At 33.7% G+C, this 1,071,799-nt stretch overlaps 21 protein-coding genes, 3 long non-coding RNA genes and 1 other non-coding gene across 42 annotated transcripts; 12 read left to right on the top strand and 13 right to left on the bottom strand.

Annotated features, from left to right (window-relative positions):
• Positions 1-99,138: 99,138 nt before the first annotated feature.
• LOC143150666 (uncharacterized) lies at positions 99,139-99,588 on the top strand. The gene has a single exon (XM_076319117.1). The coding sequence runs from the start codon at positions 99,139-99,141 to the stop codon at positions 99,586-99,588; it is 450 nt and encodes a 149-aa protein (XP_076175232.1).
• Positions 99,589-128,822: 29,234 nt separating this feature from the next.
• On the top strand, positions 128,823-653,755 carry Dpr1 (defective proboscis extension response 1). Of its 2 annotated transcripts, XM_076318179.1 has the most exons (7): positions 128,823-129,546; positions 129,636-129,977; positions 265,428-265,591; positions 457,253-457,463; positions 611,961-612,180; positions 626,003-626,100; positions 653,299-653,755. In XM_076318179.1, the coding sequence occupies exons 2-7, from the start codon at positions 129,902-129,904 to the stop codon at positions 653,397-653,399; spliced, it is 870 nt and encodes a 289-aa protein (XP_076174294.1). In that variant the 5' UTR covers positions 128,823-129,546; positions 129,636-129,901; the 3' UTR covers positions 653,400-653,755. The 2 variants fall into 2 exon arrangements, with proteins under 2 accessions (XP_076174294.1, XP_076174293.1); XM_076318178.1 differs by having other exon boundaries at positions 128,823-129,977.
• LOC143150320 (uncharacterized) lies at positions 465,789-467,803 on the top strand. Its single transcript, XR_012993031.1, has 4 exons — positions 465,789-465,793; positions 465,883-465,923; positions 466,058-466,193; positions 467,699-467,803. It is a non-coding gene; the product is annotated as an uncharacterized LOC143150320 (long non-coding RNA).
• On the bottom strand, positions 542,183-545,232 carry LOC143150319 (uncharacterized). Its single transcript, XM_076318505.1, has 6 exons — positions 545,208-545,232; positions 544,781-544,844; positions 544,545-544,575; positions 544,181-544,373; positions 542,668-542,768; positions 542,183-542,440 (listed from the first exon to the last, which is right to left on the bottom strand). Exons 1-6 carry the CDS (start codon positions 545,230-545,232, stop codon positions 542,360-542,362), a joined length of 495 nt encoding a protein of 164 aa, XP_076174620.1. The 3' UTR covers positions 542,183-542,359.
• Positions 595,004-598,298, bottom strand: LOC143150141 (uncharacterized). 4 transcript variants are annotated; one of them, XR_012992965.1, is made up of 3 exons: positions 598,089-598,298; positions 596,607-597,897; positions 595,004-595,485 (listed from the first exon to the last, which is right to left on the bottom strand). It is a non-coding gene; the product is annotated as an uncharacterized LOC143150141 (long non-coding RNA). The 4 variants fall into 4 exon arrangements; XR_012992967.1 differs by having other exon boundaries at positions 598,123-598,298; XR_012992966.1 differs by lacking the exon at positions 595,004-595,485 and having other exon boundaries at positions 596,146-596,774; positions 597,575-597,897.
• Positions 653,756-674,069: 20,314 nt separating the features above from the next.
• On the top strand, positions 674,070-675,266 carry LOC143150665 (uncharacterized). Its single transcript, XM_076319116.1, has 5 exons — positions 674,070-674,081; positions 674,128-674,290; positions 674,364-674,738; positions 674,806-674,960; positions 675,178-675,266. Exons 1-5 carry the CDS (start codon positions 674,070-674,072, stop codon positions 675,181-675,183), a joined length of 711 nt encoding a protein of 236 aa, XP_076175231.1. The 3' UTR covers positions 675,184-675,266.
• A 12,560-nt stretch (positions 675,267-687,826) lies between these two features.
• Positions 687,827-700,368, top strand: Exu (maternal protein exuperantia). Of its 3 annotated transcripts, none has more exons than XM_076318539.1 (6): positions 687,827-688,086; positions 698,000-698,303; positions 698,409-698,690; positions 698,905-699,097; positions 699,198-699,340; positions 699,450-700,368. In XM_076318539.1, exons 2-6 carry the CDS (start codon positions 698,016-698,018, stop codon positions 699,756-699,758), a joined length of 1,215 nt encoding a protein of 404 aa, XP_076174654.1. In that variant the 5' UTR covers positions 687,827-688,086; positions 698,000-698,015; the 3' UTR covers positions 699,759-700,368. The 3 variants fall into 3 exon arrangements, with proteins under 3 accessions (XP_076174654.1, XP_076174653.1, XP_076174655.1); XM_076318538.1 differs by lacking the exon at positions 687,827-688,086 and adding an exon at positions 696,582-696,793; XM_076318540.1 differs by lacking the exon at positions 687,827-688,086 and adding an exon at positions 696,845-696,989.
• Positions 691,026-697,146, bottom strand: LOC143150348 (uncharacterized). Its single transcript, XR_012993038.1, has 3 exons — positions 696,260-697,146; positions 692,853-693,166; positions 691,026-692,769 (listed from the first exon to the last, which is right to left on the bottom strand). It is a non-coding gene; the product is annotated as an uncharacterized LOC143150348 (long non-coding RNA).
• Positions 700,369-709,441: 9,073 nt separating the features above from the next.
• LOC143150095 (uncharacterized) lies at positions 709,442-735,596 on the top strand. 2 transcript variants are annotated; one of them, XR_012992946.1, is made up of 7 exons: positions 709,442-709,543; positions 724,513-724,770; positions 727,405-727,541; positions 727,889-728,339; positions 733,848-734,022; positions 734,621-735,119; positions 735,220-735,596. XR_012992946.1 is itself a non-coding variant. In XM_076318132.1 (6 exons), exons 1-6 carry the CDS (start codon positions 709,511-709,513, stop codon positions 734,860-734,862), a joined length of 1,296 nt encoding a protein of 431 aa, XP_076174247.1. In that variant the 5' UTR covers positions 709,442-709,510; the 3' UTR covers positions 734,863-735,596. The 2 variants fall into 2 exon arrangements, 1 of the variants encoding a protein (XP_076174247.1); XM_076318132.1 differs by having other exon boundaries at positions 734,621-735,596.
• A 2,372-nt stretch (positions 735,597-737,968) lies between these two features.
• On the bottom strand, positions 737,969-742,018 carry Pect (phosphoethanolamine cytidylyltransferase). Of its 6 annotated transcripts, XR_012992904.1 has the most exons (7): positions 741,868-742,018; positions 741,325-741,462; positions 740,931-741,110; positions 740,411-740,837; positions 740,109-740,329; positions 739,504-739,599; positions 737,969-739,226 (listed from the first exon to the last, which is right to left on the bottom strand). XR_012992904.1 is itself a non-coding variant. In XM_076317734.1 (6 exons), the coding sequence occupies exons 2-6, from the start codon at positions 741,336-741,338 to the stop codon at positions 739,130-739,132; spliced, it is 939 nt and encodes a 312-aa protein (XP_076173849.1). In that variant the 5' UTR covers positions 741,339-741,394; positions 741,868-741,972; the 3' UTR covers positions 737,969-739,129. The 6 variants fall into 6 exon arrangements, 5 of the variants coding, with proteins under 5 accessions (XP_076173849.1, XP_076173847.1, XP_076173846.1 ...); XM_076317734.1 differs by lacking the exon at positions 739,504-739,599 and having other exon boundaries at positions 741,325-741,394; positions 741,868-741,972; XM_076317732.1 differs by lacking the exon at positions 739,504-739,599 and having other exon boundaries at positions 737,971-739,226; positions 741,325-741,485; positions 741,868-742,001.
• A 1,531-nt stretch (positions 742,019-743,549) lies between these two features.
• On the bottom strand, positions 743,550-749,512 carry LOC143150175 (putative ATP-dependent RNA helicase DDX5). 3 transcript variants are annotated; one of them, XM_076318242.1, is made up of 6 exons: positions 749,344-749,495; positions 747,654-748,861; positions 746,845-746,904; positions 744,212-744,442; positions 743,957-744,130; positions 743,550-743,855 (listed from the first exon to the last, which is right to left on the bottom strand). In XM_076318242.1, coding segments are annotated over exons 1-6 (1,845 nt in total). In that variant the 5' UTR covers positions 749,346-749,495; the 3' UTR covers positions 743,550-743,685. The 3 variants fall into 3 exon arrangements, 2 of the variants coding, with proteins under 2 accessions (XP_076174357.1, XP_076174358.1); XR_012992972.1 differs by lacking the exons at positions 743,550-743,855; positions 743,957-744,130; positions 744,212-744,442 and adding exons at positions 744,791-745,017; positions 745,167-745,486 and having other exon boundaries at positions 749,344-749,512; XM_076318243.1 differs by lacking the exons at positions 743,550-743,855; positions 743,957-744,130; positions 744,212-744,442 and adding an exon at positions 744,791-745,486 and having other exon boundaries at positions 749,344-749,512.
• A 615-nt stretch (positions 749,513-750,127) lies between these two features.
• Positions 750,128-755,001, bottom strand: LOC143150732 (uncharacterized). Its single transcript, XM_076319191.1, has 7 exons — positions 754,577-755,001; positions 753,765-754,022; positions 753,458-753,695; positions 753,023-753,303; positions 752,465-752,958; positions 750,936-751,178; positions 750,128-750,866 (listed from the first exon to the last, which is right to left on the bottom strand). Coding segments are annotated over exons 1-7 (1,827 nt in total). The 5' UTR covers positions 754,579-755,001; the 3' UTR covers positions 750,128-750,555.
• A 273-nt stretch (positions 755,002-755,274) lies between these two features.
• Positions 755,275-757,604, top strand: LOC143150733 (RNA-binding region-containing protein 3). 3 transcript variants are annotated; one of them, XM_076319193.1, is made up of 6 exons: positions 755,275-755,401; positions 755,602-756,081; positions 756,145-756,289; positions 756,370-756,819; positions 757,125-757,275; positions 757,361-757,604. In XM_076319193.1, exons 1-6 carry the CDS (start codon positions 755,381-755,383, stop codon positions 757,518-757,520), a joined length of 1,407 nt encoding a protein of 468 aa, XP_076175308.1. In that variant the 5' UTR covers positions 755,275-755,380; the 3' UTR covers positions 757,521-757,604. The 3 variants fall into 3 exon arrangements, with proteins under 3 accessions (XP_076175308.1, XP_076175307.1, XP_076175309.1); XM_076319192.1 differs by having other exon boundaries at positions 756,367-756,819; XM_076319194.1 differs by having other exon boundaries at positions 755,363-755,494; positions 756,367-756,819.
• A 391-nt stretch (positions 757,605-757,995) lies between these two features.
• Positions 757,996-765,524, top strand: LOC143150734 (uncharacterized). The gene is made up of 5 exons (XM_076319195.1): positions 757,996-758,405; positions 758,879-759,155; positions 759,229-759,515; positions 759,598-759,841; positions 759,928-765,524. The coding sequence occupies exons 1-5, from the start codon at positions 758,217-758,219 to the stop codon at positions 759,987-759,989; spliced, it is 1,059 nt and encodes a 352-aa protein (XP_076175310.1). The 5' UTR covers positions 757,996-758,216; the 3' UTR covers positions 759,990-765,524.
• Positions 765,518-769,548, bottom strand: LOC143150735 (uncharacterized). 2 transcript variants are annotated; one of them, XM_076319197.1, is made up of 4 exons: positions 769,419-769,548; positions 769,163-769,318; positions 768,266-768,487; positions 765,518-766,555 (listed from the first exon to the last, which is right to left on the bottom strand). In XM_076319197.1, exons 2-4 carry the CDS (start codon positions 769,307-769,309, stop codon positions 766,073-766,075), a joined length of 852 nt encoding a protein of 283 aa, XP_076175312.1. In that variant the 5' UTR covers positions 769,310-769,318; positions 769,419-769,548; the 3' UTR covers positions 765,518-766,072. The 2 variants fall into 2 exon arrangements, with proteins under 2 accessions (XP_076175312.1, XP_076175311.1); XM_076319196.1 differs by having other exon boundaries at positions 769,163-769,454.
• Positions 769,419-782,046, bottom strand: LOC143150737 (uncharacterized). The gene is made up of 11 exons (XM_076319199.1): positions 781,793-782,046; positions 781,139-781,208; positions 777,230-777,488; positions 773,930-774,125; positions 772,884-773,110; positions 772,074-772,360; positions 771,182-771,967; positions 770,619-770,726; positions 770,061-770,162; positions 769,629-769,938; positions 769,419-769,554 (listed from the first exon to the last, which is right to left on the bottom strand). The coding sequence occupies exons 1-11, from the start codon at positions 781,848-781,850 to the stop codon at positions 769,480-769,482; spliced, it is 2,478 nt and encodes an 825-aa protein (XP_076175314.1). The 5' UTR covers positions 781,851-782,046; the 3' UTR covers positions 769,419-769,479.
• Positions 782,047-783,005: 959 nt separating this feature from the next.
• Positions 783,006-784,320, top strand: Cnep1r2 (CTD nuclear envelope phosphatase 1 regulatory subunit 2). Its single transcript, XM_076319198.1, has 4 exons — positions 783,006-783,370; positions 783,511-783,582; positions 783,740-783,874; positions 783,939-784,320. Exons 1-4 carry the CDS (start codon positions 783,343-783,345, stop codon positions 784,094-784,096), a joined length of 393 nt encoding a protein of 130 aa, XP_076175313.1. The 5' UTR covers positions 783,006-783,342; the 3' UTR covers positions 784,097-784,320.
• Positions 784,321-785,735: 1,415 nt separating this feature from the next.
• Positions 785,736-789,992, bottom strand: LOC143149815 (regulation of nuclear pre-mRNA domain-containing protein 1B). Its single transcript, XM_076317491.1, has 6 exons — positions 788,983-789,992; positions 788,325-788,565; positions 787,356-787,660; positions 787,144-787,278; positions 786,395-786,670; positions 785,736-786,299 (listed from the first exon to the last, which is right to left on the bottom strand). The coding sequence occupies exons 1-6, from the start codon at positions 789,043-789,045 to the stop codon at positions 786,150-786,152; spliced, it is 1,170 nt and encodes a 389-aa protein (XP_076173606.1). The 5' UTR covers positions 789,046-789,992; the 3' UTR covers positions 785,736-786,149.
• LOC143149816 (HUWE1-associated protein modifying stress responses) lies at positions 789,053-796,599 on the top strand. Its single transcript, XM_076317492.1, has 5 exons — positions 789,053-789,638; positions 789,898-789,969; positions 790,853-791,024; positions 791,329-791,474; positions 791,643-796,599. Exons 1-5 carry the CDS (start codon positions 789,446-789,448, stop codon positions 791,783-791,785), a joined length of 726 nt encoding a protein of 241 aa, XP_076173607.1. The 5' UTR covers positions 789,053-789,445; the 3' UTR covers positions 791,786-796,599.
• A 1,673-nt stretch (positions 796,600-798,272) lies between these two features.
• Positions 798,273-808,048, bottom strand: Sans (SAM_USH1G_HARP domain-containing protein Sans). Its single transcript, XM_076317490.1, has 7 exons — positions 807,864-808,048; positions 804,873-805,016; positions 801,624-801,896; positions 800,741-801,014; positions 800,217-800,522; positions 799,395-799,596; positions 798,273-799,274 (listed from the first exon to the last, which is right to left on the bottom strand). The coding sequence occupies exons 1-7, from the start codon at positions 807,884-807,886 to the stop codon at positions 799,024-799,026; spliced, it is 1,473 nt and encodes a 490-aa protein (XP_076173605.1). The 5' UTR covers positions 807,887-808,048; the 3' UTR covers positions 798,273-799,023.
• An 882-nt stretch (positions 808,049-808,930) lies between these two features.
• LOC143150344 (uncharacterized) lies at positions 808,931-829,928 on the bottom strand. The gene is made up of 7 exons (XM_076318536.1): positions 829,854-829,928; positions 822,407-822,509; positions 817,801-817,932; positions 816,414-816,853; positions 814,466-814,691; positions 813,820-814,042; positions 808,931-812,726 (listed from the first exon to the last, which is right to left on the bottom strand). The coding sequence occupies exons 1-7, from the start codon at positions 829,926-829,928 to the stop codon at positions 812,114-812,116; spliced, it is 1,812 nt and encodes a 603-aa protein (XP_076174651.1). The 3' UTR covers positions 808,931-812,113.
• Positions 817,178-817,250, top strand: Trnat-ugu (transfer RNA threonine (anticodon UGU)). The gene has a single exon. It is a non-coding gene; the product is annotated as a tRNA-Thr (tRNA).
• A 24,800-nt stretch (positions 829,929-854,728) lies between the features above and the next one.
• LOC143150343 (dipeptidase 1) lies at positions 854,729-1,069,498 on the bottom strand. The gene is made up of 13 exons (XM_076318535.1): positions 1,069,465-1,069,498; positions 1,020,334-1,020,750; positions 998,248-998,556; positions 937,973-938,253; positions 937,358-937,514; positions 914,080-914,212; positions 906,340-906,490; positions 897,446-897,515; positions 884,073-884,249; positions 859,448-859,532; positions 858,567-858,642; positions 858,146-858,284; positions 854,729-855,120 (listed from the first exon to the last, which is right to left on the bottom strand). The coding sequence occupies exons 2-13, from the start codon at positions 1,020,574-1,020,576 to the stop codon at positions 855,031-855,033; spliced, it is 1,911 nt and encodes a 636-aa protein (XP_076174650.1). The 5' UTR covers positions 1,020,577-1,020,750; positions 1,069,465-1,069,498; the 3' UTR covers positions 854,729-855,030.
• LOC143150664 (uncharacterized) lies at positions 1,030,389-1,030,888 on the top strand. The gene is made up of 3 exons (XM_076319115.1): positions 1,030,389-1,030,400; positions 1,030,443-1,030,506; positions 1,030,596-1,030,888. The coding sequence occupies exons 1-3, from the start codon at positions 1,030,389-1,030,391 to the stop codon at positions 1,030,886-1,030,888; spliced, it is 369 nt and encodes a 122-aa protein (XP_076175230.1).
• LOC143150345 (uncharacterized) lies at positions 1,069,421-1,071,451 on the bottom strand. Its single transcript, XM_076318537.1, has 2 exons — positions 1,071,317-1,071,451; positions 1,069,421-1,070,121 (listed from the first exon to the last, which is right to left on the bottom strand). Exons 1-2 carry the CDS (start codon positions 1,071,387-1,071,389, stop codon positions 1,069,853-1,069,855), a joined length of 342 nt encoding a protein of 113 aa, XP_076174652.1. The 5' UTR covers positions 1,071,390-1,071,451; the 3' UTR covers positions 1,069,421-1,069,852.
• Positions 1,071,452-1,071,799: the final 348 nt, after the last annotated feature.

Genomic DNA, 1,071,799 nt, shown 5'->3' with positions numbered 1-1,071,799 from the left:
AATGTCTACACAATGTGGGTACTCAACTTTTAATTCTTTAGCGCCCTAGACATTTTCAGAGTAAACTATTGATTTGAAAGAAAAAAAATTCAACTTGTTAAATTTTGGAAATATATAGAGGGTATGTCTTAATAAACAATACGCCATTTTTGTAGTATATTTTTCGCAATCGACAGGAAATATGAAACAATGTGTAGAGAAACGCTACTTATTTTCAACAGACTTGTCGGAAAGTTTTCTCACCGTGTAATATTACATAATTTTTATATTAGGTGTACGTATACGTTTTTTACATCGAACGAACGTATTACACGACTTGAAACCATTCGAGGGATGCGTTACACGAAAGATCATTCGTTGAACAAACGATAAGATCGTAGTAACTGTATTCAAAGGCGACTCATGTTGGATTGGATAAATATTTTAAATATTTTCGTGTAATGTCTTCTTGACATGTCTTTGAATTTCACGTAGAAACTTCAAACTGCATTTATTTTGCTAAGTCTGCATATATTTAAAAAATTCATCCTTGTCTTTCACTGTCATTGCATCCCCGTGAGAACCGATATTTCCCATTACGCTCAACTTCTGCGAATTGTGAGTAATTACTTTGATCAAAAGGATGTATCTCTTTGGTAAAATGTTGCTTATACTATTCGATACACTTACTCCACGCGCTACACTATCTCCAACGGATCGAAGCCTTTGAAAATTCATCCCGCATACGTGCCACGCGGAATCAACCTCTCATTGCTCGACGCCCGATGAAAATCATACTGCGTAAATCGCGAGAGGAAGGAAGCGGCGAAGAGGAGTCAATTTCCGTGACTTCGATAGACATTAGGTCCGGAGAGAAGACATTAGAGAGCAGTGCTGAGAGACTGCGGATGGGGCTAAGGTGTTAGAATGACAAGAAATAAGAGAGGAGGGTACCTATATAGAAGGACAGGAAAAAAAATTGAAGTCCTGGCGGTATATACATATATGTGCGCGGATTGAGCAGCCAGACGCGTACTTCTCAGTTTCAGCGGCAATAAATCGCGTGATGTACATATACGCTTGTACACGTACCTATGTATCAAACACACGCAGGCTTGCACGTGTACATGTGTGTGCATATTGACACGTCAGGGTAACTAAAATATCTGTATAAGTAGACCTCGTAAGTGGTAAAGCGTAATAGGGTATATCGCGATTTTTAATGACTGTCGGCAGCTTTTTATGTGTGGAGCACAAGACAGCCGGTCAAGCCGGGTGTTTAAACGGATTCCTTCGATCGGACCAAGCGATTTTAACGAACGCAACGATGCACTCGCTCACTAATCATCGGATCAATCCTTGATCGGTGACGTGCGATCCAGATCTGATTCATGTTCTGAACGAATTCTACGAACAAGACTCTCCTTAACACTAGACTTACCAATCGGTCGAAATGATTGGTTTCAATCGCTTTTGTAATAAAATTTACTTTAAATTTCACGGCATGTTTTCCGCAGACGTTATGATTTTTCTATTCTACGCATGTGATCAATTTTACAAATTCTTCTTTTTCCCCATCGATTGATTTTCTTTTAGATATGTATAAGGTATACCTTACTATTACGAAATCTGTCGGTAGTTCTAGTGTTAATCTCTGCCGTGTTTCGATTCTTCCAAATACCTCGGACATTGTATCAGAAACACTGTGTGACTTTCATCGCATTGATCAAACCCTTGCCTTACGATTCAATCTATGACAAACGTTTGAAAACACGCCTAGTCTCATTTTGGTACTGCGAGCAAAAGTATTCAAATATGAATTCCTTGACGAAACAACAAATACTTAGAAATAGTACACCATTTATTCAGTTTTTGTAATAATGGGTATATTTTTCGATACTAGAAATTCTTTTTGGATTTTATATCAGGACAAATAACAACGTAGCGCGCTCATTGTTTCTTCAGCAAATTAACATGTACCGGAAAGAAAAGTTGAGCATTTTTCTTTATTGAATTCTAAGTTTTACACTTCTCGGTAAATTCATGTCTACTCTCAAATTAGGTTTTTTAATTCATAGGTGTAATATAAATTTGTTCGAAGGATCTATTATTTCGTTCCAATCGGAAATACTTAAATAAAGCATGTTATTACACTCGTGTGTGTAAAAGATTTCCCCATACATAAATAAATAATCAAATATAAGAGAAATGCGGGGCTCTAGAAAAATATGAATATACCCTAAGGTTAACAATTGTTCGCCTGCAGTTCAAAATAGTTTTGTTGGTTAAGAACAGACGATATATTGAACATTTTGTATTTTATTTGATACAAAGGAACTCACCTTAAAGCATCATCATTTTTATTATCTAAAAACGTAGAAACACATTTTATATAACTTTTCCAATGCAAAATATTTCGAATATACGAATTCTTTTTGTTAGTGAACGAGAAAAATATTATTAAATATCCGACTTTAACGGTAAAATTATAATAAGTATAAATCATTCAAAAGTATATAAATTACATTATCTCCTTTCTACCTAAAAATGGAAAATTTTGTAGTAGAATCTCGAAATTCATAAGTACATATTTATTAATATTTAATTTATTTAATGTAGAAACTTCTCTGCGAATATTGTGCATTCACCTTAAAAGTTCTGAACGGTTTGTATTTGTCTTTGCACGAGCGTACCCTCCGACAAGAATCAATGTTTGCTATTTTCTGAAACTCGTAATTGCTTGTAGCTGATTAATTCTTTATTCGCAAGCATCGATGGATCAAAGCGATATTTCTTTTTAAAACTATCGTGTTTACTCTTGCACCAACATATTTGCAATAACTCGTCGAAATATATTAACGGCTGATAAATAAAATGTCTGCCACAATTTTCCTATTCAATGTTAAATTATAAATTTCAATATGGAAAGGTGAGTGTAAAAGATAAAGTTTGATGCAATTTAAAATTAAGCATCGATAAAAGCTGCGACTATGTTCCAAAAGTATGACCAATAAAACTTTGTAAATTCCACTTAATAGAATATGAAAATGAAGATATTCTTAATATAATGGAATTTAGAAGGGTGCTACAAAATTTATAGAAAAACTATACATCTTAAAACTAAGAAAATAATTCTAACAAAAATAAATCTACAAATGTGTTAGTTTGAGGTACATACATTTTAAGTTAGAATACGAATTACACAGAGTAATTTTAAATTTTCAAAGCAATTGAAACAAGAGTAAAGGACCATGTGACCAAGCTTACTGTGCACCGTGGAAATAACTCTTGCACAAATCAAATTCTTTAATTTAAATAAAGTAGTATTTTGCAAGCTTTAATAACTTAAAGTTGCATATTAGAGAAATGTTTACATATTACTAATTATTACGATATCCTATCGAGCGAAATAATATTGTCATTCTTATCATTATACGTCATCTATTTAAAACAGTTTCTATTCCGCAGTTTGTACAGCATACAATACGACAGTAATTACAATTTATTTACTGATCGTACAATCCAATTTTTATATTACAGTTTTTGAAAAAATTATACATTTTCAGCCCCTCAACTTTCGAACATTTAATTGTTAAATAATCTTTACATATTTGACAATTCTTTTTTCACTAGAATTTGTTTGCCAATATGCAACATTCAGTTTAGAGTAGTTACACAAATGAGTACAATTTATTCCAAAAAGAAAAGAAAGACAGATAACAAAGTTAGTTGAAGAAACATTTGTAGTCTAATATTTATAGCAATTCGTACAGATTTTTTCCAGCTAAGGGATAAATGACCAAGTTCGTGTTATTCTTTCTACTTTGCAAAGAAATTAGCAAGAATACACGGTGTCGGAAAATTTACAATCACAGGTATCAAAAAACAAAAACTCAATATTGAATATTATATTCAGAATATAGATTTCACGGATGCTAGTACCAGTAGAAAAAGCTTAACGAATCAAAAAAATAAAAGTGTAGACGATGCTGTTTTTTACTAGTTTTGCCAACAAAGACATACCGATATCTGGGCCCATGTTATGTGAAAAAGCTCTAGACTTCAACGATAGATTAAACAGAAAAGATAGATTAAAGGGAAACCCATTACATGTATTTAAAACTAGTAATGGTTCGTTAGAAAAATTCAAAGCACGTCATGATATTCGAGAACTGGATATCTGCGGAGAGAAACTTTCAACGGATAGTACCATTGCAGAAACATTTACAGCAGACTTTAATACATTTTTAAGTGATGAAGTACATGCATTAGCAAATGTATACAATACTGATGAAACAGATTTAATTTGAAAGGCACTATCGCAGAAAATGTTAGTTCTTTGTCGTGAAAGATCAGCTCCTGGTCGCAAAATTAGCGAAGAACACATTTCTGTACTTCTTTATTGCTACAGAATGTCATCAATTTCTAGTTCTGATAATCGGAAAAGGAAAACATCTACGCTATTTTAAACATATCAATATGAGTGCAATGCCAGTTGTTTATAAAATAAGGCAATTGATTGGATGGATAGTAACATTTTTATCGAATGCTTTGAAAATGTTTGTATGCCAAAGATTAAAGAACATCAATTAAAAAATGGTCTACATAGAAAATATTTGCTGGAATAACTATTATTTACGTTTCAATTGAATGAAGAAATAGGCAAACCTAAATCTAATTCATAAAAATGAAGACTAATCACACGATATTAATACAGCGAAGCGCGCAACACATACAAGACACGTAAGTACACACGTGTTCAAAATGGTGCCTTTCGAAACATATGTAAAGGTCAATGTCATCCAATTTCTCCCCTGAACTAAATAATTACCCGAGATACTTTTAATATATGCTAGATTATTATTATTTCATATAGATTCGTGCCATTTTTCGCAAATATGTTAAATATTTCAGAAAGCTAGAGTTGTTCTGCTACAGGGTGAGGGTGCATAATAATTTTACACTTCTACGTGGTGGAGCTGTCAAGCGCTCTGAAAAGCGCGGTCAAAACGCGTCTCGAAAAGGAGAAGAGATAATGTGAACTTGGACATTTATTCCTTAGCTGGTGTATAACTCGGCCAAGCGAGAGTGAGGTCTGAAGTGGTCACGGTTGAGGGAATAGGTGGGGATAGAAGTTTTCACTAAACTTGGCGATGGGCAAACGATATCTTTGCGAGTCAAAGCGCTCATTTCGGCTTACGGGCAATCGGTGAGCCCAGCTATAGGCCACTTGACGTCACGGTCAGAGATGACAGGTGGGGAGCAATCGCAGGAGTAGTATTTACGTTCCAGTGCCTAAGTACCGAGTAGGAAATGGAGGGAGATGGGATTCTGCGCTTATTAGACCAATCGGTTTACGCATGCGCGTTCGGATTTTTATACTCGCTTGGCCGAATAATACTGAAAAAATGACCACGTAACTTACTGCTTGTATTCTTTATGGTAAATACATAAATGGACCATTAATTCCATGGTAATGAAACTTTGCTTGCGTTAAATTTTATCAACTAACAATCATTTTATAATGACCACACATTGCTATATTAGATGCTTCGTTAATATAGAGCAATTAAATTTTAATCACTTTCTCAGTTGCTTGCTCCTTGATTGAGCGATTCAAAAATCATTTTTCACAATAATTCTTTCTTAGTTGCGTTTCATGTAAAAAGAAATTTCAAACATCGAACCTTAGTTTAAAATAGGTAAGAGAAATGTTCAAGAATCGCACTTTTATTTTCAGACACCCTTTAATAATTCTCTGTTCGATATACAAGGATTCGCAAAAAAGAAATACAAATTCGATGCAAATATACAGAAACGGAAATTACTTGTTTTTAAATATACAAATTCTTCATGTACAATGTGTTAAATTCTCAGTAATGTTTGGTCTTTTACTTTTGTCCGGTAGCATAGAAGTCACCTTAGCGTTTTTGTTTACGTTTAACATATAAAGTTTACACAAACAATGTAAGAAGACCTCGTATTTCATTGAACAATCAGTCGTAACATTTCTCTCTTACACTTCCCCAACTATTGTTGATCAGTAACAACGATATTATTATTGACCAATTTTAATAAATTTGATAGCAATGGATATTCTTCTATTCACTTAAAATAACCATAATTACAAATGTACAAAGTCCACAAAAATAACTTTCTAACTCGTTAAGTCAGTAATGGCAATTATTTCATAAACAGGATGTTACATAGGGAAAATAAAATCAAGGGAATCTTATAAATGAAACATGTAGAATACGAACACTTGTTAAACAATCGATTTAACAATGATCAATTGTTACGATCGCACGCTCTACCGGTCAAGGAAAACGCATACGTTTGTTCGTTCCGTAGGGCAAGAGACATCGCAAGCGTGTTCGATAGGCGAGTGAGTCCTGTTTTCTAGATGATTTTAGTTGAATAGAAACAAGCGGTACGGAGAATGAGCGTGAAAGAAAGAGGTACTAATGATATTTTTATATTTCTAACTGTTGATAGCGTACTTCTGTTTTCTTCTTACTCGTTTCTTTGTCGACAAGGAAGGTTCGGTTTAATCCCTCTGTGACGGCAAAAGGAAGATAGACAGATAGAGATAAAGAGATAGAGGAGAGAGAAAGAGAGAGAGAGGGTGAGGGGGCTGGTAGGACAAGAACTTGTACAGCTAGTTGAGAACCGTGCGATTGGGGATTAAACCGCGACAAGTTTAACGTTCGATTACGACGTCGACAGACGCTTACGCCGGTGTCCAGACGTCGGTGTGTATTTAGCGCTAAATAAATGAATGTCCTTTAGGTTCTCGGTTCCTCGAGTCGAAGATAAGTAAACGGTGCTATCATTGGATTCTTCTTTCACCGAGAACCTCTGGAAATATCTCCATATGATTTCCACGTATGGAATGATTTTCTTTTTAAATCAGACTTTTCTTTCGAAATATTCATAAGATAAGAGGAACGAAAACAATTTAAGGAAATTCTAAGTGCTGCAGTTTCAAATCGTTCATGTCTTGCAGTAGAATGCTGCAACATTTCTGAAATATCAGAAAGATGCTGTAATATTTATGTCGCAGTTTTACAATTTTAATCGTTGTTAAGTAAAATGATATATTACTTAATTTTCCATTTACTGAAATGTCAATTAGTGCAACGGGAGATACATATAACAAATATTTGTGAAATTGTTCTCGCGAAAATAAATGATCGTCAATTTATATCGGCAATACACAACAATTCTTAATTGCAAGTTGAAACTCCGTTAATACATAGAATATGGATTTTTTATTAAGCATTTTAAAAATTGGAACATCGTAGAATCGAGAAACGAGTATAACAGATTAATATTTCATTAAGATTATGCGCACATTAAATTACTTTCGTCATTTTTAAGCAAATAAAACGTTCTTTTGAAAGAACCAGATTAAAGCGAGTTAAGAAGAAACGAATAACAGCGTTCTTCGAAGTAGCACCAAAACATTTTCATCTAGATACATCGTGCAGGAAGTTAAAAGGACGTTAAAGGAACTTAAACCCTTTGGAAGTAAAATAAACTCTCTAAGAGATTGATGAATAAGTTCGCTCTCAAGGAGAGCATCAACTTGCATCTATTGCAAGTTATGTTTACACAAAAACTGTCTAACCAGTGGTATATGTATGTACAATTCTGTTTTAGAACACCTCGTTATTGTTTGAGTCATTGGAACTTTATAAAGTAACTTCTATTCTGTTTGATGGGAAACAATGGTATAATTTTTGACGTTCTATATGTTTTTGTATTTTCTACGGACATATTCATTGCCAAATCAAGTTTGTAAACATTATCTTGAACTATATCTTAGATATTTCATAATTCACTCCATTTCGGTCATCAAACGGTATCTTTTATAATGTTTTTATAGTTTGAAATGTAGAATTTCTATAAAAATAAAAAGATAAGTATCATTTCTGTACGAATAATACTGCTATCCATTTAAAATAATATAAAAGTAAATGTAAATGTAAAATGGAAATGTAAAAGATATTCGTACAGTTAATAATTTAAATAAAATTTTATATAATTTTTGTTAAACAAATTTTTCTGTAAATTACAACATTATTCGTATTTGAAAATGATAACTTAAGAACGATAATTAAACAACCGGTGATCAATTTAAAGGAATATTACCTCATTTGTTGTCTCACGTAGTAAAAAATATATCTATACGTTTATGGAACCGAATGTATTAAAATGTATAACCGAAAACTTACGATCTCCATCGAAATACTAGTTCCCTTAAAAATTGTAGACGTTTGAAGAATTTGAGACCTCGCGGTTAATAATGGGCGTATTCTTATTTGAAAATTTGACAGTGTTACCCTGTTTGACGATATCCTTTCAGGACAATGCTCCTAGACGCAGATGCGCTTTCAATTTTCGAAGGAACTTACTTCTAAATCTAGCAACATGTTTGCGAAGCAACATTGCAGTCCTTTGTAATTCACCCTAAGAGACCATTATTAGTTTGCTTGTCAAGGCAGACTGCGTTGAATAAAGAGGAGGAAAGAATTCGGTCATCGTTAGGAAGTATATGAGCGAATCCGGCTTTAAGGACTACGCGAAGAAGATCTTAGTTCCTTCATAAATAAACACAACTGCCCGAGCAGGTGGCACGGACGTAATTCATCGCGAATTAATTTAAGGGCCAAGCCCCTCTTTCTTCCCCGTTTCCCAGCCGCTGTCCCCCGTGTCTTACCTTCTTACCCGCCACTGGTACTTTCATTAAAGGTCTGCCGGCGCCATTTGGTGGCTCGCTTTATGCTGATTTTATTTCCTTTCTTTCGAGAACTTGAGATCCACGGTAATTGTGCGGTATTATTACCCCCGCGGTGGCGTAATGGCCGTGTGAAATATGGCCCATCGAACCTGGCCGTGCTGCACCTCGTGAAGAGGATTTCACGGTTCGCTAGGAGTCGTCCTCGTCAGCCACCGGCCGCAGGCCCCATCGCTAGTGTCACGGGACGCGAATTCTCCTGTTCACTGCTAGGGAAGGATTCGAACCTCGCTCAATTTCGGAGCAGCCGACGTTACGGTAATAATGGTTTGACGAGAGTCGTAACGATCGCTAATCCCATTTAAGAATTCAACTTTACGAAATATTCTGAATCGCGACGCAGTAAAAGAAGATTTGATTAATTTCGACAGTGAAACGGGTAGAGTAATGGTACGCTGAGAGATCGATTTCAAGATGTAGACTGCTTTACTCTATTGTTTGGTAGGCTTATATACAAGTTGTTATCTTATTGGAATGTTCTGGAGGTATCTTCGAAGGCCTGTGTCGAGGAGTTTCGCTCGGTCGAGTTCTGGGTAGTTCATATCAGAAGGGCTTCTCAGAGTTCATATTAGGAAGCGTCGCATCCCCTTTGCTAAATTCGCTTTAGTCCTTCAAAGTGTAAAAAACACCGCCCTATTATTTGTATTAGGTTAATAATGGTGCCTTTTGTTGCCTGTAATCTATGCTGACCTTTTATATTACCTAGTTGGGTGTGCATATGGGTTAACATTATTTTATAATCCCTGAAGTTTGGAGCAATCTTTGAAGCTTCTGGAATCTGACTTTTTAGTAATTGTAAGTCATACTGAATATACATAAAGTTTAGAGTGTAAGGTATTTGTTCTAGTTTTACTTATTGAATTTTTCCTTCAATCTTCATTATGTTATTATGGTATATTAAAGTACGATAAATTTCGCTCGTAATTATTGATTTCTTGCTAATTTCGAAATGGGAACTATATATTGTAGATTGTATTAATAGTAATGAGATTTTTCGGAATTATAATGTAGCAATTGGGTAAGTTTCAAGATGTATAAGTTAATTATTCTGTGTGAAATATAGCACTTAGTTGGATCAACATTTCATTGTTTAAGTAATAAATTCTGACAATTCCTAATATGATAATCATTCTTTATTGGCTGCGTTCTTTCACTGATTTTTCCAATTGATGAATCTTTATAATATTCACTAAGGTAAGCTTTATCTGCTATTATATGCTAGTTATCTGGTTTTAATACGATGTCGTGATCTAATAGTATTTCCAAAGCGCGACAAAAGTATTTCCGGAACGTTTAGATATGAAGTATTTATGGACATTCCATTTCCTTTCTTGTAGAATACGGCTAATTAAATAATTTAATTAGCTTCTTTTGGCGAAGATCATATTAAGTTCACTAAGATTTAATAAAATTTGAGTTTTGTTCCTTCTACGTGGCTAATAATGAAGTAAATCTTAATTATATTGTTATTCTCGTAAGAACTTGTAAAAGGTTATTAATATCTATGAATGTAGAATCCTCGTTTTTCTGAAGTTATAGCTAGATAGATTTGACTAGTTATTTCGTTTAATACTTCTAATATTAACAACTGATTGACCAATGAACTATTGTCTTGTATTCTATTAAGAGTTTTTTCGTTTTTGTTAAGTTGTTTCACATACTTTGATAAGTAGTCGCTACTCATTAGATTCTTAATTATTGTTGCCTAGTTGTGTACAATATTAGCAAACTGATTGTTCGCATAAAAAAATTTATCTATGTTTTGGTTGACAAGAATAAGATTGTTTTCGTCCAAAGTTTCAAATATAGCTTTAGCAGCTGTTCCTACTATGTTTAATAGGACTCTATGTTTTCAGATGTGTAAAATAATTTGAAGTTTGTTAACCTGACTAAATTAGTTTCGTCAAACATTTTGTTTTTAATGCCTTAGTGTCCTTCCATCACAGTATGGAATATAATATGTAGTACTACCATGTAATTAAAAAGATTACTCTGGATGATCTCTGCCGGCCCGTGGCACTCAGAATCTAAATAGTTTGTGACTTTTCTGATGGTTATGCACAAGTACATCGTCTCCATCATTCAGAAGAGATTTTATTTTAATTTTCCTCTCTTATATCTGTTTATATCTTTTTTATTTCTTTCGGCGGTTTCCTTAACTAATCTCAGATAATCTTTATGCTTATTTTGCTATAACCTACACATTTCGTTTTTAATTAATGAAGGAGTTGTCTAGATAGTGGACGGTATGTTCGTTTTATGTACGAAAGTAAGCTCGAAAAGATTGAAGCCGGTTGCTTCATGAACGGCAGTATTATATCCCATGCAAATTAAATTCAAATTTCCATCCCAATCGTTGCTCTTTTCAAGAGTGCAGCTCTGAAATAAATCTTTGACTGTACCATGAGTTCTTTCGAGAGTCCCATTGCTTCGTGGAGGAAAATTAGTAGTTTTAACGTATTCAATTTTCAAAACTCTCTCAAATGAGTCCATGGGCTTGTAAACAAAATTGGTTCTTTGATTTGTAAGAATACATTTGGGGGAAGTAAAAATTTGAATGTTCGAGAAATTTGTTGATGACTCAAGGTATCTGCTGGTCTTCTAGGGGGATAAGTATTAGACACTTGATTAGCACGACTTAGATTCAGAGTATGAATTGATTTCCATTTCGTGTTTTGGTAAAGGGTCCGATGATGCATAAAGAGATTTTGTTACTTAGTTCTAGTGAGGTGTTGAAGGTTATCGGGGATTTGTTCTTCTTGAGATCTGGTACGCGCTAATGTTGATCTTTGACAGTTGAGACAAGTTTTAATGAAACATTATTTTCTGTTCTTTGGTGAATTTCTTTTATGCAGGTTATTGTTTTATTTTCTTCTAACATATATTTCATGTGTGTACCCAATTAAATTCATTGTATTCTCCTAGCATATCTTTAGTAACTTGAATTGAAAAAGCATCTGGATTCTGTTTTCATTTTAAGTATTCAGTCAAGAATTGGGAGTCCGGGTTTCTATTAGTATTGTTACGGTTTATCGATAGTTCTAAAGGTACAGTTTCCTCTATGGAAAGGATTTTCGATAAGTTTGTATATCAGTTTGAGTATATCAGTATTGGATCTTCTCATTTTTGTTTGAGAATGTCAAAGCTAGCATTTTCCTCGTAAGTCCAGTGATACAGTACGCTTCTTTTTTTTTTATTAAGTCGATTAAATCTGTGGCGATTTTAGTAAAGTTCTCAATGAATTTACGGTAGTATCCTGCTAAGCCTAGAAATAATTCGATACTGGTAACGGTTTTAGGTGTCTGGAAGTTTCTAATGGCTTTTAGTTTTTTTTATACTAGGTTTTACACTATTTGCAATGACTACACGTCCTAAATATTCTAATTCAAGGTTTAAAGATTCATATTTATCAGCCCATAATTTTAATCCTGTCTCTCTTAACCTTTGGGAAGTAATCGCAAGGTTTCCACTGGGTTTCTGTTTTATAGATACAAGGATTATTATGTTATGCAAATATACGAAACAATATTTGTCAGTTACTCCGCGAAACGTTGTAACCATCATACGTTGGAACGCAGCTAGGGCATATTTTATTCTGAGTGGCATACACCGGTAGTGAAAATGTCCGTCAGGAGTGAAGAAGGCGATGCATTTCTTATTTTCGTGTTTCATGGGAATTTGAACGAATCAGAAAGATAGATCTAGAGTAGTAAACAATTTGGCATTGCCCGGTTGGATAATCTCGTCTGCGTTTGGGAGAGAGTATGCGTCTTGGTTCATGTGTCTATTAAGTTTTATAAAGTCTATGACAACCCTCCATTTCCTTTTATTTCTATCTTTTTAAGTACAACTTATACGGGTGCGTGGTAAATAGAGATTGATGGTTCTATTATACCTTTATTTAACCTGTTATCTACCTATCTATGAGTTTCTTCCTTATGACACTCAGGGGGTCTGTATAATTTAATGTTGAGGGGTCTGTCAGTTTTCAATGTGATGATGTGTTCTGTTAGTGCCGGTTTCCAGAGAGAATATATTCTTGCAGAAACTAATAATTTTCTTGATAGGTACACGGTATTAAAGATCTATGTATTTGATACGCAATTTTGTTAGCAATTTAAGGACTCTGTTTAAGTTGTTCGTTTCTTCTATAGGCTCATCGGTATTAATGAAACAAAACCTAGTAACTTCATCGTGGATTTTGGAAACTCGAGTCGTGTAATTGGTAGACAAAACCTCTAATCCTGATGGTGTGCTTTGTAATTCATCAATTAAAGTCGTACAATTTCATGGTTTTGTTTCTAAATACTTAATTATATTTCTTTTTTAAGAAAAGTGGGCCGATAGTACCGTTTTCAATTAATAGGAAATCGTTAGGCACAATCAGGAATTCATGTTCTTCGTGTGAGATTCATAAGGTAGTGGATTTGTTAGTTTTGTGTTCATCTTTGCCTAATAATATGTGTTGCCCTTTGCTAAATTTTACGTCACTCACTGGGTTCTCCTTTATCAGGTTCACTCCTGCTCCGGTATCCAATAGTAATCTCTGGGTTTCGCATTCTTGGTAATCTACAGAGAAGGTGTTGCTGATCCCTGGGGTGTAGTTGACTCTGGCTGGATTTCTTCTGTCGGGTCTTTTGATTCTTCGTCAGCTGTTGTTCAGTTTACGTGCGGTGGAAATTTCCCGGTTAGATGCGATGGAAAATTTGTCAGCCGAAGCTGATAACACTGGGTTCGAGTGTGCCCTATTTTATTACTATTATCGCATTTAAGATTTCTTCGGTTGCTAAACTAATTCTCTAATACTTGAAACGTATTATGTTGCAATTGAAGTGAAATTTCGATGAAATACCTGGTGCTGGTGGTGAATGATTAGTTACGATTCTTTGTGCTTCTCTGAGATTCACATCTCGCGATCGTTGGCTTCCTCTTGTGCTTTATCTAGGCTCCTAGGATCTGACAGGATGACCAGTTGACCAATTTCTTTGTGCAAATTGAGTATATATGTTCTAAATGGCCGTTGGAATGCGGTGTTTTGCTTGAATAGAGTAATGCAATTCACTGAGCTGTTAACGGAATCTGGCACAATAGGCATGAACATTTTCATCGAAGTCCTGTTTCATATTTTGTAATCGGTTACAATAACCATTCACAGTAACTGATACGAATACTTGGGTACGGAGGGCTTCGTAAAGATTCTCGTAACTATTTATATCACAGTACCGAATTTTTCTCTTCGCGTGTTCAATTATTTTCTCCGTTAGTATCATGCTGAGTAAGAATTAAAGTTTTTGGTAACTGATTTTAAATATTTTTACAGATCGAACGAGTTCTATTCCGTTCTCATACTTTTCGCGTAACGTTTCAATAATACTAATGGCGTCACTTGCCTTTGCGTTTGCCGGTGTGATCTGCTCGTCGCCGTCGTGCATTCGTGATTATTCACCCTGTAAGTCCTCGTTGTCCAAACCGGCTTCTTCATCTTCTGAAGATATAACTTTTGCATGCAGCTTCTGTCGTTGTTCCTGTCCTTTCGACGATTCATCCCCCGTGATGGCTCGAATATTAATCGCGTCGGCGAGAGTCTTTAAGTCTTCGGTTCTCTTTCGGTCCTCGTTATCAAATTTCTTCATACTAGCAGTTAATTCGTTGACCTTTTGTCTTTGTAAGTCCATTTATTGCAGTATCGTATCAATCTTCGTTGAGATATCGAGAAGAAGGGGTGAGTTGTTTCTGGACGGTCGACTCATTCTTATAAATGCCCTGGTGTCTTCGTCTGAGGAGATAATAGGAAGATGATTTCTATAACTTAGAAAATATCTTTTATTTCTGGTTCTTCGATCGTGATTGTTGATCGATGCCACACGCAGTCTCTTAACTCGTAAAATCCGCAGAATTTACTTAGCTGAGTGTTGTCGATGCAGTTCTTATGAATCCTGACAGGATCGTCAAAAATGTGACCGGATGAATTCTTCTGTTCACTGGTAGGGAAGGATTCGAACCTCGCTCAAGTTTGGAGCCATCAAAGTTAGCGATGGAAGAATCGGAACGATCACCACCTAAATCTCACCTAAGAATTTAACTGTATAAAGTGACGGTGAGAATTGCAACGAACACCATCTAAATCTCACCTAAGAATTTAACTGTATGAAGTATTCTGAATCGCAACATGGTAAAAGAAGATTTGATTAATTCCAACCATGAGACAAACAGAGTAACGGTATGCCGAGAGGTTGATTTTAAGATATGTTATTGAAATGTTCCGGAGGTGTCTTGGGAAGTCCATACAGGGGAGTTTCACACGGTCGAGTTTTGGATAGTTCATATCAGGAGGCGTCACGCTAGAATTGTTGCGCTTCATGAGAGTAGACGACAGCTTTCGAAACGAGTCGCGTTTCACTTTGACGATGGATACTGTCTTTCGTGGTCGGGACAGGATAACGATCAATTTGAATGTAGTTGTCGGAATAAAAAAGTTCCTCCAGAATGTGCTTTATTCATTTCAAGGGTCAGTAGAGATGTTTCGAACACGTGGGAGAATTTTGTACGTCATTTGAAACGAACACTCAGAGCTCCTGTTTCTTGATTTGTTTGCTTGTTGTTGAAAATGACAATTTTGGAAAGTTGTTGACAATCCTTTTATTTGAAACTGATAGAATAAGAAAAAAGTTGGACAAAATTCATAAAATAAATTCATAAAATTTAATATTTTCCTAACATATTTTTGGTACTTAATAACTACATTGTCCAGTGGTAGGCTTGAGTTACAGACGTTACACATGATGTGAAGATTATTACTGAAAATATACACGTAAGTCAGTTTGACAGGCCTTTATCTTATTATAATTATGACTGGTTACTCATGTTTTGCATTTATATGAGTTTTCAAACTACAGAAATTAGAAATGGATTCGTGGTGTAAACTTGTTTTGTATATTTTCAATGTTAAATTCCACTTATCAAATGAAAAATATATTTACTCTTTCGAGCATAATTCATCATGACGATTCATTCACGATTAACATAATAACAATAAAACTGTTAACATTTCTAACTTATTTTCAAGGTCACATTCAGACAACAAAACGTATTTCCTAGAAAAAGAAGAAACATAATGTTATACCAAAGGATCATTATGTTAATTGTTAATGAACAAACTTTTGCTAGACAGGCCAAATATATTTTTTATTTAAATATAAAAGCAAGCATTATGGTCATATATGTTCATTTGTATTTCAATATTCGTTCAATGTATTTATTAACAACTGAAATTGAATTGTATATAGATTAATGGTTTGAAGCTAAGAAGTGTCGGATAAATTGGAATATCAAATTGAAGTCTCTTACACTCATTAAACATTATAATTGACGTCAAAGAGCAGAATTTCAGTCGTAATATCTCAACGCAAAGTTAATTATTTATTTAAACAGCTTCCATAGAAAATAAACTACTATTACAAGCGCTCCTTAATACAAGGAGCATCTCCCTCATTTTCTACGTAATTCTCTGTTCTCGATTCGACTTTGACAAAGTTTTTCAAAGCTTTCACACGACTTTAATGGATATCCTATCCTGATAGAAGGAATTAATTTAAAACTTTATTCTTTTTCCGGGCAATAATTTTGTTCTAATTTTCGCTGTGACATGAACGATTTGAGCATATAATGAAGAATCCAATGCAACAATACACTTCGGAAGTAAACTCAAAGCTCCTTTTAACAAGTCGACTTCATACACGTTTGTGTATCTATTTAAACATATCTCTCTCGGTAACTAGAAATATAGAGGATTATTATTTTTCTCTAGTTAGTTGTTTGTAAAGAAGGATTGGACGTATCATGACCCACGACTGGACTATGGATGTTTATGTACTGCAGATATGCAAAAAGTTATAACATTTATACGCCTAAAATATGTGTACATATGCACAAAAACGATTAATATATGTACGAAATATAGGTAAAATATACGACTAGTGTGTAAAACATTTTTTCACTTATTGTCACACTTTTGAACATTTTTACAAATATTTTATTACATTTAATATAATTTAGTAACGCAACATAAGCCCATTATTATAATTAACCAAATTTAACGAAACAAGTGTGTCACCAAGAATATATTTCATAATATTTGTACAAATAGCAACTTATTTACAGTAAATAACTTAATATTCTAATGGACGATAATTTGCTTTGGAATAAACCAGTAATGTTTATAAAATTGAAAGAATCAACTGTTGACGGTTATTTACTAATTTTAAATTATATAGTCGAAATTAGCATTTATATTACTAAATGTAATAGATGCATATTTAAATTTGCTGCAATAATATTCTGATATGTTTCCCGCCCTTTCATATGGTCACTGTTTAAAATATTCGTCATGTATAAATCTCACGAGATAAATGTGTTATGTACATACAGAACATACAAAATATTTATGTATACTCAAAATATGCAAAACAAAAGGTACATTTTTAAAACCAATTAACTGAAACAAATTTCAACCTAAGTTTGACTTTTACATTTGTTTTCTACAAAAATATGCATTTACATGAACATCCGTAATCTGCTCATGGTTTACAGCATATCAAAGGCACGCGTGTGGCTGATTCTCATGTCTGACTATTCACGCTCTGTCTCTACTTTCAGATTCTCCTGCGAAAACAGAGACAATATCAGCATATGAATTTTACGTAATTAAAACAAATTACTCGTAAGTAATTCTGTAAGACAGATAGTCATTGATAAAGTACACACTTATGTTACATATGCGAATGCATTATTTATGATACATTCAACATAATAGATTGCTGTATATAAATTATACTATAATTTATACTTTCATTGTTTCACAACTTCCATGTAATTAGCAACAAGATGTGTGTTGCATGCAAAAATGAATAATGTAATGCATTGAACATGGAGAACTCCACTATTTACCAAATGGCATACATTAGTCTAAGAAATCGAATTATAGTCTATTTTTGATTTTGGATCAGTTAGGTTTATACTATAGAGAGAAAGAAAGATCAATTCTAGAATTGTAATAATTGGAAATTTTACTAAGTCAAATGTTTTATTTAGCTGTTGCAAGACCTGCGATTAAGGAAAACTACTTGACAGATTCCCCCTAATCCATGACTGACCATTCTTTGTCTCTATAATATATAATCGTTGCCCAATTTAGTATCAAAACTCTTTCTACTATTAACATTACTATTATTATCATGTAAAATTAAACAATTTTACTAATAACATTATTAACACTTTTAATTTTTGTAAATTAATGTACTATTTTGATTCTTATTACTTCACACTTGTAGAATCACTGCTTAATATCATTTTTGTAAACCTGAGAGTAAAGCTGCTACTGTTACAATTATTATTATTATTTTCAATTTCCATTCATTCGTGTAAATACTACCTTTATTCCGATCAATTCATAATTTTGTTATCGTTGTTTACATTTTTCCAATATTACAAACTCTCCTGCAAATAAAATTATTCTCGGTATTATTATATAAAAACAAAATTCTCTACTATTACTACTATTATTGTTTTTAATTGTTGTTCATTCTTGCAAGTATTTTTCTCGATTTTATCATTGATATTTCAATATTTTTATTCCCTATTAGTAGGTATGCTTATTACTATCATTTCGTCATGAAAGTCAGTCGAAGGAAAGAGCATTTATTATTACCGTTATGATTATTTGTAGAACGAGAGATGAAATTTGGATCCCTTGGATTTTGGTATTCTGCCTACTTTTCACATTTCGTGCCAAACTTTTGACTCAAATAGTGCTCGCCTACGATGTTTAGATTTCCAAATTTGCCTGTAGCCCTTATTAGTAGACGAGCCGGAAGTCTTCGAATTGCCTTCTGAATCTCGACGTCTAACCACGCCGGTGAGATTCTACTGAATATTATGTGACAGGTGCACATCACGGTCAACTCAACGATCACCGGCACAATTATGCTTCCAAACGCTTCTCCGATCGTAACAACAGACAATACAGAAGAACTGATTTCTAACTGAGAAAAGAAAGAATCGCACAGTAGGTTCCAATTTGAACCATCGTTGTACATTATCATAGTCGATTTCATTCGTTTTCGAACCGTTCAGTTGGCATAGTAATATCTCGACATGTACGATAGCAATTCGTTCTCGTCTAGACAGAAAGATTGTACAGTTAGTTTCGTTAAACGGGTTCCTGCCATTTGATTTTCCCGCGCGAACTCAGAGTGAGAAAATTATTTTTTAAAGCCTCAAACGAATTCGTGTTACAATTAGAATTGTACAACAGTTCGTACAACAAGTCTCAATAATCAACACGGGCTGCGTCCTTCTTTTTTTTTTTTGAAATTGTTAGTAGAAGAAGAAAGAGAAAATTTGGCGGGGTGCGCGTGATGTAAATGAATCCATGGCTTCCTTGTACGAAAATTTCTGTATTTAATGAATGTAACAATACAATGATCGAACATATCTAAGATGCGAAATTAACGTAAATTTTCGATATGCGAGTGTCTTAAGTGTTTATTCGTAATGTGGAAGAGAGTTTTTTCTAATGAATATACATTGTGCAAATTTTTTTCCCACGAAGAAAGCGCTTAAATGTTGCCTAAACGTTTTGTTCAGATTTTTCTGATGGAAGCACTTTTGTACGAGCACTGGAAATAAAACATCTCTTCTTTGTAAACATTTCTTGATACATTTAGTCCGTTTAAACATTTTATCATAGAATGTTTACGACTCTGATTTCTCGGTCATTCAGAATTTGAAAAAAGTTGAAACTGTTAAATATTTAACAAATGTTTCAAGAAGGTTCTCAGTAACACATTAATTCTTATTGTATCTCTTCTCTGTACCCGGTCGTATTCTACATAGAAAGTTCTATCGAACATACTAAATTTATAATTATTTTACCCAGGTGATGGTCGTTGCAGATACTGCAACGAAAATGATTTATAAATGCAAATGTTTTTGTACTAAATTAATTGAGTTTCAATAATTATTCAAATTTAATGTACAAATTAAATTTCAATTCACAGTTACGATTAATGACTGATTTAAATTGTTTCGCCCCATGTTGAAATGAAATTAACGTTAAATTCAAAGAAATATTTATTTATGTATAATATATCTACTGAGATCATCGTCTAGATTCGTTATGTATGACTGTTGTACTCGTTTTCGATAAACAATTATACGCAAAAAGTATTTGATAATTTTCCTCTTAACAAATGTGATATTTGAAGCTTAATTATTTTACTTCACTTTGTAACTTCCGTTTTGAAAATAAATTAAACGACTCTGCGAGGGTCGATTAGCTCTTCGTTGTCAATGGAGAAGAGAAACAAGACAAATTATTTCATGTATAAATGAAACGATGTATGGTTTCGTGTTTTAGCGCTCGTTCGGACAATGCAATATGTGTATATTAGGTGTACCATAATTTTATACACCTGCTCGTACCATAATGGATAACTTCTGTACACGAAGTCAACGAAAATGATTGACAATGCGAAACTGTATAAAGATGAGGGCGGTGTAAACGGAATTCTGTAAATATTTGTGAACATATTGTAGTCAGTCTCACGATGAAATAAAGATAAAGCTTCGTGTAGTATATGAAGCTGTACGATAAACATTATTTCTCGTCTACTGTTTTCTCACTTTATTCACCCACTTCTATAACATTAATTTATATTTTCCAGGCATTAATTTGAGTATTAATTAGAGAGTATGAATTAAAAACTTGAATTCTTATGATTAAAATTATACATTTTATACCTAGTTTTGAAAAAAGATGTTTATCGAAAACATTTCCAATCTTGTTTTAAATCATTTTCAGTGATAAACAATTTCTACAACATTAGATAAATAATAACATAGGTTGACATAATAATTAAGAAAGTAGATACTTCATTTTATTTTATTTTCAATGGTAGTCGTTATTAGCAACATTCGACTACGTGTCTCTAAGCAACGCTGAGTTATTTATGTGTAATTATTTCCTATCTTTTTTCTTCATTGTTATGTTAACCTAATTTCTTATTTTGTTAATATTATACAAATTGTTTAGAACCAAAATAAACTGAAATAAAATTGAAAACGATTTGGATAAATATTTTTCTTCCAAACAATACTCAATTGAAAAAATGATAATTTTAGAATTGAATATCGTGGGAGATATTATGATTAAATTTTCGTATCCTTCTCGGAGAACATGCAAACAATTATTGCATTAGCGTTCATTAAAATGAAATAACTACTTAAAAGCAGTATCGAGGTATCAATTAATTTACATTACTTGATGATACAGTAACTCAATAAACTTTATAATACTTGCAGTACAGAATGTCTACGATTACTTAAAGTAGAACCAAGTAGTCTATGTTTATGACACATTCCTCAAAGAATCAATTTAACGAGTTAATTTTTTACTTGTTACCATTCTTTCTTACTACTGTAATTAATAAGAAGTTCCAGACTATTTACTCGAACTTTATAAACTCTTTTGCTTCTTTAATACAAATATGAAATTTAATTTAAATAATTTATATTATATTTTCGACAGCTGAGGAAATAAGGGTGAGTATTACATGGAGTATATTATTCGGTTAAGCACGAATGTATTTCTTGATTTAAAATGATACTTATATAGAAATTTTTCTATAGAATATTTTTTTCGATATTGATCACGTAGTTTATCAATTTTTGTAAAATATATACATAATTGTTTATTCGGTATTACATTTGTGGCACGGTAATATTTCCAAGACGTGAAGAATAGATATGAATACAGTGTCTTAGAATGTGAATACATTTCTTTATGCTCGTTACAATATACAAGGTAAATCTATACTTCAACGAGGTTCTATACGTTCTAAATAAATGTAAAAGTAACAATTCGAAATTCAACTTTATTCCAAATGAATTTTTGAAGCATCTTCAATATTTTACCGGTAAATATTGATAAACTCCAAAATCCGTGTCTTGAAGAGCACTCTCACTTTTACAGGGTGTTTGGCGCTCCATGAGAAGATTTTTGTGGTAGATGTGGACCAAGAACGATTACTAGAAGTTTCTATCCAAATGGAAGTTTCGTTGCTCCATTCACAACTGATATTATCATATGCTCAAGCATCATTTTCTTAGAAATGTCAAATAATTACTAAAACTTTGCGTGCATTGCGTAGTAGAGAAAGATCCAGATCATCTGATTTTTATAGACTTTTCACTAGGATGGTATTCAGATAAAAAATTTGTCGTACACTCTCTTATTAGTCAGGTTGCAGATACATAGTGTCTGTTTCACGACAACGTGTTAATAAGCTGAATTATATCATGTTTTTCTTGAGGTTGGTCGACGACCTTTTTACGAGCACCTTTTGCACTCCTAGAATGTTTGTATTTCATTTGAATAATTATTCTTAAATTTGATCTCTTAGAATATCTCACTGAGACAGTAAATGAACAATTATAAGTAATACCTCGATTCTATTTTAATCAGAAACTCCCACACGTTTCCTCTGCTTTGCATTCCGCTTGGGATTCGCGTATTGATAGGCCGATATAGTTCAGCAATTTGATATTGGATACACATGTCAAATACGTGCTCGTAAAGCAAAGTAAGAAAGCAGCTCGGATCTTCGGAAGTGAACGGAATTTCACGGATATTCCTTCACAGCGAGTAAAAACTTTGTGGCTCCTACAAACACTCCCTTAAAAGTGAAACTTTTAAATGAAATGAAATTAATCCCGCGGAAACGTTTCTTTGCAACTTCAACCTACTTAAAACGAAGGAATTTATTGATTGCAAACGGATTTTAGAGCCATGAATCAAAAACATATTAACCGTATCTTAATCCAATTAAACATTTAACAACGATCGTTACATACGTATCAATATTAAAAATTTCATAACGATGATATTGCATATTTCTGTACGATAGTATAATGTATTAATTGTTTTATGCAACACATGAACAGATGAACAAAATTGGAAAAACGAGAAATATTGTATATTTAATATCTGTAATGTTTACAAGTTTACAAAGTATAACGAAACTTCTTGCACTTTTATTTCTTTCATACATATACCATTTACAAGAGAAACATTAGGTATTAGTAACAAATTCCTTGTACTTACATACAGGCGAATTTTTTCAAAATAGTAATAACCTCAGTAATGTAGAAAAATGAGTTTTGCGACTATTCCCTTCTGATGGACAGATTATTTATTTTGTTGATAATGGAATTTAATTCTGTGCCATGAAGTAGTAAGTGAAAATGTCGAATATCTTTTGAAGAAAACAAAATGAAAACTCTCACTCGACAGGTTAGTGACTTATACCCGTAAATTCGTCTATTTCTTAGACACATCGTTTTATAATAAAATTCAAACACAAAGTACAATGTCAATTTGCTATCCATGCAGTACATATCTGCGCGGAACAAGACGCTTAAATCCTGCGTAGAAATACATTAAAAGTAAATAGAGGAAACGAAGAAAGAAAAACATAGTAATTGAAACGAAATTTTTTCCACGGTTCGAGAGGTGGATCCGGAAAAAATGAAAACAAGGGAAAATATCCGGAGTTTAATATTGTATTTGAGGATCCGAAGATTGAATGAATGTCTGCTAACGATGTTCGTCGGGGAATTTGCGAGAAGAACTGCGCGCTTGTGGATTACGCGCGGAATGGAAATCCGTGAGGTGGTGCACGAGACGGAAGGAAAAATTCGTTCAATATTATTTTAAACTTCTGTGAAACACAGACGAAGAATATGCCGGGTCTCTCACGCACGTGCACCGTAGGGTACCAGTCAAACACTTGGCACCAGCCGGCGCCGGGTATGTGACATGAATATTTGTTTCTAATAAGATATGCCGAGCCGACAGCGCCATTTGACGTACCTTTCGGTGTGCTTACGTTACAACTATTAACTAAAAACAAAAGAAACGTAGGAAATAATGGAAAAGAATATGTCGTTTCGTTACTTGCTCTTCTTTTGCGAGCTGTTCCTTTGTTTTTTGCGAAATTTTCTTGCACGATTATTCTTGCAACGAATCGTAGAATATCTTCTCTAACCTTTCATTATTCGCATGATATTACCGAACAGATGTAACATTAGACAAATTATTATACCCTTTCTGTAACCTATTAGACTGTATTTAGTTAGGTTATAATCTATTACAACTTTTTAAAACAAACGAGGAGGCACTGCTATATTATTTGGACACTTTTAAATATTCTTTCAATTTCCTTGATACAAATATCAATAACATTGGAACAATGGGATTCGTGATACTGTCATAACTTCTTTGCGAGTTTTGAGGTTAAGAACTTCTATATATAATTACTACGACATTTACATTCTTTTATACTTAATTTTACTGTCAATTTTGTTGTAAGATATACATTTCTTTTACAACGAAAAACATTACCGTTTTTACCTAATTAGAATTTATTTGCAAAGAAAAAAATAATGAAAATGTTCAAAATGGCCATTTCTTGCAGTATCGTACTTTTACGATATCATTTTCATATATATAAAAAATATGAATACGCCACTACAAACTATTCAAGGTTCCTATTTACTTTATTTTGTAATAATTTTATACTATTCTTGCCTCATCCTACCAATAACTGTTTAATTTTGCTAATTTTGTTGTGACGAAAGTTCTCTATAAGCGCAAAACCGCTTAAAAATTGTAATAAATGCGTGACAGATGACATATAAACACGATGAATTTTTATCTAATTACCAATGCTGTAATTTCGTACTTTTATTTATTCAATTAGCTTTAGCATTTGCATATGTATCTACACAGATTCCTTGCAGGGGATAGAACTAGTTAAATTATAAAAACTTGAGAACTTATTTCCTCATAGTAAAAGAGAACACGGAAATTTCTGATTCATTTTTCCTTTCTCCATTATCTAAAAACATTTATATCGTCAAGATTCTAGTTCCATCCCAACCGACACTGGTAGAGAATAAAAATATTCGAGACTTTCTGTTCAAATACACATTTTTGATGTGTAAAGCTATTCAGAACATTCGAATAAGGTAAGTTTATTAGTTTTCCAGGCAAAAATTTCATACGCTGCGTGCGATTAAGATCTTAATGCAGGAATGATTCTTTAATATTGGCCATACGTTGGGTGTCACAAAATAATGGATCTATCCGAAGCATGTACATTCCTTGTGCGGAGGTGTATCGGAAAGTACTTCGCCATGTTGCAATCTCGTTTTTGAGATGTAAGCCTGTCAAAGTTTAGGACTCGAGACCGGAGCGTACTATTTGAATCCCAGGAGGGTGAGCGGCGATACTGTTACTAACACACCCGAAACACGCGTAACGTACGTTCCCTCGCATTGCACGGTTGTACGGTTCAAAGTACTGCCCTGAATGAACTTCCCCGGATTTTAACATATCTCTGCGTTAGTTTTAATAATCTTGCGCACACAGATTTTCTGCAAACTCCTTGTAATTTTATGATATTAAATGCATGTATTATGCAACCACGGAAAACGTCCGAACTTTCAACGGTAATAGAAAATTCTTTTAAAAATCTCTTCATCTTTGTGGAATTAAATACGTGGTAGAAAATGGCACGATAACAATTTCTCTACTTCGTTCAGATTTTGTTACCGAAATTTCCACGCTTGTATGAAAACAAATTTCAAAAAATTGTATATTGTTTCACTAATTTTACCGAAATAACAAGATACAGGAGATACTCTCCACGCTAAATTTTTGCATTTATTTCAATTTTATTTAATGATTTCATTCATCATGGTAAGAAAGATATATACATATCCAAGTCGATCAGTTTTGTATAAATTGAATATTTGATCAAATAATTATTCAAATTTGAAGTTCAATTTTGGGTCAAATTGATTCGAACAATTGATTTGGTGTATCCAAGTTAATCCTGACAGAAAAAAAGACAGTATCCTATTAGATCAATACGTTGTAGATTAAAACATAAAGGTTTTGTGTTCCCTATTCTCATAACTTTGTAATTGTGAATCTATTATACCTATTCTTATTCGTCTTATTACAGGTACATACTTTATATTATTATTATAGTTATATAGGTAACGAAACTAATACGAATATTAATCTTTTTACATTAATAAGCTATAACTCTATCTATTATTAGAATAAACACAGAGGGTAACAGGTAACTAGATCAATAAATATTAACAGTTAAATGCAGGCATATATTTATTCTGCTTACGTTAGTTTCGTAGAAAAAGTTTCCACGCTATTGCTAAAAAAAGAACGAATAAAATTTTTAAACGTGTTGTATAACACAGTGGAACGATAATTTGCGTAGCAGAAAATGATGCGATATTCTGATTTCAGATCCTTGAAGATTTTCTCTCCCTAGTCGCTCGAATCATGCACCGAGGTTAGATCCTCTCGAGACCCTCATAGAGACATCCAGCATCGCATTAACAGCGGAATGGATCACGTCTTTTCGCGCTCGTAAAGTAATGCGAGCTGGACTTTGTTTATTTGGTCGTGAAAGAGCACGTAAGTCACTTCGGCACCATGGGCCACCTTTCCTTTCCGCTTGGTTTTTTATGCCTTTTCCTTTACGGTGCGTCCGAACGGTCGACGACAAAACGAACCGCCATAGTTGACACGGTAAATTGCATCACGAGCGTCTCGATGTCCATCCAGTTTCCCACGTTACTCATACAAACGTCGTACCCTCTTGAACGACACGTACAGACATCCTTTTCTCGTTCTCCGAGTTTGATTAAGCCGTCAGGTACCACCGTGATCCGAGGGAGTTCGATAATTGTCGGAGGCGTAGGTTTCGTTTCCACGAACTGTGATCTCGTATGAGCTCGTCCAATGCGTTTGGTTATACGAGGAAAGCAATATATTCTTTGCTCCGTATGATATCAGGTTGCGATGTGAGTGAACACGACCGACCACATCACCTATCAACTCGTCTCAAGATTTTATTTATTTATTGATATATTTTATGGTCATTTTACATTTGGATCGATTACATTCGTCAACATGGTCACTGATTCTGCGATATAGGCATACTTATTATAGGATCGATTAATGAAGATTGTAATTATTCTTAGTGATTAACTCTAATATATGGTATATTTTTTATTATTATTATTATTATGAATAATTATTATTCGTATTATTAAAAAGTGTTAATAATTATTATTAAGAAATGATCAACGTAGATTTTTGGTTAATATAATATGTACAAATAAAAGCAGACATATAAACTAAAGTATAGAGGTACATTATTAGTACGAAGAAAATTATAGTAGGTTTCCTATTAAGCGACTATAATTATAATTAGTTACAAAAGAAACTTCACGGCTAGAGTTCTCTCCATTAATTCCGTTTTGATGTAAAATACGTGTATTCATGTGTTACGAGCGCGACATGCACATGACTTATGTTCCAACTTTGATTAACCCGTCAGAATCTTACGTTCCATCTATTTCGAAGAGATCTTGACAATAATTTGAAAGGGAATTGGCTTTATACGTTATTATTAATTTACACACTCGAAGCAATTTCGTTAAAATCGAGAAATACTTGAAATCTTTTTCATCTATTCGTGAAATACTGAAAATACAAAAATGTATAAACCGATCATGTATAGACCGTCTATACATAATTTTTATGAAAATTAAAAAGGATAAAATTTTGTTCTCTCTTTTAAAAATGTGTCAACTTGTGAAACGTGATAACCAGAAAATTGATGTAAATGGAATAAACTTATTAATAGAAGAAATTCAAAATATAATTTAGGAAATATTTTCAATTTACTGGGATTTCTACCGCGATTATTTACATTCCACAAATGGAATTTAAATTTCATAAATAAAATAATTATAATAATTATTGATATAAATTAGATTCGAGCATTCTTTTCTAACTTGTGTTTAAATTGTATGTATTCGCAAAATCCACTTACAGAGTTATCCGGCATTCCTTAAAACTCGTTGCTGAGTCCGAATCGCATGCATAGACAGAAAGGTCGCCTGAAATTTACGTACGTTCATGGGGTATAAATTGGATCGATAAAACCGATCTCTCCTCATCAATAATAGAAGCGAAAGTACCTGTTGAGTGACGGTTTTTCACTTTTCTCTGCAATATACGCGGTGATACGTAGCTAATTAAGTTTAGTTGCTGCGATTCGATCAATCTTCAGATTTACTTCAACTATGCTGCATTTGTTCAGCGACATGACAAATGTCGTTCGATTGGCTGTCACGAACGACAGAGCAAATTGCATCTCCACCCTCTGTTTTTGCATTTCACATACGACCACCAGCGTATATTCTCTGATGCGCGACCAGTATCTCACCTATCACGCTGGTTTGATTGGTCCATTAAGCATGCGGGAAATAAAGGACTTAAACATTAACATCTTTCGAGGAAGAATTGTCAATATTAAAAACACGATTTTGTGAAATATCTAATTGACATTTATACGTTACATAAAGTTTAAAATGGTTACTGAAGTTTTTGAAATAATACTTTTTAAACAGTGAGGAATTATTGAAAAGAGAAGAGTTCATATTTCTTTTGTTTGTACACAGTACACGTTTAAGAATCATACGACTAGCATTTGTTTTAAAACTTGGCTTAGATTTTTTCTATTCCTTTATTTACAAATTTTTACTTTGTCTTCTTAGATATATTGTTTTATTATATATTTTTTTCATATATGATTTTCGTAGATGATTATTTATTAAAGAGGACTCGAACATTACTTGAATTTAACTAATTTATCACTTTCATTCAAAAAAGTACACGCTTGAATAAATAAGAATAAAAATTAAAAAATACAAAGTAAAATAATGTGATGATGTAAAAATACAATATGGTGTGTACAATAATCATCTAGATACATGCATTCTTTGTTTAGCAATTCTTCAACATTTAAATGGCTTGTTTAGCATTCTTCAATATTTTAATTGTTAAAATATTCTAAGTAGGAATCGTGATTGTTTTTTAAATTATTTAAACTTTTCTTTAGTATTATAATTATTAGTTTATTTCGATAGTTTCTAACAGTTTTAATTGCATAATTGCGATTCGTGAAAATCTCAAATACCGTTAAATATAAAATACATCTTTAGGAATATAGAATCTCTAATAGATTTAATATCTAATTGCAAAGTATGTAAATTAAGTACTTAATAGCACTCGTCACAAAATCAAGTCTAAATATTACTACAGTTAATGTTTCTAAAACTACTTTGACCAGTCACGAAGAAATCTGTAAAATTTTCATCTTTAATTTGAAAATTATAGACGCAAATAGTGCACGATTTAGAGGTACGAGAGGCACGTGTTAATGGCAGAGGCGATCGAGTGACTATTTGAGATTGGTGATTGATTTCGAATGAGTTGCGTGATTGAATGGTTTGCACGTGGCATTTTAGATATGAAAGACATGTGGCAGAATTGTGACGAACAAAGAGCTGTATTAAGATTGAAGTGTTAATAAAGGAAAAAAAGTAGAAAAATAAAAATACTGCGGTTACAAAGTTGGGAGTTTAGAGTTAATAAATCTTATAATTACGACTAGTACAATTTTGAATATCATCGCACAATTTAGAGTCATATTAAATATCACGGATTTATTTTCAAATACAGTTAGGTCCAGTATTAATTCTTAAAAACTATTCAGCTGAGTAAAGAATAATTTGTTCATCTGTTTCTATTTGTAATAATTCTAAATATAATTTACATTGAAATTTATATTCAACAAGTAACGGATAAAGGTGTTTTATATTTTACTCGTTTTTCGAAACTTTTATTTAGATAAAAACGTTATTCATCTATACCGTGGTTATTCTTCTGTAAACATGCATCTTCTACAAATATTCTTATCCGTTTGAGACGGTCCTTACTTTCCTCGGATAAAAGAAATCGATATTTTCTTTCACATTATCTACAAACATACAGCTCGTGGAGTATGGCCATTAAATATTTTATCGAAATTTGAAATATGAAATTACAGCGTCTGTGTAGCCTACACGTATAAAGTTTCTACAGCCACTTCTTGAGTTTCAATTCTTTCAGTGTATAAATAGTGTAGCATGCTAGGGAATAGTGTCTGTGTGTGTGTGCGAGTGTGTGAAAGCACGAGGGCGAGAGAAGTTGCGAACGACTCTTTGCGGGGGATTGTAACGACACGAGGTGCGACAATAAGTCTAGATGATGGGTCAAGCGGGTTTTCTGCAAAGCTGACATAGTGCAGGACGACCGAGTGTGGTAATGCGTGGGAACAAAAGGAAATGCGTGTGGTCCGGAGAAAATGTGAAGTGTTTGGAATAGACGAGCCAGTGAAATGTTTCCAAAGCGTGAAAGAAGAGCGTTTTAAGTGAACGGCGGGGTATCCGAACTGAAGTGCGAAATACGAGCAATTGAGATAGCGCCAGACTGAGTAATTTTAGGTGAACGTGATCAGGTACACGGAGTGCGAAAGGTGAAGAATTAGAACGAAAGAGAATGAATGGATGTAAAAATGTAGAGTGCGAGAGAAACGCGTTTGAGATCACTTGTTGCTGATCGTTGAATCAAGCGTGTCGTAGGATGTGTTCGATTGCGGAGGTATAGTCAACTATATACGGTATAGTTGATTACGATTTCAAAGTATCTCGAGAAGTTTTGTCTACTCGGGATACACCAGTATTGTTTCTTGTTATTCACGAATAATACTAACACACCTGTTAGTTGAATTAATATCTCGTGGTAATCCCGACCTTAATAAAATCCTACAATAGCAGTTTATATTCTTATGTTCATACTTGTATGTTTCTGGCCCTATATGAAAACAATTTTATAAATGGTATTGCATAAATTGTAGGGAAAAGGCGTTTTTCTTGAAACTATGTTTAAGAAAGTGGACATCTGAAGAAATAATCGATAGGGACCATATGGATTTGATAATCTGGCTTGTATTAGGAATAAAAATTTATTCGTCTGCTTCTTGTGAAATTAGCTATATGTGTTTATCATCCGTACAAGCAGATGTAGAGATACACCGAATTTCCAGGAACAAGACTTGAAGGATCGGTCCTATATCTGAGAGTTTCCAGAGCTAACCCATTCCTGCAACATGCCCATTCTCACCTACATTCAGGTGAATTTGTGCGTGGCGATGTTACGGGCAAATTCAACCTACAATCAGTTAGTTGGAGAGTCCATTCACAAAACAGTTCAATTCGTACATATCAGTTCTCTGATAACGTTCGTAGTATTTACGTTAAAACTTCGTGCATGCTTGAGTCAATATTAATACTTTCGGTGATGCAAGAGTAATAATCGATACATGCTTGATGTCCACCTTAATTGTATCAGTTATGCAAAGCATTTGGCTTGTAACTGAGAAGAAATATTTTTCTTCTGGTGTGTTACTGCACACACGAAACGTTACTCGTTTCCCTCGCATTAAGGATTTTTGGAGTAAAGGTGAGAACCACGCGATAATTCAAGATTCAATGGGCGGTATTTAAGTTGTGTGACCTGAATTCGATAGTTTAGGTTCTACAAAGAAATATTTTACAGAATTATTTGTATAAAATAAAATATTTAACGTGTTCAATTCTGCGCGTTGCAGCTTCAGTGCCTATAATAAATTACTAATCAAAATGTGCAATCTTTATACTGTATTTTCAAATAATAAATGCCTCTTGCGGTGGGTATTGTGTGATAAAAAATTCGCTCTAGTGACAAAGTGTTATAAATTTGTTCCCGCGCACTTGAATTCAACGTCTTTTCCAGAAGCAACAGTGAACCGACGCTCGGTGATAAGACGATTCCTCGTCCGTTTGCGTGCCGAGAAATGTAATCCTAAGTTACGCGATATTTCTCCGCAACAAAACATGTTTCAGCAGCGGCACATGCTTTATATTTTCAATACATCCTTGCGACGATAGTACTTATCGATGAATAACTTCTCGTATTATTCTAGCCTGTACGTTTCTTTTTTCTTTTTCTAGTTTTTGAGAAGATAAATCGTTGCATTAATATTTCCATGAAAATGTCGTAGTACTCTTCGTATCATGCAGTGTGACTCACGAACTCTATCCATCCGAATATCTTCGTTACTTCGAACAATACGCGAAAATGTTACTTACAAAAGTTGTAAAGTTTAAAGGGATACATTAGCAAGAATTGTTTCAAGTTTGGTTTTTTAAATGGAACCACCAATTTTTTATACTCGATTTTGATAGTATAGCGAATGCTGAATATAAAAATTCTAGGGTACAGTTGTCCTAAAATTGACAGTTCTTAAGATATTTTACTTTGTTCGTTCTATTACTTTAATTATGAAACATGTTAGAGGATATGCTCGGAACTAAATGAATATTGGTAATTTAAACGTAGGAAATGTATGTTATACAATGTTATACAAAAATATTTTATTTTAAATATAATTTTTACATTTTTACATACTCTTTTCAATGATCGTTGCATCGTTGTATGCTAGCTTTTTGCATTTTGCAGATGCGGTTTTAACTTTCTTCTATCTTCTATCCTGGAACGAATATAACATCTTGCTTGTATTGTTAACTTTGCTAGTCTATCTTCAGAAAATGTAGTACACTTGAGCCCGAGAAGTGAAGATACGTCTTCAGAAAGTTGACGAGTCCAATTTCTTTTCTCGAAACGACACTTCGAAAAAATGTGGTTTCAAGCTCTTTAATCGTATGAAATCAATTGAAATCTGACTTTACAGAACCACTTTCTTTTCGATTTTTCAAACACAAGTTTGCAATGTTGGGAAACAGAGCAAAATCTAGCTTCCCTCTTTCCTACGAACCACCCTTGAATTTCCAATAGTTTTAAAGATAACAGAGTGATAAACTTTACGGATAGTTTTACCCTTAAAACTTAGGTTTCTACAACTAAAGAAAATACGTATTCTTTACATTTGACTTTTCTACAAACCAATAAAGCTCCTTGTAAATCGGTGAAGATAATCATAGGCAGCGGAGAAAAAGTCAATAAAATATTCGTACGTGTAGGACGAATCGAATCAGGAAGTATATAAAATTGCTAAAAATTCTAAAGAACAATTGAAAAATCGTCTTACAGAAGAATGATAACGCGTTGATGTTGATTATTGAAACAAAATTATTTATACTAGGTTATGCCAAACAGGTATTCTATAGAGTAGTAATTAAATTCAATGGGATTAAGGTCAGGACTTTGTAATAAATGTGGCAATGTGTGTGGAGTGTTACTATATACAGTAATCATTCTTGAACAATTTTTTTTCACGATCTTTTAAATGTACTTTAAAAGCTTTTAAATATTTTATTTTATCTACAATCACTCAGCCACCATTATTTTTTTACAGTCGACTTTATTCGTTGATTGTAATTCTGTACTTTTTGTGTTCTATACATTTTTACAACTATCATTGTCAAAAATATTGTATTTACTTTCGTCAGGCAATAATACTGTATTCAAAAATGAATTATCCTTATTAATCTTCCTTATTATCCTTATTCACTTCTCTATATTACAGTCATATCTAACCAATGTATCCTTTAAAGTAAAATACTTAGATAATACCATCCAAATATTTCCCATTAACTCCAAAACACCACAAGCCAATGTTTTCAGACCCCTCCTCTACTCTGTATATACAGCCGACCTACCCACTCCATTGAAGGTAATTATCGCAACATACGCCAATAATACAGTTTTATCACAAAGTTCTGCAAATGACATCCATATTTCTTCAACGAAGCCTGGTTATCTTGGAAAAATTGTTCCACTAATGGCGTTTTAAAATAAATGAAAATAAACCCATACACGTTACGTTTACTTTATGAAAGTAAACCTGCTAATCAGTGACTTATAATAACACCATAATTCCATCCAAAGATATGGTTAAATATTTGGGATTGCGCCACGGTAAATATTTAACGTGAAATCAGCATATCAAAGCTAAGTACAACCAACTGAAATGAAAAACAGTTTCACTAACTCTTTGGTAGATTATCAAATCTAAATTTAGAGAATAAATTACTAATATATGTTAATAAAACAACAAGAATTATCAGAAACACACATTGATTGAATGAAAAAGTTACAATTCACTTGTGAGTAATTATCCAAATTCGAAACTTTGGTAATTACAAAAATTGGAACTTTATTTCACAAACTGCTGATAATTTCAATTACTTCGCAAGTCACTGAATCTCACCATCTTACCCAAAATTATCAATGAGAATTGATTTAATGTATTTATTTAACGGAATAAAAAGAAATCAAATTTGTATTATTGTACAATGTAATTCTCCAATGTGTGAAATGTTCACGACAAAGTTTTACGAAGTAAGAATAAAATCTATCAATGCACAAGAGGAATGAGAAAGTGTACAGCTGGACACGAAGTGATTCTGTGTACAGAAATAAAATGAGAAGGTAAAAAATAATATCTTGTTTTAACGTTTTGATTTTGAGAAAATTAATTTCAATCTCTCGTTAAGTACATATGTGGTTGAATTTAACTTCACTCGCAAATGTTTCCTCATTCATTGACTTCATGAGCGTTCTCCTACTCATCGACTCCACGAGCGTTCTCCACTAATCTGCTTCGCGAGTGGTGGTCCCGAATCTGTGTACATACCGGACCACGAGCCATAGGAATTTAAAGAACATGCGAAAGTGCTGCAGTAACTTTAACACAATTCGAACTGCAAATAATGCCAAGGCTGTTTTAAACAGTTCGTTAGTTAACTATTTCCAGATAGCTTTAACCTTAGCTACTCCATCTTCATTGCCATACCTCAAAACTATTATATATATTATATCTACCAGAATAATTTATTATATTGATCGACACATTATTATAACTACTGTATCTGCTATCGTAACTCATTATGAGGAACAAAACATTTACAAACGTCTTCGTAAAGTTACCACAGCACAGTATACTGTTCGTTATATTTGTAAGCTGTTAACATATCGAGCTAAAAATATACGATTTTTACGTGTTCTGGCTGGGTTATTTCAAACTGAAAAAATCCATTTGAAAAGAAGTTTCTTATTTGAAAATTTGAATTTTCTATCACGTAGAACATTCAATTCTCCATACAATGTTTTACAAAAGAAACAGAAGTTTAAATGAGAACAGAAATTGAAATATTGTGCAACAGCTGTTTAAGGAGGTATTCATTCGACTGAAAATCAGAAGAAACAGTAATTTTTTGGTTAAGAAACTATAAAGTAGTTTAATCGAAAATTTTACTTATACATTTATACATCTTTGAAACATCTTTGAACAATCTGTTCTCTCTACTGGGGAGTGTTCTGATCACGAAAAGAACGACGTACAACTGTACTAGGATAATGTAGATGGGGAATCTCGGAGAAGAAATTGGAATCAGTTTATGGAAGACTTTGATAAAGCTGTGTTTCAGTAAAGAAGGAGCTGAGATAAGAGGACGAATAATAATTATTGTGGTCACACACGGAACACGATCGTTGAGGATTGCTTGGTGCGATTCGAGATTCTAGAGCACATGCATTTGATTTCTTTGAAACAAGAGTGTACAAGAGTGACATCCCTGTCAGTACACTCTGATTTACCGAGAGAATAAAAAGAACTTGCAAACCAAATAAATTTTGACTGCAGCTAAGAAGCACAGAAGACAAAAGAAGATGATCTGAATTGGAATAAGACACAAGACAACGTCGCTTTGCTCAGGAGGGCTTTTGCATGATTTTCCTCTGAGATCGAAGATGGATATCGAAGCGGTAACTTTTGGTAAAAGCTCACGCTAGATGTTAAACATCTCCTTGCCAAGTAGTAATATTTAGAGGGTTCAAGCAGAACAACAAGTTTTTGCAGAATTCACTTGGTCAACTTCTAATTATGTTAGATCCTCGCTGTTCCCCTTTACACTTGAGATTTATACACTTACTTAAGTTTTCTCGGATGTTTTCTCTTACTTAACCCTTCAAGTTGATGTAAGCCTAGAACCTATCCTAGGCAGATAGTTGTTTCGGAAATTGATACTTGTGATACTATTGATACTACTGATACACTACTGATACTTGTCTCCAATTTGGTCGTCTTTAGGTGCGTCTAATGATGATATTCTGATAATATTGTACTACGGATTTGGTGGGTAAAGACTCATTATTTCAAATCAATACTATTGAAATTGTTATCTGCTATTACTGACACTCCCAGAGGTGGATTTAGATATAGGATGGATAAGATTAAGGTATAGCCTAAGAGAGCAGTTTTTAATTAAAATTCCGTTATAAGTGCTTCTGTACTCAGTAAAGAGCATGCAATCTTAATTAATTTTACAATTGATCATCATAAATTGAACAAAGCGGTATTCGTTATTTCTTATGTCAGAGTTCAACAAAATAATATGTACAAGTGGTTGCAACGATATTCTTGATGAAAAAATAAGTAAAAGATGTACAATGACAGTTTTACACACGAGTTTTAGTTTTCGAGAGAATCGAGTTTTGATCATTTGAAACGAAAGTCTTAATTGTTTAAATAACAAAAGAATACGAGAGAGATGTAAAATGTCAAAGGAAAAGAAAAAAATAGTTTGACGAATTAACTTCAAAAAATATTTTTGTTATTCTAAAGATCAATTTTGAATCACAGTTGAGTCATGAGTATTTCAGATAATTTATTAATTGAATTGAAAAAGAGGCATGCGTCGTACACACATTTTGCTGAACAATATGGATTTTTAATTAAATTAAGAAATTTGAGTGTAGATAACGTTAAAGATAAAGCCTCCTTTTAGTAGAAAATTATTTCAATGACTTAGAAATATATTTTGCGAAGAAATGCATTCACATTAAAGTTCAATGCATTTCTAAAAAGCATAGGTATGAGATTGATGCATCGATTGATAGTACGACTGAAAATAAAAGAAATACGGAGAGGAGGGGAAGCGAAAAGCGGCGATTAATTTTTTAAAATGGATTAAAAAGAACGATTTCTATAGAACATATTCTAACATTGATATAGCATGTATGTCCGTACTGCTATTTTTAATTGCTCGACAGAACGATCATTTACAACTTTAAAACGTATAAAGAATTATGATCTCCTCCTTTCTATTCTTTCCTTTCATTGCAGGATGACAAAAGTATAATAGCCTATGACGGTAAAAGCTTAAATCCACTCCTGCCGTTCTCTTGTGAGTAGGCGTCGATACTCTTTTTAATAGGTATATTAAATACACCTTTCAAAAACAAGAAATAAAATCTATTCAATGTGGAACAACTGCAGTAACGAGAAAGGCCTTTAGCAACCGATATATAAAACTATGTAGTTCTCGAAACAACGCAGCATTATAACGCAATGTCACATAGCCTAAAACTATTTCTTTGGTGTATATATAAACTCAATACATATTTTCGAGGATGTATCAAACAAGTATCAATATTTCAATAAAGTATTAAATACATATCCATATTTTCGTAGAAGTATTAAACGGTCTCAATACAATGGGTAACTACTTTTGTTATTTTGCAAATGTATCGAAAAGTTCTCGACAAATCTCTTGCTACCAATGAACAAAAATTAACTTTTGTAATTCGTATACAACAGTTTATTAAATGGAAATAAAATATACATTGGATAAAGTGATTTGTGAATACATGTTATTATCCTGCTAACTGCTCCAAAATAGCTTGATCCTGTTTAACGTTCGTGCTCCAAATTGTCCACCAACAAAGAGTTAATAGGGTTCGATATTAGGTTACAATTTACAGGCTCGTATCAATAGCGAATTCAATATCATTCTCATCACTATCGAACAAGTTTAACAAGATCTTTGAAGAACTGACCTGGGCGTAGCAGAGTTAATGATGGGGATGATGAAATCATCTTTTACACCTATAGTTTAGGTATCTGATACAGCTTAAAGAAGTAAGACTATAAGAAGATGAAAAACAATTGACGTCTACCTGAGTTTTGCTATTTCCATTCGGAATAGAGTTGACTTTAATATTGTAAGAATTGAAACAAATCCAAATTTGAATCCTTCGTGCAAGTTTTGCGATTCATTGAACCATTGAATTTTTGCAAGGAGATGAAGACTTCCGTATAGGAAGTACTGTCCGAAAAGAGGATTTTGTATAAACGATATCATTTAAATTACATTCAATATTATCCTGAATCTTTACGCTTCATTTTTCAATGTGAAAGTATTCTGCTTGGCAATATTACTGTTTTCTAAATGCGGTCATTATTTCAGGATAATTATACTAACACCGATTTAGGTTTCATTTTGTTACGTTTATTATACTAACATGGATATTCTTTACCGTTCGTAGAACCCGTCTATTATGCAAATTTTGCATTTAACGGTCAATTGATCGTTCTTCCTTTTTATCACTTCAAAAGAATCTTGAATCCAATAGGTCAACGGATCTGGTCGGTTTTCCGTCTCACTCGCGTTTCTCAGAAGTTATCAACGTTACGGTCTTGGGTCGTATCTGTAAATCGAGAACGGTATGGACCCTCGATTAGGTAAGACGTATTTTTACCAAATAGTCGTAAGTACCGTAAACCGTAGAATACGCGAGTGACAGAAGAATTCTCATATAATTAATTACAATTGCCTGTGCTTCTGTTTCTTGTAATACTTATAGAGGGTCCAAATCAAATTGCTCAAGAAAACAATTTAGAGCAAATATATATCAAATACTAAATAAACCAAAACAAACAGGAAGTCACGAGAGGAATTATTGCAACAGAAAATTTAAATGCGCGAAGTGTACGAAAGCTTACAACTTAAGTGACTACTGAGAAGAAAAAAGGACAAATAATTCAATATGTGCAAATTGTGAAGGAACACATCCTGCTAATTATAAAGGATATGCAATATAAAAGGAAATCCAAAGAAAACTCCTGCAACCAGTTCCTAATACAAAGGATTCATACAATACACAGATCAGTCTAACATCGACAAGGAATCAAACACAAACAGATGTCGTAGCAAGTAAACTGTATCAAGGCCATCTTACCACTACAACTAAGAACACAGAGACAGGAATACATACCACTACTAATAATTACACGGTAGGTACGTTGACATACGCTGCAATAACAAGAGAAAGGAGGAAAGTGTAAATATCTGCTTCACATTGAATCACCAAGAACAAAAGGAAGTATATATAAACCAAACAGTTGTACGAAACAAAAACGAATCGTACTAGATAAAAAATTAACATGGGAGCCACACATAAGACACGCAAGGATGAAAATCAAATCTAAAAATAAGAAACAAGAAGTTAATATACACCACAATGAGTAAACCGTTATGGTCATACGGGACAGCTCTCTGGAACAGAACGACTGAAAGCAATCGAAAGAAAATGAAGACCGGTAGTAAAAGACTGTTTGATTCCACTATCAAAGAGATTAAAAAGATTGCATACACTGGATAATTCTTCAGTCATTTCGATGAAATGCTGGTGAAAACGAGTAACAAGTACGTATGAATGTAGACCGAGCGAGAGGGTTGAATGATTCATCGTGAACCAAAATACAAATCATGTAAAAATTCACGTAAAAGTAGCAAGACACGAATAAAAGAAATTATAAAAAAAAATCTGTAGGTCGAATTTACTTGAAAGCACTGCTTCTGTTTCTTGTAATACTTATAGAGGGTCCAAATCTAATGTACTCTATGCAGAACTCTTCTTTTGTAACTTGGAAGCCTTTCTGCGTACTGTTTTCTTCGCACAATGGAATTCCATTTTTCGGTTCACTTGCATATTGACCTTTATTTCTCTTCGAAGACCTGGAACATTCTTTTCGAACTAAACCACCTCACTTTTCCATTTTATTATCCTTCAAAGCGTAGCAGTAACCACAGACAAAGGCACGAACGGGATACATTTTCAAAAGTCCCGTTTAGCATAAATAATTTCATGGAAGGCAATACCATTTAACTCCCGACAGTAAATTTATTTACACGTCTACGTGCAATGGAGCATTGAGCACCTTACCTTGAGTCATTTGGGCTTTGTTTCCCTACCTTCAACAGGACTTTCTTACATCTGCGCGTTACCTTCTTGTAATAAAACACATTTCATTTAAGCTTTGTCAAAAGATCAACCAACTATTTTGAACGAATCAGAAACAGCTGTATTCACACTATTGTACATATTGTACATTTTTTGTATATTATACATAGAGTGTGTAATAATTACAAAGATTCAATTACAAAACAATAGTTTCTTTAATTTGAAGAATAGCGTGCCGTTCAACGTCATTGTATCGAATTTACAACCTTGTGTCGACATCTCCCATACTCACCATTAGAGGGTAAACCGACCGCTGACTATTTTCCGTAAGTTCCCGTACCAGCCCTAATCTGTATATATGCGATCCTTACTGATCTCCCAATATCCCGGTGTATAAAGCAGGGCCTACTAGGACGTCTTACTGATGAGTCCACTAACAGGCTCAGGATAAAACGTTCTCCCTTCCTTTTCTTATTTTTACGCACTTGATACCTCTAAAAGCTCCCAAAACCCGATTGATTCAAAAGGAGCACGTTATTAGAGCACGTGTACCTCACATGGCTACTCAAATTGCACAAATTTGCAAGTTATCATAATTAGATGAATCAAGGTAGTACGTACTCGCATAAAAAAATATTTTATATTAACAGAAATGTCCGAGCGTGGTTCAATATAGGTGATTGGCTAATTTTGTTGTTGACGAATGTAGCTGAAGAGGAAAATCTTAATTTTTCCATGATCCGATCGTCTACGATGTAATGTTGCTCAGCAGGTGAATACATATTTGAAGAATCGCTAATTCTAAACTTTCGAATTTACAAGCTTACCGGTAATAAAATAAGGTTTAGCCACCTGCGTGACAAAAACATTAATTTTGTAAGATTAAATGGTAACGAATAAATTAATTTATCTTATAAAAAATATGTATATTAATGGAAACGAACGATACGGTTAATTGGACGCGGAAAATCCAGAATCTGTTCTCCTTAGTTTTGTCACGTGTTTGATCGTCCAAAAACAATTGTCCATTGCGGAATCATGTGACAAGAAAGAAGGTAAGGCGTCGCGACGCGAAGCGATGCACAGTCTAACTTTACCTTTTCTCGAACACACGAGGCTCGTACGTTCACATAACCGCGATTTCGCCACGCAACTGATCCAGTCGATTCAGATTTCAAGCTACTTGTTAGATACTTGATTCTCGTTGCTAGCACGAATTGCACGACCAGTCCCCGAAAATGTATAAGCAAGTCGAAGAATAAATAGAACAGCGGAGACAGCGTAACACTTTCGGTAGATGAGGGAGCGAACGACGAGGGAACATGTTAGGAGACGGAAAATGGACGAAGGGATAGCAAAAGGAGGAAGAATCGTGCAAACCGTCATTATTATGAATGAGATTTATACTGGCTGACAGACGATCGAATACTTCAGTAGGTAAACCAATATATCGTCGCTTGTGCACAGGTCCCGGCGCATGCAAACAGGAGAGATTGGCCGGTACGTGGCAAATATTTGTTTTGACTTCTCATCAGGATGCGCACGCCCCGACAGAAGATCCTCTCCGAGGATGCGAGGATACGCATCCTTTTCCGCGGAAATTCGCGCCAGTTTTAATATCGTCCCGTATTTACACGGCATTACTTGCAATATACACGCCGCGGGGATGCGCTTCCGAGCGTTTTGCAACGACGATGTGCATTTTACAATCGTACCCGTAGGTGGGGCCCGGTTTACGCCGCGAGGCCGGTACTTTCCGTTACGGAATGTTGGAAATTTCGCGCGGAATATTATCGCGCCTTTCTCGAAATAATAAACGCAGACTTTTCAGCGAAGTTTCCCCGAGTGGGTTTTTACGGCCCCACTCCGCCGTCCGCGAAGCCTGAGACGGGAAGATTGCTTTGTTGTTTTGTCTACGATGGGGTAATTTTGGTATAGATATCCGATGGGGGGAAAACCTGCTCGTTTCCGCCGAGAACCCGATAAAATTTGTCGCGCGGTTTCCTTGTCCTTGCAGGAAATGAAACAGGAGAGCCGAGAGAGAAAACGATCCTGAGCACTCGAACGAATTCAGTACGTTTATTTTCTGCGCTTTTCTTTCTTGAAACAAGTAAGGATATTCTCGTTGTGCTTCTGAATGGATTATAGGGTACAATTGTTCAAATTGAACCACTCTCAACATTTTCTTATATTGTTATATTTTCGACGAACAATTCGATAATATTGTCGGTAATTGTCATTTCTAGTGTTTGATACAATAGACAGAGAAACTTTACTTTGAACGAATAGTAATAGTAATAGTAATTTCTTTGAAAGGTGAAAATTAAGTATTTGGATCCAAATTGAGAAGCTGGGTGCTCAATTTAGTTTATTGGTATTCTAGTTTGAGTCACGGTAGTTTCTTTGTTTTTTCCGCCTTAGAAATCTCTTCTTTTCATTTCTAACGCATAAAAACAAATAGAAACTTTGATAATAAGATGAAGAATAATTCGAAGTAAAAACAATGCCTAAATTAAGGACGTTTTCGTCAGTACATTATAAAATTTTACACGCGATAAGTGATACTATTATACTAATTTCAATTGTTTATTAATATGGTCTAAATAAGGAAATTTTAGTTTACTTAGTCTTACGAACGAAACGTCACTAGTCTGACGCAATGCATTGGAATATTTGATTATGACATTTTAACTATTTTAACCGTCATCATTTATTGGAAAATGATCACTGTCGTATAGATCATCAACTCGGCTCCTTAGGGTATTACGACTGCTAAGGTCTCTGAGGATGATATACGGTTTTGGTTGTTGGTCGATTAGCTAGGTTAGTTCGAATTCCTTGAACTGTTGATCGTTCGGTACGTATAGTTTGCATATATATAGATCTGTAGAGCATATAATTCTGAACGACAAAAAATGTTAAAAAATGAATCGATTCATTTCATCTGCAAACTGAGCGGACTCTTCGAGTAGATTCACCGCATTTCGAGCGAATTCTTTTAGGGGGTGAGCGTCTCATTTACCGTGACGTTATTTAAGCTACAACTCGCCCACGCAAAAACCACCAGCTCTATCTCTTTCCTTCATCTTTTCGGCTTAATGTCCATCGTCTAGAAAATGAGCTAGCATCTTCTTCCGGTAGAACGCTGTTTTTCCCTTGGAAACTCTAATCTCGCCCTGGCGCACTTTTATCATTAAAACAGACGTCCGCACGACGGGCTGAAACGCGTGTGCATTTATGACAGCTGCTTGTCGCGCGGACCCTTCTGCGCGTCGTATGTGCTGCGAATTCTTCTTGATTCTTGTTGCCTGTCAAACACCTTGCACACGCCTCGACTTTATTGCTCCAGCTCGCGCCACTCCTTTACAGCTTTTAAAATTAACTGCGCGCGCCGAGGGCTGAAATTAAAACAAATATTCCGCGAACATTTGTCACGAACTGCTGGACACTTCAAACACAGGCCAGCGCTGATAACATACAGGATTGAGCAATGAAATGAATTCGCTACGGAGCGGTGACCATTTTAAAATTGACACAGGCCGTAGGTTTACGACCATGGCGTTTTTCTAATATACCGAAAGCTTAAACGGGAAAATGATCGATGATGTTTCGCAGAACGTTACAGAGGCTTTTGGTTCTTCATTGGTTTCGTTGCGCGCCAACTTTACGATGAACATCTCTGGTTACTTCGTGGTAGCGCTCTGCACATACGCTTTGTCTTCTCTTTACCGTGCTCGAGATTCTATCGGTCGGTTAACAAACACGCTCGATGACACAACGTCACTATCGAAAAATAATTTATCGAATTTTTCAAGAATAGCCCTCCAATTTCTCGTATCTCGATTACGTAAGTCAGGTTTAACACGATCATAGTTTGGATTTACCAAAGAGGACCATGTGTCATTTTTTTCATTGTCTATTATGTTTTTATGTTTTAGGTATTTGTTTTGTGTGCTACTATAACCTTTCTTTGTCTATATGCAATTAAAATTTTTAAAAGCTCGACAATAGGAATAATGAGTGATTTCTCTGTTTCTTTATCTTGTGTAACGACTTTACCCACACTTACAAAACGGTATACAAGTTCATAAAGGCATAAATGCGTTGTAAAAAGAGAAATAGCAAAGTTTTGAGAATTTTTGTTTCACAGTTTAATCTTAATACAATACATAAAGAAATATATAGAGTACTTCTAGAAATAAGTGAAACCTTCTAGTAAGGTAGAAAATATGCCAGAATTAGATACGGTTGTTATTTTTTCGTTTGTAACTCGTTTTTCTTATATTTGTAACCAAATAAATAAATTTATTCCCTCTGGTGGCAAGTGTGGGGAGTGCCGCCAAAAACTCAATAAATTGGATAAATGCAACCTCGATGGTTGCACGACAACTAAATCGTTCACAAAGATGAGCAAACTTTAAAGTTCATTTTCTTGAAAATGGAACCGTGAATAGAAGAATGTTATACCAATTAATTTTCTTTCTTTTTCACATAGAAACACCCTTTACTCAGTTGTACTGGGAACTCCAGCCCACCCTGTGTATTTTAAAGAGGCATGCTTTCATGGTAATGTCTTTGTTCTCATTAAAAACTTCCTAAAAACAAGAAGTATTAAAGTCAGGACCAACAATTTTCTAGCCGACTTTATAATATTGCAAAATGGAGTCTCTCGAAGTTCGGCAATAAGCATAACACTATTTCTAATATCCATAAACGCTATTATTTCCGTACCAATCTTACCAGTCAAAGCATACGTTTTCGTAAACGACTTAACCATACTCTATAAAAGGAAACACAAAAAACCCATACAACATTTACTTCAAAACGCGCTACATAATTTACAGGATTGGTCAACAAAAAACTGTTATTGTTTCTCTGAAACTGAAACCAATAACCAAAATTTGGACCAAATTTACGTATTCGACCATTACGTCATATTTATTGTTTATATACATTACTTGAGATGACTGATACTTCTCCATATTCGTGTTCCATTCTTCATTTCAAAATATAATAGAAGTGAATTATTCGATTTAATGAGAAGAGAAATGGACTATTTTACCGTGATTTCTCTAAAAATAAAAATTATTACCATTACACTTACTATAATAATTACTGTTACTTCAGTGAGCGATTAAACAATTTAATCTATTCAATAGTGAAATAAATACAAAATACTGAAATGCATTATTTTTTCGTTTGTAACTCGTTTTTCTTATATTTGTAACCAAATAAATAAATTTATTCCCTCTGGTGGCAAGTGTGGGGATTACCGCCAGAAACTCAATAAATTGGATAAATGCAACCTCGATGGTTGCACGAAAATCTCATGAATGCATTGTATCGATAAATGGAAGGAATAGTCACATAAAACGAACAAAATTGAAAGCAGATTCATGATAAGCTGTCAACAATCACTATCAAAAGCTGAAGAAATTCTATCTTGAAAATTATCATGAAATAAGGGGAATGCTTCGAATCCGCTTGTGGTATGTGTTTTCGTGACAATGAAATACCCATAATTAATAACGCACTGGGATGATCATTACGAAGTAACCACGACGAAAATAATTTATTATCTGGAAGAAGTTTCGAAGAATCGGATCATATAGAATTTAATACTTCATTTTTAACGTTACAGTTCAAATTACAATATCAGTGGTTCAATTTAAGAAACTCGTTGCTTAATTCGCATCAAATGACATGTATTTTCATCATTTTTAGATAACTTACTGTTAAAATGTATCAAAGAAAAGAAAATGTTTTCTGCCATACTGCTCAATAAATACAAAATGACGAGCAGTAAAATATTTTCAGTTTGTTTGTTAGTAACATTGCAACGATTGAAATTGTCGAAACTGTGCTTCAATCTTACCTTGCTTACGGTACCAATCATGGCAACCTTATTCTAACCATCTAACACAGTTTCGAGTACAGATGTTTGCCAGTTGGAAAATTTCACTGATATAGTGAAAAAATAGAGTATATAATATCCTAGGGTGCACACAATACCAGCGAACAAGGCTGACTCCTTCGAGGGTTCCCGTTAATCAGTATAGTATTCTGATCTCTGGTGGACGTTAGGATCCTCCGTGTACATCAGAGCCCGAACCCTCGGCATGTGTTACTTGGGTTATGCCGCGTTATCTCCCGCACTGGCGTACTACAGAGCATTATGGTGGTCGCGCAGCTCGTTGTACATAGGGGCCGTTTACGTGCAGGCATATTCTATGTACACCTAGTCGTAGCGGGAGGTGTCAGATTGCGATAAACGGTCCACTTACAGATGGCGTCGGGTTTATGGGACGATAAAAAATGCGGAGCATGAAAGGAAATAAAACGCGTGACCGGTGAATGAAGCGATACTTTCATAAATGTGCTAAAGAGAAAGTTGAATATGACAGGTGAAAAGGTTACACGGATAACAACACCCATGGTTTTGTATTGTGCGTTGTCGTTGAATGGTAACGTTTCAGTCAAAATACATCAATTTATTCGTATTTATTAATTCTCAATTTCCAGAATGGAATCAAATTGATCCACACGATTTATTCAATATTTTAAACAAACTTGACGTTTTATAAAGTAACTATAAATTTCAAAGTCTCAAAGTCTCGAATACATAGGTATGAAATTTGACAAAAATTTGTATTAGAAGTGACTAATTAATTACAAATGAGAGAACAGTATAAAATTATTCTTACTGAAATAGTGTAAAATCGACACAAGCATCAAAATCTTGAATTGGAATTCTCAATAAATTAAGCAAACACAAGAAAGATATAATTGCTAATATTACATGAATATACAGTATAAAGAAAATATAGAAGATAAATGTCGAGGAGTGCACTAATGATTGACCATATATGCCACATCACACGTTACACTCGACGTCTTTGTCGCCAACCCCTTTGTTCCTTCTCTTTCCTGTTCCTATATTCCGTTTGTCTGTTTGAGACCGCTACTAATCATACCAATTCCTACATACATACATGGGAAGTATCCAAACTCCTTATGAATATATAAGAGCAAGTCGAGAGTGCAGGAACGTGTAAAGAACAATTTATTTAGTAGTCGACGTTTCAACTCTCTTTCTTAGAGCCCATTTCAGGTTCATGAATAGCTAAAAGAAGGGGGAGGGCTGAACGTAAGTACAAAATTGTAATATGTTTGATACGAGGAAAGATGTATACAAAATATGAATAAACGCATGAGGAAAAAAGAACTGCACAACAAATAAAACATTGAAAAGAATAATATCATTGAAGTATCAAATTTTTGTTAAATACGTAAATCAAAAAGACCAGGAAAATTACTCCAATACTCCATCTACTTGTTTAATTGTATCATCATTTTGTACAAACTTTATAACAATAAAATCCAAAACGATGAAATCAAGTTAAACTAAAAATCAAGTCACAAAAAAGTAAGTAATCCAAGTGTATTGAAAATATTAGGTGTAAATAAGTATTAACAAGTAACTAGAGTTATTCGTTGGAATGTTAGAAAAGCTAAGCAGTTACAAAACTTAAAATCTACTATGCAGTAGCAGTTTATTATTAATATATTACACTCAACCACGCTGCTATAATTTATGCTCGTTTCTACAACACTCGTATTAAAAGTACAGTTTCGCGTAATTTTATGGTAACGATTCGTTGATTGAACAAAATTTCCGAAATAATGAGAGCTTTACGTTTCCATAAATACATCTACGGTTTACACGTTATTTTGTTTACTTTGGCACAACTATCGAAAAATCAACAGAAAAATCAAGATTAATTACACGATTCGGTTCGCAAAACTAAGCGCTTGCTCTCTCTCCTTCTGATTCGTTACTTTTGTTTTTCCCAGCTGCAAAATTATAAAAGTTTGGTCATTAATTATTTTCAGGATATACTCGATTTTATATCGGTAGCTCGTCGACCGGTCGATACTTTTGGCAGTAATGCCTCGCGGAGCCACCCTTAATAATTCACATTTGGAGTGACGCGGTGGGAATTATTTAAAAATCACTTTCTCGTTTGTGCGTCGTGGCTACTAAGGATATTTCCAGACATGGCACCAGGTGGATCCCAGTATTCTCCTGTCATGCTACGTCCTATTAATTTTGTCTTACTAATCTCCAATCTGTGTCTCATTGCAACGTAAAGTATTACAAGGAATTCGTGATTCCGCGTTAGACAATACTTCTCGTAATAAACAATTGTACACTTTGAAGGTATGCTTACGTCATTCACTGATTGTTTCCATTACTTTCGTTATTTTTGGTGGCGCCTACAACGAAGGTTAGTAACATCTTTATGTCTAAAATAAAGTGTAACAAAAAATTGTTTTTATAAAATTTGTTTTAAAAGAAATCAGACTGTATTTATGAAAGCTGTTGTATGTTATATTTTTATCGATCAAAGTGTTTTTTTATTAAATCGGTTCTCTTGGAAAGCAATACATCGATGGAAATGTTTCTTTTCCATCCTTTTCAAGATCCTCGATACCTGTTAGGTGAATTTGAATTTTTAGGTAGGAAAAAGAGATAAAGGGACTGGTATCTAAGTGTGTTGATATGTTGATGAATCAGAAACTTGTTTACAATGATAGATAGCATTGTTATGATAGAGCTATCAAATGCCGACAACCCCATTTAGATCGAATATATACTTCGTACTTTCTGTTTATTTGGTCAATCTACTATCGTACATATTGTTAACTGTCAATTGAACTCAATCGCGTACTTTACTCTCTTTCATATTTTCATTCATTTTTACTGCAATAGGCCTTTGGATGGAATACTAGACCAACTTTCTATAAGTTTCAGAAGCATTTTTCTAAGATTAACACAACACTTTATAATATAATGTTACTCAATGTTTTTTTATTCTATTTGCGCGATGTGCTTATCGAATGTGCCATTAGTTATATAACAATTACAGTATTTTTCATTTTCAAGTGACAGAGTCAAGACCATTTCATTTGGAAGAGGAATGAGATGGGATTTTTATGTCGAATTAAGGTCAATGAGGAATCAAAGTCAATTCGCTCGAGTAATGATGTTAATACCAACTTATTCTTTGCGAGAAATAAAGGCAAATATGTAAAGAAGGTCAATGAACAAAATACACGAAGAATATATTCCCTGCTGCTTACAATATTTTACAATGAAAATAATAATATACGTTAAGAGGAATATTCTTTTTACAATCGGAGTAATAACGTATATTTGTTTAGGTCGACGTTTCGATCCTTTGATGAAAATTTTTCATTTCTAACATAGCGATTAAGATAATAGGTGGCTCGGTAAGTTTTGTCGTTCGATAAGAAATGGAGCTATTAGATTCGTCGTTTTATTTTTCTAAAAATGGTACTACTGTATGATGAACATGTGTGAAGTTTTATGTGGATCTGTCGACTCAGTCATATATTTACAGTTGTTTAAAGTTAAAGTGTTATAGTATTTTTTTACAATGGAAAAAACGACAATACTTATTGAACAACCTAGTGTATTGCTGTTAATCTAGATGTAAAAAGTAATTGTACGATTAATTTCACAAACATTTTATGTAAATTCGTTTATGAATAAATTTTCACCGACCGAATAATTTTTACTTATTTCTGGAAAGCTCTGGAACAAAATTTTACGAACAAAACTAAAGTGCGTTATCTATAAAAGTATTAACAAAATTTTAGCGAGTATTCGATATTACGACCCCTTTTATAGGCTAATATTTCAGATCATATTTGTGTTGTGTAGTAAATATTCCTTACAGCCATACATCCTTATGTTCGAGTTTAAAATTATTGTCGTTTTCTCTCAACACATTCTACAAGGAATATTTTCTTTCCGCTTATGAATGAAGATACCTCCTCATTGAACAAAAAAAATTGAAAGAAATATTTTACGTCCCCAACTGTAGAAAAATGATTAATCGAGTTTTTATTTTTCAAGTTCACTTTTCTTGTAATCCAAATTATACTTTATAACCAAATTGTTACTCGCGGGCAAGATAGTTTTTTCATTGTTTTAAATAGAGATAAATAATAGTACAATGTAAGACAAAATTCAAAGTCGATATGTAAAACAAATTTATTCTACACATTAGATTTACTTTCACATCTACTGGAATCACTTTCTTCTTGACTGTACCATTCATTGTGAGGCGTTCTGTACAAAGAAGACTATTATCGAGAACTTATTGATCAAATCGAAGTTATAAGTCCCTTACGTCTCGATGGAGTAAAACAATTGAAATATTTAAAATTTTTCAGATACCCAGCGTAATTAGAATCAGCCCACGCTCAACGATCGGAAAACTGCCATTCTCCAACCGCAGAAGATTCTGAACCACCGACGTATCAGAACTTAATCTCGGGGTACACTTGGCTTCTGAAACGGCATATGCAGATAAAGCTTAAACTGAAGGTCCAGGAACAGGTAGCGGGAAGAAATCGCGAGGACGAAAGGGGATCGAGGAAAGGCCGATAAGATAGACTCGCGTCAAACGGTGGATCTAGAGGCATCTGGGGTGTCCACGGCGACGGAACTTGCCGCATTGTTTTTCATCCTTAAACCGTGAAATTTTCGCTTTACAAACTCCGCGGCAGTTTATTGAATTATTCACTAGATAACAAGCCGCCGTGGCTCGTACCGCTAAGAGGGAAGACAATTACCAGGAAACAGCTCGAGATAACAACAACAACCGACATCCCAGGCCCGATGGTGTCGCAGGACTTCGTCGTCGGATATGGTGCCGCGACTACTCGAACAACAAGCCTGCGTAGCTACCACCCATTTAACCACGAGGGAAGCACCCTCTTGCATTGACATACACTGTTATCTTTATAGTCGGGCGTCTATATCGCGATCGGGAGCGACTGTTAATTAACGCGCTTCTTTCATTAAACGCAGCCCGCGGTACCGTTGCTTCCTTGTGACTCCTTTACCGCGATGCTTGCGATTGTGCGAGTGTGTCGGTACATTTCCTTCTCCCGCGTTTCCCTAACCAGTAGGAAATTCGTTTTGATTCCACGGGCAATTTTCGACCTTTTATTCCCATCTGCCCTTTCGAACTTACCTCTGACATAGTTTAAAGGACGAATAGGGTGCACGGCTCGATACATGGACCGAAATTGTTGGAACAATGTCTATGGAGTACAATTACATTTTGAAATTAATTGTTGCTATGCAGGACACTTTCTTAGATCATGGCGGATGCATCATGGGGAGTAACAATGACCAATCCTAGGTTAAGATGTGTACGGTACACACGAAAATTGGTGTCAATTTGTGACGTGAGTTGAGAGAGAGAGGGGATAGCGTCAAATTGACCATATTTCCTCCATTTTGCAAGAATTACTGTAAGTGGGTAATTTTTTTTTGTAAGTAAAACGTAGGATCCAATATGATTGGCATTTCTCCCCAAAATTGATTTTCCTTTCTCTTTAGATTACCTTGATTTGTACAAGTGTCTGAAGGAGACTTGGTAATATAAGTTTCAAATGTAAAGATCGATTATGGAAAGTTTAAGAGAATACATGATATTCAGTGTATATAATTTTTTGACCAGTATTTAAGAATAGACTTTTAAGAGCTGTCTATTTTTAACTAGACCACGGTTGAACATGCTTAATCTAAATCATCGAATAAAATATTACTCTTGAAGATTTTCGTAAATAGAATGATAGGGAAAGATTATCGAAGGTTCGATGCCTACTTTTACAAAATATGTTCATAAAACTTTTGCAAGTTGTCAACCTGTAGTTTTATTCGATTAAAGTGTTATACGTGTAAATATAAAAATGCAAAGCGATTACTTAAAAAGAATCGGAAATTTATAATTATTAAAACAATACGTATAATTTCTGCGTTTCTACGAAATATGAATAATAGATATACCGTTTTATATGTTCTCATCCTCAAAATAAACATTTAAATAGTATAGTAATTATGACAACAAATCGAATCATACTTTTTTTTTCAAAGCTTCGTATTCGATTGGTCGTAACAGTCACCATCAGAATCATTTTGTATTCTATCCTAAGTATTACGCTGAACCTTGAATGATATGCAATAACTTACCAATTGAAACACTTTGAGTAATTATAAACGCGAAAACGTTCAATGTTCCCACATTTTCTTATCTATTCTTTCATTTCCTTCTCGTAAGCACGATCGCGCACGTCTTGCCAACAGTTACGCGTGCTTTAGTACTCAACCTTGAAAGAATTGTTCATGGCGCAAATAACTAGATTTTACGTGTAAAAGGGAAAATGTAAAGGAAGAAAAGTTTAGGGTCTGTATACGGGTAGAAACGTCGTCTCCGTGGAACAACGTCCAGCCGCGGAATACTTTGAGGTTTGATTAAGCCTTGTGTGGTCGGCCTGGACCCACCTGAGTGATGCTAATTAGTTTCTCTTGGCGAGGAGAGAACGAGAAAGAAAAAGAGATAGAGAAAGCTCGGTGTGTCATGAAATTTGCGAGGAACCGCGTACGTGTTGTTCTTATACGTCTTGTCTGAGAGAATACGTTTAAAAGAAAGATAAACCCATTACACGGATCTCTGACTGAATATTACGGGCTTTTGTTGAAAACTCGTTCATTTTTAAACGAAATGAAACTTTTTTTTATTTACGTCCTCGAATTTCAAGCTCTAAATTCAATTGGAATAATTTTAATCTAATCGCTTGTGTATATGCGACCAATGCACGGACCGAAACATTTATGTTAGTTTATGTTGGTCACCTATATATATGTGTGCCTGGAGACGGTTAAGTCACCTGCCAGGCGCGGGCCGCATACAGGATGCGAATGGACCATTTCCGTGTAGGGAACTAACTCCTCTTCAACCGAGGGGCCAGGCAATCGAAATGCCCCTCAAAACGCCAGTGGCTACCGAGGATCTGTCCCACATATTTCAACTGTGAATTCACCTCGATATACTGATGCGAATTCACCTCGATATACGAAGATACTGGAATCATCTACCTGGATAACAGGGAGAGGAGCGAGCCCCATCGAGGTGAATGTATGGACAATACCTCATCGAGCTCCACCTCTAAACTGACCCCCTAGATGCATTCAATGACGCACCGGGCATCATCCTCTGCTAGTAGTCCCCGCTGGCCTGTACCATCGTTCCTCTTCAAACGATGCATATCATTTATCATGGCTCACTAGAGAAAATTAGACATTGTTTTAAATATATTTTCATCATTGTGGATGCATTCACCAGATATGTTACGTTGTACGTGAAATCGTCTTCCGTATACCAAGTTATTGTTTGTCCAAAGTGAATAATGAAAGTACTTTTATTATTTCGGGCCCTGTATGCGCATTGCGTCAGGTAGAGGTAGTTCGTTTATTTCTAGTGATTTTATAGATTTTCTATCCGAATTAAAAATTTACCTTGTTAAAATAGCGATAACGAGACCTAGAAGTAATGGACTGTATGACGATCTCCGAAAATAAATTTGCATTTGTAATGAAACCGATGAGGATAGAAACAAACTTGGTAAGTGGCTCTGATACAAGGTGGCCTTCCTGCCGAAGTCGATGACAGGTTTTTCTTTAGCTTTTAAACGTATATGTGCGTACGTATGTGTGTATAACATCTCACAATTGAAGCAACTGTATATTATCAACAGGGAACTATTTTGAAGATGATTGTTAGTGTTTAGCTCATATGTGATAAAAGTTTTATTTTAAGCTACAATTTATATTTTCCGATCATTCTTTGCACACCTTCCCATTAGTTTAGAGGCACAACAGAAAGAATTGACTTTATCGACCAATTTATTTCATTTACTTTTATGAACCTTGATATTAAAAATGTGTATACTGAACAACACTCTGAAAAAGATAGTCCATCCTTAGAAATATAGTATAGTTCTTATGAAGGACCTCACGTTCAAAAATGGTGATCAAATTTCATTTGAAAGCAACATTTAACCTCTTATGCTTAGAGGTGTAAGTACATCGCGTAATATATTCGATGCTATTTCGTGTTAAATAACCGTGTTAAGATATCAAGCAAATAGCGTATCGAAAATGATCAGATTTACGTAGTAACTTTCATTATTGGTGAATCATACGTCAATTTCATTGTTTCAACTCTAAGGAACACTGGAATAAGAAAGTAAAATAGTTCATTCAAATTAAAAACGCTGATCGTTGAAGATTCCGTGTGAAATTAATTACACGTGAGACCCGAGAACTTTCACGAAAATAGAATATACGGATCTTAATGGATTTTATTCTGAAACAAACGCCATTGTGGGTCTCACTAAAAGGAAAACGCAACACTTACCCGCGGACAAAGTTCACTAACCAAATTTTCACATTGAGTTTCCGTGATTATTCAAGTATCTTAATTGTTCTACTATTTGAACTTCGTATAACTTTGTGGTCACAATGCCCGTTGTTCTGTCACTTTATCGAAATTGTGTAAATTATCATCGAATGTCAGTGAATTTCGTTAACACATTTGTTGTTTTTTCCTCTCACTTTGCCTGACAGTGCGTGTTAATTTCCGCAAATCGCATTTTCGCAGACGTAAACTTGACATTCGCACGCATATATCATTACGAATTCTGGCCAACGATGCGCTGCGATGTCACACCGATGATGCATCGTTCTTCGCACGTGCGTTCATTCGAAAGTTTCATCAATTTTGGTTAACTAATATTTTCCAATATATACGCATGTTTGTTCCTCCTTCGTGTAGAAAACATGTTCCTTTTCACTTCCTGTACATACTTATACTTGTAAACAAGTACAAAGAATTAATAATTTTCGTTTAGATATTTGTTGGATACTGCTGCTTGTTCGAATATTACGTAGGGATGTAAGAATATCATAAATAAGTATAATGCTTTATACTTGCTTTCAACATAATTCCTTTTTCTGAATCTTATTTATGTCTAATACTACATTCTATTATGTCTAATATCATTTCACAATGTTTCTTAATACTCAATCTGTTATATTTAATTGAATTATATTCTTTGTTATAAAATACTATTTGATTAAGTTTAATTATTTGCAAAAAATAATAATTTCTTATGATAATATATATTTCTGTAATTACAGATATGAAAAGCACACATTTTTACTTACTATCTTTCTCCTTTCAGAAATATACAATCGCGACGACGGAAATTTATTATAGCGTTGAAAAATGCAGGGTCTTACAAACATGTGCCGCTTAAAATAATTACTAAACCGTACACTAGATCCGAGAAAAACGTAACAGATTTTCTTCGTCATTTTTCTTGTGGAATATAACGCAAACCTTTCTCGTGGTCACGTTACGACGAAAAAGACAAATTCAACGTATTGCTTTGAATGCATTCAAAAATTACTGAAACAATGAATTCATTCAAACATACAGAAATCAATATCTGTGCTACTTGACTTATTTTATTTATAAGGTATGTTCGAATCTTTAGCTCCAAAACACTGTTATAATCTATTACTATCGTCTAACATGATAGTGCTCCGCCTCATTCTGCATTAATGGTGAGCAGACAGTTTAACGATATGTTCCCAAATCGATGAATTGGGCGTGGTAAATCAATAAATTAACCTGTGGAGACACTGGATATAATACTATTACAATATTCTTCAAAGAAATATTTTCAACAATTACCGTTTATCAAACAGTATTTATAACTCTGAAAACATGGAAAGGTGAAACACTAATGCATCTGCAAGTGTATTGCATCAATTGACTGCCCTCGTGGTTAACCAATTGTTTTGCAACAATTTAGAATAACGTTTAAGCCTTGAAAGTAAAACATTCGAGCATATCCTGTAAATAAAGTAATTTAAATAGCGGGAAGTGTGTTACCAAAATTGCCCTTTTTATATGACTATTGATTGCATCAAGATCATTTCAAAGTAATGCGTTAAATTTCTCTTTCTCTATTTTTTTTTCATGATACTCACAAAAAATATAGTGTTCTATTTAAAAATCACAAACCTTCGCACAATCTTGAAGAATTGAAGATAAAACGTTTTCTTTTCTGTATCAGGATTTACATAAGAAATAATTAAACTCTTACGTTTTTCTCGTAATTCTTACAAGTTTAAGAATTATTTCGAATTACATATATTTATAGATATCTTATATACTCATTCAGTTTCGAATACTTTTGTATATTACCTTAAATAATAACCTAAGAATAACCTATAAATAAAAATCATTCAACATTACACAAGACCAACTGTAGTATCTTACAAAACAGTATGAGTTTTCTGCTATAGCAGCCAAAATTGTTGCAGTTCCGTCATCAGTTGCTGTCTTGACTCGATTACATTTTTTATTACCTATATTTCCTGTTTCTTGAAATGTTTTTATTAGGTTTGAAAAAACAGAAAGTGAGAGATGAGCACGATCGGGAAATCGTTCCGCATACAAACGCACTGATTCTCTCGTAACTTGGCATCTTTCCATAAATGAAAACCATATCGACTTTTTCCGCTTTCGTATAACGTACATATATCCCAAGATGTGTACTTTAACCAACAGATACATTCAAACTAATAAGTAAGCAAAGAATGTTTATTAACATTTAACGATAGGCTTGAACGATTACAAGAGCAACATCTACGAGACACCAACAAGCAGAAAAAACATAGGGTTTCAACATAAATGTAACTTAAAATTTATTTTCTATTAGTATTGATCTTGTGTTACCTTGAATGACCTTTATTTATAAGTCACTGTATTCGTTTTGAAAAGCTCTGTCAATATATAAATAAAAAATAATTTCATCCCATTTAAGAAAACAAGTTTGACCTTCGTATCTCCTATATAATTTCACCAACAGAAGATTATTGCTATCGTGTTACGTGATCCTCAAAATCATTAGTTAATTATTTTTAGTTATATTAGTTAATTAATCAAGAATTATTTTCTGCAGTTACGATTGTGTCTCAATCTTTCTTCAACTACTGAAGACTTGTAAGTATGCGTTTTATAAGTATTAGTTTACAGTATTGAAATCTTACATTTTTATGTCGAAATATAAGTCTTATACTGACTTGTTTGTATATTTTTGTGTCAAAATGTTATAAATTGTTTTTCTTAGTCTCATTATCCAGTTAGTGACTTATGATTCCGAAACACTCTGTATACCATGACGAAAATATGTATAACGCTTATGGTACATGTATATTACAGAAATATATGAAATATTTACGTAGACCCGAGAAACTTCTGTATCCACCCAACATTTTCCACGTTAAAGAATTGTACTTCTTCGTAGTTCAGAGCAGCACAGTTCCGGAATCGAAACTTTCGTATACGTTCCATTATCGCAGGAACCACGTCAGTAGAAAGTGGTTGACGTTAGATGTCCCGGATAATCGTCGTGTTCCGGTTGCAGAAACTGTTGCTGCTACAGCAGCCTCGTCGTAACAGTAGTGTGCAGATGTCATCGATGCACTTCGTGTTTCGTGCAAATGGAATTAATGTCAGGGTAGCGGGAAGCTCCCATTCGATATAACCATTTGCATTTGCCAATTATAATTCTATATACGGTATCCCGACAGAAGCTATAAGAAGTAAGTGTTCCACTTGGAGCTGCGTAGGAAGCAATTTCGTTCTTAATTGCTTTGAATTTTCATCCCGCAAGCATTTCTTGCGAAAAATTAGCGCATTTCTCTGAAAAGCATCATTAGGGAAATTTCAAGACGTGAATGATGGTATAGTTGCTAATTATATGAATGCACCAGCACGAAATCAAAATATCAATTTTTTGCCAACAGAAATTTGCTTAGTTTTAAAATATACTATATATTAAGAAGCAATACCTTCGGTAAAATTATATATAGGCACTGAGATGACATTTTTGAAGTTAGACACAAAATTGATATAAAAGAAGATAAGGAAGTAATCGTTCAGCGTTTTAACGTTAAATCAAGTGATGTTTACGTCTAGGATATGTCTTCTATATAGACGATAGAAAAGAAAATATGCATTTTTTCTAACACACTGATATTTAATTATTACACCAGTGTGATACTAACAAGGAAAATACAAGTTCTTCGAGTCATTGGTTTAGTTGAAACTTTGCACGTTTGTAGATTTAATCATCCGGTTCTAGAAAATATAGCATTATTAGGGCAACTGCTCAATTGTGTTTGAGATATTTATGATGAAAGCTGTATTATTATCTCAACTACAGATTTATTGCGAAATATCATTGTGGTCCAGCGACAACATCCGAAGATTTCTACACTAGGGAGTGGAGTTCGAATCCCGTCTGAAATTAAAAATTTTTTTTCAATCTATTTTTCATTTTATATTATTTTTTGCCCATGAAAACATATACTTCTAAATAAACCTTCGTCAGCGGAGTCTCAAAACAAACGAAAGCGTAGAAAATAAATTGTTTCATTAAGAAATTTTATTTACAATTTATTTAGAATTATTTGTTTTCACGGGAAAGAAATTAATATAAAATAAAAAATGGATTGAATAAGAAACTGTTAATTTTGCTGAACCACAATGGTAGTTTGTAATAATTTTGTAATAAATCTGTAGTCAAGACAATGATAAGTATCTCGAAAACTATTGAGCAGTTGCCTTGATAATGTTATATTTTCTTGAACCGAATGACTAAATTTACAAACGTGCAAAGTTTCAATTAAATCAATGATCCTAAGAACTTGCCCTCTCTTTGTAAGTATTTTTCCAGAGGATGTAACTGAGTACTTTGCAAAAGTTTCGTTACCCATCTTTTTTCTATAAGATAAATACGCTTACCTTCAAGTAATCAAATATCAAAGTTAAAGTTAAGCAATACGTAATTAAACTAGTGATTAGTGATTAAGATTGCTGATTAATCGATAATTATGACCGATGAATAGTACAAATAATCAAAGCGAGTATAATTATAGAACATGATTAATTTATCAACCATTTATTGCGAAATGATTGCATTTTTGGGTAAAATTAATATATTGATTAAATATTTCAAAGAACACATTAGCACACTACAGTCGTCAAATTGATCCAAATTAACTGATGATGGTAGATACACCAAGACATATCAAATGCACGTCATTTTTAATTTTGGCGTGATCAAAAAATATATGAAAATCGTGATATAAAGTGACGTATGTTTTTTTTAAAGGAACAATAAGCCTCAGTTATTAAAGTATTAAAAAATGGCGAAAAAGTAAAAAGTAATATGTATAAGTCAATATTAAAAGAAAATTTCGTGATTGATAATTTCAGCGTAAAGTGATTTATACGAAAGATAGAAAATTCGTTTGTAATAACCAGGATGAAATAAACACAGTTTCAAACCTCACGTATTCGTATAAATTATACCACATTAATGTAGAATACTGTGCAACTGAAACCTCTGTTGAGGTTTATCTTTGCTTTATGAAATATACATAAAGTATTGCATTGTATCAATATATAGTGTAAGTTACAGTTACAGCTTTGTGTGTACATATTTCTGGCAGCGTTTAATAATGTTATTTGACCAAATATATAAATTGCATTCTCTCAAAAAGTTGAGAAGGTATGAACACGCTTGGATGTTTGATTTCGCGACTAATGTTTCCACATTCAGCGGTAATTGGAATTTAATTTTACGTACATACAGGATTAGTTTTATCTTTTCAGAGTTATAGAGTTTACATTGCCATACTGGATGATTTATGTCTTCCTTCGTTTCTTTACGTATACATTATGAAATATTAATAATATTGACATCACTGAGAGAAGTATTTAAGTGATAGTGATCGACTCTTATTATGCTGTTTATTGTGACAATAAATTCTCCCTCTAATTTTTTTTATCCGAGTATCAAGATCTCGTTATGAAAGCATTGAAAGTACTTTTTCCTTTTACTAATACCTTGCTCCTTGACCATATTATTCGCATTGTGGTTGGTTCTGCGTTTAAATGTACCATACAAATCAGTCAATGGGATTTTAGTTACATAGCCTTTCCTCAAGTAGTATGTTATATTTCTTTTAATTTCTAGAATATACTGATTGGTTTTGATATCTGCATTCGGAGTTTGGAGTTTTTGCAAGATGCTTAGAGAGTCAGAAAAAATAAAAATTTTGTTTTTAGGGCAAGTTTTTTGATTACTTCATCTCTATCAATGCTCTTTGTAATATTTAAGTCTAAATCTGTTCCACACACATATATTGTTAGAAATCCTATTATACTTCCATCTGTAAATATAGCACATGCGCCGTTCGCTTTAATAAATTCGTTTAATATTTGATCCGGATTTATTGATTCTTTAAGTTCTTTACCAAATTCAGTGTTAATTGCGATTGAGGTCACTATCGTTTTAAAGTCACATCAATAGATATTGAAATGTTTAAGAGTACCCATTTTCGCTGCTGGATACAAGATATTTAAAATGTAATTACTAAGAATTGAATTCACCAATATTTAAAGAAGTAATACACTAATGTAAGGAATTTCATTTTCAATGAACTAAATAGAATTACCACAAGTACTGGAATATACTAGTAATAACTGCAATTAGTGATCAAAATCATGGTATATGCGTCTAATGAAATAAGTTCTTAATGGAGCACAATTTTAGCCAGCCACGAAGAAGATTCCTCGAACTGTAATTGCGTGAGTTCTCGAGAAGAACTCCTTTAAAGCTGAATAGATTTAAAGCAAATTAGAAAACGTTATCAACCTACCGCTTTCCAGAATGGAAATTCTTCTCGTTAAGTAATCCTTTTCTCTAAGTTTTCTCTCTTACTAGGTACGTAGACACGTCGAATAGTAATGGGAATGAATCATCAGAAATAATATCGCCAATTTCTGAGTAGTGAATTTTGCTATTCTATTGATTAATTTCACTTCTGGCAATCTTTTTTAAGAGCACACATTCTGTACTTCGTCATGCCTTTGATGTCATCTAAATTTATTATCGTAGTATTACCACTCATCTCTGAACAATAAGGGATGCTATATTAATTACTTTAATACACCGTTAGATTCAGTACATGGATACATTCTATAGTTTATAATTATACAATAGATAAACACAATCTAAGTACAAATTACGATCAGATATACCAACAACTCGTCTGCGCTCTATCTTTATACTACACGGTACACGATTAAAAATGATTAAAAATTTCACAGCGTAACAAAGACGTGAAACAAAATAAAGAAACAGGAGCGGCACGTGATGGCTCGATCCTTGAAATTCCCGTTGTGTTCAACGCTACGCGAGAATCGAATTTCACGTATATATTCCAGTGTAAAGCAGCTTAAATAAAAGAGACGTCTCGCAGTATTGAATTTCCATTTGCTCGTTAAATTTCGTAAACTCGCAACGATTAATTGAACAGAAAGAAACGAAAATGAAGCGTTGCTAAATATTACCGTATTTACGAAATTACATACCAGATTTACCGTTACTTAACGTAACGTGAATTGCGTAACCGTTTCTTTCGGCTCGCAAAAAAATTCCTTCCCCAAACACGCGGCCGCATGAACGTTCATACGAGCGCCCGTTCACACGTATAATTCACGCGTTTACGACATGCCGGGGCATAGACGTCCGTACACATTAGCGCGTTCACATTCACATCTGTCTCGGTGCTCTAATTCAGTTCAGCGGTGCAAAGGCCGGCACCGTTGGTGAAGTTCTTGGCCTTCCCCCGCACCACCGTCCCAACACCCCCTCCCTCTCACTTTTTACCATCGACCCTGCCCGCTGGTTTCCCTCTTTCGTCAGTTACCCTCTGTTTCTCTTCTTCCGGTTGCACTGGCCGCCTCTCCGTGTGCGCTTCATGCCCGTTGCACTTTGTCCTTGGAACCGGAACCCATACCCGTTCCCGTGGGGTTCACGCCCACGGATATTGTAACGTCCAGAGGAGCGTGTTTGGTCGGCACGCTCGCCGAATCCTTTCGACTTGTCACACCGCGCTCCAATGCGGGGTTCTGTGATTAAAGAAAATTACGGAGTACCGGGCTGCGAATAATTACAGGAGAGCGTCGCCTGACGTGCACCCTGAAAGGCCGGCCACGGGGTCACAGGACATCCCCAAACGGAGGACGAACAAGGGAGAAGAGCCGGTTCAACTGGCCATCGCACCGAGGAACCACAAAATTCTACCACCTCGTGGCTGGCCACAGCAGCATCCAGCACGTCCTCGACTGTCACCTGAAGGAGAAAGCCGAGCTCGTTGCCGGAGAGTTGTTTGGAAAACTTCGTACGACGTGATGCATCGGATAACACTGTTGCGGTGGTCTAAGAACACGGCGCGGGCTAGTGGCCCTTGGGTGTGGAACGAATGGGTCGTTTCCAGGGTCAGTACTCGGAGGATGTCGCTTTTCGTGAAACCGGTCATTGTAATGGGTATCTTGTTTTGGTACTTCGCTCAGAGGGCCGTGGTAATTTATTGCGATTGAACTCACATTTCGGGACGAATATCGAGCAGCTCGTCGAACCGTTGCCAGAGATCGTAACAAAAATTTCCCGCGCATTTGATCGTCGGTTAGCTGACCTTTATGTTTGTCATCGTTGCAACGTCTGTGCAGTAATCCTACCTTATTTATACAGGAAGGGCTAAAGTGAATCTTATCCAATTGAACAATTTGCAAGGTAATGTACAGACTGAGTAGCAAGATATGGAACATTTGTATAATTATGTCTGTTAAGATTGATAATAGGAGACAACGTGAAAGAAGAAGAAGTCATCTTCAAAATTGTTTAAAGATCATCGATGTGTTTTTTTAAATGACATCGTGTATTTTTAACTAGATAGTAGCCGATATCTAGGTACTGAACAATAGAAGATGCTACATATGATCTTGAAATATTGGACTCAAACATTTAGACTCGACCAATGGAAACATTAACTATTCGTGTCAATAATGTGTGTACCATTAAAAGAATGTGATCTCTAAATAGACGCAAAATTATTTACATTGACTATAAATCACAGTTCCAGTATTTTTAAATCGGAGATCATTTTAAAATTATAGTGATTTATGTTTGAACTCACCTTGGCATTAACTATTACGTTATGAAACTAAAAATACATAGTGGTATTTAAAAATACTTCAATAAATTTTACATAACCTTAAAGATAACGTTCAACGCAAGATCTGTTTATATCACCAAATTTTGTTCCTTCAACAGTAACATTTTTTTGTGATATTTTATCGTATCTTCGAACCTAATAGAGACATTTAGACGTTCTGTTTTTTCCAGATACATACAGGGTGTCTTGTATATGTATAAAACTGCATATGTGAGATTTCATTGCACAGCGAAATGTAATTCTGTTTGCATATATTTAAACAAATTTTAAGTATTTTTAATACAGACAAATGTGTGATTTTTAAACAATGAAAAGTAAATTGTCTTATGTGGAATGTTTCCAGTATGGTTACTTGATATTATGTCCCTATTAAATACCAAAAAACTAACTGCTTTGTACCGGAAATGTTTAACATCCGGACGGCAATGCTCGAGTCTGTTTCGATCCCATTTTAATCGTAAAACACTCCTTTCTTCGGTACTTAGCATAATTTGTTTACATGAAAGCGATAAGTAATGCTTGAAGGGTGCATTTCTCGATGAAATGCGGTGTGTGTGTGACTTTCAAGGGAGAAAACCTATTCAACGTTATAGACACATTTACCGTGTTCCAGTTTAGAAAATTGTTTCGTAAAAATTTATGAAAGCGATGAAGGTGAAAATAGATGGCTGTCGAGGGTATTTAGAAAAATATAGAAGGGAGTGTAAATGTAAAATGCATATGAAAAGAGTTAAAACCAGGGTAGATGAGTGAGAAGATCAAGAAAAATTACACAAAATATGAACGGAAAATAGACATAATTTCAGCGTAGTCGAACAGCGTCTCCTAATTTATGATCATCGATTGGCATAAGGATTGTCGAACTTGCAACACCTGTATTTTAAAGCGAAACTGATTTTATACTACCTTAATGTACCAAAGGCAAGTACACACTGAGGGTTTACGACATAATATTGTTATTTAAAAATTGTTATTTGGAAGACATTATTTGTAATTATAATTTAGCAAATGAGTGCCACCAATTTTCAAACGTAGACATTTGAAAAACAATTCCTGAATATTTCTACAAGGACTCTAATTGTAATAGACAATGTGCACTATTATCCCTGTGCAAACAAATAAACCACCAAGTAAATATGTCAAAAAAGTATAAATTCGCAGAACTAATATGTTAATACAAAGCATCTGATAAAACATAGAAAACAGATTAAATTTTACAATCTCATGAACATATTGTTTTAAGCTACCGTCATACATGTATGGATTAAACCGAATTGAATTAACTCGGACAATTGGAATAAATGGAATAACGTCAAATGAATGAGGAAACTTTGCAAATATATGGAGAAAATTAAAATCATATGTCGTAAGCAGATTTATGGAATTGTGTGTTAAATATTGAACAGTGTTCCAAAATCTTAACAGATATTATAAGAAAATTATTCCCTGAGTTGTATGATATGGCTTTATTTACTGCTTCATTATTGATATGAAGCGAGTTTAAAGAGTTATTCGAAGCTTCGTTCTTCAGAGTCCAGACATTCTTATATAATTTAGAGTTTTATTACTTAAACAAGTAGTTTTTGAAGTATTATTTATACAAGGAGGAGGTTTTAAAATCTGAGACTAAAGTTTAATGAAACAGCTCTATGAGAATTAATTTAACTTAGCATTAGTGGTTATTGCAATATAAAGGAATTAATGCAACAATAACAATAGCATATATTTTAATATATACTTCAATGGATGAAGTTTCTTTCTTTGTACTTCTTAAAGCAATAAAGATATTAAGCCAAGGTAAATGTAGTACCTTCTACATAAAAAGTGTTCGAAATAAGGTAAAAGTAAACAATGATTTAATATATTATGTTCGCGTCTTTCATGTTAATCCGCAGAATTTTGTTATGTTTCAAACCACGGTAATGGAATTTGTCCCGTCCTCTAATGGATGAAAAAAAAATATCGCATACCAGAGTGTATATGTGCAAAAAGTTGTTGGCTAACTTGAAGCGTAGTAGGTTAACTGTGAACACACTTAATGCAATAACTTTCTTGCATGATACGTCGAACAGCAACCATCCTTTCGAAATTCTCGTGTAACCTACCCGTTTTCACCAACGAATAGTTCCTTCTATCCAAATAAATTTTCATAGCTCCAAAGTTCTTCATATTAGCAGATTAATAAAATAATATTTGTAAACATTGTATCACTGACCCTTTACAATTCCACTCGAACAGTCAACTGTGACAAGCTTATGTCGAATTGCTGTTGAAGTAAACAGTGCAAGTGTCTGTCTGTGACTTCTCTCCACCGATAATATCAATATAGCATACGACATTGAGCCTATAAGAATAATCATCATGCAATAAATATACTGTTAAAAAACCTAAACAAGCTAAACCTAAACTCTTGAAACAGTTAAAAATGATAATCGAACGAAATGCACACCTCAAATAACAGACCACAGCAACTATACTATAACTACTCACAAACGCATTATCAAATATTTATAGTTACCCACATATAAGACACATTAAGAAAGAAAGAAAAATGGCTAATCTATAAATAATATTCCGGAACTCCAATGGACTTTAATAGAAAGTTCTTGAAACAAATATATTACAACTAACTCTCTATGGTTCTACACCTTGATATTCTCACATAATCATACCATGTGTTACCATGCACCCAAAATTCCACATATATTCTTAATGTATGCTTAATGGAAGCTTGAGAGAATCCATTCACTCCGAGAATTCATCACTCTTCTCTCGCAACCGTTTCTCAAACGTGAACTGTCTCTCGATTCTCTATTGCATTGCCCGAAGCTCTTGACATTCGTATCTACAATCGCTTAATCCGTTTACTCGAAAAGTACATCTATCTTCGCATTCATTGGAAATTTTCTAGATATTACGGTATTGAAAATTATTTGCGACCATGTGCCATGGTAATTGTAAAGAAACTTTTGAGGTGGTGAATTAAATTCTATTGAAAAGTATCGTATTCGAATTATACAATATACACGAATTACGTAGAAAATAATCCGTTTTCTCTTTATAGGAACTCGCTACTGTTTCTTAAGACACTGAAACTAAATATGTGCCCGTTTTATGATATTCTGTCAATTGAAATAAAGAGAAAACTGTAAAACGCGTACACAGGAATGAACTTCAGTTTTCAATTAAGCATTAAAAACTGTACGATCGTCCCAAGTTAACCCCTCCCTCGTTCTCACTATAAGCAGCTTTACAATATTTTCCATCGAAGCTACGTTGTTGTTTTTAAATTACAAAAACGCAAAATACATCGGTGTTGGTTAATTGAAACTTCCCATAGAAACGTTGCTAAAAAAATATACTCAAAACGGTCAGTCTATCTTTGTAACTACTGAAGTAAAGTAAGTAATCGATGAAAATTTGCCAAAGCAATGTTTACAACAATTTTATGACATTGTAGATCCGATTAGATCTTAGTAATATTAGCTCGTATAGATTTATGGTTATTCTAATGTGTTTGTTATTCGCAAAAATTAGAGAATTATTTAAAATAAATCTTAAATAGAATTAAATTTTACATAAAAATGTTAAATAATCTTTCTCTCTAGTGGAGAAAAAAATTTAATGAAATTTCAGTTCTTTGTGCATTTTTAGAAATGAATAACTCGGGAACAAAGCTTCAAATTCAATTTCGTTCTATTTTATTCTCTCAATAATTCTTTACAAGAATGATCAATGGTAGGTAAACACTTACTATATTAAAAAATATTTTGTTACTTGTTCTACGAATAGATTGAACGATGCGTATATTTTACGTGCAAAATAGGTTTTTTTATGAATAGAAAGTTTCCTCCGAGCCAATTTCATATACAATAATTAATTTAAAAAGTAGACATCGAACAGTGTGCTTGAATTGTAATGATATCCGCAACTAACTACGGTTAATATGTTCTCCAGAGTAACTGTTTTATCACATTGAATATACTGTACATTACTGGAAAGTTGATAAGCAGAAGAAATGCAGGTACGATTGGACATAGTGGATAAGCCACTCCTGTACGTAAAAGTGTTCTTAATCGTAATGTATTATTGGCCGAAATTGTTTCATGTGTTGCTAATCGCATTGTTCGATAAAGAAATGGGATGGGACGCAAGACAAAGCGAAACAGTGTGAAGCAAACGATGCGAGAGTGAGTACTATAGAAGAGTGAAAGGTAGGGATTAGGTGAAGTCAACGAGGTCTTTCCCTTACCTCTGTGCGGTCCAGCTAATTATCTTTCTAGCAACACATTGTAAAAGTGCTTGGTGACGCTTTCATGCTAACCGATTTTCTGTTTAAAAAAGGGAGCTTACTCGTTGACGACGAAAATTACTAACTGCTTCTAATATGAGCGAAAATGAGCATGTTGCTGGTGTGGAACACATGTATTGTTTGATTTGAAAATATTTTCATCTGGAAACAGTCACTGCATTTATTATAACTGCTAATAGTCTTAAGTAACTCAAATAACGTTAATTCAATTTTCATGAAATTTGATACAGATTTGTTAATGATATTGTCTATCGCATGACGTAATTATTTTTTTTTTCTTTCGTTCGATTGTCAACATATGTACGATAAAAGTAGGGAATACTTGAAAGAATAATTTGAAAGAATAAAAACTTAACAATTCAATAAGATTTACGAAGGAAGATATAGAATTTTATTTTTCAAAAGAGAAGATTTAAAAGTTACTCAATTTTTCAATTAGTAAAAAGAATTTGTTCCTTGTACAGGTATATGATACGTGCATGTAATGTGATTTACATCTTACGTTAAAATCTACAAGAGACTTCTACTAAATATATTTCACCAGTTAACTACATAATAACTTTCAAAGGAAATATCGAAATTTTGTAGCTTTTCCATGAAAAATACGGTTGTATATTAACAGTGAAGTTAATATATGTTAATGCAGTTAATATGAACGCATGTTTGATAAAATTCATTTTCAGACGCGTCTATGCGAGCGGAGATTTTACGTTCGTTGCCGTAATTTTAATTCGATTTCTGTAAAATCGTCAGATCGGGACACGAATTAATTGGCACGACGAGCATCGATTTGCTCGAAGGTATGAAAGAGAAGGCCACGTTCAATGTGAATTTCCCGGAGAAATTTAAGCAGCGCCATTAAACCGGACGAAAATTTGGAAATGTAACCAGATAATTGAGATAGACGTGGCCTGACGGTGACATAATTACTGTCACTGCTCGATTTACCAGGATAATTTCATGATACGTGCACCGGCTGGGATAATTTCATAATGCCCGGCTCTCTGAACAACGCAAACCTGAAAAATGTAGATTAACCAGACAGTGATTAAAGAACGAGACGATAATGAGCCACCACGGAAAATTTTACCTAGACGACGTATTTCAACAGCTATTTTATAAATACGTAACGCATGTGCCATTAATATCTCTGCCTTTAATAACATTTATCAGCTTTGATAGATTATAGACGGCTACGGCGAAAATTTCTGATTGGATTACCGAATAAGCATTCATTTACTGCGAAAGACGAGGCACAGGAAAGATAAGTGTACGAAGAGGTGAAGTCTAAATAAAACCTTAAAAAGGATATATACAAATACAAATAGAAATACTTTATAAATATATATATATACATAATAGTGACAGTAATGTATATATGTAAGCAGTATGGAATATATAATTGAGCTAAGGGACCTAAAAATAATCAAGGATAAAAGATCTAGTATCTTGTGTGAAATAGATGTTGGTTTGGAAGTTAGGTATATTAAATAGATTATACGTAGCTGTATAGGAAAAGGAGGATCGAAATTTGGAAGTTTGATGTATTAAGATGGACAGATGTACAATAAAGCAAGAGTATCACAATTGCATTACAAAAATTTTAAAAAGTTCATACAATGTATACATTATACAGTGTATATTTGAATACTTAGGTAATACTCTCACTGCAAGAAGATAGTGTAAACAGTGGATAGTCGGGGTAGAATGTAAACGTTGTTACATTCAAGATTAAAGCCGATTAATCGTAGTTATTGAAATATTACGGAATAATTGTTACGATAGGACGTAGTATCAAAACGGGTTTTTCCTTATATACTAAAAGTAGGTTTATTTATTAGAAGAGTAATTATATAGACAAAAAATTCCCGTATAAAACTAAATTAATCCTCTTATTGTTAACTTGGACCCTAGGAAAACCTGACAACAAACCGACGCTAAAATATTTATTCTAACGCCGATCTGTTTGAACGTAGAACAATAAAAATGATTTTTAATCTCGAGTCTCACAAAAGTAGCTTTACATTGATAAAACTAATCAAAGGAAACGATTATTGTATAACTTTTATTTCCACAATGAAAGCACCGATATTGTATAACTTAAATGTAACCTCAGAAAAACTTTTAAAGTAAAATAAGTGTAACAGAAAAATAAGTTTAGCATAGATGTTGTGAAGTATTAATGTCGAATATTATAATAATAATAATGTTTCAAATTCTTTTAGTCTTTCTCTATTATAAATTTATATCGAACCATAATCTTGATATTCGATTGTTATTATAAGTGTAACCACACCTTAAACACTTTACCTTAAGGTAAAAAACGTATTGATTAACGTTCTTCATTGCAAGAAATTGAATATTGCCGGGATCTACCGTGTTTAACAGGTTTTTGGTTTAGAATGACTTGCTGAATAGATTGGAAAAGTTTCTCGATTACCTCACGAGACACTGTATTTGTATCGGTAAATTATAATACAGTATTTTCCGAATAACGAAAACAATTGTTCCCCGGATAACTGAAACGACATAATCCCTATCGTTATTTATGTTCATTCAGCACAGGTAACTCGACTCGAGAGACCGATGGTCCTAACATAATTTGTTATACTAGTAGATCACGTATTTCTTACCAATTTCATCAGCCCTTCTCTTGAGCTTTCATACTCTTCTTAAATTGTATTCACAATTTTTGTTACATTTATATAAGTTTTAATTTCGATTATATTATTTTCTACAATTTTTAGAAGTTTTCCATTCATTTCAACATTATTCTCGTTCAAAATTGTTTTGAATATTAATTACATCTTAAGAAGACTACCCACTTTCAGGATGGAAATATGCGTTAATGAATGATTGCCTCAATTTTATTATGTTGCTCGATAAAACCAAACAACACATAACTTCTTTATCAACTATATTTTTACATTCACGACAAATTATTTCTACAATTTTACTATTTTATTTAACAATTATTAATCTGCTTTGTACTCCTACTGAAGAAAACTCAAAAAATGGTTAAAAATGTTAGAATAAAAATGAAGACGTTGAAAAGATTTTGTATTTAGAAAATTATTCTCTCGACTGGAGCACCGATACGAATATATTGAAAAATTTGGTTGAAATAAGAATCGAAGTTTGTATTTGTAAATTACAAACAAACAATTCGAATAATGTATGTCAGATGGATACGTCTCATATTACAGCAGGTTCACTCGTATACAACATCAGTCCTGAGCGGAGTTTCAATTTACCAAAAATGATATTGACTCGGTGTAATCATTGACGACGTATCATTGCTTTCAGCACTGACGATATTGCATGGAACCGTAGTCATCGACGTAGTTCACGCAAGTACGATTCTCAATGGAGATATACCCGACCGAGTCGGAACTTTGCGAGTGCCCCCTTAAACCGGGAAATCGGACTACTTTGTCCATAATTTAGTTAAGAGCGTCATGCGTGTGACGTGTACGGTATAGAATAGATCGGAACAACCGAAGCGCGAATAGAACTGGCGTGCAGCCAACCCCCTGGTCCAGGATTCGTGTAAGTGACTTATTATCTGCCGTTTATATGTGCGCCCTCTATTAGAATACGGTATGTAGGCTGGTCCTGCGGAGGCTCACGCCTAATTCTTCTTCGTAATGGCGCCTATCATTAAAGGTTGCGTGTAATTACGCTCATTCGTGACTGTATACGAGTGACTCTGTTCCGTCTCTCACGCGGACTACTGTCTCTGTCAGCTCGTGCGACCGTGTGTCTCGTTCACCGTTATGTCACTGTCCGTCTCTCGGTGATCGTGGAACTGGACTAATGTCCACCAGCGTTTGCAGTGACAGTTTTTAATACCGAATTTCAGAACAATCATGAGTTGAGAAATATTTGTCCCTCTAGCTGGGTAAATTTAAACGTTGATGGTTTATATTCTCAAAGAGTTTATTGTTTGCCGCTAGACGATCATAGAAATCGACAATCAGTAAGCGTTAGCAGTGATTGAGTTCTTCTTTTATCGAGTGTTTGATCAGTCAATGCAGTGTACTGAGTACTGTTCGTCATAACGTAAACATCACGTGCAGTGAAGAGCTGGGCACTGGTCGTCGTTGTGCAAGCTGTCGCTCTCGAATGCGTTTCTCGAAAATGAGTAGAGTAAATACATTTTATTTATTTTTTTTCCGATTTGTCGAAAGAAAAGTCATATATTCTATTATGCACAGATTGATGTACATTGAGTTCGTGTTTAAAGACTTGAGACAGTGGACAGTGTATTTTAATACGTTCAGAATGTACAATTAACGTCACGTTACTAATTATTCATTTTCGAAATTATTTTTGGGGTTCAGTGCTGACTAATATGGAATATCTCCAGAGAAACAAATATACATGAAATAACCCAAGACTTTTACCAACCAATGTCTTACCAACAACATCGAAAGAAGAGACAGAAAAATGATGACAAGGTTTAGAACAGGACACTGCAAATTCATATATGAATACCTCTTAGAAAGAACAGAGCCACCAATATATTTAATTAATTATTGTAACGAAATTATATCAATCGATCATTTACCCAAAAATACAAAATAACAATACCAGTAACTCTGACATCGCAAAGACATGTTGAAAATACCCTAAACTATCTAAAGGAAACAAATACCTGGTTATATCACAAAATATAACAATCTGGAACTAAGAAACAGCATCAAGTCGTCGAAAGCAATTTTTGTGGAAGTATATTTTTTCGTACTTTCTCCCAAGTATGGTTACGCAGCTTTCCCGTCGTTGTCTCAATAGTTAATTGCAGACGTCATGGAACCGAGGGTTCTGAAAAGCACCGTGCAAGACCCAAAGACCCAAATGACTGCAACCGATTAGCCACGTGCAGCGGGCCTGAAGGAAATCCCGCTATGTCACCAAACTTTCGATTTCCCTACCTTAGCTCGCCGTCCGAGAAAGCAGGCTAAGGGCGCAAGGAATAGGCGAGGGTGAGGGAAACTCTTCGTTGTATATATAGTATAGATCAGAGTATAGACAAGAGTCCTTCGAGAGTTGCATAGAATCGCGCCAATGTTGTTCGCTTGCTAATTGCTAATCGTTGATACATCATCTGCGACTAATAAACCGTGATGCAACTCAAACACTGAGCACGCAGTTATTTCACTTAAACTACCCTTCAACCGGAAGATCGATGCGACGTTAAACACGATTTTAAGAAAAAGAGGATGATTCGAGTATTTTATAAACGTCATCGGGATTGATAATAATTCGTTTTCGGAAGTTCATTATGTGACAGACTTCAAGTTCTTGCATTTCGATTCGAAGAAAGGAGAGTTTGGAAGTTATTCTTGTATTGTGATCACGTTAGAAAATTTTCAATGTAGTCTTGGTAGATGGAAGGGGAGACATTTGGAAGAATCATTCTTTGAGATGATTTATGCAGAAGTCTGACTGTGGTGGTTGTGTCATTGATGGTTATAGTTTTGTGGTTAATTATGAAATTTGTTGCTATACTTTTGGTAACAAAGTAGATGCAGATTCTGTCGTTGGAGATGCGTTATTTGAAGCAAAACGAATTCCGGTAATTTTTGCTACAGTGTGTATGCAGTTCTTCATTATGGTATTGGTGGTAGCATCGATTATGATTCCCTGTTCTTTGCTTGGAAATACTATATTTGATGTTGCTGGTGTGTAAGTGAAGTATTTGGTAGGTTTCGGTTCAGTAAATTGTTTAGATCCATATTTCCCTGTTTGTTAAGTCTTCTTAAAGATACTTGAACTATGATTGATGTTATATTCATGGTAAGAGACGGAGAATGTTGTGGCATGCACGTAAGCACACACGCACGCACCGGCTCAACAGAGTATTAGTGAAATTCTGTACTAAGTGATTCTCGCGAACGAAAATAAACACGTTTTATTCATTCGACTGCTCGCAAACAACTTTACAACAAAATAATACTGTGCCTTTGTGTGATTTTTATGTTCTGTTGCTCCGATATCTGTTACACCCAACCAATGTTTCTGTATATTTATTTTAATTACGGAACTATAATTTTGAACAAAATTAATTAATTGATCATTTCTACAGATTCATCGTGTCTATCAACGTATTTTCCAAGTAAAAATTTTGTTATTTAAATGATTTTAGAACTTGCCGCAAGAAAAACTAACGATAAGTAAAGAAGACACGGATCTGTATGGATTCAATATTTGGAAATAAAATATTTCTTTTTTTAAATTTACAAAAATATACTATCGAAACTGGGATGATAAGGACTCAATATCGATATCTTTATGACCTGTTACAATAGCGTGATCTGTAATCACTGTTGTTTTATTCGCGGGCAGCATCAACTACATTTAAACTCGTTTGAAGTCAATAAAAGTTTATACGCCCAAAGATGGAAATTCCTCTCGCTACTAAAGCAATAAATATTTGCACGACGAACCGCACCATAATTCTCCATTTCCTATTTAAATTTCTATTACGTCGACGCAAACAGAAGTTACCGTATTCGCAATAATTTCAAATACCACATCTCTGATAACGTAACACCATCGAGGCGTACATTCATACATCCTATTTCCGACATACTTCGTTTTACCATCAGTTTTAAACGGCATTGTTTTTCATTTGTTTCGCACATCCAGTTAGACAAGCGTCGCGTTCATTTCAATCTTTCCGCCGCAATATTGGTCTCTTATTTATCGTTTCAGCCACACGTAAAATTCAGTGAACGATTCTATTGCAGGGATGTTTCAATTTTTGTCCAAAGAAATCGCGTACAGCCGTCGCTTCTGATTCACGCGGGATAGGTTTGTGTCGCATTTGCATGGCATTCTAGCGCATGACAACCGGCCGGCGAATCGTGACCATAAAGCAAGGGCCAACCGGGAAACTTGGTTAAAACGGGACCGTGGTCCCAATATTTATCATCACCAATGCGAAAAGTGCAACGACGCGGGAAAAATGTCAGAGGAAATTCGGCGCATCTGGTGGAGCCTTTAATCCTTGTTTATAACGATCACCTAACTAGGGTACAGAGGACCCCCAAAAGAGGAAAGATCTAGTCAGCTAGAAAAAGGAAAAATCTCGTTCGACGAACGAATCGCAAATAGGCGTGTAGAAAGTTTTGTCAATCTACGAACAAATTACAGTGTGTCAAGTTTAGAGGCAATCCCCTGAAACTTTCAATTAATAGTTGAGAAAAATCATTCGTGACATCGCACACGACTCAAAGTCAGCTAGAAGTGTTGTGATTTCTTTTCATTTTATCGAGGGCGAACACTCGTGTACTCTTTCAGTTATTAAATCTGCTGCTACTCACTTGCACTGACTGGTTTTTTGATGGGTCGACACAAAATCAACGATTTTCGTTGTTTGATATACGTGAGATGTATCTAATTCAGATATGGGCTTTCTTTAAGTAAAATAATTCGAAGATTGTTCGTTACTCGACCAGATTTTTAAATATTTCTAAGTAATCTTATTTAAACGAGGAACCATTTTGCTGTGAATTATTTCGTTGCTTACTCTATAACCTAGGACATTTTATCTTATTTCATATTTATATAAGTGGTGTTCGAAATAATCTCGCAAATAATTTAAACTACTTCCGTTCTAACTTTGTGTGATAGGTTTCCTTATGTAGAATGTATCCCAAGTGAATTGTATAAATATATTTTCGAAGTGATTCGTTTAACTGGAAACGGTGAAAGATTTCACGAGGGATTAAAATTATCCAAAGAATGTTCCTGTTAAAGTTGTTTGGTATAGAAAGAGACATTAGATGGCATAAATAATTTGCCTGTAGATGTAGATGTAGTAGAGATATCTATGTCAAGTTGATTTTCTTTTTAATGGTATTATGTATTTTCTTTCGTAATATAGAAATGTTTCTTGAGAAAAGTACAATGGTGTAGTACACGATATCGTCCTATGCAGTAAAATGACATATTGTAGATGAAATTCATAGGATTCGGATAAACGCAAGTCGAATTGATGTCATTCGATACAACCAGCGGATACAGCTATATAAAGTTCAGTTAGCGATTTGCATTCATCTGGCTCTTGTGAATTTTAATTTGTTAATCGATAAAATCTTGAAATCTGTATATATAAAACAAATCAATTTCTTTTAGTCTTCATGAATCTCTCAGTACGATTAAATAAGCAGGTCAAATAAGAAAATACCACAAGAAAATCGAATTATAAAATTTTAATATTGTTAAAATCTCGGTATAAAATTCGCTCTTCTCACCGGTCCAAATAATTGATAAACAAAGGTTCCGTTCGGTGTGAAAACAGATTCGGTTACACGAATCTCTTCGATATTTTCGATTTCTGGAAGAAAAACTGCCAAGGACTCGATTACCTAACAATTAGCATCATTAGGGTATGTACTGTTTACGCTAAAGATTGCGCCAATATGCACGTTTGCAACTGCGAATCCATCTAAGTGATTATCGATATTGGAATTCTTTATCCAACGCAAGTAGCTTTATATGCAATTTCGTTGAACCGAACTGACCTTATTTTCCATCCTACTCGTCCGCAGTGCATCGCACTTTTAAAGCATTAATCTGTCAAAGCGAGCGTATCTCAGGAAATCGGATTCTCAATATAAAATATTCAAGTATATTCGTCAAAATACGTCGGTTACCGGAGAAATACAAATTTGTCGGCTATATACGTCGAAGTGATACGTGTACCAATGTTATTTGCCCAGAAAGTCAAAGCACAGTTATAAGACATTTTATTTATATCATTGCAAGGCAAAATGTATGTCTGCAGAGTGATGAATGAGGATAGACGGACTGTGGGATCACAAGAAACTATTAGACGTACAAATTAATTCTCTTTTAAAGGCCTTTTTAAAATAAATTCAATGTCTATTTACGAATAATTTGATTATACTTCAATCTTCAAAATAATCTTGGTTAGCTTGTATACGTTTCAGCCATTTTTCGGCAGTTGAAGAATGTGCTTTTTAAAAGAATACAGCGGTTCGGAGTCAATCAAATTGACAATGTTTTTATTAATCTCTTTTAGCGTTTGAAAACGCGTAATGCTGAAGCGATCGAACCAAATGGTAATCTAAAGAAGTTAGATCCGACGAATAAGCCGCACGAGAGAGAACTTCCAAACTCAATAAATCAGAGTCTCAGTGGCATTTTACGTGGAGTTGGAATGCGAAAAGCATACAGTATTTAATGTGCTGTTTGTCGAAAATCATCGTGCTTACTATTTACCACTTACTTGTTACTTTTCTAAGGTTATCTTCGTTATAAGATTATATCCGTTAATATCCCAACGTGACGAAGAAAAAGCTTTTTCAAATATGTAAGATAGTTACATTAATTTAGAGACCAAGAATTAAAATATACCTTATACATTCACTCTTATGAGAGTATTCGAGCCTAGCCGTCAATTTTATGAGTCATATTTGGACATTTTTTTCTGCTAATTAGTAAACTGTAGAGTTTTGGCCTTTTATACACATGCTTGCTAAATATTTAAGAATTCTTTATAAAAAAATATTAACTAGTGTAGAAACCACGTCTGCTTAACCTTTATCACTCCGAAAAGTCATAGTCCAATGGCTGAACACATGCTGTTCGTTTAATTTATCTAAAACGAATGAAGCAAAATGCATTTTAATTATTATAGATGTAGTTACGATCTCTACTACTATGAGGTCAAAATATTGATAACAAAAAGGTGGCGATACTTTAAAGTCGAGATATCAAATTTTCTACTTTCTTTTTACGTTCAGCATAAAAAAAGAAATAGTAAACATTAATATATTTTAATTATTCTGGTAGGTATTACTAGATACGTATTTGCTGAAGATTCTCTCTAAATGTAAAGTCAATCGGTCAATTATACTTTGAAATATCATGTCAGCTATTTCAAATAATATGATTTCGAGCGAAATGCATTTGAAGTTTGGCATCAAAATAAAATCTCTCTTTAGTTCACTGTTCCCTGTCGCACCAAGATGACAAATGAATACTCACGATCAATCCGCCACCCAAAGGGCGTATAATGAGCCTTCTTCTTCCAGGAGTAGATCAATTTTTCCTTTTTCTCTGCAATTCTAACTTTTTTTACGAGCTCTGATGAGCGACGTATGGAACGATCTATTCCGATCTCATATTGTTATGTCACATGAAGTTCTGTTTACTCTTCTACTACTAATCCTGGCTCTTTGAATATCAAATATTTGAAAAGATTGCTATTTGTATGCTCGCAGCTCTCAGATATAATAGGTTGTTCGATAAATTTTATCGAACGACAAAACTTATTGGACAACTTAGTAGATGCTTAAATGTGAATGTCCAAATCATAGAATTCAATGATTCGTTGCTATTCTACGTTTCCATCTTCACACACCTTATCAGCAATTTTTCCCAAGATAGTTCTTCATAGATAGGATTTATAACTTCTAAGATGTTATCAAAGAGGAGTGGGTATTCATGTCTATTCTTTGTATTCATGTCAATTCTTCCAATTGACCGCTTTCTGCCACTTGCACCAGCTATCTCTACCCACTGGGCAATACATGTGTTATAGCGTTTCACCAGTAGATGTTTTGTGGTACAATGACGACCGAATTGCTTTATTCATTTCTTAGATCGAATGAGAATTTCTATGAATAGCCAATTCGTAATATTCGGTTAATTCGTTTATTGGTTTACCCGTCGAAAAACACGGAATAGCAATGATTTTTAAACATCGATAACTGTCATTTGTACAAATCCAGGTAAATGACTGTGCCAGTACAGTTTAGAAGTTTCTGATATAAAGTATGTGTATCTAGTGCGACAGAGTTGAGAATTATTTAAACGGTTTTTTGAAATTTACACCAGTAATGATTTGAATAACTGTTGATGTATTGTTAAATATATTTATGTTGAGTAATAAGTTTACTTATAATAGTAATAAATTCTACAATATAATATTTTATCATAGCGATGTAGGATTATTTATTTTAGAGCATTTAATTGTAATCGCCTTGTGTTTTGTGTAACAAGGGTCATGCGTTACAGTAACGCATTAATTTCTAGTTGAATAAACGATTATTTATCCAGGAATGATTTTGCTCAGCACTGTTAAGATATTACGACATAAGTATAATTATCTTATTACACATAAATGTCTCTTCGAGTATCATTCGATAACTTGGCGTTATGTTCGTTATTTAAAGTATAATGTTGTTATTTATATCAATATTGTTTACCATTTCCATTGCAAATAATCATAATCGGAGCAAGGATATTGACAATTTAAATTGGTAAAGTTATAGTTTCGTATTAAAATAGTTAAGCGAACGGGCAGCTGCAAATTTAGCGATCGTGAAATTTCATAGAATCCGCAATCTACCAGGGATAGGAGACCCACTGTCCGACTATTTGTCTCCCGAATACTCGTCCGCGATCTTCGTTGACATTTATCCCGAGGAATATCGCAGCTGAGGTGAAGCATCGGCCGTCACATTTCTCGTATTGAACATCAATCGAACAAAGGAATCGTGCAAGTTCCGGTACGTTCTTCCAAAGTCGAGCTGAACATTCGTCCCCTCTGTCCCCAAAACACAGACTGTAGAAGCTATAATATTTACTAGAAAAGTCATTTGGATCTTATTTTCTAGAATACTTGTCAATTTTCATCTGTGTCTATGACAAGTAAAATTTTTGTCGACAATGAAATATATATATATATATATATATATATATATATACTAAATATATATATATTACTAAACGATTTAAAGGACTAGGACAATTTAATACGAAACATACAACGTATACGTCGATACGTAATACAGTAGAAACTCAGTTATTTGAACTACTTGGAGAGTGTACGTATAAATGAATTTTTGAAGAATAGATTATTTCCTTTTTTTTATACTGCTATACTGAAATAAAGAACGATAGATTGAAACACTATTTGGTTAATGATTTGTGGATCTCCAATCTAGATTAACGTGTTTCAATTCGTGGTTTAATTTAGAGTAATGATATATTATTGACACATGAAAAAGATCTGTTTACTTATTAAATATAATAAAAAATACACAGATGTATCTGTTAAGGGTATAAATTTATTCATAAAGTACATCGTACGCAAGGATCAAGGAGCACTTTAAAAGTGCTTGAAAAAAGTAGCAAATAGTCCTTGATAATAACAATGGACATTATACAATAAATTAATTCCCTTATTTATTCCGATTACAAACGATAAAATTATCCTACAAACTTACTTAATGATCATATTAATCCTCTTATTAACCTTAAACAGTTCTTCTATTCGATTGCAAACTCAAAAAGCTTTCTGTCAAAGATATCCTGAATGTATAGAACTCATGTTTTTAATTTTATAATACAATGAAAGAACTAAGAAAATACAGTAATACTATGTCGCGTCTATTATAGTAGCTTTAATTATAAATATTTGATAAAATATCCGAGGAACGCTTTAAAACGAAAGAATAGAGACCAACGGAAAATCGTGTTATAAAAGCACACATCGCGTAACTAGAGATACGTTCGAACATGTGGTAAATATTACATTCGCGAAATGTGAACAATTAAAGAAACCTTTGAGGGTAAACGAATTTCTTCTGTGATGAATTACGGACACAATTACGGAAACATTTCGAAGTTGATAAAGGTGCAAAATCTTCAGAAAACCAAATTTATGGTGCCGTGGAAATTGATCAAACGCGTGCGCTCAATTTCAGTCCGATATCGGTGTCTACGATAAATCGCAGCCGTTTCGAGAATGTAGCCTGCTCAATAATGTATAAAATGGAATCACAGACGCGGGATTTCTATCGCATAGTGAGCATGGAATTCAGCAACAAGTTCGGCAAAACATTGCAAAAAAGAAACGCGGTAGTAGGTAAATACAAACTTTCGGTACATAAATATTGAGTAAGCATACTGTTCACCACCTGGCTTCGGCTCCGTATGCTTCTTTATGTCCTGAAACTTTCTTCACCTCAGACACGAGTTTTGCATAAAAGCGAAGAAACTTTTTTTATTTAAACATCGTCAATGTTCCCGGATTAACATTTTTACTAAAACGCATTACACTTCGAACCTTTTTTCTTTCTTGTTTCAATATCGGGGGAATTCGATAGTAAATTCGAAAATAGGAGAATACACGATACGACGAATGGTACAGAAGAATTAAACGTGACATCATATTTTCATGCTTCCTTAGAAATTGACATTTTCCACAGAAACGGAAAATGCGATACGGTAAATTCATTTTCGTGTGGCTTTTGTACAAAAGAATGTAATCCAAACATTTTGAGTCATTTAGAAAGACGAAGTGTACACGTGGATTGCAATAAGGATTAAGAAGAATGGGTTAGATGGCAGTTGAGAAACATTGGAAAACAGAAGCGGAGTACAATGAAAATTGTCAAACTTAATACATAATATCAATATTACGTATTAAAGGATAACAAAGCCTACAAAATTTTTATTGAGTGAAATGCTTGTTAGTAAATTATCGTCATCCATTATCTTCTGAATTTGAGTTGTTATTCAATTGTGTTCTCTTTTTTGATTCCATGAATTGTAACACTTGTTACAATTTGTATTACTAATCAGTAATAAGTGATGATAAATAATGAGTAAAAATTGCTCGACGTTGTCCACATTTCTCTCCTCCTCAATAATATTTGCAATATTTGAACCATCGTCAATTAACTTTGGAAAAAAAAAATAAATTGAAGGAAATTATTTAGCAAGATATCTAATCTGAATATGTTAATTTGCTCTTCAAAAATCAATTTACCGAAGAATGCTAAAAGTGTGTAGGAAGAGGAAAGGTATACCATCATGAAAAGGATTAACAGAGTAATATAATATAAATGGCAGTTTTGTTTATATATTGTTAGTTTACACGTTTCTCTCCCTTTTCTCCCTATTGTATGTTTATCACATGTTTACTTTCTAAGTACAGATGTACTATGTTCAAATTTGAATTGAAGATGACAAAATTGTCGAGTCGAATCGTTTATAAATAAATAACTTGACCAAGTATGATAATGATTAAACCATTGTAACTTAACCCTTTCGTCTGCAATATCGTGCGAGATCCGTGGCAAGAATCTTTAGAATTGTCCACATTCGTACGTTTAAATATATTTTGATATTGATTATAACACGCGTTATCGAAAAATTAAATCGTAGGCCAAGGGGGTTAATTACTGGTATAAAGAATAGCGCAAAGAAATTCAGAAAGAAGAAGGAGTGCAAGCAAAATTCAAAGCAAATACATATAAAAAATACATTAAAGGGCGTGTGTGCACGTTCGAACGGAATCACGGTAAATTCAATTTAAAGTCGAAGAATCACGCAGCGTCCTGTATAAATCATGAATTTTCAGGCAACGGAAAACATTGTCGTAAATTTCACAGCTCGAACGAGGTGTGCACGACGTAAATTCGTTTTCTTTTATCAAGTTACGTTATTTTACGCCTCGATTCGCCCCGCCAGCCTCTGATACTAGTTACAATATCAAGCACTTACGGTTGCAGAGTTAACTCGTCTGGTGAACGAATAATTACTAACTGGAGTGAAGAATCCCGTGTAAATTTCAGCTGGTGAAAATTCCATAGGAAATACGTACTCGCCATCCGTATAAGACGTTTTAACGAAGCACAAGATGTCGTCGTTCCTCACGGCTGCCTTAAGATTTACAGTACGTTTCTCCTTTGCTCTATTGACCTTGTCTCTAGGGATGTGGGGATTTCTTTACGCTATATTCAGTAAGTACTTTTATGCGATTTAATGCAATGAATTTGTTTAAATAACTGTAACAGTAAAGAAATTTTTTAACGAGTAACTTCTCGTTAAAAGCTTCTTGATTATTCAAGAATCCTCCTGTTCGAGAATTTACAATTTTTTTAATTAAATCGGGCACATTTTCCTAGCTAATAATCGATTTCAATAATATCATCCAAGTTGTCTAACATAGCAATATATTTATCATGTAACGTTTGCGTCCTGCTGGTATAGCTCAATTTTAGTATGAATACGCAATGTAAATCTTCAAAGAATAACGTAAAAGTTTTGAATTAAAGGAAAGGGGAACGTTTTAGATACGTTGTGTTACTAATGTTAATGTTCTCAAGCTGCAAATTTATGATCGAAAGAGATACCTAATTTAAAAATATATTGCAATTGATTGTTCTCGAGCACTCCTTTCCTTCATCGTGAACAGTAATATCTCATACGCGAAATGATTTTCGTTATATAAATTATGTAAACGTAATACAATATATAAAACATTGAAACGCATCATTGATGACCGGCCCGTTGTGCCGCAAAATTATTGCTCGATGAAGTATTCCATATTACATTCCGTTACACTGCATTTAACTGCACCACTGCATCATTGCACCAATGGTGTACTTTATCAGTGTATGTATTAAAACGTGACGATAAAAAGTATCATGGAAAATCGTCGATTTCATTCATCTTCATTCTGATATTCAAGTACATCTCGTTGTTGCGCATGAAATGCGAATTTTGTCAGACTGTCGGATAATCGAGAATATTCGCATAGTTTTGCACGGGAACTCCGATAGGCGAGTAACGTGGTTAAGGCGAACAGAGCGGAGTACTAGCTATCCGCAACATGTCTCTGCTTTCAAGCAACAAGATCGTTCTCAACTTTTCGCGCGTAACTATTATAATCGTCTACATTCGCAACTATAGCACCTAACGTGTTCCATTGCTAAACCTCTATTCTCCTTTCGTTACATTTCCAGCTATTTTATTTCTCCACTCGCATCCTGTGCTGTTTTCTATATTGCTTATGTCGAAAGTAGGTCAGATCAAGTAACACTTATCGAAGTATTTATCGAACATTTATCGTCGATAGTATTCATCGACGATAATACTATCATCGATGTATAGATCAAAGTATCCCTGTTAATATTACAACGATTAGAGTTATTAAAGAAACGAAATGTTTTTGAGTTTTGTCAGATTGCATGCTATAACCACGAGTCCAAAAAATTATTGTTTCTAGGTACTATTTCTAGGTACTATTTAAACCGTTTAAATGAACAGAAAAATAATTCAATTCTTGAAGATACGAATTTCAGTTTAGATAAAATTTAGAAAAAGTAATCTATGAACAATTTTCACATTTCTAAATCTTAGATCCAATGTTACAGGGAACAAATTAAATACTTTATGAGAAATCTTATCATTGAGGTTTCAATGATACATATATATCAATAATGATGACCAAGCTGTCGTTACGTTGCTTTTATTATTACTGACAGGCTTTACGAATCAATATTATAAATTTTAAAAATTCATTAAAGCTATCAAGCTATCCATCACAAAATCTGTCTTTAAATTTCATAAATTATGCTATGTGAAGGATCACGTGGAAGCTGCGCTAAAAGTTTAGACATGTTCAATCAATGTACAATAGTATTTAAAAATTTACCAGCCCATTTATACTAACTTGCACAAATTCAGAACTCTGATTTAAAACCAGAATGACACGACGGAAATCGATAGAGTACTTATTTATAGTTTTCATAAAGTATTTTGAAATGTTCATTGAGATAAGTTCCTTCTAGACATAATTATACTCATAAGACGTACTATCTATCGGTTTTACGTGTTCAATAAATGAAAAAATTACTTCATTCATTTGAATTCAAATATTCTAACATCGAATTATTATGGTTGTCTCTTCTTGCAATATTAAACAGAAGGAAAGCAGAACTCCATTCCTTATTTTCTAAACTTTTTCATTCTTTTAACATTGGGAATAGACAGTCTTAACGAAAATATTAGAACGAGTTTTATATTTCAGTTCTAGGTTTTGGATCCTCATCGAAAATTTGAGATTAATTTAACTGAACTTTAACGAACCAATTTGAATCTCTGATGAGAATCCAAAATCTGCAGTTGTATGGTAAAACTTGTTCTAATTTAATCTAATTCCACGTTTATTATTTCATTTGTATTTACATACAAATACGAATAATTCATTTTTCATTTTCCTACATTCGTCTGACTTTTAATTCTTCCCTTCGCTGACTCGTCTTTCTGAATCCAATGTAAAAATTGTAAATTGAAAGCGGGAGCTATCGTATTTTACAAATTATTAGTTTACAAACGTATGTTCATCATAACCATTTAATTTTTTCTGAGATTAAAAAATGTTATGAATTGTACTAGATCGTTCAATAAATTTTGTCGTTCGATAAAACTTCTCGAACAGTGTAGTACTAGGTTGCCCAATAAGTTATGTCGTTCGATAAAACTCATCGAACGATTAACCTATTATTTAACAGTTGAATTGTACACTCGTAATTCTAAAACTTCCAGTACATTGCTCTGGAATAACAGTTTTACACAAGAATAAAATATTCACAAGTGACACGAGCTTAGGTTCTCTGGCGTGTATTTTGAAATTCTGGCACGGAGTAGCACGTAGCGAATGGTTTTGTTTATTTTAATCTCAGAGAATCGGACATTCGAGAATATTCGTGTAATTGGAGAGAAGAGGTAGCCGGGGTAGTACGGAAATAAATGTAGGTTAACTGGGAAAAATGAACTACATAGGGTCAACCACAGTACGTGTCAGTCTGCACCATCCGATCGTTGCAAAATACCGTAAATTTCGTCTGATATTGTGAATTTCCTAGAATTGTCATGTTTCAGTAAAGAACATTGATTTCGTTATACAGTGATGCCGCGTTGACACGTATATTTTCGAGTCCCCTTTGAAATGTTCCAAGCAAGGATGGTAGCGCATTTGTTCCTGTAATCGACCTTTTGTATCTCGAGCTGAGATCCAGCCACGTGTGAATAGTCCGGCGAAGAGAGTGAACAAGATACTCCAAGAGTCAGCGCATCAGCGAGCTTGTGTAGTATTACAGACGCTTGGTCGCCGAGCTCCAAAACGATGCAACGCAAATTAGTGTGGAAGCCACTAATGTAACGTAGATTTTTTATATTTCTCATTGTATCTTCGTAAGAGTTCTAAAAATCTTCCCTATCTTTTCGATCAGAAGCAATATCGCGGACTGTTTCCACCCGTGATGACAAGTTTTGACAGCCGAAGACTAATTAAAAATCCGTGTCCATAATCTAAACAGCTTGTGTATCATATATTTTCACAATCGTTCACGTACGTTGTAAAAATTCACGTTGATGCATCCGAGTTGATTTTATTGTACCAATGTTACCTTTTATTGAAAGGATGAAATCAAAATTTAAATATATACGTATTTTCCATATTGATCTATAGTTTATATTGGGAAATTTATAAAGATTCGAAGCAATGAATTGTACAAAAAAAAGTATAAGGAATGGAATTTTTTTAACGTGTTGTTCAAACAAATTGATATTTTGCAAAACGGTTCGGGATCTTAAACTCAATATTCAAAGGTACACAATTTTTGTTTCAACTATTTTTTAAGTCTCATTTTCGAAATATCGAGGAAAATGTTTTTTTTCACGCCCAACTTCGAGGGTTGATTTCACCCTCTAAATATGAATAATAGCAGATAAAAGGAATACGTGTCAAATATTTTTTAAAGAAATATTTCATATGCATTAATGATATTCACTTCTCAAATCACATTAATGAAAAATGCCTCTTGCATTTTTTTGCTTCTTCTGATATATACTTACTACATACAAACGATTTTTTTAATATTTTCAACCAGTCTAAAGGAAAATTAAATTTCATTTCACGTAGGATATACACTGAATATTTAAACAATGTGACAAAAACTAAACACATTATTCAATGAAAATATGAAAATCACTATGTCAGAACTTTGTGTGTATCGTTATTATTAATGTAGACTCTTATTTTCATTACGCATTCGCTACATGTCGAAAATTTTGATCACAAATATTTGTGCGAAAACATCGCGTATTTTGCGATGAAAATTTCGATAACAAATTTTTGTTTATGCATCCGTTTTCCACCTGACAAAGCTTTCCTATCATGTTTAACTTGAAACCTGAGAGAAATTGCAATCGTGCTTATATTTTCAAGAAATACTTAAAGAGACAAAAATTCATATTAATATAAATACACAAATATACCGTCGTTTAACCCTATTTTCTGAACGACATCTTTTCTAATTTCGGGTAGATTTATCGAGTAGTTTTGTTTTTGTAACTGTTTAAACTGGACCAAGTTTGTATTTGTTATGGACCATGAAAAAAGAATAACATCGATCAGTGATTCGATTACTTTTTTGGATAGAAATACGTGTGAAGAAATGAAAGTGAAGTTATGTGCTATTTATTAGGATCATGCACCTTCGATGACCACTATCAGATATTGGTTCAATGACTTCGAGCGAGGTTGAACATCCGTTTTTAATCAAGAGCGCCCAGGCCGTTCGAATGAGGTGACCACAGAGGATATGGTCAACAAAATCCATATCGTGTTAGCAGACCACCAGGTGAAGATCAGAGAGATTGCTGACAAAATTAAACGTATTAATTGAACGTGTGCAAAATATTCTACATGAAAAATTGGGCATGAAAAAGTTATCGACGAAATGGGTACCGTCGTAATTCCTACTGTAATACTGGTCGAATTACGTTACGAATTACTACCTCATCCACCTCATTTTCCAGATTTGTACACCTACGATTTCATTTTGTTTCCAAACCCGAAAAAATGACTCGATGACGAAAGGTTCATGTCAAACGAAGAAGTCATTTTAACGTCGCATTTTATTTCATGGTGTGTCAAGTTGCAAGGTTCACGAATCACACAATTGTGTTAGCGTATTACATTTCCTTGATGTTCATACAATCTTGATTTTAGTTTCCGTTTTAATTGCATTGAGTACGTACACTTTAGCAATTACAGCATTTCATTCTATAAATATGTTAATTTCGAAAATCGACTATCGAGTTTCAACGTGAACTTCAACGTGGGCTTCGATAAAAATATACAAAATAATACTTGTATAACCGATCTGTAATAGAACTTCAGATTATAAATGAAAGTGTGTACTTCTGTTGCAATCGTGAATTTCACTCACAATTCATAGCCTTCGTGCTTTTACTTACTACTCGAGGAAACTGTATAAAATTTTCCAATAGTTAAGGAACAAATGCAGCCCGGTTCAACCATAATACAGCTTTTCTCCCGTATTTCACCTTTATTTGGACAAAGAATAGAGCAGAATACGCGTGGTAAATACTGTTCGGAGTCGTCTGGATAATCCGGAATATTCGTATAGTTTTGTAGAAGGCAGCAGCGATAGGTGAATAAGGAGTGGGTTAGGCGAGGAGAGCAGAGGAGATCTGTCCGCAACACGTCTCTGCTCTCAAGTGGAGCTAGCTCGCCCCGAGGCATCCAAGTTTACTTACAACTTCACTGCCAACTTCTCAATATTCATCCCAATTATATACCGAAGCTTGTGCGCAATTGCGATGGTATACAAGCGCTGGGACGCGATGCACCCCTAACACCACGGATGTACACATAAGCAGATACTCAGTTGACGTTCCGAGAAATGATCTCACCCTCCTTCTTGCCACCTCGTTACACTCGTGGCGATAGTTCCCAAAGTAGTGCGGATAAATCGCATTTACATTCGAGATGTATACTAATTTACCGTTCGGTATTGTTAACTCGTCGTTACGTAAAATACACTTTCTGATTACAACTTTATCTTTTAACACATTTTCTGAACGGTACATAAAATATATTGCGTGTAAGATACACGTCTAAAAACGGTGTACAATATTATAAAAGAAAGTATCATTCTACATTTTCATCCCTCTTTATAAAATTTACATCTTTTATGCGCGGTTCGATGTTGAATAGCTACAGACATAAATTTTAATATTCGATAAACGTGAAGCTCAAATAATATTTCGGAGTACCGGAATTACAATTTTTATTTTTCTTCTCAATGTATTCAAAATCGATTAATTTTTGTAAAATACGGATTTTATACAAAAATATTCATGAAATATTGTTCGAACAAAGTCTGAGTTTTAATGCTCGATACTCTTTGCGTTTAAGCGATTCTTTACAATGCTTAATGAATAAATTTTATTTTTGCTTACGATGCAGTTTAATTTGCGCTTATATTTTTAGAGTATCAATCTACACTTTGCGCAATTAATACCGAAAGTTTGGGGGCAATGTCTAACGTTTATGTGTAAATACTATTTATCGAATATTTTATTCCGTGATTTTGAAAGCCGATTTATAATATTGTATCTTTAATGATATTTCTTAAATAATATTAATCGATATTAGTTGATATTTAGGGAAATTTCTATAATACAAATACAGAAAACGTAACCTAATGGTACGAAACAAATATTTAAGTGCAAGTACATGCATTTATACTTAAATATTTGTTTCGTTTCGTTAAGCATAATATTTAAGTAGATACACTTTCCGTAAAATACGTCAATAGCTTCGAAAAATCGTATTATGCAAAGTGTTCGTTTTGATGCCAAGAATATGTTCGTATAAACTGCCGATGCATCTAGCAGAATTGCGAAAAACTGCTTTCATAAAGTATCGAGGTATGAAATATAAAACTTTACTTTCGATCATGAGGAGTGCTTTCCAGTCAAGTGAAAACTTCTATGTGTACATGTCACGAGACAAACAAACATGAACTGTACACTAATAATCGGCAATTATATTAGTTATTTTCTCGATTGATTAATGTATAATAATTATTCTTTAGATTCAAGTGCATCGTAATACGATGGACTGCATCTTGTTTAGAGTTCTCGGAAATCTCTACTGTACATTAGGCGTTTAAAAATTTTTAAATTTCCTCGAGCAAACGCGCGCAACAAAAGATGCTGATACACGAAGAACACATTGCGGTAATGTCATACACGATAAGAGTTATGCTCTGTCGGACGTTGCATCGACAAGATTAATTGCACTCCTGATAAAACTGTATAGGGAGGATAAAGTTGCTCATGAAATCGTTACCTGTTATTGACACACACGGTATCGCGATAACCCCTAGGGATTCTCCACTGCTCAGATAAATACGATTTACTCTTTATTCACTTTTAATTTACCTACAATGCTTTTTCCGACGTATTCGTTTCCAGCAGCTACCGAAATCCTAATACTTCGATAAGAATTGACAATAATTTCACCATTAGTTACAGTAGATTCCTAGCAAATTGTATTATATACTTAGATTGATTCTACGATTGTCCATTATCCAGGACAAACTCCATTTACGTCTGAAATTATTGTGGTACCTACTTTGAACCTCATACTGGAAAATTATTTATAGTATAACTTTTCCGATAATAATAATTACAGGAGCTAAGCAGTCTTCAGATTTGAAAATGGTATGTAAATATTAAAAAGTGTAAATTTTATTCGAATAAAATATTTTAAAGATGATTATTAGAGTAATAAGTTATCTTCCATGAGTGTACGATAAGTACATATATTTACACGTTAATTTATTTAAAACAGAACATAATTTACTTCCGAGTACATCAACGAAGCTTATAGCAATAAAGTTCTTGAAAAAATAATCTCATTTTATTTTGTAACCGAACAAATACCTTTTCGAATGATCTTTTTATTTTGTGATACTTTTACAAAAAATGGGCACGAGGTATTCAAACATGTAAATGTGTATAATGTAAATATTCGAACGAGTTCACGAGTTAAAAAATGTACAGGTTTGTTCCTTTGAAAAAATTCCAGACTTTTTGTTGCTTCTGCTACATATCTTCCTTGCTCTTAGGCAATATTGATAATGATCTATCAAGCTCATTCCATAACAACTCAATTCAATTGAAATCCAGCGACGTGACGTACTTGTTTTAATGATGGTTGTTGCTGTTCGTCTAAGTCTCCTTGACACAATTTTGAGCGGTGATTTGACTCATTATCTTCTTGGAAAATAAATCCCTGTCCAATCAGTCTACTTCCTGACGGAATGGCGTACTTTTTCAATATCTCGCGACACATCTCTTTAACCATTCTTCTGTCGGCTTTTATCAAACCTCTGGTTCTTTTCTTAACAAAATAACTCCAAATCGTTACACTGCCTCTGCCATGCTTACTGTAAACACGTCTTTAACATCTGTTCTCTATATATAACAAATAAAGGTCTAAATATAACAAATTTGAAGAAAACATTCCTGTAATCAAAATAAACTATCGGTTAAATAATTATCGGTTGTCAAGCGTAGAATTGCCAAAAATCCCTAGTATCCTAAGAATTAACATCCTAAGTTAATTGATTCATTTTGTATGCATTTATAACGTGTAAATAATAGAAATACATTTTATCACCTCAGAAGTAAGGTTATTTGACTGACTTCTGGTCATAAGCATTATTAATGTTTTCAATTTATTTCATATTACTGTCTTTCACAAATTTCGTAATAACTTCTACAGTTGGAGAATATCTGCCGACATGCCTTTTCTTCTCATCTTTACGTTAAGATTTAAATAATTATGGAAGTCAAATCAAGCATTCCACGAATTCTTGACAAACTTCCAACAAAAATTGTGAATCATCATAATATTGAAAACGTCAACTGTGATCAATTAACCATGGTCTAGATAATATCACGTGTTCTCGAAATATTCTTCTATATTGTAATAACGAAATAATTGTCTTAGGAGCAATAAATGGTTAGAAGTATATTTACATAGGAACAGCCGATGTTTTGACCACAAGTATTTTCATCCTTTTCAGTCTAACGTAAATTTTACTTCCGTATTAAAATACCTACAAACGAAAAGGTCTATGTTGACATTTATTCGAAGAGGACCGGAATACTTGTGGCTGAAACATCGTCCGTTTTCATACGACTAAATTTCGAAAGGTTTATTATCTCTAACAGCATTGTTTTAACATAAAAGAAAGTAACCGCCAAGCACAGGAATATCTGGGCAAATAAAAACAAATACAATTATGTAAGTTCTACTCTAAGTAACAATACATATCTACCAGTTAAATCAAATAATTTAGTAATTACACAAAGTGACTCGGTTAAAAATATTGGTATGATACTGGACAGAAGGTTAACTTGGAAAAAACACACAGAAACAAAATGTACTCATCATAAAAATTAAATTGAAGAATATGTCCTTTCTCTTAGGCAGACATTCAAAACTAAAACTATGAAGCAAACTATTGATATGTTAAATTATTTTAAAACCAGTCCAGACATATGATACACAGTTATGGTAATTCGAAAATTCTTCAAAGATTTCGATCAAAAATATTATGTGATACATGTAATGCACCCTAATCCGTTTTCGGATTACGAAACGAATTTATAATAATATTTTAATAAAATAGATATCTAAAATAGATATTTTCGAATTTTTTCATTCGATGTTTCGTTTTCAGGAAAATCGAATTTGAAACTTATTACTTTCATTTTGGTTTTTTACTTTACAAATACTATTGGACAGTACAAATTCTCGTTGCTGTACATACAACTATGCTCGACGAGAAAAAGATAACTCAACGGATTGTAACGTATCATTATTTTTCAGTTTTAGAAACACTTGAAGAATTTTTAGCTTTAGTAATTTTAGAAATGTTATAAATATTTTCTTTGTGCACTTCTTCTTTGACATGTCCCCGTAAGTGAAAGTTCAGGGATGTGAAGTTCGGAGACCTTAGAGGCCAATGTACCTTACCGCCATGACTTACCTAGCACGAATACTTTTCATTCAAGAAATTTAAAACTATTCTCGTGGCGGAGCACCGTCATATTGAAATATTCTTAGATAAACGTATTTCTTCTAACAATGAAAACAACATATCACGTAGAAACTCTAAATATCTGCTTCAATTTGGATTGTCTGGCAGAAAATAAAATTCCTACGATTTAATTCGCAATTATACCTGTTCAAACATTGACACTCCACCTCTCTTAAGAGTGAGTTTCACGATAGTTATAAGGATTTCTGTCCGATCACCGATGCGTATTGTGGTCATTGACGATTCTATTTCGTGCAAATTCGGACTCGTCGGACCATAAAATACACGATAGAAATTATTGATCTACACCGTGACGTTTGAGTAACCACTGACAAAAATTCATTCTTTGCACGTAATCCCGTTCCAGAAGGTTCTGTATCCGCGTAATATGGTACGGGTGCATGCGGTTATTGTGCAGAATACAACGAATTGTTTGCGTACCAACATCATGTGTAGAACTCAGATTACTTGTACCAACGCTAGATGTAACATTTACACTCTGAAGAACACTAAATAGTTCTTCATATGATCATGAATAACAGAAGTATTTGTGTTTCCATTTATGTCCCATCCTGTATACCTTGCATCAATTGATATATTGTAAAATTTCGAAAACTAAAATACTTTTAGTACCCAATGTGTACCAATGTTTTTCAAAATCAAGATACGAAGAGACGTGTCTTAATGAGACATTTTATAATTGAGTAGAGAGCGCGAAAGGAAGTATGTTATGTAGAAAAATGTGGACAATTTAAACTAAAAATCTCTTTTTATCGATGTATTGATTATTAAAGTTCAATGACTACAAGAGTATATTTTTCTTCTCTCATTTTACATCCACTTTTCAAACAGTTTGGAAACGACTGGTCTGATTATGTACAAAAGATCACAGAGTATAATCGGCTATGGATTACGACTCGAGTCAGACAACCATTCAAAATGAAATGGGTATCAACGAGGATCTCAGTATCTAGTTTCATTATCAGTTATAATCGGGTTTATTCCAAGAGTTTCGTAAGTGCACATTTTGGCCAGGTTTCGAGGATTTTGTTCCACTGTATAATATGCAGCTTAACAACCGCTTTATCCCTCGCGCTGTAGATTTTGTGTGATTAAGATCAGAATTTCGTTCCAAAAATTAAACGACAAGCGAATTGTGTATTATCAAAGGATAGTTTCCTGAATTTCGAACGGATAGGCTGATTTACTTTACAGTTTACGTATAAAAGCCGAGTCTAATTACCATGGATCAGAAATCCCATTAAATCCTAATAAAGCCTCGCCGTGTATGGCACACTAAAAAACAACCGGACAGGATACGTTCCTCTTTTTCTTTGCATTCACGTGCTTTCATTTCGAATACAATAACACTTTCATCTGTATTTCGGATTACTTTGCTCTAGTTGCGAGCTTTTCTTCTTTTCGTCAATCGAGGAACCACTCGAGAAACGATTCATGTTGCACCGAGTTTCATTTTTTAGAGAAACAAAATTCTAAGTTACATCACATAAATATCACACTTGTCCACACGAATTGTGAACAATTATTTTCACCTACAAGTACGCAAGGTGAAAGCTAGAATATTTTTGCTTAATTTTTCTACTGTCGCGGAATTTGATGTACACGCTTTTTCATGTAGGAATGTTTAAACGAGCTTTTCACGTTCTTTTCATTTAACGCTTCGTATTGGAATATGGAAGCGACTCGCTGTCAAAATGAAAATCAGAAAACAGATTCTCCACCAGCATCGTGCGACGACACGCGAAAAGGAAGCTAGACTCTAAACGATGATACGGATTTATAGGATTCAATGCAACTTGTATATTCGGGTGACTCTTTTTTGCGAATCTCGTCGCTTTAAATGAATAAGTATTTTGTATGTTTTTTTCGTTTCCTTGTGATGTTTACTGCATCCTTGCCAAAGAAACGTGTATTTCGATATTTATTCTTTTGTTTCGAAGGAAATGAAAGCGCGAAACGACTAAGCCACCGATAAACGTCGGTTAAGTAATTGATCAAGGTGAATAGTCTAGTCTCATCAGTAATTCTGTTTGCAAGGCTTTAAAATCGATTATTACGGCATTATGCTCGAAGCTTGAAATTCTGCATCTGGATAATATGTAGTGTACGTATTAATGCATGCAAATGTACTTCGCATAAGTCGATGGTATTGTTCGAGTATAGAACGCCAACATGTTGCTATCGAGAAAATAGAAATTAAGAAACCCTTTACGGAATGAATATATGAAACGTGATATTCGATTTACGATGAAAATTGATCAATTTTGTTTGTAAATTCTTTCAAGACTTGTGATACGTTGTTTGTAAAAATTCGTGCCCACGAATAAAAGTCCCGCGTGTGCGTGGCGAAAACTTTGCGATGAACGGGTTGCTCAAAATGAACCGGTTTAATTTAACCGTTACTTTTATTATTTGTTATATTCACCGGAATTGTTTTTTATTTCAATTTATTTGTCAACATTTTTCAATCAATTTCAGTTTATTTAAAGTATATGTAGATATCGGTGTAGAGTACTATTGAATACTTACAAACTCGTTTATTCGAGAACTCTAGAAACGTATGTTTCATATTGAAGTCAGAGTGAGAGTGGAGGATTTTAAAGGAGTTTCTCTATTCTTTGATATTGTATGTTTTGGATGACAATATTGTGAGACAATATTCAAACAAATTTCAGACCCGTTTGTTAGGTAAAACGGGTCTCCCAATTGTTCGATAAAATATATTCTGAACAAAAATTAATCAGTTTCTAGTAGACTACAAAGTACAGTATACAAAATTCCAAGAACTATTTTTTTCTAAACAATCGAGATCACATTGATTTTTTAAAATAGCACCGTATACTTTTGACATCGTATACTCTACAGGATTATTGCGTATGAAAAAAGAAATTCAACGACCTACTTTACTATGATCTTCAGATGTCTTTGACTTCAAAAATTTAGGTTTAATACCGAAATATTCTATTTTAGACCATAATCATACACTTTTTAAAAAACAGAATATATTCGGTTGGTGTTCTGCAAGAGTCGATGGTATGAAATTCAGGATTGAGGTGTACGAGACAAAGATGTATCGGAATGTAGGATTTCGTATATTAGAAAACAGAGGTCTAAGGTCTACTTTTATCGATTCAACTGGATTTACCGACTGGAATGATACGATTGTCTTTATGGGCGAAAAGGAAAAACCGAAAACATGAATTCCGAACATGTTGCACACGAGACGAAATAATCTTGGTTGTAGACAATAAGTACGTAGTCAAATGACGGTAAAGCGTTTACTACCGTCTTTCAGCCAGCACTGTCGTAAAGTGGAATGACGAGATTTTAATGATACGGCGTTAGTTAATGCGGAGTTGGAATCGGATTCAGCGATGTGTTCGTTCGATCGAACATCAACTCACATTATATTTAAGGAAATAAAGCCCCATAAGCGATGCACAATCCCATCGCGTATCAGTTTTGAAGTAATTCTTACAATTAATCCGAGTAAAATTTATTTATATTACCGTTGTGTCAATCTTGGGGCCATTCTAAAAGAAAATCAATTTCTTTTTTTCTTCGTTTTCATAAAGTTAGTAGTGTTGAAAGTATACTCCTAAAGGGCAGATACCTATCGACATTTTACGGAAATAATGCACAGTGGAAATTAGGTCTGGTATGATTCTGGAAATAACGTTGTGGATGCGAATATTGTAACTTTATTTCTTTAAAAAAAATTCTAACCGCCAGTGTGATAGATAAACGTCATTTATGACGTTTCGAGTATTTCTTGTAGTTATTTTTATACGTTGTGTTATATCGATATATAATTATATCTATATAAAAATTGAAGTATTTAAAGAAACTCGTAATGAAAAACGACCATGCAACGTGCACGACGTCAAATTGTATATAGGTGTTCAAGTGTCGAGACGCTCCAGAAACTTACGGCGAACGTGTCATTCGTTGATACCGATATCGCTGTGTACCGATGTCGATGGCTGTTCTCAGAAAACGAAACACTTGAAAATTCGTTCTGAGAACAGCTAAACCGTTCGACAAACTAGGAGAGTCGATCACCGAACGTTGCACGAGCAACATAGGTCTGCACCACGAGATATCGAGAATAAAGAACGTTTTTCAACCACGAGTATAACATTGTTTGTTTCTTATTTTACCCACAAAGATGATTTGTTTATTATGAGTTATTTTCATTCCGTTTGAAAATATAAGAAACTCAATATGCTAGATTCAATACACCACGGACGAAAGAGTTAAGAAATGATTGTAAAGCTTTTAAGCATAAGTAGAACCAACGATTGATTTTACCTTCTCCTTAGAAATGGTATTCAGGAAAAGTATGATACAAAAGTGCAACAGGTATCATGTTTTTGTAAAGAAAAACAGGTATTATGGTGTTTGTCTCGAATAATTATTCAACGTATACCATTAAAACACAAAGGTATCAATATACCGGGTTCGCAAACGTAATTAACCTATAATATTTACATCAAGAACCGTGTGTGATATCTGGCCCATATTATTGAATGCAGAATAATCACCAAGTATTGAGCGACCTGTATAAGACCGAATGCTGCACAATCGGCAAATAGTGCAGCGATCTAGGGAAAGTAAGATTATCGATGATAGGGGCCAATTGTCAACTCAATACTGATGTCATACATAGACCCCGGATGTAGGTAGATTATTGGTACAAATGAGTCTAAAATAGGTCATTGCTTGCAGATTATTCCGCATTCGGTGAGAAGGTAACTCGACACATTTTCCTTCTTGACGTAAATTGGTCGAGGTGCATCATTTTTCTTCACAAAAATATTAGGAATACAATGTAAATAACTTGGGGTTGAACGCTGTATGTTTATTGTGGAACATTTACGTGTACTTGTTGTTCGAAATATTTATTGTGAAATGTTCATAGAATGAGCTGTCGGCCCAATACCAATTTCGAGACGTTTACCGATATATTGCGAAAAGAGGGTCGATGGATTCTAAGCCTCGATTAATGTTTTCCAAAATGATAGGAGCGAGGCGCAGATGGTGAAGGGGAATGGCGAATATTTAGTTTAAAGAATTGTGGATTGAATTGGAATTCAATTGATTCAATTGAAATTGAATATCTATCTATATTAATTTATTGATCATTGAAGTATATGATCATGAAAAGAATTACTTTGTGTAGTTACGTATAACTGTAAGTGATACTAATTCATAACATTTATCGATCTTGTAATGATATTTCTTACTATTTCATTGGAAAATTTAATTAATTGTAGCAATTATCACCGCTTCTCAGTACTTTAAATAATTAAAAAGCTATAATACCATTTATTTCATTTAAGAAATTTCCCCATCTTTTAATTTGAGTTCTAGAAAATGCTACAAGTGTGTTACTTAAATATTCTTGATTTTTTGTTTAGAGTGAATTAATTTGAGTAAATTAACGAGCATTTTAGAGTGAATTAATTTTTCCAGAGGTGTTTTCTGAATAATCTTTCGTATCGAACGAATCAACGATTTGATACATTCAGATCGATTTATGCAATTTAATTTTCAATTTCTTAAATTCAGTGTAACAAAAATTCTTTGTTTATACATTTCGAGTACAAAAATTCATCTTTCTCTCAAGAATATGCCTCCCATTGGTTTGGTATCTGCTGTTCTAGATGACTAAATATTTCACGGTCTGCAAGAAGAGTACAGGTTCGGTAAACATGAAAATATGTTATCGAACTTAGTAACCATTCTTTCAATCGAACTAATTCTATTAAAATTCCATTAGAACACTTAGTGGTTGAATTCTGCTTTCATGAGATACTTTATTGTTGGTGAAATTACGGGTATGAACATACGACAGAGATAATGTCGGAACTTGAATAATTTTTAACCCGTAAAGGAACCGATAACGCGTTCGTCTTAGACGACAAGCAGTCAGAATTAATAACAAGAATCTCGAAATTTGTCTGCGAGCGTAAGACATTTTAATTACAGCAATTTAAATTCAATAATTTTGGTATTTTGCTCGGGTTGGAGAAGCTGCGCAGCTGTTCTGCGAATTAGCATACTAAACTTTATCACCAGCAGCTCGACAAAGACGTGCCAAGACGGCTGAACTAATTTCGAAGATAGAATAAAGTTGGTAGCGTGCGCGTTCGTCCCTAGCCACCTTCGGAAATGATAACTTAAGAGAAACTAATATCGTCACTATTTATTTTTGCGAGGCATCACTACTTGGTCAGTGCGTTGTTAACGATACCAGGAATATGTCACTAAGTTGTAAAGGAGAAGTCTTCATTTTTATAATTGATATTAACTTGGCATTAGGGTCATTTGCAACACTTTCAACAAATGTTTCCACTAATTTAAGGAAACTTTAAATGTTTCATATGTTTAATTACTGCCTCTCGAAGTTACAAGTCCACTTGGACCAAGTTTCAAAGACAAACACATTGCATATTACTTTCTAAACAGAGTTATTTTCATTAAAGAAGATAATATAACCAGATAAGAACCATTTGCCTTTTGGATCTCTTTCATCGAAATTATTAATTCATAAACACTTTGAATTAGGTACTTTAAATTAACCCTGGGGGATTTGCAAGATCTCGACTAATCTACTCATCTTCAGACTTGCAACGTATTTTGTTTCGTCTGTGCGTAAGCTGTTATGTTGTATTAAAATCTAGGAAAATAAAATGTGTAAATATTATTATAATGTATTACTTACGAGGCCTAAAAATATTTTTAATTAATTTGATTCCTTTTAACGCGCTTTTCAAAGAAAACTTATTATTTTCTTCGCACAGCATCGGTCCGTTTATCTAGGTACCTATTTATCATAAGCGTAAATATGGAACATAAAAACCCAATAAAATTTAAATTTGCAAGGGCTCTCAAATAACTTCAGAAATCAATTTTACTAGAACTTATCCCAGGATTAAATTAAGATACTTTAACGCATTCATACTGCAAATTGTTAAACGTTCGTATGTTTCTGATGATTGATCCATTATTTATAATTGTGAACTAAAACTGTATTGAATAAAAGATTCCTCCGTTTTATTTGGTAAAAAATTTATTGTTGAAGACAGCAATGAAGTATGGCCCGTGTCGCTCACATTTTGTCTTTGTAAAATTTTGGAAAAAATGATTAAATCTAGATTTGAATGGTGGTTTGAGACCTCTGGACTTCCATCTTCTCAAGCTGGCTTTCGTGCTGGAAAATCCTGCTCTGACAATCTCACAGCACTGGCACTTACCATCGAGGAAACCCTCTCCATGAATAAAGATGTATTGGTCTGCTTTTTAAATGTTAAAAGGACACTTGACTATGTCGATAGAGACACTCTTTTGAACAAATTTTGTATCTTAGTGTGCTCTCACAAAATCACCAATTTTGTAAGCTGTTTGACCCATGAACAAAACGTCGTGTTTGCATTAAACCCCTCTAGCACCGTTACGAGAAAAGCTTTCAAAGGTCTACCTCAAGATGGACTTCTCTGTCACTTCCTTTATCCAATCTACGTTAAAAATATTATCACTAAATACTGTCACTTAATTCTGACATTCGGATCTAGCAGTTTGCAGACAATATAGCCACATACTGTCCAGTCTATGCTTGCCAGTAAGTGAGCCATGGAGAAAGCCATTACTACTGTTGACGGTAATCAACTTAGGTCCTCCCTGGCCTCTGAAAAGCTCGACCTCCTTCACTTTAACGAAAAAAGAAATCCACTCAGATTTCTCCTCCATTAAAATCGAAAATTGTACTATTACATCCAGTGATCACATCTAATTCTTAGAGGCCAATATCTAGACGCCAATAGAACCGATCTAATATACAAACTATGTAGTATGGATTACTTCCAATCTTACATAATAAATTTCTTTTTAAGCAAACCAATAATTACCCTCTTAATCTGTCTTTCTAAATTTCTTAAAAGTCATAGTACCTTCCACTAACTAAACTATACTAAATATTTAACTATATGCTTTGGACTTTGTATAATCTAATAATTTTTCCTTGGTAGTATTTATAATGTATTTTTCTAAAAGACTGAAGATCTATAAACAAGTATAAATATAAATATAAATACAGTGTTTGCGTAATTGAATTTTGAATTTTGTGTCAAAGTTCATTGTAAATTATATGAAATTCGCTATATTATTGCAAACACTTTTAAAGTTACTATACTTGTTCACAGTACTTCCGGAAGCATTCAAATTTAAGCATTCAAACATCAAATAGATATTACTCAAGACTAATATCTATACCCTTTTGTTATCGTTTAATTAATAAATCAAATTTATCTCTGCTCGTGTATATGTAAACATAGATGCATTAGGCATAAAATTTTGAAAAGCTTAAAGGGCTTAATTATTTTGCGTAATTTACTTTATGTTTGTGTTTACGCGAGAATGCTCTCCTTGATCAAATATAGACACAGAAAAAGTGTTGTAGCCTGTTTGGAACGCGTAACAAAATCGGAATATAAGTTCCGCTATATTTTAATAAAATATAGAACGTTCCTTTCTGTCTGGTAGCTTTTTAATTAAAATTCTCGCGCAGTTTAATGAGTTTTTCATAAACCGGAATAATAGGAATCACCGAAATTTGTTACGCTACGTAGTAATTAGTGTTGCTACGGTTAGTAATTTTTAACTCTACAGAAATGAAACTAGAATCGTCACTTTGGGCCACGAAATAATACACGAACACCGCAATATTCGACGGTCCTTTCTTTAAAAAATTGCGAAAAGGAAGTTTCATTTCGATAGCTTGGTAGTTCATTATAAAATAATTTCACCGAACGATTACGGGTTGTGGTAGAGAAGCAACGGTGAACTGGGCTGGCTTAGAAATTATCAAGATTTCAATTTCCAGGTTTCTAATGGACACTTTAAAATACGCCCACGGTATCTTGTTCATTTTTATAGTCATTAGCACAGACATAACTTTTCGTATATCCAGAAAGAGGAAGTAGGTAAGTCGTCTCGTATTTCTAGCACAGGCGACTCGTGTTCCGTGAGGGAGAGAGAAAGAGAGGGAGAGAGTCGGGACGGGAGATCCGAGAGAGATGAAAACGAAAGGGAGGCAGAATGTAGTAGAGGGAGAAAGAGTCGGGGAAATTTGTATTCAATTTCAGTGGAACTGTTTTGTTTTACTCAGTTTCCCTGCATATATTACATCACAAGACGTGCTCAGCTTTTCAAACGATCTTTATATTATCAATGCGGTTTTACAGCACACCTCCCGATGCGCGAGAGGAAAAACACTTTAAAAGAATATCATCCCTGCATACGTGCGCTTACGTACATCTGATGTGTGTGGGTGCAATGCTTTTTTTCTTCAAGGATTAATACAACACTCTCGTGTAATAAACGACGTCACTTTCTGGTGAGTTACTTTTTCATAGTCGCTCGTATATTCTTTTACAAACGATAGTAAAAAGTTTGACGCCTCTCCCCCGCCCCCTTCCCAGCCACCCCCGGCACTACTATATTCCTATCACTCTGCGTATAAGGGAGAAGTTATTGTAAATATTGCGATTCCGATTCACGTCATTTACGGTTCATGATACCGTTCTAGGAAAGTTACTATGGCACGAAACTTTTAACGTAGAAGATCTAGACACTGCAACTCTTCTTTCAGGAATATTTAAGGTTATGTAAAGTGTCCGGAAATAAGTAGTGGAATTCAAGTTGTCGAACGTACCTCTTTATGAAATAAATACCAGTATGTTCCAGAAAATATTGTGCTTCTTGGAACATTAGTTCATTAAGTCACATCTGTGGTAAAAAATAATTTCATGCACGATGATCTACGGTTGCTTGCTATCATTCTGAAATCGTTTCTTTGAAGCGTCATGCTGGTGCTTTGGATACAACAATTTTCGCATATCCATGTTTAATGTCTGTATTCTTACATCATCTGCCGTTCGAAAAATGCACTACTATAGTCATCCAAGATCAGGGCTCTACGTCACGAAGACTATGGTTTTAATTATAGAATTATAATCGCTTAAAGACGTCAGAAGTTTGATTGGCATTTAAATGATGCTCAAAGTTCCTTTCTTCAATATTCCCCAAAAAACAGCTGATCACGTTAAGATATGTACATGATTGCAAATAAGAACATTTAAATTCAAATAACTTTTTGTTTACATTTGGCTGTGCAATTTATCAGTTCGATGTTACAAAGCGAGTTATGTTCCAACATGCCATAGTGATTTGTGGTATTTACATCATGTGGTGTAGTATTTACGTAAACCGTAGTAGTAGTATATGTGCGTGTACATGTATGTTTGTGCAGATTCAAACATCCGTAACCGTAGCTTGCCTACGGTGAAAGTGCAATAATTAATTATTGTGTATTTAAAAGTATAACATCATGGATTCTGACTACTTGCTATGAACAATCAATCACCAAGATACCCTACAAATGATAAAGATGCTGCAGGTCTCTATTACATTGACACTGAGTCAAGAAGTATTACCGCAGAACTGTGGGAAATGCTAAATCGAATAAAAAAAAAACATACCCTAATTATCAGTAATAAAACCCAAATTAGTTAGGAATGAATAAAATGCCTAGGTAGATGACCCGAAACTGTCAGGTAGAGTCAAGGTATTGCAGTATTCAAAGGTGGACAAGGAAAAGGAATCGGATCGTCCAATATTTGAACATTAAAATTAGTAACCGGACCAAAAAAATTCCTTTTAAAGCAACTGAAAGATAATCAAGTTAAGATACAAATCCTAAATCCAGCATCTTACCGGCTGATAATTAGGACGCTTAGAGCAAAACTTACAGGGTACTACACTTATCAATCGACATCCAAAATAAATCATGTAATTAATGTGAAACGCGTAAAGCTGAAGCTGTAGGGACTCTGACCAGAAACAGTCATTTAACAAGAATGTTTCATTGACAATTAAAGCAATTTAAGATATTACTTGGGGCAAATATACAAAATAATAATAATTACAGCTTGAATTCTATTGAGTACGGTAACGTGTCCTGTTGATTGATCAAAATGTTGAATCTGACTCAAAGAACCAAATTGTTCATTAGGCAGATAATTGACAAATTGCTCATGTCTTCTCTCTACATCATATCAATGTAGTAAAGGTTACATAAAGGTTAATATACAATGTATAATATATGCCACGGTGATTGAGTCTAGCAAGCATGGTGCCTCTCATTCGCTCCAGGCCCTCACTTCACATCGAAATAAAATTTAGCCTAATCCCAACCTACGCGAAAATATATATTACACATACATATATAGTTACTCACAAAATTGAGTATACACCTATGCTGATAGTGAAAATGAGTTAAACCATGCATATTTGAGAGTCAGAACATAGTATATATATTTATTAGTATAGTTTAACAGAAAATTAACGAAAGAAAAATAAAATAATATCAAGTATTTCTTTACATTTAACTGAAAATGTAAAATTACTGGAGTTTTACTTTCATAAAATTGAGTATACATATTTACACTTAGACTATAGTACATAAATAAATTAATATTAATAATATTTTGTGGCACGGCGTTTGGCTTCAATGACTGCCTGTAATTGTCGTAGCATAGATTCAATCAACTTATTAATAATAGTTTCAATTCTTCTACATTTATAAAATTATAATTTAATAACCTTTTTTTTTATTCTCCCCAGACATGCTCGATCGGGTTAAGTAAGAACTTTAGTATATTATACAATAACCATTTTTTCACTACGTGAGATGTTTGTTTGGGGTCAGTGTTCTATTGGAAACAGTATCCAAGCAGCATTTTCAATTTTTCGGCCGATGATTTTAAATTTTCTTTTGAAATATTTAAATATTTTATTTTATCTATTGTGTCGTCAATGAATTCTACATACCCGGTGTCATTTTTAGCTATACAACCCCACAACATCACCAAGCCTCCTCCATGTTTTACTGTCTGACAGGTATTGCAAACCCGATGTTCTCTGTTGGGCTTCTTCCATGCAATTTTTTCTTTTTCCATCGCGTTCAAATAAATTTATTTTAGTTTTTTTAGAAAACATAACCTTTTTCTAAAAATCTTCGTTGCATTTAACAAAGATTTTACTGAATTGTAAAGGCTTCTCCCTATTTTTTATTGAAATATAAGCTTTTTTCATAACTATTCTCCTGTTGTATCCTTTTTTACGTAAAGTCTTTCGAACAGCTTTCATCGATATATTTTTTCTGATTGTAATTGAAATTTTCTTTCTTAAATTTGTCATATTTATTTCTGGATTTACATATTTTGACTTGCTGACAGAGCAATCGATTACCAATAACCAATAATAACTTTTCTTTAACACGTCCAAGGGTATTAGAAATTCTACCTTTTTATCGATAATTATATATAATTTTCTGAATTGCCCAATCTATTCTGTCAAGAATTTTTCTCACTAAGTAATAGTTAACAGATAGTCATTTCATTTTATTTTCTTTGCAACCGTATATCGCGGAATATAATATAAAAAATTCATGTGTATGCTTAATTTTGTATCGGTAAAATTCCAGTAATTTTACATATTCAGTTAAATATAAACAAATACTTAATACTATTTTATTTTTCTTTCATTAATTATCCATTAAACTGTACTAGTAAATATATACTATGTTCTCACTCTCAAATATGCATGATTTAATTCATTCCACGTCGATTTTTACTACCAGCGTATGTGTATGCTTAATTTTTTGAGTAACTGTACACATTAAAAAGTAGCCAATTTGTAAAATTTTAAATAAGGAAAACATTTCTGTAATAATTGGAACATATTAACATATTATTATTACAAATAGTATGTAGGACGAAATAAAGACTAGGTTATCTCAAACTTAATTGCGCGATATTAACAGAATTAACAAGGATCGTGCTAATCCAGGGATTAGGTTTGGGTTAGATTAACTCCTATTTCGTTTAATGATGCTTCTTGCACTCAGTTGCCATGGTATGCTTATATAAACAAAAGATAACGGTCGTCGGCGTGGTTTTTTGATTTCTTTAAAATCCACCCTGTAATAAGGATTCCACATTTTCAGTAACACTGTAAAAATAACAGTTCTTTGCGAATATCTCGGAAACTAAAGCCATGTAGCAGCTAATTGTATAGAGAACAACTGTTCTGTTTATTGACTCTGATATCATATTTCGAGATCATTAAAATCGAAACTTTGGACCGTGTTCTCAATAATTACATAACAATGTTTCGAATTTTGTTATAACAATTTTTTATGAACTATAATGTTTCTCTATATGGATATAACCCTATGTATAAAATAATCATCAAATTTTTGTTTCAGATCAATGGAATACATAATATTTTGGAAACCATGGAACAACTCAAATCTAGGCTTGTGTTTTAGCTTTAAGTTTCTTCATATTGAAGTTTTATTCGTATAAAAATTTGTAAACGTACTTTAACACGTTCGTTACCATCGTTTAAAAAAAAAGTCCTTTAACACGACCCAATTTTAAAATTTTCATGATTTTACATAATATAACATGTTTTTATACATATATTGTAAAAATGTGCGAAATAAACAATCCGAATAGCTTTTATTGTATACGTTGATGTTGACACAACTGTAGGTCAAAATTTGTTACAGTTCCTACAAAAGAAGATTAGAAGAATTATTTATTTTTGATTATTTTAGAAGCAAATGCCAGCTTAATAGAAAATTGAACAATATTAACAGTAAAGTCAAAAGATTCCACTTTAATTAATTGAACAACCAATCTAAATTATTCGAAAGCTCCAAAACGAAAGAGTAAGCTATAGACCAGTACATGCACCGGTTACACGATATTGTCTCCGCGAATATAATGCGAGGTTCGATTAAACGGAGTCATCGCTCAATCCGATAGAACTTCGCATTAACTAACGCGAGATCATTAAAATCTCATCGTTCCACTCTGTAACGGAACTGGACTGGAACTCAATAGGACTGTGTATTCAATGTCACTGTTTCCCTCTTGGCCAGAAAAATGATAATGTTCGTTGATCGCGCGTTAATGGTCTATAATGGCCGTCTCAATTAGAGGCTGACCAATTAAGATCAGACGACGTTTAAATTTACTCGAGCGCGCCGCAGAGGTCCGCGTCGCGACGCTACCACGAGGCGTACAGTCCATAAGTTAACGCTCCATCTGTTCAGCGGGAGCGGCCGCTTTTCAGCTTTCATAGAGGAATGAATAGGGCAAGCCTGGCAGGCGGCCAGACAGCAAGTAACTTATTATATCTGGCATTAAATTATTATAGAGCTCGGTCGACAATGGGTACGGCGGAGTGCATAGGAAACGATTAAACTGAATGACAGATCTAGACTGCTCCATTCGTAATCCACCGTTTGCCCGCGTTATATGCGCGTTAACCGCTCCGCGTTTTCGGTTCGCGTGTATGCATATGCGGACGAACATCACGCGGATTCATCAGCACCTCTGCCGGCTCGCTGATGCGCAGACGGTTTTTGGTTTCTGCTGAAACTTTCAATGCACTGTCGATATTTTCCTTGTGATCGCGATTCGGGAAATCCGATATTTTGGGACCGTCAAAGCTCGCGGTTCCGTTCGCCACAGAAATGAATAATAGTTTGTAAATCGCTATCGGTGTGTCGTAGCAACGTTGTTCGTTGAATTTGCTTCGTGCGTGGTACTTTTTTTTTTGATTTTTCACACGTTCAGGAAACTGTTCCATCCTCTTGTACGAGACGCTAAATTTCTTGGTGCGGCACCCTCGTTCATTTTTACAGATATTATCCTGTACTGCCAAATATCAATAAGATGGGAGGTATTGTCCTTGATATTTCATCGAATGTGGTTGCAAAATTTTTTCATGCGTAATTGTTATATCAAGGATACTTTTCGTTGTAGAAGAGGAATCTCTCCATGTTAGTGTTTAGTGGGATATATTTTTACTATTTAAAGAAAGGAACATTCTTTTTCGTATAATTAAAACAGCCTATACGATACTGTTAAGGAGTTGGTGAATAAAAGCAATGAGGATTGCTACGACAATAAGTAAGAGTGTTCGATAAGTTTTATTGAACGATGTCGTACAAGAAAGGCAAGTCTTACTTCTAGATATTCCAATAAGGTCGTACAATGTATGGTAAATTAAAATTTGTCTCATTATTGTAGGATTAAATGATAACAAACAAGCTGATTTAGCTTGGATGCAGACGCGATGCAGATTCTCGTCTCCTTAATTTTGTTACGTGTTCGGTGACCCAAAAACAATTACCGATCACTGAAACACATGGCACAGAAACTAACTTTCTGCCTTTGTCGTTCACAATTGCACGTGATACTAAAATATCATCGCGTACGTAATACTAAAATATTATTATGAAGAAGAATAGTAGCTCGTATTTACCCACTCTGTATGAACACATAAGTATGTACAATCGGTCTCTAAAATCTAAACAAGTGTATATAGAGCTACGTACTATACCTGAAATTAAAGAAACTCTAGGTTAAACCTATTATACTTTAAACTTCCTTTGCTATGTAGTTTGGATCATCTGATAATAACATTCATAGCAGTAAAATAAGTTCAAAGTCGTCTTGCTTAAGATATTTGTAGTAAAATATCTGACAATACGCTTGCAAACTATGGTTGGCTACATTACTTGGTGCAGCTAGATACTTTTTATTAAAGTCATCAAACTTTAAAGTCTCCTTTCCCAAGTCTACATTTTAAGTGAACTTCGTTACAATGCAAATCAATTGCATTTAAAGTCTTGTATATAGATGTACAAGATACCTGCAGGCTTTAATAGTTTTATGAAATTACGTATCTATATGTATTCTTACACAAAATGGATAACTGCATGCCCGGAAATTGTTAATTGAAAATGAACATGTGAATGTTCTCAATATTGAGTGTTCTTACTCTTTGAAAAAATTGATATAAAGTGAGATGTTTCAGTTACATTGTATAAACAAGTTCATATATGTAGTTCACGTCTTAGGTATATTCTTTAAATTGCAACTTAAATTTAAATTCAAACGTGATTTGTTTTCATAAACCGTATTTAATACGTATAAAACAACACAGTTTGAAAAGACAGTTACTCGTTGTCTACGTATATTCAACATTAAGAATGATTTTTAAAATAATGTACAGTCTAATATTGGAATTACTATTATTAGTATTTAATTATCTAATCATTTATTTTCGTTACTTGTCTAACTATACATAGGTATATCTTCTGTATATGTTTTTCTTTGCCACATGAAATGAATATTCAATTTCATTAACATAAAAAATTAATATATTGAAAACATTACAAATATATGTTACAAAGCACGAATAAATATTTGGAGCAACTTCTCCAAATTAAGCTGATACTGCAGATAACAAAAAAGTCGCGTTATACCTTCTGTAATCAAATGCAAACTCTAAATAATGCAATTTCAATTAATCATGGTGTTTACATTATACCATCTGACAATTCGACACTCTCATGGCAATGTACTTTGATTACGTCATTTATTTACTTCAATCTGTGGTCAGTTAATATCGTGAATAATATACAATCGGAATTAGAGTTAATTATTATTGCAGACCATTGTGAATAATATTAAATATGCTTCCTGTGCAATAAATTTATCTAGCAACATTATAAATTTAGGTGCTATTGGCGTCAGCTTGAGGATACATTTAGCGGCAAGTGATAATGTTAGCCACGCGTTCGTACGGAGCTGCCACAGGCGTAAAACCTCAATTGATGAAATTATGATGAAGCATATTAAAATAATGGTGAAATATTTTACCGCAGATCACCTACATGTGACTAATTCATATTTCATAGAATACACTGTGTTCTTTACTTCGAAGATATATCTCCTCAGCATACTTACTTTTTACGAAACTACATAAGATCGTAATACACAGATCCTATGAAAGAAAAATTTATAAACAGTGTATTCGAAGTTTAGTTAAGAAATTTACATTTATAAAATCAATTATTTTTCATTTCTTTGATCGAAATAGTTAGAAAAACAATCTGTAAAATCTAATAATGTTTATCTGTACAACATCTTAAATATCCTAATGAAGTTCATGAATAAAATGGAATTTTCATATATGTAAAACGTTATAGTTTCATATATGTAAAACGTTCATTTGAAATTTGATTATCTGTATTATGATTTTATTATATAACAGAAACCAACGATGTTATCACAGGTTGAGAAAGAAGTGTTTCGTTACCACTCTTTAGTAACATTTTTAAATTTAATTCTTTAAGGTAAATTAGCATCTGTACCTGCGTACGAACTGTAGGGTACTAGCCGACGCACAGTAAGTTTACCAACATAACGTAAAGAAGTAAATATAGGTAATTATTTCTATGGTTAATTTAATTGTTACAATTTTTTAACAATTTCGAGTTTTTATTCATTTTTTTCATTCGTATTATTTTTTATATTGCACGACTGGAAAGCTTCTCTTAGAATACAGAGTTCTATCGTAACCGACCGAGCACTTATCGACATTCAGTAAAAATATACCGCGTATAATGTGGAAATTTATATTATGAACTACCAATAAAATTTTTTTATAAATTTGGAACTCATCGAAGTACTCAAAACCATAAGTTATCGGCCAAAACACGGCTAACGACGGTGCGACCTCATGATGTTGATACGTGAGTGACCAACTATGGATACAGAAACGCCTGCAGGAAAATACATCCAATGTTTTGCTATAAAGTACCAAAAATAACTGTAATACAATAAAGAACTAAGAATAATTCTGATAATTATAAGTCGAAAACTGTTTATCGTATGCACCAATTTTTCAAATAATTTAATTCATACATTTCTCAGTCTGTTGGTACCTCTGCAACATTGCATACTTACATAAAGGAGCAATTACATGTACGTATATTTATTGTTCTGACATTTGAAATTAATTTGAATAGGTTTTATACTACTTTACAGAAAAAGTATTATGAAATATTTTATGAATATTTCGGTATATCGTTTCCATTATTTCATTCCAAAGAATGGTTAACCACTGTATTACAATAAGGAAAGGTTACTTAAACGTTGAGCCTTAATACTATTGCGGAATAATTTATTTAATTATAAATAATTAATACTTTAGCAATAGCTGGATAACAGTAAATTACGTGATCATGATACAACTCTCTACAATGCTTCACGAATTTCAGTTCAACACTCTCGGTTCAACACTCTACAACGCTTCACAACTAGCGGCTCAAACTCTTCGGCTCGACATCTTCGGGTAACACTTTTCAGTTCAACATTATCTTTCCTTTCGAAAAAAGGAACTTTCCCTTTTTCCCTCACTTCCAACACACACTCTCTTGCACCCTCACGTGTTGCACGCCAAATTTCGCTAACCGTGCACATGAGCCGCCCATCTTCAACCATCTTTTTGTTAGGTCTGCTCCGACCTCAGGTGACCCCTACTTTCTTGTTTATTATTCTCTCTCGTGGGAAAACTACATTTTCCCAAACTTACGCTATGCTAAAATTACGATACCACATTATCTTTCGTTTCTACATAAAATACTTTTGTGTTATACAATTGTGAAATAGCTTCATAGTACATGCTCCCAGAAATGTTTTTATTTTTTAATTTTAATAAAACACATGACTACATTCTTTTAGTTACAGTATTTCAAGCTCAAGTAGTGAAATTGTTCTTTATGATTTCATACCTTTCATGTTGTCTTGAAAACTATAGAAGTGAAAATTGATATGTAATTGCTCAATTTCAGTAACTAATTGTCAATATGTATACAATATCAGTGTCAAGTAATGACACTTACGATAATGTCTTCAGAAGAAAAAGGAATTTACTATTTTGTTTTTGTAGAAATATTGATAGCAAAAATGAGTGATAGGATATTTTTGTTCTCTTATTTATATCTTTTTACTAGTGTGCCCACTATCTGAATTTTCATAGAAAAAGGAAATAGAAGGTATTTTCACGATTAACACGTCGGAATTGCAATAGTTCGCAATGTACGGCTCAGATATATATTTCGAGAAAGAGTGCGAATTTCAACGCCAGAACTTTTAAAATTGTATAGTAACAGTTGTAACTAAATGAGACCTACAGAAAAGTGTCATCTATTGATCGATGCACCGTCTCCTCCAACAAACACGCAAGTGCAGAGTATACAGACGTCATCAAAACCGTTGTTGCAATACTAATGAAAACTAACCATTTTTATACTTCTCATTGTATCTTCGTAACTATTTCTCGACAAAAGTAACATCAAACTAAGCCGTATTCGTACCACTGTCACTTGTACGTTACGCGAATAATTTCTGAAGAATTTCCGACTACGTATGAATAAAAATAATCCGGATATGGTCGTCTTTGGTTTCATTTTCATTGTAAGAATTTCTCATTGGCAATTCTTTTGCGAAGATACAATGAAAAATATAAAAGTTTTTCTTTTGCATTCGTAATTAATTTTTTGTAGTCTCTTTGAAGTTCAACCAGTCGGTTTTTAAAGCCATAGCTGTATTTTAAAAAGAGAAAACCTAGATGTTACGGTTTAATATTCTCTTTTGACTACTTTGTACACCTAACATTTAAATTTCAACTGGCTGGTGTTTAGACACAGAAAATACTGTATAACGCTGGTAAATTGGAATCTGAAAGGATTGCGTGTCAGATTGGTCATAACGAAGTAAATTAGCCTACTCGCACGGAAATCTAAAATAGAGTCATACGTGTTTCCACTATTAGCCGAATTGGTCACATCTACTAGTCGAAATCTGCGTAGCTGCATGTCTCGTGAGTGTCAAAAGTGGAGACAACCAGAGCCATCGGTTTGCTCCTCATGCCTCTATGCTGGTCCGGGTTTCAACTAATTAGCGTTATACAGTGTCTACGTGATCACTTGGCAGTGACACGAATGGATTAAAATCGTCACAAGACACTTGATACATTCATTGTGAGAAATAATTATGCATGGTAAATCGTTCATTGTAGCAAAGAAAAAGAGCTTCGATATGAAAATCAATGAAAATCTCACTGTATCATATTTGAAAAGAACCTTATTGAGATTTTGTCGAATACTGAAAAATACTGCAATTGTTCCGTCACTACTGTCGATAAGGCAGTGTAACTGATATTGTTAACATAAGACGTGAATGATCGTTTAAGAAAATTAAGGCGACTATGTATTTATGTCTTTGTCGTTCAATATTTCATGCTTGAGGATATTTGTCACGTGCAATTCTTTCATGTATTCCTACAGAAGGTTAGTGCACAGTTTACCTGTGTAATCTTGACAGCATTGTCGATATTGTCGTCTACTACAAATAATAATATTGATTTAATGTTATTTCTTCTGTATACATCGTACACAAAGTGCAAGAGATCATTTTTATTAACTCTCGAGAATATTTTATATATATTATATCTTTCATCAGCGTATCGTCTTTCGTAGTGTCTCTGTACTGAAATATTATTAATTCAAATTACTTTCATAAAATTTATAGATTTTACGCGTAAGCTATAGGTTCTTTTGTTAAATTGATAAAAAGAGAGGTATAAATTATAACGTGATATGGTGTGTTGTCTGACAATGCTGGTTACGCTATCAGATGTGTGACTGTTAACTTTGAAGGTCTGTATTTTTTAAACAATTTCGAAAACAGCTAATGACGATTTAAATCGTTCTTACTTTTTCACGAATTGTAACATATTTCAATTGGAAAAGACACCTGACATCGAATATAATAGCGATTGCTTTGACGTGGAATCGCCTCGTCATCTATTTAATTTGCTCATTTGAAGAAAAGAGTACGCAATATTGAGTATCAAAAATCTCGAAATCAATTTTCGAACAGCAAGAATCTTCCTCGCATGTGCGAGGAATAACCTTCATCGACGTTGATAAAGAAGTTTCCAGTCACGAGTATCACCGACTCCACCAACATTTGGTATGCCAGCGATATTTGAATAAGGGTGGCTGGGTGATATACAAAGGTGAATTCGTTCTCTATGCGGCAACTTCCACGGGAGAAAGCTTAATTCAATGAAACTTTACTTCTCATAATCGGGTTTCTCCGGATCTCGGTGAGTTATCTCCGTGAATTTAGAAAGGGATTAAATCCACGATTATAAGTATTCAACCAAATGACTATTTCGTTAAATTCGCCAACTCGATAAAAACGTTCAAATTGTACTCAATCGTTTTCTCCATACGGAACGCAAAGTATCATAGACAAGGATTAGGTGTTAGAAAAAGTTTCATTAACTTTAAGAGCGTTTCCATTTTCGAAAATCCTTAATAAATTCAAATGCGATGAATAACCAACAGCTTTCTATCGGATCCGAACGTTTCTTAAATAGTTGCCGAGAAAACTGAATCTACTTATCACAGTGAGGTTTCAGCGACAAGTAAAATTTTTACACGGGAAAATTGTTTTTACACGGAGAGAAGCATTAGATTTATTGCTCACCCATAAGTGTGAGTGATGCACGGATATTGCCTATCTTCTCCATAATTAAAAAAAAAATTATTAAACAGCACAAACGTAAAGAAGCATCTGTCTGGAGTATCTCGCCAATAAAATTTTACGACGTTACATTTCGCAGAGTTATCGATTGTACGGTAACATCAAACTGAAACGTGACATTTTCACGTGGGCTACATTGAAATCACTGACAATGATTCTATTAACAATGTTTCCATAGATGCTGTTCAACCGACACTGATTTTTATTCGAAAACATAAACATTCACCGAAAACGACACTCACCGAGTCACATGGTTCGTTCTAAATGTATTCAAAGTTTTACCGTTCGAAATAATATTAGTGGTACCATTTATTAAATTATGCTGGTATTCTTTTCATCGATTAACTCTTTCTCTAATCATAATAAGATTCACAAGTATTCGAATGGTACACGCAATTAAAGCGCAATTGGACGCGGTGTTGCAGAAGGTCTCTTTGGCGAATGTCTCCCGATATCCGGTGACCGGACGTTTGTTACATCCGGTCACTTACAAGAAAACGCGGACCGATGGTCCTAGTCCAGGTTTCACTTACGAAATTTTCCAAGTCTGAAAATCAGAAACTTTCTACCATCACTACTCGTCTTCTCAATACACCATCTACAAAATTTCGTTCAGTAACAATGCAGACTTAATATTTCGTCCTAGCAATCACACTCATTGGTAAATTGTAATAAACTCTTTGTTCATTACCAATGTTTTCTATCCAATGTTTAAAAAAGTAATGAAGTTTGCCTCGTGTCTCGAGATAAAACTTTAAGTAAGGTATAATATGCGCGCAATAAGATTGTGTCTGGAGTTATGGCAAATTCTATTCGTTCAGGGGCCATTTCTACAAACACGAAAAGAATGTGTGTGATTTATCCCAAACGCGCCTGAATGAGTTGCACTTGCCATAACTCCAGACAATCTTCTCGTGCGCGTACCATATACATATATATACTGATTTTATCGTCTGATTTTGGTCTAAACTTTTATCTTCCTTAAACAAACGTTTCATTTTTATATCTCTTTTAACTCAATGGATGTTCAATGTGAATATATTTCTATAATAAATTTTCTTTTCTTTTTTCGTCATTACGTCACGTAACAAGATGAATTAATTTATTTATCTTTGCAATTTCCTTGTTCAATAATATACTTCGTAGTGTGTCTTTATGGTAAATAATAATTTTAAATAGGTATTTCCATTTTTAATTGGTGTTCAGTGGTGGTTTTTTTAATGAAGACTTAGACTTTCTAAGATGCAGTGCGTGCATCGATATTGATAATAAATATACGCAGAAATGCGAAAATTGACAGATACGTATGTACAATACACATGTAATAAAACAAAGTTGTATTATATGCATTACCTGTAATGATAAAGAGTAATAAATAATTTAAAGTAATATAAGGCAAATTTTCAATCAAATTTTCTATATTCAAATACTAAGTAATGAAATTCAAACTTGGATCAGAATGGATCTTGAGTCGTGGTCGTAAACAGTTCACCGTGCGATGGTTAAGCATTTCTAAGAGTATAGCGTGTAACATTATGAGGAGGGAGATAATGACGCGAACTATTTCCGACCAAGACGAAGAAGATTAACGACGGATTACCAAGTTGGTTTATCGAGATCTTAAGATCGCAAAATGAAAGGCTTATAGCATCCGAAATCATCAGGAAATTAAACACGTAGAAGGATAAGAGTGAATTAACTGCGAAAAAAAATATATTTCCGTAAAGGAAACAGGGAAAAATGACTACATCGAGCGAAAGAACATAAATATTGGACAACAAGAAACTGTGTTTAACAAAAATTCAGTAGAACTCGCGTAAAAGAAATATTTCATTTCAATATCAGGAATATATAGTTGTAAATCGAAAAACGTTATAGTATGTCAATGGAAATACAATGTATAGAAAGTTAAGGGTTATAAATGTTAAAATTATTGCGTATAGAGTATGTATGTACATATATAGAAAAAAGTGTAGTTAATTTTTGCCTATAATGAGGAATAGAAGATGGAATTAGTAACTAACGTGTTCTAATGTAGAAAGAGAAAATAAACAATAAATAAAATATAAGAGATTGTAAAGTAAGTGATTTAGCGTGAAACAGGTTCCACGTTTTTGTAAACATCCTGAATACATATATATTTTCGTCCATCTTTAAATTTTCCAAGCAAGAGATTTATATTTCACTTTTACAAAACTCTCTCAATTTAATTTAAAGCTGTTGAAACACAGCAAAAAGTTAACTAGTAGTGCACGATGTTGTTAGATTTAGCATACCACGGGCTGACAGAAATTCAACATTTTGGTATACGTGTATACCAAATACCTCCATCTTTTGAGAGATCTGAACATTTAGTGCAATATGTTTTCTATTTCTATTAATACTTAAGAATTTTTCAGTTTTTCGAAGATTCATCATAAAATGAATTTTATTTAGATTTTTCGCATGCCCTAGGTTCGCTATTCTCGTACTTTATAAATATTATCGACAGTGTAGTTTCATAATTTCTAAACTTTTGTCTAATGTCGTCTACGTCGTTCTAAGTTGATATCAGCGAATATTCATGTCGATCAAAGTCTATATCAATAAAAATCTTTGCCGATTATTTTACTATAACTCCAGCCATCAAAAACGCTTACTCGTCTGACTTAATACACATTAAATTGCTACAGATTCATTACGCATGGCTTGTTTTGTAGATCAAACGTAATCCAGATTGCTTCTGCCACGATATTTACGATTCTTTATTTGCAGTAAACTTTACCATTCGTTACATGCATTCCGTTTTATTTCATTAGCAGGTTGAAGAAGTAAATACACATGACTGCATAGCTCTAGCAATTATTAAAACAATTACTAATTACTTTTGCGACGCAAAAATGAAATGTATAGAAAATGTGAAATTACATGAATTAGTAAAAAGAGATTAAAAATCAAACTTTTTTCTAACGCAAAAAGAAGTGGAGATTCCATTGGCACATTAAATATTGATACAAGTGCAAAAAAGGTTTTTTATTCAGGGTATTGTTTAAATAAAGTTAACGAGCGATGCAACTAATAAGAGGGTGAATCTACGTGCAAAAATAAATCTGAAACGTAAAACGAAATTTTAATTGATTAATTTTAGATATTACTTTTTCGTTTAAACAGTAGCAGGCAATGGATGACATTGTTCGTATCAGACAATATAAACACAAGAAATATTTGTCTAAAGAGATCCATGAATGCATTAAAAATAGTAATCTAATCGGATCCAAAGCGAATGCAGCAATTAAAAATCAGAACATATGTGGTTTTTAGTAAATACATTTTTGCTTAAGCACTCTGAATTTTTACGTGAAAATTTTTATAAAGCAATTCCACTGGTCCCTCCTCAACAGAAATTGATAACATCAAACGGAACTGATACGTAAGTGAATAACGAGCGGGTCCAATAATTATTGAAGTAGGTTTGGAATAATATCGATAAATGTGTTTAAATCTAATAGTAGATTTGGTATAACATTTTAGTAGATATTATTTAAAAAAGGCGGACTGAATATTTTTGCGCCAAAACAAAATAACATCCACTATTTTTACCAAATTTTCTCTATTTTATAAATTGTTCACGGACTTTACGTTGCTTTAGGTTAGAGCAAAAATAAAAAGGATCGTACAATGTGAAAATATTCACATTAGAGGAAGCGCGAAATTTCGAATAATTTGAAAGAGAAGAAACAATTTAATTGAAATATATTTCATCCTTTTTTGCCTCGAAATGAAACGTGAAATTGTGGAAATGAAACAACCGATAAATTCTATTAGGATATGTGATTTGTATATAGTGTGAGTTTGATTAATCACACTACTAAATGTACTTACTTAAAGTATTACGGAATTATTAATTTTCTATAATGTATCGCTTTTAAGAAACTATCGATCAAACTTCTCAGTACACTCGTGGTAGGAGGAGGTCAATCTTTTTTCTTTTAAGAGTAATATGTCATGCATTGATTCTTCCATATCATTTAACTTTTATTTTTATATTTTGATCACATTTATATATTCAAAATTACGGCTAACTGAATTTTATTTCTGGTTTAAACGAATAAAGGAGATTAATGTCAAATTACATTACGATTGTTTTGTCGACCCACTTCGGAAAAGTTGAAAATATTCAGTCCTCTTCTAAGTTTTAAAACAAGGTACTGCTAAAAATATTCTTATAGAACATAATCGTATGTCATTGATGATATAATTAAAAATCAATTATCGATTAAACAATATACATACTTTAATTGGAGTACAGAGAATCGCTCGACTTACGATCGAGATGATATAGTTAGTAAAGAGTACTGTTCATAATCTAAGCAAAGACTACATACTTAATATCTGAATGAAAATGGTTTAACATTGAATGACATTTGCTAAATATACTGATTGAGTTTTGACAGAATACTGTACTCTGCGGAGAAAGAAAGACCTGTACAAACGCACTGAATCAGAGGTTATATATCAGGTCAGCCTTTGTAAAGCAAAATGACTAGACACTGTCCACATTCTACTTACGTGGAGTTAGTACCACATTTCCCTTAACGCGAGATTCTTTCCTCTTTCTGCCTGTAACACTTTCCACTACATTTTGGCTACCACACAATGGATAGCAATTCCCATGACCGAAGATTTTATTAGATTGGAAGTCTGCACATTGCACGATTCTGTAAGTACTCGACGTGGTAAAAAAAACCTGCAGAAAATACTTGCGTACATGGTTATAAATAGTTTCATAAGGGACATATATTGTTCCTAGTTTTCTATTAGATTACACTTTGAAGATCGAAACATCTGGTGCACAGAATGTCTGGGAAACATAGAACGTAACTTCAGTTGGCCAATTTCGATGATCGTATTCTTCTTCAGTAGTAACCAACTGTTATTATTCGTTTATTCGGCTGTGTTCTTTAGAGAGGAGATAACATTTTATTAGATTGTTCCAGAAAATATTACGTGAGTTTAGTTGTATTACTTCTCATTATTTTAAACCATTCACCGAAATAAAGTATATGTATTAATACATAGCTGGAATAGTGTTTCCACTATTCATTTGTTTATTTTTAGAATGGGTTGCGAAAGAATTGGAATTTTCGTGCTTTTTTACCATTTATTAGTAAAAAAATATAATTCCATAATCCACTTGGTGTAACACTTAGTCTTATTTGCGACACACTTTTTAAGCTAGAGATGATTCAACGATGACGACAACGTTTAATGGATCTGCAAAGTTTTTGGCACCGAAAGAATCAGTATAATATTGCAAAAGAGTATAGTTACCTTCAAAATGGTAGCAGAAGGCTATAGATCACCATGCTCGAAAGAACCTTTTATGTTGTCCCTGTAAACCATGATTCCTTTCACATTGTTCAATGATACTTAATATAGAGTGTCCCAGTTAAGTTGACACAACCAAATACCTCATGGGCAACTAATTTAAAAAAAAAGGGTGGAATGTTTTTCATGATTTCGAGAAGGGATTCAACTGTCACTTCAAGTTCAACTTCTTCTTTTTTATTATTTTGCCTGAAGACACAGATGTGATTCGCTTTTTCATATTTCCTAGAGTAGTAGGTGGATCGTGATATATTTTATGGTAACCCTACAAGAAATAATTTTACGATGTTAGATCGGATGATCCGCCGGTCAGGGTACTGGAGGAAAAAGATCCTCATTGATTTGTATTTGATCTCGGACCCACTCGCAAAATGTTACTCGACTTTGAAAATTATTTCCGTAAAGTTGTTGGTGAAAAGACATTTTCTATGGGTAAAAACTTACAACGTTTTACAATTTACTGAATACTCGTTCGAGATATTTTATAATTACGAGAAATTGAATAATCACTCACTCCTGGGTTGTAAATAACTACAGTTAACACACGAACTTCATTATTTCCGTCTATAATTATTTTTCGTCGTGTACGTCTGTTTGTTTGTATACTACCATCATGAAGAGACTGTTTAATGACACGATAAATTGAACGACGCGATGAACGTATTATTTTAAGATATTATAAAACATATACTGAACAGCCGAACAATCCAAAATAAAAATAGAGGTTTATGGTAAAAAAACAAAAGAAGCTGATCTCGAAATGACTGAAAACGCTCACGTATTAAAAAACTAATAATGTCGTTTGAATCACTTCTCAAAATTTTGCCACGTTACTCCCTTTTTTTTGTTAATCAGTTGTTTACAAGATATTTCGTTGTGTCTATTTAAATAAGACTCTCTGCTTCATAGTACTAACAATATTTTAGTATAGTAACACTACGTGAATTGCATAACCCCGAATATATAAGTTCGTATTTTACAATATACTATATACACGTATGTTTAATTCAGGTAAATAACGTTTGACTAGTGTAACCATTCAATTTTTTATATGAAATTTTCATTACAAAGTCGAAACATCGATGTACGAATTATACTAAATGTTTTGCAAAGTCTAATAGAAATTATTTTTCACTCATGATATTTTATCATGCTTGATAGCTTTTTTTTAATTTCATTTAATTATGACTTGATAAATTTAATTTTTCGATTGTGCAATAGTTTCTAGAATATGTTAGTAATAAAATAACATGATCGAAGTTACGAATTGGCTGAAACTATCTCAAAACACTTCGTCTCTTTAACCACGATCTATAAAATATTTTCAAAAGTAAAATTTCGTCAAGCTTTCGATCAATCATAACTTTTACCAGTAAACATTTGAAAAATAAATTAGTAAATATCACAGATATTCCCTTTTTGCTTTTCAACGACAACTTGAATAATGTCAGCCCTTTCATTAGCATTAAATTGTGATGGTCGATGAAAACCTTAGCGCCGTTGAAATACCTCTGTTTCTATTAAAATGTGCCAATTACAGTGCGGAGTATAGCAATTAATCAGTGATTATAAAAACTCATGCCAAGAGAAACTGTGCCAGTCACCAAGCCATTATTAGATACGCCGAAGGTTAAGGAAGATATACTAATTGTAAGGGTAATGGGCCGTTTACATCGTAGGTACGAGCGCTTCAGAAAATCGATATCGTTCACACCGAGGCTGTGGGAAACTACGAGATGGATCTTAAACCACGATTTCTTCGCCGGTAACATAAACGACTGCATTCGACGGTACGAAGCACGCGAATTCACTGTATATTGGTAAACTATTAGGAGTATGTATTGCAATATCGGTAAGAGATTGGTTCGTATAAAACTCAAGAATTTCACAACCTCCTTTAAAATTTAGTTTAACAAATGTAACAAAACAACAGAATTGCGTATTAGACATTTAGTTCTTAAACAGTAATTCATAACAAATTATTGTTCCATTCTACCAATTCGCTGTTACAAAGTTACAAAGTCGATTTTCTTGGAATCGAAATGAAATTTTTGTATGACCAAGTTTTATTCCACCATTTATCTGTATAATTGGAGAAAAAATTACCTAATAATATTACAAGAATATCTGTTAATTAATTTAATATACTTACGTATTTGCTTGCAGAGTATTTTTTGTGAAATTAGCGATAGTTGAATATTATCATGGACAATGTACTTTTGCATACAAATTGTAAAGCTACGGTCTTCTCAAGATTTTGAAAGATATTCGAATGCACATTCATGAAATCCGTGAATTCTGAAAGAAACTCGAAATAACTTCTCTTCCGTTGAAAATAATACGAAAAGATCAGGTTCGTTGTCCTTATCCCTAAAGAAAGGACTAGGGCGTCATTTTCAACCGTGAAGGAAGATAGAGCTTTCGCTCGATTATCCCTTTAAACTCACTAATTCCAATGCACGTTCCCAACGTCCTCGTTGTTTAAGCTCAATTGCCTTGCTGACAATCGTTTGCAAGTCCTTTCTTGCCAATGGGCCGAGGAAAATCACCGAAGGAGGAAAAGGCGGCAAACCATTTGATAACCCTTCACAGAGGCAACGATTCCCTTCGACTCGTTACCTTCGTCTTCAAAGGAACCAAGATTCTCTGAAATATAGACGACTTTTCGTCAGAATTTTGTGATATTTATCTTCGGTGCCTTTAAAAGATCATCAATCCCTTTTTAAGGACATGGCAAAGACAGCGACCAAGAAGATCAGATAAAATTGAAATATCTCGTTAAACGCAGAGGAATGAATAATTTCTTGATATTAAAAACCTTTCTTCTTTCATTTTTAAGGAATTAAAATGTATACGGTACTTACACCACTTTGTGCACGTACTTTCCTTCAATACGGTACACCATAAAGACATAAAGAAGACAAAATTTAATGCACTCTTATCCTTGGACGTTCATAGCTTCACAGAAACTGATCAATAATCAAAACAGGTGTGAATATTTTGTATATCTTCTAAACTTGTGTTTATTTAAACTATCGAACCATTGGTCGTAGTACGAAAAAGCTTTCTTAATTGCAAAAGCTTCTTCGAAACTAATAAAATGATCGGTTATATTTGTTTTCAATTGTATGTTCTCAAAAGTATAAACATCGCACATAGCGTTAACAAATCAACTTAAATTTTTTTTTGTTCCGATTAAAGATATTATTTAAAAAGCGAATTAGAAGTGAATGAGAGAAAAATGTACAAAATTTACATTTACATCACTGCTACTGAAACGTATTATTATAAAAGTAATAAATAAAAAAAGGTAAAGAACATAAATAAAGAATTGAACAAAGAAACAGTACAGCTCCACAGCAATAAAACACTGATGGTCTCAATTAACGATTATATACGGTAGTACCTGGCTAATATATCAAATTTTATCACAATTAACGATCATATACAGCAGTATCTCGCTAGATGATCAAATTTTGTCCACGATAATTGAATCTAGTTCATCCTCAAATATTACTCTATTCTCTTCCCCGTTGTTGTATCCTGCTACCTTAATATACAATATCTGGCTTCAATTCGAGATAAAAATGTTCGATTCTTTAAAAGAAATCGTTAGCTTATCCCCATAATTAAATAAACCAGGATTCTCAATTAATTAACAACGTCGATCTCTCTACAATGCGTTGATAGTAATTAAATGTTAAAAGTAATACTTTTAAGTATCTTTATGCACCTGTAAATTGAAAAATTCGTTTTCCGAGAATAGTAATTCCGTTCCAGATTGTTAACGTACTGAATAGTATCTCTTAACACGTCAGTTTTCCATACTTAACGATGTCTACGATATTTGTTCAAACCGTAATATAAGAAATAGAAATATTCAATAATTTGTCAATATTCTTGTTACTTTATATTATTACCAACAAGAGTAATGTTATTTAAAAGTTCACAAGTATCAGAGTTCGTGTCTTCTAAGCTCTTCAAAGAATCGTTATAATTTTGGAACACCGGTCGCCAGTGAGCACCGTGGATTTCAACGTGTGAACGCTTCCAGCTAAAGCATTTACCGCAATTACGTTGCATGAATGTTCCAGGTACATGAATTCTAACGTGTTACAATTAAGAATATACTTGAGCCTAAAATACAAAACTTACGCTCCAATTGAAGCTGATATTGGGTACCTCTAATCATCTGACGCTCACACATTCCACGTATTCGAATTCATTTTCTTATCTAGTTGGTCTCATTCGGCATTCCGTTATCTCGAAATCGACATCAGTTTCTCTCGGTAGTTGGAGCGCATGCTGGGGTCGTCTCGACAAACCGTGAGAGTACCAGCAACGCACAGTAACGAAGACCATCATGGACGGTAGCGTACGTATGTTCGACCATACCAGCGTGTAACACGCAGAACATTCTGCTCCAGATCCGTTCGATCAATCCGATGTGAAAGGTGTTTCCAAGCACGGGCTGGTACCTATCCTTTTACGTTGATTCGCAAAAGCCGGGCCAACATGTACACGGAAGCTTCTAAAACCGCCTGGAAAACCGGCGCGATAGACTGATAACGTGGCTGAAAGAAAGTGAGCATTCCGTTTCAAGGGATTCAACGTTATTGGAATACCAGCTAAAAGAAGTTATCAAAAATGAAGAGAGCAACGCTGAATGCTCTTTTCCACCTGAGAAAGACGATACGGACCACAAGGCGACAAACCACTGATTAAACTGTTAAGGATCGCGCGTATTACCGTCCCCCTTTCCATTTTTATCTTTTGATTACTCAACAGTCTGTGAAATGAAGATGCACCCAAATGGTGAAGAGGGGTGGAAGAAAATGGTTTGTTCCGAGGAAATGCTGGTCTACGAATAGGTATTCATTCCGTACACTCTTCGTGAAGTATGTATGCGATAGTGAAAGTTCCGTACACTCGGGTGTTTAATAATCAACAAACAAACTTCCTCCAATGGATTATTAATTCTGGTCTATGGAGCTGTTTGTTGAATCAAGGTTGAACTTAATTAACTCTGCGCAAATTGGATTCTTTAGACTAAAATTTAAGCAATCCTTCGCTATTGCAGAATAATGAATATGTATGTTATATTTTTACACGAGTATTAACAGTAAATAATGGTCGTATTTTTGAAAATGTTGACAGCCAATTAAAGCAATTATGCGCATTCGAACTTACCGGATGATCCCTTTGAACAATTTGACACGTTTATGAGAATAGTCTGTAACTTTCTTACCATTTCGAATTTCGAAACGAAATTTTAGAGACATACTTTTAAAACATTAAACTTTCTAATAATATATGGAAAAAGTTTTTAATTTTTTCGATTCTGTACCTTGTCTTTCGTCCCTTAAGGAGAATAAACGTCCCTTAAGGAGGAGTTACTATTATACAAAACATTTCTTTCATCTAAAACTATTTAGCCAAATGTTAGTCGTAGAGAATTTGACGCTGTTGGAAAGTGAAAGTTTCTTTACCTAGTAATTTCAATTATCTTAATATTCCTTGTTCGTAAATAGAAATATGCGGCGGCGCTGTTAAACTATTTTCTTCTTGTCACGAAAATACAACGCTTACCTATAGTTCTTCAATAATGAAATGCTTAATTGTATTGTCCGATTTTAATCAAATCCAACAGACATGCCACCAGAATGAAGATAAAATACTTTCCTAATTAATCTGAAACTGCTGGCTTTCGCGAATGATTTCATTCAACCGAAACGTTTACGTTTCGTTAATAACAAGAACCGCTTTCAAATACTCAATCACGTAGCTATTGTTATTTGTGGTTGTTTCTTCGAATAATTCTGAATTTCTCCAAGTAATATTTACGATCGTTGTGCGCCGATAATTGATACGAAATTCCATGTATAAATGATATTTCTTGTAGCAAACTCCGTTGCCAGCCATAATTGTTTGTGCCTGGTTCACGAATTATCGAACTCTCACAAGAGTCGGCCAGTGTTGCCAAACTGCAACACATTGATAGCGAAGCATAATCTGTTTCTGTTTACAGAAATTTATCGGCGCGAAATCCGGTGCCAACTACGCAACGACCCTTCGCCATCTATAGACAAGTGGTGTTAATGAGATCAAATCGTAGCAAGAGTTATTAAAAGGCGGACAATTTTGTAAATGCCCACCGACATCGCTAAAAAAAGTTTTTGATAAAATTTTTGAAAATTTCACACTATTGTACGTCACGAAATCATTACGATACGAATTGAATAGATCGGACAACATTCTGATCTATTTAAGGATATACACGGAGCATACGTTTCCAATTTTTGTTGTCACCTGTGATCCAACGTTTCGAAAGAATTTCAGAGGTGTGCTCGCAGGTATTAGTCTGTAAATAAATTCTACAAATATTTTCTGCAATTCGAGCGTTTAAAAGGGATAAAAACATAGTTTCCGAGAGCATTTTTTAAACAGAGCTTTTCTCGTAAGTCAAGGAGAAAACCTGGCTTGCATACTGGACGATAATACGGTGTAGCATTTTCTTTCTTCAAAATCCTATGGTTGAGAAGAAGAACGTGAAGATTAGTGCGCGTCTTGTGCCGTTCTTAAATGCAACGTGCTGGGGATGGCCGGTTGGATTTAACGTGAAAACCACGATAACGAAAGCTTTATGCAGTCTGTACATTTACGGCGAACGTGGAAGATAATTTATGTTGGATTCGTGCGAAATGCACGTGGATTCCATAACTTCTTCCTAGACGCTTTCCATACTTTTCCTCGGAGCTCAGGGAGCATAAATCTCTGACTCGCCGCTTCCATTAATTGCAGTTAATCTTGTAACTCGCTGAAAACGTATTACCGAGTAAAAGTGATTTCAATAATTGATACTTGAATCCTTAACTGCCCGTTACATGCAGCGCTCCCGATCCTAATACTACCATACTTTATGCATTGTTCGATATTACTGAAGCATGTATCCGGGTTAACAATAATTTCTCTTTCTATGGTCCAATTTACTTTCACAAGAAAATTAAGTGTTCATTAGTGAATCATTTATAAATATTCGAGTCGAGAAGTACATAAAAGTGAGAAAACATTGATTTCGTGCAGTAAATTTCAATGTCCAAAGTTCAGAACATTATTTTGACGATACGATTCGTCATTGTCCGTACACAATTAAATTAGGAGTAGATAATTTATTAACAGATCAGTAGTCTTTAGCATGGAAAATAAAAATGGAAAAAGTATAATATACGGTAGACTTAATCTAACATTATGAAATGTATGTATATAAATGTTCAATCAGTAAGTTATTTTTTATATACTTCCGTAACGATTTATTTTAAGAATCGATGGACGGGAAGAGTTTTAATGGCCAATTAATTTGCTTTGTGGCACATTCTACTAATTAAAACTCCCTGCATTTATCGATCTATGTATACAGGATGTCCCACAATATGGTGACTGATAAGTTACATCTTTAAAACATTTGTAAATAGAACTTTGGAGCGGAGCATGTTCTGATATTAATTTCATGCACTTTTGTGCATTAATGCATCTGAAAAATTCAAATGCACCCATCTCTTTACATTGAACTCCATATTTTAAATGGACTCATCGATGCATTTTTTCCTTCTTTACAAGAAAGCATTATGTACCCAAGCACGAAAACTACTAGTTTAGATTCTATATTGCATTCGGAAAACTTTTTTCGTGTATTTTTTTTAAATTATTTAAGATGCGAATTAAGTCACCTTTGGTAATATTTAATGTTGTTGCCAAAATACATTGTTTAATGTAGTAAGCTTGAAATTGCAATAACTTTTAAACTAGTAGTTTTAAGGTATAAGTGTATCAATACTTTCTTATTGACAAGCAAAAAGTGCATTGATCAGTCGATTTAGAAGTATGGGGTACGATATAAAAAGTTTATAAAATTAATGCTAAAACATGCTCCATTCTAAACCATTTAACTTTGCCTCGTGGAATTTTTTCTCTCTACAAGAGCTTTAAACGTGTAATTTGTTTCATGTTAGTTTCAATGGAACAACCTGTATCTAGTTACGTGTGAAAAGCTGGTGAATGTCTCAGAAATGTTCAAGAAACATGAAAATAATTTAATTAAAAAATTCATGGACCATTGATACTTACGCCACCAAATACTTAAAGAGAAAACGATAGACTCGCTAGAATTTTATTAAATTCTGAAAGTTATATGTACATACATACAGTATGTGTACGTATCTGAAGTTCCTGTATTGGTTGATGGTTGCGATTGGACCTTTCCATCGAGAAAATGAAAACATCAAATAGATTATCTTTCACTATTTTAAAGATTACAGGTATCTCCTGTAAAACCTTCGTCTGTAATGGAATGAAATCGTCACATGATTTAACGAGAAATTTGAAATACTTCGCAAAGTGTATAGATTTCAAAGATTACCTCTACTTTATTTGTACATAGAATGACGACAAAGATCAATTTATCTAAATAAAATATATAGTCAACATCACTTTCGTGTCCTTTCTCTTCTTTTTTTTTGTAAAACGACACAATTCCAGTCCACGTTCATATGCTAGTTACTTTTTACTCGTTGTAATTTTAGGATTATATTGTCAGCAGTTCTATTTAAGTAGTCCTCTTTATTCACAATTATACAATGTATACTGGTAAACGCAACGTCAATGGAAATAGGTGACGGTGATTCTCCATGTACATATGCAATATAGCAAATAAGTATGTGCAATTATTTTGTACAAAAATGTTGCTTTTCCAGTAGCAACGTGGCCATACGAAGCTAGAACTGTATGCATAATATCGTACGTGATACTGTAATAAATAAATGATCTCTGTTAAACTGTGTTTTGTGACAGTTGGTGACACTTATTATAAATCATTGTAAGTAGTTTGATATCGACGCAATATAACGATTCATAAGACAGACGTTGCAGTTAAGAGTACTTAAAATATATTTCTTATAGAACGTGTCACGTTTTATATAAAAACTCATTTGCTACTCGCACAAAATTTTAATTTATAATCCGAAATTTATTGGTTTTCATTTAAACGAACTTTTCTAATAAAAATAAGTCGATAAATATAATTGCATTACTTGACTCGACAAATATGAAACTTTAACTAGTACATCTAAGAAAATAAAAACTCTTTATTGGTAGTAGAACAGGAAACCCTGAATATAATTTTTCCTCGTACATATTATGCGTTTGCGGTATTACATTCTACTTATGTTAAGATTTAAACGATTCCCGAACAAAGTCATCCCCATAGACCGAAATACCGAATAAAACAAATAAATCTACGTTCAGAGATATCTCTCACGACCAATAAATAGTATTAACTCTTCCAAGCATACTATTTAAGATCATTGTACGTTATCGATAAATATCATTGAAACCGATAAAATTGTCTATATTTATCTACTACTCCAAATAATTCACTGCACGCGAAGAATACCTTTCTTAGCCGGCAGTGAAATGTTGAAAACCGAGGAAGTTTATAAAACGTATAAACGGGAAATAAAGAAAAACGAAGCTGAACGTGGTATTGCACGGTCGTATTGTTACTCGTCATTTTATTTACAAATGCACGGTAAATTCTCAATCCTGATAAGACTGGCATAAACGTTTCCTGTCCCGTACACTCGAAGCAAGAATTCTCTAGATTCTTGCCGAACACAGGATTCCCTGCGACGATACCCTCAAAGATTCTATCGCGGTGGAGGGCTCTGTAGCAGCTGACCCGACGACAAGCAGCCCCGACGTGCATTCCTGCACCGCTGCACCGAAGCAGTCGCCCCTTGAACGCGTGAAGTAGAAGTGGTCTGCGCGTAACACGTCCGCGCCTGGTTCGCAGTAAAAGCGGGGCGCATGCGCGCACTGGGAACAGTCCCCGCAGAATCACTTCGCGCCGCGACGCCGAGCGGCACCGCATCCGTGTATACGCGGCTGGTCCATGTGCGTTCAACGTCGTCGCGTGGGACGCCGACGACGAGGACGACGAAGACGCCTCTCAGTACTGTGTGCCCCCGCGCGTTATTTTATCCTGGCTACGAACGTGTTCGTCGAACGATCGTTCGCGGAACGAGTCGTCTCACGTTCATCGTGCGTTCACCTTGGTTCACGTTACAGGGAACCGATCGCCGCGATGAATTAGAACAGAGACACGCAGAGAAAGATGCGCGAAACGAGCAACAGTCGTGTGTCGATCGTGACGATGATCGTGGGCAAAGATTCACGCGCGATCGGGCAACGCTCGGAGCGTGGCTTTAAACGCGGTATCCACGGGTTGCGATTCGGTTTCGTCGCGGCACAGCCCCAACGACGTATTTAAGAGTTTTGTGTACCAGTTCGCGGGATTTTGTTGCGTCGCCGTTGTTGCGTCAACATCGGCCGATACATTCCCCGAGTATCCTGCGAGTGTATCGGGAAACATCTACCGCGGGATTCGACGTGCGATTTATTGTGAATCTCTGGTTTTATGGTGCATCGCTGCGTGATTTTTACGGTGGATTACCGGTAGGGTACCCGTGAGGTATTATCCGTTATCATCGGAGAACTTGACGATACATCGACAAAGTATCGACATCGACGGGAAACATCGCGGACAGCGGGTTTCGTCCGGTATCTGATTCGTTTCGCGGTGAAATTCGTACGTAACTACCAATTGGGTATTCCGCACCCGCGAGACCGAAGAAGGATCGATGACTCTTGATAATACGTGCACGTCACGTATTTTAGGAAACATCCGACACAGTGTCTCGAATCGCGGATACGATAACTGGAGCAAGTTGCATAATACAGTACGCAGAGTGTGTTCCAAGGGTAACGTGTGAAACGTTCGAGGAAAACCAGTAGGGCGGAAAACCAACCGAAACATCGATTTTAAAGCTGATTTAACCCGATCTATCGTCAATTTCGATTCGCTGGTGTGCGCGCCGGGACAAGCAGAAACGATTCGACCGGGGAACGATCGACAGGTGAAACGAGTGACCGAAGTGTTAAAAATGCTGTGTCGCTGGCTCGCTGTTCTGATACTCGCTGGTTTTCTGCTGGTTATCGAAGGGATTGCGGTCGGCCAAGGTACGTGGAAGATCATCCTCAAAAATTCGCGAAACGTACTCCGAACTCGTTCAATTACCCTTCGAATTCGCCCCAGGCATCGAAGTAAGAACTCCTATAGGTTCGTCGGGATACATTCGCATGCATCGCCCACTTCCTTGGAAGTTCGCGTAACGTTCACCGTGCGGTTCGAGAAGCCAAGAATTGAATCGAAATGTTCGTTGGTTCGGCACTCGTCTCTGTGTGCGCTGGCCAATCTCGCAACTCGCTGTATTAATACGTGACCATCGCGTTGAAATGCGTGCGGAGAGCTTCAAAATGGAACGTAAAAATTCGAGATCGTTCCACTTTCAACTCTTGAACAAAGTTTCACCCGGTTTGCGTGGCACGTGTGTCATTTTACTTTTTAACGCGTTTCTAGAAAAATATGCAGAGCGAATTCACATTGGGAATTGAAAACTTGCGGAACAGTTTTGCGCTGAACGGCACGAAGATCCGGATAGCGTATACGGTATAAACTGAAATCATCTTCAGAAGTAAATGTTCCGTTAAGTGTCGCCGACGAAGTTTCGAAGCTTTCCCTGTTATTCGCAAAACAATATTTTTGGTAACGTTACGGTTACGATCTCGATGCAACGATCAAACTGTTCGCTCGAAAGTTCAGTTCAATCGTAGCGCCTCTAACGACACTGTCCGTTTTAAACGCGCCGAAATAGTGTTCAACGATTGTTTATGAACACGCACGAAAGTTTGGAAAGTTTAGTTCGACGGGAGGCCACGTGCGTTGTTGAACGTTGAACTGAATTTTCACACGTATGTTGCACTCTCGATCGGTAATACCCGCGACGCAAACTACCGCGACCACGGCGGATAGTTACAATTAATTTCAACGCTTTAACAACTTTATGAGCGCAGATATGGGACTTGCATTAGGACGCATCGTTCACCTCCGCATCTTCGTACGTCTGCATAATGCGGCTGCTTGCGGACCCTAGCGTTTCACTTCGCCAGTTTATGAAGCACTTTAAAAGCGAACGAACCGATCTTAAGTTTCGGAACCAGACGTTCCATATCCGCTCGATAAGTCTGCGCGCTCGTGTTTCCGAATGTCGCGGACACTGCTTTATTAATGAAGGCGCGGAGTCTCGTATTAATAACGAGAAGAACCCGTTGATACGAACGTGGGCTGCAGGCTACGGCAACAACGGAACGCGCGCGAGTGTTTATCCTGTGTGTTTAGAAATTAAACGGGGTTGCAGCGTGCCTGGTAGCGTTTTACAGAGTACGTGTGCTAATTGAATAATTAAAAGTCACTGCGGTCGTACGTCCATTCGACGGAAAATACAATGTCCGAGGCAGCAGTGACACACTGTGGTAAAGCAAATAATCACTGCTCGTAATTGTGCAATCACAGAAACGCGGCTACTCAAGTGGCTACAACGAAATTTCACGCGGAACGCGTGCACTCGAAATATCGTTCACAGTTACTCATAAACGGACCCGGTGGCGTTCCATCGATTTATTTTACGCGCTTTGTTTATTGTATTCTTCCCGCTGTGTAATTATAAAGAGATTACCGATAACTATATTTGAAGAAAGAGTTTATTGTCGAACTATTAGCGGTACAAATACGACTTCGTCGTTTATGGACAATTGCAAAAGACAGTCCAGCAAGTATTGTACTTTTGTTCTTGTTTGCGATCGTAACACTCGAGTGAGTTATTAGCAACTCGGTATTCGTTGTGTACTTTGGTTTTCCAAAAAATTAAATTTGTTTAATTTATATAATTAATACTATACATATACAATATACAAGGGAAAAATCTTGTCCGACTAGTTTTGATTCTTGAAATCGAAACTTGTTCCTGTTGTGGGAGACTGTTCAGAAAAATTGTTTGTCGATAAAATTGTTGTCGAATAATAATAATAGTCATTAAACATGAAAACATCGTTAAAAGAAAATTAATAAATGTATTAAGGCTATATTCAAGTCCATCAAAATTGTTGCTATAGATATTAATATTTTCTTTGTCCGTCGTTGTACATTAATGTTTGCCCATTTTATTAGATTATTTACCTATATTAAACTCACTTATAATAGTGTTTACTCACGTAAACACCTTCAAATTTATTAAAATACGCGTAAAATAGACACAAGAATTTCAATAAGGAAATAGTGCAATGATATAATTCACATGTCTATGGGTTGAAAAATTGGAGATTTTAATTTAAATTTTTCTCATTGATGTTGCATCGGTCACGAATGCTTGACCAGTACCGTTACATACCGCAAAGCAAAATAATTATCGAAATTCAGGGAGCAACAACCGTGTGAAAGCAGGTATATTTCATTTGATTGCGATTCATTGATATTTGAAAATCAGAATTTAGCGAACCAATATTGAAAGGAAGAAAATCCTGAAAGATTAACCAGCTTATTAGAACGATATAGGCACATTCCTGATCCCAATTTACTTTCAATTAAGTTTATATATTAAAATAATTGATGCGTACACAATTACATTGACGAAATACATTTTAAATCCAAAGTTTTATAAAAATTTGAGTTAAAATATTCTAATATTGTCATAAACATTGTGTTTATTTGGACGTTTTGACCCAAATATTCTTTGTAATAATATAACACAAATAATAATGAGTAAATATTGTTTCAAAAACTATTTATCGTTATAACTGTTAATCAAGTTTCAATATGTACGAAGTTATTTGAAAGAGAGCTTGTAACTTGGACCGAGACATTGATACTCTTAGAATAAACATGTTCCATTGATGCATTTAAAATAAACATGTTCCATTGATACGGTTAGAATAAACATGTTCCAATTTCAGGAATTGCTTTCATAAAAATAAAACGAACTCAATGCTAAGGCATGCTGTAGCGTGTAGCGTGTGTTGAGGCACGAAGTATACACTTCGAATATTTTTTTTTTATTCTTTACAATTCGAAAAGTAAGGTACATAGGATATATGTTTGACATTTTACATGTTCATCTGTCATATTTTACCTATTTCGATGTGTATACTTGGCTCTTAAATTATGGACATGCATTCATAAATCACTCTGTATATGAAATTGGCAAAAATTCATAATTCAATTGAGGAATGGGATGATCCTTCGTATCAAAGTATACGGAAAATGTTGACTAACATTTCTTTATTCAAGGTTTCATTTTCGAGGAAATCGATTCTGAATACTTGTCGGATAAGAGTGAACAGAGATTGAATAGAATTTGGGTAACATGTCTGACTATCGCTCATCTCTTCTACTTACATTGGTGTTTGTAATTACTAAAGATGGCGTTATCCGTTTGAACTGATTTGTATCAGTCAAAAGATAGTAGGATCGATGCAAAACAGACCGGGTAGCCATGTTTATCGGTTACCTTGTGATTGGTATTGTAACCAATTGATCAAAATAATTATGATAATTATAGTCGTTAACTTTCACTACCATTAATCAATAACCATAAACTACAAGTGAAATCTGGGATCATAAATGATTAGCTTGTACTCGTGAAATTTATCATTAATTTATCGAATCGGTTAGAATGAAAGGGCTAATCACTTTGCGATAAATGGTTAATGAGTTAATCATGTCTGATAAGTACATTAGCGTTGATTATTTGTATTATTCAATAATCATTATCATCGATTGCTCGGTAATTATAATCATCGAGCGGTAACTTGATTACGTGGTTGTTACGTTATATATCAATCAGATTACATTTTGTCAAATATGCTAACGCACACCCGAACAATCTACAAAATCGATTCGTTCTAAAACGTAACCTTGCACGAAACACTTTTATCGCACATTCACGAATAATATTTGCACGCAATATCATCCCTTCGTGACTGTATCACGATTCTCAGTCCACTCCGAACAGTGGTTTTAATGCATTCGAATATATTTCGCGATTAACTGCGGTATATTTCATTCCGTCGTTAAGTTTCGTGTCGCAAAATCCTTAATATCGATGAAACGTAAGTACGGTGGTACAAATCGCCGTATCTTTACGCGATAACCAACTTTTCAGCGCACGACTAGCCAAAGCTCATTCATCATCGTGTATTTCGGGAGGGTGGAGTGAAACGCATTGTCCGCATCACGTACACGCGCCCCGGGAACATTAAATCGATTCTCGTTCACGCGTGATTTACCATGGCGAATTGAATCGTAAAGTGCTTCGCGTGCTCGCGATTTTTCCTGTGTAATCGACCACTGTATCCCTCTCATTTATCTGGCTAGAATCGGTCCTCTTCGGGTGGAATTCGCACCGCGGGAGGCACCGCGGGGCCACACGCAATCGAAAGTAGCTGACAAGCGCACAAATACAAGAGCTTAAACAGCGCTCGTGCGTAATTTTCTCTGCCGACACGGACAAACAAGATTCCGGTCACGTCGACCGGGATCGTCCGCGCTTTATTCGCGCGGAACGGCCGTCGATATCTCCCGTTGACAGTACCTGTGCCCAAATAAAATTATTGCACGCCGTATGTATCGTTCCGCGCATTAATGTCATATTTGTGCGACAGATTATCAGCGTCAGTTTCATAATGATTATTTGTCGACAAATTACGAAACTTTCCTGGATATCAACGGTTAAACGACGGAGTTCAATCAATCTTGAGGCATTAACGAGTGTGGTTTCGAAATTTCAAATGGATTTTGATCGAGTAGTTTCTTTCCCATTGGGAACGGGAACATTAAATTTGGAAATCACGACGCAATTGTCTAACTTTGTACGTACATGTTGTTTCAGTATCTCATCGATCCTCGGTTACGAAACAAATTTAGTTGCGTTATTCGGGAAAGAAAAATTCATTTCCCAGGTGTACATCTAAATTTTATCCGTTTGTATCCGTTGAGAACTGTTTCCCTTTTTGTTCATTATTAATTGATATTTGTTTCTACCAATCGTACCTCCTCTTTCTCTCCTTGTAGGCAAGAAGATGTTCGAACGAAACACTTGATGTATTCGTATTGAATCATGTATATTGTCAATTTGAAGAAATTGTAATTGTCGTTGACCGCAGCAATTTTTAATCTTTCAACTTTCAATCTTTTGTACATTGTATGTCGTTTTCATTTCTTCGTTGAATATTTAGGATATACTTTCATTTATGTTTATTTATTTGCAGAACAATTACATTTTTTATGAGATCTGTCACTTCGAGCAGTAAAAGTTTATATTTTTAAGTACAGAGTATGGAATAGTATAAAGTTTAATCTCAACAACGAAAAATTATACTCGTTACTTTCGAATACATTTTCTTTTGCAAAAAGTAAAAGAATTTTCAGTGAAAACAATTTTATAATGATCCTTCAATGTAATAAAAACAGCTTAATAAAATACACAAAATCCATCAACAGACAAGAGAAACTAAAAAATATAGCAATGCAATGTTGTAAATATACGAGATAACTTACAAAAATGCAGTATAGTGTGTATATAAATCATACATTGAACAAACTTTACGAATAAGCTCAATGATACAATAACAAGCCCTAGGAATTGAGCAATATGTATAGAAAAATACGCAGATGAAACAATTCGGTTACATAAACTATAATTGCATAAAACGAAAATTATTTAAATCTGTTAAGAGCAAGACTCGAAGTATTGAAATCTGCAAAGCATTGCGTAATTATAACAAACCGTGAATTGTTGTTTAATGTGTTAAGAAACGCGTAATGTCTTGTAACGTATCGCTTCTTACAACTATACCATACTTTTGAAAATTATTTATATTTAATTTGTATCATATTCATTGTTTTCCTCCCTTGAACAGTATCTATTGAAGTATGCAAGAGAAGAAGAAATGGTATCGTTAGTAAGTAGATTTATCCTCACGTGTGAGACGCAAAAACAAGATGCATACAGGAGTATTATAGAATAGAAAAAACGGGAAATATTATATCGCATTGGTAAGTTTCACTTTGTCATTTCACTTGCTGCAAGAAGGATATACAATCGACTTCTTTATTTTCCTTGCGTCGCGCTCTCATTCTGTCTCATCGAATTGCATCACGTGCCAGGAGTCGTTTAGCGGTTGCTTTTTCTTTAGAATCGAGAGAATTTTTGGAGCAGACTTGCTCCTCGATATGGCACGACACTGCTTTAGTTCGCCTCGTCGAGCAGGATTACTTTCTTTCATGTATTTTCGGGCAGCGGAAATCGAGAAAAACTTGTTAAATCTTCCTACGAGGGGAATATCATTTGGGATCTGTTCGTTGCTAGGAGTAAAAGCTTGCTAAGTATGTATGCATTGATATGAAAAACGCGCAGTGGTGTACATGTCGTTTTCAATTCCGCTTAAATATTTTAAGAAAATATCTCAAATACAATACTCTGACTCTCTACAATATTTGAGGTACTTAACTGGGAACTCGATCTTTGATTCCATATACAGTAGAAAAAGATTAAAATTCTTTAAAAGTAGGGTCAATCAATTTTTGTACGAGTCATGAACAAATTTCAATTGTTGGAAGGAAAACGAGAAAAGTAAGTAAACAGTACTCGAGGAAAATGTAAGAAACTATTCTGAATATAAAGGATAGAATAGACAAAAATGTACTCCAATTTTTTAACCAATTGTTAGTATAAATTTCACTAACAAATACATTTCTTTGCTATTCTTCAATCCTTCAATTGTAAATTGAATCTATAAGTGTTCAAATTTTAGAATCGAAAGGGTTAAACTATTTTCTGCGAAGGATTTAATGTTACAATAAACTTTGTACATTAAGTATTTACCACAATGCGGAATGAAATGGTTTACAATTAGATCACTACTGCATGAATTAGTAATTTCGTTCTCTCTTGTATTATTATCTTATAATTTGTTCCTGGTTGTGTTCAATACCTGCAGTAGCCATTGAAAGATAGAAAATTTTCATTCGAAGAATCAGTTAGCTTGAATTTGAAGAAAAACCAATGCACAGCTTTAATCTAGTTTTCCTAATGTTAATAAAATAATTCAAATGAGCTACGTTAATCTCACTAGATCCGATATTTAACTCTCTTTAGATACTAAATACGTGCACTTTATTGTACTTTGACTTTAAGTAACGAGAATGCATTAATTTTAAACTACTGGGGTTTAAACATGGTGCTACTTTTATAGGTACAAAAGGACAGATGTAGGATGAATAAAGAGCTGCTGTATGAAAGCATTACCGAGTTCCTTATTAGTATTGGATAATAAACAACCATAGGACTTACGACGAAGAAACTTTGTCCTCTTTATTCCACAGAAAATTGAAAAGAACCGTTTAACTACATTTAAAGTGCAATTCCAGGAAACTTGTTGTTCGGTCTTTAAGCATCGTTGAATAAAACTTTCACCAATGTACAAACTCGTTCCTTTTAATACCTTTCCGAAAGAAGTAAAGCATGATATTAATTTATTCTTGTTTTCAATGATTTCACAATTTGCAGGAAAAATTGATCTGTATTAAATGTTAACATAACCTGCATACAAGACAGTAGTGAATTACTAACAATTATTGGTCAAAGTGGGACTTCCAGAAGCCAAAATTGTTAACTTCACTTCCCACCAATTTCTCAATTTTAGCTAAATTATAAGGAATGTAATTGTAACGTTGTAATATCTCATGTTTTGTATTTCATATATTATGAGTAATATAGGAATCCTATATTATGACACTTGATTGTCCAAAACAAGTTATTTTTATTTACGTTTCGGTTCTTTTATTCGAGGTCATCTTCAAAATGAATATGACGATATAACCTATAAACATTAAATTAAGATTATTACTACAAACATTTGAGTGATAGTAATTATAATAATATTGCACAAAAAAGAGATTAGAGAATACAATAATAGCAATGCAGCTAGATATGAACAAATGTATACGTAAGAGGTATGTGAAAAATGAATTGATCAAACCCGAAATAAAATTGCAACTAAAACTTCCAGCAAATAACAAAGTTATTTTGTAATATTCGCATTATATTTGTTACCAAGGCTTCTGAAGATATTGATAACTCGGACAACAGTCCTTGATACTACGTACTAGGAGGCGCCATTTCGTGTGTATATTACCTTGGAGACGAAGAATGTGAAAATAATAAATAAAATGAACCAAAAAAAAAAAAAAAACTAAAGGATGAAAATTTCTTGAATCCGGTTAAATTTTCGAGAATCTGATTTTTAATTCTTTCTGTTATGCCAGGCATGTCCACGGCGATGCCTCTATGAATACATTCCAGCGTGCTCAGGTAGTTAAACCACGCTTTCCACGGGCTATGGAACTGTGGTGTGGTACTTTATAAACATAGAGAGTGCATGTGTGTATGCATGTGTGTACAGTTACAATACTTCACTGTGAGATTTTGTCACCAGAAAATAATTTGGTAAAAAGAATAAATAAAAAGTGCTATGGAGACATTTGCAAATCTAAAGGCAAGAAAAAAAAAGATTTAGTTAAGATAATGTATGTTTTTCATTGTTTGTTCTTCTGTTCGTATTTATTAGGTAACAGTTCGTTGCAATTACCATTTTTATAATTATACATTCGACGACGTATGTTCTCTTGTTCAGATTCTCTACCGATTGTCTCGTTTTTCTTTTTACTTTCAATTGTTCTTTAACTTATACTCTTGAAGACGAGAATATAGGTCGTATTTAAGATACAACGTAATGAACAATCAGATGTAATCTAATCAGGCATATGTACACAAAGGGAAAATATTATCGAGTAGCACGCAGACTGTGCTAGCTTGAGGTATGAGCAATACATAAAACAGAGCGTGGTTTCACGATATAAAGCCAGAAGTCTCGCGTCAGGGCGATGGGAAGCGCAGGAACACGGGAGGCACGATGATTTATGATCCCTTATATGAAAGGTTATGGAGATTTTTGTGGTGGTGCCTATGTTTATCTCCAGAAAGTCATCTAAGCTGTGTAGGATATTGATTACATCGAAATTTCAATGCGTTCCTTTATATTTCCGATAGCGCGCTCGTATTGTTCGCAACAGTATAATTACTACAGCATTCTCCGTTATCGCTACTTTAACGATTCAATAGCCGCGTTAAACAATATTATTATTCCACGCATCATTTGAAATATAACGTGGGTGGTTTGCATTCCAGCGAGATTCAATTATTATTAAAGGCAATGTTCGTAATCGAAATTTCGCTAACTATTTATAATATTATTGTTCTTCATTTTTGTGAAACAATACATTTTACAAACGACGATTCAGAACGATTTTGCAAATAAAGAATTACCAATCACTATTTTGCAAAATTTATTCATTGTAAAATGTTAAGTTGTAAATTCATTTAAGCAAACGAATATTTCTAGATTGTGCTCGATATTCTACACAGATTGGTCAATTGCAATTTCAATCAATGAGTGATATTTAGAAAGTATTCTGAAAATGGACGCATAAAGGTTGGCAACATGTATTGTGCGTGCAAATATAGGTTACATCGATTTGACAATCGCTTGGGATACATATCAATGTATAGGTTGACATTAAGTAAACTGTAATATTGACGTAGGTAGTATTCGAATAGTAATAGTTTAATGACGACAATTTCCTGGTAATATTCGTGGCATTAGCTCTGTCTACAGATAGTAGCACATTACACGAAGATTTAGATGCGCCCAAGGCACTGTTAACTTCGAGATGCACACACAAACAGGTATGAAACGTGCCGTGTTACATACAGTCAAATTGGTGTCTCAAGTTCAAGAACGTAAGCTTCGGGATATAGAGTCTTAACATGATTAAGGTTCTTGTATGGTGTTAATGTTGGCAATGTATTACGCGGTTTGAAACGCTTTCACAGAATATTCGTGTAAGAAAACGATATTAAAATAACAAGAAGCGTTAAGTACATGTTTATTACGTTGCAAGAAATATTACGTTGCTTCTCACAGTATATATTAGTAGTTAAATTATTCTTAAATTTTGCAGTTTCGAATGAACATCTATGATATTTGAATTTTGAACGACAAGCTATTGGAATTATTTTCATTATTTTCCAATTCTTTTTTTCGATGAAAAAAATATATCTTTCGAGTATGCCACAAATAAGATTCCATTTAATTGTTCTCTACATTAGAGAAAATGGAGAAGAAGATTATGTAAAATGTAATTTTCATTAACATTTATTGAAAACGTTTTCGGAGTGTTACAAATAATAAATATGTATAATAGAAGAATCAAAAAATTACAAGAGATAATTATCATCATCCATGGATCGAATTTACTGAAAATTGAATCAGGTCTTTATAAATGAAAATATAATTATAGAGAAGTAACTTCAATACTTTTACGACTTTAACAGAAATAAATTTGTTTTCTCTTTTTACTTGCAATATAATTTTCCAATAAATTCGCCGAACGAGTGTGCAACAAAAAAATAAAGAAAAAACCATTTAACATAATAAATCCACCTTTATGTATTAGAGATTTTAAACTTGTAGAGAAGAATATATTTTGCTTCTTTTTAATAATTGATTTCGATACTTTTACGATTTTGGTAGTAATATTTTAGAACGTATATTCGACTTTGGTACGAATACTAAACAAGTGGAAGAAAATTGAACAATTTTAATGTTAAATCGTGTTTCATTTGAAATTTATTTCGAGAGTGTACATTCGTATCTGAAAGATATAATTCGTATAAAACGATCATTCGTCAGCGTGCTTTACGGAACTCGGAAAATGTAAAGATTACTTACGAGCACCTTATGGTATCGATTCCCGTAAAGAGCTCACATCGCCGATAGTATTTATCGAAAAAAGTGTACTATAATAATGGCACTAGCAGCTCTTTATCAATGCCGCGAAAATCGTCTTGTAATAGACCTCGGCATTTATGACGCTTTATACGAACATAAATTACCTTTTTATGTCGTCATTCTGGTGCTTTTTATACACTGGTAGAACAGTGTGATGTTAACGATCGCGCGCAATTTATAACAAATATCATCAATGGATTTAAAGCTTTTAATAAAAACGGACTTTAATATAAAGAACAATCGCGTCCCATTAATTACCGAGTCGCAAAACGAATAGTGTGACGATGCAATTACGCAGTGCTGGTCCGTGTTTTCGTCGAGTTCGCCAGCACTGCTTTTGTAATTACCTGACGCACGCCTCGCATGATCAGTTTCAATTTGCGAAAAAAGCTTAGTCGGCAATATAAAAAAAAAAAAAACGTCAAGCTGCCACGAGAAATTTATCGTCCAGTTTCGTAGATACAGATACCGACAGAATACGAGTTTTGTATCCAAATTTTTAAAAACAGTCTGCGCGAACATAATTCCTGTTCCGCATTTATATCTTCCATTGACAACTTGCAGCTTTCACGAGTCGAACCTTATGTTTGCACGACATCCATAATGCAAAAAGCAAAGTCCTTCTCGCTTCGTTGCAGACTTAGTACATAATACAAATTAATGTATCAGGTCGTGATGTATCAAAACATTGTACAATTGTTTCAGAATGTACAATTTGTTTCATTAAATTATGTCTATGCCTGAATATTTTCTGTTTGATACGTACAAAATGTTTTCTTATGTAAGTGAAACTTCTTAGGAAATTGGGTCTCATAATTGTACGCTTTTTTTATCATTTTCCCAAATTGAACCACAATTTTCTTTTTATATTTGTGAAATATCTTGTTCTCAACGTATCACCATGTAAAGAAAAACAACGAAACAATATCCGTAAGTAAATTATGCGAAGTTTGTACCAATCTATCGAGTAACATTTATACTACAATTCCATAGGATCATGAACTATGATTAATTAGCCAGTGACCGAGGCCCGCAAATGCAAATTAATTTTTTTGTTATATTTGTATTTATAGGGTTTAGAAGAAAAATAACACTTTTCAATTAGAAATATATTGTTTACAATGTGAACATTGTAATACTATTTTTAGAATTCTTTTTAGTTGAAACGCTCGAATATTCCCTGGTGAGTAAAACTCGTCATTGTACATTTCTGCATAGAGAGCTAACGGCGAATTAATGACGTATAATATTTGAATGTTCCTTAATTACTTAATGGTCGTGGCCAAGTCAACTCGGGGAGTGTAATCGTCAGATAATCAAGTGAAACCATGTGTAATGACTAAAATGACAAAGCGTAAAATAGCAAAAGGAATACAAATTTTAGAATAGCAATATTTGAATATATTGATCGCAACTGCCTTTAAATATTGCAAATATGATATAAGAAAATTTTGCTTTTTTTTTTTTAGAAAATCCACGGACAAAATTCGACAGATAAATGGTTAGACACATTTTATAATTCTCTATAAGTTTGCATTTAAAGAAAATAATTTTTTAAATGTAATTAGTTCTTCACCAGACAGTCCAATGGTCACCAATAATTCCGGAATGTTCTGCATAGATACCAATTATACCCATGGTATAGTGAAATAATGATATTAATTTCCCACCGAATTCACCGAACGCAACCCCCGTGTGTGACGGTGAATTACTCGGATAACGTGAAACCTCCCCTAAATGCACCCTGGACAATCCGGATAATCTTGTGCAATGGGAACGACGACTGCCGTATTCTTTCGCCCTTCGGAAAATCACCGTCGTAATAATTGCGGCAAATCCATGATCAAAAACGGAATGGTTCGTTATTACGTTTCAATTAGCAAGACCGGATATTTACTGCAATTGCAATCAGTTAAATTGTCAGAAGGAAATGAGTACACCTATCGAAAACAGAGCGAAACGGAAATAAAGATAAATGGAATTCAGATAACTTTCTACTTGGTGTCAATTATATCGAGATCAATTCGAAATTCCGTAAGATATTTAAGAAAAATCTGTATAAAGAACTTATTATACTATTGTGCTAATAATTAATAATAAGCGATAACGAGTAACGTTCCATCACACTTATAAATATATCACGATATTTCTACATTTCTTGCTCTTAGTTATACTTTCAAAATCGTACCTACTTTTTACAAATCAAAATGTTAATTAGATAAATGATTTTGCACAGGCAAACTGGAGTACATTAGTGCTTATATCTCTCTTTAAACTATCATGCTCTATGAAAAAAATAGTACATAAAACCATTTAATTTTTAGTTGGATTACTCGACATTATCTGGGATAGGAAATATTGCTTGGAAATAATGTTAGTATTGTATTTGCACTTCGTATGCACAACACTTTTCCTTTTATCTTCTCTTTCCTTCTTACTACTTACATCTTCTAAATAAAGATGAAATATTTACATTTCAAATATAAATTAGTCAAGTATCTTATAATTTATTACATTACATGAGTTACTGAACCTAGAAAACAAGTTTGGCCCATTTTTGAGGGATATAATAAAGGCTAGATGAGTGGAAAACGGTATTTCTATTATGATAAATTCTATAAAAAATATGGATGCAATAAAAAACTTTGAAAATTTAATTTTCAACAACTTTAGTTATACAAATTTGTGTTGTATGTAAGATAAGGTATACATTAGGGATGTGCAACTACCCAAAACTACGGATAGCCGAGCCTTGGGTCGAGTCAGGCATTAATCGGGTCAAGTCAGGACGGTTCCTGAAAACTTTCGGGTATCCGAGTCTAAAGTTAAAAGGAAGAAACAGGAAGAGAGAAGAAGGAAACTTTTTTACTTCCACGAAAACGAAAAAACGACAATATATATAAACAATACTAATGGTTAATTACAACATTGCTTTTAAGTAAATCACTATCTATGATTAACAAATTAACATTAACCGATTGCTTTCTTTAATTGAAAATTGTTCAAGGGTACAACTAAAATCCAAATGGATGAGATTCTGTTCACGAGTCTTTGGATAATATGACGGAAGAAAATCAAGCATCTTTTCGTTCTCAGATAAATAATAAAATAAAACTATATACTCAAAGCTACGACTAGACGAGGTGTTAAACAAACGATACTTATTAAATCACGAGAATCACGAACACGCTTCAAGCGTTGGAACTTTCCTCGAAGAATGTTCGGTCGTGGCTCGTAGAACTAACTAGTTTCAGCCTTATAAATTCATGCAATAAAGCTGATAGCATTAAAGGATTGGTAGCAACGGTGAGCCACGGAGCTGCGTATATAATTAGTACTTAACAAGTAAACGCTGGACTCGGCTGGGACACAAAGTGGCTGGCCAAAGAGAATTCTTTCGTAAGAGATTCGACGTGGTTTACAGCACAACTACGTAATGAGATTGTGTCGAGTTAATAATGATTACCTCGTCTAATATAGTACTTATGGAATATTGTGCATGCGAGCAAGCAATGATATTTGAAGTACAATTTACAGCGAACTCGACCAACTCGCTCCGTGTGGCTACTCACTTGGGGGAAATTGGAAGCATCAGTATAATCTCCTTCAGGCGCTATATTGCAAACTAGTGTAGTACTTTGGCGTCATATATGAGTAACATAAATTGCTGTGTACAGTTCGCAAACAAAAGAAAGCTCGCGTTATACATGTAACAGCTTTTTAATTATTGGACGGTGTGCAACATCTACCAAGGGATAGATGTGATAACATGCTACATTAATTTTATGCGACTACCGAGCGGAAATTATGCACTCGCTGAGACTAACAGCGTAAGGGCGGTGGATAACTCGTTAGTCGAAGAGATGATGTTAGGTTTTCTGGAACGGTATAAACCTGGAAACGTAGAACAAATTTTATACACATGAAAGAAATTCTTGCCAATTGGAATAAAATAGTACTATTTTTAGTCTATTAACCACGTATGAATAATCGACTTTGATTGGTAATGTTAAGACATTCTATAGCCTGTTGACTGAAAAGATAATATTATTTAATTATTATTATTATTTAATCTTATAGGGCATTGTAAACCCAAGAATGTGCAATCATTTTTATGCACACGAAGAAATGTCAATCATCACCATTAAAATCGAATGGTATCACGATGTTACGTTTAGTCTGATAAAGTGACAATGTAATTAGAAAATGAGAGGAAGTTTGTAGTTTTGATACTTGTCGAGAACACGTTTACAAAAATGGCAACGCACTTGACTGTTAAGAGTCGAGGTTGGGGACGATTCTGTATAATTTCCAGTCACAAGTACATTAAGGGCCCGGAGCATCAAGGGAGATAAATGTTACGAGTCTGTGTTGCTCTGTAATAAGTGGCATGTAACACGTTTGGCGGCTTGTATCCTCAAGGCTATCTCTTTACCACCTGAGTGTGCCCGAAGCACCTCATAGTATTCCTTTTATCTGGTATAGTAACTTCCCACGGTCCGATTGTTAGTACGCATTGAAATTGGGAAGTTTAAATTTGTAACGATGTTTTCATTTACGTGTCAGACTAGAAGTAATAATATTCAAAATTGGGGAAAACTTCAAAAAGATTCTGTAAAAAATAGTATGAAGCAAAGTATAACTACAAGATATACAATTTGTACATACTTTTCGTTGAGTATAGATACGATAGTAAACTTTTTTTCCTAAAGCAAAATTAACTTACAAATGCAGGAAAAATAGTAACGAAGAATCATTATCAATTTCTCAATTCCTTTTATTTTAAACAAATAAATTGATTCGTATATACGTCATTGAGCATTTTTGTAATATGTAATCGTTTTTTATTTCATAGCTACGAGTATATTGATTAATGGTATTTCTGGGAAGCAATTTTTATAACTTTTCATACTCCTAATTATCGAAGTTATGTTTACCATTTATTTATAGATAAATCATCGTTAGAAAATAATTAATAATTTATCGAATTACTCAGTTTTTAATTATAAGCGAATCGTAGGAATTTCAATGGTGGAAGTTTCAAGCATTGAGCATACGAATAGATAAAGCAAATTGAATGAATAGAATGCTAACTAGCAGAATCAATCAGAGAAGTTCATGAATTGCCACGACTAATTGCCACATTCTTTTTATACATCTCCATTTATTTCGTAAAAAACGTACTCCAACAAATTATAAAATTGCGTACAGATTAAATGTTTTTATAGAAATAAACGTGAGAAATGAAAACACACCTGTGTCTCATTAGTCACACCTTTTGTGCAAGTGAAAATAAAACAGCAAAAATGTCTATACAATTAATGAAGAGATTTATACCTACAAATAAACGATGAATATGTGATACAATTACGACAATAGTCGTCACGCCATACTATATAAACTAAAAGAGGGAAAAGTTTAAATACCATTCATATAAATTGAAACAAATTGATTAAAAACCAAGTAAGTTAGATTCCTCTGTATAGCAACGAATACATTTTCTTCTTTTTCAGTTAACTCATCGATCTAAAAAGAACAAACAAAAATATTTTCTCAGTTACATATTCTGAAGTTGTTTTGCAAACCCGAATTTTCAGAAGACGAGCAGCCTTCTGTAAACTTTAAGGAAAGTAAATTGTTATTACGTGATATAAATTCGAAATGAGATATTTAAGCAAGATTAAACACACTATCTACAAAATAAAGATAAGGAATACTGGTGTTTATCCGTAACAAAAGTTAAAAAAAAAAAACAAATTGGAAGCTAGATAGAAAACTGCATACCTCTTTGTCTGTTTCGACTATAAACACGCTTCCTTAAGCGTTACGTTCATCTTACATATCTTGTGCAACAGTGTTTTTCGTTACAAGCGGTCGCATACTTGTACATCGAATACAGTTTTGATTTTACCACCGCGTTCAAAAAAATGTCAATGACAAACGGTTAAAAATACGTGATCGGATTCCGCGAGTTCGATTCCCTCGTTCGTTACGGCCCTTATCCTCATTTCGTTATTTCTTCTCCGGTTACTATCAGCTCGTTCCAACCGATTCACGCGACCACCGAACGCTTATAACGCACGAACGAAAAGCACGCGCGTTCACACGCAGCGTTCGGCTCCACATGTGTGGGTACGAACGTGCACACACCGAGCACGCTTCTCATGTGCAGCCGTTGTGGTTAATTTGCAACTGCCACGCTTGGGATTATTGTCTCGAGGGGATTTTCGCCGAGGATGTGTCCGTGCACGCATATCCGCCGAATACTTTTCCGATTCAGTTTGCGACCGCCATATACCGGGAATAATCTTTATTTCTTTCCGTTGCGTCGAGTATTACTGCGGATGTTGCCACAGCGTCACGTTGTAAAATCATTATCGTAACTTTCACTTGGCAGTAACGGTCGCCGCGTCAGAAGAAACTGCAGCGAGAATTTGTTTTGCATTTATTTACTTTGTACCCCTTTCGTGCACGGACCCGCGGTATCCTGAAAATCATTACGACCCGCGGAATTAGCAATTTGTGAACAGCGTGTTCCATTTGACGATTCGAACCACTGCTTCGTACATTGTGCGGAGGAGAACAAAATACAAAGATACTTCGCGAACATAGAACCACTGTCTTTAAACTGATTAGATAATACTCAACACTCGCAAAACACGGTGAAAATTTACACGACGATTTTGATCGTAAAACGTTGAAGTAGCGTAAATAGAAAATAATTGCGGCTCAAAACTGGCGCGATTTTTGAACGAAGAGGAAACACGTTTCCGAGTGGTTGTTTTTCACTGTTTGTTTATAACGCGCTCTTGCCTTCTCTGGACGGGAATAAGTGAGAAATGGCGTAGAGAGTACCAAATTCTTAGCGTGTAGACGAAACCGAGATTTTGATAGATGAATTCTTTAATTATTATTACACAATTTTGATCGAGTAGTTCTTAATTACTACTTCGAAATACAGTTACTATGAAAGATATTCTAACAGTGTGATTATGGTAGTTCGACTGCTAATACGTCATTGAAATTATTTTATTAGGATTACTTGAATGATATATAATTGTATAATGTTACGGCGTAGCAATGGAAAAAAGGTTCTTAAAAACAGCGAGAGTTTCAGCGCCGGAAAGTACGATGGCCTTACTAGCGTCAATAATACATTTTTGGTAAATTGCAAAAACTATGAAAACAATGCAGACCGGAACATACCGGCCGAAGTAATTCAGGTAACAGGGGTCACACCTGGCCATCAACGCGGTACACCAACGCTCGCGCGAACTGGAGAACCCATAAAGTGAGCAGTTTTCGTAGCAGAGAAATGCTAATAGCTGAAGTATCTTTCACCGAGTTTGATAACAATTGTTTTCGCACCGCACATCACGACGCGCAGTATTGTATATTGTAACATATATTTTGGATTTTGGAATTAGTCAGTGACAAAGCGTGCAACCTTTAATCGAGGATTTATCGATTATTGTGATCAATATGTGTAAAGCTCTCGGAAAAAGCGAGAGGAGAAAATTTCAGCTTCGATATCCAAATTTTTCAATATTCTCGAACATAAATTAGAATTTTATGTATTTTAAGGAGACAACAGTGACCTTTTTTAACCTTTTCCAGGATGGATTATTTTGTTTGAAATAAATGAAAATTTAAATCCGTAATATATTGAGCAATTTAATTATGAATATTTGTTGACAATTTTACTGGTAAGTTGCATGTTGCAATACGTTGGTATCTGCGAAATTTCTCGAAGAATTGACAAATATGTAATAGTAAAACACAATAATATATATAAAAAATAATAATGTACGAGGAACAATGGCGTAACAAAATAAAGTGTAAAATAACTGATAATACACAGTAAATAATACACAGTCAGTGTGAGAAACGTGAGAAAATCAATAAAGAAAGATTATAACAAACTCATTTAGAATATCTATATTACAACACTTGCCTTCCGGGATAAAAATGATTGCATCCTTCTTTGTCTTCGGCAAGAATTCGATGAAGGAAGAAACAATTGTTAAAATTCCACAAAGCAATGTAAACGTTCATCATCGAAGTTTCGGAATCTATTTCCCTAGTCTGGACGTTTTTCCGATTTCTTGTAAGCATAGCTGTATCGTACTACTGGTAGAATTTAGTTTCTCCGATATTTCTTGCCTAGATAGGTTGGTTTTGCCCCAACTAAACTCTTTACAGCTTCGTTATCGCACTGCCTTGGACGGCCGGACTTTGCTTCGTGAGAAAGATGAAAAGCGCTCTTTCGAAATTTTCAAAACCACCGCTAACACTTTTTCACGTTTAAAACATGTTTGTGGTATACACCGCATAGATGTTTTAGCAGCATACGTGATTGTGTTGCTCTTTTTAAACGTGTACAACACGGAATGCTGCAAATGAGTCTCTAAATATAGGCCACGAACGTTTTTAACGCTTGATTTAGATCTAAGAATATATGCTGTTTTAAGGGTACACGAGGTGGTTGTATGAATATATAACGTAGTTCGGTGACTATTTACACATTAATTATTTTCAGAAGCATAACACTTAAAGGGAAATTTATCGAGCAAGTACTGCATACCAAAAAAGGATCAGTCTTTAATGACAAAACTTTTCCTCGTAGATCGTAGCACTTTTGAAATACGATAGTCGTCTTCGTTTTCCTAAAATGGTACTCTATATTTTCAAACACGATGATCTGTAACGAAAAGGACGTGTAAAATCATGGCGGATAAATTATGAAAAAGTTTACAAGTGCAATACCTAGTAGTAATCTTAATATAATATATTTATGGGGCAAGCAAACTTTATAAGATTAGTATCGATGAATCAATTGATCGTCCAAAATACATTCGTTTAAGATGTTTTACAAGCAGTATTTACTATTCATCAGAATAAGTACATGTAAGGTATTCTAACGATAATACTAAATATTACTGTGTTTTAATAAACGTTTCGGTCGTCAATGACTTAAATTTAGTTTTTATGAAAAATATAGTATTCTGTCTGAAAGAACTTGTGACGTTGATATCTCCAAAGCGACTTTACTTAAGTAAACATTCTTACAATCACACGATGACTCTTTCTCCAATGGACAACAGTTGTTTAATCTCGTATGAATTTGTGACTGTAACACGCACTGTATAAATATAGCATTCTAAGCCTAACCCAGACCTAATTCACTTTTTCTCACCATATCAAAAAGCAACATCACTCATAAAGTCTTTATGTTTTCAAAAGACACATTCTTCGAGAATCATTCGACATCTACACATTTGTAAAGAGTTTGAAGCTCTATTCTCCGGAATATCTTTGAAAGACATGAAAAATAGTATTTCACAAAAATGTTCTAACTACACGAAAGTTTTATAGCCTTTAAGTCTGACAAATCTTCTACATACTAGCTCAACGGTCACCGCCTCTCTATCTCACGTGATCGAGAATCTTTTCTTTCTAAAGGAGATTCTTAGCAATTTTCTAAAAAGGTTTTGTACGTAGAACTTCTCACAAATCCACAAAAAAATACAATCTAATCTCAAGGTTTCAGAGCAGCTAAAACTCTGTCCTATTCGTTAATAACACTACACTCAGCTTCTTCCTGTATCAATTATACATTGGGATTCTACGTTTCACTGATTTATCATTGCATTAGCAATTGATGTGTTCACTTGTTGTTTGCTAAGGACATTTGTAAAATATTTGTCTAGATTAAGCATACAATGTTGTTTTCTTTAAAGAGGAAAATTTTTTGTTACACTGTTGAATACAGTTAGAGAGTCACTCTTGTGAAAGATTTTAAAGAACGAATCAAGTATCAGAAATAAATGGAGCAGTATTATGCTATTGCGATGTTAACATTTATCGTGTGTAAAAGTGTGTACATACTGACAATTATCATTTTGGTACTTTCATAAAGTAAATAAACCTTAGTATTTTCTTAATCAATGACTTTTTCTTTCTGATGAATTCGCATCTTCGGACCATCTGCTCAGTGTATACGAACTTTTAGATTATGTTTAATACAAGGTAATTAATCTCTTTAAATAATAAGTTTCTCATACAAGTATCAATTTCTTTGTAATTGCCAATCAAAACATTAGAATCGCAACATTTTAAATATAAATATCAATTTTCGAGGAAAATTCATCGTTTCAAAGTTAACAAAAATATAAACTTTTATCTATTTTTTTCTCTCTTTTTCTTCTTTTTATGAGTAAATAGTAATATTGACTTCTCCGTAATCAGAAAAATCGTAAAAAATAACGTACGTCGCTACAAGTCATTAGGAATGAAATATCCTGTTTATCCGGAAAGTTTCGTCTGACTCGTTCGCAACCTAATAATTTCACAGATAAGAAATACGAAGCTACAATCTCGTAATTGACCTGAGATCGTATAACGACAATGGTGTGACCCCGTGACAAGTCCAATTATACGATGAGTTGTCCCCCTTGCTCGTTGCACATCATGTTCCAAACTACTTGGGAATAGTCCTTAAGCACGTGTTTGGATTGTTAAGAGCTTGGCGCCATTTCATTTGGTTGTATGCACGTACACCTATCATTTGTTCTGTTTATCGTGACGGATCGATACTATGTATTCACCGCGCGAAAATTCGTTTACGACGAAATTATTTTACGAAACAAGAAATCAAATTTTACGAGACTTTAACGTAGATTGTAGCACACCCTTAATTACACGCAATTAAGAGTGCACTGCACCCGAGCGCAATTTAGATTTGGGTTTCGTTTGGAAAAGTTACGTTTCAACAGGGTAATAGACGCTACGGTTGAAATGTATTTGACGATACGTCTGGTAAAATAAAAATTTACTTGTATTTACTAAAAGAATCTGTTTGCGTTTTTAACCTTACACATATTTTTATTGCATATATCTGCTCACATCAAAACGTTAAAATTATATGTACAATTAATTCATTGAAAATAATAACGAAGCTCTTGTTCTTTTGCCAAATGTATATACAGCAGGTGATAAAATACATTTGACCAGTAATGTACACTCCGGCGTAATGCAGTAATTTAAATTTTCCAATTCGTTTATTTTTACAATACATAATACTACTTCTTGGTGAAAATTTTCGAACAAGTCTTGAATATGACATTTTTAATTGATCTGGAAGTGATCAGTTTTAAGACTGAGGTAAGTTTGAATATCTTGAAAATTTTGAAAGTCTTAACTGGCTTGAAGAACTCTTTAAAGTTAATAACTTTGACAATACTTAATAAACAAGGTTATATTTTCCTTTTTTTTTGTTTATAAATATCTATTGAGTTGTGACACGAATAACTTACGTTTTGTTTCCCTTTTGCTTTTTATTACCTAAAACACCTTAATACTTATATTAGTTCATTATATATTCCTCCTCGTTATTGGCCAGCATCTCTCACTTCTCTAGCAATTTGTCAATTCCCTCTGCGTAAAACGGGTTTCGATCTAAAAAAGTTTTTAACGAACTGTCGCATTTGTTCGTATGCAAATTGTTTTCCATTCAATGCATTCTATAAACCTCGAAACAGACGATAGTAGGTAAATGCTATGTTCGGCGATTATGACAGATGTGGTAAAACTGACCACCCAAATTTTAAAATATGTTGTGTGAGTTTTGCCACACGCGGTTATACTTTATCGTATAGTAGGACAATACTTTTGCGATTGACAAGTAGTGGACCTTTTTCTACAAATTCTTCTTAAACTCGTAATTGCTGAATGTACAGTCTGCCAAAAATATTTTATTGCGGTTTAAGAATTCCGAATTTATGATTCCCCAACAATTGCACCATACTCATAATTTTTATTCAGACGAAAACGAATAAAAATATCCCAGTATATTACGACCTGTTTCCATTTACTTTCCTACACCCCCTATTGCAAACTGTCTATACATACACGTTCTTGATTGGCCAACCGCTTTATTGCACGAAAGCCTAACGGAAATAGCATTCTGGGCGCAAAAATGAAAAATTAAGCTTACATTTAGCAATAAATCGATACGTATTATTTTCACAAGCCGGCGAATAGACCATATATCGAATCTACCAGTGACAATCGGAAATGAAAATATACAAACTACAAAAAGTGAGGGAGGAGGATAGAAAAGTATTTAGAAGCAACACAGACAAATGTTTACGATAGTCGCTTTCTGATTTATAATTAGTAAATGGGATCTGACTGTCGAATTTGTGTCCGAAGTATCTCTCGGTTCTATCTCTCTATCGAGACAATCTTTTTAAGTGGAAAAAAATATGCGTGAACCCAGTCGAGGGTTTACGACGCGACATCACTTTTAACCGCATGAATTTGCAGTTAAATCTTTGAACGCATATACCTTTCCATTTACGCCGAGCGCCGCTATTCTAGAGTCAACCTGAATATTTTATTCGAATTATTATGTAAACGGCAGAAACACTCGATACTTGGATAGTGCACCTATTATTTTTCGGTGCTTCGAATCACTTTTATATTATTCAAAAATTTACAAGTATTGAGATTTCATTGCGATAAAGCATTTTAAAGAAACGTACGTTCGTAGTGTAGGTCATGAGTAACCGACGCGCTTGAATGAAAAGTCTAGTAGCGAATACCGATATCAACAAGAGCACTCAACGTGTTAATTAACTCTCCAACTACTGCAGTTCAAAGTCCTATGCCGGAGTCATTTCTGACCCGCACAAATATTTCACCAATATATATTCACGATTGGTCGAGCTCCTCACGGTTATTATGCGGTAACAGTGGTTCGTGACCACTATGTGGGTTATCATTCTCGAGATGAAAAATTCAACCGGTGGGATCCACGATTTCGGTATAGTATACAAGGGGTTAATATACTGTACACATCTCCATTTCGAAGTATTTTGATGAATTTAAATTTTATCTAAAGAGCGACTACCATATACGAAATTTAATTAAGAATATAATTAAAACTGTTGCGACGCGCAGTCAGTGGAGTGACAACCGTAGTGCTGTGCATCTTCACACACTTAATTAAATTTGTGTAAACGAATTGTTAAGATGGACTGGTATTTGTAGGAAAAGATTGGACTAGATGTACATATAGGTGTTTACTGTTTGGAGGTATGGTTATATTGATAAATTTGTAAAAAATAATTATCTAAATTATTTATTCATTCCTGCTATTGATATTCGTGTTGTTTTATGTTAAATACTTGTGCCTACCGAGTATTGATTTGTACAATCAAGGTTCTATCGTATCGAAAACAAATTTTATATGCTTCCGTTGTTTCTAATATCGATTAACAACATAAAGCATTAGAATATTCTTCGTATTTCTATAAAAAATATTCGTTACAATTTCTACGTACGCCTAGAAAAAATTATAGATTTTTATAGATTTTAATTTACAGACATTGTATACATGCATATTTTAATGTTCCTTTGTGTTTGATTTTACAAAGAATAAAGTATATGTTTAGAAATAGGAATAGTCAAAATATTATAAATATCGAACGTATAAAGATTAAACTTTATCAGATACTATTTTACATTGTTCTATTGCATTATTTGCACAGATACTAATTACATTTCCTTAAAAGGTCTCAATAAATTTATTATTCGATTTAATACATTAATTAACTGAATACCTGCGGATTTCCACCTATCGTAATGAGAGATGATGAATCGTTCTTAAACTTTTACTTTTCCCACACAATGCATTCATTTGTTTATTGGTGTCGATGAATAGAAGAACGTTTCGGATTCAGACAGCTCAAACTGTACCTTATGTATGTATGCAGAGATGTAAGGGACAAAGACAGATGTTCGATCATGGATGTAGGCTACCCTAGAAGTTGATGTAGCGCCTCAGGAGATGATCACTACTGGCCTCCGACATTAAATTATATTTATGGCCTAGGGCTTAATCGAGAACTTGTTATCTGAGGTTATGAAAGTGTAAAAATGATTCATCGTTAAGCTGCCGGTGGCGAGAGTGACGAGTTACAGGGGTTGCCAACCAAGAAAAGGTCAATTGATGTTTTTCGGTACCGTATCAAACAGATGTCTCTCATTTCATGTTTTCATTACTTTGATTGTATTTAAATTGCACACATTGATAAGGTTTCGACGTTTGCGAAATGTACTTACAGATATATTCATCCCTCTTTAAGAAACTTTAATAAATACGATGCGATATGACTTACATAGTTGTAACGTTATAAATATATCGTAACAATAACATTAGGTATTCATAGTTCAATTAAGTATCTGCAATAGATTCGAAACGTTAAAATCGTTATTCTTCTTCTGACTTATTGTTAGTTACAGAAAATTACTAAACTTTTAGCATAAGCATCGCATACTAAAATACTTTTTGTTTCAGAAATTGAAGGGTCGGTAATGGTTAATTATAAACAAAACAAAATCGTGACTTGAATTATGTCAAGTGGGTCCACTTTTAAAATCCATATCGTTTTTAAGAAACGAACGACCCAATAATTTGACCTACATTCTTCCAACATGAAAACTCAATTCAGAGAATAATATATTCTGTGCAAGGTATTGTGTTTGTGTAAGATAATACGAAGAATATATCTGAAAAACATTATATACTTGGTTTAAAAAAAAAAGGAAGTGAAAAGGAAGACAAAAATGACCAAGACGAAAATGGAAGACGAAAATTGTCGAAGAGAATTGGATATATATAAAACAAATTAGCTTTGGAGTATGTGAATGTACTCGAGTGGAAAAAGAAGAATAGGGTGAGAAGGAAAGGTAGTACCTGGGGGCCAATAATTGTACAGTTTACCATACATTATATTACAACCGTGAAACATATTAGTGAAATGGTACAATACTGATGTGAAATAACCACACCGGTCTGTTTTAGATATCTATGCGATATTCTCTACGGTTTGTTGTGCGATCCTCACGGGAATATACATTTATTTCCCTGTAGATCTTTCTGTCAAGAATGGAAGTCTATTACGGCGATACTAGTTGAGGTGAAAAATAACTTCGCGCCGAAAGTCAACCACAAACAGATGCATTTAAACTGCAATCTATTTTCATTAGTTAAATTAAACACAGACCCGACTGATTGCGGAAGAAACCATTAGAACCTGCGTTTCTGTAAATACCAAATAAGAAATACAATATTAAAATGTATCGAGTAAAATACTGAAATTGTAGAATACTAAAAGAAATGATAAAAAATCGATTACTAGAGAATTAGTTGGATGAAAGCAATATTTAAACTGCATATTTTAAATGTTTTAATCCTAAAGCTTCTAGTGCCTTTCAGTAAATGTATTTCTATACAAATTAAATATAAAACACATGAAAATCGTTTTGAGAAATAGCTAATTTCGTTTTGTCATACGTGTTCTGTAAATCTGTATTTACATAGTAACAGAACATATATTATTTCAATCATAAAAATATGTACTATATATTGTTCGTCGTAGGAAAAATTACAAGTTGTTACATAATTCTCATAATTATTTTTCATTGTACAAACAATATTCTCTAACTTAAATTTGGTAATACCGTTCTTAGGAAAGGAGAATAAAGATTTAATAACCAAAGTTTAAATTCTATTCCAGAAATACTTTCTCACTTCTTTCGCATCCCTAAGGGCACGTGCTTAAAGCAATATTAACGATACTTTTCCGGGTTTCAAATTGTTTAAATTTTTATTTGACTCACTGTTGAACATAGTGTGCGAATAAACACAGTACGATAAACCTGAATTTCTTATTAAATTTCTAAAACGCGTGAAAAAGTTTGTAAATCTCTGTATTTATTACTAGACTGCAGATGGTAACTTTATTTTTTATCGATTGTAAAAAAAAATATGACGTTGATCAGTTAAGATTAGTTTACAAGCAAAAAGTACTTTATCATATCGCTCGATATGATACAATGTAATCCGAACATATATAAATTTACTTTAATAGCGATCGTAAACTTCTACTTGTTTCTCAACAATTTTGAATTTTGAATTTTATAGTTTTCGTGATATTTAATATTGATTCATGTCTGGAATTCCTTTTTAAAACTGTGTTCCATTTTTAAATAATTTTCTCTCGAACCGGAGAATTCAGATGTATTTCTTAAATTTCGTTCAATATCGTTTAATAAATAATTTTATCGAATCAGTTAAGGGCATCCCACTCATCTCTATCGTTTTCATATTAATCGGTAATGTTTCGGAACAACAAATTAATCACAACCTATTTCTTTTTAAATACATCTTGTGCTAATTTAATTGCAGTTGCTTCATTCGCATTGAAAAATTGGATTATTTCTTTCATGTTTTTTTCTTTCAAATTACGTTCTTCATCTCGTTAGAATCCGTTCAGGTAGTAGTGGAATATTTGGTAATTTTTTCCGATAACATTCAATTCCTAGGAGTGATTTTAAATATTTTTTTAATAGAAGATGTTGAATTATTTCTTAACAGAAAAAGAAAACGTAAACGATTTCGAACATTTATTAAATAACATCATATTGAAGAAACACATATGATGAACACAAATAAAACACCATATGTACTTTTAAAAATATACTTAAAAACATATAAGCAAAATGTATGATATATTCAAAAGATGCGAAATAAATAATAGATACATATTTGATACTTTCTGAAAGCGAAATAAATCTTTACCTATCCACTGTCTACTTATCGCACATTGCATTACTTCAAAACATTTAGTGACACACTAAAATTTTTTCGAACAAGACAAGTGTTTGTAAAACTATATGTCGGTTCATAACAATTTAATTCGCATTCTCTGAAACGTTGCTGAAAGTATGAAACGACGGAAACGCTCCAAGACCTGCATAGACGACACGTATAAAAGAGGAACAGATCGAATATTCTTCGAAACTGAACCCTTTGTAAAATAACATCCCTATTAGAAGTAACTTCGTTCGATGCAAGGAAACTGGAGAAGTTCTCCTTTATAGTTTGAATCGGAATCGTAAATTCAGTACCAGTGGCCTTTGTGCGCGAGCAATTCATTCACTTCGTTTCTCGAATATGGAGAAACGCCAAAGAATTTTTCCAGAAGAATATCTTTCTGCTATGCTAACCACAGAAATGTATCTTCTCTGTTTATCAGGCGCATTGTAGTCGTAAAGCGTTCTCGACAGCTCTTCCGGAAACTACACGCACACCGGGGTAAGTAACTGTCGTCAAAAACTGCAAAAATACGAGAAGCTCCGTGTAATCCTGTCACGATGCATGTACCTCAATTTTCTGTTGTTATTATTCAAGGATGTTCACATTATTCAGACGATATGATGCCAACAAAAGGAATCAGGAGCTTCGCTAGCATCATAAACAAATCCACTTACGCAAGATTGGAATACAATAATGTAAGGTACGGGGTTGTGCCGTATGAAATTGTCGATGTTTGACCAGTTAAAGATTCACAGGGATGAATAAAGTAGACGTAAAGTATATCCATTGTGCTGCTCGGTATGTACAGTATTGTTCATTAATATTCAGTTCGAGGTGTAGAAACGCAACATTTTACTCAAGAGGAATATCAAGTCTAAAATTTAAATTACCAATTAGAATTATAGCCGTACAGAGACCTCTAGAAACACCCTTTGAGGAATTATATTTTCCGCCTGTTTCCCAAACTGATTACATTCATACTTCATTTTGTCGCAGGAATCCTTTAAATTCTTTCGCATATAGCTCCTTCATCGGTCATGTATATTTAAAATACGTTCAACTTTATGTTTTAAGCCATGCAATTATGAATCTTGATAGCTTCCCGCTAGAATCGCTTCCCTTGGCATTTAAGAATGCTTTAAAATGATCGAGGAACCAACCGCAAGTCTTTGTTCAAATACATCAGAAAACTGTGCAGTATAAGATATCGTACTTAAGGTACTAACGTGCGACAATGTGCAGCATGAAAACTTTACAACCGTAAATTATTTCCGCGGTGAACAGTACCAGACACGCGGTGTTTTCTTTGGGGCTTTATGTTTATTAATCTCGTTTACTGAAAGTTACGTACTTGGAAAGCATCACTATTAAAGAACGAATGTACTTTTAATACCGTTAACTATGAACAAAGAGTCAATGCTATTATCGTTAGAATATACAAACTTTATCTACTAACAAATTACACTTCATTGTGTATCGTTAATAATTACCCAACTATGTTGAAATTAAATGTTGTTTTAAATCGCTACAAGCATATGGAAGTTTCCAACGAATTTCTGAAACCTTGATTAATATTTGTATCTATTTATCGATCATCGTGACGGCAAAGTTCAACGTAATTCTACACAATATCATGTTTGAGAAAATTAACAACTGTGGTGCGTGTATTTTGATTGAACAACGATACTGAACAATTGAATTCCGGTTATGGCAGACTGATAATTAAATACCTACTTCCCTTTCTATGCTTTAATGCTGGCGCACGCTATTCCACGATATGTTTGGGTCTGCAGGTGGCCTAAATAACCTCGTTTCGCACAATTTGCAATTATTTGATAATCTGTTAACATGACGCGTTTAATTGATTACTAATTTATTAGTCCGAAGAATTCATTGAAATTACTGAAATTGAGAGAGATTATTATCGGACAAACCGCGGCAGTATATTGGCAAATGTGGCTCCCATTGTTCGACACAACACAATGCTCAATGTTCCAAAACGTTTTCGGTAAATCAATATTTAAATCTTTTAAATGGAACAAAGAAGACCGTTCAGAGATACTCGTCGAACGTCTTCCTTGAGAACACAGAATTACTTTTCGAGGGTACTTCCATAAATGAAACAAAAATTGGTTATTACATGCAGATATCGATAGATCTTAAAGCACTTCATTTTATATTTAGCTTAAAATATGAAAATATTAATATTTACCTTTATGCATCCAGTGGTTTTCAAACATTTAAAAAATGCCGCTCTACAAAAAAAAAAGATTTCTACGTCTAAGATAAATGGTAAATTTAAAATAATACAAGAAAAATATACTTCTACGTTTGTTTAGATCATTTTGCTTCACTACGAAGGAATTAATCTATGACACGACAAACTTTCGTCTACTATGGTTGAAAGCTACAATGTTTCATAGAAAAAAGGTACAATTATCATTTCCTACGAATATTTTCTCAACCACCTTTTATTTATTTGTAAAATGCATGTACGAAGTAAGTGTCTTAACTTTGAATTTCAACTTATCGCAAACATAGTAATTAGTCGTAATGAAGTTACTAGTAAGTCAGGGAATAGTTTTTCAAAAGGATGATCTTCCTCGAAGTGTGTACTAGGATCTGTCATCCTGTTGAAATTATATATTCTGAAAACCTAAACGCAGCATCTTCGCTACCAAAGAGTTCCTCAGCAGCAGATGGTAGGTATCGTGCGCCATCTACAGTAACGAAGTTGCACGCTTCGTCTACATAAAAAACCAAAGCTTCAACTTTTGAAATAGTTACGTTGCACCAAACAGTAAGAACGTGAAGTGATGCCTAATGAATAATTCTGGAATTTTTTGTTACGAAGACTCTGAAATTACGTTTATTTTCGAATTCAGTTGAAAGAAATTCAACTTTAACGTCTTGTGCTCTTATACGCTGCATCATTTTTATTCCGTACACATGAAGTTGCAATTCACAACACATTATTCGATATGAAGCATCTCTGGTGACCTCCATTTGCATCAAAAGTCTTCTTATCGATATTTCAGAGTTTCTTTGAACACTGTTCCGCGCACACTTGTTCGAGGTCTTCTCGTACGTTTTCGACCACTTATAGTTTTCGAAATCTCAAATCGACAAATTGTTTTCGCAGTTGTAATGCTTTGATTCTTCGATTATCGGTGAAATTTTCATTGTGTGTACAGTATCAAAATCGCAACCCCTTCTCGCGATGTATATCTATTGATTTTTTCATTTTTGCATCACTCTTTCATATTCACCAAAGAAAAGACAAAACAAATGTAAAAGAATTGGAATAAAATATATAGCCATGTCAGACGACGTCGTTAATTTTGTAGTACCTTGCATTTCGATAAGGAAACTTGAGTTTTGAAAATGATAAGAATCATAATTCTTATTTTGACATAAGAAATTAATCCAAACAAGGTTTCTCACGTTATTAATATTCGTTATTTTATAGAGTTATTTTTAGTATTCCCTCATATTGTATATGAACCATACAGTAAGTTAAATTCGTTATTAACGAAACAACACATACAATATAATGTACAACATTGTGTTCAATGTATTCCATTTACATTACTATAATTAACATTCTACTTCTGTCTATATTGAAATCGAATCGAACGATTAGCCAACTGCGTCCACAAAATCAGCGAATTTGAATTGAAATCGATTAGCCCCGTTTGAAGGAGTATCGATAAATATACGAAACAGAATAAAACTTTAATTGACGGAAATTTGATTGAAGAAATTTTTCAACGAAGCAAATGCAACGAGTGATAGACAAACGATCGAAAGTTCCTCCCAAAGCCCATCCTTAAAACCGCGTCGTAAATTTTGAACGCATCTTCCTCTCGCGAAATTATCGCTCGAAGTTGGCTTATCTCATCGGCTGAACGGGAAATTCGATTTCTACATCGGGGAACGCGTACCATCCGATACTTTATTATCGACGGACAGACGGACAGATTTAGGAATTTCGCGTAGTTTAATGCCGTATTTTCAGTCGGCCTCTCTAAAGCGCATCCAATCTTCGTTGAGTTTGTGTAAAAGTGAACCGGGAATACTAACAGTTCAACTCCCCTGTCCGTGTTCTCCTTGACTTGCACCAGCGGTTGCATTCAAACACGACTGAAATGCGGCTTTTTTGCCGCATAAAAAAACCATTCGGATCCTTTCCGATACAAATTCCCTCTATATTGTTTCACATTGCCAGCTGCATTTCTTCATTGTTTTCGTCTATTGTACATTTCCGTTCCGACCTTTCATCCCTGCCTGACCATCTCGACGGATATTTCTATCGGTTAACGCGAAAGAGAACTATTCGTCCTTGGTTCGTGGTGCAGCTACAAATTGAAGTTATTCCATTGAAGGACACCTAGGGTCTACAGTTAATTACCAAGGTTTCGGTTGTGCGAAAATAGTTATTGCTCACTCTCTCAGCGTTCAGGGATATTTACATTGTACGCATACCCTGCACATAGGTTTACGCCAGTGACTGGGTTTGCAATGCATAAATCAATAATGAGGAGTAAATTAGAATTGGGGTATTGTTCTGGAAACAAACGTTTCGGCTAAAATGCGTACAGAACAAGTATATAAGAATTTGAATGTTTCCTCCTTAAAAGGGATTATTTTTGAAAAATGCCGCAACTCAAAGATCTTAGCTCTTAATAAATTAAGATATTCTGAGAGAATTCGTTCCAGAACCGGAACGTCACGTGAAATAGGTTACAGATATGAATTAGCTTTTCAGTCAGGTTGTCCTGATAAAGATAACCAAGTAAACGTTGCTTAGGATGCGATTAGGATTTGATCGACTCTAGCTTGAGAGTGCTTTAAGTCAAACACTAAGAGCGAATTAACGATGTTTAATAAGGACCATCAGGTGGCGATTATATAAAACTGAAACAATTTTACTAATTTTGCGAATCAAGGGACTAGTACATAGATTTTAAGAAGTTTTTATTTTTATGGTTTATTTGCGTATAAGACTTATCGTGGAAAAGATTGCACATAATAGTATACATTTTTAGGAATTCGTATCCGAAATTTATGAATTTGTAGATTCCTGCTAAAGGTGAGATGGATCAAGAAATGATTCGTTTAACGTCTATGCCAAGGAAAGCTATCATTGTTAAAAGGAATACATTTTGAATCTAAAACACACCGGAATTAAAATTAGACGCGATCTGAGTGCAATTCTCTGCTACATTGGAATATGAAACCTTAAATGTCATCGTTAGATCGTATAAAGGGGTAGAACAGTGTAATCCACAAAGGTCGTTCTCGGAATGTATTAAATTTAATGACAAAATCGTTTGCGGCTCGCCACGGTAATTCAGCCATGATGATTCTACATCTTGACCTACACTTATCGAACATATTATCTGGTTAAATTACCAAAACCGTTCGTTTACCGAGCAAAAATCCATTTATGTTTCTCTGTATCGGGGGAGCTCTCTGTTTCCCGTCAACAGAAGTGGTTATGTTTGAGAAGAAATCGGGAATTGGTGGCCTATACTCTCTGTGCTCGATAGCTACCGTTCTCTCATTCCCGGAACTAAATTTTTCCGATCGAGTTGTCGGGGTTGCTCCATTTTCTACCACGTCGAACGCTCTCGACTTCGATATACGTTCTCTTGAAATATTGTTGCTTCCGCTGTTTTGTCTCTGTACAGCTACTAATATAGTCCTTACCGATAAGAAATTCTTAACTCGTCGGGCAGTGCATCGTTAGGCTCGCTTTCAAACACTTCTGGCGTTCGTTATTGTTTAACCTCGTTGGTGTTTTCAATTTATCCCTAGTAGACTCTGAGCAAACTGCTGCTCATCGTGTATGGGAAAATTGCTGAACATTTTTTACATTTTCAATCGGATGAAGAAAATTCAATATTTGTAATATATAGTAACAAGGTGTCTGCAAGTAACGTGATTCGATTCTTTTTTCTCCATTCTTCTTAATTCAAAAGTTATCCTTCCAGCTATATGCTATATACGATCTACGAAAAAGGAGACGATGTGGGTTTGAGACTATTCAAGGAATACCTGACATTTTTTAGTGAGAGCTAAACTCAATACTAAGGCGTGCAGTAGCATGTGTTGAGACGCGGAGCAAACACTTCGAACATTTCCTTCAATTCTTCATAACTCGAGAAATAAGGAAACTAGAACACATGTTCATCGTACGTATTTTACTTATTTCAGTGTGTAGATTTACCCCCTAAAGTATTGGTACGCATTTATGATTCAGCTTGAGGTATATTTTAGAGAAATTTACCAAGGCATAGTTCGATAATAAAATTTATCTTCAAGAAAACAAAAATTACACGACAAAAATAATTCAACAAAACAAATGAATAAGTGCAAATATTTTATCATACAATGTTTATTTCTATTTTGTTTTAACATGTATAAAAATCTGTATTAAAATATTACATAACAGTATATACATATAAAATATTGTAAAACATGATTTTTTATTAATGCACACATTCTTTTAGTTACGTAGTGTTTTCTGGATATTGGTTTGTTTCTATTTTTATTTACGTTGCTTGCAAAGAATCGGTCCAAATGTAGATAACAAGTTGTGGTCCAAACTAGGTTTTAACGAATAATTAATAACGTGTAGTCTAACCTTCATTCTAAACTAGAATTTTAAAACGACGATAGGTACTTCTAGCTGAACACTTGAACTTTCAAAGAAAACAATCTACTAATTTATTATCTGCAGCGCTAACAGGCTACGATTTTTCTGGTTAGCAAACGCTTTGGTACAATCGTGTCCAACCATGTTATACTGAACAACAAACATTTTGAACGGTCCACTAGTAATAGAATATATTAAGCTGATCAAGTTACATGGTTCAAGCTGTATACCTCTTTCGAGAAGGATGGAAACTCCTTCGAGAACGAGCGACTACATGTGCGTGTGGTTCAAGTTTGAAAACACGAGATAATAATGTCTCGTCACGAGGAATATTTCGGAACTGCATTCGTTGATTTATGCGTACCGATTTTCTGCGACTTTGTATACTACATTGAATCCAATAGAATACGTCTACGTTAAAAGGAGACCGGATTAAAATTTGCAAAGCATATTGCTGCTTGACTGTGTATTTTAAATGCTACATTTATAAAAGGAGGACCATCGCCGTTGACCTACATACATCTATTTAATGTTATAAGCCATAGAAAATGTAAATTACGAAGCGTTTTATCACTGCGCGATGAAAGTGTTCAATGCGTGTAATTGCATTTTATATAAAGTTTAAAACAGGAAATGTGAAATTTTACCAGCTAAAATAAACACAACATGATGCGCAGAAATGCGAATTACAGGAATAATGGAATCGAATTGCGGTTAATTTGACACAATGAGACTTTCATTTTAATCGTGGCTCGCTCGCTCGAATTTCTAATCATCGACGCGTTGTTTCGCGTCCCCTCGCTCTCAAACCTCATCAGACCATTCAATGTCCATTTACTGAAATCAAACACGAAGAGGAATAATTTCGACAGAAGACAAATACGACGAATAAAATTCTTATCGCAGCAGGAATGTCCGGCACGAAACCAGCGTAAGAATCACTCGTTCGGTAAGGTAAAGAATAATTAATTTTATGAAATTTTATCAAATAATTTCTACGAAACCATATGGTTCACTTAACAATAAGGTGGAAAAAGTGTCGAAACACTAGTTGATTTTTGGCAATTGTGAGCACTTGGCATTAATTTATGACAGTTGTGAGTATAATTAACGAATATTTAATTACAAACAGGTTGCCGTTACAAAAGTTTCGAAAGTACTAGCAAAGAGTATCGGAACAAACTCGACAGTAGCACGTAAGGTTACTTTTGTTGACGTTTAACAGAAATAGAAAGAAATTAAACAATAACGATAATCATTCAAACAGTCATTAAATCTAATAATACTTTGGACAAACGTAAACAGTACATTGGCTCCAATGGTAAGCTTGATTTTGAATAAAAGAATCAAATTATTTCGTTACCATAATGTGACTACGTACCCAAAATGAATTATAATAATTACAAACGTTAACATTTCGCACGACTGTCTGAGTACTTTCCTTCTAAACGCGTTCCTTTTAAAATTCAGTTGTCGCGCAAACTTGATGTTTATTCTTCCTGTTTTACACAAAACGGGACCATTTTGCGGAGTACATTTGAGGTTGCGGTAGAGAAGTATTTCATGGAAATCGTAGAAGAAATGAGGTAATGTACACCGGGAGGAACATCTGGCAACCGTAATCGCAACCGTCGTCCGGCACGAAGTGATTGTAAGAATCGAGCGAGGGTCCTCGAATCAAGGAATAAGAAAAGGGTACGGGATACCGACACGGTTGCGGCGTATCAAAAAGGTAAGGAAGTTTATTCGACACAGGGACACCGGCAGGAGAGAAAAAGAGGAAAATGGACCATTGCTCTGCTAACGGCGTGCATAAAACCGTCGCAAGCGATACGTACTACCACGGCGAACCGATGTATCGAGCAGCCTTCCAGGATATAATCGTGATATACAGCCAATATTACGGGACATATAGATACTGCAACAGTGCTTTCAGACGCAGCGGGGTATATGACAGAGGGGACTGGACTGAACGCCGCTACGACGGGGTATAGAGAAAAGTAGGATTAAACCCGGCACAATGTATTGGAATCCTGTTGTTCGAGCTCGTCTGTAACGCACCTTCCATTCGCGTGCTGAGCGTCGAAATTAGAAAATTTTTGGGAAAGAATCACCGCTGAATAATGGACGGTCCGGTGTACGGTTCGATGACAGTTTATAAATGTTCCCGTTCTTTTCTGGACGGTTAGTTTATTAGTTCCCCGTGACCCATTATTCTCTTCAATTTCCGCCCTTTCTATCTGCTGACTGTTCGCGCAGTATCGAATAGTTTACGCTTTAGGGGAAGATTGTTTTTGAGTGCATTTGAGCCATCCTATGGACTAGGTCTAGCGAAGCGTTCCACCTTTTAAATTTCTATATGTAGAGTTTTAATGAAACGTGGGCGCTTCAGGTGTTTGCGAAGAAGTAAGTACTCGGAAAAGAGTTAAATATTTTTAATCAGTTCCGAGTCCGGGTTAAATATATATATTGTATTATTTGTGTGCGATACACTTCCTTTCTTCTACACTTATTACCCATAACATCTTTTTTTTTCTTCATTATTCATAAGGTATAGCTTATTTTGGACAGAAGATTCCTTGTAAATAAATTTCTGAAATGTTGCACTTCTAAGTGCAAAATTTGTGTACAGAATAATTAAACATAGTTAAATAAGTTTACATTGATATAATTTCATAGAAAACTGCCAGAAGAAGATTCCACAATGAGTATAGAAATTAAAATAGGACACGTAATCCGGATCAAATGACTTTTTATTTTATTTTGTACGCGAATAAATGCCTTCTGATGTGATCTCATGAATAGTTTCTGGTGTATTAATTTCCTTCACATGCAACGTTCTATTAGAAGGAATAGCAGGGTCAAAGGAAATTAAAACTTTTTAAAATATTCAACTTTTTTCTTTACAATGCACTTTAAAGCAAACGCAAAAGCTTTGGTAACTAAACGAGGGACTAAGTTTATTTAAAAAATGTTTGAGTTTGAGAAAAATCAGCTTTCTTTGATTATGCACAGCAGTTACACGTATTAATATTGTTAATGCAGAACGCGTGTTATTTCGGGCCCGACGTGACATTATAAATTAGTATACTAGGAATAAAACGTGGTATCTCTATAAAATCTCGAGAGGAATTCTCAAACGACACGTTAGTTTCCTTCTTTACAATTAACAACTGCCTGTTTTCATTTATTGTCGTACTCAGTGTTTTGCTTCTTTATTATTTCTTGGATAAGTAGCTTGGATAAGTGATTTAAGAAAATCAAAATTTTGTATTCAAAATACGAAAAAGAAAAGAAAATAATTTTATTTGTCGCTAAATTAGACATATTTTCAAACGTTCAATAATATTTATCTTGTTTCGCAATTTAAAAACCACTCTCTTGCTTTTAGTATTTATGGCCTGAACGACCTGTACCGATTTTTCCATTAGGACAGATTGTTTGACCTTCGTAGTTCTATATTGCTGGTATACAATCATTTGCCACTGCAAAGCTAGGTGTAATAGAAGTAAAATGGTCTGTTCCACAAACTCGTGCAGCTCTACAAGTTTTTTCATCTTCGGATAGAACGAACGACATTGGACAAGAATATTTGAAGGAAGTGGTTTGAACACAAAACTCAGAGCATCGTTCATAATCCGAGTCAACTTATTTCTAAACTTACAATCTATTTAAACGCCGCGTGATTTTTATAAATAATCAAAAATAATATCATAATTCGGTATCCAAATGCGGTAAGCTTGTAGTTTTATCGTACAATTTCATACGCAATCCGTTAAGAAGCGATAGAACACTGTAGTTCATTTTTAATAGTACTTTAAAAATCAGATTTAGAACTTCCTTAAAAAACTTTTGAAAAAGTAATACTATTAAGGTACCAGCATTGCGTCCACGTTTGTCCGTTCTTGTGAGTCCTCGGTAATTGTCGACGACAATGGAGGTTCGACTAAAACTCGGTAACGCGCTCTCCCCAGGGAATCACGATTCACTGACAGTCGTGAAATAATCGAACAATGAGGTCGTGTAATTAATCGATCACGCGAGAAATATCTGACATCGTTCGGTGTACTTCGGGCCGTGTTAACACATTCCGACGCATTGATCAACGAGGATCATTATTCGACATATGAACTACAGTGGCTTGTTCGGTAATTCAATTAAACCGGATCCCACACGTTTGAGCGTGTTTGGCATACTTGTACGATCTGCGTTTGACGCCGGTTGATTCATCCCGGCGTGTTAACAACGAAACGCATTTTCCGCTAGTTAATACTGCCTTGAAAATCACCACCGGAACATTGAAATCGCGGAGTAATGTCCTCGGAACGGTACAATGGCGTGTTGGATTTTCAATCAGAATCCCGTCGTACCCGGTTACGAACCAGATCGGTGTACTCTCGTCGTAAAAATATGCTCGTGAGCCTGTTGATGGTCTTTCAAGTGGCGTGCAGTATATCGGACGGAAACGAATTTGTAAACAAACTCGTACTGACAATAATGGCAGAGTTAATTCATCGAAGCGGTCGCTGAAATCGATGAAAGGTTAGGCAGTGGTTCAATTTACTCGTAAATTTAATCGAACGTATAATACAACGAAAGACTCGTAGCTTAAAGTTATTGTCCAATTTGTGTTTGATTTTTAGAGCAAGAAGGGTCGAATACAAAATTATTATACATACGATTAATATTCATTCTAGTTGTATCCGCGATCGTTGAACTATTTACGACAATTTGATAAGAGAATGTTCTGAACTTAATCGCTAACTGGATCTGGTAACAAAAATTTCGAAAATATAATTTCTGCTTTTTACAAAACGACAGGTAATCAATCTTACAACCTAATCGTTTACAGAGAAGTCTATCAATAAAGCTTTTCGGTTCATTCAGAGGGTCATCAACACTTAACACGGTAAAAGTAAGTAAAAACAGCTGAATTTGATTATTACGACCTATACACACACGAGATGTATATACCACGAGCACGGGACGTCTGTTGTTGTTGTGCAGTAAAATTTTCCCTGTGAGCAGAAACTAACCAGGTGGATTATAGAAAAATAAAACAAAATTTTGAAATTTTGCCAAAAATTCTTTTCCATTGTACTATAGGATGTAAAAAATCATCTAACTTTGAATTAAACTGATTTAGACATTCTTTACGGTTTCGCAGATATTTACGATAATATAAAAACCTCATAATTTCGTTGAGGAGGTATTTTCACCCCCGTTTCTACTTAACCGACGCGAAATAATTATCGATAATATTTGTATTTTATTTCGAGAATTCAAGCAAATTGTTCCCCTGGTTGTGTCACTAGGATTTAGACATTCTTTACGGTTTCGTAGATATTGACGATAATATAAAAAACTCATAATTTCGTTGAGGAGGTATTTTCACCCCCGTTTCTACTTAACCGGCGCGAAATAATTATCGATAATATTTGTATTTTATTTGGAGAATTGAAGCAAATTGTTCCCCTGGTTGCGTCACGGGGTACGTGTCCGTCGCGATAGTGGGACGACTTGACGCATGCCGTGCAATTGGAGTAGATACCGAGGGTCTGTATGTTGTCCGTACAGGTCGCCTAAATCTCCTTTGATACATGTTCAGGACAATCTCCTTACTCTATGGGTGATATTTCAATTACGTGCTTGGTGGCCATGGTATATTCTCCTTATATCTGACGAGTAATTCAATGTATACTAGGAGAACGTGCAAAGAGAGAGAATGTAACAATGGTATGGAATAGCACGCCTGGATAGCGGCAAAGCTGGGCAACCAGACCGGTCATAACGAAAAAAGTTAACAATAATATCTCGACAATTCAGAGTACCAGCAAGTTGTGGTGTTACGACACATAATTATTCGTTCTTTCGTGTTCACAAGAAGAAATCGAGTAGAGTAAGATCAGGTGAACGTGTTGACCATGGTATCGATTCCTTACGCCCAATCTAACGACTTGGATATTTAATTTTACAAAATTTGTTTTGTCATACTTCCGTTAATTGAATATAAATTTCTCAGTTCAGTATATCATCCTGTATATTTAAAATAGATGTTCAGATTGGCTGTTATTCGTTTCAATACATGATTCAAAGTACCTTCTCGAAAATATGAAAATTTTGTACTTCGAACAAGGGAAATAATAATGGGACAATAAATTGGAAAACAGTTACTTCGAGTCAGTTATACTACTCCGTTGAAAATGTGGAAAAAATGAATAAATGTGAAAGTTGTTGATATTCTCAACTGTTGAGCATGCAGCGGTTTTATGGTAAACTCAATTGACAAAATATACTACAAAACAGAGCATTTTGAAACAGAAAAGCTAAAAAAATTGTTCCCTAATACTATTTATCAATATTCGTTACTGGTATCTATTTTAGCAGAAATATTATTATTTAGAAGTTCTCAACCCGAGTAGTCTTGTTTCTCTACTAATATAGATCCTGGATATTTTATGGTATTTCATTTGCAAAGGTGATAGTCTGATTTGACCATTGAAAGGACACCTGCGATATCAGCGTACAATGTTGTAAACATCAAGAATGGGGCTGTAAATCCGATAAGTCTGTTCACATTAGATCGATGTAAATCGACTGTTCCAACGTCAAAGTTCCCGGTACAAGGGATACTTTATTCAGAAGTTTCGGACTTCCTATAATCCCGTATTAAAAGTTTTCCGCCGTTACAGCGGCTAGTAGACCCGATCCATTATAATACATTAGTTGACAGCTTGAATTGCAAATGAGATGGCAGCCAATGTCCCGGCGCTTCTTCGACCAGTGAACTATTATCGTTCGTAGTGCGAGAAACAAGGTGCAAAGTTTAGCGTCGCAGCGCGATGAGGTTTGTTGCGATGAGAAGGTTGGCTTGCAAGTAACGAAGCTCTTCCGAAGAGTGAAAAGAAGAAATGGCTGAAATGAATATTGTACCACGAGGTTGTAATAAGTTGCAATGCGCCGTCAAAAGTGGAAAGAAGTTCCGAGGTTTGTATTCCCGTCTATGCCGGCAATGCTTATTGTGAACTTCACTCTTTTACATTTTCTTTAATGCCGCTCTAAAGGAATATACATTCAACGACTGAGACAGCCTTATTGCTGTTCTTTTAAGTAACTTTCTGAAAAATTGTGGCGCAGTCTTTTGTTTCTGTTCAACCGCAAGTACGAATAGGGCATCATCTGTCTTAAAGAATTACGAAAGAGCGACGGGTTAAAAGATAAGGAGGATTTTGAACATTTTTTTTCAAGACTGGTTTGAAACTTTATTGAACGGTTGCGTTACTTGAAACTGTGTACGTTAAATAATTTATTTGCTTCGTACTATTGAAATATATCACTTTGCGTAAAAGTTGTGGAATCGATAATTCCATAATGCATGGAGTCTAAATCTTGTCGATGCATGATCGAGAAATGTAATATATAAGATACAAATCCAATGTTCAACTTTTTGTCACTTCGAAAAATTGAAAAATAAGTGTTTAAAAAAAATTTGCACGCTTGCATCCTTACTTTTTTATTTTAGATAATTAGATGATTAGATTCCTTCTGTGTCAGGCCTGGCAGAATCGTTTCGAATGATTTACCATAGCTTTTATACATTTTTATCGTTACAATTAAATAGATTTATACTTTCATTGATCATTATATTTATGTTTCCAATATTTAGGTGTAACACTTCACATTTTTCAGTATTATGTGTTTTTATCCAAAATACGGCAAACACAAAGCGCTAAAAGGTTGAATAAAATTAAATACGTATCGAAATTTTCTTGAAATACGTTTTAATAACAAGAGAATTCATATTTGTATTTTTATTGTTAAATTATGATATCTATAAATCTTGGGACGATGTTGCTGTATTATATCATGGGGAAATTTAATTATAAATATGTATTTACAATTCTGGCGGATGATTTTACGTTACAATATTTAAAATATTATACGTATAGTAAATGTCGGTATTCCGGAAAATGTTAAATCCTACATCACGAGATCGATCCTATTGGCTCGCGAATGTGTTGAGATAATCGAACAAGAGGTTAAACATTTATGTTTCTCTTACTTTACTGGAATTTAAGTAGTTTTAAACTATGGCGGTGACTGAGTTACGAGCGTGCCTAAGTCCCATTTGGGAGACCGATAGAACAGAAAGTGGAATTATGAGGTTTCCAGTTGTTTCTTATCATTGTTCTTCAAGACTCGTAAAGTAATCATGGATAATTTGACTGGAATACAAAACTTATGTAATATTATCTTACACACATTCTAAAATAACTTGGGTACCGTATCGATGAAAGCGTTGACCGATATTAATTAGATCAACCGATGTCTGTGATAAATTTCGTTCTTGTGTTCATTGTATGTGGTGGAATAAAGTTCGTTTCTTCGTTCACTTCTACTTGATTGACTGACATTATTGGGACTCCGCCAAAACCTGACTCTTTCTAGGACAAATAGATCCATAAACCTGAATGATTGTTGTTTTGATTCGTGATAAACTAAATATCGAATAGTTTGTGTTTGGTAAACAAATATGTTGGAATAACTTTCTTTCCAATTATTTCTAACTGATTTAACGAAAGAACAGTATTAATTCTTGAGGAGCGAAAAATAAAACGTACACATCGTTAGAAAAAATGAATAAAACAGTTAAAAAGTCACTTTCGCCATTTATATTCCCAACAATTTTCAAAAGACTATATAATGCATTTTCAATTCACATTTAGCCGCAAGTATCTTTATTTGAACTTATATTGTACAAATATTGATAATGAAAAACATCAAATTTTGTAGACAAACTTACACGCGTAATGCGAACGACAGTACTTACTAGTGATTCTTATCATTTTATTAATTCTTTTTATCAATGGGTCGTACCATTTTCTATAAAATAATATACAGAAGAGTAAAACATTGAAGGATGGTTTTACTTCTTAAACTCGGGTTATCGTGAATAAAACAATATATATATGTGTGTGTCTAGATTACTTTTGGTCATTTTAAAAACCAGTTAAGTTTCATCAAAATCAGAGGGGAGGGAGTCGTCGATGTTTTTTATTAGTTCGGATAAACAAACTGTAACGTTTTAAGTTTCTCGAACTTCGTTAAAAGATAATTAGATTTAGACCTGGCTGTCAAAATATTTCACATTGCAGGAGTACAGATTGATGAAACGAAGAAAGGGGCAGAAGTCTCGGGAAACAGTGAAGACTCTTGGGAAGGGATTCCCTAGAACTTTAGAACTCATTTTGTGAATACAGCGTGTTAAGGATGGCACGCTATATCCGACGCAATCCGTTTCGATTCGTGTCACGGGTTATAATCGAGAAAACGCGTTTGTCAGAACCTCGAGCGTTATGGATCCCGCAGTATGGAAAATGCTGTCGAATCGAGAATGATTTACGATTCAAGGAGTCGCAGCGACTTCGTTCAAGCAGCTTGATGTCAGAAGTATTTCTCGGAGCCGGAAACCGACAAGATTTTCTTCGCGAATGCGCCACAAGTCATATTACTTTCAGAAACATTTCAGCGTCGATATTCCGCTCTTCATTACGGAAATTCTTGCCAAACTATAATCAATGTTGTCGGGGGAATGTTGGATAGACGTTTTGTGGTGCGATTCATTATACTCGAATCTTGTCAAAGTATTCCCTCTAGTAATAATATAATGGAACAGTATTTCTTTCGCGTAAAATAACTAGCGGAATAAAATCAATGGTATTCAACTTACACGTATTGTGTACAAAAGTATTCAAATATATTACATTTGCTCGTATTAAAAATGTTTTTATTTCATTAGGCAACATCTATAGTCCAAGCGTTTCCACGAAATTGTTTTATGTAACTTTTTAACAAGTTTCTTTCTTAATTTGATATTTATTCAGAGAATGTACACAACATTCAACAGGAAACAGAAAAATTCATGTTAACATGAATTCTAATTATACATGAGAAAAAGATTGAAATTTAGAGAGTTTTTCATGTGTTCCCTAGCGAAATTTGTAATTACATTATTAAACAGCATCGGGCGTGATTAAGACAGGAGAGAGTAATAGTGTAGCATTTTTGTCATTTATTATTAGCAACAGATTCAGTCAATGTTTAAGCTTATTTTTTCGTACTTTGCGCAATATTTTTATTATTATCTTGAGTTCTGCAAAAAATTCTACAGAACAAAACTGTGAAATCTTACGGAAGTATAAACCTAGCGTTAAAGAAGGTTACTGTGAATTTACCGGAAATTCATGTTCAGAATTTCAAAACTCTTTGGGATTCATTTGATTGGACGAAAGCATCGACATCTAATACACTTACTGGATGAGAACGCAGACATACATGTTGAGAACACATACAGAGTCATGGTGTGTTCGAGTTGTTGGCATCCGCAACCACGTTGTGGCAGATCATAAAATCGAGTAACATTTGTTAGTCTTTCCACGGGCAGTGGTTCAATTTCCACAGTTTGTTACATGTTCTATATAGTGTAAGCAGTTTTTCCATGACTCTATTGTACACATGTTACAGCCAATATCTTGTTACTCCGAAAACTGAAAAGGCTTTGTTTTTATCGTAGATTACTCGCGTTTGCTCGTTTTCGAATATACTGTGAGTGGGTTTTAAAATAAGGTTTAAATTAAGAAAACTTTGGATAATTAAACTGATGTTCTGTAACTATATAGACCTACAAATTTTCTAAGCCTACACGTCGTTGATATTAAAGAACGACATTAGTTTGTTTCTTGTGAAATCTGTTGGTGAGACGACACACAAAAGCCATGTTTTTTTTTTTATTTCGTTTTTTGTAGCTTATTCAAATCTTTTAAGAGGTTTAGACAACTACGTATAATTGTTGTATTGCACATAGGTTTACAACTCAAAAACGGTTTTTTTATAGATTTATAATAACTTATAAATCTTATAAAAAAGAAAAAGAGTGTGAACAATAAGATGCATTAGCGAATACATAAATTTACGAATAAAATGCATTGTACAATGAAGTAAGATGTAATACGCGTATAAAAATTATGTATGCATAATTTGCATCATATCGATTATTTCTGCTCCCTTATAACATATGAAAACACATAAAATGAAATTGGTAACGTTCATGGATGAACTTGAATATAATTTATTTACCTATATTTTCAAAAGAATTAATATTGTTGTGTATGTTATAATGTTTTGTTAGGTTACACAAATGTACCACTTCGTATGTCGATAAATGGAAATGAGCAGTTGTTACTTGTCAACAAGACAACTAACGAGATGTTTAACGATAGTTACCCTCGAGACTTCAAAGAGATACATTGTTCTATCTCTTGTTCGCTAATTTATTTACCCGATAATATCCCACCGAGGCTGAACTAACTGAACTACGTCGCTAATTACAATTCAGATACATACCCTGAGAAGATGTTATGTACGGTTTTCTCCAAAAACATTTCCTTTTCATATTTTATAATATTCTTTCAGTTTCTAATTTCATAAGTGGAAGCATATAAATAATAACTTCGAATTAAGAGAAAATTTTAACAAACAAAGCTAATGCAATTGAAGCTTAGAGGTGGCTAGTCTACTGAACGAGAGAAAACACGTGTATGTGATAAACTCATTAATGTTAGCATGACGTTGATATGTTAACGTATATTCGTTCCAAGTATGTAACTCAGTTGGCTTGTAACGATTCAGTAATTCTTAGTATTTAATTTCCATCGTGCAAATTATATTATTCTTTTTCTCAAAGGAGACTCCAATATCTAGGAGTTGAAATGTCAAATAGAGAATTGTTTAAAGCAGTTTAAGCAGTTATTTATTGGTACACGCATCGAAGGTGTACCATCTCTCTACATATCGCTCACATCATTGAACACATCGTTTCACCACGTATCTACTTTTAAAATAAATTCTCGTGAAAAATTTCATTCTTTCTTTCTATTAACTTCATTTACATATGTGCTTTCCAAGCAATTCATCCATTATAATCGATTGTATCCGATCTTTCCACTTTATTTTTCTGATAATATCTCCCACTGACGAATAGAAGCGTACGTGTGCAATGGACGAAAAATTACCGAACACCTGTGTTCCCGAATGTACAGTCTCGTGGCTAATTTGCCGTTATGGTTGAATTATTCGACGAAGCTTGCGGCGAAAAGGTAGATTGATTAGCTCCGCGAAGAGTACGGCGTAACGTTCGATTTGCGAGTTTTCCAATCCCTTCTCTAAATGAGACGTAATAAGTCCGGACTGTGAGGATCTGCACTGTGAGTAAGCTTCCGTTACCAGCCACTGGAACTAGTTTTCTAATAGCCGTGGTTTTCCGCTTTCACGAAGCATAGAGATTTGAAGCTTTACAATCTCCACTTGCTGTGCTCTGTTCGAGGCAACCGGTAAATCATATATTCGCTGCAAAGATGAAGTTATATTCGACTTTACGCACCGATTACTTCGATTTTTGAAAAAGCATCGCCAACGCAGTCCATTAAATTACTCTACCTATGTAACTCATTGTGGTAGTGTTCCCTATTTTCGTCATAGCACGGTTACCATTGCCTGATGTATGAGGATAGACATTGTTAATAGAAGGTGTATTATTATCGTATTATTTCGATGTCATTGCATCCATGTGTCTTTGTTTCAGGAACCCTAGACCATGTATCGGAACATTAACGCGATAATAGTAGATTATATATTTTCTAGAAGAATATTTACAAGAAAAGATTATCCTTTTAGTAACAGCAAAGGGAGTAAAAATTGATATCTTGCATTCATCCCTCTTTCTCATTCGTGTTTCTAAGAGGCTCTAGTGCATATTTCAACATTGGGACTTGACGAGTATTAATCTTGATGAATGTCGTACAATTGATCCACTCAATACCATTACTTAAGAGTATAAAGATTTCAAATATTCTTCTGAAAGAAGCTTAGTATTTTTTCTTCATTTTCTAAGCATGCACATTTAGTGTACGGAGGAAAGATTCAGTTGAAATTACTACGGCTTATATTCTCAATCTTTTAAAACGAGTTACAGGTTTGTGGAATTGTAGTAAGACAATCCCAAGAATCGATTTCTAACCCCGTCCTACCTGAGGATAACGGTCTATAAACGTATCTGTAAGAGTGCAAGTAAACGAGCTATTACATGCTTTCACGGATCGACATTATGTCACGTTCAGATACTATCACGTTCAGAATACTAGACAGTAGAAATACAAATGGTAGCATATGAAATTTGTACTTCATATTTTGTTACTAAGTGGAAGGGATGGTCTTCTAAGGTCATCGTCCGATCGGTAATCTTTATGTTTGATCAAATTTAGTAGACCAAATTTATTTCTTTATTGGCTGATATTTGTTTAAAGGAGAAAACTCTTCTCAAAGTTGTACATCGTTGAATACTTGTTAAAAAATGTTAGTCATGAAAAATAATTAGATTTTAGATCGATAAATGGCGACGGTGATTATCAGATTAACTTTTTATAAATGTTTTATCGATTGCAGTGACATCATCTATGACTTGGCGAAATATAATATGTATTAACCTTGTGATCGTTGGTCAAAATTCCCAAAGAATATTACCTACTTCCATCAATTCTTGATGTATTCACTATATGAATATTTTCTGCGCAAAATTGAGAATATTTTTCTTCTCTTCTACACAAATATTAATCGATAAGAACGATATACGTATAATATCTTTTATTGCTCTATTTTTTTATGTGCCAAGTTTCATAAACATCAGGGATTGTTAGTTACAGGATGTTGCTTGTTTGTAATGTTACTACTAAGTATAAATAAATAGTCGTGAAAGTAACAAGTACTACCACAGGTAGAAATAAACTGTGTAAGCAGGGTATTTATTGGATTGGTTACCTCGATCATTGTATAATTTTTAATACCAATAGAAATTTTCAGCTTCGTTTCCTTGTAATTATCTAGATTTCAGTATACTGTGTTTTATACCAATAATTACAGACGTCAGCTGTTAAGAAGAATAGTTCACTTACTTCAAAGAGATCCGACCTCTAGGTGATTTAAATACAACCGCAAGCCCTTGTTAGGAATGATTGTATAGTCCAGCAGTGCCGCAGCACTAGCTATGTCGAAAGTCAGATGAAATCTGGCGGAAACAGAAATAGCTGTACTGTTAAATACCACTTGCATAGAAATAGATATATAGAAACTAGTTACAGAAATAGAAATTTAATTAAAAGAACTGGTCAGTCCTACATTTTATTACGGATTTTTATGTATTGCTCTGAAGTTACCAAAACCTTGTATTCTTGGAAAACTGAATACCATTTATACCTTAGGTCCAATCAACAAGAAAGTTTTATCATTCCCAGTAAACTAACGTTTAGAAGTCTCAGAACATTATCAACTAACACGATAATTGGCGAAACACGGATAAGTATTTCTTAGTATTTCTTTAAACAATAAAAGTGTATTTTTTGCATAATTCTAAACCTACCACTTATCATAGAAGTAGAAACTGTCTTTTTTTTACAGAGGAATCTTCAAATTATAAAACTGGTTGAAACGAAAAGGGAAGTATCCGATGTCGCGTATAAAAGTTACAATTTTTACAGAAGTATAATCCTCAAGTAATTGCGTTACACGTTTCAGATTTACTGCAAAAGGAAGCAAACATTGAATAAAGCATACTTTCGTAAGACATGTTGTGTGTTTACCGCATAAAGGGTTGTGACGTAGTACAGAACGAGTTATTACGTTCACTGCCAAGGGCAAATTTGTAGCATTAATGAGCGTCATTTTCATTATGTGAAATATAATTGGCCATTCTTTCTGCGTTGTTACGTCTGTCGTTCGGTGTGCGTTATTGTCCCGCAGACTTGCGACGGACACCGTTTCCTGGGTTTTTCGGTTGAAAGCGGCACGAATTTAACACGAAGAAAACTTAATCTGTCGAGGTATATTGCATTTACGCCGGGACTGTGTGGTTCCTCTCCTCGGAGATGTGACATTGTTGTAGATGGGCGGAACTGTCGAGAGATTTAATTTCACGGATCAAAAATTCAAACAATTCAACCGGAGTCAAAGCCCCAGCAAATTTTATGTGCGCTGCAGCCGCATATTTCGTCGAAACACGTAAATCCTTCGCTGCAACACGTTTCGAGCTTACTTCTGCCTACTCTCCTTGCCCCTACGAGGAACAAGGAGAATCGTATGATTTAGTTTAAGTACTGTACACCGTATCGGCGATAAATTCTCGCTATGAAGATGAACGTTGACTGAGCCATTATTTCCGAAAGGCTTTGAAACGAATTCCAGAACGGTTTGATTCGTTCTTACTGCTTCGCTCGGTGCAAAAATTGTGTAACATTTTCTCTCTACATTATTCATTTATTTGAGCTATAGGCGAATTGGCTCAACTGTTAATGCACTTCCTGCGATTTCTTTCCTCTTGTAAATGTTGATTTTGAAAACAACAAAAGATCTCATGATATGTGCTCTACTTATAGATACTAGGTTGTTCGATAAATTTTGTCGTTTTTCCATTGTAAAAAAATACTGACACTTCAACTTTGAACAACTTTAAATGTATAATACGAATGAGTCGATAGATTTACATGAAATTTTACACGTGTTTAACAAACAGTAGTACCATCTTTGAAAAATGTAACGATGAATCTATATAACTACATTTTTTATCGAACAATAAAACTTATGGAGCAATCTATTACATACTTCGACGTTTACTTCAACGCACAAGTTGGCACTTGATCGAATCTACAGAGTGAGCCATGTGACATATTCAATAATATTTGTATTGTATCATTTTCAATAATAATTGTAACAATAATTCGTATTTATTGTATCGAGATTGTACACATTGAAATGAAAAATAAAATATAACTATCGTAAGTAAAATTTAAATAAATAATACGAAACTGAATCTCTATTAATGCAAAATAAGGTGACATTCTTTCAACTTCGTAATTGTTTCATATACCGAAGAATTAAATAAAATATAATGTATCGACAAATTTAGACGGAAAAGTATTTGTTCACTTACAAACTGGTTAAATTATTCTTACATAAAATTACATTACTAGCTAAATATTTAGTAGAATATACCTTACATGTAAATATAATTTTATATTTAGAAAATAGAATTTTACGTGCATCTTTTCTTTCTTTTTCGAAGAATGACCCGAAGTGACAAATTAAAATGATTTTAAAGTATTCATATCAATAAAAATAGAACGAGATGCTGTAACCTAACATTAATGGCCCAATAATAATGAAATGAAAAATTGTTCCATAAAATAATCGAAATATAAGTAGATAAATGCGTTCATTTCCTCGAGATGTCTTTTCCCAACTTTCCTGATCCCTTTGTTTGGACTCGGACCATCCATTTCCGGGGAACTCATTGTTAGTGACCATGTTTTGTCTTTTACAGCTTGATTTATATTTACACTGCATAAGCACACTAATTCAATTCACCGTATTTTCATATAAATAACGAACAAAGATGTAATATTGATGACAACTGTGTAATTGAATTTAATTTTAATTACATTCCCTGAAATTGATTTTAAATTAATTTATAAGCTAAATAATTGTTAGATCGTAGAAGAGTCAGATCGTATTCAAAGCGACAAGAAGACCGATTTGTTCCTAATAAGTTGACCAATTATTAACTGAAAATCTGATTCTCCCGTAGTGTAGTGATTGTCGGTTAAATTGTGAACGCTAATCGATTATTAAAAACCCTACTTTCGCGATTTTGCGATAATAATCAACTACTTTCGATCTCCAAGTGCTCTTGATAATCGTGATTTGATCGAATGTTTGACTTTTGACTAGAAGCCTAAAGACTCTACTGTTGGCTGATTCATAAAAATTCCATAGCCTGCTAGATGCACTAATTAATTACATTTTGAAAGAATTGAACACTCACGTATACACTTCGTTTATTCCAAACTTTTGAATACTAACTAAATGTTGCATTTTTGCACGTAGCATGTAGCACGTGTTTTTTCCACGAGTACGGTACACGTTCCCGAACAAAAAAATCCACGATAATAAAATGTGGTCAGAATAAAGTTGTCGATACTAAATATTAATCGTTGGTAATAGTTATTGATAGTTCACATTTTTCTACAAACACTTTTTATTCTTCAAAACATGCGAACTAAATGAACTGCATCTACAATTGTGCACGTATTTACAATTGTTTTAAATACATTTTGCATAGCGATGTTTATTAGTTGGCAATTCGTTCGACAAGAGATTCGAAGCTTTTGTTCTATTTATCGTGCAGTTTTCAATGATACATCTCGGGTCAAAGCTTTCCTGTAAATCTTTCAATTCCCCGCAACATTCAACGTATAAAAAGCATTGTAGTAAAATGCTTGCCAGCAGCACGGCCGTGGTGCGTCAAACAGCAAATATTACGTAGACCTGTGATTTACGATTTACAGTGTTATCGAGATGCTGCCGTTTACAGCCCGATTCCGTAAGCCGTGAGCCGACGACGTTATACGGCGACGAAAACTCATAAAATCACAATATAAATTATAGGACAATGGGCCAGCAGATACCGTGAGGAAACCATTGTATTGCCAGCAGCCAGGTAACAATGGTCCACTGGGACAATAATATGGCAGAGAGGGATGTAATTATCTTTGGTACAGGGGATACTCCACATTGTCCCGCGGATGTCTATCCGACCGCCATTCGAGGCGTTGGAGATCCGTCAAACGTTGAAAGATCCGCGAGAGTTTCAAAGTTTCACCATGGAGATTCTGTGTATCCCGATATTAATGTCAATACGCATAATAACCCTTTGTTAGCGTTGAATGCATTAAATGCCGTCATTATAGTGTATCAGGTTCTATTGTTAGCAACCGAACATTAGCAGTATCGAGGTTTTCGTTCTTATTGGACGAAAGAAGAAGCTTTCAATTGTTGAATGAAGTTACAGGGATCTGAGACGAGGAAATTGTTTCGTAAGCGGCAGTGATTACCTATTTGTAGGTGATAGGGAAATTGTCCATGTAAATGAATAACATTCATACATTGAACAATTCAGGTACAACGAATCTTGTACCAGAAATGGTTTCACTCATTTGTAATAATTAATATTGATTTAAGATCGAAGGCAATAATTATGTTTTTCTAAACTTTTCCGTGTAACTGGATGAAATGCAAGGGTGTCTAAAGAATAAGTAATCGGGACAGGTAAAACTTTAGAACATTTGACATTACAGTCGCTGAAACATTTTCAAATTCATATCACTGCCTTTGTATATTCTTTTAAACAGAATTAATATACTTGTAAAGTACAATGGCAGTCATTAGTTTATATTTGTCCTTTCTTAAAATGATGCTTCCAGTTGTACGATTACATCCTTGTCTATCTAGTAGTAAAAAATACACGATATTTTCTATATTTTATTTCATAAGAAAAAAGTAAATAAAAACCAACAAGTGTACATAATACTCAATTATCGAAAACAATAATAAACAGCTCGAACGAAAAGTATCGGGTTAAACTCAGTTAAAAGTTTTTCATCAAATTGATCGTTGCTCGAGCTTTCTGAATGCTTCGAGTACATTGTTTACGGCGAGAACTCTAAGAATTTAGCGTGTAAAAAATATAAGAATGTACTGATGATAGTTTTGCCAAGAAATTCAGCTAGCAACTGGCCTCTTTCATTTCGTACGTCGAACATTGCGTGTTTGCGGCGAACTCATATGCACCTTATTGTGCATTCTCTTGCTTGCGTATCAGTTAGATATGTCTTCGACGTACTTGTATGCTACTATATACACAATTCAATCTATACGCTTCGCGAGAGACACGCGAAATATACAAATGCGCATGGATACTTTTGTGTATGTGATCCTGTGAACATCCAGGTTTCAAGCATCGCTTCTGCAACAAATTTCGTTCGGTATCTCAATAGACTCAGCTTTCAAACATATGTATTGAGTTGTAACGCCGAACACACTGTGCAACATTGTTGGATAGTACGCTGTATCAAATATTTTTTAAATATACAATTAAGTTTCAGGAATGAGTGTACGTAACATAAAAATAGTAATCAATTAATATTCGGTAATTTGATATTAGTTTAAGTCGATAAATTTAATGAAAATAATTTATAAACTATTGTAATGAATAGAAAAAATATGTGACATTATGTGGACTGATTTTAAAAAGTATGATAATATTTTATTATATAAAGTATAACATATTATTCGGTATGTGGATATTTATGTATAAAATATTTTCAATGGATATGTTTCTTCATTTTTATATACTGTTTGCTCATTTTCTGGAAATGATATTTCTTTTCTTGGAATGATATTTTAAATGTTCATTTCTTAGTTTCATTTCGATTAAAATTTTCCTAGCTCTGTGCTCTAGTTACGAATCGTTGGTCATCGATCAATTAAGAAAATGTTGAGGTACTCCAAACGGCATTCAATTTCTATCCTGGATCTCTACTAATGCTGCTACGGTATCTCATTATTTTCGCTGTCACTTTGTATTTTCTGCGACATCTGATAAGCTCGATGTAGCTAATTACAATATTGTCCAAGTATGGGAACGGAATGTCATAATTTATTCATCTAAAAAGGCTTACTTCAACAGTACTTTCTTAATTAAGTATTTTTCGTAATTATTACAAAGAATGTCATATTATCCTGTAATGCCAAAGTAGTTACTTAATTTGAGCAGCTGTGGTTTATAATAATTGCTTTAAGAGATAAGAAATTATAAAATAATTAAACTGTTTATTACTTACTTCTAAATTACGAAGTTTTACAAAAATACAGGAAAGGAAAGTTGAACACTATTAAGTAGACTTTAGAGTGTTTTCAATGAATTGCTTAAAGTTTTAACGATTGAAGTTGATTTTTTATCTCAACGTAGACATGGTGAATTTTTAATTTTACATACTTTCTAAAATTATTTTCACACTAATTAGTAAAGATTAAGAAGTGGTGTTTTCTCGAAACAGTTTCTTGAGCTCAAAAATGCTAGAACCACTGTCTTAATGTCTCAATCATTAAATCGAATAAATAAAATGGAATAAGCTTCGCAAGTTCGTAAATCTCATATCAACACAGATTCTAAAGTGAATGGGAAAATAAAAATTGGTAAGTACAATAAAATGAAGGTCTCGTGTAGCGAGTACAATTTTTAAAAAATTAATTCCGATAATTCAATTTTTCCAATTTCGCAGTTAAATTTCAAGTTTCACGGCAATGAATGTATAACTTTAAAAATGAAAATCATTCCTAACTTACAATTTCAATGTTGCTAGTATGTTACTAATATTTGTATTGTATATTTTTGCGTCCGAAGAGTGCGCACGAAACGGAATCTTTTCACTGTACAATTTAAAGTTTCGTGATTCTCTTTCGATTTTCTCTCGAAACAACCTCTGTATATACGAGACTCGCCGAAATCGCATACATGAATATCGCACACAATGCCCGAGATCATGTGTAAGCACATAGGTTTATCCACAAACTAATACTTTATGTTACAAAAACCGTTCCAACTTGTGCACGCTTTGCATTTTCCTGTATTCATGTACACGTGCGCTTTTGTATACATTTCCGCACCACACAAGTTTATGTACACGTTTGTATATATATTTTGCAACTGTCCTTTATGTACGTATCTTTGTCCACATTTATGGTATTCAATATTGTTTGTATATGTGTGCCTCCCCCCCCTCTGCCGCCCAAAATTGTATGTATTCGTACGCTACTTGTTCTACACCCATCTCAACTACACATGTGTCTGACTAGATACATGCACCCTCTACTGGGCAACTGTTTCAGAAACGCGGGACTCAGAGGACGGGTTTTATTCACTAAGATTTGTATTCGTGTAATAGATTGAATGGCTTTTGAACGACTTGTACGCAGAACGCGTACACTTGTCCAAAAGAAACGTGTAAATCTTTGAATAGATGCTTACACGAATAATATTTTGCATGAATTTCAACACGAAAGAGCTCCGTAACTTCGATCATCATGTATAAATTAGTGAATAAGGAATATATTTAACGAAACATCGTATCTCTTAAAAATTTCGGGAGCAACTGTCTTATCGACAGCAGCTGCCTATCTTCATTTATTGACATATTCAGTAGAACGTTATTACAGCGTAATAAAATATTAACATATATAAAAATATGAAGAAAAAGGTATAAATTAATTTTGTCCCAGATTCTTCCTTTTTATTAATAATTTGGAATAATATAAAATAAATTCCAATCGATACTACGATTGAAATAGGATCTGTATATCTGATACGATGCATTTACCGCATAGTATCATATTATTCGAATGTTTTGTGGATCTGTACGTGCTTTTTGCAAAACAGAATTTCTCTGTGTCCGATAAATTACATTTTATTCTTTCACGCATCTCTTCTGTTACATATTTTATTAATTTCTTTATTTTATTGCTCGTTAATTTTGTTCGTTATAATATAGAGGGAAAAAAAATTAAAAATTATCCTATTGTATTTGTAACATGATGTTTTAACCACAACATTTCTAAGAAGATAATTAGCTACAACATTTCTAAGAAGATAATTAGTTCTTTATCTTCGTTATAAGCAAACTTAAAACTCCTTTTTATTCGATTGTCAGCTCAACAGTTATAATTTATTGAGCAGAACAAACTAAAAAATTCCCTGAATGGCAAACACTTTAATTCTTTGTTCGATATAAAAAATCGACCAAAGAACTTAAGAACTTCTGGATCGATGAAATGTTCAAATTGCACGAAAGATGCAGAAATGTGGAATATCTTCTATTTACCTTCCGTGCTGAAAAACTCATGAAATATAAAAATCGCTCGATAATCTACATATCTGTTGAACAATGAACCAGAGAGGAAACAATTTGTCATTTTCTGTGATATTAAATACGCGTCTAGTTTCGAAACTATTTATATTGGTAAACATACATAACTTTATTGCAGTCAATTCATAACGTTTATTCCAGGAGTTAAAGGATGTGTAATTTCCAAAATTTCAGTGTATAAGTGTCTTGGCGAAGTGACGAAATTGACAATTGCGTGCAGAAAAAAAATTTCTCCTCAATTATTGAAACGCGATACGGGGATTTTAAAACGTGTGCATTCGTAAAAATGAAATTTTTCATTATTGGAGTACTTTTCTTTCTCATAGACTTGAGAGTAAAAGTAAAATCGGTAGACTTTTTCAGGCCCGTATTAAATTGAAACCGTGTAAAGAGAAAGTCGAGTATACACACCATACTGTAATAACGGAACAATGAAACAAAGGTGTTCTATCTAAAAAGTTGGTCGAATTCGAGATCGTTTGTACGTTGCGTGCCAGGTCTGCATACGTGTGCGACACTCCACACACATTAACACCTACGCCCGGCAGTGGCAGTGGGTGGAACGTGTCTAGGTGCAAGTGGGTTCTCACGAGGGATAACTGCAGAGGGTAGAGAAGAGGCTGCGCGCCTCGTCAGCGTCTCCAACCTTTTCGGCCTTTCATTAACTCAAACAGCCTGGCTTCCTCCCTTTCAGCTAAATGTAACCATGGAACCGACGCGATTGCATTCTGGAAGGTTGCCGGCTACGGCACTAGGTGAAACTACCCGTTTCTTTCCGCCTGGATTTCTCCTTTTGTCCGGCTGGAAATTAACGAGTAGACAGGGAATCATGACCCCCACGCCGCCGGTTGCTTTGCGCAGTTGCTCGCTGCGTGAGAGCGTTAGAAAGAGGCAACTGAAGCGAGGAGAGCGCTAGCAACGGGCGAAGTGACGAAGGAAAAAAGCAAAGAAATATATGAAAGGACAGGTAGAGTGTAAGAGCGAGAGAGAAAGGGAGATGGTGGTAGAAAGGAAATTCCACTTCTCCCGCCGTGATCTGCTCGCATCTGAACTCCCTTTTGCAGCTTCCTCGCTGCGATTTCGGAGTCCTCTACCGAGGACAAATTTTACCGCAAGCAGCTACCACTACCTTCCCTTGTTTCACGTGTCATTGGATATACTTTCCCGCAACTTTTAAGCCGATATTGCTCTCGTTTTTACAGAAATTCTCAAAATTATAGTTTCTGCGACTACTTGTGCAACTTTCGTTCCTTTTCCGATCCTGAATGAGATTCGTGAGAATATTTTGAAACTGATTGCACACAGTTCGTCAAATCTCACATGAGATACGAAGCGACGATAATACACAGTCAAGTGGTATCAGTTACACTAGATGAGTTTGGAAATTATTGAAATACAAGAATGCCTGTAACTCAAGAGTAAGATTAAATGGTACAAATCTTTATATGAACGTTTTTTAATTTTTGTGTAGTAAATTTATCCTCAGGTTACACTGGCCCGTTTCAATACACTTCGTAGAGAATGGGATATAATTTTTATTGCAATCGAAAATTATTATAGAAGATTTTTCTCCTAAAAATAAATTGAAAACGTGTAATATAATTTTTCATGGAAGTTTTCATTTCTGAAAAAGTTTAACTTCAATGCTCGTTAGTACGATTTTGTTTAATTCCATTATAGTTGATATATAGTTGTGTTGAATAATAGTTTTAGCTGTGTAGTTAAGCATACTAAAACACATTATAATGAGTGTATTTATGTAATAACGCGACAATATGACACGTTGTTAATATACGAATTGTTGCAACAAATTGTGAATAACTCCAAAGGGCTTGGCATACAACCGTAGGTTCAGTACCTAATTATTTGGCCCAATTTTAAAAATATGTAAAGAGAAAAAATACTTACCAAGATACTTTCGAAATATACCTTTTCGGTAAATTTTTGCAAGCGATAACTAAACGAATTCCTATTTTTTTCATTAGTATTTGTATCACTTTTAGTGCAGATTTTCCGCTAATATACGTCTTATTCGTCTATAGGTTTTATAAAGGTGATACAATATAAAATTTCTTATGTCGCTTTTAAATCTTTCTCAATGCATGAACTAGAGTAATCTAAGCAACTAAGTCTTTGATTAGAGTAGAATTATCATAGATAAACTCATAGATAATTACTTAAAAGAAACCCATTACAGTATGTTTGTAAATTGTACTACAGTAAATTGTCCAGTGCTAAACGATGTTCAATTAATACAACAATAATAGGTCAATCAGGACGATAATAATGAAAAAATGGATTGTCCTGGATAAACTTGATCACGTCATATGATTCATAATGACTTCAATTATGTACAAACAGATTCGAAATTTCAGATCAACTTGATGCGCACAAAGCATCGTTTCTCCTGATCAAATTTTAAACGCATGATTACCGTTTGATGAAAGTTCAAAGTTGTATAAACTAACGATTCCGAACCCGCTGTTTTTAATGATTCTCTTCGCTGAGTTTCAATGAAATTGTTTTCGAAAAAATGAAACAAAATATTATTGACTATAGAACACCTTATCTATTCGTGATCTGAGGTAGGAAATTTTAGATAAGAAACAGTGTATTTCTTTTCAACATAATATACAGTAACTAATAATAAAATATCATTTTTTTCATACTGTTGTTGCGTTGCAAAGTTCAAACTTCAAAAAACGAGAGTTCATGTACACCAAGCTTCACTCAGATATCTATATTGACGTTGAAATTAAAAATTGTTTGCAGAAGATTGTTAGTTAACGAGACACTTATCGTTAAACTGATGACTTTATTGCACACATATAGCCTAATTGAAGTTCTCGTGACCGTGTTGTTGCATGAAAATAAGCTCATAATGTGCTGAGTCACGTAGTCAATACTTGCATCTGGATACAGTGTTTGGTGAATCATGTCAGAAGATCTCACCGACCTTCTTTCTCGGTTCATATCTCGCACCTAAGCAGAATTTTTTGCTGAGTACTTCGTTTGACAGGTGCTTTATGTACATATAATCTTTCTTCTCCCGAAATGCAGCTTTCTAATTTCTTCTAACACGAATTTATAATTTGCGCAACATTAAAACACAGTATACTAATACAAGAACCATTTTAGTGCACTGATTCAAATTAAGTAAAATTGTTTGGAAAATATTTTACACTAAAGGAAGAAACTTATCATTCTTCCTCGATCATTTTAATTATTGAAATTTTAGACTTCCTTGGAAATTACATTCTACAGATTTATTTCCATATAATTAATAATTGCAGAGGACTGATGATCAGAGAACAATTATATTTCTCTGTCTCCTTCTACATCCGGGAAATGGTTCCACTCTGCAAACTTAATTAACAGGTCTAGCTGTTGCACGGTCAGTGATGATCCTTCATTGCTCAATGGGAGAACGGATATAATCGAACGGATAAATCGCTGGTCCAAGATGAAATGCTTAAGAGAAAAAAGAACCGTGCAGTCAATGAAATCCGGAGCAGATTCTTATTTACACGGAACTTCAGTATAACGTTTCAAATACAACCGTGCACGATTTGGATATAAAATACAATATGTATCCAACTTCTTGAAACATATTCCGTAACATTCAGATATAAATATATTTCAAATAACGATTGCATATAAGACTCGTGTATAAAAATTCTACACAAATTTATGATTAAAAATTTCTACAATTTTAATTAATATTGCTGCTATTTTGACTCGAATTAATTCTATTAATTAGGGCATTTAACGAATTCATAGTCTTGTATGTCAAGTTCTAATCTTTGTATTATATAATTTCATTTTTCTGAGTAAAAATAAATAAATGTCGAATAATAATGAAACAAATGTATAGTTTAGAACGCATTACTCCTTCCGATTATTTCATTCCTATTTTAAAAATATTTCACATGTTACCATACGTTTCTAGAATAAACGAATGCCCATATACTGTATAAACAAATATGAGAAGACAAATATTTGTATAATCGGCTTTTTCTCCGTATTGGACAAACTTGGGCAGCTAGAAATAACTTTACTTTAATCTTTAATGTTCCCTCAAATGATAATTTAAAAACTCGCGAAGTTACTTTGCGTTACTTTTTTTAAAACTGAAGTCAAAGTTGATAAACATTTAACATAAAAAATTCCAATAAATCGTGGACACTGTAAAGAAAATTATTCAGCATTTTTCAAACTTTTACAACACTAAAACTAAACACAACTCGTAAGAATCAAATCAATCGGACAAGCATTCGGCAAATGGTATGCGTTTAAAAATATGCATCGAAAACTTCGATTAATTTTTAGCAACAAATTAGTAAATTCAGAATTAGTTGGACGTGGTACTACAATCTACGCATTTTAATGAATATTTTAAAGTACAGTCAGTTATGAATATTTTTCATTTTCTCCATTGAATGGAACACTGTGTGTTGGTCCGATTCCGTTGCAACTTGATTTCGAGCGTTTGCGCAAACCTGTTTCTCGGTGAATTCTCGATACACTCTGCGGTTTTGCGTACGAATTAAGCGGCGTCTTTATGAACTTGTTGCAGCAGTTACGTACGTGTTACGTACGTGCCAGCACGAATGGGAATTTTCACCCTGCGGGGACGATCGCGATACACGCGAGAAGCGATTCAATTAGACGGTGAATATCTACACGCTCTAGCTGCCTAAGTATTCGAGGAGAATTTTGCAAAAGCGGACTGCCTTCGTTACCAGTATGCATGTAATTTTGCCTCCCTGTATACCCGGAAGTAATTGCGCATCGCGGAGAGGGGATTGCAACACAATTTCACGGGGGTCCTAGATTTTCGCTGGAATTTACCTCCGCGTAGATTTTCGACAAAACTTGTGCTGACCCGCCAATCGGTGACCAACTCTCACTTTCAACAAATAATATTAGACATCGTGGATTCACCATCTCTTTGTAGGCGATTCGTGAAGTTGAAATTCTTGTTCCATAGATGTGTTAATGGTTTGTAATGTCAGCGTTATCGCATTTTGCTGATTATAATTATTGCTTTCGCTTACAGTAACGCGTTGTGGGAATTTTAACGAACATATGTATGGGAATTTAAACGCAGGTTCAGAGTTTTACATAACATTCTATTTACTAAATCCCTGGCAAAGATTTGCACTTGAAGCTCTGAGAAACAGAATTAATGTATTTTACAGTAAGAGATTCCTTTATACAACTTCTCGGTGCTCTTTAATTAAACACCGTAAATTGGAAATTTGCAATGGTATTTACATCTCATTTCATCGGATGTTATACTCTACTGATTTTGGCGGATATTGGATGCACATTCGGTTCTCGAATAAAGTTCTTCCAATTTTGATAAACAATGACCAATTTTCACCATTTTTACGTGTATACTTACTATAAATACGCAATACTTAATTTTGAAGATTGTTTTCACTGAAAATAGAAGTTTTCAAATTTATTTGAACGAATTATTAAATAAATAAGATGTAAGATTCCTGGAAGACATTAGAAGGTATCTGTTAAGGTCAGCTAAACCTGGTTCTATAATAGGTTATACCGGTACGTGAACTATTTAAATATTTTCTTTAATCATTCACAATTTGAAAACTAAGGGTATGTAGAACATACGTTCGTTTGATATTGTTTACTGATTTTAGTGTGTAAATTGCTCCCCTGAAGTATGGACATGTATTTTTGAATCATCCATATGCGTAAGAATATCTGGAAACAGCAAAGGATAAAAGGTGTACGATGAATCTACACATTATTCACTTTGGAAAGTGGCTAAAAGATTAAACAGACCAATAATATCGACACCAGGAATAAGAAAACCAGGTGGCACCTAGGCAAGGGCTCCTTTAGAACAGGCTACATTTACCGAGTATTTATAACAGACCTTTCAACTAAATAGTATAACACTGGAAGCATCTCCACCTACTATTTTGCCACCACCAATATTAGCACCAGCAACTGAGGCAACATCAAATGATGGAAATGCTAATGAAAATCAATATAGCGCTAGACGCTTTACTTCGAAAACAGAGATAGAACAACTGATCTCTTCCATCAAAATTAAAAAGTTACCGGGCTTTGATCTGATAAGCGGAAGAATAATCAAGGAACTTCCAAAAAAAGCCACAAAGACGATGACTATAATATCAAACGCCATTCTCAAAATTCGCTACTCTTCTAGTTCATGAAAACTAGTTGAAATCATAATTACTGCTGAAACCAAACAAAAGTATTCACGAATTCTCTGCGTATAGGCTTTATTTCTCTCCTGCCAATATTATAAAAAATCATGGAAAAAATATACTATTAATGAAGGAAATCATTAATAACAAACACCTAATTACAGACCATCAGTTTGGCTTCAAGGAAAAGCATGCTACAACTGAATAGGCTCACAGATTAATTAATGAAATTATTTTTGCCCTTGAATGCAAAAAATACTACACATGTTTATTCCTAGACATAGAGAAAGCGTTCGATAAAGTACGGCAAGAAAGCCTGTTGAAATGTATGAAGCAACAATTCTCAAATGCAGTCTATGAACTTTGAAAATCCTACCTTAATAGCAGACCTTCTTATGTAAAAGTAAAAGACTCGGGTTCAACCATTTATTTTATAAACGCTGGCGTATCGCAAGGGAATATCCTGGGCACAGTATTATGCACGTTATACACATCAGATATTCCAACGATACGAACTAGTATAATATATACATTCACAGATGACACTGGAATAGTAGCAACACAGAAATACCTAGAAGAAGAAGCTGATATCCTACAAAATGTTCAGTTATTAAAAAAGTGGTTGAATGAATGAAGAATAAAAGTCAACTGTAATAAATGCAATCACATTATTTTCACTCTCCACAAATTAAATATTTCAAAAATAACCCTTTATAATAACGAAATTCCACAAAAAAGGTAACCAAATACCTAGGATTTCAAGTTGATTCAAAATTAATATGGGCAAAACACATACGTAAAAAAACAAACCATGAATTTATTATATACATAATAAGAGAGACATAAATAAAATTTCTGTAAAAGTGCTAATCCAGGGAGTTTAACTAATCCAGAATGATTAACACCCTCGTGGCATCCACACAATCAAAACGTCTTGCCAAGTATCCACAGGACACATTGCAAAATTTACAAGAAAATGAATGGAAACAAAAATTTTAACAAATGACACTGAAAGAATTAGAATAATATTTACCAGAACCACAACTGTGTTTATTTAAAATTGAAATCAAAATCTGTAACATATTCATCAGTCCAATATTAAATGCGGTTATATTTTCTTGCGATGAAACAATTCTCGATTTTCCTGTATTTTAGGTATAAAAAACTTCCATGCATTATATAAACAAGGTACACTTAAATAACACTGTTGCCGCAGAATCAACGAGCCTGCGCGAGTAAGATTGGACAAAGAATTATTCTCGGGTCAGAAGACTCTTTTTGTTACGTCATCATTAACGAACAACAACTCGCAATGTTGCCTTGAAGACCACTCCAATTACAGTATTGCAACAGTCGAATTGCTCTCTGTACACCCTTGTACGTATCACATCCCGAATAGTTTGAAAGAAGACAAAAACGAAACTCAAATAACACTCGAAAATCCACGATTCTAATAGAGGTAATTTTGATTCTTTTTCAAGACTTTGATTTCTTTTCACAGTTACTGCATCAACAAATCTTTTAACATTGGCACGATACTCTTATTCTCAAAGAAAAAAAAAATGACCATTTGTTATTTGACTCATTGAGGTCATCATATTTTCCTGAAACGTTATAGAATCTTAGTTCTCTGATTTGAATTAACTTATTTCTAATTTAGATTATGATAGTATTTACTGAAATAGAATTTCAATTGGCTAAATTAGATCATATTCTACTTAAATATAATCTCGTTGGATTAAGTTGGATCATCTTATTCGACTTAAATATAATCTCGTTTGATTAAGTTAAATCATATTCTACTGGAATATGAACTCAGTGGGCTAATTTAAATCATTGTATAAGTAAAAAGTGTTGTAATTCTTTTACTCTTTGTTATTTACTCTACGTTTCAATCACATCTATTGGGTATAATTTAAACAGAATAAATTTAAAACGAAAGAATTACAAAGCATTATAAAAACTAACACTGTGTAACATATATATATAGTAAACAAATACATATACTTTCTAAATCATTGCACTCTACTTAAATAGAATGTCTGTTACCTCGTTCTATTCGTCCTCAGCCAACTGCTGAAGATTACTGTACAGGGTGATTCACAAATTCGTGTCTATACTTAAGGAATTTACGGACTGAAATAGGTAAAAAACGTTATATGAACATACGTCCTACGTATCTTACTATTCAAGTTATGAAGAAGTAAAGAAAATATTCAAAATGTCCGCGTCGTGCCCCAACACATGCTACTGTACACTTGAGCATTCAGTTCCGTATTCGCTTAAATATGAGAGGTATTCCTTCAATGGTCTCAAATCCATATTGCAGTAGCCTATGGTGATGCACGAGGCGTACACTTCGAATATCTTTTTTAATTCTTTATAACTCGAAAAATAAAAAATGTAGGACATATGTTCATAAAACGTGGATCGACCTCTTGAATTATGAACATGCATTTATGTATTACTCTATATTTGAATAATTAAAAACTAATTAATCTTTTCTTTAGATATATATGTGCATGATAATATTCTCGATTCAAAATTGAATTTGTTCAAACAACTTCCATCTAGCTCTGATAGTTTTCAAAAGAGTATTATTTACTTATTTGTTTATTTATTACTTTTTACGTATAGGTTGTTGGTGATCATCTTACGGAAGCATATTCTAATTTGAGCTGAGCAAAAACAACGTAGAGCAACCTAAGAGTACTCACAGAGGGAAAGCTCTTGGACCAACGTACAATGAATGTCACATATTCAATGAAAAGGAAACTATAGAGAAAATATGAATGGAAAATTTGAAGGAAGAGGCAAATATAACATCTAGATTATTGATTTCGTTTATTGTAAGTAAAACTGTGTTATTGAGGTCATAGAGAAAAATATTAGAATTGATAAATCGAGAGTACCTCATGACAGGACACTTGGAAGTGTTCAGGTTCATTTAATTTCTTAAGCACCAATTACTGAGTCTGACAAGCTTTCCTTGTAAACAGAGAGCGCCTTCGGACTTTGAAATAGTGCGAAATCGTTTTAAACTGTCAGCGTAGAGAAGAAATATTCATAAATAGAAAATTTTTACCAAAATAACACACTGCTAATGCAAACTAATAATTTTCATACGTTTCATTGTCTATATTCAGACTATTTTCACTTATAAGTTATTTCAATCATATTAAAAGAACTTTCAACTACGTACCTATGATTATAGATAGTCTGAATCCAGTCGGGTTCAATCTCGTTATCATCGTAAGCATCTCGTCGATCCATTGATAATACTCCATAATAAGGAGAAATATATAAGCTTTTAGCTGGCATTAGCGACTGTCATATAGTATGCAGCACCGTTTTGAACTTTGAGAAATCATGAAATAATAATCAAAGTCCCAGTTTCACCTAGGACATTTTCCAGGTTCGACAGCAATAAATGTATAATATAGTTAACGTTATAGTCTATATAGTTCCGCGATTAAATATAGGACATAAAATTTACAATCATGTCAATAATTATTTACAAAATCTTATCCTAAATTACAGTTCGGAAAATGGCCTCTATCGTAGATATTTATTTATAATAAAGAGAAGCCAGTGGCTGCCGAAGTATAGTTACTTTACCTATATAAGATATAAGGAGAAACATAAACTTCCTTATAAATAAATATGTTATCCTACTGATTTATATGGAAACTATTATTTTCGTTTCAATCCTACGCATGTTTGTGATACGAAAAATATTACGAATAATTGTGAATTGTACGTGTGTAGCCTACAAAATACAAAACACAATTTGTCGAAAATAAGTTTGATACGCTGGCTTTAAAATTTATAAGAGCGGAGAAGCTTTATGCCGCCGCCCTCTATAATGCGGACCGCGTTACACGGTAAACGCCCTTACCGAGGCTACCCTTCGTGTTCGCGAAGTTGTCGCATTGCGAGGGTGAAAGTGACGCGTGCACACACGCCGCCAAAGGAACTTTTCGCCCCGGGGGTCGCTGGTCTTCTCGTTGCATAGACGACTCAATTAGGCAACCTCCTTGCTTTTGACACTTCACGGTTTATTCGTCTGAGATCAGCGTTGCACCCGCCGGGAATCATTTAATAGCGTGTGAAGCTGATGCGGCGAGTAAAAGTCTCGCAATTATTAATTCCTGTAATTCGTGCGCCGTGTGCAACCATTCATTTTTAATTGCACCTCGATGTCTGCTCTCGTTCCCGCTTAACAGTGACAGTTAAATGGTTACTAAAAATTTACCACGTATTAGATGTAGCCATTTAAACAATATATATATATATATATATATATATATATTTTTTTTTTTTAACGTAACGGCTTTTATTGTGAACTATTTTCAGAATTTGAAAATTATATTGAAAATGAACTTGAATCTTTTTCTTTCAATAGAGTTTTTGTATTTTGAAGAGGACTCACAGCAAAGATTCGAAATGTTAAAATATACAGGGTGTCCAATCGGTAAGTGCAATTTAAAATAACTGTTAAACGGTTGATTCTATGAAAAAAGTATGGAACGTACTTTTTATAGTTTTTCTTTTATAGAGAGTGCATTGAGATTACTTTATTTTTAATGGATTGTTGTACTTTCATTTCGCTATAATAAAAGACCGTAAAAAAAAGAATTCGAAACGCAACTTTTTGTGATCTTGCAATGATTTTCATATCGTAGAAAGGGAGTTTTTAATCAAACACACGAGGATTAGCTTTTTTGTTTTCGTTAAACGTTCACGTCTGATTCATCGATTTAGATAAAACCATTAATTTGGAGATAAACGTCAAGTTTAGTTTTTTCGAAAAATGTAATAAGGCATTTTGCAGAAATTCTACATGTCTGTTCCCATTTAAACAACATCAAAGACATATGAACCAACAGTTTTATCTTTCACAGAATATTGCACCAAATAGTATTCAAGCTCTAAATTCTTTGATCGTGTAGATTATTTTCGGCTCAATGATACATATTATGACGATTGACACTGCGGTCTCTTTTAAAAGCCGCTTACTCGCTAAATAAAAAAAGTTAAAAGAGTAGTGCATTCTATGCAATTCTTTCTGACGCCCATGAACCGACTATCCTTTTATTGGAAGTTTCACTGTGCACATCGTTTACTAAATTTATGTACTTTCTCATAGAGTTAATCGTTAATTCAATTGATACTTACTGATGGACACCCTGTATATTCCTTATCCCAATAGTGCATATCGTTTGATAAATCAAACATGGAGAATTTTTCAATTTTTCAGGGATAATTCATTTTTATCGAATATATTGACATTACTGTATTTCGTAGAGGCTGAAAAATAATTCAAAGCATAAACTTGTGGTACCAACAAAACTATGTTGCAACAATAGTTATTAACTCACACGGCTAGTTAAATTTGTGTGAGTGAATTTTTCAAATGGACTGGTACGTAATGTACTTATATTTGTAGGAAGAGACTGAACCATTGAAATGATGTGTATTGCTTAAAGATGTGTTTGAGTCTCTCTGTTTCTATTTTTCTTCTTGCACGTCGACTTTTTGTAGTCTCGTCTGTTGGTGTGGAAGGTGGTGGAAAGGGAAAATTAGTAAAGGATTGGTAGTTACGGGGTGAGCGAGGATTGCTTGATTACAGTAAGGGAAAGGGAAGATTCCTGGCTACGTGTATTACACCCGAACGCTCAGGTAAGGCCCAACGACGACTGGGCAATTTCCCGTGCAGCCAACGTGCCAACCAGATCTGCGGCAGTGTCGCTTCTTTATTGCTGCACCGGTAATAAATCACTTTCCCAAGTCGTCGTTCTTCCAAATTAATTTTGCGCCTTGACACGTTCGTTTCAATTTCAATAATGTGTAATAATACTGGAAATTCTAATGATTCTTGTTCAAACGTTCGCCAATTTAATGATTTGCGTAGCGTATTCTCGATATTTAATACAACAAAATTTGCATTAACTTTTCTGCTTTGAAATTTATCCTTAGTTTCAAAACCACACGAAAACCTCGAACAAAGCAACAGTGCCGCGTGTCTTACGTAATTAATTTCAGTTCAGCTCATCTTTCATCGATAGTACATCGTCCATCTTGTGCATTCATTTTGCCTGTACCATCCTGTTCTTATTTCGACTTTTTCCTGTCCGACACTACACCTTCCTTACAAGATTCCTACCAAAACACATCTGCCTCTGTTCGCTTTTAGAATGTCCCGCCAACTTTATCAAAGTACGGTTAAAATAATTCCAGGCTACCTTAACCAATGACCATCTTGACTCTAACCATTGTAGGTCCCTGATCTTGTCGCAGGATTTCTTTTCGCGCGAACTTCCTCAAAGGTCGTCTTCGAAAATCTTCGATCCCAATTGGAACCAACCTACCCTCACCGCAGAGCTTTTAGCAGTCCAGACGAAAATGTCCTACGCGTCGATTTCATCAACTAATAGGATCGGGTAAATCATTCCTCTTGAAAATCCATTCATGCGCAGAGTCAACTCTCAATGCCAATCGTCAAAGCTTCGTCACTTGTACAAGCTTGTTCTTCAATTTCAATTTTTCATGGAGAACTCTTCTACAACTCTACTACTTCCTCCTTACGATGCCGTTAACATGCTCTCTGTCTCCTATTTGGCTTTCGGATACTCTGTCCTGAAAATGTCTCGTCTTTCTGCAACTTTAGCAATTCCTAGGATCCGGCCTCCTGTTCTTCTCTCGAGGTTTTTCAAAAGAAGGAGACAGATTTAACCTCTGAATAGATTGGTAATGTTACGCGAAGGAAAACGACATTAAAGAGAAGGATAGCACCCGAAATCCTCTATGTTCGCCAACCAAGCATGGCAGCCTCTCTCGCAGATTGTGTGGCCTCCTCTGAAGTCTCCTTCTGACGTAGTGCCATCCATTCCATATTCAATCGAGCTACTAGCTACCGCATTTTAGTTGCTCATAACCTCATCTCCTACAGTCAGATTTTCAAAAATTTCTGGTACATATTCTGTGACACACTCAGTCGAAGCAACCTCACTTCTGACACCAATTGTAACCGTACAAGACGCGTTACTTCGGCCAAGGAATAGAATATATCCCTTTAAAACTTCGAATGCAATAGTTTGTTAGTTGTTTTGATTTACTCAGTGGAACATTAATACAACATAATAAATCATTAAGATCTATAACAAAATTGTAATTAATAACTGATATTCTATTATAAATGTTTAATATTCTAACAAGTGGTATTTTCTTGTTTTAGGTAATAAATGTATTTTCAGGTAATAATTTACCAAGCTGTCTCTTTTATCATTTTTCATTAATTCTTAATTTCTTAATTTCCTTTCCGATATAAAAGAAAGAAAAGTATTGTAAGTAGAAAACATTTTGAAACACTTATATATGCAAATTATATATGCAAAATGAAAGTAAACTTGTTAATTTTTGTAAGTGTAGTCTAAATATGAGCAACTCTTAAAATAATCTAAAATAGAAGAAGAAACAGCATATTTTCAGATTTAAATATTTTAAAACATGTTCAAAATGCTGGTAAAAATAAGCTTAAGTATTGATGGTCTATTTACAAAAGTTGCAGATGTACATGTCTAAACATTGAGAACACTTCATCCACAGTTCTTCCTTTGTGTCTTTGGAGACGAGTTCCTTGCAAAACATATAACTGGCATTCTTATCTTTTGGATATTCCCCCTGATAAATTTTAAAATCGTTATAATTGTTTCATATATGGAAGCAACTTTAGAACCAGTAGTTAAATCACTTGTTTGAGGACGTTTCGGGAAATGTCAGTCATTAGTATGCGATGCTATTCATTATAAATGGTAACAATTATTTATTAAAACTTTTTCCTAAAAGGACATTTGTCTAATATGACTTTTTCTTTATCGCGGATAATTTTCACGATAGTATCACATGGCTAAAACTTTGAAGAGTCATTTTATCCTTTAAACTTTAATTACTGTTGATAAAAGTATGTATTTTCATATTAGTGTAAAAAGTTTCGTTAAAATTGACATCAGAAGTCAGCGTACTTTTTATATTATTCGAACAAATATTGTATGAAACGTTAATCAAGTATTGAAATTTCGCTATTTTATATATGTTTCGAATTTGCAATATGATATTTTTGTTTCTTTTGTTTGGTAATTTTTCTCTTAGGTCCCAGATTACTGGTGATGCACTTGAGATCGTGCTATGAAGATACGTATGCTGGATTTTTTCCTGGCGATATGGCAGCGTCGAACTGTGCTCTTCCAGACTTGAAAAACTGACGCTGATAATAACGGAACCCGGTCCCAGATAAAACGAACGAGTGGTTTTCGGTTCCACACTACACGCGACTGATCCACTCATCATCGATCTCTCTTGTCTTTCTTTTTTCGAGCGTCATTCATCCCGAAAAAATGATCCGTGAATTTTTCCTAATAAAAATATGAGCGTTGGTCCGTTCATATAAAGAAACTTTTCTCAAACGATGCAGATATAAAATATTAGTGAGCAATAAAAATTGACGACCGGTCGTAATATGTAAAATGTATTTATTCACGCGTAAAATGTCGAATTGTAATTATAAACGTATAATAGCAAGTTCTAAACTCTTAATGTTTCACAGCATAACGTGTTAAATACCTATATGAAGTATCTAATAATTAATACTTATTGATTAAAAATATAGAAACAAAATAAAAGTTTGGAGTAGAAAGTGACCTTAGTGAGTGAAGCATATATTAAAATTTGCAGTATTTAAATGTAATGTATCAGTTTAGCAGTTTTTAAAGTAGACCGACAATGTTTATAGTGAGTACGAAACTTTTGACACTTTAGAGTTTAATATCTTATCAGAGTGGAGTATTGAAAAATTTACTTTTATTCAAAAATATGAAATTGAAGATTAAATTTCCATTAACAACACATAAAAATATATTACATTATACTTTATATACATACTAGCTGTATATGTACTTGTTCGTTTTTAAATTATTTTCTCCATTATTTTATAATCATTCATATATGGTTTTATATTTTCTAATAATTTCAGATATTTTTCAAAATAAACTTCATTTATAATACAAAATTCTTTCTTCATCTTTTCATAACATCAATTACAGTTACATATTGTATAATACACCTTAATGGTTTTGTGATCTACGCAATAACTGGTAATCTCATAATGGATCATCCGGTACAGAAAGTGAATATATTAATCAAATCAAAGTGAAAGAGAAAGAGGTTCATGAATCGAGACGAGGAAGAAAACCTTATTAATGAGTCTTCATACGGGTTCCGATAAAGACTGCACCGTGTGCACGTAATTGATACTCTTCTGCGTATCCAAAGGTTACACTTCTAACGATAAGTTAATAGCGTTGGAGAGGTTTTGAAGCAATGAATTGTGAATGAAGATGGACCGGCTTAAAATATAACTTTAACTGTATTTTGTATACTGTACAAGATCTTGTTACCATCGTGTTGTTACAAATTTTTATAAAACTCTAATCTTGCTCGAACGGATACGCCGTGACGAAGACTCGCTCAGAGTGGAGTCATACTTTGGCTTTCGTGAATTGGCCTATCAGTGGTCTCGATTTCACTCCGTCTTTTCCCGAGGGCGTTACTTTTGTCACAGAGGAAAGAAGAAGTGAAGTCGATAGCCCCGGAAAACTCGACGCTATCCAGCGTCGATTCGGGGACTCATAAATTAAGCTACCGTTACAGTTGTCTGGATAGTATCGCACCTAAACGCGTGCTCGAAAACTATTTACAAGGCGCCGCAACTTGACACTCATTTGGTCGTTTCTCGAGACCCGCTTATATGTTTCGTTGAAGACGTAACAAAAAGTTTCACCGATATTCGAGCTCCGGGTCGTGTTAAGGGAAATTTTCAATGGTGGGGATGAAGAACAGACAGACACGCTGTAGATCGTTTTTCGCAGTTACCCAATTTTTACTGTAACAGCTTTAATTATAGAAAAACAATATAATACGTAAAAAAAAAAGGAGCCGAGCACCGCACTAGGGTTAACTTCGTTCGTGACTTGATTATAATTTTGAAATCCGATGCAGTTAGTAAAGCTGCGGTAATAAACTGAAATTATGGATACCGATGGAAGAAAAAAAAATTCAGTTGCACGTTGAATGTTTTCAGCCAGGCTACAGAAGAAGAAGTATCCTCGAACGCACGTAGCAAGTGCCAGATGCAGTTGTAGCAGATAACTTCGCGTATTTCCAGACTGGAACAGATTCTATCCACTTTTCTGGAGTGGGTGAGCCGAAAAAAAGGAGGGCAGAAGTTTCCCGTTCCTTTCGTAACTTTTCAAGCGACTGATTCCTTTCTATTCCTCGTCTATTGACAGTTTTCGTTCCATTGCCGACCCCTTGTATGCGTCCCGTGAACATATTCGATCGTGTACGCGATCCATGAACGCTGACCATACTAACACCAACATGACGTTTATATACTACATTCCGTGTTGTCCATTCAGCATCGCTTTCGGGAGCCATTGAATAAGATCGAGCGCGATATACCGTAATCCCTCGTATTGCAGCCGTTTCATTGCAATATCGGCATTAATTTCAATGCGCGTTAAACGCGGAAATTTCAGCGACATCTGAATGCATGGTTTTCGTTCGGTGGGAGCAGCGGTTGGTTCTGACGAGTCGTTCGCGCGGCCACCTGAATTATTTTTACCCGTGTTTCCGTAACTGCTCTTAATCAAAACCCGATCGCTTTGTGCTCTTCGCTTCAAATCGCACGCACGGTCACCGATAAAGAACGAAATGCGAATTGTACAGAGAGTGGCTGAAATTACGATAACCGTACGAAAGTAAGATCAAATTTAAGATACGTCACTTAAAACGAACACGAACGTTAAATGGTTGGAAAATGTTGGCCAATCGTGCAATATGTTCATTAATACATACACGTATCAATCGTTAAGCATTGTATTGGGATAAAAGAAGAGGTACTGAAATAAGTTGTTATTGGTGTTAGTGGGACGTACTTGTTAACATTTTCTATAATATCCGTACATGTCAACCAGGAAATATGACACCTCGGCCAGACAACGATGTATTTAATACACTATCAGAATTGTAAATTATTCTGATAAAACTGAATAAATTTTTATCTATGTAATCATAGTATATATACTATATTTACGCAATTCTTTATTTTTAAAATCAACCCCCTAGGTTTGTGTGAATCTTTGTGTCAATTACACGAGATATGGTTACAGATAAGAAATAGAATCGACTTGATAAAACAATGGAAGATATTTTTTGGAATAACTACTATACAATTAAAGATGAAAGATGATACAAATTGAAATGTACCATAGTAATTCAATTGGTACTAAAATTAGTATTGCTACGAATCATTATTTAAATACAATTATTATTGCTATCATTTCATTTGTTACATTTGTTTCTTTCCCCTAAATCTGAAAAATTCAGCACTGAACTTAAAATATTAACTGTACTTTCTTTGTGCGTTATGTGCAGAGCGTTGTCGTCACTGGATTCGACTCGAAGGGCTAGAATGTGGGATCTGCTTCGGAGGAACAAACGTTACGAATAAACTTCGAAATGATCCACCTGGCTGAATCCTGCTCGAAATACCAAGGTGTACTTTCGTGACGTTGCTCTGTTGACTGCACTTTCAACTGACTTAACGGAAGTGAATCCGTTGTTGCGTTGAGAATGCAGTCGCGTTGAGAAGTACGTTACAGTGCTTGATGTTAGAATTCGATATATGCAAGGCGGACAGAGAAGAGGTTTTAGTGTTGGTTTTATCATAACTGTTTGGTGTTTTTGTCGTAACTGTTTGACGATTTTTCGTAATAGTTCGATGTTTTGTCTCGCGTCTGTCTCGTCGTTGAAGGATCGGTTGTCTTGAATATTTATCCACGGTTGGTGGGTTCTAGTCAGTCTATCAATGGAGGTGTCAAGGGGGAATATTTTCACCGGATTCGTCAGTTTGAGTATGCGAAATTTCTGTGGTGGCGGTATACTATTTTAAGTAGTAATTAGCTCGTGCATCGCGCATCGTCAGGATACCGCGTGGAGTGTCGGTTTACAATGCTGCCTGCCTCGATTCATAGTCACTTGTTCACCAGATTGTTGAAAACGAAGGTTCGCACATTTTTGAAGAGCAATAGTAACTTCCATACTCGCTGCGTTATGTTATGGTTCTCCACTTGCCGCGTTTTTTAGTATCTATGTCACACGGTTCGCTCAAACTGTTTTATTGTGACAAAAATGTATGTAAGGAAGGGCAAATACGAATTGGAAATTTATTACTGCATAAACACACTTCTTATGTCAAAGATTGGCTTTCATCAGAAATGAGAAGTACATAACTTTCTACAATATAACGCATTGTAATCATATTTAAGTTTCTAGGAATACCGAGTAAGGAACAGTACACTTATTCGAATTGCCAACTTTCGTAATATAAATATACGTTTTAGTATAAATTTACGAAACAGTTCGATAATGTTCAAATATATTAATATCCGTTTTTCGAGATTAAGTTATCAGAGTTGTATGATAATTGCGGACGATCATTCCATCCTTTTACCCTAAACACTTGGTATGGAGATTCGAATCTTTATTTATAAATAAATTGTCTTTCTCTTCGAACCTGCTTTTTGCAAAATTTGTAACCATTACGAAGACTAGGAACTAATAATAATTAAACTCGTACTGCTGTCTGTTTCGGAAGAACAATTTTTACTGAGAACAAATGGTTTGGGATTTCATTCCTTTCTTTAGATTTTACATAAATAGCATATATACGTAAAGAAAATGCGAGAGTATGATAAAACGAGTGTAAAATCCTTAATGGCCCAAATCATTATCGCATACTCGTAACGGAAATATCCCGGCAATATCCCAGAAAAAGAATCTTATCAGAAATACCACGATCTGCGGTCGTGTTAAATTGAAATAATGCTGTGTAAATGGAGATATTTTCACATTTTTTCAACAATGTTAAACCGAAACCGTGTAATGCGAGTAATATCTACATCGAGCCTTATCTACATTATAATCGAGGAAACGAAGTTATTAAGATCATGTGATTGAGTTTACACTTGCATCGATGAGAATCGTGCTATTTTGAGAGCGTCGTTTGAACGTTCCAAATTTTTCTATGTTTCAAAGGACCTGTACGATCAGAAAATATTGATGAATTTTCTCTGCGAAAGAATCCCTACCGCTCTCAATGGCGCTTCACGTATCGTAGATCCACACGTAGCGAAAAGACTTGTGCAATGTCACAGGATGGTTTCTTCGAATTCTTCTTGCGCAACGTTTCTTCACAATCTACTTGCAGATCGAATAGAGCTTCGTACGCGTTTCATACTGAGGAAACTGCTCCAATTTCGATTACTCTTAATATGCTTCAATCTACATACGTATTCATCCATCCACGTTGAGAAGGAGGTTGAATTTGGTCAGGTCGAATCGAGCTCAACGTTGAAAGAGTTTTATAATACTTGTACTTTTACAAGACGGTTTATCGTAGATGCAACTTATCGTACCAAGCACATTGCATCCTTTAAAACCTCTACATTTTCTTGTTATTGTGAAATATATATGGTAATGCGTCGGAACAAAAAGAAATACGTGTGGCTGGAGAAAATGTAAAGTGTTTGGGATAGACGAGCGAATGAAGTGTTTCTGAGGCGTGAAAGAAGAGCGTTTGAACTGAACAGCGGGCTGTCTTTAACTGAGGTGCGAAAGACGAGCAATTGAGATGGTGGCAGATTAGAATTTTGGGTAAACGTGACCAGATACATTGAGTGAGAAAGGTTAAGGATTAGAATGATAGGGAATGAATGCGTGTAAGAATATAGGGTGCGAGAGAAGCGCGTTTGAGGTCACTTGTTGGAAATTAGGCGAAGCCGTATCGTGTCGCCTAAGAAAGAATTGTGTAACCAACGTGGAGCATAGTCAGCGTAGTTATATGGTGTGTGTGTTTTGTTGATGTTTCATTTCTACTATTACTTATACACGTATACCCTACAATTGTATTCACTTCTTATTTCATAATAATCAGTAATAATTTCTACATATATATTGTTTGTTTGGAAACGAAGTTATATTTCTTAAATAATCGGCTTCGCGAACTCAGTGAGAGCCAGCAAAGGAGGTGTAAATGGATTATTATTTTAACTAAAGTTATAAAATATATAATTTTACTGTTTTCATTGAAGCCAATATTTTGAATAAAAATTTACGTAAATTTAAGAACGCGATTAGATTCGTACATTGTATGAAAATAAATATCTGTTTTATCGAGTTCAAACTTTTGAGCGGTAGCGAGATTATTTCAAGCCACGTAATTGTTATCATTTACATTTCGTCGTCTTATCTGCGCAACGTCAACTAATATTCGTACAATTTTTATAACGCAACGGGCAACCTGAATTTCTAATAAAATTCTGTTTTCATACGATTCTGTTTAGGATAAGAGGTTCTGTACACCGACCGTGAAAGTATAACACGAGAAGTTCAAGAATGATGCTTTTCGTTGACGTAGAAATGCACGTATCTCGAAATTTTCAACACCCGTTCAATCACATAAACACAACGTAGCACGAATTCACGCTCGGTAGTATTATAGTTTCGTTAAAAATTGATTTCTTCTTTATCATAAAAGTTGTAAGTATCATCGAAACGAATGCTATATTTTCCTATTCCTATTTTCTTTATATATTTTCTATGTTTTCTATATTACCTTATAAAAATATCCCACAATGTTTATTTTCATTTGTATCACTATTGGTATATCTACTTACCAGCGTACATCAAAGTATATTTATAGTAGAAAACTAGTTTCAAAATCATAGAAACGATACAAAGATGCTTCAATGCAATTGACTTCAAACCGTGGCAAGTGACGCAATTCTCTAGAACCGTAAACGCTATTGCTGCAACTGTTACAATGTTGCATCGCTTAATTCGAATTGGGCCCAAGTATTAACGGAAGTTCCAACAATATCGCGTTACACCAATTGTAAGCGCGTTAATTTACAAACCTTGAAAATATTCAAAGCAAGGTCCCGATTTCATTAATCCCAGATTTAGCGCACAAAGGCCGGTAACCTGCTGTTGCCCTAGCTAACATGATCCAGTTGCCAGCAAATAGAACAAAGGCTGGCGAGATTACTCTCTTTGCCAGGACACTTGGAGCACAAGAAACTGGATTGAATTCGTACGATCGATCAGAAAACAATTTACGTAGACGTGTCTGCCACGCAGCGGGCCGTACACTCTCGGCTCCAGCTGCTACATGTACTTGGAAATGGGTGCTTAAGACGGTACACTTCGATGGGAATATTCCTGTTTTCCCGTCTTTCGTCTGGTCACCTTTGAAGTGGAGCTTGTGTCGTTGGATATGCCATGTTCGCGTCTTTAATGCATTTCGAATTTCTTCCACTTTCTGAGAAACATGCCCTCTCAAAGAGCGCGGATGACATCTTCCCGGAAACTGGTTTCTATCGCAATCCTCAAGGAGCGCTACTGGCATTTAAGAGGACGATACGAGTTCCCTGCTCGCTGATTGAAGAGTGACAATTTACAGCCTCAAATTTGTGCGTTATTACGATACGTTTATCGTTTGAAGCGCAGTTCTTCAGCGGCGTCGTGGAAAGACGTTATTACGGTACATTCTCAGAAATAGAAACGGCACGGCATTCCATACGACGAGTCGGATGCTGGTGTCACAATATGAATTGCAAACTTGAATATTACGCAGAATCGTGCACTTTATTAAAGTTCGAAGGACCAACCTAGAATAATGAGAAACTGAATCCGGTATCGGTATGTGTGTACTGTACTCAAGTAGGTGTGTATGTCTTTTGAAACGATTGTGCCTAAATGGCCCAATGGATTTTAACGAAACTTTACACTTTAGGTTTACGTTCTGGTTTCATTGTTCGAGTAGATTTTGAACGAAATTTATCATGAATAATTATGTAGTTGTTCGACTTTTCTAATATACTATATTCGTTATTCGTAAATTGACAAAAAGTGTTTCAAATGATTCTTGAAGTGAATAAAATTTTACACGAAAATGTTGAATAAACTTTTTCTCTGTTTTTACTAATAGAGAAGAATTTGAACGAAAGCTTATGCGTTTCATAGTTGAATCACAATTTTCTCGTTACTAAATGTCGCGATGTATTCGTCTTTATTTTTTCAATAATCGAAACAGTGATCGGAAGGTTTCAAAACGTATGTTTCCAGGAAAGGAACTTATTTCAATACATTTCCTGGTTACAATACTTGCCTTCTTTGCAAGACAAAATGAAAAGGCAACGGTGAGAATGACTCGGTTTCATTCAGCGAGGGAAAAATTGCAGTTAGTGAGGAAATTCAGTATCGCGCGATTGATGAGTGCCTTGGCTGAAGTTTCACCTTGTCGATTCTAGTTGCACACTCATTTCTTTTCCCCCGTGAAATGTAACCCTTTCGCCGTTGAAATAAAGCATTCGATAAAAACGGTCTCCTTTAACGCTACATTGAAGTTTGCATCATAGAAGTTCCCTGGCATGAACTTCTTCAATGGGAAGTTCTTCTCGATGGGGCTAATTACTGGATCGCGTTCCTCATATTTATCGCAGAACCCATGTATTTAGGAATCTCACATCCTCGAGGCAGATCGTATATCATCGGGCGTTGAATGCGCCAATAGTTCGTGGAGTATCATGGAGATGAGACGACGAGAGCGCTATACATCTACAAATTATTGAGCCGCTCAGTCGGTTTCCCAGTCGCGCGGCTTGATTGAACTCAGCAGTGACGTACGCTATCGTTAGACAGTGGCCACGTACCGATTTCACATAGATATCGACCCTCGTGTTGCACATTATCGTGTAGAGCAGCTTCATATTTTGCGCGGAAACGCAAGCTAGGAGGTTAAACCTAAACCTTCAGTGTGTGAAACACACTTCAATATTCGACGAGAACTTGGTCAAAACGAATGTTGAATCGACGAAATCAATTGTGAACAATAACTAATGAATACCGATTGTCAAACTTTAGAGTAGACTATTCGTCATTCGAAGCTTGCAATGTTAGACGAACGCAATTGAAACTCTCGAAGATTATGTTAATTTTCTATTGCATGAATTGTATTGAATATTTAAAAAAATTGTAAAAATAAATTACTTCGAAAATATTTATGAGTCCACGAATTAATTAATATAGAAACTAAAGGACAAATGGCTGAACCTGTAGAGATACTTGATGTCCTTCTAAGAGAAAATGCACAAATGCAAAAGATTTCTTAAAATTTCTTTAGTAAGTATCACAAGAATTTTTTCTCTTCAATTTCTGATCAGTTACATTACGCAACGATGACATTGGTATTGGTTAATAGATTTAAAATTACCTTATAATAAGGAAATAAGAGTTTTTGGTACGACCACCTGAAGAAATTAGCATTGTATCAAGCAATCTCAGTTGAAACTATTTTTTGTATTCTAAATTGTAAATATTTTGAAATAATTTTCCAGCGAGAGAGTTAGCTAATCGTCTTTTAAATGAACAAACGACTGCTGTATCATGATCTAAACTTTTAACAATGATGAACAAATTATGATGTCCCTACTCGTTAAGTCTCTTGCTATGTACAATATTATTACAGAAATGGACAAATGATAATTTTGTTCTTCATATTGAACTACAAAGTTGCAACTTTTAGCAAAATCAACAATTATTACAAATTTATCATTATCTATCAACCCTTTCATTTTATTCACATACATATGTATTTTGTATTCTGGCAATGTAATCGTCGTATCAGTAAAATAGCAATTTCTTTGCACAAGCAATTTAAAAACTCATCACATGAAATTGTTAACGTAAGCAAGAAAGATCTATATGTATGAATCCAATTTTTAAAGTGATATCTACTATGTAATTACTATCAAAAAGGTTTTTAAATCGCAAGCGAATATTGTCAAACGTAAAAGAAAATTTACATTTTCAAAATTGACAATTTAAAATGAATACCTCATATAATCAACTTCGAGATATCTATATAGTATGTGATACTTTCTGAATCAGTGCAATGTGCAGCTACTGTCGTAATAAATGTTTTGCATTGATTTTTTAACGAAATGTAAAACCAATAAATTGAACTATCAATCTTCACCCCTGATTTTAAAAGGACTAGAACATATTTCAATTCTACATTAATATCTGACATTGAATGCAAAGAACAATCAATATTGTGTAAAATGATCTATCTGTTCCTAAAAAATGGTATTTAAAAAAACATAAACTTAATGAATACATTCTTCCGCTCAATTGTTTCTTCTATTATAGCCATAATTAAAGTATACATGATTTGTAATGTTAATAAGTATATTACTCAATTTTGTTGAATTATTTCATTAACACTTTATATAATTAACACGTAATGAATACCGTACAAAAATGATGTACATAAGTGAAGAAAAGACATTAACACTGTTCTCATTGATTTCGACTGAAGTGTAAAATTATATAAAAGTTAAGCATCACTTATTAACCTGTAAATAATTGTATTTACATGACTATCTGAATACTATATAATGCAGTAATTTCCGACAAATATAATACATCACGAAACAATCGTTTCCTCTTCGATGTATGTAATTCCGAGTAATGTGAAATTTAATATGAAAATCCGATACTGTATGTACATGTGCAAGTAAAATACAATTCAAAATAGATAAACAGCAAGAAAGAGTGAGAAAGAGTGAGTGAACGCATTAAAATTTTTAATATCTAAAAATAAAATTGCCTTAAATCATTTAAATTATACTTTTGAAAATAACATGCTCGAGGCCATTCAGTGATGTAGAATCTGTAGTCGAGTAAAAATCCATGGACTTCTCAAAGCCAACGAGGGATTATCCTCACTACATCGTGTAGCTACCGTTCTTTTTGTCCCCTCATCGTTCATTGCTTCGTGCTTTAACAGATATATGGTATAAAAGTAGCAGACGTTCCTGATCTGATTTACAATAAAAAAAATGATCTTGAACGGCCAGTTTTGAATGTAATCTTATTGCAGTTAATAATTATTGCTGCATTGCAACAGTACATCCGTCAGAAACTCGAATTTTTCATTTTTAACCCACAATTAAGAAGGTTTGCGATTGAACATCCATTTATTTGTTTCGCATGAATGTTTTTTCTTGCAAATCCAATGCTCTATGAGTTTATGATCTGTGAGATCAGCTGTGTTGCCTGTTTTTTTAATTATTAACTTCGACACGATGCTTTGACTGACTGAGTGTTTTTGGTATACCTCAATAATTATAGACATTATTGAGTTATAGAATATGTATATTAATCTGTCATCAAGACTACTATGGTGTAAATGTAAAATTGAGTAAACTTTCGGTGAAATATACCATCAGATCAAATCAAGGGTGCTCTTTTGTTTGCAAGAAGAAAATGGTACTTTACGAATGAAAAGCAGAATTTTCACAATATATACTGCAAGTTTAATTATCCTTCAAAGACACATTAAAATCGGAAAGGAACAGGTTGGAACCTTCCCTTCCTTATTTTTCTGTGGAAATGGAAATGGAGCCATTCTTGGAAAGCACAGTTTAAAAAAATATCAGAAAATTGTAAAAGTGTTTGACAGATATCCACTTGTCCAGAGTGGAAAGTTAGTTCAACATATAATAAAATTACATTAAATTATATTAAATTGAAAATCTCTTTAGAAATTATTCTACTATCTTCGAATTCGTAACTGTACTGTGTCAGAAATTCACTTCGTAATACGTCAGAGTCTAATATTTATATGCAAGTCAAACTATAGCCAGCGGGATTGCTAAATAAATCATCGAAGTGCCACAACATGACATAATCTAGAAAGTGTTTTATGATACGTTTGATGACGATATTGATTGACACATCTGTGTGGGTATCTGCATACGAAACGTATTGTGCTTTCGTCGCGTCCAGTAGGTCGCAACCTGACCGCTTCCTGATATACGATATACAGTTTCATAAAAGGATTTGACAAGATATGAAGAGACATAACCCGCGGTGAATTGTGCTTGTTTATTGTCAGTTTTGGATGATCAATTCACAGTTACTACAAGGTCTAAATAATACCGACAGAAAATATATAATATTACTGACCGAACGCTGAATAATAATACATATTACGTTCCATTTTTACTCATCTGTAACAACAATAATATTAATTAATTGATAGTTCGTTTCATCATTATAAAAAGAAATGAAATTAATTATAATTACTGCATGTACAGTAACTTTCTTACGTGATCTAAAATTAGATAAAGATTTGAAGAAGAAAAAGGTTTCGCATTGAAATTTATTAAGCAGGATAAAAGATAAATTGGTTTTTTCTTTTTCTTGGATTTTCCTTGTTAATTAATTTCGTATGGTGACTAAGCAATAAATTATTTCTTTCAAAAGACAATTTCCATTCAAGTAAGGTAGAAAACTTTGTAATACCGTAAATAAAAAAATGTCATTCATAAGCAACATACCTGTCAGCGCAGAATTTTCTCATAATGCTCTGCTACTTTAATATAAGCTTGAAAGTTTTTATTATTTATGCGACGTATTAAAGAATAATAAATATTCTAAACAAAAATGCTACACTCACTGTTACGTTTCATAGAAACTGTGCTATCCAGTACAAATAAAATTAATGATCCAGCTTTTAAAATTATTACCTGGAGTTATCATACTTGGTCTAAAATATTTCATATCGTTAACCACTCAACGTAAAATCCTACTTAATCGAGAATTCCATCGCATCTCGGATTAAATATTTAATCTATAGCCCAGGGCATGCTTTTGGTAAAACGGGATGAAACGTGGTCTACACGGTTTTCGGCAATGTTCAAAAACCTCGAAACTCTATAATTGTCAGCACTCCATTTCTCTTATTATTCTTCAATAAGGTAAATCGCCACCGCAAGATTACGGGATCCAAACAGGAATCATAGATGCTCGGTTCCTCACAATTAAGTCAGAGAATCACGGAACATCTGCTTGGGGAAACTCCATTTTCCCTTTTTATCCCCTTAGCCGCGGATCAAATAAAAATCGGTACTTCCCCTTCTTATCTTTCCTACACCCCTCCCTACTTCTCCACGCAGAAGCGATCTTAAGAGAGATCATTAAATGTTTCCCGGGGATTTCGCCTCGATATCATTTGCTCACTCGTTTGGAATACTTCATTACACACTTCAGTGGAAGGTAATTAGCTGGCCATGCAGAGTAACGTCGACGCTGAACTTCCTTCGTCTCTCCTCCACCCACTTCTTCATCCGTGGCCTCGTTTCGCGGAAACATTAGAATTAGCCGTGAAATTAGCATATTCAAAAGTTTTGCAGTTTAACGGACGACTTCTACGCGCTCAAGCCGAGTAACCGCTTACTGGCTGCGCCGAATGTCTCAAAGCAGCTCATGCGAACAATAAACTCGCATCATCTCATACGGGAAAAACATCCTTGTATTCGGACAATTGTCAAGCGTAGGGGATATTCCAAGTGTTCGAGGTTGATAAGTAGATGCGAACCGTACATGTTTCTAATACCTTCTGCCGATTGTAGGTAAACTTAACCTTAATACGTGATCGTAATGGAATTCATTGGATCAAGTAGAAGTAAGCGCATCGGCGTTTAGCAATCTGTCTGCCAAGACTGAAATTGGCCATTCGGTCGATAAGCTACATATCTTATTGACTATCAAAGTGACAATTAGCTTTGAAGCTTGTGTCCTTCGGGCTTAGGGTATGCATTTCGCATAGGTATGATGTATCATAAACCTCGGCATTAGAGAGAGTAATAATAGACTGTTGTAGTAATAGATGGTCAATACATATTCGGTCGATACATACCCTTTAACAATTAGTAAAGGAAAACCCTTAAAGTTGTCAAACATTGATCACATTTCCGTGGATCCAATAATACTTGATACCTCAACATTCTCGCTACGAGTACCCTCGATGGTGGGAGTAACGCGAGGGTCAACGAGAAAAACGGACGATCGTTAGTCCTACATTGGCTTCGCGAGAAGAGAGGTCAGCAGTGGGATATTCCGACTTCAATAACATTGCCATGGGGTGGTTAGTCTATGTATATATATATGAGAACCGTAGAAAAACATTAGTAGAAAATATCAAAATTTGAGGAACTACATTTGCTAGATAGGTACTAGTATTCGCATTGATCTTTATTGATCTTAGTTTATAACACAAATCGCTACTTATCCCGTTTTCAAATAAATAGTCACACGCTAATAGGTTGTTCAATAGTCTTTTCTTCCATTGTAAAAAAATACTATGACACTTCAACTTTGAACAACTGTAAATATACGAATGAGTCGACAGATCTACATGAAACTTCACACACGTTCGTCAAACAGTAGAATCGTCTTTAGAAAAATAAAACGACGAACTGAAGTAATTCGAATTTGAAGTAATTTTAACGAACGAAAACTTTCAGCTAAAAAACCGTTGCTTGGGCTATCGCTTCCAGAAATTTCACATTTATCTAGAGTTCGTTCTCTCGAATAAGAACGCCTAGCAACAATTGTAGTATTGGAATTTTCTGTTCTCGCTCGAGCCTGCTTAGAAAGCAGGTCTAGAATAAGATGCCTTTTGTTCTGCGTGCAAATGGACCTGCGTTAGGATAAACATTTTGGCGTCGGTCTGACGCTGGCTTTTCTGTGAACACGAGCGACCCTTTGCGGGGGCCGTGCAAGGGCGGCCAAATATGGTAATGCGTGAGAACGAGAGAAAATGTGTGTGATCCGGAAAAAATGTAGCGTTTGGAAAAGACGAGCAATTCAGATGGGTGAACGTGACCAGATGCATGGAGTGAGAAAGGTTAAAATTGGAACGAAAGGGAATGAATGCGCGTGGAAGAATATAGGGTGCGAAATAAATGTGTTTGAGAGCAGTAGTGCAGTAGGAGTTGTAAAGACGCGTGCAAAGAAAACGGAGCAGTTGTAAAGAAGATGCAGTGGTTGTAAAGACGCGTGCAAAGACACTAAGACGATTAGTTTAGTTTAATATGAAAATTTTTCATTTATATAATTAATCTCCGAATAAATAAGTCTATTTTTAGTACATAAAGAAGAACCCATTTTCATACCTACTGTAACAGAACTATTTTACACGATCAACTTTAGAGCTACGTGTCACTCAATATTTACAGGATATATCATTGTGGAATTAAATTGTTTCATTGTTTAGGTTTTTTTACTATTATTTTTGTTTGTTTTAACGTTGACTAATTGAATAGTTCTAGCAAAGATTTATTTGGTTTTAAGATCTTTCCAAGGAAGTTTTCCAAGTGGTACGATGAAAATTCGATTGACACACTCAAAAATATTTCACGAGTCTCCATTCTTTATTGTTAAACCATTAATTATGTAGAGAGTAGTTTACTAGAAACAAGCGAACCAATTTGTCAGTCGCTCGGTGTACAGTCACCGACAAAACCAACCCACACCGTTTTTCCGAATCAATTTTTCTTTCAGTATAATCAATACAAACAACCAGTACAGATTTCTTTAATATTTTAAAGCATATATAATTTATTTAAATTTTTTGAGAACAAACCAAATATCTAATATACTTAAAGTGACTATAAATGTAAATTCTAGTACAATGTCGCACGCAAAAGTGTATTACCATTCCATTAAAGAAATAATAATAGTCTTTAAAAAAATGTGCTGCGATGCTTGTAATTAGCATTACAACAAATCTTGATGTTACTTTATGACATTTTGAATTTTAATCCATTTCATAAACTATCGAAATAAAATTTTTAACATTTTGGTAATAGAAGAAATACAACCTAAAGAAATTTCATTTAATTGTCCCACTGGTAATTCGTATTACATTTCCTTCACTTTCTATACGTCTCGGTAGGCATTTTGCACGAGCTGGTTTCTTGTCATTAATTAAGTAGCAATTCAAGAGGAGAAAAACTTTTCCTTTCCAAGGAGGAAAAGTTAGAGAATTATTTACTCCCACCGTTTCCAAACAACGCTTTCCGTGCCATGGGTTCGGCTGTCAATCACAAAAACTTGCTAAATTGTCTGTACCCCGTTCAGCCATCAAATTTATTTCATCGGTACCGCAATGGCAAAACTTTTCATGAGTTCGCTATGTGTGATTGAAATATAGAGTAGGAAGTTTCCTAGAAGTAACATAAATGATTCGAAGAATTCGTTATTGTTTGAATGTTGAAGAACATTAATTGATTCGTTTTTACAAAGTTCCATCTGACCCCAAAACACAAAATAATCATTAATTGATTCGAATTTATTTACACTATTGATTATATACTATAAATTCAGACGCTGCTTTTTAGACCCTTGTAAAAACATTCTTTTCAGTAAATAATTTTGCAATCTTTTAAAATAGATAGTAAATTCTTTAAAAAATGCCAGAGAACCGAAAATACTCAATGGTGTACTTCGGACATACTTAATAAGTACAATTATTAAATTTCTTGACATCATGAAAATTATTATGCATACAATATGATATTAAGTACAAGCATAATTTTATTTAAATTAATGAAAAAGGTGCTATTAATGATGGAATAGAAAATATAACAATTAAAAGAAAAAATTAGGAAGTATCGCACTCGACAAAGCAAACGTGAGACTTAATGTACAAAATAATTTTCCTGTAAAAATCTACATCACATTTAAAAATTGAGCGAATGTAGAAGATAAGGAAATCAATAATCGTGATAATTCATGTTCCGTTTTAACATATTAACTGCCAAGTCAATTACTTCAAAGTTTCCTTGGTCATCGTTCCAAGTTCTTTCACAATTTATGTTTTTAACCGAGTACATTTATTTTTATAAATGAAAATGAAAATGTTCGCAGAGATTATACTTTTAAACATTTATTGGATGTTTAGATAACGTCTTTCACATTTGAATGTTATGCTCTAAAAAATACCACCTCAAAAATCATTATTGTTACACATTTAAGGTCAAAACTTGAAAAATAAGTTATGCAGGTGCATATCCTTAGCTGTAACATGATTTTTTAATATAACGCACATATTTAATAATTTCTAATGAGTTACTCAATATCATTCACACGAAATCATAGGAATTATAAAATATCCAAAATGTACTGATATTTATAAATACGTATTTTGGTATATGTTGAGTATTCGTTTCATTGACGGGTTGTAAAGCCGTTAGACACTCCGTAGTGCATCTGCAATATTTTTTACGAATGTGCCAGCTCCACTTACAAATGAATGCAGAGGAGCCGCATTGAAAATGGACTATGTACGTGTGGTGAGTGAATATGAATCTTGAACTAGAATTGATCTACTTATTAACTATGGAAACTGTAGAAACTAGATTGTAGAGACTAGTAATTGTACAGAATGAAAGCGAATGTAGCGGAACTAAATTCCGGAAACCATGTAAGGAGCACCACCTGTGGAGATCCTGAGTTAGAGCAAAGTAACCATCCTAAACCAAAGTCGTAGTCAAGTGGACTCATTGTTCAAGAACACTTGCCATCGATGAGGACTGTCCTATTTTATATATTTTTTTTAAGTGTCATAACGGGTCTTGATAATCTTGCGTGACACGAACGCGTACGTTTAGACGTATGACAAAGGATCATCAAACTTTCGATAGTTTTCTCATTGCCAGTGAAACGCATTTGCCTTTCTCCTTCTCGCGTGTATTTTATCATTTTCGACTATTGATCGCTGAAGGCAGGTAAGTCGAGGTTTGTTCTCTGTTGCTCTGTCTCACTTGCTCTCGGTGAATCGGTCTATTCCCCATTTTCGTTGAAAGGTTTCTGGTGGCTGGATAGTCATACCGTGTTGTCTGATAAATCCAAGTCAGTTATTCCTTCATCTTCAAGATGGAAACGACATGCTAGTCGGTTTGCACTTTCTTTCTTTAAAACAGTGAATCAGGCTGACTGATTCCATCAATCGAAGAACCAAGAGAGACACATAGAGACGTCAGGGACAAAGGTAGTGTTTGAATATGTACAGGGTGATTCACTTAAGTTGAATATCTAAGTTATTTCTGTTATTATGAAAGGTAGGACAAAACGAGAAACTGTTATGAGATGCAAATCTGATGGCGACAAAGAATCATTTTACCAAGGTCATTTTACCAAGGTTAATTTTTTACAATGCGATATTAGTTTTTGCATCGAGATAAATTCAATAGCCAATGAAATACCATAAGAAATACAGTTCAAGCATTCTCTTATCGTGTACAAATACTTATCTGTGTAGGCGATTGACACTTTGAGCACTTGGAATAAAATAAGGTTAGTTTCACCGTTTCTGCAATCTTTAAATCTCAATTCATTTTTCAATTGTTAAGGTTATCTCTAACCTTAGCAAGTCTGATTAGTCTAATTGGTAGCCATCATGACGCCAGGCTACAAACGAAAGGTTCAAGTTTCTGAAGAATAAAAAGCAACCGCCTCTGACTTCGCGAATCTGCCACCACGATGCAACAGAATTCTTACCTTCATTCTCAATTAATTCAACATTCAATCCACACACCAACTGCCACAAATGTACGCAGTTATATAACAGTCGAACTCTCTCGATTCTCGAGAAACACCGTGGAATTGATTTGCGTTAAGAAAGGAACAAAGTTTCAGACCTTTCCGATACACCGTTACCTGCAACTTAAAGCAGCGAGGAAATGATTGCATCGAGGGCGAGTACATCCACAGACGTATTCGGCGAACGGTGAAGAAATTCGTTTTCCTGAATTACAAATCTAGCCTCGTTCGACTTCCCTCGCGCTTGCCGGACGCTGACAACGAAAAGATCGATCGATGGAATTACAATCGACTCTCGCCTTTTATGATCGAACGGAGTAAATCGCTGCTTCCTTTCCAAGTGCAATTACCGGTCGCCACTCGAGCGTTGCCTAAGCCTGCAATTAAACTTTATCTTTAATCGGCCGGTGTAACTCGAGGATAACGATCCTTCATAGATTTCGTCGAGCGACGTAAGCTTCGTAACTCGTAAGTCAAATTCAAGAAACTGGGAATATTAATTGCCTACTAGAATTTTCGATGCTCGGTCGCGCAGGAACTCAATCTCTAGCGATTGAACGAGGAACCATAGTCGGATTATTTCCTCCAGCTTCGCTAGTTCTATGACTTCTTATAGAGATTCCGTCCCTATAATTTTTAAATATGTTGGCGCAATTTTTACTTCAAGTTATTCGAAGAGTTTCTTCCTTTAAATAGATAATATGTCACTCTTTGTGACAATCTGTTCCCTTAATTAAGAAATATATTAAACGCAGACTACAACTTTGTCAGTACCAGTTCAGGATTTTTCTTTCGAGTAAATCTGCTCTCAAAAATTATTCGCTGTCAAGATTTCAATTTTGCGTTTATTCTTTATTTCACATATTTAATATCAAATTGTATTCAATGTAAATGGATTGGTGTAATTCAGCAAGTTCAGCATTCAACGACTGGTTGAGATTTTCTAATTGAGAACGATGATTTAATCAGATATTTAACAATTAAATAATAATTAAAGTAACTGTATATGTGCATATTATTGCCTTATTGATTTTAGTAACTATGCACATATCACGCGTTTACTTAAATTTGTGTAATTGATTTACACGAATGATTCATTTGAAGTGTTCTTCATACGACATTATAACTTTATTTAATTATGTCAAAAGTGAAACTGAATGAAGTAGTGATTTATATCAGAGTGTTCGAATATGTTTCTTTTGGAGTTGAAACTGGTTTTCTGTACAAATTGTTTTATCTTGTCGATAGAAAAATTTTGATCAAATAACTTCTTATGGGTTCTCTCGCTGCTCGGAAATCCTTAATAGGGGTGGAAAAGTGCCAGGTTTTCGTGCATTACAAATTACCGTAGTTTGGCAACTTTGAGCTTTTTTCCATTTTTATACTCGACCCCTGAATTACCGCTAGCCGGAATGGTTTAAACAATTTTTAGAGGTTGTTCGAGCAGGTGGCTCGTTACGCTCACATAGAGGCGGTTGAAGGTGTTGTTTTCGTCGCTCCAACATCATGATCTATCATTGTAATTGCTCGAAGAGGAAATAAGCCCACGAGACAAACAGTAAATTCTTATTTCCAATTATTCGAAGAACTTCTCTACTCTCGATTATAAATTTCATCGATCCTGTTTAGATTAAAATAATATTACATTCTTTGTATTCACGACGCGGTACTAAATTTACACGAAATAGACATTTTCGTAGTAATTACAGTAGGTAATCAACGTGAGTTTCAAGTACCAATTTAATAATACTCACCAACAAAATTGTAATTTAACATTAAATTGATTTAACGTAATAATGTAATGTAGCACAGCGAAGTATTTCTACGGATACCATCGACAAATGTCCCTCGCATATACTTTACTGAATGAACTCGCTCGCCAAGATGTACAATATTTTCACAAGCTTAGCTAAACAGATTTGATGTTTAATTGCATTGCTCATCCGATGCATCGGAACAATATTCTCACGGTATTGATTGTATTTTTTATGAAACAACCGTTTTGTCAATTATGACCTGTAGCGATAATTCTGTGGTAGAAGGAAGCAGACTTCGCTTATTAAGAAATGAAAAGAGACATCCATATGAAACTGAACGATTGATAATTAAATTTCTTTCAGAAAGTTTAAAGGAGAAAGAGCAAAGAAGAAGAGAAAAGAAAGGGAATTACGGGTGCAATATGAAAGACAGACACATTTAATCTTGAACGTGATACTACTACGGTACTTAAAATGGCTCTGTCGTCACTGAGGAAGGAACAAATGTTCATGGTTAATTGCTACGGGCGATCTTTTGTGGCCGAGGAAAGATTAAGATTCTCTGTTCTTCTTCTTCGCATTGTCTCTGTGAACCTTCTGCTGCTTTAAAACTCAAAGCACTCTTAACATCCACCGAGTGAATAAAGACGTTAATTCACGGAGATTATAATTTCTCATTGACAATTTCTTTCCATCCCGTCTTCAACGTCACTCAACACTCTCATGTATTTGATTCTTTATACGAATTTCGCGATACTTAGTTTTCCTATGATGGCGGCTTTGCTCCAGTAATATATTATCGTCATAGTACTCCGTGTCTTTTGTTTCTATATTTTACACGAAGATGTTTTAAATAGTACGATGTAAAAAATATACTACGTAGAGTGTTAGTTTATCATTTTTAATAAAGGAAAAGTGCAATGTGTGCCACCTAGTTCAGTGGCTTGGAAATAATTGGAAAATAGACTAGGAAGATGAAAGAATTTGTTTGTTTTGAACAAGTAAATTTTATTTGTGATTTCAAGGTATATGAAATTCTTTTAAATTGTACTACATAAAAGTGTTATTTATATACTTCAATATGCTCGATAATAATTCGCTTTCCAGTTAAAAAAATTCACTGACATTAAAATTACATAAAGTACATCTCATCCAATTTATTTACATTATACATTATACTATTTCCCATTGAGGTCAAACTAATATTATATCAAATAACAATTATGAATGCACGTAACATAGTATACATAACAAGCTGGAACCGAAATGTTTGGCGTTTTCGCTACAAATATAATTTCATTATGGGAAATATTTCATTAACATTATTTGCTTTTTATCTCTAATTTAGTTTACCGCGGGAATTATTGCTTAGTGTAATTTTCGATACAAAATACAGGAATATTACATTTCCAACTGTTTGATTGTACTTCCAATTAGCAATTAAAATATTGATAGCCTTTACTTATATTTATTGCGTTTCAGATTCGAATCCTTTGGTAGTAACAGTAACACTAATCGTGATTAATATAAATAATAGTATAGTCACTGCTACTTTCTTTAATTGTTAGAATACAAAAAGAATGTTTCGAGAATAATTAGAATGGTTTCGAAGAGCAAATATTGTGCAGAAAGAATTTTCATTTCATTCATTTTTCTTTTAATTTTCACGATTACTGATATCTTGCATTCATTCATGCATAATAATAGAGTCTTAAATTCGTCTCATATCACCATTGTAACATTGTAATGTGTTACGAATACACAAGTGTAAACATAAAATTCTTATATAAGTTGGAACTTAAATTGAAATATTATTAGTCGTGGTTAGCGAAAATCTATGCATAGTCTAATGTTAAAAGAAGCTAATAATCTTCAGAATACGATAAAAAATTATCACGAAGAAAATATCTTGAAACTACTAAAACATTTTCCTCTTGTCACAAGCGATGGAGATAGCTAGGTCTCCAGTTTCCCGAGGGACACATTAATATTTCTTCCCACTGGTTAGCAACAATGCTTACAAATCTCATTGGCAATAATATATGTTAAACAAGTACGTCTCGATCATCAAATATTCCAGAATTATGCCCCGTGCGCAGAATAAGTATAAGCCCTGAATAACAAATGTATTCCTAGAATGAGGAATACTCGTGTTGTTGTCATACTGGCAAACAAGAAAAACTGACAGAAAACGTAAAGAAAGCCGAAAAAGGAACAACGACAGACAGAAGGAGAAGTAGATGGAGAGAGACGGAGAGAAATTTATCACGTACAGGTGTCTACGAGGACACATCAGGATAATGAGATTCGTCCTCCTTTCTCAGCCATAAACTTATAAAAAAAAACTGAAGGACGTGTAACAATGTCCCCTGGTGCACGAGTAATCCGTCCGAATTCCATCTTTTTACGATGGCTTCGAAGAGGCACGACATCGGTGGATAACGAGTGACAGTAGTTCCTTACGACCATGTCCAGACTAGAGAACTTCGTTTGGGGAACATCGTCGCCGTTCTTGCTACACAGAGTGTCCAATAACGTCTCCATATTTTTATGAGCGCCTCTATTGTTACCAAGATTGTCATCGATAGTACGCGCGCGTGTGTACATATAATATGGAAGGCAGCGACCGACAAATTATACTCTGCTCGTTCTTTTTCGTTTACTCTAATGTCTAGACACATTAATCCCGCCGGGGCGATTACCAAGAGATTTAACTCCTTGGAAACTGAAAGTATTCTTACATTGAACTTAATGAAAACGATTGTACGTAGCTTTTGTTTTCATTATTTTCCTCTCTGCGTACAATTATAACGAGGCAAAGGAAGTGTATTTCATTATCGAAATCGTACAGTAATACGTTTATTTCTACATTTCATCGTATAGGTTCTTTTCAATAGATGTATTCAACACGTATTGCTACGATGATAATAATAATTAGGAGTAGACACGAGCAAAATAAAGAAAATAAATTACACAAGTTTTCAAAATTTGAAGAAGAAATGGCCATTTAACAACTTATTAATAGGTGGAAAACTAATTATCGTACATTTTTATCACAACTCTGTAAAATTATTCGATTTCACTTATTTCAATATACTAATCATTGTCATATAAAATGTTAGCACATCCCACAATAAATCAAAAGGTACACATATCCAGTGTAATTTAAAAATCGAGTATATTGAAAACAAAGACTGGCACGAAAAATATTTGTAATATTTATACTATTTGAAGACATTTAATCTCCTAATGATATCCTTCCTTAGAATATTTCTATCAAGACTCTATTAAAGTATTTAGTAGTTGACATTTTTAGAGACTTTCTAATTTTCTATCAACTTCCAAGTCAGTTTAATATTGGCAACATTTTTGGAGTATAAACAGAAAATTTATACTTATACGTGAAATTAATGGCATTATATTTACTTATTTAATGGCAGCATATTTGTAGAAACGAATTGAATGTAAATTAAACGTAACCATATGAATGTTTATGTTTATAAATGTAACCCATTTACAGAACTAAATAAATACATCCAAGTGTACCATTATTTGTCTTGTATGGCTTGTATTTAAATTGAAAGTACAAACACTTTATATTTCTTGTACAGTAGTGTCCGGATATATGACCATCGATCGAGACCGTATTTGGCCAAATATCTGGAGAGGTGTAATCCAAGAATTGGTGCGGTCGCAGAATAGTGTAATACGATACGGGATCGAATATCTGTGAGAGGCAATACTAATAAAATGAAAAAGAATTGTTATTTTTGAACCTTTTTTATTGCAATTTTTTGATAGCGTATTCGTAACTTTTTTTTATTTAAAATGAGACTAACCACAATACATTATTTAATAAATTCATAATTGTTTCTTTACTTGTTTCGGCAGTTTTTATGTGTGACTTATTGTCTTTTCTTTTCATCTCATTGCTTCTTTTCTTGAGAAGAGAATTAGAAAATCGTGATGGCGTTAAAGAATTTTATACAAAACGTGTGTTGTTATTTATTATTATAAAGTCTAGTTTAAGTTGTATATATACATTATATCATTTATGTCCGAACATTTCAATTGTTTACTTAAATATTATTCGTTCAGCTGAGATTAATTATAAGGTATAACTAGAAAAATTAATACAAAAATTAATACAAGTATAGTAAATATAATGTAGAATCTCAGTAATCCGATTCAAGTCATCTTGTAAGTAATATAATAAAAAATAATGAAAAAAAATGTCTTACTTGGCTAATATAATACTAGTTGAGTCATGTATGTAGATTAAGATCACAAATAACGCCTTGAGGTTTGCTTCAGGGCAGCAGTTCCAGGAATTGGTGGGGATCGCGGTCATATAAGCGGACAAATTTGTGGTCACATATCCGGATACTATTATATACACGTATCTTTATGTATATGTATGTATTGAATGCACACATTAAAAATAGTAAAAATAAAAGTATATCATTCATATTAAAAAACATATCTTACCATGTATTAAAATGTTTCTTCATTTTTTATTTGGTGACTAAAACGAGCATCTATGGATTGCATAAATGTCAGTTATGAATATATGTAAAACTTGAATTTCATTTTTAAAGATCATCGCTCTGGTATGGAAAATTTATTGGCAACTCGTGATCAATAGCGATAAAATTGAAATCTCGTAAAGAATATATCGAAATGCGTACTTGAAAGTATAATATAATATATCCATACGCTAGCAAGGAATGAATGAAGACTTTGAGTAAACCAAGAACTTTCTGTACTAATATGGATATTCCAGACGTCGAACTGCGAGCAGAATCTATCGATAAATTGCTTATTTACGTCAAATGCCCTGGAACATTCTATACGGGACTGGTCCAATTGCAATGCAATTCCATCTAGTGCCGATATAATGCCCTGTATCTGTACAACGTGCCAAATGGGGATATTAAATTAACTATCAGATTAGTTTCTGACTTTGAAATTTCGTATGATGATAAATGCCATTGATAGTACAATCACGCCTGTGACAAAAATCCAAACCAATCGATAGGATCTATTCTGAATAGAATTTCTGTTCTAGTGTATTCTAGCTTTTAATTAAAACTGTGTGTTATATTCTCAATTGATTCGCCTGCATTCATCCACAATGTACAAACACATTTATTCAAACATATTCGAAGTTTTATAAAAGTATGTACATTAGCATGTGATTGACGATTTCGATCACCCAGACTAAAGAAGAACAAAGTTACAGATATTCTTAATTTTCTAATACGACTGGCATTATGCAATTCTTCCTCGAAGTCATATAGTCTTTAATTATTCCAAGAGAGAAGATTGCCAAAGGTATGATTGGGATTGATTTTGAACGAGACACAATGTACAAAGCAAAAGTTACATTTGACGAGTATACGTAATAAAAATTACATACTTTCAGAATTCTCCATCTGTGTTACTAATTCTTTCGTATTCGTATATTTTAGAACTTTTGAAAGTTTGTTGTTTATCGTTAACTAATTGCGAAGAAGTATTGATGTCAATGTGTGAACAAACATATCCGTTTGTCTTGATGTAAGTAATTAGACTCGCCGAATTTGTCGTATTCGGAATCGGAGAATCCAAATCAAACTTTATTACACATAATTTTGTTGTAATGGCTTGAAAAACTTTCACGGTTTACTGTTCGTATCTTAAGATTGAGGAAAGTCCCACAGACACGGTCTTGAAATCGTTTCTACCCAGAATTATAGCTGCCGTTTGTTTGCGACAGAGATTTGCTGAAACGTCTGGCAAGTTTTTATGTTCCCACTCGAAAGTCTGTGAAACTAAAACTCGAAAGTCTCTGAAACTACACTGATTGGATTCGCGGTGGGGAATAAATTGTATAGTCTATACCCTCTTCCAATTGAAATTGGAATTTATGGACTTTCTTTATAGGAACGCACTTCTACGCACGTTCATAATTAATTCGAATGTCCATAATGTTCTTAAATGTGAGACAAACATTAATGATTACAATGATTCTTTGGAAATACAAGAAAGAACTATATATATACACACACGTTAAACTTTACAATTTACTGTCACAAATAGTCATTCTGACATTCGAAACAATATGGACTCATTGTCTTCAAACAAATACATCCTCAACACTAAATTATGGACATACAGCGAATTAATACCAAGAATTGTCCAAAATAATTAAGTTGGAGACAGTCGTAACACAACGTTTCCCATTGTTTTTTCCTTTTCCACACAAAATCAAATCCGGAGTTTCAGAGATAGAGAGGAATTTCATGTAATTCGGACTTAAATATGTATGTAACACTTGACAGGATACCTTCTACCGGTTTGCATTCTAAAGAAGGAATTCCATGGGAATAATTGCCAATCGACTAAATGGATTTCGCCACTATTCGTAGAGAGGCTGTAATTACGTCGCTCGAGGAAACTCGAGTGCTCAAGCACACCTGTCGCTAATAAAATAATATTTTACAACTTTCCTAACGTCGAGACCAGTTCGATTACCTTTGGAGTTCAAGTCGAATTAAAAAAACCGTCTGTTAATGTTTCTTTTACCAATTAATACCTGAACTTTCATCACGCTTTTTCCGTTAGCGTTTCTCCTTTTTCTTCCTGTTGTAAAGCATATTGCAAAGTATATAGAGTGTTTCAGAAGTATAAGTGCAAACGTTAACTTACTGATAGAAACAAACAATTCTCGACGAATATAGAACCGAAAACTAATGGTTGTTGAGTTATTTGATTATGTAGTTTGTAAGCTAATAGCACTTTATACGAGGGGTCTTTGAATTCCGAAAATTAAGGAAAATTTATAACTGGACAATCGACAATAACACGCTCAGGAAAATTTTAGTCGGATTCAAAAATATTGATCGGTTGGAGTTATGAAGAGGTAGAGGTGGATTAAATTTTATTCGAATAATAAGTAACAAATAAAACCATTTACATATAGCAGTTTATCCACGATGGTTATTCAATTGGGCAGTTAAATTTTAATTGGTAAATTATGAAATATTTCATTCTATAATTAATCCCAATACTTATTGAAAGAGTCATTTTAGAACCTGACGGAAACAATACTCGAGAAGTCATGCAATTCGTACATTTACCTTTGCGCATGACGCATCATTTGTTTTATTCTCGGGTTAATCAACATCTCAAATTAAAGCTAGTGATCCAAAGAGCAGTGGAATTTCTACAACTATTGTACGTTATATGAAACTTGATTTAAGGACAAAGAAATGCACAAGAAAATGGATAAAAGAAGAGAACAATATTCGGAATTCAAGTATTGAAATTTTAGAAATATAGTAAACTTCGACATTTAATGAAGCTTAAACAATGCTGTTTAATTACGTTGTAAGTACATTTCAATAACCACTGTTGACATGAATAATCGAATAGATAAAAATTGGAAAGTTCATTGAACGCTGAAAAAATGTAATATTTAAAAGTATCTCGAAATATTTCGTGTAACTCTACAAATTTTACTGTATTAATCATTCATTTTTATGCAAGAAAGTTTTGAAATTACTCTATTCGCACTATTAGCAGTTATTAAGCATATTAAAAAATTTGTTTCTTAATGGTTCTGGAGTAAGTGCTGTGTGGTGAAAACAAGGTCCTTAATTTTTAGCAATACGAGGTCCACTTATCATACTTTAAACATACTTGTTTCAAACGTGCAATTAGTCTCACGACACTCAATAACTAAAAGACCCAACATGGTTATTAACCGTCGCCAACTGCCAACACTGTTTGGTCTCACTCTCTCTCTTTCAAGATGAAACATAACTTGGAATTCTATCATAAATTCATCGATGTCAAACCATCGCCTGACCAACCGATCTCGACTCTTCTCAGAAATACGTTGTTGTTATCAAGTACCTAATCAAGCTAATTGCTACCATTTATCAAGTACCTACTCACTCAATTTCTATGTACGTTGAATTTCAAAACAGTCAATAATTTTGCTTCAAAGACTTCGTGTGTGCATTTAGATTCCTAAAAGTCATTATACCTACAACGACAAACAAAAACAGTTTTGATTTTGAGGTATGAAAGCTAGAGAAAGCTTAGATAAAATACAATAGGTAATTACTTCTTATGTACTTCAACATTGAAAGTATACAGTCATCTACATTTTATTATTTCATATTCTCGATCCTTGTTTTATGGTTATCTTGAGAATAACAAAATAAAGTGGTCTAAACAAAAATTATGTCTCAGTAGAAGATCGTATAGATAATATAAATACTAATATACGAAACAAATCAACATAAAAATATTCTACAAGTAGTACCTACAAATAAATATTCGTTTCAATATGTGTAAAAATTAGAAATTATAAAAATACAAATAAGAAACCCATTTAAAAACTATGATAGTAAATAAAATGAACAAAACGTGATTTTTGTTATTAAGTAACCTGAACAAAAGCGTTATTTATATTATAAATTGTGTGACTTCCTCTTTCCTATACGAATATATAGAATATTAGAAAAAAATAACTCAGAATATAATACTCGAAAAACGAAGGAACCAGTGAAACGATAGTTGCAGGAAAATTAAATTTTACTATCAATTATCGTAATGTAAGATAATATATGTATATGCTACGTTTCGAGATTTTCGCGGCACACTTATTAACATGTTTCTTTTAGTTTTCTTTCAGCAATTTAGAACCTTATTCCCAAAATCTTCCCGTGGGTAGCTTTTCTTACTTCTCTAAATCAAAATGAAGCTAAAAGGGGAACGATTCGATGGCGTTAACACAATTAAAGCGAACGGGACAGAGAGACTCAACAGCCTCTTACTAAAGGACTTTCAGCGATGTTCTCAGAAATGGTAGGACGCTTGAAGCAAGTGCATATTATCAAAAGAGAGTACTTCGAAGAAGTAAATTAGTGTTTAGCATATACAAGCTAAAAATTTTCTTCGAAACAAAAATATCTAGTATTTTTCCTATCGCTTTCGTAGATTCGTAATCTACCGCAATTAATTCTATCGCTGAAAGCTCGTACCTTGATTTGTACGATTTCAAGAACCACTCACCACATTGTGTTTGCTACGTCTGACAAAGAACTGACGGCTGTCAATGCACGTTGACAGGCAGTACTCGCAACAATATTATTTCCCTCTTTATCGATTCTTCTGCGTCCTCGAATACTAACAGATGCCTATTCTCGGGTTTTACCCTCGTGCTACCGCCCGAATGTCTCTGGATTCAAGAATTTGGAAGTCCATATATCGCGATGGTAACTGGCAGGTTGCGTTCCCTCGTGGCACGCCTTAGCGGACCCTAAGGGTCTCTTCCCTCTTCCTTTCCCAATTTCCTCGCTCTATCCGGCACACTTGGGAGATTCTCGAAGCAATAAAAGTGCGCCATCTTCTGTCCGTCTTAAAAGTTCGACCAGCCTGTCACGGAAAGACGAGTTTATGGTCGTGGCTTCGCTACAATCCGCACGGGAAATGCCCAGCAATTCGCCAAAAGTCTGCCTTTTTCGTTGTACGTCTTTCGTTGTTGTTTTTAAACTAGTTCCCCGCTACTTTCGAACAACACCGTGAATTATTAGTCGACCCTCAAGCCCTTTTTAATAACAGTGTTCCATGGATGATATGATTTACGGTATCTGAAATTGATTAACTGGAAAAGTATTGAGAAAATGCTCATCTTAACGTTAGACCAAATACGACAAAATATATAATTGCACTTCTGAAAGTAAAGACAAGGTATCGATAAATTTCTAAATTTTCATACGTATGATGTAATTCCATACAAATACGTTTCATGTGGAATGTAAATACGCATTATTTGTTTCTAAGCTTAATTTTGCCAGGAACGCAGCTGCATCCATCTAGAAGGACTCACTTGCTTCATAAGTGTCACGTTTGTTAACGTGAAACTCATTGCTTTCGTAATCCTAGAGTTTAGGAACAACGTCATTAAGTAAAGGTGTTCATTCTTCGTTAGATAAAACTTCATTATTATGATTACATTCGCTGCCTATCGGAATACCGAGCGTTTTACATTTACCCAAAATTCAAAATTTAAGAAGTGTTAAGATTACCAAAGAAATAATGAAGAATGCGATATGATTTACATTTTATTAAAGTTTTAGTATAGAATTTTCATTTCCTTTTTCTGGGAGATTACTCCACTTTTCTATAGTGCAGGATTTTAGTTCCATCATAGCATCGAATTCACTAACACTAGCGTAAAGACCACAAATGGATTTCTCTGTTTCCACCAATCTGAACATTATTGAAAATTGTTCTTCTCAAAAATATTCAATAATGTACAAATCGGAGGAAATAGGGAGACCCATTATTAACTATAGGCGTATTTTTAGAGAAAAAGAACTCTTTCGTTATTGCATCGAAATAAAGAATATGATGTCTCGATATCATTACAATTATTCATTATTTATTTCTCTATTAAGTTTCTATAACTTGTAACTTTCATTTCCACTTGAAACCACTTGGTGTTCCACTTGAAATAAGCTACCTAATTATTGGCTGTAGTAACGACGATACGAAAAATGTTTCATGTGTATTTTGAACAGTTACAAAAAGTAATTACATTGAAGAAAAGATTTTTCTTTTGAATTTTCTAGACTATTCATGCTTTTTTACACGAATGTACACATTTTTTCTCGTATATGTTGCGGCTGACACGAATATCCATCCAGACATGTAAAATAAGATGACCTTTAAATGGCCTTAATAGACATGTAAAGTAAGATGACCTTTAAATGGCTTTGGAGTCCGAAATGAAACTTATTTTCTTCGACGTTTCAACGATAATGAAATACAATCTGTGACTGTAAAAAAACATATTTTCTATTCTATTCTTCTTTGCACAAGATAAGTAAACAATACTTTGAACTGTTGCATTACTTTGTTAATCATTATGATGATGAATATTCAAGATGATGTGTATGGTGATTCATTGTGTAGAGCGAGTAAAGATTGGTTGTAATAGTTTTTCAATGAAAATAACTACTAATTTTGAAATAATTTTTTGACCTGAAATTTTAGAGTCCAAAATCATTATAGGATCATACCAAAAATTTGATTACATCAACTGTACTCGTATTCAGCACATACAGTGGATCCAAAAAATATTTGTACCTTTATATTATGATACCACTTTTATGATAACGTGGCATTAGATACTAAATGCATCCAGAACAACTAATCTAAGCCATTTCATGTCTGTAAATGCAATTAAAAAATATATTTTCCAACTGATAAATGGATGAATATAGTTATTAATGAATTATATTTACTGGCAAGGGAAAAATTTTCACAAGGTATAAAAAACTGATAAATTAAGTAACCGAGTGCGCTACTGATATTAGCAAACCATAATTTTTACTTTAATCGGATAACACAGCAGTTCATATTGCGGCCATTGTGAAACATGTACTTAATTAGTCTGGTACATGAAATAACGAAAACGATGAAGAATAATTCTACATCGCGTCGCTGTTTATTTCGAGTGAAAATCCTTGTATCACATTAATTAAAATCGTGATGGTTATTCTTGTAAATAGAATTTAAACAAGAGATACTTTATTCGTAAAATTTATGATTCTTCGGGCAAATCTCTCCTTCTAACGACAACGTCAACAGGGAATACTTTTATCCAACGATCAATAAAAAAGGAAACTCATAACTTAGGTACTAAAAAGAATTTTTTTATCTTTTCTCCCGTAGCCTACACTCTCGTAAAGCATCCTCCAGCTCAATACGAAAAAATTCGTCAAATCATAAAATATTCTAAACATTAAGCGTTCTCCGTACAGGTACCTCCAAAATCGACGAATATTTTATTGTACCATGAAACACGATGCGTAACAACGCGATGTCGTAATTCCTTTTATATTTCCAATCGATAAAATTGATATATTTACACATGGTTCCGTAAATCAGAATTAAATTCCGCTCTGTTCAAGCGGTTTGTTTTCAAAGTTCAATCCACTTTCACCCGTGGAGAAGTTTATGGTTGCACAACGGGAGAGTCCACTCCACCGGTGACAGTTGTCGGAAGAAACAAAGAAAACAGAAGAGATTACACCAATGTTTGCTTTCTACCACTTTTTTAGATCTATTTATTTTATAGATGTACTGTTAAAATTGTACGGCACACAAAATGCGTTAATGGATTTTCTTGTTTGTTAGCGCAACGTCCACAAACATTTATCAATATCGTGAATAAACTTTAGGAATTAATAGAATTCAGGGAAAAAATACAACAGTTTTAATTATTACTTTCAGACCTATAAGAAAGGAAAATATTGGGATTGATCAAGATTCCGAAAATATTTTCTTTACATTTGAGTACAATTTTATTCGATTAATCTTATTTCATTCGTGTTGCGAAATATATAATCATTACATTTAAGGAATCACGAGTTAAAAATGAATATGCGGTCTAACTGAACGAACAGTTTACACACAGTTCTTCTGCCTGTTAAAATCCAATTTCAATGATACATACCATTCTCAATGGCATCAACATGAAAAGGTGTAGGTCATATTTTTTCGAAAAGGAATGAGAGTAAGATCGGACAATATAAAAATTTACATAAAGTTAGATGAACAAAGAATTTTAAATCAAATTTTCAAATGGTCATTTAACCGTGCATGGTTCGATTAATGTTAAAATTCTGCTGATTAATTGAAGCTTTAAAAGCATGACGAGGGCTTTCTTCATATTCTCAACTTTCCAGCTCTTATGCAGTTAAAAGTAAATCTCGTTACGGGAAAATGGAAAATTGAATCCTATCAGAGCTAAGGTTTCCGAAGTACAAGTCCATGTAAATCATTTTCCTCGACTATAGTCGTAGGGCAATTAGTATGCAAATATATTTTCATGATTAGTCTATGACTCAGCAAAGTACTGAAGCTTATGCCTCGACTTTTAACTCCTTTTCAGAATCGTGGTTATCGCCCCGCTCCGGACACAATTCGCCTCGCTCTTGCTTTCAGAAATTCAAAACAGTAGGGAACAAGTTGGTTAAAGTGAAAACAAACAGTTTTAATCAAAAGTTCGGAAAGTGAATCCAAACTCTTTCTTTGTTCATTTCGATGTACAACGAAAATTCCTTTATTTATTATACCGGAAACAATGAAAGTATTCTATCAAATTATTGTAGATTTGTGAAATTTTGAAAACAATGATGGCAAAAGTATTTCGTTTCTCTTCTGTGATAATTTGCCTAGAAAACCACAGAAGATTTATTGAAAAAGTTTCTTCAGACTTCTAATATTTTCCAACATGGCATCAAGATCTTTGGAGAGTGGTTTGATCCTTCATACTTACGATTCAGTAGATGAAAATAATACTAGTGCCTTAACTTGGCCTGCTATACAAATATGCAGAATGTCAACAGATTTAATACTTTGGCAGAGTATTCATTAATATTGGACACTCTATATAGGGTACACCACGAGGTAATCAACACACGTTTCTACGATAAAATATTGAGCAATCATTTCGAATCCAAATGATCCTATACTATGGTATATTTCCACGCATTATCGAGTTGTATAAAAAATAAGAAAGTGGTTACTCATTAAAACGACAGTTTCTTGCACTATTTGTTTGTCACCTGTTTTGCTTTTAGATACAGTTCAAATGTATTGTTCGAATTGGCGACCTGCCAACTGCAAGTATAATCCTGTTTAGTATTGCAATCAGTGTTGTAAAACATAGAGTAAGAGTAAATTCGGTGATTTGGATATTATCACTGATGTTTAACCACAGCAATTCTACCATTGCCGTTGTAAAATCGTACAGCAAAACAATACCTACTTATTGTTTTCTTTAGTTTAAGGGCCTCTGCAGTTCCTCAGCATTGTTAGCCGTACAATAACTGGTATAATTATTATTCTCTTCACATTGTTCCTGAAACCGTTACAATCACTCCGAATCCAGCAACAATTCTGAATTCACCAAATAGGAGTAGTAGGCCGAACATCTGCTCAGATGTAAGGATGTACGTTCGACTTGCACAGGTGAATGCACAGTGACATCGTATTTAGCAAGGTTCGACTGTGGCTGAGTTCCATGTTTAATCGGCGAATCTGTCTTCTCGGTTCATACTATGTAAAAGTTACGGTTGATGTTCCAAGGTTGGAGAATAGAACAATTCCAATATCGTACACAGCTGATATGTACTGTGTCCGATATTCGTGTATCCACCGTTACACACCTAATCGTGCGATGAATTTTGTTACAGGCATATTAAACTATTCCAAAAACATAAAAGAGCTCATTGATTTTAACTAATCAGATTCTATTTACATAGTAACTGACAAGACAAACAATGGTGATATTCAATGTGACTACCTGTTGTAGTGATATAAACTTGCAAATGATGCAGTCGATCAAGGTTATTTCAGAATCTACTTTTGTCAGGGCGTTTTTTAGGCTACCGAATTTATTACAAGAAATAATCAATTCGAATAAAACACATTACTTTTATTTTCTTATTAATGTTCAAATCAATTTCAATTCCTTAGTAATGATAATGTTTCTCATCTTTCTGCAATAACCCAATGTATACTTGTAACGGAACTAATGGCAGTACTAGGTAGGTTACATGTATCAGAATTGACTATCAAATTTTCATAAGAAACGTATAACAAATAATCGTTTAATTTTTTAATTGGTAATCTATTTTAAACCGTAAACGTCGTAGTAGACTATTGCCATTCCATAGAGATTAATACGACTCGTTATACATATCTCTTGAAAAGCTATCACTATGCAGTTGGGATAACGATTTTGTATCTAGAATTCGCCCTGTCAGATATATCCAACGGACATTAAGATATCTCTTACAGTTTAGAATATCCTACTTCAAACTCATCCATACGAATAAATACTATCTAGTGTTACATAGATATTTGAACATCTACTTATAACCATCGTTATTATTCAGAGACATTAATATCGAATTCAAGATTTACATCAAACTCAATCCAACCTGGGAATACTCTGATAATCTTGTATTTTAGCCCTATGAAATCATATCGAAAAGTAGATTACTGAAACGAGTTCGGAAAAAGTATCGAACACATTTCTTGTTATTTTAGTTGATACATATTATATGGAGCATTCTGTCGACAAGAGTTCCAAAATCTTTGCCAGCTATATGTTATTGTACTCGTGGTTTTCCTACATCACGTGACGTCACGGACGGCTCGTGTTTTAACTACTACAACTCTAACGACCAGGTCAGAGAGACCTGTACCCCACGATGTGGGGTCTTAACCACTATCCCTGCAACGGTCTTACCTAAAGTCCGCGCAGGGAACAAAACAATCCGATCAAGCCTGGGGATTAGGAGAGGATTGGGGATGAATCAATCCTGTCAACCCTCTAGATGCCCGGTTTTCACGATACTATTTAGGTCATGATGAGACCTTTGCAACTTTCGTGCTCTGTTCCAAAAACAATAAAGCTATGTTTCTAAACATTTTTCCAGTGTTGTATTTATAAGAATCGAAGTGATCGCCTTGAAAGTAGTCCCCTCAATGCTGAAAATCTTCGTCCTTAAAAACGTCCACTTGGTCAGTTATAGTTATTATAAATGATTTTAATTGTACGAAAATGACGACCTTTAGGATCATTTTTAAACTTAATAAATAAAACGAAGTTTCAATCTGTGTGAGATCTGGGGAAAAGGGAAGTTAAGACAGCACTATAATTTTTTGTACATCTGAGAATTCATTGACAGATAATGTAATGTGAGCACGTGTATATCGGTTTCTAAAGACCGCGATTATTTTTAATAATATTTGAAAATGTATTATAGAAAAGTTTTTACAAAAATGATCTTGTTACTCTTGGAACCGAACACGTATCACCGTATATATTAAATGAAAGAAGACTGGTCAAACAAATCTGGAATCAAAAAATTATTTTTTTCTCCATTATGTGTATGCGTGTGTGTATAGAATAGCGCATGGATGAATTAATTTCAAGAGACGTATGTGTACGAGACAAAAAAAATAAACCACGTTCCTTTAAAAAAAAATTAAACATCCCCTTCGTCTCTCGAAAAATATTGCATACATAAAAAATGGTGTCTGCCATCGTATTGTGTATAAAACGTACGAAAACTTTTCTCTCTTTCATTCGTTTCGTGAAGTTACTGTTTCAAAAAAAAAAAGAGAAAAATGGTTCAATTTAAGTCAAACACACTGTACACGTGAAATATTTTCTTCAACAAAATTCCAAGTTTTGCATGACTAGTGTAAAAGTACATAAATATTTAACAGTGGTAAAGAACCGTCCCCATGGGTCTAATGTAATCCCTTCCTAGTCACAGGAAGAAAGTTAAGAATTTCGTGCCTCCCTAGATTTTCAACTCCAGGAAGAAACTTCGACTGAAGAAAGGACGAACGTGCGTGAAAACGGCGAGAAAACATTTTTCATTGTTGAAACGACGCATTAGAGTTATACGTATCCGCCAGGTATGTGTCCAAATCTCTTCCTGCGACGTTACTTATAGTTAGGGGACCGAAATCCTGCAAGGACTTGCCAATTCCTTCGATCTTATTTTTCTCCTGTACTGGTAGGGCATAGACACGATTATCTCGACGGCGACCATAAAACCGGTGGCCAAGAACGTCCATTTTCGAATTGGAGCAACGTATGCCGCATCCATTGTTTCCAGTACTCTTTGCGGATACGTTAAGGGAAAGCGGTTTCCCTTCGAGAAACGTTTCATTCGCTGTGACCACGTTTAAGCGGTTGTTAGCTGAATCTGCTACTGCTGATGTTGTGCTTTCGCAGTTTCATCAACTTTATTTCTAAAACTAATGGATAATGAATTTTCGAGGATATCGTTACCTTTTAATAAGTGAATTAATGGCGGGAAAAATAGAGATATTTTATTGTCACAATTTTCAAATTTTATACTTTCATCTCTTGCAATTATTATCAACTATTGATAACCTCTTCGTAGGATCCGACGCTGTAAACCTTCGAATGTACTTCATTTCTGTCCGTAATATCGAGGAAAGGAGTTCTATGGTTGAACGTAAAAGTAACTTCGGCACGTCATCAAAATTTCTCTCTGCTGGGAGTGGAATACGGGCGAAAAAATGGTACTGCGTATCACTAAATCGGCCTTGACGTCTCTGCGCTGCTGGATTACGAAATTTGTATCGTTCGGTGACAAGTTGTATTCCCAGGGTTAGCTTTCTGCCAATCATAAAAGGTAACGACACGTCTAGTCATTTTCGTTTCATGACTCTGTCCTGATTTCAAACCAGGGAATCGGAGAAACACAGGGAATCGGAGAGAGTTATTCAATACGTACCTAAATTATTTATAAAGGAAACGTACGGAACTGCGACGACGAGGTGTATACACAACGAAAAGCATACTTTGATTCGCAGTTTCGCAGCTTCGCACGTTTCGAGCGAGTGAAGTGTTTCCGAGGCGTGAAAGAAGAACGTGTGAACTGAACGGTGGGGTGTACGAACTAAGGTGCGAAAAACGAGCAATTGAGATGGTGCCAGACTAAGGAATTTTCGTTGAACGTGACTAGATGTACGAGGTGGAAAAGGTTAAGAATTAGAATGAAAAAGAATGAATGCGTGTGAGAGTATAGGCTGCGAGGAAAACCTGTTTGAGGTCACTTTTTGTTGGAAATTAGGCGAACCAGCGTCAAACGTGGCGTAGTTATAGTTTGTGTGTTTTGTTGTTGTTTCATTCCTACTATTTCATTCAATATACGTATAATAAAAACTGTACCTTTATTTCATACAATGGTAATTCTTACAGTATATACACACAATACTTGAACTTTTCTAGGGAACAATTTCTTGTAAGTTTTTAAAATCTACGAACTTATAAGTATCGATGAATTTCTTATAAACTGCAGGGATATAAACCACATTATTCCATCAAAGCTTAGAAGATAGAAAATTTCATCAATTTTATTGAAATTCATACAAGTAAAATACAAGTTTTTGAAAACATGTATTATATATATGATATTTCACGACACCTTGTATTTATTTATTACAATTACTAACTGACAAATTATTCGTTTAATAATTACATATACGAGGCGAACAATTTCATTACTTTGAAGTATACTTTATATTTACGTTATATATCTACAAGTAAACAAATGATAATTTTTGTAGCAAAGTCTACTTTCTAATGCAAATTTCGTATATTTAATTATTTTGAAAGAAACTATATTTTTAATTAATAAAGTTAACGTAGCCGTAAGTACGATTGAAATAACGATATTAAAAAGGGAAATTTTAATCTTCTTTACAGCATATTAAAATTAGCAAATTATTATATGGAGATAAAATTATAATAATAGGATAACTCATTTCTATTAGAAATACTGTATCAGACTATAAATCTTATTGTTGTGGGAAGACAGCAATACTAAGCAGAGCGCAGATGTTTGTGTCAGAAAAATATGTAAAAATATGCACGCAACGTAAGTGAAATATACAGTTACAATATATCACATATGCAGAAATATATCAACCTATGCAATATATACTAGAAATATTCTGTAATAATATTATACAGTCTTCCTTCGTTTCTACGAAAATTTCTCTACGTAAAATTTTATCAATTCGTCGTATAATTTTCAAACCATGATTTCTCTTCGTAACTACATTCCACTTGGACAATTTTTTTCCGAAAGTTTCAGGTATGCGTACCAGAATTTTTTCACTTCCGGTCACTAATTACGTAGATTCAGTAAGCGATACCCGGATAATCTCTGGTCTTTTCATACCGACCGACAAAGTTTCAAAGTAAGTCTTAATAAATGCCAAATTGTAAATAAGCAGTTAACGTTGGAGTATGACCTGTATTTATTTAATTGTTGCAGCACCATTAACCGTGCAGCACCGTGAAATGAAATTTTGACACTTCATTTTTGATTCCTATCGAAATCGGTGAAGTCGACGCTTTTCTAAATGATTAGAAGTTTCATTCCTCTCTACATCTTCGAAAGTAAACATTTCCAACATTTACGAGAATTTTTTCTTCTTTTAATACGCAATCGAGAAAAACAATTGGTAAAAACACCAAGCACGAGAAAATATAATGATTCGAATTTGCATCGAACCAATCGAAATACGACCACACCCACATGGAAATCTTAAGCCCTTTTTTGAGTTGCAGCAAAGTGCATACACTGACGTCGAAATTCCGTAGATTCCTGGAGCGAGTTCGTGAACCAAAAAGGATAACAGGACGTTCATTTCCGTTAAAAGGCTTCCTTTCCAAGTCGTGTTCTTAATGGGTCATTCGATCCTTCCTCTGAAACAGGAGTCGCTGGTAAGAACAGCTTTGCAAACCTGCTTGCAATCAAGTGTTACTCTCGCCTACGTTTCACGACGTTTCTTGCCACGTGCATTTACTATCCTTGCCCCCCGTGCAACTCCCGCACCAGCGCGTTCGGTTAGTCGCTTCACCATCGAGCCTCTGGTTTTCTAAATTTAAATACATTCGAGCAAACACCCTCTGTTAATTACCATCTTCTCGGTTTAACAAATATTTGGTGATTCTTCGTAATGTGAAGCAAGGTGAAGGAAGTACTGCGCTTTGAAATTGTAATATAACGCGGTTCGAGGATCCCCATGACTTCGCTAATTTTAAGAAACGCGAAGGACTTTAACACTCCGCATTGTTGGCTCTATTGTTCCCTTTCTTTATTTTCAATTTATGACAAAACACGATGATCATTTGTGCTACGCAACCTAGGAATGCTTATTAAGGTTTAATTTCTGATAGTTCGTTACAGTGGAATCTCTCGTATCCGAATCCCTTATACCGGAACGTTCCATCGTTCCCTGGATGTTATCCAAACAGTGTTTTATAGCAACGTTTACATACGGAATGTTTGTATGTAAGTATTGTATAACGCTCGTAAATTGGAACCTCAAGTCATACGTATTTCCATTATTGATCGAATTAATCACATCTATCAGTTGAGACCTGCGTAGCCGTATGTCTCGGAAACGTCAAAAGTGGAGACAGATGGAGCTATGAATTTAGTCTTCTTATCTCTGTGCCGTCCCGAGTTTCAATCAACCAGCGTTATACGGTACGTACTATAGAGAACTAATATGTTCCCGAATCTAAGAATACGGGTCTGATTAGCTACTGTAGAGCATTCGTATCACCTCTTAAAAGCATTTTCTGTACTGGCTGATTTTGTCATCGCTACAAATGGAATTAAGGAACGAAAATACGGACGTATCCACGATATGTGTATATTAGGGTGGACCTTATTTTTTGACCAGTAAAATTTTTCTGCGCGATTCTTATATTTGTTCCAAATGATGAAAATATAATTTCTGCAACAGGGGGAATCAATAGGACAATGGGAAAGTGTGCTATCGTTGACTTAAATTTTGGAAATTTTAGCAATTTTACTCCAAACCTATATGTAATTCCATTTTAGAATTCTTATCGAAGTTGTTATTATTTAATAACGATATTTATATGTTCGTTTAAATAATTTATTCGAAAGTTTCTGCCTTTTTATTTGCAACTTGTTTTAGTATGAATTTCGTTAATTTCGATATTTTCGTCAATGTATTTTTATATAAGCGTGATAGATATTAATCACTTCTATCTGAATAGTATGATCGTGTTTGTGAACATGAAATGCTTGGTGCGTCTCGAAATGAAAGAAATGTTCCTAATCATCGTTTCCAATTATTATTCTGGGATTCCTGAGAATTAGCAGTACGAAAGAATTATTGAATTTCGCTGAGTTCAAGGCTTCGACACATAGAATACACAGGTGTTCAAGAATACCAGTTTACGATGTTTCGGAGATAAAAAATGAAACCCGAGACGCGAAGGTTTCGTTGTCCTGACCTACTTTATTTACACAGTTTGCACAGTTACTAATACTTTCTCGATCTATACATTCACGGATAAATATCTTGTTTTCACGAGCATTTATTTAATTTCTGTAACGACTCATTTTGTAATAGACCGGGAATGTATATAATTTGTCATAGGGTGTCAATCTCATTACATTATGATACGGTAAATCGATAAAACCAATACCAGAATCTCGATGATCAGTTGATAAATGTTTAATGAAATGGATTTAACTAAAATGTTTATAAAATATCGAGTCACGGACAACGATTCGTTTCGATGTAATCGGACAATTCAAAGTGAAATTTTAATTACGATAAAAGATCGGATAACATTAAAATATTGTGATTTCAATTCATGCGGTTGCCAACTTCGTTTAATAGCTCTTTTTCTACCGAGTTTCAGCTCGGACGAAAAATTACTTGATTTATCTATTTAAACTTTCTACTCTAAATTCCTATAACTACCCCCGGATGAACGAATTAGCGGCTGTTTTGCGTGGCCTGTCTAAAAACTTTTTTCAATGAAGATTGCGAAACTTTTATTACCAGCGGCATACATTTTAACATTACAATAGAGTTGGTAGTCCATTGTTTTTAGTGACATTAATATTATGTTCGCTAGATTATTCTTTGTCGTCGAAAGCACAAAGGGTATCTTTATGCGAGCGGAATAAAAGAAAAATTCTAAATTTACGCGGATGACATTTTAACGATAAATATTGTACTCTTGAATACAAGAAATTTCCAAATACCAAGTATTGTTCGTATTGCTTTTGCAATGAATATATTGTATATAAATTTCTGAATGAAATTCAGAAATCTGATCATTGAAAATATTGAAACCTTATGTTTTTCGAAATTGTGACAAAATTTTTGTGTAGTTCGATTTCGAAATGTTTTCAAAAGTTTATGTCACCTGTCATAACAAATTTGCCACTAGTCTCAAAATAAAAGAAAATGTAAAGCAACAACTAAAACTTTTTACATTAATAACCTTGTACTCCTAAATAAGGTCACAAAAACATAGCACGGTTTATGAAATTTTACCGAAATCTGTTAGCAACTAATTGTTGAGTTTATTTTAATTAAAGATAAGTTGTGTGTTCTATAACACCAAATATATTGGATTTCTAGAAGACTCATGGGAATAAAAACAATTTAAACGGAAACGAATCGATCCGTATTGGCACATTAAATTGACAGATCAATGGTGGCCCTACCAACTTGTTTGCGTTTCAATATCCAAGATAAATGAACTAAACTGACAGGAGGAATTCTTTCTACCCGTTCGCATGCACTTTCCCCTCAATACGACGAGGGTCAAGTGTTTTATGTTTGTTTCTTGACATGTCATTCAAGGTCTCATTAATTGAAGTAGAACAGAATTCTATATTGCAAATTCAACGAAAGAGAAAAGTAAATGAAATTATCGACAAAGTTTATACACATTTTGTGCATTTAATAATGCTTCGTTTCTAGAATACACCGATTGGAAGAGAATAAATTGTATAATATCTCAAATTCAAATACTATGTTTTAAGTATGTTGCAAACTTTTTTATACCGAAAATGACTCAAGAAATTGAGTAAGAAACGTTATATAATAATTATTAATACATTCATTCATTCTTATTATAGATACTATTGCGGTCACACTAGCATAACTGATCAATGGATTAAATCTTATATTCGCCATAAAGTGATGTGGATCACATGATTACATTATAATTCAATTCTTTCCTCACTGTAACCTACAAATGTCTGCATACACAGAATTATTGAATAAAATATTATTGTCGTTTATATTTTCAAATCGGCGAATATGTATTGATTCCTCTTAGTTTTGTATAAACGGTGGTAGCGTACAGAATAATTCAGAAATTCAGATCCATACTTCAGGTGAATCTACATACTCAGATGAGTAAAAATATCCTATGAACGTGTGACTTGTATACTTTAATTATCGAGTTGTGAACGATCTGAGAAAATATTTAAAGGGTGCTTTTTGTCCTTCAGCATCTTTATTTCGAGGGCGTCCGAAAAAAATTCAGAATCGTATTGGGTCAAATGTTTTAGTCGGTCTTCGAAAATCTGCGATTAAAAGTGAATAAAAATTGCTCCACATAGATGTCCACATTCTTCTATAATATAGTACCACACCATGGATGCTGTGTTTACATTCTTTTACATACATAAACTAATTCTATTTTCCTTATTTGTTCAATTGAGAGTCGCATTAAATAAAATAAGCGTTCACAATTGTCTATATTGTGGAATCTTTAATTTTACTTAATACATAAACAGTGTAAAGCCGCAAACTATGTCGCGTGTATTCTGAATCAACATGTATTCTGGATCGACGTTCTTTTGTCGACTGACTTACCGGTCGAAATGTTTCAACTGCCACCGTTTCTTTTCGTTTCTGTTTGGTAGATTGCGACGTGCGTGAGTATATGAGAAATGGTAAGGAGAAGTACATGTGTAATGGTGTGAGTTACTTACTCAAAGAGAACAGATTTGTCTACTTTCAAGAGAGTACCTTAAAAGTGACGAGTACCCTTGACGGTTCAGACACCTTTACGACAGGGGTAGACAATTTCCTACGATTTTATACTTCAGAGTGGAGTGTAACAAAGGAAAAATGAAAATGCCTTAATAGTAGTGCAAAGTGTGCTTTGCATGAAGAAAAAAATACTTGTTAATTGTACGGTGCTCCACTTGTTAGTAGAGAACTATGTTTTAAACGATATTATTGAAACTACTGAAGCATTATCCACGTATTACAAATAAATAGACATTGTTTCCCTTGTTTTACAATTTGTACTATTTTAAAGTTATAAATAGCGTAGATATACGTAAACGTTCAAACAAAGTTTGAAACCTTTAAACTGACATTAAGAATGTTCGTTCCAAGTTTCATAAAAAGGTGCTAAAAGATACAAAAGCTCCAAATGTTTTTAAGAATCTTTACCTTCTTGTAGAAACTGGCAAAATAATCTTAATTGTTTAGACATTGATATATATTTATAACTTATATATATTACAACTTTATGATGCATTTTAAAGGAAGAACCAATACACAATCTCACAATTACAGAATTTACAAAAGCACCTACTCAACTAGGTAATAATACTTTTAAATGCTTGTAGAGGTAAAGTACATTTCTATTCAGATGTTCTTAATTACAGTTGTGTTAAGTCGCGAAATTAATTAGGAAAAACGACGACTTGGAAAAGTGGTTTATTATCTGCACAGTCATAAAGGAGCGACGCTGCCGTACATCTGGCTGGTATGTTGACTGCATCCCGGGAAATTCCCCAATCGCTGTTGGACCTTATTTTAGCGTTCAGGTGCAATGTTGGTAGGTAGGAATTTTCCCTTTTCCCTTCCGTGGTCAACCAACCCCCGCTCACCCCATAATTGTCAATTCCGTGCTATTTTTCCCTTTCCACCACCTTCCAAACAATCGGTCGAGATTACGAAAAAATCGACGTGCAAGAAGACAAAATGGCAAACAGAGAGATTCAAATATATCTTCAAACAGCACACATCTGTTCAATTAGTCATACCTCTTCTTACAAATACCAGTACATTATGTCCAATTTAATTTTAGTTGACTATGATACCATTTTAAAGACTGCGCGTCGCAATAGTATTGTAATAGTAATAATAGCAACAACAGTGAAACTCAAAATTATTCATGAAAAAGAATGCTGCTGCACACGACTTTTTCGAAAATTGAAACATCCAGTTAGCTATGCTAATAAATACAAAAGCCATCGAAATTGAAATGGAAAACTTTGAACATACAATGTATTTTATTTACTATTTAAAATGCAATGTATATGTATATATAACGTTTAAAATAAACAATTCCTCGAAGCGTTCAGTTCCTGAGAACGATGTCGAATTGGTGTGCTCGGAGTTTCTCTCACACTTTCAGCAATAGCAGCAACATTTTCACTTGAACGAGCGGTACGGGGATGCGGTGAGTTTTTCAGATCTCCAACTGAACCAGTTTCAACAAATCTAGCGACCAAACTTTGCACAGTGCTTTTTGCCAGCACATAATTTCGAGGGAAATAATTACAAAGTTCCTGAATCGTTAGCGTTAAAGATCGTGATTTTTCATTCTACGCTTGAAGAATTTGCACGAGTTCTTTCATGGTGTACTTTTCCATAATTATTTTTCCATCTGTATAGACGATATATGTCAAATTTCAGGTTAATTGGTTCGACGTTTTAAAAATAACGCGAAATTCGAATCGACCGGTTATGTTTGGGACACCCTGTATACGTGGTGATTTACTTAATCTGGAATTGAAATTGAACCTGTTTTCTATCTCAAACTAGTTACATATATAAATACATAATCCCCTTTTCTAGTGGTACATGTACTTCAAAAATTTCCGATGCAGTCATTTTTAATGTTAGTCATCTTATACCTTTATAATACTGTACATTTTTACTAACTTTACAGTACTTATTTTACAATGCTTACTTCAAATGCTTCACAATAGTAGTTAATTCGTGTTATGCCTTTCCATCTAAAGCAGTGATATCTGAACATTTTAGAAAGGGCCCTCTAAACGAAAATAGAAAATTTCTGTGCCTTAAATAAATGGAAGTTTAAATTATTCACATTTTTCTACATTAAACATTTTCTTTAACCATCCCCTCCCCTCCCACAAAACGGATATTGTACAAGAATATGCTATGTTCGAATAATAGAGACTTCCAATGGTAGAGCATTTGAGTAAGAGCTTGGAATAACCAAGGCTCTACTGTGTACGTTAAATTGAAATGGAAGGTGTTCCAGTTTAGTCTTATCATGAAGATTGATAGTCTGGAAAGACAAACACGAGTAGTTAACACGAAACGTTGACATGGAAAAGCGTGTTGAATATCGTTGCTCCCCTTAGGGATGTGCAAATGTGAGTCAAGTTAAGAATGGATAGATCGAAACGTAGCGCCTGATCAAATTGTCAGAGCAAATGCGAAATTGGTAATAGTCATTTGTTTTTCAATTTCCCATGGTAGAGCAATCACGTACGCACACACCTCTGGAGGAAAAGTCATTCGTTCAGGTCACCCAGGACAGGAGAATTTTCTCCTCCAAGTAACGACGCAGGATTCTGGAAACTGTCGATCGACTTTCTTCGTGATAGATAGCTCCACCGGTTGTCTAGATTTTCTGCTTAGCTTTCGACCTGCGCTGGTACAATCTATCTTGCAGGTAATCACGTACTGAAAATCTCGATAAGCCTTTTTGTTCTTGATTTTTCGACGCAATTATTTCGAAAGATCTGTCACTTGCTAAAGTACATTTGTGGGCTGCGTCACACTGTAAATCGATTAACATTTCTGCGATAATTTGAATCCTCCTTGGTGTTCAAAATCAATGCACGTAACTATTCGTTTTATCTTTTTATTCGTATTTCAATATAGCATTGCAGATTTTGTACCGTTTACATCGTAATTGTAAACTTTATGAGAAAAGGAGAATAACATTTCTTTGTGCGAGACCTATTTTTCGAGAAAATTGAATTTTGAATATTCCTCAGAGGACGCGTACACTGTGTTATTTCTCTAATTAATTATCCCCTACGAACATTTTCTTTTGCTTACAGTTTCATATTCATTGCCCACTGTAATGTAAACACTTTGTCTTGAGCCGAACAAATTATTTTTTCTACTTTTAATCTGTTTCCATCAGTCAAACTGTGACACTGATCGGTTATAACAGTATGAATTCTTTGATATGGTAATGGGAATGCCAGAACAGCAGCTGAGTATTATAGATAACAGTTTGTAAGATTATGTTAAAGAAATTGGGCCATGCAGATACCAGTTAATCAAAAAAATAATAAACGATTTCGATCAAATAAAGTATTGAAATGATGTAGCATCAGTTCAAGGCTTGACGATGAAAAGATCAAGAATATGTATACGTTAACAATAACGACACTGAACAAATTATTCGGTAATTTAATGTAATTAATAATGATAATATTATCTCCATATATTGACTATTCTTATTTATCTGTACAGAGGTTAATCTGGAAATAGATCAGTGCACAGTTTTCAAAACTCGATTTTCTCGTAAACATGGCCTCAGACGAAAAAAAGCTTATTCCTTGTTTCAACTTTTTATTTTTATACGTATAATCACCTTATTTCCGGTTGTATCACCCGTTGGTATATTATGCATGCCGGAAATACTTTTTAAAATTTTTGTTAACTCATTCTACTATTCGCCAATTATTTTAAGCAGTAAAGCTTCCAATTACTTTTTCTCTTCTTCCGAGATAAATATTTAAAATTAAAAAATTGCAACTTCGTGTTCACGAATATTAGAAAATATTTGACTACTCAGCCACTCGCGCAACTACCACCAAAGTACTGCAGATTAAATTTCAAATAAAATATAGAGGAAATAATTTGAACAGCTACATTTAAATAAAGTAACATTTTTACATTTACTTTAGACGAGAGTGACAACTTTATCTTCTTACAAATATTTATTCGAATTGCATCATTTGATGTGATTATTTGAAATAATATTTTGGAAAAATCATCAGTAATGTATCGTTTAAATAATATTTTAAGTAATTGAATTTTAAACACGAAGCGTCCAAATACAAAATTATCTGATGCGATATTATTAACGCTAACCTCTTACTGGCTGCATAACTTACCCAAACATTGACCCATTACTCATAGAGTATTTAAACATATCGTTGCTAATATAATGAAATAAATAATTGTTTAAATCGGTCATTTGGAAGCTTCTAACGAGAAATACATGTTTGGGATATAAATGTGTTTCAAATTCGCAACATCGAATATAAATTGAATTTTAATTAACATGGAAATAAATGATTTCATATTGACCGTTGTGTTCTAGGAGAAGAAATAGTTTACATAAATATTTTCCTCGATTAATTGAAATATCGTTTTGCACAGCTCTAGATGAAACACGAACTTTTCCGTCCAACTCGAATGGCAGGATTCGTTCTACGAATCATGATGAATCAGGTAGCGTCCAGAATTCACAAGGGCGTTGTGTTGCCAGATTAATCCTCCGGTGTGTCGAGAAAGTATCGTCAGTTTCTTTACTGCGTATATCCATCGATGACACGGACAAAGCCAAGCGCCTCGCAAAGGCAACGACCTGCGATTTGTCAGAGCCTCAGGATCGTTTCGCGACGACAAAAAGAAATGTACCACACGTCTCATGACAAGATCTCCTTTTACGTTATCTCGAATCTTGTTTGTGAACAAAGAGGCGTTGCTCCCAGACAACAGATATTTTCACGTTACTTGTATCGAGAAAGTAACTTTAACCGTGTACGCCTTCATTATTAATTTAATTTACTTTAACAATGGATTTAACATTGTAAACTGACAACGAACGTTACTTAAGTGTAAATCTCGAATTTTAACGAAACTTACATATATGGTACTTAGAAAAATATTTGACCCCTATTTCTTTTTATCATATTTCCCTTGATATCTCGAAAATTACAAGATCTAAAAAAGAAGTGTTTAATCAAAAATTGCGTACTTTCAAATAATGAATTTAATCTTTCCAACAGTTTTGTAAAATGTCAATTTGTTGAACAATATCTTGAGAAATGGTTACTTTTTACATTTTTCTTTACAATTGATTGTTTATCATTGTCCCACATCTTTATAAATTTGCCAATCTGAAAGAAACATTTTTGAAACTATGCTTTCAAAAACGATCTGCAAGATATCTCAAGATCTTCTAACCGAATACTTTCAAATTTTGTAGATATCATTACTACGCTACTTGTTAACACGTTTAATGTTATGGCGGTCCGTGGGGACCGGCGCTTCAAAGCTGCCTAAAGCGTTTACAAGACGCGAACTTTAATACTTGCAAACTTTTAAATAGTATTATTCTCGTTATCAATACTATAAAATAACAAGTACATCGACAAATTATCGAACATTTCAACTTTCTACGCTACGGTTCAAACAAATATCAGGGACGTCCTTAAAGTTAGATGCCTCAACTGACGTGGCGTTCAACGTTTCAAGGAATGACGTAGCAACTTTAAAAAAAATTCTAATTATTTAATAGCTGCCACTTTAACGATTTTCATAAATATTTTCATTTCAAATTATTCGAACATCAGCCCCCAGAGAATATATTATATCTCGCGACGCGCAATCGGTGCGAGTGATATCGTAGTGCTGGGAGTCCTCACACGTCTAGTTAAACTTGTGTGAGTAAATTGTTAAGATGATCTGATATTTGTAGGAAGAGACTGAACTAGATTTATAGATGTTTACTATTCGAATCTCTCAGTTTTCTTCTTCCTTTTCCCGTGTATTGACTCTTCCTTCGTTTCAACTGGTGGTGTGGAAGGAGGTGGAAACGAAAAATAAATATAGAATTCGCAGTTATGGGGTGAGCGGGGGTTGCTTGGTCACGGAGGGGTGAGGGGGGATTCCTACTTATGTGCATCGCACTCGATCGCCCAGATAGGGCCCAACAGCGACATGGGAATTTCCTAAGGTGCAGCCAACGTGCCAGCTAGATGTGCGACAGTGTCGCTTCTTTATTGCTGCACCGGTAATAAACCAATTTTCCAAGTCGTCGTTCTTCTTAATTACTTTTGCGCCTTAACATTATAGTTTCTAGAATTTTTTGAATTTTTGTCGCACCTCGTTCCGTTCGGCTGGAATCGAAAATCATATCGATCAGTCATATCGAAAAATAATCATTCAAGGCGACGATGTCGCAAACGCAAACAAGAATCATTTTTAAACAAATTACCGCTTCTTTTTACAGTAAATATTATAGTAAATTAAACGACGAAAACTTATATCAAACGAATGTTTACTTTCGCTTCGGTGTTGATTTATCTTGGTTTCTCAGAAAATTGGTCCGAAGATTAGGTTCCCTTTGATTATTGCGTGTAGGTTTACGGTGCGTCAGTTGTCATTGAGTACGGTATGACTCTGGATTGTTCTTCCAGAGAAAGCGACTGATATTTTCCAATCTTACCTTTTTTTCAAGAAAGATCACAAATCGAAAAGTTGACAATGATGATCTGAAAATTATCCTGAAAGATAACTTAAACCTAGCTACACGTTTAACGCTAACTTTAATCGTGACAGTGGAGGTATTTAGTGTTCTCTTCCTTGTGAAATAAATGATTCCTATGTCAGCGTCGTTAAGTGTCAGCCAGATTACTGGAATCGTTAAAAATACTTAGACTTCTTTTTACTTGGTAAGTAAAAAGTACTCGGATTTCTGGAGCATTCAGGTTCTCAGTCAGTAACAGTTCTCAAAGTATTTAGGCATTGTACCAGCATTCAGGGTTCCACCCTCAATCAGTCAAACTGTCAATTTAAGGAGTTATTAAACTCCACCTCGCGATTATCATCAGCGTCGTCACTCGTTGGCTATTCGTCATGTGTTAGAACAGATAGGGTGAAATTAAGTCAGTTCTACAGAATATTGAACGATGTGTGGTCTAACTAATTTTAACTTCGCGAAATAATCGAGTGTTTGCGATAAAGAACGCGACGTTAATGCTACTTGTCGTCCAATCACATTTCAGTAAACAGCCGTATACATAGTACACGGAGCGTGACAGCCACAAAGGTCGCAAATTGTCACGAAGCTAGAATTCCGTCTGTAGGTCCACGTCAAAGCCAGAAAGTTTGTCGCGTTGTTCTATTATGGGACAGAAAAACCGAGGACAACAGCTGCGTGCGACGTCGAGAATAGGATTTACTATCTTACGTCGGCGACTTCTTTCGGAAACAACCGCGACGCTCTTTGAAATATCGATGAGACGCAAGCGAGCACGAGATCGTTGCTCATCCAGTTACATTCCTTGCGTGACTCCCGCTACCGCGAGTTCGCTCGAATAGATCGAACATTTTGCAAACATTTCACGGAATGATTTATCGCGAATCGGATGTTTGAAGAGCCACTGAAACACACGGCAAGCTGCATGCAAATCTTTCAAATTTATTAACTATACGCGGAGACTCGAACGAACGTTACATGGAACAGATTATTTTAACGAAAAATCACGTGTACACATATGTAGAGTAAAACTGTACTTATCAGTAGAGGCAATTTCGTTTAAGGTTAAAGTATACGAGTATACGAAACAAGGTTTTCCTTGAAACGATTTTGACGCATAGTTTAATTTCAATTATTTTAGCGTCGTATGAAATATTAATTTCGACAATGGTTAGTCTTGTAGCAATATTGATACGATTCTCACATCACGTTAGGTTACCATAGTTGCTGCTAATTGTACTGTATTTAATATGGTACTTACGTATTTAGTCATTTTTGTACGTACTATTTGTACCGTTAATGAGTAGAAAATACATTTTTAATGTTTGATATTTAATGAACTTTGTTTTCGTATAATAATTCATGGAGTATACGTGTACATATATTGTCTCAGAAAATATTTTAGCTTAGACATTTTATGATGTGAATGGAACGAAAGTCGAGGATTATATTAGTTTGTCTCATAGACTGTAGTTTACACCGAAGCTTTCAATACGTAGCCACTGCAAACATTTAGATACACACGGTCAAGTATTAAAGAATTATTGCATTTCAATATATGTGGAAATATCCGCAGTAAGTCAATATTTTCATGTCAATATATCCAGAAAAAAATGATGGATATTTGCCGATGCACTGGGGTAAGCAAAATGGGGTAACCTCATCTTAGTATACTGTTTTAACTATTTTGAGTAGTATAACTTCGAATAATAATATTATTAAATACAAAAAAAACAAAAAATAATACCTTAAAAGTATCAACGAAATATAATATTAATACAATATTTCATTCAATTTAATTATTAAAATAAAAAATAGTTATAGATCCTTGGTTATTCTATTGATTCTAGTGTAATTACTCGATTAATTTATAATAATGTTATAAAAAGAAACGATGACGAATTGTAAAATTATGTTAATAAACAGTCAATATGCATTATTCGTAATATGCAACTGATCCATATTGATTAAAAGCCGGTACACAATCGATGCAGTACGTGTATAGTGTCTGGATATTATGGTCACGAATTTATTCTCTTCTATCTCACGCGCACTTACTATTTCTTAGTCTTACTTTTCGTGCAGCGGCTGTTCAGGATCGCACGTGACTATAATACTATGCATTGGAAAACCATAAGAATGGGTCCTATATAACCGGTATAGTACAGTTTCAGAACCGAAAAGAACCAATATACTAACAGACTATGGAACCGTAACCGAAATCGATATCGATCAGAACATTCTTCCACTTGTAACAGTTAAAGTATCACTTCGTTTCTTCGTAAGTGTTCCAGTCAGGACCTTTATATAACAATTATTAATAACTGTTCCTGAAACTTTGTCAATCCTTGATTGTACCACATTAAACGGAACACATTAGAATGTAATATTTATACTCAAACTCCAACAGTTGGAACAACTTAATTGCTGAAATGAATTGATCTTTAAAAACTTCAACATGTTTAATAAAGTTTTCGCTGACATTATCTTGTACTTTTATTACACCATAAAAAAGATATATTTAGGTTGCAATTTTTCGTCGTCGTTGAGTCACGTCACCGTTTTATTCTAACGAGAAAAACAAGAAAAGATCGCGCAAAGACCAGCCAATTCGAATTTCAATTGATAATAGTTACAAAGAATTAAAGAAAACAGCGAGGATTAAAGATTAAGGAAATAGAAAGATAGAGAGCCTACGAAGGAGACAAATCTCCGCGGAGAGGCAGGTAGACACAGTCACAGTTAGTTCGCATGATCGTTAGTCGACCTCTGAGGTTAATCGTACCCTGCAAATGAGCTATTTCGTTTTCTACCTTGATTGCGTGTCAGCCACGGTGATAACGTTTGTATAGAGTCCCTTTATGCCGTCCAGCCGACAAGGATTACGAGGGATTTCATGTGCACCGTCACTAAATTCAACCGTGAAATTGTAGCTCAACCTTTGGATTCGTCACCAGCCTGTCACAGACAAATCTCGTAGTTAAAGTCGGTCTTGCATAAATCAGTTTCGTTGCGTGTCTTAAACGATTCCAATCGAAGTTTCTTAGCGTCAATTGAAAGTGTCCCTTTCGCTTAACTATTTTTCCCCTCTCGCGGTTAGTTTGCAATTCGAATTGCATCGTGTATAAATTTAATTCCCTCGAAACCGATTGTTCGCGCGTTACAACGGACACTCGAGTATCCCTGACTGCGACTAGTGGAAAAAAGCAAGTGTCGTTAAGCTTAGTTACATTGAACAAAAATGCTACGTTCTCTTTATTTAATCAAATTTTGCCATGTCTAACTGAATTGGTACTATTTGCAGAATTTAAAATGAATACAAATTTTTATATATTTACTTCTTTTTTGTATTTGCCCAATGAGAATATGTCAAAACATGGCTTCGTTTAGACTGTTTTTAATTGTACGTTGTTCAGGGTAATTTGAATAACTTCGAATAACGTGTAATCGAAACTAACAAATTCTTTTCGACTCGCTAATTTCTTCTTTCAATTGTAATGTTTTTTTATATCATATGAAAGTATACTAAACGTATCCACAGTATCAGGCATGTGTGATTCTACAAACATGAACAACTGCAACAAATGAAAAAATATTGTTCTATACACGACAGAGCTAAAAGAGAGTTACTATTTATTTATTCACGAAAGTAATTTACGTAATTACCTCTGCAATAATAAAGTTTATATTATTTGATGTATTGTCCTGTGAATATTGTTAGTTTTAATATTAAATATAAAGCAAAATGCTTTGTAAAAGTAAATTAAGGGAAGCATGATTCTCATGATTATTTCTATAATCTTAGAAACGACAAATTTGTGAATAAGAATAGGCAAAGAGGTGAAAAATGTGTCAGTGTGGGCGGTAATAAGTTTCACTGGAAAAGCAAAATCAAGTGTATTTCAAAAACAGTGAATAGTAAAATCTATGTTCAAACAATTTAGAATAATTAACCGAAAGTACCTATCAAATGGCTCCACAAAATTATCTTTTACAACACGTGTGCAAAAAGGTATCGCAGGTGTTCTGCAATAAAGACGCTAAGTAAATAAAATAAGAAATAAGTAATTCAAGACTCATTAGCTCTTGCTTTATTTCGCTTATATTCGGTGTCACCTGTTTACTCTTCTCGCCAAACTGTACAATTGAGTACACTTAGTACATGATATATTATATACAGTAAACTTCCGCTTAATCGACCTTTATGGGACGGGACCTCTGGTCGAATAAACGACCTGACCTGTGGGTAATCCAAAAATATGTATAAACGATAATACGGAATCCAGTACGTAAAAATTTAGTATAATAGAAAATAATATTACTGATAGAAGAACTATGTATTTAAATAGTAAACAATATAATGAAAAGTACATTTATTCGAACGAAAGTGAAACATTACGAAATGTGTGAATTTTTGTGCTGATCAGCTTAAATTTAATGTAATTGTACATGAAAATCTTTAACTGATTTAGGAAAATTCATGAAAATGCGAAAATGTTGGTACTCTGACATTCACAAGAAGATATCAATGTAACCTATTAATCAAAATAAAACTGATAACAACACATAAATTCTGTATATTTGTAAATCACAGGCTCTCAGGATATAGCCTCTTTCATTTGCAATTTAAAGTGTCTCTACATAGTATTCTATCTTCATTGTTCAGGTATTAAGAGGAATTATTCAATACTGTTTGAACCTCCATGATTATCACGAGTAATTTTCTTTCACTTAAATCCTAGGACGGTCTTTAAGTTCATTGAATTTCGCGAATGACTGGAAATACGTCTTTATATTTTTTAAGCGAAAGATTCACCTTTTTCAAATTACAGTTTCATTTTAATCGTTCTTATTTTAAAGATTCTAACTAAACAATTTCTTCCGTGTCTCAGAAACTTTACATTAGAAATTTTTACTTAATATAAAAGAAAATAAAATCATAGTCTCAAAACAAAGTTTATTCTAAAAGGAATAAAATTAAAATAAAGTATAAGTGTTTTTCTTCTAAGTTATCTATCTATCTAAATACATATTCAGTTATGTCTTAATCGTTCTGCGTAAAGTCTACAGTATTATATATGTATTAAAATTAACGCTTATAGTTTTCGGGTAATTTAAGGCAAAGAATCTGTAATAAATGTAAATACTATTTGAATCAGTAACAAAAATATTTATTGCATACCGAGTAAATATAAACAACAAATAGAATAAAGTAATTTTGGCATTTCATCGTAACGGAAATTAAGTTGATAATAAACATTTCTATGATATACAACATAAAAGCGATAAATTTTAAATTTATCAAGAAGAGGTTTGATAACCCTTGGCTTTAATAACCTCGAATAACATAAGATAAAAGTTTTGTTGCGTAAACTTAATTTCCGTCTGGCCAATATTTGATAAAAATTCTTTGAATGTACAGTAACTTCGTTCTTTGCAATTCTTTCGCTCCTTCGCTCTTCGCAGGCAACTAAGGTATTACCCATACTTGGTGTAAACAGAGAACAAAAGTTTCTTAAGTCATGTAAGAACGTAGCGGAAAAATACAACATATCCTTGAAATTTCTTGCCGTCAATATAAATACCAACGTCACTGTATCATGATCGAATATTTCGGATATTTATTAATGACAGAATAATTTCATTTTGTAATTGTATTACGCGTTTAATCATTTGTTCTTCATCACTGTTAAGTCGTTGAAGCAAAAATATAGTAATATTTAATTTGTATTGTATGGCAATTATTGTGTACGGATAATAATTGGTTGATTAAAATTGTTCGTTACAAATACAGTTCTGTTTGTACATTACTATTATCTGGTTCTTCGTCGGTCAGCTATTTCTTTACCGAGAAGTGCGCACCGTTCTGAAAATCTAATTAACTGGTTGCAATTACTAACGCCCCCGTATGTAATTAAGGCTGATTCTCATAACCACTCGGGGTCGCTGCGAAATACACTTTTTGATCAATTTCAGAGACCATGTATGACCGCTCCCTTTGCAGAAATTTTCGTGTTTAATTGCGTATGAAACACCACGTAGAACGATCGAGTACTAAGCTTGTGCTTTAATCCGCCACGCTTCTTTTTTTCAATTCTATCCAAACTGCAATTACGACGATATTGTTGCTCGTAAATTGGCTCCTTAACCTCGTTGAATTCTTCTCCAGTCGTGGTGAATTACCATGCAATAGAAATAAAAATAAACGTGTCCATACTAAGGTCAAAAATAATTACATTGTACGAAATGGAACATTTTTTATGACTTAATTTAATAGCTTTTCGAATAATTAATTGCAAGAAATTATGACTATCTATACGTAGATTTTTTATTTAACGAAAAACTATCGAAACAGTGATATCTTAATCGTTTGTCATTTAATGATTGAATGTTAATTTGAAAAAACTTGGAACGTATATTCATATAAAGTATCGTATTATACTCTGCTTCATATTTTTAATTTTAAATTCTTCATTCTTTTTTCGCCACACCATTCTTCGTTCATCCGATCCAAAAATGTTAAATTTACCTTTATCGCTAAAAACAATGTCATTCCATCACGTATCTTCTTTTAAAAAAAAAATTCTATCGCAAAGTTTAATCTTTCGAAATGATGAAGTTACTTGTCCGGATAAGTTAATTTTTTAAATATTTAATGAGCGTTTGGAGACTCAAGAAAACATCTGTTCTCGACGGACGACTCGATGGAATGAAAAATTTCTGCTCCACATCAGAATGTTAATTTCTCATTGCAGATCTAGCGTTTCATAAATCTTATTTCCCTACAATTAATTGTAGCCCTCTTACGTGAAAGTGCCGTAACGTTCGTGACTTTCATTGATAGCTTTGAGTGAATGGTGGCCCATGCAAGAACCTTCTACGCTCCAGTTGAAGGCTGTCGGTTCGTATACTATATCACGACGAAGAGAAATATTTGCACAGAATTAACATACGAATTCCGACGAAACTAATCAAATTTCCATCATCACGAAAAAGGAGAATCTGCATAATTTCATCGTGGCAACGCTCAACAGTTCCACCGGAATGCAATAAAACAAAATTCAAAACTAAATATCCTTTTGCGAGTCGATCCGCGCACACCGTGACACTTCGAACTAAATTCCTTTGATATACGTATGAATGTGCTCAAATGGTACGGTTACAGTAGGCGGTAGTACAAAGATCACCGACGAGATAGTTCTCTTGTCAGACATCGAACGAGTCATTTTACGACTCCTGTAAACTGCTAGAGAAATATCCCTTTTCTCCGTGACATCTAGAAGTCAACATTTTTTCGCCATATTTACTGTAACCCTAACAAAAGCCTCACGATTGCTGAAATCCTTTCCGAAGTACCTACTATTTTCCAGCTTTACTGACTATAAGAATCATAGTTCACCGACCATTATCTACCAATAACACTCATTGACAATTTGTAAACTAAATACAATTTTTAGACTAAAGAATGTTTTCTTATTTTCTGTTGACTTTATATATAACTTTTCCCTTCCTATTTCTCAATATAATCTCCTTTGAAATTAATACATAATGTAAGTTATCTAGATCTGAAAAAATTGCCTTTCGCTACATTTATTTCTTCTTCAATTATTTGAACATTTTCGTCCTGTCAATAATACCTGTAAATTAAGGAATAGCCATTAGTAATTTCTTATTTTAAGTTTATAACAAACATAATTACACTGAATATGACTTGAAAAAATTTACATTAATAATTTCTTTGAATTTACGAAGTCGTTCTATAAATGTGAAAATATGTATATCCAAAGTTATAATTGTCTAGAGTTTACAATTAAAAACCTAAAAATTTTGTAGCTTCAATAATAACTTTGTAACATATTGAGTTTTACGAAATTATAACCATCTTTGTGTTACGAAATACGTTACAAATTTTATTTACATTACAATGCTTCTGCTTTCCTTACTGCATCAATCAAATGTGCATTTGAAAGATCCTAGTGCAACGGAAATCTGATACTTTTAAGTACATCTGCAGTCTCCTGTACCATAATGCTTTGTGTTGTTTTACGATCCAGAAATTTGGAGAGGACTGAAGAGACTTTGAACGACAATATGTATTTACGTGTCACGAAACCTCAAACCGTGTGCAAGCAACAATTCCAACTGACGGGTGACCGGTCGATTTCAAGTTATCATAACTCAGAACACATTTGGATACTAGAATTTTATTTCCTTGAAATTCTATGTAGCATTTCAGAATATCGCATTCAGTAGTAACATTTATATTTTGCATAGTTAACGTATTACAACGAAAACAAGTGTATTACGAAAAATGTTCAAAATATTTAATTTGTAAATAGTACTGCAGTATAAACATAATTTTAAAATATATTAAAAAAAGTAAAAGGGAAGGGATATAAGTTCCTTGTAGATATTTATCCTAGGATAAATAATAGGTTGTTCAATATTAAGTTTATATATTCCTATTAAGTTTAGGAATGAAATCTATAATTAAACGAGTTATATACTAGCTTCACACAGACTTTATTATAATTTAACAAATCTATTGGCGCGTGAAAATTCAATTTTCGATTGATGGAATGCAATTGAATGTACAAGTTAATTGACGATGAGTTCAGCACACTTTTAGTATTGAACGAGTATTGAGATCCAGGTTCGTACATTCATATTTCAAATTCAATCACATAAGACAGATTTATCTACATCAGAGAGCTATCGTACTGAAAAAACATTGAATTATTTCGATATGCTTTCCTCTTACTTAACTCATTCGATTATTACATTTAACAATACTCGACCGTGGTCATTTCTGCCTCACATCAACATTTCACTAATCCAATTACGATTGCTCGGTATATCCGTAAAGATTCAATTATAAAATTGACAAAAGCACTAACAGCAATAAAAACAACATAGATGATAAAAACAAGAAATAATGATCGATGAAAACGAGCAATTTTTTCCATTGCGATCACATATACCTGTCTCCATTGTTTTCAATTGTTTTCAATTGGAAGAATAAGAAAAAACAGTTGTGCAATTGTGTGGGGAAAGTCGCTTGTACGCATCAAGCCAAATAATAAAAGCGTACAAAAATAATAAAAAATTATCTTTTCAATAAATGAATTTCGCTTTATCGCAGATGTTTTCTTTTTTGTCAAGATCTCATAAGAAACTAATTTAAGAGATTATCGTGAAAATTTCAAATGTAATCAAGATCTCTAATGATAACTAAACTCTTCTTAAAAGTTCGAAGAAATACTGGGATAAATAAATGTTTCCTTTAAGATTATCACTTCCCTCCATGTCCAGTGCACCAGTTTCTTCAGAACAGTCTCTGAACGATTATCGAACGATACAATACAGTTTTTAATTACAATTTACCATTTAATTGTTGTTTTCATATATTTAAGTAGCATTACAGTTATTAGTTCTTATAATAATATCATAATTAATTGTAAGTTAAGTAGATTGAACAAATATTGTGAGAAAGATATTTATTAGCAACTTGAATTTAAACATTGAGGATACGAATTATGAAAACAACGAAGATGATAGGAGCTCGCCGGAAAATTTGTAGAGTAGGGAAAAATCAAAATTATATTTCATTGTAGTATTGTTTCTACGTATCTACAAATTGTTTAGCTCAGATATCGACGCAGTTGAACTTGTCGTTCAGTATTGCTGTATCTCGCTCTACCTCGATATGCTCTTCGATACGCGAGAGACGTGCAGATGTAATCGATACAGCCAATAACGATAATGCGTGCGAGTAAAGGTGTTGCCGTTACGCGTTAACCAATCAAGTTACCTAGCCAACCAGTCGTCTTTGCACAGTAAATAAATACATCAGTCCCGTTCGTGAAAGGGACCCTGTACACCATTCAGTCTCCCACCGTTGTCATCAATTCTAAGAGATAGGGATAGTTTAAAGACCGAATAACGATACGTCGCTCAGTGTTCTCCCTGAGAACTAAATGAAAAAGAGTGGGCATTAACCATATTGGATGTCTGTCAGCGACTAACGACTTTATATCACGACAATAGAGATAAAGTGGAAGGGGCTCTCCAAAGTCCGAAGTTTAACTTCTAGAGATCTGATTTATATACTCGTATCAAAGAACGAAATTTATAGAATTTTAGAATTCCTTTTGAGATATCATTTACTTTCTATTGTAGTTCAAAGTTAGAGTTCTGCAATTCTCAAATCGATTGCAAATGTACCATGGGAGTAATCACTAAAATTGTAGAGAAATATCCAGAATTAAAGTTAGCAGCAAGATAAAATAGTAACATAGATGGAAGACGTTTAGCGTTACGTCCTAAATGTACACTCTTAAGTGTTCTACCAGTATTAAAATATTGCGTGTATTCACTCTCTTTATAGTATATATCGACGAGTGACCCGTTATCCTTCAATCTGATATTTTCAGCACTTTTAGTACTCAAGTGTTTCGCAACTATTTCGAAGAAAATCGCCCAGCAATCTCAGGTAGCAAGATTTGTCAAACAGAAACATTCCGTCGATGAAAGAATAAATGTGCAGTAACTAAAGGGAAAAGAAACAACCAGACACATCGTATTTGATGGGCAAATAGATGCGTTACTGGAGTTTCAGCGAATCAACGTACGTGCTACGACCTCGCTCCAAGAATCACTGGCACACCACTTTGAAAACTACCTCTTTAGGATATCGATTACCGATTCGGGAACTCGAACGAAGAACCCGACAAAAGTCAAGTGGCTAGAGTCAGTCAATCATTACGGAGACATTTTCCTGGAGGCTTCGCGACTGCCTTGATATGATCTCTCTATTAATTAGTAAAAATCCTGTTTTATAGAATTTGCAGAATTTTCCCAAAATCCAAATTTCGTATCGAGAACTTGGCCAGCTATTTGTAAGAATAGAATACTAGTATTCGAAGAATAAAGAGCGGAGAGGCAAACGCACTCTGCATATATTGAAATTAATGAACGAAACAAAATCTGAATGGGACTTATTCTATATAATTACAAGTTGTTAATAAAGAAAAATTTGAATCAGTAATGTGACCTTAAGAAATACAATTTATTTAACATATAAAATATTATTCCGGTGTTTTGACCTGAATGATTTAGATCTTCTACGGTACACACCAAGCTTTAAAAAATAGATAAAGGTAAATTAAACAACATTTTTATTATTAATATATATTTATATCAATCGAGAGATGAATAATTGTCGAGAAAGTGGTAGGTTAAGCTGACATGGTCGTCAAGAAATCCAATTTTAATTATTATATATTTCCGATTCTTGCTGTTTCTGAATAATAATTTATCTGGAAGTTCTGTATTGAGATCAATACAGTTGAACAGGGGCGAGACGATGAATCTGTATATACAATCAACATATATATAACATACACTACGGAGAAGTATCGAACGACATATAACTTGGAAATGGACCAATATAGGTAAATGTATTAACACAAAACAATAAGGTTCATTTATTAAACCATCATATAGGTTGTTGTAATTGTTTGCTTCCTTCTATTCAGAGTATAATTCTGATAATATGTCTAGGCTAACAAGAAACCATTCCGAAGTATTAAACGCTGATTTAGTGAAACTTATTTAGTAGATGTGTAGTACATCTGAAAATATTTGGTATATACCTATGATTTTTTTTCGGCCAACAAATCGATTTTTTGAAGAAATGAAGACACCTCTTGAAGTTGAGATGAAAGATATATTCAGTTCTAGATCTTGGAAGCTATTATGTTGAGACAAATGCTTTAAATTGCATAACTGTGTGTCTTTAAATTGTAAATAGAACTGCAATTTCATATACACTATTATTCATATACACTAAGTAATGAAGAAACTCTTCAAGTTTTCATTATCCAACTTCAAACTTCTGTTTTAGAGATTTTTAACTTCAGGATCATCATTGTGTTTTACAGGTTTATGCAAGGTATAAGAGTACGTAATTTCGTTGTAAAACAAAAAATTAAGTTTTTACAATTCAATTCTGATGGTTGAATATTTTATGGTTTCTGATATTTCACAACACGATGGAAAGGAGTTTGCTGCGAAAATTAATTGTTAAAAAATTCTGAATTGAATTTTTTTCGATAATTTCTTTGAAAGAATATTTTCGCTTCAACGGCCGGTTCACTATTAAAACAAAGGTTACGTTATTAACAGTACTTGTTAAGCTTCCAGTTTTAGTCACATGCAATATATTTTTTTGTTTTCTTTTGTAACAATTTACATTCGAAAATGAAGATTCGAAACGTTAATAAATATTATATTTTCTATACATGATTATCAAAACTGAGAAACCGCTATTTTCGTACTTCTTTTTATATTTATACAATCCACAATTATAAGGAAGGAGTTTTTGAGGAAGGAACCGTTGGAAATCTTTTATGTGAAATACCTGCACATAAAAGTGTTCTTACATTACGATCGAAGTAAGAATTCTATTTAATTGAATGATGTCTATTTAATTGAATCAGTAGTTACTCTCTTTGAACTTTTATATGGATTGAAATGTAATGAGTGTTGGTATTAAATTAAAGGCTCTTCACTTGGATTACGAACTGGTAGTTTTTGCGTAAAACTCATATTTTTATAAATGTATTAGTAAATTAGAAAGATCTATCAGATTTATGATTTCGATAGAAAAAGAGACACAACTACCATTAAATCAAAATCCTTCAATTAAAGTTATAAATGACCAAATTGCTATACAAAATTAATATTTTATAGTGAATTGAAAAGTAAAATCAAACGTTTTGTGAAATAAAAGGATTCTTTATTTGATTTATAAAATAATAACAATAAAAGATGTAAGATAATTCGTGCAATAGTAACAAAGTTAAATAATTAAAAGTAAATAAGTTAAAGTCCATTATAGTGCCTTACAAATGTAGCCATGTAATAAAAATTATAAGATAGGATTGGAAATGTCGTTAAATATAATACATATACCAATAATGTATTAAGTGAATTTTGTATAAATCAATGTATCCAAATCAAAAATAAGAAAGCATTTGTCAAAAATAGGAAAACAGTATTCTTTAAAAAGATGCACAGGAACAATCAAAAGGTGAATCGAATTGATAAATAGCATTTACTCCTGTCAGTAATAATGTTCAGTACTCTCTCGTAAATAGGGTTTCCACGTCCTGTAACAGGTCCTTATAATTAATCTAATTTAGTGGTGCACTAAGTCTGTTACACGTTCAACGAGAAATCAAGTTCGATGCTTTGTAGTTGGAATCTCGTAAAACGAAACTTTCATTGGTCACTTCCATTTTCGATCTTTGATGTGGAAATTTCAATTAGAAACTCATAGTTCTGTTGAGAATTTTTAATACAAAAAATTAGCTATTGTTAGAATTCGCTAGGAGAATAAATAATGTTCAGTACTTAAACTTATCTCTATCGTTAGCTAAATGATTTCGCAGTGATTTCTACTATTTATATTGCAACGATATTGCAATCTTATTGAACCAACAACAACATTCTTGGGTACCTGTTTAGTATCGTAACACATTGTCTGTAAGTTGATAAGTATCAGTACTAAGATTACGTCATCGAACTGCCTCCATTATTACGTCACATTGTTTCGAGCTTGTTTCAGCCGCTACTGAAAGCACAGATTAATCTGTCGTTGACGATCTTGGGTCACGGTTAGGTAGAAACTCTGTCAGTTATCTAGTTCAAGCGTCAACAATCAATAATGAAGTAGACATCGACAGCTGCCATTGGAATCCGCTGTTTCTCTTGATAGCGTTAATAACAGCCAATAGAAATCACAATGCCTATGCCTATTCCTTGTCGATACAATCTCATAACGATAGCTGTCATAAAAGACAATCATGACCGCGGAAACAATGGGGTCTCAGGTGTTAATTTTGACGTTGATGTTGGTTAGCCGATTTCGAACGGAGTTATTGGATTTCACTTGGCATGCGATTACAGAGAGTCAGGGATAATATTACATTGAAATGAGAGATTTCTAGGCTAGTGGGAGGAGAGCTGATGTCTAAACCCCGAATTGGCTGATCAAAACACGTTGAGCGTACAAGAAGAACAAAATTATAGCAAAAGAACAAAACTGGTAATTGTATGAGTCTAGAAATTTATGTATTTGATATGTATATTGATATAGTTAGTCAATACCTTTAATTATTTTACGAAAATTCTAATTTCAGTAACTCGAAAACTACAAATATTAACTATAGAAACCTTCGTGAAAATCCATTCACATTGTTCAGCACATTCTCATCGTACAATTGATTAGCAACTAATTAAATTTCTAAACGGTTCAGCAACGCTTAACGTTTACTCAATTTGAATAGTTAGAATTTTACTTCAGTCGAACCGAGTTATGAGTTAAAAAAGGAAAAAAATAATTAACTCCTATTTGTTCATTCAATTTGTTCAATATGTTCATCGATAAATTTTTAAGTATAATTTGAAGTATAAAAAAACAAACAAAGATTACTGATTTCTTAAAATAAAAATTATTGTTTTATATACTAATATGTATATACGATATTTTGATAATATTGTATTATATACAAAATTTATATACAATAAATAATAAATTATTTATGTATTCAACTAATTCAATATATTTTTATTTCATTTTATGATATTATCGGATTATCCGGTTATTTGTTCATCTAGCCTGTAACAGCCGGTTAAGCGGTTATACTGTACTTTTGTAAGTCGTTAATTGTGTGTATATTTTTATATTTGTAAAAAATTTTAAATTAATATTTCTAAAAAATTGAAGAAAACCGTCACAATGATCCTAAGGGGATTAGCCTTTCTTCTGTATCTCTCATTACTCTTTTGGTAGAAAATAAAATGGTAAAAGCAATTTATTAAATGCAGCACAAGGAAAGTAACAATGATTGCTAGTTAATTGTCCTTATTATTTTTCGTCAGGTAATTTTGCTCGGGAGCAGAAGTTGCTGGGAGGAACTACCTTCAGCAATCAAAACGTCACTAATGCACCAACATTTGAGATGATGGTTCCACGAAACGTGACTATTGCAGTCGGTCAAACAGCTTTTCTTCATTGCAGGGTTCACCAGTTGGGTGACAAAGAGGTAAGTGAATTTATTTATCCGGAAACAGAGAATCGAGAGAAAGAATAAACATACTATTTATTTCTACTTAATTATTCAGCTATAAGAACTTAAATCTTCACAACGATAATAATGATTTTACACAATTTCTCTTATTTTCTACAGTAATAAACTCTTTTTTTACAGTGCATACTGTGCACTAGAAATTAATAAAGAAAGAAATCAATAATGTATCACGTACCACATGAAAATTGATTAAAAATTTAGTGTTACATTTAAGTTGTTCAAGTAGTTGAAACGTTTGCTACTACGTCGTGTCCTACTATACATTTAACCATTGGTGTGGGCAACTAGTTATTTGGTTACTCACTCCTATTCTTCTTTTAATAATTCTTTTATTTTTGACAAAATTGTGTAAAACCAGTCCAGATCCCCCAAAAGTTTAAAATAAATAAATAAATAAACTATAAAGTTTTAAATAAATTACTTTCTTTCCACGAATTGTAAACACCTTCTATTTAAACATAGAAAATTCCAGATTGGAGAGGACCTTAATTAATCCCAAGAGTCAAACTCGGAAGACGTGATTCTAGGATTAATAGAATTGTATGAATATTTTGACGAGTGTGCAGGGTAATGTAGTATGCATAAAGGAAACTAGTGCCTCTGTTCTCGTTAGATCAAAGGCAACTATGTAGCTCTGTTGCGGTTACGGTCCCTTTATCGTTTTTCAAAATCTTCGATCCAAGGTATGCATTCACCGTGGCTGTATGAATCTGAGAGGCTTCTAGGATAACATTACCGCAAGGCTGCCGTGTGGTTTTGGAGCCGAGTCGTTGATAAAATATTCATCACACGTGTTCCAGGAGTGAAACACCCTCAAAGCACATAAATATGCGTGCTATCATGAAATTAACCTTATAGTTTTTTCCACATTGGGGAAAAGCAATTTTACACGAGTTTCCAGCAATTTGTTCGCGAAACGCCATTTCGGGGTGAAAACGCTTCATCGATTAACGTCAATCTTTTTCCAGTTTGCCTGAAACAGAGTGGCGAGCTAGTATGTATTTACATATTCTCTACAGTAGTAAAAATAGCCTTGAGCAGTCAGCAATTAGTAGTTTCGGTCAGTAACCGCTGAAACATATCCTGCACTTCGACTTGGACGCAATACGGTGGTCGTTAATCAATATTTGCTATTATGGCTTGAATTTTGTTTTCTGGTTTACCACAAGCCACCAAAATTACTAGTTTTTCCATTGGACCTATTCCATTGGTTCCTATTAATGCGAACTGCGTCCAACATCGAAACAAATTTTCTCCTCACGCGATCGGCAAAGCTTGAACATTCTAATCTGGAGATTACTCATCGTTTCATGAACAAAGACATTATAACGAGGTTGTCACGAAATTACTTGCTAATCGTAAGAAAGAGCTGCTGGTCTTATTACCAGTTAACAACATGATTATTCACCTGCCGCTCCATAAAGTGAATTTTGAACACTTGCAGCCAGCCTGAAAGGTGGCTAACATTTGGTTATCTCGCGTTGATGAATTACCATCGGTGTCATCCTATTTTCATTTCGTTAATTACCGGAACCTTGGCATGCAATTTTAGCGTGATTTCAACAAGTTGGAGGAATATATTATATCGGTCACTTCTGTTGTGGTATATGTTATTAGTTGCATATAGGAGAGATCGGAGCTTGTCACAATTTTCAACTAAGTTCATTTTAGGTAATATTATTTCTAAAATCACTCTTTTAACTATTACAGTTAAATCAGTAGTTATTTGCCTATTTATTCCCACATTAATTTCAATTTTAATTTAGTTCAAAGAATTTAGTTCAAATAGCATAAGCTTCGTATAATTTTACAAATTATTTATTTATTTACCGGAGAACCTATTACATTATGTTTAAGAAATGTTTCTAATTACTTAGAAGCTCCGAAATAGTTAACAGTTAAATATTTCTGACATAGTTTAATCGTCGGAATTATATATCCTACAGATTTGACGTTTCCAAACTACAGGAATGAAGATTGATTAACTTTTATATAAAACTGATCTACCGAAGTCTAGTTGTTTCAGGTGCAGACTAAAGTCTTTCTGATTAAACTATGAACTTCCATAAACTTGATCGTTCAAGAGACGTTCGCAGAGCGAAAACTGTCGGAGAACTGATTCGTCATTTAAACTCTACCTTTTCAAAGGTATCACGATTCTCTTCTATCACATTCTTAATGCTCATTTTCTCTCGGACGAAAACACGGTGGTACCAGCCTAGATTTAAGTAATGAACGAAATTTAGAAACAAAGCAGTGTCCTACTCTGCAGAAAGTTCTACAAGTACTCACTCGACTCAACACCAAAGAGTTAGGCAACTGTTACACCTAATTCCTATCTTGTCCTCCAGATGCGTTGGTTTGCTACTCAGAACGGTAAAAGTAACAAGTTTAAAATCGTGAAAACACATTCTTCTCGTCAGAATATTTTCTGCTTCTGCTTCTATGAAAACAGTTAATGTGAAAATTACTTCTGTTAAAAGATTTTGCTTTAACAGTAAATGACAAATATTTGCTTTAACATTAATATCGATAAATAGACAAATTAAAAACGATTATTTTTGTGACTATCGTGTGAACAGACTATGATTCTCTGCTCGCAGATGACTGCATCTAACACAATACATTATTCATACACAGAGAATATCTGTCGAATGACTCGACAAATGAAGAACGAAAATCAATTCCAATTTTAGCAGGGTTACTGTTTCAATTTATGTTACTTTTACACAAAGTTCAGAATTTCTTCTTTTTAAAGATAATCTGTTTACGGAGCCCTTATTCAGTCCCGTAAACCTTCATTGATTCTTTCAACAGCTGTTACTTGTGTTAGGAAACGCAATTATAACGGTGCAAACAGCTCATAAAAGAAAACTTAACACCATTACTCTTTAACAAATTTAAAGAACAAATATTTTCTAATTTAATTTTCCATATCCGTGAAATGCTGCGTATCTCTCGACGCCCTTAAAAACCGAAAATGTATCAAATTGCATAGAAGAAATAGCGAAGGGCAGAACCACATATGGTGCATGTTGAAATCTGGACCGTCCCTTTACGACGCTTTCCTGATGAAAAATTTCGAATTTCATGCTCAAGCCGCGCTATTAACAGAAATATCGTTTCGTCCCTTCTAATTAGGTCACAGCTTGTCGGTGGATGTTCCTTTCCTTTAAAAGCTATTGATATTTGACGAACGAGGCAATTAGAAGGTTCCTAGAAGAGGCCAGAAATATCGGTAGAATAGTATCAATCGATTTTATCTTTACATTTAGGAATTCGTCGGTCCTCCGTATTTTTACCCAATAAACTGGATTCTGTCGAAGAAGTTAATTTAATTTGGATTTCCGACGTGGGCTCAATGTTAAATAGGTCACGATGTACAAAAGAAATTTTATCAAATAGTCAGTGACTAGTGTTGAATAATTTTGAATTACATATTAGACAGAATAAATTTCAGAAATTCGAAACATAGATCTTACTTGAGATTATGTATTTTCATCCCAGAAAATTAGATCATTTAAGAATAATTAAAATTTATAGTAATAATATAATTATTCGGTATACTATAATGTAATTAAAATTCTGTTATAGTGACAAGATGGTTATTAACGGACGAAATTGTACAATTCATACTATTCATAAAAAAACTACTTTCTAAACACTATTTGTTCTTACGACTACATTCGCCCTCAAAGTTCATATTCACGAAAATACATAAATATGTATATTTGCATAGAGTACATATTTTATTTGTAGAATATTAGTAGATGTATATACATATCCATTCACCCATGTTTACAAGTATTTTTATTGGACTTTTAAGTAACTATATATTTAATTACAAAATGACATTAACTATTCTGCAAAGATACAATTTTCATGAAGATTTCACGTTCCTCTCTAGTAATTCTGGAAGATAAAATGAAAAATACTACTTTAGAAAGTTATTTTTCGTACGATCCTAAGTTTCAGTAATAACTTAATTAGCGTGTTAATTAATTTTTTTCTGTTTCTCATTTTGTGTCTCTTCGCTCTTGGCTAAGAAATAAGCATTCTTTTCTATTGAAATCTCTTTCGTTGAGTTTGTAATTTACGCTTCTTTTCTACGGCTGTATTTAAAACTATATACACTGCCAACAATCGAAACGATTTACGTAAGTTTAATCGAGCTTGGGTAATGAGTTAAGCTTAGAAGAGTATTTTCACGTTTTCTTATCAAGTACTTACGATAGAATGGTCTGCTTCTCTCAAAATGAGTTCTCCAAATGTCGATTTTATGACTGACCGTTTTACTTCAACCGTTAAAGAAGAGATAATTTTCTCCTCAGTTGAAAAGAATTCGTTCTCTTCATAATCGTATTTTCACTTCAACCTTTTTTATAATGAAAATAATAATCTTACGTCTGCCGTTCATACACTGTCCCGACATTTAAAATCAGAATAGTGATCAGTGAAAATTTTAATAAATAAATGGCAGAACTAACTTTTACAGATGTTTCGAATTCTGTATAATATTCATTCAATGTGAATTTTAGATATTTACTATTGTTGAAATTTTAACCAGTTAAAAAACGTTCCAGTGAAATAAATGGTTGTCGCTTGGTGAAAGATCCAGGGAGTATGACGGGTGTGGTACAAGTTCCCAATTAAAAGTTTTAATTTTGTCTACTGTTATCAATGCTGTATATAGCCCAACGTTATTGTGATGGACAAGAATTCCTTTACGATTTACTAATGATAGTCATTCTTCCACCGAAACTGTCTGTAGACTGTCAAGTTGTTAGCCATAGATATTTGCTGCTACATTCTGATTTCATTCTAATTTAATCCGACAATTTTTATAATTGATAATTTTACAATTTTGTCCACGCAACATAGTAAAAAGTATCTACCGTACGTTTCCTTATTTCAATTCAAACGAATACAAGGTGTGCTACTACTTTGTCCGCCATTGTACCTCGAATATTCACGATGCTGCAATTTTGCCCTTCCTTTAGGGATCGCGCTAAATAAGACGAAACGGAGGGACAATTCCTTCGGGAAACCAAAACACCACAGTAGAAATTGCATTTCCGTCTATTCCAACTGATTCAACGTATTGTCAAATAACTTCTGAATTCAATAGCTGCTGGCATTGAACTGATTCGGTTACAGCGTGGGAAAATAGAGACGAGAAGCGGACACGGGAAGTTCCTCGCAATCCCGGCTTCTGATTCTTCTTTCGTAACGAAGTTAATAACGCACGACGGGCCGTCTAATGCTGTTTAGAATGTTCCGGAATTTCGACAGAGTGTTTACTCCGCCATATTATGTCAGTGGTTTAGTCTCGCTCGAAATCGGAACATTAACTACGTTTGCACGTGCGGCAGCAGCGACTTCGGTCTGGCTTACGCGGCTTACACAGGCTGCCCATCCGTAAAATGGGACAAAGCATTTGCATTGCTAATTTTGTGCACGACGTTACATCGCGCGTTTGTTGACCCGGAACAGGATTTCCAAAGGGAGAAATCATTTATTTCGTTCGGAGGCACGTGCCTCGTCCTCGGTGCGCGTTTCCTCTCGCCTTTCGCTTGTAGCACACTTGCTCGATGCAATTAGGTGATCACCGACTCGAATGGCGTTACATTTCAGTGTATTAAGAACGTAAATATGATGTGCAAAGTGTCTTACATTGATCGGTCGACTCGAATGCCATCTCGTTATTTAGAAATTGGGAATAACGATTTCGAGAAGGTAACGACAATCGAAAACAAGCAAACTCGAGTATATAATTTATACATGTTAACATTGTGCAGAGTTCTTATAAGAATTAAGATATGTCAAGTTGAACTTCATAAAAATATAGTGAAATCGAAGAATTACAATACCTTAACGTATGTATATCAAACTTAACTGTAATTATTCTGTAATAAACTGATAGTCAACACAACAGATATTTAAAAATGCATAATATGGAAATTCTTAATGGACGTTAAACAGAATAATAATTGTAACTTCTTTCCATGTGACTTATTGTCAGTCGTGCACAGTTTTTATATTCGAAAGGGAAGAAATTACAATTATTATTCTGCTGTACATACGGAGTGTTTCTTTGCATGTGAGAAGCATCGCAGATATGGATACTACTTCACTAATACGATGTTCCTCTCTATAGAATTTCTTACAATTTTCGACTTCAAGACGGAACACGTGCAACCATTAAGTATACTCTGAAAGTAAACTGACGCTTAATTCACAATGGCTTGTCCGTCCCAGAAACACCGTTAAAGAAAGTTTAATTTGTGCGAGTCCTCCTGAGAATGTCATAAAATGAAGTCGTGCAAGGAAAATGTTAGGGATAGACACTTTTGTAATTTGATTGTTTCGAAAGAAGCCCCTTGGCTCTTATCTCGTTTCGCATAAATATCACTTGGGAAATGTTCCGCTTCGTTTATCAGCCCTCCCAGAAAGCTGTATCAAGTCGTAAATAGAAAGATCAAATTGTTTACTTGGCAGATATTAAACTGCACGATTTGCTCTGGCACATAGTACGTTTACCTAGTCGACTGTAAACGTTAAACGTTGGTATGGATATTTAGATAACCAATACTCGTTTGGTAAAGTTTTCGAAACCTCATTTTTTCAAATCAAGAAAATATTATATTAGAATTAAATTATTACTGTATTTTAAAAGTTACGTTTTAAAAGTATTCATTACATTTAAATGATATTGCATCTTTTAATATCAACCAGTCATAGGATTCGTTTTTTTATGTTGTACAAGAATATCGAATAAAATATAGGATGCAATTTGAAAGAATGTCAATGAAAAAATAATAATACTACCGTTTCTTCGCTTTTTACTTCGTTTTTCATACTTTTTTCAATAGCAGAATCAAATTTTATACAATTAAGATTGAAAAACTCAACGTGACTTTTGCATCTCAATGAAAAAGCAAACCAAGAAAGACTAATCATATCACTGTGTGGCACATTTTATATTCAAGTTTTGTTCGAAACATTTTTCCCCATAAACGGTTTCCAAGTAACTGAACTGCTACATCCTGGTGGACCACTAGGTATAAGTATCCATTAAAACAAGTTGTAGTAAAATACCCACATGCCCCAAGTAGTTTGCAAATCGATATCTTCAAAAACAAAATATTAAGGTCACATGGCTGGGTTTACCCTGTATCGATGAGGACAGTGTGGTTTTTGAGACTGTCGATAGAATAAAATTTGTCTTGATTTTCGAGCACTTGAGTACAGCTAAAAAATATTATCCAATTTTGTCTAAACAAAAGTCCAGCCGTATCATTCTCTACGACACTTGAGGTATCATCGGTCCACATGGAGCAAAATGACTTATGGCAATTTCACAGAACGGTTTCCTTAAGCAAAGAACTTCCTATTGTAGAATGCAATTTCTAGCAGAGAAATTGCATTCGATCTTGTATGCGTTACATAATGAGAAAACCGTTTCAATTTTCATTGACCTTAACATGCTTCCACCTGAATATTATTCAAAGCTAGAAACAAGTGGAGGCTACGTAATGCGGGTTCGATTCGAACCGTACATCTCTACTGATACAAAAGTTCAATTGTAGCATACTATTCGCCAAAGCAGTCACATCTATTAGTAGTCCTTACCATTGGTTGTGTGGTGGGTGCAGGCAAAGCTAGCGAGAGACCCTTACTCACCCTTTGCCCCTGTACCATCCCGTCAATCTCTTTTCCAGCTTTGAATGTTCCTCCACGGATAGTGGGAGAGAACTTAAACTTGATCAGATCGAATCGAGCTTGATGGAAAATGATTAGAATACCTTGAGAGTTAAACTATCGCAGATTTAAATACTCGTAGTTTCAAGTCAACCGAGAAATACTTCGTGAGATTTCACGTACCGTGGATCTCCAAAAACTTCTACTATTTATCGTATATTTATTGTTAAATAAATATTGCTTTTTTTTCGATAAAGTTCTATTTGCTAAATAATCAGCTTCACGAACTCCATGGAAGCCATAAAAATCTTGGTCTATGAAATTTCATTCTACGCTTTTAATTTATATTTTCACATAGAATCGCTTATTTTTCGGTTGTACCGCTCATTGAGAGGCACCTTAATTAATATGCTTCTTTATATACTAAAAACTGGTTTAGGTAGATTTACCAAACTTACAATTAAAATATAGTTACTTATACTATCCCAATAATCATACTGTTCTTTTAAACGTTCTTTACAATTCATATTCGTTGACATTAATGAAATTTTTTTTTTCCTTAATTAGAGAGAGGAAATAAATTTGTACGTACTACATAAACTTTGTGGAGAGGGCTTATTGAAGTAGCTAAAGTATCAAGCACAGTAAAGGATCCTACAAAACATCAGAGTCAGCATTAAGTGAAATTTTCTGTTAGAAACATTGAAGCAATCGATTGCTTTTTCTTTCGATTCTTTGAAAGTATATATACTTGCAAATACGTCCCGTGAATTTTATACAAATATTACCAAAGCTACCGATATTTTAAAGAGAGCTGTGCCGACTTGAAGGTGCTCTAATTTGAAACGCTTTTTCCTCCAAATTGTATTTCTCGATTTAAAATATTCTAGTCATGAAATAGATACCCGTGTATCGATTCTATGAGACTGAAATCTGTATTTTCTATTTTTCGAACTTCCAGAAGTTGAAAAAGAATAGAAATATCGAAATCCTTTTTTAAATTGCTGCTGTTGCGACGCAAAGTAGGTAGGCGAGGGTCACGAAGACTCTCGTTCCGTAAAAGTCTGTTCTTTGTCCACGAGACCATTAACTAGAATTCTTGTATAGCTGTGCACTGTATGCTCCTGGCCCTAACCGTAGGCCATTCGGAAAATTAAGTGCAGCGAGCTGATTTTCAAGAATTCCAGAGAAATGTACACTGAAGGGAGAACCAGAAACTTCCTTCTCTTTCGTTTTACACCACACGAGAAATAACATTAAACGAAATTCCGCACGGCATGCTAATACGCACATAAGCATTGAGCAGAAAACGTCACAGAAATTGTTGTCTAAATACAAACTGTTTGTTTCTGCTGTAACATGTATATATTATTGTATGGCGCCTTCATACTAATCTAGTATGCATTTCATGATCAAAATATTTTGTTTCTTCGGTCCACTCTTGATGATATTATTCTACAGATAGTATAAAACGTGAAATGTACATTGAATCCTTCCAATCACGAATAAATATTACAATCAAATAACACTTGTCATTCGCAATTGTGCATTTTAATGTTTATTCTTTCTTAGCTTTCTTTTCTATTCCCTTTATTCTATGATAGATCAATTCAAATTACACACTGTTTGCAAGTAGAATGTGTTTGCTATTTTCGTGTGTTTCCCACTCAATTAACGCAACCATGCTAAAGGCAAAAACGGAACTGTTTGCAACAGTGGGTTACGGGATACAATGCTTCATTGTGGTTATTGATTTAGGTTCAAAATTTCATTAAAACAACGATACAAATTACATACTCGATGTACGAGGGTGGACCCAAAAGTACTCTACCTGGTATAGAGATGACGATAGTTTCTTAAAAGAATGACTAAGGGAGAACGTTTCGATCTTATAAAGCTTAAGTTTGACGTTTGACGACGCTACGTTGTTTAGTATTTGTTTGACAGCCGTCAATAGTGCACGCACTCAGTGAATTTGTAAACATGGAAAAAATTGGTGATCGTTATGCGATACAATACTTTCATTTGAAAGGCCTCTCTCCAATCGATATCAAAGCGGAGCTGGATTCTATTCTGGGGGAGTGTGCTTCTTCGTTTGCAACAGTAAAATATTGGGTGGCAGAGTTTAAACGAGGCCATACAAGCTGTCAAGACGAACATCGTAGTGGTCGACCAAATGAGGTGACTACGTCTGAAATGGTGACAATAATCCAGAAAATGGTATTGGATGACCGTCGATTGAAAGTGCGCGAGTTAGCAGACATAGCAAGCGTATCAAAAAGTGCTGTACATCGTATACTGATTGAAAATTTGGACATGAGGAAGCAGTGCGCGAGATGGGTGTCACGATTACTCACAATGGAACAAAAACAGTGTCGTAAGGATGTTTGTTTCGATCAATCGAGTGTTTGGCGAGGTTTCACAGCATTAAAACCGAGTTCTTGTATCGATTCATAACCACGAATGAAACATGGGTCCATCGCTCCACACCTGAGTCGATTACTTCCTTACGTATCTTATTCACCAGATTTAGACACCTCGGATTATTTTCTGTTTCGAAATTTGAAAAAAAAACAAATTTAAAATTAATTATTTGCTAATTTTAGTTTCAACCTCAAAAGCTTAACCCGCATCTTATTTTGTACAGAAGTTATGTATGTCACTTTTATTACTTCCAATTTATCACTCTTCATCGTTCCAGTCACAAATTGAAATATACGTGACACACTTTATGTTAGTCATTGAATGAAAAATGATTGAGAGTAAGGCATTGTTTAAGAGTATACGGTCTGTCAATTTTTAGTAGTTGCAGTATTCTTACGAATCGGCCAGCCGACCACACCATGTGTGTTTGTTTCGTCTGGTTGATCGTTGATGATAAATATTCATCGAGCTGGCTACATTATTTGACGGTGCCCTTTGCCATTCAAAAGACAAGAAATTGTAGAAAGTAGAATCCATTTCGGAAACAAGTTAACTACAGTAATTCCAAGGTAACACTTTCGAATCCGTATGATACTGGTTGAAAAGGGATTACAGTGAAATCTCTTCCTGAAATCACGTTTCGTATTTCAGACTGAGATCCAACCGTATGCAAGCATTCCCCGAAAGTAAACAAAATAGCGACTGCGGCTTGTATTATCGGTGACCGAGCTTCAAAGTGATACAGCACGTAGTATTTCGATGTGACACTAATGTAAGCCAACAACTTTTATGTTGTTCTTGTATCTTCGTATGAATATTATCAATGCATTAGCGAAATTCTTTTGAGAAAAATGGAAACAAACTCGGTCGTATTCGAACTATTTTCACTTGTACGTTATACGAATCATTTCGTGGTCTTATTTTCATGGATAGAGTTTCTCCGATAAATAAACAATATTGTTATGGAGGTGTTGAGGATGTTTCAATACGTTTTATAGAGCAAAAATGCAGCTATTTATCGATAGGTTACTGTATTGTTACAGTACGCAAATGAAAATCAATAGTTTCATATTTGTCATTATATTTTCACGATATTGTTATTAATGGAGTAGTGTGGTTTTTCCAGTGAAGATTTTCCACTTTTGGTTGCAAGCTGCCGCACGCAAGTAATTCACTACTGATTTATCTCGTCTATTCTCTTCGTTGGACGATATGTGTGTAGCTCGATCTCGGTCCGAAGTAAAACGATCGATTCCAGAAACAAAAACCCAATCTTTCTCAAACGATCGAAATGCTGGGGAGCAGATTTCGTTTGTACTATACGACGATTGCTTCAAATTGACCGTACATTCTGAACGTTATCTAAAAAGTTGAATTTATTAATAACAATATCTGTACATAGGACTTATCAGCGACAGTATACACGCGTATAAGGCTGTGTGAGGATATTCTTCCAGCATCAACAATCGTTAGAAATTTTAATAAACATTTCAGTGGAGTTAATTCAGCAGATCAATATACTAGTTTATATAATTCAATGTGAAAGTCCTTTGAAAAGATTTTTCTTTTGAGAAGCATAAATACGAGTACGTGCAATTGATAGTTCGATAATATACAGTTACCCTGTACATTATTAAAATATTCTGTTATAATCCTAATTTTGTATAACAATTATTTATATCTTTGTTTTATATAAAAGAAACAATTTTTTGAGATTATAGTTTCTTACAATTTCCCTAATGTTCTTAAGATAATTCCTATTGTATAGAATCTTTTGTTATCCGGATCCACGTAGTCAAATGTAACACATCATAATACATTTTAAATCGTTAGGAGTTATTTAATTAACTTATTTTTATTTAACTTTTGTACATGTCATACGTATCTGTAGAAAGTAATATGAAATATTAGAAATGGTACACCACGTTAAATCCAAATATTAATTAAAAAAACAAAAGGGACAGCTATAGAAAACACATGCAACAACAAATATACCTTGTTAATTTATTACTAAATACCTTATTCTTAGTTTTGAGCGATTACGTAAAAACACATACGATTACTTACTAAAACCGTAGACATATGTGTGCGTATTGAAAAACAAATAAGGAACACTACTTCGAACCTAATGAAACTCTAAAAGTTGATTAAGGTTCCTGCTTCAAAGTTTCGGCATCTCCCCGGTCGTTACAGAGTTTTGATTGCTTAATGAGCTCGTTAGTGCTTTCTGAATTTTGAAGAGTTTTCGGTGACGTGAAAAGGTTGCAGCCATCTGTTTTTGTAAGTGCCACTGATGTGCGTACAATTTTAAATTGACGATGAAGTAAACAGCACAAATAATTTAATACACGATAAAGTATGAATTAAAAATTCAAACATTAATATTAAAATGATACATTATTCTGGAAAATAAACGTTGAAGAAAGGATTGGATTAAGTTCGAGATACGTTTTGTTCATTTTAAATTAAAGAATTTAAATTTAATGAACATTTTTCAGAGGACTCGTCCAAAGACTTCTTTAGATATTTCATTTATCGAATTAATGATCTAAAGATTTCTGAGAGACAAGAAGCTTATAATTAAATTCCTTTTTTAATTAATCTTACGATTCTCGAACTTTCGGATCTCAGCAATTGTAAGATCCACTGATATCTCGTGTGATTTTGAAATAAAAATTTCCACCTCTAATTATGAAGAAATTTATAACAAGAATTTTTATGAAACAACCAATTTTCTTTGTAAATTTTACGATATTCGAAACTCTATTCCAGAATATTAGCTTACCAATTGCAGATGAAAAACTTTGCTCTACTTAAAAGTAATAATCAAATTGTAAAAATGGTAAAAAAAACAGATTCTATTCTTTATCAAAAAATTTCACATTTTAAACAGTATTAAATTATATATCAGCTATATTATCTGTATGTATGTGTTAAGAGTTAAAAATAAAAATTAATTGTTTACTCGGTAATCTGTGCGTAAAAATAGTGTAAAATTATAACTTTACAAAGCTTTTATGATGCCCCTATTCGCGTATTTAACAATATGTTATTTTTAACATTATATATTTTTCGCGAGAAAAGAAATGTAGATTAAATTTGTAAAATTTAGTTTCAAAAATAAAATTCCCATTCATTTTATTAAATTATGCAAGTGTTGGAAACGAGTTTCTGGTACAGTATTGTTTCAGTTTATTGTACCGAAAGAAAAAGAATGAAAACACATGCATCGGAAAAAGTTTGGGTCGCTTTGTGTGCATGGTACTTTACAAATCATATTATTCGGTAAAATTACTGCAAAACACTTGAAAAATGTTCCTTTGACTATAAATATACTTCTTTCCATTCATACTCTTTATTCTATAATAATTCGTCTCGGAACGAGAAACGAATGAACTTTTGGCTTTGTTTCTCAATTTTTCTCGACAAGCTCGTGCATTAAAAAGACCAGTATTCATAGTTTCAGACATAAACTCGAAAAACAATTAACCCTTTGCTAGTTGCTGACGTTTTCTGGATTTTGCAACAGGTTTTAACGCTAAATAAAAATGCTGTGAGTGAACAATGGAGCTTCTCCTTTGCATACCGGATGCAGAAGTATTTCGGCGTTTCACACTCTAAAAATGGCATCCCGTGTTTCTGTTTTGCGACATTCAGCCGGAGCTTTTAATTTGTTCTCAAATTAAACTGAAATAGCGCCGAATACTCCGTGTCATAAATTCGCGCGAAACGCGCCAGGAGATCGTGAAAAAATGAAACGAAATTTTAGACACAAAGTATACTACTACTATATAACTGAAAAAAAAAGGAACTAAAATTGTTGGAAGTAATTATACAAAATTATACTTTCCTTCGAATTATTTTGTTGTGCATTTTTATTATATTGACTTTGATATTTATGTTTCACTGAACAAGTTTATAGAGGATTATTTATTAGGAATAGATATTATTTTCTGTTAGGTTAACTGTACAAAGAAGGAAATATATTAATCAAAAAATTAGTGCCTTCGAGAAACAAACGCGATCTAGTAAAATAGTTTTCTTCCAAGTTGTCTAGTATTTTAATAACCAAAAATAACCAATAGAAATTAAGCTCAATTATTAGTCAATTCAGATAATTATTGCTAGTAGACTCTTGTTCGATCTTTCAATATCCTATTGTGTCTCTTCGAGTGGTTATAGTATTTCTTTCAAATAAAATTCCTCAAATTCCCACTTAATGATTGTTTACAGCGTAATAAGATCATTTCCTACTTTCCAAGCACTATAATGAAAAAGTACGTAATCGAAGGTCCCTTTACGTAGAAATCACTTTTTAAAAGTGATAACCTATAATTTTCCAGCAAGAATATCCATTTGCACACTTATATACAATAGAACCTTGTGCATTTCATTTATAAAATTATATACTGGATGAACTAGAGTCTCCTACGATCTACGAGTGATTCTCCTATTGTAGAAAGAGTGAAAAATCGGTTTTGATGGAAAAAATTACGAGGTCTACCTATTGAATGAGACGTTATAATCAGCCTTCGTAAGGCTTATGATCGTATAAAGTATATTCGACACTATCCACATTTCCATTACGAATGATATCACTTTTCCCTGAACCCAAGATTGATCTTTCTTTTTTCTACAGATAAGCGAAACGTAATATCTGGATTAAAGAAGAGATGAGTAAAATTTGTATCTAAATGTAAATTTTTCATAAAAAATGAAAGATGAACACTTCTCATATGTTTCTAGTTGAGTAAAAATAAAAATTTGAATTATGAAACGAAATTGTATCTCATATTGCGTAAATGAAAGCTCACCCGAATAATTGTTAAATCGAATATACATCATCGTACATGTCTTCCTTTCATTCGACATCTCTTATTCGAATAAAACAATAATAACATCCCTTATAAAAAGGAATCTACACTCTGTGCATTGAAGGTATTGTTTTTACACGTTTACTGTGACGCAACTCACTATCGTTGTCAGACAATATCCTCGGTCGAGTAATTTTTGCTTAGATGAAGGACTTTTAAGGTAACTAAAATGTTTAATTCAATGCGATTCGCAATTCCTTTCAGAGATTAACTTCTCAGCTCAGCACGGTAACTGCTAGTCGCGTCATCGATCGGAGTATGGGGATGTATCTACGCAAAACCGACGAAGATAATAAATTTTCATTTTATTACTTACCCTTAGAGTGGTGGTAAATGGGTTCGCAATTGTTTAATCCTCTACGGATTGTTTGTATTCTGAATGTTATTAGATAAAATGTTTCGAGGAAATTATAGTATTTCTATACAGTTACATAGTATTAAGTTCTACTTCAGCCAGTAATAAATAAAATAATTCTGTTAACGTAACAAGGATTTCCTTCTTCTACGTCCCCATTACGAGGTTGGTTCATGCTTAAATCAGTCAATCACGGAATCCAATCCCGTCACTTCGATCATCTACAAGTTTCAAGTTAGGTAAGAATATGAAATGTCCTGTGCAAAATATAGTTCTGTTAGAATCGAATCAATCTACAGAGAATCAATTTGAAAAACAAGTTTGTATTTACTTCAAACAAGAAACGACTCTCATACTGAAACAGCTTCGTCAGCGCCAGGCGTGCAATTCAATTATATTCGCATCCGAGTATTGTACTGTTGGCTCCCGTGAAGTTCGTAAAATCGTTTATCGAGCAAATTCCAAATGTATTTACGAAACACGAACAATATTTATTATACGATAAAAAATAAATTATGAACGTCACGGTGGTATAGAAAGTCCTTATAATAATTGAAATTAACCGAATAAATTAAAGTCTGTGGTACATTGAAATCGTTCCAGGCCCAAATTTGCATCGTTATGTTTATTAAACTGGTTTGTATTCGTGTGTATTACAAAGTTGTAGCAATGTTTAAGTTTTGACCATTTCTGAGTATTGTTGAACCTATTCTTAAATACATGATTACCAGAGATAGATGCCTGATAAATCGATGGTTGAATTCTTCTATACGAAGCAGTCTCTCCAAAAGGCTAATTGCCACCTACCTTGTAATATACGAAGATTGTTCGACCACGATGTACAAATTGTCAGGATTTAGGTTTGGGTTTGCACATTTGGCGAACCTATTACCTGCAATTGTAGTGTCGTGGATTTACAATACGTCAATCGGTATTTAGGAGAAAGTACAACAGTAAGACGCTCGAAGTGCACACAGTTGCGAGTAGTATAGAAATTTCATGGCAATAAAGCAATTTCTATGGCCTTAATCTTTCGGGCAATTAGACGACAGGAACGTCAATAACTCTGGCAGTTTATCATTAAAAGTAATGCGTACCAAGCAAACGTATTACGAACCCAAGTTTCATTGGCCTTTATTTATTTATGTAAGCTTGCAAATGCTTTTCATCTTTATTTAATCCACTTCTCGCGTGATAAATTGTCGCGTCTTTAACGCCTTCTGTTTACTGTTGTTATCTTGATTCTGTTGATAGCTACAAGAATAATTTGCTCACTCACACTTTCATAGAGTACCCCATTACAATTTTCTTGCTCGCGGGAGACGTGATTAGTTATGTCTGTTGTATATATACACATAAAATAAGAAAATCTATACCTTGCATCAGTTTGCAACCGTTAGCTACCGAAACGGTTAGGACACTGCGGATTCGAATTCCCAATAATTAGGTTCGTGGAACATTCGTGACACGTCCATAAAATTTTGGTTGCATTATAGGGACCGTAGACGTAACAATTTATCGTACGATATGTTATACAGTTATACAACTATTGCGAATAAGACCATTTAAATGATAATTGTAAAGTCTATGGGGTTGTTGTACAACCTATTGTACGATACGTTCGTGTTGAATGGCACTACTGTAATGTAAGTTTGATGAACAACAGATTGGAACGTGCGTGGTCATTCTGCGGTCAGTTGAATAAATTCCGTGTTCGATTTTAGCTTACGATCAATTGTACTATTTTTCAGTAAAATTTTGTTAACGACAGATCGTAACGTATTCAAAAAAACAAATCGTTGCACCTATCGTTGCACTTGTCATATCGATTTATCGTGCAATAAATGGTTACGTTTTCAGCCGCTATTATATAATACATATATCGTATTACAGGTTGCATGGCATTTATCTATACTCGACCTAAAGAGATTGTCGTGACATGCGGGGAGAAAATAATAGTTGCTAATTTTGCGAATTCGGTGAAAGATACATTCAGGTATCGCTCCAATTCACGTTGTGAAACGAATCGCAAGTGTGTATCGAATTAAGTCGGTCGAGTTGAATACGAATCACTTTAATTCGAATATATTGACAATCGAGGTCGAAATCTTATATGAATTGAACAGCGATACTGATCGATACGGTGCTCGATGGTCAAGTCTCCTCGTTTCACGTCTCTATGTTTCTTATACAGCATTTCAGTAACCAACCGGCGCACCAATTAACAATTTTCTGCAATGAAAACTGCTTACTTTATTGGTTTTTCCAGTTCGGATGAGCGTTGACGGACCTCGCCGTCAGGTGTGACCCTTGTTACCTGAATTAGTTCGGCCGGAATGTTTCGGGTCTGCATTATTTTCAAAGTTTCTGTAATCTATCAAAATGTATTATTGACTGTATAAATGTATTAAGGCAATCGCACTTTTCAGCGCTATATATACATTAAAAACGTGTTTGAAATTTGTTTCAATCCTTCTACACGTCAGCTAATCATCCTCGATGCTTCGCGCACTTAAAATACGTTTTCCTTTAGTCACTATTTTGTGGCCTGAGAGACTGGTTTGTCAAAATATACTCGTATTTAATGGGTAGGAATACGTGACGTGCAAAAGGAGATGCATGTAATGTGCACCAGCCATGCATCTGCACTAATGCCGCACGTTGTACAGGTTTTTTTGACCAAATGTACGTATGTATACTTCTATTACCCTAGATATGCAAAAACTTTTGAGCAATTTTGTACCTATCAATAGCCGAGAGTGTTGCCGTGAAATTATAATTCACATCAACTGATGCATCGCTGTAATTCTCAGCAGAACAGAGTTTCAACTACAGCCAGCGTTGGTCGAATCGTGTGACAAAGCAATTTATAGAGTCGACGCAGCGAACCGCACACGAGTTCTACTATTTGATCCCGGTATAAATTATACTTATGAAAAGTTTTCTGGTTCCTCTGATGATCGTGGTCGACAACAACAGGGTGCAGCTTGCTAGTGGTTCCCAGCTAATTTTCAGTAACAAATCGTCCGGTTTGCAACAGCTTGTTAATGCAAACGAAACGCTAATAATGCGGCCCGAATTTATCGATGTCATTAAATTAAAATGCGCTTATTTAAACCGGCCGGTTGTAGGTAACCGCAGACAAATCGTGCTAAATTTCAGATTGGTTGCAACCGGAAACGGTACGTGACGTTGAACGTTTAATGCCTTCTAAGAATAATTATTGTGCATGATAACGTGTAGCCTGTTAGTAGTTTTGTTGGAGAGAAATTGCACCGAGAAAATAGGAGCGCATTCAATTTAGAATGACGTTTATGGAGGCGTTAACAGTTATTAACAGTTCCCCGAGCTGTTGAAGACAAAAACTTTAAAAGACGAAAATACTAATACTTTGAGATAAATATTTATATACTGAAAATATCAATCTACATCCCTATGTTTTTAAGGGAACGAATTAAATATTTTCGAAGATTTATTGAAAGATTTTAAACTAACAATAACTATGGTTTAAAAAAGATTTACCGAACTGACAATGAAAAATGTCTTCCTTACTGTGTACATTTTTTCATGCGTGTAAATTATTTAAAAAATAGAAAAAAAATTGAAATTTGGACAAAGAAAGATATTTGTACTTTTATTGAATACTCACTTCATCAGAAATTTAATCGTATATTCTTTACGATCTATATTAATTTAACTGAAGATTGAACATTCGTTTTCCTAGTGTCTTTTATTAATAGATGAAATATATGTATGTCTTATTCCCTCTCAGCAACTTATTTATTTTTATATGTTGTATCGAGATGAAATTCCAATTCGGTATAATGTCGAGAAACAAATATTCTTTTTAACATTTTTTCGACTCGAATATAAAATTAATCTTCCTCGACGGAATTTAAACTTAAATTTACATCGCGTACGCTAATACAACGAAAAGAGTGATTTTCTTTCATTTGACAACATAATAACGCACAGTATAACCTTATTAACATACATTTAGTCACCGAAGTAATAAAACCCATGCCACGTATGTACCGTACCTGCTCCGAGGTATTCTATCGATACTTATACGAACAAATATGCGTGATATTTATCAGGGAAATAATATAATTTGTAGAAAATAATTGTGTTTCATTGTACGTTTATCGTATGAAAAATTTGAAAAATATTTTAAACGATAATTTCACACACGGAACTTCCTACGGTTTGACACTCTATAATTAATTAAATATTTCGAATTCCTGAGCAGCTGGCCGTAATCGCGATTCGATCACGCGCCCCGTGCGCATTATGCTTCGGGAATAAATTAAATCTGGATATGAAAAAGACCACGGGAAAACTGCTGCGTTTAATCCGAACAATTGCTTCTCCGATGCCACCATTTTACTTCACGCCCGTCCGTTTTCCAATTTCGTGTTCTCTTCTCTCCCTTTTGCCGCACTCTTTTTTTCTGTTTACTCGTCTCACGCCCTTTTTATAGCGTAGCAATTGGCTGGACAAAACGAGCCGATAAAATTGCAAAATAACTTGGACCAGCTACCGGAATTCGATTTCCTTTTTCCTCGTTCCCTACGGAATTATATTCGTTAAGATCGCGGCATTGTTAAAAAAAACCTTCGTTGTTCGTTTTACTCGCTTCTTCCTTTTTCTTTATCGACATTTTATAGTTTGTAGGTACCACTGGCCAGTTTCAAATAAAAGTAACTACGTTTAACATGTCGAATTGGGAATGGGTCGTCGCGACGACCGACAGGACGGTTCCTGTATGATTGTCATCAGGTACATACCTTCAGTTCGCCATACCTGTACTGGAACGAGCACAGGAAGCTGAAACAACTTCACACTTCTTAATTCCACTCGTACATCAATTGTAAATAATCATCACCATTAATCCTCTATTATATTGTTTCAGATAAATGCACCGTGTGTATTGAATGCCTATAATACGTATACAGCATATCTATATTTAACTTTATAACTTCTACACTCGAGTATACTCGGAATAACATTATTCTAGATATTCAAGTTATATAAAATACGAGGTATATATACCATTTAGCTTTTACAAAAAATTGTGGGAGATTTTTTCTTCCATATTTAATACATACATATATGTTTAAGTATAATTATTAAAAAACAAATTGTGAAATTACTTCAACACTGAGGGTTCTCCTACCATTGATTAATTCAGCAGTGAATAGATTAACAACTGTGACATAGGGATTTCCGTATACCATGTGTACTGAGCTTTCGACTCTCAGCTTCGAAAGCTTTAATTAGTCACTAACAGCGTAATAAGCATTACGATTAGTATAATTTGAAAAAATTGTTTCCATATTGTAAGTACTATAATATTAGTATTCGTAACAATGTATCTCTAACGTATTTGTTGCATCAGACCTAATTTATATCTGGGCTCTTCTTCCTTTTTCAAATCTTTTCTGAAATACTTTTTTTTTTCATTTGCGAATTGTTACTTTAAGCGTTTTCTTACGTACATCACACTTTTCTCACAATTGGCTTCTTTGATTCTAATTTAACATATATTTCTGTACTGAAAATTGCTTCTATCCGATTAATTTTATCGCAATTATTGGTATTTCAATCATTAATGAAAAAAATTGTCCTTGGTACAGTAACTCTGTTATAATTTACCGAAACAAAGTTACTGGTTCTGAATTGCAAACAGACTTTTCGAAATGCTGGATAAGCTGACAACCGGGTTTCCACGATACATAAAACGCGAACGAAACGTATTTCGCGAATATTCCGGCATTCTGTTTGAAAAATTCCCAAAAAACGTCCTCGGCTAACCGCACGAAACTCTGCACGCAAACAGTGCGAGTAACGAATGACCAGCCAACCTGTATTAATGAAAATATCACCGTAGGCGACCCTTCGAGCTCTACAACTGAAACTCCCAGTTGCTGCCTATTTAGAGGTATTTCATGGAATTTGTTTGCACAATAGGTGCATTGAAGGCTCGAATAAATATAGAATAGTGTTTTTGCTTAATGTGTGAGAGCTTCAAAACACCTCGTAGAATCTCTAATATGTTGAAAAATTCTAGGAATAGAATCAAGTCCTCGTACAGTGTACAATTTATTGGTATGTTTTTTCTAGACATTGATGTAGCACTTTGAGATTTTATCAGAGAATAGATAACCCACTTTGGATGACTCGATATACAATAAACAAATGGATTCAAGTTATGATCTTACAGATTAGAACTTTAGCTGTTCCTCGTACACGAGTCATTCATTAGTTGCAATTTCTTGAAGTAAATAATGATTCCTAATTTTTGGAAATTAATAAGATTTCGTGACACCTTTTATAAACATTACACATAGTATGAAGAAATGGTTAAACTTACAGACTGGTTAAACAAGGAAAAGAATTGTTATACACAGAAACATTTCTGAACAACAACAACAATTGAAATTTTTGCGGTGTTAAATGTATGGAAGGTGAGGAAAGCGAGGAAAAGAGAACGTTTTATCCAGGGGCTTGCCTGCTAGTAGATTCATCAATAAGACATCCTAGTAGGCCCTGCCTTATATGCCGGGATATTGGGAGATCGGTAAAGGATGGTATATATACCGATCGGAGCAGGTACGGGAACTTGCGGGAAATGGTCGGTGGTCAGTTTCCCTCTGGTGGCAAGTGTGGGTAATGCCGCCACAAAGTAAAATTAAATTGGACTACACTGGGCTACCATTTTAATCACTGAATGTCTCTTAATAAGACCTTTCTTGTTAAATTTGATCCGAAGATAGGATTTGTTAAGTCTTACTGATGAATCCCATTGTTGTATTTAATATTCGGAATGAAATGCCGCAATGTTATGCTTTTATAACAACAAAAGTTATATAATATATTCTTCCTTCGAACTAGACTAAATATAATATATCTGAACTCTTTATTTTGATGACAACTTTTTTCTTTTAATTCCCTATTTAATTCCCCCTAGTATTATCTAACCAAAAAAATGTCTTTATTAAAGAAAAAATTGTTAGACCACAAGTAGGCTATAACTACGAAATAAGAATGTATTTCAACTTATCTTGGCGACTTACTATTAATCATTTTACATAGAGCGATGAACCTATAATCTTAATATTTTTTTAAATGGAATGCTACATCTATTTATCTTTAGTACGATAGTTGGTACTATAATGATTTTCAAGTGGTATAATAATAGGTCATATAGTATAATTTATAAATTAGTTAGATAGATAAGTAATAGTTTGTTTAACATTTTCAATATTCATAAATTGTTCCATCGTTCTCAGGCATATATACGTATAAATTTATTTAGTTAAATTTTATTTATTTTTATTTCTTTCTGAGGACAAAAAATTGTAGATCGAAAACGTTAAGGAATAAACTTCTTCTTACTTAACAAGCAACTCTCATTATTCCTAGACCGCACAGATATTGCTATGATCACAGGTAAATGCTACTTCGTCTTCTTGTTACTATCTCGTTGTTCAACTTGCATTTAAAGTTCAAATTTATTACTTCCACTGCTGCTGAAGTAAAATTGGTAATTATAAACTTTAGCCAATTTAGGTTCCAATGACCTCAACCTCGACGTATGTTGTTAAAGATATTCTCCCGAGTAACCACCAAAAGCTCACTGTTTATTAAAAGAATGTCGATAAAAAATGCTTGAAAAGCATAGTATTTATTTTCAGTAAATTGTAATTTGTTAAAAAGTTTAACACGTTGGTGAAAGAGGGGCTTAGATTAGGTTAGATTAATAGCATGATAACATATACAGGGTATTTCAAAAATATAGCTCCAAATACAAGATGTGTACATATGTAAGTATGCATGGTATGTATATACCACATATTTGCAACGTAAAACATCAGTGCTCAAAAATATAAACATATTGTCTATAACAGAAAATTGCTAATGATTACCTATTACTACTGTGTTAAATGACTTGCTTGATAGCTTCGCTATTTTGATGTAATATCTATAAATCAAATTACAATCACACATTACACTATATGTATTCACTACGTAAAAATCGAAAGATATTCTAAACAATTCTTATCATTGTGAAATACCGTGATTATGATACTTATGTGTTCAGTTTCCCGTAACAAACTGTAACCGTAAACAGTGAGAAACGCATCCGTGGAACAAGGCACCATTTTCAGTTACACGCGCGTCCGCTCGAAACTCACGAACGAAATATCCTTTAGCTACCGAAATGTTGCGATCGCTTTTTGACGAAGTGGATAGCCAAAAGAGCAACGACCGGTTGGGAGATCCTTCATCGCTGAGTTCTTATGGCCTTCGGGTCGCAATATTTTAAAAACGGATGTCTTTAGATAAGCCTGCCACTCGTCTCCGCGCTCTGCACTGTTAACTTGACCCACATACTTCTCGGCACACCTGGATGCACATACAGCGCTGTGCAAGCACGTAGAAATGTACATGGCTGGAGAAACGCATCAACAATGCGGCACTGAGGCCTGCTGCTCCAGCGATGAATTATTCTTACGTCAGTCTCAGCTTCGTCGCGATTATTGCTTGCCAGGGGAGAATTTGTCATACAGAACGATTCGTAGCATATGTACAACACATGCGGTGTATCTTAGAATATGTATAGAATATGTACAGTATTGATATATAGTGGTATAATATTGTAACATACTAACATAGTAACGTAAACTGATCGACAAATATATTCACGTGTATTCGTTCAGAATTAGAAGCTTATGTATTCTGTAAAATAAGCGAAAAAAAGAGAAAAGCTAAAATTGAAAGTATTAAACTAAGTAAAAGATTAAATAACTGAAATGGTGATGTCTATAACGATCTAGTGTCCATCTTATGTCTCGAGTCTGAAGGACTATGTGTAAATAGTTCTTCAAATGTTTCTTCGAGTACATGGTTATAAGATTCTGCGAAGAATGATGCAATGAACCGAGTAAAAAAACACTATAATCAATATTAATTAAAACGTTGATCGTGCCAGAAATAGGCGCGACAATCGCTGCAAAAAGTGCCAAGCTGAACAAAATCTATGCCACTAAGAACGCGATTGCGCTAATTAGCACTCTTTGCATTGGTGGCTCGGCGGTTAAACGGTTAAAGAAAATAATAGAACCGGAAAAAAAGTATAAAACCATACAAACGAGATTCGTGTTATTACTTAATAGGATGTTCCAAAATTACCATGCTGTAAGAAACAATTAAGGAGCATGAAAGTGAATTAATAGAATAACTTTTAGAGAAGTCGAAACAACGAATAAAAAAGCTTCTTTAAGACTGCTGTATTAATGGTACGTTAGTATAGCTAATTTCATTGGACCGTTTACAAACATCTGACATCTCAGATTCAATTTTGTTGACTATTCTATATTATAATAAAATTATATGAGAATTCAATTCAGTTCGTTCTTTAAATGAGAGTGTTACTTAATTAAGCTTCCTCGCATCGTGCGAGCAAGTTATTTTAACAGAGAAAAGGTCCACATTCATCTAATGCCTGACTTTGTCGAACGTAAATCCATTTAATTCTTACCTCTTGGCTCATTTGGAATTCCGTGTCTAGGGAACATCTACTGGCAATATTGAAATATTCCGTTAGAGAATTACGCAATGTTTCAAATCTAAGTAATGCCTGGATGCATCAAAAGAAGAAAATCAAATCATGAAAAGTTTTCAGCTTTAGATCGAAATAAAAGATCGTCATTCCGAGTAACTCCTATAAAGCCAAGCAGACACAAGTTGCTAAAACACAGAGCTTTCTTTAACTCGGAGACATGAACAACTAAAACATGTGTCTACCTAAGTTTATTTTATTTTTAAATATGTTTGGAAGAAACTAATGGAACTTTAGCTTTTAACAGATTAAAAGATTGATAATATTAGAGATGGATTCTCAGAGCATTCAAATAATTCGTTCTGAATACGGAATATCAAATAAAATATAATAGGTTAGAAAAACAAATTGAGGTTTCGTCCAGAATTTGTCAATTGACTCACAATCAGTAGGATTGACTCAACGCACCTTGTCCTAGAGTTTGACGAATTCTGGTTTCAGAATACTTTAAATCCAATTTCAATTTATTATTTTGAAGAATTTACTACTTTTAACATTTGCCACTCAAGTTCCACAAGAATCGATTAAAAACAAGGAAAAGCTATACCATGGATCGACATGTAATATTTCCCTTGGAAGACGCTCTAAAAGATCCTGCATGAATTTTTCATTTCCAGACGATGGCAAAATGTGCATTTCTTAACACCCTCCTTTTGTATGTCTAGAATTGAAAAGCTAGATGATCATTGACAAATAGTAATTTTTAGTAAGAAAAATTATATGATAGATTCTATAAATGTTTTTTCTTTTTTTTAATGTAGATCAATTTTGTATCAAATGAAACGCTAAAATTTTCCGTTCAACCCAATAGTTGCATTTGCTTCAATACTTTATTTTGAAGTTCATTCATAAATAAAAATTCAATAGCGAATTTAAATACTTAACCAATAACGTTTTACCACGAAGTATTATAATCCGTATATGTATTTCAATAGACGTTTACCATGATAGAACAATTATACAAATCAACAGAATAATAGCGAGAGAATCGTACGAAGAGAAGGAATATTAGCAATTGAATGTTCCCCTAACGATAAAATCCTAAGACCCCTACACTGTGTAGGAAGGATTTACTAATTTCAGTTAGAGTTTGGTAAGGCACGCTCAACTCTGTCATTGTACAATCAGTGACTGTATTGAAATTCAGTGGATTTAAAATTTTCAAGCCCCCTGAATGTGAAATTGATGAAAATATAATATTTACGTAAGCCGATTTCTTAGTGAATTTCAAACTACCTTTAATCTCCATCCTTCGGGACACACGTGTATGACGAATCAAAAGAAAAAACAAAAGCTGTGCGTTTTTAATCAAACATGTCGTTTCACATACATAAATAATATCATTTCGAAACGCACATTTGTTCTAGAATCTTGAATAGATTTAAACCTCTGTTTTAAATTGAAACTATTGAAGGAAAACAGTGAATGTTCAAAATGATTAATTTTCAGTAAATTGAGCATTAAAGTTTTAAAAATTAAAATTGATGCTTATGGTATTGAAACAAATGAAAAATAAATTGAATACTAGTACATTTGCACATGGTTGTATAGGTAATTCACGTTTCTTTAATTCTAAAGAAAATAGTACCTAAGGCCCAAATGTATACTCCGTAGACAATATTTGTACGGAACCCTTAGAAGTTATAAAACGTTTATTCATTATATATCACATATACTATAACTTGCACGCATCGCGAAGTAAATTTTCAAAGCTGTTAGGAAACTACAAAATTTTGTATTTAAGAAGACATTAACGAACAAAACGCATACAGCAATGTAATACTTATTATTCGTACTCAACGCAAAAGAAGTTCAATCACATTTTATCCATGCACCACGAAATTTTAATCATTGCTTAAAATTAGAAAACATTTTCCTGAGAGCACTGAATGTATTCTGTGAAAGGTTTACAGAATCTTCAGTTACGAAATGTCTGAATAAGTTCGCAAAATTTCAACGTAGCTTTAAAGTTATCGCTTCTCTCCAGTCCCAGAAACCCGGCTCATCAATCTCCAGCGTGGTTCCACCTTAAAACTGTACACGAGAAGCACTTTCGCGGTCACATCGATTTGTTTATCCTCGAATGGGGGAAAGGAAATAAAAGGGAAATGAAAGAATGATTCGGAATTCAGTAGGATCGTTCTATCTGTGCTGCAGAGGATGTCCCTCCATCCGACAGTTTCTTCGATCGAGTCGAAAGACACTTTACAATTGATGTTTTTTGAACATAAATTCAATCCGTTTCAATTTTGACGGCATTAATCTGCTCTTTGCACTCAACAAACGAAACGGTTAGTTATGCTACTGTGGTCGAATACGGAATAGCTCTACCAATTTGGGAAGCACTGTCGCTAATGGTTTCAGTGCCCTCGAGTGTATATTACAGGAAACAAACAGTGAAAGGTAAACGTGGGTACCATTTTGGCTCACTTCTTTGATGGCTTCACTTTGTCTTTTCAATACCCAAATCCCTCGTTGAAACTTATTTTTGCATTTTGATGGAAACTATTTGTCGTTTTGTCAGTTCAAATTCTTTAAAATAAGGAATTTTGGAAATATCAGACACATGACGAATAAATTAGACAGTAGATTTAAGTAAATCTTTTTGAAAGCAGATGTGCATCTATGTAAATGAAGCACACAATTTACATTCGAAAAGAGTTTAAAGAAATAATTTCGAAAGAAAATCAGAGTCATGGAACCATCGTTTCACTTGATATTCGAAAAGAAATAAATAGTGACGAAAATGTAAAGAAGTGGCAATTTTGTATACAACAAAATATACAATTGCGCAGAATAAGTTTGATATTAATAACAGTGTTGAAATTCAAGAATAATTCATCAAATATATTTTTAATAATGACGATAGAAAGAAAATGTATTAACATTGTATTCTATATTTGCTAATGCTTGATTTTGCTTTTCTCATAATTAAATATGAAACTGAAATGAAATAAAGTTTTATGTTGTTTTGTAACGGTGATACTCGTTAAAATAATTATTGAGGCAAGGAAGAGAGAAAATAATTATTCAGGCATACTCGTTAAAATAATTATTGAGGCATCGAGAGAAAATTGGTAATTATATTTATACGTTTTCCGATATCGACACTAAAAAGGATTCGATCGCGGACTGTACTGTACGATCTCATTAGGCGAAGTTAATTTAAAACTTTTTTTATTATGAACTAAAACGATTAAAGTTCATGGTACATCAGTTTTCATATGTAATAAGAATTCAGTTGAATCTAGTACAGAATTTAATAATTTCATGTATCGAATAAAAATAGTGAAACGTGTGTTTTGTATAGTAGAACAGAAATTTGAACACACTCATACATATATATCAATATTTAACTTTGATTATAAATTATAAAATAACATAAAATTTGTGCTTATATAATAAACTTAAGTGTCATAAGAACAAAGCTTTGCAAAGAACCTTTTAATTTAAATTTTCGATTTGCTTTGCCATGAGAAATAATATACTATCTAAATATTATGTAGTACTGCATCTTGCGAGACACCCTGTATTAATATTGCAAACATTAGTGTGTTCTAGATCATATTTAATTATAAGATCGTAGTATGTATATCTAGTACGATCAATTTTTCATCAGATTATTATTCTTTTATGAATTACATATATTTACAGTCGAACTACTATTAGTTAGAAGTAACTTGTGGTAGATTTATGAGAATTATATTCAAAATTGTAACTGTCGTCATGTTCTTTCATTTTATGCACAAACACTTGTACCAATTAATTTGCTAGAATTTATTTAATCGTTTTTTGTCCCAGAGTATTTTATACCTGATTTCTTTATTGGTTTCTTATATAATTAGAAATTCATTTAGGTTTAGATTTCATTCCAGGAACGAGCTTGGTCTTTTATATTACCAACTAGTAGTTAATTGATCTATGCATGAAAGAAAGACAGACCAATCTTGAAAGAAATTAAGAGTCTTATTGGATCTGGTATACAAATCAGTCTTCGTGAATCTTGCTATTAATAAGAAGCTTCATCCAATTGATAATCTTTGCTTTCGACAAAACTCAGCATGCATACAGAACATTGAAAAATATTAAAGCACAATATTCATCACACAATATCCATGCTCAAGAGATAAATACTGCTCGCAAAGTTGTAAATTGAATATTTCAAAAACTAATGAAGGTAGAAAAAAATGTTGAATGTAAAAACAAATTAATTCCTGAAGAGCAATTACACTGGTCCGAATACCAAATTTCAACAAGTCATGCGAGTTGTCACTCTAGCCAATCTTAATATAACTTACCCTAACATAGACAAAATCCAAATCACTTTTTTATTATTCGTTCATACCTTGGAATTCCTCGTTAAAAACCAAATTTTTTCGCAGTAAACGTTTTTGTATATTTGCTATAATTTTGAGTTTTATTGTATCGTAGATATAGATATCTAATAGGTTACATATAAATTTTGTCGTTCAATAAAACTTATTGTGCATTCCAGTACTATACTGTTCGATAAGTTTTATCGAACGATAAAACTTATTGAACAACCTAGTATTTCATTCAGAAATTTGAGGATAGTTTTCACTACTTGAACATGAATATCAGTCGATGAAAAAGAATACAGGTCTAATATTTTTTAATACTCTGTATGTGTACAAAGTGTCATCGAAATCGGTAATTATCGATTAGACGATGTTCCTTCTAAGCATTTACTTGACATTGTCTCATGTCCCTTATCCATGATATGAATTTTAATACAACCTTATATTTTGATTCCAAGGTCTGATTAGATTTTGAGTAAAATCGGTCCGTAGATAATAATGGTTCGTTTATTTACTTATAAATCTTTGTATCTTTTCTGATATACACGTACACACGAATAATCCTTATTTGTAAAAAGTAAGAAATATTTTCAAACGAATCGTAACAGAAATTAAATTCTACGTAAAGAAAAAATTGAACAAAGTCTCATTTATTGTATACATAACACATTCTTCTCGTCTGAACGTACTGTGACCTATTCATCTCTGTTAATTAAAAGTTGAGATTCCTGAGTATTGCAGGAGGTGTTCAATGTCGCAGGAAAATAGTAACGATGCAACCATCCAAAGCTACTGCATCTCGGAGAAGTCGATTGGCCTTAATTGAGCTGTCAGCAATTGCGTCGTGTTTCGTTCTTCGAAGGGAAGGTGTTACTTGAAGCGGAGACGAACGGGCCACTGTCGCAGTTCCTTCAGCCGCGTTTAAAGTCCCCTGTCGCTATTTAGCTTTCTGTAATTTGATCAGCTCCAAGATAGCGTCGGTTCCGTCTCGAATTTCGGCGTACATCCGATAACTTTCGCGCAAACAGAGATCCACGGTCGAGAAGGGACCTGTCGGAAACAGGTGTCGAAATTTATTCTATCTTTATAAAAGAATAAAGACTAAGCAGTCCTCCCCCGATGTACTTTTACCCCTGTCAGTCGAAACTCGAGGAAGTTTGCCGAACTTTTCATAGTCGTTTTGCATGAACAGTACATCACTCTGCTTTTCCGTTTTAAACATTACTCTCACGTATCTTGCACCCTTATCTTTTCAGAGACTCGTAAAGTTGGATGTTTCGTTATCGCTGATGTTACCAACGTTCCAAATGCTGAGCTTAATTCTCACTGTGTCAAATTGCTCGATACAATTTTTTGCGCCATCCTGTTACTAATACAGAATGTTGCAACTCTGTTCGTTTGAATATATGAAAGTTTTATAAAACAGTTCTATCTATGTATATATTAACACGGTAAGTGTCTTCATCAGATATTATACAATTTTTGCTTCGTGTAATTAAAGAATCATGTATCTGGATAGTTCGGTATATAGTAGAAAGTATAACAGTGGAGATAAACTCATTACACACAAATTAGAAAGAAAATTCATATAAAAAATTGTCATACTATATTTCACTTACAAGTTACAACAGTTTATACGATCACTTATTTCAACATATAAAGTGTTTAGAAGGACTTATTATGTCACAATCATAGGTCAAATTTTGTGCATTTGGTACAAATATTTAAATAAATTTATTGTATTAGTTGTCTTTGGAATACAAAATATTGAAATACTAAGAACAAGAACTGTTGGACAATAAAAATAATCGCTCGAAGGGAGAGAACTTTCTAGCATTTTATGATTGTATCGCATTTTTGCAGGGCCGAGGACGAACTCGTTCAATTTCGGTAATCACAAATTTTATAACGCACGGTTATATGATTATCGGGTTTTCCGACAACGGTAATGAAATGAAAATATTCGAAGGGATCGGGTCAACTTCTGCACGCAAGGCAGGACCTTTGAAATATCCTTTTAAAGCACAGTATGGAAGAATTCACGAATACGCAGTCGTGTAAATATATCCCCATTTACCCATGCAAGAACTCGTTCCATCAGTTGCTGTCTATTAATTCTGCTTTAATTATCAGATACATTTTAATGAAGGCATCCACATAACGCATCGGCTTCCAATTAACGAAAGTGATTAACGTTTTATGAAGATGCATCCCCTAGGAGAATAGGAAACTCTGTAATAAGATATCTTATAATCGAAATTCTCAGAAGCCAAACTATGAAACTTCATGAAAAAATTAAGAAAAGTCACGTCGTAAACTTTGTTTGAATGTTCATTCTTAAATTTGAACTAAAAATAAGATATTTACTAAAAGTAAAGTTGTTCACTTTGACTTCTGACAAGGAGAGTGCAAGGTCTTCGAGTCATCGATTTTGTTCAAATTTTACAGAATGATAGATTTGGTTCCCTTGTTGGTGTATACAGAATTGTTTCGTTGTAGATTGTTTACTTGAAGACAGGCACGATTTACAACGGAATAGTCCTCTACTTTGCAGTTCTTTTATTCTTAAGGGTCACTCGAGTTTCAGCTGCTTCGACTATATAGACACACAAAAATAAATATCGTTTTTTTCTTCAAGGAATTATTCTTTAAATTGTAGTCAATATAATGTACATAATAAGATATTTAATAAACACTAAACGCTAGTAACAAGATCAGTTGATCTATTAACGATGGTAAATAAAAGTTCTTCACTCTGTCACGTTGGCATCCCTTATGTGGTTTAGAAACACTTTAGAAAAAAGGAAACAAATATATAAAAAGAGATGGCATTATCTGTTGGAAAAATCAAATTAAAGTAGATAAATGGACCTACGATCTTCTTAAGGAATCTCGAGAAAACTTCCAAGTTACTACTCGCCGACTGCAAGAGTGGACTCTAGCTGGAGCCAGGCAATTCCAATTAGATAATTTTACATTTAAAGCTTCTTCTCGTTGGGTAGCATACTTCAAAAGTAAGTATCGTATTCGGTAAAGGAAAGTAACAAAATATGTCTCATTCAAAGAAAATGCAATTTTGAATGAAATAAATGTATGCTGAGAAATATCAAAATTTTAATTTTAATTAGTGGACGACTATTCCTTCGTGACTGTTTCATTCTTCTATTCGGCGACACGAGCAAAAGTTGGGTTCAATTCGAGATAAAAAACGATTAATTCGTGAAATAGAAACGCTGCACAAACGCTCCTGTTCTGTAAAATTTAGCGGGACTGATTCAATTTCATGCAACCGCGGACTATCACGTTTCGTATTGCAAAGTGAAATCAGACCTCATAAGTTCGACTCCTAAAAAACAGAGCCACAACCGTGAAAGATTTGATGAAAAATTAAAATAAATAAAATAAATTTAAATACCCATTTATATTGTATTTCAACAAAATTATTTTGGAAAGTTTTCTGATACAACAGTATTGTATACTTTGGTTAAAATGAATATTGATGACAATAGAAAAACTTCTCTACAATAATATTATTAGAAAATTTGTTTCCTTTGTTATTAAAAATTAAACTTGCACGATGCACGTTTTGCATTCAAAATATATTTTTGTTGCATGTTATTTATTAATAATTTTGTAATATTTGTATTTTATTACAACTCGATAAAATTTTTTAAAGTATGAGAATTGAGCTTCCCACAAGGACAGTGCAAACTTTTTGGGTTATCGATTTAGTTCAAATTTTGCAGGATGATAGATTTGGTTCTCTTCTTGATGAAGGTGTATATTTATATGAGCTACTACTTAATCACTTTCAGATATTTACAATTGAAAATTCACTCCCAATATTATCTATACATACATCTATCATTGAGATATGCTTCATTATTCAACCGATGAGACTACTAGAAAAATAATGAGTTTTTTACGTTAAAAACATAACTCAGACTACTGCGCGGTACCTTAATTATACCCTTTAAACAAAATCTAAATAGAATCAATAATAAATATAAAGGACACATGGTTGTTTCTTCGTCGAGGATGAAGAATAGAATGATAAATACGGTGTTGTGTTCCGGGAGGTGCCTTTCTTTGAGCGCAGCTCAGCAAGATTAATATCGGAAAGCCAAAGATAAAATCAGCAGAAGACAATATTGATTCGTTCGTATTTTTCAAATGTAGCAAAAAGGTCCTCGCACGTGGAGTTGCACGTGATCAATGCTCGAAGAAATATATAATTTATGACACACTACACTCTTGAAAGTCATCAATCTTTGTAAACCACGGCTGAGCCCGTTTCCACATGACTGCCGGAAATCTTGATAGGCAATCTCATTGCTAACACATTCGAGGTTCGAGGCGTGGTTTCAACGCCCGTATATCGTTCGGTCGAAACCATCGTTTGATTTCTTTACTCATAACTAATGGTATGTCGACCCCGTCGGGAATATATGGCTTATTCTGATCGAGCATTGGGGCACCCAAAAATACATTTCTTTGAATCGACATCCATTCGAAGCATGTATCAAAATTAGGTACTAGTATTCTGTATTGCTAAATTAGTTTACAGTAGGGCTAGTTTTTCTCTCGACGCACGATGAGGTTGGAGTCTCAAAAATCTGTCAATAACTCGAAATATACAAATTTTTAAATTATAATTAAGAAAATAATAATGCTGAAGGACTATGTTCAGTGGTATTTAAGTTTAAAAATGATCACTGTTTTGGGGTTTTTTTATAGGATGAAGAATTGATGTTCTAATAAGTATATTTTTAATGTACATGACAATATTTACCAACCACATTAATATGGCTTCTTCGTTTAATGGTAAATGAAGGATTACATATTATGTTATTCAGACAATATATTGTAATATTAAGTTGCAATGGACTCTTAACTTGGATCTTAATCTCTCTTAACTTGGAATAGTAGTTCTCAAAATTATCTTCATTTGCAGAATCCACAAAGTTGATTATGTTATCAACTGATTACCGAATTTTAAAAGTTTCTGCTACTCGAAATATGTAACAAAGATATTTGAACAATTTTTCTTGCTTAACTCACAACACAGCTCGCCTGTATTGGTAAGAAGCTGGTTAAACTATTCAGTTCATTCCTGTAGTCATTATACACAGTTTAAGAGTTAACAATAACGTTGGTTATATACGGTATATAGCAAAAATTGTAAAATTGTTTAAACACCAAATAACTGAAATATGATTTTTTTCCTTTCAGAACCTACATACTTGTTATTTTAAATAATTGTTCATAATACTATTCCATTTTTATACATGCATTTTTTCATAATTTTTCGTAAGAAAATTTTATTGTTTTTATCACACTTATTGCTAACATAACAAAGGTATATGACAGTTACTTACGAGTAGGACAAGTATTTGATAAGAATTTAAATAAACTGCATCACTGCAGAACTTCATGAAGTTCTGTAAAATAGACCAAGTAAAAAAGAAAATGTAGCGGAACCTCCTGTGATTGGAAAATTTAAAAAGCAACGTAAAATTCTAAAAATAAATACATAGAATAACGATGCATCAGGAGGTGGAATTAAAAAATTAATAAAAATGTTGCTTGGAATATTGGACACCGTAATGAGAACTAAAAATGGTTATTCGAAAGAGAATAAAAGTACATAAAAATAAAGGAGTACCTTGCCAATTAAAAACTAAAATATTTCAATATAATGAAAAGTTTTAAGCATGACCTACTAAACTTTTAAAATACTTAATTTTTCATTCAGTAACGAACAATCTGAAATTTACGACGATTGCAATATAATTTATATATTCAAATAATATTTTCATTTCGCTCGTTAAGACTGCACGTTCGCCTATTAAGACAAGTATAATAGTGCCAGGTTTACGGTCCGTGAATTGAGATCGTATCTGGACAGTAATCACGAGAGTAGTTTTTCTAAAAATTCTTGTTCTCTTAATAAGTAAAAAGTTAGAGTAACAAACATTCAGTGTGAGCGAGATAATAATACTTTTTTTTTTTATATATTAAGCTATTGAATTCTCTACGAAATTATTAGCAGTGACAATATGCAGAGCATAGTTGCTACATTAATCTATCCTCGCAAAGTATACAAAGCAGAAATATATAAGATAATAGTTATTACTAAGTTAATATCCTTATATATTCTAACGAGTATTTGTATTGTCGAGTATAAGGTAGTTCAATATTAGGAACTAGATAAAGTAAACAGAATACTAGTTCGAAGGTCCAGAGAGTATTTTATAAGAAATTTATGTACAATTGATAGAGGTACAATGTATGATTTATCGAGAAAACTATCCATACTACAAGGAGAATAATTTCTGGCCTTACTGACATTAATTATAGTGTCATTTCTACCAGATTCATACTTTGGGCATTGCCAAATAACATGATTTAAATCCTGCTCCCAGTTTCCATATGGACAGCTCGTGTACGAGACAAGATTTTTCCTAAGAAGGGATGCAACCATGTAATGGTTTGCTCATAGTCTATTTGTCCACCAAATGAATTTTTTAGAAAGTTTTTTATTCAGAAACCATAGCTTTGAATCATCGTTGTGGAAAAGAATAAAAATATTTAGCGCCGTTAAACATCGCCTTTTTCTAGAATGCCAACATGAGCAGAAATTCAATAAAGAAGAAGATTCTCGTCTTCTCAGCTCAACGTATTAATGATTTTCTTAATATAGAAAAGGGCAGGATTGGTCTTGACAGTAACAGATAAGTGGGATACGGAGAGTAAAGCACTTAGGAAGTCCGTATAAATATAGATATTTTCCGTAGAAATACCCGAAGCTGACCCGATAGCAGTTCTAATTACCATGCATTCCGCCGAAAAGATAGATATATACTTAAGCCCAAGGAGAAGGAAATATTTAATTCCAGAGGAACAAAGGCTACTCCAAGGTTTTCTTCATCACCCCCTTTGCTACCATCTGTAAAGTAAGGAATCGAATTTGGAGGTTCATTATTAAAATGCTCCAGAAAGAGAGAATCGAGATCAAGGGAATTCTTTAGGTGAAAGCCAAGCTCAGTGTTGACTTTCACTTCGGTCTAAAGGGTATCGAAATAATATAAATATGAAACGAAGTTTTTGACTACGTTAAGATTATGTATTATACAGATATGCGAACGTATTTTGACGGGCATATCTATACGAAGATATACGGAACACTTAACAAGTTCTTACTTTAAAGGATTATGGAGAAAAAGCTGTTTAAGTAATGTCTACCCCAGAACTCTGAATATGGAACCTACCTACAAAAATCCTAGGTAACAGCATGGAGACTGGAGACTGTCTCATTCCCTGTTCATAATCGGTACAGTCTTTATTTTGTACTCTTGAAGACAGGATTATCCCTTTTCTTAAAATGCGTGGCATGTATGAGGTGCGAAAGCGGTCGGCTTAGTGTCGATTGCCTCCGTCCTCTCGAGGTTTGAGACAAGGGCACGAAGAGACCGGCTGGATTGTTTGTGTTTGTGATGAGTCTGCTAGTTCATGAAACACCATCTAATGATTCTTCGAATGTGGCGATGTTTTTTATTTTTATTTATTCCATTTAATGTCTCTAGACAACAGGCAAGCAAAGAAATATAAAGAAGTGAACTGAACGAGGTTTAGTAGAAGCTATTTTACAATTAAACATGAACTTATAAATTCGATAAGCTTGACTTAAAATATACACTCACTCTGATACGGTATTGTAATTAATTCACGTGTTTCTTACCTTGTTTTGCACAATTTAAAACAAAATTTCATATTGTGAAGTAATTTATTAAATTATAAATAATTAATACTTCGACCAATTATATTACAAGACACCATTGTTTCATGGTATCGTTTCATTGCCATGGTATATTTACAAGAAAAGAAGTGTCCCTCGTTTATTTTAATAAATTGGTATCAGATAGTAGATTGTATTTATGAAAATCATGTGTATAATAATTAGCCATAGATGACTACCATTTTCGAAAAAATAGACATAGAAGTATTTGTTCATAAATATATAGAATCATAATCATACCATGTTTGCAAGAGTAATCGTTGTTTTCAAAAAGCGCTATCGTTGGTAGTTTTCTGACAAAAATGCAATAACAATCTCAATGTCCAGTGTTACCTAATTGCAATGGGTTAGATAATAATTATGTAGTACAACATTTTCTTTCACATGTTTCAATAATAGCAAATGTAGATGACATGTTTGACAAATAATTGTAGAAAATACTTAAATTCTTTATTCGTGCCAATAATTTATTCCGTCGATCTTTTAATTAAATAAAGAGCGATGAAATTAAAAATTCTGGATACTTTTGATAATGATGACACTCTTCATCTCGAGAGTACCTACTTTATTCTATCACGATAATATAACCTGCTAAATTAGTAACCGCAAAGAGCTCGGTGCGATAAATGAAACTTAATTTAATACTCATTACCGTTCGTAAAATGGTTCTTTCAAACTCTTTTCATTTACTTCACGGAAAATCAAGAACAATAAGATCAAATATTTAATTCAGGGGTAAATTTAATCCACTAACCAATATTTAATTACTAAGAATATTGTACAAAGAAGTTTAATTAAAAAAATTTCGTTTGACAATCGTAACTCCAAATATTTATAGAATACTGTTAAATTTCGAAGGAAATAAGTCTTCGACGTGCATTTTACTAACGATTTCATTATTATCTTAACAAATTCATAAAATAATTAATTTTTTGTAGGACGTACAAAAATATTTATTAAAGAAGATTTTTACCACCAGAACAGGTCTTCATGATTTCTAAAATAAAGTGTATGCTCCCTGCTGTACCAATTGCAATGAAGAACTATTGATAAATCATATAGTAGTAGTATCTCTTATAAACAAACACTCAGCTTTTCAACTGACACGGTATGAAATAAATAAATTTAAACAAAACATACATTTATATTTTCAGTTGCCTTTTGCAATGACTGCATATTATGTTGCACGTAATTAAAAACACTTCTAATATGAATACAACAATTTTCTTGAAAGGTTAAAAAATAAGAAGTTAGTGAATAAGAATAATGAAAGTATCAAATTGATCTGCTAAAACTACTATTAGAGTAGAAATATTTTTACTATCAACCGTGAAACAGTCCTTCAGTGAAAATGTTACGTTTTAATCTCCAAACTTTGGTATATTAAAACGTATCGTTAAAAGAACAAAATTAGTTGCCAGTATTATATCAATGTACGTACAACAAATTCTTAGTTTTCTAAATAACTTGACAATTTGTAAAATACGGATAAATACAAATAACACAAGCCATTACATTTCATTTATCAGCTAGTACGCGAATCAAGTTGTCCGTCTGAACAAAGAAGGAAATGAGCATAGAAAGTGCTTCGGGGGACTCTGTGAATGTGAATTTTTGAATGGAACACTCTTTGCTCGAGACGCCGAATGGCTTTTCGGTAACTAAGGGTCTGAGGGGCACAACTAGCGTGAAATGAAAATATTTTTTCGCTTTTCTGGTTCCTGCCGTTGCACTTTTAAATTGCCTCGTTTCTAATAATTTGCATACGAGCGGCTCTCTGTGAGCAATCAAAAATACTAAATGGTCAGACAGTGAAGAATTAAAGTATTGGGGTCCAGCCACTATATACAATAAGGTTCCTCCGTGTAGAAAACTATAACTACGGTCAAACGTGGCCTTTATCTCCGCTGAAATAACACACGTGCACGTCAATTGATTCTTTCAGTCAATTAATCATTATCTTTTACAATACTTTCCTAGAAATTTATTTTGGTCGATATGAAGATATTTTTACAAGAACGGAAAACACATGGTTTATACTTATCAAGAATGTATTACATATTATTGTACTCTTCATGAGACACTTCTTCATGTTTTCGTGTAAAGTTTAATACAAAAGTTATGGAGAAACAGGGGTAAGAAATTATGCAATTGTTTACTAACAGAGTAATTTGTATTAGAAATATCACTAAAATTTTTGTGACATACGTAAATTACAAAACTTTATCTTTAAAGAAATAATTCCCTTTACAACTCTTTTCATGCCAAATAATTTATATGATAAAATATTTTACAATAATAAAAGCATTTTACATCAAGTTAGATACAGGTTATTACACAAAATATCTGCATTAAAGTTCCATCACGGGACAGAACGTTCCAGGAGGTCATCTGATAATTGCCACGGTAGTGTAATTCGCGAAGAAAGCAGTTATGGGACAATCACAGCAGTATGCAGAATAATTACACATTCGAATAGTTTCCAACATGACTTTTTTAATATGTGCTGCTTTCTAACGTGTTGTATGTTAACATGTTACTCAGCGCAGTACATTTTCTAGTGCAAAGGGCCGTTATGCGTAAAGTTCATCTAATTTAATGTAGATATAACCCAAAAACTACAATAGTTATATTCAGTCAGAATACTACAAGCGCTTAGTCCACATTATGCTATTCCTCGATTGTCAGAACTGTTGTTGGGAACCGTATGATATTTAGAAACTACGATTGAAGTATGAATATGTAGGCTCTTGAAATTGCACCGACTTAACTTTACGTTGCAACTATTTATGTACATGTACATACATTGTAAAAAGACGTGAAATGTTCGGCACATATCGAGTAATTCAGTCTGCTTGAAAAACCGAGAAGTTGTACATCCTTAATAAACGTTTTGTTTTTTGTAATGTGTGTTAGAGACGTTAAACGTTCAATTAATTTCTCCTTAATCCGCAACAAATGTAACGTTATAATAAATTCTTTGGATTTCTTGATTATTTGATTATTACATTAATTAATAGAATTAACGTTATTATATTTTTTAATACACTAATTTGTCCCTTGACTTAATGAATTTTTCAGATTTTAATATTATACTAGGATCATTTAACAAATATATTCGCGTTGAATAATTATATACGAATAACTAATAGACGCTAAGTTCCAATATAATTTCTTGTTTTATTGTATCAACTTTTATAGAAAATACTGTTTGTGTTTGTTAAATTCTAAATTTGATTAAAATTGAGGTAAATTGTTCGAGCTTGTCAAAGTTCAATAAAAGATATTAATATATGTAAATTTTATCTATATTATAATTTTTTACTGAAAACAATATTACAATGTTTTTGTTCGAACAAATGGAATGTTCCATTCTCTTGTTCAAATTATTTTTGTTGTACTGTTAAATTATACTAAAGGTACAAAATATTGTTCTAATATGCAGTATGAAATACTTGAAGACAACATAAAAGTGATGAAAGTATTGATCTCGATGGAAAGTACTTATATACGTATATAAATACAACGCAATTTAATGAAACTATCTTGACACTGGAAATTATATTTCACCGCAACTGTTGGAACGAACAATTTCTTCTCCTTACTCGATTAAGTTAGATAATTTGTATTTCGGGAAAACCCCTATTAACTTAAACGCGACCGCATAACGTCACCCCTCCTAGACTCAATCTCAATGTAGGACGCTTAACTTCGACGATAACGATTATCGTCGAATCATCGCATCATAATGGCAGGTTTGTGCGCCGTGGTGACAATAACTTCTGTCTTCCTACCACTTCGTGAACACTGCACGAAGATTCTACGCTAGCTTTCAAATAATTTTCATAATAAAATGATCACGTATTCGAGGTTACGTTATAGTATGCATTGCTAATTATAAAAGGTACAGTTTCTCAACGATGTTGAATCGTGCTGAATCGTTGAAACTGAAATTCACTCAGGAAAGTGTGAAATAATTATGAATAACTGAGCAAAAATTCTTTATTATATGTATTTTATTTAGTACCTATAATTATAGTTAAACTAATCATTTATTAACTAGAGCGATCAAAGTCGATAGTGTTTAAAAATAAAATTCACTAATAAAAACACAACCTTCGCTATTTGTAATCCGACTGCTACAGAATAATTACTAACGTTTCATGGGTCAATTTCGATGAAGGTCGTAATGAAATCTAATTATCATTAAAATCATCTAGAGCCTCTAGATGTGCTTTCACAACCCCTAAAGTTATCATGTGTCTACAAATTATATTTGTAACACATAATTAATTCCTTAATAAGTGGGTTCTCATACTTTTCGGTGCAATAAAGAGAACAATATTTATATTCCTTGTTACCATCTGTTAAGACGTAAAATTAATTACGAAGAAAGGTGACTTGAGAAAGTGATTTAGTACTGGTGCAGCCATAAAGAAACGATGCTGCCGCATATTTGGCTAGCACATTGCCTGCATCATGGGAAATTCTTCAACGTCAAATGTTTAAAAAAAACACATCCTGTTTTTCTCGGAATTAACAACTGGTTTCAGTATTTCATTAGTCTACCGTAAACCTCTTAAAACCCTGAATTGATTAATCCAAGTATGAATTAATTTTGGATCTACGAAATATTACAGTCATCATTGAATAACTTTGAGAATGTTTGAAAGTTTCTCAATATCTGTGGCATTTAACACTCGCACCAACGACTATAGCAGAGATCTTTCAGTAGATTCGTCAGTAACGAGGGCATTTTCATTGACGAATAAAGCAAGATTTAATTTTGCTGACAATTATGACAGTGAGTATCAGCTTGGAAACAACAAAGTTTCTTCTTGACCATCGCAGTTGAATCCTTGTATCAAATTGATTCTCGAAGTTGGACATTCAACAATACGAACCTCACTTCAGAATAAACAATTATTTCATCGAGAATTATTTCAAAATATCTATTCAACCATTTCCGTTATTATTTCTTCACTGTCAAATAAATTTACGAAATGACTTACCTGCTTTATTATGAACTTCATAGTGACTAAAAAGTATATTATCCACGCCAAAGTAACAAATACTTTTTTCCATATACCAAATACTTGAATCTAATCTGCAGATAGGTATCTTGTTACGAAATCTTTATTCTCAAAAAGACTGCATAAATGACACGCCGAGGACAAATTTATGTAAAATTAATTTTTTTTAAAAGAAATAAAATATTAACATTTGAATGAAAATACTAGAACTTCGTTGTTCCTGAATATGTGATAATATTGTTTAGGACAAGGTTAAATTGTTGAAAGAAACACACACAGGAAAAGAATTTTCTTCCATGTCGTACCCATTTAGATATTTTAAGGTCTTTGATGTTTTTTTAAATGGGACTATACATTACCAGTTCACCACGATACGCTGCTCAATATCTATAATTAGAGGAACAATTGACCTTATTACTTCCTAAGATATTCAACGTTTCAACAGCTTCGACATGCTCTGTAAGTTAGATATTGACTAATTGTGATTCGAATATTAATATATACAGTATTTCTCTTTGAGGAAATGCAGTTATATCGGTTCGCAACACTGAGTCGCACCTAATGCAAAATCAATTTTATATTCCGTTGGTTGGAGTCAAAGAGAATGCGTATATGTGCAGAAAAGGCAGTAGGTCATTTTTGCGAGAAAAATCCGGAAAGCATTCAGTATCTGTCCGAGTTGTAAACTAATATACGTATACAATCCTTCGATTGTTCTGAGCAATTTATTTACTTTGTTTAATTATAAAAATAGACATTATATTAGTCACTTGTTAACGCGGTCTTTTGTGCTGATATTAATCCAAAATATAAATACTTCTTGATTTTTCTGCAACACGTTTATTGCCTGCGGCTACAATGCCGATAGTGTTTTATAAAGCTCTTCGATATCGATTTATTCCGTATTCATTGTATAACGTACGTTCAAAGGTATTTCATACACCTAAATTCGATCATTGCATTGCTGGTTAAGGTTCGAAATTTTGAAAATGAAACTGGAGAAGTAACCAGGTCCAGAAACTGTCACCGACTTCTTAAACTGTAGATCCCTGAAATTATCGAAAAACCGAAAACAAGATAAACTGGTATTTATGGTTGTTCAGAATTGACGCGTTTCGAGGATACGATACAGTCGTCAGTCCGAAGGAAAATCCTTGCAGCCAGATGAGTGCAATTTGTCGTGTTACTTCTCACAATTGTTATTATTGTACCATTCGAAGTCGATTGATACACGTGACGCCCTAGTAATTGTTATGTTTCCATCTAACATCGTGACGATCCAACCATCCGAAAAAAAACTCTTGATTTCGCTGGTTCGGACAAAGGTTTACCAAATATCTGGAAAAACTGTTAGCTAAGTTAAATTAAAAGACGGGTTTCAATTAACGCGATAAATCGGATTTTCTGTTCGAAACTTTTGCCACTCTTTACGGTTTGTCCTTCACCGATGACGAGCTACCTACTATGTTTTTCTGTAGCCTCTCGTCTACCGCCTTGAGCAGTGGATATCGAAAAAAGCGATAGTAACTGCGATGATTGATTCTTACCAAGTTGGTGCTGAAACTTCCGCTCCATTGTCAGAGTTCGTTTCATTGGGGCGATTTTGCGCAGATTCGTAACATTGTATCTCATTCCGTCAGCTGTTTATTAGAACTTTTGATATCCTCAATTAGGCATCGATATTTAAGAATCTCGACTGTTGGTCTTTACCGAAAGATTTCAACAATTTGGTTGACGCTTGTAATTGTACGCTTGTGAAATGTATCAAAATCAATGGATATTATAATCAACATAAATGATCAAAATATTTTCACGATTTTCTTAAAATAAAAAATATATTCAGATATTGCAAGCATGCCTTTATTCATTGACGATTAACGTAACGATATTTAAATCGTTAACAGCAGTTTTTAACGACATTCAAAATTAGTTTGCAAATATATGACAATCTGTGTCTAAAAACTTTGCATTAACTTTACGTAGAATAATTTTTCATTCTTTTTCTTCCTATATTATATATTAATGTATTCATTATTATTATACTTGTAAGATATTTGCAGTGTTCACTATATATAATACAATAAATTGTTCATAAATGATCTATCTACATAATTCGTTCAATCTACGTAATTGTATTATTAAATGATCATTATATTATATTTGAATCCTGAACAGGTTTATTAATGTAATTTGAGATGTCAGACTTATTACAAACCTCCATTATACTACTGTCTCTTGAGCTAAGATAAAATTTACATTCTAAATATTGAAGTTGAACAACCTAAGTTATTTTTTATACCAATCGATATGATCTTTTTACTTTTGTTCATAAACACGTGTCTGCTTTTTAACTTCTAACCGTTAAAATTGAAAAGTTTCAGTTCAGCACCAGATTAGAATTTCAGTACTATTAAAGTAATCATTGCAAAAAGAAAAGCTGTTCAGCCTTTCCATAACTCCAATAGAATGTATTAATATAATAGTTCGAAACACAGAATTCATTTAACTAAACGTCAAACGGTATAAATTATGTTCAATTACTGCCTGACAATGAGAATGCAATTTAATAAAAAATCAATACTTGCGTTGTATCGTGAAATTGTGTATATTCCCATTTGCTTTAGAATTGCGTATTTAATTGTTATATTTCTAATAAATATTGAGTTCCAATGAAATTTTAATAATTTCCATCTACCCAGAATTTCTTTTAGGTAAATAAATATTACTACTTAATTGAGGAACACGTCTGGTTTGGTGCTTGTTAAATTTTCATGGACCGATACTCTCGTGAAATGAAAAAGTTGAAAATACGATCAGAGGGGGAAACGCATAAGAACGGAATAAATGATGTTTCTGTATGAAAACTTTATCCATGATAGTAAACACGTCGCATTCCTGCTGGCTGCTTGAAACGATTGTAGAGGCTTCAATCTCAATTCACAAAAATCTCCAGTGGAAATGGAGGTCAGGCGGACAAAGTTTAAAGGAAGTTCCAGCCCGACAAAATGGAAACGAACGAGAACTCCGAAACTTCTGCATTAAGCTCATTAGAGCAGAAGTAGATATCACGCGCTCCCTATCCGTTGTTAAAAGTTGCGACAGTCACAATAATCCGTTCATACACCGACAGCTAACGTCCTTCTATGGTGTCGTCGTTCGAATCCCCTCATTATCAAACAGCAATAATTTGTTCAATTTCTAGTCCCGTCGACGAACTCTGCTATTCGATTTCATCTCTTCATCGCAAACGTACGTGTGGAAATAATAACTCGTTCGAGTTAATCGGAATACTTCGACTCCTCCATTGGAAGTTTCCTAAAAGCTTTTCCAGGATGAAATCCCTTGCGGAGGAATTTCGCGTACCGAATTATGATTAATAACCAGTGAAAATTCCTAACTTTCGAAAAGTTTCCGAGGAATCAGGCTTCATTGTACGCTACATTCTCGAACCATTAACGAGATAATAATAACGAAACGTATCTATCCGACGATTTTATATTTGTGACACGTACGTTTATTTTTGTTAACTTTTTCTACCTTCTGTATAATTCATTTGATACATCAAAGTAAGAGCATCGTGTTTCAATCGTATAGGAATATGTGAAATGCACGGAGTGTTTACTATAAGTACTGCTACAAAATTTATTTATGCTATTTCCAGGATATAGGAAATCTCGCTTCGATTTGCAGCGTGAATGCACTATGCGATTTTGTGAACATCAAGTAATATTTGCACTTTTACAAACTTTTAATAACGTAAAATTCTCGCCAATTTTAAGGAATATAACAGAATTCCAAATTTACTTACGTATATTGTTGAAGGTATAGTCGGTGCAAGTTTTTTTATTCAAATATTTTCGGTCATTAGATTTCAATCTTTCTTTTTGTACAAGTCAATGAAAATAAGACAAGAATGAAATGTAATAGAAAAAGAAATAACGTACATGAAATAGTGCAGTTTACGTCGTAAACATTCTTTCGCTCTTTCAATATTAAAAAAGTTATTTGGGTTTTCGTTTTGGATGGATCCCACTGTATAATATAAATATTCATCGATGACTATGGATTGGAAGCTCTGTTATATTATTATACGATAGAACATTACATGAAAAGATTGAAGAGAGTACGAAAATTTATACACGTAACTGGCAATAATCTTTTCCGTTTTATCGTACTACTTCCGTTACAGAAACAAAAAGTTGCATATCACTTTGCAGGATTCATGAATTAAAAGTTTCTTTTCTCTGTATCTCTGTAAAAGTTTACATATCTCTAACATTGCTGAACACTTTCTTTTAATACTCTGTGTAACACGTCACCTTGCAACGAGAGAAAAATGAAGCAGAGAACGAAGAAAATGAAGACATTAGCATAGCAATTGCACGATAACTGCAACTTTCGAAAGTAGTAGAATCAGCAAAGTGAAACGATTGCGTGATATAAAAATACGTGTCCCTTTTTGGGTGATGAGGTTTGAAAATCTCTGGTTTTGCTGATTCGACCGCACTGCACACGTCGTCGCACGTGCAACTAATAAACTTTTTTATAGCGAATCGCTGCATTGACGTTTCACGAATGATATATGAGCAGGTATGAGTTTACGCAGAAATTTCGGGATATCAATTTCGATACCTCGTATTTGTGTTCAATCGAAATTTAGGTTTCAGTGTATCTGAACGCACACGCTTTAAACTTAACTTTGATGTGGGCACAAACGAAATGTTTATTTTTATCGTAGTTCTTCGTTACAATATTTAAAACATCAATTATTCTGTTCTATTTTTAATTTTGCTTCGTCTCTTGTACCTTTACTCCATACAATCAAACAATTTTACATCGAACTCTAAACACATTTGGTTGGTGTTTACGCAACTTGTAAAATAAATAACTACTTACACACGGCGATATAATTATATAATATAAACGTCTGCTTCACTTAATTTAATTATCATATTATTTAACATACTGTACAGAGTGTAGTGATTTGTGAGCGTTATAAGAAGAATGTTTTGTGGGCTACATAGTATTTGACTGATCTAGCATATTGTTCAAGGATATTAAGAATCACTTCCATCGTCACGGTATAAGGTATACTGTACAGCACGTGCTCGTTGTTAAATCTATTAAATCAATTGCAATTAAAGACAAATACCTCCAGTACGTATTCTTGATTCTGATAACGATCAGCGTGTTCACTCACTAATTAATAGTGTTCAACAATTAATAATTACTCGATGGATTACCGTGGCCGTGATAATGTTACTATCCAATTGCCAAAGTAAATGGAAAGTGCTAGATTACTGCAGGGACTTTAATATTTCAATCGAATCCAGACAATCAATTTCCACTGAAGGTCTTTACATAAGCGTTTCAGGCACACACAGTAGTTAGCACACGAAAATAGCTTCCGGATTGCGCTGGATTCCAGGATTTGCCGTTATCGGCGGTGTCCAAGTCACGTAACGGAACGTAAAGACGACTTTGAACATTGTAATGGTAGCCTTCGCAGCGTGTAACGCAATTGGCTAGCCTCCTGTTGGTACACACGTTTTGGCAGGATGAACCAAGAACGAACGGATAGAGAGAGTGGCCAACGTAGCAATAGCTTTGATCCTATGTTTGGTACAATGCGTGCACGTAAACGTGCCAAATCTAGTTGTTCGATCGTTCATTCGGTAGGTTTGACAAGTCTGTTCGATATGCTGGTCTGTGATCCCGTTGTCTGTGCCAGGTTCATTAGAGACATCTGTGCTTTTATTGCTGTCCTTGCGGTGAGTATTGGAAGCGTTAGATATCACACTCGGATGTTCTTGTTATTGATATTTTCGACATTGAAATATGGGTATTTGCTTAACGTCCAGATATCGTGAAACTTGAGCCAGAAAAGTTTCATTTGAAATCGGTTGAAAAAACAATTCGATATGAAATTTCAGTTTTTATTTACTGCAATATTGCTTAGAGTTACATAAAGTATCGATTAATTGAATCAGTAGGAATTTCAGATAGTAAACCCAGTTCGTTACTTTTCACTTCAAATATTAATAAGGTTAAGATAATTATAATAGTCGTTCAAGTATTAATAGTCGTTAAGATAATTCTATTCGATATTGGAAATTTTACTTATTATTGGTTATAGTAACAATAACAACATGTCTTTATTATACTAGTATAATATTAATTGTTTACAAAATATGTGTATTGAAACGAAATATTCCACGAAATGTCATTATTTGACCTTTAGATTCAACGTGAAACTTATAAGGCTTGCTTTTACAGAAAAGTATGACTGGAACTAATAACGAATAAAAAGATTTCTGTCATTATCTAGCTACCTACAGTCATTTCGTTTCTACTCATAAAATTGAGACCGTCAATTCACTTGAAAGCAGGGTTCATATTGACTTTTATCTCGATATAATATCAATAACGATCGCTCTCGCCCGCGGCTACTAGTTGCGAGAATTGATAGTTCATTCACTTTACATAAGCAAAACCAATAAGAGGGACGATAGTACTGTTACTTGAATCCGATGCAAAAATTGTCATTTAAAGGAAAGCATCACTGTATATTTCATATACAACCATCCACGAATGTAAGAGTGCCGCCTTCGTAGTTCTTGAATGTTCACAAAATGTTTACATAGAACTGGGCATTCTTTTAACGAATAATTCTATTATACATGCTGAAATAAGACAAAAATCGTATACTTAAATAATTGAATTGTTTAAATACTGAGAAACAAAAATTTTATATTTTTTTTGACGATACCATCGAAGAATGATCATTAATTAATCGTCAAAGGCGAATAACGACTATCCGCTGCAATCGTAATCGTTAATCGCTACTTTCATTGTAATTTGTCCAACATTGCAAACATTTAAGGACTTTATCAGTTTAATAAAGTTAATCTGAACTTTTTGTAAAATATAAATGTTTAAATGAACGAAATGTTCGTGAACCATAAGATTCTGCTTCCCATAAAATGATCATTACCTTCACATTATCAAGTGTACAATCGATATTCCTGTGCACTGGGCAAAGTGTTATCGTCTGACAGATACAGTTCCTTCATCCGGAAAAGTACAACACGTCTTTTAACCCTTTCTAACGTCTGGTCGTTTGCTGTTTTCGACTTTCACTTTATTTCGTGCTTTATTCCGTCGTGGCTCATATCTGATTCACTCTATCAATCTCACAAAAGCCTTTCATTGGCCTCGTTCAGACGTTTCCTTTTATTTCCATTACTCTCATGTTCGCTTTTTGCTACTTATGATTAACTCTTTTGCCGCGTTTGCTCTTGCATCAACTGCATATTCTTTCAGTGGCGGTGGTCTTTGACGACTTTGCGTTGATTTCATGGAGAATTCGTTTCAACGTTATTGAACGTCTATCCGATAAATCATTATAGATGTGTCTTGTACATAGCATATATAAAGTTTTTAAATTTTATTTTTCAACCTTCATCATCCAAAAGAAATTTATTTGCGTACTTAAACACATCATTAAATATATGATGCAGTACATGTTACATATTTAAATAAACGCAGATATTTTTGTTTAGCATATACGTGTCTAGCGTCCCATCAACTGCACCTATTACATAGGTTAAAAATAATTAAAATATTAAGTTCAATCCATATTCGCGTCAGATTGTGTGTACGCACATACCTTGCTACAATAGCAAACATATATTAATATATAATGAAGAGAAATAAAATATTTTTGTGTAATTCTTTTATCTATACCGAAAACAGAATATGTGGATACACTTTCTTATTCACTTTAAACGACGATCAAATTTTATCGAAAATTTTTGTAAATTTTATCGATAAATACTCAATACGAATATACAATGAAAATAAAAATATTTCACACGTCTTGTGTTTGTTGGATTAATTAAACATTATATATACATGTATAACTTGATTGAAATGTTCAACGTATAAAACTTCTAGGCGAAACCGGATTAAAAGTTAAGAGAAAGGAGCGAAGGCAGGATTATATTATAACACAATGCAGTACATTGAAAGTAGATAGTCAAATGATAAAAAGATGAAATGAGACAGCAGAAGCCAAGCAACCGTGAACTCCTTGGAAAGTCGAAATCCCATTTACAAGTTTTACATTTACCACATAAGTAATTTCAATTTTTTATTTTCATTTTTTTACGAAGAAATATTATGTTTCTTATACAGGATGAATTATTTAAAGCGTGACCAGCTTTTTTCTTCGAAACTGCTGTAGAAAACGACGAGTTCTTGTTTCAAATTAAATATTATACTAATCATTTCGTGTGGAAAAGACAAAATTTGAAAAAGACAAAAAGATAATTTACTAATCCCATAAATATTATATACATATTATACATATTATATTATATACATATATTAATATACATATGCATATATAATACTAACGATATGTTATTCTTGCATTAACCAATTGAAGGAGTAACTACAAAATTCAAAATATAATTGCAATCCTTATTCGGCATTATGCGTTTGTTTTGTACTAAATTGTTAGATTTTTAATTTGACATACTCTTTATTCGTTTATACATTTATAAACGTTTCATTAAAAGCTCTGCGCTTCGTGTTCCATTTCCGAAGGTTTTATGCATTCCATTCTGTACTTCAAATTGTGTCAAATCCGATTTCGTTTATAAAATTTAAGCTCGGTTGATAAAAAGTAGCATTCATTTTTGTACATTTTAATCTTGTTGTAGCAGAATCCGTTTACTATTTCATCTTTAACTGGTACATAGTAACTCTTGCTCGAACCTTCGCATTTAAATAAATATTTTGACGAATTTTTCATACCCGTTAGTATTTCATTTTTCATTTCGTTATTTGAAACGTTACTATTTCTGTGCACTTTACATCAAAATGAACGTTCAATATTCCAAATAGTTATCGCTATTTCCATTTCGATATTGCAAATTATGTTTAATTTGCAGATATTGTATCGAAGTCAAAATCTATAAAAATAGGATACCCACGTTAACTTATGTAATCTACAATTTATCTTGTTTCGCATCTATATTTTCCACTGACAGTTTCTTCCGAAGCGATTATGATATTCTATGCATATTCGCGATTATATTAAACACGGTGGCAAGATCCTTTGATATGTGAGCGAATGTTATCGCATAAATTTTGATTGTCAGCCATTTTTAATATGCAAATAGCATCATTTTTCTTATTAACTACAACGGATATTATTATTCAGTGTCAAAAATAATTAACACAAATAAACATTCAAACTTCATGAAATCAAATTCTTCAATAAATTCCAGTATTTATTAAAAATAATTTGATATAGGCATGAAATGTTTAATCACTATAAAGCAACGATACTAATCATTTTCTCGTAAAAGTTACTGTAAACACTCCACAAAAGGAGTAAGTATTTGAATACTTCAAAATATAACATTGTATAAACTATAAGTTAATAAATATTGATTTATATGTCATAAGTAACTGTAAGCTTAAACTGTAAGCTGTAAGCTAAACTGTAAGCTTAATAATATAATACTACCACAAATAATATTCAAATAATTCTATCAAATTTTAAGACATGAAAAAACATTCTAGATCTAATTGGGTATAATTGGAACTGTTTTATGACGTGGACGAAGGATTGTTCTCCTGAAATTATTTTTGTTTTACGAATATTCTAGTTCACGTAGTTTTTAAATTAGAACAACGGTTTTTTAATTCTTGCATATGTGATATTAAGGCGAGTTTATTTATATGTGGTGTATTTGTAGTTCAAAAGTTAGCAAAAATATAGTAATGTGTCAAAGGTTCTGCTTATTGACTGTTAATAATGATTTCATTCTACAATGGCACATTGTTAGACACAGCATGCTAGTGTTATAAAAGACTATGTTCCTCTTTCGATAACTTTGGTGTCATTTTTGTACAAGCATTGACTATTTCTTGTATCATGTTTTCTTGTTCGTGATAAATTTCATACTGTCTTCTCCATCAATTACTGTCAATTGTCGAGGAAGGTCTTCAGTAGAACCAATAGTTTTTCTGTGTTTCTCACGAACACATATTTTCTTTAATCGCATTTAGAATCTATGTACAACGACATTTCGACGCCAACACTTCTTTGAAAAATTATTGACTATGTTACAGCTATTCGAACAGTTTATACCTGTTCAGTTCTCGTATTCATTATGTATGTAGTTGTAATAAACAGTAAGAACAGAAATCAAGACTCACAATCAAGAGACTCTGCATGTCAGGTATAATTTACAAGTTTAAAAAATGACAGTTATTTGATAAATATACTTAAGTATACAATTTTTTTAATTTCCAACCAAATTTTAGTTAAAAATGAAGAAAACGTGTTTGACCAAAAATGCTAAAAATAATAAACAAATAACGTACAGGGAATTCAATTCGAAATTTCCAATTATATTGGAAATAATAGTAAATACATTTCCAATACGTCCCTAAAGTTGATTTCCTGTTTGAATCATATTTTTATAAACCAAATTTTTTGTGTAACCTCATGAATAGGAGTCCAGAGGTATACATAAGTAATAAACGAAAAGAATTATTATCTTTACATACGTTTACTATAATGTACAAAATCGTTTATATTATTATTATGTTTACATATTGATGTTTATAGAAAGGTAAGATAAATATAATCTTGTTCATAAATAAATTTTATTACAAGCGTATGTACCAACATATTTGTAGAAACCGATTAGAATTAAATTGTGTAACGGTATAACGTGAAACATTTTTATTACAAAATATCATCGTTTTCACAGTAAAGTCACTTTGCTTTGTGCAGTTGAAGTCCATCAAAGGAAGACTTTACAGTAATTTCTTTCAACTGGTTCGATCAAAAAGGCTTTATGCTAATGTAGCGGTAAGATGGATTAACTTTATTATGTTCATAAAGATAGGAAGGGTTGCGGCCATTGCAATGAGTATTATATCTTCGGTGAAAGGAGTGAATATAAAGTTTCTTCAGTGATTAAGAGTCCTCGTTAATTGCAAACAAGTACCTTTCAGTCCTGCACAAGGAAAAACATTCTCTTTATAATAGGTAAAAGGAAATAATCACGAAACAAAAATAAACTATTAATATTACAACAGCATATTATGAAAAATTGGAAAATGAATTTATTATGTACAAAATATTTAGTTTGCAAATGTATTTGTATTTTTGTATTGTTTTCCATTAATAAACTGCAATGCTTCTCAGGTGTATTTTTAATTTGCAATTAATTTATAACGAAATCGAAATAGAAATGTACAACATAAATTTTCGTATTGATGATTCTAAACTAAAAAATCAAGTTCGTTAACTTTTATTCTTACTCTTCGGCGAATTATTTTGTTATACGTTTAAAAGTATTGAAAACTCCCAAATAAAAATGTAATCTTTTATTTTATAAAACCTTTAAGCATCGCATTTACCAGGCTGCACGTAATATCGATTATCTATAATATTTGTGGAGGCTCGATTATTCGCAAGAGGATATTTCCTTTATTTATGAACTGGACAAACATAAAAATCAGTGATACTGTACAGTGTGACTGAATCAGATAACTGTAGAATTACGGTACTAACGAATGCAATATTTATACAATTCCCGTATAAAGAAACGCGAACGAAACAATTTGTTCCCATTTTGTGAAAACATCAGAATGAATGTCTCCGTCGGAGGATGCAAATTGAAAGTTACATAATTTCCATTTAACACTTTCTACTGCCGGCCTCTTCGAGCTTTTATAAAGTTGTTTTTCCATTCTCGACGATTTCAATGAAAATGTTTTAAAGTCTCTGATTATGCTGTTACTCAAAGAGAAAACTCGCCAAGCATTTTGTATAAACTCAAAGAACAGATCTCTCAATGCATTCCTTATTATCGATTTATTAAATAAAGCGATGAATGCAACATTGCGGAATAATTCTAATATCGCGTTTTACAATACTTTCTATTTAAACCACAGTTAATTAACCTGTTCTCATTCTTTAATTCTCCAATTAATTTCAATACGGTAACAACAATTTATTGTGTTTTTCGCAATATATGTCCCGCATATATGTAGGTCATCCATGGAAGATAACACAGAAAATGAAAGAAAATTCTCACCACTGGTTGAAATTATACTATTACTGAAATAGGAATTTAGAGAGATGCATAACACCTAACATACGATTACTGTATTTAACCCCTTGACTTAACGTGCTTGAAACAATATTCACGGTATACGTTAAGAGATGGTTGATCACTTGGCGTCAGTTTCTATACTCGCCACCAGAGGGAAACCGGTTGGCGACTGTTATCTGCAACTCTAATACCAGCTATGATCACTTGCTACGTTGGCTTAACGATGAGTCCACTAGTAAACTCGAATCAAATCTCTCCCTTCCTTTTTTTACCTTTATCACTATAAGATTCACCAAAATTGTGACCTCGACGTCACAGTACGCAAGAAAAGGAAGCATCAGCAGCACAACACAGAACGAATTTGGACGCACACGAGGGATGTATCGTAAGACCGATTTTGCAATCCCTCTCCTAGGGTGATCTCCCGATCTGTCGTCATCATCGCAACCAGAAAAAGTTTCAGTACCGGATTAACCAAGCCGAGACAGCGCGCATCGCTGACACTCTGTCATAGTCACTCTAGGACAGCAGCAGCATATACGACAAAAACTCAACACAGCAGACGATCACGAAGACAACCCAACAAATCGGAACAACGCATCACGACCCGAGTAACGTTCTCCCACGCGCATCCCGTTGATTGTCGTTGAAAAACTGACGAAATTACGAAAAGCATGCCTGTCTTCCACCTGTATCTTCTTGCTAACTAGAACAAACGGAAAAAAGACGTCTCTCGGGACAAAGAAGAGGAACTTTCACATCAAATATCGTTAATCACTGGCAATGGGGTGGTATGGTGGCACTTCCCACACTCCTCGTCACTAAAGGGAAACCGACCGTCGACTGTTTCCCATAAGTCCTATACTAGCTACAATCGGTGTATGTACGATCATTACTGATCTCTTAATATCTCGGGGTATAAGGCAGATCCTGTTAGGATTCTTTACTGATGAGTCCACCAGCAGAATGAAACACTCTCTTCTTTCTTTTTCTTATTTGCACGCAGACCTTCCTCCAACATCTTTAGCCACCGCCATAATTATTATTCTATGTTGGGTTACTAAACTGTTTCTGTACTTATGATAAGTGGAATTGCGACAAAAAGCGTTTGCGACACAAGTAACGTTATCGACTTTATTTTGGAAACTTGATCACAGTAGTTTTTTACATAAATAAATGTAGTAAATATATGGTGTTTTGATATATCAAGGGACTCGTTACAGTGGCCAGTGAGCATTTTTGTTTTGACCTTCTTAATACAAGTGAATGGTGCCGTAATTAAATAAATTCTTTAAATATTATTCGATCATACTTACATTTCTTTGAAATTTTTAAATTATCAGGCTAAGTAATAACTTCAAATAACTTGTCTATTAATTTAAAATTTTCGATTATATAGTTGATAACTTAAGATTTAGTTTCCATCGCTTTGATATGTCGGTATGTAAATTATAATTCAGCTTAAGTACTAAATGATGGGAACTTAACACGTTAATGTTAAACATTGAAGTATTTAGTCAGTCTTTGATCAAGGCTTACACTTTTGTGACTTAATACATAACAGTATCTTGCAGAAAGTTAAAAGAGCGCAGAATACAATGTTCTCGTGCTCTCTACAATGTAAACTAATTTTTTCCCATTTGTAGTTTTAATCATTATTGAAAAACTGCATCCAAAAGAAACAAATTGGTTTTAGAAATTGAGAGCAACCATAGCGTTTTTCTTCGCAAAAATATAAAGAATTAATAAAGGGAACATTTTTTCGTAACATCTGTTTTAAGGGTGTAAATGAATTATGCTTCTTTTTTTAATAGAAACATTCATTATTTTCACCTAGAGATTTATTAAAGAATTGATTTTCTCACAATTATCTATATAGAAGTGTTATGGCAGAGCCGTTGAGAATACTTCACGAAATATTTGACATTTTACGTTAATAAAATAGTTCACTTTAATAGGTATTCAAACTTTTCACCACACTCCCTTTATTATACGTGCAAGTTATGTACGAACTTCAGTCGGGCAACTAATTTTAATTCTACTATACATGTCGACAATTACAACAAAAAACTGATAATTAATAATGATGAAAAGACACCTTTATCTTGTAGAAAATACATTAATAGTATACAGTGGAAGTACCAGTTCTTAAATTCGAGTTATGACACTATATGTAACGAAAATCGATCAAGGAAAATGATTTTCTGTACGTAGTCCTACATTTTAATTGTCTCATTTGTCAAAATTGAATCCACTCGAATTTTTATAAAACAAAGAGTATTTACAGCCTTCTATTACAATTTTTTGAGTGTAGCTGCTAGACAATTTCAAAACACGGAAAGTAAAATCGTTAGAAAGTTCGAATTGATCCTCGAAAATAGGGGAGTGTCTCAAGTATAGTGATATATAATTTATTAATTGTTTTCGGTCTTAAATAGTTATAAATGAACGTCAAAGTTTAAAACAGTGCAGATGTGTGTACTTTCTCTGCACTATTTTCGTATTCTTACACAAAGTTTTCCACCTAGGATGAAAACTCTATACACGATCGGATTCTGTAGACATTTCCAAAGAAGAAACTGCCCGGCAGAAGTGTCGGTACGACTTACATTTCGAGCAGACCGAGAAAATATTCGTCGGCAACGTGTATACAGCGGTTTACCGTCTTGCAGTCCGCTGCTCGCTTCTCTCGATTCGGCAGGGTCGAGCTATGCGCAACCAACGTCGATGGAGGGATTCAATGGGGCATCCGCTTTGTGTAAATAACGTTTGACTTTGTTTTTAATGCTTCAGTGTTCTGTCGTTTCTTCTCATTCCGTTCTGTGGATACCAATCACCAAACCATGGCGTAATTCTTAATCAATTTCAATTGACAGAAATTTCATTAGAAATTGCTGTTACTAAACTCTTCAACCTGTTGAAAGTAAAAAAGAAAGATATTTAAAATCTATTGCTATCTATAACATCTCAAATAGAAATTAATAATGACAATTAATGACACTTTTTCCTACACTCATCCGAAGTAACACACTATTCACCGAAACCTCTTCAAAATCGAACTAATATTGAAAAACAATTTCCTTTAAGAAGAGACTAAAAGGTTACGGTTCAAAATAGCTTACTGGTTTATAACTAAGCAGCAGTTGATGAGACTTTAAACCGAACAAAAGATTAAATTGTTTGTGTTTTTCTCGACGTTTATATATGTATGTATCTCTATTGTCTCCACAACTTTCGAACGTTTGGCGCTAGGTTAAAGTAATGAAGGAAGGAGAAAGAGAAGGGAGGCGTTTCACCCGGACCTGTTAGTAAACTCATCTCAGTAAGGCATCCTAGCAGGTCCTGCCTTATACGCTGGGATATTGGGAGATCGGTAAAGAATCGTATATATACCGATCGGAGCTGGTACAGGAATTTGCGGAAAACGAGCAGTGGTCGGTTTCCCTCTGGTTTCGAGTATGGGAAGTGCCACCACAAACGTTACGGTCAAAACATAAGAGAGCATTTTTCACAAATCAATTTTACTAGAAATGTAATTAGATCTTGGACTGAGAGTACAAAACTTAAGTAAAAAGTTTCATTAAAATCTATGCAACCATCAACATACAATTGTATTAACAGACATAAATATATGTATGTAGAATGGGTGATCAGGAATTTTCGGGAAAGAACAACACTCGTGTGTTTAAGGCAAAATTTAATGGTAGATAACTAATAAGAGTACGAAATTAGACAAACGTACTCGCATCAACTTTTTGTGGCCAATTGGCTTTTTCACGTGTTCCTCGCTCGCTCTTGTTTGTTTTGTTTCTTTCTTTGCTACACACGACATACATAGGACATGCACACACACGCATGTGCAATGCGCATATATCGCTTCTCCGTTGCGGTCAAATATCGCTGGTTCTTCCCGTTATCGCGTTCGTTCCCATATGTAGGTACAGTTGATCTCAAACCAAAGATTCTGAATGCATGTAAATAAATTTCTATGGAAACACTGGAAAACACTGAAAGATCTTTTAGAGACTGAATAAATTTCTGCATATAGGCTGAGGATCGTATATTTGGACACCAATTTTAGATACGCGAGTATTCTCACTTTAAATATATCATGCATTACAAAAATTAAAATATTTTCTAAACTAATGATTTTTTGTAATAAGTGATTTACAAGGGACATCACTTAATTGTAAATTGTAGAGGTAAGTATTGATAGTAAACAGTGCCTGATATTGTATCTTATACAGAGACAATCATAGCAACCATCTGTAGTAACATCCGTAATGCCAGTCACTAGTTAGTTGCACGTGTACAAGATTAATGTTTAAACGCATTTTTTTTTAAACAAAGCCTCCAGTGTAATTTCATTATTTATTTTTCACTTATTTTGAGCCATAGAATCTCTCTGGCCCCATTTGTAGCTCGAGCGTTAGCCCACGGCGTTTTAGATACTTGGAAAATTTGTTAATAGTGCCTTAAATAAATTCTAAAAATAATTAAATTTCCCATAGAAACATTAAATAAACTTTCGTTCTCTTCGTTCTAGTAAAGGAATAATTAAATGAAATATTTATTATATATAAATGTACATTAACCACAGTTTTTTTGTTGGAAAAGTATTATATTGCAGCATATTCGTATCTGTTAATTTTAAATTTAAGTTATTTTTAAGATACATTCCACGATCGTGGAAATAACATTATTACACGTTCTTGTAACATTTATTTTCTAAAATATTCTTTCTATTCCTTCTATTGAAGTTTTGAAATATTATTTAAACGTTCATATATTTTCACTCGTATGTAGAAAGCTACATATTTTAAAGAAATGATTAGCAGGCAATAGAAATATATACTTTAGAAAACACTTTAGAAATATATACATTGAAAATGCATGATCAGTCCACCTAAAACAAAACGGACCAATCGGCTACCATGGTACGTATGATTTTTAAAAATAGTTTAGAAGTTGCTTTAGACAAAGTATTTTTCAAACTGTCTCAATTTTTATAAGGTACCTTGCAGACCACGTTCTTCAATTTTAACCACATTTTATAATCAAGCAGAATCAAATCTGGAATGCAGGAGGCCCAGTTTTCAACTCAAAAGGAATTCTGTGACGTTGCTCCAGAGTCACTTTCGGAATTATTTTGTTTTTTTCTTTTTAGAGAGAAGAACACTCTAATGAAAGTAGCTTCTGAATTTCGGAAATAACTATAACACTGTATCCTGCAATTAAACGCATTCTTGCAACCGTGCATAATCGCAAGAGGTGATCATTCATGATCAATAATCACTTTTTATTCTGTATTAATCGTGCGAATCAATTGTGATAAGTTAAAAAATAATAATGTTTCTTACCGTTGTTTGCATCAATATACAATAACCCTTCGTAGGTTTCAACTCGGTCTCAGTTTACGAAGAAGATAACCGAGAGTTTTTGCTTCGATTATTCCGATTCGCTAGCTGCTGTTTACATTGAACACGACAATGAGAAACAGCGAAAGCAAATGAGATACAGTGAGAGCGAGTGCCGACAGTTCTAGGAAGTGGTGGGGATTACTTCGTTGTTATCTGCGAGGGCAAATTTGGTGCATTCTAAGAGGGGTTACTGTACTTGGAGCAGAGTTTATGGCACGACTATATATATATATATTATAGGATACATTCTCTAAATGAATACAGTGGTTCTCGTTTCCAAGTGACAAAGTCAGGACCGTCAGTTCCGTTGAAGACGAGGTAGGCAGCGATTTCCACTAGACGTGTGAGTTAATAGATCGTTCGAGATCAAATTAGATAAATACGATGAATTATTAATTATCCACAACGTATTTCTAAAATTTATTACAACAATAAAGATCTTAAAAGAACACCATTTTTCGACATAGTTCTTTCCTTTTCAATACACTTGATTTATCTTTTCACGTCTTCCTTTGTGCCTCCAAAAAAAAAAAAATGTTTTCGATTGAGAGACGAGGCACTATAAATATTCATGCGTCGTTTAGACATCTTTCAATCTAGAGATTTCGGAATTTTCGGAGAATCGAGTAGTTTGATATTTTGGGCAGCGTTTAAAAATATCTGAAATAGTAGTATTGTGTACATTGACATTGTACAATGTGCATACAATGTGCAATGTACTGGGATCATTCAAGACTCGAGCGTTGAGATGTTACATCCGAATTACACTCTTTCTTTCGAACCGTTCGGTTTATTCGAAGTGTTTGATTTTATTCGAGTCGTTCGGTTTTTTTTTCAAACCATTCAATTCTGTTGAGCAGCTCTGTTTCTTCGAGTTTTCGTATCGATTCGATTACTCGAACCGAGCATAACATTCCGGACATCCGTCATCTCTGTGTCAGATTCCTTCTCGATGCGTGTCACTTGTGCAACCATTTCTGAATTTATTAATATATTCGTAAACACTTCGTAACGATAAAACACTGTTTTCACACTATGCTGAAAACCATCAGTGTATCTCGATGGTTCTCCACCTGATCTCCTGACCTCCTGACACATGAAGGTAACCCACGGAAAATTAATCACTGAACGCTGTACTTTGATGCAAACAGAAAAAAGAAAGGTTATGATTAATGTAATAACAACAACAACAACATAATTAACATTTCAGGTTCAAACCTACACCGTATAGTGACTAGGGAGAATTCACTATCATAGGAAAAAGTTACCAGTGCATTGCGGATAATTAATGACTTGTAATCGTACAAAAAGTGGAGAGGATAGTTCTGTTACTGGAAACCGGTGTAAAAATGGTCTCTTAGATTACTGTGGAACGTGATAACGAAGCCTGTGCAGAAAAATTGTACGGAACCACTAGAAAAGTATTTCTAAACGATAAAGTTTCTATTTTACGTCAATTGACAGCCAACTTTATACCGTTCGCAAAGTGACGATTGAAATTTTCGTGTCGTTTAATCGAATGGACGCGAGTGTCCCCACAGTACAGAAATCAGCAGTTCGATTTCGCAACATTTGTTCGTCGAACGTTCGCAGAAGCAATTGTCCGTAGCGGGAAACCGTTCCCGTGTTAAAGACAGAACAGAGAAAGAGAACAGAACTGCGAATGGACACGGTATGGTCACGTTTCACGGCCACGAGCCGTGGTAATTGTTTTTTTATTGAACGTTTAGTCTCGCACCAAGTCGGTTGCTGGCCTACCGCTCGATATAAATGCCAACGGATTCGAGTGACTGACTGACCGACTGACTGGCTGACGACATCATTCCGTGAACAACTGCCGTCTGTTCCGTTGATTTCGATAACGCGGACGCAAATTAGCTGCGAAACCAGTTGCTTTGACATCAAATTAACAATCTCACTGGTACGTTGACAACGCGGTTTGTCTTTTACGAACGTGTAATTTATTTCTCCGTCCGTACAAACAGTCCGTTCTTGCGTGGGTAATTTCTTTCTGGAGGACTACGATATTGCAACACGAATATGAAAAAATTTCTGAATAACGTACAACGTTTCATTTTTATTAAATCACATCTTGGTATTCATCGATTCAGTGGTAGTGGAATATTTTCGAATTTTCGTTTATTTAAGGCGACATGTATTAATGAAAAGTTCCAGTTCATCGTATGTGCTCTTTCTATTCGTATTGATTTTTCTCTTTATGAAGAAAGATTCTCGAATTTTTATATTCGTTGGATGATTAGTATTCTGTAAATGAATTAATACTAAATAATTGCTAAACAATAATATGCATGGAACAGTAAATATGTTCTAATTCAGTATAATACTCATCTGTGTGCCGTAAGACAGACGAGGCTTACAATTAATATTGTTCAATTAATATTGAATCAAATTGTTTTGAAAAGTATTACTGTCGATGAGAGATAGTAAATATGGGTATGAAAGAAAGACATATGAATTCGTTGACAAAAAATTATTATTATTTTACCATAAGAACGAATAATAACTGTAGACATTTTTACTTTTTAATATAAATAAATACGTGCTCAAAGAATGTCCTTATTTTACCGATTAAAGTAATGACGTACATTCAGTGGAACTTTAATGCAATTCAACATTTCAGCTGTGTAGACGTTATTGTCTGTAGAAATACAATAAATATGTTTGAAATAAAATATTATAAAAATAAATTCAGGTTTCAAACGCAATGTATACCGATATTCCAAAAAGCCGTTAAAGAGTAAAAATAAATTTATTTGTAGTACTACCTGAATTACCCAATATTGTCTGGGATATAAAATATTGTTTTGGAAATGATATTGTTGAATAAAAATGCACCTTTTTAAAATGTGTTGATATCTCTCATCACATAATACGTTATCTGTGAAGAAATGCAATAGTGATACTAAAACATATTTGGTTTTTCTTCGAGGTCGTAAGTTTTTTATGGATTATGTATGTATATTATGACCATTGAACAACATTCTATTATTTGTAAATGTACATTCGTTTGTCCATAGAAATTTTTCAGGAAAATTTTGATCACGTTCTACGTGGCGTAAAAAAAAAAAAAAATTGACAGAGTCACATACGTCGAATTTCATCCCTTGAATGTATAGTTTATCTACTAGAAAAATAGTACCCATCAAATTTTTGCGATTTTAAAATTCTTTAGACAAAAATCTCTCTAGAACTACATTTGTTTGGTATTTCTCTCGTCAAAGTTTCTAGATTAAAATCAACATAAGCTGGTATTGGAATTTTGGGTTATGGGTGCGATTAAATAATAGCTCCGTATTTCTATTTTATCAATCAATCAAATTTTATTAATATTCCGGAAGGTATATTTTTTGCGTGCATTTTTTACGAGATCAACTTTCAGACTAACAGTGAATCACAGTTTATCATGGTAATGTCAATTATGAAATTATTTTCCATAGTGACGCAAAATTTACTTCAATTATTCGGTTATTCGAAAAAGAAAAATATATTTTCCGAAAGTAAATACTAAAATATAAATAAAAAACAATATATTTCATGTTATTGTAAATAACCATATTTGATTGGTGTATTTAGTAACTAAAGGTTAAAACGATGAGAAGTTTATTATAAAAAAATTGGAAATGTAGTTAGGAATTAAAATCTTGGAATTTTATTCTCAATTACAAATAGAAGCGTTAATAATTTGTGTCGAAAGTAGCAAACAATTCTAGATAAGAATTGTTATTAGTAGACTATAAATGTTCATTTAAATATTAATACTGATCGATTTGCACATTTTATGTAATGGTAAAGCAACAGAATTTTCTCAAATTTTCGGTCATTTAAAGAACAAGTAGGATGTGAAATTTATTTGTTATAAATGAGATTATTTTTTATCTTTAGAAATTATTTTATGTTTACAGTTAATAGTTGACTATTAAACACTTGAATGCATTTAAAAGAATTAAACATTATTTGAAGAAAGTAATAAAGCTTTCGAACGAATATACCAGTAATGAGTTGAAAATCAGGATTGTTATCAAACTACAAATACAATTACGAGATTGGTCATGGTTTGACTAACATAATGTAGAATATTCCTTACTGTCTCGAGGTATTCGTTATAGTGACCTAATGTACGTTTACTTTCCAAGTCCACAAATTATAAGATTTGGGGGTTCTTAATTACACGTTCATAATTTCAAAAATATATGTAGTGTGCACGAAATTTAAACCTGAGTGTAAGGACAAAAAGTTTTACTAATATCAAAATATATTACATTCGTTACGTGTTAATATAGCCCTGAAGTGTTTGTTCACAGAACGGTAAATAAAAACCGTGGTCCACTTTTTAATTATAAAAGCACTTTCTCTTAGATGACATAAATGAAACAAGATCTGTCGAGGATAAGAGAATATACCAGCGACTATAATTAGAGATTACAGAAGACGAAGTAGCAGTAATTATATCGAACAGGGAAATATCTCACCCACAGTTTTGCCACAACGGTGTGTAAAAATGAGCGGGGAAAAACCTGCCAATGACCTCATTCCACCGGGCATTCGCATCAGCTTTTATCCCTTTACACGTTTATTTGCATAGCTTATTCCGTTAAAGTTTTATCTGCCCAATGTCAATCCATGTCCGATTTTATTACACTAGCAAGTTTCATTGAATGTGACTTCATAAAATTGCAGGACGAAAAAAGTGAACGCATGAAATGACGGCGACGTAATCTTAAAATTATTGACATTAAACTTCGAATTTATAAAACACAGCACCGATCTGCATTTAAGAAATTTTAGGAAACATTGTGCGCACGCGCGTGTGTATATATGTATTACATCCGATAGATTGATTACTTTATTTCGAATATCACGTGGCTCAACTTACCAAGATACTTCATTTTTATACCATGTTTTCTACATCTTCGTGTTATTAAAAGGTTTCATATCATACAAGGTTAAGGAATTACTAAACAGGAACTGTAAACCAGCTTTGAAAGTACCCTAGATGTGTAAGTATTAATTAATAATTTGTAAAAATTTACCAGCGATTCGTAATGTGACATTTCGTTAGTGACTGCCAATCAGAAACAAATTGATCGCGTCAATGATGAATTTCTAAATTCAAGCGCAGCTGGGTAATTAAAAATCACCCTCACGCAACTGGGTCGCGGTGCGAATAACTGAATTCCGATCGATTCATTGATTTTCTATTTTTCCCCACCTCTTCGGTGCGGCGCCGTTGGCGAGTGTTTGGTTTAATCGAGATGAAGCGAATGTATCGTTTGATCAGCTCAGTAAATAAATCGTTGCTCATTGCACGCATCGTCGGAACGGATTGGTTTGGCTCCTCTCCAGTAATAGTTGACGTCGACGACATTGATCTTCGGCGTATTCAGATTAGGGAAAAGGGGGCAAGCAGATATCACGATGGTTAATCCTCGATTGGTTATGATAAACGTGCCAAATTAGAATGTATATTTGATTGAGTTTTGAATTTCATTTGTCAATAAGATCCTTCTTTTGTCAAGACAGTGGAAATCTTCAAAATATATGACACTCAAATCGAAAATTATTAAAATTTTTATTTATTTAATGGTATTCTTACTTCCATGCTTGTAATTTATTTTTCAGCACGTGATCACCTTCTTTCAGGTTATGCCACTTACTGTGGAACTTTAATTTTAAAGGAATCAATTTCATCTTTAATTTTGAAGGAATCAATGTTGTTGCCAGACAGTAAGATATACAAATATCGATAAGAATTGCGGGTCTTAAAATGTTTATTATTTTTATTTTTGGAGATATTGAATTGCTCGGAACACAAATAATTGGTTAGCATGATATAATACGTACTGTTGTAGATCGTAAATTATATACAGCTTGTAATTCAAATTCACTGAAAGTAATCTCGTTATTCAATGGAAATCGTAAATCAAGTATTTTCTGTACCACTTCTCTATACGAAATAAACATAAAAGCCGTTATCTTATACTGGTATAAATAGTTTATTAAACTGAAACATGTAAACAAAGTAAAAGCTTCCACTTATATAAGAGTCTAATCGTATAATTCGTTCGATTAATCCTACCAAATATTTTAGCAGTATATTTAATATTATTCGAAGGAATTCTCTAATACAATCGACTACATATGTAAAAAATTGAATTCATCTATTATTTATGTAATTAGTGTGTTTTTGTTGATATATAATTCATAAAACTAATAGTAATTTTTATGATAGAATTTACCGTGTACATTATTACATAAATAAATTTAAAATCTAATAAAGAGAACGCAAAACCTTTGTTACACCAATGTAGATGAGGCTTTGCACACTTGTGCATTTACTTACCTTGATTTATTATGTGTAGCATTATAACAGCAGATACCCGATAATTTTATAATTATTTATAGTTAAAGTTTCATCATTGTGTATAATTACAGAACAGTTGTAGCATTTTTCAAGTTAAACGGTGGCGTAAGATTAAGTAATAAATCAAGTAATAAATAACGTTTACATTCATTTTGGGTAAAAATATTTCCTACTATATAACTATTAATACACTACCAATTTCGTGTATAATGAAACGGAATTCGTATTTATTTTTCTTACAATTCATGAATAAAATTCAACACATTCAATATTTGTTCTTCGTTTTGTTGTTTTATATAAAAGTTGTTATAAATCTTTCAAAAGACATTCTCGAGTGAAACGTCATTCCTCTCTAGAATTCAATTTGTGTTTAAAAACAGCTTTGTACATTTATATTTTATCATATATTCGTTCACCAAAAATAATTGACAGTAACTAACATCTAAAGAATAATAAAATGTATGCTATCAACTAGCGTCATTCTTATACATATTTCTATATTCAGTGTTTCGAGATATGAATGATTAAAATGATCGTGTTAATCATAATATATCATTGATTGACTGTTTGGGCAGAAATTGTGTTTAACTCGTTTTAAATACTGTCTACTTGACACTTTGTATTACGTAACACTCTACAGATATCCATTTAATGGTTGGACGTAAATCGGGGTAACCGATTTCGCAGGGAAAAAATTCGTTAGACGAGATAGAGGCAACGCCGGTTTATTGACAATTTTAACAGAAATTTCGGCGTAATCAAGAACGAAGTGTGTGTACATCGTATTTGCGAGTAATGAGAAGACCGAGCGAGAGACAAGATTAGAACGATATCTCGGTAACTTAATCCCGGGAACCACAATTTCCCCTTTAAGCTCTTCATTCCTCATCGGATAATGTTCACACAATTAACGGGCAAACATAGTTAAGAGGTCCTTGAGTGTGCGGATGCGCCACTTTTAAATTGTTTATTTCCAAGACGAGACTAGGAAGAAATCATTTTAGAACTGCAGTCGATCGGCTTAAAAAATCAATGTATCTGCCTATTATTCTCTTATAAGTATTGAGATACTCTGAAACAATAAAAACCATTTTTAACTATTCAGAATTAATCAAAGTTAATAACAAGAGAAAATATTATTCCGAATAGTTATCTTTTGTCCGGACATAGTTGATTTCTTGTGTAACTTAAAAATATGAAAAGAAAAAATATATGTTGTTATATAAAAAATATAAAATGATTTTGGTCTTTTATGAACAAGGAATGCGTTTCAATGTTCATCTATACTAATATATTCTACACTCGATAACAATGAAATTTTTTTCATTACGTTAAACATTGTTTCTTATTAAACTATCAGAACCAGATCAAATATCGTAGCGGTCGATTTATGATTCGGCCTGTATGTACAGAATGGTCCACCTAAATCTGCCACCTAAATTGAAAACCATTTGTAAAATATAAAGTGGAGCGCACACTGTCAGGAATACCGATCAAATAATCCGCGCGTATGTGGCAATCGTCTAGATCTGGATCGACGTTCTGATATTTATCGCTTATTGTTCTTAAAAGTGCAAGAAGGTAACGAGAAGGATGTATTTGTGATAATTCTAAAATCGTTAAGTTGAACATAAATACGATTTCAGATATCATTGTACCAAGAAGTCTAGAAAGAATGCTACAAAAACAGCGTATGTGTTGTTCTCAACGTGCAGTTGGAAATGGAGCAAGAAGAAACAGACAATATATATTACTAGCAGGAGTATAATATTTGGCTGTGTATTACATACTTCAAAATTTAGCGTAGAAATGGTACTTATAGAAACAACATAAGGAAATATAAAAACATAAATATAAAACCTGTTTTCCTCAAATTAAATTAATATATAGCTACTACATTGATTGTGTTTCGTCACTTTACCAAACAGATAAAGCGAATACTTTGCAAATTCAAATAGACTGTTTAAAGAAATAATTGAACATCAGACCCTTGAAGAATGTTGGAAAAGAAACAAGTGATATGAATGTTATCCAATAAATTTATAGTCTATACATAAATATTTTTATTGAAATTTTTATAAAAGTATTAAATATCTTAAGATGGATATATTATTTGAATAAGTGATCCTGTGAATATTTTGTCAACACGTATATCAACTATTGCCTCGTCAACATTAAGTAATTATTATTTAATACCCAGCAAATATTATATATTATTAAATTCCATGGACTCAAATGATCAGAAAAGGACGTTGTCAATTATTTTTACTTACGATTAAAATAATTTTCTCCCAACTCATCCAGCTCTTATGGTACTTAATGTGAAATTGACGTTTAGTGGCAAATTTTACTTTCGTACATTTATTAAAGAACATCCAGTAAAAACTTTCATTTGTAATTTTTAAAGCAGTACTTTCAGATCAAAGACAATAGAATAACATTCTCTGAAAATGTAATCGGCTGTTTTCGAATGATCGAGATGGGTCACGAAACGGCCAATGATTTATTTAACTTCAAGTAAAACCGAGCATGCAACGATTCCCGGATGTAGTAGCCCTAAAACCTCGGTGAACTTTCCCGAAAAGAAAACGTAACGACCAGCACCATGTTTTTTGGCACATCACCAGATATTTCTACAGATCTTGTACGATCACACTCAACCAACTTACAACATGCTTCTATGAAGGCGGTCTTTCAGGTGCTTGCTGGACGATATTGAGATTCTAACTTCCTTTGTCTTTTTCAGTCTTTTGCTACCAATTCCATCGACCCCTATCTTTCTGTCTGCGCGCTGGTTTAATCGCCTTCTTACAAGGGACATTACTTAAGTGTAAATCGCCAATTTTAATGAAACTCCACTTATGATATAGTTCTTTGATAAATATTTCGTATGTATTTTCTTTTATCTGCTATTATCCATATTTAAGGGGTGAAATCAGTCCTCAAAGACCTAGAAAAAAGTTGTTCAAAAACAATTGCATAGTTTTGAATAATGAATTTATGCTCCCAAACCGTTTCGTAAAATATCAATTTGTCGATGATTGACAAGTGTGGATAATCTCGTTCCGATGGCGATTGTTTGAAGCACAAATTTCGTATGTATCATACTTTTATACATCTTCAGATATAGCTGCAGGAGGACTGAGGCTTTAAAGTCAAGTTTTTTCAGAGGTAATAAATTACCTATAGTAGAGATCTATAGTTTATATTGGGAAATTTATAAAGATATCAAATAATGAATTGTAATAAAAGTATAAAAAATGAACATATTTTAATATATTGTTTAAACAGTTCAAACGAAAGGCTAAAAACTTGAAAGAGGGTCAAAGAAATGGCCTTTTGTTCTTTGGGGAATTATGAGAACCGAAGAGAAGTCGAGGTAATTAATTTTATTCCGAAACTAGACAGAGATTTTTGAAAGAAGGAAAGGAACTCGTTAGAATATGATAGAGATTTTCAGTTTAGATTCAAAGTAATGCTTATCGAAAATAAATTTTGAAAAAACCGAACCAATAGCTATCTAGTGAATTTAACACAAAGAGAATGCATATAACCTGAACCTCTTTCTTGTCTGTAAGTCTATTACGAAATGGAAATATTAATTTTTATTCGATGATGAATAAAGATTCCTTAGATTAATGTTTTATCTATAACATATTTACATTTCAAAACCATCGATCAAGTAATTTTTAGATATGGTGCATCTAATGTCGAGAAATTATGTTTTGAGGAAAATATTTTCAAAATTTCAAAAAGGAAAAGGAGTCGTACCATTGGATTCTATTTTAACTTACGATTAACCAGCAACGGTTCTTAGAATACTTTCTTTACAATTTTCTAATACGTATTTTCAGCCTGTTTTTATTTGCAAAATTAATTCAAATCTTCACTGGAGATGCAAAACAACAAGAAGCTCGCAATTTCAATTATATTAAAGCTTTTGTACTTTTAGATTCAGAGGAAGATTATATTTAAAATTTCGAAGCGTTCTAGCTGCTCCAAACATTCTAATGTTTGCATATGTATGCGTTTCACTGACTTGAAGATTTTACAGAATTTTTCGATGTTTGTAATAAAAAAAAGTATTATCCATTCTAAGATTATTTTAAAAAAAATCCAAAAGAAGAAATCAATATTTTAATTCAAAATTATCAAGCTGTTAATGATCATGCCCTTAGAAGAACGTGCATACCTTACCCTGAAATATCAATCGATGACGTTCTATGTTTTTCCTTCTGATGTATCGATTTATCGAGTAATGTAGTAGCTACGTTCTCTGTATGGAGGAATAATGGAAACCCCGACGGAGGCTTCGTGGCGATGAAACTTTGCACTACCATTGCTCGAGCCATTTGTTCCTATGGATGTGAAACTGTGTTTCTGCTACGTTAGACTCGAGGTGGTACTGTCAGGTCGTCGTTGGTACTTTCTGAAGATGTTCAGTTTCAAGTGCGTATTAAACGTGCAGAATACAGTTCAAATAACGCGAGGTAAGTGGGTCACCATCTGCGGATTTAATAATAAAGCTCATTGGATTGCTCGACACTGAAACGTCTTAGGATTTTATATTACTCACAAGGGTAGCTTCTGATCAGAATAAGTGCTTCTTGGTCTCAATCTTGCTTCAAATGTAAATGACATTGTGAATACATCAAATCTCATACTATTAGCCATTAATAACCAGCGATTTTCATAGAAGCTATCTTTGAATGTTTATGTCTCTTTAATTATTTTCTATTTCAAATTTTAAGCGCTACAATAACCGAGATCGAAATATCTTGAAATACATTTGAGAAAGTGATTCTTCCACCCGTGACAAATTGAAATGATAAGATTAATATTTTTCAGATTCACTTTTCAGAAAGATGACTTTAAAGATTAATCCATTTTCCCTACAGATCACTGTTATGATTTCCTCTGCAGATAATATAATTTCGTGCCTTTATTACGATGTCAAATGATACTTTCCAAACATTTTTTTGGATATTTAAGTTCACAGACTATAAACTACAAGCAAAACAATTGGCTAACGACAAATTATTTCTTTTTTAAAGATATATTTTAACAGTACTGTGGTAGATTTGACAATGTATATTTAAAAAATGTAAACTGTGTTCGTAACTAAAATAATATGTATCGTGTAATTAAAAAATATCGTAAGTCAATTCTTTCCTTTAATAGCTTTCAAGTACTTTACATACACGAGTGACTTCTAACACGTGAATTACGATTATCGTAATAACGAAGAGATTAATCTCTCAATCTATTTAAACGCCACAGTAGAATGCAGTTGCACACAGGTTCGCCGCGTCTCTCCCTCAACTTTTGGCACGTTCAAACTTGGAACATTTAAAAGCGTATTGGGATTTCAGGGCAGCAGTTATGCCTGTGCTTCTGGCCATTTAAGTTCACAGCTCGCGGAAAGCAGCGCGTTGGGAAATTTCCCTCCCGAGAATGTAACCGACTCTGAATTCTCTTTCTTTGGAAAAGGGGCCCCGCGATTTCATTTTTCCTTCTTCTCTGCTCTCTCGCTCTTAGTTCGTACTCCAGTAACTTTACGACTCTCGCGAGTACAACTCGCGATGAAGAAACGAAAGCAATTTTTGGCTTAGACTTCCAAGAAGATATACGTATATCAAAATCGCGAATGATATACTTCTGATTATAGTAATGAAATACAAAACACTTTTTCAAATCGAAACAAGATTGTGTAATACATTTTCGTTAAACCGTGTTATAAAAATATATTTTAGTTCGATGTACCGTTTTCGCAAATTGGAATGCGATTAATGCTCATGCTATCAATTGGAAGTCGAAATATGCTTAGTACCTGTCGTTGCATTGGTGTTGGTATGGACAATCGTTTAGTAATAAAAATTTAAACCTCGTGTATAGTTATGATTTCGGAATATAATATAAAGAATAGATTCTAGAGTAATTTGTGGTTTAAGTCACGTGGTAATCGCTTAGGATTACTGAAATGTACAGCTTTAAAGAACTGAATATTTTTTGTGCACCATTAACTTCGTGAAAATCTACAAATGCGAATTACTTTCACCGCGCTTATTTGTAGTTGGTGTTTTGTTTCACCTTACGTAAAAGAAATTATAGGAAAGTTGCATCAGTTTTCTCCTCGTATTTTCAAAGCGATTATTATTTGCACGAAAAGAACAAAACTACTTCGATTAGTAAATCGTGTGAATTCTTTTAACACTTTCAAATATACATTTTTTCATTCAATTCGGTCATGTGAATTTCAATAGATGGCATATTTTCAACCCTTGAAACATCTTTTGTTGTTGTATTTATCATAAAAGAGTGAACAGATACGCAGCAACTCCTCAATAAATAGCGGCGTTTTTCCTCTATAAAACAGTGAATTATTCCCACCACTGTTCTTCGGCTCGAACGACCACCAACTGGAGCCGCCGATAACAGTGAATTTGAAAATTTGATGCCACATACAGATTGGTGGTTCAACCACTAATGTTGGGTTTAAATTGGCCAGAACTATTCGCGAGTAGTTGACGAGCTGCTGTTTGTTGTTACCTCTGCTCGTATATAGATCTCGGGGTGTATTAAAATTTCAGAGTATCTGGTCGCATCAGCAGCACATTTTCTAATAAAAAGAATAGTATTGGAAAAAAACAGCATGGATGCGGTGGAATTAGTTTGAAAAATACTTTATTCAAAAAACGAAGGTGGGTTAAAAAATGTTATGAAAATATCGTGTGAAAGCTGTAAGGAATATAAATTTCTTTAGCGACAAGTGATACTTATTTCGGTTTAATGATATTTTAATCTTTCTTTAAAATATCATTTAAAATATCAAAACAAGTAATATCTTTAATTATTCCGGAAGTATACAAAGTTTTATTAACGGAACTTCAAAATTTTATGAAGGTAAGGAAGATTTAATGCATTAATTAACTTGTAAACTTACCATTTTCTTTTCTATAATAACTTCAGATACACATTTTAACTATATCGTAAACTATGATATTCAGTATCAATGTCTTTATATACATATCTGTGGGTGTGCGTGTTAGTGTTATATATAATAATTGTACCTTAGAGCGGTCCTTAGTTAAAACTTTTGTTCATTTTTATAATTTTACACGCACACATATCCAAATATGAAATCTGAAGAAAAAGTGATATGTTTAATGCTATATTTTTAAGTTTTAAGATTAGAATAAAATTTTAATTTCAAGAAACAATCTACGACACAACTGCCTGTTCTCGAGAAGAAGCAGCAAAGTTACGGAAACAAAAGTATTATATGTTGTGATTGCGGAAGTTGAAGGTAGATACTTCTAGAATAAATTTCTCTGTTAACTTATTTATAAAGTAATTCCCTTGCGTTACAGAACCAGCACAACTTCAATCAACTTCATTTAACGATGAACAATAAAATTTTGATTTCAAATTTTCCATCACAGATGAGCTCGATTGTTTTATTGAACCAGGTCCGAGAAATTCAAAAAGAAGAAGGAGCAAAAAGCAAGTTATGAACAAGAAATTGGTGGACACTTTGGGCAAATCTAAAGTAACTAATTGCAATGCACTTCGTATCATCATTGAAACTGCCGAAATGTTGCAACATAATTTGGAAAATTGAATAATTAATGATCTCTGATTCGACAATTTAAATATCATCTTCATGAGAAACACACAATAAAAACAGGTGAGGTTTTCCAAGATGTTCCTTGGAAAAATTTCTAAAAGTTCCAACAATAAAGAAATGTACTGAAGAAGAACAGATATTAATAGTGTGTCAATTATTAAAAAACTGGGATTTACTAAATAAAGTTCAAGCGATACGCTGCGACACATTTTCGAATGTCGGAAAATTTCAAGACATTTGCATTATTTTAGAACAAATGTTTGGACGGGATTTATTATACCTGTCTCCACCATATTCACGAGGTTGTCTCGCGAGCCAAATTCCAAGAAAAACAATCTAATCTACTACATCTGAAAATAGTTTATTGAGGTTGTTTCAAAATGTTAGGTCGAAAATCGATAAATCGCATTTTCGATTATGTTTAAAAAATAATTATATACGTGGAAAGCTCCAGAACGTATATTTGGAATTAAAGTTATGTCTAACTATCTTAATGCAAAAACAACTCAGAAGCGAATACATGGAACTTCTCCGACTTATGGTTATTTTCCTTGGGGAAAGCCTTTCTACAGGAAATAGCTTTCATAAACCTGGAACTTTTCATCATACTAATTGTCAGTAGATGGTGAAAGCTGTCTATGTATTAAAAATATTTTTAGTCAACGGGGAATTTGTATTAACCATAGAACAATTGGTAAGAATTAAAGTTATATATATTTTTATCCAATTTATACAAGAAAAATAATTGATGTTATAACTAGAATTGTTTTATACTCTTTCGTACTGTACGCTTAAAGAAATGCTGCAGAAAAGAAACAAAATAACAAGTAGTGGCATGAGATGGAACTCTCCGTACAAAGTGCATCTTAATAAGTGAGTTTTATTTCGAGGATGGATTCAATATTGAAAAGCAATAGAAGAGGTTTGCATTTTAATGCACCAACTATTGTAACTAAATATTTTCATTGTAAGATAACATTTCCCTGTCATTTAAGTACTACGCCATCTGAACCCTGCATCATCCTAACGCCCCTGCGGCATCGAATCCTAATTCATACTCTGAAACACTATGTCCTAAACTTTGACCTGTCTCATTATCCTCACTCCTACTCCAAAGTGCCTTAAAAGCACAAACAACTCTTAGGATGAAAATATTTCATCTTCGAATTTTTATCAGTTTGTTACTATAGCAATATTGTATTCGATATGAATATTCAAGCTCTATAATACCTGGTTTTCAAGTCTATGTTAAATCAATGTATATCGCCAGCACTATATCGAATTTCTATTCCTATATCGAACACTGAATCATTATTAGATCATTTTAATGAATCACTATCTATGCATTTCCTTAAACGTAGGTATATGTCTACATCTATTATGTCGTAAAAAATAAGGTCCATCAATTTCACTTAATCTCTATTAATATAATCTCTATAAAATTTGAATATTTGGATTTTTGAAAGTTTGAAAATTTGAAAATACTTTGCACTCCGCTATCCCCTCTCAGGGGAATGTAATTCTAGCATATCGAAGCAACAACTCAGATTATTAGATTAAAAATAGTTCAAAGGTATAAACAAAGGCATATTATACCTTTATAAAATTATAATCTCCTAACGGATTGTGATTCCTTCATATGTTGAATAATATATCGCATACGTATACGTATCAAACGCATATATGTATATATGGGTGAAAGGTTGCACACCGTAAATGAAAACGGAGAATCCATGCTCAATGTAGACATTTCCTTCAATTTTTTCTGTCCGTACTTTCTCCGTCGCACGATATTTCACTAGTTTCGTTGCTACAAGAAACCAGAAGTCAGAACCTTGACGAAGAATTTTTGTTTCTCTCGAAGATCGATATACCAATTAAACGTGTTTTCCTTGTGTTACAATATTTCTTCTGTTTCATAAAAACATTTCGAATGGCCGAGGCCCGGACTAAAGGACAATGGAAAGTTCCCCGAATATCTAGCTTTTTTCCACGGATCGATCTCTCGCGAATACTTTTTCCACGCCCAGAAAAATGACACTGGACACGGGGAGTGTATGTGCACTGGAAGCGGCGTATAATTTCCCAGTATCCAGCGGCCAGTGACACAGACGTGGTGGCACCGAGTCTTCCGGTTGGGTTATTGATTTAATATAGACCGAATTCGTGACTCACTCCCCGCCAGAACGGGGACAATAATTTCGCGAGCGGTCGTACGGGATGCTCATGTTAAGTGGAGCATCCCTCAAACTCGAATACGGGCCACCGGTGAAGATAAGAAATTTAAGGAACGTCGTGATAAGTTGTTTTTAAGTCGATATCAACGAATTTCCGGCTCAACTCAGATTTCCGCGCGGAAACGAATCGGAGAGTCGTGCATCTTCCGAAAAAAAAAAAAAAACGATCGATTTTCTTGCCTGGGAAGAGAAAATACATTTTAACCCCTTTAACGCACGGATTTCCTTGCACTGTCCGCTTAAAGGGTTGTCAGTTTTTCCTACAACATGGCACTATATGATCCATAGCGTATTGTAACTAAAATTTTTTAGTATCAGTTGCGAACAAAGTATTCTTACAGGATTAGCGATGAGCAAACACGATGGAGCATAAATTATGAGGGTTACTTTATGAATTCAACGGATGTTAACATTTATTTGAAAAAACAAACAAACGTTTAATTTTTGGTGATATATTCTAAAGCAATAAACAATGAAAGATTTACTCTCAAAAATGTTGAGAGGAAATCGAAGAATTTTATTTAACATATACTATTTTACTATTATTATGGGTTATGGACTACGTATTATCTATCAAAATAATCAGCAGCACAATAATAATAAGAATAATAACCATAACAGTAATAACTCTAAACTACAAACTCTAAATCTTATCGTTGCTAGAATTATTTGACTTTTTTGGATGAAACACTTTAATTAACATGTTCAGATATTCTCCACATACTAGCAAATTTATAATTATAGTTAATATTAACTACTTAGCACTGTATCCAAGAGATACATTACCTCGTACAAATGTTACCGAAATACATTCAAATTTTAGCGGATAAATGACGATAAAAATTCTTCTTAGACAAATTGTAGTAATTAAGGACACGAAAATTTTTGCAATTTAGAACATTTCCTATGTTGTTCGAAATATACATATATGTTCGTTCAAGCCTGTGTATACGTTATATTAACTTGATCTGTTCTATCTGAAGTCTTCTTAAAATACATGTACTTTAAGTAATATTTTTTAAAATATCGATAACAAAGTAACGAGTAAAAAATATATCTTAAACGCGTCATTCTGATGAGGAGATCTCAACAAATTTAGAATACATGAGCAATATTATTGTGCAATATAGAATATTGACAATAGTATTAACTATTTACGGATAACATTGTAGAGTGTACAAAATAGAAAAAATCGAAAAATATTTGATATTATTGAAGCTCTGTCAATATATTGAGACGTGTGTAGGTTTTTAACGCAATATACCAAAACCATACTATGAATAGATCGTACACTATATATAGATATGCAGTGTGTACCGGAAATCGTAGTACATCCGGACAGGGCGTACATCCAGATTCTATGTAAAAAAATGAAAAAAATTTGGTTATCGTGTATTCTACTACCAGTTGTATCCGTTCAAAATAGTGATCGATGATGGTGTGTTTGAAGTAGTACAAAATATTTTTATCGATTATTCGTCGTTTATTCCTTAGTAATTTCCAAGTATTGCTAAAAATATCCTCCTCGTTTGTCACGTAGTATGTTTATTGTAACATGTATGTAAGCCTAATCAAAGTATAAGTATACTTTAGTACACATACTTTTAGAAGGTATAAATACAAGTCATACTCACTGCAAACGAAAAGTACAGTTGTTACATACATAATGATTTCAATACAATGCCTTTTCTATTTGTATTTTTTGCCATTACCATGTACAGCAATGTTCTTGTACTCGATTCATAAGTACTGTAAAGAACCGAAAAAAATGTCACCTAGCAAGAATTTCGTGTCGTATTGCTTCAAACATTTTAATTGGTATTCAAAGACTTACGCCTAAGCGAAAATTATTCAACGTTATCCACGTTCCCCTTACACATGGTATTACATTCATCTTCATCTAGATGGCGCCTTTCCAGCTCCTCATAGAACTTACATAGATATTGATAGGTTTTCATTGAATATTTAGAGAAGAAAGATGCTTAAATTATTTAAAACTTTTTCTTGTACACCGTGATAAAGAATTACTCATTCGATAAGTATAACATCCCACAAATACTTTCACTGGTTAAGATATCATGTATAAATAATTCATTACAATGATAAATTTCACACAAGTTCTACATTTTTGTAATCTAAGTTCCATTTCGAAGTTGCATTATCTATTTCCTTATTGTATATGCAAATTTAGAAATCACCTCTCATGTGTACTTTAAACTGTACAGTCTGGTTAAGCGAACATCTATTAATCATCTATATGCTTTTTCACAACCATCGCAAACTCCGTTTTATAATATTTACTTCACATCTAGCACTATCTTTTCTTTCGTTTGAATAAGTTAAAATTACCTTACACTTTTTATAAATATTGAAACCATCGATGTCTCTTCCAATAATAAATGTTCATTTAATTGAGAGATATTTCATTAAAAGGTCCCTAGTGCCAATATAAGATATTCTTTGTTTATTGCAAATCATAAAAATATTATGTATATTATGTATATTATATAGGTTGAGCATGCAATAGACCATTTTGGTATATAGAAAAATAATATGATGTACTATATTAATACATTGTGCGTGCTTGATGTATAATAAAATGCACGCGTTCCAGGTTAAATAGAATAAGTTTATCGAAGCACAATTCATAAATAAAATGAAACCCGAAGCGAAAGAAAATCTATATTATTTTGTTATCAATAATTAATGAAATTGCAATACATCCGTTACATAATAATTTAAATAAATGAAGCTGGTGAAACAGTAGTGAAATACGGGATCGATGCAGGCATTTTTAATTAATTCTCGAGATATCTACATTAATTCAGAACGGAAAGATGTGTTTGTGAATGCGCATTTGTTTTGCGGAGGAATGATGAAAAGTGTCCAAGAATTGGAAAATTGGTGGGCTAGTTTAATTGATGGCGACCAGGGAACCGATAAAGGCCGTTTCGAAATTCAGTTCACGGTGAATCTAATCGAGATCCATTGGAAATTCGAAGCCCTTTCAACCCTGTCAAAGGCATTTAAAACGCGTAGATCATTTGCAAAGCCATGCACGCTGAATGGCTACTATTTGTTTGCAGTTTTCGCCAATGTGAAAAACGTCTCCCCATTCCCAGCAAAAGTATCAATACTCTTTTTCCTTTTCATGTTACAGTAAACAGCTTTTTGTGAGTTTCTTTCGGCGGAAACCAATTCAAATCCGCGCTTAAGCCGGTTCTTTTCACGCTGCTCTAGTAATTGCGAACGAGACGAGAGAAAACTGTTTGGTGTCAATTCACAGCAACATTTTCTCTCTCCCTTTTAAGTGTTTTATTTTAAAAGGAATTACAAATTCCATGGGAGCTTCTCTGGTTTCTTGATGTTTTGTCTTATTCAATACTTTGTCCAATTTTATACAGGATAATTTAGAGAGGACGTCGAATAGTTTGGGGACGTATTCAGAAAAATAAATAAAAGAATGTCTGGTTAATCTTCAGCAAGGGTATAAAACGATAACGTTTATTTACACCAATAAAAGAGACAGTTTCGTAATATTATCAGATTGGAAACATGCATTGTTACACATAAAAAATTTCTTAGTACCTGACGAGGATATACATTGAGAATATAAAAATTCCGTAACAATATGATCGGCCGAAGCAAATATTAAGTAACGTTATTAACCATTGACATTAACATTATTAACATTATCATCCCGAATAAAACTTGTAAATTTTCATACAAGAAAAGAGTATTTAATTTCAACGCGGTTTAGAATCCGGCACGAACTTTTCTCACTTTTTTTGTCACTATAATGACAAATATAAAAATTTCAATTATTACTAGTGAATGAAATTCGATCCCAGCTAATATGTTTTCGCTTCCATCTAAATTAACAAACTGACGAAACGCAAAGAGCACAAGAGGGTATCGAAACTTTTATCGAGGTCAAAATTCAGACTCCTAACGAGGAGCGTCTGTAAGACCTTTGTATTACAAAGTATTGTACAATAATTCATATATGGTCGCTCATGCGTAGAGATAGCTTTAACCGAGGTTAACGATTTCTCGAATAATTCTTATCCACATTCGATTCGTGTCACAGTGTTCTTTATTAACATTTTGCATCGTTGTATTTTCGACAGTGTGCGTTAAAAAATAAAGTGGAAGTAATTGTAGTACACTGTAGCGTTTTGTAAAGGTACAGCGTTATTACGTCAATCGCTCAGTCATCGATATCTCATAGCGAAGATTTTTCAGAGCTGTAAGTTTCTTTACCTCCTTTTGATTTGCACACGTACAGTGGGATGGGAAGAAGTCGTTATTCCCGTTGTAAAAAGGGCGAAGGAAAGGCCGGGGCGACGAAGTAGAACAAAGCGGGCTTTCGGAAACGTTAGGAATACGTCGATCTTCGTGCAGCTATCCGACAATAAAGTAAAAGTAGAAACTTTTCCAATCTAGATGGATCGCGTGCAGAAAGAAATCAGTCTTAGGTCCTGCGTTTCGATTAATCTTGCCGCTCTCTGATCCTTCTTTTAAAACTAAGGTTAAATGATTCATTCGGGTCAATCGAATGTTGGGTCATAGATAATACCGTTCGTAGACCTTTTGGTGCTGAATTCAAACTTCAACTCTAGTAACTTTTTTTTCTAGCCGATCGTAGCACTATGTTCCTTTAACTTCATCGGGGAACTCATTAACATTTTCCATCGTCAGGGCGTACCAATATCGATGGAACTTTATCGCGTTGCCGGTTATTGTCTTTGTCGCAGCCTAGTACATTAAAACTAACGATGTCGCGTGAACACTTTAATGAGCTATTGCGTGTAACACTGGAGGAATAGAAATTTTCAATTAACAACTATTGGTAGCTAATCTTCGTCGTGCCACAAATATGTATCGTTCTTGTACAATGTAACTGATGTGTTAAAATGTAAAATGTGATCAACCCAGCCTGAGCTGTCGTATCTCTTTCATATTCTGAAACCGTAACCATTATTCGAACATAAAATGCGCGATCAAAGAAGCAGTAACGCTTCGATAAAGTGTCACGTTTGATTCTCGATAAAACGTACCAAATCGTTTCCATTGTTCTTTATATTTTTAGACTCAAACCACTGTTGTTGGATTTAAAAACCGTTTAATTGAACTTGAAATCGATGCTGCACACGGTGTGACAGCTAATGCAAACAAACAATTTTTATATTTTTTCATTACATCTTCGTGAAATTATTATGAATGGATTAGCACAATTATTGGAATGGAAATCCACAGATCGCTACACCTGAACGATGAGACTGAAACAGTCTCGCGTTAATCTGGGAAATTTCCTCTGGCACTTTCTGGGCTAAGATTTTTACCAACGACAGGGCCGTAATGAATAATAGCATTTTAATTTTTATTGTATAATATATTATATTATAAATTATGTATTATATTATAGATTATATGTCATATGTTATACGTTATACATATAATATACGTGTAGTGTATCTGAGAATGACATGTTTTAATTAAGAAAACATTCAATATACATTTAAGACTTATTGTACATAACTCTTGCCAAATGTACTTGAGTTATAATTATCACTAGATCTTTTTATATGACTAGACTTCTCTATCGATAAATACAGTTTGTCAAATTACAAATAGAACCTACGAATGTGCGAATACTGAGAAGTGTAGAATTTAAATTCAAACACAGGAATACGTCTAATTTATTTTTTTGACGTATTTATGATTTTGAGAAAAATTTCGTTCAACATTTTATATTTATTTTAACGTATTGATAATTTAAAAAAAATCGCACCCTTTCCGACCGAATTCCAAATTTACGAACGAAGAGTAGGAGCTACGCACGTATATTATGGCTACGTTTAAGTACTGTACGTCCGAAAGCGGGCGGACAATAAAACGATTAAGGACAAAAATCTTGCCCACGTTATCTATCAAGCGGTCCTAGAAAATTATGAGTGGACTAGTGGTAAAAGGACGGAGATGGGAACAAGAAGGAAGATAGGTAGAGGAGTCGCGGTTACCTCGATAAAGGAAGAAATATCTTCCACCTCCGGCTAGTCGATAAGCATCATTTCGAGCCAGTGGATAGGAAATTGGATTGTCTCCTTTCATACATTTTACTTCTATTACTAGAAAGTACGCCCGATACGGTCCGATTCAACTTGACACTTACGATTAGTGAACTACAGAAACTTGTGTTCGGTTCTTTTATGCAACCTCTGAGATTGTGTCGGTGTTCAAATCCCGTCCGTGCGCAGTCAATCGTTTTTCTATTCTATTTTTCTACGAACTATGCAATAAACAAACGCTTGGAGGTTGAATTGCTTGATTGGGACTTTTTCCTCTGTTTGATACCGCGGGTCAACAAGCCTGCTTGATTGTCGCGACAGCTCATGTTTGCGGATGTGTCTAACTTTTAGCCTTTTATTGGTTTTTTTTTTAACGTTCGGCGTGTTAGAATGTTGGAATCATTATAGCAAACATGCACGGTCGAATAGTTTCGTACATCACGAAGTATGTATAAATATTATAAATACTCGAGTTTCTCGTAGAACGGAAATCTTCTAAGGTTTAGTACACTATGGATAATTTATAAATTGTTCAACATTTATTTACTGTAAATTATTTTCTTACTTTGAAGTAAAAAGTATAGGCTGTTTCCTATACTATGGAGTAAATACGTTATAATTAAAGGTTTCAAAGTGTTAAAGTGTTGTTTCTGCAACGTTTGACGTTAAGAGTTTCTGAATTCATAAATGCTTGCTTCAGTTTGTAGAAATTTCATATTTTGACATATTTGCAATCTTTCCGAACTATAAATAAGAAGTGAATTAGCTCTCTAAGAATGTAAACTTTACTATAAAATGTATTGAACTTTATCGGTAAGCATCACTGTACTATTTCCAACAATAATAATACGTAATAAATTTAATCTGAATCTTGGTTATCAATATATGTTTCCCATTAGCATGTTTAATTTATTAAACGTATTGTCATTTTAGTTTCTTTCTTTATGAGTCAGTTAAGGATATAATGAACAAGTTTTCACATAGCGTTATATCTGCAATTTTTATTATATACTTAATTAATATAGGAACTTGTAATGATCTTTACTGTTACATATTAAGTAAACATTAATTTAAGAAAATTTCAGGTATGTTGATGTATTCCTCGGTAAGATCAACGAACCTAACAAAGGCAAGGTGTTAGATTGCCAAAATTTTTCATGTAACATCTATTAATTTAATAATTACTTAATATGAAACGAGAGTACTGAATCATACATTAGTTAAAATCACTATTAACGAGCCATTGTTATGCTTCGGTATGTTTTAAAATATACACGAGTGTAACTAAAAATGATTTTTCTGCTCTAATACGTAATGTTATTTTTATACTGTAAATAGCCGAACACAATTTCGTGACAGGACTCGCATTTCAATCGGAAATTGTTCACCGATACTCCTGGTTTATTTATAACTCGTTTCGATGTAAAAAAAAAACTTTCATTTTATCCATTTTTAAGGGTTCGACCGCATTGTAATTCTCCGACAGAAGATTAAAAAGGAATCTATTCATTTTAAGGGTAAAAATAAACACAAAAAAACTTAAAGAAGAAAACGCCATTCAAAGTACGAACGTCAAAGTGAACGATCATTGCGCACATTCTTTAGGTATCTTTGCGTTTGTGCTGCTCCAAGAGCCCTTAGCTTAACCGAGCCGAAGAAGACGAGGCAGAGATCATTACGACGTAAAAAAAAAAAAAAAATAGACCGCGTGGAAAGTTAAAGGGTCAAATCGCATCTGATAACTCAGATGCTTTTGAAACGATACGCGCCATGCATTCTTTCGCTTTGCTTTTGCCCTGCTGTTCCTCTGTCTGCGTGTCTATCCCCTCTCTCACGTTTCTCCATCAGACGCTTGAGCTTGTCTGAAGGTTGTCCTGCGGCAGAATTCGAGAACGATAAAAAGCTCGGAACTTTTCGAGCCCACGAACAATCGTTTTTCCGGTTGCTTCGGGGCAACTTTGAGCTGCAAGATTCACACGTGAAGTCACGTATACCGAAGCACGCGTAGGGGCTGCATTCGTGAGGATACATTCAGACTGGATTTTCATGTGTCTGGCTGAAACGAGCCACGAGTTTGGAACTGTTAGGAGTTGTAGGTAAAGAGTCTTGACCGAGAAAGTTCAGCATTCTTGCTTCTTACGCGGCAAATTCCGTTGGACGTTTTAGCCGCAGGTTGAAATTTTTTAATGACGTATCTATTGTTCTGCCCTTTAGAAATTTGACGGATTCGGATCAATGGAATCGTTGACTAAATAGAAACGTCGACAGTAGTGAGAAACTCGGCACATTTAAATATTGCGATACGATACACGGTACTGGACGAAATTTACATTTTCAAAGCATAGCTTGTGAAACACGAATGCTTACAGCTACGGAAATCATTGAATCGTAGAATTTCTTTTTCGATAAACATATAAAAATAGTAATTGTACTTTTTGTTTTTTGACATAAGTGTTATATTTATAATATTAAGATATTCTAGATACTTTCTTTAACTCGCGTTAAAGAAAATACTTCCTATATTATATAACGTGTTAGACTCACGATGCGACAACATGGTTCGAGTGTTAGCGCGGAGATGTTCAAAGTATCGTAACATTGACTATTCGAGTTTGAGAAAGTATGTAGATTTTTGAACGAAAATTGAATGATTTTTGAGTATACATTTAAATTTATTAAACGTACATATTACAACTTGTACGTAGTGTCTTGAAAGTGTTCGAAAAAGTCACGTTCCTCGATATTCGAGTAACATGCATTTTTGGAATGATCGTAATCATAGAAAACATGTGTACCGCAAGTTTCGTTACAGCTATACAATTCGAAGGTATAGGTAAAATTATCAAATAGTATTATCAATTCAGAGATGTTATTCGATATTCGGACACGAAACGATTTATCGTGCTATAACGAGACCATTAATCGCGCACAATTTTGCACCCATTGGGACCTCTTTACGATAGATACGCAAACAGCTATCGTGTCAGATAATCAGTACAATCACGCAAACTTGGTGGGTTCTCTGTCGTGATATGTAAACTTGCCATTCCCTTTCCGTTCCACCTATCGTCCTTACCATTCGTCATTATTCTCTGTCCTCTTTTATAGAGATTCTGTTGGCATCCAATTATCGGCTGTTTGGAGTGTTGAAGCAGGTCAGCAGGTCAGGTATTCACGCTCGCAATTGTTGTTGTAATCTTAGTGGTAACAAGTGGCACAGCTGTATTGGTCACAAGCGGACAAAACATTTCACAACGATGGAATAAAGGGCCGCGCGAAGGACATGGCTATAATTACGTTTTTAAATTGCCAAATTTTTCCGACGGGTCACAGCCATTAATCACTGACCCGGGATAGAAATTGATTGACACGATTGTCTCCAGTATTGTACACGGAGCGAGGAAATAAAATCGTGAAAAGCGTTTTCCAGTCGATAAGACATTTGTTTTCGATTGATACGAGAGAAATAAAATGAGAACGACGAAATAGCCTTGAGTGTTCCTGCATGAACATCCAACGGTTCGGAGGTTCTTCGATTTAGCCTCGAGATACGTATGTCGTTCCTGATCGCAGTCTGATGGATTCCCTATGTTCGTGTGAACTTCAAACTTTGAATTGGAATGCATTTCAAAAATCAGGTTCACCATTTTTTTGTTACACCTTCACCGTATGAAATATAAATCTCGTTAGTGTACAATAGTAGAAGGAAATCACAGGAAAACCTGCCACAGTATACTTTAGTAGTTGTTCATTTTGTTCGCATTTACTTTTGTACTAGTCGGAATGAAAACTTTTATCAGTTACTATAAACCTGACAATTTCAATAAACGTGCTTTTCAACTTTTCTAGACTACCATAATTCACTGTACGATATTCCTGCGATTGACCGTGTGCTATCATTCAAATATTTTTAATTAGTTGTCACATAGTACATTTGCCTAATACTTCGATCTTCAAAAATTAGTCTTCTAATTTTGTATAAATTATTTTTTCTAAATAGAGTTAGGTTCATCATTGATAGAAATGAAAGTCAATTTGGTATTAAATCAGTTGGAAAATAATTAACATATAGGTAAAGGTAAGGGTAATTATTCTTTTCGAAATCTTGTGAATGTAATATAAAGGTAAAGAATTTCTCGAATATAGTGGTATTTAATTTATTAATCGTTTCTGGTCGTAAATAGTTATAAATTAACGTCAAAGTTTGAACAAATGCCGATGTGTGTAGTTTCTTTGCATTGTTTTTGTAGTTTTACAAACATTTCTTTACCCAAGACGAAAACCTTAGATACAATTGGATTTCATAGACATTAACAACCGAAGAAAAAACTTTGCCCGGCTGAAGTGTCGGCATGACTTACATTTCCAGCAGACCGAAAAAATATTCATCGGCAACGCGTATATATCGGTTTAGCGCCATGTAGTGGCAAGGCTGAGTTATACGTAACCAACGCCGATGGAGGGGTTCAAGTAGGGCAACCACTTTGTGTAAATAATGTTTGACTTTTTTTTTAATACTTCAGTGTTCTGTCTTTTTTCTCATATATTTCTGTGGATACCAATCACCAAACTATGATGCACTTCTTAATCAATTTCATTAACAGAAATTTCATTAGAAATGGCTTCTCTATAAATTTCACTAGAAATCGTTGACCCTCTAAATCCCTTAAAGTCCTGTTGAGAGTAAAAAAGAAAAGTATTTCAACTTTATTGCTACCCATAACATCTGAAATAGAAACTAACAATGACAATCGATCATTTTTTTCTACACTGGTCCCAAGTACACGATTCACCGAAACCTCTTCGAAATCAAGAATGTAATACCAATGCTCAAGTACAATTGAGTGATTACGCAAACTAAATATTGGACATATGTTCTATTTTCTCCACACTATTTTTTTTATACTACTGCTGGATCGCATTCGGAACAATTTATTTATTTGTTTGTTTTAGTTGTGACGATATGAAAAATTGTTTCATACGTGAGAAAAAACTTAATAAATGAAAACCCAAGTATATCTACTTGGAGGTGTGGGGTTCACAACAAGTGTGTGGGGTTTCTCTAGTTCTTTCTTAGGCTAATTATTTTTTATACTTCTAATCGTAATATAATAATAAATTATGTTTTCATGCGTTTCCTCCCCAAAAATACAAGTTTAATTACTTTCGGTTCGAAAAAATCATCCAACTCCTTGATAGCTGTAATGTATTGCATGGATCCTTAGTGGAGGATTTGCCAGTTTCGGTATAAACTGCTCTATTTTCCAAATCGTGGGATAAACGCGACTCATCGCAATTGAGAATGTATTCTCTCCACCGGCCAGATAGTTAGTTGACCCAATCCAGTCATAACCATTAGAGTTGGCTTTGCTCCTTTTTCCCCACTTCGGTGGCTCGTTTGGGTTTTGCATCAACTACACCTTTACTACCAATATTAAATCCTCTTTTAATTTACGATAGCAAAGTGCTATTATAACGAAAATATAACCCAAGAATGTAATACCCAATAAGTAATTGTTCAGTATAGCAGTTTTTATATGAATGTATTTCGTGTTTCATCAAAGTTAATAGTAAGTCTAGTTTCTATGCCCGACACAAATAATGTAATGTATTTTTTGGAACGATTTTTATATAGAATACAACAAAAAGGAGAAACGAAACCAATAATTCGAGAAAAATCGTGTTAAATCGAAATATTAGACTTGAGAGACCGAGACAACATTCTTAGGTAATTTTTTCGTATCATTAAAAGTATCGGAAATATTTAAGACCGTCACGATAAATGAGACATACTGTTATGTGTGAACTAACATAAGCTAAATCAGGGAACGTGATTGCATTTGAAATAACTGCGTTCATCTATGTATGTACCTACTTCTATGAATGGTGTGTAGAATTGGAATCTGGTATCCTTAATAGACCATTCGATCGAACATTCCTGTGCCAAAGTTTGCTCTCAACATAACTCTGCAAAGTTCTTTCCTCGATACTTCTGTATGATCGAAGACTCTATCAAATACAGGATAATATCGACACATCTAGTTTTGTCAATTTATAAAGTTCACAAAACATCCCGAAACACGGCGAATCCACCTAAAGAAGACGCTTTATTACGTCTTCGTAACCCTGGGCAGCACATACAGATAAGACCAGGCTGAAGTTTTGTTACGCGTTCAATGAGATTTAAACTACTATAGAACAGTCGTAGTTTTTTGACTGCAGTTTTGAAACACCTATAAAAGTGTACTTACCAATAATTTACTGGTAATTCACTTGATTTCCGCTCTTACGGCCAATAGAAAATTTAAGGTTTCAGTTGTTACTGAAGCGCTAATAATTATTACGAAATCTAGTAACATTTTTAATCTACTTTCGGCTATGTTTGTAACATTCTTAATATTTGTACCTTTAAGTTTCTTAAAATAGTAACTCTACAACTTCGTTGTATTTCGAAATAATTTATCTTCCTCAGAAATGCATTCGTCATGCAACATTCATACCATAATCCGTCTGACAGTAAATCATCTCTGTGCGCTCCTTACTATGAAAATAAATGGGTTTTCTGTTATGAAGATGGGAAAAAGTCAAAGGATTACATTGAACCTTTGAAATAATAGACAAGCTTATTAATTTCATCGTCTTAATTATTGACATTCTGTTTCATTTCACTTTTTCGTAAATAATACTCTCTGCTTTAACATATATTGAGTCGTTTGGAAAGTGCTTTCGTTTTCCAAAATGGAGAATATGTAATTTAATAAAATGTTTATAGATTCTAAAAAAATCATGTTTCATTTTCACCAAAAAAAAAAAAGGAAATGACCTTCCGAACAACCTAATAGAATGTCCCATTTGTTTTTACGCTGGAATAAAAAGAACTTTATTTCCTAATAAAACTATTTTAGCAATTGCAGTATTCAGCGAAAACATAAAAATGCTTTTTTCAACGAAAAGCTTTCAATTTAATTCGCATAGGCTTTCACAGTTCTGATTGTTATCAATTGCAAGAAGGTATTTTATATACATTTTTTTATCGGGAAAAATAGTTTCACATAGATGTAGTGAAGAGAATTTGACTGGAAATAAATCCAAGATATTGTAAAAGTGACAGAATTTCAAACTAGACATATTTCAATTTTTATAATATACATGAGATACATAGACGAAAATTTTCATGTAAATAAAGAGATTCTGTTTTTGTCAATTGATACTAGGTACTTCTGTGTGTAAAAGAAAAGAAAAAGCACAAATTGATTTAACCAGCTACCTTACAATTAATTTAGTTGCTGTATACGTCAAAGTTAACTATTCAACCGCGTACACGCAAGAACAAACAAGCAACGTACACTCAGCCTATCGTTGAACAATCAGTTAGAATTAAATAGAATCGTATCAAAAAGATTATTGAATATGTATTCAGTTGCAAAATTCAATTTATTCCCGTTTTATTTGAACTAAATTGCGATAATTCTCGGTGCAAAGTTTGCGTGGTTATCTATTTTTTTTTTTAAGCGACGAGAACCTTTCAAAGTCTTCCTTGATCCCATGGGGTTAGTCGAGGGTAGTGTGGGATTCCTAGTCGTCGGAGATACCGAACATGAGAAGTGCAAACAGCATAATATGCCCCCTCCCCTGCGTGGTATGGCGTCCATGCGTAGCCAGTGTCTTCATCAGGAGAGAAGCTTTTACCAATCCTCTCCGTATTATGGTGTCGGCATGCTCAACGACGAATCAAAGCCACGGTTCTTGAGCCGCTCCCAGCGACACAGGGTCAGGAAGGTGGTTCGTCCTTTGACCGCTTTCGGTACGGGCTTTATCTTATATTCTTGAGAGAAGGGTCCAACATTCCTCGCGAAATAAGCGATGTCTGTGAAGAGGAATGCGGACGGTTTATTGTCTCTCCCGTTCTGTCAATGGGGAAGCAGGAGAGTAAGGTGACTGACTAGGGGGACCTCTTGCGACTCCTGCCAGCGAATTCGTGTCACCGCCTCGCTGCCTCCTTTTGTGACATTATATGTTCGCAGAAGGAGACCACGGCCATTCAGTTTCTCTCATTGTCCTTGGCCCACGTCACGCCAAGTCAGCGAGATGACCTCTCCCTCCCCAGTTACCCCCATCGCACCAAGGCGCTCATCCGTCAAGGTGGTGTACACCTCTAGAGTATGCTGCGTCGTGTCCTGGTCGCTGGAACAATGCCAGCGCGTCGTCACCTCCATTACTATACGAAGCAGTTACTGTCCGAAGCAACCATGTCCGTACAGTACCTGTACCGATCGGTAGATAAGGCTACCGAAACTTCTAACCAGACACTCCAGCAGGAGCGGTCGGATCGCCTCGACAGTCGGCTGGCCAGCTGTGGATCGGCTCAGCTACCACTGCTGCTACTACAGAATAGACTGTCGAGCTTGGGGGAGGGAATGAAGAAGACCATGCGAATATACCGATGGTTCTATAGGATCTGCGTACCCGCTACCACGTACCAGTCCTACACCATATGCGTGACGATGGGGAAAGCGTCAAGTCCACTATGGATCCACCCCCGTGATCGCCATCGAGACACCCTCATCGTTCATCCAAAGTGGGTAGTGGTAGGTGCGGTAATTAGGTTCTGTGTTCCGTGCAAGTGGTTAATGTTGGCTCAGAGGATAAATCTAGGCGCCATTACTTAATGGCTGCCCCTCAGTTCCTTTCGGTATCCTCTCATAGTCGTGGCGACAGTTTCCGTGACGTTCACATCCATTGGAGCTGACGTCACCATCGCCGTTACCGCGCTCACCCCAGGCCAACGGTACTTGCCTTTTTTACCAGTAAAAGGGGGAGGAGCATACTGTTGCTCCTCATTTTGTGCGCGGAAGTCTCCATAAGTCAGAACAAAGCGAACATTTATGGGCCGTCGTGCACTTGCTCGCATCAGTGCACCGCTGTCGGGCATGTCCTGTCCCCAGGCACCAGTAGCACCCCTACCGTCAGAAGTCTCCCGGCCTTTGCCATTTTTCAGGTGGCAGATAAGAGGCACCGTGTTCAAATCGACCTCAGGATTTCTCTGATCTCGAGGTCCTTCTCCGCGCAGTCTTAAGCCTTGGTTAACACCAAGGTCACTTCCTTCGGGATGATTGTTTCGTTCAGCCCACTCACACAAACCTTTATGTACTTGATGAGTTGAGTGACTCGGACACCCTGGCTGGTGTAGCTTCACTCATCAAAAGTGCGAGATCAACCTTAGACCTGTCTTCGGAACGGAAAATCTCCAGAATAAGACACGGTCAACATAATCGCTGTCATCCTTGAGCAAATGCCTTAGGTGAGTCTTGGCCTTCCTTGACTTGCCATTTCCAGCAGTTGTCTTGGCCTGTGACAGGGGCAGCAAAGTGTGGTGGTTAGGGTCAGGCAACTTTCTGGCTCGCCTTCATTGCCTTCAGGCCCACCACCACGCTTCAAGCTTTCCCCGATAAGAGTAGGGGGTCAAAACCAGTGGCAGCGTATTGGTTTTTTTGACCACTCCATTTTTCGCACTATTAAATCTAGCCACGGACTTGGCCGCGAGTTTACATATAGCAATAATGGGTGGAGGTCTTTACACCTATCATCAAACGGACCTTACGGCCCGTGGCCGCCTCCGCAAGTGTCACTTTTGATGACTCTGCCGGTAAAAGGCACCTACCGCCCTCCTCGAGAGTCACTCTCCCTCTGAGCGGGTTGCATGGTTACCCCTGCTGTGTCTTGAAATTTCTGGCTCAATGGGAACCTCGACACTGCCTGCAATCCAAGGCGTATAGGTTAATAATGAGTTATCAAAATAGTAAAGTAAAGTTTAATGTGTTTTACCTAGTCATAATAAAACTACTTTATTCAGATTCATAAAGTTCTTACGATGAAAGAGTTACGAAACATATTTAAACGGTTTAAAATTAGACGAGAAGTAAACCGTTTGGAAGACGTAATCGTTTTTTCTTCGAATTCTTGTTTTCAGTGTAAACAAATCTGAGTAAACTCGGTTTTGAAGAGAGACAAGGCCAATCAAATTCCACCTACCTTTCCCACTTAAAGCCCGTAGTGCGATTTCGAGTCGACAACCCATCGATAGATATTATAAAAATGTTGAGGAGACTCTTATTATTTAAGTGAGTATAGTAACTCCTGCTTTCAAGTGACAAAAACGGATAACAACGAATCGTCACACTCATTCACACGATTGAGGAGTAGATAGAGATTATTTTAAACGGAAGCTTCGCCTCGTATAAAATACATGTACTCATTGGCCGAAATTTCAAAATGAAGTTAACGATTGAAGCCAAATAAAATTAAATCTGACAATCTAGCAGGCCAATGTCGGGTGTTTCCACTCCCAAACCATCGATATGGAAATCGTTCATTCAAGTTGTCTGGTACAATTTTAGAGTAACAAGGAAACTCCAATACGTTAAAAGGCCGAGGCTCCAGGAATTCTCTAATGAAATCTCCCTTTAAACTTCTCACTGATTTAATTCCACTCATTCCTTGCATTCGCCAAATTACATTTGTCACCTGCTTCTTTGTATTCAATCTAGGACTTTTTGGTACAAAACTAATACATTGTATAGTGGCAATAAATTCTTTGTGACTGAAGATGTGAAGGGGAATTAAAGAATAAATTCGTCTTTTTTAATTGGAAAATCATTTTTTCACGACAGAATTTAAATACGTAATTAGTTAAATAGCCTTAAATACTTAACCCAAGGCTAAACAAACTGTGTTTTTCCATCTCTCTTTCATCAGATCATCAACCGCCAAATGTCATATTTAAAGCTAGAATCAGTACGTGTGAAATAATTTATTTTTCAAATTTAATGGCTTTAGTGCACACGTATCTAAAGATATACATATGAAATAAACAAATATATACTAACAAATATTCTCGTGTTTATTATATCTGGATAATAATCTGCGCCGCAAGTTTAAATTATCATAAAGCAACGGGTTAAACCGATTTTAAAAGAAACATTGCGGAGAAGAAATAGCTTCGTTAATTACGAAGCGTAACACAAAACGATTTTAAAAAGATTAAATATTAACAGTTAATGGTCGGTGGGAGAAATTTAAGGCAGCCCGATGGTTTCAGATTTGTAGGTAATTGATATTTTATCAAAGAGATGTTTGGCATGTTTGAGACGTTTTAAAAATTCCGTTTGTCAGCACGAAATCCTTTTTCGTATCAATTGTGCGTTTTTCGTTCTCCATTTATTTCGTACTCAGCAGTATCGATAATTGGTTTTTCCGTATCTCTGGTTTTCTTTTGAAGGGTCATAAATCGTGTAACTGTAAGCTTCTGTTCACTTGTAAAACGTATACAATCAATTTCACAATAGAGAGTACAAAAGACTTATTTTGATGTGCCTGTGGTACAGTTTGTTCTGAGTTTAAAAAAAAAAAAAACAAATTAGATTTTTAAGAGCGAGTAGAATACAAGTGTCTTAATAAACTATGTATTGACGATATTGCAATAAAAAAATCAAAAAGATGTAATTACGCCACTCGATAAAAATAAAGAATATTTAATAACAGAATAAAACGTTGAAATTTATTTTAATTCAAATTTAATGTACAGGGATTGAAGGAAACATTATTTATCGATTTAATTCTTTGCTGTATGTATGCGTATATGACAAGGCTATTATTTACAAGACTTTTATTAAATCATAAGGCTTAAATTTAATATTAATGAGGTTATTTATTACATACTTATTTACAATGCTTAGTGACTCTTTTATTAAACCATTGAAGAAGAATTTAAATATTTAAAGGGTATATAATGTATAGTATATAAGAGTGATTGAGTGACCTTAATTAACGGTCGTAAAGTACGAGTAAATTATCCGATAACATTTTGACCAATATCTATTAAATTTTAACTCCATATATTTAATACTTTTTTACTCGATGTTCGATACCTCCTTGAATTCTAGAGTAAAATGTTTAATGTACTGTAAAAAAGAAACCAAATACATATTGATAATACAAGCACGAAAGAAGTAATTACTATAATACATGTTGTTTTTCAATTTTATGGATCTTTTATTTGGAATATATTTTTATAAAACGTCTAATTTCAGAAATCCAAGTTCCTCAAAATAGGCGGCACACGCTGTACATTATATCTAAATTATGTATATACCTACGTATATAATTTGTATATGAGAAATGAAACTGTCGATTTAAACTAGAATATCCCAATTAATTAACTTTACTAATTAGAGTAAACTAGCAAATGTAGTAACAAAAATAGCAGGAATAAGAAATATACTATAATGCTCCTCGAGTTCATTAATATATACAGCAGTCTAAATCAATATAACATTCACAAATTTAATAATACAGATTGAGATTACGACAATATGTATTTACCAGAATATACATTTTGTAATAAGAAATAATACAATTATCTTTTCCATATGGAATTTTATGGTAAAGAGAAGGAATCTTTGAATTGATATTTAAGAATGTTTAATTAGACGTTCAGGAATCCAACTCACTCCTGTCCCATTGTATCTTATCACGATGAAAGAATACTCACTACTTTTTCGTGGTTTCCATTAAATAGTGGACTTGAATGTTTCCAACAATACATGACAAAGAATGAGTTCTCACTACTATTTGTTTACCGTATTATACATTATAGCAGTCGTATACCCTGTCTAATAATGGCAAATATAACCCCTGGGTCATTAGTACTGCATTACTGAACTGGTGCGTTCTGGTGCAGCATTAACTTGAATCAGTTTTCATATAGTAAATTTTAGTTTCCATATTTTTGAAAATTTCACTATAAAATGAACAAGTCAGGTTACATTCTCAATTATTTGATTTTTTAAATGGTTGCCAGCTATTAAAAAATAGCGCTTGTTCAAAGAAATTGTAAAAGAAATGGTTAAAAATTGTTTTCTTAAACTGAAATAACTTTGATTTGGTATTCCTGTGTCTTATCTGTACGCAACAGGAATTTCATTTTTGTTTATTGAAAAAATATTAACACCTTAATTTAAACGAACGTTAAATCGATAATTTTCAAATTCTTATACAATCTTTCGAAATACGTTTAAATATCGCTTCAGACTAGAACATATGCGTGTTTTTAAGAAAGTAGAGTTAGTATTCCAAAAAGTATTTGACTTTGCAAGGCTAGCTCATTATAGTTATTTTAATTACATTAAAATTATACATTAATATTATTACATTATAGTTTATTAATATGATAATTGCACGAGCTGCCGTTGTGCTTCTGAATCCCTCCTTTATGTGGTTTACGTGGATATGCATCCGTTAAAATTGGTAACGAGTGCAACTCAGTTCTTCAGGTAACACAGATATCTCGATTTGATAATTAAATTCTGTGCGATTACCAACACCACAAAGACCTCAATTATAGAGGGCACCGGACCCAAACTGACCCCACTGCAAAAAGAAAACAGTCAAATCTCTACAACCTTAATCTCTGCAGCTCTCAGCCCTGGCTAGCCAGAGTCATTTCCTTCCGGGTGGCCGAGTCGTCAAACCCAGTCAAACGGAGTTCCTCTTACTTGATGGGCTGAGCTATTCGGATACCTTGGCTGGCTATTAAATTTTTTAATTTTTGTAAAATGTTTCTCTCTAACTTTAATACTTTCCACTCTGTGTATTCAATTTCCAATCTTTTTCGTAAATACTTTGAAACGAACTTTAATTATGCAAAACCAGAAAACGCGTGGGCTTTAAACGAACCTCGCTGCGAGCGGATGAATACTTTACATCGTAATTCTTTCATTAACATCAATGTTCAGCATTATCAGGCCTCTAGGCAGAATGTGAATATTGAAATTCTCATTATTCCCGCTAACTACAACCACCCGTGGTCGTGTATCGGCAGATATAATTTAAACTTCCTAAACTAGCCGGTTTAATTATGGATGTATTCAGGTTCATCAGACATTTACGATGAATTAGGTAAACGTTTATCTTGACCTGCGTTTCTTTGCACCCAGGACATAGGATTTTTGCCAGTGAAGTGTCAAGTGAATTGAAATGATTGAATTCAACCGAATGCCTTTCAATTTAATTAAAAATGTATACATGTTCCTTTTAATTAAAAAAAAAACTCTTAATAAAAATTTGAATAATTCCAAAATTTAGAAAAATTTCAATGTATCTTTGTGTTATGTGTTATGTTCTCACATTATCTATGTATGGTTATGCAGGAACAACACAAGTGAGAAGTTCAACGAAAAATATTTTGCAGAAAACAAGATGACGGTAATTCCACACCCTTCGTATTCGTCAGACTGAGCGCCTCGTGACTTTTTTTTTCTTCCTAAAAATGAAATTGAAGCTCAAGGGACAACGTTTCGACACCGAGGATGAAACACAAAATAAATTGCAACTGGTGCTGGACTCTTCAGGAAAAAATCAGTTCCAAAATGTATAATGTATAATCTACACCTGAACGTGGGAAGGCTCAACCTTCCTATCGAATTCCGGAACCCATGTGGGGGGAGCCTTTTAATTACATTGAACTTTTTCCCAAACGAGGAGTGAGGTGGGCAAGTCTTGGCAGGTTCTTAAACTGTACCACACGGTATGGTGTATTATTCTAATCATCCGGATACCTTCTCTAACCTCTTGCCTCCTAATACTCGGAGTCTTCGATGTCGATGACCCGTGTACGTCAGATTCGTTAAGTTACGCCTTCCTCTACTAACCACACGAACCGCTGTCTGCAGCTGGATACCCGTCCCGATTAGGACATACCAGAGGCTAACAAACCCCGCACCATCCTATCTCAGCCACAATTAAAATATCAGGATACCAATGCCACTACTAGTCATGTTAAGATCACCCCTATCAGCTGACGAACTATCCGGCTCTGCAACTACAATTAGGAGAACACACCCAAAGTTTTGCTGAGTCTCCTTACGCTGAGGAAAGGTTGTAACACTGGGTACCGATTCTAGGATGAATGGTAAAAGAATAGCACAATGTAGCTGTATTCGTTGCACAACTGTAAATTGGGTTTGTGAAAATGCTCGATTTCTAGGGTGCTAACGACCTATTGTGTAATTAGGTTGCATGAATATGGTTGTATCGACCCTCTGTGTGATAAATTGTCATGTCCTTGCTCTTTTTATTTCGTTCGCTGTCATTGTTCCAATTTTGTTGCTAACTGGGAGCGTACTGTTAGTTAGACATACATATATTCTTCATCCTATAGTACTTCACGTCTGCTGGAAGCTATTTGCACGGAAATGCTAGAATATGTCCGTATGGACTTTAAGTTGAACGTGCCTAGTTGTACCTTGATTTGATTCACCACTTTTGTAGTCGAACAAGTATTTTATTCATTTATTCCAAAAAGAAATTTCAATTCGTTCACTTTTATATTGTGACAATTATTCGATACTTTTCAGTAATTTATTACGTTACGAAAAATAGTTATAAGACTCTTTTTACAGAATTGTAAATTATGGTAACTAACGAGTTATAAAAACAAAAAAGTAAAATTTGTGTATTTTCAACCGATTGTTTCTGGTACTACTTTATACAAAAATTCCATAAAAAACGTTTGCAAGTATAATTATGTACAATACTTACTCCATGAATGCTATATTTAGCCCGAGTACTTCGTACTAGATCCGCTACCAGTCATTCCATCAAACCATAACCACATACTGGGCAAAGGATGTGGTGTTAGACATTCAAAAAACGGAACGAGACAACGTATCAATGTTTCGTCTGCGTTGTACCATTTCTTGTTCATTTTTGGTCTCTTGACTCGTTCTCATTCCATTTCACTCTCGCCTTCGGCATGAAAAAAGTGAGAAATGACTGTTCATAAATTATATCCTCTCTACGCTCTCTATAGTAACGCCGGTCTTGGGATGGCTGTTTTTATAAAGGAAATACTGGATCCTGTTGTCGTCGATCGCGGAACACAGATAAGATAACGCCGGAGCATGCTCTTTACGAGCAATTCTATGAAGCAGTGGGAATAACTGTGTAATAACCAGAGAAGTAAATATTTCCATGGAATATTTATTATACAAATCGTAAAATATGCCACAATACAAGTTTCTAAAGAGGTTTTTAATTGTAAAATTTATTTAAAAAGTTAGTTTCTTAAATTTTGTACAAGTGTTACTGGCTCTCAAACTTAGAAAATTGATAAAGTTGTAGAGACGTTTTTGGTTACACAGTATAATTCCGTTGCATGAAGTAGTTAGGAGACAAAAGTGTTTGTACAAGAGAATTTTTACATAATAGAATAATTCGTCAACGTTCAATTTCATTAACTATGAATCAACTGATTATTGAATCAACTTAATCTTGTTTATAGATAACTTCGTATAGAATATAAAGTCAGAAACAGACTGTCATTCGATTCTCCTTTTTAACGAAATGAAAAAAATTTCTTCAATAATTCTTTTCTCAAGTTTGATCCCAAGTTGTGTAGAGTTTTGATTAGTCTATTATGCAAATAAAATTCTGCCCACCTTTAATTACATGTAAATAATGGATAATGAGTGTTTGAAAGAAACAAAAGATCTAGTCTGCACTAGAAAATCGAATGTTGATTGAACCTATGAAATGATGTCTCGTTGAAATTCTAAATGTCCCAAAATTTGACTATTTTTTACCGCCTTCCTTTTGCTGGACAAAACGACGTCGCATCTACCAATTTTTCGTGCGATTAAATGAATCTACGGTTCACCTATTTCTGTTTACTGAATTCTTGAAAATGTTGTCGTTCGTCAGTGAAGATATTCCGTCATTGGCGCGGCACGCGTCAAAGTGTCGGTAACCGTATCGTAACGGCTCGTCTACGCGGCCATTAATTACACCGCCTAATTCTGTGAATTGGTCATTAAGGATCAGCTGTTCCGCACTTAACGTCAAGCTAACCGCGCAGTTTACTTCGTCCTTGATCCAACGATAGTCAGTGCTCCTTCGTGCGACGCGGGACACTGTAATTGGTTTGTTGGAGCTTAACTAACTACCGGATAAAGTCGAACGAACCGGCTGGCATTTAAGCGCGGATTATCCAGAACGAGGTGAACAATATTTACTGCTAATTGCCGGGCTTTGGGTATCCGATTTATTTCCGCGATAAGAAAATTTGGCGAAAGCGCAGCTGCCTGTGCGATTTCTTTTTATCGGTTTTTGACGCGGTCTCTTTATGGCAGTCCGATTGCAATTTCATCCACAATTTATAATTCGGTCCACGTAAGGGTAGAATTTTTACACGAATGCGAGGCATTTTATCTAAATGTTTTTGTTTACTAGATGCAAGTGTCGCGCAATCGGAGAGTGTTTTATATTCTTTATTGAATATAATCGGTAGGAATGTATTGCCATATTCCCATATTCCTGGTAATACAGAATTAAAAGTGTAATTCTGTATAAAAGGAGAAAGTTGACCACTGATACAATGAAAATATGTATCTAGAGAAAAAAATTCTTTCCGCATCATACTTACCTCTTAAAATTATATAAATTATGTGTCTTAAATATTGTTTCTTATTTTCAGACGAGCCACACAATGTAAATACAATATAATATAATATAATATGATAAAATATAATATAATAAAAACTCGAATAATCGAGGAATCATAAAATAGTTTCCTTTAAATTGATTTTCGTTCGATTTATGCTAATATTGATCGTGATTTGAATATAATGTAAACTTTTCATGTATGTAATACTATAAAAAACTTAAATTTTACTAAAATATTAGAAACATTATAGTACAAGGAAATGTAATACAATAAGTAAATTTAATTTTCAGTTTATTTCGACAAGAACTTTAAAAGTATGTGGAAACGAGAGGACATTCAATTACGTAAAGTTACCTCAGATTTCTTAGTTTCTAGTTTTAGTTCCAAATCCAGGACCAAATTACTTGCTTTCCTAGCCACGCTTTCCACAGTCTGGGATACACGAATTTCTTTTTGTTCTCGATACTTTGTTCCTCGTATTATTTTGTTTCCAAGAAGAATATATCCACACAATTCTTTATCTACTTCTGAAGAAAGAAAACGTCTCAACCCGGTTCCATAAATTACCAACGATGTCAATGTAATAATTTTGAAGTGAATGAAAATAGATTAACTTTTACAAAGAATATGAACATTTAATATACATTTCAATATACAACAAGGTAAATCAGAAGAACAGATAAACGGACAGCGATAAACAATGCCTAGAAGTAATTAATAATGGCCTGATGTAATACTAGAGTAGTTGACCACTACTCATTGTAACACAATTCTGTCCATGTTTATGTTCATATTTTTATTTATGCAATGTAATAAAGACGTTTTATTATTATTTCTTTTTTTCATACTTTTGTGAGTCCTTCAGCTGTATCCCAGGTTTTTTCTCCAAGTTATATGCTTGTCCTTCACTATTATAAGATTTTTCTTACTATTGTTGCTATTTTTAGTGTTCTTGCTTTTTGTGTTTTTATATGTATTTATGGACGTGGACCTATTAATGAATTTTGTAGAAATTTCTTTATCGGTGAGTACTATTATAACTTATTTCTCAAATTATCTTGTATATTTTTTTGTTGTAGGTTGAGCGACGTGTATTATTTGTCTGGTTTTACCAATACCTGGTGAAGCTGTATGAGTTTGTTGTGGAAGTAATTTCTAAGGTTCTATATTTGTTTGGTACGTAGGTTTCGCATGTCTATGAATCTTCTCCTTCCTTTCTTCCGGATAATCGAGATTCTTTCGGTATATGAATTTGGGTATAATTTGTGGTAGATTGTAATTTGTATTGTATTTAGTTGATCTAGTTTTTTGAGGATTATAATGGACGTTGAAAGAGACGTTCTTCCTTATATTAGGAATTGTAGTAGTCATTGGGATTCCAGTATAATTTTATCGATTTCTCTCGTTATGTATTCGTGTAGTACAGTGAATTTTTCTACCAGAAGTTACAAATATGGTCTATTTCTGGTGTTTTAGAGTTGTGTGTCCTTTTCCTGGTTTGTTTAAGTTCTTCTAGTGTCTTTTTTAATACATCTTCTTAATTTTTTTCTTTTTAATATATGGAGGCAAAGAATACATTCACACACACCCTCGCAAAGGTATTGTTCGCAAGAATAGTGCAAAACTCGCCCAAGGGTAACGTCTCTGAAAATACACGCTAAGAACCTTTTGCTTTACCTATATTATTCCTGTTTCTTCTTTTTTTTAAGTAAAGAAACTCTTCCAAAGACTACCCTGACTCCTTGGGACGGGATCGAGGAAAGTGTAGGATCCCCTGCCCCCAATTAACGGGGGTGTGGAGCCTATCAACTAAAACCCTCACGGTAGCCATACTCGCACGATTTCCAGGGGACACTGAAAATTGTGGACAGTGTCCACGTACACGTCATGACTTGGTCGAAAAGCGGACCAACCTCTTTTACCACCTCCCCGTATCCTGTCAGCGAGGCAGGGCCACGGTGTTCAACTGACCTTCCTTCCGGGAGGTCGCACCAAAGAGCCGCCGTGAGCCAAAATCTCACGACTGTGTGCAACTTCCACGGAGTTGGGGCAAGGGCGAAAGAGGACTGGCTAGGGAGGCCTTTCACGGTTTCTACTGGTCAGCTCACATCCCTGCTCCGCGGCCTACAATTGCGACATCACACATTCTCAGCACGAACTCCTGCGGAACTCTGGAGTACACCTCTTTTCGCTCATCTTCGCGATTTTCGAATTACTCTCCTAGTAATAACTAGGACTCCTAACTCTCCTAGTAGACCCTCCCTAATTACTCTCCACCTCTCTCTCATCTCCAAGAATAGGATGTTAAAAATCAATTGTCAATGTCTAAAGACACCATCTACAATTGGCGTCTAAAGACACCAATGCTACCCCATCCTGGAAGATGACCGAGACTGACAGATTCCAGCCTTTTCGGAAGCAAAACTGATACTCGGTCAGGATAGATCCTCCCCGAGACAGGTACCCGACGATGCGGGCTGTCAGCATTTGTTCGAATAGTTTGCCTGCATCGCCAAGAGGACAAATGGCCGGGTAAGGAGAGTCCACAGACCTACTTACCTTCTGGAGGAGAACCACCTTGGCTATCTTCCAAGCGGAGGGGAATCGCCCAGCCTCCAAGCAGCGGTTGAAAAGTTGCTGGACTCAAACTTGGACGGGCACACCTTCTGGACTTGGGGCGGTGTTTTATACCCCGAGCCAGGTGTCGTGATTCGCCGTGGGACGCAACCCTCCCTCCTACACTATGGAGAAGATGTTGATCACGTCCCGCAACAGCTGCGATTCAAAACTCTCGATGATTAGAGACGTTCAGGGTAGGTGTTTATGCAACACCACCTTGTACGGACGGCTCCATGGATCTTGATCGAGTGTTTGGAGGAGCTCATTCCAGCTATGGGCTCATTTGATGGCGACTTGCAGAGTCGATGTTATCTAAGCGATAAGACACATTTAGGGTGTATCGACGGTGCGCGCGGATGTGCTGGTGTCAGATTCGAACACTTTAAGAAAGCAGAACAATTTGAAATGGAAAAAAATCGACTTTTTTCTTTCTTTTAAATAGTGGTTTGATTTAGAAATAAGATACAAGAGATCTCAGCCTTTGAAGTAACTCATTTTGGAGTATAAACGACGCGAGCCCAGTCGTATATCTGCGTATCATAAGACATCGATCCTTGGCTAAGAGTCTTTAATTGCTCAAAGCGTGTAGAGCCAATTATATGGATTCTAATGGTACAAGGTTCAACCACTGTGTGTCCTCCTTTTTCGTAAGTTTGATTTCAATGTTTCAGTAGTAGAAACTCGAAATTCTTGTAGTCAGACTGGTTTTGCCAGTGTAGCAGTGAACATCGTTTCGACAGAGAGATTTACGTTGCGTGAGAAGTATTCATTATGGATAAGGTGAAAGAGATAAATAGAAAAGGATTGGGGATATTAACTGCTCGTGTAAGCAGGCCACGGAAAGAAAAGCGTCCACAGAATCCTCAAAAAGTTAAAGTCAAAGCGGCTTTAACAAGTGCGTCTGCAAAAAAAAACTGAGTGGTGATGTGATGAGAGAATCTATAAAGTGGTATACTAAAGACAGTGTCTCTATTATGTGGAACTGAACAGTGATTTCTTATGAAAACGCTGTGTGGGTTTATTTACCTAAAATCCAAAGAAGATTTTGAACAATTGGTATGGTGTTCAGCTTCAAAAAATTTGTTCAAAGGCATTGCAACTGTAACAATTGCTGCTTATATTGCTGCCAGTGTTATATCGTTGTATTTTCAACACAGGGTTTTCTAGGGTACTATTAATTATGAGATGTATGACCATAACAATAGGGTAAATAGCTACTGCAATAAACGACACGCTCGACGAAGAGAGAATACGAATAGCCAACAAATGAACGTTTAAGAGCTCTAAACAAGGTCGAAACGCCCGTAAATCCCTTTGATTGTCCTTGTAGGAAGCTAAAATTAAAGCAGAGGATCACACGTATGAAGCAGGAATGGTTGATTAGTGATAAGTGAAGAATACATATGAAAAATGACGTTCCGAAACTTTAAACCCGTTTTTCTCGAAACTACAGGAGATATATGGTTGGTTAGATTTCTACGAAATTTAATACGTATATTTAATGTAATATTTATTAAGCATTGCCGATTGAATTTGTTCAAATGGTTAATAGTTTTGAAACAACAAAACACTTAAAAATTTTTGCTATAAATTCGATAGATCAATTACAAATAAATACTATTTCCATTATTTTCAGAAAAATGTAAATGTTCGATCGTCAATGCTTAGAGTATTGTACTCTAAGTATCTGTACTTCTAAACATTCGTTGACTTTTGTTACAGCTAATTCTATTCGGTTGGAATCATGCACACCGATAGGCAATCTAAACAAAATTATGTAAAATCATACCATTGGAAATTTAAGCAGGACCCATCCTTTTCTTTTAATATTGTTTTACGTAGTTTATAATGTGCTCAGATAAACCAGAAAAGTGTATGTAAATCAAATATGTATTCTCTTTGTGTCGTTCCTTCAAAATATCAGTAATTTTTATTATCGCCTGGCGAGATGATTCGCGCCTGACTCAAGACATTACCGTGTCGTAAATATTTGCAATGAGGCCCATGAGCCAGGCCACATCTTCCTTCAAGACGAGCAACCTGGCCTACTGTCACGGCCAGGTTACAGCAAGAACAGGTGCCATCAAAGTGACCTTGTTAAGGCATCAAAGTACCCATCTGCAGGATTCACGTTATGCCCATAGCGGAACTGCTTTCACTTTATTTCACTACGGGCTATATGGTGCTGTCTCCTGCATCAAAGACTATCAGAGTCTAGTTCTCTCTATCTGATATCTTAGAGGAGCGCCCTCTAGACATTCACTATCCCTTTTTTTCCCTACTATCCCCATAGGACAGTCTCCGCGTACGCAACAATCATATCCCAGCATTCCTGACTATTGAGCATCAGGTTTACGATGTTATCAGACTATCAAGCGTGATCTCGTCGACAACAGCGAGTAGCTCCGTGGATTGTTCACAGAAGTGGTCGCAGCCGGAGAATATGTGACACGCGACATTCTCCTCGGCGCGGCTGCATCGGCACTGCGGGAACTTAACCTCTTCATCTTGAGGAGGTACTTTCAAAAGTACCCATGCCATGCCAAGGGCTGGCTCAGATAGAAGTTGGCTTCTCCGTGAGTTTGCCTCATCCAAGGTTTCAGGTCCCTGATCAGTCGAGTTGTCCAACAGCCCGTCGTGCCACTGTTGCAACGCCGCTTCTACTTCACAAGGGTGTGCACGCGGGCTACGCTGGAGGCGAGTAACTGTCCTGCTCATTTCCAAGTTTTACACGAAGATGTTCGCTGCTGGGCGTGAAGGTCGACGGAGATTATCCTGGCCACGATACTGTACGGCAGTACAGGCTACTCTGTGTCCTCCACTGTTGGTGGAGATCATGCGTGCAGGATACTTCTTGATGTCCATGGGCGCCAACCCAGGTCTCTTCTCCACAGAGGAAGAACGAATGGATCGTAGACACCTAGAGTCTCTGTTTTTCAAACTTCGAACTGCTGATGTTGGCTATCAGCCTACTCAGATGCCTTTCAAATATACAGGGTGAGCCAGAATTCGTCGTACAATCGATCAGGAGGATTCTATTTTAAAAAAAAATAAGAAGAAAATTTAGTTTAACATTGTTCTATCTGAGATTCTGTTTTCGAGAAAGTCGACTTTAAAATTTTGTCAACTATGTAAACGATTTAGTTATCGTGTATCAGTCTACCATTGTTGAACCCGTCCGAGATAGTGTTTACAAGCAGTGACAATGGTTTAATACATAGTTTAGTTTGAAATAGAAGTCGTAGTTTATCAGATTGCATAACAAGTCAGTTTTTCTCATTTATCTCGTCTTGTTGAGTCATTGCTAAGAAATGGTAGCAGCAAGATGCAGGCTGGATAATAACAGCGTTTTTCTTCAGCTTGTTGCGTTATCGTCTCCTCCTATTCATTCTTTACTTCTTTTTCTCCTCGTACTCTTTCCTCGGTTCCGATGCTTTCGAAAATTCCACTTTCTCGGTTCTAGCGGGCGTTTTGCCATATGGCGCCGTCGAAACAGGAGTTTGCTTCTCTTCTTCCTTCTTGCAGCTTGTTAATGTGGCCCTCTTTTGATAATTCCCAGTTTGAGTCCTCTTTCTGTTCTTTTCTTTGTCCTTCTCAGGACTGAAGAAGACCACCGCCCATATCTGCTCGCGGTCCAATGGTACCGACCGCATTGGTCGTGATGGTCTGACTTGGCCTCGGTTCGAGATCAAAATCGCTATTCTACCCAATTTAAGCGAACTGCCGGTTACGATTTTATCGCTAGAAAGTGTGAATTACTATACTTGTACAAGTTTAATAATTGACATTCTTCAAATGACAAGACACGTCACGAATATAACCTAAATCGTTAATAACCGCGAATAAAAAGAGAGACAGTGAATGTAGATACCTTAAAACGAAGAGTTCGTATTTTGCATATTGCACGAAGCTTCTATGCATATATTTCTTATTTTTATGCATTAGAAAACATTTTACATGACGGAAAGCAAAAAGAGATTACTTACTTTTAATGTGTTTCGCTTAATTCTTAATGTCTTTTTATTACAGTTCGTAATAAATGTTCCAAAGTTCGTTCTTTAACATCCAAGTACTTTGCAGTTGATGTAGAAAGATTATCGAATTACTCTCGTTGTTCACTTATACAGAGGTAATAAATCTAAAATTTAAGCAATAAATGCGTCAGTAATAAATAAAATGAATTAAACGAAATCATCCTTCTTTTTATCAAGAGTCCAATTGGAATATAAAATATTTTTCTTTTGTTGAATTGTGGATCGTTTATTTTGATCCGTGTTGTGCCTCCGTAAGTTCCATAATAATATTACATCTTCATAATTCGCAATATTAAGGAAAACGTTAAATTTCGCATTACGTTACCTAAATTTTGTTGTACAATTCTATTTATTTATCCTTGTATCGCTTTCAGATTTTCCTCTGTCTCAAAACCTTCATGTATTTCACGTGTCGTACATAAGATTTAATCTCACAAATGAGGTCCAAATACAAGTTCACCTACGGCGACGCATTAAACAGGAATATCTTGCCAGCTTAAGCACACGTTCTGCCAAGAAAAAATTAGCTCAGGCAGACGTGTCTGTGCAGAGAAAACGAAACTACTGCTGATCTAGCAATTAACTCACCTGGAGGTCTGCCAACTATTTATATTGCACTATTATCATACGTTCCGTTCCGAGGCTAGACACAAACAACTATGGTTTTCTCTGCAGTTTAGATGGTAGCTGAATGAAAATGCTTGAACTTACAGTTAGTCCTACTGCAATGTTCTGTATCCGTGATACATATGTTCGGTCTGAGACAAAACTGTAGGAAAAGCTTGCTATCGATTTAAGTTGCGTTACACCGTAAACTATCGTATTTGTCATTTATTTGGCTCGTTATACATTTTTCCGTATTTAGTCATTCAAAAATTGCACTCATTGTACTCTATTTCGATCAAAAGTGAAAAAAAAATGTTATTACAGAGCAGGAGAAGACATTGGTACGTGACAATTTATACGAACTCATTTTAAAATAGGTGCTATTCTTATGATACAGTTATACAATGTAGCAAAGGAATTATTAATATGACGAACTCCAAAGTTTTGTCACTGACGTTGTAGGCTGTCACTGATAGATCTGAAAATTCCATAATAAGCCAGTAATACCAACAATAGCGATTATGTTTTTACAAGTAATTATTGTTCTCGGTTAAGTTTATCGTCGATTTTTGGTTTACCATTTATTTTTTCGATACATCAGTATATCACAATACGAATAAAGCAAAAGAAAGAAGTACAATGAAAAACTTGCCAGAGAAATATGTTTCTTTTTCTTTTTATTCTCCATTTCTGTTAAATATTTTCAATTCTAATTTTATATTCTATAGATAGTGCAATTAATTTTTGTCTAAAAATGATTGAAAACGTGCAATTCAAAATGTTAATCAAAATATAATAGTTTGTTCAAAATTGATAATTAGTCGTTACATATTTATAATATCGACAAGCATATTGTTTGATAAAAGTGATGTATTCTACACTAACAAGGATTTGTCTCGTTCAATTATAGAATACGATTGGCGTTAATATATTTTAATTCACATACGAATATCTTTATATTTACGAACCTGTCGTCATGTAAAATAGCGTTGTCATTTGTTTGATTCTCGTACTCTTGGAAGGACTCATTGGGGGATCTTCTAAATAGTTGAGGGTCCATGATAAGTCTGACGTTCACAGTACTCTTCCACCATCTGTACCAGGGCAACACCTGGTCCTGACGAAACGAAAAATGAGCTCAGTGGAGAAAAAGAATGGAAAAACTGTACAGGTAGCCGCTCTCTCATTGATTTAAATTATCCAGACAGTTTCAGTTGTCACATCCAAAAGACACTTCCTCCGATAAATTAGCCGTGAGTGTCTTCGAAGTGGCCAAGCTTCGAGCTGGCCTGATCGAAAAGGGGAGAAACTGATTCCCAACTGTCACGTATTCGCGATAATTCTTAATTAAATGTGCACGAACTAGATTTCGATTCGACTACCTGACGGGAATTGAATTTATGCCACCAGGAACAAGATTTTGCTTGAAATTCTTGTCTCGTTTCTGTTGAGATATTCGTTCAGTGATATGTCCCTCGTTTCTTAATAATCAATTAGTTCAGCTCGATTCTCGTATTTCATTTTCATCGTGTGCTTAAACTATCACTCTCTGATAACTCTATCGCTTCCAATCTCAAACCAGATTCATTAAAAAGATGGAAATAAATTTTAGTCCGTGAATTTTAAATAAAATACGTATATTCTTATTTGGTTGACTTTCGATTAATTGGCTAACCATCGGTCTCTAATTAATATCATAATATTAAGCGCAATCTCTGTCAATAGTCAGAAAATTCAAAAGAATGAAAGAGCTTCTATCGATTCCTACATTATTTCTACGAGTATCGTCAATTATTCGCCGCATCTTGTATAAAAATACAAGAAAAATAGTACCTTTTAAATCGCAGCAATAAAATAAAACGTGGACAATTACTTTAAATCAAGATACATGTAAACATAATGAAAGCTAGTCGCACGATTACATCTTTTCATGTTTTCTCGTTACTGCAGAGTATATTTTCCGACAACATCGAGACTCTCCGTGCATTTTCATACACCTTTCTATCTTATTTCCACTTTATCGTCGCGAGCAACAACGTTCGTCGTTCGTTGACATTCGTTTCTCGTGAAAAACCAGGAAGAATCTCGGCAGAAAAATAATTTAGATAATAAGCCGAGTGTCGAAACGAAAGATCGTTACGTAAAAAGCGTTATTATGGGGAACATCCAATGGAAAGTAACCCCTTATTTGACCAATCACACATACGGAAACATTGCCGATTGATCAGAAAAAATATTAGATTCTAATGATATTTGAGGAAAAAGAAAGCGTTATTAATTGTCCTTCGAGTTCATTCCATTATGAACGTATGCCGTATATTTTAAGTTTATCGATCCTGGAATGTCTTTCATGTTATTTCCTTGGCCGGGAAGAATGTGTCGTAGCACGTTTGTTCCGGTTCACGTGGTTGGCGCAGCATTCACGCAGCCGAGCGTTAGCTCACCTGTTTCACCTTTGCGCCGTGCATTAATGTATCAGCTTCGAGGCAGGTTGTTATCTGGGTCGGTGAAATCGTGTCGCATAAACATAAACCACGAAAGGCAGTCGCACAGCAGCCGCTATGTAAAGCCGTTGACCCAGACCTGCCTTCGAGCTACTTCCAAATGCACCAACTCCGACGAAATTCCATACGATATTTTTATCCTCGAACAAAACACTCGATACCCCTCTTGCAAAAATTCCACGGTAAAACATCGACCGCGGATAAAATATACGCTGCTCTTCGGGGACGAGCGACGACTCTGTTCCTTGCGGTTGTCTCAGAATTTCAGATGCACTGGATAGTTGAATAAATTCCTTCCGATTTCGAGGAGTAACATTTAACTGGCACCAACGCAAAGCAACATTTTTATTTTGTGATACGGTGTTGTCACGCGTGAACCGTAAGATAATGGCAATAAACGAGATATTATAGACGGTGATCGAACTTCAAAGCGATTCCGTATGCTTGTCGGTGTAGCAGTTACTAGTGGAAACTAACAATTTTTGTGTTATATGGAGTGCAAGCTAGAGTTCGTGCTTGCGCAAGAGAGAAAGCGTGGCTGTGAGTAGAGGTACGAGTGATCCTACGCGGGTACCTGACAAAGAGGAACCTGTCGAGGGGAGTGCGCAGTTTCCGGTGATGGTGACGTAACGCAAGCCCATCGTCTGGTCAGTGTCTGGGCAACCACCGGCAAAAGACTTGAGCATCCCCCACGTCCACTCTGGCCTCGTGACTTAAGTCACATGAGCCCAGAAACCTAGGATCTAAGAAAGGCTATTGCCCTGAGCGGAGTCTTTTGATAGCCAATATAGGAAACAGAACCGTTTAGCCAGCGTTGTTATTATATCGCATTATTGCGATATTATTTTTAACAAATACAAATTAGTTCTTTTCGCTATATATAATTTTCAATATATTAACGATTATTACGTATATTAAATTACGTTCATTTTTTCGTTACGTGCATCGTTTCGAATCAGCGATAGTACCTCAATCCTGAGCAAATTATTCCATTTACGAATACTTCACGCTTTTATTAGGAGTCTAAGCCGATGTATCTTATTTACGAATTCATTCTCACTCGGACTTGGAATCACCGCCATCGATCTTCGTCACCGTCTTCGTCCAATAACGGCTAACGCTCGTGATGGTGAAAGATTCAAGGAACTAGAACTAGAGTGGGTACATCAACACGCTATGCCTTTTTTTCGTGGACGAATGATACGTCAGGAATTGATGAACACAAATGTGGTAAGTTTCAAGTTTTTGTCTGATCGTCTCACGAATGTACCAGACGGATTTGAAGTTAGTAAAAAGAAAGCAAATTGCAGTACCATTAATAGAATTACTCACAGGAGAAGTATACCTTGAATGCATTTGCGCGGATAATCTATCCACGGTTGACACAAAAAGCTTCAAAGTTTGGATTACGTAAGGTCATTTAGGGAACTTGTTAGGATCCGTATTACTTCGTATCGCTGCCTATAAACGTAAATGGCCAGCCAACAGTAAAAACAGAAAATAGTATTATACGTTTCGGTGATAATTTATTCTCTAAGAAATTCCGAATACGAGAATTGAGTAGTAAACCCTCGTAAATCCACATTCGTCAAAACTTGAGGAAATGTTCTCGATAAAGCTAATGGTAATTGAGTAGCATACTGGAGATACGTCAGATTTTACTTCCATGGTCGAAGCAAACACTAATCATAAATCAGAAGATAGCTCGATCACCGTCACACATTTCGCTGTTTTTCCACCAAGTCCCCTTTCATTCATTTTCATGACATGTTCGCTTTCACTTTCTGTATTGCGACCCTTTCACTCGCGTTCACTTCATTCATGCTCCCTTTCTGTATATTTTACAAATTTCCGTATATCCAATTCTGCGGCGATTACATTCAATTTTTTCTTAGAGAAGTCAACTCGGCCAACAATCAGAAAATCTAGAATTTATGTCATGAGCGAGGAAATACAAGATCGACCGGTTTTTACTAACACTCAAGCCATACTCCACTTTTACTTTCGTATAATTCATTTTGGAAATTCTCAAACAATCTCTCAAACAGGACACGTTAATTCTCTTGTGTAGCACATAGCTCAAATACAACTTCGTTTTTATTTAATTCCCCTGCAGTTATTTCTAAACCCTTGAAGAGAAATACAGAATTTTCCATACTATTAAACTGTTATAATCAGTGTATTAATAGAAAGAGATATTCTATATTTTCTCATACAGTGATATTCTCATTTTCCATATTTTCATAGATTAAAAATGTTCTTCTATGCCCACCATTCACCTGGGATTTTATCGATCAAGAACATTTTAAAAAATACCCAAAAATTCCCCTCGTAACAATTTTGAACTAACACTTTCGAGATTAAATTATTGCGACAGTAGTTGTACAACGTGAATAAATTTTGTCTTATCTCAATAATTAGCATTTTCAATTTAGTAATTGTTTTCTTAGTAAGGGATGCATCTGAAAATATATGGTGACGTATTATCAGATTTATGCTTTGCTTGCAAGTTAATTTCTGTATGCCAGCAACAGTCAGGCAGTTAATTTCAAGAACACGATTCGTCTCTTGGAGCACAACGAACAAGAGTTAAATGTGTTTCATTAAAACGACATTTCCTACTTAATACTCTTACACAGTACTGTGTGGTCAGGCTTGGAGAAAATATCCAGCGAAGGCAAAATAAGATTAATAAGGAAAGTAATTTAGAGCGACACTACGTCTAGACGGAAAATCGATGCAATAAATACATAATATGATTCATTCCTTGTGGATATCTTATTTAGTTCGTAATACTGAAACTTATTGATTAGAAGTTATAATCTCAGGAAGTGTAACATTTTAAATCATTGTTTACTCGCAACATTATACATCGATTTCGCAATTTATAATTCCATGACGAACCATTTAATGCAGTGCACTGCGAGAGGGATTTTTGTACACGTTGTATCGTTGATATTTTAAATTCTTATAACTAAATGTTTTACATCATTCAACCTTTAAAAAGTTTTTCTATAAAGTTAACTATTGTTGGAAAAGATTAAATTGAATATTCAAGACTATATCTCTCACTTGCAGCTTTTAGAGAAGAAAGTGGGGATACAGAGACTGGCTCCTTATAAAATTCATGCTTGTTTTTTATATAATGTAGAAAACACAACCAAACAATGTATTCGAGGTAAATGTAAATTATACTTTGAATTACGAATAAAATGTTCATTATTAGTTAACAGAAATGCATAAAATCATATACAGTACACTTTTATAAGAAATCTAATATTATGAACACAAGTATTCCATTTTCTTTTATCAAGATCAAATTGACTCACCTATTAGCAAGTATATCATCGGAATAGCTAAAGATTAATATAATTTTTAATTTTGTACAGCAGTAACATTTATAGATTTGTTACCTTTGAATTAGGCACCATAGAAACATTAAAGTGATAAATGATACTTGCGACAATCTTCGATAAAAAATTGTACATGTCTCATTATTTAATGGTCAACTTAAATGCTTTGGTATTGTAAATAGTAAAAGTTTAGTGCATATTTTGAACCCATGCAAGTTCATTCGTTTTCATTAATTTTTTCTACTCTTCTATTATTTCTAAATAACTGATTTGAATAATCGTCCAGGTAATACATTTATCTACTGGAATACGTACTATGTTCGAACGATAAATTTTTGAAGGCAAAATATTTTCTGTTTATTAACATTTCTACCGGTAAAAGGCAAAAATGATATATTTGTAAACTTGCATTTATACTATACAACAGGTATCATTTATCATTTAAACGAAGGTATCCAATTTCGGTGTAAATAATAAAATTAATTACTTTTCCCAGTAAATAAACTGTTGTAATGTAACCCAGTAAAACGATGGTAAGAAAAAACCATATGGCTCCTCTCGTCCAGAGTTTTGAAATTCCAATTTTTTTTCCCTCGATCACGAAATATTGCATACCTGCATAGTGATACATACGTGTTCCTATATTTCGAAGTAATAATCGTTTGCCAGAAGAGGAAGTGAATTATTTACTTTGCGATATACGAAAATCTTTCTTTTTACCGATTAAAAAGAAAATGTTTCCAAATGGATTTAATGTATTACATAGCAGAACAAAATTTAATCTCAATTCCACTTCAGTGCTTCTTTCTTGTTACGAGTTAACTCACCCAAAAGACAAACTGTTACCAAACCCACCGTAACGACGGAAAGTAGTGTGAAGATAAGCAAATCCGACTGCATGTTTCTACGATTCCTTGGATGACTAATCCACATCCTTAACGATTCTGGCCTGAAGTTTCCCATAAAAGTGATCACTATGCAAGTCGAAAACAAGTTCAATTTTGTACGTTACTTTTAAAATAGAATTCATTAATTTTTTTCGTTTAATAAACGATGCATACAAACCAATTTAAAACTAGATGCAACTAGATACACACTATATTCGAATTGTTGGAATAGTTAAATTTGATTATAGATTTTAACTCGTGTAGAAGATTTTGATCATTAAAATTCATACATATCTACAATACATAGATACGTGCAGCCAAACTGTAAACTTAGAAATTTATCAAATAGAATACTTACAATCGATAACGAGGTGTTTCGACAACATTGAAACGATAACGGCACAATTCACAATACGAACGACACGTTTGATTTAGCCATCTTTCCAAACAAGCCAGGTGTACATAAGCTAATGTTCCTTTGCACCTAAAGAAGTTCATTTCATTATAGGAAAATGAATATATCACAAAGATATTTATTAATTAGTTTTATGTTCTCTTTAAAATATTTATTTCCTATACGTTATGTATTGTACGAGAAAAAGTTTTTAACCGTATTTAATAATCGTTAAAACAAATGAAAAAACGTTACTTTCAAAATGATTTACTTTTAAATTACGTCATATTTTTCTATTCACAATATACAATTTCATATTTCAAATATTCATTATCTATTTAATCCATTTGAATATGTTTCTTCAATGGATGTATTAGAATCAGAAACCTGATCTCTTTATTGTTTCAAGTAATACACTCTCAAATTTCGTTTGATCATAATATAGTACATACTTTTCCTTTGTCAATCGCAATTGGGAACAGAGAAATCATGATGTGTTTCTAAACAACAACTGATGAATTTATTATTAAATTTATTTTCTTTTGATAAGTAGAAAAAAATCTTAACTGTTCTGGAATCCATTCTTATTGATACGATGAGAAGCTTCTGTAAAATGTATAACTACTTTTTTATCCCATTGTTAAGCCCACTATAAAGTATTCTTTGATTAAACTGAATTTCTATCAGCAATTAAAAAATGATTTTTATTGTATGCCTACTTGAATGAAATATCGTAATTAGTAATTAATTAGAACTGGAAGGTTAGCAGTTGAGAAGTATTGTAAAAAAGTCGATTTCCACTTAAAATTAGTAGTTTTTAAAAATCAATGCACTAGTTTTTGAGAATAGAATATCCTCACAACTTCTTTACCGAATCGAGGACTTATTCCATCATATGCAAATCTTATGAACATGTTGAACGTGACATTATAAGAATATTCGCGCATACATCACTAAGCGGAATCGATTCGATCTTATTCTTTCATGCCATTCAGAATCCTTATATTTCACGGTAACATTTGGAAAAGAAGGAAACCTGGTTAAGTTGAAAATTTACGGGGACAAATGCTCAAATGATTTGCAGCACACTTCTTGCACATTCCTTTTCTGATTTTGTATAGCTTTTAGAGGAAAGGTTTTCGACTATTCGAACACGTTTTCCAAATTATTTATTCATTCGTAGGTTCAAGTCATTTCGATTTTCTTCTAGAAATTATTGCACGCAATAATTCTCACCTATTAAAAGTATGTCTCTAAGTGGAACACCTTTGTAGCCACTCTGACCCATTGTATTCAACTTTTCTCGAAAGACTACTTAACGGTGTAAGAATTAGTGTTCAGGAAGAATACGGTGGATAATATCAGCGCAAAGAATTTAAGAAGTTAAATTGAGGAAAGTTAGAAAACTATACGTACTTATTGGGTTACAATGTGTAAAATGTCATATGCAAACACAATTAAAAATCATTGCTTTCAAATTATCATAATTTTATAATGAATACATAAAATGCAAACACTCGCACTATTTTGCAGATAAAAATCATATACGTAAAACTATAAATCAAGTTCACAGATAACGATACACATTTATACTATAACTTACTTGTAAAACGAAATCATAATTTGAACATAAAGATTAATCGCTATATTTCCTTGTATTTTTCTATGGATGGTGATTCTTTCGGTAAAATAATCATTGAAAATATTCGTGAGTAAGTATACGTATGGTAGTTTGTTGTCGAACAAACCTGAAAATGCACAATATTGTTGCAACATGTGTTCAACAACCTACTACTTGGGGATTGTCGTTAATATACCATTGTGTAGCTAATTGAACAAAGGTACAACCGTACTGGAAACACGAAAAATGAATAACAAACTATTTTAATTCTTCAAACTGGTATGTACAAACTGTACAAATTGTACAAATTGTAAATTGCTAACAATTCCCAGGCCTTTTAAACGAGCATTCACGTTACATACTGTGAAATTTTTAGTAAATTTATAAAAGACGTATTTTTTTCACGTGAAGAGCAGGCTCGAATACTGTAATGTATAAAAATATCTTTAACTCGATACATTTTCGATTTGCAATCGAAAATACATGCTTTCGTCGTCGAATATCGTCGTCCCTGTACTGCAATACTGTTCGAGGTAATGTAGGTAATGGTACTATCAACATTTTCATTTATGGCACTTGTCGCGTTCTAAATTTGCAAGTGGTTTTTTGCAATTAACGCAGGTATTTTTCATTTCTTATTTATTCACCGTGCATGCCACAAAACCGAATTGTTTGTTCAATTACATTGATTATAGAGTACATTGCCTGTTTTTACAAATATAATTTTAGTTTCAGTCGTTATATCCCCATCCATTCGTTGCACAAAATTTTATTCTGGTTTGAATTTTATGCCGTATATTCATTACGATACCTACATTTGTAATTTCTTATAATAATATTCCTAGCATATTTAAGTATCTTTCCTTAATTTACAAACGTTTATCGGTTCAACAAGCTATCTCTAAGTTATTTGTTTCAAACCTCTTGAAGCCAAATCTTTGGAAGCAGTATTTAACGCATTGATGCAATTCTGTACGAGCTAATTTTCAATTCATATTACATAAATTTTCAAATATTTCCGAACGAAAGTTTTCGTAGAGGTGTTGATTTATATTTAATAACGATCTTTGCATAAATTCTGCAACCGTTGAATTCAATTTGATCACAATTCATTATGGAAACTATGCAAAGGAATAACAAAATATCTACATTAATCCTGATTAATTAGTGCTACATGCAACCCTCACAAACCTACCAGGTAGCAGTTCCAGTTCCTTTTCTACCTTCAATTTAATTTTAATACGAAAATCGTCTTTCATACGTCTATAGTTAAGCCTAATTACTTTAATTAGTGTACGCAGCGAATGTGCCATCACCAAGCCATCGGATTTCTATTCTCCTTTTCTTCCAAAAAAACAGCGCCTATGAAACACTTCATCTTGAGGACCAAACAATAAACCCCATTTCTTTTCTTCCGCTAACTGAAAATCTACTTCACTCGCTAGCGGTATTGAAAATGTCTACAAAAGTGAACTGAACAGCCTGCTACTTTTGACGACAAAATAAAATTTATCGGACCGACTTTGTTTGGTTTCAAGAGAAACACGATCTGATGTCAATAGTTTCTTTTTATGTTGTAGCTACCCATGGAACGTGCATGGTGCCACATTGTATATAGGTTCTCGACTATCAAGACGCTCCATAAACTCACAGCGGACGTGTCACTTATCGATACCAATACAGCTGCGGGCCGATATCAATGACCGTTCTCGAAAAACGATACAGTTGAAGATTCGTTTCGACGACAACGAAACTTTCCAACGAACTGGGAAGTCGATCGCCGAAAGTTGCGAACAACATCTATCTGCACTACGAGACACCACGGATAAAGGAATGTTTTCTAACCATGACCGCAGCGTTGTGTGTTCCTCGCGTTGCGCACATGATTGGTGACCCCTACTTGGTCTGTCGCGCAACAACAGATATATTTTTTGTTAACGACCATGTGAAAACGTGTAAACTATCAAATCACCAGCGTTGACGAGTTCTTTCTCAGCAGATATTGTGCTCCCCCGAGCAAAAATAACGCGCGTGGTTACCTGTGTCCACTGTTTTGGAAAAGAATCCGACAACATGATTTCGGAAACTGAAATCCCAATTCGTGGCGGCAGGAATCACGCATGATTCGACCAAGTATTGTCACGTGAGCGCGTATTTAGAAAATCAATACACCGACATAGTGAGAGCTATATTACAAACAATCCTCCAGCGCAAGTGATGTAAATACGAGACGTCGAAGACGGAGTTGATCCATCGCTTCTCGAACACCAAGGAGAAGAAAATACGAAATCTCCTGGAACATCAGGAAATTGGCGATCGGAAACCGTCAATTTTTCTGCGTCGATTGCAAGAATCTCGCGGGTGATATGAAAAAGACTATGATTGGGAAGCCTCCCTACAAGTGCGCAGACGGTATTAGTGAAGCGAAAAAAGGGAAGCTTGACCTAACTCGTCTTCCTGGCCAACACCGTGACTAAGGTGTCACCGCGTTCGCAGGTCGCTACTACGACAATCGCACTCGATGGAATCCATGCGAAACTGGACAAGCTTTGCTACGAGATAACTGCTCTTTACGTCAGAAGAGACAAGCATCGTCACCCGCGTTTCATGTCTCAAGGCGAGGTGCACCTCGTAGTCTTTCACGGTCCCAAACTGAACGACCTGGCCCCTTCTAACGATGCTCGGTGCTGGAACAACGTGATTTCGAAAAGTGGTAACACTGAAAGTTTGGGATTGATGCGACAAAGTGCCACAAACCTTGCAATTTTGCGATGGAAGACACGTAGACCGATCACAAATGGAGGCAAGCGATCGTGGACCGATGTCAAACCGTTTGTTTGTTACGAACCAGGCGACGAAGACAATGTTTATGGTGGATACTATTGGGTTGTTCGGAAAGTCATTTCGTTTTATTTTTTGTTTGGTGAAAATGAAACACGATTTTTTCAGAGTGTATAAACAACGTTTGGAAAGTCATTTCGATTTCCAAAAAAGAGAATACATAATTTGATAAAATGTTTATACACTCTGAAAAAATCGTGTTTCATTTTCACCAAAAGAAACGAAATGACTTTCCGAACAACCCAATAGTTCTGCCTCTTGTGTGTTCCCAGGTCCGTGAGAAAGAACAACTTGTAAACTATGAACGGTTCGACGATCTCGGCCTATGGCTATGTCACGTTTCATGTAGTATACGATCTACAACGAGACTTCTAGTAGCGATTCGTCATCGCCGATATTATAATGCCGATCCCACGATCGTTACCGCCGAAAGTCGAAGCAATTGGAACTTTCCTACACCCAAAGACACTAAAAGAACTGCTACAATTTTCAAGAATAATTTTTATCAGCGTTTCCTACTCATAGTCGCCCAAATCCATGCGTCCCTTGAACGTAGTCCTTCAGGGAAACGTCAAGTCCCAAGCCCTTGTCGATTGGACACCAGAGAGGATCGAGACGTTCGCGATAGAAGGACAGCCTGGCAAATGCTGTTTTACTCGCCCACCCGACGTAACCCTACCCTTAGCACTTATCACGAACACGTCAGATTTCACGGTGGGTACCGCGTTACAGCAACGATCACGCGACGAATGGCAACAGTTGTCGTTTCCCACGAAAAAGCTAACAGAAGCGAAATTACAGTTCATACGATTGGGAACTTGTGGCGGTACACAAGGTCCTCGGATACTTCCGGCATATGGTAGAAGGTCGAGCAGATGTTCACCGACGTTAAATCGATCATCTTCGCTGTCACGCAGAGGCTAGAGAAACATTCCCCGCGGCAGTTCCGATACCATGACTTCATTCGGCAATTTACAAACGATATTCGGCACGTGTCTGAAAAGGACAACGTCGTTGCCGATCCCTTGTCGCGACTCGCGCAGATTTTCCAGGCCCTCGAAACTCACCGAATCGCAACGAGACGAGGAATTCCGTGCACCGTTGCAATCAGACGCGTCGTTCGCGCTGAAGAAAGTCACGCTCCTCGATGTCGGTGAGTCGATATTGTATTGCAGTCCCCTTGTTGGGATCGTACGTCACGAAGGAATGTTGGAGGCATGCGTTTGCCTCCAATTTCGCTAACTTTGACGCGAGGATGGCCGCGTGGCTAGTTGCGTAATGTTTTCTACGGTCAGATGTCCAAAAGGATTGTAAACCTGGGCAAACGCGTGCATATCGTTCCAGCGTGCGAAGATCAGTAGGCACGTGTCTAGTCAGGCCGATTCGATGCACCATAGGCGTGCTTCGAACATATTCAAGTGAACATCTCTCGATATCGAGAGAGTACCGCTGCTACGTAACGTGTGTCGATCGTTACACGCGTTAGCCGGAAACGTTATCGGTTGAAAATATTACGGTCGAAAGTGTAGCGTACTCGCTAATTACCGGTTGAAATCACCATCGATCGAAGCAGACTATTTCAATCTGCGTTATTCGAGTAATTGTTACAACTTATCGATACGTAACTCTTACGGACGATTGCTTATCAGTCAGCGGCGTACGGTGGAGCGATTCCACAGACAATTATAGGCGGCAATTGTTTACCGCAGCGATTCGAGTCGGATCCATGCATTACCAGTGGTCCTGTTAGGCATACGAACTGTCTGGTAGGAGGATATGGAAACGCGCCGGCGGAGATGGTTTACGGAGAGCCGATTTGTCTCCCGGGAGAATTTTTAGATGTCTCGCGGGTTACGGGTGTCGACGGCGAGACATTCGTTTTGTAACTCCGTGACCATTTTCGCAGATTGCAACCGTCTCCCGGAGCGCGCCACGGAGATAAACGAACATTTATATTTAAAGACTTGACTGCGACATGCCGTGTGCTTGTGCGTCGTGTTCCAGTGAAGGGCGCTATGCAGCCGGCGTACAGGGTGTTAAGAAATAGTTTCTCGTGGATTGGATCGATGAGGATCTATAAAGAAAGAAACTCCGCAGAAATGTCCTTAATCGAGTTTCTCAAGGTCGGTCTTTGTATTTGCGCAGTGAAAGGATTGGTATACAGGTCTAGCCAACGAATAAGAAGCATCCAATAGTTAAAGTCCGTGTAACTAACGCCTTCCATCATCCACAAAATAAGCCTGAGCTGCATGAAAGAATTCTAAATCGTATAAAATCCAGGTTACGAATGTGTTTACAAAATAATAGTGAACATATTGCAACAGGTACGTAAGGTTAATTATCACGAAATATCAATCAAAAAGGATCAATTCTTTGGATTCTTAAAATTTGAAAGATAAAACTAATTTATAGAATCAACTTAATGAAAGTTTGCATTTCATGTTTCAACAGAACCAACCACTCATAATGGTCCGCAATGCGATTATAATGTCTGTCATCGTCACGTTGGGTTTTACATTCGTCACAACTTGCTTGATATCACAAACAACACGATTCGAAATAAATTTTAAGACTCCTGACACAATTTCGTACTTCAGGTCATATTTACCCGAGGAGTAATTAAACAACAACCCCTCTTCTTTCAATTAGAAACAAAATTTTGTATAGATAATTCGAAGTAGGTAAAGAGTGACATGAAAAGCATAAAGTCACGAAATATAAAAGACGAATATTAACACGTTGAGCGCAAAGTCGATTTTGCTCTACTTTCCATTTAGGCGAAGCGCAACGATGATCCCTCGACGGTGTTCGGTTACAGAGTATAATAGGTTCTTCGATAAGTTTTATCGAACGACAAATATATATTAATAAAAATATAATTCAGAAATAAATAAAAATGAATTTTTTATTCGTTTAAAGAGAAGTTATATATAGTGTACGTGCACAACTGTCACCACGACATTAGTCTAATGAAGAAATATTTCAGACAAAAGTTAATCAACATCAGCTACAAATGTAGATATAAAAAAATTTTCTTGGTAACATTATTATAATAGCTTTCATGTGTCGATGTACGGACAAACTGTATCAATTGCTTTCTTAAAAATATGTATACTTCTCTTTAAGAAAAGACTTGATTTTCTGATTTTCATTATTGTGTTCCCTCTGCATTTCTTGTATGCAGTAATAGGAATATCAAATTTCAATACCTTTGGAACATTGTTCTCTTGACAAACATGACTTGATACTTTTTTGTGAAAAATAACTGGAATTAAGTCGGATTGTGCGATACAAAACATTTGATTCCATTAAGGAAAATAAATTATATTTCAAAATCATCTTCGTTACTCCACCCGTAGAAAAACTGTCGATATTACATGATATTCTTTTTTATATTAAATAACTCTTATGAGATAAAACAAATGTTTCATGTATTGAGTATAAGCGTAAACGAAAGCTCAGTAGTTCATAGTCTCCAAGCTTTATATTCATATACATATTGAAATAGGGACGCAATTAAATTCTGTTTCCACTACTGTGGCAGAGACCGTGGCTAAGGCTCCGAATGTGTGGGGATGGGCGGTCCAAACCCTCTTTACCCCTGTACCGTCCCGTGAGACTTCAAGTCAGCTGTAAGGAATACTTAGAGACTGACGCCGCTTAAACGGAAAGTTTACCATCTGACGGTAAACGTCACGCTTACGGTGTTAAGAAATACAAGAACAACTATGAACGTTTCAACTTCGTTTCGGGTTACATTGACCCAAGGAAAACAGCGGGGTTTGAAAAAAAAGAGAACTTAGTATTCGTATTATTCAGACGTTTCGGTTTTTCCATCGACGAGAATAAAAGAAACGGAAAATGATTAAAAACACGACGACACACCGTGTCTGCGCGTATCATAATTCCTGTTTGATAGATTGTCCCACTACTCGATATCCTTTCTCTTCAAATATCGAAAACTTCACGGAATGAAAATTCCGTTGCGTCGTTTGTTAGAATTTTCGTTTGACTCCATCAACATGTGTTCATCGAAATAGATGACATCCAAGCTCTTCGTAACGTGCACACCTATGTACGCACGCACGTATACACATTTCATTTTCCACAAGTGTACTCTACAAATCTGAATTGAGTATATTTATCAAAGAGCGCAACAGCAGATAACAGAAAACTTATGATATAGTTTAATGTATCTACCACGTGCTACAAATGGAGCTGTGAAAAAGTAATGTTTTCCGGCAAATTGAATACGCAGCAGCCAATTCTTTTTCTCCTCATTTTAGTTTTCTCGTTCGAAAAAAGTAATTTCGACACTGAAACTTTTAGTCAAACTAAGAAAATATGTGCAATAACGTAACGAGGCAAAATTATAATGCCAACAGTAAACGAAAAAATTAACATGAATATTTAATATACTTCTAATTTTATAATAGCAGATGATAGAATACAATTAACACAAAGTGATATTTACTGGTACAATTTTAATTTTATAATAGCTCTGTTCGTGAAATAATTGTCTTATTTTTTCTTAAATAGCTAATTATTTCGTTAACGATTTTCCAGATTTATAGACTATCGGTTTAGGAAGTGATTGCTATAAATCAAAATAGATTCCATAATAACGTACATAAAGGCGATTCAATTTTTCTATCACTTTAACTAATATCATCTTCGTTTCATTTTCAGTGGTTTAGATGCTGGAACTTGTAATATTGTTGGCATGTTATGTACGTATTTCAAAATTTTGCGCTTCGAGATTCGCTTTGTTAACACACAAGCAAAAGTTCAGTTTCGCTTCCTCCAATTGTTTCCTATAAACCAAATGCACACACCACTTTCCAAATTTCCATTGCGCGCTCGTTTGTTCGTGAAACAGTTCGTTCGTCGCCATTTATTTGTATGTCCTCTCAGAGTTGTCAGAGAACAGTAGAAAATGGTCAATACTTTATCACTGTGAAATTTTACACTCTACTGTACACCATCAATGATCGATCATTGTACTCGTAAACTGCTTTCAGTTCCATAGAATTTGTATCACTTTTATTTTTGGCAGAATGCAACGCTACTTTGTTAACACAATTGTTTGACGTTGATCTCTGAGATTGCACAACGTTTTATCATTACGCCCATGCAAGAAAAAATGTTAACAAAGCTAGAAGTTACGTTCACGCGCTAAATGACACATATGTGTGCATGTTTCATTTTGGCAATTTAGACTGGAATGGATTCGCAAAAATATATTTTAAATCATAAAACGTGTGTTTAAAATTGATTAGAAATATCTGTATGAAAACTATTAAAATTTTCATTGAATCATTGTTTATTAATCAATATTAAAAACTATTAATTGGTAGTATTAAATATCAGTCTTACTAACGAGTCCAAATAAAATGTCAAATAATTTGAAGAAACACTTACCAAATAAAACGTTGCTTCGATGTAAAGGAAAAAGATCTATTGATACATTTAAATTTTTTCACGAAGATGAATGAAACGATCACTGTAAAATTATTTTTCAATTTTAGAAGCAATAAAAATGGCGAGATTTAACCGCACACATGCTCAACTTACAACTATACGCTAGTCAATTATAATTGCTCGAAACCGAGGGTTGTTATCTGTGGATTTTACTATACATCGAAGAACTTACACTTGGTACGTTTGTGAAATTTAATAGGTGGTTTTACAAAATTTAAATCTTCTAAAAAAGGATCAAAGGATTCTATTCGCTGCACTAAAATACTTTTTAATGTAATAAATTGTTTCCTTCGTCCAATATAATTTCATACACTATTTCGAAACAGAATCTAAGGAATTAATGTTGAACCATTATTTTTGTTTCATCACTGGTATGTGTAATCGCGTGTCTTTCGTTGTGTGTGTGTTACGCTAATGTTTCAAGTTGATCTGTTACTATTTCGATAATTTTAAGTGTAATTTAGATTCAGTGTAAATAAGAAAAAAAAAACTACACTAGAAACTTCAATTCTACTGTTTAAAATAAAAACAGTGCAGAGATTAATTCACAGGAATTTACTAAATTTAAAGAGGTATAATAATATAGACGTAACCATAGTTTAACGTTGGATATTCTTGAGATTTATAGGTGCTATGTGTCCAACAGGCATCTGATCCAAGTCTAATCTAGATACAGTTCGGATCAAACACAGAACCCAGGGGGAATCTATCGAAATCAAGTTAATCGCACTGACCAATTGTGTAATGAAATGCAGTCAAAGCATATGCGTGTTACGGTTAAGCCCGCAAATAACACGCTCAGCTGTGCTGTTACTTTTATTTGCATTTAAGTCGCGCATAAATAAAACTGTACAGCATGAGGGTAAATATTTATGGCTCCAGTGAGTAGGGTCTAGGGTATTATAAAGTAATTTAATTCTTACAAATTATACATAATAATATTCTTATCAAATAAGGCAATCAAGATAATTTCAATATTGATAAAAAAAATTCACGATTGAAACTTTTATAAAAATTGAAACAGTATTGAAACATTATTAGTTTATTCATTATGTTGCGTTAATTTTAAAAATGTCCAATCTAAGCGATCTTTCCGATGTCGTAAAAGATTCACTACATACCAGTTAATGAAAATGACATGAAAATAGTAAAGCAGATAGACAATTTTAATATAGAACTTGGAGATTACTTTTACACATAGGACTTCAAGATACTTTTTCATTGTTCAATCGAACTTAACGTTTACAAGGATTATTTTTTCCGAATTAGAATCATATTGAAGCTTGAAAAAAAACATATTCACAAAAGTATTACAAACATTTATCACTAAGAAATACCTTAACATAAGTTAACTTCACGAGTATAAAAACAAAAATACATCAATACTTCATTTCAGTTTTTACAAGCATCGGCCCACTAATATTTCTAAAAGAAAAAATTCTTTTTTAATTGTTGCATTACAAAAACTTTTCATTTTAGCAGAAAATTTTGTTCGAAAGGCCAATTTTTCTTGATGAATACAAGAAAAGAAGAACGCTTGATTGAACGCCTTAGAAATAAAAATTCATTTCTGTAGCACGTTTTTACTTTTACGCAAAACTCATCAAACTCAACGTCCTGTGTTCATTAGAATTTGAAACCAGTAAAATGATGACTTGTACTTCAATTTTAACAAAATTCCTGACATTGACCAGAAGAATTGGTCGATTTGGCGTAGAACGACATAATTTAAAAACTGCTTAATTATAAATTTAAAGAACGGAGTAAAACCTTAAAGCTCATGGGGCACGTTTTCTAGTTATTCGGTCGTATTTATCTTTCACAGGAATTATTTTTTTTTTTACGTATTTTAATTATTTTTGGAAATGAGACTATACAAATTTGAAGATCAAAAAATAGAAACCACACTTCACTAATAAAAACACAGAATAAATCGCAAAAGTAGACGATTTTACTCTTGCATATATGCAAATAATTGGGTAAATATGTAAAATTATGGGCAATGTATGGAAGAGAAAAGAGAAGTAACAAAAATTGATTTATCATCTACTTCTGCATCTTCAAAAATTTTTCCAACAAATGAAATTTGAAAATGTCATTTTTCCCTTAAACTTGAGTTACTGCATCTAACACTGTAGTAGACAATTACTATATGCGCCAATGATACGAATCAATAAATTTTTATCTATTCAGATAAATGCTAGAGCATGCATTGAATATTTTCATGTTCATGTTTCAACGAACAATCGTTGTGCACGCAAATAAATTCATTGAGACTAGTAATCTCAAATTTATCGATTGCAATGACATTAGACGTACACGTTTGTAGATAAATGTATACAATTCGCTAATGTGTATTTTCACTGTAACAAACTAATCGCGACAAACAGATCATGTGGAAACATTAATCGTAGATTTTCAATCATCATATAAATTCCTATTATCTACAAGGACGTGCAAACTAAGTTTGGTTAAACATGTTAGTAATGTGATAGCCAAGAACTATAACGAACTACTCTCAACTTATAACAAGCAATAACAAAGGCTGATATACAAATGGAGACATACTATTATCGGTACTAATAAAACAAGATTACTTAAATAATAAAGTAAATAATGCAGCAATTGTCTGAAATTGAACATTAAATATTACAAGTAAAATAGCTAGCAACAAGAATATAAGCAACAAAAATGAGAAAATTATATACATAAATGGCATGAAGATCCCATTTGGAAGTTAGGATAAAAATTATTGACTTCGACAGAGTTCGAAAAGCCTATTGTACAGCAAATAGAACTTTATTCGCGACCAAATAATATTATGAATGCTAAAATAACGATCTCAAAAACGATACGGTTCTTATCGACGCAGCGTATCGCGAATTAAACATGATCGTTTATGCAATAATATTTATTCTCTGTTTGGTCAAAAATAATTTTTCTTTATTTTTATGCGTCATATTTACCATTTAGAACGTATTACGCAAATTGTATGAGCTGTTGAAAAATTGAAAAAATATTGCTTCGTTTATGAGATCTTGGAAGTGTGTTAAGTTTCATTTCAGTAGAATGAATATCAATCTTCAATTCCAATTGCTGTCTTCATTCTGCAGAAAGATACTTCTTTCCAACAAGTTTTCAACTATACAACGAGTATTCCTAATCGAATAAAGAGTTCGTTACGGTGTTTCACAATTTCAATCCCAATTCCATGACCTCCTGAAGGCTGAAGAGACACCTCGCAGTGTTTTCAATATACGAATAAATCTCAGCGGTGTTCCGGGGCTAGAGTCTTTATTTCTCCCTTCCCGTTTTTTTTTCTCCTTTTCGTGCCATTTTCCTTTCCGTTTGTCTGCTTTTCTCTTTCTTGTCATTCACTCGGCTTTTTCTCGCTTCCTCTCATCTATATCTCATGCCTCGTCTATTGCTATCTGTTTTCTCATTCCTCTCTTCCTTGTTTCTCTCTGTATGTCCTCTTTGAGCAGAACTTAATTCACGATGGACCTCGAGAGAATTCTCGAGGAACGATATGCGGATCACGTGACCTACCTATTTCGCTTCACGCTTTCTATGGTTTATAAAGTAACAGAACTGTATATATATATATATATATTATAGAGTACAGAACTATAACGTTACCTGAAAGATGTGTATTTAATAAGAAGTCAAACGTTCGTTTGTTCAAAGAATGCTATGATACATCCGAATTAATTAACTAATCTTTAGAAGTATCGATAAAACGTTTCCATGTGTAGGAACTAATGTTTGTATACCTGCCATAAAATGACTCGTAGAGTCACTGTTCAAATATTCAAATTCATTTTAATATCTTCGTAAGATTACAATTTATTCCGTTCCAAACAATGTTAGATTGTTTTAAATAAACAGTAATTAGAAGGTGCTATGTCTGATGAGTACGGTGTAACACGGTTGTGTTGATATAGTATTTCCAGGTCAACCGACTTCACACATACAGGCTTAACAATCAACTACTAAACAAGAGGCTATTTAAAAAATTCTAACAATTAAGCAAAATTTCTAAATACAGAGGTCTTGCTTCTTCTATCGCTACAGAAAGATACCACAATGTGTCAGATACACCGAATCAGCAACATCCTATGCAAATGTCACAAAGCACGATAACACAGCCACCAAAGATCTGAGCTCTCATCCTCTAATCACTAGTCATTATCAGAATCAAAATGTATGCCTGCACAATAGGTAAAATGGATTGGCTCCATAATTTCAAACATCCAAATTTGTATGGACCTAGATAAGAAGGAAACTGTTACCGCTCTAATGTTTTAACGCAAAACAATCAGAGTAAGTAACAATGAGATAGAAGTAAGACCAATGATGCAATCATCACAACGTATTATATTATCAAACGTCTCTCCTATAATCCCTAACATAGAACTCGAAAAGGAATTAAAAGAATATAACTTTCGTTTATGTTAAAAAGTTATCCTTTTAAAAGTAAGAAATGAGTTTATATATATATATAGAATTTTCCACATAATGGATAAATTAAATTGCTAAAATTTGCAAGAATGAGGGACACATTGTCAAACAATGCCCCTACAATACACAATCAAAGGGAATTTACGAAAACACAATAATTCATAATCAAATGCAAGTACTCTCAACACGAAGTCAACCAGTAAATAAGGAAACTGTAATAGATAGCAACTCAAAAGGAACACCTGAAATACCAACAATAAATATTGCGACAGAAAGGCCACTCTTCCAAAATTCAGAATTCATTACATATCTTTAACTCCAAATAAAGAAACCTTTAAATATCCAACAACAACTACAAAGAAGAAAATTATGTTTGAAGAAAAAAGCATTTTACATAATTTCCTCGCTCCAGTTGGCAATAACTGAAACGACATTCTAAACTTGACCAAAAGCGGAATTGAAAATCCTGATAGAAACCATATTCTCAATTACGTTCAAGTAAAAAGTTTACTCGAAAACGCTTTTGAATCAGCTAACTCCACCAAAATAGTAAAAAACATACAGAAAATATACCAGCACTAATAAGTATGATGCAAAAAATCTACTCACCTTAATCTGGACATTGCATTAAAAACAAACTCTAGTTTAGTCAACTTGTACTTCTGCACAAGTCGTGCGAGAAGCCCCGAATTCTGGTTCATCTAAAAGAACTTACAAACAAGCAGAGGACAAACAATAAACTCGTGCAAAAAATCATTCAATGGAACATCAATGGGTACTACACCCACTACGAGCAACTTCGAATAATTTTAAAAGAATCCAACTCAAAAGTATTGTACATACAAGAAAGAATTTTCAAAAGAAATCACCATACGATATTAAGGGACTACGAAATTTTCGCAAAAAATAAAGAAAACGAAACTTACACCAATGGAAAAATCGTAATATCTCACCACGGAAATACCCCTTCGCATCAACGTAGAAACAATAACAATAGCCATCTCTTTACCAAAGAAACTACATATCTGTAATATATTTATATCTACCCATCAGTGAAACTCGTCACATCGAAGACCTAGAAGAGTTGATAGAACAGGTCACAACTTCATTAATACTAACAGGATATTTCAACAATAATACTGCTGTCGATTAATAGTGCCGCTAGTTAATACTGTTGTTGCTTAACACTCGTGTTAATGAATTCTGATTGGTAAAGTCAGTACAGCCATTTCAATGGAACGTGTACAACGTCCATAACATGCTAGCTCGTATTTTGAACAATTATTTACAATACTTAATCATTTCAAAATGTAATATCGATAATAAAGTATTTTATAAATAGTATACGTCACAGGTTTCAAAACATGTACAATTATTTAACCCATAAATGATCAAACACTGTTATCGCAGCACTTTCACACCCATAATTTATAAATGGGTGCTAAACGGAGTATCCAGAGAAAATGAAAATAATGTAATGTAGTTATTTTGAGGAAACTGTGGTTGTTGAAAATAGTTTCGAACATACTTCAGATAACAATGTAGAAGAAAGAAATAATTCGCCAACGGTTAAATATTGATTGAAGTCATAGTTATTAATCATTTTTTTCATTACATATTGCTCAACTCTTCTATTAGTACAGTCCAGTTTATTCAGATAATCTTAGGTAAAACGGTTGCACGACCTACTGGAACCCAATGGGTCTCTGTCCGAGGGGATATTAATATATCGTCTGTATAGTAGTGATAAAAAAATGGATATAATGGCCAGATGGTGGACAATTTTGCTGTACCATTTGGAGCAGCAGCAGAGCTGCGCGAATACAGTTTAACACATATAAATTCAAGGCCCGTGGGGCACGTTTTCCCGTTATCCGATCTAGCTCATATTTTGTAGAAATTATTTTTCTCTGTATTGGAACCATTTCGAGGGTCGGGCTAAACAAAATTCGTAAAAAATTTTAATTGTCTACAGCTAAAGACCACCTTACTCCGCACAAATATACGTTCCTCTACAATTAATTAAACAATCGTGAGAATTAAAGGAGCCACAAATGCGTATAAGAAAAATTAATTATTTTTAGTTATCTCGGTATCTAGAAATTTCAAACAATGTCGTCTTGTTTATTTGGATGGAACATTCGGGCGTAATTATTAATAGAAAATAACTATTGTTGAATGAACCTCAGAATCAACGAATTAGCATTTACTGTTAGAATTTTACTTGTAAAATTGTATGTCCTCCTGCAGAACATTAAAATAAAGTATTTTTCTACTTTATGTTTCTAGAAGACCTGAAGAAAAAATGTATCTTGTATAAAATTCAAATGATGATTCAACGGCACATCTAAAAACATTTAATTTGATTCTAAACGTTTCAATAATAAACCAAAGGGAGATCGTTTAGTTTTTTGATTAAGAGAAGAACGGTTAGAGTTTACAATTCTAAAACTATCATTGACAAAATGAATTGTTTTATTGAGTTCACCATACGAGAAAAGACGATCAAGTTCCCCACAAAGTTGTTGAAGATGTCCTCTTTGCTTCTGAGTATGATCTGTACTGACGAAAACGTGAACTCTGTACTTCTTCTCATTTTTAAGAATAGTAAAGACTTATTTAAGTGTGAGTTTCAGAGGTCTGGGCCGATCCTCATATTTAATTATAAAATGAGTGATATTTGAGGGATTACAGAAGGATGAATTTTATTTATGATATCCAAAGCCAACTGCGTATCTAAACTACTTTTGTTGGAAGATCATTGTCACGTGACATAGAGGCTTGATAGCCTTCAAGCCCTTTCAGATTAAAAATTAAGATATTTAAAGACCTTTTGTCTCTTTCAGTAATCTTCCTCGGACATGAGTATAGCAGTGGAGAAAGATTGAACTAAAAGTAACTCTTTTGAGGTAGAGACTCTTCCTTTGATGTCATTAATTTCGGTAAAAATCTCATATTTTACCTTGCCAATGATGTTTAACAACTTCTATTGAAAAGAGTCGAAAATTTCTCCGACAGAATATCTTCTAACTCTTGCCTGATTAATTGTCGAAATTTGTTAAAAAGTACTGCATCTGACTCCACGGGGTCAATTGCAAGAGTATGAAATGATGAAAAAAGACACGATGAAGCGACTTTTAAGAACTTTATGACCAGTTTGCTGAATGAATTTAGGGTGAGATGGAATGCTATAAATTGGATAAAAATAGACCTAGACACTGATTTTCTATAATCCTTGCAAGGTTTGTCTTCCATAACTAAAGAAAGAAGAATTACCCGTAAAAATATGGTCTCATTTACAAATCTTTAATAATCAAGTTTAACTGCAGTACAAAGCAAAAGCAAAACAATAATAGGTTTGATTCCTATGGTGGTCCACTGTTAACCAATGTATTTGTCCTAGTCCATTGCTGTTTAATCGTTCTTACTCTAAGGATCAACGAGTTACCAAGACTAAAACAAATTTAAATATTTTAATAAATATTTAATAATACAAAGTGCCAAGGTAAACTATATCTTGCTCTTCTTCAATTTCTTAATACAATTAAACCTCCAAACATAAGTCAAACGTAACGAATTATTTGAATTCGTCTGTATCGATGGTGCTATTTTAACACGAAAATAGCATAAAAATATTTAGAGGCATATTATCTCACTTAATGTTTTCTAGAATAAAAGTAGTATATGGCTGTACATAACTAATGTACATCCGTACTAATTCCGCCACTTCTTCTAATTACAGCCTGTATTTATTTGGGCATTTTTGCGGTTATGTTTCTTTTAATTTCAGTTGTAACATTATTTTCATTGAGATAGGTTGCACTACATAGGGTGTTCACAGTCTTCGTAAATTGAAAGATCATATCCGTGGTTATGATTACGGTATGTACTGTACAAATCTATAACAAGTTGTTAATTAAAATAATTGTTTCTGTAAAAATCATTGTAATCTTTTACATGACGTTTCAAACACCAAGATGAATAAATACTCCGTTAAACCGGTAATATTCTTTTTTGAAAACTAATGTTTTCTAATATATCGATAACTAGTTAAAATAATTAAATTAGACTAATCGTTCACTGGCTAAATACGTAATATAAAGTAACAGAAGCAGATTGAAATTCATCATCTACGCCAGATATAGAGTTTCGTTGAAAACAGCAGGTGTTCTAAAACTATTAAGCAGTAATGCAGGTAGAAATAAATTAGGGATAACGAAATCATCACTTTGGCCAGTTTTTCGGGATTTTCAGCCACTGTAAGACAGGACGAGAGTTTCGAAGGCCTCGAAGCGAAAGGCGATTGTGGCATGTGTTGTGAGAATGATACATTTACCTACAGGGCGAAATGAGGGGCTCCTTCGACGTGTTTGTGTGACATATTCGGCAGACGTTGGAACCGACCGAGACCAGACTGCAGGTAAGCCGCTGTTGTTGCCCGATCCCAAGAGACATTTGCTGCGTGTCGCAGTCATTTAAATTGCAAGCCGCACTCTCGGGAACCGTGACCGGTAACATCGGGATGCTATGCTCGTGATCCAAGTTAACTGGAATCGAAGAGAAGAATAGACATGAGGTGGTGCATATGTATGATCCACCACGCTCCATACGCGTTTGCGTTTACTTACACCCCATTCAACGTAATGACGGACATTCTGTAGAATTCACTCTGTCGGATGGATAGCTGGCGTTTGAAATTTAATAATTTAATATTTGAGAGTGCATTGCTTGGGATGTAACTTTCGCGTTAAAGGATTGCTTGTTTCTAATCAGTGCATAAAAATATTGTGGAAAAATATAGCAATAGGGAATAAAATGCCACAGGAGAGATCCAAGAACTTCGAGGGGGGAAATGCATTGTAGACGGTGTTCCAGACATTTAATGCGAAAGTGTTACTTGGTTAGTCAAATATTTATGGATTTAAAACAATAGGAACAAGGAAGTGGAGGGTGCACAGAATGCAGTGCATACATATGATCCACCACGTTCTGCACGCATCTGCGTGTATTTACAGCCTATTAGGCGTAATGGCAGGCTTTGTGAGAATTTACTCCCTAGAATTAATTAATGCGAAATCTGAGATACGCTCTTGCATTACAAGTAGGATGGCGTTGCTCGAATTCCAGATGCTAAATTCGGTAGTTGTAAAGTTTTATTGATAGTCCACTTGTTAAACGAATATAACGCGATGATAAACATTTATGCACTATTAGTATAGAACGTTATGTATGATAGTGTTGGTCATGTTTCGGAAATATAATCTTTTATTACCAGCTTGTTAAATTAGATAATCTTGTGTAAAAATACGTTTTCGATCTATGATCTCTCGTAAAAAGGAATTTGACTTATCCATAAAAATAAAACATACCTGCTTGCATTCTTTACGTGATAAATCCGATATCCTTATTCGATATTTGCTTGACAGCGAAATCATAACCAAATAGTTCAACAATCCTTAAGATGTACGATCAAGGAAGTCCTTGAAAATAAGTTGATACAGTAATTTCTGCAAGATTTACTTCTTATTCAATGCGATTCTTTTATATACAAATGAAGTGCAGAAAAAAGAGATCATAGCGGAAAAACGTAAACACGCGTCGCGCCCCCTTTCTCAGCCGACAATTCCTTCATTCTCATCTCAATAACAAGCGACGAACGAACAAACAAATATATAGTAGACAGAACGAACGAGCGACAGGGCTGTCATTGAATTCATTGGAAATTTGAAAACATTTATGTTTTATACATGTACATATATTTTCACTAGTTCGATTTTTCCTGCTTTTAATACGGGTATAAAAAGAGTATAAATTCATCGTTTGGATTCGGTATCTCATGTATCAACAAATTATGTACCTTCAGCGATTTAAATTTACAAAAATAAAGTCAAAGTCATTGTACTTACGTCAGTAGTTCTAAAATCATATTAATATTATTTTCAAACAACATTTTATATGCAAGATAACATTTAGTAATTCAGCCAGCTTTAAATAATCATCATAGATTATATGTATTAAAAAGTTTATCGCGGAATTAAAAAATGTTTAATTTTTTTTTATCAATGATCGCTGTTTCTTGATTCTACCATAATTAAATTTAATATCCTTGCAGTTAATAAACTACTATAAGGTTAATGAAAAAGACGCTCCATTTCCAAGAACAAAAAATTTTGAAATTGATCAGCAGTATTAACTTAATACAATTATTAACTTCTACTTCGTCCACACAACATTTTTATCAAAATAAATTCTACGAACTTGTAATTTACACAAACACAAATTATTCTAAAATTAAGATAAGTGTAAATTTTGTTTGTTTATATCATAAATCCTCCGAGGTGTTACTGTCATTTGAATAACGTATTACTACTATATTTTCTGCGTTTAGATTTAGAATTGTCTGTCACTTCCTCGATTAAATTATCTTTCTCCAAACATTTATTGTGTACATGTATTTGGCGAAATTTCATTAATTTTCTGCTTAATTAAAATTTTTAATTCGTTGACTGTGAGCATTGAAACTTCATTTCCTCTTATCTTTCTTTAATTCAGCTCACATGTATAAGTAATGGCCGTGTAACTTTCAAATTTTGTCGCTACGATATTTGGAGAAATATTAGATAAAAATTTATCCAATGTCCATTCGTCGAATGTGATCTGCTGATGCTAATCTTCAGCTGTGCTTCGTGCTTTGAAAATTAGCTCAGCTTCGTTTAAAAAACCATTCTTCCCACCGGTACGAATAATTAATAATCGGTGAGAAGAACATGGATTATGTAATATTCCAAGCGTTTCTTTGCTTTGTCAGCTTCCTCTATCCACGTCTCATCAAAGTATACAATGTTCCAATCTTCTCTTGTATAATGTTGTAAAGCTCTGGGATATTTTCCTAGCCGCGCAACAATACTTGGCTTTCCAATCAAAACTTTATGGACGGTGTTGGTTTTTCTTCATATACATTTTAATAGGGCGTACAAAGTGCACGGTTTCCATGGGAAGTCCATTATTTTCCAAATAGCTACTAATACTTTAACATCCACTTGAAACGGTTTTTTTGTCGATATCAAATTCCTTGATAATGTCTCTTATTATTCCTCCGTCCTCTTCCGAGTAATGCTCGTTTTATGCTTCTTGGCCGCTTCTTTCTTGGTGATCTTGTTTCGTTCGTGTTTTGGCAGAATGAATTTCCGTTGAATTTTGCACCGAGTGACCCGCGACGAGTGACGAGAAACAAAAGTAGAATGTGAATAAAGTTGCACGCAGTTAAGGCCCCTCAACTGGATGGAGTTGTCGATATTTGATTGCACAATTACTTTATCGCGGTGGAACCGATTTATAAAATAAACTGATTTACTGATTGACGCGGAGAGTCAATAACGTGTATTACCAGTGCATGAACGAGCGCCCGAGAGAGAGAGAGAGGGAGCCTGAAAGAACATGAGATAATGACGACGGACGAGTTGCAGAAAATGACTGCTTGCTACTAGTTATGTTCTGCGTGCGACTACAGCTCGAAAATACGTGATTGATCTAGCTTGGAAGAATCTTTGTACGAGGCAAAGAGCGAACTTGAACAGATCTTGACACATTATTATCGAAATCGGAACTTTCTTTGCGAATTCTGGTGATCGTTCCAACACATATGCCAGTATATGCAGCTGTATGATTATTTGACTGATTCGCTAGGTAAAGAAGCTTTTCCATTCGGCAATCTTCGTCACATTTGTTCATAATTTTTCACTGCACTAATATTGAAATCCTCCAACGATTCCAGTCAAAAACCCTTCGAATCGTCACAAAGGCCCCATGGTACGTCTCGAACGAAAGAATCCAATGGGACTTGAAGATCCCAACAATCAAAGAAGAAATCTCCAGATTCAGTGATCGCTACAGATCACGTCTGGCTCACCATCCAAACCCTCTGATATCCCACCTCACAATCTTGAACACACCAGAAGACTGAAAAGACACTCCTGAACCTAAACAATAGGTTTAATGTTCACTAGCGTTTGAAAAGTAATCTATATTACACCTCGTGTCATGTTCTCTTGTTATTCAAATTCCTTGTGATTCCTTATGAATTGATTGTAATTAATCAAAATAAAATAAAAATTATAAAACTTATACAAGATAATCAATAAAGTATTTCTGCGATAAATGTGAATGTCTTAAGACCAAAATTTACATTTATAGGAGACCATCCATGAAACTCTACACATTTGTTAATATTTCATTGGCAGCGGCGACCATAAAAATGGACAGGAAGCAAAACAGAAAGAGGTGACAAATTGTTAGTATCTACTACACATATTTTTATAAAGGTCTGCGACCAATTACGATGAATTATGTCAATATCAACTTCTGTATTACTACTTTTATTATTTGATTTCTTAGAACGTCCACAAAAAGGAAATATTAAGAAATGAATGAACGAATAACTACTCATTTAAAATTTGATGAAAAAATAGGTAGTTCCTGTTGAGCATCTTCTTGAATAATAGATTGTAAAGCTGTCGACGCTCCGTAGCGTATGCATAATATATTTTGTAGTATCTTAGCGAACAAATTAATATAGTACAGTCGAGTTGAAACTATGTTATGCTGTTGAATAAATTGGAGACTCGAAATGTGTTGCTTTTGTTTATTATAATGCTTGACTATGGAAACTATGGGTATGATAGTTTGAATAATTGTAGCGTAACTGTCTAATGTTTCGTATTTTTCAGTTAACAAAATGTAGATTGAAACAGGATTAACATGCCTATTGGAGGATTCGAATTACTCTAAAATTCGTTATTGCGAGTCGCTATTACAAATAAAGGTACGTGATTAGTTTTTAGAGGACTGAGGTATACAGGAATTGAACAAGGTATTGCGTCTCCTTAGAGAGGTACGAAGTCATGGAGTTCAGCCGCAATGGCTTTGAAATTTCCCAAAGTTAAACGCTGTTGTCGACCAAAAGTAAATATAGAGTGGCTGTTTATGACTTTGCCTGCATCGACTTCCAGGACCCTAAACCGAGATGTTTTATGATTAAGGCTAATTACTTACTCACTATCTGTGTTTGCGAAGCAACAATTTCATTTTCAACATATCGGTTATCTTCGTACCACCCGAACACTTAGTTATTCAATCACTTTTCGTTAAACCAAAGAATTTTCCAATGTGATATTCTGCACAATGGACACAAGAAAATAAATAAACTACCAGTTGAGTAACAAGGTTTATTACTTACAATATTAACGTAGCTGCTACTGATAACAATTAGATTAAAATGTTTACTCGGCACGTCAAAATAATATTCTAAGTCTGTTAACAAAACTGGAGTTATGATTTCCTTCTTAATATTTCAAAAAGTTGCTAACAAGCATTTCATTTACACGAACTATCATTATACAGTTAAATGTCACCGTTAAATTATAAATGAAACTGTTATTAATCAAATTGAAAGTGTATCGTTCAATTAAAATTTGCATTAAGTTTAATTAAAATAAGTATGCTACATGGTCGTGTTAACGGATAACGCGTTTCAATAACACATTTCATCTCTGAAGTCCTAATAAATTATCAGTATTAATGAATGGTGCTACCAGCAAATTACTTACCGCTATGATTTAATTACAAACACGGAGCAACTATTTCTATACTTCGGTATGACAATTGCAAAACGCCTTCCATAACGATATTAAGTAGAGTTATAACTATGGATGAGTGCCCAATAAATGGAATGTGAATATTAAAATTGCCATGGGTATATTCAACAGTGACTGATCACTTTGCGTGACATAAGTGAGACATTAGTTATTGATAAAGCAGCAAGAGCGAAATGGATCGAATTATCTAAAATATTAAACTTTATATTAATATGTGTAACGTAATGTAGTTTAGAGTGTACGTTAATATTAAATTGTAATTTTACTCGTAGCAGTTTTTAAATCTTCAAATTACTTTTATTAAGCATTACTTTTATTAAGCAGTCCAAAGTAAAGGACAAAACAAACACAATTCCTATACGACAATAGGATCTTCCTATTATTTTGCCAAATTTTTGTATACAATTTCTAATATTTCTATAGTCTTGTATTTAATTAAATGTGGTTGTTGATACAAACAATAGATTTCACAAAACTGTTTACGATTTGTTAAAAATAGAACACTTCTATCATTTCACATTTCAGTATACTCGTGTCTGCTTTAACCACAAGCGAATAATATTCTTATAGTGTAACGTTTATGTTATCTACAAGATTAAATTATTCAAGATGCTCTATATTTTACTAATATGATTCATTCCTAAATCTGCTGTTAAAAATACAATTTTTACGAAAATTCAATAAAAAGGAACTTCACTTAGGCAGTATATCCCCATCACCTATGGTTACTACTATGTATTCATCATTTCTATCTCCATCATTCGTTACTAAGTAGCTACTCCTTCAACTTGTCAACATAATGCAACAAAGATCCCCTGCAATAATCGAGATTACCTTCATCGAAGTTCTATTGTACCTACGAGTAGTTAATTATGGACATAGGGAAGGCAAAGCGGTACCTCTACCAAAGGTCGACCATCAGTAAGGGATAAAGAATTACATATGGCGTAGGGATTACCCATAAAATTAGGTAACTCGATAACAGTAATTCTTGAAACCTATAACCTTTCTAAGGCTCGCACACCACATGACCATAGGAACCGTGGAAGTGTCTCCAGACGGCTTTATTATGCTACTTCTCGTTTGATCAAAGTGTGCATATTCGTCGGGCCAAACAACCACAGGGGATATTCCTAGCAACCAGAACGATCACCTTGCTCGCGCCACCGGGATCTTCATCGATTGTGCACAACCTCTTTGTGGAACACCTTCATACTCGTATTACTTGTTCTATGTTCGGTTAGCTTTGCCTCCTACTCCGATGATACCCTTTATTACTTTTCTTTACTGGAGATAAAGACAGAATATGAGAGTGGCAACAGTCTGAATGCGTGCTCATGGTCCGTGGAGCGAGTAAAAGGTCACTCCAGGTGTGCAAAGGATTCGTGGACTAAAATATATCCCCAAATAAAACAGTTTCTAATAGACTGCCGAGTTAGGCCTATTGCTGAAGTATCTTATGAAATTCCTTTTCCAGTAGCAGAGAAGTGTACCGAATCTGCAGTTTAATTAAGAACTGTGAAACTTTGTGGTTTGTAGCAATACATTCCATAAAAGTGTTTCTTGACTTGTCTATTTCTTTATGTTTAAATAACCACTCTTTACTAATATTCTGAGTTTTAATTACTTAAAATCTATTTTCCCTACTTAACGAAAAGTATCTCAATTTTGCAGCGGATTGGTTACATGTTTTTGGCCTACTAAACTGTTCTTTAAAATAAATTTTCGTATATTGCGGAGAAAGTCTCACGAAATATTTTATTGATTACAATCCTAATTTAATTTAAGTTAATCGATTAGGAAGATTCAACGAGAAAATTTATGATTTACTAGACGAACATTAAAGTGAGACGAGGCATATTAAAATCCACGTTCTGTAAATTACAAATCTCATTATAAATCCTATTATCAAGATTCTTGCCGACAACAGCATTCTTGAGTTAGGTAGTTGGAGTTAGCTACCGATCTACGAATTCTTGTCTTCTCATTTTCTTCTGTTACGTTCACATTTTATTAACTGTGCAAAGTATACAAACTAATGGAACTTTTAACACAACTAAGTGAAACAGCATTCTATTCAACAATAATATTGAGTAAAAGATTTTGTTATCGCAATCAATGATCGTATATAATGATATTTATAGTTGTTTTTTTACGATCATGTGCTTAACACATTAATTGCCACGTGACCTCGTGGTAAATGCGCGTGCCAGTTTTCCCATGCCACTAATGACACTTCCCTATATGTGATGTATACACAGTTCGATTATTCAACGAAAGGATTGACTGCATTCGATCATAATATCCCAGGTGTACTGCCTGATCCGTAATCTGACCTTAATCTCTGTTAATGTAAACTAGAAATCCAACGTCGAAAAGCATTTATTATGAAGGCAAACGTAACGTATAATAATTACATATTTGTTCTTTATGAAAACGGATTGCAGTGTAAACACTTATGCTGCAAACTAACGAGCTCTCTGTTTTATAGCTTACCATATTTCAAGCGAACATGCGTTTTTCGTTTTGCAATAACACAAATAAAGTAAAATAAAATGTTAGAAACATTACAATTTATTTTCCTGGATATAGTTATATACAAATACATAATATATTGCGAGTACTACTTATTAAGGTTTGTTGCACGTCATATAGGACATTTTTGCAAGTAAAATTTTTAATTTAGTACTATTTATAGTCTCAAGCAATATTTAAACGTATCTTGACAAATATTTTAAAACTCTAAAAATTAAAAAATACACTAAATAAAAGTTATTTCAGTTAAAAAAAATCTTTTATACTTTAACTACTCTTTAAATAGCTATAAAATTAGCAATTTTCAAAGTTATGAATAAATTATTAAATAAATTGTACGAGATAGGTAGAAATATTGTAAAAAATTGCTGCTTACAAAAATTCTAGCCAAATCCTAAATGTTTCTCCCCACAGTTCGAGGAGAATGAACATTAAGTTACACTTTTTTAATGTCCATGTTTTCAATCAGTCCAGCTTCTTTCTATCTTATAACTGCGCAGTATTCTTTTACTATTAAAAATGTTTCTTAACTCCACATCTATACTTTTGATTTGAACCAAAATATGGAAGTTTTATTTATTATCCCTATACAAAATTTATGGTACGGTAAGATATATACGTATAAATACCTTGAGGTATTAATATTCTATTTCCGAGATACGTAACATACGAGCCGCAGACAGCTGTATGATTTAATATAGCCCGGGACTTGATTTGAATAAAACACAGATCCCTGTTAATTCTCATATGTTTAAGATCGAGTCATTGGATACTCCACATTATTAAAACTATACCGTACAATGCTTATGTTACTAATGAAATTATGATTATGTTAGAAATGGATTTCTAGCGAAAAAAGTATCCTGCAACATTTTAAAAAGGAAAGTAAAGTAATAGTGAGTGTTTAATCATTTATGTCTGTGGTCAATATAAAAATTACACGCGTTGGTTATACAAAATTTAATTTGTAGACCATATAAACTGATTCTGGACGCATTGTACAATTTGAGGAAGAATATTTTATTGAATTTAAAATTGAATTTGAGGTTCAGAAAGAATATAATATTAAAAAGCATTTTGACATTAAATATGTAAATTAATTTCAGAGATCAATTTCACGTAAAATGAAAGCAAATTTAACATATTAACAAGAAATTTTAACATATTAAAAGAAAACATGTTTGTTACCAAACGAGTGAGGAGATTTATCAGTAAACGTTAAGAATTTATACAATTCAATTAAACATTCGTATATGAACATATCTATTGGCACATTTTCCTAATTTGATCTTCATATTTTCCTGTGTGGTGGACTCTTCTCTGAAAACTTCATTCTAGTAAACTCCATTCTATTAAAAAGACTGGTAGGTTAGGGCCCTCTGGCAGCTAGTATAAATTTCAACATGTTGACAAACAATAATTTTAATTCCTTTCGAATCAAGGAAACAAGAATCGACGATATATTCTTCTGTAGGACAAGAGAGGGAAGCAAGAAAGTCGAACTACGATATCAGAACGTCGAAAGAATTTTACAGAAAATGTTTCTGTTTTTCTGCCTTGGGGCCAACCTAGAAAGAAGGATGGAAAATTCCGAAGGAGGAAATCCGTGAACGGCGTCCCGCGGACGGGAAACTTTGGCGAAAACAAAATCTCGAATACGAAAGTCGAAAGGTAAACTTCCTCGGGACCGGAGATCTTAAGGGGAAATGTTATGTCCACCAGTGGAAACGAGTAAATTCAATGTGGAACGCCACGTTATTCGTTGTGGTCATAGCCAAGGACAAAAATCGTTGAAAAATCGTATCCTCTCTCTCACTTTCTCTCTGTGTTTAATTTTAGTGGCACAGTACTTGCATGTTTATTTTTCTTATGGTTCGAATACTTATGTGAGTTGGATATCTAAGTTAGGTCTGTGTTTATTCCATGAGAAATATATGAAAAAATCAATATAAATATAAATTCAAATCAAATGTTTCAACGATACACACTATTATGCGAATAAATAATGTTTCTTAAGTATATTATTTAAATTCCATTGTCTCATCGGAAATACTTAAAATCTTCTCTTCTTCAATGAGAAAAAACAATCTTAGTGATATATTCATATATACCACCGAATTTACACATACAGACAATGAAAAATAATACGATAAAATAATCATTGATAAAATCCATTACATTCAAAATTCAAAATTTATAATTTTGTCTATTAAGATCAGTATTTTTCTTCGTTCAAATTGCAGTCGTTTATCAGTGATCATTTTTTTACTTGTTAATACAATAAATTAAACGAGGTTCTTGTGTAATCATAAAGGTTGCAATTATTGAGGCTCCACTATAGTACGAATTCAGATAATAAGAAACTAATTATTTCTTGATTTGAAACTAATGAATATAAAATAATGTTGCATTGCAACGAGAATAACCTTTAGAAATCAGAAAATGGTAGTTTTTGCATCCAAAACTGATTTATAGATTTATTTCTGTTTTTATCATAATGTGTATTAAACAAAAAATATGGATGAACTTAATTACATTAAAACATGAATAAAAACCGACTTGCGTGTGACTTTGTAAAACTTAAAAATTTATTACAATGATGTATAGAATCATATTTGAATTCCAGATTTAAATGAATTCAGAAAAATGTAGACTTTTTCACAGGATCTATAAGTTTCTAAATGTGATTACCAATAAGCTAATTTGGCGTATAAATTTCGTATGATTTAAATCAGACAGTTATGAAAGGGACCCAAAATTAATGTTTTATTAATACTTTACTTAATTTTGTTAATCTCGTGCACTAAAATACATTCCACCTTGTGTGTTCGATAATCAACAGTAAAATCGAAATTCAGTGATACATCGTGTATGAATTAAAATCACAGATCACGTTCCATAGCAATGTTAGTTGCATATTATAAATTGTGAACTTCTGGCTATTGAGGATATCGTTTAATAATTCACAATAACCTGTGATACACGAAAACCGGCGTGTATTTATAAAATTCAAACAAATAAACGCCGCACCGTACGGATATGTCCGAAAATTCAACAAGATATAATTTATCTATAAATTAAAATAAACAAAATACGTATATTAATTCGAAATGTGGCAAATATTTCGTTTATCTTTGTACATATCAGATACGATATAACTATATAATTAAAGAAAAATGCAATTATAGTATTTCATGACTCCTCAAGTGGATTTTATAAATTGATTTTTAAAAATTCCAGATTTGTAGAGAGTTAAAAATACAAGCAATATTTTTTGCACCTAAATTCATGGGTAAAAATCCGATACAAAAAGTATTAAATGTATTTGCGTTGAGAAGACTCTATCTACTATTTCATTTTTCAATGATGTTATTGTATTAAAAAATTACATTGCATTGTTATTAATGTATTGGTCTAATAAAAAAATAAATATCTTAAAAAATAGAGGTTTTATAAGAAAACTGTTTCAGACAAGAATTATATATATTTTTATATGGAATAGAATTTCAAAGTAAAATATCCACAAACTAAAGAATAAATAATACCATTTGTTTCCCTTTCTTGAAACAAACATTTTTTAAATTACTTGCCTATACTTCGTTGTGTTAACTTAAATGGGTCACCCTATGTATTAATATATTACAGTAATGTTCTAAAAATATTTCATATTGCTATTTGGCAATTATCCGTAATTGATGGAAAATTAAATTAATGGGAAGCGTGTCGATTATATTCTCTCAATGTCACGATATCAGTTTTAATTATAGTAATTATATAGTGTAACGTAATTACATATCTGATTAATGTACACTACCAATCGAAATTTTCAAACTACTTGCAATATTCAACAAAACTGATCATAAATTTTGAATTTCATTTATTACTTAATATGATAATAAGCGCATATAATTATATGATATAAACCATATAATTGTAAGCAATGGTACTTATTTGGTATGAAACTGATTTAATCAAAAACTCAATTACTTTAATCATGAATGAATGCAAATGTTCGTCCCATAAATGCAACTAGCTCTTAAGCTTACAATGTTAGTCTTCTTCATACTTTAATACTCGGTTATTATATTAATCATTAACATTTTGAAATTATTTATAGCGAAAAGAACTAACTTATATTTATTAAAAATATTACGAATCCGCTTATACTCATTTCTACCAAGATAAACTTTATATAATTACAATTTACACAAAAACAAGTCATACTAAAATTGAAACAAGCATATTCTTTACATGTTCTTACATTACAAATCATAATAGTTATATTTGTTTTAATACTAACAGTTATACTTGTTTTAATACAACAAAAATTCCATTTTTGAGATCAACTCCCAAAGATTTTGCATTTGTTATTTTTATGGCTGTAACTTTATAGTGATACAAGTTGGAGCAAAGCTATCAATGTACAAGTTATTGCTAATGTTTATAAAAGAACCAGATAAGAGTTTAAGAATCCGAACGATCAACCTGTTCGACACTCGTGTTGATTCAGTCTGCATAGAGGTCTTCTAAAGTCTCCTCATTTCATGTCACTATACTTCTTATATAACATTCTGGTGGGCTCACCGATCGGCTATTAGCATTTTTCTGCTATGAAAACTGCTTACTTTTCATGAGCAGCCACGGGGACCGGTTTTTGGTACTAAATTTCAAGGTTGTACTTTAAGACGCTTAAACCTGTACATATGCATTTGTATACTTGCATGCGTATGCAACATAGTGCATTGGAGTTAGTGATGCCGTAGGTACGAAGCTACTCGAGGGAGCGACACGAGCGACACAAATTTTCCGAGCTAGCAGCTACGAAGATATATTTAAAACGTCGTCGACGTATTTTCATAATCTCTCTAATTTTCATTAGTGCGATAAGCGCGCCAAATCTTGCGAATCCAGTGACTTCTCTTTAATTGCATCAAGTATTAGTTTTAACCATTTTATTGAACTGCGCGAACAATAGTTAATCACGACATTGTTCGTTTTATATGTATACAGTTATTTAATTTAATATTCGGACACCGTGGTATATGCTCTGTATACCTATTTAAAATAGTTGTGTCGACATTTCTGGTATGTAATAATTTAAACTACATATTTTAGTTCACAAATATGTAAAATTGATTACTTTATTCTTTAATATTTTATTTTCCTATGAAACTATTTTTCAGAGCCAATACATTGAAAACAAAAAGCAAAAAATGGGTATTCTACATGTTCTTCATAATTTTCGTTTTGACCAAGAATGTGAATCAGTGACGTTGAAATTTCTATCGTTTCATTCATCGCTACTTTATAATAATTTGTTTACGCCGCAAGAAAAACGTAATGTTTCTATGTCCGTCCAGTAACTATTATTTTTTATTTTCATTTCCGACGCGAGTTCGATGCGGTGGCAATACGATATTCGATGTTGAGCAAGAAACAAATTTATGAGATCCTACTGACATTTATGCATTCGATAATGTCTTCCGGACAGTAATATCGCTTTGCGCGGGCTGCAATTTCACGCTGGTGTCCTCTTCGGAGACGGAAACATCGTTCTAGAATATAGTGTGGGTCATAATGTTTAAACGCTCCTTTAGAAGACCAGAAGCGAAGCTCGTAAGCTTCTTAAAATCAGTTTTGTATACAGTTACTGTGTTATATAAAATATCATAATATAAAAACTCTAGATGTCATTCTATCATTTACGAAAACATTCAAGAGATACTTTAGAAAACACAGATTTTATGGCTGTAGTCGGAGAATATGTACTACACGGCATACTTTATAATTATACTTCTGTATTGTTTATAAGAACTTTGATTACTCCACGTTTCCTAGGGTAAGGCATTTTAATTGAATGCAAAAAATAATTTTAACCTTTCTTGGTACATAACGATCTTCCTTTCAAATTCTAAGACCAAAGTGAACAAAATTCTATAGCTTCCTGCTTTCGTAGAATATCAAACGCTGAATGATTTAAGTTGTATCTCGATTACTATCGATTCTATCACGAGCGTCTATAAAACGAAAATATTTTCAAATTTAATTTATAACATTCGTTATATACGCTTATATAATTACTACATTACTAGTTTCAGAAGCTTTTCTCAGCCTTTTCCGGTAAAGAAATTATGTATATAAGATGCTTATATTTGACTTGGCCTTTTCCACTTCGATTTTTTAATCCGATAGAAAGGCTACTTGCTGAAACAACTCGATCTGAATGGACAGTGGCATTTCTCTACATTTTATGTTTTGTGTATCCTACATTTATCCATGTTTCGTCCAAGTAGTAAATGCAACGATTGGCTTCTTTAAATTCTCTTATTTTACGTAAATAATTCCTCCGTCAGAGAACAATGTGTTCAGGTTTAAATAAACAATTGTTCTGTCCTCGTCGAACAAATCAGGAAGACGTATTCTTGACCTACATGTGAAAAGATCTTTGAAAGTTAGGTGAAGAAAAATCAGTATTAACCATTTCTAAAATTTTACTCATCATGAGCATTTCGTCACGATGGAAAAATTGATGAATAATTCGTTGTATTGATTGCTTGTCAAAGTCGTCTATTTTCTCATAAGTTTTCTGCCAGATCTTGGATCTCTTCGGAGACAATATTTCTCTTGTCATACTAAGCTCTTTTCGCAAACGGAAGATTAAGTTAACAAAATGAATACCATAAAAGTAAATCGTTGTTTTTTTCGTAAAGTATTTACACACACGTGTAATGTCACTTTTACATTTCAGATCCTTCTGTAATACGAGCAGTGGTTTTTACAATCTCTTCAATAGTTGCTTCTGGTTAAATCCTCAACTGTCCTTTAAAAACGTTCAAAATAACATTCTTCTCATTTGCACTGATATATATTTTTTTAGTACATTCTTTTCTGGTGACATTACGAAATTTCTCCACTTACATTTAAAATTCGAAGAAGATGTAACGAACTTGTTTAACAAAAGTAGCCAAAAATAACAAACATAGTAGAATTGTTTAATAAAAATACCAGTAATAGCAAAATAACAAATATAAAGAAAAACAAAGAGAGACAGATATTAGGTTCATTGCAATGTGAATTTTCTTCTACTATTTTCGTGTAGCCACCGCAGGGAAAATCTCTCTACCTTTTCTAATTTCAATGAAAAAGAAGGAAAGAAACTTTTTCAATATCCACGATGTGTACATTTGGAAACCATTTACGTTTGCAACAGCGTTATCCTTGCGAGAGCTCACATGTAAGGCTAAAACAATTTAGGCATACGTTCATTGTCAGGTAATAGGCGAAGATTACAATACTGCTTTAGCCATCGGTAAAGAACCACCGCAGATTCGTCTTTGAACAATGACTACTTGAACTGTTGTTCATTTCCACTAATTCGTCTCTTACAGACTACAATTGTAAGCGATCAAGTGGCCTTCAAACTTCGGCGATTGCCTCAACACTTAGTTCCTCTTTCTCTTCCGTTTCCTGTCCTCTTTTGTCGTTGCGGATGACAACGAAACGCCGACAGAGTTGTAAAGTTTCGTGGATCATCCTTTATAAAGGTGAATTTTGGTCTCAAAGCTTTCACATTTATCGAGAAAGCACTATGCACGGTTTCGCAATGAAGCAAAGAGCAATGCGTACTACACGCAGTTCAAAAATTAAGAACTTAAAAATTGTTTCTTTTATAAAGAAATAACTAGGACAGGAATTGCATAAGGAACAAGGAGCAACGATTACCTAAATCAATAGTAAAATTTATCCAATACGATAACGTGTTCCATATTGTTTTCTAAAATAGTATTACCTTGACTCGTGAGGATCGCAACGTGCACAGCAGAAAAACTCGCGCGGCAATACATGTGCGCTGTTCAATTTGTATCTCGCCTCAGGCTCGCATTCATGGAATTTGAAATGAATGGATCACTAAAGGTTGTTTTGCTGACGTTTATGGGAAATATCAGTGGAAAAATATGATACGAATATATCTCTTGTGGCTATTTTCAAACGTTTCTTTCATCTCCGGGGTGAGCACCGTGACTCAAGTGTTTGTATTATAAAGGCGTCTCTGATACGAATTGATACGAGCGCTAAACTTGCCAAAATTTACTGAAAGAAAAACTTTTTCATTTTGCAAAGTAATGACGTAGCGCGCATAAGTTTCTTCTTTTCGCATTCAGTCAACAAAACGAATTAATAAGATTGCACGAATCTTTTATTTATGTCTCTATCGATCAAAGTATCAATTAATAGAGATTAAAGTTTGTATAAAAAATAGTTTTGGAAATAAAGATTACACCTTCCTCGATTGCATTCAGAACGTTCCATGTTTATTACACATGGTTAAACGAATATCGTTTGAGATGTTCCGTAGCAAAAAACTATCATACTTTTTCGACAAATATTTTTATTAATATATTGATACGATTTTCATTTCGTTGTTACGTAAAATTTGTATTCGAAGATAGTTTACCGTCGTAGTTTGAATACAGTGATTATTGAAACAGAATTTTCAGGTCCCTTGCAAGATGTAAATTGAAAGCAATGTAGGTCGTACGTTTTTTGTGAGTCTAGATTTTGATTAAACTCGGGTTAGCAATTGTAAATGTTCGGTAATATTTTCAACGATATAAATGAAATTTTTAAAGTACCACTGGCATTATTAGAAAGGAATACGTTCCGGAAACAATATTTCCTTCGAAATAATATCTAAAGCAAGGTAAGTAATTGTAAGTTGCTACATTTTGAACCTTAAGTCGCGCGTAAAAGTTGAAAAAATCGCTATATTTGTTTTACGCTGGTTGAAGTTGACAAATGTATTACTCGTATAAATGCGCGTGAAATGGTGTATAAATTAAGCACGACAACGCATGTATGCGTATCAGAGGCGGCTGCTTGAAATTTCTCTCTCAATTTAATATATTAGTTTTATGGGGGTGTTCGGGAGCGGAGTTTACGTGAACGATATATGCGAACAAGTACAATTGCCGTTGGAACACTAGTACCGCCACAAATTATTTTCATGTCGGCTAACGAATCACATGAAGGAGTTATGGACCGGCAAAAATAAAATGTCGGCTGTTAATGTATCGGGCTACATCGGGTAATTAACAGTAATAATTAGGATGCGGTTCATTAAATCATTAAACCGATGAGCCAAAGATATCGTTATTTCGATCTAAATAGTTTATACAGGCCGGTGTGAAAATTAATTTGAGAACAATTAAGGGCACCTATGACGATTAAATTGTAGAAAGTAAATGGTATTGTAATCCTATTATATTTAACAGTTATTAATAATTAACAATTATGGCGTAGCAAATTAAATTGAATAAACTGAGGGACCCAAGCACTTCATTTTGAAACTTTTTCTTGTCTTTTTCCCTCGCAGAATAAATACATTTAACGAGGATACCCGTTTTTCTAGATTATACAAAGTAAACCGCTTAATGCCACCTCGAGTGGCCCTTTTATCATTCATTATATTAAAATTGCTTTAGGAAAAATGTATACGGTTTTAAGAAAAAACGTTTTTGTACAGGGTGAAATTATTGAACCATTCAAATGAAGGCATTGGTTTTCACACTGGATGAAATAATGACAAATATTTATTTGTGATTTTGTATTAAAAAAAAACTACATAATAATATTACTACGAAACGTAGTTCTTAGAAAATTTGTCCCTAGCACATTAAATAATATCTGATATAATCAAGCGATAATATATTATCGAGTAACAATTATTATATTTGAAGAAATTAATAAAGTACACAAAAATTAATATACGAGTATTTGTAATGTGGACATTTGTTAATCAGAGCAGGCTGAGAAACTTGGCAATAATTTGTACAACACATTCTCTCCACACAAGATTAACGATGGTAATTCAGATAACCAAACAAGTGCAACTGAAGGAAATTATAATATGAATACGAATGCACAGAATCGATGTTTTGTAATTATTAAATTATTTTTTTTTTTTAACAAACAAGAGGGTTAGAAAATTTGTTAGAAAGTATTATACCATTGAAAAAAAAGTGATTAACATTAAGAGTAGACAGGACAAATATTGTCATATATCCTGCAAAAGTACTTCCTGGTGGACATAGTACATAAAAAATGTTTTTGGTTCTACTTATTTTTTCTGGCTTTTGTGCCATCAGTAAAATTATTATTCCATTGCTCTCATTCATATTTTTCAAGATTAATACATGGAAAATAATTTCTTTGACATTGGAGAACATACAGTTGCGTTTTCTTAATACGAGTTTTATATTAAATTTTTCCTTTTCTTTTTATGTTATAAATTGTTACTACTAAATGCCCATTGTTAAAATGGTAATCAATTAATTTTGAATACAATCAAAAATACAATAATGTTATTTCAGCATACTACAGAGACAACTTTCGTTAAAAATTACTTATCGTGTATTAAAGATACCATCGCAAGGCTTGATGGTGTATCTACATTTGTATATCCTTGTATTTTTGAAGTGTTTTATAATTTTTTAAGAATGAAGTAAAAAAAGGTGCACGAAACTTGCAATTTACGTATATATAGAAACGCACATTGAAGTCGCGGTTAACTAGGTAATTAGAAGCAGCGGTAAATGTAGTAGTAATGCTTGCCGACCTACGAATGCTATCAGAGGCATGTGAACGCAACGAACCGTGTAATCAGTAGGTACTTTGTCGACCATAATTTCTTTGGAGTGACTTCTACAATGTTTCCGACATCCCACAGCTGTTTTTCCGCGTCTCTAGGACGATGCCTGTTTCATATTAAAATTCGGATGTTGGGCCTCTTACATTGTACCTCTCTTCTCTGATATCTTCTCTAAAATTTTAGATTACTTTAAATTGAGTCTAAACTGCGCAAATTTGTGAGTACTTGTATACTTTCGTGTTAAACAATTGGTAAGAAAATTTATTTCATATTTATTTAATTTATTTCAAGTGATAAATTACTTGAAATTAAAATGTGGATATTTTTTCCCATAATTAATGTTTGTGGAAAGTATTAGATTTTAATTAAAAAATAGATGCATGTGAACATTAGAAATTATTAGAATAGTATAATATTTACAAGAAATTTTGTTCAACTCGTTATCCAGCCTAGCATACCCAAAAAGGACAAATCAAAATATTATTCCTGACTTTATCAAAATTGGAAAGCAACGAAATTTAAAGTCAGTCACGTTCTGTTAATTATTTAGTTAATCCCTGTACGTCATAGGTCAGAATTATATACAAAGTAGTCCACACAATTATTTTAGGTACAATGTCATACAGATATTTAGGACAAACTTAATGTTTATTATTTTCTAGTCGAACGACCCACGTTACTTCGACTATGACACGACATAGAACATCGTATCTCGTTGAAAGGAGAGCAATTATCGTCAAACAGTTCATTAATGTGTTATCGACAACAAACAGTTGCCCATTTCCATTTATTAACGTACCAAATGAAACATTAATGAAACATAATAAATCATTATAATATGTATAGCACTATTTTCTCTCCTTTGGAAAGGGGTCATGTAGACTCGTAAATACCACAGGAACAAGAATATCCATAACCACATGAACTCATTACACCTGCTTCGGATATTATACATCTCGACACCTTGATGTTTATTCAATCGATATTGACCAACTTCTCACTGACGAACTTTCGCTCTTTCTCTTGAATCTTGAGATTTAAGCACTTCTTTCTTAAAGTCTTCTCGGGCAAAATTATGTTCCCTTTTCCGATGAAACGCTCTCTTCTTAAGCGAAGACTGACAAGCGACTTCCGCAAAAACTCGCACAGCTTCTCATAGATTTATTAATTTTTAATCTTTAGATCTTACCACTGACTTAAACGACCAAAGTCCGATTAAATTCTCTCTTTTGAAAAATCGATTTTTGGCCCGACTGTATATTCAATGCTCTGACACTTCTTTTCCTTCTTAAAAAATAAGAAAAACGGTTGTCACAGCTACATCTTCAACGTTTGCTTTGAGCAAACCGACGATGTCTTGTGCCTTATACATGTATATTTTACTTTCATTTAGATCATCTTTGCTTTCATCCTGTTTTTTTTTAATTACATTCAAAATGCATCCAATTGCAAGTTTCTTTTTAGTCACTCGGTGTAGCACTTGACACATTTCAGTACACTTTTGATCTAGAGAAATCAAGTATGTATTTTATAACACCTTGTACCACAGATTCATCGCCTTGCTTGTGAGCAAATAATTATTCTTCCCTTGAAGAAGAATTCTTCCTTCCTTTCTCTGTTTTGAAAATTCTCGTGTACACTGATTCCTCATTCAATTCCACATGCACAATACCTCATTAAAATTACCCGAATACATATATATCTCCTCTATTTGATGATCAGAGTATTTTCCTAAGGCTGTCTTTTTGGAAGCCAGTTTTAAATTTAAAACGATGTGATAGAGCATGATTACAAGCTTACGCATAGAACAGGAAACTAAAAAATCACACTAGGCACTTACGAAACCTCCTAGAGAGCATCCATTTTGCGATACATGATCAGTGGGAGTACACCTAATAAAATAGAATGAAAACTAATTTTAATCTTGTTTCTTCTCGAATATTCTCTTCTAGTTTCAGTGTCGTTTAAACATCCTTTTCAAAACCAGTCTATCTCTATTCGCTCATAAAATGTTCCATCAGAAGTTGGCCAGCTCAGACTGCTTCCAGTCGCCGGCTTTACTAAGAGTCACTCCAGGTCGAGCATACGACCAATGCTATCTCGACCAGTAACGATCCTAACTTCGATAACTGTAGATCTCTAGTCTTGTTGCGGAATCTCGTTCTGGACGACTTTCCTGAAAGATCGCCATTGAACATTCCCGACTCCAACTGGGACCACTCACCACTGTAGTCCTATTAACAATCCTACTAAAAGTGGAGTGTCTCCGTATCTCCATCGATCAACACGATACATAAATAAATCATTCCTCCCGAAGACTTTTTCAACTTTGATTCGTGATAAAGAATTTTTCTGCAACAGGGCTCCCTGGACGATTCTTCTATAATACCTTACGCCAACATCTTTCCTATAAAATTGGCGATTGTTTAAAGACGAATTATCGCCAATATCAATCTTGTGTTGTACCCCATTACATTTTCCAAATCAATACCTCTAACGAAAATATCAAATTCCAATAAAAGATTTTAAAATTAAAATATATATTACTTCGATATATTCTTTCGATGTTGCTTTTCAATAAAATTCTAGTAATTTTTCAATCCCCTGCAGTGTGCCCGAAAATTGTTGGATTTTCAAAATTTTTCGATGTGGCACTCTCGCTCGAAGCAATTCTACTTCTGAGATCAATTCTAAGCGAACAACGCGCGTCACTTCGACTACAATGCGACATTATCGAATGTAGTATGTATAAATTAGCGAACAAGGATAAATCTCGAGAACAGCTATTGTCAAACAACTCGTTAGTTTCCTGTACATGTACTCCTTCTTTTTTTTTTATAAATATCAGTGTATGCAATTTATTCTCCCAAAGAATATATTCGATGACTAGGAAATACCAGTGTTGAAAGAGCACTCGTGGAAACCCCTAAATCAATATTGAGAGAACATTACATAAGATACGATCGAGAAATTAATTCAAAGGATGCCTAGAATTATTCAAGCAGTAAATCCAGAGGAGAGTATTTTGATGGAAAGGCTCTTGTTTAAAGAAACAGGAATCAAATTATTTCCAAGCGCTGACTCGTCTGTGAACTGTACGTTGCCTTTCCAAAGTAAAGTAAGATAACCTAAATAATACAAAAAAATAATATTCCATTAATGCCCCTGAACGGATGGTCGCATAGTTCTGTGTAATATTTTTTTTTTTTGCCTAGTGTCTCAAACTTTTGCTTGACAATGTACCCAATATATATATATAAATCCTTAACACTGTTAAGAATTAAATTATTCATGGGTATGTTTGTATATTCACCCTATTTACAGTGACAGATGATAAGAGCAAGTCTCATAATTTCATCCTAATCTTCCCAACCATTAATTCGTCGGTGAAAGTGTAATGAGTATGCACAGGAGTGCGAGGCATGTATACTTGCTGGAAGGATTATAGTGAGGCACGCTCAAGTAGTGTATGTGTATAATACAATATTACCCTTCGGGATACAAACTGCTAAATGTTGTTCTCGCTACTCATTGTAGAGCTGCACACCGTGTAATCTCTAGTCCCTTGGTATGTCCAGGTTAACACTTAACTAACTAGACATTTCAAATAAAAAATTTCGCCTGTCAAATGCCACTTTTGTAAGGTAGAACGCGTTACGTAATGTATTCGTAATAATTATAAATACTATGTTTAAGCAAACTAAATACATTAAGACTTCGACTTACGCGGTTAATTCATTCTAAAACTTTCTCTATAAGCCGAATTCTATAAATACGGTGTATTGCAAAGAGAAAGGAAAATTAATCTATGGTTAAAAATACCGTGTTGTAGATTATTAGATAATTTATTAAATTCAAACAAATTTATCATATCGAATAATAATAACAGTAATCGTACTAGAAACTGTACTAATAACATATATATGTTATACACACATATTCTGTGTTGTATTGGATCTTATAATAGAAATCACGAAATATGGAAATTCACCGAAAGGTCTTTTTTTCCGCTGATGAAAGACTGCTCGAATTGATCGCTGGAAGCTTCGGTTGTGCTTTTAAACGCTTGCTAATAAAAACGATTCATCTTCTGTAATCGGACGTAAGCCAGGAAGGCCGCGCTGATAAATTCTCATCGAGTAACAGAGACGATGTATCGCGTCGTTCTACCAGATAAAAGCCGAAATTACGTGTAAGTGATTCTGATAACAGAAATATTCTTTAACTTGAGCTGGACAGAAGGATCGAACAGCAGAGGAAAAGAAAGCTGGGCTGGGAGCAAGTGAAATTTTATCTGCTTATACAATATCAAGAAATTCATATCTGTCAGTGGCAAGGTAGAGCATATTGCTGGTCGCACAAAAGCGTTTAATGGGGATCTTTGCAAGGTATTGCTCGGTATAACTATGCGCACTTTTCTCCGATCCGGTTCAACGTTCGAGTATTTACAAGACAGCACCTCGAATAAAATAAAATTTTTGTATTTGAGCAGAAATGTATTTGTAATTATTTAGAAATTCGGTCTGTATATCGATTTCTATTATTCTGGATATATTCCAAAGGACAAGATTTGAAATGATTTTCCGAGATATTCGCAAAATACGTTTGTCGATACTACATCGAATTTGGTTTGTACATAAGCGGTCGTGACAGTGTGTGCGAGAGTGTTTAGTGGGGCTTATTATCTATTATATTTTTCCAATGAACAGGTCGTGTCACAACGGCTAGACCAATCTATGTAAAAGCAATGTTGGAGCGGAGCAAGTACACGGAGTTGCCTTGTTCCGCTCGGCGACAAAAGAAACATTAACCCTACGTTCACCAAATCTGTAACTACCAAAACAGTATTAACTTTACGAATTAGGTTAATGTAAGGCTAGTTTTCCTCTCGACACCGTATAGAGCGAGTGTGGCTTCACATCAGCTTGGAAGGAGTTGATTGCAACCCACTGATGAGTTTATGGAAGCAGTAACAAGCAGTAGGTAAGTGACAGTCATTTTGTTTCGCTTACCGACGCACACTCCGTCATGTACAGTCATAATTCAACATATAGTAATGACAGAATTCTGCAAATATCTCGGAAATTAAACAGACCTCCATATACTAGATTGTTCGATAAATTTGGTCGTTTCTTCCATTGTAAGAAAATATTACGACACTTTAACTTTGAACAATTGTAAATATACAAATGTGTCGAAAAATCTACATGAACTTTCACACATGTTCATCAAACAGTAGTATCATCTTTAGAAGAATAAAACGACGAACCAAATAGCCCAGGTGCAGAAATGTTATTATTTTGCATAATTGATGTAAAAGTTTATTTGAAAGTACTCAGACTATAAAGAGCTGCGTATGGATTACAAAAACATTTTGAAAATAATTCAAGAAGCAAATGTATAATTTCTACTCGTACAAAATATTGGTACGACTTGATTGTCTCATTTGGAAACGATCTTTATATACTTGGACGAACAAGGAACTTTAACAATATTTATTACGCGTTCATATCTCCTGTTTTACGAATTTCTTTCTTTTCAAAAGAGATACCACTGTTACAGAGACACCTAGCAATATACACAAACTGTTTGTTTTATGAAAATAAACGGTATTGTAGAAAATCTGTCGTACTTGGTCCTTGTACGAGTAGATTTTGCAATACTTTGTACGAGTAGATTTTGCAATACTTTGTACGAGTAGATTTTGCATCATTTTCATACCGCGTCTTCATTTTCACCGCTGGTATCGTTTCAAAGCGATAGTTCTTCAAACTATATACCACAATACTCGTAGGATCGCGGTGGGTCTCTGGCATAAACAGCTTGAGCCACGCAATCAAACTGTAAAAATACAGCCGCAGTTTACTAGAAATTCCTAGTCTTTGATATCGCGAATTCCATGCAGAATATCTCGACAAACGAGAACGCCTTACGTATCTAAGGAAATGGAATCAGGTGCGCGTCAAAGGACGTTTGACGGCACCCTCTTTCGATGGGAATCCCATAGAGGTTCATCGGTCTGATGTAAATACGACAACTTTCCCTCGTCTCCCTCTAACCTCTGATCCTGACATAAGACAAGACGATGTCCTTCCGCGAGAACGAAACGTAATTAACGCTCAGAACCAGACGAAGCGCTCATTTTGATACCGCTCCGACAACCAATCGTGATCGAAAGCATCTTAAATGGAAATATTAATTGCAACGCTACTATTTTAAGGAGGTACCCTTTTCTGATGGCGAGTGCGATCGAATACTGACATACACGTATACTGACATATACATAGGGTACAGATGATAGTAGATTTTATTCAATAATTTTAAGTATGTAGCCATATAGCTAAAGTTGAAAAGAAAAGGTTAAATAAAACAATTGGTAGAAGAAAATATTGAAAAATTTTCATCGGAATATAAAAACTTAATACAGATTTATATTTTACGTGCGTGTGTGTTTAATCGAGAATATCAATCAAAGGTAATCTAGTTTACGCGTGCAACACACGTTTTTAATTTCGATTATCTACCACATAAGAAAATGATAGTACTGGCAGGAGAGAGAACACAGAAATCTTCTAACTGTAGAGAGTGTGATATGTATTTAGGCCAGCAGTTAGCATGGAAACTACGAATATCCACTTGGCGGGACTCTAATCTAAACTAATCTCCTGCAATCTCACGCAAAGTCACCCATACACATAACACGTACTCCGGAGTTTATTTACCTAAAACATTTCACCGGAGCTGTATCAATCTACAGCAGAAATGTTGTTCAGAATAATTGAAATATTCCATAGAATAATCTCCACGAAAACATCAGACAGGATGTAATCAGTTCAAAGTTTCGAAACCAATTTAATTAAACAATTTCCAAAATTCCGGACAAAAATTTTTGGAATAATTCAATCCGTAATTGTGTACGGATACACAAAATATTAAGAAAAAGGACACTCCAAGTAATTAAATTGAAGAAATTGGGCAGTGAATTGGGACTAATAGTAACCACTGAAAACGATAAATCAGCTGAAACCTAAAAAAAATCTACTGCAGATCCGAAACTAACTGATGTCGACGAAAGTGATCTTCAAACTCCTAGATGCCAACCACACCGATGCATCTCAGTAACATCAGCTGCAATGAGTATTATCAAAATTACGGATGCACTACGCATGGTGGAAGCACTATACGGGAAGGACATAGGGGTAGAAAAATTTATCAAATCTGTCCGATATACAGATGTAAGGTGAATCTTTCTGAAAATTACGTATGATAATAATCGAAAAAACAGCCAGTCAAAACATTAGATTTTGCCGTATTCAAAGTTTTGAAGAATTATACGATGCATTATGAACCCAAGTATCATTACCAGTCACGGTGAGTAGTAATCGAAATAAAATGCAATAAATCAAACAAGGAATTACAGAAAATATTCAATTATATACCGGTTGATTCAAGCAATCAATGAGTGAATTAGAATACAGAATCCAAGCTAAACATCACAAACCTGCAGCCAGAAGCATTGCATAAAAAGAAGAAACAATAGAAGACACAAGATTTTATTTACTTAACCTACGAAAAGAAATTGCTCAATATCTTATTCCAATTAGACCGAAAAGCCTGATCCAAACTCAGCACGAAGTTACGAACATCAAAACATGGTGTAAAGAGACGCGAATAGTACATAAAAATTCAAGATCTTCCGACCTGATTAAACTCTAACATTGAATAAAATCAACGAGAAATTATCAAGCCTGTTACATTTATTCCGAAACCAATTGCTTTCGAATATTATGGATAACCGGGACACCCGAAACGAAATTGCTTCCGACTCAAGCACAAAAATTTTCAATCAACTCAATTCGACAAACTACCGCCTGCGCGGATTCACAACACGGAAGAAGTGATGAATCAACAGATCTACGAGTACACTATAACCCAGGAGAATTGCAGCACATCCAATGTGGATTCACCGGAATGCAACAAATAGGAAGATTCCTATTGGATACAGGAGCCGGAGTCAATCTACTGAAACGAAGATTCATAAAAGAACCAAAACCGTTGGAACTAAAACTATAAAATTAAGCAACGATTTCCACGAACTAATATTTCGTTACATTCATAGTTCTCGGACAAAACGAGATATATTCCTTGTCATACCAGATAATTTTCCGTTAATTGGATTACCGTTTAATATGGTTGACATTTGAGTGGTTAGAGTTTGTATTATTTAATTTGTTTGAAATGTTTGTAGTGCTAAATTTTCCATAAGATGTTCGAGATCATTGTTATTATTGTTATTATTATCCGTTGTGTTGTGGTTTTCTTAATTATTCTTATTCTTAACTGCATTTGCATATGTTTTTTGTGGGCTTACTTTTATTATTTTTGCATCGGTTGCTTTCTCGTGGTCTGTGGGTTGAGTTGTTATTGCTATTGGTTGTGTTTCTGTTTTTGTCTGTAGGTAAGTAACAAATCGGTTTCTGACTGGTGGATAGGTATTTATAATTATCTCTTTTCTATTGGTACACCCTTTGTAGTTAGCTAGATGCTTTCCTTTACAGTTTGCGCATATAACATTTCCAATTCCACGAGAAACTTCATTAAATAAATTAAACTCAAATTATTATTTTCATGTATTTGATTTTTGAAACTGAATTTATCTACTCGTTAAATTTTTAAACTTTGAAACAGTTTAATTTCTAAACTCTAGGACTTGATAAATTGATGACATTGCCAAAAAGTTGAACCTTTACAGAAGTAGCAAAGAAACTGTTGGAACAGTCAGACATCTGTGGTTTATTTTGATATTTAAAAAAAAATTAGTTTTATTCTTAAGCTATAATTTAAAGTTTGTCTGTAATCTTTCTGTTTTAAACTAGGTTCGTAAGGCTCATTAAAAACTTCTTCAAACAGAGTGGAGCAGTGTGTATTCTTTACTTTTTATTCAATTTTTATGCAAACGATCTAAAAAGCAAAACTCTTCCTTAGTATCATAAAAGAGTGGATAAATATTTCGCTTCGCGTCTAGTTTTTATAGAAAATATTTATCGTTCGAAAGTTATATTGCATACGATAAAAGATGTGTCGATAAATGCAATGCAAACAGAAGTTTATTGTGAATATCAAACACTACCCATACTTAAGCAAATGTATACTGGTTCTTTTTATTTACTTTTCGTCTAATTTTTTATAAAGTATTATTACTCGCTTAACTGTGTCAGTCTTAGCGCTAGCTATAGTCAATATCCATATAAAGATCTGTGAATCCTAATCAGTGTCAATTCTGTTTCTTAATAGCTAACATTTAATTAGAAGGCTACGCCAATGACACAGTATTCTCTTTCACTTGGTCTCGCTAGAATCGCCTTTGATCTTCGTCACCGTCTTTGGCCAATGACGATTCTTACTTGTAATCGTACAAGTGACTACGGGTGGAGCGAGGATGTAAAGACGTTGTTCCTTTTTTTTGTGGACGGATAATACGCGTACAAGGTCCCAACTTATGGTCACCCGCGGTTTCGCTAACTGCGCTCCAGTGAGAGAGGGAATTAGCGACTCTTTGTTTTCCCTATTGAAACAGCCACAGACACACACTTACCACGGTGGCAGGAAGCAGTACTCCTGCCTGTTTTCAGAGACAGGACCCATGTGAGAGAGGCCTAAGGTAATCGTGCATCTCTCATCGTCGTCCCAGAGGGTATGTGAAGCGGGTGTTTAGGTTCACAGCCTCCTGCCACGACACAGCCACGCTCCCTACCCACGAACTCCTTCTGCAACATGATTCGTTCGCAGAAGGATGCCACGACCTCCTCTTGCCAGCGAGCATAGTGCTTACGATATCCGGTAGCGAGAAGTGCCCCCCAATTTTCTTCACCAGGGCACGTCGTGTTCTAATGACACAGTGGTCCTCGTTGGAAAAGTTTGTCAAAAATTTAGCGACACTTCGACAAAAAATCAACTTACTGCTTCTGGTGTCTACCGAACTTTTATTACCTTCCAAATATCCAGTCTCAAAAGTGAAAGAATTTATAAAATATAGTACAGATTTTGAATAATATATGCACTAGGATTTGGACTTTTTAAAGATAGCATTTTTATGTTAAAAAACTGTCTTCTTTCTTTAAGTTGTTTCGAGGACCCCATTTAATATACAGGTATGATTTCATATTTATCAGCAAAAGCGTCTTTTGTGATAAAATGTTAGATCACTTATTAAAGAAAAGTGGAAAAATTAATCCTAAAAAATCATACGTTTAAAACATAAAGATTTATATATCGAAGCTAAATGTCTACAAAAAATAATAGGAATAGTAATGACGTTAGTAATAAATAAATATTAATAGTGTTAAAATAATATTTTCATAATTTTTCCTTTAATCTGTGTGCAATTTAATATCAGTATAACGTTAAATTCAAATTTTGTGTTAATATCTCTCACGGTTCAAGAGTCACATACAAGTGTTACTAACAAAAAACAGTTCAGTCCTTGAATTGACAACCTACTGTAATATGTTAATAGCTGTGATCAGAGCATTGTTCTTGTTTCACGAACACTCGTCATCTCTACGTCACATGTATCAGAATTCATTCTCGAAACACCACGATGCATATTTCATAAAAAATAATACGTTTCCTGAATTAATAATCTATTATTATAAAGTGGGTATCGCACTATCGTTCCACCGCTACGAGTACGCAAAATATATTTGCGAGAAAATTGGTCTTTCAAAAACTTAAAATGCACGATATATTCATTATGAACACAGTTCGTGCATCTGTAGTGAAACAAACCGTATAGTGGGTCGTACAAGTTGAATTCTAACACTTGCTGTTACGTTCTTGTACGGAATAGTTTTCAAACAGCCGCAGAGAAAGTTATCGCACATTTGTTTACCAGGCACGTGTAGCTTTTCGCACACATCGCACCAAACGTCGAAGCAATAACTATTCACATTTACGGGTTTCGTAGGTACTGAAAGGGTACAGGCAAAGTATTTATTCGTTGAGAGCAGGCGCCTCGAGACCGGTACATTTTATACAACGCTATCCAGGCTAGACTTCGTGAGAACTCCGGAGTTCGCCCACTCCCTCTTGAACACGAAAATATACATAAATACGTGCATGTATGTAGCGTCTATGAACTTCTTTACGATAGAAACACTACCTTTTCGTGGCTACCTCTTTAGCGTCGTACAATTTCTTTAACAACATAGGTACACTGCATGGGGGAAGGAACGGTTAAAAGAGGAGGCAGGCATGCGAAAAAAACCCCTCTCCTGAAGAGCACTGACGTAACGCATATGGGACACGATTCTTGAGCCGTCGTTTCCCATTTCTTTCTCACCGAAGGTGAGAGTGAGATAAAATGAGAGCGAAGAACGGTTCGAGTCAGATGAAAAATTATTGCACGAAAAGAACAGGAGATCAGGTATCTGAAAAACATAGCGAGACAAAGTGTCGATGATTCGTCTGTCACGTAATGTTTTTCCCTCGCTTTTTTTAACTTGCTTTCGCTTCTGCAGGACAGGGGTGAATCAGAAATGGTCGTATTGATTAAATTCTACATCGTATCGGTACTGCATCGTAATACTGCATCGAAACAATTTGTTTCGAGTCAAAAGTCTTAAAATATTTTGAGTCAAAAATCCAATCGAGTCAGAAAAAGGAAACTCGTCGCTTCGATTCGCAAAGTATACGAAAACATACAATTTACAAACAACTGAATAAACTGCAGGTTTTCTTCAAAGTCACTTAATGATTTATAATTTCACAAGGAAAATTCGTCAAGTATTCGACATCAATTTTGTTGAAACTTTGCAGGTTTTTGCAGCAGTGTAAAACAAAGACTCCGTGTCGTTTTAGTTGTGGTGGCTCAATTAGAACACGTTCACTGCCGTGTCAGTTAATTCGTATGCGTTGATTTGTTAGCGGAAGTGACCTACTTAAAAAAATCAACATGCATTAGAGAACTGAATATTCATTCATAACAAGATAAAATAAGTAAGAGTTGTCCCGTAGCTGGCACCTGTGCGAAGAATTCCTTCGCAAATTGTATTATACAATAATACTGTGACAGTTAACGTCTGAAAGGATGAATACTATTTATCGTTAAAAATTTCAGTTCTATTATGCTATTTTTAAAACTATTCCAGATGTAAGAAAGTAATTTAGACAAATGTTTTATGGTTCGTGATAGGAGCATTGTCATAGCTAGTTGTCTAAATCCGAAACCAATAGCATGTGCCAATTAACTCTATACTTCATGGTGTATCCTTGGCAATACAACATTTTTTTGAAATAATAATAGTTACTAGTCCTCGTTAAATATTCACTCAGATACACTTTATTAACCTTCTTTATGCAATACAAAATAAGTGCAATGCACATATTATTTAATCTAGTTGGTATTTTTATAAATGAATAAATAAAATATATTAAATGCGCCATCTGAATATTCTGGGCAATGTGTCACATATACTCAATGTTAGGTAACGGTTCATATTTCATATTTTATTTATTTATACGAATGAAATTAATAATCATCGCTGAACGTTGGTTTCTCCCGAGAATTACTACGTCTAACAAGTAAGGTATGGTAGCGAGTGTGTTGAATATAAATAAAATAAAAGCAAATTTAAAATCTACTATATAATAATTTCTGAGAATTTAGAAAAAAAACATGTATCGCGAAGTATATCGAGGATTTGTAAAAGACAAAACAAAATTAACCAAAGTTGAATCATCAACTATGTCTCTGACAGATTACTGTTCATCGCTTCACAATCAATGAGTTGTAGGAACGGAGTGTCTTAATTTCTCATTAATGGCGCGAAACTGCCTGTTTTCTGTGCAATTTGCATTCAGGGAACTTTCAAATCAAGACACAACAAGAAGATGCTTCTGGACTCCTGTGCAATAACATTGGCGATTGGCAAATCGTAAACCGGTTTTGTCTTTGTCCAAGGAAGCAGCCTGCGTTCAGAGAACTTCTGCGGATTACTTGGACGATAGTTCGAATGGCGAGAGGTATTCGGACGCCGGTACTCGCAAATATCTCTCGTGTGAACAATGGAAAGCTACGTCGGACAGATCGTTACGGCTGCAACTAACATTTCCAGTATTCGTATACCAAATTTCGAATTCCATACGCGGCTTATATATTTGGAATGAGAATACTCGTTCCACGTTCACGGTGACTTATGAGTATCAGTTAAAGATAAAAACGATTGACGAAGTTACAAAGTGTTATTTCTTAAACGAAGAAATGTATTAAGGTCTCTTGAGCAATAATTTAATCGATTAAAATACGTAAATGCTTTGGATCTATTTCACAGTAATCTTTACACGATTGGCACAGCATCCGTAATGTATTTTGTATAAAAAAAAAATTATAATACTCGATTATAAAATAACATTTAGAATATAGTAGCATTCTTTCGGAATAAAGAACATTTGAATGGATTTATTCAAGTGACTGAATGAAATAACACAATGAAACGAAAACATTCTAAGCATTACGATCTAACACTCATCGTAGGGTATAACTATTTATTATGATGAAACTATTTATTATGATGTCATAGCAATAATTATTATCATTGAATCGTCATGAATGTGTGTGAAATATAATTATTTATCTTTTTATTGTTCTAATTTCTATAAATATGCGTAAAATATTATATAATATTTAACATTATGAAAAGTGAATGTTAATATGAAAGGAAAGAATCATCGATACAAATAATAATTCTGAAAACTTATTCTTTTCCAACAGGGAGTATTTAACTGTAATTGTCGATAATTTTGTTTGATCATTTGTATACTTTAGAGGAAAATTTACAACTTTTTATAAAATGCTATTACACACTAAAACAAGATGTATCAAATAAATTAACTTAACAAGGTTACCGTTACTCCACACGTATATGCTTTCAAAACGCTATACTGTCGTTCACAATACGAATTGTAGTATAATGTTTAACACACATATTCTAGATTAAAGATCTGTAATTTACAATCAGACTGACTACAGTAGCTAAAGTAACAATCCAATCATTGACGCCAGGCCCATTATGCGTTATAATATAAGCATAGTGAAATGAAAGGAAGTGAAATAAAATTTTTATCCTATTTTTAAAACGTCAAACCGATTAACCTGAAACTTGATACGTGTTATTTAGACAGGTGGGAAATTAATTACGGAAAAGTACATGGTGAAAGAACGCATGCAAATTATTCAGGTGTATTACGAATTATTCATGGCGTTTTTTTCGGCAAAATTATTCTCAGGGACGAGGTGCATTTTCACCTCGCTGGCTACGTGAATAAACAAAATTGTCGCATATAGGGCTCGGAAAATCCATGACAGGTTGAGGAATTGCCAATGCATCCAAAGCGAGTCACTGTTTGGTGCGGTTTTTGGTCAAAAGGCGCGATTGGATCATTTTTCTTCTAACATGATGATGGCAAAGTGGTTACTGTGAATGGGAAACAATAGTGCGACAAGTTAACTGGTTATTTCTGATATCAATTGGAAGATCTTGACTTGGCTGATATTTGATTTCAGCAATATGGTGTTCCTTGCCACACAGCGAATGAAACAATGGCACATTGCAAACAAAATTTCTGCAACACGTAATTTATCAAAGAGGTGATGTTCATTGGCTACCAGGATCATGCGATTTGACACATTTGGACTTTTTTTCGAGGTCACGTCAAAAGTAAAGTTTATTCCGACAATCCAGAGACAATTGCAGAGCTGAAAGGCAACATTGAACGTGTCATTGGTGAAATTGATCCGAATTTGTGCGAAAACGTCATGAAAAATTTTGGGAAAAGATTGGTGGTCTGTAAAAAAAATCCTAGGCGGCCATTCGGAAGATATATTGTTCCATTATTAACCACCCAGTTTTTATTTAAAAAAAAAAATATCAAGATTACTTAAACGGTTTGAGTTTTATTCAAAAAGTAAATCAACCTGTGATGAATTTCCTGGTACTCTCCATCACATAAAATTTACATTAATTATTATTTTATTACGTATTGTTTGAAACTGACAATTCGTTAAAACTATACAAGCATAAAGATATATAATTTTAAAATACAATACTGTATACTTCTTGTCAAATGCCAATAGTGAAATTTGTTGAGAAATAATGGGAAAGAATAGTGGGAATTGATAATCGACTGTAGCTCGTTAACAAAGATTTTTTCAGGCTATTTGGAATTTTCAAGCACTTTCGTGCGTAATCTTTTTCATTTGCAAATGGAATCCATCCGTTACAGAGATGCCGAAAGCTTTCGAGCTTTTAAGATAAATGCTATACTGCAGACGAATGACTAGAAACCAGGCAACAATTGTTCAGCTTAATTTCGTTCTTGATCGATAGAGTTTCACTTTCGAAAAATAAATGTCAGTCGCATTTGGTATGACTCGGAACAAATTTTTCACTGACCGAAAATTTATGTAGATTGCAAAAGTTGTTTATAAAATTTATCAGTTTCAATTTCATAGTCAAGTTTGAAATATCAATCTGTAGAATTATCAGAATATCAAAGGGTAGAGGAAATTCCTCCCGTGATGGACGATTAAAATTTTCTTTAAATAAATAGAAAAATATAAAACATAGATTTATTCTTGAAGCACGAATCACGTATCAATAATGTACATAATCGAAATAGTAAAACAAAGCAGTCAATTTTATTATACTTCTAAACTGAAGACAAATTCATTATTTGCTATATGATTCTATCAGAACAGTAACTGTAAAAAGTAATATAAATGTGGCACAACTTCAAAATAATGCACAATGGTTACAAATACAGTTATTTCTGCATTCTGGGATGTCAGCACAAGATTCATAGATCGTTCCTTAATAGCTCGAACACTGAATCCAGTCTTCATTTGCGTCTTCTAGATAAACTACACAAATAGTTCTAATGCTTCTGCTTTTTTCTGACCGAACTCTAGCTTTTTCCCCTTTCTTGGTTGACTTGCTGTTTTCTGTCTTAAATTCTTCAACTGTCTCTTTAATCTTTCATTTTCCTTCCTTTTAGCGGATGTCATAAAAGGAGACATAATGAGAATTTCACTTTATTCTGTTTTTTCTTCCTTCAAACTGCTTCTTCGCAGCATCAGGTAACGAGGATGTCTTATGAATAATTTCAGAAAATAAAAGCAGTCGTTGAATGGTCAAATTTTCTTTGTTCCTTTCTTCTTTTGGTAGAATATCCGTCACGTTACTGGGCGAGTAATTTGAGGGCGGTCACCACCCTGACGAGTAAAAAAATCGAATTATTTTTATGTTATGAAAGTTTGAAGTGTGTAAAATAATATGTCAAAAAGATATTTCGAAGTTGAAACATTTTGCGAAGTTGCTGTGATAAATAATTGGACGGGTCGTGTCACGTGAATAGCGCTCGTGGACTGTGCGCCACGTACCAACGATCAAATGAAACGGAAATATTGTTTCAAGGCAATTCTTTATTACTCGCAGAAATGGAATTCTGTTAAATATAATTCAAGTTTCTTATATCGTATGTAAAGTGCAATGAACTCTGAACATGGTCGAAGATTTTAGTAGCCGGGTGAGTAATCTTCGAAAAAGTGGGAATGACAAGTGTTTAGAAAATTAGATAAAAATTTTCTTGGAAAGTGAAACCAAGTATGGGATAGTAAACTAATTAAATGAATACTATTGTCTGTTCAGAAATTTGTAATATTCAATTGTTTGCGACTGTTTTGGTCATATAAAATGAGAAGGATAGGAAATCAATCGGATAAACAAATTTTTTAGCGTTATAATTATTGCATGAAAAAAGTTACTGTTTATCCAGCCTTTCAATTGAGCCATTCCTACGCTGCCTGTTAGAGTATTTAGCATCAATCTCTCGTTCATTTTTTGCCTCGGTTAAGCGAAGGATAAAGGTATGAAGTATCCATTAGCACTCCTGCAAAACAAAATTGTTATATTTTTGCCGTTTTTAGCAGACATTAGCTTTCCAACTTGATGTATCGATTTTACAACGAAGGCCTTTTGATGTTTCGGAACACGGTTGATTCCAGTCTCGTCTCAATTGTAAATATAGCTGGCAGAGAAATTGTTTCTTTTCATAAGCTTCTCAAGATTGTCGAAGAAGTGCGCTACTTGAAGTTTGTTAAATCCTACAGTCCTCATTAAGCTCGTAGACTCCGGTATTGTAGAAGAAACATCTGAATGTCTAGTTAAGAAGTCATTAAAAAAATATTTTTCAGCTGCCTTTTCGTGCGATTGAAGCGGTATTAAAGTTTCAATTTGATTGCTAAATCGTAAGCTAGTTTGAAAAATTCTTTTTTCGTCAGAGGCAAGCAACGGTCAGCTAAGTCCTTTATACGATACACCAGTATTCATATTCAGGAGAAAACATTTCAGAAAAGCTACCTAGCTCAGGTTCTAATATAATTTCCTTTTCACATTCTGGCGAAAGGAATTCCATACTTGAGTCTTGATTCCACGTATACTTTTTTCTACTGTTTACGTTCTTCTTTCTGGTATACACCGTAACTTTTAGAAAATTAGAACCAAATAGTAAAATATCAACACAAATTTAAATACCAAGTTGAAATGTTTAGATCTGATACAGACGAGTGATTTCCTTCTACAAGTTATATCTCTGTCTTCGTTATTTGGTAAAATAAGAAAAGATATACGATTGTATAGAATGCAATCGAGGGTTGGTGCTTGCGCGAAAGAGAAAACATGGCAGCGAGAGGATGTGTAAACAATTTTGCACATGGAGTCATATCGAACAACGAGGGACTAGCCAAGGGGGTTGCTGAGTACTTGATGGCGGACATAACAATGGTCGTGACATAAGTCACTAGGCCCCAAAATTTAGAATACAAAAAAAAGCCACTGGCCTGAGTAGGGTATTTTGATATCGAGCACTTTGTCATGAGAAACGAAGTTTACGAAATCTGTTAAATATTATATTATGCGAATATCAAAGGTACTATGTTTAAATGTATTTAAGCAATTCAAAATAGAAGATACATGTATATTCATAACCATAAGAAGGTTCAAGGCTGGTAAAATTTGAAATTATCTGAAATTTAATAAACCATAACATATTATGGAAATATATAAATAAATTAAAATGGTTGTATATATACAACTGTGTATCACAATTTTGTGAAATATCAAATTTTAATGGACATCAAATTGATGTATAGTATAAATGTAAATTTACCGAGTCATAAAATTCGTAAGTGAATTTCATATGCAACATCATACAATTATGCAATAACCGAATCTGCATATTTATTCATAAATATTAAAAAGTATCGTCGCAGTTTCTATTATGATCAACATTATTTTACATTATCACGTTGTATAAAAAATATCATAAATATTTTCTAGAAACAGTAATAACTTATAAATAGAATAAATGACTGATTTTAACATAACAAAATTCTACATAATCTTTATGAGTATTTAAAACAATTTATATGCTTGAAACGTGCAAATTATAATCCAGTACAATAATTTGAATAAGATTATTGTAGTATCTCATTTTTCCATCAATACGATTTTAGGAACGCCGTATGTGCAACAAAGAAACAGTAGAACAAATATTTAATTTTCAAATACGAAGGGAATAAAGAAATTACAATAATTCTTAAAAAGTATTTTAAGGCATATAAACTGTCAATTATTTGAATATATATATAATGTTTCTTACAATTCACTATTATATTTTGTATGTATATACAAATAACAACTGATTGACATCATCGTTAGTATTTCAGAGACAATTTACACAACGTATGTGAATACTGAAATATTATATTATCAGATTTTTCTACAACTTACGATTAATCACACAAATTTATACACACACATGTTCCTCTATTGCTCAAAAATAATATTATTGTTCGAAAATAAAGTTGTATTTATTAAATAATTAATTTCACGAACTTTTGGGAACCGACAGTTAACGAGGGATTACTGTTCGTCCACGCAGAACACTGTTACGAATTGCAAGATTTTTAATTATATCTTTGAGATGGGACATGTGCCACAATGTTATTTAAACGTTCCGCAATATTGAAGCAGTTCGAGGCCATCGGCTATTATACTTCGTATGCGGTATCCGGCGTCTCCGGTGAATGAAAAATAGATCTCGAATTCTCCGTGGCACGGTTAACGATTTAATCCGCTGATTGCGTAGAACGTATAACCTGGCTAGCTCGCAATAACGTTTCGATCTCCCGTATATTTGTGGAAATCGGTCGGTACAGTGGGATACGTTTATGAGTCATAAATCACAGACGGGAAAGAGGCTGCAGATATAAACCCCTGGAAAACGTAAACAAGTATTGCGATATACGATTTTTTAAACGCCTCGTATCACGGGGGACTGCCAAAAATTCTATGAAAGCGAGACAGAGAGAAGATGAAAGCGTAAAACTGTAGTTCCGATTAATCGATTCGGAAACGGGGTTCGTGGGTACTGTTTATACAGGACGAATCAAAATTCATGGCAGAACGAAGAAGAGGATGACTCTTTCTCTAAAAGTAGATTGTAAGTGTGGAACAACATTTCTACATACGAGTTTCCATTTTCGAGATATTACTGAGCAAGGTTCATAACAATTTATTTGTGGGTTTTAACTTAACAAATCATATTAAAAGTCATAAAACTTAATAGCATTAATTCGTTTTATTATTAAATCACTTGAATACTATATTTGTATAAGTCGTGATGGTGGTTTCTCGTAAGTTAATTGTGATGACTTAAACATTTCTACATCTGTGGGTTTCACATATATACGATGAGGAAGATTTGTTTTGAACCAGTGATTGACGTGGATAGACTTTAAATAATATTGTACACATATATGAATAAAACTGTAAAAACAAAACGCAGCTTGTGTTGCAAATGAAAATGTCAGGATAAGGCAAACATATAATACTTGTAACACACTTAGGTAAAAAAGGATTAATGTTAAGTAATTATTGTGATACACGAAATAAATCTAAAAATTTACAGTACAAGTACATTGTCACTACGCCATGACCGGTTTTGTTGAGAAACTACTGTTAGTACTACTGAAATATCAAATAGGTATCGAAACAAATTATCATTAGGATTAGATGTATTTGTCGGCAATGTTTGTAGTATTAATGCAATTCAAATATTACTAAGCATTGAAATCTCAACAAGGTAGCTAATCTATTGTCAGAGTTATATATTATTTGATTAATATCGAATAAGTATTCAGCGATTATAGTTCAATTGCTTCTTCCTTCTATCATTTCAAATATACCATTTATGTATTTCGGACACAGATATTCTCTTTTTTTTTTTAAGGAGGACCTTTTAAAATATTTCGAAATTAGTACTTCAACCTTTAGAGGAGCGAAATTGTTTGTGGAAATAAATGAAAATCCAAACCAGTATTTACACGTAACGTTTATTTCTTTTGTGATGATATTGCTATGTAATACCATTTCGAAATTTGTGAATATTTATTATTACACTAATGCAATAATTTAGAAACTAATTCACACGTCAAAGTTTGGTACAAGTATCAACAATATGCAGTAAAAATGTTTGTAACGATTTCGCAATGGCACTGTTCAATTTGGTGTAATAATTTAAAATTGTGTAGTATTTTATTACTAAAAATACACACTAGGTGTAATTAAAAATGAGTACATATTGTTAATTAGAAAGAAAAATGAACATGAAAAAATATCAGTTTAATTTTCAGCGTTTAAAACATGGACACGAAAATATAGTGAACCAATAAATGTTTGACTTCCTCTATATTTATTTGTTGATTATAAAAATATCGTATGAAGCATGGATTTACGTTACAAATATGACCAGGCAAGCGTTATTAAATTTCATAGAGAGAACCGCGTAAACTGATTACGTTACAATTGTATACAATAATTCGGTAAAATGGTTTGCGATCCTCTGAATATTTAACTTTTGACATTTTTTAACTTCCTTATAATTTCAAATGTAAACGATCTAATTATATGAAAAATATTGTGCGATTCGAAAAGTTATGTCATGTTTTATTTATGAAACCAAAACCTTTGGTTACGTGCATCTTTTTATTATACCATAAATCTTGTAGCAATACTAACAATAAGAAGTAACATGTTTTGTAATTCAAGAAGGAATATCGTTACGTTTCTTTTACTCAGAATATTATGTAACAAAGATATTGTTTCAGACATTATTAATTATTTTATATCAATAGTTTGGCAAGTTTATTTAAATCTTTTAATTGAATTGTTTTAATCACTAAAAAGTTAGTCATCACACACCAGTTAACATCATCAATTCTATAAGTCAGCTAAAAAGTTTTGTCATTTTAGTTGCCACCTAATGCTAGAAATCATTATATGTGATTTCAAATTTTTCGGTCACTCAATTTATTTTTTGTATACCTTGTCAATCTCGAAATAAATATATGCAAAGCATTTTCAAACAAAGAATACTTAACAGCTATGTATGTGCATTTACAGAGAAAAAGCTTATCATATCACCATTCTACTTCTACTTCCTTATCAAAGACGAGTATGATCTGTTTGCATGATTTGTGTGAGCAAAGACCTTTCCGATAGGCTCAATATTTGGTAAAATGTACCGTTAGGTACTATGCAATATTTTAGTATTTTATTTATATATACGTCTTCTACAATTTGTAACTATGGAAGAAATACACAGTGTCGATGTTTTAATTGTAATGCCTCTATTTCAAGTAATAAACCAGAATAAATTATTGTACTCCTAAAGAGAGCAGCGAGCCAATAGCGAAAGTTGTTACGAGCAAGATTGCAGGAACTGTCGAAATACGACTTAGCCAACGCATTTGCAGATTGCATGCAGCAAGCTGCACCCGGGAGAACGCGTCAAAGTAAACTTCTTCAGTATGCACGAAGACACTCTGATCCGTTGGGAACGCACTCTAAACTCGAAAGCAGCGCACAGACAACCATGTGTGCATTGAAATTTTTCTCAGAAAGAACGCATGTCCAAAATCTCGCCAGAAACTTTGTTTTCGAAAGGACCGCTTCTATTTTTACATTAATCACCCATTACGTTACACACGTTGAAAAACACACGTGTTCCGACCTTATCCCGAAGAGAAACTATTCATCTCAGTTTTATTTCTATTTCTTGACAGTGTAAATATTATTAGATCAATTTATAAAATATATTCTGCATACGTTAGTATAGTATTATATAGTATTATATATTTAAAGAAACATTTTTTTATTCATTGGAAATCATCTAAACTAATTTAGTAAAGTTACCGAATTCATATAGAATATATATAAAACGGCTTTATTTCAAATGTTATACACTGTCGAAGTTTTTCGCTTAAAACTAGGATACTCTGCATAAAGTGCAAGACGAGGAAGATTGTCTGTCTAAAGTTTACTCCGAAAAGACAGAAACAAGTCGATCAACAAACTTCCGTATCATTGATTCCCTGGATCGGAATGAAAAACGATTGAAAGACGTCTGGATAGCTCAATGTTCGTGTAAACCGGTCCCTTAAAATCCCCTAGAATCCTGACGAATTCGATGAACCGTAGAATTTGCACATCAGCGAAATTCTTCTGGAATCAAACGATATCCATTTTATTCATCGGGACTAAGGCAAATGTCGTAAATTTCGCGACTATAAAAAAACCTGAGAAAGAAACAAGCTGCGAGGAAAAAAGGATAAGATTACATTTTCTTCGCCAGTTTTTCATCTTTGATTGAAGCGTATCAGTGATTGGAAATGGAGGCATATATTGGTAGCGACGAAATCGTCTGGAATGAATTCATAGTTTAATAGAAAGTCATACAGTGTTGAAGAGGCACTGTACTAAATACTTATGAAAGTACATTTGTAACAGCAATGTAACGTTTCATTTGCACGATTCTCCGGTTTGTTGGTAAACTTCTTATAGGCACTTAAAACCAAGTAACTTATAGTAGAAAAATAAAACATGAACGGTTTTTTATTTAGTTGCTCAATGAATCTTTAAGACGAACGTAAAAGGTGTACTTTATTTTTTGTTACATCAGCAAAAATGAAGTGTTTCATCCGGATCTGCTAATGGGCTCTCTCACTACTGAGTTTGATCCAAAGACTCTTCTAAAGGAGACAGTTTCTAACTTGGAGATGCTTCTAAGGTATAATCTGCTTACCCTTACTGATGGGTCCGTTAGCAGATCTGGGACGAAACGCCTAATTTTTGCTCGTATAACAAAATAAACTATACCTTATAAAATACTTCTTTTATATTTACTAAGAAACTAATAAATTACTAGTATTCTCAAATGTTGAAAATAATTGCACTTGTATATTGTAATTCGTAGAATGCGTAGAGAATTAATTTGAGAATTGAGAATGAAAAATTACGTAAATAGAAACTGACTTGTGAAATATATATATATATATATATATATATATATATATATACATATATATATATATATATATATTGTTTAACTGTATTTAAGTATACTTGTCTGGATTTACACTGCTATCAACAACTGCTATTTTTGAGACTGTTCTTCGCACCTTGGTTTGTACATATTTTCTAAAGACTCGGTGGCGATCAAAGAATGTATTTATAAATATTAGCTATTTCTCAGGGAAAACGGTCAAGCTATGCTACTCTCAATTGCAACTGAGGCGTCGTAAATCCGCACAAGACGAAAGGACAAAATTTATGGACCGATTTCCTAGAACAAAGACTGCACAGAGCAACGTCCTTAAAGATCCAACGTAGCGGGCCTTGGAGGTAACGTAGAGTTTAGGAAACCGTTCTAATTATCCAGTGACATCTGTTTACCTCTACCTACCTACTCCCCCAAGATTATCTTGGCAAGAGAATGTCGCAAGAATTATCAGAGCTTTCGAACATAAAGTTGTTACAGTCTTTAAAGGGAATACGTGAAATCGAATCAACTTGAAACGACAACAACATCAACATTTGTTAACAAACCGAGATTATTACTTTGTCATTTTGAAACAATACAGAGGGTTTGTTCTTTAAATTAACATTAATATCCATACACAAATGTTCAAACGTAAATCGTTAGCTATATACATAAATATAAAGAATTCGTTACGAGTGAAACATGAAAAATTGATACATGCACGAAAATAAATAAGTAAGTTTTATCCTGTTCAAAAAAATAAAAAAATATACCTGAGAAACACTTGCTAATTGTAAAATACTCTGCTTTCAAGTATAAGCTTATTTTAAAAAATAATGAAATATCGTTTAAATTTACATTTTCAATAAAAATAATTCTTATTACGTTTCAAACAATACAAATTACTGTCTTGTCGGTTTATTTCATTTCCGTTAGCAATATTGGGAAATAGAAGAACAAAATTTGTGTTAAATAAAATGTCAATAAATTTATTTTGTACGAGGAGAGAGTCTTACGAAGTTATCGTTTTATACGAACGAACACATCTCTATTGTAATCCCTATTGAGATGAAATTTTAACATTCGTGAGAATGCAATATTTGATGTCCCAATCCACGATAATGTAAAGCATTTTACGAACAGCTCATTCTTCCGACTAAAAGCCTTTGATGATATAATCCCCAGTTATCAAGCTTTCTCCGAGTATTCCGAAAATTTGTCGAAACTTTGTACAAAAGATAGAATGGTGCGTCGAGGCGAACATTTCAGTTGTAGGTACATTTATCAGAAGTCTTAACAGCTTCAAAATCTTTTACCCGTTCCATTTACGCCAAGATCTCCGTAGTGTACTTTGTGATTGTATTCGAAGTTGTTCGTTTCGATTCGAGAAATCGACGAATGTCGAAAACAAAACTTTCAAAATAAACAATCAACGTAGAAGTGACTACACTAACAGAAACATTTTTATAATAAATTCTTTAAACATGAAAACATTCTTTTTAAAATGCTTATAAAATAGTAAACCAAAAAGTGTGTTATATTGCATCTGTAAAAAGGCATGGAAAACAAAAAAAACGTATGTTTCATAATTCTGTATATAATAATAAAAGAACAAAGTTTTGATACTGCTTGAAAAAGAGTTGATTAACAGCACTGAACAAATGTTCTGTTTAAATGTTCCTGATAGCTCGCCTTATATAATAATGGTCTTCCTGTTTAAATAATACAATGTTTACAAAAGAGAAAGATATCTATTTTAATCATTTGTAAAAATGTATTATTCAGTGACAGTGACAATTGCACGAAATGCAATTATCTTGTACTCGTGCTTAGTGAAATATTTACTTCCGCATGAGGACAAGTTTTATAAAAAAACGTTTACTTTCGAAATATTCAATTTTCATCGCTACATTTCCATAGAAAGTCAAAACCTTGTTCACAGAGTTTACAGAACAATGTTGCGTCCTTCCGAGGTAACAAAATTGTTACGCCAATATAATTCGGCGAGGCACTTCCATCGTTACGTCCCTGTAAAACTAAAATTCACCGAATTTCTAGGGAAGCGAATTACTGTCGTAAGATACAATACCAAATTTCTAAAATTGCTGGGGGAAACAGCTGCAAATTCAGACGCCGGAATGAAATTCAAATATCGACGAGACCACTCGACTCGAGAAAAAGAACTATGGAAATGCAGATGCCAGTTCCATTCCGTAGCAGCGTCTCGTGACTACGTCGGGTAACAGTGTCAGTAGGACGCATTGCCAGCAGGAACAGAATCGTTATCAGGGGATGAGATATTCCACTCTTGCCAGGATCGACGAAACTTGCATTCGGCGTGTAGACGATAGGGCGAGCGAGGGACACGCGGAGAGGTATCGTTGAAAATGAGAGAGAGAGAAAGAGAGAGAGGAGTGGGAGGAGGAGGAAAGTGAAAGAACGAGATTTTTGTCGGTCATAGGGAACACGAAGCCTTGGCGTAACGCCACGCAAACGACTATTGCCAATAAACTGCCAATCCGGTTTAGTTACACAGGAAACGCTACCGCTCATTGTAACTAGCAGCTTCGACTTTCCATCAGCTTGTACTCCCTATCTACCTTTCTGCTCTTCTCTGCTCTTCTCTGCTCTGGACAACCTGTTCAAGCCTCTCTGTTTTTACTCACTTGTCTACCCCTTCCTTTGATTTCTATAAAATACAGGTACGGATGTCTACTTTTCGGCTTCTCGTCAGTTTGCCAAGTGTTTTTCATTTTCGCGTTAATGCATCCGTCAATGTCTCCTGTTGTGCATTAAAACAGGAAGTCGTATCTTTGACGCTGAACGTTGCGTTTCGAGGAGTTTCATTTATGTTGAAGATTACTTTAGCACGGAGACTCGTGTAACGCGCGTTCACACTTTTGAACATTTTACATTTCTTGAAATATATGATTTGACAATAGATCGCGAAAGTAAACTAAGCAACGAAGATATGTATATGATGCTGTTGTTAAAGAGAGAAGTATTCGATTTTAAAATTCGATAAAATTTCTGATAAAAGGTAATGTATAATTTACATATAGTAATCACTTCAAATGTATCTCAGTAAATATTATTATTATTATTATTTCATTAGACGGACTATAACAATTTTTTACATATTGAAACTACATTGTCTGTGTATTTTATTACGTTAAACATATTTATAATGCAATTGCACAAAATATTCTAATTTTTAGCCATGATGAAAATTTGAAAATCTATCTATTTGAAAAAATCTATTTAATGCTCCGTTGTCCTTGTATAATAAAATAAAATATACGTAGTAGAATTTGCCAGAACACTTTAAATAAAATTAGTTTTGCTGTATTAATTTTACATAAATTTTCACATTAGTCTTGATAAGATATTTATTGCGTCGCAAACTCTTGACACGTGACCGGATTTAAAACACTTAAAATACAATAGCATAACATAACCTTTTATAAACTTTAAATATTTTTGGAACTATTGATAGAGCATTATAGTTATTTCGTACATAGGAGACGTAGGATGTATCTAATGGAATTCATTTTCCAAACACAATGGTACATACTTCGTATAAAGTAATGAGTTCGTTAGTTCATATTAGTATAACATTATAACAGTATAACATTCGTCATGTTAGAATACATGATGACACACTGCCTTGTGTTTCAAAAGCGTAATAATTAGAAATTAACTTAAAAAGAGTAACTTGTGACAAGTAACAACTGCCAAGTATCTCACGTCTCATACTTTCCTGTAACTGTAGAAATTCAAGTTCAAAAGGTGAAAGATCGACGCCTTTTGAACAAATTCTTTATAGTTTCTAATAGGGATTTAAACGAAAAAGTAATATCTCGAAATATTAAAGATTACACGAAACGATGAAAAGTTTCATCGGGGTTATAAAAGAATTGCCAAAAATTACTTTTAATATAGCGTTTTACTCGGGTCTTCCTCTTAAAAATAAGTTCCCACGGTTAAAAGAGATACTCGTTCCTTATTATTAATTGAGTTTCTAAAGTTAGAAAGCTTCGTCAAATTCGGCGTTGAACATTTCGCTGATGTACCTTGCGAGTTGCAGAAACTAGTTTACTTTTCTGAGGCTGGTAGCCTCAATTTCCTCCGGTCCATTCACGTCACGTTGAATGAGAAAATGCGTTTCGTACCCGTAAGCACGCCCGAGGATTAGGCTCGATGTAGACAAGCGACTTTTCGCGGCACGATAGTGTGTTTTTCTTTATTCCTCCAATTGCAGAGAACGAAGCCAGACACACGATTACAATGGGGAAAAATCACACCCCCGCAACGGCCCCGGGGGATTCTTTCCGTTGCAATCGTACGTTACTCCTTAGTATTCCAATCGAAAACAACGAAGACAGACGTACGATCGCAAATGGAAAGAATCGCACGTGTGGGAAGCAAGACGCGAAATCCTGACGTTTCACAGCTCGTCCTTCATCTTGGTGAACGTTCGAGAGGCCAGAACGTTTGAGCAGCGAATAGGTGCGATCGATACCTGTCAATTTCGAATGAGCGCTGATCGGAGTCTTTCAGCGACCTCATAAATAATGAAGCGCTTGCAGGTACGTCGTAGATACTACCGGCGCTGTAAACAATGTCCGGATTGCGCGTGAAAGACAGGTCATTTGACGTTCAACGAAGGAGATCGGGGGTAATACATTGGCCAATCGCTCCGTTTTAGCGACAATTTAGCCGCCTCCCGTCTAAGAGAATTTATTTTCACAATAAATAACCACCTGTAAAACGGAACTCGTGTTAATCCTTACTCGGTTGTAGAAACAGGACACTGAAAACGATTAAAGATTCTTCGTCACCTATTGTTCGAACGAATTTCCCATCTTTGTAGCCTTCTGCGAATTTTGATTACATTGTGCAGAGTGAACGGCTTAAATAAAATTATTTAAATACCTTGATTGCATATGGGTAAACAATTTGGAATAGAATTTAATTACGGGAAGAAGAAAACGTAAAGATAGGAAAGAATTTCATTGTAATTTTTGTTGAATACAAAGTCATCGATATTCTTTCAATGTAATTTATTTTGCCCTTCGGGATGAAATATTTTGTTAGTTTATATCCACACGCGAGCAAAAATTATTTGTCAATTTTTAAATTTTGCAAATCATTGCATATATGTCGAATTTATGCAATTGATTAGCGATTGGAATATTTTCCCACTTACGCAACAAATAGTTCTGTCGATCCACATGAAACGTGCATCTAATCCTCCCTTTGATAGAAACGCAGTATGGACATTGCTCCACTAATGCCTAACAGGCACTGCCAATAATCATTATAGCAAATGTATTAATCAATATAACGTTTAATAGCGGTAATGTCGTTAATTTAATGGTCTATTGATAGTAATAGAAGTGATACGGAATTGATATTATCTATGTTGACCAACCGAGTGTTATTTTTTATTGGATATCTCAAAATATGTAAGTGTGAAGTAGTAGTAGTATCTATACAACAATCTCCCTGTTACATTCTTTCTGATATCTTTGAATAAGTATCGAAAAGTGAATACAAAAAATATTGTGTTACCTTCATGATTACCTATTGGTATATGGTTAATTTATTAACAATAATTAACACTTGCGTGCGTGATGATGTGTATAAATAATAGTAAAGTAATTACCTTTGATAAACTATAACACATGTTATTGTAGATCATAATTAGATTGCTTTCATATGAATAATTATTTACATTTTAGTTTACTTCAGGGTTGTTAATGAATGTACCAGGCAAAAGTGGGTATAATTGATTTCCATAGTAAATTTAGAAAGGAAATCTATAAAAATGTTATTTTTTGCACTTCACAATACAATTATTAGAAATATCTCTGTTTTATTCAATATGGATTTGTTAACCTTCCATTTATTATTTCAATTATAAACCTTTCATAATGTATTTTATTTTATAATGTATAGAAATTCTATTTAAGTTCTATGTATTCGAGTAAGAAAAATTAATATTATTTGATAAATTCTGGATATTAGATACAATTACGTAAACAATAAATGAGGCAATGCGGCCTATTAACTGTAATTACTATCTGTGATGTAAATTTATTGCCTTCTAATCTCTTCTGTAAACTTAGGTGGTTGTAACAGGCAGGATAACGATTATACATGATCTATATGGTAAATGGTAGTTATACACGCCTACAATACTGGTAATTGTATTAATTTAATTCTACCAGTATATTACCAATAATTCTGTAATTGATGTATTTGGTTCGTTATTATACAATACAATTATTGCCAGAAGTAAAATAAATATAGGATGAAACTATTAAGTTGACCTTCAAGACCAACATGAAGGATTTCCAAACTATGTGTTACACAAAGAGTGTTTCCCGCAACGTACCCTGTATTTACTTTTGAAACAATGGTACATGGTTAACAAGTTAACTGTATCAAAGGTTCGCTGTATTTGCTGTATATAATATTTTAATAATTAGCGAAATAATGATACGTTCAATTGTGTCATATTTAGCGTAGTATGTGGCGCTATAAAATTCTGACACAAAAACTTGACATTTAAAGAATTTAAAGTCACATTAAGAATTAGCTAACAAAGAGCTGTTACAGATACTGTAACGAGGGATTCGTTTTTTAGAAACGTCTCGTAGGGGTATATATTTGTCTCTAGATTGATTACAATATCGGTAGTCTATTTAAAAAGAATCGTTTTCTATTTTTGGTGCTCAATTTGTGGTTAGTTTTTTTGATAGGTCCTAAGTTATGTTTTTGTGCAGACCTGTTCGCTATCTAAATACATATATATATATTCTTCTGTTAGAAATCCTTGGAAAGTATTTTATTGCTTTGTATCTTCCTATTATATTTGCAATTTCTTGAGTGTATTCTTTGGTAGTAATACCATCAATTGGCTACAAAATGATCTTGGGTTGGGGCGTATTCTTGTTTTGTGACATTCGCGTATGAGAATTTAAATTCAGTCGTATTGGTTTTTGAGGTAATTTGGCTATTTTCCATTTCGCTACTTTGATTTTTGCCGGTTTGAGAGAGACTCGTGGATTTGAATGTATTACTGTATTGGTTCTCTATCTGTGACATGGTGATACGTACAATGTACATATACTCGTGTCAGGGGTTTAGGTAACGGTGTTTGTATCACCGCTATTACTCTATTGTCAACATAGCACTTGATCACGTTCACACTCACACTCACTAGCACTACGTATTTGCAGAACATTATCGCTTCAGCTGTCAGAACGATACTGTTTTTCCACTATTTAATTAAAACTTTTAGTTTAGATACGAAACATGGGTTCTTCGATTATTTAGTAATTATGCTACACGAATTAACACATTTTAAATGAAACTTCATGTATAAAATTCGATTTATTTATCCAAGTCGTTGAGAAATGTATTTTACATTAATCTCGTCTTAAATCTTTGTTTCGAATCTGCTCTTTGTAGCACTTTTGAGAAGGTTGGCAAACCATAACCTTTCTTCCCTGTATTTAGCACAGCTGCTTAAAATGGGTTTAATAGAGTTTTGAACACTAGAATGTTTGCAAATAATAAGTTCCATTTCGGCGATAACGAGAGTGTGCCCAGTATGTATGACCGATTCTCAGGTTTGTTACTATCACTTGATGTTTTCTTGACATCAAGATTGTTGGGCTAATTTCGTGTATGTTATTGCAGACTTTATGTAATTCAGTGAGATTTAAGTTTTTCGAATATTCATTTTAATACTCTTTTGTGGCTTTTACGAGAAATTTTTGAAGATCCCTATGAAATACCCTATGAAGATCCCTAAATAGGTATAGTGTTGGAGCCAGCTCGCTTAGCGGCAGCATCTGCTTCCTCATTTTCCTCTATTTCAGAATGTGCTGGAATCCATGAATATACAATATCTTTATTGTCACGTCTGAATACCGTAGTTTCTTCTATTATGCCTTGGATTATTGTGTTATTATTATTTAGTTTTTTTAAAGCTGATACGACACACTTGGTATCTAAGAAAATTACGAATTTATTATGTGTCAGTTTTCTTATGTACGTTAAGGCATATGGAACTACGTAGACTTCATTATTGAAAGTTGTAAATACATCAGGAAATCTTGTTTATATTCCAAAGATACAAATACGATTTTGTTTATTTTTGAGAATTTTTCAACAATGGTAGGTGATCGATTGACCACGGTGGCAATTGGTAATTGTCTTCTTGGGATAATAGAGGACTATATAACTATTGGGACGGTTTTTACTTTTATGCTATTTAAGTATAGGAATAACAATTGTTTCATGCAACCATATGCAATTATATATTTTCAGAACGGACGGTTATATATGTTGTAACGGACAAAGGAAGCTTAGACAATGGGTCTATGGGATTTTCTGGCAATGGTGACACAGTACAAGCCCATCGTCCGGTTACCATCTTAACGACCATCTGAGAGAACTGGTGCATCCGGCCTACGCCACCTGCATCCCCCACGATGACCTTGGCCTCGTAACTTAGGTCACGTAGGACTGAAATACGGCGATATAAAAAGGGCCATTGCCTTGAACGAGCACGGTTGTTACAGTGTGTCTCTGTATGAGGGCAATATGACACAGACCAGAAAATAATAAATAGGAATTGCGTTTGCGATGTATCTTCGAGTAGAGAGTGTATCTCTAGACCAGAAGCGAGAAAGAAGTATTGCTTACTCTAAATATATTATTGTTCTTGATATCCGTTATCATTTGTGATACCAATATTCATACTTTCGACACATCTCACCTGACAAATCCTGCAATATTGAAAGCCTTTTTGTGAAAATTCAATATTATTCGAAAGCAACGGGTTGCAAAAGGGTAAATCGATCGAACTGTACGACTGTATTAAAGTAAGTATGGTTCAGTATGGTTCAGCAAAATTATATCCAAGTTAAATATTATTTTTTTAAATTATTTTTCCACTGGTGTCTGTATTTGTTGAGCTTCAGTAAATGTTGTGACCGTTGAAATCTCCCATTGGCTGAAAAGACTTAGGGAGTTGGAGAAGCTTCTTGGAGAAAATAGTTATTTAGTATATAAATGTTGCAGATGTAAAAATTTGTTTGGTGTGGAGTAATTGTAAGCGCGACTACTTCGAAATTTTTGCCAATTATAGCAAAATTTCACAAAATTTCATCAATGTATTGATTTGAGTTGGATTCTGTTTTTGGCTTCTATAATAATCACCTGTTCATTTTGGAGGAAACTGTCGCTCTTTACGACGTTAGCATAACTTCGGCTATGGTAGGCATTGAGGTTAGTGCTGGTTTCTTGTGGATTAAGACTGCATAATCATTTCTTGATTTAGTGCATTCAAGTTACAATTGCACTATGAGACTTTCAAATTGCACTGACCCAACACGACTATGCACAGTTTCTTTTGTATCATTAAAAGAAAACGAAAATGTTCGAGGATTCTTACTGGCTTAATTTCAAAATGACACCCCTTTATGAATGTTCAACTTTTATACTTATTTTAGGTGAATAACTAGACTCACGTTTAATAAAGTTTTCTTAGCATTTTTGAGCTTTGAGAAAACTTCTCGAATTGCAGAATTTGAACATTAGGAAGAAAATTTGAATATTCAACTATCTTAATTCAATGCTGTCTGGTTAATTAGCCACTCTTGTGCGGTGAATAACCTACACATCTATAGAACTTAAAATTGTGTGTTACACATTTTGGAGAACATTCTTCTTTTGCAGATCGCCGTATATACGTACTAATTATTTTTCTTACAAACAGAAAATATTGATTTGTCGGAGAGGAACACTTTAAAGGATAAGCAAAGCGAAAGAAATGATAATTAACCAATAACATAACTAGGCAAAGAAAAATATCTTATGATATTAAAAAACTCGTAAGTTACGAATTCATAAAAAAAAACGGTACATACAACCATAATTTTCATACAACCATATATTTTTACAAAAAACTAACAAGAATGCGAAAAAATTGTAACGAATCTAATAATTTGCACATTTCCGTGGTTTGCATGACTCGCTTAAACATCGTCACGTATTTTGGAACGCAAGATACAAATTCATATAGTATCCAAGGGTCTGTTGATATACTGAATTAATTGCATCACGCGTAGGACATCTATTTAAAGATAATTATATCGTGCTTTGCAATTATCCGCGTCTTTCGGTTATATATTCCTTCGATGGTACATGTCTTTCTGCTGCATTATGCATATTCCACGTGAACCCTCCTGAACTTTCACGATGCATTGAGCCACTAGCGGACACGTTTGCGTACAAAACTCTTATGCGATGGGTCTGTGTGCATGTGAAAGAGACAATGTCGGTTCACGATACGTACGTCGGTTAGTTGAAATTCACATTGTTAGCAATAATCCGTACTTACCAGCCCGTAAGCTATAAAGTACTCGCTTGACAGAAAAAAGCGCAACCAATAAGAAGCGTGGAAATAATCATAAAGGGGGTTTGGTATGTATAATAGAAGTCTTTAAGATAAGACAGAAATAGTGGGGCGGACTTTATAAATGCAGTGTCCTCGTTTTAATTTGTCTTCGTGAACACGATTCGTTTAGACGCTCAGCAAATTATACACGGTGCTGCATAGAAAGCATAATAGCGAAGAGATGGTATTTGTGGTAGATGCATACGAAGAATTTTAACCCTTAAATATTTACAGTTTCATTAATATGAAAACCACATTGATGGTAACTATTTATAAAACCAGTATAATATTAATTGTTTTTAGAAGTAATAATACTTATATTAAACAACGGATATAATTAACTTATATTAAGTATATTAATATTGTAATTGTTTTTAAATTTAATTAATCTTTCTTTAAAGAAAATATGTGGAAATACGTATACAGAAAACATCAGTAAAACTAGTGTCAATGAACGGATTGAGTGCATTCATTTGTATACTCAAACGCGGATCTAATGAGTAGTTTGTAATTTCATCTTAATCTTTATTAGCACATGCATGTATGTTACGAAGCTAATACCTTCTCGGTTAAAAACACTAACTACAAAGGCGAATGTAGCGCACAACGAATAAGGTAGAGAGCTGGAAACATTAGCCCTGAATTAAGAGGAATGTCGTAGCTCGAGTGAGGGAAATGAGAACAGTGTCAAGTAACATTTGCTTATGAGGGAAATCAAGAACCTCGTAAATTCAAAACATTTTTAAACATGTTTAAGTAGAACGTCATGCATAATACCAAACCATATTTCGTTGGTGTTGGAATACATTTTGTGAGGGTAAAAATACTACTTGAAAACATACACACATATCTTTTTCGGAAAATCTATGCTTTTCAAATTACCCCTGTCACTAATCCTTACGATCGATTGAAAGAAATATATTAAATAAATACATTGATTGTTTATATCTATCAAAAGAGATTATAAAAAAATATTTTATATCAAACTTACAAAATACAAAAACTCAACCGTAAGAAAAGAAGAAATATATGCGTATAGTTTACAAAATGTAAAGAACTTCCAATTTATGTTTCACAAAATTTCTGACGAATATGCATTTACTGCTACAACAAGAAATTGCAATGAAAAAAACCTTAATATGTCTACAGTTCATTATACTAAATGTCCTACAGAACCACAACTTTGTTTAGACTGTTTCGAAGAATATCATTTTAAATAAATTTATGTCACATAATTCTGTTTTTAATCATACTGATCCATTTAGCATCATAAATGAATGACAGAGTCCCTGGAAAAATACACGTCACGCAACTATAGATGACGTGACTTTCAACGTGTAAAAGTTATATACAATTTTCATACTTCGACCCAAGACGAGGATTCCTTTCATAAAAGGTTTTAAATTAAGAAAGTCTCTTCTTGAATTTGTTATTAAGAGGATATTCTCTCCTAGATTGCAAATAAAAAAATAAATATTAAGTATGCAATAAATTTAGGTTTCGTAGAGATATTTATTTATGTCTCAAATAATTTTCTTCAATATTCTACAAGTTTGAATCCTCCATATCAAAATCTTCGACCCAATGACTACATTAATTTAATCCTTTCTAATTATCTAAACTAAACGATTCCTATTTTTGATTAAATTTATACGAATGAGTCTACTACAAAAATTAAAACAAACAACATGAAATAATATTGAAGAAAAAGGCGATCATTGAAATGGTGAAATTCGATATTCAATATTTGTTTTGTAACTTCTGCGAGCATTAATGTAACTAAAGTATCACAGTTGTCAATTAGACCAGTAGGTTTCAAAATAATTGTGCTACCAATTTCAGAGACATTCTTTTGAGGAAAAGGCGTTTAGAGTTTCCCATGCATATAAAAAGAGATCAATGTATATCACTTACCATTAATCTACTATGCTCAAGCCACGTGAATTCACGAGTAATGAGAAAGTAGACAAAATATTCAGAGTATATCCCTATAAACTTAAAGCTACTAAACTTTCAAACTTCTAGAACTTTGACTACGGCCGTCCTGCCACCGGATTTAGACGTTGGTTTCCCCGCCGGCCTGGCTGAAGGCTTGGCTGCAAACCTAGGGTAGCCCTGGTCTCCTCCGATCCATCCCGCGCTCTGCGCGCCATACTATAGGTAATACCTCCTACGCCACTTTCGGCAGGTCAAGGCGCCTGCAGTCCCCAACACTGGCAACCGCTCTCCTTCCGGGAGGAGCGAATTCCGCCCGGAGGCCGCCAACTTATCATCGATCAGACGGCCCAATTGGGCAAGCAGACACCTTTCATTTCGGGTGGATCTCGTACATCTCCACCCGTTTGCACCGACCCATGCTTACCTCTCCACCAGTGCCGGCTGTTATGTGTCCTTCGCAGGCAGAGGAGGAGAGGCATCTACGCGCGGAGTGCCACCGTTTCCTTCCTTAGTCGTGCCATCTCCTCACGGAGGTCCACCACTTAAACCTCGAGTTGAATATTGAATTCGTCCAGTCACCTGCTTTCACGGGTAACTGCAACTCAACGTTCCAGCTCCAGTATCCAAAGATACGGACCCGCAATGGTATTTCTAGGGGCCCTGTTTCCAGAGACCCCAAAGTGCCGCGACGCCTGCGCCACACTTTCGACGGTTCTCAGTCACTTACCCCCACCCTTACCCTGTTAGAATCATTTTTGGATCTATGTTGATTCCACGAATCGACAATCCATTTGTGAAGAGCCGCCGTATCTAGGTAAACCGAAATACTTACTACTCTGAGGGGTCGGTAGATACCTTAGAGGTGGTCACTTGAGACTAACATGAGCCTTCGCCTCCTCCATCTCCTCAACTACGCATCGTCGCGCACTATAGCTTAGAATTGGGAGCAGTTTATAGAGTTGCGATCCTCGTAGCCCGGGCAATTAAATCAAAGCCCCCGGTCCTCCCACTGTCACGTACCATTCCTCAAAGCCAGAGGAATTGCGAATGGATCGTTGCGACGACCAACAGGAGGTTTCCGGTGTAATTGGCATCAGGTACCTCGAATTCGCCAAACCTTTACCGAGAGGATATTTTCAAGACCCTTAAGAAAATGTAATATCGCAATATTCCAAATTTTCATATATCCTAGACCACTGAATCACTTTAAAGCCAAAATTGGTAGCCTGTATCGTCCAAAGTTCCAGTATAGAGGAAGGTAAAACTTGTTTTCGTAATAACAGAGTTTGAAGAAACAATTATGTTCTGAGGAACGTAACCGTTTATAACTTTTTGTTTTTTTGTATCGCTGACAATAGCAACATCGACAAAAGTAACACAACAGGTTTTTACAATTTATAAATATATTTTAATATCTAATTATTTGCAATGTTAATTAATATCACTAATCGCATTGTCGATTCAATGAAATTAAATTTTCGTATCTATCTTTCAACCTTCGATTAATCGTCAACCATTTCTATCAACTGAAGGAGAGAATTAATTTATATCTATCTGGACCTTTGAGAAACACTCTAATTTATACATGAAACAGAGAGCAACTATGAGAGTAACGCCCAGCGTGAACTGCCTTAGATTTACAGTTGGTGTTAAGTCTCAACTCGTGTAATTACTGTGAAAAAACTTCTTGGAGGTGTGCATCTGAAACGTTTTTAATTGCACCCTTGTATATCAGCTGAAAAAGTGTAGTTACAAAATTAATTATGAAAACGATCCTCTAGCCAGGTTTGTGGTCAGAAGAGTTTTCTGTGCAAAAAAATCTGCTATGCGTATCGTGTCATAAATAATAATTTCCTTAATTAATTTCCATAATATTGTCTCTGAAGGACATGTAATTTTAGAGAATTAAAAAAAACATATACTTTACGATTCCGAAGAGATTAGTCAAAGAAAAATGAAATACACGGTATGTCTGTTATTTTGGTTTCTCAAATGTTTAGTCAAATGTTTTGTTCAAATTGTGCTGACAACAAAACAGAAAGCAAAAGTAATAACTTTCCTGTGCAGGAGTCTTATGTGGACCTTTAATCATAAGCAAATAACATTTAAAATTAAGGGAGTATTTTTATCTAGAATTAAAAAGAAATGGATTTTTACATCGAATACAAATTCAATTCCCCAATCTTATTTTTCTAAAACATTGATACTCCATTTGATTTTACCGTCCTATTTTCTCTTACTTTTCCCTAAATAGTTGTCTTATTGAGGAGAACAGTGAATTCTATATCTATAAAAAGCAATGTACATAAAATGTGACAACTGTATATTTTTTGAAATATTGATTTCATTAAAAAACGTTATTAAGATAAGTTAAAGTTCTAAGCAGACCAGTTCTTAGCTTTATTTAATTTTGTCTACAGAAAGTTTGAAAAGGAGATTTCAAGGTTATTAAAATTTTCCACATGTATTTAATAATTACAATTACTCAAAGACGATTAAAGTTACTATTAAAGAAAAGCAATATTTTACCATATATATATATTTCTAATTACATTTATTTGTAACATTTTGATATTATTGATTTATTATCCCTTTCGTACTTAATTCTCGAAACTGTTACTCGATGCTCTACCCAGATGTTAAAACATCTCATCCTTAGATATTCTTATTCTCAAGATTACAGTGTTCCCTTAATTATTGTTGAATGGATCAACGATTGCTAATTAAAAATTCTTAAGGAGGGAAGATTAGTTGTTTCGTAGTCGTGACGCGGTCTTGAAAACCATCCTCCGGAAACTCTCACGAGGCTTTAAATAGACGGCAGACACGTTTGCGCCCAAAACAATGAGACGCTAGAGAACGCTCCAAGACACATACATACGTCGGCCGACTAAGATTTACGATGGTTTGCAGTAGTTGCTTTTCGTGGTCTTTGTTCCGATACAAGATGTTGGCCAACCTTCGGGAATGATGTGACCAGTTTTAACGTTTTTTTTCACAAAAATTTACAGCTTATCACGTTTATCGTACACGATTATTTCATTTTTTTCAGACATCTTAAACATACCTATACGCTTTTGAAATAATAACTGATAGTACATGCTTATACCTATAAAACATGTTTTCAAATTGACCATATGTTAAGCATTTTCAAAACATCATATATTGAAGGTTTTCGGTTTCATTGTGCAGCCCCTCTTTTCCTGATATTTTGTGGAAAAGGCTTATACTGGAAAATTGAGAAAAGTCAATATATGCGTACAATATTTTATATGGTTATCCTGAACATACACTCTTTGAAATATTATTTCAGACATTTTTTATCCGTACCTTCGTCTACAATTGGAACACTCCACTTTCTCAAGTTTCCGTTGTTTAATCATAGTATATCTCTGTAGAATATTTCATTTTCTATTGAATCATTCTTCCATAATGATTAACTCTTATTCTTTTAATCAAGATTTAAATGAAGTCCAAAAAGGCCAGTGATGATACATCGGTCACTTTATGGCATTATACTTTTAATTTCAGAACAGTTTCAAAGACCTACATTCAATGAAGTTTTCGGAGCTAAACACATTTGTAAAAACAAAGTAAATGTAAGAAATATTTAATATTGTCCTTTATACCTCCGATTCTCGGCCTACGTAACTTAGACAACGAGGCTATGGTTATCTCGGGGGATGCAAGATACGTAAGTTGGATGCGTTTATCTGCAAGGGTAATCGCTGAAACCATAACAGTCGGTGGGTCTGCTTCACATTGACGTCGTCAGAAAACTCTACTATCCTAGCGACCAGTCCTTTTTCATTGGTTATGAATGTCTGCGTAGAAGGTGTTTTGTGTGTTCTCTCTCTCACACACACATTTAAACTGTTCATTTGTCTTATAATTTATGATATGGGCCATAAATATTTACAATATTTTTGTAAATACTATATTATTGGGTTATTCAATAAATTTTGTCCTTCGATAAACCTTATTGAATAACCTTTTATGTAACTTTAATAAAAGAGATTTACCCTTAAGTGATGTTCCTTGTTAGTAATATAAACTATCCTCTTCCTAAGATCGTCAGAAATGACTTTGAGAATAAAAAATTAACATGTTTAACACGTTCACAGTTCTTTAACTTACAAGTGGATGAGGGTAATTTTGATTTAACTAATTTAGAAATCTTTTCTAAAACTTCAAGTCGTAAATATATCACAGGGATAATAATGTGTATCGTTTAGAAGAGAAGGTAGAATATTATTATGAAAATGAAATACGATATAAATATAAATATAAAACACAAAACGTTCCGCACATGTTCAAGCTTATAAACGCGGATTGCAAACGTGTTCGTTCTTTTACGAGAGTTAAATTTATTTCAACGTACCAGTTACATAACGCGTAATTTACCGTTTAAGACTTATGTACATATTGACACGACAAACGGATAAAGTATTTAGCGGAAAAAAAAACTTGTCGCTAAAAAATTAAATAAATTTTACATCGATGCGTCTTTGCACAATCCTGCATCGTTTGAAGCAGCATGGTAGCAGCTGGGGCCCCAACATAGATTTAGAAAATCACCGGCTTGAAGTGGCCCGTTTCTATTTATCTTGCAGGTGTCCTGGATGCGTAAAAGGGACATGCATATCCTGAGCGCAGGTATGCTCATGTACACCTCGGATATGAGGTTCCTGGTGAAACATCCGGACAAATCTGAGAACTGGACTCTGCAGATCAAGTCACCCCAAAAACGAGACTCCGGGGTGTACGAGTGCCAGGTCAGCACAGAGCCGAAGATGTCGTTGAACTACAGCCTGAACGTCGTTGGTGAGTGCATTCTGAATTATTCAACTGGCCGCATAAATCGCAAGGCTTGCGTTGATTTTCATTTTTCGAAGAATTTCTTTCAAATCGACAACCCAGCGTGAAACAGAAAACGATTTTCCTCGTGGAAATGTCAGGCTTGGCAAGTAATCGCAGATTACCATCGATCGGATATTAAATGTTTAGTACATGCAAAGTTTTCGTATTTATCTTTACACTTATTGCTTGCTTTAAATTCTAGAAACTTCGTGGGAGAATTCTTGTTAAATGTTCTTTGCGCAATAAATCTGTAGGAGAAATACTTATCTTTGCAATTAAGTAGCCTAAGTAAAATCTTATTGAACAGTATATAGAAAACTGTAAATAATTTGTTATTACCAAATGTTTCTTTATTTTAAATATACACATCAAGACATCTGAGAGTGTTTGCTTGATCGTGCAGGTATTTTCTTATTTTATGTACTTCATTTTTCCTGCCAAAATTCAAAGTAATTAATATTTATTTGCTAATATTTCCGTAATTAGTGTATAAAAATACATGAAAAAATGTATCATTCTTACCTGCAATAAGTGTGTGTACATTGTATGGTACTACCGATGTCGATTACGCGTAGTTAAGATACTGTTGACTCGAGCTAGGGGAACGATAATCACATGGCAGTAAGACGTGCAACGCGTTCCCAACGGATATTTTCTCTATCTAGATGAACTGAAAATCGTTTCGACACTTCTACTGAATGATTTTACTTTTAGAAATGTCTACAGAACTCAACTGTATGGCAAATTCGTGCCAAACAAACAACACTTTGTAGAAATGTGAAAATAATACATAGAAACTACATACATTGGCTTTTTTCAAACTTCAATGGCTATTTACAATCATTCAAAAATAAAAAGTATTACAATTGGGAAAATTGATACATTCAGGAATCTCTTCTCTATCTTTTAAGATCGATTAAAATTTTCCAACATTTTTAGTTTTCGTGTAATACTTCATTCTTGCTAAAAATCGGCTGTTTTTATAATTTCAAATTTTTCGAATACTAGAAACGACAGAAATTCTGCTTACGGATTCGTGTTTAGGTTGAGAAACTCTATTAGGGTTGCTTGGTGAATGTTACCAAAAAGTTCGTCTTGGACAGTATTATTTAAAAAATATTTGCCCACTATGCTTTGAAAATATGACAATTCAATACTATTTACATTACAAGGACGAGTATAACCCAAGATTGGAAAGTTATAGCTAAGAAGATTCGAAAAGAATATCCTAGACCCGGTATACTCAATTGAAATGTCCAATAGTTTCTTCCCACGATTGATGGTACGGTTGCGTGCCACACCACAGAAAAATCACATATTACGATTCATGAATTCAATTATGAATTCAACTGGGACAAGGAAAGAGGATCAGCGCGAGTGAGATGTCATTTATATTGTTTCATGTTTAGAATAAGTATGTATAACAAGTAAAAAAACATTGAACATTTATTAAATGACGACGTTTAAATGTAATCGTGTTACTTGCCTATAGCTCAAGGCTGATGCAGATGTGTAATTTTTTCCATTGCGATCTTACAGCAATGACGACTGAACGACTGCGGACCAGATCGTATATTATTGTCATTTCAATTTTAGACATCAATCGAAATGGACGTGTACGGTAAGAAACGAACAATTTTTGCATACTTAGTTTATAAATATTTTTTGAGAAGAAGCGATAAAAGATACTAGGTTCATCCTGTTGCGAATACTCGTATACTAAAAATTGTATTTATCGCGATGTTTGTAGAGCTAAGGGAAGATAAAAATAAAACTCTCGATACTTTCACGTGTCAGTAAATCGTTTCATGAATTGGCACCGAAGGTAAATGATAAAATACACGAAAAAGATACCTTAACGCGACATGTAATATCTTTCACTTTCGTGGAAGAATTGCAAACAGCCTAACATCGTGACCTTTATCTTATACTTGTGGAAGGAGGGAGGAACCCTCCTCCCGAAATAAGCTGCGAGTGTGAGAGTTAGGGCGCCTGGCCTTTAGTCTGGCCAGCAGGATCAGAGGCACGAGGCAACCTTTACAGGCAAGCTCGTGCCCACGCTCCGCGGCATCTTTTTCTCACATTGCGAGTTCGCTGAAGGAATCCACGGCCATTCGGTTTCTCTCGCTACTGAACACGGCCCTCGTCATGCCCGACAGCAAGAGGTCTTTCCCATTACACCCACCGGCCCAATCGGGGCCACGTTTCCACGATGTGTTACGCCGTGTTCTGGACGTCAGTACAATGCCAGTAGCGCGTCGTCGTTTTCTTTCCTATACTAAGCAAGTACTGCCCGAAGCAACCGTGCCCGGACAGTACCTACATCGTCCGATAGATGAGCCGAGCCAGCCCTTGCTGTCATTGCAACAGCATGGACTGCCTGACCTAGCGCCTGAGGGATTCAACATCACTTCTCGCGGTAGCAATCATGCGAACTCGCTAGTAGATCCAACGAGGGAAGCCCCGACAGGACGATCGCAGACTCATAGGACACGGTTGTACAATCACGAGCGACCCTTAAAGGTAGCCACCTATGGACCCTGCACAGCATAACATTGCGGTCAGGTGCGACATGTAATATCTCTATCGGAAGTACTGGCAGTCACTGTACGGTAAATAAAAACATATGATTATCCAGATTATTTATTTATCCACAGGTTTTATTCATTATATATGTGTTTATTAATATCGTTAGAACATTAACGTAAAAAATATTACTACAGAATGTATGATATGTAATGTTGAAAATTAAACGTATAATAGATTTAATAATTGTAACGAATGAAAGTGTATAATATTAATAATAATACGAAAATCTATTTTACATTCGATATAAATTAAAATTACACTACTTTCGTCTATGTGATCTGGATTTTAATTCATTGAAATGTTACTGTCAGTGTTTAGTATGGTGTTTTTTCAATAGTTGGTGTACTATGGTGAAGGGTAGGTTGTGAAGGAATCTTGTGCACGTGTTTACGTGTAGGTATATGCGTAATTGGTGTTTAGAAATTATTGTTTGTATCAGATGAGGTCTATTATATTCTACTATATTTCTCTAAAACAGCCTACTTTCATCCGTGAGTATTGTAAAAATGTCAAGGTTAACCATAACGCGCGGTCCCCGTTTTGTCTTTCTGTCCATAGTACACGTGAAATAAAACAAGCAGTAAGAAATAAGTTATTTTGCTATCGGAAGCTGAAGTTAAGTCATGTTATAAACAACCTAACTTTGTTTCGTGTAGTCTGGAAGGCTTCCATACTAGCATAACTGCCTTACCAAGAACTTAATCTTTGCAGTTCAATAACTCTCCAACTTGTAACCCGATTCTGATAAACTTTCGACCCTGCGCTCGTTAGTTTTCTGTGATATTAAAAGCAACACTTGCAACAAATTATGCTCATCTTTGCGTCGACAACTTTCCTATAAATTGCAATCAGCGCCTCTGCTTATGGAAACAAGGATGCACAGATTTTGTGTTTGAATGTAGTGATCAAATTGGAGCACTGCGCCCTGCTGGTTCAGAATTTATGATTTAAAGCGATCATTTGAGCGGTTTAGTTACTGACGTCGTGTCAAAATTACTCAAAGATGAGCATTGGATGGAAAATCTTACGTTCATTTATATTATATAGAATTTTCATTGCTGTTTTCGTTCATTGTTGTTGCTTTATATTGCACATTCAGTAACATTTTATTTTATTACAAACTTCTGCATTTTATTTTTCATCAGTATAAAATTGAATGTATTGAAAACTCTTTTGAATGAAAATATAACAAAATGGTAAGAAAAATGTTACATGGTTTAATGAGATCTATTTTTCTCCGAGCATATTCTGTGAACAAATGAAGAGAGTAGATATAAATAAAAAGTGTAACTGCAAAGTGTATACTTGACTTCAAAGTGTATACTTATCGTCAGTGTTGGTATAATAGTACACACCATGTTGATTCACCATTGGTCTAATTGAAACATCAAAATCGTTATCGTTGGTAATATTTTAACAGAGAAAGTATTTAAAACTGTTCGAAAACGTTAATGTATTTTCAATTGCCTCGTCCAGCATTGCATATAAACGGTATCGGCAATTTCAAGAAACCATTTCTGTATACTCGTTCTCATTACGTTGATTTTTCTACCCGTTACATCGTATCGTACAGACAAACATTAACTCGCCGCTGAGGAAAAAAAATAAAAATTGCAAGCGTTATTTGAAGAAAGAACTGGCGCCAAAGAGTTCCAGCGGCACGTTCGATCGCGTTAACTCCACCCACACTTCCACTTCCAGCATACCCACACCCAGAACGGTACGGCGGTGGAGCTGAAAATCTATATACCGTTTGCGACGCTTGTGTGGCTCTCTAAAAACATCTCAAACACGAATCCTGGTTTGTAGCACGAGCAAAAAGGCATGGCAGACGCGACAATCCGTCGAGAATCGTCGGGCAAAAGCAGCTTGATTTTCTGAGCACTCGCAACCCCTTCCCTCAATCGTCCAGTGCATGTAGACTGGGAAGAAAGAGGCTGGAATAGATTTATCTGCCTCCGCTTCGCGACGGCGCAAATGCAGAGTCCCGGAGACAAACGTTGATGTTAAAGCCTTGGCAAGATATGAAAAGAAAGGAAGATTAAGAAGTTGCAGCGGAACAAGGCAGCAAAGAAACAGCTATGGAAGAGAGAGGACGAGGATGAGCAATTCAAGGAGTTGTATTCTAATAGAAGACAACCGATGGGGATGAGAAAAGAAGCTCGATAAGCGTCTGAAAGAAAAATACACCGCGAAACCCAAGTCCATTTCGTCGTATACAATTGAAATAGAATCGTGTGTGGATTCGAATTTCAGGAACATCTAATGCACGTGCACGGTCGTTGTTTATGGGGACTGGCAAGAGAAAAAGCACACACGAAATAAATCGTCTTTCTTTTGTCGGTATGTCAACCGTAGTCGCTCCAAGTCGTAAATCATGAACTCCGTGGCGAAATCAATTTTACAAATCCATCGCGTAAAAAGTATACTTCGAAGCTTTACGCCCGGACGGTGTCGCGCGTAGTGCGGAGACATTTTTCGCCACAGTGTCAAACCGTTTCGGAGTGGAACGTGTTTAACTTTATTTAATAGGTGGCGTTCGTTCTGGTGGTGCGTTAAACAGGTTTCGCGAATTCATTCAGCTCTTTGCCTCACACTTTTCCCATTTTACGATCCAAAACTTTTAGTTCAGATGGTGCTCAAATTGTATTATGTTATTGCTGACAATCCAATCATCAGATGTATAAATTAACGATGGAGTACACCTTTTCTATGGTGTACTTTCATCTTTACAAACGACTTTAAGAATTCATACCTGAGTGAGATATTATTTCGTCAACTTCGTACAAAGATTTTTGTGATATTCGTACACGCATGGATTAATGTAACTCGGGAAAACAAACAGAGATTATAATATATATATAAATAATAATACAAAGTAGTATAGTCAAATAATGTTTTCATGAACGAATAAAGGTACTATTGAATCTTCCGCTTATGAGAAACATTTTTACCCTGAATAAATAAAACACAGTCATCTGCATCTCGTATTTCATTCATTCATTAATAAAAGTACTTATATTTGATACTTTTTCCATTATATCTTCATAAGAGTATTAATAGATTAACGAGATTTTCTCGATGAAAATACATTCAAATACAACCTCGTCCACACTATCGCTCGAAATAGAAAAGTTAGGCTGAACGAAGTCTCACGTGGATTCATTTCCAACGGGAAATTAGACCTTAATAATTTGGTAATATTCTTGTGAAGGTATAACGAAAAGTATTAAAGTTTTAATTTTCATTCTTCGTAAAACTCTCGATTAGTATCAGCCCAAGATGTGAGAGATCAATTCTTAGATTAGAAGTACTACTTTTACGTAGAAGTACTACGTTATTTGTTAGATGTAAAGCCAACATTCTTTTATTTTGTAATTCTATTTCTTTTTCTAAAAATAGTTATGTTATAATTATCTTGTCATGTGTCCCCACCATAGAACCTCAATTTTGTGGACGCATGTTCTTGATTAGCCATCGATTCTACAACACATGTAGATCCATCGTGCTATTGTCAAATGCCCTACACTCACAGTAGAATTATGTAGCTTAACTAACAAGACTGTCATAGCCGAATCAAAGTCAAATGATCGTAAATGGTTTCTTTCTGACAGGATCACTTGACGTTATTTTTCTTTTTATACCATGCCAGCTTTCCTCTAAATTCCAGAGACAAAGAGCGTATCCTCAAGAAGATAAAGAATAGAGTGACAGGGCAGCCAGACGGTGTAGTGGAGATAACCCCTGGGTTGCCATGAACAGTCAATTGATTTTCATTTCATTTTCTTTGGTTCCAGCATTTTCCTTTTATCACCTTGCAGCTGCAACACTTCTGTGATTTCACGTAATTCCTTTACACAATGGTTCCAATCTTTACCAATTGAAGAGACGAGAACTTAAGAATTAGATTTACATTTCCTCATTTTGTTGTATATGCTTGTGATACCTGTTCACTCATAGTAGATTCTTTGAGTACAAGGCCTGAATATATATAAAATAATTCAAATAAGTGAATAGATTAAAAGGTTTTATAAAATACGTTTAGTAGATTCATCGATTCGATTACTCAAAACGTTGATAGGTTGCTCAATAAGTTTTGTCTTTCGATAATCTAAAACTATGCAGATCTGTCGACTCATTCGTATATTTATAGTTGTTCAAAGTTGAAGTGTCATAGTATTTTTTACAATGGAAAAAACGACAAAACTTATCGAACAACCTAATATATTTATCGATTCGAAACAAACTAACTCTGGTTTCAGAAAATAGCGTAAACACAGATATAGATAATGATAAGGATAACCCGAACATGAAATATTTTTTGAATGCGATTGATTAGGATCAGAACAATTTTAATTGTAAATTAGAAGGAATGATAGGCGAGTATAAAGAATAACGAACATATATTATATTTATCTTATAAATTACGATCATTTAGAATTTCTAAGAAAGTAGCAACAATTAGAGATTCGATCGATAGATAGAATGAGCATGCAGTGACTGATATACAGTGTTTAAATAAAGTGTATAGCAAATTATAAAGAATGTGGATATACCTACAGTTTTAAGATCTCTGATGTTGAAATTCACCAAAATTTCAATAACGAAAAATCAATTATTTATATGTCTATGAAAAGCTAATATTAATAAGCGAACTATAAACAGTAAATTTGTAATGTTAATTATTTGATCATTGAATACTTCAACTAATTCGGTTAAATGTCTTAGAATTGAACAGAACGTTTTCCCGAGCGACTTTCTAAAATAAGAAAATGATTGATAATCTATCATATTTTTGCAATAATATTGCTCTCGACGGTACTATTGCCAATTATGTAGTACGTTCAAACACATTCGCAGCGATTGCGTTCTTTGAAATCAGTATCTTTCGCAAGTAATTTGTGTTCCCGTAATCTTCCAGGAAAGACTTTAAAAACGAGTAGAGGCGGCGGCCGTGCGATCTTCGGGGTAATATTCTTCTCTGAGATATTTCCGCTGCTCAGCAAAGGGTCTGAATGAATACAAGCGAATTAACTGCTAATGCGTTTTTTGCCCGTCTGTCGTAATATAGCTGACCGAAGAAAAATGTGGAAATTTCGGTAATATTAATATAATGCCAACCACGCTTTGTGCATCCATTTTCCTAGTTGCATCAATAAAATCTTAAAGGGAAACTGCTGGCCTAGAAATATCACGTATACCAAGTTAAAGATAATCAATATGAACAGTTGCGGATATTGATCAGCTGAGCACGCTAGCACAATTCAGGAGACGTTTCTGTAATTAATCTTTCCCGGACAATTTGTACAGCAACCTTTTATTGTTGAAAATTCCGAAATGGTATTATTAGTTTATGTTACAGTAATTTTATGCAATGATATTTTTGTCGAATCGTTGTACGTGGCTTTGATTCTCGTTTATTAGTCTTGTCACGTACTTTATTAATTTATTCGCTGTATTTGCATGCAAATCATGTTAATCATACACAGTTGAAGAGATATTAGATTTGTATAAATTAACAGTCAGTGAAAATTCTAACAATCCGTCATATATTAATGAAACCACATTACATTTTTGTAACAAAATGCGCCAAACTCATGTGGGATTGAAGTTTATATAGGCAGTTATATAAAAACGAGTCTCGGAATTAATATTAACATTTAATCCTATTTATTGTTAGTTTCATGTTACGAGTTAAATATGTGGTAAAGAATTTAGAAAATTTCATCCTATTATTGTGACATAATTTGTAAATAAATATGTCAATAACAAGGATTTTCCACTTCTTTTTCAGCATACAAATATGTTCTGCGATTAACGTTTCAAACCTACACGGTATCAATATGTTTGATTTGAAAAATAATTTTAATGTAACATCTATTACCTCTGTATGTGAGTTCTTCATACTTTTATGATAGAAGCCAATAAAAATAAAACTGAGTATGATTAGTACAGGATTGGATAATTAGAAAATATAGAAATATTGAGAAGAAGTCGATTGAGAGAATTGTGTTTACATATAATAAAAGGTCAAGGAGAGGAAAATACGATTGAAAAAAATAAAGCTGAAGAACAAAAAATATTATTTAAAAAACGGACAAAAGGGTAGGTTTCAGGGTAATCGAAACACGCTTAATTTATGACCAACAACTACCTTTTTCACACGGTGATTCGTGAATCACAATTTGCATATGATGAATATTGGAGTGTTTAGCCGGAGATACAGAATTGGGATATGTATTTTGTGTATCGTCGATTGATTCATTGTGGGCGACTTCCTTGGAACATGGAAATTATTAAATGAAATTAGATTATATTAAATTATATTATATTATATTATTTTATATTATATAATATAATATTATATTATATTGGATTAGATTAGATCACATCAAATTAGATTAGATAACTTTTCGGTATTTTATTGCTTCTTTTATATATAAACCAAATGGATAATACTTCGATCTCGTTCATTTTCTCTAAGAAGCATCTGACCAAAACGCGTGCATCACACACGAAACAGTAATATTAAATGAATGACCACTACCTAGTGAAGAAGACATTACATTGGACGTGAATCGTGATTTACGAATCGTCGTGTAAAAGATGTCTAAGGATTATCGAATCTGCAGCACCTGTATCCTGGCATGGAATTGCTTTTACTAAGTATTTTAAATGGTTCCAAATACGTTTAACTGCCGACAATTTACGACACAAAATACAGATAGATTATTTTTACTTATTGTTGTATATCAATTCGTTCAATTATTATTTCTGATACCTTGTAACATTTTCACCGGAGAGATAAAGTTAAATTCCAGCTGTATCAGTAACAAATTAATTTTTCCTTCAATATTCAGAGTTATTTATACTACTTATATTCTGCTTAAAGCACCTTGTTATAAATTGTATATTCTCAAATCATTTATCAAACGGTACACTATTAGTTACTCTAGTGACTGAGTAACTGTGTACGATTTCTTTATAAGAATGTATTATAGATCTCATAAAAGAAATCCCTTTTCTATTAAAAGTAACAAAATCTTTAGTACTCAAGTATCAAGTTACTAATGAATTGCTGGAAATTTTAATGCAGACCAGGATATAATATACTTTGTACAAATATTCAATGTACATGCTTGTGTATCTAAATATGTAATTACCGATATTTCTTCTCTTGACTCTTCTATTTGATTAACGTACATTGGATTTTTTATCGTTATATCTAGTACATCTAACGCAACGTTAATAAAACTTTTGAATGAAATGGAAAAACATCTATACCAAATTGATTTCATAAAAAATTGTAAACGATGATCTGTTTAGTTCGTAAGAGATGAGAAAAGCAAATATAAAAATTTGGTGACACTGTTTTTGTACTGGATCTGTGTATCATTAAGAAAGAAGTTTAACTAGTAACATGTGCTAATTTAATATTACTCGTGTATATAGTGGCAACTTATCGTCTTGCAGTGTCCTAAACAAAAGTGAGGAACACAGACAGAAGCTTAACCATGTGCACCATTTCTAATTTCTAGCAAATTTACATTGTATAAGACTTTGATTATAATGTGATCATGCAGGATGATAATACAGTATCGTAATTTTAGGATAACGCAGATTTTTAAATGGAGCTATAAGATAACAGTTTTAAGGACCATGACCGGAAGAGAGCAGTAAGGGAGAAAACGGGAGTCGATAAGGGTTGAAGCCAGGTCCAAGGAAAAGACGCTTGACGACGGTCGGCTCGTCGATGCGTTGGCGAAGTTTGACGACTAACGAGTGAAGGTGCAGAAGAGTGTGCAGTGAAAGTGTGTGAAAGTAGGTAAGGGCCGTTTCTTTTTTCGGGAGAAAGGGCAGTGTTGAAACGAGAATCGTGAAACGTTATATAGAGTTATATCATAGTTACGTGATTTACTGTTATCCAACTATTGTATAAGTATTAATTATTTCAATTAATAAATTTATCCACAATAACGTTTAGGTTCCCTAATAAAACGTATAAAATGACTGATTTTATTTAATATGTGGTGTTCTTATTTAAACAATAAAGTATTCGAAAGAAATTAAAGGAATTCTAAAATTACACGTTCCCTTTAATTGTCGATACACGTACATACAATATTGGTAGGAACTAAAAACACTTACAGTTACTTTTAAATTAAAAATAAAAGTATTTCACCCTGTCGCTTTATTATATTTTCCAAAAAAAAAAAAAAAATCATAGAGAATAAATTGAGAAAGCTTCCTTCGGCCTGTAATAGTATTCAAGATAGCATGAGGTGTGGAACTTTGGAAAGTAGTTTCATCTCTTGAACTTAAGGTACCGTAGCTGCAAAAGACACGTATCTTTTATTTTTACCCACCCTGCAAACTTTCAAGGTTGCTTGAAAATCGGTAAGAAAGAACACTTCGCAGTTGTTCCTTGCAAGCGATTCTCAAAACGAATAATCTCACGACATACTTGGCCTCTTAATCAAAATAACGTACTAGGAATTTCCGTATCTCGAACAGCAGCGTATCGTGCCTCAACCGCGGAGTATCTGAGAACCCGTTGAAAATGCTAATTAATTGGCAACGATTTGGAAAACAAAAACGATGTTAGCGACGTCGGACAAAAGCAAAACAAGATACTCTTGAGAGTATCCTTCGGACATTATGCACGCACGAGTACAACGTGCGACGTCGGTCGGCCAGGCACAATACTGACGCAGAAGGGTTTGGTGAGCGGTTTGGGGCAATGCAGGAAGCGTATACATTAGCCGTTAAGCCGTTAACGCCGGTACTACGGCCAGCAGAATTAGCGGGCTAATATCAGCGACAACGAGGGTAATTGCGGCCGCAAACGCAAAACGAAAAGTAATGCGCGGATCGAGATATCGATCGATCTCCGTGGGTTCCCGGGCTTTTCTTGATTTCTTGTTCGATTATACGCGTCACGTATGCGCACGCGTGTGCCTGTGTGCCCGTGTACGACCCAAATATGCCTGGAGTTACGTAACGGGTCAACGAGCGAGTTTTTGCGCAAGGTTTCTTCGATCATTGTTCTTTATTCATTCGGTCGGATGGCTGACGGTGTTTAGGATTTGTAGCTCAAGCTGCAGATATTTGAGTGAAAAATAACTGGAGTGTCTAATTTTGCTGTAGCTTTAACCTCTCGACCTTCATATCTCATACGAACACTGCGTGTTATTCATGTATCGTCGAAGTTCGTGAAACACGGGACTACGAATTTTACACGCGTACATTTAAAAATGTTGAGCAATTACAATTGCTGGAAAAAGATCGATGTCCCGCGAACTTTATTTGGTTCCACTGTATTAACTTTTATTAGCTATACATTTAAAAAGTATCGTAATACGCTTCTTTATGTAAATACAATCATTTTAAACAATCTACATAAAATTACACGGTACATGGATCTTCAGGATATATTTTCTGTACTGTATTATACATTTCATTTGTATTTAAGAAGAATCATCACTTCTTATTTTCGATGTCTAATTATGATTAGTTTCTTTTATAGGTCCCAAAGTTACACTCTTTTGTGTAACTTGTCTACCTTATTTTTCATACATTCGTTCTTTAAGTAAGGGATGGGATTTTTTTTCGCATTTTGGCCAGAGCTAGGGGGTAGGGTGGGTAGGTATATCGATCGTGTATGTGTTTTTGTGATTTCTACCGAGTTGTGCGATGCAATTGTGTTTTCTAGGAAGCTTTTAAATTGTATATATATAGTTCAGTACGGGGTGGTTGGTTTTTGGTCACCGTGTGGTTTTTATGATGGGGTTCCGAGCATGTCAGTTTTATCTAGTGTAAACACAGAGAGGACGAATCGTTTTTTATTAATTTCTTAGAAGATGTTTTTCACAGTTTCCTTCTGTGATTTTCTGGTGTACATTTTAGGTTTGGAATCTAAATTGTTTAGTTTTATTAAGTGTGTGATTTTTTCCGATGTTATAAATAATAGTCTTTTATTTTGTGCTTTATTTGCATTCATTCAAATCTTCCATTAGGAGGTATATTTATAATCGCAGCAAAATTTAAATATTCATTTCTATGCCATATTTGCGTCTCTTTTGTTTCAAATATTACCTAAGTATGATTCTTCCGCGGATTAGGGACTCGTTGATGCATAGTACTCTAGATGGAGCATTATATTGAAAAAATGTTTATTCAGTTCCTCTATGATAATTTGGACTTTGGACAGACGGTCAGATGCATCAACCCCTGTATTATCTGCGAAATGTAACATTCTCAACAGAATTTCAAATTGATCTCTGCTCATTATTTCCCGCGGGAATGTTTGAGCAAACAATGGATCCTGGAACCAATACAGATACACGAATGGAGTTTCACCGATCCCGTTTATGAAATCAGTTCAAACAGACGCTTTATTTCATTTTTGTTCGTTGGTAGTCATTTATGTAAACGTTTGGAAGCCATTCTTGTTTGTAAAGCATAAAGATTTGTTTGTTCATCGATGTGTGTTCAAAACTGTCATCAGTGACGAAGAATGTTCCACGAGCAGATACACGTAAACAGTACAATATTCGGCTGGTTGTCACATGGATTAGAGCATTCGCTTTGATGACTAGTTCCAATATTATTTATTGAACTGTCGGAACAGTCAGAACTATTTTCATCAGATTTCGATACTGTGTCCCACGAATTATCATTTTCAGATGATGGCAATCGTATTGCTCAGCGACGTTTAGATGGTAGAAATGAATTGCTATCTCCTTCTTCGCTCAATATTTTCAGTATTATGGGTGTAGTCGATATAGCGTAATAAGATATTTAATAAACACTAAACGCTACTAACAGGATCAGTTGATCTATTAATGATACGATACGATAACAACGTTGCTGGCTACGCTGTTCTATCGTTGGTGTTCGATACCAGAAAGCCCCCATTCGGTCCAGTGGGCTTTCTTATATCCTAAGTTTCGGGGCCTACGTGACCTACGTCACGAGACTTGAGTTGTAGCGCGGGGAATGCGCATGAGGTACCGACCGGATGTCCTGAAACCCTCACAGGTGGTCGCCAAGACACTAACCAAGCGATGGTCCTGCGTAATGTACGTCGTCGGCTACTCAGCAGCCCTCTCGGCTAGTCTATCGTTGTCCGATACGATCCCACGTACAGGTTGGGCTGCACATCCGCTCGCTCCCACGCTTTCTCTTTCGCGCAAGCACGAACTCTCGTTTGCACTGCATATGGGCAACAAATCTCTTTTCGAGAAAAATCCCGGTGAAAATTATTATACTTTATAAAACACATCTTTAGATATCACACAGAAGCAATGAACTATAATTTTCTCGATTCAAATGGTCTTTAGTTTTTCGTATTTTTATTCTAACTGATTGTCTCTTTGTGTATAATTAAATTGTCTATTCTTCTACCGTGGTTGTCTCCGTCTGAACTGATGTTGACGAATCAAGTTGTATCAAATTTTTTTCTTATTTTTTCACTTAGAATCACCCCCCTGCTCGGTTGTACTATGGATTCCAGCCTACCCCTTTGAATAGCGAGATTAATGTTCGAACTCTTTTTTAAAATAAAAAATGTTCACGTTTGAAAATAAATATAATATTCGTGAGTGTAAATTAACACCACTTTTATTTATAATAGAATTTGTTTCTTTTTCACTTTAAATGCATTTTATCCCGAAAATGTTGAAACCCGACTAAAATGTATTTTGTCGTACGAGCGAGAAATTTAAAAATGTTCGCGTTCCATTCTATTTCATGATGGAAAGCGAGGAATGCAATTGCATATGAATTTTTATTTTTGAAGCTGCAGGAGCTGAAATATATTTCATAGAATTTGTCAATCTTTTTGTTTTAAATATCGCGCCGGAAGTTGTTGTTACACGCTAGATCGCTATGATTTTTCTCTATACCGTGAAAATTTGTCACGTGCCAATTAACTCGCGTTTTAAATATATCGCATTTCCTGTTACTAATTAATTCTAAATATAGTTGAAAAATATTTAAGGAGGTCAGTAATTAGTGGCGCGGAGACACTTGTACTATCATAATTAATTGCTTCTTCTGCTGCTTTCTTAGAAAGATGGGATTCGAAAGAAGATTGTTATTTTATTATCTTTAACAATCCTATGATAAATTTACTGGATCTTAAGAATTATAAGAAATAGCACTTCTGAAACTACAGGAAATAGTAGATGTGTTACTTATATCTCTCTTATTTAAAACATGTTTGGTAATTATTTATACAAATTTACAACTCATGGATTATTATGAATTTGAAAAGTGTCGTAACGAATGAAGTTTTGAGTAACATGTGTTTTGAATCATGTAAACCTTGCTTGTGATTGCTAAAATATTCAGCTTTGTAAGTATTGCAATTTTTATTCTTTATTATATTGATTTCTTCATCATTAGCACACGGTTGTCTGTTACGAATGGTTAATTATAATTTATTTTGAATTTTGAATCATTTAATCATCTTGGAAACAGAACAAAACAAACCCACATAAAAGGATTATAATAATTAAAGTAGCATATTTTGGCAACCATGAAATTTAAAGTAAATAAATAAATAAATAAATAAATATATATATATATATATATATATTTCAAACGCAAAGTCATGGGTGAGTTGTAAGATACTTATTTTCTAAATAAGTATCGTGGTTTTTCGACGCAGTTCGATCAAGTACATTATCAATGTCTCCTGGTAGAAATATTTAAAACGATGATTCGTCGCGAAATTTCTTACTATTCTATGTTAATTTTCATTACCAATATGCCGGCGATAAATGAGCTACTAGTTTGCGGAGTATACAATTTCATGCATATAAATATCGCTAAATTATTTACGAGGTCGCGCGTCGAATAGACAGGCATTACAGCATGATTCCGTTACAAATGAATAGCAATTACTCGAGCGTAACATCGCGACCAATTACGCAATCTGACGAGCTAACGCAAAAAAATCACGGTGAACATCGCACGTGAATGAACAATATTTCACTGACGAACTTTCGACAGAGACATGTATTCCATTTTCAAAATGGAGGTCTAATCTTCGCGGCAACGGAGAATTCCACGAATTCGTTTAAATTTTTTCAATTTAGAACAAAATAATATTCGATTTCTGGACACGACTCCACCTGAATAAATCGATATCTCTCCACTATTGGCTCGTTTCCAAGTTGAATCTTGAAGGACCAGTGACGCTCGAACGAACAGAAAAAAAAAGGATATGAGAATCCGTGGAAGGTAGCGCTCTCTCCACCTTGGATAATTCGTTGTCTCTTCAAACGTACTCTGCAATCATTTAAGTGAAAATTGTGACTGTCACTAATAACGCGGGATACTCACTCGTGGATATTCGTGTCTCATTTTCGATTGTTTTCGAGATAACATTTTGAAAAATTATATTTTTATATAATACCGATACTGTATTTAACGGAGTAAAAATAAATTTTAAACAGTCATTTTTCCAGTAAATTTGAAAAAGAATTGTTCAATGTATTCGTTGCAGTTGTGTTTGCTATATTTGAAAATAGTTAATCGCACAGGCTTGTGGTTAACTATAATGCACACTAGTGCAGCTGCCGTTAATTGTCACTGTTTTACAATTTGTACACATTACGAAATGCAACCCTAAAATAAAATAATTCGTGTGAATAATATAAGCTCAAGATTTCGAATAATTCGAAGCAACGTCAAATCGTTATTAGGCTTGCGTGTGGCATTGTTCATGCAATTAAGTCTAATTGTCTCGATTGGTCACACTTGGTCACAATATGGAACTGAATGACACGCGTTAATGCACTGACGGCTTAATTGGTTTTGCCCTCCTCTGATTCACTACTACCCCCCTCCGACCGTTACGTTAGCATTGTCGCAATGCAACATAGGAGGCTACAAATCAATTGCGAAATTCGCGGTAATCACACAAGAATAATGGTGTTCGTTTTTCGAGGTCGCTGCGGCAATGCGTGATTTAACCGGAAAGCCACGCATTATATAGTGGGATGTAAATTCTTGCGCGAACTGTCCTAAATTAATAGTGCCTAATAATTCAATTCCTCTTGGGGTTGCGAGGTCCAAGATTAACACTAGATGGACTGAACCATGATCAGTTTTATTAAAATTAGAAGAGGAGAGGGACATTCTCGAACACGCTTACATTATCCGTAATAACATAAGTAGGCTGTTAAATTTCCAACTTATTTAATTTTTTAACATTCTATTGAAAGATAAACACTCTTTATCAATATTATATATATTTCAATTAGAGTATACGAGACTTCTAGACTTGGTCGAGTCTATTTAAACGTTAATAACAAGTGTTTTATGAATATTGATAAGTTCGCATGTTGAATGAATTTGTAATGATATATCAATTCTGTAAAACGACATTGTATAAAATTTATATAATTTCGATGCGATTACTTATTTTAATGTAATCAGAATTTGATGTAACTAATGCTACGCATTTGTCGTATAATATTGCGCATTTAGTTAAAAGTATAAAATGGACAATGATCTCGAAAATATCTTCAACAATCGTGCATTGTCCCTTACGGTATTAAGATTTGGAAACTCAACGTTCATCGTGTACAGAAAATGTTACATAGTAAAGTTTGTTAAGCTTATTTATTGAACGCCTGTATGCTTTTACCGCGCGCAGTACACTTATCACGAACGCTTGTTATGATTCAAAAGGTATTTGAATTTGTTTTATATACTTCATCTATTAACGCGTAAAATAAATTTTGTTTGTCACGATATACTATCCGGATAGACTATAATTATACATGCAAAAGCATTACAGGTCGCGTATTATCACCTAGCGGAAAAGCAATCCATACAGGAATTATCGATTCACTGTTGTTAGTTTGAAGGACCTCCATTACAAATAAACTGACCACTCAAATCAACTAGTAATCTCACATGTTCTCTAGAAGAAAACACAAAAGTGCCTTGTTCCATTTGATGAAGTGCTCTACTTCCTTTCAGTTTTCCAATAATTGGAAAAATTTCTCAGACGGTCCATTAATAATCCCGACCACCGTGCATTGCTGTCACATTTTATCATTATTAACGAAAATAATATTTCTAGAGATGAATCAATGCACTATTCTAATACTAACTTTATCCCCTGCGGATTATTTAATTATCATTTAAGGTGATTACAATATATATATATATATCGAAAACAAAATTAGTTATTAGAGACATTGTTTATTTTGAGTATTTTCATATAACAATGCAATCGATACTACACGTAGCTTGCCAGTTTTGTTCATTCATACAATAACTGCCAAATTCGAGTAATTTAATAGTTAAGAATTTGTCTGATCTCAATATCTCAATATCTATGAATAAATAATGTATGTTCAATGTTTCAAAGAAGAAGGAAGGTTAGTATGCACCAGATAACTGAATGTATATTAATAATATTAGAATAAGTAACAAATTATGTCGTAGTTAGATCCGGTGTCTAGAATAGCGTCAAGCTATGTATATCCAGACCAAAATAAACAGCGCGAACGAACATGAATGAATGAGGTGAACGTACACATCATTTTGTATGGACGTCACCACGAGCAGGAACAAACGAACGTGTCCATCGTATACAATTCCTTGTTGGTAAATCCAAAGAGTCCGCGATCGAGAAAATTCTGTTCGTTTCTGTGCGAAGAGAATTTAATATAAAATGATCTTTCAGCGAGTAAAAATGGAGTTGTCGAATAAAGAAATTTTGCAACTAATTGAGAAAATAAAAAATCGTTCAGTTTTACTGGGTGCCTCCAACGACTGTTATAAGATTAACAAAATTGTGTTTGGAAAGAAGTTAGTAAAAAATTTGAAATTCCAGTCTCCGAAGTAAAGGAAACGTAGTTTTCATTACAGGTAAATACTATTCTGTTTCTTAATTTGTTGTCGTTAAAAAATATACATTGATATATATTATAATTTTCCGAAAAAATAAACCATATTAAAATCAGTACATGCATGGCAGTATGGCATTTCTGGGAAATAGGTATAAGCCAAGAGAAACGAGAGACACTAATATTGATATTAGTTGGGTCTACGCACAATTTTAATAAAGAGAGTTTATTAGCATAAGATCGCTACTCAAAACACTTCATTCACGTTCATTCGCATTTTCTCTTGTTGTTAAAACGACTCGTTCAACACATTCTTTTGTCCGTTCACTCGACTTTCTTTTTTTGTGTTTCACACTTTTCTCTCTCACTCAATTCTCCAAAGTCACGTAGACCACATGCTTTTTTTGTTTCCATTCGCGTTTACAACAAAGATTCGTACCACTAATATAGCTTTCATCCTATCGTTCACGCACTCCTGCGTACCTATTACACGCACACACACACAAAGAATAATTACTCCAAGAGTCTTCTAGTAATTTTCCTGTTCTTCGTCAAATTTTCCTTTGATGCTCATATAGGCATATTGTGACTACACGATTTGACAGATTTTTAAAGTCGTCTTTCTCGAAAATGAAGTCTCGCATGCCAGAATTTTTTTTCGATCTATTTTTCAACAGAGAATTAAACAAACGATAAAACATCGCATCACTTTTAATTCTCGAAAACAACTTCAAACAACACTTTGGAAAGTGCTCGTTTCGATGCTTGGATATCATAGGATCCAAGACAAGCCGAAGAAAACATGCTATTATTTAAAACAAAACTCTTCACAAACATATCCCTTCATTACATTCGCTCCAAGTATTGTATACCTTGATGTTCGTGCAATTAGAATTGATCAATTTGTAAAAGACAAACGCTTTTCTCCTTGTGTCTTAAGATTTGCACACTCCTTTTTTAAAGTTTTCTCGTGAGGAACCATGTCCTCTCCTTTTGCAACAACATATCCTCATGTCCAGCAAAAACTAACAAATGATTTCCACAAAAACTGAACGTTATCTTCTTCGAACTCTCTAAGCACTCCTATCTGGGAAAAAGATATTTGATATAACAAAACCTGCGTGAATTTTTCCAAAAAACTTCTACTTTGATATTTATCTTCAGTCTCAAGGGGAACCATGTGAAAATCTTGAGCAAAATAATTGTATGACGTCTACGTTGTGCACTTGTTAAGAAACATTCTGTATCATCCTGTTTTCACCTCGGCACCTTCTTGCTTGACTCTGGACCATCCTTTGAACAATCCTTTTAAAACTCAGCTCTTTCTGCTCGCTTGTGAACAGTTCCGTCAGAAACTGGCCAACCCGGAATGCTCCCAGTCGCCGACTTTGCCAAGAGTCACTTCAGATCCAGCGTGAAATCGACGCCACCTCGAACAATGACCATTCTAACTCTGATTGTTGTAGATCTCTAATTTCGTTAATGGATCTCTTTCCGTACAATCTTCCTCAAAAGTCACCTTCGAGCATTTCTGACCTCAACTGGGACCTCTCGCCACTGCAATTCTATTAGCAGTCTAGACAAAAGTGACTTACTTCTCTGTTTCACAATCAACCAATAGAATCTAGCAAATCATTCTTCTCGAAAATCCATTCGTGTGCTGAGTCGACTCTTAATGCGAATTATAAAAACTTTGCCAATCAGGCAGACTCGATCTTTCATTCCAATTATTCGTTGAGAAATTTTCTACAATGGGTCTTCCTTTTTATCCATTGGCATCTTTTCTGTCACCCCTTTTAGATTTTGGACACTCGTTTGAAAATGTCTAGTCTTCCTACAACCGCAGCCATTCCTATAATCCAGCCTTCTTTCTTCTCTTGAGGACCTTTAAAAGAAGGGGTTGGATTTAAACTCCGTATAGATCGATAATATTACGGAAATTTGAAAACAAAAGAGAAACTGTTTTAAAGAGATGGATAATATCTGAACGCAGATCGTATGTTGTATCAGCTGCTGCATTTTAGTTGTTCGTAACCTCGTCTTCAATTGTCAGATTTTATAAATCTCCTGATGCACATTCTGTGGCACTCTCACACGGAGCAATCCTACTTCTATCATCAATTGTAATCGCATGACACGTGTTTCTTCAGCCACAGCGCGACATTGTCGGATATATAAATTGATGAACAAGGAATAAAATATTGTATCTTTTTGAAATGTCGAGAGCAACTCCAAATAGTTTGTCGTGCTGACAACTAAAGTCTATTCGTCTCCATTTATTGACAAATTCAATGGAACGTTAGTAGAGCATAATAAATTATTAACATATATAAGAATATAGTTTGATAACTTTTTCGATTTCTTAACAAATTATGTAAATGTACCCATGTTAAAACGATAAAAGTTGCTTTAGACGACTCCAGTACTATAATATTTCTTAATATTGGGAAACTGGATGACATTGTGCCAAATGCATTTTTTACTATGAGTCGTGCTATGTATAATCCATAATCGAATGCTCTTTCTTTCTGTTGTACTTGCTATACATTTTCACACATAATGATTTGTAGTTTTGATAATATAATATATAATTTTTTATAATAATTTTTGTTTATTATTTTAGACTTAAGAAACTGTACAAATTAAAGACACTGACGAAATTACAGAATTACATAGAATCCAATAATACATCTAATGATACAAATGACATAGAAAAATGTCAATCGCAAATAAAAGAAGAAGAATTTCTTTTTTCAAAATATTCTGCACTCAAAAAGAAAAAAGTAAATGATGATAGAATCGTAGAAGTATGAAAAATTTTAAAAACTGTGGAAACAGAACTGGAACGTAGAAATAGTTAACGAAATACTCTGTTCTGATATTTTAAATAAATAACTCAAACTCATACAGGAATTTTTACTTATCAGAAATGGTAACGTTAGACAGATTCATTTAAATATTTATTATATATAAAAATCTCGAACTCATTTTTTAAATGATCTGTACTTATCCAAGGAGCAATTATGGGAACTTGACAAGCAGCGGAAATATGTTCAAATTCGGGGTAAAAGTACCACTGCTCCATTTCCAAAATCCAACTGTCAAAACCAAGCACACATAAAATAGTGGCTGTTATATATATATATAGTATATATAGTTTATACAAAGGTGGGAAAATCGATATTTTCATGAGGCGGATTGAAAGATTAAAATTAACTACACGTCGCGGAATTTCGAGTGCGGCGATTCCATTAGTCGTGTAAAATTACACAACGTATATCCCTTTTTCGGTTTAACTGGAATTCTAAGCATGCTAGTCGCGTTACAATTTCAATTCCGATGAAACGGGTGTGTTCAAATTGCATTTATGTCAACTAATACTCATCATATTCGAAGACACTCGTACAACTTACATTCGTTATATTTTATGTTAAATTTTTACTGCAACGTCAACTCGTGTAATGTTTCCACAGACATTCGAATCATTTTATACTTCATTAAAGTGGAACTCTACTTTTGGAACGTCCTATTATATGTATACAATTATGAGAATCAAGGCAATTTCTGATTATAACAGTAAGAAGATTTGTAATATTCAAAATGGAACTTTATAATTATATATTTTCCTTTACAAATTATACAGGTTGGGCCAAAACTTTGTCCAGCTTGAATATTTCCATTATTTATGATCCTATGAAAAAGCTTGTTTCAACAGAGTGATGCTGTTTAGAGGGACACGTGTAATGGTGAAACAGACTTTTTTCTAAATATATTTTTTATGAGATTTTAAAGGCATCGATGTTTTCTTACATGAAATTATATATTTTCTGTCTCGCTATGTGATAGTCACAGTTGAGACGATTTCAAAATTGTATTATACAAGGTCATTCAAGAGTGAACACTACATGATCGGAGAAACATTTTATTGTCGCTGTATTTATTCTAGCAAATTCTTCAACTAATTGACTATTACTTCTACGTTTGCAAATAACGTTTTCGCAAATTGGACGCGAAGACGAACGTAAATATTATACGAATTTACAATATTGTATGGAGTATCGAAAGTCATTACGTTATCAAGATAAATGTAAATCGCGAGTCTGATATCAGCAGGAGAAGTGTGTTACGAATTCTTAAGTGAAATAAATTTCCATATCAAATTACTCTCCACCAAGATTTACACGGTATCGATTTTATAAACCATGTCGCATTTTATCAATGAGCTAAACGTAAAATACAAATAAATGGAATGCTTTTTCTTCAATACCGTGATCTGATGAAGTTCAATTTACTAACCTTGGAAATCTTATTTTTAATGCTGCGCTCTTTTCGAAGGAACGTACTCTTCTAGATCAATTATTTCTACTTTTAAAAGTTTTATTTTGGGGCAGAGTCCAACGTTACTTTTCAATCTGTTTTGTATCGCGAGATTTGGGATTATTGGAGCAACAGTCGATAGTATTTATTAGCTTCATTCTTTATTATTATTACACTGAATTTATATATTAGATTGGCGACTATTTTCTTACTTTCTAAATATGTATATACAAATTCACTGTTTCATTTTCAAGAGAAACATCTTCTGGCTTTAGTTTCTGTTATTCAGGATAGTTCTTTCGTCAGTAGACTCCAAAGGAGTGCGGCCGCCTAAACATCGCGGTTTAGTTAACTGATTAATTCCATTTTGATTGTGTTTTACAAATATATCTGTCTCCGCTGCAGTGTTCGTTGTCATTTACTAATTGTTGACACACAACGACTCCGAACTCTACACCATCAGAATGCATAGAAACATGGGACTATCACTACAATGTTTAGGCGGCGGCATCATTATCACTATCATTTACATACTATCATTTCATGACTGACATATGCAGATAGCACGAATTGTCACTAAACTGGTGTAAATGATTCGACAATTAAACCACGACTAATAGTAACATTGTTCTGCAAACTGAATGCTTTTGAACTTGACGAATTAGAATCTTTCAAAGTTTAAAATTTGAGTAATTCATTCTTAGTTTTTAGGGAAACAATTCCATCCATCGTCGATTTTATTTATTACTGTTCCGCGTCTATTAATGTATCCTTTCACGAATTACGTTTACTATCGAGAGGACTGAAATTTTTACGACGTACTATAAAATAATATTTTCATCGAGGTACTAAAGTAATCCAAGCAAGGAGTACTGTAGCTCATTTTACGAGAGGAAATGCAGAGTAAACTCCCAGTAAGTAAATGTCAATAAAAGTTTTTTCCATCGAAGAAGTTGTTGAAGCATGTTTTAAGACCTGAATTTTAATTAAGGTAACACAACGTGAAGTTATGATAATAAAGTTACAAAATCGTTTGAAAGAAATTTCTGCGACACAAGATCACGTGCGGTATATAATTTATGTAAAATTAGACCATATTATTCTGAAAAAGATAAAACAATGAAAAATATACTGGTAATTCTTAATTATCGTTCGAAAGACTATATTAGTCTATCATAAGACTATTGTTTATGAAACGGATTATAAAGTTTGACGAAATTTATCGCAAAAACTGTTGCATCGACTGTCCTAAATCCGAAATCATTCCAATATCGTGATAATAATGAACAGATTAACTTCCTTTGTTCATTATAATTCGTACCCCAGTTTAGTATTCATAAGACTTTACAACCGAGGAAAGGAGGATTACACAATTCAAACGAGTCGTAAAAAAATGATTACCAATGCAATAAAAGAAGAAACAATAGCTGGTGCTCATAAAAGAGATCACTTTAAGAGGAGACACTACTCTGAGATGTCAAAAAATGGATAAATTTTGCGAATTTTTTTGTTAAGTGGTTACTAAATAAAGAATATAGTCCTTTCAGAGAATATAAATATAATTTTTAGCTTCATGTTACAATTTTGAGAAAAAAAATATCGTACAAAATAGCAAAGTTATTCGCTGATCATCGTTAGTAGTAAAGAAAACTGTATTTGACTCAATTTTGATGAAACAAGTTGCAAAGTTTGAATTTGTCAATAGATCTCTTTTTTTCTAAGTAATTTAATAAAAACCAGTTTCATGGAACCGTTGTATTCTGATAGGTCTGCAAAATCGTGTAGAAAAAGGTGTGAAATTTTGCCATAAAATTTTGTTACTATTATTCTCTTCTAATCGAAGGGAACTAAAAGATATATAAAAATATTTCTATTTTGAGATCCAATTGTTTTTATTTGTAAAATGAAAAACCAGAGATGCCATCGAAACAAAGCTTACAAAATAATATTAAACTCTTTTCATCTATATTTTTGTCAACAAATAAAATTATAGTCGCAATACTCTCACACGTTTCATTTAAAAAAATGTTCAATGACACTTTATATTTTTCTTCACTTATTGTGATTTCTTCTAGATGAAATTGTTTTTTTATGTTCTAAACTTTAAAATACTACGGATACAATCGGTGTCCATAAATAAAGTTTAAACAAAATCCTTCTTCGATTGATAATTGAGACTGACAAATTTCAGCACTTTTACTTACTATACGATATTGGAAGATGTACTTAAAGAAGTGCATTCTATTAATAATGTCACTTTCTTCTCGTAATTTCATTTTAAGCTTAAGTTTCATCGAACAAACACTCTCCAGATGTCTTTGATGGGTGTCCTTTTTTACTAGTGTTGCTCAATGTTGTTCTTAATGTTGCTGAAGTTGTATTTGGAAGATACCGAGTAATAATTTCAAGAAACGAAATTTCCTTCAAAAGCCACTTACGTTTCCTCTATAGGAGAAATGGGGGGAATTTTGAAAAGATACCTGGGAATGGTCCCCACTTCCTAGAAGTGTGGAATTTATACTTACTAAAACCTCGATCTCCATTACGACTTTTACACAATACTTTGGGGATGGAGTCGCACAATTGCCACGGTGACAATTTTTCTCCTTAATAGTCCCGCGTCAGACTAGCGAGCTCCTCTTAGGGGTTTCTGGGAATTTCCAAATTTCCGGCGTTTAAGTGAAAACCTTGTATTTATTTGAAATTGAGAAAAAAATTTTAATAAATGGATAAAAACGAAATGACCAATAGTATCATTTATATAATACTTCATGTCTTTGGGATGGATATTTAATTTCTTTAAATTTTGTTCCTATTCGTTTTCAAATGTTCGAATCCTTCCTTTCTTCATTTCTGTAGAGATACCCGGGCAAAAGAACGATTCCATATTCTCTGGTGACGAATACCATAAGTAGTTGCACAATTTTTGCAATGTTGCATTACTTATTGTTTCGTCTATATGTCATTACCGATATAGATCAATTAAAAATCCAATATCTAATCGTGGTGCGATTACTAGTATAGTAGGGCGAATTCAAGTTAAAATTTACTAAACAATTGCAAATACTTTGAATTCCTAGTTTCTCCTCGTTACTTAAGAGAAACCACAGGCATTTGAAATTTGGTATCCGTAGGTAGAGTTCCACCTAGAATAATAATTATTAATTCAACAAGTTCTTTATAATCGTTTCTCGGTTGAATGTCTCTGAAATGTACCAATTCATCATCTGCACCAGGTTCAAAATGATGTTTATTTACGGAGGACCAAGAACTTTAACATTTTTTAAATACAGAGCTGTCTCGCTTGATTTTTTTATTTTGGTTACAACCGCAATAGCAATCGTTCAAGAGCTAATTTTGCGAAACAGAACATCAGTTACCATTTCTTCGTTCTGTATTTTTGTGTATTCTTAACGCGAAGTCAATAGGTTTGCCTAGTTTGTTTCAATCAATAACCTCTTTTATCGTGTTTGTTGGGAGTGTAACTCCCCGTAACCATATCTGATATGTTTTCTCTCTCTTGTATGTGAAAATAACAAGCTAAAGAAATGGACGTTGAACGATGATCCACTCTATGGATACAAAGGAGAAGAAAGTCAAAGGAAAGTAATATGCAATAACGGAAGTAGTCGCAGAATACGAGAACACTGTCTGCGATTTATGACACCGTTTCAGGGCATCGTAACTGTTCAACATTGTATATGCAGCCGCGAATTGAGGAAGCCTGGTACCACTGATAAGAAGAAATATATTGTGACATCTTGACGTCGCCAGCATGTCCCTTGTTCGTTGTTTCCGGAGTTATCACGAATATTTATAATATATCAAAGTAAATTTTAGTTCCTTCACTTTCTCCTGTACTTTCACTTTTCTGGCATTCTGCTATTTTATGTTTCCTATTTTTTATTTCCTTGTTTCGCTCTAGAGCGGTTTTCAACGCAAACATGTGGGGACCAGACTTTCGTGAGAGCGAACAAGTGGCAGTCTCCAAAGTTTCCAAACCTGTCGCTTTCCCTACTGTACTGTGATTTTCTCCACATTCCTTTCGGGTTTTGTTTTCTATCTTTTGCTATCCTATATCTGTGTTCGTCTTTCTCTACGAATTTTAAGGACGCGTTGTTCAACGCCGCGAAGCAGATCAGGAGAGATCAGAGTTCGACACAGTAGAGTCTCGTTCGCGTTAGAGTTCCATTTATCAATGCCACGGTCACATGTATAGCAGTCTAGGTGTGTTAAATAAATCAGATTATTTTTAAGAAAGATGTATTGGCTTTTGGCGTTCCCGCTTTTCACACTTCAGTAGTATGGGATTAATATCCGCGTCATGTACACACCGAAAGCGATCACTTTAAATCTTAAGCTACTTTTGACTGCAAGTTGAAAGTCAAGTGTAACCTGTAATATATGTATAATGTATGCAGTAAGATGTTGATGTCAAACATCAACAGACAGTGGATCGTTGCTCGGTAGCATTGAAAATGATGTATGATGCACTATGTAGGGAAAACTCTTTCTTTTTGTGGAAAAACTTAAATATAAAAATTCTATTAGTTTAGATATTTATTGATACATAATTTGGTTTTAAGTTGAACCTTATTATTTGGAAAGTTAGCATTATATTGATTTTGAAGACTTTAATGAAGATTATGTACATAGTAGGATACACAGTGCTTCTCATTAAATACGATTTACCTAATTATCTTTTAGGTAAAATTGCTATCCCAATAGCAATTTTAGTAATAACAGATTACCGTACTATGATATTTTAGTGTATAATAGATAACTTTGATTTGCAGTAAAATATTTTTAACTTAGAATTAAACATTTAAAGATCTTTTACGCCGGAAAAGTAAACCTTAAGAGATGAAAACCTATTGTAACTCTAATCTGTGTTATTAATACAAAAACTAACGTTTCTATTATCTTAAAAGTTCCCTTTTATATATAGGGTATATCATATTTTTCCCGATAAACCGAGAACTTAAGCTACAAATTAAAGTAAGAAAAAAATGTTACACGAAGTTTGATAATAAACGTTATAAAGAAATATTGTACGTATGAAATATTTCGATTTTTAATAATGTAATAAATTCCATTGTTTGTTGATATCGATCTTGCACCTGCATTTTGATACTAGAATGTAAATAATATACAGGATGTACTGAAAATAATAGTACAATCGAGCATGAGGTGATTTTACCCTTAAAAGTAAGTCAAAAAGGAAAGAGAAAATTGTTTCATTTTCTCGAGACTCGGTTTTCGAGAAAATCGATCATGAAGTTTCATTAAGTATACGTACCCTTAAGCGGTAACGCAAGTTGGTTAAACGAATTTCTTTACAATTAACTACTCTATTCAACTTACAGCAACGTCATTGTTTGCCTCTTGTTATTTTTATCATATCTAAGTAGCTTTCGAATATATTATCTGTGAAAATACCAAGATAGTACATTGTAATTATATCTCAAGTGTACTCAAAACCTCAAGAGAATCACTTCCTGTTCGATCGTACCACGATTTTTGATACAACCTGTATACATGTAACTAGAATTTCGATCATAAGATTGGATATACATAAATCAATTGCAGCAACTATACCTACTTTGATTGAAAAAGATTGTAAGTCGTAATAGTACTTCACTGGAATCTCACGAATCGTTCTATCTGTTTGCAACATATACAATTCACTGGTCTAGAAAATACTGGCAATGCATTGACACATGCGCAGTGAATTATATAAAAGGTGTAATAAAAGCGTGGGCATCAGGTGCTATGCATTTATTAGATAGTTATAAAGCAACCTTTGTCGACTGGGATGGGACAGAGTCCATTGAAGCTCTCTCGAGTTAACAGTAGCTTTCAATGTATTGAATTTTATTCGAATTTCACCTATGGGGAAAAAATCCAAAACTGTAGTTCATTTTTTCGTTCGAAAGGTTTTCAGTTTTATCGAGTATCGATTAGAAGAGTTATCATTAGAAACTGAAACCAAGAAACTAAGAAAATACTGAAAATACAATACGTTGAAGCAAATAAAATAAAACATGTACCACTGTATTAGTGTAATTGAAGATTAACTATGAATATTTTGAGCAGCGTTTAACAGAATAATGATTAAATAATTGCATACGAATTTACACAATAGCTGAGAGAGCTAAATACTGTGTAACAAAAGATGCAATCTCATGCTCGCGGTCATTAGCTTTTGCATATGAAAAGAGGTAACAGTGCACAATAATCTGCATTTAAAAAGATGTTCTTCCCTGGCAGCCATGTCGGTCTAGAAACTGTTAAATTGCACAACGCGTTTATATAAATTTAAATACATGTAATTGTATGCACAAGCATATCAATTAACGTAACCAATAATCGGCTCTTACAATTAGTCGTGGTTCACATTATTTATTTAGAATCCAATTAAATGAAGTATTGGTTCTCAGATTTACAGTCTCATGATAAATGATTCTTACCAAACCGGTAAATTAACTTTCCTAAACTCGTGTATTTGATATTATAACAGTTTTACGTAGTATTGTTGTACGGATCTCTACAGGCTGAACAAAGGATAATGGTTTCACTTTACGAGGTCTGCTTCAAAAGTGATAATATAGTATTTATCGAAGATTTTCTACATTATATTTTTATTAAGCAAGATGATCTTCCTCGATCAATTAATCGAAAGTAATCGAAATCGGTGAGTAGACCAGAGGAAGGTTTAGCGCAAGGGAGGTGATGAGATATAGATTGAGTCCAAATGAATCGGTTTATTAAAAGGTTGATAATGGTACAGCAAGATCTTCGTACAGACTCGATTACGTTGATTCGCAAACGCGGAACTACCGCAACTTCGCTTAGCTCGAATGAAACTGAGATTTGATTGGTGCTTGGAATATCGCGATTACACGCATTTGGACGGTGCCCAGAACTCGTCACGGGCGACTTAACATATCGCCTTCTGCTGAGTTGAAGTCTCACGGGACGGCACAAAAGCAAAGAAGCGTCAGACCTAACCTATCCCCATACGAGTCTCACGTTCTGAACCTTACAAAAAAACAAGTCATACTAAAATTAAAGCAAGCATAATTTTTACATTGAACCACTATGCAACGTAGCGAAAATTATTTGATCATATTAATAGATCGACCGATCTTGCTAGCAACGTTTGACATTTATTAAATGTCTTATTTCATTTTATAATCGACTGCAAAATGAGTGTAAACGGATTTATATTATTTTTAATAAATACAATTTAGTTCTTTTTGCTATAAATATTTTCAGAATATTAATGATTGTTACGCATATTAAATTGTATTCATTTTTTCATTACGAGCAACGTATTGAATCAACGGTAATACTCAAACTGTAAGCAAATTATTCTGTTTATGAATACTCGACGCTTTATTGAGAGTCTACGCCGATGCACCTTGCTACGAAATCGTTTTCCCTCGAACTTGGGATCAGCGGTATCGGTCTTTGTCACCGTCTTCGACCAACTGTGCTTCTTGCTTGTGATCAGAGCAGCGGCAACGGACTACGGGCGAAACATCGATGTAAACAACTTGTGCCTTCTTTTCGCAACATGATAATAGAGTTTAGCGAACTGAAAATGCCAATTTTATAACCTACTATTTTTTTTTTTTCTTTAACGTGGGGTAAATGTTCGAAAGAGTTAGAGGTAGACTCCCTGCACCCGGAAACACCAGACGCGGAGTCTATCTACTGAAATCCCCACGATGGCCGTCTTCACACATTTTCCGGAGTGAGGGGGGACGGAAATTAACAACATTAAAGCTTCCGGTAACCTCACCCAGTGCAGCGCTGTCGCCACGCCCTCTCACGTCGGTAAAACGCCCTCATTCTACTAACTTCTGCGTCTGGACGCCCGGCGGCGGGGCAGGGCCACACTGTCACGTCGTCACTTACCGTAGAGGGCAGCACGCAAGATGACCGTAAGCTACAATCTCACGACCGCCCGCAGCCTTCTTCCGAGAAATTACGTTTTCGCATAAGGAGACCATGGACTTTCACTTTCTCTCATTATCGAGCGTAATTCCAACCACGCCTGACAGTGAGAGATCCGCCCCGATTATCACGCTCAGGATACGGTATTCACCCGCCCAGGTGGGTTAGCCTTCCAGAGTATACTGCTCCGTGTCCTGGTCCCACCTGTAGCAACTATGTCCGGAAAATATCTGCACTATACAATAGGTGAGTTTGCCGAAGCCTCTGCTCAGCCACTAGAACAAGAGCAGTTGGACAACCACGAAAGTCTGCTGCCTCTGCAGTAGCATAAATTGTCGGGTCTGGCGTCTGAGGGCTTCCATCTTCCGTTCTGTCGAGATTAACTTCTGTACACCGGACTTGCACCGTTATTCATAGAAAGTCGTGTGCAAGCCCGCGAGCAGATCTAGAGGGAGTAGTTCCAATAGGACGATCGCCTCGAAGGACATGCTCTTATACCCGCAGGTGATCCACAGAGCAAGTCAGAGGAATAGAGAAGAATACGGACTGTTTGACTATACCGGGAAGCGGCTAGGTTACTCGTCCATGCAGGGGCTTCGTACAGGGTGACTGAATGGACCATGCCCACGTAGAAGCATTGAACCCAGTCATTCAAAGAGCGCAACTTGGGGAGAAGCCGACCCAGAGAGATATTTCATGTGGAACTTCATCTCGACCATGGCCTTACACACGTGGATCGTGGGGGATGTAGCTGTTCTCGAGGTGCATGGACCCCCAACACCTCGATTTTGTGGAAAGGCACTTCCAAACCTATCCCCCTGATCCGTTCGATGACACGCTGAGTTCCTCCGCCCACTGAATGGTCCTCTCCCAGTTGTCCCCAACAGCCAACCGAAACGTGTTGTCCGCGTGACACGTTAGCCTGACGCTTCGACAACTGCCCTTAGTTAGATTCGATATTCTTCGAGCTACCGCCTAATTGCCCCACACAGTAACGTATTAAAACCATTAGTAATGTCAAAAGACACCACAAATGCCACCTAACCTAGGGAGTTGGTGGCACCTTCTTCCTAAATCTGAACTGGTACTCGCCCAGATCAGCCTACTCCACGACAGGTGCTCGATGATACGAACTGCCAGCACTCTTTCCAACAGTTTACCCGTATCATCGAGCAGACAAACGGCCTGAAATTCGGATGAAGAGTCCACGGGTCTGCCTTCCTTGGGGAAAAGGACTACCCTCTTTCTACATTTGGGCTACCTTCCGAGGGAAATCGCCCAATCTCCAGGCAGCAGTCAAACAGTTACCTGAAGTCGTTTCCAAGGATACAACGTCACGATCCAAGGCGATGTTTTTCGCTTTTGAACTTTCGGATGGTCACAGTGAGTTCTCTCACGATGACCCCAAGCTCGGTGGAACAGGTGGAGTTTGCCGAGAGATATGGCTCGCCTTCCGCCACTATGGAGAAGAGGGCATTTACCATGACCCTCAATAGCTGTGGGATAACCTTTCATTGAACGAAACGACTTTGTTAATAGCGTTTGGATTCGTTTTAGGATACACTAGTGTAGTAGTGACATAGCAGCCCCATTTGTTAAAGCTCCAGTAAGAAAAGAACGATAGCAGCGACATCTTTACCTTACCAGAAGGAGTAAAGAAGAGAAAGATAGAGAGATTGACGTGTGAGCGGCTACGTGCAATATAACCTGACGTGAAACTAAGTATTTGTCGCGCCAGTCATTTTATAGCGTGTTGTGTATAAAAAAAAATATTTACACACACATATATATGAGCCCGATTGTCTTCAAAGGAACTGACTGAACCCTGTATTATTAATGCATTAGAAATTGAACGTTGTCCTGCAAGTTTAAAAAGATATAGGGAAAAGGGAAGTCGTTGCGACACCTCGACGCAATACACTATTATTATTGGCTAAATTGAGCAAGTATAGCAGTCCACCGCTTAACGAACAACGCGAACGAAACGAAACACGATAAAATGGTATGCAAAAAGGATCTGATTTGAACCGTGAGCTACTTTCGCGAATTCTATCATTGTATCTTACTTTGTTGTATTATGTTTCGTTCGTATTCCTCGTGTGCAGTGAACTCATACATATGCCCAACATAGCAAATAGTGACCATGTATCTGGGTAAAGGCACAGCAGTTACGTCACAACTGATTGTGACGATTCCCCTTTTCCTTGTCACTTTTTAGCTTGCAAAACAACAGCCAACTCTCAACGCGTTAATAATACCACTTTTTCCTTGAAAAATCAGATGACAGTTTTTTTTTATTCGTTTCACGATACATTAGACATCCTAGATAAGTAAAACTTTGTGGAAGATAAATGTGGCGACATAGTTGTCTACACGACTGCGCCGGTAGGATGATAAGCGACACCTAGAAAACTTCTTTCGTGTCGACATTAGCCGGTATGCGTTATTCGTTGCAAAGCTCCGAGAAAAAACTACGTTGTTACCTTTACTGAATAAAGTTCATTACATTATAAATTGTGTTGGAACCCAGATAAACAATACTAGTAACGGCATCTAACGCAAGTTTTCTAAGAACATCTCGTATCTCTGGAATAAATGCATAGGTTTTAAAAACAAATAGGTTTAAGTGAAAACTGATAGTAAGTTTTAGAAGTCTTAATAGTAATAATACTGATAAACACTGATTTGGATTCACTTTAGCATTCAGCTGACCCTAATATATATTTCCGGAGCATTTACATAGTCGACCCCTTAACACAATTTTCCATTTTACTGTTTTATAATGTTAATGTGCACAACGATGTATATATTGCTGATAACCTCATTTGGGGTTCAACAACGTAAATAAAAAAGAAAGCAAACCAGTCGTCATGGAGATTTTGCCACGTGCATGTGACCTCTTTACTAAGATTCACGATTATTTCGTCATTATGTTATAAAATTCCCATATTACGTAATAAATGTAAAATACAAAAATATTGCCTTCCGAGTTTAAAATCAGCTATCTAAGTAACGTTAATATTACATTACATTCGTCATGTAACATTGACGATCATTTGCACTTTCGAACACGAAAATCAACCACAGAAACCTTAATATCACAGAAACATTGAAATCATGTGCGATAAAAAACGTTGTTTCATCAATGTCAAGGCTTGAACAACGCAGTCCATACAAGGCAATCTTATCCTATATATATATTTACATAATCGTTTGGAGTTGTATTTGTCGCCATCGACTGACTATACTTCAAAGGATGTTCACAAAGGGGTTACGTAGCAGAATGAAACAAAGAAGTAGTTGAGTACGCCGTATATTTGCAATACATGAAAAATCACACAGCGAACGAGCACTTTTCCCGGAAGCAGAAATCCGAAAGTGTCTCCGGGCGATCGTACGATATCAACGATATTCTGGCAATAGAAACCGCATGAGCATTGCTCCAGTCTACTAGCTTCCCTTGAACCCGAGTCTGAAATAGCGGGATCAATATTATTTTTATACAGCCGACGTTTGGCGACCGAAGATTGTCGCCGGTAGAAAACCGAGTATCTACATACTTTCATATCGAAATTCTTCTATGGCGATAAAAACTGTGGATGTTTGGATTTTTTTAAATCGATACTGAAGGTCATACTTGCGGTAGTTTCGCATTCAATACGAGTTAAGGTTTTACTGAAATTTTAATCAAACGAATGTAATAGAAATTCGGATGAAAAGTGCACCTTGATCGTTTATGCGACGTAAACAAGGTATAAATTTAATTTTATTCTACATTTGTTATTTACACTTGAAAGTGTTAAACGAAATCTTTTTGTATCTAATGATTAATCGTTGTACAGATAATTTTTAATATAATTAATTTGTATCTAATGCAATCTTTTAATGTAATTAATTTGTATCATGCTTAATGGAAATAGTGTCATACGATACCTTAAAGCAGTGATTGTTAACGGATTGTTAAAATTTTAAATATTTTACCGGTATATTCATAAATGTATGTCCATGCTTCAGGGGTGGGGTTAATCTACATAATAAAATCTATATACTGAGTAAAACACATCTTACAAACACATGCCCTGTATTCTTTACTTCTCGAGATATGAAAAATTGAAGAAAATGTTCAAAGCGTCCGTCTCGGGTCGCAATACATGTTACTGCACGCCTTAGTATTAAATTCTGCACTGAAAAATACCAGCTGTTCCACAGTTACTTCCAAATCCATTTTGTATCCTCTCTTGTAGATCTTATATAACTAAGCACCGAAAATATGACTCGTGGATTAAGGAAAATGTAGTACCATGTTCTAAGGAAATGTGGACAGTATCGATCAATTTTTACTCAATTGCAAGCCTTTGAAAGTCGACTAAAACGTTTGACCCAATATGATTCCCAATTTCTTTCACAAGTCAACTTCTCAGTTCCTCATAGTACACTGTCAGCTTCCGTTGAATGCATAATAGATTTTAAACGATACCAAAATAAAAATGTTGAAGTACGACATTTTGTTAATTCTTCATAACTTGAAAAATAAAGTACGCAGGACATACGTTTATATGACCATTTTTACTTATTTTAGGGTATAAATTCATCTCCTGAAGTATGGACATGCATTTATGAATCACTCTGTTTAATTGAAACTGGATTTAATAAATGCAATCACATACATCTGTTACATTTGCCTGTAGCATGTAAGAGCAATAATTTGTAACCGAAAAATTATTGCGAAACCAGAAATCGATACTTACTAAAAATGTTTTATGATTAAAAGAAAGAATTAAACCATTCTAGAGTTTGAACTTTCTACTTCTCAACGTATTAAACAATTATTATAACCATTATCAAAATCTGCGTTTCGCACTTGAAATCCGGTGTTAAAAGTAAATTAAACTGTAAATGTTTTGAATTTCTACAAATTGCAAACAATATTTATTATAAAAATGTCCTAGTAATGATCATGTGGCAGGAGCAACGGAGAATGAAACTCAATTCCACCGTGAGTCTTTTGTTTTAGATTAATCTTTATCAAGAAAGCCTCAAATGAGAGTAACGTGTGCAAACGAACGAAATAATTTTGCCTAGTTTAACGAAATATATATGTTGGATAGTGTTTGATTATATTAAGACATGGTATTAAAATAGATTTCTCTTTATATACTAAAAGTAGATTAATTATCACAAAACTAAACTAATCGTCGTTACCATTTTCGTTGCCTGCGTTTTTATCAGGTTGTTCGTTTTTTTTTTTTTTGGTGAAAATGAAACACGATTTTTTTAGAGTGTATAAACATTTTATTAAATTATATATTCTCCATTTTGAAAAACGAAATGATTTTCCACTTCTCCTACTACCCCAAACGCGCTTCTTTCGCACCCTATATTCTTACGCGCGTTCATTCCCTTTCATTCTAATCCTCGACCTCTCTCACTTCAGACGTCTGGTCACGTTCACCCATCTCAATCGCTCGTCTTTTTCAAACACTCTACATTTCATCCGGATCACACGCATTTCCTTTCGCTCTCATGCATTCCCACGCTTGGTCGTCTTGCATAACCCCCGTAAAGGATCGCTCGTACCCTCGAAAAACCTAGCGACAGATCGACGTCAAAGGGTTTATCCTAACGCAGGTCCGTTCGCACGCAATGCATCTTATTCTAGGCCTGCACTCGAAGTGCAGGCTCAAGTGGGAACGGAAAATTCTAATACCACATATATTGTAGTCGATACAATCAAATAAGATATTCAATAAACGCTAATTTCTGCTAACAAGATCAGTTGATTTATTAATAATACGATATAATAATAGTGACGTCGTTCTACCTTTGGTGTTCGATACAAAAAGCCTGTTCAGGTCGCTAACTCTTCTTATATCCTAGGTTTTTAGGGTACATGATCTAAGTCAGACGGCCTGGATCGTCGTGGAGATCCCACGTTTTCTTTCTTCATGCAAGCACGAATCCTAGCTTGTACTCCGTCTTGAATATCACACCTGTCCCCAGGTGTTGTTTCCTTGGCCAACAGCATAGTTGTCTCTACCACCTTCGTCCTCGTTGTGATCGATGACCTAAGGTTTCGTATGATTCTCTACAAGCTAAGTATTGCTAACCCCTTCTACCATATAGGCTCAGCTTGCTCGTGGTGTTCAGGAGAGCCCTTCCCTGTTTTCTCAGCTCCTCCTGTGTTTGCTTCAGCTAAATATATACAATAACATCTTTCTTAGAATATCAGGATTCATGATCACACTCTCAAGCTACAAGGCTAGGGAAGTTGACGTGTTTATAAATCAATGCTTACTACTAAGGTTTTAGACTTACCAAAAATACCTACCAACCGAGTGAGCAACCAGCCATCTCAGTCTAACAGTACTCTCGACTCCGATTACTTATGATAGGTCTTCGCCTACAGCCTCCATCAATGCAGTTCTGACCAGGAACTGCACCCGAGCGCCGCAGACTCGACCTGTGGCCCTGATCTCCGTCTGCAGCCTCTGTCCATGCAGTGTTGACCAGGAACTGTACTGGAATGCCACAATCATAGAACATACTGTCGTTTAGTCACCATATGCACTGGATGGTATAGAACATCATCCACCTTCGCATCCTATACCCAACAGCCACAACGTTGCGGCTATTCGATGACTTCCGCTTCCAGTGTTGCATTTAAAAGTGCCAACACAGGTCTATTTACCAGATCTTGCTTTGTTTACCTGCTTCGCTCTCTTTGTCTCCCTATTTTTACGACACGTCCTTGCGTAATAAACTCGTTATAGGAAGCACTTTATAGACTAAAATCTTTTGTAAACTTTCAAAAGTATCCTACCAGAACCAAAAATTACCTAACCTGTTGAATATTCTCCGAATCCGGAATCTTCAGAATGATCTCGACCTTAAATGATTCTGGTCGCACGCCTTCCTCCGAAAACTGTCGTTCAATTGTCGCTGACAATTCGCTCCAAGCTAAGAGAGAACCCTCACCCATTACACCATTTTCTAGCTATCCCTTGTAACTCCGTAGAGGCAAAAAACACTGTCTGTATCATCCCATCCGAAAACCTGAGCAAATTCATTTATTTTTCGTAACCATTCCGTTACGGATAAATCCTTTGTTTCCAGTTTAAGCCCGGTATAACCTTTTCGGTAAGATAACGCTTGGATCTATTCATACTGGATTTAATGACGTCCGTAAACGCTGATGCCAACTTAGCAATATCAGACTCACCCGAAATGGAGGTACCGTTACCAGAATTTCCAGCCACACTACCACTTACTTGTCGTTCCCTCGATTGGCTTCTACAGGGCGTTATCGAACCTCGGTGTACGTTGCAGCCCTGTGGACTTCTAGAGCGACGAATCCGGTGATGTCTCGATTTCCTGCATCGTTTTCGATACCGATCCTCCAACGTCTCTGAACGACTCCTTCCTCGAGGAATGACTACGTCCGCTGACAACCTCCACGATTTTTCCTCGACTGTCTGCTACAATTACGTCCACTTCTTTCACGTGACATTTCAAATTATTCGTCATTGCACAATTCGTTTCTTATAGTTATCGTTAATACCACTTTCACAGAAAACTGGATATATAAATTCCATTTCTGGATCATAATCGCTATAATGAAATAAGACACTTAAAACAGCAAGATCAGTTGATCTATTAAAAAAGCTAAAAAAGCCTCTGTTCGAACATAACCTTTTCTTACTAATGCTTTACAGAACCAAGTATGATGATTTCTACAAGTACAATAGAAATTGTACTTCGCTCGAGGTTACATCAAGATTAGAATACATAAAGATTCGGATAATTGACCGGTACAAGCAATCGTGTACGATGTTTTAAAAGAAAACTGAGAAACATCTTGATCCTTCTGTTAGTTAAGGTATAATCGTCCTTAATTTTCTTTCAAGGTGATTTACAACATTAACGGCTAGAAAATGTACAATAATATGTGAACTGGTTTAAAATACCAAGATAAAATATTAGAAAAATCAATGAAGTAATCATTAGGCAATCATCTTCCGTTCTATATACCTCCATGAGCTTCCAATAATAACTTCATAACTCCTGCTACTTTGGCTCCCAAAATTAATTAAACGCGCCATCCCGTTGAAATTACACGGGGAACACCACATTAACACGGATCGAAAAAGCCTCGCTTATTAAAGCGGACAACGAAAATAGTTAAGCAGATTCCATGAACGTGTCACGGGTGCGCTGAGTTATCCTCGAAACTTCAAGGTATGACAAAGTTCCTTTTGAATCCTTAATGAATCTACCGCCTTGGAAATAATCACAAGAAATGCCGTTTGCATCTACGTCAGGTTGCAAAGATAACGAGAGTAATTACTGCGACAAGGAAGACACGAGTACTGGAGATACTCATCGTTTATATTCTGCATGGAAAAACGGCTACACCTTAGAAACTAATAGCAAATACTATCGTGACGTCCTGCACGAGTTTACATAGACATGATTAATTTTAACTGCGCAGAATGCACTTACATCTTTGACGACGATCAACTCTGTATAATTACAATTTACACAAAAACAAGTCATAGTAGTATCAAAGCAAATACTTTCGTTGACTAATAATTTTTGTTTCCTTGCATTGCAAATTTTATGAGGAACTGTTTCATTCTAATTGCGGAGATGCAACTTCGAGTCGTTCCTTGTCGGCAGCTCAAACCAAACTTGCTTTATAAATTTGACATTAAATCAAGGAAACGATATTGAAACTGCACAGTCAGCTGCATCAGATTCCTATAATTTAACCAATTCGAACGGCAGTAACTTCTCGGAGAATTTGTAATGTAAGAAAATGTAAAGTGTAGGTTACGCTTGTTTTAATTTTAGTATGACCTGTTTTTCTAGAAATTTCTGAGAGAAGTATAAGCGGAATTATATTATTTTTAATAAAATATTATATGCATTACACTCACGCTTAGTAATAATCCGTATCGTGAACATATTCTCGATGGTTCTTTCAAAATGAAAAATCAAAAAAAGGAGTTATGTTTTGTTTCTTGTTTCTTCATCATTGTTTTTAAGTTCATTTCTTTTTCGTGTTTTAATTTCTGCCAGAAATTGATCGAAACAAAGCGAATAGCACAATTCTTTACAGTACGTGGACACAAATCTCGGACCATTCAAAAATGTAACTGTTTCGTTCGCCGATAAGTTTTGATAGTACAAACTATACCAACCGGATCCGCGTTGACTTGACGCGCGGTAGAATGGAAGGAACAGAAGTGCCTTGATTGAAAGGGCAGTCAGACTTTCTCACTGCCGAGCTTTCGAGTGGTCTGTATTTGAGTGGACTGCATTGATATTACGTCGCACACAGCAGAACAAAAATCGTGGATTCGTTATAAAATGTGCACACGAACACCGAACAGCTTCGAAACTCTTTAAAATGGTGGACGCAATAGCGATAGCAATAACGAGCGTTTGGCTGGTGCCCCAAACTCGTCGCGTGCAACCTCGCTTATTCTGTATTCCGCGTGGTGAATCGATTTACTTGATCTATTGCTGATTTGTCTACTGGCTCATTTACGACTACTTAATGCATACCGACAAGCGGCTGCCGAATTCTGTTTTTTCTCGCGGTAAATTACGAACTTTTGAAATGTTCGGCGGCTCGTGGAATTCCCTGCTATCGAATCTTCTAGAAGCTTGGTGACACAAAACCGTGCATATTATTACAAAAAGAACTATTCTTTGCAGGGTTATTAGAATAAGAATTCAACGAACCGTCGAACATTACAGAATGCAAGCAAAAACTTCTCGAAAGTCGTTGCTTTTGTTTCTTAGAATTTCGACAACGAAATTAACGACTTATCGCTAATTTCAACTGCGCGTTATATTATTTCTACTGAAGTGTGGGCGGTGGGATCGCCAAAGGCAACACCTTCGTTTCTTGAAAATAGTCTAATTTATTCAACAGTATACTTAGGCTATCTTGCCGCTACACGCGTGGTCAGGACACCGATAGACGGAACTTTGGCGCGAACTGAACTCTACTGTCTCGAATTTTGATCTCTTCTCAACTACTCGCAATGCCGGTCAACGCGTCCTTAAAACTTGTAGGAAAAGACAACGATGGATGGAGGATAACGAAAGTTAGAGAACAGTACCGGAAAAGAAAGTGGTGGAAATTTGAAGAAAACAGGGAAAGCGACCGGGTAGGAAACACATGTCTGCGTTCAAGGCTGTTCGAGAGCGAAACGAGGAATCGTCGAAACTAGGAAACGAAACACAGGAAACATAAAGTAGCAAAATGCCAGAGAAATGAAAGTATAGGAGAAACTGAAGGAATTAAAGTCCACCCTGATATATTCCAGATATTCGTGATAACTACAAGAACGACCTAGGAAACTACAAAGGACATGCTGGCAATGTCAAGATGTCACATTACTCTTCTAATCCTGAACACTAACAAATTTCAATATTTAATGAAACAAGCGAATTCAACCAGAAATACAACCTATCGAAGCAATACGAAGAAAATGAACCATTAAAGAAATAGATAAAGTTATCTAGTAGGTAGCTAGGTCTCTAAACTCATCTAGTGGAAGTTGTAACGGGCATCAAAGGCAGAGAAAAGGGAGAGGACCTATTTGGTACATTATAAACAAGAACGTTCAGAAAATTTACAAGGAAACATATTATATATAGATGAGGCAAGCTACTCCTAGAGCTAAATGATTCAAGAAAACTTATTACTGTTGCTACTGCTCTCGTTAACCGATTCTCAGAAGTCACACTATTTTTTATAAATAATGAAGCTATTTTAGGTGAAAGCTGTCACGGCGTGAAACATTACCCTATTTAGCTGTTGAAGTATTTTAAGTTGACCAAAAAAGGATAATATGAATTATGTCTAGTATATAATATGAAATAATAATGAATTTCTGAAATGTATAAAATTATGTCATTCGTGGTCAAGTCATGTATGTACAATACAATGCACAGGATTAAAGTTCAAGTACCCTACTGTAATTTTTAATGGCTGAAAATGAAATGGATGAGGAATGAAAACGATTACCAATTAAATTTAACCAAAATAACACTATTGATGAAAACTTAAATTTTATTTATTATATATCTTCATGGTACATAGAATTATACTACGTGTATGGTGCATAGAATTCTATGTACCATGACATCAATAACTGAAACCATTCTTAATAATATTGTATGAGTAAATTGTATTTAACAAACAAAGCCTCCAATGAAAGGGACAAAATTAAATGGATATATTATAAAGAACATAAATGATTAATATTGCAGTTAATGTATAATAATATTTTATAGTATGATATATATAAATGCTTATTCTAATATAATTTTACTTATTCTAATAAATTCTTTGCTGAATAATGAACTTTTATTTAAAATACTAATGCATATAGCGACAATAAAGTTTTCCCATTGTGATGATTAAAAAGCACACGCATTTTAAATAACAAATTATTATACTTCATTCTTTAAAATAATCCCCCAATCGATACAATTAATACATCTTTGCTATGAAGCTTGAAAACTGTTTCCAAATTATTTATACGGTATGCTATTTAAAGCGCACATCAGATTTTTTTAAATGTTCGTAAGGTTTTGAAAAACTTGACCTTTTATACTTTAGTCTTGGAGAACTCTTTGAGCACCAAGTATGCGCTGATGCTTGGTTTCAGGGTCGTACTGGAAACACTAACAAGGAGATTTTACGTGCATGGAAATCGCTTTCAGGATAAGACGGAGTAAAATTTTTATTATACGCGTAGTATAATAAGACCATCATACCGTTCAGCAAAATAGGTTTTGTTCTTGAGCAATTTCACTTTAACGTCTTACTATAAATATAGGTAACGTTAAACGTTGACACTTCATAGTTGTATGTGGGTATATTATTGATTATGGTTATATTTTGGGACACGTAGAACAAATTTTCGAGGTTGACATCTGCTGAAAGAATTTTCCATTTCTTGATCAATATACAAGTATCCACGTTGTACGATTAATGTTCCAAACCAATACAGTATCAACATGTTTGATTCGGAAAATAATGATCTACCTTTTCCATAAACTTTTCCTGATAAACACTAAGAAAAGCGCAACATACAAACGTCAAGTAAAAAGTAAACATTTTTAAGTTTGTGGTTACACGAATGTTGCTATAAATAATTTTTTATTTTACGAGAGCTATGTAGTAAGTACCCGTTTTAAACGACTGAGACAACCACCAACTGAAAATTCGTAGATCATTGTTTAACACTATCTTCCGAATGACGCCTGTCAAAATTTCAGACAGACCTGTCGAGCAGTTTTGTTTCAGTAACTGTTTAATCTGGACAAGTTTGTGTTTATATACAACCGTGGGAAAAAAGCAATATTGGTCAGCGATTCGATTCTTTTTTTGGATGAGAAGATGTGTGAAGAATTCAAAGTGAAGTTACATACTGTTTGTAAGGACCATGCACTTTCGATAACCACTGTCAGGTATTGATTCAATACATCAATAGGTATTGATTGAATAAATTCAAGTGTGGCCGAGCATCCGTTTTCGATGAAGAGTACCCAGACCGTCCGATTGAAGTGACTACGAAGGATATGGTCAACAAAATCCATAATGTCGTGTGACCAGACCATCGGGTGAAGATCAGAGAGATTGATGACATTGTAAACATATCAATTGAACGCGTACAATGTATCCTACACAAAAAATTGGGCATGGAAAAGCTATCGGCGAGATGGTTGCCACGTTTGCTCACAGTGGAACAAAACGAAACCGCACTCGTTCACTCTGATTTGACTTTCTTTTTATTTCCAACCTGAAAAAATAACTTGGCGAAAAGAGGTTCGTGTTAAACGAAGAGATCATCGTCGAAACAAAAGTGTATTTTGCAGAGTTCGACAGAACCTACTTCTTGAATGGCGTAAAAAAATTGGAACTTCGTTGGACTAACAATAAGAGCATCGAGTTAAAAGGAGGCTGTGTTGAAAAATAATTTAAAAAAAGAACAAAGATGCGTTTCTTTCCTCTAATAACTGTATCTATCATACCGCCCTCGTATACTTTATTTTTTCTGTAAAAATCAAGAGTAATTAATACATTTGTTAATAATTTCGCAATTGGTATGCAAGAATATATAGGAAAATCTGTAAGTGCATATTAAATGGCACCAGTCACGTCGATTACGTTGAATTACGTGCTTATGGCAATGCTGAGTCTAGGAAAGCGGGCAATATTTTTCTTATGGATATTTTCTCGATCTGTGTGACCTCAAAACCGTTTCGACAGTTCTCCCGAATGGTTTCTTCTTGAGAAATGTCTACAGAATTCGATATGTAAAGCAAACGCAAGCTGCATAAACAACACTTCGACACGTTTTTAAACTTCAGACGTTATTTACAATCACCTAGAACTAAACAATATCACGACCGTGAACACTTATACATTCAAGAATCTGTCCTCTATTTATCAAGACCAATTAGAGCTTCCTAACCCTTTTAGTTTACACGTAATATTACATTTTTACTAAAAATCAGACGCTTTTACAAAACCTCGGATATTTCAATACCTCAGGGGGATAGAACAATTTTGCTTACGGACTTGTATATAGGTCGAGACACTCAACAAACACCACCTACTGGATATTGCAAAATAAATGCATATTGGACAATGTAATTATTGCGATTGATCGAAATAGAATTTGTCTCGTCCATTACTGTTACAACCAAAATAAATTTTCCCCATTTATAATTGTTACGAGTGACCGAAACTGTATTTCTCTCATCGATAATCATACTATAATTAAGGAAAATAAATTTTCATCGTTGATAAATTCTTCTTTTTCATGAACATTTTTCGAATGACTGTTATTTTTAGTCGCTGCTAAATCTATACGTTGATTTTGACATAGAAGACAATTAGTACACTGAAAACAATTTAGTGATATTCTCACAAAATATGTATTCCATAACATGAATATGTAGATATACTTTACGTTAACTTATTTTTATATAAATTTGCTACTTTATAAAAAATATTAAGCAAAAGCCAGTTAACCTACTTTTTTAATTCTATTGTCGATAATAAAATATCTTTTTCTGATATTACAAGCTGTTCAATTATTTCTTCGCATTAAAAAGTATAGCGTGAATAAATAAGAAGAGACTAGAAAACGTAATTCAATCCTTCGTACTCGGATATCCCCCAGAGGAGACATCACAGTTTATTAGTGGTTATGAAGGATAAGCTTATTCCACCGTAGCTTTTGAAAAATGCACATTTCTTTGAAATTTTCTATTGAAATAATACAGAAAAAAGCAAATCGAAATATTAAGTTCAACTTGATAACTCACTCACACTAGTTTCACTAATTGTAAGCGTGTGAGGACGCGCAGCACAACGATACCATTTCAAGGACTGCGCGTCCCAGCAATTATTATAATTTAATTAGAAGGAAGGAATTTTAATAAAAACATATTGTATCCCGTATAATTTCTATTTGAATTTTGTACATATTTCCCATCATAATTTACCTAACTATTATCTATCTTATATGAGTACCCGGTTACCCCGATCATCAAACAAGTGCATACATATACAATTTGAAGCTTTAATACTTGAAATTGTTACAGAATTTTGTTCTACAATAAAGACATAAATCGAGGTAAAAATGTCTAAAAAATGGTAATCTGGAGCAATTTTGCAATATTTTCAGAGCATAGAAAATTATTTAACAAAATATAGAAGTAAGTATTCGAGTACTTGGTTGTCAACGTAAGGATTAAAATAAAATATGAAATATTTATCTGTCTACATTGAAGTTTGTTTACGTTGATTGGAAATCAATAAGTTAGTTTACGAAAATTGAGATGTAATGTGGATACATCATGAAGATAAATTTCATAGATATCACATACTTTTCCATCTCTATGGACAAGATATTTAAAGTAGCATGAATTTTTATCAGTGGACTTTACGGTAGTATAAAAATAATGAATTGTTTTTTAACAAATGTTGTTTAGTAGCGAGACATCTTTCATCAACCATGATCAACTGAATTTGAAAAATATGTACTGCTGGTCGGTAGGAAACCTACGTTGATTAAGATAGATGAATAGGCAGAGACTGTGAACCGTAAATGTCAGACGCGGCACCTTGAATGATCAAATAATTTGTCCTTATTTTATAAATGATACACTAAATGGAGAAAAATGACCAACATACTTGCAAACTGAGTTACACATACTTCTGGGTGACACCACCACCGCGATCATCGAATGTTACACCAATGACAATTTTTATGTGGGGACACTTAAAACAAATAGTTTACAATGAATAATTAACAGCATAAGACACAGAGACAGAGTTTGTGCTGCTATTAATTCTTAAACGTTTAAAACGCCAAGATGTTTGACTTTATAATCATAAAGTAACTATACAAGTTACACGAAAATGAAAGTGCCAAAGCTACCGAAAATAGTAACTAAAAACGAAGGTAAGTAGTAATGAAGCTTCAAATAAATTTTCCAGAAACCGTGTCACTTTTGGGTTAATTTCATTCTTGTCACATTACAATTCATAAATTTTCTTCTTTGATTGAAGTATGTAATTCAATTTGCGAAAAGTAGCATAATGGAACTTTTTATTCAAATATATATATACTAGGTAGGTAGAGTAATACATACTGTATTCCATATAAAATTTCACGATACTCCCCTAACGGTTGTCAGAACTTTTGCGGTTCTGTCAAAGTACTTTTTAGTTATATAAATGTGTATTCGAATTTTTGAGGATGCGAACGAAAGGATTTCATGATTATTTCTATATATCAAAGTCCATAAAGCAACGTCAAAGAGTCTCGATCGTCTATTCCGGGAATAAACCTTTCACGACTAATGTTCAACCAACCCTCTCGAAGATTATTATTGCGGTGTCGTGCATCGAAGATCAGATGCGGTGTATTTCGAGCTCGATCGAAAGAAAACTTATTCTAATCACGTGCTCACCGAGAAAAAAGTGCACCGTGCTAGTCGCATTAAGTATGCAGTTTACGGTTCGTGAAGATGCTGCTCGAGCGGAAGCAAGACGTTCCTTCCTCTTAATGAGAAGAAAATGAATAAATCGTTGAAGTCGTTGATGATGCAAAACAGCAAGTAGAGTCGATTCATTAATATTAAAGAAAGAATAAACGAAACGATTTCGTGGTTGTTTAATTATTGTCGAGGTTCTAGCGGTTAGAGATCGTTTTGTAATTTCCTGATGCTTCAAAAGAACAATCTTCAAGAATGAATTAAAGTTGAATTGGTTACTGATGAACGAAGGAAATTTCGGGCACGGTGCACGACTTCGGCTTCGATTCGTTTATTTGCGATTAACAAACACGAGTGAGACTTAAAATTTTGATGACGCGGAGAGGAGACACCCCACAACAGTATTTATATTCCAATGATTTCACTTTTCTCATAAGTGTTACGATGCAACGATCTATTTGTCTACTGAAACATATGCTTCCATTCATAAAAAAGGTACAATTATACATTACATATGCATCGTTGCACTTACTAGAAAAGTGAGATTATTAAAATGTAAATACTGTTGTATGTAACCGATTATTTTTCTGCAAGTTCTGGTTCCGCTGTTGATTCCTATATATGTGTATATATAGCTGAGAGATGATAAGACGATTTTCAGGTTATTGAAAACGTACTACTATGTGTAAAAACAATGTGAACAATATTAATACATATTTTCAGCATATCAAGAGTGTAATATTATTTTCATATTGGGTAATAAGATAATTATTCGTTTCATTTATAAATAAAGTGAAGTCACATGCTGATAGACTTTGTTATATCATTCAACTTTTTTCTGTACCATTTTTGCTGCCTTAAATAAAACAAGAGGTAGGATCTGTCTCAGTTGTTCGATACATTTGATATACCAGTATAGAATAAATTAGGAGGCAGAAAGGAAAAAGGCACTTTTATTATTCGCTTGTTTGAAGCTTTGTCGATAATTAGAATATTGCTGCTAAAAGACGAGTTGCCTCATAAGTATTCAAGCTTCTTGGATTATACAGACGAACTCGAGAGCTTTTATTCCTTTTTATATGATAAATAAGTGCAATATTTAGATTATTTTGGGTGTCTACATTTGCATCTAGGAAGAGGTTTCATCTCTCAGCTTCGCGTGCGTGTCTATTCTGTAGACTGTACATTTGTTATACGAGCCATTCAGTATGTAGGTTTTGCATTGTAATCGACTGAAAAATTTTCATAAACGCTAATTGTCTTGTTGTATGCTTCTTGCGACCGTCGATAAATATTATAAATTGATTAGATGCATAAAGAATATAAACCCAAAAAAAATATTTTTAGCGATGAGAAACCGATTTATTTTAATTTCGCTATTTTGTTAATTTATTTTAATTTCCCTATTTTGTTCTGTTTGTATATATGTATACAGGCAATACACACGGAATATACATTTCTTTTTTAGCGATGATATGAATCTATAAACTTAACATTTTCATTATAGAAACACAAGTTCATTCACGTTCAAGGAGCATATATATTTCATAGCAAATGAATTTCAGTTAAAATAATTAAAATGAAATTTCATATCGTTGACAACTTCATAGACAAAAGAGAACAAATTTTTTTAAACACTGCTTGCAAAAATAAAATTAGATCTTTATTTCTTCTATAAAAGACTACACGAAAGATGTGAACATGGTTTTATTCTAATGTATTGCAAATGATAAAAGTGAAATAGATACATGAATGGAGTGTACTTGTGTGCGCGAGAGAGCGTGGAAGCAAACGAAGGTGCAAACGACCCTGCGCGAGGAGTTGTACCGGACAAAGAGGGAACGGCCGAAGGGACTGCTGAGTTTCCGGTGATGGTGACATAATGTAGGTCCATCGTCTGGTCAGCGTATTGGCGACCACCTGTGAAGGATTAGAACATCCGGCCTACGTTTCATGAGCATCCCCCACAACGACCCTGGCCTGGTGACTTAGGTCACGTAGGTTCAAAAACCTAGGATATAGGAAAGGCTATTGCTCTGAATGAGGAGTCTTTTGGTAGTCAACATAAAAGGTAGACAGTCATTTGGTAGTCAGCGTTACTACTATTATATTGTATTATTAATAGATCGACTAATCTTGATAAAAGCATTTAATGATTATTAAATATCTTATTCCATTTTATCTACTACACATGGATACTCTTTTGAAGGATCAGTCTGCCTTTACTAGTTGTTCCAGTGCACAGTGAAATGCAATTCACTGTATAGTTTAAAATCGTAACAAGATTTTTAATTTCTTATGGTTTTTCTATATGCTGACCGAAGAGAGTGTACGAAGAGGATTGTTTTGTATTTGTTTCCGTTAACTCTAAGTTTTCAAGCCTTACAGAAACACAAACAGAGTTAGGGAATACTTATAGAGAAAATATTTTAAATACTATTTCAAATAATGGATTCTTCACACTTCAAATAAAATAGTATTTCAAATAGGACATAAAATTTCAATAAATAAATCGAATCGATAGATATTGTCAGAAATGAGTTGTAGATATCTTAAATTGCATTAGAAGTGCTATTGATTATATAAGTCAGAAATTTAATGAAACTGGAAGTATTGAAATTTGAAAAAATGTAAGCATTCGCTTTTAGCAACAGAGAAAAGATAGTTAAAGAAAATTGTTCAAACAATGAGGCAGGCTATGTCTAAAGAAATGAATAAAAAATTGTAACAAAATATTTGTAGTCAAAGAGTCACAGACAGATTAAAAAATATGGAGTTTTATTTTACGAGATAAAGATGAATTGCAAAATGCAATAAATTATCATGGGAGCAAATTCTGTCAGTAGAATGTGGAAAATTAATAAACTCAATGCTCGCACGTATAACAGCAGTGGAACGTGCACGTGGGAACGCCACGTATTAGGTAATATAAATATTAAAAAAATAATGTTTCTTTCTATGCAAATTTGCAATAACGAATGCTTTTTTCCCAGATTTCTACCGGTCGTATAACATTTTCCAACTATTATTTTGCTTTTCTATTATTTTCTCCTCGATAATAAACAAAAGTTGAAATTATTGTTTTTGTTTTTACTTCAAATTGGACCAATTTAACATACCCATGTGTTTTACACCTATACCGTAATACTTTACATTTCAAAAACTATAGTAATTTAAACAATTTTTTATTACTCTGTTCGGTTGAAACCTTTTTGCCAGGGGTTGTACTATTTTATTTTTAGAGAGGTCAAAGCTTACTTTGAGTAATTAAAACTCTTTATACGTAAATGCGCTGATGTTACTTTTTTATTCTCATCCAGACTGATTGAAAAGAGTGGGGACGTTTACTGTGCGCAATGACCTATTAGAGGCCATTTTTAATTTTATAATTGGATCTGTGAATATTTTTGCTACATGATACTTCAAAGCATCTATTTTTCGTGGATCAATTATTACATCTATATTACCAGTAATATTGGTTATACCAGTTAAGAATTAGTAAACCAGATGCTTTAACTCTCCAAATACTGGATTTCGTATTCCTGTGCCAGAATTACATATTGTTGACTCACATCAATATTTATTAATATTAATTTACAGTCGCTCAAGTTCTCGGTCCTCGCCAATCTAGTACCAACACAGTGAAAGGCGTACGAGCTCGAGATTTTCATGGATATGCCTCCACTACTAATAAATCAGTTTCGAATTACGTTGCGAATTTAGTGTCGTCTATATGAAAATAACGTCACGATTTAGTATGTAACAAATCCTATTTATTTATTATTACACGTATTACATATGTGTGTACAGTTATATATACTTGTATTTAGTGGTTATTACAAACATACCTTTGGCAATAATTACATACAGTGGCGTATCTATCATTACTTCCTATACAAAAACAACACCTAGCACGTTTCTGATCTGCTGCTACTTGCTTTCATTTAATTTTCCTCCCTATTGCTTCTACTCTTAATTAAGGTCATTTTACGAGGAATAAAATTGTCTCGATAAAATGATGCAAAAATATACCAGTCGATGAAACAATTCAGCAATACGTGTTTAGAATATATTAAATTTATTGCAAGTTCTCCCACTTAACTCTACCAGCGATGCTTTTACCTTTGATCGACTGAAACATAGTGCAGCATCTAAATAAAAATGTTCTAATCGAAATTTTTGAAATACTTGACTTTTCGGCAGTTTCATGGTGCAATGAACTTTAAATATTCTTTTAACGTATCTTGCCATATAGATTTCATTGATCCAACTACTGAAACTTTCAATATTCGGTAATTGTTTACTATATCGTAAACTTTCGTAGACGAATACGAACGCAACAAAATGTATTCATGATACTGAAAAATGATCGGCAGTCTCGTATCACAGTTTCATTTCATTAAAACCCTGCCGGGTCCTCCATTCAGAATAACATTTAAAAAGAAACAGGTTTCGGAGAATTAAAGACATTTGCTAAGTCGGTGAAACAAAGGCCTCGCTTAAAGCCTTGTTTTCATGGGCAATAAAAAGTACCCCGTTCAAATTGCTGTTGGTTTACAGAGCCACCATTGGGTGTTTGCTACTAAATAGCCAATGAAAAATTTCCAGCGGGTTCTCGTCGTAAAGCTACACCATTGAATTCTTTCAAATTTATCCAGCCAAATTTCTCCCTTACATGTACATCGGTTGATGTTCCCTACAAGTTAACACTGGACCGGCCATTACCGGGCTGCAAATTTTATGAACAATTCTCTCTGTAATGCAACACGCTAGAGAGTAGTGATAACGAGATGGCCGATTACAAAATTTAGAACTGAATGGACCACCGAAATTGTATTCGCGCGAGTGTTGTAAATTTCGGACACGGTATTCTGACGAACATAGGGCCGAAAATTTCTGTATAATGGAAGGATCCAACTTTTCGAAAAGGGATGGAAATCTTGTCAGAATTAATGAAAATAAGTAGTTATACATTATACTAGAATCTTATTGTACAAAGTCATAAAATAACTGAAACAGATGTACAAAGATACTGAGAATTAATTGACGATAAAATTGACCATCAATTTTATGTTTCCATTTGTAAGTAATCTCTTGTGATTGATGACGATTCATTACTGGACTGACAAAGTCAACCTGTAACTACAATAAATGGGTTTGATAAAATACAAGTTATTTTTATTTTATATTATAGAAACGAACTAATGTAAAAACATGCTTGAAAACGTTACGTACGTATGTATTTGAGGAGAAGAATAGGACAGATGTTTAATTATTTTTTGTTAGGGTAAACGCACTTATCTAATATGGATATATGTGAAGAAAGCACCGTGAGATTTCTATAGGCAAGTAACGAATCCTACTTGCAATCATGCGAGTAACTTTTGTATAAACTATAAGGTGCCCGTGTTAAATTTTGAGCTTCGGTTAAAAATGCACCGTTGAAAGGAAAATTTTTTTGCGTTTGAAGGTACTCCAAACTTTCTGAAAGGCGAATCGAATAGTTCAGTTTTTAGCAAAGGTAAGTTTAAACGAATTACTTTCGCATGATTTAGCATTAAATACGTTTGTTTTTATTTGCCCAAAAGTAGTCCAGGTTCGGTTTCTGATGAAAGTATGTTAAATTCGAGCAATAAAAGTTACCCAAGAACAAATTTTTTAACAATGCTAAAGAATAGAGCAAGAGTCTTCTGTACCTGATCTCGATGAGTCAAATACAATCGGAGGACCAGTTATTTAGGACCGGTTGGCGAATAAAAATCAAATTTCATAAAATTATAAATTATGAAAATATGGGTGTTTTCCAAAAAAAGATTAATTGGATTATAAGATCGTAAAGACCACTTTTTAATATTACTTTCAGTTAGCAAAAGTATCGTTCTTAGAAAAAATGTATTCTTCACTCCCCGATTCTGAAAAATTGTACCTTTTGGTATACAATTTAAATTATTATAATTTAAAAACATTAGAACTTTCATATATTTAACTATTTACATTTGAATATCCATTGAATTCGTGACGTTTTGACATTGAAAAACGTCATTTAAAAAAAAAAAAATTTCTCTATGTTTGGCATGTTTTACAATTGGGTATTATATTTTATACGAGATTACTCTGTCTGAGCAAATATTTACTAATAACAATAATAAAAATTTATTCGACATTTTTGCCAGAGGATTAAAACTTATACATCACGATTGATTTAATCGGCAGATTAAATTTAAACAAGTAAATTTTTTTTATTCATTCATACATATTCTGTTTATGTTTTTTAATTTATGTTACTTTGGTTGTTTTGGGTTTCTTTGTAAGTAAATCGTAAATTCTTCTTTTATTCTTATAAAATTATATCGAGAATTGATTTTTTATAATAATATTTTCTATGTTTATAATATTATTCCAGTCCATTAATATTCACTTTTTGTGTATCTTCTTTAATCGAAGAGCGATTGTTAATATGTATAATTGTATAATTTCAAATATGTATAATTTCAAAAAGGAAGGAATGCTTATTTTGTAATTGGTAGATTCGTTTATGTAAAGCAGCCAGCATCTCTTAATTTCGGTTTTAATTATTTTCAAATTACGCTTATAATTTCAAATTGTGCCTTTTATAAATTTTGTTCCCTTCGTGCACCTTGCAAATTTGATTCCCAAAGCACCTATTCAAAAAGATTGTTCCGTACTCACTGAAATTGCAAAGCTCGTACGCTATCTAAAGTGTTACAGCGCAAATCGTGCTATTTCCTTGAGCTGTTTCATAACTTGAATCGGATTGCACATCTAATCCATTACATCTCGCGGCAGTGTATAGGTATATCGACCAACATCGACTTATCGAAGTGACTGTAAAGGAGATTGTAGTTCCTCGGGATTCTTAAAGTTCAAAGAACTTTGATCGCTGGTTGAGACGCCGAGCTGGCAATCGTGTAGTGGCGACAGGGCGTAGCAGAGAACGATATAGGGATGCGTTCGCGACGATTCTTTTTTCCTGCGCCGTATTCGTCAACTATGGATCCTGTAAAGTGAACTTTGCTGATCCTTTAATCACTTTAAAAGAAATCTGCTGCTTAAAGTTCCGCCGGGAACTAAACAGTTTCGTAACTACCTACGACGGATTTTGATTCGAAAACTATCGATGATTGTTTACTAGCGATGATACAGACACATTTAAATTTAGGAATTGAATTCTTGAAATATAGTGCCATAAGAAAATATTCGAACACTTGCTATAAGAAACATTAATAAAAAGGATATGTAAGTTAAATTAAATAATGTAAAATGTCTTCAAAATCCTGTTATTTCTAGAATAGAACACAAGTACATGGGTTGTTGCTAATGAGACTAATTGTAAGTTGTATTTTGGCATCATTGATATATTTATTTTATTGTTGAAATTGGTACTCCAGTATCAAATTATTTCGAGAAATGTTTTCATACGATTGGAGACTTATTGCGACATGCACCTATGGTATCAATACTTAACAATTGTTACATATGTATATATATATATATATATTTCTTTGAATAATTACTACACAATTAAAGATGAAAAATATAATAATAAGACTAAACATATACCACAATAATTAGTTTTTGAAGTATCAAATTATTTTTATTTATGAATCATTATTTCAGTAAATATTAATACAAATATGTATGTGTATGTTTATTCATATCATTACATTTTTATACAGAGAATTATACATTCTTTTACAATATTTACGGTTACTCTAAAAGGTAGATAGATAAATTAGTTCTAAGTTTGCATGATAAATGAGACGCTATACTACAATATTTTTTTTTAAATTTGTAGGTTACATTCTTTTAAGAAGCAGTGTAAATACGAACAAGCTTTGCTACTGGGTTCGCAAAGTAGGGATCTCACGGTCATTGGTAAGCAAATTCTACAGTTTTTGAGCCTCTTTATTTGTTTGGTTCCCTGAATATTATATTGGGAGCGTTATCGAACTACGTGGTTAAGATTTTGTACATTTGTATCATAACTGTATTTTGGATCCATTATAATGCCAATACGTGATGGAGATGCCACAAGGTTACAATAATCCGATCTATAGTAGCTAATCGTTACAATATATTCTCTCGTGAGACTCTCATTTGCGAACCATGGTTTTTTGTACCTTTTGTAGTAATATAAAAAGTATTCTTTCCTTTCAAGTTTAAACAATTCACAAAAATCAGTATATGGAACAAAAATGTTGTAATCAGGTTCCTTGGTAAACGCAATTATAGCAAATGCGTTGGCTTTTTCATTTTCTTCTCTTCTGATGTTCAAAGATATCTAAAAAATTCCATTTCGCTATTGTTAGATGATTTTTGTTTGAATTCAGTATATACTTTTTTAATTTCGAGAATATAAGTATTTATCTTTATATCAATTTTGGGGATTTGGAAACTGATAAGGACACTAAGAGAATTGTAAAACATTATTGCACTCTGTTGTGAGTTGAGGAGATCAGTTTTTACAGCATAATACATAGCAATGCATTCTGCTGAGGAAACGGATGCAGTTTTAAGAATGCACTTCTTTACTCAAACATTCAAACACCTCTTTTGAGATACAAGATGATTCCACATATATTGACTCTGCACACTGCCCCTGTTGGTATGGATTGGGATCGGTATTTCATTAAGATTGTTGGCTAACTTAACTAAGTTTCCAATTTCCTTATTTATTAGAATCGAGATTTCATCAGTATTATAATCGCAAGAATAGATACCACAGTGGCGATAAATCTGTAGGTTGTTTGTAGAACTTATGATACTATTAATGTATTGTATTATTAACTTTCCTTTTTTTTGCTTATTGTTTTTATCTTGCAACTAGATTTCAGTCATTGTTTTATTTATTTGCAAACCGAAATTTGATAAAACTTTTGTTAGAATTGGAGATTGAAATTAACTAATCACTGTGCTCCATTTTGCTAAATTAAAACAAGTAAATACATTTACTATATTTATACAGTTAATTGCACAATACTTTGGCACATGCTAACAGCAAGCCTAAATGGTCAATATAAAATCGATATACAAAACTCCAACAGGTGGCGCCGACTAATATCAGAATCTGGCATCTAAGATCAATTTCTTATTTCAACACTCTTCCAAATTGATCTGAAACATAAACTGAAGAAAACAACAGAAACAGAAACAGATAATTAAATAAAAGAAGAGTATCGCTTTCCACTGACTTGAAGTCTCGCGGGATGGCACAAGGGCAAAGAAGGGTCGGACCGCCCATCCCCATCTTCTGAACCACATATTCTGTACCTCAACCATGCACTCTGCCATAGTAGTAGGAATAGATTTCAATTGCATCCCTATCTCTATATGTAAATAAATATAAAGCTTGGAGACTGTAAACTACTGAAGTTTCGATTCTGCTTATACTTAATGCATAAAATGTCTATTTTATCTGATAAGAGTTACTTAACATGAAAAATACTCAATTCCTTTTTACTTTAAGAGATTCCTGACATGTGTTTTACTTTGATCCCTCATCCTTTCACGCCAGGCTTGTAAAAAATTTTCTTTATTACTTCGAGTTATAAGACAAGATTGCTCATTTGGAATCACATTAATATTCAGAAGGTAAATGGCATCATGCTTATACCATCCACAATCAGTTTGCCTTTCTTCTTAAAAAGCCACTATTTCCTTGAATTATTTGAGTAAATCCCTTTGCTGCTGTGGAGCGTACAGAAAAGAGGTTAGTCTTCATGTCAGGCACGTACATAACATTTTCTAGGTAGCACTTTCCACCATTCACATGGGACTTTACATTGATTTTCCCAGTCCCCAGAGATTATATTGTTTGCCCATTTTCTAGTATAAATTCCACTTTTTCTTCTAGCCCTTTATAAGTTGCAAAATTTTCCAATTGCTAACACACGTTTGCTGTGCAACCAGAATCAATTATCCAGGCAGTTGGATCAGACAAATTCAAGGATCCATCACTTACTAGTGCCATACTTTGTGTCATACCTTCTACTGCTTAGACCATCATGTCCCTGTTTCCCCTTTGGGCAGTCACTTCGGACATAGGATCCTCTAGATATTCAACACTTTATTTTGGGCCTAGTTTTTTGCATGTTGCCAGAAGGTTTTGTATTGACCTGCCTTGTTTTCTTCCATCCTTTTGTAACCCATGCTGCTTCAATGTTAATCCTTGGCTCATGCATGCCTAGTCTTGTCTTTTCCACTATCAATCTTGTTACCAAATGTTCCTTAGTTCGTTCTGCAACTGGTGTTAAGTCCCAAATACTATGAAAGTGTAGGTACTCAAATTGTAGTATATTTAGAATGGTTGTTATTAAGTAGTATTGCCCAAGTACGAATACACTCGTGGAAGAGTGGAAGATTCTTAAAACAAATCTTATGTTGTTTAGGGGAAATAATCTGTTAAATAGCTATTGTATATTCTTTTATCGTTAGACCATCAATAGTGTCTGTAATTATTGTTTATTTCTTTTTAGGAAAATTTACTTACATTACTCGGACATACGTTACTTTTGATGACATTATCAAAAGCTAGTGTTGAGTGGAATTTAAGAGGAGGTTCCAGTTTAGAGCTTTCAAAAAATTGACTTTTTTTGAGAAATGAATTCATGTTAAAATTTCAAAATTCTAAAAATGATGAAAGTTATAGTCTTTTAAGTGTCAACCGTCACGTATTACTAGAAGTAGGTTTACAAGGTATAAATGTATATTGTTTCTCCGTAAATATTTTCCACGGATTAGTAAACGCCACGTATGATGCAATTCTAAGAAAACCTTAATTGTAATGAAAAATTTCTGTTCGAAATAATACGACAGTTTACCTACAAACATCAGAGCACAGAACCATAAAGTTATTCTTCGTTACTTGGAGCGATTTTCTTAATTGATCAAACACATAAAAATATTCAATATAGTAATTGTTGAGCAGTGTGTCGCTCAATGACTGCACTTCGAAATGAAACGATGGGTGAATCACGACCAAAGTGTTCAACGTAAACACTGTGATGTATTGAACAATATGAGGAGGAGAGTTTTCTTGATGGTTTGGTGATTTTGTCGTGACTGATTAGTTTGGTGTCCATCTCATCGATGAAGGTTCGGTCGCATCAAGGCTTGCCTGTGATTGACTAAATCGGTCGATGTTGAGGTATCGAGGACGGATATTTGCAATAGGTCTTATCAATGTGATGAAAATTTGTGACTTTCCGATGGTGGTGGAATGCAACATTTAAACTTAAATTAAGTGTGACGCAGATCAAGGATGTCGTTTCTAACTTGGCCTGCTATGATCTGTAGGTAGCTGTTCGCCAGATTTTTCGAGATCAGGTTCTTTGTCTTTATAAGGGGCAATGATAATTTGACCCTTTTGAAAAATGGATACTTACCACTCCTAAGAATAATGAATATATTAGGAATTGTTATTGATCTGCTGTTAAAGTATATACACAGTTGCGAGTAGACAGTACACGATTGCTCTAAGACGACAAGTTGAAGTACCTAGTACACGATTGCTCTAAGATGGCAACACAGCTCTTCAGAGGCCTATGGATTGAAATTTTCAATGGGAAACAACATTATCTACTTTTACACTTTAAGATTTCAGTAACTGCAATCTCACGTTCGACATTTCGTGCATATACATACGCATATACGTATTACTTACACTCACGCACAAGCGCAGATTATATATACACGAAACGCATACGAAATTAGTTTACGCGTCGTAGCTTCGTATATTACGAACGCTACGCCGCGTTGTGCGTATGTTTGCTTCAATATTCCGAAATTACAATTTCGTAATTAGCAGCAAGATTGATCGAAAGTAATGAAGCAAAACCGCCCTGTAACTCGTGGCTCGCGATACCTCTATTTGTAATTAAATTTACTGTTTCGATACACAATCGAAACAGTGAGTGATTAAAAAATGAAGTCAATCTCGACTGGAACAACTTCGAACACGACCGAGATACAAATTTCATTGTTACAAACATATATTCCCTTTCGATTTATAAAATAAGAAGAGAGAAATCTCGAGAAATATTTTTTTACGAAAAAATACAGTCTAAAATTCTTTGATTGCTCGGTAACACATGAATTCTTTTTGCAATAACCAATGGGCGATCCTCGGAGAGTTTCTCGATCTGAATACAAATCCGTAAGCAAAATTGCTCCATCATTTCAATTTTCGAAACACCCAATTTTGTACAAAACTCGTAACATAACTAATCAATATGGCTAGTACCATCCAAAATGCACTCACTTAATGCATATAATAATCATAGACTTTTTCATGTATTCTTACTTACTGATAACGAAATTATTAAGAAATGTATTAGTTACTTTTAATTTTGACAGAAGAAACGAAGTAAGTAAAATAAAGAATTACCTACAGCATCATTTGTCTAAGCAAACTTAAAAGTGTTTGCATTCATCAGTTTCTATCATTCATCAGTAATGGTTGGCAAGTGTTGCACGTATACTTTGGAAACATCTTGAAGAAAGCTTTCACCGCTTTCGGCAATTACGTTATTAAGATTCGAAGGAAATGAATTCAAATGGAAAAGCAGAAAGTGAATTTTTAATGACACGAAACCACGATGATTTCAGCGTCAGATCAGACGAGCGATATTTTCACGCACGATTGTATATCTTTCTTTATTTTCTTAAATGAAAAGGAAAGGGAGAGACATATAATTGTGTGCTGAAAACTCGTTCGTTTTCATGAGACTTTAATGTGCCTCTACGTAAACATTGCTGCGATTTATTCTCCTTTCTTCAGCATTTTTGTTTAAGACTCTGTGTTTCGAATAATCTTTTTCTTTGTTGTATAACAGCAATGACAGTATATTGCGTTACACTGTTCTGCGCGAATGCATATTAGATGGTACTAGCCATGTCGATTAGGCGTAGCTACTGCACTGCTGAACCGAGTTAGGTGAGCGATGGTTGTATAGGAGTGCAACGCCATGCACAAGGTCCCAATGGATCTTTTCTCGATCTGTGTGGACTGAAAACCATTTCGACACTTTCCTCGAGAGTTTCTTCTTGAGAAATATCTACAGAGTTTGATATTGTTACACAAATAACATTTTGTAGAAATGCAAAAATAATAAGGAGAAACTTCGTACGTAGATCGATACTTTTCCAAACTTTAATGGCTATTTACAATCTATCAAGATTAAGATATACTATAACTGTGAACACTTATAGAGTCAGGAATCTCTCGTCTATCTACTAAGACTAACTAGGACTTTCTAATGTTTTTATTTTCACTCGATACCTAATTTTTGTTAGAAATTGGATGTTACAAATAGAAAAGAAGTAAAAATATATTCGATGGAGTAAATATAAGAAAAATTGTTTACGAATGTACATATGTATATAAGTAGGTAATATGTATGCATGTGTATAGATATGAATAGACGTGTGAATGGGTGTCAATATGATTGTATCTAAATGATTGAATGGATTTCAATGAAATTTATGTTTAAGTTCTACAATTTTATTTCAAGATTTGATTATACTTCTAGCAATATTTGGATTTCTTTGATATGTATATGTATGTATAGTATAGTTTCGATTAACTAGTACGTATAGTAAGAAGCATAATTGAATTATGTAAACCATCATTTATTGCTGCAAATGATATACAGTTCGAGAAATAAGTTCTCCAATTTTATCAGATGTAAATGTAAAAGAGCTTTTTGTTTAAATGTAGTAATTCTGGGTTTAGCCAACATGATACTATTGAAAGAAATACATTAAGATTGTAACTAAAACCGCTAGATGATTCAACAAGATATCATCGACTTAAGAAAAGATTCAAAATCTTTTCTTCGACAAATCCTAATATAACTTTAAACGACGATAATAAATCTCTTATGTTAGCTTTGGAGATGAAATCTCGAATAAATGCTTCAAATCGTTTGATATGTGTTGTTCGAGAATTTAATATCTTTCAAGTGAAATCGCCATACCTTCAACCGGAGTATACAGTGATGAATAATGAGGAAAATAATCAAGAACTTCAATTTCCTGAACTAGCTGTAGATGATTTATATTACCTAAATCTCGGTCTATATTAAATGAGAAATGTGATTTCTTATTATTCAGAACACCAAGTAGAGGGAGTTCTTTTATTCATAAATTTAAACCAAACTGTAAACATTCAACAGCAACTTTAAATTATGCAAGGTACGAAATTTCAGTTGAGAATTCTTTGTTAATTAAGACATACATGAAATTTTCATACCACAGTAGCTTATGATGCTACCAATATTGGTAACAATCAAATTGCATCCCATTTTTGTATTTGTCAATATAGCCAAATTCGGATGAGAATCTATTAGAGTAGTTCCCGAATTGTTGAGTGTTGTTGCCACGTTTTGACAATTATATAATTTCTGGAATATGGATAATATCATAGAATATCTAATCTTGATACGTATTAGATTATTCGGAAAGTTCGTACTGATTTTTATGAAAAATTCAAAGGCGACACTCGTAACGACACTTTTTTCTAAAGATGCCTGAAAAGTTTGTCATGATTAATAACTTATTATAATTTTAAAATCGTGGGGATTAATTCATTACATGTATTTCTTATTGTTGGATCATTGATGATAATCTATTGATTAATAATTAAGATTTTTGATGTTTAAAATTTATTCTATTCTCATAAAATACTTTTATTAAATGTTTAAAATTGTTTGGTAAGAAACTTTAGCAATCTTTTCAAATAAACTACCAGTTAGAAAATAACTGAACACTTAGTTCTATAGAATAGTCGACCATAGAAAGAAACGGGCAACTATTTTAACGGTTTTGTAACTTTATTGTTTCTCTTTATATATTACTAAACAAGATATACTCTTGAGTTTTTTAATATCGTTATATAATGTCGTCAGTATACGATCCCCGTATTTCTCACGGAAGTAATTCATGTTCCAAACACGTCTGACCATGCAGCTGTACATTCTCCTGGAAAAACGTGATAACTTTATTAAATTACCTTTATTGATGTCTATCAAACGTATTGATCTCTTTGTTGAATATCAGTGATGGATTCTAGGATATTAGAAAATATATTAACATGCAATAAAATATGGTTGAATCCTCTAAACGCAAAGACAATATGTATTTATGAATAAAATTGTAAACGATGAGTAAAAATTGTAATTTCAAACATCATACGTGTAAGTGGATATGTAATAATACCATTAGAATTTAACACTAACATTATACATTTGAACCTTACATAAACTTCTCGAAAAATAATAACTGTACGAACAAAATAATAAGAGTAGCAAAAAATAAGTCATTGTTTTGAAACTTTGTAAGAGAAAATCTCGTAATATTAATAATTTAAAAAATATTTCAGATAATATGTTATGTAACTCACTTTGCACAATGCTAGCAAAATGTATTCATCGCTTATGGCCAGACGAAACTGATGCAATATTTGAGAAGAACTCCGTAATTCAGTATCTATTAAAAATGAGTAGAATTAAAGGGATAATACCATAAAGTGATGGCTCTCGTAAGATATGAATATTTATATATAACATTATGAGTCAGTTGTGCCACATTACGTTTTGAATGTATAACAAACAGTTACATCGATTTATATTATCCGTTCAGACATGAAATGGTTACGGGACAATTCGGTTCGAGTAAACATTGTTGCAGGTATTGCAATACGAGTATTTACATACATACATCTAGCGTCACGGCACGTTCAGGCACGTTGCGTTTCGAACATGCGAAGATCGGTATTCTTTGAAAGAATGTTTACCTGAACTAAACGTACTTGTTCGAACACATTTGAAATCCAATAAAATGTCCTTAGTTGTGGCAAAGTTCTTATAAAAAACGGATATACTGCAATCTAACAATATCCAAATTTTTTGTTACATAAACTAATAGTTTGGAGACTTAAGAACAATATACGAGATATTTCATTGAAAAAGTCGTAGTAATAATCGAAATACATATAACGCCTGAAGTGACTACAGCTTTTGATGTGAATTTTGAATAAAATCTTCGTCTACCTTGTAACTATGTCAATTTAATTAAAGCCCAAATGGTTTCATGATTTCATTAAGTGGAAAATTGTTTCGTGATATCTGAAATTTCTTAATCGTATAATATTCACTGAATATCATTCAATATAGCTGAAGCGTCCGTGTAAATTGTAGAGGTACGTTGGATGTGATTTTCGTTACACTTGTTTTGGCATTACGTTATAACATGATCCAATATAAATCGAGAAAGTATAAGTAATATATCACAGGAAGAACCGGCCGTGGTAACAACGAAAATGAATACCTATTAGTTTTAAAATAAAAAAAAGACGTTCCAAATCGAAGCTCAATAAAACTCATAAATTTTGATCCATTAGTAAATAGCTATGCGTATGAAATCTATAGAAGAATCAGTACTACGAATAATGGATGTTCTCCGCTTTATCGTCGGTTCTGAAATGAAATCGATGATTAAAAAATTAAATGGTGCTTAAATTATAATTAAAGAGCACAGAACTCAGAGATGAACAAAGCAGTTCAGAACCATTAAGAGGCAAGTAGTATTATTTAAAAACGATGTTAAAACGTCTCAAGAAGGATCATATTAGAAAATAAAACTATAAGACTTTAAATATAATTTTCTTGAAATTGTGTTCTTTGTGTCGATGTAATTAATAATTTGAATATCGATAATCTGATTTTGATGAAATTTCCCACTAATATTCTCAATTACATTGCCTATCAGACCTGAGATCTTTTCCAGCAACTATTTATTTAAATATAACAAAAAAATAATCCGTTGAAAAAGGCCTGTTCCTTTTTAAATGTCATAATGTGTGCAATACTAGTTCACATTGTACCGAATTGTTCCAGTTGACGCTTACGAAACGTATCGATTCTGAAATATACATACTTTGTTATTATATCTTTTTCTTTTCGCGCGTCTCGTAAACTAGAATCGCACCGTTTTACATCCGGCACATAAACGTTCCTCCAGGATACGATTTTCTGTTCACATCTCGAGATTTCTCGCGAGAGCAAAAGTCCTGAATCGATTCTGTTCATATGAATGATACTACGCGGAGTACCTCGTTTATCGCTACCTTTCCACGGACTGAAAATGTAGAAAGAGACTTATAACGATTTTGTTATTCACAGTTACGAGTTACAGAAACTTCTGCGGCTTCTTCGGTATAATTTTATTGACAACTTTGTCCTGGTTGAGTCGACTCCATTATCGTTTCAGTCATTAGTTTGTATACCGACAACGATCAAAATCTAACACTCAAAAATATTCTAATAAACACGATTGTACCAATTGGATCTTCGACAAATAATATTTTGTAATATAATAGAGGAGAAAAATATATACATAGTAAAAGATACTATTTTCAATGTAAGTTATTTCATACCTATTAAGTTAACGAGAGTTCGTATCGAAAAGCTAATAGAATTACGTTTACTTTCTTACTGCCTTATCCAGTATTAATAAACAAACTTCGCAAAACTGTCAGTAGGAAAAGAAATTGGATCCATTTGTAATTAATTAAATTTATAATTTGTACAGTCGTATTACATAGGAAAGCAAAGATATCCATTGAGATTATTAGTTACAGACAGACCATCTTTGCAGCTCGATTCTCGATTAAATTCTAGATTCCATTAAAACTTGTAAGCTTCCTCGGAAAAACATATTTCATGCGAGTGTACAGCCGGGGATTTTAAAAACGACCTCGTGTTTCTCCATTTAATCACTGTAAGTGATACGAATCATAAAACTTGTTGACCATTACTATGTTTATCCGTGGGATTTGTCTTCGCTACCACTTCCGTTCTTCGTTTATTTTTCCTTGTCCGGTCATAAATAACTTTTCCGATCCCTGAACTCCTGAAGCTTTCTCAATTATCAACAGAATCATTTGAATCGCGCATCTGTATCCAGATCGCCCTTTCAAAACTGATTTCAGTACTAATAAATTAGTATTTATTTCTATGTAGTCAAAAATGACATATTTTTATGTGAGACAAAGTTGAGTAAATGTCGAATTATATTATCCGTTTATGGCACGCACGTAAATGGAACTATTCAATTCAGACAGACATAGTTTTAAGTTACTAAGTATTATGAAATAAATAGACTTAATCATAAATACAATACATGAAAAGGAAAATTATAGTAATAATTGGGTTATGAAACATGTGATGTTAATGCGTGATTTATCATTTTTATAAGATTCTATCGATAGACAACAATTTTAAACGATATATTTATACCAGTTTCGTAAAATAAATGTGTAATTAATGTTATCGACGCATGTTCGAGTGTTCCATTCTTTAGACAGATGTGCATTCCACTTTAGAAACTTTGTTTTTTAGCAAATCGATATTGAAGGTACCTACATATGTAAATACGTGCACTTTAAGCGCCTTCGCTCGTTTCATAGATTTTTCTACACGTCCTCATCACATTTATATGCATAGCGTGCAAAATTGCTTATAAAAACTAGCATCTTCGATTATATACTATTACTAGATGTCTATGACCGAAACTCATTCGATCGAATTTCAATAAAATGAGCACATGCTACGAGTTGCTTTAACCTCTATTTTCTTGAAAATAAAGCCGTGTAGGAAAAAATTATTACACGTTTATTGTTCATTTTTATGCATAGAATTACCTCGTACAATTACGTTACAAAAATGGGAATAAAATTAACGTTAATACAATGTGTTTCCTTACGATAAAAATATACAACGAATCCAAAGTATTTATAGCAACATAACCATTACGATGGTGTACCTATTAGCGTAAGTATATTACAAGATAAAGTCTGTCAGTAATTTTTAACTCCCCAATGAAAAACTAAACGAAGAATTTTCTCGTTTCGAGTTAATGGACTTTTTGTAAGTTAATGTAGTATGTATTATCTGTCTGTTAGATGACAAGGAAAATATATTTATTCTGCGACAGACGAACCGAAACATCATTTTACAGACATGGTGTCACTGCGAATAAAAATTATTTCATCACGAGTATTTCGTTCGATGAATAACTTTGTCTACGTGCGTCTAATTTTTCGCCTTTTACATTAATGGAAGTTGGACGATCAAAGAGGGTTCATTTCGATTAAAAGATTTTTATCTTCTCTTGATAGAAGGCTATTTCCGAACGACAACTGGATCTCATTTTATTACGTATAGATATTTAATCAGAATACTGGCGGAAAAAGTTTATAGACGGTATAATCTAAAATAGTAATGAAATATACAAGAACGAGGAATGTGTTCGAATTGAAATTAATTTGTGAAACTTGTATTTTATAATAGATTGGATATAATGTTTTCATAAATAACAATTACGCTTGGTATGATGAATAAAATTACAAATATTTGTTATGCTAATAATCAAGAGAAGAAGATACAAACAAAAAATGAATGTCTAAGCTCTTATGCTTACCTTTTTCAATAACTTCTTCGTCCCTGTTGTTTATTTTTTAAATTTTACTCATTCCATTTAAAAGAATGTATGCATTCCTTGTATTTTATTTTGTAGAAAATTATTTAATTATACTTGTTGAACAGCAGGCTTCGTGTGTTCAACAGCGGTGCATCAGTGTGCGTTGAATTTTCAATTCAAAAGCTGAGAATATTTGGAGAAATTATTTACAACAATTTCGACGGAATTCAAGCTATTTTTAATAAAGCTATTGTTTTCAAACTCTTGAAAGGGATGTTGGAAGGAAAATAGTATTACGATATTTCTTGGTTCTTCCGCGAGAAACGAAGAATGATTTCACAAAATCAGTTAGTTTTTTTCCCTTTCCCAAAACGTTGTATCTTCTCTGATTTTGATCAAGTACCAGCAATTAAACGTGTATTGCGATAAAACTGATTTTGCACGATCAGCAGATTGTTTTGTTTCTAAATATGCGAGTAATATTCGTAATTAAAAACACACTGAACAGTTGTAATGAGCGATGTTCAATGCGATATTGGAAATTTCGTATTAGCATGTCATATTTAGACTCGGTATTTGCTGTATGCCGGGCTATGAAAAAGTTGTATGTCACGCAATATTGTCCTGCATTCCAGAAATACGTATAAGACAATGGTAAATTGTACACATTTAAACACGCACATACTTTCTGCGCCTCCTTCTCGTCATTATTACCATCAGTAATATTTATTTCTTTTTAACGGGTGATATCGGTTTCATATTCAAAACTTTAATATTGAAGAAAGATGGAATGAAGGTTAGAACTTAGGAGAGGATAATTCCTTGTATATTTACTTTGGACTGATAGAATTTTATCGATACAATTAAATTTTGAAAAGTTTTCTTTCAATTCAATATTAAAGTGTAGGTACATTTCAAGTAAATCCACGAGGAAACAACTATTGTTAAATAACTAAATATTGAACAATTTTTTTACGTATATACACGTCTAAAGTTACATCACCTGTTTATGGCTATTAGCAACTTATTCTGCTTGTTAGAACTTGTGTCACAGATTTATATCTTTGAGGAATACAATGACTTTTTTTAGATGTTGTTAATATTTTGTTGTATATATTGATTGCGAAACTTGTGTTGAAATATTTAACACAAGTTTGTTTTTATAAAATGACAATTGTTTGGCGTAATGTATATAAAAAGTATCTGATATATATTGCTAGAAAATAACTTGGAAGACATGTATATACCATATTTAGCATTGTTAGTTCACAATTTTGTAATAGAATTCGTAGAGAATATTTATGTTTGAATATTATCTATGTTAATTGCATAATAAATTGTAAAAAATAAGAAAAATCTTAAATAAATGTAAATTTGAAAATTTATGATAAAAATATGTAACAGAAATTTTTATTACATAATGTGTTAGAAAGGAATTGTATTTCGTTTCATACCCTTGTAATCAGTTGCTTAAAATAACTCATGTTATTAATACTATCTACCTCTGTTAATTGCCTTGTAAGTTATGCAAGTTAAATTAAACTATAAGTGAATTTAAATTACAAATTTTAGCTTATAATATTCCAACATTACAAAAATGACATTAACAATTTGTTATATTACAAATTTTAGCTTATAATATTCGAACATTACAAAAATGACATTAACAATTTGTTGTATTACAAATTTTAGCATATAATATTCCAACTTACTTCAAATATAAACTCCTATTCACTTATAATAGAGAGCGAAGATAAAAATCTATATTTACAATCTATATTTGGAACCATCTATTTGTGTTTGTCGATCAATAAAATCTTTGGACTAGGTGTCCTGATTCACTGTCACATTACTAAACTGGAAAATTTATAGGAATGCATGAGTTTGAAGAATTCAAGAACGTAAGGGCATTCCTTGTACTCATAACTGAATGAATGCATGAACTGCGTCGTCCAAAATTTATTGTAACTGAGACACAATACTGAATTTTTGCTTCGAACGTTTCGCGCACAATCGACTGAATATGAAATCGAAGAGACATGAAAATATTTGTTTTTCACGTATTCAGATTTCCACGGTAAGAGAAGAATTTGTCTATTCTGCGGTAATATATTAATTTGTGAGCGACCAAAAATATTTACTCACCGTTGATCTTTACCCACATCTTATTACAGAATGATACAATTCTTCTCATATAATTAAGGCATGGTAAACAAATTATTAGGATATATAATTGAACAAAGTAATTAACACTTTCGTTATTTGTGAGAAGTACCATATTAATTAGAGGTTTCTATTTTATAGCAAAATTATAGTTTTTTCAACAAATTGTATATTCTAAACTGTTTATTATGCACTTACAAGGTTTCAATGTTTAAATCAGTTTAGATACCGTGTTTAATTTAAACAAACTTTCCAATCATACCGAAAAATAGTTTTGTTTATGATGTTATTAGGCTTGAAATATTAACACATTTTAGCAAATATGTATTCGCCAGTAAAATGAAACAAAATAAATTGATACCAAAATTTTAGCTACCATTCCATACAACGTGCGAATTTATTTTATATCTTTAAAGTATTTATTAAATATTGAAATCAGGCTGTGTAACTTATAATTGGAAGTACTGTATACATACATTACATTACAGTATACATACAGCACATATACAGTACACATACAGTAGATACACCGTATACGTACAGTACATATACAGTATACACACGGTAAATGTAAGATATACGTGCAGTAGATATACAATACACACACAGTACATATACGGTATATGTACATATGCAGCATACATACAGTCAAACTAAATGATAATGTATTGATTATACAGTGTGTCTCATTAATTCTGTCCGCTTGAATACCTTCGTTATTAACGAAGTACGGTAAGTATGGTTTCTTTACAGGTAAAAGCATATAAGAGATTTAGATGTCAAGTTTTTGAGATCTCCTCTATAGTATGCCTCCATGTGTAAAAAATCATTCTTAATATATTATATACTTACTTAAATCTTACAACTTTTGACAGTAACATTTTCACGTACCTATATTGATTTGGATAGTATTACAAAATTTGTAATACAAATAATAGATTAATATCAATTGGTTAAGAAATGATGACACATTTACATTATCTATATTGAATGAAACTATTTAATTAATTTAATTTAAAAGAATATGAGTAGGCATTGATAAATAATATATTATTTTATTTGCGTTCTATGATAACTTAACATTATTGTCTCCAAATTAAATACTTCAATTATATTATTCATAATCAATTTTAAAAATTATAAATATGTTTAAAAATTTGTTCCAAAGTTTGCTGGAAATCTGTACCATGAGTTCTCCAATATCAATTAAGACAAAACAACAAGTTTAAGAAACAAAATATTTTTATAATTATTAAAAACAAATTCTCAACATCATTCATGACACTCGACTGTAGTATAATAAAAACGATCGTTTAAAACTAGTGGATAATATTCATTTCTCGATAGTTCTGAATAATATTTATTACTATTTAATGTATCAAATTTTCATTTAAGTTCATTTTATAATAAGAATTCATCTTATCAATAGCTACCAATAGTCGATGTCTTTAGAAAGAAATCAATGCAGTTTCTTTTGTATCTCGTTTCCTGAATTTTGAAATTCTTCGTACCTTTCGCATGACTCTCGGTGTCTACTTGGAGTAATGGTACATGAATCATATTACTATCGTGGCACAAACATTGTAAATCATCTGTCTAGAAGATTTGATTTTCATCATACTAAAGTACCAAAGTGCCCGCCCCACAAGCCCACTTTATTATGTATTATGTTCAGATGATAAGTTTCGAGCATGCGCGATTAAAAGCTGAAGTGTTCTGGTTTTGATTCTTTCCTCAAATATATTTAGATTAAAGAATTAATTTATAAAATTCTAAAATATATTTTGAGGGATATCAATTATTATATATTCGATCTCCTCGATTAAGTAAATTAACATCCTGACAATTTCATTTCTCCTTTACATATGTTTCGTTCAATTGGACAAGGAGAGCAGTATTTCCCTTAAATTTCGATAATTTTGTTTCATGTTATTAACATTTTTAAAAGAAACTGTGGACAAGTTTATTTGTTTTCCTAATCTGAGGTTGGCGAGCTATATTCGATTAGAGTGAAATGTAATCGAATAGAGCGGCGAGTTGCTATTAATTTTAAAGCAACCGAGAGAAATGTTAAAGGAGAGGATAACGTCAGTGACGTGTTTTGCTGGGTTAAAATTTTCAATGTGAATTTTCAATACACCGTCGCAATCGAAATAAAGCTGGACTAGACTTGCGATCTCATCTAGACTACCAGTGTTTTCTTTGCTATTCCATTTCCTTATTTATTTCCCTCCAAATATCCACCCACTACATTACCCCGATGTTTCTTGAACTCCGTAATATCACACCCTCTTTTCTCGGCAGTGTGCAAACTAGTTTTCACAATTACCGTTGCCCTCTTTGCCTCTTCTCCACAATTTGTAAGAGAGTGCTTCCTGCCAGGAAGCATGATCACCAACTCCTTCCTTGTTTTACAATTCCGGCCATCAGAAATGTTTCAAGTCTTTCTGTGATCTCAAGTTTTAAACACTGTTATTTTTCTCACAAGCCCTCGCTAGACAGAGAATTGGTGAATTTCAACCTAAACTGTTTAGGTTGTGAGAGAATAAGTACAAGGAGTATTTAAATTTAGCAAAGGTAACCGCCTTGAAGAATAAGAAACGGTACAAACAGATACAAGATAGAAAAATTAAAATAAAATCTCTTATGAATACCGGGGAGGAAGTATTAATGTACAATGATCATAAAAGTCGTAAGCTAGATTCTGAGTAGCTCGAACTTGCAGAAATTATCGAGAGCAAACCCTCAAATTATATTACAAAGTTTTGGGACGGTAGAATATTTAAAATACATATTAGTAATAGGTTAAAATTGTATTATTTTGGACATAACCGCTGATCATCTGAAGTTTTTCTCTAAAATAACCTACTAATATTTTATGAATTTTTCCTTATAATCGCAACAGCTTTTCCTGGACTTATTTGTACACATGTCAGTAAATCACAATCGTCCGTTATAATAAATAACGCATGTTTTACACTTCAGTCAGTTTTCTATATTCCGAATATCTTATGCCTTCTAGAACAATGTTTCTAAGACCTGCTGCCTCGAAGCCCTCTATTACCATAGGGTCATTTCTTTACTTATACTTTGCCTCAATGTTATTGTATTTATCGAAGTTAATTAACATGGCCTAATGTTAATTTATATTTGTCAAATAAAATTTTGCGGGATTTTCGAATGAATTTCTGAGCTTCTGCTAGATTTTTCGCTGATCTTGGACTGTCGTATCAGGAGAATATGATAATCGAAAACGTATAGTTTTAAGCAGTTTTAGCAGTGTGTTAGAATCCGGTTAAGGAAGTGGAAACAAATAATAGGCAAAAAGAAAGCATCTGTTGTTACTCAAAATGAATTTATTCAAACACATCATTACATCGGAGTTACAATTACATTCTTTCCTTACCATTAATATACTCAAACTTCCATACGCATTATAAAAATGTTGTTTCTTAAAGTATACAATTGTTTCTTATATATTAACTAACTATTCTAAATTCGCAGCCAATTAGCTCGGTACTAGCCGCGACCAACAATTATTGTTCGTCGCAAATAATACCGATTACCAGGTCTCACCACGTGGAGGTTGCTGCGAGCGGAGACCCGGAGAGAGATAGATGGAATCAAAGTTCCATCGATCTCCCTCGACACGCGATACAAACGAAGATACTAAACCAAAGAGATGGAAGGAATCAATGTTCCTTCGATCTCCTCGTTTAATTCTGCCGAGCAATTACATTATGGAAAAATTGGGAAAGACGCGACACGAACCGTGCAGTTGGTCCTACTAGGTCTATCCCGTTTCCCCTCCGTGGTTCCGATTCCAGAGAAAACGAACGACGCCTACCACTCCCCTAGAGGAGTGCCCCGTTTCTCCATCTTTACGACGAGAGGGTCTTATTTTGGAGGCTTTCGCAGGGACCGGCAAAAATGCCTGCTCCTGTGCTCGCAACATGCCCCCTCTGGAAGCGGACACACCGGAAGAGACGGCGATGGACCGTTCGGACTACTTACACGGCCGGCCACTTGCTTGTACAAGAAGCAGTGGTGACCGGACTGAGGAACGAGGAAGCGAGCAAAATTAAGCTAAAGATTGGATAATTGCTTGGCAGATCACAGCCTTAAGACTAACTTATTCTAACTGCAGAGATAGAAGGAATCAATGTTCCTTCGATCTCCTCGTTTAATTCTGCCGAGCAATTACATTATGGAAAAATTAGGCAAAATTGGAGAATACGCGACGCGAACCGTGAAGTTGTTCCTACTAGGTCGGTCCCGTTTCCCCTCAGTGGGTCCGATTCTCAAGGAAATGCGCGACGCCGTCCACTCCTTGGAGTGCCCCGTTTCTCCCAACTCCGCAGCCAGGAGCCACGCGGAGCGTGGACCTGTCTCACGGAGGATGACGAAGAGAGGGTCTTGTGGCACAGGGGCTTCCACAGGGACCGGTGCGAACACCTGCCCCTGTGTTCGCTGCATGTTCTCTCTCAAAGCGGACGCACCAGAAGAGACGGCGATCGACCGTTCGGTCCGCCTCCACGGCCGGTCACTTGCTTATGCAACAAGCAGAGGTGGCCGGACTGAGAAACGAGCAAGCGAGCAAAAATAAGCTAAAGATTGGACAATTGCTCGGCAGATCACAGATATTCGTACATGGTACTTAAAACTAACTTAGTCTATACTTAGAATTAACAGTCCCGCGGAGGATGCAATACATCAGTCCTCTTCGTTCTTCGTTTTCCGATACACCTATCTAAAGGAGCTAAATTGATAAATGTTAAACAAAGAAAATAACTTAGTCTAAGCTTAACTAAGAGAAACCTGAAATCAAGGCATGATAGAAAATAGAAATGAAATTGGTTAGTGGAAAAAAAAGCATGGAAAAACAAGTAGAAATCAAAATGAGAGAACAAATAAAATGAATTAAACAAAGAAAAAATTAAAAAAAAAAAGAAAGAATTGAGAGAATGGTCGCCAGTACTGACCACCGCCTACCGGCAGTCAGTACCGGTTACCAAGAGGGGGTTCCCCCTTCCATACACCCAAAATGAAGACATCCTTCCGCCTCGGAGGCTCCCGGGAGAGTGAAATTTTCGTTAACCGGGGGCTCCTTATATACCCACCACAAGGTCACTTACCGTTACTTCGATTGTCTTTGTTCGATTTAATCGAATATTTCAACGAATTGATGGCTTTTTAGCCATTATTTATACTAGGACATTGTTAGTAATGGTTTAATCTACGATCCTACGATGGTTGTTAATAAATATGATAAATAAACATCAAGATATTGCGAAATCTGCGAAAGTAAACGATTTCGGTGAATGATTGTTCATTTCCGCAATTGTTATTAATATTCGTGCATGTTCCCAATATTAATCGAACAATGTGCATCTTAATTATGCATTAAAAATGATCGATTCGCCTACAGCAATGAATTTTGATCGCGCTTCGAGGTATAAACGTGTTTCTTAATGTTTCAAACATGGAAAGTAACAATTGTTTATTAAATACATTAATTTAGCATTTGTTTAATTCTTATAATTCACACAATACGCGTAGAAGTTGCATTTTTTACTTAAAAGCGTCGAAATTCAATTAATCACTTTTCTAGATAGAAAAATCATCGTGATGAACACTTGTGAATCGATAATACGTGTAGCCTTGAGAATGTCAGTTGGATCTCAACGAAAAATTCCTTCGCGAAGAAAGAATATTTCAACTAAATGAGGTTTTAAGCCATTATTTATACTAGGAGATTGTTAATAATTATTCAAACTATGGTCCTACGACGGTTGTTAATAAATATGATAAAATAAACATTAAGGTATTGCGAAATCTGCGAAAGCAAACGATTTCGGTGAATGATTGTTCATTTCCGCAATTGTTATTAATATTCGTGCATGTTCCCAATATTAATCGAACAATGTGCATCTTAATTATGCATTAAAAATGATCGATTCGCCTACAGCAATGAATTTTGATCGCGCTTCGAGGTATAAACGTGTTTCTTAATGTTTCAAACATGGAAAGTAACAATTGTTTATTAAATACATTAATTTAGCATTTGTTTAATTCTTATAATTCACACAATACGCGTAGAAGTTGCATTTTTTACTTAAAAGCGTCGAAATTCAATTAATCACTTTTCTAGATAGAAAAATCATCGTGATGAACACTTGTGAATCGATAATACGTGTAGCCTTGAGAATGTCAGTTGGATCTCAACGAAAAATTCCTTCGCGAAGAAAGAATATTTCAACGAATTGATGGCTTTTTAGCCATTATTTATACTAGGACATTGTTAGTAATGGTTTAATCTACGATCCTACGATGGTTGTTAATAAATATGATAAATAAACATCAAGATATTGCGAAATCTGCGAAAGCAAACGATTTCGGTGAATGATTGTTCATTTCCGCAATTGTTATTAATATTCGTGCATGTTCCCAATATTAATCGAACAATGTGCATCTTAATTATGCATTAAAAATGATCGATTCGCCTACAGCAATGAATTTTGATCGCGCTTCGAGGTATAAACGTGTTTCTTAATGTTTCAAACATGGAAAGTAACAATTGTTTATTAAATACATTAATTTAGCATTTGTTTAATTCTTATAATTCACACAATACGCGTAGAAGTTGCATTTTTTACTTAAAAGCGTCGAAATTCAATTAATCACTTTTCTAGATAGAAAAATCATCGTGATGAACACTTGTGAATCGATAATACGTGTAGCCTTGAGAATGTCAGTTGGATCTCAACGAAAAATTCCTTCGCGAAGAAAGAATATTTCAACTAAATGAGGTTTTAAGCCATTATTTATACTAGGAGATTGTTAATAATTATTCAAACTATGGTCCTACGACGGTTGTTAATAATTATGATAAATAAACATGAAGATATTGCGAAATCTGTGAAGACGAACGGTTTCGGTGAATATTTGCTCATTTCACCCCAAATCAAATTTTTATCCCAAATCAAATTTGTCTAAGACTTACTGCCCCAAAGACTGGCTTAAGTTTACTTTTCTCATTTACTTTGACTTTGTTGTCATCATATTGGTCGAAGTTAATTGACACCTCCGATTGTTAATTTGTAATTCCACTGGATTCTTTGAAACTGCTTAACAATCTCAATTTCGTGCATTCCCAACAATTCTCCATCCATACCAGACGTATGATCCCAATCTGTAAAGACTTCTTTCCCCCTTTATCTCCCAAATCTAATCATTGATACGTAAATCTTGTTTTAGCTTCGACGCTAAAATCTTCTAAAAATCATTAGTGCCGCTAGATTGAAAATGCAATCTCAATTTGTTGCATTTCCGACAACTCGCCATCCGTACCGATCATATTATCAAATTTTATAAAAGTCTTGAAGGGACCTTAATTCCTTAAAGATACAAACAAATATGAAAGCATATAACGACATAATCAATACTAACTTAATTATTAGCCACAAGGAATGAACGAGCTGAAATTTTGAACTCTTATCGGATCTTGGTTAACTTAATATCATCATAACCAAAAGAAAACTAATCTGTCATTTAACTATCCCCACTTTAGAAGAGAGAGAATGTACATTCGTAAATATTATGGTATATCTAAACATTTTGAAAATGCTTTTGTCGTGCCGTGTTGATTCATGATATTGTATAATTATTAAACTCTAAGCTTGTATATTATTAAATTCTGTACACATTTATTAATATTCTTTGACAACAAAATTTATTGTTTAAGTAATTAGGAGTCTTCAATTTTGTCCATTGCACCACATTCTGGGCGATGATTATGAATCCTTTTTCGTTACGTTATTCAAACGTGGATGATCTAATATCGTATAGAATCATCTCTTCCCTTGACTAAGACAATGCAGAAAGAATAAAGGGTGGATGATTCTTCTATGACATTTTTTTTACGTGAGGGAAATCTTCCAAAGACTCTCTCAACCCCTTGGGGCGGGCTCGAGAGAAGTGTGGGATTCCTCACACCCGGTTACCTCGGCTGCGGAGGCTACCTACTATACCACCACAGTGGCCATACTTGCACGATTTCGGAGAGACATCGAAAACTGTATTTCGGGTTTAGATATTTTGACGAAAACAAAGTGCTTTCTAGATTTTAGCAAAAACATTCATCCTGTGAACAAAGGATATGAAGATTATGAAATGTCTGTCGGATGTGACACAAACTTCTAATATGCAAAAAACAGTAACAGGAGTACTTTCCGAGAGCCAATGTTGCATGAAGTAAAAACACCGTTACATACTCATGGATCCGTATGAACAAAGTTGGAAATTTCTTGGAGAGAAAGAAAAGAAAAGATTTCGAAATATTCTATTGAAATTCGAAGATAGTTTTTCTAAAATGAGTGATCAAGTTGGAAAATGTGACGAGGTACGATACAAAATTGATAGTGGCGATAATCGGACTATCATGTTTATGATAGGTACTCAAGACCTTGAGTAATATTGATTTCTATTTAGATTGTGAATTTTATAATAGAAGGGTTAGTGCAACGTATTATAGAAAACGCCCAGGAGGACGAGAGCAGCCGGCAATAAACCGGACACACTCCCCCCTCACACACGCTGTATATTTCGGGTGGTCCCTTCCTCCAAAGGTACAAAATAAAGGCCATGCTAGCGGTAAACGAGAACTGAGTTAGCCATATGTTCCCATGCCACCGGGTGCAGGAGTGGGTGCCCGGGGCGATCGTGAGATTGGGGTTTTGGGCCGTTCTTTCGTGCGTATTTCGAAAAGAAGGACGACAGGACATTCATATATCGGGATATGGGGAGAGCAGCGTTACATACCCCTCTCTCCCCCTCAACGAAGACACGGGGCGTGCGCGGACACCGTGAACCTAAGTGGAAAGAGTGGAGGCACCGTATATCATGCTCTCTACATTTCTCTGTGTCTCTCCGAAATCGTGAGAGTGTAGCCACTGTGCAAGTGTAGTGGGCAGGCTCTGAACCCAGGGTAACCAGGTCTGGGAAATCCCATACTTTTCTCGAGCCAACTCCAAAGGGTTGGGAGAATCTTTGGAAGATTTCCATCACGTAAAGAAAGGTGTTATAGAGGAATCATTCATCCTTTACTCTTTCTGTAATGTTTTCAGGGGAAAGGATGGCAACATGCGACATTGCATAGATTATCGACGTTTGGATAACGTAACGAAAAAAGATTCTTAATCATCGCCCAGAGTGTAATTAAAATAATTTGTGAGATAAATATTTATAAACACTGGACGAATATATCAAACAAATGCAAACAAATAGACGGGATTTCTACACATGTCGTGTAATAAGTGTCTGAAATTTAGCAAATGAGTCAAAATTGACTGCAAATGATCACTTTCATCTTTGTAAGTGTCATATGAGATATGTAAGTACGTTCCTGGTCATTTTTGATGAAACCATTGGTTTTGAAGGGTATTATCTAGAAGCGTTGCTTCTACCTTTCTTGATGAAATTTATGAAATTGATCGTCTCATAAATAAATAGAGAGAGGAAATGACAGCAGAGGAGGAAAGAAATTGAACATCTCAATATTAAAACTCCATTGTTGCTCAAATAATATTATATCTGTTATCGTGACCTACGACAATCGCAACTAAGTTTTATTTCTGAATAACAAGTTTACGAGGCACCCTGCTTATTATAAATTGTAATAAACTTCACTCTAAAATGTAGCCGCGCAAAAAATGATTACAGCAAGAGGAAGGGACGAGAAGCGGAGTAACTGTGATGAAGAACAATGAAGAAGAATAACGTATTTCCTTTCTCCCTCTACTTTTTAAAGCTATATATGTATAGTCGAGGTATCGTTCTAGTACGATACAAAAGTCGAAGTGATGTGTTGCAGTTCTCTTTCGATGTGAAATAGGAGATAACGAAATAAAAAAATTAAAGTCCCCCTACGGCGGTTAAAAAGGAGTTTAATAAGAATATTTCCCTCTTGTATAAAAGTAATGACATATTTAGACGTTTTATTCGAAATGAAAAATTTGTATAATTGTCATACTGAATCTATATAATGTAAATTGTTTCAATCTATTCGCTAATAAACTCGATATCTCTAGATTTAAACATAATGATCATCTTTAGGGAAGAAGAACAATTACCACAGACGGTTTATTAAATTGGTAAATATTTTTACCGAATAAACGAGTTGAAATCAGAAATTGAAGACATTCGACACGACAATTTTAACAAATAGCTGGCAGTTATAGAATGGAAAGCAAGGTATACGTCATTCAACATGCAATTTTTTATTAATGTTCTAATGACAATTCAAATTTCGTGTCAATCTCCCGCCTATCCTATCATTTTATCGTATCCACTTTTAACAAAGAGCTCAAATCTTTCTCTAGATTAAACAATCTTTCTTTAGATTATTTTATGCGAAACTTTGCAAGATCTTTGCACAGAATTGAACCTTGATAACTCCAGACAAAAGAAGCGAAAAATTCTTACAATATTCGAGATTTATGTAACGATTGAATAGCAGAGATAGACACAATTTGCTTGGATAGAATTCAGATTTAGTCGTTAGAATTTCAGAAAGATTATTTCATTACTGGGCCGTGTGCCTGAGAGAAACTTTTCTCTACCATACTTACCAAAAAAAATTCCTTTTTGGATCTAAACATAACGATGTTCCACAAGTATGTTATAATTAAACGTTTGCCTCTAACACCGATTGACCCAACGATTTTCATAGCCGTTATAACAAATACCATTTACTGCGTTTTAGACCATACTCTGGTGTGAAATATCTGAAATTGCATGCGGGAGTGCAAATAAAGTACGACTGGGTGATACGGATAGGGGCTTCCTAATTACCCAAGCACCTCCCTTGACTCGCTAATTCCATTTGTTCGCACACTTACAGACATAGTCTAGCCGTGGACCAGAAAGCTGGGAAGGAACCCGAAAGAGAAAGGAAAAGAAGAAAATATGAGGGACGAGAGGGCAAACGGAGAGATAGAGTGGGTAAAAATGTAAAAGAGAATGCAAAGAGATAATGCGCGACGGTGTACGGTGAGAATATAAGGAGTAACAAGGAAAAAGCATGAAAATGAAAGAGGTCAGAAGTTGGAAAGAGTTGGGGCCGAATAGGTCAGGAGGTTAAAGTCGAAAAAGAAACAGAGAAAAAAAGTGAAAACGCAGAGAAAAGCAAATGAATGAGTAGAAAATATACCTAATACTGTCATATCTTTCTGTTAAATGTATTTGCCTACTGTTCTGCGACAGGTATGTTAAGCTATTGCAAACCAGGATGAGACACATGATCAATTTGATGCAATTAGAATGTATTTAGACAGTTAATAACTGGTGGAGGACGGGTGTGTAGATCGATTTAGGAGACACTTTTTTAGAACACTAATTATTTATTAGAATACTAATAAGTATTGCTATAATATTAAATTAACAAATGGAACTTTCTTATGAATACGATGCAATCGTTTTACTTATAGTGTACATTCTCGAATGCCCGAATATTTGCTCAGACGACGATGTGTTAATATTCTCCAATTTCGATCACAGTCTATAATCATTGATAAGTGGATTCAAAATCGGTCTTATGGTAAGTCAGTGAATTGGCTTGTAAGAGGTCCTATCGAAGTGTTACACGCCTTCGTTTTTTGGAGAAAGATGTTAAAATCATAACTAAAGTCTATCAAAAAGATGTGCTCAAAGAAATTGTGAAACCTCTAACTATAATTCTCTTCAATTGGCAAAAGTGTCTTTTCAAGAAGAGTACACTCAACTCGAAAGTGTTTACAAAATGATATTTCAAAATTTAAGCCAAAGACTGGTTCTGATAGCCTAGATTTATACCAAGACTCATCATAAATTGTGATCAGAGCTGGAAATCATGGTCTGCAAGATTTCTTACAAAACTTTGGGTAGTCCGAAGAACGCTCTAACGCTCTAAAAATAATAGCTTTCAAAATGATCATATTTTTCTTTTGTTACTAACAGTACATATAAATCTTACTCAGTTTAAAACGATAATGTTTCTTATTTTATTTATTTATTTTTTTTACAATATCCCACTGTATCTCTGACACAATTTATGGCAAGAGTAGGTAAAAAGTGAGAAACTGAAACGCAGAGAATGTCAAAAGAGAAGAAAAGAGTGAAAGGGTGAAAATTTTATAATAAAAGTAATAAAAGAGGTGAAGACGTAAGTCGAGTGAAAGGAACGAAATGGAAGTAAAGAAGATGTAAAAAGCTGGCGGTTGTAATAAACATCAAGGGCTTGCAAGAGCGAAAGAGTGAAGCCACGAACGAACATAAAATAGTATTAGAAATTTATTAATTACAATTAAAAATAGAGAAAAAATTATTCCAGATAGAAATTTAACATGATAAGTATTTGCAGAAGTTTAACTTTGATTTAAATTTCATAACAAAAATACAGTTCGAATAAAATAAAATCGTAACAATGGTTGTAATCTAATAGATGACAGCAAAGTTTGTTACTACTTTTCTTTCGATTCAAAATATTTAATAGCCTTCCAATTCTTACTCAGAGCTTAGAATAATGACAAAGCGAAGCAATCATATGTTGACTGCATTTTTTGTTGCCTTAAACTTGTAGAGCTTCAAAATATTTTCGCAGCATACGAAAATGAAGTTCTTAAATTTCTTAAGTTGCTTAATCACAATATAGTAGAAAACTCTGAACATTGCAGGGACATTGTCTATATATCTTCTCTAAGTAAAAATGTTTTTATAGAAAAATATCTAAGCCGTGAGTGTTATTAGTTTTCATAATTAATGATCCTCGTGTGACGAGAAACTCCAGAGACACAATAAAATTTCTAATGCCATTTAAGACTTAATTGATAATGAATTTACCAGAAAAAGTGATTGCTAACATTGTTTTCGATATATAAATTCGACATCAACAGATTTTCAAATATTTAAAAAAATTTGCACTAGATTTTAAGCGATGTTCTTATACATATTTTTTATAACATAAAAGATATTAACTTTGGTAACTATCAACTGGTCTATTTTGTAGAGAAATAACATTTTTCGGAAAAAGGAATAGAAAGAGGTATGGTGTACGGAAATCACGTAGGAAATAAAATATTGTAATCTATACATACTCCGGAGACAAAATGTGACCATATTTGAAACCACCATATCGATTTATTGACAAACCCAGAATTTGTTTTACATACGCAAAGTGCATAGTGGATACATTTGAACAATTTACTGATAAATTCGTATATGATTTCTGAACAAAAAGTTAGGATACGTAAGTTCAACATTCAGTTATTTCTAAGTATAAATATTACTTTGAATGAAATATTTACTGGTACAATATTGCCTTCTAATAGCTATTTCAAAATATTGTATCTTCTGTATACTAGTTAAAGTATCACTATTTTACTAATAACCAACTCTTATTAACAATTTGTCATAGCTATGTTCAGAAGTTTATAAAGTTGAAAACTTTAGCCACTAAACTTTAAAGCAGTAATATAAACAATATTCAATGTGCAATACTCTGCACATAAGAAGCAACTCATTATTTTCTTCTAATGGACCTATATGGTTTACCAGTTGAGAGACTGTGTGGTTCAATAAGTTTTAAACGTCTACTTTGATAAATATATCAGTTATTTTCACATTATTTCTTTTTATAACAATTCTTCGTTCCTCTTTATAATTTAAAATACGATTGGAAACGTCATGGAACATTCAAAATTTCGTACTCCGTGTCATTATTCCTGACATATATGCATATACTTCTATATGCGTTGATGTCAATAGCGACAATGTGTTTCTAAACTGGATAACAAACTGTCCACACTGGAGGAGCATTTGTTATCGCATGTGTCCCATTTTTCTTTGATCTTTACCGATTCTAGTGGAAACAGACAAGCGTGTGATTTTTTCAACAGACATGAAATATTGACAAAGTGTTCCTCGATGTTGCTTCAGTGTAGACACAGGTTTTAAGTAATGATGGAATGCAACGACTGATGGTGGAAGCGTTTTGCTCGCAACGCAGTGATCCAAAATCCCGAAAACATGGCCAAAATATGAAATCGTAGTTCGATCTAAATGAAAATCGGTGTTTGGAGGTTTTTGGGATTGCTAATTTCGAAACCGAAGTTATAATTACGGAAAACAAATTGGTGGTTCCAATACGACGAATCAATGATTAAGCAATTCGTTAATTTTACGTGGGAATTCATATTAAAAGAAGAACAAAGAATTCGAAGTAAAATTGTTATTTATTTATTTGTGGATAAGACAAATACTCTGAGATAGATTATAAAAGTAATGGAAGCTGATGAATGTCTTTTACAATACTGTATTTCATGGCACACCATTCGTACAGAACACTATCTTAAGACTACAAGGAAGCACGTGTTGCCTCGCGCCATTCAGCTCTCACGATTTTTAATTATTACACGGTTATCAACAAAAATCAATATTAATCAAATGAATTTTATATAAAACTTAGAAAAAGAAAATAGTAAAAGATAAAGATAAATAGTAATTTTATCGTGCGTTAATTTTATAGTATTAGGAAGTTTATAAATGAAAATAGAAAATAGGAGAATATATGAGTAGATTTTATTTTGAAAAAATATAAATAATGTACAATTAATAAAAACATTAATAATTCGAGATGTTTCAATGTCTCAGCAGCAAACAACTGGTGAAAGCAAGAACGCGTTATTTAATTTATGACCGAGTCTCTCCTCTTTCGTCTATTATGAACTGATTAATTAGCTACGGAGAAATTATGAACGCTGAAAAGTACATTGTTTTTCTGAGCGTTGCAACGCTCTTCGTCATTTGAATTTCACGTAATTTTCGCTCCTAGGGGTGAGAAAGGCGTCGTCCGTTAAAACTGGAGATATTTTTATCACGAACTTCTATCATCCTAGGCGGCAAAATTCGCGCAGCTTTTACGAACGGTTCAGCATTTACTCGACAGCTTCTGAAACAGAAGAACCACTTGAAGTTAAATTGTACAATTTTTATGTCTTTGTGAATGCATTTAATGAAGAATAATCTTAGAATGATTCCACTGTAGATTTCACCATTGATTGGAAAATATTCGTCACCACGGGACGGAGCGAAACAAATTTTATTTTGAATAAAGAGGAAAGAATAATTAATGTCACGATTTATTCAAGAAGAATGAATAACAATTTTATGTCAAATATGACGGAAAACGGTGTAAGACAATTGCACATTACCGCGTGTAATTAAGATAAAGATTCAAAGGATAGGAATTTCATAGTTGAAGTGTTACATTGAAAAATAATTTTTCAGCTTCTTTATACATCTTTGTTCCTGTAATGTATAGTGTGTTATTTTTCATTGAAAACAATCAAAAAATTGATTTCGGAGACTTCCTCGAATCTCCAGAAGGAACAAAAGTAGTATAATAATTTGAAAAATTAAAGTTAATTTTCCAATGTACTTATATTGAGTATGCATTTTCATTGTAATTATAACAGCTTTGACGATTCTAAACAAAGAATTTTAAAAAGTTAAACATTTTCAAAGTACAGCGTATTCGTTGTATTAAAATAAACCAATGAAACTTTAGCTAAAACATAATGCCCATACTATATGTAGCTTTTAATGATTGTTTCTAAAAACTAGTGCACAAATTTATGTAAGTTTCTCCAGCTTATGCATCTCTCAATGATAAAATAAATAATATAATTTGTTTTGAGATGGTAACATTTATCATAGAATGTATTTGAATGAATTTATTTTGTATGCATTCGATTCCTCGTGTATTTCTTCTATTATATTTGCATTTGATTATTTTAGACAGTGCAGTCTAGTAAGTTGATAACACATTATTTTCCGATTAATTTCAGAGTCGAATTTTTCTATTTAAATGACATTTTATATCATGTTTACTAACTCAATTCCATTATGTAATATGCAAGTATTCAAACGTTGAAAATGCAGAAGAAATTTATCACTTACGAATAACTGCTTGAAAAATAATATATATGTGTATTAATGCTTTTACTTGTGATAACAATGAAATATAATTTGAATATATTAACATATAAATGTATGTACTTAACATAATTTGAATATATTAACATATAAATGTATTGTACGTTTTAACTAAATACGTATGAAGCAAATATTCAACTTCCTTATTTTTGTAATTACTTTAATTTTCGTTATGTAATGTAAACAATTTTTTAGGTAAGTATTGAAAAACGGAAATGCAGTCAAAACATTTATTCAAGTGTTACAAACATAGAACCCCAAAAGTAGGTATTTTATATAGGTAATTTTCATACAATAGAGTAATTTTTATGAAAATATTTAAATGGTAGGATAATTGAAGTAGAAGTTTTACTGAAGTAGGTACGATCATTCTTGTACCGTTAATTTCGATAATTAACATTGATTGCGATCAACACACTGTCCTTCACTGTTTCTTAAGAAACCATCTTTACAAAAACAGCCTGAAGAACATACCTGAAATATAAAATGTTTTATGATTAAAATTAATTCCAGAAAACAAACGCAGAATTAATATTATAATTGTATGAGCTAGAGAAGCTTTCATTTAATCCTAAAAATATTATTTTTAATCGAAACCTGAAGCAATGCATTATAATAAAGAGTATTCAAGTAATATCGTAGAATATAAGTGATCTTTTGTATCCTCAATGTCGTAAGTGTAATTTAAATTGTATACTAACTTGGATACAGATTCTGGGTTCAGGATTTTCACAGCTTGATGGGCATGCAGAACCACATTCATTCCAAATCTCATTTTCTGGACACGTCGAGTTCGCTGCGACTGATTAAAATTTATATTATTACGACACATGTACAATATTTAATTGCAGCCATAGTTTTCTGATTTCAGATAGAAGAGTTTAAGATTCAACACGTAAATACTTAATACTCACGAAAGTAAGAAAACAATGTTTTATTAATGTTGATTGGCAAGTTACTCTGACGAGAGCTACAAATAGTCTTCAGGTTTGGTAACACTTGTAATTTGTTTGCATTTCTTGCAATAACAATATTATTATACGAATATGAAATAAACAAATGCATTCAAACATTATATTTATCTGATAGTTTAGTTAATAATTATTATGAATTAAATGATACACATTGTAGCATTTGATGCTTGATACAAAATGCTTATCAAGTAACCATGAGTTTGAGGTTTGCTTTAGTAACATTTTCCAACTTCCCATATTTATTAGTCTTCGTATTTACGTATTTGTACCCTTGCATTTGCGTAAAGACAACGATAAATAAGAAAAAAAATGAAAAGGTCGGGTATTTTTTAAATGATACGCAATGCTGTGACAAAAGCCTGCGTAAGGATATGACGGATAATTATTTACTTACGCGTTGCATGCGATTTAGGAAAAAGGCACTTGGGCCGTCAAAATAAATAATTATTTCCAACTACGATGGAATTTATTTTCCGATATATAGAGAGCATATATTGTAGGATGCTAGAAAATAGCGCGCGTGTGTGGAAGAGGAGAGAGACAACACGACAAAATAGAGGCCCATCGTCTGATTGACGTCTGGCAACCACCTGAGCAAACCAGTACAGCTGGCTTACGACTTCGACATCTCCAAGAAGCGTGACATAAGTCACGTAAGCCCCAAATTCTGGGCTATAAAAAGGATCAATGCTCTGAACAGGAGTTGTTGTAATAGCGTGTTTCTGGATAGAGGACATTGAGTCTAGCGTATCATATAGCTAGATGCGCTCATGTAGGGTGTGGTCAATTGCGAAGTATCTAGAGAAATGCTGCCTACTCTAGATACGGTACAGTAGAATACGATTTCAAAGTACCTCGAGTAGTTTTGTCTACTTGGGGTATCTTTGTTGTTAATTATTATTCGTCTTTTAGTTGAATAAATATTTCTGACACGTCCCGACCCTTGAATAGAAATCCTACATTATCATCACTTTAATTATGACACTTTGTGATTTTATAATAGAAACTGCATAAAGTGCAACATGTCTGAAAATTAACGTAAGTTTAGATAAGACAAAACGCAGAGGCTGCGTGTGGTTATCAATGGTTAAAAGAAGTAAATTCTGATACTGTTTCGATAATAAAATAAAGATTACTGAAATAATGAACAGTGTAGTTCGGAGGTAATGCTATGTATCGTGCAATGTAGGATTTCACTATAAAAACACAGAAGAATATGTGTCAATTTTCTATTACTCACGCGCAGAGGAAATTGTCAGGAAGGTGAACAACGTAAGAAAGGGACCCATTTGTATTTTATAAGATGTTCGTAGAACGCCTCCACTAAAATTGATGGAAACTCGAATGGAAGTACTGTTATATACATTTAGAAACACGTGACTTCCCATACTTTGAGTTTCATTAATTGCTTTGCACACTTGCGTTTCGTTCTTCTTTAATTAAACATCAAGTAAATGTACAGTTATGTTACGGCAATTTCGATTGTTTATCATTCATTTTCATGTAAAAAACAATCAGCTTATCTTTTGTTTATAATTTGAGCCAAATTTATGCTGCAAAATAAATACACCGAGTCAGCCAGTTAAATACCGTTATTGGCAAACGTCATTGCAACTTCTAAGTGATAATACGTATCTACAATGATTCACGTTTGAATTAAGTATATCACGTTGACCAAATGAAGAATATTTAAATAAAAATATTTTCGTTCTGTAATTTTAAATAAATTCTTTTGTATATCCTTGATTAGAGTGGCCTTTAAAGGTTCAAACCACTTTAAAGTGGTTAAAATTGTGTTTCCAAATTTTTCAGCGAAATCAAACCAAAATAATTTTAATACATAAAGAAAGAACTCCTATAAAATATTGGTTCAAATGGATAACAAAAAAACATGCCGCTCATGCCTAAAATTAATTTTTTATATTACATCTACTGTTATGGAAACATTCAACGACCATTAGTAATAAAGGGAGTTTTTTTAGTAATTTTAGTAATTTTAGTAATTTAGTAATTTTAGTAATTAGAGTAATTGCAGTAACTTTTGCAACTATTTCGCCTGAGATTATTTGATCGAGCTCGGTCGTGCTTATTAAGGTGCAACGAAATTATAGGAGGTCGAAATTTGTTTTCTGAATTTATTTGAACTTAATCCCCAAAATAATTCCAATCCAAAACGTACAATTTTTATGAAACATTAGCTCGATTGGATAACGGAAAAAGTATATGTACGAGTTCCTCCGAGCCTTATACCAAAATTGTCCACATACAGTAACCGTTCGATAAAATGTTCATTTTTGAATTCGCATGAGACTTTTAAGGAGGAATGGTAGCAAATTTGTACTTGAAATCGATCTTTTGTATTTCAGATCAAAACCAAGCCACCTAACCCAGATCACGCGTATACTAATCTACGAGAACAGTGAATTAGATATACTGAAAGTGAGCGCAATAGAGAGTGCGGTTCGTATTACTGATGCTTGGCCATCGAACTTTAAATCGATACTGTACACGTATTGACATAACAACAGTAACGGAAATCAACAATTTCTATATTTTTCATTGTATTTTTATCAGAATATTGTCAATGAATTGATGAGATCCTCCCGACAAAAATGAGTTCAAACTGAGCATTTTCGGAATATTTTCAATTATTGAAATTAAAATATCTCTTAAATTGATCATTTCTTGACATACACATTAATTTAATACTTTTTTTCTAAGGAACGACAGTTGCACTGATTTATGCATTGAGAAACGCATAGTTTCATTTAAAAAGTGTAAGTTGACCTTCGTGCGTCCTTTACATAACCACTTACAATAATTTTCTCGTATCAAATGCTTCCCCTCTTCGAAACAATTTCATTTCTGATTGAAATATTTTCCGCTATTACCAACAGTTTCGGAGGTATTCACGAGGAACGATTTAAATAAGATGCGCTATATATTTACCCTGGTATTCTTAGGATTCTTAGGAGAAACGAAAGAATGTAAAAATATGACAGACGGAAATTACTTCTCTCCGTTGAAACAAAATCTAAAGGTCACGTTTTATTTTATTTTCGCAGGAGCAGCGCCGGCTCGAATCCAGTTACGAATATATCAAACTTAATCAAGTTCATGGAAACAATGCTTCCGCAAATGCTCCGTGGCCATGGGCGTTTAAATTATCGACAACGATATCGTTGCAACGCGAACGACCATTAATATTATTATTCCCACTCGCTACTGAAATAATCGGGAACAAACGACGAACGGACAGCAGGTGCAGCCGAACGTGTCGCTCCGACTGACGCTTGATACGTTAATGAAAATTCAATTGTCCAATAAAAAAGTCGGCACCATTATTTCAATGCTGCAGTAAATGTCAATTTAAATTGAATCAAATGTTGCACCATTTCGCAAAGCCACGTCCACTTGCCTCCCAGTATTTCTCTTTTTCCGTTCTTTTTGTTACTCTTTTATGTGCAAATTTATCGCGGACTTCTTCTTACTGTGTGCTACTGGATGCATAATAAATAACTTGGAATTTTCATTTCTGCAATTTTAAGGGTCTTAAAGGGTATTAAAGATATTGCTGTGTGGCAAGGATAATATATTTACTTTTGGTGAACGAGTGAAATGTTTACAAACGAAACAAAGAATATTATAACGAACGAATATTTTCGATGTAATTGTTGGAAACAACAATACTGTCTTAAATTTATCGCAAATTAAAGTATTTACGTTTAGTCAACAAAGAATGAGAAAATAAAGAAACTTCATAAGTTACAACTCACGAATTTTAATATTTACTGCACAACTTTGAAAGATATTGACTTTCAATGTCATAATTAACAGCTAGATTTATAAAGATTTATACTTAAGAGTCATTTCTGGCTATCTTTCTTACGTAAATCAAATTGTTGCCTTAAATTTGTAGATAAGTTTTGGTTTTTTTTGATTTTATGCGACGAAATGAAAATGTTATTACCGTAATCCAAATCACCGATAAATTCTAAAATGGGGAAGAGTGAAGATGAATAAGTTCCAACAGATACGTTTTTAGCACGGACTCAATTATAAAATACGAGCTCAATTATTTCTTTTGCTTACTAGTCTTTGGTAAAATATTTTATTAAAAGGATTTTACTTTGCGTTATTAAAATACTAAGCGACAAAATTGAAACTAGATGAGTATAGGAACAAAACGAAATTGAAATGGTAAAATGTAAAATAAAATCTAAAACTAGTAGATAAATAAAATTTTTTCTATTGAACTACAGAAAAAATGCAAATAATGCTTTTACAAAAGTATGTGTAAACTTCTCATGAACAGTTAATTCTTCACTTATAATTTCACGAGTATTTAATTTTCTATAGTTACAATTATTAAAATTGAAAGATTTTGTACATTATCATATGCAGTAGTTATACCTTTATGTATTATTTGTAGTATAATGAATTATTTTGTTTTAAGAAATATACCTCTTCAGAGATTACTAACACACACGTGAATGTTTAGTTTCTAAATTATTTAAGTATCATAATTACACTTCCTTATGATTTAACACAATAATATCATCGCGAGATTTATAGCTATCATAGATCAGTATCAATTTGATTTTTTGGTTTTCTTTAAATAAACTAATACATCCTTAAAGTGATAGAATGTTACTCTTAAACCAAAATTCTTAGAGAAAGCTCTTCTCTCCTATCGATGAAAAATGTAGACACAAATACATTTACGCTGCTTGCCTGTCAATAGATATCTCGACAGTAAAGATGAAAGTGACATTTTTCAAACTCAGCGTTCACAGTGAAGGAACTCCAAGTCTGGTAGAAATTCCATTTGGCACTGAGCTTTCGTCCACTAGCAACAATGAGGATTCTATCTCACAGCACACTGTAAAGGAGACAAAGAGACCAAACTTTTGATTTTTGCAATCAATTCGTCAATTGGATTTTAGAAGTTAATTAGTACAGTTCAAGTGTGCTGGCAATTAAAACATACTGAGCAATGAGACTCGTGGGCATTAGTACCTAACACGTTATCACAAAGGCAAGAAGCTAGATGTCGTAAGAACACATTCTCCTGGATTTGTTTGTAAATTTTCCATAATCGCACAAATAAGTGTTAAACTTTAAGAAAATGATACATATTTGAAAAGAAATTAGTTTTTTCCAATCAATTGTTACATTCCTCTTACCGTTTGAGAACAATAAAATTAAACCGAAAAGAAGCTCGATTTTCAAGGGTTAATTTGAAAAAGAATTGATTATTTATGAAGTTACTCTTCATGTACTTCGTAATTTTAGAGAAATTACAACTGGCTACAGCAGCATACATTTTCATACATTATGTAAGAAAGGGAAAGAAGAAAAAAGACAGAAATGGTGGTATTCGCTTTTGTATTCAAGAAGATAAATTCTTATTGATCTTAGCGCGGCATTATCAGATATATAAAGTATCGTATGTTTTTGACATCTCAATAACAACTGTCGTTAAACAGCTGGTTAGTTATTTTGTCAGCAAGTAACAGCTGCCTATCTTCATTTATTGACATTCGCAGATGAAAGACCGCTTTAGGAAGCAAAAGGAACATTAGTAGAACACGTACAACAATATATTGGAATTTCTTGATTACTGTATAGGTCCCACAGATACATAGCAGACAGAAAAAATATATGACACATACTTAGCCCTTTTATGCCTCATTTTATAATATAATGTAGTACCAGGCTATTAACATTGTAACTATGCATATTTGTTTGTTTTACTGATAGGAATTTCCTGTTACGAAATCATGTTTTTACTATGGTAAAGTAGACGAAAGAAGTTTTTGATTAATACATAATAGGTTCCAACTTCATATAAAGGAGTATAAAATAAATGAGAGAAAAAGTGTAGAAATTTATTTGATGTAGGAGTGGAGTTGCATAAACTAATACTGAGATATAATAATAGCGTAACATGTATATTTTTATATAATATTTATACATTCATTTTCAATAAATTCCTTACAGAAAACACATTGATGTTTCGTAAAATATGTAGGAATACTATGAAAATAATATAACGAAGAAAGAATGCTTCTACATAACATCACCTGTGTTATACGATATAATACAATAAAATGGCGTCCATTTTAGAAGCCAGCTCGATCATACCACAGGGCCTTATTTTCAAACAGAGGGTTTACTGATTATTCCGTTACAAATGGTTCCGTATTTCGATAACAGGGATAAATAAATAATACATATTATAATCGAAGTTGAAGTTTTAGTTCAAAGGGGACAAATTAGATTGTACTATAAAAACAGAACGTCTCATACCGTTAATTCAAGAACGCATAGTAACTGCACCAATTACTATGAAACTGTTTAGATTGCCGGAAACTCGTAAAAAAAAAAGTAAACAGACAAGTACGACAAGCGATAGAAGAAAGAATTATAAACCTAAGTACCAATTAGTGGAATCTTTTTTATTAGTGATACAAAAAAAGTCACATGCTTGGGAATTACTTAGATTGAGAGTTGTAATGGCCGCTTTAATGACTTTCGCAAATTAAAACGGTCTTTTACTGTAAAGTATGTTTTTTCTGCTTTTTTCAATTTACTTAAAAAGTATTTCAACGTACTGTTTTTAATTACTAAACTAAAACGGAAGAGATTTTTAATTCGGTTTCTTCTTTTGGTTATTTTTAATTTTTGCAGTTCAAAAAAGGAATAGAAACCATTTTTCATTGTAACAACTTATAAATATTTATGAAACAGTAAGAAATATATATGAAAAACGCTGATACAAAAAGTTGCATAGTGTTTTTATAAAAAAATACTAAAGGAAGAGCCGCTTAAATTGCTATAATTTTAAAACCTTCATGCAGATGTGGCATGAATTTCCGTTATCCAATTACCCTGAAATTTTGCAACATATTTTTTCATCCTATGTCATAATTTAGGGGGGTAAAACCAATAAAAATCAGAAGTCGAAGAATAAAAATCACTCATGATTTGTCATGACTATCATAGGCGTACTCTTATGTAATGTTAGATATTAAGAAACAGAATGATTTTGTTCCTATTTAAATACAATCGCTAATTGGATAAGTTACTCGCAATGAAAAAATGAATATCATGTAACATGCGTAACAATCATTAATATTTTGAAAATTATTTATAGCGAAAAGAACTAACTTGTATTTATTAAAAATTATATAAATCCGTTTATACTCATTTCTATCTAGATAAACTCTATATAATTTACATGTACAATTTACATAAAAACAAGTCATACTAAAATTAAAACAAGCATAACGTTTACATTTTCTTACATTACAAATCATCAAAGTTATACTTGTTTTAATACTAAAATAACTTGCTATTGATTTTTGTGTAAATTGTAATTACATAGAATTTATCTTGATAGAAATAAGAATGAGCGGAATTATATTATGTTTAATAGACACAAATTAATTCTTTTCGCTGTAAATAATTTTCAAAATAATAATGATTATTACGCATATCAAATTGTATTCATTTTTTTATTACGAGAAACTTATTGAATCAGTGATAATATTTAAACAGGAATAAAATCATTGTTTCTTAATAGCTAACATTTGATTAGACGGTTACGCCAATGACAGTATTCTCTCTCACTCGATCTCACTACGGTATGATGTAGGATCGTTATGGTGATACGATCTAGAAAATGTGTTGAATTTGTTGATAAATATTGAACTAACATTTAGAATAAATATAATGTATATGCTATGGACCAAGTGAATAATACAGGCATTATGCATAATGTCCGGGCATTATGAATAGTGACAAGTAAAATCGGCCAATGTAATACATTTGATGTAGTTTATCCTAATTGATTACATTGGCTGATTAATATGCATATTGCTATCATGCGGTCGGGCAGACTAATAATAATGATGATTTGTTCGTAACATTAAAAGATGTCGATTCTATTCATTGTTCTGTCATCTATGAAGATTTCTATGTCCTCATTGCAAACGAAATAAACATTTATATCTATACTGTAATTGTCACATACATATATGTAACAGTTTGAACAAATAAAGATTGTCTTAACTAATTTCAACAATATCTCTCATTTGTAGTGACTTTCTCTTGCTGCTTCTCTTACCTGTTCGAAGAGACATGATTTTAGAAATTTTAGAAATGTTATTCACACCCATCGATATCAAAATTCAATAAAACCTAAAATTTCGACGTTGTTAGTCTTTCCTCAATTCATTTGTTCTATAAAAAATAGTCGAAAAAAATCTAGAGCGTCACGTCAATTCAGTTTACCAGGTTGACGTATTCCTGGCTTAGCTCGAAAAATGTTTACCATTGGACGTCTAGTTGAATGTAGTGGTTTCCAAACATACTACCTTTTATAACATTACTTTCTCTCACCAATCTATGTATTTCACATTCGTCATTTTTATTATCCAGTTCAATTTTACCCTACGTGACTTCTCTATCAGAGCCATTTAAAACATCTAAATTGAATGGGTGATCTATATTTTTATGGACTACTTCGTAACTTTCATTACTTGTACTACCGTTATCGCTTACATTGAAAATATTACGTTCACCCATTTTGCAAAAGTTCCATTATTTATATCTTATACTGATATTTACGATATATTTGAAATAAATTTATAAACGGATGTGATCATTTATGAGCCTCCCTTAAACGTGCTAGGGTTAATAAAGTGGATATTAAAATTAACTGAATGGAAGTACGACGTACAATATAAAAGCGAGGAAATAAATATAAACGCGGAAACCCCTAGTAGAATTTTTCTAACAGAGCAAGCACGAGAGGACTCAGAAAGCCAACAACAGAAATGCACGATGCGACTCTAATAGTAAATGACATTAACGAAGACGAAGAACCTCAATTAGACAAAGACCGTGACAAAGAGACAGATTATGCAGGATATACAGAATACGATAAAAAACGCGTACAGTATGAATATTATGATACATAACCTTTAGCGAACACGTTGGTTAAGACTCACGGACGAAATAGCGCGAGTAGAAAATCGTAAAAGAAAATTAAAAGAAATACCGCATAACAATACCTTCAAAGCAGAGAAACAAGTACTATTACGAAGAAGATCCAGAAAACTAGCACTAATGGATCGAACACTATTAACTATAAAACGACGACCACTGCACATATACGTGAATCGAATAAAAGAAGTACTTCCGTCCGAGTATTTTTTAAATAAAGTAGATTTATTTTAAATAAATCAATAACGAAAATAAATAAAGTAAATATAAACATTGATGGCATCCACGATCCTCTCTCGGTTAATTCCTATTTGTTTAGGTTTAAAATATTGCAAGGACTGTGTTTTTGTTCCTTACGTTTATCACACAGTAAACATAAGAGACCGTCGTTCAAGATGAAATACTCACTGCATGACAGTCTCGCTACAACACGCGTTATACAGTACGAATATCCTCAGTTGAAATATAACATTCATTTCACGGATACTACCAAAGTGCTGACTGCGACAAGTGTATCTTTTTCACAGTGAAAACTATTGTGAAATACACCGATGTTGATTGTGGATAATAGCAGCGTGGAAACATATATAATGTCTCAAACAGTGCAACAACAGGTACGTAAGACCGGAGCCGAAAATTAAATCGTACAAATGGATGTACGCGTGCTACCATTTCTTGCGTAAGAATCCGATTTGTGGTTCCTGCAGCTGGAATACAATTCGCAATCGCCGAGATAATTACGGAGTCAGGATTTGATACGCAAGCGTTGCACGAGATCCGCAATATTCAGTGAAATTCTCGAATAAATACGAGAAGTTAGAAATGGAACTCGTACGACGTCTTTTTATACCCGAATGAGGAAAGATGCAGCAACTGTTGGCCAAGAAAGACCTAGAACTGAAAACCGAAAATCGCAATTTCTACGTCACTTGAGCAACCTCGCCGTAACAACCGTGCCAGAAAACCTATTAGTGAACGCTATGGACGGATTGTTTGCCCAAAAATTCACAGGCCATTTTCACTGGACAGACCGAATTACCGCTAGTCAAAATAACGAAACTGGTGGATTAAGTCTACGAACCGACTAGAGAATCGCAAGTGGCCAGTATCGCTCTATGATCAACGGGACCGAGTATAGAAGAGCTCGTCAAAGCTAGCGACACTATGGTCATCGAATTGATCAACGAAAACAAACAAAGGTATTGTTACCGTGGACGTTCGTACAAAAGAGACAATTTCCGCGAGCAAAGTGCCGCCCTTCGTGCACGAGACGTACGAGAAACGCAGCAACTGTAAACGCGGTAGCCATCAACCGTCCGGAAACGCGCCGCTTCTTTGTAACATCGTGATACGAAGACCGTTTTTGCCATCGTCACGGGTACCAACGTTTCCTTTATGCGAATGAAAGTTCACGTCGACCAAAGTCCATCTATAAACTTTGTACAGCGAACAGAACGCCGATCGTGACTTATGGGGTGGATCTCGATGTACGTGTACAACGAAAATTCACACGGCGTTTTATTATCGCGGATGTCGAGGGATGAATAATCGGTATCGATTTCCTCGTGCATTACAACCGTCCAGATGACGTTCGAAATCGGCGTCTTGTCGACATCACGATTTCACTGGTTACTCGCCGACAGCTAGCGGAAGAAGAAATCGGGACGATACGAACGGTAATCGGAAATTCGAGATATCGTCGAATATTATCAGAGTGTCCCAAGATCACGCGATTAAATGAATAAAGAAGTTAAGCATAGCGTCACATTGGGAGAGGCTGTGTTTTACTGATCGCGTCATTTACCGCCGGATCGTTTAATTTAACACGATCCGATCGTCGAAGAGTCTATGGTTTTCGGCATCGTTGAATTAAATAATGGTAAATTAATTAATGGTTAAATTACCAGTATTTTTCCGAATAAAATTACTTTAGCCTTAGAACAAAAAGAATATTGCACTGCACTCCTTTTTGATATTGAAAAAGCATTTGATAAAGTATCGCATGAGGGCCTTCTGTGCAAAATGCAACTGCACTTTTCTGCATTTTCGTATCAGCTTTTGAAATCGCACTTCGAAAATAGAACATTCTTCGTGAAAATTCAGGATACTTGTTCAAATATTTATCAAATTAAAGCTGGAGTACCGCAAAGCAGTCCCTAAGGATTATCATTAAAATTTAAACTAATTCTTCTAGACATATTCAACATACGTACACTAAGAATAATTACCCAGATGAGGGAGAGGATCATACATTCACTTCGTCTTAACTTACACGTCACTCTAAACTTTTTAAATCTATGTTAACAAATAGAATGAAATGATAGGTAGAATGTAATAACATCCTTTCTGAGAGTCGATCAGGGTTTCGTAAAAGCCAATCTACGGTAGATAATCTGACAAACTGAATATTAAACGTAGAAGAAGACTTCAACAATAAAAACAACTCTCCTGGCAGCGGTTTTAGACATTAATAGTGCGTATATTGTACCGACCCAGACAATTCCAAATTGAAATAGGGCAAAATTATACAAACGTCGATTATTTCTAAACGTTTTAGGCCAACATTTGATGCAACCGTTTGTGCCTCGTCGTGTATATCTGATCAAGATACTGAATTGTAGAAAGATACTGAATTGTGGATACTGTTTATTAAATAAAGTGAATGGATATTTATAAATGAGTGAAGGTATATCAGAAAGCGAGGTTTACGGTACACTAATATGACGGTGATCGCATGAATCGATAGTTCACCCGTGTTCTTCCTTAGTAGACCTTGTGCTCTCGCGTCGAATCTGAAAACTCGTTACTGAGTGCTCGCACCTCCGAGGAAAAATGTCGTCCTTTTGCCCATTCTGGGTTTTTCCTGGCGTGCTTATAACCACCAGAGGCAACAAGCCTGGGTCGCCGCTGTGTTACGTTACCTGTGTATGGCCAAGCTACGTCCTGGCCGATCATCTACGATCCATTTAGTCGCTCCGTCCCATTGCTCAGCCTGCGTGTCCGGTTTCTCTGACGAGGGATCCTGGCAGATGCTCCCTTTTAGCCATAAATTTCCTGTCTGTTGGAAAATTTCAGCTGATGCTGAAATTTAAAAAAATGGCAACTCTGTGTCTTTAATAATATAACTATTTAAACGGAATGGACGACATACGAGTAATTTTTAGAAGCGGTTTCACAGTTTTTAATGTTTACAGTTTCTGTTTCCCTCGCTCACACGAATGTATTATAAAAGCAATCTAGATGTACATCGCTTGTAGCTGTAAAATGAAAAGTAAGTAGTGAACAGTATCTTTGTTCTACACTTTGTGCTAAAATCATATGTGCAAAGAACATTTGATAATTGTTTGCAAAACATATGCAAATAAATCTTAATCTATAGTAATAATAATCTAGTTCCAAGTTATTAATTCGATGTTATTTACAAAGCATCCAAAATCAATTATGGTCTTTTATATTGGTAAATACATTTAATCGAAAAAGTTTGTCTGTAGTTTGTTAATTATTTGTGCTTTATGTAAGCATGGTGTGTAAATAATATAAATTCCTCGTTCCATATTTGCAATGCATCACTTACAGTGAATGGAAATCAAATTTATTTAAATATTATAATGTATTTTCGATACGGTTCAGTTTGATTCGAACAGCTTCAATGTAACAATTATTTCAATAACACGCAAGGATTAAATATTATTCGTCCACGAGAAGAAGGCACAACCTTGTTTACATTCTCGTTTCGCGTAATTGGTATAGTCTTCTAATCAAATGTTAACTATTAAGAAACAGAATGATTTCGTTCCTATTTAAAATACTATCACTAATTCGATAAGTTGCTCGTAATGAAAAAAGCAGTACAATTTAATATACATAATAATCACTAATATTTTGAAAATTACGATTTACACAAAAATAAGTCGTACCAAAATTAAAACAAGCATAACCTTTACGTTTTTTTACATTAGAAATCATAAAAGTTATACTAGTTTTAATGCTAACATGACTTGTTTTTAAACATAAAGTTCAACAACTTTACGAAATCAAAGCATATTTATACTCGTGCTAAGTTTAACAAACTCCAAAATAAACAAATACATTTACCTCTTTTTATCGTGCCCTCGCTGCGTTAAAGTTTGAGAAGAATACGCTGAAAATTAAAAGCGGAACACTTTGTTAAACATCTTATGAAAATAAAACAACTCCATTATTTCAAGTTTTTTCCAAGTGAAACATGAAATTCATAAAGTAAGAGAAAAATAGAAGCGATGGAAGTGATGTCTCAGACGTTTATGTATTTTAATGCAACATAACTTGTTGCGTGTAAAATTTACGGTAAATTTAGTTTCCGTGAAAAGAAAGAGAGAGTCAAAATGTCAGTGTCCTTAAAGTCTCGGGAAATAAAGAAGCACCCAGGTTGAAAGAAAAACTAATGGCTATCCTCAGATTGGTAACGGCCAGCAGACTCCGACCGTTCCATTAACCACGATTGGTCAGTTTATTCACTCAAAGCAGCCATTCTGTTGGCGGTGATTTGTCCTAGAGCGAGAAAAATCTCCTCTCGAAAGCTATGTCCAAGTGAAAGAGACGTCAAATGACGACCGTTCGGAAAATCGAAGCCCAATTGCCTGGTTGGACAATACGCCCGATAGGTTTGACCTCGAGAGAAATGGCGAAATGGACAAAATCACTTCTTATTAGATACCCTTTCCTCAGAATTCGATTAGAGACGTTACCTTGGTATTCTATTACCTTATTTCAAAGGAGAGCAAAACAACGATTGGAAAATTCATGAAAAACACGAATCGACAAACTGTTCGATACGTTTTCAATATTTTACTATCACGTTGAATTTCCTTAATTTCAACCACAAGTTTGAACAAATTCTTCTTTCTTTTATGATAATATACGAAACTGAAGTGTTATTTTTTTTAACAGGCAAAAAAGCATAAAACAAATACAACAACGTAGGTATCACCTTCAGCTGACTTGAAGTCTCGCGGGATGACACCGAGGCAAGGAGATCGCCAATTCCTAACTGAGCTGCACGTTATGAACCTAACCACGCACTCTGCCATAGTAGTAGGAATAGATATCAACTGCGTCTGTATCTTAATATGTATATAAATATAAAGCTTGGAAACTATAAACTACTGAGGTTTCCTTTATGCTATTCAATGCATAAACATCAGTTTCACCTCGTAAGAGTTATTTAATAATATATAAAAAAAAGAATATTATACAATACTAACAGTTCTTCTATAGGTGGTATAATCAAGACAATTTCGAAATATAATTAATTTTCCTTAATGGAATCAAATATTCACGCAATGCGAGTTAACTCTAATGATTTTCCACAAAAAATGTACTAAGCCATGTTTCCCAAGAGAACGATGTCCCAAAGGTATTGAAATTTCATATTGCTATTACCGCATATAAGAAAGCCATGGATACATTTTCTTCGTACATCAACACATGGAAGCTATTATAATATTTACCAAGACAAATTTCTTTTATATCTAAATTTCTAGCTGACCAGAAACTGATTAACTTGTATCTGAAACATTTTTTTATCAGATTGTTGGAAGTGCCTGAAAAATCGTGGTGACAGTTATGTACTACACACTGTATGTAACTTCTTTTGAAATTAATAAAAATTTTATTTATTTCTAAATTAAACTTTTATTAAATTATTTTTGTTCCTGAAAAGAATTTTCTTTACTTCTATTGGTAATTATATAACCAATACTTTCCTAGCATATTGTATAAAACTAGCGAAAATTATTGCTAGTACATATGTATTAGGTATAACTAATATACAATAGTAACATATTAAAACTACGCCAATAGAGCTCTGTTTGTCGCATATTTCTCATTATCTCTCTCTATCTAGCTACCTTTTTCGTTTCAGTCCACATGTGTTTGTAACTATCACGACGAATAGCAGACTGGAATTGAAAGTGTGAAAATGTCATTTCATATTTTACGATCACAATTTTTATCTATATTTTATTTCTTTAATTAAATACAAATAAAAGAGGTCGATACTGAAGATCGTGATATTGAACTTAATAACTAAGACAATAATAAGCATTATTTCTACGTATTATGGCGGTTGAAAAAGAAAAAGGTGGAAGAGAGGCAAAAAAGGAAGGTAGTGTGTCAGTAAAACAACTTAGTACGCTCTGTTTTAGACACCGGGATATTCTGTCGTTGTGTGAGAACTCTAGATACAGGAGTTGGAAGCGGTTTAAAAACTTGCAGGAAAAATATCGGTTGGTTTTGCCGTCTAATGGCAAGTACGGTAAGTGCCACCACAGTATCGCAAGTAATTGAAAATAGATTACTGATTTTATCGAATACAATAAATCGATGAAAGGTAGTTTGTGACCAATAGACAAGTTTACTCTATACGGTCCCCAATCAAGTACCGCTGCTATACCATTATCTAAATATAACATCACAAAAGTACATGACAATATTCTGGATAAAATCACAAATGGGTATGAAATTCACAAACTGTACACAAAAAGATCCAGCATTCCACTTCCGAACTCTAAGGGCAATATTAAAAATATCAAAGGAGCGAAACAGTATTTTTAAAAAAAGGCAGGTGACAGAAAAAAATAGTGTATTGCATGATCAAACTTAAAATTGAACAACATACTATGAGTATGTACATTTGTATGTATATTTGTAGGATATGCTCCTAAAAAGTCATTGAATGTTTCATTTCGGAAGCAAATTATGATACATATGGTAACTTTGAACATTATTATTTTATTAAATTCTTAACCAACGTAAATACTCTAAAGCAGAAATTCCTGCGAGTTAAACTCTTTCACATGACTCGTTCCCCTTCTGCGTAAAATGAATTATCGAGGAATAAAGAAATCAATGGAGTCTTGCATTTCCGTTTCTTCTAATCGTTCCGTAGATAAAACAAAAGAAGATATATTACTTTTCGCGAAAGACATTCGCTTTGGCCCAGTATCGTATAATGTAACATCAGCCGATATTGTATGATAATAGAGTAGTGATAACAGTGTTGACATCATTTGGAGGTACAAAGGAGCTCCAAAAGAATACCATTCGTCGTTCGTTGTTTACGAATTAAATTATAAGAGATATGGATTTGCATCCAACTAGAACTCTGATTAATCCTCACCGAATCTTCCGCTGATCATTTGTAAAATATTATCATTGATGGGAAAAACTGATTCCGTTCAGTTGGGTCTTTAGCTCGTGCACGACGAATAAAAAATTAATTACAGTAAGTACAATTATGAAGTGTTCGTTATATTATTTCCTATTAAGCGATCAGAGTCAGAAACTTCTTCCTCCAAGTACTACAGCGCTGAAAACTGTGCCGGAGTCACTTCTGATCAGCGTTGTCAGAAAAAGTTGCTGAAACTCAGTTTTAAAGAGTGAGGGAAAACGAGAGCGTTCCGTTACCCAAGAGGCGAAGTAATGCAAGTTACGTCACTACGCTATCTTCCCCCACTCTTAAAAACGAAATTTTAGCAACATTTTCTGGTAACGGTGCTTCTGACTCACATTGATATATCACTCATGTTAATTCACAACCGCTTGAACTTCTCGTCGCTGTTGTACTAATACAGTGACGGTCACTCGAGTTCCTAGTAGTGTTTATAATACAATGTTGTGTACAAAACAACAAGAACGGCAAATAAACTAGAATAACAAGAACAATGAAACAACAAACTCGACGAAGACAATAAAAATAGACAGAGGATACTTTACACACGTTTTTCTTCTCTAGGGGGTTGTAAGAAATCAAGCAGTTGAGAAATTCAAGAACTATCATCGTTTGGAGAACACCATAATTGTGTACATCTGTATAATGGATTCCGTTAAAAAAAGGTTTCTCCGTTGAAATAACGCATACAAGAACGCATACAACCGTTGTTGTCGCAGATGCGATAAAAAATATATAGACTTGTGTATTGAAATACAAATCTTGGAAACATTCGTACGACTGTTGAAACAAACGCTTCTAGAACACTCGAAATTTAAGTCCTGTAAATATCCTAGGTATATTCAAAATGGACGTAGGACATTTGGATATAAACTGAACATGAAACAAACGTTGTTTGGACGATCTTGTACAATGCTAACTGGAGTTGATCAACCATGATAATATTAAGAATAGAAAGCACTTTGCAGAGATGCATCTTCTTTTGAAGGGTTATCGATAAGAAATATGGCCTACACGTGTAAAATACAAATTTAAAAATCGTTTTTACCAACTTCGTTTACAAATATATTAACATTTTTAGCGTGAACATTTCTATAAATATTTTTTATCTCTTTATAGTTATTTGATTACTGTTAAACTTAAACTGGAGTTGATGAATATTTGAGGAATTTGAAAGCTTAGACAATTAACATTAGATTTCTTAAATTGTAGGTATAAATTCTTAAGATAATTGAATATTATGTCGGTCTTGATTAAATATCAAGTGCTAGAACTTCAAAGTGTAGGTAGTATTACGTCCATTTATTTCGTACAACGTATATTTTGAATTTTTAATATTTTAAACAAGACAGTATAAATATGCCGAATAAAAAAGTGAGGATTCAGAGACACACGATTGGATAAATATAAAGCAAATAGAATGGTTCCAGAGACAAAGAAAGAGGAAACACTTCTCAACGTGACCAATGCCCAGCATGCGTTCAATTTAATTGAAAGAATATACAGTACACGCGAAATCTATAAAATGGCACATGTCTCTGCGCCAATTTCAATATTTACAATCTAGTATGGGCAATGAGATTGAATCGATCCGGGTGAATGCAGGAAAGGTTATTGAAAACAAAAATATAAAAATATCAAATGCATGGCGCTTTTGCCTAGTTGTAAGATCTGTTGAAATGAGTATGTAAAATATTTTTTATTAATTTTTAAACTTTATAATTATTTGATTGCACTTCTATTTGGTATATTTGATATTGTATACTATAAAACATTTCTTTTTTCGTGGTCATTTTAGTAGTTTCAGAAACTGTTACGAGGTAAAGAAAAGATGTTCTTGTCATTTAAAAAAATGTGAATATAGTAAGACATGAAATATGACGCAAATAGTTTTGAAGGGAAAGTGAAAGAAGAAAAGACAAATCCATTTAAGAATCACTTCGAAAGTGTAGCGGCGTTTATATTTCAAGTATCACAAGACGTGACTTCCCAATGGTCTAAATTAAACTTTTGTATAGAAATATTTTTATATACAGGGTGCGCCACAATGTCAGGACAGGTTATATCTCAACTTTGATAAGAGATAGGAAAAGCCTGTAAAGGAAACGGTACGATAATATCTATTTTTCTTTACGACTTCACTTTTTTCATAAATGTCAATATTTATTTTTTCTCTTATCAATTCCTTGAAACATTCAACATAAAAAAAGTATCAGGATGCAATCTTTGAAAAATCAATATTCCATGAAATATCTTATATTTTTAATTCTGTACTTTTTACATTGCATAATGCACCCTGATTATTCTCTCAATTTGATTTCGTCCTGAGGTATATATAATTTCATCATAAACAATCATCATTCATACGAACTGCCAGTAAAATCATATTTTCATAATCACAGGGAGAAATAGAACCCAACGAATTTCAGGAATATAATTACAAGAACGTTACGAGGAATAATTGAAATCGACTTTATCGTTCATGAATTAAAACGACTACAGGCGTCCCGAGCATGGACGGCTTTCAGTTGCAGAGAAAGCGCGCGATATACCTAAATGTTTGCACGAAACCTGTCGTTTGGAAACTAAAAGCAAAACACGAGCATGAGCGCGCGCACACATCGCGAGTCTAGATCTGTTTTAATTGAAATGGAACAAAAGGAGGCAGACGTACTATACCCCAAAACGCTGTGTAGGACTTTGTGTTAACGCCAATATTTGCAATCAAGTGTAGAAATTGGAATCACAGTGAACACCTCGCCCTAAAGAGTAACGTTACTTTGTTTGTTCAGCTTTGTTCGCGTCAGGTACCCATTCATGACAATTCCAAAGTACATATGTATTCATCCTATTTCAATTAATTCCCGACGGATACAAAGAAATTCGACTCTACGAACTTCTGGTTATTCGACGCTAAATACTGCCCTAATCTTTCGGTATGTGTATCTTTCACTGTGGAACACAGTGTTTTAGTACATTATCAAATCGATCAAGGAGCTCTCTCCGTTTCACGTTCTACCGCATTGTAACATGCTTATCATGTTTATGGAATCTTAACACTTAAACCTGATACTGAAAGTAACACCGACAGGTACTAGATAAAACCTGATTTCGAAAAGATATATACACTAGACATCCAATTATGTGGCACACTCGAAACTAGGACAATACGGAAAAATCAAATATACTGAATAATTGTACTATACCTACATACAAACGAGGAATATAATTTAAATAACAACCAAGAATAATGTAGGAACGCAATTTAATAATAAATGAAATATCTAAAATAAAATATCTAAAATAAAATATTAAAAAATAATATATAAAATAAAATATATAAAATAAAATATGTAAATTAAAACAAATAAAATATATAGATAAATATATAAAACATACAAGATATATATTATAATATAAATCTATAAGCAATGTTACTATTATAAATACATTACTTGATTTTTTGTAATTTTTTCTTGTACATCATATTTACAGTATAGAGTGTATTAAATACAACTTTTTATTAATGAGAGAATTTTACGAGCATTTAATTTAATCTTAATAAAATTTAAGATTTTCTTTAAATAATTTATTGTATTCAATTATATAAAGCAACTTCATTCAGAATCAATTACAATAAACACTGCTAAAACTTTTTATCTATAAATTCTTCTCTTTTTTAGACGACACTTTCCAAAAACTTTAGAAATCGCTAGTTTAAAGTAATGAAAACTTGTTCTTCGTTATGAGTATATTTGGCTCAAAAAGATGATAAACGGATAAAAATAGAGTAAAAAATCAAACGATCAAACTGTACCCTATAGAAACCACAAGGAAAATGGCATAGAAAAGACAAAGTACAGAACACCATTTGCTAGGATACATTCGAGGATGTGGCTACAAACTAAGTTATTGAAACTCACTGGTTGCTCTCAAACTAGGCTCACATCGAGACAAGTGACAGCCTAAAGTAACGTGAAGGGATCAGCACAGTTTGACTCCTGTTACCACAGAATCTAATTGTCTACTGGTACTTCTGTATACACGCGCGTATATATACACCCACAGAGTATCGTGTAATTTGTGCTTTGATTTCTATTTAAAGTTTCGTGAAAGAGATAATATTGCACTGGCTCTGTAATTGGCCATATAGGTCATTTCATAAATTTATGCGTATATTTTGTCATATTTTTATTCAATGAAAAATAATTTATTTGTCACCAGTCAATGATATATTTTCTTTCGATATTTGCAAGAGTACACTCCCTTGTACGTTTTAAATATGATCATAAAAGTAAGACTCTGATTTTGACTGCAAAATATTCAATCGATGCATCCTTGACTTCATTTTTATTTAAAAATCAGATCTTCCTTAAATAAGTGTGTAAGAAGCGCAACAAGTGGAAATCACTTTGGACAACATTTAAGGAGTAAAAAAGTAAAAATAATAAGCCATATTTTTTTACTCATATTGTTCAATTCTTGGAAGTATTGCTCGTGCAGTACCATCATCGAGGTGGAATAAAACTTTGTTTGATTCGTTGAAGCTGGCCATGTTTTAACTAATTCCGTGTAAACTGTTGTAAAAGAGATAAAGCAGAAAATAAATTGTTGTATCCAAAGCATAAGCTATATTAATGGATGTAATTATGAGGCTATTTATATTCTACACTTTAATTTTAAAGTATAGAAGAAACATCATAAAAGAACTGTCAGTAAAACCCAAAACTTGATATTTCCATTTCTAACACTTAAAAAGAGACAGATTGCTATAAATAAACAATAATTAGTAATATAATTACTAATCAATGGTCCAGTTTCTCCACTTTGTCTACCATTTTTTCATCATATTCGTAAGCTGGTGCCATTTTGATTTATACTTCTCAATATTCGCATTCCATCAATTGCTTCTATTATGTTTCCATCATCATTATCGTACTCGGTTATCTTCATTTGTGTCGATTTGGGCTGCTGCTTTCAGTGATTTCGAAAAGGTCGGTTTTCCTATAATACATCATTGAATGAATGGACTCGGTTACCAAGCTGTTCTTGACAACTGCTTGAAACCTCTTTATTTCTATTGTTTTGAAACTACCAATCTAGTGTTCGTGCACGATAATGCGGTAATACACAACAGCAAGTCAACAAAAATGTGGCTAACACACGAATATTCGTGCATTAAAGAGACCAGCGATCTTGCCCAACACAAAGAATTTACGATAATGGACGCCAATGTTCGATCGCTCAAGAGCTAGAACAATCTACTCCAACCGCGTCGAATGATGATGACATCTTAAACAATTTGATTAATTCGATGCCAAAATGAATGAAAATGTTGTTCAAGAATAAGGAAAATGTTCTTAAATAGAAATTTGTTTTTACGTTAAATAAACTATCTTTCATGATATCATCGTAAAAATTTGTAACTTCAATTTTGGAAATATGTTTGAGATTTGCAAAACTAGACGTGTTCTTCTCAAATTTCATGGACAGTAATGTCTTAGTACGTCAGATTTTTATATCTGACGTGTGGATGAGAATAAATGTCATGTGTTTTTCGGAATATGTATTAAATATGATACCTTAAATGGTTGGTTGCTTTTCTTTTGATGTGTTTATTATTGAAAAGTATACAACTTTCCATTCTTATTGCTTCACATGCGTTTGTAATCTCTACGCGGAGCTCATTCACTCTGTTGACGACAGTTTTAAAAACTTTCTGTTTCAGTTAACGTCAAAGAAAAAAAGTCACAGACGGAAAAGTCTGGCGATCTTGGAGGCCACATTACTGATGTGCATCGGGTAACACTAATGCCGGCGACTCGTTAAATTTGATGTCTTGTATCTCATAATTAGCTCAAACAAAATACATACATAAGTAATGCTTTGAAAATATTTTGATCTTAGCTACAAGAGTATTTAATATAAATTAGAGGGTCCACATACATGTAAAATCCAATGTAAAAAAAAACGCAAGGTCAAATAATTATGATCGCGATATGCCCTTTTTAATACCATAAAATATTCGTTTCAAATATTTTTTCGTATCGCAGTTATCGAGATATTTACACGTTTACAGATAAAACAGACACACTGCGAATAATCTCAAGGAACCGTCAAATGTAATTCAATAGAACAATTTTTAGTCACTAATCAGTAGATCATAATTATATCGTAAAGACCTTTAACTTTTGTTATTATTTAGTTAAAATACGTCGATCTACATTATTATGTACTAAATCGTTTCATGCATTTCTTAACGAGGGATGTAAATTTTTTCTTTAAAATATATCTTATACATATATTTTATTAAATATTTTTCTTATACATATATTTCGCTGTTTTATCATTCCACTAATGTTTAATATTATTCGATTAAATTTTGTTTAGATTAATATTTAAATGAAATTTTTATTCGTTATTTGCATAATTTTGAAAATTGGTTTAGGATAAGAACAAAGGAAACAGATTTACCATTCTGATTAAATATTTATACGAATATTTAAATTATTAACACAAATGTATTATTTTCTACTTGAAAGATATGTTTTATTCAAGCCTGGTGAATTATTTAAATTGCGATTCACATAAAACGCAATCAAAACTATCATTCGATAAAACAAATTGTTAGTGCAGTAAAAATGTCTTTGTTTGTCAGAAACAAATCACTATTTCAAATGTATACTTATTATCTATTATTCATTTAAAGTTTTGCTCATCTTTGTTATAAATTAATAGTTTTATTAAAAATAATGTATTATCTTAATGACTGGTCTTATAACGTCTTCTTAAGGTTTATACGACGGGGAGAATAAGAATAGTTTTAACAATATTTATATTTATTTTAATTGTCATTTAATTACTGAAACTACAATATCGAAGGTATAAATTTTAATTATCACAAATTTTATTTAAACCATTTCCTTACGTTTCGTAAAATGTCGGAGTAATATTGTCGCCATATTTTCGTCCTAAGTACAGTCTTCAATCTTCATTTGAGTGTTATCTTAAACTAGTTTTAATAAAGTTAAGTGACTTTCGAGGAAAGTGTTAACGTTCTTCAGCAATCTTCTTATTGACAACTTGGTGCATTGCTTCGATGAGAGATCTCATTCGACTCCACGAAATGCCTCACATTTTCATAAGGTAAGGATATCAATTTCTTCATTATTAATTCCATAACTCGAAAAATTCAATTACTCTATTTAAAGAAGTGAAAAGAATTGTTGCAGAAAGCTTTTCAATTATTGCTTTCTAAACCATAGAAAATTTAAAAGCTCGAGCTTCGTTATTAATAATTTTATTACCTTAGTATTCAATATTTTTAAATGCAAAGAATATTAAAGAAGTATACTTTTATGGTTAATTAACAGCATTTGTTAATGACTTAGAATTGTTAAAAAATTCCTGCTGCTTTAAAAAGGAAATAGAAACTCAACGTGGTCATTCTTACTTTGGAGCTCGTAATTTGAAGTTTCAACATATTTTTCAACTTCGCTTTGACTTCGTTAGAAAAGTTTTTATACTTTTTTTTACACTTTTTTTAATTTCAACAGTGTTCCTTTTTATTATATTTAGTACTTTTGAAGCAAAATTTATAAGTATTATGTTTATGTTTATAATTATGTTTACGCTCAGAATAAAAAAAAAACTTCCAAAATAGTTTTTTCTATTAATTCAATTTTTTAAGTTAAACAAGATATCACTATTGATATATATTTCATTTCTTTTAAATAGGTAGAGTCTCTTACTTACCTGTTAATGAGTTTTTCCTATGCGATAAGTTGTCTTGCCACTTGTAGAATTCTATATAAAAAAAGATGTACATATAATATCGGAAAAGTTATGATTAAATTAGTGACAACTAGTTCAATATGAATTCTTTGATTGTAAACAAGCATTTCGTTATCAAATGTTAACATTCAAAATGTATTCAAGTTCATCAAAGAACTTTCAAGTTTGCCCACTCTTTCGGATTTCGATTACCGCTGTCTATTCTTCCTTTGTACCCTCACCAAACACAAATGATAAAATATTGCACAATTGAATTCTTAAAATGATTGCAGTATAAGCAATTCCTTGAATGGAGCATTGAATTTGGACCAGTTTGCCGGGTGTTGTGAATGCACGCCTCGATTTTGCAGTTGAAACGAGAGATGAGAAACACGCGAGGCGTGTAACCTCGCACCGGGCCAGTTCGAACCGGGCAGTTGCATAATACGTGTGAACTGGGCAAAATAGCCGAGGCAGACGGGCATGCCCGCGGAAGTCCAGAATGGCTTAGAGAATTACGAGCTTCTTCGTCTTCCCTTTAGTGACCGCAGCAGCGTACAGGACAACCAGACCGTGAAAATTCATAATGGCGCGTATAAACCGACTAGTTGGTGCATGCATTTCGCCTAACTCTCATGCAAACACGTGCATGCCCGAGATAGACAGCTCACACACACACATACACACACGTACACATCTTTTTTCTTCCGTTTGCCTTCGTTCAAGACGACTCGTGACTTCTCAATGAACAATTCTTAAGATCGATCGCAATTTTTATGATTGTAAATTACGAATGGTGTTAATAAATGATTTCAGTCATTCAATACCAAAAGTTTACATTGGATATTCCTGAGTGGATACTTGGATGGTAATTTTACAAGATCTAAGAATTTGATATTTTTCGTGTTCAACCGAAATGTGCAATTGGAGATGAAGGTCCTACATTGGTTAATACATAAATCTTTGGCTAGTTCGAGTCTATTTTAATTTTTACGTACATATTTCGGGTCTTTCCTTTGAGTATGTTGACTATCCAGAACGTTACTGATGCGAAAAAAAGTCGATGAAGATTGTTCATTACGAAGGTATATCATATGCATTCTGATATCTTAACTGCATTCTGCAGTCTTGACTCCCATTGACACATCCCATTGTCATTTAAAAATAACACTCGCGAGACAACCGGTCGGTTAGCTTGAAAGGCAATTCCAAAAAAAAGCACGATGTTCATGTTTCGATCCTTTGTTACATCGGTTCCGATGTTCAAGGTACTTTAATCAAAATTTCTTTGTATTCTATTCGAGAAAAGTTGAAGTTAAAGGATGCAGATTAAACGTCGGGTGTGAAGAGGTGGGATGTCTCGAGGGTAGCTGGACTACTCCTGATTAAAGGAACTATTTCTGAAATAAAACTCATGACTGATGACATATTGTGCCAACAAGGTTTATCTCTTCTTTAAACTACTGTAGCGGTTGAAAGTATTGCTAAAGTATTCCAATAGAATTTTATTTAGGCGTCTCCAAGATTTCATTTCACAAGTACATAAGTAATTTAGAAGATATAAAGCTGAGCAAACATTAAACTATTATCAATAAATTTGTCTTCGTCAAATATCATTAGCATAGGATTGAAACATTCAATATCAGTAGTAAAATTGAACAAGTACCATCATGACTTTGTTCATCCATATACATGAATCTCCATTCCAATATACATAGATAGGTTGTTATTTAAATTTCCTTATTACATGTATGAATTGCATTTAATTTGCCGAATTATAGTCTCATCGATTTATTATAGGACAAATTTGGTAGAAACAATCATATGCTTTTTTATTTAAAAAAATATTTACTGTTTTCAGTACTTTTGTTACATACTTCTATTTACAATATGTATTATCAAAAGTTTTCAGTCTTCTTATGATATTGTGGTTCTGGCTAGAGCTATATTTAAACTAAACGAGATGTTATGCCAATATTTGTTTCGTATCAAAAGAATGTTAAAAATCAGATTGAAGAATGTTAAAAAACGCGTCAATGTCTACTCGTGGTCAATATTGTTTAAGTGTACAATAGAACGTGTCGAGTACTGTCCAATTTTGACTCCACTAAGTAGGACACATAATACTTTCACATGTTTGCTAGCTATTCCTATTATGTTCATTAGTTTGAATGATTATTACTGCTGCGTTAGCGCTTCTAATAGTCGCAATAATTAATGAAGTTTTATGGGTTCTCACACTAAGCTCATCCCAGAGATCATAGATTTTACTGGTTGTAAATTTAAATTTAACAAATTTCACTACCAATAACAGTTTGCAGAACGTTAAAATTTCATACATTTCTTATTTTTCAGAAAACCTAAAATGGTTATTCTAACTTTTCAATTTTAAAAGTGACTTGTCTATTTAAGTATCAGGAATCTATAGTAAGTTTGATATTTTTAGGCAAAAATAAAATTACAATATTTAACCGTCGGAGAATTTGAAATACTTTCTTCATTCTTTAAAATAAATTATATTAGTTAACAGCGCAATTAATCTCTTATACCAAATTAAAGAAACACAAATTTATTCTTAAAATGCAACTTTTTATTTGATACCGCTATAGGTACACAATATTTGAATATTCAATTTTTTCGTCCTATTAGTAAACTAGTTCTTTCATTTAATTGTTTATATTTATAACGTTCATAAACTCAAGTTTATTTGTACTGTTTTTAACTTATTCGTTTAATAAAAATTTTGGAAATTATATTAGTTTTCTGATTGCACGAAATGTCTACTTACTTGTTTTATATTATAGTTCCATTTACACTGTTAAAGTGTGAACAAATTTTAAATAAACATTCTGTAAATACTTTGTACTATAAATTTGTAAATTTGTACTTCGTTGTAATTAGTTTGGGATTACGAGATGCAGTCGATAAAATTTATCAAGAAATGCAAATAGACAAGAAGAAAAACGTGTAACAGTTGTGCAGCGTTCTTGCTAATTTGAATATTCAAGTGAGAGTCGATATCGTACATTTTTGGCTAGACGTTCTTATCACATTCTTACCTTTCTCTTCCCTCCAAATAATTACATTAAATGTATTTTCTAATAAACATTGTATTTTACTTCATTTGACGGTTTATGCAGCGATTCATTTTAGAATTTTCTGAAAAAAATAGAAATTCCTTTTAAGCTGTAAATACTTTTACTGTTAAATACTTTTTATTTAATACAGATAAAAATAATACAACGTTATAAAATAGAACAGTGTTTACCATTGTTTAGAGATTTGTTAACTTCAATAAAACAGTTCTAGCTACCGTCTGTAATTATTGGAATTTTATTCTGGGCGATGTTGCAGTAGGGGGTGGAACAAATTATGAAGGTTAAAATAAAAATACTACGGCAGAATGCGCTGTCAGGAAATGTTTAGAACTTCATTTTATAACGCGTATTGAGATATCCTGACGTTATGGCCATCGTAAACTCTCGATGCACATATTGCATCCGGGCATAATACAGTCATAAAACTCTCCTCTGTTTCGGCGTAACTTCAGAGACTGTGCAGCTGACGAATAGTAAAAGCTGCTGCTCGCCCTATTTTCCACAGTTTCCCCGTCATTTTACAGCGCAAAACATTCGATAGATGCTTATTTTATTTGACACACAAACCTAGTGTTGCGTTCAAGCGGAAAGCTGTCTTCGCCTTGTTTGTTACACCATTCGTTTTAACTACGACTCCGTTGATTATCAGTCTATTCCTCCTGAAATTCACTAATCTACCTAAATTAAATACTGTTAAATATGACGATAATCTCACATTTATAAACAACCTGAGCGAACATTGCCTATTTTTCAAGACCGATTTTAATTGGTAAAATAGAAAACAAAATGTAATAATTTTACACTTTGAAGCAAAAAATTGTGTCGGTTTGCTAGAAAAATGCATAGATTTGGCACGTTTTTGTTCTTTCTTTACATTAATTTAGACAATAGTTAAAAAGAAATACTCCATTCTAATAGCTTCATAAAATATAATCGTACAGAACCAATTTAGTACAAAAGTTTTTTTAGAAATTACATTAAGATATAACGTAACTTAAAAGAAAATATTGTTATATGTAATGACAATTTGTATTTCAGATAAATTCATTTTGTGTATGCGATTACTCTTTCCTACAAAGCAAATCGAATTTACTGTAAATTAAAATTGGGAAGAAGAATAAGATTTTATCGGGTATTTATTATACAGAGTGATCATAAATGGGCATCATAAATGCATACCCATATTTTAGGGGGTGAATCTACACTGTACATTAGGTGAATCCAAAGAAGTAAAAGTGCAATGGGTATAGAAATAAAATACCCTTCAACCGACTTTGTAACGATACTTAATACATGACACATTTTAATCTAAAAATTTGTAGATATTTTTCAATAGTGTAGAAATGGAAAATATATTTTTGGACTTATTAATATGATAACCATACATACTGAAGAAGTTTCGAGTGAGAAACTTTAGGAAGAGTTTCATAAATTAGTTTCAAAAATACATTTGCCTTTTTATGTCTGTTATTAATTTTCCTCTGTATTTCATAATTTTTGTTACGAGTTCTTCCGTTGTTCGTGATTATTCTGTTAAATTACTTTGATATATCAAATTTGCAGATCTCTCTCTCTCTCGCAAAAAACCGTCATATTATATAATACATTTATATTTCGTCTGAAATTGTCCTTTGTGTAATGCATACCAAATCTAATTGTTTTCAATTCAAGTGTATTACAGATGATAAAATTAAGAACGCGAAATTGTTTCAAATTTTTAACTGGCCATTGATGTATTTAGTAACTCAATTCTTAAAAAGAAAGCTTCTAAAATCTTGTATAGTGTATATATAACTTTATTTCATATATTCAGAATAGTGAAGGTTAAGTTTTCCAATTGAAAGAAAAGTTTTTTTCTTGTGTTTCTTAAATCGTTCAATATTTTACTGGGTAAATCCATATATAAACTAATTTCACTGAAATCGACATTTTTTTTAATTGTTTGTTAGCGATACATATATCTGTAAAAATGATTCAATTCTTCCATTGAGTTTATATCTATTAAAAAAGTGTTTCTCCAAATATTTTCTAAGGATGGAATATGTTTCTTTCGTTTGAAACTACTAAAGTGATTATACTTTTAAGTACATTACATATTTTACTGTTCGTACATATTACTATTATATTATTATTGCTATTACTGTTATTATTGGTATTATTGTCATTATTACTATTATTATTATTATCATTAATCTTCTATATATTTCATTGCTATATTGTAATTATTAAGAAAAGAAAGACATTCGTAGGGAAAATTCAATTCGAATGTTTCTAAGTAGAGCCTTCTCACTGCGATGGAAGAAACAAATGTGCAAAACATATTTTTTATCGGATTTAACTTCAACGATGCTCTATTCATTAAAGATATATTCATAAATCACCTGTCGTACGATTGAACTCTGGAAATCCGTAAACACATGTTGTACTTGGCGACAGTAAAAAAATCGCAAGCACACCCTACACCCTTGTAGCAGGTTCGAATGGAACACACTTGACCACGATCGATGCGAGCCATCAGGAAAGAAATATTGCGGGGGCGTGTAAACAAATACTTTTCGAATAAGAGCATCCGATATGTAGGTTCATGGGATTTTTTTTCTGAAACAGACGTCGATGCGCAAACGCGCGCATAGGCCCAACCGCCCAATTTGTTTGTACCTCCACTTTCGATACACTCGCAGCGTACAGAAAAAATATTGTCGGCACACGTAGGCAAATAACGTCGTTTAGAGTGACGGAGGATTGTTATTTTTCGACAGCGACGTGCGACACAATTTAAATCCACCCCTAACAGCGCCCGCTGATAAATGAAAAGAGCGATCGGAGGATGTATCCGTGAAAGAATAGAAAAAGAAAAAAGCTGCTAATGGCTGCTTTCGTACGGTTAGTTTATTGAGATATTAGTGTGTTTGTCCACGCGAAATGAGAAGAATCCTCTCTTGTATCAGAAGATCTTTACAGAATGTTTTCGAATCTATTTTTTTAGGAATGGTGAGACCATACGGTAGATTAAGTTTAATGAGACGATAATATACCATAAAAACGAAAACGGACTAACCCATTCCATGTAGGAGTTCATGAAACACGATTAATGTAAATTTAACATATTTTTATTCCTCTCGTCTTTCCACATTTCGTATTAGCATACGAAACTAATTTTTAACGTAAATATTTCAACCGGTTAGTGCAAAGGGTTAACCATGGTTTCAATTAATAATTTACATATTATAATGAATTTCTTGCGTCATCCAGGTACGGAAAATATTCTGTTGCTAATCGTTTCACGAGTATGTTGATTGTCCGTTTTTATTGCATAATCGTAATTTTTCGACACATTTCACCAGCCTGAAATACACTATTGATTTCACGTGACTCCGCAAAACGATCGAAGGGCTTTATATCAGTAGATGAAACAGTTTTAATTGTTTCACTCTAATTAATATTGACATTTCTCAACTGATCCAGTATATCTTTTCTTGTCACAGCATGTACAAGAGGTGGTAATAAAACATTGAAAATTTTTACCAAAAAAGGGACATATGGATTACTAATTGGCGTTAAATAATATATTATTCCAGAAACTCTTCCAAATGACTAACTAAAAGACTTCTATGAGCATTTTTATTGGTAACACAACCCCTATGGTGGCCATACTCGCACAATTTCAGTAGAACACCGGAAACTGCAGACAGAATAACATTCGATGCCTCATCTTCCTCTCCTCCCTCACTCCTCACCCCCGTGTGATGCAATGTTCTCGCACTCCCCATGTCTTTGTTGGTAGGAGAGCGTTTATTTCCTATATCCCAGTGTCAGGGCAGAGTCACGTTGTCCCGTTGCCTTCCTTGCGGGGGGTCGCAATCTCACGATGGTCGTGGATGTTCCACGGTCGCACCAGGCGGCATGGAAATGGGTGGGTGGCCCCATCCAGCCCTCCTAGAGGAACCAACCTCTCACGTCCCCTCCCGAAATATGTAGCGTGTGTGACGAGAACATGTGTGGCTTATTATCGGCCGCCCCCGTCCTCCCGGGGATCAGAACAAGGACTCGACCGGCAAGAAGGGCTTTCACGTCCTGTAACGACGAGCACGCGTCACAGGACTCCTTCTGTGATATCACACGTTCGCGGATCCTTCTGTCTCTTGGTCACGGCCATCCATTCCCTCAAGCAACCGAACATGACTCTCACCACGCTCGACAGCGAGAGGTTCCTCTCAATTTCACCCACCAGGACCAGCTCAATCGCCTAAGCGGGGCACACCTCCGCGGGTGTTGTTCCGCTGTGTCCTGGTTTCCGGGAAAATGCCAACAGTTTCGTTCTCCCCACGGTACAGATACTGTCCGAAACAACAATGCCCGGATACACCGACAGTCCGCTGGTCAACCTCGAATCCTGTCAGGTCCTTTCACGTTCGCGAGACACAACGGCTATTCTAATAAGCTGCATGCGAGTTCGCGACACTATACAACGTGTAGGAAACAGTACGGACGAAATTTCGTATCAATCGTAAATTAATTTCTTTCTATGTATACGTGAAATAATATTTAACGTTGCTTAATTGCTATTTTCATTCACGGATCATGCAAATTAGCTCTACTGTTTACAAGGAACAACTGTATCGAACAAAACATTGTATAGGTCATTCCTTATGTAAAGAAATTTGTTTTTCTTATTTTTCTAATCTGTCGTCTACCTGCTGCGATATTCTATTCGGTATGTCTTTGATTCCACAATATAAATGATTACAAATTCAGAAGATGCACTGTGAAATACTTGATTTTAAATGGAACAAATCACCATCGTTCTTTCGATATGCGTATTTAGGGATTATTATTCTTTTATTATTGGTATCTTTTATAATCGAGAAATCTTCACGATTATGATCTTTATTAATGTTTCGACTCTGTCAAATACTCTTTTGGACTTAAATAAATAGATAAGGATTTAACAGTTAACAACGATTAGATACGAATCGGTAAGAATTAAAGAATCATGGAGTTCTTTAATCTTACAGATCTTATCCTTAAATTTTTTAAATTCAAAAATTAGTTATAATAAATGCTTGCAATATTAAATTTCCATACTTTTGAATAGACGATCCGCAATATTACTTTGATTTTTCACAATTTCCATTTATTCCTGTATAGCAATGATTTATACTTCCAGTTTACTCGATTACTGCCTTTAATTCATTTGTCCGTTGATTTATTAATCAATAAGATTTATTAGTCTTAATTAATGATTCTTATTGAGTGTTTACTTGAGAGTAAAACTGTCGCGAGTTGTTCTCGAGAGTGTTTTTCGCTAGTGAAGACTGCGTTTGAGTGTGTTTGTCCGAGAGCATCGTTCAACTGTCTGAGAGTGCAAGTAAAAAAAAGTCGACTAAAAAAGCTTAAAAAAAAAAGAAATTATTATCTCAAGAAAAACAAAATCAGACCCTAGAACAAGTGCAACAAGTGTTACGAATGAATTAAGAGAATTCAACGGAATTGATATATGTACATGCTGAAACCATACATTGTACATTATTTGTGCAATGAAATGGTTTTCATACATGTGCCACAGAACGGAAGTAACCAAAAGAAACGATTGCAATTTGTACAAAATTGTATCGACAAACCCACATGGTTTTTGGAAAAAAACTATATTTCTTGACGAAAGCAAGTATAACACCTTTCAAAATGATGGAATAAAAAAGTGTTGAAAAGATCAGGAACTGCGTTTAATAAGAAGAATTTACAAACAAGTGAGAGATAGTGGTGAATAACTAATGGTACGGGGTTGCACGAGTGCAAAATTATTAAATACTCGAAGCTAAAATTTTATATTTAGGATCTCCTAACCACCTCCGTTCCAAAATTTAACGGCGGCCGGTCACTGAGGTTTTTCGGAAGTATAGCTATATATATGAATAAACTGCAGATATATTCGATAACATCGCATCGTGGTAGTAGTAACACGTGTCGTTCGATTACAGTAACATCGTAGCAATCCTCGAATCCGAGTTTCCTGTTTACACGGTCGCCTTGATACTACCTCTCCAGACACGAGGCAGGCAAAAGTGAAGCAAAGGCGTCATCATGGCGTGACAAAGTTCGTCCTCACCAAGACTTGGCCATCCTGTTTTATTGAGCGCCGCTTGTTTGTGCAGTTGATTGCCTTTGCAGATGCAAGGTTGAAGTTAACCAATCAATTAAAAATGTAAACTCGACTAATTGGGTCATTAAACGGTATCTCACTTTGAAGGCTGAAGAGATCAGCGACCTGATTGGATAGCTACTATCCTGTCCAAACTTTTGCCTAAAACCTTTGAAGCACCGAAGCCGGTACAGGGGTTAATGAAGACGAAAATCCTTGAATTTAGAGGAGGATTATTTTAGTCTCCGATTTAACAGCGATGTTGTAACGAGCGATGGAAGAAAATGTGATTTGTAGATCGTCCGAAGAAAAGGTTGGAATTATACACAAGCGTGACACGAAGGGGACGAAACACGTGAAACGAACGGAATTTAAATCAGAAAATCGTGTTGGATATCGCGTTTCTAGTTCGTTGGAAAGTTTCGTTATTCTTGGAACAAATCTTCAAGTGTTTCCTTTTCCAAGGACAGCCATCGCGGTATCGGTATCGACAAGTGACACGTCTGCTGTGAGTTTTTGGAGTTCTCTTGATACTCGAAGAGAACTTGTATACAATATGTGCCGTACGCGTTGCACGAACCGCCTACATACACTGGATTGTACAAATCTATGTGCAATCTTCGTATTTATTTTGTAAATAATATTCTTTGTATTATACTAGTGTAGTCTACCTTTTCCCAATTTGACGAGATGGGTAAATTTTTTAATGAATGTGACGTTTAAGTTACGAAAAAACAATTTGAATTTTTCTGATATCAAACGAACATAAGAGATAACGGTACAATTTTATATAGCGTTGCGTATATTGACACTATCTTTGTTCTTATGTTGCGACCTAGAAGTACAGAAGCATAGTACTAATGCTATTAACTGTGTCCAAGTGTCTTTTATCTATGTATTTCTGGCTAATATTAAAGGGAAAATCATTTTTCAGTAAACGATCGATAGTAGTTTTAACACTTTGGTGGTTCGAAAGAGTGGTTGCTCTATTTACCAGATTATGTATAATGTTTATCTTTTGTTTGAAAAGATTTAAGAAGTGTTTTAAGGTACACAGGTACGAACATGGTTCGTACAGGAAGTTTTCTATGGTTACTAAAAACTTGGAAATTTGAAGAGACTCCAACCAACTTACACAAAAACTGTTTTAAGGTTTTATTTGAGGATAAAGAATATATAGGCTATGAGATCTTTTGAAACGACCATTGTTCCAATAATTAACGTTAGGAAGCAAGTAGTCGTAAAGAGACTAATGAATCCAGCGCGTCATAGTACGTACCGTCATCCAACATTTATTACACCCACGTTCAGGATATATAGTAGACTCGAGCTAATATTATGAATTAGGTTCTATCGCTATTTTTTCATATACTTGTTCTTTTTAGTAACTTTCTTAATTAGAAGACACTGGAACTCTAACAAAACACTCATAAGCTGTAAACGATTATTCTGCTCTTTTAAACTCTTAATATTCTTCTTGCATCCAATACATTGTATGTATTTTAAAAGTCATTTTTGTACAAATTTCAGAATTCATTCTTTGCCTCAAACATACATTCGATTTCTTCTTCACTGTCCTTAACATACATTCTTTGCAACCAGTTAAAAAGAAATTTTCTAAGAATGTCTTTCATGTACTTGATTTTGTTAAAGACATTGTTTATGAATTTTGTTTTACATTTCACTTGACATGAACGTTTCAATCCATTATATCTAGAAAATTAGAAGAAAGAGTAACAGATCAACGACAAAAATGCCTGAAATAAAAATTCTTACTGTTGTATAACATCCAAATCTTGATGTTATACTTTGTCGGTTTTGAAGGTATATAATCTTTGAGTGAACATCTTCTGAAAAGTATAAGTTGGTCATCATTAGTTCCTGTTTGACATGGTTCGAAAGATGTTTCGTAAATTTTTGTTAATTCTTCAGCAAAATCTTTTATTGGGCCACTTTATCTGTTTCTTTCCTTTGTAATATATTTTCGAAATCGTCAAAACGCAAAAAACCATGATATTTTTCAGAACCTGTTTCGACTCATCGCAGCTGTAGTGATAGGGTGAGTAAAGATTTCATTATTACTCCATCAAATTCCTTTCGGTTCTATAATTGCGTGAAATCTTTCTATCAGAATTAAACTACCAAAAATGTTTTCATTTTTACTTCATCAACATCTTTCCATGTGTACTTTTCTGAATAAGTAGCTTTTGCTTTTCTGTTTATATAAATTACAATTGCTATTTTATAGAATCGGAAAATGTAATGAAAAATCGTATAGGTACTTTATATACACAATACCAACATATATCCGTATTATCAATGGTACCGTGACTAATGAATGGAAAATATTCATGTTATGAATATTGAGTTCGAGGAATGAATTTATGTAGTTCGTATTTGTAACCTGTTGCTATTTTATATTTCTATTTTTGTTGTTTTGTAGTAGCTTCGCATGCCGGTTTATTCATTTCCCGGGTCTGTGTCATGGGTTACTGTGGTAAGTTAGTTGGCTTCAGTGGTTGGCGATTGTTGTATTAAAGCATATTCAGCTGGGTTTGCAGTTCTGGTTCTTTCCATTATAATGTTTTTATCATCGTCGTCGTCATCGTTATCGTCGTCGTCGTTGTTGTTATTGTTTTTTGTTTTATAAATATCTTATACTTTCACTGTCCTTTTCACTTATGTTCTTATACAATTAGATATTAAATAAAAGAGTTTTCTTTTCGTAAAGGAGTATATATATGGTTCGACCATCGGTAAATAAATTAAGTATAATATATAAATATAATATATAATATAAATGTATCATATTGATGTAATATATAAATATATAATAGTTGTGTGTGTATATATTTATATATACATACATTTATATATATATATAAATATGTTCAACTTTGATTAACTTTTAAAACTCAGATTGTACATCAAATATATTACACATCCTCTTTTTTCATGGTGTTACATTTTCTCTAACCCAGGAATGATCTTTCCTTTTCCCTACAATGTATATAGTTTTTACACAATTTGACTCGCTCTGTATTTAACTTATGCGAAAATCCCCAGAACGAATTCAATGCGTAAGACAAGGGATAACTGTAGTTGCATTAACAATTACTTGCGCATAAAACATATGAAAATTAAATTCGTGATATTATTACCGAATTATTACGCGAAGGATAAATAAAACTACGAATGTTCAATGGTGATTATATCGGAACGCGTATTAAGTTCAACGTATGTAAATTGATAAATATTTTTTGAAACGATCCTATAATTTTTTCATACAAACATACGTTCCACGTATGTAAATTCATAAATATTTGTCGAAACGATCCTATAATTTTTTCATTTACAGTTACCTTGATAGAAACACGCCGGCTTTCAATTATGAAATATTTAAGCTTCTGTCAGGGCTTACCAGGATTTTCATAATTGGAAATGGGGTACAAGTACAGAGGGAAAAATATACCTGCATGCTTCGTATATAGTTTTTCTATCCCTTTATCCTGCACAACTGTCGGTGAGAATTTAATACTAACATTTCTTGAGCGGGAAAGCGTATGTTCTAAAACATTCGAGCGTAATAATAAGTAAAGTGTTTTTAAACGAACTCACCTCGCTTCCAACGACCGTGGGATTACCGAGTTGGGAAAACTGCGACTACACGAATAGGTTGCATAAATTACGAGAGCTGATTTTGGTACACAACGCGTAACGAGATGGTCAATAAACATTTGAAGATTCTTCCACAATAAAACACTTGAATACTGGATAAATTGGAAATATCGTTCGATGCTTGAATTATTGTTTACCGTAGCAACCGATCTCTGCGTTCCTTTTCATTGCTGCTTTTATATATTATAGAATCATCTGTTATGCCAAGTAATTCTTCAGTTCCATTCGAAAAATATTGAATATTAATAAATTATTGTACAGAAAAGAGACTATTGTGTCGATCAGCAAATTATCAATTGTATGCATCATGGAGACTGAAAAACGTTACTGTTAAGGACGTTCGAGACAGTTCAAGGTTGGTGACAGCCTTAAATTATTTATTGAACTCGATATTGCGGGTTACACTGTTGGTAGATTAAACGCTCTAAATTATCAAGTGGTTCATGCAGGTAGTTACGCTGTGTATGTTGAAAAATATTTGCATTTTCTCGTTTGATAGAGTTCGTGGAGCTGAAGTAAGGTTAGACGAATTCATTATATTAATTGAACGTTCCAGAATTGTTTCGAAACTTTCTATTTTAAAAATGATTTTAAATATCTGACGAAGAAATTTATCGTTGTGTTCAAATTGGAAATTTGAAGTAATTTATGTTACGCGAGGTACATTTTCTATTAATTTATAAAAGTTCGGAAAATTATTAATTTCATTCTGGTATTTAGTACTTTTGCTGTTTCTATCGAACCGATATTATCTTTATTAATTATATGAATTATACAATATCTTACAAGAATTCAAAGGTCAAAATATGTCCTTAAGTTGAAACGATATAAAAAAGTATTTTAAATATAGTTTGAAACTTATGAGTGTGAATAAAATCACCAAAAGGGGCCAAAAAGGGTACACTAACTGCACTTGTATTCCGCACTTAAATCTAAATTGCAATCCTTACAAATTTCATTGTTTGTATAATTTTACTATTGCCAAGAGGAAGATTCATAATTTCTCCTAAAAAAATTAACTGTTTTAATACCACACTTGTTATTTACTTTAAAAAACATGCCATGAGACTGCAAAAATTAATTTTGAAAATGCCCAAATTATCTGAAATATTAATCAAGAAAAAAAGTGATTATTTTGACGAGTAGAACGTTTGGTAATATGTAACATTTCCATAGAAGATACTTCAAATATTATAATTTACTTTTATAATCTTTTTACGTTTATATTAATTTCCGTTAAAAGGAAAATAATTACTTTATACGTCTGAGAGTTTTACTATAGTTATAAAATTATAGAAGTTTCAATTGATAAAAGGCCAAGCAACCGAACAAGGAATTCAAATTGCAATCAGTTGAAACTATAGAGCACCCCTTGAATTTCTGAAATTCATAGATCGTTCTGTGGGAGGCACAGATCGTGGCAAGGACAAAAGGGACAACACGTGCTTCCGGAAAACAATGTATGGTTGGTCATAAGCAACGAAACAGTCGGTAAATCCATTCTAACGCGGGCAGAGCTTTCGCCTCGGTGAACAGTCATCCATGTATTAATTATCTCGTTATACGACACATTCCGTTCCTGTTCGTAATTTATGCAACCTATTTCAATTGTTTCGCACTTGCCATGCTCGTTGGCAATCGTGCAATTCCGGCTCGTCGCTCATCATGCATTAGTATCCCTCCAAACATTTTTACACTGCGTTCCATTTTTGCATGTGAGGCGTAATTGGTGAAATTTTATGTCAGATGCTGCATTATTATGTCAGCTTTTAAAGTGAAGGGCTCGTTTGCTTGACAAAGTTGCATTTGTTCAAATTTATGCTATTCCATAAATATGTTTTTCGTATATACCTATGAGAGGAAGCAGACTTTTTCGAAGGATTTCGTGTTCCTTTATGACGAAGAGCTGAAATTTTATTCATACGAGAGAAAATCTTTGGAAAATAGTTTGTGAAGACAGTTTTCTTCTTCGTTCAACGATTTTTTGTTACCGAATACTACGAGTGATATCTTTTGTACGATGGTCATTCACCAATGGCTACCTAAATTTTTTTGTACCATGGTGTAACATATGGGATATTAATGAATATTTTGTTGTCAGCTTTAACTGTAAAACATTTTTTGTTACATTTTCTTCTAATACGTTAAAAGCCATATAATTAAACAAAAAAAGTTTTTGTAATCTCTAATCGTTTCCAACTTAACTCTTCGATGATAGAAATTCAAAGAATGATTCCACCCCTTAAACTTGAATAGTTGCTGCAGCTAAAACGAAGTAAATATCTACTATATTGGGCTGTTCTTCAAACCTGCTAAGTTTCGTCCAAATTGGAGCCTAACCGTACATGGCCCTTTCTTGTTAGTTCCTGTGTGATGGGCCATAAATAAAATTAAGTTATAGTATGTTCTGTCCCTATCTAATAGAATATAAAAATATATTATTCCGAAGATATTGTCAATACTCTGAGGAGGATATTCAAATCAAACTCAGATAACAATAAATACAAACCTACCCATCCTTCCACGCCACGTGTATGCCCAGAAGAACAACGCCCAACAAATCGGACCAGGTCGAATTGACGTGGCACACGATCGCTGCTTTTAATTGGCGATTAAACCTCTCCACCATCCCATTTGCCACTGGGTGGTGCGCTGTCGTACGCAAATGGTGCGTACTAATAAGGCGAGACAATTATTTAAATAGCGCGCATTCGAATTGCCTGCCTTGATCGATGGTTAGTCGGCGAGGCACTCGAAATCTCGCAATCCACCCGGACAGTAGCGTGCACGTCACGATTTCGGCCGTGATTTCCTCAATTGGAAAAGTTTCTGGCCACTGGGTATAGCGATCGACGCATGTTAGGCAGGAACGATACCCCACGATACCGGCAACGGGCCGATGATGGCCACGTGGAAGTGCTCGAATCGCGTCGAAGGTGTACCGAAACTGTCAATGTGTGTAAACACGTGTCTGCTGATTTTCGCGCGTTTGCACGAGATACACGCTTGTGCCCAGGACTTGTAATCTTCTCGGACACCTGGCCACGCAAAGCGCTCCGTCACGAGTCTCACGGTCGCATTTACGCCAGGGTGCGTTAACGCCTGTTTGGGAAATTGTCGCGTCACGTATGATCGCGGTGAAGTGTCGTCGTGTCGCAAATTCTCTGACGATGTGCCCGAGGAGAGCTACCTTGTTCTCCAAATCGAGCAACTTGGCCTCTTGCTGCGGCCAAGTATCACGAGAACGGTTGCCATCAGAACGTCCTTGTCTACGTGGTAGAGTGTCACCTTCACCATCACGGTTGGTGGTGCCGTGATGTGGCCGTGGCGATATCAGGGGCGGAGAGAACCATCTGGATATACTAGTGGTTTGATAACGCCTCCGCCTCCACCACCACGTGCCACCATCCAGATCCATCTGGATATACTAGGTTTGATAACGTCTCCGTCTCCACCACCATGTGCCACCCAAGAACCATACACGCGATGCTGGGGGATCCAAATGTCAAGTCCATTATTGACCCCTCTCCCGCAGATACACGTCCTGCTCCGACCTCCGGTTAATAAGTGGGGGGTAGAAGTCTGCCTCTCAGTCACCCAGTCGACCAGATCCCCGGACCTTCGTCCTGATGGACCCCCAAGTTACAGACTTAGAGGTGAAATCCCCCAGGATGAGCACCGACCAGTGTACAAGCCTCACAAGACACAACTCCATTCCTGCCAAGTACTGCTCGAAGGCAGCGAGGCCACAGTTGGACGATACTTAACACACCACCACAGCCTTCCTTCTCGACGGTGACGAATTCCGTATCACGCTCCAGCAGGGAGCATGGAGGGAAGTCGTCGCAGCTCTTTCATACAATGGTCATCAAACTGCCCACGTCCCCATCCAATGCGGATGGTCAGGGACGCGGTACAGCTCAGCAGCGATTGGCAGGCCAACCTCCCACTCCAGGAAGACCTGGCACTTAAGCGCTGTGCCACTCAGCAGCTCCTGTGGCACAGCTCTTGGCCTTAGGACAGACCACGGTGGCCTGGTCTTTTGGTCTCACAACCCTCACTTTCCGCCGTACCTAACCCTGATTGTCCTAGGGAGGGAATGAGGCTACCACCTGCCTGGGTAGGTACCGTATAGGGCGGGCACAGGCTCGCCAGAATTTCTACCCTTATGACAATCATCATTGCCGCCATCTTAGCTTCTATGAGAAGCTCAACGCTCCTCATAGAAGCCACTGCAACCAGTGCAGCGTTCGTGACCGAATCAGCTGGTCACAGACGTCAACCAGCCACAACCGCAGCTGCGTATTTGTAATCTCCAGGGTAGCTAGGATCGAGACGGTCTTATCCTCCTCGACAACCGCCACTGAGGCAGGTACAGCTACTCACTCAGTTGCTGAGCTTCCCGGAGCTGTAAGCTCGCTCTTCCCTGTGCCCCACTCTTTTAAATTTAATGATTGGTATCATATTGGTATCATGGTATTTAATTTCCTCATACCAAATCTCACGAGAAGGTTAGAAAGTAAATCGACCTGGCAGAACCGCCTTACCCAGGCAATCCTAGATACTCTGAGGTGTCGGCAGGTACCTTGAATTGTGTATGATTGGCATCAGGCACCTTGTTTGCACCAGACCTGTACTGCAGCAAGCAAACAAACTGCAGCTCCTGAGGGTATTTCCGCTTGGCTTGCAACAGTTTCCTTGTGAGACAGCTGTCATTCGTAGTGGGTTCGTTGTTGTAGCGTGGCGCCTACCGTAAAATACCGTAAAATCCGATGCATTCGTGAAAATGGCCAAAGGCAGCGCGAAGTCGGGATGTGCAAGATGGACTTCACTTGCGAGGCTTTCTTTGCACTTATCGAACGCTGTCCGACGTCCACTTGACCGGTATTCGGTTCTTGGCTTTCTCCTGCAGTGCTGCATTGAGAGACGCCTGAATTTTAGCGGCTGCAAACATGAACCGGCTGTGAAAGTTTATCATGTCCATAAAACTGTCGCAATTCTTTCACTGTCTCTGGACGTGGAAAAGTCTGCATCGCTTTTACTTTCTTTGGCAACAGCTCGGAACTTCGCCCGGACAGCAAATACCCTATGAATACTTCACTTCTGGCGCATCGAGTACCCGCGGATACCAAATACCCCACTTTTGTCGCGCCAAAAACACACTTGTCACAGTTAACGAGCACCCCGTATTCATTTAGGCGGCTAAATAGTTCACGTTTATGCTTCTCGACGGAGTAGAACGCTACAAGGATGTCCTCTATGTATACGTAATACCATTTAAGTCCACCCACTGCTTCGTCCATGAACCGCTGGAATGTCTGTACCGTGTTGCGAAGTTCGAAAGACATCCAGGGAAACTCGAATAAACCGAACGAGGTTGTGATCGCGGTCTTTGATATATCGTAATAATGATTATTAAGTTGTAATAATGATTATTCATTTTTTCATTACGAACAACGTATCAAATCAGCGGTAATACCTAAACAGTAAGCAAATTATTCTATTTATGAATACTTGACGTTTTATTGGGAGCCTACACCGATGCACCTTAGTACGAATTCGTTCGCATTTGACTTGGGATCGCCGCTGTCGGTCGTCACTGTTTTCGGCCAATGACGTTTCTTGCCTGCGATCGCAGGAGTGGCAATGGACTATGGGCGGAGCGTCGATATAAACAACTTGTGCCTTCTTTTCGCAGCTGAATAATAGCATGTGAGCTATGACTTGGAGAGCGAGTGAGGACGAAGAGGACAGTGTACGAGCAGTGGATAAGAAAGTGTTAAGGACAGAACACACGAAACAGTAAGAAAAAGTTCAGAGTTAGACCAATAAAAAATTAAGAGAAAGTGAAAGCAGCAGTAGAAAACGAGCCATACCATTGTAATGATTATATTTACATATATATACATAACTTTACAGATTAAAGATCATTGAATTATTTCTGATCAACATAATGGGTCTTAGAATAACAGTCATGGAGAAATGCACGGTTTATATTCCAGTTCATAACTGTTTAAATACTAATATTTTTATTGTGTAAAACTTTGTACATTTTCTTCAAGGATGTATACATATCTGTGAATAATCGTCGATTAAAATAGTATACAGTTTTTAAGAAATAAAAAATTATAATTTCACTTATTTTTCACAGGAAAAGGAACACATGCCCTCTTCAAAATCAAGAAATTTAAACTTCTCATCTGCTGTCGCATTAATGACCGCGAACTATTTAAAGTTTGACGTACAAAGTTCTCCGTTCACGCGCCATTTTTCCTCCATCGTGTTTTTGTCATGTTAAAATAAAATAATTCGACATCAAACTACGATCGCTCGCGTCAACTACCTCATCGAATTTCCGTCCACTTATTAGCATCTAAACTTAAGCTTCCAAAAACTTGTACGATTTGTTTTCTGGCTCTCGATTAGGTTACTAAACTGTCATGGGCATTTCCTTGAACTCGTCGACAGATTTGCGAGTTTTTCGTTGCGTTTTCGTAAGCCCTATTATCGGCCGGGCGAACAACGGGGTGATTATCATCAGCAACGATTGTTCGTGGCTTCGTCGAAGTTCCCCTGGTGGTCCCACGAGTCGAATAATTCACTTTCCCACGGTTTGCATTATGCCTCGGCTACCGCATAAATTCACTTTACACCTTGGAATTACGAAAACTTAGAAACTTTGACGCTTCTTATTCTACAGACAAGAAGACATCTGCGGTGACGGTCCGAGGATTTATAATCGCTCGCGGGGAAATGTAACAGGTTTATCTGTCAACATATTTTTCCTTCCTCAAGAGCAATTTCTTTTTGCAAATACCGAGGGCAAGAGAATTATTCTCGTTGCTGTTTTTCTGCTTAATATATGTATGTATGCGTAGATTTCTGAACATATCGTTCCCGAGACAAGCTTAATAAAATTGATATCAAAAAGGGTGTGAGTTATGACTCGCTAAGGAGGCACGTCTCTACTTTTAACCTTCCCCTGGTAAGATTGCTTCTTGCTTTCAAATACACTCTTGTTTACCATAGTAGCTTTGCATGGATAACTTTCATAATCACTGTAAAAATTAACTAAAATGACTCTTGCGCAGGAACGATTGACTCGGAGTTAGCAAGTTCCTGAAAAACACTCGTAAGCGAAAACCAATCACGGCTAAGAAACTGATAATTGATCAATAATTTACGATCGCCTGTTAGTTCTTTGCACCGTGAAGCTAAACGTACAGGATCTTCGAATGTCCTTTCGATGACAACATTTTCCAACATCCAAACTGTTTCCGTCTCACTCCACACACTATACACACACACTCTGCCCCTTTATCTCGCACAAACACGCGCGTGTCGCTATCTCTCAAGAAAAACGAATGGACGAAAAGACGACACGTGGGCTAGGGCAGTCAGGCTAATAAAGAACGTCAATTTATACACACGAGATACGTCATTCAGCCTTATTTCCCTCGTATTCAAAGAAAAACGCGTAAAAAATATCGAATCGGTTCACGCGTGCAAAAGAACACGGAACACGAACAGTGATATACTTGAAATTCCTGAATGACGAAAGACATCGCGCATACGTCAGTCGCAATCATGGCACCAAATCGATTTGTCGTGTCAAGAGATCATCTGGGAATTTCAAGATATCATATACTTCTAAATTTTACGAAATACAGCGACACATTTGAAAACTAAACCTCTATCATTAACAGCTACCTCGGTCTAATCTTAAGAAATGAGTAATGAATCTTTTGGTTGAAAAAGACGAATTCCTATTCAAGTATATGATATATTAATTGTTTCGAGCAGCATTTACAATAGTCGATAAAAATAACACGCTTAGTGTTCTATGTTTCAAATTAAAAACAGTATTACGATACCAATAATATTCACAGTACAGATAATCATACGGTAAACATATCGTTGGTGACAATTATCCGAAAATTACCAAAAAAAATGTACCAATGAATGGAAACAGGAATGAAAATAGGTAAGCAGAATTTCATCCCTCGTTCCATTAATTTCTGAATAATTCAAACTGAACATCCTCGAAAGGATCGATGTCGTCACGCCGATGTATCGGAGAATGAAGAATAAAGTTGATTAAAGCGTTTGGGATCACAGGAATGTTATTCGGTGTCTACGAATGACGTTCGGCCCTTTTCTTTAAAAGAAAACTCGTCCCGAGCGTATCCTCTTAACCCAGATACCCAGGCAAAATTCCAAATTTTACGACGTGGAAGTGTCTATGATACAAACGCCAAGGACTGCACCCTCCAACCTTCGTCGAGGCTGGCAAACGTTGGCGTAAATGCAGCGCTTTTAAATCAACCGACCTCAAAGTATTTACTAGTACGTATCTTTTATGCATTATGCTTGGATCAGGACAAATACTTCCGTGGATAGAGCGTTCTTTTGCAATCCACACTGTTGTTTGTCGCTTCCAGGTCGCACTCCATTCTTGCTTTCGACACTTTATACACGGAGAATGGCTCAAACATCGCAGACTTATAGTACTTCGCATCCTCCTGTCATAAGTTCCGCAAAAAGTATTTGGCTGTCGTACCGATATAAGTATTGGGCTCCTATAAACGAATAAAATACATTATCAGTTTTAATCAAACATCTGTATTTTACATTTCAATCCACGAATTATCTTGGGATGACCGAGTAAATGATCTAAGAAGAAACTGTTGTAACGAAATTTAAAAAACATAAAATAAAATGTATACTGCATATAGGTTCCCTCGAGTGTCGAGACGCTCCGAAAGCTCATGGTGGACGTGTCAATTGTCCATATACTCGTTCTCAGAAACCGAAACACTTGAAAATTTGTTCTGAGAACAACCAAACTTTTTTAACCACGACCACGACGTTGTTTATTCCTCACATTATCCATTAGTACATGTATTTCATTTCAAGTCGAACACAATAACCGCAATAATGAAAAAATAATAGAATATTTTCAAGAGACTACCGAAATTGTGTGTTATTAAATTTTAAGTACGAATAAAATAGTAAATTTGACAGATCATATTACTTACTTGTAACTTCGAAAACTCTTTGAGAATATTCTATCGTTTTGTTTTTATTCGCATCTTCGTGTTCTTGCTTGGAGTTGAAAGCTTCTCATTCGTTTCATGTTTAAAATTTTTATACAATGATTTGTTTCAAAAGAATTTACTTTTCATTTAGTAAGATTTTCGTATGAGTCTAAATATAATATTTTTGAGTCGGATGGATCTAAATTTGATTGGAGAAAAACTAATATAGAGATGGAAGTCAGACACTTACTTTCGACAGTAAACCATGGAGATTCGATTTTTATACTGTGGGGATACATGGCTTATAAACAAAAATATGGACAAATACAAAATTTACGCATCTTGAAAGAAAATTTGAAAGAAAGTGCCATAAAATTGGGATTATCCGAAGATTTTTATTTTTAACGGGACAATGATCCTAAATTTATTGCAAGAATTGTTAAGGAATGAATCTTATATAACAATCCCCACACGTTGAAAACACCTCCACAGAATCTCGGTGATAGTAAACATTCCAAAGGAAAGAATACTAGTTCGATAAATACGATCGTCAAAGTATCATTAATCATCGTGAATCACTATTCTAATGCAGAAATGGTAATAATGCATTTTCTTGTTATAGATGGATGTGTTAATAGAAATTTTTTGATGACACGTCTTTTGAAAGTTAGACCTCTTTCTGCTCTCACTGTAGAAATTCGTGTTTCAAAGAACCTTCCTACTTTGTCGGATTAAAAATCGAATTTTTTTGTCACATTTTCTGAAAGAAAATTATTTAAAAATATTCAAAAATGTATTATTTACAATTATTTAAATAATAATTTATACTTATTAAAGTTATTTAAAAATTCGTAAAATTGATTTTCTAGACTTTTATATTTCGCTGATATTTGCAGTACATGTATTTGTTAGCTCGTTGCTTTAAATTTGTTTAGTATGTTAAGGGCACATTGGACAAAGTACATTTTAATCATAGAGGAATATTTAAACAGTAGAGTTATTGGAATATTTAAACAAATGTTTGTAATTTATTGTAGAAAGCATTTCTGTTGCATTGGAAGCCCAGGTAGTCGTTATTCATAAAACATATTTGATCGCCAGCTCGATTCGCAAAACTCATTGTGACGGATGAGGCTATAAACTACCAATTTCTAAACGATGAATCGTAGACAGCTCACGTCATTCTGGGAATTTTCATTTTCTTCGTTACGGAAAATTAATATCGGTATCCACATTGTCTGCATCTCTTTCAAGACAGGACGAAAACTACGAACGACATCGACTTGCAGAAGCGACACGGTAGAATGAATAGATTTTAAGAATGATTTATCTATGAATTTCCCTGCCAATCGTACTAACGAACTATTTATAACAAACACTTCTGCAACACGACGCTTCCGTTTGTCAGTTACTACATTTCAACCACCTCACACATACTTGACTCTCCAATTCCACAGCCTCCATATTTATAACAAGCAGCTCATTCACTACGTGTAATCCATTTTCAATGCGGCTTCTCTGCATTAATTTGCAACCGGGAGTAGTATATCTAAAACGAAATGAAATGAATACGCTACAGAGTGCTTAACGACCTTACAAGTCGTTAACAAAATGGACTCAACAATTTCGACGACGCAGTCGCAGCTGGTAATTCAAAAAATAAATTACATTATTAAAATTAAATTGAAAAATGTTACCACGTCGTTGAATTCGTTTTTTCTTGTTGTTTAAGAATATGGTAAAGCAAGTGTATTGTGAAATATATTTTCAAAATATATCATTCCTGTTTCTTGTAAAGAAATGATATTTTTTAAATATTTTTTACATCTGTAGATTCTTCGTTTAATATCGATCCACTTTTCTTCAAAAATTTTTCTATTAAATTGTTTGAAATAGCTCAAATATCGTGGCGACCGCTTTGTGGACCACCCTGTAAATACGTTAATTAAATTTTCTTTTTAATTGATGAAGTATATTGAATACGTATAAATAGGTATAAACACACTCGTAAAATCCTTTGCCTGAATCTTTAAACGCGTTTTTCTCAAAATGAATTATTTCGTGATTAGGCAACAAATATTTCAAAACTTACAAAAGGTATTATTTAGAAATTTTAACTGCATATAAATAACGTATCTTGTTATTGTACTCTAGTCGACTTGGTATCAGTAGTTTTTTCAATTTATATTTAAATTCAGTTTTTTGATTATTATCTAGCAAGTGTTATGATTCGTCATCTATTGTACGCTTACGAAATGTATCGAAAATTCATTCTCTACAGTTGACATTTTGTTTCCTAATGTACTATAATATAGTACGATTTCGATTATCGGAACGTCGATTAAAGGAAATTTATTATCGAGGTCGATTTTATCGAAAGGAAACAAATCGAACCAATATAATATTATCAATTTAAAATCGGTCGCTGGTTTTGTATATTTCGATTAATGTCTACGCCAATAATAACAGAATAAAATCTGTCGAAGTATCTAGTCGGAATACGTGTATTATTACCTTTCTTGCGCATGTATTTCTCGTTTAACTTAAAATTATTCCAATATATTCGCGTTTGATACCGTGTTTAAAATCCCCGTAGATTCGATTTTAGCAATTTCTTAATCGTAAAGTAAAAAATGTAAAACTTTTTCCTCTTTGCTTCGATGACTTATCAAAGAATCCTATTAAAGGTTACTAATTACTAATCTGACGTATCATTGACTGATCCAACAGTTCAGAGCAGTGGTGGGGATAATTTCACGAACCTTAGAGACGAAATTTTTGTAGCATTTATACAGGAAATACTCTGCAATATTTGTCCTGGGTTTAGTTTACATGCTGAGAACCTGACGCTCTTCCCGCCAGTTCTGATTGAGATGGAATGCAAACGAGTCAGAGACACTGAAAGCTCTTGAGAAACAATACGAGACGAATGAAGCAATGAAATAGTACTTCGTTTCTCGCTCTCGCATTTGGCGAAAAAGAAGCAAGAAGCGACAACTCGAGAATTGCATTACCTATACGTTACATATTCTATGACGCGTTGACCCTAAGGTAGATAAATACTTGCTTCCAATAACGAAATACTGTATTATCGTCAGAGATCAATTATATTCACTCTTTGAATGGTCAAGTTAAACGTTAGTAAACTAAAAATATTGATAGTAAGAATTTGTGCGATGTATGTTACGAAATGAATAATAAAAGGAAAATGGTAATGCTATCATTAAACAAATCGTCAACGACTGGTAACCGCTGGCGTGTAAAGTCATATATATCTTCTTCTTACATATATATTATCTTATTCTCCATTGTTGTTACTATCCGTTTAAGTTATGAAATTTGTTTAGTTTTAAATCTTACAAAACTGTTCGATTAAAGAAACTTTTGAATAATTAAAAACTCGCTTTTTCTACAATAATAATTTCGTGTATCAAATGAAATGTCAGTAACAGATATAAAAAATATTATATTTTCATACACAATTTAATTATAATTTTCAATTTGTATGAATTATGTTTAATAAAATTGTATAATACTATCAACTTCTCTGTTCACTTCTAAAGATCGCTAATTCTAGCACCAACAATACTGACCGACACTGTCAATTAATGCAACGAAAGATTATACGATATTTTCTCAGAAAATACGGAATAAACTGTGCCATATCTATTTTTAAACAAATAGCGACATTCAATAATACCTCGATAAAGAGAGAAATAAATCACCGGTAAATTGATAATCCACGCGTTACTCAGCTTTGAGTCAGCATTTCATGATTCATTTGCGACAGACTTTAAGACGAATCGTTCGAACTAATTGCTTTTCTGTCGAATGCATCGTTCCATTACTTGCCACTAGTTGATACGTTATTGTATCGAGGATTATTCGTGTAATTTACACCAGTAACGTGCACCAAAGCTGAAATCAATTATTTGCCACGTTTAACTTCCATCAGGAATCAACCAACTGTGTTTATGTGTTCGACAGTTGTAACAGGAATTGTGCGCAATTAGACACAAACTGAAACGATGCAACTTATTGTTCCCTCTGGATGACTGCGGTTAGTCGACGGAGTAATGTTTTAAAAAATTAATTTTCAACAATATGTATCGTTAATATCAAAATGTGTTTGAAAATGATATGGCATTGAGTATTTTTGTATATACACTCACGATTCTCCAGGCAAGTAACTTATAGATGATGTTATTTAAATTCAATTATTTAACAGGTTGTTTGCATTTCAGTTAATGCTAAGATATCGGTTTATAAATTGAATGTAATAATTCCACGAAGTTTCGATACTTACTTCATGTTTTCTTCAGTATATTGCTCCAAAACAGAAAAAAACAGATTGTACGTAATAAAAGACAAACAAGAAAAAGCAATTAACATATTAAAAATGGATAAATTAATATTAGCTTGCAATGAGAGATCGAAGAAAATAACAGAAATATGTAATTAAACGGTATAACCGTAACAATAAAAGTCTAAAGTTAAGAAAAACTTGTAATTTTCTATAAAGATAAAGAACAACACATAATCAATTTGATACGAAATGCTAATTCTTATACCATAGATTTATATTTTAGTATCAAATTCAATGCATCCCTTTTTTAGATAAATAAACTTTGTTTTCAGAAATAAGAACATTATTCTATTAACTATCGCATTACCTATTATCCAATATCCTAACTAAAATACGAGAAATAAAGCAACAGAATCTAAATGAGTAAGTATGACAATCTTATTTGACAATCTTAATTATAGTACTGAATAGATTATGTGGAGAGTGTAGAAATTTGTAGATAAAATTTGTATGATAAAATTTTGGTGAGAAAGCAAGTAATTAAGAGAAATTCAATGGTCAAAGCTATGAACTTCTAGGTACCAATATAAAGCGATCAATGTTTTGAGAATTGTCTAAACAACCAACCTTTTCGAATCCTCCAGTAACACTGTTAGAAACTCTATTCGTGACAATGAATAGATCATCTAACGTTCAAAATTATGAATATCGCATACGTATGTACGGAATAATTTTCAAAAATCGTAATAAACCGCATGGATCACGTTTGAGAGTCAGAGAGGAAGCTCCTTCTAACTCTGAGTTTTGGTCTCTTTTATCACGACCAACAGACTTCTACATGTCTCACGATAGTACTTGTAAGGTCAGCTGCTCTCGCACGTGCACCATCGTCGCTAGCTCACCAATATGCGCGGATGTACTAGCATCAGGCCTGAATAGATGCGGATCGCGATTTCGCTCGATCACCAGTACACTGAGGCAATTCAAGTCCAGCCTAAAGCATCACCGAATTGCAAATGTTTACGATGGTGCCCGTAAGCTTAGCCACCTCCTGCTACCGTGGTCAGGTTACAGTGAGTAAGTAACGCAAAACGCTCATCTGCACGCCGAGATATCACCATGGCAGAGACGGTATTAGAGCCGGAGAGTCCGATGGTCCGATACCGTTTCCGCCTCCATTACCATATTCCAGCTCAACAGCATGCGTACAACACTGTGCGGATCAAACGTTAGATCCACAATGGATCTCCCCCCCATCCACACTGCACGCATGTTAACTTTGACTTCCGGTTAATTAGCCGGAAGTTGAAACCCACCGCCCAGTTAAGCAAAACTGCGACCCTTTAATTCATTCCGGGGACCCTCAAGCCATCAACTTGGAGTTGAAAGCACATATGATGAGTAGCAGCCGGAGGCTACCCTCCTCCCCCGATCATTAGTATATTAGGTCTTATGCTCCACAACAGTGATTGAAGCTGGCTTAGAAGAGGAAGTAGGAAGCCATTATTCAATCACAGACCTGCCTCCCTTTAGCATTTCCTCTTGTGTAGGTCCAGTGGCGGCTTTCACGACATCCAACCCCATGGCAGAAGGCATCACTGCCGCTGCTTTTTTAGTTCTAACTAAATACCATACATTGATTCAGTAATGGTAATTAGAATCTCGAATACCATATCTGGGAAACTGAGACTCTCGGCATTCTTATGTTTACTGACACGTAAATGTTTGCACAAGCAGTATGATAAAATGATTCTTTGTTTTCTATCGTAAATAATGGATACACGTACATAGATAAATTTCTTTATTAAAATGAAAAATCGTTGGTTATTCACAAATCAATTTTCATTTCCTTTAGTGAGTACTACAATGCACGTATGTCTACAGAGTGTAGAACCTCGAATGTTTCAGGAATATTCTATAATATATAATATGTGGCGACATCCCCCATACTCGTCACCGTAAGTTCCCGTACCAGCTATGATCGGTATGTATACAACCTGTACCGATCTACCAATCTTCTGACGTATAAGACAGGGCCTGTTAGGATGCTTTACTCCCTTCTTTACCCTATTTTGTCGCTGCTGTTCATCCATCACATCCTTTAGAAGTTGCCATAAATAATTGCAGCCGAAAAAGGAATCGTATAATCGTTTCGTATATTTTGAATACTAGGGTTGACCTTTGTTATTCTTGGTCAACAATTTTTTTTTAATTTTTGTTTGTGCGCCACTTCGAATTTGTTATATTTTGTGAGAAAATAGTTTTCGCAAAATATCGAGTCAATTGGATAACTGGAAGACGTACCACAACAGCTTTATTTATACAAAATATTAAATTTGTGGGAAGAAATAATAGGAAAATACAGATTTTATATTTTTACTTGATTATTAGAAATCATTTTATACTAGGATCTACTTAATTATAGTTTATCGTAGCAGAAAAAATTATTTATTAACAATTAAAAGAATTTGTTTCAACAAGAAATAGAGTATTTAGTGTCTCGTTATTGTATTATTTCGTATGAAAATAAAACAATTTCAGAAAACATGAAAATAAAATTTTTTAATAATTTTGTTTATATAAATATTTGAATTGTTACGATAACTAATTCTCATTAAAACTTGCTCAGGTTATCTTACATTTTCTATTATTAGGTATAAAGATAGAATCAGCTTGTATGTAAAGAAAAGTAATATTAGGCACTGAAAATAAGTTTGTAAATATTTATATGCATTATAAATTTTGACTTAATATTTTCTTATTTGTATTAGGATGTCCTGCTTTTCTGTTTCATTTTTTGTAATATTTGTTTCTATCTCAAGTCGAGAAAAAAATTATAATGTACGGGTAGAAATGAAATGATTAATAAATAATGAAACATTTATATAATGTTTCGTGTCTCCTGGGTGCATATTTAATTTCTCTAAATTTTGTTCGTATTCGTTTTCAAGTGTTCGAAACATTTTTTTCTTCATTTCTGAACACATATTCAGGAGAAAGAAAGACAACCCTATACTTTCTGATAACAAATACTGTAAGTGGTTACACAATTTTTGCAATATTGTATTACTTATTGCTTCGTCTATATGTTATTACCGATATAGATTATTTAAAAATCCAATATCTAATCGTGGTGCGATTACTGGTATAGTAGTGCGAATCTAAGTTAAAATTTACTAAAAAAAAATACAAATACTTTGAATTCTTAGTTTCTCCTCATTACTTAAGAAAATTACTTAAGAGATTCACTTTTCTCATATTATAAAATAATACATATAACACTTGTATATTGCTTGGCAAATTAGTACCAATAATATGTGGTTTATAATAATTTAACAAAAAGAACTTATCGCTGCTTCTAGTCTCCATCTTACTGAACTTACTATATTACTTCCTGTTGAAGAATGCATACCTGGTTTGCGCGGATTCTTGGAATTTGCCAGTTTTATTATAGAATTAGTTTGCATACCGAACCGACGAACAATGCATCCAATCTGCACGCGAGTTTTAATTTTTCAAACTAGTCAGTACGGTCGCCGGTGACAATAACCTGAGTTTTTTTCGGACAGCTGCAAAACATCTGCAAGGCAATTAAGGAACTTTCTCCAAACCTTGAATTTTTATGAATAATATTTCCAAGAACCCCAGGTCAACATCGAGAAGGAAAAATCCCTACTCTATGTTTCCACTTTTTCCACGCAGAATTAACTAATAGGAATACACATTAAACACACATAAATACCGAGTACACATGAAAAATAAGACATTCCGTAAAAGATATTTAGTTCTCTGTGAAAGACATTCCAGAATAGACATTCCGTGACAAGTATTCCGTTATAAACATTCAATCATTCTGCACACAATCCAAGAGTCCATTTCGACAGTCAAGTGTGACTAAATATACAAATAGATCGATACAAATTCATCATTTATATTTGCAATAATCTTAATTTGTTCTTTGGGATGCGTGGTCGGAGAGATACCTCTACCTCAACATTTCTCACCGACCGTCACGTCACATTTACGTTGCGAACACCATGAGTTTTCACCATAGACTAAACTCAGTTCTTCGACCGTAGGAAGTAAAAACCAGGTTTATGATTATGAACAAAGGGAAAGTTTTTCTAGAAAAGTAAAAGAGCCTAAATAAGAAAGTTTCCGAGGGATAGTTGAATAGCTAAAAGGTTTCCAGGTACACTGTAATTGTTGCTGGTAAATCCATTGCTTGCAGGAAATAGTAAGTTTCATATCAAATTTACAGATTTTCATACGCTAAAAGTACAAACATTCGAATGAATTATTTAAACGTACAGATAAATATTGTTATTATAAAGTCATTAGCGACAGGTTCTGTGCAATTGTATGTTAAATTTTACTTACTTTTGATACATTTGGGTTTTCCTTGAATAGTTTAATATGTCTATGACATGATTTTAATTAGATCAGAGATGTTTTTGAATGCATTTCATATTGTCACGTTTGACAAAACGATTCGTTCAGCTGGTGAAATTATAGGGTGAATTTCAATGCCTTTTTTATCGATGATGACTGATTTGAATTTCATCATAAAATTCCTGACGGTGTCTTTGTACATATCCTCTCATTTGAAATACTTGATATGTATTTAATAAATTTAGGGTGTATTTTCTTCCCTATAGCTAATTCATAGTCCCTGATGCTGATGACATCTACAGCTTCTAGTACTATAATAGGTTATTCAATAAGTTTTGTCATTCGATAGAACTTATTGAGCAACCTAGTACTATACTGTTGTATAAGTTTTATCGAACGACAAATTATTGTGCAACCTAGTACTATACTGTTCAATAAGTTTTATCGAACGACAAATTATTAAACAACCTAGTAGCTTGGTCTTTAGTTGGAGTATATTCACGTTTTGTGGTGTTTGCATACGAGGTTTCTTGTACCGTATCTTTGTTGAATCGATTTCTTGAACTATCAGGAAATCTCATCACAGGTGTGATAATTCTCCGTTTGCAGCATGGTAAGCTCCTAGTGTGTGTTCACATCAGATACTACGGTGTTGGTGCTTCTACTACGGATTTGATATTAATATAAATTATGCAGTATTATTAAACACGTCTTGTCGCTTCGGCTTTTAAGACGAGACTGCTTAATGTTTTTGTTATTTTTACCGATACGACAAAATGGGCCTGGACAAAGTTACTTAGTTCACAGTTAGTAATATTATGATTCATATTTTTATCTCTCAATGCTATCTTTTCCTGGTTTTGAAAGTCAACGTTGTTTTTTTGTACATTATGATGTATTCTTTATGATGCAGCATTATAGTACACATCAAGACGAATTGAATGACTTATGAGACTATTACCTTCAAATGTTCTTGATTAAAAAAATCCTCGAGCTCCGACCTATTCAACAATTTCGGTCAGATTATACTGTGCATAATGGTGAATGTTAAAACCATATTCTTGGTATATTATTTTTTCATCCGGTGTTTTATTTTCGAGAAAATCAGTTTTAAAGTTTGTTCAACTACACAAAGAATTAAATACGATCTAGTTATGGTGTATTTTAGTATTAGTTGTATCTGTTCGATATAATGTCGATTGATAATGATATTGAAGTAATACAAAGTATTTCTATTTATTATTCATCTTTTATTCCTTGGTAATTGACAAGTAGTGTTGAGTTACAAGTTCAGTTTAATCTTTCGAATTCTTCAACAATTTTTTATTTAAAATGTATATTTGTAATATCCTATTTGCAGACTTGTTCTTTGATGTACCCTAAACACTATCTCAGATAGACACAGCCAGTAGTAAAATATACAATAACCAAATTGTATTTAATCGCTTCTGTAGTTCAACAACTTGGATGAAAAAATATTGTACCAAATTTTTTTCTTATTTTCCCACGTAGAATGACACTGTCCCCGGATGCACTACAATTTTCAACCCATTATGTATATTGTAATTATATTTAGCGTTATTGTTATGACTTAATTTCTACTTTAACCTACAATCTATATCTACGTATACGGCAAACTTTGCTATCTATTACTCATACATCAGTACGTATAATTGTTTAGAGAATTTCAAAATGCTAATCAATCTGTGTTCTTCATTTGTGTTGGAGTACTTGTGTAAGTTACTTCTGAATCACTTTTGTTTATTTATTTTCGAAAATTGCGTATCGAAAACGTTCGACAAATGAGTTTATAAATTATCCGTAATTAATCTTTGAAAGAGCTCGCAACCAGAATTTGACCAGTAAAACAAATCCCTGTGCCTGTGTGCCTCTGGGGAATTCGAAAAGAGCAGAGAGCCACGATGCAACGAAAAACGAGTAAAGAAACAGCTCTCCTGCGAAAAAGCTCGTTTCTAATAAACCCTAATGTCCTAGGGAGATATTAGCATCGCCAGTAACAACATTGAGCGCCGCGATGTCGGGTGTTGGCAGTCTCTACAATGAGACGACGAAAGAGCAGGCATGCTTTCAGAGCTTTTTCTGTAGTAGCGTTAGGTCTATTCCTTTTTCACTGCAACTCGAGAGGTACCCAAGTAAGCTCATTGCGCTACTTGCAAAGCTTATTTTCTTTCGCTTTTTTTTCTCTTCGTCCCTTACGCCCTTTTTTCTTTGACTCGATAAAAAAACTTTTTCAAAAATGCACTGTGAACAGCACCACACAAAGGACGGACCGTTTTAACCAGATTTGGTTAAAGGACAGACTGTCGTTTTCATTTTTCTTTTATCGAGAAGACGACTTGACTTTAATACTGTGCTACCCAGAGTGATCACATATTCATACGACAAATTTAACTCGCGTGTGATACTCGTCACACTAACCGGAACAATATTAGTAAACGCTTCTTCGAATTAATAATTTCTGGATGCCAAGATATTTCGAATAGGTCTTTTCTATTAATTATACCGTGAATTGTGCTCGTTGCTATAGAGTACCCAAGGTAGGGAATAATCAGTACGAGTACTCTGCATTTCGATTTTAATTTCTGGGCCAACTTCTGAATATAGGTGAGCTATGTAAACAGTCGACGTCATAATTATTTCCGGCGTTAATAGATTAATTTAAGTCTCCTGACTTTCTACAATTTAATTAAAAGTAGCTTACAAGCTGGTTGTAGTAAGAAAGTGTTGCATAATGAGTATTTGTCATTTACATCGCACCTCTTCAATTTTTTTTTTTTGTTATTACCTGTTGTTAGTTTAAGTAACAGAATTTTTATCTAGTGATAAATAATAATAAGTATGGATAAAAAATTGAGAAATGACACTAATCCATATAAGATTTCAAACTCAGTTGTCAATATATTCGTATGAAAGTTATTCCTACTGATTCAAACTCGACTAATTTAATTCAATATTCATCTACGATTAATTTCGCAACGTGAAGTGGAGCGATACCTCAAAGTATGTTTCATCGAGTTTCAAACAAGCAACTATTATTTTGGAACCGTACGTCATGATACTCTGTGCTTATGTATATATGTTTACGCGATTAACACTTTAACTAAAATTCTCAATTTCAACCAGAGTTATGTTTATTCAAAACTAAAATCTAAAATTTGAAGGAGCTTTAAGCTCTCCAATAATATTATCTACGCGCAAAATAATTCATACAATTTTGCTGTTTGAAATATTTAATTTAAATTAATTGTTAAGAGAAATTTCAGAGAATTCTGTACATCCGAGACAATTTTTATTCTCTTTTGTCGAACAAATTTGGGAGACTTCTAACTATGCATAAAAGTTGTTGGTTGTTACTCACACTCTCAATCCAGCAACTCCACAAATTTGCTGTCGAAAAGGCTGTTAGTGCATTTAGAACCACGCAAGTGGGTTCTTGCAAATTTCCACGGTGAACAGTTCCACCACGATGAGCTTTGCAATTTTATATCACGTAAAGTTTCGTGCTTTTAAAGCCTCTGGCATTGTCAATTTTGTATGATTAATTATTAAATTTATTTCTTTAAAATGAACCATTTTTTGAAGTCGGGAGAATTATTATTATTTTTCAGTGCACCGTTTATCATTATTTCCTTAGTTAATATTCTGTTGCATTTTTGAAGAATATTCTAAAAGCTTTTAGTAATGATGTGAAAATTTTACATATTGGAACGAATATTATCGGCATAATATTAACTACGCTTCTCGTAATTATTTATTCAATGATGTAGTTACATGCTTAAAAATATCGTATTTTATCCTTATATATAAACATTTTTGTTTATAATCAATCGTAACCAGTTTTAACCAGCAATTGATCGCTAAGAACATATAACTAAGTAGAATGTATAAAATGGAAATATAAATAATATATATAATATGAAAATATAAATGTACATAATAAACATTAATACACATACATACTTAGAAATTTTACATGAGAGCAATAACACTTTGACTTTGGAATACGATTATGCAAAAGCTATTGCGTTTATAACAAACATTTTTTTTAGAAACATGTTACCTAATTCGGTTGTAACACTGAATGGGAACGATAGTAACACAAGTTTAATTTCAGAAAATCAAAATATTTATTTAACTGAATTATAATAATATATGAAAAAACAAAAGCAAAGTTAGTATTTTGGTAAATGGAAAACAGGATAATTCTCGTGACTAAATTTGGTAGTGTGCCATTTTCGATCAATTTTCGTTTACTCATTGAATTTCCCTATCTTTTGGTAAATTTTTACGAAGGTTAAGATGTTTCCTGTTATTCTAAACTTTTCAATGATACGATACCTTCGCAACATGTAATTGTAGGTTTTCTTTATCTAGAAACAGACTGTCGATAAATATTAGTTGTTGTTGATGGCATTGTAGATACTGGAGTTTAAAGTGAAGAAATTGTCTACAATTAAGTGATGTAGGAACACATTATTACCAACGAAGCTTAGATTATTGTACTTGAATGACCATTTGAGTAGTCCATTAATCATTTGTTCAAACAACTTATACATATAACAAGTTCGGTCTTTCAGCTGTAGTTCAGCCGACTAACTCTCAATTGTATTTCCACGTTTTCTTAGTTTTAACATTGAAACAATAATAGTATTGTACCATTTTTAGAAGATGATAGCATATAGTTTCATTAGATATTGGAATTCTGAGTTGGACAATTCTTTACGGAAAGAATAGATACCGTTTGATTTCACGCTGGAATTTTTTTACGTACCGTATGTGCACAAAAAAAATTGGCCAGTGTCCAATAAGCTGAAACGGCGTAAAAAAAAAAAGAGGAATGATCCAATCGCATTACTTTACGCAGACACATTGTTATTATTTGTTAAATTGGGCAAGCGTAGAAGTCCACCGCTTGATGATAAACGTGAACAAAACAAAACACTACCAGATGTAAAACGTATCTGAAATGCATTTGCAGTCTATCTTCGCATCTCGCTTTCTCGTGTTTTCTTCCTTTCGTGTTTCTCGTTACACGTTGAACTTTTACATTTGCCCATTTAGCCAATAGTGACAATGTATCTGCATGGAGGAGGAACTGTCGCGTCAAAAATGATGAGAGTAGACTATTCACCTTTCTCCTGTGCCATTTTAACTTGTAAGACTTCTGACAACTTCTCGTGCGTCTACAATATTAATAGTTTGATTTAGTCCATTTCTTTCGTGGTTCTTGTCCCCAGCACATCCTAATCGTTAGGTTTCATCGTTGCCAGAGTTATCGCGAATATCTGGAATATGTCAAAGTAGACCTTGGTTTCTTTGTTCTTCTCTATACTTTCACTTTTCTGTCATTCTGATACCTTATATTTCCTGCTTTTTATTTTTTTTTCCAGTTTAGACGATTCCTCGTCTTGCTCTCGACCGATCTTGGACGCAAACATCTAATGACTAGACTTGCGCGAGAACAAACGAGTAGCATTTTCTAGACTTTTCTACCCTGTCGCTTTCTCCGTTTTCCTGCAATTCTCCTCACTTTCTTGTCCATTTGTGTTTTATATATTTTTTTCCTCTTACATCTATCTTTGTCTTTTTCCATTAGTTTTAAGGACGCGTTGTTCGACGCCGTGGGAGGGTTCAGAGTTCAGCACAGTTGAGTCCAGTTCGAGTTTCAGTCCAGTTCATCAGTGGCGTGTTTGCACGTATAGAATTGAGACAAACTAGGTGCGAGATTAATAAAATTGGACTACTTTTAAGGAGACGTTTGGTTTCTTTCGCGTCCCCATCTTTCACACTTCGCTTTTCATTAAGGTCTTTGGCTATTTGAGTCTCGTCCTATTTCTCGTGTTCTAATTGAATTTCCTCTGTATTTGTTTTCGGTTCTGGGAATATTTTGAAACGTTACTTGGTAACATGGTTGTTGTCTCTGTTAAATTTTTTAGTAAAAAAAATCCCCGGTTGTTGCATGTGTAGAAATGGTATGGTTTATTTTGATGTCATTTACCCTGTTTATTTTCCTCTACATCTCTTCGCTTTCATTGATGTTTTTAGTAACGATATATATTCTATCCACGAATTCTTTTTATTTATTTTCATTTCTCTTCAGGCAATTGTTGTTTCCCCGTTTAATTATACTTTGTTGCTTTCAGTTTTGTACGTTGTGTACACATTGTAAGTGTATTTAGATTCTTTAATTACAGTTTTGCAATTGTTGTTCAACTACGGTAGATTTTTGTATTCAGTTTTCCCTTTGGTATTTCGAAATGCTTCTATTGGCAACTTCAATCGTGACATTTCCAAATTTTATTACGAGGGTATTCGTTATCACTTGCATTTTATTTTGAAATGGGAATTTATTAATTGTAGTTTCGTTGAACTCCCTGAACGCAATTTAATCGGCTTGTCTAAATTTCCATTTTGAAATGTGCAAGTCTCTTAACAGCTAAAACGATCAACTTCGCTAAATAAAAATAAGGAAATTGATAGTAGAATCCTTATTTCCTTAAATTAAGTTTAAATGGAGAAATTTATAGAAATCTATTCCAGAAAAGTCTTCGAAAAAAACAAACTTGAGATTAAGAAAATATTAATCGGTGTATAATCGATTAACAAAAATATCGATCAGGGTAACTTATCGTAAGAGGCCATGAGACACTCGGTTTGTAGCTCGTGACAACTTTTCGTGTACTAATTTCAAAAATTCGAAACGTAAAAGTACAAAATTATTAGTTACAAGGGGATCTGAAAACCTGTTTTCTACAGGTTTTTGATTCGAACGAAATTGAAAAGTTTATTCAATTCGATGCGTATTCCTTTAACTGGGTCGAGCATTTCTCTTTTATTTTTGTTTCATGTGGATTATAAATTAATCTTCCAAAGACTAACAAGCCTGCCTTCCCTGTCTCTCAGGGGACAGAAACATTAGTCGATCGACTGGGAGTTTTGCTTGACTCCCATCGGGGAGCTCATGCCTCCACTCCGCAGCCTCCTTCTGCGACATTACATGTTCATGGAAGGGAAGTGTTGTATCCGAGATTTTATAACGGGGGCCCGTACTTGGAATCTAAACGGGCACTTGGCCAGCTCGGTCCCACCCCATAACAGGTGCTCGACGATGCAAGTTGCCAACACCCTTTCGGAAAGTTTGCTTGCATTATTAAGAAGACAAATTGGTTGGTATGCGGACGGAGAGCGGTCCTGTCTATCTTCTGAAGGAGAACCATCTTGGCTACCTTCCAGGTGAAGGGATATCCCTGAGCTTCCAGGCAGCGGTCAAACATTTGCCAGAGGTTACCTCCAAGGACGTCCTGAACCAAGACTCAAACTCAGCTGGGCACACCGCCTTGATCCAGGATGGATGACACTTTTTTTAGATCCGTACGAATTCCATTACATCCATAATTGTATTTTATTATAAGTGTTTACCAGTGTTTGAAGAACTGGTCTGCTTTTGTCGCGATGTCATAGCTGGTGGTGTATTGGTGATATTAGTATAAGGTATTGCACTAGAATTATTTCTGCACAAGAGAGATATTGACTGATTAGCTGATGACTGATTGACTGAACGTAGCTAAACGGGTTCTGAGATATTTAAAAGGGACATTAAAAAACAAATCTCCGTAGTATAAGATATGTTGACGCGGATTGCGCAAACAATGTCTCGGGTTGCAAATCGTTCAGTGGCTATGCGATTATATCAAGAGGTGGAACGATCTCATGGGAGCTTTCTTGCAAGGAAGCTAAATTTCTAAGCAATCTAATGTACGAAATAATCAATAAGAGAATGCTCGTTAAAATATACAATGATAATCAGTCAGTACAGGTATGGGTATAGATACTCTCAATTACTTCGTTCGAGAGGCTATTAATTCTAACATAGTCAATCTGTTGTATACAGGCACAGATAAGATGATTGCCAATATACTCACAAGACCCTTGAGTTCGAATAAACATTTGATATTTATGAATGGCTTGGGTTTAAAAGTAAAGATGTAACGATTAAGAGGGAGTGTTGGAACAAACGACATAATCGCGACATCTTTGCTTTTTCGTTTATACTATTTACACACGTAACGTAAATAGGTGTGTGCATGTGTTATATTGCTGCCAAAAGAAGGTACAAGTTGTTTACATCGACGTGCTCCCTGTAATTCGTCACCACTTCTGCTATCGCAAGCAATAATCGCTGTTGGCCAAAGACCAAGTTGGAGAGAATACTATGACAAAGGCGTAGCTTTGTAACCAAATGTTAGTTATTAAGAAACTGAATGATATTGTTCCTGTTTAAATACTATCACTGATTCCATAAGTTTCTCGTAATGAAAAATTGAATTCGTAATAATATGCGTAATAATCATTATTATTTTGAAAATTATTTATAGCGAAAAGAACTAATTTGTATTCAATAAAAATAATACAATTCCGCTTGTCCTCATTTCTATCTAGATAAATGTCATATAATTACAATTTACACAAAAACAAGTCGTACCAAAATTAAAACAAGCATAACCTTTACACCAAACCACTATGCTAAATACAATTTAGTTTTTGCTATAAATAATTTTCAAAATATTAATGATTATTATAAAAGAGCTTTCGGATACAAAACAAGTACAAAAATGCTGCATGTCCTTTATATATAGCATTGACAATTAAAACTTATAAAATATGGAGTCAGAGAAACAGGTCGATAGTCGATAGTTTATATCATAAATTTACAAACAAAGTTGAAATTTAGCTATACAAATAGCTACATGCGTTCACTATAAGAATCTATTGTTACGAAGCAACACATAGACAGCATTTTCACGGAAGAAAACAGGGTCTAGTGCTTTAAGTATACTTGCTCCCCCTGTTCTCAATAGCAAGTAGACGTGTTATAAACCCTGGAGTTTCTGAAGGGCAAGATGGAAATTAGTTTTCAATGGTTTTCGATAGACCCACCCATTAAGACAAAGGATTAGGAGCTTGAAGGGAATTCCGCATTGTTGCCGAAGTTTCATCGACCTCAGTTCATAGACATATATCTTTGCACACCCTCTTTAAGAACATCGCGCTAAAAGTGCAATTGAAAGACAGTTACGAAGTCCTTGAAAACATTATCCGCTCACGAGAAGAAAGCACAGCGTGTTTACATCCTCGCTTCTTCCGTAATCTATTCTCTCTCGCAAGCTAGAATCGCCATTGGCCGAAGACACCGACGAAGATCAATGGCGACCATAACAAGACCAAGTGTGAGAGAATACTGCGTCATTGGCGTAGCCTTTTAATCAAATGTTAGCTATTCAGAAACAGAATGATTTCGTTTCTGTTCAAATACTATCATTGATTCGATAAATTGCTCGTAATGAAAAAACGAATACGATTTAATATGAGTAATAATCATTAACCCTTTGCACTCGAAGCTTTTCTGCTACCAGAAACCACCACCTCGATGAAATCCTTCAAATCGTGTAATTAATTTCAAACGGAACATTTTCATTTCAACGTTTCATATACATATGTTTACATCTTACAGGAAAGTAGTAATTGAATTTTAATTTTAATTCCAAACCACGATGGTTTACCGAATTGGAGAAAGCACACCGAATTAAGTGGCGATCGAGGATCGCCTCTCGAGTGGAAAGGGTTAATATTTTGAAAATTATTTGTAGAGAAAAGAACTAATTTGTATTTATTAAATATAATACAACTCCGTTTATACATATATAGGAACGTGATACAACTTCCCTTGACTTTTAACCTCCAATGAAATTTATTCGCATCCTTGTTTCATTTTTACCTTTAATTTTTTATTTTCACATGGCTTAGGGGGCCTTCTATCCACGTGAGATCGTCGATCGATATCGATATTCGTGTTTTATGTATGGAGAAATTTTTCAAAAACAAGGAATTAGCCAATAAAACTTTGGAGCGAATGATGAGCGAAAGCAAAATGCAAAAAATAAAGAGAGCGATATAAATGGAAAATGTTTGCCTCTCAATACCCTTAATTGGCCAGCGACCAACGACCAAACGAGTGTACTTAATAATTGGATCGAGGCGGCTGGAATAAAAAAACCTAACCCAAACCTTACATAAACTACATATTCTACCTAGTAACTAATTTGATGGATTAGGTTCGGGCTAGGTTTTTCTATTTCGACCATCTTGAGACCAGAACTCGGTTCTAAGTTAAGTACTTATTAATGTCTTTTTACAAACTATAAACAATCGGCGACTCAACGCTTATACACACGCTGCCACAAGCACGTAGCTATAGGCAATGTTCATTGCAGTAGTAACGATAGATTTTTGCAAAAATTTTGAATAGTGAGATTATATGTCCAGGAAAAAGTTCCAAATTTTATTTCCACAATATATTCAAAAATCGACGAAATCGGTGCGATCCCCCATTTCTAAATAATTACCCTGAAATTTATCAAATGTATTTAAACGATTATGTTATAATATTACTGGCGGATATTTTATCGTTTCTTTGTTCTTCCTGTATCGCGAAAAATACCACGACATATGCAGTTAACGGTTGCATTTTAACATTTTTCCACGAGTTGGACAAAGAAAATCCATTTGCATGGAAAATTCCGTAATCGAAGATCAAAGAATGAATGAAAGGAACTGTGCTTGAAAATAAACAACGGACTCGCATGGACTATTTGTGTCCCGAAAACATTAAAAGCTGTCACGATACGTTCATAAAAGGTTTGTTCGCTGGTTAGTTCGAACGCAATGGATTCTTTTGTTTTAAGCTGGCCGCAAATCGCGCGACGAAATAAATCACGTACTCGCTTGAAAACATTTATTCAGCTGGTCAAGCGGGAAATCCAGCAAAATCTTTTTATCGGCTCGCTTTTGTTTGATAGTTACCAGTGCCCCATACACACGTATATAGGCTCACGATTATTCGTGTAATCGGGAATTGCCCGTACGATACGATCAACCGAAATGTACACACAGAAACTAGTTTCGTGAAAAATTGAGGAACATCTTGGTAATGTTTAATTGGTGTGTTACACCAATGAATTAAATTCAACCTGGCGCTTAACGCATTTTTACGGCACTAAATCTTATATCGTTGTTCGAATTTTATACCCACAGGAAAATTAAAGACAAAGTTAAGATTTTAAGTTTACTAGATTTCCAGTGAAGATACTTAGAAAGGTGTATGTAATTTGTAACGACATTTACTAACTTTATGAACAGGTATTTACATCTTATTGGTAGACTAGGCTAACACGAATGTAGTAGAAACTTTAATTTTAAATATTTATATAATTACACTTCTCAATTCAACGGAAGAAGTGTGCAATGTGATAAAAAAAAGCAATTTTTCTTTATGTTGGTATATAAAACTATTAATAGTTTATATTTACAATTTATATAAATATATTTCGTAAAAACTTTACTGCACTTTATTTTTATTATCGTATAAATATTTTTGTATTGGTTCATCTTTTGTTCAACCGTTCTTGTCATTCTGTGCAACTTTTCTTCTAATAATCTATTTGTCTAACCTTCCTTTCCATAAAATATTTCGTTTTCCAAAATGGAGAATATATAATTTAATAAAATGTTTATACACTCTAAAAAAATCGTGTTTCATTTTCACCAAAAAAAAAACGAAATGACTTTCCGAACAACCTAGTACTTGGTTTCACCTGGAATAATTTTAATCTTAATTATTTCAAGGGTGCTGGATGGAAAAGTAAGATCATATAAGTAATTTTTTTTCAAATGTCGAAAACATTTGACTTCAAATGATAATTTTTATGAAGAATAAATAGCATTTAATATGAAATAACTTTAACGAAATAAACATTTCTCTTCGAGTGAAATTTTTGTTTTAAGGTTTTTTGGGGGGGATTCACTTTATAGTTCTATTAATAGTAATTAAAATTCCGTTTCAACTTTTTATTTTTGTTCAGTGGTTTTGGATTTTAAGTATCAACAATTTGAACAAATCAATTTTTTCATTGTATTGATAAAACATGTAAAATTCTAACTTATCTTATCACCTAGATTTTTCTAGAAATATTTGAAAGAATACGTCTTCTTGTTTCGACTCAAATATGTACCTAATTTTGAGCTTAACAAATTAATTGATGTTTAAGATCTTTTTGGAGTAAAATTTTATTTACTCTAAAAAATATTAATTACTTTATCTTTAGAAGCAAAAGGACTATCAATTACTATTTAAGTATCTCTCGGTTTATGAAGCAACCTATAGTTTCGTATAATTGTCCAGTGATTGAAAAAAGTGATAACTAATTTTAAAAAAAGTGGTTACGAAGCATATGGAAAATCGGGTACAATTTATCAACTGTTATTTTGAGGTAAAATCAGCAACAAGCGAGTTCTGGTTTTTTTGTTTTCCATGATTTTATGCGAACGACGATTTGTTCAATGGTACACTTTTCATTCCACATAGTCGATAAAAATGTAAACAAATCATTTGATTACTCATCACATTCAACTCTGTTTTGTAAATTCAGCGTATTTCGGATTGTAATCCGACTCAGCGGCGGTTTTCAGTATCTACACCATCATCAGTAGTACATGGTTTACCTTCAGGGGTTGGTATGTCGTTATCTGATTTATCACTTGATGCAAATTTTTAAAACTATTTTTCGATCGTGTATTTATTCATTCCATTCTCCTTTAATAACGTAGGTACATCATGAAGTTGCTTATGTAACGTAGGTTCAAAATCTATTCACATTTTAAATTACTTATGAATTTTTCAACGTATAATTTTGCTGGTATTTCTTTAATAAACTGAGATGTAATTATAACGACGAATAAATTAAATCATGATAATCCCTTTCTTTCAGAAGCAACGATGAAAATTTGTATCCATTCTCTAACGAAACATTTAAAGAACGCAATAAAGCTGAAATTGAAAACCATACCCTCACTTACAGAATAACTTAATAATTTCACAGTTCTGACGTATTTCTATTTTAAGACTTTTATGCAATGTTAACTCCAACGATGTATGTAAAATCGATTTTTTAGCAAATAAAAAATCTAAATAACAAATGCCATAATTTATTACTAATAACAAATTGAATGATAGTGTGCCGTTTTTTGAATGCAAATTTTATATTATAAATAAAAATAGATACTTTAAATCCGTACTGTTCAAATGTGTAAACCTTTAAAAATCTAATATGTGTGCTGGACAAGAATCTGTATACTATATCCAAATAATAGAATGCTGTCTAATGCGCAAAGTTTATTTTAACTAAATTCACATCAACGATAATGTGACCAGTGAACCAGTGCATGAAAATTCATAATGGACCAGTCCTTTTAAATTGCAACTCCTGGTCACTTTATTGCGCAAGCTATCAAATTCGATCATCTGGATTATTTTCGATATTGATTTATGTAGAACAATTTGGTTTCGAGGAGCCCGCAATTTGATTATATTATAGTTTCTATAAATCATTTTTTTTCTTTTTACTTTTCGAAGTTACTCAATTATGTACAAAGGTAAATATTTCGTTAGTAATTCATAGAATTCATTGGTAAATTAAATAAGTTTCTAAAAAGCTTTTTACTTAAATACACTTTTCATACGAACAGTCACACGTCAAACAGCGATAACATAAGATTAATATTAATCGCACAACAACGCTGGAAAGTGTACAGGCTTGTAGTGTTCCTCTTAATTAGTATCTCCAAATGTACTTTTAGTTTCAATGGCGACCAAAAAACTGTCCAGTGCTTGCTGAATTCGTTTCTGTACCCACTACAATACAGTGATAAAAGTAATTTATAAAAAAAAAAATTACAGTCAGCATATGAATTCTGGTCTGAGTGAAATTATCCAAAATAAAGTAATTCACACCATCCATTAACACCGAAAGTAATCAAGGAGATATAGTTACGTGGTTCATCCTGTATAGGTTGAAGTTAGAAGGATGGTTTCAAGTTACAAGAAATATGTTTGCTCACAAGCAAGCCTTCGAAAGCTAATTAAAATTGTTAACCCGATAAATCCAATATTCACGACTCTTACATATCTATATTGTAAATCTACTTAATTGAAAGTTGTTGTTTCACACTCTATCGATGAATTGTTTTAAGCGATCATTTTTAAGGAAATTGACCTCTGGATTATAAACAATCACTTTGTATATGTTTTTGTCATAATCAGTTGTTCAATTAGTTGACAGATGAACCTAATCAACTGAACCTTAAATATTCAAATGCTCTTGGTTTATAATTTAAAAAATGTATAGTAACATTTCAGATTGAATGTAATTTACACATTAACAAGATACGCTCGTTTTGTTCCATATGTTGATGATTTCATTGTGCGTACATTAACTGAGAAAAATTTTATTTGTTTCAGAGGCGCGAGCCAGAATAAGCGGCCCATCAGACATATACGTGAAAACCGGCAGTGTTCTTACGCTGACCTGTTTGATGTCCCAAGGGCCTCACGATTTGGGCACAGTGGCTTGGTACCGTGGGAATCAGCCAGTGGTAACGTCACCGCATTCTGAGAATGATGTTGATAGCGAACCGCGTATCACCGTAGAAACTGAATGGAGCGACGCCCTCACATCGAAGTATATATGTTATTTATTAACCTTTTATTCGATAATTCCTAAACTATACGCTCCAAGATTTCTAAACACTGAGATATTAAGAACTCGTATTAAATATCTCCATGACAAACTTTTCTTTTTTGTCCGGTGACAAATAGATATTAATCTCTTAAAAAATAATATATTACATACGTATACGTTCACTTCTCAAATTATTATATTTTAAGTACTGAAACATGGAAACAATCGCTAAAATTTTGAATAAATATTCATAATTTAATTTCCCAATTACATATTACAGGAACATTGTCACAACATTGATATATGTCATAGATCAATATCAATTTGAATTCTTGCTTATTTCAAACAAAATAATTCGTCCCTAAAGAAATGAAGTTTGATCAAGTTATTTATACTTAACTATTTAATAAATGGAACTTTTAGGTATTAAAAAATGTCTGAAATATTAAAAGCACAGTGAACAGAACATGTTTGGGAAACTTTGTTGCACACGATTAACTTGTCTAATGAGGCGAATAATTCAAGATACGATAACAGGCGATGCACGTTTGTCAGAAGTGTGCTCAAAAATATCTGAGACATGATTTTTTATTTTGAAACATAAATTAAATTAATTACGACTGTTTTTAAAGCTATAAGCTTAAAAACGAAGGGGAGAGTTTCTTTTTAATATAAGGAAAGTTTTGAACGTTAAAATTTAAGTTTCTCCAAGAAGGAATTTTAAACATAAACACTTACAGGAATATAATAATTATGATTGCTCTAAATCATTTATACGATATTATTATATGAATACATATTTGTACTGACTATTTTAATTAATATTTTATTTTCCGATACCCAAAACACATTCTTGACTCTTTTGTTCTGAATTATTTTAACACAGAATAAAAAATCTATTTCACTCAATCCATTCAAACCTATTTCTAACAGTTCTGTCACATCTATTTCTTTAAACGTTGAGCTCCTCATATTTTTTACAATTTTTACTTAGTTGTCATTGTCTCTTATTGAAGTTGATCGCAGATACTCAGATGTTTTACCCAGACCTAACCCATACCTAACCCAGATCTTTTACTTTCGCTTTTACAAAACCTTTTATTTATATAGCCAATAGCAAATGGCAAAAGAACATTTTTAACAATGTTTGTACGATGGATAAGACCGGTATCATTAATAGTAGTAATACTCCAAACGAATACAGATCCATCAACTCCTTTGACAGTTGTTTGGTATATTTTGTATTACGTGCATTAACAGGGCACCTTATCTAAACTAAACCATCAGATCTTGGACGACTGAATTTACTTTTGTCGATAAATACAACCTTTGATTACGGTTCTTCGATTCAATTGGGACAATCTTTCGCGAATTGAAGTTTCAACTAAATTGTTTCAAACACAGTTGATCTCAAACACATCTTTAGAATTTTCTAAAACTCTAAATGTAGAATTGGCTGTTAATATCAGCATGAAATTTATTTTCGTTGTCTCGGTAAGTTATTAAAAGTGAACGAGACTAGTTGGGCCTGTATTAAAATAATTACTTCTCAAGGCGTTCAATTTATTTAGGCAGAAAGGGAGAGTGAGCTGGCCACCTTTACGTAACTCTGAAACGATCGTTATTTGCCCCCAGGGTGCAATACGTTACAACGGTCTGCGATAAAACTAACTATCTGAAATACGGAAGTAAATGATTAATCAATAATCCATTGGGAGCAAGTTGTTCGAACTTCTTTAGGAACCGAAGTGTCGCGCGACTACTAATGCAACTGACATCGAATACTTCTCGTTGCTCCAGAGGATACTTGTTTTAACGTTGTTCCGATAATCGACATTGTTGTTCAATGGGGAACCAACTGTTACTTTATCACAAATTTAAAATCACCGGAATGGAGGTGACAAATATTACATACCGAACGTGCCGCGACATAACTAAAATATTAATATAAGTTAACCGTGGCGTGCAGTTATTTGAATGACCTTGTTGCGCAGAACGAAGCACGCTCATTAGACGTCGTTATTTGATTCGAATAAAAAATATATAACATAGCACGAAAAGAATGGACAAAGACAAAGACGAAGCATCGAATAAAAAGACAAAGACGAAGCATCGAATAAAAAGACAAAGACAAAGCATCAAATAAAAAGACAAAGCATTCTTCATTCTTCATTGATATCTCCACCTGGAATGAAAACTTTTTTTATTGCCGAGTAAGATATTGTTTAGAATGCTAAACGTAGAAAAAGTATTTTAAACAATTCAGGAGAAACAACTGTGCCCAACCCTTGCTTATTATTCTATAGACCCCTACTTCTCCCTGTGTCTGTATTTATACACATTGATATTAGAACAACTTAATTTGTTAATTCGAAATTTGCCTTTAAAGTAGTTCCTTTGCGGGGGGGGGGGGGATTATCTCGACGATTTTTCTATTATTAGAGTGCTTTTTGAAAGACTTCTTTCTTTGTACTGTTCAGCACAATTCTCATAGATTAGGCCCGTTCCTTTAGAGTTTCATTATGGGCCTTGAGACTCTGTTTTGCGACGATGAGGCCGGAAAAGACGGAACGTCGAACATAAAAATAAGAATACCCAAAGGAACATTGTCCATCTTCTTTCAGAAACAAACCTTCGTATACGCGTTATAATCTTACAATAGTAGAAACGGTCTAAGCTATTGAGTTTGTTTCAAGAGGTTAGGAACGCATGAACTTCCTCGAGTCTCGAGCCTGGTCACTGTAAACCATCAGTAATGACAATAGTCGCGTTATTCTGTGGTAAAAATGCAGCCTCCGTTTAAGATTTTGAGTGTTACATATGCGTCGTACAAGATTTGTCAATTTTGTTTGATTATAGTTTCACCTACAATTAGTATTTTATTTGAAAGCGCATAATAAGTGAAAAGCTTTTATTCGAACAATTTATTTCTCAAATCAATTAGTAACTTTTACTTAAAATGTTTAGAGAAGCTATATGAATTTTTTTTGAATATGTAAAACGCGTCTATTATAAATGTAGGACGGTAACAAGGGACGTGTGTGCGTGTGAGAGAGAGTGTGCCAAGCGAGGGTACGAGAGATCCTTTGCGGGGGTTGTGACTAGTCGAGGATTATACCGACATCTGTGTAGCCGATGGGACCACGGAATTTCCCGCGACTCGAACATAATCGAGGCCCATCGGCTGGTTGCCGGCTGATAATCACCTGAGTCAGCCAGCACGGTCGGCCTACGCCCTCGACCTAACCCAAGACGCGGAACACAAGTCACGTAGACTTGGGGGTATAAGAAAGACCGTTACCTTGGATACGGAGCAGTAATTGTAATAGCGTGTTTCGGGTCAGTGGTTGAAATTGCGTATCTCTGTACGAAAGGTGGTGTATCGCGTACCTTAGGGTGTGGTCGAGCGTAAAGACATTGTAACAGCGTTTCTCTGGACGAAGACGGTAAGTCGCGGGCCTTAGAATAGCGAACAGCGATCGTGATATCGAATCGCTCTAATAATTCCCATTGACGTACTAGAAATTGGTCACTGCCCTAAAAGTTAAAATGTTATAGCGGAAATGGGACTGTTGTGTCCTTACACAGGTACCTTATCACTATCGGCTAAGTTAGGCACGTGTAGAAGTTTATCGCGTGACTGGAAATAGAAACTGAGATGCAGCTATAGAGTTCGCGAACGTCAAGTTAGAAACGTATATAAATTATCGAAGGATGGTTATGTTACTGATTACAGAATAGAACAAATTACAACTTTTCTATTGTTTTGCAACATCCATTGGGTGATCCTATTTTGTTCGGAAAGTCATTTCGTTTTTTTTTCTTTTTGGTGAAAATGAAACACGATTTTTTTAGAGTGTATAAACGTTTTATTAAATTATATATTCTCCATTTTGGAAAACGAAATGACTTTCCGAACAACCCAATATTTATGGATCTAAACGCGAATCCGGAAACAGAATAGCTCTATCACTCAGTTTTCGAAAAACACACATTTTTGTACAAACTTAGGATTTTCAATAAAAATGATGTATTACGTGAAAATTGAAAACGATAGGGACTTCGGTTTGGTCTTGAATAATACAGAGGAGTTTTCCGAATCTAATGATATAAGAGTTATATCCGTCAGCAATGGATGATCAGCAATGGAAAAATCTCTTGACCTTGTGACGACTACTTATTGTTAGAATGCTTCCAGTGCATTTTGATTCTCGACTCGAATTCTGAGAAAACCTTCCCGATTAGACTTACTAAGAAATTAACCTTTCACAGCACCCCAGAACACTCCTACAAGAAATGGCTAGATTTATTAAATCTTCCATTACTTTGCAACTCCAAGCATTTTACAAAGTAAAGTTCTTAGTTTGGATTGGGTGGTCGTCATGTCTCTCACCAATCCATCAATATTTTTAACTTTAACGGGTCAAGATTCGAGTGCGGTTCGAATTTTTCGCTAATAGGTGACACCGTAGAATGCACCCCGTCACATTTTTGGCGAACCAGCCAGCATCCACAAGAACTGTATCGAGGATACTCAACTAAGGAAATTCTGCGGAACTTCCAACCTGAGGGGCTGCGTGTGTCACACCGATCGATCAACAATCATGGATCAAAGAACCACAGGTAAAGGAGATTTTCTTAGTTATAGAAATCCCTTTTCCATTATTTCTTTGGACAAAAAAACCGAAATATTTAAAAACATAAGTCGACCATTTAAAGCCAACTTGCTCCAAACGAAATTATCCAATACCTGAGCAGTACAAAATTCTTATCCTCTCTAAACCCATCTTCCGGATTCCAACCAGTTCCTATGAGACCCAAAGACAAGTAATATGTTCGTTATAATTGATAAGGCAGGTTTTACACTTGAGTCAATATTGTATATTCCGAATTTCTTATGTCCTCTAGAACAATGTTACTAAGACCTGCTGCCTCGAAGCTCTCCATTAGCATAAAGTCATTTCTCTACTTATTTTTTGCCTCAATGTTATTGAATTTATCCAGATTAATTAACATGGCTGAATAATAATTTGTATTCCCCAAATACAATTTTGGCGAACTACAATTTTGAGAGATTTTCGAATGAATTTCTGAGTTTCTGCTAGATTTTTCGCTGATCTTGGACTGCCGTATCAGGAGAATATGATAATCGAAAACGTATAGTTTTAAGCAGTTTTAGCAGTGTGTTAGGATCCGGTTAAGGAAGTGGAAACAAATAATAGGCAAAAAGAAAGCTTCTGTTCTTACTCAAAATGAATTTATTCAAACACATCATTACATCGGAGTTACAATTACATTCTTTCCTTACCATTAATATACTCAAACTTCCATACGCATTATAAAAATGTTGTTTCTTAAAGTATACAATTGTTTCTTATATATTAACTAACTATTCTAAATTCGCAGCCAATTAGCTCGGTACTAGCCGCGACCAACAATTATTGTTCGTCGCAAATAATACCGATTACCAGGTCTCACCACGTGGAGGTTGCTGCGAACGGAGACCCGGAGAGAGATAGATGGAATCAAAGTTCCATCGATCTCCCTCGACACGCGATACAAACGAAGATACTAAACCAAAGAGATGGAAGGAATCAATGTTCCTTCGATCTCCTCGTTTAATTCTGCCAAGCAATTACATTATGGAAAAATTGGGAAAGACGCGACACGAACCGTGCAGTTGGTCCTACTAGGTCTATCCCGTTTCCCCTCCGTGGTTCCGATTCCAGAGAAAACGAACGACGCCTACCACTCCCCTAGAGGAGTGCCCCGTTTCTCCATCTTTACGACGAGAGGGTCTTATTTTGGAGGCTTTCGCAGGGACCGGCAAAAATGCCTGCTCCTGTGCTCGCAACATGCCCCCTCTGGAAGCGGACACACCGGAAGAGACGGCGATGGACCGTTCGGACTACTTACACGGCCGGCCACTTGCTTGTACAAGAAGCAGTGGTGACCGGACCGAGGAACGAGGAAGCGAGCAAAATTAAGCTAAAGATTGGATAATTGCTTGGCAGATCACAGCCTTAAAAGTAACTTATTCTAACTGCAGAGATAGAAGGAATCAATGTTCCTTCGATCTCCTCGTTTGATTCTGCCGAGCAATTACATTATGGAAAAATGAGGCAAAATTGGGGAATACGCGACGCGAACCGTGGAGTTGTTCCTACTAGGTCGGTCCCGTTTCCCCTCAGTGGGCCCGATTTTCAAGGAAATGCGCGACGCCGTCCACTCCTTGGAGTGCCCCGTTTCTCTCAACTCCGTAGCCAGGAGCCACGCAGAGCGTGGACCTGACTCACGGAGGATGACGAAGAGAGGGTCTTGTGGCACAGGGGCTTCCGCAGGGACCGGTGCGAACACCTGCCCCTGTGTTCACAGCATGTTCTCTCTCAAAGCGGACGCACCAGAAGAGACGGCGATCGACCGTTCGGTCCACCTCCACGGCCGGTCACTTGCTTATGCAACAAGCAGAGGTGGCCGGACTGAGAAACGAGCAAGCGAGCAAAAATAAGCTAAAGATTGGATAATTGCTCGGCAGATCACAGATATTCGTACATGGTGGCCTTAAAACTAACTTAGTCTATACTTAGAATTAACAGTCCCGTGGAGGATGCAATACATCAGTCCTCTTCGTTCTTCGTTTTCCGATACATCTATCTAAAGGAGCTAAATTCATAAATGTTAAACAAAGAAAATAACTTAGTCTAAGCTTAACTAAGAGAAACCTGAAATCAAGGCATGATAGAAAATAGAAATGAAATTGGTTAGTGGAAAAAAAAGCATGGAAAAACAAGTAGAAATTAAAATCAGAGAACAAATAAAATGAATTAAACAAAGAAAAAATTAAAAAAAAAAAGGAACAGATTGAGAGAATGGTCGCCAGTACTGACCACCGCCTACCGGCGGTCAGTACCGGTTACCAAGAGGGGGGGTTCCCCCTTCCATACGACCAAAATGAAGACATCCGTCCGCCTCCGAGGCTCCCGGGAGAGTAAAATTTTCGTTAACCGGAGGCTCCTTATATACCCACCACAAGGTCACTTACCGTTACTTCGATTGTTTTTGTTCGATTGAATCGAATATTTCAACGAATTGATGGCTTTTTAGCCATTATTTATACTAGGACATTGTTAGTAATGGTTTAATCTACGAACCTACGACGGTTGTTAATAAATATGATAAATAAACATCAAGATATTGCGAAATCTGCGAAACTAAACGATTTCGGTGAATGATTGTTCATTTCCGCGATTGTTACTGACATTTCTGCATGTTCCCAATATTAATCGAACAATGTGTTTCTTATTTATGCATTAAAAATGATCGATTCGCCTACAGCAATTAATTTTGATCGAGCTTCGAGGTATAAACGTGTTTCTTAATGTTTCAAAGTATGGAAAGTAACAATTGTTTATTAAATACATTAATTTAACATTTGTTTAATTTTTGCAATATACACAATACGCGTAAAAGTTGCATTTCTTACTTAAAAGCGACGAAATTCAATTAATTGCTTTCCTAGATGGAAAAATCTTCGCGATGAATACTCGTGAATCGATGATCGATACGTGTAGCCTTGAGAATGTCAGTTGGATCTCAACGAAAAATTCCTTCGCGAACAAAGAATATTTCAACTAAATGACGTTTTAAGCCATTATTTATACTAGGAGATTGTTAATAATTATTCAAACTATGGTCCTACGACGGTTGTTAATAAATATGATAAAATAAACATTAAGATATTGCGAAATCTGCGAAAGCAAACGATTTCGGTAAATGATTGTTCATTTCCGCAATTGTTATTAACATTCGTGCATGTTCCCAATATTAATCGAACAATGTGCATCTTTATTTATGCATTAAAAATGATCGATTCGCCTACAGCAATGAATTTTGATCGCGCTTCGAGATATAATGTTTCTTAATGTTTCAAACATGGAAAGTAACAATTGTTTATTAAATACATTAATTTAGCATTTGTTTAATTCTTATAATTCACACAATACGCGTAGAAGTTGCATTTTTTACTTAAAAGCGTCGAAATTCAATTAATCGCTTTTCTAGATAGAAAAATCATCGTGATGAACACTTGTGAATCGATAATACGTGTAGCCTTGAGAATGTCAGTTGAATCTCAACGAAAAATTCCTTCGCGAACAAAGAATATTTCAACTAAATGACGTTTTAAGCCATTGTTTATACTAGGAGATTGTTAATAATTATTCAAACTATGGTCCTACGACGGTTGTTAATAATTATGATAAATAAACATGAAGATATTGCGAAATCTGTGAAGACGAACGGTTTCGGTGAATATTTGCTCATTTCACCCCAAATCAAATTTTTATCCCAAATCAAATTTGTCTAAGACTTACTGCCCCAAAGACTGGCTTAAGTTTACTTTTCTCATTTACTTTGACTTTGTTGTAATCATATTGGTCGAAGTTAATTGACACCTCCGATTGTTAATTTGTAATGCCACTGGATTCTTTGAAACTGCTTAACAATCTCAATTTCGTGCATTCCCAACAGTTCTCCATCCATACCAGACGTATGATCCCAATCTGTAAAGACTTCTTTCCCCCTTTATCTCCCAAATCTAATCATTGATACGTAAATCTTGTTTTAGCTTCGACGCTAAAATCTTCTAAAAATCATTAGTGCCGCTAGATTGAAAATGCAATATCAATTTGTTGCATTTCCGACAACTCGCCATCCGTACCGATCATATTATCAAATTTTATAAAAGTCTTGAAGGGACCTTAATTCCTTAAAGATACAAACAAATATGAAAGCATATAACGACATAATCAATACTAACTTAATTATTAGCCACAAGGAATGAACGAACCGAAATTTTGAACTCTTATCGGATCTTGGTTAATTTAATATCATCATAACTAAAAGAAAACTAATCTGTCATTAAACTGTCCTCATTTTAGGAGAGAGAAAATGAAACATTCGTAAATATTATGGTATATCTAAACTTTTTGAAAATGCTTTTGTCGCGCCGTGTTGTATCATGATATTGTATAAGAAGCGGCATATAATAACAGATCAAACTTACCTCAACGAATATTGTAGCGATACAATTATCACACAAAAAGTTGTCAAAATTTATTACTTAAACAACTAAACGTTGATCCAACTAAATGATCAATATCTGTATTTCACATAAAAGAATTAACTTTTATATCTTTCAACTTGCCATTTCGAAATTAGCATATTATCCATAATCACTAGTGAGTCCAATTGTACTCTAATGATGTAATAAAGATTGGAGGAGAAATCCAGGAAGTAAAATTGGAACAGATACCTTACAGTTTGAATGTTAACTATTGTCTAAGTAATTTACACGTATTAAAAGATCAGATCTCTTAAGCTTCAAAAATTTATTCCAAACTTCAAAGATGATAAAATAATATTAACCCACATGGATACTCAAATGCAAAATCTATGAAAAGAAACTCCCGTACAGAACACAAACACTAAGAGAAACAACTATTAACGTACTACATATAATAACGTGGTGTTCGTTAGATTTGATATATTCATATGGATTGAGAAAAATAGAATTATTCGATCTATTTAGCAAATGTATTCCCAGAAATTTATGTTTTAAAATTTGTTTCAACGAAAATCATATAACACACCAAGGCAGATCGACGATTTGCCACAGTCCAGAAGGATGTTACCAACTTTAGACATCCCGCTCGACCCTATCAAACAACGGACTTTACGCTTTGAAAGATCAAAGTGAATCTAGCAACGAGGGTGTGACGACTCCCGATATGAATTCCAAGAAAGCTCTACTGCCTAGGACTACCCGAAATACTGCCAGTGCATCTCGACTCCCGACTTAAACTCTGAGGAAAGCCTTCCCGATAAGACCAACTCAGAAATTAACCATGCGAAACTCCTCAGCCTGCACCTCTCACAGCACTCCAGAACATTCCTATAAGATAACAGCTTGTATATATGGGCCTGCCAAACGATTGAATAAGGCAATCTGCATTTTGAAGTTTAATTTTCGGCACGTCATTACGCTGTTATTAAACCTTCCATTACTTTGCAACTCCAAGTATTTTACAAAGTAAAGTTCTTAGTTTGGATTAGGTAATCGTCACAACACTCACCAATCCATCGTTACCTTTAATTTTAACTGGTCAAGATTCGAGTGCAGTTCGAATCTTTCGCTAATAAATGACACCGTAGAGTGCATCCCGTCACAACGTTGTAGATTTAGCTGTAGTCAAAGGCTTAAATAGGATGTATTTCAAATCGTATCGTCCAGCTCGAAATTAAACTCACAACACGTTTAAGTTTGTGTTAAGTTCACAATACGTTTCACAGAACGTTTTATCTTCAAAGGATGGCTTCACGAACAAACTAACGCAAACAATTCGAACAATGCCTGCGATGGGTTAGCCCAAGTGTCGCGATGCATCTTTATCCAAACTCAGCTTTAATGAGAGTTGTAAAGCTATATTTACATTTGGAAATTGTGTATGTTTCAAAAATTATTTTCCAGGAGAAACGACCACAACAAACTTATTAAATGAAATTAGTTTTTTTTTTTTTAATATTCTTCTTAAATTTCATATTGAAAGGATTACTGCCAAAAGTAAGTGGACAAATGTATTTGTAGTGCTGGAATTAATGTTCAATTTACAACTTCGTTGTTATAAGGATGTATATGGAAAAAACGAAGTTAATGCATAGCTACGGCACTAAATCGAGACGCATAGCGGCAAATCGCTATGGACGAGTTGCGGATGGTTATTTTATCGGTCTGTTCGAACTGAAAACCGTTTCTGCTGAGTGCTTTCTTCTTCAAAAATGTCTACAGAATCTAATCCTGTGGACAGTTTCCGTGTTAGATAACGAACTTTTCATAAATACGCAAAAATAATTTGTAAGAACTATATACATCGACACTTTTTTAAACTTTGACGGTCATCTATAACTATTTAGGACCAGCAATAATTAATAACTCTTGTATGATTAGATTCGAAAAACTCTCCTGTATTATTCAAGACCAAACCGAACTCCCTATCGTTTTTAATTTTCACGTAATACATCATTTTTATCGAAAATCCTGGGTTTTTCGAAAACTGAGGGTAATAGAACAATTCTGCTTCCAGATTCGTGTTTAGGACCATAAATAGTATAAGAATCGTCCAATGGATGTTGCAAATCGAAATTCCACATGTTTCACTGTGTTATTATAACGCTGTAATATTATTTTCTTTATAAATATGAAATATTTGTAGCAAAAAATTGAATCATCTAAGTAAAACATTATAAACTCAAGTACTCTACTAAAAGTATTTTATTTTCATACAAATAAGTATGCTTATAGATACGTACAGTACAAAAAAATGACGAAATACAAATAAATACATGTATCTGAATTACAAAAATGATAAAAGAATATGTTATTTCTATTAATACGAATCTAGCCGATATAATGAAAATAAGATGTTTAACAAACACTAAATGCTCTTAGTAAGATCAGTTGATCTATTAATGATGTGATACAGTAATAGCAACGCTGGTGTGACCCAGGCAATACATCCGCATACCTTGCACGATAAACTACTTGCACGAAAATTCTACTTAAGAGTTCTTGTTACACCCACAGACTATATTCCTCGTACGATCTTTCATCACCTGCAGATTATGATTCCACGTAAGGCCCTCCCCAAGTTTCGTCGAAACTAGCAATATCAAACTGTATATAAGTACACCATCTATTGAATAAAGTCAGTCAATTACCAACCAAGTTCTGCGTCGAATCTCTGAGACTTCATCCTACGTTAAGCGAAATCTTCGATACTCTAAACCAGGTTATGGTTTGTGATCCTTATAATATTTTATCGGTTTATTTGTTGTCTCTTGTGCCTCTTCCAATAATTTTCCAATGGGTAAAAATTAGAGCCTAATAATTTCAACTTCGTGTAATAAAATCTTGTACAGTTGGGGCTGTATAATTACTAGAAATGCATATACTTTTTGTGTACGGTGATTTATTGAAGATCGGGACTAATTTAATGATTTAGATCAAGATTACCTTCGTTAAAGTGATCTTGAGATCGAAAGTTTGTTCTGTCTCGGAAATTTATTACATTCCGTCAAAACTCGCTTTTCAGAATTTCACAGATTTTGAAATGCTAAATTCAACTTTCTTGCTTTTTTAAACAATATTTTCTTCGCACACTCCTTCATGTCGTCAAAACCAATAGAGATGTTTGAAGTCATCGTAGTTTCAAATGTCCACAATTGTACGCATAACAGAACCTATTTATGAACTGATAAAATAAATAAACGGAGTAAATCTAAGAAAGTAGTGTTATTTGGTTTGAAAAATTCCCTATTGAGAAAAAAGAAATTCTTCGTATAAATATGAAGTACCTATATTGATAAATTAAAAAGGTATCTAAACCCTTTGCGTTAAAGGTAAGCCGGTTTGAAAAATAAGAATCGTTTACTCTATTATTGTTCATTTATCTTGTATAAACACAACACCCTATTCTAGTAAAATCTATTTACAGATTTTCTATCTACGTTCTTACCTTAAAACTGTACGTCAGAAATAACTTAATTTATTTCCATTAAAACCAAGCTGCAAAATGTATCAAATTATATTAAGGCATAAATTAATCGACGGGCGGCCACAAATTTGCAAAATGTTGCACGAGCGTTTATTAGATTTTATCTTGGTATACTTTTACTATTTGTTAGTATGTTGCTTAAACATTAATATCAACTGTACACAGTGTCCTGTACAAACCTCATCGCACGGTTTTCGTGACCATGCAACTTTCATCCAGAACACTGTTCAATATCATTAATAATGTCATTGGTATTTGATCGAATAAAACACTTTATATGCATTTATTAATAACACGAAGTCATGTCAAGTAGATAACTTGTTATCACGAAAACTACAAGTGCCACTTTTTAATCTTTAAATACTTTACTAATTACTTTCTATGCAGTTTCTGTTCAACTTTCTTCCTTCCCCTCAACTATGTTCTACTTACACAATGCATCCACATCTATTTTTCAATAAATCTGGCAAATAGTGTTCCATGAAAGTTCTAAATTACATTTATAACACAAAATCTTTTTAAATTAAATGCGATTTAAAAAAAAAGATCTACGATTCCACTTTGTCCAATTTGGACGATAAAGATTGCAATTTTAATATCGATGAATACAAATAGTGATAGCTAATCCTGATCGCGACTCTATCTTTGTCGAAGACATTCAATAAACATTATTGAACTTGTGTAGGAATATTTTAATTCGATGAAAAAATAAGGAGAATTGAATATTAAAAATAAATAATCAACGTGTTTTCAATTTAACTGGCAAAGAACCTAATCTTTTGGGATATTATTCGCATCCAAATATACAAAATACTGCCACGATACTGATTATACTTCTATTAACAAAGTACTGTATAACCTATATTATCGAAACAATTAAAATTTCTTCGTATAGAATTGCAAAATAAATCTTAACTTTCACCCAATAGAGCGAGATATCTATCTATAATACTTCTTACGTGTATATATGTAACCTAATTTTCATAGAAGATTAGAAAAAGTAATGTATAAAAAAGTTAAACATAATACGATAAAAATTATTTTCCTGTTACGTTACTGTTTTATTTTTGCGAACCTACGTTCATGTAACATTCTCTCATGGATACGATTAGCGGAATAGATTGGTAACTGGTAACTGAAAGCAATATTTCTTAAATACGGTTAAAATATTTTTTCACTAACGCAAGTACCGGGTTTTCGCTTTATTACAGATTGAATATCACTCATGCAAAGCCCAATGATTCTGGAAACTACAGTTGCGTGCCCACTGTAGCGAAGAGGGCCACCGTGAACGTACACGTGATCAATGGTAAGTTATTTATTATAAAAATATTACGAGACCGTTGCTTCTAATATCGTGTAATCGATGCATTACGATCATCGTAAATGGAAATGTCTATAGTTGAACATCTTGCCTCGTTGTGATTGTAAGATGTATACATCGATGTTTGTAATTTATAGAAAGAAGAAAACCAAAGATAAAGCTATTCAATTTTTCCTTACTTTCGTACTATTCGATAAATGTCACAAATTCAATTAATAGATACAATGGATCGCATTTATTAAAAATAAATAACTATGAAAGGCGAAAGTGACGATATAAGAGACGACATTCAAAAGGTTAAAGTGTCTATTTTATCAAAATACCACGAAAACCATAAACATTTTCTTTCTTTTTCAGATTATATTATCCGATAAATAAACATATTTTTCTTATTTTGCAACATCTATACATTGGATGATTCTTACGGAATTTCTCTCCTCAATCATGAATTTGGGAGTAAATTGTTCTCTATCTTGTATAGTTTTTAAAAAACATGAGTTTTTGTAGAAATGTATGATTTTAAACAAAAATGAGGTATTTCTTGAAATATAACAAGGTTAAACATTTCTGAATAGACCAATGTACATTTCATTAAACTTGAATGGTTGTAAATAGCCATTAAAATTTTAAAAGGAGCAGGTGTGCCTACTTTTCACCTTTGCCTGACACATAATTGTACACATTTGCTACACGGTATCAAGTTCTGTAAATATTTACGAAGAAGGAAACAGTTATTAATTAAACGATTTGTAAAAATCTCAGTTTGGAACGTACGCTTACTTGCCTCCATTCATCAGTACCGTAATTACGCGTAATCCAACTCGTAATGGAACTACGGATAGCACCGTTGAACGAGCATCTACCTTCTAAAACTACATAAATCTTTTTTATATATTTGAAATGTTCAATTATCGTAACGTATTGTTACGAACACGGTACAAGTCACAGAATTGTACACAACTTCTCCCGATCGGTCTGTTTTAAATAATCGACTCATTAATACGAGACGTTTGAATTATTACGATTCTAGAAGATTATTAGATCAGTTTCCCAAATATGGTAATATTGCCAATAATAATAACAATAACAACGATAATGATAACGACAACAATAAGAAAACCTGTGTGAGTCCGGGGATAAAAATAGGCTCAAGGCGAACTCACAAAGGAAAATCACTTTTCGGACTAACCCCCAACAAATGTGTACAAACTGGTTCCTAGAAACTAGGGAAATGTCTTAGACGAGTAACGAAACGTTCGAGGACCGTTTAATAATAAGAAATCGACACATGAAAACGGACTAACCAGTGCTTTGTTGAAGAATCAAGCGACAACCACGAAGACAGGATTATCAAGGCAACGCGTTAAATTGAACCAGCGACTTTTGATTTTTATTTCGTAAAACTGAATTAATGCGGTAAAATTCATTTCTTCACCGTGCATAGAATATTTCATAGAATATCTTCAGGTTTTTTACTTTGATTCGTTACTTTTTGGTACAGTTATTTCTCGATTCTTTACATTTCGACTTTGGTCTATTTTTTTGAAACGACATGCACTTTGCATCGTACGTCTTTTGGGTGTGGCGCTTTTTAGTAAGCGTCTATGCAAATTCGAATTAACGTCGGAAACCATATGGAAATTAGACCGAGGGACTAATGGGACTTTGCCTTCCAGGAAAACGGATTCTACACGATTTGCTATAAATCTGAGCCAAGCTTACGACATGGATTCCAATACTTTGAAAAAACTAACATGCTGCTAAATTAACGAGAAAGATTTACGTCATATCTGTATATGTGTATCATCTGTATTTATATATATTTCTTTACCTTTATGCAATACTTTAAAGTAGAATAATAGAGGATATAAATAAAGAGTAATACCAAACATTAGGAATAGACAATTCGAAAAAATTAATAGTTTCAAAGATATTTAGCTTTCCTAGTTGTAAGTCAGCGTTTATTTATCTAACGGTCATTCAGATTTCAAGATGTCATTAAACAACTTATGTAATGTAGTGTAACATAGTGTAATGTAATGTACTGTAATGTAGTGCAATGTAGTGTAATGTAATGTAACGTATGTATATACCAATTGGAATAATATTTAATTTTACAAACAAAAGGAAACAGGACGTTTATGAGTTACTTTCAACTTAGAAAAAAGGAATGAGTATATAGGCTCAACAACCTAGTCTGCATTGACACGATTGACAATGACCATAGCTACATTTATTAGTTACACACAGGCTTTGTGTCATTTACTTCAGGAATAATTCGACACACGTCACAGTATACTGTTCAAATGGAACTGGTCGAAACTACCTTTCGATTCATTTCTGCTCGGGAAAAAGATAAAACCTCAAATTTTTCAATTGATACATGCTTGAGTAAACAGATACTCTAGTTGTTACCGTTTGACAACACGTTCGACATCGTATCATTCGCCGTGACGTGGTTTCCTGAAAGCGTTCTGACACTCCTGACAGAACGTTGGTGGCGAGGTTTGACGGCCACTTTGACGCTTCGTGTATCTGTGGCGCGAGGTCCGTTGTGATCAATGCGTTTGACAGATTAATTAGATTGCACGTTTTTTAGAATGATGTAGTGTGCGGTGTTGAGTCGTGAAAAAAAGTCAGAAGAAGCCTAGAAACATCGATTCCTTTTTTTTCTCTTTTCTCTTTTCAAGATCGAGGATAAGATTGGTTTGTTTTCAATGCGATCACTGTGAGAGGACTTTGCTTTAAATAGCTGACAGACCGGTGATTGAAGGCTCGATTACTGGTAATCAGAGTTAGATTCACTTGGCTCTTCGCTTCTATAATATTTGGATTTCGAGATCGAATGTTTCGTGCGGTCTTTTTCGCTAGGCACTTAATCACTGGCGTTGGTTTTGATTATACAGCTAATTGCACAAATTAAATCACTGTAAGGAATGTACGTTTATATAATAATTAATACGTATGTTACAATGAATATGTTCGTACTATCAGTCACTGGAATAGAATGAAATTGAAATTGAACTATTATAATACGAATATATTCGTCTAATTTTATATAATTTGTAGAGATAAAACAGATATAAGAAATATTTAATGATAGTTAGAGAGAGTGGTCAGGTAATTGTATTTTCCAGTGTAGTCGACAATTTAGAACTAGATATGCACAATAGCACATAAGAAATAATACGTGTCACATATTTTTCTAAAAACTATATTATGTGTAAATTTCGTGAAAATCGGTGATTTACACTCAAGTGATGCCCCTTGTAAATAATAGGTTGTTCGATAAGTTTTATCGAACGACAAAATTTATTGAACAACCTAATATGTATTCAACCTTATCTACCCTCGACTGATCACTTTCTATAACATTTTCTGGTTAATTATAATTTAGAATTATGTACGTTCTTCAATTTACGTACTATCATTGTATATTTTAAATCAATTCATTTGCATGTTCTAAAAATGCACGAAAATGTTAAATAAAATTCTTGTAATGACTAGACATTTTCATTTGGCTCATATAAGGTTTTGATGATAAAAAATGACAACTTTAGCACAACAGTGCGATAAATAAAAATTAAAAAATTATCCAACAGCAAGACAGAAAATTTAATATATTTAGCAACTTCCATTTGAGATTATTATGGCATTAAACAGAAGCAATCGTAAAATATTCCAGCATCGAACAAAAGCTCGAGGAACAAATAACAGGAACTAACATCGCAATCGGTTTTCCTTGAAAAAAAGATTCCGATATTCAATTCCAAAGAGACGGCGCACAAAGAGATTTCGTGATTCGAAAACTGGCCTGGAAACTTTTCCTCTTAGAGATTTCCCGCGGTAGGAAATGGCGAATTCCCGCGAGAGAATGGTAGGATATCGAAATCAAATCAGGGCCAAGTAGATAAGCAGTAGGCCAAACACGTGGAGAGAAAAACGTAAACGCGAGCCTCGCACTTCTGTCTTTGTAAGTTCATGAAAATAGCTCTGGTGCTTCAGATCTCTATTGCAGGCATAGCCAACTTCGGCACCCCATCATACAGATTCCAACACGTCCAATCAGACAGCTACGCTTCCATGGGGCATGCAACCTATGTCAGAAGATTTTGTAAATGCAAGAAACGTGGAAAATGCGGGTCGTGAGCCTGCCACAACTAATTACGAGATTCAAAAGAACGTATAATATGCGATAAAATTAAATAAAATTTTATACAGTTAATCGCAATAAATAGTCATTTATAATGTTTGAAGCGAAGACAAAACATTTTCAAACCGTTCAGAACTATTAATTTTATTTGCAAACAATTACATCGTCGCATATAAAATGTGGAATTTAACTTGTACAAATATTGAAAAGAATTTCAGTCACAGAATCGACAAATTTTCGCGGTTGGAAATTGGAAAATTATATACGCGCATACGCTGCAACACTAACCAATATCGATAAATTACCTATTGTACAGTGAACCAAAACTCCGAAAACGTAGTGAAAACCGAAAATATGAAAGTCCGTAAACACTCAATTTTCCATAATAAAATCACATTTTCATGATTTGACAACACACAACATAACAACATATTTTCAATAATTCCGCAACATATAAAAGTGTTGGAAAGTCAAATTTAGAGTAATTTATCTTTGATCTTGTGTCTCGTTAGTAAATACAATTGCAGTTTGAAAAAATGATATTTGTTTATGTTCATCTTCGAAAGATTGACGTTATTCTGACCATGCTTGTTAATCATGAATTGTCTGAGCGTCAATATAATATTGTACGATCCAAGGACAAAATGCAATTTCCATTCTACAAGACTATACACCGAACAAAACAAATGTTCTATGTCAATATTGACTATGTTGTTACTACAACATTATCGATTCGAGTGAAATTACAAGCTTTGCTGGACCACAGAGTTTCAAGTTTATTGTCTGTTCAAAACGACGTCGATATTTTAGAAACATTGGATACAGAGAGACAACACACCTTTGTAATGGTTAGTTTATGGTGTAATTGAAAATGGTGTAATTTATACGTCTGTTCAAAACGACGTCGATATTTTAGAAACATTGGATACAGAGAGACAACACACCTTTGTAATGGTTAGTAAATGAAATTTTTATGGGTCTTTCAGAAATAATAATTACAAACAACGATTCGATAATAAATAACTTTCCGATGCATCTAATTTCACGATTGCATAGGTCCTATTCAAATAATTTAGTACGAACTAGGAAAAGAGGATATCATAAATTTCCTTCGTAATATTTTTTAATTTTATCGCCCTTTTGTTCAAGCCCGGCGATCCTTTTAGAGATTACCAAACCTTTGCACTATTATTCTTTACTGTTTAGTACTTCCATTGAGTTTTCTTACTTTTTGTTAACTTTCACTTCTATATCCTTTTGTTTCATTTTTATGCTAGCATTTGTGTTCTATGACACAGGCCCCTAACTTGCCTCCACACAAACCTGCATGTATATTTTCTGTGATTTGCTAATTGTTGATTATTTATTGTTGCTCCTGTTTTATTTATGTTATAAATAAATATAATTACTAAAAAGTATCTAGATTATTCTACATGCTTACCTTAATACGTTATCAACAAAAATAGCATTAAATTATAATTGAAGAAATATTTGTTAAACATTTCTTTTAACCATTTTTTAGTGCTCTTACACTACATTACATATTTCTTGATCGATCATGGAAAATTTGTTCGAAGACACACAATTGATTAATTAATACCACGTTTTTGTGATTTTATTTCGTAAAACGTATAACGTACGTCACAGTCATTTCGAGCCAGTGTCGAGACACTGTCGAGTGCCAATGTCTGAGAAAAGGTCAGTTGATCATCCCCGCTCTATTGTATTAGAAGGGACTGATCTATCCTTTCTTTTCATCAGCGAACAATATCGCCGAATACAGTTTCATGAAAGGTTGTTAGAAATCACAGACAATTCTCTTTAATGACTCGTCGTCCTATGCGCTTTTTGATTTCGGGATTTCGTTTCTTCGCTACCATTCAGCGACAGCTGTGATAAGACTAAAACCATATCGATAATATACAGTAAAGTGTTATTTTATACCAAATAATTTAATAACTGTATAAAAATATCAATATGTGTAAATTACACGTTCCTATATATGTGGTGTCTCCCTTTATTGATTCTAATTCCTCTGTAATGAATCATAATTCGAATGATATAATATGTTTGTATTTGAAATAAAATAAATAATTTTTTAAACTTTGAAAAGGAACTAAATTACCCACTCTCGGGTTTTGTGTCTATCTTTAGAATAAATCAAAATTATTAAATGAACATGTGACGCAACCTTAATTAATGAGGTAAGAAATGTTTATGTTTCATTTGCGTTATTAACAACAGATGTACCTCGTGGTTAGGAGATTAGAAAACGGTGCGACGTGGTAGAAGCTTTATATAACGATACGAGTAAACGTGTGTAATAAAAATAAACGACGTACAAGGAATTAAAAAATATAGTTATTTAGGAAAATCAATGGGGTGTTTCCTTTTAAAGTTTTTGAGTACTGGTGTATTTATAACATATCATCGTTACGATGTTATCGTGCACCTTTATGCATACTTTGTGTTTTTTTAAAAGGTTTATTTTGTTGTTAGAGGTACCATGTCACTATATTAATGGTGTTTGTACCTAACGCTAACTTTTATTGAGAGGATCAAAACCTTGTTTCGAGTTAATCTTTATTTTTTTGAGTTTTTACATATTTTCCAATACCGTCGAGTAATGTTTATATCAAATTACGATTTCGGTTTCAGATTCAGTTTTCATACCATCCAAAGGATATTGTTCAATCATCGTTGAAAGATTTATAGCCGGTCTAGCTGTTAAGTTGTCCATTATTGCTATCGGATGCGATGCAATCGATACAGTGCACTTTATGCACTTGAATCAGAGATGCACTTACACTTTCTCACTTCGATAGATTTGAAGACTAAACCATCCGTCCAACGGTTTTGTACAAGATTTCGTTTTACATCCGTTTGTATCTACTGTTCGAAATGAACTCAAAAGTAGAAGAAAAAACGTGCAGCCAGTTGCAAAAGGATTTACGTAGCCACCTGAAGTAGATTTCCTTCTCCCAAAATGATGCAAAATATTTTTCTGCATCTCTTGGTTGAGTTTGATACTCAACTTGATGCGTATCTCGATAGCTCAACAATTAAACATTTAACATGAAGAATATATTGCGCCCAATCTGTATAGGAAAATCAAGTAGAAAATTTAAGGTTTCCAGAGTTTCTAGATGAATGACTCGAGGTTTGATAAAATTATGAAAATCCTCTATTATAAAATAAAAAATACATCGCAGAATATTCGTCGAGGAAAGAAGTCTGTCACTTCAAGATAGCCTGTCATGGATTACTTCAAGCAGGTCAATAAAGACCTGGGAAGGGTAGATATCTGCAAAATATTCATTTTACAAATCTATGTGACAAGCATTCTTCAATGATTTAGGATGCAAAATGCCAAAGCAATTCTCGCTTCAAGCGACCCTATAAGATCATGCCACGGAAGAACGAGAACGGGAACGGCTCGGAAAAGCGCGAAAAGGTTCTATTCAAAGAACAAATTGGAGTGCTCGTGTACCTCGCTGTGACAACGGGGATGGGTATAGCACATGTCGTGAATTCTTTGAGTCAGTTCAATGAATGTCCGAGGAAGGCATTTTAGTCCACCACAAAGCGAATGTAACAATAGCTGAAAAGAACTTCTGATGTGATCTTAGTATAAAAGGAAGCCAATGGGAGGATAATCGAAAACGTGGAAGACAAACGCAGCAATTTTGTATGCTCGAGATCTATAACATTGTTATATGTGTTTCAACAGCCAACAGTCTATTGCAGATTGCAATAAACTCTGCTTTGAATGCATCAATGTCGAGTATCGTTTCGTTAGCAGCCTCACTGAAAGGGGGAATTTTCATACTGAATATCTTTCGAATCGAGAATATGGTGGCTGACATTTTTACTGAAAGTTTTCCAAGACATAAACACGTATACTGTAGAGAGTTATTTGAATTGCGGACGATGGAAAACGAGGAGTTCGATACGCCAATCACCGAAGGGAAATGTTGGAACATGCGGTTCTTGGGTTTGGTTGAACTGCCTTCTAAAGTGGATCCCATTTATTGACTGGTGATCGTATGGCACCCTCGCCTGGATGACAATACAAATGTCAAAACAGTTGACGATGTTCGCGAAGATTGAAAGATCGTGCATATTTTGTTAGTGAAGACGTAACAAGTGTATACAAAAGCAAACATTCAAACAGAGTGCATTTGACGATAGAGAATGCATTATGTTATTTTCTTTCATTTTTCACTTTGTACAGAAATTGCGAATTTCATAAAATGTCAGCTTATTTTATATAAATAAAAGTTAATTTCTATGTCTTTTATTTAAATTTTACACGTATCGTTTCTTTCTTTTCCCTATACATACGCCGACTGCGATAAATGGATGAAAACTTATGCGACCGACTGTGGTAGATGTAAATGTTATTGTTCAATAAAATTCCTATTTATTCTCGCGAAGCAGCACTCTTTTATCACGCACCAACGTATATCACCAAACGGGCATTGATGTTTTTTCAACGGAACGCATATTTAGTTAAACCGCGTTAATTGGACGCGCAATGTTACGTGTATTATTTTATAACGTGAGAAAAATGAAGTGAAATCTGCGTGGAAGTATAACTTTAGATACCAAAGAAATAGAAATTTTCTGGGAAAAGGGAAGAATTTCAATAAAGAAAACTTCATATCGTATTAATAAAGTAGAAAAACTATATCAGAAAGATGCGGAGCAACTGGATAAGAAATGACTGATTGAAGGTTTGAATTTTCAAAATAAGAATTTTGTTAATCTGAAAGCCGATCTCACATAAAACGGATACAAAAGATGTACTTTCCAGAATGTAATAAAGTTTGATTTATCGATAAAATAGAAATACCGAGCTATTATTTAATCCCATCCATAACTAAAAATTCTAATAAAACCGAAATGAAAAAAAGGACGTGTCCAGATATCCCTATATTTAACAAATTTTAAACTTTTTGTTCCTCTATAAATAAAGATCATTTTAAACCCGCGATAGGTAATGAATTTGTATGTCAATCTATGACAGATATTGACCACAAAATTCAAATGGAAATAAAAAATTTACGAGACATCCATCCGAGAGACGACTATAAAGAATTTCTTGAATTCCATTATTCACATTATTCCACATTCTATGTGGAATTCCACCTACGGATATCAAACTTAAAATGCCTGCATCATTCCACCATGCGAAGTGGATGGCCAAGACTATATATTGTTTAATAATATATATTATTCGAAATGAATTTTTCCTAAATAATAAGGAAAAACTAGGAATTCAAAGTATTTGTATGTTCTTAGTAAATCTATATATTTTAACTTGAATTCGTATTACTATACCTGTAATAGTACCACGATTAGATTTACAATTTTTAATTAATCTATATCAGTATAAACATATAGACGAAGCAATAAGTAATGCAACATAGCAAGAACTGCATACTGCATAACATTCGGTGCCTCCCCCTCCCCAACCTCTCGAGTGGGAGGTCAGTCCTATTTAGAGGGGGCGGGGGGCGTGGTGGTAACCAACTGAGAGGGCCCGTGTCAGTGAGCTCGCGTCGCTGAGCTTGGCTCACACGATACTCAGCAGCAATAGGATCCCCATCTACCCCCACCAAGAGGACACCTTGAAACTCACCCACCCAAACAGGTCACACCTTCAAGGCCCTCCATTCAGTAACTGAGGCTACCAAAACCTCTGCTCAGCCATTCTGGCAGAAGGGGCCGAACAACTCCGATAGTCCGTTGGCTAGTGGTGGGCTTAGCCAGTCGCTGTTGCCACTGCTGCAACACGAACAACCGCGCCCGATGCTCCGGGCTTCAATCTTGCGTTCCATCAGGACCAACCCCCATTCGCGGGTCTCGCAGTGGCTGTTGTAATAAGTCGCATGCCAGCAAGCAAATCCAATCGAGGAGGGGGGAGAGGGCGATAGTACGGTCGCCGCCTCATAGGACACGGTCCTATAACCACGAACGACCCGCAAAGCCAGCCGCTTATGGACCCGGCGCAGCATGAGACTGCTGTGCCGAGTAGTGGCTAGCTCGCCTATAGGCTTATATATTGAGTTTTGCAGTGGTATTTAATCATTCTTAAAAAGAATGGACGAGCTGCTCCTCGGATCTGAGTCATACATATCAGCTGTCTACGTTTGCCAGGTGGTCAAACGCCACTTTATGACACAATCAGACACAGAGACTAACGTGTCATGCAATGTAGGAAAGGCCTCATATCACCGCAATAGCTCATTGCATTGTTAAGGATTTTTCTATTTCAGCTGTCGCCTTCGACAGACTTAAATTCCACTCTGCCCCCATTTATGCTCCAACTCATCAAGCCATAATGCCTCGTTCGTCAACTGAGAATGAAATCACAACTACCCAGCGCCTAACAACAAGAAGGAGTGGTTGGCACATGTTGTTGGTAAACGTTTAGTGCAGACCAAACTAAACTACTTTGAGCACTATAGTCTTATATAGGCGGGGAGTCCGTGATCCTCGAGTCTCCGCCCAACTGCCCTCCAGGGTGGAGTATTACAGGCGTTGACGATGACCAAAGACACCGGTAATACCACCCTAGGAAACGGCGTTAAAGTTTCTTAGAATGAGCACCTTCCATGGGACGAGTCTTCTTAAACACGCCTTCATACCGATCAGGTATTGCTCGAAAGCAACGAAGCCGCAGTTGTGTGATACGAGGGTAGTTCGAGAAATACCCGATATAACGTATAGATAAGGGTAGTTGTTTGAAAAGAATGACTAAAGGAGAAAGTACCGACCTTATAAAGTTTAAGTTTGAAGTTTGACGACGTCAAACTTAGTATTTGTTTGACAGCCATCAATAGTGAACACTCTTAGTGAATCTGTAAACATGGAAAAGATTGGTTATCGTTATGTAATATAATACTTTCATTTGAAAGGCCTCACTCCAACCGATATCAAAGCGGAACTCCAGTAGAGATCACGGTGATTACCCATTATCACCTGTCCAGATGGTCACCACCTATTCGCTCTTGTCCTCGATCCAGGGTTGATGATGAGAAACGTGGTACGACCTAGTTGCGATAGACAACCCAAACTCCAACTCCACAAGAAATAGGAACAGATTCTCTACCACGTGGTGGCAACTGAGGTTGGCTTGGAAAAGAATAAGGGAGACTATTATTCGACGATTATCCTACCTCGTCAGAGCATCTCTTCACAAGCGGTAATTAAATCGTCGCTCTCGGTGTCAAGGCAACCAGAACTACCACTACCGCGACCCTAAAGTCCGTCTCCTCTACCAAAACAATATCCTTCCCAGACAGCAGGTTCATCAACTTTTAAACCAACCTAACAGCTCGAAGCTTGTCCTCTGGATCGGGATTTTCAGAATTAATTTTCCAGTCACTACCTTCTTATTTCACACCAACACGATACTAAACTCTGTTAAATTTATCTTCGATTCGGTAGTCGACGTCACGCCCACGTAGATGATGACACCTCCTTTCAGAATAGTTAGTGTGACGACTATTTAGACCTACTTTTCTCTCCTCGCACTAATTTCCGTCTTATTTAAATAATTAGAAGGTTTCATAACAAGTCCTATGAGTGTGATTAGAAAGTAAATCAGCCCAATCCAAGCGACAAATTGAAGCCAACCCTCATTGCATGTTTCATCACCGCGTACCATAACTTGAAATTAAAGGCAGTTTATTGAGTTATCACAGTCGCAGCCCGGACAATTAAGCTAAGACCGTCGATCTTTCTCCTATTACGTACCTCTGAGAAAGCCAGAAAAGGAATTCTCAGCTGGTCGTTGCGACGTTTAACAGAACGTTTTCTTTGTAATTAGCTCCAGATACTTCGAGGTTGCCATGCCTCGTACTGTGGCAAACGATGGCTGGCCACAGACCGTGAATACCACTTACTCGTTCGTATTTCCTCACAGGTTGTCCCACAGGATGTTCCAGTGAGGAAATCCCAAAGATTTTCTCTTAGCAGTGGTTCTGGTCACCAGAACAGCACCAATAGCTTCGTCACTTCTTTCCCTATACAGTATTGATATTGTTCACAATCATGCTTGGATGACACCTACTCCGTTCTATAGATGAGACAAATTATGTTGGCCTGGGTTAGGTTTGTTCCTGTTACATGGGTGCAATGGTTTATAACCATTGATTTGTCAACGACTAATGCGAAATAAAACTTTTTATATTTTTCGATGTTTATATATAAAACTATTATCAACGAAGTGGAAGAAGGTTCAGCATAAGTCTAATACTTTTTTGTTTCTTCATCTACCTAAACAGTTTCATCGAAGTCGGCGTGTAAAGGTTCCTGAAGTTCTCTCGTAAGGAGAAGCTGACAAGCAGCAAGATAATAAATGATTAAAAGCAAACCTTCGAAAATCTGATCCATAATTATAGGAAACCGAATTGTTTGCAAAAAGGATACATCGAACCAGCTATAAATTAGTACGAAACGTTTGTTTCGATCTTCTTTCTTCAAGTTCAATTCAATTCCTCTTCCTTTCGTTCAATTCAGTCAAAATTCGTCTCCCTCGACGAATATGTTATCGCGCTATTCATTTCATGTCTTGTTTACTTTTTCAATGTTCGTCGATGGAACGATTTTCATAAAGCATTGTTGATTTAACCAAATCGTGTAGGCGCTAACTCGATGTACACGTTCGTTCAATATTTGTGAAAAGTGTGTCCATGCGCCCGAACGCGAGTTGTGCCAGTCCCTCTGTGTAAATACGAGAGTGAACGTGTTTGCCACCTACCGAAGCGTTATAATATTTAATTTATTATTGCGAGGTTTGTACCGCGCTCGATTGATTACAACGCGTGCATACCTACGCACACTGCACATTCCAATTGATACGAGATCCGATTCAAAACTGGACTAGGTTTTTGGCTAGATATTTTCGTGTGTGTCTGCAATGAAAAAAAGACATTGATAATTCAAATTATCATTGCTGTAAGCTACCAGAGCTTACCTCGGTCACGATCAATCGTTTGAGAATCCCCAAAACAGTAACAATTTGTATCGAACTTACAATCGGGAAAAGATTTTACAATTAACGATAGCCACCTTGTGGTAAACACTTAAAACAAAAAAGCAAAGTTTATAATGTAATTTAAAACCGATTAAAGAAACAATCGTACATCTTGAAGACTGTTCGAGCTATTAATCGCGTCTAAAGTATAATCTGTTACGGTAGCTTCACCGAAGAATTCAAATAGTATATTCGTGATGGTGTAGAGTAATAATTATTACTCTCCGTACCAAAAAATATTAATAAAAATAAATAAGAATTATTTTAAATTGTATATAGGTTAAATGCAACGAAATTTATTTCTACAACGCAATGATACACATTTAATCCTTAAATAGACACCCGGGAGTCTAGCAAACGCTCATTATTTATTCATACTTAAAACGTAAATAAACTGGGAGCCTGACACATCTCTGCGAGCTTATTTACAGTCTGTCTCACAAAAGCGTGTCGCTGATATTTTTGTAAATATGGTTTTTTTCGCAAAAAATTTTATACAAACCGAGTATACATATAAAACGCTCTTACTTTAATAGCGAGTTCAATAATCTCGTTTTTCCAATTTGTTTTTCACTTGTCTCTAACTGAAAGCAAGGAAACTTAAAATGACTTAGACATAGACTGTCTAAGTATGAAACGTCATTTTGATTTACTACCTGTGCAAAAAGTATATGTAATTACCTTCCGTGAAATATTTTTCAGATGAAAAGCTAATTTTATTAAACGGACGAAACGGAGTAGTACTTTCTTACAGCACTGTCGGATACTAAATACTTCGAATTTACGGTGTTGTACGTTTCCTATTCTGTAATGGAAAGCTACGCTTAAGAAAAGGCATGAAGTAAAATGGTCTTTATTGTAAAAAGCGTGATGAGTTCTTGGATTTGATTTTATTGTTCAGACGTTAAGTTTTCCGAAGGGGATTTTAAAGTTTCCCCTTTTAATTAAATTGCAATGTAAGACATACTGATCATTTTAATCGGTCTTTTTCATTTAATATTAAACTATAATTTTGCTCAAAACTTTCAGAAATATTTTAATGTACAAATTTTACTGTATTTGAAACGAACGATTGAAGTAAGAAAACAAACGCGATAAAACAACTGATTATTTAAATTTGTTGAATTTCCAATAGCATCTAAAGATGATACAACAAAAATCATCTCTGGTGTGTGTATGAATGTATGTGTATATGCATGTGTATATACAGAATGTCTTTCTAGACTATTTTAGAAGATTCTATTCTACAGATACGTGATATTTATTCAACAAAATAAGAGTTCATTACCATGACGAATGGCGATTCGCAGTTTAATTAAAGTTTAATTTATTGATAAAATAGAAATACCGAATTATTATTTAATTGCACCTATAACCCAGAATTCCAATAAAATTCAATAGAAATTACAAATAAAAACTGAAAATGTGTAAGAAGAAATGTAGGTCGTGTAGACTTTATCCTCGCAAACATATATTTTTTTTCCATTAACGCGGTTACGTTTATTTCATTTCAGAAGCGGCTACAGTATTTTTGCTTGATAGCGGTGCATTTGTTGATAATTGAAACAATTGAACTCTAATGAGTTGATTTCAAATGATTGTTTTTGCCTTTGAAATGCAAAAGGTAATTTAATTCCAGCAAACGAATTTAACGCAATAAATCGAAAAAATTTTAACGGTATACTATTCGGAACAAAATTATTTGTACATTTTGAATTAATTGAAACTAAATCGCACCGTGAATAAATAATCAAATTGAAAGAGAAATAAAATAAAATTTCAAAAAAGAAATTTGTCGACAAATTGGTAAATTCGTACGTTAATACAACGAAAATGATTTCTATTAAAACGTTATTTGTAAATTAATAAACAACTATTCAAATCAAAGGCATATCGTTTTTCAATCACACGTTTTCGTGTGAAGTTATTTCAAGTTGATGTTTATTTATATTTTCTCAAGTAATAAGTTATGATAGAAAGATGTATTGTTTCGACAGCGTTCAAAACTGTAGCCAAAAAGTGCAATTTTATGAAAGTTAAAATAACTTGACAAATTCGTAAATTTCAATTCACTTGCTCTATTCAACCGTTGAATTTCGCGGCAAAAAAAAAAAAAACGAAAACTCAGCAGGTAATTACATCGCGTTCGGTAAGTTTCAAGTCCTTACGAACAATTTAATATCATTCGTTGAAGATGAAAAAGTTTAGCCAACGTCTTTGGGGAGGAACGACAGCCACAATTTCTATCGAGCAAAAGTTGGATCTAAAATAATCAGGGAACTGTTTCTGTCGACCTTTCACCACGACTATGAAAAATTATCACGGTTTTTACGACCCCGTAAAATTATCAAGTTAACCTTCTCTCTTTATACGAGATCTTCGATATATTCCCCATTCAGGACCAAATACTTTGCAAAATTTTGATGTCAGTGTCAGTTTCACAGAAGAAATTTGTGACGTTATCATGATAAATATATTTCTTTTAGTTTTAATAATATGTTAATTGCACTAATTAGATATGAACGATCCCTATATTGTTTTGCCTCACCGTAAATTTGTGTAGAAAACTATCCCTAAATATTTTCTACAATATTTATGTTTGCTGTGGCATTATTTTTCAAGCGTGTCAACAAACACCATAACTTGGCACATATCGTAACAAAATTATTTTTCTTGGTGAACTTACCTGATTTTATCGATCGTAATCTTCACTGATAATATTGAATTTATTATACACTGTAACATATTTCTTAGATACTTCTGTATCTAAATATTGTTAAACTTGCAATTTATTCTCACATGAAATTTATTTATACCTTTCCAGTAAAACAATTATCTCCCAGAGCTGCAACCCACTTGGAGATCTTTACACGTTTGTAATTTATCACTTTGAGCATCCTTTTAATCTTTTAATTTTTAATTTCATTTATTTCGTTATTGCCAAAATCCATCAATTCATGTAACTGAATTATAGAAATTACTTGCTATGGAATATCAGATAATATCAGGCCATAAGATAATTTATTTATAAGAAGGGAACAATATCGAGTCAAAAACGGTAATTGAAGTAATTAATTATTAAATTAATTGGGAAGGCATTGATCGGTCATTAATGATGACAATCAATGTTACCAATCTTGCTATATTTCAAAGTCATTTGTAAACAAATAAAGCAACGACAGTAGTACGTTAGGCATAGTTCGGTTTGCAAGGTTTGTCTATTTCATTTATTTCCGCTTGGTAAATTATCAACCGAACGTGCACCTATGCAAAATTTATGCATTTATGCAAAACATATGTAATCTGCAAATAATACAAAATAAAAACTACACTTCAAAAATCTAACGACAAAATATATTTCTGTCCAAGTTTAAGACTTCCTGCAAAAATGTGCATATTTGTAAACTTATATATATATATTAAGAGGGAAAGTGTATTTAAAATTGTTCAACACGTAAATAATTCGTTATATTAGAGTTTACTAATATCATAAAATTTTTAACAATATTGCAACACTAGACATTTGTAACAATGAAATATCTATGTGTGCAAAATACCGGTCTAAGCTGTGTTTAGTTTTCTTCTCATGGGGAAATCTTCCAAAGACTTCGGGGTTGTTTTCTCCGCACCAGGTACATCTAGAAGCAGAGTCTACCTACTAAAACCCCCACGGTGGTTATATTCGCACGATTTCGGGAGGATACAGGAAACCGCAGACAGCATAACATACGGTACCACCGCCCCCTCCCCACCGTGCGTTTCGTGTCTTCGTCAAAAAGGGGATGTTTACCACCCCTTCCCCTCCACGTGTCATGGCATCGGAACGCTCACTAGCGTAGCAGTACGATACCGATGGCGACTTATTTACGATTTATTGTCAACTGCTTCATCCTCCGAGAGGTTAAGGGAAGGATACAAGGCGACCGGCTAGGAATGCCTATTTACAGCCCCTGCTGGCGAACTTGCGCTCTCGCTCCGTGGCCACCTGCGACATTACACTTTCGCAGGAGTATGCCACGCCATCCATTCTCCCTTGCCATCGAGCATGGCTCTTTCCACGCTCAGCAGCGAGAAATCTTCCCCAATTTCACCCATGAGGACACGGTGCTCACACGCCCAAACGGGTTACATTTCCAAGGTGTGTTGGGCCGAGTCCTGGTCTCTGGGACAATGCCAGCAGCGCGTCATCGCTTCCTTCCCTCTACGATGCAGGTACTGTCCGAAGCAATCATGCCTGGACAGTACCTGCACTGTTCGGTACTCGAAGTTACCAAAAATCTTTGCTTCGACAATTTTATATAAAATATAGTAATTATACAATTTATGTACCATTATTGTATATACCTTGTAAGTATTTTTACCTAACATTTCACGTTAAGAATAATATATATGAATATCTTCGTTATTTGTGAGTATTTGAAGAAATTATTTCAACTGTTGTATTGTTTTATGAAAGAAATGTAACAAAAATGAAACAAAATTTTTCTTTCGAGGTTAATTTCTGATTATGACTTTCTTTAACGCAGTAATATCATTCTTTTTAATATTCTTATACAGTGTAAAACGACGTATTCGAAGATACATGGAGCTATATAGAAATTTGTATTAGAAACATTCTATACAAGAAATGACAAATGAAAATTTACTTGTATAGTAAAAGAGCCACGTAATAATGTGTAGTTATTATTGATTTGTCATTACTTAGTCATAGAAAATTATAAAGAAGTAGTGTTTGTATGATTTGATTTTTCATCCCTTACTTTCTTAGTAGCGAAACTAAAAAAAGATCGTTACTTAGAAATAAAAAATCAAATAGATATACTCACCAAAAAAGCGGAATATAAACTAATAGATCTTCCAATACCTTCCACAGACAATACATCACTTAGTTGGACCCCGATAACAAACAATAATGAATCAGAAGATGAACACAAAGAACTCTCTACCAAACCATTAGATAATGTAACTGCCCAAACGACTTTGTACATTCATCTAAACTAACTAATCCCACCAACGTTTGCAATGGAACTTAAATAGTTTTTTGGATCAAACTTTTGCAATGGAACTTAAATAGTTTTTCCGATCAAACTTTTGCACTGGAACTTAAATAGTTTTTTCGATCAAACTTTTGAAGTGGAACTTAAATAGTTTTTCCGATCAAACTTTTGCAACGGAACTTAAATAGTCTTTCTGCTCGATTGTCATACCTACCTAATTGAGACACGTGCAAAAACATTTTAATCACGAATTGAGTTGCTGTTGCGGAATCCGTCATAATCGAATTTTTCGATCTTCTGTGTGTAAGTATATGGTATTCCAGAATACGTATGCACGATTTAATCGTCACTTTTCCAGTTTGCATTAAATTGCATTTGTCTCGCCTTGCCATTGGAATAATTAAAGCGTGCTACTGCAATTACATTATTAAAACGTTTTTAATTATTTGACGTGCATACCGTAAGTGCAATTGATACAGTAAGTAAAAATGGCTTAAATTCTAACTGTGGTCTCAATAAAGACAAAAATGATCGATCAGAAATGATAAATGGGAAAGAAATAGGAAAAAAAGAAAACGTACGCAGGATCAAAGTTAGATTTGCTATGTATTTTCCTATTGTAGATTAAATGGTGTGTATTATTCGTCTGCTTTCGTTACTGCCTTACGAAGCTCTATAGTTTTATTGTAGAAGTAGTTTTTAAGATTTTGTATTTGTTTGCTGTGTAAATTTTGCACGAGATCTCTCTCTTTTCTTTCGACTGATCGTTTAATTGCAGATGAAAAAAATACGTGTGAAATATTTTTCAAAGAATTATATTATTTGTAAGTTTCATTAAAATCGATGATTGACACTTAAATAATGTCCCTTATTGGATTAAAATGAAGTAATGTTTTCAATATTATTTCGTTGGTATCATTTTTTCATCCTGAAACGCTAAATTATCTTCTCACTGAGGTATAATACAAAAAAAGCAACAACGTTCGCACCAAATAGATAAAAACCAGCTGTATAGCAAGACCTCATAACCTAAATACAGCTCGACTCAAGAAAAGGATGGAATGAAATATGGGCCACAGTGAAACGAATAAAAATTCACGATATAGCACCAGATTTTTATTAAGCGATATCTCAGAGCAACCTGAATAGAAATTAAAAACAACCATGATTCAATTAAGGACTAACCGCTTTAAAATTGTCCATGAATAATAAAGAAATACGAATCCACTTCGCTACACCAGCTGCAACATTTAAATAACAATTGGTCTATTCTACGAATGCAGAAGGTTAGAAATACGAGAACGAACGTACAACTTTAACCCAGACGTACCTCCGACATTGCAAAAATATTTAAAGAGCATCCTAAGCTTTCTAAAAAATACAAATCTTTATAACATTTAATCGCAATAGTACGAATGAAATATAAATCGCTTCTTGTCATTAATGACCAAGCATTCGGTGTTATGTGAAATAAAATCATAGGTGTAAAAAAAAGAAAAGTAAAGAGTGTGAAATGATTAAAGAATAATTTCTTATATTTTTGAAACACTTCGCAAAAAACCATTCGAATCATCCGTTTCTATTTATTTATATTTCTATATTTTTCTTCCATATGAATTACACGTGACACGAAAATTTGCATTCTTTTATTCGTCAAATCGATACGGGAAAAGCGCGATCGTATATGTCCTTCTAGACATTGATTCGTTGATAGTTTAAGAGTACGCAGAATTGGAAAAATCAGTAGTTCTTTTTGGAGTTCAGCCGCGCGCAATAATTTAAAGCTGTGCTCTTTTTACGAAAAAACCTTTAGCTTTGATCGACTGTCGCGATACCAATGTTAGATCAAAGAATGTTGGACTCGTTGCATCAAAAGGACTGTTCTAAAGGATGTTCACGAATATATGACACAGCGACTTTTCAAAGAATTACTGACTCGTAAAAGTGTTCGGGAGTTAAATATAGCATTTTTTATCATAGTTAAAAAGGCAAATTTTACATTTACTTTGTCAATAAAACCATATAAATAACTTTCTAACAACGTTACGAAGTTATTTTAGATAAAATTATCAAATTCTTTGACATTTTCAAAAAGCTTTTCTGCCTGATTATTTTTTCTTAAAATTTTTATTCAAAATTGCGGACAACTTAATCTTTTCAAATATGTATCTATATTATTAAATTCAGAAACTATTTTCAAGAGTATATTTTTAAAATTGTATCTAAAAAATTACTGATAAGTAATTTCCGTTTCAGTGTCTTTGATTGGGAATGAGTTTTACTGAAGTTAGTATACTATTTCTAAATATACATATTGTCTTTACAGTCATTATTCATTTATGATGATAATTAGGAATTCGAGTAGTTTTCTTCAACAAAGATGTATTGTCGAAAAAAATGTAGTGATGCTTACGACGTCAAATTCGTTGTATAAAAATCTAATAATGATAATTTACTTAAATTAATTTGAACAGAACGAAGTCCTATTATCTCGTTTCCAACTGTGTTGAAACAGTTGCTACATCAACACAAGGATTTTTAGAACAATTTTTAGAACGTATCCCGTCTCGTTGGACAGACATTGCCTGTCGAAGAATACAACAATAGATTAACTAACTGACTTGTTCTGAGCAAATTTTGTACTTTTATGTGTAGTGTGTAAACATAGCTAATTTAGTTGGCGTATCTAATCGTATTTAATTAATTGGCTAAATATCTAAAGTGTTTTTCTTGAGTCACTATACGAATAAAGTAACCTATACTTCAAACGCTAATTATGAGTTGAACCATTCGATAACTTAATTCCTCCCTAGCGCAACGTACAGCTTGCCAAGCAACCAATCGTTTAGAAGCACTGTTTCCGGTACTTTCCTCCGGAACGTCAGTTAATCTTCAACGGTAACCCCCTGACCTTGGTCGAGTTTCTTAAATCGTAAAACGCTACGCAAACCCATCTTGGCTTTGATGCATCCATGGAAATAATGCAACAGCCGCAGCATCAAAGGGCACATCTCGACACCGATGCGACGCGAGTAATTAATGAAGACGAATTGGTCTATGCCTCTCCACTTCGTTTCGCAGTGCATTCACCTGCGAAAGATTTGTCCTCCGGCAAACTATACTTACTGATAAATCACGGTTAATTAAGGTGATTAATGAGCAAGAAATGGCCGTTTCTCGGGTGGTGAGATTCAGTAATGGTGGACGTAAGTGCATTATCTTCCTGGGAAGGCTTAATTTCATCCCGCCATTTCAGTTGCGAACGCTTTATTTTTACTGCAAAATTCGGTCTAAAGTTCAGAAGGATCAAGGTGAACAGCAAAAAGTATTCTATCAAACTGAATGTACTTTAGTAGAAGGATAGAATTTATTCTAACGCTGTTTAACAATGTTCTGCGTTAAATGGTACTTAATTATTAGGAAGATTCGATTATGATAAAATATTATAAGTCGTGGAAAATGGTTAACCCCCTAAGTGCTTCCTTTATTACTCGTTACTCTCCGTGTATCAGTAGCTTGCTTTCTTTTATTTTTGTTCCACCTACCAATCATACTTCTTATCTGTGAACTACACTCTCGCGTCTCTGAACTATTTTTCTCGTTTTCTAATCTGTCATTCTCTTGTTCTTTCTTTCCATTTGAACGTGTGATAAAAGGAATAATTAAACTGTAAAAAAAATTATCTCAGCTCGTAGTATCCTTGCTACTTGTTATTTCAATAACACGTCTACTTAAGTGAAGTCTAAGTTAATCTCATTTCTTCGATGAAATTAAATTGATAGATTAGACGATTGGAAAAAATTTGATACAAACGTATTCTTGAACCTATTTTTGAGGTAACGATTTTGTAAAAACAATAAAATTTAAAAATGTAGAAATATATATAGACAATAAAATTTCATGACCAAATTGTTAATGTGAGTAAAACATTTTATTTCAATTGCTTAACGATACATTTAGAAAATTGTTGAAAATTCAATGAAATCTAATTAGAATGCAAACTCTAATTGTTATGTTAAATTTTTTTGTTTTTGGACATCGATCATCTTTGATAAAAATATACAGTAATATCAAAAATAAGGTATAAACTGAAGATTAAATATACAGTCTGCATTTACTTCTATACAAATTTGTATTCAATCTGTTACTGACTCTAAACAAACTTCAATCGATAACTTGATAATTCCTATATATACTCATCTTCATTATTTTCTCAAATAATTATAATTACATCGTAGAAATATTTTTCTGTTGATAAATAATCATACCTACCCTTTCTCATTATTAAAGTGATTAAATACATTTGCAGACCTATCACGTTTGTGTTTTTACCTTCGAAAAGTCTTCAATGAAAAATTCCAGCGACAGATTTTTTTTCTGTTAAAACCGCAGTTCAGAAGCTTCGACCAAAATTATCTACCCCACATTTAGTGTTGCAATATTCATTGACATCGACAGCGGAAGCAAATATGCACACTCGACGAATCACGCGCAATCTTTCATCGTCAAAATTCGTATTTCTTCCGGCAGTGTAAACGAACCGTAGACTCGGCCCGAACCGTAATTATGTCAAGCAATGTGCATGAATTCATCTTTCCTCTGTGCTTGCTGGATGCACCAACCACCATGAAAAGATAAATATTCAAATATGCATAACAACCATGAAAACGAAGGGATGCCATTGCCAATTTGTACCTATGTATAATTCAGTTGCAAAAAGAATCGATTTAGAAGACCCTCAAACACTCATCTCGGTAGGAGAAACCCTCTTCCAGCTCTAGTGGGCAATAACAAGAGATGAATTAAATCATATCGCAAATAATATCGGTATTTGATTACAAAAAGCTTGTTTAACAGTTAATTCTTGGATTCAAAAAAGATCGTAATTGCAGAGCTTTAAGTACACTACAATGGTTAATGTCATTGATTTATTTTGATAAAAACGAAATTTGGAATGTTTATAGATTGCAAAAATTAATTTAATTCTTAAAATTGACGTTATCTTTTCCAATAAAATAAATAATATATACCAAGTTAAACGGTCTTGAAATCAGGCACGAACTCTGTATAAAAGAAAATACCATTTTTTTTCTGTAAATGGTTTCTGAATATTAATAGATTATTAAATGATTTTTGTATACTGTGAGTGTTTTCATCATGGTTATTAGAGAAGAAGATATAAACTGTGTTTTTTACCCGTTGCCATATAATTATTACACGAATGTATCATAATAAGTAAAATGTTTATTATATAATATTTAAACTCTTGGAAAAATATTTAATTATTTCGAATGATAAATAATTTGAAGTTTGATGCATCTCTTATACAGAATAAACATATCCACACCTATTAATGATATTATTAGTAAACCTACCATAATTTTTTGGTCATTGATGACGTAGTTCAGAATTTTGTGTAACATTGAAAAGTAATTTACAAAATTGATACAAGCATACGACATACTACGTGCCATAACATAAAAATGTGTACCTATAACTTGAAAAAACCCTAAACCCCATTGATTAGAATAAACCCTGCGTATATATAATACATTTTGTACCCAATATTTCAATTTTATCTCGCATCATTATATACAATTTTCATACAGGAAACTCGGAACAATATTGAAAAAATAGAATGACTTCGTTTCGTTCTTGCCGATATCAATCGATGACATTTTCCCGTAATTTTGTAGACAAATGATTTTGTAACTAAAAGCGACACGCTTTTAATTTATTCTGGGCTACCTTATTTTGTAGGACTTGCAAAATAAAATTCCTATGTTTTTTTCAGCACAAAGACAAGGGTTGCTTTCGCTAATAATTTCACCCCGTCATATACCTTACTTGCAGTTGCACATCACGTGCAATGCAATTTATGTCACGTGCGGTGATTCGTGACGAGCTTCACAGTATTCTGTAACCAGACCCATCCCTTACGTAGTAATTTCAACTGAAAATATTGTAACTGTACACCGAACACGACCACAGATTTACGAATAATGTGTTCCAAATAAATTTTATGTCACTCACATTGTCTAGAAGAACCACGTGTTTTATTGTTTCTGAGCGGAGTTAAAACCGTACAATTTCTCTCTCGCAACCTCTTATTTATAAATCACTTTTGTATTCGTATCAATTATCAAAATTATAAGTGACTATAAACATATTAAAGCGATTGGACATACTTTTTATATATCTTTTATATATAAAGAAAATTAAAAATAAATTGGTATTTTTGTAATTTTTTTGCTCTGAGTGTGCATAAACGAGGCAAAGTTAGTGCATACTATAGATGGATTTTTTGATAATAAAAGCATACCTTTTCAGAAGTAATATTTCAACGTTTTCTTATTATACGATATAAAAGAATCCATAAGAAACATCTACTAAGGCGATCATAAGGGAAAACATTTTGATAATTATAACTCAACTTACACTATTCTGAATTCTCTTTCAAATTTTCAAATTGCTATATATACTTATCTATATCGATCTATCCAGGCTTCTCCTTTCTTCAAAAAGATGTATATATGTTTAAACAAATTTAATTTAATTTTAATGGTTTCATATTATTCATATTAAAAGACGAAACTGTTTTGATAAAACTACATAAAGAATGTCAACATTTTTTCATTTATAAGCTTTTTAACTTCCAGTTTCACCTTTCCGAATCTAGCATCAGGGAAAGCTATTTTGTAATAAAAATATAATTTCTGACGTGTATAATACTCAGAATCGTTGAATTTTACCATTAAACTTTTTATGTAATGCAGCGACTAAATTCGTGGCTTTGCTAAAGGTACAGAAACTAAGGTCCAATGGAGACAGGGCCATTTTTTGTTGCACGAATGGACCATTCTGCTGCAAAAAGAAGACACAGCGTGATTACATTCTTGCTCCACCCATAATCTGTTGTCGCTCGTACGATCGCAAGCAAGAATCACCATTGGTCGAAGACCGAGTGAGAGGCAATACTGTGTCATTGGCGTAGCCTTCTAATCAAATGTTAGCTATTAAGAAATAGAATGATTTCGTTCTTATTTAAATCCTATCACTAATTCGATAAGTTGCTCGTAATGAAAAAATAAATACAATTTATTATACGTACTAATATTCTGAAAATTATTTATAGCAAAAAAAACTAATTTGTATTTATTAAAAATAATGTAATTCCACTTACATGTACATGAAGTACAATAAACTCCACCTATACTCATTTCTATCTAGATAAATTCTATATAATTACAATCTTTACATTTTCTTACATTGCAAATCATAAAAATTATACTGGTTTTAGTACTAACATAACTTATTCTTGTGTAAATTGAAATTATATAGACTTTATCCAGATAGAAACAAGTATTATATAAGCGGAATTATATTACTTTCAATAAATACAAATTAATTCTTTCCGCTATAAATAATTTTCACAATGTTGGTGATTATTACGCGTATTAAATTCTATTCATTTTTTCATTAAGTGGAACTTATCGAATCAGCGGTAGTACCTTTCTTTTTTTACATGGGGGAAATCCTCGGAAGACTCCTCCAACCCCTTGGGGAGGGGCCGGGGGAAGTGTAGGATTCCCCGCATGTGGAACGACCGCATGCGGGACTTACCCACTAAAACCCACCACGGTGACCATCCTCACACGTTATCGGGGAGAGCCACCAGGAACTGAATCGCATCAACGCTTCCGGTGAACCCCCGTGCAGCGCGATTGCCGTGCCCCACTCCTCCTACTTTCCACAGCGCCTAGACGCTCGGCGATGGGGCCGGGCCACCGTAAAGGGCGGCCGTAAGCCCCAATCTCACGACCGCCCACCGCTCTTAGGAGGGCTTACTCGAGCTCACACGAGCCCGCTCTCGCCTCCGTTCCGCGGAGACCTCCTGCAAAATTACAGTTTCGCAGAAGCAAGTTTCGCTTCCACTTTCTCTCGCTGCGAACATGACTCTTACCACGCCCGTGAGCGTGAGATCCAACCCAATCGTGCCGATCAAGACACGGCGTTTACCCGCCCAAGCTGAGCACACTTCCAAGGTGTATTGGGAGCCTACGCCAATGCACCTTACTAGGAATTCGTTCTCACTCGGACCTGGGATCACAGCCGTAGGTTTTCGTCACCGTCTTCGACCAACGACGATTCTTGCTTGCGATCTCAAGAGGATGTAAATACATTGTGCCTTCTCGTAAACGGATAATACATCTATCAATAGGCGTGATTGAGGTGTGAGGTGTGACAACTTGATGGAGATACAAATTGTATGGGACTTCAGAAATTCAACGAGTATTGATGGTGTTTTAACACCAAAGAATCCACCACTTTCCTTTCTTGTAATAAAAAACTGATTGTCACAATAATTATTGATTTTATGTGTAATTCTCTAGTTTATCCCATCAACAAACGTTACTCTAGCATGCTTCGATTAGCGAGAAGTGAATGAAGAATACGATTGTAGTTTCTTACTTCTATGACGTGTCTCATCCGCTATCGTACCGTACCTATAATTTTTAATATCGTAATAACTATTTATTGGTACATTTCTATTTGGTATTCGAAGTATAAATACGAATGAATCTTACTCGATTCTTTTCTTTCCTTTTCCTTGATGAATGTGTATTGCTAAAATTTAAAAAAATTTTTTTACAACATTTTTGTAAAACATAAGAATTCTAGGTTGATCTCGGTACTGAATCTGTATTGAATCTTCAAATAGAACTGGTGCGGTAATCGAACATTTAAAACCGTCCAGAAATGAAACTGACAGTTAACTACCACCTTGTAATTTGTTGTATAATTAATTGAAATTCGCTCGCGAATAATACAGAGAAGAAAAGACAACCATCGTAAATGGAACAAGGTGTGAAAATAGATCCACCCTTAAGGACTGAAAGACGCAAAAAAAAAAAAAAAAACTATGTGCATGTATAAACGAAAGTTCAAGGTAGACCCTAATCCGAGACTCGTTGTTCTTGTTCCAGAAGAACATCCAGCTGCAATGCAGGGGAACACGGCAGCAGGCTCGCCGACATCGAAGACGGTCCTCGTAATGCTCGCCTTCTTTTTGGGTCAATTGAGATAATGTGTGTTCTGATGCGTGTTTGAGCGTGTGCTACAAGTTGTTTGTGAGCGTAGGAGCACGAATGCATCGTGCGCACCCCGATGTATCTTACGTAAAACGTAGTTTCCCTTGCCTGTTTGTACCTTGATCAAAATTCAGTTGACAACCGAGCATGCCGCGGAACGATCATCGGTAAAGAAGTTTTAATGTACCACGAAATGAATGTTTTTACCGAATTAAAGCAATTCGGTGAGTCCCTTTTTTTAATTTAACTTCGTGGTGTTGTTTCGGAGGAAGTCGTCGATGACAATGCTCTTCGTCATATATTTTCTCGGAACTTGAAACTTTTGTTGTTTGGGACGAGACAATTTGTGAGACCTTATATTCCTTAAAACGGAGGATTGTTTTGACAATTCAAATATATAATTAGACAAAAAACGTTTCGATTATTTCACTCTTCCATGTCAAGTGGATCAAATGATGGCACTGGTGTTATTTGGCCTCCAGAGCAACACGCATGAGTGTGTATTTATTTAATCGTTATATTATGACTCTTCGACCGTATGAATTGAATCTTCTTTGGGTATAATTAAAATAAATAGGTAGAATCGAAAACGTTAAAACCGTAGAAACATCTAAATACGTGATTGAAAATACCAATGTTAATATTTAATATGTTTATTAAATAAACTCACACGTGTTGCTCGGAGGACCAAGTAATTACAGATTATTGTTATCAAGTATGTAATTAATTCAAAGAAATTCTAAAGCAACCACATCTCTAGCGGTATTATTGCATTCGTTGCATCATTTTCAACCGAAGGGTTCATATAATTCTTAAATTGAATTTCGTTACAGGAAGTTGTAAGCAATTTGATAAAATGAGAATCGATATATTAAAAAAGAACTGGAATATTTGAGAGGGGTGTATTTTATTGAAAATCTATATTACATTTTAAACGAAGAACACATAGAATTAAGAAGCAAATGAAAAATACGTGAAATATGAAAAGAGGTACGTAAATTGAGAAAACTATTGTTTCGGTATAATGTTATTATTAGCAAAGGAAGAGTTTTTCCATTTCTAAACCGTTGATGCAAATAAAATCTACGTGTGTGTATATATATATAAAAATAACAAAAATACGAAGTCGCTAAAGTGTGCAATATTTTGAGGGACATCTCAACACATATGCACATATTACTAAAGACTCAGAACAGCCTCTTTGCAAATCTTTTGTGACTCAGACGTTCAATAAACAATTTCTTACAATATTATTTTTCAATAATATTTGATTCATTTTTCAGAATTATCTCTAATGCTCGAATTATCCGGAATAGTAGAAACAAGACAAAAATTGAGGGCTACCTCAAGTTCGTAGAACTTTCCCCACCGATCGAGTCTACCTACCCTTGATTCTAACTATAACAATAAAATGTGGAAGAAGATACGAATCGTCAAAATTTTCTCTTACTCATTAATAAAAGAAACATACATTTGTATAAAGAAAGAAATTGACTTTAATTTGTTGCAATCGAAAAGAACTTATTCTACAAACCTAATACTTTACAAAATGGAAGATAGAGTAAAGTATAATACAAGGAGCGAGGAAAAAGAATGTTAATCGTTAAAAAAAAAACAGAAGAAAATATTTTCAATATTCCAGCACCGATAGATTATTCTTCGAACAAACGAAGACACGTCGTCGACATTATTGCCCGAGAATCTCGTTTTTCAAATTGTTCCCCGACGAAGCGATGTTTGTGAATTAGACCGTGGGGAAAGTTTCCGAAGATGGAGAAGTTGTCATTTGGAATAGATGATCGACCAGCACCGTTTGGCTTAACTCCACGAAACGAAGAAATGGAGTCGATTAAATTGTTGCAGATCGTGAAAGAAAAAAAAAATCAGTCACGGAGTACGAACTCCGTTATCGAATTTCATTCTTCTTGACCTTGTTAGTTTCGGAACTAGTTTACACTGTGAAACAAAAGGATAATGTTGCTACGTGATCCGTGGACGTCCGGTGCACTTTGAAAAGGAATTACTGACCACTAATGAAAAAAGTTTAACGCTTCATCCTGCAACTGTTGAAGATAACGATATTTTTTCACGGTGTAATTTTCTATACGAATTATGGGTATAGAAAGGGAGATCTCGTAAAAAAGTCGAGCGAATTTCCTTAAGAAATCGATAAACTTTCTCGTGCAATTTCGTAATGTCGATGATAATAAACAAATAAATGTTCCCGAGATTTCTTACAAACGATATATGGTACTTTCTTGTGTTATATCGAGGTTGTTACAACAATGCCTCGATCTGTCGCAGGTTCGGTGTCATCAATTAACGAGGGCGCTAGATGTTCCAGGAACCGAGCACTGTGGTTGTTCATCTTCATCTTGCTCACCTTTGAGTACATTACAGGCGAGTATAGAGAACAATGGCAGCCAGTCGAGTACAGTTAGAGGACGAGGAACATCGACTATATAGTTACGTGACAGCTTCCGAGGCAAAAATCACGACAATTGGCACGATTAAGGCGTTAGGCTTGGCGCATCATCAACTTTTCATTGCACGATAATTATTTAAGAAATCTACAGACCCGTATCTTTTGTCACCTATTTGGTTGATGAAAAGTGGATAGTATACACTCAGGCCTACTGCGTATTATGTTTCTCGAATTCGGGACTAGTAACACGAATGTTAGAGAGAATTTGATTTTAAATTGTCACGTATGCAAGTGACAATCAAAAACTTTTTTTCTTTTTTTTTTTTGTTCTCATTGCTGGCGAAATGCGAGTATTTTCATAGATTCCATGTAAAGTATCTTATATCATGGCGAAGAAAATTTTGAGAAAAAGTAAACATATGGCAGTGATAAATTACAAATAAAAATAACTCCTGATTTTACATGTCAGTTATACATAACCTCTCCTTTTTGTCGAGTACTTTCTGAATTTGATACCTTCTGAAATTGAAAACCAAAATCGATAGATTTTCTAAAAAAAATTCGACAGAAATTTTTCACCGAAATATAATAGATTCTTTCGAAAAAATCATATTTTTTATGCTTTGTCTCGGTGAAATGATAAAGTACTTAACACGCACAAGGGATGATATTTAATATTTTAGTGTAATAGTTTACTAACATCTTTATAGCATTAAGCCACAATGCGATCAGTATGATAAGTATCGTAGATTAACTGGAATATTGAATATCTAAATTTAATTTATATTATTACATCGAGAAAAACTATTATTACTAATAATCGGGTGAAATTGAGATATTTTGTTACCAAAAAAAATTGTCATCGACGATCGATTTCGACGATTGGTATTAAATTAATTTTCAAATTTTGACAGCCTTCCACCGCTGTTAATTAAACGAAGTTTGAAATTTTCTCACAAAGGAACACATCGTTTACCTCTCCAATTAATTTTACTTAATGCTAATTTTTTTACGATAACTTTTAATTGTTATAAGTCGACTATTTATTGCTACAATAAATTAAGTTCAAAGTTTAATCAGTGGTAGAGATATATACTCGGGCAATACCTAAATATTCTGTTACTTTATCGAATAAAGCGTTTACTAAACTCGTCACGTAAAAGTCCACACTTATAATAGAATGCCAAACGGGAAATTGATTAAATATAATGGATAATGGAAATAAAATCAACCGATCCATAGAAATATTTAAGCGTTACCTCTTCCATATTATTTAATCCTTCGTTATATCTTCCACCTTTACATTCTGCCTAATGTATTTAAGTGTTTAAGAGTTTTATACACTTTTCTGTCTCACTGAAGAAATACTAAGATGGTATGCCATACATTATATGGAAAATGCAGACCCATAGATATACACTTTTCTGTCTCACTAAAGAAATACTAAGATGGTATGCCATATATCATATGGGAGTTAGGTTTGATGAAATCTACGATTAAGGAAATATCTTTCACAGGCTAATTGAACTCGATCCGACTATAATTTTGAATATACGTTGAGGTATACGATCTTGCAAAACAAACCTTGAACGCGAGTTTTCGAGATTGTTCGCTTTGAGGCTAACAGCTGTATCAAAGGACTGGCATAATTACATAATAATAGTTCGTTCATAATCCTAAAAGACATGTGCCTAGATACATATGTGTATGGAAACATAGTTGGGTCAGTTGCTCAATAATTCGAGAAACCATATTTGAAACTATATATAAGAGCCCTAATAGCTTCGAAACTGATTATGTGTCACACTACTCGTGCATATGCCTTTTTTTCGACCTATGATTCTTTTAGACCTTCAAAAACAATTCGGGAACCTTATTTGCAGGTACAAATACAAGCTAATAATCGGATTAGAATTATTCTTTAGTATTTGACGAGTACGGTCTAAAAATATCAATTTTAATTGACGAAAAATATCTCGTTTTTTTGTTATTCATGATACAATCTACAAATGATGTATACAACATGACAAAAAATTTAGCCCAACCTTAACCTAATTCTAATTCATAAAAACCAATACTAATCGCAAGATATTAACAGAACGTTACATTTGTTCGTGAATGTTCGAACATTATTTTCGGTAAAAAATCTACTTTTACTTACACAAGGAATCTAATGGCTCCAGCTCAAGTCTGCCACGATAAACAAACAGATATACATTTGTATTGTACCATTAATAACTTTAAAATGGATAATTTACACCGATTAAAATTTTAATTTTTGGATTGTACTCGTCGAATGCTACAGACTGACGTAACAAAAGTAGAAAATTTTATATTTTCCAAAACAAAGTTCAACTCTTAAATCTACAGTTTGATTATGTCACTCTCAAGCATACAAAAGGTTTACCACTTACCACAGTGTCAAAATAACACTGCTCGTGGATGTAAATAATAATCGAAGAAGTAGCCTTGTGTCGCCAATTGATTTTGATCGTAGCTCGGATAAACATAACAGCTCAATAAACAGCCAGCTCAATAGATTCCGATAACAGTGTATTATAAGTGTGGACGAAGGTTATATTTGCTTTTACGTGAAAAATAAAAATCCATGTTAAAGCCTTTATGGCCACGGATTCTTATCATTCTGTATCGAAACGAGTCTGCACGAGATCATTATATTTCTCCCATCGATTATACGTATATGAAAACCAAATACAGTTCAATTTACGCTACTGTATCGAGGACCGATTATACATGAGTTTTTCAATTACATGTTAATAAATCAACGCACAATTATATATAAGTTACATTGAGTAATTACGTTAATCATTTAAGAGGCCCAGTTTCCTGTATTATAGCGTACCAGTAGTTAACATAACGTAAATTTTTATTATATCGTTACATCGGAGATCAATAGTACTTTGTTCCTTGATAATACGATGGTGATACAATTTTCCATTATTTTTCACTCGCACCATTTCCATCTCATGTACAGATCTTCGTGTTTACTTACAATTTTGCCAAAATTGAAAAACAATATGTTTTCACACATCGATTACCCACTAAGTGTAATTTTCATAAGTCGTATTACTATGTCTACGATCGAGCAAGTATTACTTCACTGAAAACTAGAAAAGAAGGTTCTTCAACTTCAACGCCCAATGAAAAATACAAATTTCCCATTACGACTCGTCATTGAAAAGGAGAAATCAACAAACAACGATGGAAGTTTTTCAAGTACACATCACCATTCGTTTTCGTCTGTTACGATTTCCTCTATAAGAATCATCATCGATGAAGGAACTTTTTCTCGGTTGGTTTTATGACAATTGTACGTACATATGTAACTCACGCCACACGCGGGGCTCCTTGTGCTATTTCGTCTCTGTTTTTGTCAGGCCTGCATCACAATCCGTTATTGTTGGTACAACTAAAAAGCGGATGATTCTTTTTAAAAGAAAGAAGTAGAAAAGAAAGTTTTTACGAGCAAACTTCCGTTTTTGTGAGTGACTTCGAAAATTCGTGGGATTTTTACATGCAGTGGACTGATTATAAACATTACAGTCGTATCAAAATCAATTGGTTAGTTGAAACCATGGAAAACTTATCTCTCCATCGTACTCTACCTCTAGAGTACAGTAGAGTACAGTAGAGTACAGTAGAGTACAGTATAGAAGGTTAATTTGCATGCCATCGTGTAAAAATCATGTTTATTATGTCCCTCGTGGATAGGTGTGTTTGGAATAAGTATACGTATATTAAGTTGTTCAGTAAGTTTTGTCGTTCGAAAAAACTTATTGGGCAACCTATTGAAGGTAATGTAATTAAATACATTTAATTCTTATTAAATGGTACCTACAACTTCTCTTTTAAATACTTTCAAGAATTTATCGTTTACGATGTAATTGTATAACAACCAAAAAGATGCATACTTACAAAAAGGTCTTTAACTTCTCTGTTGTTTAAATTATTCATTTATCAATTGAGCCGTAATAGACGCGTTATCGTTTGCTTTTCTTTTAACTGCAACTTTTCAAATTCTTTAGCGTGTTTGTAATAACACGACAACTTCTTATCAGTTTGAATATTTTAAAACTATTGAAATTTGCTTTCTCTTTTCAAATTCCGAATCATTTTTGTTTGACTTTCATTTAGTCGTGCGCTGTGTACCATTTTAAAATTAACAAGATATAAATGTTTCAAACACTACTGGAAATTGATCTGTCAAACGTTGACCTGTAATTGTCCTAAATGTAACTGCTGTCCTTATTTTACCGCGACCATTTCCACACAAACAAATCAACTGCTTAGAAAACAGTAGAAACAGCAGAAAATGTTCCACGTTACCAAGAAAAAAATAACTTCTCTACAGGACTGTACAAAATTTGTGTACACGTGTACATTGCATTAAAAATCCTGACAGAGACGCGTAACAATGTGGCAGATTTGGCAGTTAAATGTACATCTACAATATTATACCTTAACATCGCGATGAATTAAGAGAAATTATCAAATTGAGTTCTAGTCTAATACACGGTACTCTATGAATTTTCGAAGCCTCTTTCCCAGAGAACGAAGCGTCGTTTAGAAAAACTTTACGTTTTCGACTTATTTTTCATGCCTGTTCGCTCTATTTTCAATTGTATTACCAATAGCGGACCATTTTATATAGCACAGCATTAAAAGTCACGGAAAAAGACTTTGACCACACAAAACCATCGAAACGATTATCCCCATCGTACCATTCGGTTACTCCACCTAAGGTTTTATCTCTCCTGTTTTTGGTCTACTTCAGTGTTGCGTTTGAGAAACTCAAGACACAAGAAGGTCAAGTTGGTTTGACGTGAAAACGGGGGCCGTACCTGATGCAAATCACGAGGAAGCAAGTGGTTAAAATCTTTTGCTGTGACTATAGCGTTTGTGTACTACGGTAACGGAGACTGTTGAAAGCTAGTATGCTTTCAGGAACATCGGTTCCCACTGTATCTATAAATGATACTTTATCGAAACATCGTCATAGTATCCCAGGTTCGATATGTGTAATAACTTACAGATTATAGCATTCTAGTGTCGTCAAAGTAAAGAAAAAAAATAGTATCAAAATAATGTTGTACATGGTGTACTGTAAATGTCGACTCGAGTGATTGAAAGAGCGGGTGCATGGATGCGCGTAAAGGTGTGTTTGAAAATGATATTTCGATGTGTAAGTTTGCGAATTAAGTAAGACGACTCCGTAAATAAAACTGTTACAAACGAAAACGATCATTTGCGACATAGACGTTCGTTCGAGGTAAATGACACGTCAAGAAGTCTCATAACGTACATATGAATGTACGAATGTTCTGCAAAATCGGTTTTTTTCCTTTTCGAAAACGAAACGAGAAACGAATAAAAATTTTTTTATTATCGATCGATATTAGGTTCAGAAAACAAAATTTGTTCAGTTCTTCATTTTTAGCAACGACATGTATATTCACCACATTTGGTAATCATCGTTTATTTTTTTTTTTTTACAATTTTAAGCAACGGGCATTTACTTTATTTAGAAATTTTCTAATTTTGAAGAGAGGACCGCAACATTTGAAGAATATACTACTCGTTAAAATAAGCGAAAAGGTCTTTAAAAGAATTCTGATCAATATACGAGCAGCAGTCATCTGTTGCATAAATGCAGATTTCGACTCTTCGTTATAAAGAAATACATTGTATCTCTTGAATAATTCCTACTTTTGTTGTTATCCTATGAAAGGCACAATGTAGTCGTCATTGTAAATCTTGTAAATTATTTATACACCTTTTTCTTGGAACATTCTGTATAAAAGGGGTTGAAGAATGTAGAAGTATATAATGGTCATTAATACCGGTATAAGTATCTCATAAAAATAGAATTAAAAATCAATCGTATTCGAGTAAAATGTAATTTCCTATACCACAACTACAAGTGATTTACAAATACCATCTCTGATCTGTCATAATTTATGCAAAACCATCCTGATTTATATTCTCTACAAATATTCTTCGCGGATATTTAAAATTTTCACTATATTCGTAATACAAACATGTTAAACAATACAAACTGAAAAAGATACCCGAGAATTTTGATTTTCTTCCTTTCTTTAAACCTTTGCTTAAACCTTATTGAAGGAATCAATACAATACATTAATTTTCTTTTCGGCTCGTGTTCAGATCTCAAGAATTTAATATTGTATAATTTTCTGAAAAACGAAAGACAAGTTTTCTCGTTTTTGGTAATATACATCACACGTATAAAACTGTGTAAAAACATAATTTAAAATGAATTTAAAATGACATTCGAAATATGTTTTGTCCTTGCAAAAAAATTAATTTTTACAAATAAAGACAATAAGCAGTATCTTTTTCATTTACATTAAAAAATATGAATGATATTTTTTCGAATTATCAAAGCTTTCTCGTAAGTCAAAATTGGTCGAGGAACCATAAAATGAATACAAATACAATAACTATATTGTAATTCGTAGAAACTGTATCTTTGTTTAATCACGTTGTCGAATAGCTGTATTCTCATTTATTTCGACAATTTTGAAATGTGCAATAAAGAACGATATTTCGATTAACTTTTTTCTTTGAAAAAATTTGGCTTTTAAGGGTTGGCTTCAATACCCGAGAGATTTGCAAAAAACTATTCCTGCTAATGCTACTAAGTAATCCTACTAATGCTCATCGACTATTTTGTATAAATACGTTGCGTCACAGCAACCAGCCAACAGTGTATGTATATAACGAGAGAATTAAAAGATTAAACTGAACTAATTTTAATGATTTGAAATTTCGGTTTGCGTGGCTGATTAACATTTCACCACACAGTACTCACTGATAAACACACACCTAATGTCCACAAATACACCACTCAGTGATAACTAGGCATCCAACTTCGACCCACCCACCACCCAATTGTTAATTGGGAGCCTCGAGAAAAACTTCAAAATAGAAGTAATTTTCGGCTACTTTTTGATAACGTACAACCTTGACGAAATCTTTTGTCATTTTCCGTAAATGTATGTTCTTTATCATTCTAAGATATGGAAACATTTTTTTGTCAGAATTTGTCAACTTTCTGTTAAATAATAAATGTTATTCTCCATGGATCTTTCCGTCAACCCTGTTGATCGACGTGTATTCTAGCATTTTGTTTACATTCGTCTAGAATAAAAAATCAAACGAAGTTCTTTTCGTAATAGAACTACGCATCGAATGCACCTAACTTCTATTTACGAAAATGTAAAATTAATAATAAATTTTCATTCCTATTTCGATCGTTCAATCTCGAGGAATTCCTTTGTTTTCAGAGTCGCGTATTGTCGTTAATTTTTTTAATTAAATTTTTTAATTAATGATATCATTAGAGATCGAATGAACGGACCTGTAATTAAAATTTGACAAAGTTTACATTTTTTTAAACTACAGTTAAGTTCACATCATGCGTAGTTCGGTTACGAAAAGAACTCCGTTTGATGATTTATTCTAGATCAATGTAAACAAAATATTAGACTGCACACCAATCAACACCATCAACGGAATGATGAGTACTTACTAATAAAAAAGAGTTTTTATATCTTAAAATGTTAAAGTAGGTATGTGGAAAGTGATGAAAAGTGTCATCACGATTTTACGTTATAAAACAATCACTTCTATTTTAACGTTTTACTCAAAGTTCTTCCCTTAAGCACGAACCAAATGATCCGAATGAACTAAAACGTACAAAATACATAAATAAGATGCACACTGTTTAACGTCAATACCGACAATATTTCATTCAACCTAATAGTTTAAGGTTTGGGGTATTCATTTGTATGTGGAAAGTAGCTATGGCAAGAACAAATTAATTTACCGTTTTTCCATATTATTAACAATTACCAGAACAAGCGAATTTGTAAACATTATCATCATAGAGCAGTTAATACACACACTACTAACAATAACATTATATTCTGCCTATTCTTACGAAGCATATCAGCCATTTCACTGTTCAAGTAACTTATTCTTACTATCAGTAATTCATAACAATGTTGCTTTGAATATTCTACTTTAATAGTACCTATTTTGATAGTAGCGTGTGTACTAATTGTTCTATGATAATGTTTACAAATTTTCATGATTTTATCACCGCAAAGAACGCAGAAAAATAATAAACTAATGTCAAATTGTGTTTTACCTGCACAATGTGCGAAGAAGGTTCTATATTATACACAAAATACGCTATAACTCGTAGAGAAGGTCAAGTGGGATATACATTTACATAAACTTTCTTTCTTATCTCAATAACCGAAATCTACTCCTGTCGTATTTCCCACATACAACGTAACATACTGTATACTGCATGCTAGCCATCACATCGTGACGTTTATATTACCTAAGTATAATACAATAGAAAGAGAAACGAGCAGCGGTCACAGGTTTACGCATATGTTGCTGCGAACATGTATTTACCTACCTACGTACAAGCAGAATTCAATTTAGTAGTAGCAATAGTTTTTTACAAATATCTCGGAAACTAAAACTGGTTGCCAATTTTTTCAAGTGGAAAAATTGTTCGATACATCATTCTCCATTATATATTTTAAAATCATTGAAATCAGCGAAGACACAGCCTCTTGACAATTCTTTTTGAACGACACACAACAAATAAAAGCAAATTTGATTGGAATATTGAAATAGAAAATCACCGTTTATTCAGATATTCATTTCTATTTTGATACATTAAGCTGAGCTATTAAATGCTTAGCTTTTTTAATCTAATCTAATCTAATCTCTAATCCCTGTTCACTATTGTTATGGTATAATCAATACGAGCAACTCTTCGATTATATAAGTGAAAACGGTAGGGCACAAGTGCGGAAAGAATTTCGTCCATTATCCTCTTCAGAAGGAATATAACGATAAACATTTGCACTGTAAATTTATGTTTCTACATTCATTTCTCAATCAACAGTCCATGTTGCGTTTCCTAACAATTTCGAGACACTCTGAATTATTTAAGAAAATTAGTATTATATTATCGTATAACATCACATCAACAATAAATACACGACTTAATTTCTTCAAGGAGGGATTATTTTATTTCGAACACACAAAGATTCGAAGTAAGTTTTTTCATGTTAGATCGTTGGGAAATTTAATTACAAATGCAGATTTATTCACAATATTCGTCATTATTTCCTTCTTACAGTATCTCAAATAACTTGAAACCTAAATGTATTTATTTAAATACGCGTGTGTGGAAATATCCTTGAAGACGTTAAGGATTGTAATAATTGTAGAAAGAGAAAAATTAACACCGAGAATATAATCGGTCGTTTTTCTTGTTTTGGTTTATTTCATACCAATACATGCTTCTGATATAATATAATTTGTTCACGTGTTTCGTTTCCTTTTGCCCAGCAATGCAATGCGACGCTTTTATTGCCCATTCACGAAAGATAAGTATTTCACTTCTATTATTTTCCAGCGATACGCGAGCTTTTTCTACAGAAGCTTGTATCTGTAACGAAAGAAAATTCTAATATCAAAAGATTCCAGGACCAAATACAATTTGAGGCAACGCGTGCCAGCTTGAAAGCAAATCGAAATTTAAACTTCGTCGTTGAAAAAATTGTACTATCCCCTAGAATGAAATTCTTGTCGAAATTTAAGGAAACTTCGAAACCAATTGAGTAAAATTGTTAATTTCAATCGATGTACCCACTGGTGTTCTTTTTCCTTTCTTTCTTCTGTTTCGATAAATGTGTGTACATATACAGAGTGTTTCGTTATTAGTGGCACAACCGAGTGGAGACTGATACCTTATAAAAGAATAAATTGAGAAAAAGGAATAAAATTTGTTCATGTAAAACTTCTTTTTCCAGAAAATTGTCTTTGAACATACTTATACTGCTAAATGTTTATTGACACAGAAATTATTCGAAATTTTTCCCATTACATTGCAAACATACATTATAATCTCTTAACTAAATGATTTTTCACTACTTGCAATCTAACGTAAATGTTTGTACAAATTTTTAATTCTTCAAAAGCCAAAGTAGTATTCGCCTTGAATTCTTCGATACTTTTATTGTTTGTTGAGTACACCCGTAACTTAATAAAATCCCATAAAAAGAAATTAAATCCGATGGTATCTTACCATCACGACCAATTCAACATTCAAATCACTTGTTTAAAACATTTTTTACTTCTTGAGTGAAATGAGATAATGCTCCATCCTGTTGAACAATTAACTTTCTTGTACAGTGCTCAAAGGTACTTATTTAAATACCTTTATTTATTCAGACATGGTATTCCATTTAAGTACTTCGATGAAAAATGTGGTCCCGCAATTTCATGTCTAACGATCCCAGCTTAAATATTAACGCTCCATATTTCTTGAAAAGAACTTTCTACTGTTAAAATAATACAAGGATTTTCATTCGACCACTAATGGGAATTATACACATTGAAAGTTCCATTGCGCTTAAATTTTGCTTCGTCTATCCATAAGATACACAACAAAAGATTTCGATTATTAGTCATCTGTTTTAGTAACCAAGAGCAGATTGCCATTCGCGGAACATAATCACGAAACACAAGAACTTGCACTCTTTACATATGATAAGCACGCGTTACGTGCTCACTCAGTATGCGATAAATTGTATCGATATTGTACAGTCTGGAAAGGGTCCTGACACTTAGGCCAAAATTATTATTAACTGTTTTAAAAACTTCATTTTCCACGGTCATTGCGCGTTCTTCGACTACCGTGTAAATCATTACTCGACACACAATGAAATAAACCGTTTTTAAGAAGATTTTGCTCTGCTCTCACAATTACACGTCCATAGAAAGTGTATAATATAACATTCTTGATACAAACGACTTACAAAAGATGCGTTAATATTATAAAGCATGTCCACGTATTCTCACGTAGTGCACGGTAACATTGGTACAGAATGAAAGAGATTAATAATAAAAATTGATAATAATAATGACAGTAACATCGACAGGAAATAGATAACGTTATCCATGTATATAAACGCAAATACAAGCAGAACTAGAAGTTCGGTAACGTGAAATTTATATTTAATACACGTGTACTTGATAAATTTTCAAATTCGATTCTCTTGAAAACGAAGCTTCGTATGAAAGAATATTATTTTTCCTTTTCGACTTATTCTTTTACGAGGTATCGCCACCTCATCCGGTTGTACCACCAATGGCAGAACATCTTGTATACATCTCGGGAAAGATGAGGAAAAAAAAAGATATATAGAGGTTGAAAATTTGCAATCGTATTTCTATAGGCAATTTAAATAATTAAAATTCAGTAACTCTCACATTTACTCGAATAATGACACATTTAATAATCATAGGATCAGACATTTACATATCTTAGGTGTTATAGTGGAACGTTTATTATTCGAACTAGTGTGAAGACATAGTAATTCAAATAACACAACAGTTATTTTTCCTCGTGATAATTGTAAATTTCAGGAAAAGGTCCTTAAATAAAAAATATACAATGTACTTATAACAAAGAGTGGAGTTTTATTAGGTGAATTGAAACTAGTTGCATATAAAAGAGGTAGAATACAATTTATGTATAATTTAGGAATAAAATATGTGTAACATGTGGTAGGATAGATGAAACGAAGAAACTTATATGCAATTCATATTAAACAAGAAAGTAGAGTAGAAAGGAAGTCATAGAAAAGCAGAAAGTGAGGTTATATGTAAGTATATGTAAATACATGCAAAGAAGAAAGTAAGCAATATGGAAAGAATGAGCGAATCAGTATAGATAATAGCAGATATACAAAAAAAAAGAAATATTAACTGAAAAAAAGAAGTATGGAACAAGATCTATGAAGAAAAATGTAGGTAGAGTGTTAAAGGTGGTACAAATTCAAAATGGAGTAACGAGAATCGCCTGAATTAAATGATAAGAGAAAATAAAGGAATAATACATTCAAAGAGCACGTATAATGAAATAATTTTTTTTCATTTACGAGTTTCATATCTTTTCGACAACTGAATTACAAAAATGTTGCATCACAATTAACTGCATAGAATTCAACTCCTTGTTGATGTGCAACCTCAAACCATGGAAGCCCTTTTTCGAATAATATGAATGCTTTGAAATAAAAAGGCATACTTTTGTCATCACTTTCATTCTTTTCCTATTTTAGCATTTCAAATTTCAACCATTGCCACATATTTTAAAAAACTCCACGAGAATTTCTAAAGTTCCTCGATATAAACAAAATCTGGAACCTAAACAGTGACCAATCTCTTTTGTCCTACCCCAGGTGCGTTTGCAGCCATCATTCAAGAAGTTTATTTGCACATAATGCACAAACGTTGGTAAGTTGAAACCTGGAAGGAATGCAGATCGGATTAGTCATAGCAAAATAAGCCAATGTAAACTTTTAGTCCGGCAGACAGAAACCAAGGAGACCATTAATCAAGAAGACTACTACGAGACAAATATTTCAAGAACTAGGAAAATCCAAAGTATTCAGCCTTTCGGTTCTTTTTCTTCTTAAGTTAATTGAAAATGGAAACATAATATTTTATTGTAACTTATAATTAATCGACGATACCACATTTATACAGTAATCTCGCCTTCCTATTTCAGGAGATCCTTAAATGAATATACTTATCTGACTGCCTCCTTTAGGTTATGGGAACAACAGGGATCACAAAACAATAACAAAAAATCATATAAGCATGTGTTTTATTTGAGCTTGCTTACAAATTTTGGCATGCATATATGTATACAGTAAACAGATAAACTAAAAATGTAGATTGCAAGTAGTAAATATTTCTGAAATTTCGTGTCCACTGAACAGAGAAATTTAATAATGATCTTTCTTATTTCCTGCACCATTCCACAAAAAATTGTGGCATCTTTTACATTGTTGACCAGAATTCAGCAGCCCGTTGTCACGGAAAACAATTCGCTACAAAGATGGAGAAAATATTTATCTAAAATATCAAACGACGAATAAAATATAAACTCGTTGGATAAAAATTAGAATTTGAATTGTGGAATTAAATATTTCATAATGAACAAATAAAAATTGAACTGTACAATTGAGTAAAGTCGCGAATCAATCATTATACTTTGTTTTTATTTATCATTTTTTATTCGAATATAATTCTATCCGTCCCTGGCTATGAAATGTTAAGCAGAAGAAACATTTGCAAGTTGAATTCTTATAAAAAATTTCTATAAGCTTAAAATAATAATTTACTATCCTTGTGAGTACAGGAAATGATACCAGGGATCAAAATTTGGGTCAAGTTAGGTGCTGCTTTACAAGAAGTGCTCAAAATGTCATCGTATCGTAGAGTTTCACAATCTTTGACGTTTGATAAATGATTTTTAACATTTGAAATTGAATTGAACAGTAAAAATTCTCAAATTAATATTCATAATACAAACTTTCAAGGTTACAAAAGAAGGGAGCGTTGCAGAGATGTATCGCACTCATTGTTACAAAAGACGAGGGTTCGCTTCGGTAATTTAAAAAAGTAAAGATGTATTTATCATCGGGATGGTATGCGCAGTTAAGGGACTTGTTTTTAGCCAAACCGGCTAAACGTTCGACTTTAAAAGCACCTTAGAAGGCAGATTGTAATTCGGAAGTAACGGAAACGGGAACAAAAACGTAGGTCGGGAAGATCGATAGTTCTGACCCCGATGTGCTTGAACTTTTCTTGCCTTTCAGGATATTTAAGGATACTGAGGCTTCTTTGTCGCAAGCCACGGTTGTAAAATAACCACGGCTGACCTATTAATTCTATCCTCTGTATAAGGCAATCTACTTGAAATAGAAACGAAAGGTAGATTTATTTTTTCCTTGATTCACGTCAAGTTACTACATAAGTCTACCGTGTCTTTTGTTCGTAGCACTCCACCAATAGTTGTGAAACGTAACACGATTAATATGAAACAGGTAAAAATCACGAGATTATAATCATTCTGTTAAAAAAATCAAATAAGTGGTCGAGCAAAATTGTGTTCCTTATAAATGCAGCCTCGAAATTTTTTATCGAATTCAATGTTCACAGTGTGTGTGTGTATGTGTGTGTATCATCGTAGAAAGCATTGAAACGGTTCTCGAGACATTTATTTGGTTGTTCGGAAAGTCATTTTCTTTTTGGTGAAAATGAAACAGGATTTTTTTAGAGTGTATAAACATCTTATTAAATTATACATTCTCCATTTTGGAAAACGAAATCACTTCCCGAACAACCCAATAATTTCTACTACTATATCAAACAATTCTCGGATAAGGTCACAGAGCGCAAAAATTTCAGAATAACATTATCTCGCCGAATATTCGAGGAACGCGTATTAGTATTTTCTATTTCGATCATAGAAATGTTAATAGTGATTTACACGTAAACTCCTGCACATACGACACACGAGAATGTCTTAAACAGTTGATCTACGTGGTTATAAACCGTGTATTGTACCCGAACAACAAACCGATCGCCAAGTCTCACGTGAAAGTCCCCTCAGGGACTGCAGCTTACTGTTTTTGCTGCAGGACGGGTCTGGCGAATTCGAGATACCTGATACTCATCTTACCATAAGACTCCTGTTGGTAATCGCAATGAACCTTTTACAATTCCTCGTTTGGCTTTTTAAATGATACGTAACGAAAGGAGGGACGGGGGATTGGCTTTTTCTTTCTTTTAACGTGAGAAACTCTCCGAAAGGAAAATTATTATACATCAATGTGAAAATTACATATACCAATGTAAATATTAGAGAAAGAATATGACAAAAATTTTTGGCTAGATATTCTTGTGTCATGAAATACATCCACAATGATAAGGTGTCCTATATATCTATGTAATGGATATCTATGTAATTTTAAACGTTATATCTATGTAATTCAGTCAGACTAAAAGGTGAAATTATTTTTTTCGTTGAAAGGACTACATTCAAGGATTTGACCTTTTCAGATAAAGCGTAATATAATAAACTTCTGTAATTATAATATAAATATTTATATTATAAATTTTAATTATAATATAAACTTTTTCTTCTTCGATATGGTACAAGCAACGATTAAAACACTAAGTTTTCGGTATCCATAATTTATACAGTTCAGACAACCATAAAAGAGTCCATTTTTGGAACCTAAAATAACTCTAATTCAACCTTCCTTGCACAAATATTAATAAAAATTGTATCATTTTATCGTACCTTTAGAGTTCTTTTTCAACTTCCGAGGAAAGTTGTATCAACGGTATGATGAAAAAATACAAAAGTCTCTCTGAAAAGATTCAGGTGTGGTGAAACGAAGATTAAAATTCTCACACTTTGCAATGATAGGTGAGCTGAAATGAAATTACTTAACTCGACGTTTTTGCATAAATCAGTTTCGACGTACAAATAAAATGCTCGTTCCACTAACTAACTTCAATGTATTATATAATTTCTTCATCATTTCACAACCGTTTCGTATATTTCTCTCTTTACCGATCCAGGAATCGGTTCACTGCATCACCAGGACATTCAACTACAGGATTGTTTCAGGACAATGATATTAAAGTCAGCTCCGGGAGTAGTCTCGTTACGTGCTCGTGAGCATATAAAGGTGCTTAGTTAACCGTACGAACCGTCATCCGAAATCAGCAGGGAGAATTCTTGCGTATATATGTTCGAAACGATTCTGGCACTTTGATCGACGAACCGAAACGCACTATGTTACGCAATCCTCTTCTGATGTCCCCCTTCTGGAAATTAAATTATAACGACGCTCGAGTGACGTTTAATTAAAGAGAGAAAATTCTATACCGTCCGGTTCTTATTTTCTTCAATAGATTGCACAGTTTTTCAACATTTTTTTTAACACAAACAATTTCTCCGACGAATGTTAGAATTTCGAAATAGATTCACTTTCTAGAGTTTACTAACGACAATTTTTATTTTTTTCGAATATTAGAGGACACGAGGTAATTCCAGATTGCTAATAGATTAGCTAATAGATAGCTAATAATTATCGTTTCCATGATTTTAGCAGTCTTCGTTATAAATTAATCCGTGAACGTTTATTTTTTAACGTAACTTTATAACAGTGGTTGATTGTTAATTAAGGTAAATAAGTACCTGAAATTAATACAAATTATTAATAATAGTCACGTTGAATAGAGAATTGTTTCGGTACTTGGTGATAGTTCAATTTAACTTCATATATTACCTTAAATATCTGAATATACAATATGGGTAATACCAGACGAAATGTCATGCAGCTTTCAACATTAGTCTTTTTTTTGGTTGTGACACGGTTATGTAAGCGAATTAAAGAATGTCGAATGGAGTCGCGAAAAATTATTAAAGACCGTAAAGGTAATTAGTAAGGGGACAATGCCCATTCGTGAGGTAGCATAATTATTAAAGAGAAATGAAAAAAGGTCAATGGGAACATGAACAGTATTCAGAATGGGATACCATTGAAAGTTACATTAGTAATTTCTGTAGCAGTTAAGTATATTGAAACGAGGAACAATAGAATTTTTAATTAATTTAACAAATGTTTTATCTCTTTTATAAATAAAAATGACCCACTAAAGGGACAATTCCAGGCTGTATTAATAAGAACGAGACAGTACAATCTATCGCGTAACATAAAAAATTAACAACCCTGTACCTTCTTCAAATTTTATAGTATTTATTGCTTAGGTAACCAGGATTACTACACTTTTCTCTACTGCGCTTTACAAACTGCATCGTTTGAAATTTAAACGAGCTCTCCTAAAAAAATGGAGCTGTTAGAAGATTCTGGGTGTCGATTCTACAGTATTCTAAAATGCTTTCCCGTTGTTTCGTCAACATTGAAATTACTTTTTTTTTAAATTTGAGAATATAATACTGAATTTATACGTTTTACGTATCGTAACGTTTGGAGTCGCCACGTACATCACTATATACATATAATTATCTATTTACGTATACTTCGAATATCTTGAATCAGCATCTGAAGCAGACACCCTGTTATTGGAAACAAATGTTCAGCCCTAAGCTGTTAGAATGCCACCATAGCGACACATAGGTCAGTTCTCTTAATGACAAGATAACACCAAAATAGATGTCAGTAGATAACACCATGTTTAAATATTTCTTTTTACGTGGGGGAACTTTTCCGACCACATGGATTGGAGTCAAGGGTAGTGTGAGATTTCCCACAATTGGGGACCACCAGGTGCCTACCAACCAAAACCCTCACGATGACCATACTCGCACGACTTTGGACGGACACCGGGAATTGCATACAGGAATTGCATACAGTATCCGCACCTGATCCGTGTCTACGTTCAGAGGGGGACGTTTACCACCCCCTCCCAATATCACGGTGTCAAGACGCACAGCTGTGAGGTAGAGCCAAACTGTCCTGTTGTCTTTCTTCCAGTGAACACCCAAGACCCTGTACCTGAGCTCAGTGGCATAGGGACAGAAGGTGACTCATCCATGGCACTTATTTTATATTATTAGGGGGATACCCTTCCTTCTCCGTGAGATCAGCAGCGTGTTTTAAAGTAGGTGGACCTCTTACTGCTCTTGCTGGTAATAAGAGGACACCCCAATTATATTAGATGAAATAAAAAGTTCTGAGAGTTTTTCTCTTTATTTCGACGATGAAATTAAGAAAGTTAGAATTTTCGGATTTAGATCAAATATACACCGTTTTGTTCGATAACTATTGTCAAGCTTTGCTTTGCTGGTGGACTCGATACTGTATTGGGTTCATAAACAGCACAAATTTTTTTAACCGCTTGCTTCGCTTTTTCCTCTTGGTCGTAGTTGTACCGAAGAACGTATCGAATTTTCTTTTTCTTTACCTCCATTTTGGAACGCTCTAACACACAACTGGATTCGCTAAACACAAAACTGTCAGAGAACTTTCTTTTAAAGCGTTGTGTCGCCTTCAAGTCGCAGTATAAAATGACAATATGCAACGTGTACATCGTGGGATATAGCTCACTGAAGCCATCTAACGAAAAACGCTCAAAACTTTTCACTTCGCCGATTATATACCTATTATTCAGCTTGTATTTGAAAATAAAGTTATCATTTGTTTCGAAAGAGAATATCGCTGACTAACTACGATCACTTATAACCCGTATGCGATATTTGATACAACAAGGAGTTTGAGAGTAATATAAGTTCATTAAGTTAGGCGAATCACACTGTATCCAAACACTTCTTAGAAGATGAGTTGTTCGGTATACATTATTCAGTCGAGTTAATTCAATTGTTTACGGATAGTAGATTGCAGTAGCTGTGAAGTTCACCTGCCCAGGAGGGCTACACCCCCAAGGTGTACAGTATCCTGTTTGCCAGGACAATGTCGACAGTGCGTCGTTGCTTCCTTACCTGTACGGTCCACGTGCTGGCCGAAGCAACCATACCCAGAAAGCATCTGTATCGTACGGTAAGTGAGACTATCGAAACCTCTTCTCAGCTACTTCGGTAGGATTGACTGGACAGACCCAACAGTCCGCTAGCTAACAGTGGGCTAAGCCAGACGTTGACTGCCACTGCAGCAGCATGGACGCAGTCAAGCCTGGAGCTTATGGGCTTCAACTTCGCATCCCATCAGGATCTGTCCACGCTCACGGGACTCGCAACGGTTGTTGTAATAAGCCGCTTGCGAGCCCGCGAGCAAATACACCAGGGCAAACCCCGACAAGACGGTCAGCGCCTCATAGGACACAGTCCTGTAACCGCCAGCGATCCACAAAGCCAACAGATCAGTATTATGCTATGTCGGGAGGCGACTAGGGCGTCTAAATGGGGGCCCGATACAGGACTATCGAATGGACTATGCCCGTGTAGACACGTCGAACCCGACTGCTCGAACCCTGCAATTTGGAGAGGAGGTTAGTCATCGTTATTTTTTAAATGGGGGCCCAATACAAGACTATCGAATGGACTATGCCCGTGTAGACACGTCGAACCCGACTGCTCGAACCCTGCAATTTGGAGAGGAGGTTAGTCATCGTTATTTTTTAAATGGGGGCCCAATACAAGACTATCGAATGGACTATGCCCGTGTAGACACGTCGAACCCGACTGCTCGAACCCTGCAATTTGGAGAGGAGGTTAGTCATCGTTATTTTTTAAATTTCCATTCAATATGCAGGAAACCATAAAGCTATTTCAATTACAAGCACAGTGAATGTGCTTCGGAGAAAATTGCCGGATCATTGCGTGTAAACTGTTATTATTATTTTAATATGTTCTTTTGAAATAGTTTTTGAACAAATTATCTACAGTGATCTGGTTGTATCACATTCGCAAAAGAATTGTTTATTTCAGAACTGATAAGGCGTTCGGTAAAATAACAAGATAGACGTCCCTGGTACGAATATTACGTCCCTTTCCCCGGAAAATTTGTAATGTAAGCAAACATGAAAGTTATACTTGTTTCAATACTAACGTAACTTATTTGAATGTAAATTATAATTATATAGAGTTTATCTCGATAAAAATGAAAATAAGCGGATTTGTATTATTGTCGATAAATGACACTTCGCTATGAATAATATTAAAAATATTAATGATTATAATACATATTTTCTTGATAAAATGAAGATAAAACTTTTATCTTACATTCTATTTCCAATATATGGAATATGTATAGTTCTAAATTATAAATCTGTCGAGCATGAAAGAAACTACCATTTATGTAATTCAATGTAACTCTCGTGATTATCAATATTTTTTATTGTAATTTAACAGAACATTCACCAAATAACCAACAATAGGCAGTGTGAATTTCGAACTCTCGAAGGTATTAATTTCCTGGAAATATTAGATTAATGGCAAGTTAATTTTCCAAATTTTGAAACTCGACTACGTTCTTAACCTTTTGCACTCGAAGTTGTTTTGCTACCAGAAACTGGCTTCTCGATCGAATCTTTTAAATCGCAAAATTAATCTAGAATGGAACATTTTTATTTCAATACTTCGCATAAATATGTTTACATCTTACGAGAGTATAATACTTAAATTTCAATTTGAATTCCAAGCCACGAAGTTTTCTTGCAATGGAAAAAGTATAATGAATTAGGTAACGACCCAGGATCTCCTTTCAAGTCCAAACGGTTAATACAGATACATTTGCATTTAATTGTACATGTTTATCAAGATCAATAAATTTTAGTTACGAAAAACATTATTGTATTTACTGTCCTAGTGTTTTACCGTTATCTGTATCTTTCTTAATTCTGGTACAAAAAATGAAACCATATGATCTGGATACACAAGTCAGTTACATATTATATATTCAAACGTTCTCTTATTTCAATAATAAAGATCCAAACACTGAGTACATTCCGCAAGCGTAGCAAAACATCGATCCTCGAAAGTATTATACTTAATTGTACTGACGCTAACGAAAAGTCAATCCTGTTAAATGTTTCACCAATGTGCAATGACAACTTACTGCAGTTGTCGCAAGCAAATGTAGCTAAATACCTACCGCGATTAACTTGCACCTTGTTCACGAAACGATTGGTCAATCGAAGCTTCTAAATATTAATCGATGAACATAGAAGAATAACGACTGGTTGAACAGAGCAGTGTAGTTACACGTAATGAATATTGATGTCCAAAAGCGGAGATTCGGCGCCGTAGAAGAAACTAGATCAGGATGGAGCAACTTCGGTCCCTGGTGACTGTAATGGGTCCGACTCATCGCCCATCGCGTAAGTAAGATAAATGATCCCCTAATGTCTATATTCTGCAACGACTGCAGATGAGCTGATATAAGCGAACAGTTTCTTTTAAATTACTTTCTCAAAATCCAGATCTGTTTTCCAAAACCGAATCGACTGAATAGCTGAAAGCCCAATTCGCAAAACTCTGTAGAACGCAATAAACTTGTTGCAGCAAATTCTTTTCCACGAGCCAAATACTATTGAGTCTTCTCGTATAAGTCGTTTTTGTTCCTCGTGTTGTCTTTTATAAACACAGAACGATAAAAGTGACTAAGGTTACAGGAATCTAGTAACATTAAGGTTACTAGATTCCGTTCAATCTACAGAACACGTTCGAGAGCAACGAATCGGTAAATTATAAGTAATTTATATTCGACGCAGTGTAAAATCATCGGCAAAACGCGTACTCATCTTCGGCGTCTCATGGTTTAATTTGAAAAATCAGCCACGCTCCGTGCATCCACTTGAGGTAGGCGAGAACAGAATCCGTGATCTGGTGAACGAAACAAAAAGTTTGATCAGTATAAGAAATTTCACAAATCTTAAACATTCCAATGACAACCATTCGAATATTTTAAAGAAAAATGCGAATAGTGGTAAAGCTGGAAATATGGTTGCCGCAGCAGTTCGCAAAATGGAATCGCCTTAACTGCACAGAAACGTGGTTATCTTTGCTTGTGCGCAATGAGAGAGAGACATTTTAAATATTAAAAGAATTCACAAATGTAACTATATATAACTCTCATATTTATAATAAACTGAATTTTCACTCCAGACTGTTGTTTTCGTTGTGCCGGATTATATTTCATGTCTCATTTTCGAGATTAAATTTGTGGTTGCATCTAAATGTACCGTTCAGAGAAAAACATTTGAAACTGGAGACACTGCTTCCTGGACATTTCTGCCAACTTTGTTCATTGTCTTTGTGCTTATTGTTGGACTATTCCCTCGTATGAGAAAATGAAACGTTTTATATTGTGTCACAAAGAGTTCGTGCCTGTTAATTGTGTCAAAAAAACGCACAGAATAGATTGATTCGTTATTTAAAAATCCATTAAAACTGAAGAAAAAGATTGCAAAGTTAGAGGAGATAAATGAAAACATAATTCCGTCTGAATTAGAGAACGAGGTTGACAAAAGTGAAATAAAGATCGGTGAGCTCGCACGAGTGGTAAAACATGTTGATTGTATTAATTGTATCAATAAATTTATACTTGAAGTAAAACATATTAGATGCTTAATTAAACAAGGGAGCACATAAGAAATTTTCTAATACACAGATCCTGTAACGGAAGAAAGCGAAAAGACCCAAATAAACCAGAAACAGGCTTAAAAGAAAATATTGGGTTATTCGGAAAGTCATTTCATTTTCCAAAATGGAGAATATATAATTTAATAAAATTTTTATACACTCTAAAAAAATCGTGTTTCATTTTCACCAAAAGAAAAAACGAAATGACTTTCCAAACAACCCAATATATAGATCCGAATACCAGCACTGACTTGAGCAATGATCTAATAGCAATTCTGGGTAAAAATCCTATAAAATCAGTGACGATAGATATAAAACTCCACCCAGAGTTAGAATTAAGGTGGAAATACTACGTAACACAGATCTTGAAACGAAGATTCAAAAGAAGACCAGAGATAAATGCCTAAGACAAATAGAGTGGGATGGTGCGAAATTAAACTTGATATTTAATGCTATTCTATCAGAATTTTCTTTAAAAATAAATGGTTTCCTAATGGAAAACTAGCAGTTGATCGGATCGGGCTTATCATTGTGGGCTCAGCCTTATCAATGTTGATGAAAGAAGAAGAAGAGGTAGATAAGCTCGCATTCATAGAAAGACTTAATAATACCACTAAGGTAATAATAACCATACATCGCAATCACACGATATCTGGAAATACATCTATCCTGATAAATCTAAATAAAGACATAAAATTGATTCTAAAAGAGGCCCAACAAAGTAATTTCTTTTGAAAGAATTGTCAAAATACAGAATACAAGCCACGACCAAACAATGCAGCAGTAATAGCATCAATAGCAGTAACAGCATCAAAACATTTTTTAACTCCAGAGGCCCACAGATAAAGAGGCTCTTCATCCCCTGACCAGACTCTACAAGGAATTAGGTCTTCAACCGACCCAAAATAGTATTCAGAAACAAGCAGATTCAGAGCTCCAAGATGTGGAACCCGAGGAACCCAATACGCAGCTTCAGATAAACATAAATAACGCTAGAGGTTGAAGATAATGTTCAAAAGTGTAATCTGAATAAAATAGTAAATGATAATGACTATAGGCGTAATATGATAATCCCAGATTACGTTAAGTCCGATTAGGGACGATTAACACTTTACTAGCGTCAGTAGATGATATGACACTAAAACACTACGAAAACAGTGGAGAAAATTTATCACAGGGAAAAACGTAGACGTAGAAAAACCTTAAGGAAAGATGTCCTCGAATTTATGGCACACTGCCTTGAAAAGGTGCATCCTCGGTACTTGAGTACCTAAAATCATTGTATCCTCTAGAAAGCTTATCACTGAAAAACATTACATTTAAAACCGCAATGTTATTAGCTTTCTGCATGGGTCATAGAGCTCAGACCTTATCAAGAATCAAAGTAAATAACAAAAAATATAGACGATAGACTAATTATAGAAATTCCAAAGATAAGCAAAATATCGGGACACGGAGCCATCAGGCATTACTGATTATTTCGATCGTCAAATAAAAGTCAGAAATTTATGTCGTAACAGCGATATTGAAATATTGAGAAGTCACCAATAACATTAGAGTGGAAGAGCTGAATATGTTTCTAAGTACTAGAGAACCGTATAAGTGTATCTCAGCTGAAAAATTTAGTCCGTGAATAAAACAGTTTCAATAGAAGTTGATGTAAACGTGACAGTCATCGTCATTTAAACCGGACATACTATGTATAATAAATACGTGTGAAATATACGGATAATAAATAAACACCGTATGAACCAAATAAATATAGACAGCATTACAAATGTATGAAATATAAGAATTATAATTTAATCGGTACGAGAATAACATTTCCAAACAGTTAAATTTCAATCAAAAAGTAATGTTTATAAAGTAAAACTTAACGAATAAATAATCGATAAAATATTTGTTACCGATGCGTTAAAATTAAGGGAATGTAAAATACATTCGCGTGGTAGTAAGCTGCCTTAATTCTCATGTTTCATAATACAGAACTCCCTGACTATTATGTGAAATTGAATCAAGCCTGATAGATTTCATATAACTGGGAAAAATAACATTTCTAATCCACGAGCGGATCTTCTTTATCTCAGACTGCAACCATCCTTTCTTCCTGCAGACCAATTAACGAGAAGAGCAAATGGAATTTATCGAGGCACGGATTACCAGCGTCCGAGGACTCGTAACTGAGGCCGATACTGGTACACGCGCGCAGCATCGATAGAGATAGATATTATCTAAATGAAAAAATGTTTTAAACTAAAATTCAAATAAAAAATACTTCATATTTATCCATTACTTGAAGTATACGCATAATTCATGGTGTTTGTATTTGACGAATACTAAATAAATAGACTTATTTGACGGATAAAGATAATCTTCGTATTTGAAGAGCTGTTTGTATTCACCTCTGAATACAATTAAGATTTTTATCTGAATTGTACCATTATGTTCTCCGTATCTTGGTGTTCTCCCATCGGAAAAAATTGTAAATGGTTCATTTTCGAATAACAGCAAATTTTGTAGAAGAATTTTTCATGTGTATGACAAATTGTACATACACGAAGACATAGTTTAAAATTATATTACATTTACAGACAGATACATCTTTAAACTCTTTCTTAGCATTAAATTTCTTTACTATTACTAAATAAATAACGTGCTAAAAATTGATCAAACGAAGAGGAATTCGTGACTTTTTAATTCCTACAATTTTGAACTTCATAACAATCTTTACGACTTACACAGTAGTATTATTTCAAATGGTTAGCTATATTATTTCCAAACATTTCACTTTTTACAAACGTATTTTCTAGAAAATATTTTTTTAAACAAAGAATCACCTATTCGAATGTATCGCGAATTACAACTTACTGTGTACTAGTATCAAAATAATTATTTAGTCGATAAATACTATAATACGATTTAGTCACGAAGAATACTTAGAAATTAAAGTAACTAACTTGTTATCGTGAAAAGTGTCCATAAAAACTCAAGATGTAACGTTTGTAACACGAAAAAGTAATTTATAACACGCATTATCGTCACATACCTACGATGAATTAAGAGAGGAATTTAAAATTTAAAATAGTAGAAAAGAATGCTAATTTAGATAACGTAATTCTGATCGTGATAATGGTATACGTAAAGAGTTTTAATGTGTAAGTTACGATTTTGTTGCCCGACACGCGAAACATTTATCATTACACACACGTCTCGTGAATCGAAAAAACGGCGCCCTTATCACTCAATTCCGACAAATCATACTGTTATCAAACATGCACGACAAATACGCGTGTAACTCAGTCGTGTAACTGTTATTGCGTTACATAAACTATATATTTTAGTAAGCAATTACGATCAACTGTAACGGATCTGCGCCAGTACTTATCAGATAATTGTACGGTGAATCCCTGAACGTTCTCCGATGTATTTATAAATATCATTGTTGAGTTAGCAATTTAAGTAACGTATTACTTCATACTTCGTACCGATAAACTCGTTACATTTCAGGAAACAGAGTGAAGTGATAATGAAACATAAAATTGATTTAATTTATCTAGCTTCTTATTTTGTTGAGAATCTTTATTTTGCAAACATGTTGATAAAGTTAATAATAAAAGTAACGTAAACTACAAGGGCGATAATATTACTCTACAGTTATACGTACATTTGGTAAGTTCGTAAATTGAAGCATACTTGTATTCAATATATTTAGAATATAATTATAAGTTTTTTTAATTCTTCGATTCCATTTTTTCTTGGTACGAATAATCCAATTGGTTTATTGTTTTACTATCAATTTACCCTTGAATCGGATTTAAAACCAACAGAAAATGAATATTACTAACGAAAACAAAGGATTTATTTGATATCTTTTGTATTTAAATGATAAAAATACAAGAGGCGCAATAAAAATGTATTGTAAGAATATTAATATCTATTGATGTTAAGACTGCTCATATACAATTTTAAAGATTTATTTTACGTAATTGGTTTAAATAACAACACTTTAACTAGATTAGTGTTTGCTGATTCATTACTAACAGTTGATCAAATTGCAGGAAACCTAAATTCTTCTCATGCTACTATACATATACCGCTACTTAAACAATTTAGTAATAATTCGAAAGTTGAGCATATCCATATTTAATGAGTTATCAAAATGCAATCAAAACCTTGCGTACGTATTTTGGCATCTAAAGTAAAGTTTTTTGTCCATTCTCTTTGCAATAGATACATATGTAATAATATATACATACATAAATGGATATCTTGTATTGTGCTCGTAAAAACACTTTGATCTTGAATTTTTTAAGAAAAACCAAAATAGATAAAACTTGTTTTTGCACAATACGTGACCGATAAAGTATTGAATTAGATAGTTAATTCACTTTTGTTACTTCTAAGAGTTCCCTCATAACATGCACAAAATTTATTTCTCGATTTCGTGTTGCCTGAGAAATAGATACTCTATAACAGTATAAGAAAGAAATATAGATAGGCGAAAATAAAAAACCAACATATACGACAAAAGAGTGTTTACATCTGAAAAGAGATACCCTTATCCGTTTGATACGATAAATGCAACGTTACTCCTTCTCAACTAGTAGAATTTCATTGAACCATAAATGCAAATATTACTATTGTCAATTTGAGTACCAAAACGTGTTGCATTCTATCATGATAATATAGGTTTACATACTGGACAAACAGTAACAAAAATGAAGTCGAAAGATCAATGCTTATAAAGTGATCTAATGTTATACATAATAAAGGGTAATATTTTATTTTTCAGGCAAAAATTAATGACAGACTTGTTACTGAATAATGTCGGTAAACATATTGTAAAAACATGCCAAAAAAAGTACATAACGTACAAAAAATACGATCTTATCGCTTTATTGCAATTCTGGAAATTGCATCCTTATCACATATCGCACGATACAGTTAAGAAATTCTATTATCGCAATTACCTACTAACATATATCGCACAAAGTTTACATTTTCGCGGATGTATAATTTATTAATGTAACATACTTAAAATTGCGAGATATTTTGACAAATTTAAAGGAAATCAGAATTAAATATTTATTGTTTATCTGATTAATACCATTTATCGTTGTCTTTTACGCATCGTAAATAACGAGACTATTTATAAAACTATTTCTTGCCCATGATGCACCAAGTTAATCTTGTGTGACAAATTTAGATTAAAATGAACATTGAACAAGTCCGACTATTCAGCGTACCACAACAAGTATTAGTGAATGATCCAAGAAAATGTTCAAAATACTTCATTTATTATATAATAATAAAATGAATATTACGAAACGGTAACAAACAACTGTATATGCAAATTTTAACTGCTTTATATTTCGATCTTTGTGAGTTAATGCTTGCAACTCATCTTTCATTTAAATTATACTACTAAAATATTTGAAGATGTTAAGAATTCAAAAAGTTGGTATTGTTTATTTGTTAAAGGTGATTTTTCAAAGATACAGAAGATACTTCTTTAACTTTTTGCCGGCAGATGCAGTGTCTGGCAAGTCACGTATATACACTTCCCTCACTCCTAGTTTATGTTTGTCATTGGACGCTACGGAGTAAGTGTGAAATTGTTATTACGCGAGGAACGCGTATTTTCCAGAACGTATGGTAGTTGCAAGATGTTAGACTGCGTTTCTTGCAAAATGGCATAATTAAAGTACCGATAACCGTGTGTTGCCAGAATGGATGCAAGCGTTTGTTTTTTTAAACTATGGCGATGACCAATACACAACCTACTATTGAAAATGGATATTTATCGAAAAAACGTTTAATTTTTGTTTACCTAATATATACACATTTGTTGTGAAAGAAAAAGAGAAGTGTGTAATCCTTTATTGACTTGAAACTTCAAAGAAATAACTTTGCAATTTCTTTTGCTGATTTGAAAGAAAATTCAGAAAAATTTATTGGCTACTTTCAAATGAGCGAACGAGTGGTTGAATCATTTAATGAGCTTGCAACAAAAAAAAAAAAACAGAATAACGTTGGCTTCATTACATAATTTTTCGATCGTAGTACAAACGTTAAAAAGCGCCAATTAGAATAAAATCAAAATGATAAGATGTTGTTACACGTAAATTACTATAACGGCCACTAATTGAGAGAAAAACATGTGGATGATGATTACTTTAATGTACGTCCTGTGTACGTTTTATTCACAAAACATGGACGAACATTACAAGAATTAATACCTTTTAATTCCTGAAATGAAATCTTTAATCGTCGGATTAGACAAGTACAGGCCCAAGAAGATTCAATATCTTAAACACCTGACGATTAAATAATACAACTGGATCATCCAGTGCGGAATAACCGAAACAATTAGGGAGAATGATTTAAAAGAATATTCTGATTTAAGACCTTCTTCTCCAGTGGCGATTGCTATGTACCAACTGTGATTTCGCTATCTTCGAACGGTACCTGGCCATGGTGGGGGCCTTGTTTTTTTTTTTTTTATCATGGAGAAATTTAAAAGACGCCACCGTCATCTGTAGCCGAGGTTGGGGGTTGTGTGTGATTCGCCGTATCAGCGCGTCAGCGTGACCTCCTAGTGACCTCCTAGTGACCCCATGACCCCACTGTGACTCGTACTGGGCGGAGTCCGCGCTCGTCTGTGTTCGTTAGAAGGGGAGCATTCATTCGATGCCCCCGTTTTACCATCACCGGCGTCACAACGACCCACCACCCTTGTTCAGTTCTCGTATATATACGACAATGATTTCTACGAAGTAGACCGCATGCGAGCCCACAAACAGATCCAGCGAAGGAATTCCCGACAGAGCGGTCACCGCCTCGTAGGACATGATCCTATAGCCGCGAGTGAACCCGCAACACCATCGAGTGTACAAAAATTTGCAAATCTAACAACAATGACAAGAATCTGAGTATTCTTACGGTGGTTATGAATGTACGATCCAACGTGATCTAAGTGTACCGTATGAAACGGTACAGCAACTTTCTCTATAGGATGTAATAATCCCGGCTTTCGTCCACTCCAAGACTCATAATATAAGCAATTGAGGCATGATCGAACATTTTTTCAAATAAATTTCCATAGACCTTTTTCAAACCAATACTCTCCAGGAAGATACTTAACCCTTTGCACTCGAAGCGTTTTTGCTACCCGAAACTGGCGCCTCGATGAAATCTTTTAAATCGTAAAATTAATATGCAATGGAATATTTTTATTTCAATACTTGACATATATGTTTACATCTTAGAAGAGTGTAATACCTAATTTCCAACTTCAATTTCAAGTCGCAACATTTTCCCGAATTGGAAGAAGTACACTGAATTGTGTGATGACCGAGGGTCTTCTCTAGTTCAACGGGTTAATATCCGAAATGTTCTTGCTCGTCGTGACAGTATCGAACTATATTCAAACTCGATATTTTCGAAACAACCCATTTATCACCCTTTTCTTTTTTTCGAAGTAACACGTTCGACTTTAATTTATATTTCTCGGATTACTACTTGGTAGCTGGCTGTACCTGGTCTATCTCTAATATCTGGTTCGTAATTTTCAATTTTGGATCATACAACAAGTCTATCGGCTAATGATTTTTTTATTTCCCTCACTGCGACAGATTCGAACGAGCCCCAGCTCCAGCAACCATCCTTGAGTAACAGTTTCGTATCCCACTTTTGAATTGTAGTCAGTATAATGAAATAATGTTATTTAATGACCACTGAATGCTTCTGTTAAGATTGAAAATTACAATGACGCATTGCGTGGATCTTAAGTATTATACTATGGAGTGCGAGCGAGGATTCATGCTTGCGCGAAAGAGAAAGCGTGGGAGTGAGCGAATGTATAATACAACGAAAGACTATCCATGGTGGTTGTTGAGTTTTCGACGTTGGGACGTCGGGACCACCTGCGAAGGATTAGAACATCCGACTTATCCTCCACGACAACCCAAATCTCGTAACTTAAGTCACATAGGCCCCAAATCCCACCATATAAGAAAGACTGAACAGAGGTTTGGTTTGTATCGAACACCAAGGGTAGAACAACATAGCCGGCATCGTTATTATTATATCGCATCATTAATAGATCAACCGATCTTGTTAGTAGCGTTTAGTGTTTATTAAATATCTTATTAGACTATATCGACTATAATACCCCATAGAAATTAAGGTTCAATATCGTCCTGCGTCATCAACTATTCGATACTCGGCATAAACGACAATGACTTCTACGGAGGACATGGTTAGTTTAAGAATATCTGTAGAAACAAAAGTTAATATATTGTACGGAAATTTATTTATTATAATTTCGAAAATTATTCAATACCCGAAACTTTTGGGACCTAAGTTCCTCCTACACTCCCTCTTCCCAAAATTTGACATCGATCAGTCTCTGAGTATGTACATATATACATATGTATCTACATTCGTATAGAAAATTGTGAGATTTATGTACATACATACATCTTCATTACTGTAGTATCTGAAATGTGAGGTTATGTTCGTGATACCAAAAAATTGCACAGTTCAACGCCCTGTATGCAGTTGCAAAAAGTTTTCTGGTGCATTTAGAGAGAAGAATCAATTTGTTACGATTTGCTTTCGCAACGTTGCAGCATTTTAAATAAAGAATGTGCCTCTGGCATTAGAATAACGCAAGGTACACGAAAAGATTGCACAGTCGAACTTGTACCTTATAATTTGTTTGTATTTAGTGTAAGTTGAATGTATGTTTTAAATACGTTTTGTCTGAATGTCTCAAATTTGTGTTTACTGTTGTTTGAAAGCAAGTATTGCCTTCGTGTTGCCTTATGACCTCTCAACATCGTTTTGGTATATTGACGCATTGTCGTAAGGCAACATGCACGCAATACTTGCTTTTAAACAACCGTAACTACAAACTGAAAACTCCCACATTACGAATATTACAGCAATGAAGATACATGATATTCAGAATGAAAAAATATTACCATGAAGTAGACTTCGAACTTCATTTGAAAAAAAATCACAATTCTGCGATAACTTTTAACGAAATTATAACTGTTTGAAGATTGACAATTTTTCGTATAAAATTTACCGAGCCTATAATTTAGCACGCAAATGTATAAATATGTAGATGGCAGTGGCTGGCAGTCAAGGTGTATGTACATAAAATGGTTAAACTTAAAAAATTCAATTTGCGTGATCGACCGGAGTAAGGTATACCCTCAACTAACACCAATCTCATACGATTTTGATCTTTGGCAAGTGCATTTTTTGCACGTGCACGCAATTGATATAATAACGACTGGTCACGCGAGTCGGAGTTTTTAAGTACACCCGTTATACGTCTTATGTTATGTCGAACACCGTGATATGTTTATAGAAACAGTAAACAAGCGGTGATCCCGTGTCGATGCACACATTATCATGAACGTGTAGACACATGTGTGTAGCTAAAATTCAATGTATGGTATCGAAAGTTTTTTGCAAATATTTCGGAAACTAAAGCCGATCACCAATTTTTTTTTTTAAACGAACAGGTTCTTCAAAACATTTCCCTTTATAATATATTTAAACGTGAATAAAATTCATGAACTTGTTATGTGTGTAGATTCAACGTAAAATCGTTTCGTGCCTGTCGCAGCCAAAACACGAACCAAACGAACATCGTACAGCAAGGTTTAGAAAGCAAGAAGTGTATCGCGCGCAATACACAAGTGACTGTGCAACTTTATCACCGCATTGCATATCGCTTGGATATCAGACACGTTGCACGTACGTGCAAATGTCACGGTATCTACGTGCATTGTTATCAGCGAACGCGGCGTCCAATCCAAACGTGAATAAAGTCAATCACGAACGACGAGAGATCTCTATCAAGTGGAGAAAGGGCAGGTGGGGCAATGGAAGGAAAAGAAACAAAAGAAGAGCAAAAGAGCGAAGGATAACACAGAAAGGAGATAAAAATAATATGAGAAAGCCTGGGAGGCCGGAAACAAAGGAAAGACAATAGACTGTCGAATCTCCACACGAAGTTACCGGTCTTTTGTCTACGTTTCACGGTATTCGCAAAGGTGCGAGTGCGGAAAGAACGAATCGAAATCATCGAAGAAAGAATCACGGTTCATACGGACGGCTATCCATCTGCAACGAAGAATCGTTATTACTGTTGATAATCAAGCTGATCCATGTAAGAAAGTGTGATTAGAAATCAGTGCTGATACGGTTTCCTCGACGACGTAAACAATTCGTTTCGTAAGTCTCTTTTTCACCATTCCGACTTCTTTTACGTATGATTTTTATCTCTTCTGTGTCGTTTAATATGTATACGTAATGAGAGCTCATTTTACGTTTAACAGTAAGCGTTAGAATCATCAATTTCACAAACGAATTGAAATCGTATGAACGTTTTCAAGAGATCAGACACATAACCAACATTCTTTTTATGATCTTCGTTAACCTTTCTTTCATTGTCTGAATCATGTACATACATATGTACGTATTCCGGTTAAAAGTTACTTTCCAATGAGAATTGTTGCGATAATGTTACCAATTGTGAACCAGAAGAGAAATAACTAATCATGGCTGAAATTAGAAAAGTGAGAAGTAATTTTAAATGAAGTAAGTTGTGTTATTCTTCGCAACTGTGAATTTTTTTATAAATTAGCTTCTGTCGTTGGCAAAGGAGATTTTGCAAATCCATTAACATGTATTTGACCGAGAATTAGCCCAACAAATCTTATCATAGCTTATCTCTTAGTATATCTCGCTTATTTGTGTTTATACACACGTCGATATGACTTCTCAACAATGTAAGATGCATTTACATATAATACACAAAACTAGGACATTTATTTTCCATGATGATTTATTAATATAGAAATGATTAAAAATATTATGCTGTCTGGTATATAATTGTTTTCAACGAAGTAAATTAAACATTCTATCTCTTCATTCTTTTTATAAACCACGATAATTTTTAAATATTTGAATAAAAATTCATATTTTTTGCTATTTAATTGTAAACTTTATCTTCTCTATTAATTTCAGTAAGTTATTTCTCACGGTAGTAAACTACTGATTTTAAATGCGGTAACTTCAAAAATATATACATATATATGACACGTGTGCCCTTTCAGGCACCCTCGAAATATTATTCTTTGTTCTGTTATTCATCGCTTCGGATGAAAAATGCGTTGCTAGAGATATAGAAATGATCAGTTTCATCTTGTTTATCCAAGCTAGGTTGAATATTAATCACTGTATAAATTTATTTCAATGTTTTTGTTTGCTCTCGCTCGTTTCCTTTTTTCTCTTGAATTCCGATCTATAATCAATAATGTAACTCAAAGCATCGATCTCGTTCACAAATACAAATTTAGTTGCAATATGTTTTTCCCAAAACATCTTTATTTCACGCGTTTCATTCGAATTTTTTTATGTCAACATTTCCTATCAGAAAACAAATATGAAACCGTGCGACACGTGCACAAATAGCAAAATCAAACCTGAATATTAAGCGACCGGTGAATATGATATACTCCGAGCCGTTTGAATACTTTTTATTATTTACATACATGATATTCTGGTTTCTTACCAATTAAAACAAAAAACATGTAACGTTACAAAAAGGCTGTAATGTTTTTAAAACTTTTTTCCTGTTACTTTTATTTTATAATGCTGCCAATTCAAATTTTTAATAAATATTATTTGATACGTTTCATTATATTTGACTAATTGTCATTACAATCTTTTACTGTTAAATCCCGAATACAATATCGATTTTATAAAATATTAAATATCTGAGTCTCTTAATCGAATAATCTGCAAATAACAAGCAATACTAGAATTCATAACTTAAAATGTTGAGAGCTGATTGTTTTCTCTAAATTAAAAATCAAATAGAACCAAACGTAGTTAATATTCAATTAACAAATTCTTATTTACAAACAATGAATTTCTAGCTAAATATATTAATAAAAATGGATTATTGTATTAATATTCGTCCATTAACAACAAAGATAAGCAAAATTTGTATCTAGACAAAAGTTTCGAATACCGAATAAAAATGTTTTATACGTTATTCGTTGAACAAAAATTAGAATTTGAGTTACAGGTTTAAATATGTAATAATAAACAAATATAAATTTAACTGTCTGATCGAATAAATTGTGAATAAACTGGAATACATTTCTTATCAATAATGACGCCACATTTTCAATCTTGTATAATATTTATAAGACTGTGAATATTATTATCATCAGAAATGTTAATAACTAACAAGGTGTGTTACGATGTGTTACATAAAATATGACAAACATGAGTGAGATTTTTTAATTCGGCTACTATATAATGTTACTACTTTTATAGTGCAGTCTTTTGCAACTTAAATTTTTCATCTCAATATTGAATTCAATAGCCATAGCATAGAACCTGTAGACTTCCAATGGATGTCGCCACTGTAAGTATTCATTGTAGATCCTGACATCGTGTGTGTCATTAATAATTGAACAATTTATTAATTACGTATAATTATATTATCGACTATTGTAAGTTTGAAAATTATAAATAATTTTCTTAAACAGAAGACACGTATCGTATTAATTGAATAATGCAAATTTTAATGAATTATAATCATTTTAGTTATAAGTATAATGGATGATTATTTAAAAGAAGGAGGTCTCACTGATTTTGATGATCTTTAAATATGTCGTTGTTGTAAATTCAAATTATAATATTCAGTTTATCATAATACACAGGGATTTCACATATTCGATAATATAATAAATTGTAAATACAAGAATATAAAGTAAAAATATATGAATAAATGTACAGTAATACAACTTGCTTAAGATGAGGCTTTGCATACTTGTATATTTATTTACCCTGATTTATTATGTATAGCATTATAACAGCAGATACTCGATAGCTTTCTTATTATTTATAGTTAAAATTTTATCATTGCGTATTTTTTCTTTTTATTTATTCAAATTAATTGGATCTTAATTAAAATAATTTTATTTTTTTACACGAAATATGGTACTTACCGCTGTGTACACAAAGAGAATTCAAAACTCATTACTACTTACAAAATTAAATAATAAATTAAAAACGAATAAAAAAAATTCATTTACTTACATAGTTCACAGAATTAATTATCCAGTCATGGCTGAAAACAAAACAAAAATAAATACAAAAACTATTTATTACACGATATCAAATAAATATATAAATAAAAACACACTTTATGCACAATGCTACTTACTTTTGTATATAGAACGATAGGTACCATATTTTACGCAAAAAATAAAATTATTACTAATCAAGATCTAATTAATTTAAATAAATAAAACGAAAAAGTATATTAAAAAATACTAGGAATCGAACTCGAGTCTGCTGGCAGAGAAGAACGACACTTTACTCTTACGCTATCGTTCAGCTTGAAAAACACTGCAATTGTTCTGTAATTATACACAGTGATGAAATTTTAACTATAAATAATTAGGAAACTAAGTATCTGCTCTTATAATGCTATACATAATAAATCAGGTTAAGTAAATGCACAAGTATGCAAGGCCTTAACCAGATCGATGAAGGTCTTGTTTTCTCCTTGTTAGTATAGTGTGCCCTTCCTGATTCTCGGCTTGGAATTCAAAACCTAAAGGAAGATAGCCAAACCTTTGATCATCTAACAGACGATCCTTTAGCACCAATGGATTGGCAGTCCTTGAATCTATGTCAGCCATTGCCTAACGATGTCTGACGCGCCTTAACATCAATGTTGCATTCGTTCCAACACGCATTCTCAACAATGATCATTTTTATTCAATTTAACAACTAAAACAGTCCACACTTGTTAACAAAAAAAACTTTAATTGTCCTCATAAATGATTGTGTTCTTCTAGTAGCGGTTTTTTTCTCCAAAATCTTCAAATAGACGATGCAACCATGATGCTTCGTGAGTTGCTTTCGCAAGTGCGACATTTTTCCCATAATGCAACACACAGGTTATTTGTTGTCCACAGTTGACAACTTTAATACCTGTGACTAATCCTTCGCCGCTTAACTCTTTTATTGCATTTGGATCTCGATGATCAGAACGTCGATGTTAGGTATGTTGGCAATTTTCTGTGGGTGTGTGGTACTGTTGTTCTCGCTCGCAACATACGCCTTTTCGATTCTACTTAACTTGTAATGGTTTCCAGACAACGTGACTTTTACTAATGACTTAACTAATTTTCCATTGTTTGAAATCTTGCAGTTCTCCTTAACGAAGGTTAAATTGAGTCGCATTTCTGTTAGCTTTTTGATAGAGGATAGATTTAACCCACGAGATGAAACATAAAGCACGTCAGTCATTTTTCATTCGAAAACTTTCTGTGAAACCTTTGCAGATTCGGTAATTGGATGCAATTTTTTGCATTAAAATTCTTTTAACGGTGACACGTGGCTGGTTGCATCAAAATCGATTATTCAAGTGTGAAGTTCCTTTAAGTTTCCGTTTTTACGGAAAAATAAATATCATTTAAAAATTTTCCTTCCGACATTGTATCAGTCTTCTCTCTTTTGTTTTTCCATGATTTGTACTTTATACAGTCACTTTTATAATGACCAGACTTCTAAAATCTATTTTTATTACTGTTTCGGCACCCTGCAAATACTCTCTTGAATCCTTTGTCCCTTTGCGTCTTTTAAACTCGTCAATTAATTTACCTTTTACAAGTTTCAAAGTAAAATCGTTTTCTGGTCTACTTTCGAGAGCTGGGAGCCAGGATTTCATAAAACTTTTAGGAGACTTCCCAATAGTATATACTGCCATTCATTTATCCGGTAAATTCTGTCCGAGAGCAGCTATCTACATCATTTAAATATTCTGACATTTTGGTGATGTAAACAGCACATCGTCATCTTTTTTCATTACTTGGTTCGGCACAGTCGCTTTAACAAAAGAATTTTGCTTATTAAAGTGGACTCTTGGAGATAACCCTTTAACGAATCCTATGCTTCACGATTATCTTTACCTAGAACTGACTATCTAACAACTGATTATCTTTAACTAGAAGTTCAATTATAATACGTGTTTCATTGGTCTTTTGCGTCCACGCAATGGCCGCTGGATCAGCTTTGTCTTCCATTACCACATTGCATAATTTCTTTTTGATCGATAACAGTTCCAAATTGTAACTTCATACTAAATAATTTTCATTGTTTAATTTCTGAACTGAAAACTGAGTATCACTCATACTAGACATTTTGGCTTGTTTCGTTATTCTTTGCATCACACGAAAAATTTGGGGTGGGGTGGTAAATTTTTTTCAAACTTTTTCTGGCGATTCTAGAGGAAAAATAAGTAAACACATATCTGAGCTTTTTTACCACTACTCATTATTTATCGACATATTTAACAATTGATTTTTTAAATTTTCTCTTATGTATAGTTCCTTAAAAGCATTGTTACAACTGCAATGGCGAAGGTAAATAGTATCTTACGTACATTCGTACGTAAGATCGTAAGAAATAAAGTTTTTTCCTTTATTTTTATTAATTTTTTTATATTTTCATGTATTTGTTTATTTGTATCTATTTTTATAAACGGTAAATGAAGGGTTCTCTGCTTCTCCTTAAGTTTCTAAAAATGTATTTGAATTTTGATTAATATTAATAAACACGTTTCTTGTAGTTTCAATATCAGTAAGCATTTACCGTAATTTAAACAGTCATTACTGGTAAGCATCATCTTGAGCACTTGTTACATAAATTTTAAAACGTTTTCATATACAATTCAAATCAAATAAAACTAGCTTGCAACATTCTTAATCATATATTTGCTCATATTTTAGATGTTATACCCACCACAATGCATATTATGAACATTATTGCACATAGAGCCTTCTATCTTATACATATGTATTTTAAAACACACTATTACATATGTTTATCAGTGTTCTTTTACGAATATACAAAATTCACCTACAAATGTAAATAACATTTTATTTATGCTTCGTCTCACACATATGTACAAGATGGAAAGCTCTATATGCAATAATGTTCACAATAAGCATAGTGAAAAATATAACATCTTAAATATTAGCAAATATATAATTAACAATGCTACAAGCTAATTTTATTTGATTTGAATTTTACGCAAATGAGTTCCGAACAATTACAAATCGTTTGCATCTGAACTTAAAATATAATTATAAAATTAAAAAAATAATATAACAAACGTATACCATAAAATTGAGAACATAAGCAATTTTTAACGGAGTTGTATTTGTAGCGGCATTGAATTAATAATTTGGTTAAATTTTATAGACCGTGTTATAACAATAAATTTTCTAACGATAAATCTGTCAAAAAAATAATAAAGAAAACGTAATCGTTACACGTTTATTTTACTTGGGAAAACTCGTATTAACCTAATGACAATAACTACTGTTTCAAATACGAAAACATGTAATCTAACGAGAATTGAATTGCACAAAAAAATGCATTACGGGAATAGTTAGTTGTAAACCCGGTTTACCTGTCAATTTAATTGTCAAACACGTTAAAGATCGCAGAGAATTTGATAAATTTGAAACAACTCACGCGTTAGGAATTTTGGATAAATCGGATACAAAAAAAGGCGTCATAGTAAATGTGTGACCCAGTTGACATAATTTATCAATGCTACAAAGCGTATACCGCGCTCTAAACAAGGATAAATAGCAGATAACGAGAGATAAGCTGCAGGCCAATTTATCGCTACCGTCAACATTTTTGCACAGTGCAACGTGCAAATGGAACTTTATGCAGATGCGTCATAACAGTCACGCAAATAAAAACATCTGCTTGCTAATGCATTTTACTTAGAAACCGGTTTTGAATGCTTAATTGAGAACATATCTGATAGTTGAAATCACAATTATAAATTTCCATTACATGTGACACGAATGCGGAAGGTGTTTCTCATAACTTTTCATTTACACTAAACGCACCAGAGACGTTGTGATTATTTTCAACATTTGTTCAAATTACGTATTGTATAAACATCGAAACATTCGATAATTTTACAATATACTTAACACTATACAGGCCAGTTTTGCGAATATCTGACGCTAATGGTTAAATTTTTTCGACAGAATATGATACTTGTGAATACTTTTAATGAATTCGATCTAATTGTTGAACTACAAGGTTAACAAACATGAAAGTTTTACAGTGTATATATGTAAAACAATTCGATAAATTTAACATATGTATAGATTTGTACGCACGATGTTTTTAATTTGATTTGAAAAAAGTTGAAGAATCATCGACTTCGTAGTGTTTCAGTAAAAAAATATAATAACACCAATTAATTAAAAAAGTTATACACAAAGCGTAGGTATAATTTCTTTTAATTATATGTTATGTAAAGAAAAACTCGATTAATTTTTTACAATTATTGATACTACATTTGTCTGTCCTCAATGATAAAAAATGCTTATTGGTGGAGTAGTTTAATTGAGTTGGTCATGATTTATCTTTTGGAGAATTTATAAAACCGAATTGTCGAGTCAAACCTTAAACGTAAAATACGAAAACGTGAATAGTTAGGATTATCCATTTAGGAATTAGAAAAAGATAGTCCAACACAAAGTCACAAATTGACATAAGATAGTCCAAGACACAAAGAACGTATCTACGTTATATTTATGTATATTTAACGCTGTCATGTTGGGGAACTTTTAATTCTCGAAATCGTGATGACGCCACAGTTACGTTAATCACTCAAAATGCTTAATTCACCGAATATGCAACAGTTGTGTTAATTATTCACAAATTTAAAAGTATTTCGATCTATTCTTGGTTAACATTTAAAAAAATCATAGATAAATTCTGTGTCGGTAATCTATAACCATCGCTGTCTGAATGGAAATTCTGGCAATGGATACCAATGGTCACCATAGTACTCGATCTGTTAAATGTTGTAAATCCATGTTAGAAAAAAAATTGAAGAATTACAATAAATTGCTACTTTTTAATCTTAATCCGTTAAGTGATACGGACTCATCGTATGTAATTATGAATGTATGTCCGGAAGAAATTACATATTAGGTGTAGGTGTGCGCGCGTGTGTGTATGGTAAAAATGATCGATGTAAATTTAAAAGGAAAAATTAAAGCGTTTTTAGAACTCTATGTCTTAAAATATATTATATATATATTTAATGAAAATGAATATATTTGATTTAATTTAACGTAAATGAAGAATCGATATAGTAAGTTATCAATCGGTTCCGTAGACAGAAACGCGTTTAAATTTGAAAAGCTTCGTACTCAAAGGGTTAAAAATACGTAAAGAAGTCTTAAATTAATTTCATTTTTATTTCACTAATGTTTCTACATTTAATTGTAACGAGTCGTGTAAATTAACTTATCGTTTAAGTAAAAATGATGCGTACCAAATTGTGTGAAGTTATTCTTCTACAGTCTTATATCTATTTAACATTTTAATCGTATTTGATATCCTTTAAAGGGAGATCCCTACAGGCCAGTTACAACTTCGTATACTTGTAGTGTATTTTAAATATTTCCTATTTTCTTTTTTTTTATCCTCCAAAAATCAATGATTAGTCTTAAATAAAAAAAACGGCAACACTTTTGAAAAGAAATGGGAATCGAATACACACACAATACACACGCTTCAATTAAATTGCACACTGTATTAACAGTTTTACTAATGTAAGTAGATTCACAATTGTCAGGGTCTCTCCTTCATCCAATAGTGACATTGCAACCACGTGATCTTAGGATCGAGCACGCACGCGCAGCTCTGCGAGCGGGCGGTTTACTGCCAATCTCACACGTGCGTTCGAATGAATCTAGTTGCGTTCCAGTAGTTTCCAGTATCTACTAAGCTTTTACAGTGTTGTCGTCTATTACGGCTGTGTAGGAAGAAGTCTACGAAAGAATACACGCAGAAGCCACATAAAGCGGTAAGTGATAGCATAGACATTACAAGAAATGTAGCTGAATTATTGAAAGAGATTAGACAAGTCGTAAACGACGCACGTGTGATGAGAATATCTGTTTTACATACGTGACACAATTCGCAGTGTAGCGACTTAGGACATATTGCGTGGAAGTTGCGAAATCAGGAAAAAATTCACGCAACATTCAGTTCTCTTATTGGTAGATGCACCTGACACAAAATGAGATAGCAGCTGTTAGATCACTTTCTTTTTTTGTCATTGAAAGTGAAGCAGTAATGTTGGCAAATTTTCATTCTCGACATTAATATTATTTCTTCCGAATAACGTGGATTTATTTGTGTTTATATATATTTGATAAATATTCTTATTGTTTCATTTTTATTGCACTTTTAAATAGATACTATTGGGCTGAAAAGTGATTGTGTAGGATAGTTAATACTTTTCTATCTGGTGAATAATTATTTACAAAATTATCGATGGTGAAACAGTCGATATTATTAGATATGCCTTTAGCTATTAGTCTCTTTGTTCAGAAGTATTTATGTACTGTATTGAATTCAAGGTCGACCTTGCCGATACGTGTATAAGCTTCTACTCGCACGCGTACCAAAATATCTCGCCCTTGTATAAAATCCATGTATTCGTTCCAAACATTGACTAGAAGGAAATTTAATTTTGTAACTTGCAATTTGCTCTAACATTTAGAATGTTTAATACTACATTTTATTTTGAATAATAGGCGTATATAAAAGTTTTTCCAATAAATAATCAAACTATGCCTCTTATTTAATTTAATATATATATTATGTATATATAGTATACAATATTAAATTTTAATTTTAATTATTGTCAATAAATTTTGTACACAATACTTAATCAATGCCATTCATACTAATGCACAAAAGATTATGTTAATCTCTTCTTTTCCCTTCCCTTCCCTTCCCTTCCCTTCCCTTCCCTTCCCTTCCCTTCCCTTCCCTTCCCTTCCCTTCCCTTCTCTTCTCTTCTCTTTTCTTCTCTTTACTTTATATTAATTATATATTCAAAATATTTTTATCATTTATTTTTTTACATTTTTCTACTAGCTAAAAATAAAAATTATACAATTGACAAATAAACAATCATCTCTTTATTAAAAAAATATATTCTGCCCAATATTTAATCTTATATAAAAATTAAGTTACTTATTAACAATTGTAATGTTTGCAGATTATTAATTGCAAGAATGGTATCATCAACAGTAATAGAAAATGGGGAAGCTAGTTCACATAGAAAACTTTGTGCTGCTGGTATTAGCTCTGGTAACTATCAAATAGTTGGATGGGATATGGACACTACAGGTAAAAAAGTTATTGACGAAATATGTCAAATAGCTGGGTACACACCTAGTTGTTCATACTCCCAGTATGTAATGCCATACAAAAATCTTAACCCTCCGGCTATGAAAAGACATAACATGAAAGTTGTAACTATTGGAAAGTTTCGTGTACTTAAAGATAACAAAACTAATAAGGTAATTACAGTTATAATTATATTTGGTATAATTATTAATTTATACATAAAACAAAGAATTATTATTCTTATATTTGATTATATTAAATTTAATAATTTTTTACAGGTATTGAAAACTAAAAGTGAGGTTTCTGCATTAACAGACTTCTTAACTTGGCTGGAATCTGTTAGAGGAAATGCAAAAGATGGAGTTATTTTGATTTATCATGAACCACGTAAAGTTATTCCTGCTATGTTAATTGAGTCCTTAAAAAAATATAATCTTCTGGAAAGATTTAAAGAAACTGTAAAAGGTTTTGCAAATGGATTCAATATTGCTGAAGTAAAATGTGAGAACACAGTTCGTACATTTTCTCTCAGAACATTGTCCCGTGCTTTACTTAACCAAGTAAGACAATTTTACTTTACAGTAGTTACTTACATATATCGTAAAATGTGAAGTATTTAGTATTTGCAGCATGAAAATATATTTTTGAAGTGCTTTAAGCAATTACATTTAATATAGTCATTTTGTAGTAGAGGAATGAATTTATTTTCATTAAAACAAGTATTTGTACATATTTGTAAAAAAAAAAACTTACAGAAATTTCTCACAATTTAAGGAAACGGAATTAGATAATGCAAAAGATAGAGCGTGTCTGGCTTTGCAAATAGTACAGCTTTTAAGTTCGCTCGAACGTACAGATGGAACTGAAGCAAATGGTAGTGGTGATGGTGATAATGCCATAAAAAAAACTGTAGAATTTATTAGAGAATTTGTTCAACCAGTAGAAATTGAAGAACAAGAATATGCAGGTATACAACGGAGTTTATATAAAAGTATAAATTAAATAATTATATACAAGAAAAATTATTAATCAGAACTTAAATATGTGATATGTTGATTTAATTTTAGAACTGAAAATAGTATTCGAACGTCAAAATAGTTTGAAGCCTATTTTTGGAGCTCTCTTCCGCGCGAATCGTCGAGAACGACAACATGCTAGTCCTTTACGGCGATTACTTGCTGAAGCAGGAATAGAGTATTCTCAATTACAAGTTCGTATAATATAGAAAAAAAAATTATTTATTGAATCGTGTTAATTACAATAATGTATGAAAATAATAAAAGTAGTAATTAAGAATTAATTGAGTTTTTGCATCACAGGAAGCTTGGAGTAATGGAAAGAGAAAAGGCCTAGAGCAATTAATTAAAGAAAAATTAACAGATGCTGAAGATGAGAAAATAGAAGATTTACTGATCGTCCTTGAAGGTCATTTTGATCCTGATAAGAAATCAAAATCAAGAATATCGCAAAACAGCGATGAGACAGAAGTGGAATATTATAAAGTCAGAGGTGACAAAGAAAACAATAACAAGTGTGATTCTGATATTGAAAGTCCAGATACTATTACTTCTAGTTCACCGCTCAAAATAAAATCGGAATCTGAGAATAGTACAATAGTAGAAGAATAATAACTGAATAGTACAGTTATTTCCTTCAGTACCTTTTAATTAATAAGATGAATATTGTTATCAGTAACTGAGTTTAAAATCATTCCGTTTATTCGATAATAACGTTATTTAAACGTGATAAAATGTGAGTGTTATTTGTTGCAGTATTGTATTTAAGTTTTATTTTTGTTATAAGAAAGTATAAATTTTATCCTCGTAGGGATATAAAACTTGACCTATTTAACAAAGAAATGTACAAATAACACATCAATTATTTTTAGTTTGTGATACAAAGAAACATTTAATATTTGTTTTGATTAATTATTAATTTTATGCTCATTATTTTCTATTTAAAAAGATTCAAGAGTTGAGACGAATATTGCATAGAGAGACTGCTCGATATAGAAATCTATTCAGACAGTACATTTTCTTTTTTTTTTTTTTCATAATTTTGAGATTAGCATATGTTGTTTTTTACTTATTACTAGTGAGTTTGCATAAAAAGTGCATAGTGATATTAAAGAATATATTTTTGTACCACAAAGTTTATTAAAATGAACATTGCACTTGTTCATTTACACGTTAAAAATTATCGTACTGAATAATTAAATAAAGACTTGGAACTATTGTATTTTGGTTTTAATTACTAATATAAACCTACGATAATCTTTCCCATTTTTGTTTTACGTTACAATGTATAGTTTAGGAGCGATTAAATCACGTATCGTGTAACGTATTACTTTTTTCATTATGGAGTAAATGATAACTGCACGTATATAGGAAAAATAAAAGTCTCTAGCGTGATTTTGCTGTGTTGTAAAGCGCATCTAGAATGAGCGCAGCCATCGAGATAAAGACAGAAATGAATTAAATATATGAATGCCTATGCAGTGGACCGTTGTATCCGCTTATGGACTTCCATAAAGCGTGTCAAACGCCTCGAAGCGTAAACAGGATTGTGCATCGCGTAGAAGATTAAAATATTAATTTTCTTAACCAAAGGAAAAATTTGATTTAGAATCCTTTATTAGTTCATTAGACGTATCTTCGGTATTCAGTGGAACTTTACGAGAGGAAGTTAACATTCATCTGGAAATTGATTGCTACTCTTTTGGTGATACAAATTGATGAATTATATTGTTGGAATTTATAATTACTGACTATAATACGTAAGTCTAATATATTTTTCTACTTGTTCATATTTTGTACATATATACTTATCACTACTTATCCAGATGGATTAATAACTTTAAACCTAATATGCCCTGATAGTCAATTCCTACACGTATACACTATTACAATATATGATAAATTCTAAAATAATTGTTGCGCAAGAAAAGACTTTTTAAACACTTCCTATAGAATTATAATGGTTAATATATTTTTCCATAGAAATACCACAAAAATTAATATTCTTTTAAACAAGAAATTTATCGATTACTAACAATGATTTCTTTTTGCCAAATTTACCGTTTGTCGACATTTTTTTCCTACAGTACTTAAGGAAATACTTAATATACACTATATAATTTCTTCTGACAATATACGTACATTACAAACAAATACAAATAAACTTACAAATAGTCCGATAAGAGCTATGTATTACGTTGCAATTAAGAATAATAAATTGCAACGAAAACTCGTATGAAAAACCCATAAATTCAATTCGAGCAAAGGAAAATGATACTTGTATCGATTTAACAAGAAACGTGTGTATGTATCTTCAGTTATCGTATTATCATTTTGATATGATTCTTTTCGTAGAAAGCAATCCATGGAGCACAAAACATTTCTGCTGCATCGCGATCAGCAGGTAGCGAAAAGGAAATTCCTGCTGTTGGAAACCCGTTAATTTAAAGTTCGTGAACGTAAAAAAGTATAACGACAATTAATATTCCGATGTGAACGATTGTGCAGAATCACAATGTCAATAAACTAAACACAGAGAATTGTAAAATAAATGCGCATATACGATATAATAAATATTAATTTTCGATTCATATATTCGTGGAAAGCTCACGGAGTTTCTGATATATTATGTTTACTGTTGAATAAAATGTAAAATACGAATACGAATTAAGAAAAATAATACTTGAGAACATTATGTTAAACGCTTCGCTTCATAATTAAAATGGAAAAGAAAATGAAAACAAAATAAATATGTTTCTCAGGAAATAATTTATTCATATTTTGTTTAATACTTGAGTATCAAAATGTCAAAAGTATAGATGTACAGCAATTACAAAAAATATGTGTAGAGTAGTGATATTATTGCAATAGTTAAAAGGGTATACTGTCAGCAAAAAAAGATTTAACATAATTACTTGTCATATTAGTGATTGAATTACCGATGTAATGTATTATTGCTAACGTTAGACTAATTCTAAAAATATATACAGTAGTCCCCATTACTATTCATTGCTATCGTTTATTAAAAAATTAGTATATTCGTCATTGTATCGTCGCGAGAGTATTATCAACGTATCGATTAAGTTTTAATAAATCTGAGCGCAACCGTCTTTGAACTATTTTTAATTATAATTAAGTAATTATAAGGTTTTTTATTTTTCATATAAAACCTTTAATTAAGTAATTATAATTATCGTAATTAAACGTTTTTTTTTTTTTCAGAAATGATTCGAACAACGTGTACGTTACAACAGTTACAGCAAGTTAATGGTTTTAATCCCTTTTCGTTGGGATAACTTCGTCAAACAGTTGGCGAAGTTACAATGGAAAATATAAAAATCCCTATTTTGCATTCGTGACACATAAAAACTGGCGCGAATTCACTTTGCAGTTTCAAGCGCATCTGTACATAATATAAGATTCGCTTGTTATTGCTCTACCTCGTTCATTCTCCGCAAATCCCATTCACTCTCCTCTCTAGACAGCACGTGCGAGGTCAGCTTCAATCGGAGATAAAAACAGTCGATTTGTGGAGCAGAAATGCTACCTTTGTCGGTTACATGAAGTCGAGCAAATCCAATTCATCATAATTTCATATAACCGGGGATTACTGTACATTTCGAAACATGCACGTTAAGGCTGCCCCATATAATTTCTATTATTAGAATTTTTTTCAATAAAACAGACGCAACTGCACTACGAAATTTTTAAACCAAATCTATCGTTAATGATCGTATATTGTCGATACGACGCTAAACTTGGAGAAAAAGAAACAGTAACATACTTTACTAGTTCTTTATTCGAGCATTTTTACCTTATAAATGTTACTCGTTAAATATACATTTGTAATAGTGTCGATACTCACTTGGTATCGATCTGCTTCTTTGGAATGCAAAATTATCGTCGGTACCAGAAATTATTGGTAACTATTATACATTATCGTATCCTTAATACGAAATGTATTTCGATTCTCATTTTCAACATATTTATCCATCAAATTGCTTAAGTATAAAAAATAAATAAGAAATACACATAAAAGAAATATTCTCCTACGGATCTTTGTTTTCCAGAAAATATCATACTCTCTTTATTAAAACTCGGATCAATGAATTTCACTGTAGATGTGTATCGTGTTTGTATACAATATGTAGAAGTAATAATTTATAACCAAAAACGCTAGTTTTTTATATTTAATCGTACATAACACGATTCACGTAACTTAGAGAGCCAAAAAGAATTCCCCTAAAAGGAATGCAGATTTAGCGATCAAAACGTTAATGATCAATTGGTTAAAGCTTCCATTGTACAGGATGACGATATCAATAAGCTTCGAAAAGGATTGTTTCATTATTCAACAGAATTTCGTATCGAATTATACAATGACCAATAGCAATACTATCGTGAAAACATAATTTATTAGCAAAAATACATACGTATTTTTCTCACATCACGAACATTACTTACATTATTGTACATAATTCCTTGCAGTGTAAGTACCAACGTATACAGAGATCTATGAAGTTAATATTATACTGTATGGTAGGACTGGTCCCGCATGCGATAGTAGATAAAATTTTGCGTTTAACTTTTAATCAATTTGAAACCACAGTATACCCGTATCAATTTATTTACGAACACAAACCGATACGTTTTGTTATGTTGTACGAAATCAATTATTCGTCAGGCAAGTAGCTTTCGTATTTAAAAATACTTTACTCCACGGTTTTAATTTATTTTTGCGTACATATAGCAACCTCTTAAGGAACATTACCTATCGTTCCAGTTTTATTATTACGAACGAACGATTTCGCATTACGTTTTCATTTCAACGACTTTACTTGTATTTATCGTTCTCCAATGGTTTACAGAACATTGTGCAACCTTTCGATCATCACCACTTGCAAATTTTTCGTTTAAAGTAACATTCACTCGACCGAGCGTTACTGATCAAAGCGTTCCCAAGCGTATTCAGAGGCGTGAAAGAAGCGAAAATAAATGCGTTTTTGCAATTTTATTATACCGTTATCCACCATTTTTCGCGAGTCTCGGATTTCTGCGCCGACGGAATTCTTCTTCACTTCGGAATACCTATTGCTCAACCGCCTCGAGTTCAAGATTGATGTTATAACGTATCGTGCGTATCGTATAATAGACGAATAAGGAGAAACACGTACGACTTCCACTATACTCGAGGTACAACCTTTGGCTAAATTACAGTAATAAAGGTATCGAAATATTGATAATTACGCCAATGGGATATTGCGAACGGTTATATATCTGTTTGTATTTAGAAATTAATTCCATGACAGAGTAAACAATTAATAATCGGTATATACGTACCGCCATTGAAAATATATATACTGCGTAATGCTTTAAAAAATATACGTCAACGAATAATTTTGTTCGTATTTGGATGTTAACATTCGTAATTTTTTTCTTCTTCTTTCGATCGCTACTCAATCCATTTTTCCAAATTCGAAACGTTTCAATATTATTTGCACAGAATTCATTATTTGAAAGACCTCTGCTCAACGGAAACGTGTTAAAATTGTTCCTTCTTCAGGAAAAGATTTCTGGATGCAATCGCGATCGGAATTGTACGGTACTTCAATCGCAATTAGCCAGTGTGCGAATATATTTTACATCCACTGTACATGCAATACGGTTTCGGTTTTTATCACGAACACTTTCGTGATATACATGTAACGGATACATTTTCCGTCTTGAAGCGTAACAAATGATAACGGTCAACAATTATTGTTAAACCTCTCCCAAGCAAGCCAACGTAACAAACGTAATTACGAGGAGTACATGTGCCATAATTGAAACGGTTCCCTCGTTAAGGGAGTGTGGCGTTGCGGCATGGACAAAACGATTCGATTTAGTTAAGAAGCAATCGTTTCGCGCGGCACGGTCGTCGACAATCGTTCACCGGCCTCGAGAGAAAGCTAACGGACGAGCAATTTTCCGGGGAATCTCAGTGCATACGAATGCGTGACATCGGGCTGTGCTCTATTAGTCACTCAGTCAGTGACAGGTACAATAAACCGGGACGAAAATGACGATGCGAACGACGACATTCTCACTTTTTATGCGAGCATCTGACGCGGTGATGAAAGCAATGCTCTCCGCGTGGTGAAAAATAAAACGCAACGAGACCGAAACTTTGTTACATCGGTGGTGGCGTTTCGAGTTTACAGAATGAAGAAGAGGATCGAGTTATTCAGAGCATTAAATGATCAAAGTGCGGGCTGCAGGTGAACCAAGGCAGAGCAAGAGAGGAGAACGAATCTATTCCTTCTCCTGTGAACAGGAAGCATTCTGTTATGGAAAATAGACAGTAGCTCGATTGAAATTCGAGAATGCTGAAACGTATACCGCAAGAGACCAAGGAACCCCTTCTACGAAAATTAAAACAATTCGTGTATTTACGCCGATCGTGAACGTTTACAAACACATGTGTATCTAACGTTGACGTTACATAAAGTTTGCATTGTGACATTGTGACAGGTAGGTAATCACTAGAGTCGCGAATAAATATTCACAATTAAATTTTTTGTAAGTGTTGCCACGGTATCTTCGTAAGAGTAATGGGTGTTGTGGGTTAACGTATTAATTCGTCCCTGAAGGGATTAAAAAATATTTATTGGTAACTTTTTACGAAATAATATGTATTTTATGTACGTTTGATTTATGGTGGGGCATATTGAAGAGAGTATTAGGAATTTTACGGAAGAATGAAATCTATCGAGCAACTGTACCGTTGTTCTAACTTTGCAAGCATTAAATTTCTTTTTTTTCGGAGAATTTCTATTATATTTTATTCGTTAGTTTTATTCTTCAATTTTAGTCGTAGAATTTTTGGAGCTAATGAACAGTAGCTCACTCTTCGCTATTTACATATTTGCCATCTTATTGTCGTTCTGGTAATTTCGAAAAGTTTCTGTAATGTATACTTCTCGATGACGAACTTCCATAACGAAGAGTACACGTGCGAGAAAGAAACATTTGCATATTTGAAACAAGTGCGTTGCATCGAGGACAGAAAAGTACTGTTCTCTAAAAGAGAATATTCATTTGTAAAGAAATATCTGAATAACCATCTACACCAGACACCGTTCCTTAATAAATAAAATCGATGTCTACGTTTATAGACTATTCGTTGAAATTTTTCCTTAAGAAACCAATTTTTTGATAAATATGTAATACTAAATATTCACGTCTCATAAAGCACTTTTGCTACTTTTGAGATAGTGGCTTATTTTGTTGAAAATATTGATTATAATAGGTATAATAAAATGTAACCAAACGGTTTAGCAAAGAAAGTCTATTACTGTTTTTGAAGGACCAGTTAATTTTTTTCCGACTATCGTCTATAATTCTTTTCGAACAATTAGAAACAATAGACCAGAGACAATTTAAAGGATGGAAAATTACTGAGTACCTAATTTATTAGTCTAGTAATATTTTTCTAATTCACGATTTACCTACATATTGAGTGGTCTAAAAAGATATTCTTGATCATCAAGATTGAAATCACCAGCTTTAAACCTAACAAATCATTTCCACATAGTTTCTTCAGCTAAAATATATATTTTTGTAAATTTTACACGCTTTTGAATATGGAAAGAAACAAAGTGCATTCACCTTCGCCATAAACAGTACATATCTTTTTCGCTACTTGTGTGGTATTTTTACTTTTCCAAAACGCATACAATGCACTTTGTTTCCTTCCGCATCAAATGCGTATAAAACTTACAAAAATTGATGTATCTTAACTAAACTTTTTGCTGAAAATGTCTGAAATATCCCCATTTAGAATGTGTACGTGTATCAATTGTTTTAAATCATTCTGATATATTCAGATAAGGCTTAAAGTCAACTACAGCCTAAAATAAAGTATAACAAAATATACATACATACATATGTACGTGTATAATTGCAATGGCGAACAAACAGTTTTCTTATTTTTTAATTCGACTAAGTTTTGCCTCACAGGCTTTCATTATTGCAATAACTATGCTAATATTCTTCAAAGTTTGTATTTTTTAAACACCGTTATTATATTTTGTTACTTTTTCGGGTTTTTTCAAATGTTGATAACATTCTTACACGCCCGTATAACATTTACAGCTAACACTTAAATGCATAAATCGTTCCTACATTGTTTACATTTACCGACTATATATTATTTCATTTGTCGATTGCAACAAATTTTTATTTTGCAATTTGAAACATTTCTTCCGACAAATTCATGTTTCAAGCCTTTGTTAATCTATTTTTGTTAGTATATTGTAGAAAGGAATAATATCACTTTGTCCATCCGATTCGGTTTACGTATCTATATATATATTTACACTCTTGTATTTTGTCAATTTTTGATAGTTCGAGCAGTTAATTTCGTATCGTGTTGTTATCAAAATGTCTTTTTTCGAATCCGAATCCGAGTCCCGGCATTGACCCAAAATCAACGCACCGAGAAAGTCAGAAACCGTTTAAGCAATTCACCTTTTATGCATCTCAGAAACATCTAATGTTTCGCAATTCCGCCACTTTACCGACACTTCCTAGACTGAAATGCCTCGGCGAGTAAAAGAAACCGAAATGAAATTTTGTTTCGCGATCCAAATGTTTCGCGAATAATGGATTTTTCTCTATCCTGCGTCAATTAGCGGACTCCTTTTCGACGGAAATAAATGGAAAATCAAATAAATGCAGCTTATCGTTAAAACCGGTCGTGTCGGTTTCTTCTGAACTCCATTTAAATTGTACTTTCTTTTATTTTTCATTGTGCTGTCTATATACCCTTTTATCGTGTATTAGAGAATTCAATGTTTCGCTTTTTACAGACGTTAAAGAGAACCGTGAATTTAGGATACATTTATAAGGGATAATTATTCTAAAATAAAAGTTCTAATTTGTAAAATGACTTATAAACGCAAACAATGTCTTGAAAATTTGTAATTCGCAGAATGCACGCGATCACGTATACTATTAGTTTGTCGGTATCAAATTAATATTACGTTTATTTAATTGGTCACGCTCGAAGGGATTAAACGATAAAATAAACAAACTGCATTATATTTAAGTATATAGTTTCAAAATCGTCAATGCACATGTCTTTAATATAAGACATTATTATTATAGTACATAATTATAATATCTATTTAATCTATTATTGATTTTTAACAATCGTACGTAAAATTGGACGATTGGACGAAAATTCTTGTTGAATTATATAATAGTAACCTTTTATTAGCAAAGGAAATTATGCCTTTTATAAATGTACATACACATGTACATATATTAAATATTTACAATCGCACAAGTCTAGATGAAATAAAATTAATAAAATGAACAAATTGTTACTCGTGCCGGTATATAAGAGAAGAATTCTTGTTTTACCGACTCCAAAATAGAGTACATTATTTTAGATATCGAATTTCACATTCACGCAATCTATTTTGCATATATATGTAGTTTGAAATTCAACGGGTATACGTACGTACCATAGTTAAATCGGTTTTCAAGTCACTAATTATCTCCGAAAAGAAAGAGACCATTGTTCTTTAAAGTAAACTTCCTTTCGTACAAACGCATTCAAACGTGCTACTTTCTTTCGGATTCCAATTACACCAAAATTCCAAAATACACCATTTATTCTAACCGTTCTCATAATAAATTACAAATGAAATTATTTCAATCTCACATTTTTATAGTTCTTCACCAACCAAGAAAAAGTGTACAAACTTACGGTAACGTTGTTTCTGTTTTTTTTTTTTTTTTATAAACGATGTACAAGTTTCTCGATATTGCTAGATACTTCTCAGATGACGGTGTATCGTTCCTAGGTAACGTAGTAACTTTAATCAACAGAATCAACGAAATTCACGAATATTGAACTCCAGTTGAAAAAGCAAGGATAATTCGATGTTGAACGGTTTAAAGGACTTCGATGAGGGCAATCCCGAAGAAAGATCGAGAGACAAGAAGACACGGTATTCGTTCGAGGCAGTCGCTGCTCGCGAAGAGGACTCGGTAAGGATGGTTGTTAGCAGAGGCAGCAAGCATGCATTAACAGTACTCTGGATGGGCCGGTGGTTCTCTGATTCCTTGATTTCCGTTCCTACCCACCCACCCCTCTACCCCCTATCCCCCTCTCCGGGAGACGGTACCCGTTGGAGGAACAATCTACTACGGAAGGGAGAATTCTTACGCGGTACACGCGGCTCAGTTCATCGGGAATCTTCGTCAAAATTGCATCCCTCACCGTGGAATCCTTCCTGCCAGGAAGTGTGTTTTTTTCGCGTGTTCCTAGAAGCCAGCGAACAATTACAAGGATAGAGAAGAGGACGATCGAGATCATGCTGACGGTTCTGATCGCTGGATTCTGCACGGTGGGTACACCAGCTCCTACTCAAGATTCGTAATTCTTCAACTTATCGAATCCGCTTCAAGCTCATTGCGCACGCGCGACTCGGAAATTGACGGTGTACATTCATTGAACGACAAGAGTACACTTTTCGTACAACATGCCAGTTGAATCATAGGTATTTTTTTTTAGATGTTTCACGTTGCACGAATCGGAAGCGTTTTATGTAAATTCGAAACAATGAGAAATGGAACTCGGGTAAAGAGAGAGGAAAATGAGGGAAAATTTTGCGTGCGTCGAGAAACAAAAGTAGAGGAATTTAGGTAATTTGAATATGAAATTTGATCACGTTCTATGGATACCATTGATTTCGATTTTCGTATACTCGTGTTTTCACGGTTTTGAGAATACGTGAAAATTAAGTATGTCTATTAACACGTTGTTTATTATGATTGTAGAATGTACTAAACAAATTTAAAAAGACACATGAACGTGTTATTGATTTCCTTATTAAGAATCGTAGTAATATTCGTATCAGAAGGTATGAGTATTTAATGTTGTAAGTTTGAAAAAAATGTGATCTCTTGGTTCCACGTGTTGTTCTGACGAAAACGTAGAATTTTTTCATTTGTAACGTCTATACGGTACATTCCAGGTTAAAACGTTAATTCTACCTAAACGGTGCTTATTAATTCAAGGCAGACGCCTCCTTATCGAACGTTTCTTAACCAATTGAATTTACCTTGATATATCGTTCGACGACCGAGGTATAATCTAATAGCCAATTTGATATTATCATAATTCTAAATCAACCACAGAAGCCTCGATCGGAAACTTTTTATAAGCTGCTTCTTTACGATAAAACAAATACCTACGATTCAATATTTCCTACGATCACATTTCAGCGTAATACCTCTACACATTGTACATGATTTGCATAAACGTGTTCGAACTGTGAAATATATCGAATGAATTGCAAGTAACTATTTCACCAATAATAACGAATATTCATCACTTTTATTAGAAACCGTTGAATAATTCAAGTAAACACGCAAAATTCACTTGTTATCGTTAGACTTTGTTCTAACGTTAAATGTTAAACATCGTCTAAGGAACCATATCTTTTTACAAGCTGTCCATTATGATTGTAGAATATACTAAATAAATTTAAAAAGACACATAAACGTGTTATTAATTTCCTTATTAAGAATCGTGGTAATATTCACATCAGAAGGTATGAGTATTTAATGTTTAATCTTTCTCTTGAAAAAGCGTTAATTTCGGTAAAACTTTCATTATGCGACTGATCTATTTGTAGAAAGTTTGCTAAGTATCTACTTCCTTGCAAAACTTTCATTAGGCTGTTAATGGTTTGAATATTTTGCTAATTATCAAATAAGACCTTAGATGATCCCATATAAAAGCTCGTAGTTAGCTTAATTCAATTTTCATGTTATGTTTTAATATAGACAAATTTTCGTTATCCAAAAGTTCTATCATTCAAATGAAGGATGTCCTCAAGAAAATATTCTTTTCTTGTTAAGACAGTGTTTTGTAATGGTTAGGACAGTCGTTAATAAAATTTATTTCTAGACTAATAATGTCATATATGTAATCAAAAATTAGTAACTCAAAGATAAAGATTTTTATTCAATATTTATTTATAACTACTTAATAAAATGTTAAACGCACGAAACGAAAGATCAAGAAATTGAGTCTGCAGTTAAATTTGGAAATAAACAAAAAGATATCCACGATTGTAACGGTGGATCGTGTAGTTTAATAAGCAACAGGTTTATCACATAATTAATAAGAATACAGGATTTTGTCTTCGTTGATATCGAAATTCATGCTGCCGAAGCCACGCTCGCGTTTAGAAGAACTGGAAATTATAATTTTGGAATACTTTTCCAAATATTCGAAATTTGTGGGCACATTAAAACCACCTGTAGCTAAATAATGACCGTAGGCTTACAAACATTTTCTTCACGATACGTGACAAAGTTTACACATAAATTCTATTTCATTTTTTCCAAATCTAAGATTAAATTCAGACGATCGTTCTCTCGGTTCGAAATTTCTTTCTTCGGACTCATGTGTGTCAACGATCGGAAATTCTTTTTATTAACACAGACACGTATGTATCTATGTATCCACATAGGTAGATATGTATGTATGTATCCACATAGGTAGATATGTATGTATGTATCCACATAGGTAGATATGTATGTATCTACCTATAAAGATCAGTACGCTCGCGTCGGTGATCGACACGCGTTGAATTTTGTATTGTAAATCTACGCAGAACCAACGCTGGTACTCGGGATCTCTTCTTTGGTACTGTCATTGTCTGATAATATGAATTATTTAATAATTTTCTATTACCACATTTAGAAATAAGTTTCGAAACGCGTTCTACCGCTGTAAACTAATCTCAAACACTCGCGAAACTATTGACTACACAGAATCGTAAGCATAGAAACGATTGGACATTTTACCCAAGCAATGCTAAAAAGAACGGAATTTATGGCATCATAAAAAGACGGTTACGGTTCTTTCGTTCGAAACGGGAAAACATATATACATCCGTACGTACATAAATACATACATAAATACATACATACATACATACATACATCTGTACATACGTACATACATACATACATACATATTGTAACCGCACGACACGTTACTCGCTCATGGCACGACGTTACCGGATATATGTATAAATTAATGGACTCAGAAATAAAATGTCGTAGCTGTTTGAAATATCGGGAGTAACTCTAAACAGTTGGACGATTGTCTTGTCGACAACTATCAATCTCCATTTATCGACACACATGCATACATACTTAGTGGAATATTAGTAGAGCATACTAGCAGGTTTCACTTGTTTGTTTCTTCCCTTTAAGATTCTGAGCGTCGATTGAATTAAGTCAGGCATTATTCACGAGTGTCACTTTCAAACGCGTTATTTACATGCAAAATCGGTTATTGTGACGACAGAAAAGAACGTTCGAGGCAGGAGCTATTTAACTTCACGGAGAGCATAAGTATAATAGTTCGGTGACGTTTCTTCGGTTCCAAGCGGGAGCGCCAAGAACATTTCAAAGTAATTCGTCCTTTTTTTAATGGAACGATATACATTTGTTTATTTACCTCGTAACAGAGACTTGTAACAGGAATCAATGACCTACGCTTCGAAATCACCTGTGATGGATTAAAGTAAAGAACGATTGGGGGAAAATATTTTGTTTCAAGAGATACGGTTCAGAATTTACTTTATTGCACGTTCCAAACATTTTTGGTAAAATACGAAATCTAAAGGAACAACCAACGATGAATAAATAAAAATCATTGGTTTTCTATCGTAATCGAAAAAAAATTGAAAAGGAAAATTATAAAATTCGAATTCATGGCAAGAATAAAATTTTAAATATTCTGATGTAAATGAAGAAAATGGAGAAATGTGTTGGTTACAAAATGGATAAAATTGGCCAGTGAATATACAAGAAATTCGATAAAAACGATCTCTTATCGCGAGATTTTATTCCATTATATTTAGCACATTTGTTCGATTTCTATTGCGAGGTTCTTTTTGTGTATGTTTTATGTACAAATGTCTTGCTTCTGTTATCGTTTCACAAAATGTGACACTTCTTATTTCAGAATTAATTATTTCAGATCGTTTCACATCATTTATGATTGAAAATGGTCTGTCGCGAATAGTTACTAATTTAACACAGGCATCCATTGAATCAAACTTAGTTTTTTTTATTATTATTGTTTCCATTCTGAGCTTCACTACTCGATATGATTTCTTATTCTTACGACGAGTAGAATACGCTTCTAATGTTCGGTTACCTATTTCAAAAACAATTTGCACGAAACTGTAATAGACAATTTGCGATTTTGAACGAGCGAGAGTGTAAGATTATGATTCTGTTTGAAGAAACAACGTAACGTGGAATGACGCAATATAAATTTTGAAAATACAAATTTGGTAAATGAAAATGTACTATCGTGTCTTTTCTATTAACCCCAGTGAATGTACCATTACCACTTTAATCGTTGCCATTATTATTCATAGACTGAATTGAATTTCCTGTCGATGTCTGCTTCACCCAACAATCGGTGTTAGTTTGTCGATCAAAAAACACCCCTTCGTTTTGTCATTATCTACAATTCAACATTCAATTTGAAACAAGGTTTGATTAAACTTCCATTAACTCGACAAATTGGATAGCTCAAGTGTCCCAACCACAATTTCAGGTATAGATATACATTTTCCTTCCGATAAAATACTTTCTTTAATCCAGTGTTTCTCAAACATCACCTTTCCAAGGACTAACTCGAGAAAGGAACATTTATTGGGGACTTTTAATACATTACAAAAATGTTTAAAAAGAAATATGTTTTTACATTTCGAACGTTGTTTATTAAAGTAACGTATAAAAGTAAATATGAAAAGAATTGACAAACTTATACGAATACTTTTGGGATTCACTTAATACTATTTAATAATAAATTTAGTTTCTATATTGAACAGTATTTAAAAAATTTCTTATTATTTTTCCTTTGAGAAGAACTGTTTCATTGTGAACGAAAAATCAGATAGAGAAAGTGATAAATATGTTACAAGTACAAAACAATGCTAATAAAACTGTAAAAGAATTTGATCTGTTCCAAACTTTCAAGCTTTGCAACTTCCTTTTTGTACGAGTTTACTATTGACGATAGAAATCTTTTTAACGGGACATTTTAATAAGAAGGAAATACTACGAGTTTTTTTGTTTCGTTATACGTATAATATGCGTTTTTTTCCTTGCGGGGATTCATGGGCTCCTATCATGTTTACCGACCCTCACGAGTCAGCGAAGTACAGTTTGAGAAACACAGCTTTAATCTGTTCGATCCTATGAGCGTTTATAAGCACTCAGCCAATTAGTACACTACGTGTGGTTAACGCCTGCAGGTATTCAACGTACATGTTTTGCAAGTATGATTACTGAATTGCCGCACAGAAGGCATACTATGCACTTACAGTCTTGCCACGAAAAGGTTTAATACGATAGTTTCCAAAAATATTAAGACACGAATAATAATAATGATATCATAGTCGTTGTCATAATAAAAACCCACGAGTTTGATCTTTTTCTTACCTCGATAAAACATAGCGATGTATAAAAGGAAAATCAGCAAATTAATCCAACAGTCACAGATTTGTATTGTTGCAATTACATTTATTCTCTATGTTTTTTTCCGACACTGTTACTTTATATTGGCCTATTTCTTAATATTTTAATATTTGACACGTGTTATCTCTATGTAACATTTTTGACTTATATATGTCACTATGTATGTAAGTTATTTCCATACGTTATATTTTCTAAATATATATACACACGTATATTATTTGAAAAATATCCATTTTATAACCATCGTTTCATTACTGAATTGCAATGGACCATTTATTTCATAATTTTAAGTACATTTCATAAAGAAAGTATAAAACGAGATTCGAAATATTGTATTATAATTTAAATTGTATTCTCAATAACCAACTACTCTGTTATGTACGTATATGTATTTGTGCAAAAGGAATAAGTAACATGAATAATTTTTAAATATTATTCATAAATCATCGTCGAATGTTCGAAACTTTATATTTTAATTTATTCGCTCGATCTTTAACGCATTAAAATGCTGTTACAATAATCATTTTCAATGCGCAATACTAAACACTGATATTCCATGAGTAATGTCTGTCTGTTTATCAAGAGATAAAAGATAATTGTCATAATTATTTTCTACGAACTACAATTTCGTATTTCCTTCTTATAAGTATATAATACACAACTTGATCGGTAGTTAAAATAATAGCGCAAAAACATTTACGAATTATTTATAATTTTCTGTGATGCAATGCTGTGTTAAATAATCTAAACACGATTGACAAGAACAGTATAAATAATTTATTATCTAAACGTGTAATCGCTGCTTTCGTGACTGTTTAAATTTTAAATTTATCCATAAACTCGACTGCCGTTTCGTAACAATGCTCATTAAACAATGTAATATCAAAATATTCTTGCCTTATTTTATATTGTTAATGATGATAAATTTTACTCATAAAGTATTTAAATTACATTTCCCAGATTTATGTTCCTCTCCTCTCCTCCCAAAAGAAACAATGTAAAATTTCTCTTTAAATATTGAAAAAGAAATTTATTACCTTTGAATATTATATCAAGAAACATGTTGATGTACGATACGAATAAATTGTTAATTAAAGTTATATTCTTTATATTATATTATTAATAAATGTATCAACTGGTTTCAAGAATATATGCAAATATATGTATTCATTCAAATTATTAATATCAAATTGATTTATGGTTTTAAGGTCTGCTAAATGCATTAATCATAATTAGTTTTATTCATGTTTGTAGATTGCCATAATACACGTATCTAGGCATCGCAATGTGTACACATTTAAAATGATGATTAACGTTAAACTCACTATGCTTAAAGCTAACGGTTATTTTAATATTTGTTTTCAAACTTGATGATAAGGTAAAACGAAACTATTATCTTCAGGGCATAAAGATACTGATCACTTTATCTGTAAAGGCTCGCTCTATGTATAAATACAGCTGGAGTAATTTTCTACAAAAGAACATTTTCTCTTAATCGAAAGAAAATTTTTTAAAGGTGGACTATGCATAAAAATAAGACAGAAATAGGTTAACAAAACATCTTTCAAAAAATTATATGTCTCTGTGTTCTTGCTTAAGATTTTGGGAGAATCGTGCAGTACCAATTGCTATAAACTGTTTTTGGTTATATTTTGGGTACAAAATCAAATTTCAAAAATGTGAAATAAGAATTAATTATTAATTTTAAGAATTAATAATTCGTAAAAGTATAAAAATTGTAACTAGTAGGAATTAAAAATTTGTCGCTCAATATCGACCAGCTATTTAATTAGTAGATTCAAATTTTCAGGTTTAAACGATTAATGATGTTAATAAAAGACATTTAAAAGTTGCGATAATATTCAAATTTTATTTTTATATAAATTACAAGTAAAATAATTAATATTTTCTTGATCCATGCATTCGACGTGTGCTCAACCTTCACATTCGATACACTCTATCTGATCTTCGTTAAATAATTCTTTGCAAATAACATATTGGTTCTTTGTTATAGTTAAACTTCCTATTTATTTCTTTTTTATTCCTTCCCCTAATAAATTTCCTTCTTCTTTTGATTTTTGAAGTTCCCTTAATTCTCTCACAGCCTTCTTTTTTCTTTTCTTGCTCTATCGTTTCTTTCACTTTTCTTTAATTTTCTTTCAGCTTTTCTTTTATTTGCATTTGCCTTTCTTTCTTCGATTGGTTTCTTTTTTCCCCCAAGTTCAACTATAAAACTTTTTCAAGTTAAAATTTCAGACTGCTACGTTCGTTTACTTCAACATTTTTCTCCCGAAGAAAAATTTAGCGATTAATAATTTCTCTCAAATTCCATTTTTTGTTTTTAATGTTCGATATATACGAATCCAATTTTTATTATTAATGTTTACTATTCTTTTGATAAGAATTGTTAGTATTGATAGTTTTTTAGAAAATAAAAATTAAATACCGATAAATTCTCGGTAATTGAAAAATTTGGTAAATTTGCAATCCCTAATACACCTACATATATAGTAACAGTTTCCGGTCCGTTTTATTTTTTTAAGTCATTGGCATAAGTCAAAGTTGTAAAACAGCATTTCGCTATACTTTACCCTTTCACCTTATTACCGATTTAATTTTCCAACCACCCTCTTCTTAATACATATAAGGGAAGAAATTGTTGGCAACGTATACCCTTTTGTTAACAAAGCTTCGATAACAATGTCTTCCATTTCCTTCGGAATAGTATGATTAACATTCACCTACGTAATATTCCCTGATGACAATCATTGGTAGATGGAAATTCCATTCACTCGATATTGCAACATTAATTATAACAAAATTCACAGCGATGAACATCGAAGGAGACAAATACTTAAATGATTAGAGTTTATTGTTTCCTCCCAAGCTAAATTATGCTACCATTTTATAGCGTAGTAGAATAATATTTTACCCATTCTTACTCATTTATTTAACAGCTGTAATTATGTATAAAGTACAATTCTGCCGAGATTACAGTCACATTAATACCATAAGTTACAAAACATTACTTTTCATACAGATTGACAGAATGTTAAGCATCGATTCTTATGTGTACATGGCGTCTCTTTTTATCGTATTGCTTTAAATATTACTGCTCTTTTAACGTTAAAGAAAACTGTATTCGAAACAAATTATTTGTTTCGAATGAGTAAATATTGCGATGTGACGAACGAAGGTTGAGCTGAAGCAAAGCAGAGAATATTTTATATTAGAGTTTCGAGAATACGAGGAGACTGAAGAAAAATGGTTCTCGTGGAGAAACAGGTGTACGACCAACACCAGGGACTACTAGGATAGTTGAGTGAACAAATTGGTGTGTGGGTAACACTGAGAGTAACTAAAGTTTCCCTTTTAGGATAGAATAGATAGTAAACCTTGTAGAAAAAATCTGACGATAAAATTCTTTTCTCAAGATTGCTTTTTTTGAAGTTATAAGATCACGAGTATTTCTTTCAACACGGTATATTCCGTAACATTGTAATTGACGAAAAAAAAAAACAGTTCAAGTATCACATGTTGATGTTCGAATTATTTTCTATGCCAAAAGTTCCATTTGGACAAATTTCAATATACTTATTAGTACGAAGTGTTATAAATTATGATAAACAACGTTTTACAATGGTCTTCGAGGATACGAGGACAGTTGTATGAAATAATTATTCTTGGGCTGAATTGAATAAAATTATTCTTAACACTGCTTTGTTTATTTAACGCGAGCGACGTTGAATCGAATTTCATTATTTAATGAAAATCAGAAGTTGTATATTTATCGTTGTATCATCGGGAGAATATTGTCAATTGTTTAGCAGTGTATGGACTTATGTTGGGGGAGCTCACCAATCGATTAGCATTCTCATGAAGATGTATCGAGAAATGTTACAATATTAATTTTCATTACTGGATAACTTAGCTTGTTATCCAACACTCGCAAACTGTTGCGCTATTTCGTTCACTCTCGGTGAATTCCATTCACTTTTCTCATCGTGTGGCATGTACAATGTTTGGACTTAACCTAAATGAGATACAAAGGTCAATGCATAGAATGGAAACTCTTTTTCCCCCGGTTATATGAAATAAAACGAATCCGATTGCACTTCTTCCATCCGTAGAGTAAGTACTGTATTTCCATTATTAGTATAATTTAGATTCTAAAAGTGAGGACTGCCCATTTCGATGCATTTCTTCGGGAGGAAAGTTGTCTATTCATAAAATGAAATAATACATGAACTGTTTTATCAAACGTACGTCGAGAAGGACAATTTTGAAAATTCAACATTCTGAACTTGAACTGTATCATTTTATCGTCAAATGTTAGTGTACATTAGTCGTACAAATGTCACCTTCTGAACAGTGTAAACTGGCAGTTAAAATGGAAGAAAAGGTTTATGTACAGTGTACAGTCGAAATGTAAGTAAAAGACACACAAGGCCGCCATTGTTGAAACACATCTTTTCGATTCGTTAGTTTAATGAAAGTAGTTTCGCACGTTTTGTTCAATCGCTGTCTTTAATTCGTCTAATTGCGAGCGATACTTTTCCGAATTTATCATCTGGTTGTTTGGTAGAAGCTCGTAATTTAGGCTTTCTTTTCAGTCCCACCAGACACAAAGCACGACATTCTTCGGATGAAGACCGGCTTTTAGGGTCGTTAAAGGTGGTTCATTTCGCTTTCCCCAGGATCTCTTCCGCTCGAGGTTATTATAAATTTTACATCCCCCGTTATAACTTGCTTCAAAAATTGTCTCGTTGCCTTTATTAAACATTCGATTCCAGAAACAAATTCCCTCGCGTTTTAACACGGAGTAACTGCAACTCTGCTTCAACGTGTTCCACAGACGTTCAATTTCAATAAAGCTGAGTATTTTAAATATATAAAACAATTTTCAATATACTATCACCAGTTTCTGTATGTATAAATTTAAAAGTAGTATATCATTTATCAAATGTACATTTTGTTCGCCAATCGGGTGTTTTCACGCTGTTTGAAGTGTTTGTTGATAAATACAATATTACTTAAATTATTCTAACACTTATCGTTAATCGTGTGGGCTACGTATTCGTAAATATCAACGAAATTTAATAAGTACATCAATTTTCAAGTAATTTTGATCACCAGTTTATCAATGTTCTTAATAAACTAAGAAATATTGAATTTAATAGTTTCAATCTTATAATTTATATAGAGTAGTAACCTGAGGCTAACGTTATTAGCGGTTATCGTATAACTCGCGCAATCTCGGAAACTTGATTGACCTACCTTGAAATAATCATGACCTGTACCACGATTACTCGTGTAGCTGACCGTGCACTGGGCAATCTGTATGGTATACATAACAAATATCTTAGGCAGGCATCAGAGCGTTTCTTTACACCGTTATTCGCGTTGAAGTCTGTTCTGTTCGCGTGTTAGGCACCTTGTTTCGTATCGAAGGCAACACCACAACAGCTACTTTGATAAGCACTTAAGAGGTGTCTCAGTAATATCGTAAAAGGAAATTGAGATGATCTACGTTAATTAAGGAAATATTACTACGACTCCAATCCAATGAGGTTAGTTAATAGGTACATTGACCCGACACGTCGCGACGTTAAAAAAAGAAGAGATTGTCAATGACACGGTTGAACAAATTGCTATGTACTCTCTAGCAAAAGAATTTAAAAATTGTTTCTTTAATTAGCAAAGTATTGTATATTGGCAAAGGTAAATATATTGTTACTACCTTTGATTTATGGAAATATAAATATACTATTACTTGTATATTAATCTGTTCTTCCGCTTTCATATCGTATTCTATTATATGTATTATAATATATATCTTCTATAAAAATATTGTTCGGTGTTACAAAGTAGTAATAAAAACACTTTAAATTATTTTGAAACTCTAGTTCCTTTATATGTGCTATGAAAATGCAACGAGGTGAGAAATTGACATAAGAGAGCGATCAGGATATGGATCAACCTTCATCCGATAGCGTTGAATATATATTTGTTAGATAACTGATAAAGTGTAGTCAATCCGAACCAGATTAAAAACACAGATAAAATATAATAAAATGAATGTAAACAAATTTCACTATCCATTAATTTCCTAAGTTGATTCTATACAAGTTTCCGTTATGCATATTTCAAGCTTTTTCATAATTTACTTTATATTAACTACAAAAGAGAATTTACTTCATAGAATTTATATTAACCACTTAATGCAGAATATCTGAAAAATAAAGTTCAGGTTTCATTCGCACGTAAATAATGTAACTCTCGATGTAAATTAATATTTACAGTTTAACATTTATCCATTGATAAATAAATTGCGCGACAGTCAATGTGTTAATACTTCTATAACTGCAAGAAACTATAGATACTACATACGTAGCTTATCATTAACGTTATCAATGTGATTATTTAATATCGCATTGTTGTTTTCAATATTAGATAATGAAATATCGTTCTATTGAACCGTTTTAATATCTACTCGATAGTATCAATAGATACCGATTAAAATAGTAAGTATCTAAATACATATGTGATATAAATTTTCAATCCCAATGCTTCATTAACGGATACTAAAATTGTGAATGTAGAAAAAGTGAAAAAAGAAGTTCAATCGGTATAAAATAAATAGTTACTTCCAATACTAAAATCGATACGATAGGTTTTTTTCATTTCTGCCCAATTCGAAATTTAAGGTGAAAAAATAAACCGACAAAAATTAAATATATCGTCGCACAAATAATAAATTTCTTCCATAATTGATTTACAAGCTATTGATGAAATTATGTCTCCACGTTACAATACTTTGTTTAAATGTTCCTGGTATAAAAATGGATACAATGTCGACGAAAGACCAAGAAAATTTCGAAAACCCAATATAATTCAATTTTGGAGGGAATTGAAAAACATAGAAAAAAATAGAATATTTCTATACATATTTTACTTTATTTACGAAGAAGCGGAAAAATATGCCTTAATGAAATTACCTCTTTCGTCGTTTGCATACTTTCCACGGTTCTCGGCTCCCAATTGCCCCCTTTCATAATTTATGTAAATAAATAATAATTACTTCGCCTTATAATCTCTGTCTACTAAAATATACACCATCTAACAACGCATTCGAAGTTTACGCATCACTTGTAGAACAACAATTTTCTATCTTAGAAAGACTGTTTCACCGATTAAAAAAATAATCGAAATTTTTGAATATTTAAACCGTTTTTGTTTAGATTTATTAGGGAATTGAAAATAATTGACCAGATGATACCCAAATTCTAGCTAGCAAAGACCAATTACTGCTAAAAATTTTATTTTATTTTATTATTTTACTATTTATTGAATAGTTTGTGTATATTTTATTACGAACGACTATATCAACGTACAGCGCAGGTCCCAGAAGTATACAATTACAGAACTTCTGACTTCTGTTACAATTTAACAAAACAACATTGAAATGAACTACACACAGAAATATATAGACCCTTGAGCCAACTCAGGTGAGCAAATTCAGTAATTAACCAAATTTACAACCTACGAATTAATCTCCTTTAAAACGCGGTAAACACATTTATCCCTTCCCAATTATCTTTTCCACGTGCCAACTATACTTGGAGGTCGCCATATCGACTCTGTTCGTGTTCACCAAGCAGATGGACCAATAACAACCAGAATGCCCAATTTTGAACAGTAACTCGATTGCTTTATAAATCTTGTCGATGTTTTTTGTCTTCTTTTTAACGGAAATTGTCTTTCAATACTGGTTTGATTTTGAAGAGGTTTCGATAAATTGTGTAATTATTCCAGATGTTACAGGCAACAATAAATTTGAAATACCTTTCCTTTTTACTTTTAACAATTTAAAGAGTTTAGAAGCAGTAATCTTGAATGAAATTTTTGTTAATTAAAATTGGTCAAGAAGTACACCATAGTTTGGTAATTGGTATGCACGAAAAGTAAAAACAAAGTTTCGATTTATCGAACAGTTTAAATAGATAGCCAGGAGTACACCGGCGACCTAAATATCGTTTGTAAAAGTCCGTTTGTATTCAGTCAAGTTGGTTATACAGTGTTTAAACTTCAAATGCCCGAAGCGTGAAGGACCATTGATGAAAGTCACCATTGATTCGAATAGTCTTTTGTGGGACGCAAAACGTATTTATGCGAACTGGCTGTCGCACCTTTTACCGACAAGAATAGCTTCAGAGTTGAGTCGCCCTTTACAAGGGCCCCGGCAGTCGCCAAATTAAAGGTCCATGAATTCGAGAATAGACATAAATGAAGTTGTCACTTCAACGATCTCCCTCCTCCTGCCACCTACCATAATAGCTCTTTTCTTTCCGAGTCGTCCAGTTCTCTTGAACTTTACGATCATTGTCTTATTCAGGTTTACCTCCAGGCCCTTTTTAACACGGTATCTTTCCATCGTGTTGAGTTTCTGTCGAATGTCCACAATATCCCTGGTAAATAAAACCAGACAGTCGGCAAAGAGTAAAATATCTGCTCTACTGTCGACCTCGATAAAGCCATCCTCCTCGAAAACAGAGACGAAGTAACAATTCCAACGAAAATGGAATTATTACTTTCGACTCGTGTGGCAGCCTTCTGGTACAGATTGCGAAGGATTCGAATAAATTTACCGTTGATTTCGACCTCGTATACGACTGTCAAAGAATGCACTAACAAATCGAAGGCTCTCCTGAAATTGACAAACACCGTGTATCGTTACAAGTGTTGTACAAGTTGAAAAATCACAAGGAAATGGAGAAATGGTCCATTCACATTAATCGTGACGCGACGTCGACGCCTCGACGCAATACACTATTACTATTGGTTGAATTGGACAAATGTAGAAACTCACTGCTCGACAAGTAACGTGAGAAACGAAACACGAGAAAGTGAGATGCAACGATGACTCAAATGCATTTTGCATCTCACTTTGTACGGTACATGTCTACGTTTAGATCTTTTCGATCCAAAGATTGCGAACCGTAAAATAAAATCAGGAGTATTCGACTCGAATTAATTACCCTCCTCTTCCTCTTGAGTCACGTTTGTTGCTGGAGTCTGAGACAATTCCACCAGTGATATAATCCGGATTGGAACACTGCAAGGACGTCTTGAAAACAATTCGAAGGAACTAAAACTTCTTGGTCTGGATAGAGACTGACGATGAGATTATTTTCTGTTTTCAAAACTAAAAATACCAACAAAAGGAACTTGTTGTATTAGTATCGAGACGACAAAGTCCTCGTGAAAGTGGTAGGTACGAGATTTCAAAATCAAAACTTCGAGGATCGTTCGGTTCGTAACTGGATCGCTTGCAACGCTCTGTAGACGCAGAAGTAATATATTTCCAGTTAGAAACAAATTTACACCGACCATAATTCTTTCATTGTTCGCAGCGTCGTACCATTAATACAAGAAAAGAAACATCGATAAAGAGGATCAACGAAAGAAAGATTCTACGCTTCATAGGATTCGAACTCGAGATCAAATATAAATAGTCCCTTACGCTTGCCACTACGCCATAGTCATTCTCGAAAAGAACGATTTATATTACTAGAGTATCCCTGACTGAGCGATTCTTTCAAACTTATCTTTTTACACTTATCTTTTCGCAATTAATTGGCCGTCAACTGCCACAACTCTGGTTACGATAGTCGTACACGTGAGTCTCCAAATCTGCGAAGTATCGTTAAAATCGGTGAGGATCAGGTCTGACGTTCTCCTTGTGAGTGTCACTCGAGCAAAACCACGCAGATGAAGAACGACGGTATTGTTTCAGGTTGCCGCTACCGTTGCCCAGGATTACGAGGTCTCTGACATCCAGTGCAGTGGCGCAGGATCAGCCGCCGATTTGCTGACAGCAAAGATCAAAAGACCAGTCAGCTTCAGAGGGGCGCCGCTCTTTGCGGACGACAGATCCGTCAATCCGCTCACCGATATTCACTGCCAGATCAGGCCAGATCCCAACGATCCCCAGGAAGACAACTACTTCCTGAAGGTGACTGACTTCTCGAGATGCGGCATCCTAAAGAGAAACGTGAGTCGGAATCAACGAACCAACGAATGCCTCGTCAGTATAGATAACAACCATTTCCAAATAATTTCACGGGGAAAGAATACGACGATAACTTAGATAGTCCGATCGGTTACCTCTGTGAGACCCAAGTGAGTTAACGACTGTTCAACTTATGAAAATGGCTTTGTCGTACGATTATTAGTATAGATAACAACCATTTCCAAATAATTTCACGGGGAAAGAATACGACGATAACTTAGATAGTTCGATCGGTTACCTCTGTGAGACCCAAGTGAGTTAACGACTGTTCAACTTATGAAAATGGCTTTGTCGTACGATTATTGGTATAGATAACAACCATTTCCAAATAATTTCACGGGGAAAGAATACGACGATAACTTAGATAGTCCGATCGGTTACCTCTGTGAGACCCAAGTGAGTTAACGACTGTTCAACTTATGAAAATGGCTTTGTCGTACGATTATTAGTATAGATAACAACCATTTCCAAATAATTTCACGGGGAAAGAATACGACGATAACTTAGATAGTCCGATCGGTTACCTCTGTGAGACCCAAGTGAGTTAACGACTGTTCAACTTATGAAAATGGCTTTGTCGTACGATTATTGGTATAGATAACAACCATTTCCAAATAATTTCACGGGGAAAGAATACGACGATAACTTAGATAGTCCGATCGGTTATCTCTGTGAGACCCAAGTGAGTTAACGACTGTTCAACTTATGAAAATGGCTTTGTCGTACGATTGGATAAATCGGTAATTGACTGTCCCGCTGAACTACGAATGAATGTAAATACGTACTACGAATGTATTTATTCATTTCTATGGTCCTACAATAGACGTGTTCATTTAGATTTACAGGTTGCCGTCCGTTGTCACTCCAGTGTTGAGTCTCGGGGGAAATAAAAGTTACATTTGATTTAAACTTTTAAGTCTGGATCATTTTAAGGATATACCTATTATTTTGGATATCTTAATATATATATTTGTGTGAAAATTCTAAACCAGTTACCCGTTTAAACAAATTTTCCTCGCGGTGTATTCGCTCGTTAAAATCGTTGAAATTACATTTGAAACATTTCTCGTATCGTGGCAATTAGAGAAGATAATAGAAGTCGAACAATTAAAAAAATTTATTTTGCTAGTGGAAGTTTTTATTCACTCTCTATAATAGGATAATCCTCAACTTCAAGATGTGTAATTTTCGTATTGAAAAAATCAACTTCGTGTCTTAATAAAAAATTCGTTTCAAATGACCATGAACTGACCAACTGATCCATTTCAACTAAAACGAATAAAAAAAGAAAAAATAACATTGGGAGATCGATAGTTTCTATGATAAAAATTCATTTATACGTGGAACAAATTTCCAAAAACCAATAAAATGATGACTTAAATCCTCCATAATTTCACACAGGCAACCATATTCTTTAATTTCATCAAAATCCCTGTCGTCGAACAAAAGAAATGATTAATTTGGTGTGGAACAATTTTGGAGTGTTTCCACAGTGGCAACAGGAGCATCGTGAAATAAAGCCTTGAGATGTCCCTATAAATAATATTAAAGTACCAATCTCTCTTTGCCAGCCCACTTATCTTTACCTTTAGACAGAGTCTGATAATTTGAATACTTACTACGACGTTCAATGATCACAATACCAAGTTGATTGATCCAAACTCAAATTCCCTACTGTTTACTTTTAACGAGAAGAAATGATAACATTAGCTGTAACTTATCAGATATTTTTGCGAATCTGAGTCGTGCACCAAAAATGGTTATACCTCGAGGAGAATATGTTTCCAGACTCATGTTCGATATAATTCCTTCCCATCTTTTCGATGAGTACAATATTTCAGAAACAATCTGTAGAAAGCATTGACCGACGTTATGCTATTCGAACAGGTAAAATTACGTTTCTCATCGAAGATTTTTATAAATCAAAATACGCGAAGGCTTGTAGAATAATTTGATACGACATTAAAGCATTTGAAATATTGAACACCTCGCCAAGTTTATTTTCAACAGCGTGTTACGATATTAACATTAGAACGTATTCCAATGAACGTATTCATCGTGATATTTATTAAGAGAAATAGATTTTATTAAATAGATAGAATGATTCTATTAGTTTGTGCAATAAGTCTGTTCACCTTTCTTTATGAGTGTATTAAATATGTACTTTGTATTTTTCGCTGTCAATCGTTCAGATGTGTGGTAAAAGCTCATAATAAAGTATTTATCTGTAATCCCATCAAATAGACAGGAAAACCTTTTTAAGGAACAATTCAACTGACATTTCTCATCGTCAATAATTGTTTGCTTTAAAAATGAGGACCAAGTTTTCTTGTGTGTAATGCAACTGATTCGTGTACAATTTTCAGACACGTCGATAATCTTTCTTGTTTCGTACTTTAAACTCTATTCAATCGAGTTCGCTATTTCATCCGTATTGATTGGTTGTGAACTGCTGCTTTGTTTTTGATCTTTCAAAATAAAATTTGTATCGCGAAACCATTTGATCCGCTTTCGAACGGTATCCATGTTTATCCAAATGATTTGTTCAAATTTCTTCGTTCATTTCTTATATGCATACATAAGATGACACAATAAACACGATCTTATTTTTACCAGGGTTTCATTCACCTTCGAATATGGTTTCCGGCGTTTCCCGGAGTCGTAATGCTGGCCGATCAAGAATTGATTCTAATGTGTCGACCACCGGAGCCCACGTTACTTCGGCACAAAGCCGCTGGCTTCGCTGGAACCTTGTAAGTCTCCATTACACTTCGATGAGGTTGCATTTTACTTGATAACGATTTCTCAAGTCTGAGAACATATTGTAACAAGGTGTATTTACGAAGTTCGCGGCCACCCATACAATTGGGTTTCGAATCGTCGCAAATCGGATGCCATTCTAGAGATTCGATCGTTTTACCGAAATAAGTTACATTTTCAAATAATATTATCCACGTAATATTATTACTTCGATGATATCGTGCATGGATATCTTTAATTTAAATACTTTCTAACTTCGCGAAGAACGTCGTATTTATAACCAAAGGGGAGAAAATCGAACGTAAATGAGCTCTTCCGAATTAATATACATATTTTTCAGTCCGCACGGGGCAAGAGTGTCTGGAGTAGTCGAAGAGACTCCAGGACGTCTGGAATACGAGGTAGCCCTTTATCGCGAAGCTACGGGCAATGCATCGGACACATCAGGTGCGCAAACCGTCGATCAGGCGGTTCCTATCGGGACGAAACTTCAGCTGAGAGCTCGAATCAGTCTGGACAGTGCATGGGGTTACATCAAACTTTTGGAAGTGACCGTCAGTCCCGATCCTGATCAGCCTCATGCACCAGGAAGCGTCGTGCTTGTGAAGGACGGCTGTAGAAACCGAGACTTTGCTTCGATAATTCCTCATCAACCGGCTCGGTATCGAGAAAGAAAGAACGAGGTTTTCCTCGATTTCGAAGCCTTTCTCCTGAGCTCCATGAGAGAACGATCCACTTTGTGGATACACTCGCAGATCAAAGCCTGCATGGAACCGCAGGACTGTCAACCGGTAAGATCATAATTTGCAGTCGAACTTTTGTCATAATTAGTCGAACGAATTAAAGAGGTTAGATGAATCTGATAGATGAATCGGTAGATGTTACCTACTGTTATCGTGCTTTCTTTTTAACGCTTAAAATACACCACTTGGGAATAAAAGTAACGATCAGACAGCTTTCGGTTGATTTTTTAAAATTGAAAAAATCACAAACCGTAACCTGGACCATGAGGTGAACCATCAGAGAACTGAAGTTTCTTTACCAATCAAAAACTCGATACGTATGTAATGCAGGCGATGTATGGATCCTTTTGCACAATCTTTAGGAATATCCATGTAAAGTAATCGAATATTTTTTACATACATCCTTAATGTACAGTGAAAATAACTTCAATTATTATCCGACCACGAGAAAAAGACACGTGTTTACATCCTCGTTGCAAATAAGCAACACCATTGACAGAAGACGACGAAGATCAACTGTGACGGTAGCGAGACCGGATAAGAGAAAATACTGCGTCATTGGCGTAGCCTTCTAATAGAATGTTAGTTATTAAGAAACAGAATGATTTGGTTAATTGTTTAAATACTATCATTGATTTGATAAGTTTCTCGCAATGAAAAAATGAATACAATTTAAAATGCGTTATAATCGTTAATATTTTGAAAATTATTTATAGCGAAAAGAACTAATTTTTATTTATTAAAAATAATATAAATCTATATAATTACAATTTATATCAAAAACAAGTGGTACTAAAATTAAACCAAGCATAATCTTCACATTTCCTTACATTACAAATCATAAAAGTTATACTAATTTTAATACCAGCATGACTTGTTTTTTTGTAAATTGTAATTATACAGAGTTTATCTTGATGAAAATAAATTTATATCATTTTTAATAAATACAAATTAGTTCTTTTCGCTGTAATTAATTTTCAAAATATTAATGATTATTACGCATATTAAATTATATTCATTTTTTCATTACAAGCAACTTATCGAATTAGCGTTAGTACCTAAACTGTAAGAAAATTGTTCCGTTTAGAAATACTTGAGGTTTTATTGGGGGCCTACGCCAATGCATCTTACTACAAATTCGTTCTCACTCGAACTTAGGATCACCGCTGTCGATCTTCGTCACCATCTTTGACCAACGGTGATTCTTGCTTGCAATCGCAGGAGCGGAAACGGATTACGAGCGGAACGAGGATGTAAACAAATTGTGCCTTCTTTTCGTGGACGGATAATTGCTAAAGGACATTAATTCTCACTTCTTTGAGTAAATTTTCACCTACCGTGTGGGTTCAAAATGTGTATAGAATTCATTTTTGGTACTCTAAATCTTCACATTGAAAACATTACAACACATTGACGACAGCAAAGCAAGGAGGCATATTTGTGAAATTTTCATAATACTATACATCCGATTGAAATTAATTTTGTATTACAAATCGAATATATACATATTGAATTTTAAGAGAAAACTTTTTACGTGCACAATAGATGTGAGAAAACAAATTGACGATTATCTCGTCCACGGTGAGCGCAATACTCTAACGTTAGTGAGTTTGACTCTAATAGTATTTGAAAATCCAAACTTAAGCAATATCATTATTTTTTAATTTCCCTCTTAAAGGTACTTTCGAAATTCCAAAAATTATGGAAATTATCGTTTTTAAGAAAAAACAGGCCTTTCCTACTAGGCATTTTTATATCTCAGAATCTACTTTTAGAAAAAAAGATACGTAGTTATGTGATCTGATGGCTAAATGATATTTGAGTAATTACCAACGTCAGCACAAAAAACATGGTTTCAAGAAAACTGAGTTTAAAGTTTCATATGTTAATTTATTTACATTGCCTTTGAGATTTTAAAAGAAAATTTAAAATATAATAAATATATGTACAATAATTAGGAAATCAGCTGCTAGTTTATCGTAGATAGGTGTCAAACACACCCAAATATTTCATTGTTGTTATACAGGGTGAGGCACCTTGAACAGACTATCTCAATAACTTGTTTGTTTGTAATAATGGAAAGAAAAGTGCGATACAAATTTCAAGACAAATACAATGACCTATAAATGAAAGTCGTTGAAGGTTATACAAGATCGACTGTAGTATCTTACAAAATGGTATCAGTCTACTGCTATAGCAGTTAAAATTGTTGTTGCAGCTCCATCATCAGTTGCTTTCTTGGCTCGATTACGTTTTTTATTATGCACACTTGCTGCTTCTTGAAAAGTTTTTATTATGTTTGAGGAAACAAAACGTGAGAGATGAACACTTATTCCGCTTTCGTACAACGCATATCATAAGATATGTATCGCCTTCCGCTGACTTGAAGTCTCGCTCATCCCCACCTAAGTTGCATGTTCTAAACTTTAGCCATGCACTCTGCCATGGTTGTAGGAATAGATTTTAATTGCGTTCCTATTTCAATATTTATACGAATATAAAGCTTGAAGGCTATAAACTACTGAGGTTTCGTTTATACTTATATTTAATACATAAAACGTCTGTTTTATCTCACAAGAGTTATTTAATATAAGAAAGAATATTATGTAATATTAACAGTTTTTCAATAGATGAAATAATAAAGACGATTTTGAAATATAATTTTCCTTAATAGAATCAAATATTTTGTACGACACAATCCGACTTAACTCGAGTTCTTTTACACAAAAAAGTATTAATTCATGTCTTCCAAGAGAACAATGTTCCAAAGATATTAAAATTTGACATTTCTATCACCACATACAAGAAATACAGAGCGAATAAAATAATAAAAATTAAATATTTTCTTGAAAGAAAGGTATACATCTTTTTAAGAAAGCAATGGATACATTTTGTTCGTATATCGATACATGAAAGCTATTATAATATTTACGAAGAAAAATTCTTTTATATCTACATTTTTAGCTGACCAGAAACTGATTAACTTTCATTTGACATTTTTGCATCAGATTATTGGAAGTGCCTGAAAAATCGTAGTGACAGTTCCGTGTCACACACTGTATGTAACTACTTTTGAAATGAATGAAAATTCAATTTTATTTATTTTCAAATTCAATTTTTATTAAATTATTTTTGTTCTTGAACAGAATTTTACTTCATTCTACTGGTAATTATATAAGCAATGCTTTCACAGCATATTGTAAAAAAATAGTAAAAATTGTTGTCCTATGTTAGATATAACTATTGTATTATATAATAGTGATATGTTGCACCTACGCCAATGGAGCTCCACTTGCCGCGTGTCTCTCACTATCTCTATCTCGCTATCGTTTCTTCGTCATTCAGTTCACATGTATCTGTAACTGCCGCGACGATTAGCGAACTAGCATTGAATGTGTGCGTGAGAATAAGTGTAAAGAATACTTTGACCAATACGGTAATTAGTAAGCTTACTAATTAGTAAGCAGAAAATGTTTATTTACACTTAATAATACGTTTGAACGGTTACAAGAGCGACATCAACAAGACATCAGCAAGCAGAGAAGACATGCGATTTTAACATAGAAGTGACTTGAAATCATTTATTTTCTTTTAATGTTAAGGTTGCGTAACCTTGCATGACCTTTATTCGTAGGTCATTGTATTCGTCTTGAAAGGCTCTATTAGAATACGAATAAAACAAAAATATCATCCCATTTAAAACAATGAGTTTGACCTTCGTATCTTCTCTATGTCTCCACCGACAAAATAATTATTGCTATCACATTATGTGTTCCTCAAAATTGAACAACTTTTATCTCACACTTTTCTTTCTATTATTACAAGCAAGCAAGTTATTCAAGTGGCCTGTTTTAGTTGCCTTATCCTGTATGTCGACAATTAAATATTCGGGTGGGCTTGATATCTATCTACGATAAACTACCAGCTGATTTCCTAAATAATTATTTTGAAGATATATCACCATTGGAAGAAGATGACAATAATTAAATAGATCAGTTTTACTAATAAGATTTTCAACTTTACTCTTATTTTGGATAACATTCCCATCACCTTCCGGATATATAATTACGCACTTCGGATTTTTTAAGACCTACAAAAACCTATTATGTAAAAAAAACTTTTGCTGTCGATGAGATCCAAAATTGGCCAATTTCTACAATCGTCCATTATCATTTTGGACACGAGACTGCAAAAGTAAAATCATGACCGCGAATACATTTTACATTTTACGTAATTGTCAAAAGTATTACAAACTATTGAAAGTTCAATATTCTATAACTAATTCTAAATGTCGCAAAACAATTTCTACGTTAGGTATCAAATTGTTCAAGCTTTGATTAATGTATCGTAGGTAGTTACAAACTATAGCTTGGGCATCATATTTTTGTCGACACTTCGATTTTTTAATGAGAACTGCTACCGAAGTTATGTTCATTCAAGGCATAACTTTTAAAATACTTGAAGAACCTTCGTTAAAGATATTAATGGCCAAAAATATGTTGCTACTTCAATTGTTAAAAGTCTACAATGATTGTGCTTTGGAGCAAACGTCCAAACCAATGGATCTTCGTTCCCAGATACCTTTAATGTAAGAAATCTTCCAGTGGTAAATATTCGTAAATTGTTTCTGTAACTTCTGTGAGTTTATCGCTAACATAAGAGATGGATCGTGTCTAAATGTAGTCGATGCCCTTATTTACTTTCTTCACGTTTCTCAATCTAACTCCCATTCGTTTTTCCACACGATTCACGAATTCATTTTATTGGACAGTAATTTTTTCACCGTACGAATTAATGTCCATAATACCTTTATATGTTTCACTGGCCCGATCACTATTATATGCGGTGTATTTAACACCGTACACTTCCTCTGATTTGATGTACATTTCCTTCACGGCATCAATCTCCATTTTGTCTGCACTACCGGTATGGTTTATAGTGCAGGTATTGTCAGTTTCATACCAGCTGTCGTATTTCTCAACTGCTTCATCTTTCTTTCTTTTCCACGTGCTGCATGTTTGACACAAGCTAGACTTCACTACACTATCGATTACTTTTTTGCTATACCTTCGAACCAGTATTGTGACACCGAACAACGAATTAAATAGCTCGACGTAGCAATACGTACTATATAACTACGTTAATTTCAGGAATTTGATGATACACTTTTGCACATACATTTCTAACAATACGTCTATATCCTTTATGAATGAATGCAAAGTGGACAATACATTTATAAAAAATGATTCTTCTATTAACGATATCAAATAATAAATATCGACTGTGAACTATTTAAAAAATATTGCATCCATGCTATTCGTATTAATATTTACTTATTAAACTGAAATGGTAAATTGTATAATGCAAAGGAGAATGATAAAAAAAATTACAATTTTGAAATCTTCACAAGTATCAATGGTTGCCCGTGCGAATGTTAAATAGGACCCTTATTTCACATTATGAATCTAGAATTGATTAACTTACAATAAATAAAAATGTTTGTCCGGAGAATTTGCATAATAACTACATAAACATTCTGTAAACATGTGGTTGCAGGATTTCTGTCTTGACCTTTTCGAACCATCTGGACATGGAAAAAGAAGAAAAAGATTAGCAATAGAACCAAATAAATTTATTCCTAAAAACAAGCGTTCGATAAAAGAATATAATAATTCAACTCCCTTCACAAAATTTAAAGAAAACATTGAATACACGGTAATGATGCCCAATGGTAAGTTTCAAAATAAATTCAATGTCATTTATTTAAATAGTGATATAGATGAATATTAAATGAAACACTAACTTTGAAAAATTCATTTTCGATTACATCTTAATAGCAAATTTATTTTGATATAATACAAAGATATTATATATAAACAGAAATATATAACACAATAGCTCGTTATCTCCTCAGGAAAAGTAACTACTATAAAATTATAAAATCAAAATCTGTTCCAATCAATAAATACAACAAGGATATAAAATAGAGAAATTTGTTGTACAATATACGTTGAGAATTGATAAATTTTTCCATAATTATGGTTTACATAATAGAATTTTATCGAAAACGTCACATTTGAATAAGAATATATTGCAAAAATATCAAGAGTATACGTGTTGTACACATATGCCAAGTACATACATAATATACCAATTATAAACCAAAAGAGGCGAATTGTGTTACATATTTTTATTTCTATATAAAAAAATAATGATATACTTTAACATACACTAACTGTTCAACATATCGAATAATTAGAAAATTTCATAGCTAATTAATCACTCTTGAACAAATAGGACAAATGGAGCTAATTGTTTGGAGTTTTTAGATTTGTACCAAAAGGTACCTGCTGGACTCGAAAATGGCTGCGGCAATTTTCTTTACATTGCAACCGGATTAGGAGCACTTCTTGTTTTATCAGCTTTTATCATGTGCTATCTAGCATCTCGTTTGCATAATTTATCATCGGCAACACCACAAAATAAATCAATCGACGAACTCGTACGAGATCGGGCTAGAAAATATTCTGAAACGACACCTGGTTATACCGGTCGATCTACAGTACAATAGTAAAATATTGGAGACATTGCCCATTATCGGGCTCGATTAAACTGACCAAGTACAGATTTTGTGTAACGAGAGGGTAAACCAAATTAACCAAATAATCCACAATATGTGTACAGTACACATAAGCTGCAGAAATAATGAAATTATATTACAGTCAGTTATCTGTTTTTTACGTTTGTGGCGTTTACGACTGATTAATAATACCTACTTTGCAGTCGACGGCCACCGTATGAAGACACAAGGAGTTTTCTCTGTAAGTGGTATGTACAATTTGTGGTATATACAATAAGACATATAAGCTAGAATGCCCGTGGACATAACATTTTATGTCTGAATCTGATAAAACCAATGATGTCATAGGCTTCTCTCCCTACGGTGCCCGCCGACTTACACATTGGAAAAGCTTCTTATGTTCCCGTACGGTGCCTGTTGACCATAACAGAATGAAACAAGGATATAATGCTTAAAATACAATTAATATATACGTATCTTATCTAATGTTGAAGAAATTTTATAGGACTTAATAGATTTACCATATGTTATGTAATATTACTTGTAATGCTACTTGTAAAATCACACAAACATAAATTTACACTATTTTGCAAACAGTTACAAAACTTTAACTTTTTCACTGTATTTTCCTTAGCTGATCATTCACCTAGCACGTATCATGCAATTAATTGCACGAAAACTAATTTTATTCTGTTTCTCATGTTAAATATTTACAACTTTTAGTCAAGCCTACTCCTTTTTCACTCAACATAAAATAATTGTTATTCATAAATTGATTAAATGTGCAGTGCTATTACGTGACCTGAAACAGTGCGTATATTCATTTATAGTGATAATTCTAGATTCATTGTAGAATAATCATTCGCACTCGGGTTTTTTGGGGTGATTGTATAACTCCGACACAATGTATATACATAGACACGGTAAAATATTTATTATTTATAATTGAAATTTTATAATCTAATGATGTTAACTAAAAACTCATTAGCCGCTTAATTAAAGTATTTAAGTAAGAAAACACATTAAATTACTTAAATTGTGTACATGACCACATAATTTAATTATTTATTATGAAATAAAATTATTACATACTTATGCATGTCATCATTATTTTAGTAATATTGAATTACACATAGAAAATTAAATCAATCTTAACACTTTATATCATATTATACTCTTGTATTCCTATAAATGCAATGCGCAATAACATTGTGAAATCGTACGTATCTTTACGTGATTGTATTATAACATATAGAGAACAATCTGTGTATTAAATTAAACAATGGAATGTACGCATACGAACATATGGATTTTACTATTTATATAGTCAAAATCCCTCTTTGGTTAATATTTTAGTTTAAAGTAAAAATAATGTAACATTTACAAGGTGTAATATTTATAATTTAATTCATATCTTTAACATTTGCCTATATATATATATAAAACTGAAATTTTAATACATAATTTATACAAAATCGACGATGATTACTGAACAATATTTAATAAATCAAATAATATAATAAACATGTACATTTAAGTATTTGATTAAGTAATTTATCGATGGTATTTAGACTATGAGGTATTACCCATGACTACTGATGTCATGGCTACTTTAATTCTTAAGTGATCATGAAGGATTATGATTTTATCCCAATTCATATTTATGCACTAAATGCTTTAAGATAAAAAGGAAATGAAATACTTCACTTATTATAATATTTTTCACAAATTCTATCTAAATGTACTCAATATGTAAGGTATATTCCAATAAATAAAATCATAATACTCCAACAATTATTTGAGAATTAATATTCACAGTTAAACGTACACTTTCTATTTAACAACTTACAATGGATGATCAAATTGTTACCAACATTTAGAAAAATTACATTTTTTATGTCTTCTGTGGTATTATATTCTCAATAACTTTGAGGTACAGTAGTGTCCGGATATACGATCACAATTTGTCCGCTTATATGACCGCGATCTATCTCCACCAATTCCTGAAACTGCTGATAAATGAGATAAAAAGAAGACAGATAAGTTCGGAAAACATAAAAGTTGCCATAACAAATAAAGAAATAATTACGAATTAACTAAATGAATAAATGTACTCCGAATTATATCGTGGTTGATCTCATTTTAATCAGAAAAAAGTTATAAATACGTTAACAAAAATTACACAAAAAAAGGATCAAAACCAAAACCTATTTTTCGTTTCATTACTACCTCTCGCGGATATTCGATCCCATATCATATTACATTACACGGCGATCGAGCATCGCATAAATTACTGGAATACACCTCTCCAGATATTCAGCCAAATACGGTCCCAATCAATGATCATATCTCCAGATACTATTGCATACGCTTTTTTTTGTTCTCTTCATTTACATACAAGTCGCAACAGTCATTTATTTAATTAATATGCAACAAGACGACGATTTTTAATGAAGTAAAATAAAGAAGTATGATGCGACATGTTCAGCAAATAATGGATGCAAATGACGTAATCAAATATTGATATATGTATGTACATGTAGTATATATATTCTTACATGTAAAAGCTTTAAAATAGTTGGAAGATGTTGCTAAGAATATAACGATACATTTTTTTTAAAATAGAGGTATTATTTTAAAACTATTATTTCAAACTTCAAATATAGAAATTTTGAAGTGTTCATAATAATTTGATCACCCACTGTACTTATTTACATTTTATTCTTGCCCTTTAGTTACTTACATATAAGAAACAAAATTACAAATCATATTTAATGAAACTCCTAACAAGTAAAAAATATACTATCTTTGGGTTTAACCATTTTTTTAAATTTAGTAATTAAATCGTAAGTTTATGAAAATAAATTTTATAACAAAATAAAGGAAAAATCAATGACTCGTCAAAAATTTTTAATTGTTTTACATGCTAATAAAACCGGTGTAAACAATATAAATTTATAAAATACATAAATAATACCCAATCTTGTGAAAATGCAAGTTATGTATGATGAAAAAGCATTCTAGTGTTTAAGTCACCTTTTCCTGTTTTTATATAATTACCTATATGTAATGTTAGTTATTTAAAAATTAAAAAAATGTGCTCACACTTTTTCACCAGTATGTTAATATTTTTTATATATATATATATATATCTATAGGGTGTCTGGTTTCAATCCATAATTGCGAATTACTTAAAAAATTATTTGCACGAAAATTACATAGTTCTAAGGGAAACATTATTTATTGTAATTCGTTTTTTCATGCATGGATGCATAGAAGTCATACAAAAGTAATATAATTTCCTCTAATGGAATCGTATAAGTTTTAGTACACCAATACATATAGCTCATTATTTCCTACAAAAAAATATTAATCTGTTTATATCGTAAAATCATTACTTCAGAAGGTAATCTAAGCTTAATATTACAAAATGGTAGTAGTACAGGTTTCTATTACTCTGAAATAGTATAAGACAATATTAACTTTGATAAGTTTTTCTCAGTATCAATTCTAGTACCACTTGAAATATTGAAATTAAAATATCTTTGAAAGATAATTTAATCACAATATTACAAAGTGATAGTACGAATTCCTACTGCTCCGAAATGACCTAAGGTAATATTGACTTTGAAGAGTTTTTCCATTATCAATTCTAATACCACTTTGTAATATTGAAATTAAAGTATCTTCTAAATAATTTGTTGACATAACTAAGGTAATTAATACCTTTTTATAAAAAATAATGAACTGCATCAATTAGTGCATTAAAAACTATATAATTCCATTTAAGAAAACATGTATGTCATCTTCATATAACCTCTATGCGATTAGGTACAGAAACATTGTTCCCCTCGAAACCATTCAATTTCTGTCAAAACCATTTCTTATACAGTGGGTAATTTACAAGTAATTTACATTTATATATTAAAATTAGACACCACGTATACATTGACTTGTTTATATATACATAATAACATAAAATACTTTTTTCTAAGCCTTTTTAATTTAAAATGTTATAATTTACAGATATATTCAATTAATTATGTATCTTCATCATTATATTTCTGTCCTTGTTATGTCACAGAAAATAAAAAATAACATTCTCACGTATTAATACCTAAGTATCTAATATAATTATAAATATTTAAGCCATATATATTTTCAAATGGAATAAAATAAGTGAACTATCAATGTGATATCGTATTTACAAATATCTTTCATAAACTTTGAATATTTCACATTGAATACTTAGAGGAAACTATTCAGTTGTTTCTTTTTTCTGAGACTTCAAAAATATTTCATAAGCTTCTAATTCTTTTTTCTCCTTCCTTAAATTTCTATTTTTGAATTCCAGCCTGTAATTAAACGCTGTATCAAAACATGACAAGTCTGTTTTAAAAAAATGGGATATGCAAATGTCATCCTTAATTTTTATTATTATAATAAACCTAAGTAAATTATATGCTTCTCACAGAATATAAAAAACATACTTATATAAGCCAAAGATAAATTAGAATGTAAAGTCAGTCCATGAAGTTTTTATTAACATAAAATTGCATATCCCATTACAAAAGCATGAGTAGATGAATGATAACAAAAAATGTTAAACAAAGTAAGAAAAAAGGTGTTTACTGTAAGCTGAATGAGGAACTACAAAATGTAAGATGGCAAGATTCAACAGGTCAATGGTTCATCAAGTGCTTAATTATCATATGTAGTTGTTTTGACCTAGGAAGATAAAATGCTGCATACAGTATATTTTTTACGAAATTATGTAATAATCGTAATTTTTAGTTATTATATAACTCAACAAATGGCAAAGAATTACAAAGAATTAACAAATTTTTAATTTAATAAAATCATGATTCTAAGTATACACTAAAGTTACACAGTATTATTACTTTAGTACATACAGTATTATATTCATTTCTTGTAGTGATAAATGTATTGCATATCAAATAATAAGTTAAAGCAATAATTATATCTAACTACAGAATGAATACATATAAAATTAATTCTTATATTTTTTGTAACATAAATCATTTTTTTCATGTATTAAGTTAAAAATTGGTAAATTTTTATTGAACATTAAAATTGTATTTTGAAGAAACAATATATGAACATTAAATTTGTGTATGCTAGATGTAAATTTAATTTTGAACATAAAGTAATAGCTTCATAATTGTAGATAAAAAATTTTTGATCATGCATGTATATAAAACATTTTACTAACATACCTGTGAAGAATGATACGCTCAACAATTTTATCTGTTGTCATATCATTACCACTATCAAGTAATTTAAATTTATTTTGTCTTTTAGGTTCAGCATATGGATCTGAACCATCTTCACAAGGCATTATAGGAGTCTGACCATGACAAACAACAGAAACATCAAAATGTTCCATAAGATCTCGTGTAACTTCATATGGTGCTCCAATTACTACCTCATTAACATACTGCATACAAACCAAATAGTATATTTCAAATGAACTCTGCTCGTACTAATTATATTCTCAAAGTAATATTTTATTTCTTACCTTGCAAGCTAATACACTAAGCACTCTTTCATGAAGATTCATAATTGGATGATTACCACATTTATACCGATTAACTACTGGATCTGTATGTAGTCCAACTATGAGATAATCACCTTCTTTCTTTGCAACCTCTAGAAAATCTAAATGACCAACATGAAAAAGATCAAATGCCCCAGCTACATAAACAATTTTATCTCCAGGTTGTGGATTTTTTCCATCACTAAACTGAATAATTTTTTGTGCAGTAGGTAAAAATTGAGAACAGCCTGTCCATGGACTTCGGGCTGACTGATCTTGACCCATACTTTTACTAGGTTCCCTATCAACAGTATATTCACTATCTCCTTGTTTAAAATGTTGTCGTGTCATTAAAAGCATACGCCCTACTAAATCAGTTGTAGACACACCAGCTGTTCTTTGAACCTCCCTATAATAATCACATTTGTATATAGTCTGATGTAACTGATTTATACCATAATCATTAAGTTGTTTCTATACTTATTTATTACTTGAAATATACCTATAACGACCTGTTGCTTTGACTAAATGGTATGTATCTACACCATCTGCTGTTATAGTGATATCATCACCATGAACACAAAAATCACAGTTATATTTGTCTAACGTTTCTAATGTTGTAACGTAAGGTGCACCCTCTACCACCTCATCTACCCATTTTATACCACGAACCATTTTGTACCTAATCAAAAAATATTATATTACAAAACAGGTAGTAATTGTATAAATTATTTTAATAATACCCTTTACCTTTTCTAAAGTAACATTTAAAAATATAATTAATTATAACACTTATATTTAATCACACTGAGTGTATACTTCCAATAATATTATGAATATTTTATAAGCTGTATCAAAATTTAAAATTCAATTTTTGCTCTACAACCAAAACATACCTTTCTTCTTCCATAAATACTGGTGGTCCTTTATGTTTGGTAATTTCTTCATCTGTATGTACACCTACAACTAAATAATCACCTAATGCCTTCGCTTGACGCAAAGAATTTGCGTGACCGAAATGTACCATGTCGTAACTATGTCAGAAAAGTAATTATTTCTAAAATTTATAGAAACATATATTTGTGTGGCTAAAATAAACAGAACAAAGAGTTTGAAGAAATTTGCGTAAGAATAAAATTGGTTTTCATTAATAGCTTATAATAGCAAAAATTCAATAAATATTTCTCAAACATATAATGTTTATAGAATTAGAAAGATATAAGAAAGTACCGCGAAAATAATTAAACATAATTGTATAGATATGCACTACTAAAAGTTATTGTTACAATAGTGTCATACATTGATTTATGTATATACACAAGTATATCATACATCGACACTCTATTACCAAAAAATCACATATTCATCAATCTCGAAAATTAAACAGCATGTGAAATTCAAAACAAATGAATAATGGTATTAATTGAATAGAAACTCACCATCCGTCACACCACACTCGTACTTCCTTGCGAGTTTCTGTCATAATGAAGGAAATAGAAGTATTTTAAGACACAAAAAAATAACTTTTCCGTTCAACAAATAGTTGCGGATAACCAAGAAATCACTATACCTACTAAGTCTCAGAACGTACTGCGCACGTCCTCGATTCGCGCATCACATACTTTTAATCAAGTATATCCCCACTTTTTGGGGGACTTTTAATCAAGTATATCCCCACTATGTAAAATAATTTACAATTCTATAGCTAAGTAAAAGTAAATCGTATATTAACACGCTTAGAAATTTTAAGTACTTTTTAATTCATTTTATAAATAAATTTATTTGTATAATATATAATTATTTAATTTCATAAATTTAATGTTGTGATTAATAATAAAGTTTAACCAATGTATGCTAAATATCATGTAATAATAATTTAATAATACAATATGATAATAGTACAATGATAATGGAATACTTCATTATTTATTGGACAACATTGTACAATATAAAAGTATTAGGACAATTTCAGATCTACAAAATTTTCTTTATCAGTAAGACATTAAATACTTTTTCTTTATAATTCTGATCTACAACTTTGATAATAACTTCAATTCCCTCGATTAACATCAAAAACTATATTCACACAATATCATAGATAATGAATATATGAACATAAATTTATACATTATACATTAAATACCGAAATAAATTATAAATGATTTTACAATGAAAATTCTACTATCGCAAAAACAATCGGACAGGTACACATAATTGGCAGCCATAACAACTTTAATAATACCGCAAAAATGTAAACGTAAAGAATATTATATTGGAATGAATCAATAAACTGCCCTGACCGCATAACTTCAGATAAATGCCATTTATACTAAATAAGATCTCATACTATTTTGATGGTCGAAATATTAGAACACCTACAATAATTGTACAATAAAAACATTTTTTTTAGTGCATGTGAGATGTCTAATTTACTATTTCTTTATGAAAATTACATATAGGATAACTATACAGTGTGCACATTATCGAATTACAGCAATATATTATTGTAACCGTATATTTGGAAATCCAATTATAAATTTGATAATTATAGTACTTATTTTCCACATAAAGAAAGTAAAATATGGAATAAAATTTGCTATAAAATTGTTTAGATTTTATACTTATATTGTTTTATTAAATTTCTAATACTACAATGCGCGCCGAATTTTCATGCGCTCTTAAATTTAATACAGTGCAATGCATTGTACGTTTTAATATAAATGACCGTACACTTACAACCTAGTTAATTTTCGGAGAACCGTTACAAATCAGGCTCTTATTGTTTCATAAGTTCAACTTTCTTAACTTTCTTACTTCATAAAGATATCCGATGCAAGAAATGAATATTCGATAAATATTGAATTTTATAAACATCTCTCTTGTTCCAATACATATCAACATTTATAGAGCATTAACATATGTTAAGCCGCATTACGAAGAAATAAATGGTCGTAATTGCAATGATCGCAAGTCAAAGGTCATCAAGAATGTTCTACCTAGTATTACACTTATATTTATTTTTACTGTAAAAGAGAATGCTAAGTATCTTTGATTCGATATAATCTGAACCTACTAATACCTTTTATTTCTTTGTTTTAATCGGTAATAATACCGTGTGCATTTTACTTTGTGTCCAATCACAATAAGAAGCACACTGTATGGAAAATATGTTCCTTTTCAGATAGGACCATTCCTCTTCCTGTTCCTTAACTATACATATTACATAAGACTCTCTTTTGGAATTAATCATTTTAAAATTAATAACCATTTTGTTGTCTATAATTACTTCCACCACCACTTCCTCCTCCTCCACTTCCTCCGTATCCACCGCCGTTTTGACTATAACCACTGGAACCACCACCAGAAGCTCCACCATAATTGTTTTGAGAAAATGGTTTGCTACTGTAACTACCTCCTGCCATGCTACCTAAATCGTTAAAAATATATATATTTAACGATATGGTACCGGAAAATGAAAAAATATTGGCCGACTTATGAAATTGTTACAATTTTTACTTGAATACATACTGCTGTTATTTCCATTCCATTTATTTCCTCGATCTCCTCCACCACCACTAGAGCGATCAAATCTGCCACCTCTATCTCCTCCATCCCGACCACCGCGAGATCCTCGAGAACCACCGCCACGGCCACCGGAACCACGTCCACTACTGCCTCCACTACGTCCGCCATAACGACCTCCTAAAACACGTGTAGCAACAAAAAATAATAATATTAAACAAAAAACTAAATTGATTAACTTAGATAAAAATGAAAACATACTTTTATAAATGCCTGGATTTCTTGATAACTCGTAAAGTTTAGGATTTACAACTTGTTTTGCTTCCTCTAAAACTTGAATCAAGTCACTAGCCTTGTGTGCGTTACCAGGTGTGAAAAATGCGTACGCAGTTCCAGTTCGTTGTGAACGTCCTGTACGTCCGATACGATGTACATAGTCTTCCGAATTGGACGGGTAGTCCAAATTTATCACAAATTTAACATCTTCGACATCTGTACAATGTTAAAAGTTATAATCATCGAAAGTGGAAACTACTTGTGTCTTTGTGGTTCAATTAACTTACGAAGCGAATTAATTAAAGCATTAGTAGATATGCTAACATGTGTAACATAGATGGAATTAAAGAACACAATTCTATTTATTTATTTACAATTTGAAGAAAAGGGCAAATTAAATAATTAAAAATATATTATATCTAATATTAAAAATTTGTATTATACTCCTTATTCCATCTACTGTTTTCATATGAAATACGCAAACAAGTTGACCACAAAGAGCAAGTTTTTATATTATTTACCTGTTGTTGCCAAAAGCTGGAAACGTAAATACATTTTTGGAAATGTAGAGGAATCAGAGCTCAGATGGTTCTCATGGAATTCTCGCTTTATGCGTTAGCGAGCTGTATATTTACTCATAGTAACTTCACACCCTTCTCTCCCGCACCAAAGTATGGATCTGTGCTGGTCTTTCAAAATTTGGTCCTTGCGTATTGCTTTGGTGAGGTTGGAACATTGGATGAGCACCATGTGCATTCTCCGATCAACCCCACGTGCATTCCATTGCATAACTAACATTAATGTTTGTTTTGCAATATTGAGAGTTTACAAATAATTTTTTTATAAAATTTGTATGTACAATTACATAAACTATTGTAAATACTTGAGTACTATTAGACAGATAGTACATACATATGGATCAAATTTTTTTGTAATTTACCTAGAAATGTAATTTCACAACCACTGCAAAACAATGTAATGTCATTCCCTATCCTTCTAATCTAAGAAACTGGTAAAATATCTATCCTGTTTTGTAGTCCTTGAATGCTAGATGCCCTAACACTATGACTTCCATACTTTGGACCGTCGCAGGTACAGAGTGAGAGTGTGTTTTTTCAAGTGGCACGGTGGGCCGAGGCACAGCGTTGGTTAGCTTGTTGCGCGGGGACAGAGACCAGCAGTCACGCCCCATTCAATTATATATTCCAAAGCAAGCTCTCCAGAGTTCTTATCATTGATAAAACTCCGTCGCATGTGCCTCTGAAAACACATAGAACAGCACGTTAATACCAGACTGACAAGACTTTTCTCAATCAGAGCAAAATTTAAAAAGATGAGCCTCCTATCCTCTTACCTGTTTACCTAATCTAATTCTGCTGCTGAAATATTTTGACTTACTTTCCATTTAATATTAATACAAATCTAATAATTTAGTATAATCAATAAATTACTATTCAATTTATCCTCTATATAAATAGAACTTCATTAAAACATATTATCTTTTAGATTATTGATATTATTATCTTACAAATTTATGTAATACTACTATAAAAAACTAAAAGTATGTCAAAATCCACCTAAACTATGATAAAACTGAACAAATTACGAAACATCCTTTCAATATTGTTGTGCTGAAAAGATGAGAATAATAGCATTAATTTATTTATATGCTTTGTATATGTCATTAAATTCCCTAAGTAATGAGCTAATGAAAATAAATTAAAATAGTATCATAAATAAGATAAGGAACTTGGATTGCTAATTGTATTAATTAATTCTATACAAAATGAACTATATAACATGTTCACCTTAATTATTTCTGCTGTTACTAAATCCATTTCATTTCTTTTTGTTTTAAACAATTTAGTTCAGATGAATTTACAAGTTGATTATAATATATTTTTTGTAAATTGGTTTTTTGTAAGCTTTCAAGATCATCTTCAAATTTTTTTTAGTGAAATCCCACAATTACTTTCATTCGTGCTTCAGCAGACAGAAAAACAATTTTAGGAAGAATAGAAAAAATATCTATTTCACCATCATAACTAAAGATACAGTTGGAAAAAGTATTTAAAAATACTTATATGATTAGTTGAGTCACTGCTAATATTTGATGTGTGCCTTTTTGTATAATGTTTATAAACATTTTTTCTTCTACATAAAAATTATAATTATTATTAGATTCATGTATGAAAGTAATAAGAAAATAAACTTCTTTTATTTTTCTTCAAACTTTTTTACTTACTTAAAAAAACTTTAAAATCAAATTCTATTAAAAAAAACTAAAGGTGATCTTAAGAACTACCAAAATAATGATGACTTGTAAAAAGTACACTACAATTAACTTGTAGGTTCCTCTGAACAAACTTATCCAAAATAAAAGAGATTGGTATTGGTCTTCTAACACTGGAAATAATCAAGGTAATCAAGTTATGTAATTCATCCTATATATTCTTTTCAATAATTTCCATTCACACCAAGAAAGGACTAATGTCAATCAGTCTGGCACATGCCGTTATCCGTTGCCACATCACTATAATACAACTCTCGTAAACGTGAAATAACCATCGCAGCCTGACCCTTACATCATACCCACTCATGTGTAAACAGATTCTTACCTAATCCTCGTGCTGCAACATCTGTAGCTACTAGAATGGCAGATCTGCTATTCCGGAATTCTGAAATAAATTCTCTAGTATTGAACCAAATACATATGCACCATTCTTAACAAATCATCAACATTTGGACAAATCAAAATCGTCCATCTTTAATTTTAATCTACTATTGTAGGATCAGTAGAGATGTACAAAACATTTTTCCAAGATGAAGTTAATTTTACAACATAACAAGAGTATTAAACATTTTAATATAAACAGGAACTTACAGTCTTCTCACAAGATCTCAGATGAGGTTGAAGTACTAAGTAATTACTCTCTAAACTTATTCAATAACAATGAAAAATTCATGAAAATCCAAGTTTCAATAAAAAATAACACATTTTTATTCAATATTCAACACTGACTTCAAGAAAACTTTTATCAAAGATAATTCCTTGTTTGCAAGAGAAAAATGATATACTTGGAATTTGTTCCAATGGGTGTGTCCATAGTGCCAACAGCATTTATTCTTTTAAATGAATATATAACTATATTTTGATAGCCTCTGAATTCCTACTTCTATTATATGCATCATGTCTATTTCAATAAAAAACAGTAACAAAAATTAATACTCACAATACATATTGCAATACATGCTACATATGTAACTTCAATTACTTATATCTTAAAATTATCAAGGTAATATGCTCAATATTGTACACATACTAAGTAAGATAAGTAATCTAACTATCCTGCAATAGTGTATTAAAATTGTAATTGGATAATTCTGATCCTTCACTTTTAGAAATAGATACCTAATTAATACTTACGATTCAGTACATAATCTCTTTCTTGTTGACTTTTATCTCCATGGATTCCAATTGCTTGCCATCCATACCTGTTAATGGCACGTGTTATATCGTCCACTTTCCTCTTAGTCTCAACGAAAATAATAGTCTTATTTTCTGGCTCATTTGAAATTTCTTCCAAAAGTTTCATAAGTTTACCCTCCTTTTCATATTCTTCACATACATCAACAATTTGGAGAATATTATGATTAGCTGCCAGTTGCAGTGAACCAATATTAATTTGTATATAATCTGTTAAAAATTCTTCTGCGAGATTGCGAACCTCCTTTGGCCATGTTGCTGACCACATAAGAGTTTGTCGATCAGGTCGAATTTGTTCAACAATTTTCCTAATTTGTGGCTCGAAGCCCATATCAAGCATTCTATCAGCTTCATCTAGAACTAAGTATGTACATCTGCGTAAATTTGTTGTTCCACGTTCTAGAAAATCAATTAGACGACCAGGTGTTGCTATACATATTTCCACACCACGTTCAAGATCACGTGCCTGGGGACCTTTTGGAGCTCCACCAAAAATGCAAGTATTTCTTACTTGCGATGAGACACCAAAATCTGATGCAACTTGTTGAATTTGCTGTGCAAGCTCTCTTGTTGGTGCTAGAATAAGAGCTATAGGCCCATCATTTCTATTCAACCTAGGCTGATGATTTATATGTACAATTGCTGGTAAAATATATGCCAAGGTTTTTCCAGATCCAGTTTGAGCAATCCCAACCATATCACGTCCAGATAGGGCAATGGGCCAACCTTGTGCTTGAATTGCAGTTGGTTCCCCAAATCCTTGTCTACGAATTTCATTTAAAACATAGTCTGGGAATCCACCTTCTTCAAAGTATATATTTGGTCCCGGTAAATTTGTGCCTTTCACAGTAATCTCTTTATCTGAACGATAAGCCTCAACTATATGTGGACTTCGAGTTGTAACATTAGGATGAGGCTGATAGAAATCTTTTCTAAATGGTTGTAATGTACTCATATCCCATCTTGGTTTACGAAGACGTTCACCTGGTTGTCGATTTTTAAAGCTATTGTTTCCAAAACTACTACCATCTCTATTTGAGCTGCTACCAAATCTACCACCTCCACCACTTCCATCTCTGCCACCAAAACGGCCACCCCCACGTGCTCCGCCACCTCTCCTATCACCACGTTCACGCTCACGGTATGCCCTATAATACAAATTTACTTATAATTAACAACTAAATTTATTAATATATGAATTGATAGCCATATAAAAAATGAAATTTCACCGTAAAATAAAAAATGTTTTATTTTAGAGTATAATTATTTTTCAGTACTTATTATTCAAAAATCAGATACCTTCAGTATTAATCAAAATATTTCAATTAAATCAAGTATTAAAAATAAACATTAAACATATGTAATCAATTTATAAAATTATAATTGAAAAATAAACTTACATTTATAAATTTCACATAGATATTTTTTATATTAACAATAAATACGATACATCTTAAATTAATTATTATGAATTGTAAAAATACTTTATATAATATGAGTGTAAAGAATTATATTAACATGAAAGCAATATGGAGTAATGTACAGTCAATCGAACATATTAAATGTCAGTAAGATATTCTAGGAAATTGGAAAATTTACTTAATATTAATGAAAATTTTATGTGACTTACATTTTCAGGAAGGTATTTTCTACTTTCAGCTGCAAGATATAAGATGTTTTTCAACAAAATCAGCGTACTAATGATTACAATCACTAAAAAGTATGCTATACTCGTACGATCCAAAGAGAATTTGTGAAACAAATGTCATGGCGTCGTGATGCGTCAGGAAGTAGTTCCTTCTACATTATTGTATATTTTATCATTTCGTACGTATTATTGTTTCTATCATTTATATTTAAGTTAATAGCATTTAAAAACTATTATTTATCTTTTTTAAGACATCAACATTTACAAGTTAATTACAAATGTTCAACGAAATTCAGCAAGTGCGTAAAATGCCGGAAATAATAGTATAGAGTAGGGGTATATCACGGAAATAAAATATTGAACTTAGAAAAGCATAAAATAAAATTTGATCAGTTTATCAATACCTTCTATCTTTTATAACTTTATGTAAATTGGGACAAGAATATTTTAATTGGTTTCATAAAAGAGAAGGACAATTTTATTGATATAATTTACAACACAAAAATGTAACAAAATACATTTAATTACAAATTTTTAATATTTTTCTTATTGCTCATAAAATTTATTTTTATCAAATATTTATGTAGCAAACAAACTTGAATATAAAACAAATTAATTTATTTTATTCGTCGGTAATAGTAGTAATTAATACAAACATCACTGAAATTGATGTAACAAATTTTAACTTAAATTAAAATACCTGTACATTCATGAAAGAAGATGTTTATTTTTGCATTTTGCATTTTGCAAGTTTTTTATATTTAACGTAATGTGTGCAAATTCTTTTTGAAAAACCATGTTTCACTTTACACACACAACAAAACAACTATATTATAACTAAGAATATTAAAATAATAATAAATTATATTATACAAATGTCTGTGTGATAATTAATTTTAAACGTTTTCCAATAATTTCTACTTCGTCAATTCTATTCTGAATTTCTGACTGTAGTTTTTTTTAAATAATACATATACATTTAATAAATCTTATTTTGACTATAATTACACTAGTATATTTTTTGTTATCATATGTACGAAATACATAACATCTTTTCTTTGGTATGTGGGTTCATGCTTTGTGCATTTTTTAACTGCATCATTCTATTTTCTTTTTAACACAAATTTAACTAAATACGTTACTATCGACACTGTTTAATAAAAAATCTGTTTTTCTGACATTATAAATGTAATATTAGTATGTTATCCCCCTGTATTGATAAGTATTTCCATAATTATCTCCTCCGCCATAACTTTGTGCTAAATTACTTTGTCCATATGATCTTTGTGTACTGTATCCATACCCTGTATTCTGATTAATTGAATTACTTGGCTTCATATTATTATAGCTATTATAATCTGAACCTGAATAGCTGCTTGAAGCAGATTGATAAGAATTTCCACCACGACCACCACCACCTCTTCCTCTTGAAGAACCTCCTCTTCCCCTGTTATCATTTCCTCTTCTACCATTATTTCTATCACTACCCATAAATCGTTTACCACCTTATAAATTAAAAATATACATATAATAAAATTTTATTAAATATTAAACAGAATAGTATAAGAACATACTTCTACTTCCAAAATTTCCTGATTTAGCTAATTCTGCCATTTCAGTTAGTCGTGGATTTATATTTTGTCCTGCTTCTTTTAATACTTCTATTAAATCTCCTGCATGCTTCATATTATGGCTTGTAAAAAATGCATAAGCAGTTCCAGTCTGTCTCCTTCTTCCAGTACGACCAATTCTGTGTATATAGTCCTCCGATGATGATGGATAATCAAAATTTATCACATATTTGACATCATCCACATCTATGACAAAATATTTAGAAATAATAAAAGTATTGCTAATATTTACAGTTATTTGGATATAATTTGTAACAATTATCACCACATTCGTTGATTGCATCAAGCTCATAGAATGATCTTCAAACTTGGGAAACTAATTGTGCAGAATGTTTAATGTTAAAAGCATAAGGTGGTTGAGGATAAATTTTGAATATGTTAAATAACTATGTTGTATAAAGTTTTTAATAGTTTTTATAATTTCTATTGGGATAAACGGAATCCTCTGATTTTCACTTAAAAATAAAGTTGATCTGTAAATCAGGTTTGAAAACCACCCACCTTTTATTTAGAAATTCCATTGCAAAATCAGCAAGAACAGCCCCATTTACTTTTAAAGTAGGGCTATTCGGTTGGTTTCATATGGAAATGTATTGATGGCCTAGAGATTAGACAGACACAGCGGTGGTGTCTGGTTTGGGATAAAGGCAGCATTTTAGGGTTTAAGCCTGAATGCATTAATCGTTTTAAGAATCAGATAATAATTTTCAAAATTAGAGGCACTGGAAAACACTTAAGAATTCTTATTTAAACTAACAATAGTTATTAAATCTATATATATATATATATATATATACGGCACAATATTAAAATACAGGTTAAATAATATTAAAATATATAGTTACTTTATTATAAATATCTTTGAAAAGTAATCAGGCAATTGTAAAATTAAAATCTCATATTAAACATTTTAATCTTGTATTAAAATTGACTTTTAACATGTATGTAATACTATAGAAAAATTAAAAATTTAAAAACATGTCTTTTAAAAAGTATTTTAATATTAAAATCTCAACATAAGTATTAATACAGTACAAGCAAAAAGAAAAGAAAATATTCACTGTGTCTGCCCAATACTGGCAGTACACCGCGTTCACTTAGGGTACTCTGTGCCTCTGAAAAAGAAAAGCAGACAGTCTTACTGGTAGCTTGTGTGCATTTCTTTAGACCCCTTTGTATAAATTTGATTATTGAATTTCATTAATGTATACTGTAGTTAATTAATAATACGAAACCTGTTTAAAGCATATGCTATAATAAAATATGAAAAACAAACTGAAAATCTAGTCTAATCAATGGACTTAAACTTTCAGAGCCCTACTATAAAAAATATCCAATGTATCACACATTGCTACAAACATAGCTGTCCACTGGTCTTATTAATAACGCATCACTGGCCAATCCAATAAGTGTTGCCAATTCCCAGATTTATTCAACTTTTTGTACACTATAAATAAATAAATGATACATACCTAAACCCCTAGCAGCCACATCTGTTGCAACTAGAATAGGAGCCCTTCCACTTTTAAATTCTTGTAATACATGATCTCTTTCTTGTTGATTTTTATCACCATGAATACTTAACGCTTGCCATCCATCTCGTCTAATATTTCTTGTAATATCATCTACTTTTCGCTTTGTTTCAACAAAAATGATTGTCTTATTTTCTTTTTCATTTCCAATTTCTTGAAGTAATCTATATAATTTAAAATCTTTTTCGAACTCTTGACAAACGTCCACAATTTGAATAATATTATGATTGGCAGACAAAGTTAGAGAACCAATATTAAGATGCATATAATCAGTTAAAAAATCTTCTGCTAAAGCTCGAACCTCTTTAGGCCATGTAGCTGACCACATTAAAACCTGTCTATCAGGTCGTATTTGTTCAATTATTTTTTTTATTTGAGGCTCAAAACCCATATCCAACATTCTATCAGCTTCATCTAGTACTAAATATGTGCATCTGGAAAAATGTATATTCAATATCATGAATGTAGAAAAGTTTAATGTAAAAACTGTAATAATACCTGCGCAAATTTGTTGTCCCTCTTTCCAAAAAATCAATAAGTCTACCTGGTGTAGCAATACATATTTCAACGCCTCGTTCTAAATCATGTGCCTGTGGTCCTTTAGGTGCTCCACCAAAAATACAAGTATTTCTTACTGATGCTGATTCTCCAAAACAATTAGCTACTTCCTGAATTTGTTGAGCTAATTCTCTCGTAGGAGCTAAGATTAAAGCAATTGGGCCATCACCACTACTAAGACGTGGCTGGTGTATAATGTGCACAATTGCTGGTAAAATATACTGAAATAAATATATTCCTTAACATAAATAATATTTTTATTTGTACCACATGAGTATATTGAAATACTATTTTATGTATTCTTTAGAAATTTTAATAAAAAAAATCTGTAGATTTTTACAAATTAAAAATGAATTTATTTTTAATCTGGCTCACTCCAAGTGTTTTTCCAGAACCAGTTTGAGCAATGGCAACTAAATCTCTGCCACTGAGTGCAATAGGCCATCCTTGTGCTTGAATTGCTGTAGGCTGAGAGTAACCCTGCTTCTGAATTTCTTCTAATACATAAGTTGGGAAGTTGCCTTCTTCAAAATATTGTATAGGATTAGGTATATTGTCACCTTTTACAGTTACTTCAGCATTTTCTCGAAACTTGCATATTTCTTCTTTTGACCTAATGTATGTAAAGCACTAAATTGAAATTCTACTTTTTATTAAAATACAAAATTTTTAAAATGTTCACCTATTTCTAACTGCAGGGTGTTCAATATAAAAATCTTTGCGTAAGGGTTCCAAAGATCTTATATCCCAGTTAACTTTCCTAAGTGTTCCTCCAGGCTGTTTGCCTTTTATACCACCACGAAGATTGTTATTAGTTCCTCTACCACGTCCACCAAACCTATTAATATTATTTCCATGGACATTGTCACCACCTCCTCTATTGCTACCTCTGCCAATACCACCACGGCGGCTCCTACTATGTTCTCTGTCTCGATTAAACCTAAATATGTTATATATCATACAAATGTAACATGATTACGCTTTAAATATAACTTTTCTGGATCTATAATTCTGATAAATATTATAATATAAATTTACTGTTAGAATTTACAATTATAAATGCATAGTTACAAATTTGACATTCACAATGAAAATACAAAATTTACCAATAATATTTAAATTTATCTATTTACAAAAGTGACAAAATTCATAACATTCAAGTATAAATAAAATAAATGTTCAATAGAGAAAATTGGTAAGTAAAATAATATAAGAAATTGTTTTTATGATCCATTTTAAAAATCATTATTTTTTTGCAGATATCTAATATTGCGACTACAGATACAACAATGTATTAAAAATTATTTTTTTATTATAAATTTCGATTATTGATTATTGATACCATTACCAACAATATAATTTGACGCTGAACGGTAACTATAATAAAGTGTGAATTTGAAAAAAACTATTTCTACCTTGAACAGTATATACATAAAGAATTATACGTAAATTTTTATTATGCAACTTTAAATTCAATTGCCATGTCATACTTACATTTAGAAATAGGAATATCTTCAAACACAACGAGCAACAGATTATTCCGCTTTGCGGTCAGTTCCACGAAAGCCAATCAATAATTTAGAAGAAGCGAATAATAGAAGAACCACTTATTCTATCCTAACACTATTGAATTCAATGAAAAATTCCGAGTTCTGTCGTTTGGAGAAACGTAAATGAAATAATGCAAATAAAATACAATGCTTATATCTTTAAACTTGCCGGTAAATCCAACGGATGAAATTGACAAGTGAACTTCCGAAAGTAGTTCCGTGTAAACTGTTTCCATGACAGCATCGGCGTAGTAATACATTAGTAACAAATATATTAAAACAAAGAGTATGTGTATTATAAGATAGAATGAAAGAGTTTTCTAGATAGAGGTAACACTATAAAATTCAAACTAAACAAAATTAATATTTTCCTTGGAATATGCTTATACTTTATTTTGCATTTGATTTGAAATTTTATTAAAAAAAGATATATTAATTAAAATCTGCATTTTTACATATAAATGATAATCTGTTTTTAATATATTTTCGTATTCGGTTTAAGTTTAAATAAAAGCTTTAATTCAATTAAAATTAATAAAAAAAAGTATCTAAGAGAAAATGAAATAACCAAAATTAAATACTGCGGGAGTCTCAAAGTTTATTTACACACCACCGGAAGATGGCGCTGAAGATGATATTATGATTCATAGTGTTTCCTACTTCATTTTTATTATCTACAGTGTATCGTAAAGATTGTCGATGTTATCTAATGATAATTCAATTATTATTAATTTAACATTAAGTTGAAATGTCATCTGAAACGGCACACGTAATTTTCTATTTTTACATAACATTATTAAAAAATCACAAAGAGAAATGAAGAATATATCCTATTTTTATTATAAATTATTAACTTTTATAGGTTATGTTATATTTATTATTATTTACATTTCAATTTTGGTTTGTTATTCTTAAAATTCAATTTGAAAATGCAGTTTTTGGACGTTAAATTTTCATATTTTATTTTAGATGTCTGATACTCTTAGAATTCTTCATTTACCACCAGAACTTTCCGATGATCGGCGCAATGAATTATTTAAAAAATATGGAGCAGTTAAAACATGTACTCTAAGACCTTCTAAGAAATATAGTATAACATATGTAAAGTTTTCATCTCAATCAGCAGCTATAGAAGCATTGTTACGCCTACATCAATTAAACATCAGAGGACAATATTTGACAGTTGAATTTGCCAAAAAATTCATATCAATAGAAAATACAGAAAATAAAGTTCATAATGACAGATTTACTAATGAGGAAAATAAAAAAGAACCAATTAGTAAATCTAATTTTCATACATTTTTACAAAAATTAAATAGTTGGACTATGAATCAAGTTTTTGCTCAACCACCTCCACCAAATATACAATATAAATATTTACCACCAACAAGAAATACATTAATAAGAATAGCTATACAATTATTAAAAGAACCAGCTTTTTACACACAGGTAAATTAATTAGCGTGAAGTTTATTGTTATAAACTTTTAATTAGTATTATATGCTTCTATAGGTTTTACATTTAATGAACAGAATGAATTTGCCACCACCATTTGAAGAACTAGAAGCAGAATTTCCATTACTTAAAGATATGTATAATGTAGAAAAATATAAGAACATATTTGAAAAAGAAAGTTTAGATGATAAAGAAAATGAAGGTAATAAAATTATAGTTTCTCCCATTTTTATTTCTTTATAAATTTTATTCATAAGTTTCTCTGCATATTTAATACAGTAGATCCTTGCAATAAAGAGACAGAAGAAGAAGAATCTGAAATAGAGTCTGATGAAGAACATAATACAACACAACATATGGAAATTATTCCTGTAAAAAGAAAACGTCAACAATCTACAAAGCGTTTAAAAATTCCTAAATTTATTAACCCTGCTAAACATATTGCAATTGCAAGTTCTACACAAAAGATTGTAAAACCAGAAGATATGTTTGAACCAGTACAGCGCACAGAAACAAAGAATCTTAAAATTGAATTAAAAACAGTGGATGCATTATTAGATACTTCAAACAGAGAAGATAATACTATTACCGAAAATGCAGTAGATGGTGGTTTTGGCTTAATGTTTCCACATCCTAAAAATCCTGAAATGGTTGAATATGAAAGCAGTAAAGATATTCAGCAGGAAGTAATTACATCCAAACAATTAGCAGACAATAAGATTTCCGCTAATGGTAAGCATTATTTCTTTTTCTTTAATATTTAGTTCTATTAATCGTTATACTTCTTGACCCATTGAGCCAGTATTTATTTTGCAACTGCCATGGACACATTTATAAAAAAGTAAAAAATTAGTTTCTCAATAACTATTAGAGACACCAATCCAAAACTCAACCAACTTTTAAAGAAGAGTATTTGTCTATTTATTAAAATCATAAATTAGAAAAAAGGAACATTATTATTACCAACAAGTAAAATACTGAGTCAAAAGATTAAAATGTTGATATAAAATAAAAAACTATTTTTATTTATATTACAGATCAAAGATTGCTTCCAGTTTTTAAAAATTATCATCCTGGAAAACCATCAAATCGTTTGTACATAAAAAATCTTGCAAAACAAATTGAAGGAAAAGATCTTCATTTCATTTATCGAAAATATATGATACCTGAATTAAAAACAGAATTTCAGTAAGAACTTTTAACAAACTTTTAAAACATAATGAAATTTCACTTAATTATTTATATAATTATTTAAAAACATTTATAATCTTAGGTATGATGTACGACTTATGCAAGAGGGTAGAATGAAGGGTCAAGCATTCATTACATTACAAAATATAGAACAAGCACAGTTAGCTCTTGAGCAAACAAATGGATACATATTAAAAGATAAGCCAATGGTTGTGCAATTTGCTAAAGCAGCAAAAAGTTAATGAAAATAATATTCTTCTACTCTTGTTTAATTTGTGAATTATGTAACATAAACAATATTTTTAATAAAAAAACCTTTCATTGAATTCCTCAAATTTTGTTTTATACATCTAATTGTGAAATTTCATCTAATACAAAATTTCATTTACATTTAATTTTCATAGTTTTTCGAATTTTTCCAAATTCGTTCCAATTCCAAATTTTTCCATTCATTCGAATTTTAACCAAAAGTATTTATAATGTGGATCTTGAAATCGATGCGGTGAAGTGATAAGTTTAGTACTTTCGATACAGAAGCACGAATGAAAAAATTAATGAGATAAACCATTTTTCCTGTTTTCAAATTCATAGCTGTGAATTTGATAATATTTATATGCATTAATATCTATGTTTTTATTAATTTTATCTATCTATTAAATTTCACAACGTGTAAAATAAAGTCTTACTTGATTCATTAGTGGCATGTCACAGCCGCGTCAGCGAAGATCGGCGCCCGCCTGGCATTCAATAATTCGAAGACCTTCCGCTAGAGCGCAATGTTTTGAGATCTGAAAATCCGTAATCCTTACCGTGTGCGTTGAGCGTCCAGTTTACCGATTACCGCAAATTGTAACCGTATGTACTGTGGCCGTTGCTCCATTACTGTCCCTCATTTCCGTCGTTCGTCTCGCACACGTTGACCCGTTCCTTGTATTGCCATGGACGTTAGTTTGCTACTTCAGCACTCGCAATATGCGTTACCCGTTGGTATTGTGCTTCTATGCGCGATCCTTGTTTTCGCCTTTGGTTTCAAAAAGGCCGAACAACCACCTTTTGCACAGCTCTCAGTGGGTTCCGACGTGGACCGGAAATTTGCCAACAAGAAACGCAGCAAGATCAAAGAAAAGGTTAGCACAATACAAGTGAACGGTTTAAGCAGTAAATCATTATTATTTTCGAATAAACTGACAATGTGGATGTGACAATCTGTATCTATCGTCTACCCTCCATATGGTGGATTATTCGTCTCAAGTACATGTATTGTACATGTACACATGGTTGATAATCAGCTGGCATCTCGGGTTAAAGGTTGCAGTCTTTTTCGACTCTTAAAATGTGATTTAAATATGTACATATGTGCTGTTTAGAGTAAATTTTATCAGTTTTCTTATATTTCCCTGTCAAGTTTTTCTTCCACCTTATCATAACATATTCATGTTCGTTTATAGGTGTTTAATGATTTTATATAACTAATTATAATTTTTGTCCTTATATCTGTATTCAAATACTAATAAATAATAATTGTAAAGAACAATATTAGTAAGTTTATTAGTATTTTAAGTTGATGGAATGAAGTGTAATCTTATTATGTGTACTCTAGAGATCTGCTAATGGTCAAGTTGCAACTGAAAAGGCAAGCCCTGTTAAGAAAACTGTTTCAACAAAAGCAGATGCTTTGAAGAAAACTACACCTAAAACAGATGATGGCGAAGGAAAATTGAAGGAACAAAAACAAGATAACAATAAGGTTTCTGTGTCTAGGAAAGATAAGGATCAAGTAGTAATAAAGGTTGGCAAAGAAAACAAAGTTGAACAGGCAAGAAATAAGAAAAATTTAAAGAACTTGTTTCAAGAGAAACCAGTTGACTTTGATGAAGGTAAGCTTCTTTAAAATTCTTTCTAAATATTTAACAATCGTAGAGTAATATTTATTGCATATTCTAAATATAGGAGATTGGGAACAAGCTTATTCTAGAAAGGATAAGAAGAATAAGAAAAAGGAAGAAGAATCCCCTTCAAAAAAAAATAAAAAAAATGCCAAGAAAGCTGATTTAATTAATGAAGTTGTAGCTAAACAAAAAGATTCTGAAAAAATTGAAATTAAAGATAAAGTTGCCAAAGAAACAGAAAATAAAGAATTAAAAGAGAAAGAGACAAAAGATATAATTCTTATACCGATTTCTGATGAAGAAATAATTGAAAACAAAGAACATCAAAAGGAAGAAGAGCAATCTAAGGTATTCTAAAGTATATAAAGTTATTTCAAATCTTTGTGTTCTTAATACTTAGTATTGTAATTAATATAAATTTTCATTTAAGATTGAAAAAGTAGAAAAAGAAGAGAGGAAAAATGGAAAGTCCAAAAAGGGTAAAAAGGTTTCTGAAAGTGAAAGTGCATCTGCATTAATTCCATCTACACCAAAGGTAGAAAATATAGTCCAGGATCAAAGGACACAAAAGGATGAAGATAATATAGAAAAAATTTCTGATGATGTTGAACAAAAAAGTTCTAAAATTATGCAAATACAAGAAAAAAGTGGTGTTGTGTTTGATGAATTAGGAGGTAATTATTTCTTTATTATTATAGTAATTATGAAAATGTGAATTTATAAATTAAAAATCCTCAATGCTTGATTAATCATGTTATAGATGTATGGACAGAAGCTAAACCACAAAAAAAAAGTAAAAAGAAAGCTCGTAAGGATAATTGAAGGTGATTGAATATAATGAGAATTGTTTTTTGTAAGGAGGAATAGCATGAAAATCCTGATAAGTCCAAACAAAATTTGTCATTTTGGACTCATTAGGTGTGTTTTAAGTGACTTACCAATCAATCACCTGACCAAATTGTTCCTTTCTCTTGTACATAATGCCAATTGGATTGGTTGTTTAATCAATTATGGTTTATAGTCTTCATGACTGCAGGTGCATAAAGTGAATATATGAAGAAAAGGTCTTTGTAGATTATTGATTTTTTCAATGTATTGATTGTCTGCTTTAATCAAACTGCCTTGCATTTAATGGAAAAGGCATAAGTTTTCATTATAAAATAATTATATACATGTTACTCTTTCAAAAATCTTCATATATGTCCATAATGATGCATTAGTATTGTATGATTTATAGCTATATTTATAGTACATATTTATAAAATCTTCATATTATACTTATATTGTTAACCAATAGTACTTACGTCTTTTACGCTTCATTAAGAAATTTTAAAGAGAATATTTTGTTAGGTTAGTTGTGGTTTTCTATCCTTACGCTTTGCACATTGTTTTTATCTTATTCATTATAACTAATTTAAATTATATACACGGTTGAAAACTAAAATTTAGAAAGTGTGAAATATATCCAAAAATAATAAAATGCAAGACAATCTCTATACAGGGAAAGTTTGCATTACCGATGTACATGTCTTTTTCAACATACTAACTGAGAGAAATATTTTCTTATACCCAGTAGTGAGTAATTTAATCCAGCATATAGATCCATAATTATATGTTTTATAATAATGAACTGTAGATAATATTTTATCGTGCAAAATGTATCAGTAATGAGTTTTAAAGGTTGATATATATTTATAAGAACATGCAAATCTGTGACAAAATTTGTGCCAAGTTGTGAAATGAGATAAAACAAGGTGCAGCGAAAGTCATGATACAATATACATAATTTAAATTTGATCCAAAGAATATATTAATATAATTTATATAGTATTGGACTTTTAATTCCTTATATATGTGTAACAATGGGCAAACATTTTAAATATTGAATTCATATTTGAAACACATTTTACACCAAATAATTCAATTATTTATACTGTATTATAAAGTAAAAGTAAAATCACAAATTGACTTTCAAAGTACCTAGTTGCTTTATATGGGATGAGGTGTAATTTTCACCTTGAATTTATATCAATATTATGTCTAGCATAAAATTCATAAGATAAAAGTTACATGTTTTGAAACAATGGGCGAAACAAAATCTTAATTGATAATTGTTCTCCGAAACAGAAACATATAGATTCTTTGTAGCACAACCATTATAACTTTTTATAATCATAATCTTATCTTACTTGTTCTAAAAAAAAACAATCTAAATCTATACGATGTTTTTTTTTTCAAGCAAACATTTAATGATCTGTTTTTCTCTAAAAATAATAATATTGACTTAAATTAAGGTGATAATTTTAAGCACTTTACACTGATATTCACACGTTTACAATCTGCTGATCCATATATTGGTTAGGACAGTTCTCATTTAAGAATTCCTGATCATTATATGAGTCAGGATGTCTTAGACCCAAGAGACTTACAGTTTTCTGGGATGTATGAGTAATGCCTATTTGTGTTTACAAGGACAGTAAACGTGTTAAGAATGATATTGACTTTCATTAATGTTATCATTTTATTTAGAAATATGATTTCAATGAAACTAAACAATTTGGGAGAGATTTTATGAATGATTATAATCAATATTAATTTATTCTTTAATATTTTTACAACCTAATACAGCTGTTAACATTTTATGCCATGTATAAGATATAGTACATGGATATATTGACTACTTGTTAAAAGTTGTCTCTGGAATAATTATTTAACCAATGTATTAACGATTATTTAATCGTTAATATACATATACGTGCATATATATGCATATCCCCTTCGCGCGCGCAGAGAGAGGGGATATTACTACAAAGATGCAAGATTTAAATTCTATACAGGCAGCAATGTCTTAAAGGGATTACTAGATTTTAAGGATATCTTTTAATATAGAAAAATTGAATACTATATTCGAAGCTTCTTAGCTTTTATTTTCTAGATAACAAGAAAACAAACTCAATTCGGAAAATGATGAATGTCGCAGTTAGATTTCTCACGAATAAATGTGTTGCTATAATAACAAATGTAAAAAACATATTACATGCTCGATACAATTTACTAATTGTTAGTGTTACATGTTAATATGTATAAGTAATTAGTAAAGAGAAAAAGGAATCTGAGGTGTATGGCAAATGAAATATTGTGATAAGTATACTATATACCTGAGGGTTATATAAACATTATAAAATAGTACTATTAAATGATACGATCATTTATAGTGTTTACTTACAAAAAGAAAATGAAAAAATATCTGCTTAAATAGCAATTAATATTTTGTACTTTTATCCGTAATCTTTTTTCACAAATGTTTTTCACAAATTACACTTATACATTCGCTACACGTGTCTAAAGCATTATTCATTTTAGTATATCACATATTTTTTTATATGTCCTTGTTACAAAATATGGTATACAAGAAAGCATCTTTTTATACAAATAAAAACTTCAAACAAGCTTCAGTTGTATAAATAGTGCAGAATAATGAAACATTATTACACAAAATTAAACAAAACTCAATTACATTTATCAAATGTGTTTTCTTGTGCTAAAAGTATATACATCCGATACTTTTCTAAGGGTAACAGTTGTACAATAATTTTTGGTATAAAAATATTTATGCTCATCTTTTGGCTATTTAGAATATTACATATTTAAGTCTGTAATTTTTAACAGTAAAGAGGCTGCATTCTCATAATTTCACTGTTGTATGAGTAACCATTTGAATCAATTGTTTAAGATATCTAACTATAGAAATCTGTTGTAATTAAAATATCAAAACTTATAGAATGTAAATGTTAAACAGATATTATGATCAGTGTTGAAGTGTACAGGTTGTTCTTAATGTATTGGTGATGTTATAAACATTGATCTAGGAGTTTTCAAAAGTTTTAGATTTACAATATTTTAATTATTTACTTACTTTTTAATAAGTAATAAATTATCCATTTTCAACATAAGAAAAAGATCACATTAGGTAAATGTTTATTGTTTTACAATAAAACATATTTTAAGCATGTTTTAGGTCCTTATTGGAGTATTTTATTGCTTTTGCATACTGAATTTACCTTTTCAATATTTTCCATATTCTAAAAAACACTCTGTATAATGACTTCCTTTTTGTGTGTATAAAGTGTAACATCTAATTTGTTAAAAGTATAAATGACACTGGGCAAACTAGAGAACATACATCTATTTTCATTTTATAGCTGTACATGCGAGCATCACTTAATGTAATTCTTGTTACACGTAACCACCTGTTATATCTAGTAGAAGCTGAACAAATATTGAATTAAGCATATTTAGTGCTATGAACGATAACACAATGTTACAGTTTAATGCTGCTCATAATAGATGTTTACATTCACTAAATAATTGTCGGTGTACTTAAGTTTAATAATCGGAACAATTTGTACAGCTGAGGAATCATGTGGATTAAGTGTATTGAATATGATAATCACTCGTCAACCACAATTTGAAATATAGAGTCTTGAAAAAAATACAATGCAGGAATTACAACCAAAAAAGAATAAATGTACATTTGTTTTTTATATTTGTGTTTAATACAGTTCTCATTATTTGCTTCAATATCTTATTTTGTGCAAAATGTTGATCTCTTCAACTTGTTTTTGACAAGGGATTACTATATTACCGTATTTTTATATATAATATTCTTCTAATCACTGACAAAAGACAAGTGAAGTTGATTCAACCGATGAGCTTGGAGATAGCGGAAGCTTTTAAGCGCATGTTTATAGAAGGATATAATATTTTGAATAAGACGTATACGCACTTTATTCATCGTCTGTCAAATTACTGAACATTTGTATAAATTGTAAGATTCTATAATTAGGTCAAATTTAATCGACCATTTAAGGTCATGTTCCCAACTGCGAATCACGTGAAATACAATTCATACTTTTAAGTCATGTCAACTTGTCCTTCCATTTGAGAAATAGAGAGTGTATAAGGACGGGAGGTGGAAACATTAGACGGTTTAAGGGGAATGTGGACAGTATTGAGTAATTTTTGTTTAGTTACAGGCTTTACGAAGGCTGACTAAAATGTCTGACCGAATATAACTCGTAAGTCCTTCCACTGATCTTTCAAGCTCCCAAGTAAAAAGACAAAAAATAGAGCGGTAGGGGTAGCCAAATACTATGGCAAAGATAGCCCCTTCGTGGCCCTGAGCGATTAGTTAATTTCGTTCCGACTATAAGAAAAATTACCTCGAACAAAATAGAGGTTTTTTCAAAAAACTAAAACGAAGTTTAATCGTACTAATTATAATAGAAAAAAAGTAGATTGCTACTGTACATATGTATATTAACCAGCAATGTTCTTTTAATTAAATATATATGTGCAATTTTATTGTGTATCGTTGTGGTAGTATCTTAAAAAGAAAAATATAGCGGTTGAAGAACATTGTCTATATTGATAAGATTTTAAAGGTATTTCAAAAGTGTCGATCAGTGTCCAACGAAATTTAAAATTGATATGCTTTTGAACAGAATTTTTTCTTCTAAGTTTATGAAATTACTATAATCTGATTTAATAATCGGTGCTTCGCATTGTTCGTATTTTTCCTCACGTTTAGTTCAAGGCAAACGAAATATTATTTACGAAGCGGAAAATATGTATGTATGTACGTATGTATGTATATGTGCATGCGCGCACGTGTGTGCCTGTGCGTATGCGTGTATATGTTTGTCATCAAAATGAAAATACGACGCAAACTTTAAATTTTAGTGGCCTAACGCTTCCAATATTATTGAAATGATCGTGATACTTCAGGACTCTGATCATAGCTGAAATATTAGACGTAGCATAAACGATTCTGTGATGACATTATTCTATGAAGCAGAAATGTCATAGTTATCTACAATGTACTTTATTCGCCAAAAGTGTTGTAGCTATTGCAACAATATATGAACAAATGTATCGAAATAATATGCGATATCTGTATAAATATATTTGTGTAAAACGCGTGTATTTCGATCAGTTCAAATCTTTTTACTAGTGTACAATTTAATGTTAAGCCGTGTCAAGAGGATGAGAAATTAATATAAGGAAAACTTTTTTTCAAAATTGGTTGAAAAAATATAATTTGAGAGAGAAATATTCTGTTTCCAAAGTCTGTGTGTTATAAAGGCTTCTAAATACATTTCTAAATGTACACCTAATTTTTAATTACGAATTTCGGCTGTATTAGAAACAAAGGTAGTGCTTAATCGAGATTATTTAGTACGGTGATAGAACATTTCTCGTTTCACGATTCGAAACAAACAGAATTGGATCACAAGGTAGAAAGAGGGCGGGAGAAACAGAAACAGGTAAATGAATAAAAATTATATTTTTCCAGCATTCAGTTACAACTATTTACTGCGCCTACCTGCTAGTGTCGTTACAGTGTTTTGTATGTACATAGTTAATTGTCATTATAAATTTAGATATTGTACGAAGACAGCTATAGTGTTTTCCGTGTTAACATTTTTAAAAGTAGAATATATCGTTTCAAGGGACCACAGAATATAGACAAATAATAAAATATACAAAACTTCGTTTGTCATTCCACTCTTTCATCAATTACTCCTCCATCATTCTTTTGGATTTTTTACTTTCCGATTGAATAATGAATTACACACATTAATTTAATCTTCTATAACGTTTATCTCGTTTAACATTCATTTTATTCTTAACCACTATAACAAATTATGTTTTAAACTTACGATTAAAATATTTTATTTTAACAATTCAATTATTTGCTTGAACATTTCTTAAGAAATATAATCATACGTTTAAATTATTTTTATTTAAAAAAAAAAAAAAAAAAAAAACAAATCAGTATCAATTTGTTACATATTAAATATGTAACTTTTATAACGTATACAAAATTTGCTCCAATGTTTCGATTATTTTCGCAATACGTTTTTAGTATATTTGCTACACTTTCTTTTGAATGTTTTAATTGGTTTTGAGTCGCGTTCGTTTTTCTCTGCATTGTCGGTACTGCTTCTCCTTTCTATAGCATTGCTTATAGATTTCTTTCTTTTACCGCGGATCAGTAGCCTGGCAGTCTTTCTAGGCGTTCTACTTTTACTCTTAATTCTTTTCTTCTTCTTGCGCTTCTTCTTGCAATCTAGATTAGCTATTATCGCCTCGGTGTCAGCGGATACTTTCACTTTCGTTTGCTGGGTCGTAACAGTGACCCTTACATACGAATCGTAGAGAGTATCACCGCAAAACTCGCCGTAACAAAATTCTTCACCACACTCCGCGCAAATTTTCACACTACTTTCAATTATGCCAGCACGATTTTTACTACGTCTAATTGGGCTAATGGTTGATCGATGTTCTTTAGTGATCGTTTTCGCTTCCAATTTTCCCATCTCCACCTAGGGAACAAAATACAATACAATAGGTAGATACTTATGCCGCATTTGAAAAATATTTGAACACATAAACAGTTTCAACATTTATACTCCGTATTTAGAGTAAATATACAAAAAATGAACAAAATTCTAATTCGTTAAAATACACTTTCTACTCAACAAACTTAAAAAGTTATTTATTAGATACATTTGTTTAAGTAATAAGAGAGAGAAACGATGGAAATAGTTTTTCTTAGCTAATTTTCATGTCGTAAATATATATTCAGGTATATTCGATAAAAATGTTGACAAAAATAAATAATATAAATCAAGAATAAATGAACTCCTTGATGCTTCTGACAGCAATTGTTTTCGAGAATAAAGTAGGTTTTTAACCGTGAATATAAATAAGTATAATTTTGGAATTTGTAAAGAAAGAGTAACCTTTATTAATTACCAAGCAAGAATTCTCTATTAAATTTTGTGAAGGGACTTACTGATTAGCATTATAGATTGTATGTTACTTATAAATGCATAAAGTATGCAGTGAAGTATGCATATAAAATAATAATATACACATAAGCATATAGAATTTTATACCGATAAAAAAATTAATAAATATTTCCGAATAAGTGTCCCGAAATTATAATAACAGAACTGAACAGGGTTCATGAGAACAGAGTGCATTCAAAAAACGTACGAAAAGAAAACTACAATATAATGAGCATGTATGTAGCTAAAAGAAAAATGAACGTTAAGAATAATGGTTCTATAGTGGAACCAGTGTTAAACATTATTTGCGTAATGTTGAATATATCTTTACCTAAATAAATATCTAGGTAAAACTGTTTTATGCAAGTAGATCTATCATGATCTATATCACATGAATAAAAGTTTATATTTTTATGTACAGACCAATTTATTTGGATAAAAGTACATATATCTAGAATTTTATATAGAAATAACGTTCTATTCGCGAGAGACGAATAAAAGTTTATCAAGATAAAAATGACTAAATCTTTGCTGAATAGAACTTTGATCATTTCTGGAAGACGTAGCTGAAACTAATCTAATAAGAAAGATCCCTACTCCCATAGCATGTCTCTATTTATGGTTTCTATTACCTGTTCCTTTCACCTTCAACTTCATTCGTTTTTAAATGATCATTCTTTCCATTGGTCAACACAATGTACCGAACGGAGTTCTCATTTAATCGTTGATGTTGTATTTATCTTGGTTCTACTGTATCTATTATGATCGATTAATGCTTACGTTTACCAGTAGACGTAGGGCAATATTAATGTTTTATAAGAAATGGATCTAAAGGGATGTAATCGAATGAAAGTAGAAACATACGCTGCAACTCAAACTAAGAAGATGATCCTAACAAACATGGACCTGCAAACTATTTGTTCTTGAGATTCAACTGCTTCGAGTTATGTTAATTAAGACCGATCACAATGAATATTAAGAACCGAATTAACTCGTTTAATCCTCTTGTAGAACAGATACTAGCAATACATGTGATACGATTAAAAATGAATTGTAAGTAAACGCAACAACTTAAAGTGAATGTGTCTCAAAGATAAAAAGTTTACAGACCATATCTACCGGTAGTTTTCTTTTAATTTTGAGTTGTAGAAAATTTCTGTAAATTTTTTTACATCCGTTTAAGCTTTACTCTGTGTTGTTAAAATTATACGATTTCATAAAACGATTTATACAATGAATTACCAATCGTGAAAACATCTCCTCGTCCTGTCGATGTTTCGGTCTGACAGGTGTCAACATTCTCCAATCAATGAGAACCTGCTGCAGTTCACGAAGATTTAAACCTCTCATATCCGGTGGCACAGGGTTTCCGTAATTCCATTCTCTTCCAAAAGCTTTCAATTCTTTTTTAGTTGGCTTCCAGGAAAATTCTTTATCGCGGACTTTTGTATCATCTTTTTTCACCTATATTTATAATCTCTATTAAATTACGTCTTGATTGTAAATTATACATCCTTAAGAAACATTTAAGGTGGTTGTTAAAGGCAACTTGACACGAACACTGTTTGTAGCAATTAAGGAATCTATTGTACAGTAGATTGAGTGAAGATTCATCAGAAGATGAATTGAAATTACTTGATACAACAGAAATAATACGCATTTAGAATAGAAATATTTTTACTAATATTTAATCATTTATGTAGTACAGTGAAACATATCAAAGTATTGAATACGAGAGGATTCTCATTGGAAAGTCATTTCAATAGATCATCCTGCAATAGTTTCGGACAATGTGTACGCACGAGTGTCACGTTTAATTTACTTTCAAAATTGTGCATTTATAAAAAATATTCTTTCCCTTCAATCCCTTCGTTACCAAGTTTCTTTTCTGGGAATATTATCGAAGCAATCGATCTGCAGTATTCAAGATAAGATAAAACTCGTTCTTCTTTGCTCGTAAAAATTACGAATATTCACACTATTTTGATCATAAATTGCAACAGGTATCGAACTTCGTGAAATGCTAAGTCATAATGTTTGTAAATAATTTTACACGTAAGAATATATTTCTAATCTCTCGCTGCTGAGCTTTAATAAGCTAGGGTTGGAAGAGAGTCAATTTAACTAGGTTACTCAAACCTTTTCTGGTTTAATTTTAAATTCAGGACAGTTCTCAAGAAGTCGCCGAAATTCCTCCTGAGAGTTACAGGTTGCCTTACTTAGATCAGGTAATAAATTTGCATCCTTCTTATCTTCCTTCAAGAGATCCTCCAACTGGAAGGCCATTATTTACATCTGTAATCCAAGAAAAATGTTCTGGTCACATTTTTCCACTGTAAGTCCATTATTCTCTCTCTCTCTCTCTATCTATCTCATACTCTCCGCACAATCTCACTTTCTACAAAATCGAAACGAAAGAAACAAAAACGTGCACGAGAACGCAATTGGTTTCCTCGTTAAAAGATTCCCGACGCAGCGGGAGAGACTAGGTGCCTCTCGGAATCCCATTCTATTTGTTTCATCAAGAGACCCTGAAAAATGAACATTGTTTAAAACATCGAAACCAAGAGGGTCAGTTTCCCGCTTCGTTACGAGCGGCACGTACATTTTGCAAGGTGGATAACTTGGACAGAATTTCTTGCCCGCACCAAACATTGGAATTTTCATTTTTAGATTGTCTGATGTTATCAGCCTCGTAAACACGATCGTTCTCCGACAGAGATTTATCGTTCCGTTCGCATTTATTGTCTTCGATATTGATTTTTCCATTTTTATCAATACGCAGAGCTGTAACGGAATTTAAGCTGTCCATCGAAAGATCTGCATCATAATTGTCGACTTTTATTTTTCGTCTATTCACTATTCGAATTTTCGATTTTACGTTTATCAGCTTTCTTCTATCAGGAGACGGCGATCTGGATTGGACAGAAATGATCGCGTACCATAAAACAGTATTATTCGTTTATTTGGTAAACGGGTAAATTATGTTCCCGTTACTATAGCGTAAAGCAAAAATATTAAGAAGAACTATTTATACCTAGATATTTCGTCGCTAGATTCAATTTGACGTCTCCTCATTCTCAATCGCCGTTGATAATGAGGATCTTTCTCGCTTTGCGTACGATATCGAGTGCCTGGTCTAAACACATTTCAATCATTTAGATATCTTCCACGCTTTAGACATTATATTAATTACTCAATTATCTCGGATTCTCCGTTTAATAATGTCGATTCTTATCTTGGTTCGAGGAAATGAAATATTTTGTTTACACAGCTTGACCTGGATATCGGTTTCCGATTTGAAAATATAAAAAAACTTTACCAATGTAATCGTCGCGATTCCAGGGGACGAATCGCAGGAAAATAAATTTTTCGGTCCTGAGGCAATTGTTTAAGAATTTTCAAGGTTATGGACGATTTTTTTCAATGAAATCGAATACGATAAACTTTTGTGAATTGTATCCGATAGCGAGAGTCGAACCACTGAAAGTAATCCTAGTTACGAGTATTATTATTTTCACTCGAAAAACCAACTTTCGAAAAGACATTACCCGAAAGAGGTGTCCCGATAATATTCAGTGTTTTAGATGATCACCTATTAGCATTCCACTGCGGTCTCGATGCGATACTTGTTCTAGGTTGAGATTTTGATCGAGGAAAAGTTTTAACAGTAATGTCTCCTGTCGAACCGACGTTTGTAGACCTTCAATATTCATGAACACGCATCGTATATAGTAAGGTTTAAAACTTGTTTCTCGATAGGTAGAATATCGAACATTCGTGAAAGCTTGTAACTTATAACCAGTATTGTCCGAAAATGTTGCTAAAATTCAGTTTCAAAAAATGAAAGAAGCTACGTTACCACGCCGTGTCTTTCCCCACTTTTTTAAATCGCCAATGAGTTTCGGCAACTTTCTTTGACAACGTACAAATAAATATACAATACGTATGTAATTATATATATATATAAAAAAAAAAAAAATAGATTAATAATAAGTGCGAAACAATTTTTTCTTTCATAAGTGCGATTATAAAAAACAGAATTTCGCAAAACGAAATGAAATAATAATTACCGCTTCTATTTGCAAGACAGGAGAATAATATCCTCTACAATTCTTCAAGTTTTGAAGCGATTCAATGCATCATATTACGACTCACTTTTCAATGTCCTTTTTACTAGCATTCGTGGCGTCCTTGTGGTCCTTCAGAGAAACGTCCTTGACCGTGATACCCTCCATTCCCTCCCGAAAATCTTGAAGATCGTTTTCTATATCGGTTTGCGTACCAAAGTCGCGACCATTTGTAACTCTGTACTTGCTAGGCGTGAGCAATCGCTTTTCTACGATCGTCGATGGAAACCTGGACGATGATGTTGGATTAAAATTCAGACTGTCCGTATTGTGCACGAATGTATTCAATCCTACAGACAGATTGGTCATATTATTCTCAAATTTTCTTGGCGTCGGAGTTAGCACCAGATTCACCAGCTGCAAATTAGCTTTGTTTAATAACTCCGAATTCTCGAGTCTACCGCTCAACACAATTGCCACGTCTTTACTAATAGGAACTTGAACTGATTTTACATTGTTCGGGTCTTGTACCAATTTCTCCGAACGGTTTGACGTTTCCTTTTGGTTATTGTCTTCTTTCACGTCCATCGTTTCTTCTTCGTTCTTGATACTTTGAACGTTGTTATCGAAACTTGTATTCTGTTGAGTCCTCGCACTTGGACAATGCTGATCGAACAGGCTGCTGTTCGAAATATTCGATTCGCAATTTCTCGAAGAATTAGTACTTTCTTCGTCGATCCTTTCGCGTTTGCGTCTAAACTTCTTTTGCTCTTTCGCCAAACGTTCTGCCGCTTCTAGAACTTCGCGCATTGCTTCGGCTTGTTTTAATTTGGCCGCTTCCCTCTCTTTTATATTGGCTTGTTCTTCCGCAAATCTAACGTAAGTACAATTCGTGTTAACGATCCGTTTAACGGCAATAATTGATCGCGTTCGAAACGTTAAAGAATAATGGTTAATTAAGCACGTTCGTGCAGTTGTACCTTTCCTTTTCTTTTTCCCTTTCGCGTTTGATTCGTTCATCCTCTAAGCGCTCTTCCCTCAACCTCCTCTCTTTTTCTTCCTTTTTTTGTCGGTCTTTCTCCTGAAGCTGCTTTTTGATCGCATTTTGAAGCTCCAGAGCTTTCTGTCGTCTCGCTTCTCGTTCCTGAAGAACGTTTGCATCAATGGGAATGTTCTGACCACGAAGGTGTGTCTTGTTATCAGATCCAGTTGAGCCTACCGTCGAACTGTCCGAACTGCTCGCACTTTCGTGATTAATAACTAATACCTTAACGAACATTAATGAAAATTAAAAATCTCGAGTTGTAAGCATTTCTTCGTAAATACAAAGTAATAATCTAAAAAAAGAAAGAAAACTCCACAAGGTTATATTTTTTCAGTAGCGCAATTTTTGTAAAAAGAACGACATATTTTCATCGTCGTCGAGAGACAGAAATCAAGAGCACTACAGTGAAAGGGTTAAATAATTTCGGATGATATTCGATGACAAAATAAGCATCCCTATCACTCGCTTTTCCACGCTTGAACCTCTTTCGTATTAAATTTGTTGAACTACATATACTTTCCTTCATTGTCTACATTATATTTTTATTCCGGTAATCGAATTATTCATATTGAACGAAGTGAAAGAATTAACACGTGTGGATATAAGATTCTAAATACAAGCCAACGTTAAATTAATATTACCTAAAAATACGTACGAACTTGTCGACTGGCCTGATAAATGATTAACAAGGTTCAAGTAAGAAATTATCCAAATCGAATTATGAAATACTTTCGTTCAAACGTACTTGACTCGAATGTCCTAATCTTGCAAGCCAAGAAGGCGGTGGTAGATCTCCACGTGCAGTCTCCTGACCCCAGACACTACCCCACCTTGGTCTGTTAAGTTCGCCCATCCTACTATCAGATAATCTTCTCGACGGTGGCAATGAATTTTCAGGTGTTGTATAGTAGGGATTCTGCCAAGTCTTCTCGATCATTCCTACTGCTGGCGGTTTGCAGCCGGGTAATAGTGCTGATACGAAACAAAAACTTTTACGAAACTGTACGTATAATAATACAATATTATTTGTATTATTATACAAATATTAATTAATAACTATAAAGTTATATTGTTACACAGTTATTAATTAATAACTATAAAGTTATATTATTGTACAGTTATTAATTAATAACTATAAGGTTATATTATTATACACTAGCAAACAATGTATATTATTAATAGTAGCGTGATTCACAAGTGAGTCATCATACTCACCACATTTTATCTTCTATTTTATCTTTTTTTAAAAAAAAAATACATAATTATCATAGTAATAGACACTTTGGCAAAATCGAATCATTATGATTGAACGGTTTTGTAGAAAATGATAAAATAAATCGTTTCGGTAAAATTAAACCATCCGGTCACAATAAAAGCAGTAACAAGCGTTTCGTATATTTCGTTGCCGCTTTGAATGTGTTAAGCAACTAGGCTTAACGATTTTCTTGTCAGTAGGTACGCTGTAAAATTAGCGTATCGCGTTATAAATTTAGAAACTACTAAAATATACAATCTTTTCTAATCGTAAACTTACTAGCTGCACAGTTTTAATATTAAAGAAAAATCGTAAAAATTAGATTTTACCACGTAACAAATCATTGTTGCATTTTCGAACGTGAAAATTGACTAAATACCATAATATTATAGCAACGTTGAAAGCGTTTGCAATACGTAACGTTATTTTACTAATTTTAACCGCATATCTACATATGTATTTATAAACGTCATAAAATTTAGACGGCGCGCTATTAGAATATTATTTCTAACAGTTCTAAAATTATACTTTCTTACTTCCAGGAGTTGATACGGGCACGTCTACAGAATCGCTGGCGTAACCGGAAGTTTCTCCCTCCCGTTCTTCACCCAACGATCCATAATGATTGTTTCCCGAATTTTCGTAACGATTGTAAGATCGATGATCCTGTTGCCGTTGAGGTTTCTCCGACTGGTAACGAAGTCCTTCGACTCCAAAGTCTCGTTGTTGATTCTAGAAAATTAAAGGAACGATTTATTCTTTATGGAACGGTAAGAAAGGCAATCCCGTGATCAAACAGCAATTTTCTACTTTTCATTAATCATCGAATCCTATCTTTTTCAACATGAACATAGATGTGTATATAATGTATGTGATTACTGTGCCAGGTCGAGACGAGCGTGACAAACCGTGGCAGTTTTTGTATCGACTTTCAAGACTTACGATATCTTCTTACAAATCTTGACATAAAATTCATTGCAAATGCAATTTGCGTTACGTACACTTATTGTATCATACGAGGAGCTCAATTTCGAGCAATATAATTAAATATAAAAGATTGTATATTATATAATTTCAAGAAGGGAGTGATTTTCTTAAAATAACTCATTTTGAACGAAGGTATTAAACCGATGTTAGTTTTATATTTTTATATAGAAATAGTATTTTTGAATATCTACACTACCGTTCAAAAGTAATTCATCATCGTGCGTCCACTACGATAAAAATGAAGAAACTAACGATAATAACAGCGTTGCATATATAATAAGAAAAAGCGATTAGATAAATGCAAAAAATAGTCGATTAAATTACGTTTTATACTAAATAAATTTATATTTAATAATTTAACAGTTATTTTTTAATTATTATTTATATTTAATAATTAACTGTAGTAATTTACACTGTTTCGAACGCATTTGTTTCAAACAATGTCTTATTTTATCTCCAACGCATTGATGTCGTCCTCTCTTTGGGCATTTAATGCTAGTAATAGCTGAAAATTACAATTCGTATAGATCTCGTGTAGAAAATTGCATCGAGACGAACACGGGTTCTTTTTACTATTGCAAGATAGCTTTCTCGAATGGAAATCGGGAACGTTTCCACGGATAATTCTATACGTTCTGTACGTTCTATTTTGAGACTGCGATCACTTAAAACAGAATTGTTACGAATCGATTCCTAATTCAATCATAATTTACCATATTTAACGATGAAAATTATACATAATTACGTTTCGTTTTTTAAAATTGTTGTTATCGTTTAATTTAAACGAGTTTTAATGTCTTCGATGGATCGAAGATGAAACGAGAAATTGGTTCATCATACATACATCCCAATACTAAAAGAACCATTCAAAAATATAAAGGTCAAGTACTTTAATAATGTTAATGGTTTCTAAGCTGTTTGTATGCATGTGTACGATGCACGAGGGACGATGCTTCCCCTTACGGGTTATTATTAAGTAATAAACAGAATAAATGTTTATTTTATAGCTTTTAGAATTGTTGCACGAATCGTTCATGATTAAAAGCTGTGCCAGGTACTTTTTTACTGAACTGTTGCGTGAGCTTAAAATGATTAAGAGCCGCTGATCAAAGACAGCATGTATAATATCCATCGAAACAAATATAGAAGGTTTAACAAATCGTTTCGAAAGTCATTTGTTTCAAGTTATACGACGTTAATCGTGAAATTTTTTTATTATAAAAAATCAAGGTTATCTTCCTTTTTTTAAATAGCATTGCATATTTTTTGCTTCGTATTATTATAGTTTGTGTTAAGACAAATTCAACGATCTGATATACCATGACCATTGGTTGACCTTGACTTCAGAAAGTTAGGTGGAGAAAATTTTAGGAAATCACCAGTGTAAGAAACTCTGGAAACTCATTCATTCACTCTCACACAAGTCTGATCACCACATGGCCGGATCCAAGATCATTCGAGAACGAAACAAGGAATCACAGAAACTAGGAAGTAAAACACAGGAAACATAAAATAGCAGAATACCAGAGAAGGGACAATATAAGAGAAAGTGAAGGGAACTAAATCTTCTGTGATATATTCTAGATATTCACGATAACTTCGGAAACGACGAACAAGAGACATGCTGGCAACGTCAAGATTTATATAAACGATAAATAGTGATGGTATGGTTGTCATGGAGCTTCTTAGAAGCGATAAAGTGCTGAGACTAACAATCAAAAACGTTAGCAAATGAAAAGAGGGCCGTTCAATTTTTGTTTCACCGTCGCTATTTCAGTTAGTTTCTTAAAATAAAATTAGATTTAAATACGTAGGTATATTACTGTAGCGTGTTTTTCTACAATCGTGATTAACCCCACGACATTTACCCCAGAACCATCTTACACATTGGTTTCTGATAGTATTCTTTTTTGCTAACAGGTATTTTTACACAAAAAAATTAACTTCTTGCATGCGGTAATAACAGTGTTAAATTTCAATACCTTTGGAAATTTGTTCTTTTGTGAAACATTAATACTTTTATTGTGGAAAATGATTGAAATTAAGTCAGATTATGTCATACAAAATATTTGACTCGATTAAGGACAATTATATTTCAAAATCGTCTTCATTACTTCACCTGTAGAAAAACTGTTAATATTACATAATATTCTTTTTTGTATTAAATAACTCTTGTGAGATAAAATCGACATTTTATGTATTGAATGTAAGCATAAACGAAACCTCGGTAGTTTATAGTCTCCAAGTTTTATATTCGTGTACACATTGAAATAGGGACGCAATTAAAATCTATTCCTACTACTATGGCAGAGACCGTGGCTAAGGCTCAGAATGTGTGGGGATGGGCGGTCCAAACCCTCTTTACCCCTGTACCGTCCCGTGAGACTTCAAGTCAGTGGTAAGGAATACTTAGATGCCGTAGCCAAGGGGTGACTGAACCCTACGATAAGAATCGATTTGTCAAACTGCCTTACTTTTGCTTTCCCCTCACGAATGAGGTACAATCGCGTGTAGCTTTCTATATAGGATAATTGTATGGGAAAATATTAACATTCAATATTCTCGGTAATCTGTCATGTGCACTGGTAAATGATTACGATAATGTGGTACGAAATTGAAAAAGGTGGTGATATCGCATTGCAACAGAAGACTCTATTGTAGATTCGAGAAATTTGCCTCGTAATTGTCAAGCAATTAAGAAATTTTGTCGATAATATTAATAACGATGATAAAATATTAATTTACCATTATCAATGCAAGAATGAAATAATTGATATTGGTTTGCCATGTGTGTTAATATATATTCGTTGTTCGATTTAAATTCAATTGAACGTTTCATGTAAACAGACCTGAGAGAGATATTGTTGTTGATCCTTGGTATAAATTGGCGGCAGACTCGGACTTCTGTGCCTGACTTGCGACAGTTCCGGTTGCTCGTGCAGATTTATCAAGCTACCGCCATTGCAGTCGAGACACTTTAGGCTCGTGGTACCGTTTCCGGAACTCTCGGTCGTGGTGCTCTTCAGGCTGATGGTGCTTCCGTAACAGCCAGCAGCACGAAATGGCTTCGTTTCCGCCAAGGACACTTTTGCGCCGGTTGGATAACTGCTGCGTTACGCGTTTTATTATGTATTATACGTAGAGTCGAAGTGTTCGATTTACAATCGGATCAATAAACCTCTTGGACTTGCTTTGAACATATTTATTAAATGCTGCTGACCTAATAGATTAGACCCAGAGTTGATATCGATCGCAGACAGTGGGAAACAATATAATAGCACACCGCAAATAATCAAGTACTTACATTGTTGATATGCTTAAGCATCGTCAACAATTATTGGAAATTTGAATATGTACAATATAGATTCTTTGTATTTAATTTGAATTAAATTTATATCAATTTTCACGACGTGTGAAGCAATTTATTTAATTTTCAGTGGAATTAAATTTTGTAATGTTTAAACACCTAATTTGTTTCCACTTTTAATGGTTCTTTATATAAAGAACCATTAATTCTGGAACAATTAATCTCTGCTATGATACATTTTTTTCCCACCTTGTTTTTTATCTAGATATGAAGGCCACCTTGAATCTTCAGTCATTATGTATAAAATTTGATCTACTATTAAAAGAAGTATGAAAAACTGAATGAAAAGATATAAATGTATATGGGTTCGAAAATTACTTACCGAGTTACGCTTCAATGAGCAATAATAAACTCTGGTGACTGTAAAATTTACGTTATCCAGATTCAACGCCTCTGAATTACTTTCTTTGGAAACATTTGAAAAACAAAGTCATGAAACACCAACGATACTCGAAAATACGAAAAACCGTATTATTACAGCGTGAAGTATTATAAATTACGGAACACTTGAACACGTGTTATTATAACTTATGCATAGGCTATCGTGCGTGACAGACAAAATGATATGCGATCTCTCCACCTATTCACCACTTCATGTGTGTAAAAGTATTCATTTAGTTGTTTTAATAATGTTTCATTATTTGAAATAGCAAAAAGGAAGCAGCTCACTATGGAATAACAAAGTACTATCCGTACTCTTCATAAGGAAGGATACACCGAACAACAAATCGCAAAAAAGCTCTGGATTTCTTGTAAAAGAGTATTTACAATATTCTATGGAATTACAATATTCTAAGAAAACGAGGAATGGCTAATAACGAAAGATAGGAAAAGAACTGGCCGATCAAAATTTATAAAAAATAGTGAAGATTATTTTATTATAGTAATGTTTAAATGAAATCGTCATCTTACTGTTCTATAAATTACCGCTGAAATAAACAGAACATGCCAAATTCTTGTCTCAACAATGACTGCCAAGAGACGTCCACTGTTCAAGGGCCCAAGAAAATTAAGGAAAAAAGATTAAACTGGGCAAAAATACACAACAATTGGAGAAATAAACATTGGAATAATGTTCTTTGAACGGATGAATTGAAATTTTAAATATTTATTATCAGTAGAAGAATGTTTAGAAGCGGATATTGTGCCGTTAAATACATAGGTGGCAGTATAACGATTTGAAGGTGTTTGGGTGGTAATAAACTTGGCAGCTTGGTAAAAATAGAAGGAAAATTGAACAAAGAAGACTATTTGAAAATTCTTAAGGAAAATGCTATATGATTTCGACTAAATGTTATTGGTTCCAACTTCGTGTTTCAACAGGAGAAACAAAAATAAAGAGAAAATTTTTTAAAAATCAAAATATTTAAAAACTCTCAATTAAATGAAAACTAGTTTGAAAAATTAGTAGATAGAATGCCTAGAATTTATATACAAGTAATCAAAAACAAAGTCAAATATTTATTTATTATTCGGAAAGCTTTGGTTATAATAAGTTAATTCAATATACAACTTTTGATGTTATTGCTTCCAAACTTTTGGACGGTAGTGTATATATTTGTTTACATGTATGAATAAATCTGTCTGGTATGCGTTTAAAGAGATGGGTATAGAACGAATAAAACCTATTATAACTTCAGACGCATTATAATTCGCTAAATATTAATTATAAGTCTCAGATATTAATGTGTCGCGCGCAAATTTAATTTGGCGAATCCATCGTTTATTTTGCGATAAGAAAAAACATATTACCGTAAAGGTGTTTTCTTCTCGGTAATTATGGACAGAATAATATATTTTTTGGAATTAATAACAATTTTTTCAAACAATTCTTCGTTCAAATTGGTGATACATACGTTTCAGTTCTGCAAAGGGATATATCAATTTTTCGTCACGATATTACAAATAAACAATTCATTATTGTCTCCGTATCGTATACATAAAGTAGACCAAACTAAACAAGTATTCTTATCTAAAAAATAAATTGAAGGTGTAGAATACAAATTTTTCCCACGATGCTTCGTTTTCGAGAAAATCGATTTTAACGAAAAAACTATTTTAATTCTCGTAGTTCAGGGACCAGTAACGAACATTTTTAAGTACAGTCGGTACTTAACAACTTGTACAGTCGACAACTTGAAAAGCAGGTGGGCGGCCCAGGAACTGAGCGTTGTTACCTGCATATTTCCGTTTTACTCGTTTTCGCAAACGTTGACGATGAGAGTGATAAACATTGAAGATAAGTGAGGTCATCCCCTATCATTTTTATTTTTTGTTTAACATATTTATGCTTTCCGTTACATCTTCGTGGTAATTTTCCGGAAGATATGACAAAATTTTACCAACGAAAATAAATCCAAATATAACTCGATTCAAATTTTTTTAATTGCGTGTTAAAGAATTTTATTTTACGTTCATTTTTGCCACATCGACGAGCATGTAGTACGACTTTCAAGTTTTGGCCACCAAGCGCATTTAATTTGAGACTAGTTCCGAGTTACCGATGCATTACGTGTGTACCTATGTATCAACATAAATACTGTCTCGTTTTACTGTCTGGTTCACTTTCCTCGTCAGATGATATACGCGACACTCGGCCCTCAGTTGAAATAAACATTGCGTCCTACCTCGCTTTTAAGTGAAGTTGTGGTTCCGATTTTGTCACTTGAACGTGAAAATTACTACAATATAAATTCTAAGCTTTGAGAGATGACCATTTTTTCAAACAGCGTCGTACACACGTTAAGTGCGTGCTTAAATAATAAATCTAAACTTCGCGGATCTCTTTTTCTGTTGCTACTGCTTTTGTACGAAAACGATACAAAATTAATTATAAGAAAATAGTGTTTCCTGCTATAAGTTATTTCTTTTGCTCGTGACCCACAAATGTAACACACATCTATATAATACATTAATCCAAATTTCCGTAAAATATTTTACGTAATTCAAAATTAAACTTCTCGAAAATGAAGCCCCCTGCAAAACATCGTTATTCATTCTTTTCGAGAACAAAGTTTTGTAGAATGCTCCCCATTTTTCGCAAGACACCGTGTACGATTACATTCTTATAAAAAACAAGCAGTAATAATTACCGATTTACAATGTTACTTGTATCATTGATCGACAAGAGTAAAAATTTCTTGTCGTTTTAAAGTTTCCGATTAAAATAATATAATCTCGTTGCTTCGTCGTATTTTAATACGTATTGTTATTCTTAAAGTGAAAAATTCATTTCCAAAAGCGACGTTGTTTTTTATTATTATATATTGTACAGTGTTTTGAATAATTTGAAACGCAATGCGGTACGAATAAAATACAAGACGATTAGAAAATTAACATCTACAACCACGTCTTTCATTGTATTTTATATCTTTTAATTGATGATACTCACCGTATACTGGTGCGGATGTTGATGTTATTTTTCAAAAGACCCCAACCTCCGCCAAAACGTGCCATTTCTTCTACGGTATTTGCATAAAGTATTAATTTTCCGCGCTATTCGGATGCTAATGTTTTTTTCATATTAAATTCAATGTACGTGTACAGTAAACTCTCATTTAACAGACCCTTAAGGGACTGGACCTCTGCTCGGATAAACGATTGGCCGATTAACCCGAAACTATAAACGATAATACGGAATCCAATAGTTAAAAATCTAGTATGATAGAAAATAAGATTAACGAGAGAAGAATTATGTATTTAAATAATGACCGATGTTACAAAAGTACATGTATTCGAACGAAATTGAAATACCACGGGACGTATTGGTAACTTTCTTGTTCGATTGTTTTCGTGTAAAGAAAATGTGGCTGGTTAAAGCAGAGAATTAAAATGAATTTGAATTAATTTCAGACAATTGCGGTGTACCAAAACGGTTCAGGTTTTGTTTACTTTATCGAATTTAAATAAAGAAAGTAGCACGCAATGTTACAAATTATGGAAAATCCGACCGCGATTCGTAATTCATGAAGTTGAAAAAATCTTTAACTACCGTTCCGAGAAACATTATGTTTATCACTTGAACGATTAGAATTCCGAAACTTACCTCTCTCTCGTGCCCATTGTATCCTCTTCTGTTCCAGTAGCGAAGTTCTTCCGATCATTCTTGGCGCGCGACGTGGTTTACGCGGTCGGCAATAATGATACAATTAAAAATACGAGAAAAGAAAATGGAAGAACCTACATCATCCAGCCTCCGTCTAACGATAACACGTCTATTTTACCTATATGCCGTTTTAGCCTCGAGTAACGTTGCGATTCAATCTTCCGGAGCGTTACGACTTCCGGCGCGAACTTTGGTTTAGATTTGAAACCCTTGGCTGTTAGAAAACGATGACCGAGTTCATCGTAGGTCGTGTCAATATTTGAAACTGCGGTAGACCCGCAAGACCTAGCAAGGTTTACCCGACACCTATACATATATCCGTATTAAACGAAAGGTACGCGCGGTCGCGATTCGATCGAGAGTTACGTTTCTATGGGAACAATCGTGAATCAACCACGGAACTCTTACACTGGCTGTCAGGGTCGATAATATTGACCAGACGGGTAAGATAAGGGATAATGACCTCTAGCCATTTGTTTGACGGTCAGAGATTACATCTTCGACGAAGGAATGCGAACTTTGATACGTGTAGATGTATATTTACGGAAGTAAAATTATTGTATTATCGCAATTTACAGGATTTATATATAATTTGCATAGATCAACTAGTGCGAGACAAACGATATCTGTTACAGAATTCGTAAAGTTTTCCGAATATTTCTAAATGTACAAGACATTTCCTTTTAAGAACTTGTTTCGAGAAAATTAATTAGTTTATGTGATGACAATTAGCAGTCAAAATTTGAGTTAATAGCTTGCATTTACGGTTCTAGTCAAAACAATTTATTGCGTCATTATTTATCTTTATCATTAACTCCATGGTGTTCAAATAAGTTTATATTTAAAAGTAAACACAGTAAAAATACATGTTTATTTTGAAGAAAATACGTTGCAAGAAATATTGATGATTTTCTCACAGAGGCCGCTGCATCATCACTATGATTTCTACCGTATCGATAATTCAGAATTTTATTGCGTACGAATGTATACCATAATTGGAAAAATATTTTAATCATTACTTAAAATTATAATCGTCGCATTAAAACGATTTAAATTATATTAACATATTATGACATAAATAAATATACAGCAGTTTCTGTCAGATTGTTCGAAGATTATTCCCACAACTTCTTACTGTTTCTCATTCTCGTTTTCAATATATACAAATGCAAATGAAACTAAGATAAATAACAGTGCTCAATTTCTGGAACACCTACTTATCTGTTCTTCAGGTTGTCCGGCTCAATCTCGAGCTTGTGGCAACCTGAGAGATTAGTTTATATATAATTTTAAATTAACATTTTTTCCTTCAATTTAAATTATTAGGAACAAAAAGTTGATAAAATACCTAATCAAACTTATATAAAATTGTATCTATTTGACCACTTATTTCTTTAACGGCAGTGGCGTGAATAATACGATCTTGTATCAGCAGAAATTATTTATTTTACAACACAACTTGATCACATGCATCTATGAAATAAATAAAAATGTCTTTAGATCAAACGGTTTGTGAAGGTAAAATTAAGAAATGCGATTGATTTGTTATTATCGTTAATAAAAAATGTGAGATCGTATGGTAAAAGTAATATATCCGACAATAAGTGGATAGTATTGAGGTTATTTTTATTCTTCTTCTTAAACTCTATTACTTTCAGACTTGAAAGCTTTTGAAAGACGTCTAACTGAAGTAATTGCTAGTTTACAACCAGCTACTTTGCGATGGAGAAGTAAGTTTCTTTATTTCTCTGGAAATGTTATGTCTCAATCCTGTTTATTCCAAAAATGCTTTTTCAAATAATAACAATTTTATATGTTTTATGTACGTATTGTGATTGGTAAAATTAGTATAAAACAATTTGAAATTTATATTAATATTATTTTTAGTGCTTCTAGGTTTTATTTCGGTTTGTACTGCTGTTGGTGCATGGCACTGGTTGACAGATCCGAATACATCAGCTGTATCATTTACTCAAAGCCTATGTAATCATCCATTTTTTGCAATTGCTAGCATTATTTTAGGTAAGTTGAATTAATGGAGAAGTTTCATTGATATGTATACAAAAGTTTAATTAATTTATTTCAGTGATATTATTCATGATGGGAGTTCACAGGCGCGTTATAGCACCAAGTATTATAACTCAAAGAGCTAGAAATGTCCTTGGTGATTTTAATATGAGTTGCGATGATACTGGAAAACTCATTCTTAAACCGACAAGACCACCACATCCGCATGAAACTTAGAAATGAATGCGTAGTATTTATGTTAATTCCTAAAGTGTTCATTTATACTTAAATGTTTGTGCAGGGTGTTTATCAAGAATGTATACATAAAACACATTTTTTATACTAACATAGGACTCAAAAAAATCTTTTGTTTCTTGTATTTAGTGATTAAAGGTACAGTGATCTATTATTGTATTATTGTATTTGAAAATTTAAGTCAGTACATTGAATTGCTTAAAATTTAAATTATACATTACAATTACAATCTCAAAGTTTTAATTTAGAAATTATTAAATGTTTAATATATACATATTTATATATATATTCTGAACATTTTTAAAAAATAAAGGATATATTTGAAATATTTATTGAAATAATGTAACAATAATCGTTTATAACAAAGCAATATCAATGAAGAGAGTCATGATGAACAGTTTCAAAGCAATAATAAACTATTGTTGTATATTACATTATATATAAGTTAGTATTATGATTTTCCAAATTATGTAATTTTTAATTGCGAGAATGTATTGTAAACACATTCTATATTTTTATAAATATTCTTATTTATTGTGTATACTGTGATACAAAAACCTACAAATGTATACATAAAGTATTGTGTTAGTTAATCTTTGATTAAATGTTATAGAATATACTTGCCAAGAAATAATACAAATTAAAATAATTGTACGAATTTATCGTTCAATTATTTTAAGTTACATGTATAAAAATGTAATTATAAATATAATATAAATACTGTAACGTACCAATCTTATACCTACATAAACAATATACTATGATTGTAAATAGTTTCAATAAATGTAAAATAAATTTCTAATATACTTTAAATAAATATAATTTGTTCTAGTAATTTTTTAGTTAAAAAGATACGTAATTTATAGTTATGAAATATTATTTTGTTGCTATTTTTATTTTACTCTTACGTTCATTCAATTTATTTTATAGAAAACAGAATAAAAAAATATCACATTTGAAACAATTCTAAATCTATTTTTACTATCCCAATATAAAGTTGGAGAAGATGGAACAATATTAAATAAGAAACAGATTGTAACGATCAAAACATTTATTCATATTAATATTCTGCATATTATTACAATTTCTGTAACGCACAATCACGCGGTTTACTTCGTACAATATTACATATACAATGTTATTTACTTATGCAGACCAATATTTATTCAAAATCAACTGCAGCATTATGTTTTAAGATGTACTTTTCAGTCCCAGAATTATATTACCTACAATATATATATATACACAAGGGATGATTACCAAATGTTATAAGTGCAATATTCTAAACACTGCTTGTCAGCAATAATTGAGCAACTAAAAATTTTCAGTATTTGAATATTTCTAACTGCACACTTTTAATGTGCAGGGTACATTTTGTTATCCCATATCTGCGTACATTTCTTTTTTTTATGTCTTTATAGAATAAAGTTACAATAATTCATTAATAACTGTTGACAAATATGTCAATTTATATCATTCAACATTCGAAAAAATGATATATTTATTAAAATTTATTACATGCTCCATGGTTTATATTAGTTTCAATGGGTGACTAATATAGTTAGAAATTATTTAATCGATTAAATAGATTCGTGTAGTAGTAAAAAAAAATTGTACGAAAGTTGTTCAACATTTTACTTTTCTTTTTAATGTCCATTTATAAAATTGAATATGCGCTTTCTTTACAAACTTTGTATTGAAAACTAAAGAACATTGCGCTAAGTAATTTTTGCACTGGAACCATGGTTTTTTAAATTTCGAAATTTGCATAATTACTTGGTTCATTTTTTTATTCATATTAGTAAAATATATTGTAAAATGATGGTATCTTCATTCATCGGTACTTCTCCATTTCATATTTTGTAATTAGATGCGAGAAGTTTAATCAATATTTAATATTTTAAATATTGAAAAGTAGAAAGTTATTAGATAAGATACAATTCATCACAAGAACCAAGCTAACATAGCATGGTTGTATTTATCTATGCGTGGAACTCAAGAATAATTCAATGATCGTGCTCTTTAAACTCACATGCTAGTGCATAGAAAATAAATCACCAGCTGAAGGAAGAGGTGCCAAACCACCTGTGACATCTGGTAATTGCGTCAAGTCAGGAAGATTAGAAATATGTGATTTCACTTCGGATCGAACTGTGCATACCTTTTTAAGTTTTTCTTTATAATCCTGTAATATAATATATGTCATTAAGTTTTAAATTATATATAATTTTCTCAGTGAAGTAGAAAAAATTGATTGAATGTACGAAATTATAATCATACTTCTAAAGTTGTTTGTGCTTGTTGAAGTAATTGTCTTTGCGCTAAAGTGTAATCTCTAAGCATAGTCAATAATCTTCTTCTATCCTCCATTTCTGCTTGTAATCGTCCATTGTAGTCTGCTAACAATGCAGCAGCTTCATTTACTGCAACACTTAATTGATCTGCAGCTGCTCTGTCAGCTAAATTTGCAAGAAGCGAAACTTCAGAAACTTCTGGTGGTAAAGATGCAATACGTTCTCTAACACCAGCATCTGAGGATGCTGTGTTTTCCAAATCCTGAAATGGAGAAGGCTTTTTTAGTAATTGCCTTCAATGTTTCCATATTAGAGGCACCTTATTCAGAGTTTTTACACAACCTGTTTACGTGAAATGTATACGAGAGAATAATGTAAATTTGTGTTTACAAAAGTATTAATTTAATTAACTAAGAATAACCATCATTTCTAAAATTATAAAGTAACTAATTATTATATTATTTTAAAATAAAATTAATGTAGCAACTATGTTATTCAAATAAGAGATAATATAAAATTTTTGCTAAACTCGGAAAACCAACATTTTCCACTAGATTAAGAATAAACTAATTGCGATAAATAGAATAAAATTACAATTGGGGGTGGATATATCAGACTGTAAATGTGCTTGCCAATATGCCTTATGGATTCAACATATATTTTTCTATATATAAGATAGTTTATTGCTAACAATACATATTCCGAATGTTTGTTGTTTTTATAAATGGTATTAACCATTAAGGCTTTGATGAGTTCCTCTGTTTCCGGTGGATCTCCAGCAGGAGTACGAGGACTTAACGTAACATGTAGCTCTTTGGTTCCATCCACTTCAATTTCAGTCTCTGATTTTTTTCTCTCCTTTTTGTCTTTCTACAATATATAGTAAACATGTAATTTGACTACAAATACTAAATTCAATTTAATTAGAAATCAGAATCCTATATTACCTTTACTTTCTCTATGTCACTTTTAAGCTTCTTTTTTGGAGGTGGTGTTCCTGGATCTTTTACTATATCTGTGAAGGCAACTTTAAATTCTGTGATTTGTGCTTTATCATAAACTCCTCTTTCTTCCCAAATCTGCAAAAGTCTGTTTAACCTTTCCCTTGTTTTTTCATCAAATCCTTTCATATGTTCAAAAGCTTTTGGTAACACTGTTTCAAATTCTTTACCAAATTCGGGGCCCTTCTTTTTACTGTTTTGAATAACATCATTTGCCAGATACATGAACATTAACTTGCGGTTATCTTTCACTGGAAAAATATATTAATAACAATGATATATGAAAAAATTTGTAGAAACAAAGATGTAAGTTAATGTTATAAAAACGAAAAATAATATACCTTACTCTATCATATTCTAAGAAGTTTTAAAGTAAACTGACTTTCACTTTAATTATGCTGAAATTTAATTTATAATAATTTATAGTAAAAACTTTGAATAATAAATTTGTTAGAGCTAAAATACAATGATTCTAAAAAATCATAAAATATATATTACGAAGAAATTAGTTATAAAGAAAATAATAAAACATTTTACGAAACTTTTAAATTTCATTTCGATCATTTGTATAAACAAACTCATATCGCAATTATGTACAAGAACATAGTACCGAATTGGTTGTACATTTAAAATTATAATGTCAGATAAAATAGAGCGTATTTTGATTATAACAAATAGCTACTAGCAATATGAATATAAGATTGCAGTTGACATACAGTCACAAAAAATATGTCTATAATTACGTAGTGAAGATCTAATTTACGAGTTAACCTAGAAATTTCACGAACATTATTTGTCATTCAATTCATTTAAAATGTCTTTCAAGATAATGCTGTGATAAAATATTAATCAGAGCACGAAGTGTTAAATATAAAACATGTAAGTAGAGATATACTTACGACAATCGTCACGTACCTTTACACATCTCTTTGAACCAGACTTTCACGATGGTTGGATGGTGTTTTCTGTGATGAATTAACCAAAGAGAAAGTGTTTGAATGCTTTGTTGAGAAGGATTCAAGTCCATTAATCTTTTTACAAGTGCACTTTCTGTAAACCCTGTCATTTCTAGATTGTAACGTTGGTTCGTTAACAAAGAATGTACAAAACCAATTGTATTCCAACTCGCGAGCCGCACAAGTGCACGACTCAACAGCTGAAATACAAACACGAACGGCGTATAAAATGTTGCACTCTATGAACATTCATTATTTAGCTACGTGCGCCATCTTTTCTAAACATTCTTAACTACATCGCATTGCGTCGTTGGTTTTCACGATCGATAATAATAAGATTATACTATTTTCTATGAATTTGCATATAAATTTGCTCATGTACATGAGTTTACGCATGCATCATCAAATAAAAATACACGATGATGCATACACATGTTTGTGTAATTAGAATTTGACGTTATTTTATTATGCGATAGAAAGAAACTGTTTTTTTCATTAAAAAACAGTGTATTTTATTGAAATGAAATAAAATTACAATTTGATGTTGTAAAGAATGTTAAACGATTTTTTAAAATAATGGATCGACCAATGTTCATAGGTTGAAGAGAAACAAATACCAGAGTAGAATTATCGTGATCCTTCTCTATCGGCAGTACAACGTTTAGTGGAGAATTGTACATTCGGGTTATTGCATTTTGGCGAATAGAGCGCAGTAGTGATTCCCAGGGATCAGTGCGTGATCACAGTCGTCTCCGGGGGTGAAAAGGGATTATGTATCGTTGGGTTGGTTCGTTCTTCGTACCTGGCAATTCGTATTTCGTGTTTCGTTGCGCGTGAGCTCGTGCGATCCTCGAGCGAGGTACATCGTAATGGCCGCGACCTGACTCGGGTGGCGTGCATGCGAGCTACCGTGTTCGCGTTACGTGAAGCAGTCGAGTAAGGAAGGAGGCAGAGTAAGACGAAAACGAAGAACGAGAAGATACGACGGAGTTTAGGGTTACACGATCCCTGTGTCGTCGGGAGTGCGTGTGTAGTGGGCAAGGCGTGAGCATAGAACGGGAGTCTCGAGGACGACGAGCCATGAGTGAGGATCGAAGTGAAGAAGATCCTATAATGGATCTTTGGTACAGTAATTGGGAGCAACAATGTGTCGAGGCATTGGAAGCAGAACCGGATTATGAAACTCAACTGCACAACGAAAAAGAACTCTATTCCCAGCAGATGTGGACGAGCTTTCAGACGACGGCGTCGGCCATCGCCCAGCTGTACAAAGGCGAGCTAGCACAACGATAACACCGATCACCGTTTGCACCCTCCCTTGACTCGACCGTAGGATGAGCTCCGAGGACTGCGAGCAGCGAGACGTCTCGTACTCGCTGTAGTTACCATTTTGCGTGACATCCATTTTGTGCGACGTACGAGACGATATGCCACTGTTCTCGCTTCTCGTTTGCTTCGATTTCCTTTTTTCGCCGCATATGCATATTGATCTGATCGTGTAACTAGTTCCTTTCGGCTTTGCTCTTTTACAGATCGTACGCAGGGTGTCTCTCTATGGCTACCCTTTCAGACTGCCGCAGGTACCGTCACATCGTTGTACAAAGGTGCGTGCACTTCTTTGGTTTCTCTTGTCAACAACTCGAGCAAGATAAACCTTCAGTCTCTTTCCCCTGCCCCTCTTTTGCTTGCTTCTGTTGGTACTTTTTCCTTGCCTCTCTCTCGTTCTAATACTGTCCTTTCTCTATCACTGTTTCCTCTTCCTCTTGTACCTCACCCCCGCTATTCGGTCATTCTTTTGTGCAGTCGTGTCGTTACTTACTCGCACACACGGATGATATGTTTTTGCATAGACGTGTGCGTCAGAACGCGTTGCACAGCTGACCAATGATGAAGGTCAGCTGTTAATTGATGTGAATTTTTAAGAATATTCGAATATTTATAGAAAAGAGTAATTTATAGAGAAGAGAATATTTATAGTAAACTCCTGCCATTTCTGAATAATTATGTTAATTTTTCCTATAAAGCTGTAAACCTTATGCCAAGACAATGCCCAAAGATGTTTAACAATAACTACAAATGCTATATTTACAGAGCTTAATATGTTTGTTTTACAAGTTAAGTTAATATTGATATTTTTGTACCGTTGCTCCATTTAAGAGTAACAAAATATATTTTACAAGGCATTGTTATCTATAACATAATCTCTAGAACATTAAAACTGTTAACGTAAAATGAAATCAGAGTTTGTGAATTATAATATTTTTTTAGTCTTTTTTGTAAAAGACTCTAACAAATTTTTGTTTTATATTATTATTGATATCTTACTAAGTGATAAATTGTTAATAAATTGAAATTATCGTGTACCATAGAAAGCTGTAGAAGGCTTTTTTAAGTTTATCTATGTCATTTGTAGTACAGTCGTTTATAGATACTGCTATGTAATAATGGTTATAACATAAATCTTAAGCGTAATGAATGTTTCAACAGATTCAGTGGACAGTATGCGTCGATGCAGCGATTTAGGCATAGAAATGGGTCGACAAAAGCGTAGTAAAGAAATAATGAATTGGGCAAGGAAGAAAAGGCGTATGATCCGTAGAGAAGACTTGTTAGCATATCTCGCTGGAAAACCACCTCCACCACGACCACATTCGCACAGGTAAGTTCTCCAACAAATTGTTTACTGTACAAATAAATGTATTTTAAATAGTTATTGTGTAAAGTAATTTCAAGAGCAGTAAAGATACATTAAAGTTCTACTGGTATATTTTACTGTACAAAAATTTCTTAAATGTCTTTTATTTTTTAGACATTAATGCAACAATTGCTTTTGTAAGGTTTGTCTTATTGACACAGAATGCGCGCGCGCGCCCCAACAAACAAACAAACAAACACACATGCACACGTACACACACACATGCACACACACACACACTGAAGTTAAAGCATATAATAACTTTCAGGAGTTCACCTAAACCAAGGATGATGGTGTGTGGTTCACCTCCGTCACAAAGTTCAACACCAAGTATGGTCGTAGCACCCACACAAACAGCTGGTAATGATCCTGATCCTGAATTACATACATTTAGAGAAGCAATTGCATTGTCTGGTAAGAACTATTTTATTGTTATAGATACGTAACTAGAAAATTGTTTTCACATTTTACACATCATACATTTGTAACGACACAAATTGTGTGTTTCAATAATGAATATTCGTTTATTATAATTTATATATCATATTTTTCACTAATCAGAACATTTTAATAATTGGATAGGTTCTCCAATGTCTCGGCGTACTGGAAGACAAGCCGAATTATCGGCTTTTATTAGTAGCGAATTTGCTCGACATCACAAACGGCCGGCTTCACATGATGTGGATATGGGATCTCCCACGCACAAACGTTCGCGTTTCATGTAACGGCGCGCGATGTGTAAAGTAACCTCACTCCCTTGTTCCCCATTAATTAATCAATTGATCAATTAATTATTAACGGTTCATCTCCCCTACATAGTTCCCGGCTAAACAGAATCATTTTAGAAAGATGAGAGTGGTATTGCCATATAAAACACGTTCGTATGTTTCAAATATTTCGCATTATCTGTCGAGTTTCATTACGGTTCTCGATTAAGTTTCATTGCAATTTTGGTTTTGATATTTCTGCGTAAGGTGATTAGTTTACTTACAGAAAGTAGTAATTATAATATTAAATTTGCAGGGTCACCATTTGAGGAAGTCATAGCTTATTGACATATAAAGTTGCAACGTGTACAAATCACTATTGTACGCACTAGAATTTACTTTGAAATTATTTATTTATTTATATAAGTAGTGAGATTAATGCAAACGTATTTCAAAATACCAATCAAAGTGCCCATACAAAGTGAATGTCATTGTTTTATACAGGCTGAATTACACAATTGGGACAGGTTATGTTTCAAATTTTGAAAAGATAGAAATAAATTATAGAGAAAAAAGTTGAATGTTACGTTAGTGTCTATTTCTTTACAACTTCACTTGTTTTCATAAGTGCAACAATGCAACTGAAATATGTAAATGCACTTTTTCATTTTGTTTTTTAAAATGAAATTGTATATTTTTTATTGATATCAATTTCTTGGCCTGATTTTGCATAAAAAAGTATTATCATTTTTAAAAAGTCAATATCTTGTGAAATATTTCACATTTTTTGTAAGTCGTTTACGTATTTTATAAAAGATTTTTATATTTGAACAATGCAGTTTAATTCGTTTTTTTAAGTCTTCCACATAAACGCGAAAGCACTTTATCTTCGTGGTAGCTCCATACAAAAGGTCGACTGTTGATCACTGACCTGTCTTACATCCGTAAATGTTACAACTATCTTATAAAAAATATTTCACGAAATATTGATTTTTTAAACATGATACCCTAATATTCTTTTATATTGAATGACTCGAGGAATCGATGCGATTAAAATGAAAGGTGCATTTGTATATTTTAGGTGCATCGTTGTACTTATGGAAAAATGATGTAGAAAAATAGATACTATCGTATTATTCAACTTTTCTCTCTACAATCTTTTTCCTATCTTTTACCAAATTCGAGACATAACCTAGCTCAATTGCGTGACTCAACTTGTATACGGGAAGACTGTATACAGGATTATCAATTTATCGATTTTATAAACCAAGAGTATTGAAGCTTGCCAGATATACTGTGAAATGTTGAAAGCTGCAATTGACATGTTTTACACATAATAAATGTGTATGTTAATATCAGCAGCTAATACTTCGTGATATTTTTCAGTCACTTCATGGTGAACTGTAACATATTTAAATGGAATATTTGACAAGTGATGAAACGGTGATTTAATATTTTATAACTATATTATTGTCCATCGTAGTAAGTTTACGGCAAAAAAGGGGACAGGGAGAAAATCTTTGTAGAATATTCTTTAATAATCCAAAGGATCGCTTAGCCCTCTGATTATATTATTATAATAATATTGTTATGATTATTAAGTGATCATAGATAATTGATATTTTTGTTAGCAATAAAAGGGAACGATAAAAGATCAGAGAAGGGATAAGAGCATCGGTAACGTTGAAGAAAATGCGTTGATAAATTGTTTGGTTTCTGTAGCCGTGTAAATTCTATTCACTATCCACGAACAAGGGATTTACATTTTCTGTTGTACGACCTTTATATGTAGAGTAACTATAAAACTGTCCTTTGGATAATATATATAATTGTTTCTGTATTCCTTTCGTTTGTAATTTTATATCTGTTCACGTGTATTCGTGTGCGATCCCTTGGAAGGAATCGAAAAGGTTTGTTTACCGTAATTCTTTCCGCGTCATGACATTCACGCCAAAGTTATAAATAACGTGAGGTCGAGCTTGGAACTAAGGTTCGAAGAGGACGTTAAAAAAACAGAAAGATGTTCGTGTCTTATTCTTTCCCTATGTGTCGCGGGTGCTCATAACCGTGTAACTACTGATAAAATTCTTAAATAGATTTTGTGTAGTTATAAATCTTAAACGAGCTAGAATAAGCAATGCTTATATCAAATTGGAGCTATGGATGGAATTAACGGATCGGTGGAAAGGATCTATGTAAAGTTACTTTCAATCTCTAAGTGTCCGATGTCAATTGGGTAGCGATGAAAAAGATCATGGTTGTGTAAAGTTGATTTATTTCTTGTGACGTATGCATTATGAGTAAAGGGCTGAACATTTACGTTAAAATGTGTCTCGGGGCAAAGTCTGCACAAAGACTGCAATGCAAAGGAATCTACTTTTCCACGACTGCTAATCGGACCTAATCAATAAGCGAGTTTTCTGTCTTCAGTGCAGCCATTGTCAGAGAGACACGGCAGCTCTTTGCTGTATATGCATGTATATGTGTACACATGTGGATATGTATGTATATATGTATGTATGATATGTATATGTATACAGTGACTATCACTTAAAATCATAGACCTAACTGTTCGGTCGATTTTTTTTCCTATAAAACTTCAAAATCGTATTAATTAATTAAAATTCATGTACAACTACATAGTTTAATGTTTTTTTATATAATGTGTAGCAAAAATACAGTAAAATTTTTGATAGTATTTAATAAATTAAATAAAATTTGTCGTGATGTAAGAAATTAGGTGTCAGTAAAAATCGTACATCGAAAGTAAGATGTATTTTTTAAATAATTTGTTATATAAATTATTAAATTAATGTTTTTTGGGGAACCCTAATGTATTTTTTAAAAAACATTTTAACCTTTACTGTATGGATGTTATCAAGTTTTCGCAAAATTTGGGTGTTATTTTTATTCATTCTTCTTGTAGAGCTTTTCTAAGGCTTTTCTTATTTATAATGTTATGTACTCTTATGTTGTTGTTGTTATTGTTGTGATTGTTGTTGTTGTTTTTGTCGTTGTCGTCGTCGTCGTCGTCGTCGTTGTTGTGATGGTGGTGGTGGTGTTGGTGGTGGTGGTTTCTTTCTTTTTTTTTCTCGATTGGTTTTAAACATGCTCTATTGTATTCATGTCCAAAGATGGGGGCGAGGAGGGAGAGGTGTTCGAAGAATTTAAGGGCAGTTATACACTAGCCAACTTCTTGCAATATAAGCATTATATTTTGGATTATTGTCGATGTATAATTTAAGATCATTTAAAATGCTCATCTTTACAACACTCATTTTAAGATTGTTTTTTACGTTTCCATAATATCATCAATGAATACCAAATTTTTCGAGACAGATACAGGCATACAGCTCCAGATTATTTGGTATCCACTACCAAATTTGATTGTCGGTCGAAGATTTTTAATATCCGTGGCCGTATTTGGTTTTCTTCACACAATTTGTTTTCTATTCAAATAGAAGACATTAAATTTCGATATGTCGAAATTACATTTTTTCAAAAAGTAAAATCTTCCTCTGAGGAATTTATTGGCAAATTCACGCCTTTTCCTCCTATTCTGCAAACTTATGAATGGCTTCTTTCTAGAAATTTTATCATGGTAATTATGTTTTATTAATACCCTTCTAATAATTGAATGGTTCACTTTTTTATTTAAATATTTTCCAATATCCAATGCCTATTTTAGAGTACTAATTTTCGCATCATCTTTAATGTTTTTAATAATTCACCTTTCACCACTCATCTTACTTTAATCTTTTTTTTACAGTATCTCTCGTTTTGTTAATGTAATAGACGCTTCTTTTTTTTTTTATTTCGTTTTATTATATACTAAACCCGTACTTTTACTTCGATTAATAATTTGACTAATATAATTAGAATTTCTATGGCTTTTTTACTGACGAATGATTAACTCGCGCTTCGCTATTTTTGTTTGTTGTATTTTAATTATTATTTCTCTATTTGTGGTAAATCAATGCACGAAACAAATATATTATTAATTTAACTATATTCATTTTTTTAAACCATTATTAAACAAAAAAAAAACAAGGGATTCAGCAGTTTTACAATTTTGCCAACAGTGTGCGGATTTTACTGATAGTCAATTTTGTTGTGTAACGACAAATTTTATTTAATTTACCGAATATTATCAAAAATTTGGTGGTAGATAAAGGAACGTTAAATTATAGGCTAGTGTATGATTTTTAAACATGTAGTGTGACTTTTAGCTTTAATAGAAAAATATCAACCGAACTGCTAAGTGTATAATTTTAAATGACAGACATTGTACATACATATGGGTACAAGCGCCTCCCCCTCTCCCTTCCCCCCCACACACATGCGTACATATTTCATGAGAAGCATTATGTTCAAAGACTTGTACTCTGTTTTTAAGATCACTCTAAATGTATATTATTTTTAGGCATTGTGCCACGTATTGCTTCTATCTGAATTTTGAAGACCAACGAATATGTGGAACTTACTTTGAGAGAGAATTTTATTTAATTGAACTGCCGTTAAATTTATTTAAGGATGAAATTAAATTTTCTTATCTATGTTCTGTCTTTCCTTTCATCCGTTCTTCGAAAGTCATTTAGAAGCGAACTCGTTTCTGTTTGTTTTCTTCTCCTCAACATTGTTTGAGCACCGTACCGGAGACGAGTGAAAAAGTTGTTGATCAGTTGTAAATATAGCATACGTTTATAATGATAACGATAAACGATAGTCTTAGAAGTATTGCTAATATTATCATTATTAATATTGACAACTATGCGATAGCTTTAATAATATTTATCGTATAATCGGCAGTTAATAAAACTCCAACGACTCCACTTGACTCTAGTTTCCTGATCGGTTTGGTAATGCAGGGTCATGTTTTTGAAAGTTCCATTCCAACGAAATGTAAAACACAATACAGAAGAGTATCTTTGTACGTGTAAAATTTTGATGTGCAACTTGTTTCTGGGCTTCTGGGTTTTCTCAAAATTTGTTTCGAAATCTTTATGAAATTTCTTTTTCTATTTTTGTGTTCTGTAGATATTTGTTTGTCAAGTACAAAGGTAACTCTAACCAAAAGCATACATAGAAAAAAAGTGACACGCTGAAGATGCCATACTTAGGAATACATACTTTATTGATAAGAAAAAAAATACTCGATAATGAAACATCGAGTCATTTTATACAGACGTTTTTGTTTTCGTTTTTGTCAGTGAAGACACGTTCTCATATTTATAGCCGAAAGCTCTGTTATTGGTCGTAAGAAGAGAACCGATGTTTGTTCATATTGGATCGATAACGTATTACTGGTTCGAATACTCGCGAGAGATTTTGTCGGTATAATTGGCATTTTCCTTATATTGCATAATGCAAGACTAACCATGCATGTTAGACGACACTTTGAGGTCAGCAAACAGAATTTTCCCACGTATGTACATAGAGAGCTTTCCCTTTCTCATGGGGAAGTTAATCTTGTTAATAATCTGTGCTGTATCTTACACCGAAACAAAATATTTCTTTTGACTTATATACAGTTAATGTAAGATATCATTGTGCAAGATTTCAAAAAATAAATGGTGTAGTTTAAATTTTTCATTGTTTATGACTTAAAATTCTGTGTAAGTAATTAATTTTTGTAAATGACTTTTGAAATTGTAAATTGAATACGAAAAAAATTACGAACAATATGTCTTTCATAAGGAATTTAGATTTTATGTTAGAAGTAATTATTTTTATTTTGTGAATCGATGACTTCCGTCTTTTTTTTTCAAAGAAATGTGTGTAATTCGTATTTGTTGCCAAAAGAAGTTTTCAATGAAGAATTTGTCATTATGCAAAACCGACTGTTGTGTAATCGTATAGAATTAAACAACATAGCTTTATAGGGCTCTGAAATTAATCGATTAATAGTAAATCAAAACAAATTAATTCGTTTTTATATTAATGAATTGATAGTTGTCTAGAGTAATCGGATACATTAAACGAACATCAATATTTATAATCCGTTAATCGATTAATCGTGCAGCCTTAGGAGGTGAGATCGCGAGGAATCACTTCTGTATCATATCTTTTTCACAGTAATATAGTTCGTACGTTGGTTATACAAGTGCGTAGAAACGCGTACGTGTCATGAGCACGGGGCACCAAGAAATTTTCTACAAGCCTTTTTTTTTAATCCGATGCACATTTATCGTAACGAAATGTACTCTTGTGTCAGCAAGCGTACCGTCATATTATATTTGCACGAACACAAAAGATCCGTGATATGACACAAAAATGTTTATGTTCGCGGTAAGGCGAAAAATGGTGCTGTTATTTTTTGCGGACATAAGAAGCTTCTATATTTTTGCGTCTCTTGTTTGTAAGATAATAATTTACAAATAAAATTACAAAGATTTTTAATGAAAGATTATTACTTCATCGTTATCGTCTACTTCTCGCACGCGTATCGCAAGCACATTTTCAACGACACGGTAATTTATAGTATACTTTAATTATTAATCATCCGTATGTATTAATTATTTACATCTTTTATTTTATTCGTTAGATTTGTACATTCGATATAAAATTCATTTTACTTACATAACATACGCACGATAACAAAAAAACTTGAATTCCTTTTCTTTACGTTACTTAAGGGATTTCATAAAAGTACATACATTCTGTTAACGTGGCATTTATACTTTCATTTACATTTATAGACTTAGCGAAATACATTCAACTACTTTAAGGCACCGTACATAGTACAAGAATAAAAGCTAATCGATGCTTTACAGAACGAGCTGTTCATTACTTCAGCGTGCTTTTTGTAAATTGTATTAACGATTCGCATTTTTATGGCAATGATTAAAGTCACTTGGTTCACAGAAGTAAACATACTTCTTCGTAGTGTCGTATTTGAAATTCGGAAAAATAATTTTAAGTAGCACCATCGTTAGTGATCGTATGATTTAATTGCGATAAACGGTTCATTCGTAACAATCTGGTGATATTTATCGGTCTGTTTAGTCGAATCAATTTTCTTCCCATACTTATCCATACAGAAATTATTGTTTCTAGTATCGACTATAGTTTCAATTGAAATACAAATGCTTGCGCGACGAGCACTATTTCTCACTCCCTTCTGTATAGTCTATTTTTACATAGAAAGTTATTTTCATATTTTATACGGCATTTCATTCGGTAAGCTCAAAATATTCGAGAGAAAAGAAAAAGACACGCTCACGTGCCTTTTAATATTTTTCTGTAAAGCTAGAAGTTTACAGCCTGCTGTCTTTGATGACGTTCTGAGGCGCGTCCAATGCCCTTTTTCGATTCGCTATCGCATTCATTAGCTTCCTTTTGGGTCCAAGTGGGAGTTTAAGGGCTGCGATATCGTTTTCGGTAAGCAACATCAATGCCTCCAGATCAATTTGTTCCGATTCTAAAATCGGATGTATGGATGACAGATTATTGGCAACTAAGAATCTTTGTAACGGTGTCCATTCTTCGTCGGTTTCCTCTTCCTCCTCTACAATCGTACGTTATGTTTTCATGTAAAATTATTCATGTATGTTTCGATGAAAAATCGAAGAATTTATTTCTGAATAAAAGATAGAGAATCCTACAACGGAGTAAAAAGCGTTCTTACCTGAAAGTAAATCATCGTCCCACATGCTTTGTCTGCGAGCTAGGCTACCTGCACTTCCTATGCTGATTTCTTCGTTATGTCCATTCGAGTTAGCTCTATGACCATTTATGGATCCATTTACGGAACCATTCACGCAAGAGTTACCGTTTTGTTGATGCATATCCATTTGCGGGACCGGTAGGTTGTCGAAAGTATTTGTTATCTGAAATTAGAAAGCAGCGGTCGTTTATAAACAATTCTAAACAAATATCGATTCGTTATACACATTTGAGATTCGTAAATGTAAACAAATTTTAACCGATGAAAAATTATCGATTCTTTTGTTCTCAACTCTACATATTACCTATAACGTTACGAGTATATAATTAATGGTTGTAACGATTTCCACGAATTAATTGCACGAAAGGTTCCGCGGAGTATTTACATTGACACTTACACAGATCGTTACAATGTGATGGATTAAATTCAAGTAGTCCGAGTGACACGTTACATCATACCAGTTTACCTTTGTGTTTAAGAGACACAGAATGCATGCACGCAGGTACGTATGAAAAAAACACCGTAGGTAGTACGATGGAGAAACTCCATGGCGGCTTTGTTTTTTTGCCTCGATTATAGTATGTTTCGCGATGCTAGAATTGCTACTAGAATAGTTGAAAAACTCCGAACAGTTTCGAAACAAGAACCACCGGGTAGTATACCGTGTAAATATACTCTGTACATTGTATAAAAAGGCACTATAGTATTATATAGTGCTCTATTTGAAAGCTGTAAGGCACGAAAGAAATGATACCTAGAGACAATTACACAAGACGAACTTACCGCTCTTCTAAACGCTACCGATCCAAAACCGGGTCGATTGAAGATACTTGCAGGCTCCTGCAAGAAAGTAGTATCTCGAATGCCATTTGTGTCTCTATCGTCTTGCTCCGTGTCTTCATCGTAGGTGCGGTCGCCCAGGAGATCAGGCGTACTCTGCGCTTTGCTCAGTGTACCCCAAACGTCCGAGATCTTTCCTCGTTTACCCATTTGTTGCGCCTGAGTTTCGTAAGTTCCTACGTACATCACTTCGGAATCCCTTCTTAGACCAGTCAGGCTGCGAATCGACTTCTTTCCGTTTACCTCGATCTAGAAATGTATCGGAACGATCGTCAAGTCCCAATTCGCTTTATTAAGCTTAGTTCGAGTATACGAAATTACCTCGATATATTTTCCCATTCAATGGTAATTGTTATTGTATTTAAGACAGTAGCGGTGAGTTTAATTAACGATATAGAAGCGCATTTTCCGGTTAAAGTACGGTTCGTTACATACAATGGAGGTGAAAGAAAGTGTAAGTTCTTTACCTCTACGACTTTGAAGTCATCAACAGCCTTTCTCGCTAATGCTTTCCTACAGACCGCACTACCGTGTTTCTTCGCGGTAGTGCCGACAATATCGCTGAACGTTGGTGAAGGCTTAACTCGACCTTTGAAGGTCAATATACTGGGTTTCTGAGGTAGAATGCAGGTTTCGTTTACCGTAGCTAAATCCAATTTCGTTCGATCTCGCGACAGCTTCTTTTGCTCCTTCTCGGCTTTCATTTCCGCCACTTTCTGCTTCTTCATGTATTCCTTCAGCCTAATTCACAGAATCGGCAAAATGTAACGGCCGTTGCGCGATTAGACAAGAAGCAATTAAGCAATTGTACGTTGCGAAAAGAATTGAAACGTAGACGTCGAAGCAACGATACGAAGGATTTAACGCGAATCGTTCCTTGCCAACAACACTAGTTCCGTGTTTACGCAAGTTCGTATTTTTAGACAGACAAATTCTACTGTGTGCAGTGACGATCAAAAGTGCAAAAATAATATACACAATACCTTTATATTTGTGCCTTTTCGTTTTCCAAGTTTTGTTAGCAGGAATATTGGGACTTTTGAGTACAATCTTCTCGATCGAATTGGCTTTTCAACGAATTTCAACATTTCTGGCAGCATCGATATATTTCTATACAAACATTATATCTATATATATATATCGTTGAAAAGAGCAAGCCAATTCGATTGAAAAGATTGTACTCCAAAGTATCGGTATTTCTGCTAACGAAACTTGGAAAATAAAAAGAAGAAAACAAAAAATGTATATATATACATATATATACACACACACATATATTTATATATTACATTACATATATTTCCACTTTTGCGCCGTCACTCAATTTCCATTATCTTATTACACAAATACCTTTTCTCGGCATCTTTCTCAGCCTTTTCACGGAGTATTCGGCTTTTCTTACGATTGTTTAATTCCTGATCGGCTTGAGCAAGGTCTAAATATTGAAGAATCATCTCCCTTCCGTTTATGGCAGCTAAATCCCTGGCCGAGTGTCTGTCGATGTCTAGTGACCAAATGTTACAGCCGAATTTTATGAGGAACTTGACGCAATACTCGTGACCCCTCGCTGCTGCTAAGTGAAGGGCCGTGTTACCGAAATAATCGGTTTTATCAGGGTCACCCCTACGGAGAAAATTGTTAAACAATAAATGACTCTATGTGTCTGGAATTCTCCGTTCTGTGCATGTATGTTTACTAAATTGTGCCCAAGTCGCATCGTTCAAATGTTTCCACGTGTTCTAGACGCCTTATTCTAAACTCCTTCTACCAGAAGGAAGGTGATTTTTCGTAATAACGATATAGACCTCGTCGTCCGTAATTCTACCAATCAAATAGAAAGAGCCAACTACAGTCGCTCACCTACAGATGCAGACGATATGTTCACGTATACACGTATGTACCTACGTATGTACCTACGTATGTATCTGCATATCTATGTACGTACCTACGTACGCAGGCCGCAAATGTTCTTTCTCTACATTGTGGAGTGTTGATTACAAGCAAACGCATACGTGATTAATAAAGTTACTTGTTTTTTTAGAGTACCTCGTCCAAGTATCGATATACAGTTTCGTAAATGTCTTACACTTCGAAAGTAAACGCTGACAACACATGGACCCTATACCATCACATCCTGTCACGTGATGACACACGAGTGGAACGAAGTTCCGGAAGGATAGCAGATCTTATATCGAATTTCCATCGTTTGCCGACCGCGCTGAAGCCAATAGAACGACATTTGATCTTGTACCTAATAAGGCACGTGCAATTTTTCAGCTTTTACCTCTCTCTTCACGGACCATCGGTGATCGCATAAGTCGTCACTCGGAACAGGTTCCTAACAATTTCATACATTTGGAACACTGGGGGACAAAGTTGCGTGTACCACTATCGTACCACTTCACTATAAAAGTGGATCAATCCCGCGAGAAACCGTGCATTTTCTTTGCGTTTAACGAAACGATATGGAATATTACAGAAGTTAAAAACCGCAGATACGAATGAAGCAAATATAATCATAAGTGATCGATCGTTAACAATTTTTTTGAATCGGTACAATTCACGGTGTATTTTATTTAGTATAATTGTACGTATAGTAAACGAAAACAAATAAGCAGTTCTTACATTCAGCATAAATTTAAAAACAACGAAAACATTCGAAAATGAAAATAAATTGGTCCGATAAACAAAACCTTAAATTTTAACAACGAGAAGAATTAGAAATTTCTTTGAAATTTATTCCAATTTCAATTTATTCGGCATCGGTGTATTCTTCGCTGCTATGAATTTTTTTTTTTAAATAAATTGTTATTTTCATTCGGTAATATTGTTGTACGATTGTTACAGTGAATTTTGATTCGATCACTCGATCGCTCGGTTCCCTAGCATACCAATGAAAATGTCAATGAGAAAATGATCGGATTTATGTGTTGTTTTGTAAATTTTGTACGTAGATTTTCATCGTGATGTTTATAAATCGCGTAATTCAATTTTTACTACGATGCGACTGTAAATTGTGAGATGAGTTAAAACGACTGTGTAACAATTCTTTGTTCCCCTATTTCGTTCCTTCCCTTCCCTCTGTTGTTCCAGTCACATTCGATTGTTTTTCATCACTGCTCGCTTGGCCGCAATTTCCGTTCATGGGGTCGATAGATGTTAGATTATAGCGTATATTTCCGGTTTCGCACATCTGTCACCGCTTAATGCGAGACTTTCGTATACATACATAAGGTAGATATTATACTATAGATACCTTACAGGGGAATTCGATGCCAAATCGGACATTTTTTCAATTAACTTTGATTCAAGCTGAAATTTATTCATATAGTCGTATAGTCTTTAGCGATATTTGAAATGTTCACACTATGGCGAATTTTTTAACATTTTGAAAATTGACAGTTTCATAGCTGCTTGAAAAATAGTGCTAAATTCTCTTGAACAAGTTACAACTGTTGACCTGAAAATTGTAAAAGAGTTACAGAAAGAATTTTTCGGATATTTTTTTTTTGGTACAAATGCTATTGATTCTCAAATGAATTTTCATCCAGTTAATCGAAATAGGAAAATATTGCCAATTTTGTTCAGATTTTTCGATTTTTCAATTTTTCTCTGCTATTAAGAAATGATATTTTAATTCTTCTTCGATCGTCACTTTAATATTTAGAAATTTGTGGAAAACTATTTAACACTATTCTTCGAATCTGTAATTTCTTCGAGATCGGTTTATGTATCGTCAAAGATCAAAATCTATAAAACTTTCAACCAAGGAATGATCTACACGAGAAATGAGAATTTAAACACGATTAACACGTTCGATACAACTTTTCCAATGTCGTGGGTATACATTTGTACTTATATACATTGTTAAAACTTTTCGTGCTCAATAGTCACGATGACTTCGTACTTCATTTACATATTAGTTTTGACAAGAAATGAGAATAAGCTTTGTTTACAGCATTTCTATAGATTTTGCAATTTTGTATACTTGTTTGATAAAACTCCGACTAATTTCAATTATTACAAAAAAGAACAAACGTCAACCTATATTCAGAGGTATTCTTTACTGTACGTAGATATTGCAGTATAGAAAATCCGATTGAATATACATATGTACGTACACATGTAATCGAAATCGAGGACGCAAAAATGATTATTGTTAAAGCTGACGAAATCATTGTATTGTCTGAATTTCGAAATTTCATGTCAGGTTGGACATCGATTACAAACCGTACGAAAAAAGTGTACGTCTACGACTGTAATCATTTTTTGTGTAAAACAATGTCGCTTCGATAAAGAATATTATTATATGTAATTAAATCGAACGAAACCGGACACATTGAAATTGAATTACCTTGACGCCTAAAAATGACAGGTAGTTGTGGGGCGCAATATTGTTACACCACAAGGGTCTCGTTTGTCTTTGTTTATTGGGAAAGATAAAGTAAACAATGAAATTGGTGTGCAAGTAAAGGTTGTTTAAAAAATTCGAACAGCCGTTAAGAATATCGCGTACAAGGTTATGTGGTCGGGATACTGTATCGGTGTAGATAGGTATTTCTTGAATGTGTTTATAATTAATTAGCTTCATGAGCATACCCTTTGGCGACGAGCAGTCTCAGAACATCTATATGACCTTCAAAGGCTGCCCATAATGTCGGGGTCATTCCACCGTCATCCCGTGCGTTACAATCCTTTTTTGTTGCTTCCTTTAAGATATCCAAGGCGCCGTCGCGTGCAGCTCTAAAAAAAAGAAGAAAAAAAAAAAGAAAAAAAAAAAGAAGAAAAAAAAAGAAGAAAAAAAGAAATGATTATTTGCGAGTAATACAGCTACTAAAAGTAATGTTACATTTCAAATACTGTTTGCAATTTTGTGACAAATATTTGTAAAAACATACTGGTAACAAATTATATCCAGACAGCGATTAATTAAAGTATGTACTTGTTTCTTCGAACAGAACTGTTTCTATATATTTGATCAAAGTGAGACGGTGGATATCTATTGCAAATAAGATCGGAATAAGAATCGGATTTGTTCGAAGGCCGACCCAAGATGGAAATATTAATATGTGTACAAAAATGTTTTATTAGACAAATGTTCACGATTATCGAATTGCTCTCCTGGGGAGCGAGTTTATCTCGATTGATTGTGTATTATTCCCAGAACAGACATCCATATTTTGCACGTAACCGAAAAAATGTTTCACGATCTGATTTTGCAATCGTAAGGTTTTTGCAAACACCTAATCACGCCTAAAGCAGAATCTGCTAGACGAAGCCTTAGTGACGAGACTGTCGAGTAGATTCGAGATAAACCGCAAGAGGCTTGGAAAGGTTCATGATTACTACACGTTTTCAAATAATGTTCCATTAAATTAATTTTTAAACGAATTAATAAACGGTAATAAGAATCAATTATACGTATGCGAGTGCAGCAAAGAACTGTGATCGACGAATAGATGGAATATCACTCGACAAGTGGGTACACATATTAAATAATTTGCTTTTCTATTTGATTCGTTTTCACGTAATTTATTATGAACAATTTAATCGAACGTATTCGAACTATAATTCGAAAACGAAGCGAACTCGTAATACTACTTATTTTGAAACTGAAAAGTTTCTGATTGCATCCAGCAATATGTATATATTTCGTCGAATGTGTTTATTATCGTTTCGATGTTTAATTATCGACAAATTTGATTAACAAAATAATTCCCTAGTTCTGATTATTAATTAAACTGCACACCTTGTGTCGCGATAACGTGACACTGCACGTGATACAATTTCGTTCGCGACACGTTCTGGTTCTAATTAATCGTTCTTTGCGCAAAATTGCTCCCGGCTATGTAAATAGTTGTCTTTCAAAATTCTTCTACGGACATTCGTGACAATTGTATCGATTATTTAACGTTACTGTTTATCGAGTTTACAGGTTTTCGATGGTTGAACAGGTGAAGACGAGAGGTAGTCAAATCGAACGAAGCTTGTAAGTGAAAAAAGAGAGCAAACGAGTTAGAGAAAGTATGTGCAATGTTTTAACGAGTTTCTTGCATGATAATTTTCTCCGTGTTACAAGTCATTTACCGTGAACGCGTCTTGACATCTTTGCGTTGCACATATTGAATTTGCTCAAACGAAAGTACAAGTACGTATGCACTTACTACGGGAAGGAAACATATCGATGTTACAAGAAGCAAGTTTCGCGATTATTGAATTTGTAAAGGTGTAACGATCAATTTAGTAAAATTTTGCAAAGCTTAAAGTTGAATTTAAACTTGAAGTTCCGAACGAATATATCTTTTCATCGAAGATATCTTTGTAACCGATTAAAGTTATAGAAGAATGAGGTATTTAATTGTTTACGCAAGTGTCACCTATTGTATTTTGAATATTAGTATCTCTTAAAAAAAAATAATATTGATATTACCATGTTTGACGTTTTACCACACAACCGAGGAACTTTCTGAAATGTCTTTAATTATTTCCGCAATAAATATTTCAAACTAGAGAACGTAGAGTTTGTAAGGAACTTACCCAGATACGAGCGTTAACGATTAATTGAATCGTAACAATCGTTCGAATAAAATTTGGTAGTTTATCGATATTTAAATGCACCGAGAAATATAAAATAGAATATCCCGAATAATAATCTTCCATGTTTATTTATAAGTTTTTGTACCGTTATATGATTCAACATTAAAGAAATGTACCTATTTCCAGTGGTAATTTTTCGAATGTGCATGCACTGTTCACTAGAAGGAATTCTGAAGCGCTGCGTTACAAGGAGTTTGCATTATTATATCGTTATACAATTTTCCGAGTAATGATTCAATCTGTTAAGGTGTTCTAGTCGAAGAATGAATTATCGTTAGTTTTAATTGAACGGGAACGTTTTTCCTAAGCAAAGGATGATATTTAAAAATGTTCAGCACACCTGGTACTTGTAGAAGTGGGCTGGGCGATAAATCTCCACGCTGAATGAAATAAAAGCAAAGGTATTCTCATGCATAAATTCCGCACGCGCGCTGTTGATGTACCATACATACAACAACGCGATAGTGCATGATCATAGTTATTGCCGAGTTCTAGGTAAGTAGGTACTACAAATTTTGTGCAAATTATTTCATTAAACGACCCCTTGTGCAATTTTAACGGAGCAATTACCCGTAATATTCGTCGAACGATAAAACACCGACCAGTATCGAATCGTTATTGGCCCATTGAAGATTAAAATTGACGAAGATTAAGGACGCAACCGTTTGAAAATTGAAAGTAAGCGATACGAATCGCGTTATATCGCACGTATTATGAAACGATCAATTTCCCTGCCCGATACCCTATCGAATTATAGCCGACGACCAAGATTTCAAAGTGCAACACTTCGTTCTCATGGTTAACCAGGCATATAAATTTTTTCATTCTAGTTAGAAACAAGAACCCGGTTCGGCGACATTTCTCTGCTTCCTGGGTCTCGCGTATAATAGATATCTCGGTGTAGCGTAAACGCTTACCGATGATAGAGAAAACCAAGAACACGAAAGCTGAGAGGTATGCGCAAAAGTCTGTTTCTTGTAAATGGTAACTCACTTGTGAAACCGCTCGGACGTCATTCTGTTCCTTGACCCTTCGGAATGTTTCGTTACCGATGGCGAAACATCCCTACCGCTTCGGACAGGGCTTCCTGGCACTTCTTTTATAAGGGTTACTTTAAATAACAACAATGTACACGAGGATTAGAGATCGTACATGTCCGCAGCAGTGTAGGGGAACCACGCGTGCTGAGTATGGCGTCCAGCAGTGCACTGTTCAAACGGGCGAAGGTACTTGGACGATGTTCTGTTGCCCCTCGTCACATCTATCTTGCTTTCGACCGCTAATTTGATAAGTTCTCTCTCACTCGTTCACCCGTTCACCCGTTCACCCGTTCCCGCCGTCTCTCACCTGTACCGGTATCTCCGTACGAATACTAACCGCCACCTGGCGTTCAGTTCTCTGTTACGCGAGTATGCGACCCGCTCTACTCTACCGAGAAACTTTTATAACGCGCGGTAAAAATTATTCCCGTCTGGTAGACACCGATAGCATCCGAGTAATTTTCAAACTTGCTTATCGATGAAATGTTGTACACCAAGTAAAAACAAGAAGAAGAAGGAGAAGAATAAGAAGAAAGAGAAAAATTCCTTTCGGAGTGGATCGAACGTGTAATAGGAGTTTAAAGAAATTTAAACTGAATGTACAATTTTAATTAATAATTTCAACTTGTTGGTATTATAGTCTCGAACGTTACACATTTAGAGATTTCATTGCAATTTTTCGCGATAATGCGAGTTACGGAAGAATGAATTTGACTTTTTCGTTGCGAACGAAAATTGAACGAAAGAGAAACAAACGTTAGGGGAACGTTACTGACGGTTGATGAATCAGATGGATCCTTGTCGACAGAAACGCGCATTCAACTTGTGAAAATTACCAGTGTGGAGAGAGGACGCCCCGATCGGTGACCATTACGCACCTGTGTATATATTAGTGTTCAGGTAGCTACCTGTCTGTACATTTTTCGAGCATGTTTCGTAAGCAGGCAACAGGACGAGTTCTTTTCGTACTTAATCTGCAAGCTTGTTAATATTTACGTGCAATTTATACACGACTTTCGTTTTCGACGTTATTTTATTCAGACATTACAACAATCAGCATGCAACGGTTACATTGAGTCCAGGTTCTTACAACGATAATCAATTATTTCAACACACTTGCTAAGTAGAATTGACTTGCGAGAAAATCGTGCATGTCGGGTTAAATGGTTTCAATGCTGCAACAGGTACTCTTGAAATACACTCGCACAATATTCGACATAAATATTTTCCTTTTACGTAAACTTAATTCTTCTGACAAGAATTAAGATTGCTTCTCGTTTGTATGACTTGTTTTCACTGACGAAACACTGGAATAATACTATCCTTTAAAGTCGTTATTCTTTTTTTGAAATATGTATTCGTCCGATATTGCTCACTAATTGCCTTCGTTTGACCTCGTTACAGGGATATAGATACACATACGTGTGTACGTACGTACGTAAATATATACGGATACTGAACGATTTATTACAATTATTAACAATTGATTCACAGAGAATAGAATTTGTTTCGCAGTATTCAGGGCAAACAATTTTTGTGCTCAATCGATGGTGTACTATCGTAAATCATTTAAATGAATTTTTAATGAACTGAAACCGTATCTATTAGTCTTCTAACGATTATAAATATGTAAAATTGGCATGGATCGTGTATTTCCCGAGTTCCATTAAATTATTTACATTGACAAACGTATTTCTTTGCATTTGAATGCGTGCTTGTAAACGTTTCAAAGTTCTTTACAGCACCGACGATACGGTAGTAAACAATTTTCCCTACCGTTATTGATTCTTATTCAATTAAGATTTCATCACAGTTCGATTATGTTATTCTCGTTAACTGCTAGCTATGCGTTTCGAACATTTGCATTATATCGGCAAGAATAATAAACACAGCATTGCCAATGTGTAATTTCTGGTTGTCGATAATTTCTCTGTACGTAACAGACTAACGGACTTATAAAGACTAAAACTTATCGAATTGAATGCTTCAATTCCTTTAAACGTGTAACTACCTTTTCCGTTTCTAATTGTACACTCTCTTCTCGTTTCAAAATAGTCAATTCCTTACACGAAATAAATTAATCCAGATACAAAGTAATCGATCGATTTCCAATTTTCAATAATAATAAATTTTAGCCTTCGAAATTCAACGATGCACGTATTGCATTAAATATTGGTCCATTGAAGATTGAACGAATACCCACTGTTTCTCATTTTTCGAGCGAAATGCAATTCATTTCCTTTTAGTTTCTCTACGTTGTCTTTCGTGGAAAATCCTTTTATTTTGAAATATATTTTTATTACCAACCGTATCTTAATATAAAACATTAAGGGAAAATGAACCTTTTCTTTTTACTACAATCGGATGACCCGCTCAATTGGCTACCCAAGTTCTTCGACCGTGAATAATGTTAAGTAAGCCTGCTTGAATCTTCGTTTAAGAGACAAAAAGCGTATGCTGTAGGTTCACGCGAGGATAAATATAAAAGTTACGACTACAATTATTATTATGCGGGTAGCCCTTCGGTAGCCTTGAGCAGTCAATTAATTTTGATCTTACGGCGGTACGTGCCGCGCATTTCTTTTTCGTTATTAGAAACAAATCTATCTAGACTACGGTGGATTTCATCGGTATCGATTAGTGTATTCAATAGTATTTTATCGATACACCGCCGCGCCGTCATCGATATTATCGTCGTATCACTGTATGAGAGATATAAAAATAGATTTATACATTTTGCTAAGCCTTTCGTTTAAAAACACAACGCACGTCTCACTCGACGTTAATGGATTGTCACGTTTGCTAGATTCTTTTTTTTTCATTTATATACGATCTGCGCACTATACAAAATTCACTGATTTCTTCACTATCGTTACGATACCCGCAGAACGCATTTTTAGTCAAGCTTAAGATCTTAACATCTTAACATCGTATCTCGGTATAACGATATAGGCCTAATTTACGCTAATCTACGAAACGATGTAACAGTGGAACAAGGTAGTTTTTCAGCAATTAACTCTAGTTCGAATTATTGCGATTTGGTAAACGTAATACGCGAGACATTGAAAAATTGTACAAATATAACGTCACGTGTCGTGCGTGTTTAAAGGAAGTTCGATTAGATATTGGAAAACTAAACCGTGTTGAATAATAAATACGGAGCATTCGTGTAGCAAGTGAACACAGTAAACACTTCATGTAAGATTTCTCTTTTCGAAGCATTTACGCATTTTCCTACCTCTCTCGCTACACGTTCATTTTTGTAACAAAAGAATCTTTCGGTAGCGTAACTTTTAACCGAGAGGGTAGACTAAAATATTTCTATTTATTCAAAGAATACGTTTTTACTCGTCTGCGTATTCATGGACCGATACAAGTAATCGTAGGGACTTTCTGTTTCAAGTGTTGGCTTTAGAGAACCGTATGTACATATTTTATTTCACTTGAACAGTATCAGTTTCAGCATTTTCATTTTTCAATTCGTGCTCGTTTTTTTTGTCGAATAACGACGAGAGAATCTATATACAGTGAAACAGACTTTTGTGACCGTTTATGGTAGAATACATACATATATTTTATTATTTAAACGTGATTCTTACATCTTCGAACGGATATACTTTGCAAGAATTCACGTATGTACCTTGTAAAGAGTTGTATTAACTGTTTGCCATCAATGCGACAAATTTTCGATTCATTAGTCTCGCGATGAAATTATCGTTAAATATTGTTACGAGTGATCTCGTAACTGAACTTTATTCGCGAAAAAACTTTGTTAACATCGTTTACGTTACATTGTGTTGAGATCAGCAACTACTGTTATATTCAATATTTGTTGGTGGTGGACGAAGAAAGTAGCGTTTATGAAAGCAATTATACAAGTAGATACGTAGTAAGTGAGGAGTAGTAGATACACGGTGAATTTAATCAGATTAGGCGAAAACTTCGTTTATCCTACAAAAATGTTAGTTTCAATAGTTATCCGATAATGTTTCCCCATTCTCGTGGGAAATTTTGTTTAAATTAAAATCTACAACGTGGTTGTAGCAAACTGCCACGTAGAATTCCATTCGCTTTTTAACGTGGCTACAATCCAAACGATACACTTACAATTCTCGCGCGACTTTCAAAATTGATCAAACTCGTATATTGCCACGAGTAACTTCTATTTGTAAATTTATAGATATCTATACGATTCTTCGTTTCTCAAACTTCGTCGTCCGCTATGTAAAAAGATGTTTCTTCGCTTCTCGTAAAATCGTCGAAATTTTCACTAACAAATTGATCAGTTCTTCGAGCCGGTTTCTTCGTTACATGATTCTTCAGTACGATGTTTTCCGTTTTCGTTCTGTCTTCTTTATACTTTTCATTCCCGTGAAAGTAATTCGTCGCAGTTTCGACATCGTTCTCTGGAAAATTCTCTAGTTCAGGTTCCTCGAGTAAGGCATCAGCTTCGGTCGGTCCTTCGGATGCCATAGGTGTGGCGATTGGCTCCTCGATATCGACCGCGTGACTTTCATCGGAACAGTCTGCACGACTTTCTTCGGTGTACAGCGATGTTTCCGCGAAATACTTGAATTCAGAGTCAGCTCCACCATTCTCGATGACTGTTTGTGGGTTTAGAGAATACCTGCTCGACTGTCCGTCTTTTTGTTGTCTATCGAACGATTGTCTTCTGTTATCGTCCGAGCTGGATTGATAGAGTTTCGGTTGTCGGTGTCTTCGTAGGTTTTCGCCACTACTTGCCCTCGATCCGATTCCCACTTCGTCGGAAAAATATTTAGTACAATCGACGCTGAATCTGTCCACTGACAACTTCCTGGAATAAATACATTAATCGATTTTAGTCCTTCTTCCAGAGAAAGAAATATGGACACAATATGTACTGTTTAAATATCGGCAAAGAAATGTAACATAGGTAAATACAACGTAAAAAATAATAAATTGTAATTCTACTTTTCGGCTCTGGTTGTGGGCTCTTCTCGGGGAAACATAACTTAGATTGAATAAGAAATAAAATTCTCTTTCCAAGTTGAACACTAAAATATACTATAAAGTGTAAAATATATTATAACTAGATATAATTATTGAATTAAGTATTCAACAATTAATAAATACTATTTTTTACGTTCTTATTTTTTAAATACCGCTATCTTATAAATGTATGTATTATACAAATGTAAGAGAGTGTGCTTTAACACCAATAGAGGTAAAGAGAAACTATAAATTGATTTCAATTAAGAAATAAAGGAAAGTAATTGTTCTTCTCTCTTTTCGTTTACGTTATCAGAATTTTATTTCAATGCTACAATAGAAAAATGACTTTCGTATTATGATATTTTTATTAAAATGGCTCTTCGAAAAGTTTCTAACTGCTGGTAATAAAAATATGGGAAAAGAAATTGGGAATTAAAAAGTTTGATGATTTTGAAACAGCTGAAATTTTTGTATAGTTTTATCAACATTGTTTTTTACGTAAAATATATTCCTAATTTATCAATCTGTTTTTCTTTAAATCAACGAAATATAACGAATTGTATTTTACTTTTCCGTCAATGTGAAGTGATTAGGATTATTTAATATTACATTATACGATACGAAGAATTAGTTTGTTATTTTCGTTCGTTGTTTTCTTAAACAACCATCTATAAAATGTAGTAAATGTGCTCCGAAAAACGCTGGCCTGTTATATATTGTCCATTGTAATCAATGATTTGAGAATAGATTTTTACTTTGTAATATTCGTTAATTTTTTCAAAGAGAACTCACAATCGAGCCCGAAACGTTAGATTACAATTTTTCGGTTTACTTACATTTTTCATTATTACGTTTAATTCGGATTCTTCTCGGCTTTTTCCAATTTTCCATTTCAAATAATACAAAGGTTTGTTAATAATCTGGCTAGATATTACCTGTAATCTCCTCTCCGGAAGTCAGGACTCCTTCTGAATTCGAGACTAGCTTTCCGATTGCCCATTGATCTCTCGGTCCTACGTTCGCTTCCAACTTTATCGAATGACATTTTATGGAAGCTCGACGAGGAAATTTTGCGAAAGTCTCTGGGTGATATTTTCGTGAGATCCTTTGACGCCGTTAATTCTTCGAACAGTCTCACGTCCATGGAGTTCCTTTTCCCTGTTACAAATTCATTTGGACTAGTGATCGAATCGATACTCGTACTCGATCAATTCGATACCAAAGTAACACTCAATAGGAAGTATTGATACGTATCAAAGTTTCAAGTACTTGGTATCAATTTTCGATAACGATACTTCAGGAAACGATACTTGTTTTATACTTTAATGAGAGTATCGATACCTTTGCAAAGTATCGAACAGACATCATTACTTTTGATACCCACACCTTTGATACTATTCCATTCGGTATCATAATTTGTGGGCTGGTATCGATAAGTGTCAATTTGGTATTGATCCGATTACTAGTATGGTCATTTACGATAGCTACATTGTAACCACTTCTCGTGGATTTATGTAGCCTCATTGTTTCCACTTCTCGTATTGAAGTTTAGAATAGTTAGTTTTCTTTGTGATAATTTACCTGTTAAACTAGACGAATAACTGTGACTTGTTGGAGATCGTGTCGCTTCGTCCATCTCTTCGACGTATTCAACCTTCGTTTGACGAAGTAGTTGATGTCGTCTTGCAGTGTCTGACCTGTCCTTCACTTTCAGTGTAACTGGACCTTTGTTGGGTATGTGCAAATCCATTGCCATTGACACTTGGCTGCCGCCCATTTTTTGTTGCTCCAAACTTTCTCTGCTGACCTGCTTAGATCATAGCAATCGTACGAATTTATTCAATGACGAGTAATAATTGTTTACGTAAATTATTTGGATTTCATTTTATAGTAAACATAAACAGACTATGCGAATATGTATTTACATATAAATGTTACAAAATGACTGATGTCGCGAGAATCGAGTGATGTCAACTTCCAATCTTGGCATCCAAATGGACGCCCAATATTTTCAGCATTTGCTACAAAAAATGGTTTGTGGTTCTTTAACACGTGTAATCGTGTAAAGAAATATTGGCTCGTAAATTAAATAAACTATCTCTGCAGCTACGATAGTTTCCGAATATACACTGTCGTCCATAAGTCATCGGACATTTGCTTGTCCAGCTTGGAAATGCAAATTAATAAATTAAATTTCATTCTAATTATACAAGTTTACGTTATTATTTACCCATCTAAACTAACTTTAGCGTTTAACTTTTTTCCTGTTTTGTATTTTCTAAGTTATCAAGGTGATCTCGAATTCTTTAAATGGCACCACATTTTTGTTTTCACTTTTGTGTTATGGTTGATAAAAAAAGATAAATTCAATTGAAGTTATTGTATTTCAAGGTTACTTTACTACAAGTTGTTCAACTCGTTCTGTTGTCATCTACAACACAGCACTATAAAAAATACGCAGTGGAGTTACCGAAATTCAATGATTCACAAGTTATTTCAGACGAATTATCAGTTTGGATTACGTAAACATTATTGTCCGTAGCGAAATATTTTAAAATATTAAAAAAAAAAAAAACGATTTTAGCCTTTGTAGTGTGCCCTTCGCTCGTCTACGTGCAAAAATGTAACACTATGAAATTGTACACTCTTGAAATCATTTAATTTTGGTTTCAACATTTTTCGCTACAGATAACACTGTTAATGTAAACCAACATGATAATAGTATCGGTTGACTCATCTTGTATAACCTAGTATGCCATAAATAAGATAGTACGCATAAATAAAATCGTACGTATATTTTCACAGGGCTTGTGAAAAATATTACACTACGGTTGGAATAACATTAATTCAGAAATGTAAAAAACAGTAAATGACAGAATACGACAAGAATTATAGTTTGAGCAATCATTTCCATACGAGGCAGATGAATTGATGGAAAGAAAATTTACGATGGTTTGCTAATTTTTTAATAAAATCCTTAACATGCGTACTATATATAATAATTTAGATTTTCTCTCTAGTGTAAATAATTAATAAATGTTATTTTATAATATTAATTTGTTCTTATCTTGATATATCTAAAAGTCCGGTAACTTAAGGACGGATGTGTACGTTTATTGAAACTTTTTTCTTTTTGTGAATGATTTTTATCGCTTCTAAAATACACTTTCACTTACACCCTAAGAGAGGTTGATTTAAACATATAAATTAACGAATATCTCCAATATTAAAGTATTCCGTTTAGTTGAACACCGTACAGTGGAGACGATTCTTTTTCTCTTAAGGGCGTTTAAGAGGCTTAAATTTTTTATAAGGTAATTTGCAATTTTAATGCCAATTTAAGAACTACATACAAGATCGTTCAAAAGTATAATATAATCACGTGACAAGTAAATTCGTCACGATGACGAGTAAACAATGCTTCTGAGAAATGTTTTCCGATATTCCCGCCAATTTTTAAGACAATGAGATTGAACACTTTTGTACGAATGATTTTGTACTCTCTATATTTAATTTATTACGTGGTTACCTGATAAGTACTGTAGCTAGGATTATCGACAGAAAGGGCATGCCTTTGTAGTAATTCTGGATTTAACAATGCGCATCCAGCATATTTTGGTATTCTTTTACGAGGTGATTTTTTATCCACTAAAGTTGGCGCGCTAGGACTCTTTTTGATAGAATGGCTAGCCTGTTTCTCGTTCATTTCTTTTGAGAATTGCATAAATTCTGCTGTCAATTGTTTTCTTAAGACCTCGTGTACACTTGGACTCGGACTCCTATTCATTTTGAACACACCGAGTTGGTGGTCCCATTTTGTTGTCTGACTAGATATGGATCTTCTATTCCGTTGATTTCTTATACTTTTTATTGTCGATGGTTGATTGAAGCGAAAACGTGCTGGTACCACTTTGGCTGCGTTATCACGAGCTTCGAAAGTCATTACACAAGCTGCTACTACGATAAAGCCTGTAAGATTTTATTGCGTTACTTGAGGTATCTAATTTGCTAATAGTTAGTTTGCAGCAAATAACTTTCGTAGAATCTTATTAACATTCATTAGTTTGTCAGTTTACTAATTGGTATACATATGTATGCATGGTGTTCTGAATGCTCTAATGTATTATTTAAGTTTGAATTTTCATTCCCCAGAAATTACTTCGTATCGTGATATAATTAAATAATAAATTATTTATTTGTTTGTAAGTTTTTCTATATATTTTGAAAGGTATTTATGTGTCGAAGAAAATACGAAGGATATATATACGGTTTCAAAGGCGTACAAGAACGTGTGCCTCCATAGCTCAGGGGTTAGAGCACTGGTCTTGTAAACCAGGGGTCGAGAGTTCAAATCTCTCTGGGGGCAAAATCCTTTTTCTTTTTTTTCCTCTTGAAATAAGAACCCTTTCAATATATTCTTATAACAAGAAGGCAATACTATTTAAAAAGTTTTTTCTTAAGCCAAATTTTCATTTACTATCTTGGCTTGTTGTTTGTATTTACTTTTTTTAGACGGTATATAACTTAAGCACAAGTACGTATTGTTAATTTAAGAAAAAAATCGATGAAAATTTAAGTTTATTGTTCTCTTTTACAATCTAGCATATTAAAATTTGCATTTAATTCTCTTTTAAAATGTTGGATATAATTTAGTATAGGCATCTGAAAGTACATGTAACGAAGAGAAGAGAAATTTTATTTTCATGTTTTACATTAACTTTTGTTGTGTTAACTTTTTTAGTACATTTTTATTGTTTACAAAATTTCTATATTTCTTCGCCCTTCTTTGAGATTATTTATATTTTACAATAAACACATAGGCTGGATACGTAATGCAATTTTACCGTTGCAATGGAATATGTAAATTGAGATATTAAGTGTGACAATATACTAGAGACAACGAATATTATTATTACCTCCTACACCCATCACTATTGGTCCAGCATAACTGAGGTTGTTCAGATGGAATCCACGTGACTCGTTCTTCACTCGTATTGTTATATTACCTCTAACTTCTTGCGCCACCGAAAGTTGATCTGCGAAGTATCCTATATGACAACCATGTATTAATTTCTTAAATAACATAACTGCGAAATAAAAGTGACATTTCAAGAAAATCGGTATACAATTTCATTAGAATTCAAATTCACTTGTGTTCCTACTAAACGCGAATAGAAATATAATAATAATTTTAATGTACACAGTTACAATTATCGACTAGCATCTGTAAAGTTATTTTTAATCTGTAATTGGAAACGTTTCATTCATGCAGATTAGTAATCGTAGGAGACTAGCGATTAATAAAATTGCAAATAGCTCTGTGCATATCTTATTAAGTGGCTGCAAGCAATTATGTAAAGAAGAATGTAGCTATCCATGCAACTACTTCTTTGTTTCTTCTGCTTTTCCATCTTTTCTCAAAACATTTTACAAATAAAATAAAAAGCTAAGGTGGTAATTTTAAATAATATTTACAGGCTGATTCACTTACCATGGCGATCTGAAATTACTCAAAAACTGCTCGACGTATAAAAAAATTCTTATACAGTGTGTTTACGTTTTCCTACTCTGCTTTTTTACCATATGGATATCATCTTCAGTTGCTTAAAGTTAACACGGCCGTGATATTTATAAATTATTTGATTTACAGTAATGCATCGAGAAGGAGTTCTGGTTTAAATAGTGGTTTTCGAAGTAACTTTTGCGAATTAAATATAAATAAATCATTGAGTTCATGTACAGACATTTATTTACGTTTCTATTGTATTCTATTATAAGTATTCATTTTCAATATTCTACAAATTGATTTTTGGTATTTTCTGCCTAATTAGTGACAACGATTGATTCCTACCTCATTATTCCAATCAACCAATTCAAGAGTTTGTTTAAAGTGGGATTATCGTTTGAACCACGATTAATAACAAGTAAAATTATATTTTCAGCATCAATTTGCAATTTTTCTGAGGAGCGAAAAATAGAATTTGTTTCATGTATCGACACAGTCCTGGTTTAGATGATAATGAGATCCTTATTTTATACAGGATGTCTGTTTTATCTGGAATCTTATAAAAGTTGTTTAGGCATAATGTGGTATAAATATTATTTTTATCAGTGAAAATGCAGTGCTTCCGGAAATGAATATTTCTTTCATACTTTTTGCAAACAGAAAATAGCTTTCTGTAGAATGCACTTGTTTAAGTACATCGATAAGGTATATAGCTATTAAATATCTGTGGATATTTTACGAATTTTTAGCATTCATTTTACGAGTTTTCTCGAACGAAGGATTTCCTGTGTATCGTCCCTTCACAGCTTTTCGTGCAGGATGATTGCCTTCTGTCTTGTATGCGTTGCATAATAAGGCAATCGCTTTAATTTTCACTGGTCTTGATATGATTCCATTTAAATACATATTTCTCCACAGATGATGGAAGGAAACTTGAACTTGGTCACGTGGTATCAAGTTTGTCGAAAAAGAATCAAAACAATCTTACATTTCGTGAAAATTGTCACAGCCTATGCTTGTCTTACACACAAGTTATTGTATCAGTCACATTGCATTTTTAATTGTCCTACATTTGATGGATATGATTTGTTAATATTAAATAAACATAGTTTGATTGAAAATCAAATTCTATTTGCTAAATAATCGGCTTTACAAACTCTGTGGGTAATCAAATAATAAACATATTTGCAAGACCTTAGACGTTAAGAGGGTACTAATAATAATTCAAAAATTGATATTTTGGTTTCTCTAGACCAGAATACTCTCTTGGTCGACATCTGGAAAATAAACTGTTTATATATGCTGAGCGATTCTAGATTTGAAGTAAGTCCATATTTTTTTGTAAAAATGGAACATATGTATCTTTTCAAGGTAGTTAAAAAACAATGCTAAGGGAAAGAGTGAAATTATGTAAGATAATTTAAGACTCTATGATTCCACTTTTCTCGCAGAGTATGCAATTGCAGTTTGTTTTTGAGAGTAACAGCATAATAAATAAATTCTTGTCGTCATCCTTTGCACACAAACGTTCAGATATGGATATTAGAAAATCCAACGATTACTTCGTCAGATAATGATCTATCTGGAAAAAAAACATATTTAAAGCTGAATTTTTCTGTGATGCTACGCTGTGCAATTTACAATTAACAATCTGCAACTTATCTGGTTAAGTTCTCGATTTTGAATGTTCGTCTAGCAATATTTTTACACGCAGACTTATGAGAAAATTTGATCTACATATATAAAAATCTATAATTGGTTATATTAAAGAAAATATCAGTGTTTTGTTTCTTTTCAATTAACATCGGTAGGTAATGTCGGTAATGAGGGAAATAAATGGTTGTATGTGCATAATACGATTATATTCAAATACAAATTTTTCAATTTTTATTAATAAAAGTCCCGTTCTTTTTACTTTCTTGTTTACGATTTAAAAAAGTTTGAATACCTGTATGCATTAGTATCGTATATTTTGATTTATATTTCTTTAATTGTGTGTATAAAGTATACAAAGTAATTAATTGATTAACATATATAAGTAAGTGTCGATAATCGTTTGAAATTAATATTTTTATTATAATGGCTAACTGTAAAAGCTGGAACCAAAAATATGAGTAGATAAAAGAATTGTAATGCATGTGATACATTTATTCGTATATGTGTCAAAGATTATAGTGTCTTATTGGTGTAGAGTACGAGTGTTTTACGAGATCATATCAATACATAGATAGAATCGTATAGATATAGATCAAACATAAATTTGGAATATATATACATTTGGAATATAAAAATGTTCATTGCAAAAATATAATTACCTATAGCGTTTGGAATTTGATCGACAATGTAACAATAAATGAAAGTACAGAGAAAAATGCTAATACAATTTCAACTACTTTTTTCTTTTCCTAATTATGTGTACTCAATAAGAGTTTTAGTAACATATTATACATTGTACCTACGTATTACTTCTTTCATTGCCAATAATATCGAACACTATCAATTAATTGATTACCTTATGTATACAACTAATGAAATAAAAATCAAAATATACGATACTAATGCATACAGGTATTCAAACTTTTTTTAAATCGCGAACAAGAAAGTAAAAAGAACGGGACTTTTATCAATAAAAATTGAACAATTTTTATTTGAATATAATCGTATTATGCACATATGATCATTTATTTCCCTCATTACCGACATTATCTACCGATGTTAATTAAAAATGAGCAAAACACGATCGATATCCATCAGTTTGGGTATTTCATCGGTTTCACGAGATGAGTACTCGGGTACTTGGATAATTTTGGTCTATTCGAGTATCTCACCAGTTGCCTGAGTATCGGAGTGTTTCTTAATTAACAACCGTGATCGAAGCGGTTTTCAATTCACACAGACCGAGAATGCATGCGGTCATCGAGCTCACCCACCTCGGCTCAGCAGTGCCGTAACTACACGTAATTGTAGTTATCAAGTTTCGATGAAAACAAACCAAATGGAAATGCAGAAAGTGAATTTTTAACAATGCAACATAGACAAGGTTTTAGCCTGTTTTTTTTACAGTCATTTAACAACAGAAACATAATTTCTCGATTTGGATTTATCGAGGAAAGTTTCCGTTGTTTTTATAATATTGTAATAGTAAAGCTAGACTATTTTTTCTAAATTGTTTAATTTTAAAAGTGTCGTCTTCCATTAATTCTCCGATTTGGGGATCGATAAATATGCTTTCTTTTGTTTCATTGTTAGAAACGAAAAGAAATTTGGTTTTTAAGTATGCTCAAATTCTGACTTATACATTGTTTTTACAAAATTTGTCATGATCCGCAATTTTATGTGGAACGACAGTAGTAACATATATGTATGTATTTACCTACATACTTCTTGACGATCGTGTAAATTATTATGTTACATATTCTTTCGACGTGAAATTAATTTACGTATTAGACGAAGTAAAAAGTTCGGAGCGTTTTTCTCTTTATTTCGACGATGTAATTAACAAAGTTGGAATTTTCGGATCGAATTTTTTCTTTTTTTACCTCCATTTTGGAACGCTCTAACACTCAACTGGATTCACTAAGAAGTTTTTTTAAAGAGTTATGTCGCTTTTAAGTCACAGTATAGAATGACAAGATGCAACGTATACATCGCGAGATACGGCTCATTAAAGCCATCAAACGAAAAACGCTTAAAACTTTACACTTCCCCCATTATATACCCATTATTCAGCTTGTATTTGAAAATAAAGTAATCACTTGTTTCGAAAGAGAATATCGCTGACTAACTACGATCATTTATAACCCGTATGCGATATTTGATACAACGAGGAGTTTGAGAGTAATATAAGTTCATCAAGTTAGGCGAATCGCACTGTATCCAAACACTTCTTAGAAGATGAGTTGTTCGGTATACATTACTTAGTCGTGTTAATTCAATTCTTTACGGATAGTAGATTGCGGTAGCTGTGAAGTTAACGAACTTTATAATTATTTATTATTTCCTAAAGTTCTACTCACCTATGGTCGCCATGCAAGCTCCTAAAAGCATTAGTAGCAGACCAATTCCGAGAGCTTCGCAGGCGTACCACAAGCACCGCGTTGTCACCTTGTCTCTCACCACCTATTCGATTTGATTGTTTCTGTTAACAGTTAATAATCTGGATGATATCCAGTTGTTTATTAGCTGCATTCATAATTGCTTTGCCTTCATTTCTATCAAGTTACCGAAGGTAATCGGAACAATTCACGCCGTGAAATGTTCTCGGTTGAAAGTTAAGAGTTTTTCTAATACACGTTAATGTCTTATCTAGATGTTGTTGTGCTCTAAGACATAGTTTACTTAAGAAATTTTCATACGTTTTAAAGAACTTGTATCGTCTATTTTTTTTTGTAATTATCGGTAATTAAACGAATCAACCATTTGTTTACAATTGTAAAATTTCATTAACCATTTTGTTATACTTTTCTGTGACTCTCCATGCAAAAACGTATACGTTTTTACGTTTTTCTCAAGTATCTGTTTTATACTTTTGTTCGTTTACCACTATGTAGGTTCCGAGTGGTTCACAACCAGTGAATTTCGTGACATTTTATTAAAAAATCAATTTTCTTATATCGATATGTACTTCGTTCTGCACAAATTATTATCGTTTAAAGCAATCAGCGCGCTCGGTTGTTTTCCATGCATACATGTACGTATGTACATACAGCGCGAGTCTCACAACTTGTTCAATTTAGATGAAAGAAAACTTTCAGATGAAAGTTGCATGGTACGAAGAAGGATAATGCATTTTTATCGAGATATAACAATCAACTTTAATTTCTTATATAGTACGAGTATTGTTTCTCCCTGTATTCTGATACAGCATCAAATTCTGAGTAGAAGAGTATGCTTAATGAAGTAATTATTAACTTTAGATACCATTATGTAGAGTCTAAAGTTAATAATTACTTCATTAAGCATACTCTTCTACTCAGAATTTGATGCCAAGAATTTGATGTGGGGAATTTGACTCCACTATGTAGAGTCTAAAGTTAATAATTACTTCATTAACCATACTCTTTTACACAGACTCCACTATGTAGAGTCTAAAGTTAATAATTACTTCATTAACCATACTCTTTTACTCAGACTCCACTATGTAGAGTCTAAAGTTAATAATTACTTCATTAAGCATACTCTTCTACTCAGAATTCGATGCTCTATTAGTGAGATATTTTTATTAAACGCATTTGCGTAATTCGATATTAAACGAACGATAAACATTTTCTATATGTTCCACACTTTTTGCTGCACGTGCTCTAATAATGGCAATGTTTCTGATAGAATAGTTCCTTTTTGTAGTACAGTCCAGTGACCAATTATGCCGCATCAAACATTCAGATTCCACCCATACTGATGGTCAATTTGATGCAATCAATAAGGGTTTATTGTTGCCTGGTAGTGAATTTTTCGCAAATTTGCTTCTCCACAATTCATAAATGTAGCCTCGTCATTTCATAGAATGGTCCACAGGAACCATTCGCAACAATTTTTTTTTATTTCATTAAGAACATTACAATCAATCCTCCTTGAGAATTAAAAATAAACAGGCTGACTTGAATCAGTGGTATGCGAAGTAGTTACTACTACTAGTATCGATATGTGAGATGCATAAGTCCCAATTATTATATAAATCTATATTGGAGATCCAGAAGGTAATATCCATTTAGTCTTTGTGCTGTATTGTTCAACGATTATGTGACCAAAGGATTTGGGTGGTCAGATATCTACAGCTGTGTTTTGATATTTCCTCTTTGATTGTGGTGATCCTGAGATTAAGGTGGATTATTTAATTTGTTACGTACCAAAGTTCATTTGTGATTATCCTTATCGTTTTTGATTGGAAACGTTGGAGTATTTCGATGTTAGAATTGCTCTCTGTACCCCATATCTGTAATCCAGATGGGTTTTAAGATGACTTTGTAGAACAGTAGTTTATTTTCTAAGCTTAGATTTGATCGACTACCCAGAAGCCTGTAATACTGTTTAATTAACTTCAGTTGGTTAGATTTAGCTTTGATATGTTACTTTCACGTTAATCTTCTGTCGAGATGCCATCCCAGGTATTTAACTATACCTTTAATCGGAATTATTGAGTTGTTATACGTCACTGGCAGGAAATTTTGTCTTCGTAGGGTAAACGTAACGTGCGTCAATATATTAGGTTATACGGAAAGTCATTTCGTTTTTTTTGATGAAAATGAAACACGATTTTTTCAGAGCGTACAAACATTTGATTAAATGATACATTCTCCATTTTGGAAAACGAAATAACTATCCGAACGACCCGATATTTAGTTTCGTTTATCTTAAATTTATGGAACCATTCTCCCAAGGTGTCGAGACTTCGTTGAAGAGATATGGATGTGTTATTATTGGATCTTTATGAGATGATAATAAAGCTGTATTATTCGTGAACGTTGCAATAATTACCTTCGATGGAGTAGGTAGATCGGTTGTATATAGATACAAGAGAGGTTGAAAGACACTGCGTTACGAAACTCTGGAGTTAATGTTACAATTCACCTAGGCCCCAAATTCTGGGATAAATGAAGAGTGAGACGAGGACCGGTTGTTGTATAACGTGGCGTTCGAGGAAAACGGTGTGTCTCTGGTCGTTGTTGTCAATAAGCGTTATAGATTAGCGTTAAATTTAGTCACGATAGCCTTACACATATACTCGAATAAGAAATAATAATAATCTTCAGTTATTTATAATCTATTCTCCACAATATTGAGAGTGGACTAGAAACGCAACTCTTCATCAGATTTACGTTACCTTACGTTGGATTTCAAAAAACGTAAACTCACTGGTTTTGTAACAGAGCATAGCCACATACTTCAGCACGCTACGACAGCTAAGTAACTATTTATTCGCAAAATGTACACGTTTTTCAAAGTCGTGTTTACGTATCTCCTGATGTACCGATAGATGATACGGATGAAACTGACGAGAATAAAAAATACGCATAACACTACTCTGACTAATTCTTGTATCACGTGAAATGTGTCAGGTGTTAATACAAGATTCTTCTTCGTTCATTTCGTTTTGCAACTACCGCATTCATTAAGCATTTTCATAAGTTTGGAAAACATATGGCGCGATAGCTGCCTTCGATCAGAATACTTTGATTCTCGTGGCATTTTCATTGCATGCATCACAAACGATTGTCGTATCGTGTTTGTATTTCTTATTATTAGCGAACATCGGAAAAGTAAAACATTTCTCACGTTCGACTACATTTACTAATCTTGGTTGGTTTATGGTATCTAATCTCTAAGGACTGTGTTTACCAATACGATCTACCGTCGTAAATAAAATTGTTTTACAAGTTGTGCTAACAGTCACATTGATTCATGACATTTTCGATAATATTATTTCAAGAAGAAAACTCCTTCTATTTAAAAACCTGAAAGTGATTTTTGTATGTTGATAAAAAAGCAAACTAACATGAAACCGATTACAGTACTGTATGCTCCCCTTGGAAGCCATGTAACTTTTGTGTGAAATATTTTCTCGTATTGAAAATAATTTATGAGTTATTTGAAGTTGTCATGTTGTGAGACTCATTCTGTATATACATATACGTATATATTTATTTAGCATCTATTTGAGTTAATTAGTTCGGTTTATATTTAAGTTCTATTTTGTTTTACACTCATATCACACTTTACTTTACCTACATTCGATAAGTGTGAAAATTAGCATTTTCTTCTTCGATATACGGACGTATTTAACGCTTCTCGTTAAATAATTTAGTTCCAAAGAATATTAAAGAGTATATATTTAATAGAGAAAATGTCATGTTCTTCAATGAAGACCACTGCGGGACTATCTAAAATAAATCCAGTAACGGGGAAACAATTATTCGCAAAAATGAAAATATTAATGAAAAATTAGAGCATTTCGAGACATTTTTGCTAAACCAAGGCAATTACGTGAAAGAAAAGCGTCAAGCTCTTAGGCATAGAATATTTATTTTAAAGTCACATTTTAAACGTAGGTGTTTTTAAGTTACAAAGAGATCGTAAATAACTAAATACCCGTAAAATAAATACACCGTACAAAATTTTACGACCAACTAAATCTCTCTCTTCGATTTATGCGAACGTAGTAAGCACTGGAGAATTAAGATTTGCTACGCAATTGAAGCTGAGAACTTTCGGGTAAATGAATGTTACAATAGCGTTGCGAGTAACTACCAAATCTTCAATGCGTGCGATAAAATGTGAAGAATTTTATTCAAGTCATCTAGAAACAAACAAATTTGTCATGCTCATGTGTAAAATCTTTCTATGTTCAAAAAAGTAATATAAAACCCTTAGAACGAGCAACAAAAAGTTGTTTTCATATTATTCTCCACTCCAAAAGGCTAAACAGAATTGTTATCCTGTTCCTGAATGTTATTATAAAGTAACTGCAACTTATGCTGAAGTGAAGTTGCAAGACACGTTGAATCATACAGCTATCAGTTTATCATTGTATTTGGAAAAAACGGCAACAAACATTGTTGAACTCTCAAGGGATTTAATAACTTAATATGAACAGAGGAAGTTAATTCAAGCTCGTTTTTATTCGTCCATTTTATACGGTAGGATAAGATTGATTAAAAATTGTTGGAATTTTTTCTACAAATTGTCGTAAAAAGAACAATGATAAATACAATCTTAGGACGAGAAACAAGTAATCGAAGATTGAACATTGGAAGTAATATTGAGTGGTTATAAAATTAGTAATCAAACATTTACAGCATATCTCATGGATACAGTAGAATTGTACGTTTAACTCTATTCGTGATACATAATGACTTCCAAAATGTGTAAAATTTTAATTTATGGAGGAATAGTGAACGAAAAGTGTTTCAATAAGTCGTGCAATATGGATGTGTTTAATTAATAGACGTTTACTTCGGTAAAAGATCCGAATCCTCTATTGCAAAGTATAAGACCAACTTCAAGGAAGAAAATTTATTCATAAAAGAATGTTTGGTGTTAATTCCTCCTCTTGAATCCAAACGATTTGTAGAACTGGGTAAGAATGTTAGAAAACATCTTCTAACGAAAATTAAGCTTGTTAGAGGTATTTTCTTATTAAAAAGTGTAGTAAAAATAAAATAATATCTCAGTTTCAATGTGATTTACGTGCAAAAATAATTTTGGCTGGTATTTTAGGTGCAAATACTCCATTGTGTGTCGCAGAGTTTATACTCAGTTACGTTTCGACCAATTATACTCGATGATTCAGATTTACTAGTTCATTCAAATATTTCAACATGCGTTATAACATCTTGAATACGCGATAGTAAATTATTCTCCAAGATTTAATTTCTGTCCATTATTTCTGTTTATTATTTGAATCAGCATTAGTGTCCTTCTTCCCTTTCGTATTGTAATTCTAAAAGACAGTAACTATTTCTAATAAGTAAAAACCCGATTTGTGTATGATAGTTATTCAAGTTTCTCTTTTCGTTACCGACTCAAGTTTGCCTTCTCCAAAACAAAACGAAAAAAATTGATTCTCCGGAAACTTTTGCACGTCATTACACCGATTACATTCTGCGATCGATCGAACATTATATTTTAATTCTGTCTGTTGAGATGGAATGGTATTTTTATTGAACGTTAGGTAGTCATTAACGCGACACGAAAATTCCTTTCTGTTTTAAGTAGTGGAATTCGTTGCATTCGTTAAAAATTATGCAGTTCGATTGAACAATGACGTCATGTCGTAATTCCAGGGAACATTCTAGCGAATGAAATGTGTCATTAGCGATTTTTATCTTAAGATCTAGTATCTATCTAGTAGAAATAATGTATCGAATAATACGATCACAGTAATCTTACGTGACAAATCGAGGATTGGAGTAACATTACAGGGGATACAATATTGGAAGTGCTATAAATTTCAAAATATTCTATTCTGATACAATCAAATTACGTAAATTCTTATTGAAAACATGCTTCTTCTAAAGTTCATGTTTTAGTTACCGTGCGAATTCGTTGTATAATATGATCGAGATTATGGTAGGGATTTGTTGGTGCTGTTCTAATAGAAGTTGCTTTTCGTTGTGAGAATTAAAGAATCGCGAATCCCATTCTATGAAATACCATACGTCTTTTGTTTACGCAAACTTATTTATTTGCTAACATATCGTTTCTCGTATTGTGTACACGAATACAGCGTTGTGTGCAAAACCGGTCTTCCATTTATGTTTACAATTGAATAATTTCATTGGTAATTGTTTCAAGTACGTGTCTGCGTTTTCAAGGCAGGTGTGAAGATTAATAATCGCTCTTATAATTCTTCTTTGAAAGACGTACTACATCTCTTTTCATATTGTCAAAAGAAGAATTTTTAATCGACTACTTTTAATCTACTAATTACAGAGTTTCATTGAAAAATAAGAGATTATTTGTAGGGTGTTCCAGGTATAACAATCAAACCGTATTATATACTTATAAGAAACATTCCAATGAAATTTTACACGAATATGTTTATTGGGATTTTATCGAAAAGCTAGAACGAAGATAAGGAAATAATAATTTTCAAACTTGTAAGTTAGTAACCGATGCAATCGACGTTATTAGTGGTTAGTGTCTGTGAAATGCAAATTAAAACGATTAATAACAATGTTACGTAGAACAACGAATGAATGAAACGTAGTTATTTAAAAATATTAAAGGATATTAAAAGAAAAAGGAGAAACGTACTTTGTAGAGTGTAACTCGTAAGATTTATTTTCTGTGTTTTTTATAAAATGGTAAATGGTGGATAACCACTTATGAAAATCATTTGTTAGTGACATCAAACGGTCGGTATTTTTTGTTCCAGTTGAAGTAAGCGATTGTTAGAGATTTGTAATATATTTTTTCTTATTTCTACGTTCGTGTGGTATTATATTCTTATATTTACTTTGAAAATTTATTGGCACAGTTTGATCGTTCAATTTTGGACCACCCTGTGTAAATATCTGCTCATGGCGTTATGCATGCTTTATTTATATAATATTAGTTAATCAATCCATTAAGGGGAAATTAACGAATGTTATTATTGGATAGTAAAAGTGAAACTATTTAAGCATATCAGTGATTGGATAGAAAATCCCTTATGTTGTTTTAACTCAGCACTATTCGACAGATCTGTTTAAGTTTATTTAATTCAAAATTATTTTCACCTTCGTATTTCATAAATATAAAAATTTAGAGAAATTTTCGAAAATAAAAACGAGGATGCAGCAAACACGATCGTCCTGGACAAGATCGTCAAATATTTAAATAGTTCCTCGTAAATGTTACGTTTACAAACGAGTGACAACTATTCGCTCAATCTATTCAGTTAATAAACTCAAACACGTTACCGGTGTCAATGGAATATTAATTTTAGACATTTTTCCACGCAGAAGATGTTTTACACACACTTACCTGGACATTCCAGTGTGCTCCAGGACCGCAAGCTCTTCTTTGCGTTCCTTGGTACTGGATACTTCCTTGTGGCATCTTGTGCTAAAGTTAAATAAATTCTGCATTATTAAATAAGAATACGTGTCTTTGCGACTTTAATGAAACATTCTATCGGAAAATGAACCGGTTAGTTAGACGGATCAATGCACATTGTTCCTTTGGACTTTATAAATGTAAGATTACAGATCGACACAAATACAGTGGTAAGAATAAAATCCAAAATGATGAATCATTTTCCGATGGAAGATTGAGCAACACGTGTAAGCTAAGAGTCAATTCGAATGTGATTGTGATCGAATGTGATATTACAAATAAAAAGGCAGGTTTCATTTCGATAGAATTTCGTGTGTTATTTTTCTATAAATTTTTCTTCCAGAGAAGCGACATCCATAATATTCATTTTGAAATAAAGTACTAGATAAGTACATACATATGTAGTTCGCTCAATACCTCATTTCATTTAACACAAGGCGTGACTCCTTACTTCGCTTCGCTTTAATTCAACTGCGTGATACGTCTATAGGACTTGCAGCAGCTTTTACCATCCTCTCATGCTCATTCACTTTTGCATAAGAGTATGTAGGTAGATCTAGGCGTGCATAATGTGTACGTGTAGCATTATCGGTGACTTTCCTGCCTGTAGATGTGCACGCCTATGTGCGATACACAAGTAGCGTACAGAGAGCTATTGTTCGTTCTTGTTTCGTATCTTTCAACGTGGAAAGTTCACCTTTTGCATCGATCGAAATATATCTTAAGGGTTCCTTCTTTGTGATTTCTCTTTGCAGCCGAAAACTTGTCTATTTTGAGATCTACACGAACCTGTTCGTGGTTCCAGTTGTACTCCAAGGCCTTTCATTTGGCAGATTGCTGTTGTCGTTGAATATTTATTTACTGTTTCAACATTTATGGAATGTTCCTTTTCTTTTTTATAAACAATGTTCAAAGTTTTTAACGCGAATAGCTAAGAATCAAAATCACCGAGGACTGTAGCTTATGCAACGTACATAGAGTTTCAAAAAATTGTCTATGTACTAAATGACATAAGTAACTGAAAGAAGATTTTTTCATTTCAATATCCTATGTAGCAATACGATTTTCACTGTGTAAATAAAAATAGAATAGACAAAAGCTTCGACACAAATGAAACGAGAGTGCTTGCAATTCATGACAAGTACAGTGATTAAAGCGATTAAAGTCAGACACTGAAACTTCGTCATTGACTATTATTCTCTCTGAAAAATCCCAAATTTCCAGATATAATAAATCCAAACTTAAAGAACACCATTCTGTCATTTGTATTATGCTAATAGTGGTGTATTTTATTATCAACAATCTGTGCTGATCGTTTATATTATTTAAATGAGTATTCGTATGGGTTAAAATTATTTTACAATCCTTGAAATTTCGAGCAATCTTTAAAGCCTATGGAATCTGATTTTTTAGTATTTGTAAATTACCTTGAGAATAGTTAAAGTTTAAAACGTAAGATATTTGTTCTAGTTTCACTTCTTGGATTTTTTCTCCAATCTTCATTATGTTATTATCATATATTAAAGTACAATCAGTTTCGCTCGTAATTATTGATGCTCTGTTAATTTCCAAGTGGGAATTATTATTGCAGATTGTATTAATTAATCCGATATATTCCGGAATTGTAATGTAATAGGTGAGTTTAAAAGTATAAAAGTTAATTTCATCTATATGAAATACAGTTGTGGGGCACTTAGTTGGATGAATGTTTCCTTGTTTACGTAATCAATTCTGACAATTCCTAATGCGATACTTATTCTTGGTTAGCTGTGTTCTTTCAGAGATCTTTCTTATAGATGAATCTCTATTCGCTAAAATAAGTTTCATCCATTATTATCTGTCGATTATCTTATTTTAAGAATCCAATACACATTTGGATATGACAGTCAAATATTTACGGATCTTCCATTTTCTTTCTTCTAGGGTAGGGATAGTTAAATGATTCATTTAGTAACTTCATCTTGGATTTTACAAACTCTAATCGTCTAGCTGATAGGCGGAATCTGTATTTCTGATGGTGTGTATTGTAAGTGTATAGTCGAGTCGTTTAATTTCATAGTTTTATTGTTGATTTCGTAATTATATTTAAAAAAAAAAGTAGACCAATATTACCGTTTTCAATTAATGGGAAATCGTTAGGCACAACTAAATTGTGTAAATAAAAGAGAAATTCACGCTCTTGGTGTAAGGTTCGTAATGTAGTGGATTTAGTAGTTTTATTCTAATCGTTGCATAATAATATACGTTGTCCTTTGTTAAATTTCATGTCAATCACTAGGTCATTCTTTATTAGGTTTACTTCTGTTCCGATATCTAAGAGCAATCTCCATTGTTTTTACATGCCTGGTAGTCTACAGAGAATATGTTGTAGTTCCTTTGGATTGTAGTTGACTCTGGCTGGATTTATTCCATCGGGTTTGTTGATTCTTTGTTGGCTGTTGTATTGTTTACGCACGGTGGAATTTTCCGGTTTAACGTGATGGAAAATTCGTATTGTTTAAGCTGATAACACTGGGCTCGAGTACTCTATTTTATCACAATTGTCGCATTTAAGATTGATTCTGTCATTATTTCGGAAAACAAAAATGACGGACGAATATGTTATAAAAGAATTGCAATGGCATGAAGTTAATTATGAATCTAAAAGAAAAATTAAAAAAAATAACGTTAAGATGTTACAACAGTGTTGACAAAAGTAGTACTATTGTAATTAACGATTGAACATTTTCAAATGGAAAATGCTATTTTATTAATTAACATATTAATTTCTTTTTGGTTAGATTCGGATTCTGACAAATATTGTACATTTGTATTTTCACTATCACATAATACTTTTAAAACTTCGGTAGAAACTTGTTTCTTCATTTCTTTTGGAATTGTGTTCGAAAGTGTTATTTCTGAATTCGAATGTAGCAATTTACTATTAAAAATATCTTCATTGGTTTTCTTCCTGAAAATCATTTGACTGTGACTCTCTCTAAATAATTTGCATATCCTACTTATGATACAATTCTAATACCTCTTCTCTAAAACACCCTATGGATATACTAATATTTTTTGGTACAGTAGGTCCACAAATTAATACTTTATGTATTACTATGGATGTCATTTAATGTCACGGACACCGTAATATATAAAGTTTTGCTATATTTTTAAAATAATCTTTAAAGATTGCACAGTTAATTTTGTAGCCATAGAAAATTATTATCACAATATCGTAGTTTAACTTTACGAATGATTCGTTAATTCCTACAATTTAAACATTCAATCAATAATAGTAAAAATTGTACAAAACTGATATTTTTTCAAATTATTTTGATTATATAGAATGTACTTGTCAGATGTTTTTCTGGATATATATTGCAAACGCATAATATTATTTTGCAATTTACAATGACATTTAACATATGTAAATAAATGTTACAAAGAGGTATAACGCTGCAGAAATAAATAATGGATTTCGATGGTTGTAGAAAATTGATCGCTATGATGACTAACCGAGCCATTTTCATTTGTACAACAACGATCTTTCATTACTCTTTTTAAAGCCAATGAAATGAAGCCTTAAATATGCAGCAAAAATTTCTTCCACCCCAAAAATTCCCATCTACAAGTATATATTTCAAAATATTATATACAAAAAAAAAAAGAAATCGGACTATCGTTTTCGTTTTACATTAGACTAAAAAAATGTTAGAAATTTCCAAAATCAGTAGGCCATCCACCTTGGAACGCAAACAATGAAAATTACCTTCATGGACAATTAAAATACCCCAAATAGACACAGAACTAGCAGATTTTCTAAAAAATTAAAAAGACAGAACAAATAAGTACTGTAATTGGACTCAAATCTTCACTGACGCATCAAAATTTGACAGTGGCGTAGGATACATCATTTCAAACAGTATGATAATTAAATAAGCCTTTTCAAAATTAGTATCGACATTCACTGCCAAAGTATACGCAATACTGGATATCTTAAAATATTATACATAAGCACGGAAAAATCCCAAACAATTTGTTATTTACACAGACTTTATCAGTGTGATAAAAGTCCTAGTATTTAACAATAACGCGAACAATTACGAAGTCATAGAAAATATAAAGGAGTTGTACACTGATCTATGGTACAGAAACAAGTATATAATCATCATACGGATCTCCTCGCATTAAGGTATATCATCGGGTAATGATCACGCTGTTGCTGTAGCAAAAGAAGCAACCGCTCTACCACTAACTGATCCTCCGACTCCAACTTATCTCAAGAACTTCATAAACCGTACACAAATAACTGTAAAAGAACAATGGAACAAGATTTCGACCTCAAAAGATTAAAGATACACAATCTCGTAAAAGACTTTTACCAGTCAATCCTCCAGCAGAATTTAAACAGGGACGAAAAGAAACTGTTCAACTCTTTTGCAACTACTGCGATATCGAGTTTCTAACAGTCAACCATTCACTATGCGAATACAAATATAGAAAAACTGAACCAATAAGAAAGGAACACGACACAAAGTCTAATTCAGCTTTAACGGATAAAAAGTACATTTCTTTAAGGAAATAAAGACCTATGGAAAAATATAATACCACACAGATGTCTGTCACTAATGATCTCGTAGATAATGCGATGTAAAATCCACGAGAAGAAGAAGAAGAAGAAGAAGTAGAAGAACAATAACAACAACAACAACAAGAAGAAAAATTACTCAACGCTGTTCACACATCCCTTATCAATGGTGACACGTTTTTTTAATCCACGTCTGATCTTTCTTTCTCCTTACAATACATTAGATTTATACAACTTCACTTATGCGAAAAGTTCCGAAATGTATTTATACCGATGAATAACTTACTGTCATTCAATATAGGGTATCTAATTTAAGTGAAAAAATGAAATACCTCTTAGACAATTAATTAAAAGAGAAAAAAAAGTGGAACATGTCTTTTCAAATGTCATTATTAGATGAACATTTTCTTTTTTTTTCACCATAAACTTATAGTTTTTATTTCGAGAAACTAGTCCCAGAAACATTTTTTTGTAAAATATGTATTTCTTATAATATTTAGAGAAACATCTACGAAATTGTTGCAGTGTTACGTTAATATTAACCCAAAGAGTGTAAGGGAACTTTGTATGGATGGACATTATGATACTTGAAAATTCGCTATACGTTTATTCGAGATATTTTAGAACTGCGAGAAATTGAACGAAAGCTCACACCTGATACACGAACTTCGTTATTTACGTCTGTAGTTGTTTTTTGTCGTGTACATTCTGTCGTTTGTACATAACCATCTTGAGAAAACAGTTTGACGACACGATAAACTGAACGACGTAGTGGACATTTTCTTTTAGCATATCGTAAAGCATACACAACATAGTTTCTCTTGATTCACCATAAATGAAAATCGTTAAATGAATACATTTCGTAGTAACTACGTAAATGTGGCTGACGATAGATCTCTTAGACTACTTCCGTTTTGATTTGTATTCGTTTGCTCGTCGATCGGATACAAACAATCGGTAACTGTGTTCACATATTATATTAAACACTTTCTGGATCTCAGCGAATAATCATTTCGTAGAATGTTTCTCCAAATATCTCTTAAAAAGTTTAGCAAAAATTTTCCAAAAATGTTTCGGACAAAAGTGATGCATATTCTTTACGAAGTAAAAAATATAGATTTATGAAAAGGGCCACGTATTAAAAAAATAATAACGTCATTTGAATCCCATCTGAAAATGATAAAAGACACGTTCCATCTTTTTTTTTTAAGCAGTTGTCTCCGAAATATTTCGTTGTGTCAATTTCAATTAAGCATTCTGTGCATCGAATACCTCAATTTTTCGTCTACCTTGTTAATAGTCAATTTGTTCGCATAACTCGAGCAGCTCGAAAAAAAATCCGAATGTTTCGAGCACTCGTACGGTTCTAATTAAAATATTGGGTTGTTGGGGAAGTCATTTCGTTCTTTTTGGTCGAAATAAAACACGATTTTTTTAGAGTGTACAAACATTTTACTAAATTATATATTCTCCACTTTGGAAAACGAAATGACTTTCCGAACAACCCAATAGACACATATCATGTAAATTAATTATGCTCACCTTGCTGTGTCTCTGGATTTGTTATCGCAACATTTTCTTCTATCGTCCTCACTGATCACCTTCTTCGGCAGGTGAAATTCCGGTTTCGAATCGAAGCACAGTTCGTCGTAAATTTCCAAAGAAAATCGGCGATCGGCTTACCCCAATGGTAGAAAATTCATCGTGAAGAAATGGAGATCGCTGCATTATTTATTGACGAGGTTCCCATTGTTTTTATTCCAGCATATGACACAAACGCGTTTCACTCGGGGCGTGAAACTCCAATGTTAAAAGGAGTGGAAAATGTGCTCGAACGTTGGCTCTTGAACTGCGTTTGTCATTTCAACGATTTATCATTCGATTGTCACCCAATTACGTAATGAATTCGCTATATTTTTTCACTAAGCAGACGTCAATTATTTTTCAAGGGAACGCGATTCTCGAAACTTTTATCGCTACGATCGATTCAAAGTTTCACGATATTGTCGTGCATTTTTCTTTCATTGTTTTTCACGTTGGATACGTGCTCTCTATACCCGATGTTTCGAAACAATTAGAAGAAATTAATACGCGCGCGATACAGCACGCCGTTCAATTATCCAGATTTTATTTTCGAAGAATTCAACAATCTGTCATTCGTTTCTTCGGATTCTTCGAAGTGTCTCTCGAACGACACTCGCACTTGATATTTCTAATATTTTACGGTATTCTTCTTCACGCTGTATTTGCTATTTTAATCTTGATTCTGCGTACTGCTGCGCGCTGTTTTTTAAAAATACGAGGTACATATGTGCATCCCCTTTCACGAGGCAGTTTGCGTATCACATTGTGTTCCATAAAAACAAACGTTCCATGAAAAGCAGTGTTAATTTTTTGATCACGGATTTGTGAATTTCTTCGATTACCATTTTTCAGAGATGATGTTTCGTCGAGATTAGTTTTCGCATAGTTTTGATTCAACGATACAGGCTGCGGACGGATTCAATCTTTTCGCAGTGTCTCGTCAAATTTCGTCGAACGAAAATTTTACACATTTTACATCGAATTTCTTTCTTTTTATAAGTTCGTCGAGTTTTTTTCAAAATTGTTTCAATCGACTATTTTCGGCAGATTGAATCGAAAAAACTAGTATCGTTTGCGATCGATTGCTTCGATTTTCCTTGTCCGTTAAAAATGTTCAGAAACCGTTTGGCATCGACTTATTTCTTTCTCCGCACTGGTAATAGGAATTTTTTGAATTAGGCATTCGTTACAAGGAGTGATGTATACTTGTATTCGTATATTCTATTCAGATATTTATCGTTCATTCCTCGATTTATCGCCCTTAAATTGATCGTGATTTCGTGATACGTGTTCGAAAATTGAATTTGAATTTCTTCGTGCATATATGATAATCGTGACGTCAATTCCTCTCCTTCGATACGACTTGTTAATTAACAGAAATGAATGCGCGCACTCGGAGAAATATTTCGGAGCATCGAGCGTATATTTTCCAATGCTTTAATACATTTCGGAAAGAATATCCCCTCGAAAGACATTGAGAAATACCTGGAGAAAGTTTTCGTTGCTCGAAGCAACACTTTCACGGTCCTCTTCTTCGAATCGCTGAAACTGGTCCAGAAATAAACGAAATAGAAACTTCATCGTCTCGTCGGCGGCGTAAATTGTCTTTATTTTTTCGTGTTTCACGAAGTTCATCCGGTGCTCGTTGGGCATACTTCTTTTCAACGGCGAGAGTTTTCAAAGGACCGGTGACCAATCATCGAACAATCGGTCCAAGTTTGTCTCCCCTGGAAAACAAGTCCGTTCGAAAACGTGTTTACGATCTAGGTAGTCCATCGGTTATTTCTCCCCTCTTACACGATCTTCCGTTTCGTCACGAAAGGAAGACACTGAATCTTCACTGGACCATCGAAAGGGATAAACCAGCCTGGAAACGTGTTACTCACAAATTTTGGAACTGCGTCGTAGAGAACACGAAGAACTGAGCAACGGAGAATCACAAAGTCCTCGGTGACCGGTGCGGGCTTCATCCATACAATGCGATTTTAAGTGTCTCTAAAAGGTATATCACAGAGAGGTGGATGGGTGACGCTCGTACGCGAGGATTCGTTAGGTGCGGAGAAAGAAATATAAACACCGCGAAATGAGCTGTTCACTAAATCGGTTGAAAGTCGACCCTTCCGATTTACTTCTTCCTTCATCGTCCCTAACGAGATACAATCCCCTAGCTTTGTCCCCGTTTACCCTGGACAGGTCGAGGCGGTTCGCCGTGAAGGGAAACCGGCCGATAACGATATACTAAATCACCGTTAGGATCAGGACTCGGGGGAGACGATCAACGATGCCGCTTGAGGGAGTGTCTCTACACCAGCATCACCTGTTGGTATCGTATCCCGGTCACGGCCTATACAGGGTGGCAAGGGGAAAATCTCCTCGAGTTAGACATACGGAGCGCGCATGCGCGAATGCAGATCGATGTGTTATATCGCCCGCTTTTCTATACGGATACCTCCTCTCTCTCTCTCTCTCTCTCTCTCTCTCTCTCTCTCTCTCTCTTTCTCTCTCTATCTATCTATCTATCTCTCTATCTATCTATCTATCTCTCTATCTATCTATCTAGTTCTCTCTCTCTCTCTCTTTCTCTCTATCTATCTATCTATTTCTCACTCATTCTCACTCTCACTCTCTCTCTATCTATCTATCTCTATCTATTTATCTATCTATCTATTTCTCACTCATTCTCACTCTCACTCTCTCTCTATCTATCTATCTCTATCTATTTCTCTCTCTCTCTCTCTCTCTCTCTCTCTCTCTCTCTCTCTCTCTCTCTCTCTATTTATCTATCCATCTCTATTTCCCCCTCTCTCTTTCTATTCTCCGCGCCGCGAACGATACGCGACACGCCGTCGACGCTTATCGTCGATTTGACGAGTGCTATTGTGTCCATCGGACGCTCCTTTGTACACTCTGTTTATTCTCAGTCTCGCGAAATTTTCGGTCACCCTTTTTTTCATTTTGTTACGACGAGCGACGGGGTTAGAAATGCAATGAAACGAAAGATGCCAAAATCTCAATACGACGACGACGATGAGTTTCCTCTTTTTCACCAGTTGCTGACCTATGCGAACGCTAGTTAACCGGTGTTTAATCCCGGGAAATCAATTTGTCGCGCAGTTGCGAAACCAATTGTTACTTTTTCCAAACGTTTCCACCTTTGTCTATTCAAGATTACGTTCGTTTGTCTACGCTCGTCTTTGTTGTTTGAATTTTTCGCTAGTTTAGAATTCTTTTTTACCGTATACGATATAACCAGTTCATTTTGTACATTGCTTTAAAGTATACGACTGAACGCTTTTTTGGTAATTGATTCAAACACTTTTCTTTGGATCGCATTACGATGACAGATGAGTTTCTTTAACGAGAAGATAAACGGTAAACGAACATTACCATCCCCATTGTTTTGTAAACGTTCTTTATCTACTTCTTTTTTTTCTTAACGCGTGTAAATTGTCGTCCATCCACGATACTAATGTTTATCCTCGTAGACACTCGGTCAGTTTTCGAATAACGTTTCCTAAGTATTAGATTCTGCTGTTTTCTATAATTTCTAAACAGGCTATAGATTACAAAAATATACGTACAACGATAATATATTTTTCTTTCACACAGTAGTTTCTGTTACTAAATATATCTTTGAAAATTAAATCCAAATCTAAAATCAAGTACCCTATACTAAAATCGAATTGTATTGTAAAAGGCGGCGGCAAGTACAAATGAAATACGGTGGAAGGGGGCCGGTGAGGCATTCAAGTTTACGTGCAAAAATTAAGGGAAAGTTGTACTGTTAGGTTGTTCGGAAAGTCATTTTGTTTTTTTTGGTAAAAATAGGAAAATAGGAAATATTCACCGCTGAATGATAGGAAAAGGGGAGATACATGTATTATATTTATTTGTGTTTTGAAAAAATAAAATCTCGATGTTTTCGAATCGTTATTGGAAAGAAAATTACAATTCTGTGATTAATTAAGATCTTGCTCTATACGAGCAATGACACACATTTTGAGCAAAAAGCGATTCAACAACGACGAAAACTATTACACGCGGATCTAGGTTTTTTGTAGTCCAAGAACCGACACAATTGGGGTGGAATACTATTGAATTCGGAAGAATGGCAGAGGGCCATCGATCGTCGTGTTCGAAGTTATGTTTTATCGTAATTACGACTTAACAAGTAAACATTTTGAAACGCGGAATATTTTCTGGGACACTCTAACAATAGAGTTGCATCTACAATCGTAATAATTAAATTTTTATTATTTGTAGTCTATTTATCTCTCGTTTATTAACGCATCCTATTAACTATCATACTCAATATTTGTTAAAGTTATTATATAAAACAAACAGCATTCGTGCTCTGTGTATATCAATCTGAAGATCCATATGTAAATATATATCTATATATCGTCGTTTGTTCTTTTTTACATTGAACACGATCAATGGTATTCGTGTTAATTGAAATACAATTTAATTCTTAAATAGATGCTTTTAGCTCTATTGGCATACACGTATTGTTAATTGATATAACATGGCCGTCTGTTGTTAAATTAAAACAAATTGAATAAACCGTTTAGAGAAACGAAACAAGAATTTGGCAGATCATCATAATTAAGGGGCGAAATCAGTTTTGTATTGTTTATTATTGTGTATGGATTTGTGTAATGTTTTGGATTAAGATACATTTTCTAATAAAATATGTTTTCTCGCACAAAGTTTTTAGCTAAACTGATAAACCTTCTCTAGAATACACAATGTATCATATAAAAACAATATAGTGTTTTCGTATCTTATACAAATGAAAATGTGTTTGCATTCAAGTAGATACGTCCTGGATCTCATAGGTGTGTATCCAATTGGATTGAGAGACATGGTGGTCAACGTGTTAAGAGAAGCTTAACGTGTTTATATATGTGTTAAATATATATGTGTTATATTGTACACTATGTATCTTCGAAGTGTCAGTCACAAGGAAATCTAATAAATGAATCTAGTCTCTCTCTAAACATTAATTCTTCGTGAACGATTATACCTTCTTAGGTAGGATGATATTGCTAATAAATTGATGTTGTAATCGATTAACAATTCAATTTTATATATCAATATTCGGGGAGAAAAATAAAGAAATCCCTTTCCAAACACATTACTTGCTTTTGTAAATAATGTTTATTAGATAATATGTGCTTAGAAGTATTAGGTAACATAATGTTCTCTACCGTCCTTCATAGAAGGCGTACAAATCATTGTTCCAGCAATGTCTTCTAGATTAACATAGATAAAATCATCGTCGTTGTCATCGTTATCGCCTCCACATTCTCGTTCGATTTATTAAATCCATTTTTCTCACACATATTTCATTATGCGAGTCATTTATTTTGCGCCGATACCCAAAATCGAATTTGTTTCTAAATCGTAGAGACTGGACCATCGATCGGATATCATCCGACTTTTGGACATATTTATTGCGCTAATAAATACTTTAACATTGATGTTATCGATTTAGTTTATTAAATAAGACGTGCGTATAGAATCATCGAGGAAAAATATACAAGTTTTTTTTTATAAGAAAGAGTAAAAATATTGGTAGAACTTAAGTTCCTGGTGAAAATAAATTGTTTTTATCGTAATTGGTCAAAAACCGATCGATTTGTTATAGAATATCCTCCAGAATGAGATTTCTAATGTTTAGCGTACAACGCAAAACAAAAGGTAGAAACTTCAAATAAATTCACTCGAATTAATGCAAAACGTTAAATTATATTGTATATTTGTGAATTGTTACAACAAATATTGACAAACTATTTTGTGTCGAGTTGTATGGTTTTCTCCAAGGTGAGCACGTTTAAATAAATATTATCTACGATTCAAATTCGGTTGTCTCTGATTTCTTGTAAACATCATTCGATTTTAGTGTTCCGGTTTACGAGTGTAGACGATCGATTCAACGTTTCCGTGAATTTTCAACATCAAATAAATTTAAATCCCTAAAATTATAATAGTTTATATACGATCTAGGATATACCACGTTCGGTCTAACTAAAAGTATCGATAAATCACTTTTAAAAGTTTTTCTCTAAATTCGTCAGGGCCGTTGGAGCAAATCTCTCGAAAAAGCGGCCTGATAATTCATTAAAAAATTGTCGATTTATTTATCTCTATCTTCATTTGCATTTACTCGATTTCTTCTTCTCTTTTTCGCATCTGCATTCTTTCTTCACTTCTACACACACACACACACACACACACACACACACACACACACACGCGCGCGCGCTCGCGCGCCCGCGTGTGTATTTATTTATATAATCTATATAATATATTACTTTTATATAGGTAATAGCAAGTAAGTTACTCGAGAACTTCCGTTACTTAAAAATTCTTATTTTTCCATGTTAAACTTCGCTGGTCTGCTAACGAACTAATCTAAGTATGCTTCAGTTATTACTTTTTACTCTATTATTGGTTCGAAGGGGTAAAATCATCTCTTGAAAAATTTCAAACGTTCCCAAGTCTTATCAATGTTATAAAAACTATAAGAAATTTATAAATAATAGTCAGATAAGAAGTGGTTATGGTTTATTGTAGTGTGACTAGAATTGGACGATAATTTCATGTTTTATTCACGATTCAAATAAACACCAGTCATTCTTGTTCTTTTCCAAAGAAATTATGATGCGTTATTTTGTTAAAAATATACATTGTGTGTTAATCTTATTTGATAGTACGGTATTTTAAAAAATGTAACTGATTGATCAGTGTGTATGGTAATTTTGGCAATTTTTGATCATTCTATTCATATATATAATATTGTCTGCATCATGAACAATTATTATACACAGTTACTAGGATCGGCACCCGTTAGAAAAATGTTATTGTTCATAGAAGTGCTAAGAACAGAAATATTTAAAGAAATAAAAAATGCTTCGGAACATGGTACTCGCGGTGACTTGTTAATTGAATCATTAATAAAACATGAAATTAGCACACACTTTGATAAAACATAATAACTCGTTAAACCGTTCCGTACTTATTATTTATAATTTTTCAAGTCGTTACCGTAAGTAGGAAACCGTTTGCTATTCTTCAAGCTGTGGTTATACTCCTGAATATCAAAATTGGGCTAAAAAAGAAGTTTGTCATACACTCCTATCCGAAACTCTTCTCTTGTATAAAGCATCAAAGTTTAAAAAATAAATGAGAAGAAAATAAGAATATTCGCGTAACCGAAGTTTTCTGGTTAGTCTTATATGTTTGTTTTACATTCGTAGCTATATCAATGTTGAGTCGAATGGAGATTAATTTATTTACGCGAGAGATTCTGTACATTCTCATCCTATCTGTGAACGTGTGTATGTTTAAATGTGTGAATTAGCGCGTGAACGTACTGTTATTTAGATAATAGGTATCAATAGTATCTTCTCTTTGTAGCATTAATAATTTATTTATTAAAACTTTCTATATCATTTTAATTTTCATAGTCTCTTTAATAATCGCCTATACATTCCATCACGCCTTTCTCTTCCCCTCTCCATCCTTCTCCCACCTCTTCTTTACAATTGCTTGTAAGTTAGCTGCTTTTATTTTAAATCTCTCTTCTTTAGTTAAATTCATCTAAAAAAGTTTCCACGTGCAGGAATCGTCGAACAGCTCGAGGCACTCCTTTCATTGTAACGACGATATCGCATGAACATTGGGTCTACAAATATTACAACTCTTTATAAATGAAATTGCCATCGCAGCTAAGTGAAATCGAACAAATAGAACGGTTAAACTGGTGGAAGAAATAAAAATATCTTATCGATGTGTCGGTTGATTACAGTAAATCCTCCATTTACACGATAAATTCGGTCCGCTGTTTCCGCGTGTATGGAGTTGTATAAACACGATGTACTTGCGATGTATGATACTAGTTTCAATAATTAACCGAAGTTCAATAGACCATGTGTACCTTTTCGTGAGAAGAAAAATTGACGAGAAGAAAACTTTGTCCAATATACAAATACGTACATAGAAAGTATGTATAAGTGATGTAAATAGTAACGTAATCGCGTAACTCGAGGACTCACTGTACAGAAATTCAATTTTAAACGTTGTTACGAACATCGAAAAGAAAGAAAGAGAAGGTGCAACTTTTTGTCTTGTGATTGTTTTGAAACTATCTTAAATTGTTCGAAGCCATTGTTGAATTTTATACGATTCGTCTCGAGCATTTCAGATTATAATAAATCGAAGGGCTAATCGGACAAAGTGTCGTAATGACGTTTCAGAAATTTCATGAATTAACAAGAGTCTGAGGATAACAGCTTTGAAAATTTCGGAATTGGCAACGCATCGTTTCCAGTAGTCATTCGGCTACTTTAAACGTTTCTACGAGTTTGATACGATTTAAAAGTAGTCTACGAATCTTTAACTGTAAAAGTGTTCTTTAAAAAAAAGAAAAAAAAAAGAAAACGTCAGGAAGAAAAAGTTGACCCATTATAATCATTCGAACTGTTAGCACGACGAATCGAATACTCGGTAGCGTAATAGATGCAGAAGGCGAGATAATGCAAAGTATTGACAACTTTATCCACTTATCCCTTCATCAATGCATTGGCTACGAGAGTCTCTGTTTGTCATGAATAAAGTGAAAAATTGCATCCATGATCAGACAGAAACCGCTTCAGGTTCTCTTGAGTTTCAGTTTCAAAACTGCATCTTCTACTCTCCCTATTATATACATATGCGGTTTACACGTCGATATATTGTATTTACATACACGTGTCTCGTCTTGCCAAACTTGCCCTTTGTGCATTTGGACATGTCGGTTGTATATAATATAGTAAGTTATATTATTAATCTGAGTTTCTAGGCAGTTGTGTGTTGTTTATGTTATGTATGTTAAGATTTCTCCCCCTCCCTTTTCTTCTCCCTCTCCCTCTCCCTCTCGTTTTTTTTTTTTTTTTTTTACTTTGCCTGTCGTTTCTTCGGCCTACGCATTCTTGCTAAATAGGTTCGTAACAAATGGTTCGTCTACGCATGCGTGTTTGATTGTATGACTACATCTATAGAAAATGAACACTTTAAATTAGTTTCGTTCTATGTTCAAGCTTTTCAAGAAGATAAACGCGCAATGATCCCGAGTCGTCGATGAAAACTTCGAGAATGATGAAGTTTGCTAAAAACAATGGAAATTCTTTGGGAGAAAGTCGTGTCTCAAAGGGGAGTCGCAGGACCCAAGGAAAATTGTTGCGATTTAAGTTTCTTGAAATGCTCGAAGATATTCTTTCAAACTTTTGTGCATTTCATACGTTTACCTCAACTCGCATTTCTTTCACATTCGTTCGCTCGCATTCGCATTCGTGCACACTTGAAATGATTATCCAGATTTCCTCTTCGCGAGTCGATACGAAATATTTCTTCTCGACACTCTCGTGCGACTTTGAGACCTATCTGCGGCAATTTTCGCTCGAAGGAAACAGGTGCTTTCTTTTTCTTCCTTATACAAAGAATACACCGTTGCGGTTATACGGAACTAGAACGGTATCATTTCTCTACGCGTGAATAATTTCGTGAGTCGTGTGGTTGTAACACTATCGTAAACGCAAGAGTGAGTCTTGTTTCCATTTTCGTGTTCCGATCAATGGTATTGAGCAATGTACTGTTATTGAATCGATCGTTTGAAAAGTATCTTATGTCTCTACTGTGAACGAAATCGATCGAACGCTGTATCCATTAAAGGCGAATAATAACGATGATAATGTATCTAGTAAACAATTTATTCGTTCGTTAAAAATCTGGCGAGACGTACAGCAATATACTATATATTATATAGTATATATATATATATGTGTATATACAATATACTATATAAATATATATATGTATGTACTTCGAAAGTTGTACGGATAAAAGTATTTTCGAAGAAAAGTAGTATCAAGATTCAGGCTTATAAGTTGTTCCCCAAACGATCCATCCAATTGATATTTTAACATGCTAGACTTACTCTTTATGTATTAGAAATTGTAAATATCATTCTATTGGTCTTTTACGCTAGTTAATCGTACACTACGTGGCGGTTATCAGTGTTATTGCTGCTAAGAGTTCATTCAACAGGATCCAGCGGTCTTGCTAAATTTACTTTATCGGTAGACAACTAATTTTGCTCGTCAATCTGTATAGTATCTTCGCTATCGCCGAGGAAAATGCAAGCGTATGTATTTTTACTTCAAGGAAAAAAGCTTCCACTAATGATCGTGTTCAAGATCTCTCGCTTTGTGGAAAATCATTAACAATTTCTTCACTCTCTTGAAACGTGTTACTTACGATCACACTAATGTTATCAATATCCGGTGTAATCGTAAGCACCGTGCGCTCACTACAACGGATAAATTTACGAGAATCGATGTTAATCCTTTTCCACGTGGCAGTCTGTTACCGTAAGGTCGTACAATGATGTTGCGAGTCGTCGAAGGCGCCTTGGTTTCTTTTATATAATATATGTATATAATATATTTATATATATATATGTATAGTCGTTAACAATATTAATTACAGGTACCTAAAAATTTCTCGTACGCGTTCCTTACGTCGAAAAAGTAAGAAAAATTAAAATGCTCGTATAATACTCTACCAACTAATTCTCGTACGGTTTCGTTCAATTTCTTGTCCCTTCGACTGACTTGTATCTCAATCCAGTGTCACTTTGCCGTGTATTCGTGTACTCGTCGTGATATTACAAAGTCGAAGTGGAAAATTGTTTTCATCGAGTAATCGTTAGAAAAATTGATGATAACGTTTTATATACGTGAACACGACGCGTGTACACATAGAGGGCTTTCCAAACTCATGTTGTAAATCGAAACGTGCAAACCCCTTATGCTGAAGACGATCAACGAGACCTTCGTTGTTTTGCAATCCGAGGCTCTCTTTTTTCGTGTTGCAAGTAATTTGAATTTCCATAACAGGCACAAGCGAATAATAAAATTATAATTATTTTCCCAGACTCTTGTTCGAAAGGTGAAATATAACTTAAACGTACAACGAATGTTTCTCGACATTAATTCTATATTATTCGGAACACATTTGAATTTTCCCTCTCTAAAGGAGAACTACAAATGTAACCATTTGGAAAGTTATTATATATACAGAGTGACTCGGTGAATTTGTTACAAGTAGATGTCTCCGTTACTGTTAGCGATACGTAAAAATGCTTAACAAATAATTTGTTTAATTAGTACAGATACATATTGTGGTAAGAATCGGTTTTTCCTCGAGATCATGTTTTGCGAAATTTGAAGGACATCGGTGTTTTTTTTAAATAAATTTGTCGTGTGTACGCATAGAGAGTTATCCAAACTCATGTTGTAAATCGAAACGTGCAAACCCCTTGTGCCAATGAAGATCGACGAGATTATTTATTTTTATTATTATATAATGTAGCTATAGTATCATTACTTTTGCACGACCTTGAGTATAAAAAATTCAAAAATTTTTGAAAATGGCGCGAACAATGAAATAACTTCCTTAGAGACATTAGAAACGATACTCAATGGCAACATGTACACATATTTTTCACTCGATATACTTCAAACGTTATTGGTAACTTCAAATTATGGTTTCAACAAAACGGTGCTCTATTATATTATACTCGTTTTTTTCGTAATATTTTATATCCACGCAGATGGGTAGGAAGGGGAAATTTTAAACCTTGGCTGCCACGTTCTCTTGATATTACACCTCTTAATTTTTTTTTATACGACTTTATTAAAGAGAAAGTTTTTGCAACCAGACCTACAGTATGTGATCAAATGAAAGAAAGGATTCGACGAGCTTATGCTACTGTAACGTTTCGAATACTCGTAGAGGTGAGATGTTCCCTTTAAAATCGTATTGAAAAATGTTTAAAAGTTAATGGAAATTATTTTAAATATTTCTTACAATAAATTTTTCGTTAATGATCTCTTGTATGGTAATTATTTCATTGTTTGCGTTATTCTCAAAATCTTTTTCAGTTTTCGTATTTAAGGTCACATAAAAGTTATTGTATTACAGGTAGGTAGATTTTTTTAAGCTCAGCTATTACGATATAATAATAGACGTATTTAATTCCATTAAAAAAAAACACTGATGACCTTGAAATCTTAAAGAATATAACTTTGAAAAAAAAAAACGATTTTGACCACAGTTTGTACCTTTTCGAACCAAATAAATTGTTGTTTAAGTATTTCTGTGCATTATTAATGGTAACGAAGACATCTCCTTGTAACAGAGTTACTGAGACACCCTGTACATACTGCACGCAAGAAATTTATGTAGACGTAAGTGTTTTAGAATTATATGTACAAACTTAACTGGATAATGAAACTCGCAACCAGAAGTACAATAGTTTTAACGAACACAGGTTCTGCAAATTAATAGTAATTTAGATAATCAGATGTTTTAGTTTGTAAGTTAATAATTTTTTGTATTCTTACTGTCGAACAATTGATATCTCATTCATCGATTTTGCATTTGAATATCAATGCAGAGGGAGCCATTTTAAATAAATGTATGGCCCGAGGAAGAACAGTTAAAAAATTTAGATACTATCAGTTACAAATAGGCGAAACTCAAGGTATTGATTATTCTCTGTATGGAATTGTACAAAGTATGTTTATGTTTGTTTAACTTTTTACGAGTTCTATTAATTCGGTGAGCTTTGTACTTATAGTTCTTTCATGTTTACGTTGGTTTAATACTGTATCGTGCATTAAAATTACAGGCTCCTTTTATTTTTATGATACCGGATACATGTATTATGCAATCGTATAAAATATTCCTCGTAAAACTTTCGTTTTATCCAAGCTATATGGATATGGATATTTATTCTACCGATTGATTCTCGAACCTTTCCCAAACCATACATCCTATATTTTCTACTGTCGAAGAACGAAAGTATTTGTACAGTAAGAAGGTCGAAAGAATTTTAGTTATTAGAAGAAAATCAGAATTCGAACAAGAATATCCAAATAGCGATTTGAAATCAAAAAACACAATTTACTGTTAAGTTTTTGAAATAAAGTATTAATATTATTAGTGATTTTATGAGATACCGATGAAGAGAACACATGATATATTTTTGATTCAGGGAAATTATATTTAGTAGAATCTGAAAAAAGACATTTTTAATTTTGTTCTTGAAGGTAATTTCGAGGTTAGTTTAAATTTTAAAAGTAAAGAAAAATGAAAATAATTCTGTGGAAGCTTATTTTCAATATAAAGAAAATATTCATACCCATTTCTCGTTTGATTTTTCACGATTTACAGAAATATTATTCTGTCGTACCTCAATTGAATTCATATTTCTTTAATAAAATATCAACATGAAAATATAACATCGGTATGATTTAAAAAACAATCAAATTGACTTGAAATAATCTTCAAAGAATCAAGGATAGAAACGTGTTCTTATTTCACCAGATTTTGCGTAAAAAAATAGAGAATTTACTCCCTATTGGTATTTCATAAAATCAGTAGTATTGGTGCTGTTTCAAATGACACTTATTTTGGAACATCCTGTACTGTAGCATCTGGCATTGGAGAAACAGTAATAATTCATTAAAATTAGAATCGCGTATGTGTGCATTGAAATTTGAAAAATATTTTTTCAAAATGGTGCAGACAGATTGAATGTAGAAAATATGTATTATTTTTAACAATTGAAATTCGAAACATTATAAAATGAGGTGTGAACGGATGTTCTGTAACGTATCTCAAACTCTATTGACACTTGTAAAAAAAACACATGGCTATCTCAGAAGAATATCTTCAATGGATTTTAAAGAGAGGATGGAAAATTTAGCAGAATCAATGTCATGTTAATTACAGTGACAGTAATTGTTCGTCGAATAGCGTTCAAAGCTTCTATCAAAAATTATATACGAGTTGTTTCATAATGTATTCATTTTTTGTTTTGTCCAAGAGAAATATTATTCTAATACAAATGTTTATCAAAATTAAATAATATTGTATATTACGAAATTTAAATTTCATTTTTATGTATTTATGTATGTCGAATCTTGACGCAATTAAACCATAAAAATGAAATAAAAATATTTATTTAGGTATCCTAATTTCATTGATTGCAATACACCTGATGTACGAATATTTACTTTAACGATGCATATTTTGTATTGTAAAATAGTCACTAATGTCCTGTTAATATCAATTGTAATTTGAAACAGACGTTAAGAGATTGCGAGTCGGATCCACTCCTGTTTAGTTACCGACATAAGATTGCTATTTTCCAATAGCAAATTTTTTTTGAAGGGGTAATACTATGTTTCAACAGCGACAACATTTTTACTTAAAAATAGTGTTTGCTGTTTTTTAAGTGATATATCGAAGATAAAGTTAAAATCCAAGGAAAACTCTTTCAATCGGTGAAGTAAAATTTGATTTTAATCAATAGGGCCTAGAAAATATTTAAAGTAACACCAATTATTATTGTCAAATAAGCAATTATATATTTCTATCTATTAGTGAAACGAAAAGTTGTTTATAAACGTTTCGACATCAAACGGTCGTCTTCGAATAAATTTTTAAATAATTAAGTTAATATAAATGCATGGAAAAATCATATTGTGAACACAAAAAAGGACGAAGAATAGAAAATAACATTTTATTTTATACATTTTTGTAAAGAAGAAAATAAGAAAAAAATAAAATAAAATTCTATTCTATGTACATATGTATATGTTTTAGTTTAATTCTCGTAAAAATTGACTGAAATTAACTATTTAAAATCGAAACGTTTGCAATTTTTTTGTTTGTATTCATTTGTTAATGAATAAAAACAATTGCATAATTGCTTATTTAATCATAATTATTGGTATTACATTAAAAATTAGATTTTAGTAAGTTCTTCGATACGTGAATGAAAATTCGGGAATCAACCAAATTATTTATTAAATTTACTCGGATAAATCTTCCCATTAGCGGACGTGTTAATTGCAACGAATGAAAAAGGACACGCAATAAAATGATTAAGAATAAAAATAAAATTATGTTCAACGCAAAATTATACGAGTATATGTAATAGTAAAATAACTTATTAAAATTAGTGGAAAAGTTACGAAATTGCATTACCTGAATTTTCATGTAGATTATTTGTTCCATGAAATAATGTATTGAACAAAAAATTATTCGATACCAGGGTGAATATAAAAAGAAATGATTATTTCTTTTTTATTTAATCATTCTTTTTGTCGGGATATGAAAGTCACTTTGAGTTTTTTGCAACAATTAATCGTGCCATTCGACAGTCTGTTAAATACAAAATAAAACATTACTAAAGCATACGGGGTAAAAATGAATAATTACCGAGATACTCCTCGATTGATTTTTAATGCAAGAAATGTCCAAAGTGTTGTCCATTGCAATGAATGCAAATGCATAGATAACTGTCAAATGCATATATTTATTTTTTCGGAGTATCGATCGATTACCTGACTCAGAATTGATACACGGATCAAAAATAAGCGTACGAATTTCTCGTTGATAAAAGTTTCGTCACAATCTACTTAAGAACATCTCGGTAACTATCAATTTATTTTGTGTTCAATGGATTGTCGAATGGCATGATCAAATATTGCACAGTACGGTTAAAACATTCAAGGTGACTTTCATACGTTGAAACATTTCTACGTACAACAAATAATTTATAAAAAAATTCAGGTGATACAGTTGCGCGACTTATCTTGTGTACGTGGTATGATTGCTTAACACGTGTGTTCGAAGTGATTAAACTTTTGAGGAGGTTTGCGCTTTTGATGCGTGAAATGTCATTAATAGTACAATATACGTGCGTTTGTACCTACTTCGTGTGCGTAAGTGTATTATAGGGAGGAAGATAAACCAGACTCGACGTAAGGGGAATCTATAATACGAATAAGGAGAATCAGGGAACCGTATTGGTTAATTTTTGCTTACAAGTAAATAGTCACAGGCCTCACGAAGGTTGACCAAAACGTCTGCTTAGACACGACTCGCAATTCCTTTGAATTTTTAAAGGAAGCCTCCGATGACAAAATGATAAATAGCCTCTTTGATTCCCTTTGGCTCGAGAAATTTACGTGTTACGACGTGTGGCATGATTTTTGAACACCCTGTATGTATACAACTTTCGCAGTAGTAACTGATTTAACATTATTCTTTCATTTTTGTAGCACGACGTATGCCTCTATTTTTTCCCTATATTTTCCTTTTGATTGAAATTTTTTTGTTCACAATTCGAGACAATTTCCAAGAACGATTGGCAAACCAGATGGAATTTCAGTACTCGTCGATTGTCTAATGAAGTTGGCGTCACGCAGAATTCCCTTTTCTACGTATGTAGAAGTATTTAGTCTTACGTATGGTTTCATTTCTGGAATCTATGGGATCATCGACGATTTACCGGCTAAACTTTATTGCTACGTCCTGACTACTATTATATCGAAAAGGGATTAGCGGTTACAATTTCTCGTGTCGGAATAGTTCAGTGCAAAGTGGCTTGGCAGTGTTTGACATCGGTGACTATAATAAAACAAGTTCGCCGCTTTATCCGGATATTTAATACTTGATCCGAGCGATATTCGAATATCCATACTTAAGAAGAAGAATATCCGAGTTAATGTTCGTACAACGTAAGATATGTAAGATTAACGTAAATTTACGAAGAATTTATAAAGAATTTTTCAAGAGAAATTTGTTATACCTCGCGCTAGATCTCGTGTTTCTGTTCATTTCGAGTAACTTGTTACATCTCAAAAACATACCGGAGGTATCTATTACACGTATGTACAATATTAAGTAAAGAAAATATAGATATACGTAGTATACATATTAGCTTTAAAACAAGTCTCTCGTGTAGTTATTAATATTACTTACGTAATTATAAATAGTTATCGAGAAATAGAGACAAATTATATGCATCTGAACGTTTGAATGATACAGGTATGAAGATTCGTTCAGATATGGAACGACGTTCGTTTTATAAATTTTATAATTCGTCATTTAAAGCGACCTAATTCGTAAATACGCAGGGGACAATCGATCGGTATTTGGATATTCGAATATGGAATATATCCGGATTGTCACAGTCCTAACAAGGTATTTCGCGCATGAATTAACAAGCAGTGTTGTGAATTTAATATGTCATGCATGCGTAATAGAAGCCTCGTTATAATAAACGCTTTAAGAATAATTTCTAGGATTCAGTCGGAAAGTGGGAAAGATTTACTAATCCGTGCGTAGTATAAAGCGATGAACAAGTCTTTTTTTCTTAAATGGTTCTTCACGACGAGATCTATATATTATAAGATCCGGTGGTTGCAAATATAGAGACTCTAAAAGCTTGAAATAATTCAATGTACGCAAATACTGACCTGTGTGAACTGTCTTTAAATTTCTAATTAAACGTTACAAATTTTCTTTTCCCACTGTTTTTCTATTTTTTCTTCTTTCGTTTAGTTTCTGGTCTTAAGCGCACTTATTAATTTGACACTATATTTTGGCGCAAGCATTCAAATGATGATCGATCGCGTTTTTAACAATACAGTTTTAATACTTTTTTGTATTTTATCGATTATTAGGTAACTATTAAAAATAAAAAAGATATTTCCTTCCTGAGAAGAACCTAACAATAGTACAATATTTAGCAAAATTCGTCTATTTTAGCGTAATTAGTTTTAATTATCCTTAATTCCTTGTTACGTTAATTTTATATTAATCTCAGTAAGAACTCATGCAGTAAATTCTGAAAATAAAGAAATTCGAAAGTCTTGCATAGATTAAAATCTGATTAATGTAATTCTCTTTGACTTGCATTTGAATGTGTGCCGCTTACGATTAGTATCCATTGCTTCAGATATTACAGAATTATTCCAAGATAGAGGTATTGAAAAACACTTATTCGTTTCTGTCAAGATTATTGAGAGAATATTTTTCGCGAATATTCTCACATGAAATGAATTCTTTCGTGCAGGCATTTTGGCCGCCTCGATTGTCCGCATCGATACGAGTTATTCATTTAGGAACGCTTTTCTTACGTTTTACATAAGAATAATTATTTATTATTACGACTTCAGGACCAGTTCAGATTTCTGTATGAAACTTTCATTTAAGTTAGAGACATTATTTCATTTTAATTACGCACCTTTATACTCCCATTAATTCAAAATGATAAATCTAGTCTCGGTACAAAAACAATTTTAACGCGAACGTAAAGTAAAATGTGTTTCAGTACACAAATTTTAATCGTTTTATTCAACTTTTTTTCTTTTTCCCCTTTTTAAAGTAATTCTTATTACGAATGCTAGTTCCTAGCGTTTGAAATGAAAAATTTTAACCGATAATTGCTATTCGAATAGCAGTTGAATTAATTATTACCTATTGTCCAAGTATCGTAAAGGTTTCCAAACTTATGACGCTACGCGACAGTGTTAGTTTTGGTTCGATTTTACCTAAACGAATCTACTTTCTAAGACGATCAAAATGATCCTTCGACGCAATATTCGTAATTTTTTTGTTTTCTTTTTTCTTTGCATATTTATAAATACCTATAACATATAATATATTGGTAGTAAACTGCAACGATGGTATAGAGAATAAGAAATTCATTTATATCTACAACTAAGAGTACGATCGGAAAATCTATAAGGATTCGTAAAAAAAGTCGACGAAGAAAATTGAACTTGCCCTGAAAACGATCGCTCGTTTTACAGTCACGCCTTTATCGGTTTCACAGCTGGATATTACAATCTCGTTCAATTTTTCATCTTTCATAAGGCGCGATTGAACTTCCCGGTAAAGTCGTAAAGATTTTATCAGAGAGATGTGATCTTTCAGTTGATCCAGTCCGCACGTTTACAGGGTCCTATAGTTCTGTGAGGCGTGTCGAATCTTCGGCGATCGTGCAAAATCGAGGAATCCTGATGCGAATGTCCTCAAAGAAGATCAAGACACCCCGTAGACGCAGGCAGAATTGTCGGGTGGACTGATTTTCTCCACTGGCAAAACAGCCGCTCTGTGCCATTCGTCGCGCACCTAAAATTCAAACAATTCATATTTTTTATAATCTTTCTTCAAATGGAAAACGTACGCATCGCGTTAACAGATTCTAATACAATTTTCATCAATTTTTGTACAGATTTCAATTAGCTTGGATCCAATGGAATATGATCACAATCATATCGATCATCGTTGATAATTTCAAGTGAAATTTAGTCATTTTTCGGTAAGTATCAAGTACGCCGATAGACCACCTAATTGTATTTTCGGCCGAAAATTCATGTAAATCTGCGCCCAATGTCAATTTGTTTTAGTTATGTATTAGTTGTTAGTTATAGTAAAGAAATGAAGAAGCCATCAAGAATCCTTCCTCATCAAGAAAAGCAGGTCCGATTAAATTATCGGACCAATTATTCACGGTTACACGTTTACACTGAATTGTAATTTGTTTCTTAATTAAGGAATAGCACATGTTCAATCAATTTTATTCGAGTTTACATTCAGGTCAGAGTCTACGTTTATAAAAATTGTCCGACCATTCCGCGTCTTGTGAATAGCACTTTTAATAAAGGTAAGCATTACAAAGTGCGCGTTGCGAGCATAAGTGATTATGACCCGGAAATAACGTCAAATGAGATTCGCGTTTCTCTAAACTTTCTTCGTTGTATTTTTATCGTCCGTACACCGTTGAAGTGGATAATTTCACATGTCACGAAATACTTTTCAACAACAACAATTATTGGCAACCTCGAAGCATTGAAAAATAATCCTTAAAAACTCGAGAAAGATAAATGCAAGTACGTATTTCTTCTTCCGAAGTGAGCAAGTTTTTCCTTGTACATATTTACTCTTTCAATCAACGGAGATATTAAGAAAAGGTGTTTCAGATAAATGATGTATTCGATAGTCGATAATTCAGTGCGTTTAAATACAGGTGGAAGACTGCGGAGAAGGTTAGTTTCATTAATGGTAATCTTATAAATCCAATGCAAGCAATAGCGTTTGTCGTAAGATGTGCAGCGAGGTTTGACGAAGGATAGAGTGTAGAGTTGGAAATTTCTGACAGATGCGTAAACAATTAAACGTGTTCCCGTATAACGAGGCAAATACGAGTCATCGTACTTCAAAGAGCAGGTCTGCTAAAGTTTGCTGCCCAATGGTCAATACCTAAGATGTGATGAATGTAAAAAGCTTTTAGTGAGAGAAGACCAAATAGGTGATTCATACTCTAATCGTGCTCGTGTCAAAGAATTATCAATTTTCGATTTGTGAAACTGTTTGGGAAATATATTAATCTCTACGATCGACGAGATTTGAAATTTCCTGGTAATGTTCGTTTAAGGACAGTGCGCAAACGAAAGTAGTCTCAACGAAAATAATAGCAATGTATCGTTCGGGATGTAAGGGTGATCGATAAGGATCAAAGCAACTAAATAACACGATATTTGTAACTACTTAAATGCAATCTATCACTCGCGTACCGAGTTTCGAGGCTATTGAGGTTACTTTGCAATGGTAACGAGTCTTTAATCCAACCTAAACTGTTTCGGTGTAGTATGCTGGAGGTAACCGTTTCGCATTCATCTCGAGCGGTCAGTTCATTTTGCGTCGATTTTAGATTTAACACGAACGCAAGACTCCATTAATTTTTACCATTTCAACAGGATATCGCAGGTGAAATTCTACGTATGTATCGTAGACTTAGCGCGCGACCGAAACATTATTTGACGTGGTATCATTGTGTTTGAAGAGCGAATCTCGATACGAATTAGGGAATAATATTTTAACTTTACAATAATTTGTTAATCCAACGAACACACTTTTATGAAATACGTATCGTCATCAAGACGATTAAATAGCAATTTAACAATAAAACACGACGATACACGTATCCGATACTTTGCATATTTTAAACAATATGTATCTATAGAAATATTTAACGATACGTATTTGATGAATAATAACCCACTCGTTGGATCGAGAACCTATTACAAAGTTTAAATAATACCATCTAACGTTATAGTCGTACCCACTGAACAACAAATAGAAGTCACGCTTAACGCGTCGTATTACCCTCAAATAGCATAAATTAATGGACCAGTATTTGCTTCGGGCATGCACCTTAGATAGAAACTTGTTTCGATATTGTCGATACATCTGCACGTTAAATCGATACTCTTATATAAAAATATTCCGCGAAATGTATAGAAATGATTTGAGACTTATCGAAACATGCGACTGTAGTATGCAAACCTATCAATTACATATGTATTAAGTTTCAGAATGTAATGAATTTTCCAGAATAGATTGTACCGAATCTTTCAAAGAAGAAAACATTCTTTTTCTAACTGATTTACCAGCCTACGGAAACAGTACAACTTCCATTCGAGACACTTTTTAATACTTTTTGTAATTGAAGAGTTACATAGAGAGAAATAAAGTAGGTGGCTACGGCACAAGGGGTGGATTCTTCTTTAAAGTTGAAAAGTAACGGTAACGAAGTGCGGCATGGGTCTTAGGTAGGACCAATGACCGTTTGTGCAATGTTTCATCAAAATCTGCGTCTGAGAGTTCGCGATATTCCCTTGTGAGTCAAATGCTTCACGGAGAGTGGTATACGTATTCGTAACTGATACCAACCTGAAAGCCTTGTTCTATAGGATATGAAATGTAGCGGTGATAAACCAACAGTTGAGTATGACTTAATACAGGTAATGTAAGTAGTTGTTCCGAGGAGGCTGTGGAGAGTGGATGTTATTTTCAAACGAAGAATAATTGTACAAAATGTAAGTGAACTTGTTTCGAAATAACAATCACAAAGATCAGAGTGTGCGCGCTAATAAATGCACCGATTGAACCGTTCCTACGGTATATAATTTAAAATGGAATCGTAACACGCGATATTTATTACACGAATGTATTGTATAAGACTCGGTAAAATATTGCTACGTCCTTTTAAGACTTGTCGGGAAAGGTAAATAAAGCCCATTCCGTTTGCAATCGCATTAAATCGGATTATAAAGAAGGTCTGCCTTTAATTAATTGAAAACGTATGACCCACCTGCTCCACTTTAGCAAATACCCTTAGTAAATTGAGGCCAGCTAATTTTTTAATGTCTTCTTCTGTCCATGTTGGATCTTCCAGCAGGGTAGCCAACAGTTGAGGATACCTCGAAACATCTTCCAAACCAGTAGGAGTACTGGAAACGACATTAATGTTTGTACACGGTACAGGTTGATTGGGATTCATTTGGTCATTCAGAGAATAAAAGATCGACGATCAAATGGAATTTGTTCCAGTGTTTCGCGTCAATGGGAATCATTTTCTGATTTACGTGTTCGTTTCAATTGTCCATTGTGCGCGTTGCAGATTGTTGTAAATTACGCCATAGATGCAATTATCAACGCATTATTGTGTTCGGTATCGATAATAACGATTCTCTGAATGGACAATGTATCGAAGATACTCAAAAGATAATTACAAATTTATCCCGTCGAAACCAGCTCCTATTCCAACGTGATCGATCCCCGCCACCTTTCGGATGTGATTGATGTGTGCTGAAACACCATGGTCTCTTAATGAACTCGTTCGGATCGAAATGTTTTAAACGTTGATTTTATTACTTTCAAGCTGCATCGTCATAAACGTTCCCTTACTTTTAACGGAATGCATATCTGTTTGATCGTTAATTAGCTTCTTTTTTAACTCGATCACTTTGACGTTAATTGACACGAACGAGGGACAACAAATAAACGAACGATTTCGTTTCAATGCAAGTATAGGTACTCCGCGAAAGTTTACATTGCTTTGTTTACGTACTTGTGCAATTATTGCAGCGGAGAAAGATACGTCAAGCAAAAGCGAAGAAGATACATTTGACCAACGACAAGAGACCAATTTTTTTCTAGCAAACAGATTTGGAAAACATCGTTCCAATTGAAAAGTAACGACTGTTTGTTTCCAATAATTTTCATCAAATTTTATTTACAGAGATTTGTAGAAACGCAGTCATCGATGCAATTTTATGAATAAATTTACACGTTCGATTCAAGTTTCAATTGTTACTGTTCATGCACATTCTATCGAGGAATCGTAAACTTTGTAAACATCCGAATAATCGACCTAACTAGTATTTTGGAACATTATTTTTTTCATAAAAGAATTCAAGGGGCACAGGTTAATGATTTCGAAAGGGGTTGTATATAACGAAATAAAGTTTACCTAGTATAATTTTGATACTTGTCACTTTGAAGTACTAGGAATTAAAATTAAGGGTCTTTGATATAGCGAAACACTGCTTTGTATATGTATATCTACCTGTAGCAAGCAGAGATAATATATGAATGGTAGAGTTTTACGTACCAATAACGTCTTTTATGGTGGCGGTGTCGTTGCACGTTATGAAGTACGTATAAAACGGAATCATCGCCACTCCGCCGTTTTTAGCCTGTGAACAGATTTATGCATCTCAGGTATGCCATAATTGTGAATTTTTGAATAATATTCATCTAAGAAAAAAGCTATCGTACAATTCTGTCCAATAGAATGAAGCGTATGATTTATTTTGTTGGAGTATCATCGGGTTTGTTGCTTGTCGCGACGAAATCAATATTACGATTATTAATTTTGACAAATGAGTCCTTATTTAACGCTTTTCGGCAAATTAATTTGTGTCGTCTTCGGAATTATATAATATACAATATTACACAGCCTCTATACAAATATATCACATTTCCGAAGACGGCTCAAATTATGTAATTGACAAGCTCAAATAAAAGTTTGCTCGATAAGACTACTACCAATCTTAATATTGACTTTCTGTGAATCTATGAACATATTGAAATGGAAAATGAATTGTTCTTAATCAGCTAGTGGGGTTCGCTAAAACGAACAAGATTTTATTAAACATACGGCGACAGAAAGAAAATATCCTTGATTCTAACCAATAATAACATTTCAAGTACAGTGAGTACTCCGTTTACGCGGTTACTTCGTTTTAAAGTTTTCCGTGTAAGTCGAATACCGCATCGCAACCGGTTTGTATGAATGAGTTGCAGAGAGAAAGAAAGATCAGTCCCGGATTGAGAAGAATGTAGTGCCACGAGTAAAAGGAATGTGGACAGTGTCAATTAATCGTTTCTTAGTCGTAGATCTTACGAAGTCCACCCCGATATCTATGTACGTAGTTTACAATTCTTTCCAGAATTGATCATTCTTTTCCCTTATACTGTAACAGATTTATACTGAACTTGTATTATATATGACAAAAAAGATACACAGACACACAGACACTATTCCTTTGTGACAACAAAAACCGTATAGAAGAAAACTTTATTTAATATGTACGTTTAAATAATAGACACATACAATATGTATATATATATATATATATATATATATATGAAATAAATTTTCATCATATGAAATAAACTCAACGACCTATATTTATATGTACATATAAACGGTGGACCATTTAAATATGTACCTCCATTATTTATTAAAGAACAAGATTTTCTATTAAAGAACTCTTCAAGATAAAGTTGGACTGTTTCAAGAGATACGTGCAACGGTGGTATTATTTCTTTTCTAAGGTTATTTTTTGTCAATTCTTTCACGAAAATTTAAGGTCAACGATACTTTTTTAAAAGACGTTCTATATTTTTTTCAATACTCTTCTAGATCATAAAATAATAAATCCAACAACCTTACAAACCATACTTTTCTGATCGTTCACACTTGAGGAATTTTTATGTTATTTGTATAATTCTGAGTTACGTGTTGTGCTCAAAATGATGACCATTTGCGTTAATTAATAATTAAGTCTCGTTGTAAATGATTTCTGTATATTTCACAACTCTTGTGATGTAATTGAAGCACATACTAGAATGATTGTTTGCCTCATATCCTCAAATGTTGTAGGCTTGTTAAGAAAAAATTCAGTGAAGTGAGAAAACCACTGTTTCTCTTCGTTTAATCCAATGTTCAAGGAATTGAATATCAAATTGTGCCCTTGCGATTCTAGAATGATATTTTGAACACACACCACACTGAAACCACATACTTTCCACAATATACGATGACACATCCGTTAAGAGATTTATTTGAAACAGTAATTTCAATGAGCGTTCTTAACGACGAGAACCGCAATATAAATAAATCTTTTAATAGAAATCTTTAATAGAATTTTATCGAACGACGAAACTTATTAAACAAAATTATTATTAAACTTATTAAACTTATTAAAATTGGAAACTGAATTGCTCGTGCAACGTAATCAGACGTATTTGTGGTTGCCTGTTGTAACACTATTTTAATCCGTGCATATAAATAACTGTTTGTAAAATTCTGTATCTGTGGTTTGGAAAGATTGGTTAATGGCCATTAATTTAGCTGAGACTATTATTGTTTTTACAAATAATTATTTGTGAAATTCTGTACGTGCTGTTTGGAAATATTGGTTAATGGCCATTAATTTAGCTGAGACTATTATTGTTTCTACAAATAATTATTTATGAAATTCTGTACGTGCTGTTTGGAGAGATTGGTTAATGGCCATTAATTCAGCTGAGATTATTATTGTTTTTACAAATAATTATTTGTAAAATTCTGTACGTGCTGTTTGGAAATATTGGTTAATGGCCATTAATACAGCTGAGACTATTATTGTTTTCACAAATAATTATTTGTAAAATTCTGTACGTGCTGTTTGGAGAGATTGGTTAATGGCCATTAATTTAGCTGAGGCTATTATTGTTTTTACAAATAATTATTTGTGAAATTCTGTACGTGCTGTTTGGAAATATTGGTTAATGGCCATTAAATTAGCTGAGACTATTATTGTTTTTACAAATAATTATTTCTAAAATTCTGTACGTGCTGTTTGGAGAGATTGGTTAATGGTGATTAATTCACTCGAGACTATTATTGTATTTTGTCTGAGAGGTTAGTTTTGATAGTGAAATACGATGGGATAACCGAGTACCTGGTGACTGATGGAGATTGTCGCGTCACAAATATCGAGGGACAAATTACCATTGCCCCTCATGAAGGGAAAACCTTCGATTTCAATAATTTAGCGAACAGCAGCCTGCCGATCGAAGCAACCCGCGTCATAAACGATGTTTACGCGTTTATTGCTTAAACATTGCATACCACCACTGCCGAAAACTCGCATAATTTCCAATTAGCAAGTTGTATTAAACATATCTGCTCTTGATACCTCGACACCGACAGAATCGACTAATCACGGACAAGAACCACGGAAGACAACCGAATTTTCAATAACGAGATCGACACGAGACGAGTTAATCGCAACAAAACCACCGAACCGTAAAAAATTCTCCTTCTTTTACCGTGTAAATAAATCGAAGTTTACGTTAAACACTTGGTCGTGATCCAACCACTTGCTCAACTTAATTACACTTCTTTAAGTCGAAGTACTATCATCAGAGCGATACATAACTTAACAGGAATTTTGAGTCATCAGTGTAAACATGTATAATGTTCTTATGGTTTTCGATAATATCTGATACTAGTTGACGACAGGTTTTTGAGGTGAATTGTTTAAAAAAGGTATTGGTTGGATTAGTTTTGGTTATGAATAGGTCTTCTCGTAATTGGAGTCGTTCGAATTTTCAGGAAATGTCTCTGTTAGTCGATTTAGCAAGTTCAGTTACGAAAATCGTTACTATGGTTAAGTTTCTGCAATGTGATGCATTTGTACTTGTATGCTAGGTTATGCTAAAATGAGTTGGTTGAAGTTCATTGAGTAAAAATATTTCACGACTTAGTTAGTATGATTTTCTCTAGGGTTTTTTCTCTAGTATCAACTTTTTCTGGTACCCCCAGAGTATTATGACTATTGAAATCGCCTGTTATTACAAACAGCTTTTATAACTTCTCAGAAAAGTTTTTTTAATTTTAGTTTCATTTAATCGATAGCTGTTTTGTATGTACATATTGTAAATGTGAAAATTTGTGTTTAAGATTAGCTTTGTGGCTACTATTTCTATATTGGATGCGATTAATATTAGTTCGCTATGTAGAGTATTTTTTATTAGGATAGTTACTCCACCACTTGAATGTTGCGGAATCCGGTTTGCGAAGAATGAATCGTAGTTTTTGAGTTTTATTGTTGATGACAGTAACGAAAATGTTAATGAAACGAAAGAATGCTATTGTGTCTCCGATGTATTGATGTATTTCAATAAATTCAATTTGACTAACAACAGAAACTTTATTCTTGCTCATTATTTGTTTCCATTTTCTTTAACCCTATCCTATCACACTACTAAAACTGCTTAAAACTATTACGTTCTCGACAATCATGTTCTCCTGATACAAAAGTCCAAAATCAGTGAAAAATCTAGCGGAAGCTCAGAAATTCATTAAGAAATCCCACAAACTCTCAATTCGCGGAAATTCTTGGAGTTTGACGTCATTTCTAAGAATCCGCGAAATCCTGCCACTTCCTCGCATATCATGTGTTCCTGGTACCAAACCCTCGAAATCGTCGAAAACTTTCAGCAAAAATTCAGAAATTCATTCGAAAATCCGGCGAAATCTCAATTCGTGGAAATTCTTGGAATTTGACGTCATTCCTAAGAATCCACGAAATAAGAATACCTCCTCGAGTATCATGTGCTCCTGATACCAAAGTCTCGAAGTCGTTGAAAAATTTTAGCAAAAGTTTAGAAATTCATTCGAATATCCCGCAAACTCTCAATTCGCGGAAATTCTTGGAATTTGACGTCATTCCTAAGAATCCGCGAAATCGTGCCACTTTCTCGCATATCATGTGTTCCTGGTACCAAACTCTCGAAATCGTCGAAAACTTTCAGCAAAAATTCAGAAATTCATTCGAAAATCCCGCGAAATCTCAATTCGCGGATATTCTTGAAATTTGACGTCATTCCTAAGAATCCACGAAATAAGAATACCTCCTCGAGTATCATGTGCTCCTGATACCAGAAATCCCAAAATCGAACATTTTCTAAAATTTATGTCCGAATTTGAGACTTTGGTATCCGGAGAACATTGTCGCCGAGGAGGTATTCATTTCGATTCTTCGAGTATTAATCAAACGTTAAATTGATATATCTAATGAACAATTATTATTTTCCATGTTTTAAAATTTTAAGAAACACCTCTTTACTTGAAAGCTGGATCAAAATTAATTGCTATAGGCGTATCAATAATTTTTAATGCATAAATAAGATGCATATTGTAACATAAATGTTCGGAACATGCGTAAATGTTAATAACAATCGCGCAGCGGAGCAAACAATCACTGAAACCATTCGCCTCTACAGATTTCGGAATAATTTGATGTTTATCTATCATGATAAATAACAATTACCATAAGACCATACTTTAAACAATTATTGATAATGTCCTAGTATAAATAATGGTTTAAAATATCATTTCGTTAAAATATTCTTTGTTCGCGAATGAATTTTTCGTTGAGAACCAACTGACATTGTCAAGGCTACACGTATCGATTATCGATTTATAAGTATTCATCACGATGATTTTTCAATCTAGAAAAGCGGTTAGTTGAATTACGGCGTTTTTAAGTAAAAAATGCAACTTCTACGCGTATTGTGTAAATTATGAGAATTAAACAAATGTTAAATTAATGTATCAAATAAAAAATCATTACTTTCCATGTTTAAAACTTGACGAAACACGTTATTAGTTCGAATCTCGATCAAAATCAATTTCTATAAGTTATTTAATCATTTGTAATGCATAAATAGGATGCACATTCTTCGATTAATAGCTGGAATATGCATAAATGTTAGTAACAATCGTGGAAATGAACAAACATTCACCGGAACCGTTTGCCATCGCAAATTTCGCAATATCTTGATGTTTATTTATCATAATTATTATGAACCGTCATAAAACCGTAGTTTAAACAATTAGTAACAATTTTCTAGTATAAATAATGGCTTAGAACGTCATTTTGTTGAAATATTCTTTGTTCGCGAATGAATTTTTCGTTGAGAACCAACTGACATTGTCAAGGCTACACGTATCGATTATCGATTTACAAGTATTTATCACGATGATTTTTCTATCTAGAAAAGCGATTAATTGAATTTCGACGCTTTTAAGTAAAAAATGCAACTTCTACGCGTATTGTGTCAATTATAAGAATTAAACAAATGTTAAATTAATGTATTTAATAAACAATTGTTACTCTCCATGCTTTGAAACGTTAAGAAACACGTTTATACCTTGAAGCTCGATCAAAATTAATTGCTGTAGGCGAATCGATCATTTTTAATGCATAAATAAGATGCACATTGTTCGATTAATATTGGGAACATGCATAAATGTTAGTAACAATCGTGGAAATGAACAAACATTCACCGAAATCGTTCGCTTTCGCAGATTTCGTAATATCTTGATGTTTATTTATCATATTTATTAACAATCATCGTAGGACCGTAGATTAAACAGTTATTAACAATGTTCTAGTATAAATAATGGCTAGAAAGCCATCAATTCGTTGAAATATTCGATTAAATCGAACAAAGACAATCGAAGTAACGGTAAGTGACCTTGTGGTGGGTATATAAGGAGCCCCCGGTTAACGAAAATTTCACTCTCCCGGGAGCCTCCGAGGCGGAAGGATGTCTTCATTTTGGGTGTATGGAAGGGGGAACCCCCTCTTGGTAACCGGTACTGACTACCGGTAGGCGGTGGTCAGTACTGGCGACCACTCTCTCAATCCTTTCTTTTTTTTTTTTAATTGTTTCTTTGTGTAATTCATTTCATTTGTTCTCTGATTTTAATTTCTACTTGTTTTTACATGTTTATTTTTTTCCACTAACCAAATTCATTTCTATTTTCTATTATGCATTGACTTTAGGTTTCTCTTAGGTTTCTCTTAGATACATTCTCTTAGATATATCGGAAAACGAAGAACGAAGAACGAAGAACGAAGAGGACTCATGTATTGCATCCTCCGCGGGACTGTTAATTCTAAGTATAGACTAAGTTAGTTTTAAGGCCACCATGTACGAATATTTGTGATCTGCCGAGCAATTATCCAATCTTTAGCTTATTTTTGCTCGCTTGCTCGTTTCTCATTCCGGCCACCTCTGCTTATTGCATAAGCAAGTGACCGGCCGTGGAGTTGGACCGAACGGTCGATTGCCGTCTCTTCTGGTGCGTCCGCTTTGAGAGAGAACATGCTGCGAACACAGGGGCAGGTGTTCGCACTGGTCCCTGTGGAAGCCCTGTGCCATAAGACCCTCTCTTCGTCATCCTTCGTGAGTCAGGTCCACGCTTTGCGTGGTTCCTGACGCGGAGTTGGGAGAAACGGGGCACTCCAAGGAGTGGACGGCGTCGTGCATTTCCTCTTTAATCGGGCCCACTGAGGGGAAACGGGACCGACCTAGTAGGAACAACTCCACGGTTCGCGTCGCGTATTCCCCAATTTTGCCTCATTTTTCCATAATGTAATTGCTCGGCAGAATCAAACGAGGAGATCGAAGGAACATCGATTCCTTCCATCTCCGCGGTTTAGTAATTTAGTTTGTACTGCGTATCGAGGGAGATCGATGGAACTTTGATTCCATCTATCTCTCTCCGGGTCTCCGCTCGCAGCAACCTCCACGTGGTGAGACCTGGTAATCGGTATTACTCGCGACGAACAATAATTATTCGTCGCCGGTAGTACCGAGCTAATTGGCTGCGAATTCAGAACAGTTTCTTGAGATATTAGCATAAGTAGAAGAGTGTAAAGTAGAACAACTTTCTAATGTGTATGGAAGTTTGTATATGTTAATGAAATGAAATGATGCGATTGCATCTCCGATGTTCCGATGTACGTCAATAAATACATTTCCAGTAGCACCAGAGGCTACCTCCTTTTCCCTTGTACGCTTCCATTTCCTGAACGCGATCCTATTTCATTGCTAAAATTACTGCGTGGGTCCTTTTACTTTGAATCACGATCAAAATTACTGGCTGTAGGCTAATTAATCATTTGCAATTCATAAAGATAGTAAGAATTATATCGAAAGATTAATATTGGGAAGTTTTATCTATTCGTCGGTTCGAGAGTGACTCTATTCTTGTTATGAACACTTCAAATTGTAGTATCAAGTGACAATTTCTGCGTGAAGTATTTCCATTTCTATTCATTTGATAAAATCACCGTTTGCTGTGTAAAGTAATCTTTCTTTTAACAAAATAGATAATATTATTAATGCGTAATATTAAATGCTTTGAACGTAAAGTTTTATAAGCTGGTATTACAGAAAAATAAAAAAAGATTCGAAGGTTTAATGTTGGAAGCGAATTCGTGACGGAAAGTGACCTTTATATCCTCTGACTACGTTTTAAAGCGTTGGCCAATAAAATTGGAAGAAATCGTAAAGTTACGCCGTGGGAATGCAATTTCACTCTCCTGAAGCGGTATATACTGCGCTGCTGAAATTTTAATATCGCAAACTACTATAAATCATACTTCTTTCTTATTAGGATTTTGGAACGATTGATTTGGAATTCCACGAAACATTCAATATTCGTAACTCGTTTCGTTCGAAGTTTGTATGTATGCTGAATTTAAATCGAGAGTCACACCATTAATTTTAATATCGATTTAAAGTGACATAATGATACACCAAGAGATCACTCGTCGTTTCAAAAACGAATCGAGATCAAATTAAAGTTACTTAAAAAAAAAAATATACAAGTCTTTTGTATAAAAATTTAATTCAAAGACATTATTGAAATGAAAAATTTCGAGAAAGTAATTCTAGAATGTTTCATTATGGAAATTAAAATAAATACTTCTTTGCAATATTTTGTATTGAATTCAGAATTTAAATCCGAGCTCCCTTGAATTAAAGTAAAAGATGTTCGATTTCATTAAATTAATAATCTTGTTAAAAGTATTAAATGAATTATACGGAAGAAAGGAATAAATTTTATCTATCCCGAACATTATAATAGATCACTTAATGAATAATTTTTAATTAATGCGTTTTAATTAATACCAGTTGTCGAATTTTAATTTTGGAACGAAAGCACTTGTTTAATATTTGAATAACTATAGATCAGCGAAAATAGTAGTGTACCATTTATAAAGATATCTTCTGTATGGGGTATTTCACAACATATGAATAAAAGTTTTATAACCATTTGCTATATTTGATTGTGTTACCAAGTTATGATCATTTTTGCACTCTAGTGGTTTGCAACAGATCACTGCTGCATACGAAGCGCTCGAATTGACAATGCAAAGTGCAGTCTGAAATCGTGTATCATAGAGATGTTTAATTCTATAAAAATTATGGATATCTGTTGAATTCGTTGTCTCGGCAACCTTGTTGCATACATTGACGAAGCATTTCAACCTAGGTAATGGATATTCAATAAAATAATTGTTTTCAATTGACAACAAAGAAAAAGCAACGAAGTGGTTGTTTTTTTTTCAACGCATGTCAGTGATTTTCGAATCATAGCTACATGCGGATCATTGTTTCAGCCAGACTCGTGCTTTCAAATCACAATTAGAAGAGTTGTTTTATTAGCAGAAATTTTGTTTAATTTAAGTTATCATTTTATTTATTTCGAATGAAATAAAAATATTTCTAAAGATTATTAGTAATTTTAGTTACTTCGTAAGTGTTTGATTCTGAAAAATGTACATATTTTATTCGATAGTGTGGTTAAACAAAAAGTAGCTTTAAAATTACTGGAGTAGTCTGGTGTTCTTTGACAGACCTCAATCAAGAAACATTGGTTTATAGCTAATTAAGATATGACGCTTTTTGGACTATTACATCTCCAGCTTGCTTTATACAATTTTACTCTATATCTAATAAATTCTTACATCGTTTTCTCTCAATTATGTTCTACTCCTTTCTATCGAGCCTAAAGCTATTGCATATAAATAAAAAGTTTGTTTCGTTTACTGTCCCATGATACGATCATATTTTCGTAATAGGAAGAATATATCGGTAATGGAAATAAATATGCATTGGTGCAATGTCAATAGTCAATTTTCTTTTAAAAGGAGGTATAAAAAAATTAGTAAACACGTGCAAAGAATTTTTCCTGCTTCAAATATATTTGTGAGAGCTACTAGGTTGTTCAATAAATTTTGTCGTTCGATAAAACTTATTGAACAATCTATTATATGGCGATCAGAAAATTGAAATATAAAATTACTTTTGGCCAGCCTAGTCTACGGTTAATTGAAATTTTGACTATAGCCTGATTTTTGTTATTAGATTTTTTGGAATATCGCGTACTGTGTCGAAATTATCGATCTGTAAAAGCGCGTTAAAATATTTTCAATTTATCGCCGAAGTGTGAACGATTCACAGTTGTGTTCCAAAGTATTCTAATTGAATTTAAGGTGAATCTCGCATTGTTCTCGTCTGCAATTCAATCCCAGAGATTAATTTCAAACATCGATGTAAGGTAATTGTCATTTTGGCATCAGTGATTGGCAGACGCTGAACTTCAGTAGGATTAAATTTTAGTGAAGCTTTTCACGTTAGGCAGTTGTTGCATCTCAAGTTTAAAATCAGTTACGAATTAAATAGTCGTATAATCTCGACAGGAATAGGAGCGTGTTGATTACTATACAAGGTTATAACGATATTTCTAGTTCATTTTATTCTGTTTTACTCGTTTATTTGTATTTCGAGACTCGTAAATATTTAGGTAATTGTTTTGCCGAGTGTCTGTACTTTAGAGAGGATTGTATATTCTCGTCGGGCAGGTGACTTTTCTGTCACATAAATCATGTAGTTTCACATATTGCAATCCGAATTTAATCCTACAGAATTCTCTGCAGAGCTGTTTTCTGCCAGCCCCATTGACCCAGACCATTTATTATTTAATAGAACTGTGCCAGTATCCCTTGTGATTTTTTCCCCATTATTTCAAACGTAAATTCTGCGTCGCGTTGAACACGTACTCTCCGGCTCAAATATACATATCCTTTAGTCGCTTCGAATCCATTTCGAATTTCCATCGTTTTTAATGTAGCTACGACACAACAGTGAATTCACAAAGTGAACGCATAAAACTATTCGTGTTTTATAAGGTAAAAATGTTTGTTTATCATCACGTAGGATAGCAATCTTACTTCACCTGCAAGTCTTTTAGATCCACGTTCAGTTTATATATATATTTTATATATATACCTTATAAGTACCTATAGGGACTCTTATCGAAAACTTTCGAAAACACTGTAAGAGAATATCTGGTTCCTAATGATTTTAATAATTGATCTATTATTTAATATTACCCTTTCTTTCGCAAGTGAAATTTGGTATACTTTCAGGTAAAATTCAAAGTCGTGCTATAATTATTGTAATATAAATGTTTTCTTCGATGAACAATTGTATTCTACAAAATTGTGTTACATATTTCTTTGATATATGCCAAATAGGTCGAGAAAATTTGGAATCAAATTTTGGCTCCTTGTAGAAACCAACTTAAAATAATTTCTAAATGGATTTTCGTATTTAGAAAAAGATGCTCAGCTTTCGTTAAATCAGTTTAATAACTTCGGAGAGTGCAGTGTTTTATATTTATTGAAATTGTATTTTTAATACAATAATTAACTTGTATTCTGATATTCAATCGATCAAGATTTGCATTTTCATAGTATAATTTATCAAAAGCTGCACTGTCAGTCTTAATTAAACAAACACTTTATTACATTTCTCAATGAATCGAACCATTGTAACTTGATTATAAGCTGTCATTGCAGATAGTTTTTATTACGATAAACTTGATGAAATTCGTGTTAAAGTGTCAACGTTTATCACAGGCTGTGTACAGGATTACAACAGTTGTCTTTGTAGTGTTCATTGACACTTGATGAAAAAGAACAAAAGCGTTTAGCGTTAGTGTATAGACAGCATAAATGCGATGCATTTTTTTTTTTAGTTTCCTTACACCAGTGGTTTATTAATTCTTTTGGAAGCCGATCCTCCGAAATGAGAGAGATCGACAAAGAGTTTTTCTTACATTTCTTTCAATCGATTAAAAATTAAATTGCATCGATTGATTTTCATCTATCGAATTATTCTTTAGGTGCGCACAGAACATTGTTTAAAGAAACACTTTGGTTAAATCAAATACTTGCAAAACACACGCACTAAGAAATAAATATTTACTACACTATGTATTGCAAATAATGTGATACAGAACAAAAGATCACGAAAATCCAAGTATTACACATATTTGTACAATTTGTACAATATTCTTGAACTAAAATTTAGGAAGGCATTTATTAAATAAAAGAAATGGTACATATAATACATATGTACATATAACCTCATTAAGAACATTCGCATGTGGGCGTATAGTTTTTAAATTATTTTGCATACTGTTTTACGGAAATAATTACTATAAATGCGAATGCACGTATTCATATTTACATTTCCCAATTATGTAACGTGGCAACATCGTCGTTAGATTGATATGTACGCCATGGACAGATATCAGTTAAAATAATAGTGTACCTTGTACAAGCCGAGAAATTCCTCTATGAAAAGATTAAAATGATACGAGAAGAATGTACTCCTATCGTTATTAAATTCCAATGATAAACATATACCGATATAAATAGACGCTGAACTTGTTCAGATATTTGAACATGAAAAATGATTTCTCGTCCACCGTCTCGAACGTATGGCCACCCCAATTTGGAGAACAGTGTCTTTCGTTCGTTTAGATGTTCAGCCGTTTGCTCAGTTTTATACTTTTTGTGTGTGTATTTTAACGACGAAGAAGTGAAAAAAGAAAAGCGACACGTAACATTTGTTTCTCTGCGTGTGCAACGAGGTTGGCCCGGACGAATTCTGAACTTCCCGAAACACCCGACCTGGTTCTAGCCGCGTGTTTGCTGACCTAAAACCAAATAATCTCTTCGTTGGCCAACGGATGCGAGTAGTTGAGTGAAAAGGGTGGGCCGACCAGAAACTTTCACATGTGCCGTTTTACATTTTCCGCATCCGTGCGATACTAGTAGCTATGTATGCGAAACTCGGATACTATACGCATCATGTTACACCAGTCTGCACTTACAGCGCAAATTTTGCTAATCGACCAAGCTCGTTTCACCGGCCGAATTAACTGCACAGTCTCCATAGTTGTATAGAAAAATGTCTCTTTCCCTTTAATCGATATACGCATCGAACGAAATATTGCTTCCGCGTGTTATTTCGGGGAAAAAAAAGGAAATTTTGCGTTACGAACTTCTAAATACGATAAAATTCATCGAACGGTCCAGAATGGGGTCATTGGTGGTCAGTGGGTCAAGTATGGATTACATCGTGTACGGACCATAACAACTTTATCCGGTGAACTGTTTACCTTCGAAGTAAGTTACACTTAAGGTACTTCGAACTAACTTTTCAGGAAGTTGTAAAGTTATTAGAAAATTTCTCAAAATTCTAACGGTAGAAACGAAACGCGTTCGCCAGAGAAATTAACGCGTTTATTTATTCGTTTGAAGATCTATGTGTATACATTTGTTTCGTTATTTTTAAGTTCTGAAATCTTCATCTTTTTACTTCTTCTTAAACTCGTTCAAAACAAGTAATTAAATTCTAAGCGATTTCTCCTTTGATTTAGGGCATTTTCCATTTTCTCATTTGAACAGTACTTATACGAAGCTTTGAATATATTCATAATCATTAATAAAGCGTAGCTATCTTTCCTTTGAAAAATGCATATGGACGTCCCATTTGAGATTAGTTAAGGAACCATTAATACTTTAGCTGTATCTTGATTCTTTTGTACAATTGTTACCACATTGTTACCTGTTTGTCTTATATGTGCATCTTTGCTTGCATGCAAATAGGTAAGAGAGATGGTAAATGAAATGAGAAGAGTATGTGCTGTTGCATATGTATGCCAAAAATTTATGACGAAGTGTAAGTACACGTGAGAATTATTAATAATTGGTAAGACGGAATGTCTTGAGTGACGAACAAAAGTGAGGTTCCATTTAGATATTGACGATGAATTTGTTACTAGGGCTTTGTTTTTTCAGAGAATTCGGAACAAACAGTATCAAGAAATAGTAGCCACTTAAGACAATATATTTTCTCTGTAAGATTAATAAAATAGAGTGTATAAATATTGTACAATTATTCGCATAATTTCATTCATACATCTTCTTGGTTTACTGGTAAATTTATCAATGACATCTATGATTAGATACAAAAATTATCGTTCATCTAATTATGTGCATAGTGCAAAAAGGACTTAACTTTTTTAAATGGGTTCACATCTTTGAACTAGAAGATATATAAATATACAATCTCGTTTCATAATTGGAAAGTAATTATTTTAGAACAGCTGAATCATTTCATTCGTTGAGGAATAACGTTAAACATTTCGATTGAGAAACAAATGGAATAGAATTTCGATAAACAAATAAATTGTTTGAAATACAGTCAGCATATTCTCAAACTATTCGTCAAATTGATACGTTTGTATAAACGGTTTTTCAATATGTTTATGTTAAAGATTGAAAGATATTAATGTCAATACGAGGGTGGTGAATTTTCTTCAAGGAGATTTTTTGGAAAACTTGGAAAATTTTTCTTAATGATTCTAATAATAAACCGTTCTGTATTTATCAAGTGACGTTCTTTACATTGTTATAGCGTTTAATATATAAATTATATCATTTGCAGAACAATGCACATTGTTGTTTAGGACATTCTGCCACTTCTTGGTTGTTCAGTCATTCGACTTTGATAAAAGTTCACATATTTTAAGTGAAAGTGCCATTCTATGCGAAAAAGGTTGCCATTTTATATGTTCTAGAGTTAGAATTTGTATATTTCGTAGCAAATTGTCAATTCATCGTGTTTAAACTCTCTTTGTTATTTCAAAAGAATCCTTTCGTACATCTTTCGAGTGAATCATCAACTGTAAAATGTTAATTGATTTTTGCACGATTTTTGCGACTTTGATTCTACAGTATTTTTATATATATTTAGTAAGTACCTATGTAATTACAAACGAACGCGTTCGACCGATTTATTTAAATATTCTATAAAATCGGTTACTTGCATGTTCAATGAAGGTTCTGAACCAATTTTGCAAATAACTATGGCCATAATTATAACGACTGGTAAAGGAGCATACGATTATACTCAACATCTGACTATATTACCAAGAAAGATGCAGAGAAAAAAATGCATTTTTTAAAATCGTTTGTTAGCTATATGCTCCAACAAAATCCATTAGTAGGTTCTTTCTTCTTTCTAAAACTTTAAAAGCGTTTTTCTCTGAACGATATTTTTTTATATGGAGTGCATGATATTTCATTAGTTACTTGGTCGATCGATTTGAAATTTGAATACACAAATCTATTTAAAGAGTGAATTCATTAGTTGAAAATATTGAATATTTCTGTTTTAAGTGACTTAAAAAAAAGAAAAAAAAAAAAAAAAGAACAAGAATATTGCCTTCGTGATAGTTTACTCGACGTATAAACTAAGCTGGATTATCAATCGTTTCGATTTTACACTAACTTTATCATTGTCTTTCTGTTGAAGTCTCAATGATACTTCATGTTAGAAATGTATCGATAAGACTGTAAGAAATTTCGATTAGTACATACTAATATCTATAAGGAATTATTTTGATAACTGTTTTCTACTTGAACAAAATGTTTGTGAATTGATACGTATAAGTATTGTATTTCATTGAATCGATCTCAGGATTACTCACGACTAAGAAGGAGAGTTCACGACCTTGGCATTATTAATTTAATTAAGATATCAAGCATCACGGATCTTGTTATCTCATTTACAAATATTTATTATTATAAGGTTAGATACTCAATACTTTTCGAGAAGTTTCGATCCTTTTTAACGAACAGTTGAATTGACGGTACTTAATGCGTGTTGTCGCTTGGTTCAATCAGTTACATACTAAATTGTGACGTAAACTGGAGCACTCACTGGCCATCCCGATAAGAACTATCCAGAATTCAACTGTGTCAAACTTTTCGGCCTGGACTTCTCAACCGTGTAAAGCTCTTCGGCCTAGACCTCTCAAACCACCTCTAGAACATTCCAATAAGATAGCAGCTTGTATACGAGCCTGCCAAACGATCGAATAAAACAGTCTGTATTTTGAAGTCAATCTTTTGGCACATACTCGGCTCGTTTTACGATTAAAATTCATCAAACCTTCTGCTACGTTGCGACTCAAAGTAGTTTATAAAGTAAAAGTTCTTAGTTTAACCCGTCACTAGCTTTAACTTTAACTCAGGATTTGAGTCCGTTTCGAATCTTTCACTAACAAGTGACAGAAGAATTCGTCCCATTGCACAGGCGTTGCTCGCTATTAGCCGAAGACGATGACGAAAATCGACGACAATCATTTCGAGATTTACTGAGCTAGAATAATTCACAGCAGCATATTCGAGCAAAGTGTCGAAACGTAACTTCACTATTCGCATATTACCGATGAGTCGATGAAATTCTTCTAACGAAAAGATCAGTTTAATTCAATGTCTTTAATAATCGTTAAGGTCTTGGAATTCATTTATAGCTGAAAGAATTAATTTGTGTTCGTTAAATGTAATATAAATCCGTTTGAATTCATTTCTATCTAGATAAACTCGGCATAATTACAATTTACATATAAATAAATCACGAGAAGATTAAAAGAATATCTTTTGCGTTCTGAGATTATAAATTCTCCGAGAAGGTGCTGCCAGCTGAAGCCCCTCGGAGAATTTATAATTTAAGAAAAAAAAAAAAAGTGATGTATTTAATCTGCTCATAACTTATTTTTGTATAAATTGTAATTATGCAGAGTTTATCTAGATAGAAATGAGTTTGAACGGATTTGAATTATTTTTAACGAGTGCAAATCAATTGTTTCCCCTACAATTAAATTTCAAGACATCGACGATTATTAAAAACATTACGTTACATTCATTTTCCTGTAAAAGAATATCACCGACTCACAGGTAATATATAAGCAAGAGAAAAATCATTCTATTTCGAAGCTTTCATTTGAATACTATGCTAATGCTGCGAATTATTTTGTCTTACTCAATTTTCAAATGACTGCTGTTGATTATAGAGAAGTAAAAAAGATGGAAACACTTTTAATTACATATAAACGCTCCAGTTTACGTCACAATCTGGTATGTAATTTTTGAACCACGGCAACATTTATTCAGTATCGTCAATTCAGTTGGTTTTCAAAGAAGACCGAAACATTAATTGTAAATATCTCGAAAAATATTAAGTGTCTGTCTCTCCAATAATATATATTTATGAATGCTGTAATAAAATTCGTAATTCCACTGCTCAAGGTCGTAAACCCTTTTTGTAAGTAAAAATTACTCGACACTGTTCACATTCTATTAGTGTTCCTTTTCGAGAAAAAATTCTCAAAAATTTCTTAAGAAATTTGATCGTTTCTTGTTTTTCATTTCTCGAGAAATTACATTATTTCTTAGTTCCTATAAATTTCATTCATTTCGGAAAGAGAATTTTCACTTTCAAATTTTATATAAACTTTTCGATAAATATAATAGGAATGATGATCCTCCTGAAAATGATGGAGAACTTTCAAATCATTAAACTAAAGAACTACCATCAAATAAATAGAGTTAGCAATTGTAGAGTGCCTGCAAGAAATGAGTGTTAACTCGAGAGAAAATAAACTGTGGACTTTGAAAAAGGCATTTTATATTTTTCAATGCGGTAGAAAGAGGACAACCAATTTACAAAAATTTCAGGATGTTCTACATAAAATTAAGCCAACATTTACACAAAGTGAAAGAAATTTTTCTATAACTACCAATTTCGTTACAAATAAAAAGAAGTAGATTGACTCACACTCCATTGGATGCATTGTTTTTTTTTTTTTTTTAGAAAACTGTTTTAAAATTGAAAAGTGATATTTTATTTTGTAAAGTTGTTTATTAAATAACTCAATTTATAAATGATTTTTAATGTCTTCTTTCCATATAATGTTTTTTCCATTTGGACAAGTTTTATTAATAATTTTCAATAAATATTATCAATTTTATTCCAAAAATAGAAATTCTGCACTATATGTTTTAATTGTAAACCAATTTCTCATTTCTCGAGGAATGAAAAATATCGAGAAAAATTAGTAACACTATAATTCTACTTACTAATGGTATCACACTCCCCTTTACCCTTTAAAAAACACTGCTGTCCAAATTTTGGGGTTCCAAGTAACAAAGAGAAGAAATTTCAAAATAAATTTTATATTTTATGAAATCAATTAAATAAATGTAAATAAATAATTGCAAATGAATTGTCTTTTTAGATATAGAAAAGGTAAATAATTCGTATCTTCTGTGAACTGTTGGCAAATACTGTAAACACGTGTACGTACATATGTATGTATATGAGCGAATTCAAATAGAAATACACGCGTAAGTACATACATACCTGTATACGCGGAGAATAAAATGCATAATTACCTGTATATTAGGAACACGGATGTTTAATTCCCTAATACACGTCGCATGTAACCCGTGTATACGTGTCTCTTTAGTGCACGTTCGCAAATCGTGGTGTCTACTTCGAACATCTACCCACTGTGTAATCATGCAGAAACTTGAATTAGTTGTATCTCCGAAACGAATTATCAGGAATTCCTCCTTAATTTTAAGGTGTAGAATATGCAACTCTTGTTGCGTGTTTCACCATTATCGTATAAGTTTAAATGGAAATCTCTTAAAATGCAGTCAGTCCCCGACTTGTGCAAGAATACGTTCTAGAACATCTTGAGTAAATAGAGTATTAAGTAACTTGAAAATGCTTACTAAAATATTGATACTATATTTCTGATATGCCAAAATTACACAAAAGCACATACAGTATGGTCTCTTAGATTGTCAAGCTTGGGACACAACTGAAACAACCCAAGATTGCGATAGTATTTGATCGTTGCCATTGTGATGCCTCTCCACATGAGCTCTTAGAAAGCCCTCCTGATAAGAACTAACCAGAATTAAACCATGTGAAACTCTTAGGCTTGGACTTCTAAAAGCACCACCAGAACATTTTAATAAGATATATAATAGTCTGTATATGAACCTACCAAACAACCGAAAAAAGCAGTTTGCATTTTGAAGTCAACCTAACAACACGTTGTTACTCTACCCGTTTTACAGTCAAAATTTCATTAAAACTTCTATTAGGTTGCGACTCCAAGTATTTTATAAAGTTCTTAGTTTGAATTGGTGATGGTCGCAACTCTCACCAATCGCTATTAGACCTCAAAAAGAAGCTATAATCCCTGACACATTGGTAGAGTCAAACGACAAAATCACCTTAGACATCATTGGACCCTTTACCAAACCACGAAAAGGAAATCATTTTATACTTTCAATCCAAGGCGTACTAACTAAATATTTGACACTCATTCCTTTAGCAAATCAGCAGGCACCTTTGATTATCAACAAACTCCTCGAACATTGTTTTTACGTCTTCTGCTCACCCGAATGCATCCTCGCAGACCAAGGAACGAATTTTGTTTGCAAGTCGTGAACTCATTTGCGAGAGTTTTCAAAATTAAACAGATTAAAACTACCAGTTTCCATCTGCAAAGCAATGCGGCGCTTGGAAGAATCCATAACACGAGTCCAAGGTTTATAATGAACCTGCACTCTCGAAAAGGATAATGATTGGGATGAAAACTTGTATTTAATTTGCGTGTAATATAATATAGCTGTTTATGAAGTTTCATCGCTTTTGAATTTATCTTCGAACATAAGGCAAACATGCCCTCTGCTATCTCCAGGATTCCTTCATTAACTAAAAGTGGACTGTTTAGGCTATGGCAAAATGGGCACAAGGAATATTTAAAAAAATAAAATATTTAGCTAAGGAAACCACCGAAAGGGATAAGAAAAAATACAAATAGACAGAGGATAAGAAAATTAAAATAAAATCTTTTTTGAATATTGGAGATAAAGTACTAATACATAATGATTATAAAAGTTACAAGTTGGATTCTGAGGAGCTCAGGCCTAGAGAAATTATCGAGAGTAGTTCCTCCAATTACGTTACAAAATTTCAGGACGGTGGAATATTTAAAATCTAGTAGATTCCAATCTAATAGTTTAAAACTATATCATTTCAGGAATAGCAGTAGACCATTTAAATTTCCTTCCTAAAATCACTTGCAAGTAATACTTTACGGCTTTTTACCCTATAATTGCAGCAGTTTTTCTTGAACCTGTTTATGCACAAGCCATTAAATCACGATTACTCGTTATAATTAGTAACACAGGTTTTTTGTATCGGAATCGGTTATGTATATCCTGATTTTCTTATATTTTCTACAACAATGTTTCTAAGATCTGCTGCCTCGAAGCTTTTTATCGACATAAGTTTTATTTTCTCCGTTTTCTTTAACTTAATATCCATTTGCAGTAGAGAAATATGACCGTAATCTATCTCAGATACATACACGAGAGTTAATAATAATCTTTAAATAATGCAAACATCATGATCCAAGGCAACGTCAGTTCTCGAAGAAATTTTAAATAGTCAGCGAGTTGATTTAAGCAGGATAATCTACAATCTGCAACAATAGTTTCTATTCCGTAATTAACAAGACACTAGCAAAATTGATTGTACTTTAATAGATGATAATAACATAATGAAGATGGGGGACAAATTCAGGATGTAAGAAAATAGAACAGATACATCACAACTTGAATATCTTAACTAATCTTTAGAGGATTTACACATACTGAAAAGTCAAATTCCTCAAGCTTCAAAGATTGTTTCAATCTTCAAGGATTATAAAGTAATATTAATCCATACGTAGACACCCTCCTACAAAACATAGAATGTTTGGTAGGTTTACATGTACTAAGAAAAGTATGTAGAATTATTTGATTTATTCGACAAGTGTATTTCTAAAAAAAGTATATAGTGAGCTACCTTCGCACCAAGGCGGGCAGACAACAACTCACCACAACCCAGAAGGAATTTACCAATTTCAGAAATCCTGCTAAACCCCATCAAGCAACGGACCTTACGCTTTGAAGGACCAAAGCAATCTAGCAGGGCGGAGGGGTGTAATGCCTCCCGATATGAACTCCGAGAAAGCCCTCGTGATAAGAACTATCCAATATTCAACCGTGTGAAACTCTATAGCATGGACCTCCTCCCAACCGTATGAAGCTCTTCGGCCTGGATCTCTCAAAGTACCTCCAGAAAATTCCAATAAGATAACAATCTGTATATACGCCTACCAAACAACCGAATAAAGCAGTCTACATTTTCAAGTCAACCTTTTGGCACATCGTTACTCTGCTCGTTTTACGCTCAAAATTCATTAAACCTTCTACCATGTCGCGACTCAAAGTATTTTATAAAGTTCTCACATTGGATTCGTGTTCCCGCCATTATTTTTAACTTCAACGAATTAGGATTTGAGTGCTGTCTGAATCTTTCGCTAACAAGTGACAGGAAAATTACCGTCACACTATCATTCTATAGTCCGTCCAAAGAGACGAGATAACAATGTTTACATTAACGTTTGCATTAACAATTAAATGGCCTGCAGCTATTGGTCTATTTTCTTGAACTCCAGAAACGACTTTTACTCAATTGTAGAGATTTCAAATAAATCGAACGGTTTGAAAGAACGTTTGGAATTCACATCTTTCGAGCGCGATTGGCTCAATGGGAATCGTTTGATTTCTTTAAAATTGCTCGATTCATTCGAACGGTTCGATCTTTGTTAAAAGAAATTGAATTTTGTTTTATTGGTGGTGGGGGTCGTAGCAGTAATAATAGTGGCAGTGATGGTAATCGTGGTAGTGGTAGTATCGTGTAAGATGATATGCGAAATGGCATAGAAGCAAAAGGGGTTCCTCGATCATTCCTATTCCCCAACTTAGAACTCCTGTAGTCACTACGTTTTGGCTCCTGACAATCATCATTGATACAGTCGTATGATCCTTATATTTATAGGGGTTTCGTTCAATTGCTTATTGCTAATACACAAAACAGCGAATACGGGGATCTTACTACAGTTTCTTATATGATTATTTTCTTTATACTTCTATTTATTTATTTATTTATTTACACATTTAGCGAAAGTTTACTTTAGTAACTTTTCCTTAAATCAACTTGTTTTTCTTGTTTTTTTTAACAGATGCTGTATTTTAGCATTAAAAGGAAATATAGATCGCTGGAGCCTGAGAAACAAGTGTTTTTGCTGGTGTTTGTCAAAAAGCAGAAAATTTATAAAAACTGCGAAACGAATCATTTTTATCTGAACAATAATTGCCCGTTGGCTTGAATTTTCGAAACAGTTGTAAAACTTTTTCGAGCTAAAAGACGACAGTTAGTAATGCTTAATTTCTGAGTAGAAATTAAATTACTATAATCATGACAACACAAATACAAATAATTTATAAGAGACGCGTTTTTCATATTCAAGAAAAATTCATGTAGCTTCTTTAAACATTTTAAGTAAAAGTTATTACAATTGATTTGAGAAGTAACTTGTTCGAGTAAAAACTTTTTACTTATTATGTGCTTTTAAATAAAACACTAATTCTAGATGGTACTATAACCAATTAAAATTTATAAATTTTGTATGATGCATATGAAACATTTGAAATCTTAAATGAATGCTGCATTTCTACTGCATTCCTACAATTATAAGATTATAATGTGTATATTAAGATTTTTTTGCGAAAGAAAATAGATTTGTTCTTTTTCAAATAGAAAGTTCTTTTGGCTATTTTTATTTCTCTGACATTCAGCCACTTATCATCAAGCGTTCCTTCTAGTGATTTATCTATAGTGATTTTAATTATTTAAATTAATATATATATTATATCTATTTGATTGTTTTTGGTACTTTAATTTAGTATTTTCAGTGTTTCAATTTAGCATTCTTAATGCTTTAATTCAGCGTTTTCATAGAAATTTAGTATTAGGTGTAGTTAAGTTTTAGTAATTTTAATTTTATAATTTATCGTTCTTAGAATTTTATAGTTCTCCGTTGCATTATTTATTTTGTATAGTTTCATAGTTCCATTATAGTTTTATATTTTTTTCGTTATCTGCGTAGTTTTTATCACTGTTAATTTTTTAAATCAACACGGTCGGACAAAAATCACGCAAACACGGTCAGACGATCCGTAGTTTAATCCGGAACTTAATTCGACGTGTTATAAACAAGTGTGATAAAGAAGCACTTAAATCTACGATACTGCATTCAGTTAACCAGGCAACGATTCGAGCTTCTGATTTCGTCGGAGTTTCCAAAAGGATGAAAATTTATCGTCCCCAGGAAAGAAACGCCCGAAGAGAGACAAAAACAAATTTTATTGCTCCCTTGAAGACCAAGCAATAACGAGACAATCAATTTATGAATGTTACACCGCACAGAAAATTGTACGGTATGAACAAAAAAAAAGTAAACTTTCCTTGAACAAATGCGGGTTTAATCGCACGGGATTTAAATGGAGAAGGAGAACCAGCATCAGAATATTTAAAAAGCAATCGATTATTAGAGAAAATAATAATTCTTTTGATAGAATAGAAGTGTAATTCATATAGATGAAACTTGGTTTGTTTCAGCTGGGTTCACTTTGTTTTTGTAAATGCTGGCAAAGTGAAGAAATATATGGGATCTTAAAATCAAGCAGTGCATCCCATAGATTTGTAATTGTACATGCCGGTGGAAAGGACGGATTCGTCAAGGGGCGGAATTAATTTTCAAAGCTGGATCAACAAGCGGTGACTACCACGGACAAATTGAAAATTTTGAAAGGTGAATCCAGGAAAATTGATTGCCAGATATTCGTTCCAGCTCCGTGGTAATCATGAACAACGCCCCCTACCATTCAGTGCAATTAAATAAACCGCCTACCAAGTACTCAACAAATGCAAAAATGATCGAAAGGATGGTGAGTAATAATATTCCGTATGGGGAGGTCACGCGAATTATTCGATATAGACGATTTTCTACGTCGAATGTAACATTGTTTATTCCGTTTCGACCTTTATTTTAAGTTTTCTTCGGTATTTTTAAATTCTGTAGTAAACTTGTACCATTAATTATATAGTTTGGGTCAAAGAGAAACCCGACTGTGTTTGTATTTCGACATTGGTGTCGGATAACGTTTTATGGCTTTGGGTTGCAGTTTTATACGTCATTGTGCATCAGTACGCCATGTGCAATAACACATGTGCACTAACACGAATTACGAACAATTTAATAGATGTGTAATTGTGTTGTTCTGCGATAACAAAATGGATGTTAAGTTCGAACAGGGAAACGTGAAGTTTTGTGTAAAATTTGACAAATTTATCACAGAGACATATCAAATATTGCATCGAGTCTATGGCAACGATACTGGGATCGCTGTGCTAATGCAGAAGGGAACCTTATCGAAGGAGACAGAAGCTGAATTTAGATTTGTCGAATAATAACATTTTTATAAACACAGTATGGTTTCTTTTCGATCGCATCGCGCAAAGATCGAAACGTAACAAATATACACATAAGTTTATATTCAACGTAGAAATCAGCGTTCACAAGAGAAGCCATTACTCTCCTCTTTTATTTATGTTATTGTATAGTAAAAACCGATATGTATTCTTTATGCTATGTACGAGGGTATCAAAGTTATTAAGAGCGAAGCTTTTTATTACTTAGCTCTTGAAAAATATACAGAAAGTATTTTTGTGATTATATAAAAAAAAAAAAAAAAGAAATGTTGAAAAGTTTATGTAACTAAGGCATATAGAAGTCGGGAACCGACTGTAATACAAACCAAAGAGAACGCAGGTGAGTATTTGTACGGTGTTAATTCCAGAAACCGAAAACGTGAAACGTTTATCTGATCGAATATAAAAATTGGCTCAACCTCTCCACGCTTTCAATCGGATTTTCGTATCTTAAACTTGTTTTGTGTCGATGTGGTTGTGCGGAAACTCACCAGATTTCTAAGTACGTCGTCTGGCACGTTTCTAGTGGAATTGCAGAGTGCCCTGGCAGCACTGTGAGAAAAAATCACCGGTGCCCTCGTCGTCTGCAGAGCCGCCCTCATAGTCCTCGTCGAAACATGAGAGAGATCCACCAGCATTCCCAGTCTGTTCAGTTCTCTGACAACTGCCTGAAAAATAATAAGAAATATGCACTGTTCGTGACATTCTTTATCTTTTTTAAAGTACTGCCCAGTCCTTTGGGCTAAAAGTTTGATAACTTATAATCCTTTTGCGAATAATAGAAATTAGAATAAATTATCAGGCTTCGTGCCCAACTTCTCAATTCCGATCGAAAGATTCTGGATTATTCAGTCGGATACATGCAATATCAGGGGTAAAGAAATTTATGTTTAATTTACGTTTAATGTAGTGATATTTCTGCTGAATAGAAACTTGAATTATTGCTTGGTGTAAATAAATTACTATATGGTAAAGGGATTCCAAGCATCTTTTAACGTTTCACGTTTTATTATGGTTTTCTTTGGAAACGATATAAAAACTTAATCGTTCGAATCCTTCGATAATATATTATACGATCGGTATTACAATGTATTCAAAGTAGGTAGACGTATTTAAGGTCGAGTATTGCTTGATATTTTTATTACCTTTTCATTCATACAATTTTTCTTGGAGAATTTCTCTTTAAAATGAAATGGTAGAATTGCATCGAAGACACGAAATAATAATGAAACGAAGTAATTGTACGTTGAAAGTGAAATACCCTTTCATTTGATCCAATATTTAACAAAATAATATTTCAAATAACGTTCTTGCGAAAATACGTGCGCAATTAGGTTCAGATTTAAAGAATTTATCTATTATATATTGTTATTCATTCAGAATGTTATATAGAATTTTGTAAATTAAATACAGTGGTCATTTATTTGTACGTATACTAATTTGTAGAAAATTTTATTTTAAGTTTTTACTGGGTTCAATTTTCGATTTATACACTTTACACAAAAGATAACATAGAAATGTTATTGTATTCCAAACTATACCTCGAACGAAGGCATTTCAAAATAAAGTTGTACGAATAAAAAGTTCAAACAATACAATATTTTTCATTACAGCTGGTTCGTTTCTGCAGTACAATTATTTTCTATGTATAGAAATTATTTAGAAAATAATAATCGTGCGTATGTGACGACGATTTACCGATTTACTCAGTTCGAAAATTCTTTTATTAAAACTTTCTAATAATCGTAATCATTTATTACGTTCTCTAAGTTTTCTTATATATTGTAGTAATATTCGGTTGTTAAATTCACGCTTGTTGTTCTTGTGTAGTAAAATTTTCCTAAATTGTGAGATAGTTTTGTATACTGATAGTTTTTTATTCGAGTGGATTGTATTGAGGTAGCAGATATAATACATAGGAATTTCGTTTTTGTATGAGTTGCAGTTTGAACTCTGATAAGAGAATATTGATGTTGTGTTTATTACGGTGTACTGGATTTCTTCAAGTTTTTCTATTTGTTTAGTTTGTCTGGGGAAATATATTATATAAATAATATAACGTAGTATATACTTCTTTAGGACCTTACTTTCTTCCAGTTAGACTAAATGTGGTTGTTTATCTTCAATTTTAACGGAACGATCTTTAGGAACCATTACGTAATGGACCTCCTTAATTCTTTGTAAGTCGAAAAGTAAGGAATATAGAATATATGTTCTTTCAGAATATGTGTTCATATGATGTTTTTACCTATTTCAGTGTATAGCCTCACTCTTTGAACTGTATAGATAAATATTTATGAATTACCCTGTATAAGAATTTACATTTTTCCAAGTGTCAAAGTACCCAATATGTCTAAATTTGTCATAGAAGCTCCTTTTTCGTTCGATTAAGTTATACTTAGGCAAGTTGCAAAATGAGTACATTGAAACACATTGGTATTGAAGTATACATTCTGGAAAATCCGCGAGTACTTAATTTATTAGGTACTGATAATTTTGTACAAAGTATTATCGTAGGTAATGGTTAATTGGAAGTAAGGGATACGACAAAAATTTCAAATATTCCCTGACTGAACATTCAAATTCATAATGTAGTATCATACTTTTTAGAAAACTACATGCTGTTTGTACACTTAAAGTCTAGAAATGTGAAAAGCAAAAGAGACGAACCTAATTACGTAAACTCTCTTTGTTTACGAGACACTTTATAAATAAAGACGATGTTACTCGGTTTCTGTCTCTCGAGAAGTTTTCTTTTCCGTTGCAAAAATAATAATTGATCACATTAGATAAAAATTATAAAATAGATACTCTGAAGTATCTAGAACGTCATGAAATATTGATTAAAAATATATAAGATCTTTTGGTTTGTTTTTGGGGGGTCTCTGGCCTACTCGAAGATTAGGCTTAAAAAACGAAAATTTTCTTACAAAACGGTTTCGATGTCATTCTCAATTTAAGAGAAACCACGATCTCAACTTCGAATATTATGTTTTAGTATATTCTTTTATACGGATGATCCGAAAATGTGAAATCTAAAACATTTTATAATGAAATGCTCGAACCGACTAATATTTCAAAACAAATCTTTCTAGAGTATCCCTTTTTTCATTAGAAAATATTTGTACAATTTATTTAATATAATATCAAAAAGTAGGTCGGTATATGTACATACATTATCGTCGATAAGTATCCAGACACAGCAAATTCAGATAAAAAGCTTATACGTTTGCACATATTACACCTAAGTGATATAAGTATTTCAAAGATTACGTTTGTTGAATCTGTTGTTAATATAAAGAAGCAGAATATAAAATATGTATAATTATTGCTCAACTTATAGCGATACATTTTTTTACAGTTTCTAACCAAATCTCACCCCAACTTGTTTTGAAAAGTTTCTGCATACTTCTTTTAATAATCGCCTCTTCACAGTGGTATTAAATGACCACCCTTCTGTTAGCCCTAAGCACTGCTAGATCTTATTAATAACGCTACAAAGCTGCTGGGTCCAAAATTAATTAATCACCTTCTCCTCTATCCACTGCTTTCACTCTCTGTATAAAGTTTACAAAAATATCTCAATTGATTCACAATTAGAGTTATGGTCATTCTCACCTCTGCAAAAAAATACAACTTACAAAACACTAAGAAAGCTGCTTAGACGAGTTTCTTATTTCCGTAATTCTCGTTCCATCGAGTTGTCAATTGTAACCGAGTATTGTACTATAGAAATATACCACGTCTTTTGAAAGTAAGCCATGAGTCAACGTTTCTCACCCCAGGACACAACAGTGGTAATGCCAATAGGGTCGACCTCATTTTCGTTAACTACAACTGCGATCTCTGGTGCAGTTACTCGTCTGTTACGTTTGCTTAATGTTTTCATGTACTGATCTTCCGCATACGTGGTAATCCGCGGTCTACTTGATTTTCTTTTCAAAAACAAATTATACCGTATCGTGAAACTTTGTTACCGCGCCATGAACCGTGGATTTAAAAAGTTGTGTTTTAACTTTTAACCACAATTTGCTTTACCGAGTAATTTCTTTTGGCTCGGGATAATTCTTTCCCGAAACTCGTAAATTCATTTCTGGTCGCTAACACCGTCAAACTAAAAGTGCAGTCGTCCAAACGCCTGCATCGTTTTGGTCTTACGTTTATCAATTTCAAGTGGTTGAAACTCGCCCAAATGTATACAGACATCCAACTGTAATTGGAAACAAACATATTAAATAAATTACTTCTCGAAAAAAGAACAGACGAGATATCAAAAATCGAAAACTTTCTCTCTTCGTATTACCTGTGCCTATCTATACGTTGTGAATTGATTGCAGTTCTACTAATCCTGTCGACATTATTTGTTAATAAATATTGTCTAGATAGTTCGATAATAATACCATGTTTGTAAGATAACAAAATAAATGAATAAAGTTAACTATGGTAATTATTTAAAAAAGCGAGGGACTCATCGATTTCAATTATTTTTTATTATCTTGTTAAAATCAACATTTTGAACGACTTTTTTCTATACATGTATTCCTACATAATCGTTTTCCTATACATGTATCCTATATTTTTGCAAAAAACTATCGCTACTACAACAATGGATGTTGCTTATAGCTACGAGTTCGTAACAGCGTATACGTAAACGTTAGATTGTTGATTGTCTATAGTTTTTATAAATACATCGAGTATAGTATAACGGGTGTAGAAATTCGATTTGGTAACCGGCTAAACGATTGAGTAGATACTATTATGTTAGGTATTTTTTAGACGAGATTGGTGCATGCGATGAATCCCAACGAGTCTATCTCGCGAGTTGCATGCTCGTACAGATTCATAAAGCTCTACACAAATGCAGCAAGTATTTGGTATTTGTGATTCGTGAAGAAATTTATAACAATTAAAGCAATTAAAGCTAGACACTTAAATCCCGTCAACTGGACGAATTAAAGACTGCGATTGAACAAAGACGTCTAGAACCAGCGAATTGAAAGTCTATCGTGTTTTATCAGCACATGCATCAGCAATGCATCCTCATGTGTCTTTGACTACTCGACAAAAGTTCTTAGAGCTTGGTTGGATCGTTCTCCCCTCCTGGCTATATTCACCAGACATTGCACACTCAGGTTTTCACTTATTTAGGTCTTCACAAAATTTTCTTAATGGAAAAAACTTTAACTCTTTGGTCGATATAAAAGTCACATTAAAAAATCTTTCGCCAAAAAAGCTGAGAACTTCTAGAAGGATGGAATCAAGTTGTGTGAGAGATGGAGAAATGTTGTGGAACAAAATGGCAACTATATAATTCAATAAATGTATACCGAAGTTTAAATGTGTTGCCTTTGAATTTTCTTTAAAAATCGACATAAATTTGTGTGTGTGTGTGTGTGTATGCAGAGCATAGTAGGACCCCTTTTAACTGAATTTAACTTCGTGTATCTCAGTAACGATGCTTCAGATTGTAAAATGGTAAATAAATTTCCGATTGATTTTCCCACGAGGAATCGATCCTTTAGAAAAGCTCCATATATTCGTTAGCACCTTGTACACACGTATTTACAATACTTTACGTATATATACTAAAGATGTTTAATAATAATAGTAGTAGTTTACTAATGATGATGATGATTAGAATAATAATAATAATAATAGTAATATATGTGCATTATGTCGAATAGATGTTCTTGAACACACAGGTGCACAGTGTAAGTTAAACATATTAAGTTTGAATGATCGTAGATCAGTGGTCAGTAACCTATGACCTGTGGGTCAACTGGTAATCCGCGATACCATAGCAACTGACCCATCTACTGTACAAATGCGAGCAGATATTTCCATAAATGGATTATATGAGTAATAGTTCTCGGAATCATCTCACTACAATCGTGTATAGCATTAAAAAAAATTATCGAATAGAATTAAAAATGATTTTCTTAATATTATTCTTTATCGAAAAATAAACCTGTTAGTAAACCTGTATGTTTGCACTAATTATTGTTTCATTACTTTAAAATTGCCACCTTCATAAATAACTTTAACACTAGGTTTACGGACATTTCTTGCGTCAAACTGACGTAAACCTTCAAACTTAATACTTGTGTTTCTTGCTAAACCTTCTTTTACTACGGTTCAACGAAGTGTTAAAGTTGAGTAGATTCACGCGACAACAGTATTTTTCAACTAAGAAAAGATTCATCTCTTCAATAATCCTTAGTTGGAATTATTTTTGTTTCAAATATTTATTTTATCAAGTGACGCGTAAAAGTCCCGTCACACTCGCGAGTGTTTGGTAAAACAACTCCAAAACAATATCTCATGTATTATAGTGTCAATCACTAATGCAAAAACAAAATTTGTTCTATTCTTCATAATGTCTTTATTTCATGTTCTCTCGATTTCTTAAATAAATTTCCTCTGTTTTCTCTTTCTTCAAACTTTTATTGTTTGTCAGTTCGGTATAAGCTCACATGCTTCACCATATTTCAGGCTATTTACTAATGTAGGCTTTTATTTCCTCTATATACTGAAACGTTACCCTGCAAATAAAAATAAAATATATTAAGAAATCGAAAACGTTACTGAAAATTACAACAATATTATATGGTGAGATAAATACAAATAGTGTTGCTTCGTTTATTATCGCGGATATAGAATCACTCATTTGATGTTTCTTCGGTAAAAAAAGGATTGTCACGTTTACTTTTGAAATTTACTAATTGTAAGTGAAACGAGAAGCAGAATAGATTGGAAATCGCAATGAAGGAATTACCATTTTATGAAATAAAGGTGAATAGAGTTTTTGGGATATACGTATATTAAATAAAATGGTAGAAATAAAATAAGAAAACACACAAACTATAACTATAGAAGCTGGCTGTGCAACTCTTTTCTTACGCGGCACGACACGTTTCGCCTAATTTCCAATAACGAGTAAAATCAAGGGTGCTTCTCTCTCACCCTAAATTCTTACACGCATTCATTCCCTTTCATTCTAATCCTTAAACTTTCTCACTCCATGCATTTGATCACGTTCACCAAATATTCTTCAGTCCGATACCATCTCAATTGCTGGTATTTTGCAGCTCAATTCGGACATCCCGCCATTCAGTTGAAACGCTCTCCTTTTACGCTTCGGAAACACATCACTCGCTCGTCTATCGCAAACATTTCACATTTTCTCCGGACCACACGCGTATCCTATCGTTTCCACGCATTACTCATAAAATTGGAAAGCCCCAAGTATCGAAAGAAAACAAATATTTCGAGAGAAAAATTGTGAGGAGATTAAACGAAAATGGATTCACCATTGGACCGTATTTAAAATATGTCGAACATTATGGAAAGTTTCAGTTTTTCAACCAAGTATTCAACGTTCGTTAAAGAAAATTTCCACAATTGAAATATTTACGTGAAACCTCTCGTTTATAAAACAGCCGCGGAAATGTAACCGTTCATAAACGCAAAAAATTGTTATTCATAAAGTCCTGGCAGCTGTTTTCTCTACTATTCTAACGGAACTCTAAAAATATTCTCGATTTAAAAATGATAAAAAGTGTCCACAGGATTGAGAAAAGTATACGAGCATTGTAAAAGTAACCAAACTTAAAATTTGTAAAATTACTGAAGACGCTAAATCGATTTTTCGTCTTCGCTAATTGGATAATGATTTGTTCATGGATCAGAAAGTATTATAATTTGCTAAGACTGGTCATTTTAATCGTCGAGCGAAAAAATGGTTGGAAACATTTGGAAATGGCTCTGGAATTTAAGTTAAAAGTCGTAAGTCTTGTTAAAAACGAGTATATTGTATATTCTAGACGCTATACGATGTTTCATTTCTTTGAAACACAATACTTTGCTCCAAATCATGCCAAAAAGTTTGTATAATACATTATTTTTCCGATACGAATATTTTTTCGATATACTTTCATCACAGAAATATCGTACAAAAATTTGAATTAATCCCCAAAATTAGTTTTACTTCCAACTTTCGTGTTATCAATTGTAACAAAACGCTACGAATACACTTCGTGATGTAAAAAGTTCATGAAAAAATCGAGCGGGTACAAATCAGGCGAACGAGATATGGAATCAAGATACGGGACTTCAAGTACCAAAATCATTTGTCTAGCTACTTTTATTTTACGTATTATGTTACAATTCGAGCGTTACCAGACGGTGCTTCAATGTAAGTATCTTAAATTACAATAGAGAAGGTAGATGTGCAATAGAGAAGGTAGTACGAATTCCGAGAAGTTCGGAAATCGTTGACCATTTCGATGAAAAAATGTGAATCAATGATACATGTATCGAGGACAGACACCGTGCCGCACACTGACAAGACGAAAAAGCAAAAGTCATAACTGTTTCGTTCGCCGATAAGTTTGATAGAGTACGGAACTATGCCGGTCGGATCCAGGTCGATTTGACCCTCGTTACCATGGAAGGAACAGGAGATCTGGCTCGATTGCACGTGCAGTGAGACACTTCTCACTGCCGCAACTCGTAAATGGACTGTATTTGACTTTATTGAAATATTACGTCGCGCATACCGGAGGAAAGATCGTAGTAGATTCGTTATTGAACGAGCATTCAAACGCGGAACCGTTTCGTATTTGCTCGGCTCAAACGAAACTCTTGCGGCCGCGATAATTATCGCGATAACGGGCGTTTGGTCGGCGCTTCGAACACGTCGCGGACAACATTGCTTATTTTGTGTTCTCCACGGTTTGCTGGTCCGTTGCTGTTTTGCTCGGTCCGTTGCTGTTTCCTCGATTGGTTCTTTCGCGACTACTTTCCCACTGCCGAGTTTCGACTCTTTCCGCGGGAGAGGGGATAATCGATTCGCTATTGGGCCACGTTTCACTTGGGTCACGTGGCTCAACCGTCGCAGGTTCGAACTATCGGGTTGTTCGGAAAGTCATTCCGTTTTTTTTTTTTTTTTTTTTGGTGAAAATGAAACACGATTTTTTGGAGCGTGTAAACATTTTATTAAATTACATATTCTCCATTTTGGAAAACGAAACGACTTGCCGAACAACCCAATGTATTACGGGCTTCTGGAATGTACGACGCCTCGTGAAACTTCCTGCTATCGAATCTTTCACTTACACATTATACATCTTGGAAATACTATGTTGCGTATATTGTTATGTACCTTTGTAAGGTCATTGGAAAGAGAAACAGTTTATTTGCTTTTGATGTTACTTACGTGTACTGCTACGTGCCCTGTTTCTTTTAGTGTTTTTTTTTATGTAATCAACCGATGTAGAACGATGTAATCTTTTGTTTGTTGCTTTGTAACTTTTCGCATTTTTTGTTCGATAAGTATAGTAACTTACATTTTTCTTTCTTAATATTTTTATTATTTTTCAAAGTGTTTCGAAATTTTCGACCCCGATTTTTGTCTTATTTTCCATAGATTAGAATACATATGAATTTGATTGCAAATTACTTTTAAGAGTATCTATGAACGGTCCAATCATATATTTATTCGCTTCGATAAATATAGGTGGTGATTTTCCTTGCTTCTTTTATTTTTTTAGCTCACTTAGTACTAATATTTGTTTGCTGTTCGTATTGTTGTTGCTACAAGCCATTTAGATCTGTCATCTTATATATCAAACTCAAGAGCTTGATACATCAGATTCAATCTTTTTTGTACTTTTTTTTTACTACTTTTGATTCAATAAATTCATCCCCTGGACTTTCAGTGTTATTTATAGAATTTCCAGATACACATTCCTCTTATTTTTCCCGCGGCTGTTTTTCAGTTAATCTAGATCCATTTGTTCGTTTTCCGCACTCATAGCGTTATTCTTTCGGAACAATACTTTTATAATGTAGTTATTTCCATTTTTAGACAATTCCATTTGTAAACTGTTTTCTTGGGCTATTCAGCAATTGATTCTGCTAAATAGCAATGATTTCGGAATTTCTCTGTTGCTAGCGTATCAAACGATCTCCGGATATAACACTTACACATTGTTTGGTAAATAAATTTGATCTCCTTATAAAAATTCGATTGGTTCAAAGAGCGCACTGATAAAAATAACTTCTGAAATTTCTCTCTTATTACTAATTGTGAAAATAGATTCCGATTGTGTTAAAAGATCATTTTTCTTATCCCTTTTGCGATAGATTTCGCACAATCTTGATTAAGAAAGGTGTTTAGGGCGGGAAAACATGAAATACACTGATGTTTCGGCTAGCGAACATTGGTCGATGGCGTAGGCAAGCCGCCTTTCCTATTAGACGAAAATAGAGGGGAAAAGCTGCGATACACAGACCAGGATGTCGATACAAGAGAAAGGAAAAGAAGGAACACAATAGGAATCGTCTTTTTTGTGAACGAACCTCTGTTTTAACGAGAAGCCAGTGATATTCGTTTGCCTTGGCACGCGTGATTTCGCAGAGACAACGGGAACTAGGTATTTTCCTCAATTTAAGGCGGTATTTCGAGTGGCTGCTGTTTCGTTTCAGTATACGTTTGTAAAAAAATATATCGAAACGTCCGAGAAGAGTAGACGCTTGTTTATATTCGCATATTATACTTCGTGAAAGGAATACAGCGAGGTACTTGAGACATGCTCAAGTGTCAGTGAAAAAACAATATCTTCGAGAGATTATACAGGGTGGGTGAAAAATCACAATACAACCGGTTGGAGCGTACTTTCATATAAACAGAAATGTGCTGTACAATTTTTTCATCCGAGACTTCCTTTCCGAGAAAATTGAATTCGAAGTTTGCTCAACTATGCGACTTGCTTATAATATCGACGATAATAAGACATTACAGGGAATATCCAAATAGTACGATGTCTGACAGAAGTTACAGTTTATCATACTGTGTAACAGTTCATTTCGTTTCGTTTGTTGGAAATTATCGAGTTATCGCAACGTAAATACATTCTAATCGAGAGTACGTTGACATGTTCTGCTGCGAGTAGATATTACGCAGAAAGGTGTCGTGAAATCATTTCTACGCGAAATATTCATGAAATTTTCAATGAATCCCATCACATTTAGATATTCTATCGTTCCAAAGCGGACAAAGATTTTACCGAGTCTAGTGCGTTCTTTAGGACTTTTATTAATAAAGCTTTTATTTTATAATAGGAAATGGTTCACGAGGGGGGAAACTTTCGCACGAAAGTTTCGCGGTTCACGGTGAAACAAAAGCAGTCGCAGGATTTTTAACAGTTAATTCCTCTTATTTTCCAAACGTCGCAGTACCATTTTTCAAACGGAATGTAGGACTTGCCGTTTCTACCGTTTTTTATTCATTTCACTCGTCTCGAGAAATTACAGACAAGCTGCGGTGTTGTATTCAATAATTTAATTTTGGTCACCGTCTTCTGCGGCTTTTCGATATTCGCCATCTTATTCAAAGTGTATAAATGGGGCGATTTACCGAGTTTGTGAAGCCTTTAACTTGATTCAGGTCGTTGAACGTCTGACTTTTGTAAGGTCACTTCTATGGTATAGAAGAAGAAAAGAGTGTTATTATGAAAGTAAATCCTTATTTTTCGAATTATATTAAATTAAAAACCTATACTGGAACGCCAATAATGTCTACGCGCGTATCAATGAATTTCAAAGGTGCTTTCCTTGAAAACGAAGCTCTGTATCAACAAAATACATTGTGTCACTTCGATTTATTCTGAGGCATAGAATCACACTCTTTTGAGACATGATACATTGTTCAAAATACACAAGTTAGAACGAGAATTTCAAGTATTCTGGCTAAAATAAAACACGACTATTGTTGAACTTCGATTATCCAAAGAACCTTTAAATGAATGTTCAATTATCCGAACACTGATTAACCATTGATGGGGTCAAATCCTAATAGGGTCAAATCCGGTGAACGTACGGGCCAAACTCTGGAGCCATTACGTCGAATTCAATGATTTGGGAATTTTCTATTCAATATCTGAACAGCTCAATAACGAGCAGGGCAACCATCATGTTGGTACCACATTGTCGCACAAATACAATATTTAATGATACATCTTCTATCAATTCATCCAAATCGCCGGATAAAAATTAAGCGTACCTATCTTTTAGTGTTTCGTTAATAAAATAAGAACCGATTATTTTATTATTATATTTAAAATTACACGTGCATGATTATTAAAAATTGTTTGAACGCTTCATCATCTTCCAATTGTTGTGATATCCACAAAGGGAAATGTGATTTTTTTAATTTTTATCGTGAATCTCTCAATAAAGTGATAAGTGAAATGAATGAAATTTCTGTATCTTTGGCATACGTAATATGTTTGATTTATCGATACTAATCTTTCACTCCAATTGTCTAACATTAATGTACTAATTTTGGTTTACAGCAGCAACAAATCTTGTCTTGTGCGAAACGGTTTGTATCTCTAACGTTTTTTATTCTCAACACTACCAATTTGTTCAATTTTTTTAATTATTTTTGTATAGGATAAATACGATGGACAGTTGTGGTCAGGGAGATGTTCCGTATAAAGCCGTGTAGTTCAATTTCATTAAATAATGTCATAAGCCTGGATTAGTTCAATCCTTTCATCCTCTGAATAATAATTCATCGTGACGCGTTTAACTAGAAAACAGAACTTGTTAACAGATCGTTGGAATAAGTTGATATATATATATATATATATATATATAAATATAATCCTTATATTATATTACAAAATTCAAACGACAAAAAAAATTTACAAGACATCCATCCGAGAGACGACTATAAAGAACTTCTTAATTTAATGATTATTTTTCTAAGTGGAACTTCACGTATCAAATTTAATCATGACGTGAGGTGGATAGCTATATATTTTCCAAAAATATATATTTTTCGAAATGAATTTCTCTTAAGAAATGAGAAGAAACTAGAAATTGAAATTATTTGTATTTTTTTTAGTAAATTTATTTATTTTAATTTGGATTCACATTACCATTCCAGCAATTTTTAATTAAGCAGTATAAACATGTAAACGAAGCAATAAGTAATGCAACATTTCAAAAATGTTGCAATCACTTATAGTATTTGTCACCAGAGAATATAGGACTATCTTTTATTGTCCCGGGTATCTCTACAAAAATGAAGAAACAAATGGTTCGAGCATTTGAAAACGAATACGAATAAAATTTAAAGAAATTAAATATCCACCCAAAAGACACAAAACATTATACAAATGCTATTATCGATCATTTTAATCTTACCGTTTACCGTTACCGTACATTAAAATTTTTTCCCCCGATTTGAGATAAATAAAAAAGTCTTTTACTTAATATTTTGACAATTATTGTTCAAGTGTGATAACAGTGACATGTATTGCTGTACATAAACGACTGTACAAAGAATAAGTCATCTAATTCATTTAATGCTTAGAAAGCTTGGTGCAATCTTAAAATCAAAAAAAAAATCCAACTGAGTATTGAAATATTAAATAGTTTCATTTTTTTTGTTTACATTAAAATGTTCGAATAACTTATCCTTCTTATCAAACATATATGAATACGTACTCGTTGCATGTTTATTTGTGTAATTCAATAGTTTTTTGTTAATATGTTCGTAAAAGTCACATGTATCATTCGTTTTGTGTATATCAAATTTATTATAAGGAATTATTAACCCATCGGAGACTGATAACGTAATCCTATGTCGTTTCAAATTCTTTAATCGAATGACGGTGAATCTTACCACACACAGAAGTAATTTTCACTGTAAAAATGAGCACAGTTTCAGCGATCGTACCATTTGCGACATGCTGTGTCAAATGCAGATAGAATATATAGAAAATTTAGAAGGCAGGGGCAACACAACATTCTGAAATTAAGAAAATGATAGTGATCATGTATGTTAACTTACCTTTCCAAACTCGCTGAGGCCCGGCGTGGAGTTTTGGGTACTATTCTTCTCGCCATGTGAACAGACTGCCCTGCCAAGAAAATGTCTGTTAGAATGTCTTTGTTCTCGCATGTAATTTTCCATAAGAGAATTTAATAATTAATAAACTCGCTAATATGATTTTTCCTTAACATTGTTACTTAGATTTAACAACGGTTTTACCAAAATTTAGTAATTATGTAAGGTGTATCATCGAAAACAATATATCCAATTATATTCTTTTCACGACAAGGAAAGGTATTTCTTTGTTACAGTTGAAGAATTTAACAATGAGTTAAATATATCTCTTATCTTTTTAATTCACGATCATTCGATAAGAGGATACATTTAAAGTACAAACGAAACCCTACAGAGAAAAAAATAATACGGCTATCGAATTAAATATTATTTGTATTAATACGCTTGTATAAATCAGACCTGATTGTTTTGAGAAATGTTCAAGTAACATTATTTTAAAATTACTTTTTATATATGAGAAATAATCTATTTTTGAAGTGACATCATTATTTCACGAAGTATATCAAACAAAAAGTAAATTAATATACATATTTGCTATTACATGATTTATTTGTTATTTAGCGAAATATCACGTTTAATGAAACTTAATAAGACCTTCTCAGAAATTAACCATACGTGAATGTAAATAAATAAATATATACATAATATAATATGATAGAACTAATTAAAACTGTAATTACACATAACATAATAGAATATTAAAACTTTTACGTAAAATGTTTAAAGAAGCTATATAAACTTTTCTGGAATATGAAAAACGCGTCTATTGTAAACTGTATTTATTATAGTGGCTATCAGAGTGGCGATCATTGTTCAGATAAAAATGATTTATTTCGCAGTTTTTATAAATTTTCTGATTTTTACCAAAAACCAGCAAAAACACATGCTGTCGCACTCGTCGCGGTAATTACGAAAGCAGTGAAAGGAATAACGAGACTATTTGCAACGAAACACGAAAGACGACTTACAACGAGATAATACTGCACTTGTATTACTAATTCCTTCTATTTAACGCGTGATAACATGCGGATTATCATTAACTCGAGCACTTATAATATTAAGATTTTTCCCAGTTCTTACGGTATTCTATCATTTATACTTCTTGGTGAAGCTACCTCTCTCCAAACATTTTAATCAACTGTTAAAACAACATGATTGAATTCGTTTTGAATATTTTTCAGTATATGTATAGTGTATTCGATGCGTCAAACCCTATGTACGCTACGGAGGTGACAAAACATCGCAAAGAACCCGTCAGCTTTAGGTCCATATTAGAAGTTAAGAACAGAACTAATCTGGAGATTGAATTGATCGCAAGGAAGAAAAAACTTGACGCCTCCTGAAATCGGAAGATGTAGGGAATCTGAAGCCTACTCAATTTTGATAACACCTACGCACCCTAGCAGATACGACGGTGACTGAATGCCTTATTGTGCGCCCTATGAATGGGACGGTTACCTACGAATATGCAGGAAATTTTTTCCACACAAAGGGGCGTCGATTTAGAAAAGGTTGCGGAATTGACAGACACAGTATCAAGATCACTCAATAAGGCGCGATTTCAATCTCGACGCCGCCGGGACAAAAATTGGACGATGCTCCTATCATTGGAAATTCGGCTTCAACGTTGATAAGTACATTGAACCGTGTGCATGGATCGGTGCGAAAAATACCCAGGGCAGTAGCTAATGACGACGAGCGAAATTCGAAGATGCAGCTTTAATTGATACGAGGTGAAACAGGATCACCACGTCCAATCCATTCATTTGGAATTTTGTTTTGAAAATTTGGCGCGTATTAATAGGAAAATGTATCGGGACACTGTCGTGCTAAAACCATATCTTTCTTCCTATATCCAGGTGAATATTTTCCAAAAATGTAGGAAAAATATATTTTTTTTTAAATTATTATAAATTTTACTTTTGTATATTCTGACCAATGATGTTGAAATGCAACAGATCAGCTTCAATAGGGATTTTAATTTGACCAAAAATGCATGTTATGTCATTCATTTGAAACAGTTTGAACGACGAGGATATCAACATAAAGCAAATTTTTTATAGAAATCTATTGAGCAGTAACTATTCGATGACATTAAGATATATTAATGTAAACTTTTCGAGATCAAATACTCAGAACAGTATGGTTTGCAAGATCGTTCGATTTGTTTTTTATGCTGCATAAGGATATCGAAAGAATGTAGAGTACCGTTTAAAAATATTTCGATGATATAGAAATATGACACGAATATAAAAATTTATGTTATCCATCTATGTGTATTTGTTTCTTGGAAGTTATTGACGTTATTTCTAGCATCTTGGGAAAGAGCAGCGTGCATTAGGTGATACGTGAAAATAAAATATGTACCATCGGAAGAAAGATTTGTTCGGGAACAGCGCGACTTAGGTCATTATTTATGGTGCCACCAGGAACAGTATCGAGGGACACATAAAGCAGGTAAGGATTGAAAACCAGATCGAATCGGGTCGACGTCCATTGTATAATACTTTGGAAGTAAACTGTTAGTTATAGCCAGCGATGTTAGTAATCGTGTCGTACTTTATATTCGGAGAGATATTGAGGTCATTTCGTAAAACTCTTTAGAAATTCTATCTACGTTCGTAGTTAGCTTCACAGAATTGTTCCAACTTGACGATAGATATTCGTTGGGGAAAGTGTAGTAACTCGAAAAAGTATTCGAGTACTGGTAACAAAAACATGAATAAACAAAACTAATGTTTCAAAAATACCGATACGACGATAATAAATCACGAGAATTGAGATTATATTTACATAATTTGAAGAAATTGCAATAAGGGTCACATCGACTAGGATGAGTAGCTTCTTCAGAAAAAAAAGAAAAACTCTTTCTTAAGTGTTATTATGGATAAATGGTTGCAAGTGTGTGAGATAAGTATTAATTAAATATTGTACGGTTATATAATATTTTTGTTCAATGGCCTACGAATAATATTAATTTTTAACGAAATTCTATTATGCAAGTGTTGTGTTCCATTAAAAAAATTTGACTTCCAATACGAATATCTCATTTTCGATCAATACTGTAAGTTTAAACTATTATCATTCGATGGAGCATCTTCGAATTAGTTAAGAGAATCTTTCAGATTTTCCATTAAAAGCTACTCCCCTCCATTTTAATACGAGTGGACTGTACACATGTGTATATGCATATACGTATATATGTACACGTGTACACACGTAAAATATATATTTTATTACCAATTTACTTACATTCTTCAAATAATAAGACAATATTTCTGCTTTTATAAAAAAATTTTAATAATAAATCATTTTTTATTCCAATTATTATTTAAGTAAACGTTCGTTTAAATAATTCCTAATTCTGTAACACACTATGAATCTTCAATATCGAACAATAAAAATTTTATTTACGACCGCTCATTAAAATCTGGTTTGAAAAGTTTATGTTTTTAATTACGATATAATATGAACGTGGAAAATTACACATGTAAAGTTATAATGGAGGGATATATTACCAATTATTAAGTTATAATATATATTTGACCGCTACGCCCTACGCTCGGCCTACAAGGGCCTGACGAGGGATCTTGTCAGTCGATCCTTTTGGTCATAAATATACTTCGAATTCTGAAAAGATGTTGAAATTCTTGAAATTGGAAAGTCCTTAGTAATACAGCTTTCTAACGGAGTGGGCGCCAGATGAGTAAACTCTGAAAGCAGCTGCACAGTCCTTAATGTTTGCAACTTCTGCTTCCCTCACTCACACAAATGAATACGCAACAGCCCCAACAGATTTCTTCAAATATTTCTTTTTGCATAAACAGGGTGGAATTGAGGAGTTGCATAAAGCAAGGCTTCATTTACCGTGTAAGACGTAAAATTTTGCTCGCAAGGAGCTCACATTTTTCCCTTGTTTCGACATTATTCCGCTGATAATAAAGTCCGAGTGTGGCGATTTCGGGATTCCAGTGAAGCGTATAACAAGAAACTTTACAAGCTACAAATATTGAAGTCTAGATTACATCTCCGGAGATTGAATCGTATAGTGAACCTTTGGAATTCTGTTAAAATATAGTAAACCGAAAACAAGAGTAAACAAGGTAAACAACTTACGCGAGTGATCTACAGAGGAATTCGTTGATTCTTTGAAGCATCTTTTGTGGTTATTTATTGGTCAATCGCGATCAAGGAAATCTATAGAAACTTTTGTACAGATGTTGATTCGTTGCGGCTGTTATAAAAAGTATTTTATAACACTTTGTACTACAAAATTCCTTAAATTTTTTATTCGTTTATTTACAATCAAATCGATCTTTGGAATGGATTAGTAGCAACTGTCTTTTTAACACTCAATGGAGTTAACATGTGTTAACAGTGTACCGAAAAGTTCATTTTAATTTAAAAATTTCAATAATTGGAGTACTGTTATTTAAATAATTTTTCATGAAGGACTTGATGTTGAAGTGTAAATCTGTGGTACATTTAATTTAATGTTAAAGTAGTTCAGTTAGTATATTGAATCAGTGTCCCTTTTTTTGAGAAGATGAAAGTAATTCTCACATAGCCAATTTTAATTTATAAAACTGTAACATTTTATGTTAACAAAAATGTCGGTTATGTCTTTTGCTGAATTTTAACATGATAACTAGATCGTGTTAACGATATTTTATTTTGCTACTGCCAATTGTCTAGAATCACAGCAAATAACGTATATTATTTTGATTACTGCAAAATGTACATGTAATTAGTACTATTTGAAGAATAAATCGATAGAAAATTTTCTCCCTGTGTGTTGAGCTTGATTGCCAGCTAGTAGAAACTGGTACCTATTTTCTTTTCTGTCGAAACAAAAGTATTTTGGATATTTGTTTTTTCGGATGTAGACGTAACCGTAGGATTTGGCAGGGCATTGAAATCGTTGGGATGGAACAAAGCAGAATGAGTGACTTATTGAAAACAAGAATTCTAGTCTCGGTGAAAGAGCAAAGCTAAATGAGTTTTCTCCAGCCATTAATTAAAATGGGATAGTGTCCTTTATTAGGAAAATATTCGAATTGGAAAATGATTTCGAAATTCCTTTTGCTTTTTCTGAAGCAAAGAAATATTTTTTCTCTTTTATAAACTATTTTTGTCAGTTACATGCATTTATTTCTTTAGTAATAAGAAACTGATTCATTTCTTTAGTAAAAATTCAACTGATCAAGGAGCCTGATAAGTGTCATTAAAATCGGCGATGGACGAAACTCAGAGGAACAATAGTTTATTAATTTTTTGGAGTTAATGGAATATGTAGTTTTACTGTTTTCATCGTACATCTATCTAATGTTTATCATTTATGCAACACCCTTCGATGACATTGAAATTTATTAATACATTGGACTAGATCATTACCAAATGCGCAACATTTTTTCAACCTACCTAGAAGTTTATGATAATAAAATTATGATTATTTTGAAAATAAAATTATTTATGATAATGAAAACAGTGCGGGTACATTTTCCCACAATTCAGACGTGAAAACTTGATAATTAGTATCCTCTTACGATAACATGCGATCTCGTTTCTTGAGTTTCGGTTTGTTGATTCTGCGAAACAAGGACGAACCGTTGATGGACCAATTATTACGAGCGACGAAAAATGGGTCCTTTGCAACAATATATGACGGTCGTGTCAATGACCGTCAGTTGATGTTCCATCTTGGAAAGATTCATTTTACTGTGATTTGGATAATGAAGGAAATAATTTATTTTGTGGTATTAAATGAAAGTCGAACTATTGACAGAGATTTATAGTATCATATTGTAGCAAATTCTTGTAAAATTTTAGGACAGTTCATTGATAGAATGGATCCTTTGATGCTGAACGACAACGTAAGTTTTTTTCGCAATTACCAGCTTAAAAGTGTCTTGGTTAAGATCGTCTTTAAGATCTTGAGAAGTATTGCAGTGTCAACGATTTATGTTCAATAATTTAAGTAGACATTGGAAACAAGTGAATCTAACAAAGACAATTGAAGAATAAAATTCTGAATCTTAAGAAATCTATCGCTTTATTATATCCTGATTAAAAATGAGGCAAGAACTTTCTGTGGCACTTGCTACTAAAAAAGGTGGTAACTATACTTTTATATTTCAACGAATAAATACATACTTTCTTTTGTTAAAATCAATGGAATAATACAATTTGAGGATTATATTAAATTTCAAGTACAGTAAAATATCTGTATCCGTGAGTTTTTTGTATCAAGTCTTTCCCCGGATACCTAAACACTATAATTGTACGTGTATGCTATCCATACATACAAAAGTATCTGTATAAAAATAAATTATACTTAATAATAAAATATAATTTATAAATATATAAAATACCATTTATAATACATATATAGGATTTCTATTTAAGGGTCAGGATGTATCAGAACTATTCATACAACTACCACATGAATAATAAACAACAACGATATCCCGAGTAGACAAAACTTCTCGAGGTATTTCACAATCGACCACACCCTACCATACGCTAGACTCAACGTCCTTTCTTCAGGATCACGCTATTGCAACAACAATCCCCGTTCAGGGCAACGACACTTTTTATATCTCAAAATTTGAAGCCTACGTAACTTATGCCACCTGTTTTGAAGTTGTCCAGGTCGTAGACCGGTGTATTGGCTCGCTCAGGTGGTTGCCAGATGGCAATCAGACGATGGGCCTCTATTGTTTGGCCCATATATATATAATATTATTTTAATATAGGCTCTCTATTTAAGTAACGAGGATGATTGAGAATCTTCGATGGTAGAAGATTCTTTCGCGGAAAATCTTTATAGAAATATTGTAATTGAAAGCTGTTGTTTCCTCTTTAAAGTTTGTTTAATTCGGAATACCTCGAAAAACTTGTTCAATGTCCACATTGCTAATTCTTTTTCACTTTCTCCTTTGTCTCCATTATACAATATATGTCTTCTGTTATGAGGATGATTGAAAATTTTTTTGCGCAAAATTTTTATAGAAATATTGTAATTGGAAGCTGTTGTTTCCTCTTTAAAGTTTGTTTAATTCGGAATACCTCGAAAAACTTGTTCAATGTCCACATTGCTAATTCTTTTTCACTTTCTCCTTTGTCTCCATTATACAATATATGTCTTCTGTTATGAGGATGATTGAAAATTTTTTTGCGCAAAATTTTTATAGAAATATTGTAATTGGAAGCTGTTGTTTCCTCTTTAAGGTTTGTTTAATTCGGAATACCTCGAAAACCTTGTTCAATATCCACATTGCTAATTCTTTTTCACTTTCTCCTTTGTCTCCATTATACAATATATGTCTTCTGTTATGAGGATGATTGAAAATTTTTTTGCGGAAAATTTTTATAGAAATATTGTAATTGGAAGCTGTTGTTTCCTCTTTAAGGTTTGTTTAATTCGGAATACCTCGAAAAACTTGTTCAATGTCCACATTGCTAATTCTTTTTCAGTCTCTCCTTTGTCTCTATTATACAATGTATGGAGGCTGCACTGTATTCAATCGTATAAACAAACGACCAACACTTTAAATCGATTAAAGAATATAATTAACAATTATTTGAGTATTCGTAGTCGTACGAATAGATTGCCGTGATACCATGACAGCAATCTTGTTTTGTATGTAATTTTATCTAAATAATCTATTAAAAACCCGTTTTTTCATCTTTTTTGAAACTGTAATTTTTAAAAGAAAATTGAAAATACAGAGTAACAATCTTTTATATAGGGTTTTGTTTTTGAGAATATTGATTTTGAAAATTTGTTATTCGTTTTTAACGTTATTCGTTATTTGTTATTATTTTTAAAACGTGTCTGTCTATTATTTGTTATTTTTATTTATGTTAGTGTTTCTAACACCTTCGTGTCGGAGTCATTATGTCGAAAACATTTGTCTAATACGAAGCTGTTAGACTAAACGAAAAATATACAATGTTGCTGCAATTAGACACAAAGTTACCACTGATTCGACACACAAATTCCTTGTTTCATGCCTTGTACACGATAAGTGTTAATTCAGTTTCGAGGTTTTCTTATTTTATTTATTTACTTATTTACTGGTCAGATAAAATTCCTTTAGGAGACATTAATACTTTAATAACTATTTAGTAATCGATGTATGTATGTAAAATCAATATAAATATCCGATTTTCGATCAGTACATAAAGTTTAAAATATTACCATTCGATAGAGCATATACGAATTAATTAATACAATCTTTTGGGTTTCTCATAAAAGTTACTCTACTCTATTCTAATTGGAATGGACGTGTGGGATACCTCCGTATGTTGAATTATTTTATTTATTTTCATGATGTCAATATCCAAGTGCGATCTTGGCGATGTATTTTTGAATATAGTAAATAATTATGTCAAATAGATATTAATAATATTTACGCGACAAACAATTTCACCGCATAAATACTATGTGTCGTTATTATTGCAAATTTATATCCTGTACCTTTCCCAAGTCAAATATTAAACTTGTTATATCTGAAAAGAACTAGTTGTTGGTCAAAAACCGTTAATGTTGTACCAATCATATTTTTTCATTTGAACAATCAATAGGTACTCGAATGGCCAAAAATATTATTCTATTTAAAAAATATTCTTAAGCACTTAGGTTATACAAACTATAATGCAGAGGAATATCTTCTTACGACCAGAAGAATTCTTGATTTTATTAAATTCTATTCGATCATTGAATTTGCTGATTTGTGATTCATTCAAAATTTTAATTAAGTTATTCCTTCCGCATATATGTATATATGTATACATCGCAGTTTCTGTTGGGCATATCAATTTTTTTTACTCACCAGGAAGTATCGCAGGCATGCGTCAAGGTAAGATATCTTGCACCCAAGCCATAAAATGTCCTGAGAACGCCCAATGAATTCCCTAGGGAGTGACCACCTTCGACTCCGATAAGACTTGCGATTTTGCCTTCTCGGTGTGCTTCGATAAGACCTATGTACACGAAAAAAATGTTTGCAATTTCAATTCCCCCAGTGTTATCTAAATGATATATCGGACGATATACAGTGAGGACTGAACATTAGGGCACGACCGCAAGGGGGTGATTCACAATTTCGTGTAAGATTTAATAAAAAATGTAAAATATAGTAGAGACTACCGTATCCGTACCAATTGGAAGACAAAAGTGGCCGGATAATGGAATTTTCGAATAACAGAACAATCGTTTTTTTATTTTTCCATTGAATTTCACTTATTTAAGTAGAAATGAACAAATTTCTTTTCATCGCAATGAAATCATTGAATTACATCACGACAGACACAATCAGACCCTAATATTCTACTCAATGTAGTGACAGCTTCTGCAATATTTGCTTCTACTATTCTTTCTTGTTCAGTAATTTCTTCAATTTGATGCATTGAAAGTTTTCTCCATGCTTTTTCCAATGTTGTATTTTTAATGTTGCTCCACGCATTTGCCGCCATGTAAAAGCAGTATTTTAAATTTAGTTTTTTATATTACCCTCTTCGTTCAATTGAAACGTAAACAAGTTTTCTAAGCAAATGTTTTTTATATTGTCGTTTGAAGCATTCAATTACTATTTGATCTAGTGTTACAACTTTTATAAATTTGTCCTTTTGGTTAAGAATGTCACACGTAGAATGCGATTTAGTATTGTCTATCGATAAAAGAGTTTTTTCTCTATGACCATTTTATAATTAATGTTCTTTAATCTTTGGTATAAAAATATTTTCAAATCGTTCAACAAAGATGTTACTGTTCATTCAGGCATTTATTTGATTTTTATGAAGTTTTTGTGTAAAATTTCCAAAATCTATCACAAAGACATAAAATGTTGCATCGAATCTATGGCAGTGATACTGGGATCGTTGTGTTAATACAGAAGGGAACTTATTTGGAGTCGAAAGCCAAATTTCAGTTTGAACAATAACATTTTTATAAACACAGTTCGGTTTCTTTTCGATCACACCAGGTATTCTTCGTTATTTAAAAATGTATTAAAGACTGCTCTAAAAGTTTTTTCAGCGACAATTTAAACACCCTTCATATTTCTCTGTTGGTAGCATAATCGTTTGATACGATCTTGTATCACAAATGTCGATTGTTGTCGGTTTAATTGTTACATACGTTGAATCTAAGTATGTTTTTTCTTCAGATATTTGAAACTTGGTCTTAATCTGGACGCTCAAAGTTGAATGCTAAAGGTGTATTCGTCACTAATATAAAAGAACGTAACCTTGACGTGGACATGCTAATACACAGAAAATGAAATTTAACACTTGATTGGATACGGAGACGTAAAGTTTGCCCACTAATTGAGAATTGCCGTCTATGGGAGAATTGTTAATCAAATTTGACCTAGTCTGCATCGGGAAGCGATAGAGCGTCTAGGTCAACGTCTGCTGTGCAGAAATGGATTATACCAGCAATAAGTCCCCGGTACGTCGAAGTATGACGAACTGACATATCACTGACTAAAGAGAGTCCCCTTAATTCCTTTGACAAGATAGTCCTCAAGTTTGAAAAAAATTTCGGAACGGAACAGTTTATGCTGTGATGCCTTTAATATATTTTGTTTATCACATTTCACACGAAGTAAACGTAACAAGAAGTACTCGTTTCTGCTTTCGTAATATACAAAAAGTAATTATTATTAATAGACGAGTTTTCATTCTGTTTTAGAATAATATTAATTTAGTTAGTTTCTGTTATAAAATTGTATCATTTGTACATTTGACAATCCAATCTACTAAATCTAGTAAATCTACTAAAAGTAGATAGTAATTTAAAAGTGATTAGAAGTAATTTAAAAAATTTATCAGTAAAGAAAACAAATAAGAATATATTCTGATTCCTCAAATTTTTTACTTCCATCGTTTCTATTAAAAAAAAATGGCTAAAGAAAATATTTTCAAATTTGAAAAATTTTTATTTTATCATCGACACAGAACTACAGAGGTTTTTCGTGTAAGCACCATGAAGTTTATTTTCACCGTATTGTCAATTCAATAGTTATTTTTTGTAAAAGAAAATTTAGTATTATTATTCAAATAACAGTAGAATTAACCGTTATGAAAATGTTGAGAAATCCTTCGAAACATATTATTTAAATGTAGCTATAAATTACAGTATATCTAAATTCCACTCAATATGTTATACCAAAATGTGGAGTATCTAACATAGAACGTAGGGAAAAAAGAAACGAATGGCTAGAAAAATAAACTGCTAAAATTAGTAACAATGCCTTAGCTGCCGGAACAACAGTTAAAAATAAGAAATTAAAATTAAAAAATCAAAGATCGTACAAATGAAAAAAAAAGTTGTATTAATAATACACCTGGCATTGACCAGGCAACCGAATATTCTTATCGCATGAAAACTACATGAGCTATGAAAACAGTTATAGCACAGGGTGAAATGCAATAAGATTGGGGGCATATGAGGGTTGAAACAACTTGCATTGCGACGTATATATGTATGTATGTACTCTTTACCGCTGACTTGAAGTTCCGTGGCAGGAATGCGAGAAAAGTGGAAGGGGTACACCTATTCTCACGCACACATTCGATTCTAGTTCGCTATTCGTCACGGCAGCTACAGACACATGTGGACTGGCAGATGAAGAAGGTAGCGAAATAGAGAGAGATAATGAGAAATATGCGGCAGGCAGAGCCCCATTGGCGTAGATGCAAAATATTACTATTACACGATAGTTATATCTAATACAATCTTTGATAGTTTTTTACAGTATGCTAGAAAAGCATTGGTTATATAATTGTCAGTAGAAATAAATAAAATTCCAATAGTCTGATGAAAAAATGTTTCAGACAAAAGTTGATCAGTTTCTGGTCAGCTACATATTCAGATATAAACAAAATTTTCTTGGTAAATATTCTAATAGCTTATAATTGTGTCGGATTGTGTCATACAAAATATTTAATTCTATTAAGGAAAATTAATTATCTTTCAAGATCATTTTTATTACTTCATAGATAGAAGACATTACATAATATTCTTTTTTATATTAAGTAACTCTTATGAAATAAAACAAACGTTTTATGCATTAAATATAAGCATAAACGAAACCTCGTTTAGTAGTTTATAGTTTCCAAGCTTTGGAAAGGTTAACTTCCATGGGGGCGTCTATACAAAGGTTGAAGACCCCCATGGGGTCGTCTATACAAGGTGGTGTTGAACAAACTCCGCCCATGGGCGTCCCCGATCACCGAGGGTCGATTCCTCGCTCCTGAGGGATGTGGTTAACTCGCTCTTCCCCATAGTGGGTGAAGGCGAGCCACGCCCCTCGGCGGACCAGATGGTCGGGTCCGCCGAGTTGGAGGTCACTGTTGGGGAGCTGATCGCGGCCATCTGAAGGTTCGGAGTGAAGAACACCACCCCGGGTTCTGACGATGTGCCTGGTTGAGTCTGGGTCCTAGCCCAGGGCGTCATTGGAGATGGCCTCCGGCAATTGTTTGACCGCTACCTGGAGACCGGGCAATTCTCTTCCACCTGGAAGAGGAGAGGTAGAAGCTCTCAGACGCCAGGCCCGACAGTCTATAAATGCCCTACTGCGATGGCAGCAGCATGGTCGAACCGATGTTCGGGCAGTAGACAGTCGGGGCTATCCGATCACTCCTGTCAAAGTGGGTAGATAGAAGCTACAGCCTCCTCACCTAACGTATGCTGCAGGTGCTGTCCGGATGCTTCGGGCGGTACCTGCCCCGTATAGGCAAGGAGATGACAGCGCACTGCTGGTACTGTCCAACGAACCAGGACATGGCACATTACACCCTGGAAGTGTGCCCAGCCTGAGCGGGTGAGCGCCGTGTCCTGGTCGGCACGTAGCTTTTAAATGAGCAAGAGGGAGACGCTCTCGGGAGGAGGGGCCAGTGCTCCCCCAAGAGCAGACATAAGATAAACTCCGCGTCAACGGCCCGGTGGCGCCTTGCATATCCGTGCCGTTGGGCGTGGCTACGGGGACCGTGGGCGGTCGTGAGATTGGGATTCACGCCCTTCGTGCGGCCACTGCGGCAGTGTGAACCTATCCCGTCGCTGAGCGTCCAGTTGTGGAAGTAGTGGGGGTAGCAACCTATCGCTCCCGTTTAACAAAAATGATGTTGGACCGCAAACATTACCTTCGAACTATTTTTATGTATGTACTGTCATAAGCATTTAAGAAAAATATCAATCAATTATGTACAATTTAAAATTGTCAATACTTGATGTTATTTGATTATGTTTGTCGTTCTCGTTTAGGATTGTTGGTCACACGACTCGATGAGTCAATCGCATTGAATAAACATAAACATTTCTGAGATAATTTCGAAACTCTTATCGAAGTTGTGACAGCACTTCCTATACTCGTCACCAAAGGAAAACCAACCGCTGACCATCACTTTTAGGAGCGTCACAGTGATAACCTCGACAAAGAACACGCAAGCAAAGGAGCAGAGCAAAGCAGCATAACACAGCAGCAGCGCAGCACAGGACGCACAAGGAATGTATCGTAAGGTCGATTTCGTAATCTCTCTCCTAAGGTCGACTTCTCTTTCTCGGAGCTGAACCAGTGCACACTGGCTGGCACCCTTCATCACGGTTGCCTCTGGTACAGAAACATATACGACTCGACACAGCGATGATCACGACGACTATTTCCACGGACTGCTTTCGGACTTCCAATGTCATTCGCCGATGCACTACGGCGCATTAGAGCCAGTACGTTCGCCATACGCATTAACGTCAACAAAACACGGCTCGAGTAACGTTCTCGCCGCGTTCATCCCGTGATCGAAAGCTAGGGCCTAGTACGAGTTTGAAGCATTCTCTTTCACTACTCTGGAAAAACCAATCCCTTGTGCCTGTTGTGCCAAAATCGAACGACGGAAAAGACAACGCCTCCCGGACAATCCCTTGACAATCAAGAAGAGGACCTTACACCGAATATTGTTAACTACTGGCAAGGGGGTAGAGTAGCGGCACTTCTCATACTCGCCACCAGAGGGATATCGACCGCCAACTGTTTTCCGCAAGTTCCCGTACCAGCTCCGATCGGTATATATACAATCCCTTACCGATCTCCCAATATCTCGGCGTATAAGTTAGGGCCTGTTAGGATGTCTTATTGATGAGTCCACTAGCAGGTCCGGGATGAAATGCTTTCCCTTCCTTTTCCTACTTTCATCACTTAATTCGGATTAGAAATACCCATAAAGTAAAACCTCAGACTTTTAACAAGAAGTTTCTGCATTCAGTATTAATCATTAGGATTTCTTGTTATATTAAATATTACAGTAATGCTTTCGGATATTGATGAATTTTGTTGAAGTCATCGCCATTATTCTCTATATTTGTTCAATTAGAGCGACCATTATTTTCAAAAATGTTACATAGCTACAAAAGCAAAACCCGGCTGATCGAAATTTGTTCAATTGTATTTCATTTACTGCCCTCTTTGGACGGTTTATTTGAGTTCGACAAGTTTCAACGAAAAATTCCCTACTTATGATTTGAATATTGATAATTAACGGTTTCGATTTTCAAGTATAATGCGAGTCCTTACTTATGTAACTTTCATCTATGGTGTATCTCTTGTTTACAAATACGTGTTAACGGTCGAACTCACTTGTGTAACGAGTGCCATAGTAAATCATCGAAGATTTCTGCTGAATAAAAGTGTTTGTTTGATAAAGTCTCTACAATTAAATTAAAAATTCCAATAGATATATTAGAAAATATTAATTTTAATTTTCATTAGCTGTCATTATTTTGTGGTTGTTAAATTTTTGTCCATTTGGCACATCTTATAGAAAAAATTTGTTTTCTACTCCGTGTTCCATACTTCCTAAACTTTCATAGTGCGATATTAAATGTTCGATTAAAAAATTAATTACATTATTACAGATCTCCTTTAACATGTAGCTTTTGTTCGAACACTTATTTATGGGATAGACAGTTTACTTAAAAATTGCCCCATTCAATCTTCTTAAATAGATTATCTTGGTCTACTTCCAAATTTACGAATTGCTCCAAATTTGTTACTTGTTAAATAGCAATTACATTATAACAAAGGGCTGAAGCAGTATTAAGATTTACTAGAAGGTAATTGTATCGATTAACTTTCCACCGATAAGTAAACGTCTTTCCCAACCATCGGTAAAGCTTGAACAATATGAAACGGTTTTATTAAGTTGGAACCAATAATTACTTTTCTCTTGAACGATACTGCTTCAGAGAAATCGAGCAATTAGTCCTTTGTCCTCTTGAGTTTCCTCGAGAACAAACTTCCTGCTAGGTTCTGCCGTTTCAGTCTGTATTCATTGTTACTTGCAGTTGGTATGCGTTCCTAGCAATCTAATTACCACTGGAATAAGTACTAACATTTAAAACTTGAAAATCTGTGTTTTTTTCTTTGGGATTAATTACATTTAGGTTTCATTATTGAACAAACTTTCAACGCAATTGTGTATAGTGGAACAATAATAATAGTCATTATTATTACTCGTTCTTTTTATTAATGGATAAGTATTGGTTAAGATTTAATTTCTAGCACTTTCCATGGCTCTTGTACGGAGTGTGGGACGTCTGATAATTAATTAGAACTACTATGTTTTATATTCAGTTTACGTTCGCATGTCTTCTTGTACAATATTAATAGAGCCGTTTCAAACTTAGACCGTAAATGTGTTAATCAAACACATTAATTGTTGTTACATGTCATATTATTCATAAAAAGCTACCTATTATAATACATTAAACTGATATTTATAAACGAATAATTACAGCAAACTAGTCAGTATTCTTTTTTAGAAATTAATTAGTCGTATCACATTTTCTCAATAAAATGTACGATACAACTGATAATTCAATTTATGAATTTATACAAATGAAGCACACTTTCGGTTAATAATCTCTTATGTTCCATTTCATAATACAATTTTTGCTTCTCTGAAATGTAGAAGATTAAATCCTATCGTACTGTTGTACTGCTTTAAAATCTGTAGAGATGCATCGTATTTCCTCAGGACGAGAAATCATAGTACTTTTTTCGTTTCTCGGCATTATTTACATTTTTTATTTTTATAGTAACTTGAGGGAGTTGTGCCTGATAAATTTTGCCTGAAGAAATTTTCCTTCAAGATTCTGTTTTCTTTTCCCCTGCACACAGTTGTTAGGAATTTTAAATTGCACTTTATATTTTCACAGAAGACTTTACACACAGAATTGAACATGCCTTCGTCTAATTAGTAGCTTAAAACAGAAATTACTCGAACAAAATCATTTATTAACATTGGAAAAATTTAGTCACACTTCTTTCTCGTATTTACATTTAATTTTATCATCATGACTTTTTTTGCATACTCGATAGCATGAATTCTATTGAAGGGAAGCAAAAAGTTGAATATTACTTCGAGAGAGTCAATTTGCGATTTTAGATAGGTTAATTAATTTTTATCTAATTTTGTGAGCCCTAATTGCCATTATATTCTTTTGAAAAGAATATTTTCAATGATTATACCGTACCCATTAAAAATTTTATTTTAGATTTAAATAGAACTCTCACCTTTGACGGAGGTAACCAAAGTTAAATGTTGAGCATTCATCTCGGCTAGCCGGCGGATCACATCGATCTGTTCCAAGGAAAGTTGAACTGCATTTAATTGGGCTGCACCGCATGGAACATAGGCAGACCAAAACTGAAAACCGAAATGGAACAAACGTTATCAATAACCGACATTTTTATTTTTCCAAACAATTGTAAATAGAACATGTATGCTTTTCAATACTTTCACTGTACCGTCACTCGTATACGAGTGACAGTGTCGCTTGTTTAATTATGAATAACATTAGTAACAGTTTTTAACATAAACTAATACAAGCATACCAAATAGTTTTGAGAAAAATACGATTAAAGTTTTACTTATCAGTCCGCCACAATTGTCAATTGTGCTCTTTAAAGGGCTATAACTTCGTAAATATTTCAAATTCAAACAAATTCTGTTGTAGACATATTTTCGAAGTCATACATTTTAAGGGAAAACAATATAAAAAAATCGATTTTTTAAATTCTAGATAACAATATCCCCTTAAGGGGGTCTTCTTCCATAAAGCATACTTTTTTGTACTTCCTTTGCTATTTTTTTATAAGAAAACTATGCAACTTTTGCATATGTATTGAATGTACACGACAAATATGAACGAAATCGGTCAGGTAGATTTTGAGATATTGCAATCAATTCAGAAAAGATAGTATCGAGAAAAACGCATTTAACAATTTTTTTTTGTATTATCTCAATCAAAATCGTACTTAATAAAGCTAATTTGCTAGCGTAGGACGGTAGAGGGGACCTTCCTGTTGTTCAAACAAATTCCACACTCTGATCATTTTTCAGCTCTTTCTTTGCAGCATCTGTTACCCCTTGCTCCAACCGATCGATCCGATGTTCCTCACGGACATTTGCATATAATTCGGCCTGCTGTCCAACAGTACTCTCCACATACAACTTCAAAAATACTAAGAAAGCCTTCTTTAAAGATACCGATAGCCAAAAATGTTGTTATTTCAAACCAAAAGTCGTACTTGTCAACTGCTTCATCTTTCCTTTCATTTCCACATGCTACATGCTCGACGCAATCTATTGTGTTGATTTCACTACACTATCGATTACTTTTTTGCTGCACGTTCCGATCAGTGTTGTGATACCAAACAACGAACTGTATAGCTCGACCAAGCAATATGTATAACTTTATTAATTTTACGAGTTTGGTGATATGCTTTTGCACATATATTTCTAAGTCTATGTCCTTTGAGAAAATGCAAAAAAAGAAAAAAATCGAACTTTTTCGTTGGTTACAGAGAAGATCTCTTTAATTGAAAGGTTTCGTCACATATAGACACATTGATATTGATTTATAAACATCGATGACGAAAGCAGAAAGGTTCTATACGATTCTTATCTGATACGTACATATATTTATACCTAAACATAAAACTCTTTCAGACGTTGTACAATAGTACTTGCTTATTTGCGTATGTAAACACAATTAGCGTGCAGAAAAAACACTGAGAAAATCTTCCTCGAGTACAGTACTCTCCGCTCCTGTGCACTTCTCAGCACTCAAGTGTCGCCGTTACTCCGTGTTATTGTTGGTGTTTTTATCTCGTGTTTGACACCACATCTAGGAATCGAGAGTAAAGAAGGGCACGTACGATACGATTCGATAAAATCTTTTTTAACGAGCTATCGAAGAGTTATTACTCAATTTGATATTGTAAACTTTTATTTCTCGGAGCGAATTCGACTCTACATAAATTATTTTCGTACTTTCTCTAATTCATCTATTGTATATACATGCAGTATGTATATGCAGCATATATGCAGGTCGGTGGTCCGCATAAAGTGTTATAAACTGTTTTTCAGAAAATATTGGGGACATCGTTGAAATTTGTTTTTCATTTTATAAGGTTCTCGAGTTTTTTTTATATTACATAGATATTTATATATAATCCATTGCAAATAGACACCACTATTCATTTCTTTCACTGCAACGATACAAATCTACAGTTCTAGATGGCTCATCTAAGTACAAATAACATTTGCACAAATTGTTTCGTCCCACTACGTACGATTTAAGTGACACAATAATAAATATTCAAAAGATACGTCGTAAAACAGTCAAACACACTTTCTGTAGTAGAATATAAGTTTATCGAATGCCCAAAGTGCTGCCTATATATGTAATTTCAAACATTCATTTATTATTTTCCGCATTCCCACAAACTTTTAACGATTGTAGACTGGTTGAAGCATAAGAATTCGAGGCTCTTTATTACTTTATCTATAAAGAAATTCCGCAAAAGGTCTAAAGACGAACAAATGGGCTAGATGTGATTAACCTCTGACCTCCTGAAACGTCCTGTTGCTATGATTCGTATGTTACGAAATAAGTCCCAAAGTGTCGTATGAAGCCGAAAAAAGAAATTATAATGTAACATTTTACGTGGACACTTTCTACGTTATGTACATTTGAATGAAAAAAAATCTGGTCACACTACTACGGTGTATGGTCGCCCCTAGCGCAGACTGTGAGGTGAGACACTTAAAATAGGTCACCTGGATAACTTGTTTATTTTTAAAACTAGCAAAGAATGTTCGAGGCAGAAGTTATTTAATTTCATGGAGACATACCGTGGCCCCGTTTTTTAGGTTACAAATGGAAACAACATCTTGTTTGAAGAAAATTATAGTTTTTTTTTAAACGAAACAGTGTTTTCTCGTTCAGATTCTAATAGAGGCATCTAAAATGAATACAATGGTCCACAATGCAAAGAGACAACACTTAGAAAAGAAACTAATATGTTTCAACCGACACATGTAAATGACTAATTTAAGGATTTGGGTCTTTATATATTAAGTTCTAATTGAAATGTAATAAACTTGTATGACTATTATTCTGCTGTAAAAAAAAGGCACAAGTTGTTTACATCCAAACTCTGTCCATAGTTTGTTGCTGCTCGTACGATCACAAGTAAGAATTACTTGAAGAATTATTTGGTGAAGATGGCGAAAAAGATCGATAGTAACCGTAGCAAGACCGAATGAATGAGAATCATCATTAGTATAACCTTTTAATCAAAGTTAGCTATTAAGAAACAGAATGATTTAGTTCCTTTTTAAGTACTATGTACGAATATCACTGATTCGATAAGTTTCTTGTGATGAAAAAATGAATAGAATTTAATATGCGTAATAATCATTATTATTTTGAAAATTATTTAATCCATACTATCGAAGCGTTAATTTTAACAACTGTTAGAAAAAATAATCCTATCACTAAACCTGCAACTTAATGCAGCTGGAACCTTTTTACATATGTTTTCTAAGGTGTAGTGAACAATCAGAATCAAGTGTTCTACCGAAAACAATAATAAAATTGATTTAACGTATGTCACATGCTTCCTTTATATGCATACAGATAAATTATTACAATATTTCTTTATTAAATTTTGTCAATTACTTGTAATCTTAACTTGTTACTTAATTAATATTGTTACTTACTTGGAAAGAAAACGTTTCCGAAAATAAGTATACGTGACATTTTTGCACCATTACAATGAACAGAATGTAAAACTAAAATGTAACTATCAATATTCTAATACTGATATATAGAATATTGATATATTGTACTACATTTTATAGATAATTCAGTATCATTTGGATGGTTAGTTACGAAAGTATTTTGTTCTTGTAAAGAAGGATCGTACAAATTGTAGAATATATTCCCTAAATAAATAAGTAATCAAATGAAATTTAGAATACTCGAATCTCCAGTTTTTCTTTAAACAGGAACATAAAAATGCCTATCAATATTCTAGTACTGATATATAGAATATTGATATATTGTACTACATTTTATAGATAATTCACTATCATTTGGATAATTTGTTACGAAAGTATTTTGTTCTTGATTGTACCAATTGTAGAATATATTCCCTAAATAAATAAGTAACCGAATGAAATTTAGAATACTCGAATCTCCAGTTTTTCTTTAAACAGGAACATAAAAATGCCTATCGATATTCTAGTACTGATATATAGAATATTGATATATTGTACTACATTTTACAGATAATTCAGCACCATTTGGATGATTAGTTACGAAAGTATTTTGTTCTTGATTGTACCAATTGTAGAATATATTCCCTAAATAAATAAGTAACCGAATGAAATTTAGAATACTCGAATCTCCAGTTTTTCTTTAAACAGGAACATAAAAATGCCTATCAATATTCTAGTACTGATATATAGAATATTGATATATTGTACTACATTTTATAGATAATTCAGTACCATTTGGATGATTAGTTACGAAAGTATTTTGTTCTTGATTGTACCAATTGTAGAATATATTCCCTAAATAAATAAGTAACCGAATGAAATTTAGAATACTCGAATCTCCAGTTTTTCTTTAAACAGGAGCATAAAAATGCCTATCGATATTCTAGTACTGTCGGGGCTTTTCCTGCTAAATCTTCGCGTGCCAGTATGCGATCTATTACAACAGTCGTTACGAGCCCCGCGAACGGTGAGAGCCCCTGTCAAGACGTGAGGTTGAAACTCTCAAGCGCCAGGTCCGGCAATCTATGCTGCTACAGTGGCAACATCCGTTGATCAGTAGACTGATCATTCTAGAGGTGTGCCCTACATAGACGGATAAGTGTCGTGTCTTGGTCGGAAAAGTTAACAGAGACCTCTCGCTGCCTGCCGCGACTAGCGCTACGTTCGGTAGCGAAAGGAAGCGAAGACGACACGCGGTGTCGAATAATTTATTTCACGGCGAGTAAACACGGGCAGATAAAAGTAAATATATGTCGAATGCCGGACACGTCACCACGCTTTAGTTCCGATGGTAACTAAATTATTACTGCAAGACACAGGAAGCTTGCTACCGAACGTTAGATACACATCCTGGGTAACGAGAGCCTCTCCAACGACGTCAGCCTGATGCGTTACGCCGATGATAGGCTAATGCTAGGTGTCGTGGTCCATTGGAAAAGGGCCGTCCGACGAGTCGAGGAGGGTTCCCGATGCATCGTCGAATGAATCACGGGGATTGGTCTGGAACTGACGCTTCGTAAAATCGAGGTGCTGAGTTTCCACGCATTTCGACAGAAGCTGGCATCCCCTCTGATCCGGATGGGTGGCGCCACTCTCGAGGCGAAGTCCCAGATATTTCATCTGGAACTTCTCTTCGACAGCCACTGGCGTTTTGGGAGACAATTTGGTCGCTTGGCTCAGCGGTTGGAGGAGGTAGTTAGCGCATTGGGTCGGGTCCTCCCAATTGAGCGGGAGGGGGAGGGGGCAACAGGGTTCGCCACCTGAGAATGGTTCACTCGGTCGCCCCGTGGGTGGGCAACTTAACCGCCTCCCGGCATGGCATGACACTTCTGTGCCGGATCAATAGGCAGTTGACTTTACGAGTCGCCCACGCATACAGGACGGTGTCCTGTGAGACGGCAGCCATTCTGTAGGGAATTCCCCCCACTAGATTTGCACGCGGCCTGCTATAATAGCCTCTGAGAGCCACGCGAACGGGGAAAGGTCCTTGTTAGCACGAGAGGTAGAAGCCCTCAAGTCCGTCCAAAAGTCCACACTGTTGCAGTGGTAGCAACGATTAGCCGAGTTGTCAGTGGACCGTCGAAATTTTCCGATCACTTGATGGTGTGGACAGAGGTGACAAGTAGACAGTAGACAAGGTGACCTTTCTCTACTGGATGGTGCAGGTGTTGTCCAGGCACGGGTGTTTCAGGCGATATTTGCGCCGTATTAAGCAACAGCGCGTTTGCTGACACTGCCTCACCGACCCTGTATCCTGATACAGCGCAACACACCCTGGAGGTGTGCCTTACATTGGACGGATGAGCGACGTGTCTTGACGGGGGAAATTGAGAGAGACCCCTCATTGTCGGATGTAGTGAGCGCTATGCTCGACAGTGAGAGGAAGTGGAGGTCCGTGGTTTTCTTTTGTGAACGAATCATGTTGCAGAAGTAGGTCGGGAGAAGGATGCATGGGCGCGCGGGTGGGGGTGGGGGCGGAGGCAGCCTTCCTAGTCGCTCGTCGCGTGTCTTCCAGTTTCTTGGGACGACAGGAAGGGGCTGAAAGTCTCGGCAACCCGGAGACTGGTTGTTTGAATATTCTGTGTGTGTGTGTGTGGGTGGGTGGGTGGATGCGTGACGGCGAGGGAGAGGTGAGCCGCTCACTGTTCCAAAGCTTCCTTACCGGGGAGATCACAGACGGTCTTGAGTTTGGGCCCCACGAACTGAGGGGGGCTTGGGTGTAAAGTCTTCCCCCTTCTCTCCCCTCGCTCATCATTCGAAGTGCCCAAGAAGGGGCACTGGAAGTCTTTCCGTTGTCGGCCTCCAGTGTCCCCCTGAAATCTTGCCAGTATGGTCACCGTGGGGATTTAGTGGATAGGTTTCACACCTGGATTGCCGGGTGGGGTATCCCACGCGCTCTCTGACCTCACTTCAAGGGTTTGGGAAAGTCTTAAGAAGAATCACTTCAGGAAAACAAGGGGTCGAGGAAGTCTTAGAAAGATTCCTTTTATGAAAAACAATTCGTCTTAAAGATGGTGCAAAAGATTCTTGGAAAGAATACGAAACATTTCCGAGATTTGTAGGATTATTGTCGAATAAACATTTAACACAAATGCTTTGTTAAAAGTAAACTTGTTTCGATTGTTAATTCGATAACTTTTATTTTGTACATACGGGGATTTATCCATGTTGATGTTATTGCTCTCCATATTGTTTAAAATAAAATTACCTGACATCGTAACAAGATATAATAATATAATACAGAAATAACTGTTGTTTTCGAACCCTGATTTTTTATTAGGATATCGGTATTGCCTAGAATACGTTTGCTTAATTTCACTAATGCTCAACGTTTCATTGTGGAATTAAAAATGCATGCTGCGTACATAAAAAAATATTCCAAGTACTATATATTTTTAAAAATGTTATTCATATAGAGAAAGTTTTATATGCTACTCTATATAAAAAATAAAAATTAAAAGAGATTACTTCTTCCTTTTCATTTCTCACAAAAATGTCTCGTTCAACTTTAAATCACAATTTTTCGATGTAACTTCTTACAAAAGTAAAAGCATATAAAGATATTAAGAAATAATTGGCATGTAATTATAGCATAATAAAACCATTTCTGCGTCCACGTATGGAAAAACAAAAGAGCCTGTTTCAAATTGTCTTCTACAGGCAAGCGTTGTATAATTAGTACTCAAATATGAAAAATTACATACGAGTAACGATAATTGAATGTAGGGCTGTGGCAAGTCAGGAACAGAAGATGACCCTGTTCGTGAGCGCCACAATACCAGTAAAATACATAATTACATTTCATCGTCCGCATAATTCGTGTAAAAGCTCTTTTTACGACAATAATGCAAAATATCCATACACATATATATATACGACATAACGAATAGGCAAAGGACTTCGTATTTCACCGTTACCCTGGACACCAAAATCCCTAGGCACGATCCTGATTGGAAGGCTTGCAGCGTTCGCATATAAAAGGATGTACAATTACAGTAATGGTTTCGAATGCGTTAAGTGACGTTTGAAATCAGTCTCTGAAAGAAACGCGCAGAACATTTCCAGAGATTTTTATACTTGGTAACAATTGTACTTTTCTTCTTACATGATTATTTTTAATTTATACATTATGTAAATATAATAGGTTCTTCGATAAGTTTTTTCGTTTGATGAAACTTATCGAGCAACTTAGTATATTTTACTTACTAATAGTGTAATAGTGTTGTTTGTAGAAATATTTACAAGTATATTGTTGCAGTAAGAAATAAACGAGTGATGCCAAAATGAAACGATCGTTATCTTTTTGCAATAGAAAAGAGATTTGAATGTTCGTCTTTTCAGGAGATCCTTATACATATAGTAAAATAAAAATTGTGTTTACATTGTCGTACGTGTTTAAAACACACGCTTCGATAGGGAAGAAAAGAAATTTAATTTGAAAAGTCCTGATTGTATAAATTACTTTTGAACAACAATGGCAATATGTTTAAAGAAAAAGAGCAGTTTTGAAAACATTCTGCATAAGGAGAACTATATTTGCATTTTTTAAATAAAAATTAAATATAAGCAAATCCGCAGTTTCGCGAGTACCTCGACGATACGGAGGTTCCCATTACTATACAGCGGAACTCTTAAAAACTTAAAAGTGGGATTTTCTGGCAAGGATTAAACGGATACTCTTCTTGCCTCTATGCCGTTTATACTGTAGGTGTCTAATCAACAAATGAATTCTGCACAGTAGATGCGATCAATTTTCTCGATAGCGAGAATGCGTGTGATCTGATTCTATGTTTGTACATCAATACTACGATCTACTTTGTTACATTTCTTCCGACTGTCAACTTACCAACGGTAAACTGTGTTATGATAAAATCCCAAATCCTTACAAATTGAACGACAGAGGGATAAACGGACTAGGCTCTTTCTCCACCAATACCCATCAGAGATCCCCACATTTAGATTAGCGTTCACTTTGCGTAAAAGTGGAATCTCTCCATTCGCGGGAAATATACAAAACTACGAGTACAAGGATCTTATTAAATAATAAAATTCTTTATGTCAGTTATTAATATTTATAAAGCGAAGAGTATCTTTAGTAAAAATCGAAATAAAGATATATTAAAAAGTGTTTAAAATTTTGATATTTTTGACACCTCAACTATTGGTAAGACGTCATTTCACAGATTCCAAAGAATTGTATAGCCACGATTATTTATCAGAAAAATTCCGGGAAAGTTATTAAACAAGTAGGTGAAATGATAAGTGCAATTGACAGTCTCAGGTTTTTCCCTCCAAACTGCGAAAGCTTGATCTAGGAGTCAAAGGAAGAAAAAATGCTACATAATTAGAAATAAATATTTAATATTTTACCGAATTTCGGTATTTCAGTCCCCTTTCTCTGCACAGGTTTGTTTCATAATTGGAAATGACTATTGATAAACAGAAATCTATTCGATATCTTTGTAACCATGCAAACATTATCGAGTTGTGATCCAGACGATGTGCTGGAAAGAAAAATAAAAAAATAATAGTCAGTCGTTATTTTCCATTATTTGTTTATATTTATGTAACTTGTTAATTTGCAAACTTTATATAACATTTTTCCTTCTTTTGGCTTCTAGATTAAGCTCTCGCAGTTCGGTGGGAAAAACCATCATAGTATAATAGATTATATTCCAATAACAGTGAAATATAATATTGCAACAGAAATGATTCAGCAGATATTTCATACTACTCGAACAGAATTAACAACTCATTGAACCGATTTTTGTATAATAAATTCAAAGTTGGTATAAATCTTTACGGTAAGTACTGTACAAATTAGGTATTAATTTTGATTAATTTGGAATACTTGTAAAATTTTTAGCGAACATTCTTCCTTTCCAGGGAAACATGCAAGTTCTTGGTATACGCTTAATTTATAGGGTTTCATACGTTCTCAAGTTTCCACTATCGAGTAATCCTATCTTGTTAGACGTCAAAGTTAATATAAAAATTAAGAACCGATGTGCAGCTAGTATATCGAGTATCCTTACAGAATTTTAATATTTATTCATACCGCGAACGTACACTTCCTCGAAGAAACTAAAAAATTGAATTCCAGTAAGGAAGGTGATTACTTTCGAGTGAATGATTACTCAAGATGAGCTACTTTCGATGAAAATGAAAGTCCTTTTCCTTGGAATTACGTTTTGATAGTCAAATTATGAATTCCCAGTACCATGTTAGGAGGTTCGCTCTGGATTTTCATGGTCCTCTGATAAATATAATTGAAATTTCAGATCTAGGTTATCCGCATCCCTAGTTTTCGTGCTTATGTTCGTATTCTTTCGTTCTCTTAACTTTTATACAAATTTCTTCGTTCCTATTGTCCTTTTTAATCGCCCAGCCAATACCACTTGCCTTTCTTTCTTAGTAACTTCCCAGTTTTCTTGCTTTGCTAAGATTCCTTTTTTTTCTGAGTAAATTTAAAGCCCTCTCTATTTCCCTAAGAAACACCCGGTCGATTTATCAGTGAAACTCGAGTTAAGTGGAGAGGAAGGAAAATGAGATCGAAAGATAAGAGAGGGAATGCGAACGAAAGCGAGCAGACATTAGTGCTAGAGATAACTGGCTGGTACACCACTTGAGTATCCAAATGTATGGGAAAAGAGGATGAACCCCTCGTATTTGGCTGTAAGAGAAATATTTTGTAATAGTTGAGTACTCTTCTTGCTTGAAACAATAGATTGTATTTAAATTATACTCAAAGCATTTAGAACTGTTAACTGGGATACATTTACTACGGAATTAAAAAATTTTGTTTTCGAACTCGAGAAATCGAATGTTTCGTGACATAACAAATTATTATTGTATAAGTAGACAATTTACTAAGTAATTAGCAATTACGAAGAAAATATGGAGGAACGTATAAATTCATTCAAAACTCATAATCACAGATAAAGAGGTCTCGATAAAGATACAATTGCAAATCAAACATAATTGAGGTAATCAGTTTTCTATTTTATCGGTCAATACTTCTTTGTATGAACTTTGTACAGTACATACAATAAACAATAAACTGTTTAGCATATAAACACCATTTCACATTGAAATATAGATGAACTACTTTACTCTTATATAAATACATATTTGATGTAGTGAAGTAGATCTCTTGTAGCATAAAGAACAACAATATTAAACGAAATTATTATTCCATACTTCCGTCTATATCAAAGCCTCTCTTTAGGATAAATAACTAAACATTGAATAGGAACATATAGAAAATAAAAGTATATAAAATAACTAATCATGAATTATCATATATTATAATAACTTGTAACTAATTTTTTAAATATACACAATAAAAATGGACTGCACTTCGAGTGAAATTGTTTAAATTATAAATGACAGTTGCAACACTTTCAGGTTATCATAAACTCGGAACTGAGTTGAGGCAACTTGAAAGGGAAATATCTGAAATTTGACGCTTGTATCTATCCAACTAGCTCAACTTCATATATAATAGTATATACATTGAAGATGAAAATAAATAATGGTGGGGATAATGTTGTGATAACTTGATAGGGACTATTATTATAATAATACTACAGAGAATGTTATTAAAGCCATCATAAAAGAAAACAATTGTTTATGTTTTAAATAACATCTAATTGGTTCCATAAATCTTGTCAACGTAAAATAAATATGTAGATAGTTCTGTAGAGTTAAGAAGCAGTTATTTTGTGTGGATTTATATAAACATTCCCTAATAAAGTTGATTAGAAGGAAAAACAGTAAATTACCTTTTCCATGCAAAACCTGATAAATAAAGACCTACATTTTTATTTTTATTTCTTAAAGGTTATTTCAAAATCAATCAGATTCTTACAAACGACATTGCTATACATTTCTTAGTTTAAATCACAAAGAAAGGAAGCATTGGCGAACCGATACTTTCACGAAATTGTTTTATCAGTGGAATTAATAAAATGTAGTTTAGAAGCACGCGGTATACTAAACGAAAGTGATCGTAGATTCGTTTTTGTTACAATAATTCCAAAAGTTATTGAAATATCAAATCGTTCACTCCTTTTTTTCCTTCAAGCGAAAATTCCGTATAAATTGTGAACATAAATTCGAGTATAAACGAACACATTCCACCTTCGACGCTTAATACACCCATTCGTATTCATCAAATCTATTTCAGCGATCACAGAGAGAAGGAGTGTACCAATCATTGGTTTGATATTTCGTTATTTTCTGTTTGCGGTGCTTCAATCATACCGTCGACTCCTCTGTGAATGGATCTCTGAAAGACGATTTATTCATGGCATTTTTCAACATCATTTACCAAATCACTTTTGTAGTAACGTTATTTGACATTACAGTAGAACCTTCATCATCTACGATATTACGTAAAGTGTAACGAATGAACTTTTCGCTACTTCTCGCTACTTTGAGAATTAAGGGACCACACGTGAACGTGAGTAGATCGACAGAAACGTAGAATTGCACAATGGGAAAAGAAACTAGCCTGCAGGTTGAACCTTTCCTTATGAGTTTACCTTTCGGGGGATGTTTGCAAATTGTGAACTAACGTCGAAGAAAACAAACACTTGGAATGAACTAACATAATTTCCGGGAAGTTTGAAAATGCAAACATTTCACGCATACATGGATGCATACAGGATGGAGGTATCTTTGAATTACGAATGACCTGCCTTAAAACTTCGTGAAAAACTTTCACGAATTTCCGCAGAAGCATCCGCCGAGAGAAATCTGTCTCGCATTTTCCACGCGAGCTTTTCGCGATTTTTACAAATCTTCTCTATCATTGTTTTTGCGTGTGCGGTAAGACGTACAGTGTCCTAACTTTTCTCTTTTTATTATATAGTTTTACACTCTGTAAATAGTTCCAGAGACAAACATATGGAACGTATGTACTTCCTTTAATTATGTACTATACCTGGCTCATTCGTTTCAGTTAGTTCACTGTACGAATTATTGAACAGGAATCATATAAAGGATTTAATTTTGATCAACTACGAAGCCAAAGCTGAGAAGTCACGTACTGATTGCGTAATCGGTTTGAGCTACGTTACATTTGAAACTTCGACAAGTTTGTGTATCGGTACCAGTTGAACTTCGAGAAATAGGAGGACTAAGAAAACTGGAGAGAAACTTTGGCCTTACATTATTCACGCAATAATTACACGGGTTTAGTTGACTTATCTTACCACCTTCAATGCTTCATCTATTTCCTTACTTATAACTATTGTGCATTACTTGCTTCTTATATGCAAACATATATATAATCTATTTTAGATGTTTCACCTTGTATATTACAATGCCAGAAGCATTAACTTACATTGTAATATATATGGTCAGACATCTAAAATAACCCGTCTCAACAAGTCACTTATTTTTAACAGTAGAATGAAAGATTCACAGAAAAGTGCTAGGTTTCGAAGAGCACATAATTCGATATTAATAATTTGTTTATACATAGACAAAGGTGTAAAGTTCATATAAAGGTTAAATCCGTTTTTTTTTAATGGAAAGATACGATTTTTTTATTTACATTCATTATAGAAGGTTACAAAAGGTTAACTATAATGGATTTTCCGTTAACCAATAGTGCATTATTAAGAAGATTAACTTGTCCATGATTTGTAAATGTAGCTTTATCAGTAAATAAGATTTTAATGAAGAACGTACTATCCTCTTGTAACATCTGTGATTCAAATCTTTTGTTTGGAAAGAGCCAGGTTTCAGAATCAATAAACACATTTGTGTTCTGTAAGAGAATTTGGGATTCCTCTTTGGAATTAAGTAGACCTCTACAATTCCAAAACACTACACTAAGTTCTGTATTATAAATAAATTTACAATTATGGTGAGCCATGATTCAGATTGAGTGACAAAAAGGTGAAATTATTGGAGAGATCAGTGTCTTCAGGGACTAAAGAAGAATTCACACCAGGGTACAAGTCGATAGTCGAGAAAAAATCGATTAGTATCTGGATGTTGGTAATACATCATACTGCAAAACCATTGCAGTCGTGTTTTGCGCAATATATGAACATTGTTATAAAACGAAATTGCGATATTTCTGTTTCTAGTATTAGTTGCAATTTAATTACCTTTCTACGGATTATATTTATTTCTTGGCGGGTCATATTTCTATTCTTTAAACAATTTCACTTGATATGAAAAATCTGTATCGCATGTTAATAAATTGTATTCAGACTACCAATTAAACTCCATAATCTCTTTCGAATAAAGCGAAAATAGATTAGAATATTACATGTTCCAGTTTTTCTGATTTGTATTTAACCACTGTGCAAACCTTCTCTTACCATCGTACACCATCCACTTTTGGATAAACTATTTTGAATGGATTATTTTTACTCTATACGAATAAAGGGTTTCAAGTCAAACAGGCATGATGATCTTTCTTCTACAAGGGTATTTTCGATTCCAAAAATTACCTCTATCTCTATCTGTTCGGTATTAATGGGGCAATGAGGTTACATTTTATCGTAGTTTTACTAGAGAGCTCCAAATCAGAGCGCCACGCGCTGGAGAGTCTTAACCCACTTCCATAATTAGGTGATTTGAAAAGTATGTCCATGTCACTGAATTTTGTTCCTTAGATCGATGAAAAGTGTAATGAAACTCTATAGGAACATTTTTAATATCGATTGTGCTCGGATATATATCCGTCACCTTGTTAATGATCAAGTAAAATGAATGGATATGTCCGCATTTGATGGAAATGATTTAAGTTGATGCCAAAGTATAATACAAACGAAAAGATCGCAACATTTACGAGAACTTTGTAACGTTCAAATATACACGACGAATTTTTCACTTACGTGCTGCGATCGTAGCTACCTATCTTGTTTGAAACGCGTATCCCTTCAAGCTTGATTAATTCAACATTGAAAATTGGAAATAAAAAGAACTGAAATTTCATTGTACGAATAACGAGAAAATTGACTAAAAGAGATGACACATGTCGATACGTCAATCACTTTGGATATCATTGGAATCCTGCCTGCATAATACATATCCCCTTTTTACCTCTTGTGCACGTACGAATAGAAGCACCATCAGCATAGGGGCCTTCTGTGTACACACCAGTGCAGTTGACACCGTACGGAAAAAATTTTGATCGAACATTTAAATTATTCCATTATAAATTTCATGTGACAATTAAATACGAAAAATAGTATTTACGTGTGTCACGTGGAAGTAATTACCTGATGTGATAGTATAAATTTCATTTGTTCGCAGAGCTCGTAAAGGTTAGAACGAAACATTTCGAACGAACACGTGTCCTCTAAAATATGATTTTCGAAATATACTTGAATTTTTCAAAATTTAAACACAATCGATCGAATTGAACCGATCGACTACTCACGCTTAAAGTCCACTTAGGAATTTAACTCTTCTAATAATAAACGTTGGAACATATTCATTTTTCTGAAATTATTACTAAATAAAACTTTCAATGTTGCATCGTCTTTCGTGTGATTCTATCGCCGATGTACACTCGTCTGGAGAAAACATTGAAATTCGAAATTAAATCTTTTAAACAAGTTTCAATTACTTGTTTTACGTGGGTACATATATTTCAATTATTTCATTCCATCATAAGTGAAATGTGAAAGGTGGGAACGCCAAAAACAACTACACCTTCACTTCTTAAAAATACTTCGATTTATTTAACGACACACCTAGGCTAACTTACTGCTGCGCACGTGACTACGGCACTCCTAAACGTGAACTCGACTCTACTGTGTCGAACTCTGATCTTTTCTGATCTGTCTCGCAGCGTCGAACAACACGTCCTTAAAACTCGTAGGAAAAGACAAAGATAGATATAGAATAGCAAAAGATAGAAAATAGAACCGGAAAGGAAAGTAGAGAAAATTGTGGAAAAGTAAAGAAAGCGATAGGATAGGAAACTCGTTCGCTTTCGGGCAAGTCTGGTCACCTTATACTTGCGTCCAAGAATGCTGGAGGATCGAGGAATCGTCGAAACTGAGAAGCAAAAAACAGAAAACATAGAATAGCAGAATGCCAGAAGAGTGAGAGTATAGGAGAAATTGGGAAAACTAAAGTCTACTGTGATATACTCCAAATATTTGTGATAACTTTGGAAACGTCAAAATGGCACATAGGTATTTCTTAAGCCGTATACAAACAATATAATTTATGAATACTTGAATGTTGAGAAGGTCTCTAAAAAATATTTAAAAGTAGTTGACATCAAGTTTGTCCCATAACAAAATTTAAACATTACTAAAAAATACTTCCTGCCGCTTTTAATTAAGTTATTTAAGTTTTTTGCCACTTTTAAGAATAAGTTTACTTGAAGCCACTTAAACCGTTATTCATTACAAAAGTTGAATGTAATTTTAATTGCGATATATTGCCAGTTCGAAATAGATTTAGAAATATTTGAAGAATTTTATTTCAAAACAATTGAACTATTTAAACAAAAGTAGTCACGGTATTCCATGCCACCAAGTCTTTGCAAAATTTTATAACACGGTAAATAAATTTTGGAAAGATGCATTCTACCCCCTGGCTATTTAGCAAAGTGTGCAACTGAAACAAAAAGCAAATTTTATAAGCGTGGAAGAAAATTTGATGCGGTTAAAAACTATTGTAAAAATACTCTCGAAGATGTATTTAATTGAGCAATGGAAATACTGCATGCAGAAATAACAATTAAAGAAATCTAAAATAAAATAATTAACGGTACGTTATGTTTGTACGTTAAGTATTATATGATATTTTATGTGCCTGTCTAAAAAAAACTCTACTCTACGTTTAGTTAATCTTGTACTAAAATGTAAATATTAGAAATAAAGAGATAGAAATAAAGAGAATTTTAAGTACAAAGAGTATAAACAATTATACTCTTAAGTATTAAGAAGTATAAACAAATGAAGGTCGGTCGTCGTGTTGAGCAATGGAATGTGATAATTCGTCGTCAGATCGATGATGAAGGTTCAACAAAAAAGTATGCACGTCTCTTTTGGGACATCAGAAAAGGGTTTAAAATGCTTAGACCTTCCCAGATAGATCCCAGAAACCGTTTGGGAGGTTTCTCCTCTACTAGACCAGTGTGTATGCGTGTACACGCGTGTGTATGACTGCGTTGCCAGCGGCAAAGGGGAGAGACATTTATTCTTCCGTTTCTCTCTCACTAGGGCGCAACGAGGAAACCGCGGGCAACCGTGAGTTTGAGTCTCACACTCGCCAATCGTGCGGCCACTTTAGGGGTAGCGGCATGGCAACGTGATCCGTCGCTGTGACAGAGATAGACGGGAAGATTGAATTAGATCGCTGGTAAATAGTTCTGGTGCCCCCTGTGGTCGTGCGAGGATGATCACCGTGAGAGTTTTAATGGGTAGGCTCCGCCCCTAGAGTATCCGAGGCAGAGAATTCCACACTCGCCCTGATCTCGTCCCAAGAAATCGAAGAAGTCTTCGAAACATTTCCCCCATAAAAGAAAAAGTGTTACCAGACATGTATTTTAAGCTTAAGCATTCTCTAGAACGAAAATAGGTAGAAGAAGAATAAACACCGGTTACGAATACTTCTCTATAATTCATCCTTTAAGAAATCAATGTGTTTAATCGATGAGTGTGGTCATCAAGCGAATGTAAGTACTTAATTCGAGTAAATACGTTAACATCTGATTATTATCTCAAAGATGTAAAATGTCTAAAATAAAGGTCCAAAATTTTTACTCCATTTGTTAAATATTTCTACAAGTATACTTTTTTTTTTTAGAAAAGTCATGGTACAAAGTTTTAGAAGAGTGTACCATTATATGTAGTTATTTTAATATAGTAAATAATGTAGCATTACGAAATATTACCTATACGTCTGACACCTACGACTTCGATTATTGGAATTTTTGTAACTGAAATTCGAAATACTGTTCAAGGAAACGTTAAGTGCAAAATTACGAGGCAAATTGATATTCTTAAAAATTAATGCATACACATGGACTAATTTTTTTACTGGAGTTAATATATCGATGTAGACAAAACATTTTTAAATACTTTGGCGGTCACTCAACAGGTGTTCAATCAACACTTGGAAGCAAATATAAAAGAATGACTTATTGTAATGAATGAAATACTTTTTCAACACATTGTAGAGCGAATTCCATCACGTTTTGTCTAGTCGTGTAAAAATGTCCTCGCAAAGGATTTCGACTGATTTTGGACGTACTGCTATTCTCCATAAAATATTACACTTTGAAATAACCCGTTTGATATAACTTTCAATATATCAACAGAAACACCAAGATTCAAGGTATGGAGGCAACATACAATATAGTATGACTTGGTAAAATAGTTTGAAGAATTTTATATACTTCTAGTGTATCTGATCTGTCTTTGACAGGGACTTACTTTCAACTTGTTATTAAATTTTGAAATACAGAAGTTCCAATTTTCATATGTTTCTTCTTCTTCTACAAATTTTCTATTTACATCATGTATCCTAGAAGTTTTCAAAAAGTTGCTTCCATCGTTTGTTAGTGTTGATTTAATTTTTCTAAGACAAAACCCGGAATCATTGTGAATATTACTTATCAATCCTGAAGTTCTTCCGGATGTATGTGAACTACGAAACCTTCTGCGAACCACAGCAGCAGATTCTCTTTTCAAATCTTGTATCCAGCGTACAGTGATAACGAGAAAACTCCTTTGACATGCTGTCTATATATCAGATGTAGCGCAGATATCTTACATTCTTCAAGGTATCTGTCAAACGTTGTACACTCTCTATAAAGAGATCTTCCATTCTTCTGCATAATAATCAACGGTTTATCATTTTCAAACATTTTGATGTAATATTAAAATAAATATTGTGGAAGAAAGGATTATCTACTATGTTTGAAAGAACCATTGAATGCAGGACAAATTTCAGAATATTTCATTCAAATGTTTCTTGAGTAATCGTTTCGTCACGTCTACGCAGTTGAGGTTGATGCTTCTTCTATTTTTTTCAATTCCTGTTTCTTCATTAAATACCTTATGTATTCATCGATTGCTTCCTGATCATGCTTTCTTTTTAAACGACATAGAAAATTTAACGATGCCCTTTAGTTTCGATATAAGTGAGTTCATATTTAAAACACGTAGCTACCGCTTGGCTAGACGTATACTTTTCTCAGAGTTTAACAAATTTTCCGTTTACAATCACAGAAGATGCTGAACACTCCATATTATATATCGTAACTACAGAGACTGACAGGAGACATGTAATGTAATGTTTTTAATTTTGATACTGTAATGTTTTGTTTTTTTTTTCAAACTGAAGCATTTGTATTTGTAATACTGTTCTGTATTTCTTTGCTAAATCAGAGAACCATGGTATTATTTAAGAGAATGAGTAAAGCGACTAATTCGAAAACGATATTGTGTTGCGTTGTTACTTTTTCACCCATACGTTGGCTTTTATTTTTGCCCACTTTCCTTAGCATTTAGTCAATCTTCCTTTTCGGTTTACTATTTCAATTTACGTTCGACAATGTTGCAAAAATAATAGAACGAAAAGAATGTACAAAAGTCACTGAATAAGTACAAATCTCGGGACTCAAATATTAAGTCACGTATCTACTTGAGTGTAAAACTGTCGCGAGTTGCTCTCGAGACTATTTTTCGCCAATGAAGACTGCACGAGAGTCGGACAGTCACTCCATTAGTGAGAAACACTCTCAAGAGCAACTCGCGACAGTTTTATTCGCAAGTGGACACGTTGCTTTAAATATCGAGAAGAGAAGACAACATTTTATTACTTCGCTGGCAGCGTCGAATTTAAAAAAGGATAATAAACGAAAAGAAGGAAAAGGAGTTAAATACGAATTAAATTCTTTCGAATATAACGTATTCAATACTAATGTGGTGTAAAACTGGGTGTTTTAATCATTTTTATGTATAGCGTATCGATATATTAATAAAAAAACTACACGAATAATACCGTACTTATACCGCGATCGTATGTTTTTACTTGTAATGACTAGAAATATAAAATTCTGACTATTACCTTATATCATATTTATTCATCGCAGAGCTCCTTTGATTAAAGAATAATATTGTACTCCGATAAATTTCTTACGAATAACAGATTCAAGAAATCAGTCCCTTTACCAATCGTTGTTCCATTAAATGAACGAATTACTTCATCGAAAGTTAATTATCTCAAAAAAATCGAGTCGGTTAATCAACCGTCTTAGAATAGAATCTCTGATACCGATTGATAATTTGACAGCGTTGATGACCAAGTCAGGCAAAAGTGGTGGTAGGTGTCGACATGTCAATCACTTGACGACACTGCGAAGATGCGATTCACAAACCGTTGCTCCCGTGCATGCAGCTCTCCTCGTCATTTACGGTGGTGACCAGACAGGGTGAGACGGTTGTTATTACAAGAGGATATAATCGTGATGCAGCACATGCAGGATTGGTTTACGAGCATCCATTTATAGTAGGTACATGGCATTCTGCCGACATACCGTCATCATAATTAGGTCATACTACCCAACCCTGATGCGCGCAGCCATTTTGAAAGAATAACGCACTCTGACGTATTTAACGATTGGATTTCGTTGAATTCATTTTTTCTTTCGGCGGAACGACGAAATCCACGGTGCTATATAGAACTAAAGAAAGCAACGAACGAGGGAAAATGTTCTTCTGTAAGGAACGATTCCAAGTTACGAATACAGGGGCTGTGGTTGATAAATAATACACGAATCATGGTGAGTATGTGAAATAAATTGATCCTTATCCTAATTCTAAATAATTAATTACAGTAATGGTCTAGTTTAAATCACATAAATATAATTTATTAGAAAGAATTTTTTCTAATTTTACTTACACTTGGTTGCAATATTACTTTGCAAACTTCAGTCTAAGAAATGCATTTCATTTGATAAGAATACGAGATGCAAACTTTCGAATATTTACGCGAGAAACTGTATCTTTTCACACTTGTTGGACATAGTTTAAAATTCGCGGTCCTGGCACTGTGCTTCTATCGATCACGTGCTCTAGTAGCAAGATCCAATTACGCGTTTCTTCCTGCGTTACCCTCACGCGTTCTTCTTGTTAACGCGACTTGGAAACCATGTGCAATGTACATGAATCGTGTCGTAGTATGATTGTAAATTATTGTATACAACCGTCTGTAAATACATGTGAAATATTCTTCAATACTCGTGAAACCAAAGGAAGTGTTTATTTGAAATCGATCCATCATCCTAACAGTACTGAAGGAAATTCAGTAAAGACTTCTGAAATCATGAATCAAGTCATTTTCATGAGTTGCACTGTCACGGTACCAATTCGATAACATTGATCAATTTTTTCACAAAGCTTTCGTACTTGTGTGTTTGTAACTTTTTGATATCAATATTAATCTATTAAGAACCAAATTATTATGTTTTAAAATTTAAAGATTATTCTTTACATGTTACATTCAAAAGTACCTTATCGAAACAAGTGAAGTAATTGTTTCATGACACAACTTTTTTTCGAAATAATAAATTTCGTGTATTGGTATAGTTGCTCACAATTCAGATGTTTCTCAATTATCGTGAATGAGTGTTTACGAATTTTAAAGTGCTATAAGTTCCAACCATACAAAGTTTTCTCAGACCAAGAACTTCACGAAAATGATTTTCAAAGTCGAGTGACACTCCAGAAAATATAAAAGAGCGAATCACTATTGCCTGTCAAACTAACAGGGGAGAAACTGAGGTGAGTTTATTACTTGCACATCTGAAGGTCATTATTTTGAGCATTTATTATTACGTTCTTGTACCAAAACAATACATTGCATTCTTATTAACCTAATAAATGTAAAAAATTAATGCAATACTGTAACAATTTTATAAATATTTCTTTAAATATTAAAAAAAAAAATGAAGGTTTTCTAAAAAAGTGTTTCTGACAAAAGTTGACCTTGCACATTTGAAAAATAATAATGCCACTTAAATGTTTCAAAATCATGAAATGTGTTTTTGTTTTAGTATTATGTTTCATTTCTATTTTTGTATTAATTATCTACGAGATATTTTGTTACGTTAATTTAAATGGGACCCTCTGTATAATGCACTAGGTAAAGATGTAACATATTATTTATATTTATTTCCAAAAATATCAAGTGTAAAATGTATTACACATTTGTATGCTTTATTGGTATCTTGTTCGTAATGTTCATAAACGGGGTACGTCTGGTACTGTCGTTTCATGTAAACGTGGTCGAATTAAACGTTTAGAACGCACTACTTTAATCCGAGTGTTAAAAACGAGTACGATGTAAATTAATTGTAAGTCAATATTATGCGATCGGTACCATGATTCTGCGCACTCAGGTTAGACTGTTACAGTGACGCCATCTAGCATTCCAACTGCACAATACTATAAGCACGCTGTAAAGAAGAAAGAATTGTAGGGTGCAGGAACTGACAACTAATTGTACATCCCTCAAACGAAACCAAGTAATGTTATCGAGTATACTATGCAAATTTTTAAAATCGATTTTACAGAAAACATATTACATTTGCTCCAAAATATCACAGTAAATATTGTACGTGCTACCGAGTTAATTTGGGTTTGTTCGCGTATAGAATTTGACGTTGTAAAATAATCGCATCCTTGATAAAACTACTTCAATTTACTATTCAATTAATCACAATCAACATAATTACCAATTATGAACGCAATATGATTCATTAAAACATGTCCGTAGCCGCACGAGAAATTGACCAGGTTCTGACAAATTAAAACGGTACAGGAAAAATAGTAATTGTCCACTCGTATCACCTATTCTCCTTCACGCAGACGTATTGTCACTATTTTCTAAATTGGGCATGTGTTGAAGTCCACCAGTTGATGAGAAACGCGAATGAAACAAAAACACGACAAAGTGAGACGCAAAACGTATCTGATCGTGAGATGCGTTCACGAACTCATCGTACTTTGTCATATTTTATTTCGTTTGCGTTCCTCTCCAGGCGGTGAACTTTTGCCTTTGTTCAATTTAGCCAATCGAAACAGTTATATATTTAATATATTTTTTTATTCATTTGTGTATATAATTGATTGCACAAGGTACAATAGATATGTATATGCTTTTTATTTTATCGATATATGCATGCATATATTAATGCATGTATTAATGCATATATTAATAAAAAAAGCATAAGTACATAAGAAAATGATACAAATCAAATATAAACGTAAAAAAGGAAATTACTCATTTTAACTGAGCATTTTTACTCGATTTAGAAATTAGTGTAGAATTAATCTTTACGTCTTATACGTCTACAAATCCTAAACATTCTTTATGTATTTACAGAATAGTATGTACCTACACATATACTTCTTAAATAGTTTACAATCACTTACAAATGACTGCAAAGAATTTGATAAAATAATAATAAAAAACACTTACACATTTCACATGTAATTCTATATTTAACTACATCTATATATTTTGAATTGTTGGTTAAAAGTACTTATTAAAACGGAGGCTGGAGAGAGCCACAATGTGATTGTAAAGTTTATTTAAAACGCGAAACGATAACTGTAAATCAGCTTGAAGTAATTAAATAAAGAGATTACGTGTTGGAGAGTTAAATAACAGTTAGAGATAAGTGAAAAAGTTACGAAGTTGAAACGTTACTCTAGATATACTCACCTGTGCACCGACGAGACCAGCACGTAATCTAGGAATGTCTGTGTGACTCCAGTGTGATGTGGCCCAGGGATCAACCCTGCCGAGATCGCTGCTCAAATTCACCTCGCCAAGTTGATTGTGTACGAACTTTCTGACGTTCCAAGGCAAATCATTGTGCCTGAAAAACAATAGCGTGGAAAATGTTTCATGAAAAAATACTACTTTCAAATTTGATACAAAGTCAAACCAAAATATAATAAACAAACTCGATTCGAAGTTACGAAAAGGGATGCAAAATATAATTTAAACGATTCGAATTTTTGCAATTTCCATTTATCGGGTACATTGTTGTATTTATGAAAAAAAGTGAAATTGTAGAGAAATGACATTAACATACTATTCAATTTTTCCATCTTTTACTAAATTCAAGATAGAACTCGGTAAGCTCGGTATCCTGCCAGATGAATCGTTCACGCTGAAGAAACAAACAATATTGGGACTGATTCCGTTACTTTAACGTGGAACAATAATTGTCACTAATAAACAGAAATTACTGTGTACTATTTCTACCGAAACAGTTACAAAGTTTCATAATACGTATTGCGAGATTTTACGTAAACATACGTATCAACTTACCCGTCGATCAGAGGCACTTCAGTGAGAATCCTCCTGATCACATCCAGCCTCTGCTGATGCGTAACAGGCGCGGATTGTAGAAGCAACGGTAGACAAAGTCCTCCGAGAAGTAGAGCTGCCACTAGCAGCAAGATGGGCGCCAATACTCGGCATCTTCTACGAGGACTCTCTTCTCTCCGATCTTTGCTGCTGCCGCTGCTAGGGGAATCTTCGCACGGCGGTGGCAGTCGCACTGTGCCATTGCACGGCGCCACATCTGGCAGTTCTGTTAGACACGTCGTCTGTAAGCAATAGTTGTAATTTTCAATATTATTACTTAAATAATTTATGATACATACTTGAATATACATTAATACAGTTAAATATTATCGGTACTTTCTTCGTTATTTATTTTATTGTGTGCTCTACTGTTGCTCAAAATATTACATTATATTCGTTTAATACACTAGTGAGAATTCCAGAAACAAAGGCAACGACTCTCAGGCAGCTTTTGCCTACATTTTGTAATGTTCGGCGACTCGTGGCCTGCTTCTTTTTCCAATAACCCTGTGAACGATAATTTTCCTGCAAAACTATACAAGAGGTTGTATCACTGAGCTTCTAGAAGATTCGATAGCACAAAATTCCACGAGCTACCCAACATTCCACTGCCCGTAATCTAGTTCGAACGTACGATGATTGGCCCACGTGACTGGGCGGATCACGGGATAGTGGAAACGTGGTTCAATCGCGAATCAATTATTTCCTCTTCAGCGAGAAGAGCCGGAATTCGGCAGCGGTCTAGTAGTCGCGGCGCTCAGTAGTTGCAAAGTAGTAGCAAAAGAACCAGCAGAGTAATTGCGATAGACCAAGCAATTCGATTCACCGCGCGGAACACAAAGTACGCGAAATTGCATCGGCCAAATACCCGTTATTGCAAATACAACTATAAAGTTATAATTCGTAACTTTATAAATGGCTAAATATAGCCAAATTGAATATAAATAATAACAACAGTCGTTACTCTTTCAAGTAATTTATATCTTATACACTAAGTTGAGTATGAGCGGATCCGATGAGCTGTAAGTCGCCATGGCACGGGCCAAGTCCCAAAGCTGAAAAGAGCTCATCTAGACCCGAGAACATCCATACAGGATAGTGTTGAATAAGCTCCAATTTTGGGTACCCGCGATTGTCGAAGTTCTTGACCCCCCATTGTTCTAGGGGTGGGCGTATCTCCACACGTGCCTCACGGAGATTGTGACGCTCTCGGAGGGGGAGGAGCCAGCGCTTTCTCCCGAGGGCGTAACCAAGATAAACCCCACGCTGACGGAACGGGAGTACTTCTTATTTCCGGACCGCTGGGCGTGGCTACGGGGACCGTATGAGCCCCAATTCACGACCGCCCATTTCGCGGCCTCCACGTAATGTGTAGTAGTGTAGTGTGGCCCTACTCCATCGCCGAGGGTAAAGGGACAAAGCGGGTCCTCACACCACAGCACGGGGAAGCACCGGATGTGCCCGGCAACAGCACCCCGCGTTCATCAGCGGACCCGACCGCCTGGTCCGCCGACCTGGAGGTTACAGTAGAAGAGCTGATAGCAGTCATCGGACGGTTCAGGGCAAAGGATACCACCCCTGGTCCTATTGGGATGCCAGGTCGGGTTTGGATTCTGACCCGTGGAGTGCTCAGAGACTACCTCCGGTGACTCTTTAGCCGCTGTTTGGAAGCTGGGTGATTCCTATCCCAATGGAAGGTAGCTAGGATGTCCCTTCTTTGGAAGGAACCCAGACCCACAGACTCTCTGCACGCATACCAACTGTTGTGCCTCCTCGATGTGAACAAGCACCACAATGACACTGCTGCGTCGGGTGCATGGGCGGTTTGCACTGCGGATCACTCGGGGATATAGGACTGTGTCATACGAGGCCGTGTTCGACAGGCATTGTAAGTTCCGTGTGCTGGGGGGAGGGGGGAGGAGAAGTTGGGGAACTTTGGCACCGATCATGTTAGCAACGAATGGCACACGCTACTGCTGGCCAGTGGATTGTGGAGACTGTTCAGCCGCTCCTTTTGGAATGGGTCGACAAAGGGTTTGGTAGTTTCACCTACTGCATGGTGCAGGTGTTTTTCGGGCAGTACCTACACCGTATAGGTAAAGACGAATCAACGCACTATTGGCACTACCACAGTGACCGGGACACGGCTGAGCACACACTGGAAGTGTGTTTCGCCTGGACGAAGGAACATTATGTCCTAGTGGGGATAATCGGTGGGAACCTCACGCTGCTAAGCGTGGTACGGGTCATGGTGGTGGTCGTGAGTTCCTTCTGCGATCAGATAATGCTGCAGAAGGAAGCCACGGAGCGCGAGCGCGAGTATGCGGGTAGGGGTTGGAGCAGGCCTCCATAGCCTAGCGTGACACAGGGAGGGGCGGGCACAGAAGGCCATCCCTCCAGACTTAAGCACGCGCAGGATCCGCTTCACGAAGGGAGACATCAGAAACTTTGCTAGCTTGTGGTTGCTGGTATTTGCTCGACAAAGTGTGAGGATAGCCGCCATGGAGATTGTAGTTGGTAGGCCCTACAGCCCAAGTTTGAGTGCAAGGAATCTTTCAAAGATTTCACCCACGAAAGAAAAAAGGGTGGGTGGCATTAGACAGAGTACTTAGACCTATACAGGATGAAGCGGAGAGAGGTGATGCATCAGATTTTCGCAGGGGTACGTGATGCGTACATAGGACTTCTGCTATGGAATCCCAGGTACGATATCGTTCTGCGGGCCAAAGACCTCTCCGATGTTATCCTGACGGCCCGTTAATACTAGCTGTTAGGGGCCACTAGGCTGTCCAGCGGATCCACGAGAATACCCAGTGCCTCGTTTTGGAAGTAGCATTGCATAGGACTGAGGTACTAGTGGTGCATACATCTCAACGAGAGTCTCTTCTTTGGGATAGGTGAAAGTCATTTTTGAGGAAGTATGTTTTTACCAAACTTTCTCCCAAGCCTGGTTACGCAGCATTCTCGCCGCTGCTTCGATGGTTAGTTGCGGGCGTCATAAATCAAGGATCTTTAGAAAGTCCCTTGTACAGGCCCGAAGGACTGCGACCGATGTGTCAGGAGTAATGGGCCTGAAGGAAATCCTGCTACGCCACGGAAACTTTCGATTTTCCCACCGTAACACCTCGCAGTTCCAAGGAAACGTGCTAAGGACCTCGCCAAGGAGTAGGCGAGGGTGAAAGAAATTTTAGAGTAGAAAAGCAAACTCCCTTGTGTATATATATAGTAGTCGTAACTTTAGGAGAGCGGAGAGAACTTTGTGAGAGAAATATTCGAGATGCTCGACCTGGTTCGACAGTAAGAGACGCGAGTGTACGCCACCACAAGTAAACAGTGATACAAGTCCAAGCTGAATACGTTGGTATTTCATTCAACCTATATCATTCAAAGGGGCATTTCGACTACCGGCGCCGCGGTTGTAGAGGCTAATTGGTGCCCTGGGCAGACGCGCTGCGTATTTCGAGAAGAGGACTGATCCTTTCCTTCAAGAATACAAGATAAAGGCCGCAGTGGCGGTGGACAGTAGGAGCTATCCTCCCGTCCCCGTGCAACCAGGCAGTCGTGGGAGTGGAATCGGGGGAATCTGGAAGATTTCCCCCACGTAGAAAAGAAAAGAAACAAAAATGGTGAAAGGCATATCAAGACAGTGAGATCATTGAAGGTACTGCGAAAATTGTTCAAGTCTACAAAATACGAGTATCAATAATTTACACTTATTTAAAAAAGTATTGAAATATGTATTTGTACTTAATTACAAATTGATTAGCTTTAATTAAGATAAGGAATTCACACAAACTCGTACAAATAATCTATATACAAATTTCTACAACGTTATTCAAATAATCCTTAATACTGATAGTCGAATAGGTACCTTATTGTCTTGTCGAGGTATCAATGACGTTTGATATTTAAATTATATCGATACAATAAAAAGGATCAGAGAGTAGATATGTTCTACTAACAATAATAATTTGTTTAGATATCCACTTGATACCTCAATACAGTATAATTGATTTTTGATAACAACATTTTACATATGAATGAAAATATTTTACAGATATGTCTTTTCTCTACTTCAGTTTATACATTTTATTACAGATCCACTTTGATTAATAATGTTTTACGTTATTCGAGTCCTAACTACGTTCCACATCATATCTAAAAACAATTGTTTGGTTTAAATTAAAAACTCGTTAAAATACCAAAATTGGCGCAATCCTCATTGCTAGTTTCTCGTAAAATCGAACAGAGAAGTGTGAATGCCTGATACGGATAAGTAGTTTGAGAGTGTTCGGAAGCCATGCCGGTAACAAGCATTTAACTCTCCGTTAAAAAGTGGATTACGTGTGGCCAGACGAACAGTTGCAACACGATCGCTCGAAAAATATGGCAACCAGAGCAATACTTTCACGTAGCCAAGGAGATATCCTCAAGAGCATTCTGCTGAGACGCATTGCAGACACTGTGAAACTTTCCTTCGCACTTATCCTAACTCCCATAAAGTAGAGTAAAACTGAGGCGGATTTTCCACGCGTGTCTTCAAATCCCTCAACCATTCGCTAACACTCTTAACACCGGCGAAACTTTTATCGGACCGACATACACTGGAGAGTTCTTTTTCTTGTTGTAGAAAGCGACGTGTGATCACGTGCCAATTTTATATTTATGAGGGTGAAAATATCAGGAATTGTTTAAAAGAGTATTTAAATCTTGAACAATAAAATTATCGTTTCCTTTTTAATTTTATTTCCTGAAAGTGTATGTCCTCAAAAATAATATTTCAGGATATTACTAGATTCGTAAACGTAACAAGGTTATGTTTAACTCTTGCAATTTTAATTATTTTTTACATGAAAAGAATTGTATATACTCTGAAAATATAGACGAAATATAGATATACAAACTCGATACAGAAGTATGACACCGATTTGTTAGAGAAAGTCTCAAAATATACCAGAAGAATTGCAGTTTAGAGTAAGTACTCTTAATACAGAGACACTCGGATAATTAAGGAGGTTGTGAAACCTAATTTCGGTTAAGGCGATCCTTCTACATTTAGTAGGTAGTAACTTTATAGTCCTACTTGGAAGTTCTCTTATAGTTACAATTTGGCTTATTGAATGATTCAATCTCATTGCACCAATTCGTCACAGTTCTGACGACGCACACATCGATAAGAAAACAAATACTGGAGTTGGAACCCATGTCACAAGCACGTAAATTCGCTGTGGGTAGGCGAGTTGCAACGTTGACAAAGCTTTTTCTAAACCGAATGGTATTAATTGTAAGGACCCAGGTCGACTGGGTACATTTAATGATGTAACCTTTCATAATTGAAGCAAGACCTTGTAAATCATCGCAAATTAATATTCTATAACCAGTTTTGTTTTTCGTCTTAAACCTCATTTCCCATGTTTTACAGTCGGACCACTTCCTCTCGTTGGGCTCTTTTAATTACGTTACTGTGTAGCCGTATATTGTAGTAAAGGATTAATGGACCATTCAGTTATACGCACAAATTGCCGGTCCTTTCACCACGTAGGTAGTTTCGTCGGCAACTCTCGCAGTTTAGAGGTACTATTGTATGCTGTGGAAAGCAAGGAAATCCCAGTTTCATTCGGATCCCCCTTCGTCTCGCCTGATTCATGGGCTTCTTCTACGTAGGTACGTACCACTAGAAACTTTGCATCTACGTATGTATGCGCATGTATCCGCATTATTGTGCGCCATAAATACGAGAAACTCGCCGTCTCTATATACGCGGGCAAAGAGAAATAGAGTTGTACGTCAGCCAGATAAAAGTTTTGTCGATCCGCCAAGTGCCAGATTCTTTCAACTTTCCCGCGTGCATAATATAAAAACGGTATAACGCGATGGTTAGAACGATTGTGAATTTGAACGATGCTCTCGTTGAAATAGCAGGGTACAATTGTTGTTTATTGCAACGGAGTAGTAGTAGTAGTAGTGGTCGTTCGTTTGGTACTCTTCCGTGATCTTGAGAAGGGGATCGATTAAATTCTGCTAATTTATCCACGGAGGTTAGTATTTCAAAGAATACCTACGTCTACTTCTAAAGAAGAGTTGATACTGTTCGTCCGCGAGAAGAAGGCAAACAGTTGTGTTTACATCCCAACTCCAGTTAGTCCACTAGCCCTCCTAGCGTCACAGGCATTACTGATACTAACCGAAGACGATGACACAGATCGACGACAGTCATTTTGAGACTGAGTGAGATAAAATAATTCGCAACAGCAGTACCGTAGTGTTCGAATGAAAGCTTCGAAGCAGAATGATTTCCTTACTACGTTCTGTTTCGACGTTTGTAAGTAAACGTGTTTGCCGGTGCGTTACGAATAACCTCTGAAGGTCTAGAGACCTAATCGCTTTAAAATAATTTATCAGTTAATTGATTTATTTTTCGTAATGAGTTATTCAAGTAAGTGAAATTTGATAGAGTCTTAATTTGCGGTAAAAGTAACAAATGTTTAAGGGTAGCGGTTCGATTTTACTGACAAAAATTTCCTGAACACAATTGTCTATTGTGTAGTATATACGAAGGGATGTTCAAATACTTTGCTTGAAATGGTAATGTTGACACGAAGAAGTGTGACAAGAACAATAACTGTTGCGAACAAAGAGAATGAATATTGTTTTAGGGCAGGTTACCGAAAATTTACTAAGTTAATTAAATTTCATCTATATCGTGTTTTTTTTCATTAGGATCTCCATGGACGAGATTTCGAAAGTCGTATGAATTTTTGTCAGTGGATTTTACAGCAGTACGAAAATGACTCGTAATATTAGAGATTGTAGATATTCGTGAAAGAATGTGATATTTATCAGAATGATGGCTGTCCGGCCCATTCTACAAGTTTCGTAAGACAAATTTTATATATAGTCGCTTCTGTAAGTGTTCGAAAAAATGTTTATCTACTTCGATGATGGAACCTGAATATGTAACCTATTACCTAAATAATTTAGTCTGCACCTATGATTCTAAAACAACTTGTAGTTATATTTGTGTTTAGTATCGAATTTATGTTTATTACAACTAATTTATACAATGTAGAATTGAAGGAGTCCTTTCCTTTGGAGTCAAAAAGTAGCAACAACGAAATACGACATAGTTCTTAGATTAGATCAATTAACAAAATAAAGCATTTGTATAAAATTTCATGAAAATTGGCATCTAAGAGTTCGCAATATTCCCTTGTAAATGGCATATTTTCTAGGAAGTATGCCAGACCTGCGCATAATGCCCTATTCTACTAAATATTCAATACTTTGGTAGTTTTGTTAAAATTCAGTTTCTGACTTAATGTATACGAAGTTTGTTTCTCTTGCATTGTACCTTTTTTCATGCGGTGGTGATGAAAACATTGTGATCGTAAAGTCGGATATAGGTTAACAAGAAAAGTTGTTTAGTTATTAAATCTGTTTATATTTCTGTGTTTTACCATTGTCTACAATAAACCGGTCTCCATACAGATAACAAATTGTGGTTCAAGCTAGGTAAACTCGCTAACTAAAAAAAAGTCTCTTAACCTTAATTCTAGACTAGAGTTATAATACAATGACAGCATCTTGACAGATCTCTTACTTGTAAGGAGATAATATTTACTCACAAAAAAAATGGCAATGGACCTTTCAATTTGTTGTTTCAACATTTCACCGTTAATTGTCGCAATTTCTCTATCGCTAATTTCCAAACTGATGGCTAGAATTGCCATCCATGTGATGGCTACTTATCTGTGTGGACTAATTTTCAAACTACAACACTGATCGAACGTAGACGACGACTTAGTTAAACGTTTGAGTTTCAATCTATGTATAGGCCCTACTCAAGCATCTCTGCGAATAGAACCCACGAGAGTGATTGCGCTCCTATTAGGACTGGGAACTATCGTTTCTTGAACTTTCGAACTTTTGAACGTTTCCGACTCTGTCTTTGTTTGTCCTTTCGTGGTTTCTTTATTCTTGTCATCGGTCTTCGATACTCTATTCTCCTGCAGTTACTCCTTGTTACTGGCACATTGCCACGCGTTAACGAGGGAACGTGATGAAACTTCGTCGACAGATATTCCTAAAGTACAGAATTGTTTTGAGAACCGGAATATTCACTATTGATGTGACATCACGTACATCTTACTTCCGGGTTTTCTATACGATTGAACATTCGGGCTCCAATGTCCGAGCGCCTCTAACTAGATTACGTCCACGAACACTCAACTTTCGTTACACTATAGTTGTCTTTTATCATGGACATTTTTTCTCTGAATTTTTCTTTGAAATCATTTTTTTTAATAATTATATATCGTCACGGTAAATTGGAGTGGCACTTTCTGCTTTTCATCTTTGACGGAAAATTGTTTCAATTCTTGTCGTAAATTTTTGACTCGTTGCTTTTAACCGTATGAACAAAAACTCGTTAGATATCATAAACTTCAAAACTATTTTTGACAGAACGTAGAGCCAGAGATAAAATAAATAAAAAACATAATCAGCAGAGTCACTTGTTTGACAGATTCTTGAAAAAAAACAAACTTTGAAAATTCAATTTTGGACTGCCAAATTCTTACATAAATTACTGTAGAATTTCTCAAGATGGGGAGTATCAGAAATATTAATTCCACTAACGCACGAGTTACAACAAACAACAACGGGATAACCCGAGTAGACAAAACTTCTCGAGGTACTTTGAAATCGTAATCGCTATCTGGTATTCTCTCGTCCAGAGACATGCTAATACCACAATACCTTATCTAGAGTAGACAATATTTCTCTAGCTACTCTGCAATCGTAATTAACTATATCGTATCTAGAGTAGACAAAACTTCTCTAGATACTTTGCAATCGACCACCCCTTAAGACACGCTAGACTCAACAACCTCTCTTCAGAGCGATGGCCTTTCTTGTACCTAGTTTTAGAGCCTACGTGACCTAGGCCTCGCGTCTTGAGAAATGGAGAAAGCGTAAGTTTGGTGGTCACCAGACAGTGGGCCTGCATTACGTCAACGTTGTAGAAAACTCGCCTGACCCATCGTCTAGACTTATTGTCGCACCTCGGGCCATTACAACCCCCCATAAAGGGTTACTCGTACCTTCGCTCGCCCTCATGCTTTCTCTCTCTTTTACACACACACACATCATTAGTTGGCATTCTAAATTACTAACATTTTAACACAAAGAATAAATTAAATTATTGAAGCAATATGCGTCGAATCATTGCTTCACATCAACACAACATCTTTTCTATGTTCTGTATAGCTTTTTCTTCCTAAGGTGTAACGCCAATTGGAACTAAATTTATCAAACTTACTTTCATCGGTGACAATGACTTTCTTCCAGAATTCCATTAAAGTATATATATATTGCTCTACAAATTCAATTTTTTTCTTCCGACTAGGTACTCTGCCTTACGTCAAGTAGTTAAAGTTAACACGAGAAATCATATCGAGTGTACCTATCTAGAAAGATAGTATCTATAAATTTGATAGAAAAATCCCTTGTCCCTGTTATGCATAGTAAAAATTAATATACTGCACCACTTTGCCAATCATGGCAATATTCATTTTGAGCGATTATTCAAGAATCCCCTGGACAGTACTTCGAGAAGAATAAAAGAAACTCGCAAAATACCGAATTCATGTACTTGAAATCACTCTAAGTATTTTTATTAAACTATTGAGCTATATGATTCTTGCCAGAACTTTATAATTCTTATGAACTCTGAATCATTCTACCCTTTTAATTAGATTTTGCATCTGTTTCCTTACTGCTTGATAAATGTTATTGTGTATAAGAATATGATTTGCTAAATAATTATAGGAGAATAATTACGTCATTTGATGATCGTGCAAATAGAGAGCGTTTGCAGGTGATCACTTCAACTGTCCGAACCGAGTCATAAGGAGTAATCGGAACTGCCAGGGACCAACACCGACCACCCATTAGTACTGTACTGACAAGTGTTGATATATTATATGGTATCTCATAGGACTCGTCCATTTACATTTCGAAGTGCTTGAAACGTGGTTACTCGCGTAATGGCTTGATTAAAAAATTTGCGCGATTCTTATACACAGAACTGTTTTACTGTAATATACATAAACACAGAGTATCCCATATCAAACGTTCAACCCTATTAAAATGGAGGGAGTGACTTCTTTGAAAAACTCGGAAAATTTTATTAATTCATTCGGATTCCGACCGGAAATAAAATATTCATACCAAAAGTCGGGTTTCTTAAATAAAATATGGTATTTTGTATTACATATTCTGATTCACTACACGAAAATATGAAATTCTTCGAGCAATCCACTCGCTAGTCGATTTAAACATTCAAGTTAAACTTGTTTTATTATATTTTCAAAATTATTTCAAGTTATGTGAACCAATATTTGATACATTATGTTTATTGAATACGTTATGGAACAATTTCTGTATTCAATTTTTGTTAATTTATTTATGAAAAGATATTGTTCTCCAAATTTTATTACTAAAACGCAAAATATATAAATATTTTGTATTTTTATTTGTTGTAGAGCTAAATTACAATTTTAATTTCACAGTTTAATACTAATTTTCAAAAAGAAAAGAACTTTTTTACAAGAAAAATTTGAATTCTTAATTTAAATAAAACAATTTCATACCTAAATGTCGGGAAAACTGTTTCAAACAAAACTTTCATATTCTTCTTTTTTGTAGAATCCGAATATGTAATTAAAAAATAACACTTGGTATATGCAGAATGGTAAAAACAGGTTATAAGACTTCAAGGATTTCTAGTATTCATCGAAAAGAACAAAAACTGTCTAATCAACGTAGACATTATACTATTCTAGAATCATTTCTTTCGATATAAAATTAACTTTTATTCTTTATGAACATTTGATATCATAAAGTCTCTTTGCAATACACTGAATATAAACAAGAATTAGTCCATTAAAAGTATATCGATGCAAAGTTGTCAAACACAAGATCATTAATGCCAATAAAGACAGCATACTTCATTGATGGTATGTGATTCCATATTTGTTCCTTTCATTTCAATGCATTTTATATTTTTATGTTATTCTACAAGGTGATACTCTTGCCAGTGGAGTGAAAGTCAGTGCCGCCGCCTAAACATGTTTCTGTTACGTTATCGACCGGTCGGCAACAGCGATTACTCTAGCGAATACTGCTATATTTGTAATGTCTTTGAACTAAAAACAAAACTCACATGGGATTATCGCTGGAGTGTTTACACGACATTATCTTTGAGTCCAATGACGAGTGGATCACTCTGTATCTTTCTAATCGATTCGTGTCATATTTGCTTCTATGAAGTAATCTTTATTAAATATTAGTGGTCTTCTATTGATAATCATGAGCTGGTAGTTAATTTTTCACCGAAAAAATTGATTGCAGGACCTACGTTGATCAGACATTTTTTATTCTTTTCGGCGAGTACTGTTTGCCAGTTACTTTTTGGACTCTTTTTTGCCATCCTATGTACAGGATGTTTCGTACATTTTGCACAGCTCAATACCATAAATCTGTCTAATGTCCTCCATTACTGGATATTGACTAATCTGTCTCACAGCTGTCAGGCACAAGGCACATATCACCATAATTCGTAATTGTTTAAAATATTAAAACGAAACCTTTATCGCAAATTCATCATTCTTGATTTTCATCCTATTTTGATCTATAGAATCACTCGCAAAAAAGCTGGCTCTTTATTGTCATTCGATATTTTGCGTCAACTCAAATGACAACTCTCTCTCAAATGACGAATCTGACAATTCGCCCTGCGAATTACGCTTTTTGCTTTAGAAAAAGCTTCCCGTAAACCGTACGTCACTTCGTTCATAATTAAATTCGTAATCTGCACAGTAGATAACTATGTGAACCTGCAAAGTTACATCGAATTTCTATAGGGGTCTTCTGTTGTCCTTCGAAGAGGCAGTATTATGAAAAGTATTATGAAAAGAGTGGGAGTCACTGTTAGCACCCGGTGTTCCTCTCAGGTTGTGCGAGGATGATTACCATTGGGTGTTTAGTGGGTGGGCTTCGCATCCGGATTGCCGATCCGGGCGAGGAGTCCCACACGTTCTCCGCTTTTATCCCAGGGTTGGGGAAGTTTTAAGAGGATTCCCCCCACGAAAAAAAAGTCAGCGTGACCACCTATCGCCATTGAGCGTTTCTATACTGTCATGTCGATGTAAATACCCCTCCTCGAAATCGTATAACTATGCTCACTGTGGACGCAATATCACACTACCCTCGACTCCACCCCAAGAGGTCAGGGAACTGTTCGACAAATTTTTCCCCACATAAAAATGAGGTATGGTATGCAGTTAGATTTAAAAGACAGAAAAGTTCAACCATTCAATCGTGTGGAGCTAGGACAACCTGTGCATTGTGTACACATAAAATTGTTAACTGCTAAAGCTTAGAAGACTCAAATCACCTTGTTGAGGCGCAACAGCAATTAGTAAGGACAACGACTTGAGAAATTGATTTCTTACCGATGCAGCAATAAAGAATCATTTGCTGACACGTTAGCTGTACTATGGGCCCTATCTGGGTGTTCGAGTGCGATACACGTAGACAAGAATCGTGCCTTTCCCCTCCCATGGTCAATCTTACTCATCCCATAACTACCAATCCTGTACTTAATTTTCCTTTCCACGACCTTCCACACCACCAGTTAAAACGAGGGAAGAGTTGACATAAGAGAAGAGAAAGGAGAAAACTGCGAGATTCAAACATACCTTCAAATAGTAAACAACTACTCAACAGTCCAGTCTCTTCCTGAAAACACCAGTTCACCTTAACAATTCACACAAATTTAATTAAGCGTGTGAGGATGTGTAGCACCACAATATCACTTCACAAACTGCATGTCACAGCACACCTTACACTCTGCACATTTTATTATACACCTTATACTCTGCGCATTTTATTATACACCTTACACTCTGCACATTTTATTATACACCTTACACTCTGCACATTTTATTATATCTCTATGGAGATATACCTCTCTATGGAGTTATTGTTTAATAATTGGGGATGCGTGTATCTGTATACAGTTTATGTAACATTACTTATCGAATTAATTTTCACAAAAGTAACTTTGTTTTATGAATTACTTTTCACAAAACTATTCATGATAACAGATTAAATTTGTTTGGTAATGAAAGAAGACATCTTAGCAAAATTTTTTTTATTTCCATTTCTTTTTCTTATTCTAATCATTTTTATACATTTTGTTAATATATTTGATGATGCAACTCTTGTTGTCGTCTCATGTAGCACCTGTCATAATATCAATTGCAAAAAATAGATCAATTTTACTTTATAATGATAAAATTATTATAAATAAACAATAAGATAAAAACTGAGATTCAGTCTTTAAAGAAATATAAAATGATCTTTGTTCGAAATTAATTGGTCAATTAATTTTTTAATTATCGTGGACGTCAGTTCGAAGAATTCAATTTTGAGAAAACTGTGCTTAAAATTTTTAGTAACATTTGATAATACTCACAGCTAAAAGATCGATTTGCAGTGTGAGTTCTACAATTCAGAAATATCATTACTATAAGTTTGAAATACAACTATTAAGACCTTATAAATATACATATCTCTTATTTACATACTTAGTCGAGTCGACTTTTCATTTTTTGTTGCTACGTCTTTGAGATATGGAGTGAAACTTTTCTTGGAAAAGTTTCCAAGACTGAATTGCTGGTTGACACTGAACGAGTTACACAACGACTCTAAACATATCGAAGCATACTCTTACGACGACTGAGGAAGCTCCGCGATTCAGATGGCAATATTGTAAACGACATTCTCTATAATCCTTCAACGACTATAATTCATGCTTCTCAATCATTTGTGCAGCTTAAACTGTGATCCAGCATTCAGCAACATCATATCGGTTTATCGTTAAACTACGTTTCTTTCCTCTGTCCAGCAGTTTTTCACACACGCGCACATATATGATGACCTTTCAGGGTGTACGCGAGATCATGGCGAAGTGGAAGAAGAAGAAGAGGACTTGAAAGCCAGCGAACCCACCGAGTCCGAGGCCGAGTGAGCATTGTCAAGTTTTCATATAAATTTCTCCTCGACGTAAATTCAAAGGCTGCCGCCGGCGCACAAAACCCGTTCGAAGGGGTAGCTAAGACAGAGCACGAGTGAGAATGGGTTGAATAGAAAGGAGGAGAAGCAGGAGGGGCGAGCCACGACACACCAGGGTAGTTTCATGTCCCTCTCCTTTCTCCGCTTACGTTTCTTTTAACGCCTTTATATTCAGCTGTCTGCTCGTTCTTTTAATTCTGGAGCGATTAACGATCCATGCCGGCAAGAAATTAGTCCTGTTAGTTTTCACTCCCACCGCTTGCTGCGTCTTTCGCCACTGTTATTGCTTTCTAAACTGATCATTCTTCGTGACTCTCACTTGAATCGACGGATCTACTTTACGAGGCATAACCGAGGAAATAATCACGCATAACTGAAAGATGCGTGAAACAATGGCGTCTATTGTTCTCTTAAACCGGCAAATTTGAATATAAATTGTTCGTTTCGAGCAACAAGTATCTATGTGGTTTGCTTTCGTTGCAGAAATTCTATTTACGTGCCACATCATTTTATCTGCTCTTCTCTTTACGTTGATCAATACTCATTCGGTTTTTTAGTTGTATTAAAATTTTGATCCATGGCAACGATTAAAATATTTCTTCTTATTTAAATTTTGTAAAATTACCATGTGAAATTCACATACGTGTTCTATCCTTTTCACTATAATAAAACAGCACCAACGTGTTGCGTCTTTGAAAAGACGTATCATTGTACATCAGTAGGTAAATCGTATCTTAGTCGCAAGTGCGACTAACTTGGAGCAAATTTCCAAACCTAATTAGTTCCAAAACTGCGCAGAAATCGAACAAAATTTATTCCTTTTATTTTTCTTATTTTTTCACAAGGAATCCCCACTTCCCTCCGCCCGTTTTTACATGTTATTTAAGAACTCTCTGTATTTTTTTTGGAAGAAAATCCTTTAACTGTTTTTAAAATTCAAAAATGATATTTCTTTTTTTATTTTAAATCGTGAATACTCTTGTCCCGGCTCTTCCTTTAGCCTCTCCATTCGAAACCAACGAAGGAAATTAGTATCAAATTTGGGCAATGCTCCAATGAAACTACAAACTTGAAAGACTCAATTTAGGTAGTTTTATTGGCATATGTGTGTATGTGTGTGTGTATAAATCTCTAAATATACTGGTAAATCAAATTCTTTATTGAATATATATTGTAAACGATAATTCTAAGTAATAAGTACGCACGAATGTAAATTTGTTCTCAATAATAAATGCAAGTGTATGGCTAGTCCATGTGAAAGAGAAAATCATGTATTATGACAGTAATTAATTTGCGGATTTAGATAAATTGGATCTTTTATGCTTATTTGTTCGTGTTTTTCATTCAGATTATTCAGTAAACACAATGATTCCACGGACATATGTCGAGATTTCAACCAAGCTATGTACCGTAGTGTAGTACCAAAATGGGATAAAATGCCGTGGGAATGCATGCCAATGTTTTATTTTGCGTGTTACACTTGCAACGTTGTTTGTTTTGAACAGGAAGAGTTTCATGTACCTGCTTCATGTTAATTAGTTTAGTTGGATAGCGTTGTTGTGTATCGTCCAATTGGTAGAACACACTGCGAACCTGAACGATTTTCTGGACGCTTAACAATGAAGCCTCCATACTCTTCATGTTTACACGTAAAATAAGTTTAAATGTAGTCTAAAATTTACCGTCTCGAATGAGATTCGTTTTAATTTACGCTAAAATAGAAGCGTACTTACATTTATTCGTGAATTAACACGTCTCATTGTTAAAGATTATTTCGATATATAATCTTCGAACATATTTCGGTATATAATCCAATTTCTATTTTTCCCATATCTAAGATTTGATTAATCGGTTCGAAAAGTAATTGTCCAGTGACTGGAGTCACTGATGATATATACTGTTCTTTGCTTTAATTTAAACAAACTGCTAACCGAAACATGAATAAAAAAAAAATTTATACAATGAAGACGCTACAGACAAAAATCTAAAACAGTAGGACTGCCGCATCCGTACTCCCATTATACGAATAATCTAATATACGGTCGTTCTGTTATCTGCATAACGTTTTGTAGCGATGTCTACATACACGATACAATGTATTTAGCTATACATAAATACTTTTTTGTGTTTGGCCGGTTAAATATAATTATATCAATTTAGTTTGAAGTAGACAGAGAACAGTATCACAATGGAAGGTAAAGGAAAACGTGTAGTTTTAACTATTGAAGAAAAATACAATACAATTCAAGATTTTGAAAGTGGTGAAAGTGCAACGAAATTAACAAAAATACATAATGTTGGGAAATCTACAATTGCAGATATTAAGAAACAGAAACCCAATATTAAAAATTATATACAGAATGTAGATTCCACAGATGCTAGTACCAGTAGGAAAAGCTTAATGAATCCAAAAAATAAAAGTGTATGTAAGTATGTATCCAATGGTTTTGTCAACAAAAAAACAAAGGCATACCGATATCTGGATCAATGTCACATAAAAAGCTCTAGAGTTCAATGATAGATTAAATAGAAAAAATAGATTAAAAGGAAATCCATTACATGTATTTAAAATTAGTAATGATTGGTTAGTAAAATTCAAAACACATTATGGTATTTGATAGCTGGATATCTGTAGAGAAAAACTTTCAGCAGATAGAACCGCTGCAGAAACTTTTAGTGCAGACTTTCATAAATTTTTAAACGATGAAGAATATGCATTAGTAAATGTATGCAATGCTGATGAAATAGATTTAACTTGGAAGGCACTACCACAGAAAACGTTAATTTCACGTCGTGAAAAATCAGCTCCCGGTTGCAAAGTTAATAAAGAACACATTAGTGCATTTCTTTATGCAAATGCTATGGATACCATCATCTTCCAGTTCTGATTATCGTAAAAGGTACACATCCATGCTATTTCAAACATGTCAATGTGAGTGCAATGCCAAATGTTTATAAAAATCAGACTTGAATGGACGGTAACATTTTTATTAAGTGGTTTGAAAATATTTTATACAAAAAATTAAAGAACATCAATTAAAAAATGCTCATAGAAAAAATCTCTTTTGTTGGTAGGCAATGCTGAATTGCATTCTACATGTGACTTTCTTAATTAGAAGGACGAATTTATGAAAATTATATTTTTGTCATCTAATGTAACTTCACTCATATAGCTATTAAATCAAAGAGTAATTGAGTGCTTTAAACGATTATATAGAAAAGATTTGCTTAAAAAGTTTCTGTTTATGTTTCAATTGAATGAAGAAAATGTGATAGAGCAATATAAAAAAACTAAATTTATAACACTGCTTTTATAAGCAGATATTGAAAAATCTGTCACTAAATTGTATAAATAAGGCAGGAAACGAAAGTAACAATGAGAATGTTTCTTAGGTGAAAGCATTTAAAAATGCATTGAGTCATTTGAAAAAGGACTTGAAGGACTTCTGTGATTTGAGATACAACAGGAATGTAATTTTATACAACTGCTTGCAATAAAAAATTTATGTGACTTAGCTACTAAAAAGATATGGATCTCTTGGATGTTGAAAAAACTGTCAGTTCATTTCTACTTAAATAAATGAAGTTTAATGCAAAAGAAAGTGATTATTCTATTATCTGAAATTCTATTATCCAACCACTTTTGTCTCTCAATTAGTTCAGATATGGGGATCTCTATTGTACTATTTTGTTTTTATAATAACTTTCCTGGAAACTGTTATGAGCTCGTGGCGCGAGATAGTATGTCGAAATAAGAGCGACTCCTCTGTTTTACTGGAACATAAATATTTTAGCAGCAATGTGCGTCTAACTGGATTACAGCACAACTGCATAGTGTGACCAAACAACTGCTCTGAGACTTAACTTCTCGACAACTTAATTTAAATACATATGTACCCAGGAGGACATTTTACAGAAATGTGAGACTACAAAGGAGATACTAAAACACCAAGTTATAAGTAAAAAATGTACGAATTAATATTAGATGTTTAAAACCAAATTTTACAAGCACGAGTAAGGTATGAACTGTACAAATTACATATAAAATATATAATTCATAATTGCAAGCACTAGAAGAAAATCATGAAAGCAGAGACAATAATATTAAGTAGAACCAAAATTAGAAAATATTATAATGATGAAAGGCAAGACATTGACTGTCATGAATCAAATGATAGACCAATAACAACAATGATAATAAAAGCTTTTACTTCAATCCCATACTCTTGGCTAATAAAAGTACTGCAGATATATAGAATAAATCATTAAATACAATTTCTGAAACAAACCATAAAAACCTGGAAAACAAGAATCTAAGTAACTACCAAAATACAAAATAGTGACAGATTTAATAAATATAAAAAGAAGCATCTTCCAGCATGATTCTGTAAGTGCACTATAGTTTTGCATGCCTGTCAATCCATTATCAAATGCACTCGACAAAACAAATTACAGATACGCTACAAAAAGAGACAACACCACACGCAAGTATGTTGAATAATATAGCGATCAAATTGAACATACTCGAATAGACTGTTAATCATCTTTGTTCGAAGCAAGTTGCTTAATCTGTTGAAAAGCTGTCTGTTGGCTATAAAGCCGTACTTCGTGGATCTGGGTTAAGTTCACTATATTTTTTTGTTAGAAAACTTGTTGTTTTATAATTTTAATAAAGAAATTTTTCTTGAAAAAGTATGTGACAATACCATATGATATTATTACTTACTAGACATAAAGAATACCCGTCTTAGGCTGTAAGGCCCCCGTAAAAGATTTGTTTCTTATTTATTATATGTTACCATTGCTGGTAATAAACCAGTCCAAATGGAAGTGATAGTTTGTGATTACACAGTGCAACACGAATTTTGGTTTGCAACATCCCTTGAATGATTCTTACACTATTTATGGTACTAAACACGAATCCGGAAACAGAATTGCTTTATTACCCTCAGTTTTTGAAAAGCACACACTTTTGTAAAAACCGGCCGACAAAATATCCGTCCGCAACTCGTGCATAGCGTTTTGCCGCCTAGCGACGCGCCGCTCGATTGTCTCGACTCAGCAGTAACGTAGCTACGCGTAATTGATGCCGATAGATATCGGTCTTTTATGGACATCAATTTCTACTGTAATTTCTCGTTGAATTTCGGTAACACGTTTAACTTATTTTCTTCATATACATCCTTATAACCACGAAGTTATAAATTGAAAATTAACTCCAGGACTACAAGTATATTTGTTCACTCACTTTTGGCTGTAATCCATTTAATATGAAATTTAAATAAAATATTTAAAAAAAAACTATTTTCATTTAATAATAAGTTTCACAAAACTCGAAGTATGTTTATTAATCGAACTTCGAAATAAAGAAAATAAAGGATTACATGTATTATAGAAATTCAGTAAAACGATTTATCGCTATAGGGAAATTTTTACAGAAATTGATGTGCATAAAGAACCAATACCTCTGATATCAATTACGCGTAGCTACGGCACTGCTGTATCGAGACGATTGAACTACGCGTCGAATGGCGGCAAAACGCTATGTTTGAATTCTGGATGGATATTTTGTTGACCTGTTCGAATTAAAAACCGTTTCGACACTTTTGCTGAGTGCTTTCTTCTTAAAAAATGTGTACATAATTTAATTCTGTGTACAATTTCCGTGCTAGATAAAGAATTTTTTGTAAATATGCAAAAATAATTTATAAGAACTACGTACATCGGCACTTTTTTAAACTTTGACGGTAATTTATAACTATTTAGGACTAACAAAAATTAATAACTCCTATACCATTAGATTGGAAAAACTCTTCTCTATTATTTAGGATTTTTTAATTTTAACGTTTTTAATTTTCACGTAGTACCTCATTTTTAGCGAAAATTCTGGGTTTTTACAAAAATATGTGTTTTTAGTATAAACTGAGGCAGATGGAACAATTCTGTTTCCGGATTTACAATGGATGTTGCAAATTAGAAAGCAAGTTGTGATTCGGAGCATTGCGTTACCAAATAATTGAAAACATGTGGCCTAATCTTAATTTTAAACTAGAAGTTTGGAACAAATAGACTTTCAAAGAAAACAGTATAATGACTTAGTATCTACAACAGAATTGCTGTGGTTATTGTTTAGATATTTGATCGTTAAGTAACACAATGCTATAACTAATTCTTTACTAAGAATAATGTTTACCAAAACGAATGAAGTAGATTTATCAATTATTTATCAGTCTAAGCAACTTATGGTAACAATGAAAATGGACAAATTTTTCCTGATACTCAAATTATAAAACTGGTCCAACATAGGTGACAATTAAGGCAACTCGTTAATTGGTTCTAGAATTCACCGGATAATTAGCACGAAGTCTTCATTATAGCGCGTGATTATAATCAAACCAGTATTATGGGATAATTAATGAACTTGCAAGTCAATTCATGGTCCAACCACATAATTTCATAATGTGGTTATTTTCACTATATTAATGGAACCAGTAGCATCATATTTACAATAATGAAGAAATGTTGTTATCATTTTCGGTTATGTATTAGAATGAGGTGTATGGTACATTCGTGCCATGTGTCTTTACCGATTTCATATGTCAATCTCTAACGTACCTTCATATCGTTATTATAAAAGAAAAATAAATTTACTCAAAAGCTTTAAAATTTACCATTAAAATTACCGTATTATGCTGCATTTGAACCATTGTACGTGAACGTGCTAGTATAATTGTATTTCTCTCAATGAATAAATTGTAATATTTATATTTGTAGTTATAATTGTACGAGCATTCGTAAAAGAAATTATATTGTTGAAAATGAAATACTATTGAAATTTAAATTATACATTGTAAATTGAAAATAATGATAAATGTAATAAATGAATGTATTACTATATTGTACGTACTTTTCAATATACATTCTGTATCAAGGTATACTTGCTTACAGTAGGGTAAAGTCAATTATAATCTTTGATTATTTATCAAATATATTGCTCTCCTTTCTCATTTATAGTCAACAGATTATTATACTCTGAAATAAGTTTCAGTCGGTATCATGCGATATCATTTACCACCCTTTATTATGTTTCTGATACGATGGGCAATTTTTCTACAATGAAGTGAAATTACCAATACTTATTTGTTAGCAATCTTTTACTTTTTCCGGCCATATTGAAACTTTCCTCACTGAATCTCCCGCATTGAAAAGTTTTACAGCCTCAACCATACGTATTGTATTTTTGTATCGAAAGATATTAGTTTATCGAAAAAGGATAATGCCGCATTCTCCGCTGCGAGACACCATAAATAACAGTGAAACTTGCGTATTCTTACTTTATTAATATTTTCGTCAATTGTAGGCTACAAGTATAAATTTTGTAGGAATTACAGATTTTTTAACGGTGCATTTACAAAAAAACCTACGCGTTTAAAGATATCTGTATACATAATAGCCTACAACATTTTCTTTTCCATTTACTTGATGACAATTGTAATTCTATATCTTCTGTGATGCGAATGAAAAAATATTTAAATAACACAAAATAATGCAGATAAAGAAATTTGGTCGTATACTACGACAATTAATAGTTTTGTAGAAAGGAGTTGTACACGACAGTGTGACTAAAAAGACATTTCTCTGCTGGAGGAAGTGACTGCGAATCGTCGCTATTATCAGAATGAAAAATATAATTAAACAGAAAGATACTTAGGGTTATATTTCACAAGGAGTCGGACATTTTTTGGAGTACCTACCATCTTGAATTTTTATGAAACATGGATATTTTATCGCCTCCAGCGATATTTAAACGTATGTCGAAGGATTTTTCAAAACTTTGAAAATGATCAATTTCACAGTTACTTAAATTACAGTGGTAAGTTTAAACAAAAATTTTCTAACCATTATTTATCGCAATTCAGTAAAACAACTACTATCTTTTAATAGCTAGCGGTTTTCCTTAATTAAAAAAAAAAAAAAACGAGAATATAGCCCCATTTGTCCCCTTTGTGGAGGTACTAAAATTAGCTATGTAAAAATTGATTCAAGTTAACATTGCATCGAAGAGCAGTGATCCGGTTATACGGTACCCGCGGTCAGGGGGCTATACTTGCCATTGTTATATAGGGTATGAAACCGCTGCAGAATGTAATACGGTGAGATAAATATTGAGAACTTATCGCTGAAAACATTCAAGTTACTTTTATTCAATGGAAGTCTTCTTGTTCAACTAAAATTTTTTTTAACGAAAAATATTCTTATTTGGTACTTCTACGTCTTTGTTTTACTCGTACGTGTTGAAAAGCTCATTTTTATCAATTTGCTAATGTATGTGTAATGTAGTGTTCTGGGAATTTATTTGTAAGTTACTGCACTTTGGATGCACTATTGTGCAGTTTTGAATTTGTTTCGGATTTCATTAATTACAATGGGGGGTATTCACGTCCAAGATGAGAGTTTAGTATATCTTTGAGGGAGAATAGGAAGACCTAATTAATCTACAGATCTTGTGTATAGCGATGTATTCGTGTGGATAGGAGAGTAGGGTATTTAGGTTTTCTATCGGAGACGTTCAGAAGGTTATTTGTCCTGAATATTTTGCAGATAAGCTTTTCGGGTGTTGAGATTTTCGAAACTGCGTAAATTAGGTATAACTGTTTCTTTCTGATTTCGAGGAGTAGTCATTTTTCTTCACTTAGTATCGCTCTAGCGGGCGGAAATCCCCGGTTATCATTCTGGCTCCTGCGTGATGGATAAAGTTTAATGTTTTCAGGATGTGGGATTTGCGGAATCGTATAGAATTCATCCGTGATCTATTGGGTTGTTCGGAAAGTTATTTCGTTTTTTTTTTGGTGAAAATTAAACACGATTTCTTTAGAGTGTATAAACATTTTATTAAATTATACATTCTCCATTTTGGAAAACGAAATGACTTTTCAGATAACCCAATAGCTTGGATAATATCAGAGCTTTGTGTATTTTATCTAGTATTTGAATTTTACCACCCCAGGCTTTTGATGAAATCACTTTTAATATGTTTAATTTACGGTTGCATTCACTTTTGGGATACTTTATGAAAAGTGACCAGGTGTGTTTTCTGTGAAATCTTAGATCAAGAATTTTCGGAGAGCATTCTATTTGAAATTTGTAATTTCCCAGATACAAACAGGGTTGGTAATTCAAATCGGTTCTTTTTCTTGAAAAGAGGGTTGTCGTCGTTTTGGTTTTCGAGAATTTGAAGCCAGTTCGAAGTCTTGTAAGTTATTTAGCATTTCATGAAGAATTTTTTGACTGGTTTTCGGATTCTTCCTGGTGATAAACATTGTGCAGTCGCCTGCATAGATTGTATATAGTATTTTACTGGTTCGTGGATAACTCTCTTTGTGTCATTCAGTGCAATGAGAAATAAGGTAACGCTCATTACGGTGCCTTGTGGTACACCATTAGTAATTTTTATTCTGCAAGATATATGGCTGTTTTCTCGGACGTATATTGATCTTTCATCTAGGAAGTTTGTTATGAAGAACAGTGTGTTCCCGTATATACTAGCTTGTTCAATAAGTTTTGTCGTTCGATAAAACTTATTGAACAGCTCAGTACTTGGTTGCTCAATAAGCTTTTATCGAACGACGAAACTTATTGAACAATCTATTATTTAACTTCTGTAAGATATGATTTCTCTCCTCCACATCGTGTCGTAAGCTTTCTCGATGTCAAAGCTTCATTGATGTTTGAATCTAGCACAGCGAGGCTGTCAATTGTTGATCGAGAATTTCTGAAGTCGTTTCGATCGGTGTCAAGGATGTTAATTGACTCTAAGAACCATTTTAGCCTCTTGTTTAAGATTTTTTCAAGGAGTTTGCATAAACAACAGGTGAGAACTATTCGTCTATAGCTTTCAGCATGTGTTTTCTCTTTTCCAGGTTTCAGTGTAGGCACGACGATTGCTTTGTTCTATTTATTTAGAAATGTCTTGTTTAAAAATATACAAATGCATAGATCGAGTATGGTGGTAACTGTTTAAAAAGTGTGTTTGGAATATTGTCGAACCCGGGGCTAGCATTTTTGGCAGAGTTTACAACAGAGCGAAATACCGCCACCCAGATTTTTTTATTTTTAAGGGAGTTATTTTCTACTGAAGCATTATGATAATTAGTATTTCTTTTCGTTTTATTTTTAATATCGATGAATTTTTGTCGCTAGAGTTTGTAGCAAAGGTTTTAGCTAGTCTGTTAGCTGTTTTCGGACTCGGTTAGGACAGAGTTGTTAGATTTAATAATTTTATTTCATACTATGATGAAAAAAATAGATATTATGGGTTGATGGGTTAATAGTTAATCTTTTATGGCCGTTAATTGCTTTTCATTTCGTCCATGCTTCTTCATTCAGAGTTTTGTTTTACAACGAAGCAATGTATTCCATCCATGAGTTCATTTTAGCTTCTTTCAGAAATTTCCTAGCTATTCTCCTTCTTCATCGTATTTATGTTTTTCATATAAGCGTGTTTTTTTATCTTTAATTGCACTCTCATCGTTCTTCCAGTGGGTAAAGAAATAGATTTTGATGACGCTTTGATTATTCGTACTTCCAAATTGCCTTTTATTTCCATCTTGGTAGAGATCTTTAGTCGTTTGCACTACCTCCTTTTAATTCAATAAATATTGGAAAGTAAGTGTTATGTAATTCGGATGATGTCGAGAATTCTAAAATTTCAAAATATCGAAGGACTGCAAAAAGCTAAGTATACTATACGAGCAATTTGCTGTATTAATGTGTGTTGACTCGGAGTTGTCTATTAGTATTAGCTCTGTCTTGAATATTATGTTCTCGATATGTTTTGAACACCAGAGTGTATTGTGACAGTTTAAATCACCCAAGAGGAGAAACGGTTTTGGTAGTTGTTGGATGAGGTTAATGAGCTCGTATTGTTGAAGTTGGTGACTGTTAGAAATATATATATATGTGTCATTCAATGTTAGTTACGAGCGCCAGTTCTGTATATGTTACTTTGTGCTTCAAATATATTGCAGCTTCTCCACTTGCACTTGCAACTTGTGTTTGTCTCTTGTAGACATACTATGTTTCGCTGTTGGACGTGAAGTTCTTTGAACAAAAATTCTAAGCGTGATTTGAAACTGTTTACGTTCCATTGTAGAATTTTATTTCACACTGTGATGGAAAAAATAGATATTATAGGATGATAGGTTAATGGTTAATCTTTTCATCGGAGGGAGGCATTGGAAGCTTGTTATCGATTTATCTTCTTCTACTTGTTTTAAAAGTTTTCTTTGTGACGCTACTAAATCGATTTTTGATGTTCGAATCATTTATGTGTGGGTATAATTCTTTCATAAAAGTGCCAAAGAGTTTACATCCTCGGTAAATGTTAACGTTACCTCTTTGGGTTTAGAGTTACCATGTACTTGTTTCCTAACCAAGTTTCTTAAATTATGTATATTAAAAAATGCCATAAGATATATTTGGTATTAATATATCACTTTAATGTGTAAAGATATTTGAAAGAAAGTAGGTGTGTTATTTTTCATTGGTTTATTCGCATACCAGATTTTATAGAAATCAAAGATTGTCAATTGGGTAATCCTCATTGTTAGTCAATATACAATTATTGAAAACCATCCTGCGTTCTATTATTTTCAGAGTAGTATGGAAGTTGGTCAATATTTATCATATATTACCATCCACTTTCGTCAGTCTTCACTTAAGTCATTTAAAACTACATAGTTAAAAAACTTCACAGATGGTTCATGTTTCGAATTTTGAGTGATTATGGATCTTCAAGGGAGAACAACATCTTTTGAGATGAAAAAAATATCAATATCTGGAAATGTTGGATGATGTTGAATGATATCCAAATCACTGACTTCCACCCCAAACGGCGTACATTCAAGAGTTTGAGTTTCGTGACATCAAAGTGTCGTAATACTTCAAAATGTCCTCGTAAAACAAGCGATTTCCCAGAAAACTGTGAACTCGATACCAGCGTACAGGGTGTTATAAAACTTGCTTGATAATGTTTCGCATCGTTTCCTATCTACGTTGTTTTCTCACGGATATATCGTCCAGCTCGAAAAGTAACATTTATTACGAAGGAGATTTCCTAGTATTTCATGCGTATGGATTTATTTACTCACTTATTCGCTGATAAGTTAGCAATGCTTTTAGTACACGAGGCAAAGTAAAATATACAGGCGCGTACATTATACACATCAAAATCGGACAAAAATATATCGAATTCCAGTTAATGGACTGATTTATATTCAGAAAGTTAAAAGAAACGATGTAACCAAAGAGGAAATTCAAATTATAAGCAAATGAATGTTGTATTTTCAATTGGAATTATGTAAAGTGGCACAATAAACTATTGAAGACCTAAGAGCCCCTGAGAGAACGTTACAAATTGATTCTAACATTTTTGGATATTTCACTGAATTAATCATTTCTTTGAAAATAAATAATTGATCCGTTGCGATTCTAAAATATCTTGAAATTAAGTTATTAAGCTGTTGAATATTTCTCTTTATACGTGATTCAAAATTAATAAGAAACGTTATCATGTGTAACTAATCGATACTTACTTGTATAGTTAATAATGAGAGAAAATGACGGTATTATTCAAAATTGGTTATGCACGTATGGTCCCCAACGATTTCAGAAGTTACTTTTATCAGAGTCACTCTTAAAGGTATCGAAATTTAAGAAGAATTCTTATCAACTTATGTTCTACAGGTTTGGCCACAATTTACAATTCAGTGGAGACAAATCTGGGCTACAAGAGGGTTAATCTTCGCTTGAAACGAACTCTGGGACATTGTTTTGTAGCTATTCGTAAAATGTTTTTTCTTTATAAATCCATCTTCACCCTTTGAACAGAGTCATACTCAAGGGTTTTACTAATCCTTTCGACATATCCTTTTGATAGACTTTGGCTCAGATTGAAACTCCATTCCCGCAGAAATGAAGGCGTAGCCCACCTTGCTCGGACACTGGCCTTTTGATAACCCAAATTTCAATCCACTTATGAACGATTACAAATTATAATCAGAATCGGAGAATATGGCCTGAAAAACTTCTCATAGAAATCTAGGTAGATGGGAGACCATCTTGTTAAATGCAGCTTCAGAAATAACCATGAAGACCGCACTTGTTAAGATAGGCAATTGATCGCAACAAAAAGTCGCCATGTCGAATATAATAACTATTTCACTTTTCTTACAAATTGTGAAAATGCATTCTGCATAGCAACAAATGATAATGTCTCTCATTGTTTTACAATAGTCGAACACTTGTAACTAAATATTTGCAACAGAACTTATGGTAAGACTAGGAATATTTAAAAATCGATGCAACCATTGGACACTTGTAACTAAATATTTGCAACAGAACTTATGGTAAGACTAGGAATATTTAAAAATCGATGCAACCATTGAACACTTGTAACTAAATATTTTCAACAGAACTTATGGTAAAACTAGGAATATTTAAAAATCGATGCAACCATTGAACACTTGTAACTAAATATTTGCAACAGAACTTATGGTAAGACTAGGAATATTTAAAACTCGATGCAACCATTGAACACAACTAATCCATTGGTGTTTTCGGTACATCAGACTGATATTACACTGACCGCAATTGCAAATGCATTTGTACGCTCTGCATACAGTCCCTGTGTCTCGGAACTAGGAACTATTCCATTTCAGATTCCTTGGCGAGAGGGAAATAGTTGTCCACTCGTCCATCTTTTCCCAATTCATTTGTGTTTCCGTTTGTCTTGTTTCCTTAGACCTCCCTCTACCCTATCATTGGTCCGTCCGTAAGTTTTTTCCAAGGTTAATAAGACGACAAAGGAATTAAAAGCGGACCACATTATGTAACCGCCACGGCGCTGTTTGCTTCGTTATGGAACTAAGCGCTGCGCTTTAAGAGTCTCTCGCCCTTAAATAGCCTCCCGGGTACCATAAGTGGGATGGAGACAGAGGAAGCAGGAACGAGAGAGAATTTGGAGAACCGAGGGCACTTTAGTAGTTAGGACGCTCCTGTTTGCTGTTTGCTGTTTTTCCGCACCCTCTGTCTGCTCCTCTCTGTATTCCCTTCGTTCTTGCTTTCTCGCACTTTTCTCCTTTTTACGTCCCTCTTCTTTTCGTATTTTCCTTGCGCACCTCTTTCCGTCACCTGACACTTTTCTACGAATCTGAAATATATCTCGACAGTTTTAAGTCAAAGAACTACTTTCTCGCACTCCTTTCTTAAAGTGCCGACCGCCGTGATGTTGGTCCACCTTCGTTATTGTATCCACTCGTAACCGTAATCTCTCCAACGTGAAACTCTCAAGGATTTCGGATTAACTCCATAAAATATGCTCGCGAAGAAGTATATGTTGTTGATCCATTTTTCTTGCTAATGAGATCAAAGAGTCGATTCGAATCGTTTATTAAAAGGGTGTATTTAATTCTATCGGTATTGAAACGAACAACGCTTCTCTTGACGTGTGTATAAATTAATCTTTCAGGTTCGATTTCATAATTCTTTTCGTCAAAATTTGCACGCAGAATCCAAATATTGAAAGGGAGGATGGTTGAAATCGATCAATTTGGGCAAAAGCAAAATTGTTACACAACGTGTATTTTCATGTCTGTACGTCGCGTTGTATGGATTCAGGAAAGTATAATTACATTGTACATTCAATATGTGATGGGAAAGTCATAAGAAACGCTTATAATTGTTACGATGTAATTGAGATTTTTACAGACCTATTACGACCTTGACGATTCATCTTCAAGAAATCTGCAGGTATATTTATAAACGGTTAAAATCGAAAAGAATTGAAAAACCATAAAACGTGTAGGCAATAATAATTTCCAGTTCGATTATCTTAATATTTAGCCACACGTCTACAAAATATTTATTTAATACCACTTGAGTCTAGAAAACGCAATTACAGCTTTAGTAAAATACTATTACGAATATATACTTGAATTTGATATTTTTAGTACTTAGTAGATCGAGCTGTTTTATTGTATTTTATTGTGTTCCATATGTGTATGCCCAATGAAGAAAAAATATCTGATTCTAAATTTCAAGACGTTTAAATTGAAATCTCCGTATATTTAAATCTTCAGGCACAAATTATGTTATTTGAGAGAAAGTCGATACTGGATCTGTGACATCAATCGACTAATACAAACCAATATTGGACCTGTGTCTTTTTACAGTTTAATATTTTTTTATGAATGGTGGAACAATCAACAATTGTTTAACAATTCAACTAAAGCTACTAAATTATAATAGATATCCATCCATAACGCGTGCCCTCGATGAAGTATTTCTTGCAAAAGCTACAAAACTACTGCTTCTATTTATCTTGTTTCATAACCGACTAGTGGTGAAGTTAACTTCGTGACATCCTCTCTGCATACGAAATAATTCCATAAATATTTTGCACTGCCCGGTTCCTATTTTGATGTCAAGTTTGATGCTCTCGGAGATAAGTCCTGCTTGAAAATGTCCTCACGGTGTTCGAGCGGTAGCTGGCCGGTACCATGCGTGGCAAGATTCGCATCCCAATCGGTGCTGGTCCTGTGGGACTTCAACTCCAAGTCGGTGACTTGGAGGGTCCCTCGGGACGAATCGAATCCTAGGAAACTGTACGGTGGGTTTCAGCCCGGGCTGATTAACCGGCTCGCAACCATACTGAATTTGACGTTTCGATCTCCCAGCGTTGTACGTATGATGTCCATCCGGCACACGGTGCTGGAAGCGGAGACACTATCGGTATATCCGTACGGTCCCCTCCGCCCCCGATGCCCCCGCTCGCATCATGGCATCATCGCCCGGGCGGTCTCGCCGTGACCTGGCCTCCTACTGCGGCCAGGTCGCCTGGTTTGGAAGAGGAAGTGGTACGGCAATGCCTCTCGAAGATCCGGGCGTGGATCTTCTCGCCGAGCGGTGTATTGATGAGATCGCGAACCTTAGCTCCGTGTGTATTCGGACTCCCTGGTACATTCTAATCCGCAATCGTGCTGGTGACGACGATATGTGGGAGAGAATGGTTCACAGATCGTCATCAAAGGAACCAAGACCCAGACTTGAAAGGAGCTTCTCCAGACTCTCAAACAGGATCCATAGGGGCACCCATAGAAGGTGCTGTTGGATAAACTCTGCCTCTGGGCGTCCCCGATCGCAAGTATTGTCTTAACCACCAACTGCCAAGAGACGTGGTCAATACCCTCTTCCCTTTAGTGAGGGAGGGCGAGCCATGTGTCCTTAATACTTGGTTCACCGAGCTGGGGGTCACAGTGGAGGAGCTGGCTATGACGTTCCGAAGGCTTGAGACGAAAAACATCATCCAGTGTCTGACCGTGTCTGGGTTTTGGTCTTCTCGATGGCGGTTTCCGGCGGATCCAATCTGTAATCTGTAATCGAGACTGGGCGATTACTTTTCGCTTAAAAGGTGGTTCAAATGGTTCTCTTCGGAAAGGAAGACAAGCAGTCTCTCCGTCCACGTATCGGTTCATCTCCTTCTCGCAAGCATTTTTTGACGGAATTTATTACGTCCGGCCTCTATCGGCCTCGATCGTCTTCCAGAGTGGGTTGATTCTCTACATCGTTTTCAATACTTTACCCCGTGAGGCAATTAGGTGGAAGGATTGCCTCCGCTACATGTGGATTGAGTCCTCGGCCGGCACAGTATGAAGCAAAGGTAAGTACTGCTTGAAAGTGGCTTCGCTGTCTTCGAGGAGTACCCAAAGGAGGCATGTGTCGCAAGATTCGCGTTTCGACCAGTATTCGTCCTGAAGGATTTTGACACCAAGTCGGTGGCTTGGGGGTCTACCAAAGAAAGAGGTGTACTTTGAGATTTCGCAGAGGACCGTGTTTGGCTCCCTGTTATGGAATCTCGAGTACGAAACCGTTCTGTGGGTGAAAGGCCTTCCCGATGGCGTGAGCCTAACGTGCTGGTCGTTGAGGACGACCGGAAGAGGGCCATTCAGTATGTCCGAATGCGGGGATTGTGCGGGAATCCCCGACACGTGAAAAAAAAACTGCTTAAAAGATAATCTCCCTTTTCACTATATCAAAGATTCGTCTATAGATATGTTTCTGTCAGGCTAATCTAAAATTTCGAATTTTATAATCAAATCTTGTGTGATTCGACATATTTTCTGTAATTTGGTAGTTCCTTGACAGGTATCCGTCTTGCTATTGTCCAAAGAATGCGTAAAAATGTTCAAGTAAATAGAAATCGGTTTCTAGATATTATTTTAGGAAATTAGAGTTAATAAACATTCTTTTATGGAAAAATATCATTTTAATGTTGGTTTATTTACGATGCCCATCGGTAAAAAGCCAAGATTTCATATAAATATGTCCAATGTATCGTTTGGTGTTTACTGATTTCTACAATACTTTCATATCGTGGTGGAAAAATCTTTTCAAAATTAAAATGTTCTGCGTATTTATTCATTATATGTTTATGTTACAGATTGGACAAATTGTTGCTCAACAAATAATAAAAATATTTTTATTTTCGAATTAAATATAATTTATTTTTCAATTTTTGATTATAATAAAATGATTGTCTTGTTCCATTATATCTTTTCATATTTTCCCATGTGAGATCATCACTCTCTATTTCTACAAAACAAATATGTATCTATATCCTCGTTTTCGTCAGTAATAATTGCATCTACCACCGCTACATCGTCAATTTTAATATCATTGTGTTTTTCATTCCTATCGCTACTTTCAAAGTCGATTTCGATACCCGAATTTTGTGGGATTAGGGATCGACTTATCGAAGCCATATTAAGAGTGAACTAAAAGTACGAGACATTCAAAGACTGAAGATTCAATCTTGTGAAAATATACATTTTCCGAGAAGAAGTTGGGAACACATTGACGCATCGAATACACATCTGCTGCATATACAACGTATCAGTATAAGCTGCTTAAAATAAGGCGGATGATCACAGTCGATGGCTCAGTACTTTGTATCGATGTCAGCCGTATACAATGGCAATTTTGTGAAAATAAACCCAGTAACTCATCTCTTTGAAAAGCATCATGATTATTAGTATGCAATGTAAGTTTTATTCAGACAGTTTGTAGTTAATCACAGTTATTGGAAACCAATAAATTGTTATTGAATTAATTCTTAAGCTTAATACATGTAATTCCTTGATAAAGTCTGACTAATATATTTTAATGAAATTAATAACAACACAAGGTGTCGCAAAACCCCTTGTGTACATTGATAAAATTTTTTAATTAAATGCACGTTTACAGCTAAACTTTCAACAAAGTACACGTAAATATACGTATTATGTTTTTTGCAATGTCAGGTTTGTACATTGTTTTAAAATGTTCTTATTGAAATTTATTAAAATTTCATTAGAATTTTATGAACATTTTTGTCAATTTCACGAATTATCGAAATTTAAAGCCATCAATTGTAGTTGAGGATGGAAATAATCTCTCGATCGATGCCGAAGATGAATGAGGAGTATTATACTTTATAAATCCTTTTTTTATTTATAGGTAGTTGTAAAACATCTCTGAAGGAGAATGTTAAAAAGTTAACATTCTCGTGTCATTTTTGGTATCGCTTGGAAACGAAAAATTCATACAGAATCTTTTAAAGTGTCTCCCAAGGAACAAAAAATATTGTTCAAGAAACTTCTCGTCAAGAAACGATAGGAAAGTTGTTAAAAATGCGTACAAAGTACGAATATGATAATTGGACTTAGTGTATTTTACATTTCGTTGCTTCTTTTCTCGGATATCGAACTGTCCTCGAAATATTTAACGATTTTTTATCCTTTGATTACTTCGACAATATATTGATATTTTGCAATGACTTTTGACAAATTAACAAGATATTAAGATATTTGTATACACCGTGGGCTAAAGTTGTACGAATGAGATCAGGGATGAATATCAATAGAATTAGTCTATATTTCAAACTAAAACAAAAATGAAGAGGCTTAGTTTTCGAAAATTAATTCTATATTCGTTATACACGTGTATCAGTAATGACCGATGTTACGAATTGTATTATAAAATACTTCTGTGATTGTTTTTTATAAGATATAATCTCAGCCACTGTTTACTAGCAATATTTACCTATTAATGCGTTCTTAAGTTGCGAAAGACATTTGAAACCTATGTAATGTTAGCCATTAATTACGTGCACGTGTACTAAATTGATTTTCAAATGAATTTTTCTTTCGAAAACGAAATCTCCGATGTAATTTTGTTGCATAGTTTTGTCTTATTTCGAGCCACAGAACCCTTCTAGCACCTTTTACACCGCGAATTTCAACCCACGGTATACTTTCGTTATCAAGATGCTCGAATTGAATGTACATGGATACTCACGGTGTACAATGTCAGTGGATATCAACAAGAATATGTACACGGTTCAGTTTCTCTCAATGTGTAGCAACATTTGTGCAACCGATGCACGTATCTATATGCCATTCTTCTCGTTTAATAGCCTCTCTTACGATACAGATTAATGAAGGGTGATGAACATCAGAAAAGTCCTTAGAGACCTCAAACCAACTTTCGTTCCATTTTTGTCTCTATCTATCCGTTCTGCGGCATGAGAGAAGCCGTGCATAAAGTCAGCAGTTCAGAAGGCCGACGGCAAAGCAACCTTCCGTCACATTATGTAACAACGTTTAAAGCCGACGAAGCGTGAAGCGTACCCTTCCGCCTTATCGTCGGCGTTTCTAGTCAGTTCGACCGATCTCTCAACATTTACTGTAGCCACAGGTGAACAGGCTGTGTCACTAGATGACCCTGCACAGTGGCATTTATATGCTTGCGCGAAGGTCAACGATCTCTCAACAGTGTCTGTGAAATATTCCAGTACTGCGAGCTGGAGTTTAAATATTACTCGAAAGTTTAATACGACGTGCAAAAAAACTTATTCAATATATAAAATCAACGAAAATGAATTTAACAAAAAATACAAAAGTACCGAGTATATACGAAACTCGTCGTATTCACGTTCTGATATAAATTTCCGTGTTTCTTACCTACTAACGAAAGAAAGATGGTTTATGAGTCTCAAATAAAGATATCAACCCTCGTTCACCAAAGTTATTTCGATCTGACTTGTAAACCGCTTGCCAACACTTATCCAATCGTTTTAATAAAGATATTTCAAACAAGTATTTCGAACTTAGGATACATACATATTCATATTTTAAGAAAGAATTAAAAAATTTGTTTACGAGTATCTCATGTTTTTATAAAGTTGGTAACTGTTTTCTGCGATATTGTAAAAGGGCTTTTTTTTGTAAAAAGAATTTTTATGATTGTCACGATTTGTGTCGTTTTATTCATCGTAGATATGACAATCTACAAAGATTGGAATTTATATTTCAGAGGAGGAACATCGTTATCGTAAAAAAACAATACACGTAGGGAGACATGTTAATTTATAAGGAACAATTTGTTCTCTAAACAGAGGTAGCGAAAGCTTTTTGTGATTAAAAAAGAGAATGTTCAGTTGCAAATAAGTTTGCCGATCAGCTCGAAAACGAAGTCTCGTGCAAAGACGTTTTATTCCAGATTATTGATTCATTTTCAGACGAAAAATTATTCTATTCAACTACAAAGTACAGAACAAATAATCTTTTTCGGTCATTCTTTTTATTATCATCAATCTTGACATAGTTAAAACTGAAGTATTAATTAAAATGTAATATACGTAGTTACCGTTTCGTTTTAACCACAAAAATATTTATTTGTCTGTCTCTCGTGTGTAATTATTCTTTTATCGGTTCTATATACTACTCGTTACATTTCCTGTATCTGATTTTGTAAATAACATTACTTTTCTCAATTGACCTTCTTAAATTATCGTTATATTGGAAAATTGATTTAAAGTTGGCATTATTTTAATTGCATCCAACAAATTTCGTATTCCATATATACGTACACACATACAATATAATGAATATCGTTTTACTATCTTTATCGAAAGATTTTATTTTACTGTTGCTATTGTAAAGTCAAATAACAAATTTGTTTAAAAACAACACCCTGTCATGACATCGAATTATTCTTCATATTATAATACAAATCTACGCATTCTTTATACGCGTAATAAAGTCTTGTAATGATAATAACAATATATACGTGCATAGTTATTCATATTTTCCAAGTTAGACTTTCGTTTACAGTCTGTGAGCCGTTAAGATTTTATTAATAACGTTTAAACTTTCTTGACAGCTCTTCTAGACCTGTCTTCTATCCTCAACGGAATATGTAAGTGGGTCTCGTGTCAAATTGCGGCGCCTTGTAAATAGTTTTCGAGTACGCGTTTAAATGCAACAATATTCAAATAAATTAATTTATCAATCCCCAAATCGGCACCGGACACTCATTGGGTCGAGTTTTCACAGACTATCGACTTCACTCGCCCTTTCCTTGGTGGTAAGATTAAGGTCTTCGAGAAAGGGCAAGGTGAAATCAAGGTCAATAATAGCCCAATTTACAAAAACCAAACCATGACTCCAGTTCCAATGAGATCAGAGCTTTATACAACTTTCCAACATCACGATCGTACAAGAGAGCCTAATGTAACTTTATACCATCAGAATCGCACAAGAGCGATCACAACAAGATCTTGTACAATACACAAATACAGTTAAAGTTATATTTTAAGCTCATCTTCATTTACAATTCATTGCTTCGATACCCCTCGAGCGTCATTAATTTACCGTTCATTGATTTATCGAAAATATGTTCTGCTGAAAATATGTTCCCTTCAACTCTGTATGTGTTGCAAGTTCGATTGGAAACAATTTTCACATAAAATTTATCAGGGATTGAAACTTGTCCTATGACGAATAGTATTTTATGTTAGAGTTACTTGTATTCCAATCCAGCTAGTAGAATTTTTTAAGAAACTAAAAATGTCGTGAAAATAATTGATAAAGAGCACAAGGAGATAAAACACGATCGTTTGATATAATCGTTATTATAAGTTCCTCGAAATCAAATTAGGCGTTATAAAAGGACTGTAAGTATATTGTCCTAATGACGAAAATAATCAAAATCACGTAGGTTGCAATTACAGCAAGGAATCACTCTCACTGTAGAAAACTCCATTAAAATTATACAATACACTTGTGCTTACGAATTTTTATCGAAAAATGCCCGCATTCTATGCGAGAAAATAGATGTGACGTTTATTATATCAAGAGTCGTGACCTAGTACGAGATTCAAAAGATGCAAATAACTATGCATTAGATAGTATTTTCTCCTTTATTGAATAGAACATTTTTTGATAAATCGCTCGCGTTTCTACTCAATGTAACTTCACTGGTTGTTTTCCTAATTATAAGAACTACTTCTTCAGTTCGTTGAGTTTTCTCGATTTCGCGGAACTTTTTCCCGAGCGAATCCTTAGAATTGGGTACTTGAGTTATGCACTGCAGATTGGAGTAGTCTGTGCCGAGGGAGAAGAAAAAAAAAATTTGGCAATTCGTCCGAAGTAAGTTGAGATTAAATGTTGAGTGAAATATGGGCCGCGTTCCGTTTGTTTAAGTTATGAATAGGTTTCAAGGAAATCTCATCAAAAACTTTTCGTAGAAAAGTGCAATATCAGTTGTACAACACGGTGTACTATTTTCTTCCCCATTGTGGTTTGAATGGTACCTGCTCTTATGGGATGAGAAAAACTCTAATTCTATCTTGGAAATAAATAAAACGTACTTCCCTGAATGAAATTTTACCACCATGGTTCATCGGTATTACTCATGAAACTGTTCTTCAATTTACAATTGAAGAAGTTAACAAACAAGATCTGCAAGTTAGAATTAAGTTTCTAGAATATCCTTGCGTCTGTTTCGTTTCGAGTATCAAAATTATACCGGAATTTATATAGTATATTGTAACCATTGTAAAACATATTTCACGAATTAAATTAATCTAAACGATATATTATGGGCACGAGATGACGGACAGAAGCCATAAAAGTATTGTATTGTGGGGTGCTAGCGAGGAGATGTGCGCGTGTGAGAAAGAGAGCGTGGGAGCGAGTGGAGGAACGAGCAACCCTACACGGGGGATCGTAATGGACAAAGGAAGACTAATCGATGGGATTGCGGAGTTTTCCGTCGACGGTAATATAACGCAGGTTCATCGTCTGGTTAACATCTTAGCGACCACCTGAAAGAACTAGTGCATTCACCCTGCGTCTCTCGCATTCCTCGCAACGACCCCTGGCCTCGCGATTTTACGTTGTACGGGCCCAAAACTTGCGGTAGAAGAAAAATCATCGACCTGAACGTGACGAGATTTTTTTAACCAGCGTCGACTGAAGAACCTTGTATAATTGTGTCGTGTGTTTTTATTTTATCATTCAATTTCTTCCAATATATATCTTGAAACTCTATTCACTTTCATCTTAAAACCATTTTCACAGTATTAATATTTCCAATAATGACCTCCAGCGCTAAATATATCACTTGAAACAATGAACGTGCAAGCTCAACCCTAACTCGGGATAAGAAAGGGTGATTCTTGAAAAAAATGGTTAACTTCCCTGAATATCCAGAAAGAAGGTATTCAATTCACATTCAATTGTCAGAGTGATACTGTATTTATAACTTTTCTGTTACATTTACTTGTAGTTAATATTAGAGTTTTAAAGTTCCATGAAATATCATTCAAGTTCTTAAATATGTTGAATAAACAATTTGTATACTCTCTATTAATTAGCTACGACAAGAAATTTTCTTTCAGGTTCAACATTATTTCATTGTGGGAAAAATTACATTTTCTCGAGTTAGTGTATAAATTTAGAGTATTTTTGTATAACTTTCTATACACCACCTCGGAGACAAGTCGTATATAATAATTATTCTTCGCCACAATCGAAACTAAATTGATTGCTTGTCATAAAATTTATAAACCAAATATCGAGTTTTCTTCAGATACATATTAATTAGAAATATAAATACAAATACAAAAGGACAACAAAATTGGACGTAATAAAAGTCAACGATTATTTATACGCAGAAAGGAAACTTACTACGAGGGTTGTACGATAAGTACCCTTTTTTAACGGCTGAGGGCACCACTGACTCAAAGTTCGTGTATTATCGTTTAATTCTATTTTCCCAACGATGCCTGTCAACATTTCAAACAAATTTATCGAGTAGTTTCGTTTTGGTAACTGTTTGAATTGGACAAGTTTTTGCGTTGTTTCCAATCATGGAGAAAGAGCAATATCGGGCAGTGATTCGGTTCCTTTTTTTTTGGACGTGTGAGGAAATCAAAGTGAAGTTACGTGCTGTTTATAAGGACCATGCTACTTCGGTGACCATCATCAGATATTGGTTTGATGAATTCAAGGATGGCCGAACATCCGTTTTTGATGAAGAGCGCCCAGACCGTCCGATTGAGGTGACTACGGAGGATATGGTCAATAAAATTCATGATATCGTGTTAGCAGTCCGCTGGATAAAGATCAGAGAGATTGCTGACATTGTAAATATACGAATCGAACTCGTGAAAAATATTTTATATGAAAAATTGGACACAAGAAGAGTGCCGCATTTGCTCACATCGGAGCACCTTTTGGACATTAAATATAAGCATAAACCAAATCTCAGTAGTTAATGTTCTCCAAGCTTTATACTCATATACATATTGAAATATGAACGCAATTAAAATCTATTCCTACTACTGTGACAGAGACCGTGGTTAAGGCTTAGAATGTGTGATTCGTGTGAGGACAGGCTTTCCGATCCCTCTTAGGCCCTGTGCCCTCTCGTGAGACTTCAGATGTGCGAAGAACTACTTTTTAGATGTCTGAAAAAAGTCAGAGTTCCTCTGTACTGAGTGCATCGAGTTAAAAGGAGATCATGTTGAAAAATAAATAAAACAAATAAAAAGAAAAGAGTACGTTTCTTACCCCTAACACGGGTTGTCACATCGCCCTCGCGTTAATGAAAAACTATCGAGTTTGAAACTTAAAATCCGAGTAGCACATTCATCTTATTTGAAGCTATGTGATAGAAAAGTAAATTATCGATTAAAAGCTAAATTGGAAATTCTACCAGATACAGATAAATGAAGTATTCTTCTGTTAATAGATTTCTCAATTACTTTCAAGGTAATGATTTTAAATCAAGAGGTTTTCGACCAGTTCCTATTTTGCGTTTCCTTTCTTCGTTGCCCTTGTTCGCGATTGAGAATTCAATTTTCCGTCGAATTACAACAATGTTCGCACCTAGTTAAAGTGAAATAATGAACAGAGTGGTTGGCAGCGCTTGCTTCATCTGCTTCTAACATTTTTATTTCCCTCCCTGTGTTACCCTCCAGCGAAACTTCAACTCGTCTCTAAAACTACTCAACTTCTTGGTTCCCTTGTAATTTGCTTGCGCTCTCGCCACGAAGTCGAATCCACCGACGTATTTTCGAATTAAGAAAATCGACGCGACACTGCGCGAGAAGACAACGGAATTACTATCTACCTCGGAGAATTATAAGGAGAATTAAACTTGAGGGGGAGGGGTGTGTTTGTGCGGGTTAATCTATCTAATGACATAACATTAACGTAAAGCGCGATTTCAAACAAATATACCGGGTTGTAGAATTGAATACGCGACACGACGATGTCTAGATACAGCTACAGCCTTTATTATTGATGTTATACATTCGTATTAGTTTTTATAACAGTATTTTTAGCTATCTTCGCTTCTTACGTGTATTTACACATACTAGGTTGTTCAATAAGTTTTGTCATTTTTTCCATTGTAAAAGAATACTATGATACTTCTACTATGAACAAATGTAAATATACGAATAGTAATAACATCTTTAGAAAAATAAAATGGCGAACCTAATAGCTTCATTTTTCATCGAACGACAAAACTTATCGAGCAACTTATCGTGTACGTATTGTTATATTTCATTTTTATGTACATTCGTGTGCGTGCAAGACTTCCACACATGTATAATAAAGATCTTTAATAATAATATGCAATTACTTATACTTGATACTTATACACTTTTATAAAGTACTTTTAAAGTAACATGTTTCGTTTCCTACAAAGCGATGAACCAGCTGTCCAGAAGGTACAAAACTTATTTTACAATTCACGTAGAGTAAATTTAAACTTTCGACCAAAGGTTGCAACAAATATACCAAAAGTAGAAGTGTTTTACGGCAAAAGAAAGGTAGAGAATACCAGTTCTTATTATCTACGGCGAAACGAGAAACGTTTGGAAATTCCTTCAATTGCTTCTAATGCCTGTTCTGGGAAAAGAACAAGAATTAGCAGTATTTAATGTATTAAAAGAATGGGAATTAGTAAATAAGGTTCAATCCAATTTTTATGATATAAAAACTACAAATGTTACTTGACTTGAGAGCGTGTGCATCATGTTAGAGCACACGATGGAACGAGATTTATTCTATCTTCCCTAACATCACCACATTTATGAAATCATATCAAAGATCGTGTTCGAAGAAAAAACATACTTCAAGTACTGAAGTAGCAATATTCAAAGCATTTTAGAAGGCACGATTGAAAATAGATCCATTAAATTATTGCCCAAGAATCGAAAATAATAATGTTCGTGAAAAACTCTAGGATGCACAATCCATAATAAATTTCTGTTTGAATGAAATGAAAGAGAAACATCTAAGAGATGATTATGAAGAATTATTAAAATTAATCATAATCTTTTTGACGGTTCCTGTCCTGATGGAAACACTTTTTATAGACTTTTTATAGACTTTTACAGACTTTTTATAGACACTTTTTATAGCCTTTTTATAGGCTTTTCACCAGGCTAGATAGGTAGCTAAAGTTATTTCACGTACTGAAAGTACATTTATGCCGAGACCAATACGTCTTAAACAATGAACAAATGTTAGCGTTAAAGGATCTATGTATATTTGTATTTAAGTCACTTATATACATAATCCTGGTATAAAATTACTATTCCGAAAATGGTACGAGTTTGGAAATGATATCAAGTAGCGTGTTAATTAGATTCTTTAGTTGAGGTAGTAAGCTGCTGTTTAGTTTTCTAATTATTCTGTAGGTTTTACTTTTTAAACTGCTACTTAAATAGAGGTGGAGTTTGATCAACGTATGAATTAAAGCAATTATATTTTCCGTATAATTTTGTGCTATTTCTATGGAGTTTTTGAATCCAAATGTATTTTCTAGGAAACTGTTATAATTAATTGTGTCCAGTTTAGTGGAAAGTTTGCTCGTGAATCGTTAACTATACGTTTTGCTGGTTTCAACAGAATTTCAATGTTGTCGACTAAATTTGATGTTAATCCATGACGTTTCCCTGATTTAGTTTTTTCGTGTAACAAGGTTTACTTCCCTGTATCGATTGGAGCGGTTGCTACATTTATATGAGTAATTGGGGCTCAGTATTTAACATAGTTGTACACGTGGAAAGTGTTTTTTTATTACCCGCATTTTAAGTTATTGATTTGTTGTGCAATTTCTAGTTGTTGTGTAATTTCTGATTCTACGTACCGACATAAATCTTCGATAGATTTTGTCGAGATACTGGTGCTATTTCTAATTTCATTAGACTCTGGATTTGGTGCAATTGTAATTAGGTATTTACTATTCATATTGCCTTATTTTGCTACGTGTCTATCTTTTCAAAACATGAAACATTCGATTTCTTTGTGTATACGTAAAAATTCGGTATTGGTGTAGTTAATTAGAAACGAAAGACAGTTTTTAAATCGCGACTTTTAAAAAAGTTAATTTGGAGTTCACTCTGATATTGTTTCCTGCAAATTTTTGTTCAATGTATTCATTTAGTATGCACGTTTGTATCCTTGTATTCAGAGTTTTGTTCAACCTTACTGTGCACCCTCAAATGAGAAGTGCACACGTATAGTTAATCACTTTTGACGCTGTAGTAGCACTGTCTTACTAGCAATCGTATGGCACTCGATCAAATTTAATTACTTTCCCAAAAATTTGATTAAAAGAAAAGGACATAGGTATTTATCGTATTGAAAGCTGAAAGTATGTATCTTATTTTCGACGGTAATTAATTTACATGACTCGATAAATAATAATCAATGAGAATCTTTATTACCAAAGATGAAACTTCGTTATTTGATATCACAGGTTTGATTAAAAAATTTCTAAAGAAGACACACTTGAAAGATCGGAATAAATGTAATTATCGATTCTACGAGGTAACCTCGTAAAATTCACTTGCCTGTTGATTCGTCGAGTATCTCCTTGAGATGAAATAAGAGGTACGAGGTATTCAGATACTAAGAGAGGTCAAAGTGTCTGGCTGATGAGTCGCGAAAAGGTTTCTAGGATGAAAAGTCAGGGTTGGCACTTTGTCAATTGATCGATGGTATTCCATGATAACAATTACCAGTTTCCGTAGCTATATCTTTTAGATTTTAACATTGTGTTCCATGAGATGTGTCGTATATTAAAACAACACCTTTGCCAAATTTTACGACAAACGTAGGACACGCATAGAGCATTTAAGAAAAAATACTACTTCTTTGTAGATAAAAATAGCACATAATCTAAAATATGTTACTTACTAGTTTTCTAATAAATAAAATTATTTCAGTACTTCAAAGGTGTTCATTTTTTCTTAAAAAAAGCCTTGTTTTCTTAATTCGTGTAGTAATTTCAAACTTTGAGACGGTAGTGTATGTAAATGCAATTAATTTTTCCGATGTTTTATTATCTCTACCAGAGAAGGACTCTTCCTAACAAAAATTGTATAGACAGGTTCACTTCATTAAACTGTCTTAACTTTGACGAGAATGCTTTTATAAGAAAAATGTGTAACCTTAAATACGAACGCGATTTTCTCAAGACTCTGTTTTCAGAAACGGTGGACCTAAAGTAACGAAAATTAAAAAGATTATCTAAGATGTGTTGAAAGCACTCTGTCAATAATAATTCGTAAAAAGAAAGTACAGTAAACATTCAAATTGCAAAGTGAAACAAATTTCAAGTTTTCTTACCAAAGAGAATACAATATCTTTTTTTTCATCCTACTTCTGACACGCGGAAAATATACCCTTTTAAATGATTAATCGTTCGATAAATTTTCTTTCAAATTTTTCTTTCGATTCTGTTCATTCGTAAACAAAACTATATTTTTTAATTTCATGTAACTCTCGTAATTATCAATACTTTTTAACGAAACATTGACAAAGCATTTGTTTAATAGAAAAGAACAGATTGTATAACTTTCAAATGATTGGTCTTTAATTTCTAAAGAAAGGAAGGTCGACTTAAAACACTTTTTTCTATCCCCTCTAATATATCATTCTTACGATTTATATAAGGGGTTCTGCGTTTATAAATAAATAAATATATACTATATTTTTACATGTTTATTTATAAAGAATCAGTTCCTTACCTGTGTGTCACGAATTATCCCATACCCTCTATATCACCCTATACACGGAAAAGATCAATTCAATGCGATGGATTAATCTCCAAAATACAAATACAAAGTAGAAAGAAAGAAGAAGGTGATCGAATACATACATACGTAAGCAGAAACAATTGAAGTATTTTAAACACGGCCTGTCTTGTCGCTCTATTATCAAAGATACAAAGCTGTGTTTCCACAGCGAAGTTACATACATACGGTTGTTCAATAAGTTTTGACGTTCGATCAAATTTATCGAACAGCATAGCACTAGGTTGCTCGATAAGTTTTATCGAACGACAAAACTTATCGAACGGTACTAATTGGTTGAATAAGTTTTGTCGTTCGATAAAACTTACCGAACAACCTATTATACAAGGCAGCAAACGAGAGTCGAATGGAAATTCAATAATAATTGTTCGTGGCCCCGCCGCGAAGTTCCAGGGCGTCGAAAAGCTGTGGTGTGAGCAGGTTGCGCCCGTGGTGCCCATAAATTTCGTCCACCACACGTTATACGGCACTGCGTTACACTCAGATTGGCCAAGGTGCACCTACGAGCTAGACGAATGTGCACATTTATCAGAGGCTTCCGCTCCGTGCCTGATAATTCGATTAAAAAATCACCGGCCGTGGCTACGTAAGACGTATCTCATCTTGTGGGACGTCCTATTCGGTTTTGTCCTTGTTCTGAATATTTATTTTCTCAGCTAATCCCCTCTTTCCTCCTGCGTTCTCCATGCAAATTGCTCCCAGGAAACAAAGACCGTGAACGTAGCCGAGAGGAATTATTCTGTCTCCATTTGCAAAGAAATTTGGTAACTTACGTTTCTCGCGGATTGCCATTTTTACCCGACCTTTTCGCGGAGTTTGCGCGAGCGTTGATAAATATCAGGGACATTTATCAGAGCGGTGATGAGAAATATTGAAAGAAGTTTCGACGAAGAAAGAAGAAAGGAAATTTGAAAAAAGACATTTTCAAACAAGTTTCTCGAACGCTTCGCCCGAACTTTTCTATCTGCAAATGCTTTCTTTTCGACTAATTATTATCCTTGATCGATCGCGACCGAATATTTTAATGAATGAAACAGTTAATCTTCAGATTATCTTATCGTGGCTAGAACACGACACAATTTTTAACGTGTATATCGATGAAATACGTTAAAAATCTGATAACGTACTGTAAGAATTTATACGTATCTTTATATTTTTGTCTTTGGTCAGACTCGAATTTTCTTTTCTAATTTTAAACGATTATTATTGAATAAACACTCAAAAGGAACATCTGCATTGTTTTTCCTGGCCTCTGATTTGAAATTAAGGGATACCAATTTTTTTTAACGATGGAAACTCAAGTTTAAAGGATGAAACTATCTTTCAAAGTTTCATCCCTTAATGCTTCAATGCTATCTTCAAAACTATTAGACGTACAAGAAAGTTTTTTAAATAAGTTCTATATTGGGTTTTTTTCAGAGAATTACATGGTATATACCTACATGGTAAAATAAAATTAATAAGAATTCGGAACCACCAGTTTGCGATTACTGCAAGCAACCATTATGATAGTTCACGAAGCCTTTTCAGAAAATATTATTCCTTATTTAGGTGTTTCTTTTGTTAATTTACGTTTTATATATAGTGCGACTGTAGTATTGCTAAGAATATGCACTATGTGTTAGTACACACACACACACACACACATACATATAATAATATATAATAATATAGTATTTTCTATGCATTGTGTATTACAATGTCGCAAAAGTATAAAAATCGATCAGATTTCTTTTGTTATATTTGTGTTGAACTAGTTCGAAGAAATTAGTATCGAAATATAAATTCTTCAATAAAAATCCCGTAAGAACATTATTTTCAGAGCAAAAAATACAATCAAGACAAACACTGGGCCCCACATATTTCCTGTCGATGCCTTCATGTGATTTTCATAAATTATCCAAATCTCTAAAATATCGGTTTGAAACTATTAAGCGCTTCCTCCCGATTCGCAATTCGAACTAGCGAATTGACAAATGAAATTCGATGCTAATCCGCGAAAAGATTGACGACCCGCTCAAAAGATTAATCGAAACACATATATAATATATATAAACCTTATATGTACACGTATGTACATAAAAAAAATAGATAATTTAAAATTGTATTTTAAAACAATGATAGGATTTAAATGGTTAAAATATAATTGAAAACTTGCCAATCTTGGACTAAAGTACACGACTGGGTTAATTTTCGTTAAACATCTTTCACCTGGACTCGGTATTTAAATTCGCGTTTTCGAAGCGACATGCCGTGCCGTACCCTTTCGTAACGAGTGCTCGTCTAACGGCGTGTATCATCTAAGGAGTTACATCGAAAAAGTAGGATGCCTAAGGATCTAGGAATACGGACGGCGTTCGTAACAGGTAGGTGGGAGTAATTATTTAAATATACGTTGTCCTCGGCGAGTTTCGAGGAAGAATATTTCATAGGTCGGGCCATATTACCCCAGTAACTTACGTCCAGCCATCCGGGCCAGATGTTTCTAGAAGCTTGAGACGGACGAGTATTTACGACGAAAGCCGACTTCATCCGATTTCTGCGACGGTCGACTGCGATTCGTGTCACGTGGCCAACTCAAATAGAAGAGTGGGAAATCAATGGAAATTGGTGGGGATTACATCCGAAGAGTGGGGCAAGCGTTAGAGGGAAGAGAGAGCTGGAATTGTGGAGCTGGAGATAGCTATTGTACTTGATATTGATGTCAAGGTCTTCCATCTTGGTCGTATTCTCTTTTTGCGTGGGTCACACGAAATCAATAAGATAAAATCGTTACCGACAGGCACCGTGTCTCCCCTTGCTTTCCAGCTTCAACCCGCTTTCTGTTTTGAAGAATGTAACAACAGTCATTGGGATTCAAGCGCCATAGGTTTCAGAATTTATTTAAAATTTATTCAATATTCGAACTTCTTTTACATTTCGAGTTAACCAATTTAGTAACGAATGGCTCACCACGAATACTATACATTAACAGCGATAAGATTTTTTTAATCATTGGTCGGTTTAAGCATTTCTATTCGCTTTCAATACTGTTTTCCAAGTCACCCTCAATATCAGAAAGTGTACACAAGAATTGTAATGTTCGCGTGTTGTTAATTAAATGGAAAGAAGTTCCGTATTTGTAAAAACAAATTGGGACCTGATATACTTTGCGAGGACGTGTGTTCCTTTTTCATAAGTGAAAGGATTGTTCGATTGAAAGGAAAAGTAAGATTCATATGAATTTAAAACTGAACATACAAACCAAGTGCATAGGCACAAACGGAAAGAATCACACGATAAGAACAATAAAACTCTTTCGTACCGGAGATCTTTCGAAAAACGGAGTGAAAAATGATTTCTAATAAAATGATCCGACCAACTAGTGATTCAAGAAATCTTTTCACCGACACAAGCATCGGTTCCTACGATGTATCAATAATGACTCCGTTTCTATTAGCTTTCTAATTAATTGCAAGTTATCTAAATTTACTCCTACTGCATTTGAAAGTAGCGTAGAACGCTATTTATTATTAAAAATATGTATTTTCAAGGGAAAATGTTGATCACGGTTCATAGAACTTCAGGTCTCGCTCTATCGAAAAATGTTACGATGTCGCACAGCAGTGTTACAATTTTCACCCTCTTTTCCTCTGATTGGAAAGCTTTGTAACTTCTTGGTCTTGTTAGTTGCACATTCGTGCATCGTAGAAGCAGTTAATCAACATGACTTTAATTTCAGTGTTATTACATGTAGCTTTTTCTCTCCGTCCTTCCCCAGGAACAAAGTTAACGTGTCTAATAAATTATGCCCTCTGCTTTGTCTCTGTATCCGATTGTTTCCCTTTCTCCTGTTAGTGACTGAACTCCGTTGGGATTGTTTCTTGCAATTCTGCCTTCATTGTACTCCACTTTGGGGTACTTACGACAACTTTCCACTATTTACACCTGTGTTATCGTTATAAGCCGGCTCGTTTTCATTACCGAAAGTCTTCGCTGTTTTATCTACCACGAAACCAATAAAGTAGTTCTTTTATGAGTCACGACACGATGATCAATTCGATTGGTGGAAATATTCGTTATGATAAGGGTGTTGGAGCAAAAGAGCATAATCGAAATATCTTTGCTTTTGGGTATATATTATTTACGTACGTAACGTAAATTAGTTACCTTATCGAGAGCATTTGTCAGTAAGTCAATTCTGTATTGTAAACCACAGTATACTCTGCCTATGTTTCTATAAGTGAAATATAAGTGAGTTAATATATAGTGTCAAACCATGATGATCAAATATTTCCATTTTCGTCAAAATTATAAAAATAGCAGTTATCTGTAGTTGTTCTATCGAATTTATACAATTACATATTTTGCTTATATCTTTTGAAATTGTCAACAATTTTTAAAAATTCAATCGTTAATACCTAATGAACGTTAGATTAAAAATATGTATCGAATTTCATAGATTTCGAGATTACTATTAATCAGCCATTCTTGCTTCATACATTTGACTCTCTACTTTAATTTCAGCCTCTTGCAAAGGCCAATCGAAGGGATTTACGAGTGATTCGATTTTCTTTGGGACTCTCAAACGTTCGTTTGTTGACTATTTGTATCCTCTCTTCGTCGAGCATGCATATTGCAGTAGCTACTGACCCTATTATTTTCATATGGCTCATAATTAATAGCACACTAGAAAAATCTCTGTTGAAAATACTGACAGAGGCATAAGTGGCAATTTTAATAGTTTTAATTCTAAAAAACAAATTGTTTTCGATTTTGGGTGAATACACCTGCGTTCTCATAAGCGATCACAGTTCAGTTCCTCATAAATAGAGGTAGATGTCTTCGGCACACCACTTTATGGATTCTTCCATCACATCATCGCTCAGTCTTTTTGCGGATGCACTTGTTGAAGCAGCTTCGTCCTCAAATTCATGGGGATTCTGTGGACACTTTTTTTTCGTCGCCTGTTTGCACAAGCAATTCACGAATCTTTTTCATTTATCCTTTTTGCCTTATCCGTAACGAATACTTTTCAGGGAACGCAAATCTCTCTATCGAAACGATGTACACTGCTACGCTGACAAAACTACACTGGCTACAAGAATTTCCAGTTCGTACTAATTGAAACGTTAAAATCAAATTTACGGAAAAAGGACACTCACAGTGGTCAACCTTTGTACAATTAGAACTTTGTACAGGCTTTGAACAATGAGAGATTTTCGACCAAGGATCGATTTGTTACGGTATTCAAGAAGGTATACGTCTGGGCTTACGTTGTTTATAACCCAAAATAAATTGTTTTAAAGGCTGGGATCTTTGGTGTTTTTTTTTCTAAAACTTCAAACTATCATTTAAAACAAAAAATCGATTTTTTTTTAAATTTCTTTAGATATATTGCTTAGATACATAGTAGTACCATAATTCTTGTAATTTGCTCAAACATGATTACTTATTGGTGACTTTTCTATAGATTGGACAAATATTTGATAATTCCAAAAATTTTTACTACAAATAATGAAATAATTACTTTACGCGCTATATTGAATTGTTTTTGAATATTACGATATACTTATATGAATTACATTGTGCTTTAAATATCATAGTAATTGTTTGCATTAGCAGAATATGTTTATGCAAATTAAGTTTTTACAACATATTCAACTGTTTTACAAGCAGTGGGTTTACGACGCAACTATATTTAAAGAATAGCAAAAATTATAAATACCTTTATATAATGCAATTAAAATTGTGATACTATAGGATATAGGATATAGTACCTGAAGGATATCACAGAACTGTTTGATATAATCTTTTATTTGCTCCGTCATCCAAGAGTTTTTTCATCTCTATGGTCATAAACGATTGAAAAAGTCAATTTAAATTAACGTTTGCTCGTACTTTTTAATAAATAACGACTTTTTCCTTATCGATCGGTCACGTGAAGCGATTGTGACCTTACAAATGTAGTATCGTATTCCAGATGCATCAGTCAATGTGTTGCAGACTTTAACAATAAATAGTAAAGAAGATAATGTATTTAAAATTTTAAGTAAGGTGTGATTATTATAAGCTCATTTAAGTTCTTTACACAGATACTATAATACATTCAGATTCTATAATAACACCAAATTCAGTTTAAATATAATGGATCAGATGTCAAGAAAATACTCTAGGAAATCGAAACCTCGAAGGTGGCCTGTGCAAATTTTCTTCAAAATTCTTGATCTAATCGCAATAAACTCGTAAGTATTATGTAAAAAAGCAATCGGGGAAACAATTTTTAGGCAGTGGTTTTTATTACAATTAACCGAAGCACTTGCTGCAGATTTTCAAGGTAGAAGAACAAGATATACAGTTAATAAATTTAGATTCAGTTCATGTGTGAGAAAAAGGCCCAAATAAGATATAGCAAAGAAACAAGACTAGAAAAATTTGTTTCAAATAGAAAAAATATGTGTGTAGCAAATGTGTCTTCCAGGACCTAATAATTTGCAAAATATGCACTGAAAATATGTGCATACATTAAGCATCTCATAATCGTGTATTATTAACTATAACGACACTCAGTGCCGCACTTTTACGTTAACAAAAAAATCGAATGTTTTATATGCAAAAAAGACGAACATATAGCGAAACAATGCGGTACGATTAATGAGATAAAATATGGCATCAGTCTCTTTAAAAGCTCTAATAAAGATTTACCTTTCAGTTCAGAACCAGGTCTTACTCGACAAATTAATAACACTCCGTGTACCCAACCACGTGAAATCCTAACGCTGCAAAGAAAAATGGCGATCAATTTTCTGTCAGAAACCGTAAAAGATTTATTCAAAAAACTGTTTCGTTTCTGTAGTAGTTACAAAGATAGTATCAGAGGAACGAAATCTTAAATGGTAATCTTGCCCCTTAAATTTGAATTATCGCGACGAAAACCACACGCGCCCCTTATTTCGTTCGTACTGAAAAATTGTGCACGGATTGCACAAATATGATCGTCGTTACGTCACAAAACTGATCGAATAATTGGATGTTCGACAATGTTAAAATGCCCGAGGAAACGGTGCGCCACCGTACCTCGTTTAACCCGCGATTGAGAATTATTACAATGGAACTGTTTAAAAGCGGTAACTTTCGAACTTCTTTCTTCAATCTCTCACCTAGAAACGTTACAATTACATCCAACCGCGGGATTTTCGAGTTAATCGGCGAGTTCGTAAGCTAATTAAAACCGGTCGGAGGAGCACGAGTGAGAGGAGAAAAAGCAATGTCGGGACGAAGTAAGCAAAGTTTCGGTACAAAACTAGCGTGACGCGAGTGACGGCCAATGAAATTAACGGCAACAGCGTCGATTTTGAAAAATTCGTTTAGCCGCCACAATGGCCGACTACCGTCGCTTCCTGTGCATCCCGTTCGGTCATTTCCGACCACCTCGCCAATCATTCCTACCCGTCTCGAAACCCTTCCCTCTGACAGGCGTCCTTCCTCTTTTCACTGCCTTTTTTCTTTTATTTTTCTTCCTTGCCCGAGAAATCTATTCTATCCCCCTCCCTCAATCCTTCTCCCACGTTTTTCACCTTCAAGCTAAATATTTAGATCGTTCATGCCTCGCGAGCAAAAAAACGAAACTTGATGCCAGACGTGGCGAGTGGTGGATTGGAAGGGTGGTTTCAGAGCCTACAGCTAGGGATGCGAACAAAAGGCGCAACCCTCGCACCTCGAAGGCAGTCACTCAGAAAGACAGAAAGGGTGGTACGAACCAGGGGAAGGTGAAAAAGGAGGGGAGTGGGAGAGGGGGAGGGATAGAATACATTTCTCGGTCGCTGTTAGGCGACGGACTAGAGAAAAAGTCGCATTTCGAAATTTTTCCTTCGTGTTCCGTGCGCGCATTATTGTGATCGTGTTAATATTGTACGCCACGCTGAGAAATTGCGAAACTGGGAGTTTTCGCAGAATACTTATCCTCGTACATTCAACGAAGTGAACGTAATGTAAATGTTTGCGGAAGAATTTTCACGTTGATTGAAAAACGGACACGCAGTATCTGTTCCGAATAGAAGAGTTCGTTCAATTATCGACGATAAAAGTGTGTAACGAATAATTCGAATTGAGTTTGTTAACAATTCGTTAAGAAAAACTAATAAGGGAAATTATTACAAATTGTTACAAAGCTTGCAACGAAGATTGTTTGTAAAGTATGAAAGTTCTGATCATTCTTTGCTATGCAGTTTTTATAAGATAATCTTGAGGAACAAGTAGGTAACGCCAGATAGATACTAATTAGTATTTGGACGATTTTTGTAAATAAAGAAGTAGTCTTTATCGTAGAAAACTAACCCCTAAATTCTGACTTTTTATTTTGTACGAGCTTGCGACACCTCAATTGACATTGATAAGATAGTCGTCATTGATATTTTCCAGTCATGTCCCAGGTCTTTAATAAAACAAGTGCAAATTGAGCCTTAAGTGACGATCTTTGAATTACTGCAGCGTAAATCTCGCCAAGTGTGTTTAAACTCGATCGAACACACTGAAACAATTAATAGTATCAAGGAAGTGAAATAATCAAGAGTTGTCGAACCTTTAAAATTGAAAGTAGTTATTTAAAAGAGTTTTTCACACAAAAATAACGTTTTATCAATTCTTGTACGTAGGAAGAAAACGAGATATTGTGCAACTATTGCTTTATAGATGTACTGTTCAACACTGACTACATCGTCAGTGTACATAATAAATTTAATGTAATCCCAAAAACAGAAATTGATCGGTAAGAAACCTAAGGATTTTGATAGTACTGAAAATTTTCATGTAACTAATTTCTCACTTCGCAATGGAAATGTGTTAATTCTGTAACTGGTTGACCAATCGAATCTATTCGTCTTTCAAAGGGAATATTTTCTAATAATACGGATAATATGTTGTGTAAAAAATTGAAATATGTCACTGATATTATATTACCTGGATAGAAAGAAGGGACTACAATTCGATTTCCTATAAACCCGGACTAGACATTCACACATCATCTCAATAAGCGAAATCATCTTACTTGAAAATTCATTTGTAAAATAATATGTACAGTGATAGCACAATAGCAACTGGAAAAGTTGTTTACGTTCGAAAAGTTTGCAGCAATTTAGCAATTGGACACATTGGATGAAAGTTCGACGTGCATATAAATTGCACTGGCATGCAAAAGGTGACGAAAAAGACAGATTTTGTAAATGAAAGATTTGAACAAAATTGAGAACAATTGTAACTACAATGGATAATTACTGTAAAAATGTAATCGTAGTTTCACGACTGCTTTAACACAAAAGCAATAGTTTTCAATATTTTTAAGGTTCTTTCACTTTTAACATCTTGAATGTTCACTTATGAAAATCCGATTCAGTTCTATAATACACGCCTTCGTGATTGAAATGCAAAGGCATTTTCAAAGGATTTTGTTCAAAATTGTTTACGAAACGGTACAGGAGAGTTTGGGAAAGAACGTGACAACGTTTCAATATTTGCCCTTTGATATCTCTCAAGTCGAAGTTCAGAATTGAAACTGTGACACAACTGACCCAATTTGGTCTTTTGTGATGAGCTATCGAATGACCCATTGCAAGTCGAATACGGTTTAGGTCCACATGTAAAAACCGTTATACTACTATATTCTTCGATTTCCAATTTTACTTGTCATTTACTGACGATCCTTCCATTTGACAACACAATGCAACGTACGAGGTTTCTATGCATCTATCGAAGTTCTACTACATATACAGCTAGAACGGAACGAGACTTGAACGACGAAGCATGTGTATATCGTCGCTTAAGTTAACAGCCGGCTTAATAACCCCATAGAATGCCATACGTGCAAATCGATCTATATGAACTTCGTTACTTGGTTTGATAGACGCGAAATAGATTGCCTAACCAAATACCTATTTTCATACATTTACTTGTTCCGTGTAACTTGAACAATTGAAAATTTTACTTGACAATATTGTAAGTACATTGTAAAGAAATAAAATGTTTAAATTAATAAAAATGGTGTATTCAGTATTGTACGTCATCGGTAAGTGTTTGCTAAAAATCGAGAATATATTTGTACGATATTAGGAGAGTACTAACAAACTAATTTTTCGTGTAGTCTAGAGCCAAAGAATGATCAATTTTTAATATGTGTTCTAGTGTATATTCTCGTATTGAAATTCAAAATCATTTTAGGTTTATCAAACTTAGTAGTTCATTGTGTTTAACTGTTAATTGAAATTGATCAAGAAGCACATTATAGTTTGATGATTGGTATCCACAGAAATATATAAGAAAAAAGACAGAACCTGAAGTATTGAAAAAAATTTAAACATTATTTACACAAAGTGGATTCACTTTATTGAACACCTCCATTAATATTGGTTACGCATAACATTTATTCCAGTTTCTTGTCATCCTCTGCCACCACATATCGAAATGTTCAAATCTTCATGAGAAATCCTGGCTACAAATCATGCGGTATATATGTGACATATAAGTTCAATTTCACAAATTATGCGATTCTTTACAATTTCCAAAACTTGGTGTATCTTTTGGAAACCCACATATTGTGTAGGTACCAGTATAATAGGTTGACGTTTCTGATTGAACGTTTCATCGACAGAAACAACGTTTGAAAAAGCGTCAAATGTCAACAGCAGAAATTCAGAGCACCCTGTCACTACTCTCTAGAGTGCAGGTCGTATTTCATTGTTACTTTATTTTTTTAATCTCTCCGAATTTGCTTCACTTTTCTGAAACGCTTATTCCACAAAAGTAAGAATGTAAATAGAAAGTAATGAAAAAGAGAAAGAGAATTTAAGGAATATGTTAAATAGATCGAGTATACAGGGTCTGGATTGAGTTTGGTATGGATGCATACGATTATTGTGCAGAATACGATGAATGGTTCCTCTACTAACATTATATTTTGCAGTTAAATTACGTGTACTGATTCTAGGTGTACCACGTATGCCTTGGAGAACTCAAACATCTTTAAAGTAATTGTAACGTCATCGAATCCGACCACGATTGTTATGACATTATAAGAATGAATAATCAGTGTCAGCTGTCGTTTACTTCAATCTTTATTTACACTCTTCTCCGATCGCGATGTCGATAATAAGGAAATCGTTCGATGTAAAGTGCACTTGCATCAGTAACATTACCATCACAAGCTCTCGAAACAAGTAACATATGAACGTACTCTCGAGTGAAATATTTTACCATTTCTTGGCTATGACTTAACAAGATCAGATGTAAATCAAATGTTTTCGTCATTGTCAACGTTTGAAAACACTATCTCGGACAGAGACAACCATCTCTGGTTTACAAGGTAAATTACCAAGTTACTGGTAAATCGATTGGTTATAAATTGTACGTGAAATACATATATTTGTTAGAAATAAATAAAATTGAAGTGTGTGCACACTAATAGTTGACTGCTGGAGGAAATTTGCCATGCTCGTGCTGTTTCTTAAAAAGTAACTTGAATTTTTTAACGCCTAAGTGTAAATTGCTGATTTTAATGAAACTTACATATAATATAGTTCTTAGAAAAATATTTCACACGTACTTTTTCTCATCTGCTATTATGTATAACTAGGGCGTGAAATTAGCCCTCAAAATTGGGAAAGTAAAAAATACATTTTCTTTAATATTTCGCGAATGATGAGACCTGGAAAAAAGTTGTTTAAACAAAAATTTTGTACTTTTAAACAGTGAATTTAAGCTCCTAAACGGTTTTGCAAAATATAAATTTATTTAAACCGTATGTTAAAACATTTGCACTTTTCATACTTTTTTTTATACAATTCATTGTTTCGCATCTTTATAAATTTGCGAATATAAATTATAGACCAATATGAGAAATGCATATATTTCCACATTTTTTAAAAATTTTTTCAATAAAAGTTAGCATTGGTGCAATAAAAACAGCTTCAGTTGTACGTTTGTAAACATTTGGTAGCTCTGGAAAAACCTGATTTTAAAGCCACACTCCTTCTACAGCTATACCTGAATATATATAAGAGTATGGTGCATATAAACTTTGCTACATTTTCCGCGTGTATTTCAAGCAAACATCATCAAAACGAAATTATTGACATTTGTGTATTTTTGTGTAAAGTGTAAGCTGAAGTTATTTGTTTGGAATGTTGTATGCGACATAGTGGTATATTTAACCGGAAGAAGCATGTAATAATCAATATTGTGTATTATTAATTTTACATTTCATTATTTTCTACAAACAAGAACATTCCGTAGTCAAACGACCAAGCAATTGGAACAATTCGGAAAATACAATACGGTTATCCAAAACGAGCAGATATGCGGACTCTTCCTAGTTAGCAATTGTTTGGAATATGCCCGAAGACAATTAACGTCGATAGTGGCAATATCAATAATCAATATAGAATTCACCTGGTAACGACTAAAACGAATGAGTAATACCGAAAAATATACGCGACGTATACTGCTATTTTACTAATGTATTTACTTCTACTTTTTGTATTAAAAATTTAAGGTTTTTTGTCTTAATGTTGATATCATTAGCATTGACATTAAATACAAAAATAAATCAAACATATTTTTGCATTTCAAAGTTGTACTAAAAAAAAAAATAGTAAACGAGAGAGCCGGGGATTCGATCCCACTATCATCAGGATTCGTAGTCCCATCCCGAAAACAAAGGTCCATTTTGAAGAAACCCATTACAGTTTTCTGATACTAGGTATGTGCTATAACTTGCACCTACTACCGTCTCAAAAGCGATACCTACTATAGCAAGGTTCCTTGTTAGCAGTTAATACCGAGTGAAAAATTCTGCGGACAGAATAATTCGACTAACTAATAAATAAAAATACCATTGAAGAAATTTCGATGCATCTATTGCAGAACAGACGAGTGGTTTCCTTCGAGGTTCGAAAGGACTGATACGTATCGTACGAAGAATAATAGACCATTCGAATCAGAGGACGAATAAACAAACAAAACGAACGCTAAATATTTCTTGAAACAATGTGTAATTGTAATTGGCCGGTAGTGGTGAAAATGAACAGGAAGTTGTAAAAACGGTTCACATACAACAGCGTACCTGTAGCCCGATAAAACAGAATGTAAATCAGAACTAGAGGAGGCGAGTTCCATCGAAGAACTGACCATCCCATGTGCGTTCCACTCACACGATGACCAATACCACATACTCACACACGCACACACATACACATACAGCCGAAGTTTACTTGCTGCAGTGCAGTAGTAACGTATTCCTATCCCCTTTGCCCCCTAGCCACTCCACGCTCTATGCATTTCTCTTTCCCACGCAATTCACTGTGTGACTTTCTAACTCTCACGTGGGTTTCCGTATATTACCTATCTCTCTCCGTCTGATCGGCTCCCCTGTTTATCTCGATTCATCTTTCACGGCCCGATGTCCCTTTCTCCCTTGCTCAGCATCCGAAAATAGGTTCTCTACCTTCTCTAAATGGTTTTTGGGAAAGTTTTGCTCACATGCGACTATCCTGCATCCGGGCTACTCTTTCCTCGATTCACTTGGGCAAACACAGGCAGCCCGTTCTGTGCCCGAATGCACGCGCACAGACACCCACCTGACAGGTATTACGATGATAGATACGCGCGTACCACTTTTTTTTCCACCCGACGTGCTGGATCTCTTCCGGTCCTTTTGCAACTAGCTGGCAGCGAGCCAGAATTCACGGTGTTCCCCCGAACCAGGGCACTGGAGTTCGACGTGTAGCCTCTCCGTGGACAGCGCCATTTCAAAATGAATTTTTCTTTCTTCTATTCGTCTCTTTCTCTGTTCTCCCTTGTGTTTTTCCTCCTAACCGCGCGGCTTCCACAGCCAAATAAGAGCACGACAGCGCAGTTCGGGCCAGAGGATCGTGCGGTTCGCTCAAAAGGATTCGTTTTATGAGAGCATTTTACCGGGACGTCTCTTCGAGATCGTTTCTTTCACGTTTTTCAATTCTTATCGCGGAAACTTGTTTTTTTTCCCCCCCCCATTGCTAGATTATACCAGCTATTTAAGTGATGCTCGGATGATTCTTCGCTTGACTTGTCAAAGTTTATTATTTTGTATCGTTCAACAAAAGTAATGAAATTCAGTTATCGTCGCTGGGTATAGATTTCGAAACACGGTTTCGATCGATCCGATTATTCGAGTACTGTAACGTCTATGAAAATTTAAACACGTTGCAAGTTCCTGTGAATATCAAATACTGTAACACTTGTAAATATTTAAATACATTGGTATTGCAAGTTTCTCTGAATATTATGTTATACGGTGAAATATTAGCAGATGTAATCTGAAGATAATTTCTTTGCTTTAACAATTTTTTAGCCCAGTAATATAACGAGTATTCAATTTGTGTTTCATTCATGTATAGGACGTCCTAAGTTAGCTATTAATTTAAATAACATACAAATTATAAATTTTTTGAAATTCTATTCGTTATATAGAGCCTAGGCGAAATAAAACCATCTGTAATTAATCTGTTTGAAGGTTATTAGAAGGCGAATTTTATTTTTTGTATAACGCGATATGCACGTCGTTTAATTTATAAAAAAGCACAAATTTAATTATATATGATTCAATATATGATCAATAAAATGATCATACGACTTTATACAGTTCACTTTGAAATGTAAAAAGGCCCTAAAATAATATTAAAAGACATAACTAATATACAATTTTCTGTCCACCAAATTTTATGTGAAAATAGAACTCTTCGTAATTTTAAAAAATCATTAGTTCAAACGTTATTTCAAATGGAAATAATCCTAGGATATCATCAAGCAGTATGATATTAATTTATGTAATAATATTACATTGATATTAATGATAAAATTGACCGGAAAATATTTAAGAGACCTTTAAATTAAACATTATTTTTAATACCCTTTTCGAACGAGGAAGATAAAATTTTGTAACGCGTTCGTAAGTGTACATCAAATTCGAATTGCATTTTTTCACTTTTATCTTTATTAATGCAATAATTTAAATCCAACGCAAAACTTAATAAACTTGTATTGGCGACATAGTTCACCGTTCCCTTTGCAATATTCGCATACGTCAGCGGTAAGTGTTTACGCGTCTTCTCCATCGTCCACTCTAAATTCTTTTAACTTTCTTCAGAGTCCAGTTTCAGAGTCAAGTATTTAGAAGCTATCATTCAATGAAGTTCGAACGCGTCGAAGTTTGACACTTGAACGTTGTTTGATGAACTAAAAGTAAAAGTCAAGACTATTATCTGGTCAAGGACTTTGAGAGGTAAATTCATTGTTCTACTGCCACGTATTGTTTGTTTCTTCGCTTCGTGTTTAGTCCTATATATTACCCGTCCACGAGAAGAAGGCACAACTTGTGTACATCCTCTATGTACATAATTTTGAAAATTATTTATAGCGAAAGGAACTAATTTGTATTTATTAAAAATAATATAAATCCGCCAATACTCATTTCTATCTAAACAAATTGCATACAATTACAATTTACACAAAAACAAGTCATACTAAAATTAAAACAAGCATAACGTTTTCTTACATTACAAATCATAAAAGTTACACTGGTTTTAATGCTAACATGACTTATTTTTGTTTAAATTGTAATTATACAGAATTTATCTCGATAGAAATAAGTATAAGCTGATTTATATTATTTTTAATAACTACAAGTTAGTTCTTTTCGTTATAACATCTTCAACTCCTTTACCATCCCTAGCGAATATTCAAATGGAAGAAGATTTAAATAATTTCCACAAACATGATATGCAGTTTGATGATGAGAAGGCTAAATTTATTTTTATGTACAATGAAATGAATATTTTTGAAATAAAACAGACTTTTATCCTAAAACTCCTAAACAAATCTTAAGTAATGATTCTTATATATTTGTCTTTTAGCTCCTTATAAATGATTTGTGTATCATCCTTTACAATTTTTCCGATAGTGCATTTTGTTATATAAAATAAATATTCAACCTTTAAAAAGTCAAGTTTAAAATTTGGATAGCTACCAATTTCAAATTTGTGAGTTGCACTTATTTAAATAAAAGTTTGTTTTTGTGAGTTTGCTAGTTCTCTGCAGAAATATGATGATATTGCGATTAAAAATACCATTCTTGTATGTTAATTTGCAATTTATGAATTTCACAGTTACTGTTTCCTTGGGAACATGAAGTGTTTATTCAGAGTTCTTTCTGTTTCTATTATATATATATGTTCCTTCTGTTATTACGCATGTAGGTAATATTTTCAGTGTTTTAAAATATTTTTAAACTTCAACAAATAGTTTTGTTATTATTTTAATCTAAGAAATCTTTATTGTAGTCGATTATAATCTGAAAATGTCTTATCGTTTAGAAAAATACTCTTAATAACATGCTTTTAAAGAGGAAACTTGAATAAAACTTTATATACAGATAAAGTTCTTGTCACAAAACTTTGTTTTATATATATATTTATATATATAAAATTTATATATATATATATATATATACACATTAGATCTCCGATGTGCTAATGTTATTACCCAGAATTTCCCCGTCCGGATGAAAAAGATTAAATCAATTAGAAAGCCAAATTACCTGATAGTCCATGTAATTCCCATAGCCCATATGGTTGCAGGTGCAAGCGCATGCCTGAATGTGCCTCCGCATGTCTAGCTCGACCTCTTCGCCGCAGACACCTCTGTTAGTGGCCATTATGGTATCCCCCATGCAATAACCGCTGGTGCAATACATCCTCGGATCACTTTGGTCCAAGTAACCTCCACCCGTGTCGTCGTAGCCGAGTCCACTAGCACACCTAGAATCCGAGGTATATCCCACACGAGATGGGGGACGATCCTCGTATCCCAGTCTGGATTGGGGCCGATGAAAGTTCGGAGGTACATCCTGCGATAGAGATATTTTCATGAGGTACATTGTGTGGTCTGAAGCAGGGCTGAAATTACTTATCGAATTTTTATGTGTTCAAATACACGAACGTTTCGGTGATTTTAATATTCGGCGAATATATTTTGAATGCTATTATTCGAATGTTTCATCCACCGAACAAATATCGAACATCCGTAATACTCGAATAGTGTAGTGCGGGCCCTAAATCAAAGTCTTCGAGTGCATCGTTCTCTTTTAAACTTTGCTTCCATTCGATATTCGAATAACGATACACGAACACTGCAGTGTTTAAATATTTGATTATTTTAATATCATAGTTCCAGTCTCAATCTGAATTACTGTTATCAAGGGACAGTATATTTCTATTCTTAAATACGATGACACTTTCTGTGGGCCAAATCTCGAATAAGAATCGAAGAAAAATAATATACTTCAATTTAACATCATACCACATTTATTAAAAGTGATTCGTATCTTTTAAAATTTATTAAGACGCTTTGCCTACCATGTAGGTAAGCTAACCAAAGTAGGTACTTTCCTGGTCAAAGAATGCTATGGAAACTGCCTTTCAATTTTATACACGGTGCATCATGCAACTGGTTCTTCAAAAGAACTACGATGCACGGAAAAAGTGCAACCAAACTTTTTTTAAATGGAATTCCTATTTAAAAAATTTTTTTTACTCGTACCAATTTTTTGGAATATTCTGCGTGAAGAAGTATTCGAGTACAATGTTCAAGAAACCAATATTTTGTAAGATATCTCACATTTTTAAGAACTCGTGTACTTATTTTATTTAAGATGTTCGAACGTCCACGCCCTCACATAATAAGCATTTCATGCATTGTTTTCTTATACTTTTCATAATGATTTTGTTACGATTAATGTGATCACTGTTTATGTTTGAACAATGTAGTTCCATTATTACTTTCAAATTTTCCACAGATACCAATTGACAAAAGTACACTGTATACTGAGTACACTGAGTACACCTAGATAGTACATAACTCCATAAAAAGAAGTTCGTAGGATTTACGTCGGAAGAGTGTAATGGCCATGGTGTTATACTACATGTTCCAAACTGTCTGTCGGAATAAGTTTGTTGTAGGTAATTTATTACTATGCGTGTATTGTGTGCTGGTGCATTATCTTATTGATAATATTTCAAATTCATTCGCATTTGAGGGGAAAAATCTTAAAAAGGATCAAGTAATACAAATTCTAAAAAGTGTAAATATCTTTTACCATTTAATATGTTATTTTTAAAGAAGTCCAAAATATCGCACCAAACATTAATACTAGAAAGTATTTGGTTATTCGTATTCCTTCGAAGTTATGAATTTCCTGTAGCCCATGTATGTTCATTATGATTATTGAATATTCTATTCCTTGTAAATGTACATTCGTTTGCTGATAGAACTTTTTGAGGAAAATTTGAATCGTGTTCTACTTGGGGTAAAAAATATAGTCAGGATCGCATGCATAGATCTTCATCTGTTGAATGTAAAGTACGTCGAATAGACAAATGGAATGTACAAAATTTTTGCAATTTTAAAATTCATCGGACAAAACTTTCGCTGGTATTACCTTCTTTAGCTGTTCCCCTTATTGAGGCTTGCAAATTAAACTCGATATAAGTTAGAACGCATAATTTAATGTCTTCATTATTTGTAACCGGTTTTGGTATACTCCTCTTAAGATTCAAGAAAGTTCCATATTCTCGTAAATTACGTTCGAGCTTGTGAAACTCTGTTCTTGTCAATTGTATGCAATCAGGTTACATATTATTGCACATCCTTACAGCGTCAACAAAATTTTTGATGCACAACACAAAATAAGTAAACGAATCAATTTTTTCACTATTAGTGAATGATATCACTTTCTGTGATATTTTTTATAAGAATTTTAACTTACCGTGATGATAAACTATCAGTAACTTATCAACAAGTGAATTTTTTTTTTTTATTAGAGTTTCTGTCCTCAAAAGGTTGAGTGTTATCAATCGCTGATATCTCATACGTTCACAAGAGTTTGTAACAAAAATTTACATTCAAACATGCCCACAAAACCCACAACATATAAAAAATGTGAGATACCTCACAAAATATTGGTTTTTTTAAACATTGTACCCGAATACATTTTTACGTAGAATTTTTATTACATAATATACATGAAAAAAAAACAAAAAGTTGCAAATTAGTTTAACGCGATTTATTATTAGACGTTGCTCAACGAGGTGCATGAAGTTCTCAGAGGATTATCACTAATATTGGCTAATTGAATTAATTTTTAATACGCTTATTTTAACAAACAAACTGCAATACAAATTTGATTATGCCAATAATAACTGTACAGTTTCATATACTGATCCAAGTCAAAGAGCTTCTGTAACTAAAGCAATTAAGTGAAGTCTGATAGCTTTCAGAATATTGAGTAAATGCTGATTAAATGTTAATTAACTAGTTCAAAAGTCTGATTGTTGTTCGATTCTGAGGGACTTGATTGTTACTGATTATCTGTGCGAAGCCTAATTGCTTTTTTGCCTGCGAAAATAGGCACGATACATCGAAAGTATCGTTACCAACTATTTATTGCACTTTTAGCGAGTTTATGCCTACCCTGTCACGGTTTCGAATGTTATCAAAATTATGACAGAATAAAGAATGGGTTATTATTAATTATTGTCAATGGGTGACGTACCAGTATACTATTGGTACGAATCATGTGTAAAGAGCGGGAAACGCACTCATATATGATCATTTTAGGTTAGATTTTGGTCATTTTAAATACATTTTAAATTTGTTCTGTTACTCTCATCCAATGTATTATACATCTTTATGTATAAAATAATCTGTTTTCCTACACTACCTCATCTTTTACGTTTTGAATAGCCGAAAATTTAAATAAAAATGTAATTTCCATATGTTCACGAATATTTTTCCTTTTCGTATACTCTTTAATTGGATAAGAGAAGAACGACACAAGTTATTATTGGGGTACCTGTATTTGAAAATTTTATAACATAAATTTCTTTATAATGTATATTGAAAAGTATCCTGTATAAGTATACAGAAGTTTATAAATAAAATTGTATATAGAAATATTCGGGTATTATTTTCCTCGAAACTAATTTGGTAACATTGTACTCAATATTTAATTAAGCACTCAATATTGAATTATTTAATACCACAATTGTTTTTAAATAAAATTTGTATATTTCTAAAAATAATATTTTTTATAAATCTTCGTAAACGTGTATACTTACATACACGATATACATCAATAAAGTTAAATGTATCTGCAATAGCTTGTATAGCTGTTGTTCCTAGAAAGAATTCAGTAACGCCTGTTATTCTTCCAGATGAATTCATGTGTATACATTAGGAGCAACAATCGCTGCTACAAATTGAATTTTTATACTAATACAACGCAATCTTGAATCTTTTATAAAAATAACATTATGCTTCTAAAATTCTGAAAGAAATTATGTACAAGTAACAAAAAAAAAAAATAATTCTGGAATATATTAGAAAAGAAAAAATTCATGAAAAGCAGATCAATTCGGCGTTAACAATCAATACAGTATTTACTCAATTGATATTGAATTTGGCCTGTTCGATAACTGCTGGACGCTCTCATCACCATTATTATTTTATTTCTGCCTTACGAAGGCGAGGGTGAAATGAAATGAGAGCAAGTGAGAAGCATTGAAAACCAAAACGATTGTATAAAACAAAGCATTGGTACTTTGTCTCATTCCATCTTTTCGGTGTCTAATACTCCGTCCTTTACCTGCAATATGATTCGTCTGCCTTGTTCCGCGCTCGCTTTCAGTCTCTCTGATCCGCTGTCATTTCATCTCGCCCTCACCTTTGGTAAGGAAGAACAGAAAAATGATAGCTCAGAATACAGAATACTCATCGACGGAATACTAACAAGAAAGGAAAACCTCTATTTGGCTTCAATTTTAATGGATTTTTGCAAAGTGTCAACAAACGCGTTGCTTGTAATGTATGTAAAATATTAGACGTAGGTATTCAATAATTGAAAAGATATAAACGATGAATGTTAGATACTACATGTATATATTGAGACAAACACAAAACATTGGGGCACCATTGGCGTAGCGACACGAGTACGTAAATGCTAAACTGACGCACCAAGATTGATCCAATATTTTCATTTGAAATTACGACAATGGTATTTGTACCGTCTACGAAAAGAAGACACAGTTCTGTTTACATCTCCATTACAATTACAGTCCCACTAGCTCTCCTTGCATCACAGTCGGTGCTTGCTATTAACCGAGTAATAACCAAGATCGATGGCAGTCATTTCGAAATTGAGTGAGACAGAATAAGATGCAGTAGCAACAGCGTAGCCTTCAAATAAAAGCGTCAAAACAAATTGATTTTCTATTTGTATACTGTCGTTAAGTCGGTGAAATTCTCCTACTGAAAAAATGAGTTCAATTTAATGTCTTTAAGAATCATTAATGTCTTCAAATTTATTTATTGCTAAAAGAACTAATTTTCGTTCATTAAAAATAATATAAAGTCGCTTAAACTTATTTCTATCTAAATAAACTCTGCACAATTACAATTTATAGAAAAATAAATCATGTCAAAGTTGAAAACATAACTTTTGTGTTTACATAGATTATAAATTCTCCGAAGGGCTTCAGGTGATAGCAGCTCTTACGATGTTGAGTAAAGAAAAAGATGTTGAGTGAGATGTTTGATTCGATCGATTCTTGAATCGTCAGTTTAACACTTATCTATTCACCTCACTGCGTCAATAATGCTCCGAAGTTCTGTATTTATATTTAAAATATATATTGAGAGTATGTAAGTTTAATCATTTATACCTAATATTTTGCATACATCGTAAGGAATTTGTATGCTATTATTCTGTAAAAATACATTGAAATTGGAGGATACAAATAGAGGTTCTTCTCTCGTAAGTATAGAGAAATCTTTTCAAATTATAATATGTATATACAATAGATAACAAAAGCATTCGCACAAAAAGTTTAATGTTTAAATAAATAAAGTTATATTATAATTTTCAAAATAATTGTATTGCAGCAATAACATACAAATGATTATAAACACAGATACGTCAATTTTGAAAAATATCAAGCAATATAGATATTTATAAAACATTAACCGTATGAACATGACAAAAATATTCGAACAAATAACTAATAACAACATATTTTTTAAATAATCGAATTTTTAGTTTAGTAATTTTTAGGTTAGTTCACCGTGAGCATGTACCTACCAGATGTTACTAACACCGCTGAATGTTGTGCAATAATTACTTAATTCATAGTAGTTTCCTTTACATTGTTCCAAAGTTGTATATATATATATATATATATATATATATATATATATATATATATATATATATTTTTCTTTCAACTCGCTTAAAATTTATAGTTAATTTAGTTATTTTTTTATCAATTTATATCTATAAATATTTGATTTAAGATTTGGATTTTCTACAGTAAAAGTAGAGTTTCCAAAACGAGAATGACATTAAACAAGATCCATTTTTCAATAACGTAGGATGCTAGCGAATGGCGCGCGCGCATGTGTGTGTGTGTGTGTGTGTGTGTGTGAGAGAAAGAAAGAGCATGGGAGTCGAGCGATACGAGCGACCCACTGCGGAGGGTGGTAACTGGTTGTAAACCGACGGGACCGTTGAATTTCCCGCGTCACGGACACAATGGAGGCCCATCGTCTGATTACCGTCTAGCGACCACCCGAGCGAGCCAGTACGGCCGGCCTACGCTTGCGTTATCTCCAAGATGCGTTACACAAGTCACATAGTCTCCAAATTCTGGAGTATAAAAAGGGTTGTCACCCTGAACAGGGGTTGTTGTAATATCTCGTTTCTGGAGGGAGAACGTTGAGTCTAGCGTGCAAAGTATCTAGAGAAGTGCTGTCTACTTTAGATACGGTACAGTACATTACGATTTCAAAGTACCTCGAGAAGTTTTTATTATTGTTATTTATTACTCGTGCGTTAATTGACTAAATATTTCTGATACATCCCGATCCTTAAATAGAAATCCTACAATAGTGTAAGCATTTTCAACAGCACGCTTCGAGTCTTTAGCTAGCCATACACTGGTGGGTTAACTGGAAGTTAATGCTGTGCAAAAGGATTTTGAACGTATCATGTACTATCACGATTGGTTCAAGTTCTGTATTAACCAATGAAGGGATTGTGTTCCTCTCATATATTGAAAGGAGATAACAACATGAAAAATGTATCTTCAACGGTAATGTGTTACCCACATTTGTCATATCTGTATTAAAACGCAGTTCTTAACTTGTGCCCACATATTTAATTGACAATGGTAAGGTGGTAAGTCTTAACATTGCTATGTTGTTTGCTTTTGCCATTTCATTTTTGGCATACGTACTAGTTATATTTTGCTGTTTTACAATCACTAAATGTGTCTAACATCGCAAAAGAATTAAATAAATGTAATAAAATTTTATGAAAATTTAAATTTATTATATATTATACTAATATATTACGTTTTCTGGTAGGCCACAGTGCAATATTTGTCGATTCATATTCTGCATCCAAAGTCGACCTGATGAATACAACCAAAGTAATACAAAAATAAAAAAATAAATAAATTATAACACAAACGAATAAACAAAAGCAATACATAATTATAACACAACAAAGACAAAAGGACAAATATACAGTGCAATGACTCACGGTACTGTGACTGCTCTTCGGCGTTTTTCCTGTGCTCGCCTCAAGAAAAATCTTTCTCCTTTTTCATAAATGCAAGTCACAAAAAACGAGTGAGCATGAGTGTAAGTGCGGGTGCGATTCTGGCGAACGTGAATGTGTGTGCGGAACGGGAGGTCCTAACGGGACGGAAGATGGAGGTCCTAAAACGTCAGGCTCGATGGTTCATACTGCTGCAGTGGCTGGACCAAACCATATGAAGCTAGCAGACCGTCAGGGCTGTCGAACCGCTCCTGCTTGAAAAGTTGAGCAGAGGCCTTGATACGCTCATTTACCGCACCTTGCTGGTGCTGTCCGGCTACAGTTGTTTGTTTTTATCTACTATTATCCATATCTAGCGGATGAAATTAGCTTTCAAATTTGGGGGAGAAATAACATTTTCCACGATATTTCGAAAATGATAAGACCTAGAAAAAAGTTGTTTAAACAAAAATTGCATACTTTTGAATAATGAATTTAATTTCCCAAACTGCTTTGCTAAATATCAATTTGTTTAAACAATATATTAAAAAATGTTCATTTTTTATACTTTTTTATACAATTCATTGTTTCGCATTTTTATAAATTTGTTAATATAAACTATAGATCAATATGGAAAATACGTATATTTTTAAATTTTGATTTGATCCTTTCAATGAAGGTTAACGTTGGTATTATAAAATCAGTTTAAATGTGGAACGTGAATTTTTGAATATATGATATAGTAACTATCTATATTATGGACACGTATTGTTAATTAATCCTTGGCTGTCAAAACTTGTCGCCACAAATATCTATTAAATCAATAATATTTTGTGACACCTCAATTTCTTTAGCATTACTATCATTTTCGGTGCCATTTTCATAATTATATGCTTCCATTAAAATATTAATCACATTAATTGGATTGACTTTCATTTTTCTATTAAAAATATAGTAACGGAAATCCGGATTCGATCCTATTACCAACGCTTCCGTAATCTCTCGCTCGACTTAATCAAAACTTGCGCTTTTAAAAATATTTAAGCAATTTACTTATGAAATATATATCAAATTTTAAATCAAAGTATTTCGAAAACGAAGGCCCATTTTGAAAAAATTGATTAGGGTTTTTTGATACTAGGTATATACTATAACTTGTATCTACTACCGTTTCAAAAATGATTTCCACTACCGTACAGTTCCCTTGTGAATTTTTCTTTTGTTTTATGATGTATAATAGTCAGTGAGAGGTGGCAAGAGAAGAAGCGAATGCATGGAGAGAAAAAAGGTAGTAGAGTGAAACGTGTAACTAGGCAGCAACACACAGGGTTTTAAGTTGCACACGAAAAATTGAAAATTAAGTGTTTTATGTTGAAAGTGTGGTGCAGTGTCCGATATTCACCGTATGTTTATTATTTTCTTCCCCGATTTTACTGATCGTGAAATAAATTATTCGGTAACACGTGGCAAAGGTTAACCTATTCCATCATATCAGCGCATAACCTCTTCAATCACGCGTAGAACTTCAGTTATTCACAAAACTGAGAATACACCTATGTTGGTGATAAAAATTAACTGGAAAATCAATTAAATCATGGATACTTGAAAGTCAGAAGTGAAACGAAAAACGAAATAACATTAAGTATTTATTTAAATTTAACTGAAAATGTAAAATTACTAGGGTTTTATCGACACAAAATTGGGCATACACATAGTGATTTTTTTAAATTCTTTGGGTTTGTATAAATTTAATATTGGTATTATTGATGGGAAGTCCCACTAAACAGTTCGAAGAATTTTACGTGAAGAAAGATACAACGGGAGAATAACTCGAAAGAAACTTTACATCTCAAAATAAAATAGGGAAAAGCGTTTACAATTCGCTAAAACTTTCATTAATTGTAACGAATAGTTTTAGAAAAATGTTATATTTTCGGACGAAACGAAAATAAACTTATTTGGACGCGATGGAAGAAAATAAATCGTGTGAAGGAAACCCAATATGAAACATTATGTTTGCAATACCTGTCCAACAGTAAGACACGAAGGAGGCTTGGTGATGTGGGACTGCATAGCTAAATATAGAACTGGAAATATAGAATTTATTGACAGTACGATGGATAACATGAAGTATTTAAATATTTAAACAAAAATTTTTAAATCACAAGCAGAGAAGTTGAACATGTCACCTTATACTATTTCCAGCACAACAATGATCCCAAATATGCATCTTATCTAATACATCTTTCAAACATCTCGTACAGGCTCTTTAAATGTTGTCTTAAATAATTATTTCGGATACAGGCTGTCATATGAAGAATATGAGGATGACACACACTAATTAAGTGAATTGTACTCCCTATGGTATTCCAATCTTGGGGCATGTTTATTAAAAGTGTCCTATCATATGTCAATTAAATGACTAACAAGTAACTATTGTTATCTGACGCCTTAACATGTACAGATATGTTATGAAACCAATTTTCTTGTCTGACTCAACTCATGTTCTCCTACTTATCAATTCACTTTGAAACTATAATATTATTGTCGGTGTATCTACTTGACTTCTCATTTAATAACTGTTTAGATTCCACAGAAAAAGGTATACCTTTAGTTAGAAACCCTTTTTAATACTTTGAAGTTTTATCTTTATTTTATTTTGAAATGTAAATTCTTCAAGATAAAATTGTACTATATATGAAGACACACATGTAACAATAGCATTATTCTTTTTCTAAGGTCAATTTTTTACCAAATTTGAGATCATCGATATCTTTTAAATGAGACTACCTTTGTCGATGTCTTTGTACAATATAAAGAAACAAATCTAATGACCTTATAAATCATCCTGTCCTGACCATTGAATTTTGAAAAAATTTCTGTTTTACGTACATGATCCAAACATGTAAATGTGAATGTAAACTTTGTGAAAGTGAATATTTGATAGTATTTCTATTGAAACATTCATTTGAGACAATAATTTCAATGAAAGTTCTGAATAATGAGAATCATTGCTGGATTTCTTTTTTTATGCTATACAAGAATATTGAAAAAAGTATAGGGTGCTATTTAAAAAGATATCGATGACTTTAAACTTTAAAAAGAAAATGAATTTTGAAAAATAATAATGCTAGCGTTACACCTGCCACTTCAGACACATTGACTGTGATGTTTTTTCAGAGAACTAGGTTGTAAAAGTTGTAGTAGTATGTTTTGATATTGTATAGCAAAAATTACAGAAACTGTAAGGCATTTATTAAACATACTTCACCATCTTTTATGAATTGATGTTTATTTAGTTTTTATTGCATATATTCCTTATACCACATAACAGGAGAACTGATGTATTTTTTAGAACAATTAAAATCATAATAAGGTCTTATTCAACCAGGTATATCTTAAATTTAAGTTTTTTCAGGTGTACCAACAGTTATGAATTAAAAATTGTCAAAATCACCTGCAATTTTTCAAATGGATTTCAATAACGTCTTTCGATTATTATTTAACAGGTAGAAAAACAAGTTTAATAAATATTATAAAATATTTTTCTTACCATAAGAACTAATTGCAAGTATAAATTCAGTGGAAAGAAGTATTCTAGGAAAGTACCCTAACCTTTTACATTTTTCAACGTTTTCGTACAATTAATATTAATTTTTTAGCTACTATTGTATACATTAGTTATTATTGTTATCTTACATGTGATTTTCCGTGTCAACTGGATATGTAAAAGTACGATAATATTTACATCTGTAGAACAACCAACAAGTATGCATACATCATATTAAGAGATATCCGTGCAATATTTACGATAGTTCTCAGTAGCTACGAGTGATATACGACGCGAATGCACTCACGCGCTTATGACTCACGAAAATGTGTATAATTTATCGTTCGGATGTAAATCACAAAAAAACTCGTGTAGCAACTAATACTCGAACAAATATGTAAGCTTTAATCGTTATTAGTCGTAAAGTTTATCTGTTACGGACTTTTGATTTTATTACACGAGGTTCAATGTATTACGGTTTGAGAATTGAGCGATATGTGCAAGATTTTATTTCTGATGCTAGACACTATGCAAGATTAATCAAATAATGCATCATCGATTCTTATACTCGTAAACCATGTTCTATGTTAAACCCTTGTAACGCAGATTAATGTCATTTTTCTTCTTCTTTCTCCTTCTTATTTGTTCCTCGATTTATACAACCGTTTCTTAACATTCTTTCGTGACGTGTTAAATTTAACGTATCAGTGTCCTTGTCGAAAACTTCAGCACTTCTCCTGGAGATGTCTTATCAATGATAATACCAGGCAAATTTTGTTGACCCACATCGTTAAGATTGTAATCAGTTCTTATTCCGTAGAAAAAATCTGCTGCCTTGTAATTCACCGTGTGAAAAAGCATCCGAACGGCAACGTATTGATTTCATTTTAGAAGTGGTATTGATTTATGAACGACGAAATAAACCGCGTTCTTTCACAGTTGCTTTACTACTTTTAATAATTTCAGCTTTATTATCTCTATCAGGTTGTCATACGCTCAAAACTGAAATCATGTAAAGGGTAATTAATTTTCTGATAACTTGGTGCACGAAAATGTGACAAGTAGATAGACATTAATTTTTAAAAATAATACATGTCGGTAGTCTGCAACGACTGCATCATACAAAAAGTCACGAAATGTTCAAGGAGTAGGATACCTAAAGGATTTGAGCAATATTTTAAAATAATATTTCACGATATGCAAAAATGGTTATCAATGAAATTTAGTCGAAATAGTACTACTGTTATAGTCCCAAGTTTTATATATTATGTATCCTTTTGGTAGCTAGAATATTTAGTGGAGAACTCAAATTAATATTTACACTTTTGTACACACAAACTGTACTGGTAAGGCTAAGAGCGGGACACTGTAGAATAACAGATAAATATCTACTAAAGAAAATAGATTCATCAAGTTACAATCCATGTAACGTAAAACCGACAACTAACGACCTCCTATTCGATATAACATCACCCAATCACGTAATGAACACCTTACAATACCTGAAAGACACCAAACTGATTGAAAGGATATAATCCGCTGCAGGAGTCGCTAATGACTTAAAAGTTGATGGGATGTTAAACTCGAAAAAAAGAACAGTATCTAATAAAGAAGTTGAAAGAACACAAATAAGTGGACACTCGATTCCTTCGTCATAAAATATAAACAAACTTAATGCGTAGTTATTACTTGTATACAGTAGTTACAAATAAAAATAAACTTTCTATTTAGTTGAAGTCTAGATGTCGTACAAGACAGAACAATTAGCAAAATGTCCGAAAGAAAAGAAATTTCATATCAAGTTCGTCATTTGATTATTTCGAACTTCCGTAAAAAATTAAGTTACCGTGTGATAGTCACGGTTTAATTATATTAAAAAATGCGCTAGAAAAAGTTTATAAGAAATATTTATTGCACGATACAGTGGAAAATTTAGAAGGTCGAAGAATCCAAATCTTAAATCAAATATTTATAGATATAAATTGATAAAAAAGTAACTAAATTAACTATAAATTCTAAGCGGGTTAAAACAAATATATATATACAACTTTGGAACAATGTAAAGGAAACTACTATGAATTAAGTAATTAGTGCACAACATTCAGCGGTTAGTAATATCTGGTAGGTACATGCTCACGATGAACTAACCTAAAAATTACTAAACTAAAAATTTGATTATTTAAAAAATATATTGTTATTAGTTATTTTTTTCGAATATTTTGGTCATGTTCATACGGTTAATGTTTCACAAATATTATCTATATTGCTTGATATTTTTCAAAATTGACGTATCTGTGTTTATAATCATTTGTATGGTACCCTGTGTTTTAGCTCATGGCATTGACTTCAGACGATTAAGCAATCACTGTTTGGAGGCCAGGCGATTTTCTTCCCAATTATGTGAAAGAAGTCTCAATGAATTTTTTCTTCAACAATATTCATTGTCAGTAAGATACTATTACAAAATCCCTCAAAACATCGTTTATGATATAGATTTATCAGTGTTCACTAAACGTTAAAGCTAATCATCTTTCTGTCGATCTATCGAAAATTGGCATTGATATTATGAACGATGTGGATGAACTTTGTGACCACGGATTCCATTAGCCGCGAAAAATCAATGCATAAAAACCGTCCGTTTTCGTAACACGAAATGACGGAGCAAGTGTTATATATTTTCAAGATTATTGGCAAAGAGTAACGTTGATATATTTTTGACACTAACTGTTTCTAGTCCGATTCTGTTTTCCTCTTAGCCCATTTCCTTTCTCATTCTCTGCGTGTGCTCGCTGAATTCCTAAAATATGGAGAGGAAACGAGGACCACGAAATTGGGCCAAATCGATATCAGTCAGATATACGTACAGCGAAACGTCGAACTTAAAGCATGCATGCCGAGTCGAATCAATTTTCAGATCCCGAAAACCCATAATAGCTACTGGAAGATTCAACTCCGTTGGAATTTCTGAAATGAATTCAGGCGAAATCGAGTGAATTTTCAGATCCCGAAAACCCATAATGGCTACTGGAAGATTCAACTCCGTTGGAATTTCTGAAATGAATTCAGGCGAAACGGAGTGAAACTCACGATTTCTGATCGCCGTGCTTTCCATCAGATGAACAGGCCTGGATGCCCGGATTTTAATTGCCTCTACCGGTGGAGATATAGATTGTATTACTGCCGCTAATGACACATACTCGAGCATTGCTTGTAGGCACTTTACATACAAACTAAATCGTGAAACAGATGTACATGGAAGATTACGATTTTTATTTTGGCAATCTTTAACTCTAGGATGATTTATGTTTGGTTTGCATTTCTAGGGATTATTTGAAATTCTTGCATATGTAAGTTTTACTCGATTTGAATTGAAAGTAATGAAAAAGAGAGAACGATCTGTACAAGTAACGTACCGAACTGTTTTCAAATTCGTTCTGGAAAACTATTTAGTACCATAGATGTACACACTTTTCGTATAATCATGTACATTCAACAAAACTGATGTTGTTTATGAATTTGAAGGTTCAACTATAAATAGAACATTCTATTATTATTAAATGATATATTCTTTTTTATCATTAATACACGATAAAGTATTTTGTAATACCTTTACAAAATATTAACTCATAATAGCGTTATTTGGTCCATGCTGTATACTGATTTTACTAATGCAGAAAGTATTTTTAAAGAAATTATATAATTATGGGATTCATGTTTATCACCGAGTTCGAATTTAAACAATACGAGCCCTGTTGAAATTTTAAATTTAAAATATTGAAGAGAAATAATTATATGTACTACCATAGAGTATTAAAATTATAAACACGTTTTTCAAATATTTTATTTATTATTATTTCTCAGGAGGAGTGATTTAATTTAATAATTGTTGCCTTAAACATTGAAAAAATATCTTCTTATTTAGTATTGTTATTGCATTTTAGTGGAATCGAAATGCAAAGTTAAAGATCTAAGAATGGAGTAGTTAATCATGGTTATTCATCTAGGAAAAGGAATCATTTTCTCTTTAAGTCTTACATATCATGTTATCATGTTTTTGAATTAGCTGATTGTTTTTCCTAATCAAATTTTTAAAAATAGCACACAAGTTACAGAAAATAAAATTGTTTACTTCTACAAACTTTTTAAATCATAGTGTTTTAACAAATTCGTCTTGATGTAGGTACTCGTTGTTTTTGTGTTAAGTACGAAGCTATAATTAATGGTCTAAGTACATATAAGCGTTTTAAAAGTACTAATCGCTTTCAGAAGGCTGGTAAATGTTTTTAATGTTGCAGCAACTCTGCGTAACATGAGGTCTTGGAATTAGTTAGGCTGAAATGGCTTATATTGTAGGCGTCAGACTGTCAAACAGAGTTTCCTGCTAAATCTTCAACGGCTTACAATTCCCCTCCTCAGCACTAATTAACATCCACCTTTTGTGGAAACATGAAATATAATTTTGAGTTGACATAAATATCAAGATTGAGAAATACGCTTATTACAGGCCTGGGAACTCATTCAATTCTATTTACTAATTAAAAAAATCTACACATATCTCAAGACGAAATTAAATTTAATTAGCGCGCGGATCGAGACACGATACTATCGTAGTTGAGAAAATAGAATGGAAAAGCTGATAATTTTATTTATTTGCAATTTACTTTCTATTATGGCTGGAAAATATATTAAAAAATATTTATAATTGCTATCAGTTTTAAGACATCTTAAACACATAATAAGATAGGAGACATTGGTGAATATTAAAACTAAATAAATTTTTTTTCAATAAGAATATTTAGTATTGTAATTGTTTTTTTTTTGCGAATTACTAAACCTTAAAAAATGTGTATACATATCTAAAGTTGAACTATAATAAGATAAATTTTGAAGAAAATAATGTTTTTTAACGATTTTAATCATAATTATTTATCTGTATGCACGTGTAGTTATGTAGAAAAATACAGTAGCGGTATAGTAACTTGAAATGAAACCGATAAGATAGTAGGGATGTCAAGTGACACCTTAGTTGCATCGGGTTGCAGGTGGTGCTCCATAAGACCGAGAGTCGGGTGCTACATGCACCTCAGTAGGAGCCGGTTTTCCACGAAAACCGCTGCGAGTCCCGCGAGCGGGTAGAGGTCCTGACGAGACGGAAGATGGAAGCTCTCAAACGTCAGATCCGAGAGTCCATGCTGTTGCTGTGGCAGTAGCGGCTAGCCCAACCAACTTTTGACCAGCGGTCAATCTGGGCTGTCTAACCGCTCCTACTGGTGTGGTCAAGGTGATGGAGGGGGAGAAGGAGTCCGTGCCTAAGATCAGCCTAGAGCACCCTCCAAAGACAGCAGTGATTACGTTGCGAAGGGGGCGTGTCTGAAGGGGGCGGGGCCTCAAAATCGCATTGGTGCGGATCAAACGCGCAGTGACCAGAATTTGGATTCTCGAGATTTTCAAATTTGAGAGCGGGACTAGTGCGTGACTGTCCCCAAATGTCCGCTTTGTGCGGAAATGGAGAAACCCAGCCTATACAGAACCGGTAGCGTTCTCTTGCCGTTAAAAGAAACCAGAAGGATAACTGGTAATCGGTAAACAATGATCCCTTGGCTCTTTCTTCAGGCAAACTTCAATGCTGGAAGGCACAGAACCTAATGTCACTACATGTGTTGGTTTAACACATGCCACTGAACAGTACTGCGTTCCCAACAACTCGCATTGGATGGGTGACATGGACAGTTCAGTAGCGATATATGAAAGGTAGGTGACGAGTCCTAGCCGCGTCCTCCACTCGAGTGCAGCGTGAGCTTCGTTACTGTCTAGTAGGGGAGAATCGCCGTGATTGGGTGCTACATCTCGCTGAGGTCTGGCCTCGTAGCCTCCGTACAGTGCCTGGTTGGGATGGGGGCGTGCTCTCCAGGCGCATTCAGTCTCGACCGTCTCGAGACACAGGGTGGGAAGAAATTCCATAGGATGACATTGGTGGTGTCCTTCTACATCGTTAATGCCTTCAACACCTTACTTTGGGAGGCAATCAGGCAGGGCCTCGAAGACCATCGGGTTCTCGTTTATCTAAGGGCAGTGGTCGAAGGCTACTTCCGGAATAGGTGATTGGAGTACTCGGGTCAGAGGGAAGTGGAGCGGAGAGAAGTGTACGATGAGGTTCCGCAAGGAATCTGTGCTTGGACCTATGTTATGGAACCTCGGATATGATACCATTTTGCGACCCTCTGACGTTGTCAGCCAGACGTTCTTTGCGGATGACACGTTGGTGTTAACAGTCGAAGACGACTGGGGGATAGTTACTCGGCGTTCAAAGAACGGTGCCCAATGCGTCATCGAACAGATCCAGGGGATCGGATTGCACGGGCATTCCATAAGACTGAGGTATCGCCACTCTTGCTTGAGTAACTTGGCAAAGGTTTTGATACTCTCACCTACTACACGGTGCAGGTGCTGTTCGACCATGGTTGCCTCAGGGGGTACCTACACCGTATAGAGAAGGAAGCGACACTGAGCTGCTGGCATTGTCCTGCGAACGAGGATACACACTCGAGTGTGCTCTGTCTGGACGAGTGAATAGGGCGTGACGATCGCCGCGGCCGGGCGGGGAGAGGAGCGGGGGCGGAGCTCTGCCGGGAGTAGTACGGCCCATGCCCGGTAGCAAGTCTCAGCACTCGGCACTAGAGTGCTCGACACTCGATTGCCGTTGTGTCTTTCTGCGAACGCGTAATGTCGTCTTGGCGTGGGCCGCGGAAGGCCCTCCTAACCATGAGGTTGCATTTTCTCCGAGCTCTCGCCTCTATCCTCCATGGAACGACACCCTGTGCCTTTGGGTCCCCCGGAAATACAATTGGTGGGGCAGCGTGCGTGTGGCCCTGCCTTGCCACCAGACATCCTAACACAGGTGATGGCGGAAACGAACAGTTTATTTAGCGACGTCTAACGAACACCCTAAAAAAAGGGCCGTAGAATCTCTGTCCGCGTACCGACCCATTTATTTTCTCGACTATTTGGGCAAACTTTTCCGAAGAGTGCTGGTAGCCCGCATCGTCTGGCACCTGCCGCAAAGCGAGTCCGACCTGGGCGAGTGCCAGTTTGGATTCCAGCAAGGACGATCGACCGTTGATGCAATTCGTCGCCATCTCTCGAGATAGGATGGCCTTTAGCAGCCTATTCTGGGGGAGGCAATTAGGCCGGGATTCGAAGACCTTGGAGTCCTCGTCTATATAAACGTAGTAATTGAGGAATAGCTCCATTACAGGTGCACAGGATATCTGCGCTGTTACGGGATGGAGCGAAAGGATGTACTCCAATGTTCCGCAGAGGTCCGTGCCAGGACCCTTGCCATGCAATCTTGGGTACAGCACCGTTCTACGGATCGACGACGTCAGCCTAACGTGTTTGGCTGAGAATATATGAAAATAACGAAATATCGGTATTTAAAAATCGAGAATAATTCCTTTGCCACATGAGTCGTTGACTATTGTAATACGCGACCTACCGTAGGTGCGACTTTGTCGGGAATTTGGTTATTCGAACAATGGACTTGGTACAACGATTTTCAATTTTTCTAGTTTCTAGGTTAGAATTATTGAGTAAATATGAACGATAGTTGTCCGCCATTCGATGAAATATTTGTGTAAACATGTGCTGAAAGGGGACTATAAAAGTATTCAAATGATTATCGGTGAACAGAAAGAAAAAATTTGAAATCTAACAAATTTCTTTTATTTTTACTAAAAATTTAATTTCACGTTTAGAAAACGATTTATTAAGCCTATTTATTTATTAATTATCAGATTTCCTATGTACGTTCGGCAAACCTCCACGAATACGATGGTTAAAGTTTCATTCAAAAAGAAGCAAAAATAAAAAAGTTTCTTCATTATTGCATTAATTTGCTATGTCGATATGCTTTTTTCCTCATTTCGACTTTCAGACTTCTTTTTCTTTCACTTGTCCTCATTTATATTTGGCACAAATAAAGACGAATTTCAAAGGACAGCTCGACCGCATCAGACCTAAATATCAACATCTGCATTGGATACGTGCCTGACTTGGGTCCCGATCTTCATGCAGTTATCCAACTTTTACTATACTTGTAAATTATAAAACAAAATTCATTAATTGTAAACACAATTTCGATTAGAATTTGTATTATAAATCTGAAAATGTATGTACATTTGAAAGATCTCATTTTCATGTTCCCCAAGTTTCCCAAAATTTGTACAATGTATTTGCGTTCTACACTTGCTACGAAGGTGAACAATCATTACGATTATTAATTTTAACCTTGATTTTATTACATCCATTTTTCTCGTTTTAACTAAGTTTAACTGCATTATTTTTCTATATGGTAAAGATTCCAAACGTACTGCCATATATGTAATTATTATCAAAATTTAATGAAATATGGACGTTTAAAAAGTTAAAGGATTTGTTACTTGAAATGAGTACGTGTTTAATTTCTCACCTGGATCACAGTTTATTAACCTTGAGCGTGTACCCTAGTGTTTGGATAGAACAAGCAGCTTAATTCTAACAGTCACATTTATATACAGAATATTCGCGTTATTACTAGCCAGAATCTTTTTCGAAAACTATTACGATTATAAACAAATAAGAGAGGAAAAAGTTTTAGTTTTTTGTATGATCAATACAACAGTGTATATCAATTTTGAATATTTACATGATTTTTCGAGAAATGGTGACCTTTCACTTTTTAAATGGAATGCCATATACATTTTTATATCATATAAAAGTATGTATCAAAATGACTTCATTCATGTACTATATGATGATCCTCGAGATAATAGAAGATCAGGATTGAAAGAACAAGTTTGAATATTTTATAACATTGTATTTACAAATGTTTCCTCCTGATATAATTTTGCTCGTACAACGTGACTGAGTGAATATCTTGTTATTTAGTATCAGAGTGTTTTCATCTGTTTTTATTCCAATTGAACAATGTCATTTCTACATCGTAAATAGCTTAGTAATGTTCCATGTAAAATGATATCTTGTTATTCAGTTGAAGAAAAAGCAAGTATGGTACGCAGAGAGAGTACATTGAAATGAAAATCCATTTGTTTTAGTTGCAAAGCCTTTTAAGGAAACAAGATCTTTGCAAAATAAGTATCATAATCGGAAATCTTTTATTTCTAATGATACAAAGGTAGATGTTCTTTTACATTTTCAAGAAAATTCAAAAACTTCAATAAGAAAAGTAGCTTCTGCAAGTAGCATTTCAGTGGGATCCGTTCATAAAACTTTAAAAGCGCATAAGTACAAGCCTCTTAAATATTGTACAGTACAAGGATTACAAGAAAGTGATTTTCCATGACGGATGGAATTTTATAGTTAGTTTCTTATAAATAATAGAAACAATGAAAACTTTTACAAAAGATTTCCTTGGATCGATGAATCAAGTTTCAATAATAATGTAACGAACAATGTGCATAATGCACACACACGGTGTAATAAAAACCCAATAATAAGAAGAGAAACTAACTTTCAGATACAAGTTCGTATAAATATCTGGTGTGGCATAATTGATAACTTGTCACTAGGACCTTATCTTTATAGCGATATATTAAATGGTATTAAATACTTAGAATTTCTGAATACTAAATTTGAAAATTATTGGGAAAAATTGCCACTGTCTGTTACACAAGATATGTATTTTTAATACGATGGAGCATCACCACATAATTGTAGAACTGTCAAAAATTATCTAAACAATAAGTTTGGAAGTAAATTTTAGATTTCTTTTTACAGGCAACTCTTAAAAATATTGTTTACGATACGAAATGTAATCCGTAGAAGTGAAATGTGTATTCGTGCACAAGGAAATCATATCGAACATCTTTTGTAATCTTATTAATACAAAGTCCTAGTAAACACAATGTTATGAAATATCGAACTTTTTTCTTTTATTCCCCATCTTCTATGACTTCAAAGGTTATTATATGGTACGCGAATGAACTCGTCTTGACACATACTTTTATATGATATGAAAAAATATATGGCATTCTATTTCGGAAACTGAAGGTCACCTTCGTTAAAATAATGCAAACATGCTAAATCGATATACACTGTTCCATTAATCGTAAAAAAATATAAAACTTTTCTCTCTCATTTCTTTATAATCGTTCTCGAAAAAATCGCTGGCTAGTAATAGCGTGAACACCCTGTACACAAATGGAATTTCCTTCTCCACTCTGAACTTTCCTCTCCCTCGCCTATTCTTTGGGCCTTTGGCGCGTTTCCTCGAAACAGCGAAGTGTTAACGTAGAGAAATCGAAAGTTTGACAACTTAGCGGAATTTCCTTTCGGCCCGTTACCCGTGACTAATCGGTCCAGCCCTCTGGGTCTTGTAAAGGGGGACACCTTCCCGAAATCGTCGGTTTATGACGCCCGCAATTAGCTAGCGAGGCACTGACGTGAAACCTACGTAACCATACCTACGGAAAAGTTCAATAACATATACTGCCTCAAAAATAGTTTTCGTTGACGCGCGAGTCATAAACTTGCATAAACGTAAACCGTGCACGCCAGATGATTCATAAAATCATACGGTCGGACATTAAAAGGTCTGGGGGCAAAATATGAATTACTAATAACAACTTTGAAGCTTACTCTTCAAAACACGGTGCAATCTCGAGTCAGTTTCTATCATTAATATCGGAATAAGCAAATATCGTAAAGATTACAAAATTATTTAGGTACACCGCGATCACTAATACATTAGTTACACTTACTTCTGTTATCATCTATTATACACAACAATGAATCATTTTCATGGAACATTTTACTATTGGTACTCACCGAATATCCTACTTGTACACAAGTATATTTATTCAACTCGATATATTTATAGAATAATTTTCATGGAACATTTTACCATTAGTACAATTATGCTCCTCATTGAGTATCCTACTTGTACTCGAGTGTATTTATTCAACTCGATATATTTATAGAATAATTTTCATGGAACATTTTACCATTAGTACAATTATGCTCCTCACTGAGTATCCTACTTGTACTCGAGTGTATTTATTCAACTCGATATATTTATAGAATAATTTTCATGGAACATTTTACCATTAGTACAATTATGCTCCTCACTGAATATCCTACCTGTACACGAGTGTATTTATTCAACTCGATATATTTATAGAATAATTTTCATGGAACATTTTACCATTAGTACAATTATGCTCCTCATTGAGTATCCTACTTGTACTCGAGTGTATTTATTCAACTCGATATATTTATAGAATAATTTTCATGGAACATTTTACTATTAGTACAATTGTGCTCCTCACTGAAGGTACCTCTAATGTACACGAGTGTTTATTTAACTCGATATATTTTTGACTTCGCGGTGCCCGAGAACTTCGAGAGATGTGTAGCAACGTGTATACATACAGTACATCATCAAAGATGATGGAAATATTAAAAAATAAGAAAGTAATGTCACGTACCTGGGAGTAGGTATCCTCCTGATAGGGAGTTCTGCGGTGACACTCATCGTAACACCTGCCGTCGTATCCGCTCGGTGGACGTGGATACGGATCCTGCACAGCAGCCGCAGCTGCACAACAGTCAGGTATCTGTGCCTGGTATGTTTCGTAGGGGCACTTATCAGGTTGGCTGGTAGTCCGCGGCGCTTGGTGCACTCGCTCTTGGGGCCCGGTCCCGTAACCAGTACCTCCGGAGTGATGCATCGTTCTCCCGTCGATCCACTGGTCGATCACTCCATCCTCCCGCAATTCACACGATCCACGATCGGCGTCATATACTTTGTCTTTATCGCGGGTTGCCCTTCGTGCGGGTCCATTATCACTTTTTTACGACATTACGGCTACGTGAGCTATTTCTATCCAGGATCTAATCTGGACCTAAAGTGGGTACAGGGTGAGACACGGCACAATTGTCTCACCCTGATCTCATATTCTACGTCACTTGCATGTTTGTACTCTATCGAGAATGCAGACATTGAAACAATAGCGGTACCGCGATATTTCGAAATTCCTTTCTAATATGAAAAAGTTACGCCGTTCGAGATTTATTTCAATGAAAACTGGTCATTTCAATGAACGGTCGTTTATGTATTCTTCAGAATGTAGAGTAAAAACTGAAATAACGTGTCAAGAATTTTATCTAAATGGAACTATTCTGGACTAATTACGCGTGTTACTTTTTTCCAAAATTTCACCGATGCAAGTTAGCGTGTATGAAGCAAACAAGATGAAGTTACACCTGGTAACGAAAACTCGTCTATTGTTTCGAAAATTGAAATACAACAAATCGACGAAATTTTTAGACAACTGAAATATTTCTTTCGAATCTTGTATATTTGATCGTTTTGAACTGGAACGAATGAAGATTACTGTTATGTAAATTAAATGAAGAAGGTGGTACCCTCTACACAGGTCGTACGCGATCCTACAACTTGAAATATTATTAATTAAGAATGGTAGTGGTTGAGTAAATTCAGATGAATCGTATTGGTATTACGTTCTGCGAGACTCGAGATTATATTAATCAATAATGTGGTGTTACGATATTTAACAAAATAGTTTTATAGATGTTGTTCAGGGTGAAATTGTTTTTTGTTACCTTTGCAAATTGTATTTGATTTATGATTGAATGAAGTTTAACCTGATACAGATGAATTAAATGTATCGAAAATAGTTTTTACGAGAAACAATTTTCTAAAATTTCAGAACTGATTAAGGATTGGTATAAACTGCTTCGTAATCTTCCACATTACGTTGTTCGAATTTAATTGAACGAAGACTGTTTAAAAAATGAACAAATGGAGATGTGCAACCATAATTTTAAAACAAATTTGTTTGTCTCTTACATCCTACACTAATTGTGATTTCACTGATTAAAAATAAAATTATTCGGTATGGATTAAAATAATATTTAAATTGAATTTTATATTGAAAATATTGAATCTCATCATTTAACTCTTTCGTTGTTTCAGTCTCTTATAATTGCTCAGAAGGGACGATGGAGGAGTGACAAAAACCGATTTTAATAAAGCTTTGCACAATTGTTCATTAGGTAAACCGAAGGCCTTTCCTGCATTCGGTTTGTACTACTTTTGTACTTTGAGAAAAAATCACCCCTTTTATCCGAGTTGTAAATTACAAAATATATCGAGAAAAATTCAAATAAATGTTGTATTATTTTGAAAGGTCTGTATAGAGAGTGTAACTGTTACGATGATATTTCAGCTATTTTCGATTGTGCGACAAAAAATATTCTGAATAAAAATTAATCAATTTCCATCTGGCTATAAACTGTTATATAACAAATTTCAAAATCTTGATGTTTTTAAATGGCACAAAATTTAATAAAGAAAAGTTGCAATAATTTATTTATATACATATAAAGGAAATATGCAACATACATTAAATCAACAATTTTATTATTGTTTTCACTGGAACACAAATTTAATAAAATTTTTAATCGACTTTAATTAGACGTAGCTTTTTTGTGACAAGTAGCGTTAATGTCAGACTTGATTCTGATTGTTCAATAAATCTTCGAAAATCTATCTAAAAAGGTATCAACTGTACAGACTTGCAGGTTTAATGACATGATTATTTCTTCTAATAGTTGTCACAATAAACGCTTCAATAGTACGGATTGAATAATTTTGAAAATAATAATGATTATTACGCATGTTAAATTGTATTCCTTCTTTCCATTACGAGAAGCTTATCGAATCAGTGATAATATTTAAACATCACCGTAGATCTTCGTCACCTCGACTAACGACGATTCTTGCTTTCGATTGCATCGTAATTGCATAGAATTCGTCTAGATAGAAATGAGTATCGACGGATTTATATTATTCTTAATAAATACAAATTAGTTCTTTTCGCTATAAATAATTTTCATAATATTAACGTTCACGCAGGAACGGACTATGGACAGAATGAGAATGTAAACAAGTTGTGCCTTCTTCTCGTGGACGAATAATATTATACAACATTGGTTGTACACATATGGCTCTATTGCTTGGTAACCTCAATTCCCGACTTGTTTCTAGTGGACTTTTTTTCTAAAGTCACGTACAATTATTAGTTTATGCTGTGCCAATTGAAAGTATCCAACATATAAAGCAACGAATCTCCAGAGACATAAATTTTGCTTAAACGACTGAATTTGTCCTTAGAAGCAAATCTACTTTTGCTTCTCTACTTTATAATTTGTCCAGTTGGGACGTTTGGTAAATTGTTGTAACGGTTTGAGTCAATAGCACGTAGATACTTCCTCATTAATAATGACTTATACAGCGATTACGACGTACACTGTTGAGGAAGGTTATTTGAACATTTCCTATGAAGTCTTTTAAGAAAACTTGTTACATATAAGTTTCTAGCTAAATCATTTGACTGATTTTCCAATCGTATTTTGTATTATATTTGCATTGTCTGTTGTAACCCGTTTGCATTCTAAATTGCGATCTTTAATGGCTCCATTTTTATTTATTATTAAGCATACATGTGAGGAGTTCTATCATTTTCTTCATTTTCTATGATTATTGACTTAGAAATTTGATTCGTTTGATGAGCATGTTAGTGATTGTTTCAATGTTTTTAATTGATGTAACTGATAATTTTTTTTTATTTCTTGATTTTTACTTGTCGTATCAATGATTAGGTTAATATTTTGTGTAGAAAGGAGGGTTTCTTGTATATTTTGGGACGTAGTAATAATTTAATTTTCATACTTAAAATTTTTTGTAACTACTTTCTGTGTGAGGGTAGGAAACAACCGGAGTTTAGAAAACAAATTTTGTTGTTGTCCTTTTCTGACTATACAGCCCTTGTAGATGGCCAAATGGGCTCCCTGGCAGTTAAAACATTTTACATTGTCTATTTTCGTTTTAAACGGGTAGTTCGTAGTTAAATGTTTGCCTGCACATTTGACATGTACGATGTTTTGTTACAATAGTTTCTAATGTGTTCATAGATTTGTCAGCGTAAACCTTGCGGAACGTCCCTTTTAGTTCTAGGAAATTACCATATTAAGCAGTCTATACATTTTATGTATTTTTTTATTATTTTAATTAAGTTCAAGTTCAATAAAGAATAGGGGAAGCGGTTTTTTTCGTAATGTGCTTGATAATATTATTTATCTGTCTTACTGTATGGATAAACGCTTTCTTGGTTCGTTGATTATTGACTGATAACTTTTCTTTTTTTCAATTGATATATGTAGAAGTTTGCATTTTTTTTTCTTGGAGCTAAAACTACACCTATTTTACTATAGATTTTAGTGGTGTCTTGAACTTTGACTTGATCATTCTTTAATTGTTTTAATGTGAATTTCTTGTCTCTTATTTCGTTTAATAATAGAATAAGGGACTCCATAGAAATTGGTAGAAGTTTTGATTGTAATTTACTACTGATTTCTACAATAGGGTTTTCTGATTGATTTTCTAACGATTATAATCTAATATACTGTAAGGATTCTCATCAGTCGTAATTATTTTATTTGGTCAACATCTGACATATCTGCCGTTTGTTGAATAGGCGAATTAAGTTTGCGTTTGTTAGTTGCAACATTTTTCTTTTTCGTTGTAGTTTCATTCCAGTCTACCTGAATATTAATTTCCGTTGAAATTAAATTTTCAATTCGGTTTGGAGTAATTATACTATATGTACACTTAAATATTCAAGAATTTCTGAAAAATAGGGGAGAATGGTATAAGTTTTATTAAAACAATTATGTTCTCGAAGATTCTTTTATGTAGACATATAGATCTTCAAAAATGACATAATATTTATTTGAATCGATATTTGAATTTATATATTTATGAATTAGAAGTGTATATATAAAAAGGATGACTAGATTAAAAGTGGTGGTTTCTCCATAAAAACACAAATCTAGCACTAACCAAATATGGCAAATTTCTTAGTTCGGTCCAATGAACAATTGTGCAATAATTCGTTAAAATCAACACGTGTCTGTTACAATTAATGATTAATTTTATTTCGTAATTTTGGTTATCTTCTCCGAAGCGAGTCGAATTATAATTTATTTCACCCTCTTGATATTAGTATAGTTGCGGTTTAATAAAAACTGGTGTAAAGTCAGTTAAGAAAATATTTAGGTTTAAATTAATTATTTGAATCTGATTCTATACATTTTCTCATTTGGAAAAGTTTTCATGTAGTCATTCGAATGTATTATTGGCCTTGAATGAGAATCAGGCGTCTGACAAAAATTTCTGGCAACGTCCAATTACAGTGTGTATGTATGTATGATAGAATTTGTTTATACGAAATTGGCGGAGCTGGGTTCGTTACCAATTTACCATAGATTTTCCTTTCTACAAAGCGATTACTTTCTTTTCCAGCACAAATGTTCTAAAAATTTTTTTTTGCATTCGAGGACATCCTCATGAAACGATATTGATGAATAAAAGATTGATTTTGTACAAGAGAATAATTAACACATTTCCTGAGAGCAACGGACTACAAAAATACTTGAAAATATACCCCTTATTATCGTGATATGCACTGCAAACGGGACACGCATATTTCAATCAATATTCGCGAACGTACTTTGAACATTTTAAAATAATTACCGCTTTCCAATTATTTAAAAATTACGATTTCAAAAGTCATTTTATATTTTTAAATCATTCTTCACTGTAATGTATAAAAGTGGACGTTTTTGTTATCTCCTGATTGTGAAGTTAAAATTTAAAATAGTAAAATATATTGTATGTTTATATATGGTTCATTATTTATAAACAGGATTTCGTTTGTTAAAAATATTCATTCTTTCCGAATTGAATTTGTCATTCGGTATTTCATACCAATAAAGGGAACAGTGATTGCTCAAATTTTGTTTAAAAAACCAGTTCATTTGCAAGAGTTAGCAAACTTGAACAGTAATTTATTAATTCTCGACGTGAATTCTATTTCTTCAATTTTTGTTTCGATCAATTTTGAAGAACACAGAAGTTTGGAAATACACACATTACTACCTACAAATATTTGATAAGTAATGGATGATAATATTTCTACAATTGTATTTAAGAGTTTATAAAATGCCGAAACTATTAATAACTGAAGAAAGAAAATGAAGTTGAAATTAAGTTTCTCTAAAATAACATTGCTAAATAATTTCTAAAAGAATTCAATTCATTATAATCAGCATATACAATATCATGAAACACTCAATGGACCTTAATATATAATATCAGAAATGTGTTCAGTGATGTGGCAATGGTATTAGAATTATTTAAATATAAAATTTTAAGGAATACGTGCAGCTCTTTATTATTTTATGTATAAATTAAAAACTGCAAATAATTCCTCTCTTTTCTAAATGAATTAAACACAAATGGTAAGTAATCGATAAAGGTTTTCCATGTTTATAAAAAACGCAAGACAGTATAGTAAAATTAGACTACAGTCTTTTAAATACAATACTATTACAAAACTAAATGGAAGTACGTTTCAAAAAAGAATTATAATCTAAATATCGTAGTAATTCAAGATAAAATTAACTAAAATCGAACCAGAATATCAAACAAAGTAACTTTACAAGGGCAAAAATCATTGATATATTCCAATAGTGAACTCTCTCCGTGCACACCAACTTTCATTAAAATCAGACTCACAAATTTACTTAGAATAAAGCGTATGAATACTTTCGTGACTGGCTGTATATCGACTACTAAAAACAAAATCCCAATAAATACCCTATAGAGGTACATCAGAAGTATAAATAGGGGATCTTTCAACGCAGAAATTCAATTCCTCGACCTAGCAAACGATATCTATATAACCAAATGAAAGAACATAGCGAACACCCTCGTAGAGATGTTCCAAAGGAACTTAAACAAAGAAAGCGACAATGAAAGAGATCCCACATTTACAACTAACAACACAAAATCAATAAACAGTAACAACTATTCAGATGACTTTGACACAGAATCCACCATAAACTCCCAATATCACGTTAGAAGAGCTGAAGAGTACCCTTCGTATCGCAAAAAATTAAATTCCAAGATGGGATGATGTACCAAGCAAACTGATGATAGAATTACCGCCAATCGGTATTAACCATCTCCTAAAAATCTATAATTGCATGTGGTTACATCAAGTATTCTCCGACACTTGGAGAAAAGCTACAATTATACCTGTACCCAAAGTGGATAAGAATAAAAACAAATTGTAATTTTGACCAGGCTTAGAACAGGGGCACTGCAAACTCGCATTTAAATACTTTACTAAGAAACAGATTCACCAATCTTCGTAATAAAAAATTATCGACAAAACATCTAATAATATTGTATAACTGCTCTCTGTTTGTACAAACTCACAAACTACTGATTTTATTAATTGGTAAAAGCGAAAACCTTCATTGTTTTAAAAATATCAGCCTATCGATTATGTACATCAATCAGAAGAATGCTTAGATGGACAATAAAATATTTATCGAATGATTTACAAACGTGTTTGTATAAAGTATAAAACGTATATAAAGCAGTAAATGGAAAATAGTTGCAGAGAAAAAATGCTGTTACTACTAGTTATAATGCAATATGTTGCATTTATCGTATGGAATTTTTGATAAAATGGATGAATTTATTAAAGTGATATTCCTGCTGTCCAATGTTACTGTACGTAATAGAATTATAAAAATGTAGTTATAAAAAGCATATTTATTGCAAAAATTTGTATTTAGATCTAACGATAGTAAAATAAATTTATTAAACATGTATAAACGTTTCGATCTGAAATGCTATACTTATTTCATGATCAATGTCTGATAGGATGTTAAAAAAGACGTTGGAAAAATCGTGCAGTGAACGAAATACTTTTAACAATACACAGTACGCCAGTCTACTGAAGTTTAAATAAAAATATTATTATAGAATGGCTAAATAACGATAAGATAAATTACATACCTGATAATGAAATTGTGAAACAAGTTAATGAATGGAACAAATGTAATGAGATTGAAAACAATGTAGAAAAAGAAGAAGAGTATAATTATAATTCGATTTCTATTTCCACGCATTCAGAAGCATTGCTCAGGAACGAATTTACGATGGTTTGAAGCACAGGCAAAAAATACAAAAGACAAAAATACAAAAATACAACCAGTGAAATAATACTATTAAAGAGAATCATTGAATTGACGACTAAGAAAGCCTGGGAGACTGGAATGGATATTTCAGAATTTTAATTCTTAAATTTTGGGTCTACAGTTTCTATATTTGATTAATATTAATATCGAAGTTCTACTATAAAGCTCGGATAAACTTTATAATCTGTAGCAGAGTAATAGTAAAAGTACAATGATTTCATTATCCCTTCGTTACAGTTCATATTTTTGTCATAACTCTTTAATAAACCATTTATGGGTATATGTCTACATTACATATTCTTCTTAGATTTCTACTAAGATCATACTGACAGAGTTTGGTCAGTTCGTAAATTACTTTCATTGGAATTGAATATAAATGATAGTTAGCATTGCCAGTAGGGTATAACATATTTATTAATGAAATATTACGATCCTTAAGCTCTCCTCAGATACGGTTAGTCTTTGATTTACATTAGACCTGTACTCGTAGAATCAAATATTCCTAGTAATCGTAAAAACCGATTCAGAGTATTTTCATAATTGTATTTAATTAATCGACACGATCAATTCGCGTAGACCAGGATTATTAAGTTTTCAATCGACATAAGAGGTCACGAAATCGCTTGTTATTTCCTTCATTAACTCTCTCGCACCTCTTACTTAATCTTGCCATTCGTTGAAACGTTCACGCACACGTGTACACATACGTGTACACGTCTGTGATCAGGCTGGCCCTTTTTGAAATCAGTTCGACTATAAGTCTAACTTTCTGCAGTTTCGAGATCGTTACACCAGACGAGATCCCTTTGTTTTACTCCATCCTAGCACTGGCTGTTTCTACTCTCGCAGCATTCTCGAAACACCACTTCCGCTGTACGTGCCCTTATTTTATCGGTTCTTCTTTCCCTCTGTCTTTTACGTCGCCAATTTCTTCTCTCGACCAACGGATGCTTTCTATTCCGCGAAGAGAAAAGCTTTTCCTAGCTTTCAATGATCAACTGGAGATGAAGAGCAAAGAGTAGACATTGGACATTGACAGAAACCAGAGGGAACGCGTATCAAAGATAAGAAATAATAATCCTAATTGAAAATGAAAGTATGGAGCGTGGAACGCACTGTATGATATTAGGGGAAAACGAATAATTCCTTGTGAGAAAATAAATCGAAAGTGCAAAATGGAATTTTTTCTTGTGAACTGTTCTCGAGAAAATCGAATTTGAAGATTGGTAACGTACTCTTGCGACTACTAATAAATCTCTTTCTAATTATTGCACTCACGTTTGCATTTATACAATGCAAGTGTAAATATTGATAGTTATATTAATTACAAACTACCGACAACGTAGTAATATTGCTTGTTCCTATATACGGTCGAATTAAATATTAGGAAGAACGATTTCTCAATTGTTATTATTTGGTTAGCTAAGTGCCACGGTAATTAAGTGAGAAAGATGTGTTTCTAACTGCATAATAACTCCAGAAATATATTTATATATACGTCCATACATAAAACACTTCTCTAAGATAAAGTATCACAACATGACAAATAATGAGAAAAGATGAAATAAAGTCTCAAAAACTATTAATAATAATTACAAATTCATCACTGAATTTGTGCAACACGTGGAACAGGGAAAAGTAAGTTTAAAGTTTACACAGTAATAATATTGCAAAATATCAAACATATGCCGACTATTTTTTTCATTTATGTATGTACAGTGGCGGACATACTTACAAACATACGAATAATTATATTTTCATTATTTATTTAACTTGGAAAAATTTTTTATAATTTAGTTCACCTTATTTTATACATGTTTAAAGGATACACTACTATCACATACGGTGAAAATTGTTAAATAATTTTTAAATGAGGAAAATGTTACTGTTTTGAAGTGGCTAGATCAAAGACCTAAATCCAATCGAGATGCTTTGAATTGACATCGATAGAAAAATAAAACATACGAAACTACAAAACATCAATGAATTATGTAAAGCAATAAAGCATTTAAAGCATCAGAGCAAGTAATAGAACTCGATTCCTATCGATCGATACATTCGCTTAATACAGTCTATGCAAAAACGTTGTGCAGCAGTAATCAAAGCAAATGGCAAAAACTAAAATTACTGTAAGTTGTAATAACATATAATTCAATTTTCACTCTTCAAAATAATATTCTGTTATCCAAAATATATTATTCGTAAGTATATATCCATAAGACGAAACATAAAAGCGACTTTTAATTACTGTTATCTTGTTTAAAGATTAAATTAGTATAAATAAATTTTCACTGTGGTTTTTTAATAATATATATATATATATATTTATTTAAAAGATACAAATGATATTCCTATATGATATTGCCAAAAATAGAATCTACAGTTAAGCAGTGTTCGTAAGTGTATGTCCACCACTGTACATTATTTTTAATAAGTATTTGTGTCTTTATTTACATAGATGAGTGAGAATAATATAAAATCCGTGGATGTCGGACAATTAATAGTTAAAGATAGAAATAACGGTTTAAAATTTAAGGAAATTGCAAACTTGATACATACTTTCAATTATGGAAGCTAAGAAAATGTGATAAATATAAAAACTATAATAAAGTACATAATTTAACCAAATCTGGCAGACCAAGAAAAACTTCAAGAAGGGATGATAAAATGATAATTCGCGAAATAAAAAAAGATTATTCCATATCGGCTCAAGCTACGAAGGAAAATTTAAGTCTTATTAATATACATGGAAGAACAATGAGAAGAAGATTGAATAAATGTGGTTTCAAAAATTATTTAGCGAAAAAGAAACCTTTTATTAGCCCTAAGAATAAAAAAGAACGTTTACTATTTGCTAAACAATATATAAACAAGCCACTATCATTTTGGCAAAGTGTCATTTAGTTTGACGAGTCAAAATTTGAATTGATGAATGAAAAGAAAAGAAAAAGAGTGTATAAAATATACAAAATGTTTAATTAACGATTAAACACGGTGGTGACTTGATAATGCTTTGAGGCTGTTTTTCTATGATAGTTATTGGAAAATTAGTTAACATTGATAGTCGTATGACCGTTGTCGACTATGTCGACATCTTAAATAGCAATTTACTACAATCGACAGAAATGATGTGTTTAAGAAAGTTTATTTTCCAACAGCATAATGATATCAAACACACTTCGAAAGTTGCATCTGCATTTTTTGCCAAAAAATAAATTGAAAAGATCGAATAATCACCGCAATCACCAGATCTTAATCCAATTAAGAATACAATTATTGTAGATGAGAATATTTCTTACAGTGCTGGAATTAACAAAGAAACGTTTTGGATAGTTCTACGAGAGAAATGGTGCTTCCTCTGAGTAAATGTGTTAAAACATTTACTCAGCAGTATACAAAAGAGACTGCAAGCTGTGATAGATAGTAAAGGAGAGCATACAAAATATTAAGAACAATACACGTGTAAATAGAGAAAATATAACGCCAGAAACATATAATTAAACTTACTTTTCTCCACGTAGATTTTTCATATTTTCCATTATTTTAACCAAACACATTTTTTTCATTCTTACGCGTAATTCTGTCGTTCTCGTTACTTCGTATGATGTACACGTTTGTGAAAAATTGATTGCTGTTGTAAAATATAATTCTTGTAAAATTATGTTGTTTCTTCGCTTCTGCCTAATATTTAAACTTCCTTTTGTTCGCCATTGTATGGGAAATTTGAATCGAGGAACAATACTAGTTGCACCTCATCTTTTACGCATTTATACATTTTTACGTAATAAAGACATTATTATGTGTATGCAAATATCTGACACAATTTTATTTGAACAATGAACGTTGCAAACTAACGAGGAGAAAATGTCCTACGCTGTATTTGGTAGACTGCAGAGAAATGAATTAAATCCATATTTCCACGATCCGGGAGGATCGATTTTGCTATCCATCTTTTTTAAATTTCACCTTTTGCCTGTTTTTTGCGCCGGTACCAAACCTTGATCAGAAAACTTTCTACGAAAGAAAAAGCTCCTCCAGGCTTTCAGCGATCACAAAGCTTAGACGAAGAAAGAGAAATAGAAAGTGCCAGGGGGGTGGGGGTTGGGGGCGGAGGAAAAGAAGCGCAAATACGATGAAAGAAGAAATATAGAAGCGAGATAGCGATGGAAGAGTGCCACAAGATTGGGGACTCGTCAGTATGGTTTCCTTGGCGAGACAGCATTGTTTTATTCATCACGGTAGTCTCAAAGGTACGATACGATTGGTCAGTCTCGGTTGACGAACAGGATTATTCTGCGGGTACTCGATTATCGAAAGAAAATCTTGTTGTCGTTTTACTATTACGGTGTCTGTACTAGGTACGAATTGTTTTCTGTCAGTCAAGTCTACATCTCATTCCCTTCTCGGCCGCATTTTATCGTTCACTTTGTCTTCCGTCGTTAATCGAAATGTCGCGTTGCCTCATGGAATTTATCCACCATTCATCCTTTCATGCGTGTGTTGTCATCCATTCTTGCTGGGATTTTATCACTAGCTTTGTGCCGAGGTTTTTTTTAGAATTTCAATGTGCAAATTGTAGATTGAATAGTGAGTTGTTTCATTTTCGATTTTACAAATTCAACTTTACCGACTTTCTGTTTGGTACGTACGTGTAATAGTTTAAAGAATAAACAAAAAATAACTAATCAACCGTGGACGGCAGTCATATCGTGACTTAATGTAACTTAAGTAATTAGGTTTATAGAGAAATGAAACCATTGCATAGTGATCCAATTAATCGAAATAAAAATTGAATTTTCCACTTTTCCCTGGTGGTCGAAAAATGTTATGTTACGATCTTCTCTGTCGACAGTTTAGGTTTTGTTTCTTCTAGGAGATGTTTCCAATGTATAATGAGTTTTCAAATATAAAAAAGCAAGTAAGCATAGAAAGCTTTCTAGTTTAACTTCTTTTTGTGCTATATGCTTAAGAAATTATTATAATTACAATAATTCGTAAAATATCAAAAGCGACGGGTACTTGGATGCCAGTACTCAATTGTTTTTGAAAATTTTATGCCGTAATTGTCTTTCAATAACACGAACAAACTCAAAGATTACGATAAATAAATGTTTTCATTATTTTTGATAGCCTTTCCTCTAACCTCTAAGCAGAAGTTAATTTTATGCTAATCAGAATATTAATCTTACATGCAAATTCTCTGACGAAAAACACCGTGGATCTACCATGTTTACGACAAAAAATAATGAAGTGTTAATACAACTTACGGCATTGTGTATCCATAAATCTTAAGGAAAGTAACATAATTTAAAGACAAGCATTTATTATTTCATCTTTATCTAGCATGGTGTAACAGTAGGAGTCATTACCAACGTAATTCACAAACAAGAAAGTGGCTTCCAATTACCGCTTGATTTTCATCCGACTATATACTTTTGGTTGCTAGGGCGCATACAATACATGACCCAGATAACTGAACTAGCCTGCGATAAAAGGGCCAGTTCTGGAACAAAATTCCCGAAGAATTGAATAGAGACAGGATGATACGTAACAAACAATTAATATCTGTTTCTTTCGCATACAAGGTTTATACCAATATAAACTATACTGAAAAGCATGTATGCCACAATAATTTAGAATAACTAAAAATTCTTATAGATGGGTAACAGTGCTGTCACTCTATTACAAGGTGAAGTTAACGTAGTAAATGTGTATATAAAAAGTGGAATTGAAGGCACCATGTTTAGAAGAAAATATAAACAAGCCAAACTAAAAAGGAAACAAATATGGAGTACTACAATTAGAAAATGTACAAAATTTTTTTGTTTATATGTAAAATACTGACTGACTAAGTAGTATTCTAAAAATTAAGAAAAAGGGATGGATCTTTTTATGAAAGAAAAGGACTTAGGTCTTTTCTAAAAAAGACTTAAAAACGTCTTTCATAATTTTGAGAGGGGACTCAAATGTTTTTTTTTGTTTACTATAAACCCATATTTTTTATTTGGGAATCCTGTTATACGATATATAACTTTTGTATGAAATATTTTTTTGTAGAATCTCTATTTTATAAGTATTTAAGGAAACATCCACAAAATTGTTACATTTTCTTCCAGAACACCATAGTGTTCGATGCAATATCTCTTAGATTACTTTTATTTTAGTCAGTTGCTGCACATCGGATACAAACTATCAATAACTGTATTTACATAAAATTGAATAAGCTTTCACAAAATCGAAGCAAATGCAAAATACAAATATTTGAAGGGACATATCGAAACTTCTTGGATTCTAACAGTTAATAATTAATCATTTTATAAATATTTCTTTAATTATTTTAAAAGATACAGGATTTCACATAAAAAAGAAATGGTTCAAATTCAAGTTAAATATTTTTTTAACTTAGAATACGTCTCTCATTCTTTTCTTCTATATATTTAGCTTTATTTGCAATTTATTATATTACTAATAACGAGCAAATCGTATTTAGTGTTAATTAGTATACAAAAATAAATAATATGTTCAATGACATACATCTCTCGTGATTATATAATTACTAATTTGTTATTAATCTGGGATTGTTAATCTGTTTGTTAGGTTTAACGGTTTGAGTCTACGTGTGACTGATGATTCTTTGTACAGCCTTTTGGTAAATTCATTAGAATGGTAGCGTAAATTTAGCAAATAATTTATTGCACATTTTGTGGCTTCCTGCCTAACAGATAGAATTGAGTTATTTTCGTATTGCATCATTGATTATTAAACCATGACACGTTTCTAATTATGCGTAAAATTTCGATTGAAATAGTTCCAGAATTTGAATGTTGGAGATGAATGTTAAGCTCCAAAATTCTATGCCATACGTCCATATCGGTTTTAGTATGCATTTATAAATGGTTACTTTCAAGTTTAACGATAGTTTTCATTTAGATACTATGAGCCACTACAGTTTATGTAGTTTCATTCCCAACTGTTTTCTTTTTTGCCAGATGTGTTCTTTCTAGTTCAATCTATGGTCTAAATGCATTTCAAGCTATTTAATGAAATCTGCTGCCGATATCGTTTTTGAATTTAACAACACTGCTGGGCATGCACTATTTCTGAGTGTAAAGGTAATATGAGTTGATTTCTCTATGTTTTCTCTGATTCTCCAATTTTTAAACCATTTTTGAATATTGTTTAAGCTGTTTTGTAATTGGTCGGAAGTTTTTTGCGAGTCCTTATGTACAGCTATTATAACCGTATCATCAACATGAATTAATGGCATGTCTGTAGTATATAGTATATATAGTGGAGGGCCAAGGAAGCTCCCTTTTACCACATCTATTTTTCAAATAGGATTTCGATATTTTGCAGTAATTAGGTGCAAGTAAGTCTTTAATCCCGTACAGTAGTCCTTGATATCATACCTTGTCGAACGCTTGCGTAATGTCAATAAAAGTTGAGAAGCAGTATTTTCGTTCCTTAATTGCTTGATTTATTTATCTACCAATTCGGTGTATTTGTTGAGTTACGGCATGTTTGCATGTTTCATCCTGAACCAAAATTGATGTTCAGGTATAAGCATCTTTTTCGTCTGTCTGTATTTATTCAGATGCTAATAATTACTTCGAGTTTACATATTAGTATTATTTGTGCTATTTTCCACTGAATAGGAAAATAGTTTAATTTTAACGTTGTGTTATGCAAAATGGTTAAAGTCTCAGTTGATCGAAGAGTTCTTTTAGCATTTTCCCATTCATTAAATCAATACCGGGTATTTTTTTTTATTATTTATTTTTTTAACGATTCTCTTTACCTCAGATTGCTTGAACGGTTCGTAGATTAGTATAGCTTCGTCCTGTTCAGATGATGACGAATTTTCTGATCCTTCTTGTCTAAAGTTTCTTGAGAGTGCGGTTGGAAAATTGATGTTAGATAGTTTGCAAAGGTTTTAGCTTTTTCTTTGTCAGCGCCGACCCATTTGTCGTTGTCTACTTTTATTGGTGGTGCATGAATTATCGGTGATATTATTCTTTTAGCCGCCCTCCATAAGGAGTAGTCAGTATCTTTCGTTGGAGTTAATTTTTTTATATAGTTTTTAATTGCCTGTTCGTTTTCTTACGTGATTAAGGTTTTAAGCTTTCTTGTAATTCGGTGTCATTCTTTTTTATCCATTGGGTTCCTGGACTACTGCTATTCTTTTTTATTTTTCTCTTTTTCAATATTTGAATTTTGATCATATCGGTACTTAACTGATATGTCGTAACAGCTGCTTGTCGTACAATAACTGACTCTAATTCCTCTGGTGTCTTTAGGGACACATTATACTTAACTCTTTCATCGAGCTTTTTCTTAAATATAGACCAATTAATTCTCCCAGAGTGTAGGATAGGATATTTTTTTATTCTCTACTATATTTGAATCTACTGTAACTATTATCGGCGAGTGATCAGAGTTTGAAAAATCAAGGCTGACATGTAAATATTCTTCGACTATTCCTCTAATGACACGAAAATCAATTAGGTCAGGGTTTTTATTTGGTCCTGTGGGCCAGTAGGTAGGTTCTCCTGTGGATAGTGGATAAACATTATTCTATTATTCTGTTGCATCGAAAGATGAAGTTGGCGACCCTTTTATGTCGATATTGGCAAACGAGATACCCACCAGAGGTGCTTGGCATTATAGTCCTCCATCAGCAACGATCCTGGTGCCTAGCATTTGAAAGAATTCGGTATATTGTTCTTTGATCATTTTTGGTGGGCTGTGTACAGTGGAGATTGTCAGATTTCCATGCAAGTAGGAAATAAAGAGAAATTTAATCAATTCTTTAGCACACTAGGTGTGAGATTTATCTCAGGTGGAGACTACAATGCGAAGCACCCTCAATGCGGTTCAAGACTCAGCAACCCAAAAGACAAAAGGCTTCATAAAACAGTGATATCAAGAAGGTATAATCACATCAGCACAAATGAACCGATCTACTGGCCAACCGACCCCAGAAAAACGCTAGATCTATTCGACCTTTTACAGGCAAAGGTATCTCGTTAAACTAAGTTGAGGTAAATACAAGCTTTGACCAGTCATCTGATCGTTCACTAAATATATTTACATCGAGATCTATGTACGTAGAAAACGAGAAACGGTTGTTGTTAAGCATTGTGTCACTCTGATGACTGCATCATCGTATAGTCAATCTGATAGAAAAATACTTCAAGAAACATACGATATGCTTGGCTGCATTTATCGATATTAGTCAAGCTTTTGATAGAATACGATACATGAGTTTATCATATAAAATTAAACAAAATCTTCCGTATAATTACTATGACGTGCTAAAATCTTACTTAGTTGACAGGTCTGCGTGTTCATCGAGACAGCGCCTTAAGTCCCAAATTATATCAAATTTACACAGCCAGATCTTCCTAATATAACGAAAATGTACTCGTGCCTACATTCACGAACTGTGTTCATGGCTCCCTATTGACACCTTCCAGAGGATATTACGAATCCATCGGGTAGCTCTGAAGAAGATTACATGGACCAAAAGATGGAAAATTAAAATCAACGAAAACAAATCAGCACACATCACATTTACCATCAGGCATGTTACATCTGCCCCTGTTGGATTTGCTCGTGGGATCGCACGCGGGGATTGGTCCTGGCGAGACAGAAGATAGAAGCCCTCTGATACCAGACCCAGCAACCTATGCTGCTGCAGGTGGCACGAACCGATGTTCGGCCAGCAGACTGTGCGGGGTTGCGACACTCCTGTTGGAATGGCTTGGCAGAGGCTATAGTTCACTCAGCTTTCGTATGGTGCAGGTGCTGTCCGGGCATGGTTGCTTCCGGCGGTACCTGCACCGTATAGACAGGGAGGGGACGTCGCGCTGCTGGCATTGTCCAGTGGACCAAGACACACCCTGGAGGTGTGCCCCGCCTGGGCGGGTGAGTACCGTGTCCTGGTCGGCATAATTGAGGCTGATCTCTCGCTGCCGGGCGTGGTGAGAGCCATATTCGGCAGCGAGAGGAAGCAGAAGGCCGTGGCCTCCTTCTGCGAAACCGTAATTTCGCGGAGGGAGGTTGCGGGCCGGGGAAGAGCCGGCAACATTCCTATAGTCCCCTATCAGCAACGATCCTAGTGCCTAGCATTTGTAAGAATTCGGTATATTGTCCTTTGGTAATTTTTGGTGGGCTGTATACAGTGGAGATTGTCAGATTTCCATGCAAGTAGGAAATAAAGAGAAATTTAATTAATTCTTTAGCACACTAAGTGTGAGATTTATCTCAGGTGGAGACTACAATGCGAAGCATCCTCAATGCGGTTCAAGACTCAGCAACCCAAAAGACAAAAGGCTTCGTAAAACAGTGATATCAAGAAGGTGTAATCACATCAGCACAGATGTGAGCCGTCCTAACTGTGGTGGATAGGGACACGTTGGCTTTGCACCTCGTGTTTCCGGTAGATGGGTGGTCCCGCTATGAGAGGGAGACGCTTTCGAGGGGGAGGGGTCAGCGTAACCCCCGCCCGAGAACGGACCTAAGATGAATACCGCTTCCCAAATACCGTACCGGGGCGCTTTGGATCTTTGTGGTGTTGGGCGTGGCTATGGGGGTCTCGAACAATCGTGATATTGGGGCTCGCCCTTCGTGTGGTCCCTTACGAAAAGTAGGGATGGGCCAGTGTGGCCCTGCTTCGCTGCTGGGTATCTAGGCGTTGAGGAAAGTGGAAGGGAGGTCTTTCGTCGTCCACCTCTGAACGAAAATGTAAGTGGGCGCGGCAACCGTGCTGCCTAAGGAAGGGGGGATGGCACAGGAAGCTTTACCCCACCTTCCTTCCGAAAATGTGCGAGGATGGCCACCGTGGTAGGTTTCAGTAGGTACATAGGTCCCTTGTCCGGTGTTTCCGGGTACGGGGAATCCCACACTCCCCCGGATCCACCCCAAGGAGTCGAGGGAGTCTTTTGAAGATTTCCCTGATGTAAAAAAGAAAGCATGTTATGTCTGAATAAAAGATTCGCATTGAAATACCACATGAAAAAGAAGAGACAGCAAGTTGACATTACTGCAAATAAGGGACATTGCTGCAAGTAAGGTATATTTTAAATTCATAAAACTTGCTGGTTAGCTTCACGAAGCCAGTTGTAGGTATAACCTAGTGAAAAAAAATTGAACTCGAAAAGGGGTACTACATGTATTTCATATATTTTCCTTTTTTCTAAAGTTTCAGGAAACCCAAAATATATTTATTAATGGAACTTCATCGTAAAGTGTATCTTCACGTATATAAAAGAATAAAGAATCATACATAACATAGAAATTCGGTAGAGCAATATTTTTATAGGAAATTGGTATCCACCAATTCCAATATTTTTAGAGGAAATTTTTATAGAAATTGGTATCCACAGAACAGCTCCTGCCTGTTGGCTGTGCATAGGTACGACACTGTCGAATTGAGACAATTGAGCGAAGCGACGAGTCGTCATATAGCGACAAAACTCTATGCACGAATTGCTAGTGAATATTCTCTCAATCGATGCGAATTCAAAGTAGTTTTGACATTTCTAATAAATGGTTTTTTTCTTAAGAAATGTCTATAAAACCCGTTCTGTATTGAATGATCGTGATAATTATCGTATTAAAAAATAAAGCATATAGAGTACGTATTTCACCACTGTTTTAAATATTGACTGCTTTTATTGATATTTAAACGTAGAAAATATTACAGTTATCGAGAGTAGTAGATTCAGAAAATTCTTCCCTATTTTTTAAAACAAGCAAAACCTTTTCAACGTTTCTAGTCTGTATTCAATATCTCACTTTTGCCAAAAAGAAACGACCGTTTTTAAATAAAATTAAAATTTTTCGAAAATTGATAGAGAAATTCGGCTTCCATTAATGTGTAATGAAGAGTACTCCTTCCCGTATCGTGCATAGAAAACATTGGAGTGGGAGCAAATTGCCAACTACTACCGGGTGTTCCTATTGTGTTAGTTCAGGTAGAAACTAAACTAGTTCAGAAGAATAACATGACTTGACTTTGCTTTTCGAGCAAAAGGCTATCTTCTAAACGCAATTTAGAGACGCTTCTGCTTACGTACAGTGCAGTGAAATTCAGAAGTGGTTTATGAATATTTTATATTGTGCGTAATATTTAAATTATATAAAAATCAAGTGACATACATTTTCCGCACTAATGTATCATTTTTAATGGATAAGAATGATTACTTATCATAGTGTATCATAGTATAATCGTATTATACTAAAAATTATTTTATAATTAGATTACTATGTCCAAATTTGAAGCGAGAATTTACGTTTTACCGGAAAAAAAATTGATACATATTTATTACATTATGCAAAGGTAAAAAATGGAACAGCAGAAAATTTATTTACGTATTTCGAATATGTATTGCAAAAACACAATTTATCGATCGATATTGTCGGTATGTCCAGTGATGAGGCTAATGTTAAGCTAGAGGTTTTTAAAAAAATATTGAGCACTTTGCACAATCCCTTGACAAAATATTATTTGCAATTTTTGATTTATATTAATTTAAGTTCTCAAACTTCAGATATTTTAATTCATGTTTTCCTAGATGTTTGTTTCGCATTTTTTAAAGATTTGACGTGTATCTCTTCTATACATAGTTTACTATATTGAGTTATAGCTGTAATAACTGCTTTCTTTAGCAGCTTCGTCTGTTTTTTTTTTCATTTCTGACTATTACCACATGGATGGGAATTCATATGATTTTAATTCTGTTTCCATCAAAAATAATTTTTCGGTGTGTTTCTAGAATATGACGAATGTAGTACTTTGATAATGATTTGTTGTCGATTACTGTTATAATACTGCTATTATTTCTTCACTAGTTCCCAGCCACTCATATTGTGCACTTTCGAACGAGAGGTACCTATGAATAGACTGAATACACTTATAGATTCATAGATTTGACTTGTTACACTGTGTTACTTAAAATCGATTGGCACTCACGAATTTCAACGTAAACACATCCAAACGGTTTAAAGGTTCACCGCAAACTGTAATTTCTCTTGTATTTTAATATTATTCTATTCTTTTTCGAATACAGAATTGACCAGATTTTTACAATTTTAGAAAACTGAAAGAGCCAAGCATGAAAACTTATCCATAAGCATAACTAGAGGAGGTACCGTAAAGATTTCTAATACATATTTTATTGATTCAAGTAGTTTAATTATTAAATTAATCATTCTTCTGCCGCATAGTTAACATTAAATATATGCTTATAATTTTAATCGGAGTTCAAAACTTATAATCTACTTGCACCTATTCTGTGTAAATTAATTCCATCACACAAGCTCTAATGGATACAGTAATTTAATTTACTTTAATAAATATAGCTTTTCACTTTTATATCGGTACAAATTTGAAATCAAACTGTGACAATTTGAGAGGCAATTTAGCGAAATTTAATCACTGTGATCTCTCTAGCTTGCTGGATTATATATACAGTGAGGGTGTGAGAGAAATTGAGATACACCAGAGGCCACAAATAATTTTTGGATACCAAATAATAGTTTTCCAAATGGACTGCCGCTGCTTCCATCCAAAAAGTCTCAGAAAGACTGGTGCCTATCAATACTAAACTCCTACTCGCTCTTTCCTCGATCTCGTTATTTTGCAGATGTTTTCTCGTGAGCTATTCTTCTTTCTCAAATCAGTGGTTAATGAATTTTCTGCTATTGTACGAGCAGTACAGGACTTTCTTGATCTTAATTAATATACGTAACTACTAACGTATTCAACGAGGTAGTCGAATTACCCCGCTTTAGTTTTCATTAGGTAGATTTTGACATAGCTTCTGTAATTATCCATTACGAGCTGCTCTCTTCAAGTGACTCCACGGGCATAGGTCCACACACGTTAACGTGAATCAACTTCAAAAGCTTAAAAGCTTAACTGGTTACTCATGGGTCACTCTTTAGTGTGATCTTCTTGCTAGCTTGTCCATTGTGCCCGACCAGCACGACTCTAGTGATTCGTGATTCCTGGGTATAGAGATCCCTTACAGCTTTGCAACCTTATCTGGTCTATGCTTTGTTTGGAGATGTATTCCATGCATTTGTGCCAAAGCATTTTCACGCCGTATACCAACTTCTTTGGAGTATCAATATTACGTGGTTCGGTTATTCGACAGTTTTCTTCGGTATAAAAGCATCATACTCCTCTGCTAACCTGGCTGCTTTCTCAACAGTTAGATCCTCCAACAGTTCTCTGTTTTTTTACAATATTGTCTTTTTTGGAATCATCACTCAACACACTATTCGCACACAACGCTATTTAAAGGATAGAAACAAAAACGCATTGTTAAGAAGAATTTATCAAAAAGAAGCATATTACGACATGGAGGTCGACCGATCTAATGGAATAACAACGATAGTGATAAATGTATAAAATTAAATTTCTTTTTCAATTTTGGTTACATTCATCCATATCAACTGATAAATGTTTTCAAATAAATAATAATGTGGAACTACTTACAATATTTTACAAATGATTAACATTTTGCAGACCACGCTCCATTGCTACTCTCCTAATGAGTAACGGATAAAAATCAGAAATAACATTTTATTCGTCAATGATGAATAAATATCTATTCAAGTATGAATTTATCTAAACGAAAAATTATTTAAATCAAAATTTATCTGAAAATTTATTCGAATAAATTCGTTGAAACCTTTTTTGAAATTTATTCTTGTAACTCTATTATATTGGTTTCAAATGTTGAATCAGAAAATTGATTGCCTTTTAGAAGATTCTTCATTGACGTATAACTAAATAACCTATTCGCTGAAGTAAACGAAAGTATTGAGATGTTATATCGAAAAAATACTCTTTCAATATATTCAGATCACGAGGTTTGTCTGTGAAATATTATATAATTCTTAATTCTGCACTTGCAGAAACTTGTTTTCTCATATACAGAGTTTTAATTAAAGAAGAAAACTTCTTTTTCAGTTATAATATCTTCTGTAGTCGGTGCGCTGACCTTAATGTACAATATACAAGGAGTGGAAAACTTTGTTATGGATAACAAATATGAGTATTTAAATTCTGGGTAAAGAATATTCGACTAAAAAGAATTCATTTGGATAAATATTTATTTGAAATGATTCAAATAATGCTCAACTCTGTCCTGTACTGAAAAAGGCAAAAATATTTCGGTATCGAGTAACTGGAGCAGTGAAGCTAGCTGCATAAAATACTCTTAAATTCTGTAAGTAGTTCAAACATTTACTTAGATTCATCAGATTCTTTATTCCCATATTGAATTACCATTCTAGAAATTCAACCCTGAATATGCGTTGGGAACATGTTTCGATATCCTCACAAGACTTTTATAAGTTTTTCGCAAGGAAAACCACCCCCGCACTGGTAGCAAAGTGTAAGTTCCAATATCTTAAGCTGCTACAAAACATTCTTCCATTTTACCGATATCGACGATATGCATTTTTTGTTAAAGCAGAAACACCATCTTTCGAACCGGAAAAGCTGATGTTTAAAAATATTTTATGACGATTGAGTAAGTTTAATATGAATGTTTCATACATACATTAAAAATATATACTTTGAACAATACTTCTGCTAATTTTCATAAAAAAATGTTAACGCGCATGAAAAATATAAGTTTTCACATTACCCGAATTTCTTAGTTGCATAATGGGATGGATTCCTAACAGGAAGCAAGCTTTGTAAGAAAAGGAATCTAAATTTTATAAGAAAAGTCGATAGTTTTTGAAAAAGTTTCAAAAAACTTCGAGAAACTTTTTCAAAAACTATGTATATACAATAATAATGTGAAGATTATTATTAAGAGTAATGTCTCTACTATTATCGCTTAAAAAGTTGTCACTCCAATGGAAATGATTCGTAGATATTAGCAATCCGGTTTGTGTAACAGATATAAGATGAATAGTAAAACTAATATATTGTTCAATAAGTTTTGTCGTTCGATAAAAATTATTGAACAGTATTGATCAATGTAGTATGGTTCAATAAGTTTTATCGAACAACAAAACTTCTTGAGCAACCTAATACTATACTGTTCAATAAGTTTTGTTGTTCGATAAAACTTATTGAACAACCTAGTGTTGCATTTCCACATTTTTACAATTCTCATAAATTTTCTACTTACATTACTTACATTTTTTGTGCTCAAACGGCACATACACCTTCAAATATTTATTTTTAAGTATTAAGTATAAATAAATATGCATTACCACGTAAAAATGAAGTTCAAATTTAGTATTAAAATAGTTTTACTCACGATTCTTTATACATTACTCCATTATTAAATAAAATAATTTGAGTGGCAGTTACATGGATACAGATACTTAATGGGATATCTACTCTAGAGTAATTATCATGGTGTAGGACCATGATTAAAATAACGAGAATAGAAAAAAGATAATAAGCCAAAGGTATAATGATAAAAGCAATCGATACAATTTTATATGGAGTAGACAGTAGAGCAAATATTTTTGACATTTTTTAACGAAATCTTAAATAAAGAGTTTTGGAAATTGATCACAGGAATCGATAAGTATTTTTCTCAGAAATTAAACAACGAAAGTAATAAACAAATGAAATTTAATGGGTAGGTTGCCCATTAATGAATGTAAATTTAAATCGACACAAAACATTATATTATAATTTGAGTTTTGCAGGTTGTTATTTTGTGATGTACTATTATGTTTCATATTCTTAATCATTTGTGTTGATATTGAACTGATAATATCACATTACTATGCGTAAAGTACTAAGTAAAATAATTAAACATCCATTTATTGGAGCTTCAGAATTAGCAATATGTGTTGAAAATAGTTTGTGCTAAAAAATGCTAAAACATATAGAGTATTACAAATAGAGAATTCTTCCGGTTGAGTTACTCGAAGGAAACCTTTCACTACCAAAACAATTAAATTTTTCAGAACAATTTATGGATAAAGAATCTTTATTTTGGAATCAGTGTTTATTTTCAGGTAAAAGCAAATTCAATTGCTTAATTCAAATGATTGTGTTGCATTGTAACAAAATTTACGACTTAAGGAAAGTGTAAAGTTGGACATGAAACATGTAGCTCGATCAATACTTGTATGGAGTTGCCAGTCCGGAGAAGACGTTGCCAAATTAGTAGTTACTGATAATATTTTTGATAAAAGAGAATTCTTACGACAAATATATATTGTTGTGTCAAGATTGAATCTAGTGAGTCGATTAATTTTCACTGACTCTTACTTCAAGTGTACTCAGTTAAAGTAAATTAATTAAATAAAAATCGTCTAGTAAAAGGTATTAGCGTTGAGCATGAAATTTTGAGATTAAGAGATTCTGAATTTTTCCAGAGTTCGTAATAGATGGATAGACATGCAAAATATTAATGAAGCATATTTAAAAATCAGGAGTTTAAGCCGTGTTATGGTGTCCGTAAATTAGATATTAATAGAGAAAAACATTTTAGAGATAATGTAGAGATAATATTTAACAGAAAACTTCGAGAGGAATTTAATCATTTTTTAATTAAAGGAGGATATGATTTACACAACTTCTTTCTTCTTTTCAGTATAAAGTTTAAACTCGCATTGACTTCAAGGTCTTTAACGGCGTATTGGACTTTCCTTTTTATAATGTTTAATTTTTTATTTTTTGTGCGAATAATTACTAAGTAGGTATTTGGTAATCACTAAGTCTACGGAATAGTAACTCTTTTTCGATCAAATTCTTCATCCTGTCATTGTACCGAGACAATAAAATTTTCATTGTACATATGTATAATATATGCAGTATTATTTGTAACTTATAGTATCCCGAATCGCACGTTCTGAAAACGGAAAGTAGTATACTGAATTTAAATGATCGCAATGTATTAATGGTGTCTATTATCAAAAATGAAACAAGTCTAAGTAAATGTTGTAATAATACTTCTATTAAATGTTCTGTACGATACGTAATTAGTTCTGAAAATTTGTCGAATACGTATGTACTTAATTACGGCATGGTTTGTCGAATAACACTTTAGACAGTTTTTATTTTTGCTTACGATATTTACAGTAGCACCTACATGTAATAGTGAATATTATTAGTACACTTAAAATTTTCGTGCTTTTCGAAGAATTTGTTTAGAACGGAAGGGCCTATATTTGATTTTGTTATTATGTTCTTATTATAATATTCCGTATACAGTGCATTACGGTCCTTGCATATTTTATGATTTACCTTTTTCATTATCTCACAAATTTAATTTCACATAAAGAATGTTTAAATTAAAGATATTTATTGCAATTTATTATACTTGATTGATTACAATTTTATAAATTTAAAATATTTAGAAATAAAGTATTTTGCTACACCTTTGTGCAGTTAGGTTGTTTGGACATCGATTTGAAATAATGTGCAAAAATATCAGTTTTTAATATTTGTCTATGACGTTTCATGCATCAGATTACTGTATTGATCAAATACACTATTGTCTCGTTATAAGTCGTCATTCCTATTTTGTTGTAAATAGTCTTCTCCACTGCTTTTATATTATATAAATTAATGGCAAACCATAAAATTCGCTTGAGTCTTTGGTGGGTTTAATAACTAATATTATATTGTGTCGATCTTTAAATTTCATTAACCTATTGGCGTTGAATGAAAACGGTATCCCAATTTCATTTCCAATTTCCAATGCTTTCTACTGTAATAATAAATCCGTATTTGAATTTCTCATTGTTCGTTTTCTAAAAACCACGTCTGATGGCAGTTTTCCGAATCCTCAAAACTACATGTACGTGCTTAAAGAACAAGCATCTAGTTAAAATAAATTTTAAACGAATTTAAAATAAATCACTCAAAGATAAAGTGTATAAGTTCACCTTTTAATCATGGATATAATGATACACCAAGTATCTTTTTATTTTTATTAACGCAGTATCCATTAAATCCTTAATTAAACATTCAAGACGGTCTAGTGATTCGATTATTAAACTATTATTTCAGTTAGTGTACTTTTTGGTAATATTTACTTGGAATTTTTCAACCTTAATCACAGATGTAACGTGAAAGAGTTTCTCCAAGAGTTTGAAAAAATGTTCTGGAAGTGAACACGGGTAAAAGATGGGAAAGAATAGGTATTGGTTGATTCTTCTAGGTTTTAGAAGGACGTATATCCTTACTTGAACATAAAGCTTGCTTTCTAGCGAAATACAGACCTGCAAATGTACAGCTATCGGGTTATTTTGTTCTTGTATTTATTGATTTCACGTTTAGCTTTTTGCGCTCCCGGTCTTTTTTCTTGACATTTTCTCGTTTGCTTTTAGCTCCTGACTATTTCTTCTAAGCTATTCATCGAATTGCTCAATAAGGTTTCGCAGTTGAACCTTTAGGTCAGAGGTATTCATTGAAGGCTTCGTAGTGCAATGACCTCCGTGGACAGTTTTAAGTTTTTTTTTTACTTCAGCATATTTAGTAGAAAATGATTGTTTCCTTTTCCATCGAAGCTGCTAGTAGTAAAAAAAAAAAAACACTCTTGGACAAACATAACGTACCAACCTTTTCTATAAAAAAATATTCTCAACGGTATTATTGTAAATGCCTTTACGTAACTATTAATTCGTTGATGTTTTGATTTATTTAGATCTATTTTGTTCTGTAATAAGGCTTATAATATAATATATCTATTTATTATTTTATTGTAAAAGGTATATGGATTATACTACATCTATGAATACGTCTTTAATGATTAATTTATAATAATTGTGCTTGCTAAGTCTTGTGTCGTAATCTTACGATATTTACATATTTACTTCCTAGTAATAATATTCCTAGTATCCTTGTGATTTACTTCATTAGCCTTGTAGCTGACATACCTTTGTTTAGAAACTTTACAAAATCTTAACTTAAAAAACTTGAATTCAATACGACTGTAAAGCGCAAAAAGTTACCTAAAAATAAACATTAATAGCTTAATTTCCGTATAAACTAAACAGTTTTTTAATAGGTACAATATACCGATAGATCTTTTAGAAAAGAACTATGGAAAACGAGTCACTGCATTAGGAAGATTTAAAAATTACAACGCATTTAAGAGTGGTAAATGATACCACTGAACGAGACATCAAACTTATTTCAGAATTTAATCAGCTAATTAAAAATGAGAAAGAGAAGCAACAATATTTTACAAATAATTGAAGATTATGAGAGAGTTTACTCCAACAAAAATACTAAAACTTGTTCATCAAAGTAACTACAATGAAGGGAGCAGAACTGTTTGAAATTTTGAAAAAATTGATTTCTTTTTCATCTTAAATAATAGCTTGAAATCTTGAGAATGAAATGTTAAAGGTCCCGGAAGAAACTATTCTCGGAAGTAGGAAGAGCGTAATAGAAATTTATATACGTATCGCCTTCCGTTGACTTGAAATCTCGAGGGAAGGTAGGGACAAAGAGGGATCAGACCGCCCATCCCCACATGAGCCGCACATGCTGAGCCTTAGCCACGATCTCTGCCACAGTATTAGGAATAGATTTTAATTACGTCCCTATTTCAATATTCCACGTATGAGATAATCATCGTTGTAACTGAGTGCGAATGGAAAGTATTCGGTACGAATATTTATTGTTCAGAATATCGGTTTCGAGAGTGTGCATGGATCATTGGGAACGGTCCGGAGTTTTAACCCTTTGCACTCGAGGCCTTTTTGATAACACGAACCGACGCCTCAAGAAAATCCTTTAAGTCGTAGAATTAATCCGGAATGGAACATTTTTATATACTTCGCATACATGTGTTTACACTCTACAAGCACGTAATATTTAAATTCCAATTCGAGTTCCAAACCACGAAGTTTTCCCGGATCGAGAATAGTACACTGAATTAGGTGGCGACCGAGGATCTCCACTCGAGTCCAAAGGTTAAGCTGGAGGAGACGAACGAGGCAATCGAAAAAAGGGCTTTTTTTCACGTGTGAACTGGTCAGAAAGTCGAGATCTGTGAACTGTAGAGTGGGAGTTTAATGCTTAAATATATTTTACATTATTATTATTATTATTATTATTATTATCAAAGAGGTGTATTGTAGTTAAACTGCCTGAACGCCTAACATTCCTCTACAATATGTATACGAATGTAAAACTTGGAGATTATAAACTACTGAGCTTTCGTTTATGCTTATATTTAATGCATAAAACGTCTGTGGTATCTCATAAGAGTTATTTAATATAAAGAAAATATTATGTAATATTAACAGTTTTTCTATAGATGGAGTAATGAAGATGATTTTGAAATGTAATAGTTATTTTCCACAAAAAAGTATTAAGCCATGTTTCCCAAAAGAACAATGTTCCAAAGGTGTTCAAATTTGACATTTCTTGTTACCATATACAAGAAATACAGAACGAACAGAATAATAAAAATTGGAGAATTAAGTTCTTTCTTAAAGAATAGTTGACATCTTTTTAAGAAAGCAATGTATACACTTTGTCCATACATCGACACATGGAAGCTTCTATAACGTCTTTTGAAATGAATAGAGAATTCATTTTTATTTATTTCTAAATTATATTTTTATTAAATTACTTTTGTTCCTGAAAAGAATTTTGTTTACTTTTACTGGTAATTATACGAACATTATTTTCCTAGCATATTGTATAAAACTAGTAAAAATTGTTGTCTCGTATTAGATATAACTATTGTATAATAGTAATATGTTAAAACCACGTCAATGGGGCTTTGCTTGCTGCATGTATCTCATTATCTCTCTCTATCTCGCTACCTTCTTCGTCACTCGGTTCAAATGTGTCTGTAACTGCCACAACGAATAGCAGACCAGAATTGAATGTATGCGTGAATATAGGTGTAACCCTTCCACTTTTCTCGCATTCTTACCACGGGACATCAAGTCACTGATAAGGAATACGTGTGAAAGAAGAAAGATGTGAGGGGCTTGTGTATACTATTGTCAGTATACGTGTCTCAGATGCTCAGAGTAGTGCCGTAACGATTTAAAAAGAGTTGCTTACCTTGTAGTCGACGGAACAACTTACTACAACACGTGATACTACCATCAAATTTATTAGTTTTGCTTCTTAGGTCTTTCATAAAATTTCAGAAAGAATTACAGAATCAGACGCCAACTATAGAGCAAATCTCGCGTTTCTAACACCATTTACGCGTATTTTTACAAATTAGTAACTCGGACAAACGCAATTTCGAAATTCTTTACTTTTGTCTTATTTTCTCATGGAGAATCATGCCTCAAATTTTCAAATACCTGTTGCTGAATGCCCTGTGTAGTGTGACAATTATTGTTATTATAATCAGTATGTTAAATTTCGGTAACATTTCCACTAATAGCAAACAATCAATGTTTTAACAGAGAATGAATTTCGTACACTTCCTGCAAATCATTCAACGAGTCAAGTGACCAGCTATAAAAGAATGCACGTGGTGGCAAGGTGAGGTGTTCAGATAGAATATTCCTCAACTATTGAAACATTTTCCATTGGAGACTTTCAGACTGGTTATAATTGCCATAAAAATTATGTTGTTTTCTATGTTTACTACTATACTGTAGAATTATTTGTTGCAAATACGAATATCAATGAAAAAGTTGCAGAAATTAAGAGAAGTGACTACAATGGCTTGACACATTTTGGGAAAAGATGCAAAGCATTCTTCACGTCTTAGCACGTGTTTCGAGTATACCTAATGACGATAAGATGCAACTCATTTATTGTTTCCACATTCTTCGAGAAGTGCTTCTGCACACAAAAAGATTTCTATCCACGTAAGGCAACATGTATCGCCATAAAATGACTCGAGTAAACTTTATTGTTAATTAGACAGCTTCAAGTATCCTGTAATTGAATAACTTTACTAGTTGAGAAAAGAAAGAATGACAATTCGTACACGCATTATCTTATTGCATTTGTTTTTGTATAGCTAATATCTAAAATTTCAAAAACTTCATTTTATAGTGATTTACTCACTTGTCTTTCTGGTTAAAACTCGTTTAGAAATTACCTGCACTTAGAAAGTTAGACTTAAATTAAATATTTTTGTACGAGATATTGAACGATGCCTATCGTATTTGAAATTAATTGTAAAAGTTCATTTACATTTGTCGATCGATAGTGAACGAACCTCTGCGACTGAATCTTATCGAAGCTCCAGGGATCAGCAGTATATATTCGTCTAGACATTAACAATGATTAAAGCTGAGAGCCCATGAGCGTTTAAACGAAATGCGTTGCAAGTTGCAACGATCATAAACGATAATAAAAGGCACATTATACATATAACTCAAAGTTTTCGCGCTAGTATAATCTTAACACGAGAAATTAAAGGTAGCACGCTTGTGCTATCATTTTCTCCGAGAGTGTATGCATTAGTGATGTAGTACTGAGAAGTAGTAAACCTCGAGAAACAGGTCAGAGAGTAGACTGTAGAATAGAAAAGTGTTCAACAACCCATCCATTTCATAACACGAAGAAATCAGTAACAAGACTGTAAGACACTGTTTATGTTACTGTTTAAAAGTACCCAGACTCAGCATGTTCAGTTAAGTAACACATTAACCTTACCATAACCGAAGTATTTTTCAATGAAACCAATATCGGTCAAAAGTCTTTAAAATGGAGTTTCATGATACAATGTAATTTTTATAATAAAGTGATGTAAGAGAATGAACATTCATTCGATCCGTACAGCTATCTTTTTAGAAAATAATGGTGTGCGTTAACTGCAAAAGTCAATGAGCTTTTTCATATTTTAACGTATCTCTTGACATTTCTATCCACAACGTTTTTAAGGATTTCTTTTCCAGATTTTAGATACTTTTTGTTTCGAGATTTTGGTCGAATTGTTAAAATTTGTCAATAGGATTAAAATCTAGCGAAATATGTGGATCGTTGCATTACTTTTAGTTTACGAAGCAAAGTAACTTAAAGGATCTCGTTCTCTGAATTAGCTGTGTAATTCACTCGCGGACTCTTCGTCCGATTGTATCTAAAACAATAGTGTTTCCAGGCTTGTATTATAAATATAACCTCTGAAGAGTCCTAAAACACCGTGTATCTTTTGTTCCGTGCAACGCTCCTTTTACTTTTTCCACGAAGTTGCGAGGTTATTTTGTATTAACGTCTGGCAGCAGCTCAAAGGCTAGCGTAATCAAAGAAGCATGCCAAGAGGGGAGGAGATCGATTCTAATCGAATCATGCTAGGCTATACGGATTATATCCTTCTCACGGGATTGGTCCGCTCGTGGTCAAAGGACATATCGCTAGTCGACAATCACTTAAGGCTCTCTCTTCGTGGTTAGAGAGCTGACTGGTCACAAGCATGCGGAGCTTCTTCCTCGGTTTCCAAGCAAATCGATTCTGATCGAGTCCCTCAATATGAATTCAACGAACATCCATGTCTTGATTCAATCTTCTAGACAAGTACCGCTTGCGTTAAAGAAATTATCATTCTCCGGAGATTGATTCGAGCTTTTTAAATCGATTTTCGTTTTGGAGTCGGTCACTGTGAACCGTCATTGTGAACGCATGTGCGAACGAGAGCTCTATGGTATAAACAGTGAAGTGAGAGTGTCTATGTATACAAAGTAAACAAGCTGTGTTCAAGCGGCAAATTGATAGCCTGAAACTCCCATGACTGTCAGCTAAATACACCAATGAAAAATTTTAAATTATAACAAATGAAAAAATAGGAAATATTACAAATCAGACACTCCAAAGATCTGGCGGAAGGTAAAAGCTACTTAGACACAGATTCAGAAAGAGAAATAAACCTGAAAGAATGGAATCTATCGAAAACAATAAAAAGAAGAAAGAAAAAGAATAACTGAAACAACACCCGATACCGAGAACAAAAATTAAATGATTATTAGATAATAATTCAATCTCCACATCAAACTGATACGAAATATTGAACCATCATAGCGAACTCTCAACTAAAGGGACAAAACCACTGTCAATATTTATCAGAGTTCACACTATGAAGCCTTTAATGAAATTACTAGACCAACTATCGAATCAAAAATCATATACAATGAAAAAGTTTAAAAATAATCAAGTTAGAATCCAAACTGCAAACTCCGAAAATTACAGAAAATTGATAAGGACGTTAAGAACAAAAGATGCAAACTACTACACTTTTCATGGTAAAAATGAGAGACTATATAAAATAATGATTAAAGGACACCAAGGTCATCGAGCCCTATGTATCACAAATTTAACAAAAAGTGGAACATTTATCACCTTACCAATGTTTCGACAATCACAAAACAACTGTTTTTAAATATAATTATGTAAATATCGACAGAGTAGATGTAAACACATCGATAACCATAAAGAAAGCTCTGCAGGTCAGTTCAGTTTTTCTAAATTATAAATAGAAAATTTCTAAATGACTGATCAAAGGTATACTTCGTTCGTTTACATTCATATGCAAAATAAAAGCGTATAGTTTTGTTTGAAAAGTGAAGATGTATCTAATTAGAGTCTACGTAAATGAATCATTGGATCTGGGTTGTTATTTGGTAATAACAAACTTTGAAGAGAAATAATAGATACTTTCACAGATTTATTTCTTTGTACTAATTAATAATTTTTCTCTAAACTATTTTGTTATTAAATTCCTATTAAATTTACTATCTTATTGTATTTCGTTTTTGAGTAAATGCCTTTCGAAACAACCTCACGAATAATTTTCCAGTACTTTCACATTTGAAATTCGTTTCCTATATTTTCGTCGTTATAAAAATGGTTGAACATTTGTTTTTAATTATATTGCGAATGAAATTTTTTGTAATTAGTGAATATTACTTTGTAACACAGACTATAAATGTATGTACGTGTACGTGCACATCCACTCATTTCGGGTTCCATTTAATATTTAGTACACTCTTTGTCCATAATTCACTGTTCGTAATTAATTACACTGGAATAATCTGGTGAACGTGTTTTTAGGAAAAGGCGGTCAACTCTATCAGTAATTACATTCATTAACTAATAATTGCAATTATTGATTATTGTAAGTATTCGATGGAAGTGGAAATTTATAAAAGTTGATGAAATGAAAGATTTGGTGTTATGGATACATTAACGTTCGAACATTTGAGACAAAGTAGAGTAGATTATAGAAATCGATAACAAATTTGCTTCAATATAGTTTGATATAAAAACATACGTATACACACGGGTTTTGTTGAAGGACATTGTTTAATTTTGTCAGTTAAATTGCTCCTCGTGTCGGTATATCGACTTCAATTAATAAGTCTACTGTGCATTGGTAATTTTTCATTTTATTGTTACTCTACTCGCTTCATTGTGATTGGAACAATGGGCAAGTTAGAATGAAAACCAAGAAGACGCTCGAGTGAAGATTACATAAATGAATTCAACTTAGAATTAATATGACAAATTGTTATTCGCTGTTGATAAATAAAAAACAATCCTGGAATCTTTGAACGTGCGTAAAAAGACATACTTATTAAAGGATCTATTGAAATGGGGAACAAAAGATAGATTGATCTAAAACTTCTATTGTTAGATAAATGCAACATTCCTTTAAAATGTTGCGTTACGTGTTTGGTATAACATTTGTATTTCGAATTAATCGTGTGATTTTATTCCTACACCATTTCTTTCGTTAATCTTGAACGATTGTTGCTTCCTTCTATAAAAGATGAATACTTTGAGTACACCTTTTATATGGAAATCTTTCAGTTGAGTTACGTTTTCTTGTAATTTGTACATATTTGAACGATTAAAAACCAATTTAAATGAGGAACATTTTGACCAGGAGATTTTGCAATGTTTTTCAATACATAGATTGCAACAACTACAAGTTACTTTTCATTTTAGTGTATTAGCAGATAGTAATATACAAAACGTATTCGCCATATTTAAATCAATAATTATTAAATTGAGGAAACAATTTATTAAATTTTCACTTTTGTAGCTACTTGAAACATATTACACTTTCGTTCGAAACATCATCATAATTTTTCCCCTTTCTTGTACAAAAAGTTTTCATGCTTCTTTCTTGATAAAGTCTAGTACGAAGATATCGAGTTCCGTTATCAATCTTTTTTTATCTAAAAGATGATTCAAGTTTTAAATACTAATTGTATAATTTTTAATTTAATTGTGATTTTAACAATCATTCGAATAATATCGAAATGAAGAAGTTTTCTCCTTGAGATTCTTATTAAAGTTTGAAAGAATTGCGAAGCAGTGTCTGGCGGTAAAAATGGTAAATTTTGAAACTGTTTGAAATTCAATTCCAAATTACTGCCACATTAATTATTCGAGTCGGTACAGCACCGTCAATAAACGTATTGCTCGTGAAAGATCGACTAAATCCCTCACTGAATATTCCCTCCTCATAAATATGCCAATATTCCCCAGAAGCAAATGCAACCTGACCGCATTCGTCTAGTAATCGTTTTAATCACTTGTTAGTTTGAAGAAGCAATCGAGCTTCGTTGCGTTTCTTTTCCTTCTCACCATTTATTGTTATATTTTGCAAACAATGTCGTATGCATCATATCCTATCTAGCAAAATCTGCATAAATCGATATCGATTGTTATTTTATGCGAAGCAACTTTTAGTACGGCTTTTCTGCTTTCTTATAGTCCAATGTATATCGATACCACATGTTTCTATTAAATATGACAGCGTTATACGATGTCGTTCGGTGATAGACTAATTTCCCCATGAATTCAATTGCACTTGTTTTAAATATTTCTATTTACTTCATACACTAATTTCGGGCAAAATTGAGCTATTGTGAGGAAACTGAAAATGTTAAAAAATTCTTTTTAGTCTTAAAAGATAAGATCAATCTGCAAACATCTCTTATTTTTGCTATTGGTTTTCTCTTGTGAAAGTTTCTTCAATGTGTCGGTTTTAATGATTACAATATTTTATAACTTTGCATAATTGTAAATAGCCGTCAAAATGTTAAAATGTATCGATGTGCGTAGTTTCTACGTCTTATTTTAGTATTTTTACAATAAGTTCTTCGCGTGACACATATACTCTATACAGTGCTGGTTTCTGTGGACATTTCTGAGAAAAAAAACCATGCAGCAAAAGTTGCGGAATAGGGTTTTTTTTTATCTGATTAGAATAAACCGAACGGTTTGAAAGAACTTTCAGAATTCACATTGCATGTCTTCTTTCGAGCTGCTTGGCTCAATTCGAACTGTTTGTATTTATTTAACTGAAATATATTTAACTTATATTTCTTTAAGAAGTGATTGTTCGAAAACAGAGTTACTTTATTATGTGTACCGATTATATTGATTATACAAGTCATTTAATTGTAAATCGAATAATTTAAATTACAAAAAGATAACAATGAAGTTTAGAAGAAATGTTCTACGTAATCATTGAATCCGAATATTGTGAAGTTGGCCCTAATCTGAGCGTGTTTTAGTGAATCCAGACCACTGTGCGTCAGATTGCTTGTCTTTTTTGACAATGAGTGACGTTATGTACCTATGTAGCTATGGCATTGCCGAGATAAGCGAACAATGGCTGCTCAATGGCAAAACACTGCACATGAGAGTATTTTTCGAATGATCAATATTACAAAAAGGTGTTTATAGAAAAAATGTTTTTTTTTTTTGAGAGAAATTTATTTACTTCCAAGCAGGATGAGATATACTTCGAGTATTTTCGAATAAATATTTATCTAATACAAATTATTTCACATTGTAGTTATCTTCGTTCTTCGCATAAAATTGTATTCGACACTTTCACTTAAGCGTATTTAACAAAGTTACCAAAGTTAAGGTTTGATCAGTCATTTAACATATAAATGTTAGTAACAATTTCATCTGTATTAAATTTACAAATCTTTTATAACTCGTGATGAGGAAGTAACGAAACTAACTATAGATGCAAATATTTATTTTTAATTTCTTAGTATATTATTTGTGGCAAGAAAGGTATACGTAATTCTTCGAACACTTGTAAAATCAACCATTTTTTAAATTTTGGAAAGTCTTTTGCCATACGTTTAAATATTGCTGGTAAGTGGAACATGTCTAAGTTATAATAAAATTCTTTGTGTTACTTCAAAAAGTGTCTGATTTTAAAATGAATGATCCGGAAATTTCTCCAATTACTAATTTTATGCTTTGCATATAATATCAGTATAAAATGAAGTCACAAATGGCTAATTGTGAATTTAGATTAAAAATATTGCACTGAATTATCTTTTGAGAAATGTTGGGGAAGAAGAAAGGTCAATGTAATTTAACTTTTTTTTTTATTCACTTTTGTCTGTGATATATTCCCCATGTTACTTTTTATTAGAAACTACAAAGAATTTCTTAGTTTATAACTTCCACATTTTAGGAAATGTGAGTGGACTCTTTTTGATACGTGAATTTATAATTGGAATGTAAACCTTGTAGTTGCTACATGTAATTGAGTATTCTCCAACAATTAATACGTCACCAAAATCTAAATCCAACAGATATTTATAAGTTTATTTATATATATCTACATGAAAGTAATTTACACATTGAAGTATTTTTTTATTGTATCTTCTACATAAAATATATGTGCCTGTATTTTTGTAATAAATATTGTCTACAATCTGTACCAATCAAAAAACCTCAAGAAAATATACAATTGAATACATTCATTTTTAACAACGGATTTCAAGTGCCAAACACAGATTTTGATAATAGTTGCTCAATGCATTAAGAAGTGATAAGTTTAAACTTTAAAATGGTTCTTTGAATTTTAAGATTAAGTAAATTTTACGACAGTTATACAATAAGAAAAATCGGAAAATATTTCACCAGAATATTATATTGGGTTATTCGGAAAATTTGTGCCGATTTTTAAGGAAGATTCAAAGGCGACACATTTCAATTTCGGTATACATTTATTGAATTATATAGTTGCTATTCTGGTCCACAATCTTTCCCCATCCTTTACAAAAATTGAATTCCATCTTTCCAGAAATTCTCAAATTTTCGGCAAAAAACCTTTCAATTGGATTTTTTATATCGAGCAAAGAGTTAAAATTTTCGTCATTAAGGGAATTTTGTAAAGACCTGAATGAAAGTCTCTTTGGTGAACACAGCCGTTAGAATAGGACGTCCCAATCAGGTCTGACAACTTTTTTCGAGTAGTCAAAGACACACAAAGTCGTACATTGTCCTAATAAAATACGACGCCCTTCCAATTCACGACTTCTCGACGTTTTTGTTCAATCGTTGTCTTTAATTTGTCTAATTGCGATCCATATCTTCCCGAATTTATCGTCTGGCTGTTTGGTAGAAGCTCATAATATTGGATTCCTTTCCAATCCCACCAGACACAAAGCATGACCAGCTTTAAGAGTCGCTAAAGGTAATTCATTTCACTTTTCCCAGTCTTTTCTGTTCAACGTTACTATAAATCATCCATTTTTCATCTCCTGTCACTACTTGCTTCAAAAATTGTCCCTTTGTGGCGTTTATAGAGCGAGTTGCAAATAGAAATGCGTTCCATTCGATTTTCTTCCGTTAAATTGTAAGGAATTCATACACAAAAAGGGTTTACGTATCCAAGCTTCACAGAAAGCTCCTGGATGGTGGTTTTTGATATTTTTAACGTGTCTGTTAATTCACGTGTCGTATAGCGTGGATTATTCTCGATCAGTGATATGATCTGATCTTCATCGGTGATAGTGGGTCCAGCCGGGCGTTCTTGATCATCAAAATTGAAATCACCAGCTTTGAAGCTAGAGAATCACTTTCACAGTTCTTTCAGCTACAGCATCTTCACCATAAACAGTACATATTCTTTTGCTGTTTGTGTGGCTTCTGGTAAAGAAAAAGTATCGAATGCCTGTAATACACTTTGTTTCTTTTCATATTTAAAAGCGTATAAAACTTACGAAAATTAATGTATCTTAACGAAACGTATTTCCTAAAGATTCCTGAAATATCATCTTTTGAAGTATGTACGCGTGTCGATGGTTTTCAATCATTCCGATATATTCAAATCTGTATTAATGTCACCTACCGAAAATCGATACGAACTTTCCGAACAACTCAATGAAACGTTGGTAAACACCATACGGAAAATAATAATTATTGTCCTAAAAGCGAAAGGTGGTTACACGAAATATGAACTGAAAACTAGAATAAATTAAATCACATAATTATTTACAAATTTTAGTTTCAGTTTTTGTATTATTTCGGTATTAAAATAAATTTCTAGCGGCTGGTCGTAGGTAGGTTCCGAAGCATCTGACGTGAAAACGACCAGCAGAGTTTATGACTCCCACGTCAACGAAAGCTACTTTTCGGGAAGTATATTTTTGCGAACTTTCTTCCAAGTTTGGTTCATGGATTTTCCCGTCGTTGCCTCAATAGTTAATTGCAGGTGTTATAAATCGAAGATTTCTGGAAGAGGACTACGACAGATGCATTGTGGGTAACGAGCTTGAAGGAAATTCCGCTGCGTTGCTAAACTTTCGATTTCCCCACGTTAGCACCTTTCTGTTCTCGAGGAAGCACACTAAAGACACAAGGAATAGACGAGGGTGAGAGAAATCATAGTGGAAAGGGAAACTTCCTTGTGTGTATATAAAGGTAACTTTAGAAAGTAAAGAGAGAAGAGTTTTTGGAGAAAAGTTTCGAGAAGCTCCACCACATTCGATATTCTCACAAAACGCGAATGCACGCTGCGATGAAATAAACTGTGACCCTAAGTCTAAATCTGAACGCGTGATTGTTTCAGCAACCTAAACCTTTCGAATTTTATTCACGAAAGCTAGATACCAAATTTTTGTAACATTAGAACAAAAATGAGATTACATTTTCTGAATTAATAAATACATCAACTTTAAGTAAACGAATTTGCGAGTCAGTAATTATTTCTAAAACTATTAAACGTAGCAAAATGTTGTTCGTATAAAATTTATTTGATAGCTGATAGTTCATATAAGATTTGACAGATGATAGTTCGTATAAGATTTATTTGATTTGAGCAAGAAATATAATATTGAACTTTGGTTATCTGTCTTATTTATAGATTTTCAGTTACGTTTAAAGTTTATTTTGCGTTTCAAAGTATATTTCAGATGGTAAAAGAAATGTATTTTTTATCAACGATGTATTTATTTTGAATTTATAATACAGACACGTCTGAATTGATCTATAAAACAGTCTTAAGCATTGATTAATGATATTTTCGATCAATTGACCAATGAATTGAATTTTTTTTAATTCGCTCAGTTGACGTTATTGATATCATTACCGCGTCAGGGATTGACCGTTGTCCAACAAGGTAAAATGTTACAAAAGAAAGGAGAATTTTCCATTGCAAAATCATATTACAACACTTCAACTTCGAACAACTGTAAATATACGAATGAGTCACAGTAGTACCATCTTTAGAAAAATGAAACGACGAACCTAATAGCTCCATTTCTTATCGAACAACAAAACTTATCGAGCAACCTATTACATATATGTATTCTTTGCCACTGATTTGAAGCTCGTGGCAGGAATGCGAGAAAAGTGGAAGGAGTACACCTATTCTAACACACACGTTTGATTCTAGTTCGCCATTCGTCGAGACAGTGTCAAAGACACATGTGGACTGAGTGACGACAAGGTAGTGAGATAGAGAGAGATAATGAGAAACACGTGGCAGGCAGAGCCCCATTGGCGTAATTTTAACATATTACTATTATACAATAACTGTATCTAATAGAAGACAATATTTTTTGCTCATTTTTACAATATGCTAGGAAAGCACGGATTATGAAATCATCAGTAGATATAAGTAAAATTGTCTTCAGGAACAAATATAATTTAATAAAAATTTAGTTTAGAAATAAATAAAAATGAATTTTTACTCATTTCGAAGGAATTTACATATAGTGGTGACATAACTGTCACGATTTCTCAGGTACTTTAGTCGGATGAAAAAATGTTTCAGACAAATTTAATCATCTGGTCAGCTACAAATTTAGATATGTGTGTTGATAAATGTATTGATTGCTTTCTTAAAAAGATGTACATTTTTCTTTAAGAAAAGACTTAATTTCCTGACTTTTATTAGTCTGTTCGCTCTGTATTTCTTACATGCGGTAATAGCAATGTTAAATTTTAATATCTTTGGAAGTGCCATTGTTCTTTTGGGAAACGTGGCTTAATACCGTGGTAATGTGTGAGAATGAAAGGAATTGCGTGTGGATCGGAGAAAATCTGAAGTGTTTGGAATAGACGAGCGAGTGAAGTGTTTTCGAGGCGTGAAAGACGAGCAATTGAGATGGCGCCGGACTGTGAAATTTTGGGCGAACGTAACCAGATGGAGTGAGAAAAATTAAGGATTAGAATGAAAGGGAATGAATGCATGTAAGAATATAAGGTGCGAGAGAACATTTCACGTGATCGTGTCACGTGAAATAAGAATAGCGTAGTCAGCATAGTTATAATTTGTGTGCTTTGTTAATGTTTTGTTCCTACTACTACCTCATTCAATACACGTGTATCCTAAAACTTCATTCACCTTTATTTCATAATCACCGCTAAATAAATTCCTACGATACTTTTTTTTCGTGGAGAACGACTGGGGCTAAGTTGAATCGTGTCGTACAGAATATTTGATTCCATTAAGAAGAATTAATTATATTTCAAAATCATCTTTATTATTTCACCTATGGAAAAACTGTGAATATTATATAATATTTTTTTTAGATTAAATAACTCTTATGAGATGAAACAGACGTTTTATGCATTAAATATAAGCGTAAACGAAACCTCGGTAGTTTATACCCACCAAGCTTTGTATTTATATACATATTGAGATAGGCATGCAATTGAAATCTATTCTTACTACTATGGCAGGGTGCGTAGCTTAGGTTCAGAACGTGCAGCTCAGGTGGGGATGGACGATCTGATCTCTCTTCGCTCCTGTCCCGTGAGACTTCAGGTCAGCGAAAGGCGATGCATACATTGTCACTATGGTTAAGTTTGGCACACGTCAAAGTCCACCGTGTGACAACAGAACGCGAACGAAACAAAACACGACAAAGTGAGATGCAACGATAGAATTCGCGATCACATCAGAGAATCAATGATCTGCTTCAACATTTTAAACGGGAGATATCGGATCATCCTGTGTATAGTTCAGATTTAGCTCCAAGTAACTGCCATCTTTTACTTCACACTGCTCCAACAATAGGTTTTGGATGGTAGAAAGCAGAAGAAGAATACAGCACTACTGAAATAGTCATGTCACTAAAATATGTAAACCAACAACTCAGAGAGATTGAGAAAATATAATTATTTTATTCAGAGAATAATATACAATAAATACGTTGAGATGCAATTTAACGTGGGGTATGCAGATTTTTGAAAATGTTTCAAAACTGGCCAACTAGATCGTAATTGTTCCAATATTTGGTGGCTAAGCTTCCAATTGGGAAAAACGTAAAACAATAGACCTAGTCTAGGTTTCTCAAAAGAGTCACTTTCTTGTTGAATTGCCTACAATATTTCGACCAATAACTAGTTTTCGTACGATTCCGATTTATCAATTGAATACATCAACAAACTTCAACACCATCGTCGAAGCTGAAACTTATCGACATTCACGTCAAGTTAATTATTCATCCATAATAAATCTCGAATCCGAACCAAAATCATTAACCTATAAAATGATCATTATTTGAAAATCGAACACATCAATTTCGTGCATACAATCAAATTTACCTAATAGTGTATAGTTATTATTATATTATAATTATTGAGTTTTAATACAGAAAATGTGATTGCATAAAAGGTGTCATTAGTGAATTACGATAATTCAATTGTAGAAATCATAACACAAGGGAACATTTATCCAATCCTTGACTTAGTACTTTACAAACTAACCTTCCTTTACTTTGGAACCTACTCAGTCGTTTATCCCAAGAAATCGACTATATGGACATCCTACTCCCCATAATAAAGGTTCCGTGCAGTGTCTTTGTTTTGTGACTAGGAATTTCTTTAGTATTTGTTTCACTACTCAGACAACATAAAATAGGATTTGTGAATATTTTACGTAATCAACTTTGTCCTCCTTTTTTCTATGGAAATGCACGCTCTAAACGAGAACAAAGCTAGAAGAAGTACACCGGAGGTATCTATGTTCATACAATTTGTATAGAGTGCTTCTGAAAACTGGGCCAGATTGTTTTACTTTTGTAACTGAATGTTGTATAGAAAATCAGTACAGAGAAATGTTATACGATTCAATATGATCTACATTTTTATGACTATAGTTTCTCTATAGTATTCTTCTTACATTGAATCTTGTATAGCATGATGATCATATTGCTGTTTCGGATAGCTTGACAAAATGAATGTTCAATAAAAATATTTGGGTTTTTGATCGACAAAAAGTTGCGATAATAAATGTGATCTAAAAACTTATTTTTCAGTAAAACATATTTTTTTTTTTGTATAAGGTATTCTTTTTATTAGTTTGCATATATACGGTTAATACTTATTTATTAGAAAATTAATTTTCTATGAAATACTTTATATTTTATTTCAGAAAATTACTTTATTATAACAATTTTTAAATATTTTTCTATTATTATTCTACGATATTATACATAGTTATCGACTTACATAAAAGCAAACGAATACATTTTATTTTTTAAACCATCCACGAGAAAATTAAACAAAAACCTTAGCTACTTGGTTTTTTTTTTTTTTGCTTTTATCCACTAGTTTTTCTTTTGTAGCTTTTTGAAGAAAAATATATACATATGAAGTATATTTATAACTTATAACTTAGTAGAGTGAATTAAGTCTGATTTGCAAATATTATTTCTAAATAATTTAATATTACTAAAGAAAACATAAATAACGTGAGAAACTGTCTACAATATAATGGCAATTCATTGTTTGTTTTCTTCTATTTTTAATCTTGGCTTAATTGTTTAGAAAAGTTCTTCATTTAACAAGAAATCACCATAACTTATTCTAACTAAACTATGAACATTTTCTGTTTTCTCCTTGCAGCCAAAAAAGAAGTTTTCAGATCATTTTTATTACTACATTTTTGTGAAATATATTTTTGTTAAATTATTGCTAGTGACAATATTACGCTATGACCATTGAGAAGTGAATGTTTTATGAGATGTGTGGAAAAACATGTTTAAAGTTGTAATTAAGAGTCACGTAGTGCAAGCCCGTTATTTTTAGTTTTAAATATCGCATAAAGTTAAGTAAAATTATTATACAGTTAACCATATTAATTATTATATCATAAATTGCCTAGCAATTAAAAGAAATCAAATCTTATAATTAATATTTATTAAGGTTTCATTCAGCTGTTTATAAAGTTAATCGTTTTAATTTTATAAATATTTATAATATTTTATTTCCTAAAAATGGCATTTTGCTCTACGCTGCTGATGGAATCTACCAAAATAGATCACTATTACATTATTATACTAGAAGTGGATTATATCGATATATTAACATAAAATTATTGCATAAATAGACAAATATAATTAAATTTCTGGAATTTTTAGGAAGTATTCACTTTTGGATGCCTTCAGAAAAATACTTTTACACACAGAATGACGAGACCAATTATTTTATATAAAACAGTGTTCGATTTTATTCTTAGGAGAAAAATTAAATTTTGTTCTGCAGGTGCATTATTGCATTGAGAAAAAAATACAGTAACAGAAAATTGAACTTTTCTAAATAATTGAAATCTTTTCTCCAATACGTTTTTCTATCTGAAACTGAAAAAGAATTATGATCTGTTGCTAATGACCTTCTTAACTATCCTTGAACATTCCTACTATTAAACATGTATTCAATGTTACTGTAGTTTAAAAACAACTTTACACTGATATTTATGTTCTTTTTTAACGTTGAAATCATTTTCAACACTCACAGATTATACTTAGTATGAATTTCATTCAGTGAATATTAAACAAAATAATGTCTTTTTCACTATACGCATTCATAATATGCGTAGGTCAATTGAGTAAGAGTTAATTAGGATCAGTAAGTAGCCCTGCTTGAAGTTATTCTTTGCTTTCCATTTTCCTTAAAAAATGACGTTTATTTTCATCGTCACGGAAACGTTTTATTTATCAAGATAATAAAGAAAAACCGATCGTTTATCAAGATTGATTAATCCATTAATAAATTAGTATTCATCCAAAAGTGAATACTTCTTAAAAATTCCAGAAATTTAATTATATTTGTAACTAGAAGTCATAATATCCAGGGTATGACTGGATTGTCCGCGTCACTAGCTTCCGTCTTTAACACAAATTTGATCCTAATCAAACTTCAACATTGATCGCAATGTTTCCAAGGATCAAATATACCCATTACTTTCTACGATGTATTATACACGCTTTCAAGCTAAAATCAGAACCCCCACGTGGAAATGCAACACCCTTGTCTCATCTTTCATAAAACCGCCCCCTATTATTTAGCAGTAACTAAATAGAAGAATAAATTTCTAGAATCGTATAATATCTGTCATATTGTAGTAATTACATGGTACAATTTCTTACAAGAAGAAAAGAAAGAAATATGACTAGATAACCGATTAATTTTTTTAATTCTCATTACTCGGGCTTTTTTTTTGTCACAAAGTTCTTAATTAATTCACGACTGTTGTACTAACTATACATATTTCCTATATACAGTACAGATAAATGTATTAGACGTTCCTGTGACACGATGGATTGTAAGTAATTTTGAACGATTCTGAGCTTGGAGAAACTACTCGAATAAAAAAAAAATTGGAATATTGAAATAAAATTGTAACTTTCGACTAATCTATCAGAATACCAATCTGTTGATTAATCGCCCTTGTACTGTGAACAGCCTGCACAACAACACTGTGCATGCTACTGATTAGGATCAGTAAGTAGCCCTGCTTGAAGTTATTCTTTGCTTTCCATTTTCCTTAAGGAACGATGTTTATTTCCATCGTCACGGAAACGTTTCATTTATCAAGATAATAAAGAAAAACCGTTCGTTTATCAAAGATCGATCAATCCATTACTAGCCAATTTACCGATTTCACGCGCTTTCGACGAGCGATACAAGACGTGTATCTAGGGCAACCGATGTCTCAAAGTTCTTCCATGTATTTCAGGGTCGACGTTCGTGATATCCAGTTTGAGCCGATCATCGAAAGAAAATCCTCGCCAAGAGTCCGGACAAAAAATATTTAACCCAGAGAAAGAATTACGATCAGCTCGCGGCTATTGAATGTCTGATAGAAACGTATGCTCTTTCCGTCTCCTCGAGGATGAGACAAGATCTGTCAGGAAGGCAGCACCAGTGCATCCTCAGACAAGGAATTTCTGTAGCTATTCTCGAAGGACAGAGCTGAAGAAGGAGTTGAGGAGGAGCTGAAGAAAAAAAAAACAAAACAAAACATTGCGCGAAGCAACTGGTTACGATAACAAAGAAAACGATACCGACGAGTTGTTGAAAATTATTCTCTGTTTGAGGTATCCGAGTACAATGACGACCTTTGGAATTTTTTTTTTGAAACAGACCAGTACGATAGAGGGAAGAAAAATCGTGTGAAAATAGCAACATTCGTTGTTGAAATGTTAGAATTCTGATGAGTTTTGTAACTAATGTCTTGTTCAGTTATTTTGGTTATAGTCCGTGAGAACTTTGGTGGATGAACTGAAAGAGATTGTCGCGTAAAATTGAGAATAGAGGAAAATTTTATTTAAAATGCAGTGATTTATTAATGAATTAATTTCTCTATAGATTATATGTTCGTTTATTGTGTCAATTCTTTGCTAACAATAACTGTGAACCTGCACTATTTCTGTAATAAATAGACGATTGTAGGCAGTATAAAACTTTTAACTCTGGTTTCTCGAATAGCTATCTTCAAAAATATATTCAAGATTCAATCAATATTATATATTCAACGTGATTGTTGTTTCGAAGTGTACTTCTCGATCTTATTTGTTCTAATCGAGTTAATGAAGCATATAAATTCAGAAACAATTTCATTCGAACTGGGCTCAGCTTTTCAATGTGGTTTTTAATTAAAGGCCTTTGACAGGATACGAAATTCAAATACTGCAGCATTCTCTATATTTAAGTGCATAACTTTTGCCGAATCTGGAAACTAAAGTAATTTATTAATCACTCTCGCAGTATTCGGATAATTCGTGGTACGAAGATTGCATCAATGGCTTTTTAATAAGTACGAATTTGTTATTTTTAAATGTTAGACGATACGAATTCTAATTAATTTAAAGGGCGTTGGCGTTTTACAACACCGCTACTTTAATATTACTCCGTGCTTCGGAGTGCGAAATGACATCTTCTCACAGAAGAAACATGATGAAAACGAAAAATTATCGGAAAACTGTAATAGTTTTCGAGACGGGAGAGTCCATTGCAATTCTTAAAAGTACATCCCTGTCTTTATCTCTCGACAAGAAAACCTTTACTAACCGGATTGCATGACGATCTTCGCGACGTGTTCGCTTCGCAGATTTTTATGAACGAACACGAAAGCGGCGTAAAGTCGTGTACAGAAGCAAAGACAATATGACAACGTAAAAATTGTTTGTTGCGGCTCGTAGGAGTGAAACGAGCCACTGTGATTTAACAAAACCGATATCAGAGTATATCAGAGCCGACTAGTTGGAAATTGTTCGCTTGAATCGAATTGCTGAAAGAAAAAATCATTTATTTATTCGCAGCGTGAAGATTTACTTGTAATTCCGGTGCAGGAAAGTAACTCGATACATTTACTCCAAATATTTTTGAAATTCATGTGGCCCTTAATGAACGAGAGGCTACTAAACATGCTCCTTGTATTCCCTTCTCTTTACTATTGTTTAAACACCGATGCTTAGAATTTTTATAGAGGTAGACACAGAACGAACGTTGGACATTTTATTCCTTCTTTACCGAGTAAAAATAATAGTATAAGATATATACTGAGAGTAAGATTTGTATTAATTTTCAACATTATTTTGAATAAAATCGCACGTTCTGTTTTCAATGCTTACACAGTTACGACACATCAAAGTTTCACCACCGTTATAAGTAAATCACAGAGTTGAGTAATTATTTATTATTCTTTATTCTTTTCAATCCCACAACTTTTACAACGAATACGTCAATGTGGTATATATGTAACATCGACGCGACTGACTTCTAACCTTGCTATAATCGTTTTAATTTCACGAACATAACTTCTTATCGAATTTAGGTTTCAACAACAGCATTCGGCTGTACCTTTACAATTGGGTACTAAAATTTTTCCATAAATTAATTAAAACACACGGAGCAAAGTTTGCGATTTTATTATAATGGTAACGGAACTTCGAATTGGGCCACGTAAGCACTTGGAAAGATTACTTCTTCAGCAGTTTATCAATGATTTTTACACTTGCCTTGAAATAGACTGTACCGCCATAAGTAAAGAAGAAATCTGGAAAATTTCCTTTCAACGCGAACGTTTCGCTACCAAACGTTTCTCGCATCACTCTTTGCAGAGATTAACATAAGAATTACAACTATCTTTTACTTAGAATAAATTAGCTAGTTCAATTGATAAATGCTTCGTTAAATCAAGAATTAAACCGCACACGTTCAACTTTGACAATAGATGAGATTCGTTGCAGGAAATGACATCTCGGCGACAGTCTTCATCGTTAGAGAGTTTCAAGTTAAATGAATTTCGTTGATTCTTTACAGTACGATCATTTTACAACCTCGTTGTTAAGTTGCACAGAACGTGATATGACACAAAACGTATACCATTGAAAATCAGCGAATGAAAGTGTTCGTTTCCTTTCTGTTGTTAAATTGGTGTTCGGTTGAAGAGAAAAAAAAAACAAAAATTTCATATACTTTACAGTTGGCAATGTTTGAGTGTCCCGATAAATGATCTTGGCGAAGTAACAATATGTTATATGCAATAACACGCGAAATGTATTTGTTCCGATAACTGTGCGAGACAACTGCATTAAGACATTGCCAGATATTTCATTACAGAACCTTTAATACAGCTTTAAAATGTATTGTCCTAGAATTTCATAGCACGGAGCTTCTATTTCCCCGTTCCTTACCCTCTTAATCAGTAAGTTTCAGACACTTAGAGAGCTTTCCACAGCAACGCGTTACACCACTTTACGATTCTACCCGCAATCTTCTCCCTAACTTTTCTACAAGCCTGAAACCATAGAGCAGACCGATGAAGACGTTCGCTCGTTAGTCTCTACACAATGAACGGCGATATGAACGGAAACGAAAAATGTCACGGTCAAAGCGTCGTGGATTATCGACAAACAACGGAATCGTGTAGTCGGATAAAATAGTGGGGATCAATGATTTTCATCGGATCTATGGATCGTAGCCCATCTGGCATAGATCAATTCACGCGTGGCGATCACTTCTGCGAAAACAACGAAAGAATTACATTCTGCGGGATGAGTAGCAGTCGCGTATCGTATTCCGTGTATCCTGTTTATCCATGGGCCATTGCACTCTTGTCGGTCCGTTAATCACCAGACTAATCACCAACTTAATCAGCCAAGGAGAACGGGCATATATCACAGTCGTCGAATGTTACGAAAGAAACGAGACAAAGAACGAAGCCATTACGCACTCGGCGACTGCCGCGGCAAGACTGGGGTCTGCTACCCGGCCAGGGTAGCTGCCATGGCAACCCGACCACCCCCGAAACCTTCGTCCCACCGTTCACTGTCTCCCTCTTTCCCCAGGCTTTCCGCAGTCGCATTTCTCTTTCCAGGCTTCTCTTTCCATCCCTCCAGCCGGTGCACGCTTTCCTCCGCACCACCTCGAGCCTACGTCCTTCGCCTCGCGCAAACTCCGACCATTGTCGGAGGAAAAGTCTCAGAAGCTCGTGGCCTCCACTCCTGAAGATTCCCCGATCTCTGCTTCGGACGTTCACTGTGTATCCTCTGTTTCTTCTTTCGATCGTCCTTATGCCTATTTCGATTAAGCTCGTTTCTTCTTCCTTTTTTCTTTTTTTTTTCGTTCATCGTTCGAGTAATTGCGTTGTTCTTCTCGGCCCGGTATCTGGCTTCGCAAAGGAACCTGCTCTTTGTTTCCACTAACAAATGCAAAGAAAGATAATTAGATTAAGAAGAAATTACAGGGCATTTGTGTCTTTAAGATTCTACGTATTTCCACCACCGAAAATTGTATTTAGAATTTTCATTCCCTAATAACGAGACGTTGTTCTATGTTAATCACCATTCTTGGTTACATCGTCGCACGATTAGGTAGATTAGACGAATGAAATTAAACGAATGGAAGTTACGTGTACGCTGTAAGTTACGAAAGTGAGAGATATTTAGCAATCGCGTTGAAATGTTTCTCGATATGATTCTATATTAAAATTGGTGAATGTTTCTATCCATATTTCAATTCACTCAACGTGCTCAAGTAGTTGATATAATACATACTTATCTGAAACTGATTTTATTCCTTTAATAAGCGAATAGAAGGACAGTGCTTCTAAATATTTTTCTTATCGATACGTGTTCGGTTCTCGTACGTTTGATTCTAGTTTGGTTAAAATACAGCGTTCTCCCCGTGCTCCGTTATCAAACCATTCGACAACCGTTACTTCGCGACAAACGTAGCTAAGCGTTAGCAATCGCGCAAAAACCCAACACGGGAGGGTTATAAGCAAAAGTACGGTACGAAAGCGATGACATCACGAAAGCATTCCACCGTATATTCGAGAAACATCCGTTAAAACGTAACCGCTAGATGCCTTTGTCGTGTACATCGCATACACTCGTTGACCCTTGTACGTACTAATATGTATAGTTCGTATTTGTGTATTTGTCATTGTTTGTTCGACTTCGTATCGAAACAGCGAACAACGCGCACCTGCTTCGCGATGAAAAACTTTGCACCGGTAACCAATCACGTATTATCGCGTCACCGTTTCCAGCAACGTCTCGGTCTCGCGTTTCCAACACGCTGTCTCGCAACGTTTCCAAACTATCTCAAATCTGAGCCCCACTCAGAACAGGAAAAGAGTTGCAAACAATCTCAACCGCACCGAACGACCACGGCACCGTGAACAGAGCAGCTTAGTCTCGTCTGGCAGACAAGCACTCTTTTGCTCTCTCACGCTTTTTGCACGCTCGTTCGTGCACTTCTCAGTCTGTTCTAAGCTGGCGGACCCAGAATTTGCGATTAACTCAGTGAAAAATCAATTCGGTATGCTATCATTTGTTTTTGCTTAACGTCGTTCAAATTTAACAAACTGGACGACTCCTGATCTAACGTACCGATCAATTGACCACAAAGTACCGGTCTACAAGTTTCTTCAACCTCGACCTCACCACTCTCCCCGTGCTCCATCAGGGCGAAATCAATGGTCGTTCGAGTCCTCGAATTTGATAATATGCGAACAATAAATCTACACGAAAGTGGATGTATTATGCGTTTAAATATAACTTTTCGATACTTCGATTTATACTTTTCGATATATATACTATATACTTGTAATCTTGTAACGGAGAATAATCCAAAAGTACCTGACACGACCAAGTTATAAAATTTCTTCGTTATTTAAAATACAAATAAAATTTTATTTTTGGAAATTTAACGTATTTATCCTTACTTACCCCCGGACGGAATATACGAATCTTTCATTGTTACAGTTGTGTAAATCCGTTTATTTTCTTTTCGAGAGATAGAAAGTTTACATTTCAATCGTCTCAAAAATATTGATAAACATTACTTATTGTAAATGTCGGTGTGTATCGTAG

This window comes from Ptiloglossa arizonensis, chromosome 8 (genome assembly GCF_051014685.1).
Source record: "Ptiloglossa arizonensis isolate GNS036 chromosome 8, iyPtiAriz1_principal, whole genome shotgun sequence".
NCBI lineage: Eukaryota > Metazoa > Arthropoda > Insecta > Hymenoptera > Colletidae > Ptiloglossa > Ptiloglossa arizonensis.
This window is presented reverse-complemented; position numbering and strand designations above follow the sequence as displayed.

Coding starts and splice junctions, on each gene's coding strand:
- LOC143150666 (XM_076319117.1), top strand. CDS start 99,139: ATGATTAAATCTAGATTTGAATGGTGGTTTGAGACCTCTGGACTTCCA.
- Dpr1 (XM_076318179.1), top strand. CDS start 129,902: ATGCTGTGTCGCTGGCTCGCTGTTCTGATACTCGCTGGTTTTCTGCTG. Junction 265,592..457,252: donor ACCAGTTGGGTGACAAAGAG/GTAAGTGAATTT, acceptor TTTATCTTGCAG/GTGTCCTGGATGCGTAAAAG. Junction 612,181..626,002: donor AGCGACGCCCTCACATCGAA/GTATATATGTTA, acceptor GCTTTATTACAG/ATTGAATATCACTCATGCAA.
- LOC143150319 (XM_076318505.1), bottom strand. CDS start 545,232: ATGAACATTTTATCGAACGGTTACT. Junction 544,374..544,544: donor CACTTAGAAGTTGCAATGAC/GTTTGCCAATAA, acceptor GTTTAATTAAAG/AAGAACGAAACGCAAGTGTG. Junction 542,769..544,180: donor CCTGACAATTTCCTCTGCGC/GTGAGTAATAGA, acceptor AATTTTAATCAG/TCGCAGCGAACTCGACGTGT.
- LOC143150665 (XM_076319116.1), top strand. Junction 674,291..674,363: donor GAAAGCATCTGTATCGTACG/GTAAGTGAGACT, acceptor ACAGTCCGCTAG/CTAACAGTGGGCTAAGCCAG. Junction 674,739..674,805: donor CCCTGCAATTTGGAGAGGAG/GTTAGTCATCGT, acceptor ATGCCCGTGTAG/ACACGTCGAACCCGACTGCT.
- Exu (XM_076318539.1), top strand. CDS start 698,016: ATGGTATCATCAACAGTAATAGAAAATGGGGAAGCTAGTTCACATAGA. Junction 698,304..698,408: donor AAGATAACAAAACTAATAAG/GTAATTACAGTT, acceptor AATTTTTTACAG/GTATTGAAAACTAAAAGTGA. Junction 699,341..699,449: donor TAGAGTATTCTCAATTACAA/GTTCGTATAATA, acceptor TTTGCATCACAG/GAAGCTTGGAGTAATGGAAA.
- LOC143150095 (XM_076318132.1), top strand. CDS start 709,511: ATGCTGACGGTTCTGATCGCTGGATTCTGCACG. Junction 709,544..724,512: donor TGATCGCTGGATTCTGCACG/GTGGGTACACCA, acceptor GTATTGTTTCAG/GTTGCCGCTACCGTTGCCCA. Junction 728,340..733,847: donor AACCGCAGGACTGTCAACCG/GTAAGATCATAA, acceptor ATGTGGTTGCAG/GATTTCTGTCTTGACCTTTT.
- Pect (XM_076317730.1), bottom strand. CDS start 741,911: ATGACAGAAACTCGCAAGGAAGTACGAGTGTGGTGTGACGGATG. Junction 741,111..741,324: donor GTATTTATGGAAGAAGAAAG/GTATGTTTTGGT, acceptor TTTTTTGATTAG/GTACAAAATGGTTCGTGGTA. Junction 740,838..740,930: donor AAAGCAACAGGTCGTTATAG/GTATATTTCAAG, acceptor TGATTATTATAG/GGAGGTTCAAAGAACAGCTG.
- LOC143150175 (XM_076318242.1), bottom strand. Junction 746,905..747,653: donor AAGAGATTATGTACTGAATC/GTAAGTATTAAT, acceptor AATTTATTTCAG/AATTCCGGAATAGCAGATCT. Junction 743,856..743,956: donor ATGGAATGGAAATAACAGCA/GTATGTATTCAA, acceptor TTAACGATTTAG/GTAGCATGGCAGGAGGTAGT.
- LOC143150732 (XM_076319191.1), bottom strand. Junction 753,304..753,457: donor GTTCTGGAAAAACACTTGGA/GTGAGCCAGATT, acceptor TATTTATTTCAG/TATATTTTACCAGCAATTGT. Junction 752,959..753,022: donor GGGACAACAAATTTGCGCAG/GTATTATTACAG, acceptor ACATTTTTCCAG/ATGCACATATTTAGTACTAG.
- LOC143150733 (XM_076319192.1), top strand. CDS start 755,381: ATGTCATCTGAAACGGCACAC. Junction 756,290..756,366: donor AGATGATAAAGAAAATGAAG/GTAATAAAATTA, acceptor TATTTAATACAG/TAGATCCTTGCAATAAAGAG. Junction 756,820..757,124: donor CAATAAGATTTCCGCTAATG/GTAAGCATTATT, acceptor TTTATATTACAG/ATCAAAGATTGCTTCCAGTT.
- LOC143150734 (XM_076319195.1), top strand. CDS start 758,217: ATGGACGTTAGTTTGCTACTTCAGCACTCGCAATATGCGTTACCCGTT. Junction 759,156..759,228: donor ACCAGTTGACTTTGATGAAG/GTAAGCTTCTTT, acceptor TTCTAAATATAG/GAGATTGGGAACAAGCTTAT. Junction 759,516..759,597: donor AGGAAGAAGAGCAATCTAAG/GTATTCTAAAGT, acceptor TTTTCATTTAAG/ATTGAAAAAGTAGAAAAAGA.
- LOC143150735 (XM_076319197.1), bottom strand. CDS start 769,309: ATGGCCTTCCAGTTGGAGGATCTCTTGAAGGAAGATAAGAAGGATGCA. Junction 768,488..769,162: donor TTAAAATTAAACCAGAAAAG/GTTTGAGTAACC, acceptor TTATAAATATAG/GTGAAAAAAGATGATACAAA. Junction 766,556..768,265: donor AGGAGATGTTTTCACGATTG/GTAATTCATTGT, acceptor TTTGTTCCCTAG/GTGGAGATGGGAAAATTGGA.
- LOC143150737 (XM_076319199.1), bottom strand. CDS start 781,850: ATGATCGGAAGAACTTCGCTACTGGAACAGAAGAGGATACAATGGGCA. Junction 771,968..772,073: donor AGGGAAAAAGAAAAGGAAAG/GTACAACTGCAC, acceptor TACTTACGTTAG/ATTTGCGGAAGAACAAGCCA. Junction 770,163..770,618: donor CCGCAGTGGAATGCTAATAG/GTGATCATCTAA, acceptor AAATGTGTTTAG/ACCAGGCACTCGATATCGTA.
- Cnep1r2 (XM_076319198.1), top strand. CDS start 783,343: ATGTCTTTAGATCAAACGGTTTGTGAAG. Junction 783,371..783,510: donor AGATCAAACGGTTTGTGAAG/GTAAAATTAAGA, acceptor TATTACTTTCAG/ACTTGAAAGCTTTTGAAAGA. Junction 783,875..783,938: donor AATTGCTAGCATTATTTTAG/GTAAGTTGAATT, acceptor AATTTATTTCAG/TGATATTATTCATGATGGGA.
- LOC143149815 (XM_076317491.1), bottom strand. CDS start 789,045: ATGTACAATTCTCCACTAAACGTTGTACTGCCGATAGAGAAGGATCAC. Junction 788,566..788,982: donor ATCACGATAATTCTACTCTG/GTATTTGTTTCT, acceptor TTTGTATTTCAG/CTGTTGAGTCGTGCACTTGT. Junction 786,300..786,394: donor AAGCACAAACAACTTTAGAA/GTATGATTATAA, acceptor ATTATATTACAG/GATTATAAAGAAAAACTTAA.
- LOC143149816 (XM_076317492.1), top strand. CDS start 789,446: ATGAGTGAGGATCGAAGTGAAGAAGATCCTATAATGGATCTTTGGTAC. Junction 789,639..789,897: donor CATCGCCCAGCTGTACAAAG/GCGAGCTAGCAC, acceptor GCTCTTTTACAG/ATCGTACGCAGGGTGTCTCT. Junction 791,475..791,642: donor AGAAGCAATTGCATTGTCTG/GTAAGAACTATT, acceptor ATAATTGGATAG/GTTCTCCAATGTCTCGGCGT.
- Sans (XM_076317490.1), bottom strand. CDS start 807,886: ATGACGTCCGAGCGGTTTCACAA. Junction 805,017..807,863: donor ACGTCCGAGCGGTTTCACAA/GTGAGTTACCAT, acceptor TCTTTTTTTTAG/AGCTGCACGCGACGGCGCCT. Junction 801,015..801,623: donor GAGAAAGATGCCGAGAAAAG/GTATTTGTGTAA, acceptor TCTGTGAATTAG/GCTGAAGGAATACATGAAGA.
- LOC143150344 (XM_076318536.1), bottom strand. CDS start 829,928: ATGCCACAAGGAAGTATCCAGTACCAAGGAACGCAAAGAAGAGCTTGC. Junction 817,933..822,406: donor AGCTTGCATGGCGACCATAG/GTGAGTAGAACT, acceptor GTTGTCATATAG/GATACTTCGCAGATCAACTT. Junction 814,692..816,413: donor CTAGCTACAGTACTTATCAG/GTAACCACGTAA, acceptor TGATCTAAGCAG/GTCAGCAGAGAAAGTTTGGA.
- LOC143150343 (XM_076318535.1), bottom strand. CDS start 1,020,576: ATGCATCACTCCGGAGGTACTGGTTACGGGACCGGGCCCCAAGAGCGA. Junction 937,515..937,972: donor GAAGTGCCTCTGATCGACGG/GTAAGTTGATAC, acceptor ATTGTTTTTCAG/GCACAATGATTTGCCTTGGA. Junction 884,250..897,445: donor GCCTCAGCGAGTTTGGAAAG/GTAAGTTAACAT, acceptor ATTATTTTTCAG/GCAGTTGTCAGAGAACTGAA.
- LOC143150664 (XM_076319115.1), top strand. Junction 1,030,507..1,030,595: donor AGTTAAAGATAGAAATAACG/GTTTAAAATTTA, acceptor ACTATAATAAAG/TACATAATTTAACCAAATCT.
- LOC143150345 (XM_076318537.1), bottom strand. CDS start 1,071,389: ATGGAGCACGGGGAGAGTGGTGAGGTCGAGGTTGAAGAAACTTGTAGA. Junction 1,070,122..1,071,316: donor ACTTTGTGGTCAATTGATCG/GTACGTTAGATC, acceptor TGCATTTGTTAG/TGGAAACAAAGAGCAGGTTC.